The 1,153,433-nt window shown below is 42.8% G+C and overlaps 4 protein-coding genes across 10 annotated transcripts; 3 read left to right on the plus strand and 1 right to left on the minus strand.

The window, feature by feature from the left end:
• The first annotated feature begins 34,493 nt into the window (after positions 1-34,493).
• On the plus strand, positions 34,494-100,227 carry ELK3 (ETS transcription factor ELK3). Its single transcript, XM_073651572.1, has 5 exons — positions 34,494-34,880; positions 90,480-90,688; positions 93,856-94,671; positions 97,834-97,956; positions 98,065-100,227. The coding sequence occupies exons 2-5, from the start codon at positions 90,482-90,484 to the stop codon at positions 98,161-98,163; spliced, it is 1,245 nt and encodes a 414-aa protein (XP_073507673.1). The 5' UTR covers positions 34,494-34,880; positions 90,480-90,481; the 3' UTR covers positions 98,164-100,227.
• A 2,495-nt stretch (positions 100,228-102,722) lies between these two features.
• Positions 102,723-272,948, minus strand: CDK17 (cyclin dependent kinase 17). 5 transcript variants are annotated; one of them, XM_073651568.1, is made up of 18 exons: positions 272,530-272,948; positions 234,343-234,454; positions 194,695-194,856; positions 168,648-168,812; positions 152,799-152,932; positions 137,497-137,622; positions 135,998-136,054; positions 135,209-135,323; positions 134,668-134,762; positions 129,715-129,777; positions 128,970-129,093; positions 126,346-126,466; positions 123,312-123,409; positions 116,842-116,947; positions 113,985-114,027; positions 109,654-109,744; positions 109,143-109,220; positions 102,723-106,810 (listed from the first exon to the last, which is right to left on the minus strand). In XM_073651568.1, exons 3-18 carry the CDS (start codon positions 194,810-194,812, stop codon positions 106,773-106,775), a joined length of 1,572 nt encoding a protein of 523 aa, XP_073507669.1. In that variant the 5' UTR covers positions 194,813-194,856; positions 234,343-234,454; positions 272,530-272,948; the 3' UTR covers positions 102,723-106,772. The 5 variants fall into 5 exon arrangements, with proteins under 5 accessions (XP_073507669.1, XP_073507671.1, XP_073507667.1 ...); XM_073651570.1 differs by lacking the exon at positions 234,343-234,454 and having other exon boundaries at positions 168,648-168,743; XM_073651566.1 differs by lacking the exon at positions 234,343-234,454 and having other exon boundaries at positions 272,530-272,947.
• Positions 272,949-316,515: 43,567 nt separating this feature from the next.
• Positions 316,516-843,103, plus strand: CFAP54 (cilia and flagella associated protein 54). 3 transcript variants are annotated; one of them, XM_073651573.1, is made up of 69 exons: positions 316,516-316,737; positions 318,931-319,036; positions 320,407-320,550; positions 329,319-329,490; positions 329,664-329,722; positions 336,398-336,541; positions 342,942-343,055; positions 346,198-346,299; positions 355,589-355,787; positions 359,619-359,717; positions 380,895-381,007; positions 387,712-387,877; positions 388,798-388,880; positions 398,948-399,082; positions 400,401-400,551; positions 431,320-431,384; positions 435,564-435,692; positions 440,658-440,811; positions 443,586-443,663; positions 443,750-443,865; positions 444,142-444,318; positions 445,948-446,040; positions 460,001-460,186; positions 463,883-464,022; positions 479,869-480,016; positions 498,663-498,818; positions 502,239-502,361; positions 506,426-506,593; positions 507,291-507,396; positions 517,758-517,847; positions 530,121-530,247; positions 542,292-542,400; positions 542,847-542,953; positions 566,146-566,376; positions 584,629-584,783; positions 587,170-587,351; positions 589,020-589,247; positions 611,790-612,013; positions 613,743-613,878; positions 641,189-641,297; positions 648,428-648,580; positions 658,778-658,969; positions 661,855-661,942; positions 684,232-684,429; positions 686,865-686,931; positions 687,028-687,228; positions 689,104-689,190; positions 691,629-691,751; positions 691,868-691,921; positions 708,141-708,357; positions 725,441-725,517; positions 729,499-729,668; positions 731,380-731,467; positions 738,610-738,751; positions 746,778-746,935; positions 751,459-751,632; positions 756,470-756,596; positions 778,102-778,260; positions 780,352-780,460; positions 781,386-781,506; positions 790,261-790,359; positions 809,286-809,427; positions 810,999-811,178; positions 812,563-812,765; positions 835,685-835,870; positions 835,997-836,103; positions 838,875-839,046; positions 842,282-842,356; positions 842,626-843,103. In XM_073651573.1, the coding sequence occupies exons 1-69, from the start codon at positions 316,583-316,585 to the stop codon at positions 842,743-842,745; spliced, it is 9,468 nt and encodes a 3,155-aa protein (XP_073507674.1). In that variant the 5' UTR covers positions 316,516-316,582; the 3' UTR covers positions 842,746-843,103. The 3 variants fall into 3 exon arrangements, with proteins under 3 accessions (XP_073507674.1, XP_073507675.1, XP_073507676.1); XM_073651574.1 differs by having other exon boundaries at positions 811,014-811,178; XM_073651575.1 differs by lacking the exons at positions 584,629-584,783; positions 587,170-587,351; positions 589,020-589,247; ... (4 more) ...; positions 658,778-658,969; positions 661,855-661,942.
• Positions 843,104-987,635: 144,532 nt separating this feature from the next.
• NEDD1 (NEDD1 gamma-tubulin ring complex targeting factor) lies at positions 987,636-1,066,579 on the plus strand. Its single transcript, XM_073651576.1, has 15 exons — positions 987,636-987,769; positions 998,007-998,150; positions 1,018,659-1,018,753; positions 1,033,471-1,033,587; positions 1,033,738-1,033,878; positions 1,033,954-1,034,183; positions 1,037,247-1,037,445; positions 1,040,560-1,040,740; positions 1,043,718-1,043,849; positions 1,044,217-1,044,264; positions 1,049,661-1,049,863; positions 1,050,290-1,050,434; positions 1,051,789-1,051,945; positions 1,060,684-1,060,750; positions 1,062,763-1,066,579. The coding sequence occupies exons 1-15, from the start codon at positions 987,700-987,702 to the stop codon at positions 1,062,865-1,062,867; spliced, it is 2,034 nt and encodes a 677-aa protein (XP_073507677.1). The 5' UTR covers positions 987,636-987,699; the 3' UTR covers positions 1,062,868-1,066,579.
• The last annotated feature ends 86,854 nt before the right edge of the window (positions 1,066,580-1,153,433 follow it).

Genomic DNA, 1,153,433 nt, shown 5'->3' on the forward strand with positions numbered 1-1,153,433 from the left:
GGGGAATCTGTAACCTCAGAAAATGCTATTTACCTTCAGAGAGGTATTCTCAGATAAAGAAATTCCCACATTCAGTCCGAGTCAGTCAATAAAATCAGCTTTTGTAGCATTGACAACGTCATACAAAGACAACATACATTCATGGTGGGAAGTCCAAAGTCTGGATAATTATATTAAAAATAATATCATCCCTAAAGGTCATCGTGTAGAAATCATACCAGCTCAGCGAGCTTGCACCCCTGAATTCCTATCCAAATGGGAGAGGGAAGCTACCGAAAGCTCTATAAGATTTATGAGATTGCTTCTTGAACAAGAAAAGAAAACACTTGAAACCTCTGCACAAACTCTTAAAGAGTAAATTAAAGCCATAAAGAAATTTAGAAACGACCAAGAATTTGAAAAATTAGAGGCTACACTTCAACAAACAATAGAAAAGTTACAACGCTCTATTAAAGAAAGGAAACACAACAAATTCACGCGTGACCTAGCAGAATTTAGGGAAAAAACACCATATAATTTTAACTATAACGAAAATAGGATAAACCAGACGGATATATAGTTGTCAGAAGGTGAAACATCTGAGAGCGATTTACCATCACAGGGACACCAATACCAGAGATCAAATCCTCCTCGACATAGAGGTGCATATAGATCATCTAACCGAGGTAGATACCAAAGATCGAGAACCATACAAGGAACAGATAGAGGTTTTCTAGACAAGGAGCACCCGATACGATCAGACTACAAAATTCAAACCAGATACACCAAGAGATAAATTCCAATATGGAAACTTTCAATAACATCATAAATTTATTCTCTCACCAATTAACAAATGAAGAAAAAACCCTTTTATCCAAAAGTTTAGCATTCGTACCCACCACTCGATTCAATGCATTTGACTCTATTAAAGAACTTAACCTTTACGCACTGGAAACTTAAAAGGAGAAAATTTTACATAAATTCAAATAAACAACAATGTAATGATCTCCATATTGAAGAGGAGGACCTGGATACCCTCAACACACTGTTACAACTATCACATGAAGGACAAAAGGAAGAAGGTAAAGGTCCCTTCACGAAACTGAAGAAGAAAAGTAAAAAAAAAACGCCACCTGGCGAAACGATGCATATAGATCTATTTTTAGAACTAGCCACACAGAGATTGGAAGACCTAAACCAACAAAGATCTGAATATGGATTCCAAAGAAATTTGGACCCAAAAGTTGCCAAAGCAATATAATCACTGACATCTAATAAGAATATCATGATAAAACAGGCGGACAAGGGAGGTAACCTGGTCCTCATGGATAACGACGTGTATAAAACCATGTGCCTGAACATCCTTAACCACTTCGCACCAGAGCCTGTTTTTGCCTTCATGACCGGGCCAATTTTTTCAATTCTGACCACTGTCACTTTATGAAGTAATTACTCTGGAATGCTTCAACGTATTCCTCTAATTCTGAGAATGTTTTTTCGTGACATATTGTACTTCATGATACAGGTAAAATTTCTTCAATATAACTTGCGTTTATTTGTGAAAAAATCAGAAATTTGGCGAAAATTTTGAAAATTTTGCAATTTTCTAACTTTGAATTTTCATGCCCTTAAATCAGAGAGATATGTCACACAAAATAGTTAATAAATAAGATTTCCCACATGTCTACTTTACATCAGCACAATTTTGGAACCAAAATTTTTTTTTGTTAGGGAGCTATAAGGGTTAAAAGTTGACCAGTGATTTCTCATTTTTCCAACAAAATTTACAAAAACATTTTTTTAGGCACCACATCATATTTGAAGTCACTTTGAGGGGTCTTTATGACAGAAAATACCAAAAAGTGACACCATTCTAAAAACTTCACCCCTCAAGGTGCTCAAAACCACATTCAAGAACTTTATTAACCCTTCAGGTGCTTCACAGGAATTTTTGGAATGTGGAAGAAAAAAATTAACATTTAACTTTTTTCACAAAAATGTTACTTTAGACCCAATTTTTTCTATTTTCACAGGAGTAATAGGAAAAAATGGACCCCAAATTTTTTTGTGCCATTTCTCTTGAGCGTGCTGATACCCCATATGTGAGGGAAAACCACTGTTTGGGCGCACTGCAGGGTTCGGAAGGGAAGGAGCGCCATTAGACTTTTTGAATATAAAATTTGTCTGAATAATTAGCAGACGCCATGTTGCGTTTGGAGAGCTCCTGATGTGCCTAAACAGTGGAAACCCCCCACAAGAGACACCATTTTGGAAACTAGACCCCTTAGGGAACTTATCTAGATGTGTGGTGAGCACCTTGAACCCCAAGGTGCTTCACAGAAGTTTATAATATTGAGCTGTAAAAATAAAATTTTCACATTTTTCCCACAAAAACGTTTTTCATCCCTTAATTTTGCATTATCATAAGGGTAATAGGAAAAATTGCACCATGAAATTTGTTGTGCAATTTCTCCTGAACACGCTGATACCCCATATATGGAGGCAAACCACTGTTTGGGCGCACGGCAGGGTTTGAAAGGGAAGGAGCGCCATTTGACTTTTTGAATGTAAAATTTGTCTGAATAATTAGCGGATGCCATGTTGCGTTTGGAGAGCTCCTGAAGTGCCTAAACAGTGGAAACCCCCCACAAGTGACACCATTTTGGAAACTAGACCCCTTAGGGAACTTATCTAGATGTGTGGTGAGCACCTTGAACCCCAAGGTGCTTCACAGAAGTTTATAATATTGAGCTGTAAAAATAAAATTTTCACATTTTTCCCACAAAAACGTTTTTCATCCCTTAATTTTGCATTATCATAAGGGTAATAGGAAAAATTGCACGATGAAATTTGTTGTGCAATTTCTCCTGAACACGCTGATACCCCATATGTGGAGGCAAACCACTGTTTAGGCGCACGGCAGGGGTTGAAAGGGAAGGAGCGCCATTTTACTTTTTGAATGTAAAATTTGTTTGACTAATTAGCAGACGCCATGTTGCATTTGGGGAGCCCCTGATGTGCCTAAACAGTGGAAACCCCCCACAAGTGACACCATTTTGGAAACTAGACCCCTTAGGGAACTTATCTAGATGTGTGGTGAGCACCTTGAACCCCAGCTGCTTCACAGAAGTTTATAATATTGAGCTGTAAAAATAAAATTTTCAAATTTTTCCCACAAAACCGTTTTTCATCCCTTAATTTTGCATTATCATAAGGGTAATAGGATAAATTGCACCATGAAATTTGTTGTGCAATTTCTCCTGAACACGCTGATACCCCATATGTGGAGGCAAACCACTGTTTGGGCGCACGGCAGGGTTTGAAAGGGAAGGAGCGCCATTTTACTTTTTGAATGTAAAATTTGTTTGAATAATTAGCAGACGCCATGTTGCATTTGGGGAGCCCCTGATGTGCCTAAACAGTGGAAACCCCCCACAAGTGACACCATTTTGGAAACTAGACCCCTTAGGGAACTTATCTAGATGTGTGGTGAGCACCTTGAACCCCAGCTGCTTCACAGAAGTTTATAATATTGAGCTGTAAAAATAAAATTTTCAAATTTTTCCCTCAAAACCGTTTTTCATCCCTTAATTTTGCATTATCATAAGGGTAATAGGATAAATTGCACCATGAAATTTGTTGTGCAATTTCTCCTGAGTACGCCGATACCCCATATGTGGGGGAAAACCACTGCTTTGGTGTACGGCAGGGTTTGGAAGAGAAAGGAGCGCTATGTTGGCTGGGATAGGTGGCAGACACCATGTCACATTTGAAGAGTCGCTGACATGCCGAAACAGCAGAAACCCCCACAAGTGACCCCATTTTGTAAACTACACCTCTCAAGGAATTCATCTAGGGAAGTAGTGAGTATTTTTTAATTTTTAAATTTATACCATTGGACAGTGAAAAAAGCATAATTATATTTTTACCACAAAAAAATGTTTTACCCTCAGATTTTACATTTTCACACAGGGCAATGGGTAAAAATGGTGCCGAAATGTGTCACACAATTTCTTCTAAAAGTGTCAATACCCCATATGTGGCTGTATCGTACCACTCAGCCATACGGCGAGATCTGGGGGGGACGGAGTGCTATTTGACAATTGGAGAACAAATTATTGTAGAATAGGCATTTGGATTTGGGAGCACAACATTTTCTGAATTTCTTTTGGGGGGCAAGGGCCATTTCTCTTTTCCAGAGCCTTTCTGCTACCAGTAACTTGGAAGTCCCTTATATTTTGAACAGATGACGGACCTGAGTGGGGACTAGCTTTTTTTGAGGACTTAGTTGAAGCTTTTATTGGGAACATTTTATGTAACATTTATCCGGCGCTCTAGGCTGAGCACTGACATCGGGGTTTCCATCTAAATTTCCAAGTGATATAATTCAGATGAAACCCCTGCGGGGTCCATTCACTGTAATGAGGCAGCAGAGTTACTCTGGACTCCGTCTGGCCTCTGTTTAGTGGTGTCCTTTTTTTCAGAAGTGCACAAAACTGGCCAACCGCACTTTTATGCACGCCTAAAACAAATGACACCGTGGGATCCCAGGCTAGACGGCGTCCACAGTGGTCTATATCTGCCTCATTACAGGGAATCTTCCGTCATGGGTTCTGGCTGAATCACATATTTCAGAGATTTACACGGAAACTCTGGTGTAAGTGCTCAGCGCAGAGCGCAGGATAAATGTGAGCAGAGCCTTACTGCGATCTTTCGGAGACATAATAAACAAATCAGTAGCAGGTGAAGAATTGGTTTTATTTATTTTTTACGCCGCTCCTCGTGCGGTATAAGTGATGAGATTACTTTATTCTTCGGGTCGGTGCGATTACAGAGATACCAGATTTATATCGGGTTTTTATGACTGACAGCTGTCACACACTAAAAGACCCTTTTTTTTGCAAAATCTAGTTTTTTCATCACCATATTTTGAGAGCTATAATTTTTCCATATTTCGGCCGACAGTCATGTGATGGCTTGTTTTTTGCGGGACGAGTTGACATTTTTATTGGTACCATTTTTGGGTACGTGACATTTTTTGATCGCTTTCTATTCCGTTTTTTGGGAGGTAAAATTAACAAACACCAACAATTCAGGAATTGTTCTTTGAGGGTTTTTTTTATGCCGTTCTGCGTGTGGTAAAAGTGATCAGGCAGCGTTATTCTTCGGGTCAGTACATTTACAGCGATACTACACTTACTGTATATTTTTTTATGTTTTGGCGCTTTTACACAATAAAACAAATTTATAGAAAAAAATATTTTTTTTGCATTGCTTTATTCTGAGCACTATAACTTTTTTATTTTTCGACTGATGGAGCTGTATGGCAGCTTGTTTTTTGCGGAACAAGATGACGTTTTCAGCTGTACCAATTTTATTTCTATTTTGCTTTTTGATCACATTTTTTTCCACTTTTTGTTTGGCGATATCATGAAAAAGCATATTTTTTTGCTCCTTTTTTTATTTATTTTTATTACGGTGTGCACAGAAGGAGTTAATTAGTGTGACAGTTTTATAGCTCGGGTTGTTTCGGACGCGGTGATACCAAATATGTGTACTTTTTTTGGTTTTGTAAAAATATACGGATTTATTGGTTTAATATTTTATTTATTTATTTTTATTTATTTTGTGATTTTTTTTTTTACAGTTTAAAAACTTTTTTTTTTACTTTTTTTTTAAATTTTTACTTAGTCCCTGTATGGGACATTAATTTTTATTTTTCTGATCACTGATCTCATGTAATGTAATAGACATATATTACATTACATTACATGAGATCTTCTCTGTTTCAGTCAGAGTCTCCTGTCTGGCTCAGCTTGCAGGCTGAGCCAGACAGGACACCATATATGGCAGAGCTGGAGGCGGTCATGTGACCTCCAGCTGCCATAGCAACCCCAGGTCCTGGAAGGAATCGGAGGTCTTCGGAGAGGTAAGTAAGACGACCCCCTCTCCTCCTGCTGTCTCCTATATGCCGCGATCACTATAGATCGCAGCATATAGAAGACAGTAAGGGGTTAACATCACTGGGACCTGATCCAATCAGGTCCCGATGATGTTCCCTGTCAGAGCTAACGCTCTGCACCGGAATCGCAGCGCTTGCAGGACCCAGGGTCCTGAGCGCTGCAAGACCACCCACCGTTTTTAAACGTCCGCGCTGCACAGAGCCCAGGCAGCGCGGACGTTTATGTACAGTGGGCGGTCGGGAACCGGTTAAAGATAATAAATTTTACCATAAAATTGACCATAATCCCACGTCAAAATTTCAGGAAGAACTGAAGAACATTCTCACAGAGGCTAGAATAAAGGGCCTCATCGATAAAAGAGAACACGAATTCCTTCTAATAGAACATCCACAAACACCAACTTTCTATGGAGTCCCCAAAGTCCATAAAGGACTACAAAATCTAAACGGACGCCCCATAGTATCAGGGATTAGAAGTATAACACAAAATGTCAGCATTTATATAGAAGAAATTTTAAGAGACTTTGTCACCAGCTTACCCTCCCATGTGAGGGATACAATGGACATATTAAACAAACTAGAAGACATTGAAGTCCCACTGGACACCTTTTTGGCAAGTCTCGATGTGGAACAACTTTATATCTCCATCCCCCACGACCTAGGATGTGAAGCAGTCAAATCCTTTTTAGACACAAGAGGAATCCAATATCGAGAACATAATACCTTCATACTCAAACTACTAAGATTCATTCTGACTAGGAACATCTTTACCTTTGGGGGACAGTTCTACCATCAGCAACTTGGGACTGCCATGGGCAGTCCCTGTGCATCCAGTTTCGCCAATCTCTATTTGGGATGGTGAGAAAACCAGGTGGTGTTCTCTGAGCAGATGGAGCCATATGCCTCGCCCATACTATTATGGGCGAGGTACATTGATGACATCTTCATCCTTTGGACGGACACAGAAAAGAAATTTGAGGAGTTCATTAACCATCTCAACCGGAATCAACTGGGCCTGTTTTTCACCAGTGACATTCAAAAACATAGTCTGAACTTTCTTGATATCACGATAATCAATTCCAACCATGGCCAATTGACCACGACGTTATATCGGAAACCAACTGCTACCAATGGATTACTATCTTGGCAGAGCCACCACCCGAAACCATTACGGCGAGGAATACCAAAAAGCCAATATATACGACTGATGAGAAATTGCTCCACTATGAGCGAGTACATGACCAACGATTTTTACAAAAAGGATACCCAAAAAAAGTAATAGGCGAGGCCTATCGACACGCTCTTGGGAAAGACAGAAGCTCCCTACTAATTCTGAGGATGCAAGAACAACAAATAAATGAGATCCATTTGATAGGGACGTATGATGATCAAAACCAAGGGGTGAAAAATATACTTCAGGATCTTTGGGTGATCCTAAGATCTGATAAAGACCTACAAAGCGTTATCCCCGCAAGTCCAAGGATTACATACAAGATGGGAAGGAACCTCAGGGATCACCTCGTACATAGTCACTTTGTGGAAGAAACAATGACCGAGAGAAAACAGGGACATTATGGGCACTTATAAATGTGGAATCTGCAAAGCTTGTAGCTACATAAATAAGAGCAAAAAATTTACAAGTGCAACAACTAAACAAGAATACTCAAACCGAGAATTTGCGTACTGTAAAACTCAAGGAGTGATTTATATGGCCACTTGTCAATGTCCAATGAATTACATTGGCAAAACCAAAAGGGAATTTAGAAGACGAATACTGGTTCATATTGGATACATCAGACGGAAAGAAGATACCACACTTTCCAGACATATGCTTGAAAAGCATACTTTAGATCCGTTTACCCTACAACTTCAAGCCATAGAAGTAGTCCGTCCCCCACGGAGAGGAGGTAACTGGGACCAACTCCTGCTCCAAAGGGAATGTAGATGGATTCATAGAATGAAATCTTACAATCCGCATTGCATCAATGAAATGATGTCCTTTTCTTGTTTCATCGACACCTAATACTCCTTTATTCTGCGCTGCCCCTTAAGCCTCTGTGATCTTATGAAGCTAATATAGAATCCAACAGTTGTCCTCCATAACGGGTTATTGAATCGAAAACTATCAAACCAGCGTACTATATGAAGAAGATATGAAGAAGACAACCGTCTGTCAAGGAAGTTTTGATCATACCCATCTCTAACTTTGATTCTAATTTTTAGATAATGTAACCGGACTTTTTTAATTGAAAAAACCTCTTAATCAAATATTTCAAACTAATACAAACAGTGTCATCATTGTAATCGGACTACCACTAGATCACTAGTCTGGCATTTTTCTGGTTCTCTTCTAACTGCAAACCTCCTAACTATACAGTGCCTACAAGTAGTATTCAACCCCCTGCAGATTTAGCTGGTTTGATAAGATGCAAATAAGTTAGAGCCTTCAAACTGCAAACGAGAGTAGGTTTTATGAACAGAAGCATAAATCTTATAAACCAAAAAGTTATGTTGCTCAGTTGAATTTTATTAAATTTTAAACATAAAAGTGTGGGTCAATTATTATACAACCCCTATGTTTAATATTTTGTGGAATAACCCTTGTTTGCAATTACAGCTAATAATTGTCTTTTATAAGACCTGATCAGGCCGGCACAGGTCTGTGGAGTTATCTTGGCCCACTCCTCCATGCAGATCTTCTCCAAGTTATCTAGGTTCTTGGGTGTCTCATGTGGACTTTATTCTTGAGCTCCTTCCACAAGTTTTCAATTGGGTTAAGGTCAGGAGACTGACTAGGCCACTCCAACACCTTGACTTTTTCCCTCTTGAACCAGGCCTTGGTTTTCTTGGCTGTGTGCTTTGGGTCGTTGTCTTGTTGGAAGATGAAATTACGACCCATCTTAAGATCCTTGATGGAGGAGCGGAGGTTCTTGGCCAAAATCTCCAGGTAGGCCGTGCTATCCATCTTCCCATGGATGCGGACCAGATGGCCAGGCCCCTTGGCTGAGAAACTGCCCCACAGCATGATGCTGCCACCACCATGCTTGACTGTAGGGATGGTATCCTTGGGGTCGTATGCAGTGCCATCCAGTCTCCAAACGTCACGTGTGTGGTTGGCACCAAAGATCTCGATCTTGGTCTCATCAGACCATAGAACCTTGAACCAGTCTGTCTCAGAGTCCTCCAAGTGATCATGAGCAAACTGTAGACGAGCCTTGACATGACACTTTGAAAGTAAAGGTACCATACAGGCTCGTCTGGAACGGAGACCATTGCGGTGGAGTACGTTACTTATGGTATTGACTGAAACCAATGTCCCCACTGCCATGAGATCTTCCCGGAGCTCCTTCCTTGTTGTCCTTGGGTTAGCCTTGACTCTTTGGACAAGCCTGGCCTCGGCACGGGAGGACACTTTCAAAGGCTGTCCAGGCCGTGGAAGGCTAACAGTAGTTCCATAAGCCTTCCACTTACGGATGATGCTCCCAACAGTGGAGACAGGTAGGCCCAACTCCTTGGAAAGGGTTTTGTACCCCTTGCCAGCCTTGTGACCCTCCACGATCTTGTCTCTGATGGCCTTGGAATGCTCCTTTGTCTTTCCCATGTTGACCATGTCTGAGTGTTGTTCACAAGTTTGGGGAGGGTCTTAAATAGTCAGAAAAGGCTGGCAAAAGAGATCTTTAATCCACACATGTGAAGCTCATTATTCTTGGTGCCTGAACTACTTCTTAATACTTTAGGGGGACCAAACAGAATTCTTGTGGTTTGAGGGGTTGAATAATAAATGACACTCTGAATTAACTTTTAACCTTTTAAAAAAAACAAAAAAAAAAAAAACAAAAACAAAATTTGCTGCAGTGCATTTCCCACTTCCAGGCTGATCTACAGTACAAATGTCACAATGCCAAGTTAATTCCGCATGTGTCAACCAGCTAAATCTGCAGGGGGTTGAATACTACTTGTAGGCACTGTATATCTAGAATGAATATAAATAGTGTTGTCACTGCGACTCATAGACCAATGACAATACTAAGACCATTTCTATCCACTAATGGAAGCAAATATGTATTAAACATTCATAAAATAGGTGGACATATTAGGATATAAAACATATATCAGTTTATACAATCACTGGCACAAAGATGAGACTTAAGCACAGATTGTTCTATAATAATATCTTGGATAAACCTGTTTTGAAATATACAACCTGTTTTGAAGTATATAACAAATCCATGAAACAGGAAGATCTGACTGAACTTTATATCATTAACGTTACCAATAAGATACAATGCATACAATGATTAGCCAATATTGGAACCCGCTAAATGACAAGAGGTGACATATCACTGACCGACAACTTCCATATATATAAGAACTGTAGAAAGCTGATGGCAGAAAGCTAACTAGAGAGTATCTGTTCCGTGAAAATACATCAATTGGATAAGAGAGACAAGCCCCCGCAGCATGAATTTAGCGGTGGGCGTCCACAATCCACAATCCTGATGTCACGCTGTCTCAGTATACTGGAGGTAGGGGGGCCTAAGCTGACCCTAAGCTGGGGCCCTGACTAATCCCTCAACCTGGAGGTACTGTTAAAGGTACAGAGGTCCAGGCCGCCAGCGTAACCCCTACCTCCTGAGGATCCCTGTACCTAAGTAATCTAGTCCTGAGAAGGACCCCGATCACAACAAAAGGGGACAAGTAATAATATGCCCACACACAGTACTTAGACGAACGAGACAGTACAAGGGAAAAACCAAAACCACCTTGCATACAAAAACTACACAACTACAACAGAGGGAACACCAACGGGAAAGGAGATAAATGATAAAGCGAGGAAGGGAAGAAACACTCCAAATACACTTATCTCAGAAACTCCAAATACCACGATCCGCTCTGTTAGTCTGTATGAAATGCTTTCACCGACACTTCCCAAACAGACCAGCAGGCATTTGAAGGAGTCTCACTAAATCAACATTGATTGCAGCTGGGCGAGGCTGGACCTCGTCTAGCACAGAGAGAGAGAGAATTAACTCCCTCACTGCCGAAAACACAAAGCACCAAAAAGTCAGCTGTGAGAAGTCAGGCTGTGTAATCGTGACGATCTTCGTGGCGACACACCCGTGACAGTACCCCCCCTTCTACGAGGGGCCTCCGGACCCTCAGGGCCAGGTTTATCCGGGTGAGTCGTGTGGAAGGCCCGAACTAATCGGTCTGCGTAAATATCCGACGCAGGAACCCACATCCTCTCCTCAGGACCATACCCTTTCCAATGAACCAGGTACTGAAGGGACCGGCGATTAAAACGTGAATCGATGACCCTTGATACCTGGAACTCCAAGTTACCATTGACCACCACTGGAGGGAGAGGTAAAGGTGACGGTACCACCGGCGCCACATACCTCTTAAGCAACGATCTGTGGAACACGTTGTGAATTTTAAACGTAGGGGGGAGGTCAAGACGGAATGCCACCGGATTAATAATAGAACTGATTCTGTACGGCCCGATGAACCTGGGACCCAGTTTCCAGGAGGGAACCTTAAGTTTAATATTCCTGGTAGACAACCATACCCGATCGTTCACACTTAGGTCCGGACCAGACACTCTCCTCCTATCAGCCATACGTTTGTATCGGTTCCCCATAGTATTCAGATTCTTCAGCACCCCTCTCCATACTGAAGCGAGTGATGAGGAAAATCGTTCCTCCTCAGGAACCCCCGAAGAGCCCCCCCTACTGAAAGTACAAAACTGGGGGTGAAAACCATATGCCCCAAAAAACGGGGACTTACCAGTGGACTCGCTCCGCCTATTATTAAGAGCAAACTCTGCCAGAGGTAAGAAAGAAGCCCAGTCCTCCTGGTTCTCTGACACAAAACACCGGAGATATGTCTCCAAGCTCTGGTTCATACGTTCCGTCTGACCATTGGTCTGAGGGTGAAAAGCTGATGAGAATGACAAATGCATCCCCCGCCGTGCACAAAACGCCTTCCAAAACTTGGACACAAACTGAGACCCCCGATCAGACACCACATCAGAGGGTACCCCGTGAAGCCTCACAATCTCCCCAATGAACACCTGCGCAAGAGTTTTAGCATTAGGGAGAGCCGGAAGAGCGATAAAATGTGCCATCTTGCTGAACCTGTCCACTACAACGAGTATGACCGTTTTACCCGAAGACGGAGGGAGGTCCGTAATAAAGTCCATAGACAGATGAGTCCAAGGACGCTCCGGGATCTTCAAAGGTAAGAGGGCCCCAGACGGACGGGTATGTGAGGTCTTAGAGCGCGCACAAACCCCACAGGACGCGACAAAAGTTACCACCTCCTTATGTAAGTTAGGCCACCAAAACCGACGCGAGAGGAGATCCACAGTTGCTTTACTCCCCGGGTGTCCTGTCAAAACTGAGTTATGGTGTGCCTCGATCACCTTTTGTCGCAACTGATCTGGAACAAACAGTCTCCCCGGAGGTCCAACAGGGGCGTCCCCCTGAGCCTCCAATACCTCCTCCTCCAGCTCAGAGCATACTGCCGAAACCACCACCACCTCCTGAAGGATAGGAATCGGGTCGTCCGTATTCCTGGCCCCAGGGAAACTACGAGATAAGGCATCCGCCTTTACATTTTTTGACCCAGGACGATATGTAACGACAAAATTAAACCTGGTAAAAAACAATGACCACCTAGCTTGTCTGGGATTCAGACATTTCGCGGACTCCAGATATAGCAGGTTCTTGTGATCGGTGATGACGGTGACCGGATGGACTGCCCCCTCCAAAAAATGGCGCCACTCCTCAAAAGCTAACTTAATGGCCAAGAGTTCCCTATTGCCGACATCGTAATTGCTCTCAGCGGACGACAATTTTTTAGAGAAAAAGGCGCACGGATGCCACTTACCAGGGGACGAACCCTGTGACAATACTGCTCCCACCCCTACCTCGGAAGCGTCTACCTCTACAATGAATGGCTGTGACGCATCAGGTTGAATGAGTATGGGTGCCGAGGCAAAACATTTTTTCAAGGAGGAGAATGCTTGACAAGCCTTGTCAGACCACCTAGAAAAATCCGTCCCCTTTTTAGTCATGTCTGTGAGAGGCTTAACCATGGACGAGAAATTACGAATGAACTTCCGGTAATAGTTAGCAAACCCCAGGAAACGTTGTAGTGCCTTAAGATTCTCTGGCCGATCCCACTCAAGAACTGCCCGCACTTTCCCAGGGTCCATACGAAAACCGGACGCTGAAACCAGGAAGCCTAAAAACTGGAGTTCCTGTACGGCGAATACACACTTTTCCCATTTGGCATACAGTTTATTATCCCGCAAGATCTGTAACACCTGCCTAACGTGCTCCTGATGAGACACCAGATCCGGCGAGTAAATTAAGATATCATCCAGATATATGACAACAAACTGTCCCACCAGGCGGTGAAAAATGTCATTAACAAAGTGTTGGAACACCGCCGGGGCATTAGTCAGACCGAATGGCATGACAAGGTTCTCATAATGCCCCTCCGGAGTGTTAAACGCGGTCTTCCACTCATCCCCCTCCTTCATCCTAATCAGATTGTACGCCCCCCTGAGATCCAACTTAGAGAACCATTTGGCGCCCACGATCTGATTAAAGAGATCGGGAATAAGTGGGAGTGGATACGGATCTCGGACCGTAATCCGATTAAGTTCACGGAAATCCAGGCAAGGGCGTAGGCCTCCATCTTTCTTCTTAACAAAGAAGAACCCTGCAGCCACCGGTGAAGATGAAGGTCTAATATGCCCCTTAGCCAGACTTTCTGAAATATAATCCTTCATGGCCTGCCTCTCAGGACCAGAAAGGTTATACAACCTAGCTTTAGGTAACTTGGCCTCAGGGAGCAGTTTTACAGAACAGTCATACTCGCGATGAGGAGGTAGTTCCTGACACCCTTTCTCCGAGAATACATCCTCAAAGTCCGCCAGAAATGGAGGTAAGACCCAAGGAGTAACCGCACCGATGACCGTGTTCATGCAGTTTTTATTACAGAATTTACTCCATTGGCTTATCTCTCTGGTTTGCCAATTAATAACCGGGTTATGCTTAGTTAACCAAGGAAGGCCCAACACTATAGGAGTGGGAAGACCCTCCAACACGTAGCAAGACAACAGTTCTTTATGTATCGCCCCCACCTGAAGTTTTATGTCATGCACAGCTTGCAAAAAACTTCCCTGACCGAGAGGCCTGGCATCGATCGAGAATATGGGGATGGGTTTAGCCAACTCACTCAATCGCATACCTTGAACCCGGGCAAACCGAGCATCAACCAGATTAGCCCCGGCCCCACTATCCAGAAGAACAGATATCCTCTCAGTTCTCGTACCCACCACCACCTCCGCCGGTACGAGAAACTGAGACGAACCTAGGGACGAAATACCTACTCCCAGATTGCCGTCCACCACACAACCTGGGATCAACAGTTTTCCGACGACTCTACACTCTGCAAGGGACGGGATGGACACCCCCCAATAAAATGTCCCTTTCTCCCGCAGAAGAAACACCTTCCTGTCTTATGGCGCACCACCGGTCCCCTCCCCCGAAATGATGTCCCTCCTAATTGCATAGGCTCCTCTGGACTGACCAGGGGAACCACCAAATGAGGGGACCTTGTAGGAGGTGGAGTCATCACAGGGGGTCGAGTTATCCCGCACCTCTCCCGAAGCCGTCTGTCAACGCGAATAGCCAGGGCCATAGCGGCTTCCAGTGACGCGGGAGAGTCATACTGTGCCAACACATCCTGTAATTTGTCGGATAAACCTTGACAAAACTGGCTCCTAAGAGCCGGGTCATTCCACTGGGTGTCCGTGGCCCACCTACGGAACTCCGAACAGAATTCCTCCGCCGGACGATCTCCCTGCTGGATCCTACGTAACTTAGACTCAGCAAGGGAGATCCGATCTGGGTCATCATATACGAGTCCCAGAGCAGCGAAAAACCTATCCACTGACTGGAGAGCCGGGGAGCCCGGGGGAAGAGAGAACGCCCAAGATTGTGGGTCCCCTTGTAGGAGCGAGATGACAATTCCCACCCTTTGTTCTTCACTCCCCGATGACCGAGGCCGCAGCCGAAAGTACAATTTGCATGCCTCCCGGAAAACAAAAAACTTGTCCCGCCCCCCAGTGAACCTGTCAGGGAGAGCTACTTTAGGTTCTGGTCCGGCTTGCTCCTGAGGATGCAAAACCTTGGACCTAACGTCCGCCAGCTCCATGGACAAACTCTGCAACTGCCGAGCTAGACCGGCTACTGGATCCATGGTAGCTGGAGAAAAACTAAGTGGGTCGGTGAAAATGTCACGCTGTCTCAGTATACTGGAGGTAGGGGGGCCTAAGCTGACCCTAAGCTGGGGCCCTGACTAATCCCTCAACCTGGAGGTACTGTTAAAGGTACAGAGGTCCAGGCCGCCAGCGTAACCCCTACCTCCTGAGGATCCCTGTACCTAAGTAATCTAGTCCTGAGAAGGACCCCGATCACAACAAAAGGGGACAAGTAATAATATGCCCACACACAGTACTTAGACGAACGAGACAGTACAAGGGAAAAACCAAAACCACCTTGCATACAAAAACTACACAACTACAACAGAGGGAACACCAACGGGAAAGGAGATAAATGATAAAGCGAGGAAGGGAAGAAACACTCCAAATACACTTATCTCAGAAACTCCAAATACCACGATCCGCTCTGTTAGTCTGTATGAAATGCTTTCACCGACACTTCCCAAACAGACCAGCAGGCATTTGAAGGAGTCTCACTAAATCAACATTGATTGCAGCTGGGCGAGGCTGGACCTCGTCTAGCACAGAGAGAGAGAGAATTAACTCCCTCACTGCCGAAAACACAAAGCACCAAAAAGTCAGCTGCGAGAAGTCAGGCTGTGTAATCGTGACGATCTTCGTGGCGACACACCCGTGACACCTAACCCATCGATTTGATAATGAATGGGATGGGTGTGTTAAGGGCAGGACCCCCCTTCCCTATAAAGTTGCACTGGTTTGGCCGCCAGACGCGGCCGGCAACCCTGCCGATAAGTTTATCTGGAACATATCGTGGCATCATAAATACTAAAAGCATCATAGACTGCGAGCCCCTGATGATCATGGCAGTCTTGACAAATTAATGATGAAACGCGTAGGGCTAACACACAGTTTATTGGACTGGAAACCAAAGAAAGCCGAGCCATTGTAGGGGGATAAAACCCCAAAAGCAGACTACCTCTTGAAGCTCATCAAGAGAATGCCAAGAGTGTGCAAAGCAGTCACCAAAGCAAAAGGTGGTTACTTTGAAGAACCTAGAATATAAGACATATTTTCAGTTGTTTCACACTTTTTTGTTAAGTATATAATTACACATGTGTTAATTCATAGTTTTTATGCCTTCAGTGTGAATGTACAATTTTCATAGTCATGAAAATACAGAAAAATCAGGTTGAAATTGACTGAAACACTGATGTCCAGTCTATGATCGGTGCTGTAACACCACCGATCATAGGCTGGAGCCTAGCAACGACGGCGTCACCAGGGCCAGCTGACGCCGATTGCACCAATCAGAGTGCAAAGTGGCGATTTGACCTCAGTATGACCACTCTGCACTTCCTCATTTTAGCTTCAGACGTGTGAAGGGCAGTCATACTGCTGTTCTGTCGTGCTGTGCTGGGCCTTGTGGTGCCACAGACTTTTTCAAGCCTGTGCCATCACTGCTGCTGGTAATTCAGCGATTCCTGAAAGAAGATGTTCCTGATCCCTAGCTTTTCCTAATCCACCCCAAACCCCCTCTCCAACCATTTTCCCCCTCTCCATCCCCCTTCTGCCGCAGAGCGCTGATCAGTATTTAATTGCTCGATTTTTGGCAGATTTTTGTTGTTTGTGTGTCCTTCAGCCGACGAGCACTGATTAGTGACACAAATCACTGATCAACGTCCGTTCTCGCTGTGTTCTAGGACTTTAAGACTTTTTTTTTTCCCTAACTAATTTTTCTCTCCCCCCTTTCCTTTGCACCACTCCGTGCGCGCATCGTGCAGCCGCCGAGCTACTGATCATACAAACATCACTGATTAGCACCCGTCCTCGCTTTTGGCCAGGACTTTTTATTTCCAGTCTATTTTTTTTTATCTCCTTTTTGCACCACAGCTGTGCATGTGCATCCTACAGCCGTCAAGCTCTGGTCAGTGACAAAAATTATTGATCAGCCTCCAGGTTGTTTTTATATTTGTTTTTTTGTGTGAAAAAAAGAATTGAATAAAAAGTAATTTAGATTAATTGATAGGACTAGATTAAGGACAGTAAAAATATACCGTAGTAATCAGCCTATACTACAGTATTGTTTACTGAATTTAGTCAGGGTTAGTGTCAGATAGTAAAGAGAAAAAAAGAAGCAAAAAATAATTTAAATTAGTTGATAGAACTAGATTAGGGATAGTAAAAATATACCGTAGTAATCGGCGTCTACTACAGTATATTTTACTGAATATAGTTAGGGTTAGTGTCAGATAGTGTCGGAAAAAAAGAATCACATCTGTGTGTGCGTCCTACAGCCGTTGAGCGATGATCAGCGATGCACCACTGATCGGCATCCAGTTGTTGTTTTTTATTGTGTGAAAAAAGAATAAAAGAAAATCATTTAGATTAGTTGATAGGATTATATGGCGCCTCTGCGGGTTCAGTCGCCACAGAGGTACTGCATCTCACCCAGAGGTGTGGTGCCCCACTCTCAGGTAAGGAGGGAGTACTGCCTGGGACCAACCCACCTGCATCCAACACTACACCATTCCAGACCAGAAGGCGGGGCAAGATGCACGTTTACAATGCTGAGCCCTGTCCCTGGTTGGAAGGGGGGGAACCGAGAGAGGGGGAACCATGTAGTGGGTGTGGGTGGAGGAAGTAGTTCAGGGGAGCACCGTCAGGAAGGAGTATAAAAAGAAGGTAGAAGGTTCTAGAACAAGCCAGTCTCCTGCTCCAGTGCTGGGAGCAGGAGTGCACTGTGAGTACAAAGGAGAAACAGTGGGGAGTGGGAGCTCAGAATGAGCTCCGCTCAGGAGAGACAGTGAGAGAGGACGGGAGCAGAGGGAAGGCTCCAGAGACTGAGGGGATCCAAGGGGCAAGGGGAGTGTAGGAAGCCACCCGTGCACCTGAAGCTACACAGACCTGGAGGGATCAGGCCGCAGAGGGGACCGGCCCCTAAACTAGTGGAGAAGAATCAGGCTCAGCTAGATAACTGGAGGCCACTGTACTTTCAAGGTGCAGCTGCCCACTACCACAATTATATCACCGAAAAGGTGACCGCATAGGGTCCAGTGGACTTCAGGTCACCCGACAAGATCCGAGGCTACCGGCTTGGGACACTGATTGTGAGGCGCAGGGCAGGAGGGTGAGAGCCAGCGCAGGAAGATGACCGAGGAAGGAACATAGAACGGGGTCCCATTTAAGTACTCCTGAAATACCTGAGAGCTGCTGAACCCCTTCCTTGGTGAACGCAGGACGACGTGGGTGGTTATAAGCTGGAGGTTGTAACCTGGAGCAGCGTGATTACTGTGAGTAAAATCTGAAGACTGTACCCCACTGTCCTAGAATTATTGCTGCACCATCACCAGCCCTGCACTACACAGCACCAGCATCATCTACCTCATAACATCAGTATATCTTGCCCTGGAGCTAAGCTCTGCCTGTGGAGAGCTGAACCAAGTCTGCTGCGTCACCATCAGCTCCAGAGGATCTGCACCGCAGCGGTGGCCCCACATAGCCGCATACCACAGGTGGCGTCACAAACACTATCTCTATAAAAACTTTATTCCCCTTTTACTTTTCCCCTTTTATTGACCGCCCTGGGTCATGGACCGGGTCACTGCCACTGTGACATCCCCCAGCACCGACCGGTCCGGCTACCGAGTACACCACGGCCCAGGGGGTGCGTCAATTTGATTAGGAACAGTAAAAATATACTATAGTAATCGGTGATTACTACAGTATTTTTTACTGAATATAGTCAGGGTTAGTGTCAGAGAGTTGAGGGCACTCAGTAATTTGTTTTTTACTGATGTACGTTTAGTAAGTTTGTTTTTTATCTTACCAAATTTTTATATTCTTTTATTTTTAGCTTTTTCTTTCTAGATTCTTTTCTTTTTTTCTCTACTCTTCTAAATAGAAAAAAGTTTATGCCAAACACTCACACACACACACCTGAATAAAATTTGGTAGAGACACAAACACCGCATATGTGAAAAAATGTCGTCCTGCTTGTCCCAAACACGGTATGATGAGGAGGCATACGCTTTACTTGCCACCAACACTGATAGTGAAGATCCCACCTTCCTTTATTTTTCGGTTTCCTCCTCCTCCTCTTCCTCAAATGATACCGAACCGCCATGCAGACATCCCAGAACAGAAAATGAACCAGCGCCTACCGTTAGTGACCCTCTATGGACCTCATCTCCCAAAAATTATGAGCCACAGATTCCTGATTTTGTGGCGCAATCAGAAATCCAACTTGACACTACTGGCCTCACAGAAATTTACTTTTTCAAAATCTTTTTCTATGAGGATTTTGTAAATCTCATGGTATTCTAGACAAATTTGTACACACAACAATTGTTATCTCAAAATCCCACTTCATCATTTGCCATTTGCACCCACTGCTGGATGAAGGTTATCACGTTTATGTAGATAACTTTTATACCAGCATCCCACTCTTCAAGTCCCTCTCTACCACAGCATGAGGTACTGTCCGCAAAAATCAGAGAGGCCTCCCTAAGACGCTAATTGGGCAGCTGCTCAGGAAGGGTGAGAGCAGAGCCCAATGCAGCGACAACATGCTGGTGGTCAAGAACAAAGACAAGAGGGATGTCCTTTTCTTGACCACCATACATGGCGATGGCAGCACCCCCACTGCTGTACGAGGTACCTCTACACAGGTCCACAAACCAAATTGTATACTGGGGTACAACAAGAACATGGGGGGAGTTGATCTCTCTGATCAAGTCCTCTAGCCGTATAGTGCCATGAGAAAAGCCATGGTGTGGTACAAGAAGCTGGTCGTGCACATCGTACAGATGACAATGTATAACTCTTTCGTGCTATCACGATGTGCAGGCCAGACAGGGACCTTCCTTCAGTTCCAAGAGGTAGTGATCAAGACCCTAATATTTGGCAGTCAGGAAGAAGTGGACCCCTGTACTTCTGTAACTGAAGGTGCCCGTGTTGTACCCGGGCAACATTTCCTCGGTGAGGTCCCTCAAACTGCAAAGAGAGGAAGGTCGCATAAAAGATTCAAAGTGTGTTACAGAAAGGGGATACAAAAGGACACCATTTATCAGTGTGACACCTGCCCTGACAAACTTGGTCTGTGTATTAAAGACTGTTTCAGAGTCTAACAATATATAATCCATGGACTAATAAATGTATTTCTGACTTACACAACTCACATATGCCAACCTGATACACTCTACACTACTCACGTATGCCAACCTGATGCATTCTACACAACTCACGTGTGCCACCACATTAAAAAATTCACATACCAGGAAAACACTAGATCAATTCCAATATAGGGTCACTAGTGTTTTGTTTTTTTAATGTTTAGGCACATTAGGGGCTCTCCAAATTTGACATGACGCCCGCAGACCATTTCATCAAAGTCTGCGTTCCAAACGTCACTCCTTCCTTTCCAAGCCCTCCTGTGTGCCCAAACAGTAGTTTCCCCCACATATGGGGTATCAGCGTACTCAGGACAAATTGCACAACATATTTTGGGGTCCATTTTCTCCTGTTACCCTTGTGAAAGTAAAAAATTTAGGGCTAAAAGAACATTTTTGTGCAATAAAATAGATTTTTTATTTTGACGGCTCTGCGTTATAAACTTTTGTGAAGCACCTGGGGGTTCAAGGTGCTCACTACACCTGCATCTATATAAGTTACTTGAGGGGTCTAGTTTCTAAAATAGGGTCACTTGTGGGGGGTTTCCACTGGGGTCACATCAGGGGCTCTCCAAATGCATCCGCTTTCGATTCCAGCCAATTTTGTGTTCAAAAAGTTAGGCTGTGCTCCTTCCCTTCCAAGCCCTACTGTGCACCTAAACAGTACTTTTCCCACACATATGGGGTGTCGGCATACTCAGGAGAAATTGCACAATAAATTTTGGGGATCATTTTCTCCTGTTACCCTTGTGAAAATAAACAAAGTTGGGTCTAAAGTAAAAACTTTGTGAAAAAAAGTTCAATTTTATTTTTTTCCTTCCATATTGCTTAAGTTCCTGTGAAGCACCAGAAGGGTTAATTAACTTCTTGAATGTGGTTTTGAGGGGTGCAGTTTTTATAATGGTGTCAGTTTTGGGTATTTTCTGTCATATAGACCCCTCAAAGTCACTTCAAATGTGATGTGGTCCCTAAAAAATTGTAAATTTTGTTGGAAAAATGAGAAACCGCTGGTCAACTTTTAACCGTTCTAACTTCCTAACAAAAAAAATTATGTTTCAAAAATTGTGCTGATGTAAAGTAGACATATGGGAAATGTTATTTATTATCTATTTTGTGTGAGATAACTCTCTGATTTAAGGGCATAAAAATAAAAAGTTTGAAAATTGCAAAATTTCCAATTTTTTCACAAATAAACGCACTGAATTATTAGGATCTGTTGAAGCGTTCCAGAGTTATTACCTTATAAAGAGACACTGGTCAGAATTGTAAAATTTGGCCTGGTCATGAAGGTGAAAACAGGATCGAAGGGGTGAAGGGGTTAACGTTTGCTCAACAACATTTAGACAAGCCTGTGAAATACTGGAAAAACATAGTCTGGTCAGATGAGACCAAAATGTAACTCTTTGAATGCCATAATACAAACCATGTTGGAGGCCAAAAGCACTGCATATCACCCCAAAGATAACATACCAACAGTGAGGTTTGGAGATGGGAACATCCTGGTGTGGGGCTGTTTTTCAACAAACGGCACTGGCGAACTTCATATAATTGAAGGAAGAATGAATCGACAAATGTACCAAGACATTCTTGCTAAAAATCTACTGCTATCTACCAGGAAGATGAAGATGAAATGAGGTTGGACATTTCAGCAAGATAATGATCCCAAACATACAGCCAAGGAAACTGTCATGGCTCGTTTTCGGAATTAAATCTGGTGACCTTTCGCTGCTTGGTCGGTATCCCTCTCTACTGGGCTACAGTCCTTTTCTTCCATGTCCAAATGCTGATGGTTTCTTTTGTCTTGGTTTTCCCTTCTTGGCTGACTTCTCTCTAGGTGTTTTCCATTTTTTCTTTTGGCTCTGTCCTACCACACTTTGGGATGGGCTTTACATGTTCACCTTTCACTTACCTCACTAGCTTGATGTTTGGAGTTGCAGCTCCTCAGCTATGGGTTTACTTTGTCTGGTAAGCCCCAGTTGTTTTTCCCGCTGCAAACCTGTGAGTTTTCCTCCCCAGCACCTTTCCCTTCTTCATTTCGTTTTGGGGTCTGGGAGGTTTCACTTATTCTGTTTGCTTTTTTGGTTCTCCTTATTTATCCCTGTGAATGGGTTTTTGTGAATGTGTTTTAGTTTCTCACCCTGGGTTCTCATGTCTCCCTGCACTCTTTTAAGGAACCAGGGTCTAGGAGGTATATTTAGTTGTGCGCCTAGGGCCTTTCCTAGTCTGTACAGGGTCCATTTGAGTACAGGTGTGGCTTCTCTCTTTGGTAGTTCTTTCACTCCTCTGTTACCCGTGTGAGTGTGTGAGCACGATCATAACAGAAACTCTCAATTGGTTTCAAAGAAAGAAAATAAAGGTGGTAGAAAGGCCCAGCCAATCACATGACCTTAATCCAACAGAAAATTTATGGAAGGAACTAAAGCTCAGATTTCATAGAAGGAGCCCACGGAACCTTCAGGATTTGAAGAGTGTTTGTGTGGAAGAATGGGTCAAAATTACACCTGAGCAATGCATGTGACTAGTTTCTCCATACAGGAGGCATCTTGAAGCTTTCTTCACCAACAAAGGCTTTTGTACAAAGTATTAAATAGGTTTCAGTAAGCGTATTCAATACTTTTTCCCTGTGTCATTTCTCATTATTACACATAGCTTAATTTATGGACATCTATGGTTTCTTTGCCTGTGTGGATTGGATGGGTTGTGCCCGTCATCTGGTGAGAATGTCATGTCAATAGCACCTTTAGAAATATATTTACTTAGAAAATTGGTGACGCCATATAAAAAGAGTGCCACTTTTCTTCCTCAACAATGTATTATTGCGATATGAAGCTAATGTATACCCATGTGCCTATAAGTTTTTAGTTCAGCATTAATCATACCTCACAACTTTTGAAGAAGAGAAAGAGGGATACATCATGCGGCACGCTGCAATTTTTGGCCACGCCCCTGGCCGCACCCCAATCCACGCCCATTTACCATTTCTTTCTCCCCTAGCAGGAGGAGTTGTCAGAGAGGCGCTGGTAATGAGGGGCATTCAGCAGACGGCCCTCATCCCCATTCCTGGTATGTGTGGCCGCCTCATCCCCATTCCTGGTATGCGTGGCCCCATCAACCCTATTCCTGCTATGCGTGGCCCCATCATCCCCAATCCTTATATGCGTGGCTCCCTCATCCCCAATCCTGATATGCATGGCCCCCTCATCCCCAATCCTGGAATACATGGCCTCCTCAGACCCAATCCTGGTATGCATGGCCCCCTCAGACCCAATCCGGGTATGCATGGCTCCCTCAGACCCAATCTGGGTATGCATGGCCCCCTCAGACCCATTCCTGGTATGCATGGCCCCCTCAGACCCAATCCTGGTATGCATAGCCCCCTCAGACCCAATCCTGGTATGCATGGCCCCCTCAGACCCAATCCTGTGACCCGCCCATGTGAGTGGAGAAGAGTGAATATTCATTCTCTCTAATAGCGCGCACACAGGATCGCGGAGCCGCAGCAGGAAGCCGCCAGCTGCGATTGACAGTGTGCGCTATTAAGGAGAATGAATATTCACCCCTCTCCACTCTCATGGGCTTGTAGAAGAGTGAATATTAATTTCCTCTAACAGCGGGCACACGTGGTAGCTGCAGCTGCCGGCTACTACCTGCACCCGTTGCTCCACTGATGCAACTCCCCACCACCCTCCACAGCAGGGAGAACAGCTGAGCCGTGGCAGGATGCAGGACTGAGCCCTCAAAGCGAGACAGTTCCGCCGAAAACGGGATAGCTGGGAGCTATGGCATTAATGCAGATACTGTTCTAACAACTAAAGTGTAAGTGTGGATGTAACTATGGGAAATGAGTTTAATACAACAGGAAGTTATGTCGTTTTCCCAGTCTTGAATCATACGGAAAGATAACAAACACTTCAGTAAGTCATCCATATTTATATATACAACAACTGCATCTAACAAATATCTGAAGAGTGAAAATATTATTTTAGGTCTTGTCATGATTTCCCCTTAAAATAGAATGTACTGTAAAAGAGTCTTTCATGAAGGATCCAGTGCACAGCTGAGCCATTTGATAGAAACACAGATCACTTGAGAACTCAGATTACTGGCACCATCTAATATTAGATAAACGTATTACCACAATGCCATTCCAAGGGTTAGTCAGTATTTTAGGAACTGTGTGTTAAATATTTCAGTATATGTATTGCAACCCAAGTCACAGAGAGAAAACAATTCTTCTGTTTGTAGAATGTACCAGTGATATATATATATATATATATATATATATATATATATATATATATATATATATATATATATATACACAATGAGGTAAGGTGAAAAATAGTTAAAAAAACCCTTAGAGGGCTGGTCCGAGACTAAAGTTGATTTTAAAACTAAATCTCTACAATCAAAAGCCCGACCATATGAACAGGAAGTTGTTTTTACATAGAAATGCAATCGATGCCTGCTCAGTAGAGCAAGGACGAGCTCAGCCCTTGAAATGGACATCATTGATGCCGAATTATTTCAGGGTGGGGAAAGCATCTACGGCAGTGACTGTAGTCCCCTGATAACGTTCTGTTTGAGAAACCTGGAATGCACTGGGGATTCTGAAGCGTCATCAAGACGGAAGTAAAAAGCTAAATAAAATAAAGCAGTTGTATAGAGTAGAGGGGGAACAATAGGGACTTTTTAATTAAAGTGTATTAGAAAAGCCATTTGATAATTACATTAAACAGGTAGACATTTAGGATTAATGTTAACTTTAGTTTTGATGCACCCTTGAAAAATTGTTAAGAAAATGCCCAAAAGAATGAACTTATGCATTTCTATGACAAAATAACTTCCTGTTCATATGTTGAGCGTCTTGTAAACCCTTCGGGTTTTCAAAGCTGCCAAGCGGTTAAAAGAAGTGACCTGATCATTCTTCAGGCGTCTTACAACAATATGGGAAGTCAATCGGAAGCCTCAAAAGGTGCCCAGAAGAAGCCTGGGCATCTGTTTTTGTGTGTTTTGTCAGTATCTTTTCTAAAAAACTGGTAGCAGTTTCTTCGTTGTTGAATGAAGCTAAAGCATTCAGAAAAAAAGGTGCTTTAGGTTTACAAAATGCTAGGGAAAAGGAGAGTTTCCTAAAGTGTCTTCCACTTGAAAAATGGACATTTTTGGTTGCCTGAAAAACGTTATGTGAACATTCCTTTAAATGAAATCTGTCAAGAAGATCAACACCTCCAAACATAATGTTTCATTTGCATAACATTGAAAATGACAATTTCTCGGGAATGCAGCAACAGATAGAAGATATAAAGGTGTTGATTGATTTACATACTGCCTACAGTATATATGTGATTTTGGGGGGTTGATCTTGCAGACAGATTCCATTTAAAGAGTAACTAAACCTTTGAAATGTTTTTTCCACATGTCAAGACCTTAATGATTATAAGCAGATTGGTGGGGGACTAGATTCTGAAACCGCCACTGATCACTCAAAGGTGCCCAGACCTAAAAAAAAAAAGGGTGCAGCTCCGGAGACAGCAGAGCACCACTCCTGTCACATACAGCCTGCAGTACAATAAAAAAGCCTATGCTTTCTGTTAAATTCAAACCCCGCTCAATGTGTGCGCGCTCAGCTAGGGGCCGTATGCTGTTGGCTCCTGAACTCTGCACCCCTCAGGCAAGGAGGCTTTGAGTGATTGGTGGGGGCTTCAGGAACTGGACCCCCACTGATCTGCTTCTAATCAGTAGAAAAATGAAATGTGAAGAACATTTCAAAGGTTTAGTTTCTCTTTAAAGACTTCTTTCAGACTTTTATAAAAATCTAAATGCCCAAATAAGCACCAAAAGTGTTAAACAATGCCACAAAATATATAAAGCTCATATCTGTAGCTTTATTGCCATAAAAAAAAAAACATAGCAAAAACGGATTAGGCACAGTGATAAAAGGGCTTAAAAGGGTTTTCCAGCTTTGCAAAAACCCATGTCCCTCACCTGCAGCTTGTTTTAAGAAAAAGACAAACGGTGCTTTACTCGCCCTCCCGAGGCCCAGAACTGAGTCTCCGCCACTGTTCCCAGTGTCTGTCATTGTCTGACATCACATAGTGCTGCAGCCAATCAGTGAGCTCAGCGGCTCTGGGAAGCACGTACCAGCAACTTAGGCACAGCCGCTAAACTCAGTTATTGACTGAAGTACTGTCAATGTGACGTCAGTGCTGTAGACAATACAGACAATAACAGACAGTGGAAGCAGCAATAGAGATTTAGTGCTGGACCAGGGGAAAGTTAGCAAGGCTCGGTTTCGCTTTTTTTTTTTTAACAAACTGCAATAGATAATCGGGTTTTCCGAAACCAATAAACTCCTTGAAAAAAGGTTAATGGCTCCATACACTGGTGAACGAGTACATTCTTGCATGGCTATGCTCTTCTGACCTATGGTTTGAGCGATTGGCAGGGTTCTCAGGACCTTGACTTCCATCGATCCACAGGGTTTTTAAGGGGCAACAATATATCAAAAGATTGTCAAACGTTTAGTTACACTTTAATAAATCTTGCTTCAGATAACTAAATATCATGACTGGTGTATGAAGCACTATTCTTAATACATTCCTCCCCCCAGGCCATAGTCTTTTTTCTTTTTCACTAAAATTTTTTTGAAAATGAGCTGTTGTGTATGTAGTCACTCACTGTGCTTAATCGGGACATTGTAGACACTGCAACAGTACCTTCAAGCCCTTACAGTGTTTGATGTGCATTTTTTGTAAAATTGCAAAAAAAATTACACACATTAAAAAAACGCTATTTTTTCTGCTTTTTTGTTCAAAATAATGTGTGTTTAGTACCTGTGGTTTTCTTTTACATGCTTTTTCTTTAAAGTCATGTCATTCATTCAGCAAGTGACTCCATATAACAAAAGCTGAATGAAAGGGGACGTTACCAATGTGAGACACATAGTGACTGACAGCCTGCTCTCACTGCAGAACTCCCTTTCTTTTCAAATACGCTCTACACTCCCTGACAGAAGTTATGTCGCTTATCCATGTTATGTAAATAAAAGCTTATAAGCTGACGTTAAATTCATCCATTGGTTTTATAAATTACTCTTTTGAAAGCTGAAACCCTCCCAAATTTGGTTTAGGTTAAGAATATAAATTGGCATCAATGCTGAAATATTGATCATTTAATGAACACAGAATAGTCAGATTTTGGCAAGACAAAAGTTGTCGCCTGGTGATATAATGCACCCAATTCCTAGTTTACATCCTCACCATTGCTCAGTAATGATCGGTTAATTAGTGGGTGTCTATAAAAAGAAACCTAGCACCCCAGACCTTCACTTTAACTGCAATTCGAGCTCTGACAACATGCCAAAAATTCACCCTGCGACCAAAGCCTTGATTATCAAGAGGCTGAAGACCAGATCCACTGCAGAGGTGGCTAGCACCTTTAATGTGTCTTAGCTTCAAGTACAAAGAACTAAAAAAAAAGATTTGAAGAGACTGGAGATGTGTTTGACAAGCCCAGGTCCAGCAGACCCGGCAAGACAACTGCTCAGAAGGAACGTTTGTTGGTTAGAAATTCCAAAGCAAGCCCCTCTTCCACTGCAGCAGAGCTCCAACAGGCCTGGTCACCTCAAGTCCCTGTGTCAACTAGAACAGTTTGTAGGATTCTGTCTCAAAATGGCCTCCATGGTCGAATCAGTGCCCAGAAGCCAACACTAAACAAAAGGCAAATAAAAAGCATTTGCAAAGTCCCACAGCCTGCTAAACAGATGGACGCTGGAAAAGTGGCAGAAGGTGGATTTCTCTGATGAATCTTCAGTAGAATTACACCACAGCCGCTGAAAATACTGCAGGAGACCTACTGGAGCCCGTATGGATCCAAAATACACCCAGAAAACAGTTACATTTGGTGGTGGAAATATCATGGTCTGGGGTTACATTCAGTATGGGGGTGTGCGAAACATTTGCAAGGTGGAAGGCAATATCAATAGCCTAAAATATCAAGAAGTATTAGCTACCTCTTACATTCCAAATCATAAAAGGGGTCAAATTCTGCAGGAGGATGGTGCTCCATCTCATACATCCATCTCTACAACAAAGTTCCTCCAGGCAAAAAAGATGAAGGTGCTCAAGGACTGGCCAGCCCAGTCACCAGACATGAACATCATTGAGCATGTTTGGGGTAGGATGAAAGAGGAAGCTTGGAAGACAAAACCAAAGAATCTAGATGAACTCTGGGAGGCATGTAAGACGGCATTCTCTCCTATTCCTGATGACTTCATTAATAAATTGTATGAATCATTGTTGAACCGGATGGATGCAGTCCTTCAAGCTCATGGAAGTCACACAAAATATTAAATATGACTCTAATAGCACCACAACTTCATTCACCAATGTTATGCAACATATATTTGTATTTTAAGATAATTATTTGTTTGAATATCACATTACTTTCTGTGGGCGACAAAACTTTTGTCTTGCCAAAATCTGACCATTCTGTGTTCATGAAATGATCAATATTTCAGCATTGATGCCAAATTATTTTCTTAACCCAAACCAAATTTGGGAGGGTTCAGCTTTCAAAAGAGTAATTTATAAAACCAATCTATGAATTTAACGTCCGGTTATAAGCTTTTATTTACATAACATGGATAAGCGACATAACTTCTGTCAGGGACTGTAGAGGCAGGTTCTCTGGTAGATCTATATCCAGCCCATAGATCCGAACAGCTCATTTACATATAAGAAAAACTTGTTTATTTCTGAAATAAGAAATCAGATTCCAGTTATCAAGGTATCATTTTATTCAGCTTCCTATGGCCTCCATGCTCATGTAGATGGTTTGGGAGGGTTGATCCTACTGACTGATTCATTTTAAAGGCAACAGATATCAAAAGAAAAGAGAAGATGTGCTGTAATAAAACCTTTGTTTGTGATAAAAGCACAGCTTTATTTATGTATCTAAAATACAATGCATAGACGATACTAGTATAGAGACATCAGAAGATCACAAGTATAGAGACAAATGGAATAAGAAAACCCCAGGATAAAAAATACCTAGAATTGCAAATGTCTACCAGAAGTCCAGAAGTGTATATCCACAAATGGAAAAAAATATATAACGGTATGTACACAGGACGTCTTTTTCAGGCGGATTCTGACTTTTTCCTGAAAAAAAGAGCTAAGAAAATGCCACAAAGAATGAACAAATGCATTGCAATATCAAAACGACTTGCTGTGCATATATTCAGTCTTGTCATTTCTTTTAACCACTTCAGGCTTTAAAAACTGTGAATCGGCTTAAAGAAGTCACCAGTCCACTCTTCTGGGGGCTTCTGGTTGGACGCCACCAGTATATTATGTATGGAATAAAATAAAAGCCGAAAAACTACCGAAAAGACACCAAAGAAGATGTTTCAGGAAAAAGGCACCATGTGTACATACCCAAAGGCTGTGGCTACACAACAAATTTGGCCGTGACACAGATTGCACGGCCAACGATCGCTCTGTGCAGCAGCTACGTCAAAGCTTAATATCGTTTAATGGGGTTGCATTGCCACCCTTTTGGTATTTAGACAGGCAAGTCACAAAAAACTTGGAATTATTAGGGGTTTTTGTGACCTGCTTGTTACACAATGCAACCCCATTCATCTGCATTATACTGCGATGTAGTAGCTGCACAGAGCAATTTATGGCCGTGCAACGAGTGTTGTTACCAAAATCGACATGTGGCCCCAGCCTTGTTTGCGTGCTATCATGGAGAATAAGTATAGCAATTGGGGTAATCACTAGTGATGAGTGAGTGTGCTCGTTTAACCCGTTAAATGAGCATGCTCGGGTGCTCGTTGAGTATTTGCGGCGTGCTTGGCATCTATGTTTGAGCCGCTGCGGCTGCATGTTTCACGGCTGTTAGGCAATCCCTGCATGTGTTACAGCTGACTAATAAACAGGCAATTCCAGCATGTGTCGCAGCTGTCTAACAGCCGTGACACATGCAGTCGCAGCGGCTCAAACATAGATGCCGAGCACACCGCAAATACTCGGCGGGCACCCGAGCCTGCTCATTTAAAGGGTTAAACGAGCAAGCTCGCTCATCACTAGTAATCACGTATAGTGAAGGGATATAAAGCACTAACTGACTTCACAAACTTATGAGTGGTCCCAGGATAAGTCTCCAAAGTAGGCTAACACTAGCAAAAAAAGTAGTAAATACCCTTTGAAGCAGGCACGTGCACACACAGGCATATTACTGGAGTAAAGCAGTCATGATGACATGAGGTAGAACAGTGAGGAGGCAGGGACCCACGGCATCCAACAGGTTTCACCTAGAAAGCTTTGTCTGGGGAGATGGGTTGTAATTAGAGATGGTGTTAATCGATTTGCAGGATACTAGTTATATGTGGCATTGGATAGGAGCCCTGAGAGTTGCCTCGTACCTTTCAGCATCCAAGGCTCTTTTTTTGATTAAATAGCCTGCCGCGACATCACATGTGCATCATGCTCTAATGATGACAGTTCACTAGGCCAGTTAATCAAAAGAAGTACCAGGGATGCAAGAGATGCTTCGCTGGTCTCCTGTCCGGCTGTAACGTGGCACAGGGCAGTAGTTGTGGGCAAGGTACTCATCTCTTATTGTCATTGGTGTGTCAGATGTGACAGACAGTCGCCCTGCGGTTGGTTGCAGAAGATCTCTTCGTTTGGCATTACAGACACCTTCTTAGCTGTTTCTCTCTAGGACCCAGCGGCTAACTCCTTCCTGCTCTAATTGACACCCTGGCCTGGGTGTTTAAATAGTTTCACTTTGCAGCAAGAAGGTGCCAGTGATACTCACATGTTTCCTTGTGTATGCTTGGAGCTCTCAGACTAACTTCCTCTGTGGTGATAGGAGGACGAGTTATCTCTCTGAAGTCGGCTAAAGCTAAATTACTTTCCCCGTGTCTGTCTCCCTTGTTATCTCTGGTTGTTAGTGGGGATCGACCAGTGCTCATCTCCCCCTTCCCTATCCAGGTGGTAAAGCAACTGCGGACCTCCTCTCTAGTCGTTTTTGGTGGCCAGGTTTGCATCGGGATGTGATTGAACATGTATCTGCTTATAGTATTTGCGTGCATTCTAAGGTTTTGCATACCCATCCATCTGGTACCCTTCTCCCACTACCTATCCCTAGTAAGCCATGGACACACTTGTCCATGGATTTTATTACTGATCTAATGGTCTCTGCAGGCAAAACGGTGGTTTTGGTGGATGTAGAAAGGTTCAGTAAAATGGTTCACTTCATCGCATTACCGGACAAGACACTTGCTCAGGTGTTCATAAATGAGATCGTGAAGCTTCACGGGGTTCCCTCTGATGTTGTCTGATCGAGAGACCCAGATAGTTTCCAAGTTCTGGAGGGACTTCTGTTCTCGACTGGGGGTGCAGCTGTCCTTTTGGTCTGTCTTTCACCCTCAGTCGAATGGACAGACCGAACGAGTCAATCAGAATTTGGAGACCTACCTCAGGTGTTTCGTTTCTGAAAATCTGGAGAATTGGTCATCCTACTTACAGCTGGCAGAATTTGCCATTAATAATCATCATCAGGAGTCCACTAGTAGGTCACCGTTCTTTGGTGTATACGGATACCATTCACAGTTTGGTACTTTTAGTGGGGGAGGAACTTCGGGAGTTCCTGAGGAGGAACGTTTTGCTTCATCGTTCTCTTTGGTGTGGCGGGGGGGTTCTGAGTAATTTAAAGATCATGGGACACAGGTATAAACATATGGCTGACAGAAAACGCTTGCCAGGTCCGGACCTGAATGCGAATGACTTTGTGTGGTTGTCTACTAGGAATATAAGATTGAAAGTTCCTTCTTGGAAGCTGGGACCTAGATTTATTGGTCCCTATAAAATAACTGCTGTCATTAACCCAGCAGCGTTTCGTCTTGAGCTTCTTCAGGCCCTTAAGGTCCACAATGTTTTCCATAGGTCCTTATTCAAAAAGTATGTGGAACCTCTTGCCACCCCCAGTAATGATTGATGGTAATCTAGAGTTTCAGATTTCGAGGATTGTAGATTGTCATCTCCAGCATTGTTCTCTACAATACTTGGTGCACTGGAAAGGTTATGGTCCAGAGGAGAGGATGTGGGTTTCAGCATCAGATGAACGCTCCCAGGTGGGTTCGTTCATTCCACACATCTTATCCTGAAAAACCTGGTGCTGAGTGTCCGGAGGCCACTCGTAGAGGGGAGGTATTGTCATGGGTGTGTCAGATGTGACAGACAGTCACCCTGCAGTCGGTTGCAGAAGATCTCTTCATTTGGCATTACAGACACCTTCTTAGCTCTTTCTTCCTGCTCTAATTGACACTCTGGCCTGGGTGTTCAAATAGTTTTACTTTGCAGCAGGAAGGTGCCGGTGATACTCACTTGTTTCCTTGTGTATGCTTGGAGCTCTCAGACTGCTAACTTCCTCTGTGGTTCTAGAAGTACGGTTGGAGTTATCTCTCTGAAATCGGCTAAGTTACTTTCTCCCGTGTCTGTCTCCCCTTGTTGTCTTTAGTTGTTAGTGGGGATCGACTAGCGCTCATCCCCTCCTTCCCTATCCAGGACCAAACGCTAGGGAAATACAGGGTCTAGGTTCCTGTGCGGCGATTGGTGAGGAACCAATATAGGGACTGTCAGGGGAGAATGGTGATATCAGATCAGCCTAGGAGGTCTCTATTCCCCCTTTTTTCCTAAAGTCTGGGCTCCCTTGCCCCCTTCCCTTTGTGATGCACTTAGTCTTTCCTACACCTTGCGTGAAATTTATATCCTGGCACATTAAATGAAAATGGGGGTCCTGGCTGGGTGTGTGGACTTGTGATGTGTGGGCGCTACGCCCATGCAGGCCGCATGTAACCGATGTTGAAGGTTGGCCAGGACCATGTTTGACATTTCAAGGAGGGATTAAAATAAACTTTTTACTGAACATTAATTTGGGGAGGGTTATATACAGTAGATAGCGGGTACATATCTTCTCAAACGTTTCCTTGACAATGTGTAACATTTTCCTTACACAAATTCAATCCCTTTCTCTTCTCTTTACTTGTCCTCTGTCTTCATTATTTCTCACTATTTCACCATAACCCAACTCAACACTACAGTTCAGCTAGCAAGAGTCCTTTAGTCAACCCACAGATCCGCATCTTCTTTCCCTTCTACGGAATTATATTGCCAGTATGGCCAGTACTTATCTTCTTTGTCCCTGACGCTCTGGAACTCCCGCTCGGGGCACTCTCATCGTCTTGCGTACTGTGTCCTGTTTAGGCCCATTACCTCTAGGAATTATAAACTCTGGGCCTTACTGCTAGGCATCCTCTCCCTGGATCCATCTCCGATAAAACACTCTGTATCTTGGTCACTCTTCCTTGTTTCTACTTTGGATCATGCCATCTCTTTTCCGGTTTCCTCTCACTTCTAGGGACACACAAGAAATTAGGCACTGCTCACACCGGATGTTAGATCTCTTTTCTATGCACTCCGGGCCCTAATTGAAAACTGTCTCTTTCCCTTCAGCTTAGCCCCTTCCACTCTGGGCTAGTCCCAAACATTAACTCTTGCTATCCCTACTGTCAAGCAATTCACGTTATCATCATCATTATCGCACATCATAGTTCACATTCCGCAATATAACACTTGTTTCTTCAAGGGTGAAAGTGGGCAGTATGTCCATCTCCTTACACGGCGGCCACAGATCATAGATGTGGCTGCTGGGTGGGGTTCTGCGAATGGATTCACACCATCTTTAGCTGTAATCCAAAGAAATATCTGCATGTTTTAAATGCAACATATATGCAAAAACTTTGAATCCGCACAATTTTTTTTATGCATCTGGTGAATAGGGTGTGGAATTAAACTGTAGTATGTTATGGATTGTGCACCGGGCCCTGGCATATATTAGGGGATTGCTATTTATGGGATTCCTTTTCGATATATGACGAGAGGTGTTGCTGGTAGCATTTAGGACTTCGTACCAGGACCAGCCTCTCGCAGTTCAATCGCCAGTTATTACGCCACAGTGCTCTTGGGGCAGAGGGGTTTTAGGGCCCCAGGTGTGAATACAACCCCTGCCCCTGATTTTTGTGAGGACTTTGGTGTATCCTGCATGGACTCCTCCCCTGTGAGGCAGCGGAGAACAGCAGCCAGATGGAGCACTTGTAGCTTTTGTGTTGTTGCTGTTTTACTATGTGTGTGTCTTATATTACAACCATGCTGAACATCAGTGGCCGGAGAGAGGAGAGGGAGGAAAAGCCTGTTTACACAGACTGCAAACCGCCTGGGGAATAATGCAGGAAAGGAAGTGAGCCGGCTCTCTGTCTGACTGCTCCAACTTCCTGCTCACACACACACACTCACATTAACACAGCACAGAGAAAAAGAGCAGAAAATCAGGATCTCATTACAGCAGTGAGCAGACTGACAGCATGGACAAGCCAGGGATTGTACCACCTTCCTAGACAATTAATAGCCCAGGAGAGAGGTGCCAGGGTGCAGCACCAGTCTGGGTATGTACAGCTGGGTATCTTATGTGGCACTAGTTGCACTTCTGCTCTTCTTCATCTCTTTGCTGTATGGAGGATGGAGGAGGGGCTGCTGGCTCACACAGAACTTTCTTTTCTTACTTTGCATGATTTGCATTCATTTGTGTTAATAGATGGCATGTAATTAAGGAGACAGCAGCTGAACACCCCTCACATTACCCTGGGTGGGAGCTGTCTCTTATTAGTGTGACTGGCATGACAGATAGTGCCCAGGGAAGGTTAGCTCAGGAGTATTGTACCAGGGCAAGTGGTCTGATGCACTGGGCAGGGAGAATCTCTTAATGACTGGGCATCAATGATAATGCCAGGCAAGTGTGCCAGGAAGAGTCTGCACTGGCATAAGCTACAAAGTGTGCATGTCATACTGGTGTCTGGGCATCTGCACTGGTAGTTGGCATGTTTGTCAGTGACAGTATTACATTTCTCACTGGTACCATTGATGCCTGCCAGCTGTGAGAATCTCCTATGTGTGACAGAGGCATCCTGGTAATGCAGACTGGCATCAGGACTGGTGTTATTGATTGGCAACTGGCATGTGATGAGGACATCAGTAACTGGAGATTGGCACTGTGAGGAGGGAGTCTTCTACCTGACTGGGCATGTGTGCCTGCCAAGAAGGGTCTTTTATTAGTGTCTGACAGGGTTAATTACTGGGCATGACTAGTTGCCACAGTAATAAAATGCCATCAATGCCAACCTGTGACTATTATGTGTGGCAGGCTCCTGACTGGCATCATGAGCCCTTGGCATCGTCTGGCATGGAGCAGGGTGAGAGCATCATGTCTGTGCAATCAGCACTCGGGGCCAGAGCTGCGCTCTGTTTCCTCAGAGCTGGGAGTCCGTCCTGTCTGGAAACACAAGACTAATTGCCATGCGCTTCCGGCCGGGAGCTGGCAGCAGACAACATCTTGAGAATGAGTCAGTGAGCGCACAAAGAGACTCTGTGGTTTCCTTCTCCTCAGGTTCATGCATGTGCAGCTGCCTTTGTAGTCTTCACAGGGTCTCTAGGCTCGGCCATGTCATATCGCACCCGAGCCAGGGAGGGAGAGGAGAAGGCTGCACTGTTATCTTTGGAGGGGGCTTTCTATTTTATGAGGTTACAGGACCTGATGCTGCCGGGGAAAAAGTTCCCTGAATTTTCCACTGGCTGCAGGAAGAGAGCGCATTTAGTCATGGCTCAGTAATGTCTGCCTATAGCGACTAATCTCATTAGGAGTTTCCGCTCCCCAAACACTGGAGGGTTTGTGTGGCTCATAGAGGAGCTCTGCCACCAACATGCAGAGCTGGAGAGAGATAGCGTACCCACTGTGCCAGCTGTATGCCCTGCCATATGCATATAATAATAACCTGCCACCAACATGCAGAGCTGGAGAGAGATAGCGTACCCACTGTGCCAGCTGTATGCCCTGCCATATGCATATAATAATAACCTGCCACCAACATGCAGAGCTGGAGAGAGATAGCGTACCCACTGTGCCAGCTGTATGCCCTGCCATATGCATATAATAATAACCTGCCACCAACATGCAGAGCTGGAGAGAGATAGCGTACCCACTGTGCCAGCTGTATGCCCTGCCATATGCATATAATAATAACCTGCCACCAACATGCAGAGCTGGAGATAGATAGCGTACCCACTGTACCAGCTGTATGCCCTGCCATATGCATATAATAACCAGCCACCAACATGCAGAGCTGGAGAGAGATAGCGTACCCACTGTGCCAGCTGTACGCCCTGCCATATGCATATAATAATAACCTGCCACCAACATGCAGAGCTGGAGAGAGATAGCGTACCCACTGTGCCAGCTGTATGCCCTGCCATATGCATATAATAATAACCTGCCACCAACATGCAGAGCTGGAGATAGATAGCGTACCCACTGTGCCAGCTGTATGCCCTGCCATATGCATATAATAATAACCTGCCACCAACATGCAGAGCTGGAGAGAGATAGCGTACCCACTGTGCCAGCTGTATGCCCTGCCATATGCATATAATAATAACCTGCCACCAACATGCAGAGCTGGAGAGAGATAGCGTACCCACTGTGCCAGCTGTATGCCCTGCCATATGCATATAATAATAACCTGCCACCAACATGCAGAGCTGGAGAGAGATAGCGTACCCACTGTGCCAGCTGTATGCCCTGCCATATGCATATAATAATAACCTGCCACCAACATGCAGAGCTGGAGATAGATAGCGTACCCACTGTACCAGCTGTATGCCCTGCCATATGCATATAATAATAACCAGCCACCAACATGCAGAGCTGGAGAGAGATAGCGTACCCACTGTGCCAGCTGTATGCCCTGCCATATGCATATAATAATAACCTGCCACCAACATGCAGAGCTGGAGAGAGATAGCGTACCCACTGTGCCAGCTGTATGCCCTGCCATATGCATATAATAATAACCTGCCACCAACATGCAGAGCTGGAGAGAGATAGCGTACCCACTGTGCCAGCTGTATGCCCTGCCATATGCATATAATAACCTGCCACCAACATGCAGAGCTGGAGAGAGATAGCGTACCCACTGTGCCAGCTGTATGCACTGCCATATGCATATAATAATAACCTGCCACCAACATGCAGAGCTGGAGAGAGATAGCGTACCCACTGTGCCAGCTGTATGCCCTGACATATGCATATAATAATAACCAGCCACCAACATGCAGAGCTGGAGAGAGATAGCGTACCCACTGTGCCAGCTGTATGCCCTGACATATGCATATAATAATAACCAGCCACCAACATGCAGAGCTGGAGAGAGATAGCGTACCCACTGTGCCAGCTGTATGCCCTGCCATATGCATATAATAATAACCTGCCTCCAACATGCAGAGCTGGAGAGAGATAGCGTACCCACTGTGCCAGCTGTATGCCCTGACATATGCATATAATAATAACCAGCCACCAACATGCAGAGCTGGAGAGAGATAGCGTACCCACTGTGCCAGCTGTATGCCCTGCCATATGCATATAATAATAACCTGCCACCAACATGCAGAGCTGGAGATAGATAGCGTACCCACTGTACCAGCTGTATGCCCTGCCATATGCATATAATAACCAGCCACCAACATGCAGAGCTGGAGAGAGATAGCGTACCCACTGTGCCAGCTGTACGCCCTGCCATATGCATATAATAATAACCTGCCACCAACATGCAGAGCTGGAGAGAGATAGCGTACCCACTGTGCCAGCTGTATGCCCTGCCATATGCATATAATAATAACCTGCCACCAACATGCAGAGCTGGAGAGAGATCGCGTACCCACTGTGCCAGCTGTATGCCCTGCCATATGCATATAATAATAACCTGCCACCAACATGCAGAGCTGGAGAGAGATAGCGTACCCACTGTGCCAGCTGTATGCCCTGCCATATGCATATAATAATAACCTGCCACCAACATGCAGAGCTGGAGAGAGATAGCGTACCCACTGTGCCAGCTGTATGCCCTGCCATATGCATATAATAATAACCTGCCACCAACATGCAGAGCTGGAGAGAGATAGCGTACCCACTGTGCCAGCTGTATGCCCTGCCATATGCATATAATAATAACCTGCCACCAACATGCAGAGCTGGAGAGAGATAGCGTACCCACTGTGCCAGCTGTATGCCCTGCCATATGCATATAATAATAACCTGCCACCAACATGCAGAGCTGGAGATAGATAGCGTACCCACTGTACCAGCTGTATGCCCTGCCATATGCATATAATAACCAGCCACCAACATGCAGAGCTGGAGAGAGATAGCGTACCCACTGTGCCAGCTGTACACCCTGCCATATGCATATAATAATAACCTGCCACCAACATGCAGAGCTGGAGAGAGATAGCGTACCCACTGTGCCAGCTGTATGCCCTGCCATATGCATATAATAATAACCTGCCACCAACATGCAGAGCTGGAGAGAGATAGGGTACCCACTGTGCCAGCTGTATGCCCTGCCATATGCATATAATAATAACCTGCCACCAACATGCAGAGCTGGAGAGAGATAGGGTACCCACTGTGCCAGCTGTATGCCCTGCCATATGCATATAATAATAACCTGCCACCAACATGCAGAGCTGGAGAGAGATAGCGTACCCACTGTGCCAGCTGTATGCCCTGCCATATGCATATAATAATAACCTGCCACCAACATGCAGAGCTGGAGAGAGATAGCGTACCCACTGTGCCAGCTGTATGCCCTGCCATATGCATATAATAATAACCTGCCACCAACATGCAGAGCTGGAGATAGATAGCGTACCCACTGTACCAGCTGTATGCCCTGCCATATGCATATAATAACCAGCCACCAACATGCAGAGCTGGAGAGAGATAGCGTACCCACTGTGCCAGCTGTACGCCCTGCCATATGCATATAATAATAACCTGCCACCAACATGCAGAGCTGGAGAGAGATAGCGTACCCACTGTGCCAGCTGTATGCCCTGCCATATGCATATAATAATAACCTGCCACCAACATGCAGAGCTGGAGAGAGATAGCGTACCCACTGTGCCAGCTGTATGCCCTGCCATATGCATATAATAATAACCTGCCACCAACATGCAGAGCTGGAGATAGATAGCGTACCCACTGTACCAGCTGTATGCCCTGCCATATGCATATAATAACCAGCCACCAACATGCAGAGCTGGAGAGAGATAGCGTACCCACTGTGCCAGCTGTATGCCCTGCCATATGCATATAATAATAACCTGCCACCAACATGCAGAGCTGGAGAGAGATAGCGTACCCACTGTGCCAGCTGTATGCCCTGCCATATGCATATAATAATAACCTGCCACCAACATGCAGAGCTGGAGAGAGATAGCGTACCCACTGTGCCAGCTGTATGCCCTGCCATATGCATATAATAATAACCTGCCACCAACATGCAGAGCTGGAGAGAGATAGCGTACCCACTGTGCCAGCTGTATGCACTGCCATATGCATATAATAATAACCTGCCACCAACATGCAGAGCTGGAGAGAGATAGCGTACCCACTGTGCCAGCTGTATGCCCTGACATATGCATATAATAATAACCAGCCACCAACATGCAGAGCTGGAGAGAGATAGCGTACCCACTGTGCCAGCTGTATGCCCTGACATATGCATATAATAATAACCAGCCACCAACATGCAGAGCTGGAGAGAGATAGCGTACCCACTGTGCCAGCTGTATGCCCTGCCATATGCATATAATAATAACCTGCCTCCAACATGCAGAGCTGGAGAGAGATAGCGTACCCACTGTGCCAGCTGTATGCCCTGACATATGCATATAATAATAACCAGCCACCAACATGCAGAGCTGGAGAGAGATAGCGTACCCACTGTGCCAGCTGTATGCCCTGCCATATGCATATAATAATAACCTGCCTCCAACATGCAGAGCTGGAGAGAGATAGCGTACCCACTGTGCCAGCTGTATGCCCTGCCATATGCATATAATAATAACCTGCCTCCAACATGCAGAGCTGGAGAGAGATAGCGTACCCACTGTGCCAGCTGTATGCCCTGACATATGCATATAATAATAACCAGCCACCAACATGCAGAGCTGGAGAGAGATAGCGTACCCACTGTGCCAGCTGTATGCCCTGCCATATGCATATAATAATAACCTGCCACCAACATGCAGAGCTGGAGAAAGATAGGGTACCCACTGTGCCAGCTGTATGCCCTGCCATATGCATATAATAATAACCTGCCACCAACATGCAGAGCTGGAGATAGATAGGGTACCCACTGTGCCAGCTGTATGCCCTGCCATATGCATATAATAATAACCTGCCACCAACATGCAGAGCTGGAGAGAGATAGGGTACCCACTGTGCCAGCTGTATGCCCTGACATATGCATATAATAATAACCTGCCACCAACATGCAGAGCTGGAGAGAGATAGCGTACCCACTGTGCCAGCTGTATGCCCTGACATATGCATATAATAATAACCAGCCACCAACATGCAGAGCTGGAGAGAGATAGCGTACCCACTGTGCCAGCTGTATGCCCTGACATATGCATATAATAATAACCAGCCACCAACATGCAGAGCTGGAGAGAGATAGCGTACCCACTGTGCCAGCTGTATGCCCTGCCATATGCATATAATAATAACCTGCCTCCAACATGCAGAGCTGGAGAGAGATAGCGTACCCACTGTGCCAGCTGTATGCCCTGCCATATGCATATAATAATAACCTGCCTCCAACATGCAGAGCTGGAGAGAGATAGCGTACCCACTGTGCCAGCTGTATGCCCTGACATATGCATATAATAATAACCAGCCACCAACATGCAGAGCTGGAGAGAGATAGCGTACCCACTGTGCCAGCTGTATGCCCTGCCATATGCATATAATAATAACCTGCCACCAACATGCAGAGCTGGAGAAAGATAGGGTACCCACTGTGCCAGCTGTATGCCCTGCCATATGCATATAATAATAACCTGCCACCAACATGCAGAGCTGGAGATAGATAGGGTACCCACTGTGCCAGCTGTATGCCCTGCCATATGCATATAATAATAACCTGCCACCAACATGCAGAGCTGGAGAGAGATAGGGTACCCACTGTGCCAGCTGTATGCCCTGACATATGCATATAATAATAACCTGCCACCAACATGCAGAGCTGGAGAGAGATAGGGTACCCACTGTGCCAGCTGTATGCCCTGCCATATGCATATAATAATAACCTGCCACCAACATGCAGAGCTGGAGAGAGATAGGGTACCCACTGTGCCAGCTGTATGCCCTGCCATATGCATATAATAATAACCTGCCACCAACATGCAGAGCTGAAGAGCGATAGCATACCCACTGTGCCAGCTGTATGCCCTGCCATATACATATAATAACATGCACAGCCAGAGAAAGCTAGCGTACCCACTGTGCCAGCTGTATGCCCTGTTATATACAGTACAGACCAAAAGTTTGGACACACCTCATTTAAAGATTTTTCTGTATTTTCATGACTATGAAAATTGTACGTTCACACTGAAGGCATCAAAACTATGAATTAACACATGTGGAATTATATACTTAACAAAAAAGTGTGAAACAACTGAAAATATGTCTTATATTCTAGGTTCTTCAAAGTAGCCACCTTTTGTTTTGATGACTGCTTTTCACACTCTTGGCATTCTCTTGATGAGCTTCAAGAGGTAGTCACCGGAAATGGTCCAACAATCTTGAAGGAGTTCCCAGAGATGCTTAGCACTTGTTGGCCCTTTGGCCTTCCAGCTCACCCCAAACCATCTCGATTGGGTTCAGGTCTGGTGACTGTGGAGGCCAGGTCATCTGGTGTAGCACCCCATTACGCTCCTCCTATGTCAAATAGCCCTTACACAGCCTGGAGGTGTGTTTGGGGTCACTGTCCTGTTGAAAAATAAATGATGGTCCAACTAAACGCAAACCGGATGGAATAGCATGCCGCTGCAAGATGCTGTGGTAGCCATGCTGGTTCAGTATGCCTTCAATTTTGAATAAATCCCCAACAATGTCACCAGCAAAGCACCCCCACACCATTACACCTCCTCTTCCATGCTTCACGGTGGGAACCAGGCATGTAGAGTCCATCCGTTCACCTTTTCTGCGTCGCACAAAGACACGGTGGTTGGAACCAAAGATCTCAAATTTGGACTCATCAGACCAAAGCACAGATTTCCACTGGTCTAATGTCCATTCCTTGTGTTCTTTAGCCCAAACAAGTCTCTTCTGCTTGTTGCCTGTCCTTAGCAATGGTTTCCTAGCAGCTATTTTACCATGAAGGCCTGCTGCACAAAGTCTCCTCTTAACAGTTGTTGTAGAGATGTGTCTGCTGCTAGAACTCTGTGTGGCATTGACCTGGTCTCTAATCTGAGCTGCTGTTAACCTGCGATTTCTGAGGCTGGTGACTCGGATAAACTTATCCTCAGAAGCAGAGGTGACTCTTGGTCTTCCTTTCCTGGCGCGGTCCTCATGTGAGCCAGTTTCTTTGTAGCGCTTGATGGTTTTTGCAACTGCACTTGGGGACACTTTCAAAGTTTGTCCAATTTTTCAGACTGACTGACCTTCATTTCTTAAAGTAATGATGGCCACTGGTTTTTCTTTACATAGCTGCTTTTTTCTTGCCATAATACAAATTCTAACAGTCTATTCAGTAGGACTATCAGCTGTGTATCCACCTGACTTCTGCACAACACAACTGATGGTCCCAACCCCATTTATAAGGCAAGAAATCCCACTTATTAAACCTGACAGGGCACACCTATGAAGTGAAAACCATTTCCGGTGACTACCTCTTGAAGCTCATCAAGAGAATGCCAAGAGTGTGCAAAGCAGTCATCAAAGCAAAAGGTGGCTACTTTGAAGAACCTAGAATATAAGACATATTTTCAGTTGTTTCACACTTTTTTGTTAAGTATATAATTCCACATGTGTTAATTCATAGTTTTGATGCCTTCAGTGTGAATGTACAATTTTCATAGTCATGAAAATACAGAAAAATCTTTAAATGAGAAAGTGTGTCCAAACTTTTGGTCTGTACTGTACATATAATAACATTCACAGCCGGAGAGAGCTAGCGTACCCACTGTGTCAGCTGTATGCCTTGCCATATACATATAATAGCATGCACAGCCAGAGAGAGCTAATGTACCCACTGTGCCAGCTTTATGCCCTGCCATATACTTATAATAACCTGCCACCAACATGCAGAGCTGGAGGTAGATAGCGTACCCACTGTGCCCGCTGTATGCCCTGCCATATACATATAATAGCATGCACAGCCGTATGCCCTGCCATATACATATAATAGCATGCACAGCCAGAGAGAGCTAATGTACCCACTGTGCCAACTGTATGCCCTGCCATATACATATAAAACATGCACAGCCAGAGAGAGCAAGCACTGTGCCAGCTGTATGCCCTGCCATATACGTATAATAACATGAACAGCCGGAGAGAGCTAATGTACCCACTGTGCCAGCTGTATGCCCTGCCATATACAAATAATAACCTGCCACCAACATGCACAGCCGGAGAGAGCTAGCGTACCCACTGTGCCTGCTGTATGCCCTGCAATATACATATAATAACATGCACAGCCGGAGAGAGCTAGCGTGCCCACTGTGCCAGCTGTATGCCCTGCCATATACAAATAATAACATGCACAGCCGGAGAGAGCTAGCATACCCACTGTGCCAGCTGTATGCCCTGCCCTCATTATATGTAATATATAATAACCTGCCACCAACATGCACAGCCAGATAGTGTTAATGTACCCACTGTGCCAGCTGTATGGCCTGCCCCCAGTACTATCATTATATATAATATATACAATATAATATATAGTGCTAATATACCCACTGTGCCAGCTGTATACCCTGCCACCATTATATCTAAAAAAGAAAAGAGGAAGGAAAAAATGGCAGACATAGATAAAATGAAATAGCCTTTATTGTATGAAATCTAAAATATGAATGTAAACATAAAAAATAGATCATGGGCATGACACGTATGGAAAGCAACATATATAAAAGGGTGGGTGAATAATAAAGTGCTGTGGTAGTAAAGGTATATAACATGTATGCTGGCTATGGCTGCCTACATATGACATGCACATTGACAGAGGTCATTGTAAATAACCAATAAGTCAAACTGATTATTTCTTAGGAACAAAGAATATGTATAATATCAGTAGTACTGCTTTAAATGGCTGCTATAGTAACCTTCACAAGTAATGGTCCAACTGCAGGTGGGGCAAAGACATTTAGTAATAATAATAAAGGCAAGTTTCCCCTCCACATATGCCAATGGCAAACACATGACATTAAGTGTCATCAGAACAAATCAATATACCACTATACGGACATGAATCAAAGTAACCGCTGACAAAAAGAGGAGATACCTCCGCAACCAGAGAACAGAGACATAAAATGTACAGCCATGTACCTTTCTTTGATTACACATACCCACCCAGTATACACACACCCGATGAGCGTGTCGCTGAAGCTTCATCTGGGGTCATCAATATATCTAATATATTATTCCCTGACACCACTGTGCCAGCTGTATACCCTGCCCGCAGCACTGCCATCATTCACTGTCTGATATATAATTCACTGCCTCAAACATACACAGCCAGACAGTGCTACTTATGTACCCATAGTGCCATGTGTGCCAGCTGTATACCTTGCCATCATTATATGTAATATATAATTTCCTGCCACTAACATGCACAACAAGATAGTACTTATTTAACCTCAGTGCCCTGTGTATCAGCTGAATATCCTGAAGCAGCACTGCCATGATTACATTTAATATATATATATCTCCCAACTTTTTAAAAACACAAAATTTGGGCTACGACCATTTATAATTTCTTTCTCCCCTGGCAGGAGGAGTTGTCAGAGGGGTGTTGGTCGTGAGGGACATTCAGCAGATGCAGAGACTGCAGGTTGTAGACCCAAATCCAGGACTGTCCGCTGTATCCAGGACAGTTGGGACTAGAGATGAGCGGATGGATTCACTTGACCTTGCAGCTGACGGGAGGCCCATGAATCTCTAACCATCCAGCGTCCCCGGTGGCTTTTGATTAGCCCGGGCTGGTACGACGTCATCTGTGTGTCCTGCTCATCTCTAGTTGGGAACTATGGATTTAATTTTTGTTCATTCATTCACAGTAGGAGGCGCCAGAACTTTCTCATCCTTATGTAGCTTCATTATACGACATGTTGCTTTTTGGTGTCTGTAAGGCAGTGTTCACACATAGCATAAATACTGTGTTTTTTTGTTTTCTGCAGGTGTCTGCACCAAACTAGACAATAACAATCTTCTCTGATTATTGCTGCATTTTTTATGCTTTTTCTCCCTCATTTGATGTGTTTTTGGTGCGGATGTGAAGCTGCGTTTAAATTAGTTTTTTATAGTACAGAAGAAGAATATAGAGAAAAAAAGAACCATAACAGCACGGTTCAGCAGCGTCTTTAGACACACGGGGCGCAGTTTTCATGAAATCACTTCTACTTTGCTTGGACAGTTGAACAAAACATAATTTCTGTGCAAAAAAAGCAGCAGAAAATATGCAACATTTACGCTACATGTGAACATGGTCTAAATGTCCAAGCAAAGTAGATGTAATGTCATGAAATCTCCTACCCCCGATGCGCCTAAAGTGGCTGCTGTACTTTGCCATTTTGGTGCTTTTTTCCTCTATAGACCTTTATGTGGAGCCTGAAGAAAACACATGTAAAAAAACCAAAACACTGTTGCGTTTTTGAGCTCAGAATCAATGCTTTTCTGTAGTATTAAAAAAGCATTGAAAATGCTGATTCACACCTGCATCAAAAACACATTAAATATGGGGGAACACGCATAAAATAAACACAGCAAACGCTCAATAATCAGAGAAGATTGTTATTGCGAAGTGTGGTGTGGACACCTGCAGAAAATGTGCAGAAAAAAACACGATAAAAAAAGTACCATTTACGCCATGTGTGAACATGGCCTCAGCGTAACATTTTATTTAATATAGAAAAATATCAATCACGCTATTTTTTTACGCCATTTACCGATTCCCGTAAATAATATGATTGCTGTGTTGTGCGGGTCTTTACGATTACCGGGACACCAAATATGTCCATGTTATTTGCTGCTTTGTGATGTTTATTATTTTTTTAAAAAGCGCAGTAAAAATGATATTTATGTAATTATTTTTCATTATTTTTTAGTAATTTTATGGGAAGAAAAAAAATCTTTCTTTTATTCTCTCTCTAGAATACAGAGACCTAAAAGTACACTGTTATATACAATGCATCTCAATGTCTCAGTATAATCTGCCTGTGGGGTTAGTGGCTACAATACAGATCATGTATACAAAATTCTCCCAGTAACATCACCAGAGCCTGTGGCTCAATAACTTGAGCTCCTGCATGCAGTTATAAAGGTTGTCAGTTTGAGTCCTGGGGAGACTCACAAAAACAGAGAAAATGTATTTTTTTTGTAATTGATTTTCATTATTTTTAGTAGTATTATAGTAACAAAAAAATATGATTTTTTTTCTTCACATGTAGAATGCAAACACAGAGATACATTGTATACAGCAGTGTTTTTCTATGTGCATGTATAATCTGCTTCTGGGTTCACTGCAATATAGCTCAAGATTATCAAATTCTCCTATTTACATCATTGTGAGTTGTGGCTCATCGCGAGAGCTGCTACCTGCGAACATGGAATCGCTGCACACGGCCAAATATAACAATAATAATCTTTATTTTTTTTATATAGCGCCAACATATTCCACAGCTCTTTACATACATTATCACGGCTGTCCCCATTGGGACTCACAATCTAGATTCCCTATCAGTATGTCTTTGGAGTGTGGGAGGAACCAGAGAACCCAGAGGAAACCCACGCAAACACAGGAAGAACATACAAACTCCTTGCAGATGTTGTCCTTGGTGGGATTTGAACCCAAGACCCCAGCACTGCAAGGCTGCAGTGCTAACCACTGAGCCACCAAATATATTTCATCTGTGGATCATGATATGTAATATCAGCTGGCACACAGTGTATCACAGCCTCCACCTTTCCCCCCAGGAAGCGCACTCGAAACGCACGTCGGGGTTGTAGGTACGTGGTTTGACACAGGAAGTAATGGGCAAGCTAATAGGCTTTGAACAGTGATAGTCTATTTAGTGACCCCTTACTTGTGATTACCTTATCTTTGATTATTGCTTATGGTTCTCTCTCATTTCATGTTTGGTTGAACTTTCATGTTCGTCACTACAATCAGTGTATGTACTATATAATAACTTCTAAGAATGCTGCCCCTCCTTGCAGAATGTGTGCAAAGATAATTCCTTGTACACCTCTGATTTTACTACTATTTATGTATGTCCTTTGCCATTTTTTGTGACTTTCAATAAACCTTATTGTTTATGAAAATTGGCAGACTTATTATTCCTCCAGGTTTTTTATAGCCCTTATATTTACATACCTCCCAACTTTTGAAGAACAGAATGGTGGATAGATCATGTGGCGTACTACGCGTGTCTCCGCAAATTTTGGCCACACCCAAATCCAAACCCATTTACCATTATCTTTCTCCCCTGGCAGGAGGAGTTGTAAAGAGGGGTGTTGGTAGTGAGGGAAATTCAGCAGATGCTCGAGACTGCAGGACGTAGACTCAAATCCAAGACTGTCCGCTGTATCTGGGACTGTTGGGACTAGAGATGAGCAGATGGATTCACAGGACTGCGGTCCCGCGTCCAGGTCAGTGCTACTTGGCAGCTGGACGGGAGGCCGCGAATCTCTTACCTTCCGGCGTACGCGGTGCGACTTTTGATTCGCCAGGGCCGGAGCGACGTCATCTGTGCGTTCTGCTCATCTCTAGATGGGACCTGTGGATTTATTCTTTGTTCAGTCACAGTCGGAGCCGCCAGAATTTTCTCATCTTTATGTAGCTTCACTATATGATATCTGGCTTTTTTTGTCTGTAGACTGTGTTCACACGTTGCAGAAATACTGTGTTTTTTGTTTCCTGCAGGATCTGCACCAAACACAATAACAATCTTCTCCCCCTTATTTGATGCGTTTCTGGTGCAGATGTGAATCCGCATTTTAATGTGTTTTTTTATAGTACAGAAAAGCTTTGACTCTGCACTTAATAAAGTAACTGCAGTTTTTTTTACATGTGTTTTACTTAGGCTTCACATAGTAGACACAAGAGGAAAAAAAGCACCAAAATCGCACAGATCAGCAGCGTCGCTGTGGGCGTACAGCGGGTGCAGTTCTAATGGAATCACATACACTTTGCTTGGACAGTTAAACAATGCAGATTTTTTGTGCAAAAAAGCATCAGAAAATATGCAGTATTTACTCTACATGTGAACAAGGTCTAAATGTCCAAGTAAAGTGGATGTGATTCCATGAAATCTCCGCACCCTGTGGTCTGAAGACGCTGCTTAATTCTGCAGTTTTGGTGCAGAGTTCAGCACCAAAGGCATGGAAAAAATACTACTCTACTACTGGGGTTTAGTGTGAAATGATGTCCAATTTGCCTTTTGCTCTCTGTTTTTTTGTGTTGTTCCAATACACACAAAGGACATGTGTATAACAAAACGTGTAATTGCAATATTTTTCTGAGAGAAATACTTCATTTTCTGGAACAATTTCAAGGGTGCCAACACTTTTGGCCATGACTATAAGACCCTTGGACTTGTATGGGTGATTTTGATTTGTGACTCTGATCAAAATTTAACCTGTCTCCGTGATTTTTTCCGTAGACATACAGTTTGCAAAAAAATACAGACATGTGTACAGCCCTATAGTATATAATGGGTACCTGTGCTATATGTGAAAAACAGACATGTGAGTGAGAGCATGTTCACAGTGCCCTTTATATCATCTGTATACCCTGCCTACAGCACGGTCATCATAAGGCTATGTGCTCACGATGCAGAAATGCTACAGATTTTTTCCGCATCTCCCTGGCAGGAAAAACGTATGCGGATTTTACATGCGTTTTTCCTGCCAGGTAGAAGCGTTTGTCGATTTTAGCATCACTTGGAAAAGTGCTTGACAACTTGGTCACACTATATAAATCCATGCAACTGGCATGGATTTTATATAGTGTGACCAAGTTAGTTAAAAAAAAGAATAAAAATGGTAAAAAAGAAAAAAACATTATACTTACCTTCTGATGGCCCCCGGTCGCGTGACCCGTCACATGACTAAATGACGTCATGGCAGGTCCTTTTAGACCATCGAGAGCTGACGGGGAGCGAGGACGCATCGCTATGGAGACCAGGGGCCATCAGGAGGTGAGTATAATGTTTTTTTTAATCATTTTTTAACTGCAGGTACTATGGTACCCGGGTCAGGAGGAGAGTCTGCTCTTCTCCAGACCCGTGTACCATCCGCAGGTTGAATCGTTTAATATCCGCATGTGCACATGTAGTCATGCGGATATTAAACGATTCAATGCAAGTCAATGGCGGCAATTATGCTGCGTGTCCGCTAAATTAATGGACATGCTGCGTATTTTTCCACAATGATAATCGCACGGAAATTTCCGCAGGATATGCACAGCACATGCGGATTATCATTGGGGACCATGGGGCACGTATTACCAAGCGTTTTTTAAGCGTTTTCGCTGCGGAAATTCCACGGCGAAAAACGCTTGAAAAACGCATAGTGGGCACGCAGCCTCATATCTAATAGATAAATTGTGGAACCAGTGGTACAGCCATTTATCCAAAGTGTCCCAGGAGGCGTTTTTCAACACAGAAACAACAGGCTGCATATTGCTTCTGCTACTGTGAGAAGCCTGGCGTAAACGTGCTACCATGGCCTGCAGCGTCTCTGTTCTTGTCTCCCATCGAGCACATCTGGCACATCATTGGTCAGCAGTTGCACAGGGAGCAGTTAGCAGCGGATCTTTCTGATTTGCATGCCAAAGTGCCTTCAGGGTGGCAGAACATTCCTGACACAACCATTAATAACCTCATTGATAGCATGTCAAAGGTGTGTACATGCGTGTACTTCTGCCTGTGGCTCATACTTGAAATTGAATAAATCTAGATGTTTTGAAAAGTTTTGTTTCCACTTTTTCATCTCCTGCATATCATTAACATGTCTATCGATCTTGTGATTTGCATAATTCCATGACTTTTCCTTCTTTCTTGAAGAGTTGTCTAAAGCAATATTAGGGTAGATGATACGGTACTAAATGGCATCCACATGAATGCCAGGACCTCAAGTTTCATACCAGGACACTGTCCAGAGCATCACACTATCTCCATTGACTTAAAGGGGTTTTCCTGTTCAGCGTAGTTTGTTTTTCTGTTTTTTTTTAAAAAACATTATGCATTCCTCACAGGGGTGGATTAAGAGTAGCAAGGGCCTCGGGCAGTTTAGAAGGCGCCCCCCCCACACACACACACACACACACACACACCTGATTTATCACGTGACATGTCACATGATCCCCTGTGATAGATCATGTGATAGTTCACGGGAAATTAATTTGGCACAATATTAATTATGCTGCCCCATCTGAGAGCAGCACAATATAGGGGCAGATACCCTGATTCCAGCGATGTGTCACTTTTTCAGCTGCTTGTCTAGCAGCTCTCTGAATGCTGCGCTCTGTATAGCCCCGCCCACACCACTGATTGGCAGCTTTCTGCCCATGCTCAGTGTACACAGAAATCTACTGATCAGTGATGGGGGTGGGGTCCTACAGAACTTACTAGTCAATTACCTTCTGACAAATCAATGATTTTATCAAAACAACACTAAGCAGCCCAGTAAGTGACACATTACTGGAATCAGTGCCTCTAACCCTACATTATGCTGCTCTCAGATTAGGTGGCAAAAACCTGATGACAGATTCCCTTTAAAGGAGCTGTAAAGACAAAAAAGTTTGTATTAAAAAAAATACAAGCCATTTGTGAAATTAACTTTTTTTTCATTGTTAATTCACATTAGGCTGTATCTTCAACACTTTTGTCAGCAGGTCTTATTACAGACTCTGAATAGGGCAGCTCTCTCCCTCTCCCTCAGCAGAAAGTCACAGCATGGTTAAAAAACGGGATCTTTTATGATTTTCTCATAATAAATAAAAAAGGACATGCAAGTCCTCCAAACTATTTTCCGTTTCTGTATAGGGGAGGTCCTAAATCTTTCTTGTTCTTTAGTTGATCACATGTCAAAAAGGCAAAGCATTTACTATGAACTCGCCTATAAAAATATACACTTGGAGAGTAATATCATCTGCATGTAAATATTCCTTGACTCTAAGGGCTCTCTCACACTGTCGTATAACACGGCCGAATGCTATGTGATGTTTTATCAGATAGGACTCGGCCCTATGTTATACTATGGGACAGTGCAGATCTGCGATTATTGGCATGAGAAAATAATCTCATTCGATATTCGGACCATGTGCACCCATACAAGTCTGCGGGTGCACGTAAAACGTTGGACTGCACTCGGATGTCATCCAAGTGCAGTCCGATGAACACTCACAGAGACTATGGAGAAGATGGAGAAATTAAGTTCTCCATCTTCTCCATATCTGTGCTGCGAGAGAATCGGATCACACTCAGTTGAAGCTCTGACAGAGTTTGAGCCGAGTGTCATTAGCATAATTGGCCCTATTCTCTTGCATGAGAGAATATATGGCTTAGTGAGTGGACCCTAAAACTGAATAGTAGTGACGGACAGGCACCTCACAAGCGGGATCCATGTAGCTCTCAGATGTCATGTAGGTAGGGCTTCATTCCATGGGGTAGGGCTTAATTTCAAGGTATATAAAAAAATGGACTTCAAATAAAAATTAAATGAACACAAAAAGCACTAATTGAATTATTTTTTTTCGTATTTATGTTTGCAGCCCCTTTAAAAACCCTTTGAGGACCAAGGCACATATATGTCCCATAGTTTTAAACTGGAAAAAAATTTGATTGAATAAAATTTAAGGTCCTCCAAGGTTTAAGTAGGTCATAAATTCATATGAATACTTGCTCATACAATTGCACATGCCAAAAGATGAAGAAGAACAGAATCAAAATATGACATTAAGTGGAGCACTTACAGGTATTCAAGGTGAAAGAGACCAGCAAAGGCATCGTCTCGAATGACAGTAAATGAGTTAGAATTCAGCAAGCTGAAAATGAAGACAGCAGGTTAGAAGCGAACCAGACTTTATGGTGCTCAGAATTAGTCAAGCAGAATTTATTGACTGCTGTTGCAAAGCACTGAGACTCCCGCAGTGTATAGATGGCGCCGTGCGGCCTCCCGCTGTGTATAGATGGCACCGTATAGATGGCTACGTGCGGCCTCCTGCTGAGTATACGTGTATAGATGGCTACGTGCGGCCTCCTGCTGAGTATAGATGCCGCACGGCGCTCCCCCCAGAGACAGCGGGAGGCCACACGTAGCCATCTATACACAGCAGGAGGCCGCACGTAGCCATCTATACACAGCAGGAGGCCACACGGCGACATCTATACTCAGCGGGGGGCCGCACGTAGCCATCTATACACAGCGGGGGGCGCACGTAGCCATCTATACACAGCTGGGGGCCGCACGGCGCCGTCTATACACAGCAGGGGGCCGCACGTAGCCATCTATACACAGCGGGGGGGCGCACGTAGCCATCTATACACAGCGGGGGGCGCACGTAGCCATCTATACACAGCGGGAGGCCGCACGGCGCCCCCCCAGAGACATCAGGAGGCCGCATGCAGTCATACACACGCACAAACATATACAGACACGCATAAACACATTTGAAACACAAAAATACATACAAACAGACATCACACAATGACATCTGCCCACACACACACACACACACACACACACACGCCCACACACACATACCTGCCCACACACACACACCTGCCCACACACACATCTGAGTGTGTGTATGTACAGTGTGTGTGTGTGTGTATAGTGTGTGTGTATGTATAGTGTGTGTGTGTGTATAATGTGTGTGTATAATGTGTGTGTGTGTATAATGTGTGTGTATGTATAGTGTGTGTATGTATAGTGTGTATAATGTATGTGTGTATGTATAGTGTGTGTGTGTGTGTGTATAATTTGTGTGTGTGTATTTTTTTTTTAAGTTAAAAACAAGTAAAATGCATGTGGCATCAATATCAAGACTCCAGATATAAGGGCCTATTCACACTGAATTTTGCAATGCATTCATCTCCTCTTTCCAGGCTTCTATCTAAATCCCTGAAAAATGGCATTCAGATGGGCCTTGACATAGCCATTGATTTGAACAAAGGCAAACCGAGGCTAAAGTCTGAATCTTTAGGCTCCATTTGCTCTGCTTTCAGATGTCTCATTTCAGACAGCACAATCCTGAATTTCAGGGATTCAGTTGTAAGCCTTGTGTAAAGACCTGAATGCAGTGCTGAATGTAGTGTGAATAGGTCCTTACATCCTACACCACCTCAGGGGATTGTTGTTATGGAGTATTGCCCCTGGGTGGCCGCAGTTATGACCACCACCAGGGCTCGCGGTCACCCACCCTAGCTTTGGTATTCTTGGGAGCTGGTATAATGAATATCTGAGAAGAGCCCTAGAGAAGCAAGAACATTGGACAACCAAGAGGTGGTGGCCTCAAGTCAGGTGTAGTGTTCAACAGGGCAAGACTTTCTAACCTGCCCACACACACACACACACACACACACACACACACACACACATATACACACACCTGCCCACACACACACAAACACACACAAACACACACACACACCTGCCCACACACACAGCTGCCCACACACATACACAAATACACACACCTGCCCACACAGACACACACACACACCTGCCCACACAGACACACACACCTGCCCACACAGACACCTGCCCACAAACACACACACACATATACACACACACCTGCCCACAAACACACACACACCTGCCCACACACATATACACACACACACATATACACACACACACATCTGCCCACACAGACACCTGCCCACAAACACACACACACCTGCCCCCACACACACCTGCCCACACACACACACATATACACACACACCTGCCCACAAACACATCTTCCCACACACACACACCTGCCCACACGCACACATACACAGACACATATACACACACACACATATACACACACACCTGCCCACACAGACACACACACATCTGCCCACACACACACCTGCCCACAAACACACACACACCTGCCCACACACACACACCTGCCCACACACACACACACACACCTGCCCACACACACACACACACACCTGCCCACACACACACACACCTGCCCACACACACACACACACACCTGCCCACACACACACAAACACACACACACACACACACATACACCTGCCCACAAACACACACCTGCCCACACACACACACACACACACACACACCTGCCCACACAGACACCTGCCCACAAACACACATACATACATACATACATACATACATACACACACACTCACCATCCCCCGGCTCCATTCCTCCGCCTGCTCTGACTCTTTTCTGGTGCAGCACTGCAGGCCGGGGCGCACTGCGTGACGTCACAGCTAGGAGACACAGCCGCGCACAGGGCCATGTCTCCTAGCAGTGACGCGGCCGGGCCAGCACAGGGAAGTTAACTGCTGCAGTGCTGGCCTGGCCGATGAAGAAGTAGCGGCGGTCGCTGCTGGGGGAACGGTCCTGGCCCCCCCCCTCCCGCCACTGCTACCGCTATGTGCCGCGGCGGCCCGCACATATAATGAGGGCAATCCGGCATTAGACATCCCGCCTGGAGCCGCGGGCCCCCTGCCGGCTCGGGGCCCCGGGCGGTCGCCCGGATTGCCCTCATTATAATCCGCCTATGATTCCTCACTCTCCCTAGATCCATCACTGAGTCTCTGCCGCTGCTCACTGTGTCTTTTATTGCTGATGTTACGACAGCCCTGCAGCCAATTTGTAAATTCACCAGCACTGCTTGAGTAGTTGGCACAAGCTCAGAACTTCTGAGGTCATTGATTTACTGCACTGCTGTTGATGTGACGTCATAACAGAGAATAGCAGACACTGGGAGTAAAGGCAGCGACTCAGGACTGCCCCTGTGGAGGGTTAGTAAAGCAAGGTTTGTTGGTGTGTACAACAGGGGCTTTCTGAAACCGGAAACCACTTTAACTTCTTCCACCAATGCTTCCTGCTGCCATCTCTTTTCTTAGTAAGCAATGGACCCCAGCGCTGCGAAGCAACAGTGCTAACCACTGAGCCACTGTGCTGCTTTTGAAAGTCAGTTGAAAAGCTTTCCTGTTGATGTTTTTCCCCCAGAATTTTGGCTATTGAATAGTGTAGTTTACCACACTTTTCTATACTTCATTGTTTGTGGTATACTGACATAAGAAAGTCCAAAAAGTAAATTCAGTTAAAGATAACCCTATCGACACATTTACAGTGGCTTGCGAAAGTATTCAGCCCCTCCCTGCCTTGGCATTTTTTGTGTTTTGCTACCTCGCAACCTGGAATTACACAATTTTTTTTGAGGGTTTGCATCAGTTCATGTAAGGAACACTCCTACAAATGTAAACATTTGGTTTTCTTTTCATTGTGAAGCAAACAACAAATAGGACAAAATAACTGAAAACTTCAGTGTGCACAACTATTCACCCCCCTAAAGACAGTAAGGGGGGCAAGTTGATTTGGATAAGTCCACTGAGCTTTCCAGTGGACTTCCAGCAAAACTGCTCCAGCTCCTTCAAGTTAGATGGTTTCCTCTCGTTAACAGTAATCTTCAAGGCTGACCACAGATTCTCAATTGGATTAAGGTCTGGGCTTTGACTGGGCCACTCCAAAACATTTACACGTTTCCCCTTAAACCACTCGAGTGTTGCTTTAGCAGTATGCTTTTTGTCATTGTCTTGTTGGAAGGTGAACCTTCTTCCTAGTCTCAAATCACTGACAGACTGAAATAGGTTTTGTTCAAGAAGATCCCTGTATTTCGGACCATCCATCTTCCCCTCGACTTGAGCAATTTTCCCTGTCCCTGTTGCCAAAAAACATCCCCACAGCATGATTCTGCCACCATCATGTTTCACTTTGGTGATGGTGTTCTTGGGGTGATTGGTTTGGCGCTAGACATAGCGTTTACCTTGGTGCCCAAAAAGTTCAATTTTGATCTCATCTAACCACAGCACCTTCCTTCATACGTTTGAGGAGTCTCCCAAATTTCTTTTGGCAAATTCAAAACGAGCCTTACAATTTTTGTCTGCAAGTAAATGCTTTTTTTCTGCCCACTCTTGCATAAAGGCCACCTCTATGGAGTCTACAGCTTATTGTGGTCATATGGATAGATACTCCAGTATCTGCTTGGGAACTCTAAAGCTCCTTCAGGATTACCTTTGGTCTCTGTGCATCCTCTCTGATTAATGTTCTCCTTGCCGGGCTAAGAGTTTTGGTGGGCGACCCTCTCTTGGCAGGTTTGGTGTGGTACCATGTTCTTTACATTTGATGATAATTGATTTGATGGTTCTTCGGGGGATCATAAGAGATTGGTTTTTTTTAACCCAACCCTGACTTGTACTTCTCAACAACTTTATATCTGACTTTTTTGGAGATCTTCTTGGTATTCATGGTGTTGTTTGGTTAGTGGAGCCTATTATATATTTCTCATCGTAAATAACTGCATCATGGTTTACAGGTCCTATCCAAGAACACTTTTCCCTGACTACCTATAATCGAACTCCCAATATTTCTAATATTTTTCACTTACGCATATTTGTTTCTCCAGTATACCACTTTAATATACCATGAAGTAAATATGTAATGGAATGCGTTCAGCTTTAGGCACCCTGTCGTACATCATTGTGGTCGTTCATGGTCTGAAACTGTGCCTATGAGATCATTGCATGAGCCCAGCAGTGATTAACAGCCGGGATCCTGCTGTAACACTGGTTAAAACGGTGGTCCTGGCCATTTAACTCTTTATCAACATTTATCATTGATTGCGGCATCTAAGCTGTTAGACAGAAAGGGGGAGGGTTTTCTTTTGGGACTTCAGTCATCCACACTTTCACCCATGGCGGAGTTGTGGTGTGCCAATGGGTTGATGTGGCGGCTGGAGGTATAACAATGTCCTTTGGGGTTCCCATGCGTGGAAGCCCATTTTGCTACCTGTTAGTAGACTGGAAGGTGATCAGATATATGAAGGCAAAGGTAATAATCCAGATACTGTTCACAAATTGCTTACCTATAGGACTAATGTGTTGTAAAAAAAATAAAGTGCTTAACAGTTTAAATAAAAAGACCACAAAAAAATTTTTTTACATAAATATAAAAATGAGTAAAAACCATAAATAAAAAAATTAAAATTTAGAACTATTTACCAATTTAACCTAGTGAACACTGTAATAAAAATGCCAGAATTGCTGTTTTGTCCTTCCTTCCTATCAAAATAAAAAGTAATCAAAAAGTAGTATCTACCCCAAAATGGTACCAATGAAAACGACAGCTCATCTTGCAAAATAAAGCAAATTGTTAGCGCTCATGCAGATGTCTGTGAAAATTGGTCTGATCATGGACCGCAAATGCATGAACTGGCAGCAGGTCTCCCGATGTGGCCTTACAGCCTCATAGAAATATATGAATATATGTCACGCTCGGGTTGAAAGGTACATGGCCTGTCTGTGTACTGCAGTCTGAGATCAGACCAAAATCCACGGATGTCTGCATGTGCCCTTACACAGCTCTGCTCAAGAAAAAAAGTTATGTTTTTCAAAATATATCAACATATACAGCGGTGACCAAAAGTTTTGCATTTTTAAAAAAAATGTGATTACTTCTGTCTGGTTGTTGTAATGCCATTTTCCTGGTGATGAATTGAAAGCACATGATGTTGTCTTCATGCAAGACCTTAATTTTAACCCAAATGCTTTTGAATATAGGTATGGTAATTTAATTAAAGAAAACGGACTGCCAAAAGTTTTGCATATACTGTTGATCACAACATAGAATTCATTGTTTACAATGCCATAACTTAGTATTTTGTAGCATAACCTTTTGCTTTAATTAATGCACTCCACCGATGGGGCATTGAAGCCACTAGGGTATTCAAGACATCTTGAGGGATCTTGCTCCATTCCATTTGCAAATCTGCAAACAATTCATTAAGTCAGGTGATTAGCTTGGCCATTACAACAGGCAAACATTTTTCTTTGCTCACCAAATTTTGACTAAATTGATTGTGTGCTTAGGATCATTGTCTTACTGGAATCTCCATCCCCTGTCTACTTTGGTTTTACCATGTGGCAGCATTACTTTCTCCAGTATATCCTTGTACATGGTAGCATTCATATTTCCATCAATTCTATGCAGAGGGCCAATGGCAGATGCAGAAAAGCAGCCCCAAACCATGACATTGCCACCACCATGTTTTACTGTAGGTGTTTGGTACCTTACATCATTACGTTTTCCAATTGGACAATATATATAGTGCTTGCCATCACTACCAAACAGATTAAACTTGGATTCATCCGACCACAACACCTTAGACCAAGCTTAGACCAATCTGTCTCTTTTTATTGGCTGTGTTCTTTGGCAAACTCAAGTTAGACCTTCCGGTTCTTTGCAGAGATGAAAGGCTTCTTGACTGAAACTCGTGCATTCAACCCTACTGCTGTTAGCCGTCGCACCACAGTCTGGTGACTCACTTTGACCCCATATTCTTCGTTCATTTCGTGCGAAATCTGTACAGCACTTTTATGGACATCAGATACTGACTTTTTCTCCGTCTAGTCCTCCATCTTTCATATGCAGTCCTCAGGATTAGCTATCAGGGATCAAAATTCCTCTTAATGTATTACAGGTCATAGACATTATTTGTCAGGCTGCATGTATAACCAGTAACATAAATTTTAGGTTATGGACAGCTACCATCTGGAAAATGTCCAAAACAGATTGCTAGTTATCCTGATTTTGCAAAAAGGATTCTGCACAATTAATGATGGAGGATTGTTAAAAGCAGCTGAAATCCTGTATTTAGGTATTCCCAGTGTAATCCACCTGAATAAGAAATGCAAGAGCGCCCTGTACAATGAAAATAATGTACAGCAATGTCAAACAATATTGCTGTGCCAATGCTCCATCTTATGTCACTTCTTTCAACCACTTCAGGGTTCGGAAACCTTGCAGCGGTTAAAAGAAGTGATATGCTCATTTTCTGCTAGGAAGCCGCCTGCTCTCTATACTTAACAATATAGAGTGAAAGCCGCCGACAAAGCCGCCTCAGGACAGTGACCAACGGCGTTTTCCTGAAGGGCCTTGCCTCGGAAAATGAAATAACTCAGTGTGCACATATCCTTCAGATAATAGTTGTGGTTTATGCTGCAAAGTTAGAGCAAAACCCATATCATGCTTTATGAAGGTTATTAATTCTTCTGAACTTTTATAGATACTAAGAATAAGCAATAAAAATAGTTACTGCAGTAAAAAAACTAATTTTACAGAAAAGAAGAACTGGGCTTTTCCCTTTAAGATATGTTGTATGTATACATGAAATATGACAGTGAAGACTAAATAGTGAAGAAGGAGCATTAATAAAGATTTGCTTCCATTCAGAAATTAAGACAGAAGCCAAAAGCTGGAAAATATGTCTGCAGTATTTCATTAATATCAGAATCTCGCTAGTCAGTTGCGACAGCCACTTTTGTAAAAATGACAATAGAAAGTGCTGCCAAATTGGTGGTCACTAGAGTTCAAGACAAATTTCTTCAAATTCACAGGTCTCTGCGAAGTTGAATACTTAGCATTTTGTTATTGCCGACACCATTTCACACACTGCTTAAGACTGTTGCAGCCATAGAACAGGCTAATAATGTCAGGTGCAGCCATGGGAGCTTCCCAATAATACCTTGCAGCTATCACATCACATCGTCTCATGTAGGGCAACCAGTTAGGGGAGACTATCACAGCCACTATAAAAGATGGCCATTTTAGGCTCTCACAGTCTACGGATAAGAAGTCAGCCCACACATCTCAGTCCATATAAGGATAGATAAAGTCCTAGTATTATTGTGGTGCACTACTACAGTGCTGAACCACATTGAAAATGCGAGTGATTGTCTCAGCCTGTGAATAATTATTCAAATTCAGGAGATTGGGAGGTGCTGTACCTTCATAGTCACTCAGTGTGACTTTGAATTGATTGATCTGTGATATACTACAATAAGACACCTTAATATCTACATTTTTTTTTAATTTTGGACACCCTGCAAACAAGGAGGGTAGTTTCATACCTCTCTATCCTAATTTTGCTACTAAAGGAAAATCCTAAAACCAAGGCTTGTGTAGCACAAAAAGTGTGCTTCCTGACTTGTAAGACGAGTAAGTCATATTTTTTTCTATTTTAAGACAAAATTGAAATCTAGTGCCCAGCAGATGAGGAGCGCTGCACTCATGAGTTTCGCTTTATTCTTTCATCGCTTTTAATAGCCAAAACTCCACAATACGTTTTTGTACTCCTGGCTTCTCAGGGGACGGACCTGTAGCTGTGATTTGCTGTGCTTAATTAGAATAGTGTATTTGACTGACATAATCATTTTGGGTAAAGAAAATTCCTTTATTTATATTCTGCTGTTCCTGTCTTACATGATGCTTTCTTTTAGATTTGTGTCTGAAGCTACAGTCAAAAGTTTATAGGTTTTGTAGTGTCGGCGTCTCTGCCTCCTGTCGGGCAGAGACGCCGATCCCCTCACCGCCGCGGTCCAATGGCCGGAGGACTTCCCCTATATAAGGCACCTCCAAAATGGAGGTGCCTGTGCAAGATTGTTGTTTGTGTGCTAACACTCTCCTCAGTCCTCAGGTTCCCTTGCCCGCCAGCCTGTCTATCAGCCGTACCCGCCAGCCTGTCTATCAGCCGTGCCCCCAGCCTGTCTATCAGCTGGGCCCATCAGCCTATCAGCCGGCCCGCCTGCCTGTCTATCTGTCGTGCCCACCAGCCTGCCCATCGGCCGTGACTGTCTACCCGCATCACCTGCCTGTCTACCAGCCATGCTCATCCGCTGTGCCTGTCGGCCTCGGCCATCAGTCCCATGGGAGTCAACTGCTCTAACACAAGGTTGGTCCCAGAGTGGCACCTGGTTCACCTTCCCGGTCCCTCCTTTGCTCACAGAGTCGACTAAGCCTCAGCGTGGCCAGGGTCGGTCCGGGTAGGCACTTAGTTACGCCCCTCTGGTCCCTCCTTGTATCACAGCACAGAGGTTCCACCACCCGGACCCGTAACAGTTTGCACAGGCCATGGAATCCGGTCGCTCCCAGGCTCCTTCGCTCTCAGACCTGTACCAAGAGGTCTCTCGCCAGAGATCCCAACTGGATACTATCCTGTCCTATCTGCGGACAGTCAACTCCCGCCTGGACGCGCTGTCCACCCCGACTGTGTCCGCCTCTAACCGAACGGCACCCTCTCCGGCGGCACCTCAACCCAGTGGCGCTATGGCATCCAGCTTTGGACCCCGGCTTTCTGCGCCTCAACGTTTTAGTGGTGGCCCTGCCCTATGTCGGGGCTTCATAAATCAGTGCACGCTGCACTTTGAGCTCCTGGCACACCAGTTCACCTCCGACCAGGCCAAGGTGGCATTCATCATGTCTCACCTCACCGGAGAGGTGTTGGCGTGGCTTAACCCTCTGTGGGAGAGAGGGGATCCTCTGGTGTCCGATCTCCAGGCCTTTCTCGCGGCTTTCCGGAAGGTTTTCGATGAGTCTGGACGAAAATCTTTGACTGCCTCCTCTCTTCTCTGACTCCGCCAAGGGAGTCTCTCTGTGGGACAGTATGCCGTGCGTTTCCGCACACTCGCATCTGAACTGGCCTGGAACAATGAGGCTCTGGTGTCCACCTTTTGGGAGGGCCTTTCCCAACGGATCAAGGATGAGCTAGCAGGTCATGACATACCTCCCTCTCTGGACGACCTGGTGTCATTAGCTACCTGGATTGACATCCGTTTTCAGGAGCGTTCTAATGAGACGACCCGGGAGAGAAGACCCCTGCATCTCGCACCAACCTTCCAAAGGCCAGTCTCGCAACCAGCATTCCCCCCGGTGTCTTCTCCTGAGTCTATGCAAATAAACCAAGTTAAGATGGTCAAGTCTCGCCAGCTGATCTGCCGTGCCGAGGGGAGTTGCTTCTACTGTGGCAGTAGAGAGCATCAAATCCGTTCCTGTCCGGTGAGACCGGGAAACTCCAGTAGGACCGGTCGGAGAGGTCGTCCTAGGCAAAAGTTTTTCCTCTCCGCCCTTGACTCTGTCCGTTTCAGTTACCAGTGATGAGACACGCTTCTTCGAGACTGCCTATCTGGATTCCGGAGCCGCTGGGAATCTCATTCAACAGGCCGTTGTGGAGCGTTATCAGATTCCTACCATACGTCTGGCTGATCCTTTAGCGGTTTCCTCTGTGGATGGAAAGCTTCTCTCTGAGACCATCTTGTTTTTCACTGAGCCTGTAACTCTTCAGGTGGGAATGCTACATTCGGAGAAGATCTCCTTTTACGTACTGTCCGGTCTCTCTCATCCCCTCTTGCTTGGCCTGCCTTGGTTACAGAGACATGAGCCCGTCCTGAATTGGAGCTTGGGTGAGGTGCTCCGTTGGGGGCCGGAATGTCATAAGTCCTGTCTGGTTCCGGTTCGTCCTGCTCGACCTCCGTCTACTCCAGCTAACCTACCTGGCCTGCTGGCATCCTACTGGTCATATGCGGACGTCTTTGATAAAAAGGAGGCAGAGACACTACCACCTCATAGGCCGTATGATTGCCCCATCGACCTTATACCTGGTGCTTCACCTCCTCACGGGCGAATCTACCAATTGTCGCTGGCCGAGACCCGTGCTATGTCTGAATACATAGAGGAGAATCTTGCTAGTGGATTCATCCATAAATCCACCTCTCCTCAGGTTCCCGTGCCCGCCAGCGTGGCACCTGGTTCACCTTCCCGGTCTCTCCTTGGTTCACGGAGTCGACTAAGCCGCCGTGTGGCCAGGGTCGGTCCGGGTAGGCACTTAGTTACGCCCTTCTGGTCCCTCCTTGTATCACAGCACAGAGGTTCCACCACCCGGACCCGTAACAAGTTTCCTATCGGTAGAGGACTGTGGATTGCGAGAGCTTAGCCTTTTCATTGTATTTATTTAATGTAAATGTATTTGATGACAAATAATTTCATTATTAGGTCTATATTATTAGGAGCTATTTTGTCTGAGCTCCAAATCTGTCTACCTGTTCCCTCCACTATGGTATAAACATAAATCTTGTGGTGGCTGCAGGCAGCTAGAATGTAATATTTATCTATATGGATGTATAAAGAAAAGTAGGAGATTTAGAAAGTAAAAAAAATGGATTATCGTTTCATCATGTACAGAGAAAACGCATACAGTAGGTGCATTTGTATATGATGAAACGCGCCAAGTATAATATTTGAGCAGTTTCATCACAAACGAAAAGACTGAACATTACTTAAAATTGGTTGAACGATATCCAGGAATACTTGCTGACTTCCTTTTCTTTTAGCCCTGTCTACGAGATAACTAATACAGAACTGCTGTGGTATATTCCTCGTAATACATAATTTTAGAAGCTAGACTCAATTTATTATCTGCAGTACCATGCACTACTATGAATGCCATTGTCACCCAAGGTGAATAATTCGCAGGGCTTTATAGTGGCTGTATTCAATAAAAAAATAAATTGTCTACTTTCTTTTTTTTTTTTTTATTAACAGCGCTACATAGATTCTGTTTTTTATTACAGCCCAGCATCATTGACTGGCAAGGGTTAGAGCAGCAACACAACACACAGCACATGTAGGAGTGGAAAACAGTCATGTTTTTCTAAACGCCTACAATTTTTTTCAGTAGCCCCCAGTTCATAGTATGTCAACTCAGAAATAGAAGAAATTAGTACCGTAGTAATGAATACCAAAGCCAAAGTGCAAATTGCATTTAGTAGTATTTAACCATTGGCTGGAAACTCTTTGGTGTCAACTGTGGGGCATGTGAAAATATATATGAGGAAGTATCCCTGGAAACTCAAAGTATTGCTCTCTGCGGGATGGAATTCATTGTCAGGAAAAGTTTGTGTGCTAAGACAAGGGCAGATGGAAACTATATACGTTTTTACAAGAGTTTCTCACTCAAAGCAACTGTCTCATTATAAACAGAAAGATATAGAAAATGTAAAAGAGGATATTACCGCATATTATGAGATGAAGTAGTAAGCGTGGTTAGACACATGGCAGGTAGCAGATTTTTACAGCAAGTTTCCATTTGTGTACTGAAAATCTAATTGCATTCACTTCCAACAAAATATGAATTAGAAGGACACATTCATTTGCAAGCCAGCACTTTTTTAAAAGGAAACCGTCACCTTCAAAAACCAAAAACGCTATATATATATCTGTCATTACAGTGGTAATCTATCTAAACTTACTGAAGCAGCGGCTACAGGGAGAAAATGTACCAGAATGGAGAGAATAGCATTAGGCGGGCTGCTCTGTGGGAAATGAGGAGCCTTGGAGCTTCAGATAAGGTTTTTATTAGTACCAAAGTGTTGCAACGCTTTTCTCAAGGACAAAAAACCTAATGAAAAAATCAGCATGAAAAAAATGAAAATGTATTCTCCCTTCAGCCACTTGCTTCCAGTCATTTGAGCAGTGCAGGGAAAGGATACAGTCATTGCTCACTATATTGTGCATGCCGTGAAAACACTTTTCTGCACTCCCCTGCTCTGCAGGGTGTTTATGCAGCGTGAACAGAGCAAGCTGTCAATCAATGTGCAGGGGTGTGATTATAGCAGGCTCACCCTATAGGCTTCATCGATGACTGGAAGCAAGCGGCTGCAAGGAGAATATAACTTAATTTTCTCCGTCTAGCTGCACGTCCAGGAAGCCTGTCAGAAATGTTTTAAATGCCATTACCCTGCAGATTACCACTATATCGTCAGGTAATTAGCGTTTTTGGAGGTGAAATTCCCCCAGCTCATAGTATATCCTGAGCAGTTTTGACAGGTTATCTTTGTGCCTTGTAAATTTCGTTATTTAACACTACTTTATTATGAATATAAAAGGAGTGACATTACATGAGTAATGGACAAGAGTGTGCAGTAGTTGCATTCCAAGAGAAAAGTTAACTCTTAACATACCAGTCAGCTGTCTCCATCCCATTGATTTCTGTACAGCAATTAGCTGCTCACTTCCCTCCCTCTTAGCTCTTGACCGAGTTGCTGCTATAATTCTTGCTCTTATCAATCTTGAAGGATCACAATCCCCTGCACCCAACATCACAGACCCTCTCCATCTTCCCCTAGCTGTGTGCTTGTTCAAATGCCCTGTTATCTCTATAATACAGTGATAGCAGTGTCCACTTCAGAACAAATCACTGATGGCTCAATGTATTACAGCAGAGCTTGTGCTGAGCATTATAGTTTTACTAATACTACAGCTCTGCTACTCACCAGAATTGTCACTCGAGGAGGAGAGCCTGCCCTCCAGAAACTAGAAAGTGAGGAGACTGCAAGGAGACTGCATAGCTGACAACTTGAGAATACCCATTTAAGGATGTCCTGTTTCTAATTTCTCCTATACAACAAGAGTCAAAAGCATTAGATTGATAGATATTTATTAATTTACATATTTATATTACCCAAATTATTAACAATAACTTTAGACTTTGTGATAGCTTTCTTTCCTTTCTCAATTACACATCTGTTTTAAAATCATTTCTAACATTTCCATATAGTTGTTGAAATTGATGTGTCAGAAGAAGGAAAAATGTGCAAGCAAAAGTATTCGAGTGACCATGACAGGGGCCAAATTGTGCTGGCTAGCCAATTGGTTCAAAACATATCCACAACTTGTGGAATTGTTTCCAGAATGTAGTTTTTAGTACCCACTAAAGTGGTTCCAAACAAAGCCAACCAGTGAAAAAATTACAAGGGCATGGTTATAGAAGGATCATTAAAGAGGACCTTTCACTGGATTTTTTAATTTAAACAGAGTACTTTCTCAGATTTATGCTGCTACGTGGATCCTAGAACTGTGTTTGTTTTTCTTCTATTCCCCTTTGTTTCATAGTTATACTCCACGGCAATAAAGGTGCAAATTTTCCTTTCAACCAGCTAGGCGTATACCACAAAACTTGTCTGTGGGTGTAGCCTTATTTTGATTGTCCAGCATCAAAGGAGAAAAAGCAAATGCCGAAAGAAAAGCTCATTGATACACGCCCAGTTGGTTAAGGGGAAAATTTGTATCTTTACTTGTGGGATCATAACTTTGTAACAGAGGGGCACAGATGAAAGGGAAAAACTGTTCCAGAATCAGGGAGCAGCACCAATTTAAGGAGGTACTCAATTTAAATGGAAAAAATCCAGCAAAGGACCTGTTTAATGCGTGTGGGAGTGATTGCTTGTCTGTCTGGTCACTAGATTTTAAAATACAGATTATACATTATTAAATAGAGCTCACAGACCTGATGAGGCTAGTGTACTTACTTTATAAATTATATTTTAATGATCATTTTATAAGATTATCTCAGTCTTGGCCCACCCTGCCTGATTGACAAGCTCCTTTCAGTGTCCCTCCTCACTTCTATTCCTAAAAACTCACACTGCTTAGTACAAGGAGCGACTGTCAGTCTCGGTGGGAGGAGATTGAGCGTAGCTTACTGGACTCATGAACACTTTTGCTGGAATTATCATTTTAATAGAAGAGATCCGTTTAATAATGTATATAGTTTTCAGAAATCTAGTAACAGATTCTTTTTAAAGTATCTGCTGTTAAATTCTTGGTGACATTATCTCAGGACAACTTTAGAGGACTCCTGAAGTCTATGTAGTAATACAGGACAAAGCTTTTTTTTGAACCAAGGGAAACAAACAAAGTATTAGACAAATGGTTATAATGAATAGGGGCCTCTGTGTATATTCACAAACGCATATACACCTAGTAGCTATTAGACAACCTATTATTAATAGTCCCAGGAAGGTGAAAAAAAATTATATCCATCACCCAGATTGGCACCACTCCTCCGTATTTACACATTGTCCCTATGGTTCATATTTTGTCAGATCAAACAAAATTAATTGCTACTGCTTGGCTGCAATGCTCACGTGACACTCCCGCCAGATGCTAATCCCCACAGACCAGTACGGGGATTCAGCACTAAGTATGGAGGAAGAGTGCAGATTTGGGTGTGTTAGTATCAATTTTACTTAATTTCCCTGGGCTTATTTAGAAGAGGTTTCCCATTAGTGGACAACCCATTTAAAGCGGTTGCCCACTACTAGGACAACCACTTCTTGATCTGAATGTTTTCCCCTGTGAAAATAAAAACACTTATGCTTACCTCCTGTATTGGTGCCGTTCCAGCGGTTATTGTTATTATTGTTATGAGACGTGAGATCTGCGCCCAATCAGCGCTGACGTCGGATGTATACGTAATCAAGAGATAGTGAGAGCTGCGATTGGTCGCTTACTTCCTCTTGATTACTAATATGTCTGAAAGTGGGGACAGCGATGTCAGTGTTGATCGGGCTCAGGGCTCACATGTCATAACAACCGAATTTGAGCCCCGGGAACCCGAGCTTATTTATCAAAATAAAAACAGAGATTTAACAGGTTCTATTTAACTTTGGGGTAATTTTGTTCTACTGATCCTTTTGTACATAAGGCTCTACCCCTATCAATGACATGAGCTTTAATATTCAAGCTGTGTTAAGTGGTGTTTAGATGCAAAGCTTAGCTAGGAATTTTGAACCATATTCTCAGTAAGAGTGCTGGAGACAAGGGAGTGCAGTGCTCGGCTATCTCCGGCAGTCCCATTGAGAATGAGTGGAGCAAAGGTGCACATGCTCAATCATTTCTTCATTCATTGGATGGGAGAGGGAGTACCGCCTCTTACCTGCCAGTACACGCAGCTCTTCTTGTGATTAGCCCGCCAGAAGTAACTTCATTGCGGCATGACACACATGTGACATCACACCAGGCCGTTTAACGAAAATAAGAAGGTAAGAGGCGGTGCTCCCTGTCCTATCCTGGGACTACAGACCACTGTTGTGGCCAATGGAATAGGATGTGATTCACATTCATACCCAATATAACATTAACACATACAATGTGTATAGGTAATGTATTTCCTTTTTTGAATTTTTGGAATATGTGAAGCCTTGCCTTTTTAAAGTAATGAAAAGTTGACTAAATTTTGAAATATATAAATGTTCTTTGAAATGACAAGCTAACTATATTTTCTAAACCTAAAACAAATGGTGATTCTGAACTATACTTTTATAAAGATATTATTCACATTACTATGTATACTACCAACTAAAAAAAAATCGTTTTGTAGAAGATATTTTACCTACAACTTGCAAACTATACTAGATCTGCGGTTACTCTTTTGCATGCCAGTTCTTGGCAACTCAAACAATATATACGTAAAATATTATCAGATAGCAATGAGCGCTGAAAGGGAGCAAAAAGCTTGCCATGCACATCAGATAGCTTTTGGCAGAACACTAACTCTCTACCAACTCCTCCATACACTTGCCGACTTGGCTCGGACAAGCCTGCATGGGTTCTGTACTTAGATAGAATAAGCCATGACCAAACTTCTGTGACAGTGGCTTATATCCATGGAGAACAAATAGTGTTTCAATTCAAATTCTGTCTCTTCCTTGAGAGTCAGGAGGCCCCCATTCACATTAGATGGGTGACTAGGTCTGCTGAGATCAGCATGTTTGGCTGACTTTAGTCTAATGTGTATGGGGGGAAAAGCAATGTTGGTGACTCATGACGGCTAAATAAGACAGAACCCACTAGGCCAATTATAACATTTATTAATTGGTAATAAAAAAAGGAAACAGGTAACTGTCCATCATATTTTCCATTAAGTAGTTAATGTAAGTATATTGTGTGAAGGTTTTTGGTTAAAAGGTGGAAATTGGATTTTTCCGCTTTGCCAAAGTTGCAGCATTCGGGATACTTGCTCCATGTTAATACAACCAAACAAAAAGCCAGTCTAGATTTTCATAAAGTAAACAGTGCCTTGGAATAACATGTCCAGGAAGGGGACACACTGGAATGGTTACTTGTGGTCATCTTGAAATCATTAGTCTAAATGAGACCACATTGAATCATTGTGCATGATAGCGTATATGGCTTGTTTTAGAGACGTTGAAGGCAACAGGCGCATTGCATCAGGTGGTTTCAGGTTCAACCAGTTCATTTAATTCATTCTGCTATGAGAAGAACTTTCCGAGGAAGACTGGATTTATAGCTAATAATACCGTATTGGGACATTAGCAAGAAATTTTGCTGGTATGGGTACAAGATTACAGAAAAAGTGTTCCCTTCATAGCATAATGCTTATTTGCTCCGACTACTAGGAGACTCAAAACAGTCCAGTCTTATTTTAGAGACACCTTGTACATTTTCATGTTGAAGGATTTGTATTATTTGTTATACACTTTTATGCACCTTTTTTCTATGTACAATTTTATTTTTAAGCTTTGAATATGGTTTCAAAACATTTTTTAAATAAGCCGGTTTGTTTAATAAAGTAGAAGAAGCACATGAAGCGAGGAGGACATGGATAGTCCCACCGCTCTGTAGAGTCAGATAGCATAATCAACTTTCCATGCTATTGGATTGACTCGTTCCAGTTCTGGGAGAGGTATCCACACCTCAGCTCTACATCTGGCCAAAATCCTCTTAATCCAGCACTCTATAAAATCAGATGAAACTGTTTTTCCAAAACATTGAGGTCACTGTAGCACAGGTGTAGAGTTTTCATTATTTCCTTACCTAGAAAACAAAGTCTGTACTCCGTAATCTAAGTGGTCATTTTACGGGAAAGACTCAAGTGTTGTTTTTATTGTACGATCACTTACAATCTCACTAGATCAGATGTGTGTTAGGTTATGAATGCAAATAATTTCACATCTTATCTTAAGATGCAATTCCGTAAGCAAAAATGCATAGTAGCATTTTTTTTTATAAAGTATTGGCTAACTTACAGAACACACCTTTGATCCTGAGAATTCAGTTGCAGCTTCATACGGTAGTTTGGATGACGCATCCCAATTGGAGGTCCGAAAAACTGTAGACTGTTTCCACTGCCTCCATGTTTAGTCTCTGCTACTTCTCAGGTATGGAACTAGATTTACCATTACACTATTACTGTAGAGGCTCCCAGAATCCAAGTACATATAATATTAAGGGGAAAAGAGTTAATTGCTCCTAGAACTGACCCACTCTTCAAAAGAGTTTTCCAGTTTCATGTAAATGAAGATATGTGCATGTGGTCAGTTAATGAAAACATTCATATTTGGATAGCACAAACCTATAAAAATTGATGTTCCAATGCATGTTAAGTTGTATTAAGTCTAGAAAATTAGTTTTTACTACAGTTTACTACTGTTCTGATATTTATTTTGCTACAGTGTCGCTTAGATTGGATACAATACTAAATGGTGAGGTATTGAAGACATGAATTGTTTTAGAAAGTTGCATTATTTCTTTATTGTACATTGAATACACTTTATTTGCATACTATTGGAAGCTACCAATAAGTATGAAAGAGTAACCTTAGACAGCTAACCCTCAATTTAAAATGTACAGATAATAATGTGTTGTCATATTGAAATATGACTCTACTGGGACTAGAACAACATTCATACAGTATGTGAAGAACTCCATATGATGCATTGCTTCTATGGGAGAATCCCTTCATAATCTGTATCCTCCTTTCTTTTTACTTTTTTAGAGAGGACCTTGCTGATCTGTGATTTGACTAGGGTTCCTAACCCTGAGGCGAAATTAGGGGTCTCGTCTGCCAAAGTCTGGTTAATACAGGATTGGGACAGCCTTTTAGGATATGAGTCTGCCAATAAGGCCTTACATAATGCACATTCCTTGTGCTTGGATTTGGTGGTACACTTCTTCCCCTAGTAAAAAATAGAAAAGAAGAAGGGAAACCCTATTACTTACTGAACTTTCTCGAAGATCACTTACCCAGACGGCTCAATGGGATGATACCAGTTTGGAGGAAGGATCTTTCTCAGCCGCGGGATCATCCCTGGAGGCTGCAGATTCGTCCATCCTGCTGGAGCTACGATGGCTGGACCTGGTCGCAGATCCTCGCGGTCCTGAGGTCCGGGTGTTAGTGGTAACCGAGGGCGTCGTATCTCCTGGGGTTCCCTAAGCAGCTGCTGAGATGGTGAAGGCGTCGCTGCTGAAGCTGCTGCTGCTCACTTTCTGTCTCCATTTTACGGCAGGGACAGAAGTAGCTGGGAAGCCTGGTGCAATGGTGCATAAATGTTTATATGGCAGCATCAGCAACTTCCGGGACTGGTCACGTGACCACCGGGGGCACACAGGGGCGCCATCATGCCTCGCCCTGGGCTACATACAGAGTCCGGAAGTGCTCGGCCACATAACAGGAGGGCCTGGAAGCCACCGCATCATGAAGCGCTGAAGCCGCAACCCCATGCAGGGGCGCCACTCCCGCTCACCATCCAGCGATGTCCTGAGCGATGCTGGGCTGCCAACCCAGGCAGGGGCGCTCCACAGCTGCTCCTCCTTAGATGCGCCGATCGATGCTGGAGCTGCCGACCCCAGGCAGGGGCACCGCTCGACAGCCCGCACCCCCTGGCCTAGTTCAGTCATGGCGGACATCTTCAACAGGTAAGCCTGTCACAGGATCCCCCATCAAGGAGAGGAAACCAAACTGAGGCGGGAGCGAGGTGCCGCCCCTTTTAAGCTTGTAGGTTTCCTGTCCTTGGTGGGCGGATCCCCTCTCTCGTGGTGCTGTCATGGTCGACCGATAAATTTGGGCATACTGCACCTTTAGGCTGTGTGCACACATTGCAGATTTGGTTCATTTTTGGTGCGTTTTTTTCCATGCAGATTTGCTAGCAAAACCTGAAGCAATCTTGATGTCAGCAAAGTGAATGAGAAACCTGAAGTGTCATGCACACGTTGCTAATTTTTGACTTGCAGATTTGTTGCAAAAAATAATCTGCAGCATGTCAATTCTCTTTGTTTTTTTTGCCCTGCATTTTTCACTATTGACTTCACTCAATTCAGTCAAAAACGCACCAAAAATGCACGTTTTAGCAGATGCGTTTATCCTGCCTACGGATTCATGAAATAGTGCAGAAAGTTTACTCACCGTGTGTACTTGCCTTATTAGTATTTTTCTAGATTTGCACATAGATGCTTTCTTACAGAGTCACAACACAATCTCATTCACCTCTGTGGTTGTCCTGTTACAACAATTAGATGATGTGAAAAAAGAGACTCACTCTGACCTTAAAGGGATTCTGTCTCCCTAACTTCTCAACTAGAACCTCTTATACATACATATATGGGACTTATTCCCTATAAAATCATACCTGTAGTACGGATTTCACTACTTTTCTTTTATATAAAAAACGTTATTTACATGTGTAAATTAGGGGTCCTAGGTGCAAGGGCTCAGTGCAACAATCCGGCCCCGCAGTTAGCACCCGGCACACGTCCCCAAATTAACTTTACAATCTGAAAACACCTTTAGACTACGTTTCATGGCACATATATCTAAGCAGGAAGGTGACAGTGATACCTGCAGTAGTACAGTGACCTACGAAAGTATTCACCCCCTTGGCATTTTTCATGTTTTGCTACCTCACAACCTGGAATTTCAAGTTTGGGTTTTTTTTTTTTTCTTTTTTAGAGTTTGCATCAGGTTCATGTAAAGAACATGCCTAGAACTGTGAACATTTGTTTGTTTGCTTTTTATTTTGAAGCAAACAACAAATAGTACAAAATAACTGAAAACTTCAGTGTGCATAAATATTCACCCCCCCCCCCCCCCCTTCCAAAGTCAGTACTTTGTAGAGCCTCCTTTTGTGGCAATTATGGCTGCAAGTTGCTTTGGATAAGTCTCTAAGAGCTTTCCACGTCTTGCCACAGGTATTTTTGACCATTCCTCAAGGCAAAACTAATCCAGCTCCTTCAAGTTAGATGGTTTCCTCTGGTGAAGAGCAATCGTCAAGTCTGACCACAGATTCTCAATTGGACTAATTTCTGGGCTTTGACTAGGCGACTCCAAAACATTTACACGTTTCCCCTTAAACCACTTGAGTGTTGCTTTAGCAGTATGCTTTGGGTCATTGTCTTGTTGGAAGGTAAACCTCCGTCCCAGTCTCAAATCACTGACAGGCGAACAGATTTTGTTCAAGAATATCTCTGTATTTCACACCATCCATCTTCCTCTCGAATTGGACCATATTCCCGGTCTCTGCTGCCAAAAAACATCCCCACCATGTTTCTCTGTGGGGATGGTATTTTTGGGGTGATGAGCTGTGTTGGTTTGGCGCCAGACATAGCGTTTACCTTAGTGGCCAAAAAGTTTAATTTTGATCTCATCTGACCACAGCGCCTTCCTCCATACATTTGGGGAGTGTCCCACATGTCTTTTGCCAAACTCAAATTGAGCCTTAAAATTTTTGTGTGTACAAAAAGGCTTTTTTTTTCTGCCCACTCTTCCATAAAGACCACCTCTATGGAGTGTACAGCTTATTTTGGTCGTATGGACAGATACTCCAGTAATTCTTCTCCTGGGAGTTATGGTACTATTGAATAGAATTCACATGAAATGGAAAATTTTTTAATAAATTTTTAATGGATAATTAGTAAAAGACAAGATATTTCCTACATGCTTGATTTGACTTTTTTTGGATTGCATAATTTTTTTTTTTGTGTGCCGCGGTGTGGGGTCATTTAAAAAGGGTTGTCCAGTAGTGGACATCTCCTTTAAGGGTGAGGTTGCAAATCATGATTATTGATTGTGTAATTGATATGCATTTTTCAACTTACAATTCATTCCACCTGCATTGATCCACATGTCACATGTACATGAGGCCCAAATATCTTTTCACAAGGCCTAAAGTGTGTTTCTGGAACATAATGAGCTGGCTCCTGTTCCAGAATCCCATTTTGATCCAAGTAAAAAGATATTTGTGCCATTCAATATGATTAAAGTATAAAATTTAAATAGATTCTCATCTTGGACCTGCCATGAGATCCTTATTAGATTTTTGGTTGGTGGCAGCAGCTTGCAGGGACTTCACTATGTGCTGCTCGAATGGCACAGGGGTGAATTTTCTTGGTGTACTGGAGGCCGAAATCAACAATCAGCCACACACACTGTGATGAGCGCCAGCGCACGCACAGTGTGAGATATAGTGCACACCGGCACCACCTTCAAGTACAGCTGGAGCATTTTATTTCTGCTGGCCGGGTCAGGACAGTCAAGGGACCAGATGTGACCTGCCAGCTGGACTTTGCCCAAGTATGCACCAATGCATCAAAAATTAATAATTAGAAAACTTTTAAAACAGTCTGCAGTAAAAATATCCTCATTTTGTTTCTATTGCTGATGTGGCTGTGCATATACTGTTTCTACATTGTAACAGACAACAAACTAACTCTTTGAAGTCTGATTCTTCAGTCATTCTCCTTTCCATCTAGCTTTTGCTTCTATACTTTTTGTTTGAGAGGAATCTATGGTAAATGTAACGTGGAGTGGGGCGGTAGCCGTGAGCGAGGTACTCGTGTTCTACACCCCTGCATGCTACATGAAGATGGGGGTCAAGGCTGGGTGTGTAGATTTTGTCTATGGGGGCGCTAAACCCTTGCAGGCTACATGATGCAGGTGACTTTGGCTGGCCAGGACTGGATGTTGAAGATCAATAAGGGAGACCACCAGTCAAAAATAAACAGTCTTTTACTTAACAGTAACTTAAGGGGTACTATGTACAATTGATAGCGGGTGCATAACTTCTCGAATGTTTCCTTTACAACACTGAGCATCTTCACACATGGTCTCTCTACCTCTTCTAGGCTTACTTGTTTCTGTCTCAAGGTCCTATGTCTTCACCACAACTCAGAACAGTGCTACAGTCCAGTTAGTGAGAGTTCTATTCTCAAACCGTGTCCTCTTTTCCTCTTAGGGGAACTAGTTTGCCAATATGGCCGGTATTTGCTTCTCTGCTTGCTGATGCCTTGGAACTCCCGTCCGGGGCACTCTCTTAGTTTCACGTTCCCTGTTCCTTCCTGGCCCGTTACCTCTCTGAGTTGCAAAGTTGGGACCGTAATGCTAGGCATCCTGTCCCAGCACCCGTCTCCGATGCATCACTCTGTCCTTCGGTCACTTCTCTTTTCTTTACTCCAGATCTCGCTATCCACTGTCTCAGTCTCCACTCACTTTGGGGACACCCAACTCACTGGCCTTTGCATCACCTGACTTTTCCCAACGATGATAGTGAACAAGCCATAACTCTAACAGGCTAATTAATGTCTGAAACCTTGGTCAAAGTTATCTGTGCACACAAATCTCCAAGGGTGCCCTAACTTTTGCATCAGCCCATTTTCCTTTTTAAAATGTAAAAAAATGACAATAATTATATTTTTTTGCCTAAAATACAAAGGAAACGTGCCATCTTTAACTTTAGGCTTTTTAGAGATCATTTCATCTTCAACTGGCTTAACTGTTCACAATAACAGTAATTTTGCCACTGTATGGACATGAACTCCTTAGGCATCTATATGAATGTATAACCGTTGTTGTATTTAATAAAAAACAGAGCCCACTGTTCTTTCATATGCAGTTGGGCGCTGCAAAAACGTATACCACTCGGTATGTGCTGTACTTTTTCATAATGGTGGTCTATGGTCTGCATATGAACAATATGTTTTACTGGGGCAAGCCAGACAATGACATCAGGAGCATTTCTGACCTGATGTACATCAAATAAATACCAAAAACATGGTATAAATAGAATATAATATCTAGATTGTTAGGTCACTTGACTTGATTTGAGTTATATATAATACTTCCAATATATTATTCTATAAGTTGTTTGCTTGGCTGTCTTCTTTCCTATACTTTCCACAGGGTGGTGCTGCAGGAATTCCTACCTTGTCTTGTTTTCCCAGCACGACGCCTCCCAAACATAATAGGAGGAAGTCCTGATATAGAACATTTTTACAGCTTGAGCACAATAGAAACACCGAGGATGCTCTGGACGGAAACATTAACATTGCTGCATATGGAAAGATCAGCATCACAATGTTTTTCTTGTGTATTCTCTAAGTCTAGTGAGGCTGTTATCATTGTTATTGACACTCGTTATTATACCTTCATGCTATATATTGAGTGGGGAGCATCTGCAGCAGTGTCTCAGACAATAATTGGTCATCTCCTGCATCTTTAAACAGGAACAGCCATATAGACAGTGCAGGTTTTTTCACATTCTACCACATCCTGCCTATGTGTGCGACCTGCTTGTAGGCAACTTGTGTCTTCCTTTCATTAAGCAGCTTGTCTTCTGTACAGAAAGCTATAATAATATGTTGTCAAAGGACCTGGAACTAGTCAAATAAAATACAAATGCATCCTTTACTTAGATATGAAAAGACGTCATAGTGGAATGTTTTTAAATGGTGCTTTTGCCCTATGGATAAATGAGCTAACAAATATTAACATCCTTAGACCTTCGCACATGGCACTTTTAAAGCTTCATGTTTTACTGTGTGGTATTTTAGGCCATCCATTTAAATGCATGGTTACTGCACATCTAGGTGCCTCCAAGACATAGAAGAAACGTTTCCTGGTAGACTCTGTACTTTTGAAAGAGACCTGTCACCTTGACAAACGTTATTAACCTGAAAATATTGGGCTAATCTCCATCTAAATGGTGCAACAATGGTACATGGTAGCCTTACAGAAAATGCAGCTACTGGGAGAAAATGAATTTACTTCTTCCTGGTAGCTGCTGGATTTCAATCATAAAGGTGTAAATGGAGTGGCTACAGTCAACACTCACTATACTGTAAACATGCCCAACACTTTGACAGCTCTCTCTACACAGATGTGCTGAGCCATAAGCTGTCAATCAAAGTCCTGGGAATGGTTGCAGCCGCTGCTTACAGTATAGTGAGCCGTGACTGTAGCCAGTGTTGCATACCTCCATGACTGAAAGCTGGGGGCTCCTGGGAGGAAGCAAGTTCATTTTCTCCCTGTAGCAGCACTTTCATTAAGGTGGGCAGGGAACATTGCAACACTATTTATCTGTAGATTAACCCTATATTTAAAGGTAATTAGTGTTTTCTGAGGTGACAAATTCCCTTTAAAAACAGACTATTTTGGCTTGTTCTCTCATATGCCACATTATGGAGGATGGAGCATTACTTTTAAGGCTACATTCATATATTTGTCCGAGTGTGGCCCAATTTTTTATCAAACAGCAAATGGACCCATAGAGTTGAATGGTTTCAGACATCTGTTAAAAGAACAGGTCAAAAAATGAGAACTGTGAAACTCAAAGCATCTAATTTTGAGAATCAGAATAAGACACCCAATGGGTCTATGTGCTGTTCGATAAAAAATCGGACACCACACTGACGTTTCATATGGGGGTGTGTGTGTGTAAGAAGGTAGACAAGATAAAAGACAAGTATAGTTAGTGCCTAACCAAGTAATTGCAAGTGAATACTGCCATCTGCTGGTCAACGATCAAAGAGAAATTTAAAGTAAAAAGAATTGTATTAGTAGGAACCCAAGAGTGAAGTACATGTTCCAACAGGGAGAAGATTGGTAAAGAGACCGGGAAAGATGACAGCTTTGACCTAGATACTAAATATATAAAGGCCTGGCCGGGCCGAGAAGTGAGGAGTTGGCACCAGAGCCTGCATCAGGCAAGTCATGTGGCCGCGAAATTGGCTTACAGATACCATCGCCACAGAGGGGTCCAAGGATGGTCAGATCCTGGGGAAGGCCTGATCTGGGAGGTAGATCCTTGACCTGGTTTGAGAGGAAAGTCGGTGACCTGAGCTAAGAGGAAGATACGTGACCTGAGCTGGGAGGAAGATTGGTGACCTGAGCTGAGTAGAAGACCGTGACCTGCTCCAGTAGAACACCGTCGCCAGAGCCGAACCAGGCTCAAGAGACGATCCAGCTGTAGCGGAAGACCATTTCTGTGGGCCGTTACTTCCAGCATAGGCGTATGGTATAGGGTGTGGGCCAGGGCCATGCTTCAGGGAATGAAGGCAACTCGTGCGACAATTCAGTAGAGCCAGAGTCCGTTGGAAAACGTAAAAATATTTTTACTGTCAAACTTTACATGTAGTAGTAACACTTGCTGGCAGACGACTGTAAAGTCACATAAACTATGTCATATAACACAGCAAATCCATAAAATAACAGAGAAGTCTTCAGGGGGTGTTTGGATGATTTCTCCACCTTTACATGTGAATGCAGCCTTAAGGACATATCACTGGCAATATAGCGGTAAATTGTTTAGTGTCCACCATACAGTCACAACCAGATGGTGAACACATTGTCATATCTAATCACGTTTCTGATATTTAAAAGACAAGGTACGCCTTCACACTCACTGTTTTTTTAATTGTTTATTTGCTTTCTAAATGCAAAATTAAACAACTTTCTAAGTTGTCTTTTTACCATTTTGCTGCTGTTGAGTAACTGTAAGTCTGTTATCCATCACAGTGCATTTGTAAAAATGTTATTAATCTGTCAGAACTCCTGATCAGTTATGACAGCTATCTCTGCTCTCCACCACCCTTCCTATACTGTAAGGGACTGTTCAGACAACTGTATTATTGTTCTCATTGCTCTCTATGCGCCAAACAGACTGCATACGGATGAATACAAGTGAATGGACTAGTTCAAAACGCAGCATGCACAATTCTGATTTTTCTCACACATTCCATAGGAGCACAAAGAAACAATTCCATGCATACACCGTCCATATGGCATCCATTTTAATGGACACATTGCAATGATTACATAGTGTTTAGCGCCTTTTATTATAATTTTTAATTTTGGATGTATTAAACAGATTTTAGGCATACAGAATACACTATGGTTGAAAAACTGATAATTTTTTGTGCCTTAGAGATAGCAGTTAGTGGGTTGTACATGGATTTCAAGAGTGGAAGGGGAGAACGTAGCTATAGTCTCTGGGAGGGCAGAGAAAACTATAGGAAAGTAGGGAAGCGCATTAAGTGGAAATAAGTGTAGGATAGAAACTGTGCTGATATGTGAGCTAATGTAGAAAACAGCATCCTGAATACACCGATACTTCACATCTGGCTGACAGATATACTGCTTAAAGAGAAAAAAAATTACATTGAATCAGACTGTAAACTTCACAAAAGGTTCTCTGAAAATGAATGAAGGAATGAAGATTTCCGATTTAAACTTAAAAGAGGACATGTTACCAGTCCAAAAGTGGCCAGTTTATCTACCATATGGTTCCAAAGATATGAACCTTTTTGTTTAGTGCAATTTTTGTGGTCTTTACAAGGTGGTGTGGCTCACAGGATTCTCTGTGGAGGATGTCTTTAAGTTGCTCTGAATTATTGGATTTTAAAAAATTTAATATTTAGGAGAATAGCGGGAATAAAATAAAAGCAAAACTGGACACTTGATCTGGTCCTTTGTAATGCAACTTTTATTAGAATGGAACTTTACTTTCAACAAACTTTGCATTCATCAATAGTTCAAGCAATTATAAGAAATGTTGGAATGTATCTTATCAGAGAAATTGGCTTCTTCCCCTCCCCCCCTTCCTCTTGAGCTCTATATCAATTGTGAAAAAAACAGCTTAAGGCTGTGTGCCCACGATGCATTTTTTTAAGCGTTTCCGCCTCGGCAATTCCGCTGCAGAAATGCTTAAAAAACGCATGGTAGAAGGCCTGCCATGTTCCCCAATGATAATCCACATGTGCTGTGCACATGCTGTGGAAATTTCCGCTGTGGATTATCATTGCGGAAAAAAACGCAGCGCTACCAATTATTTTGCGGAAGTGCTGCGTTTTCGCCGTCATTGACTTGCATGGGAACACATGGATTACACATCACTGCATCTGTACATGGCCATTCCTTGCGTTTCAATGTGCGGATGGTTCCCGGGTGTGGAGGACAGGAGACTCTCCTCCGGACCCAGGTACCATAGAACCTGCAAAAAAAAAAAAAAGAATACAATAAAAAATAAATATTATATTTACCTTCTGATGGCCTGCGGTGTGCTTGCCTTTGCTTGCCGGCAGATCGCGGTGGACTGAAAGACCTGTGCTGATGTCATTTAGTCATGTGATGGCAGGTCCTTCAGTGTAGTGTACCGCGAGCTGCCGGCAAGCCAGGACGGATGGAACAAAGACTGCGGGGGCCATCAGAAGGTAAGTATAGATTTATTTTTTACCATTCTTTACGGTCACACTATATAAATCCATGCCGGTTGCATGGATTTATATAGTGTGACCAAGTTGACAAGCACTTTCCAAGTGATGCTAAAATCGCTTGGAAAGCGCTTGTCCACCCGCATGCGGAAATGCATGTGAAGAACGCTTCACATCCGCTTGCCCCTGGCTGGAAAAACACATGTACAATCCGCATGTACAATCCGCAGGCGTTTTTTCTGCCAGGGAGATGCAGAAACGCTCAGGAAAAAATCCGGAGCATTTCTGCATCGTGGGCACATAGCCTAAGTCCTTCTTGCTCAAAGCAGACTGATGGCAGGTGTCATGTGACACAGGCTATTATTCTCTATGGAGAGGGGAGGAGGAGGAGTGAACAGCAAGGAAATGAACAGACAGAAAAACATTGTGCAGAGCTCTGTAACTAGTGTTTTAACTCACATCAGAGCTATATTCATATAAACACAGCTGAGCTCTGCTGTATAATGTCCTCCATGTTGGTGCAGCTTGTCTATGTGAGTTAAAGACGGATTTTGGTAAGAACTTACCTGTAAAATCCTTTTCAGCGAAGGAAGGAAGGGAGACACAGATTCTCTACTTCGTGGGTAGGCGGAGCCCCATAGGATAGTCACCTCAGATTGGAAAATGACGACCGGCCCCTCCAGTATATAGGCTCCTCCTACTCCCATGTTCATCAGTCCGTACACAAGCTAAGGAAGAGCAGACCAACCAGCAGAACAACATATCCCCTTCTGAAATTTCAGAAATGAGAGAAAACAGGTTATGTAATAGAAACACACAGTCTTAGGCATACCCCATTGGACCTGACAACTGTGTAGAGCTGGCGAAACTGGAAGGAGAGCCGTAGAGCGCTAAACCCAGTCCAGAAGATCGACATCAGGAAGGAGACGCGCTGCATCTAGAAACACAACAACACACTTCTGCCCTGGGAGGGTGCTGTGTCTCCCTTCCTTCCTTCGCTGAAAAGGATTTTACAGGTAAGTTCTTACCAAAATCCGTCTTTCAGCAGCAGAAGGGAAGGAAGGGAGACACAGATTCTCTAGTTCGTGGGACGTCCTAAAGCAGTACCTACTTAAGGGTGGGAAATAGAGGCAGAAGCTTCCATACCCCAAAACTTAGGCAAGAGCGCAAACCGCGCTAAATAATGGAAAACTAAATAAAGGGATAACTTAAATTACCGCCGCCTGCAGGACCCTGCGTCCCAGGGCCGCATCGGCTGAAGCACTTACGTCCACCTTATAAAACTTAGTAAAGGTGTGAACGGAGCGCCAGGTGCCCGCCCGGCAGAGCTGCGCTGCCGAGGCCCCCTGACGAAAAGCCCACGATGAGCCAATGGCTCTCGTGGAATGAGCTTTAACTTTAACCGGACAAGGCTCGCCCTTGAGCCGATACGCTTCCAGGATAGCTGAACGGATCCACCGAGCTATCGTGTCTTTGGAAGCACGTTGACCATGCAGACGACCTGCCGGAATTACAAAAAGAGAGTCCGACCTCCGAAAACCTTGAGTGATCGTAAGATAGAACTTCAATGCCCGCACTAAGTCCAACGAGTGCAAGGCCCGCTCCCTTGGATTCTTAGGTCCTGGACAAAGCGAAGGCAACACAATGTCCTGATTAATGTGGAATTGTGACACTACCTTAGGCAAAAAATCTTCACGAGTACGAAGCACCACGCGATCCGGAAAAAATTCCAGAAAAGGAGGTAAGCAAGAAAGTGCTGCCAATTCCGATACCCTTCTCAAAGAGGTGACTGCCACCAAGAAGGCCACCTTCCAAGAAAGTAGTAAAAGTTTAGCAGAATCCATAGGCTCAAAAGGCCTATGCTGAAGGGCTTCCAGGACTAGATTAAGCCGCCATGGAGCCACAACTGCCCTCCGTGGCGGAAACTGACATGCGACTCCGCGAAAAAAAGAACGAACATCCCTGCGAGAGGCAATAGCCTTCCTAAAAAGTGCGGAAAGAGCAGAAGCCTGTCCCCGCACCGTACTTACTGCCAAACCCCTGGCCAGACTAGATTGCAGAAAGGCCAAGAAGTTGGGGATGGAAAAAACCCTCGGGTTTCTTGAGGATCCAGAACACCATGAATAGAAAGACTCCCAAGTTCTGTGATAAATCCTGGACGTAGCTGGACTCCGGGCCGCCCGCAAGGTAGCAATGACCTCGGGCGAAAAACCGCGACGGGTCAAGATCTCGGTCTCAAGAGCCACGCCGTCAAACGAAGGGACCTCAGGTCCGGATGACGAATGGGCCCCTGAGTGAGCAAGTCCGGGCGAAGGGGCAGTGGAAACGGAGGTGCCGCCTGAAGAGACACCAGCGTCGAATACCATGTCCTCCGCGGCCAGTCTGGTGCTATCAGAATTATTGATACCCCTTCGAGTTTGATCCGTCGGATCACCAGAGGCAGTAAGGATATCGGCGGAAACGCATAGATCAGCTTGAACTGACCCCACGGGGCCACTAAAGCATCCACCGCCACCACCTCCGGGTCCCTGTACCTGGACATGAACGTCGGAACCCTGGCGTTCAGCCTGGATGCCATCAAGTCCACCTGAGGAGTCCCCCAACGGGAACACAGCAGAGAAAACACTTCTGGATGGAGACTCCATTCCCCAGGGTCCACTTGCTCGCGACTGAGGAAGTCCGCCGAGATATTCAACACCCCTGGAATGTGAATTGCAGAAATTGCTGGAACTTTGGACTCGGCCCAGACCAGGATCCGAGAGACCTCCGACATGAGACTGGAACTCCTCGTCCCGCCTTGGTAGTTGATGTACGCGACAGCCGTAGCGTTGTCCGACTGGATCCGGACCGGTAGACCGCTTAATAAGACCGTCCAATGTTGGAGGCAGAGAAATATTGCTCTCAACTCCAAAATGTTGATCGGGAGAGACGACTCCTTGGCGACCAGACCCCCTGAATCCAGAGGTCGTTCCAAACTCCCCCCCAGCTGGCATCGGTTGTCACCACCGACCATCTCGGGGGAAGGAAGGATTTCCCCACGGATAGAGACTCCGGACGTAACCACCATCCAAGAGACTCTCGCACCCTGCGGGAGATAATGACCGAGCGATCCAGAGAAGTTAGCGATCGATCCCAATGGGTCAGAATAAGGTTTTGGAGATCCCGGGAATGAAATTGTGCAAACGGTACTGCTTCCATAGTTGCCACCATTTGACCCAGAAGGCGCATGCATTCCCGAAGGGACATGGACAGCGCCGACCTCATAGCCTGGACCAGAAGACGAAGGTTCATCTGTTTGACAGGAGGCAGGGACACAACTGCCCGAACTGTATCGAACTGCATCCCCAGGAAAAGAATGGACTGTGCCGGCTCCAATGACGATTTCTTCCAATTGATCAGCCACCCGAAGTCCATCAGGTACTGAAGGGAGAGATCGCGAGCCGTTATTGCCTCCTCTGCTGTGGGTGACACTATGAACAGGTCGTCCAGGTAGGGGAGGATCGTAACCCCCTGTCTTCGAAGAAGCGCCATGAGAGGAGCCAGAATTTTTGTAAAAACCCTGGGAGCTGAGGCCAACCCGAAGGGTAGGGCCACAAACTGGTAATGGGCTTGACCTATAGCGAAACGCAAGAAACGCTGGTGAGCCCTGCCGATAGGGATATGCAAATAGGCGTCGCGGATGTCTATCGACACCAAGAAATCGTACTGCGACAGGGTCGCTATCACCGATCGGAGAGACTCCATGCGGAACTTCCGTGTCTGGACGTAAATATTCAAATCCCTGAGATCCAGCACCGGACGAAACTTGTCCTCCTTTTTGGGGACCACAAAAAGGTTGGAATAAAAACCCTTTCCCTGGTCTTCCGGAGGAACCTGAACCACCACACCCTGCTGTAGGAGAGAGTCGACCTCCTGAAACAATGCGGCAGCCAGTCTTGGCACGGACGGAATGCCCGTCAGACGAAACCTGTCTGGAGGTAGAGAATGAAACTCTATGAAATAGCCTGCCGACATAACGCGTGTCACCCAGGCATCTGCTATGTGGGATGCCCAGATCGACCCGAATTGTAGCAGACGACCTCCCACCCGAGAGCCCTCGGGGGGATCCCTGGCGTCAGTCAGCCTTAGCGGACTTTTTATCAACCTCCCGTCTGTCCTGACGGGACCGTTGCTTCCAGGGAGTACGAGATTTCTGGGCGGATCTGCCGGAGGATGAGGGACGACCCAATCTCCAAGAAGGCTGACTGAATCGTCCCCTGGCCCGAAAGGACCGAAGACCTCTGCCGGGCCCTGTCCTGCTGGCTGTGGATGCCACTGCCTTTTTCCCAGGCAGAGTAACATCCTTAGCTTTAGCTTTGGCAATTAGTTCCGAAAGATCTGAACCAAAGAGCTGACCGCCCTTATATGCCAGACTAAGCAATCCCTGTTTAGATACCGCATCTCCGGTCCACTGTTTAAGCCACAGAGCTCTTCTAATCGTGACTGCCGAAGCCTGAGCCCTGGATAGAATTGAAGCAGTGTCCAGTACTGCATCTCTGCCATAACACATAGCTTCTTCCATTCGCTGAAAAAGCTTTTCCACTTCTGAACGCGAAGTCCCATCCTGCCACGCCGCACGCAGCTGATCCAACCACCGCAGAGAAGCCTCACCGGCCCACATGGCCCCCAAGGCCGCTTGGAAACCATGACCTGCGGCTTCATAGATGGATTTCGCCGCTGACTCCGATCTTCTGTCCAAAAGGATCCTGAAGATTGGCTCTCCCTTTAACAGGAAGCAGGGAAGACTTGGTCAGCTGAGACAGAGATATATCCACCTCAGGAGAGGGAACCCAATTAATAACCATCTCCTTGGCACAGGGATATAGGGCATCAAAAAAAAAAAAACGCGTTCCTCGGAAGCGTTTATCCGGACACTGACGCTCCTTCTCCACCGCTTCGTTAAGTTCCTCATGCGCAGGTAATGTAGAACGAACACGGCGCGTCTTCTGATACAGACGGGCCGACCTAGACGGTCTTGTCGGCTCTTCAGACAGCTCTAATACTTCCCGCATGTCCTTAATAAGCCCATCTACACGACCTGAAAGAGAAACAGAGCGATCCTGTTGATCCTCCTCTTCGGACTCAGAAATTTCATCAACCGAATCTGTTGGTGAATCCGAAGCCTCTGATGCGCTCTGCGAGGGAGACAACGCCATCATAGTCTTGTGGCGCTTTTTACCTCGTGGCATTGGGTGTGATCTAGCTGACACCCACTGTCCCAGGAGACTAGAGAGACTATCAATGGAGCGAGTGAGCGCCTCCACTTTAACATCACTGAGCGTTGAACTTGATGTAGTAGAAGGCCTGAGTATCAGAGGTGTGCGACTGAACCTGAAACGGATCAGGAGACTGATCCGCACTCCCAGGCCCCTGATCCAACATGCCACCCACACCAGATGCCAGGATGTACAACAAGGATGGCAAAAAAAGTGTAAAAGCTGCACAGCCTGTTTTCAAAACTCACTTTTTTTTTTTTTTATATATGCGTCAGGCTCTGAGGGGTTAAAGCTCACCCTTAGAAAAGAGCTACCCCAGAAAGCCGAGCAAAAATCAATAGGGGGAAACTCCCTTAAACACCATGTGTTTCCCCTAAAGTTCCACTTTTTCAGAAGGGGTTAACATCACAGCAACTATAATACTACGCTGCCTAAAAGGTCAGTGAAGTAAATAGCTTTAGGAGAGAAAGCGGCAGTGCTCACGAGGACTCCTAATAGGTAGCCGAAGTGACAGCACTGACAAAGAACCCCTGCCAGAGGCAGAGGGGGTACTGCGGCGACCGCTCCTCCTGAGTGTGTCGCTTCACTTTTTTTTTTTTTTTTTTTTTTTATATATATGCGTCAGGCTCTGAAGGGTTAAAGCTCACTTTTAGAAAGGAGCTACCCCAGAAATGCCGAGCAAAAAATCAAAGGGAGAAATTCCCTTAAACACCATGTGTTTCCCCTAAAGCTCCACTTGTTCAGAAGGGGTTAACATCACAGCAACTATAATACTACGCTGCCTAAAAAGGTCAGTGGAGTAAATAGCTTTAGGAGGGAAAGCGGCAGTGCTCACGAGGACTCCTAATAGGTAGCCGAAGTGACAGCACTGACAACGAACCTCTGCCAGAGGCAGAGGGGACTCACCGGTACTGCGGCCGGACGGGGAGCAGAGAGCAGGAGATGCCGCTGGACGCCGGAGGGAGAAGCAGGGACTGCCAGCGCGTGCTCAACCAAGCACTTCCTGTCTAAGTAATGACGGCAGGAAGCCAGGAGACTCTAAGCCACGCCCCCACTAGGCCACGCCCCCTCTAGGCCACGCCCCGCCAAAGCCCGCGCTTATTCAAAAAACGAGGGCAGAAAACTTCCTACCTCTATGAAGGCAGGAAGCAAGTCAATAAAAGCAAGGAAACGCGCGCAAATACAGGGAGCTTCCTGCCTCAATGAAGGCAGGAAGCAAAAACGAAAAAGCATGCGCAAATAAAAAATAAAAATTACTGGCCTCCGTCTCTGCTCCCCAGTCAAGGCAGCGTCTGAAATAGACAAGAAACACACAGGCAGTACACTTGCCGTAGCCGTCAAAGATACTCTTTAGACCAAAGAGCACTTACCCGGCTGAACGCCACAGGGATCCTCAGGGATGTGTGGCACCATGGCCCTTTGCTCCCCCCTATGGCGGAGCACGCAGGGACCCTCTCAGATGTGTGGTGTGCGCCTCCGCCAGGGAGCGCCCTGTATCCCCCGGGGCCGGCAGGCATAAGTGGGAACCTCCTCAAGGGGTACACAGAGCTGCCAGGGGAGGGTCATGGGTCTCAGCAGCGCCGAGACCCCCAGAGACCTCTAGACCACGGGGGGTCCAGGACTCGCTGGATATAAAATAACAAACTCTTCTGAGGAGCTGCCGAAGCAGCGACTATCCTCTGAGACCTCAGATAAAAAGACTGATGAACATGGGAGTAGGAGGAGCCTATATACTGGAGGGGCCGGTCGTCATTTTCCAATCTGAGGTGACTATCCTATGGGGCTCCGCCTACCCACGAAGTAGAGAATCTGTGTCTCCCTTCCTTCCCTTCTGCTGCTGAAAAAGTGAACAAAGAGCAGGTATTCCCTTTGCTTTGCTGTATGTAGAGATCACTGCAGCTCGTCTACTCCCCCAAGCACACATAGAATTGCAAATTATAGGTAGAGCATGCAGTGGGTAAAACTGGTGCGACTGTAGCATATAATCATATAATGGCCAGAAATGGTGTGATTTCTCATGTAGGACAGCTTACTCTGAGAAGTTACTTCACAGCAATGTTACCCTTTAATTAAAGGTAACTAATAACACACATAAAAAATATTTTTTTCATGTCAAGAGTGTCCAAAGACCGGAGGCAGCAGAGGAATCAGGGAATCACAGACAGGGAGGAGAAGCCCCAGTACATAGTCCATCCCCTGTGCATCAAAATCTAATCAGCAGATATTTTAATGGTGATGAAAGAACCACAAAGCGGATTTCTTCACCAATGATATCAATTTAATCTGTATTACAGCATTATTAAAGCTGTGTCTTTACAAAATCATGCTGACAAGTTCTTTTTAAAACAAACTACAGTGGATGGATGAGCGAGACGTCAGGGATGAGTAGACTTACAGAGCAGGGAATTCACAATGGGGCAAATGTAAGAGTCCAGATATCCTGTGATCTGATTTCCAGTATCCTGCCTGTAACGGAAACGGAACTAAAAGCAAAACCAGAGCTTCTATCACGCAGTCAATTCCTGTCTGATTGTACAGATCACCAAAAGAAAACAATTTACCTAGAATATGGAGGAAAACACATTAGTGGCCATTATATACGATCTATCATTTCATTTAGAAGCATTTTAGTGTAGGCAATAGCATCGGGCTTTACTCTATTGTCCGTATTAAGGAAATTATACATTATGTACATTATGGAAGTCAACAGCAGATATGTCCAAAAATATAAGTGTTAGAGTAATCACACAGAATTAATGCCATAATATGGATTAGAGCTAATTTTTCCTTCCACTTACATGAAGCAAGTGCAAACAGTATATGATGAATAGGTCAATCATTCATTTAGCTGTGACCCAGCAGACATATGAGCAAAGGGAATTAAAAAGTATCTGTCACCAGGTGAGAAGTGGATACTTTTTGCTCATATTTTATTCCCGCTGTTTGCCTTAGTATGTCGTCTTTTTTTATAGGAATGGACAAACATCTGCTGGCGACCAGTGATGATTTCTAAGCTACATAGAAACATTTGATTGCTCTTCGGCTGATCACTAGCATTAGTATATGGGTCAATGATAGGAAAAAGTGTTCCTATGAACGTTAATTTGGATGATCTTGTAGATTGTAAACCAGTGAGGGCAGTGTCCTATCCGCCTCTGAACCAATCTTTAGACTGTTTAATTTTATGTATGTATATGTAACCCTTTTCACATGTACAGTACCTTGGAATTAATGGTGCTTCAAAAATAATAATCATTGGCGCATATAAACACAGATATTTAGGGTGGATTTACACTAGCCAATAGTGGCTGTTAAATGACCACAGATCAGTTTAAACAGGCTGACCACTCATCTCCATGCGCACAAAAAGATTGGTAATATTCAGTGCTCACAGGCTGCCATTGATCCAGGCAGCACATGTCCTATTTACAAGGCCGATGTGCTTACGAGAATATGACTTTTCAGCTTGCGTAAAAGTTATCACAGGATGAACAAGTGTTTTGCTCATTCGTCGGGTGATTGTCAGCCTGTTTACAATGGCCGATTATCGGAAAATGAGCGTTCCTAGAAATTATCATTCACAATTATCGGCCAGTGTAATTGCAGCTTACTGTCAGTACAGAATAGAACAATGACTATTCATGAGCATTCAGCCTCAAAGCTGGGTGTGCACAATCTTCTTCATCTGTTTTAGTCAGTGCAGTGTAAAATCCTAATGCTTAAACCTACAGACGTGTTCGGCTACCAATTCGGGCCGTTACTCATAAACCTTATTGCAATCCTTAGTTTTCCACAAGTCGTTATGACTGAGCAGCACACTAAGCTTTCAGATCAATATTACTGATCACATAGCATTCCCCATGATTGTGTGGGTTTCCTCCCACACGCCAAACACATACTAATAGGAAATCTAGATTGTGAGCCCCATTGGGGGCAGTGATGATGAGGTCTGTAAAGCGCTGTGCAATTAATGGCGCTATATAAGTGAGTAAAATAAATAAGTAGCAGTAGGGATTGTAGATTGAGAGCCCCAATGGGGACAGTGCCGATAATGTCTGTAAATTGTCTGAATTGTAAAACGCTGCAGATTATGTTGGTGCTATATAAATAAAAAGATTATTATTATTATTTATTATTATCTGAAAGTGAACAGTCAGGTCTGATCAATCTGCATAGCATACAGCACTTAGACAAGTCTGCCACCTTGTGGTTTATTGGGGGAGCCAGAATATTTCTCGTTATATATTCTTACTTATACATTTGGAGGCTAGTCAGTGTAGTTATGGGTGTATTTACTATGAAGAGAAGGCAGGCTTATAAGACTAATATGATCAGATAGATATTACACAGTTGCATGTTAAGTTTATTACTATGGATTAATTGCAACAGGTGTTTTTTGTTTTTTTTTACAGAAAACTATGAACTGAATGCATCCCCTCACCATAAATACAGTGTTGACCCAATGTAAAAGTGGCCCGTCCAGACAATAAGTTTCTGATATTTATTTTTTGTAGGAATGGAGAGTGCAATCACTCTGTGGCAGTTTCTGTTGCAATTGCTTCTCGATCAGAAACACGAGCATCTTATCTGCTGGACATCCAATGATGGGGAATTCAAGTTACTCAAGGCTGAGGAGGTGGCCAAGCTATGGGGACTGCGGAAGAATAAAACAAACATGAACTACGACAAGCTTAGCCGTGCCCTCAGATACTATTACGATAAGGTATGAGCATGGGTTGTCTAATGGTAATAAGAGGGTTACACTGTGTTCATCAGAACGGTACATAATCTTACAGCATCAATAATGCACAAGATACAATGAGGCCATTTACTAAGCAAAATGTAGAATTCAATGGCTCTAATTGTGCAGAAAAAAAAACCCCAAAAGGAGTGTATATGTAAAGTACCGCATTTTTATGTTTTAGACATTAGATCTTTTTGAAGTGTCTGGACAAATTTACAAGATGTTAGTAGTGTATAATGTTACTTTGGTGCAAAATATTAGTGTAAAATGTCAGCCAAGAAGTTGTATAGGTAAAATGTCTGATAGATTCAAGATGCATCAACGTTATCACACAGCATGGACCACAGTGTGGATTTAGCTCAATTACTGCATGGTTTTATACGGTCTAAATTTAGGAAGGTATTATTAAATCTATCCCAATGTGTAGCTATCTAGAAGGTAGATCATAATATTCACCTTATCAGTAGTGTATGTTTGCAGAAATACAGGGACACAAAGGGTGATGGATTTTGGACTCCCCTGCCCAACAGTCTATGCTCAAACGTTGACCTGCAGTTATATTAAAAAAAAAAAGGAATACGTTTGAGTTATAAATGGTGCTCAAATATGTTTTAGAAGTTACCAAAGGAGAACTAGTGTATATTGAGAAATGAAATATGTAAGGTTACCTGTGCAAAGTTGTTTTACATCCAGATGGAACAAACGTCCAAACCACACAATGTAATAAGCATTGTTTGCAAAGTCACTTGCTGTCTCAGTGACACTGCAGTATAATGCTCGTCTGTGGTGTACTAGTACAAATCCTTTAGGCTATTATGCCTTACGACTCCATACACACACATTATAGTCTGCTGAATCTTCTGTATTGGTGGGACTTGTCATCTAAGGTGTATGTGTGCTTCCTGACAGATGATGTTAAGGAGGGAAGGATCAGCATGTCGTATTACTACAGATAAAGGGAACCTGACAGCTGATACATGCTTCCCCTGGATCGGGCTGCATGTATTAATCAACTGGTTGTATGATCTCAGCCAAATAAGTTTGCCACAGTGCTTCATAGAAAAACATTTTAAAGGCTGCCGGGGACTGAGATGTGCTGGAGTCTAGTCGGACAGGCAAGTCCCCGGCGGTTTCTTCCCACCAGCTGCCCTGGAGTGACAGGTCTGTCCCTATACACACACGTAGGCAGTGACCTGTCAATCCGGGGCAGTGAGTGGAGAGAAGCCGCTGGGCTTAAAAAGTATGTTTTTCTTTGAAACCCTGCAGTACTTCAGAGTCAAACATACCTGGCTGTGTCTGATACATGCTGCCCATGGACTGGGCAGCATGTAAGAGATATCAGGTTCACTATAAGCCTCTAGAGGTGTCTGGCAATGGCTTACTCCCCATTGAAAAGGTAAGATAAGCATGCATGTGAGTAAGGGATTTGGGAAGATATAGCCACCGGCCATAGAGCTTTCACCCGACCACTAAGGCAGAGCTCCCCAACTCCAATCCTCAAGAGCCATATGTTGATGGCTCTTGGAAATACTGAGAACATGATTTGTTGGTGGCTCTTGAGGACTGGAGATGGGGGGACACTGATCTAAGGTGTATGTGCAACTATATACAGGTGCATCTCACTAAATTAGAATATCAAAAATGTATTTCAGTTCTTCAATACAAAAAGTGAATCTCATATTATATAGAGTCATTACAAACAGAGTGATCTATTTCAAGTGTTTATTTCTGTTAATGTTGATGATTATGGCTTACAGCCAATGAAAACACAAAAGTCATTATCTCAGTGAATTAGAATACTTTATAACAACAGATTGAAAAATTATTTTAAAATCTGAAATGTTGGCCTAGTGAAATGTATGTTCAGTAAATGCCCTCAATACTTGGTCAGGGCTCCTTTTGCATCAATTACTGCATCAATGCGGCGTGGCATGGAGGCGATCAGCCTGTGGCACTGCTGAGGTGTTATGGAAGCCCAGGTTGCTTTGATAGCAGCCTTCAGCTCGTTTGCATTGTTGGGTCTGGTGTCTCTCATCTTCCTGTTGATGATACCCCATAGATTCTTCATGGGGTTAAGGTCAGGCAAGTTTGCTGGCCAATCAAGCACAGTGATACGGTTGTTTTTAAACCAGGTATTGGTACTTTTGGCCAGTATGGACAGGTGCAAAGTCCTGCTGGAGAATGAAATTTCCATCTCCAAAAAGCTTGTCGGCAGAGGGAAGAATGAAGGACTCCAAAATTTCCTGGTAGACGACTGCGCTGACTTTGGTCTTGATAAAACACAGTGGACCTACACCAGCAGATGAGATGGCTCCCCAAACCATTGCTGATTGTGGAAACTTCACACTAGACCTCAAGCAGCTTGGATTGTGGCCTCTCCACTCTTCCTCCAGACTCTGGGACCTTGATTTCCAAATGAAAATTGGAACTCTGGGACCTTGTGGAGTGTGTCAATGACGGCCTTCTGGACATCTGTCAAGTCAGCAGTCTTTCCCATGATTGTGGAACCTACTGAAACAGACTAAGGAACCTTTTTAAACGCTTAGGAAGCCTCTGCCTGTGTTTTTTGTTAATTATTTTGATCTACTGAGATAATGACTTGTGTTTTCATTGGCTGTAAGCCATAATCATCAACATTAGAAGAAATAAACACTTGAAATAGATCCCTCTGTTTGTAATGACTGTATATAATATATGAGTTTCACTTTTTGTATTGAAGAACTGAAATAAATTAACTTTGATGATATTCTAATTTAGTGAGATACACCTGTAGTAGTAGTGGCATAGATATGGAGGATGCAGAGGTAGAAGTCACACCCAGGCCCTGGTGCCCAAGGGTTCCAAAAGTCACTTTATCTCATTAATATACACCAGTATTATAAAAGGCATAAATGGGGGTACAGGAACTTGAAGTTACACCCTTTTACATTCGGAATATTGTCTCTTGTTGAGTGACCATTAATTGAGAACAGTTGGTCTGACACTGGCTTTCTCTTTTCCTCTTTTGTCATGTTTAAGTTCACGTACATTTTAGCAGCCTCCAGTGCTTCTTGTTTCTGAGTCTAATCGCTCGGTCTATCTTTGAGGTTGAGAGGTTTTGTTTTTCATTCAATTTAACAGTTCATGATTTGTATATTTCTTTCCAGAACATTATCAAAAAAGTTATTGGCCAGAAGTTTGTCTACAAGTTTGTGTCCTTTCCAGAAATCTTGAAAATGGACCCCCACACTGTGGAGGTGAGCAGGGATAGCCTATTGCTGCAGGACAGTGATTGCAAGATCCCAAGTGATCTCCATGAGCGGCACAAGCAAACCTTATCAGCCTTGAAGAGCGCTAGCCGCAATGAGTACATAAACTCAGGATTATATTCCTCCTTCACCATAAATTCACTGCAGCACCAATCTGAGACCTATAAAGTTATAAAGAGTGAAAGGTTAGAAGAGGAGGAGCTTGAAGAGGAAGATGATGAGGAAGAAGAAAGACCGGAAGCTAAAAGTCCTATGGATGAAGTCAGGACTGTTATAAGATTTGTTACAAACAAAATGGACAAAGAAACTGTCCGGCCTGTAATTTCACTGCCTTCAACTTCAGAGTCAGCAGCTGCCTCAGCCTTTTTATCATCAAAATTGTCTGCGAAGAGGTCTCCCCACGTATCACCAAACACAGCTAGTGTTTCCTCTTCACCACGTTCATCACGATCTCCTTCTTTGTCCCCTAATCTGTCTGTGTCAGCAGAGCAAAGGAGCTTCTTCGTAGATTATCCTGACACCATGGAACCATTAAATCTCTCATCAGGTTCTAAAGCAAAGCTTTCCCATCATCCTCCCAAAGCAAAGAAGCCCAAAGGCCTAGAAATCTGCTCTCCACCTCTTCTCCTTTCCAGTAATGATATTGGCTCAATTGCCCTCAACAGCCCGGCACTTCCTTCAGGATCTTTGACTCCAGCTTTTTTTACAGCTCAGGTAAAATTAATTATGTGAACAATACAACATAACACCTCTACAATATAAACATCTGAAATAACTTAAAAATATGAAGGTAATGTTAAATACCCTAAAGTGTAGAAAGTAATGTAACAAAGAGCTGAAGAAAAATAAAAGGTTTCTGCAGTGTAAGGTGTCACATGAAAGGGAAACCCATTCAAGTGCTCCATGACGTCAGTGACAAACAGAGCAGCGTGGCTTCTTTTACTTTACAGTAATTTCACTTCAGATTGACCAGCCACATTCCTCCACAACAATGTTGTAATATTAGTCAACATACGATATGATAAAAGTATCAATTAGTTCATTTCTTTCTATGTAATACAAGTATAAAACACTGATTTAATTCTGAACTGTTGGTGCACTACAGCAATGTTAGGTTCTCAGTTCTATGCACAATTAGGGCTATTTCAGATGTTGTGATAATAGATCAGATGTCGGATCGCAACGCACGGGATGGCCGCATATCTCCTGACCTGAGCAGGACAGCTTCATAGACACATATGAAGATATCACGCTCGGGTCAGGAGATGTTCGGCCAGCCCGTGCATTGTGATCCGACATCCGATAGATTATCACAGACATCTGAAACAGCCCTTATACATAGAAAAAAAGAAAAAGGAACATATTCTCTAGACAAGACACAGTTCATGTGACATTATACCCCTCCATAAAACACCTTGTTCTTCCCTTAAATCAATATTTCTCTGGGAGACTAGCTCTGTAATATTGTGTGGTATTTTAGACTTTAGACTTTTTTTGCAAGGGAAAGATAAAAAATAGCATGCCATTTATGTAAAATTAGAAATATTGTATGGGACACCTTATTACAGATCCATTAAGCTCAGCTCTACAATACCACAACATTTATAAGCACTGTAGTTTTAAAGGGCTTCCCGCTTTCGGAAAACTGCTGTGCCCCGGTTGCAGTTTGTTTAAAAAAAAACAAAAAGCAACTGTGCTTTACTCATCCTCCCTGGGTCTAGCACGGCATCTCCACCGATGCTCCCAATGTCTGTACTGACTGCATAGCTGACATCACGTTGACTGAGTTATGGCCAATAATTGAGCTCAACGACTCTGTCCGAGTTGCCAGCATGAGCTTCTCAAGGTTACTGGCTGTAGCGCTGTTGACGTGACAAAGTGACTCGGCGCTAGACTTAAGGGGGTGGTGGGGTGGTATCGAAGGGAATCTGGAAACGTTTCCTGTGGGATGGGTTTTCGAAAGGCAGAAATTGTTGTGTAGTGTTTCTCTTCTGACAGTGGACAAGGAGAGACTTCTTCATGATGGGGAGGATAATTTCCAAGCCAACCACCCACCATTTGGCAGGAAATGTGCACAATACCTTTGGTGCATCTAGCAGCTGTCTCACACTCGATGTCAGATTGGAAGAGAAAAGAACTGCACGACACCTTTAAAATAATGTATAGTAATATTACTGTGTAACTAAATTTTTAAGAGTTGTTTGATATGTGGTTGGCTGTTAAATGTGCTGCACATTGCTCAAAAGACAGTTCAGAAACATTGAGGATCTGCATGAGTGCATGCTCAGAGCGTATATGAGACCAATAGTCTTGAGCTTACATACTGCCTTGTGCTGTCTTAGCCCCTATGCTTGCAGGAGTGAGCTGTCCCGAAAAATCTTTTCAACAAAGACATGTCCAAAAACAAGTTTAGTTAAACATAACTATACAGATTAAAACATGAGAAAATTATCATTTGGCCACATAGAACCTAGTAAGGTGTTAAATAAACGTACTAACTATATCGTAACTATAGAATTACATATAGGTTCCCGAAGAAGATAAATCACCTATTTGGGTACATGTCAAATCAATGCTGCAGTACTTGCTCTTTTACCTTACTTAACTCATTTTGTAAGCTTTGATCTTGCAAAATTCTCATTGCTATCAATATATCCAGATAGTATAGCACTACAAACATTGTATACATTTGGTAGCTTTAAAGGGAATCTGTCACCCCCTGGCACTTATCTGACCTCTAATATGGGCATACAGGTGATAGAAATGTAAATCTATAACTACCTCATATTAGAGGTCTGGTTGCTTTGAAATTGCTTTTTATTCAATCCGTTTTCTGATGCTTGCCGGCCAGGGGCCGGGAAGAAATCCCCCCTCCCCTGCATGTCACAGTGCCCTGTGATGTGCAATCTCGCCTTTCTAAGCCCATGTATATCACCTTTAACACAAGGCGCACTTTTTCCCCCCTGCTATGTTGTTTTCAACAGTAATCTTGTGCCCAGGCGCCGGGGAGTCACTGTGACGTGCAGGGGAGAGGGGGGGAACATTGTAATTCACAAAGTAGGTGGGGATTTCTTCCTGTGCCCCTGCCCACAAGCAACAAAAAACAGATTGAATAAAAAGCTATTTCACAGCAAACAGACCTCTAATATGAGGCATACAGGTAGGTATAGATTTACATTTCTATCACCTGTATGCCCATATTAGATGTCAGATAAGTGCCAGGGGGTGACAGATTCCCTGTAAAGGGGTTTTCCCATCATAGAAAATGATGGCACATCCTGATCAATGGGTGCCTGGCTTCTACTGGGGCCTATTCACAATTTCATCTTATACTGTTAATGCCACCACATACATTGAATGAAACCTTTCTGAACCTAACAATTTTGATGGGACGGGACAATCATCTGATGTGTATATGGATCTCCAGACTCTGCCCTAATAGAGGATGTGTGAGGAGAGAAGGATCAGGCCGTTCCTGTTGTATTTTGGGGTGTCTGGCAGCAGATTTCTCTCCCAATGGCCGAGCACTCGTGTATGGGGAGTTAGGAGACAGCCATCTAATGTGTATGGCAGGCTTCAGAGCTATGCTGACAATATCCCATATCAGATTTGTATCTCAATATGAAGAAGCAACTATGGATTGTCCCAGTGCGGAGGGGATATTACAGCCCACCAATGATACGATACTGGAATTACTGTAGGTAATATTTATATCCAGTGCTACATGTTACAGTAGTATCTGCTGAGAATTTGGTTTAGGATACAGATAAGGTAATTCATAAGTGCATCAGTCACTGTGAGAAAGTTAATTTACTGCTAAATAACGAAATGTGATTTCCTTTATACACATGCTTAAATCTAAACCTTGCCTTACAGACGCCCAATGGACTGTTATTAACTCCCAGTCCCCTGTTGTCCAGCATTCACTTCTGGAGCAGCCTCAGCCCTGTAGCTCCATTAAGTCCTGCCAGGTTGCAAGGACCAAACACTCTATTCCAGGTAGGTGCAAATACCATTATGGCGTACTCATTTATGGTTTGTTTTTCCCCCAAAAGAAAGAAAATACACGTGGGAGCCAATTCTAAGAAGTCTGTTTTTTTTTTCCAGTTTCCAAACCTGCTGAATGGTCATTTGCCATTACAACTTCAAGGACTTGACAGATCATCATCTCCAGTGCTTCTATCTTCAAACTCTCAAAAGTCCTGATGTTATCTCATGGCGCTATGGACATGGTTAGTTCAGCAAACACTCCAGGATAGCCATCATAAATAGCGGACAGGCCTGAAGTTTGCAGGCCTCTCAACTATACAGGATGCAGCAATCTGAAGAATTGTCAAGTTGCCCCATTTGTCCTATGATCTTGGATTTCATTATTAAATGTATCTCTTTACTGGATAGTAAACATGTTCATCACAGGACAGAGAGCTGAAACTGCACTGTACACTGGGTTAACTAAGCACAAGGTGTCTTGCATTTATAGACTGTACCTGGATTTGTTGGTAGCTGCCCCGTTGATGAAGTCTGTCTGATGGACTGGTTAATGGTATAGTTTTGGGCCTACAAAGACACTAACTACTTTAAACAGATTCCTATGTATATGTAAGCGTGGGGCTATACACCATCATATCCTTATAGCCACCATTGTTCTTGTGACTCAGATCAAACACAAAAGGTTTCCTAAAATGAAGTTCTGTTTGTATTAAACTGCAGGACATTTATCATGTATTACCGGTTTTATATTCCCCAAGTGGAGGACTGTTCAATTCTCATTTCTAATGCAAGGTCGATGCACACTGCATCAGAAATGGATGGAAAGTTCCTCACCCAAATCGTATGTTATGCACTAGAGCTTATAGAAACTATAACCGGCTGTGCCTTTTTTCTGCATATTTTTTTTTTGTAAATGTTTTATATATTTTTCCTGCATTAGGGGGGAAACCTTTCGGAAGAAATACCTCTGATAGAATGAATTTCTGTACTCATTTCCCCAAATATATACTCAGCAATGTTTATATTTAGTGCTTTTATAATGTACATTGAAATATGGACTTATACATTGTTTCCATTGTAGGGAATTAAAAAAAAATAAAAATAAATAAAAGATTTAAAAAAATATATATATACACGTTAAATTCCCCAAATCACTTCCTTCATTGTCATCAGTAAAATTGGTGAGGTATATACCTTTTTAGAACTAAAATGTTCAGGCACAAGAATAAAGGGAATAGTTGATCAATTTATGATGAAGTGGTCAGGCTACGCATGGCCAAGCAGGGCTGTGGAGTCGGTAAGACAAACCTCCGACTCCTCAATTTCCATGTCACCGACTCCACGACTCCAACTCCCTCATTCATGGCTCATGTTTAAGTGATAAATTTACTGTAGCATAGATCCATCTCAGATAAAAGTCTAGATCTTTAGATCCGGAATAGGACAGACATTAATAGGACATTTCATAACTTTCCGAAAATTCTTATGAAAAAAATATTCACCACAAACTGCATTGAACTACTGTATCCAATTTATTATATAATTTAGGAGTCAGAGTTGGTCCATTTTATATCGACTCCACCAAAATGGGCTCCGATTCCACAGTCCTGTCCAGGCCAAGCACCACTCAATTTTTCAAAAAAGTAAGAGCTACCATCAAACTGCCAAAAATTGTAAAAAGTTCCTTTCAAACATGATTGTATATAATTTTTTTTTTCTTCTACATGAGGTCAGTGTTCTGTTTTCTGAAATCTCACCATTCCGATATCAAGATATGGGTCTCAATATGTAAAAATATAACATAGAAGACTTTTATAAGAACAATCCCACATCTTGACACTATAGTCAGACACAATATACTGTTCTTTAACAATGCCTGAGTGAAATCACTGTGGCACAAAATTACATTGTTGTAATGGAGTTTAAAACTGAATTTATTAGGGCATCTGCTCTTTATTAAAACTATTTGTAGAGCTATTTTTCTAATCAAATAGAACATTTTTAAGTGTAGATGTAGACTTAAAAACAAAAACACGTAAAACCATGTAAACAGAAATAAAACATGTTAAGCCCCAGCTAGACTGGAATTATTTCACATCATGACAGCAGTGATGGTGAATAGTAGATAGTAAAGAACTCCGGAGCAACTGTAGGGGCTAATGACATGAAAAGCTATGCATCTAAATATGGCTTGTAACGCAATTTGCAGATTGAGTCATTTTATTTTGGATTATGATTATTTTGAATAATTTGTTCACATGTCCAGCTGTCTATAAAAAAAATGGATCCATTACAAATGGAGCAAAAACGAATGTAAAATGTAAACCAAAGCTACCATTTTTTAACAGAAAAAGAAATAAAACAAAACTAACCAGCTTAAAAAACAAAAACATTCCACTTCGGTTTTGCTTGTAACAGGCCGATTTCTACTAGAGATATCTCTGAATGCCTCTGGTAAAAAGGGCCATAAAAAAGGGGCTGACTCTTCAAGGTATTTTTGTACAACAGTCTTGATCCAGGGTGTGCTGGAGTAAGGAGCACTAGATCCATTAAGAGACATGCACCAGCATGAAAATTGTCCAGTGGATATAAAAAGTCTACACATCCCTGTTAAAATAAAATGCCAGGTTTTTGTTAATGTAAAAAAAAAAGTTTTCTATATTTTTTGTAGGATTTTTACATGCAAAAAACTTGGATTTTAACAGGGATGTTTAGACTTTAAATATCCATTATACCGCTAGTGTTCTTGGCATGCTTATTGCTAACAGATTAATCATTAACAGATGATATAATGGAGGACCATCCATTATGATTAGTTTCCTAGAGACTTCAATGTTTAAAAAAGAAAAAAAAAATCATTTTTTTTAGCTGAAAAACAATATATGCAGATTACATTTTATAAAAAAAACAACAAAAAACAGCAGTTGGAAGAGACAAACAGAAGACAGTTAAAGGGAATCGGTCACCGGGTTTTTGCTTCCTCATTGGAGAGCACAAAAAGCAAAGCCACACTAAGCCACACTACGCCCATACTATTAGATTAGGCGGGCTGCCCAGTACTATCCAAGTGCACCCCGTAAACACTGTGCACTACTCTAGTGTGAACAGCACCCTATACAGGCCTTTTTGTGTGCAATTCAAATACTAAGCAGTCACCCCCTCCATGAAATGGTAGGTTGTGAGTGATTGTCTAATCAGTATCTTGCACCTGTGTAGCCGCCATCTCTATGTGGGATTGCTGCACTCTGGTAGTGCATTAGTTCTGAGATCTGGGCAGGTAAACACTGCTGCCCTTTTTTGCGGTGTTTTTTTCTTGAATCTTGGGGAAATTTTAATTCTTCTTAGGGTGGCTTTGCTTTTTGTGTTTAGCGTAGGGACTCGTAAGCCTGAGGACCCTTCATGCGGGTTACAAGCTTGTGTATTTTGGCCAAAATAATAATAATAAATATGCATTTTTGCACTTTTTTATTCCAGGGTGCAGCCAGGCCCATCAGTGCTGGCATTGTAAACAGGGGTGTCTGTTCCCATGGGGTGCACTTTGATAGTACCCAGGTGTGAACAGCGCCCTATACAAGCCTTTTTGTGTGCAATTCAAATACTAAGCAGTCAGTCCCTTCATGAAATGGTAGGTTGTGAGTGGTTGTGTCATCAGTATCTTGCACCTGTGTAGCCGCCATCTTTACGTGGGATTGCTGGACCCTGGTAGTGCATTAGTTCTGAGATCTGGGCAGGTAAACACTGTTGCCCTTTTTTTTGTTGTGTTTTCTCATTGGAGAGCAGCATAATGTAGGAAAAGAGACCCTGAGTACAACGATGTATCACTTAGTTTACTGGGAGCAGCAGTTGTGATACAATCAATTGTTCTTAGATATGGAATGCAGCAGAGCTGAGAAAGCTAACCCTGCCCACACCAGGCTCTCTATGTACATTGTCTATTGACAGTGAGATGCTTATCAGAGAAGGGGCAGAGTTGGGCCACTTGGCATGAGGCAACTAGTCAGGGCAATGATAATGTCCTACTGATAAAACCTTCACTGTAAGTAAACAACAGCACACAGCCCGATAGGAAACATCTTTGAATTCAGTGTTTTAACACCTCATGCTGTCCTCAGATTACATTGCATAATAACATATACATAGCACTGATAAAAAAAACAACTACTCGACATGTGAACAGAGCACCATAATGAATATAAAATAAAACCGATGCAAAATGGAACAACTGTATGGATGTATCCTGTGTAGTTCAAGAACAGGAGCCACTGCTAAGCTCACATTAGACGTCAGGTAGCGACCATGGACGCACCACAAAGAAAACATCCGGGAGCTGTATTATGGTACAAATTATGGAGCAAAAATTGCAGTATAAGAATGGTATGAGAGCAGTACTAGAAAAAAAAGGTGAACTATACAATTTCCTTGTACGGGTATGTTCACACGTATTTTTGTCGAGGGAAAAAAAAAACCACGCAGCTGCAAATACTGAATGTGTGCACATATCCTATATGTGCAGTTTTAAACAAAAATCATATTACTAATTACAAAAAAAAGGAACAATCATCTAAACGTCTCGGAAGAGCTGTTGTGCATGGAGGATTTATCCAGCCAAAATACTGGAGCAGTGTAGAGAGAAATACAGAATCTGCTCAAAGTAGAGCCGCTGTTGTAAAAGAAGAATGGTGTCATGAAAAAACTACTTCATGCGGAGTTTACCTACTGGACTATGGCAATGACAGTGACATGCTGTTTGTAAAACCAGTCAAAGAAATTTCAAATATTAAGAACCAGTTTATTTTTTTTTTCAACCTGGACAATTTTATAAAACACCGTAGAAATCAGCACCAGGGTGTCGGGAGTATAAACCAAAAACCTGAACACATTCCTGTGTTGTACACAAAATTCAGATGGAAGGAAAGTGCCTTACAACAAAGAATGATTTGTCCCCCATGTGACTGAAAACAAGACTATTGTACTCCACTGAATATTTATACTTCAAAAAGTACAATATATTAATACAGGCTTGTCAGTTTCAATCAACAGCAGTTCATTAGCTCTACGGATTGATTTTGGAAATTAAACCCATTTACAATTTATGAAAAGTAGTAGTGGTCCAATATTCACTGCTAGTCAACACGAACTTGCTGGTCTCAAACAAAATCAGAATAAAAAATACCCCATATTATATTGGTTATATTAACGAAACAACCCACGTGTTCCACAAACACTATTCACAAATAAAAAAAAATAAAATAAAAAACAAAATTTGGGAGGTCACATAATACTGTTATATCACCTAAAGTTTCGTTTAGTAGATCCATGCATGATCTACAGGGTAAATGATAGATCATAACAAAGCCATACAGTCCATTCAGAATACTTTCTGAAGATTTACAGTCTCACTTTGGGTTAAATGCAGAGAAAAAAAAAGTGGCTTATATGATATAGGTGAGCGCAATATTTCAGATAATGAAGACAAGAAGCAGATCCCAATTTTGGAAAGAAGTGATGAAGAAATAGATTATCTTTAGGGGGCAGCTCTCGTACTTTTAGGACCACTGGTTAGGAGAGTACACTTTTGCAATGGGTTGCCCATTTAATGATGTGCGAGGCATGCTTCCTAAATCTTTCAGGACAGTGTAGATATTCTCAGTGACTAGAAGTCCTAGTGGTCTCTGTACAGAATAGGCCCCATTATTACATTTCATTGTTGAAGGTGTATAAGATTCGATCAGAGGGCATGGAATTGCACCGTCATTCAGCTTCCTTAATCAGCACTTTCAGGGCCCATCATCCTAAAAGACTCCCAGTAATTTTATCCCCACAATTATCTTCCAGTAGTAAAATCCTCACTCTTCATACAGTCCTGTATCCTCGTTATTACCTATGTTTTTTTGCCTGTCAATCTAGGGGTTGTGTGTTATTAGACGTTTTGGTATATCATTTTAACTATTCCCTATAAACGGCATGAGGTTTAATGTACTTGTGCATCTTTGCTGCACTATAATACTGCATGGTGCATAAATGCTACAAAACCTTATTTGACTATTGTTTGCAGTCCTCCATGAGAGACATACGTTTTACCTTTTTATTCTACACACGTGTAAAATGACATTATTCATATGATTTGGAGATGCTAGGGGCTAGTTACCAGCTTCTAGTATTTTTGAACCAGTTATCTATGAGCATGGGAATTTCAGGATCAACAATTGTTGAACTTCATAGACTTGTGTATTTTCAACCCGTTGCAAGGTGGTTGCCGGACATAGTGGAGGGGAGATGTGTGTCTCAGAGGTGGATGTCCTCTGTGATGTAACCCTGGAGTAATGCTCTGGTACACATAGTACCAAGAGGGGTTAATCAGCCATGACAGGGCTGGATTTTAATGTGGACAACTGAAGAATTGGGTTGGGACAGCTGATCACCATATCTCCACCCCAGGGTGTGGTTCACATTGTAAAATAGGGCCTGTTTGTTTCACACATGGTCTGTGTGTGAAGGTGTGCAGACCTCTAGGATTGTGCGCCTTTGCTAAAGGACTAAGAAGCTGGACTAACCAAAGCGAGCCAACCGGCATTATTGTATGGACTTTTTACATCATGTTTCACTTTGTGCCGCACAAGGGCTGTATTTAAGTTTTCCTGTGATGCGGTTTATGAGGAGGGAAATAAAAGTAGTGGACTTTTAAATAGAAATGGTTGCTGTGAAACCTCATCTCACTCCCGCGTAGCATTGTTACACCATGTAAACTCTATCTTCTTGAGAATAAGGGTCTCTTATTATTCATAGGACAATAATAAGTTCTCCACCAACTTGTTTTAAGATATGATGCACTAGATGTTTCTTAAGCTTTCCTCGCTCAGTTGGAGCTTCCTAAGTATTTAGAGCAGATATATACATTTATATGATAAATCCCTTTTATTCATATAGTTCAATGAGTGCCTGGTATTTGCTAGAAATATGTAGCGTAGATATATCGGCAATGCACAGATATAGCAAGGCTGATATGGGGAGTATTACAATGCAGTCTGGGTGAGATAAAAAGTAAGAGGTCCTAAGTTATGGAATATTGCTAGAATAGGCACTCCTGACTGGTGATGATCCAAATGGTTTGACCACCTAGAATGAAGGTGTGCAGCTCTGGTTAAGCACTACAACCTCCTTCAATTATTTTCCCTGCACAAATTTGCTCAGGTCTTCCCGCTCAGTCCAGGTGTGCTGCAGTTCCCTGCACAGCAGTGATCCTGTATAGCCACCTCCGAAGAACCGTTTCTTTATTTTAGGGTTTAGTGGGGGTCCTGGTCCCATTGATTTGTAAAAAACATAACCTAAGAATCTCCCTTTAAATAACTGACCCCACTCTGCTGCATTTAAAATAAATCTACGAAAAAAATTAGATGACAAAACAAGAAAAGTATATGAAGGGGCAGTCCATGTCCAGTCTCGTTTTAGGCCATAAAATATTCTGTAAAGGTTGCATTATTTCTTACTGAGACAATGGGGCAGATTTATTAAAACGGTCTTAACTACCGGCAGCTTTAGGCTGAATTCCCAAGTTGTGTATGGACTGCAATGCTGAACCAATTACGCATCTCCTGAGCCCAATAAACAGTCATATATATGCTTAGGTGACTGATAGGTTGAGTCAAGAGACTCGCAGCTGGCCCAGGCCTTGTGGACCATACATGGACTGTGACACACAGTGTGTGAATGAGGACGTTTCGTTAGATAAGATGCATCAAATTCATCACAGTGGCTCATGCTGAATGATAAATTTGACACATGATTACCATTTTTTTTTTCATGAAAATTTGGAGCCATGTGGCACTTCTTAAACCACACCTTGATGCTACAAGAGCCTAATACACTAAATAAATGTAGCGTACAGCAGAATTCTAGTGCCTTGTGAATAGTAAATCTGCCCCAATGGGCCTTAAGCTCTTCCATCACCACGGTTGAATAATAGATACACAATCTAAATTCAGACATCTGACTTTTCTTAATGAATGTGTCACACACAACTAATTCTGCTCTTTTCTAATCATGCCATAGGCATATTCTGGTACTTCATAAATACCAAGTATTTCATTTACTACAAGGGAGAATTATTTTCCATCATAAGCTCTATTTACAGGTGACATGATTATTTCCATCTTACGTAAATTTTGCTCTTTGTTGTGCACCTACAAAATATTTTAGAGGATTATACCTTGATGGGAAGAAACTATGACCTTCAGCATAAACATGACGTATGGTCCACTGGGTTCAAGGTCAAACAACGCAAAATAGCATTAATGGAAACAATACAATTTAATAAAAATAAAACTAAATCAAAAAGAAAAATATAGGATAAAACAAAAATGTTGGGCTAAAAAAAACAAAAACACAAAAAAAAAACTAAAACAAGGATGCATTCACAGATTATCAAGCCACTGCAACTTCTCCAGGCATTCAGCTGTTTGTTGTGGTACATGTTTGGACAGTAGTCATTTAGCAGCAATGATTCGGCAATAAATAACGACGCATTGTGTCTCAGTCCTGGCCTGCACGAGAATTGCAGCTACAGTCACATTTACAGCTGTAACCTACCGGCTCTAACAGCAGAGGAGACCTCAAAACCGACTGTACAAGCTTCGTCACACTGTGACAACAAATATATATATATATATATATTAAAAAAAGGGAAGAAAGGAAAAAAAAATGCAGGCCTGAAATAAAATGACTCCACTGTCAGTAGGTCAGAGTTGACAAACAGTCCATTGTCCACCAGAAGTAAGAGTTGCCACCAAAGCTTCTGATCTTGGTGTGAAACAGATAGGAAACACATCTTAAAAGAGCATGCTCTGTCTTCTGTTCTTCCCGTGCCCTGCAAACAAAACCGGAAGACACATTACACCCAGTGAATGATGGCAATCACGCTGTAAGAGATGCATATGTGTATCTGGCAATGTTAAAGAACAGTGATACGGAAATTATCATGTTGCATACAATTATCCAGACCTCAGGAACAGTCATGCATCAAAAGTGCCACTGAGGAAGAGCAGATGTAACACTCAGATACCCGGGTTCATCTCCAGGAGCGCACTGAGGAGATCAGGAGGCAACAAGTCCAATTTTACTTCCAAGCTATTTTCATATATATATGTGTGGCCTCCGCTCAGTAGGTCATTGATACCATAGATGATATCACAGTACTTGCACAGTCTTCCTAAAATAAAAAAAATATAAAAAGGGAACCCTAGATTCCATGCTGCATGAACTACGAGTGGCATGAAATAGGGCATGGCTACGCAATTGAAGCTAGATATGTTCCACTATGAAAATGTAGCTTAAATCACCAGCCTGTGGACTATAACGGTATACCTTGTTAGTCCAATGATGTCCCCAGCCGGCTTCTAGACGCACAGTTGCTTGGCATGTGTGTACATAGGGAGAGACCTGTCAATCAACAGGAGCGGGACGGGTAGAAGCTTTGTATTTTTTGCCTATGATACAGCCCACACTGCTAGATAGATTGTGCAAGAACTGCCATTCACATCTATTGTATCTAAGCTCTAAATTCACCTTTGTTTATATTGGATACTTTCACGATTGATTAATACTACGGGACTTGGTCTTGGAACTTGTGTTGCCCTAAAGTGTTGAACTACAAAGTCTTGCATTGTCTCATCGCTCTGTAACTAGCCTGTGATCTAGAATTGTCAAAATTGAGGCACTTTTTTTTCCCTCCTCCAAGCATAAAATTGTCATTACGGGGTGGCTGTCATTCGTGATTTTAGAAAAACTTACAGAGCTAGTTATTTAGGCCATTAAATGAAACAATAAATGGATATTAAAACATAGGGTAGTTTAAAATTCCTTACAAATGGGAGTTTACATCAAAAACTTGGGACATAAAATGAACCCCACAAGTAAGTACAAATAAGTTATTATTCAATCGGAAACGCATTGTAAAATATTTAAAGTATGTGTTGGCATTGGTCTTGTGTCTTGGTTTAAATCCTGTATTAAAAAAGTACTTCAGGAATAATAAAATCATGCCTAGTGTGGGGCAGAAGGGTAAGGGTGAATTCACATGCTGTGGATTTTATTTAGCAAAGTTCTGCCACTGTCCCATTAATATCACACAAACCTATGTTATTGGATGAGTAAAACTGATTGTGAGTGGCAAAAAATTTCTGTAACAAAATCTGCAGCCTGAGGACTCACCCCAAGGCCAGTTTCACATGTCCGTATATTTCCGATACCGGAGATATCCGTGTCTGTGTGTGTTTTACATGTTGCATCCGTGTGCCACATCAGGATCACAAGTACGGGCACCTGGGAATCAGCGCTATAGTTAGCGCTGTTCCCAAGCGCTGGTACTGAACGCTCCCTCACCATGGTTCCCTACTGGCTCTGCGATTTGCACCACCAGGGACAGTGATGAGGGTAGTAGTAGTCTGCTCCCGCGGTGTCCCTTGGTAAAAATACACAGCTGACACCGAGGAGAATGAACCGCTCCAGCGAGTGGGCCCAGGAGCTGAGATCAGGAGTGGTGTCCTGTCACTTACTGAGCGCAGCTCAGGAGCCGCTCATTCTCCCCGGCGTCAGTGGATTACAGGGGGGGGGACATCTCCGGACAGGTGAGTATAAGAATTTTATTATTTTATTCTTACACAGGGACACTGCAGGAGCAGACACTACTACCCTCATCGCTGTCCCTGCTGGTGCTAATCGCAGCGCTGGAAGGGAACCATGATGAGGGCAGTGTTCAGAACAAGGCGCAGGTACGTGTCACACGGATGCCATCCGTGTGGGACGTTTTGCGGACCGTGTATCCTCAAAAAAAAGGACGTGTCAGCGTGTGGAGTACACAGAGACGCAGTCCATGGAAGCACACTGACATGTGCACAGACCCATTGATTTGAATGGATCTGCGTGTGTCAGTGTTTCCGGTACGTGTGGAAACTGTCACTACACGTACTGGAGACACTGACGTGTGAAAGAGCCCTTAGCGTGTGTTGCTTCACTAGCTCTGGTGTTCTTTGAATCTTGTGCACTGCCCCTACAGGTTTTTCCGAGAAAGATCCTTTAAAAAGGGTATTTTTTTTTTTTTAAAACAAACTGTACCCTCATATAAGGTATGTACAGAAGTAGTAAAATGCAGGCCAGTCACAAGCAAGAAATGGCACAATGACTTATGCCAAGCTACGTACCCGCTTCTGGATAGGAAGAATTCCGAAAACCAGGATCCTTCTGCAGCTGAATATCCTTAAGACTGAATATTGATAGATCTGAAAGATAAAAATGTGAAAGTCATAAACAAATGTATAACCGGGTAACTCACAATCCATTGTGTGCCGCTTTGTGTAAAAGCCTTTCCATACAAACAGAATTGTTCACCTATCTACCTTATGGTTTTACACATTTTGCTTTCCTAGGTGGTTAGTATTGTATGTGCACTGCTCACTGCATACAAATGGAAACTGGATAGACTTTTATGGGACTGGTAAATACATAATTAGGTGTGGCAGTGAAATGTATGGGAAGTTTGTTGGGATGTTATTGCAGTGCTAGCACTACAACTACTTGTGCAGATCCACCACCTTGCTGGTAGATGATCTTAGTGTGAAGCATTATCGCTAAATGTCTTGAAGAATTCTAAATAGTTTTTTTCCTAGGTAATTCCAACTCAAGTAGAACATAAATTAAAAATAGGATTCTTACTTTCTGGTAAGCTATTAATTTTTGTTCCCAGACTTCTGAAGTAAGCATGCTTCATAGCCTCTTCTGCTGAAATCCTCTTCTTAGACTCGTACTGCAAGATAAAAAAGGTTTGTTAAGAGCCCGCATTGCATGTACACGGGCAGGCAGCAGGACAATACATCTCTAGTTGTTATTTGGCCAATCCCATAGAGCTATTTACTTACAAGGTGAAATCACATCTGGGACTTTAATAGGTCAGAACCAATCTAGAGCATGGCATACACAGAACTACAGTCATGGCCAAAAGATTTGAGAATGACATCAAAATTATATTTTCACATGATCTGCTGGCCTCTGGTTTTTACTAGTGTTTGTCTGATGTTTATATCACATACAGAAATATAATTGCAATCATATTATGAGTACCAATAGGTTATATTGACAGTTAGAATGAGTTAATGCAGCAAGTCAATATTTGCAGTGTTGCCCCTTCTTCTTCAAGACCTCTGTAATTCTCCCTGGCATGCTCTCAATTAACTTTTGGACCAAATCCTGACTGATAGCAGTCCATTCTTGCATAATCAATGCTTGCATTTTGCCAGAATTTGTTGGTTTTTGTTTGTCCACCCGTCTCTTGATGATTGACCACAAGTTCTCAATGGGATTAAGATCTGGGGAGTTTCCAGGCCATGGACCCAAAATCTCTATGTTTTGTTCCATGAGCCATTTAGTTATCACCTTTGCTTTATGGCATGGTGCTCCATCATGCTGGTAAAGGCATTGTTGGGCGCCAAACTGCTCTTGGACGGTTGGGAGAAGTTGCTCTTGGAGGACATTCTGGTACCATTCTTTATTCATGGCTGTGTTTTTAGGCAAGACTGTGAGTGAGCCGATTCCCTTGGCTGAGAAGCAACCCCACACATGAATGGTTTCAGGATGCTTTACAGTTGGCATGAGACAAGACTGGTGGTAGCGCTCAACTCTTCTTCTCCGAATAAGCTGTTTTCCAGATGTCCCAAACAATCGAAAAGGGGATTCATCAGAGAAAATGACTTTGCCCCAGTCCTCAGCAGTCCACTCCCTGTACCTTTTGCAGAATATCAGTCGGTCCCTGATGTTTTTTCTGGAGAGAAGTGGCTTCTTTGTTGCCCTCCTTGAAACCAGCCCTTGCTCAAAGAGTCTCCGCCTCACAGTGTGTGCAGAAGCACTCACACCAGCCTGCTGCCATTCCTGAGCAAGCTGGGCACTGCTGGTAGTCCGATTCCGCAGCTGAAACAGTTTTAAGATACGGTCCTGTCGCTTGCTGGTCTTTATTGGGCGCCCTGGAGCCTTTTTGACAACAATGGAAGCTCTCTCTTTGAAGTTCTTGATGATGCGATAGATTGTTGACTGAGGTGCAATCTTTGTAGCTGCGATACTCTTCCCTGTTAGGCCATTTTTGTGCAGTGCAATGATGGCTGCACGTGTTTCTTTAGACATAACCATGGTTAACTGAAGAGAAACAATGATACCAAGAACCAGCCTCCTTTTAAAGTGTCCAGTGATGTCATTCTTACTTAATCATGACTGATTGATCGCCAGCCCTGTCCTCATCAACACCCACACCTGTGTTAATGGATCAATCACTAAAACGATGTTAGCTGCTCCTTTTAAGGCAGGGCTGCAATGATGTTGAAATGTGTTTTGGGGGTTAAAGTTCATTTTCTGGGCAAATATTGACTTTGCAAGTACAGTAATTGCTGTTAAGCTGATCACTCTTTGACATTCAGGAGTATATGCAAATTGCCATTACAAAAAATGAAGCAGTAAACTTTGGAAAAATTACTATTTGTCTCATTCTCAATACTTTTGGCCATGACTGTACATTACAATGTCTACACTAATTGGCAGAAGACAAATTGCTTATTCACTTTAGCCATTTTTGCATTTCTGTTCTACGCTTTAGTTTTCATATATCAAGCAATCACTATTGCGTTCAGATTCTTATTGTAGTTAAAGGGGTTGTTTGGGGAATAGAAACTACTGCTGAAATGCCCCAGTAATACGCAAGCTCATAGATTCACTGCAGACCCCATTATGATGCCTACACAGCCTCCGCAGGTCTCTGCCTCCTGGTCCCCTCACTGCAGACCACATTATGTAGCCTACATAGCCTCCGCAGGTCTCAAGCTCCTGGTCCCCCTCACTGTAGACCCCATTATGCCGCCTACACAGTCTCTGCATGTCTCTGCCTCCTAGTCCCCTCACTGCAGATCCCATTATGCTATCCACACAGTCTCTGCAGGTCTCTGCCTCCTAATTCCTTTACTGCAGAACCCATCATGCTACCTACACAGTCTCTGCAGGTCTCTGCCTCCTGGGCCCCTCACTGCATACCCCATCATACTACCTACACAGTCTCTGCAGGTCTCTGCCTCCTGGACCCCTCACTGCATACCCCATCATACTACATACACAGTCTCTGCAGGTCTCTGCCTCCTGGGCTCATAACTGCATACCCCCATCATACTACCTACACAGCCTCCGCAGGTCTCTGCCTCCTGGTCCCCTCACTGCATACCCCATCATGGTACCTACAGTTTCTGCAGGTCTCTGCCTCCTGGTCCCCTCACTGCAGACCCCATCATGCTACCTACACAGCCTCCACAGGTCTCTGCCTCCTAGTTTCCTCACTGCAGACCCCATCGTGCTACCTACACAGTTTCTGCTTCCAGGTCCCCTCACTGCAGACCCCATTATGCCACCTACACAGTCTTTGCAATGGTGGAAGATACTTGGTCAGCCAACCATTGGCCATATGTTTGGTCATTTCCAGTATGTTAAGGAAAATTGAGCTTGCCGGGACTGGTGTGAAAACTCCAAAGGTCGCAATTTTTTTTTATACTTCTCAAAGTGTTTTACGTCATTTTTCTGGCATATAAAAACTTTGTTGAATTAAGCCCTTTATCTCCAATGAAGGGGTGTTGCCATTCACAAAACAAAACCTTATGTGGTTGTCAACCTGGGGTACACACCAGAGGCTAAGGGGTTAATCAGGGAGGCTGAGGGAAAAAAATAATATGATTGGCTGAAGAGTCAGCCTCAATCCTGGTGTGCCAATCTCAGTTAGAAAACAGGTCTAACACAGTGCTCAAAGTGCATGTGATGTTAAGTGATTGGAGCAAACACAGGGAGCTTCATTCCTGCAGTCTGGCCATGACGTCACCAGCTGCCAGCAGTCCAGGAGCAGAGCAGCATGCTCGAGGACATGATCTGCGTCCTATTCAGCTAATAGTCAGCAGGTATCTGATCACTATCACCTCCGACCTGCTTAATGCAGATCATGTTTCAGCTTCCTCCTACCAGACATGAATGCATTATTCATGGACCCATAAGACGACATATTTATAACAGAATATTTCGTTTGAATTTACATGAATATTGATTGTCGCTAATTTTTTCCTTCCTTGACCAATTCTATCTGCTCCTGTTCTTCCAACCAAAAAAAAAAAAATCAGTGCATTTGGGCCCCTTTAAGGATCTGTTCAGATCTACATTAAAACCTCCACTGCAAATCTAGCAAAAAAAAAAAAAAGTATCTGTCCGTATTCCAGAAAATGATGTAAAAAAAATAAAAATCAGACAACCCCCAATAAAGTCAATGGGATCGGTAGGGGCACTGTTTGTTTCAGTCATGAGTCAGATCGGAGACTGCCCTCATTTTTGTTTTTCTGCTCCCATGACTGTAGAATATATGAAAATGAAGGAGGAAATGTAAACTATCTTAGAATGATAAAGGACAAGAACTTTTTTATTTTTTCAAAGAATCTTTGGTGTCCAATGCACAAACCTGGCCAACAAACATCACAAATCTTTACAATAAGTCATATAAAAGTGAAGGGGATATTATTTAAAGAAATGGAAAAAAAAGTCACCAACTCTTAGGCAGGTTAGCCATGTATGCAGTTACAGTGATGTTTGAGGACTAGTAATAAGTTTGTATATAGACTCATACTGTAATGTACAGTACAGACCAAAAGTTTGGACACACCTTCTCATTTAAAGATTTTTCTGTATTTTCAAGACTATGAAAATTGTACATTCACACTGAAGGCATCAAAACTATGAATTAACACATGTGGAATTATATACTTAACAAAAAAGTGTGAAACAACTGAAAATATGTCTTATATTCTAGGTTCTTCAAAGTAGCCACCTTTTGCTTTGATGACTGCTTTGCACACTCTTGGCATTCTCTTGAATGTCCAAACTTTTGATCTGTACTGTATAAAAAATAAGAATCGGGCACTACATGCAATCGCCCATTTTAAGTACAGTATACATGTCATGCAACGTGCTCAAATAATTCTTACCTGGAGAAATCTGGTTAACAGCTCAATTCCTTCAGAATCTAGCCTAAAATAAAATCATATAGACTGTTAGACAACACAATACACATCAGGAAATAAGACTATGATGGCAGAAAATAATGAGAATACACTCAGGCACACTGGGCAATGCATTTAGTACATCTTGTGACAGAAATGATCAGGAACATTGGGCCGACCACATGAAAGGCAGCAGCTATACAGTACGGTCATTGAAGTTGAGGAAATCTTTCAATTGCAAGTGGTACACACAAAATGGCATACTGTGAACTGCTATAAGAAGGATAAGACGTTATGCTGTGTAATAAATAGCAATATTAAAGATCAGGAAGGAGGCAAATACATTTCATAGCACCATCCCTTGCCTGAAATACTATAAAGACAAAAATACTTTTCTGTTGCCGCCTGTTATTGCTTATAGCTGAATACTATTCATTCACAGATTCTGAATTGCTAAATTTGCTAATGCAGGTACCATTGTCTTCAATGTGGCTATAAGGATCATGGCTGACTACCTTTTTTATTAAAAAATTTCTAATCAAAATGTTATATGAGACACTTTTACTGCAGATGATGAACAATTAGTACATTAAAATTCAGACAACTAATCTTAAAGTTGTTTTCCCATGAACAAAAGTTTACTTTAATCAATAGATTTTGGAATAATAATAACTTCCACAATTGAATGTGTGTAAATAAAATGTTCCTTTGCTGAGATAATCTTATAAATGTGCCCCTGCTGTGTACTGTGTAATGGCTGTGTCTGACCGTACAGGAACATGGGCTGATCATAACACATCTCCTGGGCAGAGGAGGAAGCAAAAGAATATACAGACAGGACAGCACGGGATCACAGCTGATTCTTTCTTGGAGGTTGAACATTGCTTAAAAACAGACAGTGAAATGTTTTACCTCACAGAAAGAATCAGCTGTGATCCCGTGCTGTCCTGTCTGTATACTCTTTTGCTTCCTCCTCTGCCCAGGAGATGTGGTATGAACAGACCATGTTCCTGTACAGTCAGACACAGCCATTACACAGTACACAGCAGGGACACATTTATAACATTATCTCAGCACAGGAACATTTTATTTAAACACATCCAAATATGGAGGTTATTATTATTCCAAGATCTATTGATTAAAATGGATTTTATGTCTGTGGGAAAACCCCTTTAAGGTTCTTTTACGCAAAACTAACAACGGTAAATATTTACCAAGTCAGCGGTCTTTTGATAGTCTGTGTACAGATCTGGGTTGAACGATCTGTAAAAGTGTGCATCTGTAACCACAGTGCGCATAGGCTAGCATTGTACTGGGCAGCGCAGGTCCTGTTTACACACAATAATGTGCAGCCGAAAACAAGGATTTTTTTTTTGTGTGCAAACCCAAAAGATAATTTTAGGTGACAAATGTGTGGCAGCCTGTTTATACTGAAAGATCATTGTGAACAAGCATTCCTAGAAACACCCATTCAAGAAAATCGTTGAATGCAAATCCAGTGAACGCACAGTATATGACTTTTACACTATATTTCTCATGACTGGCACACCGGTTTTCTAAAAATAAAAAAATAAATAAATTAAAAAAAAAAAAGTCATAACTAGAATTGGGCAACATGCATCAATATAGTCATACCCCCACTTTTATATGTGAAAAAATGCTCAGAAGTTACCTTTTAGAGGCAGAAAACATGAATAAGTTCAAATACTTCCCGCAAGTGAGAAATTAACACACAACTGTTATTAGTTTAGGTAATCCTCTGTGAGACAAAGCCATCAGCAGAACAGATCTCTGCTGCACAGTTAGATATTCTACAATGTATTAGTGTAGGCATACGCCTGAAATACACAGATTGTCTGTCTGTGCCTTGGGCTCCGTTAACAACAGGATAAGGCCTGTGCAGCGCTTTAGGCACTGCAAGTTAACATGCATCTGTCTCTCCTTGCAATCGCCATCCTCCTGTCCGGCTTCATGGGGATGATGCGTCCTACGTCATCCTCACAATGCCTTCAATCGTGCTCCAGTGTAGACGGGAGAAGGCAAAGAGCGCCCACGACCCGAAAGTAAAGCCGGAAAAAGCACATTACAGCGCTATGCGCAATCAAGGACACTGTGCGGATGACATAGGACAAGTCATCCACATCAAGCAGGGCAGGACGATGGTGACCGCCAATCAGACCAAACCACGCCATATGGTGGGATAATAAAAGGTATTTTTTTGACTATGCAGGGGGCAGGTAGTGGCACTGATATACAGCTTGCTAGACTACTGTAATAGAGCATTAATGGTGGTGGCCATAATTTATATTGGTAAAACCTGGTGACAGGTTCCCTTTATATAGATCTATGGGACCCAACATGGCTGATGTACATTGAAAATCCATGTCCTATATGGTCCTTTTTGAAGGATTCCCTCCCAAAATTTAAATGAAAATCCTAAAATGCTCATTTTAATGTTTGAAGTATGCAGCAATTGTTGAGGGAATTCTCCAAGTCCACCAGCATAATCAGGTCCAAGTGTATGAAGTGTGAATTGATAAAGCTGATGACAAATCTTTAATGCAGCAGTAAGTTGCAGTACATTTCTTTGAAATGTAATAGATCAGATTTTATATTTATATAAAAACGAGGGCCACCTGAGCTTGAGATAGTGGAGTAAGCATCAACACAAAGATTATATTTTATTCACCAATACAGAAAAGCTGAAATATATTTCTGCCAAGGACACTTATTTTATTATTTTCCTACAAGTCTAAAAAATATATATATTCCAAATTGTTTGTGTACACAAGTTCTTTCATTCATTGAGAACTGCATATTACTGCTACACAAAATGACTTACCTTGGCGCATGATTAATTAGAGGCTGAGGTTTGTACTTGGGAAAATTGTAGTTCCGAAACTCATCATTAGAAGAAACTCCAGGCCAGGTTTCTTCAGTTGGAGTGCCTGAAAAAAACAACCAAAAGAACATAAGAAGAAAGCCAACTCTACTTCTTTTATAATGAATAAACATGTGTCATGGAGAACTGAGCATGAAGACTACAATTATAAGTTGCAGACATATTTCAGTATGTCTCTGGCAATCATCTAGCAATCCTGCGTTTGTACGCTATGAGTCTGATAAAAGGGAATTACTAACAAAATGTAGTTCTGTGGAGAAAAAACCTCACAGAGTGCGTCACCGGTGATGAAATGGTGGATGGGAGGGGTCTTTTGGAATCAAACTTTTAAGGCCCCATTCTGACATTTTTCACGTACAAGTTATATTTGTGGTAGAACACATACCCATTAAAAGTCTATGTGGTTGTTAAAAGGTCACTCTTTTATGTTGACAATGTCCGCAAAAAAAAAAAAGGAGACATGTCAGGTTTTTATCGCTGTCTCGGGACACCTGGACCATTTATTTTTTTTTTTATTGCATATGTGAAAGATCACTGTAGTCTGAGTGAGACCTAACGTGAAGATGATGCGCTGAGCGCACAACAAATTGGAGCGCTAGTTTGTATAGACTGCTGCGGCCGGCGGATCCTTCTGATGAGTGGTATAGAGATCCTTTGTTGGGGTAGCACAATCAGTTTCTTTGGTGCTTTTATCTCACATTGAATAGGGCTGTCACATATGGAGACATTTCACTGGCTTTCAGAGTGGTTTATTTTGTGTAAAACAAAGAAAATCCACCTTACACGTATAGTGAGCATCGTTGCTTTACTGAATATATAGTCAGAATCTATAAAAACTACACGTTACAGAGTTGGACCAGGTCCTTCTTGGTGTGGACATATGGAATACACTTAATGAAAATATCATCATTTTACATACATATTACTGAGGCAATACCCCATTTGACATTTCCATCATATCGGCTAATTCATACTCACACAACCCAATATGCTATGATGCTCTAACTCTCCCCCTCAGTATCAGAGTTACATTTATCCTGGTTGCCCATTGGACTTGCAGATGAGACATGTCTCCTATCACCTTCTCCACTACACTGAGGTTCGGATGACTTGCGGCTTCTCCAGCGGTGTTGTTCATTATCCATTCCTGATTCTTTAACATTTATTTGCCTTGTTGTTATACATACCTTTGATATAACATTCTCCTCTGTATACCACCTATGTGTCCAGTTGGTCATAGAGTCCAGGGCACGCATTGGTCCTTTTGAATACGTAGATGCCAATCATGCTAAGCCTCAATCCACTGAACATTTCAGTCCCCACCAGGCCTCCATAGTCCAACCATGAACATGGTATCTTAGGTAACCAAGACAGTATATTTCTAAAGATACGCTCCAAACGCTTTACCTACTGTAACACTATACCCTTTTCCACCTGACACTCCGGCAAACAGTGATATTGCATCCCATTTCATCTGTGTGGCTCAGTTATTTTCATTTATAAACCCCAATATACACTATTATTTATTATCCCCACACACCAGTTTTTATAACCGGTTTCCAATTTCAAATATGCAATGATTCTTATGTGTTTTTATACACTGCTGAAAAAAATAAAGGGAACACTTAAACAACAGAATATAACTCCAAGTAAATCAAACTTCTGTGAAATCAAACTGTCCACTTAAGAAGCAACACTGATTGACAATCAATTTCACATGCTGTTGTGCAAATGGAATAGACAATAGATGGAAATTATTAGCAATTATCAAGACACCCTCAATAAAGGAGTGGTTCTGCAGGTGGGGACCACAGACCACATCTCAGTACCAATGCTTTCTGGCTGATGTTTTGGTCACTTTTGAATGTTGGTTGTGCTTTCACACTCGTGGTAGCATGAGACGGACTCTACAGCCTACAGAAGTTGCTCAGGTAGTGCAGCTCATCCAGGATGGCACATCAATGCGAGCTATGGCAAGAAGGTTTGCGGTGTCTGTCAGCGTAGTGTCCAGAGGCTGGAGGCGCTACCAGGAGACAGGCCAGTATACCAGGAGACGTGCAGGGGGCCATAGGAGGGCAACAACCCAGCAGCAGGACCGCTACCTCCGCCTTTGTGCAAGGAGGAACAGGAGGAGCACTGCTAGAGCCCTGCAAAATGACCTCCAGCAGGCCACAAATGTGCATGTGTCTGCACAAAAGGTTAGAAACCGACTCCATGAGGGTGGTATGGGGGCCCGATGGCCACAGATGGGGGTTGTGCTCACAGCCCAAGACAGTGCAGGACGCTTGGCATTTGCCACAGAACACCAGGATTGGCAAAGTCGCCACTGGCGCCCTGTGCTCTTCACAGATGAAAGCAGGTTCACACTGAACACGTGACAGACGTGACAGAGTCTGGAGACGCCGAGGAGAGCGATCTGCTGCCTGCAACATCCTTCAGCATGACCGGCTTGGCAGTGGGTCAGTAATGGTGTGGGGTGGCATTTCTTTGGAGGGCCGCACAGCCCTCCATGTGCTCGCCAGAGGTAGCCTGACTGCCATTAGGTACCGAGATGAGATCCTCAGACCCCTTGTGAGACCATATGCAGGTGCGGTTGGCCCTGGGTTCCTCCTAATGCAGGACAATGCCAGACCTCATGTGGCTGGAGTGTGTCAGCAGTTCCTGCAAGATGAAGGCATTGAAGCGATGGACTTGCCCGTCTTTTCACCAGACCTGAATCCGATTGAGCACATCTGGGACATCATGCCTTGCTCCATCCACCGTCACGTTGCATCACAGACTGTCCAGGAGTTGGCAGATGCTTTAGTCCAGGTCTGGGAGGAGATCCCACAGGAGACCATCCGCAACCTCATCATGAGCATGACCAGGCGTTGTAGGGAGGTCATACAGGCATGTGGAGGCCACACACAATACTGAGCCTCATTTTGACTTGTTTTAAGAACATTACATCAAAGTTGGATCAGCCTGTAGTGTGTTTTTCCACTTTAATTTTGGGGGTGACTCCAAATCCAGGCCTCCATTGGTTAATAAATTTGATTTCCATTGATGATTTTTGTGTGATTTTGTTGTCAGCACATTCAACTTTGTACAGAACAAAGTATTCAATGAGAATATTTCATTCATTCAGATCTAGAATGTGTTATTTGAGTGTTCCCTTTATTTTTTTGAGCAGTGTATATCAAATGATCATTTTAGCAATTTGTTAATCCCAATTTCCACGCTCACACTGCTCTCCTTTATGCCTTTTTAAAGAAGCACTCCCATCAAAGTTTTTATCTTCTTAATATGTTGCAGTCATCATATTATATAGTGCTGTGTACTTACAATTGCTCATTCTGCTTTTTTATCAAGTTAATTCTTCTGTTTCCAATTCGGTAGAAGACATCACATGATTAAAAACTGACTAGCTGAACCATTCTAAGTTCTATGTAGAAACAAGAAGTCTATTTTCCCTGTATGAGTCATGAGTCACTGCAAAAATCCCTGACAGGGGGAGGAGGGAGCAGCTGAGTCAGGATTGAAGAGGGAAATGATTAATGCAGGAAAAAAAAAAGACTTCCTGTTCCTACACAAAGCAGAGAAAAGAGAAGAATTAGCTGGGTAAAAGGGCAGAATGAGCAAATGTAAGTACACAGCGCTATATAATATGATGACTGCAATATACTAAGAGGATAAAAACTTTGATGGGAGTGCTCCTTTAAACTTTGTTGATAAAGTGAATTCCATATATCTATACATGATGAGGAAAATGTTTTGAGTCTGAAACGAGTAGTTTTTAGACATTTTAACTACGCGCTCAATAAAACAACAATACTTCCTGTACTTGAAGATCTGTATCCCTATTCTTTTGCACAGAATTAATCACTCTGAAAGCCAAAAAAGTGTCTTCATATGCAGCAGCCTTTCAACGTGAGACAACTGTGACAATGGAACAGATCGTGCCATTCCCAACGAATGATACCCCCAAAACGTGTCACAAACTTCAAATAAAGGAGAATACTTCACTGCATAGATATCTGTTCATTAATCTTTCATCTGCTCTACAATACTTACATCTCATCTGGGTAACCAGCAGTACCCTCAATATGTTTTTCTCCATACCAAAGTACCACTGTTTGTACCCAAAAAGCAGCTATTAATAGTCTTGGGGCCACCTTTTTTTTAACCTCTTACCACCACAGCCAATTTTTATTTTTTCCTCCCCTTCTTCTAAGAGCCATATCTTTATTTTTCCATCCACATAACCATATGAGGGCTTGTTTTTTGGGGGACAAGTTGTACTTTTGAATGATCCCATTCATTTTATCATATGATGTACTGGAAAGCGGGAAAATATTCCAAGTGCATCAAAATTGCAAAAAAAAAAAAAGTAATTCCACAATTGTTTTTTGGGTTTTAAATTTACCATATTCACTATATGGTAAAACTGATCTGCCAATATTATTTTCCAGGTCAATACAATTACGCAGATACGAAAAAGGCATAGTTTATGTAAGGAGGGAATAAAAGTGTACAGGACATTCCCTAATGTCCCCAAAAAGATCCTGAATTTCTGACAAAAGTCAGACCCGACTTTTCAGGTTGTGGCATCCCACAATCCTCTGCGACCGCTTTATAAGTGAAAATGTGAGAATTCGCTCTTTGCACTAACCCAGTGCGGCTGCATCATTTACTAAGGAGTGATTGAATGGTAACACCCTTACAGCAGGGGACAATTAATATTTTGTGCACTTTTCTCTCAATAACTTATATTTAGAAAAATCACCAGTCTGATGGTGCCCATTCTATTGCATAAAAAGGGCTGTCCCAGATTAGTGATGGGTGGTCTTTAAAATGAATCTTTCACTAGGTTTATGCTGCTCTAGGAAACTACAACGTAGTGACAGAGAACCTAACTGCAGCACTGTGTCACTTACGAGTTGAAGTGGTTGTAAATCAGAGTTTATCTCCTGAAGTGGAAGCAAAGAGCTGGAGTGGTATACATTATGTGCGCGGCCTGCAGGGTTCTCTATATTCATGAGTTGTGGCCCCCCACCACGTCTGATGCACAGAATAGGGGGAAAGCCAACAGACGCCTATGAGTTGCAGCACTGGGCTCCCGCTACTGTGGGTGCCCTCTGATTGTATAACTGCTACTTTGTGGCACGTCAGACACTGCTAGAACGAGGGTCTGAGACTACTTTATGCTGTCCTAAGATGGGGCTGCTTTAATTTTTCTATCCTTGCGATATGAGAAATCCACTCACCATGCATGCAAGTGCAGAGAGCGGCAAGTCTGTGAGCACACACTACAGCCAACATGAACAGGCAGAGCTGTAGTGTAAAGTATAGGGAAGGAAAAAAATCGGCATTGTGAGGGCTTCATGAAGATAATTGATAGATTTCTTCAGACTACCTGAAGCGCACATATTTTAGCTATATTTCAGTTGATTTGGTCTTGCCAAGCTGCTAACAGTACAGAACTACGGTAAGTTTAATAGTTCCTTTTTAGAATTGCTTGCTCTGTACGGAACTGTCTATTACTGGACAAGCCCAGCTTCAATTAGGGACCCAAATGAAAATAAAAAGTGTATACTCGCCTTCTGCACCGGTACCGTTCCAGTGGTGACTTGACAGCATTGTGCAACCAATTAGTGGCTGCTCGTCAGCTGCAGGCTGTACATTACAGCAGACGACTGCTTTTACAGAAGATTGAGGAATGACGGCTGAGGAACAGCCACTCATTAGCTGCAGCCAGCACATGATAAAATGTTAGGTCACTACTGGGAACAGTGGCGCCAATATCACATACTTTTTTTTTTTTTAAAGTCAGGTCCTGAATTGATTAAGCTTGGGGTGTCATAGAAGACAATCCCTTTAAGCCAAAATTGGAGAAATGCTACATTTATTGAAATAAAGATCTGACAAATCTTTTAGTAATCTACATGGGACTCAAGGTTGCCATACGTTTTAATACTGTAATAGATACTCAGCAACTCTTAGCTCCGAATCAAATAAGCACACGCTCAAATGATCCTTTCCACAAAGATTATGAATGAAAAAAATGGTACAGACCTACACTGGCTGTATAAGGAAGTCTACAATGACATAATCTTCTTGAAGACTACAGCTAAAAGTGGCCAAAGCAGACATTGTCTATTTCTGTAGTGAGGGTCTGACTGCATATGGCCTGCAATCATCTTTCAGCAATCACTGAAATATCCTCCTGGATAAAAAGTCCTATTTAGTGATGACTGATCCTGGAACGCCGACTTTGAAATAGAGACCCCTACTAGACTTGCCAAAGAAGAAACTACAAAATGCAGTCAACTCCCAAGTGATAAGAGCACAGCTGAGGGGAGGAGAACGATAAATTCAACCCAACAGAAACAATCAATGCACTTTCCTCAGGTAAGAATGGTGACATTTACCTAGAAGTCTGAAAATTAAATGAAGCTCGTCTTCTACCGTGGAACCTGGAAAAAGTGGTCTTCCTGAAGCCATTTCAAAAAATATACAGCCGACACCCCTTGTAAAGAAAAAAAAGAACAAATACAATACAATTAGTTTTCGACGCATGCCAAGCCAAAATATACATATAAAGGCAAAATACTTACTGATCAATGAATTTAAGATTCTGACTGTAGATTTTTCATGGCAATGAACAGTTCTTAAACATTCATAGTAAACCATAATATCTAAAAAGTAATAATTTGTCAGATTTGTTTGTGTAAAGTTCCAGACAATGTTCACCTCTCCAACCTGTTTTTATTCCGCCAAAGCAGACAATAACAGTTAAAAAAAGAAAATCAATCGTATAGTTTCGCCTCTACAGCAGCTATACAGCGGTGGGTCAGTACAATTATGGCGATACCAAATTTATATATCTTTTTATGTTTTTTTTTGATACAATAAATAATCAGTGGGAAAAAATATTCTGTTTTTCTGTTGCCATATTCTGAGAATCATAAGTTTAACATGTTTCCAACAATGAAGCTATAGGAGGGCTTATTTTTTTTTGCACGACAGGATGTAGTTTTAATTGGTCCCCTTTTGGGGTGCATATGACTTTTTCATCACTTATATTAAATTTTTTGGGAGATTGAGTGGACAAAACAGTATGAATTCTGGAATTTTGACTTTTTATGCAATATTCAACGGGCAGGATTAATAATTATATATTTAAACTGTACTCGTCATTATGGATATGGCGATACCAGATGTGTCTTTTTATTATTTTTTTATATAAACAACTTTTTATTCTAAAACAAAAGTAGTAATTTTTTATTGTAGGTTTTTTTGTTTTTTTTAAACACTTAACGTTTTTTCTTATTTTACAATACTTATTTGTCCCACAAGGGGACTTGAACACGCAATCACTTGTTCGCATTGATAACACACTGCATCACTTTTGTAGCACAGAGCATTATGAAGCCTGTCAGAGTTATACTGATAGGTAGCCTAACAGAATTTGCCTCCAGCACAGTCCATTAGATTTGATCTACGGTGGGCTTAAAGGTCATTATTAGTTATAGCGACCATAGTCCGTCTGATCAAACTAAGGGAAACCAAAGGAGTCGAGAAGCAGCAATCTCCCTGTGTCATATTCCTTAACTGCAGCGGTCGCTCTTGACAGTGGCATGTAAGGAGTTGCTTGAGCTGCTGCAAACACTGACAGCACTCAATTCCCTTTGCTTTCTTTTTGCTAGAAAGGGGAATTGAAAGCTGTAAGGCAGTGGCATGTCCATTAGGATGGAAAAAGCCAGAGGGGTTACAAGGTGTGTTTAAACACAAGGATTTCAGATTGTAAGCTCATACAGGTAGGTTTTCCATCTCCGCATGTCCTAAATACTATATCTGTACAAGAATGTATTTGATACAATGTGTTACACTAATAACTTGGTATGTAAAGCATTACAGAAGATCACAATGCTATATATATAATATAATGAGATATATAATATAATAGGTGATTAAACAAAATGTTACAATTTAAACGGTAAAATACAAGCTATACGTGCAATATTCACAGTGTACAACCATTCACTTGAAGATGGGGTGCCTGATGAAAAGTTTTACATTCCAGTTCTGTGTATAGAGCAAAGCTGCTAGTGACAGCAGGGCGAAGGATCACAGATCATTACAGTCATCTCTTCCCCGTACAGAATTGACTCAACTTATGGGAGTCAAAAAGAATATACAGACATTACAGCAGCTGATTCTTTTTGTGAGGTAAAGCATTTCCCTGCCTGTTTTTAAACAATGTTTTTCCTCACAGAAAGACTCAGCTGTGATCCCATGCTGTAATATCTGTATCCTCTTTTGCTTCCTCTCCTGCCCAGGAGCTGTGGTATGATCAGACCATGTCCCTGTATGGTCAGACACAGCCATTACACAGTACACAGCAGGGGCACATTTATAAGATTATCTCAGCACAGGAACATTTTATTTAAACACATCCAATTGTGGAAATTATTATTCCAAGATCTATTGATTAAAATTAACTTTGTTGGTGGGAAAACACTTTTAAGTTATACATCAACTCAGCTTTGACACTAACTTAAAATATACATCTCAATATATTCTATGTGTTCTTACTTTCCGGAGAAATCAACGTTTAATCCACATGTAATTAAGGCATTAAGTGCTCTTAGTGTGATCGGGAGCCAGAGACACTGTCTCCCGAAATTCCTTCACCACCTAGCACCAGCCTCTTTAGCTTGATTGATCGCTAACTGGCTGTGTGACACTAGCATCAGTCAAGGAAATCAGACTGTGAGCCGTCAATCAAGATAAAGAAGCTGGTGCCTGGTGTGCAAGCTACTTTGGGAGGAAAGGCTAGGAAAGTGTTCCTTCAAGCCCAGAGAACTTAATGCTTTCTTTGCATACGACTTAAAATGTGGATTTCTCAGAAATGCAGCAACAGACAGAAGATGTAACGGTCTATGGATTTGGCTTTCAAAGACCTGCATGCCCATATATGTTTTTGGAGAAATGGGGAGGGTTCAATCTTACTGTCAGATTCCCATTAAAAGACTTTCCACGCTGAGGTGCAAATGTTTACCACCATTTAGGTCATTGAGATTGTTATTCTCTTCAGGATTGATGACTGTATGCACGTTAACTTATTCAAAAAGGCACTTGTGTGAATTTTGCATAAATATTTTTTAGGTGGTGTATATCTTTGGCTCGGCTTGGAACAGATTTTTAGTTGTAAAGATACAATCGGAATGCATATTAAACAAAATTTTATACGGTGAGGGAAATTTCAGAGGAAGTGCTGAGCAGCATTTCCCTAATGTGCTATATGTCCCTCTCTTTTTCTTATGATGTTGGGGCATAATTAATATATATTTATACACATATATTTCACATAAAGTTTTTATTTCTGCATGTTTACAATTGTCCAGAAATAGCCAGTGAAAGGATTAATTTACGTCAATACATATGCATGGCCATACTTACCACATGTCAATCTGTGTTGAATATTCAGAAGACCCAAGGAGGACGTCAGGAGGCCTGTACCATAACGTAACCACCTCATTTGAGTAGGTTTTTGTTGGGACAGACTTTGCTCTTGCCAAACCTTTATTTTAAGGGAAAAAACAGTTAATAAAACGTCAGGAAACACTTTTTCTACTAATAATCATTCCAGAGTGCTCTACTTCTGTGTAATCGTGGCCGAACACATGCTAATCACTAATGGCAGCTAAATGTCAGTGCCTCATCTATCATAGGATTGAATGAAATGGAAATACCCCTTAAAAGGTTGCTTTACCCGTTTTGAGTCAAGGTATTCTCATTGCCTTTCTGGTTCTTAAAACACAGATTGTACAAGTTGCAAAAAAAAAAGTTAAATTCCCCATCAATGGTTTCTGTTGCAAACTGAGGGACATTGTCTGTTCTTCACCAATGTTGGAATATACTTAAAGAACGTTTCTGAATACAGATCATTATAATGAGCTATAACAGCAGTTAAGTGCATTCCATTGTAAAGTGGCATTGATTATGTGAACCCTCCATTTCCCTTAGCAACAAAGTATATGTATAATTGCAAATGTATGGATCCACTGCACTGTATTAATTCATCCAAGTAGATAAACTGTGTGGTTTAATTTACAAATTTAAAAATCGCTTGCCACTTTAAATTTTCAACCTTTATTATTGCCAGGGGAAAGACTGTATTTGCACTATATTCGACATTGTGGAGTAAACTGGCTGCCCTTTTCCAATGATGTTCACTTCTCTTATAGCAGAGGACAACCGAGAGCAGCACACGCTTCATTTCAGCAAATCATTTTCAACAACTGTCATTAGTGTTATGTAACCAAAGCTTTCTGTCCACAACTTAAAACGATCCATGTTAGAGTCAATCATCTGCAATAATGTGTGTGATCACAGTCCATTTCATCATCATTGTTTAGACAGTAACAGCCCCCCAGCATCAATGTATGTTAAAATGATGCTTGCGTGGAAGCTTACTGAATCGTACGCTAGACCAAAGAATACATTTAAATGAGCATCTTAAGCATCTTCCTTCACAGATGTTCAGATAATGACTGGACTTAAGGAAAAGGACAAAGAAAGGCAAATCTCTGAACTGAATCCAGAGGAAAGTAAAGGCCAGGCAGTGCAATCTAATTGAAAAATAAATCCAATATTAGAAATCCTTTATGGAGCTAGAAAAAAAAAATCCTCACATCAGAAAATCGTACCTGGTGTATGGTCACGTCCACCGGTCAGCATATTACTACTAGTAATACCACACATATTAAGTGGAAAAGTGACAGCAAAAGTTCCACCCTAGAGGCTTTCCGGGACATTTATTTTTGTCATCATGTGCTAAGCAGATGTACCTGCGTTTTTATAGAGATACACAGGATTTGCCATCTTCCACTGATATCCCCACCACTCATCTCTTTCTGCCGTTTTGGTGGTTAGGGTGTCACGAGTGATGTCAGCTTTATTCTTAGGTATGATGTGCTGGAGAGAGATTCCTTTTTCTGCGTGTGCCCTGGAAAACGTTCACGTGCAAGTAATGCACAGATAAAAATGGTTTCTCTTCAGCATATCAAGCCTATTAATGAAGCAGACGTCAGTAGGAAGGCCTCAAGCACGGAGTCAAAGGAGGAGCACACTTGCAACCAGGGCTGTGGAGTCGGTAAGACAAACCAAGGACTCCGACACAGATTCCTCGATTTCCCTGACTCCAACTCCACAGCCCTGCCTCACTACTGAGCATGTACATAAAGTGCAGCACAGATTCATCTCAACTAAAAGCCGAGATCAGGAATAGACATTTATAGGACATTTCAGAACTTTCCCAAATTCTTATGAAAACATTAACAGCACATACTGCATTGTACTACTGTACCCAATTTATTAGATATTTTAGGAGTCGGAGTTGGTCCATTTTATATCGACTCCAACGCCACCAAAATGGACACAGACTTCACAGCACTGCTTGCAACAATGGCTGGACAGAGGTAGCATTGCCTGTGATGTCAATGCTATAGCTGTGACGATAGCACTATATATTATAGGTTTTGCTGGAGAAGTAGAAGTACAAAAGGAGTAATATAGTTCCGGGACATTGTAAGATTAATACTAGGGTTGAGTGAGTATGTTCTATCCGAGTATGCTCGGGCCGAGCTCCGAGTATTTATAGCTGCTCGGTGATCAGGTTGAATCACTCCCGTGTGCATGATTTGCAACTGTTTGACAGCTTTATTACATGGGAGGAATGTGTAAGAAATAGACATTCCTCACATGTAATAAAACTGTCAAACAGTTGCAAATCATGCACACGGGAGCGATTCAACCATATCACCGAGCAGCTATAAATACTCGGAGCTCGGCCAGAGCGTACTCGGCGAAAGGGTTAATAGAACATACTCGCTCAACACTATTTAATACCAAGCTCATGGCTCTTCAAAAATCAAAATTAGGTTCAGAAAACTCAATATATGTCAATGTACAGATGACTGATGGGGGAATGGAAGGGACTACTTGAGTGTGGGCATGTAGCAATGTCTTGTGGTTGTTTCAATGGCTAAAGAATGTAATTAAGAGCAATGCAACCAACTTACCAAAATCTGCTAACTTCAGCTCCCCCTTTTCATTGATGAGGAGGTTCTGTGGCTTTAAGTCCCGATGAAGAACTTTTCTTTTGTGACAATATGCTAAACCTCTTAAAATCTGATATAAGAAAATCTATTGAAAAGCAAAAAAATTATCGGCATTAATTCCTGCATTGCAGAGACTAAAGTGTAACTGTCCTCCCCTCAAATAAATAGCATCCATGAAAATAGGAAACTTTGCAATATCTTTTCAAAGAAATCTGCTTCCCTCAACTCCTGGACTTTTCTTTCACAAGGTAAATCTGTAAAATCAGTTTTCAGTTAAGACAGATTTCTCCATTATTGAGATAGGAGAGTAGTTGTTTTAAAATGGCAGGGAATTTCCAAAATGTCTCCGGAAGCATGAATCATTAAAGGTCTTGTACCACTAGAACAACATGGCTGGCATCCACCAGAGAAAGACTTTGTTTAGACAGCAAGATCGCTCTGTGCAGCTGCTACATTGCCGTATAATGCAGGTGAATGGAGTTGCATTGCAATCCCGAGGGTACAGTGACAAGTCAAGTCTCAAAAATTTGGAACCAGTTGGATTTATTGTGACTTCTTTGTTACAGGACCAACCCGGCACTGGACAGCGATGGAGCAGCTGCACAGAGCTATCTTTGCCTGCATGACCTGCGTTGTGGCCAAAGTCGCCGTGTAGCCAAAGCCTAAAGCTTACTTTGATCATATGGAATTCAGGAGTTTCATGTACCTTTACATTGTGTATGCTCATAATGTTCCCACAGTCATCCATATATTGCTTCAAATCTTTGTCCTAGGAAGGAAAGAAATAAAACATCGGTCACTGTAATCATATGATTCATAATTATGTGATAAGACAACTTTACTACCATTAGACAAACATTTTGAAAAATAAAAACAATGGAATGCATTACCTGATATATAAAACATCATACTATCATATATTAAATTAAAAAATCTGCATACATATTAAATTAAAATATATTGGGGACTACAACAGAAGGACTTGGGTATTCTGCATACAAGTGAAGTAAGCAGCAGAACTCAATGAGTAGGTCTCATTAACCCTTTCGGCGAGCACGCTCTGGTGTTCGCCGAGTATTTTGGCGTGCTCGGCCTTTTATTCATTGTTTCCGCGCCTGCAAGTGTCAAGGCTGTTAAGACTGCTGTGACACATGCAGAGATTGCCTGGCGAACAGGCTATCTCTGCATGTGTCACAGCTGTCTAACAGCCGTGACACTTGCAGGTGCCGTGACAATGAATGAAACGCAGAGCATGCCAAAATACTCGGAGAGCACCCGAGTTTGCTCGCTGAAAGGGTTACTGAGGCATACTCACTCATCAATAATTATTACCCCTCTATAAATCACTTGTAAGGCCACATATTGAAAAGGGATTTAGTTTTGGGCTCCACATTGTTTTTATTATCAAAAAACAGTTTTATTGAGGTATAAACTTAACAATATAGGAAGTACCAGATCACATGAGTACAGTAGTATTTACAAAAAGTAAAAAACACATTAGCAAACAGCATATGACAAAAGCACTTACTTCAGATCTTGGATATACCGTAAATGAAAACAGCACATTACCTCAACCTGCTTTTCCCACCCCAACAACCCCCACCCTTATTTGGAATGTAAACAGAGATAAGTACATACTAATAAGGACCAATTTTTAAGTGCTTACGTATAGAGAAGTGGTCTCTCTGGCAGCACAAAAATTATCCAAAAATAAACAGAATATAAGATCACATCCCTAGCGAGTCCTTCAGATACACTCAGTTGGGCATCTAATCCAGTCTTCCTACTGCTTCTTAAATCTGGCTATGACTCCCCTCTTAATATAAACCTTTCTCTCCATTAGAATAGGAACATTTAGGCACTGCACCACTTTGTCAATTTTAGGTGGAGTGTTGGACAACCAATGTTTAGCAATAGATGGTAAATTTTTTTTCCTACGGCCAGATGTAATGGAGGAGAAGCTCCAATATCTCCCACACACACTTAAACACAAGATTTGGCAATCAGAGGAAGCTGAATGTTATATACCTCTCTTTCCAGCCTACCTACGCTGTCCCATAATTCCCCAAGTCTGGGACATGACAAGAACATATGGACCAAATCTGCCCCCTCTTCACTATATCTCGGACATTGGTCATCCAATCTGAGATTCATTTTCAGCATCATTTTTGGAGTTCTATATGCTCTATGAATAAGAAGTAATTGGAATCTTCTCTGCGCCACATTAATAAACCGCTTTCCAGGAGATTCCAAAATGCCTTCCCATTCTTCCGGTATATGTGCCCTATATCCCTTTCCCATCTAGACCTATTCAAAACCATAGGATCCCCTAAAATATCGGATAGCAAAGTTTTGTACGTTAATGAAATCAAGCCTCTAGTTGCTTTAGCTTGTACAACATAGTCCAGAAGTCAGTTGTTAGAAATAGTAAGAACGGATATACCTTCTTGGGCCCTTATAGCTTGCCTTAACTGAAAGTCTGTTTTAGGTGATCAAACGTACAGAAGTGTAGGTCCAAATATTACTGATATGAATATTTCAGACATAGTTTCCACCATTCTCCAAACCCTTCCAAATGGCTTGGCTCCCTCAAGCCTGGATTTGTCCATGCAGGAGTATATTTAGAATAGGCCCCCATACCCTATAGCATTTTGCAGGTCTACCACACCCAATGTACAAGAGCAAGAGTCTGGGCATTTCTGGATTTGGCTTTGAGTATATTTGACTCTTAAGGGTTAAAAAATATTATCTCCTCCCCCAGGTATTTAAGTACCAAAGCCCCTGCATCCATAGTCTTCTCCAATGCTCATCCCCTGAAATGTTGGAGCTGAGAGGCCAGAAAATATCCCCCATGCATTAGGAAGGGTTAAACCTCCCTGATCCTTGGGCAACTGTAATTTTTCCAGCTTTATTCTAGAGGCGCCCTTTATCCAGACCAGATACCTGAAGATATTATGCATTTTTTAAACCAGTACTTTGGTATCCAAAAGGGAGAATTATTTATTTTTTGTTGCTTATTATATCTTCATAGTTCCAAATTCTATTCTCTATATAGACACAGTTTAAGGTGACACTCTCGCCACGTTTTAGTGCCCAGTCTGTGAGAGCAGCGTAATGTGGAGACATCGATTCCAACAATGTGGCACTAACTGGGCAGCTTACTGCAGTTTTCATAAAATCACTATTTATCAGCAGGAGATTATTACTAGAGGATTAGTAAACCTGCTGCCATGTAGTCCTGCATATTCATGAGCTCTGTATAACCCCACCCCCACCACTGATTGACAGCTGTCTGCCTATGCACAGCATACACAGAAAGCTATCTGGGTTGTGGGCGGTGTTATACCAAGGTCAGCGTTCAGAGAACTGGTAGATCTGCAAAAGATAAAACATCTAGCAAAACTGCACCAAGCAGCCCAGTAAGTGACACATTGTTGGAATCAGGGTCTCTGCCCTTTCATCACTCTGCTCTCAGATGGGAAAGCAAAAACCAAGTGATAGATTCCCTTTAAGGGGTGTTCCAAATCACAAAAATGTAATATAGCTAGGATCTGCAATTGTCTTTAACCAGTTTAAGAAAAATCCATTTACCCCAATTTCTGACCTGTCACATTTTTGGCTATTTTTGTACACGTGGTTGGATTCAGATATTCAAATAAATTTTGCATCCTTTTTTTGTGATGATTGGGGCCTTTTTTTTTATTTGATCCGCATACTCAATTTTTTGCCGATATCAGTGGGAAAATAAAGGAAATACATGTAGGTTTTCCACATTTTTTTTAAAGACCACTAAAATACATTTTAAAATATATTCCCCCTTCTGTAACAATTATTTTTATATAGCTGCACAGATTTTTTTTGTTAATTTGACTGACCACTAGAAACAGCAATTTGGATTGGAAGTGGCTTTTTTAATTAAATTTCACATACTGTATCTTCCATTAAGTCACAAAAGAGCTTTGACGGGCATTTCAATATTGAAATTATTTTGTTTATACAATTTTACCTGTAACTACTACGTGTATTAGCGCCAGTCATAGTGGAATTCAAGTTTTTATGATCACAGAGTCCAGAGGAGGAAGAACTGTCAGTGCTTCATGCACTGTATACACAGACCTTGATCAGAGCTGTGTATACAGCTATTAGGAAGGCAGAGTTGAAAACAACTCTTCTCTATGGGGAGTCCAGCTGTGTTTAAACAGCAGACGCAACCGCTTACAAAACTGCACAATCTTGTATGATGCTATACTATGCGGTGACATTTTAGAACGTTACTATGGAATATAATGCAGACCGCCTGGACGTTTATAGTCTCTGGACAGTCTAGAAGTAGTTAAATAGTTGGTATTTAGAATGTAGGGACCCTCTCAGTTACTATGAATGAAGGGACCACAGCACAGATTTAGGGCTACAGCCCCATCAGTGCTCTCACTTGCGCAGCAGAGCTCCTAATATGTGAAACTGCAACACACTACATTCACGTCCTACTTCGAATTAGTGGCGGTAGACAAACACACATAAAAAGTGACAGAACACCTGAGCAATATGTCAACACTTTCCTTATCAGGTAAACACCTTTGAATGATTAGGGCAGCTTAAAAAGGAAACAAAGTAAAAATGTGTGTTCGCACAAGTCCTGCACATGCAAAGTTTTAGCAGGAAAAGTTCTGGCATTTTGAAATTGTGATTAAGAAAAGTTAACCATGTCAGGTGAAGATTGGAAGTTCAGCAAAAACTTTCCAAAGGAGTCTTGTTTATGCATGTGCACCTGCCAAAAAGTCTTGGCTTGCACTGCCCTGCATAAACTCAATAAAATCAAATTTAAATTTGTCGATTATCCCCCATTTTCTCCCAATTTGCCCCATCTAATAATTCTCTCTTTCCGAAACTTAAGTCCCCGAAAAGACGAAAATTTACGATAAATGAAATGGTAATTGATGCTGTGGCATCGTGGTTTACAAAACAGGAAATCAATTTTATTTCTGAATGATTAAAATGACTTGCTAATGCATTGAATGCGTAGAGTTGAAAGGCGATTATATTGAATAAAATAACATTACTTTGAAAACTTGTCATTTTTTTCTAGGCTAGACCAACTATTTTATCAATACTCCCTTAGAAATGAATAGGGATTGAAAATACATGACTTGGGCTGTGTGTATATACATTTGTGTGTATACACACCTTGTCATGTATTTTCAATTCCTAGTCATGTGTGAACCACGCTATATACCTCTAAACTGTTTCCTATGTTGTATACAAATTATGAGTGAAGAGTTCACTGGGCGCTGCAATATGAAGAAGAGCCTGGCATATCCATGAGTTGTAGACCGATATAAAACATACTCCTTAATACTATGAATCGGAAAAGTGTGGTCAATAGGCTGTGGCTCAAGAAGACATTGAACTATTGTTGCTAGTTGTAATCAATAAGCTGTTAGGTTAGCCATAATACATCATGGTTACACATAAGAAACACCCCTGTAATCAGCGCTCTGAAACTACTGTAGACCTCCAGGCTCTCTTTACAGGACAGCACGAATAAGTGCCGATTAGTATATCAGGCTTGCCTGATACTTTAATTTCTTAACACAAATCTTACTTTTAAACAAGATCTACAGTGTGCATGAAGATAGGAGGAAACACATTCCATACATACCAGGTATTCAAAGACCAGCGTTAATGATTTGTCCGTGTGAACAATATCATGTAAGGTGACAATGTTTGCGTGCTTTAGGTCCTTCAATAATGAGACTACAGAAGAGGAGAGAAAAAAATCATTAGTGGCCTTCTAGTGTGTTGTCACATATTAAGCTGCTTTACCTGTCGTCATTTATCTAGTCACTGCCAAACAAGGAGTTAATGCCGACATTAGTGTACATGCACCACCATTCTATGGTGTACAACACTCCATTCTCAGAAGTAACAGATGTAAATTCTTTGTAGAAGACATTGATATCACATGTGTTATTTAGCTGTATATAAAGAAATAGACTGGAACTTTATTGTATTGCTTGTATTTTTGACTCGTGGTTTATCAGTGCAGATATGTTAATGTTGGGTCAGTGGCATCAGGTATTTCTGCAAATAATTCTTGTGCTGAAAACTCAGTGTTTTATACTGTCAATGGAGCTCCTTCAATTTATTAACACGTGACATTGGCAAGAATAAGTCACAGCCAGCAGCATGCAAAGCTTTACCTTCTCTAATGGCCGTGCATGGAGCTCCTTCTTCATGTTCCAGTCGGATTTCTTTCAGGGCTACAAGGTTCTCCGTTAACTTACTCCTTCCTTTAAATACTGTGGCATAAGTACCCTAAAAACAAAGATTTATCTTAAGTATTCATATAGATAATATAGTACTGGCTATAATGACTTTTTGTCCAAAGTACATGGCACTGCCAAACCTTTTGGCCTTCCATAGATCTTACAGAGAACAAAATGATGACATTATGTGAGACAAGTGAATAGCCAAGGGTAATGAAATCGGTCAAGAATAAAACAGCAAAAAAAAAATCATACAACACTCCACTTCTTTATAAACTAAACAATGAAAAGTTCTGAACTTCTTACACACTTTGTTCCAGGTTGCCAACATTATCTCTGCTTACATTTAGAAATCCAGGCTGTTGCGAAATACAGGTCATCTTCTACAGCCTGGGGCGGATTGTCTATCCAACCTACCATACCAGAGTTTGTAACCATATCTTCAGATTAGGCATTTATAATTTGATAGTGAAATGCATTGGCAGCCAAAATCTCTCTCCTGTACTGATAGTTTGCTGCCATGCACCAGTGTAGAATGAAATGGCTCTTTCTTAAGTCAAGGTGATATATACCCTGACCTAAGTGTTTCATTCTACGTTTGGCTTCTCTCGATAGAAGTGAATCATTATCCATAAGAGAAAATAAATACTTTATAACAATGTAGAAATTTGCTTAGAAGTTCAGTATATCACATCTAGATTATACCGTAAGTTATTTACGAACCTCTCCGAGCTTCTCCAATTTGACGTATGTTTCCATCTTCCCAAAGCCAATTTCTGACTGTGATCACAATGTGAAAAGAAAAGAAAAAATTGTTATACTAGGATGGTAATAACAATCCTTCAGATACTAAAGGAGTATTGACATTTAATGTTGAAAGTTTTTTGTTAATTTGACAAATTCAAAATTAAACCCAAAGAAAAAAAACATAACTTGAGCATATACCCTTTAGTAAGTAAACAGTAATAGCACATGTAAATAACATAGGGTACTTCGTGAACGCTATTTTGATAAAAAAAAGCATAAAAACTATCCCACCACGACAAGGTGTACCCAGTCGGGATGGTCCTAGCCTGTCTCTAGTATGAAAACCTTACGTTGTTTTAGCCAACCTCAATGTGAATTAGGGGAGAGCAGGACAGGGACTCCGACTGTTCAGTCACCAGTCTGTGAAATGGCCACAGTGTGGACGTACTCATATGTATACTATCTTATTATCCGGCTCATTTCTTTGGTTTTGCTGTAATTCTTTGTACTTTGTACAAACAGGAGCATGGCCCTCCTTTCTGAGCTAGGCATTTATTTATATAGCTTCCCATGGGCAGGTGGCTGAACAGTCAGGGCCCCTGACTGCTCTACCCTTATTCACATTGAGGTCAGCTGACACAAGGTAAGGTTTTAATACTAGAGACATGCTAGGACCATCCCCGACTGGGTACACCTTGTTGCGATGGGATGGATTTAGGCTTTTTTGATCAAAATAGCGTTAACCAAGTATCCTATGCCATTTACTTGTACTTTTACCATTTACTTACTATATAGTATATGCTCAATTTGTTTTTTTGGGGGTTTGGTCTATGAAATGGCCACAGTGTGAACATGCTTACGTATTGCACGTATACCAACTTATGATCCTGCTCATTTCTTTGGTCTTGCAAATTCAAAGTTAGTATAGTGAAAGATTGAATAGTATAGATCAGTGTTTCCCAAACCCCATCTTCACGTATTACACAGGTGAGAGAATTCCTGATGCCTTGATGATACTTCAATCACCTGTGTAATACTAAGGAGATCCTGAAAACATGACCTGTGGGGGGCCGTGAGGATGGGGTTTGGGAAACACTGGTATAGATAATAAAGCTATATACACTATAGCTATAGAACATATACATGTACTAAAACGAATGACAAAGGGGCTGATCATAGAAGCAAGTCCTGCCTATATGCAGATCACATGCTCACGGCTCACCCCCCACCTCCCGCTATATGCCAAAACAAAGTATGGCTCCTATTCTGGTAGACTTAAACGGGCAGTAAAGTATAGGATATTTTAAGGGCTCAAACAATCATTTTCTATAAAGCATACAACTTTGTTTTTTTCACTATACACAAAAGGCGTTAGAGGTGAAGCACTGGACCCTTTTTCGTTTAAAGGGGCTGAGCGCACAGCATTAGGTATATGCAATGTAAGTACACAGTGCTATGAGGCATTGTGACATTACCAGCGAAGCTCTTCGTGATCGCCTGCTCATTGGTTGATCAAACTGTGGGCTGTTAATCTGCAGTTTCTCTAAATATCCGTCAGGTATCCTGATGTCCGCAGGAAGTGAGAGACGCTTATTTAAGTCCTAATGGAAAAGGAGAAACAAGTCATAAGTTACAAAATGTCTACACAGACATATGCCAGTCTATAAAATACTAGCAGGAAGAGTTGCCTATATCCATGTACGCTGTAAAGTTGGTTATTATATTCTAAAAATAACCTATTAAATTGACATTTTCATTAACATGCTGCTCATAAACAAATCAAAGGGTTCGTACAATACAACACATCATAATTTGTTGCCGTATACGAGTACAAACGAGAAAAAGGGACAATATGACGGATGTTGCTGATGAGGCAGAAAAACAATATAACCTTGTAATGGAATATATCAAATAAATCCATGAACATTCAATGACACAAATTTAAGTACATCAACCAGGTTTTATCAACAATAAATGCCAATGTAGACACAAGGAGCTCGTTCACAGAGGCTTCATAGTTTGGAAGGTTTGTTCATTTTGTGGCGATCTTGGCATGCTTAATATGGTTATTAATGGTTATCTGAAGAAAGATCTTCCATGTGGAATGCACTTGGGTATGAAAATCATCATGATCTACTGCTGGCAGCTCCCTTTGCAACTGGCGAAAAATGACATCCCAGATGTGCTCAAAGGGAGACAAGTTCGGAGATGCTGCGGGGCATGGTACCACGCAGGCTGCTTACAGTGGCATGAACAATATGGGGCCTGGCATTGTGTTGAAAAATGGCTCCTGGGAAACTTCGGAGCAATAGCTATATCACTGGTTCCACAACCAAATCAACGCAAGGCCAAAATGTTACTGTACCTGGAATAAAGATGAGAAGGGTCTGGCTGCTGTACATTATTCCACCCCACACCAAAATCTCAGAAGTGGGATGGTGTGACTTTCCTTTGTGAAGACCAATTCATTTTGTTGTCAATGTGATCTCCTGACAAATCTCAGGCTTTCATTGTGTCCAAGACAAAAGCGGGTCTCTTCGCTGAAGGAAATAGACCTCCATTCCAGCCTCCACTACCATTTTGCTCTACAGCATAATAGCCTTTGAGAGAGATGGCATGAGGTCAATGGCACATCTGTAGCTTGATATCTGGCTCACTGCCAAATGTCATGTATATGGCCTGCTGTGTGATGTCCAATTTCTCTTGCAGTACAAAATAATTCAATCATGGGATCAGTAGTATGGCCATTTCTCCTAAGTGTCGCAAGAACAGATTAAGGCTGTGTGCCCACGTAGCGTTTTTCAAGCGTATATGCTGCGGAATTTCCGCAGCGTAAACGCTTGAAAAACGCATGTAGATCCGCACCCCATGGTCCCCAATGGCATTCCGCAATGTCAATGCCCATGCTGCGGATTTTTCCGCAGCGTATATGCTGCAGTCAAAAATCCGCAGCATGTTCATTAATTTTGCGGAAGCGCTGCGGAATCAATGTGCGGATGGTACCCAGGTCTGGAGGAGAGGAGACTCTCCTCCAGACCTGGGTACCAAAGAACCTGTAAAAAAAAGAATAAAATAAAGTTTATACTTATCTTCTGATGTTTTCCCTCCGTCGCGCTGTTGTCTGAAGGACCTGCCACGTCATTGAGTCATGTGACCCACCACATGACTCAATGACGTCACCGCAGGTCCTGCACACAACAGCGTGAGCCGCTCAAGACTCCGGACGGGGCAGAGAATGCATCAGAAGGTGAGTATAAAGTTTATTTTTTTATTTTTTACCATTCTGAACAAGTTGTCAAGCACTTTTCCAAGTGATGCTTGGAGAAGTGCTTGATAACCCGCATGCGGAAATGCATGCAAAGACGCCTCACAAACGCTTCTACCTGGCGGGAAAACCGCATGTAATATCCGCATGCGATTTTCCCGCCAGGGAGAAGCGTAAAAAATATGCTTCAGGTCCGCAACGTGGGCACATAGCCTTACGCATGTTGCTTATGCCACTGTGCAGCCCGCGCGGTCGGAGTTTGCTACCATGGCATGCAGTATCTCTGGACTTGTCTCCCATCAAGCACATCTGGGAAGTTATTGGTCTAAAAAGTGTGGCCTAAATTTTGCCAGAATTCTGGTACATTTAGCTAAGGAGGATTCAACTACTGCTCTGTTTTTTTTTTTTTATCAAAGTCTGCTATATGGGATATCGTATTGATAAACCAAACAGAAGCTTCCAGCTTTTAGTTAATTTAGCATAAGAAAAATCTCAGGGGCAGATCTATAAAACCTGGAGTGTTCCCTAGAGATTGCAGTCAGCTGGAGATTACATAAATGTTTCCTATGCACTAGTGCTCCTTGCTACATTTATTACCAGTTTAAGGTTTCCTACCATTTAGATAGTAACACTAATACAACAGTCAGTGTGTCCTCTGCATCCAAAAGGGTATTTGGAATGGATGAATGTCATTGACAAAATAAATTGCTTTTGTGATTTAACCAATAACCTACACAATGAACCAAAAAAAACCCATGCACTGAATTTTTCGATGGTCTGAAAGAGTGGGTCTTCTAGTCATCATATAAAATCATTATGTATTCTGCATGAAAGAAAAAGCAATTTCTAAAACAATTTGATTAGTGAAAACTCCCATATCAAGTGGGCGCTTACCCATAATAAAACAGGGCATCTAGTGTGGCATTAAAATGCCTTGCACTTTCACAACTGGTAGAAATAGCCTATATTTGACTGCCAAGCTGGCAAAGGACTGTCATGCTTTTAGGGCAGTTTTCATGAGGTATTAAAGAGGACCTGGTAGCACCCCTGATAATACAGGAGCGCCTGTTTATATGTAACTACGGGTTATGCAGTTCCTCTGTTATCCCTCCTGTATATTATTGAATACCTTGACAACAGGAAATTACCATACAGTGTGTGTGTGTGATAGGGGTGTGTGCGTATAACGTCTGACACAATCAGCAATGATGGGACAACAATCGACTTATAAAGACACAATTATCAAAAATATTATTTTGATTATAAAGGGAGCCGGCCATGAGAGTTATGCTACCACAGGCAACATAAATCAGACACTGGCACTTTAGAGAAAACATACAGCTCTGGCAAAAATTAAGAGACCACTGAACAGTTTTCTATTGGAAACATGGAGAGACTGGTGGAAAGCATGCCAAGACGCATGAAAGCTGGGATTAAAAATCATGGTTATTCCACCAAATACTGATTTCTGAACTCTTCCTGAGTTAAAACATGAGTAATTTGAGGTCTGAAAGCACTGTTTCTTTTTTAGTATTTTGACGCTTTATCATTTGCTGCAAATAAATACAACATTTTTTGCTTTGAATTTCGGAGACATGTTGTCAGTAGTTTATAGACTAAAACAACAATGTACATTTTACTCAAAAATATACCTAGAAAGAGAAAAATCAGAGAAACTGAAAATTTTGCAGTGGTCTCTTAATTTTTGCCAGAGCGGTATATTCAAAGGCCAAGAGGGGACTATATTTTTTAGATGACTAGTCCAAAAGACTAGTCCCCAGGTACTTTTATCCCCATCCCGCTCCCCATGACTGACAAGTCTCAGTGTGTGTATATGGAAATAACATAAGACAACTGGCACTCACTTGTACATTTGCAGATTTTTATTCCATGCTATTCAAAAATTATTCATGCTCTTTTTGAAGAGCATGGAATAAAAATCTACAAATTCTGCAAATACAAGTGAGTGCCAGTCTTATGTTATTTGCAACTAGATGGTGGCCCGATTCTAACGCATCGGGTATTCTAGAATATGTATGCGGCCGACCGGGCGCAATCAGCAGAACGTTGTTTAAATTTGGCGCCAAAATCGCTTTTGGTCGCGGCCGGCAACCGCGACCAATCAGCAAAACGGTGTTTAAATTTGGCGGCAATATCGGTGATTGGTCGCGGGTGGCGGTCGCGACCAATCAGCGAACTGTGTTAGTGAGGACCGGAGAGCTTGCTTAAATTTGGCGATAAAATCGCTGATTGGTCGTGACCGCCGGCCGCGACCAATCAGCAGAGCTGGGTTTAAATTTGGCGCGAATAATGCTGATTGGTTGCGGCCGGCGACCAATCAGCAGAGCGGTGTTAAAATTTCGCGCCAATGTCACTGATTGGTCGCGGCCGCAACCAATCAGCAGAGCGTCGTATTAGCGAGGACCGGGGAGCGGCTCTGCTTGTGCGGGTACTTCCACTGCGAGCAGCTGGGAGATGAGCGGCTGCTCACAGCAGAAGCATCCCGACCGACGGCGCCGCTCCCCGGTCCTCCCTTCACACTTGCCGTCGGGAGATCAGCGGTCCTAGCCGCTGATCTCCCGACGTTAGCCGTATGGAGGTCAGCGGCGCCGCCGGTCAGGGTAGTTCTGCTGCTAGCGCCACTCATCTCCCGGCTGCTTCGCCGCTGACCTCTGTCCGGCAGATGAGCCGCTAACGGCCGCCATCTTTTTTCTGAAATCCCGCGTCGCTGATTGGCCGCGGCCGGACCAATGACCGACGCAGGATATCCTGGACAGACAGCGGCCGGACCAATGAGCGACGCGGGATTTCCTAGACAGACAGACAGACGGGATAAGACAATTATATATATAGATTGGATGTCTAGGGTAAACACAAGCACCACGGATTTTGAGTGCCGACAGGAACTGATGTTTATTGTATATTTGGAAAGACCTGCAAGTCTATGGGCGCAGTCAGGTGGTCGTATAAATTGGAGTAAGATCATAAAGCGGTGCACAGATTGGCCGGCGGCTCTCCCGACTCGAGCGAGACAGCTGCATAGAAATACAAGAAGAAGCTGTTACACTTGATCGGGAGTGCAGCCAGCCAGTCAGTCCATGCACTGCACGGTGTTCCGATCTTGGTCCAATTTATACGGCCGTCTGACTGCACCCTAAGAGAGAGCGGTGAGGAAAAGCAGCCGGGGACCAGTTTCTTGGACTAGTCATCCAAGACCTCGTCTCCAGAATAAAACATATACAGCTGCATGGTTCGGGCAGCATGAATCTCATGACAGGTTGGATTTAAATTGTGCCTTTTAAGGGGGTATTTTTAGTTTAAAGTTTCAGTATTCAATTTGCCTTCACATAAGGTGACTCAAGAATTTGTTTTACAGAAGAAAATCACCCAGTAGCATCTACGAGTTCCATCTTTTTACATCTTCCATAAACGTGCAGATAAGATATAATTTCTAATGTCAGTTTTCATGTTTGGCTGTTGAACATAAGGGAACCCACGGCTCGATCAGGGCTGAGAACGTCAGCTTAATAATTCATGTACTGCCCAACATGCTAAGTAGTACTGATTTACACTCAACAGCAGATCCGTATATGATCACTTCAAATCAGCAGGCTCAAATGCGTTTGTGCTGCAGGCAGGCACCGCTGCCAGCTTTCAGGATGAATGACTCACTGATAATGATGACAGATATGATCACTGTTCTCATGTCAGAGACGGCATAAACGTAAGTGAATGCAGTTCACTTAAGGAAAAGAAGTAACATTATAAAGTAGAAAAAAATCATCCAGCTGCAAAATCTCTCTTTTTAAAGCAGACTTATCACCAGATTTCACAATACAAATTGCATACATTGCTAGATACATTTCTTAGACCTGATGAGGATGTTGTATTTACTTTAAAGATTGATGTTCGAATGGCTGTATAATCTTATGAAAAATTACCTCAACCTCCACTTATATATAGTCTCATTAACCATTCCTCAGTGTCCTCCTCCCAGCTGTAATCTCACACTGCTCAGTACAAGCTGCAGCTATCAGTCAGGTTGAGAGAGTAGAAACTGAACACATTTTGGACTCAAACTCTCTGACTCTTAAGTTGGACTCCTAAAAACTTGATTATAATGCATTGTACAGTAACTGCAACATGGATTTTTAAAGTAAGCACATTGACCTTATCAGGTCTAAAAGTCATTTATTAATTTAAATAGGTTGTATTGTGAAATATGGTGACAGATCCACCTTAAATCTTCTCCACAAAATTTGAATTCTCAAAAATGCTATTTTCATTTATACATTTTAAAAAATATAGCAAAATGCAACTAATATCTTGCAAGACCGGCAGGTATTCCCCAAGCTTTAAGGGAACCAGTCACAAGGCTTTTCCAATATAAACTAAAGCTTCCACCTTTAACTGGTCTAATACAGTAGTCCAATAACCTGTGGCCCTTAGCAAGTCACAACAAAGTGTGCCTGCACAGGCCAGTGCTTCAAATGTGCAAGGATTTGTGGATGACGTTGGATGTGTCATCCATATCAATCAAGGCAGGATGACTGTGATTCTGCCTATAGAGGGGGTGAAGACCCAAGACCACAAAACGCCCATCGGCCTGGATCATGATGAGTAGTAGACAGTGTGGGAGACTTATCAAAGGTAATATCTGCGATATGCAGGGGGAGTTGTGACTTTATACACAAGATGAAGGACTGCGGTAATAGTTAAATGTGGTGACTTTCGTTTACCGTATTTTTCGGACTATAAGACGCACCTAGGTTTAAGAGGAGGAAAACAGAAAAAAAAATAATTAAAAAATGTGGTCACGATGCACTGTTAAGGGGGAGGGGATCTGCTACTGACACTGGTATGGGGGTAATGTCCCCCAATTCTGATAATATCCCCCATCCTGGTATATAAGCCCCCCTACCTCATCCTGGTATGCATGGCCCCCCTCATCCTTATCCTGGTATGCATGGCCCCCTCATCCTTATCCTGGTATGCATGGCCCCCCCTCATGCTTATCCTGGTATGCAAGGCCCCACCTCATCCTTATCCTGGTATGCATGGCCCCCCCTCATCCTTATCCTGGTATGTATGGCCCCCCTAATCCCCATCACGCTGCACATAAAAAAAAATAAACACTCCTACTCCCCTTTCTTCTCTCTCCTCCAGCGCTGCGTCCTGTCTGCCCGCACTGATCTCATCATGTGAGCCGCGCTTGGCGTCACTGCTATGTGTGGCTCACAAGTAGAGATCAGCTGCCGGAAGTCACTGCTCCCCATGCCGGGACTGTGTGCGCGGGGAGCAGTGACTTCATGCTCCTCAATAGCCGGCACACAGCGTATCCACAGCGCGGCTCCTGCCGGGCGATCGCGTGTGCCTGCTATTAAAGGGCATGAATATCCACCCCCTCCGCACGCCCATGGGCGCGGGGAGGGGGTGAATATTCATGCCCTTTAATAGCGGGCAGCTGCGCTGCGGATACGCTGTGTGCCGCTATTAAGGAGAATGAATATTCAGTGCTCCCCACGCCAATGGGCAAGGGGATCACAGGATATATTAATTTTCTTTAGCAGCGGGGACAGTGTAAGCTGCAGCCGGTGGCTGCTGCCTCCTGTGCCCCGCTCCTTCGCCGCTACAGCTCCCCCCACACAGTATATAAAATTTTTGAGGAAAAAGTGCGTCTTATAGTCTGAAAAATACGTTATATTGGGAAAACCTAATGACATGTTCCCTTTAAAGGGAATCAGTCAGCATGTTTAGAGACCCTGATTCCAGCAATGCATCACTTCATTTACTGTGTGCAGCAGTTATGATAAAGTGATAAGTCACAGTTTTCTCTGCTGCAGGTCTGGCAGAGCTCAGTTGTTTAGCTGTGTATAATCCCGACCAGAACACAGCTTTCTGGGTACATTGTATAGTGACAGAGCTGCTAAAGCATGCTGGAGGCATGAGGCCAGTTGTCTTGTAGTGATAATCTCCTGCTGATAAAACACTGATTGTATTGAAACAGCAAAACACAGCCTAATAGGTGACACATCACTGTAATCAGGGTCTCTGCTCCTACATTATGCTACTCTCAGATTATATAGCAAAAACTTGCGGACAGATTTCCTTTAAACATGAATTCCTGTGCTATGTAAGAGAATGAGGCATGTCAGACCCCTGCAGTTGGGTCAACGGGAAAGCCATTGTGCAGGAAAAAAATAGAGAAGAGGCCATAGTGCTGCTTCTTTCCAAGGATTCATAGGAGTTTCGCAGGTTGGACCCCAGCAAATCATTCTAGTGAAATGCCATCACCATTCATCTGAATACAACTTGCAGAAATGTACATACATGCAGCCAAAAACATCCCCATTGAGATCGACGGAGCAGATTTTCAATTGCAGAATTTTCTACTAAAAAACTACTCCGTGCGGTGAGCCTCCTAATGTATAAATAGCTTAACGAGATCCCCATCTTCATGTACAATGAAATCAAAGAGTCACAGTCATGTGATCACACAATCTGCTGACATACATCATCTTTCTTATCTTCCGACTATTAATATTCGGAGGGGATATCAGTTTCTAAGGAAACAAAAAGCTCAATTTAACAATTATTGATTGCCAAGAGATAAATGGAGATCACTTGTTCCAATGGTGATTAAAATACTCTGGAGCTCCAGTAGAGGGCAGCATTTTCAAAGCATCATGTCCAACACTGCTAGTTCAGATCCAAGTTGTAAGTGTGTGAAAGTAAACACAGGAGAGGTTGTAACTTCACAATAAGCTTATCTTAGATCTTAAATCGGATTAAGAGAAGCAGTAACAACTTTCTTTCCAAAGACATGGAAACATTTCTTAAATGAAAAGCGCAAAAAATAAAGATCAGGAGAAAACTGCTGCTGAACTGTCATATTACTGCCATATTGAGATTTTACGGCTTCCTTCTGTAACTGGGGTTTCCAAAAACTAAAATCAGAGGAATGAAAGCATTTTACAATGAAGATAAAATTGCAAAAACTACAGATCAACTATGAAAAGTTTTGGACACATTTTCGGTTTGAGTGCGATCTGACAAAACATCATACTGGGACCAATGTTAGTCTATTGGGCTGTGCACATGCCAGCTTTTCCCTCAAACCGTGCCAGAGAGCATGCCTGAGTTTGATAAAATATTCAGATCACACTCAGTCATGTAAGTCAATGAGTCCGTTGGAACCATCAGCCTGCACTCAGATGACACCTGAGTGCAGCCAGATTTCCTTAGACACTCAGAATGGAGAAGATGGAGCAATTTTTTACCTCCATCTTCTCCTCCTCTGATAGATCACATTATGCTCACACTTTGATCAAACTCTGATCAGTGTGAGATTTGCATCATCTACCTGATTCTCTGGGATGAGAGAATACACTGTGGTCTGCACCTAGCCTTATGGTGAATCAAAAAAAATCCTTGCGCCTGGCTATACAGGACACTCGAGCATGACATGAGTGGAAGTGTGCACTTCCTGCAGTCTCATATAGGGTTGTGTCATCTCTGCTATTAGCCTAAACATTAACACGAATAGGTGTCACAAACATCTGACAAATGACTATAATTAAGGGAATCCGCTTGTTGAAGATGACTGGGTGCCCTAATTTTGGCATCCAAATGAATACTCATGGCATCTGTGCAAAGCATCACTGACTGATGAAGACTGCAAACACAACTCCAAGCTCGGAGAAAGCCAGTCACTATGAAAACCTAGGAGCAATAAATGTGATGTGTCAGGCGTGAGACACCTACAGGTCTTTATGTCATTTTCCTTATGCAGCTCGCTAGAAAATCACTTCTATACAAGCAGTACACATGGCCCGCACTGCTTATCTGCTCCTGAAGGCCTTGTCTGTAGATGAACAGCATTTGACAGAACTTAATCACCTCTTATCTTCCTTCCAGCAAGAACACATTCCATGCATTAAAATAATAGCCTACACCGCTGAAACTAAGCCCCCCAGAAGGCAAAAAAATAAATATTCTGGGGGGAGGTTTTTTTTTTTTAGAAAAGGAGTGACATCCCCCGAATATAACTTAGCATTTCAGGACCAGAGATTAGATATTTGCTCCTCTCTGCTTACCGTATATTCCGGCGTATAAGACGACCTGGTGTATAAGACGACCCCCCTACTTTCCTGTTAAAATATAGAGTTTAGGATATATTCACCGTATAAGACTACCCCTTTTCCAACGCATACCAAACACCGGTAAAAATTAAAAAAAAACAGATTTGAATTTAACATGGTCCTTTTTTAATTTAAATTCTTATGACATGCAGGTATATAGCAGGAAAACTGTCACTCATAAACATATTAAAATAGGGGGGACCCCACGTCATTTTTTGGGGGGGTCCCCCATTCTAATAGCTAGTAAAGGCTAGGTATTCAGCTGGGGGCTGATATTAGTAGCCTGGGAAGCTCCGTGGGTATTACCCCCTTCCCAGACTTCAAACATCTGCCCCAGCCGTCTGCTTAACCTCCGCTAGAGACTATAATGATGGTGGATCCCACGCCAATTTTCTTTTTAAAAAATCCTTTATTTTAACACTAAATGACAATTGAGGGGTTAATAAAGATGCAGTCCCTAAATTATTATTAATTTTGTAATTAATTTTTCCCAAAAATGTTGACGTGGGCTTCGCCATATTTTTGTGTCCAGCCAGGTACAGCAGGCAGGAACGGGCTGCCCCCAACCACCAGCTGCCTATTTGTACCTGGCCGGACACAACAATATAGGGAAGCCCTTTTTTTTTTTAATTATTTCATGAAATAATTAAAAAAAAAAGACGTGGGGCTTCGCCCTATTTTTGTGTCCAGCCAGGTACAACTAGGCAGCTGGGGGCTGGAATCTGCAGCGCAGGGAGACCCAAGCTTTCTGGGCCCCCCCCCGCTGCAAATTGCAGTCCGCAGCCACCCCGGAAAATGGCGCGTTCATAGAAGCGCCATCTTCTGGCGCTGTACCCAACTCATCCAGGGCCCTGGTGCGGTGGCTCACTGGGTAATAAAGGGGTTAGGGCCAGCTTGGCATTATCAGCTGGCCCTAAGCCCGAAATTCATGGGGTCACGCCAATATTAGACATGACCACCATGAATTTCTAGTAAAGTAATTAAAAAAAACACAATACCCAGAAAAAAGTCCTTTAATTGAAATAAAGACACAATTTTTTAATGTTCTAAATTAAACCATACTTACCGTCACGCCCATTCCAGCTGAAGCCAACGATCTCCTGCAATAAAAGAAAAATAATAAAGCAACCTCATCCTTACCTTTCCATGGTTCCCAGGACCGGTCCAGCTCTGCTACATTCACATGACAGGCTGCACCGCAGCAGAACGCTGCCGTTCAGCTTGCCATGCGGCAGACACTGAGAAGAGCAGGCATGCTTGTGCTCCTCAGTGTCTGACTGTGACGGCATCCAGATGAGCCGAGATCATGTCCAATGAACTCGGCTCACCTCATGCACGTCACTGACAGCGTGGGAAAATTCTCCTGCTCCCCGCATGCGCAGTAGAAGTTTCCCACGCTGTCAGTGACGGACGTCCAGGAGGTGAGCTGAGTTCATTGTCGGCTCATCTGGATGTCGTCACAGCGAGACACTGAGGAGCGCAAGCATGCCTGCGCTTCTCAGTGTCTCCGGGATGACAGGCTGGATGGCAGCGTTCTGCTGCGGTCCAGCCTGTCATCTCGATGTAGCAGAGCTGGAGCTGTCCTGGGAACCATGGAAAGGTAAGGATGAGGTTGGTTTATTATTTTTCTTTTATTGCAGGAGATCGTTGGCTTCAGCTGGAATGGGCGTGATGGTAAGTATGGTTTAATTTAGAACAATAAAGAATTGTGTCTTTATTTCAATTAAAGGACTTTATTCTGGGTGTTTGTGTTTTTTTTAACTTTGACTATGGGGTTAGTAATGGGGGTGTCTTATAGACGCCTCTCCATTACTAACCTGGGCTTGATGTCAGCTGGCATTATAAGCTGACATCAACCCCAGCCCTATTACCCCCTGCCACCGCACCAGGGCAGCGTGGAAGAGCGAGGCTAAGTGCCAGAATTGGCGCATCCTATGGATGCGCCATTTCTGGGGCGGCTGACGGCTGGTGTTTCTAGCCTGGGAGGGGACCAATATTCATGGCTCCCTTCCTGGGCTATTAATATCAGCCCCCAGCTGTCTGCCTAGCCTTTGCTAGCTATTAAATTAGGGGGGACCCCACGTCATTTTTTTTGGGGGGTCCCCCATTTTAATAGCTAGTAAAGACTAGGTATTCAGCTGGGGGCTGATATTAGTAGCCTGGGAAGCTCCGTGGGTATTACCCCCTTCCCAGGCTTCAAACATCTGCCCCAGCTGTCTGCTTAACCTCCGCTAGAGCCTAAAATTAAGGGGAACCCCACGCCAATTTTTTTAATAATAAATCCTTTATTTTAATACTAAATGACAAGTACAGTAACCAACACTATCACTGTACTTCATATATATGTGACTGACATGTTTCTATCTATCTAATCTATGTGTGATTCTCTATTCTGTCTGTTCTAAATTGTCGGGTACAGATGCTGAATTGCCGGCCGGCTTTTTTAAAGAGACGGTGCATGAAAACACTATTATTTGTTTTAATAAATCCTTTACACTAAATGACAAGTACAGTAAGCAATACTGTCACTGTACTTCATATATATGTGACTGACATGTTTCTATCTATCTAATCTATGTGTGAAGCTCTATTCTTTCTATTCTAAATTGTCGGGTGCCGGCTTATGCCGCTGCTGAATTGCCGGCTTTTCATATATTGTCACAGAAGCGATGCGAACTTCCCTGCTCCGGACACAGCGCAGCGCTTCTGTGACAAGTGAAAGCTGTCGGCACAGAAGCCCTGCGCTGTGTCCGGAGCTGGGAATACGCAGCGATGTGTCAGTTTCAGCACAGAAGCGCTGACTGTCTGGACCTACCGCCGCCGTATTTTAACTCCCACATGGCAGGGATACGGCCACGGCAGCTTATTAACACCCCCAGAGTATCCCCGCATGTCAATTTCTGAAAGTTTAAAAGCATTACCGGCGTATAAGACGACCCCAGACTAGACAGAAGATTTTTCAGTCTTCAAAAGTCGTCTTATACGCCGGAATATACGGTAGTTTAGACAACAGTGTCATCTGTAGAAAGCATCATCCTCTGTAATGGCAATCCTAATATATAATGACAGCAGTTCATGACATGACTTCAAGCGCTGATGGTGCCATGACCTACCTTCACTATGAAGAGCTAGTATGCTGCCTATTCTGCAATGCAGGGGCCATCGGAGGAAAGAGGACCATTTCAGAATAGTTTACTTTTTGCTTAAAACATTTATTTTATAAAGGAATTTATTATAAAATTACCCATTGTTTAAATCAAATGTGTTACATTTATTTATTTTTTTAAATGTTGCCATTTTTTTAGCCTCAAATATTAAAAAGGAGAAACCTTGCAATTTTCACACTGGCCACTGGGCATTTTTAGATGAACTTGCTGCTGTTACAACAATGTTTGCTACGACTCTTCCTGAGTTGAGTGGCTTTCCACCAGGTACTCGGGTTTTCTCACACATTGCAAAGATATATAGAAAGAGTATTTAGATTGTGAGTCCCAATGGGGACAATGATGTCTGTACAGCGCTGTGGAACATGATGGCGCTATAAAAGTACAATAAATACATTCTGGAGCCTGTGTTATTGGTTACGTTATGGAGGCGTTACCTGTCATTGTAATCATGCCTGTGATAAGGAGCCTGCTGAAAAATCTTCCTGAAAGGAGTGCGAGTCCAAAATATCCTCCCTCAGTGGGCAGTGTGTAGATTGCAAGATCGCAATTTTTTTTTTTTTTATGACATACATCGTGATAAAAAAAAATATATGGAACTCAAAAATCTAATTTAAGCAATAGGTAATTTTCTGACTACATATTTGCTTTAAATAAATAGGTTTGATAAAAACGATATATTGTAAGGTTTCACCTTATTAAAGTAGACATATAAAATACCAATTGGGTAGGGACAGACATTGAAAGAGTATATGGGATCTATTTTTCACAAATTCTTCCCACAGGGATATTGCCTTAACTGGAATTGAGATATTGCTTTCAGGGAATACAGTTGGTTTACAAAAGCTAATTTGCCAACAGATTGGAGATCTGGATTAGAGATGAGCGAACCTCAACTGTAAAGTTCAGGGTTTGTACCAGACACCTAGTGTCCGATGCTGAACTCCGAACACGGACTTCTCCCGGAAGTCCGTTTTAGTGTCCGGAGTTCTATGAGAGGAGAGAGACTCTGTGGGGGTACTGTGCTTCATTTGGCAGCCCCTTAGCCGATAATATGACTGACTATATTTTACAGCACTAAAGTTCGGGCCCCCATTGACTTCTATGGTGTTCGGGATCAAGTTTGGTTAGAGTTCTGGTACCCAAACTTTGGATTTAAGTTCAGTCAAAACAGAACATCCACAGGTCCACTCATTCCTAATCTGGATGACAGACTGAAGCAGTGTCATACAAAACCAGGTTCAGGGCAGAAAACAAATTTCTTGTAACATTGGTAAACAGGATAAGTTCAGAGCAGGAAGTATAAAATGCTAAGAACATCTTTACAGATCACAGGTTCTAATATTAGCGAGAAAGTAAAGTCTTAAAGGCATCTCTTAGCGGATTTATGCTCCCCAAGCACTGGGCAGCATGAATAAGAACATGGGTGCACCATTGCAGCGAGGAATATTTTTTTCTGAAATTTTCTAGAATTTCAGAGAAAATATATTTTGGAGATTTGACCAGGGACCATAGGTAGATATGAGACTATTCTGGTACTGGCTCCGGATGGCTTTTCCCAGCACCGCTCCAGGTGATAGACAAGTCTCTATGTACAAGAGAGCCCCGCTGCCGGTAGGAAATTGACATTATTCCCTTTGACAGCGTTTGGGATGGCACTGGCACGGTTTTAGTCACCGCTCTGTGCATAGAGAGCAGCGGCTATAACAGCGACCAGTCACGGACTGACAGCAGGTTCAGCATTAGAGCCGGCTGTCAGTCAGTCGGTGACAAACTGTGCCGGAGCCATCCCTATAACTTGGAAGCCAAACGCTGTCGGGGAGAATGAAGTTAATTTCCTCCTGGCAGCAGGGCTCTCAGTGTCAGCACCTTATGATGTCCGTACGCTAGTAACCTGAAGATTAACCACATATCTGCAGGTTAATAGCGCTATTTTAAAATGGCAGGTTCCCTTTAAGTAATGGGCTTGAGCATCATAGAGCCCTTGAAAAAGACAGGTGTAATGTGTTGATGAAAGATCGCTGTTGTAGCTGAGGACAGAATGGTACTTTGGCTGTGGTGAGTTACCCGCTTCCCATTACAGCAAAAGAAAACAAGTTTAAGTACAGGAAGCCACAGTTCATGGAGCACAATGACCAGATAGATTTAAATGGAGATATTAGACAACAAAAAGTACAGTCTGCCATTTGTGGACCATATTATATTACCTCCATTGAGATTCGCCTGTGGATTCTGTTCCTGAGGCAAACATCTGTGGGGGACTGGACTTCATCTGAAGAGGTCCCAGATGCTTGGTCACTTTCACCATCTGATCCCATTTTTAGATTTTCATGTACAATGTCTGAAACAAGCAAAAAAAAAATGTGAGCAAACACATACTCAATTGTTTTACCCTTTGGCGTAAGCCATAGAAAATGGTGGTGTGGAACTAAGGCACTTGTTGTAAGGTAAAATTTTAAAACTGGCAAAAGACTAAATACAATACATAGAGGGATCGGACTTTTACAGGGTAAAACGCGTTGGATAGAAAAGAAAGGCAGTAAGCCATGAGAGAGTGCACATCACATTTGAAGATTTGGGGCTGTAGACATAGAGTAATAGATTGTGCACAGGGAGAGCTGTTTGCTCTTCAACACGACCGGCATGCCTCCTAAGTGTTTACCATGGCATTAGTCATTAACGCAGAAAACACCATCTCATCACACAAGTATGGGATCAACTAGTTTAAAGGGGATCTCCACTACTATAAAAGTTAAACTTAATGGATCTAAACAAACTGGTCCAGTAGGTGAAATAAGTTCTTGGCAGGGGTGGACATCCCATTGGTGCAACCTGGGCAGCTGCACAGGGACAAGAGGAAAGAGGGTCTACTTTTACCGCCAAGCAGATGGAATTGTGCATTATGAGGTGCTATTGGACTGCAATTGGCTCATATTTTTCTTGCACAAGGGTCCTCTTCTGTCTGTGTCCACTCCAGGTTCTGTTTTTTTTTTTTAATCTCTTCAGCTATTCTGGTACAATTAAGGTTAATTTTAATATAGGGGACTACATTTAAATGGAAGCCAACATCAGAAAATAACCTACTGTAGGGGTTTACCCCCCCCCAATCTACCACCAGCTATATAAAGAATTTAGGAAAATGCTGGTACAAGCCTCTGAGCTTGCAGGTAGAGATGTTTAGGAAACCAGTAATGGACGCCATGCTCTTATGACGCTCATCCTGCCTTCACTGATGTCCCATTAGCAGGGATACATCACAGGCCATAATTAATCCTCTTCAGGCAGGCTGGTAGCTAGTAGCACATGATACATGCATTGGCTGAAAAGGAACAAGTACACCCAACATGAGCTGTACAGATAAATCGGAAATATAAAGGTTATATGCTGAATAGCCAAACATTTAATACACGCATGGGCCAGGTCCACTAAAGCAAAATCCCTTTGCTATGATGTTCATGTGTGCCAACGTGGTAATAAGGAAAGTGGTAATCTTCAGGAGAGAACCCATTCAATGTAAAGCTTCTAGTATTCCCTATATGAAAAAGAATAGGTATTGGGGGCTATTCTGCGCTGTGATTCTTAGAGAAACATTCACTTTGTGCAACAGGCAATAGAAGACTATCATTCATCTCGTTGTATAAATGATTCTTCTGTCAGTAATGGCATTCCAATTTTTTGCAATTACAGCACTGAGGCGTCCCATTGAGCGCTTGTTTTATATAATGATTGCTGTTGTATGCACCAAAGATTCTGCTTGTGTTAGCAAAAGCCTTTTCATAAATTTGCTAAATTAGTTTGGCAAAAAGGAGAAAACACAAGACAAGTGCCTCTTGTTTTACAAAAATAATGAAGTAATGAAATGGTTGTCAGCGCTATAAAACAAGCCACAGCCAATCCCTTCTAAATCAAAGAGCCAAAACATACAGGGCAAACTAAAGACCCCAAAATCAATGAATTAGGAGCTCATTTCTGGCAGTGCAGTTACACCTTAAGGGTATGTTCCCACGAGGTCACTGTGCCGCCCGTGGAATTACCAGGCTTTTCTAGGAGGAGCAGCTTTCCTATAGCCAGCGGTTTTTAACCTGAAATGGCTTAGCTAGCACCTTTGCCACCATTTTTACCAGATATCTTTTCTCTATGTATTTTCCACTATAGCGTCGAGCTGTTTTCCAGCAGAAGCTGTCCAGAGAATGAACATGTTACTTCTTTTAATCACTTCAGGGTTTCCAAACCAGGAAGTGGTTAAAAGTAGTGATACAAGATGGAAAATGTGCACAACAATGTTGTTTTGACATTTCTTGCGGTAATTTTGCAGCATTTTCTCACTCATACTCTAGGCATTTTTTGTGTTTTTCCCTGTTATAATGTGAACCTTGAATATAATGGATAGTAAGGTTTACATACCAGGTGTGGATGTTTCTGATAGGCTTTTACCCTCTAGTAAGCCTAATGAGACGAAAACAGTCGGGTTATGTGCAATTGATGTACTGGTTTTAACTGTACATTAAAGAGTGGAGAAGTAACTTTTAATCTGGGTCTATGCAGAGTATCGTTCATAAGGAAGGACAGTGTGGCAGCCATATTTCATGAGGAAGATGATGTAGTGGTAATATTTTATATGAGAGGACCTGTGGAGGCCATGTATAATAAGAGGAAAGTTTGAGGTCATTTTTTGCATTTATGTTCCCACAGAGTTCTGGCAATGTATGCATGTTCTGATGGTGGTTCTGGTGCTGTTTTCATGCACTGATGATGGTTCTTCTCATGTAGTAATGTAGAATTTAAAAATTTGTAAGATGACATCCTACTTGGCTACGTTAATAAAGTAGTATGTCGTTTAACAAGGATAAGTACATTTGTATTTATATGGTTACATGTGATAAAAAGCTATCAAAACATACAGTACAGACCAAAAGTTTGGACACACCTTCTCATTTAAAGATTTTTCTGTATTTTCATGACTATGAAAATTGTACATTCACACTGAAGGCATCAAAACTATGAATTAACACATGTGGAATTATATACTTAACAAAAAAGTGTGAAACAACTGAAAATATGTCTTATATTCTAGGTTCTTCAAAGTAGCCACCTTTTGCTTTGATGACTGCTTTGCACACTCTTGGCATTCTCTTGATGAGCTTCAAGAGGTAGTCACCGGAAATGGTCTTCCAACAATCTTGAAGGAGTTCCCAGAGATGCTTAGCACTTGTTAGCCCTTTTGCCTTCACTCTGCGGTCCAGCTCACCCCCAAACCATCTCGATTGGGTTCAGGTCTGGTGACTGTGGAGGCCAGGTCATCTGGCGTAGCACCCCATCACTCTCCTTCTTGGTCAAATAGCCCTTACACAGCCTGGAGGTGTGTTTGGGGTCATTGTCGTGTTGAAAAATAAATGATGGTCCAACTAAACGCAAACCGGATGGAATAGCATGCCGCTGCAAGATGCTGTGGTAGCCATGCTGGTTCAGCATGCCTTCAATTTTGAATAAATCCCCAACAGTGTCACCAGCAAAGCACCCCCACACCATCACACCTCCTCCTCCCTGCTTCACGGTGGGAACCAGGCATGTAGAGTCCATCCGTTCACCTTTTCTGCGTTGCACAAAGACACGGTGGTTGGAAGCAAAGATCTCAAATTTGGACTCAACAGACCAAAGCACAGATTTCAACTGGTCTAATGTCCATTCCTTGTGTTCTTTAGCCCAAACAAGTCTCTTCTGCTTGTTGCCTGTCCGTAGCAGTGGTTTCCTAGCAGCTATTTTACCATGAAGGCCTGCTGCACAAAGTCTCCTCTTAACAGTTGTTGAAGAGATGTGTCTGCTGCTAGAACTCTGTGTGGCATTGACCTGGTCTCTAATCTGAGCTGCTGTTAACCAGCGATTTCTGAGGCTGGTGACTCGGATAAACTTATCCTCAGAAGCAGAGGTGACTCTTGGTCTTCCTTTCCTGGGGCGGTCCTCATGTGAGCCAGTTTCTTTGTAGCGCTTGATGGTTTTTGCAACAGCACTTGGGGACACTTTCAAAGTTTGCCCAATTTTTCGGACTGACTGACCTTCATTTCTTAAAGTAATGATGTCCACTCGTTTTTCTTTACTTAGCGGCTTTTTTCTTGCCATAATACAAATTCTAACAGTCTATTCAGTAGGACTATCAGCTGTGTATCCACCAGACTTCTGCACAACACAACTGATGGTCCCAACCCCATTTATAAGGCAAGAAATCCTACTTATTAAACCTGACAGGGCACACCTGTGAAGTGAAAACCATTTCCGGTGACTACCTCTTGAAGCTCATCAAGAGAATTCCAAGAGTGTGCAAAGCAGTCATCAAAGGAAAAGGTGGATACTTTGAAGAACCTAGAATATAAGACATATTTTCAGTTGTTTCACACTTTTTTGTTAAGTATATAATGGCACATGTGTTAATTCATAGTTTTGATGCCTTCAGTGTGAATGTACAATTTTCATAGTCAAAATACAGAAAAATATTTAAATGAGAAGGTGTGTCCAAACTTTTGATCTGTACTGTATGCACATCAAGTTTCTATCACTGAACCCATCAATCTATAAAAAATAAGTCCTCACACAGCTCTAACAGATAAATAAAAACAATAGGTCTCAGAATACGGTGACAATTTTTATTTTTTTTAACCCCTTCCCGACATGCGCAGTACATGTACTGCTCTGCTGCGTTCCCACAAAGAGCAGTATATGTACGGCACAGTGATCGCGCAGACTCGCGCTGTGCGCCGCCGCGATAAAATGTGGGTGTCAGCTCTATGTGAGAGCTGACACCCCGCAGCAACGCCCATGATCGTTGCTAGCACTGTTCATTGGCGTTTAACCCCTCTGATGCCACTATCAATAGTGACAGCGACATTGCGGGGCATCACAGAGGGAGTGGGCTCCCTCTCTGCTTCCATCGGTACAACGCGATGGGATCGCGTTATGTTGATGGTCTCCATAGTTCCCTCCGGTCCTAAGATGGCTGCGGGTCCTTCAGGAAGGTGGCCACTCAGAACCTGCTCTGAGAGCAGGAGCTGAGACGCCTCCTTCCTGCCTGTCAGACGCTGATCTTATGCTCTGCAGTATCAGCTTAGCGATCAGGGCAGAGAACGTTGATGTCCCATAGTGGGACAATGTGAAACAGTAAAAAAAAAAAGTAATAAAAATTGTAAAAATACTGTAAAAAAAAATAAAAATAAATAAATCACAAAATAAAGAACAAAAAAGGAAAAAATATTAATTCAATAAATACATTTATCTGTGTAAAAAAATAAACAAAAAAAGTACACATTTGGTATCGCCGCTTCCGTAACGACAAAAACTATATAAATGTGGTATCGCTGTAATAATGATTATCCAAATAAAGCTGCCTTATCAATTTTACCACATGCGGAACGGCAAAAAAAAATCCCCAAAAAAGAATTCCTGAATTGCTGGTTTTTGTTCATTCTGCCTCCCAAAAAAACGGAATAGAAAGCGATCAAAAAATGTCATTTTCCCAAACATGGAACCAACAACAAAGACATTCGTCCCACAAAAAAACAAGCTGTCACATAACTATGTCGGCAGAAATCTGGAAAAATTATAGCTCTCAAAATTTTGTGCTAAAAAACAATTCTTGAGGGAAAAATTTGTTTTTTTATTTTTTATTTTCATGACTCAATGTTATAAACTTCTGTGAAGCACCTGGAGGTTCAAAGTGCTCACCACACATCTAGAGAAGTTCTCTGAGGGGGTCTAGTTTCCAAAATGGTGACACTTGTGAGGGGTTTCCACTTTTTAGGCAGATCAACGGCCCTCCAAATGTGACATGGCGTCGTTTAAGTATGCCAGCAAATTTTACATTCAAAAAGTCAAATGGCACTCATTCCCTTCCGAGCCCTGCCGTGCGCTCAAACAGTTGTTTTCCCCCACAAATTGGGTATGTGTACGCTCAGAAGAAGTTGCACAACAAATTTTGGGGTCCATTTTCTCCTGCTACCTTTGTGAAAGTAAAAAAAATTGGGTCTAAAGTAAAACTTTTGTGGAAAAAAGTTAAATGTTTATTATTTCCTTCCACATTCCATTAATTCCTGTGAAGCACCTGAAGGGTTAATAAACTTCTTGACTGTGGTTTTTAGCACCTTGAGAGGTGCAGTTTTTACAATGGTGTCACTTTGGCGTATTTTTCTGTCATATAGACCCCTCAAAGTGACTTCAAATGTGATGTGGTCTATAAAGAAATGGTTTTGTAAATTTTGTTGGAAAAATGAGAAATCGCTGGTCAACTTTTAACCCTTATAACTTCCTAATAAGAAAAAAAATTTTGGTTCCAAAAAATTGTGCTGATTTAAAGTAGACATGTGGGAAATGTTATTTATTAACTATTTTGTGTGACATGACTCTGATTTAAGGGCATAAAGATTAAAAGTTAAGTTTGAAAATTGCCAAATTTTCACAATTTTCACCAAATTTCAGATTTTTCATAAATATACATAAGTATATCAAAGAAATTTTACCACTATCATGAAGTACAATATGTCCCGAAAAAAAATCTCAGAATCAGGGGGATTGGTTGAAGCGTTCCAGAGGTATTACCTCATAAAGTGACAGTGGTCAGAATTAAAAAAATTGGCCTGGTCAGGAAGGTGAAAACAGGATTAGGGATTAAGGGGTTAAAGAAACTTCAGGATTTTTTTCTCCAACATTTAAATAAAACTAATATTCTGATAATCATGCCAACATGAAGAGTCATATTTCCAGGTGATTTTTTGTACCAAGCAAAGAAGGCTTTAAAAAGAAAGCCCAAAACACAATGGCAGAATTGCATTTATTCCCTGCAAGCTTAAATCGAAGGGAGGGAAGCCAGAAGGCTAGAATTTGCCTCTGGCTCGTCCAGCAGCTACTTATTGTGTATGGAGCCCATTAAAATACACTTTCCTTTCCCCTCAAGTTAGAGTTTGCAGGTACTATTCAGCTGCTTTTTCTGACAACTCAATATGGTTGTCAACTCCCTTCTACTATGCAGGTTTCTTCTGCAGACATGTAAACTAAATCTAGGTTGAAAAAGGATGTGAGATTTTTTGCTAAAAATAATGCACCATAAAACCAAACTCAAAACTAATAACTTCTCTCTAAATTCTAAAAGTCTGGCAACCTACAGAGGCGTTATCTCATGTGGCTGCTGGAGTTGTGCTCTGTCTAAGGCTGTGTGCCCACGTAGCATTTTTCAAGCGTATATGCTGCGGAATTTCCGCAGCGTAAACGCTTGAAAAACGCATGTATATCCGCACCCCATGGTCCCCAATGGGATTCCGCAAGTTCTATGCACATGCTGCGGATTTTTCCGCAGCGTTTATGCCGCGTTCAAAAATCCGCAGCATGTCATTTAATTTTGCGTTTCCGCAAGCGGAATTGCCTTTGTCCAATGCATAAAAAACGCAAGGCAATTCCGCATGTGGAAAACGCGTGATAAACGCGCGAAAAATGCGCGATAAACGCGTGCGGAATTCCGCATGCGTTTTTCCGGGAGAGGACTTGCATTTATGCAGCAGAAATTTTCTGCTTCATAAATGCAACGTGGGCACATAGCCTAAGAGAATAAAGCTAAAAGGCGTGTTGCACTAATGGACATCATCACTTTATCACATTTGGGCAAAGAAAGTACTGATAAAATGACAAACAGGAGAAAAACTGCAAGGACCAATATTTGTATTTTATGTGCCCCTCTAGGTAGAAAGGTTAGACTTAGACTAAATCCTAACCTAAATAATTAGATCCAAATCTAATTTATGCCTATTTCAGTATAATAAATTTGTCAGAGTTAAGGAGTGTGGTCTATTATTACTACTGAATATATTTTTGTTATTTTCTAGACAATTTACAGGTAGCCTTCATTCCAAAGATTAAAGGGAATATGTCACCAGGTCTTTGCTACTCCACCAGAGAGCAGCATAATGCATGGACAGAGACCATGATTCCATTGATGTGTCATGAGCCAAAACGTCACTTCCGGCGGTGCAGTCCACCACGACACGCACGTCGTTTACCATGATGCTATTCTCATCACATTTCCAGTGATGCGGTCTACAGTGGCACGCACCCCGCCAATTTTAATGAAACAGCAGGACACGGGCTCCACCTGCCTCTGAGCTAACGTCCACACCATTATAGGTAATCTCCTACATCTCTAGCCCTCATATGGGTTGCTGACGTGGTGGGTTATAGGACTTATGACATCTTATTTGTATATGTGTAGATAATATTTTTGTATTGATAACTGACCAGATCAGCATAATTATTGGATTGGGCTATCCCTATACACATTTGTTCTCTATGTTATTTTCCACCACTTGTTCATATATTCTGTGTATGCATAGGCTTTGTATCACTCTCTATGTAGCAACCCTATTTTATGTGCCAGCTCTTATCTTCATTATTGGTTACCCAGGCATACGGCATTTGTCTCCTCTATTTTGTTTTGGAGACATATGTGACCTTCTACAAAAAGTATTCTATTTGTTTTTATGACCTTTCAGTGTGTTTTTTTCTATATATTAAAAGTATATTACATTTTTTGGTATATTGCAAGTCATGTCTTACTTTTTTTTATGGGTCTCTGGTGCCGTACATACACTTATTTTTCCTCTTTAGACTAATGCATTGGTGTATGGCACAAGACTATAATATTCTTTGAAGTGTCGGCTCATTTTCCTATCACACACTGGGCTGCTTGCTGTAATTTTGATAAAAATCACTTTAATTTGCTGCAGATCTAGCAGTTCTCAGAATGCAGAGGTCGGTACAGCCCCGCTCTCACCTCTGATCGGCAGCTTTCTTTGCACACTGTACATTGGCAGATAGCGGTCAGCGATGCGGGTGGAGTTAAACAATTGACAATGTGAACTGCAACATTTAGAAAGAAAAAAACACTGCAAATGGACACACAAAAAAGATCAAAGCCTTATCTGTGTGCGTTTCTAATACTAGGCCGCCCATGCATAGATACAGTACAGACCAAAAGTTTGGACACACCTTCTCATTTAAAGATTTTTCTGTATTTTCTTGACTATGGAAATTGTACATTCACACTGAAGGCATCAAAACTATGAATTAACACATGTGGAATTATATACTTAACAAAAAAGTGTGAAACAACTGAAAATATGTCTTATATTCTAGGTTCTTCAAAGTAGCTACCTTTTGCTTTGATGACTGCTTTGCACACTCTTGGCATTCTCTTGATGAGCTTCAAGAGGTAGTCACCGGAAATGGTTTTCACTTCACAGGTGTGCCTTGTCAGGTTTAATAAGTTGGATTTCTTGCCTTATAAATGGGGTTGGGACCATCAGTTGTGTTGTGCAGAAGTCAGGTGGATACACAGCTGATAGTCCTACTGAATAGACTGTTAGAATTTGTATTATGGCAGAAAAAAGCAGCGAAGTAAAGAAAAACGATTGGCCATCATTACTTTAAGAAATGAAGGTTAGTCAGTCCGAAAAATTGGGAAAACTTTGAAAGTGTCCCCAAGAGCAGTTGCAAAAACCATCAGGCGCTAGAAAGAAACTGGCTCACATGAGGACCGCCCCAGAAAAGGAAGACCAAGAGTCACCTCTGCTTCTGAGGATAAGTTTATCCGAGTCACCAGCCTCAGAAATCGCAGGTTAACAGCAGCTCAGATTAGAGACCAGATCAATGCCACACAGAGTTCTAGCAGCAGACACATCTCTACAACAACTGTTAAGAGGAGACTTTGCGCAGCAGGCCTTCATGGTAAAATAGCTGCTAGGAAACCACTGCTAAGGACAGCAACAAGCAGAAGAGACTTGTTTGGGCTAAAGAACACAAGGAATGGACATTAGACCAGTGGAAATCTGTGCTTTGGTCTGAGGAGTCCAAATTTGAGATCTTTGGTTCCAACCACCGTGTCTTTGTGCGACGCAGAAAAGGTGAACGGATGGACTCTACATGCCTGGTTCCCACCGTGAAGCAGGGAGGAGGAGGAGTGATGGTGTGGGGGTGCTTTGCTGGTGACACTGTTGGGGATTTATTCAAAATTGAAGGCATACTGAACCAGCATGGCTACCCCAGCATCTTGCAGCGGCATGCTATTCCATCCGGTTTGCGTTTAGTTGCACCATCATTCATTTTTCAACAGGACAATGACCCCAAACACACCTCCAGGCTGTGTAAGGGCTATTTGACCAAGAGGGAGAGTGATGGGGTGCTACGCCAGATGACCTGGCCTCCACAGTCACCAGACCTGAATCCAATCGAGATGGTTTGGGGTGAGCCGGACCGCAGAGTGAAGGCAAAAGGGCCATCAAGTGCTAAGCATCTCTGGGAACTCCTTCAAGATTGTTGGAAGACCATTTCCGGTGACTACCTCTTGAAGCTCATCAAGAGAATGCCAAGAGTGTGCAAAGCAGTCATCAAAGCAAAAGGTGGCTCCTTTGAAGAACCTAGAATATAAGACATATTTTCAGTTGTTTCACACTTTTTTGTTAAGTATATAATTCCACATGTGTTAATTCATAGTTTTGATGCCTTCAGTGTGAATGTACAATTTTCATAGTCATGAAAATACAGAAAAATCTTTAAATGACAAGGTGTGTCCAAACTTTTTGTCTGTACTGTAGGTATAAGTGGTCGTTTCATCATTATTTGGTATTGGAGTTGCCTCCATCTTTATCAAAGGGAGGGCTGCTGCATCGTGTAGTGCATTGGGGTTCTGGCCTGTGTTGGTAAATACGGCTGCCTTTTTTCTGCTGTACTTTTTGAACATTTAGTGTAACATCAGTCCATTGCAATGTCTGCTACTACGGTAGAATGAAGTCTTCCGAATATCAGAGGTCGATTACGGATCGTGATTAGTGCTCATACAGACACACATATGTCTAAGAGGCTTTTGGGATCAGGTCAGGAGATCAGCAGTCGGTCCAGAAATCACAGTCTGCACCGAGTCCATGTTTCCTGAAGGTCTGAATTCAGCACAATACTAAAATACTGGCATTTATTCAGTACTTGATTCTTGTCTTTTTATGGATGTAAAGGTCATCAAAAAAGGGTTATTCCAGATAATTAGCCCTTCTTTGATAGCCCATGACTGTACTACTTGGGACACATCAATGGACCGTATAATTTGTCTTTGCAGAGAGAGGCGCACAAGGGGGTGGGGGTAAACATGGTGGCTAGATGCGAGATATAAAACTCATTACATACACAGTGTTTTAGTTTGGATGGTTTGCTTTTCTTCTCTATACATCTTAAAAACCATCAGAAAAAAAATGCATGTACAATTTAACACTAAATAAATGCCACCAAAAACGCACTGCAATTGTATCTGTTCCTTAGGCTATGTGCCCACGATGCAGAAATGCTCCGGATTTTTCCTGAGCGTTTCTGCATCTCCCTGGCAGAAAAAACTCATGCGGATTGTACATGCGTTTTCCTGCCAGGGACAAGCGGATGTGAAGCGTTCTTCACATGCATTTCCGCATGCAGGTTGACAAGCGCTTTCCAAGCGATTTTAGCATCACTTGGAAAGTGCTTAACAACTTGGTCACACTGTATAAATCCATGCAGCCGGCATGGATTCATATAGTGTGACCCGAGAGAATGTCAAAAAATAAAAAATAAACCTATACTTACCTTCCGATGGCCCGTGCAGTCTTGCTGCGCTCCTGTGCTGGCTGCCGGCAGATCGCGGAACGCTGTACTGAAGGACCTGCCGTCACATGACTGTGACGTCACCGCAGGTCCTTCAGTCCTGCGCGATTTGTAGGCAAGCACAGGGAAGGAGTCCAGGGGTCGTCGGAAGGTGAATATAATCTTTATTTTTTAATTTTATTCTTTTTTTTTACAGCTTTTAGGTTACCTGGGTGTGGAGGAGAGTCTCCTGTCCTCCACACCTGGGTACCATCCGCACATTAGAACGCGCCAATTATGCAAGTACAGATGCAGTCTTGCGGAATTGGCGCGTTCTAATGCAAGTCAATGGCGGGGAAAACGCAGCACTTCCGCAAAATAATTGGTAGTGCTGCGGATTTTTCCGCAATGATAATCCGCAGCGGAAATTTCCGCAGCATGTGCACAGCACATGCAGATTATCATTGGGGAACATAAAAGACCTTCTACCATGCGTTTTTTAAGCGTTTCTGCTGCTGCGTAAACGCTTAAAAAACGCATTGTGGGCACACAGCCTTAAAGCGAGTCCTGTCTTTATATTTTATATGCTTACCAATTTTGTGGCTGTTATGATTTTCTTGTACCCCCCTCTCTTTTCTCATAGTTCTTATAGGTTTATACATTTTATATGTAAAAGTCAATAAAAATAAATAAAATAGAAAAAAAAAAGTTGGCAGTTTTTACAAAGTGCAAAACATCACAAAAAGAAAACCTTGTGAATGCGGCATTATAGGATATGTAGAAAGTTTAAAATTCATTAGGAAGGTCTTCTTATAATGGTGTCACTAAAGTCATAGTAACGTTAATCAATAACATTTATAGTTGTCTGGGCAAAAAACACCTCGCCAGTGACTTGGAGCTGTAACAAAATTAACCATTTTCTTTTACAAAATACTCATCATCTTTTAATATGCAAATTGCCTCTTCAGAGAAAAAGAGGACTTGTACTCTATAGCGCCACCTATTGGAAGCAACAATCCTACAAGTCACAATCAACCCTTTAACGAGTCGTGCAATATGACTTAGGATAAAAGACAAATCAGAATCTCAATTTGCAGACACGGTGTTTCAGGCTGTTGGCCCTCATCAGTGAAAAGTATGAGAACTGATTTGGCTGGGTGAGAGGCTCTGGACTGAGGCCTGTGTTTGGCTGCAGGGGTCAGATGACTTGAGCAGTACGTCATTGGATGTTATTCTTTAATCACAGATCATACCTAGTAGTACAAGGCAGGACTACTATGTGCCCGTAGTCACGTGCCGAGCCGGATATGTGTTAAAAAAAAACAAAAAAACACTCAAATGTAAAGTTTTGATTAAGGAAAAAAAGTGTACAACCAACCATGTACAGAATTGCAGACTTATGACTGATCACTATCAGAATTGAAGGCGCTTATGCCCTATATTTATCCTCACTGCAGTAGGAGTAATAGAGGGCTCAAGGCTCTATGTTTTTAGTTTTTTCCTAGTTGTCAAATATAAGAAAAAAGACCTACAAAACAAAACATGTTTAAGCTTATTAAGTAAGAAATACACCACAAACAGAGAGCGCTGGCATTATAAATGCAGAGGCAGGGAAATCAGAAGGTAAACGAGGAGATGGCTCACACCACAATATCTTATAAACACTCCAAACAGTCTGGCATTCATAAGCCTACAATGAAACATTCAGTGATTTCTATCAGATGATGCCAACCAGCCCCGCATCCAGATCCTCACATAAACATAGTCAATTCAGGAGATGTTATTCCCCAAGTACATCTCTGGTAAATGTCAGCTGGCCAAAAACATCTGAGCTAGATGGATGGTGCAATGAGAAATCTACCGGAATGGGGACAATAATGCCTATCCATTATACGGTAACCTGGTTAGGTGTCTTCATAGCCCTCCTGTCTGGCACCCACTAATATAGGAATAGTTATGACTTTTTCTAGAAACATATCCTGCCATTAAAAGACACTCTTTTGAAAAGCATTTTATAGATGACATCTATAGAAACGTAATGCAGCCCACACCTACCTTCACATTTCCTAAAAGAACATCTTTATTAAATAGGCTTTCCAGCTGCTAAAATATATTTGTAAAAAGGCTGAATTAGACCTTTAGCAATGTCCCACAGGTCCCACTCTTCTGCTCACCTAATCCCATCCTTGTGTCACAGCATTAACAGCCAAGAATGAATGACCCATGGGAACTAATGTACTAGGAGATGTTTACCAGTACTTAGCCAGTGTGGAACCTATTGTAATCTGTGATGAAGCCCCAAAAATGCAGTCTGCCCGGTAATGGTTAAAACAAAGGCTACTGTGGACAGGTCATCTTTAGAAGTAGTACAGCGCCCTTACTTGGATATTTCTGTACCTCGTACTGTGATCAGTAGTGGTCATATCCGGAATGTATGGCAGGGCTCAGATGGGGAAAGAATTTCAATATCCGTATTAAAAATAAATTAATTAAATAAAACACTAAAAAGTCTCTAGAAGGAATCTGGTTTTCATGTGTACTTGGAGACCAAGAAGCTGGCAGTCACCTCATAATCCACCTACATGTTGGCATGCACTAAAAGAGCAGACAAATGCGTGTACTTCATTAGTCTCTCTTCAATCACTGATAAACCGGGCTGATGGCATTAGTTCCTGAAACATCACTAGAACATGGATGATAGGAATGAGTTAACTGTGGTATTTAGGGAGACAATATAAGCTAACAGGTAACCTGGGCACAGCTACAACTAGAGAAGCCCCTCTAAAATACCACCCCTTTATCTAGATTAAATTTGCTGGGTATACTAGGAATACTAGCCTAATTCTTTGAGCGGACCACCCCATATTTCAAAGCAATGTCGTGTATTCCTCTCTGTATCAGAAGGCAATGACAAAGTTAGCCCGTATGTATACACGTGGTCAAAATTATTGGTACCGCTCATTTAATGAAAGAAAAACCCTGAAAAGTTCTGACAATTACACCAATAATGATAGATGATTGTGACATTTCACAGTTTTCGGCCTCATTCAGAATTCAGCGATTTTACACATGACACTCAGAACTTTTTTGTGTGTATCAGTGTATTTCCTCCGATTTTCATCAGTGTTTGGTCAGTGTCAGTTTTTACCATCAGTGTTTGGTCATGGATATTCACTGGTGATAAAAAAAACTAAAACTCCTATCCATTACAATGTTAATCATGGGAAAGAGACAAGAAAAATACCAAAATAACTGTAAGTAAATGGATAGATCGCACAGTGCAAAAATAATAATAAATAATAAAGGGTATTTAGTTAACATAATTTTGATAAAAATAATGTAAAAGCTATCCCGCCACGTCACGGCAACCCTTATGGGACAGTCCTAACTCTAATATTAAAAACCTTACCATTTGTCAAGTGACATACATATGGACAAGGGCAGAGAGACTGGATCCCTAGTATAAGCATAGACCCGAGGCAGAATGAGCATCTCAGCTCAGACAAGGCCTTGTGTGAACATGCATTTACATTTTGCATGCACATCAATTTACGTTTCAGTTCAGACCTCCAGGTTTTTTTCTTTGTAGTTCAATGTGCTTTAGTGCATATAAAAGGGTATGGCCGCCCTTTGTCTGAGCTGAGACGCTCATTCTGCCTCGGGTCTATGCTTATACTAGGGATCCAGTCTCTCTGCCCTTGTCCATATGTATGTCAAAATTATGTTAACTAAATACCCTTTATTATTTATTATTATTTTTGCACTGTGCGATCTATCCATTTACTTCCAGTTATTTGGGTATTTTTCTTGTCTTTGGTTTTTCTCTGTCTAATGGCTTTGTGTGAACATGCATTTACATTTTGCATGCACATCAATTTACATTTCAGTTCAGACCTCCAGGTTTTTTCAATGTTAATCATGGACAGAACATGGACTGTACACGAAGGCCCTGTGAGCTTGCCTTGTATTCTGCATAATATAACAATTCTGGTGAAGCTTTTCTTAGATCTTTAAATTGACAACGGGCATTATACATACATTTTTCGGAAGAATAACAGAGCAGCAGCACAACACATATGTATGAAAATATATACCATGCTATTTCATGGGTAATACATGCATTAACTAAAGCAAACCTGTCAGGAATGGCGACAGGTCCCCCTCTTATATGATTGAACAGAATTATTTGCTCTCCCATGTTATTATTCATGAGTAAATATAAGCCTTACAGGACATATAAAGCTGCTGAAGAAATGTCTTGTTGATTTTAGAGTGAAGGTTTCTAATATTTGCTTTTTTTCAGAGCCTATATTAATGACGCTCTCACTAAGAGATGCAAAATCCTCATGTCACACGCACGCTCCTACAGGTACCATGAACAATGATAGTGTTATATGTGAGAAAACAATAAAAAAAATCATTACCTAGTCTGCTTCCATTCCTGGGCATTGCCATGAAGGAGCCAAGACTTCCGCCTATAACACTGTGTGGTCTTCTCAGTGGTGGCTTCTTGAAGGATCCTGTGTATTGATGGAGGAAGGAGTGCATACTATGAGACGTCGGAGGCCTGCCATTCTTCACAATAGGTTCTAGTAATCCCAAAGGCAACAGATCCATTCCATCAGAAAAGGAAAGATTGTAGTATAGGTAGAGACCCACGGAAAAAAAAGCAGGAAGAAAAAGAATTGATTACTGTCCACACCATCTTATAATCAACAAGCACTGATAAAGGGGTGAAAGCCAAATTATTCAGAATCACTTGTGCTTTACTTTGCATGTTAGTTAGCGAGTAATGCATCAGATATAATCAACAGAAGAAAATTTCAGTTATCAATCCCAGCACCAGCAACATTTTTATTTCGGACAAGATGCAATGTTATTCGGATCAGATGGGACAAACTTACAGAATGAAGATGAAACATGCCATATATTCGTGTCTGTGAAGTAACCTCAGGACCCAATGTAGTTCAACAGAACCAAAATGTGCTGACCACAATAGGTTCTGTGTTATACAAATACATAAGGTCCATGCATTGAAGCCACATTATGCCATGAGCCCTCTTGGTTCTGAGGCCCTCATTACTGGAATACTGTTCATTGACAACAATGAATGTTCCTAAAACAGAATTGCATCCATTGAGTTTCTATCATGGTGTCCATTACCAGAAAAACAGCACAGTATGCGATGCTATATTTTATGCAAAAATGACAGCCACAGTAGACAAAACCCGACAGGTCCATTATAATCAATATGGTAGTTCTGGCAAAAAGGAATTCCCTAATGAAGATGTACCTAGCCTTGAATGAAACGGCATAAAACAAAAGGGAGACACAAATAGACATTCTCTAGTGGTGACATTGTGCATGTTGTGAAGCCATTGTGTTTGCATGTGAAAACGAGCACCTAAGCAATTGTGACAAGCCTATTAGAGGAGCAAAGAGCTGCTGCAAAACCCTCAGCCCAAGAACTATCCATATTACACACAATTCTCCCATCCAATTCCATGTACTATAGCGTTCAGCGGGCTAGCTGAAGAGCATAGCACGAGTTTAAGGGAGTATTCCAGCCAGAAAGAACGTTTCACCTATCCATTGAATAGTCACTCCAAGCTAAATCAGTCAGGGTCTGAAGGCTAAGGCCATCACTTATAACCAGGACAGAATACCCCTTTAAAACAATGTAAGCTATTCAATGGGGTTTTTGCAGAGCCCTGACCACCTTTTATGACACATTTATAAGGGTCATAGAAGACAAATCAAGGATAAATAGATATGTGCCAACTCGCAGTCGTTTAATAGTCTCTTTAGACAGGACGAACGCACTTCTACGCGCACAGAACAATCGTTAATACGCCCATAGAATAGCACTGTGCCCAGCAGTACGTGCCATGTTTACTGCTGCCGAGAATAATAATACAGAGAATATGTCAGCAGGTTTCTGCTATGTAATCTGAGACCAGCATGATTCCAGTGATGTGTCACTTACCGGGATGTGTGTAGTTGTTTCAATGAAATCAGTGTTTTGAGATTGGGATATTGGAGATTATCACTACAGGATGGGGCTAGTTGTCTTGTGCCATGTAGTAGTCATGCTCTGTGCAACCCCACCATTGATTGGCAGCTGTCTGCCTATGCACAGCGTACACAGAAAGCTGTCAATCACTGGTGTTGTTGGGGATATACAGAATCAGCATTCAGAGAACTGATACATCTGCAGCAGAGAAAATATGATTTTATCAAAACTGCAATAAGCAACCAAGTAAATGACACATTGCTTTCATCAGGGTCTGTGTCGCTATATCATGCTGCGCTCAGATGGGGGTAGAAAAAAAACATGGTAGCAAATTCCCTTTAAGTGAGCTTAAAATCACTTCACCTGACAAATGAACATTTTGCTCATTCGTTGTGTGGCTGGCAGCCTGTTCACCCTGAAAGAATATCAGTAAATGAGCGTTCCCGGTCATCAATGAATGTAAATGCACCTTAGGCCACGGCCCCACTATCAGTATTCGGTCAGTATTTTTTCTCAGGAGTGGGAGCCAAAACCAGGAGTGGGTGATAAATGCAGAATTGGTGACTTGTTTCTTTTATACCTTTTCTCTGATTGTTCCTCAACTGGTTTTGACTCCGACTCCTGAGAAAAAATACTGATCAAATATTGATAGATTTCCTTTAAGGTAACGGCCCCACTATCAACAGAAAATGACCAGGTTTTGTGTTAGGGAGCTTTTCTGCACGCTCGTGGGTCCCATCAATGTGTGCGTCCCTGCAAAACGGAATCCGGATGTGGACGCCAATGGGGCCATACACTATAATGGTGCCAGCAGAGCAAATGTGCAGTTTGTCATGCATCATTATTGGGAATATATGCCTAATGGAGGCGGACACCTACATGTCTGGACGCAAGCCAAGACAGGACCCATGAACATGCAGAAAAGCGCATTGTGAAAGCACCCCAATATGTATAAAAAAACAAACACATTTTTTTTTACAATCACTATATTCTCACTGGGGCTTCTTTTTTTTAATACTTTTATTTTCTGTTGTTTCAGAAAGATGGATTACAATGACAGGTAAAACAACTGATAACACAGGATCCACATTCACAATAGGTGATGTCACAGCTGACCCTGCTTCCCCTCCCTTCACAATAACCTTTGCACAGGCACATAAAACACTGCAATACAAAAGATGGGGTCGGGGTCTGGCCATTGTGCCTAATGTCTATGTGATACTTCATGAAATAATAGGAAGTGATGATTAGTTAGTATAGTTATATACGCACACACATAATAGTGCTGGCCAAAAGTATTGGCACCCCTGCAATTCTGTCAGATAATACTCAGTTTCTTCCTGAAAATGATTGCAATCACAAATTCTTTGGTATTATTCTCTTCATTTAATTTGTCTTCAATGAAAAAAAACACAAAAAGAATTATCCTAAAGCCAAATTGGATATAATTCCACACCAAACCTAAAAAAAGGAGGTGGACAAAAGTATTGGCACCCTTTGAAAAATCATGTGATGCTTCTCTAATTCATGTAATTAACAGCACCTGTAACTTACCTGTGGCACCTAACAGGTGTTGGCAATAACTAAATCACACTTGCAGGCAGTTAACATGGATTAAAGTTGACTCAACCTCTGTCCTGTGTCCTTGTGTGTACCACATTGAGCATGGAGAAAAGAAAGAAGACCAAAGAACTGTCTGAGGACTTGAGAAAGCAAATTGTGAGGAAGCATGAGCAATCTCAAGGCTACAAGTCCAGCTCCCAATACCTGAATGTTCCTGTGTCTTCCGTGCGCAGTGTCATCAAGAAGTTTAAAGCCCATGGCAGTGTGGCTAACCTCCCTAGATGTGGACGGAAAAGAAAAATTGACGAGAGATTTCAATGCAAGATTGTGCGGATGGTGGATAAAGAACCTCGACTAACATCCAAACAAGTTCAAGCTGCCCTGCAGTCAGAGGGTACAACAGTGTCAACCCGTACTATCCGTCGACATCTGAATGAGAAGGGACTGTATGGTAGGATACCCAGGAAGACCCCACTTCTTACCCCGAGACATAAAAAAGCCAGGCTGGAGTTTGCCAAAACTTACCTGAGAAAGCCTAAAACTTTTTGGAAGAATGTTCTCTGGTCAGATGAGACAAAAGTAGAGCTTTTTGGGAAAAAGCATCAACAGAGTGTACAGGAAAAAAAAAAAAGGCATTCAAAGAAAATAACACGGTCCCTACAGTCAAACATGGCGGAGGTTCCCTGATGTTTTGGGGTTGCTTTGCTGCCTCTGGCACTGGACTGCTTGACCGTGTGCATGGCATTATGAAGTCTGAAGACTACCAACAAATTTTGCAGCATAATGCAGGGCCAGTGTGAGAAAGCTGGGTCTCCCTCAGAGGTCATGGGTCTTCCAGCAGGACAATGACCCAAAACACACTTCCAAAAGCACTATAAAATGGTTTTAGAGAAAGCACTGGAGACTTCTAAGGTGGCCAGCAATGAGTCCAGACCAGAATCCCATAGAACACCTGTGGAGAGATCTCAAAATGGCAGTTTGGAGAAGGCACCCTTCAAATATCAGGGACCTGGAGCAGTTTGCCAAAGAAGAATGGTCTACAATTGAAGCAGAGCATTGTAAGAAACTCATTGATGGTTACCGGAAGCGGTTGCTCGCAGTTATTTTGGCTAAAGGTTGTGCAACCAAGTATTAGGCTGAGGGTGCCAATACTTTTGTCCGGCCCTTTTTTGGAGTTTTGTGTGAAATGATCAATGATTTGATTTTTGCTTCATTCTCTTTTGTGTTTTTTCCTTGCAAGCAAATGAAGATAATAATACCAAAGAATTTGTGATTGCAATCATTTTCAGGAAGAAACTGAGTATTATCTGACTGAATTGCAGGGGTGCCAATACTTTTGGCCAGCACTGTATATATACACACACATACATATATACACATACACAAACATACATAAAAAAATATATATTTTAACCCCTTAGTGACCAATAGACGTCTTTTTACTGACCTGCGATAAGAGATTAACGTTCCCTGACAGGTGATTATCCTGTACCTGTCACCTGTACATTATAGCTGAAACTTTCTGCATCGGTCACAATCAGTGTTGGCACCGAACATGCACGTTTAACCCCTTAGATTCTGCTGTCAATAGTGACTACAGAATCTAAATAGTTAAGAGTGTGGGGGCTTCCTCTTTAACCCCATCGGTACCCTGAGATCTTGATTGTGTGGTCCTGATGTTTGCCATGGCAGCTCATGGCCAAAAACCAGCCTTAGAGTCTGCCGGCTATAGCGGCCTGTTCAGAAGTTCTCAAAATTTAGGTGGTAAAAATAAACTTTTTCTTCATTCTTGTCATGCCACTTTCCATTATTTCCTGAAAAGAACCAGAAGGGTTAATGAACTACCCGAAAGCAATTTTAAAAACGTTTAGTGGTGCAGTCTTACAATCAATGGGATATGTTGAAACGTTCCAGAGTTATTACTACATAAAGTGACACTGGTCAGATTTCAAAAAATTGGTCTATCACTAAGGGGTTAAACACAAAAAACAGATTTAATTCAATAGGTTATTTTCTGATGATGGCTTCCCTTTAAGCTTGCTTGTTCTCGGCAGCATACTGTCCTGTGTAAACTAAGTGCAGTCTATGTGCACTAACAATAGTGTTAGAGGGACGGTCAGCACAGAATGACTGCTCAAACCAAGTACAGGCGCTCGGTGATTCACAGTGGGGCCAATCATTTATATATACCTTCCCACCTATCTCTACCAGTCTCTTGTTTTATGAAACCAGAGCTGTCAATCAAATAAGGATGGTGGAGATACAGAGAAAACAAGTAGGAGGGAAGATGTATTTAAATAATTCGCCCCGCCATGAAGCCCCGAGCGGCAGGACCTAACTTGAACCGTCATTCTGTGCTGACCGTCCCCGAAACAATCACTCTGTGCACATGGGAAGTGCGGTCGGCTTGTCTAAACAGGCGATTAAACGACTGCAATTGGCTTACATTTAGCCGAACAGCGGTCACTAAACTACCGCAATTGTGCATTGTAATGTAAACTGACGTAAACACCGTCTAACCTGAGTATGTTAGTACTCCTTCCCTTTGCTGATTGGGTGTACAGTTTTGCTCTCCATGCATGCAGTGAGGGCAGGCTCTTCCTGGTGTGATGTAAAATGCCAAAGGAAAAGGGAAGGGATAAATTCAAAGCATGGCACATATCCATATCATAGACGTCCCCAAAGGGCCTTACTGTTCAAAAACACCTTCCATGAACACGCCAGACTGACTTTCAGTGGCGGCCAATATGTAAACAACTAGCTATTGACTGGTATCTTCATAGAAAGGGAAGAACAGATTCCTGAAAGTCAGCTTAACAATAATAGCCACTCAGCTGCTTTCAGATCCATATCAATGCCATTTATAGAGAAAGCAGCCATAGAAATACTGAGCTAGTGAATCTAAAAGGTATGCTCTGACCTTGATCCTCAGGAGGCAAGTAAAGCCGTAGGAGGTTTACATTCTTCCACGTGGCCCAATATAAAGCATGTTATATAAATACATAGACTGAAAATTATATACGTACTAAAACTGAAAACGCTAAACTTACAGAAATTCTGCACCCATGCTTTTCTGAGATGCTAAATGGGTTTGAAAAGGGAAAAGGGTCTGTTTTTCTCCTCTGGGATGTATCTGAAGTTAGTGGTCTTAGCTACAATACCATGAGCATAGGCATAGTGTGGTGCTGACAATGGGCGGAAAAAAAACACCTGTTTTCTAAACTTTTCTAATCCTGTAAAAAAATGAAATTCTATACATAACATTTACAAGGGAAGGCATATTAAAAAATGGCACACAATATACGGTTGGGACCAGAAGTTTCTGGACAGTGACAATGATGAGGTGATAGAAGTGTGTCTTTTAGCATCAAAAGGGACTGTCAGCACAGAATTACTATTCAAACTAAGTCCTGCAGCTCAGTGCTTCACAGCAGGGCCCATAATTTATACACACCTTTCCACCATCTCCACCTCTTTCTTTGATTGACAGCTCTGACTTCATAGAGCCAGAGAAGGGTGGAGATAGAGGGAAACCAAGCAGGTGGGAAGGTGTATATCAATGATTGGCCCCCACCATGGAGCACCGAGCACCTGTACTTGGTTTGAATAGTCATTCTGTGCGGATAGTCCCTTTAATGCAGATGTATGACCAGAATGTCCAATACAAATGGCATATATTAAACAGATCTCTTAGACCTCATGAAGCTGGTGTACATACTTTGAAAAACCATGTCAGAATGGCTGTATATCTAACTTGAAAGTTTTTATGTCAGATATTAAAATGAGCATGCTAGGAGTCCAACTTTTAACATCAGAACTATACAGCAATTCTGACATGAACTGTCAGAGTAAATCAACCTCATCAGGTCTAAAAGATTCATTTAATTATGTATGCAGCTTGCAATTTGAAATATGATGAGAAATTCGATTTAATTCACAATACAAAAATATTGTATCAATAGTTTAAGCATTACACCAGCATTTTTGTTTTTATTTCTCCTTTGGAGTGGTGCCACTAATTCATTGAGGCTTAAAAGTCTCCTCATCTTGACATACTTAACATGTCACTTTCCGCAAGGAGAAACTTTACCCATTGGATACCGGTCAGACGCCTCTCACCCAGCCAAACCAGAACTCACACTTTGTACTGATGATGGGCAGTAGCCCAAAACACAGTGTCTGCAAATTGAGATGATGGTTCTGGCTTATATCTCAAGTCATGTGACAAGGCTCGTTAAAGGGTCGATACTGACTTTATGGATTGCTACTCCCTATAGGTGGCACTAGAGTTCTAGTCCTCTTCTTCTCTGAAGAGACAATTTGTATAATTCAAGTTCACTGATGCTAGTTACCAGCCGCCATCTTCTGCTCTTTCTGGACCCAATCCGCCATCTTGTAACCACAACTTCTGACTGACCGGAAGTTAGAGGTAACGGTCACAAGCTCTCAGTGTAAGTCTATGAAGGCCTCGTTCTGGCTCTCATACACATGCACTTAGAGGTGGCCTCCGGCCGGCCAAGCGAGCACTGGTCACAACCCTCAACCAAAGTGGAGCTGATAAAAGATGGAGAATGTGACTAGCAAGTATACTACTACTATAGGCAGGGAACTTACATTAGTGACACCACTGCAGCAATAAAATTAAAAAACAAAAAAACACTGGAGTGGCGTTTTAAGGAATTTCAGCCATTCACAAACATTTCTCTCAAGTAAAAAGCCTGCTGAGGTCAGGTTACTTATTTGGCCATTGTAGAATATTCCATTACTTTATATTAAACTATTTGGCTGCTTTTGCAATCTGTTTTGGTTATTAGCCATCTGAACTGTCAAGTGCTGACCTATCAGTTTTGCAGCATTTAACTTAGAAAAATATATACATCCCTCGCTCTCCTCAGAATGCCTCCCCTGCTACCGCTATCCACACTCAATGCCAGCCAGCCAGCCATACATGCCATAACATTGCACCACGCCTGACAGGTGATGTGGTATGCTTCAGATCATGAGCCCTTCCTTCTCCAGAATGCTCACTTCTCATCGTTCTAGCATGTTAATCTTGTTTTCATCTGACCACAGAATCTCGTTCCAGTCTTTTTTTTTTTTGCTACGTCTCTAATCTGACCATTGTGCTCTTGAGTTACCAGTGGCTTACATCTCGAGTTAAACCCTCTGCATTTACATTCATGACGGAGTCTCTTGATTGTAGGCTTCCAGAATGATACAGCCCCTCTTCATGAGCGTGTTCTTGTGAAGGGGTTTTCTTTCTGCGATCATCCACTTTGTCTTCAGACTCTTGTAGGCAGTCTGGTGTTGGTGAGCTCCACGGTGCATTGTTATTCTTAGGAATGAGACAAATTGTTGAGCTCTTCTATATCAATGAAGGCATCCTTCACATGCACCGACACCACTTTAAACCACATATTGAGAATTCCCATCTATCAAATGCAAATTCAACACTTGGAATCTGCAGCAGACGCTTTGTCATATAATAAGTAGGTATCAGACTACACCGGAGCATTACCGGCTTATCACTCAATTGCATAAATACATTTGAGTTAGTGAAAATAGAGGGTCCCTAAACGGTGAATGAAATATTTTTGTAAATCCCCATGAATTAAAGCGGAAAGAGTACACCTCCATCACATCTTGGCTTTATTTCATGTCCTTCATAGTGGTGTAGAGGCAAAATCATGAGAGGTGTCACTGTCCAAATACTTCTACACCTATCTATCAGTATATTAAAATGACTAACATTCTACAACTTATACAGTATTCAACGTGTTTGACACCAACTACTGAAACTAAGCCAAGCATACCTCATTTCCATACCAAAAAGAGCCTGCCTTATGCATAAATGTGGCAAACATATTTATAGTCTAAGGCTATGTTCATATGTCCATTAATCATCCAACAGAACGGATCCAGCAGTAATCAATGCTATGCAGAAACACCTTGTATGTGCAGCTAAAAAAAACAACCAAAAAACTGATTTCAGCTGAATCCTCTTTAACATTAAAGTCTATGGAAAATGAATCCGTTAAGTGGCCATCCATTTTCCTTTCATTTCAAATGGATCCGTTTTTTGCTTACTGGATCAGATTAAAATGGAACACAATAGATGGCTAATTAACTGATCCGTTTTCCATAGACTTCAATGTTAAAAAAAAAAAAATTTAGCTGAAATTTTTATTTTTTTTAATACAAGACAAAAAACTATCTGCACAACTTTTTTTGCTGGATTTATTCTAACGGATGATTACTGGACATGTGAATATAGTCTTAGAGCTAAAGAGTAACCGCATTTTAATTTTTATTTCATAAATCAATTAGCAGCTGCCATCTCTTATCTCAGTAATGGGAAAGTCTGTCTTCACTGAATACAGATTTTACCTCAGAATTGAAAATTTTGATAATGACTGATCAATTCTAGCAGAGAAAGAAGCATATTTCTCTGATAAGATAGATTACAAAGTTTCTTATTTTCATGTCTGGTATTGGTTTATGAAATATAAATTACACGACGGTTACTCTTCAAGCTCAGTCAGATCAACCTATACTACCATAGTGAAGGGTCACATGAGATAGTGGGGGGAGAGCTTGCGTACATATACTTTTCTACGATTTGATCCGTATTTTCACATATTTAATTAATGATGCCAAGACTCTCAGCCCTTATTCCTCTGCTTACAAAGAGTGATTAAAAGAAACCTGACAGGATAGTCATGGTGCCCAATCCACGGGCAGACAGTGGCTGAGTTGCTGCAACAGTGCAGGTTTCATTCTGAAATGCGGATCATAAATCATACTTTTGAAAGCTAGCTGGGAAAAATGTGACTCGTGTGACTAGTCTGAAGCTGGTCCCCAGAGGCTTTTTCCACCCTGATCCCTTTGACTGACAGGGCTGGTAACAAGGTGTCTCCTTTGTGTCTAAATTGCTGTAATCTGTCACAAGCAGCAAAGACGCTGAGACAGGATACAGGAGGTGCAGGTGGGTCACCTTTGTTGTGCTCTCCAGTCTGCTAACTCACATACAGAGAGGTGGGCTTTCAGTTTTGGGACAAGGCATGAGTAATGCATAAAGAGAAGAGGGGGAAAGGATGTGCCATCATCTACAAAGCTGGCAGAATTGTGAATGAGGATCCACCCAATAAGCATGCAACCATTAGGTTACTCCAATGCATCACTGCATGTTCAGCACACCTGTAACTCAGACCGGCCTTTGTGATGTCAGGGATGACATTCCATTTGAGTAGGTGCAAAGCATAACGGGCAATTTGAATGGAATATCGGTGGCAATGATTGGCATCTCAAAGCAGGAAAGATATCTATAGAAAGATATATATATATTTTTTTTTTAAATAAAAGTAAAAGTAGGACTTTTTTTTTTTTTTAATCCAAGATGGGATATTGTGGATTACATTTTTAGGCTGTAGAGCATTCAAGCTCCCTGCAGGGTTTTAGCAGATTGGCAGTACCCAAATAATTAAAGCTATGACTGGTGATGGCTAATGCGGGCAAAAGTGTGATCTCCGGCATTGAAACAGATTGGAGTTATGAAAACTGAGTGAGACATGAGACATTAATGACATGTCTGACGTGCCATTATATGTGGCTGCATACCGGATGAAAGTATCTGTATAAGCATTCCAGACTCGCACAGTAACAGGATATTCTGGTTAGACTACTTTTGGTTTTTAATTCTGTCAGGGTAGATCATACGTTCAAAAAAATACCCTCTTAAGAATCTCCTGCAGCTTATTTCCTATGGAGTGCACCACATCTAGTCTACAGAGTCCTGAAGGCAGCCTGTTGTCATCAGGTTTATCTGGGGGCTGCATAAAGTAGGGACAGATCAAAATTTCATAAAATCCCTGGATATTTTCTAAGGCGCTGTAGTCTGTTATGTGTGAATGCGCCATGCCATCAGTATTCATGGGCTACCCTGAACGACACCCATGTCTATATGCACAGCATAGTGAGAAAACTATTAATCAGCATTGGGTGGGCGAGGGGAGCCACAGCTCCTGAATACAAGGACTCAAGCAGGCAGAAGTTGACCAGCATTTTCACTACACTGTGTATAGGGATATAGGTATCAGTCAGCGATCGCTCATGAATATCGAGGACTTATAGCTGCAGAAGATAACCAGGGAATTATGAAAATAGTGCCAAGTAAAAAATAGCATGTGATACGGTGCTAGGATCAGGATCTGTCACTGCTTCATGCCACCCTCAGACAGGGCATGATAAACCTGGTGCAGACTCCATTCAAACGGTGCACTAAAAGACTCAAGGACCTTACAGCATATGAGCAGATAATTGGCAGCATGGAAAATAGTGAAAGGTGTACAAGAAAAAGTAAAGCCATAATGCCAGTGTGCTCTTCTTTTCTGTCATCACCTGAGTCCCAGGAGAAAGATTTCTGTCCATATACAGAAGACGGTCAAGTGAGAGGATGTATGACATAAAATATTGATCAGGCCCGGAATTGTGGAGGCATAAATGAAACATGTAGCAGTTTCTCAGCTGTCACCACTGCACCATTTGTAAGAAAGCTGTCTGCATGTATAGCACAGTAATTCACAGCTCAATGACGTGCTCTAAAGGATGCAGACATTCACCAAGTGACAGGTTTTAATCATACAAACATAGCTGGAACCCAAATGTGCTGTCATATGTAGACCAGTCTATCGCCTCTGTATCTCAGCTGGGGTTCGACGACCATCTCGTACATATAAGCAGATCATTCCAAGCATGATAAAAAACCTTGCACATCTCTAGAGAGCCGCTCACACAGACATGACATTGCCATTGACTGTCATTCAACTGTGTTCATAAAAATAATAAAACTTGGCTCAAGCACAACATTCCTTTGATATGCGCTCATTTGTGCGAAGGCAAGCGAGCCAGCAGACTCATTCTGTCACCCTCAATCTCCGCACTGAAAATAGTTCAGTAATTAAAGGAAAAAATCCTGCAGAAAATACTTCAGTAGATGTCCCCAAGATGAAACTTCTACCAAAATCTATATTCTGCTAAAATAAATTAAACGTAGAAATTTACAATCTGAAAGATTTTCACAAGATTTGTAGCAAATGGGACGAAAAGCTCTACTGCATCAATAAGCTCCGGCATACAGTCTGATTTCTGTAACTAGGGATGACCTTGTGCCCTATTCTGGGCAAAAAACAAGAAAAGCTCCCCCTACGCCAATAAGATGTTCATGGTAGTATAGCTTCATAAGTCAAAGGACAACACACAGTTAAAATAAAAATGAGTGCAAAGTTTAGTGCAAATACACCAGTACAGAAAGCAGCAATGTTTCAGACAGGTGCAATGGTGTGATGAGTGCCTTTATCAACCGGAAAATGGTTACAGATGTATAAGACATACCGTATATTCCGGCGTATAAGACGACCTGGTGTATAAGACGACCCCCCTACTTTCCTGTTAAAATATAGAGTTTAGGATATATTCACCGTATAAGACTACCCCTTTTCCAACGCATACCAAACACCGGTAAAAATTAAAAAAAAACAGATTTGAATTTAACATGGTCCTTTTTTAATTTAAATTCTTATGACATGCAGGTATATAGCAGGAAAACTGTCACTCATAAACATATTAAAATAGGGGGGACCCCACATCATTTTTTGGGGGGGTCCCCCATTCTAATAGCTAGTAAAGGCTAGGTATTCAGCTGGGGGCTGATATTAGTAGCCTGGGAAGCTCCGTGGGTATTACCCCCTTCCCAGACTTCAAACATCTGCCCCAGCCGTCTGCTTAACCTCCGCTAGAGACTATAATGATGGTGGATCCCACGCCAATTTTCTTTTTAAAAAATCCTTTATTTTATTTTAACACTAAATGACAATTGAGGGGTTAATAAAGATGCAGTCCCTAAATTATTAATTTTGTAATTAATTTTTCCCAAAAATGTTGACGTGGGCTTCGCCATATTTTTGTGTCCAGCCAGGTACAGCAGGCAGGAACGGGCTGCCCCCAACCACCAGCTGCCTATTTGTACCTGGCCAGACACAACAATATAGGGAAGCCCTTTTTTTTTTTTAAATTATTTCATGAAATAATTAAAAAAAAAAGACGTGGGGCTTCGCCCTATTTTTGTGTCCAGCCAGGTACAACTAGGCAGCTGGGGGCTGGAATCTGCAGCGCAGGGAGGCCCAAGCTTTCTGGGCCCCACCCGCTGCAAATTGCAGTCCGCAGCCGCCCCAGAAAATGGCGCGTTCATAGAAGCGCCATCTTCTGGCGCTGTACCCAACTCATCCAGGGCCCTGGTGCGGTGGCTCACTGGGTAATAAAGGGGTTAGGGCCAGCTTGGCATTATCAGCTGGCCCTAAGCCCGAAATTCATGGGGTCACGCCAATATTAGACATGACCACCATGAATTTCTAGTAAAGTATTTAAAAAAAACACAACACCCAGAATAAAGTCCTTTAATTGAAATAAAGACACAATTTTTTAATGTTCTAAATTAAACCATACTTACCGTCACGCCCATTCCAGCTGAAGCCAACGATCTCCTGCAATAAAAGTAAAATAATAAAGCTACATCATCCTTACCTTTCCATGGTTCCCAGGACCGGTCCAGCTCTGCTACATTCACATGACAGGCTGCACCGCAGCAGAACGCTGCCGTTCAGCTTGCCATGCGGCAGACACTGAGAAGCGTAGGCATGCTTGTGCTCCTCAGTGTCTGACTGTGACGGCATCCAGATGAGCCGAGATCATGTCCAATGAACTCGGCTCACCTCATGCACGTCACTGACAGCGTGGGAAAATTCTCCTGCTCCCCGCATGCGCAGTAGAAGTTTCCCACGCTGTCAGTGACGGACGTCCAGGAGGTGAGCTGAGTTCATTGTCGGCTCATCTGGATGCCGTCACAGCCAGACACTGCAGAGCGCAAGCATGCCTGCGCTTCTCAGTGTCTGCGGGATGACAGGCTGGATGGCGGCGTTCTGCTGCGGTCCAGCCTGTCATCTCGATGTAGCAGAGCTGAAGCTGTCGTGGGAACCATGGAAAGGTAAGGATGATGTTGGTTTATTATTTTTCTTTTATTGCAGGAGATCGTTGGCTTCAGCTGGAATGGGCGTGATGGTAAGTATGGTTTAATTTAGAACAATAAAGAATTGTGTCTTTATTTCAATTAAAGGACTTTATTCTGGGTGTTTGTGTTTTTTTTAACTTTGACTATGGGGTTAGTAATGGGGGTGTCTTATAGACGCCTCTCCATTACTAACCTGGGCTTGATGTCAGCTGGCATTATAAGCTGACATCAACCCCAACCCTATTACCCCCTGCCACCGCACCAGGGCAGCGTGGAAGAGCGAGGCTAAGTGCCAGAATTGGCGCATCCTGTGGATGCGCCATTTCTGGGACGGCTGACGGCTGGTGTTTCTAGCCTGGGAGGGGGCCAATATTCATGGCTCCCTTCCTGGGCTATTAATATCAGCCCCCAGCTGTCTGCCTAGCCTTTGCTAGCTATTAAATTAGGGGGGACCCCACGTCATTTTTTTTGGGGGGTCCCCCATTTTAATAGCTAGTAAAGGCTAGGTATTCAGCTGGGGGCTGATATTAGTAGCCTGGGAAGCTCCGTGGGTATTACCCCCTTCCCAAGCTTCAAACATCTGCCCCAGCTGTCTGCTTAACCTCCGCTAGAGCCTAAAATTAAGGGGAACCCCACGCCAATTTTTTTTTAAATAAATCCTTTATTTTAACACTAGATGACAAGTACAGTAACCAACACTGTCACTGTACTTCATATATATGTGACTGACATGTTTCTATCTATCTAATCTATGTGTGAAGCTCTATTCTGTCTGTTATAAATTGTCGGGTACCGCTGCTGAATTGCCGGCCGGCTTTTTTAAAGAGACGGTGCATGAAAACACTATTATTTGTTTTAATAAATCCTTTACACTAAATGACAAGTACAGTAAGCAATACTGTCACTGTACTTCATATATATGTGACTGACATGTTTCTATCTATCTAATCTATGTGTGAAGCTCTATTCTTTCTATTCTAAATTGTCGGGTGCCGGCTTATGCCGCTGCTGAATTGCCGGCTTTTCATATATTGTCACAGAAGCGATGCGAACTTCCCTGCTCCGGACACAGCGCAGCGCTTCTGTGACAAGTGAAAGCTGTCGGCACAGAAGCCCTGCGCTGTGTCCGGAGCTGGGAATACGCAGCGATGTGTCAGTTTCAGCACAGAAGCGCTGACTGTCTGGACCTACCGCCGCCGTATTTTAACTCCCTCCACCTTATATTAACTCCGACATGGCAGGGATACGGCCACGGCAGCTTATTAACACCCCCAGAGTATCCCCGCATGTCAATTTCTGAAAGTTCAAAAGCATTACCGGCGTATAAGACGACCCCAGACTAGACAGAAGATTTTTCAGTCTTCAAAAGTCGTCTTATACGCCGGAATATACGGTAATTGTGAAAATTGATGCTACTTTCTCTAATGACAATATTGGAGTCTCAATTAACTTTGCACAATATGAACTGTACTGTCCTGACTATGCTTTAGAGGATTTGATGGTGGATTAAAGTGGGGTCCCAAACGCTAATATATTGCACCATCACTCAAACATTTGCGTTGTATTTACATGCGCCGAGTTCAGGCCGTTGAACGAGCGCGATCAACAACATTAAAGTCATTCAGCGCTCGTTTCCCCGCCTCTTTATACAGGCTGATGAAGAATGATGGCACAGAACTATCACTAATTAATCAGTCAGTGCTGCCAGCTGTGGGGAGTTACAGTTCATTGAGGGAACCAACTGGCCAAGAATGTCTGCAAACCTAAACCCTATTGAGCATTTGTGGGGCATCCTCAAACAGAAGGTGGAGGAGCACAAGGTCTCTAACATCCACAAGCTCCGTGAAGTCATCATGGAGGAGTGGAAGAGGATTCCAGTGGCAACCTGTGAAGTTCTAGAGAACTCCATGGCCAAAAGAGTTAAGTCAATGCTTGAAAATAATCGTGGCCACACAAAATATTGACATTTTGAACACAATTTGGCCATTTTTGCTTAGGGGTGTATTCATTTTTTTTACCAGCGGTTTATACATTAATGGTTGTGTGTTGAGTAGTGTTGAGCGATACCTTCCGATATCAGGAAATATCGGATCGGGCCGATACTGAAAAAGTATCAGATATCGCCGATTCCGATACCGGAAACCAATGCAAGTCAATGGGACAGAAATATCGGAATGAAAATAAACCCTTTCTTTCCTTGTAGGTTAATTCTACATGAAGGAAAACAACTAACAATAATGTAGAATGTATTGGGGGAGGTGGTTGCCCAAATCGATGGGAACAGTGCTCACAGTGAAACATGAAAAGCCGGCAATTCAGCAGCGGCATACGCCGGTACCCGACAATTTAGAACAGAAAAAATAGAGCTTCACACATAGATTAGATAGATAGAAACATGTCAGTCACATATATATGAAGTACAGTGACAGTGCTTTTTGGAAGTGCATTGAGGTGAAGGGTACATTGCTGGAAAAGGAAAAAAAAAAAAAAAAAAAACTCTTTAAATCTCTTAGTTTGCGAGTGTGAACGAGCTGCGTGTGTCCAGAGTGTAAGTGCGAACGAAAGTAAGTGTGTGACTTGTTTTTCAGTGACTTTGGATTCAGGGAGTTTGGAAGGGAGGACTTAGGACTGAACTGCTGACTGTATTTCATTCTTTCTTTACTTTACTTTTTACTTAATTAATCCACCTGACCTACTTATCTGATTTCCCCGTCCATACTTAATTGATCCCCCGTCCATACTTAACTGATCACCCGCCGATATCTAATTGATACACTTGCACATCCCTAATTGATCCCCGTCCATACACCTATATATAAATAATTGTGTTTTGTACTTGTATATATATACTGACTGTATCCCCATATTCAGAATGACGTCCATGTTGGCCGGAGCCGTGCAGTGTACATCTTGCGCAATGTATGCATTCCGTGAGCAACCGCTCGAGGATCCATACTGCTGCGAGAGATGTGAGCATATCGTGCACTTGGAAGCCCAAATTCTGGATCTAAGTGCTCAGGTAGCGATACTGAGGAGCATCGACAACATGGAAAGGAGTTTGCTGCTCACCGAGCAGACACTCAATGGGTCAATACTGGGGGTGGAGCATAGAGGGGAAGTGCAGGCTGAACAGGCAGGGAGCTGGATAACAGTTAGAAGGGATAGAGGGAAGAAGTATAGGAAGGCTGGTTCAGAACCGGCATTATTGAAGCAAGACTGATCCTCTGACCGCCGGGGGAGTGTATGCTCCAGTAATGAGGGGGAGGGGGGGGAAGTGTAGGGCAGGCAAGACAGGTTCTGGTAGTGGGTGACTCTATTATTAGGGGGACAGACAGGGCAATCTGTCACAAAGACCGGGATCGCCAAACGGTGTGCTGCCTCCCTGGCGCTCGAGTCCGACACCTCGCGGATCGGGTTGACAGGTTACTGGGTGGAGCTGGCGAAGACCCAGCGCTCATGGTCCACATCGGCACCAATGACAAAGTGAGTGGTAGATGGAGGGTCCTTAAAAATTATTTCAGGAACCTAGGTAGGAAGCTTAGGGCAAGGACCTCCAAGGTAGTTTTCTCAGAAATACTACCAATCCCGCGAGCCACACAGGAGCGCCAACGGGAAGTTAGGGAGGTGAATAAGTGGCTAAAGAGTTGGTGCAAGGCAGAAGGGTTTGGGTTCATGGAGAAATGGGCCGACTTCGCGGTCGGCTACAGGCTCTACCGTAGGGACGGGCTGCACCTCAATGGGGAGGGTGCAGCGGTGCTGGGGAAGAAGATGGCTAATAGGTTGGAGGAGTTTTTAAACTAGAGACGGGGGGGGGGGAACCAAGGAAATAGGTGGGATGTGAGGCAAGCAAGGGGGAAGGGGAGAAGTGAATATAATGAGGGTGGAGAGGGGGGTGGGGATAGTACAGTTAGATCGTTAGAGAAGAATAGGATGCTAAATAACCCCAAAGTTTTATCTTGCATGCCGACCAACGCAAGAAGCCTGACCAATAAGGCGGATGAGCTGCGGGCGCTTATATCGGAGGAGAGGTATGACATCGTAGGTATAACAGAGACTTGGCTAGACGATAGCTACGACTGGGAGGTAAATTTATTAGATTATAGTTTATTTAGAAGGGACCGGAAACAGGGGAAAGGCGGAGGAGTCTGCTTATATGTAAAGTCATGTCTAAAACCCAGACTAAGGGAAGATATAGGAGAGGGAGAAGAGGGGGTCAAGTCCATGTGGGTAGAGATAGAGGGGGCAAAAAATAATAATAAAATATTACTGGGGGTCTGCTATAAGCCACCAAATATAACAGAGGAGAATGAGAATCTGCTATTAGGACAAATAGACAAAGTAGCAAAACATAATGAAGTGATTGTAATGGGGGATTTCAAGTACCCGGATATTGACTGGGAAACAGAAACCTGTAGATCTCAGAAAGGAAAAAGGTTCTTGACAAATACTAAGGATAATTATCTCTCCCAACTAGTGCAGGAACCAACGAGAGGGAAGGCAGTGTTGGACTTAATATTGACTAATAAGCCGGATAGAATAACTGAGGTACAGATAGGGGGGCACCTAGGTAATAGCGATCATAATATTATCGACTTCAAAATGCCCTTCAGTAGGGTTATCAATAAGGGAACAACAAAAACAAATTTAAGGAGGGCGAAGTTTGATCAGCTGATAGAAAACCTTCAACTTATTGACTGGGACAACGTACTTAATCAATGGAATACGAATAGTAAATGGGAAAACATCAAAAGAATTCTGAATACTCCGTGCGAGAGGTATATACCGTATGGGAATAAAAGGGCCTGAAATAAGAAGAAACCAATATGGTTGAACAAGAACGTAAAAGGGGCGTTAAATAGCAAAAAAGAGGCATTTAAGAGATTAAAAAAGGAAAACAGTAAGGAGGCACTAAAGTGTTACAAGGAAAAAACGAGAACCTGTAAAAAACAAATAAAAATAGCGAAGGAGGAAACAGAGAAACGTATTGCTAGGGAAAGTAGATCAAATCCCAAACTGTTCTTTACGTATATAAATAGTAAAAGGATTAAATCGGATAATATTGGACCGATAAAAAGTGAGGAAGGCAAAATCATAGAGAAAGATGAGGATAAAGCTAATCTATTAAATAATTTTTTTTCGACAACTTTCACAAAGGAAAAAGAACTAACAGGAGAAATGAGAAGTGACAAACTTAATCCTCCACTAAGTATGACAAATCTAACCCAAGTTGAGGTACAGAAACGCCTCAGTAACATTAAAATAAACAAATCACCAGGACCTGATGGCATACACCCAAGGGTACTAAGGGAACTAAGTAATGTGATAGACAGACCGTTATATCTTATATTTAAGGACTCTGTTGAGACTGGGTCTGTGCCACTTGATTGGCGACAGGCGAATGTAGTGCCAATATTCAAAAAGAGAATCAAAAAGTGACGCCGGAAACTATCGGCCGGCGAGTCTGACGTCCGCTGTGGGCAAAATTTTTGAAAGCTTCATTAAAGAGGCAATTACGGAGCATCTTGATGCTAATAATCTTTTAATCCCGAACCAACATGGATTCATGAGGAATCGCTCCTGCCAAACAAACCTGATTGACTTCTACGAGGAGGTTAGCTCTCGGGTAGATCAGGGGGAACCAGTGGATGTCGTGTATCTCGACTTCTCAAAAGCGTTCGATAGCGTGCCACATAATAGGTTGGTATACAAAATGAGAATGATGGGGCTGGGGGAAAATGTCTGCAAGTGGGTAGCTAACTGGCTAAAGGATAGAAGGCAGAGGGTGGTTATAAATGGAATATACTCAGATTGGGTAAGCGTCACTAGTGGGGTACCACAGGGGTCTGTACTAGGCCCAATGTTATTTAATATCTTTATTAACGACATAGTCAACGGGATAAATAGTAAAATATCAATATTTGCAGATGACACAAAGTTATGTAAAACAATTAATACAAAAGAGGACAGTGCAGACCTACAGAGGGATTTGGATAAGCTGGGTAGGTGGAGCATTAAATGGCAAATGAGGTTTAACGAGGAGAAATGTAAGGTCATACATATGGGAAGGAAAAATGGAAGTCACCAGTACTCACTGAATGGGAAATCATTGGGGAATTCAGAGATGGAGAAGGACTTGGGCATCTTGATTGATGGCAAACTAAATTGGAGTGCCCAAAGTCAGGCCGCTGCTGTAAGGGCAAACAGGGTAATGGGATGTATCAGAAGAGGTATAGCTGCAAAGGATGAGAACATTGTTCTTCCACTGTACAAAGCACTGGTCAGACCACACTTGGAATACTGTGCTCAGTTATGGGCCCCAATATATAGAAAGGATATAAATGAGCTTGAAAAGGTACAAAGCAGGGCAACAAAATTAATAAAGGGAATGGAGGGACTGCAATACCCAGAGAGGTTGGCAAAACTAGGACTATTCAGCCTGGAAAAGAGAAGGTTGAGGGGGGACATAATAAATGTGTACAAATATGTTAGGGGACAGTATAGAGATCTTGCCCGGGATTTGTTCAAAAGGAGGGATATTACGGTAACAAGAGGGCATTCACTAAGACTGGAAGAGAAAAGGTTTCAACACCAGCATAGGAAGGGGTTCTTTACGGTAAGAGCAGTGAGGATATGGAATTCACTGAGTGAGGAGACAGTAATGTCGGATTCACTAAACCAGTTCAAGCGGGGACTGGATGCATTTCTAGATACCAGGCAGATTTCAGCGTTTACTTAAAAATAAAATAAAATAGTAGGTTGATACAGGGATTTATTCTGACTGCTGGTTTCAGATTTGGGAGGGAATTTTTCCTCAGGTGAAGATTGGCTAAATCATTTGGGGTTTTTGCCCTCCTCTGGATCAACTTTAGCAATTACAGAACTAACAGGTCGAACTTGATGGACGCAAGTCTTTATTCGGCTTTACAAACTATGTTACTATGTTACTGTACTTGTCATTTAGTGTAAAGGATTTATTTAAAAAAATAATAGTGTTTTCATGCACCGTCTCTTTAAAAAAGCCGGCCGGCAATTCAGCAGCGGTACCCGACAATTTAGAACAGAAAGATAGAGCATCACACATAGATTAGATAGATATATATGTGATTGACATGTTTCTAAGTACAGTGACAGTGTTGGTTACTGTACTTGTCATTTAGTGTTAAAATAAAGGATTTATTAAAAAAAAAAATTGGCGTGGGGTTCCCCGTAATTTTAGTCTCTAGCGGAGGTTAAGCAGACGGCTGGGGCAGATGTTTGAAGCCTGGGAAGGGGGTAATACCCACGGAGATTCCCAGGCTACTAATATCAGCCCCCAGCTGAATACCTAGCCTTTACTAGCTATTAAAATGGGGGACCCCCCCAAAAAATGACGTGGGGTCCCCCCTATTTTAATAGCTAGCAAAGGCTAGGCAGACAGCTGGGGGCTGATATTAATAGCCCAGGAAGGGTGCCATGAATATTGGCCCCCTCCCAGGCTAGAAACACCAGCCGTCAGCCGCCCCAGAAATGGCGCATCCATAGGATGCGCCAATTCTGGCACTTAACCTCGCTCTTCCCACTGCCCTGTAGCGGTGGCAGTGGGGTAATAGGGCTGGGGTTGATGTCACCTTATAATGCCAGCTGACATCAAGCCCAGGTTAGTAATGGAGAGGCGTCTATAAGACACCCCCATTACTAACCCCATAGTCAAATTTACAAAAAAACACAAACACCCAGAATAAAGTCCTTTAATTGAAATAAACACGCAATTCTTTATTGTTCTAAATTAAACCATACTTACCATCACGCCCATTCCAGCTGAAGCCAACGATCTCCTGCAATAAAAGTAAAATAATAAAGCTACATCATCCTTACCTTTCCATGGTTCCCAGGACAGCTTCAGCTCTGCTACATCGAGATGACAGGCTGGACCACAGCAGAAAGCTTCCATCCAGCAAAATTGGGCAAACTTTGAAAGTATCCCCAAGTGCAGTTGCAAAAAACATCAAGCGCTACAAAGAAACTGGCTCACATGAGGACCGCCCAAGGAAAGGAAGACCAAGAGTCACCTCTGCTTCTGAGGATAAGTTTATCCGAGTCACCAGCCTCAGAAATCACAGGTTAACAGCAGCTCAGATTAGAGACCAGGTCAATGCCACACAGCGTTCTAGCAGCAGACACATCTCTTCAACAACTGTTAAGAGGAGACTTTGTGCAGCAGGCCTTCATGGTAAAATAGCTGCTAGGAAACCACTGCTAAAGACAGGCAACAAGCAGAAGAGACTTGTTTGGGCTAAAGAACACAAGGAATGGACATTAGACCAGTGGAAATCTGTGCTTTGGTCTGATGAGTCCAAATTTGAGATCTTTGGTTCCAACCACCGTGTCTGTGTGACGCAGAAAAGGTGAACGGATGGACTCTACATGCCTGGTTCCCACCGTGAAGCATGGAGGAGGAGGTGTGATGGTGTGGGGGTGCTTTGCTGGTGATACTGTTGGGGATTTATTCAAAATTGAAGGCATGCTGAACCAGCATGGCTACCACAGCATCTTGCAGCGGCATGCTATTCCATCCGGTTTGCGTTTAGTTGGACCATCATTTATTTTTCAACAGGACAATGACCCCAAACACGCCTCCAGGTTGTGTAAGGGCTATTTGACCAAGAAGGAGAGTGATGGGGTGCTACGCCTGATGACCTGGCCTCCACAGTCACCAGACCTGAACCCAATCGAGATGGTTTGGGGTGAGCTGGACCGCAGAGTGAAGGCAAAAGGGCCAACAAGTGCTAAGCATCTCTGGGAACGCCTTCAAGATTGTTGGAAGACCATTTCCGGTGACTACCTCTTGAAGCTCATCAAGAGAATGCAAAGAGTGTGCAAAGCAGTCATCAAAGCAAAAGGTGGCTACTTTGAAGAACCTAGACTATAAGACATATTTTCAGTTGTTTCACACTTTTTTGTTAAGTATATAATTCCACATGTGTTAATTCATAGTTTTGATACCTTCAGTGTGAATGTACAATTTTCATAGTCATGAAAATACAGAAAAATCTTTAAATGAGAAGGTGTGTCCAAACTTTTGGTCTGTACTGTATATAGACAGCACATACGCACAGGCGCATAAGTACATACAGATACACGTATACAGAGCTCCTACATACAGACATGCATAAACGGAGCACATACATACAGTCCATGGACAAAGCACATACATACTGACACATGTATGGACGGAGCACATACAAACAAACAACATATAATGGCCCCCCACACAGCCCTTCACACAGTATATTTGGCCTCTACACAGTCCTACAAACAGTATAATGGCTCCCACACAAACCGTCACACTGTATAATAGCTCGCCCCCACATAGCCCTCCATAAAGTACAAAGGCTCCCATGTTACCTTCCATATAGTATAATGGCCAGCGCATAGCCCTCCAAATATTATAATGGTCCCCACACAGCCCACCATATAGTATAATGGGCCCCACACAGCCCTCCATATAGTATTATGGTCCACACACAGCCCTCCATATAATATAATGGGCCCAACACAGCCCTCCATATAGTATAATGGGTCCCACACAGCCCTCCATATAGTATAATAGCCCTCACACTGCCTTCCATATAGTATAATAGGTCATCAATTGTTTAGTCCTGGACCACCTTTTTTAACATGCTGCCAATTGGTGGAGGTCCAGGATCGGAGACATCTCTCCAATTGCTCACTTCTGCAAACAGTAGCTCTCTGCTCTTGCATGTGCATGGGCTCCTAGAAATGCATGTTGAGCATATCAGAGCAGTGTTTTGAGCAATCAAAAGTGTCTCAGGACCACACCTTCCATCGATCAGCAGCATATTTAAAAGGGGGTTTCCCACGTAGTTCACTTTAATCAAAAGATTTTGGAATAATAATAACTTCCACAATTGGATGTGTTTAAAAAATGTTTCTGTGCTGAGATAATCTTATAAATGTTCCCCTGCTGTGTACTGTGTAATGGCTGTGTCTGACCGTACAGGAACATGATCTGATCAAACCACAGCTCCTGGGCAGGGGAGGGGACAAAATAAATACAGACAATACAGCGCAGGATCACAAATTAATTTTTCTTTGAGCTAAAACATTGTTTAAAAACAGGCAGTGAAATGTTTTACCTCACAGAAAGACTCAGCTGTGATCCCGTGCTGTCCTGTCTGTATATTCTTTTGCTTCCTCCCCTGCCCAGGAGCTGTGGAATGATCAGACCATGTTCCTGCACGGTCAGACACAGCCATTACACAGTACACAGCAGGGGCACATTTATAAGAACAGGAACATTTTTTAAACACATCCATCAAACTGTGGAACTTCTTACTCCAAGATCTATTGATTAAAATAAACTTTGTTTATGGGATAATGCCTTTAAGTAAAACTTATCAAAAATAAAGATTTTAGGTAACCTTCAGATTTATTAAATGAAAGGTACCCTTTATTTGCCCCAAGTAAGTGGGTTTTAACACTTTCTTTTACATCTTCCCAGAGTCTCAGTTTCTATCAACTAAACTTTAATGGAAGAAACTACTTAAAAACTGTGCAGAAAACCATCTCAGCAATGCCAATCTAGAGACCGTTCTCCTTAGCAAACAGAATAATAATTGTTCCATTAGCAGATGGCACCGATATCTCCAGTGTCATGAGATACAATGAGGTCTCCTGACAACCGTATCCTAAACATTAAACAAGCAAAACTGTTATCGATTGTTCTAGCAAACTCATGAAGAGTATTAGAGCTTTTGGAGCCCAAACTATGGCCAGACATAAATTGCTTTGAGAAGTCTGAAAGGTCACAAAACTTTTGCGCTAAGTGGAGTTGCACAAAAATCGAGACTTTAGGCGTTATCCCATTAGTTTCGCCCAGCTCTGCCAAAAAAGACACTGCTGTGGTGGAACAGGGGAATAACACAACACCCTGTCTAATTCATGACGAGCTGTAATGTTTCATACACCAGAAATCTTTCTCCAGTCCCTGACTGGAGTAAGATTTGTGGAGAGGAGCACGCCACTTCTCAGATGGTTCTGATTCATTAAGAGGAGTGTGCTTCGCAATGAATCAGAAGCGTCGTGACTAAAGCATACCCATCATCAATGCTGGCGAGAATATTACCGGTCTTGATGAATCGGGGACCCATGCTTTACTTTACAGTTCTGGCATCAAGAAAAGTCGGTTGCCATCTGTTCGAATTAGCCATCCCAAAGACCACAATTTTGCCAACGCAAAGGCCATTAATTGCCAAAACCAATGTCCGTTAACTTAAGACTGATCACCAGATTTCACAATATAATCAGTATATATTAGAAAACAAATCTAGACCTGATAAGGCTGGTGTTCTTACTTTAAAACAGGATTTATCATAGCTTTTTTTAAAGATTTCTTAAAATTAGCATTTTAATATCAGGTGGGAAAACTTTGTCAATCCACTTGAAATCAGAATGGTTGTATTATATATATATATATATATATATATATATATATATATATATATATATATATATATATATATATATATATATATATATATATATATATATATATATATATATATATAGCAAAGTGAAAAAAAGTTTTTTTGGCCTCATGAGGTCTAAGGGATATATTCACTAAAGCATGCAGTTTGTATTGTGAAAACTTGTGACAGATAGTCTTTCATATGAACCTTTTAGAAGCAAATTATATATTTCTGAATTCAAGCTGGACATTAAACTAGAATATGACACACATACTAGAAGTGAAAAAAAAAAACACAAAACCGTACATGTTCACATACATACTAGGAAAAGCTTGGAAACATTCGCCATAGAAAACTCCACTTACCGTTGTCTTTGCTGCTGTTCTCCTCTATGGTCATCTGCTCCGCCAGTTCAGAGAGAGATTCATCTATTGTCTGGCTGCCTCTCAGGGTTAGTGAAAGTCGCCTCTTAAACTTTTTCATGGTTCAGTTAAAAAAAAAAATAAATAAGCACAGCGCAAGGAAGCCTGTAAAAGAAAGATAGCCATTTAGTTGACCAGAAAAGACCATTAGATGGGTTGCAAGGTTAAAACAAAAATCAAATTCACTCTGCCTTCATCTCCAAAAATGTTAGTACATGTGCAATCTAAGAATAAAACAAGACACGCTCGATTGTCACAAGTTTTACAAGTCAATAATGCCGTCCAGTAGACGTAGCCTATGAAGTCCTAACCAAACCTCTTATAAAACGCAGGTATGCACATATTAAGAGCAAGGTTTACAGACATATATTAAGCCCAACCCATTTAAAAATTCATTCAATGACGAAGTGCATCATTAAAAAAAAAAAAAAAAGGTTAAATGCAGTCCTACATTTGCTAGAGTGATAGAGAAACGTAGAATATAATACTTTGACCTTCACTGCCAAGAACACAGGCTGGTAGTACAACAAAACTAACAGTTACCGTTCATTCTGGCTGCAGCGAACGTTACCAAGCAGCAGGAAACCTACGACTTATGCCTACTCAAAATACAGTAGTTTGCAGAAAGGGAGGCAGAGCTCGCAGAACCAAACAGGCCCTACAGCACTGACACGATCCATCATGAAATTTTGGTGACATAGTGAAAGTCTCCCATGCCAGAAGTTATGATGAAATCTGCTCTAATGCTCCTAAGGTGGCGCAGCCCTCATGTCCGGGGCTCATTTTCCAGCATGTTTAATCTGTTGTGGTGCACTACACCAATTTCTGATGATGCGGGGTCCTATACCAGTGACCTTGGTATTCAGTTACTCTATACTTCCTGCTCTGAAGCAGTCTCAGAGATGCTGTAATCAGCCTGGTACAACTTACTTAGAAAGGAAATTTGTGAGCAAGATCAATCCCCCAAACCACATATGCAGGCACACATATCTCAGAAATGTAAATCAAGCGACACCTTATTATCTTTTATCTGCTGCTGCATTCCCAAGAAATTAGCATTTTAATTCATATGCAAATAAGGTGATAAGTGCTGCAGGTATAAAGGAGTCTCACACTGCAGGTTGCTTCCATACCCAGCATCAGACTCTTTAGTCTGATAGCCCACTATCTGATTTCCTTGCTTGTCATATAGTCAGCTATGAATCAAGCGAAAGAGGCTGATGGACACAACCTCGGAAGACTGAGGCTTAGGAAGTGCTGTCATGGCCCAGAAGACTTAACACCTCATTTGCATATGAATTGAAATGCTAATTTCTCAGGAATACAGCAACAGATGATTTGAAGGAATCAATGGATTTACATTTTAAAGACAAGCATGCCCATATATGTGGTTTGGGAGGGTTGATCTTATGGACAGATCAGATTCCCTTTAGTCAATAATATACTAGGTTGCACATCTGACACATGAACACCATGTATGATCCAGATATTAAGAAATTACTGCCTAACCTAAATTCCCTGAAGAGGGTATGTTCATAGTGTCCAAAGTATATTACAGTAGAAACGCTGAAAGGTGGTGTACACACGTACCAGAATTGCTGTCGATTTTCCATCCAGATTTTGAGGCAGAAAATCTGCAGCATTTTACAGTAGCAGAACATTGTAAAAGAATATTCATTATCAAGAAAACTGGAAAGCAGCTACTAATAAATATACACCCAACGTTTTTTTTGTCTGCACATCCCAAATACTTTTCTTTAATAATTATACATTCCCTGTACAGAGTCAACGGTGCTATGTTACAGTACAGCTTTTTCACCTATGTAGGCACACTGCAACCAACAATAGCTGCAAACAGCCCTGCACATTTGAAAGAACTAGTAAGGACTGTTTCTACTCACCAAAGGCAATAACAGTCCTACAAAACAGTGCAAAGTACACAAAGTTTTCGGACGTTATTGCATCATGAAGGCTGTCGGACACTAGAGAAAGCCATGTGCTGTGTGTGTGTATATATGTATGTATGTATGTATGTATGTATGTATGTATGTATGTATGTATGTATGTATGTATGTATGTATGTATACACTACACACAGTACAGACCACAAGTTTGGACACCTTCTTGTTTATAGATTTTTCTGTATTTTCATGACTTTGAAAATTGTACATTCACACTAAAGGCACCAAAACTATGAATTAACACATATGGAATTATATACTTAACAAAAAAGTGTGAAACAACTGAAAATATGTCTTATATTCTAGGTTCTTCAAAGTAGCCACCTTTTGCTTTGATGACTGCTTTGCACACTCTTGGCATTCTCTTGATGAACTTCAAGAGGTAGTCACCGGAAATGGTTTTCACTTCACAGGTGTGCCCTGTCAGGTTTAATAAGTGGGATTTCTTGCCTTATAAATGGGGTTGGGACCATCAGTTGTGTTGTGCAGAAGTCAGGTGGATACACAGCTGATAGTCCTACAGAATAGACTGTTAGAATTTGTATTATGGCAAGAAAAAAAGCATACATACATACATACACACACACACACACACACACACACACACACACACACACTATAGCCTTCTATGTTTTTGGAATACTGGACATCGCGTCGTATGCCATTAACAGTTCGATTACAACTGGCTGTGCAACTCTCGGCACAGTATTTAATGAGTAGGTGAGATTATCAATGCCCAGATGTCACAGATTACTAATCACTTCAGGATTAAATGGAGGATTGAATCAAAAACACTCAACACCTTTACCACAGCTGTCCAATTAGCTGCAATAGGTAAAAATGATGAATAAACGATCTTCTCCTCTGGGACTCATGCAGGGGAGTCTGGTTACTAAAGTCAGCACTTTTTGCACTGAATAGTATTTTTTCACTGCTCTTATCATCCCTCTGCAGAGGCTTGTGAGCAGACTGCATATTTCCCTTTGATGTAATGTAAATTTGCTAATTCATCCTGAGTGGCTCATTGACTTGCATTAATTCACCAGCATATTCATACCTTAATGCCACCATTCATTGTAGACATTATTTTTCTAATTAGGTACTTGAAAACACTCATTACCTATTAAAGAATAGCAGATTTAGCCATCATCTAGTTTCCAGCATCGCAACTAGGAAAGCAGAAGAAACTGCATCATATTTCGCATGTGGGCTATACATTGCCTTTCTGACATATCAAATAAAAACACAAAGTGAAGACTGCTAATCTGTACACCAGCCTTCAAGATGGGAGCACTGGTGTAAGATGTGCCAAATTCATTAAAAATAATATCATCAGGTTTTGGATAACTATTCTGAGAGCAGTGTAGGGCAGAGACCATGATTCCAGGGATCACTTACTGGGTTGCTTAGTGTAGTTTTTATAAAATCATTGTTTTATCAGCAGGGTTATTACCACTACTAGACTACTTAGCCTGTAGAACTCCACTGATTGACAGCTCTCTGGGTACACTGCATATGCAGAAAGCTGCCAATCAGTGCTGTGGGCGGGGTTATACACAGCTCAGCATTCAGAGAACTGCTGCATCTGCAGCAGAGAAAACAGTTAATAAACCGGCAGCATCCAGTAAAGTAAATTATACATCACTGGAATAAGGGCCTCTGCCCTGCATCATGCTGCCATCAGCATGGTAGCAAAAACCTAGTGACAGATTTCCTTTTATAGGCCTCTTTATGAATTTGGCCTATCTTTCAGCTGCCATGCGATGTTGTAAGTAATGTACTCCAGTTAGGGACTAGAGTATATCTGTAGTAATTTATGCCACCTTTGATAAACTTTATGGGCACGCTCAGACAATGACCCCCCACCCCCTTTATGCTATGCTGTGCCCACTCTTCAAAGTGTTATAGGAGCTGTTCAGGACTTGCATAAAAATGACACAAGCGTAAACTGTTTTATGACTCAAGGCAATCACATTGCAAACATCTCCAATAAACTGTCAGCCAACACTTTCCAAACTGTCCATGACCGTAAAATGACAGCTTGTAGTAAGGGTACTTAGCACAGGGCTTTCCAATTAGTGGCATGAAAATTATAGGAACGTCACTAGTAGTGGGGTACTGTTAAGCTGCTATTTTTTGCTTCACTATTGGGGCTTATTCATACATTTTGGTGACGCTTGCAACTCTCTCCCCCATTCTTTACACTGCAGTTTGTCGAGACTAGCCCAAACTCTGTTCCACCTTAAGATTTCTAACACACTAAAGATATTGAGATTGAGTACAATCACTAAAACCCCAATAAATTTAGGAATAAGTCAGTTGTCAGGTAGCTAACACTTTAAATGTATGTACACATGACTTCTTTTTCAGGCCATTTCCGCCGGGAACCCACCTGGAGAAGTGCTAAAGCAACTATGAACATAGTGCACAGCAATGTCAAAACAACCTGCTGTGCATATGTTCCATTTTTTGTTACATTTTAACTGCTTCAGGGTTTGAAAGCCATGAAGTGGCTAAAAGAAGCGACTGGTCCATTATTAAAAAACTTGTGGCAATAAAAGACGTTTTAAGAAAAACACTGCTGATGTTTGCATGAAGCGTCCTCAGATAGCAAAAACATTGTGGGTACGCCAGTGTCTAAAAGACGCCGTGTACATATATTGTTACTAAAATCAAGAGTCTGGGGTGAAGATACATGTTGGAGATTGAGCTACAATTTAACTATTAGCTCAAAATCCATTCAGTATTTTCCTTGTAGATGTGGCTGATAAAGATCACTGGCAACAACCAAAAATAACGTGACTTTAAACGGAAGAACATGCATGAAAAACACACAACGGTACATTGGCAGTGAGGATTAGGCTAAGTAAATGCCAGTTCATTTGTTTAGAGCTATAGAACAGTTCTAGCACATGGAAATTGCTTTATACCCGGAAACTAGCTGCATGCATTCACCAAATAATCAGTGACCTGGTTTGTGGAGGTTTATGATGCTTGTTCTAAAGTAAAGGTGTAAAGACCTTTATAGATAAAGATTTTATTATATGTACAAGAAAAAAAAGATACAAAACTGTGGAAAGCGTTACAGATCAATAGTAGAAACACATGAACTCAAGTAAGGCCATGTTCCCACATTGCATAAATGCCAAGTTTCTTTATAGCTTTGTATTTTTGGTGAAGAAAATCTGTGATTTTTAAAAGGGCAAGTAAAGTGGATGTGAGTTCAGGAAAACTCATGCCCACTGTGCATTTATAGATGTTGAAATATGCGTTTTTTGGTGCATTTCTTTCACTATAGGCTTTCACGTGGAGACTGAGAAAAAACGGATTTAAAAAATATAGTTGCGTTTTTAAGTACAGAATCTCAGCATTTCTGCATGAAAAAAAAGCATTTAAAAATGCAGTAATCAAAGCAGAGTGCTATTGCATACTGTGGTAAGGACGCCTACAGAAAAAAATGCAGCGTTTCTGCATATGGGAACGTGGCCTCAGAGGAAAATATCCAGGGAGGAGATCAGAAAGCACCAGGACTAGGTAGGACACCTGCTTCCTGATCATGACAGATCGGAATAGCAGGACATGAGAAACACAAGAATGAAACCATGACTCATAGTCCGCTGGAATCATGGATCGTCAATAGCAGCCACCCATCTTCTAAAGAGCCTTCAAACTGGAACCTTCTAAAACACAACAATAAGATCATTCATATTTTTGAAAATATAGCAAAGAAGTTACACTAAACCGCACCATTCCCTTAGGTTACGGCTTTCATTTCTATAGTAATCTTAAACTGCACAACACAAACTGCTTACATTATTAAATAGTTCTCATAGACCTGATGAGGATGTTGAATTTACTATGAAGCCATGTCAACATGGTTGTATAATCCTTTATGAAAGTTTAACTCAATCTCCAACCACACATCTTGATTGACAGCTATGTGTGCTGCTCCCTGCCAAAATCTCACAATGCTCAGTACAAGCTGCAGATGTAAATTTGACAGCCATTCTGACACGGATTTTTAGAGCACACTAGCCTCACTAGGTGTAAGAGATCCATCTACTAACATATGCAGTTTGCAGAAACTTGGCGTCAGGCCAGACATTTGCAAATGTATTTAGCTATAAAAATATCTAATGTTTAAAAGGATTTTAATTTTATTTTTTTCTTTTAAATCATAGTCTTGCAGATGTAAAAAGATAAAACTCAGCTATATCACAATTCCAGCACTAACACTTCACCGCTGCCCCCCAGCTTTTAAATGACAGACTGCAGTGGTGACTGTAGCAAGACTATAGCACCTGTGACCACTACAGCCAATCAGTTCAATGGCTTTGTGCCAATTATTTCTGCATAACTTCTGAGCCCAGTGGCTACAGTCGTGACGCCACCACTGCAGCCTGTCAACAAAGACTGGGGGCATCAAAGGGCGACTATAAAGTTAGTTTCTACATCTGCAAGGCAATGACCTTAAATAAATAAAATATTCCATGCAAAGCCCATTTAACAACTACATCATTCTTGACATCTTTTTCAAAGCGCTTTCAAATCCTTGCTACACCTTACTGGACTTGAGAAAGAAAGAGGCAAATAAGCCTCATGCAGAAAGCAAAGACATGGATATTGGGGGTATGGTCTAGCATGCGGCACTTTGTATCTGTCCCAACAGTTCAAGGAGCAGCTAATAGAAATACAGAACTCTACAAAGCAGGTGACTATATACTAATCATCAATAGTGTTGATCAAGCAAAAAGAAAAAAAAGCTAATTATTGGCAGTAGCTTCATAAAATTTATCTAAACATTCTCTCATTTTAAACCAAAATAACATATAGGGTAAATTTCTACCATGCGGCATTACTGAATATTGGAAATGTCACCTTCCCCTCATAGCGCCAAGACCATATCTCAGTATACTTAGTCAACAGTTGGATCTAAAGCATTTAGGAAGCCTAAAGGATAAGAAATAATGCTGAAATTAATTAAAATAAAAGAGTTAATATTTAAGATGTAATGCTTTGAAGCTTTATCCAGAAGCATAACATCAAGTGATTAAGGGTACATGCCCACGATCCGTAATAGCAGCATTCTGGATGCAGCTCACCTGCGCTGCGTCCAAACCATTGCGTTCTACGACAAAACACAATGAATGGATTTAAATCCCATGCCCACTGTACTTCTATTTACCGCCGCGCAAACTCACCGGTGGCACGGCTTTACAAGCCGCAGCACGTCAATTTCTGTTGCGGAGATGCTGCTCTCCGCAATAGAAATTTCCACAATAGAAATTTCCACAATAGAATGTATAGGGTGCAGTAAGTCCGCATTGTTCAATGAACACATGCAGATGTACCTGCGTGAACGGACGCAGCAAAAATACGCTGCGTCCAAAGCGCTGCTATAGCCGGATCGTCAGCACATGGCCTAATAGATTAGATAAATAATACAACAGCAGAAACTTGTCAGGTAGCCACTCTCGCCACATATGAAACTACTAGTCTCGGTCTATAGCTGGGAATTTGGCTTGAATCCTGAGCAAAGATAATGAGTTAAGAGGTTGCTGTGTTTTTAGATAACCATGGCAGATCTGTGGTAGATTTCACACAATACCTTTGCAACAAAATGCAGTATAACACAGGTGAATAGACTGTACAGATGGATGCAGCGCAGACAGGAAAATTACCTAACAACTGTGATATTTGTCATAACATGCCCGCATTCAGAGAACCATTGCTTTTGTGGGTTGAAGTTATTTTGTGAGCAAGTTTTATTTGGGGGTACATGGAACCTAATAACTGGTAAACTTTCTATACAAATTGATTGTCCTGTAAACCTTTCTATTTTCAGGAAAGTGGTGTCCTCCAATGTTCAGTAGGTTTATAAAATAATAATAATAATAAAAAAAAAAAAAAAAAAGAACCAGACAGCAGTGTTCATTACTCAGCATTCCCAGGCTCAGTGCAGAGTCTCCGCCGCTATCCCATGTCTTATTGTTTGCAGCACAGATGTCACACCAACAGTGCTGCAGGAAACCAGTGAGCTCAGCGCCTCTGCCCGAGTAAAGGACACGAGCTGCTAAGCTCACTGATTGTTGTGGCTTACAGTGCCGCAACCAGGGAGCTCAGCAGCTCGCATCATCTACTCGGGCAGAGCTGCTGCGCTCACCTATTGGTTGCAAAGCACTGTCGATGTTACGTCAGTTCTGCAAACTGCAAGACATTGGGCAGTGGCAAAGACCCGGAGCTGGATAGGGGAGATATAAAGCACCTTGCAGGGCTGGGGTCCTGGGTTCAAATCCCACCAAGGACAACATCTGTAAGGAGTTTGTAGGTTCTCCCCATGTTTGCGTGGGTTTCCTCCGGGATCTACGGTTTCCTCCCACACTCCAAAGGCATACTGATAGGGAATGTAGATAGTGAGTCCCGATGGGGACAGTGCCGATCATGTCTGTAAAGAACTGTGGAATTAATGGCGCTATATAAGTGAGTAAAATAAATAAAATTGTTTAACAAAGCCCTCCCACAGTTTGTTTTATTAATCACTAAAGGTAAGGTGTAGCATGTGGTGTGTAGTGTGTGGATATACTCACCACCTACCGACTTCTGCATTATCCGGGGTCATTCCACTCCTCTTCTCAGAATCTCCGGGTCACACTGCGCTCTGTGTGACCCAGTAGTAACTTTTACAATGTAAGACTATGGAGCGTCAGGAAGACAAGTGTAAAGCGAATATAAGGGAAGTTTTTTTACAATCAAATTTAAGTCAAATTTAAAGTGGATAGATATTTGGGGGTCCAACACCTGGCAACCCCACCAATAATCTGCTATCAGCACCAATGGTGGATGGATGAAAGCAGAGTATGGAGCATAGTAATGCGGCGTTCACAATGGCTGATTTAGAGCACAGCATAAGTGCTCCTATTCAAGCACCTTTTGTTAAGGAATTTTCGCCATTTGCATCCATATTCCTTTTGGGAATAATTTTGCATGGGACACAAGCAAAATGTAAATCAGAGATTTTCTTTTTAGAATGAGATATGTACAGTCTCCCGCTTGTTTCAGCATCTTTCTCAGTGCCTCACAAGGTGAAAATCTCACCTTCTTGGGAGAGATCAGTGTGAAAGGTTCACGAGATCCTACATAGCCGGCTTTAACTAGGCACCACAGAAGCCACATAAAGTGCACGTTTATAGCGCAATAAATAGATACATATAAAAAGACATAAAAGATGAGATAACTATAAAGAAAACAAGGTCTACTGGCAGCAGTGCATTGTGGACTAGATTCGTGTTATTGCCATCATTACAGAGAAGGCACACGGTTTACATAGAGAGCAGCGACTAGGCCATTAGTCACATTCTTGCTGTTGTATATTTTCCACATCATGAAGGACAGAAGTGTAATAGCGTGGGGGTGAATGAACCCTAGGGCTGCACAGTTACAGCCGCTATTCTGTATACCAGCAATTTACGCTTCATTATCACCATCACACAGCACGGGCAGAGAATGACGGGACATACATGAGCTTTAATGTACGAGCTCATTAGATATATCCCATGTAAGATACACAATTGTCTCTCGTTAGAACTACTACAATCTATGGGAAATATCACAGCATTAGGAGAATTAATGCAATGAGTAGATTCACTTTCATTTACCATCGAAGACCAAGTACTTTAAATCGGAAGATTGCGCACAACCAATTGGTCATCTCTGATGGAAAAGAAACTAAAGATTGTAGTATACATTACTGAGAAAGTGGTACCCCAATCTCCAAGGCCCTATTTATGTAGTAGGTGTAATAATATTAGCAAATACCTCCAATTAGAAATGTAGTATAGTTCTCCCGATGAACTATGTCGCTTACCCCATATGCAGGGCATTGCAGTAGCTTAGGTATCCATGGTTATGACCACTCACAGTGACAGTTAATTGCTAGGGGTTATAACCATGGCTACCCAGGCTACTGCAGTGCCCTGCACATGAGATAAACAACGTAGGTCATCAGGGGAACTCTACTATATTTCTAATTTGAGGTATTTGCTAATATTATTAGTACAACTACTACATATTGGGATAGGATCTTGGGAGATGGGAATACCCCTTACATTATAATAATATATTATACAATATAATAATATATTGATTAAGCAGAGGTTGTCCACTACTGGACAACCCATTTAAATTAAAGGGCCCCACAGATAATGAAAACAAGATATATACTCAGTTTCTGTGGCGCTGCTGCAACCTGAACTCTTTCGTCAGAGAAGACATCAGGTCTGACTGAATATTGAGGAGCTGTAGTTGGTCAGTGGTTCATAGGCTGCAGCGGTCACATAACACAATGTCAAGTAATCCACCAGGAAAAGCAATGCAGACATGAAGCGTTGGAGGAGGAGAGTATACATTATTTATAATTTGAATGAGGCCCTAAATTGGATTAATGAGGTTGTCCAGTAGTGGACGACCATTTTAATATATTAATATAATTCGCTGAAGCTTGCAATATCATTATTCCCTATAGGACTGATATTACAGTGACACTGATTTTTCCATGGGCCATCTCACTGCATTGAGTCATCCAACAGTTGTGGCTGTGTAGCCCTAGCCGAACTCCATAGATTTATCTACTGAGGTCACTTACAAGTGTACATATATACAGTACAGACCAAAAGTTTGGACACACCTTCTCATTTAAAGATTTTTCTGTATTTTCATGCCTATAAAAATTGTACATTCACACTGAAGGCATCAAAACTATGAATTAACACATGTGGAATTATATACTTAACAAAAAAGTGTGAAACAACTGAAAATATGTCTTATATTCTAGGTTCTTCAAAGTAGCCACCTTTTGCTTTGATGACTGCTTTGCACAGTCTTGGCATTCTCTTGATGAGCTTCAAGAGGTAGTCACCGGAAATGGTTTTCACTTCACAGGTGTGCCCTGTCAGGTTTAATAAGTGGTATTTCTTGCCTTATAAATGGGGTTGGGACCATCAGTTGTGTTGTGCAGAAGTCTGGTGGATACACAGCTGATAGTCCTACTGAATAGACTGTTAGAATTTGTATTATGGCAAGAAAAAAGCAGCTAAGTAAAGAAAAACGAGTGGCCATCATTACTTTAAGAAATGAAGGTCAGTCAGTGCAAAAAATTGGGCAAACTTTGAAAGTGTCCCCAAGTGCAGTTGCAAAAACCATCAAGCGCTACAAAGAAACTGGTTCACATGAGGACCGCCCCAGGAAAGGAAGACCAAGAGTCACCTCTGCTTCTGAGGATAAGTTTATCCAAGTCACCAGCCTCAGAAATCGCAGGTTAACAGCAGCTCAGATTAGAGACCAGGTCAATGCCACACAGAGTTCTAGCAGCAGACACATCTCTTCAACAACTGTTAAGAGGAGACTTTGTGCAGCAGGCCTTCATGGTAAAATAGCTGCTAGGAAACCACTGCTAAGGACAGGCAACAAGCAGAAGAGACTTGTTTGGGCTAAAGAACACAAGGAATGGACATTAGACCAGTGGAAATCTGTGCTTTGGTCTGAGGAGTCCAAATTTGAGATCTTTGGCTCCAGCCACCGTGTCTTTGTGCGACGCAGAAAAGGTGAACGGGTGGACTCTGCATGCCTGGTTCCCACCGTGAAGCATGGAGGAGGAGGTGTGATGGTGTGGGGGTGCTTTGCTGGTGACACTGTTGGGGATTTATTCAAAATTGAAGGCATACTGAACCAGCATGGCTATCACAGCATCTTGCAGCGGCATGCTATTCCATCCGGTTTGCGTTTAGTTGGACCATCATTTATTTTTCAACAGGACAATGACCCCAAACACACCTCCAGGCTGTGTAAGGGCTATTTGACCAAGAAGGAGAGTGATGGGGTGCTACACCAGATGACCTGGCCTCCACAGTCACCAGACCTGATCCCAATCAAGATGGTTTGGGTTGAGCTGGACCGCAGAGTGAAGGCAAAAGGGCCATCAAGTGCTAAGCATCTCTGGGAACTCCTTCAAGATTGTTGGAAGACCATTTCCGGTGACTACCTCTTGAAGCTCATCAAGAGAATGCCAAGAGTGTGCAAAGCAGTCATCAAAGCAAAAAGTGGCTACTTTGAAGAACCTAGAATATAAGACATATTTTCAGTTGTTTCACACTTTTTTGTTAAGTATATAATTCCACATGTGTTAATTCATAGTTTTGATGCCTTCTGTGTGAATGTACAATTTTCATAGTCCTGAAAATACAGAAAAATCTTTAAATGAGAAGGTGTGTCCAAACTTTTGGTCTGTACTGTATAAATTCCCAAGTTTGTAAGGGTTTGTAGTCACAAATTACAAGTGTAGAAAACAAGTATTGCATGAAACTGAAGATGACAAATAGGCTACAGCTATAAGTGACATATACATATAATAAAACAACGTAGGGCTGAAAACTGGGGACCAGCAGGAGTCACTTCCCAGTTAGAGAAAAATTCTGTCACAGAATTAAAATGTTTATTTAAAAAAAAAAAAATAATAATAAAAAAACAAAAACACCTTTACAAGGGGTATCCAGGTTTTACATAATATAGACTGTCTGCTAATAATAATAATGGCTAGGCTGGATAAAATGTAACAATTTCCCTTTTCTTCGGCTCACTGGCATTTAAAGAGCTTTAAAGATTTTAATTAGTAGCAGAAAAAGCAAAAGTGCCATCTGGTAGTGACACAGCTGCCCTTTTGGCATCATACGCAGAATAATGTGAACTGTTTTAAAGGGCACATTTCCAACACAAGAAATGGACTTGTGCCACACAAATAATATAAGACCGAGTGTTGTACAATAGTGATATAGTAGTGTGAGCCTTCCAGTTACAGGAAAACCGGACACATTCAGTTTGGCATAGGTGCTTATCACCAGGCTCTGAGCAGGAAGGGGCGCTACGCAAACAGCCAAGCGCGTCTGATTCACATTGCTTCCGCATTTCCCATAGAAGTTAAATAGAGTTACGGAAACATAGCATAGCAAGGTATTCAGTTTCCATAAGGGCTCATGCAGACTTCCTTTTTTTTCCCCATGCACGAGAAAAACGGAATGAGCTACACCCGTGCTTATGCTTAAGAGTTTCAGCGTTTGGTCTCCGTTTTTAATTTTCCTTATCTGAGAAAACTGATCGGAAAATGTGAAAGTTTCTCTAGCAGTCTGTGAAGAAAGACAGTATATGGACAGGACAGCATGGGATCGCAACTGCTTTTTGTGAGGTAAAACATTTAACAACTAGCAGGAAATGCTTTACCTCACAGAACTGTAGGTCTTGCACAGCCCGCATTTCGCCGCATTCCCTATACCCAACTCTTGCAATGACACAGATGTCCTTGACACAGACCTTTTTCGGTAGAAATGTTGGATCATATCTATTCTGACTCCTTGCCAGATCAAAATAAAATTTCACTTGCAGTAAGACCTACAATTTTCATCAATTTCCTTGGTGCTGAGATTTCCACTCTTACAAATCAGGACCACAGGTCCTTTCCTCAAGTACACTCTTCTCACCAGCAGTGCTGCTGGTCCTCTTCTTCCTATTGAATTACCTCATAGCAGGCATCAGCTGTGATCCCATGCTGTCCTGTCTGTATACTCTTTTGCTTCCTTCCTTGTCCAGGAGATATGGTATGATCAGACCATGTTCCTGTACAGTCAGACACAGCCATTACACAGTACACAGCGGGGGAACATTTAGGCTATGTGCCCACGATGCAGAAATGCTCCGGATTTTTTCCTGAGCGTTTTTGCATCTCCCTGGCAGAAAAAACGCCTGCGGCTTGTACATGCGGATTGTACATGCGTTTTCCTGCCAGGGACAAGCGGATGTGAAGCGTTCTTCACATGCATTTCCGCATGCGGGTTGTCAAGCGTTTTCCAAGCGATTTTAGCATCACTTGGAAAGTGCTTGTCAACTTGGTCACACTATATAAATCCATGCAACCGGCATGGATTTATATAGTTTGACCGGAAGAACGGTAAAAAATAAATATATACTTACCTTCTGATGGCCCCCGGTGTCCTTGTCTTGGCTTGCAGGCAGCTCGCGGTAGACTAAAGGACCTGCCGACGTCAGCGGTCGCGTGACCCGTCACATGACTAAAAGACGTCATGGCAGGTCTTTTTTTAGACCATCGCGAGCTGCTGGCAAGCCAAGACGCATCACTAAGGACAGAAGGTAAGTATAATGTATATCTTTTATTTAATTCTTTTTTTTTTACCGGTACTATGGTACCCGGGTCCGGAGGAGAGTCTCCTCTTCTCCAAACCCGGGTACCATCCGCACATTGAAAAGCATGGAATCCGCATCTGCAGTAATGCAGATTCCATGCGGTCCAATGCAAGTCAATGGCGGCGAAAACACCGTGATTCCGCAAAATAATTGGTAGTGCTGTAGATTTTTCCACAATAATAATCGGCAGCGGAAATTTCCGCAGCATGTGCACAGCACATGCGGATTATCGTTGGGGAACATGGCAGACCTTCTACCAAGCGTTTAAGCGTTTCTGCAGCGGAATTGCCGCTGCGGAAACGCTTAAAAAACTCATAGTGGGCACACAGCCTTATAGGATTATCCCAGCACAATAACAATTTTTTTTTAAGACCTTTAGGCTGCGTTCACACATTGCGTATTTTCAAAACGCGCCCGAAAATACGCAATGTGCTTTGTGTCTGCCAGCAAAGTGAATGGGAAATTCACTTTGCCGTTCAGACACTGTGTAATTTTACGCAGCGGGAAAGCACAGCTGCATAAAGAATTGGCATGTCAATTCTTTACGCAGCAGCGTCCTGCGCTTTCTCTCTATTGGCCCATTATAAGCGATGTTCACACACTGCGCAATTCCATCGCTTTTTTACGGAGGCGCAGGATGGATACTCACCTACCCGATGTCAGGGGAGAGGCGTCCGGTCCGGTCCGCTCCAATCAAGCGCTTCCAGCATCTGCCGGTGAGCCGATCAGCTGTTAGCTAACCGGCTTGTAACCGGCCGGTCAGCTGATTACAAGCCGGTCACGTGACAGTCAGCTGATCACTTCACGGCAGATGCTGCAAGCGCGGGACGGAGCAGACGCGTCTCTCATGCATCGGGTAGGTGAGTATCCATAGTCTGCATATACACTGCTAGGGAGACACACAGGACACATAGACACACAGTACACATGTCACACTGAAATGAAGTGTGACATTACACATGTCACACTTCATTTTCACACTGCGTTTTTTGCTGCGCTTTTTTACGCAGTGTGTGAATGAAGGTGCTTTTTTTACCTGCTTAAAAAAAAAGCAGGTAAAAAAAGCAGGAAAATACGCAGCGTAAAAAAACGCAGGGAAACACGCAATGTGTGAACGCAGCCTTAAATTGTGAATATTCTTGATATTCCAAGATCTATTGATTAAAAAGGGTACCTTGTTTGAGGGACAACCCCTTTAACTCCAACAGCCACAAAGGATTGAGATAGGAATGACCCTTTATCTGTTAGTTGGTAAAATCACTTTCCCTACATTAGATATCACTTTATCAGAATGCAATTCATCTGTGTGTTTAAGTCAGCTGTTGAACAGGGACAAACTACTCAGATCTCAGCTCTGAAGCCTGCAGAATTGCGAATGAAGCTGTGACATACAATATAGACAGTTACTTGGCATCTCTACAAATAATGCCACATAAAAAGTGACCAAACTTCCAGAGCTGTTAATGCTGGCCACTGACGGATTGATTACCATTTCATAGCAGTTTATAATAATATTTCAAAAGGACCTTCACCAGTGTAGCAGTCATCTACCCTGTAAAGAGGTGATAACCAGAATACCTTTTAAATTAAATATCAAAACATTTGTATAGAATTTTTCAATAATTTAATCTTTCTGGTAGAATTTTACCTCTTAATGGGCATTGAATATTTGAACTAGGACACAGAGTTCGTATATTTTCCAGCGCACAATATGATGTCGCCTCTGACTGTATGTGGTTTCAGGAAATACATGGCTGAGTGACTAAAGGAAATACACGGAAATTTGCATTGAAGTACACAAACCTTTGTTTCCTGTACAAGTGGAAGCAAGATCTGAGTCATGACGTGAAGAAAAAAAATCAACCACACCTTATTCTTGAGTAAGCATTTAATGAATATCTATGTACTGTAACAAACCCCAAAGCTTGGAAAACCTGAGGAGGTACCAAGACCTAAACCAAAAGTGTGGTAAAAGTGCTATTTCGCTCCAGCACACACTGCCAGTAGACAGATGGACCACTTTTGTTTGGATCTCACCATTTGCTGAGCTAAATGTAAGATATTAAATGTCTTAAGGTTTACACTGCGGTGGCACAAAGTAACATACCAAAGTTACAACTGTAAAATGACTATGTATAGATTACCTAGCTGCTAATGTATTACAAGCTACATGCAGATCTGTCATGGCACAGTAAATATTCTTAGTAAAAGCTAAATACGGTAGTTTTCTCATTTTGCATCTAGTATTCAATTCTGTTTGTATGCGACCAGGGTTGACGTTTAGAAATTTAAGCATGATTTTCAATCCATTCCTAGGCAGAGGTTTCAGACCATTAAACCCATTTAATTCTAAGTGTTCGCACATTGACGATATTACTTGAGAGCTGTACTAATAGACAGAAGGATAATAAGACTGACACAAAAGTAGATTGGGAAATAATGTTGAACATTGAAAACAGTGCAATGTGATGTATATATTACATTAGAAGACAATCATAGTCCAGTGTTCTTGTTTAGGGTACATTGCCAACTATTCTCAGCATGGGCCAAAAGGCAGCACTCTCAGTGTCATGAGTGAACTGGAGAAATATACCAGCATTATTTATTTTCCTCTTTTTCTCAAGCTGGCCATAGATAGATCAATGTAGGCTGAACATGCTCTTTTGGGATTGGTAACAAACCTGAAGTGTATGGGGGACCTTCCAAAGGCAGATGTTGGGGAGGCCGAAATATCAGGCATGAGGGTCTGTTGCTGCTAGAGTGGTGTCTGGCAGCGGTCTGCTGCAATCTCTCTATTGAAACAAACAGGCACAACGGGCCAACTCAAGTGTGTATGCTTATGCATAAGCTGGGAGAATTAATTTTTGCATCTATCGAATGTATATATGCAATTTAGTCAGAGTAAAGGCAAGTTTACAATACCCAACTGGCGACGTTAAAAGGCAGCTGATTAGTACATATTTTCAAACAGGCTGTTAATAGCCTATTTAGACAGGCAGATCTCAATTAATATGTGCACAGAATGATCAGTAATGCCATTGTCTTTGGCAGCGCAGGTTCAGTTGCTGCTAAGAACGATTATCTTTGAAGAAAACTAAAAGATCATTTCACCCAATGAACGAGCCTTTTGCTCATTCTGGATGTGATCGTTCAGTGTAGACAGTGTTACTGGGATAGCGCCATAGAGGGGCCAGAAGATCGCAGCGTCTGTTTCCACGAAATCCTGCACTGATTAGAACTGCGTCACCATCCTATTAAACAGTGCAGGTTTTCCTTGCTCTGTTATTGCAAGGGTTATTCAGTTCAGTTGATCTCCTGGAGCTCACCATCCTGAATTGTCTCAGCTGTTCTGTGTTGGCCACTCCCCTCTGGTATATATGCTGCCACTTGCACTTGGTAATTGCCAGTGACAGTTCTACTTCCTGGTTAGGTGTTGGAGGAGATATTCTGTGTTTGGAATAGGCAGTTGGAGAGTTGTTCAAGAGATTTCTGCGTGGAGTTGGTCTGCATGCTTATCCTCATCCTCTCCTATTTGGTTTCTCCCACCTTTCCCTCCCCTGTGTTCCACTCTGTTTTGTGAGTTTATTTATAGTTTTCTTCCCTGTCTATCTTCCCTTGTCTGTCTGGTTAGTGTAATCCTATACACTTTACCCTCATCCCTCCCTGGGTGGGGCAGGGACAGATAAAGTTTAAGATAGGAGAATAGCAAGGTACATGACCCCGGAGTCACCACCTTCCGGGGTAATCCGGGGAACAGGTATAGACTAGGGCACCCCCTAGTTTAAGAGATCAGGTAGGCACACACCATCCCTAGTCATTATGTTACAGACAGGCTGCCAATTATCTGGAATCCGAGGAACGCAGGTTCACTATAATCTTGCAGTTTAAATGGACCCCAAGACTAATCACATTGCAGCTTTCCCAAGTTACATAAAAAGCCATTTTACAGTACCAGCAAAATCTATGAGATTTCAGAAATCTTATGCAGTGTTTTTTTCCTTGGCAAACTGCTGCGTTTTTGCAAAATGCAGCATGTCTTATTTCAGCGTTTTTTTCACTATAGAAAGCAATGGGTAATGAAAAAACGCAGCAGTTTTTATGCACTAAACTTTATCAGCATGCACAATACACATATGTACCTGACAAAAAAGCAGCAGCAAAAATGCCTTTTTTGAAGCTGCTTGTTTACTGCCAAGAGAGCAGGTTTTGTCTGCAGAAAAAAAAAGCAGCAAAACGCAATGTGTAAACATAGCCTTATTGTGAGAAGGGCAGGAAAAGTATGGCCCTCATGAATATACCAGACTCCTATTCGCATTAAATTTTTAGGAAAATATGAAAATGTCTATTTGGCATTTATTTTAATGTGACATGATGGGATTCTCAGGCATTTGTCTTTATACAGTTTAAAGACGCCTGGAAAAAAACACCATCCAATATATAAATATATATAAATAAAAAAAACAAAACCGAATGTGTTGTCTTCTCGTAGTTACTGATGGCGCTCTATTATCCTGGATAGATTTACTTCATATTTATAACATGGTCTGAGCACTCATCCAATGTAATGAAAATTGAAAACAATTAAAGGCTTACATGTAAAAAATAATGTTTCCTAAAGGATCAGTTCACCAGACACAATCAGAATCTATTGCTGCATTCTTTCACCTTCCCCTATCCCTTTCTGCTACATATCCAATTCCCCAGGCATACATGTATTATTCACATGTTACAGATACTGAGCCTCCATCTGTACGCTCGCTCTCCTGTGATGAGGGGACTTGAAGCATTTTTTCCCTAAACCTTCTACTGCTCTCTAATGATTGAATTTTCAAGTATTCCTGTCTCCATAGTGGATTCCTACATACAAAATATTGTGCATGGAGCCCTAGATCTAACAATTCAGAAACAATTATATTATATTCATTTTCAGCCACAAACAATAAAATAGTGTTGAAATGAATATATAAAACAGTGCCACATGAGGGAAAACCATCCACAGGAGACAAGGCGAGTGTAGAAAGTAGGATTACCAATAAAACATTCTACACTTAAAGGGGATTTACGGGGATAATATTAATTAGGTGGGTAAGCCATCAATTGCCCAATACTGGAGCTTATCAAGAAAACATGTTGGTTTAGCCAAAATTCTAGAGTAAAACGGTTTGAACTTTTGTGGCTTTTAGCGTTTTACACCAGTCCTGGAAACCCCCAGGAAGTAGGGAGGAGCTTGGCAGAAGAGGCTGCTAAGCCCGGCCAACAAATTCATACTTTACACCAAAAAAGTGGTAGCTGAAAGATGTGCCAAAATCATCAAGAAGCACATGCTCCATCAAAACTAGTGTACAAAACACAAGTCTTGATGAGTCCGAGCCAGTGTACTAGGTCTGCCAACCTGAATGGCTGGTAACCACTTGAAATACAACTTTGTTGTTTTGTTTTTTTTTTCGGGTGCAAAAGAAGATTACACTTACTAAAATACATTAATTAAGAAATCTGCCCCAATCTGGAGATATCAGTGCTGGTATCAGATCCTGACACTTGCAGGAGAGCTCCGTGTTGGCACATGCCCAATGCAGTGTGCCCCTTCTCGTCTACATTAAGGTGGACAACCTCTACATAGATTAGGCTGTGTTACAGCTCAAACAATTCACTAAGAGCCATGCAGTTTCAGAAATCAGCCAAAGGGCCTTCTGTTCTCCTTTTGCTCTAGGCACGGTTACAGGTTTTAGAGGTTAAACCTGCATATCTAATTGAATTGACATAAATGCATATTGTGGAAAATCTCCATTTGAAGTTTGGACTAATAATAAATATAGTTGTAGTTCTGACAGTCATCCCCCTATTCATCACACCGGCTAAGAGACTAGACCTCCTCTTATACCAGAGTAATCATTTTGTGTTGCTTCCCCCACTCCCTTCTTCACTTCCGCTTCTTATTCTCAAATCATCAGTAAACCGATGCACGATATTCCTACAATTCATAGGATTATTTGCAGCAGTTTCCGGTGTGTGGTATACATGTACGAGTCCTTTTTCTCCACAGTGCTATGAATATAACAATAGAGTAGCAGTGCTACTGTGCACGGCGTTCGCCCACACCGAGGGTGGGTGTGAAATCCGCCCACAACATAGAAGAACGTGAAAGTTATGAGAATGAAGCTGTGACTGTATGTAGGTTGAGCAGCTCAGGGGACACATGTTCCCTCAGTTTATTATAGGTAGCTGAACAAGCACAATGAGCACAGAGGTGGGCACGAGGAAGCGAACGCCCCCTGTTGCTAGGCATACTGCAGCCTGGCATTTCTGCTGTTAGGAGAGATCACTGTGGACTTTCACCTCTACATTTACAGCATTTAGGACACAGAGCAGCATCTTTACTAGGACATTGCATCATCACTTGCAGCAATCTTTTACTCTGTGAGAAGGTTACAAAGAAGATCTTTCCATTCATCATAATGTATTGTAATGGGGCATTTAAAAAAACATGGAGCAGACAGTGACGGCAGCAATAATAAGTGTCAGGAGTGTGGCGACACCATTTATTGGCACAAAAGGATGCAAGTTACTGCTGCTATTAACCACTTACAGTGCCAGTCACAGTCAATCCTATTAGACTATCCATTAACCATGTAAAGGGGTTTACCCTTACTTTAAACACCTGTCAGGGAACATTGTAGTTTTTGTGCCTCTGTTCTTTTCCTCCCCATCTTTTAAGAGCCGTACATTTTTCATTATTTATTTATGTTTATCAACATAGCTGTATGAGGGATTATTTTTGTATTTTGACTCGCTGTGTGAGTCATCAAGTCGAAACCAAGAACATAGGACTGCGACCAATAACTATTTTAATGCACACACTATTAAATTATATATATATATACACACACAGTACAGACCAAAAGTTTGGACACACCTTCTCATTTAAAGATTTTTCTGTATTTTCATGACTATGAAAATTGTACATTCACACTGAAGGCATCAAAACTATGAATTAACACATGTGGAATTATATACTTAACAAAAAAGTGTGAAACAACTGAAAATATGTCTTATATGCTAGGTTCTTCAAAGTAACCACCTTTAGATTTGATGAATGCTTTGCACACTCTTGGCATTCTCTGGATGAGCTTCAAGAGGTAGTCACCGGAAATGGTCTTCCAACAATCTTGAAGGAGTTCCCAGAGATGCTTAGCACTTGTTAGCCCTTTTGCCTTCACTCTGCGGTCCAGCTCACCCCAAACCATCTCGATTGGGTTCAGGTCTGGTGACTGTGGAGGCCAGGTCATCTGGCGTAGCACCCCATCACTCTCCTTCTTGGTCAAATAGCCCTTACACAGCCTGGAGGTGTGTTTGGGGTCATTGTCCTGTTGAAAAATAAATGATGGTCCAGCTAAACGCAAACCGGATGGAATAGCATGCCGCTGCAAGATGCTGTGGTAGCCATGCTGGTTTAGTATGCCTTCAATTTTGAATAAATCCCAACAGTGTCACCAGCAAAGCACCCCCACACCATCACACCTCCTCCTCCATGCTTCACGATGGGAACCAGGCATGTAGAGTCCATCCGTTCACCTTTTCTGCGTCGCACAAAGACACGGTGGTTGGAATCAAAGATCTCAAATTTGGACTCATCAGACCAAAGCACAGATTTCCACTGGTCTAATGTCCATTCCTTGTGTTCTTTAGCCCAAACAAGTCTCTTCTGCTTGTTGCCTGTCCTTAGCAGTGGTTTCCTAGCAGCTATTTTACCATGAAGGCCTGCTGCGCAAAGTCTCCTCTTAACAGTTGTTGAAGAGATGTGTCTGCTGCTAGAACTCTGTGTGGCATTGACCTGGTCTCTAATCTGAGCTGCTATTAACCAGCGATTTCTGAGGCTGGTGACTCGGATAAACTTATCCTCAGAAGCAGACGTGACTCTTGGTCTTCCTTTCCTGGGGCGGTCCTCATGTGAGCCAGTTTCTTTGCAGTGCTTGATGGTTTTTGAAACTGCACTTGGGGACACTTTCAAAGTTTTCCCAATTTTTCGCACTGACTGACCTTCATTTCTTAAAGTAATGATGGCCACTCGTTTTTCTTTACTTAGCTGATTTTTTTCTTGCCATAATACAAATTCTAACAGTCTATTCAGTAGGACTATCAGCTGTGTATCCACCTGACTTCTGCACAACACAACTGATGGTCCCAACCCCATTTATAAGGCAAGTAGTCCCACTTACTAAACCTGACAGGGCACACCTGTGAAGTGAAGACCATTTCCAGTGACTACCTCTTGAAGCTCATCAAGAGAATGCCAAGAGTGTGCAAAGCAGTCATCAAAGCAAAAGGTGGCTACTTTGAAGAACCTAGAATATAAGACATATTTTCAGTTGTTTCACACTTTTTTGTTAAGTATATAATTCCACATGTGTTAATTCATAGTTTTGATGCCTTCAGTGTGAATGTACAATTTTCAAAGTCATGAAAATGCAGAAAAATCTTTAAATGAGAAGGTGTGTCCAAACTTTTGGTCTGTACTATATATTATATATATATATATATATATATATATATATATATATATATATATATATATATATATATATATATATACATATATATATATATACACACACACACGACCACAAATACATGCATATATACACACACTTTTTTTTTTTTTTAAAGGCGTTAAACATGCACACAATCTTTCAGTAATCTGCACAGCTCAGTGAAAGTATTGTGTTGCTACAAGACATCGGGACGTTGGATCTGGTGCATAACTGGTATAGCGAGTATGCAGAAGATAGATAGACGATGGAGAAGAAAAACTTGCTATGTCAGCAATCCAGAGCGTGGTAAATGGTATAGTTCTTGACGCTGTAGGCTGTGTGCAGCTTATCTAATACAAATCCTTTCCACTGCTGTAACAAATGCTACTACTAACTTGCTCTAAATACTGACATTCATAAACAAGGTGGCTCAGTGGTTAGCACTGTTGCTTTGCAGCGCTGGGGTACTAGGTTCAATTCCCACCAAGGACAACATCTGCAAGGAGTTTGTATGATCTCCCCATATTTGCATGGGTTTCCTCTGGGTTCTCCAGTGTCCTCCCACACTACATAGACAGACATACTGATATATATTTAGATTAGGAGCCCTATGGGTGACAGTGATGATAATATCTGGAAGGGGTGCAGAATTAATCGCACTATATAAGTGTGTAAAATAAATAAACAGAATAGGTGATAAGTTGGTTCCCCCCAAAAAATGGGGTTAGTGAAGCAGTAAGCCATGCCCTAGATTCATTTTCTATGGCACAATAGATAGCCAGGTATACAAAAGGTGTCCATTTGATAAGATGCAAATAACCCTTTAAATGGAAAGTCTTTAAAAATGCACGCTACAGCTTTCCAAGAGCTGAGAAGCCAAGTCAGTACTGGAGAAAGTGGATTATTAAATTCAAAGGGGTTAACCCTTGAAAAACATAACACGTGTTAGGAGCTCAAGAACCCTTATTCTAGTGATCAATACTTACCAACATCTCAGTATGGAAAATAACATTTTAATTCCGCCCCAAGTAGCGCTTCCGACCAATTTTTTATTGGTTTTCACATAATTCTGTCTCTTTTCACTATGACATACCTGAATTTACCAGGGCCATTTCGAAAGTTCTGGCAACAATTAATTTTTAACTCGGAAACAAAGATAAATGAAGATTGGTGAAGACGACATGCACATACAGAGTGCTGCTGGTATACAATGATATACGTAGATGGAATAGAGACAAGTGTACTCTATGGTATTAATCACACAAAAAAAACCAAAGCAAAAAGAACTGCAATCTGCACACACAAAGGTTGCCATTCACCATGCATTCAGTAAAATAAAACTATTCTGAAGCTTTAATCTCCGCTGCACAAAGGATACAGAGCTGTGGGGTGAAAACAGCAGCTAAACACTGCATGTGTTTAAGAGGATAAAGTGGCTGAAAGGGATTGCAGGACTCTGTGTCATCAACTCTGCTGGTACTGCGCTCCCACTTGTAATCCACCTGGGAAATGACTCATCCTTGCAGATGGAAAGATGTGATTTAAGGGTAGAGGAGGGAGCACCGCTCTAGTTTAGAAACTTTCCTACACTCAATGTCAGAAAAAAAAGGAAAAGTCTAGGCCTCCTACAGTAGATGACAGAGGTTATGTAACAGTATATCTCGAGTTTAGAGATGACATAAACATGGAATAATGCATTGGCAGGTCTTATCAGATGAATTAGACATTTTTTGAGACAAATATTATTTATGTCCTTTTAAATATGCTTATTTTATTGCGTGTGCCATATCTTACCTCCTTGAAAAGGTTTTCCTTTCTCCCCTCTGACCTGAGTAGCATGCTAAAAATCCTAGCTCTATTACCTTTACCTGGGTTTCTATGTCTAAGTCAAATGCATCCTTGGAAACATGAGGAAACTTGAAATGGAGTGAAGACAAACAAGAAGGATGCTTAAAGGGAACTTGTCAGCAGGTTTTTGCCATGTAATCTGGAGACAGCAAGAGATAGAGGCTAAGACTGCGTGACCACTATGCGTTTTTCAAGCGTTTTTGCCACAGAATTTCCGCAGCAAAAACGCTTAAAAAACGCTTGGTAATGCGTGCCCCATGGTGCCCAATGATAATCCGCATGTGCTGTGCATATCCTGCGGAAATTTCCGCTGCGGATTATCATTGCGGGAAAATCCGCAGCACGTCCATTATCTTTGCGGAAACGCGGCGTAATTGCCGCCATTGACTTGCATTGAATCGCTTAATATCTGCATCATTACATGTGCACATGCGGAATCCAAGCGTTTCAATGTGCGGATGGTACCCGGGTCAGGAGAAGAGCAGACTCTCCACAGGACACGGGTACCATAGTACCTGTAAAAAAAAAGAATTTAAAATAAAAAAAGAAACATTATACTCACCTTCTGATGGCCCCCGGTCTCCTGTACGGTGCGTCCTGGCTCCCCAGCAGCTCGCAATGGTGTAAAAGGACCTTCCATGACGTCATTTAGTTATGTGACTGGTCACGTGACCGCTGACGTCGGGTGGTCGTGTGACCTGTCACATGACATCAAGGAAGGTCTTTTTACATCATCGCGAGCCACCGGGGGAGCCAGGACGCACCGGAGAGAAGACCATAGGCCATCAGAAGGTGAGTATAAATGTTTTTTTTTATTATTATTATTATTATTATTATTATTAATTTTTACCATTTTTCTTCTTTTTTTAACTATTAACTTGGTCACACTATATAAATCCATGCTGGTTACATGGATTTATATAGTGTGACCAAGTTGTCAAGTACTTTTCCAAGGGATGCTAAAATCGCTTGGAAAAGCGTTTGATAAGCCGCATGTGAAAATGCATGCAAAAACGCTTGACAAACGCTTCTACCTGACGTATCCAAGATCCACATGGGTTTTTCCTGCCAGGGAGATGCAGAAAAAATCAGCAGCATTTCGGCATCATGGACACATAGCATAAAACACAGAATTCAGGGCTGTGTCACTTGGCAAAGTGCAAGCTGTTTACTAACTGTGAAGGATTTATCACTAAGAGATTAACATTACCAGACTACACTAGTCCGGCAACGCTCCCTCCCCCTGTGATAATCACCTCACTGTCTATGGACATTGTACATAGAGAATCTGGTGTGGGCGGGGTTAGATTTCTCAGCTCCGCTTCATTCTAAATCTAAAAGCTATGATTGTGTGAACACTGTGCATAGAGAATCTGGTGTGGGCGGGGTTAGCTTTCTCAGCTCTGCTTCATTCTAAATCTAAAAGCTATGATTGTGTGAAAATGCCTGCATCCAGTAATATAAGTGATACATAATTAGATTCAGCTTCTCTTTGCCAACATTACGCTGCTCTCAGATGAGGCAGCAATAACCTGATTCCCTTTAATGGTAATGCAAATTTTCTCCAGCAAAGGAGGAGATATTGTCAAGAAATTGTTTACAGTATGGCCAGAAAGCTTTATCTATGATCTGCTGTTCTTTATTTAGGGTTGTGCAGTCATACTGCAATTATCTGGACATACACAAGCCCAATAATCATTTCACCTTCAACCTTACTGGATATTTCATAAAAACTTAATATTCTTACTTTACTCAACTGGTGAACTCTGCATACAAGCTTCCACATGGCAGGTTACTTACATACTAAAGCATCTGGATGAAGCATCAATATCAGGCAACAGGTCAAAAGAACCCCCCCCCCACTACACACACACCATCTGCCCCTTCTAGAAAGCAGGACTCTTTTTGTAAGCTACTAAGTGACTGGAAGAAAGACACTTGCCCCCTCACAGCTCTACTCAATTGCTGAAAGGGCTCAAAGATGGGAAGATAACTACCATTCAAGCTTAGTGCCATATGTACCATAAAGTTCTGATGCGCAATACTTCAGTTTACAGGTAAAAAGTTGCTACATATGACTTTTCCCATAATTTCTGAGAACATATTAGCTTACAGTTAGATATAGCATTTGTCATATGTTTTACACCCTATTAAATTCTCACAAGAACAAGCAGAACTGTTGCCTCCAACGAGCCAGGCATGCATAATCTTTCTAGATAACTATACGGACAACAACATGGCAATGATAGTTTGTAGTGAACGGAGCTTTCATACACCAGAATTTTTTTTTATTACATGGGAGTCTATAGGAGATAGGCCACTATATGGCAATCATCAAAAGGCATCCATCCTAGGTATACGTCAAGACAACCGGCAGATACCTCTGATGTACAATGAAAAAGGAGAGTGACCAGACTAAGTCCCTAGTCACTTGGCCATATTCTGTATCCACAAAAACTAGACATAAAAAAGTACAGATGGAATTGTTTGAAAACTGGGTAACACTATATACAAAGTCTAAAAAAAGAAACACAAGAGGTCTGCATTTCAGAAAACACCTCAGTTCACTGTACTGTTGACTTCTTAAGAACATTTCCATCAATCACTGAAAACCTACCAAAGCAAATGCTGAATGAGTTTTCTTGCTTCTGAACGAATACTTGCCATTAATAACCTTTACTAGAATTACTAATTTTGTGGGAAACACATGGTGTTTTTTTTTTCCAAAAACCAGTAAACAGGATCACATAAGCCCTTCAATTTCAATCCTGAAGGAGCAGACATGTGATTGCAAGCACTCACCAGTTCTATGGCTATCAGGGCCTCTGTAACAGGACTGTCGCCTGCTAACTGCTCTCAATCTTATTCTTGCCTGTGGTGTTTCTTCACTGAATGTGAAATATCTGACCTAAAGTATACGTCAAAGTAATGAGAAATGACAAATTGTGACATTAAAAATGTAAGAGATAAGAATGTCAGTATGACCAAGGCCTGAGAGGACAAGCACACAGAAAATATTATAGAAATATGTGGGACATTGATTGTAAACAAGATTTGTTATTTTACACAGCCGAAAGGCAAATTGCTTTAACAAATTAATTCAATACCATGCTGCAAAAATGAGTACACCCCAAGGAAAGTCTTGGGAGCAAAGCTAAAAGCTTAAGACTATAAAATTCTAATTAACAAGAATTCAACCATAGGCAAGTGTGATTATTCATTAAACAGGTGTACAGTAGTGATGATTGAGCATGCTCGTTGCTCGAGATTTACGAGCATGCTCGGGCGAGCGCTTATTATCTTCAGCGTGCTCGGGGGTTAAGTTTTCATCTCTCGTGAACATGATTTGCGACTGTTTGACAGCTTTAATACATGTGAGGAATGCCTGTTTTTCCAGCATTCCTCACATGTATTAAAGCTGTCAAACAGTCGCAAATCATGTTCAAGGAGCGACGAAAACCTCCGAGCACGTTGAGGATAATAGGTGCTCGCCCAAGCATGCTCGTAAATCTCGAGCAACGAGCATGCCCGATCATCACTAGTGTACAGCAGATAGTTGACAATAAAAGCGCGCTACTTAAAAAAAAAAAAAAAAAAAAAAAAAAAAAAGCACACCTTACCATTTCACGCTGTCAGCAATGGCACCACATGGAAGACATGTCACAAGACCCAAGAAAGAAAATCATTTCTTTACACAAGAAAGGATATGTCTACAACAAGATCAGGAAAGCCTTACTTATCAGTCAGAATACTGTAGAAAATTAGATAAACAAGTGTAAAATGCTCAGACGTCCAGGCCAACCACATAAAAAAAAATTACAAATGGGAATCTGTCAATAGGATCAACCCTCCATGCATTGTATGGGCATGCAGGTCATAGGAAGCTGAATGAAATGATACCTTGGTATCTGCGATTTGATGTCTTATTCCAGAGCAATCCATGTTTTAATATACAAGTGACCTCTTCCAGGCTATGGGGAGGTCGCTGCCTGCAATATAACTCTGCCTGCAGAGCTTATTTTACATGAAGGAGGAGTTACCAGTGTGAGGTAAGTAACACTGAACAGGAGAAATTAAATTTTTTTCTTCTTGCAAAAACCTTTTTAGCTCCTCTCTCAGTTCAGCTGAACTGTAACAATATTACCACCTTGTCTGCCTGTGATATGGAAGCTTAGAGGAACCAGCAGATGCGTCAGGTATGTGACACAGCTCAGGAGTGAGATTAGGACATCAGCCATTACATATCACACTGGTAATGCCTCCTTCATGTAAAATAATCTCTGGAGACAGTTACCTTCCAGGCAGCGTCATCCCCATAGCCTGGAAGAGGTTATTTGTATAAAGTTATAAAAGATGATTTCTCAACAAGGCATCTGATATGAGACATACAGGTATGATTTTTTTTCAGCATTCTCTAACCTGTATGCCCATATTAATAGTAGGTCAAATGTGGTGACAGATTCCCTTTAATAAAGATACAGACAGGTTCAGAATGACTACAGACATTAACACCTAAACAGGAGCATGTTCTGATGAGAAGGTTTCAAGAAAATCGATATTCTAGTTCTCTAGCTAACTGCAGTGAACTTGTAAGCCAAACCAGGGTGTTTCTCCTGACACAATATGGCGTACACGGCAGTGGAATGGCGTACACAGCAGTGGAATGGCATACATGGGTATTCCTAATTCCTTCTCCTAAAGACCATGCACCAAAGAGCCTACTTTCAATTTGCCAGGGCCTTTGCTAAAAATATGAAGACTACTGGGGACTCTATACTCTGGAGTGATGAGACCAAGATAAATGTTTTTGATACAGAGCTCTTCAAAAGTGTATTGTGTCACAAAGTGAGTAGTAGAAAGAAAAATGCATAGTGCCTAGAGGGAAACATGGTGGTGGCAGTGTCCTTATGCGAGTGCTCCTGATGTTGGGGAGCTACATTTCATTGATGGTATCATGAATTCACAGATGTACTGTTCTATATTGAAAGAAAAGATACTACCATCACTCACGTGCCCTTTGTAGATGTGCACTTTTCCAAAATACATATCTAACACCACTATTGCATTTCTGTAAAACAGGGAGAAAGTGATTAACAAGTATGTCTCCTGATGTGAACCCAATCGAACACCAATGGGGAGTTCTGAAGAGACAAGGTGAGCATCACTCTGAATCCAGGCTAAGAGAATCTGTCATCAGGATCAGTAATGTAAACTAAAGGTATGGGCACCGTTCTACTAATTTAATAGGTATCTTCATGGTAGAAATCCACAGCTTAGTTTAGTTTTTCTTTAACCCCTTCACGTCCGGAGCAATTTCCGTTTTTGCATTTTCGTTTTTTGCTCTTTTTCCCAGAGCCTGAATTTTATTACTTTTCTGTCAATATGGCCATGTGAGGGCTTATTTTTTGCGGGACGAGTTGTACTTTTAAACGCCATCACTGGTTTTACCATATCCTGTACTGGAAAACGGGAACAAAATTTCAAGTGCGGTGAAATTGCAATAAAAAATTACAATTCCAGTGTCGTTTTTTGCCTTTTTTTTTTACCCCGTTCACTGAATGCTAAAACTGACCTGCCATTATTATTCTCCAGGTCATTATGAGTTTATAGACACCAAACATGTATAGGTCCTTTTTTATTTAAGTGGTGAAAAAAAAAATCCAGTTTGCTAAAAAAAAAAAAAAAAAAAAAAAAAAAGGCGGCATTTTCCGAGACCCGTAGTGTCTCCATTTTTCATGATCTGTGACCACGTGAGAGGTTATTTTTTGCGCGCCGAGCTGACATTTTTATTGATACAATTTTGGGATAAATCCGATGTTTTGATCGCCTGTTATTGCATTTTACTGCAGTGTTGCGGCGACCAAAAAACTTAATTCTGGCGGTTGGAATTTTTTTAGCGCTACGCCGTTTACCGATCCAATTATTTTTTTTTATACTGATAGATCGGGCGATTCTGAACGTGGCGATACCAAATATGTTTTTTTATTATTTTATTTTGAATGGGGCAAAAAGGGGGGTGATTTAAACTTTTTTTTTTTTTTTATATATTTTTAAAAACATATATATTTTTTTTTTTTACACTTACTGCATGCTTCCATAGTCTCCATAGGAGACTAGAGGCTGCAGTTTTCTGATTGCTTCTACTGCATACAGGTGACGAGCAGATCGGAAAAATGCTCCTGTGCTATGAGCACCGACCACTAGGTGGCACTCATAGCAATCTTTTCATGACAACCACAGGGGTCTGCTGCAGATCCGGGTTGCCATGCCCACCCATCAGCTGACCATCGGAGTCCCCGCTGAACCGGCCTTTCCGTCGTGGTGCGTACTATTACTGACCACTTTGGAAAGGGGTTAAAGATCATTACAAGTTTAGGTTTCCTAAGCTTTATGCCTATGCACAGTGTACACAGAAGCTGCCAAACAGTGGTGTGGGCGGGGTTATACAGAGCTCAGCATTCAGAGAACTGATAGATTTACAGCAGATAAATCATTAATTTTTATCAAAAATTCAGCAAGCAGCTCAGTAACTGGTACATCGTTGGAATCAGGGTATCTATCCCTGTAGTATACTGCTCTGAGATGGGATAGCAAAACATTAGTGACAGATCCCCTTTAAATAGTTAGACCCATTTTCTAAATGCTAAGACCTAAATCTGTAATATGTGTACCCCAGTGGCTACCTATCATGTCTCTAAAGATACTTGCATTGTCCTCATGTATTTTTTTAGACTTGTGTGAAACTTCACTAATATAAAATCTCCCAATGTTTTTATTAGAATTTTTGAGCTTCAGTAAATGGTTACATAATTATAAATTCTTAATACAACACACATTACAACATAAAACATACAACTAGGCAACTTGGGTACTTTTTAGGTGCGACAAGTCAAGATTTCTTTTAAATGTATTAAGTGCATAACGAACAATAAACATTTACAGCCAGCGTGTCCCGTGTTGTATGAACACTTGTTGTGACGACAGACTTTAGATTGCACGGTGTAATCTTCTGATAACAATATTCAATGTCAGAGAAACAGCGGGCATTTTCATATCATCTTCAAGGCTTCCACAAATGCACAACACATCTCAAGTACGCAAAACAGCAAACATCACAAATATTCCAGACATTCAATAAGTGCATGGCATTTCTCATTTCCTTTGCCAATAGTAATCCCTGGAAGAAGCAGTACTAGCTTGAAACTATACTATATACCATGGCTTATGTGTTTCATGAAAACACATGAACTACTCGCCAACTTCATCCTCATTCGGCTGTGGAGTCGGAGTCGGTGCTCATTTTGGTGGAGTCGGAGTCGGAATAAAATGAACCGACTCCGAAAATATATAATAAATTGGGTACAGTAGTACAATGCAGAATGTGCTATTTTTTCATAGGAATTTGGGAAAGTTATGAAATGTCCTATAAATGGCTGTTCTATTCCTGATCTAAGGCTACATTCACACACAGCGTTTTTGCGGCGTTTTTTGAGGATACGTTGTTCAGCTGCAAAAGCAGATCAGCTTTTTAAAAAAACGCATCACCTGAAAGGTTTTTGAGCTCATAGATAATGTTTTCAATAGCAAAAGCAGATTAGAAAAATGCCGCACAAACTGACATGCTCATTCTTTGTGAGGATCCATTTTTGAGCCCAAAAACGGATCCTCACAAAACTATGTGTCTGAATGTCATATCTTGAAACCCATTGACTTTGCTGGGATGCCCAGAGTCACTGCATTTTACTGCAAAAAAACTGATCCGCAAAAATGCTGTGTGTGAATCATGGCCGTAGCCAGCGAGGGGCAAGGGGGGCAGCTGCCCCCCTAGAAGCAGGGGCACGCACCTATCAAAACTCACTTGTATGCTGCAGTGCTCCCATCCTGCACCGGCTCCAGAATGCAGGGGGCAATCTCCCCTCCTCTGTCCTGTCTTCTGCCGTATTCACCAGAGAGAGGAGGGGGAGGGGTGCCTGCCCTGCACAGGATCAGATTCCTGGGCCCTGAGCTGGAGAAAGTGAGAAAGTGAAAGTACTACTGCTCATCTCTGTCACAGGAAGGTAACTAATGCTAATATTGTAGGTGATTATTATGTGCTCTCTGTACAATGTGTGAACTATATGTGCGATATGTGCAATGTACTATTTGCTGTCTGTAGCTGTCATCTGTCTATCCCTCCATGTATTCATCCATCTATCCATCCCTCCATCTACAGTATCTATCTAGCCATCCTTTCATCTATCCCTCCAGCTATCCATCCATATGGCTATCTATCCATATATTTATCCATCCATCCCTGTATCTATCTCTCCATCTATCCATCCATCCCTCTATTAATCTATCTATTCCTCCATCTATCCCACTATCTATCTATCCATCCCTCCATCCATCTATCTATGACTTTATCTTATCTATCTATCCTTTCATCTATCGCTTCATCTATCCATCCATATGGCTATCTATCATCTATCTATCCATATATTTAGCCATCCCTGTATCTATCTCTCCATCTATCCATCCCTCTATTAATCTATCTATTCCTCCATCTATCCCACTATCTGTCTATCCATCCCTCCATCCATCCATCCATCTATCCCTCTATGACTTTATCTATCTATTTTAAATATAAGAAATATATGTGGGAGTCGGAGTCAGAGTCGGTGTAAGGGAAATTGAGGAGTCGGAGTCGCAGGTTTGGCTTACCGACTCCACAGCCCTGATCAGACATCAGTGATTTTTTTAGTACCCCAAAAATAAAAATAAAAAAAGTCCATTTATCAGTATTTTACATCCAATTTTCATCAGTGATTTTCACACATGAAACACTCTGTCTCTCATCCCCGAAACTCCGAACAAACAGACTTCCAGGAGAAGTCTGTTTTCGGAGTTTAGCACCGGATTAGAACTTTTAAGTTTGGGTTCGCTCATCTCTAATTATAGCATAAAGGCTGTTCACAGGTCCTTTCTTTCTGCAGACTGTGTGTAAGCAAAAAAATTAAAGACATGTCGTTTTGGGGGTGGGAGGATGGTTTAGGACATCATGGAAGTAAACTCACCCTTGGGCTGTGTGCCCACAATGCGTTTTTGGTGCGTATTTGCAGCGCGTAAACGCTCCAGAAACGCATTGCATACATTATCCCATGACTTCCTATGACATTCTGCAAGTTCTGTGCACATGGTTTGTATTTTTTCTGCGCAGATTTTACTCGCACAAAAGATACGGACATGACCAATTGTTGTGCGTTTCTGCATGTGTATTTGCCTATACAATGCACTGGAAAAACGCATGGCAAATACGCGTCAAAAACGCATTTAAAAAGTGCATGCGTTTTTCTGCCAAGGAGATGCAGAAATGCTCAGGAAAATTTCAGCTTCATTTCTGCATCAGGGGCACTAAGCCTTATAAGTCTATCAGTCTGTAATATCACAGACAGCGCATGGGTGGGCATGAGTAAAAGCTATGTGATGTCCACGATTAACAGTGTAATGCATGGGAGAAGCTTTGCAATTTATTTTTCCTTATGTGAAAGTCACTGATGAAACAGTGATGGTAAAAACTGACATGGATAAAAAAATAGGACCCAAAACAACAGTGCAGACTTTTTTTTGTATGTGAAAAATCATAGATGTCTAAATAAGACCTTAGTAACAAAAATAAAATAATCATACTATCACATTTAGGGTATGTGCACACGATGCAGAAATGAAGCAGAAAATTTCTGCATCTCCCTGGCAGAAAAAACGCATGCGTTTTTCCTGCGGAATACATGCGGATTCACATGCATTTCCACATGCGGGTTGACAAGCGCTTTCCAGGCGATTTTAGCATCACTTGGAAAGTGCTTGACAGCTTGGTCACACTATAAAAATCCATGCAAACGGCATGGATTTATATAGTGTGACCGTAAGAATGTTTAAAAATAAAGAAATAAAGCTATACTTACCCTCTGATGCCCCGGCGTGTGCTGCCGCGTTCGTTCCTGGCTTGTTCCTGGCTGCCGGGATATCGCGAGACACTGCGCTGAAGGGCCTGCGGTCACATGACTGTGACGTCACCGAAGGTCCTTCAGTCTTGCAAGCAAGGGAAGGAGACCGGGGGCCGTCGGAAGGTGAATATATCTTATTTTTTATTTTATTCTTGTTTTTACAGCTTTTTAATGGTACCTGGGTGTGGAGGAGAGTCTCATCTTCTCCACACTCGGCTACCATCCGCACATTAGAACACCGCGTTTCCGTAAAATTAATGGACATGCTGCGGATTTTTGAGCGCAGCATAAACGCTGCGGAAAAATACGCAGCATGGGCACAGCACATGCGGATTTCCATTGGGGAACATTGCTGCCCTTCTACCATGCGTTTTTAATGCGTTTCCGCAGCTGCGGAAACGCATTAAAAACGCATCGTGTGCACACAGCCTTACAGTCAGTCATAGCTGCAAGTGTTGACACCCTTGAAATTGTTCCAGAAAATGAAGTATTTCTCCCAGAAAATTATTGCAATTATACATATGTTTATGTCCTTTGTGTATGTTTTTTGTGTTCAAATAAAGGGGAAAAAAGGCAAATTGAGACATAATTTCACACAAAACCCCAAAAATGGGTAGGGCAAATTGTTGGCACCCTCAACTTAATATTTGGTTACACACCCTTTGGAATAAATAACTGCAATCAATCGCTTTCTATAACTATCAACAAGCTTCTTACACCTCTCAACTGGAATTTTGGAGCACTCTTCTCTTGCAAACTGCTCATCTCTCATATTTGAAGGCTGCTTTCTCCCAAGAGCAATTTTAAGATCCTTCCACAGGTGTTCAATGGGTCTTAGATCCAGACTCATCGTTCGTCACTTCAGAACTATCCAGCGCTTTGTTTCCATCAATTTCCGGGTGCTTCTTGAAGTATGTTTGGGGTCCTTGTCCTGCTGGAAGACCCATGATTTAGGACGCAAACCCAGCTTTCTGACACTGGGCACTACATTGCAAACCCAAAATCTTTTGGTAATCTTCAGATTTTATGATGCCTTACCAGGGCTGTGGAGTTGGTAAGCCAAACCTCCGACTAACTCAGACTCCCTCATACATGGCTCATGTTTAAGTGATAAATTTACTGTAGTACAGATTCATCTCAGATAAAAAGTCTAGACCCTTAGATCAGGAATAGGACAGACATTTATAGGACGTTTCATGACTTTCCCAAATACTTATGAAAAAAATATTCCCCACAAACTGCATTGAACTACTGTACCCAATTTATTATATATTTTAGGAGTTGGAGTCGGTCCATTTTATACCGACTCCACCAAAATGGACACAGACTCAGACTTCACAGCTCTGTGCCTTACACACAGTCAAGGTGCTCAGTGGCAGAAGTAGCAAAACAACCCCAAAACATCTTTGAACCTCTACCATATTTAACTGTAGGTAAAGTGTTATTTTCTTTGTAGGCCTCATTCCGTTTTCTGTCAACAGTAGAATGAATGATGTGCTTTACCAAAAAGCTTTATCTTGGTCTCATCTGTCCACAAGACACATTGCCAGAAGGATTTTGGGTTACGTACATTTTGGCAAACTGCAGTCTGGCTTTTTTATGTATCTGTGTAAGCAGTGGGGTCCTCCTGCCATAGAATTTCTTTTCATTCAAATGTCGACGGATAGTTTGCGCTGACACTGATGCACCCCTGAGCCTGCAGGAGAGCTTGAATTTCTTTGAAACTCGATTGGGGCTGCTTATCCAGCATCTGGAATATCCTGCGGTGCAACCTTTCATCAATTTTTCTCTGCTGTCCACATCCAGAGAGATTAGCTACAGTGCTATGGGTTGTAAACTTCTTGATTATGTCGCGCACCTTGGACAAAGTAACATTAAAATCTCTGGAGATGGACTTGTAACCTTGAGATTGTTGCTATTTTTCAACAATTTTGGTTCTCAAGTCCTCACAGTTTTCTCCTATTTCTGTTCTCCATGCTTAGTGTGGAACACACTGACACAATGCAAAGACTGAGTCAACTTCTTCCTTTTATCTGGTTTCTGGTGCGATTTTCATATTGCCCATACCTGTTACTTGCCACAGGTGAGTTTGAACAAGCATCACATGCTTGAAACAAAGTTGTTCACAATTTTGGAAAGGTGCCAACAATTTTGTCCCTCCCATTTTTGGGGTTGTGTGTGAAATGATGTCCAATTTGCCTTTTTTTCTGTTTTTTTTTGTGTTGTTCCAATACACACACAAATGAAATAAATATGTGTATAACAAAACATGTGTAAGTGCAATAATTTACTGGGAGAAATCTTTCATTTTCTGGAAAAATTTTAAGGACGCTAACACTTTCGGCCATGACTGGATATATAAAACACACCTAAGGAGTCAATTTACAACCTCACAGGCCTTATGGTATATGAGTAATGTTGTCAACAGATGTGATAAAAGATATGAGAAAAGATTTAACTAAAAAAGGCATTTTACACTATAGTATATGTGTACTGTACACATAAGATGAGAAAGGAATGGCAAAGATATAGTTAGTACTAAGTAACATTTACCATTCCTCTTCCACCCTTCCCTAATAACAAAAAAGCTCTTTCCCAGGCACCCGACAAGTAAATCAGTCTAGTTATGAATCACCATACATTCTGCAGATGTGCCATTCAAGAGCCTGATTTTTGGGAGCCTGCTATGTAGAAGGCATTTGCGGTCTTGCAGTTTCTTTCTATAGAGTTGGGCATGACTCACCTGGACTGTGCTTCATGCAGGGGTGTGGGTGGATTCCTTTGTATTCCAGAGTTCAAGTTTTTTTGTATTTTGTGCACATTTGAGAGAAAAGTACCATGGAAAATAAGACAAATAATACCACACAAACTACAAGATATATACAGAACTAGGAAGCCTGACGCAATTCTGAAAAATCCATATAGGAAGGTTCAACCAAATATGGCCACAAGTTCCTGGATATTTCAAGAAAGTCTGTCACATACACAGCAGTTTACGTCTCAATCGAATGAACACTGCCTTTTATCACTGCTCTATATATCAGCACAGACTTACTTGTCAGTCTTTGTATAACCTGAAATCTAACTGCAATATAAAGAAAGTGTAACCTGCATGCAAATATGGTATATAAAGTTCATACTTTCTTCTGTTAGGTTGACAAAAAAATCTGATTGAGACATTTCTTTGTTAAAGGAGTTTCCTGTTCTCTAAAATGCATGCCCTATGCTTTCGGAAGGGCCATTAATTTGAGACATAGTGAGGTCGGATTCCCTGATCCCCTGGGTTTGAAGGAGCACGGTGTCCTCTTCAATGCTTACTTTGCTCCACACATTCACTGGCTGCTCTTTGTTCCACTCAAACTAACATTCAGCAATGCATGTCATACAGTATGTAGTCCAGTCTTTAGACAGCCATAATACAGCGCCCTATGGGACAGTACTTATCCCTTCAGAAGAAAGTACTAACTTTTCCAAAAGGAAATACTACTTTTCCTGAATGCAGCAATATGCTCTATGCACATGGCCCTATTATGGCGCCATCCAAGAGCATGCTGTCCTAGACCCGCCAGTGGATTGATGAAAGCTACAGCAACAACCCGCCAGCTCTTTCTAGTCATAACCTGAATAATCTGCACATGTATTCTGCTTAAAAAGCCAGGAGAACGACTAGGAAAAGCTGATTCCCCCAGATGCAGTCCACTACGTCCATACACAAGTGACATTAGTAACCCTCCACATAGAGATTAGATTCATGGAGACCAGATAAAAGGTGCTTACAGAGTAAAGAAAGGGAATGACACAGATTTACCAACATGGGGACGTTTTTTTGCAGCCCATTATAACAAGAGATCAAGACATCAATGGAAGCAATCAAAATAATTTTAAAAGAAAATCAGCACATTTCGAGTGAATGTGGAAATATCAACGGTCTACAAACTAAACTATTAGTCATTCCAATGCAAACCCCAATCTGGCTACGAAGAGCTGAATGTGACAGAATGTGACAAGACATAAGCATGAAGAATGCAGGGAGCTCGGGCACAGCCGTTTCCTTGGTAACCTGTGGACATCACACAGGAATGCCAGGAATACTTAGCTACAGAAAAGAGTGACTCCCGGGCGTCCAACTGGCGGTCTTTATCGAGGTGATACAGGGGGATCAATAGTCAGCACCAACAGTATGAAGGGCAAGCGATTTCTTAAAACAGCATCTTAAACAAATCTTACCTGATTTTCGCAAAATTGCATAAACCATTTTTTGAGCTATTGTGAGGGTGCTGTTACGTTGTTACGTCCTTCGTGCATGCCACCTTGGGTGCCGGGTAACCGCGTCAATTCCAACTGAGACTTTGGAAAATTGTAATGCACACAAAATAAACTGAAGAGGTATTTTAATTTTAAAAGAGAACTTGTTACCAGGTTTGTGCTACTCCATCTGAGAGCAGCATGATGTAGGGACATAATTCCTGATTCCAGTACTGGGTTGCATTCTGTCATTTTGAAAAAAAATAAAAAATCACCGTTTTATCTACTGAAGTTCTAGCAGTTCTCTGAATGCCGAGCTCTGTATAACCCCCCACACCACTGATTGGCAGCTTTCTTCTCATGTACAGTGTACACAGAAAGCTGACAATCATTGGTGGGGTAGGGTTATACAGAGCTCATGAATTTGGAGGACTACATGGCAGCAGGTTTACTAGTCCTCTAATGATAATCTCCTGCTGATAAAACAGTGATTGTATAAAAACTACACTAAGCAGCCCTGGAAGTGATAGATCGCTGGCATCAGAGCCTCTTTCTCTACATTATGCTGCTCTCAAATTAGGTGCCAAAAACCTGGTGACGGATTCCCTTTAAGCTGCCAATCTAAAGAACAAGCAGTACCATTTTTATGAGTTTTTAATACTTCTTACAAATAGTTGTAATTCTATAATTCAGAGGTAGTAGGGCTAAAATATTAGGCATCAGATTATCTACAATTCCCACATTTATTTTCATTATCGAAACTGATCCACTTGCACTCACCGGACTCAAGAAGGCCCACATTCAGACGACACTTCAGGCTGTGAATGGCAGATTATTGCTGAAAGGCTCCAAGGGCATGAAATTACTTGTCTCTGCACCAGGCTGTAGTGACCTAACCCAGTAGTAGAATATATAGTAAGGCTTTTATAATGCCAGAGGGAAAGGATGCCAACATTTTAACGTGGATCTGTGACTAGAACAACCGTGCCTATCCAATGTCATCATGCTGTCATTATACAATAAGATTCTAGACACTCTCAGCCTATTAAAGTGTTTATTCCAGTTTTTACAAATAAGTAAACCATGGTTAGAGGCTGGTTCAGCAGGCTTGTGCTTCATCAATAGCCAGTTTAATCTCTATCCCTCGCTCCCAGAGCTGTGACTGACAGCCAAGACCTTCCTGAAGTCTGAGCCTATCTTCCACAGATATAATGAAGACATACGCAGAGATTACCTTGTTGTACTTAGTCTCTAACAACACCTGCTGTAAGAACAGTCATTGCACACAAAGTCTTATCATACTGTAGTGTTACGCAGACTGCAGCGTCTACTGAGTATGTGCAAGATTTCAGCAGCAAAACAAGAGGACAGTGAACAGAGCTGGTCAATCAAAGTGAGTGGAGATAGTCTGCAGCCTGAATACACTGACTTAAATATAGCTCGACACAAAGTCCAGAAAGAATTAGTCATTCTACTATGAATTTGCAATTTAAGTACATCATAAGGACTATGATCTATTTTATAATATATACAAATGATATAGCTAGGTCTGGTGACAGATCCCCTTTAAACAAGGGCATGTGTTAGACGCACACTATAGGAATTTGAGGGTGCTCTACATTATTCTTAGCCGCATGCTCAAGAAGAGAACTGAATTGCCAAATTCAATGAAAATACAAATCCAACAACACAAAAATCCAAAATGCAACCCAAAAGTATTAATCTAAAATGTCCCTAGAAGTACTGCTATGGCAATTCTTATTGTGACTGCAGATAATAGCCAACTGTAACCAATGAGGAACGCCAGAAACAAGAAATTGCTGAGAAAAGCAAAAAGCAGGTACTAGTTATTTCAGTTTTCATAAATAATGCAATTTGATTAACTTAAAGGCAAGATTTAAACTACTGATTTGTTTTTCACAGTAAGAATTTTTTTTTATATATTATATGTACGGTAATTTATAGTTATTTTTATCAATTGAACTTGCACACATTTTTTTTTAAGGAACTCGGCTGGAAGGATGTCACAAACTCTCTTGGAGAGTAACCACAGATCTTCTGTGGATGTCTACTTAATCCATCTGTCTCTTTCATGCAATCCCAGACAGACTATGTTGAGATCAGGGCTCTGTGTGGCTATATCATTACTACCAAGCCCCCTTGGTTTCTTTCTTTTATCCCCTTAGAGAATTGCTGGGGATAAAAAGGCGCTGTACCCACTAGTACAAAAGGTAAAAGGAATTTTAATTCAATTTTAAATTTTTTTTTTTAATTTTAACTTTATATGGTCACACCCAATTCTCTATATGCATCCATACTAAATGATTGCTGTATCGCTAAAAAAAAAGTATATTTAATGGGTTGTCCACTACTCGGTCAACTCCCTTCTTCCCTCAAGTAAAATAATACTACCTATACGCAACTCTGGAGCTGGCGCCTTCCAGTGGTGTCATTGGCTCTCCAATGTTACAGGAATCCTGCAACCAATCAGCGGCCCCTTCACTCTACACTCAGACGTAAGTGACCTCCTCCGGATGTCGGATTTGTCTGAAGGAGGGAGAGTGAAGAGGCATGCTTTTCATGCTCCATAGAGAGAATGAGCATAGCAACAAGACAATACTGCATTAGCAAGATCTCTCCCAAGCAAAGATTTCAGATGTTTGGAACAACGTCCCTGCAGAGTTCCTTCAAAAACTGCATACAAGTGTACCTAGAAGAATAGATGCCGTTTTGAAAACAAGTTATTATATACTTTTAGCACTAAAATGTTACTAACATCTGAACAGGTGACTATAGCTGGCAGACTAAGGTCATTGCTCTGGATTGCCATGGCTACTACCACACAATCATGACGCCGATGGAGTTAACGGGGGAGTGGGGGAGCTCCACATGCCGTTAACCATCTAGATGCAGATGTCATTATTGACAGCAGCATCTAGGGGGTTAGAGGGAACCTGTCCGGCCCCCCATGCCCTCCAACATTCACATTTGTATTACTAAATTCTCTGCCTATCCAGCGTTTTATAGTGTTAAGCATTAGTCAAAGGCCTAATTAGCATGAAAGCAAAACTAAGTTTATAATTAGGCCTTTGACTAGTCCATGGGGTGTTAGTTTCCCCAGACTAGTCGGCCCTCTTTGCATGTTATCACGCCCCTATGGTCGTGATTACATTAGTTGCAAAAGCCAGCGTCATCGCCAGCTCCCTGGAAACCTCACCCACATCATTGTGCATCTGAAGCTGGGTGTACGCTTCACAGGGGCGTGATGACATGCATAGAGTGCCTACTAGTCTGGGGAAACAAACACCCCATTGACTAGACAAAGTGCTAATTAGCATAAAAAAATGGAGGTTATAAATATTTTTTTTTAAAACATGGATTTAAGTGAAGAACACTATAAAGGGCTGGTTAGGCAGGGAATTTAGTAAGACATATGAATGCTGCTGGGTTGAAGGGTATGGGGAACCTGAGAGGCTCTCTTTAGATGGCCATGGTTGGTGGCTGATGCACCCGAGTGTCAGCTATAGTATACGGATGAAAGCGGCTGTATTTTCACCCATCGGGTGATGCTATTTTCTTATGTTTCAGGTCAGTAAAAAGGGTATTGGTAGACATTAAGAGGTTAAAATATTAATACAAATAAAGCGAGTTGGTTCATACCCCAAGACTGTAACCAGCTTCACATATAAATCCCATGGCAATACTGCTAACAATCCCTGAAGTAGGGGCATTGCCAACTCCCTGCTCCCTTTCTCTCTGCACTTTTGCTTAGAAAAATTCTAGAGGCTGTAAAATATACCAAATACTCATTGCCACTAGTTGTACATTCTGCTTTATAACACTGTTTTGGGCATACAATTATTAATTTATATATGTGCCATCAAAAGAGCATACAGCAGCAGACTGTGCATGGATTACTTGTTAGTTTATGGCATGCAGAGTTTACCAAAACAGTATACCAGTGCCCTAACAGGCCAAATTTTTTTAAACAGAAATATATGGGATAGGTTTTTTTTTCCCCAAAAGCCCAAGAAAAACGCATATATATGTTGTTGAATTTATAAAGATAATACACTATTTAAATTACAAGGTGGACAAAGTTTAAAGGGGAAAAAATATTTTTTTGCTCCCCATTTACCTCCCAGAAGGGAACAAATGCAACGTATCCTACTTATCCTCGGTCAGATCTAGTCTAGTTCTGGGCACCTTATTTTAAAAAAAAAAAAAACATCGAAAAACTGGAGCAAGTTCAGAGAAGAGCTACCAGGATTGGTGACTGCAAACCATGTCCTATGAGGAATGATTAAAGGATCTGGGAATGATTAGCTTGCAAAAAAGAAGGCTAAGAGGAGACTTAATATCTGTCTACAAATATCTGAAGTTTATTCTCATTTGCACATGGAAATGAAACTGAAAGGGAGAAGATACAGATTAGATATTAGAAAATACTTTTTGACAGTAGAACAGGCTGCCACGAGATGTGGTAAGTTCTCCTTCAATGGAAGTCTGAGATGGTTTAGTGAATCCTGCATAGAGCAGGGGGTTGGACACGATGACCCTGGGAGGTCCCTTCCAACTCCAAGGCTATGTTCACCCGTGGCGTTTTTTGCAGCTTTTTTATGCTTTATGAAAATTTTTCAGCTGCGTTTTACAGTGCCAGCAAAGTTTTTGAGGTTTCAGAAATCTCATGCACACAGATTGGTTTTATTGTCCTCAGTATTTTGTGCAAAACCTTGTCAGCATGTCACTTCTTTCAGTGTTTTTTCACCCATAGAAAGCAAAGGGTAGTGCAAAAAATGCTGCAAAAACGCAGGCATCAGCAGGTGCCAAAACCTGAGGAAGTTGAATTATGCTATTTTATTTTTGCACTAAACTTTATCAGCATGCACAAGAGAAATGTAGGTGTTACAAAAACGATGTAAAAAAATGCAGCATAACTCAGGAAAATCTGCTTTTTTTGAGGTCTAAGGGGTAGCGTTTCTCCTTATGGAGAGTGACACACCAACTCTGGCATGTGTAGGTAAGGAGGCTTATTCGCCATGCAATGCTCCTCTGGGAAATTTAATATGCAAATTGCCTCTTAAGAGAAAAAGAGGACTTGTACTCTATAGCGGCAACAGCCCGAAACACCGTGTCTGCAAATTGAGATTCTGATTTGGCTTTTATCCTAAGTCATATTGCACGACTCGTTAAAGGGTTGATTGTGACTTGTAGGATTGCTGCTTCCAATAGGTGGTGCTATAGAGTTTGCTTTTTTTTTGAGGCAGCTTCTTTACTGCCAAGAGAGCAGGTTTTCATGCAGAAAAAAACTGCGGCATAAACGCAATGTGTGAACATAGCCTAACATTCTATGATACTATGAAAACAAGCCCAAATCAAACTATACATTCTTGCTGGTTTCCAAAGTGAACATAATTACGCTTATCGCAATGACCAATCCAGGCTTGCTGAATTGCCATTTTCGTCCTTGCCAACGTCATGTGGCAGAGCTTTGTAGAATCTGTACTATTTGTGCACGAAACTACTTTTTACCAGACCTTCTAAAAATATTTTTTAGATGAACCCTGGTCCCAGTATACTCTATATACAGACACCGAGGGACAGCGGAGACAAAAGCAGATTAGCAAACCTTTGAAGTGATGCCAGGACAAGCTGCCAGAAATGAATATGCTATATTAACTATTTATGATTAGTACAACCTAAAACGCACATTGATACCGAGAAATGAGCCAATAGCAAACATTTTCTTTGCAAGAAACCAAGACATTGGATTTTCCACTAGGGAACAGTAGAGAATGATGATCGTTTCACTGTGGGTGGGTGTAAAAGCGGAAAGCATTGGTGTGCAGCAGTCAAAAGCTAAGGTTCAGATTCATCATTTGCATTTTTTGGGAGCTTTCAGTTTTGTCTTCTTTCATTTGTTGGAGTTTTTGCGCCAAATTCTTCAAAATGGCCCACTTGGGTTGCTAAATTTTGAGCAAAGTCAAAGATGCTCTTTTTTTCCCCCATCTTTTGATTTTCTGTACAGTTGAGAGCAAAAAAAGTCACAATACATTCTAAAGTAACACGTTAGTCTTCAACAGTGCAAAAATAAAATTAGACAGATTTTGCATCTAGTTAAGGAAAACCATGATCACATTGTCAAAGAAAAAAAAAAAGACAAAACCAGGTAAAGTTAACTTAAAAAAAACAAAAAACAAAACCCAAATTACCGTATATAATGAACCATTTTTACTCCAGAAAAGAAGTGCAAGGACAATGATGAATGAGGGCCTAAGTGTAGAAGATTCTTACTCCATGAAATAATCGCTGCATACTATTGACACAATGCAACATCAGCTGGGAGACTTTCCATGTCTTGTCTGGCATTGAGTATCTTCACAGAATAATGAGCCAGGCACTGTGAGAATAAAACCCTTCAGAAAATCTTAGCAGTGTGGATGATGTCATTGCACTAGTAAAGCTAATAAAGTATGAGGAGCTGGCGAGGGAAGCAAGAATGAAGGCGAGAAATGCAACAATAGGTGCTGGGAGTACAAGAAACATGTCAAGAACAGTAAGATGGCGCAGCATAATATTAGAAAAGAACTGAGGAAACAGCTGAGCAATAAGCATTAGCACTGGTATGTGGGAAAACATAAAACCTTTCCATAGCATTGTGCACACAGATTACACCGGAGCAGAGGCACAAAACACTGGGGCTCCAGAAGAACACCACTCATCACCCACATACAGGTCTCTTCTGGTCTCGCACACCTGGAAACATGACTCACTGGATAGAAAGGTGCACTAACACCAACCCCAGCTGTTAGCATATGCACACCAATATACTCTGACCACATGTGATTCTGAGCCATTTACAAAATCACACAGTCACGTGATTATTCCCCCCGCCTTCTAAGCACACGTGTGAGTCCAACCCAATGTTCACAGATATTACCATGACTCACTGGGAGAAAGGTTAGTTTCACAGGTGCAGACAACCTTTGTAAATCAACACAATTTCATCATGTAAGAAAAATAATGACTGCAAAAATGCAACGGATAAACCCCAAACCTCGGCTGTGACTATGGACATCTCTCCCCGTACATGACAGAAATTAGACACACAGCTAGGAATGATGTTGTAGAATAGTGGTGTCCAACACATGGCTCCTTGGCTGTAGCAACACTGCAAATCCTATTATGTTTAGAAGCTTGGCTGCTGCGAGTTGGATACCAGAGTGTAGACTACCGCCTAACCACCGACAGCCAAGAACGTGCTCAGTTTACTCACACAACCTTTAAAAGGTATTGTCAAAAGTTATTAAAGTGGGAAATTGGTAAAATTGCAGAGTATTTATAAAAACAAGCAACTATGCAATGTAAGTCCTATTAATAATATCCATTCTCAATAACAGGGGTTTTATACCTTGTTGCCTAGGTTACCAGCCACCCCAGGGTCTCAGAGTAGCCAGTTAACTAGATAATTAGCGTGCGTGCCCTATGTATTAATTTATAAAGCTTGCTTCTATAGCACCATCATATTCTGCAGTGCTTTACAGACATCATCATCACCCAGAAAAAACCCACACAAACACAGGGATGACATACAAAGTCCTTGCAGATGTAGGCTCTATATTATTGATGTAGAGGCAAAGCTACCTCAGCTAGCAGCTCGAGAGGGCACCTAATTCGGACCAGCAGCATGACCATACCGCTGGTCTGAACTGTCAATAGTCCACAGTGCACTGCCCCCGGCAAACAGGAGGCAGGGAAGCGATGAACTCGGAAAAAGGGAACATTATAACGGGCTGCTTGGGACAACAAATATGAGATTGGTGGGGCAGCAGCCACATACATTTATTGGCTGCTGACGGTTATTGGTACGTTTCTCCTATTTATTTGAATAGGATATAAGGTGTAGCAGCCAGCAGCGGCCACTAGATCATCTATCTACGTGGCTATGTTCTACCCAGTACATTGCCTACATCTAGCAACTGCAGGAGCAGATTTCCACCGAATGGTGAGTAGCCGGATATCAAATTGCCACCAATCTCATAGATTGTCTATCCTAGGAATAGGTCAGCAATTGTTTTGTCCAAGCAAACCGCTCTAATGAAGTACTTGTGCTCAATAATCTTTTTGCATGAGCAGGTATCCATTCGTCAATGAAATTTCAGATTCTGCTTCGTGTTGTGAGAAAGACTATTTACTTCTGAAGGGTGGATTTGTGAGAAAGTGCTATTGTAGTACTTGTGTATCACAAGTCAGGAACTAATAGCAGAAAATGCAGATATGTATTACGAATGTCAGTTTCAGCACAAAAATGCCCCAAGGTTTAGCTTTACCGACAAAACACAAAGTATACATTTTATAGTTATAGCAAGAATAGAGAAGCTTTACTATCACACCCTAGAAAAATACTTCTCAACCTTGCGGGCAGAATAATATGTGAAACTGACCTATATAAGAATTACCGTTAAAGCATTGTAGTATTTGGTTACCTGATTTATTACAATAAAGCCACAAGTGTAGCAAATTGTCCTGCAGAGTCTGCTCTATAGGCCAGTATTTCATCCCCTATTATTCCAGGGCAGAGGAGCACACATAACATCCTTCTATGTAGCTGCACACAGCGGAGCCTTGTTTCCAGGAAGAAATAAGGTGCTGTACTCCACATTTCATTACAAATGTTGGCCCAAGTTCTTGTACTGGTAAGGCGGAGAGAAACCCAAGCAAGAAGTGTAAACATCTATGCTGAAGCCTGGCAGCAATCTGACATCTCATGATAAAGATACCTTGTTAAAATCGTTCCTGCAGGAGATGAAAATCTGGACCACTGCTCGCTCGCTGTACAAAACCAGAGGAAACCCTAGAAGGCAGGCGAGACACAGCCAAGGCGAAATAAATGCAGCAGTGTGAAAAAGGAATCCATAGAGAATGTTGCACAATGTGGGGTTGTGTCTACTCAATCGTCTTATATCTAACACAGGAACAATGATGAATAATCCGGGGACAGAATTCATATCCATTACAATTCCTGATAACAGGTCACAAAGAACAAGTGTGCAGCAAACTCCATCAATATTTATTGGGCCTACATATCTGATGATGAAAAATATGGACAATCCCTTTCAGGTGACTATTAGCTTTTCTACAACCTGTATTTCTGGTTTAGAGACTCCCTAAGAAAATACGTTGCATTGTCTGTACCAGGGTGTTAAACATTCACAAGTTATTATTTGGCAGCTTTAAACTTTGTTTCAATCTGGAAACCATGAAAACAAAATATCCAGCGTATTCTCAAGTATACGGAGTTCCTGGGCTTAAACTGAAGAAAGCACTGATGGAAACGGTTGGAAAGTTTAGCTGTGCCATGCCGACTCTGTACCTGCTCGGGGACCATCAGTTTCTAATGAACCTTCTTGATCATGAAAGGCAGCGTAGAGCAGAAAGTCAGGATGGTGAATGTAAGCAGATACCACAGTGAAGATGTGGCCTGGCATGCTGGATTATGCAGGTATGTGAGCACTGTTTTGTAAAGAGTCTTACTCTTTGGCCACAGACCCACTATCAGTATTTTTTCTCAGGAGTGGGAGCCACAGCCAGGAGTGGGTGATAGAAACAAGTCACCAATTCTGCATTTATTAGGCTGTGTGCCCACGATGCGTTTTTAATGCGTTTCTGCAGCGTTTTTTCAGCTGCGGAAACGCATAAAAAATGCATGGTAGAAGGCCTGCCATGTTCCCCAATGATAATCCGCATGTGCTGTGCACATGCTGCGGAAATTTCCGCTGCGGATTATCACTGCGGAAAAAAACGCAGCACTACCAATTATTTTGCGGAAGTGCTGCATCTTCGCCGCCATTGACTTGCATTAGAACGCGCCAATTCTGCAAGACTGCATCTGTACTTGCGTAATTGGCGCGTTCTAATGTGCGGATGGTACCCGGGTGTAGAGGAGAGGAGACTCTCCTCCGGACCCAGGTACCATTAAAAAAATCTGTAAAAAAAAAAAAAAAGAATAAAATAAAAAATAAATATATTTACCTTCTGGCGGCCCGCGCTGCGCTCCTCCTTGCTTCCCGGTGGATTGAAGGACCTGCGCTGACGTCAGAGTCATGTGACGGGTCACGCGACGCTGACGTCAGCAGGTCTTTCAATCCACCGCTGCCGGCAAGGGAGAACGGAGTGAGCAGGACACCGGGGGCCATCGGAGGGTAAGTATACATTTATTTTTTTTATTTTTAACCACTCTCTCTGGTCACACTATATAAATCCATGCCGTTTGCAAGGATTTATATAGTGTGACCTAGTTGTCACAAGCACTTTCCAAGTGATGCTAATCGCTTGGAAAGCGCTTGTCAATCCGCATGTGGAAATGTCAGTGAATAACGCTCCATTTCCGCATGTCCCTGGCAGGAAAACGCATGTACAATCCGCTGGCGTTTTTTCTGCCAGGGAGATGCAGAAACGCTCAGGAAAAAATCCTGAGCATTTCTGCATCGTGGGCACATAGCCTTATACCTTTTCTCTGATTGTTCCTCACCTGGTTTTGGCTCCCACTACTGAGAAAAAATACTGACCAAACACGGACCAAATACTGATAGTGGAGCCGTGGCCTAAGGCTATGTTCACACATGTTGTGTTTTTTTTTTTTACATCAGAAATCTGCAGCAAAGCTGATCTCTGGCAGGATATCAGCTGTGTCAAAAATGCAGGTTTTGCTGCGTTTTTGATGCTTTTGTTCAGCTTTTTTTTTTTCACTGTCCTTCTGACTATTTATGCATGTACATAAAGTTCTGTGAAAAAAAGAACCCCATTCTAAATTTGCCATCAAAAATGGTAAAAAAAAAATAAAAAAAAACGTATGTGTTTTTTGTTCCCTTTTTTCAGCGGTTTTTTCACCACCCATTACTTTCTATGGGTGAAAAAAAAGCTGAAAAAACACTGAAAGAAGTGAAATGCTCTATTTTCCAAAAACCCAACCAAGACACAAAATACCCAGCAAAAAAACAAGATGTGTGAACAGAGAATTCTGGTTTCTCATAGACTTTGCTGGTACTGCAAAACACAACTTAAAATTTGTATAAAAATCTGCAGCAAAATACGCTGAAAAACCCAACGTGTTTGAACACAGCCTTATTGTTATCCTCGTTTTGAGTGTGTTTTCTATTAGACTTACACGCCTTCTAACATTGAGGCTATGTGTCCACGTAGCAGCTTTGATGCAGAGAGTTTTTGCCTCTCTCTGGCAGAAAAAAACGCATCAAAATTTAAATGCGTTTTTTCTGCCAGAGAGAAGCGTTTTTTCAGCGTTTTCGCATGTGTTTTTTCAACCACCTTTCCAAGCAATTTTGAGCATCACTTGGAAAGTGCTTGACAAGTTGGTCACACAACATAAATCCATGCAACCGGCATGGATTTATATTGTGTGACAAACTTGGATGCTTTAAATGCGGCATCTATAGTAAAAACAAAAGTTAAAAATAAAAATTAAAAAAACTGTATATTCACCTCTCCGGCAGCCCCCAGTCTGCTCCCGGCGGCGATCCCCTCTCCTCGGCGTCCCGCGGGGTACTGGCAGGACCTGCAGTGACGTCATTTAGTCAGCTGATGGTCACGCGACCATCACCTGACCGCTGACGTCAGCAGTCGCGTGACCATCAGCTGACTAAATGACGTCACCGCAGGTCCTGCAAGTACACCGCGGGATGCCAAGGAGAGAGGAGGACGCCGGGAGCCGACTGGGGGCCGCCGGAGAGATGAATATACAGGGATTTTTTTATTTTTAACTTTTTTATTTCTTTTTTTCACCGCGTGGTAGCCGGCATGAAGAGTAGTTGTAGTCTCCTCTTCATCCTGGGTACGACACGCACTGCGATTACGCTGCAAATTTGCGGCCATTGAACTTAATTGAAACGCAGCAAATCCACATATACGTGCAGGTTTGCTGTGTTTCAATGTTCCTCAATGGCCGCGAATTTGCATCGTAATCGCGGGAGAAATGGTCATGCTGCGTTTTGCAACGGCAATGCGAATGTGCACAGCACATCCGAATTCACATTGCTTTGCATGGCAGATGGTTTTACAAGCGTTTTCGCGGCCGTAAAAACACTACAAAAACGCTACGTGGGCACATGGCCTCATGCTGAAGAATAGGGTACCATTGCCCATTTCCATCTTGTATTACCACACTGGTTACGTTGTCACCCATCATCAAATCAGAGATTAATTCCTGGCTTGTAAAACTAAAATTGGTCTTGTAGTTCAGCCCCATTCACCTGAATGGGTGGGGAGTTACAATAACATATAGAATAAATGAACAAATACAGGGTGGTCCAAAAGTAGGTGGACAGAAAGTGTAATAAGGTTATGAAGGGGGAGATTTATCAAACATGGTGTAAAGTGAAACTGGCTCAGTTGCCCTTAGCAACCAATCAGATTCCACTTTTCATTCCTCACAGACTCTAGGAAAATGAAAGGTGGAATCTGATTGGTTGCTAAGGGCAACTGAGCAAGTTTCACAGATCTAGTTTTCACAGATATTTGGGGGAGATCTATGTTTTCTTTTCAGATAATTCAGATAAAACATAATGGCAAATAATTTAAATACAGATCAAAGAAAATGGATTTTAACAGAGTATTGGAAATCTCAAAATGCTGAAACCATTAGAGCAAATTGGCTTGAAACATTTGGTACTCAAGCCCCAAAGAGAAACTATTTACCGCATTCGTGACAAATTCAATGCCACTGGCTCAATCCTTAATGCTCCAAAAACTGGTCGACCCAAAACAGTCTGCACAGAAGATAATAAACAACTTGTTGCTGAAAGATTTGTTCAGAGTCCAAAAAAGTCCACCAGAAGAGCCTCTTTGGAATTGGGAATTTCACGAGCTTCTATCATGCGAATCCTGAAATCTATTGAGTGGAAAACTTATTGTCCACGTCTAATTCATGGTTTATTGGAGGATGATCCAGACAGGTGTCAATGTTTGGGGTGGTATTTCAAGTTTTGGTGTTTTAAGACCAATATTTTTTGATGGAACAGTCACAGGAGATAAGTATCTCGAAATTCTAACAAATCAAGTCGTTCCACAGTTACAGCAACAGCCTAATTCAAATGACCTTTATTTCCAACAAGATGGGGCCCCTCCACATTATTCAAGAGTGGTCCGCGAGTATCTTGATGAAACATTTCCTAATAAATGGATTGGCCGAAGAGGCCCACTTGATTGGCCGGCACGTTCACCAGACTTGACCCCAATGCATTTTTTCTTTTGGGGAGTACTCAAGGACAAAGTTTATAGTCGAAAACCAAAAAGTGTCAGTGATTTGAAAAATTACATAAGAGATGCATTTCAAGAAATTAATACCCAAAGAGACTTGTGCAAAAAAGTTTGTCGAAGCGTAAGAGGCGACTTCAAAGCTGTGCAAATTGTAATGGAAAACAGTTTGAGCACCTGCGCTGATAAAATTTAAGGGCTTTTGTATTATTGTTCAGAATAAAATTTAATTGTCAATGTTATGCTTGTGTTAGTAAATATAATTTTATATATAAATCAAAATAAATGTTATTATTTTCTGGCCACCTACTTTTGGACCACCCTGTCTGTATATGTAAGGCTTGCTCTAGAAAAACAACCCATTTAAAGCCATGTGCTCTATTCCAGAAATCAGTATACCATGTAATTATTGGGCATCTATGTTACATTCCACCATGGAAGCTAGTCCTTCCTTAGTATATTGGTGAAGTAAACATGGGCAGAATGAACTCTGCCTTCACCTAATGATACCTGCTTGTCCAAACAAGCAGCAGCCTTGCATTCTTGACATACCAGTTATGCATACTTGGAGATTATGATTTGCAGTTTGAAATCCATGTTAAGAATGATGAGTCAAAAGCAGTGGAAGATCCAGAGAAGTACGGTAGTGTGTCCCCTAGTTCCTGCAATCATGTGAAGCTCCCGCAGTTTAGGTAGTGGTGTGCATTGTAATATGTAAACTGTCTGATCTACAATCCAGTTATAAGTCCTTATAATCGACAATACTATATTACAGAAATAATGAATCACATATCTAGGCTTACAGATCCAAGAACAGTTTGTTATCTTTTTGGGGAGATTGTTAAAAAATGATTAATCGCTGATGAAAAGGTTGATCTAATAGGTCTAATAAATTGAAAACTGCTAGCAGCAATCTTAGGCCATGGCCCCACTATCAGTATTTTTTCTCAGGAGCGGAAGCCAAAACCAGGCGAGGAACAATCAGAGAAAAGGTATAAGGCTATGTGCCCACGATGCAGATTTGAAGCAGAAATTTCCAGAGCATTTCTACATCTCCTTGGTAGAAAAAAAGCATGCTGATTTTACATGCGTTTTTTTTCAAGCGTTTTTCCAAGCAATTTTGAGCATCACTTGGAAAAGTCCTTGACAAGTTGATCACACAATATAAATCCATGCAACTGGCATGGATTTATATTGTGTGACCAACTAAGAGGAAATTTCTCCTTCAAATGCTGCATCTAAAGAAATAAAAAAACCTTATATTCACCTCTCCGGCGGCACCCGGTCTCATCCCGGCCGCGTCCTCTCGCCTCGGCGTCCCACGGTGTACCGGAAGGACCTGCGGTGACGTCATTTAGTCAGCTGATGGTCAGCGACCGCTGACGTCAGCAGTCAGGTGATGGTCGCGTGACCATCAGCTGACTAAATGACGTCACCGCAGGTCCTGCCAGTACACCACGGGACGCAGAGGAGAGAGGACGCGGCCGGGAGGAGACCGGGGGCCGCTGGAGAGGTGACTATGAATATTTTTTACTTCATAATTCTTTTTTTAAACTTGCAGGTACCATGGTACCCGGGTTGCAGGAGAGTCTCCTCTTCTCCAGACCCAGGTTCCATCTGCGCATTGAACCGCATAACATCCGCATGTATACATGGGATATTATACGGTTCAATGGGCTCGATTTTGCTGAGAAATCGCGCCCAAACTGGTTGTGCTGCGGATTTTTCCGCAATGATAATCCGCGGAAATTTCAGCAGCATGTGCACAGCGGCATCCCAGACCTCTTACCAAGCTATTTTAATGCGTTAAATCCGCATTGTGGGCACTCAGCCTAATAGAAACAAGTCACTAATTCTGCATTTATCACCCACTCCTGGTTTTGGCTCCCACTCCTGAGAAAAAATACTGACTGAATACTGAAAGTGGGGCTGTGGCCTTAGAGTGTTTATTTTTTTTTTACTTAGATGCATGGATTTGGAGCTTTAAAAAAAAAAACTCATGTTTGCAATTGGATTTCATTAAAAAATTTGTACAGTTTGGCTTTTAGATGCTCTTCATTTCTCGGCACAACCTACTTTGATGCGGTCTATGGTCATAAACCAACAGAGAAACTTGGAAAAAGGCAGTTAAGAGTTAAAATCAGTCTATATCATCACGGTCACGATTTTCCATACCAATTCCTTTACACATTTCGACTTCCTGATTTTGCAAAATAATTTTTTTGTAAGGCTGTAGATCTATGGTTCTGATTTTACCTAGTCATCTGCAAGTCTCTACATACTGATGATCACAAAAGACAATCAAAATTAATCAAAAGGTGTGAAAATACTGCAGTATCGAGCCAGCTTGAGCCTTAAGACCACTGGTTGCAGCGACAGTAAATTCTCACATGGTACAGCAGGTAAAAAGTAGATATTCCCCGCCAAAGAGTTTCATGGCACTGTTGAACTATTCTGATTTATCAGCAGAATGACTACAGTAAATATTATAAAGAAGAATACACAAGGAACTTAACCCTGCACCACAGGCTTCACAACTAAATGGAAACAACATTAATAGGTGAAACTAAAAATCGGCCAGGCTGTCATCATTCAGTCTGTCCTACCATATGAAGAAATTGCAACGTTTCCAATGTCAGCCGTCCTGGTTTAACATATAACAGAGAAATAACTTAAAAATTCCAGAAGGAGAAGGAACGCATAGCAGGAAAATGACATAACATGCAATGTCTGAGCTGAGGAGGTTAGAACAGTTCATGGAGACACAGATTAACACCCTATCAATAGGAGATGAGTACTAACAGCAGCAAAGAATAGTCTGGACATGAACATGTATACCAGTGTTATGTATGGGAGAGACCGAAGTGAAATGGGTTATGTAATGGAAGCATTGCGAAAATAACTACGTGACGAAGGTTGCGTAGCAACAGTGTACAGATCTGCAGGTTTACAAGCATCCTGACATTTCTGTGAAACATTAATACTTAAACATCGGCCACTGTTAGCACACACACAGAATATCCTCCATCAGGTCTATTCTAGAAGCTAGAATATTTATCACAACCATGATGTGCATAGCACCCAATCACATGTAGTAACTGTACGACGTGGGACCGGCTACCAGGGCCCGTGATGTACCTCACCAGGTCAACACAGAAAACAAGCGCCAAATAGGAGTGTAGATGCAGAATAAGAAATGTGCAAGACTTTACTAACAAAGAGGACAAAAATTGCAGAAATGACAAGCACGTGATCACCAATGAATAAAACTGATCCAGGATGTACGCTTCTCCCAGGAGTGGTATTATCGGAGTTCGGTTTTAGTCCTTGGACACATGAATGGCCTATATTACTGTTGGAAAACTGCCACCGACTTAGTCTTCATTAGCTGCTTTTTTTTTCTTGTTATAATGTTCCAATACATAAAACCATGGAATTAAAAGAGGATGCACTTAATTTCTCATGACTGAACATCAAAGAGTAACATTTTCCAAAATCAAGAATTCTCCATACATTTTCTCCTTTCTGAAATTCTCTTATTAACCCAGTTGCTGGGAAGTCAGACTTCTCTTACCTTGGTGGACAGACACTATATTTCAACAAGGGGCTATGGTCACACAGCATCTTTAAGATGCTGGTGGAAAACGCCTAAAAAAAAATACATTGTGTGCACATAGCATAAAAAGGTATTAGAGGGAATTTTACAACCACAAGGCAAGGCCCATGTACAAGGCAAGTGACCCAACAAGGATTCCGCTGACAGGCGAGGAAGTAAAGAATTGTCCCTTATGTTCCATGGGTAAATAATGAGAGCTTTAGACAGAATCCCACTGTAAAAGCATAGGGGAGTCACTTTTTAATATTACCACCTACACGCAGCAAACTACATTTTCGCTTCTGACTGTCAAAATGAATATGGAATCCATAGCAACCAAGACTTATGTACCATAATCCTAAAGACACTCGGTCACTAATACTGCATTTTGCATTATTCTTATCAATCTGCTTTTTATTTGTTTTCACTTCTGCTTTCTCACAACTCGCCCGCCCTTTAACACATTCTGTGCACTCTCTCTATATCAGCCCCTCTCTTCTCCCCTCTCCCATGTATAACTCTGAGGCTCTACTGACATTCCTCACCCACTGCAAACCATCCTCTACCTTCATACAGCACTCAAAACGTTCATACAAATCATTAGACCACCTGCTCTTTCTCTTCTTTCTCCTTTTACTAGTCGCAGGCGACGTCTCCCCCAACCCTGGGCCCCCCTCCACTAGCATACACCACTCTCCTCCAGCTGCATATAGAAACCCTGCTAATCTTATTAACGTTCAGTGCATGCCCTCTCCTATCGATTTCCATTGCGCTCTCTGGAACGCACGGTCTGTGTGTAACAAACTAACTTACATCCATGATTTTTTCCTCTCTAATTCCCTTAACCTTCTGGCTATCACAGAAACCTGGATTCAGCAGCCAGACACCACCACTGCTGCTGCTCTCTCGTTTGGTGGGCTGAAATTTTCACATACCGCCAGACCTGGCAACAGACAGGGTGGAGGTGTTGGTCTGCTCCTTTCCTCACAATGTGCTTTCCAGGTCATCCCCCCCGGTTCCCTCACTTATGTTTCCTTCCTTTGAAGTCCACACCATCAGGCTCTTTAAACCCTTCTCCCTGCGAGTGGCAGTCGTGTATCGCCCTCCAGGCTCCCCCCGCCAGTTCTTGGATCACTTTGCCACCTGGCTTCCTCACTTTCTATCCTGTGACATCCCCACCCTCATCATGGGCGACTTTAACATCCCCATCGATGATCCCCTCTCCCAATCTGCCTCTCATCTACTTTCTCTAACCTCTTCATTCCGTCTCTCACAGTTTACTAATTCTCCTACCCATGAAGACGGGAACACTCTGGACCTGTTTTTTTCCAGTCTCTGCTTGCTGGATGACTTTATCAACTCCCCTCTCCCGCTCTCGGACCACAACCTTCTTTCCTTCTCTGTTAAGAATTGTCTCCTCACCCGGGACACCCCCACTTACCACACTTATAGGAACACACGTACCATTAATACCCAGCAGCTTATGGACAATCTCCACACATCTTTAGCCCCCATCTCCTCCTTCTCCTGTCCAGACTTAGCATTGTCACACTACAATAATAGACTGTAGAGTGCCCTAGATGAAGCAGCTCCTTCTACTCGCAGAAAGATCCGACACAGACAACGGCAGCCCTGGCACACAATGCAAACACGTTTTCTTCAACGTTGCTCAAGGTGTGCTGAGCGTCAGTGGAGAAAATCTCTTTTAGAAGAGGACTTCATCCACTATAAATTCATGCTCAAAACCTATAACTCTGCCCTTCATCTGGCCAAACAATCCTACTTCACCACCCTCATCACTTCACTGTCCAAAATGACTTTTCGAAACCTTAAACTCCCTCCTGAAACCTAAAGCACAGGCCCCCACCACCAACCTCAGCGGGGAGGATCTGGCCACTTATTTCTTGGAAAAAATCAACCACATCCATCAGGACATCTCAGCCCAATCTCCTCAGTGCCTGGATCCCCTTCCCTACCGCACTTCAAGCTCACTAGCCATCTTTGAGCCGGTCACAGAAGAAGAAGTTACCCAGCTCCTCGCTTCTTCTCGGCCTACAACCTGCAACAGTGACCCCATTCCTTCACATCTCCTGCAGTCCCTCTCACCGGTGGTCACCACTCACCTGACTAAAATATTTAACCTCTCTCTTTCGTCAGGCATCTTTCCCTCCTCATTTAAACATGCCATCATAACCCCTTTACTTAAAAAGCCATCCCTGGACCAGAACTGCACTGCTAACTACAGACCTGTCTCTAATCTTCCTTTCATCTCTAAACTCCTGGAACGCTTGGTCCACTCCCGTCTAATCCGCTATCTCTCAGATAACTCTCTTCTTGACCCTCTACAATCTGGTTTCCGCTCTTTACATTCTACTGAAACTGCCCTCACTAAAGTCTCTAACGATCTACTAACAGCCAAATCCAAAGGTCACTGCTCCCTGCTGATTCTCCTGGATCTCTCTGCAGCATTTGACACTGTGGACCACCAGCTCCTCCTCACTATGCTCCGCTCTATAGGCCTCAAGGAAACCGTTCTCTCCTGGTTCTCCTCCTACCTCTCTGACCGCTCCTTCACTGTATCTTTTGCCGGCTCCTCTTCCTCTCCTCATCCCCTTACTATCAGGGTTCCGCAGGGCTCAGTCCTAGGCCCCCTCCTCTTCTCTCTATACACTGCCCCTATTGGACAAACAATTAGCAGATTTGGGTTCCAGTATCATCTCTATGCTGATGACACCCAACTATACACCTCTTCACCGGACATCACCCCTACCCTAATACAAAATACCAAGGATTGTTTGTCTGCTGTGTCTAGCATCATGTCCTCCCTCTATCTCAAACTGAATCTCTCCAAAACTGAACTTCTTGTGTTTCCCCCCATCTACTAACCGAACTCTACCTAACATCGAAATTACCTTGGAGGGGTCAACCATAACTCCCAAGCAGCACGCACGCTGCCTTGGGGTCATATTCGACACTAACCTTTCCTTTACTCCCTATATCCGATCACTCACTCGCTCTTGTCACCTGCATCTTAAAAACATCTCCAGAATCCGATCTTTTCTCACTTTGGAAACTGCTAAAACTCTTACTGTCGCTCTTATTCACTCTCGTCTGGACTACTGCAACTCTCTTCTGATCGGTCTCCCTCTTACCAAAATTTCCCCTCTCCAATCTGTCCTGAATGCGGCAGCCAGGGTCGCATTTCTGTCCAGCCGCTTCACCGATGCCTCCACCTTGTGCCAGTCATTACACTGGTTACCCATTCGCTACAGGGTCCAATATAAACTCATTGCTCTCACCCACAAAGCTCTCAACAGTTCTGCACCACCTTATATCTCCTCTCTCATCTCAGTCTATCGTCCTACACGTGCCCTCCGTTCCACAAATGACCTAAGGCTAACATCCCCCATAATCCGAACCTCGCACCTCCGTCTCCAAGACTACTCTCGTGCTGCGCCAGTTCTCTGGAATGCTCTACCCCAGACGATCCGATTGATGCCTAGCCCCGATGTCTTCAAGCGCGCTTTAAAAACCCATCTCTTTAAACAAGCCTACCATCCCAAATATCCAGTAAACTAACTTTCCCCTGATCCCTCCTGAATACTACTCAGAATCTGCCCCCTACTGTTCATCTGTTTCTACACCCTCCATGCACACGATAACTGCACTCGGTAATTGAGTATTGCACTTTAACATACAGGCTGATGACCGGATCATACAGCTTTATATGATAATCCCAATTTATTATAATTGCCTGACCTGAAATAACAAGCACTTTCCACCTATTGTGTCCCCCCATTTCCGTGTAGAATGTAAGCTTGCGAGCAGGGACCTCACTCCTGATGTAACTGTTAGGCTGAGTTCACACGATGCGTTTTTCATGCGTTTCCGCGGCGTTTTTGCAGCAATGTTCCCCAATGGAAATCCGCATGTGCTGTGCCCATGATGCGGATTTTTCCGCAGCGTAAACGCATAAAAGAGACAAAAGGACAATGAATAAAAAAAAATGCTGAAAAAAAAACACACCAAAAAACAAAACAAAACCTCCTGTCAAGAGATCAGGTTTTGCCGCAGAAAAAAAAAGCTGAAAAAAACATGACGTTTGAACATAGCCTTACACTTCTGTATTAATACATAGCGGGGATGTGAGGAATTCACATTCACCTCTGGCTAGAGAGCAGCAGACACAGGCGGCTCTATTATGGGATTTCTCTTGTCCATAAAGCAATTACAATATCAGTTTCTAATCCGGTTTCCCATCTGTCAAATCCCTTTATACAATTTTGTCACCAGTTTTTCATTAGTTTTCTTTCCATTTTTTAACACTAAAAAATTATCACTAAAAGAGTCGACCACTTTGTCCATACATCAGCTGTGGAAGAGAAGGCGCTGGCTTAGCTACTGAATGAGCAGTTAGCCAGCCGCCTTCACACACGGTTCTGATAAGCCCACACAAAAAAGGCACTCAAGGTCACAAGTGTAGCTGTGTGGACCATCAATGAAAAGGGGCACATGGTTATACAAGTGTATCAGTAAGTAGAAAACCCCTGTAATCTTCAGAGAGCTGGGGAAGTAAGAAGATTTTTCTTTTCAGTTAATTAAAAGTAATAAGTAATTAGTGGAAATATGATGCTAGACATTTTTTTAGGGTTCATTAAAAGGGGTTTTTCCACTCCTCTCTAACTTTACATATTATAACTTAAATATCATAAGCTAAAAAATAAATAAATTAAGGAATAGCATACATTCCTAATCCAATCCCTTGCTGGTTCTCGGTCCCGCTGGCTAGATTCCCGCCGGTCTCCTCTTCTTTGCTTCCAGCATTGTCATCATGTGACTTCTGCAGTAAATTAGAGGTCTCTTCTGCACCGAGAGGTCAGAAGGGAAGGAGAAAAGACATTTGGAGGAGAGGTAGAGATCGGAAGGTAAATATATGCAGTTTCTACTTTACTTTTTTAACCAAACTGGGACCATATGCAAAAATAAAGGAAGAGGCGGAAAACCCCTTTAAGAAACCAATAAAGGGACGTGCAACAAAAGCTTTTCGAACCCTTAGCAATCAGCAATTATTGCAAGAGAAAGCTGTGTCCAACTATAGATCCGCCTTGTAATGCGTATACAGTGCTGGTGTTCTAAAGCCGTAGGCGCTCTCCAATCTAAGTCATAGAGAGGGTCTCAGGCCATCATGTGCACATATACTAATAAGACATATGGACAAGGGTTAGACACTGCTGTTATAAGTTTTAGTCACAGTAGGTACTCCCAAAGGAAGCCCTAACACATGCCAGTGTGAGCATATGTCACTCTCTCACTCCTGTGGTAGGACACTTACTACCCAAATATATGCCAAAAGTACACTCTTTTGGCGTAAACAGTACCAATAGCGTCCAACTGATACACTCCGCATACACAGCAATCTCAGTTTGAATATAGCCATAAACAACCACCTCCGACTTGTACAAAGACTTAATATCACAATCTCACACAATACATATGAATTTTGTTTATGAAGTGTAAGAAGAAATGGTTAAACCTGAAACTTATCCTCAGTGTCATCACATAGAAATAGCAGACAGTACTGAATATATGCTTTTTCGTTTAACAGACACTAAGCCGCATTACCTACATGATAGGCATGATGAAGAAACATCAGCAGACTCTACACCAGGGGCCCGGAGGCCACATGTAAACCACCATGCCATTATGTGCAGCCCCTCCAAACTTCTGTAAACAGTAGCTTCCATGTCAGAGGAAGTAGAGTAGCACATGTTTCAGGATGGGAAAGCACAAATATAGCATTATGTAACCAGATACGGGTCCCCCGCACATCAAGAGATTAGGGTCCCTTGACCACAGTTTAGCACTGCAAAAAGGCATGTGTGAGTAAGGCTGGGTTCAGGCTCATGAGAGACAAATCAAAAAGTCACTGGAGGCTTCTCCCCACCCGATGAAACTGACTGACATGTCTCTCCCTATACACGCTTGCAGGAAGAGACAGGTCACTCCATGGGAGTGAGCGGGGAGAAGCCACTGGATACAAGCCTTTCCCACTAGTCTTCTCCCATGTGCTCAGTGCCCAGCAGCTGTGAAAGTATGTTTCTTTTCCAGATATGCCGCACCATTTCAAACATACCCGGCTGAGATCATACAGCCAAAGTCCAATACATGCTGCCTGTAGATCGGACAGCATGCATCAGCTGTCACGTTCCCTTTAAGTTTTATTGTGGCCCTTGGCTGTAGTTCAATGTGATAATGTAACCCTTGAACATGAAAAGGTTGTGCACTCCTGCTCTAGAAGTACCAAAATGATTTAATAGCGCCACAAGTTAAGAGTGCGGTAAAAAAAAAAGAACTCATTAGTTGTATCTAAAATAAATCATACAGGCCTGGCATGACAGAGGGTCATTCCTAAGTGAGGTAAACAATACCCTGGGGGCAGCTATTTGTCTTGCAGTGCACAGTACGGAAATATTTCAGACAGAAGCAAGATCATCATTTCCCACTTTGGATACAGACAGAGATGTTCTTCTATAAGGCCAATAAAACACGTTACCAGCTATATGCTGATGACACATTATACACATCTTCTGACAGCACCAATGCATAATTACAAAATACCAGTGATTGTCTGTCCTCTGTCTCTAACATTATGTCCTCCCTCTCTCTAAAACTGAATCTGTCAAAAACTGAGCTCCTTGTTTTTCCTCCATCTAGTAACGTTCCCAAACCCAATATTGCCATTTCTGTGTATGGCTCTACCATTACTCCCCTGTAGCACGTCCGCTGTCTTGAGGTCATATTTGACTAAGATATTTTCCTTAAAAGGGTTTTCCCATAAACAAAAGTTCATTTTAATGAACAGACCTTGGAATAATAATAACTTCCACAATAGGATGTTATTAAATAAAATGTTCCTGTGCTGAGATAATCTTATAAATGTGCCCCTGCTGTGTACTATGTAATGGCCGTGTGTGACCGTACAAGAACATGGTCTGTTCATACCACAGCTCCTGGGCAGAGGAGGAAGCAAAAGAGTATACAGACATTACAAGAAGGGGGTCGCAAATGATGCTCTCTTTGAAGCAAACCATTGTTTAAAAGCAGGCAGGGAAATGTTTTACCTCACAGAAAGAATCAGCTGTGATCCCATGCTGTCCTGTCTGTATACTCTTTTGCTTCCTCCTCTGCCCAGGAGCTGTGGTATGATCAGACCATGTTCCTGTACGGTCAGACACAGCCATTACACAGCAGGGGCACATTTATAAGATTATCTCAGCACAGGAACATTTTATTTAAACACATCCAATTGTGGAGGTTATTATTATTCCAAGATCTATTGATGAAAATCAACTTTTGTTCGTAGGAAAACCCCTTTAACTCCCCATATCCAATCTCTTGATCGCTCATGTCCCCTACACCTCAAAAACATCTCTAGAATTTGATCTTTTCTTACCTTTGACTCTGTAAAAACTCTTACTGATGCTTTTATTCATTCTAGTCTGGACTATTGCAACTCTCTACTCATCGGTGTCCCTCTTACTAAACGCTCCCCTCTCCAATCCATCCTGAATGCAGCAGCCAGGAACATATTCCTTTCCAACCACTACACCGATGCCTCTACCCAATGGCAATCATTGCACAGGTTGACCATCCGCTACAAAATTCAATATAAACTTATCACTCTCACTCACAAAGCTCTCCACGGTTCAGCACCACCCTACATCTCCTTCCTCATCACTGTCTATCACCCTACCCTTTCCCTCCATTCCGCTAATGACCTATGACTAACATCCTCAATAATCCGAACCTCCCACTCCCGTCTCCAATACTTCTCGAGAGCTGTGCCACTGCTCTGGAATGCACTACCCAGGACAATTCGATTAATTCCCAATACCCACAGTTTTAAGCGTGCCCTAAAACGCACTTCTTTAGACTGGTCTATCGCCTCACCTTACTTATGTACCGTAACTATTCCTGTTCTGCCTTTTCAAATTTTTCTTTCAAATCTGATCCCTCATAGCATCTGTTTACACACCCTCTATGCATTTAAAAGGGAACCCGTCAACAGAAAAAAAAATGCTATTAACCTACAGATATGGGAACAATATGTTCAGACAATTATGTAGAACGTAAGCCCGCAAGGGCAGGGTCCTCTTCCTTCTGTACCAGTCTATCATTGTTTATTTGTTACTGTAAGTGATATCTGTATTTTGTATGTAACCTCTTCACATGTACAGCACCATGGAATCAATGGTGCTATATAAATAAATAATTATGCATGAAACCCAAATGAAGTTGGGACAGTCCTAATGATACATACCGTAGTTATTATAGATACACCAATAATACAAGCAATAACCAGAATGAATAGAGGAAGGATTGAGGGTCTATTTTAGGTATTACCGATTATAAAGGTTTATGCATACATCGGTCATGTAATATTTTTGGTAGTATTTTCCAAAAATGTAGCAAACCCACTGAATTTTTTGGAAAAATAGAGCAAATAAACACTTGAGATAAAAAATACCAAGTGGGATAAGCAATACAACAAATGGCTTGAAGACAACAGGGGCAGATAAGATCTCTTGGCAGTTTCCACATGCTAGTGTCTCCTTCCCAAGCTCGGTCTCTAAAGTTCATCATTAGGCTACATTCACACATCCATGTGTTATCACTAGTGTTGAGCATTCCGATACTGTAATATCGGGTATCGGCCGATATTCGCAGTATCGGAATTCCGATACTTAATTCCGATACTTTTACAATATCGAATACCGGAATCGGAAGTTCCCATAATGCCTGCGCTCTGCAGTGTCTGTGAAGGATGACAAGCTGGATGGCAGCGCGATCCAGCCTGTCATCAGAATGCCATCCCAGCGGGGGAGAATTCTCCTGATTGTTTAAAAGCCGGCGCGCGGTAAAAAGCCGCCGGCTTTTAAACAATCACACAGCCCCATACTGCTTCCCCACAGCCTCCCACCCCGATCCTCCGCTCCCCTCGCCACCTCCCATCCCGATCGTAAGTTAGGACCGGGCAGGGAGCGCAGCACCAAGGAGCGAAGGACCCGGGCGGGGAAGCCGGCAGTGAAAAGACTTCACTGCCGGCTTTCCCGTTCTGTGCTGCGCTTTCCCGCCGGTTATTTCAAATGAACAGCTGAGGTATCAGGTGATGCCGATCAGCTGTTCATTTGAAGTAGCCGCGGTGCCCTCAGAGGGTTCATGTGAGTTCATGCTTGACTGCATGAACTCACATGAACTTTCCCACGACCGCACAGGTCAGCCACACCTCACAGACCATCAGACCGGTCATGATTAGTGTGTGTGCGGGGTGTCTGTGCGGGGTGTCTGTGTGCGGGGTGTCTGTGCGATGTTTGTGCGGGTGTCTGTGCGTGCAGGCAGACATAGGCCGATGTGACACTACTACTCCCATCGGCCTATGTCTGTCCCCCGTCCACTCGTGCCAGCAGGATCAGCTCGATGGGAGCAGTAGTTCCCATCAGTCTGATCCTGCTATTTAAATTGCCCTACTGTGCCCCAATAAATGTTAAATACATGTCATTGGTGGCCAGTGGTTACCTACAATAAATTAGTTCATACATTACCTGTCCCCGCCGATCGCCACCTAAAATAAAGTAAAAAATAAAAAACTACACCTATACTCACCTAGACACCTAATTCCCCGAAGCCATCGATCTCCTGTAATAAAATATAAAATAATAAACCACAACCTTATCCTTACCCCTCCGGAGTAGTCCACGAGTGTCCCACGAAGATCTCCAGTTCAGAGCAGCCACATAGAATGTGACCGCTCTGAACCGCTGCCGCCGCTAGAATGACGGGGCCGTAAAGCAGCCCCGTCATTGCATAAGCGGGTTCACCGGAGTTCAGGCAGCGCTGCTCCGGTTAGCTGCTTTACGGCCCTGCTGTATCGTGAGAAATTCCCACGGTACAGCACTGCCGTAAAGGAGGTCTCCGGAGCTGCGCTGCCTGAATGCACTCCGGTGACCTCAGTCAGTGGCTCCCGCTGCCGGGAGCGGACGTGTTCCCGGCAGTGTGAGCTTACAGCAGCCATGCACAGCTGTCACCATCTCCAGATGTGACAGCTGTGCATGGGAGATCAGCACAGGAACGTGGACAGGTAACTATTATTTTTAGTGAACTAAGAATTAAATAAAATGGTGTGTTTTATTTCAAATAAATTATTTTTTTCTGGGTGTAGTGTGTTTTTTCTTTTTAACACTTTGTAGGTTAGTAATGGGGGTGTCTTATAGACGCCCATCATTACTAACCTGGGCTTCATGGCAGCTGGCGCTGACATGAACCCCACCACTATTACCCCCTGCCACCGCACCAGGGCAGCGTGGAAGAGCGAGGCTAAGTGCCAGAATTGGCGCATCCTACGGATGCGCCATTTCTGGGGCGGCTGACGGCTGGTGTTTCTAGCCTGGGAGGGGGCCATTATTCATGGCACCCTTCCTGGGCTATTAATATCAGCCCCCAGCTGTCTGCCTAGCCTTTGCTAGCTATTAAAATAGGGGGGACCCCACGTCATTTTTTTGGGGGGGGTCCCCCATTTTAATAGCTAGTAAAGGCTAGGTATTCAGCTGGGGGCTGATATTAGTAGCCTGGGAAGCTCCGTGGGTTTTACCCCCTTCCCAGGCTTCAAACATCTGCCCCAGCCGTCTGCTTAACCTCCGCTAGAGACTAAAATTATGGGGGATCCCACGCCATTTTTTTTTTAAATAAATCCTTTATTTTAACACTAAATGACATTTGAGGAGTTAATAAAGATGCAGTCCCTAAATTATTATTTATTTTTTTAATTAATTTTTCCCAAAACTTTTGACGTGGGCTTCGCCATATTTTTGTATGCCAGCCAGGTACAGCATCCAGCTTCTATGAACGCGCCATTTTCCGGGGCGGCTGCGGACTGCAATTTTCAGCGGGGGGGGGGGGGGGGGGGGGAGGGGGGCAGAAAGCTTGGGCCTCCCTGCGCTGCGGATTCCAGCCCCCAGCTGCCTAGTTGTACCTGGCTGGACACAAAAATAGGGAGAAGCTCCACGTTTTTTTTTTTTTTCATTATTTCATGAAATTCATGGAATAATTAAGAAAAAAAGGGCTTCCCTATATTGTTGTGTCCGGCTAGGTACAAATAGGCAGCTGGTGGTTGGGGGCAGCCCGTTCCTGCCTGCTGTACCTGGCTGGACACAAATATAGTGCAAAGCCCCACGTCAATTTTTTTTAATTATTTCAGGAAATTCATGAAATAATTAAAAAAAAATTGACGTGGGGCTTCGCTCTATATTTGTGTCCAGCCAGGTACAGCAGGCAGGAACGGGCTGCCCCCAACCACCAGCTGCCTATTTGTACCTGGTTGGACACAACAATATAGGGAAGCCCTTTTTTTCTTAATTATTTCATGAATTTCATGAAATAATTAAAAAAAAAAATGCGTGGGGCTTCGCCCTATTTTTGTGCCCAGCCAGGTACAACTAGGCAGCTGGGGGCTGGAATCCGCAGCGCAGGGAGACCCAAGCTTTCTGGGCCACCCCCGCTGCAAATTGCAGTCCGCAGCCGCCCCAGAAAATGGCGCGTTCATAGAAGCGCCATCTTCTGGCGCTGTACCCAACTCATCCAGGGCCCTGGTGCGGTGGCTCACTGGGTAATAAAGGGGTTAAGGCCAGCTTGGCATTATCAGCTGGCCCTAAGCCCCAAATTCATGGGGTCACGCCAATATTAGACATGACCACCATGAATTTCTAGTAAAGTATTTAAAAAAACACAACACCCAGAACAAAGTCCTTTAATTGAAATAAACACACAATTCTTTATTGTTCTAAATTAAACCATACATACCATCACGCCCATTCCAGCTGAAGCCAACGATCTCCTGCAATAAAAGTAAAATAATAAAGCAACCTCATCCTTACCTTTCCATGGTTCCCACGACAGCTCCAGCTCTGCTACATCGAGATGACAGGCTGGACCGCAGCAGAACGCTGCCATTCAGCCTGTCATCCCGCAGACACTGAGAAGCGCAGGCATGCTTCCACTCCTCAGTGTCTGGCTGTGACGGCATAAAGATGAGCCGAGGTCATGTCCAATGAACTCAGCTCACCTCATGCACGTCACTGACAGCGTGGGAAAATTCTCCTGCACTCAGCACTTCAGCGTGAGAATTTTCCCACGCTGTCAGTGAAGTGCATGAGGTGCGCCGAGTTCATTGGACATGAGCTCACCTCATGTACGTCACTGACAGCGTGGGAAAATTCTCCTGCACTCAGCACTTCAGCGTGAGAATTTTCCCACGCTGTCAGTGACGTGCATGAGGTGAGCTGAGTTCATTGGACATGAGCTTACCTCATGCACGTCACTGACAGCGTGGGAAAATTCTCCTGCACTCAGCGCTTCAGCGTGAGAATTTTCCCACGCTGTCAGTGACGTGCATGAGGTGAGCTGAGTTCATTGGACATGAACTCGGCTCATCTGGATGACGTCACAGAGAGACACTGAGGAGCGCAAGCATGCCTGCGCTTCTCAGTGTCTGCGGGATGACAGGCTGGATGGCAGCGTTCTGCTGCGGTCCAGCCTGTCATCTCGATGTAGCAGAGCTGAAGCTGTCGTGGGAACCATGGAAAGGTAAGGATGAGGTTGCTTTATTATTTTTCTTTTATTGCAGGAGATCGTTGGCTTCAGCTGGAATGGGCGTGACGGTAAGTATGGTTTAATTTAGAACAATAAAGGATTGTGTCTTTATTTCAATTAAAGGACTTTTTTCTGGGTGTTTGTGTTTTCTTTTAACTTTGACTATGGGGTTAGTAATGGGGGTGTCTTATAGACGCCTCTCCATTACTAACCTGGGCTTGATGTCAGCTGGCATTATAAGCTGACATCAACCCCAGCCCTATTACCCCACTGCCACCGCTACAGGGCAGTGGGAAGAGCGAGGCTAAGTGCCAGAATTGGCGCATCCTATGGATGCGCCATTTCTGGGGCGGCTGACGGCTGGTGTTTCTAGCCTGGGAGGGGGCCAATATTCATGGCACCCTTCCTGGGCTATTAAAATCAGCCCCCAGCTGTCTGCCTAGCCTTTGCTAGCTATTAAATTAGGGGGGACCCCACGTTATTTTTTTGGGGGGGTCCCCCATTTTAATAGCTAATAAAAGCTAGGTATTCAGCTGGGGGCTGATATTAGTAGCCTGGGAAGCTCCGTGGATATTACCCCCTTCCCAGGCTTCAAACATCTGCCCCAGCTGTCTGATTAACCTCCGCTAGAGCCTAAAATTAAGGGGAACCCCACGCCAATTTTTTTTTTAAATAAATCCTTTATTTTAACAGTAAATGACAAGTACAGTAATCAACACTGTCACTGTACTTCATATATATGTGACTGACATGTTTCTATCTATCTAATCTATGTGTGATTCTCTATTCTTTCTATTCTAAATTGTCGGGTACAGATGCTGAATTGCCGGCCGGCTTTTTTAAAGAGACGGTGCATGAAAACACTATAATTTTTTAAATAAATCCTTTACACTAAATGACAAGTACAGTAAGCAACACTGTCACTGTACTTCATATATATGTGACTGACATGTTTCTATCTATCTAATCTATGTGTGAAGCTCTATTCTGTCTGTTATAAATTGTCGGGTACCGCTGCTGAATTGCCGGCCGGCTTTTTTAAAGAGACGGTGCACGAAAACACTAATATTTTTTAAAATAAATCCTTTACACTAAATGACAAGTACAGTAAGCAACACTGTCACTGTACTTCTTATATATGTGACTGACATGTTTCTATCTACCTAATCTATGTGTGAAGCTCTATTCTTTCTGTTGTAAATTGTCGGGTACCGGTGAATGCCGCTGATGAATTGCCGGCTTTTCATGTCATTCTACATTATTCTTAGTTGTTTTACTTCATGTAGAATTAACCTACAAGGAAAGAAAGGGTTTATTTTCATTCCGATATTTGTGTCCCATTGACTTGCATTGGTTTCCGGTATCGGAATCGGCGATATCCGATACTTTTTGGGTATCGGCCCGATCCAATCCGATACGATATTTCCTGATATCGGAAGGTATCGCTCAACACTAGTTATCACCCAAAGGAAGCCCTAACAAATGCCACTGTGATCATATGTCGCTCTCTCACTTCTATGGTAAGACATTAGGACACATACTACCCAAACATATGCAAAAAGAGAAGGGATGATTTTTATCTCAGGCGTAATCCTAGATGCTTCCATTCTTTTTTCTTAGCTTTTTTCTCTCCAAAGAAGCAGGTAAACTGTATGAACATCTTCTATCCCATGGATTCTTAATGTATCGACTGTAAATTATCAACTGATTGGAATTTACAGAGCACTGTTTGATAGCAAACAATGCGGATCGCTTAAGACAGTGTTTCTCAACTTCAGTCCTCAGGACCCCCCAACAGATCAGGTTTTCAGGATGTCTTCAGTATTGCACAGGTGATTGAATTATTATCAAGGCATCAGAAAATGCCACAGGTTCTTTCACCTGTTCAATACTAAGGAGATTCTGAAAACCTGATCTGTTGGGGGGTCCTGAGGACTGGAGTTGGGAAACACTGTCTTAAGGGGTCCTCATTGTTGATGCTCATCAGGCTTGGAAGGTTGCAAAACTATGTCTAAAGAGTTTTGATCAATCCTCAGTCAGACAGAATGTGTACAAATGAAGGAATTTCAAGATCATAATTACCCTTCCCAGGAGTGGTTGACCGACAAAGATCACTCCCAAAAGCAAAGAATATAATAGTCTGCAACATCACAAAGGAACCCATGGTAACTTCTAAGAAACTAAAGACCTATCTCACATTAGCCAATGTTAATGTGCATGAGTCCACTACAAGGACACTGAACAATAATGGTGTGAATAGCAAGATTTGGAGAGCAGTGGGTTTCTCCTTCCAAAAGAAGATTGCTACCTGTCTGTAGTTAGCTAAAGGTCACATAGACAAACCAGAAGACTATTGGGACAGTATTTTGAGAACAGATGAGATATTTTGGTTTAAATAAGAAGTGTTATGATTAAGAATGAGGTTGTTATGCTGTAAAGCAGTATTCTGTGAGTCTATGGCGGTGGCAGTAGTATCATAGTTTGGACTTGTTCAGCTGCATCTGGGACAGGATTGCTTTCAATTATTAATGCAACAAAAAATTCTGAATTTCATCAGCAAATTCTAAAAGGAAAATGTCAGGACATTTGTCCATGAGCTGAATTTAAAAGAGAATGTGCATAATGAAGCAAGGCAAGTTGTTCTACAAAAGAAGAGCCCAAGAAGAATAAAGTTAAAGTTTTGGAATGGCCAAGTCAAAGTACTGACCATAATCCTATAAAACTATTGTGGAAGGACCTGAAGTTAGGAGCTCATGGGAGAAAACCCACCAACAGAGTTGTAGCAGTTCGGCAGGGAGGAATGGGTTGAAATTCCTCCAAGGTGATGTACAGGACTAATCAACAATTATTGGAAATGCTTGGATGCATTTATTGCTGCACAAGGGGGTGTTATTGGATCATTTCCCTCACTTAAAAAAAGACAAAGTATAACATTTTGTTGATTCATTTGGTTCTTTTGTCTACTCTTAGAAACTGTGTGAAAATATGTAATTTTAGATCAAATTTAAGCAAAAAAATGGAAAATTCTGAAGGGCTCACAAACATTTAAGCACCAATGTAGGTGGATGAACAACTGTTGAATGAGCGATAGTATGGAGAACAATTTATTTATTTATTTTTTAACGCAAATGCAGCAATAAAGTCTATAACTGGCAATATATGTTAGATGACAGCGCAAGAGAAAAGTACACTCTCTGGGAACATTCACAGACAAAGATTTTTGATCAGATTATTGGACAAAATTCATTAATGGCCATCATTAGTCAAGTAGAAAATACAGTATACAAGCGCCATTTACAAAGCTGACAATATGAAGATTCTGACTGCAGAAATCTGTAGTGTCGTTGTAATCCTTTCACCATTGTAGTAGACATAGAAACACGAGCTATACAGGAGCATTACATCACATGGGAGAGAACGGATCATCACCATTGTTCCCAACTAGCAGCAATTCCTTACATTGTGTTTTCCACACACATTCCCATCCCCCTGCAGAGGATGAATAATGCCTGCTGTGCGCTGAGGTTTCCCTGCCATCTAGAAAGAAGGAGTCACTGGTGTTTTCCTTGGGGGGTTTACCCAAGCACAGGGTGATGGGCTTAGATAAATCACACTACTCGCATACCTCTAGGCTGTAACCCCCTAGTCAGGAGCTGTACAATTTACACATAAATCTATGTAATACACACGTCATCTGCTCCATGTAAGGACACAGAGACGACAAGCTGGGCACTTCCAGCCTGAGGCTTATTCATTTAGGGCAGTCTAATCGGACATTTTAATTACGGTTTTGATCATTCTTTATTTAGTATTAATGAACCCGCTTAAAGGCTAAAATCTTAAAACCTCTTAGAAAGCTACGTATTTTGGAGACTTGTTATATAATGGGGAATTGCTACTAATATATAACCAACATGTTCCTTTATAAACAGGATTGATTCAGTTAGTAGGGAAAGGCAGGCAGAATAAGAAATTGTCTAATCTGGTGATGTGGAGAACAGCTACCAGGCATGACTGCCCCTCGCCAGTCTTCCCATTACCAGGAGGAATCCCACATATAAGTGTGTGCTCACACAGCATTTGCAGTGTTAATCATGGGTACTTGTCAGGATTTCCTAACGTATACCTCCAATGTATGCCACTGTATAGGCATATGTCGTTCATAGGTCACATATTCCATATGCCGACCTCGTGAAGCCCAAAAGAAGAGTCTTCCGACCACGGTCGGGTGAATAAGAGACTACGGATAAATTTGACATTTCCCACTAGGAGTGAATTGGGAACTATTATTAGGAAGCAGCTTTAAGAAATAGCATTTTTCCAACTTGGATAGTCCCTAATTTATGGATTGTGGGGCCCTCAATAAAAGGGGCGGCTGCACTCAGAAAATCCAGCACTATTCCGACTCCAGCACTGAGGAGTGGTCATGTGGTTCTCTGCACAGAATCAGAGCAATGTTGCACCTTACCCTTTGGGTTAGGTGATTCCACAACCTAAACATTATAGCGATATTCCTACACCAAGTCTGCGATCAGACATTACATTTCACATCAAACTGACTGGAAATATTGGATCTCAGTAAAAATAGCTCAAAATATTCAGCTTTCTATTCCAATCAGAACCAGATCTGTAGAAACATACTGCCAATGTCATCAACCATAGCTTGTGAAGGAATATGAATTCCTCAACATTGAAATTGCAACACCAAGGAAGAAAACTCATCAATTTATGGGACTCACAGGCTCGAAAGACATGTTAATGATATTAAAATTAATAAATGGAAGCAAAGTTTTGAAAATATCGATTTATTCAATATCAAGTATGAGTGCCTCGCACAGAAATCCTCGCAGTTACACGCCTTGAAAGCTAAGAATGAGGTTATTAATGGTTGTCTGAGGTATGTTCTGCTATGCTGAATGCACTTGGCTAAAGCAACAAGATCTGCTGCTGGCAGCTGCCTTTGCAAATGCCGACGAATGACGTCCTAGATATGCTCAATAGGAGACAGGTCCAGAAATGCTGCAGGGCATGATATCACACCAACTTCTCACAGTAACATGAACAACATGCGGCCTGGCATTGTCGTGACGAAAAGCGGCTCCTGGGACACCACCAGACCCACAATCGATTAATTTTATTATTATTATTTTGTACTGCAAGTGAAATTGGGTGTCACATATTAAACCTAAGGCATCAAGCAGTGTCTACACAAACCCTCAGAAGACGTCTGTAAGACAGTGGGCTACAAGCCAGACATTCAGCTACAGGTGTTCTATTGACCTAAAGCCACCACTCTCAAAGGCCGTCATGGTGTAGAGCATGATGGCAATGGAGGTCTATCCTCTTTGTCTGGAACACAAGGATAGCCTTAAGGCCCCGTCACACTTAGCGACGCTGCAACGATCCCGACAACGATACGACCTGTCAGGGATCGTTGCTGCGTCGCTATGTGGTCGCTGGTGAGCTGTCAAACAGGCAGGCTCACCAACGATCAGGGGAGCAGCGACATCGTGGAAAAAAATCTTTCCACGATGTCCTGCTCCTGGTTACCAGCCTGCTGAAGCAGGAGCAGGCTCGTAACCATGATAAACATCGGGTTACTAGGGGCACACGCGCACCTAGTAACCCGTTGTTTATCATGGTTACCACTCTGCTACGGTGAGCGGGAGGTTACCGCTCACTTTAGCAGGCTCGTAACCATAATAAACAACGGGTTACTAGGTGCGCGTGTGCCCCTAGTAACCCGATGTTTATCCTGGTTACCAGCCTGATCGCTACTCCCGCTGGTCACACACAGCGATGTGAGCTGACCAGCGGGAGGGCAACGACCAAAAGATGGTCCAGGACATTCTGCAGCGATCAGCGACCTCACAGCAGGGGCCTGATCGCTGCAAAGTGTCACACATAGCGACATCGCTGGTGAGGTCGCTGTTGCGTCACCAAAACCGTGACACAGCAGCGATCTCGCTATGTGAGACGGGGGCTTTAGACTGGTCTGATGACCTTGAGGCTATGTGCCCACATAGCAGATTTGAGCGTTGTTGCCTCTCTCTGGCAGAAAAAAACGCATGCAGATTTACATGCGTTTTTTCCTGCCAGAGAGAAGCGTTTTTACATGCGTTTTTTCAAGCAGTTTTCCAAGCGATTTTGAGCATCACTTGGAAAAGTGCTTGACAAGTTGCTCACACTATATAAATCCATGCAACCGGCATGGATTTATAATGTGTGACCAAGTAATAGTTAAAAAAAAAAAAAGAATAAGAATAGTAAAAAAAAAAAAAAAAGGAAAAAAAAAAAAAAAGATTATACTCACCTTCCGATGTCCTCCCGGTGTTTTGTCCACGCCGTCCGGTCTCTTGCACTGCTCGCGGTGGTGTGAAGGACCTGCGGTGACGTCATTGAGTCATGTGGGTCACATGACTCAATGACGTCACCGCAGGTCCTTCACACCACCACGAGCAGTGCAAGAGACCGGACGGCGTGGACAAAACACCGGGAGGACATCGGAAGGTGAGTATAAACTTTATTTTTTATTTTAAATTCTTTTTTTTTTTTTTTTTTACAGATTCTATGGTCCCAGGTCTGGAGGAGGGCCTCCTCTCCTCCAGACCTGGGTACCATCCACACATTAGAACGTGCCAATTACGCAAGTACAGATGCAGTCTTGCGGAATTGGCGCGTTCTAATGCAAGTCAATGGCGGCGATTACGCTGCGTATCCGCAAAATTAATGGACATGCTGCGTATTTTTGAGCGCAGCATAAACGCTGCGGAAAAATACGCAGCATGGACATTGAAAGTGCAGAATTGCATTGGAGACCATGGAGGAAGGTTTACCAAGCGTTGAAAAACGCATCGTGGGCACACAGCCTGAGGGTAATATTATGAAGAGGCAATCAAGAGGGAAAATCACACCAGTCCTACACCCAGGATTATGGTATGGGATGGCATAATGTACAGTTGCTGGACCCCTCTAGATTTCATTCCAGGTACATTTACTGCTTAGCGTTAAATTGATTGTGTCATGTAACCAGTCATACAGCTATTTCTCCGAAGGATATCAGGACCATTGGATGGCAATTGTAAAGGGGGCTGCAAGCAGAAGATCTTGATCACGTGCCTGAGTGCATTTCGCATGGCAGAACATTCCTCAGACAACTATTAATGACCTCCTTAATAGAAGCCAAGGCATGCAAGAGTGTGGGGATTTCTACATGTGGCACTCTACAGAATAAATAGAGATGTTTTTAAAGTTTTGTTACCATTGTTTATCCTGTGATTTCCATAACTCTGACTTTTCTTTCTTGGTGTTGCAATTTCTATGTTGAGGAGTGTATTATATAATGCTCCACAGCTTCACCTCACACAGGGATGTCATGTAACACATCAAGCCTGCGTAATCATTACATCTCTGGCACCAAAGCACTGGAAATATCCTGGACCATTTGTGAACTGGTAGGTATGTGGTGTGGTATGGCGTCACTATCTGCCACTATACCAACACAGTGCTGGGAAACTAACAGGAGCTGCAGATCTAATGGATGTGACTGCTGGCAGCTGCGCACCTTATATCCATATGATACACATAGCTGCTGCCAGGGGTGAGGGCTCAGCCACTACCTATACATCATGTGTACACAGGCGGAGGAGGTCACACAGTATATACAAGGCATATGCTGCCCATCTACTGTATATACACTACTCACAGCAGCGGTGGGCTCTCCTCACACAGACATGGTATACACTACCTATATACACTACTCACCCGGCAGCGGTGGTCTCTCCCCTTACACAGAAGTGGCATACACTAGCTATATACAGTGTATACACTACTCACAGCGGTGGTCTCTCCCCTCACAAAGACGTGGTACACACACTAGCCATAGACGGCACATACCCGGTACACACACTAGCCATAGACGGCACATACCCGGTACACACACTAGCCATAGACGGCACATACCCGGTACACACACTAGCCATAGACGGCACATACCCGGTACACACACTAGCCATAGACGGCACATACCCGGTACACACACTAGCCATAGACGGCACATACCCGGTACACACACTAGCCATAGACGGCACATACCCGGTACACACACTAGCCATAGACGGCACATACCCGGTACACACACTAGCCATAGACGGCACATACCCGGTACACACACTAGCCATAGACGGCACATACCCGGTACACACACTAGCCATAGACGGCACATACCCGGTACACACACTAGCCATAGACGGCACATACCCGGTACACACACTAGCCATAGACGGCACATACCCGGTACACACACTAGCCATAGACGGCACATACCCGGTACACACACTAGCCATAGACGGCACATACCCGGTACACACACTAGCCATAGACGGCACATACCCGGTACACACACTAGCCATAGACGGCACATACCCGGTACACACACTAGCCATAGACGGCACATACCCGGTACACACACTAGCCATAGACGGCACATACCCGGTACACACACTAGCCATAGACGGCACATACCCGGTACACACACTAGCCATAGACGGCACATACCCGGTACACACACTAGCCATAGACGGCACATACCCGGTACACACACTAGCCATAGACGGCACATACCCGGTACACACACTAGCCATAGACGGCACATACCCGGTACACACACTAGCCATAGACGGCACATACCCGGTACACACACTAGCTATATACGGCACATACCCGGTACACACACTAGCTATATACGGCACATACCCGGTACACACACTAGCTATATACGGTATATACCCGGTACACACACTAGCTATATACGGTATATACCCGGTACACACACACTAGCTATATACGGTATATACCCGGTACACACACACTAGCTATATACGGTATATACCCGGCACACACACTAGCTATATACGGTATATACCCGGCACACACACTAGCTATATACGGTATATACCCGGTACACACACTAGCTATATACGGTATATACCCGGTACACACACTAGCTATATACGGTATATACCCGGTACACACACTAGCTATATACGGTATATACCCGGTACACACACTAGCTATATACGGTATATACCGGGTACACACACTAGCTACATACGGTATATACCCGGTACACACACTAGCTATATACAGTATATACCCGGTACACACACTAGCTACATACGGTATATACCCGGTACACACACTAGCTATATACAGTATATACCCGGTACACACACTAGCTACATACGGTATATACCCGGTACACACACTAGCTATATACAGTATATACCCGGTACACACACTAGCTATATACGGTATATACCCGGTACACACACTAGCTATATACGGTATATACCCGGTACACACACTAGCTATATACGGTATATACCCGGTACACACACTAGCTATATACGGTATATACCCGGTACACACACTAGCTATATACAGTATACACAACTCACCCGGCAGCGGTGGTCTCTCCCCTCTCAGACGTGGTCTTCCCTGCAGGCCGGATAGCGCCGTATTTCGGGGGTCTTCCTGTCTCACAGCCCGGGGCCGCTCCTCCTCGGTGCTCGCTATGGGTGCAGTGGCTGTGGAGTCATGACCCCAGGACATCACCGGGCTCCGCACACAACATGGCTCCCGAGCCCAGGGTGCTTCTCTCACAGGTGCGGGGGAAATCTGCGCCCTCCTAACTATCGCAGTAGTTCTGCTATACGGCCGTGACAGACGCCCCTCCGGTTCCCCGGCCGACAAGACTGACGTATCCGGCGGATTACACTACCCGGACAAGATCCTACTTGATCTCTCCTTTTTTTTTCTTGAACGCAGCACCAGCAGCTCCGCCCCCAGCTTGGTAACACGGTGAGGAGGAGGCGGCAATGATTGTGGCGTGCCAGCGCCCCCTGCTGTGTGCAGCCTGGTAACACGGTGAAGAGGAGGCGGCAATGATTGTGGCGTGCCAGCGCCCCCTGCTGTGTGCAGCCTGGTAACACGGTGAAGAGGAGGCGGCAATGATTGTGGCGTGCCAGCGCCCCCTGCTGTGTGCAGCCTGGTAACATGGTGAGGAGGAGGCGGCAATGATTGTGGCGTGCCAGCGCCCCCTGCTGTGTGCAGCCTGGTAACACGGTGAGGAGGAGGCGGCAATGATTGTGGCGTGCCAGCGCCCCCTGCTGTGTGCAGCCTGGTAACACGGTGAGGAGGAGGTGGCAATGATTGTGGCGTGCCAGCGCCCCCTGCTGTGTGCAGCCTGGTAACACGGTGAAGAGGAGGCGGCAATGATTGTGGCGTGCCAGCGCCCCCTGCTGTGTGCAGCCTGGTAACACGGTGAAGAGGAGGCGGCAATGATTGTGGCGTGCCAGCGCCCCCTGCTGTGTGCAGCCTGGTAACACGGTGAGGAGGAGGCGGCAATGATTGTGGCGTGCCAGCGCCCCCTGCTGTGTGCAGCCTGGTAACATGGTGAGGAGGAGGCGGCAATGATTGTGGCGTGCCAGCGCCCCCTGCTGTGTGCAGCCTGGTAACACGGTGAGGAGGAGGCGGCAATGATTGTGGCGTGCCAGCGCCCCCTGCTGTGTGCAGCCTGGTAACACGGTGAGGAGGAGGCGGCAATGATTGTGGCGCGCCAGCGCCCCCTGCTGTGTGCAGCCTGGTAACACGGTGAAGAGGAGGCGGCAATGATTGTGGCGTGCCAGCGCCCCCTGCTGTGTGCAGCCTGGTAACACGGTGAAGAGGAGGCGGCAATGATTGTGGCGTGCCAGCGCCCCCTGCTGTGTGCAGCCTGGTAACACGGTGAGGAGGAGGCGGCAATGATTGTGGCGTGCCAGCGCCCCCTGCTGTGTGCAGCCTGGTAACACGGTGAAGAGGAGGCGGCAATGATTGTGGCGCGCCAGCGCCCCCTGCTGTGTGCAGCCTGGTAACACGGTGAAGAGGAGGCGGCAATGATTGTGGCGTGCCAGCGCCCCCTGCTGTGTGCAGCCTGGTAACACGGTGAGGAGGAGGCGGCAATGATTGTGGCGTGCCAGCGCCCCCTGCTGTGTGCAGCCTGGTAACACGGTGAGGAGGAGGCGGCAATGATTGTGGCGTGCCAGCGCCCCCTGCTGTGTGCAGCCTGGTAACACGGTGAGGAGGAGGCGGCAATGATTGTGGCGTGCCAGCGCCCCCTGCTGTGTGCAGCCTGGTAACACGGTGAGGAGGAGGCGGCAATGATTGTGGCGTGCCAGCGCCCCCTGCTGTGTGCAGCTTGGTAACACGGTGAGGAGGAGGTGGCAATGATTGTGGCGTGCCAGCGCCCCCTGCTGTGTGCAGCCTGGTAACACGGTGAGGAGGAGGCGGCAATGATTGTGGCGTGCCAGCGCCCCCTGCTGTGTGCAGCCTGGTAACACGGTGAGGAGGAGGCGGCAATGATTGTGGCGTGCCAGCGCCCCCTGCTGTGTGCAGCCTGGTAACACGGTAAGGAGGAGGTGGCAATGATTGTGGCGTGCCAGCGCCCCCTGCTGTGTGCAGCCTGGTAACACGGTGAGGAGGAGGCGGCAATGATTGTGGCGTGCCAGCGCCCCCTGCTGGGTACAGCCTGGTAACACGGTGAGGAGGAGGCGGCAATGATTGTGGCGCGCCAGCGCCCCCTGCTGTGTGCAGCCTGGTAACACGGTGAGGAGGAGGCGGCAATGATTGTGGCGTGCCAGCGCCCCCTGCTGGGTACAGCCTGGTAACACGGTGAGGAGGAGGCGGCAATGATTGTGGCGCGCCAGCGCCCCCTGCTGTGTGCAGCCTGGTAACACGGTGAGGAGGAGGCGGCAATGATTGTGGCGTGCCAGCGCCCCCTACTGTGTGCAGCCTGGTAACACGGTGAGGAGGAGGTGGCGGCGCTGATTGTGGCGATCTGGCGCCCCCTGCTGTATGCGGCCTGGTAATGCATGTGCAGGATTCCTGTACGGGGAATACACAGAGCAGTAACATCATGGCTGGAGTTTTGTATTTTCTCAAATCTCACTGAATGAATAGTCCACGTTCTTAGTAACTCTCCTACACCTATCTTATCACTGGTGAAACAAAAAAAGGGGTAAACTAAAGGGATAAAGGTGTAGAACTACATAACCAAAGCGCGCTGATCCCTGACATCTTACTCAAAGTGCGCTCGTGACACATTGGCTTCATCCCCCAGCCATGAGCCCTCTTATAGCTGCCTTAATGCATATGACAGGGGTTACAATGAGTCCTTCGGCCAGCCCCCTTCACTCACACCCTCCTTTGTTGAACCCCAGCCAGATTTGGAGCTGGCGATAGACAGTACTGGCGCTGATACCTGGAGATAGGGGAACATTTGGTAACTGAAGTATATTGGTGAGATTTATATCTTGTTCTTTACAACATATTTAAATAATTTTTTTTAGAACTGGACAACCCCCTTGAAGGGGGTTTTATGGCTGTGTAAACAATGTTTAAAGAAATAAATACACATTGCATCAGTTGCGCACTGCCAATGGCGTCAGGCCATGCGGCAGCAATGGGGCCCGCGAGTCAGGGGGGCCCAGTGCCAGCGCCTGCTGCGCTGAGGTATGCAGCACTTCAGAACACTCACTGCAGAAAACGGAGCAGTGGGGAACGATGAGGAGAGGTGAGTATTGTATTTTTTTTAATTGTGGTGGCCATAATACTGTAAGGAGGACTATGAAAAGTGCATTATACTGTATGGAGGTCTATGAAGAGTGCACTATACTGTGTGGAGGACTATGAAGAGTGCATTATACTGTATGGAGGACTATGAAAAGTGCATTATTCTGTGTGGAGGACTATGAAGAGTGCACTATACTGTGTGGAGGACTATGAAGAGTGCATTATACTGTATGGAGGACTATGAAGAGTGCATTATACTGTATAGATGACTGAAGAATGCATTATACTGTATGGAGGACTATGAAGAGTGTATTATACTGTATGGAGGACTATGGGGAGTGCATTATACTGTATGGAGGACTATGAGGAGTGCATTATACTGTATGGAGGACTATAGGGAGCGCAGTATACTGTATGGAGGATTATGGGGAGTGCATTATACTGTATGGAGGACTATGAAGAGTGCATTATACTGTATGGAGGATTATGATGATGCGTTATACTGTATGGAGGACTATGGAAAGTGCATTATACTATATGGAGGACTATAGGGAGAGCATTATACTGTATTGAGGACTATGGAGAGTGCAGTATACTGTGTGGAGGACTATGGGGAGTGCATTATACTGTATGGAGGACTATGAAGAGTGCATTATACTGTATGGAGGACTATGGGGAGTGCAGTATACTGTATGGATGATTATGGGGAGTGCATTATACTGTATGGAGGACTATGAAGAGTGCATTATACTGTATAGAGGACTATGAAGAATGCATTTTACAGTATGGAGGACTATAAAGAGTGCATTATACTGTATGGAGGACTATGAAGAATGCATTATACTGTATGGAGGATTATGATGATGCGTTATACTGTATGGAGGACTATGGAAAGTGCATTATACTATATGGAGGACTATGGGGAGAGCATTATACTGTATTGAGGACTATGGAGAGTGCAGTATACTGTGTGGAGGACTATGGGGAGTGCAGTATACTGTATGGAGGACTATGAGGAAAGCATTATACTGTGTGGAGGACTATGGGGAGAGCATTATACTGTATTGAGGACTATGGAGAGTGCAGTATACTGGTTGGAGGACTATAGGGAGTGCAGTATACTGTATGGAGGACTATGGAGAAAACATTAAACTGTATGGAGGACTATGGGGAGTGCAGCATACTGTATGGAGGATTATGGAGAGTGCATTATACTGTATGGAGGACTATGGATAGTGCAGTATACTGTAAGGAGGACTATGGGGAGTGCAGTATACTGTATAGAGGATTATGGGGAGTGCAGTATACTGTATGGAGGACTATGAGGAATTCACTGTGGGGGTATCATATAGTATTTGTGGGGCACATATCTTGACATCAGTGCAGTGAAATTGGAATCTAGGGCTTCAGTAGTAAGAAAGATATTTTGTAAATGTTGCAAAGTTGTGAGATATGCTCTTCTGTGATCCCACCAAATATAATTAATATTATACATCACATAGGAGACACAGACTGCAGTATATACATTATACAGGAGATGCTGCGACTGGAGCATACACATTGCACAGGAGAAGCTGGGACTGGAGCATATACATTACACAGGAGATGCTGGGACTGGGGCATATACATCATAGGAGACGTTGAGGCATATACATTACAGGAGGGGATGGGGCATATACATTACAGGAGGGGATGGGGCATATACATTACAGGAGGGACAGGGGGCATATACATCACAGGAGGGGCTTGGGGCATGTACATTACAGGAGACTGGGGCATGCACATCACAGGAGGGGCAGGGGCATATACATCACAATGGAGGCTGGGACAGCCACTGCTGTTGTTGTCATTGGTGGGACTGGAGCGGAGAGCACACTGACTCCACCCACAAAGTTCGTCCTGATGCTGGCATGCACATGCTCACAAAGTCAGGAGCAATTAAAGGGCCGGCAATCGTGTTTGGCACTGCGATCTCCGGCCGGAGAAAAGAACATCACGGGCCGATCATCTAGGGTATAGGGCTGAGCCAATAGGATGAAGTGTAACTCCTTTTTTTAATCCTGGCCATCACTAAAATACTTCTGTAAGTCTGAGTGACTTCACTAAGACCCTCACCACTGTTACAGATAGATGATAAATAGCAGCCAGAACAACAGTTTCTTCAGAAACTTGTCATGATTCTGTTGTCAGATTACCCGGGGCCATGGGCTCCTTCCCTGTCCCTAACTCTAGGGGTGCCCTAGCTATCCCTCCTCTCCAGATTACTTCTGATGATGATGATGAAGATGCTGGTCTCCACGTACTTTGCAGAACTCCTGAATCAGCCTTATATCTGTCCCCCCCCTCCATGGAAGTGAGGAGGAATAGTGTGTATATACAGTATACATTGACCAGACAAACAAGGAAGGATGTACAGGGATAAATGAAAATACCAATCATACAAATATGTACTCACAGACAACACAGTGGAATACCGGGGAGAAAATGAAAGGAAACTAAATAGGAGAGGATGAGGATTTGCACACAGCCAAAACACCTTGCAACAGTCAAAGATAAACTCTCCAAACGCCTCTACCAACAACAGACTCCTCCACTCCTCACCAGGCAGTACAAGACTTAACACTGGCAATCCAGATTGCCAGAGGCAAGTATATATAGGGGAGGGGAATGGCCAGTACTGAACAGCTGAGATCACCCAAGCTGGGAAGCTTTAGAGACTCCAAGTTGAACAGGTTAATCCCTTGCACTGCTAACAGAAACCTGCACCATTTAATACGAAGAAGTGCTTCTGATCAGTGCAGGAGTATGTGAAATCAGATGCTGCAGTCTTCTGGCCCCTCTCTGTCGCGGTAAACCCATGACACTCGAGCTCCTCTTACAGAGAAGCAACCTCTAGAATCCCCATTCCAAAAAAGTTGGGACAAGAAGGGAATTTCAGCATTAGGATCTTCAATAAAAACACTCTTTATTGCAAAAATAATTTAAAAGTTGTAATTCCAAAGCCGACTCTGGCTAGCATACGCATTTCAGACAGGTGTCTTTAACCATTGCAACTAAGTTGGGACATTGTGTAAAATGTAAAGAAATCAAGAATGCAATGATTTGGAAATCTTTATAGCCAGATTTTATTCACAAAAGAACATAGAACACTGATCAGAAAATTAAAATTAGACATTTTTCAATTTCATTTAAAAAAAAGTTAACGCATTTAGAAATTGATGGCAGCAACACATCTCAAAAAAGTTGGGTCAGGGTTAACAAGAGGCTGGAAAAGTAAATGGTACTAATGAAAAACAGCTGGATGGTCAATTTTCAACTAAGTCACATGACTGAGTATAAAAAGGGCATGTTAGGAAACAGATTCTCAGAAACAAAGATGGTCAGAGGGTCACAAAAAAATTGTAGAACAATTTCAGAAAAATGTTCTTCAATGTAAAATTACAAAGACTTTGAATATCCCACCATCTACAGCACATATTATCATCAAAAGATTCAGAAATTCTGCAGAAATTCATAGGCACAAGACCGACAGTCAATATTGGATGCTAACGATCTACAGGCACCAGGCAGCACAGCATTAAAAACAGGCATGATTCAGTCATGCAAAACACTACATGGACTTAGGAATTCTTCCAGAAATCATTGTCTATGAACACAATTCGCCGTGCAATCATCAAATACAACGACAAAGCTCTATCATGCAAAGGAGAAACCATACTGTATATATCAACACAATCCAGAAACGCTGCCATCTTCTCTTTGGGCCAAAGCTCATAATGGACTTAGACAAATGATAAACGGTTTTGTGGACAGATGAATCAAATTGTGAAATTATTTATGGAAATCTTGGAATCTGCGGAGTAAAGAGGAGAGGGACCATCCAGCTTGTTATCAGCGTGCAATTCAAAAGTTTAGATCTCTGATGGTGTGGGGTTGCATTGGTGCCTATATGTCACGAGTGTGTCAGGTGTGGCAGACAGTCGTTCTAGATCTAGCTGTAGAAGGTGTGAGGTAGTGAGGGGGATCATATGCGAGGGATGGTATGTATCCCCCAGGATGCGCATAGAGGCATATTGAACCCGCTGGAGTGCATTGCAATCACAGAAACAGCTGTGGTTGCAGTGCAAAATAAAAGTAAAGTTTGGACTTGGTCAAACTATTTGGATAAGTTGGATTTAAGAAAACCTGGCATGGGCTTTTATTTTGGGAGTGATCTACAGTTGGCAGTGGGGCGGGTCACTCCCTCCAGCCGGGTCTTACAAGTCGCTCACGGCCACAGATTCCATTTAAAAACCTGCAGCAAAGGTTTGGCTGTGTCAGTGTTGGGATTACTAGCTGCAGGGCAGGAAGCTCTGCACTGCCAGCCTGTGTAAAGCTGAACACAGGCCTCTGAAGGCAACGTATTTTATGGACCCTAAGTGACTCGGCACTGCCGTCTCCCACGGCAACAGGTTTACAAGGACTGTGTGGATATCCCAGCTGCGATCCGGAGGACAGAATGTGCATTTGAGTTTTTGGACAATAAAAACTTTAAGTTGGGCCATTCTTGGGCCACTGCCTGTTAAATCGTATGGTGTGAAAACCCAGCACTACAATATGGTGAAGAATGCGGGCAGTGTGAACTGAGGCATACCCCAAAAGCTGCAAGTCCGTGATCAAGCCTGCACAGCTACAACTCAGGCCTGCTGACAACATACAGGAGTTACTAAAGCAGTTGGTACTCACCCCGCAGCAGCAACAGCAGCTGCAACAGCAGCAAAATCAGCAACAGCAGCACAATCAGCAGCAGCAGCTTCTGTTTCAACAGCAGCAGAAAACTAACTAACTGATTTTGCAACAGTTTGCGACCCTGCGAGAGACACCGACCGACCCCGATTCATTCTAAGGCCTGGGACAAAGTCAGGTCAGCACTGAGGAAGATGAGTCCTGAGGACGACATGGAAGCTTTCCTCATGGTGTTTGAACTCACAGTGGAGAGAGAGAGCTTGCCAATTGCTCTGTGGGCTGAGGTGGTAGCCCCATCCTTGATGGGAGATGCCCAGAAGGCGTACTTTGACCTCACCCGGGAGGATGCCCTGAACTACGGGAAGCTGAAAGGTGAGATCCTTGCCCGACTGGGGGTTAACACTTATGTGCGGGCACAACGTGTGTACCAGTGGTCCTTTGCAGAGTCCCGACCCGCTAGGTCTCAGGCATATGACTTGTTACAGTTGGTCAAAAGTGACTCCAGCCTGAAACCTTGAGCCCAGCCCGAATGGTAAAAAAGGTAGTGGTTTATCGGCTGGTGCAAACTCTACCAGCAGCCATATAGGGTTGGGTGGGGCAAGGGGACCCGGGTAATGTAGACCAGGTGGTTAGCCTGATCGAGCGGTCAGGGTCGGACTGGGCTGGTGGGGTACCGGGAATTTTCCCGGTGGGCCCCGCCCCCTGCTGCAGAGGAGAGGGGGAGAAGAGAACGAAAAAAACAAACAAAAAAAAAACCTGCAGTTGTAAGGGGCACGGGCCCTTTAAAAGCGCAGGCATAGTGTATGCAGGGACGCGCACACGTGGCGTTCATTACCTGAACCGCCGCGGTGCACGTTCCATTGAAACAGCTGAAGCTGCGCGTCTCCCTTCAGCGGCCGGCGTATGACGTCATCGTCATGCGCCTGCTGTGAAGGAGGCGCGCAACTCTGCCGCCGGAGAAGGAGGACACCGCACGGGAGTGCAGGAAGGTAAGAGGTGTGTGTGTGTGTATGTATATGAGTGGATGCAGAATGGGATGGGCCCCTGGCTGAACACACAAGGGGGGGGCCCTGGCTGGACACACAATGGGGAACCCTGGCTGGATACGCGAGGGGGAACCCTGGCTGGACACACGAGGGGGGGCCCCTGGCTGGGCACACGAGGGGGACCCCTGGCTGGACACACGAGGGGGTCCCCTGGCTGGACACACGAGGGGGGCCCCTGGCTGGACACACGAGGGGGAACCCTGGCTGGACACACGAGGGGGAACCCTGGCTGGACACACGAGGGGGAACCCTGGCTGAACACACGAGGGGGGGCCCTGGCTGGACACAGGAGGGGGGCCCTGGCTGGACACAAGGGGGAGCCCTGGCTGGACACACGAGGAGGGGCCCTGGCTGGACACACGAGGGGAAACCTGACTGGACACACGAGGGGGGAGCCCGGCTGGACACACGAGGGGGGAGCCCGGATGGACACACGAGGGAGGGGGACTGGCTGGATACATTAAGGGGGGGAGCCTGGCTGGACACATGGGAAGGGGGGCAGACTGGACACATGGAGGCCAGGATGGATATATGGGGGGGCAGGCTGGACACATGGAGGCCAGGATGGATATATGGGGGGGCAGGCTGGATACATGGAGGTCAGGATGGATATATGGGGGGGCAGGCTGGACACATGGAGGCCAGGATGGATATATGGGGGGGCAGGCTGGACACATGGAGGCCAGGATGGATATATGGGGGGGGCAGGCTGGACACATGGATGCCAGGATGGATTTATGGGGGGGGCAGGCTGAACACATGGAGGCCAGGATGAATATATGGGGGGGGGGGGCATGCTGGACATATGGATGCAAGGATGGATATATGGGGGGTAGACTGGACACATGGAGGCCAGGATGGATATATGGGGGGCCAGGATGGATATATAGGGGGGGGGCTGAACACATGGAGGCCAGGACGGATATATGGGGGGGCAGGCTGGACACATGGAGGCCAGGATGGATATGTGGGGGGGCAGGCTGGACATATGGAGGCCAGGATGGATATATGGGGGGGCAGACTGGACACATGGAGGCCAGGATGGATATATGGGGGGCCAGGATGGATATATGGGGGGCAGGCTGGAAACATGGAGCCCAGGATGGATATGTGGGTGGGGGCAGGCTAACCACATGGGGGACTAGGATGGGTATATGGGAGGGGGCAGGCTCAATACATGTGGGCTAGGATAAATATATGGAGGGGTCACACTGGACATATGGGGGCCAGAAGGGATATATGGGGGGGTGTCAGGATGGATATATGCAGGGGGGCCAGGATGGATATATGGGTGTGCCTGGCTGGACAAGGGACTTAATTACTGTTTGGGGGCCAGATTGATGAACATACTTTATTAGTTTATGGTGGCCAGTGGGGAACATTATTATTTTAGAGTCCAATTAGGGACATTATTACTTCTGTAATATAATTTACTTTTTAGGAAATTGTTTTCCATGGGATGGGACAAAAGAGGGGTCCTGTTACTGTGCAGTACGGCACTATATCGCTTTTTTTCTTCAACTGGTGTGGTGTAGAAGTCGGGGGGGGAAAGGTGGGAGTGTGCTCTAGTAGAGATCAGTTATTGATAACTGTGTGTTATTTTCTGCAGAGATGATTCCTGGCTGGAAGAAGTGATGGCGGTCTGTGCCAGATGAAGAAGAAAAGCAAAGATGAAGGACTTCACCTAGAGACGTCACTGCTGAGTCAGTGTATTACATGTACACTTACACTACACATGTGGTCAAAATTGCTGGTACCCCTCGTTTAATGAAAGAAAACCCCACAATGGTCACAGAAATAACTTGAATCTGACAAAAGTAATAAATTAAAAATCTATGAAAATGAACAAATGAAAGTCAGACATTGCTTTTCAACCCTGCTTCCACAGAATTAAAAAAAAAATTAAACTGATGAAATAGGCCTGGACAGAAATGATGGTACTCTTCTTAACTTAATATTTTGTTGAACAACCTTTGAGGCAATCACTGCAATAAAAGGATTCCTGTAACTGTCAATGAGACTTCTGCACCTCTTGACAGGTATTTTGGCCCACTCCTCATGAGCGAACTGCTCCAGTTGTCTCGTGTCTGAAGGTTGCCTTTTCCAGACGGCATGTTTCAGCTCTTTCCAAAGATGCTCAATAGGATTTAGGTCAGGACTCAGAAGGCCACTTCAGAATAGTCCAATGTTTTCTTCTTAGCCATTCTTGGGTGTTTTTAGCTGTGTGTTTTGGGTCATTATCCTGTTGCAAGACCCATGACCGGCGACTGAGACCAAGCTTTCTGAAACTGGGCAGCACATTTCTCTCTAGAATCCCTTGATAGTCTTGAGATTTCATTGTACCCTGCACAGATTCAATACACCCTGTGCCAGATGCAGCAGAGCAGCCCCAGAACATAACAGAACCTCCTCCGTGTTTCACAGTAGGGACAGTGTTCTTTTCTTGATATGCTTCATTTTTCCGTCTGTGAACATAGAGCTGATGTGCCTTGCCAAAAACTTCCATTTTTGTCTCATCTGTCCATAGAACATTCTCCCAGAAACTTTGTGGCTTGTCAACATGTAGTTTGGCAAATTCCAATCTGGGTTTTTTATGATTTTTTTTATCAACAATGGTGTTCTCCTTGGTCGTCTCCCATGAAGTCCACTTTGGATCAAACAACGACGGAGTGTGCGATCTGACACTGATGTTCCTTGAGCTTGAAGTTCACCTTTAATCTCTTTAGAAGTTATCCTGGGCTCTTTTGTTACCATTCGTATTATCCGTCTCTTTGATTTGTTATCAATTTTCCTCCTGCGGCCACGTGCAGGGAGGTTGGCTACAGTCCCATAGATCTTAAATTTCTGAATAATATGTGCAACTATAGTCACAGGAACATCAAACTGCTTGGAGATGGTCTTATAACCTTTACCTTTAACATGCTTGTCTATAATTTTCTTTCTAATCTCCTTAGACAGCTCTTTTGTTTGCTTCCCCTGGTCCATGTTGAGTGTGGTAGAACACCATGTCCCCAAACAGCACAGTGAGTATCTGTAGCCCTATATACATGCCCACTGACTGATTACAAGATTGTAGACACCTGTGATGCTAATTAGTGGACACAACTTGATTTAACATGTCCCTTTTGTCACATTATTTTCAGGGGTACCATCATTTCTGTCCAGGCCTATTTGATGAGTTTAATTTTTTTTTAAATTCTGTGGAAGCAGGGTTGAAAAGCAATGTCCGACTTTCATTTGTTAATTTTCATAGATTTTTAATTTATTATTACTTTTGTCAGATTCAAGTTATTTCTGTGACCATTGTGGGTTTTTCTTTCATTAAATGAGGGGTACCAACAATTTTGACCTTGTGTGTATATAGTATATACAGAGCTCCTGTGTATGTCACTGGTGATCACTGTATTACCTATACACTATATACAGAGCTCCTGTGTATAATGTCACTGGTGATCACTGTGTTACCTGTACACTGACACTATATACAGAGCTCCTGTGTATAATGTCGCTGGTGGTAATAACAGTATTGTTAGTATTGTGGCTTGTATTCATGATCAGTATTGCAGTATTTGGTCACTTTGGGGTGGTAATATGTGGTCTGATCATGGTGTGGCCGTATTTGTTCCTTGTATGTGGTATTATTCGGTCAGTATGTGGTGGTAATATGTGATCTAGTCATGGTGTGGCGATATTTGTCCCGTTTGTATGTGGTAATATTGGTGTTGATATAGTGGACTGTGTTGTGTGTGGCGGTCATTTTGTTCTCGCTGATATTAACTAGGAAAAGATTTTTTTCCATTAGGCCACAGCCCCACGATCAGTATTTGGTCAGTATTTTTTCTCAGGAGTGGCTGCCAAAACAAGGAGTGGGTGACTTGTTTCTATTAGCCCTTTCTCTGATTGCTCCTCACCTGGTTTTGGCTTCCACTCCTGAGAAAAAATACTGACCGGATACTGTCCGAATACTGATAGTGGGGCCGTGGCCTTAGAGATTAAATACTTGGACCAGAGCAGCAGAGATGCACTTACAGGGGTGAAAACAAGTAATCACCTCTCCACAGGATCAGTGATAATATTGATTGGTGGGGGTCTGACTGCTGGCACACAATCGTCAGAATGTGAAGCATTTCTCCCCATTAGACTGGAGCAGCATGTGAGATGCGACCACTGATCCATTTATTCCCTCAGTGGCTGTGAGCGCTGCTCTTTTTTGGAAGCCCCCAAGAGAATGAATGGAACTGTGGTCAGACGTCCCACCTGTCGCTGCATTTTAAAATGGGGATAAGTGTTCTGTCAGGGATAAAACTTCCCCATTCTTCCGATTGGTGCGTTTTCCAATGTTCGGACCCAAACGCTCAACAAGTGATCACCTATCCTGTAGAGCCCATGGATCGGTGATAACGTGTTTTAACCAAAGAAGCCCTTTAATGCAAACATGTACATCCCAGTTATAGTGTCGCACAGTAGATGTACAGGAGCCACCAGTCAATGCTCCACTATAACAGGGATAGCGGATAACAGATATTTGCATATTGCTGTAGGTGGGCCCCTAGAGTCAATTTCCCCTGTGGGCCCCAGACTCCCCAGTCCGACCCTGTGAGCGGTATACAGCCACTCAGGATTTTGTACGGGACTTTGCCCCACTGCGGGTAGCACGCCGGCCCCTGCAAGCCCAGGAGCCTGGAAGGGGGTCACGTCCCTCTGCTGGGGACAGTCGGAACCAAGTCCATACTGAGGGGATACGCCAGAGTGAGGGAGGCAGGAGACCAGCTTCCCCTAAATCGGTCTCGAGGACTGGCGGTGGCACCGCTATTAGGTGCTGGCGATGCCAAGGGCCAGGACATGTGGCTGCCAACTGCCCCCTGACTGCTGAACCCATGGACAGCGGGTTTATACGCTGGGTGGCTATGTATGCTTGCACCGTCTACACCGCGGACCCTGTCGGTCCAACGGCTGAACCCCATCTGTGTCAGGAGCACGTCAATGGACATCAAGCGGAAGCTCTCTTGGACTCAGGGAGCCTACTGACCCTCGTCCATGGGTCATTGATCTCTGGGTTAGAACCCACTGGGGGTGAAGTCGAGGTCGTTTGCATACATGGCGAACTCCGCAAATATCTGACAGCAGAGGTTACCTTTACACTCCGTGTGGAGAAGTTAAACATGTGGTGGGAGTGGTAAAGACTCTTCCTTATGGGACTGTGCTGGGAAGCAATTTACCCCTGTTTTGGTCCTTGTGGGAGAGTAGGATTAACCCTCCCAAAATACAGATGTGTCCAGGTGCGGATTCCGAAGATCCCGAGTCAGGAATACCTGCTTGTAAGGGTCACCAACATAGGGACAGAGTGTAACCCCGATAGGTTTCCCCTAGAGGTATTGGCAGGAAAGGTCGAGGAGACCCCGTTGATCCCAGAGCTGGAAGTGTCCCCTGGTACGTTTGGGACCTGGTAGAAATAAATGGGGTGCCTCAGCAACCGGGTGCAGAGGAGGTTTTCCCAAGCATGGCTGTCAACCAGGATTTATTATATAGAGTTGATAAAATCCGGAATGAGGTCATTGAACAGCTAGTAGTGCCTCAGTCATACTGTCGGGCGGTACTCAAGATGGCCCACACACACCTACTGGGGGGTGACTAGGGGTGAAAAAAAAACAAGAACGTATTTTGAGGTTCTTTTGTCCCGGGATTTATTCCGAGGTGCAGAAGTATTGTGAGTCATGTCCCAAGTGTCAACTTACCACACCCACTGCAAATTTCTGGAGTCCATTGGTACCTCTACCCATTACCCATTATAGAGGTACCTTTTGAGCGGATTGCGATGGATCTGGTGGGGCCTATAGTAAAGTCCGCCCGTAGCCACCAACGTATTTTGGTGGTAGTAGATTATGCCACCCGTTACCCGGAGGCAATACCACTTTGCCAACACATCGGCAAAACTTATCGCCCGTGAGCTGTTTGCCATGTTCTGCCTCCTTGGACTACCTAAGGAGATCCTAAGAAATCAGGGGACTCCTTTTATGTCCAAGGTGACAAGGGAACTGTGTAAGCTGCTCTGGATAAAACAGTTACGCACATCGGTGTACCACCCAGAGACCGATGGGTTAGTGGAGAGATTTAACAAGACTCTTAAATCTATGTTAAAAAAAAGTGGTCTCCAAGGACAGGAGGGATTGGGACATGTTACTGCCCTATTTAATGTTCGCTGTCTGCGAGGTACCACAGACTTCCAAGGGGTTCTCACCCTTTGAGCTATTGTACGGCAGACATCCTAGGGGGCTGCTGGACGTAGCCAATGAGACGTGGGAACAGGAGCCTACTCCGCATATGAGTATTTTTGAGCACGTGGCAAGTATGCAGGATCGGATCACGGCGGTCATGCCTATAGTAAAAGAGCATCTAATGGATGCCCACTCAGCGCAGAGCCGAATGTACAATAAAAAAAAACACGGTCAGGTCCTTTAAAGAAGCTGATCGGGTGTTAGTGCTCACTGCAGAGAGTAAACTCATGGCCAAGTGGCAAGGGCCCTATGAAGTACTTGAAAAGGTGGGGGAGGTGAATTACAGAGTGTACCAGCCCGGAAAGAGAAAACTGGAACAACTGTATCATGTGAACCTGCTAAAAGCATGGAAAGACCGGGAGTGTATGATTATGGATGCAACTCCGGTCGTACCGTCAAGGAAACCTCTGACACTGGCCAGGGACGAGGCCGGGGTTGACGTTAAGATAAGCGATGCTCTCTCTAAACAGCAGCGACGGGAGGCTCGGAATTTGGTGCCGCAGAATACGGACGTATTCTCCGAACTGCCAGGTCACACCTCTGTCATCCAACATGATATTATTACCGAGCCTCGGGTAAGGGTGCGAATGAAACCGTACAGTGTGCCAGAGGCCCAGAATGCAAGCCATCGCGGCTGAAGTGAAACAAATGCTCCAATTAGGAGTCATTGAGGAATCCAGGAGTGAGTGGGCTTGCCCCATTGTGCTAATTCCGAAACCAGATGGATCATTACAATTCAGTAATGACTTCCAGAAATTGAATGAGGTGTCAAAATTTGACCTTTATCCAATGTCTCGGGTAGACAAGCTGATCGAGAGTCTGGGGCAGGCCGAGTACTTCACCACGCTCGATCTCACCAAGAGTTGCTGACAGGTGCCACTGACAGAATAGGCAAAAGAAAAGACCGCCTTTGTAACCCCAGAAGGTCTCTATCACTATGTTGTCTTGCCTTTTGGATTACATGGGGCCCCGGTCACCTTCCAGAGGTTGATGGACATAGTGTTAGAGCCTCATGAGAAGTACGAGTCAGCATATTTGGATGATATCATCATCTTTAGTACCGACTGGCATTCCCACCTGTCCCAGGTACAAGCGGTGCTGGATCCACTCAGGGTCGCGAGGTTAACAGTGAACCCCAAAAAATGTGCGATAGGACTCGAGGAAACCTGGTACTTAGGGTATGTGATTGGCCGTGGGGTTATCAAACCCCAAATAAACAAGATTGAAGCCATTCAAAACTGGCCCAGGCCTTTGAGTACTAAACAGGTGGGAGTGTTCATCAGCATCAGTGGGTACTACCGCTAGTTTATACCTAATTTTGCTGGGAGATCGGCACACCTGACTGATCTCCTAAAGGGGAAGAAGTCTGTCATGGTTCGGTGGAATCAACAGGCAGAGGAAGCATTCCCATCCATGAAGTTGTCCTCACCAGCCCCAACTTCAAGAAAGGCTTCATCATGCAAACGGATGCCCATGAGGTAGGCCTAGGTGTGGTACTGTCGCCAGAGGTGAACGGAGAGGAACATCCGGTCACCTACTTGAGTAGGAAACTTACCCCAGCAGAGGAAAATTATAGCATAGTGAAGGAGTGCTTGGCTATTAAATGGGCCTTGGAGTCCCTACATTATTATTTGCTCGGGCGACAGTTTTGTTTGGTGACAGACCATTCACCCTTGGTATGGATGAGAAATGAGAAAGAGAGGAATGCTCGAGTCACCAGATGGTTTCTGTCACTAGAAAATTTTAGTTTTTCGGTCGAACATTGAGCAGGGAAATGTCGATGCCCTGTCACGGGCACCCTGTATGGTGACAGGTGTTCAACCCCACAAGTCTGAACGGGGAGGGGGGGGAGATATGTGAGGTAGTGAGGGGGATCATATATGGAGGGATGGTATGTATCCCCAGGATGCACATAGAGGCATATTGAACCCGCTGGAGTGCATTGCAATCACAGAAACAGCTGTGGTTGCAGTGCAAAATAAAAGTAAAGTTTGGACTTGGTCAAACTATTTGGATAAGTTGGATTTAAGAGAACCAGGCATGGGCTTTTATTTTGGGAGTGATCTACAGTCAGTGGGGCGGGTCACTCCCTCTAGTCGGGTCTTGCAAGTCGCTCACGGCCACAGATTCAATTTAAAAACCTGCAGCAAAGGTTTGGGTGTGTCAGTGTTGGGATTACTTGCAGCAGGGCAGGAAGCTCTGCACTGCCAGCCTGTGTGAAGCTAAACACAGGACTGTGAAGGCAACGTATCTTATGCACCCTAAGTGACTCAGTGCAGCCGTCTCCCACGGCAATAGGTTTACACGGACTGCGTGGATATCCCGGCTGCGATCCGGAGGACAGAATGTGCATTTGAGTTGTGAGTTTTTGGACAATAAAAACTTTAAGTTGGACATTCTTGGGCCACTGCCTGTTAAATCGCAATGTGTTCACACCGCTGCACTACAAAGGTCATTGCGCTTGACTCAGCAGGCACCTTCTTGACGTTTTCATCTCTGTAGGGTAGTGATATCCTTCTCCCTCTAGGACCTAGCAGTGACCTCCACCTTCTGCTGCTAATTGACACACCCTTGCTGGATGCTTAAATACCTTCAGTCTCTCCAGAGAGTCGCCAGTGATAGCTCTATTTTCCTCTGTCCAGGCTTGAAGTACTAGTAGTTGGCTAGTGTCTTCTTGGAGTTCCCTTGGAGGATAGTTGGCGTGATCTCTCTGGTGTCTTCTCAAGCTAAGTGTTTCCCTAGTCTGTTTACCTGTTTGTCTTTAGTTGCAGTGGGAGCTGACTAGTGCTCACCCCATCCTCTCTCTACCTAGGGCCTATCTCTAGGGGCAGTCAGGGATTAGGTTTGCTGCTCGGCAATAGGTGCAGAACCTATTTAGAGACGTTAGGGGAGTCAGGGTGACTGTCAGATCTGCCTAGGGGTCTCCACTCCCCCTTTCCCTAGTATTTGGGCTTCCTCCCCCTCTTCCCGTTGTTGTGCACTTAGTCCTTCCCTCACCTTGCGTGACATTATTATCACCGGCCGTACACATCTAAAAAACAAAACGAAAAAAAACCACGGTTTTTTTTGTGTGTTTTTTTTGTTTTCTCTCCCCTGGTTCATGGATCCCATTTCTGTGCTGGCAGAGCAACTGTGGAGGTTGTCATTAGAGGTGACTGAACTTCAATCTGAGTTGCAGCAGCAATGGCAACGGCTGCAGACTCCAACTGTTGGGGACCCTGCGGGTAGGCCGGTCCAGCTTGAACCCAAAGTTGCCCTCCCAGACAGGTTTTCAGGATGTAGGGACAAGCTTTTTGCATTCAAGGAAGCTTGTAAATTGTATTTCAAACTTCGTCCTTACTCCTCTGGAGCTGAGGAGCAGTGAGTGGTGATTGTGATTTCACTTTTGTAAGGAGCTCCTCAATCCTGGGCTTTCTTTGCCACAGCTAAATCCAGGCTGCACCGCCTTCAGCAGGGGAATCGGTCAGTTTAGACTTACAGCTCTGAATTCCGTAGGTGGGCAACCGATACCAAATGGAATGACCCGACTTTTAGAAGCCAATTTTGTCAGGGCCTTACAGAAAGGTTGAAAGATGCTTTGGCAGAGTACAAAACCCCGGAACGCTTGGAGGCTGCCATTTCATTGGCTATACGTGTGGATAGATAGACGCCTGCGGGATATGTGGGTAAGACCACCTTCTCCTGAGCCATCTTTCTGGGGCAATGCCCCTTTGTCGGGGGAGGGGGGGGAGCGATCTGGGGGAGAACCAGTACTTGTGGAGCTAGAGTAACCCATGCAGTTAGGGTTGCTTCTGTGTCGTATGTTTCCCCTGACATCCGCAAGAAAAAAGGCGTGTTTTTTTTTTTGGGACATTTTATTGGGGCCTGTCCTTCGATTACTAAGCTAAAAGAGACTCGGTCCGGATGATCAAGGGGTATGTTTGTCTTCAACCTGCAGTTCTCGGTTTGTCCTGATGGCAGAGGTGGTGCTAGAGAGCAGGACTGAGAAAATTTCTGTGTTTGTTTACAGTGGAACTGGAGTCAGCATGGTTGATGCTGAGTTTGCGAAAACTCATGGGCTTGATTGCTGTACTTTAGCTAAGCCCATTCCTATTTATGCCATCGACTCAGCACCACTTGCACAGAGATCTTTGAGTCAGAATGTACATAGTATAAGACTGAGGGTGGGGTCTTTTCATTATGAGGTAATTCCTTGTTATGTTCTGGAGGGCCTTCCCACTCCAATTGTACTGGGTTTACCCTGGTTGGTGAAACATAATCCGATAGTGGATTGGCAATCCAGAGAGATTGTTGAGTGGGGAGATAACTGCCATGAGAACTGCTTAAACATTTCCCTTTCTGCTGTCTCTACGGAGACCTTACCTGCATTTTGTCTGGTTTTGAGGACGTATTTTCTGAGAAGGGGTGTAAGGATTTGCCTCCTCATCGTGCATATGACTGTCCGATTAACCTGACCCCTGGAGCTAAACTACCAAAGTCCAGACTGTATAATTTTTCTGGCCCTGAGAGACAAGCCAGAAAGGATTTTATTGCTGAGAGTCTGGAGAAGGGACATATCAGACCCTCATCTTCGGCCGTGGCGGCAGGGTTCTTCTTCATGAAGAAGAAGAAAGATGGCGGTCTCCGTCCCTGTTTCGATTTCCGGGAATTGAATCTAGCTACCATCCGAGATCCTTACCCTCTTCCTCTGATTCCAGATTTATTCAACCAGGTGGTAGGAGCTACGGTGTTTTCCAAGTTGGATTTAAGGGGGGCCTACAACCTGGTTAGAATCAGAGAAGGGGATGAATGGAAAACGGCGTTCAATACCCCTGAGGGACATTTTGAGAGTATGGTTATGCCTTTGGGTCTGACCAATGCACCTGCGGTGTTCCAGCATGTCATAAATTATATTTTTCAAAATTTGGTGGGCAGGTTTGTGATGGTCTATCTGGATGATATTTTGGTTTATTCACCTGATTTGGAGACACATCGCGGGCATCTTAAACAGGTGCTTCAGATATTGAGGGATAACAAACTATATGCCAAATTAGAGAAATGTGTTTTCGCCATCCAGGAGGTGCAGTTTTTGGGGTACCTGTTGTCATCTTTGGGTTTTCGGATGGATCCGGAGAAGGTCCGTGCTGTACTTGATTGGGACTGTCCCAAGAACCTGAAGGCATTACAGCGCTTTCTGGGTTCTACTAATTTTTACTGGAAATGTATTCAAAATTATTCGGTAATTGTGAAACCCCTTACTGACATGACAAGGAAGGGGTCTGATTTTTCTAAATGGTCGAATGCCACCCAGCAGACTTTTTCCTCCTTTATGAGTTGTTTTGCCACATCACCTATACTCAGTCAACCTGATATTTCTCAATCTTTTATCGTAGAAGTTGATGCGTCGGAGGTGGGGGTTGGGGCTGTGTTGTCTGCGCTTTCTTTTCCAAAAAATTATCTTCGGCTGAGAGAAATTAGGACTTGGGTAATAGTGAGCTTTTGGCGATTAAACTGGCATTCGAAGAATGGCGACATTGGTTGGAGGGGACAGTTCATCCTATTACTGTTGTCACGGACCATAAGAACCTGTCATATCTTCAGTCTGCTAAACGTCTCAACCCTAGGCAAGTTAGATGGTTCCTGTTTTTTACTAGGTTCAATTTTGTTGTCACTTTCCGTCCAGGGGTTAAAAACACCAAGGCTGATGCTTTGTCCCGGAGCATCCCTGGTGGTGGTGGTGACCATGAGAACCCTGCCCCAATTTTGCAGAAGGGCGTAGTCATTTTGGCGTTTCTCCCTGACCTGTGGGGTGAGGTGTTGGAGGCTCAGGGGGACGCCCCTGCCTCCTGCCCTTCGGGGAGGTTATTTTTACCATCTAATTTGCGCAGTAAAGTAATTAGGAAACATCATTACTCTGTGCTTGCTGGTCATCCAGGTGGTAAGGCAACCGCAGACCCCTTTCTCGTCGTTTTTGGTGGCCGGGGTTGCATCGGGAAGTGGTTGAACAGGTGTCTGCTTGCAGTATTTGCTCGCGTTCTAAAGTGTTGCATACCTGTCCATCTGGTCTTCTTCCACTGCCTATTCCTAGCAGGCCATGGACACACTTGTCCATGGATTTTATTACTGACCTACCGATATCTGCAGGCAAGACTGTGATTCTGGTGGTTAAAGAGAGGTTCAGTAAAATTTTTCATTTCATCGCATTACCGGAAGTTCCGAGTGCCAAAACTCTTGCTCATCTATTTAGTAATGAGATCATGAAGCTTCACGGGGTTCCCTCCAATGTGGTGTCAGATCGGGGGACCCAGTTTGTTTCTAACTTCTGGAAAGCTTTCTGTACTCGACTGGGGGTGCAGCTGTCCTTTTCCTCTGCCTTCCATCCTCAGTCGAATGGACAGACGGAGTGCATTAATCAGAATTTAGAGACTTACCTCAGGTGTTTTGTGTCCGAAAACCAGGAGGATTGGGCATCTTACTTACAGTTGGCTGAGTTCGCTATTAACAATCATCGCCAAGAATCTACCGGCAGGTCACCGTTCTTTGGTGCATACGATTTCCATCCACAGTTCGGTACTTTAGTGGGGAAGGGGCTTCGGAAGTCCATGAGGAGGAACATTTTGTTTCGTCGCTCTCTTCTGTGTGGCGGGGGGTTCAGAGTAATTTGAGATCATGGGAGACAGGTACAAATGTATGGCTGACAGGAAACGCTCGCCAGGTCCGGATCTAAGTATGAATGACTTTGTGTGGTTGTCTACCAGGAATATCACGTTGAAAATTCCTTCCCGGAAGCTGGGACCTAGGTTTATTGGCCCCTATAAAATAACCGCTGTCATTAACCCTGCAGCGTTTCGTTGAGTTACCTCAGGCTCTTAAAATCCACAATGTGTTCCGCAGGTCTCTGCTCAAGAAATATGTATCACCTCTTGAGTCCTCTCCCCTGCCACCGCCCCCAATCATGGTTGATGGTAATTTGGAGTTCCAAATTTCGAGGATTGTTGATTCCCATCTCCAGCATCATTCCCTACAGTACTTAGTGCACTGGAAGGGTTATGGTCCAGAACAAAGGATGTGGGTTTCAGCATCAGAGGTGAATGGCCCTAGGCTGGTTCGTTCGTTCCATGCCTCACATCCTGAGAAATCAGGTCCTTAATGTCCGGAGGCCACTCGTAAAAGCGGGGGTACCGTCACGGGTGTGTCAGGTGTGACAGACAGTCGTTCTAGATCCAGCTGTAGACTGTCATTGCGCTTGACTCTGCAGGCACCTTCTTGACCTTTTCATCTCTGCGGTGTAGTGATATCCTTCTCGCTCTGGGACCTAGCAGTAACTTCCACCTTCTGCTGCTAAATGACACACACTTGCTGGATGTTTAAATACCTTCAGTCTCTCCAGAGAGTCACCGGTGATACGTCTGTTTTCCTCTGTCCAGGTTTGAAGTACTAGTAGTTGGCTAGTGTCTTCTTGGAGTTCCCTTGGAGGATAGTTGGCGTGATCTTTCTGGTGTCTTCTCAAGCTAAGTGTTTCCCTTGTCTGTTTATCTTTAGTTGCAGTGGGGGCTGACTAGTGCTCACCTCGTCCCCTCCCTACCTAGGGCCTATTGCTAGGGGCAGTCAGGGATTAGGTTTCCTGCTCGGCGATAGGTGCAGAACCTATTTAGGGACGTTAAGGGGAGTCAGGGTGACTGTCAGATCTGTCTAGGGGTCTCCACTCCCCTTTTTCCTAGTGTTTGGGCATCCTACCCCTCTTCCCATCGTTGTTCACTTAGTCCTTCCCTCACCTTGCGTGACACTATGATAAGCAGCTTTCACATCTTGGAAAGCACTATTAATGATGAACATCATATAGAGGTTTTAGGACAACATATGCTCTCCTCCAACCTACCTCAGACAAGAATGAAACAACATTACTCTCTCAAAACTCCAGCAATTGGTCTCCTGACTTCCCACACATTTACAGACTGTTGTAAAAGTAGAGGGTAAAACACAATGGTAAACATGGCCATGTCCCAACTTTTTTGAGATGTGTTGCTAGTATCAATTTATAAGTGATTCAATTTTTTCAAATGAAATAGAAAAAAATGTCTAAAGGTTCAACTTCAGATCTGTGATCTATGTTCTGTTGTGAATAAAATATGGCTATAAGAGATTCGCAAATCATTGTATTCTTGTTTTCTTTACATTTTACACAGAATCCTAACTTTTTTAGAATTGAGGTTGTAGGTTCACAGGTTGCAGTAGGTGTTTATACAAGATGCCCAATTTGTAGTATTAACCCCTTCACACCGCGGCCCCCCGTTTTTGCGCTTTCGTTTTTTGCTCCCCTTCTTCCCAGAGCCATAACTTTTTTACTTTTCGGTCAATATGGCTGTGTGAGGGCTTGTTTTTTGCAGGACGAGTTGTACTTATGAACAACACCATTCGTTTTACCATATTGTGTACTGGAAAACAGGAAAAAAAATTAAAGTGCGGTGAAATTGCAAAACAAGTGCAATTTATTTATTTAACTCACTTATATAGCGCCATTAATTTCACAGTGCTTCACAGACATTATGGGCACTGTCCCCATCGGGGCTCACAATCTAAATTCTCTACCAGTATGTCTTTGAAGTGTGGGAGGAAACCGGAGAACCAGGAGGAAACCCATGCAAACACGGGGAGAATATACAAACTCCCACTCCTTGCAGATGTTGTCCTTGGTGGGATTTGAACCCAATTCCACAATTGTTTTTTTTATCTTACCATGTTCACTAAATGCTAAAACTAACCTGACATTATGATTCTCCAGGTCACTATGAGTTCGCAGATACCAAACATGTATAAAGGTATTTTTTATTTAAATAGTGAAAAAAAAAAAATACTAAGTTGGTTAAAAAAAAAAGTCAACATTTTCCGAAACCCGTAGCGTCTCCACTTTTCGGGATCTGGTGCTGGCTGAGGGCTTATTTTTGCGCGCTGAGCTGACCTTTTTTATTGATACCATTTTGGGGTAGATATGATGTTTTGATCGCCCGTTATTGCAATGTTGCGGCGACCAAAAAACGTCATTTCTGGAGTGGCGATGTTAAATGCCACTGTCAGAGATTGACATCGGCATTTAACATGTTAACAGCCGTGGGTGGATTACGATTCCACCCCCGGCTGTTAGGGGCACATGTCAGCTGTACAAATCAGCTGTCATGTGCCCGGAAAGGTGCGGGCTCAGCGCCGACGCCCACATCAAAGGGGGAGACACGACATGCGCCGTACAGATATGGCGCATGTCATGTAGGGGTTAATTTATATTAGATGCCAGGTTGCTTCAAGGCAAAAGGAGCACAAGTTTCTGAAGAAACTGTAGTCCTGGTTGCTGTATATCATCTACCTATAACAGTGGTGAGGGTCCCAGTGATGTCAGTCAGAAAAAAAAGGGATGAACTCTGGTGTAAACACCTACTACAATCTGGGTACTTAGTGTAAACACCTACTACAATCTGGGTACTTAGTGTAAACACCTACTGCAATCTATGCATCTAGTGCAGTGTTTCCCAACTCAAGGCCCACTAAATGGTCATGTTTTCAAGATTTCCTTAGTATTGTCTAGGTTATAATTACATCACCTGCACAGGTAATAATTCCATCAATGTGCAATACTAAAGAAATTCTGAAAACATGAACTGTTGGTGAGCCTTAAGGACCGGAGTTGGAAAAAACTGATGAGTGTAAACAATCACTGTATTCTTGGGATCTAGTGTAAACACCTACTGTAATCTGGGCATTCAGTATGAACACCTACTGCAACCTGGGCATTCAGAGTAAACACCTACTACAACCTGGGCATTCAGTGTAAACACCTACTGCAACCTGGGCATTCAGTGTAAACACCTACTGCAACCTGTGTATTTAGCATAAACACATATTGCAATCCTGGCATCCAGCATAAACACTTTCTGTGCCCTCTTTTACCTGCATTTTAGGCTTTTACTAGTGATGAGTGAGCACTAAAATGCTCGGGTACTCGTTGCTCGGGTCGAGCAAAGTGGAATGCTCGAGTGCTCGGTGCGAGCAACGAGCCCAATGTAAGTCTATGGGAAACTCGGGCATTTTTCCGGTGGACCCCCCGGCGGTCTGCAGAGGGCCTAAAAATTGCCCAAATCGATGGTAACAGTGCTCAAATTACATGGGAACAGCATGGGGAAGACCCTGGAAGCATTTCTGACTCCCAGGCCACTGCTGTCAACAACGTTGTCAGAGTATTACGCCACTTTTACGGACTCACAATAAAACATACAAAAACGAAACCAAAATGGATTTTCCTGGGAAAAATGTTAAGGAACATCCTTTCCAGGGTAATGTCTTGTATATAAGGCAAAATTAATATACAAAAACACAAATGCTCCTCTACACCTTGGGCTATGTTCACACATAGCGTTTTTGCACTTTTGCATTGCTTTCAACGGTGAAAAATGCATTCACTGGGAAATGTAATTTCAACATTTTACTACCTTATTTGGCGATGTGGTGTGTGAGACATGATCAGACACATTCATACAGTACTAAAAAGACATGGGAACAGCATGGGGAAGAACCCTGGAAGCATCTCTGACTCCCAGGTCACTGCCTAAAACTGTGGTCTTCTCAGAAGTGATCCTATATTACTGCGGTAATAATACAGACATTTTTGGCAACGTGACAAATATTAAACTCCATTTAAAATAGGCAAGGTGTGTGGCAAGGGACGGGGAAGTGGACGTTATGTTGATGGTGATAGTGCACGCAGAGACCATGGGCAAGATGAAACTGTGCCTGCTGAGGGAGCACAAGAAAGACCCACGTCATGTCGAACTACCTTCCTGTCCCAATTTCTAGGGGGCCGCAGAACACCACTATTGAAGCCAGAGCAGTGTGAAAAGGTTGTTGGTTGGATAGCAGATAAAGCTTCCAGTCAGTTTGCCACCACCACCACCATCCTGTGTTCCACATTGTCCAGTCTCAGTAGATGTGAGTCTGGACCACATTATTATTATTACTTTATCACCATTTATTCCATGGCGCTTTACATGTGAAAAAGGGGTATACATTGCAAAAACAATTACAATAATCTTGAACAAAAATGTCACAGCAACTGGTACAGGAGAGGAGAGGCCGCTGCCCGCAAGGGCCCAGTCTACAAGGCATGGGTGAGCATACAGTAGGTGAGGATAGAGCTGGTCGTGCAGTGGTATGGTGGAGCGAGGGTTACTGTAGGTTGTACGCATGTCAGAAGAGGTGGGTCTTCAGGTGCTTTTTGAAGGTTTCAACAGTAGGCGAGAGTCAGAAACGGTGGGGTAAAGAGTTCCAGAGAAGGGGGGATGCATGGGAGAAATCTTGTATGCGATTGTGGGAAGAGGAGAAAAGAGGTGAATAGAGAAGGATATCTTGTGAGGATCGGAGGTTGCGTGCAGGTAAGCATCGGGAGACTATGTCACAGATGTATGGAGGAGACAGGTTGTGGATGGCTTTGCATGACAAGGTTAGGGTTTTGAACTGGAGTTTCTGGGCAATGGGGAGCCAGTGGAGGGATTGACAAAGAGGAGAGGCCAGGGAATAGCGAGGGGACAGGTGGATTACTCGGGCAACAGAGTTTAGGATACATTGGAGTAATGCGAGAGTGTTAGAAGGGAGGCCACAAAGCAGGAGGTTGTAGTCATTGAGAAGGGAGATGATGAGGGCGTGCACTAGTGTTTTTGTAGATTCGTGGTTGAGGAATGTGCGGATTTGGGAGATTTTTTTTACTTTGAGTCGGCATCTTCCTCACCCTGATCCTCCTTTCTCCTACCATTCCGAGTGCGCTGAAACAATTGATCCCACACTTTGACACTTCGAAGAGATGTTTTGTTCATCTTTCCATTTATAGATTCTTTCCTCTCGCTCGGTCTGCTCAGAAGTGGAAAGAGCTTGGATATGTGGTTTGAAGGAAAGATTAGAGTCCAGGGTTACCCCAAGAGCTGTTCACTTTTCCATCGATAGATTCGACCGGCCAGCGTCGAGCAGGGCAACAGAAGATCGCATGCAGCGATTTGAGCAGCTATGGTCATCCGAAGGTGATGGTGGGAAAGTGCAATTACTGTCGCAAGAGGTGGATAATGATGAGACACAATGGACCGAAAGTCAGGAGGAGGACCAGGGTGCAGAAGTGGAAGACGAAGCGGTGGACGATTAAGTCACTGACCCAACCTAGCAAGGGGACATGCAGAGCGAAGACAGCAGCACACAGGTGAAGGGAGGCGTAGCACCACAACAGGCAGGAACAAGCAGTGTGGTGGCCACAGACACAAGGCAGGCAACTGCTCCCCGAAACACCAACAAGACGTAAGTTGCCAGTACAACCGTTAGGTCTTCCCAAGTTTGGTTCTTTGTTAAAGACTGTTCAGATAACCCCTAAAAGGCCATTTGCAACATCTCCCAGGCCAGCATCAGCAGGAGCACCAAAACTACCAGCCTGACCACCACCAGCATGCTCAGGCACATGACAGCAAAGCACCCTACTAGCTGGGCCGAACACCAAGGTCCAGAAACAGTGTCAGCGGGTGATACTACTGCCTCTTCCACTGTTGTACGTGCATGCCAATCCCCTGTCCATGGCGCATGCGAATATGCCTCCAGCCCTGCACCTGTCGTTGCAGACTTGCAACCACCACCGTCCACGTCCCTTCGCAGCGTTCAGTTGTCCCTACCACAGTCCTTGGAATACAAGCGCAAGTACCCCCCCCCACCCACAATGCTAAACTGACACATTTCTGGACTGCTCGCTTGCACTTGAAATGTTGCCTTTAAGGCTCATGGAGGCGGAAGCTTTCCACAACCTCATGGCAGCGGCCGGGTGTCCATACTTGGTCCCCAGCCGCCACTATTTCTCCCGCTATCGTCTCCGCCTTCCACAAGCGTGGGTCCCAGAACATTACCCGTGCCCTCCCCAGTGCACTTAAGTGGGAAGGACCGCCTAACCACAAACACGTGGACAAGTGAATGTGGCCAGGGACGGTACATCTCACTGACGCATCACTGGGTTAATATTGTGCTCGGTCATCCATCTCCTTAGCTTTGTGTTACTTGGAATACAAGCACAAGTATGCAGCTAGCCAGCCACAGGCTGCAATACTACTGAAATGCTCACAATTAAAGAGGAGGCATTGCAGGCGGAGAAAAGAACTGTACAGAGTGATGCTACTCAGCCCAGCCTCATCTCATCTCAACGCGGATTGGGTGATAATGAGGAGGCGGAGGAGGAAGAGAACATAAACAGTCATATTCTTGGTGAGAACAGGGAAGTCTTGGCTATTGGCAGTCTGGCACACAAGGCCGACTTTATGTTCCCAGCCTTTACCGTGACTATCGCGTTGTTTTGGGCATTATAGGAAACTGGCACGGCAAGAGAGAATTCTTGGAGACGGAGGTGTGAGGTTCTGATTAAGGAGGATGTCAGTCTTTGATCAGTTGCGGAACGGAGGGCACAGGAGGGTTGATACACAGAAATGAGGGATGAGATATAGGCTGGTTCAGAACTGTGTACAGTTTGGTGGGTGAGAGAGATGAGTTTGTATTGTATTCTGTAGTGATTGTTTAACCTAATCAGTGCAATGACTGGCACGGTGAAGCGGCTTGATAGAAATACGACCCTGGCTGCTGCATTCAGAAGAGATTGGAGAGGAGACAGTTTGTTTAGAAGGAGACAGATTAGAAGAGAGTTGCAGTTGTGAATAAGAGCGACAGTAAGGGTTTTTGCAGTATCAAAGGTGAGAAAAAGTCGAATTGTGGAGATGTTTTTAAGGTGCAGGTGACATGAACGAGTGAGTGATTTTCCACGTTGAATAAAGGAAAGTTGTGTGTCAAATATGACTCCATGACAGCAGGCGTGCCGAGTGGGAGTTATGGTGGCACCACCTAAAGGAAATTGCAAAGTCAGGTATAGGTAGGAAACCGAAGGAGTTCATTTTCGGAGATATTATGTTCAGACTCTTGTTGAAGAATTCTAAAAAAAAAAAAAAAAAAAATCAGAGGTCACAGTCAGACAGTTCATTGGGCAACCAAGGAGTACAAGCGAGGGAGACACAAACCAGATGCGGCAGAGGCAGGAGAACGCTGTCAAAGGTCTGGGACAGTTTTCTCAGACCCTTTCAGCACCCAGGCCCTGATAAACGGGGTACTCTGACAAGGAGGGAAAAGTTTGGGAAGATGCTGAAGGACTATCTTGGCGACCATACCAGCGTCCTCCATAATTCGTCTCTATCTCTGCGCCTTACAACTGTTGGGTATCCAAGATGGACACGTGGCATGAACTGTCTTTCTACGCCATGGAGGTCCATGGCTGCTAGCGTTTTGTCAGAGATGGTTTTTAGTGCCGCCGGGGGCATTATAACTGATAAAACTGATAGGCGCATCCGCCTGTCAACTGAAAATGCTGACAGGCTGATTCATATAAAAATGAACGAGGGCTGGATGGGGCCAGACTTCTCAACACCACATGATAGCATCAAACAAACTCAAATCCAGTGGTTATTTTTTGGGGGGGTCTATTCCCATGCACCCCTTCACACCCAGACATGGGTATACCCTTCAGAAATTGTTCTATTTTATGTTTCCCTCCTCCTTCTTCTCATCCTCCACCACATCATCAGGTTGACCGTGATGCAACACCCACATCATTTTTTAAGGGTGTTTCTGATTAGAGACGAGCGAATATTTCAATATTCATTTCGGATAACAATCGCCGTTTTTGCAACAACGTAATTGTCGAATATTAGCCGAACGCCATTGGATTCAATGGGTGCCAAAACCAAACGCATACACAACACCTTCAAACGGGACCAAAAGCTGCCAAAACACATCAATTTAGGGGCTGCCACCAGGAAAGTGACATCAATTGACCCAAAGTACAAGTAGTATAATTATTATTATAGCGCCATTCCATTGCGCTTTACATGTAAAAAGAGGTCACTGACTGGTACAAGAGCAGAGAGGACCCTGCCTGTGAGGGCACACAAACAGTCTATAAGGGATGGGTGATGATACAGTAGGTGAGGGTACAGCTGGTCGTGCAGCGCTATGGTGGAGCGAGGGTTACGGCAGGTTGTAGGCTTGTCGGAAGAGGTGGGTTTCAGCTTCCTTTTAAAGGTTTCAACAGCAGGCGAGAGTCTGATATGTTAGGGTACAGAGTTTAAGAGTAGAAGGGATGCACAGGAAAAATCTTGTATGCTATAGTGGGAAAAGGAGATAAGATGGGAGTAGAGAAGGAGATCTTGTGAGGATCGGAGGTTGCATGCAGGTATGTACCGGGAGATTAGGTCACAGATATATGGAGGACACAGGTTGTGGATGGCTTTGCATGTCATGGTTACGGTTTTGAACTGAAATCTCTGGCCAATAGGGAGCCAGTGAAGGAATCTTATAGATTGATGGAGCCAGTCGACAGTAAAAAAAAGCATCCATAGAGTGTCCAGGAACCTTCCCACAGACTTTTCTTAGCCAGGGCTGCTTCTCGGCAGGGTTGGACAGACCCACCAGAGAACCGGAGACTCCTCCGGTGGGCCCTGGCTTCTCCATCAGGAGAGTTCATGATAGAACAAACTTTGCAGCTGCTATGGGGCTCTTGAGCGGGGGAGAAAGTTGGGCCCTCAGAATCAAATCCTTTGGTGGGCCCAATGTTCTTCAGTCTGACACTGCTTCTCGGTGAGAGTTGTATTTCACCAAAGCCATATTCTTTAGCTCGGTGAAAGGACTGGCATAGAGGGAAACCGTATCTACTCCGGCTGTCATTTCTCCACCATCAGGTTCCATCCATTGTCACACACGACCATGCCTGGCTGTAAGTTCGGTGAGAGACACAGATCAGGCTGCTGTGTTACAGTTTTCAACAACTCTGCAGTGGTGGGCGGTTTGTCACCTAAGCATTAAGCATATTATCTTTAGCACAGCCTGTTGCTGCTTGGCCAAGGCAGTTCTGCAGTGCTTCCACCTTGTGACTGATGTGGTCATTTCGGAGATGGAAGCCGAACAAGAGGAGTAAGAGGAGGTCCAGGAGCTGAACAATGTGATTACATTGAGGTTACATTGGCGAGTCTGGTTTTTATACTAAAGAAAGATCCTACTGTTTTTTTTTTTTTTTACGTCTCTTCAAATGTGTGTTGGAGTTCGTCCTAATTTTTGGCAGCCCTTGCATTGTTATTGCATTGCTGCATATGCAGTAACAGTATAGGAGACACACTCAATAATGGTAAGGACAATTCAAATAGATTCTATATTCTAGAATATTAACTGTCTTATCGGAAATTCTTTTCTGGGTGAGGTATCCCAGTATGGATAGCGTATTACACCAATCCAGCCAGGTATTATTGCCTTATACTGTGTGCTGCCCAAATTTTTTTTAAATCTATTCTATTCCCTATCGATAACGCTGTTAGATGCATTTACAATAGGGACAGGTGCTGCTAGGTGGTATCATCACCAGCTACAGAGGAGTGTTCATTCTGGTCGCATAAATGTCTTCCATAGTCCATTACTTTATTTTTGCTTATTTCTTTGGCCTTATGTACAAGTCACCCTGGAATGAATGTTTCTTAACTATTTTTCATTTTAGTTTGTTTTTTGTATGTTTTTTTTTTGTCAATCCGTAAAAGTGGCGTAATACTCTGACATATCTGACAGATATGCTATTTGTCAGCGCCCAACTGTGAATAAGTTTGAGCCCACAACTGCAATACTTTAAATGAAGTGGAATATTTGACACGCTCACAAAAATTGCTGGATTATATGGGATAACGTCTGATGGCCACGGTTTCAGGCAGTCGCCTAATAGTATGGTATTTGTCAGCAACCAAGTGTCAATTGGTTCAACAAAACACAGCTGGCTGACTTTAAATGGAGTGGAATATTTGACACGCTCCACAAAATTTCTGTATTATTACAGCAGTCATATGGATCACATGCGTCTGATCATTGAAAAAAGTTCCTCTGCTTCTACAATACAGTAATGTGAATAAAACTTAAAAAATCTGTCTATATTCTGCGAACAAGCAAATGGAGCTGTAAAATGATGTACACTGACACACTGCTACAAACTAAATGGAGGACAAGATTTTCCTGTTCACTGCAAATGGCTGAATTTGGAACGCAGTTATATGTGATACGTCTGATGAAAAACCACGGTTTTAAATAGCGGGCCGGTAGTTTACTAATACTAATCTTCACAGCGACCGTGTGAATAGCTTGACCGACACACTGCAACAAAATGTAAATGAAGACCAGAAATAGCTGGATTTGGAACGCAGTTATATGTGATACGTCTGACGGAGAACCACGGTTTTAATAGCGGGCCTGTAGTTTACTAATACTATTCTTCACAGCGTCCTCGTGCGAATAACTTCACCGACATACTGCAACAAAATGGAAATGGAGGCCAATATTTTCCACATTCAGTTCAAATTTCTGGATTTTTATCGCTGTAATATGAAAAAGATCTGGCGGTATTCTGCAGTGCTAACAAGCAAATGGAGCAGAAAATGGTGTACTCTGGATTGCTCTTTAAGCAAATAATCAGGATTAAAGATAAAAAAAAAAATTAGCCTTGGCCCCTGATTTCTGGGGCTATGTCTACAAATGTCTGTAATAGCAGGATCAGTCAGAACGTGCAATGGACCCTCTTGTGCTGTATCATGCACTGCAGTCTGTCACATACCCTGCCTGACTTGCTTTTTAAGCAAATAACAAGGATTAAGATATAAAAAAAAACAAACAAAAAAAAGCCCTGGCCCCTGATATCTGGGGATATGTCTACAAATATCTGTCACAGCAGCAGCAAACAGAACGTGCAATGGACCCTCTTGTGCTGTATACATTGGCACAAACCCTGCCTGCCTAACTCCTGCTATAACCACTGAATATATGCAGCTGGATAAGTCCTTAGAAGGACTGTTAGACAGACATATAGATATGCTGTAGAATACTTTTACTAACTATAAACAAGCAAATCTCTCCCTGACTCAGCAGCAGCTCTCCCTATTCTGCATGTTTCCAGGGTATACTGTGACAAGCCTACGACACCGGGTGTTAAATAGACCTGATGACGCTGTGTGGCCAGCCAATCACTGTAACGCCCACAATCAACATGGCTACGGCATTACAGTGCATGGAAGGCAATCTCTGCATGTTCATTGGCTCTGTAAAGAGCGCCAAACATGCAGGGCGAGGACCAGAGCTCCCGCCCGACCAACCCGGAAATACTCGTTGAGCGCCGAGCACCGTGATGCTCGGGCGAGTACCGAGTAGTGGCGAGCATGTTCTCTCATCACTAGTTTTTACCTTTTTACTTCCAGTATCCAGTAAAAAAAAAAAAAAAGAACTTGAAATCCGCAGCATGTTCATTTTTTTTTTTTTTTTGTGAAAGTCATTACAGATTTCACCCATAAAATGCATATGGTGCAACAAAAACAAACTGGATGTAATATGTTAATTGCTGCAATATTCTCTCCATGTAAATGGACCCCATGGTTGATAACATATAATTAAAAACTTCTAGCTTTTGCAGGCATGCTGTTATGAAATGTTCTTATCCAAGAAACTTGTCAACTTATTTTTTATGTTTTTCATTTATATCAAGAAGAGGAACAAACTCACAGCATGTGACCATTGAGTGAAAGTCAGAGAGTCTAAACCACACCCAGGGTCGGTTTAAGACAAAATGGGGCCCTGGGTGAAATTCAAAGTGGGGCCCCACTCCTGGAATATTCCACCAACCACACTAACAGTGAAAGAATAGAAAACATTAAAAGAATTGTCGTCTTTTTGTACATCCAACCTCACAATCAGCAGAATAAAAAGTCCTAAATGTCCCCTAACTACGCTGCTAAATCCCTTCTGGCTTCAGTGCTGATGCTCTGCTGTCCCTGCTGGTCAGTATGCACTTTGCAGCTATAACATTAGGTACAGTCACAAGATCACTGCAGCTAAGTACTAAGGCTGTCAGACTTCCGGAGCATCAGTGCTGGAGCCGCGGGGGATTTATCATTTTTATGCTAATTTGTTTTACATTCTCAGAAAACTCTTGTAGGGTATGTTCACTGGCACCGTTTTTGCTGTGGATTGTTCTGCATGAAAAACCAGTGTTGGCAGGAAAAATTCTGAGCACAGTACACATGGTTTAGATGTGTTTTTACAAGCATTTTTGCAGCATTTTCACTTGAATAGGAAAAAAAAACTGTAAAAATGCTTCAAGAATTGACATGTCTTCTGGTCCTGTGTCTGGCTGGTATACTGGGATAGTTTAGAATAGTATAGGAGACTGCACTACTCCATACAATAGTATGTAAAGCCCTGTTCACTCTGTTTTTCTGCAATGTGTGGGGACTCTGCCTGAATTCCCCTAAAACAGGATTCAGACAAATCCCTGACAGGGCCATAGACTGCAATGACACAATTGGAATTCAAATGAATTCCATGTGTTTTTTTTCTGAAATTAACCTTTTCTTGTTAATTTTTTTCTTAAAAGTAACATGTCATGTAAAATATCCCTGCAGATATGGCGTTAATCTGCAGGTTAATTTTGTTCTGACACCGTGCAGCTGTCGCACTGAGAGCCCCACTGCCGGGTAGAAAGTAACAATATTCCCATGGCAGACTCGCTCTGTCAGTCATAAGGGCGGCGCCGTTTTAATCATCACTCTGTGCATAGTGAGCAGCGGCTGTAACTGTACCTCCGGCACTGACAGCCTTAATGCTGACACTACAATTACAGTATGGAACATAAACAGGCAAAAAACGCTGCTGGATTAATGACAGCAGTTATTTTATAGGGACCAATTAACCTAGGTCCCAGCTTCCAAGAAGGAACTTTCAGTCTTATATTCCTAGTAGACAACCACACAAAGTCATTCGCATTCAGATCCGGACGTGGCAAGCTTTTTCTGTCAGCCATATGTTTATACCTGTGTCCCATAATCTTTAAATTACTCAGAACATCCCGCCATACCGAGGAGAGCGACGAAGCAAACCTTTCCTCCTCAGTAACTCTCGAGGTTCCTCCTCCACTAAAGGTACCAAACTGTGGATGGTAACCGTATGCACCAAAGAACGTTGACCTGCCAGTGGATTCTTGTCGATGATTATTAATGGGCAAATTCTGCTAGCGGTAAGAAGGATGACCAATCCTCCTGATTTTTGGAAATGAAACACCTGAGGTAGGTCTCCAAATTCTGATTGACACGCTCGGTCTGTCCAATTGACTGAGGGTGGAAAGCAGAGGAGAAGGACAGCTGCACCTCCAGTCGAGAACAGAGAGAAAACACTCGTCCTCACAGCTCCAGAGAGGAAGAAGTAATGCACTTGCTCTGAGCCTTCACAAGGGGTAAATGTGAGTATCGCCGGCACCTCCCTCTAGCAGACAGCAGGTATTTATACACCCAGGCCAGGGTGTTAATTAGCCAGAGGAAGGTAGCCGCTGGGTCCTAGAGGGACAGCTTCTAAGAAGTTGTCTGTACTGCCAAACGAAGAGATCTCCTGCAACCAACTGCAGGGTTACTGTCTGTCACTTCTGACACACCCGTGACACCAGGTCCAGCTTCACTTTTGCTGATCCCAGGACATAATGATGAGGAGAAGACACAGCTGACAGGACTGTAGGAAGCTTCTTTTCTGCACAGTGCTGTGAGCCCCTCCCTCTCAACTTCTGATCCGACACTGCTTTGAGAGACAGATGCTTCGGCCACGGAATACAGAGGATATACACCGTTATATACTATAAGTAATGCTGTACATCCTCTGAACACTTTAAAAGGGAGCTGCAGTAGCAAGGGGCCCCCTTTGAGGATGGGGGTCCTGGTCAATTGCCCAGTTTGAACCCACTAACGCCAGCCCTGACCACATCATTAGCTGATGTCTACATTGTACACAAATGTTCAGCAGACAGTGCCATCTCCCTTCCACACCATAAACAGGTACAATCAGATTGGCTATCACCATTAGTTCCACAGCCAATGAGAGGAGTAGTAGTACACGTGACCACATTCCGATCAAAAGGAGCCCTGTTCTTGTGATGCATGGGGAGTCACATTGGTTGAACCCCCAGTGATCATACATTTGCTACTTATCCAGTAGATAGGTGGTCAATGTTGTACTTGGCACAAGCCCCTTCATAATAGACAGCTGTCCACTTATGGAAACCAACAAGTACACATACCTGGGCCTAGAACTCTGCCAATCAGAAGATGTCTGTACTATCACAAGGAACCTGTAACAGTCTGGCTAAAAATCTTTAATACCATCAGTGCCCCAATCCTTCTGTACAGCAGCGAAGTCTGGGGTCAAGTCTCATACCCAAACTGGTCAAAGTGGGACGCTGGACCAACAGAAATATTCCACCTAGAGTTCTGCAAACACCTCCTCCAAGTCCATCGGAGCACATCAAACAGCGCCTGTTGAGCAGAGCTGGGCAGATTTCTGCTACACCATGCATTCCATAAGAAGGCGCTATCATTCAAGGCTCATCTACAAAGTAGTAGGCTATGTGCCCACGATGCAGAAATGCTCCGGATTTTTTCCTGAGCATTTCTGCATTTCCCTGGCAGAAAAAACGTATGCGGATTGTACATGCGTTTTTCCTGCCAGAGACAAGCGGAAGTGACGCGTTCTTCACATGCATTTCCGCATTCGGGTTGACAAGTGCTTTTCCAAGCATCACTTGGAAAGTGCTTAACAACTTGATCACACTATATAAATCCATGCAAACAGCATGGATTTATATAGTGTGACTGAAAGAATGGTAAAAAATAAATATATACTTACCTTCTGATGGCCCCCGGAGTCCTTGTCTTGGCTTGCCGGCAGCTCGCGGTAGATTTAAGGACCTGCCGACGGCAGCAGTCGCGTGACCCGTCACATGACTAAATGACGTCAGCGCAGGTCCTTTAGTCTACCGCGAGCTGCCGCCAAGACAAGGACACCAGGGGCCATCAGAAGGTAAGTATAATATTTATTTTTTATGTTATTATCCTTTTTTTTTTTTTTTTTTTTACAGGTTCTATGGTACCCGGGTCCGGAAAAGAGTCTCCTCTTCTCCAGACCCGGGTACCATCCGCACATTGAAACGCATGGATCCCGCATGTACAGCTGCAGTGATGCGGATTCCATGCGTTCCAATGCAAGTCAGTCAATGGCGGCGAAAACGCAGCGCTTCCGCAAAATAATTGGTAGTGCTGTGTATTTTTCCGCACTGATAATCCGCAGAGGAAATTTCCGCAGCATGTGCACAGCACATGCGGATCATCATTGGGGAACATGGCAGACCTTCTACCAAGCGTTTCTGCAGCGGAATTGCCGCTGCGGAAACGCTTAAAAAAAGCATAGTGGACACACAGCCGTAGTCCTAGCTCTTACCATCACAAAGCCTTGCTAGACCAGGAAGCTTTAGAATGAAGCCCCCCAACACAATTCACCCAAAATCAGCCTGACCAAGCCACCAACCTGCATGGCCTGACAAAAGGAGAAATCCGGAAGATGGTACACAAAGGCAAAGAGGAATATCTCAGCGTCTGGAGGAACGACATTACCAAATTACAGGATATACAAGAACCTACAGAGAGAATACAAACTGGCAAACCCCAGAGTGACAGATCCTGTACCGGTACAGACTGAGCGCTCACAGCATACTCATCCAATACAGGCGGCACCGACAGGACTACATGCCCCGAGAGCACAGACTTTGCCAGCAGTGTCCCCAGAAGGCCATGGAGGATGAGGCCCACTTCTTGCTGAGGTGCCCCAAATACTCTGCAGTGAGACACTCACTTCATGAGACTGTCTGATCTCCTCTCAGACTTCTCCTCCATGGAGGAGGAAGAGAAACTGCCTATAATACTGGGGGAAGAGGAAAGTGCAGCGGCCATAGCAGTGCAATATGTCAGTGCCTGCCACAGACTAAGAAGAGCCTGATATGTCATGGACCCGGATGTGTCCCTATCCCCATCCCCCTAGTATTTTACCACTTGCTTTTGCAAAGCTAACATGTACTTAGTCCTGCCAATAAAGCCCATTTGATTTGATTTGGATGGTTGGTGGAATGGCTCCAAGTAGTAGACAGCTGGATGAAAGTGAGCACATCTGGCCCTATAGATATACAGCTAAGGCAGACAGACTCGGCTGTGGACTAGCAGAGGCACCAAGGGCAGGCATACCCTAATGCAGTGTGTAAGGTGTTACGATCATTAACCCTTCCCACCATGCTTTTATGGTATTTGGGAGTCAGAGAACTGGTATAAACATTCATTCAATAGTCCCTATTCAAAGTTTGTTTTTTTTACCAAGATCTCCTCCTCTCTTATCACCTACCTGTTCTTTTCTAACTTCATGTTTTTTTCTTACCACCTTTCATACTTTGTAACTTAAAATCGGTTTGACGTGATCTTTTCTTTTTAGTCATTGGCACCGTCATACAAATTTTGCGTAAATCAATAGTGTAAGCAAACAAGAAAATTTGCAATATAGTCTATTATGGCAGGGGTGGGCACTTAATTTTCCCGAGGGGCCACATGAGCGACCGTGACTGTTGTGGAGGGCTGAAGTAACAGACTTAAATTAATTCTGCTCAATATTAATAATTATAATTAATATGTTAATTGTATCACTTAATATTGAGCAGAATTAAGTATGCCGACATCCCCTATACTGTATATAGATTGTTATAATAATCTTTATTTATAAGCGTGAGCCCCCACATAGCCTCCCATATACATACAAATATCCCATACACATGAAAAAAGACACCACATATTCACATCGTTCCCCCGGTGCTCTGCTCCGATGCATGGAATCGCAGCAGCGCGATGAACTGGTGTCATCGAGTCTGCTGTCTCACACGATTAGTGGAAGATGGAGCCGGTGGCCCTGTCGTCCACCAAAGTATTTACCGCTGTCTGCATCTTGAAAATGCAAAGAGTGGTGACAGCGGCGGCGGATGTACAGCAGGTGGGGTTGGGCATGGTGCGGCCCGTGGACCACTGTTTCAGTCCTTTGGCTGTCTGAAGCCGGACTGGAACAGCCAGAGGGCTGGATGTGGCCCGAGTGCCGCAGTTTGCCCAGGTCTGTATTACAGAAATATCTCTTTTCTCCACTAATGAGTCACTTTCCTCCCCCAGTCTTCTCTCTATTTACTGATAGAAACCTTCTTCAGAGACAAAGTAAGCTGCAAAGTTACAAAGACTCTGAAAAGCTGCTGTTGAAGACTCGAGTAAAGGCCCCTATACACATCAAAGTTGTTGTGCTAATTTAGTTGAATTGGCCAACCACTTACTGTGTAGGTGACTCCCAATTTTACCCTGGCAGAGGATGTCAGGAAGAGAAGTATTAAAGATTTTGAATATAAATACTTTAGAAATAAGCCACTGCCAGAGTCAGGCAGAATGTTACTCTCCTTTCTCTATACAGTACACATGCATGCTTGGCTGAGACAGATGAGCACATGTATGGGTGTGGGTTGGGAGGAAAGCTGTTGGCTGAACAAATCTTCATTGAATAAATACTCTACACCCGAGTTAAGAAAAACTCATAATCACACATGAAGCTTACGCTGAAAATTCACTTGAAATGTGAAAGATGTGTCACTTACAGAGTTTCTTGCTGTAGTTTTCATAAAATACTATGAATAACAACCTTCTGTTATGAAGTCTCTGATATTCATGAGCTTAGGTAGCCCCACAACCTAACACTGATGGGCAGCTTTCTTTCTATGCACAGTGTTGGCATAAAGATGTCAGTCAATGGTGTTGGCAAGGTTAGATAGAGCCCATCCCTGAGATACTGGTATAGAATTTGTATCAAAACTGTACCAAGAAGCCCAGTAAGTGATCAAGCCCTAGCTAGAAACTGATCTTGTCCATGCATAAGAACATTCATGTACTAATGGTGGTTATGGTGCTGTATTCTCATAATGTTGGTGGTTCTGGTGGCATATTCATGTAATGATGGTTGTTCTGGTACTGTATTCATATACTACTGATGGGTCTGGTTATGTGTTCCTGTAGTCATTATGGTTCTGGTGATGTACTCATCACCAGAACCATCATCAGTACATGAATTTGCAACCAAAATCATCACCAGTACATACACACGTGGTCAAAATTGTTGGTACCCCTCGTCTAACAAAAGAAAAACCCACAATATTCACAGAAATAACTTGAATCTGACAAAAGTAATAAATTAAAAATCTATGAAAATGAACAAATAAAAGTCAGACATTGCTTTTCAACCTTGCTTCCACAGAACAGGAACATCAGTGCCAGATCGCACTATCCGTCGTTGTTTGATCCAAAGTGAACTTCATGGGAGACGACCAAGGAGAACACCATTGTTAAAAAAAAAACATAAAAAAGCCTGACTGGAATTTGCCAAACTACATGTTGACAAGGCACAAAGCTCCTGGGAGAATGTCCTATGGACAGATGAGACAAAAATGGAAGTTTTTGGCAAGACACATCAGCTCTATGTTCACAGACGGAAAAATGAAGCATATCAAGAAAAGAACACTGTACCTACTGTGAAACACGGAGGAGGATCTGTTATGTTCTGGGGCTGCTCTACTGCACAGGGTGTCTTGAATCTGTGCAGGGTACAATGAAATCTCAAGACTATCAAGGGATGCTAGAGAGAAATGTGCTGCCCAGTGTCAGGAAGCTTGGTCTCAGTCGCAGGTCATGGGTCTTGTAACAGGATAATGACCCAAAACACACAGCTAAAAACACCCAAGAATGGCTAAGAGGAAATCATTGGACTATTCTGAAGTGGTCTTCTATGAGCCCTGATCTAAATCCTATTGAGCATCTTTGGAAAGAGCTGAAACATGCCGTCTGGAAAAGCCAACCTTCAAACACGAGACAACTGGAGCAGTTCGTTCTTGAGGAGTGGGCCAAAATATCTGTCGAGAGGAGCAGAAGTCACATTGACAGTTATAGGAATCCTTTTATTGCAGTGATTGCCTCAAAGGTTGTTCAACAAAATATTAAGTTAAGAAGAGTACCATCATTTCTGTCCAGGCCTATTTCATCAGTTTAATTTTTTGTAAAATTCTGTGGAAGCAGGGCTGAAAAGCAATGTCTGACTTTCATTTGTTAATTTTCAAAGATTTTTAATTTATTATTACTTTTGTCAGATTCAAGTTATTTCTGTGACCATTGTGGGCTTTTCTTTCATTAAACGAGGGGTACCAACAATTTTGACCACGTGTGTAAATAGCAGAGCCATCAATAGCACATGAATACGACACCAGAACTAACATCACTAAACAAATAGGTCACTAGAACCACCATCAGTACATGAATACGTTACAAGAACCACTATCAGATGAATGCATCAACAAAACCACAATCAATACAAGAACACTATCAATACATCATCAGAACCACCAGCAGCACGTGAATATAAGAATTAAGCTTAGTACAGCAGTCAATTGTAATGTCAAATCAGTCCCATATGCATTTGTATTGCATAAACTTACAACTCACAGTATGTCCTTAAAAATAGTAAGGAGATACTGGAAGTTGTTAACAGCCATCATTAGACTGTACACCATACAGGAACCACAGTATAAAAAATAAACATTTACATCCAGGTACCTTATGGGTGACATCTTCTCTGATTGGAGTTGTTCTGTTTCTTTTCGTCCCTATATTGTCCATATGCCATGATGACTTTTTACGGGCATTGGATGTTTCGCCGACAGCAATTCGCCCCCGGGTACTTTTTGCCCCTGCACATTTCGTCCCCAGCATTTGGCCCCCAGGATGTTTTGCCCCCGCACATTTCGCACCCAGTTCGCCCCATTCCGGGGCCGAAACGTGCGGGGGCGAATCTTCCTGGGGGCCAAATGATAGGGGCGAAATGTACAGGGGGGCGAACCTTCCTATAACCACTTTTTACAGCCACAGCTCATCTATTCTTCAATCCTCTGGAACACATCCCGACACGGAGCCCTTAAAAATAAGGGTGTTATTAAAATGCCCTTTGTATAAAAATATCTGTTCATACTATGCCCTAAATAAGCCTATGGTATATAACCTCCACACTATCTGCCTTTATGAACTACAAAAGTCACACTGTCCACCTTAATGAGTTTTAACAACCACACTGCCATTATCAGCTATAACCACCACACCGTCCACCTTATGAACCATAGCCTATACCATGGCTGCCCCCTCTACAATGCTTTCCCTTACACTCTCTATATCTCCACAGTCCCCTTGCCATGCTAACCTCTCTTCATACTGTGCCCACATTTCACGCTGCCCCCTCTGCATATCAATTCTGGACACCCTATTTACACTATGCCTACCACATTGCCCTCTCCAATCTGTTCCCCCTGTTCACATTGTCCCCAATACACAGTATGATGGTCACTAAAGCCGCCTATACAGTACGATATCCACAACAGCCCCCCCATATTCAGTGTAATATCGATCATAGCCCCCCATAGAGTATGATGTCTACCACAGCCCCAATATACAGGAAGATTTCCACCACAGCCCCATACAGTATGATGGTCCCCCTTATAATATACAGGCCCCCACAAAGTATGATATCCATCACAGCCCCCAATATACAGAATGATTTCCACCACAGCCCCATACAGCATGTCCCCCAAAGTATGATTTCCACCACAGCCCCCATACAGTATAATATCCCCCACAATGAATGATATCCAGCACAACCTCCAATATATAGTATAAGGTGCCCCACAGCCCCATATACAGTATAAGGTGCCCCACATACAGTATGGTCACCACAGCCCCCAATATAAGGTCCTCAACAGCCTCCAACACAGTACGGTCAGCATAGACCCTAGTATAATGTCCCTCACAGCCCTCTATACATTACAATGTCCCCCACAGCTCTCCAATTAGTGGCCAAATCATAAGAAAAATTAAAATATAAGCTTATGCTCACCTAATCCAGGTTCCCCATCCGCCCTCTCCTACTTCCATCTGGTATAGCAGGGGGCTGGAACACGCGACGCACTGATATCCCCTGCGTGGCGCCATCCTCCGACTGGGTGCAGACCGGGAGTAGCCTGCGTCTTGCCGGAGTAGCCTGCGTCTTGCCGGAGTAGAGAGCTATTTAGCGCTCCCATCCTGGAGCTCACAGCAATTGTATTTGTGTCTTAAACATTGAGGGCAGGGAAGGAATTTGATTAGGGCGCAGGCGGTATTAGTGACTCCCCTGTGTGCCTGCGCCCCGGCTGTCAACTGTGCTGAATGCCTGCGGCTGGAGGAAGGTGCCAAGTGGCCGCAGGCACTACACTGTCATTTTTCTTTCCAAACTGCGGACTCCTCATGGAGGCAAGATGGAGGCCCTATCGTCCCGGCCCTGGACAGGCACCAATACACTTCCACACACATATAAGCAGAAAATACAAAAAAGATTTCTCCCTGCTGCAGCATGGCTTTGGGGTCATATGGAGATCAACCTGCTGCTTTTTTAAAGGGCTACACAGACATATAAATGGTTGTGGAGGTAGATGTATCGTCCAGGCGGGTCCCCTCTAAGGGGCTACAGCTAAATGTTTCCTAATACACATGGTTCTGCAGCTTATCGGAAGTAAACATGGAGTACAGCAGTGATGCCCGAGAGCGCAGCCGTCTTGCTGGGGAGCACCGGGGACGCTGGGGTCCTCTACCTCCCTGTGCAGTCACACAGCACACCGCTGCTCCACCCTCACCAACACTTCTGCACCCTCACCAACACTTGTAGAACGCGTGACGTCATGCGCTCTCTGCGTCCCCACGCAGCGCTCGTTGTGAAGGCAGCTCAGTGCGTCGTTGCTATGGAGACGGTCTCCTAGCAGCATCTCCTGTATACCTAGTCCTGCCATAGCAGAGCAGAGCTGCAGCATGGAGCCGCTGCCGGCCGCCTTCTACGGGGCCATAGACAGCAAGAACCCAGTGATTGCAACCTTCGACAATGAAATCAAGGAGTTTCTGGGATTTATGAGAAAACTGCAGCGAGCTCCACCCGGAGAGGCCCAACAGCAGGACCACAGGAGGGGGTAACACGAGCAATACTGGCTGAACATTACTGTGTGACATAGAGGTGTGATGTGCACTGCGATGGCAAAGCTGGCTGCTCAGTGTGTGGCATCAGATTGCTCTAGTGCAGGGGTCCTCAGAGGTGGAGTAACTACAACTCCCAACATGTCCTGAGTGGTAGTTTCACTACAGCTGGAAAACCACATGTTGAACAACACATTCTTACATGAATAGAATAGGACACATGATCAAGGGGCATCAGACCCTAAGTGATTGAGCGGAGGAGAGGTCAGACCATAATGTGTGTTAGGCTCACTGGGTGAGGTGGATCTCCGAAGCCTAAGATCAAGATCTGGGTGGGCACATGGGCCATGGGTGTTGCTGCAGCAGGCAGGTGAGGCACGCCAGAGACAGGTAGCAGCGGTACTTGAAGCCGCAGGCGGATAGAAAACGTCCTGAAAGCCACAGGGGGACTTGTAGCAGATGTCCAGGAGGACCAAGAACAGGTAGCAGAGGTCCTGGAAGACCAAGAACAGGTAGCAGAGGTCCTGGAAGAACAAGAACAGGTAGCAGAGGTCCTGGAAGACCAAGAACAGGTAGCAGAGGTCCTGGAAGAACAAGAACAGGTAGCAGAGGTCCCGGAAGACCCAAGAACAGGTAGCAGAGGTCGTGGAAGACCAAGAACAGGTAGCAGAGGTCCTGGAAGACCAAGAACAGGTAGCAGAGGTCCTGGAAGACCCAAGAACAGGTATCAGAGGTCCTGGAACAACAAGAACAGGTAGCAGAGTTCCTGGAAGAACAAGAACAGGTAGCAGAGATCCTAGAATACTCGAAACAAGTAGCAGTGATACTGGAAGCCGGAGGCAGACAAGGGATGTCCTGGAGACCGCAGACAGGTAGCAGTGGTACTGGAAGCCGCAGGCAGACCAGAGACGTCCTGGAAGCTATAGGCGGACACATAGCAGAGGTCCTGAAAGACCAGGATCAAGTAGCATAGATCCTGGCGCAGGCGGACAGGAAATGTTCTGGAAGCCACAGGCGGACACATGGCAGAGCTCCTGGAAGACCGGGAACAGGTAGCAGAGGTCCTTGAAGACTGGAAACAAGTAGCAGAGACACAGGAAGCCGCAGACAGGATACATCTTGGAAGTCACAGGTGGATAAGTAGCAGAGGTCCGGGAAAACCGGGAACAGGTAGCAGAGGTACTGAAAGCCGCAGGCCGAGAGGTAACTGAGGTCCTGGAAGCCGCAGGCAGCCAGTAAACGTCCTGAAGACCGCAGACAGGGAGTTATGCACAGAAAAATTAAAAGTCTTAATACCAGGACACACACCTTATTTGGGCCTAGGTAGATAAACACTTGGGAGCACACCGGTCTACTAGCAAAACCCAACATGGAGCACAAGAAAGTTTAGCGGACCAGGGTGAAGGGAGCAGAGCCCAGACCCGGGACAGGTGTGTAACAATGTGCTTAATCAGGGGTGCGAACAGACCCTAATGTGGTTGATCATGGGTGTCAGACCCTAATGTGGTTGATCAGAGGGTGAACAGATCTTAATGTGCTTGATAAGGGGTGTGAACAGACCTCAGTGTGCTTGATTAGGATCTTCAGATCCTAATGTGGTTAATAAGGGGTGTGATCAGGCTCTAATACGGTTGACCGGGGCATCAGATCCTTACATGCTTGATTAGGGATATCAGACCCTAATGTGGTTTCTCAGGGGCTGTTTCTTCCATGTGTCAGATGAGACTTGCCTATTCAATCAGATCAGCAGTCATGTGCCTGAAAAGGTGCAGGCTCAGCGCCGGAGTCTGCATCAAAGAGGGGGAGGCAACTAAATTAAGCAAAAAACACAGGCCAGAACCCCAATGCACTACACGATGCAGCAGCCCTCCCTTTGATAAAGGCGGAGGCAACTCCAATGCCAAATAATAATGAAACAACCACTCACCCCTACCAATGCATTGACAAGGTGGTCGCCTAGTATTAGAAATGCACACGGATAAGGGTTGTATAGGGCGCCAGTCACACAGGTGTAGTGCACAATCTCTACTTGCCAATATTGCACCTCTCCTTTGATATAGAAAATGCTATTACTATTTGTGTGCATTAATAATCTACAGGCGGTAGAAAATATCTGTGACTTTATTTGACTTTTCCCTGATCTAATGAATGCAGGATTTCAGTTGCACATATTTCTGTTGTTTCTCCAGATCCAGCACTTTGTTTCATATATGGGTCAAGTATAAACCTCGACTGCCGGCGTGGTATTACCAAGAAAAGCTTCTTAAGGTCGGAGATAGCCTTGCTCAGATCAGAGTAAGTCAAGGTTATTCATGGGTGAAGCAGTGAGATTTTGCAGTCTTTTGCCTCATGGTTTGCTGTGAATGCTTTAACCAAGCGTCCGGCTGACGTTTATATGAAAAGCTCGTACATCCTTCAGTGTAGCAGGCAATGATCACAATGTGATGTATGTATTTCCCTGAGAATGAATCATCTGGCAGGATGCTATTCGTGACATATTGATGAATCACGCCCATGAGTCACTCCATTCAGTACTGTTAGATGCTGCACTCTGTGATGATGAAACTATGGGAAGATAGACTTATATGGGCAGAATGAAACGTGGAGCAGAACTGATCGATTTTTGCAGCCTTTTATACCACTTTAAGTTAAAGGGAATCTGCCATCATTTTTTGTCACCTAATCTGAGAGCAGCATAATGTAGAGGTGGAGACCCTGATTCCAATGATTTGTCACTGACTGTGCTGCTTGCTGGAGTTTTTCTAACATCACTGATTTATCAGCAGGAGATTATCACTAGATGACTAGTAAACCTGATGGCATGCAGTCCTCAATATTCATGAGCTCAATATAAACCCGCTCCCACCACTGATTGGCAGCTTTCTGCCTATGCACAGTGTACACAGAAAGCTGCCAGCCAGTGGTGTGGGCTTGGTTATACAGAGCTCGGCATTCAGAGAACTGGTAGAGCTGCAGCAGATAAAACACTGATTTTATCAAAACTGCAGCATACGCATAACATGTACCAGTTGTCATAGAACAGTAAGAGGGGGAAAGAACCCATAATATTAACAAATATACATATAATAATAATAATAATTAATTTGATGACATACTATCTTTTTCAGTTACAGTTAAGTTAAAGGAATCTGTCAACATGTTTTTGCAACTTCATCTGAGAACAGCATGATTAAGGGGCAGAGATACTGATTCCATCAATGTATCACTTACTGGGCTGCTTGCTTCAGTTTTGATAAAATCAGTGTTTTATCTGCTGCAGATCTAGCAGTTCTCTGAATGCTGAGCTTTGTATAACTCCACCCACACCACTGATTGATGGCTTTCTGTGTACACTGTGCATAGGCAGAAAGCTGGCAATCAGTGGTGGAAGTGGGTTATACAGAGCTCAGGAATATGGAGAACTACATGGCAGCAGGTTTACTAGTGCTCTAGTGATAATTTCCTGGTAATAACACAGTGATTTTATCAAAACTACAGCAAGCAGCCAAGTAAGTGACACATCACTGGAATCAGGGCTCTGCTCCTCATCATTCTGCTCTCATATGAGGTGGCAAAAACCTGGTGATAGATTCCCTTTAAAAATTCCATGTAACATATCCCTGATTGATAAAAAGACACACTATTTTCTCTTGATTCATTTGCAGGAGTACAAGCTGGCGCTCTTTCAGTGCTATGGGAGGTACCTGGAACAGTTTTGTTCACTGGATATTGATGAGATTTCTGATGTGGAACAATTCAAATCTACATTTTTTCCAAATGGAACAGATGATGAAAAAGCCGGTATGATGGTACGTTACACGACATGGTGCATTTTCATTGAAAATTCATTGAAATCCTTTAAATCTTTATGCTGTTAAAAAATCTACCCCTCTTTCTTTCTCTGTCAAACTAAAGCTTTAGCTAATGCCATTTATATCTTTTTTGGGGGCCAAAACAAAGTTTTAACACAACACTGATTTTTCATGACTGGCCATTTTTTTTCATTTTTTGCTCTTTTATTTTTTCCCATCTTTTGTCTTCCAAGAACCTCTTTGTCTTCCAAGAGACTTTTGTATTTTTCTACCAATATGCTGTATAAGGACTTGTTTTACTGGTAAAAGTTGTAATTTTGAATAACACTATTAATTTTACTATATAATGTACTGAAAAGGGTCTGAATACTTATTACCATGTGATATTTCAGTTTTTCTTTTTTAATAAATTTGCAAAAATTTCTACATTTCTGTTTTTTTTGCAGTCAAGATGGGGTGCAGAGTGTACTTTAATGAGAAAAAAATGAACTTTTTAAAATTTACCAAATGGCTGCAATGAAACAAAGAGTGAAACATTTAAAGGGGTCTGAATACTTTCCGTACCCACTGTATATACTGCAATACTATATGTGGTATTGCACGCTACAGGCTGGCCTTCATTTGAGCACCAACATTGCTGCAAGGGAGACCATTAGTAGACCCCCGGCTGCCTTGGGAATCCGTCAGCTCACCTCATTGCATGGGGCCCATTGTTCTCTGGAACAAGATTGATAGTGGCATTTAAATGGTTAAAAAGCAGCAATTGGAGCTTTGTCCAATCTCTACTCTTAGGCCACGGCTCCACTATCAGTATTTGGTCAGTATTCGGTCAGTATTGTTTCTCAGGAGTGGGAGCCAAAACCAGGTGAGGAACAATCAGAGAAAAGGTATAATAGAAACAAGTCACCAATTCTGCATTTATCACCCACTCCTGGTTTTGGCTCCCACTCCTGAGAAAACATACTGACCAAATACTGATCAAATACTGATAGTGGAGCCGTGGCCTTAGAGGCAGGTGCTGTCTGTATAACACAGCTGGCATCCACCATGTGTGCAGAGGGCTCATCACCTTAGCTTATTCTATACACTCGCACCCGACATAGGGCGTATCGGAACATTAGTAAGCGGTAAAATATGCTGCATCTCAATGCTTTCTGAGGATACTTTGCAAAGCATAGGTTAAAGTCTGTGGCAAATCTGCAACAAAATATACAAGCAGATTTTACGACAGATTCATAATGGAATATGCAGTGAAATGCAAAACAGATTTGTTCAGTCCAAATTACGGAAATGTTAACCGTAACAAATGTTAGTCGGTGGAGTTTTACAATAAATGATAATTTTAGCCAACTGATGACACGGCATCTTCATCTGGAGCAAAGTTGGCTGTATTTTAATTTTTCAACCAATAGTAGCTCAATGTCATTTTATGGATCCTTTAAATAACTATAATAATAATATAATAATAATAATTTTTATTTATATAGGGCCAACATATTCCGCAGCACTTTACAATTAAGTAGGGACATCTACAGACAATATAAACAATACAATGTATCACATTTCAATAATTACATGAGGAGTGAGGGCCCTGCTCGCAAGCTTACAATCTATATGGAAAAGGGGGGACACACTAGGTAGAACATGGTCATCAGCCAGTATCTGTCTGTCTAAGGGCAGTTACCGTGCATGGAGGATGTGGAGACAGATGAATAGCATTTTACGCAGCATCACATCTTTTTTGTAATCAGAGTTGTACTTGTTTTGCTGAAAAAAATGCATAATAGTAGTATTCCCACCAGAATAATTCCTATGTATGGGTCACCTCTCTGACACGTAACATATGATGTTTCACTACCCAGATCTAATTGTAGTTTTCTGAAAACTCTGTATAATACAGTGGACAGGTCATGTCATCAATGAATAACATAGAAGGTTAGAATATTATTTTATGGTCACTAACAGTCCTGATAGAGATCTGTTCTCTGGGAGCTCTTTTTAAATACAGACTATATGGAAAGTATTGACTGTCTGGAACATCTTTAACACACCTCCATTAAATAATGTAATCCAATAATAATGTGTCCGCTGGTACCATATGAAAGAACAAATCCGGAGACCAAGAGAAGATCAGGAAAGATCATGGTATCAATGAGACTTTTGGCCTCTAATAATCCGCAGAACTTCCTTTGAAGAGTAAGGGGAAGCTTAAACACCCTCAAAGTGGTTGTCCAGTGAAAACAAGTTATCACTAGTGTTGAGCGATACCTTCCGATATCAGGAAATATCGTATCGGATTGGATCGGGCCGATACCCAAAAAGTATCGGATATCGCCGATTCCGATACCGGAAACCAATGCAAGTCAATGGGACACAAATATCGGAATGAAAATAAACCCTTTCTTTCCTTGTAGGTTAATTCTACATGAAGTAAAACAACTAAGAATAATGTAGAATGACATGAAAAGCCGGCAATTCATCAGCGGCATTCACCGGTACCCGACAATTTACAACAGAAAGAATAGAGCTTCACACATAGATTAGGTAGATAGAAACATGTCAGTCACATATATAAGAAGTACAGTGACAGTGTTGCTTACTGTACTTGTCATTTAGTGTAAAGGATTTATTTTAAAAAATATTAGTGTTTTCGTGCACCGTCTCTTTAAAAAAGCCGGCCGGCAATTCAGCAGCGGTACCCGACAATTTATAACAGACAGAATAGAGCTTCACACATAGATTAGATAGATAGAAACATGTCAGTCACATATATATGAAGTACAGTGACAGTGTTGCTTACTGTACTTGTCATTTAGTGTAAAGGATTTATTTAAAAAATTATAGTGTTTTCATGCACCGTCTCTTTAAAAAAGCCGGCCGGCAATTCAGCATCTGTACCCGACAATTTAGAATAGAAAGAATAGAGAATCACACATAGATTAGATAGATAGAAACATGTCAGTCACATATATATGAAGTACAGTGACAGTGTTGATTACTGTACTTGTCATTTACTGTTAAAATAAAGGATTTATTTAAAAAAAAAATTGGCGTGGGGTTCCCCTTAATTTTAGGCTCTAGCGGAGGTTAAGCAGACAGCTGGGGCAGATGTTTGAAGCCTGGGAAGGGGGTAATATCCACGGAGCTTCCCAGGCTACTAATATCAGCCCCCAGCTGAATACCTAGCTTTTATTAGCTATTAAAATGGGGGACCCCCCCAAAAAAATAACGTGGGGTCCCCCCTAATTTAATAGCTAGCAAAGGCTAGGCAGACAGCTGGGGGCTGATTTTAATAGCCCAGGAAGGGTGCCATGAATATTGGCCCCCTCCCAGGCTAGAAACACCAGCCGTCAGCCGCCCCAGAAATGGCGCATCCATAGGATGCGCCAATTCTGGCACTTAGCCTCGCTCTTCCCACTGCCCTGTAGCGGTGGCAGTGGGGTAATAGGGCTGGGGTTGATGTCAGCTTATAATGCCAGCTGACATCAAGCCCAGGTTAGTAATGGAGAGGCGTCTATAAGACACCCCCATTACTAACCCCATAGTCAAAGTTAAAAGAAAACACAAACACCCAGAAAAAAGTCCTTTAATTGAAATAAAGACACAATCCTTTATTGTTCTAAATTAAACCATACTTACCGTCACGCCCATTCCAGCTGAAGCCAACGATCTCCTGCAATAAAAGAAAAATAATAAAGCAACCTCATCCTTACCTTTCCATGGTTCCCACGACAGCTTCAGCTCTGCTACATCGAGATGACAGGCTGGACCGCAGCAGAACGCTGCCATCCAGCCTGTCATCCCGCAGACACTGAGAAGCGCAGGCATGCTTGCGCTCCTCAGTGTCTCTCTGTGACGTCATCCAGATGAGCCGAGTTCATGTCCAATGAACTCAGCTCACCTCATGCACGTCACTGACAGCGTGGGAAAATTCTCACGCTGAAGCGCTGAGTGCAGGAGAATTTTCCCACGCTGTCAGTGACGTGCATGAGGTAAGCTCATGTCCAATGAACTCAGCTCACCTCATGCACGTCACTGACAGCGTGGGAAAATTCTCACGCTGAAGTGCTGAGTGCAGGAGAATTTTCCCACGCTGTCAGTGACGTACATGAGGTGAGCTCATGTCCAATGAACTCGGCGCACCTCATGCACTTCACTGACAGCGTGGGAAAATTCTCACGCTGAAGTGCTGAGTGCAGGAGAATTTTCCCACGCTGTCAGTGACGTGCATGAGGTGAGCTGAGTTCATTGGACATGACCTCGGCTCATCTTTATGCCGTCACAGCCAGACACTGAGGAGTGGAAGCATGCCTGCGCTTCTCAGTGTCTGCGGGATGACAGGCTGAATGGCAGCGTTCTGCTGCGGTCCAGCCTGTCATCTCGATGTAGCAGAGCTGGAGCTGTCGTGGGAACCATGGAAAGGTAAGGATGAGGTTGCTTTATTATTTTACTTTTATTGCAGGAGATCGTTGGCTTCAGCTGGAATGGGCGTGATGGTATGTATGGTTTAATTTAGAACAATAAAGAATTGTGTGTTTATTTCAATTAAAGGACTTTATTCTGGGTGTTTGTGTTTTTTTTAAATACTTTACTAGAAATTCATGGCGGTCATGTCTAATATTGGCGTGACCCCATGAATTTCGGGCTTAGGGCCAGCTGATAATGCCAAGCTGGCCTTAACCCCTTTATTACCCAGTGAGCCACCGCACCAGGGCCCTGGATGAGTTGGGTACAGCGCCAGAAGATGGCGCTTCTATGAACGCGCCATTTTCCGGGGCGGCTGCGGACTGCAATTTGCAGCGGGTGGGGCCCAGAAAGCTTGGGCCTCCCTGCGCTGCGGATTCCAGCCCCCAGCTGCCTTGTTGTACCTGGCTGGACACAAAAATAGGGCGAAGCCCCACGCATTTTTTTTTTTAAATTATTTCATGAAATTCATGGAATAATTAAGAAAAAAAGGGCTTCCCTATATTGTTGTGTCCGGCTAGGTACAAATAGGCAGCTGGTGGTTGGGGGCAGCCCGTTCCTGCCTGCTGTACCTGGCTGGACACAAATATAGAGCGAAGCCCCACGTCAATTTTTTTTTAATTATTTCATGAATTTCCTGAAATAATTTAAAAAAATTGACGTGGGGCTTTGCACTATATTTGTGTCCAGCCAGGTACAGCAGGCAGGAACGGGCTGCCCCCAACCACCAGCTGCCTATTTGTACCTAGCCGGACACAACAATATAGGGAAGCCCTTTTTTTCTTAATTATTCCATGAATTTCATGAAATAATGAAAAAAAAAAAAAACGTGGAGCTTCTCCCTATTTTTGTGTCCAGCCAGGTACAACTAGGCAGCTGGGGGCTGGAATCCGCAGCGCAGGGAGGCCCAAGCTTTCTGCCCCCCTCCCCCCCCCCCGCTGAAAATTGCAGTCCGCAGCCGCCCCGGAAAATGGCGCGTTCATAGAAGCTGGATGCTGTACCTGGCTGGCATACAAAAATATGGCGAAGCCCACGTCAAAAGTTTTGGGAAAAATTAATTAAAAAATAAATAATAATTTAGGGACTGCATCTTTATTAACTCCTCAAATGTCATTTAGTGTTAAAATAAAGGATTTATTTAAAAAAAAAATGGCGTGGGATCCCCCATAATTTTAGTCTCTAGCGGAGGTTAAGCAGACGGCTGGGGCAGATGTTTGAAGCCTGGGAAGGGGGTAAAACCCACGGAGCTTCCCAGGCTACTAATATCAGCCCCCAGCTGAATACCTAGCCTTTACTAGCTATTAAAATGGGGGACCCCCCCCAAAAAAATGACGTGGGGTCCCCCCTATTTTAATAGCTAGCAAAGGCTAGGCAGACAGCTGGGGGCTGATATTAATAGCCCAGGAAGGGTGCCATGAATAATGGCCCCCTCCCAGGCTAGAAACACCAGCCGTCAGCCGCCCCAGAAATGGCGCATCCGTAGGATGCGCCAATTCTGGCACTTAGCCTCGCTCTTCCACGCTGCCCTGGTGCGGTGGCAGGGGGTAATAGTGGTGGGGTTCATGTCAGCGCCAGCTGCCATGAAGCCCAGGTTAGTAATGATGGGCGTCTATAAGACACCCCCATTACTAACCTACAAAGTGTTAAAAAGAAAAAACACACTACACCCAGAAAAAAATAATTTATTTGAAATAAAACACACCATTTTATTTAATTCTTAGTTCACTAAAAATAATAGTTACCTGTCCACGTTCCTGTGCTGATCTCCCATGCACAGCTGTCACATCTGGAGATGGTGACAGCTGTGCATGGCTGCTGTAAGCTCACACTGCCGGGAACACGTCCGCTCCCGGCAGCGGGAGCCACTGACTGAGGTCACCGGAGTGCATTCAGGCAGCGCAGCTCCGGAGACCTCCTTTACGGCAGTGCTGTACCGTGGGAATTTCTCACGATACAGCAGGGCCGTAAAGCAGCTAACCGGAGCAGCGCTGCCTGAACTCCGGTGAACCCGCTTATGCAATGACGGGGCTGCTTTACGGCCCCGTCATTCTAGCGGCGGCAGCGGTTCAGAGCGGTCACATTCTATGTGGCTGCTCTGAACTGGAGATCTTCGTGGGACACTCGTGGACTACTCCGGAGGGGTAAGGATAAGGTTGTGGTTTATTATTTTATATTTTATTACAGGAGATCGATGGCTTCGGGGAATTAGGTGTCTAGGTGAGTATAGGTGTAGTTTTTTATTTTTTACTTTATTTTAGGTGGCGATCGGCGGGGACAGGTAATGTATGAACTAATTTATTGTAGGTAACCACTGGCCACCAATGACATGTATTTAACATTTATTGGGGCACAGTAGGGCAATTTAAATAGCAGGATCAGACTGATGGGAACTACTGCTCCCATCGAGCTGATCCTGCTGGCACGAGTGGACGGGGGACAGACATAGGCCGATGGGAGTAGTAGTGTCACATCGGCCTATGTCTGCCTGCACGCACAGACACCCGCACAGACACCCGCACAGACACCCGCACAAACATCGCACAGACACCCCGCACACAGACACCCCGCACACAGACACCCCGCACACAGACACCCCGCACACACACTAATCATGACCGGTCTGATGGTCTGTGAGGTGTGGCTGACCTGTGCGGTCGTGGGAAAGTTCATGTGAGTTCATGCAGTCAAGCATGAACTCACATGAACCCTCTGAGGGCACCGCGGCTACTTCAAATGAACAGCTGATCGGCATCACCTGATACCTCAGCTGTTCATTTGAAATAACCGGCGGGAAAGCGCAGCACAGAACGGGAAAGCCGGCGGTGAAGTCTTTTCACTGCCGGCTTCCCCGCCCGGGTCCTTCGCTCCTTGGTGCTGCGCTCCCTGCCCGGTCCTAACTTACGATCGGGATGGGAGGTGGCGAGGGGAGCGGAGGATCGGGGTGGGAGGCTGTGGGGAAGCAGTATGAGGCTGTGTGATTGTTTAAAAGCCGGCGGCTTTTTACCGCGCGCCGGCTTTTAAACAATCAGGAGAATTCTCCCCCGCTGGGATGGCATTCTGATGACAGGCTGGATCGCGCTGCCATCCAGCTTGTCATCCTTCACAGACACTGCAGAGCGCAGGCATTATGGGAACTTCCGATTCCGGTATTCGATATTGTAAAAGTATCGGAATTAAGTATCGGAATTCCGATACTGCGAATATCGGCCGATACCCGATATTACAGTATCGGAATGCTCAACACTAGTTATCACCTATATACAGCACAAGTGAAAACCTATTGATTGTGGGGGAGTGACTGCTGGGACCCCTACCAATCCGCAGATAGGGCACTTTAACCTCCATTAGAATGGAGCGACAGTGCCCACACTCAACCGCTGCTACATTCTAATGAGACTGCCAGGTGCGGTGCTGTTTTTTTTCCCAGCAACCCCATAGAAAATGAATGGAACTGCTGCTACATTTTGTAAAGTGTATAGAAGTACTCTGTCGGGGGATAAAAATTCTTAGTTCTGATAATTGGTGTGGATCTCAGCATTCGGACCCCTCACTGATAGTAAGTTATTACTTATCCTGTAGGAAGTTGATTACTTTTTTTCCCCGCACAACCCCTTTAAGTTAGATCTTTCATCAGACTTTGGTGCCCCAAGTGCCATTTGGACAATAGAATTCATGAAAGGATGCTTATAAGTGCAGTGTAATTATAAGGGGAGCTATCAGATCCACTTAAAAAAACAAGATCTGCGGGATGTAAGGTTTGTGAATGTGTTTTGCTGTAGCAGGGACACATAAATGGTTAATACACATCGCAAAAGGGGAACGGAGCTGAAAAGCTGAAGAAAAACATGTTAGTCAATCAGTGATTGGCACAAGAGGGAACTCCTCGAAAATCATGTGGAACGCCTCTGATGTCTGTATAATTGTGAGTTTTAGGCTTCACAGTTTGATGTTGGTACAAATATTATTTACAGACACGTCAGTGGAAACTTTCCTGTGACTTTTACTATGAATATTGACGTGATGATTCTGGGCATAATTTGGGGAGTTGAGGGAATGGAAGATGTAAGAGGGTACATGTATACTGACTTCTAGATTCAATGGTAGACATAGTCTTAAGCAGCAGCCCATATTGCCTGTAGAATGGTGCATCCTGGAAATTCTGGACCAGTTAGATCTTCATAATCTTTAGATGTGTATGGAATAAGGGCTTGGTTCCAGTGTACATATATATCTGCAACTCTAAAATAAGTCTTACTAAGATGTTTCCCTAATAATTCACATACTTTGTGCCCAAATTTCAGTTCCATGCCCTGCAAGGAAGATGCATTTGCATGTACCAGTTGGTGAAGACCAGTGATGCCAATCTTCGGAACCCAGAATCCGTGAAGAAATGCCTTAATATATTGTCATTTCTTCAACTCATCATGCAAGTTGTCCTCCCACAGGAACATCTCTGCTGGTTAATTTTTAATGGTATGCCCAATATAAAACTTTATACCGTAGATACATTGATGAATAAAAGTAAATGTTCAGTTATTATGGCTACTCTTGGTGTTTGTAAACAGAGTGCTCTTTTAGTATGGCAATTTGTCATATTTTATGTAATTATTCATAACCAATTATTATAATTTTTTATCTATATGTAGGAAGTCTCCACATATACACTATATGCAGACATTTAATGGCTTTGGGGCATTCATCAGAGGTAAGATGTAATCAGTAAATCAATAGTTGTTATATATTTAAAATAAAAATGTCTTTCTTGCTAGAATCACATTAAAGTGCCATTCCAGCTGTATTTTGTTTCCCCCCCTGTTAGCTATCAGTAATGTATGTTCAGTATATGCATTAAAATACTTACCGATCGCTGTCTTCTGCCGTTTCCAGCGCTGCTCCGGTCCCCTCCTGTATCATATTACCACAGCTCTTTCTTGCCGATTCACACAGCCGACCGTTACTTCCTTTCTTAATGTAAGTCTATTAGTTCCAAGTCTCATAGACATTAAAAATGTGACTTCCGGTCCACAAAGAAGGCGCTGTGTGAGACAGCGGGTCACAACTGTGGCCACATGATGCAAGAAAGGGTACCGGGGCAGCAGTTGAAACGACAGAAGACAGCAATTGGTAAGCATTTTAATGTACACACTGAACATACAATACTAATAGCTAATGGGTAGTAAAATTAAAAACAATGCTGGAGTATTAATTTCAGAATATTAAATGAATTGGAATACTATGTATGCTTCCCAAAGTATGAGGCTGATGAGGCATTTTTGACAGAAGTCATCATACGCTGCACATGTTTTTCACTGACTGAGTCTAACATTAAAAAAATAACAATATAAGCCAAAGTTGCAAAGAATTAAGATAAAGCTATCATTTTACCTTAGACTTTGACCAATAGTGAGACTTTTGCATGTTTTGGCTGGTACTGCTTGCGAAGAATTAAATGGAGAATCTCTGATGAGCTGTTCAAGCCGCATTACCCCACCAGGTTTATTATGTTGTTTTTTTTGTTATCTATGAACATATATTAAAACTGTTCATACACATGAGATAGCTTCCAGCTGAACAATTGGTCCACAGCTACCTATCCCAACTCCCCAATACACAAACTCTGCACTCAGCCAAGCATTCATATATTTTTAATGGGCACAGGGTAGAAGACCCATTCCAGACTCCTCTGTTAGTAGCTTATTTCTCCTAAAAATAATAGCAGATATGAGGTGATGGCAGGTGTTGGACCTCCACCGATCTCATATTGGTGAGCTATCCCATGGCTAGGTCATCAGTACGCTGTGGTCGGATAGTCCCTTTAAACTGTTTGACCTATAAGAGCAGCACGGAATTATTGGTCATTTGTATTATAGAATTTTGAGGATGTTTTTTTTAAAAAAACATACTAAATTATTAGGGTCAGCAAGAAAATAATTGTTAAGTTAAATATACTGCTTAACATACTGCAAAATCAGGAACCCGCAATAGCAGAATTATTGGGAAGTCTTGCATATGCTATGCAACTAACTCTGAAAATCCAGAACACTTGAGTGCAAACTTGAATTTGGTTTTCTATTTCAGAAAATAGCAGGTGGATTTATCCAGTTTTTTGCGTTAACATAGCAACCTTTATTAGAAAGTGTGAAAGCGCTGTTTATGGCAACCGGAAGTTTAGAATAATACAGGATTATTTCTAATACCGATACGTCTATAACCAAATGCCAGGAAATGCAGCTATAGGGAAGAGATGAAGAAAACGAAGGAAGAAAACATATCTATTCTTAGAGCTTATAGTTCGTCACTAGCCAGAGCACTTGGCGTCTTCAATAATTCAAGTTGCTGAAGTTGCTCAGTGGGTGATTGATTATATTTATGAGTAATAAAATAACGTCACATATGCAGAGCTTTATAGAAGCTTTACGTACAAGCCACAATTGTGCACTTTTTTAACTTTTTTATTTTATGATAGCTTTGACAAAATTTTGCTGTATTCATATTTTTTATGTAAAGAATTAATTAAAAAATCACAATGTGGTCTCAGTTTTCTATACATACCGAACAAATTATTTGTGCCAATATTACCTATCATTAGTCTGGGGCTACTTTCAGTTAACGAGAGAGTGGGCTGCCGCAGACTAGTTATTTTATTATACAGGTGCATCTCAGTAAATCAGAATATCATCAAAAAGTTAATTTATTTCAGTTCTTCAATACAAATAGTGAAACTCATATATTATATAAAGTCATTACAAACAGAGTGATCTATTTCAAGTGTTTATTTCTGTTAATGTTGATGATTATGGCTTTTTGAATTGAAGAACTGAAATAAATTAACTTGTTGATGATATTCTAATTTAATGAGCTGCGTCTGTATATATGTTGGTCATACAAGCTCTCATAAGTGCGCCCAATACCCCCCCATAGGCTATTTTCACTAATCCAGCTATTTTCACTAATCCAGCACTTTGATAGCATGTAAGGGCCCTTTTGAGGGATTTATAAGCACTTATGAGTTCTTTTAAAACTAACTTATATTTAATAAAATCACCAGTCTGGAACAGACCACTCTTTTATTCAATAAAAGGGCAGTTTTAGATAGGCACTTTTTAAAGTTTGCACTGATTTGCAGCTTCCCCCAACCCCTGCCAGTGCCAACCCCTGCAAAGATGACTGACTTCCTCTTTGTTTTTTTTTTATCCCCGTTGCTTCCTGGTCCATCCTCCAGTAGTTCTAATGCTGTTGGACGATCATGCTTGGATGCACCTAATGACCCCATGTAATAAAACATCTGAAGCAAAGTTGATACCAACAGAATTTGCACCTAATGACACTATCTCTTATTCATGAAAATCAGATGCACCTATGACCCTGTCTACTAAAATATAGACACCATCACTGCAGCCTCATTGCCCTAACAGATGTATTGTAGCACAGCTCATCTATGCAATGCTCAGCTCTACTATTCATGGAGAGGGACACAAGATTATGCTCTGAAGATCGCAATGAGTCATCAATGAAATTTGGATTTTGAAAAAAAGTAATGAGCATTGGTCAAATAGTAGGTCACAGTCACTACATTCAAAACAATCAATAGTCACCTTACCCATATAATTTAAAATTGCCCATGGTATGATATATCTATCTTAGAAGGAGGGGCCTGCAGCACTGAGAAGAAGCCTGGTGCTGCTGAGAAATGTAGTTTTAGCATATAAGAATAGGACGGCCCATTCTTCAACATGAAGCTCTATAAACAGAGGGGCAGAAGGAGATGCCATATATAAAAATAATGTAGACACGCGAGAGAAAGGTTTGACACTTACCATTGGTCAAGTTTGTTTTGTGCATATTGGGGATATTTAAAGGCTTATTCCCAAAATAATAAGTTATTCCCTATCTGAATGATAACTTGCTGATCTCTGTTAACCGTGATCCCAAGATCAGGGCGCTGAGACACTGAGAATGGGGCTCTGTAGCCCCATCTTGAATGGAGTGGAGGAGTGCATGCTCCATTCATTGTCATTGCGACTGCTGGAAATAGCCAATTGGAGGGCTCAGATTTCAATGGCAATTCCACAGACGATGAGTGGTCTTTGAGGTCAAAAAATTTACATTCTGCTCATTTTAGCATGAGGCTGCAGAGCCCAATTCTCGGGGTTCCAAAGCCCTGATTTCTCCTAATATTTAAACCCCCAGCAACAAGTTATCCCATAACCTGGGGTTCGGGGATAATTTGTGATTTTGGGAATAACACTTTTTTCTAAAAGTACATTCTAATAGACTAAATATATAGTATGAATGCATTTGTCAGGCCTCACATGCATATTTTATTATCATGTGTTCTTATGGAAAGGGATGACCCTTTGACTTAGGACAGCAATGATGAGCCAGGTAAAGGAATTGCAGCAACTATCATAATGTCCATGGAATAAGTGTTTTTTTTTTTTATAATTTAAGGACAAATTGCCTATTTAAACAGCTATTTCAAGCTACACAGACTTTTTTTTATTAATGGGAGTAGTGACAAGCCACATGAACATTTCTGAGTACTCCATTTTTGAGAACGTGCAGGAAAATCAAGTATTTATCAGTTCACTGAGCATATTTGTGTTTTTTGTTAATAAACGAAATGTTGTAGATTGATCTGTGAGTTAAAAGGGTTGTCTGGGACATTTATATAATCTAGCAGGGAGTTTAACCTCTGGAATCATTGTGCAATATGCTCACTGTAAGGATTGTGCTGTATCCACTCTCCTGTTACTCATCACCTACCACTCATAGGTGTACTTGTGATCATGTACCAACTGTTTTCTCTTCTACTTCTCTGACTGGTCTCAATGAACAAAAGCTAAAGGTAAAGCAGTTGGCACATGATCATAAGTGTGCAAATCATGTGTGCTCTCACTAGAGATGAGCAAAGAGATTTGGAGAACCACGATCCAGCCTTCATGTTGATACTCCATGGAAGGAGAACCAAACCAGCGCAAACTTCCATGGTCAGCACTTCAGTGCTTGTATCCTGAGTATTTCTGGCATCTACAGGGCCCTTCCAACATCAAGAAGTCACAGTGATACACACCTCATGACATAACATCACGTGAGGCCTAGTGACTAAGGGCCATGTAAATGGTGCCCGGGATGCTGGCCAAGGAAGTTCTCACTGCTCTGGTCTGGCTGCCACGGTCTACCAACATGGATGTTGGACCAGGGTCCTACAATTTTTTTTGCTCATTTCTAGCACTCACATGACGAGGACCGAGAGTGTAGAAAAAGCGTAATCCTAACAGTGAGTACATTACACACTTATGATTCCACTTTAGGCTCCTTGCCAAAATTAAATAAATGTCTTGAACAAACCCTTTAAAGGGAATCTGTCAGTAGGACCATCCTAAGCCATCTATATAGGCATGTAGGTCATAGAAAGTTGAATAACATGACACCTTCTGTCACGGGTGTGTCAGATGTGACAGACAGTCGCCCTGAAGTTGGTTGCGGAAGATCTCTTTGTTTGGCATTACAGATATCTTCTTAGCTGTTTCTAGGACCCAGCAGCTACCTCCTTCCTGCTAATTGACAACCAGTCCTGGGTGTTTAAATAGTTTCACTTTGCAGCAGGAAAGGGCCGGTGATACTCACATGTTTCCTTGTGAATGCTTGGAGCTCTCAGATTGCTATATTGCTCTGTGGTGCTAGGAGGACGCTTGGGGGTATCTCTCTGAAGTTGGCTAAAGCTAGTTAGTGGGGATCGACTAGTGTTCATCCCCCCTTCCCTAACCAGGGTCAAGCGCTAGGGAAATACAGGGTTTAGGTTCGCGTGCGGCGATTTGTGAGGAACCAATATAGGGACGTTAGTGGAGACAGGGTGATATCAGATCAGCCTAGGAGGTCTCCACTCCCCCCTTTCCCTAGTATCTGGGCTCCCTTTCCCCCCTTCCCTTTGTGTTGCACTTAGTCTTTCACACACCTTGCGTGACACCTTCATATGTACAATCTGATGTCTTGTTCCAGAGAAATCAATGATTTTCTTAACATGAAAATGAGCTGTTTAGCTCTCTGGGCTGGTCACAGATCTACCTAAGAATCTGCCTCCAGAGTTTATTTTAAATGAAAGGAGGTGTTACCTATGTGAGACATGTAATGACTAACAGTTTTAGTCACACGCAGCAGAACTGATCTTTGTCTCATTACAAACACGTCTGCAACTTCTCTTTTCCCCTCATAGTGCTGTCAGTTCTGCTGCAGAGGTGTGCCTGATTTCAACTAACAGTAATTCAAGCAGCCAGTGTGGGGGAAGGGCAGTAATGAAGAACATTGTCTGATTACAGACACATGTACAATTGTAGTTCTCTTCTCCCAGTGCTGTCAGCTCTGCTGTGCTACCGTCCCCCACACTGGATGCCTGGGAGATGAAAGCTAAAAAAGTGTTAGTTGTAATCAAGCACAGACCTGCAGCTGAGCTGACAGTAGAAGATGAGAGATGCAGCTGCAAATGTCTTTGTAATGAAGCAAAACTCAGTTCTGCTGCACTGTGCTAGTTATGATCACACACAGCTATGCAGTAGGATCAGAATAGTGGACTGTCAGTCATTATATGTCTTTCACTGGAAATGCCCCTTTCATTTACAATATGCTGTGGAGGCAGATTCTCAGGGAGTTATGTGTTCAGGTCATAGATCTTAACAGTTCATTTACATATTACGAAAAATAAGATATTGGATCACAAATAGCAAGGTATCATTTTAGTTATCTTTCTGTGACCTGCATGCCCATGTAGACGCTTAGGAGGGTTGATCCCACTGACAGATTCCCTTAAAGCTGTGACTAAATGGATCACAAAGCACATCTGTCCTATTAATAAATACTGTCCCTCTCTAGGTCATTGTGCTGTGATCAGATGCCCCAATAAGTGTCTTTCACTACATCTGCAGTCAGTTGCATACCTGTCCTAGTCCATAGCATTAAAGTGTACCTTCTGCTGTCGGGATTGTGCTGCTAATGTTTGCTGTAGTTACCATTTAACTCTCTCCTGTCAAAAATAAGTTATTAGACTCAATAAAGTGCCGCAATGATCTAATACTTATCATTGCGTATATTGGATAACTTATGTGGGGGGGACCTCTAGTGGCCACATTGGGGTATATCACAGGGTTATAAAAACAAAACAGTAGTCTGTGTTTGCTCTACTTGTCTATGTCCACATATTTATCAGTGTTTATGAAATAATAAATCTCAGTGTACAACATTAACGTCCTGTTTTTATTTCTTTGGTATCTGTAAACCAATTTCTTATCAACATGCTAGATATAAAACACTTGATGCCCCATAAATGTCAAATTACTACCTTTTATCAGATAGTAAATATTTGTTACATACACTTTTATTTCAGGCTCTTGAATCCCTGTTATGGGCAAGTGTGTGCATGGAGTCTTCAGTTCCTCTCTTATCTGTCCATTACCTTACCTGGAGGGCGACCCTGTATACTGCCGTGTGCCAATGTTATTTCGACTGTCAAGCTGGTGTTCATGGCGAGGTAAAGTAAAAGTTGCCATCATTTTTTTTTGTCAGTCAATATATTTTATTTCTCTGTTGGATTTTTTTTTATTTATGATCTAAAAAAATCCCATAAGTTCCACTAGAATTTCTTACATTCTATTTTGTTACAATACAGTTAAAACTGACAAATATTTCAGTGCCTTGAAAAAGTATTCATAGCCCATGAACTTTCCCATATTTTTTCTTGTTACATCCACAAACTTAAATGTATTTGTAGGAAGTATTTGTGAAGTGTAAAAGATTTTCTAAATATTTTAGAATATTTAGAATAGATATATTGAATAGATAGATATCATGAGATATATAATTTCACGAGCCCCCATACATACAATAAATTAGCACCCTTTAGTGCCTTTCATGTGGCACTAAAGGGTGTTTAGCCTTGTTTAACCAAATAATTAAAAAAATAAAAAAAGATGTGGGGTTCCCCCTATTTTTGATGGCCAGCAAAGGTAAAGCAGACAGCTATGAGCTGATATTATCAGTCAGGGAAGGTCCCTGATTATTGGGTCCTTCCCACACTAACAATACAAGCCCGCAGCTGCCCCAGAAGTGGAGCATCACATTAGATGCACCAATTCTGGCACTTTACCCTGCTCTTCCCGATTGCCCTGGTGCGGTGGCAATTGGGGTAATGGTAGTTGTGGTTGATGACAGATGTGATTTGTCAAAAATCACATCTGCCATCAAGCCCTGGGGATAGTAATGGAGAGGTGTCTATCAGACACCCCCATTACTAACCCAGTAATAAAAAAAAAACACACAGAGAAAAAAAACAAACTTTATTTGAATAAAGACTCCCCCATACTATCCCTTGTTCACCAATTTATTGAAAATAAAAAAAAAACATGCAGGCCCGCAGTAATCTACCAACCATGCAGGCCCGCAGTTCACCAATTTATTACCAAAATTGTTCCCACGAAGCTCCGATGTAGTCCACGTTCCCCGACTGAATAGCAGTAAAGTTACCGCTATTCACAGGCGCCGGGTACTGACGACCACCCTCATCAGAGCACTGCCATTCCTGGCGGACCACGTAACATTTTTGTGTCATGGCTCTGCTGCAGCCAACCAGCGACCGCTGATGGACAGAAGCTCACCAATGTTCCATCAGAGCAAGTGACAAAGAAAAGCCTGAAGCCTGCCAGTGGTCACTGATTGTCTGCAGCAGACATGTGGCATAAAAATGTTATGTGTTCCCCTGGAAATAACTGCATCAACATCGCTGTAAATGAACCGCTGCGGGAGGTCAGAATATATTGTTTTTATTTTAAATGGGGACCTAAAGTTATTATACTGGGGTTGTGCTGTAGTGGGCACCCCCTTTAACTTTCCTTCAATTGTGTTAAACTATACAGTTTGTCATGATACCAAGTCAATATAGTCTTGTGGTTTTGGATAGCTGGTGATGGATAGCTGATAAATGGCTTCCTTTCAGGCACCTGTAGCATGTATAGGCTTGTTTATCTCGAGATATGACCAGTTTAGAGACAACTAAAATGATTATTTCCATCTTAATAAGTTCTCACTGACCCACAGGATAAATGTTAACTTGCTTATCACTGCGAGTTCCATGTTTGGGACCCCCCACAGATCCTGAGATCTGTGCTATCATCGACAGGCCCATAGTCCATAGATCGAATGGTGGCCTGCATGGGTGGCTATCGCGCCATTCAGACTGGACACTTCAGAGCCCCAGATTGACGTAAACCACATTGATCAGCAAGTAATCACCTATCCTGTGGATATTGCCGAAAGCAATATATCCAGCACTGACAATCCAAATTGTGATTTTTACTTCTTCACAGTGGCGTTTCGGGTTGGCTTCATTCATTTTCACATGTACAGTGGTGGCCAAAAGTATTGGCACCCCTGCAATTCTGTCAGATAATATTCAGTTTCTTCCTGAAAATGATTGCAATCACAAATTCTTTGGTCTTATTCTCTTCATTTAATTTGTCTTCAATGAAAAAACACAAAAAGAATTGTCCTAAAGCCAAATTGGATATAATTCCACACCAAACCTAAAAAAGGGGGTGGACAAAAGTATTGGCACTGTTTGAAAATTCATGTGATGCTTCTCTAATTCGTGTAATTAACAGCACCTGTAACTTACCTGTGGCACCTAACAGGTGTTGGCAGTAACTAAATCACACTTGCAGCCAGTTAACATGGATTAAAGTTGACTCAACCTCTGTCCTATGTCCTTGTGTGTACCACATTGAGCATGGAGAAAAGAAAGAAGAGCAAAGAACTGTCTGAGGACTTGAGAAACCAAATTGTGAGGAAGCATGAGCAATCTCAAGGCTACAAGTCCATCTCCAAAGACCTGAATGTTCCTGTGTCTTCCGTGCGCAGTGTCATCAAGAAGTTTAAAGCCCATGGCACTGTGGCTAATCTCCCTAGATGTGGACGGAAAAGAAAAATTGACGAGAGATTTCAACGCAAGATTGTGCGGATGGTGGATAAAGAACCTCGACTAACATCCAAACAAGTTCATGCTGCCCTGCAGTCAGAGGGTACAACTGTGTCAACCCGTTTGAATGAAAAGGGACTGTATGGTAGGATACCCAGGAAGACCCCACTTCTTACCCCGAGACATAAAAAAGCCAGGCTGGAGTTTGCCAAAACTTACCTGAGAAAGCCTAAAAAGTTTTGGAAGAATGTTCTCTGGTCAAATGAGACAAAAGTAGAGCTTTTTGGGAAAAAGCATCAACATAGAGTGTACAGGAAAAAAAAAGAGGCATTCAAAGAAAAGAACACGGTCCCTACAGTCAAACATGGCGGAGGTTCCCTGATGTTTTGGGGTTGCTTTGCTGCCTCTGGCACTGGACTGCTTGACCGTGTGCATGGCATTATGAAGTCTGAAGACTACCAACAAATTTTGAAGCATAATGCAGGGCCAGTGTGAGAAAGCTGGGTCTCCCTCAGAGGTCATGGGTCTTCCAGCAGGACAATGACCCAAAACACACTTCCAAAAGCACTATAAAATGGTTTGAGAGAAAGCACTGGAGACTTCTAAGGTGGCCAGCAATGAGTCCAGACCTGAATCCCATAGAACATCTGTGGAGAGATCTCAAAATGGCAGTTTGGAGAAGGCACCCTTCAAATATCAGGGACCTGGAGCAGTTTGCCAAAGAAGAATGGTCTACAATTCCAGCAGAGCATTGTAAGAAACTCATTGATGGTTACCGGAAGCGGTTGTTCACAGTTATTTTGGCTAAAGGTTGTGCAACCAAGTATTAGGCTGAGGGTGCCAATACTTTTGTCTGGCCCTTTTTTGGAGTTTTGTGTGAAATGATCAATGATTTGATTTTTGCTTCATTCTCTTTTGTGTTTTTTCCTTGCAAGCAAATGAAGATAATAATACCAAAGAATTTGTGATTGCAATCATTTTCAGGAAGAAACTGAGTATTATCTGACAGAATTGCAGGGGTGCCAATACTTTTGGCCACCACTGTATAAACGATTAAGAACACCAGACTGAACGTTTACGTATATTTTATATATTTTTAAGTGGTGTCGTAGCTCATTTTTCCGTATGAATATGTACAAATTACAGTTTTTAACTTCAGAATTGTCAGTGCCGGATATATATTCTTTGATTTTTGGTAACTGGATGCTATACAGATTTTTCCAAATCCTGCAGGGCTATCTTCCACATCGAAATATTGAGCTGACCTTCATCCTCTCTGCTTTGCTCCTGTGGTTAGGTGATAACTTTCTAAATTGAAAAAAAAAACATTTAAAGGGAACTTGACAGCTAATAGATGCATCAGACACTGGATGGATGTTTAACTCTGAAACTCTGCAGGGTTTCAGATAAAAATATGGTTTAAAAGCCACCGGGGACCGAGCCGCACCGAAGATTAGTTGGACAGGCGAGTCCCCTGTGGCTCCTCCCCACCTGCTGCCCTGGAGTGACAGGAGAGACCTATCACTTAAGGGGGATGGGAGGAGAGAAGCCGCAGGGGATCTGCCTGTCCGACTAGTCTCTCTTGTGGCTTGGTTCCCCGCAGCTTTTTAACTATGTTTTTCTTTGATATGCCGCAGCATTTCAGAGTTATGTTCACACGTCATGGTTTTTTCTGCGTTCATTTTCTGCAGCAAAACCTGATCTCTTGCCAGGAGGTTGTTCAGGATTTTTGTTGCTGTTTTCTTGCTTTTTTGCTTTTTTTTGTGCATTTTTTCCACTGTCCTTTTGTCTCTTTTATGCATGTACATAAAGTTCAGTGAAAAAAATAAATCTCATTCTGGTTTAGGCACAAAAACCTCTGAAAAATGCTGAAAACTTGACACCTGCGTTTTCGTGCTTTTTTTTCACCATCCATTACTTCCAATGGGTGAAAAAACGTGGAAAAAACGCTGAAAGAAGTGACATGCTCTATTCTGCAAAAAAACATGCAAAGCACAAAATCCTGAACAAAAAAACCCATGATGTGTGCATGAGATTTCTGGAATCTCATAGACTTTGCTGGTACTGTGAAACACAGCTGAAAATTTGCAGAAAAAAACCACATCAAAAACGCTGAAAAAACCATGATGTGTGAGCATAGCCTTAAGCATACCGATATATGACTGAGATCATACTGCCAATATCTGATATATGCTGCCATGGGGCGGGCAGCATGTGTCAGCGGTCAGGTTCCTTTTAGGGAAGGACACATCTGCATGTTCTATATTACGGGAGATGGGTTATTAGTCCAAGGATTTTCCATGACTCTCATATTTTCATACATTACATGTGGACTTTGTCATAGATTTCAGGCTAGTTCTACAATGTATTTTATACCCAGTGTGAAAGCTAATAGTTAAGGGTCAGAGTTGCTGTCATTAATGGGTTACAGATTTTCTTTTTGCATTTTTGCCCTTATATGATATATAAAAAAAAGGAAATTATTTTTATATTGATTGCGTAATTGATGTTTTTACAGTTTTGTCATTATTAATATATTTTTTAATTAGATTTCTAAATTTAAAATGTGCTATCTTATATGATTATCCTATGAAGGATAATTATAAAAAATCCAATAAAGATTGCTCTTTCTTTTGTACACTAAATAAAGGATAACTAGTTAGTCCTGGGTGATCTTTAGGGTAGGGCTAGAAGACTTCTGAGGTGACAGCAGTGGCTGGCTATTGCTGCTATACACTACTACACTTCAGAGGGAACTTCTCTAGATGCGTTGCAGAAGTGAGGAGAATCATGTGCTTCCAGAGGATGCACGGGACATCTTGTAATAATAATAATAATAATAATAATATTAGCAAATACCTCCAATTAGAAATGTAGTATAGTTCTCCTGATTCGCTATGTCGCTTATCTCATGTGCAGGGCATTGCAGTAGCTTAGGTATCAATGGTTACGACCACTAAGAACTAACTAACTGACTGTTAGTATATACGTCGGGGTAACCATGGATACCTAAGCTACTGCAATGCTTTGCACTTGGGGAAAGTGACATAGCGAATCAGAAGAACTATTCTACATTTCCAATTGGAGGTATTTGCTAATATTATTATTATTACACTTACTACATATTGGGATAGGATCTTGCAGATGGGAATACCCCTTTAAACCTGCGATGTCTTAATCACCTATGCAATACATCTAAATACAATAATATTGCAGTGTATTTTGAAATAGATGATCTCCTATACAGATCAGCCTATGGCAGACATGGGGGCCTTCAGAAGCACCCTGACTGCTATAGCAACTCATCCATACTCCACAATTGTGCAGCTGGATGCTTATGGCTGCGATATTGCAGATTTTTTAATGCCACTGTCACGCTTAACAATAGTATTTAAGGGGTTAAACTGATGAGATCGGCACTATATTCTATTGCATTAGTTACTTGCCAGGTGTCGGCTGTGTAGCAAAGCCGGTACCCGCGTTGCTTTGAGCATGCTCAGCTCTTCAGATGGCTCCATATCGCAACATCACACAGCCAGCATACATGTATGGTGGTCATTACTAATGAGTTAAGAGACCAGTAGTCAGCGAGCCCTAGGCCTCCCAGCTGGAGGTGAGCAGGGAGTGGAGCTCCTTGGCTGCCAGGGTACCCGGGTGGACTGCCATGATAAGAACTAAGCAAATTTATTTTCTTTTTTACAACTCATAGAAGAGAAGAGGGTTTATGTTTCCTTTTCTTTTTAATTTGTATTTGTCTGTATTTATAGAGTATAAATAATTACATTTTACATAAACTTCAGAATGAATATTCATCCCTGAGCAACAAACCTGGCTTCTGACCTTCCTTATTCACATAGGATTGCGATGCAATTAATATTTTTGTTTACTGGCCTATTGTTTCATTGTATGAATGACAAGGTTATTGAGACATCTCATATTTGTTATTTGTGTGTTTTTCTAGGTGTTTGCTCGTCGTGCTCTCAGTAAGATCAGCGAGCTTAGTCAGCTTGAACATATGAGCGATTCCTCATACAACGAAGAGACGAAGAAAGCTTTTAAAGAGTCCACTCTTAAGGTAAACAAACATTCGCCCGCTTTAAGAAGTGAAGAGATTGTAGACGTCAGACATGACTTACAAGCTCAATAAGATATTCATAGACACAAGTCAGGGAACAAGACATGGAATACTGCCTGCGGGGTTACTTATACGTACTCCAGCAATCCTGCTGCTACTGAAGCATGAAGGAAGATTTCCTTGTACATTACAGCTGCCTTGTTTCCAGTAACATACATGGAAACTGAATAGAAATGGACCCGTGTACATACTACAATGCATCCTTATTGCTGTGTAGTAATATATGTCATGGTTAGGTCTAGATAAGGTTTCAAATCTGCCTACAAATTCACAAGTTTAGTGTTCTGCATAACTGTTTCCTAGGATCATCAGTTATCCCTTGACCCGTAATACAGTGGAGACCAGTTATAGTCATTGAAACACAGAAAACATCTACCAAAGGGAAACAGGTTGTCTAGGATGGAGCCAATAGTCTGCAGTCACTCTGTGTGACTACAGACTGCAACATCGTGACAGCGAGTGGTGTGCGTGATGTCACAATTTGCTGATTTCTCAATGTGAGAGGGCAATCACTTGACTGTAAGTATGAGATTTGTATACTTGAGGTCATGTGCCAACTAGATGCATTCAGCTTTTTTCAATAGAAGTGAATTGAGAGATGCTAGATAAGTCTAGTCGGCATCTGACCACAAGTATGAAAAATGCATGTATACAGTCAGGTGACCACTTGCTGGCATTGGAAATACCGGGGAATCATGACAGTGTGTACACTGCACTGCATGCTGTCAGGATCCTGCAGTCTGCAGTCATATAGAGTAACTGCACACTTTTTTTCCCCAAGCTTTGACAAAGAGCATGTATAAGGTAATCACTATACTATGACATTGGAGGTTTGATTACATGGAATGGGACGCTTTCCCTACTGCTCGATGTATAACCTGCCCTCCTGTGATGAGGTATCTTCCACCTGACTGCTCCGCCTAATCCAGGCCACCATGATTACATGGAATGGGACGCTTTCCCTACTACTCGATGTATAACTTGGCCTCCTGTGATGAGGTCTCTTCCACCTGACTGCTCCGCCTAATCCAGGCCACCATGATTACATGGAATGGGGCGCTTTCCCTACTACTCTATGTGTAACTTGGCCTCCTGTGATGAGGTCTCTTGCACCTGACTGATCCGCCTAATCCAGGCCAACATAATTACATGGAATGGGACGTTTTCCCTACTACTCGATGTATAACCTGGCCTCCTGTGATGAGGTCTCTTCCACCTGACTGCTCCGCCTAATCCAGGCCATCATGATTACATGGAATGGGACGTTTTCCCTACTACTCAATGTATAACCTGGCCTCCTGTGATGAGGTATCTTCCACCTGACTGCTCCGCCTAATCCAGGTGACCATGATTACATGGATTGGGACGCTTTCCCTACTACTCGATGTATAACTTGGCCTCCTGTGATGAGGTCTCTTCCACCTGACTGCTCCGCCTAATCCAGGCCATCATGATTACATGGAATGGGACGTTTTCCCTACTACTCAATGTATAACCTGGCCTCCAGTGATGAGGTATCTTCCACCTGACTGCTCCGCCTAATCCAGGTGACCATGATTACATGGATTGGGACGCTTTCCCTACTACTCGATGTATAACTTGGCCTCCTGTGATGAGGTCTCTTCCACCTGACTGCTCCGCCTAATCCAGGCCACAATGATTACATGGAATGGGACGCTTTCCCTTCTACTCGATGTATAACCTGACCTCCTGTGATGACGTATCTTCCACCTGACTGCTCCGCCTAATCCAGGCGACCATGATTACATGGATTGGGACGCTTTCCCTACTGCTCGATGTATAACTTGGCCTCCTGTGATGAGGTCTCTTCCACCTGACTGCTCCTTGTAATCCAGGCCACCTTGATTACATGGAATGGGACGCTTTCCCTACTACTCGATGTATAACCTGGCCTCCTGTGATGAGGTATCTTCCACCTGACTGCTCCGCCTAATCCAGGCGACCATGATTACATGGATTGGGACGTTTCCCTACTACTCGATGTATAACTTGGCCTCCTGTGATGAGGTCTCTTCCACCTGACTGCTCCTTGTAATCCAGGCCACCTTGATTACATGGAATGGGACGCTTTCCCTACTACTCGATGTATAACCTGGCCTCCTGTGATGAGGTATCTTCCACCTGACTGCTCCGCCTAATCCAGGCGACCATGATTACATGGATTGGGACGCTTTCACTACTACTCGATGTATAACCTGGCCTCCTGTGATGAGGTCTCTTCCACCTGACTGCTCCGTGTAATCCAGGCCACCTTGATTACATGGAATGGGACGCTTTCCCTACTACTCGATGTATAACTTGGCCTCCTGTGATGAGGTCTCTTCCACCTGACTGCTCCGCGTAATCCAGGCCATCATGATTACATGGAATGGGACGCTTTGGGAGGCCTGGTTGTGCAGAGATCAGCAAAATAACAGGCAAAAGTGTTTCTTACCAATATAGGAAAGAGAAGCTTAACGAAAAGTTTGAAATGTCTATTTTCTTAAAAAGTCCATAGGGCAAACACAACAGAAAGTCATAGCTTTACAGATGTGTTGTGTTCCAGAATAGTGCCAAGTACACAGGATTGTGAATTACAGACACTTGTTTGTCATTGATTTTGGAAGTAAGAAATGACATGTGACTGCCTTGGTTTCTTCATTTTATAAATTATCACATGTCAGTTCATGCCAATAGACCCTTACCAGAATGCAGGGCATAGTCTATGGTGTCTGGGTCCCATAAATTAAGGGAAAGGGGTCTGTAGCAATTTTTATTGGCTCTTTACATCCTTTTTTTTCTATTGGCAAAATACTTTTGGTATACGTACAATTAATTTATAATAAAAAAAATCTACCTGGTGCCATAAACGCAAAGGGAGTATGATCAGAGATACAACACCTAATAGAGAATAGTTTATCCCTCAGTAAGATGTTCAATATGGTTGTGTGGACAAGGCCTAAATTACTGACAAAAATAATTAATGGCATTTTTAATTGTGAGTTGTTATTCAAAGAGAAATTTTCCTACTGGTATAAAGTGAATTGATTTTATGGGACTAACTGAATGCATTCGTTGTCAGATGGCAGTAATGATCTTCAAAAGAGCCGTGTTTGAGTCAAGAAGAAAACCAAAAGGAATCCTTCGTCCAAAGCTGAAAAATAATCTAAAAGAAGCGGAAAAGGTTGGTTTGGGAATAGGACCCGATCTATCTTAGGGAGTCATTTCGCGGCAATTTTATTGTCATTTTTATTGTTTATTGTTCTAAGCACGAGAATGGGAGCTTCATCAGAATAGTGCCATAAAAGACAGTCAGTGGGCTGATGGTAGATAGAACAAATAGGTAGTAACGTCCTCACTAAGGGTATGTGCACACACATTGTGTTTTTTCTGCACTTTTTCTGCACCAAAATCGGCATGAAATCTGCTGATAACTTTTCTCTGGCAGCAGGTTTAGCTGCGGTTTTTGTTGCTTTTTTCTGCGTTTTTTTCACTGTCCTTCTGTCTCTATTTAGTAATGCACAAAAAGTTCTGTGACAAAAAAGACTCCCAAATGCGGCAAATACGCAGGTGCGTTTTTTGGTGCGTTTTTGCTGCATATTTGTAGCGTTTTTTCATCTCCCAATTACTTCCTATGGGTGAAAAAACGCTGAAAGAAGAACGTGAAAAAAAAAAATCTAATTTTTCCCACAAAAATGTTGCTTTAGCCAAAAATTGTTCATTTTCACAAGGGTAATAGGAAAAAATGAGCCACACAATTTGTTACACAATTTCGCCTGAATTCGCCAATACTCCATATATTGTCGAAAGCTACACACGTGGTCAAAATTGTTGGTACCCCTCGTTTAATGAAAGAAAAACCCACAATGTTCACAGAAATAACTTGAATCTGACAAAAGTAATAATAAATTAAAAATCTATGAAAATGAATAAATGAAAGTCAGACATTGCTTTTCTGCTTCCACAGAATTTAAAAAAAATTAAACTGATGAATTAGGCCTGGACAGAAATGATGGTTCTTCTTAACTTAATATTTTGTTGAACCACCTTCTGAGGCAAACACTGCAATCAAACGATTCCTGTAACTGCCAATGAGACTTCTGCACCTCTTGACAGGTATTTTGGCCCACTCCTCATGAGCAATCTGCTCCAGTTGTCTCGTGTCTGAAGGTTGCCTTTTCCAGACGGCATGTTTCAGCTCTTTCCAAAGATGCTCAATAGGATTTGGGTCAGGGCTCATAGAAGGCCACTTCAGAATAGTCCAATGTTTTCCTCTTAGCCATTCTTGGCCCAGATTGTGCTTCTATAGCCACAAACCCATAAGGTTGTAGTTCTGTAATCTAACTGGAATCTAGAATTATCTTGGAGGATAATGGGTTCATGGTCGCTTCTAAATTTTGGCAGTTAATATGCATCTTTTTTTTCTCAACGCGTTTTTTGCAACACTGTTGATGTTTTGCAACAAAGTTTTTGATGGTTATCTGATCACACCCCAATATCTTAGGATTTCAAGAGTGCTGCATCCTTCTGTAAGACTTTTAATAATTTGTGACGTTTCAGAGTCAGTTAAATCTCTTATTTTGGACCATTATGCCTTAGTAAAACAAGCTGCCTAATAAGTCTGTACACCTTGTTAAAGGGTCTTGATTAGAGATGAGCGGTGTTCGACTAGAACTGTTCGCCAATCTCAAATTCGAGCTGTTTTGGGTGGTGTTCGAGTTGTTCGGCGAACCCGAACGATTTGGAAAAAATTCGGCTGTTCGAGGTTATGTTCGATAACTGTTCGTGCACCAAAAGCGTGTCCTGCATGTCTGGTGCTATTTAGAGCACCAATCATGCAGGGATTGTCTGCCACTCACTGTAATGCCACAGCCATGGTGGTTGTGGCATTACAGTGATTGCCCAAATCGATGGGAACAGTGCTCACAGTGAAACATGAAAAGCCGGCAATTCAGCAGCGGCATACACCGGTACCCGACAATTTAGAACCGAAAGAATAGAGCTTCACACATAGATTAGATAGATAGAAACATGTCAGTCACACATATAAGAAGCACAGTGACAGTGTTGCTTACTGTACTTGTCATTTAGTGTAAAGGATTTATCAAAAAAAATAATAGTGTTTTCATGCACCGTCTCTTTAAAAAAGCCGGCCGGCAATTCAGCATCTGTACCCGACAATTTAGAATAGAAGGAATAGAGAATCACACATAGATTAGATAGATAGAAACATGTCAGCCACATATATACGAAGTACAGTGACAGTGTTGCTTACTGTACTTGTCATTTAGTGTAAAGGATTTATTAAAAAATATAATAGTGTTTTCGTGCACCGTCTCTTTAAAAAAGCCGGCCGGCAATTCAGCAGCGGTACCCGACAATTTATAACAGACAGAATAGAGCTTCACACATAGATTAGATAGATAGAAACATGTCAGTCACATATATATGAAGTACTGTGACAGTGTTGCTTACTGTACTTGTCATTTACTGCAAAGGATTTATTAAAAAAAATAATAGTGTTTTCATGCACCGTCTCTTTAAAAAAGCCGGCCGGCAATTCAGCATCTGTACCCGACAATTTATAACAGAAAGAATAGAGAATCACACATAGATTAGGTAGATAGAAACATGTCAGTCACATATATATGAAGTACTGTGACAGTGTTGCTTACTGTACTTGTCATTTACTGCAAAGGATTTATTAAAAAAAATAATAGTGTTTTCATGCACCGTCTCTTTAAAAAAGCCGGCCGGCAATTCAGCATCCGTACCCGACAATTTATAACAGACAGAATAGAGCTTCACACATAGATTAGATAGATAGAAACATGTCAGTCACATATATAATAAGTACAGTGACAGTGTTGGTTACTGTACTTGTCATTTAGTATTAAAATATAGGATTTATTATTAAAAAAAATTGGCGTGGGGTTCCCCGTAATTTTAGTCTCTAGCTGAGGTTAAGCAGACAGCTGGGGCAGATGTTTGAAGCCTGGGAAGGGGGTAATACCCACGGAGCTTCCCAGGCTACTAATATCAGCCCCCAGCTGAATACCTAGCCTTTACTAGCTATTAAAATGGAGGACCCCCCCCAAAAAAATGACGTGGGGTCCCCCCTAATTTAATAGCTAGCAAAGGCTAGGCAGACAGCTGGGGGCTGATATTAATAGCCCAGGAAGGGAGCCATGAATATTGGCCCCCTCCCAGGCTAGAAACAGCAGCCGTCAGCCGCCCCAGAAATGGCGCATCCATAGGATGCGCCAATTCTGGCACTTAGCCTCGCTCTTCCACGCTGCCCTGGTGCGGTGGCAGGGGGTAATAGGGTTGGGGTTGATGTCAGCTTATAATGCCAGCTGACATCAAGCCCAGGTTAGTAATGGAGAGGCGTCTATAAGACACCCCCATTACTAACCCCATAGTCAAAGTTAAAAGAAAACACAAACACCCAGAATAAAGTCCTTTAATTGAAATAAAGACACATTCCTTTATTGTTCTAAATTAAACCATACTTACCGTCACGCCCATTCCAGCTGAAGCCAACGATCTCCTGCAATAAAAGAAAAATAATAAAGCAACCTCATCCTTACCTTTCCATTGTTCCCACGACAGCTTCAGCTCTGCTACATCGAGATAACAGGCTGGACCGCAGCAGAACGCTGCCATCCAGCCTGTCATCCCGCAGACACTGAGAAGCGCAGGCATGCTTGCGCTCTGCAGTGTCTGGCTGTGACGGCATAAAGATGAGACGAGTTCATGTCCAATGAACTCGGCGCACCTCATGCACGTCACTGACAGTGTGGGAGAATTCTCCTGCACTCAGCGCTTCAGCGTGAGAATTCTCCCACGCTGTCAGTGACGTGCATGAGGTCAGCTGAGTTCATTGGACATGAATGAGCTCACCTCATGCACGTCACTGACAGCGTGGGAGAATTCTCACGCTGTAGCGCTGAGTGCAGGAGAATTTTCCCACGCTGTCAGTGACGTGCATGAGGTGAGCTGAGATCATTGGACATGAATGAGCTCACCTCATGCACGTCACTGACAGCGTGGGAAAATTCTCCTGCACTCAGCTCTTCAGCGTGAGAATTTTCCCACGCTGTCAGTGACGTGCATGAGGTGAGCTTATTCATGTCCAATGAACTCAGCTGACCTCATGTACGTCACTGACAGTGTGGGAGAATTTTCACGCTGAAGTGCTGAGTGCAGGAGAATTCTCCCACGCTGTCAGTGACGTGCATGAGGTGCGCCGAGTTCATTGGACATGAGCTTGTCTCATCTTTATGCCGTCACAGCGAGACACTGAGGAGCGCAAGCATGCCTGCGCTTCTGAGTGTCCGCGGGATGACAGGCTGGATGGCAGCGTTCTGCTGCGGTCCAGCCTGTCATCTCGATGTAGCAGAGCTGAAGCTGTCGTGGGAACCATGGAAAGGTAGGGATGAGGTTGCTTAATTATTTTACTTTTATTGCAGAAGACATTGGCTTCAGCTGGAATGGGCGTGACGGTAAGTATGGTTTAATTTAGAACAATAAAGAATTGTGTGTTTATTTCAATTAAAGGACTTTATTCTGGGTGTTGTGTTTTTTTAAATACTTTACTAGAAATTCATGGTGGTCATGTCTAATATTGGCGTGACCCCATGAATTTCGGGCTTAGGGCCAGCTGATAATGCCAAGCTGGCCTTAACCCCTTTATTACCCAGTGAGCCACCGCATCAGGGCCCTGGATGAGTTGGGTACAGCGCCAGAAGATGGCGCTTCTATGAACGCGCCATTTTCTGGGGCGGCTGCGGACTGCAATTTGCAGCGGGTGGGGCCCAGAAAGCTTGGGCCTCCCTGCGCTGCGGATTCCAGCTCCCAGCTGCCTAGTTGTACCTGGCTGGGCACAAAAATAGGGCGAAGCCCCACACATTTTTTTTTTAAATTATTTCATGAAATTCATGGAATAATTAAGAAAAAAAGGGCTTCCCTATATTGTTGTGTCCAACCAGGTACAAATAGGCAGCTGGTGGTTGGGGGCAGCCCGTCCCTGCCTGCTGTACCTGGCTGGACACAAATATAGTGCGAAGCCCCACGTCAATTTTTTTTAAATTATTTCATGAAATAATTTTTTTAAAAAAGGGCTTCCCTATATTGTTGTGTCTGGCCAGGTACAAATAGGCAGCTGGTGGTTGGGGGCAGCCCGTTCCTGCCTGCTGTACCTGACTGGACACAAATATAGGGCGAAGCCCCACGTCAATTTTTTTTTAATTATTTCAGGAAATTCATGAAATAATGAAAAAAAAATTGATGTGGGGCTTCGCCCTATATTTGTGTCCAGTCAGGTACAGCAGGCAGGAACGGGCTGCTCCCAACCACCAGCTGCCTATTTGTACCTAGCCGGACACAACAATATAGGGAAGGCCTTTTTTTCTTAATTATTCCATGAATTTCATGAATTAAAAAAAAAAATACGTGGGGCTTCGCCCTATTTTTGTGTCCAGCCAGGTACAACTAGGCAGCTGGGGGCTGGAATCTGCAGCGCAGGGAGGCCCAAGCTTTCTGGGCCCCACCCGCTGCAAATTGCAGTCCGCAGCCGCCCCGGAAAATGGCGCGTTCATAGAAGCGCCATCTTCTGGCGCTGTACCCAACTCATCCAGGGCCCTGGTGCGGTGGCTCACTGGGTAATAAAGGGGTTAAGGCCAGCTTGGCATTATCAGCTGGCCCTAAGCCCGAAATTCATGGGGTCACGCCAATATTAGACATGACCACCATGAATTTCTAGTAAAGTATTTAAAAAAAACACAAACACCCAGAAAAAAGTCCTTTAATTGAAATAAACACACAATTCTTTATTGTTCTAAATTAAACCATACTTACCGCCACGCCCATTCCAGCTGAAGCCAATGATCTCCTGCAATAAAAGTAAAATATTAAAGCAACATCATCCTTACCTTTCCATGGCTCCCACGACGGCTCCAGCTCTGCTACATCGAGATGACAGGCTGGACCGCAGCAGAACGCTGCCATCCAGCCTGTCATCCCGCAGACACTGAGAAGCGCAGGCTTGCTTGCGCTACTCAGTGTCTGGCTGTGACGGCATCCAGATGAGCCGAGGTCATGTCCAATGAACTCGGCCCACCTCATGCACGTCACTGACAGCGTGGGAAAATTCTCACGCTGAAGCGCTGAGTGCAGGAGAATTTTCCCACGCTGTCAGTGACGTACATGAGGTGAGCCGAGTTCATTGTCGGCTCATCTGGATGCCGTCACAGTCAGACACTGAGGAGCGCAAGCATGCCTACGCTTCTCAGTGTCTGCGGGATGACAGGCTGGATGGCAGCGTTCTGCTGCGGTCCAGCCTGTCATCTCGATGTAGCAGAGCTGAAGCTGTCCTGGGAACCATGGAAAGGTAAGGATGAGGTTGCTTTATTATTTTTCTTTTATTGCAGGAGATCGTTGGCTTCAGCTGGAATGGGCGTGATGGTAAGTATGGTTTAATTTAGAACAATAAAGAATTGTGTCTTTATTTCAATTAAAGGACTTTATTCTGGGTGTTTGTGTTTTTTTTTTAACTTTGACTATGGGGTTAGTAATGGGGGTGTCTTATAGACGCCTCTCCATTACTAACCTGGGCTTGATGTCAGCTGGCATTATAAGCTGACATCAACCCCAACCCTATTACCCCCTGCCACCGCACCAGGGCAGCGTGGAAGAGCGAGGCTAAGTGCCAGAATTGGCGCATCCTATGGATGCGCCATTTCTGGGGCGGCTGACGGCTGGTGTTTCTAGCCTGGGAGGGGGCCAATATTCATGGCTCCCTTCCTGGGCTATTAATATCAGCCCCCAGCTGTCTGCCTAGCCTTTGCTAGCTATTAAATTAGGGGGGACCCCACGTCATTTTTTTTGGGGGGGTCCTCCATTTTAATAGCTAGTAAAGGCTAGGTATTCAGCTGGGGGCTGATATTAGTAGCCTGGGAAGCTCCGTGGGTATTACCCCCTTCCCAGGCTTCAAACATCTGCCCCAGCTGTCTGCTTAACCTCCGCTAGAGACTAAAATTACGGGGAACCCCACGCTAATTTTTTTTAATAATAAATCCTTTATTTTAATACTAAATTACAAGTACAGTAACCAACACTGTCACTGTACTTATTATATATGTGACTGACATGTTTCTATCTATCTAATCTATGTGTGAAGCTCTATTCTGTCTGTTATAAATTGTCGGGTACAGATGCTGAATTGCCGGCCGGCTTTTTTAAAGAGACGGTGCATGAAAACACTATTATTTTTTTTAATAAATCCTTTGCAGTAAATGACAAGTACAGTAAGCAACACTGTCACAGTACTTCATATATATGTGACTGACATGTTTCTATCTATCTAATCTATGTGTGAAGCTCTATTCTGTCTGTTATAAATTGTCGGGTACCGCTGCTGAATTGCCGGCCGGCTTTTTTAAAGAGACGGTGCACGAAAACACTTTTATATTTTTTAATAAATCCTTTACACTAAATGACAAGTACAGTAAGCAACACTGTCACTGTACTTCATATATATGTGACTGACATGTTTCTATCTATCTAATCTATGTGTGATGCTCTATTCCTTCTTGTCTAAATTGTCGGGTACCGGTGTATGCCGCTGCTGAATTGCCGGCCGGCTTTTTTAAAGAAAGCGTCTTCTGAGCAGTTTGTCAGCTTTTGGACACCTTTGAAGGTGTTTTCTATGTGTTCCTATGTGTTTTTGTTTGCCTGCCATTGGTTTTAACGGTGTTCGACGGTGTTCTAAGGTGTTCGACGAACAGTTCGACGAACAGTTCCTCGAACATCCCGTTGTTCGACGAACCGAACCGAACCCGAACACTATGGGGGTGGCTCAACACTAGTCTTGATATCAGTAGACCTCACCCTCCCTCATTATACAAATACACTTCACGTGATCTGCTTCATCCCGTCAGCATTCAAGTTTATACAGCTTGGAAATGGAAAATCTGCTTAAAAATTATATGGTCAAAATACTCACTTGCTTAATAATTCTGCACACAGTGTCTATAGATTTATTTTAGGCATGTCACTTAGTGTTGATTTTCCAACCACATCTGGAAGTTTATTCCAAACATCCATTACTCTTTCAGTAAAATATTATTTTCTGACATTACTTCTGATCTTTTCCCCATCTAATTTCAGATTGTCCATTTTGCTCCTAACTTTAAGATACTTAATGGTTTTGATCATGCCCCATTTAACTGCTTTCCTCTAGCTTAAAGGGGTTTTCCATGATTAATTTTTGAATGGCCACAGGCTTGCCCAGTGTAAAAATAACAAACTGAGCTTTACTCATCCAGCGATGCCGCTTTGTTGCTGCCTTTTGTCTTTGTTGACATGGCTGCAACAATGATGTCACAACTACAGCACGTGATCGCTTCAGCTAATCTGTGGGCTCAGCGGCTTTGTGCAAACTACAGCAGCATCGATGCTGAGCCCTGCCATTGGCTGCGGCAGTCGCATGCTTTAGTCATGATGTCAGTGCTGCAACCTGTCAACAAAGACCAGAGGCAGTAACAGAGAGGTAGCACTGGAGCAGAGATGGCTGAGTAAAGCTCAGTTTGTTATTATTTCAGTGAGCAGCCTATGGACACTGAAAAGTTCATCTCAGAAAATCCCTTTAAGTCTTTTCTAATGAGTTTTGTGCTTGAGACTATCCATGATTTTTGTAGCCTGTTTTTGGACCTGGTCTATTTTACCAACGTCCTTTAGAGGTCTCCAGAATAAAGAAAATAGCGCAGACAATGGTAATTGCACCAGAATTAAGCGCATACTGTTCCAAAAAACTGGAATACATGTAATGTGTCAGAAGGGGCGTACATAAAAAATTATGGGGCTCCATAGCAGAAGTCCTAATTGGGTCCCCCAATGCGAGGGACATGTATTGCGCTTCAATAGGGACAAAATCCAGGATGCATATACATTTAAAGTGTGACGATGTGAGGGGGCCCTGTGCCATAGTGACCATGTGATCTTTAGCTATTAACGGTAGGCCACCGGTGCTAGATTAGTTATGTATTTTAAACAGTTTTTGATTTAGACACTTTTCAAAAGTGTACAGAAAAGAAGAGAATGGCTAAGTGTTGTCCTAAATTAATTATGTTCAAAACATTTTTGGCACAACACAATGCAAAGCCATGCAAGAGTTGGCGTAAAGATGAGGAGGGGACATGATACTAATACATTTGGCCCAGTTTCCCAGATATATTCTGAAGAGCTTCATACTATGGGATCATAATCACTCTTTTTCTAATGGTAATGCCTCTATGGAGCAAAGGGTTCTGCTTGCTTTGCCTCCTGCCTGGCCACACTGTTAGCTCAGTACATCTCGATCCTTTTCTTTGACTTTCTGACTAATGTAGCGAAATGATGAAATTGCCAATACTATTTGAATATAGTCAGATAGGCCACATTATATGAAAGTACATCTGCTCTTCTATTCGCAGTTGCCGTGGCCTCGTACTAATACTGAGCGACTTCTGGTAGAGATCTTTGGAAACAATGCAGCCCAATTCCTTGCTATTGTTGAAGCGCTGACGGATAGCAATAGAAGAGTGTTGCAAGCTGGTCCCCCGATGCCTGATGAACCAGAGATACACGATGTGATTGCAGAGCTTTGTTTTGCTGGAACCGATATCCTTTCAGGTAATCTGTGTCGTTATTAAGGTTACTAAAGAACTCCCCTGGGCACAAGAGAATACAGAGTCCTACTGTTAGTGCTGGGCACTGCTCACCGCTCCGTACATCCGTATATTTCTTACTATACAAATTTTATCATGGAAACGAGAGAATCCCAAGGTGTTTTATAGGTGAAACAGATGCCCAGAGGTAATCTTTAATTGTATAGTTAAATGTACATAAGATTCAGTATAATGTGTGGGTGTCCTCTGCTCTTTCTGGGCATTTCGGTCCAGTAGGCGGTCCTATCAGTGACTGACAGGTATCTTTGTATGTACTTTTATACAAACAAGGCTGTCAGTCACTGGTAGGGCCGCCTACTGGACCAAAATGCCCAGAAAGAGCAGAGGACACCCACACATTATACTGAACCTTTTCTCACTAAACTATATACAGGTGCATCTCACTAAATTAGAATATCATCAAAAAGTTAATTTATTTCAGTTCTTCAATACAAAAAGTGAAACTCATATATTATATAGAGTCATTACAAACACAGTGAGCTATTTCAAATGTTTATTTCCGTTAATGTTGATGATTATGGCTTACAGCCAATGAAGACACAAAAGTCATTATCTCAGTAAATTAGAATAATTAACAGAAAACACCTAAAAAGGCTTCATACACGTTTAAAAAGGTCCCTTAGTCTGTTTCAGTAGGCTCCACAATCATGGGGAAGACTGCTGACTTGACAGATGTCCAGAAGGCAGTTATTGACACACTCCACAAGGAGGGTAAGCCACAAAAGGTCATTGCTAAAGAGGATGTCTGTTCACAGTGTGCTGTATCCAAGCATATTAATGGAAAGTTGAGTGGAAGGAAAAAGTGTGGTAGGAAAAGGTTCACAAGCAACCGGGATAACCGCAGCCTTGAAAGGATTGTTAAGAAAAGGCCATTCAAAAATTTTGGGGAGATTCACAAGGAGTGGACTGCTGCTGGAGTCATTGCTTCAAGAGCCACCACACACAGACGTATCCAGGACATGGGCTACAAGTGTTGCTTTCCTTGTGTCAAGCCACTCATGACCAATAGACAACGCCAGAAGCGTCTTACCTGGGCCAAGGAGAAAAAGACCTGGACTGTTGCTCAGTGCTCCAAGGTGTTGTTTTCAGATGAAAGTAAATTTTGCATTTCATTTGGAAATCAAGGTCCCAGAGTCTGGAGGAAGAGTGGAGAGGCCACAATCCAAGCTGCTTGAGGTCTAGTGTGATGTTTCCACAATCAGTGATGGTTTGGGGACCCATGTCATTTGCTGGTGTAGATCCACTGTGTTTTATCAAGACCAAAGTCAGCGCAGCCGTCTACCAGGAAATTTTAGAGCACTTCATGCTTCCCTCTGCCGACAAGCTTTTTGGAGATGCAAGCTTCTGGCTGGCCATGTCATACTGCGCGAGCCGGGAGAATTCAAATGCGTGTGCAGTGCCAGCCAAGACTGAATGTGAGGCTCACACCCCTATGACTGAACGAGCAGGTATCATATAAGTTTATAAAATGTTTTATATTCATGATATCAGCACCGATTTTAATGAAAAAAGCGTGTTAGTGATGCAATACATTGCATCACTAACAATGCAATGGGGGCAGTTTACATAGTAGATTGGACATGACAGGTTCCCTTTAAGTGGCCATAAACCAGTCAGGAAACAAAACATAACAGCCTCTTTCAGGTTCAAAAAGATATAAAAGAACAAAACTCAAAATAACAAGTCCATACAGCACGGCCTCAGCCGTTTTAATGCAAGTGCTTTTCTCTGCCTTCATTTGAGTCTGAGCCGCACTTGCAAGGTCTGCTCACCTTGCACAACACACAGACAGACTGGGACAGACCCAGCTGTGTTAAATCAGGACATTTCAAGACCTGGACTTGAGGTAAGTGAGCAGCCGATCCCACCCAGCTTTTTTAGCTGCTCGTAAAACCCGGCCCCATAATCCGGGCCTATGAAATACCTCTTAGCACTATGCGTGCTGGAGCCTTCTCTCCTGGTCCTACATCACTGAGGTTTGGTACCTCGGTGACACATACCTCCCGTCCACGTCCTGTCCAGCTGCAACCTTACAATATATATATACATATATATACATATGTATTCAAGTTCTGTGACTATACCATCATTTGAGCCACACTTCACTTTTTCATATTTGTTTCCCATAAGTGAAATGTACTGCTTTTCTTTCAGGTGAACAAGCAGTTTAAGGGGTTAGCTATTCATATGTGCTAAATCCTTAAATGGGATTGTATTGGATCTTTATTTTTTAGAAATGGGCTGAAAGCAGGAAATGTTTTACCCTCTTCACGACCTTGGACGTATAACGTCAAACGTCATGTCCCTGCATTTGATGCTGATCTGATCAGCTATCATGTGCCTCTAAAAGCCACGGGTGGAGATCAACCCACGACTGTTAGCCAGTTAAAGGCCGCAGCATTTAACACGTGCCAGGCAGAAGAGCGTCACAACTCCTGCCCATCGGCGTTCCTGTAATGTGATCGTGGGGCGCCGATGGGTTGTCATGACAGCCGGTGGTCTGCAGAAGACCCCCGTGCCTGTCATTGTGACTCTCCTGTGTCCTTAGGAGATTGTGATTTTTGATACACATAGCAGGAAGCCCTGCTATATGTAGCACACAAAAAGTTATAGCTCTGGGAAGAAGTGGAGCAAAAAATGAAAACGCAAAAAAAAGAAAATCGCAAGATGGTGAAGGGGTTAAAATAATGAAACAATCATTACTTATCCATTTAATCACCTGCCAGTCCAGCAGTCCCTGCCTGTGTTGCAGTGATGACATCATGTCCATCATTCACGTGACCAGTGCAGCCAATCACTGGCCTCAGCGATCACATTACTTAGGTGCAAGCCTCACAGCTGAGGACAATGACTGAACAGATCTCATGAATGATGGATATGATGCCATGAATACAGGGCTGGAATTTGCTTGCTTTCAGTAAATGAAAACTTTTCATCTTTACATTCTGAAGTTAAAACTTGGAACAATCCTAGGATGAGAATGTAGGATGAGATTCTTGAGTCCATGGCAGTGATTTGTGCCACTGCTGTGATTAATTGGCAGAGGATTGGCGAGATTTTCATGGTAATGGATGGTCACCTGGCACTTGGGAACAGCGCTAACTGTACACTGATTCCAGGCGCCGGTATGTGCCACACTGATGACACACGGATGTGGGACATTTGGCGGACCATGTCACCACACATACCGGACACACTGACTTGTGAAAGAGCCCTAACATAGTAAAACAGACTGATTCTATGGGTCTTTTATTTACAGCACAGTGATAGCTATGAAATAGCACTGCTTACAATGATTGTACCTGAGTTCATTATGTAAAAAAAAACAAAACACAAAATTTGAGCTTGGATGTGGCCTCCCTTCCTAGAGCTGGATAACACATTTAAAAGCTTCCCTTGGCTGGTGTTAATAGTTTGGGACGGGAGCCTCAGTCTGCCCTTATTCACACAGAGGTCAACTTTGACACATGGTAAGGTTTTTAATATTAGACAGAGTAGGTTCTATCCCGAACGGGTTCACCTTGTCGCTGGTGGGATAGCTTTCATACTATTTTTGATCAAAAACAGTGTTACTAAGAACCCTATTTTATTTCATTGCACTTGCTTTTTATTTATTTACAGCAGGGATTATTTTCATTTTGCTTCTTGTAGGTTTTTCTGAGTTCATTATGTGTCAAAAACCTTCAAATCCTCTTTTGTTGCTGAATTCATGTAATTTACTGTAGGGTAAAAATGTAAATATGAAACTTATTCTACTGTTTATCACTCGTTCTAGGGGGAGGCAACAAAGGAGAGCGGAATATAGGAGGTACCCCTGAAAGTGCATTGTGTAAACTGCTGAAAGAGTCCTCACTACTGGAATTAGCAGTGCAGGGTGAGATTTAAAGTATTTATTGGCATAAATCTGTCTGTTATGTGGGTTCACATACAGTGAAGGAAATAAGTATTTGATCCCTTGCTGTTTTTGTAAGTTTGCCCACTGACAAAGACATGAATAGTCTATAATTTTAAGGGTAGGTTGATTTTAACATTCAGAGATATAATATCACAAAAAAATCAAGAAAATCACATTGTATAAATTAGATAAAAAATTTTGCATTTTGCACTGAGAAATAAGTATTTGATCCCTCTGACAAACAACACTTAATACTTGGTGGCAAAGCCCTTGTTGGCAAGCACAGCAGTCAGAAGTTTTTTGTAGTTGATGAGGGTTGCACACATGTCAGGAGGAATTTTGGTCCTCTCCTCTTTGCAGATCATCTCTAAATCATTCAGATTTTGAGGCTGTCACTTGGCAACTCGGAGCTTCAACTCCCTCCATACTTTTCCTATGGGATTAAGGTCTGGAGGCTGGCTAGGCCACGCCATGACCTTACTGTGCTTCTTTTTGAGCCATTCCTTTGTTGCCTTGGCAGTATGTTTTGGGTCATTGTCTTGCTAGAAGACCCATCCACGACTTATTTTTAATGTCCTGGTGGAGGGAAGGAGGTTGTCACTCAGGATTTTACGGTACATGGCTCTATCCATTCTCCCATTGATGCGGTGAAGTAGTCCTGTGCCCTTAGCAGAGAAACACCCCCAAAACATAATGTTTCCACCTCCATGTTTGACAGTGGGGATGGTGTTCCTTTGGTCATAGGCAGCATTTATTTTCCTCCAAACACGGCGAGTTGAGTTAATGCCAAAGAGCTCACTTTTTGTCTAATCTGACCACAGCACCTTCTCCCAATAACTCACAGAATCCTCCAGGTGTCATTGGCAAACTTCAGATGGGCCTGCACATGTGCCTTCTTGAGCAAGGGGACCTTGCAGGCAATGCAGGATTTTAAACCTTTAAGGCGTAATGTGTTACCAATGGTTTGGTGACTGTGGTCCCAGCTGCCTTGAGATCATTAACAAGTTCCCCCCGTGTAGTTTTAGGCTGATCTCTCACCTTCCTCATGATCAAGCATACCTTACGAGGTGAGATTTTGCATGGTGCCTCAGATCAATGTCGATTGAGTCTCATTTTGTATTTCTTCCATTTTCTTACTATTGCACCAACAGTTGTCTCCTTCTCACCCAGGGTCTTACTTATGGTTTTGTAGCCCCCCTCATCTTTGTGCAGGTTTATGATCTTGTCCTTGACATCCTTAGAAAGCTCTTTGGTCTTGCCCAGGTTGTAGAGGTTAGAGTCTGACTGATTAATTGAGTCTGTGGACAGGAGTCTTTTATACAGGTGACTATGTAAGACAGCTGTCTTTAATGCAGGTAACAAGTTGATTAGGAGCATCTAACTGGTCTGTAGGAGCCAGAACTCATAATGGTTTGTAAGGGATCAAATACTTATTTCTCACTGCAAAATGCAAATAAATGCATCTAATTTATACAATGTGATTTTCTTGATTTTTGTTTGGATATTCTATCTCTCAATGTTAAAATTAACCTACCCTTAAAGTTATAGACTGTTCATGTCTTTGTGAGTGGCCAAACTTACAAAAACAGCAAGGGATCAAATACTTATTTCCTTCACTGTATATCTATCTATCTATACACTCATGGTCAAAAGCGTTGGCACCCTTGAAATTGTTCCAGAAAATGATGTATTTCTTGTAGAAAATAATTGCAATTACACATGCTTTGTTATATACATGTTTATTTCCTTTGTGTGTATTGGAACAGCACAAAAGAAACAACTTACCTCTCTCAGGTAGGCATTAGGTAGCTTTCAAACAGGCAATGCGTTTTGGTCCAAACAAGTGCAGTTTTATTGCTTTCATAAAACTCCAAGGGACTCAAAACCAAAAACATCCTCTTCTGGGGACAAAGGTATCGCAACAAATTAACAGTTCATTTAGCGGAGCACATATATGTCAGTGCGGGCTCACCCAAACAGATTTCAGTCCTTTCTTCAGGAGCAAACTTCATACACAGAAGAGGCATTATCCCGTCAGTCTTGGCATCATCTTCAGTTCGAACTGAAGTGTTCAACTTCAGTGCACAGTTCACACTGAACAGACTGCAGCTTCTACACGTTTCTCTGCAGCTCCCATAAACAGACTGCTGAGCTTTCCTAGCTGACCCATGCAGTCTCTATTCAGAGAGAGACTCTGGCATGTATCTCTCCCAACTATAGCTACCATTTATGTTGGTCACTCACCAGCAGCACACTTAACTCTGCTTCTCTGCTTCATCCAGCAGACTTGGTATACACCAAGGTGAACACAGGCCCTTTTTTTAGTGAAAAGCTAGGCAGGTGCATCCTGCAGAGCTAGGTCTTAACCCTGTCCTACCTGGCTCTGCTACTGTGTGTATATGTATATGTATATATATATATATATATATATATATATATATATATATATATATATATATATACAGTACAGACCAAAAGTTTGGACACACCTCATTTAAAGATTTTTCTGTATTTTCATGACTATGAAAATTGTACATTCACACTGAAGGCATCAAAACTATGAATTACCACATGTGGAATTATATATTTAACAAAAAAGTGTGAAACACCTGAAAATATGTCTTATATTCTAGGTTCTTCAAAGTAGCCACCTTTTGCTTTGATGACTGCTTTGCACACTCTTGGCATTCTCTTGATGAGCTTCAAGAGGTAGTCACCGGAAATGGTTTTCACTTCACAGGTGTGCCCTGTCAGGTTTAATAAGTGGGATTTCTTGCCTTATAAATGGGGTTGGGACCATCAGTTGTGTTGTGCAGAAGTCAGGTGGATACACAGCTGATAGTCCTACTGAATAGACTGTTAGAATTTGTATTATGGCAAGAAAAAAGCAGCTAAGTAAAGAAAAATGAGTGGCCATCATAACTTTAAGAAATGAACGTCAGTCAGTCCGAAAAATTGGGTAAACTTTGAAAGTGTCCCCAAGTGCAGTTGCAAAAACCATCAAGCACTACAAAGAAACTGGCTCACATGAGGACCGCCCCAGGAAAGGAAGACCAAGAGTCACCTCTGCTTCTGAGGATAAGTTTATCCGAGTCTCCAGCCTCAGAAATCGCAGGTTAACAGCAGCTCAGATTAGAGACCAGGTCAATGCCACACAGAGTTCTAGCAGCAGACACATCTCTACAACAACTGTTAAAAGGAGACTTTGTGCAGCAGGCCTTCATGGTAAAATAGCTGCTAGGAAACCACTTCTAAGGACAGGCAACAAGCAGAAGAGACTTGTTTGGGCTAAAGAACACAAGGAATGGACATTAGACCAGTGAAAATCTGTGCTTTGGTCTGATGAGTCCAAATTTGAGATCTTTGGTTCCAACCACCGTGTATTTGTGCGACGCAGAAAAGGTGAACGGATGGACTCTACATGCCTGGTTCCCACCGTGAAGCATGGATGAGAAGGTGTGATGGTGTGGGGGGGCTTTGCTGGTGACACTGTTGGGGATTTATTCAATATTGAAGGCATACTGAACCAGCATGGCTACCACAGCATCTTGCAGCGGCATGCTATTCCATCCGGTTTGCGTTTAGTTGGACCATCATTTATTTTTCAACAGGACAATGACCCCAAACACACCTCCAGGCTGTGTAAGGGCTATTTGACCAAGAAGGAGAGTGATGGGGGGCTACGCCAGATGACCTGGCCTCCACAGACACCAGACCTGAGCCCAATCGAGATGGTTTGGGGTGAGCTGGACCGCAGAGTGAAGGCAGAAGGGCCAACAAGTCCTAGCATCTCTGGGAACTCCTTCAAGATTGTTGGAAGACCATTTCCGGTGACTACCTCTTGAAGCTCATCAAGAGAATGCCAAGAGTGTGCAAAGCAGTCATCAAAGCAAAAGGTGGTTACTTTGAAGAACCTAGAATATAAGACATATTTTCAGTTGTTTCACACTTTTTTGTTAAGTATATAATTCCACATGTGTTAATTCATAGTTTTGATGCCTTCAGTGTGAATGTACAATTTTCATAGTCATGAAAATACAGAAAAATCTTTAAATGAGAAGGTGTGTCCAAACTTTTGGTCTGTACTGTATATATATATATATATATATATATATATAAATATATATATATATATATATATATATACTGCTCAAAAAAATAAAGGGAACACTTAAGCAACAGAATATAACTCCAAGAAAATTAAACTTCTGTGAAATCAAACTGTCCACTTAGGAAGCAACACTGATTGACAATCAATTTCACATGCTGTTGTGCAAATGGAATAGACAATAGATGGAAATTATTGCCAATTATCAAGACTCCCTCAATAAAGGAGTGGTTCTGCAGGTGGGGACCACAGACCACATCTCAGTACCAATGCTTTCTGGCTGATGTTTTGGTCACTTTTGAATGTTGGTTGTGCTTTCACACTCGTGGTAGCATGAGACGGACTCTACAACCCACAGAAGTTGCTCAGGTAGTGCAGCTCATCCAGGATGGCACATCAATGCGAGCTATGGCAAGAAGGTTTGCTGTGTCTGTCAGCGTAGTGTCCAAAGGCTGGAGGCACTACCAGGAGACAGGCCAGTACACCAGGAGACATGGAGGGAGCCGTAGGAGGGCAACAACCCAGCAGCAGGACCGGTACCTCCGCCTTTGTGCAAAGAGGAACAGGAGGAGCACTGCCAGAGCCCTGCAAAATGACCTCCAGCAGGCCACAAATGTGCATGTGACTGCACAAACGGTTAGAACGTGCAGGACGCTTGGCATTTGCCACAGAACACCAGGATTGGCAAAGTCGCTACTGGCGCCCTGTGCTCTTCACAGATGAAAGCAGGTTCACACTGAGCACATGTGACAGACGTGACAGAGTCTGGAGACACCGTGGAGAGCGATCTGCTGCCTGCAACATCTTTCAGCATGACCGGTTTGGCAGTGGGTCAGTAATGGTGTGGGGTGGCATTTCTTTGGAGGGCCGCACAGCCCTCCATGTGCTCGCCAGAGGTAGCCTGACTGCCATTAGGTACCGAGATGAGATCCTCAGACCCCTTGTGAGACTATATGCTGGTGCGGTTGGCCCTGGGTTCCTCCTAATGCAGGACAATGCCAGACCTCATGTGGCTGGATTGTGTCAGCAGTTCCTGCAAGATGAAGGCATTGAAGCTATGGACTGGCCCGCCCGTTCTCCAGACCTGAATCCGATTGAGTACATCTGGGACATCATGTCTCGCTTCATCCACCAACGTCACGTTGCACCACAGACTGTCCAGGAGTTGGCGGATGCTTTACTTCAGGTCTGGGAGGAGATCCCACAGGAGACCATCCGCAAGCTCATCAGGACCATGCCAAGGCGTTGTAGGGAGGTCATACAGGCACGTGGAGGCCACACACAATACTAAGCCTCATTTTGACTTGTTTTAAGGACATTACTAGTGTTGAGCGAGCACTAAAATGCTCGGGTGCTCGAAGCTCGGGCCGAGCTCACTGTGATACTCGGGTGCTCGATCCGAGCAACGAGCCCAATGTTAGTCTATGGGAGACCCGAACATTTTTGCGGCGGCTCCCCCGGCAGTCTGTAGAAAGCCTAAAAAGTGCCCAAAACGATAGTGACAGTGCTCAAATGACATGGGGACAGCATGGGGATCGCCCCTGGAAGCATTTCTGACCCCCAGGTCACTGCTGTCAACAACGTGGTCAGAGGTATTAAGCCACTTTTACAGGCTCACAATAAAACGTTCAAAAACGAAAGTGAAAGTGCTTTCCTGTGAAATATGTTAACCCCTTAACGACCATGGGTCTTTCTGTTTTTGTGTTTTCCTTTTTTGCTCCCCTTCTTCCCAGAGCCAGAACTTTTTTAATTTTCGTTCAATATGGCCATGTGAGGGCTTATTTTTTGCGGGACGAGTTGTACTTTTAAACACCATCACTGGTTTTACCATATCGTGTGCTGGAAAATGGGAAAAAATTCCAAGTGCAGTGAAACTGCAAAAAAAATGCAATTCCACAGTTGTTTTTTGGGTCCTTTTTTTACCATGTTCACAGATTGCTAAAACTGACCTGCCATCATTATTTTCCAGGTCGTTACGAGTTCATAGACCCCAAACATGTATAGGTTCTTTTTTATTTAAGTGGTAAAAAAAAAATCCAAAGCTTGCTAAAAAAAACAAAAAAAATTACGCCATTTTCCGAGACCCTTAGCTTCTCCATTTTTCGGGATCTGGGGCCAGGTGAGGGCTTATTTTTTGCTTGCCGGGCTGACGTTTTTATTGATACCATTTTGGGGTAGATCCGATGTTTTGATCGCCCGTTATAGCATTTTATTGCAAAGTTGTAGCGACCAAAAAAACTTAATTCTGGCGTTTAAAATTTTTTTCTCGTTACGCCGTTTACTGATTGTATTAATTCTTCTTTTATATTGATAGATCGGGCGATTCTGAACGCGGCGATACCAAATATGTGTATGTGTTTTTTTTTTATATATATATATTTTTTATTTTGAATGGGGCGAAAGGGGGGTGACTTAAACTTTTATATATTTTTTATTTTTTTAAAAAACTTTTTTTTTACACTTTCTGCTTGCTTCTATAGTCTCCAGAGGAGACTAGAAGCAGCAGTTGTCTGATTGCTTCTACTGCATACAAGCGATGAGCAGATCGCTTGTATGCAGGAGAAATGCTCACTTGCTATGAGCGCTGACCACTAGGTGGCGCTCATAGCAATTGAGACATGACAACCACAGGCGTCTGCTGCAGACCCTGAGTTGTCATGCCCACCCATTGGTGACCCGCCATCACGTGACGGGGTCACTGATGGGCGGGGCTTAGGACTCGAGCGCGAGTTAAATGCCACTGTCAGAGATTTAACATGTTAACAGCCGCGGGTGGATTGCGATTCCAATAATCAGCTGACATGTGCTCGCTTCAGTGCGGGCTCACCGCCGGAGCCCCCGCTGAACCGGCCTTCCCGACCTGGTGCGTACTATTACTGACCAGGTCGGAAAGGGGTTAAGGAACATCCTTTCCAGGGTAAAGACTTGTGTATAAGGTAAAATAAATAACCAAAAACAAAAATACTCCTCCACACCTTGGGCTATGTTCACAAGTAGCATTTTTTATGCGTTTTTGCACGTTTGTATTGCTTTCAACCGTGACAAATGCATTCACCGGGAAATGTCATTTTAACATTTTTCAACCTTATCTGGCCATGTGCTGTGTGACACATGCATACAGTGCTAAAAAGACATGGGAACAGCATGGGGAAGACCCCTGGAAGCATCTCTGACACCCAGGTCACTGCCTAAAAGTGTGCCCATCAGAAGTGATCCTTGCCGCATCAGAAGATGCAGACTTGCAACTATCCCCGTGCAAGTCCTTGTCCCAGGGCAGTGTTCAATTGTACCTCCCCCATAACTTGCAATACAAGTGCAAGTATGCAGCCTGCCACCCACCCACCCCCAGGCTGCAATACCATACTGCTAGCTTGCTTGCACTTGAAATTAGGCCTTTTAGGCATGTGGAGGTGGAATCAGGCCACCACGTCATGGCTGCGTCGGTAGCCTGATATTCATACTCAGTCCCCAGCCGCCCGGCGGCCGGGTGTCCACGCTTGGTCCCCAGCCGCCAGGGGGCGGCCGGGTGTCCATACGCAGTCCCCAGCCGCCCTGCGGCCGGGTGCCCACACACAGTCCCCAGCCGCGTGGGGGTGGCCGGGTGTCCATAAGCGGTCCCCAGCCGCCCCTATTTGTCCCGGTGCGCCTTATACACAAGCGCGCATACCAAAACATTACCTGTGCCCTCCCCAGTGCATTTAGTGGGAAGGACAGCCTAACCACAAACACGTGGACAAGTGAATGTGGCCAGGAATGGTCCATCTCACTGACGCCTTCACACTGGGTTAATATTGTGGAAGCCGGGACACAGTTGGACACTGGGATGCAACACGTCCTCCAGACATAGAGGATTGCGGGTCCTGGGTCAATCAGGCTTCAACACAAAGTTCAGAAGGTAGACAGCAGCAGCCTCCTACACAATGAGTAAATTATTCATGATCATGAGGCCATCCACCTCCTTAGCTTTCTGTTCCTTGGAATGCAAGCGCATCTATGTAGTAGCAGCTAGGCCTGAGGTGGTCAGCGTTTTGGCGCATATTCTACCTCCTTCGAGGATTGCTGGATGTTTTCCTGCTACTATCCCAGTTCTATGACTCCCATTAAAACAAAGCTTCAGGTGATGAATGATGGATGAGGAACTGGGACCATTCACATCAATATCAGGCCAGCCAACCACACATGTCTTGTAGGATATGTTTCTGTACCAAAAGGAGCGGTTCAGCTACACAGTTATAAGGCATACAGTGAATGCAAAGCCTACCAAAAATTTCGAGGCACTCCAATGCCCCTTGGAAGTGACATGGAGGTCAGAGGGCCTTAACTAAACCGTTTTTTCCATTTATAGCAACTGGGTCTCCTGTACACTGTTGGCCTAAGCAGGGAATGGAAGGCTTTCCAAAAATTATTAGGCACTGCAATGCCCCTTGAAACAGACGTGGATTACAGCGTATTAAAAACCTTCTACCCATTATTGGGGAGTGGGTCTCCCTTAGTGTTCGCCTATGCATTGAAAAGCAAAAGCTGACAAAAATTAGGAGGAAATGCAATGCCCGTTGCAAGAGTCGTGGAGGTTAGAGGTAATTAAAAACAACATGTCCATGCCCCTTGGAAGAGCTGTGGAGTTCAGAGTGGTTTAACAAGACGGTTTTAATGCCCCTTATAAGAGACGTGGAGTTCAGAGTGGTTTGACAAGACAGTTTTAATGCCCCTTGGAAGAGATGTGGAGGTCACAGTAGCTTAACAAGATGGTTTTAATGCCCCTTGGAAGAGACGTGGAGTTCAGAGTGGTTTAACAAGACAGTTTTAATGCCCCTTGGAAGAGTGGTGGAGGTTACAGTGGAATAAAAAGACAATATCAATGCCCCGTGGAAGAGACGTGGAGGTCACAGTAGCTTAACAAGACGGTTTTAATGCCCCTTGGAAGAGTGGTGGAGGTCGCAGTGGAATAAAAAGACAATATCAATGCCCCTTGGAAGAGTGGTGGAGGTTACAGTGGAATAAAAAGACAATATCAACGCCCTGTGGAAGAGACGTGGAGGTCACAGTAGCTTAACAAGACGCTTTTAATGCCCCTTGGAAGAGTGGTGGAGGTCGCAGTGGAATAAAAAGACAATATTAACGACCCTTGGAAGAGACGTGGAGGTCACAGTAGCTTAACAAGACAATTTTAATGCCCCTTACAAGAGCCATGCAGTACAGAATATTAAAAACATTATTCCCATTATTGGGGAGTGGGTCTCCCATAGTCTTTGCCTATGCTTTCCAAGCAAAAGCTGCCAAAAATTAGGAAGGGGTAACTTGCAATGTCCCTTACAAGAGCCATGCAGTACAGCATATTAAAAACATTATTCCCATTATTGGGGAGTGGGTCTCCCATAGTCTTTGCCTATGCCTTCCAAGCAAAAGCTGCCAAAAATTAGGACAGAGGAACTTGCAATGCTGGCAACATGGACCACGGTCACCCTGGTGGTATAGTGGTCGTGGAGGCTGAGGATAAGGAGAAGAGCAAAAAACAGCCATGTGTGGGTGTGGGTGTGAAGCGATGCATGGGAATACACCTCCCGAAATAACACAGTGGATTTGACTTTATGTTATTCTGCTGTCATTTGGTGGTGATGAGAAGTCTGGCCCAATCCAGCCCTTGTTCATTTTGATAAGGGTCAGCTTGTCAGCATTGTCAGTTGACAGGCGAGTGCGCTTATCAGTTATAATTCCCCCAGCGGCACTAAAAACACGCTCCGATAACACGCTAGCGGCAGGGCAGGCCAGGACCTCCAAGGCATACAGAGTGAGTTCATTCCAAGTGTCCAGCTTGGATACCCAATAATTAAAAGGCACAGAGGAATCACGGAGGATGCTGGTACTCCCTCACCATCCTTTGAAACTTTCAACTCCTTGTGAGAGTACCCTGCGCCTCAGGGCCTGTAAGCTGGGCAGGTCTTAGAAAACTGTCCTAGAACATTGACAGTGTTCCCCTGCCTATGCTGGATTGGAGTTGCGTCTCTCTCGCCTGTATGCCTTAGTTGGGCAGCGAACTGTGACCTCTGCCGCTACCGTGTTCAGATGGGAATTTTTTTAATAGTTCTGCAGCAAGGGCCTTCTGGTACTGCCCCATTTTTGTAGACCTCTCCAACTCAGGAATAAGAGAGTGAAAGTTCTCCTTGTAGAGGGGGTCTAAAAGTGTCATCAACCAGTAAGGCAGCGTAACACAAAGTCAGCCATGGGTGCCAGACTGGTAACGGGCAAGACTTCCGTGTCCTCACCAAGATGACGACTGATAGTGTTGAGCGATCACTAAAATGCTCGGGTGCTCGAAGCTCAGGCCGAGCTTACCGTGATACTCGGGTGCTCGACCCGAGCAACGAGCCCAATGTTAGTCTATGAGAGACCCGAGCATTTTTGCGGCAGCACCCCCGGCAGTCTGTAGAAAGCCTAAAAAGTGCCCAAAACGATAGTGACAGTGCTCAAAAGACATGGGGGCAGCATGGGGATCGCCCCTGGAAGCATTTCTGACCCCCAGGTCACTGCTGTCAACAACGTGGTATTAAGGTATTAAGCCACTTTTGCGGGCTCACAATAAAACGTTCAAAAACGAAACTGAAACGGTTTTCCTGTGAAATATGTTAAGGAATTTCCTTTCCAGGGTAAAAACTTTTGTATAAGGTAAAATAAATAACCAAAAACAAAAATACTCCTCCACACCTTGGGCTATGTTCACAAGTAGCATTTTTCATGCGTTTTTGCACTTTTGTATTGCTTTCAACCGTGACAAATGCGTTCACCGGGAAATGTCATTTTAACATTTTACAACCTTAACTGGCCATGTGCTGTGTGACACATGCATACAGTGCTGAAAAGACAAGGGATCAGCATGGGGAAGACCCCTGGAAGCATCTCTGACCCCCAGGTCACTGTCTAAAAGTGTGCCCATCAGAAGTGATCCTTGCCGCATCAGCAAGCATGCAAGCGAAAATATGCAGCCAACCACCCACCCACCCGCAGGCTGCAATACCATACTGCTAGCTTTCACTTGAAATGGGGCCTTTTAGTTTGGAGGAGGCCGAAGCTGGCCACTACCTCATGGCCGCTTCGGCAGCGAGGTATCCATACTCTGTCCCCAGGCGGCCGGGTGTCCACGCTTGGTCCCCAGCCGCCAGGTGGCGGCCAGGTGTCCATACTCGGTCCCCAGCCGCCCTGATTTCTCCTGTCACCTTCCCCCACACTTTTCTTAGCCTGGCCTGCTTTAGGGCAGCATTGGACGAGCCCACCAGAGAACCAGACTCCTCCAGTGGGCCCTGGCTTCTCCATCAGGGGAGTTGAGAGTGCCTAGGTGAGGAGCATGATGATGATGATAGAAGTTAGCATCTGCTTTGTTTTCTTGGAATGCAAGCGCATGTATGTAGTAGCGGCTAGGCCTGAGGTGGTCCGCGTTTTGGCGCATATCCTACCTCCTCCGAGGATTGCTGGATGTTTTCCTGCTACTATCCCAGTTCTATGACTCCCGTTAAAACAAAGCTTCAGGTGATAAATGATGGATGAGGTGGTGGCAAAGGAGAAAGAGCAGGAGGAACAGGGACCATTCACATCAATATCAGGCCAGTCAACCAGATATGTCTTGTAGGATATGTTTCTGTAACAAAAGGAGTGGTTCGGCTACACAGTTATAGGGCATACAGTGAGTGCAATGCCTACCAAAAATTTCGAGCCACTCCAATGCCCCTTGGAAATGACATGGAGGTCAGAGGGCGTTAACTAAACCTTTTTTTCGATTTATAGCAACTGGGTCTCCCGTGCACTGTTGGCCTAAGCAGTGAATGGAAGACTTACCAAAAATTATGAGGAACTGCAATGCCCCTTACAAGAGCCATGTGTGGCACCCCAGGGGTCTGGTCACCACAGTAATAGAGATATTACGTCGGAGAGCAAGTGGGAGGTTTCCTGGTCAGGATCCCTTAAACATGCAACATCCTCCTGCCCCAGTCCTGGGAGGGGAGAATTCTGCCCTTATAAACTGGATCTGGAGCGGGGTTGAGTGAGTCAGAGAACAGTCAGAGTCAGAGTGAGAGCAAGGGAAAGTAACAGCAAGGAGCTCTGTAGGAGCTAGGAGCTAAAGACCAGGGGCTGGAAGCTGAGCAGAGCTCGCCCTGGCAGAAGACAATAGGAACCGGACACAGGAGTCCGAAGCTGTGAGGACTTATTTATCCAGCAGCAGAAACCAGCCGGCAGGGGATTTCAGGTCCTCTGGCCATAGAAGCCCGGAGGCTCAGTCACAAGCAAGGGACCAGCACTGCCGTCGTGGAGCAGAGGCTAACAGAAGGCCCCAAGTCACCAGCCATACGGGTGAGCACTACACGGTACACTCAGGGACGTGGGCTACTTCTACCCGCTTACAGCAAGGTAGCCAGGAAGAGTGCAGACAGACGGGAAGGCCTACAACTCCACCTGGCCAGGGGAACTCCTGCTTGCTCACAGACTGACCAGGTCTCTTATGCTAGCCAGTACTCCCGGGAGGGTCTACCTTATAATCATCAGTAAAGACCCTGAACTGCACTGCAAAGACTCTGAGTCGTTCCTGCTGCGCTCGTGCACCATCACCCCCATCATCCACACTCACTGCCCTGAGGCTATACTCCTCCCGAGGGGAGTTATCCCATTCTATGCTGCGCACACAACACCAGCCTCAGCGGTCTGCCTCGCAGCGGTGGTACTCCCTGACCGCAATCCACGGGTGGCGCAGTCGGACAATTAACCTCAAAACCTAAGAAAGACTGCCACTGGTTTGACCAGCCTGAGCCATGGGACCGGGTCACCGCCACGGAGACTACAGACCCCAGAGACCCGGCACCGGGTATCCCACACACGTGTACACACGGCCCAGGGGGCGCGTCACATGCAGTACAGCATATTACAAACATAAGTCCCATTATTGGGGAGTGGGTGTCCCATAGTATTTGCTTATGCCTTGCAAGCAAAAGCTGCCAAAAATTAGGACGGAGCAACTTGCAATGCCCCTTACAAGAGCCATGCAGTACAGCATATTACAAACATAAGTCCCATTATTGGGGAGTGGGTCTCCCATAGTATTTGCTTATGCTTTCCCAGCAAAAGCTGCCAAAAATTAGGACGGAGCAACTTGCAATGCCCCTTACAAGAGTCATGCAGTACAGCATATTACAAACATAAGTCCCATTATTGGGGAGTGGGTCTCCCATAGTATTTGCTTATGCTTTCCCAGCAAAAGCTGCCAAAAATTAGGACGGAGCAACTTGCAATGCCCCTTACAAGAGCCATGCAGTACAGCATATTACAAACATAAGTCCCATTATTGGGGAGTGGGTCTCCCATAGTATTTGCTTATGCTTTCCCAGAAAAGCTGCCAAAAATTAGGACGGAGCAACTTGCAATGCCCCTTACAAGAGCCATGCAGTACAGCATATTACAAACATAAGTCCCATTATTGGGGAGTGGGTGTCCCATGGTATTTGCTTATGCTTTCCCAGCAAAAGCTGCCAAAAATTAGGACGGAGGAACTTGCAATGCTGGCACCCTGGTGGTATAGTGGTGGTGGAGGCTGAGGATAAGGAGAAGAAGATTAAACAGCCGAAACGAGGAAGCGTATACCCATGTGTGGGTGTGAAGCGGTGCATGTGAATACACCTCCCGAAATAACACAGTGGATTTGACTTTATGTTACTCTGCTGTCATTTGGTGGTGATGAGAAGTCTGGCCCAATCCAGCCCTTGTTTATTTTGATAAGGGTCAGCTTGTCAGCATTGTCAGTTGACAGGCGAGTGCGCTTATCAGTTATAATTCCCCCAGTGGCACTAAAAACACGCTCCGATAACACGCTAGCGGCAGGGCGGGCCAGGACCTCCAAGGCGTACAGAGCGAGTTCATTCCAAGTGTCCAACTTGGATACCCAATAATTAAAAGGCACAGAGGAATCACGGAGGACGCTGGTACGATCGGCAAGGTACTCCCTCACCATCTTTTGAAACTTTCCACTCCTTGTGAGAGTTCCCCGCGCCTCAGGGCCTGTAAGCTGGGCGGGTGTCAGAAAACTGTCCCAGAACGTTGACAGTGTTCCCCTGCCTCTGCTGGATTGGAGTTGCATCTCTCTCGCCTGTACGCCTTGGTTGGGCAATGAACTGTGACCTCTGCCGCTAGCGTGTTCAGATGGGAATTTTTTTAAGAGTTCTGCAGCAAGGGCCTTCTGGTATTGCCCCATTTTTGTAGACCTCTCCACCTCAGGAATAAGAGAGTGAAAGTTCTCCTTGTAGCTGGGGTCTACAAGTGTCACCAACCAGTAATGACTGTCACCCAACATTTTGACAACGCGAGGGTCACGGTTAAGGCAGCGTAACATAAAGTCAGCCATGCGTGCCAGACTGGTAACGGGCAAGATTTCCGTGTCCTCACCAAGATGACGACTGACCATGCTCTCCTCCTCCTCCTCCTCTTCCTCCTCCCCCCTGTCCTCAGGCCACCCACGCTGAACCGACGGTATGACACTTGTACAGGTACTACCGTCTACAACGCATGATAGCAGCTCCTGTTCTTCCTCCTCCTCCTCCTCTCCCTCATTGTCCTCCAATGCACGTTGGGATGAGATGAGGCTGGGCTGTGTGTAATCGCCCGCTACGGCTTCTTGATCCATCTCATCATACTCTGGCTGCAATGCCTCCTCTTTAATTCTCTGCAGAGAGCATTGCAAAAGACAGACAAGTGGGATGCTGACACTGATGATGGCGTCATCGCCACTCACCATCTTGGTGGCCTCCTCAAAGTTTGTCAGGATGGTACATATGTCAGACATCCAGGTCCACTCCTGAGGTCTTATGTGTGGAGTCTGACCTGAATATCGACGGCCTTGTTGCAGCTGGTACTCCACAACTGCTCTCTTCTGCTCACAAATCCTTTGCAACATGTGGAGGGTAGATTTCCAACGTGTGGGGACATCACACACCAGTCGGTGTGCCGGAAGCTGCAAACGCTGCTGCAACACAGCAAGGGCGGCGGAAGCTGTAGCCGACTTGCGAAAATGAGCTGACAGGCGGCGTACTTTCACGAGCAGATCTGGCAACTCGGGGTACGATTTAAGAAACCGCTGAACCACGAGGTTAAGCCCATTAGCCAGGCATGGTACGTGTGTGATCTCACCTCGCCTCAGAGCCGCCACCAGGTTACGGCCATTGTCGCACACGACCATGCCGGGATGTAGGTTCAGCGGTCTCAGCCACAGATCTGCCTGCTCTTTCACAGCTGTCCACAACTCACAAGCAGTGTGAGGTTTATCACCTAAGCTTATGAGTTTCAGCACAGCCTGTTGCCGCTTGGCGGAGGCAGTACTGCAATGCTTCCAGCTTGTAACTGATGTGGTGATATCTAAGATGGAGGCTGAACATGAGGAGGAGGAGGAGGATGCGCAGGAGCTGTACACTGTGGGGGCAACTCTGACTGACATAGGGCCCGCAATCCTCGGTGTGGGGAGGATGTGTTCCGTCCCAAGGTCCGACTGGGTCCCGGCTTCCACTATGTTTACCCAGTGTGCCGTCAGAGAGATGTACCGTCCCTGGCCACAAGCACTTGTCCACGTGTCCGTTGTCAGGTGGACTCTCCCAGTAACTGCGTTGTTGAAGGCACGGCAGATGCTTTGGGACACGTGCTTGTGTAGTGCGGGGATGGCACAGCGGGCAAAATAGTGTCGGCTGGGGACCGAGTACCGAGGGACGGCCACCGCCATAAGATTGCGGAAGGATTCCGTCTCCACCAGCCTAAAAGGCAGCATTTCCAATGCAAGCAGTCGTGAAATGTGCGAATTTAAGACTGTGGCCTGTGGGGCGTTAGCTGCGAATTTCCGCTTTCTTTCAAAGGTCTGGGATATGGACAATTGAACGCTGCGGTGGGACGTGAACGTTGATGCTGTTTCTTGAGAAACTGCCATAACAAGTGAAGACTGAGAGGAGGGGGCATCTTTACATGCAGTATGGACAGGGGATTGCCTTGCACACACAACAGGGGGTTCTATTGCACGCACAACAGTGGAAGAAGCAGTGGTGACACCCGCTGACACTGGTCGTGGACCCTGGGTTTCGCCCCACAAAGTCAGGTGCTTTGCTGCCATGTGCCTGATCATGCTGGTGGTGGTCAGGCTGGTAGTTTTGTCACCCCTGCTGATGCTGGCATGGCAGGTGGAACATATGGCCTTTTTGGGGTTATCAGCAGAGTCTTTAAAAAAATTCCAGACTCTGGAAGACCTACCGCTTGTACTGGCAACGTCCCTCGTGTTGGTGTTACGGGGAACGGTTGCCTGCCTTCTGTCTGCGGCCACCACACTGCTTCTTCCTGCCTGTTGGGGTACTCTGCCTCCCTCCCCCTGTGTGCTGCTGGCCTCACTCTGCATGTCCTCCTTCCACGTTGGGTCAGTTACTAGATCATCCACCACCTCCTCCTCTTCCACTTGCGCACCACGATCCTCCTCCTCACTTCCTGGCAATTGTGTCTCGTCATCGTCCACCTCTTGTGACAGATTGCCAACGTCGACTTCCTGTGGCCGTGGCTGTTCAAATATTTGGGCATCGCAACATGGGATCTCCTCTTCCACCACTTCAAGCGTATCAGGCGAGGGGCCCAAATATGGAAATGGACCAGTGAACAGCTCTTCAGATTGTCCAAGTGTGGGATCACTTTCTGTCTGACGACACTCGGCATGGTGGGAGGAAGGAGCATCAGGGTGAGGAGGAGTATGCGGTCGAGACTCACGGCTACTAAGAGTTGACTGTGTGGAAGACAGACCGGAGGTGGTGGTGCCCAGGTAACTGGAAGTATTGTCTGCTATCCAATTAATAACCTGTTCACACTGATCAGTTCTCAATACTGGTGTTGTTCTGTGCTTCCTTAGTAATTCGGTCAAGAAGTGGGAGCGAGAAGATGTGGCTGTTGGTTGTGGCACATTTTCACCTTGGCCACGGCCCCGTCCTCTGCACGAACCATCACCAGAACGTCCACTTCCACGTCCCTTGCCACGCGCCTTGCCCATTGTAAATGAAGTAAAATAGCTTACACTTGCACTATCAATGGAAAAAGGGTAATAAAGAGTAGATTAGAACCGTGTAAGAGGAAAACCACAGTTATTGTTTACTGGTGTATACCACACTTTTTTAAATAGAGATATTTGCGGCTGAACAGTGAGCGACACACTCAAACTGCTTTTTTTTTTAGATACCAAAGGCCCAAAACTGGATAGTACAGCGATTTGACCCGTGGAACTGCGAAACCACACTGGGATGTCGGGCCTACACAAGACTATTTTCAACAGATATATTTTTGTGTCACAACAGTCAGGAGACACTACTGTTTTTCTTTACGGAAAAAACTACCAAAACCTGAATAATAGAGATTTTTTACCGTGGAACAGCAAAACCACAGTTATAATTTACTGGTGTATACCAGGCTTTTTAAAATATATATATATTTGTGGCTGAACAGTGAGCGACACACTCAAACTTTTTTTTTAGATACAAATGGCCCAAAAGTGGATAATACAGAGGTTTGTACCGTGGAACTGCAAAACCACACTTGTATTTCTCGGGCCTACACCAGACTATTTTCAACAGATATATTTGTGTCTGAAAAATCAGGGAGACACTATTTTTTTTTTTTTTTACAGCAAAAAATACAAAAAGCAGGATAATAGAGATTTTTTACCGTGGAACAGCAAAAGCACACTTCTGTCTCTCTGGCCTACACCAGACTATTTTCAACAGATATATTTGTGTCTGAAAAATCAGGGAGACACTATTATTATTTTTATACAGCAAAAAATGCCAAAAACAGGATAATAGAGATGTTTTACCGTGGAACATCAAAACCACAGTAATAATTTACTGGTGTATACCAGGCTTTTTAAAATATATATATATTTGCGGCTGAACAGTGAGCGACACACTCAAACTGTTTTTTTTAGATACAAATGGCCCAAAAGTGGATAATACAGAGGTTTGTACCGTGGAACTGCAAAACCACACTTGTATTTCTCGGGCCTACACCAGACTATTTTCAACAGATATATTTGTGTCTGAAAAATCAGGGAGACACTATTTTTTATTTTTTTACAGCAAAAAATGCAAAAAGCAGGATAATAGAGATTTTTTACCGTGGAACAGCAAAAGCACACTTCTGTCTCTCTGGCCTACACCAGACTATTTTCAACAGATATATTTGTGTCTGAAAAATCAGGGAGACACTATTATTATTTTTATACAGCAAAAAATGCCAAAAACAGGATAATAGAGATGTTTTACCGTGGAACATCAAAACCACAGTAATAATTTACTGGTGTATACCAGGCTTTTTAAAATATATATATATTTGCGGCTGAACAGTGAGCGACACACTCAAACTGTTTTTTTTAGATACAAATGGCCCAAAAGTGGATAATACAGCGGTTTGTACCGTGGAACTGCAAAACCACACTTGTATTTCTCGGGCCTACACCAGACTATTTTCAACAGATATATTTGTGTCTGAAAAATCAGGGAGACACTATTTTTTTTTTTTTTTACAGCAAAAAATGCAAAAAGCAGGATAATAGAGATTTTTTACCGTGGAACAGCAAAAGCACACTTCTGTCTCTCTGGCCTACACCAGACTATTTTCAACAGATATATTTGTGTCTGAAAAATCAGGGAGACACTATTATTATTTTTATACAGCAAAAAATGCCAAGAACAGGATAATAGAGATGTTTTACCGTGGAACATCAAAACCACAGTAATAATTTACTGGTGTATACCAGGCTTTTTAAAATATATATATATTTGCGGCTGAACAGTGAGCGACACACTCAAACTGTTTTTTTTAGATACAAATGGCCCAAAAGTGGATAATACAGAGGTTTGTACCATGGAACTGCAAAACCACACTTGTATTTCTCGGGCCTACACCAGACTATTTTCAACAGATATATTTGTGTCTGAAAAATCAGGGAGACACTTATTATTTTTATACAGCAAAAAATGCCAAAAACAGGATAATAGAGATGTTTTACCGCGGAGCATCAAAACCACAGTAATAATTTACTGGTGTATACCAGGCTTTTTAAAATATATATATATTTGCGGCTGAACAGTGAGCGACACACTCAAACTGTTTTTTTTAGATACAAATGCTATATCTAAAAAAATGTTTTTTTTAGATATAGTGCTGAAAATCGGCATAAAACACATTGAATTGTTTCAGTATTCCATTTACCAAAGATCAATTTGCATTTCCAACATTTTTCATCATCTTCCATGGAAGTGTAGCAATTATAGACAGTAATCAATCACCATATTTTCCATGCTGAGAAAAATCCACATGATCCCGGTGTAGACAATCCATTTACTCCAGAGATCAAGGGCAAAGGCAGAGACGCTGCTTGATGATTAGAAGATCTGCACCTGTGGCGATGTTTCGAGGATCCTCCCCTGTCATGCCGTCTTACTTCTCTTCCTTCCTTAAAACGACACATACCACGTGACACCCTGCACCAATCCTACAAAATAGTTTTATGTATTTTAAATACCTTTTATTTTGCTACAGTCAAAACAACATTTTTGTTAAACATAATTATATTCAATCCTTTCTTGATGTGTTCTCATAAATTACGGTATATATTTATATATACATCATTCGTTGCATTTAAATTTACACAGGTGCAGTAAAAAAACACTGTAAAAAATACATGATTCTATAGAAAAACGCTGAAATTACTGTATTGACGGAGACTATCCAGTATACCTCTCTATGCGGTAGTTTTCCTTCAATCTCTTTTGCATTATCCATAACTATCTCCTCTATGATCTTCCATTTAAATTCTAGCATAGCATAGTCTTATCATTCTTCAAGGATTTTTTCATAAAATGTAAACTGAAATACTATAGAGAATGCACTTATAAAATGAAGGTACTTAGCACACAAATTGACTAGGTTGCATTCTTATGGCTGGTGGGCTCACACAAATTGGCTAGGTCGCTTGTTGTGGCTGGTGGGCTCACACAAATTGGCCAGGTCGCTTGTTGTGGCTGGTGGGCTCACACAAATTGGCTAGGTCGCTTGTTGTGGCTGGTGGGCTCACACAAATTGGCCAGGTTGCTTGTTGTAGCTGGTGGGCTCAGATAAATTGGCCAGGTCGCATTGTTTGGCTGATGGGCTCACACAAATTGGCCAGGTCACATCGTTGTGGCTGGTGGGCGCACATTAATTGGCCAATTTGTGCTCCGAGTATCTTCATTTATATAAGTATATTCCCTATAGAAGTAATGCAGTTCACATTTCTTGTATACAATCATTTCAGCATGCGGTAGTATTCTTTGTGTATCTAATACAGTCACAGCAGTTTGCACATGTTCACATTTCATTCTGTTAGGAAGTGCTGGTCAATTTTTGTTTCTTTGTCACTTACAATATATATCTATGTTTTCACATTGCCCTAGTGTACAATTTTTACTGTGAAAATATGTCTTGCCCCCATTGGCATGCTGCCACATGGGCACTCTATTGCAGCAAATTAGCTGAGGAAAGCAAGGTGCACAGCTCCTCTGGCACAGGAACCCTCTTCTCTTTGTCTACCCTGTTTGTAATGAAAAAAAAAAAAAACTTTATTGCAGAATTCATCAACATCTGCATCTGTGCTTCACTTTTACTATTCGGTGTCTGAATGTTAGTCATATATTTCCTCAGTCTGTAACCAAAGGAGCAGACTAAAGAGCGTGTAACATAACTGATGACTTAATCGTGAACAATAAGATAAATGTACTGCAAAAAGAAATAAATCATTTCAAAACAAACGTTCGCCAAGCATCCTTGAAGATTCACAAGATGCCAGACACTGCCAAAGGCAGCATTACATTGTCTAAAATTAGTTTAAATGTTCCTACTGCCAGAACAATTCACACTGGGGCTGATGATATATGGATAACAGTGTTGTGATGCAGCAGAGCTATCCGTTGTGCTGTATGAGCATTTACTGATCTGCATTGCTTTCTCTCTTTTTGTGTCTGTTTCAGAAAAGGATGCCATGTCTGCGGAAGCCGTCGTCAAGTATTCAAAACTGGCATTTAGCTATGAGCACTGGGAAGCATTTGATGCCATTATAGCTCCATTATATTCATTTCTACAGGTAGTACAATATAACAGTCTAGAATTGATATCAGTAATTATAATTATAAGATAGTGGGTAGCAGTACAGTTTTTTTTTATCCGGCAATATTTATCAGTGTTAGACCATGTTCACACGTTGCTGTTTTGCTGCGTTTTTTCTGCAGCCAAAACCGGATCTATTAGCAATAAAAAGCTGCAGCCAAAACACAGGTTTTGCTGCCTTTTTTTGCTGCTTTTCTTCCTTTGTTCTGCTGCATTTTTCATGATCCCAAAGTTCAGCTTTGCTTCCACCTTGTAAGCATGAACAATACAAGGTGTTAGGCCACCAATGCAAGACATTTGAAACCATTAAACATTTTGGGGAAAAATGGGCAATTTGATCAAATTATTTAGGGGAAAAAGGTTTTTTTATGTCTGAAAAGATAGTGACTATTCAGAAAAGCTGGAGTCATGTATGAAGTGCAGCCGTGAACTAAGCTGGTATGAGTTCATGAAAAGATACAGAATTGCAAATGTAAAAACAGGGGAGGAAGTTGAATTGTTTAGGCATTGTTTACTTAACACATTGGCATGGTATTGTTTGCATAACACATTTGTAGGGTGTTGTTTACTTACCACATTGGTAGGGTATTGTTTACTTAGCACATTGGTAGGGCACTGTTTACTTAGCACATTGGTAGGGCACTGTTTACTTAACACATTGGTAGGGCACTGTTTACTTAGCACATTGGTAGGGCACTGTTTACTTAGCACATTGGTAGGGCACTGTTTACTTAACACATTGGTAGGGCACTGTTTACTAAACACATTGGTAGGACACTGTTTACTTAACACATTGGTGGGGTATTGTTTACTTAACACTTTGGTTGTGGCATTGTTTACTTAACAAATTGGTTGTATATTGTTTACTTAACACATTGGTGGGGCATTGTGTGCTTGACACATTGGTAGGGCATTGTTTATTTAACATCTTGGTAGGGCATTGTTTACTTTAACACATATCACCATATCACTAATTTAATTAAACTGTACTTGGTGTCAGGAAAAACAAAATCACAAAACTGCGTTTCACATCCTTCTGTATTTGCGTTCTCGTCACCAAAAACGCTGCAAAATCTGATTAGCAGCTTTTTCACTGCATTTTTGCACTTCCTCATTGCTTTCTATGAGTGAAAAAATGTTGCAAAAACGCAGAAAGCATTTTTGGAAAGTATTTTCCAAAAACGTCAGGAAAAAAAAACAAGCGTGGGCATGTGATTTCTGAAATCTCATAGCTTTTTCTGGTACTGTAAAAAGCAGCTTTTAATTTGCATAAATAAATGCAGAAAAAATGCAACGTGTGAACCCATCCTTGGTAGTGCTCCCCATACAACAAGAGTCTTGAAATTTTTGAAACGCACAGGAACTTCTATGTAATATTATGACATTAGGAGTGTGTAGTTATTTAGATCACAAGTGTAAATTTTAATGCATTTTACTTGTTTAACTTCTACTTTTCACAAATGTGGTTCACATTCTCAATATTTCATGTTTAATGTGAAAATAACCGAAAGGAAGGAAAAATATATGTGCTGTGTTGCTGTTTTTGAAATAGATCCAACAGGGCACTGCAGCGGGTTGCTGTTGACTCATCGCTGATGTCATCGGCTTTCTCTGCTGTCCCCCTGAACTTAATTTCACCATCTTCACCATTGTCTCCTTCCGCGGATGTCGGACTACACTCGGATGACATCTGAGTTCAGTCCGATGTTTCACACACGCCCATAGACTTGTATGGGTGCGCGTGATCTGAACATCGGAGCCAATCGAAGCTGAATCGGCATGAGACACTAATCGCAGATCTGCAATGCCCCATAGTATAACATTGGGCTGAGTGCTGTCCGATAAAGCATCAGATAACACTCAGCCGTGTTATACGCTCGTGTGAGCGAGCCCTTATTCTCTGTTTGGGCGCAGTCAGACGGCTGATTTGGCATGAGAAAACAATCGCAGCATGTGATCCACTCACAATGGGTGTGTGTAAAACATCGGACTGCGCTCGGACGTTATCCGAGTGCAGTCCAATTTACGCAGACTCAGACAAAGGAGAAGATAGAGAAATTATTTTCTCCATCTTCTCCTCACCATTGCTATGATTCTCTTGTGCAAGAGAATCAGATCACACCAAGGTGACATCAGGCTCACACTGTGACAGAGTTTGAGCCAAGTGACATTAGCATAATCGGCCCGATTCTCTAGCATGAGAAGATCAACACTCGTGTGCCCCCGGCCTTTTAGAGATAATAATAGCGAAGGGGAACAGGTTATACATGGCTGAGTAAACTGTATCAAAGAAGAAGGAGAGGACATGTTTGCAAGGGAAAAGATATAAAGGAAAGAAAAAAAATGGAGCAAACTATACAGTACAGAGTGAAAACATGCTTGAGGATGTGAAAAGTGAAGTCAGTTGGATACTGAAAACAGATTACTCACTTCTGTCATTTATTCCATTAGCCCAATAAAGTGACAGCACAAGTTGCCAGTGTTCTATGGCGGCAAGATAAGGCACTAACATGGGCTGAGAGCTCCCAAGTCCCAATAAAACCTAATAAGAAAATACTCGGCTATAGAAGTCTATTTCAATACTTCACTATAGTCAAGTCTCCCATCCATATGATGCCGGACCTTGTAATTCACAGAACCTGAACTTGCTCTTTGCTTGATACTTAGGCCAGTGCTAGATGATGATCTTACTGAGATCTAAGGTGCCGGACCTGAGCCCTCTGTTCAGTCCCCCAATTTGCAGTCAGTGTAACTTCAGCGTGACTTACGGCTCATTCAGACATCAGCGATTTGTCACACACACAAAAGACAGTCCGAGATCCAGCGGTGTTTGGTCTCTGCGTCATTTTTTACCATCAGTGTTTTAGTTTTATCTCATAAGTAAAAAAAAAATGATGGCGGTTTCTGAAGCTTCTCCTATCAAACAGTCGGTGAAAAATGGACGGCACAGGGATGGCATTCAATTTTTTGCATCTCTATTCACTTGCATTGGTAAGATTGTGACATCTGGATATCCGTGTTGTTCACCATCAGTGTTTTTCCAGTATGGGTAAAGAAAAAATTCAATTCCAAAGCTTCTCCTATACTTTGCAATGTTAAACAGGTACAGATGACGGCACACAGATGCCATCCGTGTGCTGTACTTGTATTGCACGGACCCATAGACTTGTACTGGCCCGTGTCATTCATGCTGCAAACATGGACATGTGTAGGAGGCCTTAGGGCTCGATCACACGACTGTATGTTCAGTCCGAGTCTTGTCCATGAAAGGACCTCACTCAGATTGATGTTATTCAGTAGGACTGTGCACATCAGCGATTTTTTTTTTTCTCCTTGCCCTATTTTACACGTCTGCTCCAGTGCGCGTGTGCAACAATGAGGTTTGGTCCCCACTTCCTGCCGACATCCTGCTATCCGGACACCAAGGACACCAAACCTAGAAAAACGAATTGAATAAAAAGATTTCTCTGCAATCAGACCTCTAATATGGGCCATACAGGTAGGTATAGATTCACATTTCTATCACCTGTATGCCCATAGTAGAGGTCTGATAACTCCAAAGGGGTGACAGATTCCCTTTAAGTACACAGACATGTGAACAGCTCCATAGACCATGTGAGGTACAAGTTCTCTCTGTGAAAACACAGATAGATCGCGTACGAGCAAAACTGACATCAGACCAAACTCTGATGGTAACAACTGACACTCTGACCAAACTCTGATGGTAACAATAGACACTCTGACCAAACTCTGATGCTAACAAATGACACTCTGACCAAACTCTGATGGTAACAAATGACACTCTGACCAAACTCTGATGGTAACAAATGACACACTGACCAAACTCTGATGGTAACAACTGACACTCTGACCAAACTCTGATGGTAACAGCTGACACTCTGACCAAACTCTGATGGTAACAACTGACACTCTGACCAAACTCTGATGGTAACAACTGACACTCTGACCAAACTCTGATGGTAACAACTGACACTCTGACCAAACTCTGATGGTAACAACTGACACTCTGACCAAACTCTGATGGTAACAACTGACACTCTGACCAAACTCTGATGGTAACAACTGACATTCTGACCAAACTCTGATGGTAACAACTGACACTCTGACCAAACTCTGATGGTAACAACTGACACTCTGACCAAACTCTGATGGTAACAGCTGACACTCTGACCAAACTCTGATGGTAACAACTGACACTCTGACCAAACTCTGATGGTAACAACTGACACTCTGACCAAACTCTGATGGTAACAGCTGACTCTGATCAAACTCTGATGGTAACAACTGACACTCTGACCAAACTCTGATGGTAACAACAGACATTCTGACCAAACTCTGATGGTAACAACTGACACTCTGACCAAACTCTGATGGTAACAACAGACACTCTGACCAAACTCTGATGGTAACAACTGACACTCTGACCAAACTCTGATGGTAACAACTGATACTCTGACCAAACTCTGATGGTAACAACAGACACTCTGACCAAACTCTGATGGTAACAATTGACACCCTGACCAAACTCTGATGGTAACAACAGACACTCTGACCAAACTCTGATGGTAACAACAGACACTCTGACCAAACTCTGATGGTAACAACAGACACTCTGACCAAACTCTGATGGTAACAACTGACACTCTGACCGAACTCTGATGGTAACAACCGACACTCTGACCAAACTCTGATGGTGACAACTGACACTCTGACCAAACTCTGATGGTAACAGCTGACACTCTGACCAAACTCTGATGGTAACAACTGACACTCTAACCAAACTCTGATGGTAACAGCTGACACTCTAACCAAACTCTGATGGTAACAACAGACACTCTGACGAAACTCTGATGGTAACAACTGACACTCTGACCAAACTCTGATGGTAACAACTGACACTCTGACCAAACTCTGATGGTAACAGCTGACACTCTGACCAAACTCTGATGATAACAACTGACACTCTGACCAAACTCTGATGGTAACAGCTGAATCTGATCAAACTCTGATGGTAACAACTGACACTCTGACCAAACTCTGATGGTAACAGCTGACTCTGATCAAACTCTGATGGTAACAACTGACACCCTGACCAAACTCTCATGGTAACAACAGACACTCTGACCAAACTCTGATGGTAACAATAGACACTCTGACCAAACTCTGATGGTAACAATTGACACTCTGACCAAACTCTGATGGTAACAACTGACACTCTGACCAAACTCTGATGGTAACAACAGACACTCTGACCAAACTCTGATGGTAACAACTGACACTCTGACCAAACTCTGATGGTAATAACTGACACTCTGACCAAACTCTGATGGTAACAGCTGACACTCTGACCAAACTCTGATGATAACAACTGACACTCTGACCAAACTCTCATGGTAACAGCTGAATCTGATCAAACTCTGATGGTAACAACTGACACTCTGACCAAACTCTGATGGTAACAGCTGACACTCTGAACAAACTCTGATGGTAACAACTGACACTCTGACCAAACTCTGATGGTAACAGCTGACTCTGATCAAACTCTTATGGTAACAACTGACACTCTGACCAAACTCTGATGGTAACAACAGACACTCTGACCAAACTCTGATGGTAACAATAGACACTCTGACCAAACTCTGATGGTAACAATTGACGCTCTGACCAAACTCTGATGGTAACAACAGACATTCTGACCAAACTCTGCTGATAAGAGTTGACTCAGATCAAACTCTGATGGTAACAACTGACACTCTGACCGAACTCTGATGGTAACAACTGACACTCTGACCAAACTCTGATGGTACCAACTGACACTCTGATCAAACTCTGATGGTAACAACAGACACTCTGACCAAACTCTGATGGTAACAGCTGACTCTGATCAAACTCTGATGGTAACAACTGACACTCTGACCAAACTCTGATGGTAACAACAGACACTCTGACCAAACTCTGATGGTAACAATAGACACTCTGACCAAACTCTGATGGTAACAACAGACACTCTGACCAAACTCTGATGGTAACAACAGACACTCTGACCAAACTCTGATGGTAACAACTGACACTCTGACCAAACTCTGATGGTAACAATTGACACTCTAACCAAACTCTGATGGTAACAGCTGACACTCTGACCAAACTCTGATGGTAACAACTGACACTCTGACCAAACTCTGATGGTAGCAACTGACACTCTGACCAAACTCTGATGGTAACAACTGACACTCTGACCAAACTCTGATGATAACAACTGACAATCTGACCAAACTCTGATGGTAACAACTGACACTCTGACGGTAACAGCTGACTCTCTGATCAAACTCTGATAGCGCTCTGATAAGAAACGCTGACATTTCTGACAAACTCAAATTGTATTTTGGGTACAAGAAAAATAACTGATGTGTGAATGAAGCCTTAGGGTTGAGGTTGCAGCATTTGATCATGCAACCTGTACTACTCAGTGCGTTGTTATGGGGCTGTATAACATGAGAGTGGAGAATTCATATATATCATTGATGCACATATCAAGCTTGCTTCTTAAGTTTTCTTGCATGGCTGTCGTACTTATATAAACTTATATACTTGTACACTTTTCTTTCCTTGAAATAAATGCAAATATAAATCTGTCATATCAATCTGAATTTCCCAAACTAGGCCAATGAAAGCGTAAAGTGGAAGAAAGAAGAAATGGATCTTAGCATACTTATTGTCGCTGAACCTTTGTTGTCAGGGAAAAAGCACAAACACAATGTACAGAGTATTGTGAAGCAGAATAATATAGCTGAGTTACCCGACTATCTTGGAATTATTGGACTACAAGGTAGGCGAAGAACATTACCCTCTTTATGCTTCTAAAATTACATTTATTTCCAGTGTCATTCATATTCTCCTATTAACTCATACTATTCATGTTCTGCTTATTATGAATCTAAAACGAATTGCCAATAATAACACCATTCATGTAAAAAAATAACCTATTTTCATCATTTGTGTGTGATGCATTAACATTACTGAATGTGTCCACCAGATGTCGCCATTGTAAAGGAAATCAAACTAAGTTCACCTTGGTAGACAGTTTCAACTTCTCTAATATATTCACTGTTTGCTTCTGTTTGACTCCAAATACTTACACTTTTAACCCTTTTGAATATTTTCTAAAGTTACTTAGTCTATTCTAAGACACTCTCTCTAGTATTCGCAGAAAATAAGTTCTTCCTGGGTAAGATAAGTCAAGAGTAAGAAGGTGAAGATGCCTCATTAAAGCATGGTGTGCGCTTCCAGTCAAACTGATTAACGTTTTCCCTTCTGGGGGGACAACCCGACAAGTTAAAATATGCATGAGATTTCATAGTGATTATGCATCTTAAAACATTAAACACTGCTCGGAATCAGCAGACTTTCCTTGTGTACATTACTGATTTTGTTTGTGATTATTTAATGAAGAAGAAAGGTGTCTGCATACAAAGCTCCTCTCACTCCCAACCCCTATTACATCTTCCCATAAATGTCCGTATAGCAATGGCGGTAAACAGGTGTAACTTCAAATGAAAGGGCCATTGCATGGCATCACTCTTAAAACCGGGATCTTGCTATGTCTGCAGTGAAAACATGGAAAAGATAATAAAAAAAAGTGTTTGGTATTTGTGAAGTAAGCAACAAAAGTAGAAGATTTATAATGATATTCTAGAATATCGGCAATAATCCATGTTTTATTGTTGATGGATTGATTTTCCATTACAGGTGAACCTATAGATAACAAATCTACGGACGATCACATCGCACTGGCAGAGACACTATACTCATGCGTGTGTCGCTCCTCACAGGTATTGTGTCTGACCGTTTTTTTTTTACTTGTAAGCATTACAGCAATCTGCCCTTAAAGAAAATCTTTTACAAGATTTTTGATAGCTCATCTCAGAGCAGACGGAGACTCTGATTCCAGTGATGTGTCACTTACTGGGCTGCTTGCTTTAGTTTTGATAAAATCACTATTTTATCTGCTGCAGATCTACCAATCCTAAGAATGCTGAGATATGTATAACCCCATTGCTAGAATCAGGGTCTCTGCCCCTACATCATGCTGCGCTCCGATTAGGTGGCAAAAACCTGGTGACAAATTCCCTTTAAGATCTGAAAATGCAGCTAAAAAATGCAATGTCACATTTTTCCAGGATAAGGGGAACCTGTCACCAGCAAAAACGCTATTAACCTGCAGATATGGGGTTAAACTTCAGGTTAATAGCATTACTAACCTGCCCGGTGTCTGCATGTAGCTGAACGCTGCTAGGAGAAAATGAACTTTATTCTCCCCGGCCGCATTTGATTTCAGGTACGGGGGCAGCGTCGGCGCTGGTTGAGTCACCGCTTTGAGAATACAGTGCAGCAGCTGTAACTGCGTCCCCATCCCTGACTGACACTGGCTCTGCATTGGGGCCAGCTGTCCGCCAGGGCCGGATGTGCGGTTACAGCTGTTGCACTGTATTCTCAGAGCAGTGACAGAACCACTGCCGGCGCCCTATCCCCGTGACAGAAACTGAATTATGCTGGGGGGAATAAAGTTCATTTTATCCCTGCAGCATTTGGCTAAGTGCTGGCGCCGGGCAGGTTAGTAACGCTATTAACCTGCAGATTAATCCCATATCTACAGGTTAATAGCGTTTGTGCTGGTGACAGGTTCCCTTTGGTTTCTTTATATGGAAATGCAACTAGTCACTGGAAATCTACTTATTAAAGCATTTAAACTATAGGGTTAGAGGCGGCATGGTTTTTTTTTACCTTCAATAACTGCTGTTATCATATCACTTTGAAATTAAGTCTGATATTTAATTTTTTAATCCAATAAAAGGGTTGTCCTAAACAACATAGATAGGCGACAAATGTGTGATCACTGGCAATCTGTTTCTGAGATCCCCCAATGATCTTTCTAATCTACCTCATATAAAACACCTGCCTTCCTCCAGCTTTTGGAAACAAATAGGCCTTTCTTAAAAGGAGACCAGTCACTAGGTCATAATTTAACAGCTTTTGCTCTTGTTTTATTCCCGCTGTTCCCCTGAGTATGCCATTTTTAAAAAAAAAAATCCGCCATATGGTTCCAGAGATATGGGCCTTTTTATTTAGTGCTAGTTTTAAGGTGTTTATCAGTGGGGTGTTAATCACAGGATTCTCAGGGGTCATGTCTTTCAGGCAATGTTCCCCAACTCAAGAACCGCCAACAGGTCATGTTTTCAGGATTTCCTTAGTATTACACTGGTGATGGAATTATTACCTGTGGAGATGATGGAATTATCACCTGTGTAATACTAAGGAAATCCTGAAATCATTACCTGTTGGGCCTTGAGGACTGGAGTTGGGGTACCCTGCTTTAGGGTATTCTGCATTATTATCCTGTGAGCTTTGCCCCCTTGGTAAAGGCCACAAAGATTAGCACAAAATAAAAAGGCCCATATCTCTGGAACCTTATGGTGGATTTTTAAAAAAATGGAGTATTTGGGAGAGCAGCGGGCATAAAGTAAGAGTAAAAGCTGGTCACTTAAGATCTGGTGACAGGTCCCCTTTAAAGCTTCATTTTGGTATGGTGAGATTGGATTTTTTCAGATATTTACAATTATAACATGCGGTTTAATCTTCTCCACAGCTTCTTGTGCTGTCTGATGGCAAGCCAATTACTGAATTTTTAATATCTAATTATCCAAGCAGGGGAGGAATTAATATTCTATATAAACAGTTGAATGACGAGGCCTCAATGCACACTGTGAATAAAGTGAGAAGTTGGCAGATTTTGCTCCCCTGAGTATTCCATTTTTTTGTTTTTTGAAATTCTGATTTATGGTTCCAAAGATTTGGGCCTTTTTATTAAGTGCTAATTTTTATGGTGTTCACAGGGCAATAATGCAGAGCATTTGTAGATAATATTAGAGAGGGAGGCGAGTCTGCAGAGGGAGAGATCAAATAATCGAAAAGATCCAGCTCACCCTTTCCAAAATGAAGCCAGTCCGTGGGGAAGTCCAGAAAGCACACCACTGCATGGTGCTTTAGATAGATATGTCCAAGAAAGGTAAATGATCCAGCATATATATAAAAAAAATCCTATTTTATTTAATCCATTAAAAAAAATGAAAAAATATAAATACTTTGGAAAAAGTTTAAGTGAATACCTTCTTAAAAACCAACGCGTTTCGAACACTACAGTGTTCTTAGTTGTTACCAGGACTAAGAACACTGTAGCGGTTCTTACAAGGACAAAGAACGTTGTGGTATTCAAAATGCAAAACTTTTTGCACAGTGTGTATATTTTTTCACTTTTTTAATGGATTAAATAAAATTTGATGTTTTTATATATGATAGAAGCTGGATACTTTACCTTCAGAGGGAGATATCACACAGGTTACATCACGTACAGGAGAGGCGAGAACCCACTGGAGAATCTGCAGAGGGAGATGGAAGTGATCGGACATGGACGGCAGAGGCAGAATCTGCAGGCAGAGATCTCACATAGTCAGGCATCATCAGTGTCAGGACAAATCACCATATTACAGGAATGTGCATGTGGTAGAACGTTAGTGCTAGTAAATGCAGCAGCTTCATCCTAGATTCACTGAGCGCACTGTCACTGGTATACCGCGACAGAGAGGGGCCAGAAGACTGCCGTGTCTGGTTTCACGTACTCCTGCACTTCACCATCGTATTAAACCATGCAGGTTTTTTCCTTGCTAGCAGTGCTTTTCCTGCTTAGATGGTCTCAGCTGTTCTCTTCTGTGTTGGCCACTCCCCTCTGCTGTATATTCTCACCTCTGGCACTTAGGAATTGCCAGTGTTTGTTCTTACTGCCTGGTTAAGAGTTGGAGGTGTAGTTTGTGGTTGAAGGTGGCATTTGGAGATTTGTTCAGAAGATTGTTGCTTGGACTTTTTGTGTGCACATCCTCATCCTCTCCTCTCCTCATCCTCTCCTATTTGGTTTCTTCTTCCTTTAACTTCCCGGTATTCCACTCTGTTGTTTTGTGAGTGAATTTTGTGTGATTGGTATTTCCATTTATCCCTGTCTGTCTTCCCTTGTTTGTCTGGTTAGTGTCCCTATACACTTCAGCTTCCCACCTCCCAGGGTGTGGGAGGGGACAGATAAGGGTTGATATAGGAGCATAGCAAGGTATGTGACCTCTGCGTCTTTACCATCAGAAGTAATCTGGGGGACAGGGATAGACTATGGCACCCCCTAGCTTGAGAGATAGGGAAGGAGCCCCTTTGCCCCAGGATATCCTGCAACAGTGCCATAACACTCACATCCACCATGTACTGTTGAGTGGGGCTGCTAATTATAGAGCCTAAAAAGGATTGAAGATTCCAGTCGAAAAGTTATTGCAACTTGACTCTAATTCAATGTTACCATAAACCTTTTTAATTTCTATTCATGCCAAGGTGTCCATAGCCTTAATAGCCTTTAAAGTTATAAACATCAGAATAAAAATGGATAAAATGCATGAATAGGTCCATAACTTTGCCCACGTACCAGTTGTGTGAAGTTATTGTCACATTAAGCACCACTACAAATCTATAGAGATGAGCCCAATGTACCTGTCTCTTCTCCAACTTAATCCTATCTCTAGCCGCACAGATATGTGCAGGAGGACACTAACAATAAAAGTAGACACTCATTTTATCTTTTTCAAAAAGAATCTGAAATTTAAATGAGAAATTATTGAAAGCTGTGAGTGATAGATAATCCATTAACGTATGCGTCACTGCAAACAGTCAGCAGGACTGACAAGAAATCAGTGAAACTTGACAGGTTTTGTCTAGGTCTGCATATAAATCAATCACGGGGACTGCTTTGTGTACAGTAAACGGGGATTGCCATTCCTCTGCTATTGTGAGGGGACAATGCGCTCTGTTGGGATGCATTTATTGTTTAGGAAAAATAAAATGGATATATCAAATATTTAAAGGGAACAGGCAAGTCAAAATATATACAAACACTATGTGTGCTGTAGTGTTTTATCCAGGAATGAAATCTCTGGGATGCTAAGGCTGTGTGCCCACGTTGCGGATTACAAGCGTTTTTGATGCGGATTTTCCGCAGCGGAAACGCTTGTAAAACGCTTGTTAATCCGCACCCCATGGTCCCCAATGAGAATCCGCAAGTTCTATGCCCATGCTGCGGATTTTTCCGCAGCGTTTATGCTGCGTTCAAAAATCCGCAGCATGTTCATTAATTTTGCTTTTCCGCATGCGGAATTGCCTTATTCAATGCAATAAAAAACGCAAGGCAATTCCGCATGTCGAAAACGCGTGAAAAACGCGCGATAAACACGTGCGGAATTCCGCATGCGTTTTCCCTGGAGAGGACATGCGGAAATGAAGCAGAAATTTTCTGCTTCATTTACGCAACGTGGGCACATAGCCTAAGGGTGTGTTCAGAACGGGTGGTTAAAGCCTCGTCTAAAATTCCATCCAAAATACTGCATGCAGATTTGCCTTTGTTTTCGCTATGGTTGCAGTTTTTATGGGTGAAGTACATCCAATTTATACATTTTACCTGTAAAAGCTGCAATCACTTCGTTAACCACAGCAAAACTGCATGTGGTTCTTAGGAAGTGCTTTTAACCTCATGATCTGAATTCATCCTTCATCCTGTTATTGCTTGTATCACTTCTCACGGCACTCCTTCTACCACTCCTCTATCCAGTCTTCGTACCACTCCTTGTACCACTCCTCCATCCATTCTTCGTACCACTCCTTGTACAACTCCTCCATCCACTCTTCGTACCACTCCTTGTACCACTCCTCCATCCACTCTTCGTACCACTCCTTGTACCACTCCTCCATCCACTCTTCGTACCACTCCTTGTACCACTCCTCCATCCACTCTTCGTACCACTCATTCTACCACTCCTCCATCCACTCTTCGTACCACTCCTTATACCACTCCTCCATCCACTCTTCGTACCACTCCTTCTACCACTCCTCCATCCACTCTTCTTACCACTCCTTGTACCACTCCTCCATCCACTCTTCGTACCACTCCTTCTACCACTCCTCCATCCACTCTTCGTACCACTCCTTGTACCACTCCTCCATCCACTCTTCGTACCACTCCTTGTACCACTCCTCCATCCTCTCTTCGTACCACTCTGTAATGCACACGCCCGGGCTGAGCGGCGTTTGCGTGTGATTCCACTGGACCGTGCCGGAGAGTGAATGCCTGGAGGGGCGTAACTAGGTATTCACCCGATCCGACCAGGGTCGCACGACGGCATACGACGCCAGTGCACCCAGGAGGAACCGAGCAGAGGGACCAGGTGCTACTCCAGGACAGACCCCGGACACGGCTGTTGACCCACACAGGGGAATACAGGAACAGACTGGTTAGGCTGGCACACAGACTGGTGGGAATAGGCAGGCACGACTGGTATGCGGGCAGGCGGGTATGCAGGCAGGGGGGTACAGGCAAGCACGGCTAGAGTGCAGACAGGAAGGCACTAGCAGGTAGGAACACAGGCGGGATAGGACCCAGTACACACTGGGACTCTGGAACAGAACCACAGATGTGGCGGACAAACACAGCAGAGTGAGGCCGCCCAGGGAGGTGAGCGAGAGCAGGGCAGGACGAGACCGCCTGGAGCGGTGAGTTAGAGCAGGGCAGGACGAGACCGCCTGGAGCGGTGAGCAAGAGCAGGGCAGGATGAGACCGCCTGGAGCGGTGAGCAAGAGCAGGGCAGGACGAGACCGCCTGGAGCGGTGAGCAAGAGCAGGGCAGGACGAGACCGCCTGGAGCGGTGAGCAAGAGCAGGGCAGGACGAGACCACCTGGAGCGGTGAGCAAGAGCAGAGCAGGACGAGACCGCCTGGAGCGGTGAGCAAGAGCAGAGCAGGACGAGACCGCCTGGAGCGGTGAGCAAGAGCAGAGCAGGACGAGACCGCCTGGAGCGGTGAGCAAGAGCAGAGCAGGACGAGACCGCCTGGAGCGGTGAGCAAGAGCAGAGCAGGACGAGACCGCCTGGAGCGGTGAGCAAGAGCAGAGCAGGACGAGACCGCCTGGAGCGGTGAGCAAGAGCAGAGCAGGACGAGACCGCCTGGAGCGGTGAGCAAGAGCAGAGCAGGACGAGACCGCCTGGAGCGGTGAGCAAGAGCAGAGCAGGACGAGACCGCCTGGAGCGGTGAGCAAGAGCAGAGCAGGACGAGACCGCCTGGAGCGGTGAGCAAAGGGTCAGAGCTGAGCGAGACTGCCGGAGCAGTGGGCAAAAGGGTCAGAGCGGAGTCAGAGCAGGACGGACAGGGCTCTGTTCACACGGAACAGACAGGAAGGGAAAGACAGAGCCAGATACCCACAGGGTACTTGCAATGAAGTAGCGAGTGGACCACAAACTCACAAACGGGAGTACAGAGACACCAAGCAGGAGTTAGGTACGAGTTCAGACTCTGCAGAAAAAGGAAAGGAACGGACATAGAGAAAAAACAGGTAAAAGATAGGAGAGAGTACAGACTGGAACTGAGTGTACGGAGGAGACCGACACTGCAGCGGGATACAGGAGCGGGTCTGGGAATACGGCCCCCAGAGAGGCGGGACGAACAGGCAAGGAGCGTGTTCAGACAGGACAGACAAGATACAGGAGCGGGTCTAGGTAATCGGCCCCTAGAAGGCGGGAGGAACAGGCTAGGAGCGTGTTCAGACAGGACAGACAAGATACAGGAGCATGTCTAGGTAATCGGCCCCTAGAAGGCGGGAGGAACAGGCTAGGAGCGTGTTCAGACAGGACAGACAAGATACAGGAGCGGGTCTAGGTAATCAGCCCCTAGAAGGCGGGAGGAACAGGCTAGGAGCGTGTTCAGACAGGCCTGGAAATACAGCCTCCAGGATAGGCAGACAAGAGAACACAGAACGGGACCTGGCACCTTCAGAGTGCAAGCACACACTGAATGAAACACAATGCTCAGGCAGGGATTGATTGGAGCAGCTGGGTTATATACCAGGTGACAGACAGCAATAGGCTGAGGACGCACAAGGGGTGTGACCCACAGCAGGTACAAAAAGCAGGAAGTGATCGGGCGCCGCCCTTAAGCATCAGAAACAGACACAAACAGACAGCATGGAGGGAAGCCAGAGAGACATTCTGGACTGGAGATCAAGTGCGCGCTCTTGCACAGTGGGAGATGGACCACCATGCAAGGGCGCCGCCAGGTATCTTACACACTCCATCTACCACTCTTCGTACAATTCCTTGTTCCATTTTTTGTATCACTCCTTGTACTACTCAATCAGTTTATTGAAAATTACCTTCAGTTATAGCATTTTGGTGGATTCTAGGATGCATGTGGTTTTTAGTATATAGTTTGATCCACACAACCTGTTGTTGCTTGTACCATCCTTTGTACAACTCTTCTTTTACCACTCCTCGTACCACTCATTGTACTTTTCCTTGTACCCATCCTCCTATCACTCCTGGTGCTTCTCTTCGTACCACTTCTTGTACCAATCCTCATGCCACTCTTTGTACCCCTTCTCGTACTTTTTATACCACTCATTGTACCACTCCTCATACCACTCTTTGTATCCCTTCTTGTACCACTTCTTATACCACTCCTTGTACCACTCTTTGTACCACTCCTTGTACCAATCTTAGTGCCACTCCTTGTACCACTCTTTGTGCCACTCCATGTACCACTTAATCAGTTGATTAAAAATTACTTTCAGATGTGGAGGTTTGATAGATTCTAGTTTAAAATATATAACAGGCTGGCTGTATTCCAGTAAGTGGAGGGTTTCATGTGTGGGTTATTTCATGTTTATCTATATTTTATATGATTATCATGCATACACCTTGATATTTTTTATATCTTTACATGCCCTACCCTATTTTTTTCTATAGTGTTTTTTTGTATTTTTATTATTTGGGCTGCCATATGTTGTATCGCTTGCTCATAATTCCTTATGTACTTCCTTGACAGCCCGTTAAATATTATACGAGAGTCAGTCAATAAGTAATGCCTCCTATTTTTTTTCTCCTTTTAATTGGTAAGAAATTCAAATGCAATTACATAGGTTGAAAACCACAACATTAACGATTAATTTGTCACCTTTCAATATAATCTCCATCCATTTCCACAGTCTTGGTCCACCGTTTAACAAGGGCATGTATTCCAGCATGGTAAAAAGCATTCTTGGGACCCACCGTGCACAAACTTTTCTGTATCCCATTTGTCCAATAATTTTCATCACACTGCCTTTACTGAGGCAGATAATGCCACACAATTCATCTGCAGTCACCCGGCGGTCACCACGAATGATGTCATCGACTCGCTGAATGTTGCTTGGAGTCACTGCGGTTACTGGCCTGCCACTCCGCATTTTGTCAGCCAACGGTGATGGCCCTTCAGCTGTGTTACAGCGACGAACCCATCGTCTAACAGTACTGACATCCACTGTTGCATCACTGTACACATTTTTCCGTCTCTCATGAATTCGAATGGGCGTTTCACCTTCTGCATGCAAGAATTCAATCACAGAACGTTGTCTAATACGAATATCGATGTCAGCCATTTTGCAAACGAATACAGTCCTGCCACCTGTTGGTGCAGGAAGTTGCAATTGCTGTGGATTGAAGGTTTGAGGAATTGTGCCAAATTCGAATATTTAACATAACCATCTTATTTAAGGAGAAAAAAAATAGGAGGCATTACTTATTGACTGACCCTCGTATAATTAAAATGATGTGTTACTTAAAGGGGTTTTCCCAGGAACGAAAGTTCATTTTAATCAATAGATCTTGGAATAATAATAACCTCCACAATTGGATGTGTTTAAATAAAATGTTCCTGTGCTGAGATAATCTTATAAATGTGCCCCTGCTGTGTACTGTGTAATGGCTGTGTCTGACCGTGATCAGAACCCAGTCTTCTCATACCACAGCTCCTGGGCAGGGGAGGAAGCAAAAGAGTATACAGACATTACATCATGGGATCACAGATTCTTTTTGTGAAAACATTTCCCTGCCTGATTTTAAACAATGTTTTACTTCAAAGAAAGAATCAGCTACAATCCCCTGCTGTAATATCTGTATCCTCTTTTGTGTCCTCCCCTGCCCAGGAGCTGCGGTATGATCAGACCATGTTCCTGTACGGTCAGACATAGACATTACACAGTACACAGCAGGGGCACATTTATAAGATTATCTCAGCACAGGAACATTTTATTTAAATACATTCAATTGTGGAAGTTATTATTATTCCGAGATCTATTGATTAAAATTAAGTTTTGTTCGTGGGAAAACCCCTTTAATTGTGTTAATGATGATGTGTTATTTAATTGATTTCAGACGCAAATTTTGGTTCTGCATTCATACCCTCTTCCGTTGCCGTGCCACATTTTAAGTTGTCCTTTTTTTACATGTAAAAGGAACCTATCACCTTGACAATACAATCCATTCTTCAGGCACAGTGTTATAGAGCAGGAGGAGTTGAGCAGATTGATATAGAATTTTGTGAGAAAATATACAGTATAACTTGTGTTTTAATCATTTAATCCTCTGCTGTTTCTGGGCCTAATTACAGGCTTTCACAATATGTTCAAGGAAACCTGTCAACTGATTTACGCCTCCCAAACCTCGGACACCATGAATCAGAGAATGGCTGTTATTGCAGACAGAAAAGCGGTGGCGACATACATCTAGACTAGAGATCCTAATCACCTCCTATCCGGCCACTGTTTTAAAGCATGTTTTCTCTGAAAATCAACATCTTTCCAGAAAAAAAAAACATACATGTCTGCAATTATGGAGCCAGTCGTGAACTCATCTTGCCTATGATCTGAGCAGCAGGAATCAGCTGACAGGTTCCCTATATTGTAACATGTTTGAAATCTTCATTTTTTCTTGTAAGATGTTCACTTGATTTTTCAGGATGTCCAGCCCGACAGAGATATTGTCATCGATGTCATATTATTCCTGTGGCAAAAATGCAAAGCTGGAGTGCAGAGAATACAACCTGGATTAGATGGATGCAAATTTGTACAAAAATGTGAAATGAATAGCAAGGTAGGTGTCATTAACCACCATACAATTTAGTTTCCACCCGGGACTCTGTTATTTTGGGCTGTTGTGCACAACTCTACTTTGGAAGTCTGACAGCTAATTTTGATAATTAACATGCTTTTCTAGAGAGGAAAAAACAAGTGTTTGAAAATTACAACTGGCCTCCAAGGAATCAGTAGCTTTCAGATTTTGTGACAAAGAAACCCCTTTAGTAAAAATGACTGGCCAAGAACCTTACTTCACTTTTTTCTTATTATTTAATTAGCTAATTAGAGGTTAGAGAGAAAAAAAATAACATTAAACGTCTAATGAACGTTAAAACATTCTTCTAAAAAGACAAAGTATGAACACCATTTTAATGAATAAATAATAAATAATCTACACAGTTACATTCTATCGCCATACTCCCATGTGCAGGGCTGTGGAGTCGGTAAGCCAAACCTCCGACTCCTCAATTTCCACGACTCCGACTCCCTCATACATGGCTCATGTTTAAATGATAAATTTACTGTAGCACAGATTCATCTCAGATAAAAGTCTAGACCCTTAGATCAGGAATAGGACAGACATTTATAGGACATTTCATAACTTTCCCAAATTCTTATGAAAAAATATTCCCCACAAACTGCATTGTACTACTGTACCCAATTTATTATATATTTTAGGAGTTGGAGTCAGTTCATATTATGCCGACTCCGATTCCGACTCCACCAAAATGGACACTGGCTCCATGACTCCACAGCCCTTCCCATGTGTCTCCTTCTCTTTTAGTTAAGAACTTGTAGAGAAAGGATGGAAATTAGTGATGAGCGCAAGTGCTCGTTACTCGAGTTTGCATCAGGTGCTCGGGTATGCACCGAGTATCGCAGGTGCTCGAGTGACATGCTCGAGTCCACACGGCCGCATCTTTCACGGCAGTTAGACAGCCACAAAACTAGCGGTGATTGCCTGACAAACACGGGCAATCCCTGCATGTTTTGTGCGACAGTTGAGATGATGGAGTAGCAGCTATGCCCACCTGTCCAGATCATCAAAAGTACCAACTTTTTGTAGTGAATAAATGCTGCTCCAGTACTGGAGTAGTTTATCTGTCGCAGTGCACAGAGGTGTATGCCACTCCAAAGATGCAACTCATTTTTTGAATTCGGCACCTTGTACTCCAGCAACACTGGTGTAGTGTGAGCAGGTGGTACGCCAGTCCTGATGAATTAGCCCCCACATATGCTTAGTGTTCTGGAATCATCATTTATTGATCATGTAATTTCAGAGAGGAGAGTAATTAAACACATTTATTTAGATACTGTTTCCTTTTCTCTTTCAGTGGATCTATATTCTATGTCTTATCTATGAAGTGATGCAGCACTCAGGTATCATACACACAGATGCTGTTATATTGGGAGAAGCTGCGCTGAGGTTGGCAGGGATTGCCGAAAGTATGGCTGATGCTATCATGAAATGTGAAAAAAAGTCAGGTAAAACGAGAACTTAATTAGCTGTAATTAAAAGGTTAAAGGCTAAAATAGGAAAGTGTAGAATTCTGAAAACAAGCCTGTCTCATTTTGTAATATATATCATTCCAGTAAAATAATGTATTAGTTGTTATTATTATTTAACCAAATGTTACACAGTATTCCTATCATAATATCCACTCATTCCCAACCTCCATCCCGAAAACTGGAAGGGAAATATTACAAAATAAAACAATTCTGGATCATCTGCATTGTGCTATATTCCATCTGAATATTTATAAATTGACAACTGGGTGTTACTATCCCGCATGTTAAAGGGTTGAGTTCTTGCAGCATGATCTCATGCTCCAGTAGCCGCATTTTGATGAGATGATGCCAACACCCAGCCACACAGTTTTGAAGATAATAATTTTACATGCAAAATTACTTATGGCGAGTGCAGTGTGGAATTCTGGTCTTACACGGGTTCTCACAGGAAACACCCAGTTGTCAATGGCGTAGAAGGGAGGAGGGGAGGGAAAATGTATAAAGCTTACCACGTTATCGATTTCAAAACCATATGTCAGCCGGAGTCCATCCTGAGGGTGCCGCACCCATTGGGGATCACAAGCAAATGAAAAAGAAAAGGGAAATCCACCGACACATCCAACAGGAAATAATTAAAAATTGTTCTTTATTGAAAAAAACTAAAACATGCTAAAATGAAACCTCAGAAACCTGACGCGTTTCTGGTGTATACAACACCCTTATTCATAGGACGACTGAGGCAACATGTAACAGACCAGACTTTATACCAAACTTGCAATAAATGAGCAAAAACAATAGGTGGAGCTCAAATCAGTGCTGCAGAGGAAGTTGCAAACAATACAGGTGACGAGCATGAAATAATAAATGCAGTGCAATGAAATATAAATAATTCATAAAGCATATCCAACATAATAATATTCTGAATGGACAAATATAAATGCAATAATAATGCACATAATGGCAACTAATGGAAGCCTCAATTCAGCAGTCAGTATCACACAGGATGAAATCAGATACGCAGCCAAGCAGCCAGTAACACAAAGAATGGAATCAGGTACAAAAATCGACAAACTGCATTACACAGCCTTTATAATTTTTTTTTTGTTACTGCTTGTTTTACAGTGATGTTGAAACACTGATTGCTAGGCTGTGTAATGCCGTTTGTCGATTTTTGTACCTGATTCCATTCTTTGTGTTACTGGCTGCCTGGCTGCGTATCTGATTTCATCCTGTGTGATACTGACTGCCGAATTGCGGCTTCCATTAGTTGCCATTACGTGAATTATTATTGCATTTATATTTGTTCATTCAGAATATTATTATGTTGGATATGCTTTATGAATTATTTATATTTCATTGCACTGCATTTATTATTTCATGCTCGTCACCTGTATTGTTTGCAACTTCCTCTGCAGCACTGATTTGAGCTCCACCTATTGTTTTTGCTCATTTATTGCAAGTTTGGTATAAAGTCTGGTCTGTTACATGTTGCCTCAGTCGTCCTATGAATAAGGGTGTTGTATACACCAGAAACGCGTCAGGTTTCTGAGGTTTCATTTTAGCATGTTTTAGTTTTTTTCAATAAAGAACAATTTTTAATTATTTCCTGTTGGATGTGTCGGTGGATTTCCCTTTTCTTTTTCATTTGCTTGTGATCCCCAATGGGTGCGGCACCCTCAGGATGGACTCCGGCTGGCATATGGTTTTGAAATCGACCATGTGGTAAGCTTCATACATTTTCCCTCCCCTCCTCCCTTCTACGCCATTCTCTGTGATCTAAGGAAGCGCCGTTGATATATATCAAATTATACTACTTGACATTTATTTTGTGACATTTTCTGGAAGATATATATTATATTATATTATATTATATTATTTATTATTATAGCGCCATTTATTCCATGGCGCTTTACATGTGAAAAAGGGGTATAATACAAGAACAATTACAATAATCTTGAACACAATGTGACAGCGACTGGTACAGGAGGAGCGAGGACCCTGCCCGCGAGGGCTGACAATCTACGAGGGATGGGTGAGGATACAGTAGGTGAGGGTAGAGCTGGTCGTGCAGCGGTATGGTGGAGCGGTGGTTACTGCAGGTTATAGGCTTGTCGGAAGAGGTGGGTCTTCAGGTTCCTTTTGAAGGTTTCCATGGTAGGCGAGAGTCTGATACGTTGGGGTAGAGAGTTCCAGAGTAGGGCGGAAGCACGGGAGAAATCTTGTATACGGTTGTGGGAGGAGGAGATAAGAGGGGAGTAGAGAAGGAGATCTTGTGAGGATCAGAGGTTGCGTGCAGGTATGTAACGGGAGACTAGGTCGGAGATATATGGAGGAGACAGGTTGTGAATGGCTTCGTATGCCATGGTTAGGGTTTTGAACTGGAGTCTCTGAGCAATGGGGAGCCAGTGAAGAGATTGACAGAGAGGAGAGGCCGGGGAATAGCGGGGGGACAGGTGGATTAGTCGAGCAGCAGAGTTTAGTATAGATTGGAGGGGTGCAAGAGTGTTAGAGGGGAGGCCACAGAGCAGGAGGTTGCAGTAGTCAAGGCGGGAGATGATGAGGGCGTGCATTAGTGTTTTTGCAGATTCATGGTGCCGGTGCCGGTGCCTATTACCATACGCTGGTTTGAATCTATGTGCAGTTCTCGCATCTAAGTGTGGGGCTATCAGATATTTTGTGCAAGCTCACACATTATACCAGCATGGCGGTGGAGTTACGTATGGTCAAACTGGCTGCAATGTTTGATGGCATGGACAGTTCTTGTGGCCCACATTCAGAGATTAAAGATCTCTTTAATAAATTGGAAAAACTATCTAAGCAAGAACTACGGACATGGTGGGATCATAATACCATCAGAAAATATATTGAAAAGAATATGATCCCCAGGGGATTACGTATCAAAAAATCACCCACATATATTTTTTCAGATCAATTTCTGACTGAATGGAATTTGATACTTTCTGAATGTTCTCTAAAATTGATGGGTTTAATCACCTCATATGAAGAAACTAGATTGCAAACTCTAAAAATGGACATTGATTTAATTAAGTTGAGCTCAACAAAATTTTAGAAACCTCAGAATACTATCAATTAAAGAAAAAGATGTCTGATAAGCTCAATGCCTTGGAGGACAATATCACCAAAATAAAACAATCCAAGTTTAATAGAGATATATCAGATTACAATAATGATAAGATCTACACCTGGAACAGAGACCCCTCCAAAAGGCCATTCAGATCTATTTTGAAAAATCGCTCTAGTCACCATTCGCACCAGGAGCCAAATAGAAAGTCCGTTTCTTTTTCATCATCGGACTTTAACTCATGTGATAAGGGTTCTGATACCTCTGTATCCGGCACAAGTATCAGACAGGAACGTGGCCAACAGTTTCCAAAAAACCTCGCAGGAGGAGGGGAGGCAGGAGAGCTAGGAATAGAAGATTGGAGACGCTACCCCATGAGAGACAGAAAACACCGACATCATCGCTAGATAAAATTCTTCAGAGTGTTATTGTTTTGACTCCGTTTGTGTTGTCATCTGCACAAATTGATGTCCTAGCTAAAGGATTAAATTTTGTTCCGTCACAAAATTTTAATTTATTACAAACCATCAGGGATGTTAATCGTTTTACACGCCTACTTACGGTCAAGAGACATTTTTTCAATGAGCAACATTATTTTTCACCTACTGATGAGACTGATACTGTTCATGAACATACTCATGATGCATCTCTTACAGTTTCAGAACAAATTGCCCTATTAACCTTGTCTTCATTACAGGACACTAACCAGCTTTCGGATAAACCAGCAGATGATGATATCCTTTTATCCTTTACAATCGAGAGTTCCCTCCTTGGACCTTTTTCAATCTTTGGTTGAAAGAGATCTTAGGAAGTTATATGCTGATACTCGTGAAATCCACTTTAATAGTAACTTTGATAAATCTCAGTCTGATTCTGTTAAAGATCTATAACACAATCCACACCTGACCATTCGCCAGTCTGACAAGGGAGGATGTGTTGTTGTGCTGGATATGGATCTATATTGTACAATGTTTTTTTCTATTCTAAATGATACTGACACTTATTTGAGGTTAAAGTCTGATCCCACAATTGCTTTTAAATCTGCATTGTCTGAGTGTTTAAATGAGGGTATCAGGCTTGGTATTCTTAATTCTAAGCTATTTAAATGGCTAATCCCTGAATTTCCTATTATTCCTATTTTTCATGGCTTGCCCAAGATTCATAAAGGGGTTTTTCCACCCCCTTTAAGACCCATAATAGTGGGCATAGGGTCACTAAATGAAAATCTCAGTGAATGGATTGATAGCTATCTCCAGCCCCTTATAGCCAGGACTCCGGGTTATTTGAAGGATACCTCCGCAGTTTTGAAGGTTTTTGACAACTTTTCTTGGCATTCAGATTATTCCTTTGCGACATGTGATGTAATAAACTTGTATTCTTCTATTCCTCGCACCACAGCCATGCTAGCCGTGAAATATCATTCGGATAATTATAGTGCTTATTCATTACCTCTCAAGCAGTTCATTTTACTGTCACTTGATTATTTACTTCAGCATAATTTTTTTATGTTTCAGTCAAAAAATTTTCTTCAGAAGTTGGGAGCCCCAATGGGTTCGAAATTCTCCTCTTCATTAGCTATCCTCTTCATGGCGTGGTGGGAGGAAATATATATTTTTTCTACTAACAATCCTTTCATTTCATCTTTGGTTTGGTTTGGTAGGTATGTGGATGACGTACTCCTGGTTTGGAAGGGGAGCGCGTCCATATATTCTGATTTTGTTCTATATTTGAATTCTAACAATTGCAATGTTCGGTTTACATGTAGTCATCTAACTACTAATATTCCTTTTTTGGAAATTACGTTACATGGCAACCTTACCACCAATAGAGTTGATTCATCTGTATATAGGAAAGACACTGCTGGAAATACTATTCTTTTAGCCTCCAGTTCACACCCTAGGCACGTTACGAATGCTATCCTTAAGGGGGAATTTATTAGAGCTAGAAGGATTTGTTCTAGCGAAGAGGTTTTTGTTAAGGAAAGTAAAACTATCAAGAACTGGCTGAAAGATAGGGGATATAAAAGGTCCAGAGTGAATCAAGCATTTGAAAAAGTGCATAATATTTCACGTGATAAATTTTTATATGGTACAGGGTAAACATTAAAATCGGCTTCTCCCCCTACCATTGTTTTTTCCACTGCCTTCAGCAATCAGTTTCATACTATTAAGGGCATTATTCAGAAATATTTACCAGTGGTAAATCAAGACAACCGCCTTCGTACAATTCTACATGGTGGTTGTCAGGTGGTAGCTAAAAGAGGCCGATCACTTGGTGACATGCTATCGCCCAGCCTGACACGCAATGTTAAATCCCCCTCTTCTTGGCTTTCAGCCACGGGTTTCTACAAATGTGCATTAAGCAGATGCAATGTATGTCAGTATGCGGATAATAAGAAACACACTTTCAGTTCCTCTGAGGGTGTGTCATATTCCATCAAAACATTCATTAATTGTGAAACCAGTCATCTACTGCATACATTGCAAAATCTGCAATTTACAATATGTAGGTTACACCACACCTAAACTCAAAAAAGGATAGCTGAGCACATTGGTAATATCAGCAGTGGTAACTCTGGTTATTCTGGGGCAGCTAAACATTTTAGCACATTGCATAGAGGAGACCTTTCCTGTTTGTCTTTTTTTGGAATTGAAAAAGTTGATCATTCCATTCGGGGGGGGGGGGGGGGGCAGCTGGCAGAAACAATTAGCTATAAGAGAAGCCTACTGGATATTCACCTTGGACACTAAATATCCCCGGGGCGTGAATTTCAAAAATGACCTAGTTTTTTTTATTTATTAGTGATTGTGACTATTTTTTTATTTTTTGTTACTGCTTGTTTTACAGTGATGTTGAAACACTGATTGCTAGGCTGTGTAATGCCGTTTGTCGATTTTTGTACCTGATTCCTTTGTTTTTGTTACTGGCTGCCTGGCTGCGTATCTGATTTCATCCTGTGTGATACTGACTGCCGAATTGCGGCTTCCATTAGTTGCCATTATGTGCATTATTATTGCATTGATATTTGTCCATTCAGAATATTATTGCCATGTTGGATATGCTTTATGAATTATTTATTATTCATTGCACTACATTTATTATCTTATGCTCGTCACCTGTATTGTTTGCAACTTCCTCTGCAGCACTGATTTGAGCTCCACCTATTGTTTTTGCTCATTTATTGCAAGTTTGGTATAAAGTCTGGTCTGTTACATGTTGCCTCAGCCGTCCTATGAATAAGGGTGTTGTATACACCAGAAACACGTCAGGTTTCTGAGGTTTCATTTTAGCATGTTTTAGTTTTTTTCAATAAAGTACAATTTTTAATTATTTCCTGTTGGATGTGTCGGTGGATTTCCCTTTTCTTTTTCACCCAGTTGTCAATGTATGCATATATTTCCTTGAGGACTAACAGAGGAACAGGACAATGCAGAGTTCTAATGAAGAGGGCTCCAGAATTGTAATATCATGGGGAATCCAAGCATTTACTACAACAGACATGTCTGGAGAGCTGATGCTACCATAGCTTTACATATGTACTTTTTATTAAAAGTCATGGCTGATGGTGTTCAGTGTTTTATTGTTACTACGTAAGGATGGTTGAATAGAGTTGTATTTGGGGACCTGTGTCAGCAAGACTCGTAGAGGAGTCATAAAATCAGATGGCCAAATATAGTAGAAAGGATACATACAACTTCAACTATTCATGAAGGTTAACTGAATTTTTTAAGGGGTTTTCTACTCTTAAGATATTGATAACATATCATTAGGATATGTTTTTAATATCAGATCGGAGGGTGTATGACAACCAGCACCCTCAACGATCAGCAGTTTTCTGTTCTGACGGTGGATGTAAACAGTGAATGGTGCCGAACAGTACAACTCTGTCCACCATCTATTGGTTATTTTTGGGTCCTGAAGTCCATCTCCACTTCAATAAGAGCAGCGCTGCGGTTTTTGAAAATGGCCCCCCATAGTAAACATAGAGGTGTGATTTGACTCCATTCACCCACTACCAGAGCTAAAAACAGCTGATCGGTGGTGGTGCCAAGTGTCAGATCCCCACCAATCTGATACTGATAACCTATCCTAAGAATAATGATGAAAGGATATCCAATACTTTGTGATAGGGATAAAATCTTAAAATTTATTTCAAAAACATAAGTACAAACAAAGCGACTTAGTCAGCAAAACCAACGCGTTTCAACAAAGTGTCTGTAACATGGTTAAGACCTTCTGGTCGAAACGCGTTGGTTCTCCTGACTAAGTTGTTCTGTCTGTACTTATGTTCCTGAAATAAATTTGAAGATTTTAGCTCAGTCATGGAGTGCTGGATATCCTTTCATTATTGGTTGGCAAGCCCATGTGCCTGTACATCTGTATGAGGACTATACTGGGTGATGAACCAAAGTATGTACACTCCAAATTTCAGTACGGTCAACCGTCTTTTAGAAGTTACAGCAATTTTTCTGGGAAAAGTAGCGAGTGAATCACGCTGTACATAGGCCATCAGTATCATATACATGGACAACCCCTTTAATGTGACCTTAAAGTGACATTTCCCATCCATTTCATCACTTTTTGCTACAAGTTGTTGCTAGCCAATGAAATAGCATTATAAAATTACGCTGATGACTATTGCTGCGTATGTGCTTGATTTCAGATAATGCAGATCTCTAATATATGGCAGTGTTTGTTATGTTCTCTGATTTAACATAGGAAGTATCATTACAGGAAAAAGTATAAAATCAGCCATCTATAGGATAGTGATGCTTGAGAAAAATATACAATGCATTGTGAGGACAAAAGTTATTCCCAAAATGTATTGTCCATGCACAAATACACATATATCATAGCTGGAACTAATGGAAAGGATCACAGCAGTGTCACCGCACATAGCGCTACTCAGCATACATTTCACTATTCTTCATCCACAAGAGGCTATTGCTTCCAATAATGCTTTTGTGCCGTGTTCATATTTACTGTAATACAAGGGAAAGTGCCAATTGATTTTGAGCCTTTGAAACACACATGAAAAAAACAATTCAGGAAGTTCCTAAGAAGATGTTCATAGAAGTTTTCTTACTTCTGTTCTCAGAGAAATGACAATGTCACTCTGAATTTTCCTTCTCTGCTGAGAATAATGACTTTCTCAGGTCTAAAATATTGAAATCTCGATAAAGAACAAGCTGACTTAGATGCCACAGTGATCCTGCTACATATTACCTTCAACATTAGTGTGAAGTTGAAAAAGAACATGTACCAACCTTTAGCTTTTTCTCTACAGAAAGTTCATACAGCACGCAAAATGTCACAAAGAACAATCCTGTATATTTCGGCATTACTTTCTATACTTTGTAACTACTGTTCTATGTTACGGTTTTATTTTTAGTCTAGTTTACCGTGGGGGAAATAAGTATTTGATCCCTTGCTGTTTTTGTAAGTTTGCCCACTGACAAAGACATGAACAGTCTATAACTTTAAGGGTAGGTTAATTTTAACATTGAGAGATAGAATATCCCCCAAAAAATCAAGAAAATCACATTTTATAAATAAGATAATTTTTTTTTGCATTTTGCAGTGAAAAATAAGTATTTGATCCCCTACAAACCACTATGAGTTCTGGCTCCTACAGACCAGTTCGACGCTCCTAATCAACCCGTTACCTGCATTAAAGACAGCTGTCTTACATAGTCAACTGCATAAAAGACTCCTGTCCACAGACTCAATTAATCAGTCAGACTCTAACCTCTACAACATGGGCAAAACCAAAGAGCTTTCTAAGGATGTCAGGGACAAAATCATAGACCTGCACAAAGCTGGAATGGGCTAAAAAAACATAAGTAAGACGCTGGGTGAGAAGGAGACATCTGTTGGTGCAATAATAAGAAAATGGAATACAAAATAACTGTCAATCGACATCGATCTGGGGTCACCATGCAAAATCTCACCTCGTGGGGTATTATTGATCAGAGGAAGATGAGAGATCAGCCTAAAACATACACGGGGGGAACTTGTTAATGATCTCAAGGCAGCTGGGACCACAGTCACCAAGAAAACCATTGGTAACACATTACGCCTTAAAGGTTTAAAATCCTGCAGTGCCCGCAAGGTCTCCCTGCTCAAGAAGGCACATGTGCAGGTCCGTCTGAAATTTGCCAATGAACACCTGGATGATTCTGTGAGTTATAGGGAGAAGGTGCTGTGGTCAGATGAGACAAAAAGTGAGCTCTTTGGCATTAACTCAACTCGCCGTGTTTGGAGGAAGAAGGATGAGTACAACCCTAAGAACATCGTCCCAACCATGAAGCATGGTGGGGGAAGCATTATACTTTGGGGGTGCTTTTCTGCAAAGGGGACTTGACGAATGCACCGTACTGAACAGAAGATGGATGGGGTCATGTATCGCGAGATTTTGGCCAACAACCTCCTTCCCTCAGTAAGAGCATTGAAAATGGGTCGTGGCTGGGTCTTCCAGCATGACAATGACCCAGAACATACAGTCAAGGCAACAAAGGATTGGCTCAAAAAGAAGCACAGTAAGGTCATGGAGTGGCCTAGCCAGCCTCCAGACCTTAATCCCATAGGAAACTTATGGAGGGAGTTGAAGCTCCGAGTTGCCAAGCGACAGCCTCAAAATCTGAATGATTTAGAGATGATCTGCAAAGAGGAGTGGACCAAAATTCCTCCTGACATGTGCGCAACCCTCATCATCAACTTCAAAAAACGTCTGACTGCTGTGCTTGCCAACAAGGGTTTTTCCACCAAGTATTAAGTGTTGTTTGCCAGAGGGATCAAATACTTATTTCTCACTGCAAAATGCAAAATAATTATCTGATTTATAAAATGTGATTTTCTTTGGATATTCTACCTCTCAATGTTAAAATTAACCTACCCTTAACCCTAGAACGCGCAACCATAGAAATCTACACTTTCACATACCTGGGGCCTTTTAGGCCTGTGTGCAAATAACATGGAGTAACTGAAATGGAAATACTTTTCAAAGTTTATTTGAGATGTGAATATTTCAAAACATTATAATTATGTGCATAAAACAAAAAAAAGTAATCACACCGCCTTAAAACGCCCAATATATGCATTCCATATAATTCTTTATATATATATATATATATATATATATATATATATATATATATATATATATATATATATATATAAAACAATTTTTTTGTCAAAAAGTTTTTTATATAAAAGTTGTAGTAAACATGGTGCAGGAATATTTCTTTTCAAAAACTTTCCTTTACAACTTTACTGATTACCCCAAAAATTTTCACATATTTTTTCGGAAGAATGTTCCTTGCAGACATTTTGTCCACAAGTAGTACAGAAACGCTCAGATTTCCTTTCCTTCTTTGATGGACAAATATAACAGCGCTTTCTTTTTTTTTCTCTTGGCTCTGGATATTCCTGAAAATGTATACCACATCGGATCATAGCTTCCATAATTTGCCTTGGCAAGCTTTTCGTGTTGCTTCGCTCCATCATGGTAGGCATCAAAAGTTCATAGCAAAGTTCCGTCAAGAATAGACGTCTCTTGTCCTTCCTGTTGGCATGGAATTCTGGATGAGTTTTACTATAAACAATATAGCTATTGAGGGCTGACACATCAAGGATATTATAAAAAATGACTACAGGCCAATGTTTTGTCTGCCTCTTGCACGAATACTCTCCAATCATTACATCCATCTTGTCCACACCTCCTTTTGTTTTATTATAATGCAGTATGATTTCAGGTTTCTGTTTCCTGTCATCGGTGTCAATACTTCCATCATGATGCATTGTACTCAGTAATATCACGGATTTTTCTTTCTTTGCTTTAAAAGATACCATTGTCGCTTGATTGCAGAAACCAAAGACATTCTCATAAAGTGGTCGCTTGGGATTGTGCTTCATGATTGGAGTAATTTTGCGGCGGTTTGGCCTCATAGTACCAACAAGTGTGAGTTTTTTCTGAAGCAAAAATTTGCCCAGTTCCAGATTGGTAAAGTAGTTGTCCATTGTTATATTTTTTCCAGAATTGAAAATTGGTACTGCAAGTTTTTTTACTATGTCAGAACATAGGTCTTTCTGGACAGGAGGATCAGCTTCTTTGCCACAGTAAATCAGACCATTCATGCCATAATAGCTTGTAGAATCACACATCCAGGAAATTTTTATGCCATACTTGGCAGGTTTACTGGGCATATACTGAATGAATTTGCAACGTCCCCTAAAGGCAAGAAGTTGCTCATCCACTGTCACATTGTCATTAGAATGGTAAAGTTTTGTACAGTTTTTGATGAAAAGATTCCAGATGTAGCTAATAGGGGCTAATTTATCTGTTTCCAACCTCACAGGACGAGTTCTCTTATCATCAAAATTAAGGCTTCTCCGAATATTCTCAAATCTATTGACTGACATTGTAGCTTTATAGTGTGGATCTGAAAAAGGGTTCAGAAATAATTCTCTGATTGGAACATTGTATGATTTTGTACATCCTGCTAGAAGAGTAAGGGCAATATAACCATATAATTCCTCTTTTGTTATATTTTTTCATGTTTTTTTTCTTCCGGAAGCGATATGTTTTCCTTCTAAGTAACAGTACAGACAAAAAGACTGAGGATCACATGTAAACCAAGTACAGGCCTAAAAGGCCTCAGGTACGTGAATATGGGGTAGTCCCAAAAAAGAGTTGTTTTACCGAAATGCCTATAACATAAAAATATATGAACAACTGGAAATTACTAACAACTACAGTGCCTACAAGTAGTATTCAACCCCCTGCAGATTTAGCTGGTTTGATAAGATGCAAATAAGTTAGAGCCTTCAAACTGCAAACGAGAGTAGGTTTTATGAACAGAAGCATAAATCTTACAAACCAAAAAGTTATGTTGCTCAGTTGAATTTTATTAAATTTTAAACATAAAAGTGTGGGTCAATTATTATACAACCCCTATGTTTAATATTTTGTGGAATAACCCTTGTTTGCAATTACAGCTAATAATCGTCTTTTATAAGACCTGATCAGGCCGGCACAGGTCTGTGGAGTTATCTTGGCCCACTCCTCCATGCAGATCTTCTCCAAGTTATCTAGGTTCTTTGGTTGTCTCATGTGGACTTTATTCTTGAGCTCCTTCCACAAGTTTTCAATTGGGTTAAGGTCAGGAGACTGACTAGGCCACTCTAACACCTTGACTTTTTCCCTCTTGAACCAGGCCTTGGTTTTCTTGGCTGTGTGCTTTGGGTCGTTGTCTTGTTGGAAGATGAAATTACGACCCATCTTAAGATCCTTGATGGAGGAGCGGAGGTTCTTGGCCAAAATCTCCAGGTAGGCCGTGCTATCCATCTTCCCATGGATGCGGACCAGATGGCCAGGCCCCTTGGCAGAGAAACAGCCCCACAGCATGATGCTGCCACCACCATGCTTGACTGTAGGGATGGTATTCTTGGGGTCGTATGCAGTGCCATCCAGTCTCCAAACGTCACGTGTGTGGTTGGCACCAAAGATCTCGATCTTGGTCTCATCAGACCATAGAACCTTGAACCAGTCTGTCTCAGAGTCCTCCAAGTGATCATGAGCAAACTGTAGACGAGCCCTGACATGACGCTTTGAAAGTAAAGGTACCTTACGGGCTCGTCTGGAACGGAGACCATTGCGTTGGAGTACGTTACTTATGGTATTGACTGAAACCAATGTCCCCACTGCCATCAGATCTTCCCGGAGCTCCTTCCTTGTTGGCCTTGGGTTAGCCTTGACTCTTCGGACAAGCCTGGCCTCGGCACGGGAGGACACTTTCAAAGGCTGTCCTGGCCGTGGAAGGCTAACAGTAGTTCCATAAGCTTTCCACTTACGGATGATGCTCCCAACAGTGGAGACAGGTAGGCCCAACTCCTTGGAAAGGGTTTTGTACCCCTTGCCAGCCTTGTGACCCTCCACGATCTTGTCTCTGATGGCCTTGGAATGCTCCTTTGTCTTTCCCATGTTGACCATGTCTGAGTGCTGTTCACAAGTTTGGGGAGGGTCTTAAATAGTCAGAAAAGGCTGGCAAAAGAGATCTTTAATCCACACGTGTGAAGCTCATTATTCTTGGTGCCTGAACTACTTCTTAATACTTTAGGGGGACCAAACAGAATTCTTGTGGTTTGAGGGGTTGAATAATAAATGACACTCTGAATTAACTTTTTACGTTTAAAAACAAAAACAAAATTTGCTGCAGTGCATTTCCCACTTCCAGGCTGATCTACAGTACAAATGTCACAATGCCAAGTTAATTCCGCATGTGTCAACCAGCTAAATCTGCAGGGGGTTGAATACTACTTGTAGGCACTGTATATACCTGAGGAATACCTAGAGTTTCAAAATTCTAACTAAAGTAATCTTGCAGAAAATAGAAAACAAGTAACGTAGCAGGCCTGCAAGGCCCCAGGTATGCGTTCTAGGGTTAAAAAGATAGACTGTTCATGTCTTTGTCAGTGGGCAAACTTACAAAAACAGCAAGAGATCAAATACTTATTTCCCCCACTGTATATACAGATGGTGTACAGTAGGCTTATTTCAATTTACCTTATCTAATGATTGTACGTACCCTAGTGGCAGATTCAATGCATTTTACAACTGGTAAAAGCCTAAAAAATAACATTTTGCAGAATTTCACTGATTTTAATAAAGCCACATTTACATTGTTTTATCCTTAAAGAGGCTTTCCTATTAATTTTTTTCTAAAGCTGTGTATATGTGTATGTAGCATACTGTCACTCACCAACTGGTATCTTCTCAGGTATCCAGCGCTATTCCGCTCCTCTTCTGAGTTACATTACCGCTCTTCATACTCCCTGTCTCACTCTGAGCTCTCTGCGTGAGCCGGAAGTCTCTTTTACAATGTAAGTCTATAGAACCTCGTTCTGATGTTCCATAGTCTTACATTGTAAAAGCCACTTCCGGTTGACGCAAAGCGCAGTGTGACTGAAAAGTGGTGATATCACTCCGAAGTGGACAGGAATGGCACTGGATACAGGAGATGACAGCAGTAGGTGGATATGTTAACACACTGACACAACAGTACATACACATATACACAGATTTTGTGGAAAAGATAAAGATTATGGGAGTGCTTCTATAAAGGGAATCTGTCACCAGGTTTTGCTATGTAATCTGAGAGCAGCATGATGTTGGTGCAGAGACCCTGATTCCAGTGATGTGTCACTTACTGATCTGCATGCTGTCATCTTTATACTGTTTATCTGCTTCAGATCTACCAGTTTTCTGATTGTTGAGCCCTGTATAACCTCGTTCACATCACTGATTGTCAGGTTTCTTTGTACACTGTGCATAGGCAGAAAGCTGTGGTGGGAGCTGAGTTATACAGAGCAGGAGGACTGCACAAGACAGCTAGTCCTGTAGTGATCATCTACTGCTGATAAAACACATATTTTATTAAAACGACAACAACCAGCCTAGTAAGTGTGATACATTGCTGGAATCAGGCTCTCTGCCCCTGCATCATGTTGCTCACACATTACATAGCAAAAACCTGCTGACAGATTCTGTTTCTTATGATGCAGTTAGTTTAACGAAAAATATGAAATCTTGGAAAGCACATTATTCAAGAAATAAGCAATATTAGATGCCAGGATTTTAATGTGTTGTAAAGAACAAAACAGAATTTATTTATTACATTTTTTTTGTAAAATTAAAATATAATTATTTGAAATATTACCGGAATAGTTTGTGGCTTACAAATATTGTAAACTTTAAGTAGGTATTGTTGTCATGCAACTATATATTGCATGTGAGAGGTGTAAGATCAGCATTTTATATGACATTTTTCTTGACGGATGCCACAATTGCTACCTTTGTTTGTGGGCTACATTTGAACCCAACCAATTTGTTGTTTTCCTAAATATATACGTTATCCTCCAAACCTTGGTTTCTGGTTCGCACCTTTCCCCCTATCCCCCTATCCCCTATGGTCACTGGTTTGCATAAATCTAGTACAAGCTAATATGCAAAACTTTATGATATATCCTAATAGAGAAAAAGTCCTTTCTCTAGTTTTCATCTTTTTCTTCTCCTCCCCCTGTCTTCTGAGTTTATCATTAATTCTGAAATACTGGCTAAATCTTCAGAGAGGAGGTTGACTTTAAGCTCGTTGAGGCATCAGGTTACAAGCTGCCCATAAGAGGTTATAGAGAATGTAGGGAGAGGAGAGGAGAAGGGGGGAAGCAATTGCAGACATCATAAAGTGTTTTAACTCACCCCAGTGCTAGTTCACAGCTACACTGCTCAGTACTGCTGTATAAATAAGTTTGATATTGCTGCCGCTTTTGGGATCTCTGCTGCATATCAGGATCTCTTCTGTCTGTGTATGGTTTCATAGCAGCTTGTCTTCACCAACTAGCCTTTGGACAACTAAAAATGAGAAATAGAGCTTATACGTAGTGCATGAAGCTGTTGAAAATGTAGAATGCAAGTCATATAATGGCCAGTAGTAGTTATATTATTATTATTATATTAATATTATTCCCTGCAAACATACAGTCTTGGCCGAAAGTGTTGGCACCCTTGAAATTGCTTCTGAAAATGAAGTATTTCTCGCAGAAAATTCTTTCAATTACATATGTTTTGTTATACACTTGTTTATTTCCTTTGTGTGTTTTGGAACGACACAAAAAAAAAAAACTGAGAAAAAAGGCAAATTGGGCATAATTTCACATAAAACCCCAAAAATGATCCGGACAAAATTGTTGGCACCCTCAACTTAATAATTGGTTACACACCCTTTGGAATAAATAACTGCAATCAATCGCTTCCTATAGCCATCAACAAGCTTCTTACACCTCTTAAGTGGAATTTTGGAGCACTCTTCTTTTGAAAACTGCTCCGGGTCTCTCATATTTGCAGGGTGCCTTCTCCCAACAGCAATTTTAAGATCTCTCCACAGGTATTCAATGGGATTTATGGGACTCATTGCTGGCCACTTCAGAACTCTCCAGCTCTTTGTTTCCATCTATTTCTGCATGCTTCTTGAAGTATGTTTGGTGTCATTGTCCCGCTGTAGAATCCATGAAATAGAGCGCAAACCCAGCTTTCTGACACTGGGCACCACATTGTGACACAAAATCCTTTGGTAATCTTCAGATTTCATAATGCCTTGCACAGAGTCAGTGCCAGAGGCAGCAGAATAAGTCCAAAACTTCTTTGATCCTCCACTATAATTGACTGTAAGTACTGTGTTCCTTTCTTTGTTGGCCTCATTCTGTTTTCGGTAAACAGTGGAATTATCTGCTTTACCATAAAGCCCTATCTTGGTCTTATCTGTCCTGAAGACGCTTTCCCAGAAGGATTTTGGCTTACGTACATTTTGGCAAACTGCAGTTTAGCTTTTTTATGTCTCTGTGTCAGCAGTGGGGTCCTCCTCTCCTGCCATTTCATTCAAATGTTGACGAATAGTTTGCGCTGACACTGATGCACCCTGAGCCTGCAGGAGAGCTTGAACATCTGGACTATCCTGCGTTGTAACCTTTCATAAATTTTTCTCTGCATTCTACATCCAGGGAGATTAGCTACAGTGCCATGGATTGTAAACTTCTTCATTTTGTTGCGCACCGTGTATAAAGGAACATCAAGATCTCTGAAGATGGATTTGTAACCTTCAGATTGTGGATATTGTTCAACAATTTTTGTTCTCAATTCCTCAGACATTTCTCTTCTCCTCTTTCTGTTCTCCATGCTTAGTGTGGCACACAGAGATACACAATGCAAAGATTCTCCCCTTTTTATCTGGTTTCAGTTGTGATTGTAATATTGCCCACACCTGTGACTTGCCAAAGGTGAGTTTTAACGAGCATCACATGTTTAATACAAAGTTGTTTACCCACAATTTTGGAAAGGTGACAACACTTTCGGCCATGACAGATTATTCCGAAAAATTACCTGAAACAGGCACACTGCAAATGTTGCAACATACTCAATATGGGCAAACATTGGTATTGATACATCTCGTAATAATTTAATTCAAGTTTATCAACAATTCCCAACTTCATTTCCAAAGGTTTATAAAATCAAGGACCTAGCCATGATATCTGCCCTTACAAACATTTGGGAAATAATGACTCGTTCTAAAGAACTCACTGAATTCAGGTGTGGTCCAGTAAAAAGATGCCACTGTTTTAACAAGTAAGTTTGTGGAATTTCTTCCCACTTAAAGGGAATCTGTCACCATTTTGGAGTTATCAGACCTCTACTATGGCCATACAGGGTATAGAAAAGTAAATCTATACATACCTGTATGGCCCATAGTAGAAGTTTGATTTCAGAGAAAAGCACTTTAATCAATTCTATTTTGTACAGGCTTGGCGTCCAGGAAACACCAAGCAATCCCCGCCTATGTGCTTATTATTTCTCCAAATCTCCGCCTGTATGCTTAATAGTGATGAGCGAGTATGTTTTGTTAACCCTTTCGCCGAGTATGCTTGGGCGAGCGCCGAGTATTTACAGCTGCTCAGTGTTATGTTTGAATCGCTCCGTGTGCATGATTTGCAACTGTTTGACAGCTTTTTACATGTGAGGAATGTGTAAGAAATAGACATTCCTCACATGTATTAAAGATGTCAAACAGTCGCAAATCATGCACACAGTGGGACTAAAACATAGCACCCGAGTAGCTGTAAATACTCGGTGCTCACCCGAGCATACTCAGCAAAAGGGTTAACAAAACATACTCGCTCATCACTAATGCTTAATTATCATAATCACCCATCCGCTGCACGTCACAGGGCCCTGTGACGTGCACTGTGCTCCCTGACCACGCGGACATGCGCGAAGCGCCGCTCACATACAGCGTGCTTTGCTTCATCCCGGCCCCGTCTGCCTGTGCACTGCGCCGCAGGGTTCTATCGCGCAGATGTCGGGGGAGTCACTGTTGCTTCCCGGCGCCTGTGCAATAGATCCCTGTAGTTCAGTGCACGGAAAGACGGGTCCGGGAGGAAGCAAAGCGCGTTCTATGTGAGTGGCACTTTGCGCATGCCTGGGAAGTCAGGGAGCACAATGCACGTCACAGGGTCCTGTGACGTTCAGGCAAGGGGGGGAATATGATAATTAAGCATATAGGTGGGGAATAATAAGCACACAGGTGGGGATTGCTTTGCGTCCCCCGGACGCCAAGCCTGTACAAAATAGAATTGATTAAAGTGTTTTTCTCTGCAATCAAACCTCTACTACTCCCTTTGGAAGTGCATTGAGGTGAAGGGTGCATTGCTGGAAAAGGAAAAAAAAAAAAAAAACTCTTTAAATCTCTTAGTTTGCGAGTGTGAACGAGCTGAGTGTGTCCGGAGCGTAAGTGCGAACGAAAGTAAGTGTGTGACTTGTTTTTCAGTGAAGAGGTATTGGGAATCCTGCAGAAAATACCTGTGTGAATTGCGGTGAGTGCTGCATTGTGACCTGCTGAGTGCTTTTCTACCTGTTTAGATTTATTGGGCTTTTTAAAACCTATTTTCTCACTACAGTTTTAGTTTCTTAGTTTACTACCTGTGTATTTAAGGGTTAACTACATTGCACTAAAATCCTGAGGTGTAGCTTTGCTCACAAGGGGTTAATTAAGGGGAAGGGGTCATAATTAAGGGTTTATAAGGGGCAGCTGGTTGGGCATCCAGTCCTTTGGAAGTGCATTGAGGTGAAGGGTGCATTGCTGGAAAAGGGAAAAAAAAAAAAAACTCTTTAAATCTCTTAGTTTGCGAGTGTGAACAAGCTGAGTGTGTCCTGAGCGTAAGTGCGAACGAAAGTAAGTGTGTGACTTGTTTTTCAGTGAAGAGGTATTGGGAATCCTGCAGAAAATACCTTTGTGAATTGCGGTGAGTGCTGCATTGTGACCCGCTGAGTGCTTTTCTACCTGTTTAGATTTATTGGGCTTTTTAAAACCTATTTTCTCACTACAGTTTTAGTTTCTTAGTTTACTACCTGTGTATTTAAGGGTTAACTACATTGCACTAAAATCCTGAGGTGTAGCTTTACTCACAAGGGGTTAATTAAGGGGAAGGGGTCATAATTAAGGGTTTATAAGGGGCAGCTGGTTGGGCATCCAGTCCTTTGGAAGTGCATTGAGGTGAAGGGTGCATTGCTGGAAAAGGGAAAAAAAAAAAACTCTTTAAATCTCTTAGTTTGCGAGTGTGAACAAGCTGAGTGTGTCCTGAGCGTAAGTGCGAACGAAAGTAAGTGTGTGACTTGTTTTTCAGTGAAGAGGTATTGGGAATCCTGCAGAAAATACCTGTGTGAATTGCGGTGAGTGCTGCATTGTGACCCGCTGAGTGCTTTTCTACCTGTTTAGATTTATTGGGCTTTTTAAAACCTATTTTCTCACTACAGTTTTAGTTTCTTTGTTTACTACCTGTGTATTTAAGGGTTAACTACATTGCACTAAAATCCTGAGGTGTAGCTTTACTCACAAGGGGTTAATTAAGGGGAAGGGGTCATAATTAAGGGTTTATAAGGGGCAGCTGGTTGGGCATGCAGTCCTTTGGAAGTGCATTGAGGTGAAGGGTGCATTGCTGGAAAAGGGGAAAAAAAAAAAAAAACTCTTTAAATCTCTTAGTTTGCGAGTGTGAATGAGCTGAGTGTGACCGGAGCGTAAGTGAGAACGAAAGTAAGCGTGTGACTTGTTTTTCAGTGACTTTGGATTCAGGGAGTTTGGAAGGGAGGACTTTGGACTGAATTGCTGTCTGTATTTCATTAATTCTTTACTTTTCTTTTTACTTAACATTCTGTCTATTGCAATCCCCATTAGGAAATTAGCTCCATTATTGACAATGCTATCCAGTGTACATCTTGCCACATGTATGTATTCCTTGAACAGTCGTTCGGGGTTGCTTACTGCTGCGTGAGATGTGTGCACGTTGTGCGTTTGGAAGCCCAGATACTGGATCTAAATGAGCAGCTGGCAACAATGAGATCCATTGACAACATGGAAAGGAGTCTGCTACTCACTGAGCAGCAGCTCACTGGGGTAGATGTGGGGGAGGGTGGTAGTCGGGAGCTGCAGGACAGTGAGGTCGCTAGTTGGGTGACAGTTAGAAGGGGTGGTAGAGGGAAGAGTGCCAGGGAGGCTAGTCCTGATCTGGCACACCCCAATAAGTTTGCAAAGTTGGCAGATGAGGGGAGTGACGGTACAGGGGTAGCACTACTGCAGCAAGGCATGTCCCCTGAAAGCCGGAGGAGTGTCAGCTTCAGTAAAGAGGGAAATAGGAGAGTAGGGCAGGCCAGGCAGGTGCTGGTAGTGGGGTACTCAATTATTAGGGGAACAGATAGGGCAATCTGTCACAAAGACAGGGATCGTCGAACAGTGTGCTGCCTACCTGGCGCTCGAGTCCGGCACATCGCTGATCGGGTTGACAGATTACTGGGAGGGGCTGGTGAGGACCCATGGTGCACATTGGCACAAATGACAAAGTTAGAGGTAGGTGGAAGATCCTTAAAGATGATTTCAGGGAATTAGGCTGCAAGCTGAAAGCAAGGACCTCCAAGGTGGTATTCTCTGAAATACTACCGGTACTACGTGCCACGCCAGAGAGGCAACGGGAGATTAGGGAGATAAATAAGTGGCTCAAGAACTGGTGTAGGAAGGAGGGATTTGGGTTCCTGGAGAACTGGGCCGACTTCTCAGTTGGCTACAGACTCTACGCTAGGGACCGGCTGCACCTTAATGGGGAGGGTGTAGCTGTGGTGGGGGAGAAAATGGCTAGAAGGTTGGAGGAGTGTTTAAACTAGGGATTGGGGGGGAGGGTATTCATTTTATAGGTGGGGAAGATAGTGCAGATAGTGACCTGGGCACAAATAAAGAAATTGGGGGTGGGGTTAGAACAGTCAATAAAGTAAGAAGGAATAGAGGTACAGAGAGATACATAAAATGCATGTACACTAATGCCAGAAGCCTCCCCAAAAAATGGAGGAATTAGAATTAATTTTGTTGGAAAATAATTATGACATGGTAGGGATATCTGAGATGTGGCTGGACGAGACCCATGACTGGGCAGTTAATTTACAGGGCTATAGTCTTTTCAGAAATGACCGTACAAACAAGCGAGGGGGGGGGGTGTTTATATGTAAAATCATCCTCAAAACCTGTCTTGCGGGAGAGTATATGTGAATCTAATGAAAATGTAGAGTCCCTGTGGGTGGAGATAAGGGGAGGGGGAAAAAATAATAAATTACTGATAGGGGTTTGTTATAAGTCTCCAAAAATAATGGAAGTAGTGGAGAATATCCTCGTAAAGCAAATAGATGAAGCAGCGACTCAAGGAGAAGTCATTATTATGGGAGACTTCAACTACCCTGAAATACATTGGGGGACAGAAACATGTAGTTCAAGCAAAGGTAATAGGTTTTTGACAACTATGAGAGACAATTACCTTTCACAACTGGTTCAGGACCCAACAAGAAGGGGGGCACTGCTAGACCTAATATTAACCAATAGGCCAGACCGCATATCAAATATACGAGTTGGGGGTCACTTGGGTAATAGTGATCACAAAATAATACGTTTTCATGTAACCTTTAATAAGATGTGTAGTAGAGGGGTTACAAGGACACTAAACTTCAGGAAGGCAAATTTCCAACGGTTAAGAGATGATCTTAGTGCAATAAACTGGGACGATATCCTGAGACATAAAGCTACACAAAGCAAATAGGAGACATTTATTAACATCCTGAATAGGACCTGTGCACAATATATACCCTTTGGGAATAAACATACTAGAAATAGGAGGAAACCACTATGGCTAAATAGAGCTGTAAGGGGCGCAATAAGTGACAAAAAGAAAGCATTTAGAGAACTAAAGCAAGTAGGTAGTGATGAGGCATTAAATAAATATAGAAAATTAAATAAATTATGTAAAAAACAAATCAAGGCAGCAAAGATTGAGGCATAGAGAATCATTGCCAGAGAAAGTAAAAATAACCCCCAAATATTCTTTAACTACATAAATAGTAAAAAACTAAAAAATGATAGTGATGGCCCCCTTAAAAATAGTCTGGGTGAAATGGTGGATGAGGATGAGGAAAAAGCCAATATGCTAAATGATTTTTTTTCAACCGTATTTACACAAGAAAATCGCATGACAGAAAACATGATTAGTGATAACAAAAATTCTCCATTAAATGTCACTTGCTTAACCCTGCAGAAAGTACGGCAGCGTCTAAGAATCACTAAAGTTGACAAATCCCCAGGCCCGGATGGGATACACCCGCGAGTACTGCAGGAATTAAGTAATGTCATAGATAGACCATTATTTTTAATCTTTAAAGATTTCATAATAACAGGGTCTGTACCACAGGACTGGCGTATAGCAAATGTGGTGCCAATATTCAAAAAGGGGACAAAAACTGAACTTGGAAATTATAGGCCGGTAAGCTTAACCTCTACTGTGGGTATAATCCTGGAGGGTTTCCTAAGAGATGCTATAATAGAGTATCTGAAGAGGAATAACCTCATGACCCAATATCAACATGGGTTTACGAGGGACCGTTCCTGTCAAACTAATCAGATCAGCTTTTATGAGGAGACAAGTTCTGGACTGGACCAAGGAAATGCAGTGGATGTTGTGTATATGGACTTTTCAAAAGCTTTTGATACTGTTCCACACAAAAGATTGATACATAAAATGAGAACAATGGGGATAGGGGAAAATATATGTATGTGGGTTAAGAATTGGCTCAGTGATAGGAAACAAAGAGTGGTTATTAATGGAAAACACTCAGACTGGGTCTCAGTTAACAGTGGGGTACCACAGGGGTCAGTATTGGGCCCCCTTCTTTTTAACATATTTATTAATGACCTTGTAGGGGGCATACAGAGTATTATTTCAATATTTGCAGATAACACTAAACTCTGCAGGGTAATCAATACAGAGGAGGACAATTTTATATTACAGGAGGATCTATGTAAACTAGAAGCTTGGGCTGATAAATGGCAAATGAGCTTTAATGGGGATAAATGTAAGGTAATGCACTTGGGCAGAGGAAATAAAATGTATAATTATATGCTTAATTGTAAAACACTGGGCAAAACTGTAACTGAAAAAGACCTGGGTGTATTGGTGGACGACAAGCTCACGTTTAGTGGCCTGTGTCAGATAGCTTCTCTAAAGGCAAATAAAATAATGGGATGCATTAAAAGAGGCATAGATGCTCATGAGGAGAACATAATTTTACCTCTATACAAGTCATTAGTGCGACCACACTTAGAATACTGTGTACAGTTCTGGTCTCCGGTGTATAAGAAAGACATAGCTGAACTAGAGCGGGAGCAGAGAAGAGCGACCAAGGTTATTAGAGGACTGGGGGGTCTGCAATACCAAGACAGGTTATTACACTTGGGGTTATTTACTGTGGAAAAAAGAAGGCTTAGGGGTGATCTTATTACTATGTACAAGTATATGAGGGGACAGTACAAAGACCTTTCTACTGATCTTTTTACTCTGAGGCCTGAGACGGGGACAAGGGGGCATCTTCTACGTCTGGAGGAAAGAAGGTTTAATCATAATCACAGACGCGGATTCTTTACTGTAAGAGCAGTGAGACTATGGAACTCTCTGCCGCATGATGTTGTAATGAGTGATTCACTGTTAAAATTTAAGAAGGGCATGGATGCCTTTCTTGAAAAGTATAATATTACAGGTTATAAATACTAGATTCCTTGATAGGGTGTTGATCCAGGGAACTAGTCTGATTGTTCTATGGAGTCGGGAAGGAATTTTTTTCCCCAATGTGGAGCTTAGTGTTTGCCACATGGTTTTTTTTGCCTTCCTCTGGATCAACATGTTAGGCTATGGGTTGAACTAGATGGACTTAGTCTTCCTTCAACCTTAAAAACTATGTTACTATGTTACTACTATGGGCCATACAGGTATGTATAGATTTACTTTTCTATACCCTGTATGGCCATAGTAGAGGTCTGATAACTGAAAAGTGGTGACAGATTCCCTGCAAATATTCCACCTGAAATGTGAGTGGAATTTCTGAACAGGAAAAAGTGTTTAGGAACCGCAGGAACTCAGCCACAAGGTGGTAGACCACATAGATTTACAGCATGGTGTCCCCAAGTGCTTAATGCATAAAAGTCTCCAACTGCCAATTTTTTTTCTTCAGTTGTGCTTACCTTAAAGGGTTTGTCCACTAATAGGATAACTCCGTCTCAATCAATATGTTTTCCCCCAGTAAAATAACAACACTTATACTCACCTCCGGCTCTGGCACTCGCTCTCCCGGGGATTGCGTGACTTTGTCATGTCACGCGATCCCTGTTACCAAGCAGTGCTGACTTCATTCTCCCCATCTTTGGACGAATCAAACATCAAGAGGAAGTGAGATCTGCTATTGGTCGCTCACTTCCTCTTGATGTCCGATTCGTCTGAAGGCGGGGAGAATGAAGACAGCGCTGATTGGGCGAAGGGATCACAGCACCGGAAGTGAATATAAGTGTTGCTATTTTACTGGGAGCAAACATGCTGATTGAGGAAGGGTTATCCGAGTAGTGGACAACCCCTTTTAATGTTTCAAAGACATTTTGAACAACTGTATGCTTTCAACTTTGTGGGAGTTGTTTGGTGAAGGTCTTTTTCTGTTTCATCAGTGCACAAAGCAAGTTCCATACATGAACGGTTGGATGAGTATGGCATGGAAGTTATTGACTGGTTTGCTATTTGAATTTTTTTCTCGTTACGCCATTTACCGATCGGATTAATTAATTTTTTATATTGATAGATCGGGCGATTCTAAATGCGGCGATGCCAAATATGTGTATGTGTAAGGTTTTTTTTTACTGTTTTATGAATGTGGAAAAAGGGGGGTGATTTAAACTTTTATATATATTTTTATTTTTTTACACTTTTTGCATGCTTCAATAGTCTCCATGGAAGACTAGAAGCAGCACTTATCTGATTGTTTCTGTTACACACAAGCAATGATCAGATCGACTGTGTGTAGCAGAAATGCTCACTTGCTATGAGTGCTGACCACTGGGCGGCGCTCAGAGCAATCTGGCAATGACAACCACAGGGGTCACCTGCAGACCCCGGGTTGTCATGCCAACCCATTGGTGACCCGCGATCATGTGACGGGGTCGCCCATGGGCGGGGTCAATGACGCGCTTCCCAGAAGCACGAGTTAAATGCCTTTGTCAGAGATTGACAGCGGCATTTAACTAGTTAACAGTCGCGGGTGGATCACGATTCCACCCGCAGCTGTTGCGGGCACAGCTGTATAGATCAGCTGACATGTGCCTGGAAAGGAACGGGCTCAGCGCCGGAGCCCGCACCAAACAGGGCGATCTGACGTGAGGCGTACTATTATGCTCCACGTCAGAAAGGGGTTAAAAGGTAATCTCAGAGAGACAGAAAAAAATGGGAATACAAGCTTAGGACAACTTTTGACACACTCAGTGCAGGAATGAATGTGTCGCATGGATTTATGTTATTCTACATCAACTAAGGAATGTGCTCCTCAGACCTGTGGGGGCTTCACAACCATGGACCGGACCTCACAGGACAATAAAACTTTCACACTCTTTACCTATAAACTGCTCCAATATTTATGGCCACAACTCTTTCTCCCCCCTCCCATACTAATAGTTCAGCTTCACGGTCACTTGCCTCATTTATTGCATTAGGGTACGTGCCCACGATCAGGAGCCGCTGTAGGTATGAAGCAGCGTGTTTATGCAGCTTCATACCCTCAGCGGCCAGTTGTTACAGTATAGTGGATGGAATTTTTAGAAATCCCATGTCCACTATGCGTCTCTGTGCCACTGCGGATCACCCCCGGAAACTGACATGTGGCGCGTCTTTCAGACCTGCAGCATGAATTCTCTTGCGGGTCCGCATGCAGGCTTTCCCCATAGATTAACATCAATGAGGAAAGTCCACATGTGAAAAAAAAAAAATCGCTGCCTCTCACTTGCATATGAGGGTGGAAGTCGTGCGGCTGTTTTGCATTGTCGGGGCCGCAGGCGGCTCCGAATTGTGGGCACATACCTTTATTCTTGTGCCCTGTGGTGTATAAATATAAAATAAGATTTCATGATATACTATGCCTGATGAAGAGACCTGAATAGTCTTAAAATCTTGCAATTTGTTACCATCTTTTCAGTTAGCCATTAAAAGGTATCAACCACTGAGGACTCTCAAATCTTATTATTTTTCTATCTACTGGCTAAAACGGTAGAAAGACATATATTTTTCCTGTAGGTTTAGAATGAGATGTCATAAAAGATCATAAAGTTGTGATGTGTATTCGTCCCAATATAGTGTATGAACAGTTAAAGTATTATTTACTGAGTGACAGACTGGTACAAAAGGAGAGGGAACCAGCCTGTAAGGCCTTACAATCTACAAAAGACAGTAGGTGAGGGTAGAAGCTGTTTATATTGTTGTTTCATATAGATAGGGTCAAGTTAAAGGAACAGGCAGGAGAAATCTCAGAGGCTATAATATGAGGAGTGGACAAGAGAAAATTTGACAAAGACGGAGCTATATGATGAGAACAGGTTGTGGTCTCTGTTACAATAATGTACTTGTTTGTGGTAAGTTATTTCATAAATGGTGTTGTTCAAAATGGTATATTTGAAATTTTCAAATATTTATAGTAACAATGGAAAGAAACAATATTTTCCTAGGCTGAGTGATTATTTGCTTGGAGCGTAGGGCCCCAGATCTTTTATCTTAATCGGAATCCGTCAGCAGTTTTTCTCTGTTTAATCTGAGAGCAGCATAATATACTACAAGAGAGCCTGATTATAGAGATGTGTCACTTATTAGGCTCTGTGTTGTAGTTTCAATACCATCAGTGTTTTATCAGCAGGAGATTATCACTGGATGAATAAGTCTCACATGCAGACCAGTCAACTTAATCGGTGTAACCCCGCCCCCACCACTGATTGGCAGCTTGCTGACCATTCACAGTAGACAGAGGAAGCTCAGGTGTGTGGGTGGGGTTACACAGGGCTCAACATTCTGACCACTGCTACATGTATAGCAGAGAAAACAGGGATTCTATCAAAATTGCACCAAGCAGTTCAGCAAGTGATACATTGCTGGAATCAGGGTCTCTGCTCCTACATTATGGTACTCTCATATTACATAGCAAACACATGCTGACAGAATCCCTTTAATACTTTTGGAAATTAACAGACCCAAAAATGGCAGAAAATATGAAAACACTTACTGTGTTCTCTTCCATACATGGTGGCTGCCCGATGTGTAAGGATTTGTAACTAAGTAGTCGAGTGCTTGTGCTTATGGTTTCCAAGAATCATAGGTTGACAAATTGGGTAAAATAAGTGAACTCTGGCAAGTGAAAGGAAAGATGGATTTAATTACCAGGTACAGCACATTCCTGGCAGTGAGGAGGGATGTATTTGTGAGCTCTGCTAAACACACTGCTGAAGTGAATGTGAACTAGGACCCTTCTGACCATGGCAGAAACGAGTTTTCTGCCGTAAGGATATTCTGCAGACAACAGGGCAATTAACCCAGAGAGACACTGTGAACTTCCAGCCTGGAGAATCCCATTCTGGAGACCTTGTAAAATAAACCATTTAGCATTGCAGCTACCAACTGAAATGTGAAAGTGACCCATGGAAAAAGTCACAGTGCTACAAATTCTATAATCTGCATATTAACCTTCTGATCAAAGGACATGGATGTCTTATTTAACCCCAGGTCTAATCTGTTTAGAGTTGTATTCATATCTTATAATGTGATGTGCAGAAGTATCAAGACACATAATACGTGGATTATTTTTTTTTTGTGTGTGTTCAATCAATAATATTTTTTAGCTTAACTTGATGTCCACATGAGGAAACAGTAAAAATCAATTCAACCAAAAAAAAAGATAGATCCATTTAAACTGTTCATCCTGCTTCCTTGTACACATATCTATTTGAAACAATGGAATCTAGGATTTTTTGCCTTATTATTGTGATCAGTAGTGGGGGTCTGACCACTGGGCCCAACCCCTTAACTTCTTCATATGCTTTCCTTTTCTATGCAGGTGAACTGCAGGACAGCTACATTGAAATGAATAGAGTTGGCTGTAGTTTCCAGCAGTCAGGTGGCTGGCAGTGCCAGTGTGCAGGGACAATAGTGAAGGGGCTGCAGCACTGAGATAGACCCTTTGTTCTCAGGATCAGTGGGGGTCTCAGAAGTGAGACATCCACCAATCATAAAGTAATGGCATTAAAGGTGGGCATGTCCATTTTAATGTGGCAAGAAGCCAGACAATGTGAACTGAGGTCTAAGATGGCAGACATACAAGAAACAGAGGCATGTTCACACTAGCAAAAAAGAAGCAAGACAAAAATATATCTCATACCCTACCATAATTATATATAAATGTAAAGCAAAATTGCATAATAAATATAGGGTACTTAGTGAACTATTTTTGATCAAAAAAAGTATACAAGCCGTCCCACCAGCGGCAAGGTGACCCTAAATTGGGACGGTACCTATACTGCCTATATTAAAAACCTTACTGTATATCAAAGTTGAAGTAATGCATATAAAAGGGTAGACAAATAGGACCGGGTCCCAACTCCAGACCACCTGGGCCCGTGGTAAGCTACATATATACCAATCAGCTCAACAAAGGGCATGCCACACCCTTAAATTGCACAGAATGCAAACAAGTCAAAAAAGGTTTTTAATATAGGCAGTATAGGTACCGTCCCAATTTAGGGTCACCTTGCCGCTGGTGGGACGGCTTGTATACTTTTTTTGATCAAAAATAGTTCACTAAGTACCCTATATTTATTATGCAATTTTGCTTTACATTTATATATAATTATGGTAGGGTATGAGATATATTTTTGTCTTGCTTCTTTTTTGCTAATGTGGCAAGAAGGACTAATGAAAAAATGTTGAAAAATTGAGAATTAGAATGAAAGCTGCATTTATTCATACTCACATTGACTTGGTTGTTGAACACGTCAGAAGTTTTAAAGTGGATTGAACTTGATAAAATGACCTGTATTAATTAAGATTAAACTCAATGAAACAACAAAAACAACAGCGCACCATAGAACGTGGTGGATGCCGTGTTCGCGTCGCCAACATCACACTTACGGACTACAAATTTGATGCCTCTTTTGCTGGATACGGCATTTCTTCTATTTTGCCTCTAATTTGCTTGGAGCAACGTGTACACTGATGAACCTCTGTCTCACTGTACTACTGTATCACCATTAAAAGTGTTCATCAAGATTTGCAAAACTTTCCTGAGTGCCAAGATTTTCTACATAACAAAAATAAAAATAGCATAAATGTGAACGAACCCTTGAAGAACGTAGCCTCCTAGGTCTTATGGGATATAATTCAAGTTGGCAGGAAATACATAATGAGTCCCAGAATTGAAAGTTATCCCTATCACAATGGATGGACCCAGTGATCCTAAGAATGGGGCTGTTCAAAGCCCCATCTTGCGTGGAGTAGAGATGCTCATGCTCAACCTCAGATTCATTCATGCCGGAGGAAGCCGAACAACATACTTGGCTTTTTCCTGTAGTCCCATACACAATGAATGGAGCGGGGGTCCTATTTATTGTGGTAGATCAGCTCACTTGGTTGCACATAGAGGTAGACACAGGAACACTGTCTCTTTAAATTTTCTGTGGTTTATTAAGAGCACTGCATAAACCACGGCAACATAAGCAAAACAAACACGGCCTTCCTGGCCTTACAGGAAAAACAAAACATAACGTATGGCACAGTCCTTGTTGCTACGGGTAACCAGGGTTGTGGAGTCGGTAAGCCAAACCTCTGACTCCAACTCTGACTTCTTAATTTCCATGACACCGACTCCAACTCCGACTCCCTCATACATGGCTCATGTTTAAGTGATAAATTTACTGTAGCACAGATTCATCTCAGCTAAAAGTCTAGACCCTTAGATCATGAATAGGACAAACATTTATAGGACATTTCATAACTTTCCCAAATTCTTATGAAAAAATATTCCCCACAAACTGCATTGAACTACTGTACCCAATTTATTATATATTTTAGGAGTTGGTTCATTTTATACAGACTCCGATTCCGACTCCACCAAAATGGACACTGACTCCACGACTCCTACTCCACAGCCCTGCGGGTAACCACCTGCTTCAGGAACAAACAACCCAAGGTTTAGCTTTCCTTCACATGGTAAAACAGCTCCAGAGCTTGTGCCTCCAGGCCCACCCCACACCAAATGCTCTAAAAAGCTGGGAATTTTATCCTCTGACCTCCTCTCTGTCTATAGGTGTTTAATCACCTTACCACTAAACATGGCTGATTAACCCCTCATTTCTTCATGTGCTGGAACCTTTTTCCTATGTTTATATTACAGGAGCTAACAATCTCAGTGCTACATATCTCCCCTCCAGTACTTTGCCAGTGACTTTGTCACACTGTTTACAGTAGATGTATCTAAATAGTGTCTATATAGCATGATAGTGGAGCAGGCTATTTCTTACCCATGCAAGGTAAAATATATGATTTTATCCTGAGGGATCATCTTACACTTTTCTTTGGAATTATTTCAATAATTTGGCGTAATTCTGTATTTGCCATTTGCTTAAAAGGCTCCATCAGTCAGATACAGCTCTTAAGAAGAAGTAACATATACTTTTAATCTTATTCAGGCAGATCACACGAAACAGTTATTGCAGATGTGTGCGCTGGCAGCACTAAACCCAGAACTATGAAGGTGAGCAGATAAGTGATGTATGTCTATAGAACACGTAACCTAATATTCTATAATTATGTGAAGGAAGTGCATAATTTACCATTTTTAAGCCATACTAGGTTTACATGACATTTTTGCCATACAGTTGATATTTTTTATACTGCACATAAAAAAAATCTTATTTTGTGTAATCCTATTGTTGTTGATGTAAATAAACTAAATACATTTGGAAACTTTTTTTCTTCTTCTTAAAGGGAATCTGTCAGTCAGATCATCCCATCTAAGCCGTCTATATTGGCATGTAGGTCATAGGAAGCTGAATAAAATGATACCTTGATATCTGCGATCTGATGTCTTAGGTTAAGTTCACACGTAGCGTTTTTGAAGCGTTTTTGCGGCGTTTTTTCCGACCGCAAAAGCGCTTGTTAATCAGTCTGCCATCCATAGCAATGCAAATTTGGATGTGCTGTGCACATGATGCATTAATTAACACGCCGAATTCGCATTGCGTTGCAAAACGCAGCATGGCCATTTCTAGCGCGATCACGCCGCAAATTCGCGGCCATCGAGTTACATTATATGTGGATTTGCTGCGCTTCAATTAAATTCAATGGCCGCGAATTTGCGGCACAAACGCGGTGCGTGTGGTACCCGGGATGAAGAGGAGACTACAACTCCTCTCATCCCCACCGCCGCTCCCGCTGATAACAGTGGGAGCGGCGTGAATGGGAGGAGAAGTAGCCTTCCCAGCCAAGCCCGCTACCACGCGCGCTAAAAAAAAAAAGAAATAAAAAAGTTAAAAATAAAAAATAAACATCTGTCCTCACCTGTCCAGTGGCCCCCGGCGGCGATCTTCTCCCGGCGGCCGGCGGTACTTGCAGGACATGCGCTGATATCACAGATGTAACGTAACCGATCAGCTGATGGTCATGTGACCGCTCAACTGAGTTGTGACGTCAGCGCAGGTCCTGATGGTCAGCTGATCTTCAGCTGATCAACCCCAGTGACCTCCTGCAGCATGTATACTGACAGGGGGTGATTTTACACCCCTGTCAGTATACATTGCTGTATTCTACAGCAGTAACATCAGTGATGGCTGATGTCGCTGCTGTAAAAGTGGCACGAATCGTCGTGAGACACTCGATGGTACGTGGACTGCGTCGTTGACGGTGGACAGGTGAGGAATATGGTTGATTTTTATTTTACGTTTTTTTCAGGAGATCGAGGGCTTCGCAGACTTTTGTAATAAAAAAAATTGTAGAACCGTGTGTTATTTATTTCATTAAAATACTTTACTCTGGCCGTGTCTTTTATTGAAAACGCTGTGACCATTTTACTACGCTGTTAGTAATGGGGGCGTCTTACAGACGCCCTCCATTACTAACCTGGGCTTCACGTCAGCCGCCAATACAAGGCTGACGTGAACTCCAACCCCATTACCCCACTCGCCACCGCTACAGGGCAGTGGGAAGAGCGAGGCTAAGCGCCTGATTTGGCGCATCTTACGGATGCGCCACTTCTGGGACTGCTGAGAGGTGATATTAATAGCAGCGGAGGGGGCCAGGATCCATGGCCCCTTCCCTGGCTATTAATATCAGCTGTCTAGTTTAGCCTTTGCTGGTTAGATTTTATAGGGGGACCCTACGTCAATTTTTTTCTGGAGTCCCCCTGTAATCTAGCCAGTAAAGCCTAAACAAACAGCTGTGGGCTGGTATTAATAGCCAGGGAACATTGTTGGCTAATGGCCCCCTCAATGGCTACTAATATCAGCCCCCGGCAGTCGGCTTTCCCTCTGCTGGTTATAAAAATGACGCGGGAGCCAACGCCATTTTTTGTTTTAAATTTTCGGGTCTGTGTCCACGATCCAGACGTAGCAGCGCTTTGGACGCATATTTTTTGCTGTGTCCAAAACGTTGCATTCTATTGAACGCAGGTAAGTCCACATGTGTTCACTGAACCATGCGGATTTACCGCATTCAATACTTTCTAGTGGTCAAATCTCTGTTGCGGAGACTAGCGACTCCGCAAGAGAATTTGACATGCTGCCGTCCTGAAAGACGTGCCGCATGTCAGTGTCCACGAGTGATTCGCAGCCTCTGATACATGCATAGTGGACATGGGATTTCTATAGATCCCATCCACTATGCTGTAACATCTGGACGCTGCGGGTTTGACGCACTTCAGACCTGCAGTCTGCAGATTGTGGCCACATACCCAAACTCACCCGCAGCATGTCAATTTCTGTAGCGGACACTCCAGTTCTCCGCTGCAGATTTTGATCGATTGAAGTGTCATTATATGCGGTGGATTCACATGTACCGACAACAATTGTGCGGCATTAGAACACCGCATTTTGGACACAACAAAAATACGTTGTGTCCAAAATGCTGCTGAGTGCTGATCGGGGGCACGTAGCAGCTAACGAACCAACTGTGAGATGTTAATTATGGCCAGGGACCATGTTTGCCTAATGGCACCTTCCCAGGCTAAAATTAGCAGCTCACAGCAGCCGCATAAATTACATGAATAGAAATGCTAATAAAGATTGGGCGAATGGGACTTGCTGACACCTAGCTCTTTTGTTTGGTGATGACAAGGTGTCAATCAGACCTTTTCATGACCAAACTTTACTTTACTTTAATTAAGAGTTAAATAAACACACAGACACAGTATAAACACTTTATTTGAAATATAACAGACACATTCTTTAATCATTTAAATGAACCAATATACTCACCCTAGTTCTTATGGTAATCCAAGGGTTTAAGCCATGTCCCACCAAATAACTTTATTTAGCTCCAAAAAGCAAAACGCTTCAAAAATCGCATGTAAAAAACGTGTCAAAAACGCATGTAAAATCTGCATGCGTTTTTTTCTACCAGGGAGAGGCAAAAACACTCACAAAATTTCTGCTTCAAATCCTCATCGTGCGCACATAGCCTTATTCCAGAGAAGTCCGCATTTTTCTTGTATGTAAATGAGCTGTTCAGGGCTATGGGTGGGCCGGACACTGGTCTGCATGAGACTCTGCCTATAGAGCTTACTCTACATGGAGGGGGTGTTGCCAGTGTGATGTGTAATGGACACTCTCTGCTCTCCTGATCTCACTGCAGCTCCAGCTCACTGCAAAGCTGTGTGTGATTATACCTGACACATCTGCAGGTTCTTCTGAGCCTCAGCGTTCACCTCAGACAGACAGGGTAGCAATTTTGTTGCAATACAGCAGAGCTGTGAGAGCTGCAGTTGTTAACATGTTTGTCATGAGACAAAGTTCAGTTCTACTGTTCTGTGTTAGTTACATGCCTCACACTTGGTAACTCCTTTTTTCATTTAAAATAATCTCTCTAGGCAGATTCTCATGCAGATAAGTGTCCGGCCCATAGTCCTGAACCGCTCATTTACATATTAGAAAAATGTGGATTTCTCTGCACTAAAACATCAGATTGTAGATATCAAGGTATAATTTTATTCAGTTTATTTTAAGTCCTTTGTTTCTACGTATGGAGAACCTTCCTCTTAGTTATGAATCTGGAATTTTTCCAGTTTTTGATGCAATTTTTTTTTAGCCAAAGTCAGGAGTGGATTAAAACGAAATAATAAGAGATATATAAGAAGGAACTTCTAATTCTCTGTACTTTTTATTTTTAGATTCTTGTTATTGATTTTCAAAAACAAAACTCTTTCCTGATGAATCCACTTGTGACTTTGGCAAAATAATCTGTAAACCAGTCTGCACCTCAAAATACAGGATAAACAGTGTGCGGCTTTCTTCCTAGTCTTTGTTGTATAGAAATGTGAAATTTTCATCTTCAGCATTGACTTTTATCGTGGTCATTTAAAAACTACACATAACCTCTCAAGTTTCAGTTTACAGTACATTGAACAACTACACAAATATTTGTCTTTCTTTTTCTTTTATTTGAGTACTTTATGCACTTGGGACAAATGGCTCCATTAATCTTATTGAATTGGTAATGGAATACTGGGAGCCTAGGTAATTTAATTTATTACATGGGTCACACAGAAATTAATTTTGCAATTCTGTTAAAGGTAAATCAATTTGTCAATTTTCAGTTTGAATTTATGAGAAAATGTGTTAGGAAAAAAAATAGTTTTGTATTAAAAATAAGCCTCTTGTTACTTCCAGATCCAGGTAAAGATTGTCTTTTATCCTTATGTGGCATATTGTTTATATTGCAGAAAACCCCTCTGAACCAGCTGATTTTTGCATATGAAACCATAGACAAAGCAATTAATGGATTAGCTGTATCCCCATCAGAAAGCACTGGACATCATAATATATCACTTGTTGACCACTATATTAGAACGGTAAGACCACAGGAATATGCTAACCTTGTAGTCGTAGATATGGTGGTAATTCAAAGCGGTTGTCCGGGATTACTCAAAAATGAGCTAAGGGCAGATATGGTATAAAACATTAAAATAAGCATTATTCACCTATTAAGACTTGTACCATTCCAGTACTACTAATATATTGGTCCCTGCAGTCCTGCAATGATGTCATCATGTCCATAATTCTTGTCACTGTCGCAACCAATCGCTGTCTTCAGTGGCCATGTCATGTTTGGCACATTACTACTGCAGCCTGTGATTGGTTGCAGCATGTATGTTTATAGTGGATGTGATGTCATTGCTGCAGGACTGGTGAGTAGCTCTTGAGTGGTAGCTTTGGAAAACCTGGGGCTAAAAAGGAACTTGTCACGTCATTTCAAGCATCTAAACTGTCCCCAGTGTGTTATTAGTGATGCAATATGTTTTCATTAAAAACAATCTGTCATGATGTATAAAAAGCACTTTATATAGTACCTGCTTGTTTAGTCATAGGGGTGTGATTCATTTTCTGTTCAGTCACAGGCTTTGCCGCCCCCACAATTTGATTGACATCCCTGGTTGCGCAGACGTCACTAGAATCCTGCACTTGCGCTGTGTGGCGCATGTAGCCGCACATGCGCAGTGTGGTGCTTGGAGCCGCGCTTGCCCAGTGTTGAGCGGGGAGCCGCGCGTCACGACACGTGTGGCTTCCCGATTGACACTGCGCAAGCGCGGCTCCTTGCTTGACACTGCGCAAGCGCGGCCGGCTCCACGCTACACACTGCGCAAGCGTGGGATTCTAGTGACATCGGCGCAACCAGAGAAGTCAATCAAATTGAGTAGGCAGTGACGCCCATGACTGAATAGAAAATGATTCACACCCCATGACTAAACGAGTAGGTACTATATAACTATATAAAGTGCTTTTTATAATACATTACAATGCCGTTTTTAATGAAATAACATGTTAGTGATGCACAATGCACTGGGGACAGTTTAGATGCTTGAAATGACGTGACAGGTTCCCTTTAAATAGATTTTCCTTTTATTATTATTTTAGTCACTTTCTTGCCTTTATCCTTTTTTCTCCAAACAACCCCTATGATAATGTTCTGTGGCAGCAATCACAGTGGGCCCCCAGATAACCTCCCTCTTTTCCAAGCATTCATCCAATGATCGATGTCCGTAGTGTGCTTAAATGTTTTTAGGCTTTGTCTACAATTGCATTTTGTACAACGGATCTCAACAGTGCCTAGTGGATCTCCCTGACTTTTAATAGGGTCTGTTGGGGGTTTCCATTGTTTCCAGTATTTTGACAGCAAAAAGAAGAATAATTTGATGGAATTGCTCTTGAAGACTCCAGGGCCAGTGTGAAAGGGCCTCAAAGAGTTCAATAAATCAGTCCCTTAGTACACTTTGCATATTTGGGGAATAAAGGAGTCAACAGCAGAAAAATGTGTGGAGATAATGACCCCACAAGTATTAGTACAGGCTTTCTCCTAGGGACACATGGGTCTGAATGAAAGTGGTTTGCATAAAACAGTACTTTATTCATCAAGACAATTTCCATATTTTTTTTTCTGGATGCAAGGAAGTAATTCAAATGATTGCAAAAAATATATACATAAGCTTGTATAGTGGTTTCTGTATAGTGGCGCATTTCCAGACCTAGTGGCCGGGCTTCAAAGGAGACTGTGATCTTTACTATATGCAGAAATACTGCGGCACAAGCGATCATATATCATACAAGCGATCAGGCAATCGCAGGTTCAAGTCCCCTAAGGGGACTAATTAATACAGTGAAAAGTAAAACAAATAAAAATATATATATATTAAAAATATAAAAAAACATTAATTCAAATCACTCCCCTTTTTCCTCATTAAAATTAAAGATAGTAAAAAAAAATTTAAAAATACAGATATGTGCTATCGCCGTGACCAGAAAAGTCTGATCTATCAAAATATAAAAATAATTACTTCAATCAATAAACACTGTAAACAGCAAAAAAATTAAAAATTGTGTTAATTTGGTCACTGCATTACTGCATAAAATGCCATTAGGAGCAATCAAAATATCATATCTATCCCAAAATGCTATCAATAAAAACATGGTCACTCCCCACAAAAAATAAGATTTTTTTTCCCCTTTTCCAGCACACTATGTGATAAAAAGAATGGTGTCATCTTCATCTATGTGAACAGAAAATAAAAAAGTTATGGCTCTTGGAAGACGGGGAGGAAAAAACAAAAAAAAACAGAAATTGTCACTGTCAGGAAAAGGCTGAAGGGAATCTGTCACCAGGTTTTGCCACCTGATCTGATAGCTGAGACCCCGATTCCAGCGATGTATCACTTACTGGGCTGCTGGCTTTAGTTTAGATAAAATCACTTGATTTATCAGCAGATTATCACTAGAGGACTAGTAAACCATCTGCCACTTAGTCCTCCATATTCATGAGCTCTGTATATTCTCACCCCACTGATTATCTTTCTGCCTATGCACAGGGTACATGGTAAGCTGCCAATCAGTGGTGTGTGGGGGGTTATACTTAGCTCAGCATTCAGAGAACTGCTAGATCAGCAGCCGAAAACAGTCATTTAATCAACAACTCGTAAAAAAATGGTTAAGGGACAAGTATCAGTGTTAGGTCTAATTATTTTTAATCTCTTTATTAATGACCTTGTGGAAGGGATTGAGAGTAAAGTGTCAGTTTTTGCTGATGACATAAAACTATGTAGACAAACTGACCTTGATAGTATAATATTACAAAATGATCTGCATAAGATGTCTGCGTGGGTAAGCACATGGCAGATGAGGTTTAATGTTAATAAATGTAGAGTAATGCACCTAGGACGGAGTAATGCTGCATATATATTAAATGGAAATATACTTTGGACTACAGAACAGAAGGACTTGGGTATTCTGGTTACAAGTAAACTGAACAGCAGTACTCAATGTCAGGCAGCAGATGCAAAAGCAAACAAGATTTTAGGGTGTATAAAAAGAGAGATTAAATCCTGTGACCCCAATATATTATTACCAACCTATAAATAACTTGTAAGGCCACATCTAGAATATGGGATCCAGTTTAGGGGTCTGTATTTTAAAAAGGATATTCGGAAGTTAAAGTCAGTTCAGAGGCGGGTAACTGTATTATTACTAGGAATGGAAGGCCTCTCCTGTAATGAGAGGTTGGAAAAGTTGGGCTTGTTTAGCTCATCAAAAAGATACCTCAGAGGAGATCTCATTTATATGTAGAAATATATGTGTGGTCAGTACAAAGGACTAGCACATGACTTATTCCTTCCAAAGACCTTACTAAGGACAGGGGCACTCATTACGAGTGGAAAAAAGGCTTTTCCAGAAACGAAATAGGAAAGGGTTCTTTACAGTCAGAGCAGTTGTCATGCAGGTGGGTGTGGACCCACTGCTTCACGGACTGATGAAAGCCTGGAAAGGCATAACTAAGCGAACACCTGTTTTTTCACTGGAGCCCCTGATTGTGGGGTTAGACTTGAGCCACAGGTGCATGCTAGGTGCCATTCCAGGACAGATCCCGGTACCGCAGCAGCTGACCCGAAGGGTCAGGACAGTAGACACGGACTCGGAGTCCAAGGCAGGACCAGATTCTGATGGAACAGATATTGTAGCAAGTTCAGACAGGACCTACACTGGTGCTGGTAAAGTTAAAGTGGGTATCAAGCACGGGTGCTGGTTCTCGTACCGCCGTAGCGGTTTCAGGTTCAGGTACCATCAGCAATTTTAGGTTCAGGTACCGCAGGTGCGGTTTGAGGATCAGATACAGCTGGAGCGGTTTCAGGTTCCGCAAGTACGGTTTCAGGATCAGAGACCACAGATGTAGTTTCAGGATTAGGTCCCGCTGAAGCGGTTTCAGGCTCAGGTACCACAGGTTCGGTTTCAAGATCTGATACCGCAGGTGCGGTTTCAGGTTTAGGTACCACTGGAGTGGTTTCAGGTTTGGGTACAGTTTCAGGATCAATATCGCAGGTGCGATTTCAGGATCAGGTACCGCCTGCGTAGTTTCAGGTTAAGATACCATAGGTGCGGTTTCAGGTTCAGGTACGGCCAGAGAAGTTTCTGGATCAGGTACCGCCGGAGCAGTTTCAAGCACAGGTACCGATTCAGACAAGGCTAGTACTGGTGCAGGTAAACTGGACATGTAGAGGAACATAAAAACTGACTTGCAGCTTGCAGACTGATTAAGACAATTGTTGCTCAGGCACCTCCCAACAGGTGGAGGTGCCTTAAGTACTATGTGCATCCCAGCTATTGGCTGGGGACAGATTAGGAGTATGCGTGCTGTCTCTTTAAGAGACAGGGAGCGTGCGCTGTCAGGAGACCTGCGTGGCATGCGCAGACACTGGGACACGGGAGCCGGAGCTGGAGACAAGGCAAAGTGGCCATGGGCGGTGAGTAAGTCTGCGTCCCTGCCGGGAGGGAGTGGTGGGAGCATGCAGGGATGTTGGCGTTACATCAGTCAGACTGTGTGACCACAAGAGGTAGTAATGGCAGACACTATAACAGCATTTAAAAAAGGGCTGGATGATTTTCTCACTACAAATGGCATTGTGGGTTCTAAATAATTTAGCGATAGAGAATGTATAACTCACTGGAAACAGGGACTCTGCTCCTTCATCATGCTCCTTTCAGATGGGCAGCAAAGACCTGGCGACAGATTCTCTTTAAAGCCATTGTAACATGTATAGCTCCAACATTTGCCTATATATGAGATAATTCTACTTGATGCTTATTTCTAGATGTTAAGCTAAGTTTACCAGAAAACAATGTATTATTCAGATTCCTTGCTTACTGAATATTCAATGTTTTGTAAATTGTTGGTTAAGTCCTGAAATAATGTTTGTTTGGATTATAAACTAATTAAAACACAGCAACACAAATGAAAACTAATCCATTGTGTATATGTTTGTGCTTTCTGTTAGCTGGGTGCAAAGAGACAGCATGCAGAAGACACACTTAAAGCTCAGAACAGTTCTTCCAAGTCCCTTGTAAATAATGTCACCATGATGGATTTGCAGCTCGAGCTAATTGTAGCCCAACATCGGGTGTCAATCAAAATCCTCCGTCAAGAAAAAGGTAGGAGACCTGCTTGTGCTATAGCTGTCTAAAATATAGAGCTGCTATGACAGTGCATCTCTCCATGTAATAAAGCCCATTAGCAGAACAATGGAGTTGATACATCTAAAAAGAAGAAAATTATGTCAATTTCAGGCATCGTCTGCAGCAAAATTCTTGAGGTGACAAAGACTTATAATTTGCTTAAAGTGAATAATGTTTTATACGTTACTTACTAGTCCTCTAGGTGTTTTACAGTATTACGGTGTGGTCATTTTCTAATGTACAGTGGAAGAAGTGCAGTTGTGATGCTGCTTTGCATTTGCTGTTGAGGTTTTTGGGTCACTCTCTGGCTTTATGTGTAGAACTTCTTACTTTGGATCCTACCTTTTTTATGCCTAGAACAATCTTTCTTAAAAAATGTTACCATTTTTGTGATCATTCTTATATTAAAAGCAACTCTGATGTTCCATCACTCTGTTATATTCATAAGGGTACAGATGTCCACTTTCAAAGTTTTAAGAAAGTCAATTCAGGGTGTACAAAATGTTATGGCTCACCTGATGCGGTAGATTTTCTAAACTGTAGGTCATGTTGAGCCGCACACACCGGAGGTGTTGATGCAGCAGAGTTGGATAGGTCGGACATTTTAGAGAACATCAGAGCTGGATCAGCTAGTTGTTACCTAGAGTGGCATGGTACTGGGGCTAAAGAGCCGAGGGTGCAGACAGTACACAGAAACAACAGAACTAAGTTGGCAGATAGGTGCCTGGAAGTAGCAGAATGCTATGGCAGCACCCAGGAACAGCAGAGATGAATTGGTAACCAGGCACCTTGTTGTAACAAAGCCGAGTGTGCGGGTAGCTCCCAAGCGAAGCAGAGCTGAATAGGCAGGGGACTGTTTTGTCAGTAGACACACAATGCAGCAGAGCCCTGCAATCACAGAGCTGGGATGGTCGTATAGAAGGAACAGAGTCCTAGAAGCTTGGTAGTCAACTTGGAAACTGTTCTATTTGAATACTCAGGTGGTGTGCAACCACTTGAACCAGACTTAAAAGGCTTTGGGTGATGACATCAGAGGTTCATGCCTAGTTACCATGGTAACCCAGCACACAATAGGTCAGAGGTAACCAGATGCCAGGGAAGTCTCGTTATAGAAGCATATGATGATGACTATATCAATGATGTCTCTGTTAAGGTGGATAGTCAATAATCCCACACGTGGTGAATTACATAATGTTGGGATTAAAGGGGTTTTCCCATGAACAAAAGTCCATTTTAATCAATAGATCTCGGAATAATAATAAGTTCCACAATTGAATGTATTTAAATAAAATGTTCCTGTGCTGAGATAATCTTATAAATGTTCCCCTGCTGTGTACTGTGTAATGGCTGTGTCTGACCATACAGGAACATGGTCTGATCATACCGCATCTCCTGGGCAGGGAAGAAGCAAAAGAGGATACAGATATTACAGTATGGGATCACAGCCGATTATTTCTGTGAGGTAACACATTGTTTAAAAACAGGCAGTGAAATGTTTTACCTCACAGAAAGAATCAGCTGTGATCCCATGCTGTAATGTCTGTATAGTCTTTTGCTTCCTCCCCTGCCCAGGAGCTGTGGTATGATCAGACCATGTCCCTGTATGGTCAGGCACAGCCATTACACAGTACACAGCAGGGGCGCATTTATAAGATTATCTCAGCACAGGAACATTTTATTTAAAAACATCCAATTGTGGAAGTTATTATTATTATTTCATGATCTATTGATTAAAAAAATCTTTTGTTCGTGGGAAAACCCCTTTAAAGAAATAAAATACTCACAGACTTTTTCTTTTCCTCACCGCTCTTTGTCCGTTTGCTGAAGTGGGAGAGTAGATACTGGTGAGTAACTTCTCCAAATGTGTCCACATGCTCAAATTCATCGTGCCATGTTACCGGTCTGAAAGTCACAGGAACATCGTTCAGCAAGACTGTCCCTTTTATTAGCATTATTTATTTGATGATTATGCCTCAATGTGTCTACTGCTTAAAGAAGCATTCCTCCCATCAAAGTTTTATCCTCTTAATATATTGCAATCATCATATTATATAGCTCTGTGTACTTACAATTGATCATTTTGCCTTTCTACCCTGATAATTCTTCTGTTTTCTCTGCTGTATGTAGAAACAGGAAGTCTCTTGTCCCTGCATTAATCATTCCCCTCTTCAACTCCTGACCCAGCTGCTCCACTCCTCCTCCCTGCCAGGGACTTTTGCAGTGATGACTCATGCAGGGAAAATAGACTTCTTGTTTCTACAGAGGCAGATTAGAAGGATTCATCTAGTCAGTTTTTAATGACGTGATGTCATTGACCTAATGGAAAAGAGAAGAATTACCTGGGTAGAAGGGCAAAATGAGCAATTGTAAGTGGATACACATTTTGATGGGAGTGCTTCTTTAAGATCAAAATCTTTTTTCACAGTTTGCAGTCTCTCACAGCTGCTCTCCTGTGTCTGGCCAAACATTAATTCAATTCATAGGCCTCTACCTCCATTCGTCCAATATTTATCTGAGTTTCCATTTTTCTGCTGTGTTGAATAGCACAGTAGACTTCACTATGTCATACAGACACATTCACTAAGGAAAAAAGTATATACCATGCCGTATACATTTTTTTTACATAAAAGCCAATATTTACAAAGTTATTAAATTTTTATATAATTTCTATGTATTGAAATAATGTTCAATAATGAAACTCCACTGCTGATGATGCCTCTTTTCAACGTGTTCCTTATATGTTATTGCAGATGATGGTGAACATCTCAGATCATGTAAAAGTTTCCCGAAGAGTCAAGGAAGAGATGAGTCTTTACGATTCCTCACAGGTGAAATGCTTTGGGTATAAAATAATACCGTACATGACTGAGTACTGCTCATCCTAACTACATTTTTGTGTGATTTGGGATTATAGAATCGGAAATACTTGCTAAAATCAACAAGAATAAGCTCTCGAAAGCTATCTTCTTAATGCAGAAAGCCATGCTGTTGAATAAAGGGCTAGACTGTTCTCCTTCTATGCTCCTGGAGGTAATGTTGAGTTTTCATTGTGATCAATTTTATTAAACTTGCTTGCTCTGCTAGAATTATGATTCCAGTGTATATGTTGTGCTACTGACTGTTGCAGTAATATTGATCCTTGGCTTAAACTATGGCATAATAAAATTCTGCAATGTTACCAAGACTTTTCTATGCTTTTCTCCCAGCTTAACAATGTCTAGGACATATTTATTGTTCTTCCGTTGGATACGAACAGTCAGAAGCACAATTTATTGCTTATTTATCTCCATGTTATTCTACTGGCAGGATTCAGAGAAATTAATTCAACAAGCTGAAACTGAAGAAAATGTCGTCTACTTAACCTGCATTAAACAATCAGAGCCAAAAGGTGGCAAAATGAATGTACCCCCCTCACCTATATTACTTTGCAGAACAGAAAATTCAATGGTGTTTAAACCAGCTCCATTCGCATCTGATTCTAAGGTAAATCATTTTGCAAACATTATCAATAGCTGCTTGCAGCCGGTCTTACACATTTAGGGCTTGCTCACATGAGTGTATATTCTCTCCTAGAGAATCGGTTCAATTATGGTAATGACACTCTGATCAAACTCTGATCCGAGTATCAGCCTAGTGTTATCCAGATGGAAGAATCGTAGCACAGGTGAGGAGAAGATGGAGAACAAAATTTCTCCATCCTGTGAGTCCTCGGAAATCGCACTACACTCGGATGTCATCCGAGTGCAGTCCGATTATTATTTCCTCGCACCCATAGACTTGAATGAATGAGTTGCTGCCTGTCACGACTCTGTTGTCGGGTATCCCGGGACCAGGGGCTCCTACCCTGTCCTTAGTGCTAGGGGCGCCCTAGCTGGCCCTGTTTCCCGGATTACTTGTGAAGGTGCAGATGATGGGTCCATGTATCTTGTCTGAGCTCCTCAATCCGCCCTCTTTCTGTGCCACCCCCCCAGGGAAAAGGGGAGTAGTAGTGTATGTCAGTACACAAACCAGACAAACAAGGTAATACAAACAAGGCTAAAGGAAAATACCAATCATACAAATATTTGCACACAAACAACAGTGGTTAACACTGGGAAGTTGAGGATGGGAAGCAAACCAAAATAGGAGAAGAATAGGATAAACAAAAAACCTAAACCACACAACAGTCTAAGCTGAAATCCACCAAACGCCTTGTCAAATAACCACTCTCCACCACACTACTAGAACCATGCTGCATAAGCTAACTCTGGCAATGATAGCCTGCCAAAGCCCAGTATATATAGGAGCGGGGAGTGGCTAACACTGGACAGCTGAAAGCCTAAATGAAGGTAAGCTTCCAGGAGCTCACAACTGAGCAGGTCAACCCCTGCACTGCTAAAAGAAACGTGAGAAATGTCTTTGCGACGACTTCAAAACATGTTGCTGTGTATATTATTTATATATATTTTGAGCAAAATGATTCTTTGAATATGTGAATTAACTCTCTTTTTGAAATAAATGTGCTTTAGGGTATGTGCCCATGATGCGTATTTCAAGCGTTTTTGCTGCGAAAATTTCCGCAGCGTTAACGCTTGGGAAACGCATGTTAAGCCTTCTCCCATGGTCCCTTATGTAATTCCGCAATTGCAATGCCCATACTGCGGAATTTTCCGCAGCGTTTTTGATGTGCTTAGAATTCCGCAGCATGTCCATTCTTTGTGCGTTTACGCATGCGGAATTTGACATGCGTTTTTTGCGCGTATTTCGCGCGTTTTACACATGTGAAATTGCCATCTACAATGCAGTAGAAAACGCAAGGCAATTCCGCATGTGCAAAACGCGCGAAATATGCGCAAAAAACGCATGTCAAATTCCGCATGCGTTTTTCCGGGCAAGGACATGCGGAAATGAAGCGGAAATTTTCCGCTTCATTTCTGCATCGTGGGCACATAGCCTTATACTTTTTTTCTTGCATTTAACACAGATTTTTGTCTAAAACTACACATTGCATCCATATGATGTTGTATTTTTCACCTAGCAGGCTTGTATTGTATTCTTGCCGAATTTTCATAGTTTGGTCACAATAGTCTTATTCTATCTTCAATGTTGAATATGTTTGATTTTTTTCTATAGGTGATTTGGTACAGTTTATTTGGGCGGATTGTAACAGGCCCTAACTTAAAAGTACGGTTAAATGATCATTATCTTCTGGGAACTGGAGAGCAGGTAAACTGCTTCACACTTTAATTCTATCTTTGTATTAGATGAAGGGTTTTACAATGTACCTACAATACCTGTACACTTCATTTGTCAGCATTGTAATTAGTTGTGGTTCATTTAAGTAGAACTTAAAGGCTACGTTCCCACGATGAGTTTTTGGTGAGTTTTTGACTCTGTGTAGTTTTGCTGAGTCAAAAACGCATCATCTTACAGTTCCAACAAAGTGGATGGGATTTATAGAAACCTCATGCCCACTGAGATTCTTTTTAACACTGCGTAAACTGACCTGTGGTGCATTTTTCAAATCCGCAGCATGTCAATTTCCCTTGCGGTTATTCTGGGTTTCTGTACAGAATTTCCCTATAGACGCACTATGTGCTGAAATTCCGCAGGTAAAAAACGCACATGCATTTTAGTATATTTCCGCGTCGGAAACGCATCCAAAACACATGTAATCCGCATCTAAGTATGTCAATAAAGTGTTGTCAAAGCAAAAAAACGGAGTATCAAAAACAAAGCAGCTTTATTTACAACAGTGACAAAAAAACGCAGCCTCAAAAACATGATAAAAACGTATGTAAAAAAAGACACACAAAAACACAATGAAAAAACGCAAGTAACCTAATTTAAATAATCGGTGCAGAATTCCTGCAACATCAAAAATACACCAAAAACTCATTGTGGGAACGTAGCCTAACAGTCACTGTTCACTACATAGCGAGCAAAGCTTTAATCACAGCTCTGCACACACATCACGGGTTATGGGATCCGGCATGCAGAGTGTGCCATCCCACCCCACGTTCCAGAATTTAGGACTCCATGTTTGCTAGGACGTAGGGTCCTTTAGCGCATCATAATGCACCCTTGTGACCTATTTCGCTAATAGATGCTATTTAGAAAAATCACCTGTCTGAGGTTGACTCTTGTATGTCCTAATTTAATTCTTCAGTTTATGCCTAATTTTGGTCGATATCACACTGGTAACAAAAAATGTAAAATTGTGTACATAATTTGTCTTCTCACTCGAAAAAGTAAAATCAGGGGAAAAAATTGGCATAGTCAAGTTTTAAAGGGAACATGTCAGGTCCAATAACACTATCAACCTGCAGACATAGTGTTAATCTGCAGGCTAATAGTGTTATGAAGGTGGCTGACCACAGCACCAGGGAGAAATAAAAAAAAATGTTTCCTGGGATCTGCTGGACATAAAAATAAATGTAATCAGATGGTTTGAAATGCACCAGGTTTGTTTTATAAAAAAGGAATGCTGGTGTGCTGCTAGTGAAGAATTCCTACACAGTCAAATGTAGAAGAATCAGTCGCAGTTTATTTCCAATGCGTTTCTAGGTTGAATTATATTGTTCCTCTCTTCAAAATGCAACTTCTATATATATAATCGTCTTATCCCGTCTGTCTGTCTGTCTGTCCAGGAAATCCCGCGCCGCTCATTGGTCCGGCAGCGGCCAATCAGCGACGCGGAATTTCAGAAAAAAGATGGCGGCCTTTAGCGGCTCATCTGCGGGACGGAGATGCAGCCGGGAGATGACCGGCGCAAGGCGCTCATCTCCCGGCCGGTAGCAGCAGAAGGACCACGACCGCCGGCGCCGCTGACCTCCGTGAGGAAGGGAGGACCGGGGAGCGGCGCTGCGGGTCGGGATACTTCTGCTGCGAGCAGCCGCTCATCTGCCGGCTTCTCGCAGCAGAAGTAGCCGCACAGGGAGCGGCGCTGACCTCCATGCGGCTAGGGTGTCAAGGGAGGACCAGGGAGCGGCACTGCAGGTCGGGATACTTCTGCTGCGAGTAGTCGCTCATCTCCCGGCTTCTCGCAGCGGAAGTAGCCGCACAGGCAGCGCCGCTCCCCGGTCCTCACTAATACGATTCCGCTCCCCGGTCCTCACCAATACGATTCGCTGATTGGTCGCGCTCTCCGGCCACGACCAATCAGTGATCTTGCCGCAAAAGTTAAACACCGCTGTGCTGATTGGTCGCGGCCGCTGGCCGCGACCAATCACAGATTTGGGCGCCACATTTAAATAGCGGCCACGACCAATCACCGATCTTGGCGCCACATTTAAACACTGCTGTGCTGATTGGTCGCTGACGCTGCCCGCGACCAATCAGCGATCTTGGAGCCACATTTAAACACTGATGTGCTAATTGGTCGCGGACGCTGCCCGCGACCAATCAGCGATCTTGCCGACACATTTAAACACTGCTGTGCTAATTGGTCACGGACGCTGCCCGCAACCAATCAGCGATCTTGCCGACACATTTAAACACTGCTGTGCTGATTGGTCGCGGACGCTGCCCGCGACCAATCAGCGATTTTGGCGGCACATTTAAACACTGCTGTGCTGATTGGTCGTGGACGCTGCCCGCGACCAATCACCGATCTTGCCGACACATTTAAACACTGCTGTGCTGATTGGTCGGGGACGCTGTCCGCGACCAATCAGCGATCTTGGCGCCACATTTAAACACTGCTGTGATGATTGGTCGCGGACTCTGCCCACGACCAATCAGCGATCTTGCCGACAAATTTAAACACTGCTGTGCTGATTGGTCGCGAACGCTGCACGCAACTAATCAGCGATCTTGCCGACACATTTAAACACTGCTGTGCTGATTGGTCGCGGACGCTGCCCGCGACCAATCAGCGAGATTGGTGCCAAATTTAAACACCGCTCTGCTGATTGGTCACGGCCGCCAGCCGCGACCAATCAGCGAGATTGGCGCCAAATTTTAACACCGCAATGCTGATTGGTCGTGGTCGCCGGCCGCAACCAATCAGCATTATTGGCGCCAAATTTAAACAACGCTCTGCTGATTGGTCGCTGCCAGCCGACCGCGACCAATCAGCGAGATTGGCGCCAAATTTAAACCACGCTCTGCTGATTGGTCGCGGCGGCCGGCCGCGACCAATCAGCGATATGGGCCGCAAATTTAAACGCCGCTCTGCTGATTGGTCGAGGCCGCCGCCTGCGACCAATCAGCGATTTGGGCACCAAATTTAAACTCGCTCTCCAGTACTCAGTAACACGGTTCGCTGATTGGTCGCGCCAAGCCGGCCACGATCAATCAGCGACTGCCGCAGCACGTCCGCGAATTGGCGCCGTATTTTAAACACTCAGGCCACTGTCGGGAGATCAGCGGCGACGCAGCCGACAGATGAGCGGTGCCAGCCGCCCATCTCCTGGCTGCACGCAGCACAAGTACCCCAACCGGCGGCCTCGCTCCCCGGTCCTCCCTTCACACTTTCCGTCGGGAGTAGAGATGAGCGGTGTTCGACTCGAACTGTTCGCCAATCTCAAATTCGAGCTGTTTGGGGCGGTGTTCGAGCCGTTCGGCGAACACGAACGATTTGAAAAAAATTCGGCTGTTCGAGGTTATGTTCGATAACTGTTCGTGCACCAAAATCATAACTGGATTTTTTCTCAGTAATGATGAAAATTAATGTTAATACGCAGTTTGAGTGTACAGCGGGGCTGGGGGAGGGGCAGGGGATGGATCTCTGCAGAAATAATGAAGATCTCCATTTTTTTTTCTCTTTCCCGCATTTACAGTGGGGAGGTGCAATCTGTCAGCCTATCAGCAGCGCACACACGGAGCAAACTGCTTTTTTCACACAAGCAAGGGCATGTGTCATTGGCAGTGTATGTCACGTGTCCTTGCCCTATAAGACCCAGCCATTTTCCCCGTCGCCACCATTCTCTCACTGCTGCAGCTGCGTGTTAGACGGCAACGCTGTTGCTGTGTGCGCTATACTTTGTTAATTTCAAGCCAATTTTTGCACAAATCTACAGATAGCTTAGGAGTAGGGAAGAGTTGTGATTGCAGTCCTTTTAAGGACTAGGTTACATCATTTCCTACGACTTTTATCAGGCAGGTCTGTGCTCTTAAATAGATAGGTTGGGAGTAAAGACTAATTGTAATTGCAGTCCTTTTTAGGGCTAGGTTACATCAGTTCCTATCACTTTTTGCCAGGCAGGTCTGTGCCAGTGCTGTGCAAGTTTTTTTCACAGCATTTGGCTAAATCTAGCAAAGCAAATCCTTTTTGGCCTATTGCAGAGTGTGTTAGTCAGTGGAGTAGCCTATCTGTGTTGCAAGCTACACCACCTGTGTATAGAATACAATTTTTTTTACTGCACCTAGTGAAGTAAAACCTTTTGGGCATAGCATCATTCTATTAGTCCATCTATACTAACCTCCACCAGTTTGCAAATTCAATATAATTTTTTTCTGCATCTAGCTCTGAAAAAATATTTCGGCTTCTAGCAGTGTGTGGGACTTGTTCTATTAGTCCATCTATACTGACCTCCATCAGGTTGCAAATTCAGTATAATTTTTTTCTGCATCTAACCCAGCCAATACTTTTGGGCTAATACCACAGTTTGGCCACTCAGCTCTGCTCGGTTCCCATCCATTGTTTTTTGTGCAAACAACTCCAGAGTTGTGAATTAGTTAACCACCAAAATGAGTGGAAAAAGGCCTGCTGCTGGTGGAAAGGGGAATAGGCATGTTGGGAAGGGAAAAAAAGGTTGTGTCCGTGGGTTAGATGTTAAAGCAACAGTAACATCTGCAGAAGAAAGACCATCTTCCACCCAAACTAAGATGTCTACTTCTTTTAGCGGACAATGTGATAAGATCCCTTTCTTACGGCCACGCCAATCGCTACAAATTCCAGATGAGGCACAAAAACAGCAGGTGCTTCAACGGATATCAAGTGCTCCTTTAAGTGGGCTCTCCTCCACCTCAACTTCAACATCACAAATACTCCAGTCCTCAGAGGTGTCACACCAATCGCACTTGCTTCCTCACAGCTCCCAAGTCTCCAGCTGCCCGTCTGAGTATGGGGTAGAACAGATGGTTGAGTCTGCAGAGCTGTTTACTCATACTATAGCCTGGGAATCAGAGGTCGGCTCCAGAGCTTCTGTGAATCCAGACGAGGAAATGATCTGCACTGATGCCCAGAATCTTTATGAGTCGGATCCAGGACCAGACGCTGAAGGTTCTGACCATAATGTAGACCCTCGTTCCCAAACTGTAACTCCTGTTGGTGGAGACAATGAGGAAGACGATGATGAGACTCAAATACTTGATTGGAGCGACAACTTTAGTTTTTTGTCAGGGCAGGAACAGGTTGGCTCTGAGGACGACGGGTGTGATAACACACAGGGTGATGATGATGAGGTTGGAGATCCCACTTACTGTCAACCCACAGTCAGCCAAGAGATGAGGTCAGCAGAGGAGGTGGAGGAGGATGCTAGTGACGACGAGGTCAAGTTGCGCCTTCCTGGACAGAGACGTAGTACTGGAAGCACGTCAACAACTGCATCCTCAAACACAACTCTGCCTCTGACCACAAGTCGTTGTGGCTCTTCAGGTTGCATGGGTGCTAAGCCTTGCATAGCCTGGGCATTTTTTCAGATCGATAAAGATGACCCAACTCGTGTTATCTGTAACATTTGTCAGCTAAAGCTAAGTAGAGGCCAAAAAATACATAGTTTGAGTACTTCATGCATGAACCGGCACATGGACATGAAGCATAAGTTGCAGTGGGAAGCTCACTGTGCTACAATGCGGCCTTGCCGGCCGGGCCAACCGCCGTCTGCCACATCTTGTGCATCTGCGGCCTCCCCCAGTCACACCTGTTTTGGGATGCAGACCTGCCACCTCTTTACCCGCAACAGCCAGCGTGATTGGCAGGTCATCATTTTCTTTGGAGGTGGAAACACCAGCTGGTGTTCAGTGCTGTCCGACATCGATAGCACCACCTTTGGATCAAGGCAACCTAACATGTTCGCCTGCATCTTCCTCACAGACCGGCAGTTTGCCGGGGACACCCTTCTCAACCCCGTCTAAGCACAACAGCCAGCCCTCGGTCCCTCAGATGTGGACAAGTAAAAGACCATTTCCTCCTAGCCATGAGAACGCTAAGAGGTTGAATTTCACCATCTGCAAGCTCTTGGCTACAGAAATGCTTTCTTTCCGCCTGGTGGACACAGAGGATTTTCGGGACCTTATGTCCGTCGCAGTGCCCCAGTACCAGATGCCCAGTTTGCACTACTTCTCAAAGAAAGGTGTGCCTGCGCTCCACCAGCATGTCGCACACAACATCACCGCTTCTTTGAGAAACTCTGTGTGTGACAGGGTGCATTTCACCACAGACACTTGGACGAGTAGGCATGGACAGGGGCGTTACATGTCGCTGACTGGGCACTGGGTAACTATGGTGACAGCAGGTCAAGGGGCTGCTGTCCAAGTCTTGCCGTCCCCACGAGTTGTGCGTCAATCCTCTTTATCTCAAAGTTCCTCCACTGCTTCTGCCTCCTCAGCCTCCTCTCGGTCCTCCACCTGCACCCAAAGCCTGTCTGATCATGCCACAAGCTTTCTAACTGCGCAGAAGGGATCCTGCACACCTCCTTACTATGCTGGCAGCAGGGCTCAACGTCATCAGGCGGTTTTTACTTTGAAATGTCTGGGAAATGTGAGTCACACAGCTGAGGAGTTGTGGTCAGCTCTGGAGAACCAGTTTCATGAATGGTTGTCTCCACTGGACCTGAAACCAGGGAAGGCCGTGTGCGACAATGCTGCAAACCTGGGTGCGGCCCTTCGCCGGGGCAATGTCACACACGTGCCTTGTATGGCTCGCGTGTTGAACCTGGTTGTCCAGCAATTTTTAGCCCACTATCCCGGACTAGATGGCCTTCTGCAGAGGGCACGGTCGCTGTGTGCTCACTTCCGCCATTCGCATCCCGCAGCTCAGCGACTTACATCTCTACAGAAGTCGTTGGGCCTGCCACTTCACCGGCTAAAATGCGATGTGCCTACCTGGTGGAATTGAACTCTGCACATGTTGCAGCAACTGTGGCAGCACTGACAAGCCCTGGTGCAATACGTTCTGACGTATAGCCTGGGCCAACGAGATCCAGAGGTGGGGCAAATCACGCTGGAGGAGTGGTCTCAGATCAGGGACCTATGCACCCTTCTGCACAGTTTTGAAATGGCGACGAAGATGTTTAGTGCTGACGATGCCATTATCAGCATGACTATTCCGGTGATTTACATGCTGGAGCACATGTTAAACAGAATTCGGAGTCAGGTGGTGCGACAAGAGGAGGTGGAGGAAGTAGAGGAGGAGGAGTTGTATGCGGAAGGGCTAACATCTGCAAGGTCCAGACCGTCGGCAGCACCAAGGCGGCAGGCATGTGAGGGTGGGGGAGATGGTTTTACTAGGGCGCATGGTAGCAGCCAAACTAGTGAGGAAGGTGCAGGAGCCCAGGAAGAAGTGGAGGATGAACTGATGGAAGACTCATCAGATGAGGGAGACCTTGATTACATTTCTGTTGTGCGAGGTTGGTGGGAGAGGACAGAGGAAGGAAGCATGATTGTTACCTCGCCACCAACACAACAGGGACTTGGTGCTCCTGGATGCGCAAGACACATGAGTGCCTTCTTGCTGCACTACTTGCAACATGACCCTCGAATAGTGAGAATTAGAAATAATCCTGACTACTGGGTTGCCACACTGTTAGATCCCCGGTACAAAAGTAAATTTGCAGAAATTATTCCTTCCATAGAAAGGGATGCACACATGTAGGAGTATCAGCAGAGACTGTTGCAGAATCTTACATGTGCTTTTCCACAAAACACCAGTGGTGCACGTAGTGAATCTCACAGTTCCAACTTGCCAACCGTGGGACCGTCGGGTGTTCAGCACTCAAACCGTAACAGAAACACAGTATCTGCTGGTAACATCAATTTTGCGGAATCATTTCACCACTTTTTTAGCCCATCCTTTGCAAGGCCACAGGAGACAAGAAGTCTGACACATAGTCAACGCCTAGAGACGATGGTACAGGAGTATCTCCAAGTAAACATTGAAGCCATGACTGTGTCACTGGACCTTTGCTCTTTTTGGGCTTCCAATCTGGATAAATGGCTGGAGCTCACCACTTACGCCTTGGAGATCTTGTCATGCCCCGGAGCCAGCGTTCTGTCTGAACGTGTGTTCAGCGCTGCTGGTGGTGTGCTGATAGATAAGCGCACGCTGCTCTCCACTGATAATGTAGACAGACTCACGTTCATAAAGATGAACAAATCATGGATCCGAAACGACTTTTCTACCCCTGTGTCATCCTGGGGAGAGTAAAAGCTTGATGATTTGTTAAAATCACCTCACCAACCGTTTTAAGCTTTAAAATTACTAATCATGTTTATCTGTATCTTGGCTGGAAAATAATTTGGGCCTTGTAGCAGTGTGCAGTACTGATTCTATTAGGCCATCTATACTAAGCTCCACCAGATTTAAAATTACTAATCATGTTTATCTGTATCTTGGCTGGAAAATAATTTGGGCCTTGTAGCAGTGTGCAGTACTGATTCTATTAGGCCATCTATACTAAGCTCCACCAGATTTAAAATTACTAATCATGTTTATCTGTAGCTTGGCTGGAAAATAATTTGGGCTTTGTAGCAGTTTGCAGTACTGATTCTATTAGGCCATCTATACTAAGCTCCACCAGCTTTCAAATTAATAATAATTTTTAGCTGCATCTAGCCCGGAAAATAATTTTGGGTCTCCTAGATGCGCAAGACACATGAGTGCCTTCTTGCTGCACTACCTGCAACATGACCCTCAGATTGTCAGAATTCGAAGTAATCCTGACTACTGGGTTGCCACACTCTTAGATCCCCCATACTCTTCGATCAACATTTTCATTTTAATAAAGAACAAAAAAATGGTAATTTTTGAAATTATAAGCATTAGCAGGTTATTAGAAACTGAAATCAAACAGTTTTCAACTCAAAACTTTATTCTAGGTGATGTTACATTTGCACATAGGACCCCTTGTTCGAAAGGAGCTTCTGAACTCTCTCGTCCATTGAATTTGTCAGGTTTTGGATGGTTTCTGCTTCAGTTGTTTTGCATGAGGACAGAATACCCTCCCAGAGCTGTTGCTTAGATGTGAACTGCCTCCCGCCATCATAGACACTCCTTTTGATGATGGTCCAGAGGTTCTGAATGGGGTTGAGGTCAGGGGAGCATGGGGGTCACACCATAAGTTGGTCCCCTTTTATGCCCATATCAGCCAGAGATGCAGATGTTTTATGTGCAGCATGAGACGGTGCATTATCATGCATGAAAATGATCTTGCTGCGGAATACACGTTTCTTCTTCTTGAACCATGGCAGGAAGTGCTGTTTGAGAAACTCCACATACATTATGGAGTTCATCTTTACCCCTTCAGGCATCTTTAAGGGGCCGACAATCTCTCTCCCCATGATTCCAGCCCAAAACATTACTCCACCTCCTCCTTGTTGGCGCTGTAGCCGTGTTTTCGTGGGGTGTCCATCAACCAGCCATCTTCCACTCCATCCATCTGGACCATCGAGAGTTGCACCGCACTCATCGGTGAACAAAACAGTTTTTAAGTCAGTCTTCATGTATTGTTTGGCCCACTGGAGCCGTTTCTGCTTGTGTGCAGTGGATAGAGGAGGTCGACAGGATGGCTTACGCACAGCTGCAAACCTCTGAAGGACTCTGCATCTTGTTGTTCGGGGGACGTTGGAGGCACCAGCAGCTTCAAAAACTTGTCTGCTGCTATGACAAGGCTTTTTTGCCGCTGCTCTTTTAACCTGACGTAATTGCCTGTAGGAAAGAGTCCTCAATTTTCCCTTATCAGCACGCACACGTGTGTACTGTGAATCAGCTACATACTTCCTGATTGTGCGATGATCAGGATGAAGTGTCTTGGCAATGTTGATTGTAGTCATGCCTTGACCTAAACACTCCACAATTTGTTGCTTCTCAGCAGCCGACACATCCTTTTTCTTTCCCATTTTGGCAGAAAATGTAGGCTGCTTAATAATGTGGGACAGCCTTCTTAAGTAGTCTTGCCTTTCATTGGACACACATGCCAAACTAATTAGCACAGGTGTCTGCAGTTGCTTACAGTGATATAAAGAGCCCTGACACACATCACCATCAATGAGTTTAACTGACAAACAAACAAATTCTTACGTTATCACTCCTAAACACTTTTTACATAATAATTTGGAACACAGTGTACATGTGCTTTTCCACAAAACACCAGTGGTTCACGTAGTGAATCTTACAGTTCTAACTTGCCAACCGTGGTCTGTATGGAGTTGTTCAATAAAGGGCCCAAAATTAAGATAACAGACGGGAGAGGTCTCTATGAATACGAATCCCTAAGTATTTGATACCCTGTGAGGGCCAGGCAAAGGGAAAGTTGGACTGGATGGAATCCTGTATGGATTTGGGGAGGGAGACATCGAGGGCCTCAGACTTCGCTGCATTGATTTTAAAATTTGACCATGTAACAAAGTGATGTATTTCAGCCATAACAGCAGGGATGGATATATGTGATTGAGTGATATATACTAGGACATCATCCGCAAATGCAGAGCACTTGTACTCGGTGCCTCCCACCTCAATCCACCTAATATTGGGGTTATGGCGAATTGATGAGAGCAGGTGCTCCGTCACTAGGATGTATAAGAGAGGGGACAGAGGACATCCCTGCCTTGTCCCATTGGTGATTATGAAAGATGATGAAAATGTTCCATTTATCTTCAGCCTAGGTGACATATTGCGATACAGGGCCGTGATTTTGCCTCTAAAAGGGTCCCCCAGACCCCTACCCCAAGCTTTTTAAGGGAATTATATATGGCGTGCCAGGAGACTCCACGGAGTGCTTTCTCAGCATCCAACGAGAGTATCTAATTACAAATTTTTAACTGCATCTAGCCCATGAAATACTTTGTGCCTCGTAGCAGTGTCTGCTAATCAGCGGATTATCCCAGCTGTTAAGCAAGTTACACCACCTGTAGTTTGGACACTTAATTTTTTCAAAGGAAATGGTTCGGGCCCCCAGGACACTCAGTGAAGAGCATCGGGGAGACACCCCAAGGCATAGGGGCTGGGACTGGCGGTAGGACTCCTTGCGGTTGACCACCGAGCTCGATCCTTATAAAAGCTTTTTAACTGCAGCTGCTTTAGTGGTCTCTACTGGAGCTGGAATTACGCGGCTGCTGGCATGAGACTTGCCCTCCAATAGATCCTTGTAAAAGGATTTAAAGTGTATTTATTCAAATTAGAGAGACAATTTAAATTAAAAAGCTTAGACCTGCCTCCACCACAGGGGGGCTCGCTCGACCCACCAGCGGACAGGCACCAGTATTGGGAGAGGGGGGCTGGCCGTCAGGGTCCACCGCAGCTCTGGCACAAACCCGGCGACACGGAGGTCGCACGGGCAGGAACGGACTGGCCGTGTCGGCTTCGCACTTTTTTGGCTTTAGAAGGGCATGACATGCCTATATCTGTGTCTCCCCCTCCTTTTATTCCTCCACCTCTTTTCGCATGACTATATATACTTGTCACTTTTCCATGTGTTAGTTGTGTCTTCTGAGCAGTTTGTCAGCTTTTGGACACCTTTGAAGGTGTTTTCTATGTATTTCTATGTGTTTTTGTTTGCCTGCCATTGGTTTTAACGGTGTTCGAAGGTGTTCGACGAACAGTTCGGCGAACATACGGGTGTTCGACGAACCGAACCGAACTCGAACACTACAGGGGTGGCTCAACACTAGTCGGGAGCTCAGCAGCACTAGCCGCTGATCTCCCGACAGTAGCCGCATGGAAGTCAGCGACGATGCAGCCGGGAGCTCACACCGAAAGTACCCGGACATTAACGCCGCTCCCCGTTCTCAGTAACACCGGTCGCTGATTGGCCGCAGCCGCCGCCCGCGACCAATCAGCGATATGGGCTGCAAATTTAAACGCCGCTCTGCTGATTGGTCGCGGTCGCGACCAATCAGCGATTGTGGCGCCAAATATAAACACCGCTCTGCTGATTGGTCGCGGTCGCTGGCCGCGACTAATCAGCATTATTGGCGCCAAATTTAAACCACGCTTTGCTGATTGGTCGCGACCGCCGGCCGCGACCAATCAGAGATTTTGGCGCCAAATTTAAACACCGCTCTTCTGATTGGTCGCGGTCGCAGGCCGCGACCAATCAGCATTTTTAGCGCCAAATTTCATTCCCGCTCCGCTGATTGCTCGCGGTCGCCGGCCGAGACCAATCAGCAGTATTGGCGCCAAATTTAAACACCGCTCTGCTGATTGGTCGCAGTCGCCGGCCGCGACCAATCAGCATTATTGACGCCAAATTTAAACCCCGCTCTGCTGATTAGTCGCGACCGCTGGCCGCCACCAATCAGTGATTTTGGCGCAAAATTTAAACCCCACTCTGCTGATTGGTCGCGGTTGCCTCCCGCGACTAATCAGCATTGTTGGCGCCAAATTGCCGGCCGTGACTAATCAGCATTATTGCCGCCAAATTTAAACACCGCTCTGCTGAATGGTCCCGGCCGTGACCAATCACCATTATTGGCGCCAAATTTAAACACCACTCTGCTGATTGATTGCGGCCGGCGGTCACGACCAATCAGCATTATTGGTGCCAAATTTAAACCCCGCTCTGCTGATTGATCGCGACCGGCAACCGAGACCAATCAGCAGTATTGGCGCCAAATTTAAACCCCGCTCTGCTGATTGGTCGCGGTTGCCGGCCGCGACTAATCAGCATTATTGGCGCCAAATTTAAACCCCGCTCTGCTGATTGGTCGTGGTTGTGGGCCGCGACCAATCAGCAGTATTGGCGCCAAATTTAAACACCGCTCTGCTGATTGGTCGCGGTGGCCGGCCGCGACCAATCAGCGATTTTGGCGCCAAATTTAAACACCGCTCTGCTGATTGGTCACAGTCGCCGGCCGCAACCAATCAGCATTATTGGCGCCAAATTTAAACCCCGCTCTGCTGATTGTTCGCGACCACCGGCCGCCACCAATCAGCGATTTTGGCGCAAAATTTAAACCCCGCTCTGCTGATTGGTCGCGGTTGCCGGCCGCGACTAATCAGCATTGTTGGCGCCAAATTGCCAGCCGCGACTAATCAGCATTATTGCCGCCAAATTTAAACACCGCTCTGCTGAATGGTCCCGGCCGTGACCAATCACCATCCAAATTTAAACACCGCTCTGCTGATTGGTCGCGGCCGCAACCAATCAGCATTATTGGCGCCAAATTTAAACCCCGCTCTGCTGATTGGTCACGTTCGCTGACCGCGACCAATCAGCATTATTGGCGCCAAATTTAAACCTCGCTCTGCTGATTAGTCGCGACCGCTGGCCGTGACCAATCAGCGATATAGTCGCCAAATTTAAACACCGCTTTGCTGATTGGTCGCGGTTGCCGGTCGCGACCAATCAGGGATTTTGGCGCCAAATTTAAACACGTTCTCCAGTCCTCACTAACACGGTTCGCTGATTGGTTGCGGCCGCCGCCTGCGACCAATCACCGATATTGCCGCCAAATTTAAACACCGCTTTGCTGATTGGTCGCGGTTGCCGGCCGCGACCAATCAGCGATTTTGGCGCCAAATTTAAACACCGTTCTGCTGATTGCACCCGGTCTGCCGCATACATATTCTAGAATACCCGATGCGTTAGAATCGGGCCACCATCTAGTTATTAATAAATGTAAAGCAAAAAGTCTCCAAGTGTGCATATAGAAAATAAAAGGAAGGGATGTAAAATAATTCTCTAATATTTGCCCATTTTGAATTTCCTGCTACATCCGAGCAGATAACACCAATCGGCATCAGAAAGCTAATGGAAAACCACACCTATTTTCACGAAAAAAGGGAACGTGATGCTCCTGAACTGCTTATAGTAATAGCTATTTAGAAATGTAATTTATTATTTTTTTTTTGTCATCAGTTTAGAATGAGAACATGAAAAGACACATTCTGTGATTAATATAATCAGGATTTCTTTTCCATGCAGTGCATGGTCTGTAATCAGTATTTGTATATGTACCCCACTGTCTTTATTGAACAATGTCGGTAGTAATGCGGTAATAATCAGACATATTTCTTCAACAGGTTCCAGCAAATGGTAATGTATTACTGGAAGCTAAAGGTTTAAAGAGGAATGAAAAGTACATATTTGCAGTTGCCGCATATGCAGAAGATGGACGGATCATTGGAGATGTCATAGGAGAATCAACTAAACCAATCTTAGCCTCTCTCCCTTTGTCTGTACCTGCGACATTGGCCTATCTAGCTCAGGTATATGACATTATTATATACCGTATATATACAGTCATGGCCGAAAGTGTTGGCACCCTTGAAATTGTTCCAGAAAATGAAGTATTTCTCCCAGAAAATTATTGCAATTACACATGTTTTGTTACACACATGTTTATTCCCTTTGAGTGTTTTGGACCAGCACAAAAAAAACTGAGAAAAAAAATTCAAATTGGACATAATTTTACACTAAACGCCAAAAATGAGCTGGACAAAATTGTTGGCACCTCTCCAAAAATGTGGGTAAATAACTTTATTTCAAGCATACGATACTCATTCAAGCTCCTCTTTTGCAAGTAACAGGTGTGGGCAACATGAAAATCACACCTGAAACCAGATAAAAAGGGGAGAAGTTGACTCAATTTGTGTATTGTGTGTCTTTGTATGCCACACTTAGCATGGAGAACAGAAAGAGAAGAAGAGAACTGACTGAGGACTTGAGAGCCAACCATCTCAAGGCTACAAGTCTATCTCCGGAGATCTTGATGTTCCTTTTGCCCATGACTATATAGATATAGATATATATACAGGTGCATCTCACAAAATTAGAATATCATCAAAAAGTTAATTTCAGTTCTTTAATACAAAAAGTGAAACTCTTATATAGAGTCATTACAAACAGAGTGATCTATTTCAAGTGTTTATTTCTGTTAATGTTGATGATTATGGCTTACAGCCAATGAAAACACAAGAGTCATTATCTCAGTAAATTAGAATACTTTATAACAACAGCTTGAAATATTTATTTTAAAATCCGAAATTTTGGCCTACTGAAATGTATGTTCAGTAAATGCACTCAATACTTAGGGCTCCTTTTGCGTCAATTACTGCATCAATGTGGTGTGGCATGGAGGCAATCCACCTGTGGCACTGCTGAGGTGTTATGGAAGCCCAGGTTGCTTTGATAGCAGCCTTCAGCTCGTCTGCATTTTTGGGTCTGGTGTCTCTCATCTTCCTCTTGACAATACCCCATAGATTCTCTATGGGGTTAAGGTCAGGCGAGTTTGCTGGCCAATCAAGCACAGTGATACTGTTGTTTTTAAACCAGGTATTGGTACATTTGGCAGTGTGAACAGGTGCCAAGTCCTGCTGGAGAATGAAATTTCCATCTCCAAAAAGCTTGTCGGTAGAGGGAAGCATGAAGTCCTCTAACATTTCCTGGTTGACGGCTGCGCTGACTTTGGTCTTGATAAAACCTACATCAGAAGATGACATGGCTCCTCAAACCATCACTGATTGTGGAAACTTCACACTAGACCTCAAGCAGCTTGGATTGTCTGCCTCTCAACTCTTCCTCCAGACTCTGGGACCTTGATTTACAAATTAAAATTGGAACTCTGGGACCTTGTGGACTGCCTTCTGGACATCTGTCAAGTCAGCAGTCTTCTCCTTGATTGTGGAGCCTACTGAAACAGACTAAGGGACCTTTTTAAACACTTAGGAAGCTTTTTTGTTAATTATTGTAATCTACTGAGATAATGACTTTTGTGCTTTCATTGGCTGTAAGCCATAATCATCAACATTAACAAAGATAAACACATGAAATAGATCACTCTGTTTGTAATGACTCTATATAATATATGAGTTTCACTTTTTGTATTGAAGAACTGAAATAAATTAACTTTTTGATGATATTCTAATTTAGTGAGATGCACCTGTGTGTGTGTGTGTGTGTGTGTGTGTGTGTGTATATGTGTGTGTATATATATATATATATATATATATATATATATATATATATATATATATACACAGTACAGACCAAGTTTGGACACACCTTCTCATTTAAAGATTTTTCGGTATTTTCATGACTTTGAAAATTGTACATTCACACTGAAGGCATCAAAACTATGAATTAACACATGTGGAATTATATACTTAACAAAAAAGTGTGAAACAACTGAAAATATGTCTTATATTCTAGGTTCTTCAAAGTAGTAACCTTTTGCTTTGATGACTGCTTTGCATACTCTTGGCATTCTCTTGATGAGCTTCAAGAGGTAGTCACCAGAAATGGTTGTCCAACAATCTTGAAGGAGTTCCCAGAGATGCTTAGCACTTGTTGTCCCTTTTGCCTTCACTCTGCGGTCGAGCTCACCCCAAACCATCTCGATTGGGGTCTGGTGACTGTGGAGGCCAGGTCATCTGGCGTAGCACCCCAACATTCTCCTTCTTGGTCAAATAGCCCTTACACAGCCTGGAGGTGTGTTTGGGGTCATTGTCCTGTTGAAAAATAAATGATGGTCCAACTAAACGCAAACCGGACGGAATAGCATGCTGCTGCAAGATGCTGTGGTAGCCATGCCGGTTCAGTATGCCTTCAATTTTGAATAAATTCCCAACAGTGTCACCAGCAAAGCACCCCCACACCATCACACCTCCTCCTCCATGCTTCACGGTGGGAACCAGGCATGTAGAGTCCATCCGTTCACCTTTTCTGCGTCGCACAAAGACATGGTGGTTGGAACCAAAGATCTCAAATTTGGACTCAGCAGCTATATTACCAAGAAGGCCTTCTGCACAAAGTCTCCTCTTAACAGTTGTTGAAGAGATGTGTCTCCTGCTAGAACTCTGTGTGGCATTGACCTGGTCTGTAATCTGAGCTGCTGTTAACCTGCGATTTCTGAGGCTGGTGACTCGGATAAATTTATCCTCAGAAGCAGAGGTGACTCTTGGTCTTCCTTTCCTGGGGCGGTCCTCATGTGAGCCAGTTTCTTTGTAGCTCTTGATGGTTTTTGCAACTGCACTTGGGGACACTTTCAAAGTTTTCCCAATTTTTCGCACTGACTGACCTTCATTTCTTAAAGTAATGATGGCCACTCGTTTTTCTTTACTTAGCTGCCTTTTTCTTGCCATAATACAAATTCTAACAGTCTATTCAGTAGGACTATCAGCTGTGTATCCACCAGACGTCTGCACAACACAACTGATGGTCCCAACCCCATTTATAAGGCAAGAAATCCCACTTATTAAACCTGACAGGGCACACCTATGAAGTGAAAACCATTTCCGGTGACTACCTCTTGAAGCTCATCAAGAGAATGCCAAGAGTGTGCAAAGCAGTCGTCAAAGCAAAAGGTAGCTACTTTGAAGAACCTAGAATATAAGACATATTTTCAGTTGTTTCACACTTTTTTGTTACGTATATAATTCCACATGTGTTAATTCATAGTTTTGATGCCTTCAGTGTGAATGTACAATTTTCAAAGTCATGAAAATACAGAAAAATCTTTAAATGAGAAGATGTGTCCAAACTTTTGGTCTGTACTGTATATAAACATTTGATTGCAGTGCGGTTCTTTACCTGATATTAGTGTGCCCTATTTCACATCCCTCAGTTTTATGCGTTGCGCTTTGCGTCCTCTCCTCTCCTGATGGCTTTGGCGCTTTTCTTGTACTGTGTGTTTTACCTTGTCTATGTGATTTAAGAACCTATATAGATCTTTTTACATTGTCACATTTTTGTGCTTATTTGGCTGCTTGTTTTTCTAGTGAGTGTTGTGTTTGTAGCAAAGGCTAGGCCATCTTCTCCATATATCACCCCACTTAGGTCACTGTGCCATACATTTGGTAATTTTTCGTATGGCTAGTCCTTCTCCCTGTTGGTAAGCTTTGAATAATCACTTGTATTGGGTCGTTTCAATAACATAATGAATAAAATGGTCTTCTGATTTACAGAGTGCTTATCATATTGGCCACTATAAAGTGTCTAAAAAGGCCTGCTCTGTCCTGTGGAACTACTTTGTCTTCTCACCAAATCTGCCACCAAATCCTTCTGAAAGAAGAGGTGTGAGAGATGAATACATAACGCAGATGAGGTAAGTTGGGAAGTAACCACTGCCCTTATATGTATAGTGCCAGTGCTGATTGTTAATGATAAGTATAATCACGATATCATGTGTAATATTCTAGAACTATGAAACATCGTAATGATTTGCAAAAATATTATTCATCTCAAATTAGCTTTAATTGTCCAGGAAGGATACTCTGTCTCACACTTCATTAGTTAAGCCAGACTTCTGCCCTACAGATAGAACTTGCACTGTTTTTGGAAGCCTGAATTCTGTAAGAGTAACAACAACATTGGTACTGTAGGATTGGTTCGGTATGCAAAGAAGAGATTCCGACAAGAAATCAGTAATTCAGTTGTTTAATAAAATGTTCAATGCGATCTTCATTCTAGACTTTATGCAATAAGAAATCTGCTCAATCATTATTGCATTTGTACTTTTATTCACTAGTTTTGGTGTTTTTTTGCCTGTTTTTAATTTGCACCTTATTCTTCTCTTAATTTGCACCATTTTTGCACCTACTTCAGGTTGTCAATTAACGTCTTACAAAGGGTTGTGCATGTTTAAAGAGGGCTTAAGAGCTGAACTCCCTCCACACACTGCTAATGTTGACTATATTACATAGCCAGCATCTTTCTTGGGGGCCATATGTAAACATCTGTGCAAATTGGTCCTAGTACGGACCGATAATGCACTCCTGACCCATGCATGACATGAAATACTGTATATGAAGCTGTCATGCTCAGGTTGGGTGAGCCACAGCCAGTCCTTGCATTAGCAGTCCCTGCTGGGACCGAGATCCGCAGACGTCTGAATGAGCCCTAATAGTCATAGCCGGAGGCAATTTAAGGTAAGGCCAGTACCTTTCAGCCCTGATATTCAGCATTCTAATATGGTGTATATATGCCCCCAATCCAGCCTGCAAGACAAGAAAATGACCTTTTATAATATTTTCCTGGGGGGGTCTGGTCCGATGGGTGTCGCTGGTCCTGGTCTGGTGCCTCCTCTCTTCTTGTGACTTTGTCCTCCTTCTTGTTTTTTGTGGCTGATACATCCTACGCCATTCACACATTGTCCCCGGCATCACGCTCCTGCGCAGGCGTACGTCTCTGCTCTGACCAGGGCAGAGTAAAGTACTGCAGTCCACATGGGCTCTTTGACCTTTCCCGGCACATGCCCACTGCAGTACTTTGCTCTGCCCTCAACAGGGCACAGAGGAATACACCTGCGCAGGAGCGCAATGCCAGCGACACTGTGTGGATGACGTAGGACGTGTCTTCCTCACAAAGTACAGAAGAAGAACGGCATCAGAAGAAAATAGGGCCCCGGACAAAAACAGCAATGCCCATCGGACCCGACTGCCCCATAGGTGAGTATTATATAACTTCATTTTCTTGTTTTGCTGGCCACATGGGGGGCATATGTACAGCATATTAGACTGCTGTATATCAGGGTTGAAAGGTGGTGGCCTTACCTCATATGGGACAAACCTGGTGACAGGTTCCCCTTAAAACCCCCCAAAAAAGATGAATTCAGAACCTGTTGGCTTTTAGTCTGAAAGACCCAGCATCCAAGACGTTAAAGAGAATCTGTCAGCAGGTTTTTGGCTATGTAATCTGAGAGCAACATAATCTATGGGTTGAGAGCCTGACTCCAGTGATGTGTCACTTCACTTTCTAAGCTATGTGTGGCTGTTTAAATAAAATCAATGTTTTATCTGCAGAAGATTATCACTACATTACTAGGTGTCTCGTGCCTCCTAGTCAATTGTTGTTTGTAACCCCAACCCCCAACACTGATGAGCAGCTTTCTGTCAATGTACAGTGTACACATATATGGCTATGAAGGTTCTATAGGGCTCAGCATTCTGAACATTGCTAGATCTACAGAGAAAACAGTCATTGTATTAACATGACTGCATGCAGACCAGCAAGTGACATATTGCAGGAATCCGGCTCTCACCCCCTATATCACGCTACTCTGAGATTACATAGAAAAAAACTGGTGGTAGATTCCCTATAATACTTTTTCTGTTTTGCTGCATAGTATATCATTGTCATCAATATCGACCCAGAAAGTAGATTGGTCGTGGTGTGTCGGCTTAAATGCTGTTGACAGGTTCACTTAAAGAAGTATTTATTTTAATGTTGTTCACACAGGAAATTCAAGGGAAATAATGTATGTATACTAGCAAATCTGTTCTGAGACTCCTTAAAGAGAGTCTGTCAGCCCAAATAGTATAAACTCTTTTGATTCGGCCAATAGTCTTCGACATTTTTCCATCAATCAACATATAACGTTTTGCTGTTATGTACTGCAACTTAGAACTAAGGAATAGGAGGGAAAAGCTGTCCCTGCTCTGAGACTCAGCTTAACCCTACGCTGGAGTGGGTGCCCTATTCCTTATGAATAGCCCCACCGAAACTCCTGCACTGAACTCAAACGAAGACCTGTAGGACAGGGAAAGGGGTCCCTAAAAGATCTAAGGACTGGGAGCAAAAGCCGGAGACCTCCTAACAGAAAAGTTAGTTGCAGAAACAAAAAATAAAGGAAAACAATAGTCGAAGGCAAGAAGAACTAAACAAGGCTACTAAGCCTGAGCACGAGTGTTACAACACTGATGTCCAGCAGGTAATGAGAGCCAGGTGCTGGGTAATAAAGAGTGCAAAGATCACGTGACCAAGAAACCCAGCACCAGAGAAAAAGACTAGAAGCCAGCAAACCACAACAAGATGGCCGATAGTAAAATAGATCTTAACAGTACCTCCCCTTTTACGAGGATCCTCCGGATCATCTAGGCCGAGCCTTAACAGGAAATCTCCTGTGAAAAGACTTAATTAGCCTTGAGGCCGAAACGTCCTCGGCTTTCACCCAGGAATTATCCTCGGGGATGAAACCTCTCCAGGAGACAAGATACTGTAACCTTCCTCTATGCCACCTGGAATCCAAAATGCGAGAAATCTCAAATTCACCGTCCTCATCAACAGGAGGAACAGTAGGCTTCGCCTGCTTATCAGGCGCCTCCGCCTTCTTAAGTAATGACACATGAAATACAGAATTAATCCTCCAGGACGAGGGAATGCCCAACCTCACCGCTGCCGAGTTGACAATCTGAACCACTTTGAAAGGATCCACAAATTTAGGCCCCAGTTTTTTAGAAGGAATTTTCAAACAAACATTCCTAGAGGACAACCAAACCATATCCCCAACAGCAAACAAGGACTCCTTTCTTTTTTTGTCAAAATACCTTTTTGATCTCCTGTTAGCCTCTTTAAGGTTCAGGCGTACAGTGGTCCAAACCCTCTCCAAATCACCAGAAAAATTGTCCTCCGGTACAGCAGCCCCAACTTTGGAAAATGGACCAAAAGATGGATACCTGCCAGTACAAAAAAAAAGGAGAACAACCAGCCGAGGAAGAAGTATGATTATTAAGGGCAAACTCTGCAAGTGGTAGAAATTCTGACCACATTTCCTGATTGTCTGCCACAAAACATCTTAAAAACTGCTTGACATCCTTGTTCTTCCTTTCAGTCTATCCATTGGACTCTGGATGATACCCTGATGAGAATGACAAATGAATTTTCAATCTGTCACAAAAAGCACGCCAAAAGCGAGCCACAAATTGTGGTTCTCTATCGGAAACAATGTCCGTGGGAACACCATGGAGCCTAACAATCTCCTTCACAAAAGCCTTAGCAAGAGTCTTGGTGCAAGGTAACTTGTTGAACGGAACCAGATGACACATTTTACTAAAATGGTCCACAACAACCCAGATGACAGAAAAACCCTCCGATAAAGGCAGATCGGTGATAAAATCCATGGCAAGGTGCGTCCATGGCGAACTAGTAACCTCCAAGGGGCATAGCAGCCCCGCAGCCGGAGCGTGAGAGGCCTTCGACCTAGCGCATACGTAACACTGACGCACCCACTTGATGACTTCCCTTTGCCACCCTGGCCACCAGAAACTCTGACCGATAGACTTCCTAGTTTCCGAAATCCCTGGGTGACCAGCCAACCAAGACTCATGACATTAACAAACAACGCTCTCCTCAAGGCTCTAGGCACAAACAATTTACCACACGGAGTGTTAGTTGGTGCCGCACTCTGAGCTCCAAGGATTCTATTCTCCAACTCAGAATCCAATGCGGCCACCCCCACCCCCACTGCAAAATACACTCCTCCCTCTCAGCATTCACCCCTGGAGAGAAAATACGGGACAAAGCATCAGCCTTAACATTCCTTGTCCCCGGGACAAAGGTTCTGGAAAAATTGAACCGGGCAAAAAACTGTGCCCACCTAGCCTGACGAGCATTCAAACGTTTAGCTGCGTCCAGCTTAATCAAATTCTTATGATCAGTGAAAACCTGTATAGGCTGTAGAGCCCCCTCCAAAAAATGTCGCCAATGCTCGAACGCGAGTTTGATAGCCAACAACTCACGATTCCCAACATCATAGTTGAGCTCTGTCTCAGAAAATATTTTTGAAAAGAAAGCACAGGGATGCACCCCATCCTCACCCTCCTGGGACAGAACTGCCCCTACTCCTATAGATGAGGCATCCACCTCAACCAAAAATGGCTTGGTCTCATCCGTCTGGATAAGAACAGGAGCAGAGCTGAACCTCTCCTTGAGATACTCAAAGGCTTCAATAGCCACAGCGGACCATTGGACTGTATTAGCACCCTTCTTGGTGAGATCAGTAATGGGTTTAGCGATGACAGAGAAATTCTTTATGAATTTCCTGTAATAATTGGCAAACCCCAAAAACCTCTGTACGGACTTCAAACCCTCAGGCCTCGGCCACTCCAGCACAGCCTGAACTTTCACCGGGTCCATCTCAAAACCATCACAAGAGACAAAGTAACCCAAAAAACTAATTTTCTGGACTGCAAACTGACACTTCTCCAATTTAGCAAATAGTGTGTTATCTCTCAGAATCTGAAGAACTTCGCAGACTCTCTGCCAATGAGACTCAAGATCCGATGAATAAATCAAAATGTCATCCAGATAAACAATAACACTCCTACCGATCAAGGGTCTCAGAATGTCATTGATGAAATTTTTAAAAAATGCAGGGGCGTTAGTAAGTCAAAAGGCATCACCAAACACACAAAATGTCCTTCCGGGGTGTTAAAAGCTGTCTTCCATTCATCTCCGTCCTTCACCCGCAGCAAATTATATGCCCCACGAAGGTCAATCTTAGAAAACCATTTAGCTCCGGTCAATTGGTTAAACAAATCCGGAATAAGTGGTAACGGGTAAGGATTGCGCACAGTGATATTATTAATCTCCCGAAAATCCAGACATGGCCTAAGGCTATGTGCCCACGTAGCAGATTTGATGCAGAGCGTTGTTGTCTCTCTCTGGCAGAAAAAAACGCATGCAGATTTACATGCGTTTTTTCTGCCAGAGAGAAGCGTTTTTTCAGCGTTTTTTACATGCGTTTTTTCAAGAGCTTTTCCAAGAGATTTTGAGCATCACTTGGAAAAGTGCTTGACAAATTGCTCACACAATATAAATCCATGCAACCGGCATGGATTTATATTGTGTGACCAACTTAGATGCTTTAAATGCTGCATCTATAGTAAAAAAAAAATAATTAAAAAGTTAAAAATAAAAAAAAACCTGTATACTCACCTCTCCGGTTTGCTACCGGCGGCGTCCTCTCTCTTCGGCGTCCCGCTGTGTTCTTGCAGGACCTGCGGTGACGTCATTTAGTCAGCTGATGGTCACACGACCATCACCTGACCGCTGACGTCAGCGGTCACGTGACCATCAGCTGACTAAATGACGTCACCGCAGGTCCTGTCAGTACACTGCGGGACGCTGAGGAGAGAGGACGCCGCCGGGAGCAGACCGAAGAGGTGAGTATACAGGTTTTTTTTTATTTTTAACTTTTTATTTCTTTTTTTCACCGTGTAGTAGCCGGGATGAAGAGGAGTTGTAGTCTCCTCTTCATCCTGGGTACCACACGTACCGCGATTACGCTGCAAATTCACGGCCATTGAATTTAATTGAAACGCAGCAAATCTACATATACCTGCGGGTTTGCTGCGTTTCAATGTTCCTCAATGGCCGCGAATTTGCAGCGTAATCGGGGTAGAAATGGTCATGCTGCGTTTTGCAACGCAATGCGAATTCGGCGCGCTAATTAGCGCATCATGTGCACAGCACATCCAAATTCACATTGTTTTGCATGGCTGACGGTTTTACAAGCGTTTTCTCCAGTTTACACATGAAACAATGAGGAGAAGATTTGATGTAAGCCAAATTCTGGATTATATCTTAGATGATAATGAATCAGAGGACACACAGCAGCAAACTGATACAGATGAACAGGTTTCTGAGGAGGAAGATGATGTGGAGTATCAACCGGAAGACACAGACAGTTCTGATCAGTCTGATGAGGAGGTCACTGGTGCTGAAGCTGCTCCCGCTGAAAGATTCAAATCCAAAAGTGGCAGGATCAGTTGGAGCTCAGTACCTCCAGATGTACATGGCAGGGCAGATGCTGCAAATGTCATAAAAATGACCCCTGGGATCACAAGGTTTGCTGTGACAAGAGTAAGTGACATCAAGTCATGTTTTGATCTGTTTATGCCATTGTCAATAAAAAAAGTCATTATTGCTATTACAAACCTTGAAGGAAAAAAAGTCCACGGCAACATGTGGACTTCATGATGATGTCCTGGATGCCTACATTGGTGTTCTTCTCCTTGCTGGAGTGTACAAATCCTGCAATGAAGCCACTGATAGTCTCTGGGACGCATCGACAGACAGGAATATTTTCCGGGCAACAATGTCACTTCAAAATTTTCAAATGATATCAAGAGTCCTCAGATTTGACAACAGAGACACCAGAACAAAATCTGACAAACTTGCTCCCATCAGGGATGTTTGGGAGAAATGGGTGCAGCTCCTTCCACTGATGTTCAACCCAGGGCCAGAGGTGACAGTAGATGAACGTTTTCTCCCTTTCCGCGGAAAATGCCCCTTCCGGCAATACATGCCAAGTAAGCCAGGCAAATACGGCATAAAAATTTGGACAGCCTGTGATGCAAAAACTAGCTATGCATGGAATCTACAGATTTACACAGGCAAGTCTGCAAGCGGCATTCCTGAAAAAAAACAAGGAAAACGTGTAGTCCTCGATATGACTACTGGACTGCAGGGTCACAACATTACTTGACAATTTTTTTTACCAGCTATGACCTTGGACAAGAACTTCTCAGGAGGACAATCACCATGGTGGGCACAGTGAAAAAAAACAAACCTGAGCTGCCCGCTGAATTGTTGCAGATGAAGGACAGGGCTCCACTTTCCTCAAAGTTTGTTTTTACAGACACCACCACTGCTGTTTCATACTGCCCCAAAAAACGACGGAATGTGGTACTGATGTCCACACTTCACAAAGATGCAGCTGTGTCATCAGGAAGTGACAAAAAGCCCAGAATCATCCTGGTCTATAACAAAAACAAAAGAGGAGTGGACAACCTGGACAAGCTGACTGCCACCTACACTTGCCAGCGAATGACTAGGAGATGGCCAATGGTTGTATTTTACAACATCCTTGATGTGTCAGCATGCAATTCATTTGTGTTGTGGACCCACATTCACCAAGGATGGAATTCAAAGAAAAAACACAAGCGGAGGATGTTTCTTGAGGAACTAGAAAGATCCCTTGTCAAGGTGCTCATTGACCAAAGGGAACGAGTGCCCCGAGACCAAGCCGCAGCCTTGGTCCGACAACTCCAGAGTTCAACAAGTGCTTCGTCCACACCCACAGCAACACAAAGAGCATCATCACCAGCATCCTCCTCAACCAGGCCTGCCTCAACATCAACCACAACAGCCACAACCCCAGTGAGACCACCTGATTCTAAAAGAAAGAGGTGTCAGGTCTGCCCTAGCAATAAGGACAGAAAGACAAACACATCGTGCTTCGGCTGCAAAAAATACCTCTGCAAAGAACACACAAAAAGTGTCACTTTTTGCCACACATGCATCTAAATACTAATGCATCTAAAAACTAGTACTTGATTTCTGTTGATTTGCTTGATTGATTGTTGTTTGTTTGTTTGACCTAGAAAAGCTACTTTTTATTATTATTGCTATTAATGTTAATATAATTTTCATCTTTTATTTGTATTAAAGTTCTATAAAAAAAAAATCAGTTTTTTGCCTTTTTCATAAAGTAGTTAGATATGGGTCAAAATTGACCTGTAACACCATAGATGTTACTAGAGTTAATAATATAAAATATATATATGTATACTTTTTTTTACATTTAAGAAATGTGTTCTAAAACCCTTCAGTAATAGTCAGGTAATATAACAAACTTTTTTAAGTTTATATTATTCTCTTGAGGTTCATTTGACAATATTTTTATATTGAAAATGAAGGGTACGCTCTCAAATGAAAGGCCCAGGGGGCCACAACAAAAATATTAAAATCAATCCTTCCATGGATGAGAAACCCTAACAAGGTAACTAAGAGGTAAGAAACAAATTGGATCAAAAATAACTGTTTTTAGGGTATCCTAGGGGTGATTTAAGACACGGGTCAAAACCGACCCGTTAGCATAAGAAAGAGTAACAGAAAGCTAACACAAGAGGAAGGTTAATAAGTGGGATTTCTTGCCTTATAAATGGGGTTGGGACCATCAGTTGTGTTGTGCAGAAGTCAGGTGGATAGACTGTTAGAATTTGTATTATGGCAAGAAAAAAGCAGTTAAGTAAAGAAAAACGAGTGGCCATCATTACTTTAAGAAATGAAGTTTTTCAGTGCGAAAAATTGGGCAAACTTTGAAAGTGTCCCCAAGTGCAGTTGCAAAAACCATCAAGCGCTACAAAGAAACTGGCTCACATGAGGACCGCCCCAGGAAAGGAAGACCAAGAGTCACGTCTGCTTCTGAGGATAAGTTTATCCGAGTCACCAGCCTCAGAAATCGCAGGTTAACAGCAGCTCAGATTAGAGACGAGGTCAATGCCACACAGAGTTCTAGCAGCAGACACAGCTCTTCAACAACTGTTAAGAGGAGACTTTGTGCAGCAGGCCTTCATGGTAAAATAGCTGCTAGGAAACCACTGCTATGGACAGGCAACAAGCAGAAGAGACTTGTTTGGGCTAAAGAACACAAGGAATGGACATTAGACCAGTGGAAATCTGTGCTTTGGTCTGATGAGTCCAAATTTGAGATCTTTGGTTCCAACCACCGTGTCTTTGTGCGACGCAGAAAAGGTGAACGGATGGACTCTACATGCCTTGTTCCCACCGTGAAGCATGGAGGAGGAGGTGTGATGGTGTGGGGGTGCTTTGCTGGTGACAATGTTGGGGATTTATTCAAAATTGAAGGCATACTGAACCAGCATGGCTACCACAGCATCTTGCAGCGGCATGCTATTCCATCCGGTTTGTGTTTAGTTGGACCATCATTTATTTTTCAACAGGACAATGACCCCAAACACACCTCCAGGCTGTGTAAGGGCTATTTGACCAAGAAGGGGAGTAATGGGGTGCTACGCCAGATGACCTGGCCTCCACAGTCACCAGACCTGAACCCAATCGAGATGGTTTGGGGTGAGCTGGACCGCAGAGTGAAGGCTAAAGGGCCAACAAGTGCTCCTTCAAGATTGTTGGAAGACCTTTTCCAGTGACTACCCCTTGATGCTCATCAAGAGAATGCCAAGAGTGTACAAATAAGTCATCAAAGCAAAAGGTGGCTACTTTGAAGAACCTAGAATATAAGACATATTTTCAGTTGTTTCACACTTTTTTGTTAAGTATATAATTCCACATGTGTTAATTCATAGTTTTGATGCCTTCAGTGTGAATGTACAATTTTCATAGTCATGAAAATACATAAAAATCTTTAAATTAGAAGGTGTGTCCAAACTTTTGGTCTGTACTGTAGGTCTGAGCCGAAAATACAACAAACAAGCATTTTTAAATGAAAAAAAATCCTGTCGTTTCCCCGAGAAACACTCAGGTAATCCTGCCTTAGGTTCTTCATAGCTTTCTGCAGGGTTTTAACTCACGTACTGCTGAAGATCGGCAACCTCCAGAGTAAGCCCTTGCAAGCGTTGAGCAAGCTCCTGGATGGTAACCATACTGAAGAAAATTCAGGAAGAGGAGAGAAAAAAAAAACAGAAAAAACAAAACCTTTTTTTTTTAAACGCGGCTGGACATACTGTTATGTACTACAATTTAGAACTAAGGAATAGGAGGGAAAAGCTATCCCTGCACTGAGACTCAGCTTAACCCTATGCTGAAGTGGATGCCCTATTCCTTATGAATAGCCCCACTGAAACTCCTGCACTGAACTCAAACGAAGACCTGTAGGACAGGGAAAGGGATCCCTAGAAGATCTAAGGACTGGGAGCAAAAGTAGGAGACCTCCTAACAGAAAAGTTAGTTGCAGAAACAAAAAATAAAGGAAAAAAAACTGGTGGAACAAGAAGTCCCAGGAGAACAATAGTCCAAAGCAAGAAGAACTTAACAAGGCTACTTAGCCAGAGCACGAGCGTTACAACACTGATGTCCAGCAGGAAATGGGAGCCAGGTGCTGGGTAATAAAGAGTGCAGAGATCATGTGACCAAGAAACCCAGCACCAGAGGAAAAGACTAGATGCCAGCAAGCCACAACAAGATGGCCGATTGTAAAACAAAAATAGATCTTAATAGCAGCAGTGGCAATGTTTTGTTTTATGCCATATGTGGCTGCCCTAAAGTTTGTGTGGCTCACGACAAGGGGACTGCAGATTAGAGTACTCGAGTATGTGAGGGACATTGGTGCAGCCAAGACAGTGGCTGACATGGCTGATTTAAAAACAATACCACGTCACTTTAGGATGCACCATGACTGTAGCGCCAAAACCTTTAAAGTACGGGGGAACAAAGAGGCTTCTGGCGCAATGTGAGGCAAGATGGATTGTCTCCCTGGGCACCTTGACTCCCTCTGGTTTAAATGAAACGTTAAGTTTCTCATCTTTTTTGGTAATAAGCACCTGCCGCCACGCTATTACTTTCCATTGTTATTATTATTATTTTTTGTTAGTTTGTTGATTTTTTTTATGTTTTTGTAATGTTTTTATTTTTATTTTACCTCCAGCCTTGCATCAGACCTGCGCCGTATGACTTGCAACTGTTTACTCACTTTACGGAATATGGAGAGAAAGTCCGAAATGATGGTGTTCGTTTGTGTAACCTCTTTTTTATTATTTATATCTATTGTTAGGCGGCGGTGTTCACACCGTGCAGTTACTGAGGCAGTGACCCAAGCAAGTCCAACATAAACAGCTTTATTCAGCAACTCACGGGTAAACAGAACAGTCCTCCGGTTTGCAGCCGGGTTAACACAAGTCTTTAAACAACGGTTGCCGTGGGCAACGGCCGCGCTGGGCCGCTCAGAGCCTGACGGGTGCAGAGGCTTCCCAGTCGTGGGTTCAGCCACACTCAATCCTGCTGAGCTTCCCTGCTGTGCTCCTAGCAGGTTCCCACACTGAACACCACTAATCCTTAGTGCAGGGATTTTAAAGGACCTGTGGCTAGAGCCACTGGAAAACCCGGGTTGGAGGAAGGAGGCCGCCCCACTGCCTCCTGCGACCTCCTCCAAGAAATGAAGGCCCTGCCAGGTTTTACTTACTCTTCCTTAGCTAGGTAGTCTGACCAGGTCATTGCTCACCTTCATTCCTGCATTGCAGCCACAGCTGTGTCTGTGGCTGCAATGCACTCCAATGGATTTAATAGGTCCCTGTACACATTCTGGGGGATATATTACGTCCCTCGTATACGATCCCGGTCACTGCCTCACACTATTTAAGCAATATGTATTCTAGACATTGTGATAACATTGGACTAATGTGCAATAATTATTGATCTATTTTTGCTTCTTTATTCCCCCCCCTTTTTCCATTCCCTCTGTGTTGCACTGTATTATTAGGGTAGGGTTGAGATATGACAATTCTTAGAAATTTTGTCCTGTCCCCTGTTCTGATCGGTGTGCACGTGCGCTGTTCGCCGCTCAGCGTCCCTGCTCATGTCCCGGAGTCTCCATGCTGCTGTGCGCATGTCCGGGAGCTTTGGCAAAGTGTCCTCGCTCCCGGGCATAACAGATCTTAATCTTTGGTATAGAAACCTTTGTTTGCAATTACCAAGGTCAGACGTTTCCTGTAGTTCTTGACCAAATTTGCACACACTGCAGCAGGGATTTTGTCCCACTCCTCCATACAGATCTTCTCCAGATCTTTCAGGTTCATGGACTGTCGCTAGGCAACATTGAGTTTCAGCTCCCTCCAAAGATTTTTTATTGGGTTCAGGTCTGGAGACTGGCTAGGCCACTGCAGGACCTTGAAATGCTTCTTACGGAGCCACTCCTTAGTTGCCCTGTCTGTGTTTTGAGTCATTGTCATGCTGGAAGAACCAGCCACGACCCATCTTCAGTGCTCTTACTGGGGGAAGCAGGTTGTTGAAAAAAATCTCACGATACATGACCCCATCCGTCCTCCCTTCAGTATGGTGCAGTTGTCCTGTCCACTTTGCAGAAAATCACCCCCAAAGTATGATGTTTCTCACACAATGCTTCGACAATGTTTGGACAGTGTTCTTGGGGTTGTACTCATCCTTCTTCATCCTCCAAACACGGCGAGTGGAGTTTATACCAAAAAGTTCTATTTTAGCCTCCTCTGACCACATGACCTTCTCCCATGCCTCCTCTGGATCATCCAGATGGTCATTGGCAAACTTCAAATGGACCTGGACATATGTTGGCGTGAGCAGGGAGACCTTGCATGCCCTGCAGGGTTTTAATCCATGATGGCATAGTGTGTTACTAACAGTAATGTTTGATAGTGTGGTCCCAGCTCTCTTTAGGTCATTGACCAGGTCCTCCCATGTAGTTCTTTGCTGATTTCTGACCTTTCTCAGAATTGTCCTTACCCCATGAGGCGAGATCTTGCGTGGAGCCCCAGACCAAGGAAGATTGACAGTCATCTTGTGTTTCTTCCATCTTCTAATAATTGCGCCAACAGTTGTTGCCTTCTCACCAAGCTGCTTGCCTATTGTCCTGTGGCCCATCTCAGCCTTGTGCAGGTCTACAATTGTGTCCCTAGTGTCCTTAGACAGCTATTTGGTCTTGGCCATGGTGTAGTGGTTGGAGTGTGATTGGTTGAGTGTGTGGACAGGTGCCTTTTATACAGGTAACAAGTTCAAACAGGTGCAATTAATACAAGTAATGAGTAGGGGGGCTTCTTAAAGAAAAACTAACACGTCTGTGAGAGCCAGAATTATTGCTGGTTGGTGGGTGATCAAATACATTTTTCTTGCAATAAAATGCAATTTAATTATTTAAAAATCATACAATGTGATTTTTTGTTTTTTATTTTTAAGATTCTGTCTCTCACAGGTGAAGTGTACCTACGATAAAAATTACAGACCTCTCCATTCTTTGTAGGTGGGAAAACTTGCAAAATCGGCAGTGTATCAAATACTTATTTTCTGCAATGTAGCTGATCTGCGATACAATAATAATAATAATGTACCTGATCTGCGATACAATAACAATAATAATAATAATGTAGCTGATCTGCGATACAATAACAATAATAATCATGTAGCTGATCTGCGATACAATAATAATAATAATGTACCTGATCTGCGATACAATAACAATAATAATCATGTAGCTGATCTACGATACAATAATAATAATAATGTACCTGATCTGCGAGCCAATACTAATAATAATGTAGCTGATCTGCGATACAATAACAATAATAGTCATGTAGCTGATCTGCGATATAATAATAATAATAATGCAGCTGGTTTGCGATACAATAAATAATAATAATAATAATGTAGCTGATCTGCAATACAATAACAATAATAATAATAATGTGGCTGATCTGTGATACAATAACAATAATAATAATAATAATAATGCAGCTGGTCTGCGATACAATAAATAATAATAATAATAATAATGTAGCTGATCTGCGATGCAATAATAATAATAATGCAGCTGGTCTGCGATACAATAATAATAATAATAATGTAGCTGATCTGCGATACAATAACAATAATAATAATAATGTAGCTGGTCTGCGATACAATAATAATAATAATAATAATGTAGATGGTCTGCGATGCAATAATAATAATAATAATAATAATGTAGCTGATCTGCGATACAATAACAATAATAATAATAATAATAATGCAGCTGGTCTGCGATACAATAAATAATAATAATAATGTAGCTGATCTGCGATGCAATAATAGTAATAATGCAGCTGGTCTGCGATACAATAATAATAATAATAATGTAGCTGATCTGCGATACAATAACAATAATAATAATAATGTAGCTGGTCTGCGATACAATAATAATAATAATAATAATGTAGATGGTCTGCGATGCAATAATAATAATAATAATAATGTAGCTGATCTGCGATACAATAACAATAATAATAATAATAATAATGTAGCTGGTCTGCGATGCAATAACAATAATAATAATAATGTAGCTGATCTGCGATACAATAACAATAATAATAATAATGTAGCTGATCTGCGATACAATAACAATAATAATAATAATGTAGCTGGTCTGCGATACAATAATAATAACAATAATAATGTAGCTGGTCTGCGATGCAATAATAATAATAATAATAATAATGTAGCTGATCTGCGATACAATAACAATAATAATAATAATGTAGCTGGTCTGCGATACAATAATAATAATAATAATAATGTAGCTGATCTGCGATGCAATAATAATAATAATAATAATGTAGCTGATCTGCGATGCAATAATAATAATAATGCAGCTGGTCTGCGATACAATAATAATAATAATGTAGCTGATCTGCGATGCAATAATAATAATAATGCAGCTGGTCTGCGATACAATAATAATAATAATGCAGCTGGTCTGCGATACAATAATAATAATGTAGCTGATCTGCGATACAATAACAATAATAATAATAATGTAGCTGGTCTGCGATACAATAATAATAATAATGTAGCTGGTCTGCGATACAATAATAATAATAATAATAATGTAGCTGATCTGCGATACAATAATAATAATAATAATAATGTAGCTGATCTGCGATACAATAATAATAATAATAATAATGTAGCTGATCTGCGATACAATAATAATAATAATAATAATAATGTAGCTGATCTGGGATACAATGGGGAGGTTGCTGATGAAACAGAGACTGATTATTAGCATTTTCGAGGAAGTGTAAGGTGTAAGGTGAAGCAGCATCATTTCTTAGTGTAACAGATACATAAGAAAACCAAAGAAAGGTCAGGCCAGAAATACGACTTGTCACTTTCTTCCCAGCTCTGCCGTATTTGCTTTCTCTCCTTCTCACTAATTACATGAACAGTTACACAGCTGTAGCACAGTGAAGTTGGGCACGACCCAGCTCTCGTGTCACGGAGTGTTTTTTATTTTTAGGCTCAATATCAAAGTCTCCCAGGACTACAGTAAATAATATGCAATGATCTATGTATAACACTGAGATGCTTGGAATCCATTTCTAATATCGTCTTTGTTTCATACAAAAGGGACCTGGTGATGGTTTCCATGGTAACCGCAGTGGCCGGTATCTGCCTGCTGTGTGCACGGAAGAATTTTTAATTAGCGCTGTCAGATTGTGATTCTCGCTGTTTGGTAAATAGTCGGTTTGTCATAACTTATCTTTAATATTCCTCTTCTCCTGCAGGAAGTACTATAGTCAAGATTAGCATTGTTAGAGCAAAATGCCATGGGAATATTTACATGTCATGTATGAGAATGAGCTCATTTCTGCACATGTTATAGCTGCAATCATGTATTTCTTTCCCATAGACTGTGTCCGGAAGCTGTATCAAACTCTTCTCCGATACTACTACAACTTTTCATGGGAAGTATTTTTATGTTCAGTGATATAAACATTAAGGAAGGAGCACTTTTTTCTGACTCTGTGTGCGATGGTGAGCTTTCTCGGAAAGGACAAGTGAGTAATTGATATTCTGATGTTTAATAAGGTTAAAGGGGTACATCCAGAATTGAAAGTTATCCCCTATCCCTAGGAGACCCCCAGTGATCCAGGGAATGGAGCTGTGCAGAGCCCTATCTTGAGTGGAGCAGAGAGAGGTTAAGCATGCGTGCTCTCCTACATCCAAGATGGGGTATTGCAGTGCCCTGTTCCCGGGATCCTGAACCCCATTCTTGGGATCTTTGGAGTTCTGACTGCGCTTCTCCATTCAAGATGGGGTATTGCAGTGCCCTGTTCCCGGGATCCTGAACCCTATTCTTGGGATCTTTTGGGGTCTTACTGCTGGATTGAGGCTACCTTTCAACTCTGGGAATATCACACAAATGCACATAGATTGCTTACTGATTACACTGGCAATGTATACTAATGCTGCGTTTATATGTGCTGATTTCAGCCCTTCAATGCAACATTAAAGGGATGTCCCAGGGAGATAAAATGCACTTCGATACACATTTTGTCACAAACTATAAAGGTTCAGATATCTATTATTGTTCTTATATGCCACTTCATATAATTTTACATCTACTTACTGTGACCTCATAGCACTGATGCTGCTCCTGAGTGCTCCCCCTACCTGCTAGAATGCTGTCACAGATCAGGTGGCATGGCTTGCTTCTTGATCCTTATACAAGCCAGCCCCCTGACTAAGCCTCATCTGTCTGCAGGTTTCATGGTCTAACTTTCCCTGCTGTTTTGTACTGGCATGTTTATATGTCATATAAGACCTGTGAATGAGTGTAGAATGAGTATGTGTATTCAGTCATGGCTCATTCTGCTCCTTATCCACTTCTTATCCGCTCCTTCACAACTCTTATTTGGCTCCTTATGGTCCCTTTGTAATGTGACGTGGGGCAATAGCCGTGGGCGATGTACTCGTCTCTGACGTCCTGATACGTCACATGAAGGTGGAGGCCCTGGCTGGCTGTGAAGGCGCTACACTCATGCAGGCCGCATGTGACCGATGTTGCTGGTTTGTCAGGACCAGATGTTTTACAGCTCATTGAGGGAGATCACTATTCAAACATAAACTTTTTACTGAACGGGAACTTGGTAGAGAATATATACAAGAGATAGTGGGCACACAGTCTTATGAACGTTTCCTTTACAACTCAAAGCATTTTCCACACGGTTTCCTTCCTTCGTTACTCTATTGTTCTCTAGGTTCATCTTTCCTCTTTACTCTGTCTGCTTGTCCTTTATGTCCCCTGTTTCTCACTACTTCACCACAACCTAGCTTTAACACTACAGTCCTTCTTAGCAAGAGTCGTTTACTTGTCCCGCGGTTCCGTTTCTTCTTTTCCCTTTAGGGTATCGTATGGTTGGTACTGCTGATGCTCTGGAACTTGCGCCCAGGACGCTTTACTCGTCTCACGTACTCAGTCCAGTTTAGGCCCCTTATCTTCAAGAGTTATAAACTCAGGTTCTTGTGGCTAGGCATTCTCTCCCAGGACCTGTCTCTGTAAGGTCACTCTGTCTCTTAGTCACTTCTTCTCTGGATCTCACTATCCCTTTACTTCAGTCTCCTCTCACTTAGGGACACCCCAGAATGCGACACTGCTCACCTTGCACTCCAGGCCCTATCTGATATTCTAACAGGAAATTGTCACTTTCCCTTCAACTTAGCCCCTCCCAATCTGGGCTAGTCCCATCCATTAACTTTTACTATTCCTATTGTCAAACTCCACACACTATCAGTATTGGTAACACCTTTAACGCACATGACAAGTCACACTATACGTCACAGTTCACATTTCTGCACATAACATTTTACAACAATAAACTTATTTCTTCAAGAGGGAAACATGGGCAGCATGTTCATCTCCTTACACCTTCACCCCTTCTCCTGCTCTCTTTCTATGATCCTTCATAAATTCTATATGACATGTCAAGGAGCATGGAGGGGGCACAGGGGAAGTGGTAAGGGAGTCAAGGAGCATCACATTAAAGTTGGGGAGGAGTGGAGAAGAAGCACAGAACAAGCCGTGACAGTACTAATAGTCATTCTGCGCTTTTTTACAGCTTTTATTATATTCACATCTCACACGCACACAGTCAATAATGAAGCTTGGGTCAGGGGCTGGCCTGCATAAGGAGCAAGAAGCAAGCCAAGCCCCCTTATTTGTGACATAACGTTCCAGAAGAGAGAAGAAGCACTCAGGAACAGCATAAGTGCTATGAAATCACAGTGAGTCGTAGTAAAATTACATAAACTGACATATAAGAACAGTAAGAGGGATATGAGCCTTTATAGTTTTTGACAGAATGTTGATGTAAATACATTTTTATCTCTACTGAGTACCCCTATGATGAACACCAAATGAGCTCTTTGCTTGTTCGTCGGGTGATCACAGGTATGTTTACACCAGCGGATAATAGGAAGTGGTTTACACCGATATTCCTATGCGCACTCCTTCACCGATTATGTATTTGTTGTATTAACGCAGTTTGAGTATATTCATATGTATCAGATTTGTTTCAGAAACTTCCGAGACCCATAACTTTTTTATTTTTCTGCTAATGAAACAGTGTGAGGGCTTGATTTTTGCGTGGTAATCTAGTTATACAGTGGGTACGGAAAGTATTCAGACCCCTTTAAATTTTTCACTCTTTGTTTCATTGCAGCCATTTGGTAAATTCTAAAAAGTTCATTTTTTTTTCTCATTAATTCTCATTTCATAACAAAGAAAAACTGAAATATCACATGGTCATAAGTATTCAGACCCTTTGCTCAGACACTCATATTTAAGTCACATGCTGTCCATTTCCTTGTGATCCTCCTTGAGATGGTTCTACTCCTTCATTGGAGTCCAGCTATGTTTAATTAAACTGATAGGACTTGATTTAGAAAGGCACACACCTGTCTATATAAGACCTCACAGCTCACAGTGCATGTCAGACCAAATGAGAATCATGCGCTCAAAGGAACTGCCCAAGTAGCTCTGAGATAGAATTGTGGCAAGGCACAGATCTGGCCAAGGTTACAAAAGAATTTCTGTATTACTCAAGCTTCCTAAGAGTACAGTGACCTCCATAAGATACAGTAGGGAGATGGGAGAAAGTTCCACAAAGTCAACTATCACTGCATCCCTCCACCAGTTGGGCCTTTATGGCAGAATGGCCCGACAGAAGCCTCTCCTCAGTGCAATACATATGAGAGCCCGCATAGAGTTGGCTCAAAAACACATGAAGGACTCCCAGACCATGAGAAATAAGATTCTCTGGTCTGATGAGATGAAGATAGAACTTTTTGGTGATAATTCTAAGTGGTATGTGTGGAGAAAACCAGGCACTGCTCATCACCTGCCCAATACAATCCCAACAGTGAAACGTGTATGTTTTTCAGCTGCAGGGACAGGACGACTAGTTGCAATTGAAGGAAACATGAATGCGGCCAAGTACAGAGATATCCTGGATGAAAACCTCTTCCAGAGTGCTCTGGACCTCAGACTTGACCAAAGGTTTACCTTCCAACAAGACAATGACCCTAAGCACACAGCTAAAATAACAAAGGAGTGGCTTCAGAACAACTCTGTGACCATTCTTGACTGGCCCAGCCAGAGCCCTGACCTAAACCCAATTGAGCATCTCTGGAGAGACCTGAAACTGGCTGTCCACCAACGTTCACCATCCAACCTGATGGAACTGGAGAGGATCTGCAAGGAAGAATGACAGAGGATCCCCCAAATCCAGGTGTGAAAAACTTGTTGCATCATTCCCAAGAAGACTCATGGCTGTACTAGCTCAAAAGGGTGCTTCTACTCAATACTGAGCAAAGGGTCTGCATACTTATGACCATGTGATATTTCAGTTTTTCTTTTTTAATAAGTTAGCAAAAATTTCTACATTTCTGTTTTTTTTTCAGTCAAGATGGAGTGCAGAATGTACTTTAATGAGAAAAAAATGAACTTTTTTGAATTTACCAAATGGCTGCGATGAAACAAAAAGTGAAAAATTTAAAGGGGTCTGAATACTTTCTGTACCCACTGTAATTGGCACTATTTTGGGTTACCAGTGTGCTACATCATTTTGATCACCTTTAATTGCAATTTTTAGGAGAGTTATAGGAAGCTTAAAACGGTAGTTCTGGCAATTCTTTTATTATTATTATTATTATTATGTTTATTATTTGCGTTAAATTGTTTTTCATATTTTGATATATTGGATGTGTACAAATGTGGTGCTACAGAATTTTTTTTAATATTATTTTTGGATGGATAAAAGTGGTGATTTAACTTCTATATTTTCTTTTTTTATATATTTTTAAAAGCGTTTTCTTTTTATTACTATTCACTGTATTTGTTAGCATTCACTAGGAGACTACCTGCAGTATGAACATGTTTTTGTGTATGGTTTATCAGCATTACTGTGGAAATGTAGGTTTAGTCTGGCGCACATTGCTTTTGCAAGTACTTAGATGACACTCCCTAACGTTATAGTGCTCTCTGCAGTAACCTTTTCCCTATGATCTTGAGTAACAGCTGTATTAGCTTACTGATTAGATGTTATGATCATCACTTATGATGAATTCATACATCCCTGTGTCACGGTCCAAGTATGGAATATGATACACAGACTCTGTTGGGCTCCTGACCCCAAAACTTACACCTTACAGCCTCATCGGCATATCTGCGGCTGTTCTCGGACTGTGAAACACGGATGTATGGATGCAACCTCAGGGATAGAATAGAGGGTGGAGCACTTATCACGTAGAGCCAATATGACTTAATCATTAGGGAATGACTTCTAAGCACTTTCAGGAGGGGTGTGCACCATATGTAAACTACACTTTCACAGTCATGGGCATAATGATAATGGGTGAAGGGGCTTCAGTCATACTCAGGTCCTGAAGCTAAGAGGCCCAACGGTAATTTTTACTTATATGAGAATACCAGTACTATTAAAGACCCTTGATAGTTTGGCACCCTGTTGAAGATTTGGAATGGAGCCCACAAGCTTCAAGTTAATGGGCATTAACACTGCAAGATAATTGTGAAGGAGATCTGTTATTAATTATCATTTCACTATTATTTTGCCATGCAAACAGGCTGCCGATCACTCGATGAACAAGCAAAATGCTCATTCATCAGATGAAATAATTTTCTCTGCAGCATATAAGATTAGTGTTCTCGGCGGTGCATCGTCCTGTGTAAACAGGATTTGCGCTGCAGAGAACTATGGCAACCTGTGCATACTGAGCGATCTAGTATAGATTGCTCAGTGCGCATAGTTTACTTTTGTCTACTTGTAGGCATTCAATCGCCGATCGGTAAAACGGACCCTTACACTATTATTCACAGTGAACCTGATAAAACCATTCACAGCAATATGTTTAAGTTGTGTTTCAGGTCTCCTACTTAGCTCTATCTGCACTTTTGCAGTGTCAAAACTTCTTTCAGATCCACCCACCTTCACATATCATCATTATATATGCCAAAAACACTCATCTGGGTTTGAGTCTTTATAATATTTGGTGTATAAAATTGATGTTTTAAGGGCGAGGTTACACCAGCCACCTTGCAGCATTAAACAACCAGTAATCAATTACTTGTTTGCTGATCAGCAGTCATATAATATCCTGTTTAAGCAGGCGGACTGCGTTTCCTATGTCCACAGTAAGGCCTCTTTCACAGGTCAGTGTCTCCAGTATGTGTGGTGACAATTTTCACACGTACTGTAGACACTTACACAGGTAGACCCATTCAAATGAATGGGTCTGCGGGTCTGCCCACAGGTCAGTGTGTTTCCACGGACCGTGTGGCTGTGGGCAAAAGACACTGTTTTTGCACACCATGTCTGTTTTTGCACACCGCACGGGCCGTAAAACGTCCCAAACACGTGCACACTGATGACACAAGGATGACATCAGTGTGACATGTACCGGCGCCTGTGATTCAGCGGTACAGTTAGCGCTGTTCCCAAGCATCGGGTACTGGAGGAATCTCTCATCATTGACCCCTGCTGGCACTGCTATCAGTGCGAGCAAGGGACAGTGTTGAGAGTAGTATTCTGCCCCCACTGTCTCCAACAAGTGTAAAAATAAGAATAAAATTGAAAAAAAATTATACTCACTTTACACCTAATTCCCGAAGCCATTGTCCCCTGTAAACAAACCAAAAGTAAAAAAGAACCATATCCTAGCGAGCGGGCCCCTGACCTGCACTGAGCTCACTGAGTGACAGAATACCGCTCACTGAGCTCAGCGCAGTTTAGGGGCCCACTTGCTTCAGTGAAGTCATTCTCCTCTGCTCCTCAGTGTGTGTCATGGCCTCAAACCACTGCTCATGCTGATGAAAAAATGTCGGTCAGATGGATTACGGCGTAGGATACTAGATTATTTAATCTTCAGACAGGTGAGGGATATTGTTCTCTTTTATTTTTGGTTTGTTTACAGGGGACAATGGCTTCCGGGAATTAGGTGTAAAAGTTGTATAATGTGGGGTTTTTTTATTCTTATTTTTACACTTGTTATAGACAGCGGGGGCTAAATACTGCTCTCAATATTGTCCCTTGCTTGCACTGATCGCAGCACCAACATGGGACAATGATGAGAGATTCCTTGAGCACCCAGCGCTTGGAAACAGCGCTAACTGTACTGCTTATTCTCAGGTGCCTTTACATGTGACAATGATTGCGCACACCGTTGCCACACGTATGCCACACAGGTACACACGGACACGGAAATCTTCAGTACTGTTTTTTCCAGTACCGTAAATATCAGGACGTGTGAAAGAGCCCTAGCAGGTTGTTCTGTGGGCTTCGTCTGCCATTGTTCTCGGCAGCACATATCTTGTTTACACAGGATGATGTTCTGCTGAGAAAGATGATTCTTGATCTTGCATAAAAATCATTTCACCTGAGGAATGAACGTATTGCACTTTTCCCAGGTGATTGGCAGCCTATTTACACTGCCGATTGTAGGGAATTAAGCCTTCTTAGGAACGCTTGTTGACAATAATCGGCAAGTACAAATCCAGCATTACATACTCTGCCGACATCTATGCATCATAATGGGACTTGGAAGCAGTGCCGAGGAATACTACCACTTCTTCTCCCTTAATAAAACTATAATAATGTAAGTAATACGCTTTGCAATAGGGACAGTTGTGAGCAGTTCACCATCTGTCATCTAATAATGAAGTAGTCAAAGATAGGCATATTGCAGTATAAGTTTCATCACCGTGTTTTCTCTGAGAGGAAAAAGGCTTCTTGACCTAAGGAAAAACTCCAAGATTTTATGACTGTTTTATGAATAACGTAGTGGAAATTGAAGATAAAAATAAAGATGAGCCCCAAACCTTAAAATATGACAGAAGCATAAGGTGGGGGGAGGCACTTGACATATATCATTGTGCTTGTCTCTCATGGAGCGCATCAACTGCATTATTAAAAGGAATAAATGTTGTATATAAAATATTCTTAAAATAAAAATCCAGACCCATTTCTTTTGTATACTGGTGGTGATTGTACACGCATTACTAGCATTCCTCTTTCTTGTGAATGACCATTACAAATTATGACACTTGTAGATGGGAAAAATTCACTCTTCAGGAAAAATTCCATCTCCCCTCCAAAGGAGATTTCTCATACCCATAGCCTAAATATTTTATCACCTCTGTGTTGTGGAATACAGCTGGGCCATATCCTTTTACCACATTTGAACAGGGATGTCACCTAAACCTTCATGCACTGGGCACCATCTCACTCCTCTATACTTATCTAAACCTCGCTACCCGTAGGCGTCACCCTAGTTACACTTCTTCCTGGGAATCTGATATTGGCACCGCTTTAACTGATGCCGATTGGACTCAAATTTTGTCTTTCACCACGGGTGGCCTACTCACTACTCTGATTCTGGAAACAAACGATAAATTAATGATGAAGTGATACGTGACTAAAGCTGTCCCTACCTACTCCTCTCAGTGTTTTAGAGGCTGCGAATCGGTGGGAGACATGTATCACTCATGGTGGCCCTGCCCAGAAGCACAAAGGCTTCTCTGAATTAGAGTGTACTTTCTTATACTCTCAGTCACAGGCCATAACCTAAAGAAAAACACCTGGGAGGCCCTGTTAACTAAGAGATGGGTGAACCCGAACAGAAATGTTTTGCGTTGGTACCTGACAGTCGCTGTTCGGGCCTGAATGCTGAACACTGACGTTCTCCTGAAGTCCAGTTCAGCATTCGGGGTAAGTCCGTGGGAGAGAGAATTTTTTCCTTTTACAAGTTCAGGTCTTCATTATTTTCATCCCTACTGTTAACGCCTTCACCACGTTGCGATTTTCTGTTTTTGCACTCTCGTTTTTTGCTCTCCTTCTTCCCAGAGCCATAATTTTTTTATTATTCTGTCAATATAGCCGTATGAGAGCTTGTTTTTTTGCAGGACATGTTGTACTTTTGAATTACACTATTGATTGAAAAAATTCCAAGTGTGGTGAAATTGCAAAGAAAGTGTAATTCTACAATTGTTGTTTTTTTTTTTTGTTTTTTTTACCATGTTCACTATATGCTAAAACTGGCCTGGCGATATGATTCCCCAGGACAGTACGAGTACACAGATACAAAACATGTATAGGTTCCTTTTTATTTAAGTGGTGAAAAAAAAATTCCGAAATTTGCAAGGAAAAAAAAAAATTTGCTTATGTCGTGGAGACCCATAGCCGGGTGATGGCTTATTTTTTGTGCGCTGAGCTGACATTTTTATTGATACAATTTTGGGGTAGATATGATGTTCTGATCTCCTGTTATTGCATTTTATTGCAATGTTGCAGCGACCAAAAAAATGTAATTCTGGCGTTTTAATTTTTTTCTTGTTACGCCGTTTACCGATCTGATTAATTTACTTTATATTTTGATAGATCACACATTTCTGAAAGCAGCGATACCATATATGTGCATTTTTAAAATTGTTTTATTTTCTATTGGTCAGGACTTGTGACACGCTTCTTGCCTGCGAGTGTTAAATGCCGCTGTCAAGTGCGTGCGCTGGGGGGATTCATAAGTCTGCAGTCACACAGAGTGACTTAAGACTTATCGGTTTGGACTGGACAACCCCTTTAAAATGGTATTCCCATCTCCAAGATCTTATCCCAATATGTAGTAGGTGTAATAATACAAATATTAGCAAATACCTCCAATTAGAAATGTAGTACAGTTTTTTTGATTCACTCTGTGTCTTTCCTCATGTGCAGGCATTGCAGGACCTTAGGTATCCATGGTTACGACCACTGATTCAGTGACTGTCAGCTAGTTGCTAGAGGTCGTAACCATGGATACCTAAGGTCCTGCAATGCCTGCACATAAGGAAAGAGACATAGTAAATCTGAAGAACTATACTACATTTCTAATTGGAGGTATTTGTTAATATTATTATTATTATTACACCTATTACATATTGGGATAGGATCTTGGCTATGGGAATACCCTTTTAACTTTCCTGGACCCAGGACTACAAAATTTAAATGCATGTAGGATTCAGCTCTGATTAAAGCAGCCTTGGACTGGTTGTAAGGGTGCTCATACAATATGGAGGCGATCACTTAGCCCCAAATGTACATTGCAAAAAAAACAAGCATGATTTTTTTCAGCAAAATAGAAAAACAACATTTTTGATAAAACTAAACAGAAACATAGGTAGTAAAACTATCTTTACAACTTATTGCCCTGGTTGTAGAACAAACCAAATCTTAACCAAGCAAATTTCAAATTTTGCATAAAAAAATCAATTGATAGAGAATTGCACTCCTTGGAATCTTAATCAGTTTTTGCTTTAGCTCAGAAGTCTTGTAATGGTGATCATTAGTGTTGAGCGATACCTTCCGATATCAGGAAATATCGTATCGGATTGGATCGGGCCGATACCCCAAAAGTATCGGATATCGCCGATTCCGATACCGGAAACCAATGCAAGTCAATGGGACACAAATATCGGAATGAAAATAAACCCTTTCTTTCCTTGTAGGTTAATTCTACATGAAGTAAAACAACTAAGAATAATGTAGAATGACATGAAAAGCCGGCAATTCAGCAGCGGCATTCACCGGTACCCGACAATTTACAACAGAAAGAATAGAGCTTCACACATAGATTAGATAGATAGAAACATGTCAGTCACATATATATGAAGTACAGTGACAGTGTTGCTTACTGTACTTGTCATTTAGTGTAAAGGATTTATTAAAACAAATAATTGTGTTTTCATGCACTGTCTCTTTAAAAAAGCCGGCCGGCAATTCAGCAGCGGTACCCGACAATTTATAACAGACAGAATAGAGCATCACACATAGATTAGATAGATAGAAACATGTCAGTCACATATATATGAAGTACAGTGACAGTGCTGCTTACTGTACTTGTCATTTAGTGTAAAGGATTTATTAAAAAAAATATTAGTGTTTTCGTGCACCGTCTCTTTAAGAAAGCCGGCCGGCAATTCAGCATCTGTACCCGACAATTTAGAATAAAAAGAATAGAGAATCACACATAGATTAGATAGATAGAAACATGTCAGTCACATATATATGAAGTACAGTGATAGTGTTGATTACTGTACTTGTCATTTAGTGTTAAAATAAAGGATTTATTTAAAAAAAAATTGGCGTGGGGTTCCCCTTAATTTTAGGCTCTAGCGGAGGTTAAGCAGACAGCTGGGGCAAATGTTTGAAGCCTGGGAAGGGGGTAATACCCACGGAGCTTCCCAGGCTACTAATATCAGCCCCCAGCTGAATACCTAGCCTTTACTAGCTATTAAAATGGGGGAACCCCCCAAAAAAAATAACGTGGGGTCCCCCCTAATTTAATAGCTAGCACAGGCTAGGCAGACAGCTGGGGGCTGATATTAATAGCCCAGGAAGGGTGCCATGAATATTGGCCCCCTCCCAGGCTAGAAACACCAGCCGTCAGCCGCCCCAGAAATGGCGCATCCATAGGATGCGCCAATTCTGGCACTTAGCCTCGCTCTTCCACGCTGCCCTGGTGCGGTGGCAGGGGGTAATAGGGTTGGGGTTGATGTCAGCTTATAATGCCAGCTGACATCAAGCCCAGGTTAGTAATGGAGAGGCGTCTATAAGACACCCCCATTACTAACCCCATAGTCAAAGTTAAAGAAAAACACAAACACCCAGAATAAAGTCCTTTAATTGAAATAAAGACACAATCCTTTATTGTTCTAAATTAAACCATACTTACCATCACGCCCATTCCAGCTGAAGCCAACGATCTCCTGCAATAAAAGTAAAATAATAAAGCAACCTCATCCTTACCTTTCCATGGTTCCCACGACAGCTTCAGCTCTGCTACATCGAGATGACAGGCTGGACCGCAGCAGAACGCTGCCATTCAGCCTGTCATCCCGCAGACACTGAGAAGCGCAGGCATGCTTGCGCTCCTCAGTGTCTCTCTGTGACGTCATCCAGATGAGCCGAGTTCATGTCCAATGAACTCAGCTCACCTCATGCACGTCACTGACAGCGTGGGAAAATTCTCACGCTGAAGTGCTGAGTGCAGGAGAATTTTCCCACGCTATCAGTGACGTGCATGAGGTGAGCTGAGTTCATTGGACATGACCTCGGCTCATCTGGATGCCGTCACAGCCAGACACTGAGGAGTGGAAGTATGCCTGCGCTTCTCAGTGTCTGCGGGATGACAGGATGGATGGCAGCGTTCTGCTGCGGTCCAGCCTGTCATCTCGATGTAGCAGAGCTGAAGCTGTCGTGGGAGCCATGGAAAGGTAAGGATGATGTTGCTTTATTATTTTACTTTTATTGCAGGAGATCGTTGGCTTCAGCTGGAATGGGCGTGATGGTAAGTATGGTTTAATTTAGAACAATAAAGAATTGTGTGTTTATTTCAATTAAAGGACTTTTTTCTGGGTGTTGTGTTTTTTTAAATACTTTACTAGAAATTCATGGTGGTCATGTCTAATATTGGCGTGACCCCATGAATTTCGGGCTTAGGGCCAGCTGATAATGCCAAGCTGGCCTTAACCCCTTTATTACCCAGTGAGCCACCGCACCAGGGCCCTGGATGAGTTGGGTACAGCGCCAGAAGATGGCGCTTCTATGAACGCGCCATTTTCTGGGGCGGCTGCGGACTGCAATTTGCAGCGGGGGTGGCCCAGAAAGCTTGGGCCTCCCTGCGCTGCGGATTCCAGCCCCCAGCTGCCTAGTTGTATCTGGCTGGGCACAAAAATAGGGCGAAGCCCCACGCATTTTTTTTTTTAATTATTTCATGAAATTCATGGAATAATTAAGAAAAAAAGGGCTTCCCTATATTGTTGTGTCCAACCAGGTACAAATAGGCAGCTGGTGGTTGGGGGAAGCCCATTCCTGCCTGCTGTACCTGGCTGGACACAAATATAGTGCGAAGCCCCACGTCAATTTTTTTTTAATTATTTCATGAAATAATTTTTTTAAAAAAGGGCTTCCCTATATTGTTGTGTCCGGCCAGGTACAAATAGGCAGCTGGTGGTTGGGGGCAGCCTGTTCCTGCCTGCTGTACCTGGCTGGACACAAATATAGGGCGAAGCCCCACGTCAATTTTTTTTAAAATAAATCCTTTATTTTAACACTAAATGACATTTGAGGAGTTAATAAAGATGCAGTCCCTAAATTATTATTTATTTTTTAATTAATTTTTCCCAAAACTTTTGACGTGGGCTTCGCCATATTTTTGTATGCCAGCCAGGTACAGCATCCAGCTTCTATGAACGCGCCATTTTCCGGGGTGGCTGCGGACTGCAATTTTCAGCGGGGGGGGGGGGGCAGAAAGCTTGGGCCTCCCTGCGCTGCAGATTACATCCCCCAGCTGCCTAGTTGTACCTGGCTGGACACAAAAATAGGGAGAAGCTTCAAGTATTTTTTTTTTTTAATTATTTCATGAAATTCATGAAATAATTAAGAAAAAAAGGGCTTCCCTATATTGTTGTGTCCAACCAGGTACAAATAGGCAGCTGGTGGTTGGGGGCAGCCCGTTCCTGCCTGCTGTACCTGGCTGGACACAAATATAGTGCGAAGCCCCACGTCAATTTTTTTTAAATCATTTCAGGAAATTCATGAAATAATTAAAAAAAATTGATGTGGGGCTTCGCCCTATATTTGTGTCCAGTCAGGTACAGCAGGCAGGAACGGGCTGCCCCCAACCACCAGCTGCCTATTTGTACCTAGCCGGACACAACAATATAGGGAAGCCCTTTTTTTCTTAATTATTCCATGAATTTCATGAATTTAAAAAAAAAAACGTGGAGCTTCGCCCTATTTTTGTGTCCAGCCAGGTACAACTAGGCAGCTGGGGGCTGGAATCTGCAGCGCAGGGAGGCCCAAGCTTTCTGGGCCCCACCCGCTGCAAATTGCAGTCCGCAGCCGCCCCGGAAAATGGCGCGTTCATAGAAGCGCCATCTTCTGGCGCTGTACCCAACTCATCCAGGGCCCTGGTGCGGTGGCTCACTGGGTAAAAAAGGGGTTAAGGCCAGCTTGGCATTATCAGCTGGCCCTAAGCCCGAAATTCATGGGGTCACGCCAATATTAGACATGACCACCATGAATTTCTAGTAAAGTATTTAAAAAAAACACAAACACCCAGAAAAAAGTCCTTTAATTGAAATAAACACACAATTCTTTATTGTTCTAAATTAAACCATACTTACCATCACGCCCATTCCAGCTGAAGCCAACGATCTCCTGCAATAAAAGAAAAATAATAAACCAACCTCATCCTTACCTTTCCATGGCTCCCACGACGGCTCCAGCTCTGCTACATCGAGATGACAGGCTGGACCGCAGCAGAACGCTGCCATCCAGCCTGTCATCCCGCAGACACTGAGAAGCGCAGGCATACTTCCACTCCTCAGTGTCTGGCTGTGACGGCATCCAGATGAGCCGACAATGAACTCGGCTCACCTCATGTACGTCACTGACAGCGTGGGAGAATTCTCCTGCACTCAGCGCTTCAGCGTGAGAATTTTCCCACGCTGTCAGTGACGTGCATGAGGTGAGGTCATGTCCAATGAACTCGGCGCACCTCATGCACGTCACTGACAGCGTGGGAAAATTCTCACGCTGAAGCGCTGAGTGCAGGAGAATTTTCCCACGCTGTCAGTGACGTGCATGAGGTGAGCTGAGTTCATTGGACATGATCTCGGCTCATCTGGATGCCGTCACAGCGAGACACTGAGGAGCGCAAGCATGCCTGCGCTTCTCAGTGTCTGCGGGATGACAGGCTGGATGGCAGCGTTCTGCTGCGGTCCAGCCTGTCATCTCGATGTAGCAGAGCTGAAGCTGTCCTGGGAACCATGGAAAGGTAAGGATGAGGTTGCTTTATTATTTTACTTTTATTGCAGGAGATCGTTGGCTTCAGCTGGAATGGGTGTGATGGTAAGTATGGTTTAATTTAGAACAATAAAGAATTGTGTCTTTATTTCAATTAAAGGACTTTTTTCTGGGTGTTTGTGTTTTTTTTAAATACTTTACTAGAAATTCATGGTGGTCATGTCTAATATTGGCGTGACCCCATGAATTTCGGGCTTAGGGCCAGCTGATAATGCCAAGCTGGCCTTAACCCCTTTATTACCCAGTGAGCCACCGCACCAGGGCCCTGGATGAGTTGGGTACAGCGCCAGAAGATGGCGCTTCTATGAACGCGCCATTTTCCGGGGTGGCTGCGGACTGCAATTTGCAGCGGGTGGGGCCCAGAAAGCTTGGGCCTCCCTGCGCTGCGGATTCCAGCCCCCAGCTGCCTTGTTGTACCTGGCTGGACACAAAAATAGGGCGAAGCCCCACGTATTTTTTTTTTTAATTATTTCATGAAATTCATGGAATAATTAAGAAAAAAAGGGCTTCCCTATATTGTTGTGTCCGGCTAGGTACAAATAGGCAGCTGGTGGTTGGGCGCAGCCCGTTCCTGCCTGCTGTACCTGACTGGACACAAATATAGGGCGAAGCCCCACATAATTTTTTTTTAATTATTTCATGAATTTCCTGAAATAATTAAAAAAAAATTGACGTGGGGCTTTGCACTATATTTGGGTCCAGCCAGGTACAGCAGGCAGGAACGGGCTGCCCCCAACCACCAGCTGCCTATTTGTACCTGGTTGGACACAACAATATAGGGAAGCCCTTTTTTTCTTAATTATTCCATGAATTTCATGAAATAATTAAAAAAAAAAAAACGTGGAGCTTCTCCCTATTTTTGTGTCCAGCCAGGTACAACTAGGCAGCTGGGGGATGTAATCTGCAGCGCAGGGAGGCCCAAGCTTTCTGCCCCCCGCTGAAAATTGCAGTCCGCAGCCGCCCCGGAAAATGGCGCGTTCATAGAAGCTGGATGCTGTACCTGGCTGGCATACAAAAATATGGCGAAGCCCACGTCAAAAGTTTTGGGAAAAATTAATTAAAAAATAAATAATAATTTAGGGACTGCATCTTTATTAACTCCTCAAATGTCATTTAGTGTTAAAATAATGGATTTATTTTAAAAAAAAATGGCGTGGGATCCCCCATAATTTTAGTCTCTAGCGGAGGTTAAGCAGACAGCTGGGGCAGATGTTTGAAGCCTGGGAAGGGGGTAAAACCCACGGAGCTTCCCAGGCTACTAATATCAGCCCCCAGCTGAATACCTAGCCTTTACTAGCTATTAAAATGGGGGACCCCCCCAAGAAAAATGACGTGGGGTCCCCCCTATTTTAATAGCTAGCAAAGGCTAGGCAGACAGCTGGGGGCTGATATTAATAGCCCAGGAAGGGTGCCATGAATATTGGCCCCCTCCCAGGCTAGAAACACCAGCCGTCAGCCGCCCCAGAAATGGCGCATCCATAGGATGCGCCAATTCTGGCACTTAGCCTCGCTCTTCCACGCTGCCCTGGTGCGGTGGCAGGGGGTAATAGTGGTGGGGTTCATGTCAGCGCCAGCTGCCATGAAGCCCAGGTTAGTAATGATGGGCGTCTATAAGACACCCCCATTACTAACCTACAAAGTGTTAAAAAGAAAAAACACACACTACACCCAGAAAAAAATAATTTATTTGAAATAAAACACACAATTTTATTTAATTCTTAGTTTACTAAAAATAATAGTTACCTGTCCACGTTCCTGCGCTGATCTCCCATGCACAGCTGTCACATCTGGAGATGGTGACAGCTGTGCATGGCTGCTGTAAGCTCACACTGCCGGGAACACGTCCGCTCCCGGCAGCGGGAGCCACTGACTGAGGTCACCGGAGTGCATTCAGTCAGCGCAGCTCCGGAGACCTCCTTTACGGCACTGCTGTACCGTGGGAATTTCTCACTATACAGCAGGGCCGTAAAGCAGCTAACCGGAACAGCGCTGCCTGAACTCCGGTGAACCCGCTTATGCTGTCATTCTAGCGGCGGCAGCGGTTCAGAGCGGTCACATTCTATGTGGCTGCTCTGAACTGGAGATCTTCGTGGGACACTCGTGGACTACTACGGAGGGGTAAGGATAAGGTTGTGGTTTATTATTTTATATTTTATTACAGGAGATCGATGGCTTCGGGGAATTAGGTGTCTTGGTGAGTATAGGTGTAGTTTTTTATTTTTTACTTTATTTTAGGTGGCGATCGGCGGGGACAGGTAATGTATGAACTAATTTCTTTTAGGTAACCACTGGCCACCAATGACATGTATTTAACATTTATTGGGGACACAGTAGGGCAATTTAAATAGCAGGATCAGTCTGATGGGAACTACTGCTCCCATCGAGCTGATCCTGCTGGCAGGAGTGGACGGGGGACAGACATAGGCCGATGGGAGTAGTAGTGTCACATCGGCCTATGTCTGCCTGCACGCACACACCCGCACACATCGCACAGACACCCCGCACACACACCCCGCACACACACACACCCCGCACACACACACACCCCGCACACACACACACCCCGCACACACACCCCGCACACATCGCACAGACACCGCGCACAAACATCGCGCACACACCCCGCACACACACCCCGCACACACACTAATCATGACGGGTCTGGGAGGTGAGGCTGACCTGTGCGGCCGTGGGAAAGTTCATGTGAGTTCATGCAGTCAAGCATGAACTCACATGAACCCTCTGAGGGCAACGCGGCGACTTCAAATGAACAGCTGATCGGCATCACCTGATACCTCAGCTGTTCATTTGAAATAACCGGCGGGAAAGCGCAGCACAGAACGGGAAAGCCGGCGGTGAAGTCTTTTCACTGCCGGCTTCCCCGCCCGGGTCCTTCACTCCCCGCTCCTTGGAGCTGCGCTCCCCGCCCGGTCCTAACTTACGATCGGGATGGGAGGTGGCGAGGGGAGCGGAGGATCGGGGTGGGAGGCTGCGGGGAAGCAGTATGGGGCTGTGTGATTGTTTAAAAGCCGGCGGCTTTATACCGCCCGCCGGCTTTTAAACAATCAGGAGAATTCTCCCCCGCTGGGATGGCATTCTGATGACAGGCTGGATCGCGCTGCCATCCAACTTGTCATCCTTCACAGACACTGCAGAGCGCAGGCATTATGGGAACTTCCGATTCCGGTATCCGATATTGTAAAAGTATCGGAATTAAGTGTCGGAATTCCGATACCGCGAATATCGGCCGATACCCGATATTACAGTATCGGAATGCTCAACACTAGTGATCATACAGTGACATGAAAAAGTTTGGGCACCCTGGGCAAAATTACTATTATTGCAAACATTTAACATTTATTGCAAAAACATGCTGTTTGCATGGATTTATACAGTGTGACCAAGTGATGCTAAAATCGCTTGGAAAGCGCTTGACAACCCGCATGCGGAAATGCATGTGAAGAACGCTTCACATCCGCTTGTCCCTGGCAGGAAAACGCATGTACAATCCGCATGCGTTTTTTCTGCCAGGGAGATGCAGAAACGCTCAGGAAAAATCCGGAGCATTTCTGCATTGTGGGCACATAGCCAAAATGTGTCATCTTTTACTTTAGGCCTTTTAGAGATAATTTCATCTTCATCTTGCTTAACCGTTCACAATAACAGTAATTTTGACCAAGGGTGCCCAAACTTTGACATTTCACTGTAAATGTAGTCTTGTTATTATTTCACTTTTGCTTGCATTCAGGTTAAAACCGTGCTTCCAAATGACTACATTAGACACTCCACATGTCATAAGAGCATTTGTTTAATGTTCCATAGACTGTGTCGTCTAGTGAAAAAATATGTATATATAACACTTTTACTACTACAAATTGTAACAACTAAAGTAAAAGGTGCTATAGGAGCAGAAAAGCAGACAAGTGTTGACCCCGTTGAAGGGAATCTGTCATGTCAGTTTTGCGTGCCATACCATCTAACTTACTGTTTAGAGATCACTTGCCTATATTCTTGTTTCACTGGAAAACCCCTTAGGAGTGAGTAGATTGAAACCAAGTGGTATGTAGTCATACAGCCACACAGGAGGCTTATTATGAGAATAACAATTAAGGAGTGAAGCACATCAAGAAGTTTGTAGAATAAAAGTTTATGTAATTCATATTCTTTCATATTGATTTGTAAAAAACTAGAAGATTATAAAATTGTATTTACATTTAGATTACCAAAACACTTTGTTAAAGGAAGGTGGTCTGTGCTGAGCAAAATGTTTCTCTGTTCTCTTTAGATTTGTCGAATAGCCGAATGTGAGAGGTTGTTAGTGGCTCTTGATGTTAGCACCTTGCTGCGTGATACCAGCTATGCCCTTCAAGCTGTTGTTCAGTGCTACGGTCTGATTGCTCCTCTAATCTATCACAGGATCCCTTCTGCTGCAGTAGTGCAGGTAAGCGGAAATGCTCCAAAATAAATGCGTTCAGACGTGATAAGTAATCATTTCTATTTATGTCGCAAACATAACAAATCACTCCAATAAAAGTAATGAAGCACTTCTCTTCCGGAATGGGGTTGATGTGCCTACTAGGAGCAGAGCGCTGTCGTGTCTTTTAGGGCCACGCACTTTTTTTTGCTCCGAGCATGATGCAGTTGACTGTTCCTGATAACTTGTTATTCAGGACTTGTCTGCTGGAGTTCATTTCCATGGTATTGGTTATTTTTATATACATATAATGCATAAAGTACTCATTAATAATGCCAGGAGTATGTTGAATAAATTCATTATACAGTGGCAGTGACCTGTCCAGCCTGGTCTTCTATTTAAATGAAGGCGTACAAAAGCAGTACCAACGTTGTAAAATGCTAATGATCTGTGACGCTAAGTGATCCAGAATTGTGATGAAATTTGCAAGCTTTTGTGACCTTAACCATATTTTTTATGTGTTTGAACAGTTTCTTCACAATTTCTTCAGAATTGCGCATGTTACTGCATCTAAGGACCTTTCAAATGAATTTGTCTGAGCCTCAGTGTCAGTATCAGCCTCACATAGAAACCACTGTACCTGAGCAAACAATAACAGGGAAATGCTCTGGCCCCTTCATTGTGCTGAAGGCAGTGGTCAGCACCATGATCAAACACACAAGAGAATTTATCACGACTGGTGGGTTATACTCCAGTCTTGATTCAGAGCACTGGAATGAGATCCTCCAAATTTTTTAAAGGGAACCTGTCATCTGATTCATGCAGCCCCAATCACAGGCAGCATGAATCAGACACTGATTGCAATCATGACTTGTCAATAGTGATCCAAGATACATAATCCATGGCCTCTGCAACGTTTCAAAGTAAAATATACATGGCTGCAATAACTGAGCCAGTGTCCGGTTCATGCCGCCCTGTTTTGGGCAGCATGAATCAGCTGACAGGTTCCCTTTAAGATCCATATCCTCTTAATGAATTTGGCATATTGTTTAGCTGGTATGTGTTCCATAGCGCCAATTCATCAAAGTGTTTACTCTAGAAAATTGGAATAAAACACTTTGAAAAGTCACAACATTTTTGCGCAGCACAAAGTTGCATAATAGTTTATGTAACTTTTTGGATTTTCACATCAGTTTTGGGCAAAGCTAGAGAGGAGGTGAGAAAGGGTGAGGTTACACCTGCCCTTCAAATTCTTCAAAAATGACAGCGTTTCTTACACCAGAAACGTCACTGCAACCACAAAAATTCAAATAACTACTAGAGTCCCAAAAAGTAACAAACACAAAAAAAAAGACCCTCCTACTATATACATCAACTTTATTATAAAATGTTTAAAAAGGGGGGGGGGCTCATGTGGTGCAGGGATGGGTCACAAAAGTATGAGTGGACAGAGATGCTGGCCCTCATTCAGGACTTATGGTTTCCCTACCTTGCCACGAATGTTGGTACCCTAGAAAGCGATATGGCTCCCTTATCGACGTCGGCTCAGCCTTGCAGACCCTGGTAAACCCTACAGAAAAGTGGTGATTAATACACAAAAAACACAGAGGAATATGTGACCCACAAAAAGTCACCCAAATCTAGACTTTGAAAAAATTGCAATGCTCAAGACAAAAAGGTAATCTAGGACACAGCATATGTCAGTCATGTCTCAGGGGGCAACGTAGTTTCAGGTAGCACAAACAGATGGTGAACAGATAAAGATGAAACGTGCTGACCACTGAATCAACCAAATGTTATCAATTGCCTGGCTGGGTAGGTCACACAGACAGACAGACAGTAGGGATTCTGACCCTGGTTTAGACCTGATGATTTCCCTCCCTTACTGAGGAGGTTGGCACCCTAAAGAGGGATATGGCTCTCCCAGTCAACCAGTGACCTTGTTAATATCTTGCAAAGAGATGATACCAATGAAATCAGCAGAAAAAATGAGACAATAGTTCTACAGCAAATTCAACCAGGTAATATCTAGTAAACTATTGCACATGCCCAAATGACCTAGAATGATTTAGAAAAAATGGTATCTAAGGGGTAACATTTCTCCTTGCGGAGAGCGAGATGTTAAGCATGTCACGATGAGGAGACTTTTAAAACCGCAATGCTCCTCTGGGAAATATGCAAATTGTCTCTTCAGACAGGAAGAGGACTAGAACTCTAGTGTCACCTACAGGAAGTAGCAATCCTAAAAGTCAATAGTGACCCTTTAATGAGCCTTGTCACATGACTTAGGATATAAGCCAGAACCAGAAACTCAATTTGCAGACACTGTATTTCGGGGTGCTGCCCCTCGTCAGTGCAAAGTGTGAATTCTGGTTTGGCTGGGTGAGAGGCGTCTGGCCGGTATCTAAGGGGTAACATTTCTCCTTGCCGAGAGCGACATGTTAAGCATGTCACGGTGAGGAGACTTTTAAAGCCGCAATGCTCCTCTGGGAAATATGCAAATTGTCTCTTCAGAGAGGAAGAGGACCATCACTCTAGTGCCACCTACAGGAAGTACCAATCCTAAAAGTCAATAGTGACCCTATCAGACTTTGCAGTACCAGCAAAGTCTATGAGAAACCAGAATTTTCTGTTCACACATCTTGGTTTTTTTTTTTGCTGCATATTTTGTGCCTTGGTTGGGTTTCTGGAAAATAGAGCATGTCACCAGGCCTATGTTATGTTGTGATTGAAATATGGCTATAAAAGATTTACGGATCATTGCATTCTTGTTCTTTACATTTTACACAGTGTCCCAACTTTTTGGAATTGGGGTTGTAGTAGCCCTGCTGCATCCCTTTTTGGCTATACTATTAAAGGGAATTCGTCAGCATGTTTTTGCTATGCTATGTAATCTGACATCAGCAGGATGCACAAACAGAGACACTAATTCCAGTGATGTTAATGATGTTAGTTTACTCTGTGCAGCAGTTATGAGTTTTCTCTGCTGCAGATCTAACTGAGTTCAGCTGTTGAGCTGTGTATAACCTCGCCCACACCACAGCTTCCTGTGTACATTGTATAGTGAGAGAGCTGCTAATCAGTGCTGGGGGACATGATTGGATTAGGAGGCATGTGGCCAATTGCCCTGTAGTGATAATCTCCTGCTGATAAAACACTGATTGTATTGAAACAGTAAAACACAGCCTAATAGGTGACACATCACTGTAATCATTGTCTCTGCTGCTACATTATGGCACTCTCATATTATATAGCAAAAACCTGCTGACAGATTCCCTTTAAACTAGATATACTATATTTTTAGCAATCTGTTCTCCATCTACAAAACTACTGACTTCATGCTGTGTTTACGGGATAATTCCCTAACTGTACATGACCATGAAATCTTTACATGGTGAATAAGCAGTTAATGTTATAAGGCTAAATTTGCTTTTTTCCTGTTTTTAGATCCTAATTAAATGCTTGGCAGTTTTACAAGAAATCCCCAGCAGCACCTGGCAGAGAAAACAGGCTGGTGTATCAGAGGGCGTTCTGCACATGACAGCCTGCATGGTGTATTTTGTAGCAAAGGTACTTATTTAGGCACATCCAACATGGCAATCATGAGAATGCATATTATATTTCTATTTTTGGGATGCCGCTAGAAGCAAAGCATTTTTCTGATACTTTTCTGTTCTTGATAACTGAATGTGTTTTTATTTCTGAATCCTGACCCAATGGTGGGTCCCTTTAAATGATGTATTATTAGCAGAGTACTTAATGACCTACTTTATCAAGCTCCTTGATATAAATATTTTCTCTGCTGCCGTGTAACCTATTGACATCTACGTGTAAAGGACCAAAAATCCGCTTTATAGAAGCCATAATTATATGCTAGGTGTAACCAGATTTCCTGCTATAAATTAGAAGAAGAGACAATGTTTTTTCTTCCTAAGCCCAGTATTTGCTAGGTCTATTCTTTTAGGCTCCATAGGTTTTTACCCAGAATTCAATGTAATTATCTATTTGATAACCATATAACAATGAGGTAATGCACTTTTCCGCATTAGCGGTAATAAATGAAGAGAAAGACAATGTGATCTGCTTAATATTCGCCTACTATCAAACATTTCATGTTAATTCAAAGAAAATTCCTATTCTTCAGTGGAAATGCAGAGTTGCGCTTGTGCGTAATTGCGCAGGTGCCGAGGAAATGGTTTGTGATTGTCCTGCTTGGAAACAGATCAAAAGATGTGGCCTAATGGCTGTGATATTTGTTTAATCCCCTTAGGAATGTATGAAGGAGAGACAATATTTTGTTTGCAGGGGCCGTTCATTGATGTGTGGAGTAATGAGATTGTTAGGAAAGTCGAATGAATAGTTCTATTTCAGACTGACATGCATTAATGAATGGTGTCACATTAAAGTTGGCTTTACACATTGTTAAATGAACTCCTTATACAGGAGGTCAACATATTGCAAAGCTTTGCTGCTGGTTCATTATTATATAATTGGTCTGGCCAGTCATTGTGCTTAGTGCATTAGATTTATTGGATAGCAAAGGGGCATTCCTATTTCATAGACTGGTGGCAAATCGCTAGGATATGCCATTAATTTAAGATCTGTGTGGTGAGGCTTGTGTAACACCCACCAATCCAGAGAATGAAGGGGCTGCAGAACTGATTCCCTGCTGTGGCCCCTTCACTGTTCTGCATTGCATGGAGTCACTACAGTCAACCCTGTGGGCAAGAAACTAAGAAACTGCGCAGCAGGTGGGCAAGTGCTATGAAAGGGCCACAACACTGAATTAGTGCTACAGCCCCTTTCATCCCTGGATTCAGGTAGGTTTCATAGATAGCCCACCACGGATCTTAAAAGTAATGGCACATATTAGCTATATGCTTTCATTTTAAGCATCTGTGAGGTTTGCAAAGGTCCAACCCCACCAATTATGAACTGATGAAACATCCTAGCTATACACCATCAATTTATGAAATACCAATTTAAGTGAAATGTTTATATATATATATATACAGTCATATGAAAAAGTTTGGGCACCCCTATTAATCTTAAGCTTAATGTTTTATAAAAATTGGTGTTTTTGCAACAGCTATTTCAGTTTGATATATGTAATAACTGTTGGACACAGTAATGTTTCTGCCTTGAAATGAGGTTTATTGTGCTAACAGAAAATGTGCAATCTGCATTCAAACAAAATTTGACCTGTGCATAAGTATGGGCACCCTTATCATTTTCTTGTTTTAAATACTCCTGCCTACTTTTTACTGACTTACTAAAGCACTTTTTTTGGTTTTGTAACCTCATTGAGCTTTGAACTTTATAGCCAGGTGTATGCAATCATGAGAAAAGCTACTTAAAGTGGCCACTTGCAAGTTTTTCTCCTGTTTGAATCTCCTCTGAAGAGTGGCATCATGGGCTCCTCAAAACAACTGTCAAATGATCTGAAAACAAAGATTATTCAACATAGTTGTTCAGGGGAAGGATACAAAAAGCTGTCTCAGAGATTTAACCTGTCAGTTTCCACTGTGAGGAACATAGTAAGGAAATGGAAGAACATAGGGACAGTTCTTGTTAAGGCCAGAAGTGTCAGGACAAGAAAAACATCAGAAAGGCAGAGAAGAAGAATGGTGAGATCAGTCAAGGACAATCCTCAGACCACCTCCAGAGAGCTGCAGCATCAACTTGCTGCAGATGGTGTCACTGTGCATCGGTCAACTATACAACGCACTTTGCACAAGGAGAAGCTGTATGGGAGAGTGATGCGAAAGAAGCCGTTTCTGCAAGTACGCACAAACAGAGTCGGCTGAGGTATGCAAAAGCACATTTGAAGAAGCCTATTTCTTTTTGGAAGAAGGTCCTGTGGACTGATGAAACCAAGATTGAGTTGTTTGGTCATACAAAAAGGCGTTATGCATGGTGGCAAAAAAACACAGCATTCCAAGAAAAACACTTGCTACCCACAGTAAAATTTGGTGGAGGTTCCATCATGCTTTGGGGCTGTGTGGTCAATGCCGGCACTGGGAATCTTGTTAAAGTTGAGGGACGCATGGATTCCACTCAGTATCAGCAGATTCTTGGCAATAGTGTTCAAGAATCAGTGATAAAGTTGAAGTTACGCAGTGGATGGATCTTTCAGCAAGACAATGATCCAAAACACCGCTCCAAATCTACTCAGGCATTCATGCAGAGGAACAATTATAATGTTCTGGAATGGCCATCCCAGTCCCCAGACCTGAATATCATTGAACATCTGTGGGATCATTTGAAGAGGCTGTCCATGCTCGGCGACCATCAAACTTAACTGAACTGGAATTGTTTTGTAAAGAGGAATGGTCAAAAATACCTTCATCCAGGATCCAGGAACTCATTAAAAGCTACAGGAAGCGACTAGAGGCTGTTATTTTTGCAAATGGAGGATCTACTAAATATTAATGTCACTTTTCTGGTGAGGTGCCCATACTTATGCACCTGTCAAATTTTGTTTGAATGCAGATTGCACATTTTCTGTTAGTACAATAAACCTCATTTCAAGGCAGAAACATTACTGTATCCAACAGTTATTACATATATCAAACTGAAATAGCTGTTGCAAAAACACCAATTATTATAAAACATTAAGCTTAAGATTAATAGGGGTGCCCAAACTTTTTCATATGACTGTATATATATATATATATATATATATATATGTTATATAAAATCCTTGTAACATATGTTTTGTGTACTATATGTATATATATATATATATATATATATATATATATATATATATTTATAGATATTTATACAGTATATCTATACATATATACAAGAAAATGAAGCAGCACAAGCAAAAGTGCGGGTAGGTGCCAGCCAACAAGTTGCAACACACCAACCCATGGTACATAAAAAAGCAAAAAAAAAAAATGGGCAGCATTTAATTGAAGATTTCATAAAAAAAGTTGGTGTCTTTATTGGCCCATATGTTTTGTGGTAGATCGGCTCACTTGGTTACACATAGAGGTACACAGGAACACTTTCTCTTTAAATCTTCTGCTGAGTTTATTAAGAGCACTGCATAAACCACAGCAATGCTAGCAAAACAAACACGGCCTTCCTGGCCTAACAGGAACATAAAACATAACGTATGGCACAGTCCTTGTTGCTACGGGTAACCGCCCACTTCAGGAACAAACAACCCAAGGTTTGTCTTTCCATCACATGACAAAACGGCTCAGAGCTTTCGACTCCAGGCCCACCCCACACCAGATGCTCTAGAAGGCTGGAGTTTTATCCTCTGATCGCCTCCATTTCTACAGGTGTTCAATCACCCTAGCACTCAAGATTACTGATTCCTTGAGAGCTGGAACCTTTTTCCTATGTTTAATTACAGGAGCTAACAACCTCAGTGCTACATATCTTCCCTCCAGTACTTTGCCAGTGACTTTCTCACAGTTTATACTCTGGCTACCACTTTATAGGTTCTGACCTGGTAGTTGGTTATCTCCCTCTAGATTAGAAGAACTCCCAAAATCTCTGGATGAAATGAAAGTTTTAGGAGTTGAAGAGCAACCTTAATTGAGAAATATTATTCTTAATTTACTACATCTTTTAATACTCTGCTGTAGTAAAAATGTTTGTTTCTCTTTTGACAGACACTTCGTTCTTGGGAAGAATATGAACTTGCCATATGTATAATTGAAATTGGGAAAAAGTTACTTGATTTGACTGAAAATACATCAGTTACTATACCAAGTTCTCAGGCAAAATCCATCTGTGATGACGAAACAGAAAAAGCTAAGGATGCTAATGATAAAGAAAAGGTATAGAACTAATACACCTACAAGACAATGTGATATTATCATGTTTAAACCGAGGTTTAACAAGGTTAAAATAAAGGTATTAGCTTATAGCTAACATCTGACCAAATATGAATCCTCTAAAGAAATACTAAGTCTTTCTGCATGGCGTAAGATACAGAATGTGGCTTCTTTGCAGATGGTTCCTTCTTACTGTACTAATCCACTTACAGGTGAAATTTGAGCAGTAGAGTGATTTCAGCAGTTAATTGGCTAATTAAATAAATAAAAAATAAAAATATATATATATTTAAGTATATTCATTATCAGGTACATTAATTTTAAACATTCTGGGGCATTTTTATAAATACTGTCTAGTTTTTAGACAGTGAAAACTTTAAATGCTCCCAATTTATCACAGTGGGTCATGCTGATTGATACATTTGGTGCATCTTTAGATTTTCTAGTTAACACTCACTATTGCTTGGTATACCTTATGCCAGAAATATGCACCAATATTTGTCACATCACACGCAATGACCTTTCTTTGTAAGGCCAGCCCCCGCCACGACACCAAGCGAGGTGAAAAAAGTGTCTAAAGCCCATCAGATGAAATGCAAGGCCTGGGAGCCATTATTTTGTGAAAATTGTGCCAAAATTCTGTTAGATTTTGCTTAGTAAATGCTCTCCAAATTTTTTATCCTTGTTTTTTTTTTTCAAGGGACATCCACAGAAAAAGCATCAAATAAAGAAGATGCTTATCACAGATAAAGTTAATGAACAGTTAAATGCTTTGGAACAAACCCTGCTAAAACTGACAAAGCCATGTAAGTCCTCTTTGTAGGAATAACAGTACCCATATATGCACAGCTTTAATCGGATTTGACACCAGATTTAACAATACAACCTGCATACATTGTTTAATAGATCTCTCAGTGATGAGACTGATGTTGTATAATCCTTTATGAAAGTGTAAACTCGCCCTCTGCCCACCTAGCTTGATTTCACAGCTTCTCACTGTCCCTTCTTCCTTCTGAGATCTCCCCCTGCTCAGTACAAGCTGTCAGGCAGGCTGGGTGGGTGTAGATTAAAGACACTTTGATTCATGAGATATTTCATTCTATGGCTGGACTCATAAAATGCTCATTTTAATATCATTATTACACAGTTATTCTGACATAGATTTTCAAAGTAAGTATACCAATCTAATCAGTTCTAAGATATCTGTTTATTAATGCATTTAATTTATATTGCAGAAATTGGCTGACAGACCCACTTTACAGGGTCCCTGTCAGGTTGAAAGGCCCCCAAACTGCAACCAATATTATACAGAGCCCTGTTTGGTAACTTTTTCATGTGCCCAGTCCAAGCCTCAATGCATGGTGTGCTGCGTCTGCACAAGAACTCCTGCACTAAAGCTATAATGCTTCCATCCCATGAGTAGTTGCTATGTTTTTGAAGCTAAAGAATTTCTGCAGTATTTCTGCACCTGTTAAGTACACTACATTACTTTTGGGTTTTTTAGTGCCTTTTTTCCATTTGTTTTTATTTCAATTTTGACCCTGCGGTTTTGTCTCTTGTTGGAGTGTCGTGTTTTACATAAATCTATTTGTGATCATTTCTGATATTTGGCTTTGCCAAAATTTTAGTGATATAGTCATGTGCGGATTACGTGCGTTTTTGATGCACTTACACAGTGGAAACACACTAAAAACACATGTTTTTTTCCTGCAGACTTTATGCATCTAATGCAATTCTTTGGTGAAAATCTGCATATAAAACTCAGCGTACCTGCTAGAGAAATTAATTTTAATCACACACAGCAGGTCAAGTTTATGCTGCACAAAGAAAGCACTGTGTTCGTGAGATTTCTATAAATCCTATCTACTTTGCTGAAGCTTTAAGACGCTGAGTCTAGCTGTCCAATCATGCCGAGTGGTCTTGATTACAACACCCGAGGCCAGGACTAGTTTGGGGAAATAGACGCCCTGTCGGACTAGTAGTGGCGAATTAGCATATCATGAGCTGCGAAACAAAAGTGTTTTTGGCCCTCATAGCTCCAGAATTTTCTCACATCAGACTCTTAATTAAAACACAAGGTATAGGGTGCTGTATGATATTGGTGGAAGGTTGGGGGCCTTTTGGGAGCCTGTAAGATTCCCTAAGTCTTGATCACACTGGATATGCTGTAACAGTCAAAAATTTAGATACACCTGTTCATGCAATGGTTTTACTTGTTTCTATTGGAATGTGCACTTTGTAAAATTGTAAAACAACGAAGTAATACATAGGGAAACTGAGTAAAGAAACAAGTGTTTTAACAAACATGAATAAGTCTTAAACCTGCGATTCCTCAAAGTACCTCTCTTTTTAATCTGATTCCAGCTTCACATACATTTGGCATTCTCTAAAGCAGCTTTGTTAGTTAGTCACATAGAATGGCTTTCCAACAGTCTTGAAGGAGTCCCTGAGGTGCTGAGCATTTCTTGGCTGATTTGCTTTCACTCTAAGGTCCATGTCATCCCAAAACCATGTGAATTAAGTTGGGGCTGCATTATTGTGGAGACCATGTCATCTGACATGAGATGTACTCCATATCTCTGTTTCTTGGTCAGATTGCACTTAAGTAGCCTGGGGGTGTGTTTTGAAGCATAGTCCTGATGGTCATTGTAAGTGAAAGCTAGATGGGATGGCATTTTGTTGCAGAATGCTGTGATAGCCATACTGGGTAAGTGTTACCAGCAAAGCGCCCCCACACCATCACAATTCCTCCTCCTTGCTTCACGGTGGGCACTACACATTTAGAAACCATCTGCACACCTTTTCTGCATCTCACAAAGACATAGAAGTTGGTACCAGAAATCTAAAATATTGATTTATCAGACCACAATACAGTTTTCCAGTGATCTAATGTCTAGAGCTCGTGTTGCTTGCTTGCCCGAAACAAGTCTCTTCTTGCTTATGGTCATTTTTTTCAGCAATAAATGTCAGCTTCTAGCAGTCCCCTCTGAACTTTTGATGTTGAGATTTGTCTGTTATTTAATGGCTGTGCATCATTTTTGAGGACTGTTATCTGAAGTTCTGTCAATTTGCAGTTTTCCAGGCTGGTAACTCTGATGAGCTTATCATCAGCAGCAGAGGTAATTCTTAGTTTTCCTTTTCTGGGGAGGCCCTCATGAGAGTTGTCGTAGTCATAGTGATTGATGGTTTTCATGACTTAAGGATGCCTTCAAGGTTCTAGCACCTTTCTGGATTTACTGACCTTTATGTCTTAACGTAATGATAGAACTGTCATTCATCGTTACTTAGTTGAATGTTTCTTAGAATCATAGAATGTGAAGGGTCCTCCAGGGTCATCGTGTTCAACCCTCTGCTCAATGCAGAATTCACTAAACCATCTCAGACAGATGTCTGTCCAGCCTCTGTTCTTTCCATATTCTGGCTTAGAACAGTTGTGGGAAAATGATCAGCACTATATGGAATTATGTACCAGGCTTGCCTTTGCAAAACGCTTCTGAAGGTCGCAAACACTTTCTGAAGGCTGATAAGTCTACAAATTAACTCTTGACTAGGTATACCTCATTGGAAGCCATTCCAAGTGACTACCTGATGAAGCTGGTTGAGAGAATGCCAAGGGGTTGTTAAGCTGTCATCAGATTAAAAGGGGGATGCTTTTAGGAATCTAAGGTTTAAATATATTCTGGTTAATTTCACACTTCTCTTTACTCCTTGTTTCCGTATTTGATCCTTTGCAGTTTTGCTGCCTCAATCTACAATGTGCACTTTCCAGTAAGAACAAGATAAACCATTGCATGAACAGGTGTGTCCAAACTCTTCTCCGGTACTGTACTTGTATCCACTTCTTAGCTGAAAGCATTAATAGGTATATATTGGTCTGCAGCCTTTAAATGTAAGCAAGAGCGTCCTCCAAGTGTTTACCACTATTAATATATTAGCTTGCAGAACAAAGTATATTGGAAAGTTGTGGGTGTATTATTTACAAGATGATTAGACTTTACTGGGTGCATTAAAGGGGTTGTCTAGGCCTTAAAAATATACCAAAGTAGGGAATGTTTTAAAATAGCATAGCGGAGTTGTTGGGTGTAGTAGACCAAGATCAACTGTAGTAGTGACTACTGGCACAGCAGGGGGGATGTTTTCCTCTGTAGCTGGGGCTCATATGGATGCCCCAGTTACTGTGGAAAAAAATGAACAATAAAAGAAAAACGTTTACATGGAGATATTTTATGATCTTTTTAGGGACAAATAATGTAAAAAATATAAATATGTTTAAAACCTGTGCAAAAAAAAAATAAATAAAAAGTAATAAAAAAATCCCAAAGTACCATTTTTTTTTAATATAATATACATTTTATTACAAACATATAGTGAAAAAGGCATCCATTAATTCTACAGGTTATTTGGTGTGAAACGCGAACATTAAAAAATACAAACAAAAAGAAACTAAACCAAAAAAATAGCTTTTTTTTCTATATTTGCGTTGGAAAGAGAAATTATACAAATTGCACAGTAATTTATATATACCCCAAAACAGAGCTAAAAATGAGTACAATTTGTCCTGCAGAAAACAAAGTCTCGCCCGGTCGGGCCTCTGCCGTTGCTCCAGGTGTCTGGCATTGCATCACGTCAGCAGTGCGGCTCAATGGCTCTGAAGGTGTATTCCGTCTACCCTGCCAGAGCCGCTGAGCTCACTGATTGGCTCAGCACTGTCAACTTGTCGTCAGCACAGCAGCCAATGGCATGGAGCAGCAGTGGAGGCTCACTAGTAGACACGGGAAGGTGAGTACAGCGCAGATAGTTATTTTTTTAATAACATTATCTGACAGGGGTCAACTTCCTTAAGGCCCATTCAGTTCTGATCACTAAATGGCAGCACTTGTATCATTAATAACTATGTGGGTATACAGCAAAACAAGTTTTGACCGCATGGTTATCAACAATTAGAAGTTGCCTTTTGCAAACTGCATACCAACAAGGTTTTCAGCTGAACAGTAGCTGCACATCAGTCGTGATGCTGCTGCAACATGTGAACGCATCCTTAAAAAGCTGTAAATCTGTGTTTAGTTCTTACTATGTTCGTAAGATTTCAGCTTTTCTGAAACATGTAAATATTTGTTACGTAACCGGAGAACTTAAATTAAAATTCCCCAAATTCTATACATTCGGTGGAGATTTTTGTTGCAGTTCTGTAGTATTTAGTGAGCTTTAGTGATACATCTTAGTAGTACATTTAGTTCCTTTTTTATATAAGATGTGATACCTTTTTAGAAATACTCAAATTATTTTCTTTTCCATTTATTGTAGCTAATGTATTTGCTAGTAATTGACATCTAGTCATAATCTGAAAAGTAAAGTGTGCTGTTAGCGGAGTGAAATATCGGAACATATGTGGCTTTTGATAATGTTTTCATCACTTCTACACTAATGCTATGTCTGTTAGACAAGTAATAGTCATTTCCATCATGAAAACTGTGAACTTATTATTTTGCAAGGTGCTTGCATTAATCTAGAAGCAGATATAAATATGACTTAATTGAATTATCCCGCTGCTATGATTTGTAGACTAAATTGCATTATGTCCCAATATTCCGCAAGTAACTAGCTAAATGAATAAAAGCCCACTTCTTTATAATCTTCGCCAAGCATAACCCAGATATAATATTCTATACATCCTCAAACAAAGGACAATATCTAACTATGGGGACACTCCTAAATGTAATTAGGCAAACTTGTGGCAATTAAATTAACAAGTGTATAACTAAATCAATGAGATATGCATCTTAATCAGCTAATTATACAAGTTGGTTGCTGAAGCATATGATAAATTAATTAAGTCAGTTTACAGTCTAGTCATTAAATTATAAAAAAAAATTAAGATAGATTTAGATTTTAATGACATGAGACTGAAAATAACCTCAATATATTCCTTTTGGTAAAATGCACGTACGTTCTGCGTTGCGGTCATAAGCCAGGACTGTTGTATTTTCAAGCAGAAATTGTGCAATTTAGATATTAGATTTGGTTATGCCTAATGAGGTGAAAGTATATACTGTAAGATTATTTTATGTATTAATTAAGTCAAGAGATGGGTAGAAGTTAACATGGATTTTTGGAAGGAAGTTCAAGAAAAAAGTAAATGTCAGGTATTAACAATTACTCTGTTGGTTATCAGCTACACCTCAAAGTGTTGTGTAATATTAAAAATGAAATAGCTACTTACCCAATGGAAAAAAAAATGTAGTTCCCAATAAGTGACGTGAAATTAATGTGAGCACCTTGGTACTGTGTCAGATAGTATGGTCCATTTAGGCATAAGCCATACACAAGTCGATCGGATCTCGTTTACCGACTTGTTTATACAGGCCGATGAAACATTGATGCCAACAGAACGATTTCTTGTATGATCGTTCTGTCAACATACCGCATCATGGTGTTGATTGTCCCATGTAACCAGGAGATGTACTATGTGCCGTCATCACATCCAATAAATGAGCATTTTGCTCATTCGTCTAGTGATTGTAGACTGTTTACATGTTTTCATTCACCGATTACTGGCTCGTCTAAATGGGCCATTATGCTTGTCTGATCATGTGGGGAAAGGGTTTAGCTATCACGTATTGCCAAACTAACTATATAAGACCCCATTTACTTAGGCATGGCCTTAACATTATTTTTGTTTCCTTCTAGTAGACAAAGGCCTAGGATAACTTTTTTAGTCCTGGTAGATTAGTTTTGCTGATTGATGTATTTTAAACCCATATAGTGAATTGTTGTATGTAATGTTTCCCTGATCTGCAGTGCATAGGCAGAAAAGCTGACCAGATACAATTGTGACTACACCATAAAGGGCTTATTCCATCTCAGCATTTCATACAGTATACATATATTTACACACATATATACACCCTGTGGCACACACATACTTTTACACCTACGCATGTATGTACATTTATACATACATACACTTTAAGGCAGAAATGCAAACATGTGTACACACTGCTGGATTGTTCTCACAGAGGAGGCACTACCCTTCTGCCACTTTTTTCTCTAACTTCACTGCTGTCTGCCATCAGATGATGCCAGTTTTGTATTGAATTCCCCGCAGTACTCCTGCAGATCTGTGCTTGGAAGCAACTTTCTATTTAGTCTCTTAATACAGTAGAAAAAATAGGTTTCCAAGGCACCAGATGTTCCCCAAATGTATCTTTTATTGCATAGCGCCAGAAAATTACAAACATGGGAAAAATATGGTGACGTTTCAGCTGCACAAAGACTTTTTAAAGCTAAAATTTATTGAATTTGAAGCTAAACATGTTTGTATTTTTTTGACACACTGCAATAAAAGAAACATTTGGAGAACATTGGGTGCCTTAAAAACCTATATCTGCTAATGCCAGGTAAGGTGCTGCAACCCAATGGCCACATCCATCCCTCTGGCTGTCCCAGACCGAGGTAGCATAAGGGCTGTAAACAGTGGCCCACAGGCTGCTCCATGCCCTGCCCTGTCCACTGTCGCTTGCTTTTCAATGTCACTGCATGGAATGTTTGCACATATGTAGGAAGCAGTATGGGGGCCCACACTGTTTGTAGGAGTCCACCTGGGAGCCCACACTGTATTAAGGAGGCTGTGTGAGGACCCACACTGTATTTAGGAGGCCACATGGGGGTCTACACTGTATGTAGGAGGCCGCGTGGGGTCCCACACTGTATTTAGGAGGCCACGTGGGAGCCCACACTGTATGTAGGAGGCTGCGTGGGGGCCCACACTGTATGTAGGAGGCCACATGATGGTCTACACTGTAAGTAGGAGGCTGCGTGGGGTCCCACACTGTATTTAGGAGGCCACGTGGGAGCGCACACTGTATGTAGGAGTCTGCGTGGGGGCCCACACTGTGTGTAGGAGGCTGCGTGGGGGCCCACACTGTGTTTAGGAGGCTGTGGGGGGCTCACACTGTATATAGGAGTCTATGTGGGGGCTCATACTGTATACAGGTGGCTGTGTGTGGGCTCATTTGGTATATAGGGGGATGTCAGCATATTTAATTCTGCTCAATATTAAGTGATATAATTATTATTTAATATTAGTATGTTAATATTATTATTGAGCAGAATTAATTTTAGTGTATTGATTTGGCCCTCCACAACAGTTACAGTCTATCATGTGGCTCCCTCTGGAAAATTAATTCCCCACCACTGTCCTATGCTATGCGAGTATGCAGCAGAAAAGCGAGGGCACTTACTACTAGTAAAATTTATCTTCCTTAGGGCTCACACAGACACCCGTGGATTTCATTTCGATCTTGGACTGCAATACACAGACTGGCTGTGGTTCTCCCTACCCGAGTGTGCAGCTTCATGGAAATATATTAAGCTGTCACGCTCGGGTCGAGAGAGCCGTGGCCAGTCTGTGCATTAGCAGTCCGTTTTTTGATCGATTGGCACAGATGTCTGAATGAGCCTTAACTCAAGTTTTAAAATTCAGAAGGCCAGGTAGGTAGCATGCCAGGAGCGTTACCAGAGACGGCCATTTTGCTTATATTGCTGCGTCTGTCTGCTGGAAGAATATTATGTACCAGCATATGGTAAATGGAATTGTACACAGTTGATCTAACATAGAGCAGCTGAGAAAGAAATCCGCAGATAGGAGCCAAGAGAAGTTGGGGCACAAGGTCTAGATTTTAGCCCTATATATACCCCCCACACTTGAAGCTCAAGGAGCATTGGGCCCGTTTTTTTTTATTGATTTTGTTGAACTGTTATTACAAGAGTGTAACATTCAACTATTAACTATTCATAACATAACTATTCAAGCACATTTTGGAATTGCCTGACCCAACCCCATGTTTACTAAAGTGGCCTTCAAAGGGAAATCTCACGAATATAGGACATCACAAGCATTTATGATCACAGAATATAATGTACTTTTTGCATAGATAAACTGAGCTTCTATGTGTGTTTTTTATGTACATACAGTGCCTACAAGTAGTATTCAACCCCCTGCAGATTTAGCTGGTTGACACATGCGGAATTAACTTGGCATTGTGACATTTGTACTGTAGATCAGCCTGGAAGTGGGAAATGCACTGCAGCAAATTTTTTTTTTTTTTTAAAACGTAAAAAGTGTCATTTATTATTCAACCCCTCAAACCACAAGAATTCTGTTTGGTCCCCCTAAAGTATTAAGAAGTAGTTCAGGCACCAAGAATAATGAGCTTCACATGTGTGGATTAAAGATCTCTTTTCCCAGCCTTTTCTGACTATTTAAGACCCTCCCCAAACTTGTGAACAGCACTCAGACATGGTCAACATGGGAAAGACAAAGGAGCATTCCAAGGCCATCAGAGACAAGATCGTGGAGGGTCACAAGGCTGGCAAGGGGTACAAAACCCTTTCCAAGGTGTTGGGCCTACCTGTTTCCATTGATGGGAGCATCATCCGTAAGTGGAAGGCTTATGGAACTACTGTTAGCCTTCCACGGCCAGGACAGCCTTTGAAAGTGTCCTCCCGTGCCGAGGCCAGGCTTGTCCGAAGAGTCAAAGCTAACCCAAGGACAACAAGGAAGGAGCTCCGGGAAGATCTCATGGCAGTGGGGACATTGGTTTCAGTCAATACCATAAGTAACGTACTCCACCGCAATGGTCTCCGTTCCAGACGAGCCCGTAAGGTACCTTTACTTTCAAAGCGTCATGTCAAGGCTCGTCTACAGTTTGCTCATGATCACTTGGAGGACTCTGAGACAGACTGGTTCAAGGTTCTATGGTCTGATGAGACCAAGATCGAGATCTTTGGTGCCAACCACACACGTGACGTTTGGAGACTGGATGGCACTGCATACGACCCCAAGAATACCATCCCTACAGTCAAGCATGGTGGTGGCAGCATCATGCTGTGGGGCTGTTTCTCTGCCAAGGGGCCTGGCCATCTGGTCCGCATCCATGGGAAGATGGATAGCACGGCCTACCTGGAGATTTTGGCCAAGAACCTCCGCTCCTCCATCAAGGATCTTAAGATGGGTCGTAATTTCATCTTCCAACAAGACAACGACCCAAAGCACACAGCCAAGAAAACCAAGGCCTGGTTCAATAGGGAAAAAGTCAAGGTGTTGGAGTGGCCTAGTCAGTCTCCTGACCTTAACCCAATTGAAAACTTGTGGAAGGAGCTCAAGAATAAAGTCCACATGAGACACCCAAAGAACCTAGATAACTTGGAGAAGATCTGCATGGAGGAGTGGGCCAAGATAACTCCACAGACCTGTGCCGGCCTGATCAGGTCTTATAAAAGACGATTATTAGCTGTAATTGCAAACAAGGGTTATTCCACAAAATATTAAACATAGGGGTTGTATAATAATTGACCCACACTTTTATGTTTAAAATTTAATAAAATTCAACTGAGCAACATAACTTTTTGGTTTGTAAGATTTATGCTTCTGTTCATAAAACCTACTCTCGTTTGCAGTTTGAAGGCTCTAACTTATTTGCATCTTATCAAACCAGCTAAATCTGCAGGGGGTTGAATACTACTTGTAGGCACTGTACACACATGTACTGAGTATATATATATATATATATGAGAAGTATGATAATTAGTGCTAAACCAAGGAAGCACGTTGAGTGCACCTGGAATGTATAGATGATTGCATAGTACCATATTTCTGCAGTCCATGTTTTCTCAGCTTGTAATCAAATCAATTAGCCATGGTCCTTGAGATCTGCTATCTAGAGTTACCAGCGATACTCTTCAGAAGTTGAACAATTAGTAGATTAATTACTCAGAAGACACTTTAAGACACTAATATTTTTTTTATTCTAAATTGGCATACTTTTAACTTATTATTTCTCATAGCTAATCAGCCGGGTTTACCTGGGTGAGTTAATGAAAAAAGTTATTAACTGGCCATATTGTTGTTTTTACACTGATGCTTCTATGGAAAATAAAAAAACAATTAAGAGTTTCTTGCCACAGGAAAGAACAAGCTGACACAGCACAACGTTAAATTTACCGCTTGCTGCGCTCACATGTTAGAACAGAATACTAAGCAGGGAAATTGCAGAGAAAGTTTTAAAATGTGTAACTTAGTCTAAAAATTACTTTTGCATTGACTGCTGTAAAGTTAATTCATTTGAATATGTCTCAATCTGATATATCTCATCATTTAATTTTATAGCCGCGGGGACACAGCTTACCGGACAAGAAGATCCTATCCTTCTGTATTCTGTTGTTTCTTGCTGGTCTCCAAGTGCCGCATTTAAAGAAAGTGAGTTTTTCATAATCTAAACAATAAAGAAAAGCTTTAATTGACTTTGTATTTTGTATTTATTTTGTATTTTATTGTATATTTTGCTAAAGAGGAGGTGTGGCATGCTACATGTTGCAAGATTGCAGTTGTCAGATTAGCACACTTTATTTCTACTGAGTCTGTGGGTCCAAAAAGGATTGATTCTGACTGATGAGAATTACCATCCATTATTCTAAAAATTTCTCATTCTAAGTGATGAACACTACAATCTTGATTTGTACTTTGCAAGGCAAAGGCACAATATTTTCCATGATTTCTATGTAATTAGGTCTCATGTACATCACTGTGCACAACCTCCAAATTATAGGGTGATAGTGAAATTAGCAGCTGTGGGAGTGTAACACATCTCTGCAATAATTCTGATATTAAGACAGTAGAAATATATAGCAGTAATATGGAAACAAACTTGGTTCCAGAAACCTGTAATGTAGTGACGCAAGGTTAATACATGGTACAGTGTTCCATTCTCACTGGTATTCTCCTATTGGGTGCCCATAGATATTATTGGATAGCTAGTGTATAACTGATTTCATGAAGGGGCACAGAGGCTTTATTTTGTAAATTTTGATCAAACTCGATAAAAAAGAAATCACATCATGTTCATTAGATTAGCATGACACACATGAGACTTTAGGTATATGTATTGAATAAACACTGAATTCGATATTTTATAAAACCGTCAAGGCAGAGGAGTGAGAAATACCCTAAATGAGAAGGGGAATCCAATTTGACCAATTTGTAGCAATTCTTGATTGTCCCTTGTGTCATTTTTTACTTTCCATTTCCTCGGTGTGCTCATCGCTCTCACTCCATCCACTACATGTGTAGTTTATTACTAGCTCTGTAATTCATAAATACACAATTTTAATTCACATTTTCCGCAACCAGATTATTGATAGAACAAGGTGGGCTGTCAGTGGAAAATCCAATTTCCTACTCAAAACTATAGACATCCATATAGAATGATTTGCTGACAGGCCCCAGTGACCACTTAAGGTTTTTATGTAACTATGACTGTCCTTCTTTCTGTTCTGGGTTGTCAAAGTATAGGTGGGAATAGCCTATGAAAGTTATCTTACAAATTACTCATGTACATTTTAAAGGAGTTGTACAGGCTTGGGACAAAAGTCTGCTGTCATTTTATGTGATAGCAGACTGCCGAATTGTGACAGTGTGTAGTGCGCACACTATCATGATTCCCCGTTATTGCCAGTGCCAACTTGTCACACGACCGCATGTTTGCAATTTGAATACTTGCGGTCACATGCCGACTAGACTGCTTTAGCTTCTCTAAAGAAAGGAATTGAAAGAAGCCTAGAAGTCTAATTGCCACATGACCGTAATTATACAAACCGCATACATGCAGTCATGTCACCGCTCTTACATGGGGCATCATGACAGCTTGCAGATTCAGCAGTCACAGAGAGTGACTGCAGACTTTTGTCCCAAGCCTAGACTACCCCTTTAAAGGAGACATATACTGTAAATAATTTTTCCTATTTGGAGATACTTTGCTATAACTGGAATTGACTGATGTCATCATTCGATCGATTGTTTTGTGACACCTTGTATCCCAAGTATAGGCATTGTAACGCTCATGGATCATGGACCCACTGATTATTGGGCCGGACTTAACCTGGAGGGACATAACTAAGCTGCTACCTGGTTTTCACTGGAGCTTCGGTTGGTGAAGTCTGACTTGTGCGTCAGGTCGCAGCCAGGTACCACTTCTGGGCAGTGTCTGGAACAGTAGCTGCTGACCCCAAGGGTCAGAGACGTTGGTTAGGATAGAATGAGGCAGACAGCATAGGACAGCCACTGGTGTGAGTTTAGACTGTGTGGCTCTGTATAGAGGACAGGACGGCCACTGGTTCCGACTGCGTGGCTCTGGGAAGCAGACCGGACATCCACTGGTACTGGTAAAGACTGTGCGGCTCTGGATAGCAGACAGAAAAACCACTGGTACAGGCCAAGACTTTGCTGTTCTGGATAGCAGACAGGACATCCACTGGTACTGGTAAAGACTGTGCGGATCTGGATAGCAGACAGGATGGCCATTGGTACTAGTACAGACTGTGCGGTTCTCGATAGGCAGGATGGCCACAGGTACTGGTTCAGACTGTGTGGCTCGGGGAAGCAGGTGTAACATACCTGGCGGCGTCCTTGCATAGTGGTCCATCTCCCACTGTGCAAGAGCGCGCACTTGATCTCCAGTCCAGTCTGCTAGCCTGGCTTCCCTCCATGCTGTCTGCTTGCCTCTGTGTCTGCTGCTTAAGGGCGGTGCCCGATCACTTCCTGTTTCTTGTACCTGCTGCGGGCACACCCCTTGTGCGTCCTCAGCCTATTGCTGTCTGTCACCTGGTATTTAACCCAGCTCCTCCAATGAATCCCTGCCTGAGCATTGTGTTTTATTCAGTGTGCTCTCTCACTCTGAATGTGCCAGGTCCTCTTCTGTGTTTGCTTGCCTGCCCTTCCTGGAGGCTGTATTTCCAGGCCTGTCTGAACACGCTCCTTGCCTGTTCGTTCCGCCTTCTAGGGGCCGCATACCTAGACCTTCTCCTGTATCTTGTCTGTCCTGTCTAAATACGCTCCTAGCCTGTTCCTCCCGCCTTCTAGGGGCTGCATACCTAGACCCGCTCCTGTATCTTGCTACTGTGTCTGTTCTTGTCTGTATACTCTTCTAGCCTGTTTCCTGTGTCTGTACCTTTCCTTTTTCTGCAGAGTCTGAACTCGTACCTAACTCCTGCTCGTTGTCACTGTACTTCCGTTTGTGAGTTTGTGGTCCACTCGCTACTTCACTGCAAGTACCCTGTGGGTATCTGGTTCTGCCTTTCCCTTCCTGTCTGTTCCGTGTGAACAGAGCCCTGTCCCCCCTGCTCTGCCTTGCTCACCGCTCCGGCAGTTCTTGCCTGCTCTGCCTTGTTCACCGCTCCGGCGGTTCTAGCCTGCTCTGCCTTGCTCACCGCTCCGGTGGTTCTAGCCTGCTCTGCCTTGCTCACTGCTCTGGCGGTTCTAGCCTGCTCTGCCTTGCTCACCGCTCCTGCGGTTCTAGCCTGCTCTGCCTTTGCTCACCGCTCCAGCGGTTCTGGCCTGCTCTGACCCTTTGCTCACTGTTCCGGCAGTCTTGCTCCGCTCTGACCCTTTGCTCACTGCTCCTGCAGTCTTGCTCCGCTCTGACCCTTTGCTCACTGCTCCGGCAGTCTTGCTCCGCTCTGACCCTTTGCTCACTGCTCCGGCAGTCTCGCTCCGCTCTGACCCTTTGCTCACTGCTCCGGCAGTCTCGCTCCGCTCTGACCCTTTGCTCACTGCTCCGGCAGTCTCGCTCTGCTCTGACCCTTTGCTCACTGCTCCGACAGTCTCGCTCTGCTCTGACCCTTTGCTCACTGCTCCGGCAGTCTCGCTCTGCTCTGACTACTCTTGCTCACTGCTCCAGGCGGCCTCGTCCTGCTCTACTCTTGCTCACCGCTCCAGGCGGCCTCGTCCTGCTCTACTCTTGCTCACCGCTCCAGGCGGCCTCGTCCTGCTCTACTCTTGCTCACCGCTCCATGCGGCCTCGTCCTGCTCTACTCTTGCTCACCGCTCCAGGCGGCCTCGTCCTGCTCTACTCTTGCTCACCGCTCTAGGCGGCCTCGTCCTGCTCTACTCTCGCTCACCGCTCTAGGCGGTCTCATCTTGCCCTGCTCTCGCTCACCACTCTGGGCGGCCTTACTCTGCTGTGTTTGTCCGCCACATCTGTGGTTCTGTTCCTGAGTCCCAGTGTGTACTGGGTCCTATCCCGCCTGTGTTCCTACCTGCTAGTGCCTCTCTGTCTGCACTCTAGCCGTGCTTGCCTGTACCCCCCTGCCTGCATACCCGCCTGCCTGCATACCAGTCGTGCCTGCCTATACCCACCAGTCTGTGTGCCAGCCTAACCTGTCTGTTCCTGTATTCCCCTGTGTGGGTCAACAGCCGTGTCCGGGGTCTGTCCTGGAGTAGCACCTGGTCCCTCTGCTCGGTTCCTCCTTGGTGCACTGGCGTCATATGCCGTCGTGCGACCCTGGTCGGATCGGGTGAATACCTAGTTACGCCCCTCCAGGCATTCACTCTCCGGCACGGTCCAGTGGAATCACACGCACACGCCGCTCAGCCCGGGCGTGTGCATTACAGCATGCTCAGGCCATGGTTCCCGTTGAGCCCCACGGCCTTCGCTCTCTAAGACTTTTTCCAGCGAATACGTGCATTAAAAATAAATAAATAAAAAAAAAAAAAAAAAAATTTTCTTTAGCTGAGTTCCAGGCGAAGTACGCACCGTCCAGATGGATCTATCAGCACTCGTTCCTGCGGATCCGCCACGGTACTTTGGGGATCCAAAACAAAGTCGTGCATTTGTGGAGCAATGCATGCTACACTTCAAGGCCTACCCACTCTATTTTCCTTCCGATTGGGCTAAAGTGGCCTTTATGATTGACTACCTAGCGGGTGATGCCTTGAAATGGGTCACCCCCCTATGGGATCCTGTCGTCCTTGACCTGCAGGCCTTCCTGGTGGCCTTTCGTATGGTCTTCAAGGACCCTAACCCTGAAGCCCCTGCTGAAGCTTCACTTCCCAATATCCTGGAGCAGCCCCGACGGGTAATGTGTGTGGGTAGCGCACTAGTCCTCCTGCCCGAAGAGACTACTGCCCACCCAGAATCCACACAGGATGACTACTCTCTCCAGAATACTTCTCACGACCTCAAGAGGCAGTCCAGACTTGCTAGGCGTAGAGGCAAGCCGTCACGCCTGGGTCTGTCCTCCCAAAGACCTCCTGATCCCAACCTTGAAGTCCCTGCTGAAGCTTCATTTCCCTGTATCCCGGAGCAGCCCCTACGGGTAATATGCGTGGGTAGCGCACCAGTTCTCCTGCCCGAAGAGACTTCTGCCCACCTAGAATCCTCCGGGATACCACCTGATGACAAATGGAGAGAGACTTCCCTACACCCGGTACCCGATACTTCGTCCGCTCCGTCCTGTGAGCCTGACAATGGGTACCTCAAAGCGGTAGTTAACCCCGAGTCTCTACACCCCTCCGACCAGGCGGAAGACCTCCAGTTGTCTCCAGAACCCTTCGGGTGCTACCTGGTAGCAAATGGACAGAGTCTTCCCTATACTCTGTACCTGATACATCGCCCGCTTCTTCCAGTGAGTCCGACCTAGTGTACTCTGAAGCAGAGGTTATCCCCGAGTCTCTACACCCCTCCGACCAGGCGGAGGACCTCCAGTTGTCTCCTGAACCCTTCGGGGTGCTACCTGATAGCGAATGGACAGAGACTCTCCTATACTTGGTACCTGATACCTCGCCCGCTTCTTCCAGTGAGTCCGACCTAGTGTACTCCGAAGCAGAGGTTATCCCCGAGCCTCTACACCCCTCCGACCAGGCGGAGGACCTCCAGTTGTCTCCTGAACCCTTCGGGGTGCTACCTGATAGCGAATGGACAGAGACTCTCCTATACTCGGTACCTGATACCTCGCCCGCTTCTTCCAGTGAGTCCGACCTAGTGTACTCCGAAGCAGAGGTTACCCCCAAGTCTCTGCACTCTTCCGACCCGGCAGAGGACCCCCAGTTGTTACCTGAATCCTCCGGGGTACCACCTGATAACAAAGAGACAGTGACTTTTCTACACCTTGTACCTGATACCTCGCCCATTTCATCCTGCGAGCTTGACAAGATGTACCCCGAAGAAGAGGTTACCCCCGAGTCTCTGCACCCCTCCAACCCGGCGAGGGCTTCCAGTGGTCTCCTGAACCCTCTGGGGTGCTACCTGATAATAAGTGGAGAGAGACTTCCTTGTGTGCTGTTCCTGGTACTCCACCCATTTCGTCTGTTGCTGAGGATGGCTGGATAGGAGGTAGCATCCTAACTACTCGGGTGAGACCAGTTTTTCCTGTGGACAGTGGAAGTGATCTCCTTGAAGTGAAGGATTGGCCCTCGAATTCCCTGCGGAACATTCTGGCAGGCCTGAAGAAGAGGGGGCGTAAGGGGGGGGGTACTGTAACATATCTGGCGGCATCCTTGCATAGTGGTCCATCTCCCACTGTGCAAGAGCGCGCACTTGATCTCCAGTCCAGTCTGCTAGCCTGGCTTCCCTCCATGCTGTCTGCTTGCCTCTGTGTCTACTGCTCAAGGGCGGCGCCCGATCACTTCCTGTTTCTTGTACCTGCTGCGGGCACACCCCTTGTGCGTTCTCAGCCTATTGCTGTCTGTCACCTGGTATTTAACCCAGCTCCTCCAATGAATCCCTGCCTGAGCATTGTGTTTTATTCAGTGTGCTCTCTCACTCTGAATGTGCCAGGTCCTCTTCTGTGTTTGCTTGCCTGCCCTTCCTGGAGGCTGTATTTCCAGGCCTGTCTGAAAACGCTCCTTGCCTGTTCGTTCCGCCTTCTAGGGGCCGCATACCTAGACCCGCTCTTGTATCTTGTCTGTCCTGTCTAAACACGCTCCTAGCCTGTTCCTCCCGCCTTCTAGGGGCTGCATACCTAGACCCGCTCCTGTATCTTGCTACTGTGTCTGTTCTTGTCTGTATACTCTTCTAGCCTGTTTCCTGTGTCTGTACCTTTCCTTTTTCTGCAGAGTCTGAACTCGTACCTAACTCCTGCTCGTTGTCACTGTACTTCCGTTTGTGAGTTTGTGGTCCACTCGCTACTTCACTGCAAGTACCCTGTGGGTATCTGGCTCTGCCTTTCCTTTCCTGTCTGTTCCGTGTGAACAGAGCCCTGTCCCCCCTGCTCTGCCTTGCTCACCGCTCCGGCAGTTCTTGCCTGCTCTGCCTTGCTCACCGCTCCGGCGGTTCTAGCCTGCTCTGCCTTGCTCACCGCTCCGGCGGTTCTAGCCTGCTCTGCCTTGCTCACCACTCCGGCGGTTCTAGCCTGCTCTGCCTTGCTCACCGCTCCGGCGGTTCTAGCCTGCTCTGCCTTTGCTCACCGCTCCATCGGTTCTGGCCTGCTCTGACCCTTTGCTCACTGCTCCGGCAGTCTTGCTCCGCTCTGACCCTTTGCTCACTGCTCCGGCAGTCTTGCTCCGCTCTGACCCTTTGCTCACTGCTCCGGCAGTCTTGCTCCGCTCTGACCCTTTGCTCACTGCTCCGGCAGTCTCGCTCCGCTCTGACCCTTTGCTCACTGCTCCGGCAGTCTCGCTCCGCTCTGACCCTTTGCTCACTGCTCCGGCAGTCTCGCTCCGCTCTGACCCTTTGCTCACTGCTCCGGCAGTCTCGCTCTGCTCTGACCCTTTGCTCACTGCTCCGGCAGTCTCGCTCTGCTCTGACCCTTTGCTCACTGCTCCGGCAGTCTCGCTCTGCTCTGACTACTCTTGCTCACTGCTCCAGGCGGCCTCGTCCTGCTCTACTCTTGCTCACCGCTCCAGGCGGCCTCGTCCTGCTCTACTCTTGCTCACCGCTCCAGGCGGCCTCGTCCTGCTCTACTCTTGCTCACCTCTCCAGGCGGCCTCGTCCTGCTCTACTCTTGCTCACCGCTCCAGGCGGCCTCGTCCTGCTCTACTCTTGCTCACCGCTCTAGGCGGCCTCGTCCTGCTCTACTCTCGCTCACCGCTCTAGGCGGTCTCGTCTTGCCCTGCTCTCGCTCACCACTCTGTGCGGCCTTACTCTGCTGTGTTTGTCCGCCACATCTGTGGTTCTGTTCCTGAGTCCCAGTGTGTACTGGGTCCTATCCCGCCTGTGTTCCTACCTGCTAGTGCCTCCCTGTCTGCACTCTAGCCGTGCTTGCCTCTACCCCCCTGCCTGCATACCCGCCTGCCTGCATACCAGTCGTGCCTGCCTATACCCACCAGTCTGTGTGCCAGCCTAACCTGTCTGTTCCTGTATTCCCCTGTGTGGGTCAACAGCCGTGTCCGGGGTCTGTCCTGGAGTAGCACCTGGTCCCTCTGCTCGGTTCCTCCTTGGTGCACTGGCGTCGTATGCCGTCGTGCGACCCTGGTCGGATCGGGTGAATACCTAGTTACGCCCCTCCAGGCATTCACTCTCCGGCACGGTCCAGTGGAATCACACGCACACGCCGCTCAGCCCGGGCGTGTGCATTACAGCAGGCATGACGTTCGCGGGTACTGGTACAGACTGTGCGACTTCTGGAAAGCAGACAGGTCAGACAAAGCGGACAAGGTGACCTAACAGCAGGCAGTCAAGTATTAACTGACTTTGCACAAACATTGCTCAGGCACCTCCCAACAGGTGGAGTGCCTTCAGTAGTAAGTGTCTCCCAGCTATTGGCTGGGGAAACTTTAGGAGAGTGCATGCTGTCTCTTTAAGAGACAGGAAGCGAGCGCGTGGGCGCCCTAAGTGCACTGCCAGGAGATCTACCAGACATGCGCAGAGGCAGGTGACTTAGACAGGTGGCCGGAGCAGTGAGTAAGTCTACGTCCTTGCCGGTGGAGGGAGCGGAGGCATGCAAGGATGCCGGCTCTACATGCATAATATTTTATAGTAAATCTATCATGTATTATTGAGAGATAAAGACAAGCATAGGCTATGTGAATTCCCTGGGGCTACCTTTCTGTATGCTATTCAGTAATATAACGTTTCCTAATACAGGGTGATTCAAAAATGTTGGTGCAAATTTATAACCTATGGATTTTTATTCAAGAAAACATAACACATTTATTAACTTGAAAAGACACATTATCTATCTAAGTTTTATCCTTACACTACATATGCTCAAAGTGATTTCCATATGTGACACGGCAAATGTCTAATTGGTAGTCCAGTTTTGTCCAGACAAGTGGCAGCATATCCTTGGATGCAGTTAACTAACAATAAGATGAGATTACTGTACAAAATTAAAAAAAGGGTAAGGAGGGGGTTACTTAAAGGGGTTGCCCAGTCTTAAACTACAAGTATTCAGTCACTGTATGTGACTGCAGACTAGTGAATCATCACATACTGCGCGCTGGGAGGATTCTCTGGTGCCGGCGCCGTAATCAGCGGTCATATGACCCCAAGTTTGCGATATGCATACTCCCGGCCACATTCCAACTAGATGGGCACGGCCGTTGAGCGAGTCCGGATACAGTCTAGTTGGAATATGGCCTGGAGTATGCATATCACATACTTGCAGTCACATGACCGCCGTTCCCGGCACCTGAGAATCCTCATAGCGCGCAGTATGCAGTCACTTAAACTACAGGTCTGCAGTAACTCTAAATCCAGACAACCCTTTAACTCCTGGTGACTGTTTGACATGGGATTTTTTCGTTTTTGCATTAACATGTGATTCTCCCTTTGCTCTGTCTCTTTGTGGGCTCTCTCAGCCTCCTAGACTTTGCCTCCCTGATTCTCACCATTGGTCCTTAATCCTCTCTTTTGACCTGGCAACCTTGGACTGATGGTGGAGGGGATGCTACCCAGGGGCTACACATGCTGTACTTATATGAAAAACTAAGGCTATCAAAATCAAATATTTACCAGTATCAGGCTCCTTCTTTTATAAAGGATATGGTTGCATCTCCAGACCCTCATACACTGCACCCTATCCTCCTCCAAACATTATCAGCCCTATTCCCCCATACACTGCATCCCACACATTATCAGCCCCTTTTCCTCTCTAGCCATCATATACTGCACCTCTACCCTGATAAATGTCATCTAAATTTCTTATAGTATATCTTTGGAGTGTGGGGGAAAGCCACAAAAAGCACGGTGAGAACATGCAAACTCATGGCAGATGTTATTCTTGGTGGGATGTGAACCCAGGACCCTAGTGCTGCAAATCAACAGTTATAACCACTGAGCCACCATGCTGCCCACTCCCTGACAAAGCATATGACTGATATGGTTTTCACAATCATATGTTGAGTTGGGCACAATATATAAAAAATGATGGGGTGGGGGCCATAGCACTAGTGGAGCTGGAACAGTGTGGAATACAGACATTACGTATACAACCCCTGGCAAAAATTATGGAATCACCGGGCTCGGAGGATGTTCATTCAGTTGTTTAATGTTGTTGAAAAAAAGCAGATCACAGACATGGCACAAAACTAAAGTCATTTCAAATGGCAACTTTAGGGCTTTAAGAAACACTAAAAGAAATCAAGATAAAAAATGTGGTACTCAGTAAGGGTAATTTTTTTCAGACCAAGCAGAGGGAAAAAATTATAGAATCACTCAATTCTGAGGAAAAAATTATGGAATCACCCTGTAAATGTTCATTTCCAAAACTAACACCTGCATCAAATTAGATCTGCTCGTTAGTCTGCATCTAAAAAGGAGTGATCACACCTTGGAGAGCTGTTGCACCAAGTGGACTGACATTAATCATGGCTCCAACACGAGAGATGTCAATTTAAACAAAGGAGAGGATTATCAAACTCTTAAAAGAAGGTAAATCATCACGCAATGTTGCGAAAGATGTTGGTTGTTCACAGTCAGCTGTGTCTAAAATCCGGACCAAATACAAACAACATTGGAAGGTTGTTAAAGACAAACATACTGGTAGACCAAGGAAGACATCCTAGCGTCAAGACCGGAAACTTAAAGCAATATGTCTCCAAAACAGGAAATGCACAACAACACAAATGAGGAACGAATGGAAGGAAACTGGAGTCAATGTCTGTGACCGAACTGTAAGAAACCGCCTAAAAGAAAATGGGATTTACATACAGAAAAGCTAAACATAAGCCATCATTAACACCTAAACAGAAAAAAACAAGGTTACAATGGGCTAAGGAAAAGCAATCGTGGACTGTGGATGACTGGATGAAAGTCATATTCAGTGATGAATCGCGAATCTGCATTGGGCAAGGTGATGATGCTGGAACTTTTGTTTGGTGCCGTTCCAATGAGATTTATAAAGATGACTGCATGAAGAGAACATACAAATTTCCACAGTCATTGATGATATGGGGCTTCATGTCAGGTAAAGGCACTGGGGAGATGGCTGTCATTACATCTTCAATAAATGCCCAAGTTTACATTGATATTTTGGACAGTTTTCTTATCCCATCAATTGAAAGGATGTTTGGGATGATGACATCATTTTTCAAGATAATAATGCATCCTGCCATAGAGCAAAAACTGTGAAAACAGTCCTTGAAAGAAGACACATAAGGTCAATGTCATGGCCTGCAAATAGTCCGGATCTCAATCCAATTGAAAATCTTTGGTGGAAGTTGAAGAAAATGGTCCATGACAAGGCTCCAACCTGCAAAGCTGATCTGGCAACAGCAATCAGAGAAAGTTGGAGCCAGATTGATGAAGAGTACTGTTTGTCACTCATTAAGTCCATGCCTCAGAGACTGCAAGCTGTTATTAAAGCCAGAGCTGGTGCAACAAAATACTAGTGATGTATTGGAGTGTTCTTTTGTGTGTTTGTTTTTCATGATTCCATAATTTTTTCCTCAGAATTGAGTGATTCCATAATTTTTTCCCTCTGCTTTTCTGAAAAAAATTACCCTTACTGGGTACCACATTTTTAATCTTGATTTCTTTTAGTGTTTCTTAAAGCCCTAAAGTTTCCATTTGAAATTACTTTAGTTTTGTGCAATGTCTGTAATCTGCTTTTTTTCAACGACATTAAACAACTGAATTAACATCCTCCGAGCCCGGTGATTCCATAATTTTCGCCAGGGGTTGTATTACTATTAGTCCATTCACATGTATAAAGAATTTCGGGGTTTGGAAAACCCTTTTAAGTAAGGCAAATTCTGGCATCAAAGAGAAGAAAAAGATTTGCAGAACCCTGGTCCAGCTGCATTGTTGGTAGTCTACGGCCACTGGAGCAGAGCATTTTGAACCTCCTCCTAACTGCGGCATCCCTGGCACTTCTTGTGATTAGTAGAACGGGGGCAACAAGGCCAATGGACCAGGGTCCAGCTAATCTTTAGTTTTAGAGCCACGACCTATGCAGAAACAAATCTAAAGTGCAATGATGGGCAGAATGTGGTGACTGAAGAACAAGGGAATGTTTTAGACAGGCAGGAAATCCAGTGATTATCAATAACCAAAAGATGTCACTCTTCTCTAGTTTATGTTCAGCTGTCACAGGTACAAGTAATACAGGCCAGCTTCAGATTGATGCCTGTGTCACTATTGTCAGTGACCTGAGTGGTAATGCTGTAGGTAAATTACTTCTATCATTTTCTTTTCCGGCTGTTTATGAAACCATTTGACCTCATTTCATTCAAATATTTGTGTCTTCAACAATATCTGGTTATATCTTCTTGATAAATGATTAAAAAAAATAAAACAATCTGTCTTTTCTTTTACAGTCATGAAATTCAAGAAGAAATCTCGTTTCCTAGAATTTCTTATTCACTTATTGCAGAGGGTATATTATGAGGAAAAGTTCCAAAAAATTCTGGAGTGGTCATCCACAGCTTTAGACTATTTGAAAAGGTATAGTGATTATGGTTGTATAAAATGTACAGTGATTCTTATAGGTATGGAAGTGAAGTACTGGTGTAAATACTAAAAAAAACAAAAACAAAACTTGTTAGATGTGCACCAGTTCCCTGGTGTCAAAAAGGGCACAATTTTTCTAGTTTTGCACTTCCCTGAACACTTTTTCAAAAATTGACAAAAGAGGTGTGCATGATTTATTGAGACCAATAATTTATTGTCATAAATTACAGTGAAAATTTATTCCTGCTTTTATCGCGCATAGATTTGCTTTTCTTGCACACAGACAAATAAAAGATGCACCAAATTGAAGGGAATATGTCAGCAGGTTTTTGCTATGTAATCTGACAGCAGTGTGATGTAGGGGCCCTGATTCCAGAAATGTATCACTTAGTTTACTGGGTGCAGCAGTTCTGATAGAATCTCGGTTTTCTCTCATGCAGATCTACAGCAGTGCGATGTAGGGGCCCTGATTCCAGCAATGTATCACTTAGTTTACTGGGTGCAGCAGTTCTGATAGAATCTCGGTTTTCTCTCATGCAGATCTAGCAGAGCTTGAAATGTTGAGCTGTATGTAAGCCTGCCCACACCACTGATTAGCAGCTTTTTGTGTATATTGTATATTGACAGAAAGCTGCTAATCAGTGTTGGGGGCGGGGTTGAACTAGGAGGCAGGAGGCAGCTAGTCCTGTAGTGATAATCTCTTGCTGTTAAATCACTGATTGTATTGAAACAACAAAACACAGCCCAGTAAGTGGAAGTGGATACAGGAAGCTCAGGTGTGTGGGTGGGGTTACACAGGGCTCAGCATTCTGACCACTGTTATCTATAGCAGAGAAAACAGGGATTTTATCAAAATAGCAACAAGCAAACTAGTAAGTGACACATTGCTGGAATCAGGGTCTCTGCTCCTACATCATGGTGCTCTCAGATTACATAGCAAAAACATGCTGACAGATTCCTTTTAAGAAGTGAGTCTCTTAATAAATTTGGCGCTTTGTTCTGTCACATAAAATGCCAGTCTAAATTAACTTCCCCTCTTTAGACCTTTTAATGTATTGTCATTTTTAATTTTATACTGTAAATTTGATTTTGTTCTTTTGCACAGATAAATTCAGCTTTTACTTTTTTTAACACATTTGATAAATCATTAATGGCCTATCTGTAATGTTAAATTATCTTTAAAACACCTTTAAATTATTGTTACGCTTTAACTTCTTACAAGATGTGTTGACATTTTTTTAAATATTTATTGTAATACTTTAATAAATGTCTTAAAAGTATGTGATATATAAGATTGTTCAGTTCATGTCATTTTCATCTTGATTTTGTAATGTAATGTTATTTTTGTTTTTTACACTTAGACTTATGATGATAGACCTATGACATAATACATGAAGTTCCTGCACTAATCAGTCACCTGCCATGTGGCTTTCATATAGAAAAGACCGCTAGCGATATTACTTCTGCTTTCTTTCAGTTCTGGCAAGAAAGTGAGAATCCAGAAGTGATATATAAAGTTGTCATTTAGCGCACCCAAAGGCAGAGGCTGTCCCACCTTATTTTCTCATGGTGACACAGCCGACTTGTGTTTTGACTTTATTTAACCTAATCTTATTCTCACTCATATCAATGCCTACATCTATTTTGGTTTTATGTTAATACAAAAGTGAATACAATTTTAAAGTGCATAAAAAAGATACAACTCATGAGTCAAATATAATTTCATTTCCATGCTAGTCTTAACCTTGATTTGGGATTCATGCTGTAAAAATAACATAGCATAGTGAGAACATAATGTATGGATGGAATAAAGAGATCTTTTCTCCCGGCAAGAATTCCATATGGTAACTTTAGACAAGCTAAAAAAATATAATGTATTTTTTATAAAATATAATATATAATGACAGAATTTGTATTAAAGTCCCAAAGATTTTTCTGATGCAATGTCTGTTAATATTAGGAGCTATTGTTATTAAAGGGGAGAATTATGTTAAATCAATGAATTAAAAGTAATTGCACCAGTCTTTGTAGGGACAGGAAAGATGCCCCTTCCCTCCTTCCCTGAAAGATAAAATATATAGTAGTGGCTCAAGGTTTTCTTTTTTTCTTCAAATTAAACTTGTTGCAAGACATAAGCTTAATAGACCTGTGTATTTTTTAACCTAAATGGCTATGTAACTATTTAACCCCCTTCAGGGTTCTGGTATGTTTTATGTCGGGTGCAGGTGTACAGAGCAGGCACAGGAGTTGAGCCTGCTCCACAATCGGTAGGTGGTGGCTGTGTTATACAGCCAGCATCTGCCAGTGGTATTTAAATGGAACAGTTGCATAGAGCAATCTTTCCATTGCCCATTGATCAGTAATTATTAAGTATTGCAGTATATAGATAAAAAAAAATTAAAATATAAATAACAAACTCTAAAAATGTAAATCTTCCCCTTTTCCCAATTTGAAAATAAATAAATGAAGAAAAAAAAAACATTTGGTAGCATCAGGTCCATAAAAGTCCGATCTGTCAAAATCTGAATTATTTAAGCCGTAAATTAAATGTAGAAAACAAAGCTAGAATTTCTGCTTTTCGGTTGTTCTGTACAAAGTTGAATGTGCTGACAACAAAATCACACAAAAATCATCAATGGAAATCAAATTTATTAACCAATGGAGGCCTGGATTTGGAGTCACCCCCAAAATTAAAGTGGAAAAACACACTACAGGCTGATCCAACTTTGATGTAATGTCCTTAAAACAAGTCAAAATGAGGCTCAGTATTGTGTGTGGCCTCCACGTGCCTGTATGACCTCCCTACAATGCCCGGGCATGCTCCTGATGAGTTTGCGGATGGTCTCCCGTGGGATCTCCTCCCAGACCTGGACTAAAGCATTCGCCAACTCCTGGACAGTATGTGGTGCAACGTGACATTGATGAATGGAGCGAGACATGATGTCCCAGATGTGCTCAATTCATGTCTGGGGAACGGGCGGGCCAGTCCATAGCTTCAATGCCTTCATCTTGCAGGAACTGCTGACACACTCCAGCCACATGAGGTCTGGCATTGTCCTGCATTAGGAGGAACCCAGGGCCAACCGCACCAGCATATGGTCTCACAAGGGGTCTGAGGATCTCATCTTGGTACCTAATGGCAGTCAGGCTACCCCTGGCGAGCACATGGAGGGCTGTGCGGCCCTCCAAAGAAATGCCACCCCACACCATTACTGACCCACTGCCAAACCGGTCATGCTGAAGGATGTTGCAGGCAGCACATCGCTCTCCACAGCGTCTCCAGACTCTGTCACGTCTGTCACATGTGCTCAGTGTGAACCTGCTTTCATCTGTGAAGAGCACAGGGCGCCAGTGGCGACTTTGCCAATCCTGGTGTTCTGTGGCAAATGCCAAGCGTCCTTTACGGTGTTGGGCTGTGAGCACAACCCCCATCTGTGGCCTTCGGGCCCTCATACCACCCTCATGGAGTGGTGCAGACACATGCACATTTGTGGCCCGCTGGAGGCCATTTTGCAGGGCTCTGCCAGTGCTCCTCCTGTTCCTCCTTGCACAAAAGCGGAGGTAGCGGTCCTGCTGCTGGGTTGTTGCCCTCCTACGGCCCCCTCCACGTCTCCTGGTGTACTGGCCTGTTTCCTGGTTGCGCCTCTAGCCTCTGGACACTACACTGACAGACACAGCAAACCTTCTTGCCACAGCTCGCATTGATGTGCCATCCTGGATGAGATGCACTACCTGAGCAACTTCTGTGGGTTGTAGAGTCCGTCTCATGCTACCACAAGTGTGAAAGCACAACCAACATTCAAAAGTGACCAAAACATCAGCCAGAAAGCATTGGTACTGAGATGTGGTCTGTGGTCCCCACCAGCAGAACCACTCCTTTATTGAGGGTGTCTTGATAATTGCCAATAATTTCCATCTATTGTCTGATCCATTTGCACAACAGCATATGAAATTGATTGTCAATCAGTGTTGCTTCCTAAGTGGACAGTTTGATTTCACAGAAGTTTGATTTACTTGGAGTTATATTCTGTTGTTTAAGTGTTCCCTTTATTTTTTTGAGCAGTGTATTATTGCTTTTGTTTTTTGTTTTTTTCATTATTTCACCCCATTTGGAATTTTTGCTATTTTTCATTACATTATATGATAAAATGAATAGTGTCATTCAAAACTACAACTCGTCCCTCAAAAAAAAGCTATGTTGAAAGAAAAGTAAAAAAGGTATTGCTTTTGGTAGATGTGGAGGAAAAAATTAAAATGTAAAAAAATGAAGATTTGCTCTGTCGGAAGGGGTTACTAATAGGAGTTATATATACACTGATGAGCAAAAGGGTAACAATGTTTTAAACGTTTGACTTTCCGGCTCCATATCTCACCATCCACTACTGCTTCGAACGTGAGACTACCATCATTCCATAGACCTCTATCTCAGCTATCTCATATATAAATTTGACTTGCAACTATTTAGCATATGATTAGTTATGCAGATTCTTGCCATGTCACTGCATTGTTACTGTTTTGCTCCTAAAAATCTAAATTTACGTTTTTATTATTTTGTTACTATTTTGTAAATCCACCTTTGGCTTTCAACACCGCCTGAATCCTTCTGGGCATGCTCACTATCAGATTCAAGTATGTCTCAACCTAAATCTAATCCCAGATCTCTTCTACACGTTCCCAAAGTTGGTGCATACTGGTCGACTGTCTTGGGTATGTACACAGTTTTTTCTTCAGCTCTATCCACAAGTGTTCGATTGGGTTGAGGTCTGGTGACTCTGGGGGCAAATCTACCAGCTTTACTTCATTGCCATTGAACCATTTTTTCGCGAATCTCAACGTATGCTTTAGGTTACTGTCCTGCTGGAACGCTATGTCATCCTTTTCATACCTATAGTACTTGAGTGTACGAAGTAACTAGTCTTGTAGGATACTCACATATAGCTCAGCATTGAGACCACCATCGATCCTGGTCAAGTATCCAAGGCCTTTGGCTGTGAAACAACCCAATATTATCAGGCTTCCTCCACCGAACTTGACAGTTCCTTCAATTTGTTGATTCATTAGCCCCTTTTTCCCTTGTTTCTTCCAGACCCATTTGCACCCATCAGAGCCTAGTCTTTTACTTTCGTCTCATCGCTCAAAATCACCCGATCTTCTACTTTCCACTTTTTGTACATTTTTGCAAACTCAGCCGACTCTTCTTATGACAATATTTTAGTCGAGGCTTCTTCACCTTTTTTCGGGCCACCAATCCAGACTTGTGTAACGTGCGTCGCACGGTGCTCGCATGGATGTCTGTGACCTCAATATTACGAAGCATACCGTGTTTGTTGCGCCAGAACTGATAGACCTTGTGATGAGCCGATTTGTTGACTCTGATATTTTGCCTGAACGTCCACCTCTTGGCTTTTGAATGGATGGACAGACTTCATTTCGAATTCTTCCAACTGTCATGGCACTCACATGGTGCAGTTTGGCAGTTTTCTTGGATGAGAGACCGCTATCGATGAGCTGTCTGATGCTGTTTCTCTTTTCTTGGGAAAACTTCTTCATGGCTGCTCCTCTATTAGAACCAGTGACCTTTCGCTTGGGAATTAACTTAATAAAACACTGAACTATTAGGGAATGTGAGAGCAGGTTGTAGAATGTAGTCAAAGGCTCAAAACATTGTTACTCTTTTGCTCGTCACTGTAAGTATACCCATTGGTGTGGATTTATACAATGGGTCAGATTTATATTTACTGCTATAAATCACATTAAAGTTATATAGACCCTGTGACATTTCTTTCTGATACATGCAAATATGTAGGAAAATGGTCAGAAGTTTAGCGTTGTAATCACGTTGACTAATTTATTTATATCTGCTTCCATTATTCTACGTTGCAATTCTGAACACATGGTGGTCCTTTTAATATATGCTGGATTTAATAGGGCTTCATGATGAGAAATAATAGCTTACTGTTCACATGGTGCAGCAAATTTTATTAAATCTGGGCAAGGCCAGAATATAATAATTGATGGTATTTTTAATTGTCACATTACTTATTTGATCCTCCCCAGTTTTGATTTTTATGTAACAATATTTGAGAAATGCTTTATAGTTTGCAGAATTAGTTTGTCAATTAGCTGTTTGGAGCAGAACACTATATTAGAGTTGAGATGCTAAGTCTCTGCAATAGAGGGTTTTCTTTTTTTGCTAATAAATCATTCATGTTACTAATATTTCTTAAGTTTCCCTAGTGCAGTGGCATGTTGTTCTTGGATCTTTAGAAATAATAGCCCCAGGTTCACTATATTTTTAACAACGTAACTGCCAAGACTGATGGATTGGCCCATCAAAAAATTTCACAGTTTGATCGTGTGTAAGCCCTGAGATTGCAGTTTAATCTTTCAAATAAAAGCCGTTGAACTGCATTCTCTGCCATAGATATATTTTTATATATATATATGTATATATATATATATATATATATATATATATATATATATATATATGAACATGATCTTGAATTCTAGGATACTGGGTAAGAAAAAAATGTATGTGTCCCTAATTAGGAGTTATGTGATAATTAGGACAAAATATGGGGTTAATTGTACTTTAATTGCCAGCTATGGTTATTACTGATAAGCAATAGTAGAAAATATATAAAAATGAATATTGGAATTCTGTCCCAGATCATCTACAGAGCCTTATGAAAGTGCACAAGAGGCTAATCACTACAAGTTAGGACTAGCTGATATTTAGGATAGAATTGGAATTGCTGTGTAAAGAAATATAAAGCTATTGTCACGGCGGTAGCTCGCATGCCTCCGCAGCACCGCCCTACTCACCGCGGTCATCACATGGCGTCTCCTTTTGTTTGGCCGGCTTGCTGAGTTTTGCCTTTTGCAGCACTACTGCATATGCAGTCTGTTTCCATGTGGCTTAGGGGGGACATGGCCGGTCTCTACAAGAATTTAACTGTGCTGTGTCCTGCAGAGATTAGGTTCCCGGCCTATCCCGTGCCAGCAGGTCCTAAATTAGGCAGCTCCTCCAACCACTCTTGGCCCAAACGTTGGTTCCTAGTCAGTTTGTTCTGCTAGTGTCCTGTTAGTTCATGTGTGTTTTGTTTCTCTGGTTGTTGTCCCGGCTCATATACCTTTCCTGTCTGACCTCTCCTCTCCTGACCTTGGCTACATATTCTTAACCTGTGCTGCCTGCTCTGACCTCGGACCATCTGACCACGTCTTTGTTTTCACCCCTCCAGTACCTCATACCCACGCCTCTGACCCTCCAGTCAGCTGGTGCAGTCCCGGAGACTTCCCTGCAGTGATACCTGGTGTCTACCGGCGACCCAGCCTATCCTCACCACCAGAGTCTCTAGTGAAGACCCAGAAGGCACCTAGTTATGCCCCTCCGGGTAAGGGTGCTTTCGCATTGCATTCTGTGTCCCCATCGGGGCATACGTCCTAAAATTCCCTGCAAAATGGGGTCTGGACGTATGCTGTGCGATAGACCGCAATGGTGACTGCAGCGCGAACGTGCCCTCTGCCGTGCACTTTTTCGGGAGTGTGCGCCCACAGGAGGCGGACACTCTGACGCAGCTGCAGGCAAGAAGGCTATGTTAAAGAAGGTTAGAAAAATGTTTTTAAATCTATAAGGCAATGTGTAAATGTGGTAGATTGGTTGCAGATATTTTTCGATTGTCAATCTGTTTTCTGTACATTTGTAACGTGCATATTTGTACAAAGTACATGGAAATATGTAAGAAATATGTAAATCAGGAGCTCCAGTGTAAACCAGCTAGCCGCTTAGATACACACCTCCTAGGTAAGCCCTGCCCTGTGGCACAGTGGGTCCACGAACCACGTGCGCAACCTGCAGGCGTGACAGTAACAGGTTTACGAGTCCTCTAGTGATGATCTCCTTCTGATTAAACAGTGATTTTATGAAAACTACAGCAAGCAGCCCAGTAAGTGACACATCGCTGGAATCAGGGTCTCTGTATCTGTCTATTCTGTTGCTCTCAGATCAGGTGGCAAAAACCTCATCATTTGAAAACCATTTCCAATTAGATTTGGATATCCATAATTGTGTCTGTTAGAAATGGGTTCTCCATCCTCAGCCCTCAATTAGTTTATCTTGCAGTCTAATACAATGTTATGCTGATGTATACCGGCCAGATGTATACCAAAGGAACACTGCATTGCCAGATATTCAGACTGTTATAAAGTATGGATACATTTATTGTATCCATAATCAGCATTCCCCATGTATATGTTGGGAACTTATCTGTGCATATGCCAACACCGCTGAACAATGTGTGCAATTTTGAGGAAATCCCCAAAAACATGTCAAATTTTGGGGATGGCTGAAAACCCCAGTACAGATCAGAATTATTTTATTACTTTGTTTTGATAACTATTTCTTAATCTGGATTTGTAACCGTTTTGTGTTGTTTCTTAGGAAACCATATCTTTATTTATGACTGTTTATATGATGAATGCATACAAAGTAATAAGTAATACATAATAAAGTAGTGTTTTGTTTATGCAAAGGTTCTACCAAGAGTCCATCTGTGTTCTTAACACACAGATGGAGGATTTGCAATCGAAATAAAATTAGAACCAGCTTGATATTAGTTACAGGACATTGACTTTTCATGCAGTGGGTAAAAAAAATGAATTTATACCATTAATTTTGTATAGTAACAAGGAATAACTTACGTGACATGGATAATTAAATCATTTTTCTGGAGTATCGTACATTCTGTAATATATGCATTTTTTTTATCAAATAAAAAATAGTTCTGCAGGTTATGGGTCTTGCCTTCACTTTGTGAAATTGATTTCTAAATTGAAGTCGAGAAATAGATTTGAATCAATAAACTGTCATCTTACAGTAGTACAAAGAGAGTGAAATGTTGAAAGCCACCTGCCTATCGATTTTCTTTTTCTCCCTGCACAAGAATTACAGGGTATTAATTTGTAATATAATTCTATTTTTATTCAGTGAAATCATAGCAAACTGAAGCCTGATTCTAGATGGCACTGACAGTTTTTTGACGAAAGTCTTGACCAAAAAAAGTTACTCTTTTTGAAATTCACAGAAAATGCACAGAACAAAGAAACTTAGAATCATATAGCATGCCTTAGATGGACAAAGGGACTATTATTAAAGAAAGAAAGAACATATATTTATAATGGGTTTCTCAGAAGGATGCCCTAGGGGAGTTCCCATTCCATTGCAATTTTCTCAAGACTAGGGATGAGCAGACCCTTGGAATTTCGGGTTTGACCGAACTTTAGTCCAAAGTTCGGTTTGGGTGCCAGAACTCTACCCGAACTTTAACAAGAGCACGAACTCCATAGAAGCATAGAAGTCAATAAGGAACCAAACTTTAGTGTGGTAAAATGGTCATAGTAAGTGCTAGGGAGCTGCCAAAGGAAGCAGAGCACCACTACAGGGTCCTCTCTCTCTGCTCCCGGACTTTGCCCGGAACTCCGAACAATAAAACGGACATCCAGGAGAAGTCCTTGTTCGGTGTTCAGCACCCTGGTGTCCATTGCGAACCCCAAACTTTACAGTTCGGGTTTGCTCATCTCTAATCAAGACCTCTGTAGACTCAGCTGCCTTTACAATTGTGTCTAGGTATGGACCCATACAGGCTGCAGTAAAACTGTGTTGGAAATCTGTACCTTCGGGGCATTGGCTCTATGTATTAGGTGTTTATACTTAAAAAGAATCTGTCACCAGGATTTTGCTACCTTATCTGAGAGTATTATAATGTAGAGGCAGAGACCCCGATTCCAGCGATGTGTCACTTACTGAGTTGGTTGCTGTCTTTTTGATAAAATCAATGTTTTATCTGCTGCAGATCTGCTAGTTCTCTTAATGTTGAGCTCTGTATAACCTCGCTTACACAACTGATTGTCAACTTTCTCCCCACATAGAGTATACACAGAAAGCTGCCAATTAGTGATGGGGGCGGTTTACTAGCCCTTTAGTGGTTAATCTCCTGCTGATAAAACAATGATCTTATCAAAACTACAGCAAGTAGCCCTGTAAGTGGACCATCACTGGAATCAGTGTCTGCATCCCTACATCATGCTGTTCTCATATTAGGTGGCAAAACCTGATGACAGGTTTAACAAGTTCAGGACCAGGCCATTTACCCATTTTTGGTTCTTTTTTCACGTTTAAAAATCTGTAATATTTTATTATTTGGATATTTCCAATAATTTTTGCATCTTTTTTTCGTGATACATGGGGGTTAATTTTTCCTGTATTTGTATAGTGTTTTCATGAGGGATCATCACACCAGTCCTATTTCTTGGATTATAGTGTGGCATGGCATAATGTATGGTAGCCAGACGGACCCCTCTAGTCTTCATTCCAGACATACTAAGAGCTTGGCGTGTCATGGCTACAAAGTGTTCCAGAAAACATTTTTCAACACAACAAAGCTAGGCTAAATTTTGTTTGTGTTAGTATGAGCAGCCTGTTTGGCCTAAATGTACTATCATGGCCTGCAGTGTCTCCAGACTTGTCTCCCATTGAGCATATCTGGGAAGTTCTTGTTTGGCACTTACAAAGGGCGCTGTCAGCAGCAAATCATGATGATTTACGTGCCCAAGTGCGTTTGGTGTAACAGAACATTTGTTACATAATTATTAATAACCTCATTGTCAGCATGCCAAGGCGTGCAAGTGCGTGCATTTCTGTGCGTAGCGCTAATTTTCTATACAAAACAAATCTCGATGTTTTGAATATTTAGGTTCCATTTTTTCATCATTTACATATCCTTTATGTGAAGGAAATATATCATTGTAAGGGAAACTATAACAATAGTAAAATAGCTAGTTAAGTCTGCATCCACATGACTGTCTCTACACAAAGGACATAACCTCTGCCTACTCTTATTGCAGGAATTCAGAACCATAGGGAGTCAACTGGAAGAATACTTAGAGGTGTCAATCGAGACACCTCGGTTTAGTGAGCCAAGCTTCAAAGTGTGGGCAGATGGTGATTATAGCCAAGCTGAATATTTGCTATGTACTGTATGCAGGGGGTAGCTAGAGACACAGGATATTTGAAATGTAAGGCCATAATCCTTAAATTAGCCCACCGTCCGGTCACAAATAGCAATTTTTAAATAGTCCAATCTGGCTGTCCTGAAAATATGAGCCCAGGACCAGGCATATAAAAGATGGGTGACACAATGGAAACATGTTCACATGTGGGGATCAGCATTTGCTGATTGTGATCCATAATTAATTTCTCCTTCCCTCAAGGAAACAGAAGATAACTGTACACGGAAACGTTTAGGTATTTCAGTTATTTCTCCCTTTTTAATTTATAACTGTTTTGCATATTTGTGCGTCAGTTTATTTTTACATTTTATATCTTTTCTTGTAAGCACTGTATTTTTAGATTAAAGCTTAAAATCTTTAATAAGTGTGGCCTTTTTTGATTGTCTACCAGTAACATATTTCGGGGACTCATAACCCCATGTGTCTGATGAGTGATGGCAGCGTGTTGCATATCCGTGTTGTGTAGTCTGTGTTGGGGATGGGATTTATGCTCACTTTATAGCCTGTAACAAAGGTCGAGTGCTGGATTGAGTGAGAGGAGATAAATTAACCCTTGCAGACACACCCACATCACGTGTGTACGTGACAAATTACACAATCTTTCTTTCTTGTGTTGCAATTTCAATGTTGAGTGTATAACTCAAAGAACAAGGAAAGGATCTAGTGACAAAAGAAACCCTGTACTATCCCGTGCTAGAACAAGATCCCAATTTGATCTTCATTATGAGGCCCCCTTACCCCTAGGTGAATTCCTAAATTCCATTACCAGTAACAGCCACTAGTTATATTTGAGTTTGTGTGCTCAGTGAAAACCTTGTGTGATGTCAAATAGCACTTATACAACCTTAGGTTTACATCGACACAGTTTTATAAGAACATGTGGGACAATATATGTTGCCTACCAGGAATATGTTTAAAATATAAGAATGAAACCTGCATTAAATTAAATAAATGTTTTATCCATTTAGGAGAAATGAAGATGTTTTTGGAAATAGGCAAACTGAGGAGACAGGAGACATTCCAGCACCAAATGATTCCTTCAGGAGATACACCACAGCCCTTGTTGAATATAAGAAGGTATGCTGATTGTAAACTGCAGTATTAGCATTTTTATGCTTGAAGCCTAAGAAGATTTACGGTATGTTCACACATGGCACTCATTTCCATTCTGGTGTATGGAACAGATTTTCAGTTGCAACAAATCTGCCACATCTGAACATGCCCTTTAAGATGTTTTCTGACATTAGAAAACACTATGAAGTGTCTTCATTGAAAAAATACTCTACATTGTGCTATGATTAACCATGAAATCCTTCTTCATCCTTCATCTGTTGCAATCCCGCTGCTCTATGTTGATTGCGTTGTGATGACATGTTGTCCAAAGTGACAGTGTCCATTTGTCTTGCAGCCGCTATTATTGTCCACTCTAGTAACTGGACATGACGTCACTTTGGAACCATTCTGTTTTTTTTTACTACTTCTGTTCTCTTCTCAAATTTTTTTATTTTTTTTTCATATTTAAGGACATGGCCCCTTCAACACAGAAACAGTCAAAGAAACAGAATATTTCTAAAAAAGTGGGAAGCGTAAATGAACAAAAAAAGAAGAATCGAAATGTGGAACCTCACAGGTTATTATCACAATTATTTGACATTACTTTGTTACAGTTTGGATACAGTTTGAAATTGCATATATAATATCACACTTGTCATTTAACAACTTAAAAGGGTATTCCCATCTATAAGAGCCTATCCCAATATGTAGTAGGTGTAATAATAATAATATTAGCAAATAACTCCAGTTAGAAATATGCTATAGTTCTTCTGATTCACTATGTCGCTTACCTCATATGCAGGGAATTGCATTAGCTTAGGTATCCATGATTACGACCACTAACGGCTAACTAACTGTCACTATATAAGTGGTTGTAATCATGGATACCTAAGCTACGGCAATGCCTGCACATGGGGTAAGCGACATAGTGAATCAGAAGAACTATACTACATTTTTTTTTTAATCAGATCTTTTTTATTGAACATACATGATATGTTACATTTGTTTTACACGTCTTATCTAATATATATAATCGTCTTATCCCATCTGTCTGTCTGTCCTTCTGTCCAGGAAATCCCGCGTCGCTGATTGGTCCGGCCGCGGCCAATCAGCGACGCGGGATTTCAGAAAAAGAAGGTGGCCGTTAGCGGCTCATCTGCCGCACGGAGGTCAGCGGCGATGCAGCCGGGAGATGACCGGCGGCAGCCGGTCATCTCCCGGCTGCTCGCAGCAGAACTACCCCGACCAGCGGCGCCGCTGACCTCCATGCGGCTATCGTCGGGAGACCAACGGCAAGTGTGAAGGGAGGACCGGGGAGCGGCGCCGCTGGTCGGGATACTTCTGCTGCGAGCAGCCGCTCATCTCCTGGCTGCTCGCAGCGGAAGTACCCGCACACGCAGCGCCGCTCCCCGGTCCTCACTAATACGATTCGCTGATTGGTCGCGGCCGGCGGCCGCGACCAATCAGCGATATTGGCGCCAAATTTAAACACCGCTCTGCTGATTGCGCCCGGTCGGCCGCATACATATTCTAGAATACCCGATGCGTTAGAATCGGGCCACCATCTAGTACAACATAACATCTTGCATGTACAAATGTACATTTCTGAAAATTCACCTTATCACTTTAGCAAATGATTACATTTTCAACCGTTTATATGATAACTTAAGGAAAGAACTACCCTCAATCTCCCCTTTAATGCACCAGTTTAAACCATTTAAATAAACAATATATCACAAAGAGTTTCAGGATCATTGCACACCTGAGTTACCTTTAACCATTGTGACCCTTGTCCTGTTTTTGGATAAATCCCAATTGTTGTTGGAATGGATTATCGTGACACCATCAATTGCTACATTCTGTCTTGCAACAACACTCCAGACAGAAAGCCAGCAACATCTAACCAGGGTCCCCAGATTTTTTTCACATTTTCTTATTTCTTAATGCGTTGCGATTAATTTACAGGCCAGATGCAATATGCGTGTCACACCAATAGCCAGTGGAGATTCGAGATCCATTCAATCACCCAAATATCCCAGCACACAAATCTTAGGATCAGTCTGAAACTGAATTCCAAACAACCTCGGTAACAAAGCCAAAATACTCTTCCAGTACAGACATAGCATCCTACATTCCCAAAACATATGCATCAGGTGGACATTCTCAGCGCCACATCTAGGGCATTCCGCACTCGAGCGAACCCAAATTTTAAATAAAAAACTTGGCGTTCTATACACCCTATATATGAGATATAATTGCGAAAGTCTCTGAGACTCACAAGGAGATTGTCTGGGAACATGTTACAGTATTTCTGTCCAGTGTTCATCAGTAATTTGTCCTAAGGCCATGGCCCCACTATCAGTATTTGGTCAGTATTTTTTCTCAGGAGTGGGTGATAAATGCAGAATTAGGGACTTGTTTCTATTATACCTTTTCTCTGATTTGTTCCTCAACTGGTTTTGGCTCCCACTCCTGAGAGAAAATACTGACCAAATACTGATAGTGGGGCCGTGGCCTAAATCTGATTCCCACTTCAATTTTATCTTCCCGCTATGTTTGTTGGATCGAGATTTTGCATGAGCTGTGTATATAGTCTACAGTGCCGGCAAAAAAAATCTTTACAAGTTCAATGAAACCACAAAATCTTAATATTCAAGTGGATTCAAGTGTTTTATTGTGGATATTTTATTACAATTAGTATTTTGTCATGTCACCCTTACATTTTATCACCATCTGCAGTCGTTTAGGCATGGACTCAGCAAGGCTGGCTAAGTAGGTGGAGTCCATGTTTACCCACAGTGTCTTCAGCACCTCCTTTAGATTGTTGATGTTGCTGGGTCGTGTCTCTTGAACTTTGTTTTTCATTAAATTCCAGGCATTTTCTATGGGGTTAAGGTCAGGGGAATCACCTGGCCACTCTAAAATGTTGATGTTATGGTCACTGAGAAACTTTCTCACGGCCTTGGCTTTGTGGACAGGGGCTCCATCATGCATAAAGTAATCACACTGATGTATGACCCAAAAAGTAAGCATGTGTTCTTCCAAAACAGTAATATAATTGCTTGCTTTCATAGTTATAATCTTGGGAAGGAAGTACAAACCTGCCCTGCCCATGCTTTCAGTGAATGCACCCCACACCATCACACTGTCAGGGTGTTTAACAGTCTTAACTGTATATTTTGGGTCATAACGTGACACTGTACTCGGACGACGCACAACCTTTGAGCCTCCCCTGACCAGCCTGAAAGTGCTCTCATCACTAAACATCACTTTCTTCCACTCTTCAGATGTCCAATCTTGATATTTCTTACAAAAGGCAAGCCGTTTCTTCTTCATTGCTGCTGTGAGCAGGGGCTTCTTTGCGGCACGGCAACTTGGTAGACCCAGGTCCTTCTGCAGGCGGTGACGAATTGTTCTAGTTGCGATGTTCTGGAGGAGCATAGGGTACTTTTTTTTTATTTCAACGGCAGTTATAGAAGGATGTGACATCACTTCACGCTCCAGAAGCTTATCAGTCCTTGGTGAAGTCTTCTTAGGTGCGCCAGAGCCTGACTTCCTCTGCGGTACCATCCCAGGAGGCAATAATGCCGCCGACCGCTTCAGTTGAAAATTGCTTCTCTTGACACTCCCAGATCTCTAGCTACAGCAATCACCGAATCCCCTTTCTCGAGCAGAGTCAAGGCACGGGATTTCTCTTCCATTTTAAGCTTCTTTCGACCCATTGTGGGAGATGATATAAAACTGAGGGAGGTAATAAAAGACTGCCTAATAGCAAAACTGGCTGAGCTGCACATAACAACCAATGAGAGTGCAGCTTTCGCTTGACCAGAGAAGTGAAAACTGAGCATTGATTGGTTGATATTTGCAACAAAGCCAGCTTTAATATTAGACAGTTTTTTATTATCTCCCCCATTGTGTACACTTTTAAAAAGTGAAATTATGATGTGGATTTTATATGTAAAGTTTTTTTTTGCTGCGCAAGTGTAAAGATTTTTTTTGCCGGCACTGTAGATATTAACCCGGATGTAACTTTTGCAGCTACTAATGACTCATGGACATAACATTTTGGAATCTGAGGTATGGTGTTACCAAACAAAGTTTGAAACACATGTCTCAGTTGTAGATATTGATAAAAGAATATATGGGGAAGCCCGAATTCCTGTTGGAGTTTATCAAAGCTTTTGAGTGTTCCATTTTCTAATATAATATCTATAGTCTGTATTCCCTTCAGTTCCCATACATCGAACCCTTTTAATTTAACAAGCTCTGCCAATTTATGATTATGCCACAATGGGGTATTCCCAGCAATCTCTTCCCTCTGTCCCATACTTTATACATTAGTGCCAAAGTTGGTCTGTCCCCATCTGGGCTTCCCATACCCCCCTCCAATACATGAATAGGTGAGGAGCATTTCCTATTCTGTACAACAAGACTGCCAATCCTAGCCATACTTTCCCACCCATGAAAATGTTGTAACTGTGAGGCCACTAAGTAAATCCACGAGTCTGGTATTGCCAGTCCTCCATCCCTTTTATTCCCATGCAAATTTGACAGTTTGATCCTCGCTCTTCGTTTACACCAAATTAATTCTCTGAACATTGTCTGTACTTTACAGAAGATAGGGGGTGGTATCCAAGAAGGGAAGTTGTATAATATATATATAGCAATTGTGGCATTAAAATCATTTTGATAAGATTGCCCCTACCTATTATTGACATAGGGAGTCTGCACCATGCATTTATTTTGGATATAAATTTGTCTAGCAAAGGATTCATATTTAGCATTATGTAGTCTTTTATATGCAAATTGATTACTACACCAAGGTATTTGAGTTTATCAACCACCTGTATTTGAGTTGATGAAACCAAATCCATAGACTGGAGGGGATCGATTGGTAATAGTGATGATTTTTCCTAATTAATCTTTAGGCCAATTTACTACATTTCTAATTGGAGTTATTTACTATTATTATTATTATTTATTATTATTATTATTATTATTATTAAATCTGCTATATATTGGGATAGAATCGTAGAAATGGGAATACCGCTTTAAATTCTTGGCATAGAAGAACTGAGCATTGATTAGCTTAGATGTGCTACAACACTGCTGTCAGGGCAATGATAATGCCGTGAGAGGGCCTGGGGGATGTGTCATTAGACAGGGTCATAGGTGCATCTGTTTGTCATGTATTAGACAGGGTCATTAGGTATAAATGAAGCTTGTATCAGTGGGATCATTTTTATTGCATAGCTGAAATGTGCTACAACACAGCTGTCAAATGTTTTAGTCTGGGTCTGTAAGTACATCTGAGCATCCTCGACCGACACATTAGAACTACTGGAGGACAGTTAGGGGGCTATGGAGATTCAAGGGAACCCTGAGGGTCATCATTAGAATGGGGTAATAGCTAAAAATCAGTTCAGATTTAAAATAGACTGTATTGGCGCACAGTAGTCATCTCTCATAAGCTATTACTCCTCATCACTCTGGTTGGTTTACAATCACAGGAACCATAATTTGCACAGGAATCATCTTTCAGATGGAGTACTTACACAACCCAACTTCCCCAGCCTCCTGAGCTTATTTTAACATTTCATGGCCTTCCATGCAGACTAGGAGCAGAGCACCATTCAGGAACCAGCGTTAAGCAGTCGTAAGCTTTTCTTAGGTAGCCCAGGCAGGGACTACTAAGCATATAGCCTGACATGGCGCGTCCAAAAGGACAAAGCATTGCAACATCACGTTTACACCAGACTTGCATCTAAATGTTAGATCCAAGTGTCTACCCATGTGGGCCTTAATCTGTCAAGGTCTGCGTTACAAGATACAGTGTGATTCACTCGCTACTTTATCCTGAAAAATTGCTTTAACCTCTAAAAGAGATGATCTATCGTACTGAAATTTGGACCGTACATACTCGGTTCATGAGAAACTGATGTTTTAAAGCAGGTGTTTAAAAGGTCAACTGTTCACATTCAAGCACGCCTGCATGCGTGCATTTTTTCATGTATTCCGGGTCACGATTCTTCCTCTCAGTGTGTCTTGGATGCTGTGAGTGACAGCTCAGTTGTCCAATCTAGTGCAGGGGCATGCTGAGCTGTCAAGATTTTGATAGACAGCTCAATCATCCAATCTGAGACTGAGAGGTGCTGAACTTACTTCAGGTGTTCCCTGTTTTAAGTGATTACCCAGTTACTTAGCTAAGTTGTCAGTCCCAGATCTCTACTAGTCGTAGCATCTACTCGGCGGTGCATGTTTGCATTGTATTCCTGTGCTGTGTTTGTTGACCTTTTGCTACCTGACTTTGCACCTCGCTCTGACTTTCCATTTGCCTAGCCCATTTTCTCTGATCCGCTATCCTCTTGGTATTCTCACCTCGGACTGTGACCTGACTAAGCCTTTGTCTTTCCTCTTTAGTTTACGACATGCTCTCTTGGTATGTGACCCTGGACCGTTTAACTACCCTGCCTCACGTCTTGTCCGTGAGTAGTAACTAGTGTCACATTCTGCCGGACGTCTGGGGTCATAGCCAAAATTTCTTGCTGTATGCTCTCTCGGAGTGCCTGTAATGTTCGTGGCTTGTTACTGTATACCTAACACTTCAAATAGCCTTTAAGGAAAAAATCTGCCAATAACGAGTTCTTTTCTTTTGATTGGAACCTTGCCATTCCTGAACGACAGTTACTCTGTACGGGCGAACACTACCTTTCTTGGTCGCTCGTTGACATGTGGAATACGAATGGAAAACTTTAAGGACTCAGTTTTCCAATAAGTTTTCACAATGAAAACAAGCTGCTCAAAACTGTATCTGTACATTATTAACAAATAAAGAAGGAATTCAGCAGGAGTGAAATGCAAGCACCACACAAACTACCGACGCGCAGAAAGGCGAGCAGCAAGTCTATCTCATAGTAGAGACCACCGGTGGGGCGGCAAGTTGGCGAGACCACACGGAACAAGGATTTTTCTCGTCGCTGCCGCTGAGGTTCATTGCACTCTCACTTCTCATGAACCAAATTGTGTCCAGTCCAAACTTGTTCGGTCGACCGACTCTTTTAGATGTTCCGGCAATTTTTCCTGGTAAAGTAGCAAGTGTATCACCCTGTACTTCAGGGTAAAATACCACTGTAATACTGCATCTAATGGAGCAATAGGAACAGTAAACCTATAGAGTAAGTTACAGAAGAAGCTCGTAGATGCCTGTTCATAGCTTCGTACTATTCACAGGTTGTCTACAGCTGTAATATGGTTGTGTGCATAATGCTCTATTGTACACAGTTCTTGGGTTTACAGAAGCTCCTCTAACCTGACTGTGATAATGATCATATTAAGGCTCCTATACTGTACATTCTTTGATCTAGTTTGTGCCACACTTGTGCTAGTGTGAAAATCCACTACATACATTTTGTCAACATTTTCCAGTTATACAATCATGGGGAAATTATATCTATTTAAAATAATGCTTAAATGATGTGTTTATGCAGTCATTAGGGTAATTAGATGTAATTGTGTTGTGTTGTCTTCTTGCAATGCTGTCTGAGTGCATCAGTCTAATGAACATAGCAATTTAAAATTCAAGTTTTACTTATAAAATAAAAATGTTTTAATCTAGAAGCTGTTTAGGAGCATATAGCAATTTGCATTGAACGATACTTCACAAACTACTACACAGTAATGAGATGCATACAGCTAGCATATAAATATAGATACACTAGTGGAACAGTAACTTACAGCCATAAAAGCAGAGATTCCTGTAGTAATCAAAGGCTGAAATCTTTTTTTTTAATATTGAAATAAAAAAATGGAAAAAATCTAAACCTGCAACATTTGCAACATGAATAAAAGTCATGAACCAGTTAATTTAGGTTGAAAAATGTATTAGCAGAGTTAACATGGCATTATTTTAAAGGTTGTAGAACCCATAGATCTGTTCTGTAGAATTAAAGGGGTTGTCCTGGCTAAAATTAAAAGTCTGCTGTCACACTGTCACTTCCAAATAGTGACAGTGTGCGCATTCACAAATCTTTGGTTATACGCAGACTATTCTCATGCCGCTTCTCTCAGTTCTTTTCTATTGAGAGAAACGGAGTCTAGTCGATAAGGGATTGCAAGCATGGAAAAAAGCTGTCAGGATTCCTGTTGTCATTCTACAGTTTAACCATCAGTGGCTGCTATTGTTCACCTTTAATAATTGTGCTTCAATTTCACTCCTTACCACTGAAGGCTGTTGCTGTGTTCTGCAATTGCCCTTTACGTAGATGGCAGATTCTGAACCTGTGGAATCCATCTTATTTTCTGTTTGGGCCTACTTAAAACCGCATGGATCTCTCACTCATTGCTGGAGTATTGTGTCTAGCTGTTTAGGCTAGTTCCAGTCTCCTGTGTTAGAACCCTACTGTTTGTTTTTTCCATGTGACCATCTGCCTTTATATTCCAGCTCCGCCTTTCTGGCTGTGCTGGACTTCAGTGTTTGACTGTTTCTCTAGCCTGGTGCTTTGGTGCCTTTCTCTGTCAGTTCGCTTGGTCCTTCTGGGACCTCTAGTACTTTTTGTCAGTTTGTCTTTTTGTGTTCTGCAACAACTTCTCTGTTTAGGAGGTGTCCCATTTTTGTCCCAGTCCTTAGCTCTTTTAGGGACCCCTCCCTTAATGCTATAGGTCTTCGTTCAGACTAGCCGAGGACTAAGGCGGGTCTGTTCACTAGGAACAGGCAGCCCGCTACATCGTAGGGATTCAGCTTAGTCTTAGTGTAGGGACAGCTTTCCCCTATCTTTCCTTAGTTAATGTTGCAGATCATAACATCCTGCTCCTGGACTGTCTTACCCAGACTGCTCTCACCTATCTATGGATTGTTTCCTACAACTCCTTTGCTAACTCCAAGAACTTCTACTACCGCTTGCTGTTCCTGCTTGTGCTCCTTCGGCCTCTGGATTCCAGCAGTGCTACCCCAGTATCATAACAAAAGCATACATGTGGTCATGTAACCTCTCACCTGCACATGGAAGACAGGGGAATCGTGACAGTGTGCGCATCGCACACTATCACCTTTTTTCTGTCTGCGGTCTCATAGAATGATCGCAGATTTTCCATTTTAGCACAGACAACAGACATTAAAAGAGTACATAGGTGCTTGTGGCTCCTAAACTGAAAAACATAAAAATAAGATTCAATTAATTCCTTTCTGGCAGGTAGCAGTGGTCTTTTATCTACAGAGTTTAAGTCAGGATTGATTTTAGAATGTTACTGTACAGCTCACTATGGACACGTATACTTCTACTAGAATTCAAACCCCTATGTACAAAATAGAAACACTGTCAGTGTATGTTCACATATGGCATATACACTAGAGATGTTCTTTCCAGATTTGTAGGTGGAAAATCCGCATCATATTACAGTAGCAACAAAATGGAGGAGATTTTACCAAATCTCATCCACACGCTGCAGAACAATGGTGAATTTAATCCAAACTTTACTACAAGAGTGCAGCAATTCTGTGTGTTGCTACGGATTTAATCCATTTTACAGGGTGAAATTCACAACTAATTCTAAACAAAGAGTTGACATGCTTCAGATCTACTTATACTACATGTGAATTCACCTTGAATCGGCAGCCTGTCAATTTATGCAGGGAATTTTCCCTGTGGAGTTCAATCCTTTTTGCAGGGAAATTTGTATCAGAAAATTTTTATGTGTGAATGGATCTTATTTCTGACTTATCCTTATCCTATTTAATGAATTGTATTCCTCTTACACGGTACTTGTTATGATCTTGTATATCGTCATAAATCACATTATAATCATTCAAATGTAATGTATCCTAAGTTGTAGTTTATTTCTGTTATGTTCTGCTACCAGAGCTAAGGAAAGAGAGGAGATCTGTCCCTACGATAGAACTCAGCTAAATCCCTACGATGTAACAGGGGACCTGATCCTGCGATCAGACCTGCTAAAGTCCTAAGCTAGTCTGTACGGAGACCTATAGATGTGGGGAAGGAATCCCTACAAGTACTAAGGACTGGGAGGAATATGGGACACCTCCTAACAGAAATAGTAGCAAACAGACGAACAAACAAAATATATAGAACATAGAGGTCAGTAGACCAAGCAAACTAACAGAGCAAGACACAGAGCACAGGCTAGCTAGAAAGTAGATATACAAAGAAGTCCAGCAAAGCCAGAAGGGCGGAGCAGGCTTAAATAGGCCAACAAGGTAATGTGACCAGCAAAGGAAAAAAAACCTAAGAGCAAGGTTCTAACAGTACCCCCCCTTCTAAGAGGATCCTCCGGATCCCCTAGGACCAGGCTTATCAGGAAATCTCCTGTGAAACGCTCTGATAAGTCTGGACGCGGAAACATCATCCGACCTCACCCAAGAGTTATCCTCGGGTCCGAAACCTTTCCAGGCCACAAGATACTGCAAACTACCTCTATACAGTCTAGAGTTAAGGATGCGAGAAATTTCATATTCCCCGTCCTCCACCACCGGAGGAACAGAGGCAGAGGCGTCACAACAGCTTTTTTTAACAGAGAGACATGAAATACCGGATTAATTCTCCAGGAGGTAGGAACCTCCAACCTAACAGCAGATTGGTTGACAACCTGAAGCACCTTAAAGGGCCCTACAAACTTGGGACCCAATTTCTTAGAAGGAATCCTCAACCGCAGATTCCTAGAGGACAACCAAACCATGTCACCAACAGCGAACAAAACCTCCTGTCGTTTCCTATCAAAGTAGTCCTTAGATTTTCTGTTGGCCTCCTGAAGATTACCACGCACATCCGTCCAAACTCTCTCCAAATCACCGGAAAAATTCTCCTCCTCAGGCACGGCAGATCCCAACTTGGAGAACGACCCAAACGACGGATGTCTCCCAGAACAACAAAAAAAAGGCGAACAACCAGCAGAAGAAGATGTATGATTGTTCAGAGCAAATTCAGCAAGTGGCAGAAACTCAGACCACCCCTCTTGATTGTCTGCCACAAAACAACGCAAGAACTGCTCAACATCCTGGTTTTTCCTTTCTGTCTGGCCATTAGATTCAGGATGATATCCGGACGAGAACGATAAATGAACTCCCAACCTGTCACAAAAGAGACGCCAAAAACGAGCCACGAACTGAGGACCCCTATCAGAAACAATGTCAGTAGGAACGCCATGAAGTCTGACAATTTCCTTGACAAAGGCCTTAGCGAGAGTTTTAGCGCAGGGCAGTTTGACAAAGGGAACCAAGTGACACATCTTGCTAAAACGGTCCACGACCACCCAGATGACAGTAAAACCCTCAGAGGGGGGAAGGTCAGTTATAAAGTCCATAGCCAAATGTGTCCAAGGAGCACTGGGAACCTCCAAAGGACAAAGCAACCCCGCAGCAGGAGTATGTGAGGACTTAGATCTAGCACATATAGTACATTGACGCACCCACTTAATGACTTCCTTCTGCCATCCAGGCCACCAAAAACTGCGACCCACCAGTCTCTTGGTCTCAGAGATTCCGGGATGACCTGCCAACCGAGATTCGTGACACTCAACAAACAAATCTCTCCTAAAGGTCCCAGGCACAAACAACCTCCCATGAGGAGTGTTAGAAGGGGCATTCTCCTGTGCTTTAAGAATCTCATTTTCCAAAACGGAGTCCAAAGCAGCTATCACAACACCTTCTTGTAAAATGTTCTCCTCTTTCTCAGCACCGACTATGGGAGAAAAACTGCGAGACAAGGCATCCGCCTTAACATTCTTAGTACCAGGGATGTAAGTAACGGAGAAATTAAACCGCGAGAAAAACAGTGCCCACCTAGCCTGACGGGCATTCAGGCGCTTGGCAGCATCAAGATATATCAGATTTTTATGATCCGTAAGAACCTGAACGGGAAATTACGCACCTTCCAAGAAGTGGCGCCAGTGTTCAAATGCGAGTTTAATAGCCAATAATTCCCGATTACCAATATCGTAATTCAGTTCAGTCTCCGAAATTTTTTTTGAAAAAAAGGCACAGGGATGTAATCCATCCCCGTTATCCTGAGACAATACTACGCCAACCCCCACAGAGGAAGCATCAACCTCAACCAAAAACGGCCTAGTAACATCAGGCTGCATAAGGATGGGAGCAGAGGTGAACCTCTCCTTGAGATACACAAAAGCTTCAATGGCCTCAGAAGACCACTGAACCGCATCAGCACCTTTCCTGGTGAGATCAGTCAGAGGTTTGACAATACTAGAAAAATTTTTTATGAATTTTCTGTAGTAATTGGCGAAACCCAAAAACCTCTGTATCGATTTCAAACCAATAGGCCTAGGCCATTCCTGCACAGCCTGAACCTTAACCGGATCCATCTCAAAACCTTTGCTGGAGATAATGTAGCCCAAAAAACTAATTCTCTGTACAGCGAACTCACATTTCTCCAGCTTAGCAAAAAGCGAATTGTCCATTAATAACTGTAATACCTCACGCACGCTCCGCCAATGAGACTCCAGATCCGGCGAATAAATCAAAATGTCATCCAAATACACAACCACATTTTTGCCGATCAAAGGTCTAAGGATGTCATTAATCAGATTCTGAAAAAATGCAGGAGCATTAGTAAGACCAAAAGGCATAACCAGATTCTCAAAATGACCCACAGGAGTGTTAAAAGCAGTCTTCCATTCGTCACCCTCCTTCATGCGCAACAGATTGTATGCCCCCTTAAGGTCAATTTTAGAGAACCACTTGGCCCCCATTAACTGGTTAAATAGATCAGGAATCAATGGCAGTGGGTAAGGATTGCGTACAGTAATTTTGTTAATCTCACGAAAATCCAGACAAGGACGTAAACCGCCGTCCTTTTTTTTTACAAAAAAAATTCCAACCGCCACAGGAGACTTAGAGGGCCTAATGTGACCGGCGGCCAAACTTGTCTGTATGTATTCCTCCAAAGCCTTCCTCTCAGGAATAGTAAGGTTAAATAAACGACTTTTAGGAAGAGTCGCTCCAGGGACAAATTCAATAGAACAATCATAGTCTCTATGGGGAGGCAAAACCTGCGATTCCTTCTCAGAAAAAACTCTCCAAAAATCCTGAATAGGAACAGGCAATTCTCCCCTATCCAAAGCTGCAATACGCCCGTTACAACACTTGTCATAACATTTATGGCTCCAGGATTTAATTTCACTGGTAGACCAATCCAGTACAGGATTGTGAAATTTTAACCAGGGCAATCCCAATATTACTGGAGAAGGCAAGTTATTCAACACTACCAAATCCAATTTCTCATGGTGAACACCATTAATAGTGAGAGGAAATTCACAGACCTTGAGAGTAATATTCTTCAAAGGGGAACCATCCACAGAAACCACAGCAATGGGGGATGATAAAGGTTCAGGTTTTAAATTGAGTCTTTCCACGAATCCCCCATCAATTACATTCAGAGTAGACCCGCAATCAACAAACACCCAAAATTCCATTAATTTTTTCTAAGCAATCGTGGAAGCAGCTAAAAATATACCCTTGGAATTTAAACAGGCAATACGGGCGTGACTGACCATTTTTTTTTCTTTCTTCATACAAAGCTCACAACCTTTAATCAAATGACCAGATTTTCCGCAATAGAAACACAAGCCTTCAGAAAATCGACGGTCTTTTTCTTGAGAGCGAGGTGCCACCGATCCAATCTCCATCGGTTCACCACTGTTAGTACACACATTCTCATAACCAGAAACTGACATAGCAGAGGATTTGCTCTCATTAACCCTTGCACGCAGTCTTCTATCCACCCGTATAGCTAATTGCATAGCCTGTTGCAAATCTTCAGGTGTAGGATAAGCAATTAGCAGGTCTTTAACCCTTTCACTGAGCCCAGCAAGAAATAGACTTTTCAGAGCAGAATCGTTCCACCCTGTTTGAGTAGACCAACGACGGAAATGAGTACAATATTTTTCCACATTACCTGATCCCTGTTTTAAACGTCTCAACTCAGTCTCAGCTGATGCGACACGGTCAGGATCATCATATAATAGTCCCAAAGCAGAAAAAAAACTATCCACTGATCTGAAGCATGTATCACTAGGTTGCAAAGAAAAGGCCCACTCCTGAGGCTCTTTGTGCAAAAGTGACATTATGAACCCTACGCGCTGGGATTCATCCCCAGAGGACTTAGGTCTCAAACGAAAATACAATAAGCAAGCATTTTTAAATGAAAAAAATTCTCGGTGTTCACCAAAAAATAAATCCGGCAAACATACCTTAGGCTCCAAGAAATGTGCTCCAGGACAGTTACTCACGTGCTGACGGAGCTCGGCCACCTCCAGAGAGAGTCCCTGCAGGCGATGAACCAAATCCTGAACCGACACCATGATGGAACAGAAAAATCTTTCCTTAGAGAATTTGCTGGCTGGACTTACTGTTATGTTCTGCTACCAGAGCTAAGGAAAGAGAGGAGATCTGTCCCTACGATAGAACTCAGCTAAATCCCTACGATGTAACAGGGGACCTGATCCTGCGATCAGACCTGCTAAAGTCCTAAGCTAGTCTGTACGGAGACCTATAGATGTGGGGAAGGAATCCCTACAAGTACTAAGGACTGGGAGGAATATGGGACACCTCCTAACAGAAATAGTAGCAAACAGACGAGCAAACAAAATATATAGAACATAGAGGTCAGTAGACCAAGCAAACTAACAGAGCAAGACACAGAGCACAGGCTAGCTAGAAAGTAGATATACAAAGAAGTCCAGCAAAGCCAGAAGGGCGGAGCAGGCTTAAATAGGCCAACAAGGTCATGTGACCAGCAAAGGAAAAAAAACCTAAGAGCAAGGTTCTAACAATTTCATTGCAAGAACAATGGAAAAACTGTACAAACTGAATATGGGTGTTACGCCAGTGACTCGCGCAAGTGGTGTGCGCCACCCTACTCACCGCGTGCACCGCTTTGCTCCTCCCAGCGTCTGAGCTGCTTCGTGTAACATCTCCAGCTCTGCTATACCTCCTGCTGGAGAGTCTCCACCCGGCTATAGGGAGGCGCGGCCGGACTTTTCAGGAACTTGTAGCCTCTGGGTCCTGCAGTGATTAGCTTCCTTGGCCTATCCCTGCAGCAGGTGTATATTAGGCAGCTCCTTTCTCCACACCTTGTCTGAGCTTATGTTCTGTTGCAGGTAGTGTCTGATGCTCTAGCAAGGTCCGTTTATCCTGTTACCGACCCGGCATGCCTTTGTGTCTTGTTTGATCTTTCCGCTCCTAACCTTGGCTACGTATTCTGAACCAGTGCTGCCTCTCCTGACCTCTGACCGCCTGATAACGCTTCTGTCTTCGCCATTCTTGTCTTCTGTGCTCTGCATTCCTGCCTTGACCCGTGGGTCAGCTGCTGCAGGTACGGGGACTACACTGGAGTGGCACCTGGTGACTATCTAAAGCCAAGCCGATCCTCAACATCAGAAGCTTTGGTGAAAACCAAGTAGTCACTTAGTCACGTCCCTCCAGGCTAAGCCCGGCCAGCAGGGCTGTGGAGTCGGAGTCGTGGAGTCGGAGCCCATTTTGGTGGAGCCGGAGTCGGTATAAAATGGACCAACTCCGACTCCTAAAATATATAATAAATTGGGTACAGTAGTTCAATGCAACTTGTGGAGAATATTTTTTTCATAAGAATTTGGGAAAGTTATGATATGTCCTATAAATATCTGTCCTATTCCTGATCTAAGGGTCTAGATTTTTAGCTGAGATGAATCTGTGCTACAGTAAATTTATCACTTAAACATGAGCCATGTATGAGGGAGTCGTGGAGTCGGTGTCATGGAAATTGAGGAGTCGGAGGTTTGGCTTACCGACTCCACAACCCTGGCGGCCAGTGGCGCAGTGGGTTCACACCATCGTCACAATGGGTTCTGCTGATAAATCAGCAATTGTGGGTTCCACAGAGTTTTAAACACGTGGCGATTAGCTCCAAAATCGTTGCGAAAACCATACACAAATCACATCTCACCATGAACAAGCGCCAGTAAGGCTAGTCTCAAATTTTACTTTAAATGGCATTAATGACAAAAAGAATATACAATTGAGGTACTTTGCTCACAAATTGACCAATTTGTGTGTGCCCACCAGCAATAACAAGATGTACTCTTCTTTCATTAGACCCTAACTCAATATTTATCAGAAATGCCTCTCCCAGGCCAAAAGCCTCCAAATTTAAAGTGCAGGTAGGATTCAGTTCTAATTAAAAACAGCCTCAGACTTATGGCAGGGGTGCTCTGGCAAATATGGAGACAGTCACCACCTCCAAAAAAGCAAAGACCTACCAGAACTTACTAAAAGAATGAAGCAAATGTGAACAGATGCAAATTGCTGTTTGTATATAATGCAGTCACATTATATACAATTCATCAGGCTGCTTCTGTCTTCGGTCACATTGTCAGTAAACTCTAGTGACCCAGTGCCATTGGAAGCCACGCATGCCCATGCCATCACACTGCCTCCACCATGTTTTACAGAGGATGTGGTGTGCTTTGGATCATGAGCCGTTCCAAGCCTTCTCCATACTTTCTTCTTACCATCATTCTGGTACAGGTTAATATTAGTTTCATCTGTCCAAAAAAATTTTTTTCCAGAACTGGGCTGGCTTCTTTAGATGTTTTTTGGAATTTCTATTTTTAAGGCTGATTAATGGTTTGCACCTTGTAGTGAACCATCTATATTTGTTCTCATGAAGTCTTCTCTTTATGCTAAACTTACAGTGGTGTGAAAAAGTGTTTTCCCCCTTCCTGATTTCTCAGTCTTTTGCATGTTTGTCACACATGACAAAACACAGATCACAAAACAAATGTAAATATTAGACAAAGATATCACAAGTAAACACAAAATGCAGTTTTTAAGTTAAGGTCTTTATTATTAAGGGAATAAGAAATCCAAACCTACAGGGCCCTGTGTGAAAAAGTGATTGCCGCCCCCCCAAAACATAAATTGACTGTGGTTTATCACATCTTTTGAAAGCTGAGTTCTATTTCCCCAGCCACACACAGGCCTGATTACTGCCACACCTGTTCTCAATCAAGAAATCAGTTAAATAGGACCTGCCTGACAAATTTAAGTAGGCCAATAGATATTGAAACACCTACTTCCTGGAGCGTGTTCTTCACTTGGGTGGATGTTGTGAAGGGGTTTTCTTCACCATGAAAAGGATTCTGCAATCATCCACCACTGTTCTATTCCAGGCCTTTTGGAGTTCCAAAGCTCACCAGTGTGCTCTTTTGCAGCATGTACCAAACTGTTGATTTGGCCACTCCTAACATTTCTGCTATCTTTCTGATGGATTTCTTTACTTTTTCCTGCGTAATAATGGTATGTTGCTCTTCCATTGAAAGCTCCTTTGTCCACATGTTGTTGGTTCACAGCAATAGCTTCCAAATGCTAATGCCACACCTGGAATCAGTTCCAGACCTTTTACCTGCCTGATGATGGATTAACGAGGGAATAGCCCATGCAGCCCATTAAAGAACTTTTGAGGTAATTGGCCAGTTATTTTTGGTCTTTTTAAAAAGGGGCACCTACTTTAAAGAACTGTAATTCCTAAATCCTAATTCCAATTAGGATGTGAATCTGCTCAGACTAAAGCAGAGTCTGCACTTTAAGCACATGCAGATTATATATCTATAATATAACCGGAGATGCGTCCCTCTGTCTGAAGCCTTTACAGACTGCGCAAGCGCGAAATGCCTGCGCAGTCTGGCTCCAGGCAGAAGAACGCATCGAGCTGTTACAGGTAAGAGGAGTGTATGGCGCCGGAGATCGCGGTATGCATAGGCACTGAACGCATACCGCGATCTCCAGCGCCATACTTACCCGACCAGGAGGAGCGTTGCTGCGGCGTCTCTGTTCAGTCCGGAGGCGGGAGGAGGAGTTCGGCGTCGGAATCGGCGCATGCGCATAGCTTTATCCGGCTCCATTTTACTGAAGACACATTTGCAGTGTGTCTTCAGCAAAATGGCAGCCGAAAGCGCGGTATGGGCACGCGCGTACTCCGACACCACACTCCTCCCCCGGCCTCCGGCAGAACGGGACGCAGCACTGGAGCACAGGGAAGAAAGGTGAGTGTAAGTGTTTATTTTTTTTGTATGTGCAGCGTGATAGGGATGAGGGATGGGGTACCATGCATACCAGGATAGGGATGAGGGGGTGCCATGCATACCAGGATGAGGGATGGGGTACCATGCATACCAGGATAGGGATAAGGGGTGGTACCATGTATACCAGGATGAGGGATGGGATACCATGCATAGCAGGATAGAGATGAGGTGTGACATGCATACCAGGATGAGAGATGGGGTATCATGCATACCAGGGTAGGGATGAGGGGTACCATATATACTACGATAGGGATAAGGGGGTACCATGCATACCAGGATAAGGGATGAGGTACCATGCATACCAGGATGAGGGATTGGATACCATGCATAGCAGGATAGAGATGAGGTGTGACATGCATACCAGGATGAGAGATGGGGTACCATGCATGCCAGAATACGGATTAGGGGCCATGCATACCAGGATACGGATGAGGGTGTACCATGCATACCAAGATTGGGATGAGGGGGTACCATGCATACCAGGATAAGGGATGGGGTATCATGCATACCATGATTGGGGATGAGGGGGTATCATGCATACCAGGATTGGGGATGAGGGGGAACCTTGCATACCAGAATAGGGATGAGGGGGTACCATGCATACCAGGATATACCAGGACTAGATGGTGGCCCGCTTCTAACGCATTGGGTATTCTAGAATATGTCTCCCGACGGTGGCGTACTTATTTTAAATGTGCCGCCAATTGGCCGGAGACCCTATATAATACTCCATGCAGGAAGTCACATCCCCCCCATAGTGGCCCATGCAGAAAGTCACATCCCCCCCTCCCTTATAATGCCCCATGCAGGAAGTCACATCCCCCCTATATAATACCCCATGCAGAAAGTCACATCCCCCCTATATAATACCCCATGCAGGAAGCCACATCCCCCCCATAGTGGCCCATGCAGGATGTCACATCCCCCCTCCCTTATAATGCCCCATGCAGGAAGTCACATCCCCCCTATATAATACCCCATGCAGGATGTCACATCCCCCCTATATAATACCCCATGCAGGATGTCACATCCCCCCCATAGTGCCCCATGCAGGATGTCACAATGTCACACCCCCCCTCGCTTATAATGGCCCCTCCACGATGTCACACACCCTCACCCCACCATTTAATGCCCTATGCCCCCATACAATAAAAAAAAAATCCAATACTCACCTCACTTCTCAGCTGCTGCTTCGGACTCCAGCGTAGCCGGCATCTTCCCGCTCTGCGCTGTGACCGCTCAGGAGAGAGCACAGTGTAAAGACGTCACAGCTCTCTCTGACCTGAGACGTCACAGAGCAGCAGCGGAAGACACAGGAACTGCTGCGGAGGCACGGGGAGGGGTAAGTATGGCGCCGGGTGCCAGGGCCCTGAAAAAGCAGGGGGAGGGGAGGAGGAGAGGGGAGGCGGGGGCGTCACACTTGCCGTCGGGAGATAAGCGGCCGTAGCCGCTGATCTCCTGATGGTAGCCGCATGGAGGTGAGCGGCGCCTCTGGTCGGGGGACTTATGCTCCGAGCAGCCGGCTGCATCTCCCGGCTGCATCGCCGCAGACCTCCGTGCGGCAGATGAGCCGCTAACGGCCGCCATCTTTTTCTGAAATGCCGCGTCGCTGATTGGCCGCGGCCGGACCAATCAGCGACGCGGGATTTCCTGGACAGAAGGACAGACAGACAAACAGACGGGATAAGACAATTATATATATTAGATGAGGGATGGGGTGCCATGTATACCAGAATTGGGATGAGGGGTGCCATGCATACCAGGATTGGGTATGAGGGGGCCATGCATACGAGGATGAGGGATGGGGTGGCATGCATACCAGGATTGGGATAAGGGGTGCCATGAATAGCAGGATTGGGGATGAGGTGTGCCATGCATACCAGGATTCGGGATGAGGGGTGCCATACATACCAGGATTGGGGATAAGGGGTGCCATGCATACCAGGATTGGGGATAAGGGGTGCCATGCATAGCAGGATTGGGGATGAGGGGTGCCATGCATACTAGGATAGGGATTAGGGGTGCCATGCATACCAGTATAGGGATTAGGGGTGCCATGCATACCAGGATAGGGATTAAGGGTGCCATGCATACCAGGATAGGGATTAGGGGTTCCATGCATACCAGGATAGGGATTAGGGGTGCCATGCATACCAGCATAGGGATGAGGGGTGCCATGCATACCAGGACAGGGATGAGGGGTGCCATGCATACCAGGATAGGGATGAGGGGTGCCATGCATACCAGGACAGGGATGAGGGGTGCCATGCATACCAGGACAGGGATGAGGGGTGCCATGCATACCAGGACAGGGATGAGGGGTGCCATGCATACCAGGATTGGGGATGAGGGGTGCCATGCATACCAGGATAGGGATGGGGGGTGCCATGCATACCAGGATGGAGGGGTTCCATGCATACCAGAATGGAGGGATGCCAGGCATACCAGGATGGGGATGGGGACCACGTATAAAAGGAATGGGGGGACATATATACCAGGATGGGGGATATTGTCAGAATTGGGGGACATTACCCCTATACCAGTGTCAGCAGAAGACCCCCTCCCACTTAAAAGTGCATCATGACCACATTTTTTGCTTACATTTTTTTTTTTATTTTCCTCCTCTAAAACCTAGGTGCGTCTTATGGTCCAGTGCGTCTTATAGTCCGAAAAATACGGTAAATAGATTTGCGCTACAACCAGTGGGCTGCCACCTATCTTTAAGTTAAGCTGGTGCTGCATCAATGTATACATGGTCTTCTGTTTCCGCTTTTAACTATTTTGAAATAGTAAATAGTAAATATTGAACTGAAGAATGAAATACCGTAGTGTTTTATCCACTAGATATCTTGTAGATATAATAGATAGATGTAATAACAGCGCACTCATTATTTTTATTCCACACCACAGAATACGTCTTGTTCTCCTCCCAGTTACCAAGGACAACTTGGAGAGATCTGTATAATGAATATATCTGCATGTATACAAAATGACAGGAGCTTTATATAGAGGTTGTAAACAAATTAGAACATTATTTCCACAGTGAATCCTCTTCTAATGGCCACATCTTTGATCCCTGACCTGGATCAGATATGTATTTTCCATTCATGGCTGTGGCCTAAAATGTAGAAACCTCATGTGACAATTTTAATTGTAAAAAACTTGCCAGTTATTGGACTCTCTTTTTATAAAAGGTTGTATTGTTACTTTGATAATTAAAATGGTTGCCCATACTACCTCTTTCTACAATATTTATTTGAAAGTTCACTTGTTACTAATACAAGTTATCATAATATATGTATCGTATACCTCATTAAATTATACGTACCGTTTGCAAGTTATAATAGTTATAGAACTTATGCTATTTTTATTCCAATCAAAAATGGTGTACAAAGAAAAAAGCAAATCACGTCTTTATGCCAAACAGACAGGTGTAACTCTCAATGAAAAATAGTAAACTACTGTGTCAAGTGAAAGAAAAGGGATAACTACATATCGCATGTGGTCACAGAGGAACAGATGGGGCTACAAGTACTGTCACACTTGTACACTTTTCTCATACTGACCCAAGGCTGCAATCACATATCCCAGGGTTGGGCAATTAATTTGGTCAAGGGGTCACATTAGAGACCATGACTGTTGTGGAGGGCTGAACCAATAGGCTGAAATTAATTCTGCTCGATATTAATATGAACATAATAATTATAATTATTTATATTAATATTAACTGTATCACTTAATATTGGGCAGAATTAAGTATGCTGACATCCCCCTATATACCATATGAGTCCGCACACAGACCCGCTATATACTGTATGAACTCACACGCAGCCCCCTGTATACTGTAAGAGCCCACACATAGCCCCCTATATACCGTAAGAGCCCACACACAGCCCCCTATGTACAAAATTGGCCCTCACATAGCCTCCTATATACAGTATGAGCCCCCACACATAGCCTCCATTTATAGTGTGAGCCCCACATAGCCTCCATATATAGTGTGAGCCCCACATAGCCCCCATATATAGTGTGAGCCCCACATAGCTTCCTATATATATATAAATATCCCATACACATGAAAAAAAGCAACAACATATACTCACCTTGCTCCTGTTCCTTTGGCGCTCTACCTCTGCCCTTTACGATGCCCTGATCGCAGTACACAGCTGACGCGATGAAATTACATCATCGCGACTGCTGGCTCCCCTGCTGAGTGGTGGAAGAAGGGGCCAGTGGCCCCTCCTCGACCAATGTATTCACTGCTATCTGCATCCTGAGGATGCAGATAGTGGTGACTGCAAGCAACTGATGGACAGCAGGTGAGGGAAGGACATGGCGCAGTCCATGGGCCACAGTTTCAACTCCTTGGCTGTCTCGGTCCACGGGCCGGACTGGAACAGCCAGAGGGCCGGAAGTGGCCTGTGGGTTCAGTTTGCCCAGGTCTGACATATCCCATCCATGTGAAATGTCCGTGTGGTGCACAATTTTATTTTTTTGGACCACACATAAACCCATTGAGTAAAAATGGATCTATTCACACATTTGTTAAAATCACAGATATGAGAATGAAATCCATGAAACTCGGATCATGGTCTATTCTGATCCGATTTTGAGGATCAGAGTAAGACATATGCAATGGGTTTATGTGCTGTCCAAAAAAAAGTAGGACACCACACCAACACTTTTCACGGATGTGTGAATGAATCCTATCTAGTTATAATGTCTGAAGCCATTTGGTGTTTAGTTACAACAGCCAAATCTACTTATATGTAGTGAATGTGTTATATATCAACTAACAAGCGAAGTAGCACTCTGTAACGCTAAGTATGCGAACATGAAATATATGAAATTTGAATAGCAATACTGCTCTAGATAATAGAAATAAATGAGAAATCTTAGCGCATAAATTGGCCAATTCATGTGTACCTGGTAGCCACGTTAAGACGTTTCTTGTTACACCAGGAACCTGCCAATGGGAGCTCCTCTCTGCTTCTGTGTAGGAATGCAAGATCCTACTGCAATTAAAACCGCCTGTAACCTAGAGGCGGAGTGCATAATGTAGCGGCAGAGAGATTCCAGGGATGTGTCACTTATTAGGCTGTGTGCTGTAGTTTCAATTCAATCAGTGTTTTATCAGCAGGAGATTATCACTGCTGGACTAGTTCTCATGTGCAGGCCAGTCCAGCTAATCTGTGTAACCCCGCCCCCACCAATGATTGGCAGGTGTACAGTGTACAGAGGAAGCTGCCAATCAGATGTGTGGGCGGTGTTATACACAGCTCAGCATTCTGATCTCTGCTATATCTACAGCAGGGAAGATAGGGATTCTATCAAAACTGTATCAAGCAATCCATCAAGTGATATCACTGGAATCAGGCTCTCTGCCTCTAAATCATGCTACTCTCAGATTGCATATCAAAAGCCTGCTGACAGATTCCCTTTATTAAATTCCCTAGTAACAGACTAGAGGATTATATATTTTGTGTAAATTCTTTCATATTTTTGTTGCAGGTAAGTTGCTTTATTTGCTTTATTTATTCAAATTATAATCATGTTTTATTAAGTTCTTGTTTTCATATGAACATTTTTTACCTATAGTATAGTATATGGTTTTGATTTACTAATGTCTTGTGGTTCTATGTCATAAATTTAGTACAGTATTTTTATTTTTTTGAATTTCAGGCTTACCCGAGAGGAGATTGAGAAAAAAGCTTTTAAAACTTTGTTCGTGCTGCTAACGCCCATTGTTGGTAGATATATAAAACGTAAGAGAGTTTTTCAAGCCAGCAGAGAAGAGATGCCATGGAGAGCTCAAATGAATCTACTTTTGGCACTAACTCACTTCAGCTTGTTTAAGAAAAAGCTTAGTCAGCTGAGCGGTGAAGAACTGGCGAGTGAGCAAGGCATTAGCAGGTAAAGCCAAGACAACACATGAGCAGCTTCACAAATAATGTCTCTCATTAGCATTCTTCCACATCTTGAGCTAGAGACAAACGACCGGTGTAAGATCCTCTAGTAATGAAGAGACATGGTGGCCCCTGTTCTCAAGTTTACCAACTTAAATGCTATGTTGCCTTGTTAGTTCCTTTAATGCTGCAAGAACAAATTGCCATTGTGTGACCTTTACTATTTCCTTGTTGTTGCTTTCTGTTAATGGGCACAAACACAGATCACGATATCCGTTATTCTGTAGGATTGCTGTACTTCTTTGCTCAGCCTCTAAGCCGGAGGGCCGTTAGCTGTGCTTATTCCACAAATGCATATGCAGCCATTGACCCATTCTCCTGTATTATATACTGTAGCCTAGCAGTTCTGCCTTATTTCTCTGTGGCATGCCTATGCTTTTAATTTTTATTAATTAAAGTGGGTCCATCCACTCAATAAGCTGCCATATGCAAAGGCAGCTTCTCGTAGCCACCGGTCTGTACTTCGAATAGCAAAAACGGCACAAAAGGATGATAGTAAAACTGTTATGATCTGCAACATGTACTAAGGAAATATAGGGGAAAGCTGTCCCTACAGTAAGACTAAGCTGAATCCCTACGATGTAGCGGGCTGCCTGTTCCTAGCGAACAGACCCGCCTTAGTCCTAGGCTAGTCTGAACGAAGACCTATAGCATAAAGGGAGGGGTCCCTAAAAGAACTAAGGACTGGAACAAAAATGTAACACCTCCTAAACAGAAGTTGTTGCAGAACACAAAAAGACAGACAAAAAGGTACTAGAGGTCCCAGAAGGACCAAGCGAACTAACAGAGATAGGCACCGAAGCACCTGGCTAGAGAAACAGTCAACAACAGTGAAATTCAGCAAAGCCAAAAGGGCGGAGCTGGAATATAAAGGCAGGTGGTCACGTGACCGCAAAACACTAGATGGAGAAAACAAACAGGAGGGTTCTAACAAAAACAATGAAATGGACACATTTCACTGTTAATAGCTGTCCTAAGTGATGGACAAGAGGTGGATGGAGCACACATCTAATGGGCTCCATGAGACTAGGATATTATTTCAACTGTCCTCATAACCAAACAAAACAATCTCTTAAGGCTATGTGCCCACAATGCAGAAATGCTCCGGATTTTTTCCTGAGCGTTTCTGCATCTCCCTGGCAGAAAAAACGCATGCGGATTGTACATGTTTTTTTCCTGCCAGGGACTTGCGGATGTGAAGCGTTCTTCACATGCATTTCCGCATGCAGGTTGAAAAGCGCTTTCCAAGCAATTTTAGCATCACTTGGAAAGTACTTGTCAACTTGGTCACACTATATACTGTAAATCCATGCAAACGGCATGGATTTATATAGTGTGACCCCAAAGAATGTGTAAAAATAAAAAAAAAATCTATACTTACCTTCCGATGGCCCCTGGAGTCTTGCTTCGCTCCGTCCTGGCTTTCTGGCAGCTCGCGAACACTACACTGAAGGACCTGCTGTCACATGACTATGACATCAGCGCAGGACCTACAGTCTACCGCGATCTGCTGGCCAGGGAGGACAAGCGCAGTGGGGGCCGTCAGAAGGTAAATATAATATTTATTTTTTATTTTATTCTTTTTTTTACAGGTTCTATGGCACCTCCGCAAAATAATTGGTAGTGCTCCGTTTTTTTCCGCAATGATAACCCGCAGCGGAAATTTCCGCAGCATGTGCACTGCACATGCGGATTATCATTGGGGAACATTGCAGGCCTTCTACCAAGCGTTTTTTAAGCGTTTCTGCAGCGTTTTTGCCGCTGCGGAAACGCTTAAAAACCACATCGTGGGCACACAGCCTAACACTTTGGCTAAGAAGGGCCAGTAGCCATAATGTATTACCCATACATACGGCTGCATGTTAAACTAATGGTCAGTGTTTTCCTATTCATCTGTATTGGTAATAGTCATCATGAGTTTTATGCTTACATTTTCATAGTTGGTTATGTTTTGGGAAGGTTCAGTGACAAACTGTAACGCTGGGTGTAGACCCACTGCACCACTGGCTTGGCTTACCCTAGAGAGGCGTGACTAAGCGACTTCCTGGTGTTCAGTAGGGCCTCTTATGGTGAGGTTAGGCTTAGCTACAGGTGCCACTCCAAAGCAGTCCCCGGGACTGCGGCAGCTGCCCAAAGGGTCAGAGGTATGGGGAGGGCTGAGACAGAGGCGAAGTCAGACAGCCCGAGGACTTGGCAGGCAGGACAGGATCAGAAAACGTAACCAACATAAGGAGCAGAGAGGTCAAGCAGGATGGGTAATCAGGCTGGGTCGTTAACGGGAAGCTGGATATAGGAGGTTGCATACACATAGACTAACAGATTCAGAAACCACATTCGAGCAAGGGTTGGAGATAGGAGCTGCCTTATAATAAACCTGCTCGCATGGGATAGGCCAGGGAGCCAAATCTCTGCAGGACATAGCAGGGTTAAATTCCTGCAGAGACCAGCCATGCCCCCTATGGCCAGATGAAACCACCATAGTCACGGGTGTGTCATAGGTGACAGTCACCCTGCAAAGGTTTACAGGAGATCTCCACGTTTTGCAGTGCAGACAGCTGCCTAGTTAGGAGGCTGTGTTTAGGACCCAGCGACTACCTCCCTTTAGTCTGGGTGTATATATACCTGGTATGTCTAGGTGGGGGGTCGCCGGTTATACTCATTTCTACTTGGAAATTGGCTGAAGCAGCATCATATCCTCTCAGGAGTCTTGAGGCCGTGTGCCCTGTTGGAGTTCTTCTAAAGCTGAGTTGTTGTTCCCCTGTGTTGTCTTCCCCTTTTGTCTTTAGAGTGCTAGCGGAGGTTGACTAGTGCTCATCTCCTTCCACCCCTGGCTATAGCCTTACGCCAGGGATAGTAGGGCGAGGCACGTGATCGGCAACAGCTGCGGAAGCTGTATAGGAACGTTAGGGGGAGACAGGGTGACGCTCTCCAGATTAGGAGGTCACCTCTCCCCCCTTTCCCTAGTGTCTGGGCTCCCTTTCCCTTTCCCCTCTGTGTTACTGCACTCACACCTGGCGTGACAACCATGTTCTAGTAGCAGTACAAAAGAGTGAAGCTGGAAATAATCCTCAGCGAACCGACCTGATGTGAGGAGATGCTGTGCGGTGACTATGGTGAGTAGGACGGCGCTGAGGAGGCGCGTGAGTTACCGCCGTGTCACAACCTTTATGGAATTACTGTTATTACTATACTAATTGCTACCTAGGTTTTCTAAAGTTGTAGGGTTGTGCCGCTTTACGTTATTGATGACCTACCCTTATGATATCCACACCAGGCTGTCCACCGATCAGCTGTTTTTAGCTTCAGAAAACCCATGTAATGCAGCTTTGATGTCCATACTTTTATCTAGATGTGTTTTATAGTGGGCAAATAGGATGACACAGGCTATAAGTTTGCGACCACTGATCTACAGTACAGAGGGTGTAAAAGTTTTTTCTGATGATGTCCCGAACAAATGAATCTCATTTGCCCATTCTTAGCAGAAATTAAAGGGATAGTGTCAGTGCTTGTACAGCTACTTCATAATCAATGGGACTTACTCTGGTCTGATAGAGGTTTCACTCTAAGGCTCCCAAAACACTGATTAAGTTTAGGGGAAAGTTGGTGTGGCAGCCTGTTTCTCTTTACCACAGTGCAGGACTTTAAAGTCATTTCTCAACATGTTTCATGCATATTAAAATATAATCAGTGCCACTTTAGCATTCTAACAGCAGAGAATTTCCTTGGTAATAACCCGGCTTCCATTGCAAATAAATTCTACCTTACTACTTGTACGCCCCTCGCTGTGCCATGTTCCGAGTGGCAGTAATGGCTCTTGAGTGGACAAGTTTGCACATTTTAATAATTCATTCTTTGCGCATATCTTGCTGTTTTAATTTAAGCCTCCGGTTACTCAGTATTTGTTATATCTTACATGACATTGACCAGTGAAAATTCCCCAGTCCGTGTAAAGAAATTCTTTAAAGCATTTTTTTTCCTGAATTTAGTGCTCACCGCAAAAACTGGAAAATAAATCTGAACTTAAGTTTACAATTCTTGTTATTTAATAAGATTTAATTTTAATGAATACTCTAGGGGTAGAGATCAAACTGTTAATGTTCATTTATATGTAAATCTTTTAATCATGTGTATGAAATTAAGAAGAACCTGGCACAGTGACAAACATGGCTTTTAGCTTAGAATGGAAATGAGGATATAACATTAATGCTGTATATGCCACAGATGTACCAAGCATTATTGATACTGTTTCTACATCAAATATTAGCACATTATTATTACCCCTTCATGTGTCAGCCTATGGATATATTAGGTAGATACAATCTCAATGAAGACCATAATACATTATGTGGATGGCAAGATATCACACTCATAATTCATCTCATGACTTGACAACAACACATATCCTTGATGAATTGCAATCATTTCAATAACATAAGTGTTTTCAGAGCGTCAAAAGCCAGCGTTGTTACTTCATACGCCCAAGAAATGAGCTCGCTGTTCTGAAAATAACTCATTAACTTTATCAAAATTAGGATTTAGAGAATTTGTAAAATATTGATGCCACACATATGTTACAGCGAGCCTGGAAACTGACACTCAGGCAGTCAGCTGGTTTGTTTTCTGAATTATCAAGATAAATTTAACAGCACATTGGGTGTATCATTATTTGGTAAAAAATGTGTTGTATTTCTGTGTGAGATAGTGTAATGAGAGAACTGTTCGTGGTCACTTGACAGCTCTAAGGAGGGCTACAATGAACAGTCTTTGCACTAGCTACTCCTTTTTCCAGATCCCACTGTTGTCCTGACCTTCATCCTTAAATGCCTATACCGGGACTTAACAGGGAATCCTAGGCTGGAGCCACAGAGTTAGCTGCTGTTCGGTGGTGTGAGCTGGCAAGTAGAATAGTCTGGTAGCCGGATCAGAACCAGGAGGTTAGTACAGAAGCAAAATCACAAGGCAGGAGAGTAGTCAAAAATGAGCTGTGGTCAAAATCAGGAATATCTATAGGGAGTCAAAGCAGGAAGCTAAGAAGTTCTCTAGGAACAAGTCAAATTATAACTGTCAGTGGACAGCAAGCTTTCAGGAGCTTAAATAGCCTACAGCCCACCAAGGACACACAGAAGGAAACAAACACAGAAAAATTAACTTCTGATCTCTGAGTACGGACATAACTACAAGTACCACAGGGCACTGAACTAGAGTTGTCGCCATGCGTCATCCGCAAAAAGAGCACAGAGCCACTTGACGACAGAAGCAGAGACAAGAAGGGCAGACACCAACACAGGTGTCACAGAGAAGAATTAGGGCTTGTTCACAAGATGTATTTTTTTCCACTGTTCTTTCAAGAGTAACAAATTGCTACAATTTACAGTACTATTAAAGTGAATGCGATTTCTGAAATCTCACGCACATGCTGCTTATTTTTTCTTTGCAGATTTGAGCCATCAAAGCGTTTTGTTTTTTTTTCAAATCTGCAGAATATCAATTCTTTCAGTGTTTTAACAGTGTTTTTCACCTATTCAAATAAATGTGGGAAAAAAAGCATCAAAAATTCATGTGAAAACACGTCAAACGCCCATATTTTTTCAGCGTTTTTTTTCTGTAAACAGTCTGGTTTATGGTGGAGAAAATCTGCAGCAAATACTCAATGTGTGCACATGCCCTAATACTAGGGACACAGCTCTTAATCATTTAATTCAAGTTTTTCATTCAGTCCCATTTCCATACGGGTATAAAATCTAGCCGTTGGTCATGTAATCTGCCTTTACTAACATTTGTGAAAGAATGGCTCTTTGTAAAGAGCTCTGTGAATTTGAACATGGTAGTGAAATAGGAAGCCGCCATTGTAACAAGTCAGTTTGTGAAACTTTTGGCAATCACCCTAACTCAATCACTAAGTGGCAGACCACGTAAAGTTACAGAGTGGAGTTGCCAGGTGCTTAGGAGCATAGTGCACAAAAAGTCAAACTCTCTGAGTTCCAAACCTCCTCTGATATTAGCATCATCACAAAAAAACATGCAAATAAGTCTTACATCACTACCCACAATGCCAAGCATCAGATGGAGTGGTAGAAACCATGCCACCGCTGGACTCTGGAGAAGGTGCAAACATGTTCTGACTTATGCATCTTTATTTGGTGGGCTATTAGTTTAGTCTGGGTTTGGTTTATGTCAAGACAATGTTATCTGCCTGACAGCATTCTGCCGGGAGAAGAAATGCTATGGCATTGATTTTTAGGGGTTCTAGTATAGAAATATTTTCATTCTTTAGCATACCAAACTATTTTGTACAATTATAGCTTACAAATTTGTGGGAACAGTGCTCAAAGCAAGGTCTGTAAAGGCATGGTTGAGTGAGTATGGGTTGGAAAAACTTGACTGGCCCACTCAGAACCTTGACCTCAACTTCAGTAAACACCTTTTGGGATGAACTAGAACAGAGATTGTGAGCTAGGCTCTCTCATCTAACATCAGTGTCTGACCTCACAAATTATTTTCTTTACGAAAGGGAGAAAATTCCTACAGAACCAATCCAAAATCTTGAAAAAAGTCTTCTCAGACTGGAAGCTGTTTTAGCTGCTAAGAGGGACCAACTCTATATTAATGCCTATGAATTTAAACTGGCATGTCAAAAAAGTTACTGTAGGTGTAATATATAAAGGTCCCAATACTCTTATCCGTATAGTGTAAATGAGCATTATTTAATTGTTAATAAGCTATGCTGATATAAAAATATGATATCACTGAGATATTGTAAGGGTTCACGCTATCTGTTGACAACTTAGATATGTATAATCGCAGGGTTTTTAGATCAAAATGTATTGTCCTTCATAAAATTTACTGCTCCCAAATGAAAACAGCTTTTCTCCAGTACAAATAAATAACATAAACAGCCCTTTCTTCAGGTAAAATGAAGCAACGTAAATGTAGCAGTCTCACCAATCTCGGTATTCCAGGCAGTATCAGCTCAAGCAGTTTAAATGTGTTCACCAAACAAACACACCACTGATCATATCCAGTACAACTCTACTCTGCTGATTTTAGGCCTGTAATCCCAGGGCTGGATTACGGAAATAACCTTTCCCACCCAGACTCTTTTTGTTGTTCCTTAATCCCTAACCCAAAATCCAGTCTGCAAAGTTGGTGGGTGTCGAGCCACTGTGCCCCAAGCTGGGCTTACCCAGGATGGGCGTGACTAATAGACTACCTGTTTTTTGCTGGAGCCTCTTGGGGTAAGGATAGGCTTGGCTGAAGGTAGTCAACAGGTACCACTCCAGGGGGACAGACCCTGGGACTGCAGCAGCTGACCGTCGTTAATGGGAAGCAGAATACGGGAGAATGCATAAACGTGTGCTACAAGGTAGGAACCAATGGTAGACGGAACTGCCTAATAAAGGCCCTGCTAGCATGGGATTGGCCGGGGAACCTAATCTCTACAGGACCTAGCAGGGTTAAATTCCTACAGAGACCGGACACGCACCCCTAAAGCTAGATGCAGCAGTACTGAGGAGTGCAGGAGGAAACAAACTCAGCAGAATGGCTTACAACAAGGAGAAACCGCACGGTGAGTGGGCCAGCATTGAAGAGGCATGTGAGTTGCTGTCGTGACACAGTCAAATTAAAACCCACTCAGTAACCTAGTGTTACTGGTACAGACTTTACATTACCGAAGCCAACCACCTCAATGACACATATCTGCCATCCAGGACCTTACCTCCCGCTTTCTTACAATATGTACTGTCACACATACTGTAGATATCTTTTTTTTTCATGGCATTTTTCCTTCCATTTTTGTTTTATTTTCTCTTGCATCTTTGTACATTATGCACATTAATTATAGTTTCCCACAGGAAAACTCAAAAGGAGGGTATCGGGCATGAAAAAAGAGAAAACCTGCACTACAGCAAATACAACTGGATATACTGTTTTGGGCGTATGAATATGAGTGTGTATCTGTGTTTATTTAATGATTTTGATTGCCTAGATTTTTCCATAATCCAGCATGTCAAAAGTCCTGAGGATGCTGGATTATCCATAATTCACTGCAGACAGATACAGTGAAATTTATGGTAATACTTCTTTAATTAAAATGAACATCCTCCTTTGAATACTAGTTTATTTTTTCAAGTCCGAAATTATGTATTAGAAGAATAATATAACTATAGGAGATAAGTTACATTATTAATTTCTGCATACCTGCAATCATCACTATGAGAAGCTTAGTGCATATGAATTTATATAACTGCCTCCAAACTCATTGGGAAGTGTAGTATGTCTTTGAGCTTCCGACACAGATGTGAGGGCATCCCAAGTGTAAGGGCACAGTCAGACGACTGTATAAATCAGAATGCAGTGCACAAACTGGCCAGCAGCTCTCCTGACTTGAGCATGACAGCTACATAGAAATACATGAAGCTGTAACGCTCAGGTCGGGAGAGCCATCGACCAGTCCGTACACTGCGTTCCGATCTCGGTCCCATTTATATGGCAGTCTGACTGCACCCTAACACTGACTTTAAAGGGAACCTGTCAGTAGGTTTTACTGCTGCAAACCAAACACATCTATGTTAGGTCTCTGTATTTGAGAATTAATCCATACCTTAGTTTTTGTAAACCTTGGTGTTCCAAAGTAATTCTCTATTAAATTTTTATGCCAATGAGCCACAAGTGCAGAGGGCTTGGCCCTGCATTTACCGCTCTACGTTCTCGTTACCATTTTCTCTGGTCACCTCTATCCTTTACTACCTGATTGACAGGTCATGCTTATCTGAGTGACCTACCTCCCCGCCAGAAATTTGTAAAGCCATCATCACTCCCAGCGGCGGTGCATGCACAGTAATGTTTTGATGATGCAGCAAGAGCAGGACTGTGGATCTACAAGTGCTTCTCGCTAAATTAGAATATCATCAAAAAGTTAATTTATTTCAGTTCTTCAATACAAAAAGTGAAACTCATATATTATGGTGCATAAGATATTCATACAAACATGCTTCTCGGTAACTCATACTGCATTATGCATTAGTCTTATCAATCTGCTTTTTATTTGTTTTCACTTCTGCTTTCTCACAACTCGCCCGCCCTTTAACACATTCTGTGCACTCTCTCTATATCAGCCCCTCCCTTCTCCCCTCTCCCATGTATAACTCTGAGGCTCTACTGACATTCCTCACCCACTGCAAACCATCCTCTACCTTCATACAGCACTCAAAACGTTCATACAAATCATTAGACCACCTGCTCTTTCTCCTTTTACTAGTCGCAGGCGACGTCTCCCCCAACCCTGGGCCCCCCTCCACTAGCATACATTACTCTCCTCCAGCTGCATATAGAAACCCTGCTAATCTTATTACCGTTCAGTGCATGCCCTCTCCTATCGATTTCCATTGTGCTCTCTGGAACGCACGGTCTGTGTGTAACAAACTAACTTACATCCATGATTTTTTCCTCTCTAATTCCCTTAACCTTCTGGCTATCACAGAAATCTGGATTCAGCAGCCAGACACCACCACTGCTGCTGCTCTCTCGTTTGGTGGGCTGAAATTTTCACATACCGCCAGACCTGGCAACAGACAGGGTGGAGGTGTTGGTCTGCTCCTTTCCTCACAATGTGCTTTCCTGGTCATCCCCCCGGTTCCCTCACTTATGTTTCCTTCCTTTGAAGTCCACACCATCAGGCTCTTTAAACCCTTCTCCCTGTGAGTGGCAGTCGTGTATCGCCCTCCAGGCTCCTCCCGCCAGTTCTTGGATCACTTTGCCACCTGGCTTCCTCACTTTCTATCCTGTGACATCCCCACCCTGATCATGGGCGACTTTAACATCCCCATCGATGATCCCCTCTCCCAATCTGCCTCTCATCTACTTTCTCTAACCTCTTCATTCCGTCTCTCACAGTTTACTAATTCTCCTACCCATGAAGACGGGAATACTCTGGACCTGTTTTTTTCCAGTCTCTGCTCGCTGGATGACTTTACCAACTCCCCTCTCCCGCTCTCGGACCACTACCTTCTTTCCTTCTCTGTTAAGAATTGTCTCCTCACCCGGGACACCCCCACTTACCACACTTATAGGAACACACGTACCATTAATACCCAGCAGCTTATGGACAATCTCCACACATCTTTAGCCCCCATCTCCTCCTTCTCCTGTCCAGACTTAGCATTGTCACACTACAATAATAGACTGTAGAGTGCCCTAGATGAAGCAGCTCCTTCTACTCGCAGAAAGATCCGACACAGACAACGGCAGCCCTGGCACACGATGCAAACACGTTTTCTTCAACGTTGCTCAAGGTGTGCTGAGCGTCAGTGGAGAAAATCTCTTTTAGCAGAGGACTTCATCCACTATAAATTCATGCTCAAAACCTATAACTCTGCCCTTCATCTGGCCAAACAATCTTACTTCACCACCCTCATCACTTCAATGTCCAACAATCCAAAACGACTTTTCGAAACCTTAAACTCCCTCCTGAAACCTAAAGCACAGGCCCCCACCACCAACCTCAGCGGGGAGGATCTGGCCACTTATTTCTTTGAAAAATCAACCACATCCATCTGGACATCTCAGCCCAATCTCCTCAGTGCCTAGATCCCCTTCCCTGCCGCACTTAAAGCTCACTTGCCATCTTTGAGCCTGTCACAGAAGAAGAAGTTACCCAGCTCCTCGCTTCTTCTCGGTCTACAACCTGCAACAGTGACCACATCTCCTGCAGTCCCTCTCACCGGTAGTCACCACTCACCTGACTAAAATATTTAACCTCTCTCTTTCTTCAGGTATCTTTCCCTCCACATTTAAACATGCCATCATAACCCCTTTACTTAAAAAGCCATCCCTGGACCAGAACTGAACTGCTAACTACAGACCTGTCTCTAATCTTCCTTTCATCTCTAAACTCCTGGAACGCTTGGTCCACTCCCGTCTAATCCGCTATCTCTCAGATAACTCTCTCCTCGACCCTCTACAATCTGGTTTCTGCTCCTTACACTCCACTGAAACTGCCCTCACTAAAGTCTCTAATGATCTACTAACAGCCAAATCCAAAGGTCACTGCTCCCTGCTGATTCTCCTGGATCTCTCTGCAGCATTTGACACTGTGGATCACCAGCTCCTCCTCACTATGCTCCGCTCTATAGGCCTCAAGGAAACCGTTCTCTCCTGGTTCTCCTCCTACATCTCTGACCGCTCCTTCACTGTATCTTTTGCCGGCTCCTCTTCCCCTCCTCATCCCCTTACTATCGGGGTTCCGCAGGGCTCAGTCCTAGGCCCCCTCCTCTTCTCTCTATACACTGCCCCTATTGGACAAACAGTCAGCAGATTTGGGTTCCAGTATCATCTCTATGCTGACAACACCCAATTATACACTTCTTCCCCTGACATCACCCCTACCCTAATACAAAATACCAAGGATTGTTTGTCTGCTGTGTCTAGCATCATGTCATCCCTCTATCTTAAACTGAATCTCTCCAAAACTGAACTTCTTGTGTTTCCCCCCTCTACTAACCTAACTCTACCTAACATCGAAATTACCTTGGAGGGTTCAACCATAACTCCCAAGCAGCACGCCCGCTGCCTTGGGGTCATATTCGACACTAACCTTTCCTTTACTCCCTATATCCGATCACTCACTCGCTCTTGTCACCTGCATCTTAAAAACATCTCCAGAATCCGATCTTTTCTCACTTTTGAAACTGCTAAAACTCTTACTGTCGCTCTTATTCACTCTCGTCTGGACTACTGCAACTCTCTTCTGATCGGTCTCCCTCTTACCAAAATTTCCCCTCTCCAATCTGTCCTGAATGCGGCAGCCAGGGTCGTATTTCTGTCCAGCCGCTTCACCGATGCCTCCACCTTGTGCCAGTCATTACACTGGTTACCCATTCGCTACAGGGTCCAATATAAACTCATTGCTCTCACCCACAAAGTTGTCCACAGTTTTGCCCCACCTTATATCTCCTCTCTCATCTCAGTCTATCATCCTACACGTGCCCTCCGTTCCACAAATTACCTAAGACTAACATCCCCCATAATCCGAACCTCACACCTCCGTCTCCAAGACTTCTCTCGTGCTGCGCCAGTTCTCTGGAATGCTCTACCCCAGACGATCCGATTGATGCCTAGCCCCGATGTCTTCAAGCGCGCTTTAAAAACCCATCTCTTTAAACAAGCCTACCACCTCAAATACCCAGTAAACTAACTTTCCCCTGTTCCCTCCTAAATACTATTCAGAATCTGCCCCCTACTGTTCATCTGTCTCTATACCCTCCATGCACACGATAACTGCACTCGGTAATTGAGTATTGCACTCGAACATACAGGCTGATGACTAGATCATACAGCTTTATATGGTAATCCCGACTTATTATAATTGCCTGACCTGAAATAACAAGCACTTTCCACCTATTGTGTCCCCCCATTTCCTTGTAGAATGTAAGCTTGCGAGCAGGGACCTCATTCCTGATGTAACTGTTAAACTGTCTCACCTTGTATTGAATTTATTGTTTGTGCATGTCCCCGCTTAATTGTAAAGTGCTGTGGAATATGTTGGCGCTATATAAATAAAAATTATTATTATTATTATATAGATTCATTACAAACAGAGTGATCTATTTCACGTGTTTATTTCTGTTAATGTTGATGATTATGGCTTACAGCCAATGAAAACACAAAAGTCATTATCTCAGTAAATTAGAATACTTTATAACAACAGCTTGAAAAATGTTTTTAAAATCCGAAATGTTGGCCTACTGAAATGTATGTTCAGTAAATGCACTCAATACTTGGTCGGGGCTCCTTTTGCATCAATTACTGCATCAATGCGGCATGGCATGGAGGTGATCAGCCTGTGGCACCGCTGAGGTGTTATGGAAGCCCAGGTTGCTTTGATAGCAGCCTTCAGCTCGTCTGCATTGTTGGGTCTGGTGTCTCTCATCTTCCTCTTGACAATACCCTATAGATTCTCTATGGGGTTAAGGTCAGGCGAGTTTGCTGGCCAATCAAGCACAGTGATACTGTTTTTAAACCAGGTATTGGTACTTTTGGCAGTGTGGACAGGTGCCAAGTCCTACTGGAGAATGAAATTTCCATTTCCAAAAAGCTTGTCGGCAGAGGGAAGCATGAAGTGCTCTAAAATTTCCTGGTAGATGGCTGCGCTGACTTTGGTCTTGATAAAACACAGTGGACCTACACCAGCAGATGGCATGGCTCCCCAAACCATCACTGATTGTGGAAACTTCACACTAGACCTCAAGCAGCTTGGATTGTGGCCTCTCCACTCTTCCTCCAGACTCTGGGACCTTGATTTCCAAATGAAATGCAAAATTTACTTTCATCTGAAAACAACACCTTGGACCACTGAGCAACAGTCCAGGTCTTTTTCTCCTTGGCCAAGGTAAGACGCTTCGGGCGTTGTCTATTGGTCATGAATGGCTTGAGACAAGGAATGCGACACTTGTAGCCCATGTCCTGGATAAGTCTGTGTGTGGTGGCTCTTGAAGCAATGACTCCAGCAGCAGTCCACTTCTTGTGTATCTCCCCCAAATTTTTGAATGGCCTTTTCTTAACAATCCTTTCAAGGCTGCGGTTATCCTGGTTGCTTGTGCACCTTTTTCTACCACACTTTTTCTTTCCACTCAAGTTTCCATTAGTATGCTTGGAAACAGCACTCTGTGAACACCCAACTTCTTTAGCGATGACCTTTTGTGGCTTACCCTCCTTGTGGAGTGTGTCAATGACTGCCTTCTGGACATCTGTCACGTCAGCAGTCTTCCCGATGATTGTGGAGCCTACTGAAACAGACTGGGACCTTTTTAAATGCATCGGAAGCCTTTTCCAGGTGTTTTTGTTAATTATTCTAATTTACTGAGATAATGACTTTTGTGTTTTCATTGGCTATAAGCCATAATCAACATTAACAGAAATAAACACTTGAAATAGATCCCTCTGTTTGTAATGACTCTATATAATATATGAGTTTCACTTTTTGTATTGAAGAAATGAAATCCATTTTTGATGATATTCTAATTTAGTGAGAAGCACTTGTATGTATGGTCCACACCACCTGAGAAGACGACCAGAAAAGGGTGACGGCACCTGTGCAGGTGACGACGCCTTCACGAGATTTCCAGCAGAGGCAGGTAACTTAGATAAGAGTGACCTGTCAATCAGGGAGCAAAGGTCGACAGACAGAGGACGGAGAGCTGAAAGAGCAGGGCCAAACCCCAGCACTCGCGGGTCAATAGTGTAAAAATTGATTAGAGGATTATTTTGGAACGGAAAAAAGGTTGACAAAAATGAAGGTATGGACTGATTTTGATTGCAGCAACCTTACATAGGAGTGTTTGGTTTGTTTTAGTAAAACCTGCAGAAAGGTTCTCTTTAATACAATAAAAAGGGAATTTTCAGGGATTTTTCCAGCAAAGATACACTTGGGCAAAAGTGATATTTTGTTTTCTGATCACAAGCTCTCCTTTTTGTACTACTTTGTACAGAGCTATGTAAGCTGTAACTTGCATATGAAATACATTTCTTTTTAAAAGTGCACTTTTTTGCCTGACACAACCAATAAAAACTGCACTAAAAAGCAGATTTGCACATCGGTTCAACCACTATTATTAGGACATTTATTAGAAAATGGTGTTCTTGTTTTCCTCATCTCTCCGGGGAACTCTGTATGAATCTTCTCAAACCGCCGTTAAACCAATTACTTTGGTCAGATTGAAATTTTTCTAGTTGCTATTACATTTGTTACGAGAGCTCAAGTTATTGATCTACTTTTTATGAGAAATCAAAAAGAGCTAGCAAAAGTTTCACTTGACAAAAGCTTTCTCCCCAAGGTGTTTGCGATAATGTAGATGAGAATTCTGTAAAATGGGATTGTGTCGATTATTCACAAAGCTGAAGGTAAGCTGTACAGTTCAAAAAATATTTTTTATTATACAATATGATTCAAACGAGGATACTTAATGAGTGTTTGGCCAAGTTAGCATAAAATAAATAACGCTAAATCATTGCTAAAATCATCTTTACTTATTATCAAGCTAATACTGTTAAGAATCTGATAAATCACAGTAGTGTCAATTGCTTTAGTATTTCATATGAACATGGCATAAGGTCGGGAGATTACTCTTTTTAGCCATTCTCTTATGTAAAATGTCTATTTGAGGACTGTACAGCATGACAGTTCACAAGCAGCTGAATACATAAAGTTTTTGGGAAAGCAAGCTGCAATTATAGATGGCTGCAATAAAGACCTGGCATAACATCTTCAGGAAGGAAACTGAGTATTTGTCCATGGCTTCCATGCTTGAGCCGGTCATCAGGCTGAAAAATACTTAAAACATGGTCCTTAGTCCAAAGTAATTTTCCTCCCAAATCTCTATCTATTTATGTCATAATGTAAACAATTTTCTTAAATACTTGCATTAAAAATAACCAGTTCTTCCTTAACTACACTATCTAACTGCCGCAGCCTCTGTTTCCTCCCTGAAATGAAGTGTCGCTAGTATTAGGTGCTGGGCTAGTCCATCCGTACTGTGTGATGTGCACAGTGACAGCACGCTCTTTGTTGCTGGCCGAGATCAGCAGTAATGAGCCGGCAACAGAGCGCGTTGTCAGAATATACAGAGACCAGTGACGTGATTTGCAGGGTGCGGCACTGGTCTCAGCACGCCAGGTATTCTAACATCGCACACTGACAGTGTACTCTGTTGCTGGCTCGCTATTGCTGATCTTAGTGGCGAGAGAGAGCGCTGTCATTGTGCACATCGTGCATGGAGTAGCCTAGCCCCTGAAATGAAGGTCGCTGATGATGCTTCATTTCATGGAGGGGGCTGAAGCCGCAACAGTGACACACATGTAGACATGTCCGTTTTTTACCCACAGCACATGTAACACGGACCCATGCAAGTGTATTGGTCTCAGTAAATTCGTAATGCCATCGAATGGCGTCTGTGCAACAACCCTGTGCCGTTTGTGTGACACACACCAAAGTAAAATACCTTGCAGAAAGTAATAATTTTTACTTTTTTGTGTTAAGTGTTTGCAAACTTTGCAAAGACCCTTTAGAGATAGATAGACATCTAATTTGACAACACCAGGTCACATTAGAAAATAGCCTTGTATGTGACCTAATGTTAAAGCTATTAACCAAATAAATAAATAAAAATGATGTGAGGTCTTTCCCATTTTTTAGAACCAGCAAAGGTAAAGCAGACAGCTGAGAGCTGATATGATCAGGCTGGCAAGGTCCATGGTTATCGGGCCTTTCCTAGCCTAAAAATGCCAGACCGCAGCCGCCCCAGAGGTGGCACTTTACATTAGATGCGCCAATTCTAGTGCTTTGCCTCGGCTCTTCTAAATTGCCCTGGTGCTTTGGCAATCGGGGTATTGGTAGTTGGGTTTGATGTCAGCTGTGAATTGTCCAAAAACACTGCTGACATCAAGCCCTGGTGTTAGTAATGGAGAGGTGTCTGTCAGATACTCCCATTACTAACCCAGTACTAAAAATAAAAAAAAACACACACAAAAACACTTTATTTGAAAAATAACATTCTCCGACTCTTTCCCTGGTTCACAAACTTCTTAAAAAAAAAATCCCAGGCAGGTCCGACGTAGTCCAGGGAATCCAATGTACTCCTGGAAATCTGACGTAGTCCACAAATGGAAACCTGAAAAACATAAAAAGAGAGAAATAAAAACAAGCCACTGTCCCTCATTCACCACTTTATTATAAAAGAAAGTTCCCATGCAGGTCCAATGTAGTCTAGCGCTTCTCATGATGTTCCCCGAATCCGTCGTCCAAAGCCTATTGAGATGGAGACTCGTTCGGTGAAGACAGACTTTCCCATTACTGAGATAGGAGATGACAGTTGCTGCTGCTAAGATTCTATGTAAATGGAAGGAGGGAGGAGGGAACAGCTATGCCTCTAATTCCCTCCTCCTCACCCCTTCATTCCACATAGAATTTTACCAGTAGCAGCTGCCATCTCTTATCTCAGTAATGGGAAAGTCTGTCTTCACTGAATACAGGTTTTACCCCTGAATTGAGAATTTTGAGACTGAATTATCAGTTCTGGTGGAGAAAGAAGCACATTTTTATGATAAGATATTACAAAGTTAACTGTATTGACTTCAGTCCGATTTTTTTTCCTAAATTCAAAATTAAGCAACTTTATAAATAGTCTTCATTAAAAATATTTCTACCATTTTTCTGCTGGAGAGTTTCTACAAGCCTGTTATCTAGCTCTATGCTTTTTCAAAATGGAGAGCACAATTTGCCTCTGAGAATCAGATGGCACTCTACCATTCATGTCTATGGGTCCGTAAAAAAAAATTGGACCGCACTTGGATGACATCCGAGTGCATTCCAATTTTCACGGACTGACATAATAGAAAAGGTGGAGAATTTTTTTTTCTCCACCTCCAAGTAAATCAGATCTTACTCTGATCAAACTCTGCTCAGAGTGTGATTAGCATAATCGGACCGATTTTCTCAGATGGAGAGAAAATGGTTGTGTGACCCTAGCCTTTGTGATATCAGCAAGGAGGGGATTAACACTGATCTTCTCAGTGTGGAGAGGGGAGAAAGCTTGTACAGTCTCAGGGAGAGGAGAGGAAGCAGTCTATAGAAAAGGAGGAAAACACATGAAATTGAAAGAAATATAAAATACAATCTGTGCTAATATAAAGCCAATGAAGACAGTAGTGCCCTGAATACTTACAGACCTCCCATCCAGCCTATATATTTTTTACAAGGCGACACTCCCACAGGAGAACAATCTGAAACTTGGGTCAGGCTTCAAACTGCATTTTAGGGGGTCTGATGTATGTAAAAGTTATTTTTCCATGTCAGAAGTGTCCCTAGCCTTTACATTCTATTTATAGCATAGAAAATGAAGGAACCCTGTTTATTACAGTAGAACATTAACTAAAAATAAAACAAGCTATTCTGAGCTGAAGGCTTTGAGCTTGTAGTTTTCACTGGATGAAACGTTTTCTTGAAAATGAAGGATAAATGCTCATTTTCATGCTGCATTAGTAGAACACTTTTTTTCATTCCTCCGCCAAATTGTACCTGCTGTCTGGTTCCAAGTTTCTAGTTAAGTGGAAAAGTGTCTGTTCTTCAAGTTGTTGTGACTGAATTAATTGCTCGGAATTAACATTTGTTTTGGTTCCATACATGTGTTTTTCTGTGTTTGTGCAGCTATAGAATTCTGGATCCCGAATTATTCACTTTGCATCACGCTGGCACTGTCGTCATGGCAACAGAAACAAATGCTGCAGATGAGCAAATGTCTCGCCTAGGTCACCTTCATCCCTCACTTAAACTAGATCTTCCACCAGATGCCAAACTAACGGGTAAACATTTTATAAATTTATACCACAATGTCCAATATTTTACTCTGTTTTTGCATTTAATTACAAATCTAATTGCATTCTCAAAACGCCTCCATTGAATTGCAAATTGCCTGTGTAATGGCTTCAGCTCTAAGGGACTGTACAGCTAGCACTTTGAAAAAGACATGCCTTTCACCGTGTGCCAGTTCTGAAATTGTATATTGCAACCTTCCACAAATGGCGCACACTTTATAGATGGGGTTACTAAGTCATGCCTGGCAATAATAAGAACTATTAGTAATGATTGTCATTTGGCTATTGCTTTGTCCTGTGTAAATGGTAATAGTTTCTTCTGCAGATATGTATCTGATCATGCTTACTTCTGTGCTGCAAGCTTCCTCTGGCTTCCTACAGAATATGACGCGAAAAACAGTCAGTCTGTTCCTTCGTTACTGAGATATCAGCATTTGAATCAATTTTCTGAAGCGCTTTCGACCCAAAGAAGCTGTTAGGAACTGACCTGGTTGAAGTAGTGGTATTACTACCACTAGAGGGCAGCACCAGCAGTTAGCGTAGTCAGAAGAAGCCAGGAATCGGTACACAGGTAACCAGTATAATCTTGAAGGATTTAGCGGGTAGCGTATGTTACGATCTGCAACATGAACTAAGGAAAGATAGGGGAAAGCTGTCCCTACAGTAAGACTAAGCTGAATCCCTACGATGTAGCTGGCTACCTGTTCCTAGCGAACAGACCCGCCTTAGTCCTCGGCTAGTCTGAACGAAGACCTATAGCATAAAGGGAGGGGTCCCTAAAAGAGCTAAGGACTGGGACAAAAAATGGGACACCTCCTAAACAGAGAAGTAGTTGCAGAACACAAAAAGACAAACTGACTAAAGGTACTAGAGGTCCCAGAAGGACCAAGTGAACTGACCGAGAAAGGCACTGAAGCACCTGGCTAGAGAAACAGTCAAACACTGAAGTCCAGCAAAGCCAGAAGGGCGGAGCTGGAATATAAAGGCAGATGGTCACGTGACTGCAAAACACTAGATGGAGAAAACAAACAGGAGGGTTCTAAAAGCGTAGTCAGAATAAGCCAGGAATCGGTACACAGGAAAGCAATAGAATGTTTGTATGAAGCAGCAGGAGACGGGAGCGCTTGACTAAAGGCTGGGAGCTCAATAATCTCATGAGGAGGTGCCAGGCCAGGTTTAAATAGGGTGTGCAATCAGGAACTCACAGGATTAAGCCAACCAGGAGCAACACAGGGTGGAGCTGCTCAGGAACAACATAGGTACTAGAATGTAGTTAGCTAGGAACTGTCCAGCCAGCAGAATAGCTCAGAGGGAAGAGCTGCTGCATGGTGTGCAGGAGCTGCTGGGTTCGAGTACTGACAAAGCACTTCTCAAGTCTCTGCTCTCCCCATCCTGCCTTCTCCTGCTTGCCTGACAATTCCTTTGCTTTAAGTCACATAGCAAAGGAGCTGTCAGTCAAGCAAGAACAGACCACTCTGGGCAGGGAATAGAGTAGAGTCCCGAAAAGTGCTTCCAAGGGCCAAAAGCACTTCAGCTTCATTTGCATATCGATAAAACACTGATTTCTCAGTAACAGAGGAATGGACTGGCAATGTAAAGGTATTGCTAGACTTATCCAGGACTATTTTTTTTTTTACTATGGGCCTAAAAACTAACAGGCAGGTAGTTGCTAACTACCTGTCTATCTACTCGGCACCGGCACAGAGCAGTCATTGATCACTCCTGATGGTAATTCAGCTACCAATGGTAGCTGACGAAGTCATGCTGATTGACAGCCACCTCCTTGAAGTTAGGCAGCGGGGATCTGGCTGTCAATGAGCATGACATTGGCAGTAACTCCCTGTTAACAGAGCAGAGCAGAAGGGAAAGAGCTGCTCTGTTGACTTGACATCAGCGGAAGCCGCAGACTCGCCAGCAGAAGTGGTTTGTGACTGCTCTGTGCTGGCAAAGATTGGCGCCAGGCACAACAGGCACATAGGTAGCAACTACCTGCCTGTTAGTTATTAGGCCCATAGTAAAAAAAAAAATTAATAGTCCCGGACAACCCCTTTAATGTGCAAGATTGTAAATAGTCATTAGTTGTAGTGTGTACCTGACAGATAAAATGATTACAAATATGTGCTGTATATAAGTACTGATAAAGTATTCTAAGACATAAAATGGAATATCCATCCATTCACTGGGAAGAAAAAGTGATCCACTAGTCTCACTGTCTCAACCAAGTGATGAAAAATCCTGCTAATCATGTTGTAGAAGTAAAATGTTAATTGTGTTTTAGGTAATCACCTCCTGTATCCATGCCTTGTTATCTCTTATTATATGTTTGTTGTAAACATGTTTTAATGATCACGCTTCTTACATATTTTCTGATTAGATTCACTAGATATTTCTGAACAAAGTACAAAACGGAGTGATGTAGATACCCCTCGTACACAAATGACCAATGACACAGAGACATCATCACCTCCCTTAAAAGAACAAGCAAAGCTAAACATGTCCTCAGCCATTCTTTTAAATCACCTTGGGAAGATTTTTATGCATCTTAAAAGAGCAATGGTAAGACATTCTCCCAGCAAAGACCCTTTTTATGTTTCTGTATTACAGCCATTTTTATCTCATGAAATGTATTTTAAATATATATTTTTTTATTTTTGCAGCACTGACACACTTATCTTCCACTATTAATAATTCTTATTTCACTCACATTTGCTTGATGTATTTAAAATGAGCTGTACTCGATGCATAGATTCTCAATTTATCTATATATTACTACACCTTTTAGACTTTTTGGAATCACTTGATTTGCTGAACAGTTTCCCCAAAACGCTTGTGCCACTGCTTGGCAGTAGACGCCTTGTCTGGTGGGCAGCAATGATGGATCTTCCTGTGTTTTGTGGATATTTACCTCTGTTATTCTCCGTACAGTTTAAAGCAACCCGCTACCTGGTGCTGAAAAGTGATGATACATTTGTCATGTATAGTCACTCAAGCTGGGGCCTTCAGTTTGCCTCCCGATGACTCCTTCTTTGAGACCGACATCATGGTCCTCCTGCATCCAAGAAGGCTGCTGCAGTAGCAGGTGGAGCACAGTGAAAATTTGGAAATACTACTGTGCTCCTCATGCCAATGCAGTAGCCATCATGGATGCAGGAGATCTTAAATGCCAGGATTCAGCGGAAGAAGCATCGAGAGGCAATAGAAGATCACTAGGTAGGGTGACTAATGTGGCAAAATGTATAGTCACTTTTCAGTGATAGGGTAGAAGGTCACTTTAAAGGCTAATCATCTATAAAATAAATATATTGTCATTGAATTGATTTATATATTATGGTATGGTATGTCCACAGAGTTTTTTAGGAGGTTTTGGAGCAGAAACTGTCCAAATCCTCCTCAAAAACTAAAAAATCCTAAAAATTTTAGAGGTTTTGCTCAGGTTCTACTCCATAAACTCTATAAGAAAACTCTGAGTGCATGTAGCCACTGAGCGGAAACTCTCCAAATCCTCCTCCAAATGTCAAAACTACTCAAGATACTTTTGAGTTTCTGCTCTGAAAGCTTTGTCCAAAAGACTTCTTGTTCGCATAGCTTACAAGAGATTTTGAAGCAGTTTTAGGAGGAGGATTTTGGAAAAGATTGACTTAAAATTAAAACTGCTCTACCCAAAGGGGGTTTCCCACTAAATACTTTTTTGGATAAATGTAAGATTCCTAGGCACTAATTACTGAGGCTAATTTTGAGAACAAGGGTCCCAACATCCCCTGTATGAATGGAACAATAGTGTGCATGCTTGACCACTACTATATTCCCTTCTGTAGGATTGACTAAATGGCTTGTGCTTTTGTTTTATTCATATAGGGGTACTATCTTTTATTTATTTATCTCCTATCTTGTAAATCAGTGATTAATATATTTTTGTGGGAAAACCCCTTTAATGTGTGGATATAATTTTTCTGACAAGATTCAGAGTCACAAATAAACCATACAATTTTAGGTCTCGCATTTAGTGTTCTACTCATCATAAGTATATGAAATTAGTTTCAGTATTTCAATGATAACCCTCTATTTCATGAATTAAGACCAAACATATCTCTATTCTACTTGTACATCATTTATTTCCCTTCGTTAGTCAGTAATACTCAGTTATCCTGAGCTTGTTGTATACAGTAGTATGTGACGTATCGCAGTACTTGCTCCAGATCCATTCTGTGTATTTCCCCTGTGCAGGTTCTGGCCCATCGAGGAGGACACTGGACATTACTACAGAACGTGGGTCGAGTACTATGGAACCTGGTACTTGAAATACAGTTAATGACTAAAGAATGTGATGCAAGTAAAGGATTCTTTCCCATAACAAGAGAACTCCTGAACAGTGAAATGTGGACACCTTTCTATTTTGCAGCAGACACCTTACTTGATATGATAGTAACTTTACAAAACACTGGATCAGTTCAGGTAATTTTTCGGTCAGTGTTCTATATCTGAGACATTTGCCATCATTCCTTTGCCTTAATTTACATCTGGGGTATTGTTAACTAAATTGTTCCCTTTGCTTAAGCCTTATATCCTGACTTAGCTAAGGTAGACTCAGTCCAAACTCAGATATTTATAGCTTATCCACAGTGTACGCTCTGGTGCCTCTGTTCACCACATATTTCCCCAAAAATAAGACCTTCCCTGAAAATTTGTGGAGTATGCTTGAAATATAGGCCATAGTTACAGTCAGGGTCAGTATTAGGGGGAGAGGCGAAAACTGGGGCCCCCAATATTTCTGATGGGCCCCCAACATTTTTATTCTGAGGTGAAGACTGCTTAAGCACCTTTGGTGACATCATGGTCATGTGACCATGATGTCACCAAAAGTCTTTTAACTGCAGGAGTCTAGAGGAACTGAAGAGGCAACATGCTGGTACGTACTGTATGTGCAATGTGTTTATATACATGTGTATGTGCAATATGTGTGTGTATGTTCAATGTGTGTGTATAAACATGTGTATGTGCTGTATGTGTGTAAGCATGTGTATGTGCAGTGTGTGTCTGTGTATAAACATGTGTGTGTGCAGTGTGTGTTCATATACATTTGTATGTGCAGGGTGTGTGTATACATGTGTATGTGCAGGGTGTGCATCTGTGTATATATATACCATATATATATTTGTAAAATCTGTCGCTTCTGTATTCAGTTAAGGAAATAGTCTCTTCAGAAAGGAAGAGGACTAGAAGTCTAGTGCCACCTACAGGAAGTAGCAATCCTAAAAGTCAATAGTGACCCTTTAACCCCTTTACCCCCGAGGGTAGTTTGCACGTTAATGACCGGGCCAATTTTTACAATTCTGACCACTGTCACTTTATGAGTTAATTACTCTGGAACGCTTCAGCGGATCCCCCTAATTCTGAGATTGTTTTTTCGTGGCATATTGTACTTCATGATACAGGTAAAATTTCTTTTATAACTCTTGCTTTTATTTGTGAAAATAACGGAAATTTACCGAAAATTTTTAAAATTTTGCAATTTTGTAAATTTTCATTTTTATGCCCTTAAATCAGAGAGCTATGTCACACAAAATAGTTAATAAATAACATTTCCCACATGTCTACTTTACATCAGCACAATTTTGGAACCAAAATTTTTTTTTGATAGGGAGCTATAAGGGTTAAAAGTTGACCAGCAATTTCTAAATTTTCCAACAAAATTTACAAAACCATTTTTCTAGGGACCACATCACATTTGAATTGACTTTAAGGGGCCTTTATGACAGAAAATACCCAAAAGTGACAACATTCTAAAAACTGCACCCCTCAAGGTGCTCAAAACCGCATTCTGAAAGTTTATTAACCCTTCAGGTGCTTCACAGGAGTTTTTGGAATGTGGAAGAAAAAAATGAACATTTAACTTTTTTCATAAAAATGTTAATTTTTTTATTTTTGCAAGGGTAACAGGAAAAAATGGACCCAAAAATTTGTTGTGCAATTTCTCCTGAGCATGCCAATGCCCCATATGTGGGGGCAAACCACTGTTTGGGCACACGGCAGGGCTCGGAAGGGAAGGAGCGCCATTTAACTTTTTGAATGTAAAATTTGCTTGAATAATTAGCGGATGCTATGTTGCGTTTAGAGAGCCCCTGATGTGCGAAAACAGTGGAAACCCCCCACAAGTGACACCATTTTGGAAACTAGACCCCTCAGGGAACTTATCTAGATGTATGGTGAGCACCTCGAACCTACAGGTGCTTCACAGAAGTTTAGAACATTGAGCCGTAAAAATAAAATTTTCACATTTTTGCAACAAAAATGTTTTTCAGCCTCCAATTTTGCATTTTCATAAGGGTAACAGAAGAAATTGCACCATGCAGTTTGTTGTGCGATTCCTCCTGAGCATGACGATACCACATATGTGGGGGAAAACCACTGTTTTGGGAGCCCCTGATGTGCCTAAACAGTGGAAACCCCCCACAAGTGACACCATTTTGGAAACTAGCCTCCTCAAGGATTTTATCAAGGGGTATAGTGAACATTTTGAATCCAGAGGTAGGACACAGAATTTGATAACATTAGATCATCATATTGAATAAGTTGTCATTAGTCTTGAGCGCAAGTGCTTGCTACTTGAGTTTGCATCGGGTACTCAGGTATGCACCATGTATCGCGGGTGCTCAAGTGACATGCTTGAGTCCTCGCCCGCATGTTTCACGGTTATTAGACACCCAAAAAAAAACAATATGCAGGGATCACTCGTGCATGGCAGGCAATCCCTGTGAGTTTTTTTCTCACTGTATTTGGGGCAGAGACTCGAGCATGTCACTCCAGCACCCGCGATACTCGGTACATAGCCGAGCACCCGATGCAAACTCAAGTAGCGAACACTTGCGCTCACTAGTCGCTATATCGTCGTCATTTTTTTCCTTTTGAAAAAATCCCAACCCTAACCCTAGCACAACCCTAACCTTAGAGTTTATTTTTTACGCCGTTCCTCGTGTGGTATAAGTGATTAGACCGCTTTATTCTTTGGGTCGGTGCGATTATAGCGATACCAGAATCATATCGGGTTTTTATGATTGACAGCTGTCACACACTAAAAGATGCTTTTTTATTGCAAAGACTAGTTTTTGGATCGCCATATTTTGAGAGCTATAATTTTTCCGTATTTCGGGCGACAGAGTCATGTGATGGCTTGTTTTTTGCGGGACAAGTTGACGTTTTTATTGGTACCATTTTTGGACACGTGACATTTTTTGATCGCTTTCTATTCTAATTTTTGGCAGAGAGAATAAACAAAAACGAAGAATTCCGAAATTGTTTTTTTTTTTTTTTATACCGTTCCTGCGTATTTTTCGGCTGATGGAGTTGTATGGCGGCTTGTTTTTTGCGGGACAAGATGATGTTTTCAGCAGTACTATTTTTATTTGCATTCGTCTTTTCGATCGCTTTTTATTGCATTTTTTTTTTGGCGGTATGATGATAAAGCATCGTTTTTTGCTTTGTTTTTTTTTTTTGTTTTTTTACCGTGTGCACTAAAGCAGAGGTCCCCAACCTTTTTTGCACCAGGGACCGGCTTTAAGCAAGACCAGTTTTCCATGGCCCGGTGGGGGTGGGGGCGGGGCTTTGGTCATATGGGGGTGGGGTTATGGAGGGGTGGAGCTGTATGGGGAGGATGCTGGCGGGACCTCGGTGTACAGCGCTGCTAAGTAGCAGCATTGTACATTGAGCGTCAGTGTATACAGCGCTGCTGCTTAGCAGCGCTACACACTGAACACCGGTACCGGGAGCCGCGTCACTGAAGCCAGTCTGCTGCCCCAGCACGCCCCACATAACATGTTCTGCCGGGGGCGTGTCAGTGAGGAGAGCCTGCCGCCCCACCCCGTCAGGAACACACCATGCTGTGCAGGAGGGCCGCGTCACTAAGACCCGCCCCGTGACGTACAACAGGTACCATGCTGTGCTGTGGAGGGCTGCGTCACTAAGACCCGCCCGACGCCCCACCCCGTCCTGCATAATGTTCTCTGCCAGGAGCTGCGAGCTGTCACGGCTATGGCAGAAAACATTATAAATCCACACAGAGCGAGCTCTGACCAGGCGCAGGGCCGCGGAGCTAGCTGTCAGCGGCGCCGCGGACCGGCTGAAAAACCCCAACGGCCCGGTCCTGGTCCGCGGACCGGCGGTTGGGGACCTCTGCACTAAAGGGTTTAACTAGTGGGACATTTTTATAGGACAGGTCGTTCCGGACACGGCGATACCATATATGGGTACTTTTATTGTTTTTATTTTCCACAATAATATTTATTTCTCGGCACAATATATTTTTATTTTTTTGGATTATTTTTTTACATTTTTTTTTTCATATTTTTACAATTTTTTTTTTTTAGTTTTTCTTCACATTCTGATTCTTTTTTTCTTTTACACCTTGTCCCACTATGTGACTTTCAATTTTTATTTTCAGATCGCCTGTATAACATAGAGAGCAGCAGCAGCTCCCTGTGCTATACAGGCTGTCACTGCTGCAGAGGGAGAAGATACTTTGGTCATGCACTGCGCATGACCAAAGTATCTTCCTGCTGTCTGGTGACCCGGATGTTGTCATGACAACATTGGGGCGTCATGGCAACATCTGGGAGCCGCGGCAGACAGCGTTGGACGCCGGCAGGAGAGGTGAGTATCTGCGATCACCTCCCCTTATCCCCCAATGCTGCGATCGACTTGGATCGCAGCATTGAGGGGGTTAATGTGCAGGGAGCGGTGCAGGACCACTCCTTGCACATAGCTCCGGGTGTCAGCTGTGACAATCAGCTGACACCCGGTGGCGATCGCCCTGCACCGCTTGTGTGCGGGCGCGATTGCCATATTACCTAATAGTACGTCATTAGTCCAATCGGCCCAGGTCACCATGACGTACTATTAGGTCACACGTCAGAAAAGGGTTAATGAGCCTTATCACATGACTTAGGATAAAAGCTAATACCAGAAACTCAGTTTGCAGATACTGTGTTTCGGGGTACTGACCCTTGTCAGTGCAAAGTGTGAGTTCTGGTTTGGCTGGATGAGAGGCGTCAGACCGGTATCTAGGGGTAATATTGCTCCTTGCGGAGATATATCCAGTTAAGGCTAATTTTCTCATTACTAAGATTGAAGATGGCAGTTGGTGCTCATAAGATGCTATGGAGAGAGTAGGAGGGAGGATAGAGGCAGTCAGACACATTCTGCAAGTTCTCCTTAAAGGATAGTTACAGTTCTCCATAGAACTTTAAAAGCACCAACTGCCATCTTCTATTTCAGTAATAGTAAAATCTGTATTCACTGAATATAGATTTTACCCCATAATTGAGAATGAAAAATCAATCCAAGAGGAGAATGAAGCAGATTTCTGTGATAAGATATATTATGAAGTTTCTTATTTTCACATATACTATTGATTTATGAAATGAAAATGAACACTACAGTTAATCTTTAAGGGCCTGCTTCGTCATCATTGCATATCTGCCAGTTTTTTGGTGTAACTACCTTTCAGTTGGTGACTTTGTGATTTGCAACAAATTCATTAAACAATTTACCCCCTTTTTCAATATTTTTTTGCTGTTTAGTTAGATTTCTGATTTTTATATCAATGTGGCTTCAGATGTTTTAGACCCATTCATTAAGTCGCAAAATTTGGTGAAAGAGTATTCCATTCCCCCCATGGAGTGATTTTATGTATGCCAGTTTTTTTGGTGCAATATTTGCAACATTTAGCAAAATATACGACTTTAAAACAATGGTGTATCTACTTAAAAGTTGCAAAAAACAGTTGTGAGCGGAAATAAAAGACAATCTTGGGATTGGTGCAGAAGTCTTAAACTACGTGCGCCATTTTAATGAAATTGGCACGAAAACCACAAGTCAGAAAAAAAAGTGACTTAAAGAAAAAATGCAAATGATGGAATGGGACTTCATAATGTTTTATGAGTACAATCACATTTGTAAGAAATTCTTTAAAAAATACTCATGTATATACTCCTCTCGATACCTTATACTGTATACATTATATTGCTGGAAGACCCTGGCTTCCCTTTGACATCATAACCTTGGAGTTATAGGAGACCTACCAAAAAGAAATTTGTAAAAAGCCTTCTAGCATATATCGGAAATGTGAAAACTTTTTTTTTCTTTAAATATCTTCTACACTGAAATGTGAACTTGACAACACTTGACAGAAATTCAGCGGGAGTAATGTTGTTACCACATTCTTTCAGAAGTTCTGCCTCGGGCTTTGGGGCTGTAACTTCAAGGAATCATATCTCAGAATGGAAGTTATATTTTAAAACACTTTTCTTATGTTCAATGTACATTTGAGGGTCTGTTATAAACTCTGCTAGGTGTCTTTTCAGGTTGCTGTAATTGTGTTGGCCAAAATGTATCTGCAGTTATAAAACCTATTGCCCATATCACATGTAGACTTCATCTTGGGTAGAAAACAAAAGGCACTCAGGATGAGGTTCTACATAGTTGGTCCTATAGTTGATTGCTTGGCGTTTAAATGTCTATTTTTATTATGTGTTTTATCTGAATTAAAAAAACGTAAGTCGGCGATATTCACACTGATCTTGATGAGGGGGCAAGTTGGAGTCGGTGGTGCACACCTCTTACTGAATCAGAAGCGTCTGACGAGTGGCGGGCATCTCTATGCCACCTAATCTTACTCAACAGGGATTACTCATACAGGGAAAAGAGACTTCCTGTTTCTACATAGAGCTTAGAAGTCACTTTTTAATCATGTGATGTCATAGACCTAATGGAAAAGAGAAGAATTAGTTGGGTAGAAAGGCAAAATGAGCAATTGTATGTACACTGTGCTATATAATATGATGACTGAAATATATGAAGAAGATAAAACTTTGATGGGAGTGCTACTTTAAGAGTTTTTCATCCTGATAAAAGTATTACACATGAACAGTTAGCAGAAACTTTCTGATTATCTTGCTAGTTTATTTCTAAAATTATGCTGATAACATTTCTCATGCAATTCAAGCTCATGACACATCAGCAAAAGAACATCTTGCAAGACATTTCAAGAAATGTCAATTACTGCAGACACAAAAATCTAAATAGTTCACAAGTCATAGCCATCAAAGAATAAAATTAATTGAAAATTGGGTCTTCATTAATATCAAGAAATGTAACACTGTTTTTTTTGGAATTTGTGTTTAGAGCTAATGAAGATGAACCTTTTGCTGGCTTTGTAGTGCGTACAGAATTATACTTGCTATTTTCCCTATATAACATCTGCTAAGTTCAGAAAGACCATTAATATGTATGAATGTCTAGACTTATACTTGAAAATCAGCAGTCTGGGACTACTTTTTACCAGAGTGTTTTTCAGAAACGTATTTACAAATGACTTATAGAAACCATTTAATTCAAGAGAACATAATATTATTTAATTCCTCAGAAATGCCCTACTTTTCAGATAGATATTTAAAGAGAATGTGTCACCAAGTTTTTGCTATGTAATCTGAAAACAGCATGATCTAGGGGCAAAGACTCTGATTCCAGTGATGTGTCACACACTGGACTGCTTGCTGCAGTTCTGATAAAATCACTGTTTTCTCTGCTGCAGATCTAGCAGTTCTCTGAATGCTGAGCTCTGTATAACCCCGCCTACACCACTGATTGGCAGCTTTTTGTGTGCACTGTGCATAGGCAGAAAGCTACCAATCAGTGGTGGGAGCACAGTTATAAAGAGCTGGAGAACTACAAGGCACTAGACAGCTAGTTATTGAAATTGAAAAATTGCTGGAGGGTTATTTTTTTTATTAATTTTGGATTTTGCATTGCTACATTTGGGGTCTGTGCACATGTGCAGATTTATTTTTTAGAAATCAAAAAAATCCATACTGCATATTGTAATGCTGGTGGATGTGGATCCACTGCGCCACTGGCTGGGCTTACCCAGGAGGGGCGTGACTAAGTGTCTACCGGGTCTTCACTAGGACCTCTGATGGTGAGGATAGACTGGGCCACCAGTAAACACCAGGTACAACGGCAGGGCAGTCCCTGGAACTACAACAGCTGACTAGAGGGATAGAGGCGCAGGTACGAGGTACAGGACGGCAAGCCAGAGGCGTAGTCAGAGGGTCCAAGGTCATGACAGGCAGCACTGGTTCCCAGTACAAAACTGGAGTCAGGGATGGAGAAGTCAAACAGAGCGAGTAACCAGGCCAGGTAAATAACGGGAGACTGAATACAAAGTTATGCAAAAACAAGGTGCTAGCAGGCTAGAAACCAACATATGGTCAGAGAGTGGTGGGAGGAGTTGCCTAATATTGACCCTGCTGGCATGGGATACGCCAAGGAACCTAATCTCTGCAGGAATTTAACCCTGCTGTGTCCTTCAGAGGCCGGCCACGCCCCATAAAGCCAAATGAAAACTACTTTCAGATGTAGCAGTACTGAGGAGTGCTGCAAAAGGCAAACTTAGCGGGATGGCCTGACACTAGGAGAAGCCGCATGGTGACCTCGGTGAGTAGAGCGGCGCTGCGGAGGCATGCGAGTTACCATCATGACACATATCCAAAAAATTTTTATTCACTTTCAACACAAGTCTATGAGAGCCTCGTTCTGGTCTCATTCTGACTGTCATAGACATGTGTTGAGAGCGTGTGAGGTTGCTTCTGACTTCTGGACAGTCAGAAGCTACTCACACAAGATGGTGCAGGGGGACCGGAGTGGCACCGAAAAACTGTGAAGACACCGAAGGGTGAGTATATGACCAGTGGCAGGGGGCTTGCATTTAAAGCGCCACAGTGGTGCTGAAAAAAAAAAACCTGCTGAAGTGTTTTTTTATAAAACTTATTTGGGTGAGAGAATTGAAAAATTCACCGTGACTCATAAGCATAAATGATGCTCATTTTATTCTATTCTATCATGGCAATACCAAATACATTTTATGGAAGAAAAATATTTTTCTGTTTTCAAACACTATGGTCCCAATTCAGCAAAGCTTTTAAGCATTAAAAATGTCATAAAAGGTTTGAAAAGTTGCAAAATTTTGGTGCAACTTGGAGTTGTGCCAACAATTTGTGACTTTTGACGTTTTCTCGTCAGTTTCACTCTTGCTCCTCTGAAATGGGTGGAGTTAGGGCAAGACAGGGGCGTCTAATTCATGACTGGAGTAAGATTTCTGGCATAGTGCACGGAGGCGTGCACTACTCATCAGGCGCCCCTGATTCATGAAGGGGCGTGCACCTCTTCCTGAATCGGGAGCGTCTGACTCCACCACGTCCCCTCATCAAGACCTGTCTGGATGAATCCGGCCCTTTAACTTTTTTTTCTGTCAATGTCATATCCTGGTATTATGTCCACCACTTTCTATGGTGGGAAAGCCCTTAATTTTATTAAGAACAATTTTGCTAAAATATGTTTAAAAGTTGGAAATGTAGACTGTGCAATATTTACTTGGCAAAGGTGTGAACAATACAACATTTTTGTGTGAAGTATTAATATCAGAGTAAGGACCATGTCAGATACTAATGTACATAAGTAATCCTGCTGCTGCACCTCTATACCCACTTCATATCTAGTTGGAAGTTGATCCCAAGATGTCTTAGAGATATTATGGCAGAGTAGACATTTATCACCTATCCACGTGATAGGAAATACATGTCTGATTACTAGGGGCCCCACTATAGAATAGAGTTCTCCCAGTCCTTACCACTGCACAACTACATTATGGAGAACTTTGAATCAAGCGCCAGTTGAGCATGTATGGTTCTGTAGCACTTAAAGAGGTTATTCAGGACTTAGTTTTTAGGGCCATAGTAAAAAAAAAATCAAAAATAAGCAGCTAGTTGCTAACAGAGGCAGCTACCTGCCTGTTGTACCTGGCGCAGCCAGAGAGTGGTCACCGACTGCTCCTGCCGGCCATTCAGCTGCTCCATGTCAACAGAGGAGCTCTTCTTCTTCCAGGCTGCTCTGGGACGTGACTGTCGACGTCATGCTGATTGACAGCCAGCTTCCCCCAGTTAGGCAGCGGGGAGCCGGCTGTCAATTAGCATGATGTCGACAGTAATTTCTCTTCAACAGAGCAGAAGAGAAGGCGCTGCTTTGTTACATGACATCAGCAGAAACCGCTGAATTACTAGCAGGGGTGGTCTTTGATCACTCTGAGCCAACAGAAATCGGCACTGGGCACAACAGGCATGAAGTTAGCAACTACCTGTCTGTTAGCACTTAGACACATTGTAAATAAAAAAAATGTCCCAATAACCCCTTTACAATGTAAAGGACAGACTGAGACTGCCAAATACAGTTCTATGCTTTTTTTCATTTTATTCCTCTGAGACCCATAGACAATGAAGGAAGTGACAGGCTGCTCCACTCAAACTCCTCCTCACTGTGGTCATGATTGGTAAGTCCTAGCAATCAGAGAATTATGTCCTATACTGTAGATACTGAACAAAAATGTTCACGAGACATAAATGCAGTAGATTTGCCTTCTGGATCATACGGATGTATTAAAGTACTACTGTAGCAGATGAGACTTTATGAAATCCTAGAATACTCGCATTATAAGTTAAACGTTGCTGCGGATTTCACATCTGTACCATATCAGTTTATGCTGCTTGATATTCACTGCAGACTTCACCTTCATCATTTGCTTGGTAGCAAATGAAGCGATATCCAAACAATTAAGTGAGGATATTCCTGCTGCAAATATTTTGACTGAATATCCACTGTGGAAACTGCACAGCAAACATGTTACAAATACACATACCCATAGCATCCAGTTTTTAAAGGGGTTTTCCTGTCTAAGAAAACAAGCCTGCAGACACCCTCTGTGATTACAGACTGCTGAATCGTGACACTGTGCAATGCGCATACTGTCACGATTCCTTTGTATTCTCCATACAAGTGGACAGTTTTGTAACTTCTTGTATGCGATTTGCATTCTTGCGGTCATTTGACTGTACACTTGCAAGGGGAATCATGACAGTGTGCTCAGTGCTCTGTTCACACTGTCAAGATTCTGCAGTCACATAGGGTGACTGCAGACTTTTATTCTTAGACAGAATAAACCGTTTAAATGAGGAGACTGTTTAAAGTAATTTTCAACTTTCTTGTACTCATAGGCTTGCACTGGTTAAAAATAATAAAATCTGTGTTACTAGACCTCCATAGGTTAAGTGATGAATCTATGCCCCTGCTTTGGTCGTTGGTGACAGGCTGCAGCGGTCACCTGAGATTTTGTTCTTACAGCATATCAACAAAGCCCGAAGCAGTGGCTGAAACGCATTGCTTGACCTGGGGAGGGTGAGTATTGCTGATTTTATTATTTTTAGCTAGAGAAAGTCTATAGACAGAAGAAAGTTGAAAATAGAAAATTCCATGAAGGGAATTGTCATATTTCAGACACTCACTAAAAGAACACTCATGGGGACAGTGTCCTGAAGGGAATTTATTAAAATCTCAGTGGCTTTGCACCCCTATATCGGGCCTTCATCAGACATCTTGTTTGTTGAGTAGTACAGAAGCCAATATGTGGCAGTATACTGTTTCCCTTAAAGTTCTTGCCCAGTGCTATTAAAAACCATACTGAGTGCTCAAATTATTATAAAAGAAAGGAAAAACTAATACCACTAAAATCCCCTTCGGCTATAGCTTCAACAATCTCAACCAGGACCGGTAGGAAATACATCCAATCAGTCACCTGACCTTGAAGGTAAGTCCCCTTCACATGTCTGTATAATACCGGTTCAGGAAAAAAACATTACCGGTGTCATTAGACTTTTGGATCAGTGTGCCATCCGTGTTTTTACTGGTATGGCTTAAGAGAAATCAACTCCAAAGCTTCTCCTATACTTTGCAATGTTAAACACATGTACACGGGTGACACACGGTTGCTTTCCGTGTGCTGTACTTGTTTTTCACGGACCCATAGACCCTTGGCCCTTGTCATCCGTGCTACTGGTAAAAAAATGAACATGTTTCCGCGTGGTTTGCAAGGACTCACGGTCCTTGCAAACACTCAGACATGCGTGTAGCACCATAGATTATAATGAGTACGGGTTGTATCTGTGAAAAAAAACGGAAGCTGCACGTACCTGACACATGGGGTCTAACAGGTAGCTAGTGAAAATGTAGGAAAAGGGCCAGCTCACCATGAATGTGTAGAGTCCAGCGTGCACAGAACTACGTTCTGATCCACGTGTATGGATACGAGCAAAAGTAGATGTCCCAGCTTCTAGTTAAAATGTCCAAACTTTATTGAATTGTTAAAGTTTCATTCCAACAACATATGAGCAGTCAAACAAGTGGAGAAAGGCAAAGTTCTGACTACCAGCAACTTGACTAAGGAGGCCATTAACCAGTTGCAGAGTTGGCGTTCATTCAGACATTTTCCATGTATGAGAAAATAGGACCTATTATTCGGATCAGAGTTTGATGAGCGTTTGATCAGAGTGTGGTAAAAGTGTCATCCTGATTTTCTCGAATGTGGAGAAATTGAAAAAAAAAAATTGCACCTTCTCCTTTTTAACAGTCCTTTAAAATGGGACTGCATTCAGATGTTATCCCAGTGGGGTCTGATTTTTTTACGGACCAATTGACTAGCATTGTTGACCCTGGGATCAAAATCGGACTTGTCTCAGTGACATGTGAATGGTCCCATTCACTATGTTGCTTACCCCATGTGCAGGGCATTGCAGTAGCTTAGGTATCTATGGTTACGACCATTAACAACTAACTGTCACTATATGGCCATGGATATCTAAACTACTGCAATGCCCTGCACATGTGGTAAGCGACATAGTGAATCAGAAGAGCTATACTACATTTCTAATTGGAGGTATTTGCTATATCATTACACCTACTACATATTGGGATAGGATCTTGGACATGGGTATACCCCTTTAAGGTTCTTTTTATTGTAAATAGCCCATCTAGCATTAGCAATAGTTTATCAATGAGTCTTAGGGCTCGAGCACATGATCGATTACAGTGGACGAGTGCTATCCGTGCTTTTCATGAATAGCACTCGTACCCATGTTATTCTATGGGGCTGCGCACATATCCGATTTTGATTCAAGTGTTGGATCAAAATCAGGAATGCAAGTCTATGGGTCCAAGGAAAACATCGGACCACACTAGGATGAAATCCGAGCGAAGTCCAATTTTCACGGACTGACCTATTGGGGAAGTTGGAGAAACTTTTTTTTTTCTCACCACCTCCAAGAAAAACTGATTCCACTCTGATCAAACTCTGATGAGAAAAATCAGAGCATTTATCTGGGATGGAGAGAAAACGGCCGTGGGCACCTTCCCTTGTGCAAAGTGTTTGCTTCTATTGAAGTGTGCTGAAGTGTATCTAAATAATTTACCCAACATATGGCTAAGAGATCGTTGTACTTATATGTTAAAATGCACAGAATGATCTGCTTAACTAGTAAATATTTTGCACACAAATGATAAATGAAGTTGTGTCGCACAAAGGCAAAAATAAAATGTTACATCTAGTCAATTAAAAATGTCCGTACAGCGGAGCGAATAAAGCTGTTGGCAAACAGTAGTGCCATGCTTCGCATGATTCATTAGTGTCTTAAATACACTCTGGTACAATGCCAGCGCACATTTCTCCTTCCCGGTCACAGTTTATAAGTAGTGTTGAGCCACCCCCGTAGTGTTCGGGTTCGGTTCGGTTCGTCGAACACCGGGATGTTCGAGGAACTGTTCGTCGAACTGTTCGTCGAACACCTTAGAACACCGTCGAACACCGTTAAAACCAATGGCAGGCAAACAAAAACACATAGGAACACATAGAAAACACCTTCAAAGGTGTCCAAAAGCTGACAAACTGCTCAGAAGACGCTTTCTTTAAAAAAGCCGGCCGGCAATTCAGCAGCGGCATACACCGGTACCCGACAATTTAGACATGAAGGAATAGAGCATCACACATAGATTAGATAGATAGAAACATGTCAGTCACATATATATGAAGTACAGTGACAGTGTTGCTTACTGTACTTTTCATTTAGTGTAAAGGATTTATTAAAAAATATAATAGTGTTTTCGTGCACCGTCTCTTTAAAAAAGCCGGCCGGCAATTCAGCAGCGGTACCCGACAATTTATAACAGACAGAATAGAGCTTCACACATAGATTAGATAGATAGAAACATGTCAGTCACATATATATGAAGTACTGTGACAGTGTTGCTTACTGTACTTGTCATTTACTGCAAAGGATTTATTAAAAACAATAATAGTGTTTTCATGCACCGTCTCTTTAAAAAAGCCGGCTGGCAATTCAGCATCTGTACCCGACAATTTAGAATAGAAGGAATAGAGAATCACACATAGATTAGATAGATAGAAACATGTCAGCCACATATATACGAAGTACAGTGACAGTGTTGCTTACTGTACTTGTCATTTAGTGTAAAGGATTTATTAAAAAATATAATAGTGTTTTCGTGCACCGTCTCTTTAAAAAAGCCGGCCGGCAATTCAGCAGCGGTACCCGACAATTTATAACAGACAGAATAGAGCTTCACACATAGATTAGATAGATAGAAACATGTCAGTCACATATATATGAAGTACTGTGACAGTGTTGCTTACTGTACTTGTCATTTACTGCAAAGGATTTATTAAAAAAAATAATAGTGTTTTCATGCACCGTCTCTTTAAAAAAGCCGGCTGGCAATTCAGCATCTGTACCCGACAATTTAGAATAGAAGGAATAGAGAATCACACATAGATTAGATAGATAGAAACATGTCAGCCACATATATACGAAGTACAGTGACAGTGTTGCTTACTGTACTTGTCATTTAGTGTAAAGGATTTATTAAAAAATATAATAGTGTTTTCGTGCACCGTCTCTTTAAAAAAGCCGGCCGGCAATTCAGCAGCGGTACCCGACAATTTATAACAGACAGAATAGAGCTTCACACATAGATTAGATAGATAGAAACATGTCAGTCACATATATATGAAGTACTGTGACAGTGTTGCTTACTGTACTTGTCATTTACTGCAAAGGATTTATTAAAAAAAATAATAGTGTTTTCATGCACCGTCTCTTTAAAAAAGCCGGCCGGCAATTCAGCATCTGTACCCGACAATTTATAACAGACAGAATAGAGCTTCACACATAGATTAGATAGATAGAAACATGTCAGTCACATATATAATAAGTACAGTGACAGTGTTGGTTACTGTACTTGTCATTTAGTATTAAAATAAAGGATTTATTATTAAAAAAAAATTGGCGTGGGGTTCCCCGTAATTTTAGTCTCTAGCGGAGGTTAAGCAGACAGCTGGGGCAGATGTTTGAAGCCTGGGAAGGGGGTAATACCCACGGAGCTTCCCAGGCTACTAATATCAGCCCCCAGCTGAATACCTAGCCTTTACTAGCTATTAAAATGGAGGACCCCCCCCAAAAAATGACGTGGGGTCCCCCCTAATTTAATAGCTAGCAAAGGCTAGGCAGACAGCTGGGGGCTGATATTAATAGCCCAGGAAGGGAGCCATGAATATTGGCCCCCTCCCAGGCTAGAAACACCAGCCGTCAGCCGCCCCAGAAATGGCGCATCCATAGGATGCGCCAATTCTGGCACTTGGCCTCGCTCTTCCACGCTGCCCTGGTGCGGTGGCAGGGGGTAATAGGGTTGGGGTTGATGTCAGCTTATAATGCCAGCTGACATCAAGCCCAGGTTAGTAATGGAGAGGCGTCTATAAGACACCCCCATTACTAACCCCATAGTCAAAGTTAAAAAAAAAACACAAACACCCAGAATAAAGTCCTTTAATTGAAATAAAGACACAATTCTTTATTGTTCTAAATTAAACCATACTTACCATCACGCCCATTCCAGCTGAAGCCAACGATCTCCTGCAATAAAAGAAAAATAATAAAGCAACCTCATCCTTACCTTTCCATGGTTCCCAGGACAGCTTCAGCTCTGCTACATCGAGATGACAGGATGGACCGCAGCAGAACGCTGCCATCCAGCCTGTCATCCCGCAGACACTGAGAAGCGCAGGCATGCTTGCGCTCCTCAGTGTCTGACTGTGACGGCATCCAGATGAGCCGACAATGAACTCGGCTCACCTCATGTACGTCACTGACAGCGTGGGAAAATTCTCCTGCACTCAGCGCTTCAGCGTGAGAATTTTCCCACGCTGTCAGTGACGTGCATGAGGTGAGCCGAGTTCATTGGACATGACCTCGGCTCATCTGGATGCCGTCACAGCCAGACACTGAGTAGCGCAAGCAAGCCTGCGCTTCTCAGTGTCTGCGGGATGACAGGCTGGATGGTAGCGTTCTGCTGCGGTCCAGCCTGTCATCTCGATGTAGCAGAGCTGAAGCTGTCGTGGGAGCCATGGAAAGGTAAGGATGATGTTGCTTTATTATTTTACTTTTATTGCAGGAGATCATTGGCTTCAGCTGGAATGGGCGTGGCGGTAAGTATGGTTTAATTTAGAACAATAAAGAATTGTGTGTTTATTTCAATTAAAGGACTTTTTTCTGGGTGTTTGTGTTTTTCTTAAATACTTTACTAGAAATTCATGGTGGTCATGTCTAATATTGGCGTGACCCCATGAATTTCGGGCTTAGGGCCAGCTGATAATGCCAAGCTGGCCTTAACCCCTTTATTACCCAGTGAGCCACCGCACCAGGGCCCTGGATGAGTTGGGTACAGCGCCAGAAGATGGCGCTTCTATGAACGCGCCATTTTCCGGGGCGGCTGCGGACTGCAATTTGCAGCGGGTGGGGCCCAGAAAGCTTGGGCCTCCCTGCGCTGCAGATTCCAGCCCCCAGCTGCCTAGTTGTACCTGGCTGGACACAAAAATAGGGCGAAGCTCCACGTATTTTTTTTTTAAATTCATGAAATTCATGGAATAATTAAGAAAAAAAGGGCTTCCCTATATTGTTGTGTCCGGCTAGGTACAAATAGGCAGCTGGTGGTTGGGAGCAGCCCGTTCCTGCCTGCTGTACCTGACTGGACACAAATATAGGGCGAAGCCCCACATCAATTTTTTTTTCATTATTTCATGAATTTCCTGAAATAATTTAAAAAAAATTGACGTGGGGCTTCGCCCTATATTTGTGTCCAGTCAGGTACAGCAGGCAGGAACGGGCTGCCCCCAACCACCAGCTGCCTATTTGTACCTGGCCGGACACAACAATATAGGGAAGCCCTTTTTTAAAAAAATTATTTCATGAAATAATTTAAAAAAAATTGACGTGGGGCTTCGCACTATATTTGTGTCCAGACAGGTACAGCAGGCAGGGACGGGCTGCCCCCAACCACCAGCTGCCTATTTGTACCTGGTTGGACACAACAATATAGGGAAGCCCTTTTTTTCTTAATTATTCCATGAATTTCATGAAATAATTTTTAAAAAAAATGCGTGGGGCTTCGCCCTATTTTTGTGCCCAGCCAGGTACAACTAGGCAGCTGGGAGCTGGAATCCGCAGCGCAGGGAGGCCCAAGCTTTCTGGGCCCTACCCGATGCAAATTGCAGTCCGCAGCCGCCCCAGAAAATGGCGCGTTCATAGAAGCGCCATCTTCTGGCGCTGTACCCAACTCATCCAGGGCCCTGGTGCGGTGGCTCACTGGGTAATAAAGGGGTTAAGGCCAGCTTGGCATTATCAGCTGGCCCTAAGCCCGAAATTCATGGGGTCACGCCAATATTAGACATGACCACCATGAATTTCTAGTAAAGTATTTAAAAAAACACAACACCCAGAATAAAGTCCTTTAATTGAAATAAACACACAATTCTTTATTGTTCTAAATTAAACCATACTTACCGTCACGCCCATTCCAGCTGAAGCCAATGTCTTCTGCAATAAAAGTAAAATAATTAAGCAACCTCATCCTTACCTTTCCATGGTTCCCACGACAGCTTCAGCTCTGCTACATCGAGATGACAGGCTGGACCGCAGCAGAACGCTGCCATCCAGCCTGTCATCCCGCGGACACTCAGAAGCGCAGGCATGCTTGCGCTCCTCAGTGTCTCGCTGTGGCGGCATAAAGATGAGACAAGCTCATGTCCAATGAACTCGGCGCACCTCATGCACGTCACTGACAGCGTGGGAGAATTCTCCTGCACTCAGCACTTCAGCGTGAAAATTCTCCCACGCTGTCAGTGACGTACATGAGGTCAGCTGAGTTCATTGGACACGTCTTCAAACAGAGGCTGGACAGACATCTGTCTGAGATGATTTAGTGAATCCTGCTTTGAGCAGGGGGTTGGACCAGATGACCCAGGAGGTCCCTTCCAACTCTACCATTCTATGATTCTATGAATGAGCTCACCTCATGCACGTCACTGACAGCGTGGGAAAATTCTCACGCTGAAGCGCTGAGTGCAGGAGAATTTTCCCACGCTGTCAGTGACGTGCATGAGGTGAGCTCATTCATGTCCAATGATCTCAGCTCACCTCATGCACGTCACTGACAGCGTGGGAAAATTCTCCTGCACTCAGCGCTACAGCGTGAGAATTCGCCCACGCTGTCAGTGACGTGCATGAGGTGAGCTCATTCATGTCCAATGAACTCAGCTGACCTCATGCACGTCACTGACAGCGTGGGAGAATTCTCACGCTGAAGTGCTGAGTGCAGGAGAATTCTCCCACGCTGTCAGTGACGTGCATGAGGTGCGCCGAGTTCATTGGACATGAACTCGTCTCATCTTTATGCCGTCACAGCCAGACACTGCAGAGCGCAAGCATGCCTGCGCTTCTCAGTGTCTGCGGGATGACAGGCTGGATGGCAGCGTTCTGCTGCGGTCCAGCCTGTCATCTCGATGTAGCAGAGCTGAAGCTTTCGTGGGAACCATGGAAAGGTAAGGATGAGGTTGCTTTATTATTTTTCTTTTATTGCAGGAGATCGTTGGCTTCAGCTGGAATGGGCGTGACGGTAAGTATGGTTTAATTTAGAACAATAAAGGAATGTGTCTTTATTTCAATTAAAGGACTTTATTCTGGGTGTTTGTGTTTTCTTTTAACTTTGACTATGGGGTTAGTAATGGGGGTGTCTTATAGACGCCTCTCCATTACTAACCTGGGCTTGATGTCAGCTGGCATTATAAGCTGACATCAACCCCAACCCTATTACCCCCTGCCACCGCACCAGGGCAGCGTGGAAGAGCGAGGCCAAGTGTCAGAATTGGCGCATCCTATGGATGCGCCATTTCTGGGGCGGCTGACGGCTGGTGTTTCTAGCCTGGGAGGGGGCCAATATTCATGGCTCTCTTCCTGAGCTATTAATATCAGCCCCCAGCTGTCTGCCTAGCCTTTGCTAGCTATTAAATTAGGGGGGACCCCACGTCATTTTTTTGGGGGGGGTCCTCCATTTTAATAGCTAGTAAAGGCTAGGTATTCAGCTGGGGGCTGATATTAGTAGCCTGGGAAGCTCCGTGGGTATTACCCCCTTCCCAGGCTTCAAACATCTGCCCCAGCTGTCTGCTTAACCTCCGCTAGAGACTAAAATTACGGGGAACCCCACGCCAATTTTTTTTAATAATAAATCCTTTATTTTAATACTAAATGACAAGTACAGTAACCAACACTGTCACTGTACTTATTATATATGTGACTGACATGTTTCTATCTATCTAATCTATGTGTGAAGCTCTATTCTGTCTGTTATAAATTGTCGGGTACAGATGCTGAATTGCCGGCCGGCTTTTTTAAAGAGACGGTGCATGAAAACACTATTATTTTTTTTAATAAATCCTTTGCAGTAAATGACAAGTACAGTAATCAACACTGTCACTGTACTTCATATATATGTGACTGACCTGTTTCTATCTATCTAATCTATGTGTGATTCTCTATTCTTTCTGTTATAAATTGTCGGGTACAGATGCTGAATTGCCGGCCGGCTTTTTTAAAGAGACGGTGCATGAAAACACTATTATTTTTTTTGATAAATCCTTTACACTAAATGACAAGTACAGTAAGCAACACTGTCACTGTACTTCATATATATGTGACTGACATGTTTCTATCTATCTAATCTATGTGTGAAGCTCTATTCTTTCTGTTCTAAATTGTCGGGTACCGGTGTATGCCGCTGCTGAATTGCCGGCTTTTCATGTTTCACTGTGAGCACAGTTCCCATCGATTTGGGCAATCACTGTAATGCCACAACCACCATGGCTGTGGCATTACAGTGAGTGGCAGACAATCCCTGCATGATTGGTGCTCTAAATAGCGCCAGACATGCAGGACACGCTTTTGGTGCACGAACAGTTATCGAACATAACCTCGAACAGCCGAATTTTTTGCAAATCGTTCGGGTTCGTCGAACAACTCGAACACCACCCAAAACAGCTCGAATTTGAGATTGGCGAACAGTTCTAGTCGAACACCGCTCATCTCTATTTATAAGTTCCCTTCTGAGCTTTTATTTTTAAGTACAATAAAAAGCTTTCTGCGCGCGTATTTATCTCTGTATCCAGTTTCCGCCCATTGCAGGGAATTTTCTGATGTGAATACATATGAATAGAAGTCAGCTCAGTTATGGTCTTCATTGGAAAGTACTGTGCATACCTTCTTCACCCCAGGAACATAAAAACCTCCTCCATTAGGCTCAAATTACTCTGCTTTCCCTCTCTTTGCTTTATGTGAGCCATAAACTTACATCAGACACCAGAAAAGCTTTATTCAATAGTGAAAATTGTCTCTTCAGAGAGGAAGAGAACTAGACCTCTAGTGCCACCTACAGGAAGTAGCAATCCTAAAAGTCAATAACGACCCTTTAAGGAGCCTTGTCACATGACTTAGGATAAAAGCCAGAACCAGAAACTCAATTTGCAGACACTGTGTTTCGGGGTACTGCCCCTCGTCAGTTCATAGTGTGAGTTCTGGTTTGGTTGGGTGAGAGGCGTCACCCCAAAATACAGTGTCTGCAAATTGAGTTTCTGGTTTTGGCGTTTATCTTAAGTTATGTGATAAGGCTCGTTAAACGGTCACTATTGACTTTTAGGATTGCTACTTCTTATAGGTGGCACTAGAGTTCTAGTTCTCTTCCTCTCTGAAGAGACAATTTGCATATTTCCCAGAGGAGCCTTGCGGCTTACAAAGCTCCTCACCTTGACATGCTTAACATGTCACTCTCCGCAAGGAGAAACATTACCCCTTGGATACTATTCAATAGTGAAGCATTTCTGGAATGACTCTCAATCTTATGACACAGATACCACACCTATTAATTTGGCTGTAAAATGGCACTAAATATGAACCCAAGTGACTTCTTGTAAGGCATTGATAATACTTTTGTGCACTTTTGTAAAAGATCGACACTTTGGATTGACCCCTTTTTTCCAGGGGTTTCTCATGATTTTGCACCTGGAAGCCAAGAGCCAAGCTCACTAAATACTAAATTGGGCAGCACGGTGGCTCAGTGGTTAGCACTGAAGCCTTGCAGCGCTGGGATCCTGAGCTTAAATCCCACCATAGACAACATCTGCAAGGAGTTTGTATGTTCTCCCCATGTTGGTGTGGGTTTCCTCCGGGTTCTCCGGTTTCCTCCCACACTTCAAAGACTGATATGGAATGTAGATTGTTAGCCCCAATAGGGACACTGCTGAAAATGTCTGTAAAGTGCTGTGGAAATAATGGTGGTATATAGGCGTGTAAAATAATAAATAATTGATATTAGCTCCCAATATCTGTATATTTTTTGTATGCAGACACTTGACACCTAGTCGAAATGCAATACAGCACCTTATACAAAGTGTTTGACCTGAACAGAAACTTAAATAAGTCACACCTTCTTAAAATCGAAGTTTAACATGGTTAGAGTTGATACAAACCACTTAGGATATGTGTTATATATCTTTAGAAAGTCATCAGAACTGGAAAGACCAAAAATCTTTTTTTTTTTACGCTGGGATATTCTAATTTGGCACGTGTCCCTTTACGTAGCAATAACTTTGGAATGCCTTAATATGTCTCTTTGGTTATGAGATTATTTTTTAGTTGCACATTGTCCTTTGTCGATATTAAATATAGGTAGATATGTTTTCACTTAATTAAACAAAAAAGCTGAAATTTTACAAAAAGTGTTGACAAATTTGCACTTTACAAACTTTTAAAGTGTCTGCCCTTAGAACAGATACCCCACAAAATAGTTAATCGGCATTTCCAATATGTCCACTTTATATTGACATCATTTTTTATATGTTTTTAAATGGGGTTCCCCGGACGAGATAAATAGCATACTCATTTTAAAGGTTAGGTCGTTACCACATGGTAGTAACAAATATATATCTTTATTTATATTTTATTACTTTGTTACAATAAAATCCACATTTTTTTTTAATATGTTTCTTTGTGTTTCATTTTCTATGAGATGTCACTTTAATAGTTGACTGTGCTGCATGAGGGTTTATAGAGGTATGTAGACTCAACTCAGAGACAGAGTTGGAAGTGACAGCTCTCACTTTAAGGCCACGGCTCCACTATCAGTATTTGGTCAGTATTCGGTCAGTATTTTCTCTCAGGAGTGGGAGCCAAAACCTGGTGAGGAACAATCAGAGAAAAGGTATAATAGAAAAAAGTCACCAATTCTGTATTTATCACCCACTCCTGGTTTTGGCTCCCACTCCTGAGACATTTTGCATAGTACAAAACATTTATCTTTGATACATTTGCTTGATGTCAAGATTACATTTTGATAATTTGTCTTCAATATTGTGAAAAAAATTACTGAGCATAGAAATACATCTGAGATGTCCAAAAGACTTTCCAGCCATCTTTCGATCAATTCTTGATGTTTCAGACAGTTATGTGATTTCCCCACTACAGAGTAACATAGCATGCTGCAGTGTTTTGCTTTTGAGGTGACGGACACCATGACTGTTTGCTGATGGAACAGAGAAACTGAATTCTTTGTGCAGATGTGAAATAGAATTTTTTATATGTTATTGCCTTTGTGGTAACTTACTGATAAGGTAGCTCATAATTTGTAATGAACCAGTTAATAACATGATATTTTTATTTCTATTCTCAGGTCATTGATAACAATGCAAAGTTTAGTGTTCCAAGCTGCATGGGTGACATTGCTGATGAAGAGGGTGGATCTAGCCTAAAGTTTGAATATCCCTTTGATGACGTGACTGTAATGGACATGCGTTGGATATGTGACATAGTCATGAAAGCCATCGAAGTTTTGTACTTTGTAAAAAGATGGGAAGCATTGGTGCATATAGCTGTGCAGTTCAATATTCTTTCTCAGTAAGTAGATCTGTACTTTTTCTATATGAACTATGGATTCCGATATGTCTCATAATAAAATAATGAAATTCAGGGCGTGTAATTTGGTGTAAGTATTAAAGTCTAATTACCCATAATCATACACTGCTCAAAAAAATAAAGGGAACACTCAAATAACACATCCTAGATCTGAATGAATGAAATATTCTCATTGAGTACTTTGTTCTGTACAAAGTTGAATGTGCTGACAACAAAATCACACAAAAATCATCAATGGAAATCAAATCTATTAACCAATGGAGGCCTGGATTTGGAGTCACCCCCAAAATTAAAGTGGAAAAGCACACTACAGGCTGATCCAACTTTGATGTAATGTCCTTAAAACAAGTCAAAATGAGGCTCAGTATTGTGTGTGGCCTCCACGTGCCTGTATGACCTCCCTGCAACGCCTGGTCATGCTCCTGATGAGGTTGCGGATGGTCTCCTGTGGGATCTTCTCCCAGACCTGGACTAAAGCATCCGCCAACTCCTGGACAGTCTGTGGTGCAACGTGACGTTGGTGGATGGAGCGAGACATGATGTCCCAGATGAGCTCAATCAGATTCAGGTCTGGGGAACGGGCAAGCCTGTCCATAGCTTCAGTGCCTTCATCTTGCAGGAACTGCTGACGCACTCCAGCCACATGAGGTCTGGCATTGTACTGCATTAGGAGGAACCCTGGGCCAACCGCACCAAAATATGGTCTCACAAGGGGTCTGAGGATCTCATCTCGGTACCTAAATGGAAGTCAGGCTACCTCTGGCGAGCACATGGAGGGCTGTGCGGCCCTCCAAAGAAATGCTACCCCACACCATTACTGACCCACTGCCAAACCGGTCATGCTGAAGGATGTTGCAGGCAGCAGATCGCTCTCCACAGCGTCTCCAGACTCTGTCACGTCTGTCTCATGTGCTCAGTGTGAACCTGCTTTCATCTGTGAAGAGCACAGGGCGCCAGTGGCGACTTTGCCAATCCTGGTGTTCTGTGGCAAATGCTAAGCGTCCTGCACGGTATTGGGCTGTGAGCACAACCCCCATCTTTGGACGTCAGGCCCACATACCACCCACATGGAGTCGGTTTCTAACTGTTTGCGCAGACACATGCACATTTGTGGCCTGCTGGAGGTCATTTTGCAGGGCTCTGGCAGTGCTCCTGTTCCTCCTTGCACAAAGGCGGAGGTAGCGGTCCTGCTGCTGGGTTGTTGCCCTCCTACAGCCCCCTCCACATCTACTGGTGTACTGGCCTGTCTCCTGGTAGCGCCACCAGCCTCTGGACACTACGCTGACAGACACTGCAAACCTTCTTGCCACAGCTCGCATTGATGTGCCATCCTGGATGAGCTGTACTACCTGAGAAACTTCTGTGGGTTGTAGAGTCCATCTCATGCTGCCACGAGTGTGAAAGCACAAGCAACATTCAAAAGTGACCAAAACATCAGCCAGAAAGCATTGGTACTGAGATGTGGTCTGTGGTCCCCATCTGCAGAACCACTCCTTTATTGAGGGTGTCTTGATAATTGCCAATAATTTCCATCTATTGTCTATTCCATTTGCACAACAGCATGTGAAATTGATTGTCAGTCAGTGTTGCTTCCTAAGCGGACAGTTTAATTTCACAGAAGTTTGATGTATTTGGAGTTATAGTCTGTTGTTTAAGTGTTCCCTTTATTTTTTTGAGCAGTGTATATTAATATACTGTTCTCTTATTACAGTGAGAGGTTTGCTGAACAAGTCACGCCATTGTTGGTTTATGCTCAGAGAATGCTGTCTGGAAGAATATTTGACAAAAAAGGAACTGATTTTTCAGAAGCAAATTCCTATGCACCTATTGAGGCAAGTGATGGAAAGGTCAGTGACTGAAAGCTATACGCTATATGCTAATGAGCCATCCAATAGCCTGCTTTGCCATTTTTCTGAGATGTCCGGGGTAGAGATTGGAGAATCGCTTTGCAGGACTCCGGTCCATCAGCCAGGTCAGTTGTCTGTCGATTGGAGCCTGCGAGTCTCTTTGCATCCCGGCATTTCCGACTCCTCTTTTGCTTAGCTGGTATGGTGCAACGTTATTCTTGTGGTGGGATGTACACACAATGTCACACCAGCCCGACTAATAAAAAGAAGAGTTGGAAATGCCTGGAATTAAGGAGATCCTGTCCAGCAGTAATAAATTACTGACCTGGCCTATGGACCAAAGTCCTGTGAATTGAATGTCCCATTTCTAGTCCGGTGTATACATTTTCATACAGTTCAAAGACCATTAGCAGGCATATTGTAGCAGGCAAATATGAATGCAAATCTAAAAATTAGATTATAGGAATCTGTGTCTTTAAACTATTTATGAATTACAGTAGTTCAAGAGAGTTCTCCGTAATGAATGATTTACTCCTTTGTGCATATTACTATACATCAATCTGAGTGTGGCACAATACTTATAGTGTTGTTCGTCGTTAAATACACATGTAAGACTGATGGAATTATATGGATACTGATAATACTGAAGTCTTATTAGTTTTCTTTGTTAATTTTACCACTTTCTGACCTAAATTATAGTAAAGCAGACAGGCAGTGTTTGGTTGTAGCTAGTGTTGAGCGAACATGCTCGACACTGCTCGGTACTCGCCCGAGCATCACGCTACTCGGGATGTTCGGCAAGCACCGAGCATTTCCGGGTTACTCGGGCGGGAGCTCGGGCCTCCGCCCTGCATGTTTGGCGCTCTTTACAGAGCCAAAGAACATGCAGGGATTGCCAGCCAGTCACTGTAATGCCGCAGCCATGTTGTTTGTGGGCATTACAGTGATTGGCTGGCCGCACAGCGTCACCTCGAGTATTTAAAACCGGGCGCCGCCATCTTGGACACAGTCGCTCCGGATCAGACAGTGTAGGGACAGCGCTGCTGATTTAGGGAGAGATATATCCTGCAAAATAGTTAGTGTAGGGTCTGTAAAGGCTGCCAGATCAAACAAACAGTCCTTCTCAGGACTAATATCCATCCCAGGTATATCAGGCAGGCAGGCAGGCAGGCTGTATAGGAGACGCAGTGGTTATACCAGCAAACGCTGCATTACAGTCCTGTGTGCTGCTCCTGTTGCTGAAATTGCTGGACTTAGCTCCAGGTCCCGGGGGCCAGGAAAAATCCTTTTTTTTAATCTAAATCCTCTTTTTTTTTTCCTCCTTCACGATGTACAAATACCCATCTTATTAACCTTTTGGTGCACCCCCCCCCCCCCCCCAAAAAAAAAAAAATGTGTGCCTCTGATTTTTCAGACACAAATATATCTGTTGAAAATAGTCTGGTGTAGGCCAGAGAAATAGAAGTGTGGTTTTGCAGTTCTATGGGCCATTTGTATCTAAAAAAAACAGCTTGAGTGTGTCACTCACTGTTCAGCCGCAAATATATATATATTTTAAAAAGCCTGGTATACACCAGTAAATTATTACTGTGGTTTTGATGTTCCACGGTAAAACATCTCTATTATCCTGTTTTTGGCATTTTTTTGCTGTATAAAAATAATAATAGTGTCTCCCTGATTTTTCAGACACAAATATATCTGTTGAAAATAGTCTGGTGTAGGCCAGAGAGACAGAAGTGTGCTTTTGCTGTTCCACGGTAAAAAATCGCTATTATCCTGCTTTTTGCATTTTTTGTTGTAAAAAAAAAAAAAAATAGTGTCTCCCTGATTTTTCAGACACAAATATATCTGTTGAAAATAGTCTGGTGTAGGCCAGAGAGACAGAAGTGTGCTTTTGCTGTTCCATGGTAAAAAATCTCTATTATCCTGCTTTTTGCATTTTTTGCTGTAAAAAAAAAAAAAATAGTGTCTCCCTGATTTTTCAGACACAAATATATCTGTTGAAAATAGTCTGGTGTAGGCCCGAGAAATGCAAGTGTGGTTTTGCAGTTCCACGGTACAAACCTCTGTATTATCCACTTTTGGGCCATTTGTATCTAAAAAAAACAGTTTGAGTGTGTCGCTCACTGTTCAGCCGCAAATATATATATATTTTAAAAAGCCTGGTATACACCAGTAAATTATTACTGTGGTTTTGATGTTCCACGGTGAAACATCTCTATTATCCTGTTTTTGGCATTTTTTGCTGTATACAAATAATAATAGTGTCTCCCTGATTTTTCAGACACAAATATATCTGTTGAAAATAGTCTGGTGTAGGCCAGAGAGACAGAAGTGTGCTTTTGCTGTTCCACGGTAAAAAATCTCTATTATCCTGCTTTTTGCATTTTTTGCTGTAAAAAAAAAAAAATAGTGTCTCCCTGATTTTTCAGACACAAATATATCTGTTGAAAATAGTCTGGTGTAGGCCCGAGAAATACAAGTGTGGTTTTGCAGTTCCACGGTACAAACCTCTGTATTATCCACTTTTGGGCCATTTGTATCTAAAAAAACCAGTTTGAGTGTGTCGCTCACTGTTCAGCCGCAAATATATATAGATTTTAAAAAGCCTGGTATACACCAGTAAATTCTTACTGTGGTTTTGATGTTCCATGGTGAAACATCTCTATTATCCTGTTTTTGGCATTTTTTGCTGTATACAAATAATAATAGTGTCTCCCTGATTTTTCAGACACAAATATATCTGTTGAAAATAGTCTGGTGTAGGCCAGAGAGACAGAAGTGTGCTTTTGCTGTTCCACGGTAAAAAATCTCTATTATCCTGCTTTTTGCATTTTTTGCTGTAAAAAAAAAAAAATAGTGTCTCCCTGATTTTTCAGACACAAATATATCTGTTGAAAATAGTCTGGTGTAGGCCCGAGAAATACAAGTGTGGTTTTGCAGTTCCACGGTACAAACCTCTGTATTATCCACTTTTGGGCCATTTGTATCTAAAAAAAACAGTTTGAGTATGTTGCTCACTGTTCAGCCGCAAATATATATATATTTTAAAAAGCCTGGTATACACCAGTAAATTCTTACTGTGGTTTTGATGTTCCACGGTAAAACATCTCTATTATCCTGTTTTTGGCATTTTTTGCTGTACAAAAATAATAATAGTGTCTCCCTGATTTTTCAGACTCAAATGTATCTGTTGAAAATAGTCTGGTGTAGGCCAGAGAGACAGAAGTGTTCTTTTGCTGTTCCACGGTAAAAAATCTCTATTATCCTGCTTTTTGCATTTTTTGCTGTAAAAAAAAAAAAAATAGTGTCTCCCTGATTTTTCAGACACAAATATATCTGTTGAAAATAGTCTGGTGTAGGCCCGAGAAATACAAGTGTGGTTTTGCAGTTCCATGGTACAAACCTCTGTATTATCCACTTTTGGGCCATTTGTATCTAAAAAAAACAGTTTGAGTGTGTCGCTCACTGTTCTGCCGCAAATATATATATATTTTAAAAAGCCTGGTATACACCAGTAAATTATAACTGTGGTTTTGATGTTCCACGGTAAAACATCTCTATTATCCTGTTTTTGGCATTTTTTGCTGTATAAAAATAATAATAGTGTCTCCCTGATTTTTCAGACACAAATATAACTGTTGAAAATAGTCTGGTGTAGGCCAGAGAGACAGAAGTGTGCTTTTGCTGTTCCACGGTAAAAAATCTCTATTATCCTGCTTTTTGCATTTTTTGCTGTAAAAAAAAAAAAAAAATAGTGTCTCCCTGATTTTTCAGACACAAATATATCTGTTGAAAATAGTCTGGTGTAGGCCCGAGAAATACAAGTGTGGTTTTGCAGTTCCACGGTACAAACCTCTGTATTATCCACTTTTGGGCCATTTGTATCTAAAAAAAACAGTTTGATTGTGTCGCTCACTGTTCAGCCGCAAATATATATATATTTTAAAAAGCCTGGTATACACCAGTAAATTCTTACTGTGGTTTTGATGTTCCATGGTGAAACATCTCTATTATCCTGTTTTTGGCATTTTTTGCTGTATACAAATAATAATAGTGTCTCCCTGATTTTTCAGACACAAATATATCTGTTGAAAATAGTCTGGTGTAGGCCAGAGAGACAGAAGTGTGCTTTTGCTGTTCCACGGTAAAAAAATCTCTATTATCCTGCTTTTTGCATTTTTTGCTGTAAAAAAAAAAAAAAATAGTGTCTCCCTGATTTTTCAGACACAAATATATCTGTTGAAAATAGTCTGGTGTAGGCCCGAGAAATACAAGTGTGGTTTTGCAGTTCCACGGTACAAACCTCTGTATTATCCACTTTTGGGCGATTTGTATCTAAAAAAAACAGTTTGAGTATGTTGCTCACTGTTCAGCCGCAAATATATATATATTTTAAAAAGCCTGGTATACACCAGTAAATTCTTACTGTGGTTTTGATGTTCCACGGTAAAACATCTCTATTATCCTGTTTTTGGCATTTTTTGCTGTACAAAAATAATAATAGTGTCTCCCTGATTTTTCAGACTCAAATGTATCTGTTGAAAATAGTCTGGTGTAGGCCAGAGAGACAGAAGTGTTCTTTTGCTGTTCCACGGTAAAAAATCTCTATTATCCTGCTTTTTGCATTTTTTGCTGTAAAAAAAAAAAAAATAGTGTCTCCCTGATTTTTCAGACACAAATATATCTGTTGAAAATAGTCTGGTGTAGGCCCGAGAAATACAAGTGTGGTTTTGCAGTTCCACGGTACAAACCTCTGTATTATCCACTTTTGGGCCATTTGTATCTAAAAAAAACAGTTTGAGTGTGTCGCTCACTGTTCTGCCGCAAATATATATATATTTTAAAAAGCCTGGTATACACCAGTAAATTATTACTGTGGTTTTGATGTTCCACGGTAAAACATCTCTATTATCCTGTTTTTGGCATTTTTTGCTGTATAAAAATAATAATAGTGTCTCCCTGATTTTTCAGACACAAATATATCTGTTGAAAATAGTCTGGTGTAGGCCAGAGAGACAGAAGTGTGCTTTTGCTGTTCCACGGTAAAAAATCTCTATTATCCTGCTTTTTGCATTTTTTGCTGTAAAAAAAAAAAAAATAGTGTCTCCCTGATTTTTCAGACACAAATATATCTGTTGAAAATAGTCTGGTGTAGGCCCGAGAAATACAAGTGTGGTTTTGCAGTTCCACGGTACAAACCTCTGTATTATCCACTTTTGGGCCATTTGTATCTAAAAAAAACAGTTTGAGTGTGTCGCTCACTGTTCAGCCGCAAATATATATATATTTTAAAAAGCCTGGTATACACCAGTAAATTATAACTGTGGTTTTGCTGTTCCACGGTAAAAAATCTCTATTATTCAGGTTTTGGTAGTTTTTTCCATAAAGAAAAACAGTAGTGTCTCCTGACTGTTGTGACACAAAAATATATCTGTTGAAAATAGTCTTGTGTAGGTCCGACATCCCAGTGTGGTTTCGCAGTTCCACGGGTCAAATCGCTGTACTATCCAGTTTTGGGCCTTTGGTATCTAAAAAAAAAGCAGTTTGAGTGTGTCGCTCACTGATCAGCCGCAAATATCTCTATTTAAAAAAGTGTGGTATACCCCAGTAAACAATAACTGTGGTTTTCCTCTTCCACGGTTCTAATCTACTCTTTATTACCCTTTTTCCATTGATAGTGCAAGTGTAAGCTATTTTACTTCATTTACAATGGGCAAGGCGTGTGGCAAGGGACGTGGAAGTGGACGTTCTGGTGATGGTTCGTGCAGAGGACGGGGCCGTGGCCAAGGTGAAAATGTGCCAAAACCAACAGCCACATCTTCTCGCTCCCACTTCTTGACCGAATTACTAGGGAAGCACAGAACAACACCAGTATTGAGAACTGATCAGTGTGAACAGGTTATTAATTGGATAGCAGACAATACTTCCAGTTACCTGGGCACAACCACCTCCGGTCTGTCTTCCACACGGTCAACTCTTAGTAGCCGTGAGTCTCGACCGCATACTCCTCCTCACCCTGATGCTCCTTCCTCCCACCATGCCGAGTGTCGTCAGACAGCAAGTGATCCCACACTTGGACACACTGAAGAGCTGTTCACTGGTCCATTTCCATATTTGGGCCCCTCGCCTGATACGCTTGAAGTGGTGGAAGAGGAGATCCCATGTTGCGATGCCCAAATATTTGAACAGCCACGGCCACAGGAAGTCGACGTTGGCAATCTGTCACAAGAGGTGGACGATGACGAGACACAATTGCCAGGAAGTGAGGAGGAGGATCGTGGTGCACAAGTGGAAGAGGAGGAGGTGGTGGATGATCTAGTAACTGACCCAACGTGGAAGGAGGACATGCAGAGTGAGGCCAGCAGCACACAGGGGGAGGGAGGCAGAGTACCCCAACAGGCAGGAAGAAGCAGTGTGGTGGCCGCAGACAGAAGGCAGGCAACCGTTCCCCGTAACACCAACACGAGGGACGTTGCCAGTACAAGCGGTAGGTCTTCCAAAGTCTGGAATTTTTTTAAAGACTCTGCTGATAACCCCAAAAAGGCCATATGTTCCACCTGCCATGCCAGCATCAGCAGGGGTGACAAAACTACCAGCCTGACCACCACCAGCATGATCAGGCACATGGCAGCAAAGCACCCGACTTTGTGGGGCGAAACCCAGGGTCCACGACCAGTGTCAGCGGGTGTCACCACTGCTTCTTCCACTGTTGTGCGTGCAATAGAACCCCCTGTTGTGTGTGCAAGGCAATCCCCTGTCCATACTGCATGTAAAGATGCCCCCTCCTCTCATTCTTCACTTGTTATGGCAGTTTCTCAAGAAACAGCATCAACGTCCACGTCCACGTCCCACCGCAGCGTTCAATTGTCCATATCCCAGACCTTTGAACGAAAGCGGAAATTCGCAGCTAACGCCCCACAGGCCACAGTCCTAAATTCGCACATTTCACGACTGCTTGCATTGGAAATGCTGCCTTTTAGGCTGGTGGAGACGGAATCCTTCCGCAATCTTATGGTGGTGGCCGTCCCTCGGTACTCGGTCCCCAGCCGACACTATTTTGCCCGGTGTGCCATCCCCGCACTACACAAGCACGTGTCCCAAAGCATCTGCCGTGCCCTCAACAACGCAGTTACTGGGAGAGTCCACCTGACAACGGACACGTGGACAAGTGCTTGTGGCCAGGGACGGTACATCTCTCTGACGGCACACTGGGTAAACATAGTGGAAGCCGGGACCCAATCGGACCTTGGGACGGAACACATCCTGCCCACACCGAGGATTGCGGGCCCTATGTCAGTCAGAGTTGCCCCCACAGTGTACAGCTCCTGCGCATCCTCCTCCTCCTCCTCCTCCTCATGTTCAGCCTCCATCTCAGATATCACCACATCAGTTACAAGCTGGAAGCATTGCAGTACTGCCTCCACCAAGCGGCAACAGGCTGTGCTGAAACTCATAAGCTTAGGTGATAAACCTCACACTGCTTGTGAGTTGTGGACAGCTGTGAAAGAGCAGGCAGATCTGTGGCTGAGACCGCTGAACCTACATCCCGGCATGGTCGTGTGTGACAATGGCCTAAACTTGGTGGCGGCTCTGAGGAGAGGTGAGATCACACACGTACCATGCCTGGCTCATGTGCTTAACCTCGTGGTTCAGCGGTTTCTTAAATCGTACCCTGAGTTGCCAGATCTGCTCGTGAAAGTACGCCGCCTGTCAGCTCATTTTCGCAAGTCGGCTACAGCTTCCGCCGCCCTTGCTGTGTTGCAGCAGCGTTTGCAGCTTCCGGCACACCGACTGGTGTGTGATGTCCCCACACGTTGGAACTCTACCCTCCACATGTTGCAAAGGATTTGTGAGCAGAAGAGAGCAGTTGTGGAGTACCAGCTGCATCAAGGCCGTCGATATTCAGGTCAGACTCGACACATAAGACCTCAGGAGTGGACCTGGATGTCTAACATATGTACCATCCTGACAAACTTTGAGGAGGCCACCAAGATGGTGAGTGGCGATGACGCCATCATTAGTGTCAGCATCCCACTTGTCTGTCTTTTGCAACGCTCTCTGCAGAGAATTAAAGAGGAGGCATTACAGCCAGAGTATGATGAGATGGATCAAGAAGCCTTAGCGGGCGATTACACACAGCCCAGCCTCATCTCATCCCAACGTGCATTGGGGGACAATGAGGGAGAGGAGGAGGAGGAGGAAGAACAGGAGCTGCTATCATGCGTTGTAGACGGCAGTACTTGTACAAGTGTCATACCGTCGGTTCAGCGTGGGTGGCCTGAGGACAGGGGGGAGGAGGAAGAGGAGGAGGAGAGCATGGTCAGTCGTCATCTTGGTGAGGACACGGAAATATTGCCCGTTACCAGTCTGGCACGCATGGCTGACTTTATGTTACGTTGCCTTAACCGTGACCCTCGCGTTGTCAAAATGTTGGGTGACGGTCATTACTGGTTGGTGACACTTGTAGACCCCCGCTACAAGGAGAACTTTCACTCTCTTATTCCTGAGGTGGAGAGGTCTACAAAAATGGGGCAATACCAGAAGGCCCTTGCTGCAGAACTCTTAAAAAAATTCCCATCTGAACACGCTAGCGGCAGAGGTCACAGTTCGTTGCCCAACCAAGGCGTACAGGCGAGAGAGATGCAACTCCAATCCAGCAGAGGCAGGGGAACACTGTGAACGTTCTGGGACAGTTTTCTGACACCCGCCCAGCTTACAGGCCCTGAGGCGCGGGGCACTCTCACAAGGAGTGGAAAGTTTCAAAAGATGGTGAGGGAGTACCTTGCCTATCGTACCAGCATCCTCCGTGATTCCTCTGTGCCTTTTAATTATTGGGTATCCAAGCTGGACACTTGGAATGAACTCGCTCTGTACTCCTTGGAGGTCCTGGCCTGCCCTGCCGCTAGCGTGTTATCGGAGCGTGTTTTTAGTGCCGCTGGGGGAATTATAACTGATAAGCGCACTCGCCTGTCAACTGACAATGCTGACAAGCTGACCCTTATCAAAATGAACAAGGGCTGGATTGGGCCAGACTTCTCATCACCACCAAATGACAGCAGAGTAACATAAAGTCAAATCCACTGTGTTATTTCGGGAGGTGTATTCACATGCACCGCTTCACACCCACACATGGGTATACGCTTCCTCATTTCGGCTGTTTAATCTTCTTCTCCTTATCCTCAGCCTCCACCACCACTATACCACCAGGGTGCCAGCATTGCAAGTTCCTCCGTCCTAATTTTTGGCAGCTTTTGCTGGGAAAGCATAAGCAAATACCATGGGACACCCACTCCCCAATAATGGGACTTATGTTTGTAATATGCTGTACTGCATGGCTCTTGTAAGGGGCATTGCAAGTTGCTCCGTCCTAATTTTTGGCAGCTTTTGCTTGCAAGGCATAAGCAAATACTATGGGACACCCACTCCCCAATAATGGGACTTATGTTTGTAATATGCTGTACTGCATGGCTCTTGTAAGGGGCATTGCAAGTTGCTCCATCCTAATTTTTGGCAGCTTTTGCTTGCAAGGCATAAGCAAATACTATGGGAGACCCACTCCCCAATAATGGGACTTATGTTTGTAATATGCTGTACTGCATGGCTCTTGTAAGGGGCATTGCAAGTTGCTCCTTCCTAATTTTTGGCAGCTTTTGCTTGCAAGGCATAAGCAAATACTATGGGACACCCATTCCCCAATAATGGGACTTATGTTTGTAATATGCTGTACTGCATGTGACGCGCCCCTTGGGCCGTGTGTACACGTGTGTCTGTAGTCTCCTTGGCGGTGACCCGGTCCCGTGACTCAGGCTGGTCAAACCAGTGGCAGTCTTTCTTAGGTTTTGAGGTTAATTGTCCGACTGCGCCACCCGTGGATTGCGGTCAGGGAGTACCACCGCTGCGAGGCAGACCGCTGAGGCTGGTGTTGTGTGCGCAGCATAGAATGGGATAACTCCCCTCGGGAGGAGTATTGCCTCAGGGCAGTGAGTGTGGATGATGGGGGTGATGGTGCACGAGCGCAGCAGGAACGACTCAGAGTCTTTGCAGTGCAGTTCAGGGTCTTTACTGATGATTATAAGGTAGACCTTCCCGGGAGTACTGGCTAGCATAAGAGGCCTGGTCAGTCTGTGAGCAAGCAGGAGTTCCCCTGGCCAGGTGGAGTTGTAGGCCTCCCCGTCTGTCTGCACTCTTCCTGGCTACCTTGCTGTAAGCGGGTAGAAGTAGCCCACGTCCCTGAGTGTACCGTGTAGTGCTCACCCGTATGGCTGGTGACTTGGGGCCTTCTGTTAGCCTCCTCTCCACGACGGCGGTGCTGGTCCCTTGCTTGTGACTGAGCCTCCGGGCTTCTATGGCCAGAGGACCTGAAATCCCCTGCCGGCTGGTTTCTGCTGCTGGATATATAAGTCCTCACAGCTTCGGACTCCTGTGTCCGGTTCCTATTGTCTTCTGCCAGGGCGAGCTCTGCTCAGCTTCCAGCCCCTGGTCTTTAGCTCCTAGCTCCTACAGAGCTCCTTGCTGTTACTTTCCCTTGCTCTCACTCTGACTCTGACTGTTCTCTGACTCACTCAACCCCGCCCCAGATCCAGTTTATAAGGGCAGAATTCTCCCCTCCCAGGACTGCGGCAGGAGGATGTTGCATGTTTAAGGGATCCTGACCAGGAAACCTCCCACTTGCTCTCCGACGTAATATCTCTATTATTGTGGTGACCAGACCCCTGGGTTGCCACACATGGCTTTTGTAAGGGGCATTGCAGTTCCTCATAATTTTTGGAAAGCCTTCCATTCACTGCTTAGGCCAACAGTGCACGGGAGACCCAGTTGCTATAAATCGAAAAAAAGGTTTAGCTAACGCCCTCTGACCTCCATGTCATTTCCAAGGGGCATTGGAGTGGCTCGAAATTTTTGGTAGGCATTGCACTCACTGTATGCCCTATAACTGTGTAGCCGAACCGCTCCTTTTGTTACAGAAACATATCCTACAAGACATATCTGGTTGACTGGCCTGATATTGATGTGAATGGTCCCTGTTCCTCCTGCTCTTTCTCCTTTGCCACCACCTCATCCATCATTTATCACCTGAAGCTTTGTTTTAACGGGAGTCATAGAACTTGGATAGTAGCAGGAAAACATCCAGCAATACTCGGAGGAGGTAGGATATGCGCCAAAACGCGGACCACCTCAGGCCTAGCCGCTACTACATACATGCGCTTGCATTCCAAGAAAACAAAGCAGATGCTAACTTCTATCATCATCATCATGCTCCTCACCTAGGCACTCTCAACTCCCCTGATGGAGAAGCCAGGGCCCACCGGAGGAGTCTGGTTCTCTGGTGGGCTCGTCCAATGCTGCCCTAAAGCAGGCCAGGCTAAGAAAAGTGTGGGGGAAGGTGACAGGAGAAATCAGGGCGGCTGGGGACCGAGTATGGACACCTGTCCACCACCTGGCGGCTGGGGACCGAGCGTGGACACCCGGCCGCCGGGCGGCTGGGGACAGAGTATGGATACCTCGCTGCCGAAGCGGCCATGAGGTAGTGGCCAGCTTCGGCCTCCTCCAAACTAAAAGGCCCCTTTTCAAGTGAAAGCTAGCAGTATGGTATTGCAGCCTGCGGGTGGGTGGGTGGTTGGCTGCATATTTTCACTTGCATTGCAAGGAATGGGGGAGGTACAATTGAACACTGCCCTGGGACAAGTACTTGCACGGGGATAGTTGCAAGTCTGCATCTTCTGATGCGGCAAGGATCACTTCTGATGGGCACACTTTTAGACAGTGAGCTTGGGGTCAGAGATGCTTCCAGGGGTCTTCCCCATGCTGATCCCTTGTCTTTTCAGCACTGTATGCATGTGTCACACAGCACATGGCCAGATAAGGTTGTAAAATGTTAAAATGACATTTCCCTGTGAACGCATTTGTCACGGTTGAAAGCAATACAAAAGTGCAAAAGCGCATGAAAAATGCTACTTGTGAACATAGCCCAAGGTGTGGAGGAGTATTTTTGTTTTTGGTTATTTATTTTACCTTATACACAAGTTTTTACCCTGGAAAGGAAATTCATTAACATATTTCACAGGAAAACCGTTTCAGTTTCGTTTTTGAACGTTTTATTGTGAGCCCGCAAAAGTGGCTTAATACCTCTGACCACGTTGTTGACAGCAGTGACGTGGGGGTCAGAAATGCTTCCAGGGGCGATCCCCATGCTGCCCCCATGTCTTTTGAGCACTGTCACTATCGTTTTGGGCACTTTTTAGGCTTTCTACAGACTGCCGGGGGTGCTGCCGCAAAAATGCTCGGGTCTCTCATAGACTAACATTGGGCTCGTTGCTCGGGTCGAGCACCCGAGTATCACGGTAAGCTCGGCCGGAGCTTCGAGCACCCGAGCATTTTAGTGATCGCTCAACACTATCAGTCGTCATCTTGGTGAGGACACGGAAGTCTTGCCCGTTACCAGTCTGGCACCCATGACTGACTTTATGTTACGCTGCCTTAACCGTGACCCTCGCATTGTCAAAATGTTGGGTGACAGTCATTACTGGTTGATGACACTTTTAGACCCCCTCTACAAGGAGAACTTTCACTCTCTTATTCCTGAGTTGGAGAGGTCTACAAAAATGGGGCAGTACCAGAAGGCCCTTGCTGCAGAACTATTAAAAAAATTCCCATCTGAACACGGTAGCGGCAGAGGTCACAGTTCGCTGCCCAACTAAGGCATACAGGCGAGAGAGACGCAACTCCATTCCAGCAGAGGCAGGGGAACACTGTCAATGTTCTAGGACAGTTTTCTGAGACCTGCCCAGCTTACAGGCCCTGAGGCGCAGGGTACTCTCACAAGGAGTGGAAAGTTTCAAAAGATGGTGAGGGAGTACCAGCGTCCTCCGTGATTCCTCTGTGCCTTTTAATTATTGGGTATCCAAGCTGGACACTTGGAATGAACTCACTCTGTATGCCTTGGAGGTCCTGGCCTGCCCTGCCGCTAGCGTGTTATCGGAGCGTGTTTTTAGTGCCGCTGGGGGAATTATAACTGATAAGCGCACTCGCCTGTCAACTGACAATGCTGACAAGCTGACCCTTATCAAAATGAACAAGGGCTGGATTGGGCCAGACTTCTCATCACCACCAAATGACAGCAGAGTAACATAAAGTCAAATCCACTGTGTTATTTCGGGAGGTGTATTCCCATGCATCGCTTCACACCCACACATGGGTATACGCTTCCTCATTTCGGCTGTTTTTTGCTCTTCTCCTTATCCTCAGCCTCCACGACCACTATACCACCAGGGTGACCGTGGTCCATGTTGCCAGCATTGCAAGTTCCTCTGTCCTAATTTTTGGCAGCTTTTGCTTGGAAGGCATAGGCAAAGACTATGGGAGACCCACTCCCCAATAATGGGAATAATGTTTTTAATATGCTGTACTGCATGGCTCTTGTAAGGGACATTGCAAGTTCCGCCTTCCTAATTATTGGCAGCTTTTGCTTGGAAGGCATAGGCAAAGACTATGGGAGACCCACTCCCCAATAATGGAAAATAATGTTTTTAATATGCTGTACTGCATGGCTCTTGTAAGGGGCATTAAAATCGTCTTGTTAAGCTACTGTGACCTCCACGTCTCTTCCAAGGGTCGTTAATATTGTCTTTTTATTCCACTGCGACCTCCACCACTCTTCCAAGGGGCATTAAAAGCATCTTGTTAAGCTACTGTGACCTCCACGTCTCTTCCACAGGGCGTTGATATTGTCTTTTTATTCCACTGTAACATCCACCACTCTTCCAAGGGGCATTGATATTGTCTTTTTATTCCACTGCGACCTCCACCACTCTTCCAAGGGGCATTAAAACCATCTTGTTAAGCTACTGTGACCTCCACGTCTCTTCCACGGGGCATTGATATTGTCTTTTTATTCCACTGTAACATCCACCACTCTTCCAAGGGGCATTAAAACTGTCTTGTTAAACCACTCTGAACTCCACGTCTCTTCCAAGGGGCATTAAAACCATCTTGTTAAGCTACTGTGACCTCCACATCTCTTCCAAGGGGCATTAAAACTGTCTTGTTAAACCACTGAACTCCACGTCTCTTCTAAGGGGCATTAAAACCGTCTTGTTAAACCACTCTGAACTCCACAACTCTTCCAAGGGGCATTGACATGTTGTTTTTAATTACCTCTAACCTCCACGACTCTTGCAACGGGCATTGCATTTCCTCCTAATTTTTGTCAGCTTTTGCTTTTCAATGCATAGGCGAACACTAAGGGAGACCCACTCCCCAATAATGGGTAGAAGGTTTTTAATACGCTGTAATCCACGTCTGTTTCAAGGGGCATTGCAGTGCCTAATAATTTTTGGAAAGCCTTCCATTCCCTGCTTAGGCCAACAGTGTACAGGAGACCCAGTTGCTATAAATGGAAAAAACGGTTTAGTTAAGGCCCTCTGACCTCCATGTCACTTCCAAGGGGCATTGGAGTGCCTCGAAATTTTTGGTAGGCATTGCATTCACTGTATGCCTTATAACTGTGTAGCTGAACCGCTCCTTTTGGTACAGAAACATATCCTACAAGACATGTGGGGTTGGCTGGCCTGATATTGATGTGAATGGTCCCTGTTCCTCCTGCTCTTTCTCCTTTGCCACCACCTCATCCATCATTCATCACCTGAAGCTTTGTTTTAGCGGGAGTCATAGAACTGGGATAGTAGCAGGAAAACATCCAGCAATCCTCGAAGGAGGTAGAATATGCGCCAAAACGCTGACCACCTCAGGCCTAGCTGCTACCACATACATGTGCTTGCATTCCAAGGAATAGAAAGCTACGGAGGTGGATGGCCTCATGATCATGAATAATTTACTCGTTGTGTAGGAGGCCGACCACTGCTGCTGTCTACCTTCTGAACTTTGTGTTGAAGCCTGATTAACCCAGGACCCGCAATCCTCTATGTCTATAGGACGTGTTGCATCCCAGTGTCCAACTGTGTTCCGGCTTCCACAATATTAACCCAATGTGAAGGCATCAGTGAGATGGACCATTCCTGGCCACATTCACTTGTCCACGTGTTTGTGGTTAGGCTGTCCTTCCCACTAAATGCACTGGGGAGGGCACAGGTAATGTTTTGGTATGCGCACTTGTGTATAAGGCGCACCGGGACAAATAGGGGCGGCTGGGGACCGTTTATGGACACCCGGCCACCCCCACGCGGCTGGGGACTGTGTGTGGGCACCCGGCGGCGGGGCGGCTGGGGACTGAGTATGGACACCCGGCCGCCCCCTGGCCGCCGGGCGGCTGGGGACTGAGTATGAATACCAGGCTACCGACGCAGCCATGACGTGGTGGCCAGATTCCACCTCCACATGCCTAAAAGGCCCAATTTCAAGTGCAAGCAAGCTAGCAGTATGGTATTGCAGCCTGGGGGTGGGTGGGTGGCAGGCTGCATACTTGTGCTTGTATTGCAAGTTAAGGGGGAGGTACAATTGAACACTGCCCTGGGACAAGGACTTGCACGGGGATAGTTGCAAGTCTGCATCTTCTGATGCGGCAAGGATCACTTCTGATGGGCACACTTTTAGGCAGTGACCTGGGTGTCAGAGATGCTTCCAGGGGTCTTCCCCATGCTGTTCCCATGTCTTTTTAGCACTGTATGCATGTGTCACACAGCACATGGCCAGATAAGGTTGTAAAATGTTAAAATGACATTTCCCTGTGAATGCATTTGTCACGGTTGAAAGCAATACAAACGTGCAAAAACGCATAAAAAATGCTACTTGTGAACATAGCCCAAGGTGTGGAGGAGTATTTTTGTTTTTGGTTATTTATTGTACCTTATACACAAGTCTTTACCCTGGAATGGATGTTCCTTAACCCCTTTCCGACCTGGTCAGTAATAGTACGCACCAGGTCGGGAAGGCCGGTTCAGCGGGGGCTCCGGCGGTGAGCCCGCACTGAAGCGAGCACATGTCAGCTGATTAATGGAATCGCAATCCACCCGCGGCTGTTAACGTTAAATCTCTGACAGTGGCATTTAACTCGCGCTTCCGGGAGTCCTAAGCCCCGCCCATCAGTGACCCCGTCACGTGATCGCGGGTCACCAATGGGTGGGCATGACAACTCAGGGTCTGCAGCAAACGCCTGTGGTTGTCATGTCTCAATTGCTATGAGCGCCACCTAGTGGTCAGCGCTCATAGCAAGTGAGCATTTCTCCTGCATACAAGCGATCTGCTCATCGCTTGTATGCAGTATTAGTAATCAGACAACTGCTGCTTCTAGTCTCCTCTGGAGACTATAGAAGCAAGCAGAAAGTGTAAAAAAAAAGTTTTTAAAAAAATAAAAAATATAAAAAATATATAAAAGTTTAAGTCACCCCCCTTTCGCCCCATTCAAAATAAAATATATATATAAAAAAAAAACACATACACATATTTGGTATCGCCGCGTTCAGAATCGCCCGATCTATCAATATAAAAGAAGAATTAATACAATCAGTAAACGGTGTAACGAGAAAAAAATTTTAAACGCCAGAATTAAGTTTTTTTGGTCGCTACAACTTTGCAATAACGGGCAATCAAAACATCGGATCTACCCCAAAATGGTATCAATAAAAACGTCAGCCCGGCACGCAAAAAATAAGCCCTCACCTGGCCCCAGATCCCGAAAAATGGAGAAGCTAAGGGTCTCGGAAAATGGCGTCATTTTTTTTTGTTTTTTCAGCAAGCTTTGGATTTTTTTTTCACCACTTAAATAAAAAAGAACCTATACATGTTTGGTGTCTATGAACTCGTAACGACCTGGAAAATAATGATGGCAGGTCAGTTTTAGCAATCTTTGAGCGTGGTGAAAAAAGGACCCAAAAAACAACTGTGGAATTGCATTTTTTTTGCAGTTTCACTGCACTTGGAATTTTTTTCCCATTTTCCAGCACACGATATGGTAAAACCAGTGATGGTGTTTAAAAGTACAACTCGTCCCGCAAAAAATAAGCCCTCACATGGCCATATTGAACGAAAATTAAAAAAGTTCTGGCTCTGGGAAGAAGGGGAGCAAAGAAGGAAAACACAAAAACAGAAAGACCCATGGTCGTTAAGGGGTTAACATATTTCACAGGAAAGCACTTTCACTTTCGTTTTTGAACGTTTTATTGTGAGCCTGTAAAAGTGGCTTAATACCTCTGACCACGTTGTTGACAACAGTGACCTGGGGGTCAGAAATGCTTCCAGGGGCGATCCCCATGCTGTCCCCATGTCATTTGAGCACTGTCACTATCGTTTTGGGCACTTTTTAGGCTTTCTACAGACTGCCAGGGGAGCCGCCGCAAAAATGTTCGGGTCTCCCATAGACTAACATTGGGCTCGTTGCTCGGGTCGAGCACCCGAGTATCACAGTGAGCTCGGCCCGAGCTTCGAGCACCCGAGCATTTTAGTGCTCGCTCAACACTAGTCGTAGCCCTTACACCAAATCCCACCTTTTTGAATGTTATGGGGCCGATGCAAATTTGCCTTTTTTGTGCGAATGTGATAGGATCAAAAATGTGTTCCTTTTTTCTTTCCATAAAGCACACGATAAATCCCCCTCATGGTTCTTACTGATTTTATTCAGTATTACAGCATAAAAAGCTGTTTGAGTACATGGTCTCAGATAGTTCTGTGTGCAGTCCTTAGAGCAGGGTGGTAGTCCGATGAAACAGGTATGGCTAGATAAATGTCTTCTAGGGACCTCAGTAATGACTAACTGCAATTTCGTAGTCTGAAAAATGAAAGGATATGATTGTGACATTGACAGTGACGCTTGAAAGTTGTGAACTTTTCAGAAATTTCCATATTTCTGCATAGATTTTACCTAAAACTACGTCAGATTTTCACCCAAGCCCTAAAAGTAGAGAACAGAGAACCAAATCAAGCAAACAAGTCAAAAATATTAGGCTTTGTAATTTTTTAATCAGGAAAATTATCCAATATCACATGTCTGTGATTCGCAAAACTATGTGAACTTTTAGAATTAGCAGATGATTTGAAGATGGAATTAAATTGGTGTTTTCAATCAATAGGGTGATAATCAGGTATGAGTGTGTGACCCATTTGATTTAAAGAATGAGGATCTATCAAAGTATAATCTTGACAACATATATTTGTGGAAGTGAATCATTGCATGAACAAAGGAGGAGCTTAGGACAGTTGTTGATTCTAATCTGGCATCAGAAGAGTACAAAACAATCTCTAAAAGAGTTTGGACTCTATCAGTCGACAGTCAGATAGATTGTGTACAAATTAAGGAAATTCTAAACCATTATTACCCTCCCCAGGAGTGGTTGACCAACAAAAATCACTCCAAGAACAAGGCGTGTAATAGTCCATGAGTTTACAAAGGAACCCAAGGTGCCCTACAAGCAGCTAAAGGCTTCTCTCATGTTAGTTCAGTAGGACAGTGAACAACAATGATGTTCATGGCAGGACCCCAAGGAGAAAGCCACTGCTCTCCAAAAAGAACATTGTGCCCAACCTGTAGTTTTCTAAAGATCACCTGGATAACCCAGAAGGCTATTGGAACAATGTTTTGTGGACGGATGAGATCAATATAGAGCTTTGGGTTTAAAGAAAATCTGTCACCACACTTGACCTATCTAAACTATTAATATAGACTTACAGGTTATAGACTGCTGAAGGGAGTCATGCCTGTATACCTCATATCAGATGCCTTTTTGTTGATAAATCACCTTTTATCACTTTATGTAAATGACCTCTTCCATGCTATAAGAAGGACGCTCCCTGGAAGATAACTCTGCCTCCAGAGCTTATTTTACATGAATGGGGCATTACCAGTGTGATGTGTAATGGCCTCTTTATACTCTCCTAAGCTCACTACAGAGCTGTGGGTGATTATAACTGACACATCTGCAGGTTCCTCTCAGCTTCCATCTCACAGGCAGACAGTTCTGCAATATTTTTGCAATACAGCAGAGCTCAGACAGCCGCAAAAGTGTGTTTGCAAGAACACAAATTTAATTTCTTCTGATCTGTGTTAGTTACATATCTCACACTGCTAACATTCCCTTTTTATAAATAATAAGTTATCTTCTGGGCAATATCCTCCCCATAGCCCAAAACAGCTCACTTACATATAAGAAAAACCTCTGGAATAAAACATCAGATTGCAGATTTCAAGGTATAATTTATTTAGCTTCCTATGTCCTACATGCCCATATAAACAGCTTAGGAGGGTTGATCCTACTGACAGATTCCCTTTATATGAATAAAGTTATGCTTGAAGATAAAAAAAACATGCATTACCGCATAAAAACCTCATGCCATCTATGAAATGCGGTCATGGTAGTTTGAAGTAATTCAGAATTTTATCAGCAAATTCTAAAGGAAAATGTCAGAACATCTGTCCATGAGCTGAATTTCAAGAGAGTTTGAGTCATGCAGTAAGAAGACATAAAGCACTACAAAAGAATGGTTAAAAAAGAATAATGTTTTGGAATGGCCAAGGCAAAGTCTTGAATTTAATCCTATAGAAATGTTGTGAAGGACCTCATGCGAGCAGCTCGTGGGAGAAAAGTAACCAAAGAAACAACGTTTTTTACTCCTGTCCTACGCCTGATGAAGCACGCTGTGTGAAACATGCTTCAAAATTGGGTGAGCACTTGGAGTCCCCTTTTACTTTGGTTGGTTAACATGCATTTGACCATGCTGTAAAATTGTTCAATTATATTATGTTTTGGGTGTTTCTCTGTTGTGAGTGATTCCAGTCATCACTTTATATATGTTGGATGCTTAGAATTACTATCTTCTGTAAGGCGGCGGTGTTCACACCGTGCAGTAGTAACTGAGGCAGTGACCCAAGCAAGTCCAACATAAGCAGCATTTATATAGCAGACTGACGGGTAAACAGAAAAGTCCTCCGGTTCGAAGCTGGGATAACACAAGTCCATAACAACGGTTGCCAAGGGCAACGGCCGCGCCGGGCCGCTCAGAGCCTGACGGGTGCAGAACCTTCCCAGGCGTGGGTTCAGCTACTCACAGGTCCTCCGAGCTTTCCTGCTATGCTCCTAGCAGGTCCCAACACTGAACAACACTAACCCTTAATGCGGGGTTTTTAAAGGACCTGTGGCAAGAGCCTCTGGAAAACCCGGGTTGGAGGGAGGAGCCCACCCCACTGCCTTCCTGTAGCCTCCTCCAAGAAATGAAGGCCCTGCCGGGTTTTACTTAATCTGCCTTAGCCAGATAGCCTGACCAGGTCAATGCTCACCTTCATTCCTGCATTGCAGCCGCAGCTGTGTCTGTGATTGCAATGCACTCCAACAGGTTTAATAGGTCTCTGTACTCATTCTGGGGGATATATTACGTCCCTCGTATACGATCCCAGTCACTTCCTCACATATTCCCCCTCTGTTCAAGCTTGTGGGGTTGAAGGTTTGTCACCCTACAGGGTGCCCGGGACAGGGCATCCGCGTTTTCCTGCGACTTCCCAGGGCGATGTTCTACAGAGAAACTGAAATTTTGCAGTGACAGAAACCACCTGGTGACTCGCGCATTCCTCTCCTTGGCGTTCCTCATCCATACCAAGGTTGAGTGGTCCGTCACCAAGCAGAACTGGCGCCCGAGTAAATAATAGCGTAGCGACTCCAAGGCCCATTTTATAGCCAAACACTCCTTCTCTACCATGCTATAGTTTTTCTCTGCCGGGATAAGCTTTCTATTCAAGTAGGTGACCGGGTGCACTTCACCATTCACTTTTTGTGACAATACCGCCCCTAGGCCTACCTCCGAGGCATCTGTTTGTACAATGAAGGTTTCCTTGAAGTTGGGGCTAATGAGGACCGGCTGTCCACACAGGGCCAATTTCATGGACTGAAAGGCTTCTTCTGCCTGAGGGTTCCACCGAACCATTACCGATTTTTTTTCCTTTCAAGAGATCGGTCAGGGCTGCCGTTCTCCCAACAAAATTAGATATAAACCGGCGTAATACCCAAGGATGCCAAGGAACGCCCTCACCTGCTTTGTACTTGACGGTTTAGGCCAGTTTTTTCTGGCCTCAACTTTATTGATTTGGGGCTTGATAATTCCTCGACCAATCACATACCCCAAATATCGGGATTCCTCTAGCCCTATCGCACATTTTTTTGGGTTTGCTGTTAACCCTGTGGCTCTGAGAGAATCCAGCACCGCTTGTACCTGGGATAGGTGCGTATGCCAGTCGGTTCTAAAGAAGTTCTAGATACGCGGACGCGTACTCCTAATGAGGTTTGAGCACTATGTCCACCAATGTAGCCGGGGCCCCATGCAACCCAAAGGGTAAGACCACATAGTGAAATAGACCCTCCGGAGTTATGATCTCTTCCTTCGCCGATTCCGTGAGAGGTACCTGCCAATAACCTTTGGTGAGATCGAGCGTGGTAAAGTACTGGGCCTGCCCCAGTCTCTCAATCAGCTCATCCATCCTGGGCATTGGATAAAGGTCAAACTTCGACACTTCATTTAATTTCCGGAAATCGTTACAGAAGCTTAACGATCCGTCTGGTTTCGGGATCTGTACGATAGGGCTAGCCCACAAACTCCGTGACTCCTCGATGACGCCTAACTGGAGCATTTGTTTTACCTCAGCCGTGATGGCTTGCCTCCGGGCTTCGGGTACCCGGTGCGGTATTATTCGTACCTTTACCCCAGGTTCGGTGACGATGTCATGTTGGAGAACCGTAGTCTTACCCGGTAGCTCTGAGAACACGTCGGTATTCTGCTGCACCAGCGAGCGAGCCTCCCGTCGCTGCTGTTTAGTGAGAGCATCACTTATCCTGACCTCTCCCCCGGACGCATCCCTGGCTGAAGGTAGAGAACTCTCTGGCGACATGCCCGGAGTGATGTCTGTAACTAAACACTCTCGATCTTTCCAAGGTTTTAGCAGGTTTACATGATAAAGCTGCTCAGGTTTCCTCCTTCCGGGCTGATACACCCGGTACTTTACCTCCCGCACCTTTTCTCGAACCTCATATGGCCCTTGCCACTTGACCATGAGCTTACTCTCAGCTGTGGGTACCAGTACTAACACCCGATCGCCCTTGTTAAAAGACCTGACCGTGGCTCTTTTATTATATGTGCGCCTCTGGGCTGCCTGGGCATCTAACAGATGTTCTTTCACGATGGGCATGACCGCCGCTATCCTGTCCTGCATAAGAACCACGTGTTCAATTATACTCCTATGTGGAGTCGGCTCTTGTTCCCACCTCTCTTTGGCTACGTCCAACAGAACCCTAGGGTTTCTACCGTACAATAACTCAAAGGGAGAGAACCCTGTGGAAGCCTGGGGTACTTCACGGACGGCGAACATCAAATAGGGTAGCAACATATCCCAATCCCTTCCGTCCTTAGAAACCACCTTTTTTAACATGGACTTGAGGGTTTTATTCAACCATTCTACTAGCCCCGTCGTTCTGAGGGTGGTACAACGAGGTGCGCAATTGTTTTATTCTCAGCAGTTTGCACAGTTCCCTCGTCACCTTGGACATAAAAGGGGTCCCTTGATCCGTCAGGATCTCCTTAGGTAGCCCAAGGTGGCAGAACATGGCAAACAGCTCCCGCGCAATCAGTTTTCCTGAGGTGTGGCGTAGCGGTATAGCCTCCGGGTTACCGGGTGGCATAGTCGACGACCACCAGTATATGTTGGTGCCCATGAGCGAATTTTACAATGGGCCCTACCAAGTCCTTTGCAATCCGTTCAAAAGGTACCTCTATCACTGGCAGAGGTACCAATGGGCTACGGAAACTTGCGGTGGGTGTGGTCAGCTGACATTCGGGGCAGCTGGACCTTCGCGTAAATCCCCGGCCAAAAAAAACGCTGCAAGATACGCTCTTGCGTCTTTTTAACCCCTAAGTGTCCACCCAGCAGGTGTGTGTGTCATCTCCATAACCGCCCAACGGTACGACTGAGGTACCACTAACTGTTCCACGACCTCGTCCCTGATTTTGTCTCCCCTATAGAGCAACTCACCGTTGACCATCATGCGTGGAAACACAGTATCTGCACTGGGCTGTTGAGCTACACCATTCACCTCTAACACCCTTTCCCGCGCCCGAGTCAGGGTGGGATCCTGTAGCTGAGCTATCCCAAACGTGCCCCGGGACACTTCCAGCTCAGGGATCGATGGGGTCTCCTCGACCTCTTCTGCCAGCACTTCTAGGGGAGACCTATCGGGGTCACACTCTGTCCCTAAGTTGGACACCCCTACAGCAGGTACCCCTGACTAGGGTTCTTCAGAAAACAGCGCCTGTAATAACTTTTTCCGGGGGAGAGTGGATTTTGTTTTTCCACAGAGTCCAGAACAGGGGCAAGTCTCTTCCAAACACAGTCCCATAGGGAAGAGTTTTTACCACCCCCACCTCATGTTTCATGTCTCCACATGGCATGGACAAAACTACCTCCGCGGTTGGGAACTCTAGGAGGTCCCCATGGATACACACAACCCACCAGCGACCCATGTATCAAAGTCACTAGGCTCCCCGAGTCTAGGAGATCCTCTGTGGAGTACCCATTAACCAGTACCTGGCACAGTTGGGGTTCACTGTCCGGGGGGTCGGCACTTGCAGTGCAGACGGTCTGGGCATACATTGAGACCCGGCGGTTATACCCGCAGTCCATGGGCTCTGTAGTCAGGGGGCAGTTAGCAACCACATGTCCCGGCCCCTGACACCGCCAGCACCTAATGGTGGAGGTACTATTAGTTCTTGTGACAGGATCGGCGTGACAGCCGCGAGGGGGCAGAGTGCCGGGTAAAGTCCTGAGTGGCCGAGTAGGTTAGGCTGACCACCTGGTCGAGGGTGCCGGAGTCCCCTTGCCCCACCCAACGTTGGAAAGCGGCCGGCAGAGTCCTCACCAGCCGGTCGACCACCACCCTCTCCACCATCTGGGCTGGAGTCAAAGTCTCAGGCTGGAGCCACCTCTTTACCAGCTGCAGTAGGTCATAAGCCTGAGACCGGGCTCGTTGGGTCTCCACAAAGGCCCATAAAAATATGCACTGAGCCCTCACGTATGTATTGACCCCCAGTCGGGCAAGGATCTCACCTTTGAGCCTCTGGTAGTCCTGGGCGTCCTCCCGACTGAGGTCGAAGTAGGCCTTCTGGGCATCGCCGACCAAAAACTGAGTCACCACTTCCGCCCACTGGCCGGCTGGTAGGTTTTCCCGTTCTGCTGTACGTTCGTAGGTGGTCAGGAAGGCTTTCACGTCGTCCTCCAGTCCCATCTTTCTCAACGCTGAGCAAACCTTGTCCCGGGCCTCTCGACGTTCCAGGATCGGCGTTGTGGCCGTTTCCCGCAGGGCAGCAATCTGTTGCAGCATCAGTTCATTTGTTTTTTGTTGCTGCTGGTACAGTAGCTGCTGCTGATTGTGCTGCTCTTCCCGCTCCTGCTGTTGCCGCTGAGACTGCAGCTGCTGCTGGGTGAGTACTAACTGCTTTAACAGCTCCTCCATTTTGTCCACGGGGTGAGGCTGAAAGGTGGCAGGCCGGATTGTGGTCATGCAGCTGCCGGTGGGGTATGCCTCAGTCACAATGCCCGCATTCTCCACCAAGTTGTAAGGCGGCGGTGTTCACACCGTGCAGTAACTGAGACAGTGACCCAAGCAAGTCCAACATAAGCAGCTTTTATTCAGCTTCAGCAGACTCACGGGTAAACAGAAAAGTCCTCCGGTTCGCAGCCAGGTTAACACAGGTCCATAACAACGGTTGCCGGGGGCAACGGCCGCGCCGGGCCTCTCAGAGCCTGACTGGTGCAGAGCCTTCCCAGGCGTGGGTTCAGCTACTCACCGGTCCACCGAGTTTTCCTGCTATGCTCCTAGCAGGTCCCACCACTGAACAACACTAGTCTTTAATGCAGGGTTTTTAAAGGACCTGTCGCAAGAGCCACTGGAAAACCCAGGTTGGAGGGAGGAGGCCGCCCCACTGCCTTCCTGTAGCCTCCTCCAAGAAATGAAGGCCCTGCCGGGTTTTACTTAATCTGCCTTAGCCAGATAGCCTGACCAGGTCAATGCTCACCTTCATTCCTTGCTGCAGCTGTGTCTGTGACTGCCATGCACTCCAACAGGTTTAATAGGTCTCTGTACTCATTCTGGGGGATATATAACGTCCCTCGTATACGATCCCAGTCACTGCCTCACACTTCATTTATGCTTTTTGATTATAACTGGCACTGCTATATACTGTATATACTTGTTCTTTATTATTATTACTGGTATCATTCATCTTGAACCTTCTTTTTATTTATATTTATTTCATTCATCTACTCATCTTTTCTTCATGCATGTCCATCTGCATTGTACCATCCCTTGGGACCCCTAACTGCCCTGCCCATATTTCCTTTTATCCGCTTCTTAACCTGGTATGGATTCATTGAACTATATTTTGTATATGTTTTCATCTATTTTTCAATAGAGTTGTTCATTTTTGCATGTATGTATATAGTCTTAGTCAGCTTCTCATGTTAGGGTTTTTATGATATGCTGCATGTGACCTTTACTTATACATGGAACTATATCGGTATCAAAAGAATGGTTACAAAATATTCTTGTTTTGGAATGGCCAAGTCTAAGTCCTGACTTTAATCCTATAGAAATGTTGTGGAAGGACCTGATGTGAGCAGCTCATGTGAGAAAATTAACCAAAAAAACAAAGTTGAAGCTGTTTTGTAGGAAGGAATGGGCTAAAATTCCTCCAAGCTGATGTGGAAGGCTAGGCAGCAATTCTCCAAAATATTTAGAAGCAGTTATTGGTTCACAAGGAGGTCACAGCAGATACTGAAAGCAAAGGTTCACTTAATTTTGCAACTCACAGGCATAGAATATTGGATCATTTTCCCCAATAAGAAAAAATGATAAAAGTCTAATGTTTTTGACTTGGTTCTCTTTATCTTTGGAAAATTTTGAAGGGTTCTCAAAGTTTTAAACACCATTGTACATAGAAATGTTCTATTATATTCAAAGTGTTCTTATTTTAGTGAAGTGGAGAATTTAACCAGAGTACTTGCTAAGTGATGATTGTATTTTTCTTGTATTAGTTTAGAATCTTTTTGTTCACCACCAATGTAAAGATCAGGTCACATATATGGTAGGTCTGTGTAGGTTCAAGACCTAATCTATAAGTTACAGTTCAATAATTGGGCACGTTAGTCTCCCACATGTTTTTTGCCAAACTCATAATGAGCCTTACAATTTTTTTGTGTAAGTAAAGGCTTTTTTCTGCCCACTCTTCCATAAAGGCCACCTCTATGGAGTGTATGGCCTATTGTGGTCATATGGATAGATACTCCAGTCTCTACTTGGGAACGCTGCAGCTCCTTCAGGGTTACCTTTGGTCTCTGTGCCGCCTCTCTGATTAATGCCCTCCTTGACCGGGCTGAGAGTTTTGGTGGGTGGGCCTGTCATGGCAGGTTTGTTGTGGGACCATGTTCTTTCCATTTGATGATAATGGACTTGATGGTGCTCCGAGGGATCATGAGAGAAAAAAAAATATTTTTTATAACCCAACTTTACTTGTACTTCTCAACAACTTTGTCCCTGACTTGTTTGGAAATCTCCATGGTCTTCATGATATTGTTTGGTTAGTGGTGCCTCTTGCTTAATGATGTTGCAGCCTCTGTAGCCTTTCAGAAAAGATGTGTGTATACTAACAGACATGTGACACTTAGATTGCACACAGGTGGACTTCCTTTCACTAAGCATGTGACTTATGAAGGTAATTTCTTGCACAGAAATTTTTAGGGGCTTCATAGCAAAAGGGGTGAATATGAATACATATACACATGCCAATTTTTAGTTATTTGATCCCATAAATTTAATTTTTGTCTGTATTTTTCTCACTTCACTTCACCAACTTAGACCATTTAGTGCTGATGCATCACACACAAATCATATTACAAAAATATTTAAACACAGTTTGTAATGTAAACAAATAGGTAAAAAGCCAATGGGGGTGAATGCTTTCAAAAACCACTGTAGATAGAATGAGCAGAATAATAGGATATAAGAAAGGTTTTATTTTGTCACCGCCAACCTTCTGTCGTTGATAAAAAAAAACACATTATTTCCAATAACCTTTTCTTACAAGTTAACATAATAAGTACATAACACAGCTTTTCTATTTTGTTAGATTTCCCTGTAAAACATAAATTGTACTTAGGATAGTTTTACTAAGGGACAAGATTAACATCAGTCTGTCTTCTCCCACACAGGATTATCTATAAAGTAACATCACTATTATGGTATTTGAAGAACATGCTCATCATAAATTGCTGAAAAGATTTGTTACCATAAGCCTTCAGAAATGTTCTCTGTTCTCGTTTGCTCTTTAGATGCATTGCAGGAATTACATCGGAAAACAACCGCGCGTTGGCACAATCAGTAATAAAGTGAGGAACTCGGGAGCCGATATTGATCAGACAGGACACATTGTTCATTCGGGTCAGAGCTGAGCTACATCTCTTTATGTGACACGTATTTGTATCCAAAGAAAATAAACCAGGCAATGTTCTGACTACATCACTGTAATGTTATATCAAGCGGCCTATTTTACAAAACAGGTTTTGGTATGATAGGATGTGGTATTTGCTGGACACATTGCATATGACTTATTTATTAAAAATGCAAAAGTATAAAATGGGGATTATCATATCAGAGATTATCATTGAAGGGGTTATCTGGGACCTTTTTTTTATAGAATGTGCCTAAGCACTAAAATGACAGGTAGTTGCTAAATACCTGCCTGTTGTGCATGGCGCCGATCTCTGCCTGTACAGAGCAGTCACAAACCGTTCCTGCCAGCAACTGAGGAGCTTCCGCCGACGTCAGGTCAACAGAGCAGCTGCTTCTTTACCGCTCTGCTCTGTTGACAGGGTGTGACTGCCAATGTCATGCTGATTGACAGCTGGTTTCCCACTGCATAACAGTCATGCCTGTCGACATAGCAGCCTGGAAGAAGAAGAGCTGCTCCAGTGACAATGAGCAGCTGAATCGACCGTAGGAGCATTTGGTGACCACTCTGAGCCAGCATCGGGTACAACAGGCAGGTAGTTGCCGCTTGTTAGTTTTTAGGCTAATAGTAAGAAAAAAATTCCCGGATAACCTCTTTAAGTTCCTATTCTTTCTAAAATCCATTTCTAAGGATATGTGCACACAACGTTTTGTTCAGTAGGAATCCACGTGAAACGCGACTGAAAAAACTTTAAGAAAATGCTACAAAGATTGAACATAATGCACTACAATGTCAAAACAACTTGCTGTGCACATGTTCAGTCTTTTGGAGCTTCTTTTAACCAAAAGCTGTGAAGCGGTTAAAACAAGTAACCTGTTCATTCTTTGGGAAGCTTCAGTTTTGAAGCGACTTGCTATTTATAGTTTAAATTATTAAAAAAACGCGGTTTTCCTGAAGCGTCTTCACCTTGAAAACTCGGCGGATCCACCGGCACCTAAAAGACATCTTGTGCACTTACCCTAAAAGGCTCATTGAATGCAGGAGATGACCATTTACAAACCTCTTCCATTTCCTGCTAGTTGATTACTTCCCATAAAGGTTATTGCATTTGACTTAATTAATCTATATTTTGAAATAAGGAATACAGTTGTAAGTCTATGAGTAGATGTAATAATTTACAGTAATTCAATTGTATTATTAATACAGTTATTGTTTTTTGTTCATTGACAGCACGTAACAGAAGAGTTGCAGTTCCTTACTATGTTGCTGCCGGAGCTCCGTATCTTGTCACATGGAGCTCCATAAGCCGTATTTGGAAGATATTCTCTTTTACGTTATGGTCACATGTCTATTTTTAGTTAAATTTATATGATTCAATTTGAAAGCATAAAAATGGAAATAAAATGTTAAGTTGCAAGAATGGATTTTTGTGTTTCCTAAATTGGCATTCGTTTGTATCCTCTGTGTCTGCTATCTGGTTTTTGGTCAGAACACAAAACAGTCTCTACAACTTTTTTCGTACGGATATCGTACGGATTAATTTGTTCTTAATGTTTATGGGAAACAAATCCTAACGAATTATCATCCGTTATGTAATATGATTTAATTGATCTATATTTTAGCACTGCGCATGCCCAGAGCGCTTGAGATGATCAGAGACACATCTAGTAAAACAGATTCATTCAAGACGGATCAAAAAGGGATGCAAATGGATACAAAAACCAAAGTTTCAGTTTTTAAATGGATCTGTCTTTAAAAACAAAGACTTTGGTTTTAGGTTGGTAACCATTTCCATTCATCTTTTTCCAATTTTTTTCTGCTGTATTTATTACAAACGGACATGTGAACAGACCTGAGAAGGAATGCCACTGGCTAAGAATACCTCCATATAACAGCGTACAGTGGAAGCATACAAGCAACTGTAACATTCCATTCACCTCTATGGTTGCCCTATTACTTCTCTGTAGAAAAATATATATAAATCCTATACAAAGCATGGAGACATAAGTACACTAAACAGAAAATATTGAATTTTATTAAAGATATCTCATAGTGGCACAAAACATATAATAACAATAAAATAATTAAAAGTGAGGACTCAAGAGCAAAAATGGATCATAGTCTACACAAATTATATAAGGAGGGGCATCACTTGTATAGGTAAGTATGCATAGTCAGAGAGTCCAATAAAAGAGAACAAAGTAGCTTACTGCGATGCTAGTCACTACTCATCATGGACAAGCCGTGAGACTTGGGTAGTTCAGAGGTCCGGGGTCAGATACCAAGAGGGCTCGTCATATACAAAGGGGTAAGACAAAAGGCGTAGTCAGGTCACAGTCCAGAGTCAGAATTCCAAGGTCAGAGTGCGTTAAGACAAAAGGGGTTATACAAGCGGGTAGTCAATAGGCAAATCCAGGATCTGCCAACAAAAGGTCAGAATGTCAAAACACAAAGCACAAGGCACAGAGGACAAGCCACACAGGGCTGAAAGCTATGACTGGCAGCCATATGGGACAGACAGCTCAGTTAAGTAGCTGGGCAATCACCTGGAACAGGGAACACCTGAAGTAAGCTTAGCAGCTCCCAGTCCAAAATTGGACAGCCGAGCTGTCACTCAAAACACTGGCAGTTCAGCACTAGATTGGACAACTGAGCTGTCAATCAAAATACCGACAGCTCAACACGCCCGAGCATTAGATTACACGAATGAGCTGTTAGTCACTGCGTCCAAGATACACTGAGCGGCGGATTCATGACACTTAGTCATAGCTCCCTGTGTGAGACAGTGTACCAATAACCCGACACGCGTTTCGCATGGGCTTCCTCGAAATGCGCGTCGGGGTTATTGGTACACTGTCTCAGGGAGTTATGGCTAATCTACGGTACTTGGTTCTCTTTTATTGTAATCTCTGACTATGGACACTTACCATCATACACCTATACAAGTGATGCCCCTCCTTACATTGTGTGTGCACTATGTCCCATTTTTGCTATTGAGTCCTCACTTTTGATTCTTTTATTATTATATGTTTTGTGCCACTATGAGTTATCTTTAATAAAATTCAATGTTTTATATTAGTGGATTTATGTCTCCATGCTTTCTATATGATTTATATTGTATTTTTGCAGTTAGTCCCCTTGACTATTGGCAGGCTATTATGTGGCTCATGGCCTTGCATAAATCTTTTCCTCACATTACTTTATTAGTCCAGTTGTTTATGATTATCTGTAGAAAACTAAACTAAAGCCTCACGTGTCTGCTCCAATGGCTATTTCATATTCACTTCATTTACTTTAAGGTTATATTTGTAAGAAGACACTATTGGACTTACTCCAAATAGCTGAAAAGCCCCATAAAGTCTTTTCTACAGATAATGTTTGTTATCTGTTACCTATTTTATGCCTTTGTGTTATTATATCTGTTGTATTTCTTACAGTTTTAATTATTTTTGTAAGTAGATGTCAGATGTTTCTTCCATCCACATAGCACTAAAGTAAAATATCAGTCTATTTTAAAAATGTAATAATTGTAAATATATGAAACTGGCTGGAAATAGGTTTTTTTTTATATACAGCAACAAAAACGCTCTTATTATTTAGGAAATACAGCGCCCAAAAATATTTATTTTCCAAACCATACTTGTGATATACATAGTACTATAATATTCTTATATTGGATACTACTATACTTTGGAATATCCCTGATCTCCTATGAAAGTATACAAACGTTATTTTTCTATTAAACTGTGTATGCCATGCAAAAGTCTCAAATTTTATTATATGCCATTTTTGCTAAGAAAGGGGTGACATTTTTCATTTTTTATGGCGCTCTCCTATTCTCTTTTTAAAAGGAACCTGTCTACAGATTAATGCTGCCCGAACCGTGGTCAGTCTGAATCACACACTGAAAAAACATTTCTAGACGGAAGTATATAATACATGGATTTTCCATAGAGGAAATAGAGAGAAAGTTGCGCTTTCTGAGAGTAGTAAATTTACAAACAATGTAACCATTAAAAGTTAAGCCTCTCACTTGATAGGGTTGTGCTAGCAGAGCACAACTGCATAATACACGTTTGCGAGAAGCTAGCTGACCTGGTATGCTGCCGGGATATCCTCCAGGAAGAGTTCCAGCAGACCCAAATTAGGAGTAGAGGATCAGGTGATAACAGCTCCCTCGAAGGTCTGCGGAAGGCCGGGGACAGACAAAATGCATTGTGGTTTTAAGAAATGTTATTGTTTTTGGTGAATCTTTACTTTTTTACCTTGATGGGAGCGCTAATCACCTGGATCTTCTACTCCTCTAGCCAGAAGTGTTGTACATAAAGATGCACTAAATTTGTCAAACATTGTGCAAGACTTATAAAATGCATTTGGTGCAAATCCACCCCAACTAAAACGGAGATTAAAAATTTACTGTCATGATAAATTGCCCCCATAGAGCCTCTGTACAGTCTCCTGCCCACAGCTATGCCATGTGCATTATTATTACTTAGTTAAGGATATGTTCACATGGATTAAATTTAAAAAGACTTGTATAAGCATATGGCTTTAACATGGGTTTGTAAAAATACTCACTATTTTGACTTTTTTTTATAATTTTTTAGGCATTTTTCATTATAATATTAGATGTAGTCTGTGTTTGTAGGGTGTAGGGTATGTTTTGTGTCTTTTTTTCACAACAAAAACTTTCTAAAAATGCATTAAAAACGACAATAAAATGACTGTTTTGCAGCATTTTACGCATAGAAAACATGCCAAAGAATTGACATGATGATTTTTCTTCCAACTGTTAAAAATTACACAGAGAATATTGCAACATGTGCTCTACATGTGCATTTTCCCATTCAAATGAATAAGAAGCTAAAACCTAGGATAAAAACAAAATAAGCAAATACCTTGCAGTAAGTAAATCAATAGTAATAGTGCATGTAAATAATATAGTGGACTTAGTTAACACTATTTTGATTAAAAGAGCGTAAAAGCCATCCCACTGCGCCAAGTGTACCCAATCGGGGCGGTCATATCCTATCTCTTGTACTTCACCTCACTACATAGCAGAACCCAGACCTGACTGTTCAGACCCCTGCTCATGGGAAGCTATGTAGACAAGATGCCCAGCCCAAAAAGAGGGAACTACAACCCTGTATGTACAAAGTACAAAAAACTAAAGCAAAACCAAAGAAATGAGCTAGAACACATGTTGGCATAAGTGCAATGTGTAGGTGCACATTCACACTGTGGCCATTAACAGACTGAACCTAAGATAAAAAACAAAATCAGCAAAAACCCTGCAGTCAGTAAATGAATAGTAATAGTCCATGTAAATATCATAGGATATTTAGTTGACACTCTTTTGATCAAAGGAGCTTAACCACTTTACAGCCTGTGCCATATTTGTATGCAACAGGCTGTAACCCCCCGGTTCAGTGAGGGCTCTGGCGCTGAGCCCGCACTGAACCGGGCACATGTCAGCTGATTCTTACAGCTGACATGTGCCCGCAACAGCCGCGGGTGGAATAGCGATCCACCCGCGGCTGTTAACCTCTCAATCTCTGACAGCGGCATTTAACATCGCCGCGCCGGAAGCGCGTCACTTACCCCGCCCATCGGTGACCCCGTCACGTGATCGCGGGTCACCGATGCGTGGGCATGACAACCCTGGGTCTGCAGCAGACTCCAGTGGTCGGCGCTCATAGCACAGGACCATTTCTGCTACATAGAGGTGATCTGCTGATCACCTCTATGTAGCAGAGGCGATCAGACAAGTGCTGCTTCTAGTCTCCTATGGAGACTATAGAAGCAAGCATAAAGTGAAAAAAAAATGTTTTTAAAAATATATAAAAAATATAAAAGTTTATATCACCCCCCTTTCGCCCCATTCAAAATAAAAAAAAACAAACAAAAAAAAACACATACACATATTTGGTATCGCCGTGTTCAGAATCGCCCGATCTATCAATATTAAAAAAAAATTAATCCAATCAGTAAATGGCGTAACGAGAAAAAAATTCTAAACGCCAGAATTACGTTTTTTGGTTGCCTCAACATTGCAATAAAATGCAATAACGGGCGATCAAAACATCGTATCTACCCCAAAATGGTATCAATAAAAACTTCTGCTCAGCGCACAAAAAATAAGCCCTCACCCGGCCCCAGATCCCAAAAAAATGGAGACACTACGTGTCTTGGAAAATGGCGCAATTTTTTTTTAGCAAACTTTGGAATCTTTTTTCACCACTTAAATAAAAATGAACCTATACATGTTTGGTGTCTACGAACTCGTAATGACCTGGAGAATAATAATGGCAGGTCAGTTTTAGCATTCAGTGAACGTGGTAAAAAAAAACAAAAAAAAAAAACATCTGTGGTATTGCACTTTTTTGCAATTTCACCGCACTTGGAATTTTTTTCCCGTTTTCCCGTACACGGTATGGTAAAACTAGTAATGGCGTTGAAAAGTACAACTCGTCCCGCAAAAAATAAGCCCTCACATGGTCATATTGACCAAAAAGTAAAAACGCTATGGCTCTGGGAACAAGGGGAGCAAAAAACGAAAATGCAAAAACGGAAAATCCCTGGGTTGCGAAGGGGTTAAAAGCCATCACACTACGACAAGGTGTACCCAATCAGGATGGTCCCAAACTCTAGTATCTCACCTCGCTATTTATCAGCAGACTATTTACCTACTGCAGGGTATTTACTCATCTTGTTTTTATCCTAGTTTTTGTCTGTTAAATGGCCACCTACACATTGCCGTTATACCAACATGTGTTCTTGCTCATTTCTTTTGCTTTTCTTTGTTTAATAAGAAGATAGATGCAAGTGGAATTGATGAGCTTTTTTTTGCTAAGGTTTTGGCGCGTAATCTGTGTCAAAAATCTCTTTGTAAATATACCCTAGAGTGACGTTTTCCCAGAGTACTCTTCTTTGTTGGCTCTTATACAATTGTATGTTGACTCTACATAACACTTGAATACATGGAAGCAATTTTTAATAAAAGGTGCAATAGTTTGGAAACACCTAAATATATATTTGTAAACATCTTAGTTAATCTAGGAAATGATGGTATGTGCGTTTTAGAATACCATGTAAAATCTATGTTTTCCTTTCATTGCAGACCCCATATTTTCATGTGTTCCTCTGGATGTGTTAGATACATTAGCTTCCTTCCGTGAAAGTTTACAGAAATCTAAATATTCAAGCCGAGCACTGAAACACAGCAGAAAACTTCTCACTTTGTTCTTGGCTTACGGTCAAGGTACACAAAGTCGTAAGTGTTCAATTTGTGAAATGAAAATTGTAACATGTATAAAAGGTAGATTGTATTAGTAGCGGTATCTGTAAGCTGAAAGAACTAGATTCTCGACCGGATAACATAAATGTAGACACACGTTTAGCAAAGAAAAGAAAGACCATTGCGATCAGTTATCCAATGCTTCTGTGGACAGCGATCCAATACAACAGATATGTTAGCAATCTGACAACATGGTAAAATGTCAAAACTGTGTTTCAGACTACATTGTTATAAATTACTTCCAGAATGATTTTCTGGAAAAAGTGTTCAGAATAGCCTCCCAGAGCTGCTGTTTTGATATGACTTGCATCCACCCTCATAGATTTTTTGCTTGAGGATACTCCAAATGTTCTCAATAGGGTTGAGGTAAGGGGAGAATGGTGGCCACCCAATGACTTTCTCTCCTTTTATGCCCACAGCAGCCAATGACTCAGACGTATTCTTTAGAGCATCAGATGGTGCATTGTTATGCATGAAGATGATTTTGCTACAGAAGGCACGGTTTTTCTTTTTGTACCATGGAAAAAAGTGGTCAGTCAGAAACGCTATATACTTTTTGGAGGTCATTTTCACGCTTTCAGCGACCCTAAAGGTGTCTTCCAGCTCTCTCTTCATGATTCCGGCCCAAAACATGACTCACACTTTTTTGCTGACATCGCAACCTTGTTGGGACATGGTGACCAACCATCATATACTCCTTCCATCTGGACTATCCATGGTTGCATGGCACTCATCAGTAAACAAGACTGTTTTAAAATCAGTGTTTATGTATGTCTGGGCCCACTGCAACCATTTCTGGTGTGAGAAGTGTTTAGGGGTGGCCGAATAGTAGGTTTATGCACAACTGCAAGCCTCTGTAGAATCCTACTGTGACGCTAGTCACTTATCACGGACAAGCTGTGAGGCAAGGTAGTCACACCTTCCAGGATCAGATACCAAGAGAGCACGTAATAAACAAAAGGGGAAAGTCAAAGGCAAAGTCAGGTCACAGTACAAGGTCAGAATACCACGAAGATAGTGGATCAGAGAAAAGGGGCTAGACAAGCGGAAAATGTAAGTGAGTAAGCCAAAATCCCTCTGGAAAAGCATCTTGTGGACGGATGAGACCAAGATAGGGCTGTTTGGTAAAGCACATCATTGTAGCGTACCTACAGTCAAACATGATGGAGGTTCAAAGATGTTTTGGGGTTGTCTTGCTGCCTCTGGCACTAGGTGCCTTGGCTGTGTGAAAGGCGTCATGAAATCTGAAGATTACCAAAGGACCTTGGGTCGCAATGTAAGTCCCAATGTCAGAAAGCTGGGTTTGCGTCCTAGGTCATGGATTTTCCAGCTGGATAAAGACCCCAAACATACTTCAAGAAGCACCCAGAAATGGATGGAAACAAAGCGCTGGAGAGTTGTGAAGTGGCAGCAATGAGTCCGGATCTAAATCTCATTGAACACCTGTGGAGAGATCTTAAAATTGCTCTTGGGAGAAGGCACCCTTCAAATATGAGAGACCCGGAGCAGTTTGCAAAAGAAGAGTGGTCCAAAATTCCAGTTGAGAGGTGTAAGGAGCTTGTTGATGATTAGGAAGTGATTGATTGCAGTTATTTATTCCAAAGGGTGTGCAACCAAATATTAAGTTGAGGGTGCCAACAATTTTGTCTAGCCCATTTGTTGTGTGAAATTATGTCCGATTTGGCTTTTTTTCTGTTTTTTTTGTTTTGTTTTGTTCCAATATACACAAAGGAAATAAACGTATAATGTATATAACAAAACGTGTAATTGCAGTAATTTTCTGGGAGAAATACTTCAATTTCATGAGTGCCAACACTTTCGGCTATGACTGTATATATAATATTTTGTAGGGATTCACGCTCTCAGGTAAGCACTAGAGTTCACACAGGCATTGGATTATTGTGTCAAAGCAGCATGACGTTTATTGATCTCCATAAACTTGCACATCTCTTTAAATGAAAACAGACTTTTTCTGGCACACACGTAATAACAAAAAATCACAGTCCTTTTCCAATGAAGGCAATGCAACAACAGGGTCAAACCCAGACATCAATTCAGGTCCTGCTTTAGGCTCAGTGGGCTCACATTCACTAGTGACTCGGACACAGCTGAGCTAGTCCCAGTTTGGTCACACAAAATGGTTATTGTCCATAGCAACCAGTGACACTTGCAGTTTGGTGCACGCGGCCTGTGCAGTCTCCTCTCAGAGAGATTCTGGCTTGTCTTCTCCAGCTCCAACACAACCCACATTGCTCAACTCCTCCAGCTGACTGGCCAGTGAACACATGGACTGGTTCTAATCAAGGCAATCCAAGTGCACCTAATTAGAACCTGTAGTGCTACGATTTAACCCTAGGCTACCTTGCTTTGCTAAAATATATTTAATGGAATTGCTACACCAGAAAGAAAAGTCGTGGAGTTATGGATATCGCTGGACCAATAGACATGTTAATGATATGCAAGTGAAGAAAAAATGGAAACAAAATTTTCAAAACATCTTGATTCATTCTTTATCGAGCATGAGCTCCATGCACAGAAATACACACACTTTCTGTGGTAGTAGGCTGCTGATAATAGGAAGAGCAACATGCAGCCTTGTGTTGTCTAGTTGAAAAATGGCTCCTGGGACACTTTGGAGAAATAGCCGTACTACTGGTTCCACAATTGATCCATTTTGTACTGCAAGTGAAATTGGACACCACATACCAAGCCTAAGACGTCAAATAGTGTTTACATAATCCATCATTTGGCAATTGCACAACATTGGGAACGAGCCAGATATCCGGCTATAGGTGTTCCATTGACCTCACGCCACCGCTCTTAAAGGCTATAATGGTGCAGAGCAACACAGCAATAGAGGCTGGAATGGAGGTAATCTTTAGTGATGAGTCCCACTTTTGTCTGGAATGCAATGATAGCTGGAGATTGATCTGGACCAAAGGGCAATGACATGAAGAGACCTTCATGAGGAAACGTCACATTGGTCCTGCTCTCAGGATTATGGTTTGGGGAGGCATAATGTATGGTAGCCGACTCCTCTAGTCTTCATTCTTTGTACATTAACTTATTGGCGTTACATTGATTTGAAGGTGGAACCAGTGGTAAGGCCATTTCTCCAAAGCGTTCCAGGAACCGTTTTTCTTATGAAAGACCGCATGTTTCTTATGCTACTGTGAGCAGCCTGCAAGGCCTAAACATGCTACTATGGTTTACTTGTCTCCAATTAAGCACATCTGGGTCTGTCATTGTTTGGCAATTGTAAACGGGGCTGCCAGCAACGGATCTTCAAGATTTGCGTGCCCAAGTGCACTCCGCGCGGCAGAACATTCCTCAGACAACCATTAACCACTTCGCGCCAGAGCCTGTTTTTGCCTTCGTGACCGGGCCAATTTTTTCAATTCTGACCACTGTCACTTTATGAGGTAATTACTCTGGAACGCTTCAACGGATCCCCCTGATTCTGAGATTGTTTTTTTGTGACATATTGTACTTCATGATAGTGGTAAAATTTCTTTGATATCACTTGCGTTTGATTGTGAAAAAATTGGAAATTTGGCGAAAATTTTGAAAATTTTGCAATTTTCAAACTTTGAATTTTCATGCCCTTTAATCAGAGAGATATATCACACAAAATAGTTAATAAATAACATTGCCCACATGTCTACTTCACATCAGCACAATTTTGGAACCAAAATTTTTTTTTGTTAGGAAGCTATAAGGGTTAAAAGTTGACCAGCGATTTCTCATTTTTACAACAAAATTTACAAAAACATTTTTTTAGGGACCACATCTTATTTGAAGTGACTTTGAGGAGCCTTTATGACAGAAAATACCCAAAAGTGATACCATTCTAAAAACTGCACCCGTCAAGGTGCTCAAAACCACATTCAAGAAGTTTATTAACCCTTCAGGTGCTTCACAGGAATTTTTGGAATGTGGAAGAAAACAATGAACATTTAACTTTTTTTCACAAAACTGCTACTTTAACCTCAAATTTTTAATTTTCACAAGGGCAGCCAGAAAAAATGGACCCCAAAATGTGTTGTGTAATTTCTCCTGAGCACGCTGATACCCCATATGTGGTGCAAAGCCACTGTTTGGGTGCACGGCATGGCTTGGAAGGTAAGGAGCGCCATTTGACTTTTGGAATGGAAATTTGACTAGAATGGATAGCGGACGCCATGTTGCATTTGGAGAGCCCCTGAGGTGCCTAAACAGAGGAAACCCCCAACAAGTGACCCCATTTTGGAAACTAGACCCCTCAAGGAACTTATCTAGATGTGTGGTGAGCACCTTGAACCCCCAGGGGCTTCACAGAATTTTATAATGTTGAAGTGTGAAAATAAAAAAACACATTTTTAACACAAAACTGCTACTTTAGCCTCAAATTTTTAATTTTCACAAGGGCAGCTAGAAAAAATGGACCCCAAAATGTGTTGTGCAATTTCTCCTGAGCACGCTGATACCCCATATGTGGTGCAAAGCCACTGTTTGGGCGCACGGCATGGCTTGGAAGGTAAGGAGCGCCATTTGACTTTTGGAATGGAAATTTGACTGGAATGGATAGCGGACGCCATGTTGCATTTGGAGAGCCCCTGAGGTGCCTAAACAGAGGAAACCCCCAACAAGTGACCCCATTTTGGAAACTAGAGCCCTCAAGGAACTTATCTAGATGTGTGGTGAGCACCTTGAACCCCCAGGGGCTTCACAGAATTTTATAATGTTGAAGTGTGAAAATAAAAAAACAAATTTTTAACACAAAACTGCTACTTTAGCCTCAAATTTTTAATTTTCACAAGGGCAGCCAGAAAAAATGGACCCCAAAATGTGTTATGTAATTTCTCCTGAGCACGCTGATACCCCATATGTGGTGCAAAGCCACTGTTTGGGTGCACGGCATGGCTTGGAAGGTAAGGAGCGCCATTTGACTTTTGGAATGGAAATTTGACTGGAATGGATAGCGGACGCCATGTTGCATTTGGAGAGCCCCTGAGGTGCCTAAACAGAGGAAACCCCCAACAAGTGACCCCATTTTGGAAACTAGACCCCTCAAGGAACTTATCTAGATGTGTGGTGAGCACCTTGAACCCCCAGGGGCTTCACAGAATTTTATAATGTTGAAGTGTGAAAATAAAAAAACACATTTTTAACACAAAACTGCTACTTTAGCCTCAAATTTTTAATTTTCACAAGGGCAGCCAGAAAAAATGGACCCCAAAATGTGTTGTGCAATTTCTCCTGAGCACGCTGATACCCCATATGTGGTGCAAAGCCACTGTTTGGGCGCACGGCATGGCTTGGAAGGTAAGGAGCGCCATTTGACTTTTGGAATGGAAATTTGACTGGAATGGATAGCGGACGCCATATTGCATTTGGAGAGCCCCTGAGGTGCCTAAACAGAGGAAACCCCCAGCAAGTGACCCCATTTTGGAAACTAGACCCCTCAAGGAACTTATCTAGATGTGTGGTGAGCACCTTGAACCCCCAGGGGCTTCACAGAATTTTATAATGTTGAAGTGTGAAAATAAAAAAACAAATTTTTAACACAAAACTGCTACTTTAGCCTCAAATTTTTAATTTTCACAAGGGCAGCCAGAAAAAATGGACCCCAAAATGTGTTGTGCAATATCTCCTGAGCACGCTGATACCCCATATGTGGTGCAAAGCCACTGTTTGGGCGCACGGCATGGCTTGGAAGATAAGGAGCGCCATTTGACTTTTGGAATGGAAATTTGACTGGAATGGATAGCGGACGCCATGTTGCATTTGGAGAGCCCCTGAGATGCCTAAACAGAGGAAACCCCCAACAAGTGACCCCATTTTGGAAACTAGACCCCTCATGGAACTTATCTAGATGTGTGGTGAGCACCTTGAACCCCCAGGGGCTTCACAGAATTTTATAATGTTGAAGTGTGAAAATAAAAAAACACATTTTTAACACAAAACTGCTACTTTACCCTCAAATTTTTAATTTTCACAAGGGCAGCCAGAAAAAATGGAACCCAAAATGTGTTGTGCAATTTCTCCTGAGCACGCTGATACCCCATATGTGGTGCAAAGCCACTGTTTGGGCGCACGGCATGGCTTGGAAGGTAAGGAGCGCCATTTGACTTTTGGAATGGAAATTTGACTGGAATGGATAGCGGACGCCATGTTGCATTTGGAGAGCCCCTGAGGTGCCTAAACAGAGGAAACCCACAACAAGTGACCGAATTTTACAATCTACTCCTCTGTATAAATTAATCTAGTGGTGGGAAAATAAGTAGATAGGTAAATGGTCACTAAACCCATAGATGAATTCCCACAGAGGTGTCATTTCTATAATGGGGTCACTTCAGGGGGGATTATGCTGTTTTGGCACTTTTCAGAGTACCAGAGCTAAAGAATCCCCCCCTGAAGTGACCCCATTTTGGAAATGAAACCCCTCTGGGAATTCATCTATGGGTTTAGTGACCATTTTAACTCAATGGATGATTTCCAGAAACAAGCACGCAATGGAAGGTTTAGATTCTGGAGAACCCCCCCTGGAAATTAAGTGAGCTCTACTCGAATGTGTCATTCACTAAATGAACCAAATGTTTGAATGACAAATTGGGATACATTTTTACAGTTTAAAAACGTGGTTCTGTGTGGAAGATTTTAAAGCAGTCAGTGACGCATAAGGCTGGCAATGATGGGCATTCTGGGCAATAGTAGCGGGTATCACGCCTCATTCCTCTCTTAGTACATACACGACATCTTTTCTGGGGGTTCCTTCTTGTTTCCGTTGCTGGAATAAGTGCAATAAAATGTCGCTCAGTGAGTCTTTTCACATCCTCAGATTCTAATGGATGAGCGGGGCTAACACTTTGAAAGACAAGATTTTCAATTACCTTTTCTGGATAATCAAGAAAAGGATCTGAATTTCCTGCTTTTTTGTACAACACAAAAGAATTGTATGTGGCCACCTGAAACAAATAAATAACCAACTTTTTATACCAGGTATAGGACTTTCTTGATACCTGGTATGGCTGTAGAACCTGGTCTGCAAGGTCCACACCCCCCATGTGTTTGTTGTAGTCAATGACTGACACAGGTTTTTGCTTCGGAGTGGTGGATCCTAGTTCTACAGTGGCCCTTGTGGCATCTGTGTGGATCGAGCTGAGGACAAAAATATCCCTCTTATCCCTATATTTCAGGGCAAGCAGCTCTCCGTTGCGTACAGCCCCTGACTGCCCATTTTGAAACTTTTGGTTGACCAATGGTTGTGGAAACCCCTGACGGTTTTTACGGATGGTCCCACAAGCCCCGATGTTGTGTTCAACCAGACTTTTAAATAGGGGTATGCTGGTGTAATAATTGTCCACATATAGATTGTAGCCTTTTTGAAAAAATGGACTTATCAGCTCCCAAACAATTTTTCCAGATGTCCCCAGATAAGTAGGGCATCCTGGTGGGTTTAGTTGGCTATCTTTCCCCTCATGTATGCGAAAAGCGGATGTGTATCCGGTTGAACTTTCGCACATTTTATAGAGCTTTATTCCAAACCTTGCCCTTTTAGATGGGATAAATTGCTTGAGGTGCAGTCTTCCTTTGAATTTTACAAGGGACTCGTCTATAGAAATATTTTGTGTTGGGGTGTAGAGGCTTAAGAATTTTTCTGACAAATTTTCAGTGATGGGTCTAATTTTATATAACCTGTCATGTTCTGGGGCATTTCTGGGCAGGCATTGACTATTGTCGTTAAAATGCCAAAACCGCATGAGCATTTCATAACGGGTCCTAGGCAGAATAACTGAAAACATAGGGGTGGCTTGAACAGGGTGGTTGGACCAGTAGGATTGAATGCTCGGTTTTTTAACAAGCCCCATGGCAAATGTAAGTCCTAAAATTTTTATTATTTCCGGGACATTAGTTGGTGTCCATAAATTTGCCCTAGCATAGTAAGATCGGGGATTCTGGCTTATGAATTGGGACGCGTATAAATTTGTTTGCACGACAATATGCTCTAGCAAGCTGTCTGTAAAAAACAAATTAAAAAAATGAATTGGTCCAAAATCTTCCACCTCCACATTTATACCAGGAATGGCGTTGAAATCAGGGCTGAATGGAGCAGCCGAATCTGAAGCCTCCCATCTGGGAAATGCTAGATCATGTGGCAACGCCCCTTGTACACTGGCGTGCGCCAATTCACTAGTAGCAGGGACAGCGCTTGTACTGGGCAGTGTTCCCTGATTTGGAGACGTTTCTCCAGTAGCGCTATTTGCCCCTATTGCTGTACTGGTCCTTGGGCTTGAGGATGGAACAGAATCACTGCTCATTTCTGGGCTCTCAGTGTCGCCGCTACTAAAGCCCTCAAAATCCATATCTCCATCTGAGATTGCGCTGTCATCAGTGTCAGAACACAGCAGGGCATACACCTCCTCTGCGGTATAAGTCTGACGGGCCATTTTATTTTTATATTTTTTGACTGGACTGAACGGACCGGACTGAAAGGACGGGACCGGACTGGACTGACCGGACTGATCTGACAGGACTGACTGACTGATCTGACAGGACTGACTGACTGATCTGACAGGACTGACTTACTGATGTGACAGGACTGACTGGACTGATCTGACAGGACTGACTGACTGACAGATCTGACAGGACTGACTGACAGATCTGACAGGACTGACTGACTGACAGATCTGACAGGACTGACTGACTGATCTGACAGGACTGACTGACTGATCTGACAGGACTGACTGACTGACAGATCTGACAGGACTGACTGACTGACAGATCTGACAGGACTGACTGACTGACAGATCTGACAAGACTGACTGACTGACAGATCTGACAGGACTGACTGACTGACAGATCTGACAGGACTGACTGACTGACAGATCTGACTGACTGACAGATCTGACAGGACTGACTGACTGACAGATCTGACAGGACTGACTGACTGACAGATCTGACAGGACTGACTGACTGACATCTGACAGGACTGACTGACTGACAGATCTGACAGGACTGACAGATCTGACTGGACTGATCTGACAGGACTGACAGATCTGACTGGACTGATCTGACAGGACTGACAGATCTGACTGGACTGATCTGACAGGACTGACTGATCTGACAGACTCACTAACCCTAACTCTTACTTTCTTTTTTATTTTCTTTTTTTTTTACTTTCACAGTGGCAAGGCTGACAGCTCCTGTCACACTGTTTCTCCTCTGCTCTCTCACTGAGATCGGAGGAGAAGCTACATTTATCAGGCAGATCGCCCGGGAAAGTTTGTTGCTAAAACAAACTTCCCTGGTGATCTCTCTGATTGGCTGGTGTGATGCTGACATCATCGAGACCTGAGCCAATCAGGTCTCGATGATGTCAGAGGTCACAGCACCGGGATCCCCGCCGCTGACAGGTATGTGGGGGGTCCCGATCGCCGACCACCGGCTGTCCCTATCTTTTAAATGCCGCGATCGCTATGGATCACGGCATCTAGAAGATAGGAACAGGTTAACATCATGGGGACCTGATCCAATCAGGTCCCCATGATGCCACATGTCAGAGCTATCGCTCTGAACCGGTACCGCAGTGCTAGCAGGACCCTGGGGGTCCTGAGCGCTGCGGGACCACCCACCGTTTTTAAACGTCGGCGCTGCACAGAGCCCAGGCAGAGCCGACGTTTATGTACAGTGGGCGGTCCTGAACCGGTTAATAACCTTATTGATTGCATGGCGACGTATAATTGCGTGTCTTTCTGCGGATGGTGTTGATACTCCATACTGAATAAATCAAGATGTTTTGAAACTTTTGTTTCCATTTTTTTTATCATTTGCATATCATTAACATGTCTATCAATTTCAATATCAGTGGTTAGCATTGTTTCTTTGCAATGCTTGGATCCTGGTATCAAAGCCCATGAAGGACAACATCTGCAAGGAGTTTGTATGTTCTCCCCGTGTTTGCCTGGGTTTCCTCCAGGTTCTCCGATTTTCTCCCACATTCCAAAGACATACTGATAGGGAATGTAGATTGTGGGGACAGTGGTGCTGTTATCTGTAAAGTTTTGCGGAATATGGTGGCGCTATATAAGTGAGTAAAATAAATAAATAAATTCTGTATATTTCCATGTTCCTGTCACTTTTATGTCTTGACTTGCATATTGAGGTGTTTATTTTATTGTCTTTTTTTTTCAGTGTTAAATTCACATATTAGTCCACAACTGTCCTCTGGAAAAGTTGTTTTTTCAGACGGTGCATTGCAGGCACACCGCCCAGGTCCCCCAGACCTGTCAGAAGAAGAGTTTATCTCTGTGGGCTCTATTGAAAGCAAGGCAATCCCTCCGTCACACCTTTCACTGGTTATAGCGTCCTATGACAAGACTATTGGTAAGGCATTTCTTTTTTGACTGATAATAAGCCACAGTCTTAGATCAATTAATCTGTGGGTTGGGGATTAATGCCTTCAACATCCAATAAGTATTGAAAAGCTGGACAGCGACAGCAAAATATTCCCAAATATATCAAGTTAATTTAATCACCCTGATGAAGATGTGCAGGAGGGGCATCAATCAACATATCCTGTTACCTGGGGGGAAGATTAGTATGCATGCGGGCTTATAGAGTTACCACTCATTAAATCCTTCATTTCATCATTGCTAAATAATTCTGCTTCACATCCAGAGCTGTACTTTGTAAGCCCAGACACTGCAGCCTGTCATAGTGTGCCATGCACTTGCCAATACATCATTTATCTTACACTGACATATCCATTTATTTGCAAATTTATTTCAAAGCAGACACAATGGTAGGTTAACATAATAATGAAAGGTCCCATCGAAAAATATATAGTGGGATAATAAGCAGAACATCGTTTCATTTGTCATTTTACGTAATATGCATATTGCCTAAAATCAGCATATACAATTAGGCACGAGGATATACAACTGTTTTTACATTTTTTTTTATTTTGCAAAACAAAATGTACCAAAAGTATGATTTATGACTCAGCTTTGCCTACTAAATTCCCGCAAAACAACCCAAACATTGTCTTTAATAGAAGCTACATGCACACCGCCAAAATAAAAGGGGTTTTCCACTTTTGGCCTCTATTGTCCAGCCCTGTGTTGGTCAGCAATGACTCTCTGCCACTGCTGTGGTCTCTTTATACTGGCAGCAGCTGTGATGTAACTACTACAGCCCACATCTGTGCTGCAGCCAATCACTGAGCTTAGTGACTCTGCCAGAGCAGGTGGCGCAAGCTGTTAAGATCACTGATCGTCTGCAGTGTTATGATGCGACTGCTACAGCCATTGCATGGAGATTGAAGCAGTGGCGGAGAGCATGGTCTGGGGAGAGTGAGTACTGTTTGTTTTTATTGTTCTCAATAGAGGCCAAAAGTCTATAAGGGGAAAGCCCCTTTGAAAAAAAGCCCAAAACATATTGTATGTATATATTTGCACTGAAAAGTATAGTCATCTTTTTTTGCAATACAATTGGGCTTTGAAGTTTCCTGACTTATACTGAGTAAACATATCTCAAAAGCATACCCCACTAGCGTACATATGGCCGTTTAAAGGGAATCTGTCAGCAGGTTTTTGCTATGTAATCTGAGGACAGCAGGAGATAGAGGCTGAGACACAGAATTTGGGGATGTGTCACTTTATCAAAGTGTGTGCTGTTTACTAACTGTGAAGGATTTATCACTAAGAGATTAACATTGTGGACTAGTCTGACTCCACCCCCTCCTGTGATAAGCAACTCCCTGTCTATGGATTTTTTACATAGAGAGCCTGTTGTAGGCGGGGTTAGCTTTCTCAGCTCTGCTTCATTCTAAATCTAAAAGCTCTGATTGTATCAGAACAGCTGCTCCCAGTAATCTAAGAGAAACATTGTTGGATTCAGCTTCTCTTTGCCAACATCAGGCTGCTTTCACATGAGGTAGCAAAACGTGCTGACAGATTCCCTTAAAGTCTAAAAACACAGCATTATATACATTAAGAATTTTCCTGGCATATTCACCTACTGCACACCACAATCAGCCTTTAAGGTTTATTCAAACAAGAAGAAATTATTACACATTCATATAGTAACACTTTAATTAGATGTCTCCGGGTGTCCCATACTGAATGAAAGGAGCAACAGTGGACATGTTAAATTGCCATGCCATTCAAATGGGGAACAGAAGTTCCCTGTTCTAGCGTTTGATGGGGGTCTCAGTGTATAGGTAATATCTTTCATCTTATTAGAATAGCTTTAACTTTCTTTATTAGTATTGTTATGGTCGCATTGAGATTATCCCCACCTGTCCATATCTCAGGAACTTTAATGCGTTATGACAGTATGTGCACAATTACGGTAGTTTTTGGAGGAAATTTTTGGAGCGAGTCTGCTAAACAAAAATCCTAAAAACAAGTTACTTAAAAGACATTTTTTATTCATTTCTATTGTAAAACGACTTGCTGGGCCAGTTTTTTTAGCTTTTTTTCTTACCCTCCTTCAGGTTTTTAAAAACCATGTGTGGGAGAAACAAAAGTGTCACTTCTTTGAGGTATTTTTTGATGGAAAATGCTTCCAAATAAGCGCTGTCAAAAAAAAGGATGCGAAAAATGCTTCAGAAAATGAGTTCGGCCTAAATGAACTTTACAAGTCTGTTATATATGTTCACAATACATTAGAAATCCTAAGATTTAGTTATAACTGTATAGTCACATGTAGTGAGAATGTTATCAGATACTAGGTAATAGTATGCTAGAACTATTTTTTGTCTACTATTCTATGTACGGTCATGCCTGCTAATTATGCATACATTTCATTGCTGTTAAAATGGTTTAAAACTTTTGTCCACTATTTTTTTATATTAAAAATGGTTCAATGGGGATCTTTGAATAAAAAAAGAACATATATTGGACCCCCTCCGTTCCACCGCCCTGTTGCTTTTGATCCCTGCTGGTCATCTGGTCTCCTCTTTCTGTGGGTTCGTCACTTAACTGCTGCAGCCAATAAGTGGACCTGATCTGTTGCAGCTTACTAATTCTGTCCAAAGAGAAAGAAACAATCTAATTTTTGGCTTGAAGATAAGATGAAGTCCCACATCAAGAGAAGAAGCCAGGAGACTGGCGTGAGACGGCGGCAGCTGTGTGGCAGAATAACGGGGGTATGGTAGGTACATATATGATCTTTTTTGTTTTAATACCCCATGGGCCCATTTATAATCTAAAAAATGTTGTGTACAAACTCTTTAAAGACTAATTCTTTTGTTCAATGTATACTAGAAATCCTTCATTCAGACAGACAACAAGGACTTAAAGCTCAGGCTCTTCATGAACTTGGTAATCTTCACATGTATGCGGGAAATAAAAGGTATTATTTAGTATGTTGTATTTTAGTTTCCGATAATATGTTTGATTGTGATTTATTAAAAACTCTAATGGTATATTCCTCATGCTTTTGAAAATATGTAGCACTCAAACTTCTCTCTTCCTGTTTGATTCATCTCACCAGACTAGAAGTAAGAGTTGGTGCACAAGACCATTTTCTCTCCTTCTGAGAAAAAGGGTCCTAATATTCTGATCAGGCTCTGATCAGAGTTTAATCAGAGTGGCATCAGTTTTTATCTGTGGTGGAGCTAAAAAAAATAGTTTCTCCACCCTCTCAATTCTTTCAGTCTGTGAAAATCAGACCACACTCGAATATCATTTGAGTGCAGTCCAGTGTTTTTCATGGACCCAAAGACACTTGGATCAAAATCGGACATGTCTCCAACTTTCTCCTCAGACCACATGGTCTGAGGAAAAAATCGCAGACATGTGCACAGCCCCATAGAATATCATGGGTATGAGTGCTATTCGTGAAAACCACAGATTGCACTCATCCAATATAATTTGTCGTGTGCACGAACTTGTTCCATATTGCATGCTCAGAACCTTATTAGTGTGTAGATTGTGCAGTACATATTTTATTTCTGCTTCAGACAATAACTTTTAATCATAAGAGAGCACAAGCTAATTATGACGCTATGCCCGGCGGCCATGCATCCTGTCCAATTCTCCCTCTGTGCAGGGGCGCCGGTTTACTCACTTAACCGGCCTGCGGCGCGCTCCCTGTCCCAGGTATGCTCCTGCCTCGTTCCTCCTCCATGCACACCTCACTGTGTCCCGGCGGCGTTGCTAGGCCACCCGTGCCCACGCTCTCCTGACCTTAAAGGGGCAGCGCACGCACATGGTAGATGCTCCCTGCAACAGTTGGGAAGGATTTAGTCAAGTGGATGTTCACCTGTAAGGTGTCTCCCAGCCAATAGCTGGGAGACATCTTGTATAAAAGGCACTTTCCCCTATTGGGAGGTGCCTGAGCAACCACTATAGTTCAGTTAGGTGATTGGTGTGTAGTGCAACTGTATGGTGCCAGGTCCCCCATCCCTAGCCTGTTATTGTTCCCTGTATCCCGTGTCCTGTGTCCTTTCCCTTTAGTCCAGTATAGTTGTCCTTGTTCCTGTGACCAATTCGGTGGAGTAACTGTCACAAAATCGCATCTGCGGTACCTGTCTGCCACTCTGGGGTCTGAGTACCCAGGCCAGAACCCTGAATCTGAAACTGTGTCGGCGGTATCTGTACCCCTTGGCCGCATCAACGGTACCTGTCTGCTATCCCGAGACCTGTGGGCCTAAACCTATCCCGTATCCCGAAACCGCGTTGGCAGTATCTGTACCTCGTGGCCGCATTGCGGTACCTGTCAGCTATTTCAAGACCAGTGGGTCTGAACCTCTTCCGTATCCCGAGACCACTGTACCCCGTGGCTACATTGGCGGTATTTGTCAGCTATCCCGAGATCAGTGTGGCTGAACTTGTCCCAAGTGGCTGGCCTGCCCTATTGTGAATCTATGCACGTCTCTGCCCTTTGGGGTCAGCAACTACTGCCGGACTTCGCCCTGGAGTGGTAACTGGCAGTTACCTGCCGCACAAGCCTGACCTCACCACTAGAGGCTCCAGTGAACACCAAGGTAGCTGCTTAGTTACGCCCCTTCCGGGGCATCCACGAACCACTTGCGCCACCTTGGAGCATAACACTAATATGGCTGTTCTATCAATTTAAAGACATAGGGGCCAACTAGGTGCTTTCAACAATTTTCTGGCATATACACCTTGAAATGTTGCAAATTCTTTGGGTATCTCAAAGTTGAGCAAAAACTTTTCAACTTTTGACATTTTTACACTGGTCCCAGTCAGTTCAACCAAAGTGGATGGAGTTTATGTGGGTTAAAGCCCAGCTGGCAAACTCATTAAAATTTAGGCCACTTTAGTGGCTCTGCATGCCACTATTTTTTATTTAAAATGAAACAACTGAAATGCAATTAAAGTATAGACTTTTAGGTTTAATCACAGGGGTTGAATAAAAATTCCATGTGAAACGTTTAGGAATTGCAACTATTTTTCTACAAAGCCTCCTCATTTCAGTGGCTCAAAAGTAATTGGACAAATTAATCTGTCTTCAGTCACATCATCAATAAACACTAATGACCCAGTGCCATTGACAGCCATGCATGCCCATGCCATCACACTGTCTCCACCATGTTTTACAGAGGATGTGGTGTGCTCTGGATCATGAGCAGTTCCAAGCCTTCTCCATACCTTCTTCTTCCCATCATTCTGGTACACGTTGATCTTAGTTTCATCTGTCCAAAGAATGTTTTTCCAGAACTGAGTTGGCTTCTTTAGATGTTTTTTTGCAAAGTCTAATCTGGCCTTTCTATTTTTAAGGCTGATTGGTGGTTTGCATTTTGTTGTGAACCCTCTGTATTTGATCTCATGAAGTCTTTTTATGGTAACACCTACTTCCCAGAGAGTGTTCTTCACTTGGGTGGATGCTGTGAAGGTTTTTTTTTAACCATGGAAAGGATTCTACGATCATCCATCACTGTTGTCCTCTGTGGACGTCCAGGCCTTTTTGAATTCCCAAGCTCACCAGTGCTCTCTTTTTTTTTTTGCAGCATGTACAAAACTGTTTGCCATTCCAAGATTTTTGCTATCTCTCTGATGGCTTTCTTTTTTTTCTGCCTAATAATGGTTTGTTTCTCTTCCATTGATAGCTCCTTTAACCGCATGTTGTGGGTTCACAGCATCAGCTTTCAAATGCAAATGCAACACATGGAATCAGCTCCAGACCTTTTACTTGCTTAATTGGTGATGTATTAATGAAGGAATAGCCCATGCAGCCCATTAAGGAGCTTTTGAGATAATTGTCCGATTACCTTTGGTCCCTTTTAAAAAGAGGGAACTACATATTAAAGGGCTGTAATTCCTAAACCCTTATGCCAATTGGGATGTGAATACTCTCAAATTAAAGCTGAGAGTCTGCACTTTAAGCTCATTTTGATTATATAACTGTCTTGAATATGTTTTGTAAACAGCTAAAATGCTAAAACTTGTGTCACTGTCCAAATATTTCTGGACCTACTGTAAGTATATGAATAGATTAGGGGCTGAAATATTCCCTTTATTGAATCAGGCCCATGGAATTAAGGCGTTCGATTGACACTAAAAATAAATTATATGTTTGGGAACACATTCATTTGGTAAGGTACATATGTATATGGCTGTATTTAATTGTACCACGTGAGGAATTAGAAGTCTCTGACTGAAGCTCTGACTCCTTTTACACAAGTCCTGATTCTTTTGCATGTTTGACACGCTTACATGTTTCAGATCACTAAACAAATTTAAAAATATTAGACAAAGATAACACAAGTAAGCACAAAATGAAGTTTTTAAATGAAGGTCTTTATTATTAAGGAAAAAATAAATCCCAAACTACAGGGCCCTGTGTGAAAAAGTGATTGCCCCTAAACCTACTAACTTGTTGAACCACCCTTAGCAGCAACTGCAATCAAGCGTCTGCGATAACTAGCAGTGAGTCTTTTACAACACTCTGGGGGAAGTTTGGCCCACTCATCTTTGCAAAATTGTTTTAATTCAGCCACATTGGAGGGTTTCCAAGCATGAATCCCCTTTTTAAGGACATGCCACAGCATCTGAATTGGATTAAGTTCAGGACTTTGACTAGGCCACTCCAAAAGTCTTAATTTTGTTTTTTTAAGCCATTCAGAGGTGGACATGCTGGTGTGTTTTGGATCGTTGTCCTGCTGCATAACCCAAATGCGCTTCAGCTTGAGGTCATGAACAGATGGCCGGAAATTTTCCTTCAGGATTTTTTGGCAGACAGCAGAATTCATGGTTGCATTTACCACAGCACGTCTTCTAGGTCCTGAAGCAGCAAAACAGCCCCAGACTATCACACTACCACTACCATATTTTACTGTTTGTATGATGTTCCTTTTCTGAAATGCTGTGTTACTTCTACACCAGATGTAATGGGGCAAACACCTTCCAAAAAGTCCAGCTTTTGTCTCATCAGTCGACTGAGTATTCTCTTCCAGTAACACTCATGGACCACCCAGCTACCAAAATGTATAGGGTGGTGAGTGGGGTCCAAGCTAGGGGTTGTGTAATATCAATCCAGTCCTAAGAATTCCCAGCCCACCACTTGTATAAAGGGCCACCACTTTACCACCTCCTACCTGTGGTAAGCAAATTGGAGGTTTAAACGGGGTTCCAAATGATGTTAGCACAAATCTCTGAGTGTACTGAGTTAATTAAGTGACAAGTCAAAAAGTCTATATGCTGATACCTGCCTAGCAGCAGAGGTTGGCACCCTAGTTAAATCTGGCGATTTGGCGCCCCCGCTACATGGCAGCTCTCCCTAATTGGCCCTGGTTAGCCCTCAGACTAAACAATTTGTTGCATATCAATCAAATTCAACCAACAAATATACACAGTATAATAATGATAATACATTGAATGGAAACTTATCTTGATGTAAATATAGATGATGTTGCTAAGATAAATGCCCCATTATTGCCATTATCGGAATCCTGGGAAGGTTCACCAACGTTTTCGCCATTTGTGGATAATGGCTCACAGTGTGGCTTTCTGGAGTCCCAAAGCTTTAGAAATGGTTTTATAACCTTTTCCAGACTGATAGATCTCAATTTGTTTCTCATTTGTTCCTGAATTTCTTTGGATCACAGCATGATGTTTAGCTTTTGAGGATCTTTTGGTCTACTTCACTTTGTCAGGCAGGTCCTATTTGAGTGATTTCTTGATTGAGAGCAGGTGTGGCAGTAGTCAGGCCTGTATGTGGCTAGGGAAATTTAACTCAGATGGGGGGGGGGGGTGTCAATCACTTTTTCACACACGGCCTTGTAGGTTTGGATTTCTGTTCCCCTTAATAATAAAAACTTTGATTTAAAAACTGCATTTTGTGTTTACTTGTGTTATCTTTGTCAGATATTTAAATTTGTTTTGTGATCTGAAACATTTAAAGTGGCTACTGAAAGTATTCAGACCCTTTACATTTTTCACTCTTTGTTTCATTGCAGCCATTTGGTAAATTCTAAAAAGTTCATTTTTTATGCGGTCAAGATGGGGTGCTTTAATGAGAAAAAAATTTACTTTTTAGAATTTACCAAATGGCTGCAATGAAACAAAGAGTCAGAAATTTAAAGGGGTCTGAATACTTTCCGTACCCACTGTACGTGTGACAAACATGCAAAAGAATAAGGGTGCTTTCACACAGCGTTCTGTGTCCCCGTCGGACTGCTGCTGTGTCTGAGTGTCCACCTCCTGTGGGCGTCCACTCCCGAAAAAAGTGCACTGCAGAGGGCACCTTCAATCTGCCGTCACCATTGCGGTTTATGACCCTGTCTGAGCATATGTCCAGATCCCATTTTGCGGGGAATTTTAGGACGTATGCCCCAACGGGGACACAGATCGCTGTGTGAAAGCAGCCTAAGAAATCAAGGAAGGGGGAAAACACTTTTTCACACCGCTCTATATCATACACACTATTGGTGTTTACATAAACTATTGAACCGAACTGGCCGCGTTGTACAATCTATCTACAAAATAGTGTACTGGGAACTCCAAATGGAATCAATTAACCTACAGAGAGCACGGAGTAAATTCCCACTCAAACAACAAAAAAATGTTGGTAATAAAAACACATGTTTATTCAATCATTTAAAATATACATGCAAAAAGGACAAAAATACATATATAAAAATAGTAAGTCATTCGGGGTGAAAATCACAACACAGAGCCGCAAAAATACTCAATCCTTGTTCCCACAGTATAATGGTATATATTAAATAGATAAAGTAGTATCCAACAAATAACTAAAGAATAATAAAGTGTACAGAGTTTGACAATGAATGTCACACAATCACCCATAGAGAAATAATTATAGGTAGTAAGTTACCTGGTAAAACCCCCCTCCTCCATCCAGGATCTAAAGTGTTAAAAGTGCAGTCATATTTGGATCAGAGGGGGCTTACCCATATGAGCAACAGGGATTAGCGTGCGACTCTGAAAGCCCCGACGCACGTTTCGCGTTGCTTCTTCGGGGGGCTGTCTATTGGTGTTTATAGTATTTTTCTATTCAAAATATTAAAGTTTTCCCAGAATTGGCATTTATAACTGAAAAGTGTTTGATTGCTGTTGGTCCCACCAATGGGACCTCAACTTATCTCGAGAACAGGCCTCCTCCTTGTTCTTCCTCATTGCACAGGCCCAGAAAAGACTTTGAATGAAGCTTTGAACATGGGGAGCACGGTGGCTCAGTGGTTAGCAGTGCAGCCTTGCAGCGCTGGGGTACTGAGTGCAAATCCCACCAAGGACAACATCTGCAAGGAGTTTGTATGTTCTCCATTTGTTTGCGTGGGCTTCCTCTGATTTCCTCCCACACTCCAAACACATACTGATAGAGAATTTAGATTATGAGCCTCAATGGGAACAGTGATTATGATATCTGTAAAGCGCTGTGGAATGAATGGCGCTATATACTGTAATGAGCAATATAAATAAATAAATTGTGCCATTTAAAGTTTATGCGACTGTCTGGGATAGCTGAGCTCGGTGCTCCGTTATCTCTGTCAGCCCTATTAACTTTGAATGAAACGTCAGTATAGATGCTTCACCACTGACCCATTTTTACTATATTCACAGCCAAGCTCTCACAGAATGTAAGCGGCAAAAGGTCACATTATTTTGGTTATGTAACTGCTTCTGATACTTCTAAATGGGTTAATTTCTCATTTATCTCCATTCAACTTTTAACATCAAAGTGTAAATACAAGATTCCTTCCAGTGTTCTACATTCAATATAGCAATTTAGTAATGGAGGTGACGGAAACAAGGTATAATCCATTGCAATGTTACACTGCATTGGAAATTCACTTCTATTATCACACTCAGTAAATGTTTAGAAGGCTGGAGTTTAAGGATACAAAACACTGCTATTTTTCTTTTGTAAGCAGTCTCATAAGCACTGCATGCTATTTTAATAACCCTAAAATAGAGCTAATGAATAAAGTGCTCATAGCCTTGATATCTTCAGTGAAATGTGTGTTGTGTATTAGTAATTGCTGTTTTCTTTGTGTATGTGTATATTTAGGTTGCAGCTAGACTATCTGTATAAGTGTACATTCCCCCAAACGTAATTCAAATAAAGAATAAGGGCGTAAAGACGGCACTCACCAGCTAGAGCTTATCTTCTATATTTCTCCAAAAAAAGATTATTTAAAAGCAATCAGGTTAAAAGCAAGTGAGATACAACAGCAACAGCTATTTCGCACTATCCGCTGCACTTAGCCTGGCCTTGAAGAATAGTGCAAATCAGCTGTTACCTGTAGTGTTTCACTTGATTTTAACCTCATGCCCTTTTCATAATCTTTTTTTGAGAAAGAAAGAAGAGAAGCCCTAGCTGGTATGTGCCACTTTTACTCCTTTTTTGAATTACATGTCTTCCTTGTCTCTATTGGCATAGCACTGCATATTGCACTCAGATGTAGCCTCACTCCAATACTTTCTGTGCTAAATAGATGTGCCAGCTTTTATTTGTTTTTTTATTCACACATATGCATTTTCGGTCCATGTGCACAACAAACCCCACATGGGACATTATTATCTTATTTGCTAGTGCAAATTGGCAATTTTCCATATGGATATCATCAGGGCTCTGTGGAAACAATTGCAGGAAGCGCTTGACCAGTGATGGCGAACCTTTTAGTCACCGAGTGCCCAAACTGCAATCCAAAACCCACTTATTTATCGCCAAGTGCCAACACGGCAATTTAACCTAAATATTGAGATTTTAGTTTAATAAAAACAGCTGATACAAAGAGCAGGCGAGGGGGTTAAGAGAGCAGACGAGGGCAGCATAAAGTAGCCACAGAAAGGAGCAGAGGTATGAGACTGCAGAAATAAAGAATGTGTTAACCTCCATCTTGGTATATGCCCCAATCCATGTATATATCTTGCCTCCCCCCACCAATCCATGTATACATGCTGCCCTCCCCCCATCCTTGTATACATGCTGCCCTCCCACATCCTTCTATATATACTGCCCTCACCCCATCCTTGTATATATGCTGCCCTCCCCCATCCTTGTATATATTCTGCCCTCCCCCCATCCTTGTATATATGCTGCCCTCCCTCCATCCTTGTATATATGCTGCCCCAATCCTTGTATATATGCTGCCCTCCCCCATCCTTGTATGTATGCTTCCCTCCCCCATCCTTGTATATATGCTGCCCTCCCCCCATCCTTTTATATATGCTGCCCACCCCCATCCTTGTATATATGCTGCCCCAATCCTTGTATATATGCTGCCCCATCCTTGTATATATCCTGCCCTCCCCATTCTTGTATATATGCTGCCCTCCCCCATCCTTGTATATATGCTGCCCTCCCCTCATCCTTGTATATATGCTGCCCTCCCCCAATCCTTGTATATATGCTCCCCCAATCCTTGTATATATACTGCCCTCATCCTTGTATATATAGTACAGACCAAAAGTTTGGACACACCTTCTCATTTAAAGATTTTTCTGTATTTTCATGACTTTGAAAATTGTACATTCACACTGAAGGCATCAAAACTATGAATTAACACATGTGGAATTATATACTTAACAAAAAAGTGTGAAACAACTGAAAATATGTCTTATATTCTAGGTTCTTCATAGTAGCCACCTTTTGCTTTGATGACTGCTTTGCACACTCTTGGCATTCTCTTGATGAGCTTCAAGAGGTAGTCACCAAAAATGGTTTTCACTTCACAGGTGTGCCCTGTCAGGTTTAATAAGTGGGATTTCTTGCCTTATAAATGGGGTTGGGACCATCAGTTGTATTGTGCAGAAGTCAGGTGGATACACAGCTGATAGTCCTACTGAATAGACTGTTAGAATTTGTATTATGGAAAGAAAAAAGCAGCTAAGTAAAGAAAAACGAGTGGCCATCATTACTTTAAGAAATGAAGGTCAGTCAGTCCGAAAAATTGGGAAAACTTTGAAAGTGTCCCCAAGTGCAGTTGCAAAAACCATCAAGCGCTACAAAGAAACTGGCTCACATGAGGACCGCCCCAGGAAAGGAAGACCAAGAGTCACCTCTGCTTCTGAGGATAAATTTATCCGAATCACCAGCCTCAGAAATCGCAGGTTAACAGCAGCTCAGATTAGAGACCAGGTCACTGCCACACAGAGTTCTAGCAGCAGACACATCTCTACAACAACTATTAAGAGGAGACTTTGTGTAGCAGGCCTTCATGGTAAAATATCTGCTAGGAAACCACTGCTAAGGACAGGCAACAAGCAGAAGAGACTTGTTTGGGCTAAAGAACACAAGGAATGGACATTAGACCAGTGGAAATCTGTGCTTTGGTCTGATGAGTCCAAATTTGAGATCTTTGGTTCCAACCGCCGTGTCTTTGTGCGATGCAGAAAAGGTGAACAGATGGACTCTACATGCCTGGTTCCCACCGTGAAGCATGGAGGAGGAGGTGTGATGGTGTGGGGGTGCTTTGCTGGTGACACTGTTGGGGATTTATTCAAAATTGAAGGCATACTGAACCAGCATGGCTACCACAGCATCTTGCAGCGGCATGCTATTCCATCCGGTTTGCGTTTAGTTGGACCGTCATTTATTTTTCAACAGGACAATGACCCCAAACACAACTCCAGGCTGTGTAAGGGCTATTTGACCTAGAAGGAGAGTGATGGGGTGCTACGCCAGATGACCTGGCCTCCACATTCACCAGATCTGAGCCCAATCGAGATGGTTTGGGGTGAGCTGGACCGCAGAGTGAAGGCAAAAGGGCCAACAAGTGCTAAGCATCTCTGGGAACTCCTTCAAGATTGTTGGAAGACCATTTCCGGTGACTACCTCTTGAAGCTCATCAAGAGAATGCCAAGAGTGTGCAAAGCAGTCATCAAAGCAAAAGGTGGCTACTTTGAAGAACCTAGAATATAAGACATATTTTCAGTTGTTTCACACTTTTTTGTTAAGTATATAATTCCACATGTGTTAATTCATAGTTTTGATGCCTTCAGTGTGAATGTACAATTTTCATAGTTATGAAAATACAGAAAAATCTTTAAATGAGAAGGTGTGTCCAAACTTTTGTACTGTATGTTCCCCCCATCCATGTATATATGTTCCCCTCATCCATGTATATATGTTCCCCAAAGTCCATGTATATATGCTTCCCCCAGCCCATGTATATATGCTTCCTCCCAAGTCCATGTATATATGCTCCCCCCCAGTCCATGTATATATGCTCCCTCCCCAGTCTATGTATACAGTGGGTACAGAAAGTATTCAGACCACTTTAAATTTTTCACTCTTTGTTTCATTGCAGCCATTTGGGAAATTCTAAAAAGTTATTTTTTTTTTCTCATTAAAGTACACACTGCACCCCTTCTTGACTGAAAAAAAAACAGAAATGTACACATTTTTGTAAATTTATTAAAAAAGAAAAACTGAAATATCACATGGTCATAAGTATTCAGACCCTTTGCTCAGACACTCATATTTAAGTCACATGCTGTCCATTTCCTTGTGATCCTCCTTGAGATGGTTCTACTCCTTCATTGGAGTCCAGCTGTGTTTAATTAAACTGATAGGACTTGGTTTGGAAAGTCACACACCTGTCTATATAAGACCTCACAGCTCACAGTACATGTGAGACCAAATGAGAATCGTGAGCTCAAAGGAACTGCCCAAGGAGCTCAGAGACAGAATTGTGGCAAGGCTCATATCCTTCCAAGGTTACAAAAGAATTTCTGAATTACTCAAGGTTCCTAAGAGCACAGTGGCCTCCATAATCCTTAAATAAAAGAAGTTTGGGACCAGGAGAAGTCTTCCTAGACCTGGCCGTCCAGCCAAACTGACCAATCGTAGAAGAGCCTTGGTGAGAGAGGTAAAGAAGAACCCCAAGATCACTGTGGCTGAGCTCCAGAGATGAAGTAGGGAGATGGGAGAAAGTTCCACAAAGTCAACTATCACTGCAGCCCTCCACCAGTCGGGCCTTTATGGCAGAGTGGCCCGACGGAAGCCTCTCATCAGTGCAAGCCCGCATAGAGTTTGCTCAAAAACACATGAAGGATTTCCAGACTGTGAGAAATAAGATTCTCTGATCTGATGAGATGAAGATAGAACTTTTTGGTGATAATTCTAAGCGGTATGTGTGGATAAAACCAGGCAGTGCTCATTACCTGCCCAATACAATCCCAACAGTGAAACATGGTGGTGGCAGCATCATGCTATGGGACTGTTTTTCAGCTGCAGGGACAGGATGACTGGTTGCAATTGAAGGAAACTTGAATGCGGCCAAGTACAGAGATATCCTGGATGAAAACCTCTTCCAGAGAGCTCTGGACCTCAGACTTGGCCGAAGGTTCACCTTCCAAAAAAACAATGACCATAAGCACACAGCTAAAATAATAAAGGAGTGGCTTCAGAACAACTCAGCCAGAGCCCTGACCTAAACACAATCGAGCATCTCTGGAGAGACCTGAAAATGGCTGTTCACCAACGTTCACCATCCAACCTGACGGAACTGGAGAGGATCTGGAAGGAAGAATGGTAGAGGATCCCCAAATCCAGGTGTGAAAAACTTGTTGCATCATTCCCAAGAAGTCTCATGGCTGTACTAGCTCAAAAGGGTGCTTCTACTCAATACTGAGCAAAGGGTCTGAATACTTATGACCATGTGATATTTCAGTTTTTCTTTTTTAATAAATTTGCAAAAATTTCTACATTTCTGTTTTTTTTTCAGTCAAGATGGGGTGCAGAGGGTACTTTAATGAGAAAAAAAATTAACTTTTTAGAATTTACCAAATGGCTGCAATGAAATAAAGAGTGAAAAATTTAAAGGGGTCTGAATACTTTCCGTACCCACTGTATATGCTTTTCCCCCCGTCCATGTATATATGCCCCCCACCAGTCCATGTATATATGCTCCCCCCCTGTCCTTGTATATACGCCCCCCACCCAGTGCATGTATATATGCTCCCCCCAGCCTGCTGGCGCCACTGTTCATCGCTTACTCACCTTCCCTCCTCTCCCTCGCCGCGTCCTCTCCTGTAGCCGGCAGCTGACTCCAGCGTCCTAGCGACGGGGGCGCATGACGTCACTGCCATGCGCCCAGTCGCGTGTGCGCTGACGTCAGCTGCTAGCTGCTGGCCTCTGATTGGCAGCAGCGTGTATTGCGGCGCACGGGCCTGGCAAGTTTGTGTGCTGCAATACACTTCAGCTAGATGTGCATCCGAGAACGCACATCTAGTTGAAGTAGCAGGGCTGGCGATGGCACTCGGAAGGGTCAGAGTCCTCACCCGCCGGGCCCGATCCAGTAGCGCTAGTGCTGTGGCGATGGCGCGCGTGCCCACCGGGAGGGCTCTGCGTGCCCCCTCTGGCACGCGTACCATAGGTTCGCCATCACTACACTAGACTAATCTGTTTTGCAGAAAAAGCATGAAATTGCAGGCAGCTTCTGCACCTATCCACTATGTGGAAAATTGCACGGAGCACTCGTACAAGTGTACAAGTGCTGAAAGTTGATCCCCCACTGATCTGCTATTGATGGCCATAAATGTAGTAATCACTTCTAAGTTTATTCATCTGTTTAGCTCACCTTCTATCAGTAGTGTGATCCCTTGTCTGTAATGATGTTACTTTTCAATGTAATAAAGTTTGTGATGATAATGAGACTGCTGAAGAGTGACACCTGCAAAACAGGTAGTGCATGCAATTTGAAACTCAGAAAAAAAAATTACTAAAAATTAAAAAAAGAAGAAGAATGTTTAATATAAAAACTTGATTTAAATTTGTTGATTCCTTTAAAAGTGAAGGAAAATACAGGGTGATTATAAAAGATTTATCGGGTTTCAAAGAGGTATATTTCAAAATGTATTATATGCACAATAGTGAATGGCACATGCTAACGAACATACACTCTTCAAGTTTAGCACATAATATTCACAGAGGTCCTATGCATCCTCCTTTTGTCACACGACACATCTATATAATCCATTTCGACCCAAACATACTGAAGCTTGTCCCCATTGATGATCATTAGAGTGGCAGTAATACGGTCCCGGAACTTATCCAATGTTGCTGGCAAAGGCGGCACGTAAACAATGTCTTTGACGTACCCCTAAAAGAAGAAGCCACACACTGTCAGATCGGGAGACCTGGGGCACCTTCGGCAGAGTGCCAAGTCAACACCAGTATAGCACCCAATCCACCAGTTTGGAAGTTCCTCGTTGAGACTACAACGCACCTCAGAATGCCAGTGGAGTGGAGCTTCATCTTGTTGGTAAATTAAGTTTCAGGAATCAATTGTCAGTTGCGGAAACAACTATAACTGTAACATATCAAGGTACCTATCACAGTTTTGTGAGAGAATAAAAGGGCTCGTACACCTTTGTTTTTGAGATTGCACAGAAAACATTTACTTTCGGAGAATCTCTTTCGATTTCCACAGTGGCTTTGGGATTTGCCGTTCCCCATATTCTGACATTTTGATGGTTCACCTTTCTGCTTAAGTAGAAGGTTGCCTCGTTCCTGAACAATAGCCCGGAAGTGAATTCGTCATCTTCCAATGCTGCCTGAAAAAGTGCACAGAATTCGTATCGGATGCCATGGTCAGCTGGCCATAAAGGTTGCAATAGCTGTATGCGATATGGTTTCAGGTGCCGTCGCAGAATCTTCCAAACAGTTGGCTGAGGAATGCCAGATTCACAACTTGCTCCTTATGTGGACTATGTGCAAAGGTCTTTCGAACCTTCCCCACTGATTCGCCTGTGACACTTGTTCGTCCAGGCCGTTTACATTTACACTAGCTTCCTGTGTCCTTAAATTGTCCATACCACCGCAGAATGCTCTGGTGACCAGGTGGGTCACTTTCATACTGTCTTAGGAACGCTCGCTGCAAGGCAACAATTGGTTTACCCTTCTCATACTCTAAAACGCTTTCTCTTCAATAGTCGCCATTTTGGGATCTGATGTCGCCCTGCCACCTGGTGAGTCACAAGCGAGTCTGCACTCGCGGGTTACAAACTCTGAGATGTGACCTCTCGATACGTTATTATTACAAACAGTTGAAATTTATATCTTTGCAGTAATATGAATGCGAAACCTGGGTGTTCTTACAAAAATCTGGTTGACTCATGTTGATTGCTATTACAGCAGAAACCCTAAATTTAAAAAACAACAACACAGTAGTAGGAGTTTATTAACTTTTCTCCAGACAAACATTCAAAGGTACTGAATCTATTCAAGTTAATGTTTTTTTTTTTTTGGTAGCTGTCGTAGGTTTGCTGTATGAGTAGCAAGAACCACTTACCCTTTTGACTGGAACAATGGGGCACATTTATTAAAATAAATGTGCCAGACTTCTGAAACAATTTGTGCCAAAACGCCCCTGACAAACATGACTTATCATTTATCATGCCTTTTAAACACTGTTTGCACTTTACTCCATGAACCAGTGTGACTGGTTGGCAAATGAGTATGGCTTTGTTGAAGATTTGTGGCCAAAAGTATGCCACTGTGTGCAAAATATTGGCAGTAAACTCAGCTAACCAATAGGTAGTGTAAAATTAGACTTAAATATCTGATGATTTACCAAATGTTTTATCCAGCATGGTGCATTTTCAGACTGTCTTGTCTTATTAGTAAATCTGACCCAGTATTTTGGTTATATTGAAAAATATACTGATAGACCTGAGTTTGTCGAAGGAGTAAAGATGAATTTGTTAACAGTAGTGCGTTATCACATTGCAGAAAAGAAACAGTTAAGCAACAAATTCAGACCTGTTACATCTTTACGTCATGGTTGAATTATATGTACATGCTTTAAAAGGTAAAAGCCATCCATCATGGCAATGTAAATTAAACAAGAAATTGGTCAACTAATGTGTGGTTTCACAAACACCTTCTAATTTTTCTGGTTCAGTACGGCTGATTCCCATCGTGACCTTTAAAGCTTAATTGTAATGTAATGCAATGTTATGCCACTTTCTAATATGGGTTTATTTAAATTTCTCAACCGTTTTTATATTTCTGTTTGTTTGTCAGTTGATTTGTTCAAAGTGAGGAGAGTGAATTCTCATATATTAGAGGGTCTTTCATCAGTTTGAGCATGTTAGACTGGCCACATCATGGAATAATGGCTACAGAGCTGAATAAAACATAGTTTTTATTTTTTAAGTTTTCCTCTCCACCGTTCCAGAGATTTTAGCTGATAAAGTTTAGGTCTAATTCATAATAATTCATAATAAGCCCAATGGGGCATTACCATAGATTCTTCTCTGAGGGCGTGTACTTTTTTCCCTGCATGATGTTGACCAATCATAAGCAAGAAGCATCATGCAGAGGAAAGAATAACATGCCCCCAGATGGTCAGAAGAACATGCTTTCTCCTCTGAGAGGTAATGATAGACTGCCCTGATCTCAGCCTTGATTTCTGCATTTCTGCATTTGCTGTGTAGTATAGAGCAGAGATGAGTGTGATTACAAACACATTTAGCTTTCATCTCATGCAAGTCAGTGTGTGTAGGGGATACAGCTGAGCTGACAGTACTGTGAAATGAGAGCGCAGAGGTCTTTGTAATGACACTCAACTCTGCTGTAGCATAGCCAGGTAGGGCAGGGTTAAATCCTAGCACTTCAGGTGTTGATTAGATGCACCTGACTAGCTTTGACTAAGAAACAGGGCCTGTGTTCACTAGGTATGTCAGTCTGCTGAATGTTGAGCAGAGTCAAGTGTGCTGCAGGTGATAATTTCGCAGTAATTTCTGAAATACATCTGCAGTTTGTGAGTTAACGTTTAGAGGTTTGTACAACACAGATCTACTGTATAATAAGGTTGTGTTCTTGGGTCCCTAAAGGTATTATGTTAAATGTAGTTTTTAAACATTTTTGATAAAGTTCTTCATCTTTCCATATTACTATTTAAAAGTGTGTTAGACCATACTATTGTGCTTAGTTAAAGTAAATCTGTCAGCAGGTGTAGCGCCAGTGTCCCTGCATGCAGCCTCCCTCCCCCCCGGTAGGCATGCCGACTAACTCACTGCCTCGGCCCCGTGCCACTCTTCCTTCTCCTTCGTCTTCTGATGCTGCGCGGGGTATCCGCACGGCGCACAGATCCCCAGGTACTGCGCTTAGAGCCCGGGCGCGCTTCCTTTTTCTTAAAGGGGCCGAGCGCGTGCCATCCTAAAATGTAGACACTTACTATTTAAAGCACCTCTATCTACATGGAGATGCCTGTGCAACATTGTTGTTCTGTTCCCAAACACGCTTGCTAGTTCTCAGGTCCCTAGTGCTCATATCTCAGTATACCTGTCCTGAATATCCACGCCTGCCGTGCCTGCCTGTGTTACAGTTATATCTTCCAATTCACCTGCCTGCCTGCACATCAGCCGTGATCGCAGCACCTGTCTGCTTGTGTATCAGCCGCCCACACCTGAAGTGCCCATCAGTATATCTGCCGGACCCTTCTGCACCTGCAGTGCCAATCTGCATATCAGCTGGACACATCGGCACTTGTCATGCCAATCTGCATAACAGTCTGACCCGTCGGCACTTGCCGTGGCAGTCTGTGTATCAGCCGGACCCATCTGCATCTGTGGTTCCTGTGTTCCTGCCATGCCTTGCTATATCAGTTGTACTCTCCTACTAGGCCGTTCCAGCTACCTGTTCCTTGGGGGTCAACTGCTGTGTAACCGAGGTCAGTCCTGGTGTAGCACCTGGTCTCGCCTCCCCGGTCCCTTCTTGGACCGCAGCACCGTCAATTGCGTGCTTCTGAGGTCAGCCTTGGTGTGGCACTTAGTCACGCCCCTCCAGGCTCTCCACGGATCTTGGCATAGTGGTTCCACCACTCAGTCTGTTACAGCAGGTTGTTGCTATGTAATCTGAGAATAGCATGATGTAGGGGCAGAGATACTGATTCCAGTGATGAGTCACTTACTAGACTGCTTGGTGTAGTTTTGATAGAATCCCTGTTTTTCCTGCCTCATATGTAGAAGTGGTCAAAATGCTGAACTGTGTATAACCCTGCCAACACATCTCATTGGCAGCTTTCTGTGTTCACTGTGCATTATCAGCAAGCTGCCAATCAGTGGTGCGGTGAGTTTACACAGATTAGCTTGACTGGCTTGCACATGACACCTAGTCCTGCAGGGATAATCATCTGCTGATAAAACACTGATTGTATTGAAACTACAGCAAGATGCGAAGCTAGTGACATATCCCTGGAATTACGTTCTCTGCCCCTGCATTTTGCTGCTTTTAGATTAAATAGCAAAAACTTTAAGATTCCCTTTAATAAGAGGGATATTCTCGAGCCAGTGGCCAAAATGAGGCCAAAGTAGCTCAGATTGCCTTATTATAGTGAATTGCTTTGTTGGGGCTTCAATCCAAAGCCTGTTTTCAGGGCCACAGTTGAAAGCCCCAATAGAGCCACAAACCTGTGGCAGAAATGTGAACCCTGCCTAAAAGGGGTTACTATAAAATGAATTATGTAAGGTAACTTACATATTGATGTCAGTGTGTCTTATAGTATGTGTTGCATATACGTCTTTGATCATGTGTTTTTAGGTGCTATAACTTAGGAGAAGTAGATAGACTGTGACCAAACTTTTGCCAGTGTTTAGGACTATGGATACCATCTTTTCTCAGTCATTTTTTCCTACTGTTTTTTTTTCACAACTTTTAAAAGCATTGGTTTGTATTATATAGCCACTTAGGAGACAATTAATAAAAGCAACTGGGGTCACTGTCATGTACCAAAGCACAGATGAATAAAAGTCGGGGGCCGCTGTTCCGTCAGATGAAAACAAGTGTTTTGTTTTATTTATTTCACAGTAATATAATAGAGGAACCACGGTACAGTCATAGATTGTGCTGTGACAGCAGGACCCTGTGCTGAATCCCTCTCATCATCTACATATTCGAATCATTGGTGACCAAAATTATTTTGAGACTCTGCCAAAAGTGTTTCCCTTTGATGAAACAATTCATTTCTCTTCTATAAACTGATAATCTGCTTTGCGTGTGATATTTATCAACAAAGATGTTTTCTATTGTGACTGTCATATTTATCTAGTGCTGACAATGGCGGCTGTCATTGGCATTTACCGTATCCAGCAGGGTTATTTAAAAGATTTATTACATTTATTTGAACTACTTCTTCTTGGTGCATATTATTCTGCCATTTCTTCTGTTCTGAGTTGTCGTCGTTTCCATTGGGATTGAAATCCACATTAAAAGTCAATTGTCCTATAGTTTCAAGGACATCAGTTCATCATGTTTCTATAAACCAGGGGCCTACACACACATTCGATGAAAGTCGGGTGAACCCAGTGATTTCAACAGGACTGGCTGACATGTATGGGAGCCTCTTGACTATTTCCTTAGAGATGTTGTGGGGAAGAGAAAGAGGCTATTGGAATTTCCATGGCCAATCCATTTCTTTTTGGGGGAAATAAGATTCTTGCTCGTGGAAAACGCTGAGCCAAGAACTTTTGTGTATATATGAAGGAGTCGGAAGAGATAGCTGTCTGCCAAATGAATGTTCTGCAACAGCTATTTTATGTGCATGGCCAGCTTCACATGTATTTCTTATATACACACATCTGTGCAATACCAATGAAGTTTAGTGTGGAGTGATAACTACTATCATATCTCTACCTGCTCATAACTGCTAGAGAAGATCTACTGTACATGCTATGTATATAGGTTGTTGTAGATAGACTCACTCGGCTTCTTAAAGAGACAGACACAGGAACCATTCCTATTTAAAGTGCGGCTGGTTTATTGCAATCCTCATACACCACGTCACCAGAAAACGTAAATACAGCCTTTATCCGGCAGAAGGTAAAGCCTAAAATAACAAGTCCATGCAATAGTGCTGGTTAGCCCACCTGGCTTAAAGTCCAGCTTCTATGTCCTTTTACAAAGGAATTCACACCAGGAGACCTGCAATCTCCATACATCCAGTATGTGTGAAATAAACAGCTTAGAGCTTTCACCTCCAGGCCCACCCCACACCAAATGCTCTAAAGGCTGTACATTTTATCCTCTGACCTCCTCCCTCTCTAAAGGTGTTCAATCATCCTAGCACTAAAGATGCCTGTTTAACCCCTTTGCGTGCTGGAACCTTTTCCCTATGTTTAATTACTTGAGCTAATAATCTCAGTGCTTCATATCTCCCTTCCAGTACTTTGCCAGTGACTTTGTCACAAGGAGCATATGAAGATTTGGTGCTAGGAAAATATGTTTTAAAAAGTCAGGAGTAGTGGTACTTTGTACAAAGAGGTAAATGCAGAATTGTATGTTTGACAACTAGTGGACCACAATTTTCTCTGTTAGCAGACTACAAAGTAGTCATCTGATTTTAGTACTTAGTGATACTACTGTGTGGTATGACTATTACTGACCAGTAATAAAGGGAACCCGCCAGCAAAAAAACAAACAAAACAATAGTTACCTGCAGATTTATTGGTAATCTGATGATACAGTAAATACCCTTTGAAACATGTTTGGCTGTCTTAAGGCTCATTCAGATATCCTTTTTTTGCGTATAAGTTCTATCTGTGTTTTTCATAAATAGCACTCGAACCTACAATAGTGAATGCGATCATTCACACATCCGTGATTTTCCGCAGACTGAGTGATCCTTGCAAAACCGTGGAGACATGTCCGATTTTGATCCGAGTATCTGATCAGAATCAGCAATGCAAGTCTAGGGCTCCGTGAAAAAATCGTGCAGCACTTGGATGGCATTCAAGAAAGGCTGGAGAGAAAAAAAGAAGCGCAATAGGGTCTTATCCGACAGACATAAAAATTAAAAATAGCAGATTATGCTAACCTGATCCGTAGAATTATGTGTTTTGGAATGTTATTCAGCGGGTCATCAGACCGATTTGCAATAAAGACAAGGAAAAATGTATGGAATTGTTTGCGCTGCTGATTATTGAAATTTCAGAAGACTAATAGATTATTTGACGCGTTTCGAAGTACAATACAGTTCTTCCTCAGGAAAAACCATACATGAACACAAAAACTGTTTTTTCCTGAGGAAGAAGTGTATAGTACCTCGAAACATGTTGAATAAAACCACATGTCTATTAATCTTCTGAAATTGGCGTCTTCAATAATCAGCAGCGCGAACAGTTCCACATATTTTTCAATTTCTTTGTTAGGAATTTAGTCACATTTATTATGTGGGGTAGAGGATTGCTTAAAGGGTATGTGAAAACAACTTTTTCAGGTGCATTTCAACTGGAATCTGCCAGTAAACTCACCAAGGAACTGTTACAATGAATGAACATAATGCACAGGATTGTAAAAACGACTGGCTGTGCATATGATTCTACTTTTGTCAGTTCTTTTAAACACTTAAAGGGGTTGTGCCACCATAAAGAATACAGTTAACCAAGCAGAAAAGGTGGAAATAAATAGTTTTGTAATTTATAGTGATTCAAAATTATGCTCCATTCAAAAGATAACAAGCTTTTATTTTTTGAATTATGCTCTCTGGCGCCTCCTGATATTATTCCATTGCGTCCTGGTAGTGGGCGATCAGCTGGTCGAGTTTGCGCAGTTCCTGTCATCATAAGAGCGCCCCCACGACTCCTTGAAAACAATGTGCGCACTGTATTCTCTCACAAGTCTGACAGCGCAGGTTCCCTGCTGTAAACCCAGAGCGTGGATGTGATTCACCCCCTCTCCCTGCGCTCACACAGTTGACCTCCAGGTGAGATCATCTGCTTCACAGACTTGTAAGCGTGGGAAGCGTCTCTCTGCTATTGCGCTCACAGCTCTTTGGAGCAGATAATCTCACCCGGAGGTGAGCTGTGTGAGCGCAGGGGGTGAATCACAGACACACTCTGGGCTTACAGCAGGGAACCTGCGCTGTCAGACTTGTGAGAGAGAATACGTTGTGCACACTGGGGGTGGGGATTTGGGGGGGCCTCTTATGATGACAGGAACTGCGCAAACTCGACCAGATGATCATCCACTATCAGGACATAATGGAATAACACCAGGGGGCGCCAGAGAGCATAATAAAAAAAAAAAGCTTGTTATCTTTTGAATGGAGCATATTTTTTAATCACTATAAATTACAAAACTATTTATTTCCACCTTTTCTGCTTGGTTAACTGTATTCTTTATGGTGGCACAACCTGTTCAAGGCTTCTAAAGCTGGAAAGTGGTGAAAAGAAGTAGCATGCTCATTCATGGGTGGCTTCTGCTTTGAAGCTGCTTGCTAGTTAAAGTCTAAACTAAAAAAATAAAGATGCTAGTGGCAGAGCCGCTGCAAAAATGAGAGTAAAATCACATTGAAGATACTACAGGAAAAGACCTCTGGAGTTTTCCTGAACCGTCTTCGACTTGGAAAGCTGGGCAGGTGTTATCCAGTCTGGGACCCACTTTTATCTTGAGTACAAGGCCCTATCACACGCTGTCTTTAATGGAGACCACTCATGCATTACTCTTTCCCTTTGCTTGTATAGGAGATCAGAAAATGGCACAGCATGCTTATTTTAGAGTTAGATGGCGGTCCCAGTGGTAGGACTGGCATCTACTAAACATTTATGGCATATCCTAACTTATTTGTTATTAAAATGTATAAAAAAAATCTGTTGTAAATGAAAACCATTGTCATTGCCATTCTTTGCCAAGTTCTTTACAGATTTACTCAGACATTGAAGATTTCCTGCCTAGTTTTCTGCATCCCTGTACAGCAAATTTTCCTAGATATTCTAAAACATTGTACGGAGGATGTATCATTGCATCACTATTAATATTTCCCAGAACTTCAGGAAAGAGGGATGCAAATGTTAAATCACGATCTGGCTAAAAATAAATGTTCTGAATTAATATTTGAGTATGGGTTGTATTACCCAACATACGCCCCTGTATGTGCCCTGTTAGGTATATATACTGTATATCAGCCTCAATCTCTTGTAAGTAGACACTTTAAATTCCATATATTTCCATATTACTGTACATTTACTATTTGTCTTTGGTCCACACGTGAGGTATAGAAATCTGGCAATACAAGGTTGGAATAAATGATACTTGATACAATAAGTAAGCGTCTGGATAATATCCACATAGCTCATCCTTTTCATACTCCTCAGTGCACACATTACTTGATCTCTACAACTAAAGAGGTTAAGAATTTTATTTGGCTGTGTGTGCACTAAATCCCCCCTGTAGTGTCATATTTTTTTGCATTTTATATGTTGCAGAGCTGCTTTCAAATGCTGGTGTCAGGCCCTTGATGAAATGCTCAACATGTCTGATGCTCTTAATTCATGGCAAGAGCCTGATAGCTCCCCAGACGGAATAAGCAATGCAAGATCTAAAGATTACAGTGAGAAATTTCTCTCCCGAGCGGGAATTTGGGGTTGTTTGCTGGCTGCCGTCATCGCTGCTAAAATGTCTCGGTAGGTATTGAAGAAAAAAACTTCTTGATTCATTTTTATTTATCACGTAATGCTCAGTGCCCAGAGGGGAGCAATAAAAGCTTCTACTGCTACAGGCTGAAGAAATAAAATGTTACGATGTAGGAAGGGAAAACTTCTCCTTAGTAGCATTCTTGTTTAATGCATGACCCCCCATATTTTAGCCATGTCTTAAAGAGAATGTCTTAAAGAGGACCAGTCAGCACAAATTTGGAATCTAAAGTAAAAACTTGGCTGTAATGTCGCTGTAATACAGATTCAGTTGTTACTTTTGTTGAAATCCGCTTTGATGTTCTCCTTTTATCACCATTGAAGTGTTATGACAATTAAGTTTAAATCCATGGAGGCTGAACTTTGCACCGGGTCTTCTCCTCCTGTCTATGTATTCCCCGCCCCCTGGTCTTTGAATGACAGGTCCTTGCTATTTTAGTGACCTGACTCCTCTGAATGAAATCATGCACTCTTATTACCATGGGTGGCGCCTGCGCAGATTAAGTTACCGGCTCAGTGGCGTCTTTTAGAGATGACTGCACATACGCAACCCGTGTCAATGACTGCACCATTCTATTATACCCCAGCTGAGAATTCAATCTACACGGCAATGAAGGCGCCGGTGCAAGATTTCAAACAGAGGACACAGGTCACTGAAAAAGCAGTGACCTGTCAATCAAAGACCAAAGGCAGGCCAAGGAACCGGGGAATACAGAGACAAACAGCAGAAGACCCAGTGCAAAGTCCAGCCCTGATGCACTTGTACCAAATTAGTATAAAACTTCAAATAAAAATTACAAAAGAACAACACATGGCATTTCTTCAACAAAGGTATCAATTTAATCTGTATTACATATCCATTACAGCCATGTCTTTACACTAAAAATTCGTGTTGACAGGTTCCCATCAGGTTTTAGCCTTCCTCTGGGTCAGCATGTTAGGTTATAGGTGGAACTACATGGACATGTGTCTACTTTCAACCTTAAGAACTAAAGTATACATTAGGATTGGAATAAACAATGTTTTCGGTTGTTGTAAACAGTTATTTAATTATTCATTGATCTTGTGTAGTTAAAATGTTTGTATACTGAAAGTGCTGCTTGCCATCCCAATAAACGTCAGGTAGAAAATCACTCTTAAAATTGTATCTGGACAGTCTGAATCTCAGCGAATTTATATATTTCTCTGTCCACTTCAGGTTTGAAAGACCCCATTTAGCATCACATTGTATATTTACAGCTTTAAAGTTTAAGTCCATTGCAAAACCATCTAATTTACCACAAAAAAATCCAACAGTATGCTGATACATTTTAGTATCCCATACAAATTAGACAAAAGTCAGCTGGAACTGCCAAACATGTATTATGTATTGAATTATGTTCCAACTCTCCTCCCACAGATTATATCGGGGGAGCGAAGGATGGGGCAGTTTTGAATTCAAGAAAAAAAATTGAGTTGTTAGCTCAAAACACAACCATGTCTTGCCTGGCATGATTTTGTTCCAAGCTAACAGCTCATAGTCATGGCCAGTGGCTTGACCAACATGGTCATGTTTTGAGCTAACAGCTCTTAGTCATTTCTAGTGTCTTTTCTGACACGGTCATGTTTCGAGCTAAGAGCTCCCAGTTATGTCCAGTGGCTTGCCTTACTCGGTCTTGTTTCGAGCTACCAACTTTTAGTCATGTCCAGTGGCTTGCCTTGCATGGTCATTTTTCGAGCTACCAACTCTTAGTCAGGTCCATTGGCTTGCCTTACATGGTAATGTTTCGAGCTATGTCCAGTGCCATGCCTATCATGGTCGTGTTTTGAGCTTACTGCCCTTATTAAGCCTAAGAGCTGTTCAGCTCAAAACACATTCATGTCAGCCAAGTTTTTTGTGCATGTCTCTGTACCTATGGAATAAAAGACACCTATAGTTTTACAAGAAATGCTGCTGTGCTGGACTCCTTCTCTTGTAGTTCTGGCACTTTTGGACTCTCCGAGAATGCACCTGACTTGTGGGTGGATCTCTACTTATCCTGAGGTTGTTGAGCTGGTATGTGGTGTAACACACCTTTCATGTGTATTGTCGAATTAGAAGAGAAAGCAATCAGCTGAACTAGCTATCTAAGGTGCATGGGCAGAAGTTGTCCTATAGATGGCTGACAGTGGTTTATCCATCTCTACACATTGAAAATAATTGCATTCTTGGCAGAATCTAGCATGCATTTGTATGGGAGAGACAAAGGTAGGGGAAGGGGGAGTGTATATGTGTCATTTAATATTGTAGGGCGTCATTCATTAATCTATGAAAAGCATCTTAGCAACAGATCTCATGACTATTGTAATTTTTGCAATTTGATTAAAAGCAAAAACGATATAGTCTGTATCCGTCTCCCTCCATGTGTCATTGTACTATACCTTTCTTGTTTTGTATGTTTTTCTAGTTATATCTTGACATCAGATGTTCGAAAGAGAACAGATTGCTGCTTCCTCTCAGCTTCACTTTTCAAGGTAAAAAGCATATTTGTTTCTTATGAATTTCTGTGACAAATAATAAGTTATTTGAAAGTAAATGACATAATATATAAATTCTGTTTTTCTTCCCAGTCCTTGTTTCGCGTGTCCCTTCCACATCCAGATGAAGATCTTGATTATGCATTATATGAGATTGGAGAAGGATGTGAAGTATCTGAACTTATTCCAGGGATTGACCTGTTTTCTGATCGGCACAGAGCAGATGTTATAACTGTTGTTTCCAGTCTAGGTTTTCTCATTTCCGAATTGCATTCTGTTGCTCAGAATCTTATGGTTAGTGCCCACTTACAAAAAAATGAATAAAACTATACCTGAATACTTATGATGCCATAATTTTTAACAAAAAATGTTTGTTCTGTTCCACATACTTGATTTATTTTTTTTTAAAGCACGGTATTAATAAGTAATGGTCTAAAAGAGAATGATAACACAGGTCATAACATAGAAAGTATGAACCAGTGTTAATGGACAGTAGAATAATTATATATTGATTTTTTTTCAATAAAAATATACCAATACCAGTTTTTAGAAATCTCTAGACACTGACAAAGAGATGCATAGAAGAAATGTATCGCTTATATTATATTTTAATAATTAAAACCATCAAGTAAAACTTATTTTTACCAATCTGTTTTTATTTTCTGTTTGTATATTTTTTTAGACAACTTTCTCTACATGATTATGAGGACTTCCATCTTGCCTAAGTTTCTGTTAACATCATTTAGAGATTGGTCCATGTGGCCACTGTAAAACTTCATACTGCAGTAGTCAGAAAGATGAAAAAAATCCACAAAAATAATATGTTTAATATAAAAAGTTGATCTAAATAAGCCAGTATCTGATGACATTTCTGTGACTTAAAATCCATTCCATTCATTTGAATAGGGTAGTGTTGGCAGCAAGTATATAGATATCCAAAGGTCGCATTCAGATTAATAGGACAGTCATAGAATTTCTGCAACAAAATCTGTAGCTTGTTAAAACTACCCTTGAGAGTTAGGTCATCTAACATAAGATTGGTGGGGGTCTGACACCAATCTGCTGTTATTACTTTTGGCAACTGCTGGATACGTACTGAGGAGAACACTATAGTTCCATTCACTGTTGATCAGTACCTATTCTCTTCAATGTGATAGTTCTGCAGTAACTGGCAGTGGCCACTAAACAGTGTATGGCGCTGTGCTCTTTTGCTCTGTACACTTTAGATCTGGACTCCAATAGAGATGCTAACAGTTGATTTGTTATGGGTGTTCAATATCAGATCAGGGTGTCCGTGACCTATCCTAAGAATTGGTCATCGATAGAAAAGCAGTGGACAATACCATTAAAGGAAATCTATCAGCAAGGTTTTGCTATGTAATCTGAAGACAGCATGAAGAAGCGGCTGAGACACTGATTTCAGCCAAGTGTCAATTATTAGACTATGTGCTGTTGTTTCAATACAATGAGTTTTTTATCAGCAGGAGAATATCACTTCCCGGACTAGTTGCACATGTGCCTTCTGGTCCAACCACGTCCCCAGCACTGATTGGCAGCTTACTGTCAATATACAGTATATGCAGATAGCTGTGGTAGGGGCGGGGTTAGCTTTCTGAGCTCTGTTACATACTACATTTAAATCTCTGATTGTATCACAACTGTTACACCCAGTAAGCTAAGTGATACATTGCTGGAATCAGGGTCTCTTCCCCTACATTATGCTGTTCTCAGATGAGGTAGCAAAAATCTGGTGACAGATTCCCTTTAAGAGTCCCAGCATTCTGAAAAGCCATGCTGGACCAAGATTAGAGCCCTGATATCTTGAATGCTCTCAGGGCTGTATGAAAGATAGGAGACAACCCCTGCTGGAGCTGATGCTACAGACATCAATTAGCTTTCCAAAATACCGCCATCATCACTAAAAAGCCAGAAATTTGGCAAGAGATGCCAACACAATGACCTAAATAGATTGACCCTAACGGGGTCATGTAAATGCATATTAATGTAAAATTTCTCAAAATTTGTATGCAATTAAATTTTATTCCTTCCGTTGTTTCAAAATGTTGGTGACTATTATTACCTAATAATACTTAATATTAGCATTGCCGGTCACCCTTACAAAATTAGCATGTAATGTTCCCACCTTAAATAATGAATGTTTTTTTACAGGTTTTGCCGTTATTTACATTGTACCAGTATTTTGTCAGCACTGTTTGCCGTGACCCTGTCAGAAGTGTGGAGGGAAGGCTCTTAAAGGTATGGGAAGTTTTAAATGAAGCTTATTGACACCGAGATAAACAGATGACAGCGTGACTTTTAACAGCAGTAAATGTATTACACAGACAGACATTATCTGGCCAACAATTGATTTGTTTGTAGGCCGTCTTTTGTCATTTTTTTTCTCGTATTGACACTAGTATCCGCATTTGCTACACTAAAGATCGCAGTTACAAGTGCCATGACTGCAGAGGAAAACTGTAGGACTAGCTGCAGCAAATTAACACTTTCTAGCTGTCTTGTGGATATTGATTTTTAGAAAACACAGCCAAATACTTGCTAGCTATGAGCAACAACACTGCTTTTCCACAACTTTCAGTATCCAAAAATACCATTCATTCTCTACTAGTTGCATTTCTGCTAATTTAGAGACTTTGCAGAGTTAAAAGGAACCCGTTATCACAGATTTCCCTATGTAACTAATGACAGGGTAGTGTAGTGTGGAGTATTACTTTTTAATTATGTCCTTGTTGAAATTAGCACTGACATTGGTAGCAAGAATATTGATGTTCATCACTCACAGGTGGACACAGAAGAAGGCTTCTGTGCAAGAACAATATGAGCCCTTTGCAGTCCAATAGCTCCTCATAATGCACAATTCCACCTGCTTTGGAGGTGGATATAGTCCCCTTACCTCTTGGCCCCTGTGCAAGAACAATATATGGGCCCTTTGCAGTACAATAGCTCCTCATAATGCACAATTCCACCTGCTTTGGAGGTGGATATAGTCCCCTTACCTCTTGGCCCCTGTGCAAGAACAATATATGGGCCCTTTGCAGTACAATAGCTCCTCATAATGCACAATTCCAACTGCTGTAGAGGTGGATGTGGTCCTCTTACCTCTTGGGCCCCTGTGCATAAACAATATATGGGCTTTTTGCAGTCTATACCTATATGATAGGTTGTCAATTGCAGATCGCAGTAAGTCCGATACAGTAAGTCCATTGCTGCTTCCAACTGGTGACGCTATAGAGTTCAAGTCCTCTTCCTCTCTGAAGAGGCAATTTGCATATTACATTTCCCAGAGGAGGATTGCAAGGTAAATAAGCCTCCTTACCTTGGCATGGCAGAGTCGGTATGTCACTCTCCACAAGGAGAAACGTTACCCCGTAGATATTTGGATGGAAACCCTGAATTAAGCGCTCAGTGTAGAGCGCAGGATAAATGTGAACTGATACAATATTGTCTGTACCCCAAAATGCCACCAATAAAAGCTTGAACTCAACCCACAAAAAACAAGTCCCCACTTGGGTCCATCACCTGTTAACAGAAATATAGGGAGTGTCCAATTACTGGTAGCACAAAGATGCTAGAAAAGCAACATGGCTCCCACCAAAAGAAATCCAGCGACATCTACCCTCCCAAATCCCTTTTGTGCCCCACAATGTGCCTACACCGCAGTTAGCGTCCACATGTTTGACATTAATTTAGTGAGGAGAGCCCACTTTATTTATGGGTGTGTGGCTCCAGAAGCAGAAGCTAGGCACTACAGTGTATTGGACACTACAATGGCATATTTGCCGTTTTCACTCTGCAACTTCCACTACGTGTTTGTTTCTGGAAGACGCCCATAGAGTCAAAATCGTCTTTACACCTATAGATGAATTCCCAGAGGGGTGTAAAGTCCGATAAGCATCACGTCAGTGTTTTTTGTAATTTCATTACTGGAGTGGTGCATAAAATCCAAATCCCCTGTCCCATGTCTGATACTCACCTTCTGGCATTTTCATCTGTTTTCGACGCCGCTCCGGTCCATCTCCTGCAGTTTGTGACCTGCTGGATTCTCCAGTGTTTGCTGGGGCGAACCAGAGGTCACTAATCAATGTAAGTCTATGAGAGCCTCATTCTGGCCTCGTTCTGGCTCTCATAGACTTGCAGATGTTGTGACGTAGCTTCTGAGTTTTGGCCACTCAGAAGCTGTACTCACAAGATGGCGCTGTGGGAGCCAAAACCAGGAGTGGGTGATAAATGCAGAATTGATGACTTGTTTCTATTAGACCTTTTCTCTGATTGTTCGTCACCTGGTTTTGGCTCCCACTCCTGAGAAAAATACTGACCGAATACTGATAGTGGAGCCGTGGCCTAAGTGTAATTTACAAAGTTTAGTAGCATGTTCTGCTCATTAATTTCCTCATTGAATTAATGCCTGCTGAAATCATATGGTGTCGAACCCAGGTCATTTGGCTGCATTCACACGTTGTGGCTACAATGCTTTTTTTTAATGTCAAAAAGGGCATTTTTTTGCCAGAATTTTTTATTATCATGGCTAAAACGTTACACTACTATTACACTCAAGGCAAAAAATCGCAACCCTGGTCTCAGACTCACATTTGGGAAATGTAATTTGGACAATGTTAAATTGGGATAGACTCCTTTTTATTTTCTTTGTAAGTCTTCATTGAACTGTTTCTTTTAAGGTTAACGTCCTCATAGATCTGCACCTGTTTTCTGAAGCTTTCCAGGAGTTTTTCCTCCTAAATAGTGGACAAAGAATTCCAAGAAGACCACATGAGGGATTTTCAACAGCTGGCAAAGTTCCGGTAAAGCAGTCATTCTGTATTGTTGGGAGGTTGCAAAGTATTATTTGGTTCACTAAAGAGATACTAGGTTAAAAATATTGAAAATGGTGGATTTTAACTGTACTCTTTTCTTTCAGGCAGCCATAAAATTTTTAGCATCAAACACGCTTATCTCCAGTGAAAACTTAGAGGTAGGACTGACATGTTTAGCACGCTTTCTTTTAGTATTATCTTATAGCTACAATCAAAGGGCTTATATCAAAATTTTATAATATGAGTATAAATGAGTATATTAGTATAACTAAAAAACACTAATATAAATACATTCTGGGGGTTGGTGCAAATCTATATTTTTACCCACTGTACCAACACCATCTCTTTGTCTTCTAATCAGTGAGCATAAAGGAAAAATGAACAAAATGTGAAACAGCAACAGTTAATAATGATATGGCGACTAGTGTTGAGCGCAAGTGCTCGCTACTTGAGTTTGCATCGGGTACTGAGGTATGCACCAAGTATCGTAGGTGCTCGAGTGACATGCTCGAGTCCCCGACACCCAAAAAAAAACATGCGAGATTTCCTCATTGAATTAAGATCACATTCAAAATAATGCCTGCTGAAATCATATGGTGTCGAACCCAGGTCATTTGGCTGCATTCACACGTTGTGGCTACAATGCTTTTTTTTTTATGTCAAAAAGGGCATTTTTTGTACCAGAATTTTTTAGTATCACGGCTAAAACGTTACACTACTATTACACTGATGGCAAAAAATCGCAACCCTGGAACACAGTCTCAAACTCACATTTGGGAAATGTCATTTGAACAATGTTAAATTGGGATAGACTCCTTTTTATTTTCTTTGTAATTCTTAATTGAACTGTTTCTTTTAAGGTGGAACTGTTTTATAGCTCAGGTCGTTACAGATGCGCGATACTAAATATGTATACTTCTATTGTTTTTCTTTTCATTATAATATCTATTTATGGGTACAGTATGTTTTTATTTTTTTGTATTATTTTTTCTTTTTTTTTTTTAAATATTTTTACAATTTTTTTTTTCACTTTCTGACACTTTTTTTTTTAAACTTTTACACTTTGTCCCACTATAGGACTTTCATTTTTTGCATGCTGACCACTTGCATAGCAAAAGGATGAAGCATCATCCCCTATGCTGTGCAGGCACCGCTCCTAGCACATAGTACCAGGTGTCAGCTGTGACAATCAGCTGACACCCGGCGGCGATCGCGCCTGCACAGCGTCTGTGTGGGCACGATCGCCGGGGCGTAATAATAAGTATATGGTCCAATAGGCACAGGGCACTGATACGTATTATTACGCCCCACGTCAGAAAGGGGTTAAGATATAAAATTGAGGCTGTTGTTTGGCACATGGTCTGTGTGTTTGGAGGGAGACGGCCGCCTGTGTGTTGTGGTATCCCGACTGAGCCAGTGAACTGGAAGCTGCCCAGCCTGTGTGCCCACAGGACTGGTTAACCAGAGACTTTGCCCTAAGGACTCTTTACTTTGTTTTTGTCTGAACTATAGGCTGTTTGTATTTCTTTTTGCTTTTGCCGGGTTTATGATGGAATAAACCGACATGGACATTTAAAGGAACATGCCTCCTGTTTGCCTCCCGACGCACCTGAGTTAGTAGAACTCTCACAATTGGTGGAGAATGCGGGCAGCGTTCCCAGCAGATACTTTTGACTGTTACTAAAAGGACTACAAGTCATGGGTGAAGTCTGCTATAAGCCAGCAAGCGACGCCGGACAAAATGGAGGACCTGCTGAAACACCTGGTCCAGTCGCAGCAGCACCAGCAGGAGACCAACAGGCTGTTGTTACAGCAGATCCATCAGCAGGAGCAGCGGCAGCAGATGCAGCTTCTGGCAGCCGCCATCCAGGGCAGGACAAGCGCCCCAACCCCAAGTCCAGCGGATGACTCCCACGTCCGGAAGGCTGTAAGACGGACCTTGCAGAAAATGACCCCTGGGTATGTTGTGGAAGCCTTTTTGACTGTCTTTGAAAGGGTCGCTGAGAGGGAGAAACTTTCGCTAAAGCAGTGGGCAGAGATACTGGCGCCATACTTGACGGGGGAGCCCAAGAAGGCTTACTATGACTTAGCTTTGCAGGACGCCAAGGAGTATGGCAAGCTGAAAACTGAAATTCTGGCGCGCTTGGGGGTGACAATGACTGTCAGGGTGCAGCGGGTCCACCTCTGGGCATATTGCCGTGACAAACCCCCTCGCTCGCAAATGTTTGACCTTTTGCACCTGGTCCAGAAATGGCTGCAGCCGGAGTCCTCTACGCCTGAGCAGATGGTAGAGAGAGTGGTGATGGACCAGTTTGTGCATTCCATGCTGAGGCCAATATAGACTTTGGTTGCCCAGGATTATCCCCTTAATGCCGATGAACTGATTGGACTGGTCTCAACCAGGGGGTTGAGAGTTCCTTGGGAATGCAGCCCACTCTATACTTTGGGTCCCAAAAGGTGATGGAGCCTCCAAGGTCCAAAGGGGCGGGGGAGGTAATGCTTAAGGTCCTTACGGCTGATGTCACTTGCTGGAGATGCCAAGGTCCAGGCCATAAAGCCGCCCGTTGTCCCCTGACACCCGAGCAGAAGGACTGCAGCATAGGATGCTGTTATGATCTGCAACAAGAACTAAGGAAAGATAGGGAAGGCTGTCCCTACAGTAAAACTAATGTACTACGATGTAGCGGGCTGCCTGTTCCTAGTGAACAGACCCGCCTTAGTCCTCGGCTAGTCTGAACGAAGACCTATAGCATAAAGGGAGGGGTCCCTAAAAGAACTAAGGACTGGGACAAAAATGGGACACGTCCTAAACAGAGAAGTACAGTCATGGCCAAAAGTATTGAGAATGAGACAAATAGTAATTTTTCGAAAGTTTACTGCTTCATTTTTTGTAATGGCAATTTGCATATACTCCTGAATGTCAAAGAGTGATCAACTTAACAGCAATTACTGTACTTGCAAAGTCAATATTTGCCCAGAAAATGAACTTTAACCCCCAAAACACATTTCAACATCATTGCAGTCCTGCCTTAAAAGGAGCAGCTAACATCGTTTTAGTGATTGATCCATTAACACAGGTGTGGGTGTTGATGAGGACAGGGCTGGCGATCAATCAGTCATGATTAAGTAAGAATGACATCACTGGACACTTTAAAAGGAGGCTGGTTCTTGGTATCATTGTTTCTCTTCAGTTAACCATGGTTATCTCTAAAGAAACACGTGCAGCCATCATTGCAGTGCACAAAAATGGGCTAACAGGGAAGAGTATCGCAGCTACAAAGATTGCACCTCAGTCAACAATCTATCGCATCATCAAGAACTTCAAGGAGAGAGCTTCCATTGTTGTCAAAAAGGCTCCAGGGTGCCCAAGAAAGACCAGCAAGCGCCAGGACCATATCTTAAAACTGTTTCAGCTGCGGGATCGGACTACCAGCAGTGCCGAGCTTGCTCAGGAATGGCAGCAGGCTGGTGTGAGTGCTTCTGCACGCACTGTGAGGCGGAGACTCTTTGAGCAAGGGCTGGTTTCAAGGAGGGCAGCAAAGAAGCCACTTCTCTCCAGAAAAAACATCAGGGACCGACTGATATTCTGTAAAAGGTACAGGGAGTGGACTGCTGAGGACTGGGGCAAAGTCATTTTCTCTGATGAATCCCCTTTTCGATTGTTTGGGACATCTGGAAAACAGCTTATTCGGAGAAGAAGAGGTGAGCGCTACCACCAGTCTTGTCTCATGCCAACTGTAAAGCATCCTGAAACCATTCATGTATGGGGTTGCTTCTCAGCCAAGGGAATCGGCTCACTCACAGTCTTGCCTAAAAACACAGCCATGAATAAAGAATGGTACCAGAATGTCCTCCAAGAGCAACTTCTCCCAACCGTCCAAGAGCAGTTTGGCGCCCAACAATGCCTTTTCCAGCATGATGGAGCACCTTGCCATAAAGCAAAGGTGATAACTAAATGGCTCATGGAACAAAACATAGAGATTTTGGGTCCATGGCCTGGAAACTCCCCAGATCTTAATCCCATTGAGAACTTGTGGTCAATCATCAAGAGACGGGTGGACAAACAAAAACCCACAAATTCTGTCAAAATGCAAGCATTGATTATGCAAGAATGGACTGCTATCAGTCAGGATTTGGTCCAAAAGTTGATTGAGAGCGTGCCAGGGAGAATTACAGAGGTCTTGAAGAAGAAGGGGCAACACTGCAAATATTGACTTGCTGCATTAACTCATTCTAACTGTCAATATAACCTATTGGTACTCATAATATGATTGCAATTATATTTCTGTATGTGATATAAACATCAGACAAACACTAATAAAAACCAGAGGCCAGCAGATCATGTGAAAATATAATTTTGGTGTCATTCTCAAAACTACATGACTGTAGTTGCAGAACACAAAAAGACAAACTGACAAAAGGTACTAGAGGTCCCAGAAGGACCAAGCAAACTGACAGAGAAAGGCACTGAAGCACCTGGCTAGAGAAACAGTCAAAAACTGAAGTCCAGCACAGCCAAAAGGGCGGAGCTGGAATATAAAGGCAGATCGTCACGTGACCTCAAAACACAAGGTGGAAAAAACAAACAGGAGGGTTTTAACAGTACCCCCTCTTTTATGAGGATCCTCTGGATCCTCCAGGCCCAGGCCTATCCGGAAACCTCTTGTGGAAAGCTTTAACAAGCCTAGGAGCAGAGACATCATCCGTCCTTACCCAGGAGTTGTCTTCGGAACCAAAACCCTTCCAGGAGACGAGATACTGTAATCTCCCTCTATGCCATCTAGGATTCAAGATGCGAGAAATTTCATATTCGCCGTCTTCCACCACAGGAGGAACTGTGACAGTGGCGTCCCTATCAGATACATCAGCCTTTTTCAACAAGGAAACATGAAACACAGGATTAATCTTCCAAGAAGTAGGGACATCCAACCTAACAGCAGACGGGTTAACAACCTGAAGCACTTTAAATGGACCCACAAACTTAGGACCCAGTTTTTTAGAGAGAATCCTCAACCGCAGGGTCTTCGAGGACAACCAAACCATGTCACCCACAGTAAACAAAACCTCCTTACGTTTCCTGTCAAAATACTTCTTGGACTTCTTGTTAGCCTCTTGAAGGTTGCAACGTACAGTAGTCCAAACTCTCTCCAAATCACCGGAAAAATTCTCCTCCTCCGGCACCGCCGACCCCAATTTGGAGAAGAAACCAAAAGATGGATGTCTCCCAGTACAACAAAAAATAGGAGAACACCCAGCAGAGGAGGATGTATGATTGTTAAGAACAAAATTCTGCGAGAGGCAGAAACTCAGACCACACCTCTTGATTGTCCGCCACAAAACAACGCAAAAACTGTTCAACATCCTGGTTCTTTCTTTCAGTCTGTCCATTAGACTCAGGATGATAACCAGACGAAAATGACAAATGGACTCCCAACCTGTCACAAAAAGCACGCCAAAAGCGAGCCACAAACTGAGGTCCTCTATCAGAAACAATATCCGTGGGAACGCCATGGAGCTTGACAATCTCCTTAACAAACGCCTTAGCGAGTGTCTTGGCACAGGGCAACTTAATGAATGGAACCAAATGACACATCTTACTAAAACGGTCCACGACCACCCAGATGACAGTAAAACCCTCGGACACAGGAAGATCAGTAATAAAATCCATTGTGAGATGCGTCCAAGGCGCACTAAGAACCTCCAGAGGGCAAAGCAACCCCACAGCTGGAGTATGTGAAGCCTTTGACCTAGCACACACAGTACATTGACGCACCCACCTGAAGACTTCCTTCTGCCATTCAGGCCACCAAAAACTGCGACTGATAAGTCTCTTAGTCTCCGAAATTCCTGGATAACCTGCCAACCGAGACTCATGACACTCCACAAACAAATATCTCCTAAAGGCTCTAGGCACGAACAACCTCCCATGGGGAGTGTTAGATGGAGCATCATCTTGAGCTTTCTGAATCCCATTCTCCAACACAGAGTCCAATGCCGCCACCACAACTCCTTTCTGTAAAATGCTCTCCTCCTCGGCACCGACCGTAGGAGAGAAGCTGCGAGATAAAGCATTGGCTTTAACATTCTTAGTATCAGGGATATAGGTAACAGAAAAATGAAACCGAGAAAAAAAAATTGCCCACCTAGCTTGACGGGCATTCAAGCGCTTGGCAGCATCCAGATAGATCAAATTCTTATGATCTGTGAAAACCTGAATAGGAAATCTAGCGCCTTCCAAAAAATGACGCCAATGTTCAAACGCGAGTTTAATAGGCAGCAACTCCCGATTTCCAACATCATAATTCAGTTCGGTTTCCGAAATTTTTTTCGAAAAGAAGGCACAAGGATGTACTCCACCCTTGTTCTCCTGAGACAAAACTGTTCCGACCCCCACCGATGAAGCATCGACCTCAACCAAAAAAGGCTTGGTCTCATCAGTCTGCATAAGGATAGGGGCAGAACTGAACCTCTCTTTGAGATACTCAAATGCTTCATTGGCCTCAGTAGTCCACTGGGCCGTATTCGCACCTTTCCTGGTGAGATCAGTTAGAGGTTTAACAATTACAAAAAAATTCTTAATGTATTTCCTGTAATAATTGGCAAAACCCAAAAATCTCTGTATAGATTTCAAACCAATAGGCCTAGGCCATTCCTGCACAGCCTGAACCTTCACAGGGTCCATCTCAAAGCCCTCGCTGGAGACAATGTAGCCCAAAAAACTAATTTTCTGCACAGCGAACTCACATTTCTCAGGCTTAGCAAAGAGTGAATTATCACTCAATAACTGCAAAACTTCATATACACTCTGCCAATGGGACTCTAGATCTGGTGAATAAATCAAAATGTCATCCAAATACACAACCACATTCTTCCCAATCAAAGGTCTCAGGATGTCATTAATAAGGTTCTGAAAAAATGCAGGTGCATTGGTAAGACCAAAAGACATCACCAGATTCTCAAAATGACCTACCGGAGTGTTAAAAGCAGTTTTCCATTCATCACCCTCCTTCACTCGTAACAAATTGTATGTCCCCCGGAGATCAATTTTAGAGAACCACTTGGCCCCCACTAACTGGTTAAACAAGTCAGGAATTAACGACAATGGGTAGGAATTGCGTGCGGTAATCTTATTAATTTCACAAAAATCCAGATATGAACATAAACCCCCATCCTTTTTTTTAACAAAGAAAAATCCAACCGCCACAGGCGACTTAGAAGGTCTAAAGTGACCAGCAGCCAGGCTAGTCTGTATATATTCCTCCAAGGTCTTTCTTTCAGGGACAGTCAGATTAAACAAGTGACTCTTGGGAAGAGTAGCTCCCGGGACAAACTCAATGGCGCAATCATAATCCCTATGAGGAGGTAAAACTTGCGACTCCTCCGAAAAAACCCTCCAAAAATCTTGAATAGGTGCAGGTAATTCCCCTTTTTCCACCGCCGCAATGTGACCATTACGACATTTATCATAGCACTTCGGACTCCAAGACTTAATCACATTAGTAGACCAGTCTAGTAAAGGATTGTGCAGTTTTAACCAAGGCAATCCTAGAACAACCGGGTAAATTATCTAAAACAACCAAGTCCAAAATTTCTTGGTGAACTCCATTGATAGTGAGGGGAAATGCAGCAACCTTGTCAGTAATACATTTCAAGGGAGTGTTATCAATTGCAATCACAGAAATAGGTGATGACAAAGGTTTGGATTTCAATTTAAGGTTTTCCAAAAACCCTTTATCAATCACATTAAGTGTAGAACCACAATCCACAAATGCCTGGAATCAAATCTCCCTGCAAAGTAGTACTCCCAGAAAAAAATACTCCTGCAGAGCGTAAACAAGCTATACGGACGTAACTGACCTTTTTTTTTTTTCTTTACTTAAACGAAGCTCACAATACTTAATCAAATGGTCAGCTTTACCACAATAAAGACACAATCCCTCGGCGAACCTCCGGTCTCTTTCCTGAGAGCGGAGTGACATCGCCCCAACCTCGGTTCTCCGCCGTCTGAGCAGATTTTCTGGGGACTAGGAACTGACATTACAGGAGTCTTTACCTCATTCTGCCTGCACCTCAGCCTCCTGTCCACACGAACAGCTAATTGCATGGCATCCTGCAAAGTCTCAGGTGCAGGGAATGCAATTAGCAGATCCTTAACCCTTTCACTCAGACCAGCAAGAAATAAACATTTCAGCGCAGGATCATTCCATTTAACTTCTGAGGCCCATCTCCTGAAGTGTGTGCAATAATTTTCAACATCACTGATCCCTGATTCAAATGCCTGAGTTCTGCCTCAGCAGAAGAGATTCGATCAGGATCGTCATATAATAGCCCCATAGCAGAAAAAAATTCTTCAACAGACCTTAAACATGGATCATTAGGTTGGAGAGAAAAGGCCCACCCCTGTGGTTCATTGCGCAAAAGTGACATAATAAAACCAATGCGCTGTGATTCATTCCCAGAGGTCCTTGGTCTCAAATGAAAATATAACAAACAAGCATTTTTAAAGGAAAAAAAATTTGTCCTACCTTAGGTTCGACAAAATGCGCTCCAGAACAGCTACTCACGTGTTGCTGAAGCTCCGCCACCTCTAGAGACAATCCCTGCAGGCGTTGAGCCAAATCCTGGACGGAAACCATACTGATCCCCGAACTTCTTTCCTTTTAGATTTTTGGGCTGGACTTACTGTTATGATCTGCAACAAGAACTAAGGAAAGATAGGGGAAGGCTGTCCCTACAGTAAAACTAAGCTGAATCCCTACGATGTAGCGGGCTGCCTGTTCCTAGCGAACAGACCCGCCTTAGTCCTCGGCTAGTCTGAACGAAAATTTATAGCATAAAGGGAGGGGTCCCTAAAAGAACTAAGGACTGGGACAAAAATGGGACACGTCCTAAACAGAGAAGTAGTTGCAGAACACAAAAAGACAAACTGACAAAAGGTACTAGAGGTCCCAAAAGGACCAAGCAAACTGACAGAGAAAGGCACTGAAGCACCTGGCTAGAGAAACAGTCAAAAACTGAAGTCCAGCACAGCCAAAAGGGCGGAGCTGGAATATAAAGGCAGATGGTCACGTGACCGCAAAACACAAGATGGAAAAAACAAACAGGAGGGTTCTAACAGATGCCCCTGTTCATACTATGCCTATCCTGCCTGCAGTATCAACTGTCCACCCAGAGAGGGACCACAAGCATGTCCCGTGAAGGTCAACGGTTGGCAGGTAACGGGACTGCTAGACTCCGCGAGTCTGGTGACCCTTGTGAGGGCCACACTTCCTCTCCAACTGATCCCAGGAAAAAGGGTTGGCGTACGGTGCATTCATGGGGATGCTAAGGAGTACCCCATGGCCAGAGTGGACATTGAAACAGCCCACGATACTGAGTCCCACGAGGTCAGTGTCGTCCAGGATTTGTTACACCCCATTATTATAGGCCGGGACTTATGTTTGTTTTGGGATCTGTGGGAGAAGGGTTCAGAGTTCAATGGCTCGGTTAAGAAACCAGTTAACCCTGAAGAGGTATCACCACACCCAGAGTTAGATGGGTTTCCCTTTTGTGTTCTTGTGGGGGATGAGGACATAGTGTCCCCTGAGTCTGACATTCCGGAGTTAGGGGTGACCGTCGAGAATTTGGGGTCTGCCCAACATAGGGACCTAACTCTGAAGGTCATAAATTGGATTGCCCAGGAACCGGTGGCTGACACAAGATTTCACTATTTTATGATGAGGGGTGAGTTGTTGTATCGTGTTACGAAAGTGAGGTATGAGCTTGTGGAACAATTATTGGTGCCGGGGCCATATAGACGGATGGTGTTGGATATGACCCATTCACATATCTTGGGAGGACATCTGGGAGTGGAAAAAATGCAGAAACGGATTGTGCAGAGGTTCTATTGGCCCGGATGTCACCGGGAAATATTAAAGAATTGCAGTTCCTGCCCTACATGCCAGTTAACCGCCCCCACCTCTCACTTTCAAAGTCCCCTCGTGCCATTGCCCATCATTGAAGTACCATTTGAGAGAATTGCTATGGACTTGGTCGGTCGCTTGGTTAAATCTGTGCGTGGGCATCAATATATATTGGTAATCTTGGACTATGCCACCAGCTATCCTGAAGCGATCCCTCTGAGAAACTCCTCCCCCAAAAGTATAGCTTGCGTGTTAGTCCATGTGTTCTCCTGGACAGGGTTACCAAGGGAGATCCTGACCGACCAGGGAACACCCTTTATGAGTAAGGTGATGAGGGAGTTGTGTAAGGTCCTGCAAATCTCCCAACTGAGAACATCAGTATACCATCCGCAGACAGATGGCTTCGTGGAAATGTTCAACAAAACTCTGAAGAGTATGCTGAGGAAGGTCATAGAAAAGGACGGCAGAAACTGGGACTGTCTCCTGCCGTATCTGTTGTTTTTCGATCCGAGAGCTTCCACAGGCCTCTACTGGGTTCTTGCTATTTGAACTCCTGTATGGCCGACATCCGCAGAGGCTCCTGGATGTAGCAAAGGAAACCTGAGAAGCCAAGGTCACGCCCCACAGGAGCGTCATCGAGCACATCGCCATGATTCAAGAGAGGATTGCGAAGGTGATGCCCATCGTAAAAGAACATCTCCTCCAGGCACAAGAGGCGCAGACCAGGGTCTACAGGCGGTCAATCCTGGTGACAGAGTCCTCTTACTGATTCCTACCATGGAAAGTAAGTTCTTGGCCAAGTGGCAAGGACCATATGAGGTGGTAGAAAAGGTTGGTGAAGTGAATTATAAGATTCATCAACCAGGACGAAGTAAGCCATACCAGATCTACCACTTCAATCTCATCAAGTCGTGGCAGGACAGAGAGGCTGTTGAAGCTCCGTGCTTGCTGGTTAAACCAGAAGGCGAGGTTGAAGTAGTCGCAATAGTGGAGACACTGACGAAGGCCCAAAAACAGTTCTCTGAATTGCCGGGGTGCACAAAGGTCATAGAACACGAGGTTCTGATGGAGCCACATGTGCGGGTTAACTTGAAGCCCTATTGGATTCCTGAGGCACGACGAGAGTTGATCTGCAAAGGAGTGAGTTGTATGCTGAAACTCGGGGTCATCGAGGAATCTAAGAGCGGTTGGTCGAGCCTGATTGTCCTAGTCCCAAAACCCGATGGCGAATGGAGATTCTGCAATGACTATCGGAAGTTGAATGAGGTCTCCAAATTCGACGCATATCCTATGCCACGTGTCGATAAGCTGACTGAGAGACTTGACCAACAGTACATAACCACCTTGGATTTGACAAAGGGATATTGGCAGATCCCCATGTCACAGGGAGCCGAGGATAAGACTGCGTTTTGTACGCCGGACTGATGCTTTTAGTATATCCGGATGTCGTTTGGACTGCAGGGGGCCCTTGCCACCTTCCAGAGAGCCATGGGTCGAATCCTTGTGCCGAGACCGCTGTCAAAGAAGCAAGTTAGAGCCTTTCTGGGAATCATGGGATACTACAGGAGGTTCATCTCAAACTTCGCCATGATGGCCGCACCCCTGACTGACCTCCTTAAGGAGATGAAATCAGCCATGGCCAAGTGGACGGCAGAGGCGGAGATGACCTTTCAAGAAATGAAAGTGGCTCTGTGTAGGCAACTGGTTCTGGTTGCTCCCGACTTCAATAAAGAGTTTATACTCCAAATAGACGCCTCAGATGTCGGATTAGGATCAGTCTTTTCCCAGGATATACACGGGGAGGAGCACCTTGTTCTCTACCTGAGTAGGAAGCTGTCCTCATGCGAGAAAAATTATTCGGTCACAGAGAAGGAGTGCTTGGCCATAAAGTGGGCAGTGGACACGCTACGGTACTATCTGTTGGGGCGAAACTTTGGATTGGTATCCGACCATGCCCCAATTAGATGGATAAGGGAGAAAAAAGGAAAAACCGCTACGGTCACCCCCTGGTTTTTAGCTTTACAGGATTTCAACTTCCATGTAGAACATAGAGCAGGGAAGCTACATGGTAATGCTGATGCCCTCTCGAGAATCCCCTGTCTGGTAGTAGAAGGTGACAAGTCCCACGGCTTTAGGCAGAGGGGAGAGGTATGTACGGTTGTTAATGGACACAGTTGATGGGAGGTATGTATCACAGAGATTGCTGTCCTCTGTGATGTAACCCGGAATGTTGCTCTGGTGCGCGTAAGCATTAAGAGGACTGTTGGTGCTCCTGGGACCGGGTTACGCGTAGTTTGAGAGATGGGTGGGTATTGCTACCTACATACCTCACCTCTGGGTGTGGTTAAGATATAATATGGAGGCCGTTGTTTGGCACATGGTCTGTGTGTTTGGAGGGAGAAGGCCTCCTGTGTGTTGTGGTCTCCCGACTGAGCCAGTGGACTGAAAGCTACCCAGCCTTTGTACCCACAGGACTGGTTAACCAGAGACTTTGGCTTAATGCTCACCTGTCAGCAGGATTGTGCTTAGTAAACTACTTACACTGTCAGGTGGGTGCCATTAAACTAAATAAAATGATACCTTTGATGATGAAATCAGTCCAGTGGTTCTCTTATAATCTTTCTTTTCTGTTCTGCCATAATGATATGCTTGTACTTCGGGGCGGGACTTTAGGGAGGAGCTGTAGCTGGTGCTCTCATTATGTAGTCCTATCTCTTGCCTCTAACAGGTCACTCTGCATTCAGTGAACTGCCTACTATTTTAAATATTGCGTTTGTAATTTTTCTGCCAATTTAAAATTTACATCCCCCAAAATGTCCGCCGAAGCCCGCACATGCGCAGTAACATCTTTCAGTTGTTGAGAGATGCTACTGTGCATGCGCGGGCGCCATTTTGCTTTTGGAAAAATAATTTGGGTGCAGCAATATGGCGCGGCGCTTGCGCAGTAGCATCTCTCGGCAATCGAGAAATGCTACTGCACAAGCGCAGGCGGTGGGGGCCCATATTGCTGCATGCAAGTTTCTTTTTCCTGTAGCAAAATGGCACGTGCGCAGTAGCATCTCTCTGCAGTCGAGAAATGCTACCTCGCAAGCGCAGGCGGCGAGGGCCCATATTGCTGCAGGCAAGTTTCTTTTTCCTGTAGCAAAATGGCGCACGCGCGTGCGCAGTAGCATCAGCAAGCGATTGTCACGTAAGGTGTGGGAAAGACTAGTGCAACACAGAGGGAAAGGGAGCCCAGACACTAGGGAAAGGGAGGAGTGGAGGCCTCCTAGTCCGGTCTAGTGTCACCCTGTCTCAACTACTGTCCCTATAATGGCTCTTCAACAATCGCCGCACGCGTGCCTCGCCCTGACTTTCCTTGGCGTATGGCTAAGGCTAGGGAAGGAAGGAGCTGAGCACTAGTCGATCTCTACTAAACTCTATAGACAACAAGGGTAGACAAACAGGGGAATTGCTTAGCTTTAGACGACTCAAAACAAATGCACACACGGCCTCAAGCTCCAGAGAGGACGAAGTACTGCTCTTGCTAAGCCTCACAAGTAGTAATGAATATCGTCGGCACCTCCCTCTCAGACACACCAGTTATTTATACACCCAGGCCAGGGAAGGGGGGTAGCCGCTGGGTCCTAGAGATAGCCGGCCTCTAGGAAGATGTTTGTAATGCCAAATGTAGAGATCTCCTGCAACCAACTGCAGGGCGACTGTCTGTCACCTCTCACACACCCGTGACAGCGATAGATGCTACTGCGCATGTGCGAGTGCCATTTTGCTACAGGAAAAAGAAACTTGCCTGCAGCAATATGGCCGCCGGCGCTTGCGCAGTAGCATTTCTCGATTGCCGAGAGATGCTACTGCGCATGCGCGACGCCATATTGCTGCACCCAAATTCTCTTTCCAAAAGCAAAACCCGACGCTCGTGCGCAGTAGCATCTCTCGGCAACCAAAAAATGCTACTGCGCAGGCTTCGATGGCTATTTTTGGGATGTAAATTTATTTCAAATTGGCAAAGAAATTACAAAGGCAATATTTAAAATAGTAGGCAGGTCACTGAAAGCACAGTGACCTGGCAGAGGCCAGAGGCATACATAATGACAGCACCAGTTACAGCCCATACCTAAAGTCCCGCACCAGAGCACGAGCATATTATTATGGCAGAACTGAAGGTAAACATTATAAAAGAACCACTGGACAAATTTAGTCATCAAAGGTATCATTTTACTCAGTGTAACGGCTCCCACCTGGCAGTGTATGTGGTTTACTAAGCACAATCCTGCTGACAGGTGCGCTTTAAGGAATCTTTACTGTTTTTTTCCTGAACTATAGGCTGTTTGTATTTCTTTTTGCTTTTGCCGGGTTTATGACGGAATAAACCGACATGGACATTTAAAGGAACATGCATCCTGTTTGCCTCGCACCTGAGTGAGTAGAACCCCCACAGTGTAAAGAGAGTTATCTCCATCTTCCTCAATGTTTATTTGTTTTCTAGTTGGGAACAGACAATCTCTGTGCACTGCTATAAAGCTGTCAAACTGACAGAAGTTGGGAGGATGAAGCTGGAAATCTCCTTGCCCATCACAACGTGGCTTATAACATATTTCTTCACATATGCGGTTTCAGTTAAGACATAGATCTCGGGAGCTTTATGTCTTCAGTCTGCAGCTCATACTGACAAATAACGATGCATTTTATCTCATGTTTGGAGAACACCTTCTTTAGTACCATCTTAATAATTTATTTTTTATTTTTATTCATTTTACTTACTTGTATAGTGCCATTAATTCCACAGTGCTTTACAGACATTATTGGCATTGGGGCTCACAGTTAGATTCCCCATCAGTATGTGTTTGGAGTGTGGGAGCAAACTAAAGAATCCAGAGAAAACCAACGCAAGCAGAGGGAGAACGTACAAACTCCTTGCAGATGTTGTCCTTGGTGGGATTTGTTCCCAGTACTGCAAAGCAACAGTGCTAACCACTGAGCCACTCTGCTGCCATTTTGCAATGGATCTGTAAAAAAAAGACTTATGGCTTACTTGTTTTTAACATACCCTTTAATTTTAGTAGAGTTTGATCGACTAGTGCATGCTGCAATGTTTTACATGGGGATTGTCAGTCCATCTGTAAAACCTGTGACAGAGTCACTGGTGTTATGTGCGAGGGGAGGTATGTGTCACTGTGGCTTCTAACCTGTGTGAACTGAACCTACAACTTTTCTCCAGCATGTTATATGTTGGGGGTTAATTCACCTAAAAAGGGTGTGGTTTTGTGTGAATGGCATAGAGATGGGTGGGAAGTCATTCACTCTACCTCCCTCAGGGTATGGCTGAGCGAGGTTAAATGCTCAGTCACTATTTTTTTTCGGTGGTTGTGTGTCTGGAGAGGCAGGGTCTCCAGACTGGAAAACTATAGCTCAGGAGGAGCTGAAGGCTGTGCTACAACTTGTGTGGGCGAACACCACTCCCCTATGGACTATGCTATCGTTTATTGGACTCTGCTATCGTTTATCTTTTATTTCACTGTTATGCCAGGAAGGCCGTGTTTATTTTACTGAATCTGCAGAGCTTTATGTCGTACATTAAATCTGCAGAGGAAACCGTGTCCTGAGTCTACTTCTGAAAGCAGCCGAGTGAGTCGTCTTACCACAAACCATTCATCTGACCTACCCCATTACCCTGCATTTTTTCAGTGTGCTGTCTGTATGTCCCCTATTTGCATACATACAACACACGGAAGTATAATCTGCTGGTCTGAACGAGCCCTTACGGGAATATGGGATTTATTGGATTTTTATTGCATTATAAACATCCTCTAAAGTGTCATATTTAACTTTGCTTACTGCTTTTAGCGATCACTGAAACTGTCTTTTTTTGCTGTGCCGGTTGAAACTTGCTTAGTATTAATAATGTATACAAGTAAACATTGGATCAGTGCACAGCGTACAAATGTACATTAGGCTGTTTTAGCAAAACGAAAATTCCAGATCTCCGCTATTCATGCTTTCCTAACGTTCCTTATTATATATTATTAAATGTTATCCTAATTTGTCTATTTTTTCTTCATTTACATTTTAAGTATGCTATTGTGTAACTAGAAAAAGGGGTATTTTTCTCAAAAAGAATGTTTTACCCTCTATTTTTAAGTAAAGTCTGCTGTCATGACTAGGTATACCCCTGTGGTTTAGCTACTAAAGGAAGAAAAGTCAGAACTGTTCCTTACAGCAATAGCTTGATACTTGCTCCACTAAAGGTGCAGTTCTTGTCCCTAAGGCTTCTTTAATTGAAGAACCATATTCTGCTACGAAACAGTCTAGTTCACAAAATATCAACCAAAAGAATGTAATAGGATAGAATGCTAATGATAAAATATGTTACATATTTCATATTATAGGAATAGCCATTAATTGAATCGAAATTCTATGTAGACAATAGTGGTAATCTTCTTTATTCTGCATGTTCTGTAAACTCTTAAAATTACAGGCACTAGATGAAATTCTCTACAGAAAACCCAGTCCTTGTCTGCTGTCTGTGTGTGATCAAGCAACCATGAATAAGCTGGTACTGGCTAAAACATATTTCATCCTAAAACTGTCTTCGACGATTAATGCCATCCCTGAGATAGAGAAGGAGCCTGGATATTATGTGACTGGGGACAGAACAAAGCCTCAAAGTAAAAATCGGGAACCAACCTTGTCAGGTAACAAAACCCACTGAAATAGCTACATTCACTTTAAAGTGTTGCCAAGTATATGCCACTATCATTGCTTTATATTGATACTAATTGTTCACGTGACTTAAAAAGTAAATGACTGGTCTTTTATCCTAAAGATAAAACCAATTCCTTCTTGGAATTAAAGAAGCACTCTCATCCAAATTTTTATCCTCTTAATATATTAAAGTCATCATATTATATAGCACTGTGTACTTACAATTGCTCATTTTGCCTTTCTACCCAGTAAGTTATTCTCTTTTTCTTGCTCTGGGTAGAAACAGGAAGTCTATTTTCCCTGCATTTATCATTCCCCTCTTCAACTCCTGACCCAGTTGCTCTGCTCCCCCTGTCAGGGACTTTTGAAGAGACACATGAGTCATACAAGGAAAACAGACTTCCTGTCTCTACATAGAACTTAGAAAGATTCAGCTAGACAGTTTTTAATCATGTGAAGTCATAGACCTAATGGAAAAGAGACGGATTAGCTGGGTAGAAAGGAAAAATGAGCAATTGTAAGTACACAGTGCTATATAATATGATGACTGCAATATATTAAGAGGATGCAAATTTTGATGGGAGGAGTGCTTCTTTAAACTGACAAATCTATATTTTGTTCCTAGATATAGCTTTACATTTTAATAAGATCAATTAGGCCTCATTTTCCCCATCCAAAAAGCCAACAAACTGTCCTTTCATCAATTCATTTAGCCACATTTCCAAGAGATCTGTGTCTGAGTGAAACTTCATTCATCTCTAATTGTAGATAACTATATAATTATAAATCAAGACTGGAATTTTTCACACCGGTCTTGATGAAAGGGCATGTTGGGGTGAAACACTCCTGATTCATTAAGAATATGCTATATGCTTCTCAATGAATCAGGAGCATCTGACGAGTGATGTGCAAATCGCCACAAAATTTACTCAAGTCGTGGACTGGAGTAAGATCCCTGTCGTAAGGAACAACACGGCTCATCATGAATTAGACGCTTTCTTAATTGCTTTGATTTTTAATTCAAATAAAAGGAGGCAGCACTCCAATGCCCGCCATTCAAGTAGAAAAACGGACCTTCTTTATTCACCCATAGTGTAAATGTGAAATTTAGGCTCCAAAACCAACACTAATCCTTACTCAAGTGCTGCTTTTTTCTTTGGATTGTAATTGTCCTGATGCTTGCACCCTCATTTTTAATATACAATTTCTGCTGTAATTCTATTTTTTTACTATATCTTCAAGATAGAATCTCAGTTTGTTGAAAAGGTTTCCCAAATAGTAAATAGCACTGAAATGATGTGGGATCATACAAAAAACATCTTTTTAATAAGATTCTCTTCTGGCATTTGCACTGTATGAACGTTAAAAACTTACTACTCCTCTATATGCTCTTGTTTGGAATTTGGCTGCCAGTCCAGTTTGGTGGTCACACATGCACAGTAATATCAGCCCCTCATTGCCTTCCAGGGCTTCTGTGCAAATGCAAGTACGGCTATTAGATTTTCTATGCAGACATAGGATCATGTATTCACAGTAGAATTTATGGTAGTGTAACTTCCATGTACAACCTGCCAACACTTCATGATATTATAAGCACATCAAAAGCTCAAAATGTTAGTAAATTATGCTTTAATCAGACATTGTTGCCTCTCTTTCATACATTATTTTTTATTTCCTCTTGAAGCTGATGTTTGGCATAATGAGAGTTATTTTAAATGCTTATTCTAAATTTGTTTAACCTTTCTTCCCATGTAATATTAGCAATATTCCATGTAACATATGGTTAGAAGTATTGTTGACAGAGCCTTAGTGAATAACCTCACATTTATCAACTTTGAGTTTTATCTCCCCCATAATTGCAGAACCTGCAGTAAATCTGTTGTTGTTACAGTGTTATGTAGATGAAAATATGGTTTAAAGGGAATCTGTAAGTAAGATCAGCCCATCCCCAGACCGCATATATGTGTCACTCAAGGTGAGGGAAGGAATAAGTGTGCAATGACTGGAAGAGTGGGAAGGGAGCCCAACAACTAGGGAAAGGGGCAGTGGAGACCTCTAGGCAGATCTAATATCACCCTGCCTACGCTATCATCCCTATATAGGTTCTGCATCTATCGCCGAGCAAGAACCTAAACCCTGAATGTCTCTAGAGCTAGGCCCTAGATAGGGAGGGGACGGGGTGAGCACTAGTCAGGCCCCACTACAAACTAAAGACAACAAGGTAAACAAACAAGGGGGATATGCTTAGCTTGAACAGACACCAGAGAGATCACGCCAACTGTCCTCCAAGCGCACAAAAGACGAGACTAGCCGGCTGCTAGTACTCCAAGCCTGCATAGAGGTACATAGAAGTATCACCGGCGACTCTCTGGAGAAACTGAGAGTTTTTAACTACCAAGCAAGGGTGTGTCAATCAGCAGCAGAAGGTGGAGGTCGCTGCTCTGTCCTAAAGGGAGAAGGATATAACTATATTACAGAGATGAGAGGATCAAGAAGGCGTCTGCAATGCCAAGCGCAGTGACCTTCTACAGCCGGATCCAGAGTTACTGTCTGTCACACCTGACACACCCGTGACAATATGACGATGCAGATATTTGAAATTTTAATCCACTGACACCTTTATATCTTCTATCTTTTGCTGCATGCCCAAGTAGCATTTTTACTCATATTCAAATGATGCTTTAAGAGCTATGGGTGTGATAGAGCACTTAAATGGGTTTTGCCACAAACAAAAGTTCATTTTAATCAATAGATTTTGGAATAATAATAATAACTTTCACAATTGGATGTGTTTAAATAAAATGTTCCTATGCTGAGATAATCTTATAAATGTGCCCCTGCTGTGTACTGTGTAATGTCTGTGTCTTACTGTACAGGAACATGGTCTGATCATACCGCATCTCCTGGGCAGGGGAGTAAGCAAAAGAATATACAGACAGGACAGAAGGGGATCACATCTGATTCTTTTAGTGAGGTAAAAGAATTTTAAACAATGTTTTATTTCAAAGAAAGAATCCGCTGTGATCCCTCTGCTGTAATGTCTGTATATTTTTTTTCTCCTCCCCTGCCCAGGAGCTGTGGAATGATCAGACCATGTTCCTGCACGGTCAGACACAGACATTACACAGTACACAGCAGGGACACATTTATAAGATTATCTCAGCACAGGAACATTTTATTTAATAACATCCAATTGTGGAAGTTATTATTATTCCAAGATCTATTGATTAAAATTAACTTTTGTTTGTGGGAAAACCCCTTCAAGGAGCCACTGCCTTCCTAGGTTATTTCCCCACCCATCACCAGTCTCTTTAGCTTGATTGATAGCTCAGTATATGACATCTGGCACCAAGCAAAGAAATCAGACTGTGAGCTATCTATTAGACTAAAGAGGTTGGTGCTGGACAGGGAAACCACCAAATGAGACAGTGGCTTGGTAAGTGTTCTGTCATGCCCAGAGCACCTAATGCCTCTTTTGCTTATAAATTAAAATGATAATTATTCAGAATTGCAACAACAGGTAGAAGATGTAAAGGCTTAGATCAATTTACATTTCAAAGACCTATGCTGTTTGGGGAGTTTGATCTTGCTGACTTATTCCCTTTAAATAAGGGAATAATGTGTTTTCAGTAAGAATGTTTATTGCCATCCTTTATACACTATAATTATATCATATTGTACTCAGCTTTATCTTTGAAAGAATTACAGCCCTCTAATTTTTTTCACTCTAATACATCTAGTAATTATGTTATTAGTTCTTTGGTCCATGCTTAGTAACACAATTAAAGCAAAACACACAGGTACTAATTGCACTTTGTACAAACTGATTGTTTTTAATAGTACAGTCACTTTCAGAACTATTCTAAGAAAAGGTCAGAAATATTATGAGAAGCACAGTTTAATTTTACTTTCTTTTAATCTTTAAGATCGTTGGGTTTTATAAAATATTCACATCTTTAAAGATATCTGGTCACCAAGTTAGGACCTTGTAGATCAAATCTTTTTAATGATTTATTTTTGGTTGACTAGCAAGTACAGTTGTGTTAGAGACTCAAAAGCCATTTCTTTCTCCTCCGTGACCATTACTCTTTCAGATCTAAAGCAAAAAGAGTCACAGGGGCAGAGAGATGAGTACTGTGTGCAGCACAATTACCAGGAGTACTATTTTATGTCCACTGATTGGCACTTTAGGGGGCCATTTGTGATCACAGCCACCCTACTCTACAGGAAAACAATATATGCTTTTTCTGACAAACATTGTAATTATAAAATGCAGCAGGCCAAAAAAACTAGGGAATAAAAGTGTGAAATATTTACATGTTTTTAGCTAAAGGGGAAGAAAACATCAAATCGGAAAACCAAGAAATAGTAGATACTATGTTAGTGATATTACATAGCAGAAAGAAGAAAGGAATTAAAGGGGTTTTCTTACTAAATACATTTTGCAGCATTCCACATGACCCAATAGATCCTTAGAATGGTGATTCCAAAGTACCTTTGTGAATACAGTGGTGGTGTTCATGCATGATCACCACTTTATTCACTTCTTTGAAACATTTAGCACTTACGCACTAACTGTGGATAAACGATAGATGTATTGCATTGGAAACACCTTTAGGCTGTGTGCCCACGATGCGTTTTTAATGCGTTTCTGCAGCGTTTTTGCAGCTGCGGAAACGCATTAAAAACGCATGGTAGAAGGGCAGCAATGTTCCCCAATGATAATCCGCATGTGCTGTGCACATGCTGCAGAAATTTCCGCTGCGGATTATCATTGCGGAAAAAAACGCAGCACTACCAATTATTTTGCAGAAATGCTGCGTTTTCGCCGCCATTGACTTGCATTAGAACGCGCCAATTCCGCAAGACTGCATCTGTACTTGCGTAATTGGCGCGTTCTAATGTGTGAATGGTACCCTGGTGTAGAGGAGAGGAGAGTCTCATCCACACCCAGGTACCATTAAAAAATGGACGTCAGAGTCATGTGACGGGTCACGCGACGCTGACGTCGGCAGGTCTTTCAATCCACCGCTGCTGGCACCGAGCGAAGGAAGAAAGCATGGGCCATCGGAGGGTAAGTATATATTTATTTTTTTATTTTTAACCTCTCTCTCGGGTCACACTATATAAATCCATGCTGTTTGCATGGATTTATATAGTGTGACCTAGTTGTCACAAGCACTTTCCAAGTGATGCTAATCACTTGGAAAGCGCTTGTCGATCCGCATACAGAAATGTCAGTGAATAACGCTCCATTTCCGCATGTCCCTGGCAGGAAAACGCATGTACAATCCGCATGCGTTTTTTCTGCCAGGGAGATGCAGAAACGCTCAGGAAAAAATCCTGAGCATTTCTGCATCGTGGGCACATAGCCTTAGGCTGCGTGCCCACTATATGTTTTTCAAGCGTTTTTGCCGCGGAATTTCTGCAGCGAAAGCGCTTAAAAAACGCTTGGTAATACGTGCCCGATGGTCCCCAATGATATGCACATGCTGCGGAAATTTCCGCTGCGGATTAGCATTGCGGAAAAATACGCAGCACTACCATTAATTTTGCGGACACGCAGCGTAATTGCCGCCATTGACTTGCATTGAATCACTTAATATCCGCATGACTACATGTGCACATGCGGATATTAAGCTATTCATTGTACGGATGGTACCTGGGTCTGGGGAAGAGGAGACTCTCCTCCAGACCCGGGTACCATAGTTCCTGTTAAAAAAAGAATTTAAAATAAAAAATAAACATTATACTTACCTTCCGATGTCCCCCGGTCTCCTGTACGCTGCGTCCGGTCTCTTGTACGGCTCGCGATGGTCTAAAAGGACCTGCAGTGACGTCATTTAGTCATGTGACAGGTCACGCATGTTTATTTTTTACCATTTTTATTCTTTCTTTAAACTATTAACTTGGTCACACTATATAAATCCATGCCGGTTGCAAGTTGTCAAGCACTTTTCCAAGTGATGCTAAAATCGCTTGGAAAAGCGCTTGATAACCCGCATGCGAAAATGCATGTGAAGAACACTTGATAAACGCTTCTACCTGGCAGGAAAAACGCATGTAAAATCCGCATGCGTTTTTCCTGCCAGGGAGATGCGGAAAAAATCTGCAGCATTTCTGCATCGTGGGCACTTAGCCTTCATGAAGCACTGCCTTCAAAGTTTTTATCCTCTTTGTAACATACCTGGCAGCGTCCTTGCATGGTGGTCCATCTCCCACTGTGCAAGAGGGCGCACTTGATCTCCTGTCCAGAATGTCTCTCTGGCTTCCCTCCATGCTGTCTGTTTGTGTCTGTTTCTGCTGCTTAAAGGCGGCGCCCGATCACTTCCTGCCTTTTGTACCTGCTGTGGGTCACACCCCTTGTGCGTCCTCAGCCTATTGCTGTCTGTCACTTGGTATATAGCTCGGCAGCTCCCTTCTATCCCTGCCTGAGCATAGTGTTTCCTTCAGTGTGTGCTTGCACTCTGAAGGTGCCAGGTCCCGTCTCTTGTCTCCTGCTTTTTGTATCAGTTCCCGTGTCTGAACTGAGTCCTGTATGTCTCCTGCTTTGCGGTATCAGCTCCCGTGTCTGAACTGTGTCCTGTATGTCTCCTGCTTTGCGGTATCAGCTCCCGTGTCTGAACTGAGTCCTGTATGTCTCCTGCTTTGCGGTATCAGCTCCCGTGTCTGAACTGTGTCCTTTTTGTGTTCTCTGGTCTGTCCTGTCTGAACACGCTCCTTGCCTGTTCGTTCCGCCTTCTAGTGGCCGATTTCCTAGACCCGCTCCTGCGTCTGGTCTGTCCTGTCTGAACACGCTCCTTGCCTGTTCGTTCCGCCTCTCTGGGGGCCGTATTCCCAGACCCGCTCCTGTATCCCTCTGCAGTGTCGGTCTCCTCCGTACACTCAGTTCCAGTCTGAACTCTCTCCTGTCCTTTACCTGTTTTGCCTCTATGTCCGTTCCCTTCCTTTTTCTGCAGAGTCTGAACTCGTACCTAACTCCTGCTTGTTGTCTCTGCAAGTACTGTGTGAGTATCTGGCTCTGTCTTTCCCTTCCTGTCTGTTCCGTGTGAACAGAGCCCTGTCCTCCCTGCTCAGCCTTGTCTGCACTCTAGCTGTGCTTGCCTGTAACCCTCTGCCTGTATTGTTCCTGAGTCCCGGTGTGTACTGGGTCCTATCCCGCCTGTGTTCCTACCTGCTAGTGCCTCCCTGTCTGCACTCTAGCTGTGCTTGCCTTTACCCCCCTGCCTGCATACCCGCCTGCCTGCATACCAGTCGTGCCTGCCTATACCCTCCAGTCTGTGTGCCAGCCTACCAGCCTGTTCCTGTATTCCCCTGTGTGGGTCAACAGCCGTGTCCGGGGTCTGTCCTGGAGTAGCACCTGGTCCCTCTGCTCGGTTCCTCCTTGGTGCACTGGCGTCGTATGCCGTCGTGCGACCCTGGTCGGATCGGGTGAATACTTAGTCACGCCCCTCCAGGCATTCACTCTCCGGCACGGTCCAGTGGAATCACTACCAATCACACGCACACGCCGCTTAGCCCGGGCGTGTGCATAACACTCTTAATATATTTCAGTCATATTATATAGCACTCTGTACTTACAATTGCTCATTTTGCCTTTCAACCCAGCTAATCCTTCTCTTTTCCATTAGGTCTATGACTTCACATGATTAAAAACTGTCTAGCTGAATCCTTCTAAGCGTGGTATTGCCGCTTTCAGAAAAGTCAGATCTATCAAAATATAAAAATAATTAACTCGATCAGTAAACACCGTAAATTAACACAATTGAAGCACGCCAAAATTACATTGTTTTGGTCACTGCAATACCACAAAAAATGCTGTAACAAGCGATCAATTTGTCATCCCGAAATGGTATCAATTAAACCATCATCCGACCCGGCAAAAAATAAGCCATCACACAGCTCCATCGATGTAAAAATGAAAACATTCTGGGTTTCAGAAAATGGCGACATAACTAGTGATGAGCGAGCACTAAAATGCTTGGGTACTCGTTGCTTTGGTCGAGCAAATTGGAGTGCTCATGTCCGAGTAACGAGCCCAATGTAAGTCTATGGGAAGCTCGAGCATTTTTCAGGCGGCTCCCCCCAGCGGTCTGCAGAGGGCCAAAAAATTGCCCAAATCGATGGGAACAGTGCTCAAATGACATGGGAACAGCATGGGGAAGACCCCTGGAATCATTTCTGACTCCCAGGTCACTGATGTCAACAACGTTGTCAGAGGTATTACGCCACTTTTACGGACTCACAATAAAATATGCAAAAATGAAACCAAAATGGATTTTCCTGGGAAATATGTTAAAGAACATCCTTTCCAGGGTAATGACTTGTATATAAGGCAAAATAAATATACAAAAATGCTCCTCTACACCTTGGGCTATGTTCACACGTAGCGTTTTTGATGTGTTTTTGCACTTTTGCATTGCTTTCAACCAAGACAAATGCATTCACTGGGAAATGTAATTTTAACATTGAAAAGACATGGGAACAGCATGGGGAAGACCCCTGGAAGCGAAGCATCTCTGACTCCCAGGTCACTGCCTAAAAGTGTGCCCACCATAAGTGATCTTTGGTGCATGCGAAGACTTGCAACAGTCACCGTCCACGTCCTTGTCCCAGCCCAGCGTTCAGTTGTCCCTACCCCATTCCTTGAAATGCAAGCGCAAGTATGCAGCCAGCCACCCACCCACCCACAGGCTGCAATACTATACTGCCAAATTTTTGACACTTGAAATGTGGCCTTTTAGGCTCGTGGAGGCGGAAGCTGTTCAGAACCTCATGGCTGAGGCGGCCGGGTGTCCAGACTCGGTCCCCAGGCGCCACTATGTCTCCCGGTCTCGCCTCCGCCTTCCACAAGCACGGGTCCCACAACAGTACCCGTGCCCTCCCCAGTGTACTTACTGGGAAGTACCGCCTAACCACAAACACGTGGTCAAATGAATGTGGCCAGGGACGGTATGGAGCTAGTCCACAGCTTTTTTTCTGAGAGTTGTATGTCACCACAGCCATATTTTTTAGCTTGGTGAAAGGACTTGGGAAACCGTATCTACTCCAGCTGTCATTTCTCCCAGGAAGTCCTCTAAAGCTGCTTGCACTTGAAATGTGGCCTTTTAGGCTCGTGAAGGCGGAAGCTGTCTACAACCTCTTGGCGGTGGCTGAGTGTCCATACTCTGTCCCCAACCGCCACTGTGTCTCCTGATGTCATCTCCGCCTTCCACAACATTATCCGTGCCCTCCCCAGTACACTTACTGGGAAGGACCGCCTAACCACAAACACGTGGACACGGAAATGCGGCCAGGGATGGTACAGAGCCAGTCCAGAGCTTGTCGGTGAGTTGTATTTCACCACAGCCATATTTTTTAGCTCGGTGAAAGGACTAACTTTTGGGAAACCGTTTCTACTTCGGCTGTCATTTCTCCGTCACCAGGTTCTGCCCATTGTCACACATGGCCATGCCTGGCTGTATGTTCAGCGATGAGAGCCACAGATCAGGTTGCTGTGTTACAGCTTTCAACAACTCTGCAGCGGTGGGCGGTTTGTTACCTAAGCATTAAGCATGTTATCTTCAGCACAGCCTGTTGCTACTTGGCCAAGGCAGTGCTGCAGTGCTTTCAGCTTGTGACTGACGTGGTCTTTTGGAGATGGAGGCCGAACTGGAGGAGAAGGTGCAGGAGCTGAACAATGTGATTACATTGAGGTTACATTGGTGACTCTGGTTTTTATAGTAAAGAAACATCCTACTGTGTTTTTTTTGTTTTTTTATGTTATTTTTTTAAAACAAATGCATTCACCGGGAAATGTCATTTTAACATTTTACAACCTTATCTGGCCATGTGGTGTGTGACACATCATCAGACACATCCTGTTTCATTTATGATGGAGGGACTCTGAAAGTCACAAAGCCTATATTTATAGGGCCATCAGGCGGCCCTTACTATTCTTAAAGGGCCAGCAGTCTGCCATCGCTATTGTTAGAGAGCCATCAGCCGGCTATGCTTCGTTGTTCCCATTATTAACGAGTGGGTCTCCTATACTGTTATTGCATATGCAGTGACTGCAAGGAGTGACTGCAAGGAGGACAAGAGCAAATAGACAAAATCAGGAAGCGTATACCCATGTCTGTGAAGACAGAGGTGCATGGGAATAGAGTTAGACCTCCCCAAAAAAAGACACTGTATTTGAGTTTGTTACGCTGCTATCATTCGGTGGTGTTGAGAAGTCTGGCCCAATCCAGCTCTTGTTCATTTTTATAAGAGTCAGCCTGTCAGCATTTTCAGTTGACAGGCGAATGCTCCTATCGTTATAATTCCACCGTCGGCACTAAAAACCCGCTCTGACAAAACGCTAGCGGCAGGGCAGGCCAAGACCTCCAAGACATAGAGAGCCAGTTCAAGCCACTTGTCCAGCTTGGATACCCAATAGTTATAAGGCACAGAGGAATCACGGAGGTTGTTGGTACAGTCGGCAAGGTACTCTCTTACCATCTTCTGAAACTTTGCACTCCTGTGCGATGGGAGGGTCTGAGAAAACTTTGACAGTGTTCCCCTGCCTCTGCTGGATTGCATTTGTGGCTCTCTTGCCTGTACTCCTTGGTTGTCTAGCGAACTGTGACCTCTGCTGCCAGCGTTTTCAGATGGGAATTTTTTCACTAATTCTGCAACAAGGGCTTCTCGTACTGCCTCATTTTATTAGGCCTGTCCTACAAAGGAATAAGAGACATAAAGTTCTCCCTGTAGCGTGGGTCTAGAAGCGTCACCAACCAGTAATGACTGTCACCCAAAATTTGAACAACGCAATGGTCACAGGAAAGGCAGCGTAACAGAAACTCAGCCATGTGTGCCAGACTGCAAAGAGGCAAGACTTCCGTGTCCTCACCAAGAGGATGACTGACCATGCTCTCCTCCTCATCTTCCTCCTCCTCCCTATCCTCAGGTCATCCACTCTGAACAGACGGTATGGCAGTTGTGCAGGTAGTACCTTCTATAGCGCAGGAAACTAGCTCCTGTTCTTCCTCCTCCTCTTCCTCATTGTCACCCAATCCATGTTGGGATGAGATGAGGCTGGGCTGTGTGCAATCACCCTGTATGGTTCCTTGCTCCATCTCATCGTGCTCCGCCTGCAATGCATCCTCTTTAATTGAGAGCAGAGAGCATTTCAGAAGACAGAGAAGCGGGATGGTGACGCTAATTATGGCTTCATCGTCGCTCACCATCTTGGTGCAGTCCTCTAAGTTTTTGAGAGTGGTACAGATGTCTGACATCCATGTCCACTCCTGAGGACTTATGTGTGGAGTCTGAACTAAATACCGTCGGCCTTGTTGGTGCAGGTAGTCAACAACTGCCCTCTTCTGCTCACAAATCTTTCCCAACATCTGCAATGTAGAGTTCCAACGCGTGGGGACATCACAAACCAGTCGGTGAGCCGGAAGCTGCAAACGCTGCTGAAGCACGGCAAGAGTGGCAGAAACTGTAGCTGACTTTCTAAAATGGTCACACAGGCGGCGTACTTTGACAAGCAGATATGACAGATCCAGGTAGGTTTTGAGAAACCGCTGAACCACGAGGTTAAGCACATGGGCCAGGCATGGTACATGTGTGAGCTCGCCTCAGAGCCGTCACCAGGTTCCGGCCATTGTCACACATGACCATGCATGGCTGTAGGTTCAGCGGTGTCAGCCACAGATCTGCCTGCTCTTTCAGAGCTGTCTTCAACTCTTCAGCTTTGTGTGGTTTGTCACCTAAGCATATTAGCTTCAGCACAGCCTGTTGCCACTTGGCCAAGGCAGTGCTGCAGTGCTTCCAGCTTGCAACTGATGTGGTGATTTCGGAGGAGGTGCAGGAGCTGTAGAATGTGGGGGCAACCCTGATTGACCCAGGGCCCGCAATCCTCGGCATCGGGAGGACGTGTTCCATCCCAAGGGTCGACTGGGTCCCGGCTTCCATTATGTTAACCCAGTGTGCCGTCAGTGAGATATTCCCTTCCCTGCCCACAAGCATTTGTCCACATGTCCGTGGTTAGGTGGACTTTCCCAGTAACTGCGTTGTTGAGGCCATGGCTAATGTTGTGTGACACGTGCTAGTGTAATGCGGTGACGGCACATCGGGAGAAATAGTGGCGGTTGGGGACCGAGTACTGAGGGACAGCCGCCACCATCAGGTTGCGGAAAGCTTCCATCTCCACGAGCCTAAAAGGCAACATTTCGAGCGCAAGCATTCACGAACTGTGTGAATTTAGTAGTGTGGCCTGTGGGGCGTTAGCTGCGTATATGCGCTTGCGTTCCAAGGACTGGGGTAGGGACAACTGAGCATTGTTCTGGGACAAGGACGTGGACGTGCTTACTGATGATGCTAGTTGAGAGTGTTCAACAACAGGTGCAGGGCGGGAGGCATCTTGGCATGCGCCATGGACAGGGGATTGGCATGCATGCACAACAGCGGAACAAGCAGTGGTGTCACTAGCAGACACTGTTCCTGGACCCTGAGATTCGGCCCACTAAGTCGGGTGCTTTGCTGCCATGTGCCTGATCATGCTGGTGGTGGTCAGGCTGCTACTTTTGCTACCCCTGCTGATGCTGGCCTGGAAGGTGGTGCAAATGGCCTTTTTGGGGTTATCGGCAGTCTTTAAAAAACAACCAGACTCAGGAAGACCTAACAGTTGTACTGGCAACTTCCGTCGTGTTGATGTTATGGGGAACGGTTGCCCACCTTCTGTCTGCGGTCACCACACTGCTTGTTCTTGCCTGTTGTGGTGCCACGCCTCCCTTCCCCTGTGTGCTGCTGTCCTCGCGCTGCATGTCACCTTGCCAGGTTTGGTCAGTGACTTCATCGTCCACCACCTCATCTTGCACTTCCGCACCCTGGTCCTCCTCGTGACTTTCTGGCAATTGTGTCTCATCATCATCTTGTGACAGTTTCCCACCGTCGCCTTCGTGTGACCGTGGCTGCTCAAATATTTGGGCATCGTTGCATGCGATCTCCTCTTGCCCTGCTTCAAGTGGACCGGGCGAGAGGCCCGAATCTATAAATGGAAAAGTGAACAGCTCTTCTGAGTGTCCAAGTGTGGGAACAGTTGTCTCCGGGCACTCGGCATGATGGGAGGAAGGAGGATCAGGGTGAGGAATATGCAGTCCAGACTCACAGTTACTGAGACTTGACCGTGTGGAAAACAGGGTGGTGGTGGTGGCTAAGTGACTGGAAGCATTATCTGCTATCCAACCAATAACCTTTTCATACTGCTCTGTGTTCAATAGTGGTGTTCTGCGGTCCCCTATTAATTGTGACAGGAAAGTCGAGCGAGAAGATGTGGGTGTTTGTTGTGGCACAATTTCAGCTTGCCCACGACCTCGGCCTCCTCCTCTGCATGCACCATCATCATCATCACGTCCACTTCCTCGTCCCTTGCCACGCGCCTTTCCCATTTTAAATGGAGGACAATATTTTCTACATTCACTACAAATGGCTGGATTTGATCCGCAGTGATATGTGATACGTGTGACGGAAAACCACAGTTTTAAATAGCTGGCCTGTAGGTAACTATTTTTCACAGTGACCTGTCGTCAATAACTTCACTGACACACTGCAACAAAATTTAAGTGGAGGCCAGAAATGGCTGAATTTGGAGCGAACTTATATGTGATACTTGTGACGGAAAACCACAGTTTTAAATAGCTGGCCTGTAGGTTGCTATTTTGCACAGCGACCTGGTGTCAATAACTTCACTGACACACTGCAACAAAATTTAAATGGATGCCAATATTTTTCACGTTCACTACAAATTTCTGGATTTTTATCGCTGTAATATGGAAAAAATCTGGCTGTATTCTGCTGTGGCGACAAGCAAATGGAGCAGAAAAACTGTGTTCTCTGGATTGCTTTTTAACCAAATAATCAGGATTAAGATAAAAAAAATAATAATCCCTGGCCCCTGATACCTGGGGCTATTTGTAGAAATATCTGTAACAGCAGCCGCAGACAGAACTGGAATGGAGCCTCTTGTGCTGTATTATACACTGCAGTCTGCCACTCCCTGCCTGACGAGCTCTGATATATATATATATATATATATATATATATATATATATACACTGCTCAAAAAATAAAGGGAGCACTCAAATAATACATCCTAGATCTGAATGAATGAAATATTCTCATTGAATACTTTGTTTTGTACAAAGTTGAATGTGCTGACAACAAAATCACACAAAAATCATCAATGGAAATCAAATTTATTAACCAATGGAGGCCTGGATTTGGAGTCACCCCCAAAATTAAAGTGGAAAAACACACTACAGGCTGATCCAACTTTGATGTAATGTCCTTAAAACAAGTCAAAATGAGGCTCAGTATTGTGTGTGGCCTCCACGTACCTGTATGACCTCCCTACAATGCCTGGGCATGCAACTGATGAGGTTGCGGATGGTCTCCTGTGGGATCTCCTCCCAGACCTGGACTGAAACATCCGCCAACTCCTGGACAGTCTGTGGTGCAACGTGACATTGGTGGATGGAGGAAGACATGATGTTCCAGATGTGCTCAATCAGATTCAGGTCTGGGGAACAGGCGGGCCAGTCCATAGCTTCAATGCCTTCATCTTGCAGGAACTGCTGACACAATCCAGCCACATGAGGTCTGGCATTGTCCTGCATTAGGAGGAACCCAGGGCCAACCGCACCAGCATATGGTCTCACAAGGGGTCTGAGGATCTCATCTCGGTACCTAATGGCAGTCAGGCTACCTCTGGCGAGCACATGGAGGGCTGTGCGGCCCTCCAAAGAAATGCCACCCACACCATTACTGACCCACTGCCAAACTAGTCATGCTGAAGGATGTTGCAGGCAGCAGATCGCTCTCCACGGCGTCTCCAGACTCTGTCACGTCTGTCACATGTGCTCAGTGTGAACCTGCTTTCATCAGTGAAGAGCACAGGGCGGCAGTGGCTCTTCAATCCTGGTGTTCTGTGGCAAATGGCAAGCGTCCTGCACAGTGTTGGGCTGTGAGCACAACCCCCATCTGTGGATGTCGGGCCCTCTCGCCACCCTCATGGAGTTGGTTTCTAACCGTTTGTGCAGACAAATGCACATTTGTGGCCTGCTGAAGGTCATTTTGCAGGGCTCTGGCAGTGCTCCTCCTGTTCCTCCTTGCACAAAGGCGGAGGTAGCGGTCCTGCTGCTGGGTTGTTGTCCTCCTACGGCCCCCTCCACGTCTCCTGGTGTACTGGCCTGTCTCCTGGTAGCGCTTCCAGCCTCTGGATACTATGCTGACAGACACAGCAAACCTTCTTGCCACAGCTCGCATTGCTGTGCCATCCTGGATGAGCTGCACTACCTGAGCAACTTCTGTGGGTTGTAGAGTCCGTCTCATGCTACCACGAGTGTGAAAGCATAACCAACATTCAAAAGTGACCAAAACATCAGCCAGAAAGCATTGGTACTGAGATGTGGTCTGTGGTCTCCACCTGCAGAACCACTACTTTATTGAGTGTGTCTTGATAATTGCCAATAATTTCCATCTATTGTCTATTCCATGTGCACAACAGCATGTGAAATTGATTGTCAATCAGTGTTGCTTCCTAAGTGGACAGTTTGATTTCACAGAAGTTTGATCTACTTGGAGTTCTGTTCTGTTGTTTAAGTGTTCCCTTTATTTTTTTGAGCAGTGTATATGTTGTGGAATACCTAGACTAACAAGACATTCAATGGACCCTCTTGCTATATGTATTGCATTCGGCCACATACACTGCCTGCCTGCCTAATTCCTGCTATCACCACTGATTATATGCTGCTGGATTAGTCCTCAGAAGGACTGTTAGTTCAGTTGAATGCCAAGAGAATGCAAAGCAGTCATCAAAGCAAAAGGTGGCTACTTTGAAGAACCTAGAATATAAGACATATTTTCAGTTGTTTCACACTTTTCTGTTAAGTATATAATTCCACCTGTGTTAATTCATAGTTTTGATGCCTTCAGTGTGAATGTACAATATTCATAGTCATGAAAATACAGAAAAATCTTTAAATGAGAAGGTGTGTCCAAACTTTTGGTCTGTACTGTATATATATATATATATATATATACATGTGTGTGGAATACCTATACTAACTATGAAGAAGCAAATCTCTCCCTGACGCAGCGGTACCTCTCCCTACACTGCCTGATTCCGGAGTGACTGTGACGAGCATGGCGGCGCCCGGTCTTCTATACACCTGATGACGCTATGCGGCCAGCCAATCACTGTAATGCCACAACTAACATGGCTACGGCATTACAGTGTGTGGCAGGCAATTCCTTCATGTTCATTGACTCTCTAAAGAGCGCCAAACATGCAAGGAGGGGACCCGAGCTCCCGCCTAACCAACCAGGAAATACTCTCAGAGCACCGAGCAGTGAGATGCTCGGGCGAGTACCGAGCAGTGGCGAGCATGTTCGCTCATCACTAGACACAACCCCTAAATTTTTCTTTTTTGCAAACTTCTGAATTTTTTCACCAATAAAATAATTTTAAAAAATGGACATGTTTAGTATTGCCGTAATCGTACTGATAAGCAGAATCATATTGCGAGGTCATTTCTACTATAAAATGTACACCATAAAAACAATTCAATAAAAACAATGTCAGAATTGCGTAATTTTCACAATTTGTTCACACTTGGATTTTTTCCCCATTTTCCAGTACACTTTGTGGCAGAATGAATGGTGTCATTCAAAAGTACAACTTGTCCCACAAAAAACATGCCCTGATATGCCAATGTGGCGGGGAAACATGTACAAGTTTTGGCTCTTGGAAGAAGGGGATGAAAAACTGAAAATGAAAAATGGAAAAATCACCCAGGGGTGAAGGGTTTTAAGTCAATATTTACCCTTTAAACAGCCATGCCACTTTATTCCATTTTGACTTTTAGGATTGCTGTTTCCCAACAGTTGGCTTTAGAGACCCTGCTCTCTTCTTCTGTAAAGAGGCTATTTGCATATCCATTTTATTGTGGCATTGTAACAACCTTCATAGCCCCCAAAAAGTATTGTTCTGTGAAATAATTAATAAGGATTCTAAATAGATTTTTAGTTTTTCTTTTTCTTTTGCAGAAGATTATGGATCCGAAGGTGAAAGTGATGCTCCAGTACAACTTGCCTCTAGAGATCTTACACTACCAAAATTAAAGGTCTGGTGCATGATCAGGATGTTCTGAGCATTTATTGAACACTGAGTATGTTACAATGTCAGTTAGGGTTTTTTTTGAGTCTCTTATACTGTAAATCCATGGTAATGTTGCTTCACATTGCAACCCATTTTTTTTTGAGTCCCTTGTACTGTAAATCCATGGTAATGTTGCTTCACATTGCAACCCATGAGAAGCTTCAAAATGTCCATATAGGAACAAGAGTTGACATCGTAAAGTCCAGAATTACCGTATTTTTCGGACCATAAGACGCACCTAGGTTTTAGAGGAGGAAAATAGAAAAAAAAATGTAAGCAAAAAATGTGGTCATGATGCAATGTTATGGGGGAGAAGGTCTGCTGCTGACACTGGTATAGGGGTAATGTCCCCCAATTCTGTTAATATCCTCCATCCTGGTATATATGGCCCCTCCTTCCTGTTACATGTGGCCCCCATCCCCATCCTGGTATGCATGGCACCCCTCATCCCCATCCTGATATGCATGGCACCCCAATCCACCATCCTGGTATGCATGGCACCCAAATCCCCCATCCTAGTATGCATGGCGCCCCTCATCCCCATCCTGGTATGCATGGCGCCCCTCATCCCCATACTGGTATGCATGGCAACCCTCATCTCCATCCTGGTATGAATGGCACCCCTCATCCTGGTATGCATGGCACCCCTCATTCCTCATCCTGGTTGCATAGCACCCATCATCCTGGTATGCATGGCACCCCTTCTCCAAGTATGCATGGCCCCCCTCATCCTTGTATGCATGGCATCCCTCATCTCTCTTCCTGGTATGCATGGCACACCTCATCCTGGTATGCATGGTACCCATCATTCAAGTATGCATGGCTCCCCACATCCTGGTATGCATGGCACCCTTTTCATCTCTCATCCTGATATGCATGGCCCCCATCATCCCTCTTCCTGGTATGTATGGCACCCCTTATACCTCTTCCTGGTATGCATGGCCACCCTCATCCCTCTTCCTGGTATGTATGGCCCCCTCATCTCTCTTCCTGGTATGCTTGGCACCCCACATCCCATGTTGCACACAAAAAAATAAACACTTCTACTCCCCTTTCTTCCCTGTGTACCAGTGCTATGTCCTGCTGTGCTGCCAGCACTGATCTCACAGTGTGAGGCACGCATGCCGTCACTGCCATGCGCCCTCACGCTGTGAGATGCTGTGTCGGAAGAGTCACTGCTCCCCACGCCGGGACTGTGTGCGTGGGGAGCAGTGACCATTCATTGTCCCTAATAGCATGCACACTGTACCCGCAGTGCGGCTCCTGCAGCAGCCAGCGATCTGTTTGCCCACTATTAAAGTGCATGAATATTCGCTACAACCCATGGGAGTGGGTTGTAGTGAATATTCATGGACTTTAATAGCGGGCACACTGCCCGCTGGCCGCTGCACGAGCCGCACTGCGGGTACAGTGTGCACGCTATTAAGGAAAATTAATATTCACTGCTCTCCACGCCCATGGGCATGGGGAGCAGTGAATTTTCATTTTCTTTAGTAGCAGGCACAGTGTAGGCTGCAGCAGGCGCTCCTGCCTCCTGTGCCCGATCCTCCGCCTCTGCTGCTCCCCCACGCCCTCCACTACCCACAGCTACCATATATAGTCCATATACATTCGGACTATAAGACACCCCCCCCACTTTCCTCCAAAATTTTGGAGGAAAAAAGAGCTTCTTATAGTCCGAAAAATACGGTAATATTGCGACTCATCACATAAGACAGAGTCTGCCTGATCAGGGGTGTCAGGGAAAACAGCTATTTGTTAATCATTATTTGTGGGCAGTGTAAACAGACTGCTGAAAAATAGTCCTTCTCATGGGCACATCGTCCTGTGTAAACAGTACATGTGCTGCCGAGAACAATGACAACCTAAATGCACAGAACAAGAAAATATATCCTAGCAAAAAAGCAACAACGTTCAAAAATTGTATTTAATTATTAACATGATTAGCTAAAAGAACATACAGTAAAACAAGACATGATTAAAAAACATGGGCTGGGCAGCAATGAGGAAAGTAAATGATAAGTAATGCAACACAAGAATTGTGTGTAAGTAATGCAACGGGTCAAAATCATCCAAGAGCATTATTAATTATTAAAGAGCACCATATAAATGATAATATTTCATATTAATAATACATTGAGATAAATATGAAAACTGGGCCAATATAATAGGAGTAAAGTGCAAGTGCAAAAAATCCCATACAGTATATAGATGATTTGAACGGGTAACTTAAGAGTTAAAAGTACTGACCATGCATGTTGCAGTGAACCCTCCGTTTCCCAGCCAAATACCTCTTGGTGCGTTCCACCTGACCTCCCTCAGGAAGTGACGTGGAGGGTAAACAAGTGGGCCCATTGTTACATAATGATGCTGTGAAAGTAAGACCAATTAATACAGTATCTATACAATATGGAAAGCCTCATTATCGGGAGCCAAATGACACGCAATGTCCCACCGGCACCAGTGAGGCGATGTCCATGGAGACTTCACATGGGTGCGTGTCAGCGCAAAAAAATAAAGAAGCAGCGACGTCTATTCAGAACAATTAATAATTTCAATTAATTAAAAAAATAATTGGGATGATGGAGAATGAGAAGAAGTAGACACAAAAAAAACATTAAATAATATGAGGAAGTAAGTTAAAAATGTACTTATTTATTTATTTCACTCACTTATATAGCGCCATTAATTCCATGGTGCTTTACAGTCATTATCAGCACTGTCCCCATTGGGGCTCACAATCTAGATTCCCTATCAGTATGTCTTTGGAGAGCCCGGAGGAAACCAAAATAAACATGTGGGTGAACATAGAAACTCCTTGCAGATGTTGTCCTTGGTGGGATTTGAAACCAGGACCCCAGCTCTGCAAAGCAACAGTGCTAACCACTGAGCCACTGTGCTGCCCAGACAAAGATGTTATTAAAATTATATGAGAAGGTGAGTAAGGAATACAAAAAAAAGTGATAAAGACAATAAAAATTATGGATAAAAAAGAATAAAAATAAATGTAAATGTGAAAGAAGGCTGGGAAAATATAGAAATAAAATTATAAATAAAAGTGATTTAATGAAGTGTTAAAAGGTGAAAGGTTGAAAATGAAAACACTTTTGGCACTGTTTTCATATTTATCTTAATATATTATTATTATTTACATGGTGCTCTTCAATAGTGAACATTTCTCATTCCTGGGTGATTTTGACCCATTGGATTACTTACACACAATTGTTGTGTTATATTATTTATCATTTATTTTCCTCGCTGCTGCCCAGCCCATGTTTTTATTCATGTCTTGTGCCATTGTATGTTGTTTTAGCTCATGTTAATAAATATATAGAATTTTTGAACTTTGTTGCTTTTTTGCTTTTATTTGGGTATATTTTCTTGTTCATATAGTCCTTATTATACCCTATTCCTCTTTGGTTTGTTATATAATCTTGATATTTATGGTATTTCTCTTTAAATTGGTTATAAATGCACAGAACCATCTGTTAGTGTTCATTCTGTGCACATCGGAAGTCCCGATCATCTTCTATGTAGCCGTTCAACGGTTGTTTACAGCCATGGGTCATCCAGTATAAACGAGCCATAAGTTACAATGCTGATAAACTGATTACTTTTCCCTTATGTGTCTAGTTAGTGGTTACCTTTTAGTTTCTTTAAGGGGTATTCCACCCTAAACAGATCAGCCCTGCTGATCCACTCAAGTCTGTGACATTGAGGATAGCCGAGTACAGTGTCGATGGGAACCCGAGTGATCCAACAGTTTTCATCTATCTAGTGGGTGCCTAATGTCATGACTTGTTAAGACTGGAATACCCATCAAGGTGTAATGCCTTGATGAAAACCATATTTTCCATTTACTTTTGATATGCAAACAGGTTTTCTAAGGATGTAGACAAAGTACTTTTATCTAGCCTCTTTGTTGTTTGTTTTGCCATTAAATTAGAACATGTTATTAAAGGAAGCTGAAGGAAGCGTAAAATGCATTCTCCAGGATGTAGAGATGAAATATAATTATCAACTGTCAGAATGTACCACACTTGACCTGGAATTGGCAATTGAGGCAAAGCTTCTACTTTCCGAAATAGCACAGCAGAAGCTGCACATTGCCGAAAGGTAAGCCATACACCATCTTGAAAACCATCTTGAAACTTCACCATGAAAAACATCTTGATATGACACCATTAAGTCCATCTTGAATTACAAAATGTTTAATCCCTTGTCCTCTGCCAAAATGTCTGAAATTTGTTTATTTCCCCTTGAAAACACACGCAACTGAACCCATCTCATATATATCAGGTAAGTCAGGAGGAATTGCTTTTGACTTACAAGGTTTTCTGCACTCAGCTATCTAAGGTGTATGGTCACCAAATTTCTAAATACAAACTGTATAAATTATTAAATAGCTCTATTAGACCTGATGAGCCAGGTGAACATACATGAAGCTTCTTACTTACTAAATAATCATTTGTGAAAGTTTTCCTTCTTGGTATTAAAATGAGCATATTGTTATGATCTGCAACATAGGCTAAGGAAAGATGGGGAGAGCTGTCCCTACAGTAAGACTAAGCTGAGCCCCTACGTTGTAGCGGGCTACCTGTTCCTTGTGAACAGACCCGCCTTCGTCCTCGGCTAGTCTGAACGGAGACCTATAGAGAAAGGGAGGCATCCCTAAAGGAACTAAGTACTGGGACAAAAATGGGATACCTCCTAACAGAAGTTGTTGCAGAGCAAAATATAAACTGACAAAAAGTACTAGAGGTCCCAGAGGAACAAGCAAACTAGAGATAGATAGGCACAAAAGCACCTGGCTAGAGAGACAGTCAAAACAACACTGAAGTCCAGCAAAGCCAGAAGGGCGGAGCTGGAATATATAGGCAGATGGTCACGTGACCGCAAAACAGAAGATAGAAACAAAAACAAACAGGAGGGTTCTAACACATATTGCCAGTGTGGTAGATCGGCTCACTCGGCTGCACATAGAGGTAAACACAGGAACGCTGTCTCTTTAAATCTTCCACTGGTTTATTAAAGATACTGCATAAATCAGTGCAGGTTTAGCAAAATAAACATGGCCTTTCTGGCTTAATGAGAAAACAAAACATAACGTACGGCACAGTCCGTGTTGCTGCGGAGGTCCGCCCGTTCAGGAACCAACATATAAAGGTTCAACTTTCCTTTACACAAACATCCAGCTCTGGAACTCACATCTCCAGGCACACCCAACAATGAATCAACCACAAGGATGTGTATTATCCCCTGGACTCCACCCTGTGGTGAAGATATGGTGAACAGCCTCCCACCCACTCTACAGATGTTCAATCAACCTAGTCCTAAACATGGCCGATTAACCCCTCTCAGCACTTAGTGTGCTGTAGCATTTTTTTGGGTTCATATCACTGAAGCTAACAACCTCAGTGATACATATCTCCCCTTTAGTACTTTGCCAGTGACTTTGTCACAGCAGCTTAATAAAATGCTCATTTTAGTAAGAGGATTATACAGCCAATGTAATATGGATTTTTTCAATGTAAGTACATCAGCCTCACCAGGGTTAACAAATCTATTTCACAATGTTTGCATCTTGCATTGTGAGATGGTGACAGATCCTCTTTAAGGTATAACATAATTGGTTCTGATAAAATAAAGTTTTGAAGTTTATTACAACATGATAGCTTGAAACAACTCTGAAAAATTGTATATTAGATAAATGACACCATCAATGCATAAGTTTCTGCTAAGGTTATATTTTTATCGATTGTATTACACCAAAGTTGGTAATATGTACAGGTGGCCAATATAATTTTGCTTTCCTCACTAATTGCAGCATTGCTATGTCATTTTCTGCACTGAAGATTCTGCAGGAAGCCAAACTGTTCGCAGCTAAAACGAAACGTGATAATAAAAATGGACAAGTAAGTGCTATCAGAAATGACCCGTTATCACACATTTTCTTTTCCTCATTAAGACATCCTTTTTATACTCATACTTATGTTCTTATACTTTATTAACACTTACACTGCTTCCATACTGAGCCTCTGGGCCAAATGTGTAGGTGTATTGTATGTACATTCATGAAATATCTATAGTATGTATTTAAGATGTTTGTTGTATACCGTATGATACAATAGGTTATATTGTCGTTGCAGATTGCTTCTGTATTGTGAGAGTTGTATGTATGTGACTGTACACAGAACAGGCAAACATGCATACCAGAAATAGAAAAGGATAGAAGGATGGAGCAAATATCACCCAAAATATAATATAATATAATAGTCTTTATTAGAATATAATTAAAAAGATTACTTTGATGAACTCAATCATTAAAGAGGGTATCAAGACAGGGAAGGGAAAATTTATGTCACAGCAAACATATATGGATTGTATAGATAAATAGATAATTAAATCATGATAATTATAAGAAAAGTAATATACATACAATTCAACAAAATACATGATTTATGTATCTCCAAAGAACAAAATCAATGCATGATCATCTGTTAGACAAAGGTTTATAATTAATATATGATGCAATATATACCGTATTTTTCAGACTTTAAGACACACCGGACCATAAGACGCACCTAGGTTTTTAAGCGAAAAATGTGGTCATGACTCACTGTTATGGGGGGAGGTCTGCTGCTGACACTGTTATAGGGGTAATGTACCCCATTTCTATACTAATATCCCCCATCCTGGTATATATATGTCCCCATTCAGGTATATATATATATATGTCTCCCAATCCAGATATATATGGCCTCCATCCTAATCCTGGTATGCTTGCCCCCCTCATCCCCATCCTGGTATGCATGGCCACCCATCCCCATCCTGGTATGCATGGCCCCCTCACCCCAATCCTGGTATATATGGCCACCTCATCCCCATCCTGGTATATATGGCCCCCTTCTCCCCATCCTGGCATGCATGGCCCCTTCATCCCCATCCTGGTATACATGGCCCCTTCATCCCCATCCTGGTATACATGGCCCCATCACCATCCTGGTATGCATGACCGTCTCATACCCATCCTGATATACATGGCCCCCCAGTCCCCATCCTGGTAGGCATGGCCCCCTCATTCCCATCCTGGTATGCATGGCCCCCTCATCCCTATCCTGGTATATATGGCCACCTCATCCCCATCCTAGTATATATGGCCCCATCCTCCCCATTCTGGTATGCATGGTCCCTTCATCCCCATCCTAGTATGCATGGCCCCTTCATCCCTCTTCCTGGTATGCATGGCCCCTTCATCCCCATCCTGGTATGCATGGCACCTTCATCCCCATCCTGATATGCATGGCCCCTTCATCCCCATCCTGGTATGCATGGCCCCTTCATCCCAATCCTGGTATGCATGGCCCTATCCTGGCAAGCATTGCCCTCTCATCACCGATCCTGGTATGCATGCCCCCCCATCACCATCCTGGTATGCATGACCCCCATCTTTGTATCCATGGCCCCCCATCCCCATCCTGGTATGCATGGCCTCCCATCCTGGTACACATGAAAAAAATTAAGGATTCTACTCACCTCTCCTCTGCTCCACCGCTGTGTCCTGTTCTCCTGCCAGCAGCAGCTGATCTCAGCCTTTAAGCAGCACATGCCATCATTGCCATGTGCCCTCACAAGCTGAGGTCAGCTGCCGGGATATTCACTCCTCTCCACGCCGGGTCTATGGGCGCGGAAAGGAGTGAATATTCATTTTCTTTAATAGGGCACACTGTCAGCCGCAGCCGTGGCTCCTGCAGCGGCTCAGCGATCACGTGTGCCCTCTGTTAAAAGAATTAATATTCACTCCACTCCCATGAATGTGGTGAGGAGTAAATATTCATCTTCATTAGCAGTGGGCACACGTGGTAGCGGCAGCAGCCGGCCACAGCCTGTGCACCGCTCCTCCACCACTGCAACCCCCCATCACCATCCACAGCCAGAGTGGATTATCTGGACTATAAGATGCACCCCATACTTTTCTCTAAAATTTTGAAAAAAGTGCATCTTATAGTCTAAAAAATGCAGTATCCCCGATGATGGCAGTGTCCTAATGATGGAGGTCACAGAGGTCGCAACCACAACAGGGACTGTGCTGGAGGGAGGCCCGCCAACACCATATAACAGCTGGATGTACGTTCAAGGATGGGTGACCTATATACCCTGATGGGTGACATATATACCAGGATGGGGGACCTATATACCACAATAGGGACCTATATACCAGGATAGGAACCTATATACCAGGATGGGAGACATATATATCAGGATGGGGGGCATATATACCGGGATGGGGGACCTATATACCAGGATAGGCCCATGATGGGGGACATATATACCAGGAAGGGACCCAGGATGGGGGACACATACACCAAGATGGGTCCAGGATGGTGGCATATATACCAGGATGGGCCCAGGATGTGGACATTAGTATAGGATGGGGGACTTCACTACATAACTGGGTAAGGGGGGGGGGCAACACGTATGTCCTTATAGGATTTAGAATGCTATAAGGGTCCATGCACCTGACCAACATGCAGGGGGAACCCAGGTCCAAATTTTGCACTGGGACCCATCGAACTCTAGATACGCCACTGGATGATGTTATACCAACAAAAATAATTAAATATCAAGCAAAAGTGCAAATATTATGATTCCGTTGGATAGTGGTATATAACCAATATAGGGTACAATATATGTCCTTAAATGTAGTGTAACAACAGGAATAGTTAGATATCAAGCAAAGTGCGGATGTTAACCATTCAAAACTGGTCAATCATAATGAAAAGTAAATGGAGATAATATGAATCAATATCAAGTGCAGTGCTTACCCATATTGGGAACAGATGCTGTGACTACCTTCTCACCCCAAGTGACTCATATAATCTCCAATATCTCCAAAAATACAACTCGTCCTGCAAAAAAACAAGCCGTTATATAGCTATGTGGATGGAAAAATAAAAAAATATTGGTAAAAGGTAAAAAAATGAAATTGCTAAAACAAAAATTATCTTCGGCAGTAGGGGATCAAAAGGAAATCAATATTGACTTCTTGGATTGCTAACTCCAATAGGTGGCAATGGAGGCTCTATTCCTCACTGAAGACGCTATTTGTGTAGGATTATAAATGTACTGATAACAATTCCGTTCCTATTTTATTAACATATCTGTATGAAACAAATACATTTGTCAAAAGGAATATATTATGTACCCCGAACAAGTTTTAATAGTGCAGTATATACATTATAAAACCCATGCAGAACACTATTCCTTAAAGAGAACCTGTCAGCAGGATTTTGCTAAATCCTATAGTTTTTGTGTAATCAGTGTTTGCAGTTTTGAGTTAATGACATGCCCGTGCTCCGGGGCAGGACTGTAGGCAGGGTCTTTCCTTGGTGCTCTAGGCCAGATCAGCAAAATAAGACCTGCCCACAGGCCGCCCCGAAGCACAAGTATGTTCCTCATCATAGAGACAGCCAGACAGAGAGATAGGGGCAGGCCTGTGGGCAGGTCTTATTTTGCTGATCTGGCCTAGAGCACCAAGGAAAGACCCTGCCTACAGTCCCGTCCTGGAGCACGGGCATGTCATTAACTCAAAACTGCAAACACTGATTACACAAGAACCACAAGACGTATTTCTTCACCTCAGGTATCATATTAATCAGTGCAGCAGCCCCAACATGACACTGCCTGTAGTTTACTTAGCAAATTACTGGCAGGTTCGTTTTAAATGGTACTATAGCTAACAATAACCATATATTATTCCTTCTCAAAGATGAAGAATTCCTATTATTATATATGTCCTTATACATAATTGTTAATGCTTGTTTATAGACTGTATCTCTAACTATATTCAATTATGCATTGAGAACAAAGGCTTCCTACAGAAAAATACCATCTTGACATTCAACAGCAAATGCATTGACTTTCCAAGAACACAGTACAACATTACTTTGTAGATTAGTCAGAAGAGGTGCATTTATTTACCAGAATGATGAATGCCATTCCAGTGTTTTGGTTGTTATGCTTTACTATAACTTAAAATAGCTAGAATGTATTGTGCTTCCATGCCATATCTTACTTGTGCCTGTTACCTGCTCCTCATATTCCAAAATTACAATATCTTTAAAAATAAAGTTTCATCATATATTATTAAGGACCTTGGGATTTTCCTTTTTCATTTTTTGCTCCCCTTGTTCCCAGAGCCATAGCCTTTTTATTTTTCTGTCAATATGGCCATGTGAGGGCTTATTTTTTGCGGGACGAGTTGTACTTTTAAACGCCATCACTGGTTTTACCATATCATGTACTGGAGAACGGGAAAAAAATTCCAAGTGCGGTGAAATTGCAAAAAAAATGCAGTTCCACAGTTGTTGTTTTTTTTTACCACGTTCACTGAATGATAAAACTGACCTGCTCCAGGTCATTATGAGTTCGCAGACACCAAACATGTATAGGTTCATTTTTATTTACGTGGTGAAAAAAAAATCCCAAATTTTCTAGAAAAAAAAATGGCGTCATTTTCCGAGACCCGTAGCGTCTCCATTTTTCGGGATCTGGGGCCGGGTGAGGGCTTATTTTTTGTGCGTCGAGCTGACGTTTTTATTGATACCATTTTGGGGCAGATATGATGTTTTGATCGTCTATTATTGCATTTTATTTCGATGTTGCGACTACAAAAAAACGTAATTCTGGAGTTTAGAATTTTATTCTCGTTACGCCGTTTACCGATTGGATTAATTCTTTTTTTATATTGATAGATCGGGCGATTCTGAACGCGGCGATAACAAATATGTGTATGTGGTTTTTTTTTAAATTATTTTATTTTGAATGGGGCGAAAGGAGATTTAAGTGATTTAAACTTTTAAAAACATTTTTTTTCCACTTTCTGCATGCTTCAATAGTCTCCATAAGAGACTAGAAGCTGCAGCTATCTGATCGTTTCTGTTACACAGAGGCGATGAGCAGAATGACTGTGTAACAGAAATGATCAGATAACCAAGCACAACGCCTTGTAGTGGACATAGCCATAATAGTAAAATCATACCTGTAGTGTCCAATTCCATTGCTTTTTGTCCAGAAATCCTTCTTTTTTTTTAAACTCGTTTTATTCAACTCTCAGCTCAAAATTATACAATAAATCAAATACAGAAAGGTACATTATTGATTCATAGTGTATGTTCTTGTAAAGTCAACATTTTCAGGACACTTGTATTCAATAGAAAACAGTAAAAAACATAAATAACTTCTATGCAATTAAAAAAATCAATATTATTTATATTATCTGTATATCCCAAGCTCAGGACCCAACTCCTCTCCAGCATCAGGGGTTAGAACTTTAGAAACATATTGGCTCAGATCACTCTACCAAGGTCAGAAGGCAGTTGAGACCTGAGAGTGTTAGAAGAATAGAAGGTCCTAGGAGATGTACATCATCCCTCCCACATTTTAGTACATTTTTGAGGACATTCTCTAGTTTTTGCATACCAAACTTCCATAGGGAATTATCATATTAATTAAATTCTTCCACTGAAATATACTAATGGAGGTACTTGGTGCAACCTTGTTTTCTGTCTATCTCCTTAATTGACACCTATGGGCCCAATTCACCAAGATAGACATTGTTCACACCTTTTTTGATGAGGGGGCATTCTGGAGTCACGCTCTCCTGATTCATGAAGAGGTGCACGTCTCTTCATGAATCTGGAGCGGCTGACGAGTGGCGTCCGCCTCTGTGCTATGTCAGAAATCCCACTTCAGTCAGCTACTGGAGTGAGATTTCCGAAGTTTGGACCGCCACAACTCATCATGAATTAGACGGACTATGGCATCATGCCCCTGTCCCGCCTCAGCTCTGTCCATTTCGGCAGAACTGGGAGACACTGGCATGAAGACGTGAAAAGGCACAAAATTTAGACACGACTCTTGAGTTGCACCTAATTTTTGCAGCTTTTAAAAGCTTTTGCTCCAGAATTCTGGTGTGAAAGTTGTAATGATCAGGCTCTTTGTCTTTATAGGAGCCATAGGAGGATGGAGAAAGAGGGAAAACAAGTAGCTGAAAGTTTACTGAACTACTGTATTTTGCGGACTATAACATACACCGGACCATAAGACACACCCCAAATTTTGAGGAGGAAAATAGGGAAAACATTTTTTAATGAATCAAATGGAGGTTTGTCTTATAGTCTGAATTTAGCTTACCAGGGGGGCAGTGGCAGTGGAGCGGGGTCACAGGAGGCAGGGTCGCCGCTGCAGGAAGGAGTGGGGCGATTCTGCGGGTCCTGGGTAGGTAGGAGGTGGTGTCCCAGGAGAGCGAGGCAGGAGCCATTGATCTGGCAGTAGGCTTCAAGAAAATGTTAGCGGTGCTGGCAGGAGCAGAGCCCCCGCTCTGCACATTGCTCTCCCGGCGGTGGGCTTCAGGCAAATGGCTGCTGAAGGTGGTGCATGCGCAGATTGAGATCTCGGCTCGTCTGTGAGCCAAGATGTAAATCTGCACATGCGCCTCCTCCGCGTGCACCGCTGACATTTTCTTGAAGCCCGCCGCCAGGACACTCCCTTCTCCCAGCCCAAGGCCTGCAGCATCGCCCCACTCCTGCCGTCACCGGCTTCCTGCAGCGGTGACCCTGCCTCCCGTGACCCTGCTCCACCACCGTGCCCCCTCCCGGTAAGCTACATTCGGACTATAAGATGCATCACTATTTTCCTCCCAAATTTAGGAGGAAAAAAATAAGTCTTATAGTCCGCAAAATACGCTAGTTTGCCACACCCTGTGCCACCCCAGGCCCTCCCCAGCTCTGCACACTTTGGAGTAGCTGCCTGAAACTAGTATGACTAGATCACAAGTCATTACATTTTTACGCAACTCCACGTTGTGCAAAAACTATACAACATGTCAAAGTCTTTTAATCCAGTTTTCTGGTTTTAAATACTGATGAATCGGGGCTTGGTTTAAACAGTGATTTTGTACTGACAGAGTATCTTTAACCATATCTGCCTAATTTACGTTATGCTTTTGAGTTTGACTGTTTATTGCCGTAATGTAAGCATTTTACTTCATTTTAAGATCAGAGAAAAAATTGAAGAAACTTTCAGAAATCCATTTGAATCTGAAGCCAGAGAGCGTCTAAGCATAAACACGTGGTTAAGATGTCGACTTGCATTTGTCACTGTTCTTACAAGGCAGATACGTGGAATAGCACTTCATGGTATGGACATTTATTTCTATCCTAACAGAACTTTAGATATTATATAAAATGAGCATATGAAAATAAAAATGACTGAATGGTGCACTTGGTTCCCTAGTTTTCCTCTTACACCAGTCTACCAGTACTCATTTATATTGTCCTATTGGAGCCATAGACATTTCAGTCCTTACCATAATGAATGTGCCGTGACATCGCACATGTGTCATATAGTCCAGTAAGACTAAGGAGACTGTGAATCAGTGTAGTGCATGTAAAAGCTGGAGAAAAAGTCGATTTACCTCCACTTTTTCTCCAGCTTCTACATGATATACCATTGTGAATCTGCATCAGCCTATACCTTTTCAAGCTAACACAGGGGTTGTGACTTTCACAACCCTGCCAGGTGAGCATTTCCCCTGCCTGTGATCTTCTTTTTAACCCAAATAAGACCCTATTGCACTCTTTATCTTTCCAGATTCCTTTATAATCTTAATAAGTGTATTGCAGCAGTTTTCATAGCTGTCTGACATAACCCCATCCCTGATCAAGTGAATACCAAGGTCAGCAGAACAACAACTGTTAGGCTGGGATCACACAGGCGTCTAAAATATCGGTCCCATTGTTACGGATCCGGGTGGTGCAACCTCTGTGCTGCGGTGCAATGAGGGACCAGAGGGGCGCGACTAAGTACCTACTCGGCCTGACCAAGGTCGCACGGCGGCTCAATCGACTCCGTGAATCTGGGAGGGACCGAGCAGGGGGACCAGGTGCCACTCTGGGACCGATCTTGTATGAGAGCAGGTGACTCCCACAGGTCAGATGGCAGGAACTGACCGCACGGCAGGAAGGCTGACGGGTGGTCCGGGTAGACAAGCAGACTGATTCAGGCTGATAGCCAGACTGGTGCTCCGGGTAGGCAGGCTGGCGGGCACAACGGGTAACTGGCAGGTGCTTCCAGGTAAGCAGGCTGGCGGGCACGGCAGGTAACAGGCAGGTGCTTCCAGGTAAGCAGGCTGGCGGGTACGGCAGGTAACAGGCAGGTGCAGGCAAGCAGGCAGGCGGGCAGAGCCCATAGACAAACTGGCGGACTGGACTGTAGACAGACTGTCGGGCTGGATAGTAGTCAGACTGACGGACTGGACTGAAGAACAGACTGGCGGACAGGACTGACTTGCAGAGGGACCTGAAGGCTGAAGCAACAGTAAGAATCACAGAGCAACAACCTTGAATGGGCACCTCCATATTGGAGGAGGTGCTTTAAATAGGGAAAGTCCTCCGGCCATTGGCCGGGAACTTTTTAAGACGGCGCGCGGCCCCTTTAAGAGGGAGGGAGAGCGCGTGCGCCCTAATCACAGTGCCGGGTAGCTGCGTGCACCAGCAGCAGCAAGGAGGCCGGAAGACGCCGGACCAGGAGCGCGGCGGTAAGGGGGGCGGCATCTCTGCCTGTCGGGGGGCAGAGACGTTTATGCTACAGTACCCCCCCCCCCCCTTTACGCCCCATCTTTTTTAGGCCTGCAAAAAATTCTTTAAGAAGCAGAAGGGCATGGATGTTCTCCCTGGGTTCCCAAGACCTCTCCTCTGGGCCAAACCCCTTCCAATCCACCAGAAAAAAGGTTTTTCCTCTTACCCTTTTGGTGGCCAAAATGTTCTCTACCTGATAGACGTCCTCAGCGGAGACTGGAGCTGGGGTGGTACCTGGATCGTCAGAAAAATAATTAAGAACAACTGGTTTGAGGAAAGATACGTGGAAGGAGTTGGGAATCCGTAAGGTGGCCGGGACTTTTAGCTTGTAAGCCACGGGATTGATTTGGTTGAGAACCTCAAACGGACCGATGAACCGCGGACCCAACTTATAAGATGGTATTTTGAGACGAACATATTTGGAGGAGAGCCAGACCCTGTCTCCCGGACGGAATTGAGGCGGATCCAGACGTCTCTTAGCAGCATGTTTCTTCATCCGCTCGGAGGACTGAAGAAGTGCGGATCTAGCGTCTTCCCAAATAGCAGAAAATTCGCTGACCAGAGACTCCGCGGCAGGATTGTCCACTGAAGCGGAGACGGGAAACGGAACGGGGGTGTTGACCGTAGACCACAAAGAACGGGGATTTGGAAGAAGACTCGCTCTCATGGTTGTTATAGGAGAACTCGGCCCATGGTAGGAGCTCAACCCAATCGTTATGGTGAGCGTTGACAAAGTGCTGGAGAAAGCTGGTAAGGGCCTGGTTGATACGTTCCACTTGACCATTGGACTGAGGATGATAAGCAGAGGAGAAATCCAAGGAGACATCCAGCAGCTTACACGTAGCTCTCCAGAAGCGCGAAGTGAACTGGACCCCATGATCAGACACAATGTGGAGGGGTAGGCCGTGGAGACGAAAGATGTGATGGATGAAGTCCTTAGCCAGCACAGATGCTGACGGGAGACCAGGCAGAGGGATGAAGTGGGCCATTTTAGAAAAGCGGTCAGCGACCACCCAAATGACAGTACAACCGTTAGAAACAGGGAGATCCGTAATAAAGTCCATAGCAATGTGTTGCCACGGAGCGAAAGGTACGGGAAGAGGAAGGAGACGGCCGGCTGGAAGATGCCTGGGAACCTTGTTATGGGCACAGGAGGAACAAGCCGTGACGAAATCCGCAACATCCTTGCGTAGGGAAGGCCACCAGTAATGCCAGGCAATGAGCAGGAAGGTCTTCTTCTGGCCAGCATGGCCAGCTACTTTGGATGAATGGCCCCAGAGAAGAACCTTCTTACGATCCTTAACCGCTACAAAAGTCTTACCGGGTGGAAGACGAGACAGGTCAAACGGAGCCACAGTCATTACTTTGGAGGGGTCGATGATATGCAGAGGCTCCTCCTCCTGGTCGGAAGACAGGAATGAGTGGGATAGAGCGTCGGCTTTAATCTTCTTGTCCGCAGGGCGGTAATGTAGAGTAAAGCAGAATCGAGCAAAGAACAGAGACCACCGGGCCTGATGCGGATTGAGTCTTTGGGCGTTTTGTGGTCAGTGTAGATGACCACCGGGTGCTGATCCCCCTCCAGCAGGTAGCGCCACTCTTCCAGCGCCAATTTGATGGCTAGCAGCTCACGATCTCCTATGGAGTAGTTGCGATCGGACGAGGAGAAGAGCTTGAAGAAGAAGCCGCAAGTTACCATTCTCCCGGATGGGGATTTCTGGGTGAGCACCGCTCCGGCTCCGGAGGAGGAAGCATCAACCTCCAGGAAGAACTGTTTGTTGCAATCCGGACGGTGCAGCACAGGGGCGGATGAGAAAACTTGTTTTAGGGAGACGAAGGCCTCCTCCGCTTCGGAAGTCCATTCCTTCGGATTTGCTCCCTTACGGGTGAGCGCTCAGATGGGAGCAGTCCAGGAGGAGAAATGAGGGATGAAGAGGCGGTAATAATTTGCGAAGCCCAGGAATCGCTGAATCACCTTCAACCCCTCCGGTCGGGGCCACTTTAAGACGGCAGAAACCTTCTCGGGATCCATCCGAAGACCAGTCTCGGAGATAATATATCCCAGGAACGGAAGGGAAGTCTGCTCGAAGAGACATTTCTCAAATTTTGCGTAGAGGCGATTCTGCCAGAGCCTTAGCAGAACCTGAGGAACATCCCTCCGGTGTGTGGGCAGATCCGGAGAGAAGACCAAGATATCGTCCAGGTACACCACCATGCAAGAATACAGGAGCTCACGGAAGATGTCGTTAACCAGCTCCTGGAAGACGGCTTGGGCATTACAGAGACCAAAGGGCATCACGTGATATTCTTAGTGACCGTCCCGGGTGTTGAATGCCGTTTTCCACTCATCTCCCTAGCGAATCCGGACCAAATTGTACGCCCCACGAAGATCGAGCTTGGTGAAGATCTTCGCGCCTTTAACGCGGTCAAACAGCTCTGAGATAAGAGGCAGGGGGTACTTATTCTTGATGGTAATCTGGTTAAGACCCCTGTAGTTGATACACGGACGTAGTGAGCCGTCTTTCTTCTAAACGAAGAAGAATCCTGCTCCAGCCGGGGAGGTAGATTTCTGGATGAATTCCCTAGCAAGATTCTCTTCTATGTACTCAGACATGGCCCGGGTCTCAGCCAGCGACAAGGGCTAGATACGCCCACGGGGAGGTGAAGCACCGGGTACCGCGTCGATTGGGCAATCATACGGCCTATGAGGTGGTAGTGTCTCAGCTTCCTTCTTGTCGAAGACGTCCGCATAGGACCAGTAGGGTGCCGGTAGACCAGGTAGATTAGCCGGAGTAGACGGGGGTCGGGCTGGACGAACCGGAACCAGGCAGGACTCATGACAATCCTGCCCCCAACGGAGCACCTCACCAAATCGCCAATTCAGGACGGGTTCATGTCTCTGTAACCAGGGTAGACCAAGCAAAAGGGAGTGAGAGAGACCGAACAGCACAAGAAAAGAGATCCTCTCTGAGTGCAGCATTCCCACCTGAAGGGTTAATGGCTCTGTGACGAGCAAGATGGTCTCCGGAAGAAGTCTCCCATCCACGGAAGTGACTGCCAATGGTTCAGCCAGACGTATGGTGGGAATCTGATACCGCTCCACAAGGGCCTGAGAAATGAGATTCCCAGCGGCTCCGGAATCCAGGCGGGCGGTCTCAAAGAAGCGGGTCTCAACACTGGAAATAGAAACAGATAGAGTCAAGGACGGAGAGGATTTACTCTTGCCTAGGACGACCTCTCCGAGCGGTCCTAGACACTGGAGTTTCCCAGCTTCACCAGGCAGGAACGGATCAGATGCTCCTTACTGCCACAGTAGAAGCAACTCCCTTCGGCTCGGCGCATCTCCTGGCGAGACTTGACCATCTTGGTCTGGTCAATTTGCATGGGTTCATGCGAGCGTGCCCGGGGAATTGCTGGCTGAGAGGCAGACCTTTGGAATACAGGAGTGAGACGCAGAAATCTTCTCTCCCAGGTAGTCTCCTTAGCTCGTTCCAAAAAAACGGATGTCAATCCGGGTAGCTAATGACACCAGGTTGTCCAGGGTGGAAGGGATATCACGAACGGCTCGCTCATCCTTGATCCATCTGGAAAGACCCTCCCAGAAGGTGGACACCAGGGCCTCGTTGTTCCAGGCAAGCTCTGATGCGAGGGTATGGAAATGTATGGCATACTGGCCCACGGTGAGACTCCCTTGGTGGAGACGGAGAAGTGTGGAGGCAGTAGAAGTTTTTCGTCCGGGCTCATTGAAAACCTTCAATAAGGCAGTGAGGAAAGCTGGAAGATCGGACACCAGGGAATCCCCTCTCTCCCACAGAGGGTTTAGCCATGCCAATGCCTCCCCGGTGAGGTGAGACATGATGAATGCCACCTTGGCCTGGTCGGAGGGAAACTGATGTGCCAGTAGTTCAAAGTGCAGCGTGCACTGATTTAGAAAACCCCGACATAAGACGGGGTCACCACCAAAACTTGGAGGGGCAGAGAGCCAGGGGCCAGAACCGGATGCCATAGCACTAGTAGGTTGAGGCGCTGCTGGAGCGGGTGCCGCTCGGCTAGAGACTGACACAGATGGGGTGGACAGCGTGTCCAGGCAGGAGTTGACAGACCGCAGGTAGGTCAGGATAGTTTCCTGTTGGGATCTTTGACTTGAAACCTCCTGGTACAGGTCAGGGAGCGAAGGAACCTGGGGGCCACTGGGTTCCATGGCCCGTGCAAACTGTTACGGATTCGGGTGGTGGAACCTCTGTGCTGCGGTGCAAGGAGGGACTAGAGGGGCTTGACTAAGTACCTACTCGGCCTGACCAAGGTCACACGGCGGCTCAATCGACTCCGTTAACCAGGGAGGGACCGAGCACGGGGACCAGGTGCCATGAGATCTTGTATGAGAGCAGTTGACTCCCACGTGTCAGATGGCAGGAACTGACCGGTACAGCGGATGAGCATGGCAGGAAGGCTGACGGGGGTCCGGGTAGACAAGCAGGCTGATTCGGCTGATAACCAGATGGGTGCTCCGGGTAGGCAGGCTGGCGGGCACAACGGGTAACTGGCAGGTGCTTCCAGGTAAGCAGGCTGGCGGGCACGGCAGGTAACAGACAGGTGCTTCCAGGTAAGTAGGCTGGCGGGCACGGCAGGTAATAGGCAGGTGCTTCCAGGTAAGCAGGCTGGCGGGCACGGCAGGTAACAAGCAGGTGCTTCCAGGTAAGCAGGCCGGGCCGAGCCCATAGACAGACTGGCGGACTGGACTGTGGACAGACTGTTGGGCTGGATAGTAGTCAGACTGGCGGACTGGACTGAAGAACAGACTGGCGGACAGGACTGACTTGCAGAGGGACCTGAGGGATGAAGCAACAGTAAGAATCACAGAGCAACAACCTTGCACGGGCACCTCCATATTGGAGGAGGTGCTTTAGATAGGGAAAATCCTCCGCCCATTGGCCGGGGACTTTTTAGGATGGCGCGCGCGGCCCCTTTAAGAGGGAGGGAGCGTGTGCGCTCTAAGCACAGTGCCCAGGAAGCTGCGTGCACCAGCAGCAGCAGCAAGGAGGCCGGAAGATGCCGGACCAGGAGCGCGGCGGTAAGGGGGGCGGCGTCTCTGCCTGGCAGGGGGCAGAGATGCCAATGCTACACCCATTCTCATCCAGAAAATGTTGACAATTTTTTTCTTATTTGTTATCCGTATACAATCCATTTTTTTACTTAGCAGCTATGAATCTTTTATAGGACCATTTGCAGTTTCCCATCTTACAGAATTGCTTAGCTTCTGTAAAAATCAGAGGATATTTATTAAATTGTATGAATCCAATTTGCACAAAATATTATAAATTATTAGAAAAGATTCAATTGATAACAATGTGAACATAAGCTGAGGAACGTGAGAAGAAAACTTGTAATTTATGTCTACTAAAACAGAAACAACTAAAGGGGTTGTGGCACCATAAAGAATACTTTTAACCAAAAGGTGGAAATAAATAGTTTTGCAATTTACATTTATTAAAAATTGTGCTCCGTTCAATCAATACCAAACTTTTACCTTCTGAAGTATGCTGGCTAGTGCCCCCTGGCGTTATTCCATTCCGTCCTCATAATGGGCGATTAGCTGGTCTTGTTTACGCAGTTCCTGCCATCATAAGAGGTCCCCCCAACTCACCACCCCCAGTGTGCACAACATATTCTCCCTCAAACAAGTCTGGAAGCACAGAGAGCAGATTGCTATGGAAGTGTGTCAGTGATTCTCCCAACCCCCCTCTAGGTGAGATCATCTGCTCCACAGACCTGTGAGCACGATAGCAGAGAGAAGCTCTGTTAAGCAGAACGATCTCACCCAGAGGGGGGTTCGGAAACTCACTCACGCTTCTGTGCTTTCAGGAATCTGCTCCCTGCGCTGTGAGAGTGTGTGGAGAATACGTTGTGCACACTGGCGTTGGGATGTTGGGGGGAGTCGGACCTCTTATGATGACCGGAGCTGCGCAAATTCGACCAGCTGATCGCCCACTACAAGGACAGAAGTGAATAACGCCTGGGGGCGCCAGGGAGCATACTTCTAAAGATAAAAGATTGATATTTATTGAATGCAGCATAATTTTTAATAAATGTAAATGTCAAAACCATTTATTTCCTCCTTTACAACCCCTTTAAATAGTTATGTAGCTACTTAGTCGATATTAGTCTCTGTTCACATGTGCATTGAAGTTTTTCAAACTTTACCCTTGATTTTATGGCAGGTGTAAAAATTTCCCCCATAGCTACTGCACAGTGGGCACTGTTAGATTATTTTTCACTTCGCAGACAATGTCCTGACACAAGTTATTATTTTATATAATAGTTTCTTATTAAAATAGAATCTTTTTTTATTCTTTCCTTCTGAAGTCTACTTCTACCTTTCCGAGTTTCCGTGGCTGACATTGCTGACTTCCCTGCCTGTGCTACGTGATCCGCTCTAACCTCCTCATGGTACTGCGTAGCTGTTGTCTGACAGTTCTCTAGCATTAAAGTTACACTTTGCTGTCAGTTTGTATGTGCATAGACAGATGTACTGTTATCAGAACAAGGATGCTGGTATGGTAAGTTAATGCTCTTATACATCGCTTTCTAGATCAGGATGTGCTGGACGCTTCAGCTCTAATAACTGAGGGTATTGTAGAGGCTGAAGCTCTCAATGATTCCGAGACCCAGGCTCGGTTCATGCTGCAAGCTGCTTTCCTGGATATTCAAGAGGGACATCCCAGGAAAGGCGTCCAGCTCATGCTGAAGGTACATTACATATTTCTTGCACTGTAAATGTACTTGTTATACTTGTTTTTCAGGAGTAAGAGTGCAATGCTGTTTTTTTACATTGTATTTATGGGATTTTTTTATGCAGCTTACAGCTATTTTAAAGGTAATTTATCATCAGGTTTTTGCAACCCCATCTGTTAATGCAACATGCTGTAAGAGCACAGACCCTGATTCCAGCGATTTGTCACTTATTGGGATACTTTCTGCAGTTTGATTAAGTCACTGTTTTCTCTTTCCTCAGATCTAGCAGTTCTCTAAATGCTGAGCCCTGTGTAACCCTGCCCACAGCACTGATTGACAGCTGCACATAAGCAGAAATCTGCAATCAGCAGTGGAAGGGAGGTTATATGGAGCTCTTGAATACGGAGGACTACATGGCACAAGACAACTAGTCCTCTAGTGATAATCTCCTGCTGATAAAACAATGTCTTTATCAAAAGTGCAGCAAACAGCCCAGTAAGTGACCCATTACTGCAATCATGGTCTCTGTCTCTACATTATGCTGCTATCAGATTAGGTGGAAAAACTTGTGTGATATTGTTTTTAATTGCAGCACTCAGTCAAACAAACTTCCATATTTCTTATCAAAATGATACACACCCCCATGTCTTGTACACCATCCTAATGGCTCAGGTGATTTTTCAACTGTCTTCATCTACATATTTAAGAATGATGGGAATACACACAGCTTCAATTATGGAGTATTGTTGAAAAGCAAGTCCATTATTATATACAGTACAGACCAAAAGTTTGGACACACCTTCTCATTTAAAGATTTTTCTGTATTTTCTTGACTATGAAAATTGTACATTCACACTGAAGGCATCAAAACTATGAATTAACACATGTGGAATTACATACTTAACCAGAAAGTGTGAAACAACTCAAAATATGTATTATATTCTAGGTTCTTCAAAGTAGCCACCTTTTGCTTTGATGACGGCTTTGCACACTCTTGGCATTCTCTTGATGAGCTTCAAGAGGTAGTCACCGGAAATGGTCTTCCAACAATCTTGAAGGAGTTCCCAGAGATGCTTAGCACTTGTTGGTCCTTTTGCCTTCACTCTGCAGTCCAGCTCACCCCAAACCATCTCGATTGGATTCAGGTCTGGTGACTGTGGAGGCCAGGTCATCTGGCGTAGCACCCCATCACTCTCCCTCTTGGTCAAATAGCCCTTACACAGCCTGGAGGTGTGTTTGGGGTCATTGTCCTGTTGAAAAATGAATGATGGTCCAACTAAACGCAAACCGGATGGAATAGCATGCCGCTGCAAGATGCTGTGGTAGCCATGCTGATTCAGTATGCCTTCAATTTTGAATAAATCCCCAACAGTGTCACCAGCAAAGCACCCCCACACCATCACACCTCCTCCTCCATGCTTCACGGTGGGAACCAGGCGTGTAGAGTCCATCCGTTCACCTTTTCTGCGTCGCACAAAGACACGGTTGTTGGAACCAAAGATCTCAAATTTGGACTCATCAGACCAAAGCACAGATATCCACTGGTCTAATGTCCATTCCTTGTGTTCTTTAGCCCAAACAAGTCTCTTCTGCTTGTTGCCTGTCTTTAGTGGTTTCCTAGCAGCTATTTTACCATGAAGGCCTGCTGCACAAAGTCTCCTCTTAACAGTTGTTGTAGAGATGTGTCTGCTGCTAGAACTCTGTGTGGCATTGACCTGGTCTCTAATCTGAGCTGCTGTTAACCTGCGATTTCTGAGGCTGGTGACTCAGATAAACTTATCCTCAGAAGCAGAGGTGACTCTTGGTCTTCCTTTCCTGGGGCGGTACTCATGTGAGTCAGTTTCTTTGTAGCGCTTGATGGTTTTTGCAACTGCACTTGGGGAAACTTTCAAAGTTTGCCCAATTTTTCAGACTGACTGACCTTAATTTCTTAAAGTAATGATGGGCACTCGTTTTTCTTTACTTAGCTGCTTTTTTCTTGCCATAATACAAATTCTAACAGTCTATTCAGTAGGACTATCAGCTGTGTATCCACCAGACTTCTGCACAACACAACTGATGGTCCCAACCCCATTTATAAGGCAAGAAATCCCACTTATTAAACCTGACAGGGCACACCTGTGAAGTGAAAACCATTTCCGGTGACTACCTCTTGAAGCTCATCAAGAGAATGCCAAGAGTGTGCAAAGCAGTCATCAAAGGAAAAGGTGGCTACTTTGAAGAACCTAGAATATAAGACATATTTTCAGTTGTTTCACACTTTTTTGTTAAGTATATAATTCCACATGTGTTAATTCATAGTTTTGATGCCTTCAGTGTGAATGTACAATTTTCATAGTCATGAAAATACAGAAAAATCTTTAAATGAGAAGGTGTGTCCAAACTTTTGGTCTGTACTGTATACTTAAAGGGTTGTTCTCATGATCATCAAGAGCACAACGCTCCCTTGTCTCCAGGTTGCCTGCTTGCTGAGGTCTGGTGCACTCCTGATTGATTGACAGTTCAAATCAGCAGCCAGCTTCAGAGCAGTGCTTACATTATTGGAAAGAGCTTGTAAGCCCTGCACTTCTCGTCTTGGAGACCGACCATCGCTGATAGACAGCAGGTGCCTGGCAAACTAGGCAACAGGCAGTAAACAATAGAATTAAAAATCCCTGCACATTTCACAACAGAGAGGATTTTTAATAACAAGCAAGCTGCAAAGTTGCTTGTTTTTACAAGCCCTTTTCAATTTTAACCATTTAGTTTGTTGAGAAAACACTTAAGATATTGTAAAATACAAAATACAGTGCCTCCTAACGAAGTCAGGTAGGTACAAATCTGCTGTGCCAAACTAAACATATACGTTAACAGTGAACAGGTATCATTTAAAAAAATATAAACTCCATATCTTATGTAGGATTTTGCAGTTATATTGTGCTGAAAAACATGTACCGGTTATACTGAAAACGTATTTTTAGTCAAAGAAGTGGACAATCACTGGAAAGAAGCGTGTGCAGCGAATACATTAGCATTGACTTTGATGTAAGTGTCTCATTTCTCTGCACAAAGAACTGAGAACAGAGCAGTTTTTATTTATAGTCTGTATGATGCCTGAAGACTGATAGATGATCTTGCCTTCTTGCTAATACTAGGCAAATATTGCTATGACTTTAGAATTCTGCATGATCATAGTAAACTTATTTAATACACTCTGGAGATATACCGTACCGAGACGGGAAACCTGCAGAATATAGAAACAACTATTTTTGGAGAGTTACCAGCTGGAGAGCCACGCAGTGCAGACAATTACTATAAAACCATGTGCAAAATAGATGGGAAATGCAAAAAATAAAGAAAGTAAATGTAGACATCACTAATTACTGAAACAAAATAATATGGATATCTAAAGCTCCCTTCATTCTGGTGGTGTAAATTTACTGCATCCACAATAGGTGTTATGGACTTCTAATGAGTCTAGGCAGACTCGTTCAGCAGACTACATTAATTTGACACCACTGACTTCATAGTTGGAAGTTCAGACTTCACATTGTATTTTTTTTTTATTGTTTCAATAAATTAGTATAATCATTTCGCAAGTAAATCTTAATTATAAATCTGTTATCTTCTTGTGTCTACAGCTCCTACCGAGGTGTTTCCGTGGTTACAGACCACAAACAAACCTTGTGTAGTCTAACGGCACAGTTATATTGCCATCCATCTGTCCCCAATGTATGTTATTATCATCTCTATGTTTGTAACCAGTAGGGGACAGCTGGAAGGAAGTATGATCGTAACATCAGACTGCTTAGAGATTTTTTTGGTCTTTTACCGTGGCAACAGATACGCTTCTATAGTAGCTGTAGACATAAACAAAAAGGGACACAATTAAAGGGCTTGTCCGCTACTCAGACAACCCCTTCTCGATCACTATACTTCCCCCATGTAAAATTGTAACGGCCTAAACTCACCTCCGGTGCAGGCCCTGTTCCAGTGATGTTTGTGCCTGGTCTCCTGGGGCTTGCATGACATTGTTATGCCACGTGAGCCCTGCAGCCAATCAGCAGCTGTTTCATTTTCAGTTTCTTTCAAAAGGAAGTCAGAAAGCTACAGTAGCTCTCACTTCTGGGTGTCAGTTTCATCCGAAGGATGACATGAAAGCAGCCACTGATTGGCTGGAGGGCTCACATGACATATCAAGCCCTGGGAGACTATCACTGTAATAGCACCGGCACCAGAGGTGAGTAGTTTTTTTTTATATATATATATATATATATATATATATGTATATTTTGAGAAGGGATTGTCTGAGCAGTGTACAACCCCTTTTAACTAAGTAATTTTGGCAGATTTCATTTTTGATAATCCATCAAAAATAAATGCTCTGGGAAGTTGCTTAAATTGTCAAAAATTGGCAACAATAAGACCAATATCTGGTCTTATTGTATGACATTTTATATAGCAAGTTCGGAGGTCTTCTAAACAACTTGCTCTATAAAGAGAACATATTTATACACTACTATTCATTTAAAAAAAAGTTGTTTTGTCTATTTTAACAGAATATCATCCACTTGCTGCAAGGAAAGTGTTTCATGTCTCCTGTGGCATACTTAACATTGGCTCAGAGTTTGATTCTTTCAACTGACTTAATGGAAAATAATAAGGACCAGCAATTGTTTTGGGCAAAGCAGTTGAACAATTACAAATTGGCACAAGAACTTATCACTAAACAGGTAAGTGTATCAGTGGATTGATTATGAGGAGTTAAAATAGAAAATATTATTCTATTTCCAAAGTGAAATGATGAGGTTCAACCAATTGTTATTACCAGAAAATGCTGTTGCATTATATGTCATAGATTGGCACCCTAAGTGGATGCCCAAGTCCTCATTAGGCATATGCAAAAGAATTGTCTCTTGTGAGACAACACCAATTTTAGGAGAGGGATGTAGGCATAGTTGGCACTGGCCTATGGGCCTAACGTCTCTGGCGGCCCTGCACAATGGATAATGAATAATAGTGATTTGATAGAAAGAAATTTACAATTAGTTCCAATGTGAACATTAAAGCAAGTGGCAGAGAAATTATGTTTTGGCTGTTGTTGGGTAATAAACACAGCAAAGGGCAACAGTATTTGCCCAGGTCTCAGAACTAATGCAGCAAACCCGTATAATAAAGATGGCGGCAAGACAGGTACAAAATACTGATGAGACAATCACTCACAACCTACCAGCTCATAGAGGGGGTGTTTGCTTAGTATTAAAATTGCACACAAAAAAGGCTTGTATAGGGCAACCCGCATCAAGGGTCCTCATGCTGGCGAGTCCTAACACTAAAATAAAAAGCATAACCACAAAAAGCGGAATTAGAATTCCCCAAAAATTAAAAAAATAAACACAGCAAACAAAGGGCAACAGTATTTACCTGCCCAGGTCTCAGAACTAATGCACCCTAGTTTATAAGGCCAACACTGATGGGCTTGGCTTCACCACTCCGGGTATAAATAATGCGCCTAATCTAATAGTATGGGCGTCACTAATAGGCTGTAAGCCAGACACTGTGCACTGTGTGTGACTAGCGCCCTATACAAGGCTTTTTTTGTGTGCAATTTTAATACTGAACAATCACCCCCTCCATGAATTGGTATGTTGTGAGTGGTTGTCTCCTCAGTATTTTGCACCTGTGTTGCCGCCATCTTTATTATATGGGTTTACTGCATCCTGATAGTGCATTAGTTCTGAGACCTTGGCAGGTAAATACTGTTGCCCTTTGTTTGCTGTGTTTATTTTTGGGGGAATTCTAATTTCTCTTTTTGTGGCTACGTAGTAGAGGAAGGGCATGTATTCGATCGGGTGTGGCAACTGTGTGAGTGGCCAGAACTGGTAGTGAGAGTGGAGTAGAAGTAAGTGGCCGCGAGTTCTCATCGACTCTAAATCATGAAAGAACATTCATGAGTAGAAGCTTCGGGAACACAGACCAGTATATATAGGCCTATACCTGAGGTCGACGTTAGTTAATTACCTTTTTTGTGGTTTAATGAAGTTGATTAATTTAATTTGTGTTCTATTTAAATGGATTGTCCACTATTCGGACAACCCCTTCTCAATCCCAATGTTTCCCACTAAAACAGCAACACCTATACTCACCTCCGGTGCAGATGCTGTTCCAGCTGTGTCTGAACTGTCTCTCCCTGGGATTGTGATGCTCTCTCACTTCCTCCGGATGTATGTGATTCGTCCAAAGGCGGGGAGAGTTAAGCAAGCGCTGATTGGCGGCAGGGCTTGCATGACATTGCCCGGAAGAGCCAGTGCCCACTGGAATGGCGCCGCACTAGAGGTGAGTATAAGTGTTATTGTTTTACAAGGGGTCAACATAGGTATTGATAAGGGGTTGTGCGAGTAGTAGTCAGCCCCTTTGATGAAATTTAATTGGTGTAGTAAAATTGTTGTCAGTAAATTTAAAAACGTATTAGGAAATAATTTTCTGGAGGGGCCCCAAAATTTCAGCTGCTAAGGGGACGCCACAGGGTTTAAGTTGGCACTTATTTGAAAGAAAACCCTCACAAAACCATCAGCTCTCTACACATTATGATTTTTTTGTCTGATTAAATCAGAGCCATGGCCCTGTCTACAGTAGCAGAACTAGTTGACGCGCCACCTAAGATCGCTGTCAGGAATGACATTACGGGCTAGGATATGTGTGCCTTATTAAATTTCAAAGGGCGACTCACAAAAAAATATCATTTTTATGTATGTAGCAAATATATGCTATAGATATCAAGAAATGCAGTAAGTAAAATGTGCAGAGTACAAAATGCATGTCATATCTGAGGAATCTGTACTCAGCCATAAATCCTTTATACTGTAAAAGTGTAAAATAGCAGTGCCAGATATTATGTTTTAAGGTATGAGCAATGTCTGCCCAGAGGGCTCTCACTAGGTGGTAAATACTCGGCCGGTTATGTTCTAATGCATTTCATTGACATTTGCCAACTACTTCTAAGCTGAATCAGGACAGATCACACTAATATTCACACGTGAGTAACAGGGCCATGCTTGTATATGGTATAAACATCCGAAATGTTACTTAAATGTAATGACTTTTAGACCTCCACTTTATACATTCCTTTCTATTAACTTTCTGGTAGACTCCCGGATGAAGTCTAGTGTTTTAATGACTTCTTATATTGATTTTATTTTTTTATGGTGCTCATAACGTAAAATATATGAGCATCTTTAGTAGCATATAATCCTACATCTAGTAATGGAACACTGATCATAATATTTCCCTTTTCTTCTGTACGTGTCACAGAAAGACTTGCATGTGGTATATTTGAGGAGACCACTTAGATTTCTGTACATGACTGTCTTCATCAAGAATTGAAGCAGCAGCGGTCTTGTCCCTTCAATTGTATCCAAAGTGAAGTGGAATGGGGGTTCAGGACCCATGTTATTGTGATTTTGGGGATCTTTGCAGGATGATCCTGTGTGATAGATAATAAGTCTTTTGTGGGAAAACCCCTTAAAGGGAATCTGTCAATAGGATCAAACCTCCTAAGTCATCTATATGGGCATGTAGGTCATAGGAAGCTGAATAAAATAATACTTTGATATATGTGATCCGATGTCTTATTCCAGAGAAATCCACAGTTTTATAAATATGTAAATGAGCTGTTAGGATCTATGGGCTGGACACAGAATCTGGATCCCTTGGTTATTTTAAATGAAAGTGGGCGCTACCAGTGTGAGACATGTAGATCAGATTAGCTGGTCTGGCTCGCACTTGACACTTAGTCTGGCAGTGATAATCTTCTACTGATAAAACACTGGTTGTATTTAAACTAAAGTAAGATGCTGAGCAAGTGACATATCCCTGGGACCAGATTCTCTGCCTCTACATTAGGCTGCTCTCAGATTAAATAGCAAAAATCTGCTGACAGATTCCCTTTAAGAAAAACATGGATTTCTCTGGAATAAGACATTGAGTGCAGATATCAAGGTATCATTGTCTTCAACTTTCTATGATCTGCATGCCGATATTGATGACTTGGCACAGTTGACCCTATTAACAGAATCTATTTAAGTAGCGAACGTCATATTAATAAATAGAGGGAAAATATAATACTTTTCAAAATCGCTTCAACATCTTAGTATGTACCGATGAAACAAAAAAAGTTATCGCTAGTCACTCAGCTGACTGGGGCATTTTAAAGAGACTTTCAAGCCACTCAATGTATTCCTATGATCAGAGATTTCTGAACATTTTTTTATAGTGAGAGAAGGACTGACTATGTACTGACTTGCCCTAGTGAATGTAAATTAGAGTGTTCTCATTCACTGGCAGCAAACCCAACTCTTCAAAGAGATGAGGAATTGAAACACAATTCATCATTTGAGATTTTCTTTTTAAGCACTTTTTCTTTTTTGTCTTGTGATATTCGCTGACATTTTTTGCCCCAAATTCATCAAAATGGCGCACGCAAGTTTATAAATTTTGCGCAAAGTAAAAAAATGTTCTTTTTCTTTCACAAAAAGTTGCTCATTTTTTCAAACTGACACAAAAATTACGCAAAAATAACTAGAGTACATAAAATCACTCCAGGGTGTAGAGCTGGGGTATATTTGCTACAAATGTGACTTTTTGAAAGTCGTAAATGATGAATCGGCTGAAAACATCTGGAAACCCTAAACTTTTCCCACAATGGCGAATATAAAACAAAACAGGTGAATGCTTATGAAATAGACTTTCAAAAAAGGTGCAAATGAATCAAATTATGAGCAAATGAAAAACACCAAAAATAGGCAAAAAACAGACGCAAATGTAATAATGAATAGAGCTCAAAGTATATTTGAAACTTGTAAAGCTTTTTTCATTTATATAGTAATTACAGCATAACCGTCATCTTAAATTTTTATTTCATATAGCAATAGTACACATGAAAATAAGAAACTTTGTAATATGTCTTATGAGAGAAATACGCTTCTTTAACTCTCAATTCATGAGTAAACTAGGAAGACCGATTTTCCCATTAATTAGTCTAGGAGGTGACAGTTCGTGTTCATAACGTTCTATGGAGAAGTTTCAGCAGAATGTGGCTTTTTGGCTCTTCCTTCCTCATCACCTGCTTCCTCTTCAAAGAATTTTAAAAGCACCAACCATTATATCCTCTCTCAGTAATGTGAAAGTCTTTATGTATTATATACACAAATTTTAAGAAGGAATTGAGAGTGAAAGATCAGTTCAGGAGGAGAAAGAAGCAGATTTCTCTGATAAGACATATTACAAAGTTGCTTATTTTCATAATTGATTTATGGAAAGAAAATGAAAGCAATGGTTACTCGTTAAACATTATTTACATCAAGTAATGATTTGAGAAGAGCGGGTAGTGACATACTAGTTAACTCTTTAAGGCTTCTGGTGCACTGCAGTCTGATCAGTTCATGACACAAGCCTTCATTCTTTGTTTCGTGGGGGAATTGCATTCACTCTATGGTAATTTAAGTGAAATGGTCGATTTCTCTGCTTGTTAATGAGTTTACGTTAATAGATCACCTTTCACATTTGTTTCAGCTGGCAAGTCTTGGGGAAACCATTGAATATAATGTATTACAACCTGTGGGGTCATCAGCTAAACCATCTCTCAATAACATATACTTACCACAAATTGGTTTACTGGCAAAAGTACAAATGAGAATAGGTAAGTGTGGCTTGTCTCTAGCAAGCATGCTTTCCGAATATTTGACCCCTGTTTTGTGTTTCTTGTATGCTTTATACACAGTCCTTTTTCTAAGACCATTGTTGACTCTGCATAAAAACAGGCATAATTGTCTATACAAATGCTGCCATCATATTGATTCTAAAATGGGCTTCTCGGTAGACGACGATCAATGAGCTTATGTTATTCTCGCTGTCACCAAGACTAGAATAGTAATTGTTTGGATCTTTACAAAGGGCAAAAGGGAGGAAACAAACTGATGTAAAATTACCTATTGAATGCTTCTATCTTTTGGCTATTGTCCAGCTTTTATTACATTTATGAACTGCTCTGCGGTACAAAGATTTGTTCTCATTTGCAAACCTGTAAAATGCATTTATAAACAAGACAATCGTTCTCTACGTGACTTTTTTTTAGCAATCTGCAAAAATTGTTTGCTTTTATCTTCAATTGAAGCATCTTTTTATATAAGACTCCGGCCTCACTTATCAAATCTATCAGATCAGTTCAGATCTGTATCTTGCCTTCCCCACAGCGCAGTGCGGGATCCGCTATCTAGCAGACGTCATCAGAACACCACATTGACTTACAGCTTGCACTAAAGTGCTTGTCAATTTCAGGAGAATAATAGCGTTGCATGCAGAACTATTTTTCCTATGAAGCATGGTGGAATTTACAATGGTCATGTTTCTTGTTTTCATAGCCTCACCAAAAACTGACTTTCTTGGTGATGGCTGCTAATCAATGTGAATCTTTAAATTCTTAAACTGTTCTAAAATTAGACAGGCTGTTCTGTTATCCATTGCTACAGGCAACAAAGCCATTGTTCCAGTTTTCACAAGTTGTGAGCGTTATCTTGAATTTTTAGTAGTGTTATAATCATCTGACTTGCATAAACCATAACTTTAAAGGGAACCTGTCACGTTGCACATGTAGTCCGATCTGTGACCAGCATGGTATAGAGAAAGAAGCTGAGAATGAGATATAAGTTGGTGGGAAAAGACTTAGAGACTAGTGTTGAGCCACCCCCGTAGTGTTCGAGTTCGGTTCGGTTCGTCGAACACCCGTGTGTTCGCCAAACAGTTCGTCGAACTGTTCGTCGAACACCTTCGAACACCGTTAAAACCAATGGCAGGCAAACAAAAACACATAGAAACACATAGAAAACACCTTCAAAGGTGTCCAAAAGCTGACAAACTGCTCAGAAGACACAACTAACACATGGAAAAGTGACAAGTACATATAGTCATGCGAAAAGAAAAGAGGTGGAGGAGTAAAAGGAGGGGGAGACACAGATATAGGCATGTCATGCCCTTCTAAAATCCAAAAAGTGAGAAGCCGAGACGGCCAGTCCGCTCCTGCCCGTGCCACCTCCGTGTCGCCGGGTTTGTGCCAGAGCCGCGGTGAACCCTGACGGCCAGCCCCCCTCTCCCAATACTGGTGCCTGTCCGCTGGTGGGTCGAGAGAGCCCCCCTGTGGTGGAGGCAGCTCTAAGCTTTTTAATTTAAATTGTCCCTCTAATTTGAATGAATACACTTTAAATCCATTTACAAGGATCTATTGGAGGGCAAGTCTCATGCCAGCAGCCGCGTAATTCCAGCTCCAGTAGCGTCCACTAAAGCTGCTGCAGTTAAAAAGCTTTTATAAGGATCGAGCTCGGCTGTCCACCGCAAGGCATCCTAGTGCCAGTCCCAGCCCCTATGCCTTGGGGTGCCTCCTGATGCTCTTCACTAAGTATCCCGTGGTCCCGAAGCATTTCCTTTGAAAAAATTAAGTGTCCAAACTACAGGTGGTGTAGCTTGCTTAACAGCCGGGATAATCCGCTGACTAGCAGACACTGCTACTAGGCACAAAGTATTTCCTGGGCTAGATGCAGTTAAAAATTTGTAAGTAGATACTCTCGTTGGATGCTGAGAAAGCATTCCATAGAGTCTCCTGGCACGCCATATATGATTCTCTTAAAAAGCTTGGGGTAGGGGTCTAGGGGACCCTTTTATAGCCAAAATCACGGCCCTGTATCACAATACGTCACCTAGGCTGAAGATAAATGGAACTGTAGCACCGAGGGCTCGGTTGCTACAGACGTATTGCACCTCACCCAGAGGTGTGATATCTCACTCTCAGATAAGGATGGAGTGTGGATCAGGACCCGACACCTGCATGCATTACACCACATTGCCGTGGGGCAGGGCGACCAATATGCCCCTGAGATGGGCACGACAGTCCCTGTCCCTGGCTGGAGTGGGGGGAGGGAACACTGAGGAAGGGGAACCCTGCAGTGCAGGAGCAGGGAGGAAGCAGTTCCTGGGTGCATTGAGAAGGGAGTATAAAAGGTGGGCACCATCTTAGTTCAGTGCAGAGAAGTCTGAGCAGAAGTGGCAGGGAGCAGGGGCTCTGCATGAGCTCTGCTCCGGAGGCGGGCCTAGTAACAGAGGCCCAGGCCTGCAAGAGGGAGAAGGAAGGAAGAGGAGCGGAGAAGGCTCCAGGAACGAGGAATGAAGGGATCCCAGGGGTGCGGACGGGCGAGTCGCCACCGCACGCCCGAATCCACCTGCGTGGAGGGGTCAGGCCAAAGGGGGAGACCAGTCCCCGAACTAGTGGAGGCAGGAAACGACCCTCAGCTAGAAACCGGAGGCTCTGACATTTTATGTGGCGCAGCCCCTTGCTCCACCCGCTAGGAAGGCACCACATAGGGTCAGGGAAACTGGCGCCAAGTTTACCAAGAGGAGGCCCGAGGCAGCCGGACAGAAGTGTTGGTAAGAAAGGCCAGACAAAGGACACACAAAGGGGGTCCTGTGAAGCGCTCCAAAGTTATCTGGGAGTTGTCTGAGCCCCTCACCTGGTGAGCACAGTACGACGTGGGCAGCCGTTACCTGCAGACGTGGTCTGGATAATAAGAACTGTGAGTAAAGGCCCTGAACTGCATCACTGACTCCGTGTCGTTACTGCTGCTGCCCTGCACCATCACCCCCATCCTCCGCATACACTGCCCTGAGGCTATACTCCTCCCGTGGGGAGTTATGCTACGCTCTGCTGCACCCACAACACCAGCCTTAGCGGTCTGCCCTGTAGCGGCGGTTCACTCTGACCGCAATCCACGGGTGGCGTAGTCGGACATTTAAACATCAAAACCACATAAATAGTTCCGCCACTGGTTTAACCGCCCTGAGTCACGGAACCGGATCGCCGCCACGAAGACTACAACCACCAGCATCCACCAAAAAAGGTCCGGCTCCGGGTGTCCCAAGGCCCAGGGGGTGCGTCAGAACATTTTCATCACCTTTCACAATCACCAATGGGACAAGGCAGGGATGTCCTCTGTCCCCTCTCTTATACATCCTAGTGACGGAGCACCTGCTCTCATCAATTCGCCATAACCCCAATATTAGGTGGATTGAGGTGGGAGGCACCGAGTACAAGTGCTCTCTATTTGCTGATGATGTCCTAGTATATATCACTCAATCACATATATCCATCCCTGCTGTTATGGCTGAAATAGATCACTTTGTTACATGGTAAAATTTTAAAATCAATGCAGCGAAGTCTGAGGCCCTCGATGTCTCCCTCCCTAAATCCATATAGGATTCCATCCAGTCCAACTTTCCCTTTGCCTGGCCCTCACAGGGTATCAAATACTTAGGAATTCCTATTCATAGAGACCTCTCCCATCTATGTTATCTTAATTTTGGGCCCTTTATTGAACAATTCCATACAGACCACGGTTGGCAAGTTAGAACTGTAAGATTCACTACGTGAACCACTGGTGTTTTGTGGAAAAGCACATGTACACCGCGTTCCAAATTATTATGCAAAAAGTGTTTAGGAGTGATAAGGGAAGAATTTGTTTGTTTGTCAGTTAAACTCATTGATGGTGATGTGTGTCAGGGCTCTTTATATCACTGTAAGCAATTGCAGACACCTGTGCTAATTAGTTTGGCAGGTGTGTCCAATAAAGGCAAGACTACTTAAGAAGGCTCTCTCACATTATTAAGCAGCATACATTTTCTGCCAAAATGGGAAAGAAAAAGGATGTGTCGGCTGCTGAGAAGCAACAAATTGTGGAGTGTTTAGGTCAAGGCATGACTACAATCAACATTGTGCGATGATCAGGATGAAGTGTCTTGGCAATCAAGAAGTATGTAGCTGATTCACAGTACACACGTGTGCGTGCTGATAAGGGCAAATTGAGGACTCTTTCCTACAGGCAATTATGTCAGGTTGAAAGAGCAGCGGCAAAAAAGCCTTGTCATAGCAGCAGACAAGTTTTTGAAGCTGCTTGTGCCTCCAACGTCCCCCGAACAACAAGATGCAGGGTCCTTCAGAGGTTTGCAGCTGTGCATACGCCATCCTGTCGACCTCCTCTATCCACTTCACACAAGCAGAAACGGCTCCAGTGGGCCAAAGATTACATGAAGACTGATTTCAAAACTGTTTTGTTCACGGATGAGTGCCGTGCAGCGCTCGATGGTCCAGATGAATGGAGTGGAGGATGGCTGGTTGATGGACACCCCACGCAAACACGGCTACAGCGCCAACAAGGAGGAGGTGGAGTAATGTTTTGGGCTGGAATCATGGGGAGAGAGATTGTCGGCCCCTTTAGGATCCCTGAAGGCGCTAAAGATGAACTCCATAATGTATGTGGATTTTCTCAAACAGCACTTCCTGCCATGGTTCAAGAAGAAGAACCGTGTATTTCACAGCAAGATCATTTTTCTGCATGATAATGCACCATCTCATGCTGCACATAAAACATCTGCATCTCTGGCTGATATGGGCATAAAAGGGGACAAACTTATGGTGTGACCCCCATGCTCCCCTGACCTCTACCCCATTCAGAACCTTTGGAGCATCATTAAAAGGAGTGTCTATGATGGCGGGAGGCAGTTCACATCTAAGCAACAGCTCTGGGAGGGTATTCTGTCCTCATGCAAAACAATTGAAGCAGAAACCATCCAAAACCTGACAAATTCAATGGACGAGAGAGTTCAGAAGCTCCTTTCGAACAAGGGGTCCTATGTGAAAATGTAACATCACCTAGAATAAAGTTTTGAGTTGAAAACTGTTTGATTTCAGTTTCTAACAACCTGCTAATGCTTATAATTTCAAAAATGACCATTTTTTTGGTCTTTATTAAAATGAAAAGGTTGATCGAAAAGTTTGGGGGATCTAAGAGTGTGGCAACCCAGTAGTCATGATTACTTCGAATTCTGACAATATGAGGGTCATGCTGCAGGTAGTGCAGCAAGAAGGCACTTATGTGTCTTGCGCATCTCGGAGCCCCAAAATTATTTTCCGGGCTAGATGCAGCTAAAAATTATTTTTAATTTTAAATCTGGTGAAGCTTATTATAGATGGCCTAATAGGATCAGTGCTGCACACTGCTACAAAGCCCAAATTATTTTCCAGTCAAGATACAGATAAACATGATTAGTAATTTGAAAGCTTAAAACGGTTGGTAGGGTGATTTTAACCAATCATCAAGCTTTTACTCTCCCCAGGATGACACAGGGGTAGAAAAGTCGTTTCGGATCCATGATTTGTTCATCTTTATGAACGTGAGTCTGTCTACATTATCAGTGGAGAGCCGCGTGCGCTTATCTGTCAGCACACCACCAGCAGCGCTGAACACACGTTCAGACAGAACGCTGGCTGCGGGGCATGACAAGATCTCCAAGGCGTAAGTGGCTAGCTCCGGCCATTTATCCAGATTGGAAGCCCAAAAAGAGCAAGGGTCCAGTGACACAGTCGTGGCTTCAATGTTTACTTGGAGATACTCCTGTACCATCGTCTCTAGGCGTTGACTATGTGTCAGACTTCTTGTCTCCTGTGGCCTTGCAAAGGATGGGCTAAAAAAGTGGTGAAATGATTCCGCAAAATTGATGTTACCAGCAGATACTGTGGTTCTGTTACGGTTTGAGTGCTGAACACTTGACGGTCCCACGGTTGGCAAGTTGGAACTGTGAGATTCACTACGTGCACCACTGGTATTTTGTGGAAAAGCACATGTAAGATTCTGCAACAGTCTCTGCTGATACTCCTGCATGCGTGCATCCCTTTCTATGGCAGGAATAATTTCTGCAAATTTACTTTTGTACCGGGGATCTAACAGTGTGGCAACCCAGTAGTCAGGATTATTTCTAATTCTCACAATTCGAGGGTCATGTTGCAGGTAGTGCAGCAAGAAGGCACTCATGTGTGTTGCGCATCCAGGAGCACCAAGTCCCTGTTGTGTTGGTGGCGAGGTAACAATCATGCTTCCTTCCTCTGTCCTCTCCCCCCAACCTCGCACAACAGAAATGTGATCAAGGTCTCCCTCATCTGATGAGTCTTCCATCAGTTCGTCCTCCACTTCTTCCTGGGCTCCTGCACCTTCCTCACTAGTTTGGCTGCTACCATGCGCCCTGGTTAAACCATCTCCCCCACCCTCACATGCCTGCCGCCTTGGTGCTGCCGACCGTCTGGAGCTTGCAGATGTTAGCCCTTCCGCATACAACTCCTCCTCCTCTACTTCCTCCACCTCCTCTTGTGCCACCACCTGACTCCGAATTCTGTTTAACATGTGCTCCAGCATGTAAATCACCGGAATAGTCATGCTGATAATGGCATCGTCAGCACTAAACATCTTCGTCGCCATTTCAAAACTGTGCAGAAGGGTGCATAGGTCCCTGATCTGAGACCACTCCTCCAGCGTGATTTGCCCCACCTCTGAATCTCGTTGGCCCAGGCTATACTTCAGAACGTATTGCACCAGGGCTTGTCGGTGCTGCCACAGTCGCTGCAACATGTGCAGAGTTGAATTCCACCGGGTAGGCACATCGCATTTTAGCCGGTGAAGTGGCAGGCCCAACGACTTCTGTAGAGATGTAAGTCGCTGAGCTGCGGGATGCGAATGGCGGAAGTGAGCACACAGCGACCGTGCCCTCTGCAGAAGGCCATCTAGTCTGGGATAGTGGGCTAAAAATTGCTGGACAACCAGGTTCAACACGTGAGCCATACAAGGCACGTGTGTGACATTGCCCCGGCGAAGGGCCGCACCCAGGTTTGCAGCATTGTCGCACACGGCCTTCCCTGGTTTCAGGTCCAGTGGAGACAACCATTCATGAAATTGGTTCTCCAGAGCTGACCACAACTCCTCAGCTGTGTGACTCACATTTCCCAGACATTTCAATGTAAAAACCGCCTGATGACGTTGAGCCCTTCTGCCAGCATAGTAAGGAGGTGTGCAGGATCCCTTCTGCGCAGTTAGAAAGCTTGTGGCATGACCAGACAGGCTTTGGGTGCAGGTGGAAGACCGAGAGGAGGTTGAGGAGGCAGAAGCAGTGGAGGAAAAATGACATAAAGAGGATTGACGCACAACTCGTGGGGACGGCAAGACTTGGACAGCAGCCCCTTGTCCTGCTGTCACCATAGTTACCCAGTGCCCAGTCAGCGACATGTAACGCCCCTGTCCATGCCTACTCGTCCAAGTGTCTGTGGTGAAATGCACCCTGTCACACACAGAGTTTCTCAAAGAAGCGGTGATGTTGTTTGCGACATGCTGGTGGAGCGCAGGCACACCTTTCTTTGAGAAGTAGTGCCGACTGGGCATCTGGTACTGGGGCACTGCGACGGACATAAGGTCTCGAAAATCCTCTGTGTCCACCAGGCGGAAAGGCAGCATTTCTGTAGCCAAGAGCTTGCAGATGGTGAAATTCAACCTCTTAGCTTTCTCATGGCTAGGAGGAAATGGTCTTTTACTTGTCCACATCTGAGGGACCGAGGGCTGGCTATTGTGCTTAGACGGGGTTGATAAGGGTGTCCCCGGCAAACTGCCGGTCTGTGAGGAAGATGCAGGCGGACATGTTAGGTTGCCTTGATCCAAAGGTGGTGCTATCGATGTCGGACAGCGCTCAAGACCAGCTGGTGTTACCACCTCCAAAGAAAATGATGACCTGCCAATCACGCTGGCTGTTGCGGGTAAAGAGGTGGCAGGTCTGCGCCCCAAAACAGGTGTGACTGCTGTCCCCCCAGTCACAGAGGATGAAGAGGCCGCGGATGCACAAGATATGGCAGACGGTGGTTGGCCCGGCCGGCTAGACCGCATTGTAGCACACTGAGCTTCCCACTGCAACTTATGCTTCATGTCCATGTGCCGGTTCATGCATGAAGTACTCAAACTATGTATTTTTTGGCCTCTACTTAGCTTTTGCTGACAAATGTTACAGATAACACGAGTTGGGTCATCTTTATCGATCTGAAAAAATGCCCAGGCTATGCAAGGCTTAGCACCCATGCGACCTGAAGAGCCACCACGACTTGTGGTGAGAGGCAGAGTTGTGTTTGAGGATGCAGTTGTTGACGTGCTTCCAGTACTACGTCTCTGTCCAGGAAGGCGCAACCTGACCTCGTCGTCACTAGCATCTTCCTCCACCTCCTCTGCTGACCTCATCTCTTGGCTGACTGTGGGTTGACAGTAAGTGGGATCTCCGACCTCATCATCATCACCCTGTGCGTTATCACACCCGTCGTCCTCAGAGCCAACCTGTTCCTGCCCTGACAAAAAACTAAAGTTGTCGCTCCAATCAGGTATTTGAGTCTTATCATCGTCTTCCTCATTGTCTCCACCAACAGGAGTTACAGTTTGGGAATGAGGGTCTACATTATGGTCAGAACCTTCTGCGTCTGGTCCTGGATCCGACTCATAAAGATTCTGGGCATCAGTGCAGATCATTTCCTCGTCTGGATTCACAGAAGCGCTGGAGTCGACCTCTGATTCCCAGGCTATAGTATGAGTAAACAGCTCTGCAGACTCAACCATCTGTTCTACCTCATACTCAGACGGGCAGCTGGAGATTTGGGAGCTGTGAGGAAGCAAGTGCGATTTGGGTGACACCTTTGAGGACTGGAGTATTTGTGATGTTGAAGTTGATGTGGAGGAGAGCCCACTTAAAGGAGCACTTGATATCCGTTGAAGCACCTGCTGTTTTTGTGCCTCATCTGGAATTTGTAGCGATTGGCGTGGCCGTAAGAAAGGGATCTTATCACATTGTCCGCTAAAAGAAGTAGACATTTTAGTTTGGCTGGAAGATGGTCTTTCTTCTGCACCTACCCCACGGACACAACCTTTTTTCCCCTTCCCAACACGCCTATTCCCCTTTCCACCAGCAGCAGGCCTTTTTCCACTCATTTTGGTGGTTAACTAATTCACAACTCTGGAGTTGTTTGCACAAAAAAACAATGGATGGTAACCGAGCAGAGCTGAGTGGCCAAACTGTGGTATTAGGCCAAAACTATTGGCTGGGTTAGATGCAGAAAAAAATTATTTTTAATTTGCAACCTGATGGAGGTCAGTATAGATGGACTAATAGACCAAGTCCCACACACCGCTAGAAGCCCAAATATTTTTTCAGAGCTAGATGCAGAAAAAAATTATTTTTAATTTGCAACCTGATGGAGGTCAGTATAGATGGACTAATAGACCAAGTCCCACACACTGCTAGAAGCCCAAATATTTTTTCAGAGCTAGATGCAGAAAAAAATTATTTTTAATTTGCAACCTGATGGAGGTCAGTATAGATGGACTAATAGACCAAGTCCCACACACCGCTAGAAGCCCAAATATTTTTTCAGAGCTAGATGCAGAAAATTTTTTTATTCAATTTGCAACCTGATGGAGGTCAGTATAGATGGACTAATAGACCAAGTCCCACACACTGCTAGAAGCCCAAATATTTTTTCAGAGCTAGATGCAGAAAAAAATTATTTTTAATTTGCAACCTGATGGAGGTCAGTATAGATGGACTAATAGACCAAGTGCCACACACCGCTAGAAGCCCAAATATTTTTTCAGAGCTAGATGCAGAAAAAAATTATATTCAATTTGCAACCTGATGGAGGTCAGTATAGATGGACTAATAGACCAAGTCCCACACACTGCTAGAAGCCCAAATATTTTTTCAGAGCTAAATGAAGAAAAAAATTATTTTTAATTTGCAACCTGATGGAGGTCAGTATAGATGGACTAATAGACCAAGTCCCACACACTGCTAGAAGCCCAAATATTTTTTCAGAGCTAGATGCAGAAAAAAATTATTTTTAATTTGCAACCTGATGGAGGTCAGTATAGATGGACTAATAGACCAAGTCCCACACACCGCTAGAAGCCCAAATATTTTTTCAGAGCTAGATGCAGAAAATTTTTTTATTCAATTTGCAACCTGATGGAGGTCAGTATAGATGGACTAATAGACCAAGTCCCACACACTGCTAGAAGCCCAAATATTTTTTCAGAGCTAGATGCAGAAAAAAATTATTTTTAATTTGCAACCTGATGGAGGTCAGTATAGATGGACTAATAGACCAAGTCCCACACACCGCTAGAAGCCCAAATATTTTTTCAGAGCTAGATGCAGAAAAAAATTATATTCAATTTGCAACCTGCTGGACGTCAGTATAGAAGGACTAATAGAACAAGTCCCACACACTGCTAGAAGCCCAAATATTTTTTCAGAGCTAAATGAAGAAAAAAATTATTTTTAATTTGCAACCTGATGGAGGTCAGTATAGATGGACTAATAGACCAAGTCCCACACACTGCTAGAAGCCCAAATATTTTTTCAGAGCTAGATGCAGAAAAAAATTATTTTTAATTTGCAACCTGATGGAGGTCAGTATAGATGGACTAATAGAACAAGTCCCACACGCTGCTAGAAGCCCAAATATTTTTTCAGAGATAAATGAAGAAAAAAATTATTTTTAATTTGCAACCTGATGGAGGTCAGTATAGATGGACTAATAGACCAAGTCCCACACACTGCTAGAAGCCCAAATATTTTTTCAGAGCTAGATGCAGAAAAAAATTATTTTTAATTTGCAACCTGATGGAGGTCAGTATAGATGGACTAATAGACCAAGTCCCACACACCGCTAGAAGCCCAAATATTTTTTCAGAGCTAGATGCAGAAAAAAATTATATTCAGTTTGCAACCTGCTGGAGGTCAGTATAGATGGACTAATAGAATGATGCTATGCCCAAAAGATTTTACTTCACTAGGTGCAGTAAAAAAATTGGTATTCTATACACAGGTGGTATATCTTGCAACACAGATAGGCTACTCCACTGACTAACACACTCTGCAATAGGCCAAAAAGGATTAGCTTTGCTAGATTCAGCCAAATGCTGTGAAAAAAACTTGCACAGCACTGGCACAGACCTGCCTGGCAAAAACTGATAGGAACTGATGTAACCTAGTCCTGAAAAGGACTCCAATTACAATTAGTCTTTACTCCCACAATCTATCTATTTAAGAGCACAGACCTGCCTGATAAAAGTCGTAGGAAATGCTGTAACCTAGTCCTTAAAAGGACTGCAATCACAACTATTCCCTACTCCCAAGCTATCTGTAGATTTGTGCGAAAATTGGCTTGAAATTAACAAGGTATAGCGCACACAGCAACAGCGGTGCCGTCTAACACGCAGCTGCAGCAGTGAGAAAATGGTGGCGACGGGGAAAATGGCTTGGTCTTATAGGGCAAGGACATGTGACATACACTGCCAATCACACATGCCCTTGCTTGTGTGAAAAAAAGCACTTCGCTCCATGTGTGCGCTGCTGATAGGCTGACAGATTGCACCTCCCCACTGCAAATGCGGGAAAGAGAAAAAAAAATGGAGATCTTCATTGTTCCTGCAGAGATCCATCCCCTGCCCCTCCCCCCGCCCCGCTGTACACTCAAACTGCGTATTAACATTAATTTTCATCATTACTGAGAAAAAATCCAGTTATGATTTTGGTGCACGAACAGTTATCGAACATAACCTCGAACAGCCGAATTTTTTTCAAATCGTTCGTGTTCGCCGACCGGCTCGAACACCGCCCAAAACAGCTCGAATTTGAGATTGGCGAACAGTTCGAGTAGAACAACGCTCATCTCTATTAGAGACCGCTCACTGGACTCGTATGTATAAAAACACCATCGATTTCAATGAATAAAATTCAAGTTTTAGTGAATCTTTTCCCACAAAAAAATATAACATATTCTGATCAGATCCTCCTGGTCTATAACATCCTGCCTGCACATCAAATACTATTTTCACCTGACAGGTTCCCTTTAATTCTGTATTTCATCTTTTGAATTTATCCAAAGACAAATACATACTTTCTCCTGCTGCCATAAGAAGTGTGAAACTTGCTTACAAATTTTATGCATATAGTTTGCCAAGAATAAGACATTTCCAACTATCTATTCTTAAAGAGGATTTGTCATTTGCAATATATATGTAATTTTCTTTATCTGATGTAAATGCTGCTGTTCTGAATCGTATATTACTTTATCTTTTGTTCCTGCTACATTTTCTCCTTTTCTCAGTATAAAAACTTAGATCCCGCTTGATTATTGCATTTGCTCAGTTTTTTTTGAGTTTTTCGTGTTCTCATTTGTTTTTCATTTGCACTTTATTATTCCTTTAAGTTGCACTTTTAAAGTCTATTTTATAGGTGTTTTTTTTTTTTGTTTTTTTGTTATGTTCGTCATTGTGGACAGGGTTTGGAGGTTCCAGATGCAACTTTTAAAAAAGTCTTAGGTTTTTGTTGCATAGAAGTATTCAGTCCTCCCTGGGGTGATTTTGGGTATGTCTGAATTTTTATTTTGGACAAATTTTGTAACTTTTTTATGGAAAAAAGTAGCAAAGAAGGTTGTAGGTAATCTGCCACTAGGATCAACCCTCCTAAGCCGTTTCTATCAGCTTGCAGGTCATAGGAAACTGAATAAAATGATACCTTGATATCGGATTTACATACCAATGTCTTATTCCAGAGATGTCCACGGTTTTCTTATATATAAATGATCTGTTCAGGACTATGGGTCAGACACTGATCTGCCTAAGAATCTGCATTCAGCTTATTTTAAATAAAGGGGAGTTACCAGTGTGATATGTAATGGCCGCTCTCTGTTCTCCTGATCTCACTGCAGAGCTGTGTGTGATTATACCTGACACATCTGCAGGTTCCTCTCAGCTTCAGCTTCCATCTCACAGGCAGACAGGGTTGTACTAGTGTCGCAACACAGCAGAGCTGTGAGAGCTGCAGCTCCTAATGTGTTTGTTATGAAACAAAGTTCATTTCTACTGTTCTATGGTATTTACATGTCTCACACTGATAATGACTCCATTCATTTAAAATAATCTCTGGAAGCAGATTCTCATGCAGATCAGTGTCCGGCCTATAGTCCCGAACAGCTCATTTTATATAAGAAAACCATGGAAATCTCTGGAATAAGACATCAGATCGCAGATATCAAGGTGTCATTTTATTCAGCTTCCTATGACCTACATAACCATATAGACAGCTTAGGAGGGTTGATACTACAGATGCCCTTTAAAAAAAAAATAAAGAGGATTTTGTATTTTGCTCAAAATACAAAACTTTGTGCCACCAAGGACTACATCTACAAGAAGGTTGTATGTCATCCCCGTGTTTGTGTGGGTTTCCTCCAGGTTCTCTGGTTTCCTCCCACAATCCAAAGACATACTGATAGAGAATCTAGATTGTGATTCCCAATAGGGACAGTGATGATAATGTCTGAAAAGTGCTGTGGAATTAATGGCACTATATAAGTGAGTAAAATAAATAGATAAAATAAATGTATGTAATTTTAAAGAATTTGTTGTAAAAAATGTCAACAAATACCACAAGACAAAATGAAAAACATAAACAATGAATGGGGCCCATAGCTAATCAGGCATGGTCCTCATGAACACTCCCGTAGAAAAGATCAATATAGGATCAATAGAAAAATTACAGATTCAGGAGAATAGTGTCATTTACAAAAGGTAAAAACATGATATACCGTATTTTTCGGACTATAAGACGCACTAGACCATAAGACGCACCTAGATTTTAAAGGAGGAAAATAGAAAAAAAATGTAAGCAAAAAAAGGTGGTCATGATGCACTGTTAAGTGGGAGGGGGTCTGCTGCTGACACTGGTATAGGGGTAATGTCCCCCAATTCTGTTAATATCCCCCATCCTGGTATATGTGGCCCCCTCTTTCTTGTTATGCGTGGCCACCATCCCCATCCTGGTATGCATGGCACCCCTCATCCCCATCCTGATATGCATGGCACCCCTCATCCCCATCCTGATATGCATGGCACCCCAATCCCCCATCCTGGTATGCATGACACCCCTCATCCCCATCCTGGCATGCATGGCACCCCTAATCCCCATCCTGGTATGCATGGCACCCCTCATCCTGGTATGCATGGCCCCCTCATCTCTTATCCTGGTATGCATGGCACCCCTCATCCTAGTATGCATGGCACCCCTCATTTCTCATCCTGGTATGCATGGCACCCCTCATCCTGTTATGCATGGCATCCCTCATCCAAGTATGCATGGCCCCCCTCATCCTGTTATGCATGGCACCCCTCATCTCTCTTCCTGTTGTGCATGACCCCCTCATCCTGGTATGCATGACACCCTTCATCCCTCATCCTGGTATGCATGGCCACCCTCATCCCTCTTACTGGTATGCATGGCATCCTTCATCCCCAATCCTGGTATGCATGGCACCCCTCATCCCTCTTCCTGGTATACATGGCCCCCCTCATGCCTCTTTCTGGTATGCATGGCCCCCTCATCCCTCTTCCTGGTATGCTTGGCACCCCCCATCCTGGTATGCATGGCACCTCCATCCCATGCTGCACTTAAAAAAATAAACAATTATACTCATCTTCCTTCCCTCTGCTCCAGCGCTGTGTTCTGTTCTGCTGCCGGAATAGTCACTGCTCCCCACGCCGGGACTATGGACGTGGGGAGCAGTGACCATTCATTCTCTTTAATAGCTCGCACACCGTACCCGAAGCGCGGCTCCTGCAGCGGCCGGCGGTCACGTGTGCCCGCTATTAAAGTGCATGAATATTCACTACTCCCTACTCCCATGGGAGTGGGGAGTAGTGAATATTCATGGTCTTTAATAGCGGGCACATGTGACCGCCAAGTAGCTGCAGGAGCCGCGCTGCAGATACAGTGTGCGTGAAACAACTGAAAATATGTCTTATATTCTAGGTTCTTCAAAGTAGCCACATTTTGCTTTGATGACTGCTTTGCACACTCTTGCCACTCTCTTGGTGGGCTTCAAGAGGTAGTCACCGGAAATGGTTTTCACTTCACAGGTGTGCCCTGTCTGGTTTAATAAGTGGGATTCTTGCCTTATAAATGGGGTTGGGACCATCAGTTGTGTTGTGCAGAAGTCAGGTGGATATACAGTCCTACTGAATAGACTGTTAGAATTTGTATTATGGCAAGAAAAAAGCAGCTAAGTAAAGAAAAACGAGTGGCCATCATTACTTTAAGAAATGAAGGTCGGTCAGTGCGAGAAATTGGGAAAACTTTGAAAGTGTCCCCAAGTGCAGTTGCAAAAACCATCAAGCGCTACAAAGAAACTGGCTCACATGAGGACAGCCCCAGGAAAGGAAGACCAAGAGTCACCTCTGCTTATGAGGATAAGTTTATCCGAGTCACCAGCCTTAGAAATCGCAGGTTAACAGCAGCTCAGATTAGAGACCAGGTCAATACCACACAGAGTTCTAGCAACGGACACATCTCTTCAACAACTGTTAAGAGGAGACTTTGTGCAGCAGGCCTTCATGGTAAAATAGCTGCTAGGAAACCACTGCTAAGGACAGGCAACAAGCAGAAGAGACTTGTTTGGGCTAAAGGACACAAGAAATGGACATTAGACCAGTGGAAATCTGTGCTTTGGTCTGATGAGTCCAAATTTGAGATCTTTGGTTCCAACCGTGTCTTTGTGCGACGCAGAAAAGGTGAACGGATGGACTCTACATACCTGGTTCCCACCGTGAAGCATGGAGGAGAAGGTGTGATGGTGTGGGGGTGCTTTGCTGGTGACGCTGTTGGAGATGTATTCAAAATTGAAGGCATACTGAACCAGCATGGCTACCACAGCATCTTGCAGCGGCATGCTATTCCATCCGGTTTGCGTTTAGTTGGACCATCATTTATTTTTCAACAGGACAATGACTCCAAACACACCTCCAGGCTGTGTAAGGGCTATTTGACCAAGAAGGAGAGTGATGGGGTGTTACGCCAGATGACCTGGCCTCCACAGTCACCAGACCTGAACCCAATCGAGATGGTTTGGGGTGAGCTGGACCGCAGAGTGAAGGCAAAAGGGCCAACAAGTGCTAAGCATCTCTGGGAACTCCTTCAAGATTGTTGGAAGACCATTTCCGGTGACTACCTCTTGAAGCTCATCAAGAGAATGCCAAGAGTGTGCAAAGCAGTCATCAAAGCAAAAGGTGGCTACTTTGAAGAACCTAGAATATAAGACATATTTTCAGTTGTTTCACACTTTTTTGTTAAGTATATAATTCCACATGTGTTAATTCATAGTTTTGATGCCTTCAGTGTGAATGTACAATTTTCATAGTCATGAAAATACAGAAAAATCTTTAAATGAGAAGGTGTATCCAAACTTTTGGTCTGTACTGTATATATATACTGCTCAAAAAAATAAAGGGAACACTCAAATAACACATCCTAGATCTGAATGAATGAAATATTCTCATTGAATACTTTGTTCTGTACAAAGTTGAATGTGCTGACAACAAAATCACACAAAAATAATCAATGGAAATCAAATTTATTAACCAATGGAGGCCTGGATTTGGAGTCACCCCCAAAATTAAAGTGGAAAAACACACTACAGGCTGATCCAACATTGATGTAATGTCCTTGAAACAAGTCAAAATGAGGCTCAGTATTGTGTGTGGCCTCCACGTGCCTGTATGACCTCCCTACAACGCCTAGGCATGCTCCTTATTAGGTTGCGGATGGTCTCCAGTGGGATCTCCTCCCAGACCTGGACTAAAGCATCCGCCAACTCCTGGACAGTCTGTGGGGCAACGTGATGGTGGATGGAGTGAGACATGATGTCTCAAATGTGCTCAATCGGATTCAGGTCTGTGGAACGGGTGGGCCAGTCCATAGCCTCAATGCCTTCAACTTGCAGGAACTGCTGACACACTCCAGCCACATGAGTTCTGGCATTGTCCTGCATTAGGAGGAACCCAGGGCCAAGCGCACCAGCATATGGTCTCACAAGGGGTCTGAGGATCTCATCTCGGTACCTAATGGCAGTCAGGCTACCTCTGGCGAGCACATGGCGGGCTGTGCGGCCCTCCAAAGAAATGCCACCCCACACCATTACTGACCTACTGCCAAACTGGTCATGCTGAAGGATGTTGCAGGCAGCAGATCACTCTCCACGGCGTCTCCAGACTCTGTCACGTCTGTCACATGTGCTCAGTGTGAACCTGCTTTCATCTGTGAAGAGCACAGGGCGCCAGTGGCGACTTTGCCAATCCTGGTGTTATGTGGCGAATGCAAAGCGTCCTGCACGGTGTTGTGCTGTGAGCACAACCCCCACCTGTGGACGTCGGGCTCTCATACCACCCTCATGGAGTCGGTTTCTAACCGTTTGTGCAGACACATGCACATTTGTGGCCTGCTGGAGGTCATTTTGCAGGGCTCTGGCAGTGCTCCTCCTGTTCCTCCTTGCACAAAGGCGGAGATAGCGGTCCTGCTGCTGGGTTGTTGCCCTCCTACGGCCCCGTCCACGTCTCCTGGTGTACTGGCCTGTCTCCTGGTAGCACCTCCAGCCTCTGGACACTACGCTGACAGACACAGCAAACCTTCTTGCCACAGTTCGCATTGATGTGCCATCTTGAATGAGCTGCACTACCTGAGCAACTCCTGTTGGTTGTAGAGTCCGTCTCATGCTACCAAGAGTGTGAAAGCACAACCAACATTCAAAAGTGACCCAAACATCAGCCAGAAAGCATTGGTACTGAGATGTGGTCTGTGGTCCCCACCTGCAGAACCACTCCTTTATTGAGGGTGTCTTGATAATTGCCAATAACTTCCATCTATTGTCTATTCCATTTGCACAACAGCATGTGAAATTGATTGTCAATCAGTGTTGCTTTCTAAGTGGACAGTTTGATTTCACAGAAGTTTGATTCACTTGGAGTTATATTCTGTTGTTTAAGTGTTCCCTTTATTTTTTTGAGCAGTGTATATACATTTGGACTATAAGACACCCCCCCACACTTTCCTCCAAAATTTTGGAGGAATTGGAGGAAAAAAGGTGCGTCTTATAGTCCGAAAATTACAGTATTTATGGCAAGTGAAAGCACCTCTTTAAGCTGGCCATACACCTAGACAGACATTGGAGAAATGGTGGTTTCTCCAGATACTCTTCTTCTCAACCTCCCGATACTTCACACTTAGTCCAGCTGGAGTGATGTTATAAATTGGGGGGGGGATCAGCACCACTGGTCTATCTTCAGGATCAGGCATGTTGCAATGCTTTCTCGCGACATCTACTGCTGAGGAAAATCAGGAAATATTATATGATTATCATTTATCTCATATTGCATGGTCATCACTATTTCATAGTAGACGTTTTCCTTTTCGATGTAGAACAATGGCATAAGGGTTGTGACAATTGGATAAGCTAACAGCATGTACGATGATGGGGAAGGAGCATGTTCACCTTTTATCCTTTCAGGCCAGGACAGTTGTGTAGATACCAGATAAGAATGCAGATTGTCTATAATACATATTACCTGAAATGTAACTAGCGATCCAACAACATGAAACTTCCATGGTATGTATAATGTCATTCAAGGTCCTATAAAAGTATAGAATATTTAACATTTTCTGATTAATAGCTGCTGCACTTTTGAAATATTGAACAATAATGAAATTAAAATGATCATTATCTTGTTGTCGTGCAATGAGTAATAGTTCGGTCCTTTCATTTGTTGCTTTTTAATTAACCATACTTCCACTATTTTCTATGTCAGTCATGTAGATTGTGTATTTGGGCACACCTCCAGGGGTAACTTTTGTTTGTGCCAAAAAAAATACTGAATTATTGCTTGTTTAATGTTACAAATTTAGACGCTCCAGACAGAATGTTTTAGTAATTTTTTACAGTTCATTATTATTGTAATTTTACACCTACTGCAATAGTAATTTCAATTGTGAGTGAAGATAAGGCTACATAACATTTGCGATTTAGTGAACACGGTGAAAAAAACAACTGTGGAATTGCACTTTTTTGCAACTTTAACACACTTTTTTTCCAGTACACTATATGGTAAAATCAATGGTGTCATTCAAAAGTACAACTCATCCCGCAAAAAACAAGCCCACACATGGCCATATTGATGGAAAAATAAAAAAAGTTATGGCTCTGGGAAGAAGGGGAGCAAAAAACAAGACAGCAAAAATGGAAGATCCCAAGGTGGTGAAGGGAATAACCTGCATATTAACCCCATATCTGCAGGCTAATAGCGTTTTTCACGTGACAGGTTCCCTTTAACATTTTCTGTTTTGTTACAAAAAGTCTGAGCATAAAGGGCATTTTTACTGCTATTCCTTCCATTTGCCAGTATATACAGGTACATGTGGCTCAGACAAGCAAGCTTGTGAAGAGAGGGGAATAAGTTGCTGGGAGCAGCTAATCTACGGTGATATACAGTGGTGGCCAAAAGTATTGGCACCCCTGCAATTCTGTCAGATAATACTCAGTTTCTTCCTGAAAATGATTGCAATCACAAATTCTTTGGTATTATTATCTTCATTTAATTTGCTTGCAAGGAAAAAACACAAAATGAAGCAAAAATCAAATCATTGATCATTTCACACAAAACTTCAAAAATGGGCCAGACAAAAGTATTGGCACCCTCAGCCTAATACTTGGTTGCACAACCTTTAGCCAAAATAACTGCGAACAACCGCTTCCGGTAACCATCAATGAGTTTCTTACAATGCTCTGCTGGAATTGTAGACCATTCTTCTTTGGCAAACTGCTCCAGGTCCCTGATATTTGAAGGGTGCCTTCTCCAAACTGCCATTTTGAGATCTCTCCACAGGTGTTCTATGGGATTCAGGTCTGGACTCATTGCTGGCCACCTTAGAAGTCTCTGGTGCTTACTCTCAAACCATTTTATAGTGCTTTTGGAAGTGTATTTTGGGTCATTGTCCTGCTGGAAGACCCATGACCTCTGAGGGAGACCCAGCTTTCTCACACTGGGCCCTACATTATGCTGCAAAATTTGTTGGTAGTCTTCAGACTTCATAATGCCATGCACACGGTCAAGCAGTCCAATGCCAGAGGCAGCAAAGCAACCCCAAAACATCAGGGAACCTCCGCCATGTTTGACTGTAGGGACCGTGTTCTTTTCTTTGAATGCCTCTTTTTTTTTTCCTGTACACTCTATGTTGATGCTTTTTCCAAAAAAGCTCTACTTTTGTCTCATCTGACCAGAGAACATTCTTCCAAAACGTTTTAGGCTTTCTCAGGTAAGTTTTGGCAAACTCCAGCCTGGCTTTTTTATGTCTCGGGGTAAAAAGTGGGGTCTTCCTGGGTATCCTACCATACAGTCCCTTTTCATTCAGACGCCGACAGATAGTACGGGTTGACACTGTTGTACCCTCGGACTGCAGGGCAGCTTGAACTTGTTTGAATGTTAGTCGAGGTTCTTTATCCACCATCCGCACAATCTTGCATTGAAATCTCTCGTCAATTTTTCTTTTCCGTCCACATCTAGGGAGGTTAGCCACAGTGCCATGGGCTTTAAACTTCTTGATGACACTGCGCACGGAAGACACAGGAACATTCAGGACTTTGGAGATGGACTTGTAGCCTTGAGATTGCTCATGCTTCCTCACAATTTGGTTTCTCAAGTCCTCAGACAGTTCTTTGGTCTTCTTTCTTTTGTCCATGCTCAATGTGGTACACACATGGACACAGGACAGAGGTTGAGTCAACTTTAATCCATGTTAACTGGCTGCAAGTGTGATTTAGTTATTGCCAACACCTGTTAGTTGCCACAGGTAAGTTACAGGTGCTGTTAATTACACGAATTAGAGAAGCATCACATGATTTTTCAAAGGGTGCCAATACTTTTGTCCACCCCCTTTTTTAGGTTTGGTGTGGAATTATATCCAATTTGGCTTTAGGACAATTCTTTTTGTGTTTTTTCATTGAAGACAAATTAAATGAAGATAATAATACCAAAGAATTTGTGATTGCAATCATTTTCAGGAAGAAACTGAGTATTATCTGACAGAATTGCAGGGGTGCCAATACTTTTGGCCACCACTGTATGTCTGTATTTAAGAATTTAGATATAGACATTAATACGTAGAGAGGGGGAGGTAGTTTGAAGGGGTATTCCCTTGACATTTGATATTTTGTTTCGTCCAGTAAAATTTATCATCCTTCTTATCTGGCAGGTTGATTTCTTAGGTATACAGTGAAAATACAGTCACATGGTTGTATTTTCTATCCATGCAGAGAAAGTTTTCCCTGCATTCTTCTATTCCCAAAAAATGACACAAAATATAATCATGTCATTATGTTGTAAGAGAAAATCCCTAAAATAATGATTATAAATGATTATTTTCTCCAGGGCGCCTTCTTATTCTTCAAGCAAATTCTTCTTGTGAAACATCTGTTAATCCATCTTACATTTTGCCAAGTCTTAATTTGTACAATATGGCATTAGGAATATGTCGATTGTCTGCATTTCGACAAAGGGACTTGGAAGCCGAGTTGCTCTTTTTAAAAGGTATTATGACTAGTCAATGGATACTTGGCAAATTTCAAGTAGAGTGTAAGGTATGGTGCCTCATAAGATACCATGGGGCTTAGTTATCAACCGAGGTTCAAAAGGGTCATCATCTTATGAGCTATGACTATTCCAAAACATGTTGCGTTATGACTTTATTCTTAGGTCTCATTCAGACATATGATAAAATTGGACCAACTATTTTGATTAGAGTTTGATCAGAGTGTGGATCAAGTGTCATCCGTTTCTCTCGTACATGGAGAAAGAAAAAAAAGTTTCTCCACGTTCTCCAGTGTGACATTCCGTGAAAATCGGACTGCACTCGGAGGCCATCCAAGTGCAGTCCAATTTTTTCACGGACCCACAGACTTTCATCAGATCAAAATCTGACCTTTCTCACCTCTGCCTGTGAAAACTTACAGACATGTGAATGGCCTCATAGACTATCACAGGTGCGAGTACTATCCATGAAAAACACGTATTGCACTCGTACGTGAAAGTCAGACATCTGAATGAGTCCTAACTCTGTAAATGATATACGTATATATGGTATAGAGTACAGTCAGTTTTTTTATTGTTGTAACTTATTTTATTCATAAATGTAACTTTGCTATATATCCTATTGGTTCTTACTGTTCTTACTAACTAAATACTTTGTACAAATTCAGGATTTTTTAGGAATCATCCACAAAGCAGAGAAAAAGATAAAACAGCAAAATAAAATACAACTGATAATTCCATGCCACTCCAATATCGTCGCTCTGGTGGTCTTTGCAAATTCTGTCAAGTGCTACCATCACCGCTGAGTGCTATGATTAGCAGCAGCGGTCACTTGTATGTGGTTGGTATATCATCACTGCAGGACACTTACCACAAACTAATAAACAATATCCAAAATAAAATAAATAATACCAACGCTTCCATCAACAGTGGAGAATAATGGGTACGAGTGTATATGTGAATTCATTACTTCCCCAGGTGGCAGCGGGTTGAGGGAGTGTATCTGCACACTTAAAGCACCACTCCAGCTTTGGAAAAACAACGCTGGAGTGGTGCATCAAAGGATAATAACAAATATGAAATCAGTTCACACTGGTTACAGTGTGTGGCCTATGCTCTTAATGTATCTGATACCCCCACCACTATAAGCCACCGGCAGTGCTATCACTAGGGCAATGAGTAGAGATGCTATATGTGCCTTGGGGTGGATTATTAGACTGACCTATTTAGCTGCACACAGTCCTCAATGAAGGACGATGATAAGTCAGTTAGAAAGATGATGAAGGAAAGTGCTTATATCCAAAGTGTGTAGAATAATTCCTTGGGGTCCTCCTTGGCCTCTAGTTTGTTGACATCAACTAGGCAGCGTGAACATCTGTTTTTGGAGAGATACCACCGACCGGGGTGGTCTCAACGCAGAATGCTATCTGACTACACTCCGTGCACACAGTACATTGCTGACCGGGCGCCTCTTCTTACCTCCTGATGATCACGCGTCCATTCTAACCTGACTGACGGACCTATCATCCTTCTAAGCAGACCACATGCAGCTAAATAGCTCAGTCTAAGGCTATATTCACACTGCAGTATTTTGGGCCAGTATTTTGCTTCAGTATTTGTAAGCCAAAATCAGGAGTGGAACAATCAGAGGAAAAGTATAATAAAAACACGTCACCTCTTCTGTATTTTAGGCCCACTTCTCAATATGGCTTACAAATACTGATGTAAAATACTGACCAAATACTGCCGTGTGTATGTGGCCTAATAGTCCATCAGAAAGCACATATAGCACCTCAACTCCTTTCTCTAGTGGTGGAATTATCAGATACATTGTTAAGAGCGGCGGTGACATACTGAAGCCAGTGTGAACTCTTCTTATATTACCACAGACTGGTGGGACCACTGTGCTGGTGGCAAGGGATTTTCCAGGTTAGCGTTGGATAATTTTTATGTGTACTATCTAATTTCCATCAATAATATGCATAACGTTAGATTAGGGTTGATCAGAAAATAAAGTATAAAATTTTTTGTATTACTGTTAGTTGATAAATCTTTTTTCCAGAAATCTTTATGGCTTATGTACTATTGTAGGTAAGACAGAACGCCTGATGTTTGTCTTAGGAGATCATGAAAAGTCCTGCGCCATCAAGTCCTTCTCTGACGCTATCAGCATTAGCAGAGATAAGGATCAAAACTTCAGGTAGGACATAAGTTGTTTAAACAAGGAACATCTAATTCTTGATGAAGACTGGAAAATAGTGGCTTTACATATAGAAAGTGGGGTAGATATATACAAATTAGTGCAAAGCTATGGAGCATGTACGTAGCAGCCAAATTCCAACACTATACAAACACCCTTTGCTAAGTCAACATATTTTTTTTGGCAGCCCTCTTAGTTCAGAATTGGGCTTACTACCAACCTTACTGTCTCCAGTGTGTTGAATGGGTGTTTCGAGTCATTTATGTCAATGTTTCCGCAGGCTAGAATTGACACCCTCTCAGGCTGCATGCACATGTTCAGTATTTGGTCAGTATTTTATATCAGTATGTGTAAGCCCAAATCAGGATAGGAACAACCAGAGGAGACGTATAATAGAAACACGTCACCACTTCTGTATTTATCACCCACTCCTGGTTTTGGCTTACAAATACTGATGTAAAATACTGACCAAATACTCAACATGTGCACGTGGCCTAAGGCTGTGCTCCCACAATGAGTTTTTGGTGAGATTTGAAGCAGCGTTCACACGTTCAGTATTTGGTGAGTTTTTTTACCTCAGTATTTGTAAATCAAAACCAGGAGTGGAACAATCAGAGGAAAAGTATAATAGAAACACGTCACCACTTCTGTATTTATCATCCACTCCTGGTTGTGGCTCACAAATACTGAGGTAAAATACTGACCAAATACTGAACGTGTGAACGTGGCCTTAGCTTCAGTACCAGTGCAAATAATGGGTTCCACTCTGGTGGACTTAGCGTAATCATATATTATATGGTTATCAATATGCCTCCACTAAAAGGTTGTTCATTTGAGACAATCCCATTGAGCACAACAGTTGATATTAAATTTGTGCATTTATTACACTAATTATATATATTTTTTATATGCTTTTTACTTACAGTTTAATAAGGAAATGTTATCTGGAGATCGCACTTGTATACCTGCACATGTCCAGTTTGGATGCAAACAAAATAAATTCTATACCGTTACCTGCCATTAAAACACCTACATCGAAGCGAAAGGTAATCCTAACATTCCCTGAAGGTCTCTACCTTTGTCTCAGTAGCTAACATTGTGCCGTAAGATTTGTCTTCCTTCATTTTGTATTTTTCTGAAAATCGGAAGTGGCATTTACATATCCCAAAACATTTATTTCCATAATGGAGGGTTTCATATCAGTATAACACTACTGTGCAGTGGGTTTGATATGGGGAATTTCCTATGTAATTTGTGACTCAGAGTTCAGATACTGTATTTATACAGCATCTGAAGCGCAAAAGTGATTCATAGCGCGGCGTGTGAGGTAGAGAAGAATGCCGTGGGCCTTGATTGGAAGAAGTGATATAATTATTATAATGTAGATCAGTGAATAATGATATGGGAATCTCACTAGTTGTTATGAGCAAATGGAGAGATTCTGATGTATATTTCATTTTTACATTCAGTGTTGGAGGCACTACATTACTAATATCATCTTAAACACCATAATCTTTACCTTCAAGGGCTAAATTGAGATCTCCAGGCCTCAAGTTCTTTAGAAGAGATTTTTCAATCACAAGAAATCTTGTTATATTTTAGCATTTCTGAGGCCAACCCCCCACTACTGCTTATTTTATTTGCAAGGTTCTTCCAGTGGATACAAAAAGTACGTCCGGCATCAGGAGTTAAAAACTTTAATATTTATTTCCACTTTGTTTAAAGAGGACCTCTCACCAGGGCTTATTTTATTCCAGCTGCTCCGCTGAGTATTTTTTTTATTAATTTGCCATATGGTTTCTTCAATTCTTTGGCATCTGTGTTCCTTGTTTTGTTTTTTTACTGTGTGTGTTATTTGATGTAAACTTACAGCAGTACAAATGAACAAAACAAGGAAGCAACACTGATTGACAATCAATTTCACATGCTGTTGTGCAAATGGAATAGACAATAGATGGAAATTATTGGCAATTATCAAAACACCCTCAATAAAGGAGTGGTTCTGCAGGTGGGGACCACAAGACCACATCTCAGTACCAATGCTTTCTGGCTGATGTTTTGGTCACTTTTGAATGTTGGTTGTGCTTTCACACTCGTGGTAGCATGAGACGGACTCTACAACCCACAGAAGTTGCTCAGGTAGTGCAGCTCAACCAGGATGTTACATCAATGCGAGCTATGGCAAGAAGGTTTGCTGTGTCTGTCTGCGTAGTGTCCAGAGGCTGGCCTGTCTCCTGGTAGCGCCTCCAGCCTCTGGACACTACGCTGACAGACACAGCAAACCTTCTTGCCACAGCTCGCATTGATGTGCCATCCTGAATGAGCTGCACTACCTAAGCAACTTTTGTGGGTTGTAGAGTCCGTCTCATGCTACCACGAGTGTGAAAGCACAACCAACATTCAAAAGTGACCAAAACATCAGCCAGAAAGCATTGGTACTGAGATGTGGTCTGTGGTCCCCACCTGCAGAACCACTCCTTTATTGAGGGTGTCTTGATAATTGCCAATAATTTCCATCTATTGTCTATTCCATTGCACAACAGCATGTGAAATTGATTGTCAATCAGTGTTGCTTCCTAAGTGGACAGTTTGATTTCTTAGAAGTTTGATTTATTTGGAGTTCTTTTCTGTTGTTTAAGTGTTCACTTTATTTTTTTGAGCAGTGTACTTTTTTGCAATATGATCTGTTGTGTAAAATGTATGGTGTCTTAATTATATATCATGTGCGAGGTGATATTGGGTTGTGTGGGTGAACAGGTGCGGTGTCTGTTTCCTACATGGGAGCAATCTCCTGTTCTCCCCCATATTGGTCCCCTGTTTGCTTGCGTCTGTCACCTCACCCTCTGTGGTTATGTGGGCCGACCTTGTGCTCATGCGCCGGGTGCCGTGGTCATATGACTGTGACGCGGCCTCTGAACATGTGACGTCAATGGGGGAGTTCCCCTCTTCCGGGACGCTGCCTGAGACCGCGCCGCTCTCACCAATGTCCAGGGGCGCGCGGTGTTGTGCACCATTACTGGTCAGCGCCCACTTACCTCCTTCTGGTTCACATATATAAGAGGCCCTGTATCCACACACACCACACCACTGCCCCCTGAGGAAGTACGGAAACACGTGTCGGGGCCTCCCTGACACTGTTGGTTATCTCCTACCTTTTATTAAGTATGTCCTATTCAGTCTAACCTATGTGATATTTACATTATTGTGTGTTGGAATGTATGACTTTTGTCCGTTTGCACTGACCTTACGTACATCATATGATTTATGTTACTGTGACTTTTTCAGTACACATGCTACTGTCACCAATGAATTGTATTGGTTAAGCTATGTGACTTCATATGTTGTAGGCTTGGTCTAAAATTGATACCAACTGTGTCTCTATCTACCCTCTGTTGCTACACCTACCCATGTTATGTCTCGTATTATTTGGAATTTATACAATGTGTGTCTCTTTGAATATATTTAATAAGTTATGAAGTCTTTTTAGTCATCACATTGTGTCCTAACTATGTTATATTCTGTAGTGGTTAAAACACTTATGGCTGTCCTTGTTTTGTTCAATTGATATTTAGTGGTATGCCCCTTGTTACTCATGAGGTCCTGTTTTCCATTGTCATTTTGGTGCAGCAGTACAAAGTCTCACAATGTACACCAAGGATCCTATGTATACAGGAAGAAACTGAGTCTTTATCCAGTTCTTTCCATTAGGCTCAGTTCACATGAACATAAAAAAATGGTCCGATTTTCATTCAGAAAAAACCCCAATGATTTTTCATCTGTATTATCATCTGTATACCAGCCATATGAAATTCACCGTTGTACATCAGCAGTGACAAAAATGTACAAGACCAAATACACTTTCCTATGTTAAAAGGGTTGTCCACTACTAGGACAACCCCTTTTTAAACTAATTGTTCAGCCCTGATAAAATAATAAATTCTATACTCACCTTCAGTGCCCGGCTCCTTTCCAGCAGTGTCGGCACTCGCGGCCCCAGGGCTGTGATGTGGTAGAATGACATGTGATGCCTGGTGCCCAATCAGCGCTGGCCCCGCCTGCGGACAAACTGAACGTGAAGAGGAGGCCAGGGCTGCAGCTGATCCCGGATTTCCTCTACACGTTCAGTTTGTCCGAAGGCGGGGACAGTGATTCCAGCTCTGATTAGGCGCCGGGCATCACGTGTCATTCTACCGCATCACAGCCCTAGGACTGCGAGTACCTACACTGCTGGAACAGAGCCGGCACGGGAGGTGAGTGTAGGCTTTATTATTTTATCGGGGCCAAACAATTAGTTTAAGTAGTGGATAACCCCTTTAATAATTGCAATGTATCCGTAAAAATCAGATGCTGTATTGGTTAATCCGTATAGGATCCGATTTTTTTTTTGCACACCCACAGACTTAAATATGCGAATCTCATCTAAAATACAGAAGAGATTAGTGCATGCAGTGATTTTTTTCATGCTGACATTCATTCCAGGTAAAATAGTCATGTGAACAGCCCAATATTGGTCCACATGATGTCCGTTTTTATTGCAGACAGCACTTGGACCGAAAATACGGTCATTTGAATGTAGCCTAATTGCGTAGAATTTGCTTTTAGGCCACAGAAAAGTAATGGATAATGCAGTTTACAGTACTTGCTGACTTTCTAGGTTCGTGGCACTTAGCATGAGATCTGTGGAAAGGGCTCCAGTTGCCCAAACTTGCAGACATTTATGTTCGATCTACACTGTGTGCAGAATTATTAGGCAAGTTGTATTTTAGAGGATTATTTTTATTATTGATCAACAACTATGTTCTCAATCAACCCAAAAGACTCATAAATATCCAAGCTTAATATTTTTGGAAGTTGGAGTGGGTTTTTTTTTAGATTTGGCTATCTTAGGAGGATATCTGTTTGTGCAGGTAACTATTACTGTGCTGAATTATTAGGCAACTTAATAAAAAACAAATATAATCCCATCTCACTTGTTTATTTTCACCAGGTAAACCAATATCCGTGCACAAAATTTAGAAATAAACATTTCTGACATGCAAAAACCAAAACCAAAAAAATTAGTGATCAGTATAGCCACCTTTCTTTATGATGACACTCAACAGCCTTCCATCCATAGATTCTGTCAGTTGCTTGATCTGTTTTCCATCAACATTGCGTGCAGCAGCCACCACAGCCTCCCAGACACTGTTACGAGAGGTGTACTGTTTTCCCTCCCTGTAGATCTCACATTTTATGATGGACCACAGGTTCTCTATGGGGTTTAGATCAGGTGAACAAGGGTGCCATGTCATTATTTTTTCTTCTTTTAGACCTTTACTGGCCAGCCATGCTGTGGAGTAGTTGGATGCATGTGATGGAGCATTGTCCTGCATGAAAATCATATTTTTCTTGAACGATACCGACTTTTTCCTGTACCACTGCTTGAAGAAGTTGTCTTCCAGAAACTGTCAGTAGGTCTGGGAGTTGAGCTTCACTCCATCCTCAACCCGAAAAGGTCCCACAAGTTCATCTTTGATGATACCAGCCCATACCAGTACCCCACCTCCACCTTGCTGGCGTCTGAGTTGGAGTGGAGCTCTCTGCCCTTTACTGATCCAGCCTCTGTCCAATCCATCTGGCCCATCGAGAGTCACTCTCATTTCATCAGTCCATAAAACCTTTGAAAAATCAGTCTTAAGATATTTCTTGGCCCATTCTTGACGTTTTATCTTATGTTTCTTGTTCAAAGGTGGTCATTTTTCAGCCTTCGTTACCTTGGCCATGTCCCTGAGTATCGCACACCTTGTGCTTTTTGATACTCCAGTAACGTTGCAGCTTTGAAATATGGTAATACTGGTGGCGAATGGCATCTTGGCAGCTTCATGCTTGATTTTCCTCAATTCATGGGCAGTTATTTTGCGCCTTTTTTGGCCAACACGCTTCTTACGACCCTGTTGGCTATTTCCCATGAAGCGCTTGATTGTTCGGTGATCACGCTTCAAAAGTTTGGAAATTTCAAGATTGCTGCATCCCTCTGCAAGACATCTCACAATTTTGGACTTTTCAGAGCCAGTCAAATTTCTCTTCTGACCCATTTTGCCAAAGGAAAGGAAGTTGCCTAATAATTAAGCACACCTTATATAGGGTGTTGATGTCATTAGTCAACACCCCTCCTCATTACAGAGATGCACATCACCAGATTTACTTAATTGGGAGTTGGCTCTCAAGCCTATGCAGCTTGGAGTAGGACAACATGTATGAAAAGTATCGAAGTGATCAAAATATGCATTTGCCTAATAATTCGGCACACAGTGTATTTTATGGACTCATACACATTTTAGCTATTGTTTTGCCACTTTAAGTGTCCATCTTAGGACTCATCTAGACTTTTTTTTTTTTTCTCGTACTTGAAAATCATCAACTTTCCTCAGTGTTGGTTCACATTTTCACTAGATTTTGGTCAGTGTGTCAGTTTTTACCATCAGTGTTTCATTAGTTTTAGGGCATGTGGGTGCAATGGGCCTACCAGAGTTGATGTACAAGGCCAGATTAGAGGTGTTGTAATAAACGAGCTCGGAGAATCAATACAGTACACGCACACACGTAGTCTTTTTTCAGTTACCTGTCTGAACGAGCGCTTAAAAAATGGTAAAAAGAATGAACATATGCATTGCAATGTCAAAACGACTTGTGGCTAAAGGAAATGATCTGACCATTCTTCTGGTGGCTTCTATTTGGAAGCTGCTCACTAATTTATATTGGCAATCCAAAAAACCATTGGTAGCAAAGCAACCAAGAAGTTGACCAAGATGGTGCTGAAGAAGATGTTTCAAGAAAAGCACCACCGGTGCTTTCCTGAATCATCTTCCTTTGGGAAAACTCGGCTGGTACCATGGCATCTGTGAATATACCCTTGTAGACAAAAAACTGATGACAGTTTCTTGAACTTTGCCTATCAAAGTGAAAAACAGGCAGAACTAGGGGATACTGGGATATTATTAGTGTCTGAGTTGTTCACGGCCCTAAAGACTTGCATTGGTGAGCTTCATCCTTGGCTCGGATAAATAATGGACAGGTCTCCTGTTTTTGCAGACACTTAGTCCACAAAAATACAGACATGTGAACAGCTCCATAGACTACTATGGATACATGTTCTCTTCATGACAAACAGGTTTATGTTCTTTGATTCTGCACAAAGATTATCCCACCTAATGTGGCCAATCCATGTGTGGCTAATCCGCCAGTCTTTCCGCTCAGAATTCTTGGGAATAATTAGCTACTTATTCTCACTGATCTTTTTTTCAGTGTGAAAATTTTCTGTAGTACATGAACAGGGTTGTTAAATCTCATTCACATGTATTGGATGCAGAAAGTTTGCAGGTCTTTTGTGGATTTTGATACAGAATTCAATTTGAAATCCACATACAGTTCAGAACAGGTGAACGAACTCTAAGGCTGTGTGCCCACGATCCAGAGCCGCTGCGGGTTTGACGCTGCGGACTTATGCATCGTCAAACCCGCAGCATCCAGATGTTACAGCATAGTGGATGGGATTTGTAGAAATCCCATGTCCACTGTGCGTCTGCGGCACACCCGCAGAAACTTACATGTGGAGTGTCTTTCCAGACCGCAGGATGTCAATTTCTCGTTCAGGTCCGCATGCGGGCTTTCCCCATAGACCTAACCTATGAGGAAAGTCCGTATGTGAAAAAAAAAAAAGGCATTTGCATAGATGAGCGGAAGCCACCGGCGTCTCTTCCACTGCGTCTGGGTCGCAGGCCTGGACGCATCGTGGGCACATACCCTAAGGATACAGTCAACCAAGGCAGATTTGCTGCAAAATGGGGTTTTGCCTACAGCACAAGCATTGGTATCTTCAAGCTTTCTTTAGGAAAATGGGGAAATTCCAGACATTTCTGCAAAAAATCTGCCATATATGAGCTCAACTTAAAGGGGTTGTTGTCCACTTTCTTTTCTTAGTACAGCTTTCCTCACAAATTGACCAGCAATTATGTCCATTGATGGTTGCTGGTGGAGGAGCTTGTTACCATCAGCCTCCTCCTATTGTAAAACACTTTACATGGGAAAGCTGCTTTTCTTTTGGTGGAGGCTGATGGACAGGTCTGGTCGTATGCTACCCCATGAGCAGCCATTTTATGGACAGAAGTGCTGGTCAGTTTGCGATGAAATCTATGGTGACTGACCCCTTTAATACAGCTGTATATGTGCAGGACATATTTTTATGTCTTTGAGAATTGAGATGTGAGAAAAGTAGATTTTCAGCGATTAGGATTTAGCAAAGTTCAATAGCTGTAAACCATGGCACTTCAAAACACTAACAAAAATTGCAGGAGAAAATGAAGGCTGATGGTTTCACATGTGGCACAAAAGGTCAAACTTTTAGAAACTGAATCCTAATACTACAGTTAAAGGGGCTGTCCCATTGCGAAGTAATAATTTACTCTGTTAGAGAGCGTAAAACGTAACAATTTTCAATAAAGAGAACCTTTCTGTGTTTAGATATTGCTGTTATATATACACCTGTTATGTGCCCCTTCCTCCTTAATGTTCTTATAATTCTCTCTTACCACATCCACCTAAAATGTCCAGTGCTATTGCGAACAATTTTATTTTTTTTGCTGCGTTTTTAACTGGCTGAGCTCCACAATGGCAGAAATCAGTCCACCACGATGGTACAAGAGGATCCAGGTGCTCTGGCTAATCTACTGGGCACGTGTGACTAATGGCACTGAATATTCTGAGAGGTTATCAAAAAAATAGTAGGGGGCACCAAAGTAAGTATGTAACAGCAATATCTGGACACAGAAGATTTTATTTAAAGGGGTTGTCCACTTCTGAGGATAATATATACTGTATATATATATATATATATATATATATATATATTTTTTTTTTTTAAATGCATGTATTTGGGGCTGAAAATCACTTTTTCATTTTGGTTTTATTCAAAATTTTGCACCTTTTGGAAGTTACAAGCTCTCTATTTCCATATACATTCAACTTTGATGTGGTCTATAGACATAAATCTGCTGAGAGCTGCTAAAGCAACAGTCAGTCAGAATGAGCTTACTGGTGGATTCTCAGTTAAAGGGGTTATCCAGGCCAAAAAACTATCCAGAGCCGGCTCAGAGGGGTCACTGACTGCTTCTGCTGGTGATTCAGCTGTTACACGTCAATAGAGCAGCTGTTTCTCTTCCACTCTGCTCCATTGACAGGCGTGACTGCCAACGTCATGCTGATTGACACTCGGCTTCCTGCAGTTATGCAGCGGGGAGCCGGCTGTCAATCAGCATGACATCGGCATTCGCACCCTGTCAATAGCAGAGTGGAAGAGAAGTCGCTGCTCTGTCGATGTGGAGCAGCTGAATCACCAACAGAAGCAGTCAGTGACCCCTCTGTACCGGCAGAGATCTGCACTGTGAAAAAAATGCCTGTTAGTTCTTAGGTCCACAATAAAAAAATAATATAGTCCTGGATAACTCCTATAAGTCATTTTGCAGCCAGCAATAGGCACTACAATATAGAGCCTACTAAAGACAACATTTTTAAAGAAACCCAATTACACAAATGATTTTTAGCCAAAAATACTTTCATTTAAGTAAGAAAAAATAATCTCCAAAAGTAGATAACCCCATTAATGGTTTCAACTGAAAACCTCATATGTGTTGTCTGATCTAACTGAGTAAATTAATGTTTATGTATGGGACATGCCCTTTAATAGAGTGATGAGTAAAATGGGTAAACTCCTTAAAAACTACATGTATTTGGTGTCAACATAACATCTTTATTTTTTTTTTTAGGTGGACAAAGTGACGGAAAAAGATGGAGGAGGGAAAACAGTGAGCCCATCAGAATTATTCAGGTTGCTTGCATGGATTGCTGTCAGAGCTGCCACACAGGTGCTTGTCATGCTTTCACATTTTCTCTATACTACTGTAATAACTGTCTGATACTGCAATACTTTCTTAAAGAATCCATACTGACTTTGATGCAGTCTCTGACTTCACAAGTATGTTGGATGAGTGGCAATAAGGTCCAATAAGATGTCCTCTACCTCCAGTTCAGTTCTGTTATATCCAAAAGATCACCAGTGTGCCTTTATTGAACCTAGAATAAAAATGCAGTTTCTCCGTTTTCAAAGGGAAAGGATTAAAAAGAAATGGAAGACATGCTCTCACCAGGAACATTCTGTATCCTGATCTTCTACAGATTTACACAAGCCCTATAACCTTTTATTGTAATATTTAGTTTTATCTGACATCTCATGAAAATTGTGTAGTACAACTAAAGTTCTTCCATTTTTTGTGACAGTTTTTTTCTGTGTGTTTGTTATATGGGGCCTAGTCATCAGCACTAGCATTGGTACACCAATTATATTCCAGGACATGCTTGAGCAACATGCAACAAATTAATTAGGAGACATGCGCATTGGCGTTTGCCAGTGTCACAAGTATACTCTAGTCTTTGTCTGGAGTACGTTTCTGCCTTAATTTACATGGCTTAAATTATGATGCATTTGTTGGGCCACGATTGGCCATGACCCCACCCGCTAACCTCTGCTCAGGTTTCAAAAAGTTGGTGGTGTTGGCATAAAAACACCAAAGGTTGTAAACTTTTTGTGCAGCTATAAGTTGTGCAAAAATATTACGCAATTTCAAACAGTTCTACACCATTTCTGGCTCAAACTATTTGACGAATGTGTCCCTACAGCTTAAGAACTAAGCGAGGTCCATAAAGTCATTGTTTGACAAGTTTATTGTAGAAGAAGTTGAGTGCCCTACATAGAGTCCAGACCTCATCTCCATTAAACACTTTTGGGATGAACTAGAGTCATATCTGGAAGCCAAGTCTTCTGGGCCAACATTAGTGTATGACCTTTTGGTTGAATAGGCACACATTATTAGAGACACGCTCCAAAATCTTGTAGTAACCCTTCCCATAAGAGTGGAGCTTGTCATCGCAACAAAACAGTGTTCAACTTCATAGTAACACCCTTAATTTTACAGTAGGATGATTGGGTGTCACTTTTATGGCCATATACTGTATAACCCTATCTATCTTGTTCTCTTATCTCTGAACCTTTCCTTTTTTTCCTTAATGTTTTTGCTTTTATTATTAAGTTCCAGGATTATTTTTTTCTGCAATGTTTTGCCCTTTATTTTTTGAATCTTTAGTTTTTTTTCAATGATGTGTTTATGATTTCTGTGACAACATCCATTTATCTTATTGCTGCTTTTTACTTTATCTTTTTCTTTAAACTTTTATTTTCTAAGAAATTAGATATTTTTCATAATGCCAGAAATAAGACATTTGTAGTCTGGCTGTTCCCTATTCAAGTGGACGTTTTGGGTTTTATTTGCTCATAGATGTCTCTCTGCTTTGCCATACACTGTATTCTCAAAAGACTTTGCCAACACTAAAGGAATCACATTTATTGGACTGCTTCTTTATTGCACATCTTTCACTTTCATAAAGAGCCAAAGAAAATGCCTGAACTCCTCTAATCAATGTTGTTATCGGATCAGTACTAATATACAAAAATCGCATTACAATCATTTACTTTTTTGTGCCGAAGATAACTAACGTTTTACGTGTTTCATGCTATACTTTTGCATTTTTCTTCAGTATTTGTTCAATAATAATATACTGTACACATATATATATATATATATATATATATATACAGTATAGACCAAAAGTTTGGACACACCTTCCCATTTAAAGATTTTTCTTTATATATATATGTATTAATAAGCTAAGCAAATTAGTATTATTTTTAAAGTCAAGAATAAATAACTGTTAACTATTACATGGAAACATAACCTCTTTGTGAACTTGAGATTACCCCTTTTCTCACAGTAGTAAAGAGGGGGAATCTAAGATTCAGGAAGAGGCTAAAATGTGTGCCCATGTGGAAATTTCAAAACATTTAAAGGGAATCTATTAGTAGGTTTTTACTATGTTATCTGAGAGCAGCATGATCTAGGGGCTGAGTATCTGATTCCAGTGATGTGTCACTTACTGGCCTGTGTGATGCTGTTTCAATAAAATCAGTGTTTTATAAGCAGTTTATTACAGGACTAGGTGTTTTGTGCATCCTAGTCAACTGCTCTGTATAACACCGCCCTCACCACTGATGGGCAGCTTTCTTGTACTCTGTACATTGACAGAAATCTGCCAATCAGTGGTGTGGGGGGTTATTCCGGGCCCAGCATTCTGAGCACTGCTATATCTGCAGCAGAAAAAAATGTAATTGTATCAAAATGACAGCATGCAGACCAGCAAGTGACACATCACTGGAATTGGGGTTTCTGCCTCTACATCATGCTGTTCTCAGATTACATAGAGGAAAACTGCTTACTGCTTTCCTTTAAGTCATGGAGTTAGTTAATCGAGTACTGTCTTACTCACTTTGTTTGTAACATACTTTGTTTCCATCAGTAGTTTGACCTATGACAGTACATGTTTTATTATTTTTAAAAGTCCAAATTAATGTTACTGTCCATGGTGCTGAAATCTCAGCGAGTATATGCAGCAGTAAATGTGAGCAATTTGCTGCGGTGGGTGGTGAAATTGACTACATCTGCATCAGCCAAGAACTTCTTTCTTTTGCAACACGTAATAAATGGATTAATAAATTACATCACACATTTATAGCTTTGTTTTCTGGCTGCATACCCTTATTTCATCCAGGTAGGGACAAGCCATGACCTTCTTATTGATTTCCAAGTAAAGTGTTTGTTATTTGGACAGTCAGATAAATGCATGTGAAAAGACAGTGAAGCTTTGCTTCAGAAAACATGCGGGGCTGAGCGAGACAAGGCACTCTCCTGGGAGTCGGCAAGAAAGATTGTCTGTTGTGAAGACATCTGCTTAGTTTGCAGTCGTAGAACAATACTATTTTTATATGCCTACATGTTATAAAAAAGAGAAAAAAAAACCTCTCTCGCATAAGAGGATATTAAATCTATTTTCATGCACGTATTCCACGTTATCTATTTTTAAATTCTTGGAATCTTTGAAAGTCATTTACATATTGCTGTACAGCTTGTAAAAGATTGTGCCTTTTTTCATGGAAACAAGTCTGTGAGATATTAGTCTGCTGGCAGTATAAGCAGCATCTGTTCGTGTACGGGGTCTCTTGGAAATTTTATGATCACACCAGATTTTATGGGTTGGCATAATATCCTATAATCAGATTTGTGAACATTACAGGGGAAAACCTGTTTTCCTTCTTCCTACATCTAAACGTTATTTAGTGCTGTGGTTTGCTAGGAATGGGAGAATTTTTCACCAGGAAGATTTCTGTCTTCACTCTGTTCTCTCCATCCTGATAGATAGCTGATGGAAATAACCTGCTCTTCTTTTCTTCACAGTCACGAATATACCGCCATTGCTTCAATTTCTGCCATTGCTACAAAATCATTTTTGTAAACGAAGATGTTTAATGACTCTGAAATTGCAAAGTAACAGAGTTGTGTTTATTTACAGTCCTACAAACTTCTTTATTCTTTGGTACAGTATATAATATACCCAAAAATGCTCAAAATTCATTACAATTTTAGCAGCTGAAAAAGCCTCAACTTGGAATTCTGATTGCCAAATTTAGCTTTTAATATTTTGGATGATAAAGAAATAGATAAAGAGCTTAACATTACCCTTCCGTTGGAACAATTAATCTTCTTGACATGTCAAAGAGATAGAACAAAGCAGCAACCTACACTTTATAATTTGATAAAACCCATCTTCTTAGCTTGAAGATTTTCAGACCCAAAGCTGAAACTAATAGCCCACCATAGAACTGCATTCCATAGGACTATAATGTGCCTTAATGTGAATATTGTTCTTTAAACCTAATAGGTCACACAAGTTTAACCTATGACATCTAAGCTGTTAGATAGAGGGGGTCCTCCTCTGTCAGACTTCACTCCCCGCTCCACTACACTGTGATTGAAGGATGATTTTGGTTTGCGATGGCAGCATAAGGAGTATGGAAGGCCCCTAAGTATGCTGTCGTTGTACTCTTGTTAACCCATACCAGATAGTTGATCACAGCTGAACGGGCACAATGATTTGGTATTCTTTTCACTGTATAGTCCGAGTCCCAGCACCCTGCCCACCCTCCCAATCAAAACTTCTGATATGTTACAATGACATGTCAAAAGTTTTTTTAAATGACAGTTAATCTTAAGACAATTAAAAAAATGTTACCTGCTGTGACGAAATGGCTGCAGGGAAACCCCGCAGAATCTCGCTGTTGCCACCACTTATGATGGATCCACACCCCGCCACCCGCCTGACGTCACAGTTACGTCAGACAGAGCACGTGGTATGGACCTGCCCTCTGCACCTACATGGCCCCCCTCGAGGACGCGTGAGGTCAGATTGGTACAGTTCTGCACAGACACCTCCTGTTCACACGGATACAGGAAGGCACCAGAGAGTGAGAGCAGCAGGCCCACTCAGTCACTGACGTTGCACCACACTCACTCACACCCCCTGACAGGCTGAGAGGCTCTTTCACTAGCTCCAGTGAAGCAGAGCCTAGTCGGCCTGGGAGAGCTGCCACCAGTTACTATTAGATATAACGGAATTATATCAGGCTAGAATCCCTCCCAGTAGTGTGTTTTTTGGACCAAACAACAGACGTAAGGTTTGTGGATCGAGATAAAAGAACAACCTAAGGTTAAATTGTATATTTAATCGCCTTAGGGGCACACTAAACAATATGCTATATACATAAGGGTTACACATACACAGTGGTCAGAGTTACAAATACAATAGCCGGGGTACAAAAGGTATAAAGCAGTTATTAAGAGTCAGTTACCGGTTGTATGGAAGATCTGGCTGTCGGGGGAAGGGCTGCTACATGGGAGGTGTGCGGGCCTTCTCTTTGTTGTTGCATGACTTTTCCCACACGACTTGACGTCACAACCTCCCCAGGAAAAGACAATGGAGCTGGGGTGACAGGATCTTTTAACCTCTCTGGGTCACTCCCCTTATGGCCCCCAGGGTTGGTCTAGATCTACACCCCTTGCCTCTCTTAGCTAACAAACTCCCAAAACTAAAATGGGCCATACGTCCTTACTGGACGGTCCTAGGGAGCCGGTTTTGGTGTCATCGTGCTACACGTGGATACCAAACAGCGGGGCCCTAGGGGCCCTTGCAAGACTGTGCTGGGTATCTCCATTTCCTTACGTGCTGGACTATGTTTAAAGCTAGGGTTACATTCCCCATCCCCTCAGGTTCCCGAAAATCTGGTTGGTTTATTGCTGAGACAAATTGTATCCCCATAACTCGGTGTTGATTTATCGTATTTTACACAAAGAGCACATGGCTTGGGGGATGGGCCTGCCTGCAGCATCTTCACAGCTGCTGCAGGTGGGGGCTTTTGTCACTCACTGTGTCTTTCAGCCCCCTCCCCTCTGCTTGAGCTGCAGTGGTGTCGAATTTGCATATGCAGAGCTCTGTAAAACCCGCATGGCAGTGCACAGTGATTGACAGGGGATTACCTTGAATATCTTCACACCTCCCCCTTTAGAGGGCGCTAGGGGCAGCACCAATCGCTGTTCTCCCGCACGCCCATCCACAACTTCCCCTTGTCAGGTAAGCTGTCGGCATTGCCATGTTCGCGGCCCTTCTTGTGGCGAATGGCGAAGTAATACTGCTGGAGCGCAAGGCTCCAGCATAGCAGCCTCCCATTCGTCCTGGATATGGTGTGTAGCCAGCTGAGGGAGTTGTGGTCTGTTTCCACGTTGGATTGGATGGGCTGCAGGGCCCACACAATTGTCAGACATTCCTCCATCGTGGAATAGGCCATCTCCCTCAGCAGGATCTTCCGGCTCAGATACAAAACGGGTTGTTCCTGGCCCTTAGTGTCGACCTGGCTGAGTACAGCACCGAGGCCGAAGTCACTGGCGTCTGTCTGCACTACAAACGGCCGCGTGAGGTCGGCTGCCTTTAGTACCGGGAAGCTAGAAAGGGCGGCCTTCAGTGCCTGGAAGGTCGTCTCATAGTCATTAGTCCAATCGACTGCGGAGGACTGCTTATTCTTAGTGAGGTCTGTCAGGGGCTTCACCAGGCTACTATAGTGAGAGACGAACCTCCTATAGTACCCGGCGGTGCCCAGGAAGGGCATCACCTGGTTCTTGGTCCTGGAGGTGGGCCAGGATGCGATGGCATCCACCTTCCCAGCCTCTCGCTTCAGAGCTCCCCCACCTACCCGGTGTCCCAGGTAGTGGACCTCACTCATACCCAGCTGGCACCTTTCCGGCTTAATGGTCAAGCCTGCCCGTTGGATTCGCCTGAGCACCTGCGCCAGATGCTCCAGGTGATCCTCCCAGGTGGGACTGAAGATGGCAATGTTCATCCGATATGCTGAACGCCAGATTGGGGGGTGATCCCCGGTGTCCACGTGATGGACGGCTGACTCTGTCCTTCCGGGCTTGTTGCTGAACAAATCCCGGAAGGGGTGCCGGGTTGCCCACAGCTGGAACCGTTGGTCCGACAACAGCTGGTGGCAAACCTTCACGTACTCAATGGTCCCACCCGCCCTGAACGGATAGGGTACCACTAACTGTCGGTCCATGGGCCACCCTTCCGGTGAACCTCGCTGGACCATTACCCGGCACAGCCGTCCTTGGTTCCAGACCACCTGCTCGAGGTCTGAGTCCAGGGGAGGCTGTGCCGCCTGCTCCTTAAGAGCTTTCAGGCTGTCGTCAGTCTCTAATGCCTGAAACCCCTGACTGGACGTGGCCAGAATAGACGAAACTGCCACGTCTTCTGGCAGTTCCCCGGGACCTGTCTCCTTGCCTCCGTCTGACCCGGCAGCCACTTGGTCGGAAGGGGAGAAGCCGTTGGACTCACGAGGGGCCCCTGGGGCCCGGGTGCCACCACTGCGTGTGACAGCGGCCACGGCCGCTGTGATCGCGGGTAGCGCCCCTTCTCCTCCACTTCTGACCATGCCTGCAGTCTAAACGGACAACTCTGTACCTCTGACATCCCAGTTGTGGGGGAACCCTGCCATGCAGTCTTACCTGGGAGCCCTACTTTTCCTGGGACTGCCTCCCCCTCCATGGCATGCTCCTCCTCCGCAGCTTTTTGCCCCCTGTCTGTTAGCTCTGTGACAACCTCACAGGACGAACTGTTCCAGCCTGCCAGCTGGCCACACTCAGTTCCGGCTGCACAAGAGTCATCTCAGCATTGGTATCTCGCAGTCCCATGTCCCTGGCCTGCCCTATGGTGACAGTCTGAAGGTTGTCAAGGGACCTCCCACCACCCCCACTCACACACAAAACAGTGGACGGTTTCTGGAACGGGGAAGGTCCCTTCTGGCGCTGAAGACACATGCCTTTAAAGTGGCCCAGCTGTTGGCAAAGGTGACATACTTTCCTCTACCGGCGTGGAGAGGAAAGTATGGGTAGGTGCCCCCTTATGCTTGGGGGCAGGGACAGCAGGCACCACATTCGTCTTAGTCCCTCTCCAGCCGGCAAGTTTCTTTTCCTCTGGAGTCCAATTGTTGGAGTACTCGTCGGCAAGTGTCACAGAGGTACTGTTGGAAATCCTCCGGGCAGTTCCATAGAAACTGCTCAGTCGCGATGAGCTCCTTCAGCTGCTGGACGGTGGTGAGCTCCAGTCCCATGGTCCATTGATCAACTGCTCTCAGTAGGGCCCGCATGTGATCGACCCAGCTGTCTGCAGGACCTCGCTGCATACTCCAGAGCTTTTTCAGGTACGACTCAGGAGTCAAGTTGTACTGCTGGACCAGAGCGTGCTTGATGTCCTCATAGCTCAGGGTGGTCTCACTGGGCCGGTACCCAAAGATGTCCAGGGCCTTACCCCTAAGGTGAGGGGTTAAGAACCGGACCTACTGGTCCTCAGGCAGATGATACTGCTAGTAGGTTCTTTCAAATGACAGCAAGAAAGTGTCCAATTCCTCTTCTCTGTCCGGCAGGTGGAAGTCCTCCGCCTGTAGCTTCGGGACTCGGATCTCAGGGGACTCGCGACTGGCTGGGGCCTGCAGCTGGAGCTGAAACACTTTTTCCTGGTGCTTGCGCTTCCGCTGACGTTCTGCTGCTGCCTCACGATGTGCTGCCAGGAGGGTCTCGTAGGTGTCCCTGTCCTCCGCCTGGAGACGCGCCAGGCTGACTTGCAGGAGGGCGTCAGAGCCTGCCTGGCTGGGTGGATGGGCAGGTGGTGGGTGGCCCATTGTGGGACCAACCTTTGACGACTCACTCTCTGGGAAGCCTGGGTTTGACTCCCCTTCTCTTAGAGCGACATCGTCTACCACCTCCTCAACATCACCCGTAGCATCGGCCACCACCTTGGTTCTGTTCCTGGTGCCACTGGCCATCCTTGCACTCTTCGGTCACTGACACCGAACTGCAACCTGATGCACCCACACACCTTACACTATTTGTACTCTCACTGTCTAGTGCTGAGCTGATCTTAAGACCCCAGCAGCAAAAGCTACTACTAGCAGTCCTTGGTGTCTGTGAGTATGCGTTCCACACTCACATAAACTATTATCTCGATGCCACACTGCTTGCCACCAATGTGACGAAATGGCAGCAGAGAGACCCTGCAGAATCTCGCTGTTGCCACCAGTTATGACGGATCCACACCCCGCCACCCACCTGACATCACAATTAGGTCAGATGGAGCACGTGGTATGGACCTGCCCTCTGCACCTACGTGACGTTCCGCACTCCCTGGAGGACTCGTAAGGTCGGATTGGTACAGTTCTGCACAGACAACCCCTGTACACACGGGTACAGGAAGGCACCAGGGAGTGAGAAGAGGATGCCCACTCAGTCACTGACGTGGCACCACACTCGCTCACACCCCCTGACAGGCTCTTTCACTAGCTCCAGTGAAGCAGAGCCTAGTCGGCGTGGGAGAGCTGCCACCAGTTTCTATTAGATATAACGGACTTATATCGGGCTAGAAACCCGCCCGGTAGCGTGTTTATTGGAGCGAACAACAGATGTAAGATTCGTGGATCGAGACAAAAGAACAGCCCAAGGTTAAATTATATATTTAACCACCTTAGGGGCACACTAAAGAATATGCTATATACATAAGGGTTATACATACACAGTGGTCAGAGTTACAAATACAATAGCTGGGGTACAAAAGGTGTAAAGCAGTTATTAAGAGTCAGTTACCGGTTGTATGTAAGATCTTGCTGTCGGGGGAAGGGCTGCCACATGGGAGGTGTGCGGGCCTTCTCTTTGTTGTTGCATGACTTTTCCCACATGACTTGACGTCACAACCTCCCCAGGAAAAGACAATAGAGCTGGGGCGGCAGGATCTTTTAACCTCTCTGGGTCACTCCCCTTACGGCCCCTGGGCTGGGTCTAGATCTCCACCCCTCCCAAAACTAAAATGGGCCATACATGCTTACTGGACGGTCCTAAGGAGCCGGTTCTGGTGTCATCGAATCCAGCCGGGCCCCTGCTATGCGTAGATACCAAACACTGTGGCCCTAGGGGCCCCCGCAAGGCTGTGTCGGGTATCTCCCTTTCCTTACATGCTGGACTATGTTTAAAACTAGGGTTACATTCCCCATCCTCTCAGGTTCCCGAAAATCTGGTTGGTTTATCCCTGAGACAAAATCGTATCCCCATAACTCGGTGTTGAATTATCGTATTTTACACAAAGAGCCCATGGCTTGGAGGATGGGCCTGCCTGCAGCTGCTTCACACTGTGTTTCTCAGCCCCCTCCCCTCTACTTGAGCTGTAGTGGTGTCAGATTCGCATATGTAGAGCTTTGTAAAACCCACCTGGCAGTGCACAGTGATCGACAGGGGATTACCTTGAATATCTTCACATCTGCTTCTACCAATATGTGTATTACTGCATAATGTTTAAATCAACACTCTGGAGTTTTTTTTTATTTTACCGCCAGAGTGGTATCACTGATGTCTGTTCCCTGCGTGTTTGTAGAATATTGTCATGGGTGTGTCACATGTGACAGACAGTCGCTCTGGATCCGGCTGTAGAAGGTCACTGTTAGAACTCTCCTGTTAGGTTTTTTCTAGTTTGCTGGTCACATGACCATTTTTGCCTATTTAATCCGGCTCCGCCCTCCTGGCCTTGCTGGACTTCATTGTATTTACTACTCTTGAGCTAGCTTGGTGCTCTGTTACCGTTCTCTGTTAGTTTTGCTAGGTCTTCGGACCTCTATGTTCTTTTTTGTGTGTTTGTCTTTGACTGCTACAATTTCTGCTAGGAGGTGTCCAACTTTATCCCAGTCCCTAGTTCTTGTAGGGATCCCTCCCTTGCATCTATAGGTCTTCGTACAGACTAGCCGAGGACTTTAGCGGGTCTGATCGCAGGATCAGGTTCCCCGTTACATCGTAGGGATCCAGTTTAGTTCTATTGTAGGGACAGATCTCCTGTCTTTCCTTAGTGCTTGTAGCAGATCGTAACAGTAAGTCCAGCCCAAAAAATTTCTCTAAGGAAAGACCTCCAGTTTCCATCATGGTCTCGGTTCAAGATTTGGCTCAACGCTTGCAGGGACTCTCTCTGGAGGTGGCCGAGCTCCAACAACACGTGAGTAGCTGTTCTGGAGCACATTTGGTAGAGCCAAAGGTACGTCTGTCTGATCTATTTTTTGGTGAACAACAAGATTTTTTTTCTTTTAAAAATGCTTGTTTATTGTATTTTCGTTTAAGACCCGGATCCTCTGGTGATGAATCACAGCGCATAGGGTTCATAATGTCACTTTTGCGCAAGGATCCTCAGGGATGGGCTTTTTCTCTCCAACCTAGTGATCCGTGCTTTGGATCAGTGGATAGTTTTTTTTTCTGCTTTGGGTTTGTTGTACGATGATCCTGATCTTGTCTCATCTGCTGAGTCTGAATTGAGACGTTTGAGGCAGGGATCAGGTAATGTGGAAAAGTATTGTTCTCACTTCCGTCGGTGGTCTGCCCAGGTGGGGTGGAACGATTCAGCTTTGAAAAGCTTGTTTCTTGCAGGGCTAGGTGAAAGGGTTAAGGATTTGCTGATTGCTTATCCCACACCTGGAAACTTGCAGGAGGCAATGCAATTAGCTATACGGGTGGACAGGAGACTGCGTGCAAGGGTTAATGAGAGCAAATCCTCTGCTATGTCAGCTCCAAGTCCTGAGAGGGTCTGTGCTGACAGAGGAGAGCCGATGGAGATTGGGGCGATGACACCCCGCTCTCAGGAAAAAGACCGCAGGCTTTCTGAAGGTTTGTGCTTCTATTGCGGAAATTCTGGTCATTTTATTAAGAACTGTGTGCTTCGTATGAACAAAGAAAAAAAAAAATGGTCAGTTATGCACGTATAGCCTGTTTAAATACAAAGGGAGTATTCCTATCTGCTACTACCGCTGCTCAGGAAGAATTAATTGAATTTCGGGTATTTGTGGATTGTGGTTCTACTCTGAATGTGATTGATGGGGGATTCTTGGAAAAACTTACATTAAAACCTAAACCTTTGTCATCCCCTATTGCTGTGGTTTCTGTTGATGGCTCTCCCTTGAAGAGTGTTACTCACAAGGTCTGTGAATTTCCCCTCACTATTAATGGTGTTCATCAAGAGAATTTGGATTTGGTAGTATTGAATAATTTGCCTTCTCCAGTAATATTGGGGTTACCCTGGTTAAAATTGCATAATCCTGTACTGGATTGGTCTACCAATGAAATTAAGTCCTGGAGCCCTAAATGTTATGACAAGTGTTGTAACGAACGTATTGCTGCGGTGGAAAAAGGGGAATTACCTGTACCTATTCAGGATTTTTGGAGAGTTTTTTCTGAGGAGGAGTCACAAATTTTGCCTTCCCATAGAGACTATGATTGTACTATTGAATTTGTCCCTGGAGCGACTCTTCCTAAAAGTCGTTTATTTAATCTTACTATTCCTGAGAGAAAGGCTTTGGAGGAATACATACAGACAAGCTTGGCCGCCGGTCACATTAGGCCTTCCAAGTCTCCTGTGGCTGTTGGATTTTTTTTTGTTAAAAAAAAAGATGGCGGTTTACGTCCTTGTCTGGACTTTCGTGAGATTAATAAAATTACTGTACGCAATCCTTACCCACTGCCATTGATTCCTGATTTGTTTAACCAGTTAGTGGGGGCCAAGTGTTTCTCTAAAATTGATCTCCGGGGGGCATACAATTTGTTGCGCATGAAGGAGGGTGATGAATGGAAGACTGCTTTTAACACTCCTGTGGGTCATTTTGAGAATCTGGTTATGCCTTTTGGTCTTACCAATGCTCCAGCATTTTTTCAGAATCTTATTAATGACATCCTTAGACCTTTGATTGGCAAAAATGTGGTTGTGTATTTGGATGACATTCTGATTTATTCGCCTGATCTGGAGTCTCATTGGCGGAGCGTACGTGAGGTTTTACATTTATTAATGGACAATTTGCTTTTTGCTAAGCTGGAGAAATGTGAGTTCGCTGTACAGAGAATTAGTTTTTTGGGTTACATTATCTCCAGTGAAGGTTTTGAGATGGACCCGGTTAAAGTTCAAGCTGTGCAGGAATGGCCTAGGCCTATTGGTTTGAAATCAATACAGAGGTTTTTGGGTTTCGCCAATTATTACAGAAAATTCATAAAAAATTTTTCTATTATTGTCAAACCGCTGACCAATCTCACTAGGAAAGGTGCTAATGCGGTTCAGTGGACTTCTGAGGCCATTGAAGCTTTTGTGTTTCTAAAGGAGAGGTTCAGCTCTGCTCCCATCCTTATGCAGTCTGATGTGACTAAGCCGTTTTTGGTTGAGGTTGATGCTTCTTCTGTGGGGGTTGGTGCGGTGTTGTCTCAGGAAAGCAAGGATGGAGTACATCCCTGTGCCTTTTTTTCAAAAAAATTTTCTGAGACTGAACTTAATTACGATATTGGTAATCGGGAATTGCTGGCTATTAAACTCGCATTTGAACACTGGCGTCATCTCTTGGAAGGTGCTGAATTTCCCATTCAGGTTTTCACTGATCATAAAAATCTGATCTATCTTGATGCTGCCAAGCGCTTGAATGCCCGTCAGGCTAGGTGGGCACTTTTTTTCTCGCGGTTTAATTTTTCCGTTACTTACATCACGGGTACCAAGAATGTTAAAGCGGATGCTTTGTCTCGCAGCTTTTCTCCCATGGTCAGTGCTGAGGAGGAGGAGGAGAGCATTTTACAAGAAGGTGTTGTGATTGCTGCTTTGGACTCCGTTTTGGAAGATGAGATTCTTAAAGCACAGGAGAATGCCCCATCTAACACTCCCCATGGGAGGTTGTTTGTGCCTAGGACCTTTAGGAGAGATTTGTTTGTTGAGTGTCATGAGTCTCGGTTGGCAGGTCATCCAGGAATTTCTGAGACCAAGAGACTTGTGGGTCGCAGTTTTTGGTGGCCTGGATGGCAGAAGGAAGTCATTAAGTGGGTGCGTCAATGTACTGTGTGTGCTAGATCTTAGTCTTCGCATGCTCCTTCTGCGGGGTTGCTTTGCCCTCTGGAGGTTCCTAGTGCACCTTGGACACATCTGGCTATGGACTTTATTACTGACCTTCCCCCCTCTGAAGGTTTCACGGTCATCTGGGTGGTCGTGGACCGTTTTAGCAAGATGTGTCACTTGGTTCCCTTCATCAAACTGCCTTGCGCTAAGACACTCGCTAAGGCCTTTGTCAAGGAAATTGTCAGACTACATGGCGTTCCTACTGACGTTGTTTCTGATAGGGGACCTCAGTTCGTGGCTCGTTTTTGGCGTGCCTTTTATGACAAGTTGGGAGTTCATTTGTCGTTTTCATCCGGATATCATCCTGAGTCTAATGGCCAGACAGAAAGAAAGAACCAAGATGTTGAGCAGTTCTTGCGTTGCTTTGTGGCAGACAATCAAGAGGGGTGGTCTGAGTTTCTGCCACTTGCTGAATTTGCTCTTAACAACCATACATCCTCTTCTGCTGGGTGTTCGCCTTTTTTTTGTTGTACTGGGAGACATCCGTCTTTTGGGTCATTCTCCAAATTGGTATCGGCTGTGCCGGAGGAGGAGAGTTTTTACGGTGATTTGGAGAGAGTTTGGACGGATGTGCGTGATAATCTTCAGGAGGCTAACAAAAAATCTAAGAGGTACATTGATAGGAAACGGCAAGAGGTTTCGTTTGCTATTGGTGACATGGTTTGGTTGTCCTCTAAGAATCTGCGATTGAGGATTCCTTTGAAAAAATTGGGTCCCAAGTTTGTAGGGCCCTTTAAGGTGCTTCAGATAGTTAACCAATCTGCTGTTAGGTTGGAGGTTCCTACCTCCTGGAAGATTAATCCGGTGTTTCATGTTTCTCTGTTGAAAAAAGCTGATGTGTCTGTTGGTGAATCCTCTGCCACTGTTCCTCCGGTGGTGGAGGACGGGGAATATGAAATTTCCCGCATCCTAAATTCTAGACGGTATAGAGGGAGTTTGCAGTATCTCGTCGCTTGGAAGGGTTTCGGACCCGAGGATAACTCATGGGTGAGGGCGGATGATGTTTCTGCTTCCAGACTTGTCAGAGCGTTTCACAGGAGGTTTCCTGATAAGCCCGGTCCTAGGGTATCCGGAGGATCCTCTTAGAAGAGGGGGTACTGTTAGAACTCTCCTGTTAGGTTTTTTCTAGTTTGCTGGTCACATGACCATTTTTGCCTATTTAATCCGGCTCCGCCCTCCTGGCCTTGCTGGACTTCATTGTATTTACTACTCTTGAGCTAGCTTGGTGCTCTGTTACCGTTCTCTGTTAGTTTTGCTAGGTCTTTGGACCTCTATGTTCTTTTTTGTGTGTTTGTCTTTGACTGCTACAATTTCTGCTAGGAGGTGTCCAACTTTATCCCAGTCCCTAGTTCTTGTAGGGATCCCTCCCTTGCATCTATAGGTCTTCGTACAGACTAGCCGAGGACTTTAGCGGGTCTGATCGCAGGATCAGGTTCCCCGTTACATCGTAGGGATCCAGTTTAGTTCTATTGTAGGGACAGATCTCTTGTCTTTCCTTAGTGCTTGTAGCATATCATAACAGTCACTGCACTTGGAATTGCCTTCTTGATCCTCTCATCTCTGTAGTATAGTTACATCCTTCTTCATTGAAGACCCAGGAGCGACCTCCACTCTCTGCTGCTGATTGACACACCCTTGCTTGGTTGTTAAAAACTCTCAGTTTCTCCAGAGAGTCACCGGTGATAGTTCTATGCACCTCTGTTCAGGCTTGGAGCACTAGCAGTCGGCTAGTTTCTTTGGTGCCCTTGGAGGACAGTTGGTGTTATCTCTCTGGTGTCTGCTCAAGCTAAGTGTATCCCCTTTGTTTGTTTACCTTGATGTCTTTAGTTTGTAGTGCTCATCCCGTCCCCTCCCTATCTAGGGCCAAGCTCGGCGATAGGTGTGGAACCTATATAAGGACGATAGGGAAGGCAGGGTGATATTAGATCTGCCTAGGGGTCTCTACTCCTCCATTCCCTAGTTGTTGGGCTTCCTTCCCCCCTTTCCCGTCGTTGAACACTTGTGTCTTCCCTCACCTTGTGTGACAAGTATTTGCCAGCCGCCATCGTCTGCTGTTCTCGGCATTGCTATTCTCGTCTTTTGCAGATTGTGACCTGCCATATCATTCCAGTGTTTGTTAGGCCGACTGGAAGTCATTTTTCAATGTAAGCCTATATGAATCAGACCAAGGCCCTTATAGACTTCCATTGAGAGCTTGTGACATTTAGCAGTGACTTCTGATCAGTTAGAAGCTGACGTCACAAGATGGCAGAACAGGATTTTCAGTGGCACTGGAAACAGCAAATGGTGACAGATGGTAAGTATATTACTAAGGGCAGGGAACAGACACTAGTGATACCACTTCGGCAGTAAAGTAAAATGTTGGAGTGGTGCTTTAAAGGAGCACTCCTATCAAGATTTGTATCCTCTTGCTTTATTGCAGTCATCAAATTAAGTAGCACTGTGTACTTCCAGTTGCTCATTTTGCTCTTCTACACCGCTAATTCTTCTCTTTTCCATTAGGTCTATGACATCACGTGATTAAAAACAGACTAGATGAATCCTTCTAAGCTCTATGTAGAAACAGGAAATCTCTTTTCCCTCAATGAGTCATCACTGCAAATATCCCTGGCATGAGGAAGAGCTGAGCAGCTGGGACAGGAGTTGAAGAAGGGGATGACTCCTGCAGGGAAAAGAGACTTCCTGTTTCTACATAGAGCAGAGAAAAGAGAAGAATTAACAGGATAGAAAGGCAAAATGAGCAATTGTAAGTACCCAGTGCTGTATAATATGATAATTGCAATAAATAAAGAGGATAAAAACTTTAATGAGAGTACTTCTTTAAACATTTAGGTGAAAAACCAAAAGGTGGTCACAGGTGGACATGGACTTTAAATCTGATGTAAATAGCATTTTTCACTCCTTTTTCTCTCTACTTTGTAGAGGATGACTTGTCGATACCTCTGTATTATTCCTAATTCTCTTATAATGTACAGTACAGACCAAAAGTTTGGACACACCTTCTCATTTAAAGATTTTTCTGTATTTTCATGACTATGAAAATTGTAAATTCACACTGAAGGCATCAAAACTATGAATTAACACATGTGGAATTATATACTTAACAAAAAAGTGTGAAACAACTGAAAATATGTCTTATATTCTAGGTTCTTCAAAGTAGCCACCTTTTCCTTTAATGACTGCTTTGCACACTCTTGGCATTCTCTTGATGAGCTTCAAGAGGTAGTCACCGAAAATGGTTTTCACTTCACAGGTGTGCCCTGTCAGGTTTAATAAGTGGGATTTCTTGCCTTATAAATGGGGTTGGGACCATCAGTTGTGTTGTGCAGAAGTCTGGTGGATACACAGCTGATAGTCCTACTGAATAGACTGTTAGCTGCGTTTTTCTTGCCATAATACAAATTCTAAGTAAAGAAAAACGAGTGGCCATCATTACTTTAAGAAATGAAGGTCAGTCAGTGCCAAAAATTGGGAAAACTTTGAAAGTGTCCCCAAGTGCAGTTGCAAAAACCATCAAGCGCTACAAAGAAACTGGCTCACATGAGGACCGCCCCAGGAAAGGAAGACCAAGAGTCACCTCTGCTTCTGAGGATAAGTTTATCTGAGTCACCAGCCTCAGAAATCGCAGGTTAAGAGCAGCTCAGATTAGAGACCAGGTCAATGCCACACAGAGTTCTAGCAGCAAACACATCTCTTCAACAACTGTTAAGAGGAGACTTTGTGCAGCAGGCCTTCATGGTAAAATAGCTGCTAGGAAACCACTGCTAAGGACAGGCAACAAGCAGAAGAGACTTGTTTGGGCTAAAGAACACAAGGAATAGAGATTAGACCAGTGGAAATCTGTGCTTTGGTCTGATGAGTCCAAATTTGAGATCTTTACTTCCAAACACCGTGTCTTTGTGCGACGCAGAAAAGGTGAACGGATGGACTCTACATGCCTGGTTCCCACCGTGAAGCATGGAGGAGGAGGTGTGATGGTGTGGGGGTGCTTTGCTGGTGACACTGTTGGGGATTTATTCAAAATTGAAGGCATACTGAACCAGCATGGCTACCACAGCATCTTGCAGCGGCATGCTATTCCATCCGTTTAGCGTTTAGTTGGACCATCATTTATTTTTCAACAGGACAATGACCCCAAACTCACCTCCAGGCTGTGTAAGGGCTATTTGACCAAGAAGGAGAGTGATGGGGGGCTACGCCAGATGACCTGGCCTCCACAGTCACCAGACCTGAACCCAATCGAGATGGTTTGGGGTGAGCTGGACCGCAGAGTGAAGGCAAAAGGGCCAACAAGTGCTAAGCATCTCTGGGAACTCCTTCCTGATTGTTGGAAGACCATTACCAGTGACTACCTCTTGAAGCTCATCAAGAGAATGCCAAGAGTGTGCAAAGCAGTCATCAAAGCAAAATGTGGCTACTTTGAAGAACCTAGAATATAAGACATATTTTCAGTTGTTTCACACTTTTTTGTTAAGTATATAATTCCACATGTGTTAATTCATAGTTTTGATGCCTTCAGTGTGAATGTACAATTTTCATAGTCATGAAAATACAGAAAAATCTTTAAATGAGAAGGTGTGTCCAAACTTTTGGTCTGTACTGTATATAACCGAGTCATTTATCTCTGTTTTTGCCTAAAGGGTTGTTTTATATTTATTGAATCTGAAAATGGACTTCAAAGTACAGAAGTATAAGAGCATGTTTCTTGTTACATGGTTTCCTTAAGGTTGTAGATAACATGCATTGACTGAGTGAAAGACAAAGTTCTCAGATTGATGCCAACATCCAGTAAGCAACTAATTATTTTCTGAAAGAAACAACAGATTCTGTCAATAAAGATTGATAAGAAATACTATTTAGCCAGAAAATTATGTTAGGCATTGTTCCATGGAGCTATGTCTGTATTGCTCGTGTCGTGAATAATATGGGTCCAAAGATCTTTGTGATTAAGCAAAGAAAAAATGATGAGATTGTACACAGCATGTACTATTAAAAAGACAGCAGAGGTATCACCACGAATACAGTCCTGATGAGAAGTAATGCTGGATTATAAAAACGATTGCTAACTAGAGACAGGAGTTACAGTCCCTGTCAGGAGAAAGATATTACCTTTCTTGTACACTGTCAGTAAATTGCTCTGGGCAGGAAAGTTCAGAAGCATTGTGAAATCTTAGCCTCTCCAGAAAGAACATTAACAAACAGAAAATTACCTGTCTATCGGGATGTCTTGCTGTGAACCTCCTCGGTAAACTCATTACTCCTTTTAGTTTATCTAGTAAAACAAGTTAGTTTACTAACTTTCACTTTTCAAGTCTGCTCTGTTGGTTTATACATGTTTTTAATATATGTACAGGTGGCTACATCCATGTTGGCGTATAAGCAGTTAATAGGAGAGAAGGATGTTAATGTTCAGGCTATAAAGACTAAACTGCACCAGCACATCCCAACATTTGCTTCTATGGATCTTTTAGCAATTTACAAGAAATACTTACATGGTAAGTACAATAGAGTTACAAGGTCTTCGCTGGAAGAAAACGGTGATTGAAATCTGGTCAGTTCACCACTGGCCTAGAATATAGATTTTTTCCCCTAAGGATATGTTCACACTGAGTCTTTTAGCTGATTTTTTGAGGAGTTTTGACTTTTCAAGGACGATTTAGAGAGTGTCCGCTCAGTTTCTGTTCCAAAGGCTACGGCCCCACTATCAGTATTTGGTCAGTATTCGGTCAGTATTTTTTCTCAGGAGTGGGAGCCAAAACCAGGTGAGGAATAATCAGTGAAAAGGTATAATAGAAACAAGTCACCAATTCTACATTTATCATCCACTCCTGGTTTTGGCTTCCACTCCTGAGAAAAAATACTGACCAAATACTGATAGTGGGGCCGTGGCCAATAACTCAGTATGCACTTACCCTTAGGCTATGTTCACATGCAGCATTTTTTTTTTTTTTTCTGCAGCCAAAATTTGTTCTCTTGGCAGTAAAAACACTGCATTTTTTGCCAATTTTGCAACATTTTTTATGCATTTTTTTGCACGTTGTTTATATGTTTGCTTTTTCTTAGGGCATAGTTGAAGAGCACTGCTCTCATTGGTTAATAGGGTTATCCTTCTTTGGGGATTTTTTTTTTTACTTAAATGCAAGTAATTGGGGCTAAAAAAAAATTTTCAGTTGGGTTTTATGAAAATTTTTGCACCATTCGCCTTCTGTAGCCTGTGTGCCTATTGTGACCTCAGAATGATAATCCATGAATCAGCCCACAGCGATGATCTGACAAGCCTTTTGACTCTTATCTGTCTTTTTCTGAACTCCTCCTCGCTGATTTATGACCACAGACCACATCAAAGTTCAATGTACATGAACAAAAAGCCCGTAAAAGCCAAACGGTGCGAAGATTTTAAGTGAATTCTAATTGCAAAAATGATGTTTAACCCCAAAATACATGCATTTTAAAGGAGTTGTCTGGCCTAAAACGACAAGTCTGCAGTCACTCTATGTGACTGCAGACTTGTGAAACTTCACATAGTTTGCACTGGAAGCTGTGAGGATTTTTCTGTGCCAGCGCCAGGAACAGCAGTTATTTGACCACAAGTATGTGATAGGCATACCCCCGGCCAGAATCCGACTTGACTAATTTAATACCAGTGTATTTAATTAAATTTTTGTTGGTCAATACAGTAGTTAGATGCTAAACTCATGTACACACTACATGCTGCAGCTTTTCTTGTACTTTTCAGATGTTTTGGTATGGTTGCAAGTTGAAGTTGAATTTTGCCTATAGAAATTTTGCACTTTTCTGATCCTCAGGTTCTCATTCTGGGCCAAACATTAAAAGTAGAGGAAACATTTAGAACTGCTACGAAAATTATGTAGCCTCATGTCTGTTGTATTTTTTAGAATTATAAGTGTTGCTGGTGAGGTGCCTGTTAGTAAATGTCCACTGTAATAAAAACGCTAAACTAATCGCCATGCTAACATAACAATCATCAGCGCACAAGTTACAGCCATTAATACCTGTGGAGGCTGATTGCTTCAGTACTTGTTCTTGTGATTGTTGTAATTCACAGATTGTTGCTCCACAGATAATCAACCCAACAGTGCTGTCAAAGAAGAACTTGCTGCTGAAAGTCCTGTAGAAGGAAAGAAAAGCATTGAAGATAGTCTTCCAATAGATATGTTGTCTTGGGTTCATGTCATCAGATATCATAATCACCTAATGAGACTTAAAAATCTGGTCACGATGACAGGTAAATAACTTTATGCCATTCATTTACTTGTACTAAATCCTGATTTGACTGAGCACAGTCTATGCCATATGTCCATGTGAGGTCCACTGTTCTAAAAGGTTTACAACCTGTTGATGAATCTAATGAAACATAGAGGTTAAGATCAACATTAACAAAAGAGGTTAGCCTCTGAGAGCTTGTACTTCTTTGGTTTCGTCATGCTACTGTTCATGTGTAAAACAGGGCTTGGCTTGACTTACTACTCTGAAAGCAAGCTGTAAGCCGCGACCCGTTTACCATGTGAGGTGACATCACAGAACGAAGGAGGAGGTGTTCTCGTAGAGTTTTGCAGCTGAGAGGCATACTGAGGAAACTACATTGCCTCCTTCTCGCCACATGTGATGTAGGATCTTGAGTAGCCAGCGGATTTACATAGTCATAGTCAGGAAAGTGCTGAAAACCCCATTGATGGCTTTAAACAGGCTGGTCCACATATGGAAATGGCTCATACATAGGGTACTCCCTCCCTTTTTGAGCCTTATCTAATTGTAAAATATTCATTTACTAAAAACGTTCCTCAGAAGTTTGTCTTACTAAGATCATTCATGACCTTTCTGGATGACATTCCTCTTCAATCCGAGTGCCAACCTATCTCAAGTTCCTTCTTACATGACTTGAATAGCAATTTGCTACTTTGAGCTTTCCTACTGGAGTCAACTGGGAATGTGTGTGGTAAGCACCCTCAAGTGTAGGGATCACCAACCTATGGCTCGGGAGCTACATGTGGCTCATAGCCCATGATGTGTGGCTTGCGGCTGTCTGCCAGCTTGGTATGTTAGCACTTGTTCTAGCAAACAGCTATGAATAACAGATCACCAGATGGTGACATCAGTGAGTATCCCCGCACTGAGGAGCAGAACTGGATGTACAAATACTGGCCTTGGGGTGGAGAGTACATGCAAGGCTGGTATGGTAAGCCAAAGGGTGGACTATACTGCCAGTCAGAGAGGTGCTCAAGCTTGATGCGATGGTGTGGAGGGAGTGTTTGATTCAAGAATACTGAACGAGTGTAAGATGGGTGTTCCTGCATATAAAGATACTGCCTCAGTGTAATTTCTGTGGGAAAGTTTTTGCTATCATTATACCAGTAATAGGGTCTCTGGGTGTCACTTATGTGGGTGAGTTGAGAGAGAACTGGATGTCACAACTTGGTGGATCTTAAGGTGGTTTACGACTTTGCCTAAGTTGTGAATGTGGCTCTCAAGGTAGGAAAGATCTAGCGTAACACTCAACATAGCCGACATTTGTGACTTCAAATACATTTCTAATTAATAGTTACAGATAAAATAACTAATGTAAAGTTGCAATATGTCATGCTTTAATATGTTTAAATGTCTTTTTACAGATTTTGATGATGGGAAAGTGTCTGCTACTGATACAATGTACACATCTGTCTTTGATAATGGGATTACACTGCGCTATGTGGAGATGCACCTGTTTCTCAAGAAGTATCTTGATTCTTATTCCCCATGCTGTGTGAATGACTTTCCTGCAGAACTACTGTGGGGGCTAGAACAGAAAACAACAAGCTTTTATACTTCATCTAAGGTATTTTAGATTATCTGTAGCTGACTATTATGTAGGTAAAATAAGAGCTTCATATTATGGATCAAACATTTATGGTAATTTTGAAAAGTAGAAACAAATTGTATTAATTAAAAAGGGTTCTTAAAATATTCATCAGTCATTTGTTATGTCAAAATGTGTATTCTTAAAGGGGTTGTCCAGTCTAAAATGAAAAGTCTGCAATCACTCGGTGTGACAGGAGATATGCATACTTCCATCTTGTGGGCGCTGCCTCACTCCATACAAGTGAATGGAGCGAGGGTGCAGCCATCCAGTGGGCGCGGCTGTCTAGTGTGTGCGGTCTCACTCAATACAGTTGTATGTAGCGAGACCATGCCCACTAGACGACTTCTGCCTTGGAGTATGAATATTACATACATCACTGCTGTTCTCGGGTCAGAAACCGGCGAATCCTTGCAGCGCACAGTCTGTGCTCTGGTGGGATTCGAAAGTCTGCAGTCACACCAAGTGTATTGTGTTAACATGTATGTGTTAACCCAGACAATTGCCTTCTGTGCTCAGTATCTGCATGTGGCCATCAATATTAGATCAGTTAGAGTCCAGATATTGTGGCACTGCTGCTGATCAATTGTTTGAAGTACTTGTTTAAAGTACTCTGCACTGTTGTGTACTGCACAACGCTATACATTAAGTGCCAGCTGTGCTTAGTATGCCCCTATATGCTTTATATCACTGCTTTGTGCTTGGTACAGCCATTGCTAAAAGTTTGGTATTGAGCAGTACAAATCAGTGTTAAGAATAAAGGGGACATGGTGCTTAAAGGAACACTACAGCCCCTTTAAACAACTGATTGGTGGGGTTGCTTAAAGCTTGGATCGCCACCAATTTGTATAACTTCTTTCAAGGGGTTGTCCATGCTGGGGGCAAAAATCTGCAGTCACTCTGTGACTGCAGACTGCCAAATCATGACAGCTTGTGGTGTTCACATTGTCACGATTCTCCAGTATTCCCACTTGGAGTGGGTGGTCACATGACTACATGTATGTGATACTTGTGGTCACATGCCAACTAGACTCATCTGGCTACTCTCAAATCACTTCTATTAAGAGAAGTCAATAGAGTCTAGTTGGCATATCCCCATACTAGATATGTGTAAATGTATAAGCCAGATTGTAGATGTATGTTTTTTAACCCAGCCCCATTCCCCAAGATCTAAGCTTGGCCAGTGAATGTTGCAAATTCTTCATTTGTGCTCGTCTCGTTTCTAGACTTTTGATCATACACATACATTTTCTAGTTCACCTGCAAAACAAAACTAAACAGAATCTGTTTGGAAACCTTCGATGCTCCCTGAAATCAGGCTTTTCTGAAGGAAATAGATATTTACATAAACATGGCATTCTGGAAAAAAGACATATATGATTTACCAGCCGGGTATCATGTAATTCCGTTGGTGTTGATGGAGTTACTTTACAAAAACAGTTCTATTTTTTATCTCTGTAGAGAATATAGCTTTGAAGTGTAAAATCGAATTAGTTAAATATAACCTATAGCAATGGTTCCTTGCTAATGATTCAACTAAATGTCATCCCTCTCCTAATAAATCAGGGTTTTTTTTTTAATTATTGCTATGTTTACATAAATCTGGGAATTTATTTTCCTAGTGAAAATGTTGTTACCTTAGCAACTAGCGAGTAATTAAGCTTTTTTTTTTCTAGTAGCTGTGTGCTCGGGAAACATCATTTTCTGTTTAAAGCAATTAAATGACATGTGAATGCAAAGTAAAATATAGACACTGTCTTCTGCTCTGAGAGTTACAATTTCCTAAATGCTAGCAATGACCTTACCATCTGTTTCCGTAAATGGGGGTGCCAGCTGAAGCAGTGGGGAGTTTCAACATTGATAGGATGAGAAAGCTGACTTTCTTCATGCAGCATGCCGAGCTGCATTTTAAAAGGAATCATCCTTCTTGTGCTACAAAGCTTCACATTCACAATTAATATATGTTTAAGTATAAAAAAATTACACATAGTCAAAAGAAATGACCTGGAATCTGGCTGGGATTTAATGCATGTTTTCCACCTCAGCAGAAGAATTGTTCCCGTACTGACCTCCTGAAATAGTTGGCTTAAATCGAAGGAAGAACGTGATCTGAATGAACAAATAGATTTTCATATTGTAATGTTTGACTTGCATATTGTTCTGTGTCTTAGAGAAAGTGCATTGTCTTCTATTACTGCTGGACTGTGATGATTTCAGTAGAATATATATCAAATGTCATCGGGGACAAGGCAATATTTTTTTGTCACACATGACTTTTTAAATCAAATATATTATATTTACAGGGTAGTAATAAGTTTATCTTTATAGATCACAGCTAAACATTGATGTACAAAGAGGTATAGAGTGTGCATTTAAAGAGATACTGCTTGGTTAGGGGTTCACAGCCATGTTCCTTACAAATATCAATTTATTAGCCTCTTTCCTATAAATTTTTCTTTGAGTTTTCTCCAAAAATTTAAGTTACACTTCTGTACCTACAAATATACCAAGTTTCCACACTACGCAACTCTTTATTAATTAACTGCATATGTAAGAGAACACTTCTTTATAATAAAAAAAGACCAATTGTGAATGGCGTCACAAGGATGTCCTGTGTCTAGAAGGCAAAGCATGGGTGTTAGGTGCTCATGCCTAGCACGGGTTGTCCGCTACTTTGATAATGATGTATCCTTAGGATAGGTCATCAATATACGATTGGTGGAGATCACAATCCTGGCACCCTGAAAGCTGTTATTACCTCCCGCAGTGTCTGGATGTAAACTGTGAGGCATGAGCTGGAACAGCTCTGTATGTTGTTTAGTGGCCATTCCTCGGTACTGCAGCTCACTTGTTTAGTGGCCATTCCTCAGTACTTCAGCTCACCTGTTTAGTGGCCATTCCTCAGTACTGTAGCTCACTTGTTTAGTGGCCATTCCTCAGTAGTGCAGCTCACTTGCTTAGTGGCCATCTCTCAGTACTGCATTTCACTTGTTTAGTGGCCATCTCTTAGTACTGCAGCTCACTTGTTTAGTGGCCATTCCTTGGTACTGCAGCTCACTTGTTTAGTGGCCATTCCTCCGTACTGCAGCTCACTTGTTTAGTGGCCATACATCTATGCTGCAGCTCACTTGTTTAGTGGCCATTTCTCAGTACTGCAGCTCACTTGTTTAGTGGCCATTCATCTGTACTGCAGCTCACTTGTTTAGTGGCCATTACTCAGTACTGCAGCTCACTTGTTTAGTGGCCATTCCTCAGTGCTGAAGCTCACTTGTTTAGTGGCCATTCATCTGTACTGCAGCTCACTTGTTTAGTGGTCATTCTTCTGTACTGCAGCTCACTTGTTTAGTGGCCATTCATCTGTACTGCAGCTCACTTGTTTAGTGGCCATTCATCTGTACTGCAGCTCACTTGTTTAATGGCCATCTCTCAGTACTGCAGCTCACTTGTTTAGTGGCCATTCATCTGTACTGCAGATCACTTGATTAGTGGCCATTCCTCGGTACTGTAGCTCACTTGCTTAGTGGCCATTCATCTGTACTGCAGCTCACTTGTTTAGTAGCCATTCCTTGGTACTGCATCTCACTTGTTTAATGGTCATTCATGTGTACTACAGCTCACTTGTTTAGTGGCTATTTCTCAGTACTGCAGCTTACTTGTTTAGTGGCCATCTCTCTGTACTGCTGCTCACTTGTTGAGTGGCTAGTCCTCGGTACTGCAGCTCACTTGTTTAGTGGCCATCTCTCAGTACTGCAGCTCACTTGTTTAGTGGCTAGTCCTCGGTACTGCAGCTCACTTGTTTAGTGGCCATCTCTCAGTACTGCAGCTCACTTGTTTAGTGGCCATCTCTCAGTACTTCAGCTCACCTGTTTAGTGGCCATTGCACAATTCTGCAGCTCACTTATTTAGTGGCTATTTCTCAGTACTGCAGCTCACTTGTTCAGTGGCCGTTCATCTGTACTGCAGTTTACTTGTTTAGTGGCCATCTCTAAGTACTGCAGCTCAGTTTTTTAGTTATCATTCATCTGTAATGCAGCTCACTTGCTTAGTGGCCATTCATCTGTACTGCAGCTCACTTGTTTAGTGGCCATCAGTGATGAGCGAGCGTGCTCGTTTAACCCTTTCACCAAGCAAGCTCGGGTGCTTTCTGAGTATCTTCGGTGTACTCGTATATTAAGTTAGAGTCCCTGCGTCTGCATGATTTATGACTGTTAGTCAGCCTCAACACATGTGAGGATTCCCTAACAAACAAGCAATCTCTGCATGTAAAAGTCTGTGAGAGACTTGCTCTGGTTTCGTTAGGCTTAGGTAGAGAGGGGTTGTGACAGCCGACAATAAAAGTTGTTACCCACAGGTAGGTAAAATAGAACCAATTTTATTAGAGGTAATAATACAATTAAGTAAGGAAGGGGGATTAAAAATTTTTAAAGCACAATAAAACTAAGGTAAATGACTGGCTGTTAGTTGTCAATGGCGTCTTTGATAGTAGCTATAGTCAAAGACGTTGGTTCGTGAACAGATATAGGTGGGTCCAGGTGGTCTCCTAGGTTAAAAAGAAAGGGGGGAGAGATATTAATAAAATCCCATACTCGCCATGGTGGAGGAATGGGGCGAGGTTTACCTGGAGTCGAATTTATCGGGAACGAGTCCAGTTGGATGAGGGTGGTTGAGGTAGGTATGGTACAGTGTCCTAGGGCTGAGGAGAGAAATGTGTATATGATTGCAACTAGCTAGATAGAGGTGTGGACAAATCCTAGAAGGAGATTTGAATAGGGCTAATGAAATAGAATAAAATGAGGCTAGTAAAATAAATTACCTGGTTGAAGTGCTGATAGAACCTGGTGGGCACTGGGTGGAGCGCATCATGGGAAAACGTGATCTAGATGGTGATAAGGAGGGGTGGGATGAATGTTACCTTAAATGATGGGACATGTAATGGTTCGTATAGGGTAAAGTTGCCCTATTTTTAGAAAGTATGAAGGATGGATTTAACTGTAACACGTATGGCAGGGATTTGATGCAGTAATCAGCTTTCAGCTTCCAAGGGAGAGCGTAAGGTGCTAATAGTGCTGGTTGCACGCAGTGAATGGCTAGGAAGCCTTCTTTGCTGAAGTGGCTTTAGCTGTAGTTGAGTATCGAGTGGATCCAATCCTCGTCAGCAGAGGGAGAGAGAGGGATAATCGCGTTATCCCCTTAGTTAGAGGGTGTGCTGGAGTGGCACACCGCCAAGGTGCTTTGTTGTGGTCACAGTGCAGTAAGTTCCCAGTTCGATTTCCGATGGCACAGAATAAGTGTTGCCAGATGACTTACTATCACGTGGTGCTCGTCTGTTCGATTTCTGTCAGGCGGCAGCATCCTGGTAGCGGAGGACCTGCAGGGAGCACGGTCTCACTTGTAGAAATCTTCGTTCCCAGGAAGCTGCCACTAAATAGTTTGTAGCCATTCTGTACGGGCTCTTTACAGCATTTTACATCCGGCCTCCATCTGAGCTGATAACAGCTGATTGAATGGGGTACCGAGTGTCAGACTCCTACCGATCTGATATTGATGACTTATCCTCTGAATATTTAGGTAATACTTTGAATGAGAAAATGAAATGCAAAGAACTACATTTTACTTGTACTAGCCTAGCTCCATTTGTTTGTACACCTTTTTAGTAAAATAATATCTGTACTTAAATACTGTAACAATTTGCAGAAGCTTCATATAAAACTAGTGACGTCGTGCCCGTAACAATGTGCACATTGTTGGCATCTCTATAAATGCAAAAAAGGATGAGAAGGTTGTATTTTGTTTCATGCTGCTCCACATTTTATCCCTTACAAAATGAAAAAATGTCTACTTCAATATGGAAAGCTATAAAAAATTTGGATGGGCCCAGAAGTAAAAAGAAAATAGATCACTTTAAACATCAAACACAGAGCAGAGCTTTTGGACTGTGCCTGTATGAAGGCAAATAGTGACACCGCAGCTTTCTACTCTATACTGCACTGCATTAGAGCGATATTTCCCCTTAAAACCTTTGTTTTAGTGTCTGATGGGACATGCCACAATCTTTTTCTGTCAGATTCATAGGGAATTCAACAAAAAAAACATATATATGACTTCATATGGAATTGAAAATAGAGTAGGATCTTAAAATAAAGATTGTTAGTGTTACTTATAGTCCTTCATACAGTGTTGCTTGTAGTTCATTTTATCATACAGTCTTGTGCTTGAAGAAAGATATGCCCTAAAATGTCCAGGTGTGCAGTTCTCCACTCCGTGCAGCGTCTCATATACTAGGAATGAACTTTAAATTTTGATGATATGCATATTAGCATATTGCTGTGAATGTTTGAAAATGTATTCCTATATTTGTATGTCATGACTAGAATTTGTTCAATATGAAACTGGGCACTCAGTATGTTGAAAAAGTAGAATTATTTTATTTGGTATTTGCAAGCCAGAATATTTTATACGTTTCGGTCTTAGTGGCCGACCTTCATCAGTACAGATTGTATGTGGCAACTTTAGAATCAGCGTAGCGCAGGTGAGCGGTGTCTAGGGCTTCTCCTGACAGAGGTGGACACCGCACGCCTGCGCTACTCTGATTCTGCAGTTCCCACATGTAATCTGTACTGACGAAGGTGTTAGAACTCTCCTGTTAGGTTTTTTTTTAGTTTGCTGGTCACATGACCATTTTTGCCTATTTAATCCGGCTCCGCCCTCCTGGTCTTGCTGGACTTCATTGTATTTACTACTCTTGAGCTAGCTTGGTGCTCTGTTGCCGTTCTCTGTTAGTTTTCCTAGGTCTTCTGACCTCTGCTTTTTGTTGTGTGTTTGTCTTTGACTGCTACTATTTCTGCTAGGAGGTTGTTTGTGCCTAGGACCTTTAGGAGAGATTTGTTTGTTGAGTGTCATGAGTCTCGGTTGGCAGGTCATCCAGGAATTTCTGAGACCAAGAGACTTGTGGGTCGCAGTTTTTGGTGGCCTGGATGGCAGAAGGAAGTCATTAAGTGGGTGCGCCAATGTACTGTGTGTGCTAGATCCAAGTCTTCGCATGCTCCTGCTGCGGTGTTGCTTTGCCCTCTGGAGGTTCCTAGTGCACCTTGGACACATCTGGCTATGGACTTTATTACTGACCTTCCCCCCTCTGAAGGTTTCACGGTCATCTGGGTGGTCGTGGACCGTTTTAGCAAGATGTGTCACTTGGTTCCCTTCATCAAACTGCCTTGCGCTAAGACACTCGCTAAGGCCTTTGTCAAGGAAATTGTCAGACTACATGGTGTTCCTACTGACATTGTTTCTGATAGGGGACCTCAGTTCGTGGCTCGTTTTTGGCGTGCCTTTTGTCACAGGTTGGGAGTTCATTTGTCGTTTTCATCTGGATATCATCCTGAGTCTAATGGCCAGACAGAAAGGAAGAACCAGGATGTTGAGCAGTTCTTGCGTTGTTTTGTGGCAGACAATCAAGAGGGGTGGTCTGAATTTCTGCCACTTGCTGAATTTGCTCTTAACAACCATACATCCTCTTCTGCTGGGTGTTCGCCTTTTTTTTGTTGTTCTGGGAGACATCCGTCTTTTGGGTCATTCTCCAAATTGGTTTCGGCTGTGCCTGAGGAGGAGAGTTTTTCCGGTGATTTGGAGAGAGTTTGGACGGATGTGCGTGGTAATCTTCAGGAGGCTAACAAAAAATCTAAGAGGTACTTTGATAGGAAACGGCAAGAGGTTTTGTTTGCTGTTGGTGACATGGTTTGGTTGTCCTCTAAGAATCTGCGATTGAGGATTCCTTCTAAAAAATTGGGTCCCAAGTTCGTAGGGCCCTTTAAGGTGCTTCAGATAGTTAACCAATCTGCTGTTAGGTTGGAGGTTCCTATGTCCTGGAAGATTAACCCGGTGTTTCATGTTTCTCTGTTGAAAAAAGCTGATGTGTCTGATGGTGACGCCTCTGCCACTGTTCCTCCGGTGGTGGAGGACGGGGAATATGAAATTTCCCGCATCCTAAATTCTAGACGGTATAGAGGGAGTTTGCAGTATCTCGTCGCTTGGACAGGTTTCGGACCTGAGGATAACTCATGGGTGAGGGCGGATGATGTTTCTGCTTCCAGACTTGTCAGAGCGTTTCACAGGAGGTTTCCTCGTAAGCCTGGGCCTAGGGGATCCGGAGGATCCTCTTAGAAGAGGGGGTACTGTTAGAACTCTCCTGTTAGTTTTTTTTTAGTTTGCTGGTCACATGAGCATTTTTGCCTATTTAATCCGGCTCCGCCCTCCTGGTCTTGCTGGACTTCATTGTATTTACTACTCTTGAGCTAGCTTGGTGCTCTGTTGCCGTTCTCTGTTAGTTTTGCTAGGTCTTCTGACCTCTATGCTTTTTGTTGTGTGTTTGTCTTTGACTGCTACTATTTCTGCTAGGAGGTGTCCAACTTATCCCAGTCCCTAGTTCTTGTAGGTATCCCTCCCTCACATCTATAGGTCTTCGTTCAGACTAGCCGAGGACTTTAGCGGGTCTGATCGCAGGATCAGGTTCCCCGTTACATCGTAGGGATCTAGTTTAGTTCTATTGTAGGGACAGTTCTCCTGTCTTTCCTTAGTCCCTGTAGCAGATCATAACAGAAGGTCTGCCAGTAAGACCGAAACGTATAAAATATTCTGGATTGCTAATACCAAATAAAATAATTCTACTTTTCTCACCATACTGAGTGCCAAGTTTCAATTAGAATTGTATTATGGGATAGGATCCTACTTGGGCACCAATCCGAGCAGAAGTGCCGTGGTTGTTCACAATCAAATGACTAGCATTTGTAACATGATTTGGGAATTAAGATAAAGAGAAAAATATCTCATTATTAATAAATAAGTGTCCAGAGTGCTTTTACATTAGTTGGCTTGGAGCTGGGCAAGAGGCTTTTTAGTAAGTTTGGAATATTTTTTCTGAAGAGAGTGGACTCAATTAGGCTGGGGCTATATGTCAACTTAAACTATGGCACTGATCTCACGGTCAAAGATTGCTCTATGCGTAATATGGGAGAACGGGGTCGCATTGTGACTGCTGCAAGCAAGTTGTAAACAATCGAATGTGTTCCAACTTGTCTTGGCAGTCGTGATGTTTTGTGGGTTGCTACATGACCCCAATCACGAGCATTATGCTGTAATGCAGCAGCATCATAGAGCAATCTTTGGCCGCTAAACCCAAGTTGTAGGCAAAGTTGCCTTGTAGCTTCACCCTAAAGCAGGAGTCCCCAACCCTTTTTACCTTGAGAGCCACATCCAACTCTAGAGATGGTCGCGAGCTACATCAGACACTTCAGCCCCACAGTAGTGACACTCAGAACCTTCCATGACAGCCAAAGGTGCCCCTTAGAAAGCAAACTGAGACCTTATGCCCCCCTCCCATATAGTCAGTATCCTTACATCCAATGGTTCCCACTTTACCCCCATTTGATATTCCCATATCATGCACACTCTGCACACTTGCGTCCAGTTTCAAGTACCGGGTCTGAATATCAGTATCATCTTATCTCCAGCTTACAATATTTATTTCTCTCCCCCCATCTCCCTGGGAGTATATGCACACCCAGATCTGCTCTTCTGTACAGGTCTACTCACAAAAGTCACCATCTAGAGACCTTCTCTCCATAGCTGGTGGCTAGATCTAATGCTAATGCACCAAGCTGGCAGACATCCGCAAGACACACAACATGGACCTGCAAGCCACTGGTGGCTCCTGAGCCACAGTTTGGGGACCTCTGCATTAATACATAGATATGGCTTGGATGGATTAAAACTGATTGACATATGCTCTTTAATAGTACTTTAATAATCAGTTCCTACATCTGGATTATGGTTGAGGAACCTCAGGCTCTGCATCTTTCCATTATTTCTATAAGAGGTCAATGCTCATGTTTGCAATATTCACAGGTTAGTTTTGCAATCAAAGCTGAAGTGGTCATCTGAACTCTGCTAGTTGTTCATAGGTTGTAATCCAAGGTAGTGAGATATTTTAGGTATTTGCATTCTCTAGTAAGTAAACTGCATATACAGTTATATGACAAAAGTTTGGGCACCCCTATTAATCTTAAGCTTAATGTTTTATAAAAATTGGTGTTTTTGCAACAGCTATTTCAGTTTGATATATGTAATAACTGTTGGACACAGTAATGTTTCTGCCTTGAAATGAGGTTTATTGTACTAACAGAAAATGTGCAATCTGCATTCAAACAAAATTTGACAGGTGCATAAGTATGGGCACCTCACCAGAAAAGTGACATTAATATTTAGTAGATCCTCCTTTCGCAAAAATAACAGCCTCTAGTCGCTTCCTGTAGCTTTTAATGAGTTCCTGGATCCTGGATGAAGGGATTTTTGACCATTCCTTTTTACAAAACAATTCCAGTTTAGTTAAGTTTGATGGTCGCCGAGCATGGACAGCCCTCTTCAAATGATCCCACAGATGTTCAATGATATTCAGGTCTGGGCACTGGGATGGCCATTCCAGAACATTGTAATTGTTCCTCTGCATGAATGCCTGAGTAGATTTGGAGCGGTGTTTTGGATCATTGTCTTGCTGAAAGATCCATCCCCTGCGTAACTTCAACTTTGTCACTGATTCTTGAACATTATTGTCAAGAATCTGCTGATACTGAGTGGAATCCATATGTCCCTCAACTTTAACAAGATTCCCGGTGCCAGCATTGGCCACACAGCCCCAAAGCATGATGGAACCTCCACCAAATTTTACTGTGGGTAGCAAGTGTTTTTCTTGGAATGCTGTGTTTTTTTGCCGCCATGCATAACGCCTTTTTGTATGACCAAACAACTCAATCTTGGTTTCATCAGTCCACAGGACCTTCTTCCAAAAAGAAATTGGCTTCTCCAAATGTGCTTTTGCATACCTCAGCCGACTCTGTTTGTGGCGTGCTTGCAGAAACGACTTCTATCGCATCACTCTCCCATACAGCTTCTCCTTGTGCAAAGTGCGTTGTATAGTTGACCGATGCACAGTGACACTATCTGCAGCAAGTTGATGCTGCAGCTCTCTGGAGGTGGTCTGAGGATTGTCCTTGACTGATCTCACCATTCTTCTTCTCTGCCTTTCTGATGTTTTTCTTGGCCTGCCACTTCTGGCCTTAACAAGAACTGTCCCTGTGTTCTTCCATTTCCTTACTATGTTCCTCACAGTGGAAACTGACAGGTTAAATCGCTGAGACAGCTTTTTGTATCATTCCCCTGAACAACTATGTTGAATAATCTTTGTTTTCAGATCATTTGACAGTTGTTTTGAGGAGCCCATGATGCCACTCTTCAGAGGAGATTCAAACAGGAGAACAACTTGCTAGTGGCCACTTTAAGTAGCTTTTCTCATGATTGCATACACCTGGCTATGAAGTTCAAAGGTCAATGAGGTTACAAAACCAAAAAAAGTGCTTTAGTAAGTCAGTAAAAAGTAGGTAGGAGTATTTAAAACAAGAAAATGATAAGGGTGCCCATACTTATGCACCTGTCAAATTTAGTTTGAATGCAGATTGCACATTTTCTGTTAGTACAATAAACCTTATTTCAAGGCAGAAACATTACTGTGTCCAACAGTTATTACATATATCAAACTGAAATAGCTGTTGCAAAAACACCAATTTTTATAAAACATTAAGCTTAAGATTAATAGGGGTGCCCAAACTTTTTCATATAACTGTATCATGTGTATCACTCAGTGCGCTATTTAAAGAATAATATGCACATTTGTAAAACAGGTTCCAGAATTACAATATCAAATTGATAATATCAGATTTCATCCTGAAAAAAAACATTAAACATAGTTGACATCTCCAAACGGCATCATATTAAAATGTTGTATGGACCTATTTGTTAGTTTATTCTCCTTTTCCTCAGATCATCAGCTGCAGATAGCTGACAGGTGCAGGCATAGTCGTGTATTACCCTGAATGTAGCAGATAGCTAACAAGCAGACAGCCCTTTGATTATTGTGTTTCATTACAGAAACAAAGCTTTGTTGCTTTTAAACATGTCATGATGAATTCAGTCAAACTCCCCCTGTAATGTAATGTCATGAAATGTTTTCTACAAAGATGAAAGTGTCATTATGCAAACGTTCTTTATTATGAGTAGACAGGGCAGATCCTCATCCGAAATTCATAACGTCTTTTATTGAAAATCTAGCATGCAAATATTTTCATTTTATGAAATAATTAAGCTTTGGTAAATGTTAAGCGCTGTGGAGGTTTGTTTTTCCTGCTTTATTGATTTCATTCTCCTTTGGTTTGGTGAGTGGATGTACAATAATTGGATTGAAACATAAGAATGATTTAATTTTGAAAATCCTTATAAAGAGGAGATGATGATATTTGGTGTGGTCTATAATAATGCAGTGAAGAAAAGCATTCAATACCATTTCAGAGGTTGCAGGTTCTTATTGACAGCAAAACGATACATTTTTTCACACAATATGTGTGATGTGCTACACATAACTGGGCAAACCTTTCAGATGCCAGGGTACCCCGTAAGAGTATATTTTAATTTAGTGATAATTTTGTGGCAGGTTTTAGAGCATGACTTGAATGTGAAAAAACGAAGAAGGGTGAATGTATTCAGATTATAGTTAATGTGAATCGGTTAACAGGACCCAGGTCAATAGTCTGTGGCTTCTGAACGGGAGCCCTGAGAACCGCCTCTTATATGATGGCAATAGCAGCTCTTCTTTTGACTAGTTGTCCTGGTGCAACGACACATGTTCCTCACAAAGATGAAGTCGCACCAGTCTGACTAATCAAATTGCTATGAATACCCAGAGTTAAGAGGTGGTTCTCAGGGGTCCCTTCCAGCGGCCGCAGATTATTGATGTGACTGATGAACCAGGTACTGCGAATCGATTCGCACCAACTCTAATTCAGACACATGGCTTTTTTTGATTCAATGCAAGTATAGCTCATGCCACACCATTAACAATGGTTTAAAATAGAAATGAAGGAATGCAATCTTCAGTTAGGAAAGAATATTTATTGAATTACAGTGGCATGTAAAAGTTTGGGCACCCCCTGGTCAAAATTACTGTTATTGTGAACAGTTAAGCAAGTTGTAGATGAAATGATCTCTAAAAGGCCTAAAGTTAAAGATGACACATTTCCTTTGCAATTTAGGCAAAAAATATATATATATTGTCATCTTTAATATTTTAAAAAATTACAAAAAGGAAAATGGACCAATGCAAAAGTTTGGGCACCCTTGGAGATTTGTGTGTTCAGATTTTTGACCAAGGTTTCAGACCTTAATTAGCCTGTTAGAGTTATGGCTTGTTCACTATCTTCGTTAGGAAAGGCCAGGTGATGAAAATTTCCCAGCTTTATAAAAACCCAGCCTCCTCTAACCTTGTGCCAAAAAACGACAGCCATGACTTCTTCTAAGTAGCTGCCTAGCACTCTGAAATTGAAAATGGTGGAGGCCCACAAAGCAGGAGAAGGCTATAAGAAGATAGCTAAGTATTTTCAAGTTGTCCTTTCCTTAGTTCGAAAAGTAATTAAGAAATGGCAGTTAACAGGAACAGTGGAGGTCAAGATAAGGTCTGGAAGACCAAGCAAAATTACAGCAAGAGCTGCTCGTAGGATTGCTAGAGAGGCAAATCAGAACCCCCGCTTGACTACAGAAGACCTTCAGAAAGCTTTAGCAGACTCTGGAGTTATGGTACAGTGTTCTACTGTTCAGAGACACCTGCACAAATATTGCCGTCATGGAAAAGTCATCAGAAGAAAACCTTTCCTTCATCCTCACCATAAAATTCAGTGTCAGAAGTATGCAAAAGAACATCTAAACAAGCCTGATGCATTTTGGAAACAAGTCCTGTGGACCGATGAGGTTAAAATAGAACTCTTTGGCCACAATGATCAAAGGTATGTGTGGAAAAAAAGGCCACAAAATTTCAGGAAAAGAACATCTCGCCAACCATTAAACATGGGGCTGGTTCAATCATGCCTTGGAGTTGTGTTGCAGCCAATGGCACGGGGAGCATTTCACAGTTAGAGGGAAGAATGTATTCAATGAAATTTTAACAAATTCTTGATGGAAACATAACATCATCTGCAAAAAAAAAGCTGAAGTTGAAAAGAGGATGACTTCTACAAATAGATAATGATCTTAAACACGTCAAAATCCCAATAGCCTACCTCTAAAGGTGCAAGCAGAAGGTTTTACAATGGCCCTCACAGTCCCCTGATCTGAACATCATTGAAAATTGGTGGCTATACCTCAAAATATTAGGCAAGATGACTCAGGAATCTCACAGAACTGGAAAAATTTTCCAAGGAAGAATGGATGAAAATCCCTCAAACAAGAATTTAATGACTCTTGTCTGGCTACAAAAAGCGTTTACAAGCTGTGATACTTTCAAAAGGGGGTGCTACTAGGTACTAACCATGCAAAGTGCTCTAACTTTTCTATCAGCCCATTTTCCTTTTTGTAATTTTTGAAATGTAAAAGATGAATATATATATATATTTTTTTTGCCTAAAACTCAAAGGAAATGTGTCATCTTTAACTTTAGCCATTTTAGAGATCATTTCATCTTCAACTTATTTAACTGTTTCCAATAACAGTAATTTTGACCAAGGGTGCCCGAACTTTTACATGCCACTGTATATAAAAAAGTCGCAATGCCAATGCCGTAAAAAAAATCTAGCAAACGCGTTTCAGACAACAGCCTTTTGTCATTGCATGCAATGCCTAAGCACGGTTGTCTGAAATGCGCTTGCAAGATTTTTACTTATGCTTTTATCAATGCAATTTTTTTTTGATAATTCAATAAATATTGTTTTTAAACTGAAAATTGCCTTTCTTCTTCTCTATTATTTCGCTTGTGGCACCACAAGCCTCCATGCCTTGGATCTTCGGATGGGTGATCTGACTGTTTCCCATTTTTACCATTACCAGTGGTTTCTTTGAATTTTAACAAAAAGTATCAACAAAATGTTAATTCAGAGAAAGAGACTAGATGCCATATATTAGAGCTGCTCTGAATTAAAGGCAGCTCCATTGCCCCTTTAATATTGACACTCAGCGCTAATACCTATTTTTATCACCTTTACAGAGGCCTAATCCAGTTGTTCTCATTATTACTATCCACTCCATTCAGGGAATGTGTGCAGTGTGAGAAAGTATAAAAACCTTTTAAAAAGAAATAAAAAATAGTGTACCGACAACCAGTATATAGGAAAATAAAATATTGAAACCTTATTGAATAGCACAATTGGTATAATATAAAAATATAAAATGTGAGTCCCTCAAATGCAATGGCGATACACACTTCAGAGTCGTGACAAATTGGGGATATTCTTATACAAATGATAATAAATACACATCCTAAACAATGCTAATTGAATACACCAATTGAACCATGTTACGAGGTAAAGAATAGAGCAAGCTGTATAGGTACAGTGGGTACGGAAAGTATTCAGACCCCTTTAAATTTTTCACTCTTTGTTTCATTGCAGCCATTTGGTAAATTCTAAAAAGTTCATTTTTTTTCTCATTAAAGTACACTCTGCACCCCATCTTGACTGAAAAAAACAGAAATGTAGAATTTTTTGCAAATTCATTAAAAAAGAAAAACTGAAATCACATGGTCATAAGTATTCAGACTCTTTGCTCAGACACTCATATTTAAGTCACATGCTGTCCATTTCCTTGTGATCCTCCTTGAGATGGTTCTACTCCTTCATTGGAGCCCAGCTGTGTTTAATTAATCTGATAGGACTTGATTTGGAAAGGGACACACCTGTCTATATAAGACCTCACAGCTCACAGTTCATGTCTGACCAAATGAGAATCATGAACTCAAAGGAACTGCCCAAGGAGCTCAGAGACAGAATTGTGGCAAGGCACAGATCTGGCCAAGGTTACAAAAGAATTTCTGAATTACTCAAGGTTCCGAAGAGCACAGTGGCCTCCATAATCCTTAAATGGAAGAAGTTTGGGACCACCAGAAGTCTTCCTAGTCCTGGCCGTCCAGCCAAACTGAGCAATCGTGGGAAAAGAGCCTTGGTGAGAGAGGTGAACAAGAACCCCAAGAACACTGTGGCTGAGCTCCAGAGATGCAGTAGGGAGATGGGAGAAAGTTCCACAAAGTCAACTATCACTGCAGCCCCCCACCAGTTGTGCCTTTATGGCAGAGTGGCCCAACGGAAGCCTCTCCTCAGTGCAAGACATATGAAAGCCCGCATAGAGTTTGCTCAAAAACACATGAAGGACTCCCAGACTATGAGAAATAAGATTCTCTGGTCTGATGAGACGAAGATAGAACTTTTTGGTGATCTTCTAAGCAGTATGTGTGGAGAAAACCAGGCACTGCTCATCACCTGCCCAATACAATCCCAACAGTGAAACATGGTGGAGGCATCATTCTATGGGGGAGTTTTTCAGCTGCAGGGACAGGATGACTTGTTGCAATTGAAGGAAACATGAATGAGGCCAAGTACAGAGATATCCTGGATGAAAACCTCTTCCAGAGTGTTTTGGACCTCAGACTTGACCAAAGGTTCACCTTCCAAGAAGACAATGACCCTATGGACACAGCTAAAATAACAAAGGAGTGGCTTCAGAACAACTCTGTGACCATTCTTGACTGGCAGCCAGAGCCCTGACCTAAACCCAATTGAGCATCTCTGGAGAGACCTGAAAATGACTGTCCACCAACATTCACCATCCAACCTGACGGAACTGGAGAGGATCTGCAAGGAAGAATGGCAGAGGATCCCCAAATCCAGGTGTGAAAAACTTGTTGCATCATTCCCAAAAAGACTCATGGCTGTACTAGCTCAAAAGGGTGCTTCTACTCAATACTGAGCAAAGGGTCTGAATACTTATGACCATGTGATATTTAAATTTTTCTTTTTTAATAAATTTGCAAAAATTTCTACATTTCTGTTTTTTTTTCAGTAAAGATGGGGTGCAGAGTGTACTTTAATGAGAAAAAAAATGAACGTTTTAGAATTTACCAAATGGCTGCAATGAAACAAAGAGTGAAAAATTTAAAGGGGTCTGAATACTTTCCGTACCCACTGTATATAATATTCTGCATTGATGATGAAGTGATAATGATGCTAATACATGCATTGGTTTGGACTATGTTACAAGGTGTATATACATCACTGGAAATAATATTAAGGCATTACCCATAAAATGTCTTCATCCCGATGTGGTACCCACCCAAACGCACGTTTCGATGAGAGCATTCTTCTGACAGGACACCTCTCTTAAATTGTCCAGTACCCAATGAGAATGAGTCACTAGTCATCATGGGGCAAATGCCCTAGTTCCGGAACGGAGGTCAATGCATCACATGGGATATGATGATGGAGAATGGGACCAGAGCCACGGTTACATGAAGACATCACGTGATCAGGAGTCCAGCCATGCATCTCAAGGTCCAACCACCCATAGATATGTTCTAGTATGTCAACCACCAGCATAAGATTACTAATGATACAAAAGATCACAGAGCAAGGGGAATGAGAATTAGGGGATCAGCACAATCCCTGCTGTAGCATTATAAGGGACCAGGCAGCTAGCTTTGCTGCTGTAATATATAAAGTGTATAGTGCATAATAAAAATGTGAATCAAGTGACATAATATGTGCTAAAATAATAAGTGACATCACAATCATGATTAAAAATAATTGTTGATAAAGAAGTACACATTTCTACACAAAAAAAAGACGGTCTATGAAATAATTATAAAAAAAATGAATGTATGATGGACAAAAATACTTATAGACATATAATGGAATTGCAAATTTCCAGATACTAATCTCACCTTCATTAAAGTACACGTACTGACAAATAACAAAAATTGTAAAATTGAGAAATATAAGTAGAAAAAAATGGTAGGAATTCATACAATGCAGTGGAACAACATTCAATTCCCCATCTACAAGGATGACCAGTAAAACATTTTTCAAATAATTGTGGACATTCATCCATCCGGTATACCTATAGGTATACACAAGAAAATCAGAAAAATAAGTGATGCTAAAAATGATGCATGAAGATAAAAAACAGTAGAATTTCTAATTAGAAAGCGTGTGACACTAGGGAGGAAATGATCAGAGGAATGGGGCAAAGTGGGTCTCATTTAGACACTAGGGTGTACGGTTTTTAGAGTCCAAATCCATTTACTCTCTTTTTGTGCAAGCCAACCACTTATATTGCATCCACGAGTTTGTGGAAAAATGCAGTCAATGCACCTAATCCGTAGGAAGGCAGAATTACATTGATGAAATAATCTACAATGTTTCAGTATAGGATGTAATTGTGCAATATGCTTGTTTTCTTTGACTGTTGTAATATCTCTGACATGTTCCCTTATTCTGGTTATAAGTTCTCGGGTGGTAGCCCCTCATATACACTGCTCAAAAAAATAAAGGGAACACTCTAATAACACATCCTAGATCTGAATGAATGAAATATTCTCATTGAATACTTTGTTCTATACAAAGTTGAATGTGTTGACAACAAAATCACACAAAAATCATCAATGGAAATCAAATTTATTAGCCAATGGAGGCCTGGATTTGGAGTCACCCCCAAAATTAAAGTGGAAAAACACACTACAGGCTGATCCAACTTTGATGTAATGTCCTTAAAACAAGTCAAAATGAGGCTCAGTATTGTGTGTGGCCTCCACGTGCCTGTATGACCTCCCTACAACGCCTGGGCATGCTCCTGATGAGGTTGCGGATGGTCTCCTGTGGGATCTCCTGGACAGTCTGTGGTGCAACGTGACATTGGTGGATGGAGAGAGACATGATGTCCCAGATGTGCTCAATCAGATTCAGGTCTGGGGAACGGGCGGGCCAGTCCAGAGCTTCAACGCCTTCATCTTGCAGGAACTGCTGACACACTCCAGCCACATGAGGTCTGGCATTGTCCTGCATTAGGAGGAACCCAGGGCCAACCGCACCAGCATATGGTCTCACAAGAGGCGTGAGGATCTCATCTCGGTACCTAATGGCAGTCAGGCTACCTCTGGCGAGCACATGGAGGGCTGTGTCCTCCAAAGAAATGCCACCCCACACCATTACTGACCCACTGCCAAACCAGTCATGCTGAAGGATGTTGCATGCAGCAGATCGCTCTCCACAGCGTCTCCAGACTCTGTCACATGTGCTCAGTGTGACCCTGCTTTCTATTGTGAAGAGCACAGGGCGCCAGTGGCGACTTTGCCAATCCTGGTGTTCTGTGGCAAATGCCAAGCATCCTGCACGGTGTTGGGCTGTGAGCACAACCCCATCTGTGGACGTTGGGCCCTCATATCTCCCTCATGGAGTCGGTTTCTAACCGTTTGTGCAGACACATGCACATTTGTGGCCTGCTGGAGGTCATTTTGCAGGGCTCTGGCAGTGCTCCTCCTGTTCCTCCTTGCACAAAGGCGGAGGTTGCGGTCCTGCTGCTGGGTTGTTGCCCTCTTACGGCCCCCTCCATGTCTCCTGGTGTACTGGCCTGTCTCCTGGTAGCGCCTCCAGCCTCTGGACACTACGCTGACAGACACAGCAAACCTTCTTGCCCCATTCAAGTGATATTGGGCCTACCTAGTGTAGTGGTTTTCCTCTTATGGATTCTGGCACCAAATACTATGTTGGAACAGTCTGTACAGGGACCATCAATTCCTGCTTAATTATTTGTCTGTCGTGAACAGTCTGTAGGATCTTCAAGAGCGATATGCTAAAGGATTTTAATGGGTTAACTGTGAGTTTATGATAATAGTGTGACAAGGTGGTCAGCTACAAAAGTGCTGACATTTCATTTCCTGACATCCCATCATGCATTGCACTTCTATGGGAGAGCCAGCACATGCAATGGCCCATAGGAAGTCATTATGTTCTAACAAGGGCCAATGATAGCAAAGAGCTGTCCCCGTCTCCTAGAACCCATTTTACCGAAATTCTTTTATTGCTGCTAAAACATCATTCAGAATAACAGAACTGATTTACAGTCAGTAATAAATCTGACATCTGAATCCCACCTTACACTGAGAGATTCAGTTATCAATTGCCAAACAGCAAGTCAAAAGTAGGAAATGGATGAAAAGGTAGAAAGTTGCCAATAAGATTAATTCCTCCAACAGAACATAAAAAAAAAGTTACCAATGAGTAAGAAAAAAATAAAATGGAAAGAAAAAAATGGGAGGAAAGGGGGCATTTAGTGCTGGGGTAGCATTCATCTTTAGTTTTAATAGAATTTCTGAACAATAATTTCTACATGATTTTTCTGGCTGTGAACTGTTGAAACTTGCAAACTGCTTTGCTCATCTTTGGTAATAACCATTAACACCTGAGTATAAACTCGTTATGTTGTTCAGTAAATGAAACTATTATACCTCATTAGTTCCTATGTTTTGAATAGCAAAAGATTCCTTTCTGAAAAAAAAATGGATGTATGAATGTATAATCATTTATAGCCTAATAGGGAAATATAGCGCTGGGTAAAGAGCAGTACATGCACAATTTGTCCTTTCTTGTGTTGTGAGAATAGCGATTAGCATGTTCGGGAAAAGGTCATAGAAAGTTTTATAAATGCCTAGTTCTGCAACGTGATTACTGTTCTACCATGTCATAGCGAAGAAGCCATTATGCAGCATCTGCAGAGTGAATACAAGTACTAAAGATGGTGAGAAAATTAATGAAACTTCTAAATTGTGTTTAGCTGAATGCTGATATTTGCCATAAGCTTCACAATTACTGCAAAACATGACCATCAGCTCATGGAGACCCTACTGTTCTATACTACAGAGCTGTAGGCACTTTGGCCTTGATTAATTAAGACTCGCCGGTCTTGATGAGGGGTCATGGTGGAGTCATACGCTTCGGATTCATGGAGATGTGCACGCCTCTTCTTGAATCTGGAGTGTCTGACTAGTGGTATGCGTTTCTATGCACCACACAAAAGTCTCACTCCAGTCAATGAATGGAGTGAGATTTCTCACATATTGAACCCCAACAGTTCTCCATAAATTAGACAAGCTTCATTCTCCTGCTTCAGCCCTGGCTGTAATCACTCTCTGGCACTTGGCTTGACAATCTGCTCTGTAGTGTATGTGAGCAGCGTGTGTATGCAGAGGCAGCTGTCAATCAAATTCCTGGGAAATGATTATAGCTGTGCTCACTGCATAGTGTTCGGTGACTGTAACAGCTTCCTGCACCCCCGATGATTGGAAGCTGCAAGAAGGCTATAAGTTAATTTTCTCCCTGTGGCCTCTTTTCCAGTAAGGCAGTCATGATTTTAAATGCTTTCTACTTGAAGAATAACTTTATATCTGCAGGGAAATAGCATTTTTCTGGACATAAGAGGTTCCATACACATAGATCAACTTGCCTATATTAATGTGAAACTAAAGAAAAGGGAAAGGAGACTCATTGGTTCTACACAAGCACCATGGTCATGAATAAAGCAAGCTTCTACTGCGCCCAATTATAAAGTCTCTGTCGGCACACACAGAATTCCTATGCTACCATAAATAGTATTATTGGTATATTGGTAAGTCTAGGACAGTTTTAGTGCACCAAATGATCCTGTGTGCACATCTGTTCGGCACTGCTCGCTGTGAGAATTCTCCGGTGCCGAGAGTGGGGAGCGCGTGACCACTACTATGTGATTTGCATACATACGGTTACGTGCCGACTAGATGGGCGCAGCGTCGCTCAATGCACTTGTATTGAGCGAGGCTGGACCAATCTAGTTGGAATGTGGCTGGAAGTATGCAAATTGCATACTTGCGGTCACATGACCGCCCTCTCCCGACACCATCAGCGGTAAATCCTTACAGTGTGCAGTGCGCGCGGTGTGAGGATTCACAAGTCTCCAGTCACATAGAGTGACTGCAGACTTGTACCCCAATGCCAGACAACCGCTTTAATATTTAATGCAGAATGAATATTTAGATGAAGCAATAACAACAATGTCATTAGTGTCATGAGTCCTTACCAAGCAATATTGTTTCCCTATGAGATTTACCACTCATTGATGTCATATAGTATGTGACATCAATGTGTAATATTAGGGTTGTGACCACTGGACCTATTACATTGTTATACAGTACATAGCTCAGCGAAATGCCACAGATCCTTCAGCTTTTTCCTGACACCATGTCACTCTACCAGGTGCTGTCTTGCACTTGATTGGCCTACAGTGTTTTTTTCATTAGTGATTAACATTACAAAACCCATTGAACTCCTTGCCTGGAGGACAGAGTAGAGAATTGGAAATAGGCATAGTATTTAGACTATAGTACAACTATATTACTGCCACAGTATTCAGATCTTTATCAAACGTTATTGGTGGAGGACTGCACCAACAGATTTGATGCCAACAGATTGGTTTTCAGAAATTATTTCTGCATTATTTTCTGACTTTAGAGAAAATATCAGTGAATACATGGAGCGAGCCATAAATATGGTAGACCACATCAGAAGTATTCAATAAGTACTGGGAAAATGCAGGGCTAATAACCAGTGTTAAACAGTTTCCTTATTAGATGGCCGGCCAATCCCTCTGAGATCAGCAGGTTTGGTAAGAGGGTCACTTGTTAGTAGCCCTGTATTTTTTTGGCATGGTTTGTCTATTCCTATTGTGGCCTAACAATTTTATGGTTTGTTCCAGATGTTAATTGATTTATCTCAGCATTAGCGTTTCTAGTAGTGTTTAGTGTTTCTAATGTATATGTTATTATAATGTAGTGATTCATGCTTTTGGTGGCATCTGGCATAGACATTTTTCCGGGGCGATTACTTGGGTACTCTGCGGATTGTAGGTGCTAATTAAAATAAAATATTTTCTAGGAATCCATATAGAACCTATATGCATTCAGTATGACAGCTTTTCATAGCTACCAGTCCAAGTTAATTACAGTATCTATCTTTCAGACAAATTTGGAAAACAAAGAATTTAATCAGCATACACCACAGCCATTGATAACTCCATCCAGTCGGTCACTGCAAAGCAAATTACAAGTTCAAGAGGAACACATGGCAATATATGCTTTGGATCAGGAACTTTGTCTGCAGTGGTATCTCCCACCATTGGAGCGATCAGCACAAGAGAAACCAATGGTAATTGTACATCTTTGATTGAGGCAAGAACTTAAATGTGACCATTTTTGCATTACAGCACTGAATTATTTATTATACATTTTTATACCTGACGTTTACATTGTGCATTATGCATACATATTTTAGGTATTGCTAATGTATGCCTATAACAAGCAGAATATTGATGTTAAAGACCCAAAAAAGTGTGATCCATCTGCTGTCCAATGTGGCTATCTTTGGGTTTCTTTGTCAGAGTAAGTACAGCATTATCTTTATATCTATACTGTATATCTTCCATATTGCTTATGAGTGTACTGATCATATTCACATCATACAATCTACACAACCTGTATTAAACATATAGACCAGGACTAGTGTTTCCATGATCATTGTTCTTGATGACCTGCCAACATGGCCCTGCTGTTGGACATCAGTGCTTGCTGGCGCTGGTTCCAACAGTCCAGATGTCTGCACTTTTGGACTTCTGCTATCTTTGTCACAGCACAATGGAAGCATACATTTCACAGTTACAAATTGTCCCATGTAAGCAATAGTCGGACTGGGGTGCCAAGGGCTCACCAGTAACGAACGCCAGGACCCCACTTTTCAGCTATATGCAAATGTGACCTTATCCTCAATCACAAATTTATATAACAATGAACTGGGTAGATTGTTAAATGAATAGGATGCTGCCTTTGTCTGTACAAAGTGATTCAATTATGTAGTGCCAAGTACTGCTCATATAAGAGGGCGGTGGCCGCTCTTGCACAGAGGCCCACCGGAGGATTCTCCTGTTCTCCTGTGGGCCAGTCCAAGCCTACATGTAAGACACACTCTTACAAGAACTCATTAACCATAAGAGGATAATTACCAATTGACCCTGATAATAGCTATACATTATACTTGTTTTATATTTTTTACATAGGCAGTTGCCCATTGCGTCTTCAAATAGCAAGCCGTACAATTGAATTGTTTATCAGTGCTACACCATGTACATTATGTAATACCCTACATATTCTTCTATTTATTCTGAAGAATTGGAGGGCTATTTGTGGTACATGCCTATAAAACATTTTCTTTATGACAGTCATGCACACTGTGTGATATATTTGGCACATCTTGCTAGAATTTAGACAACTTTCTCCTATACCAACAAATATTCATGATGACTCTACTTCACAGGTTATTCCTATCTTCAAAAGTGGATACTGTCCGTTCTTGTGAAAACAAGCATTTTTGTTGTTGATTGTTTTTTAAAAATGTGCAGCTACCCTTGAGATATTAACACTCTCCTTTTGTTTACGGCTTGATGCATAGGAGCCCGACTATCGCTACTATCTTGTAAGCCCTGCCCTGAAGCTGGGCGGGATTTGGAGGTAACAGCGCACTCCAGCTATCCTGGCCAACTTCAATCCTGTGCTTACAAGCTGAAGAAAAAAGCTTGGAAGCACTGTGCATGTTCTGCTGCCCAGCAGCAGTGGTCGGTCTCCAGGGTAACAAGCAGTCATCAAAAGAAAAGTGGTAATATCTCAAAAATGGCTTAAAATTTTGATAAACAGTAAATTGCAAAAGTAAAACAAGCACTATCCGACAATATAAAGCTATGAAGATATGAAAATTTTAATGAGCAATAAACTGCAAAATTGCTTTTAATTAGTGTTGAGCGAATTTGTTCGGCATTTCAAATCGGGTTTGATGTTATCTGCGTGACAGCGTGGCAAATCAGGGATGTTCATGGGCAGAGCCGATGTTTTTGGCACAAACAAGCCGGGACCCCGAACATGAACCCGAATTTGAAATGCCGAACAAATTCGCTCAACACTAATTGCAAGCAATATCTGACAATAAACATCTATGAAGACGGGAGTAACCTTTTAACTTGGCCATTTTTGAGCTGAAGAAATATTGAACATAATGCACACATTTATTCTTTTTGGCACAAAACTGAAATTAGTTTAAAAAACTTTTGCCAGAATTGTCGTGCAAGGTGAGCTATCAAACGGCACATCTCCACTTGTATTTAGCTGGTCCCATATACATAGAGGTTGAGAATAAAAAAAAAAAGCAGTTTAGTGTATTTTTATGTTATATCTATGCTGGGATATCACAGACAATCACAAATCTACTGCATGAGACTGCACTAGTGAAAGATTCTCATCATGTCACTTTGTCATATTGTCACAAAGGCCTTGTGTGGAACTGAGTATGAAAGAGATATTACTCTAAATCGAATTTATAATGGTGCTTGGAAGAGGACATCACACTTTAGAGATAAAGGCTATATTTCTGTTACATAAAACGTACTACTTAAGATGACATCAGAATGTAACAGTAGCTGTGAAATGCTTAGTACATGGAAGCCGCATATAGTCATGTGAGCACAGCCGGCCAATCAGAGAACTGGGGGAGTGTTTCAGACCCCTAATGAGCAGTGTGTATTGGGTAGTCTAAGAAGCAATATGGCCAGCTTAGGTAACAGAAGAGAGACAAATTGATCGGCAGGTCAATGGCACAAAACTTCAAAAAGTGGACACCAAGCATATCTGATTATTCCACCTCTAAATGTTTTATTGAAAACCAGTAGGTCACTATGATTACAATATTCCTTCATTTCCTATCACCCGCCATGGTGTACTCCATGCTGAGAACAGTTTTAGGCTATGTGCACACTGAGTTTTTTGAGGAGTTTTTGGAGCACAGACTAAGCTGAAACTTTCTAAATCCTCCTCAAAAACTTGCAGTTTTTGCTCTAAAAACTCAGCAAAAAGTCTCATATCCTTATGGTATTGTAAATCATTGGTTTTCTGGTGGAAACCTTCAGCAAAGTCTTGGTTCTTCTTACAAGTTGCCCCCTTGTCATAGAGCTCCTGTGGAACACATTGTAGTAAAACATCTGGGGGGCATTTTTGACATTGTTTTCGTTTAAGGTCTTGTTTTTCGTGCTCTACAATTGTATTTTCAGTCTTCGTAAAAAAATGTAACCTGATGAACAGCACTCACTGGTTTTCATTCTCCTTTTTACCAGCGTTTTGTCATTACATGAGAAACTTTGCAATCTGAGGCATAAGGCAGAAATCTCCATCCATGATGTGAGTGATACCTCTATATCAGGAAGTGGGGAAAAGCCAAAACGATCTTCCCAGACGGCTGCAAATAAACGTGACCTGAAACCAGTGAAGATCACAGAAGAACTGCAGGTATAACAGACAGCTCACAATTAGCAGGGTAATTTATGTGGGAGGCTGATAGATGTAAACACATTGATAAGCATTAGTATTAGTAGCTTGGCTGTCACACTCCGATGCAGGAAAGAACACATCAGTATCTGCTGACAGGCCAGGGATCTATGTATCACTCTTCCAAATTGCATGCCATGGCAATAGATACACTTTTCATGTTTCTGCTTATCTGGGATATTTGTAAATCATATTTACTGACTCCCATTGATTCTGACTATTTAGCATGAAGAAAAATTGTGTGTGGTATTTAATGTTGTATCGTGCTGCATACAAGTGCTGCCAATGGAGAAGGCAGAGTTGTGTCAGCCCATCAGAATAACATTTATATGATGCGGCATACTGCTAGTGCTGCCATATTCTAGTAATCACATGAGTGATTCTAACATAACATATATATATATATAGATATATATATATATATATATATATATATATATATATATATATATATATACACATTGTAAAAAATATTTAATGCAGTTGAAGGTTGCCTTCACAGACAAGGTGTGGCACTCTTGTTTTTTTAAACATTTTCAGAAACTTCTTTATAAAACAAAAAAATACATTAAAAAACATAAATTTGTAAACTAAAGAATGCAACTAAAAAAACTTGCAAGAATGTATGTAATTATACTCAGCTTTACAGGCAACAGAAAAGTGAGTATGAAGGTAGCCTTTAGTTGTAATAGTCTAACTAAAAAATTTTTTTTGTAAATAATGGCACCCTTTGTTCAGTACCCTCTCAATACTCACATAACTTCATTTGTAATAATCAAAAGAGAAGGAAGCGCCACACTTCCAAAATATCCTGGTTCAAGAATACTCTTAAATTCAAGATGCCTGGTAAAGTTGGAGTTCTGTGGGTCTTCTTTTTTCATGGACGTAACTTTAATTAGCCTATGATATCATTTGTGGCGTTGATGATTGAAAAGGCTAATTTTATTCACTGTTCTTTTGTTCACAATGGCAAAGACAAAAAAAGCTGTGTGAGCAGATTCGTAATGCTCTTATTACCAAGCACAAGCAGTCTAAAGGGTACAAGACTATCTCCAAAGAATTTGAAAATGTTATCAAGAAGTTTGTTTCTCACTAGACCGTCAGGAACCATCTGGGACATCATGACAGAGTAAAATTGATGAGACAACACTACAAAGTTGGTTCAAAACGTAGCAAAGAAACCACTGACAGCATGTAAAAAATCTTCAGGCTGAGCTGGCAACATCTGAAGGGATGGTTTCAGCCTTTATAGTACACTCCACACTGGATCTCACTACTTAAAAGGGTTTTCCATTTTTAGCAAAGTTGTGTTTCCAAGCGCAGCTTGTTGTATAAAACAAACTGTGCTTCACTCACCTTCTCTGGGTCCAGCACGGAGTCTCTGCCACTGCTCCTGGCGTCTGTCTGCACTGCAGCCTGTCAGTGAGCTCAGCGGCTCATGAAGTCTACACAACCTGAGGACACAAGTTCCCTGAAAACTCCTTTAAAGAAAGACATAAAAAGTGACAAGTTTCTTTGCCAAAAGTTACAGTGCATAGACAAAATACAATCTGTCAATAAAAATGTTCCATGGACAGATGAAATTAAACTACAGCATCTTGGGAATGCATACTAGAGTTCTAGTTTATAGATGATGAAATGAATCCTATAAAGTGCACCCTATCTACAATGAAACATGGTAGAGAATCCATAATAATCTGGGATTTATCAGAGGATTATCAGAGCATTTAAGAGCAAAATGCTCCCAAGTATAAAAACTAGGTTTAAGTAGAACAAAATGGGTCCTACATCAGGATAATAAGCACAAATGATAAAGTTACACAAGAATTTTTAAGAAGGAAAAGATGGTCTGGTTTACATTTTTTGGAGAGAGCTGAAATCTGCTATCAGGAAAAGGAACACGTCAATCATTTAAGAACTTGAGAAAATTGAAGTAAAGAATGGAAGAAACTAACAGCAGGCAGGTGCAAAAAGCTCATAAATGGCCACAAACCTTTGAAGGATGTAATTTTTGGAAAAGATTACGCAACCAAGTAGCTGGGAAGGGAGCTGATAACCCATTTATTTTTTAAAATGATTGTTCTTAAGATATGGTACCAGTGAAAAGTTCATGTAATGGCTTTCCTTGTTCTTATTGGAATGTGCACATTGTAGATTCAAACTCAAGGCAGCAAAACCACAAAGTAACACATATGGAGACATTGAGTTAAGAAACACTTGTGAAACAAAGCAGAATATGTGTTTAACCTTAGATTCCTTACAATACCCCCCTTTTACTGATTTCAGCTTTATACATCATTGACATTCTCTCAAGCAGCTTCTTGATCGGGTAGTCACCTGGAATGGCTTGAAGGAATCTTGCAGAAGTTCCCAAAAGCGCAGAGCACTTGTTTGCTGGTTCTCCTTCACTCTGGGATTCAACTCAATCCAAACCATCTCAGGTGTGTTGACATCGGGAGATTGTGGCAGCCGTGCCATCTGACAAAGCACTCCCCCTCCTTCTTATTCTCAAAGCCCTTACATAGCCTGGAGGTGTGTTTTGTGTTACTCTCCAGTTTCAACACAAAGGTTCAATTAAGTATAAACCATATGGGATGGCATGTCGTTGCAGAATGCTGTGAAGGCCATGCTAGGTTAGCTGCCTTAAATTTGGAATACATCACCAACGGTATTACCAGCAAAGCACCATAAACACATGCTCAGCATTGTATTGAACTGTGTACCAACACTTCATCTGGAAACTCTTTCTGAAGGCCGGTAATTCCACCTGTGACTCTTGGCGAGACATACCTGTTCATTGGTAGCCTTCCAAGTGATGACCTGATGAAGCTGCTTGAGAGAATGCCAAGATTGTGTAAAGCTGTCATCAGATTAAATGGGGATACTTTGAGGAATCTAAGGTTTAACACATATTCTATTTCACATGTGTTTCTTTAGTACTTTTTTCCATATGTGTTCCTTTGTGGTTTTGCTGCCTTCAGTCTGAATTTACTTTCTTCACAATCCAATAAAAACAAGGAAAACCATTGCATGAACAGCTATGTACAAACTTTTGATTGATACTGTACATGGAGGTCTAAGCAGTAGAACCCGCACCTATGGGATATGTATGGCATATCCATTGGAAATAACACTGTATTATACTTATGTAAAATGATCGGTTATATTACATCCTCATTGTATTATTTTATTAAAGGCAATGGTCGTGCTCTGTTGTTCTGAAGCTAAAGCCTTGATGTCTACTGATCCAACTTCACGGGCAATTACTCAGGTTAGCATACAGTTTATGTTTAGCTTATTTATCACAAGAAAAAAAAATCAGGACAAGTGTAAATGATTCATTTTCCATAATTTGATCTATTTATTCAGTGTTTGTATTACATTTACATAGTCTGTGTTTTTGCTCCTCTCCATTTGGTGGGTATTGCAGCACAATTTTGCTTTATGATATTAATCTTCTTAAGTGCAAAAATGGAAGTGATGCTTGCCTATGACAAGAAAAATGAATCTCTCACAGCTATAATTTCCTTCTTTTCACAGGCTCCATTTGACATCACTTTGCCATCATTAATCAGGCTGGAGAGAGTCTTTGACCTGACTCACGGCTGCATGTTAATGAAGGGAAGCCTGCTAGATTGGACAGTGTCACAGCTCACCTGAACAATCAATTTAGACTTATTGTTTTATAGCTCACAAATATGTTTTTTACCAGACAAATCACATGCACAGAGCTTACTAATTTTTATTCAAACCATTTCTTATATCTTTTTCTGTAACTTTCTACAATATTTTATTGGATTGCCCATGGGAAACAGTCTCATAAAATCAATCTCTTTCCTTCCCTGTAGTTTCCGAGATGAGAAGAATGTGCTATAAACAGCTATTATAAAGAATGTTAGAATCTAGCTTATTTTGTGTTCTTACTTAAAATGTCATAGATTTCCATATGTGTTGCAAAAATACCCATACAGGGAATAGTAGCATGCCTATTATTGCTAAAATAAATTTGTATGAAATAGAGATGGCAATCATCCAAATATGTGAAATGCACCCAAAGGGGTTGTCCCATTGATGTCACCTTTCAATATAGCCTATTATTAGGTTATATGGACATCATTGTGTTACGCTCACACCCGGACTGACTGGCGTGAGCGTGGTTAGTGGTCCCACTGGGCCAAGCACCGAGGAGTGCCTGGAGGGGCGTGACTAGGGGCCTCGCCAGATCCGACCACGAACACACGGCGGCTCAATCAACTCCGTGGTCTGAGGAGGGACGTGGGAGGTGGCCCAGGTGCTACTCCAGGTCAGACCCCGGTCACAGCTGTTGACCCACACCGGGGAATGCAGGAACGGGCAGGCACAGCTGGTATGCAGACATGCGGGTACTGGCAGGCACTTCTGGTATGCAGACAGGCAGATACTGGCAGGTAGGAACGCAGGCTGGATAAGGACCAGTACAGACTGGGATACAGGAACAGAGCTGCAGGTGCGGTGGACAAGCAGAGCAGAACCGCAGGCGCGGAGGGCAAGCGGAGCAGAGCAAAACCGCAGGTGCGGAGGACGAGCAGAGTAAAACCACAGGTGCAGAGGACAAGCAGAACAGAGCGAAACCGTAGGTGCGGTGGACAAGCAGAGCAGAGCGAAACCGCAGGTGCGGTGGACAAGCAGAGCAGAGCGAAACCGCAGGTGCGGTGGACAAGCAGAGCAGGGCGAAACCGGAGGCAGATACGGAGGTAGGGAGACGGGACAAGCAGAACCAGATACACACAAAGTACTTACAATGAAGTAGCGAGTGGACACAAAACTCACAAACAGAAGTACAGAGACAACGAGTTGGAGTTTGGTGCAGGTTCAGACACTGCAGGAAAAGGGCAGGTACGGACATAGAGACAAACAGGTAACGGGCTAGGACACAGTTCAGACAGGAACTAATCCCAGAACAAGATACCATAACGAGCCTGGGAACTCAGCCGCCAGGGTGGCGGAAACAGACTAGAAGTCACAGATACAGGTAACGGGCCTGGGTATACAGCCCCCAGGGTGGCGGAACAGACTAGAAGTCACAGATACAGGTAACAGGCCTGGTTATACAGCCCCCAGGGTGGCGGAAACAGACAAGATACTGGACAGCACCTGGCAACTCAGTTGCACAGAACACACTGAAAGAAAGTGTTGCTCAGGCACCTCCTACTGGGTGGAGGGGGTTTAAGTATCCAGTGACTCACAGCAATAGACTGGGGACGCATTAGGACTGCGCACACTGTAACTTTAAGAATCAGGCAGTAACAGCGCCTCCACCCTAAGCAATCAGACAAGAGACATGCACACAGCAAGTACTGGAGCAAAGTGTGCAGTCTGGACTGATAGGTAAGTTGGCCGTCTTGCATGGTGGGAGATGGTAAGCCATGCCAGCACACCGCCAGGGATGTTACACATTGTAGGAGGTCTCTTGCTTTGGGGGGTCTATGGACAGCCATTCACCTGAATGTCCCCAATGTAACACTACATTTTCCTGCAATGCAATGGCTACTGCAGAGGAATGCTGTTCCTGGCTTCCTATGGCAAAAACCAGCACGAGCGCGTAAGAGGAAAATCAACTGATAATGCAGGCGGGCACATTTTAAATGAGATTGCTATGACTATACATTGCCTTTAAAGGTTATTGTATGTCTGTGACAGCAGTATCAGGCTTCCAGTTAGACATACTGTTTGTAGTCCTCTGGTGGAGACAATTAGAATGTCCTTGAAGAATTCAGACATGTCAATATGCAAAAACAAGAGTTAACTCTTTAGCAAGGCTAGAATAGGCTTGGGCTGCATTCTAACACTAATAATGACTCTCCGGCTTTGTACAACTGCAACTTACAGGATGCTTTCCATGTTATGCCTGTAAGGACTTTAGACTTCACTACATCTGCCTGGAATTTGCATGAAGTTTGTGTTGTCTCAATAGGCTTCCTATGAAATTGGCCCCAGTTTGTGTGACTTGGGGAAAGCAGATTGCAAGCTCTATTGGACTTATGGTAATGGTGATAACCTCTACACATTGCTGGTGCTACATGAGCAACACAAAATAAAAGCAGTTAAAGTTGATGATGTACCTTCAGTTAACACCTTCTTTCATAATGTTCATGCTGCCCCACAAATTGGATTAAGGTGATTGAATTGAATACATTTGCTAAATCATTTTATTCCTAACTACAGTTGAACTGGATACTTTTATTTGTGATGAAAGTGTAACGGCGCTTTAGAGGTAACTTTTTTGAAATCAAATGTTTTTTATTGATTTTTAGAAAGATTTTCACAAAGGGAAAAATAAAAAAAACAAAAACAACCAGACAAACATTGGAGAAACACAGTTCTCCACCCCCCAACCTTAAGAAGCATTAAACATGACTTGCAAAACCAGCATATTTAGATGAACAAATATTTGAACATAGTAACAATAGTCAATCCAATTACATATAACTTGTGGAAGTGTTGAGGGAGGGCAGTAATGACCTTTCACGGTTGACCAAGTGAGTGTCAAATTATTATGTTACAAGGTTGATTGCGCAATCCAACAGAAAACCAGACGGAGGCAAAGCTCTGTATGGGGGGATTCAAGAATCTCTAACCCCGTTTATTTCTACTTGGCATTTTATATTGTTTTGAGTATATCAATAGCCAATCACCTACACCCATGCTACAAACTTGAACCAATGTTAGTACAATTATTACGGAAATACACATATGGTCATATTATCGTTAGTTCGGTGTACGATGGAAAGTTACAAGGTTACACATCCCGGCTCAGACTAGCTAGATAGCAGGAGCCGGGTGTCTCATAGAATGTTCCTGAGAGAAGAGGTTAGTGTGGGAAAGTTGCATGTCAATCAAGAGGAAAGAAGGAAAGAATGTATGTTATGCAAAGAGTATAATAACATGATTTTGAAGCAAGCAGACAAAATGGAGTTGCCATAGCATGAATATCCATATGTCCTTTACAGAAGTACTAATAACATTTTTATTAATTTTTTAAAGAAGTTTAATTTGAGGTATCATATAAACGTAACTCAAAGCAAGTCGGGGACAAAACTCCTCAGTTCCCTAGAAGTCAAACCAGAGCCATTAATCCATAGACCCCAAATTTAGAGAGAGCATCTCTCTTTAGGTATATGCCTTTTTCCAAATTTACTAGCCAGTTAACTTTATCAATAAATTATGATATCATAGGCTCCTGATCTGCTATTTATTTTTGGGCTATCAATTTTCTTGCCATAGATAACATACATGGCACCACAATTTTGCCGTACTCATCAATAGTCAGATCTTCAACATATCCCAGTATACATACTAATGGTGAAAACTCTACGTCAATTGAATAAACCCTGTTAATCATTGTTACAACACTGTTCAAAAAGGACACCAAGTTAGGACAGTTAAACATCATATGAAGCATATCTGCTATGTTAGTTTTGCATCTAGGACAGTGGGGACTTGAACGAAATTCTATGTTAAATAAGAATTGAGGTGTCCTGTATACCTGGTGTATCACATATATATGGGACAGTCTATGGCAGGGGTCTCAAACACGCGGCCCGCGGGCCGCATGCGGCCCCTGAGGCTGCTTTATGCGGCCCGCAGGCACAGACCCCTTGATGATCCCGACCAGGTCCAGGAGGAGCCGCCGACAGCAGCGCTGCATTGCCGCACAGAGACTGTTTCCCAGCACTGCATTTCCAATGCCAGCCGCCGGCCAATCAGAGGCCAGCAGCTGATATCTGCGTGTCGGCGCAGCGAGTATGACGTCATTGCCATATGCAGATGTCAGCTGCTGGCCTCTGATTGGCCGGCGGCTGACATTGAAAATGCTGTGCTGGGAGACAGTCTCTGTGCGGCAATGCAGCGCTGCTGTCGGCGGCTCCTCCTGGACCAGGTCGGGATCGTCAAGGGGTCTGACTCTGTGGTGCCTGCGGGCCACATCTGCAGGAAGGCGGCCGAGGGAACGGAGGACAGGTGAGAATCATCTTTTTTTTTTTTTATGTGTGTGAAGAACAGCACAGGGGGCACAGAGCCACAAGAGGGGACCTGGATGGGGTACATAGCCACAGGATGGGGACCTGGATGGGGCACATAGCCACAAGAGGGGACCTGGATGGGGCACATAGCCTCAAGATGGGGACCTGGATGGGGCACATAGCCACAAGAGGGGACCTGGATGGGGCACATAGCCACAGGATGGGGACCTGGATGGGGCACATAGCCACAAGAGTGGACCTGGATGGGGCACATAGCCACAAGAGAGGACCTGGATGGGGCACATAGCCACAAGAGGGGACCTGGATGGGGCACATAGCCTCAAGATGGGGACCTGGATGGGGCACATAGCCACAAGATGGGGACCTGGATGGGGAACATAGCCACAGGATGGGGTCCTGGATGGGGCACATAGCCACAAGATGGGGACCTGGATGGGGCACATAGCCACAAGATGGGGACCTGGATGGGGCACATAGCCACAAGATGGGGATCTGGATGGGGCACATAGCCACAAGATGGGGACCTGGATGGGGCACATAGCCACAGGATGGGGACCTGGATGGGGCACATAGGCACAAGATGGGGACCTGGATGGGGCACATAGGCACAAGATGGGGACCTGGATGGGGCACATAGCCACAAGATGGGGACCTGGATGGGGCACATAGCCACAAGATGGGGATCTGGATGGGGCACATAGCCACAAGATGGAGACCTGGATGGGGCACATAGCCACAAGATGGGGACCTGGATGAGGCACATAGCCACAGGATGGGGACCTGGATGGGGCACATTAGTACAAGATGGGGACTTGGATGGGGAACATTACTACAAGATGTTTGCCATTATTACTATATGATGCTAATTGTAAGACAATATTACTGAATGTGGCCAATTGGGGGAAACAAAATTGTAAAAATCAAAAAAATAAAAATAAAGCATGAAAAAATATTGGGCACTAAAAATGCTGTTTTATATGTAAACTAAAGTAAACACAAAAAAGTGCACGTTTATTATCGCCACATCCATAACGACCCAAGCCATAAAAAAATAAACACGGAAAAAATGTTCAAAAGGTGTATACAAAAAAAAATGGTATCACTAAAAATGTCACATTGAACAAAGAATGCGGCCCCCCAAATTCAAATTTTTTCCATGTGCGGCCCATATACCCAGCCGAGTTTGAGACCCCTGGTCTATGGGATTCATTTAAAGACAGTTGTGGAACTCTTTCCAGTATATATGACCAGTGATTTTCCTCTATGGGTCCCATTACACTCTCCCATTTCTCTTTTGATCGCATCAGCTGGTTTGTCAATATAATGTCTAAGAGAATGTTATAAAATAATGAGATCAGTCCACGAGAACTGTGTAGATTAGGTATTCTCTGTATTATTGAGTTTGGGGGTACCCCCCCTTCCAGAACAATAACTTCCGCCCGATATGCGTGCCTAAATTGTAAATATTTATACAATTCAGAGTGAGGTAGCCCATATTAGTTTTGCAGTTGTGAGAATTCCTTAATCACATCACCTATCAGCACTTGATTAAGTCTGTTTAAACCCTTGGAGCTCCAGGAGTGATATCCCACCAGTTGGTATAGATTTGGAAGCCATGGAGTGTTCCATAATGAAGTAAATTGTGAAACACCTTCTATTCCTTGTAATTTTTTCACCGTCCCCAAAGTTTGTGACATAACAGTATAGTTGGTATTTTGCCTCCAAGTGTCCCAAACTTATGTGCCTCCAATACGTCATAGAGTTTATCTGATTGGAAATAATGCTGTAGCAACATACACTGAGCTCCCCCTCCCCCAGGGTCGACCTATCCCTGAATATGTTGAAGCTGAAATGCCACATAATATACCCATGGGTTAGGAACCGCAAGCCCTCCCATTGTTTTGTTTCTTAGCAATGTTTCCAGTTTAATTCTCGGGGTCTGTTTGCCCCATATTAATTTTCTAAACTCCTGACTGACTTTAAAGAAAAATCTCCGATTTATCCATATTGAGTTGTGTAGAACATACAGCTATTGTGGCATCCCCATCATTTTGACCAGGTTAGCACGGCCCACCACCGACAACGGTAACTTAGACCAGGCGCCTAGTTTACCTCTAAATTTAATTAAGACTAGATCAAGATTCAACTTCTCATAATCATTTATTTTTGCCGATATATTAATGCCTAAATATTTAAACTCTGATACCATTTGTAAACCTGAATGTAGTGGGAAGCATTCTCATCTGTATTATCCAATGGAAGTATGACTGATTTGCTCCAGTTTATCTTCAGACCAGAGTATTTTCCAAATGTTTCTATCGTTTCCATTGCTATAGGAAGGGAGTTTTAGCCAGAAATAATAAAGTGCTGTAAGCGTATAAAGCGACCTTCTCTTCACTATTCCCTCTACGAAATCCAACTATTCCTGGATGCTCCCTGATAACCGATGCCAGTGCAAAGAGCAGGGGGGACAATGTGAATCCCTGCCGCGTACCTCTACTCAGTCCAAAAGCTGGGGAGAGGTGTCTATTTACCCGGACTAGGTCCTATACCAAACTTTTCCAACACCGCCCATAAATATTCCCTCTCAACAGAATCGAATGCCTTAGCGGCGTCCAAAGAACATACAGCCCTGTCCCCATCACCATCCACCGGCAATTGAAGATTAAGAAACAATCTCCGGATATTAACAGCTATGGATCTAGCAGGCATCAAGCCTGACTGGTCAGTATGGATTACTGTAGAAATTACTGTATTCAATCTAGACGCCAGTACCTTTTAACATCAGTTGACAATAAAGATATGGACCTATATGAAGGGGTCTTAACTGGCTTAGGTATAACTACTATCACCGCTTCTTGCATTGAATGGGGTAGGGTTCCCCCCCTCACCGCTTCCTCGAAGGTAGCCAGTAAGTGGGTAAGTAGAATATTTCCAAATTTCTTATATATTTCTGTGGGAAGCCCGTCAAGTCCTAGTGATTTGTTATTAGCCATAGAGGCTACTGCCATTTGTAACTCCTTCAGCTGTAGTGGTCTATTTAAGAATTCTTGATCTTTACCGCTGAATGTCGGTAGTTTGATTTCCCTCAAGTAGGATAAGATCTGTTCTCTATTAAATTGCAGTTTGGATGTATATAGATCTTTATAAAATTCTAGCAGAGTGTTTGAGATCTGGTCATTCTGGTTTACTATCACTCCTTCCTTGTCCTTCAAAGCACCAATAAAAGAACTCATCTGGGCTCTTGCTATCACAGCAAGTAAGTGTCCCGCCTTCTCCCCCTCCTCAAAGAAGGGTGTCTGGGCAAACATGCGTTTGTTTTTAGCTTTTTCCTTGATAAGTGTGGTGTACGCTTCTTGTGCCTCTCCCCACACGATCAGGTCCTCTTTTACAACGGTTAATACAAATTTCTCTTTTGTAGATCTAACTCTATCCCGTAAAATCTCCCCGAACTGTTTTGTCTTAGATTTGGATCTGTTAATGGCCTGTATTAAGACTCCTCGTAAGCACGCTTTCATGGCATCCCATAATGTGTTTTGCGACACTCATTTGTCGTTTTCCTTAAAATAGTATTCTAGGGTAGATGTGATCAGTGTAATATCTATAATTTGAAGCCAGAAAGGATTCATGGCCTACATAGTCAGAGAATCCAGCGGCCTGGGTGAAAAACAAAGAGCAGTCAGCAAGGGTGAATGATCTGATAGCACTCTGGGTAAATATTCCACTGTTCTTACCAAGGGGGAAATATGTTCTGTGCCCAATACCATATCTATACGTTATAATGTTTTATGTGTCTTAGAATAGCAAGAAAATTGTCTAGTGGTAGGATATTTGGGACACCATATGTCCACTAATGATAGTTCTGATAGTATTTCTCCAAACTTCGTTATGGGGGCATTTTTGTAGCAGTGTCTGCTTTATATCTATCCCAATATGGATGAACAACATTATTGAAACCTCCCATGCAAAGGACTGGAACTCCCGGTACCTTATTCATTAGTGAAGCAATATTTTTCAAAGTAATGTTGTTATGTGGAGGAGCAACATAGACTGCCACAAGTAGAATTTCTTTTGTGAATATTTTACAGTGGATGCCCACAAATCTGCCTTCTCCATCTATCTTGGAATTAATTATTTCAAAAGGGATAGTCCTATGTACTAGGATGCTAACCCCCTAGAATATGTGGAGAAGGTAGAGTGGAAGCTGTGGCCTATCCATTAAGATTTCATGCCCACAACACTGTTTTTCCCAAAGTGCGTTTCCTGCAGGCACACCACTGCAGGCAGGTGATCCCGGATATGCTCCATGACCGCCGCTCTCTTTAACCCCTTTCTGACGTATGACCTAATAGTACGTCATGGTGACCTGGGCCGATTGGACCAATGACGTACTATTAGGTCATATGGCGATCGCACCTGCACACAAGCGATCACGCCTGCACACTGATAGTCACAGCTGACACCAGGTGCTATGTGCAGGGAGCAGTCCCACACCGCTCCCAGCACATTAACCCCCTCAATGCTGCGATCGAAGTCGATTGCAGAATTGCGGGGGCAAGGGGAGGTGATCGCAATACTCACCTCCTCTCCCGGCCTCCAGCGCTGTCTGCCGCGGCTTCCCGGATGTTGCCATGACGACCCGATGTCGTCATGACAACATCCGGGTCACCAGACAGCAGGAAGATATCTTGGTTATGCGCAGTGCATGACCAAAATATCTTCTGTATCTGCAGCACTGACAGCCTGTATAGCACAGGGATGGTGCTGCATTCCTGTGCTATACAGGCGATCACAATAAAAAAAAATGAAAGTCCCATAGTGGGACACAGAATAATTGTCCAAAAAGTGTTAAAAAATGAAAAAAAAAAAAAAAAAATTTTGTAAAAATATTAAAAAAAAAATAAAAAAAATAATCCACCAAAAATAAAAATATAATGTACCCATCAATAAATATTATGAAAAAAATAAAATAAAAGTACACATATTTGGTATTGCCGCATCCGGAATGACCCGACCTATAAAACTGTCCCACTAGTTAACCCCTTTAGTGAACACGGTAAAAAATAAAAAACGAAACAAAAAACAATGCTTTATCATCATACCGCCAAACAAAGAATGGAATAACACGCAATCAAAAAGACAAATATAAATAAAAATGGTACCGCTGAAACGTCATCTTGTCCCGCAAAAAACAAGCCGCCGTACAGCTCCATCAGCCGAAAATTAAAAAAGTTATAGCTCTCAGAATAAAGCGATGCAAAAAAATATTTTTTCTATATTGTGTAAAAGCGCCAAAACATAGAAAAACAATATAAATGTGGTACCGTTGTAAACGTACTGACCCAAAGAATAACACTGCCTTAACAATTATACCACACACGGAACAGCATAAAAAAAAAACATAAAAACAATTCTGGCATTGCTGGTTTTTGTTCATTCTGCCTCCCAAAAATCGGAATAGAAAGCAATCAGAAAATGTCAAGTGCTCGAAAATGATACCAATAAAAACGTCAAGTCATCTGTCAAAAAACAAGCCATCACATGACTCTGTCGGCCAAAATATGGAAAAATTATAGCTCTCAAAATATGGCGATGCAAAAACTAGATTTTACAAAAAAATGCGTCTTTTAGTGTGTGACAGCTGTCAATCATAAAAACCCGATATGATTCTGGTATTGCTGTAATCGCACTGACCCGAAGAATAAAGTCGTCTAATCACTTATACCGCACGAGGAACGGTGTAAAAAATAAACTCTAGGGTTAGGGTTGTGCTAGGGTTAGGGTTGTGTTAGGCTAGGGTTAGTGTTGGACTAGGGTTAGGGTTGGGGTTGGGCTAGGGTTAGGGTTGGGCTAGGGTTGGGGTTATGGTCGGGCTAGGGTTAGGGTTGGGCTACGGTTGGGCTAGGGTTGCGGTTAGGGTTGGGCTAGGGTTAGGGTTGGGGCTAGGATTAGGGTTGGGCTAGGGTTGGGGTTAGGGTGGGGTTAGGGTTGGGATAAGGTTAGGGTGGGGTTTGGTTAGGGTTGGGCTAGGGATTTTTTTTCAAAAGTAAAAAAAAAAAAGATGACGATATGGCAACTAGTGTTGAGCGCAAGTGCTCGCTACTTGAGTTTGCATCGGGTGCTCGGGTATGCATGGAGTATTGCGGGTGCTCAAGTGACATGCTCGAGTCTCCGCCCCATATGCTTCGTGGCCAAAAAACCTGGCAGGGATTACCTGCCATGCACGAGCGATCCCCGCATAGTTTTTTTTGGGTATTTAATAACCATGAAACATGCGAGCGGGGACTTGAGCATGTCACTCGAGCACCTGCGATACATGGTGCATACCCGTGTACCTGATGCAAACTCAAGTAGCGAGCACTTGCGCTCAAGACTAATGACAACTTATTCAATATGATGAACTAATGTTATCAAATTCTGTGTCGTACCTCTGGGTTCAAAATGTTCACTATACACCTTGATAAAATCCTTGAGGGGTGTAATTTCCAAAATGGGGTCACTTGTGGGGGGTTCCCACTATTTAGGCACATCAGGGGCTCTCCAAACGCGACATGGAGTCCGCTCTCAATTCCAGCCAATTTTGCGTTCAAAAAGTCACACAGTGCTCCTTCCCTTCTGAACTCTGCCGTGCGCCCAAACACTGTATTTTCCCCACATATGGGGTATTGCGCATACTCAGGAGAAATTGCACAACAGTTTTTGGGGTCCATTTTCTCCTCTTACCCTTGTGAAAATAAAAAAATTGGGGCTAAAACATCATTTTTGTGGAAAAAGTTTGATTTTTTTTATTTTCACGGCTCGATGTTATAAACTTCTGTAAAGCACTTGGGGGTTCAGGGTGCTCACCACGCATCTAGATAAGTTTCCTGAGGGGTCTAGTTTCCAAAATGGTGTCACTTGTGGGGTTTTTACACTGTTTAGGCACGTCAGGGGCACATCCGCTAAGTATTCAAGCAAATTTTACATTCAAAAAGTCGAATGGCGCTCCTTCCCTTCCAAACCCTGCCGTGCGCCCAAACAGTGGTTTTACCCCTTAAATGGGGTATCTGCTTAGTCAGGAGAAATTGCACAACAAACTGCATGGTGCAATTTCTTCTGTTACCCTTATGAATATGCAAAATTGGGGTCTGAAAACATTTTTGTGGGAAAAATGTGAAAATTTTATTTTTACGGCTCAATGTTCTAAACTTCTGTGAAGCACCTGGGGGTTCAAGGTACTCACCACACATCTAGATAAGTTCCCTGAGGGGTCTAGTTTCCAAAATGATGTCACTTGTTGGGGGTTTCCACTGTTTAGGCACATCAGGGGCTCTCCAAACGCAACATGGCGTCCGCTAATTATTCAAGCAAATTTTACATTCAAAAAGTCAAATGGCGCTCCTTCTCTTCCGAGCTCTGCCGTGCTCCCAAATAGTGGTTTTCCCCCACATATGGGGTATCGGCGTGCTCAGGAGAAATTGCACAACAAACTGCATGGTGCAATTTCTCCTGTTACCCTTATGAAAATGCAAAATTGGAGGCTGAAAATCATTTTTGTTGCAAAAATGTGAAAATTTTATTTTTACGGTTCAATGTTCTAAACTTCTGTGAAGCACCTGGGGTTCAAGGTGCTCACCACATATCTAGATAAGTTCCCTGAGGGGTCTAGTTTCCAAAATGGTTTCACTTGTGGGGGTTTTCACTGTTTAGGCACATCAGGGGCTCTCCAAACGCAACATGGCGTCCGCTAATTATTCAAGCAAATTTTCCAATAAAAAAGTAAATTGGCGCTCCTTCCCTTCCCAACCCTGCCATGCGCCCAAACAGTGTTTTTTCCCCACTTATGGGGTATCTGCGTGCTCAGGGGAAATTGCACAACAAATTTTGGGGTCCATTTTTTTCCTGTTACCCCTGCGAAAATAAAAAAAAATGGGTCTAAAATAACATTTTTGTGAAAAAAAGTTAAATGTTACATTTTTTCTTCAACATTCCAAAAATTCCTGTGAAGCACCTGAAGGGTTAATAAAGTTCTTCAATGTGGTTTTGAGCACCTTGAAAGGTGCAGTCTTTAGAATGGTGTCACTTTGGGGTATTTTCTGTCATAAAGACCCCTCAAAGTGACTTCAAATGTGATGTGGTCCCTAAAAAAATGGTTTTGTAAATTTTGTTGGAAAAATGAGAAATTGCTGGTCATCTTTTAACCCTTATAGCTCCCTAATAAAAAGATATTTTGGTTTCAAAATTGTGCTGGTGTAAAGTAGACATGTGGGAAATGTTATTTATTAACTATTTTGTGTGACATACAGTACAGACCAAAAGTTTGGACACACCTCATTTAAAGATTTTTCTGTATTTTCATGACTATGAAAATTGTACATTCACACTTAAGGCATCAAAACTATGAATTAATACATGTGGAATTATATACTTAGCAAAAAAGTATGAAACAACTGAAAATGTCTTATATTTTAGGTTCTTCAAAGTAGCCACCTTTTGCTTTGATGACTGCTTTGCACACTCTTGGCATTCTCTTGATGAGCTTCAATAGGTAGTCACCGGGAATGGTCTTCCAACAGTCTTGAAGGAGTTGCCAGGGATGCTTAGCACTTGTTGGCCCTTTTGCCTTCACTCTGCGGTCCAGCTCAACCCAAACCATCTCGATTGGGTTCAGGTCTTGTGACTGTGGAGGCCAGGTCATCTGGCGTAGCGCCCCATCACTCTCCTTCTTGGTAAAATAGCCCTTACACAGCCTGGAGGTGTGTTTGGGGTCATTGTCCTGTTGAAAAATAAATGATGGTCCAACTAAACGCAAACCGGATGGAATAGCATGCCGCTGCAAGATGCTGTGGTAGCCATGCTGGTTCAGTATGCCTTCAATTTTGAATAAATCCCCAACAGTGTCACCAGCAAAGAACCCCCACACCATCACACCTCCTCCTCCATGCTTCACTGTGGGAACCAGGCATGTAGAGTCCATCCGTTCACCTTTTCTGCGTCGCACAAAGACTCGGTGGTTGGAACCAAAGACCTCAAATTTGGACTCATCAGACCAAAGCACAGATTTCCACTGGTCTAATGTCCATTCCTTGTGTTCTTTAGCCCAAACAGGTCTCTTCTGCTTGTTGCCTGTCCTTAGCAGTGGTTTCCTGGCAGCTATTTTACCATGAAGGCCTGCTGCACAAAGTCTCCTCTTAACAGTTGTTGTAGAGATGTGTCTGCTGCTAGAACTCTGTGTGGTATTGACCTGGTCTCTCATCTGAGCTGCTGTTAACCTGCGATTTCTGAGGCTGGTGACTCGGATAAACTTATCCTCAGAAGCAGAGGTGACTCTTGGTCTTCCTTTCCTGGGGTGGTCCTCATGTGAGCCAGTTTCTTTGTAGCGCTTGATGGTTTTTGCAACTGCACTTTGGGACACTTTCAAAGTTTGCCCATTTTTTCGGACTGACTGACCTTCATTTCTTAAAGCATTGATGGCCACTCATTTTTCTTTACTTAGCTGCTTTTTTCTTGCCATAATACAAATTCTAACAGTCTATTCAGTAGGACTATCAGCTGTGTATCCACCAGATTTCTGGACAACACAACTGATGGTCCCAACCCCATTTATAAGCAAGAAATCCCACTTATTAAACCTGACAGGGCACACCTGTGAAGTGAAAACCATTTCCGGTGACTACCTCTTGAAGCTCATCAAGAGAATGCCAAGAGTGTGCAAAGCAGTCATCAAAGCAAAAGGTGGCTACTTTGAAGAACCTAGAATATAAGACATATTTTCAGTTGTTTCACACTTTTTTGTTAAGTATATAATTCCACATGTGTTAATTCATAGTTTTGATGCCTTCAGTGTGAATGTACAATTTTCATAGTCATGAAAGTACAGAAAAATCTTTAAATGAGAAGGTGTGTCCAAACTTTTGGTCTGTACTGTATCTCTCTGATTTAAGGGCATAAAAATTAAAATTTAGAAAATTGCAAAATTTTCAAAACTTTCGCCAAATTTCTGTTTTTTTCACAAATAAACGCAAGTGATATCGAAGAAATTTTACCACAATCATGAAGTACAATATGCCACGAAAAAAAAATCTCAGAATCAGGGGGATCCATTGAAGCCTTCCAGAGTAATTACCTCATAAAGTGATAGTCGTCAGAATTGTAAAAATTGGCCCGGTCATTAACGTGCAAACCACCCTCGGGGGTAAAGAGGTTAAGGATTCCCCCAGACCTCTGACATTCCATGAGAGGAATTTTACTTTACCAGCCATTATATCTAGTTACAGTGGTGGCCAAAAGTATTGGCACCCCTGCAATTCTGTCAGATAATACTCAGTTTCTTCCTGAAAATGATTGCAATCACAAATTCTTTGGCATTATTATTTTCATTTAATTTGCTTGCATGGAAAAAACACAAAAGAAAATGAAGCAAAAATCAAATCATTGATCATTTCACACAAAACTCCAGAAATGGGCCAGACAAAAGTATTGGCACCCTCAGCCTAATTCTTGGTTGCACAACCTTTAGCCAAAATAACTGTGAACAACCGCTTCCGGTAACCATCAATGAGTTTCTTACAATGCTCTGCTGGAATTGTAGACCATTTTTCTTTGGCAAACTGCTCCAGGTCCCTGATATTTGAAGGGTGCCTTCTCCAAACTGCCATTTTGAGATCTCTCCGCAGGTGTTCTATGGGATTCAGGTCTGGACTCATTGCTAGCCACCTTAGAAGTCTCCAGTGCTTTCTCTCAAACCATTTTATAGTGCTTTTGGAAGTGTGTTTTGGGTCATTGTCCTTCTGGAAGACCCATGACCTCTGAGGGAGACTCAGCTTTCTCACACTGGGCCCTACATTATGCTGCAAAATTTGTTGGTAGTCTTCAGACTTCATAATGCCATGCACACGGTCAAGCAGTCCAGTGCCAGAGGCAGCAAAGCAACCCCAAAACATCAGGGAACCTCCGCCATGTTTGACTGTAGGGACCGTGTTCTTTTCTTTGAATGCCTATTTTTTTTTTCTGTACACTCTATGTTGATGCTTTTTCCCAAAAAGCTCTACTTTTGTATCATCTGACCAGAGAACATTCTTCCAAAATGTTTTAGGCTTTCTCAGGTAAGTTTTGGCAAACTCCAGCCTGGCTTTTTTATGTCTCGGGGTAAGAAGTGGGGTCTTCCTGGGTATCCTACCATACAGTCCCTTTTCATTCAGACGCCGACGGATAGCACGGGTTGACACTGTTGTACCCTCGGACTGCAGGGCAGCTTGAACTTGTTTGGATGTTAGTCGAGGTTCTTTATCCACCATCCGCACAATCTTGCGTTGAAATCTCTCGTCAATTTTTCTTTTCCGTCCACATCTAGGGAGGTTAGCCACAGTGCCATGGGCTTTAAACTTCTTGATGACACTGCGCACGGAAGACACAGGAACATTCAGGTCTTTGGAGATGGACTTGTAGCCTTGAGATTGCTCATGCTTCCTCACAATTTGGTTTCTCAAGTCCTCAGACAGTTCTTTGGTCTTCTTTCTTTTCTCCATGCTCAATGTGGTACACACAAGGACACAGGACAGAGGTTGAGTCAACTTTAATCCATGTTAACTGGCTGCAAGTGTGATTTAGTTATTGCCAACACCTGTTAGGTGCCACAGGTAAGTTACAGGTGCTGTTAATTACACGAATTAGAGAAGCATCACATGATTTTTCAAACAGTGCCAATACTTTTGTCCACCCCCTTTTTTAGGTTTGGTGTGGAATTATATCCAATTTGGCTTTAGGACAATTCTTTTTGTGTTTTTTCATTGAAGACAAATTAAATGAAGATAATAATACCAAAGAATTTGTGATTGCAATCATTTTCAGGAAGAAACTGAGTATTATCTTACAGAATTGCAGGGGTGCCAATATTTTTGGCCACCACTGTATATAGGGATTGAAAAATACAGGTAACTTGTAAGGTAGTCCACCTTTCTCCTCCCTTTTATAACCTTCTTTACAGTATTTCTACTTAGTCAGCTTGACCGCTAGTATTTGCTGAACCAGACAACAAGTTATAGAAACAAAAAGCCCACAAACACATTTAAACTAGTAAACATTAATCCATCCATTCAATCTGGATGAAGAAAGGCACAAGTCCATCCTGTAGCCATATACAAGGCAAGCAAACAACCTAAAACGAAAAGGGTTAAACACTTCCTGGGGGCCTGCAATATACGGATATAGCTCAGGATAGTTGTGTCCACTGGGCCGTGGGCTAGTCAGTAAAGGATATGACCCCAATATTCATTCGGGAAACTCTGATGGTATATATCTTTAATTATCCAGGTTCAGAGTTACTGATTTTGACAGATCCTCTGCTCATTCAGATCAATTCAACGGAGTGCTTCTTTCGGATGTTCAAAAAAGAAAGTCTCTCCCAGAGCCGCCACTCTAAATTTTCGCAGGGTAAATCATGGAGTATGACTTTTGCAGACTACACAGCCTTTGTTTTACATCAAGAAACTGCTCCCTACGTTCAATGGAGTAATCCGGAAAAAAAGGAAATTCTTTGGCCATTAATGGAGATGTCCCCTTTATCACGGGCAGCCTCACGGATGGCATCTTTGTCTTTGTAGTGCAGTAGCTTTATTAATACTGGACGTGGACGAGCCCCTGGTGGCAATGATGGCCGGGTTGGCCCTTTCCACAGCAAATAGGGCAGACAGGCAATCAGTCCCAAACAGAGAACGTAACCATGTCTCAAAGTACTCATTCGGATTATTGCTCTCAGTTTTTTCAGGGACACCAATAACTCATACAGTGTCCATTTTAGGACATGATCAGATATCAAACATCAGAATGATGTCAGTTTGAGGCTAAATACCCTGTCTGAGAACTGATTTTGATAAGTGATTCTGACAAGTGATTTTGATGAGTGATTTTGACGAGGGATTCTGACAAGTGATTTTGACGAGTGATTTTGATGAGTGATTCTGACTAGTGATTTTGACAAGTGATTTTGACAAATGATTCTGACGAGTGACTTTGACAAGTGACTTTTATAACTGTAATAAAAAAAAAAAAACTGTTAGCTGATGGGACTTGAACCCAAAATTCTGTGTTCCAAAGCCATTGCACTAACCACTGAGCTATAAACTCAATTGTAAAAACCTAGGAGTTCTATTTGGTTATATGATTTTCAGTGAAAACTTGTCTAAAACTAATTGGGACTTATGCACAGACTGCAAGCAAGCCAAATTCAAATGATGTTTGATTTTGATGTGTGAGTCTGATGTGTGACTTTCTTCAAACATCAGAATCACAATGACTTTTAGTCACCCTGAGTATTTTCATGGTTGATCTCATAAGACAAGAAAAGCTACCAGTTAATATCACTGAGCTCTGCTCAGAAAGAGAGGAGAGAGAAGCGGGCCTAGACTGAGAGGCCCAGGAGGACAGGCTGGAAGAGGATGGGAGCAGAGGGAAGGCTCCAGGAACAGAGGGGATCCCAGGGGCACGGCGAGTGCGGAAGCCACCCGTGCGCCCGAATCTGCAAGGACGTGGAGGGATCAGGCCGCAGAGGGGACCGGCCCCTAACTAGTGGAGAACAACCAGGCTCAGCTAGGAACCGGAGGCTACTATACTTTCAGGGTGCAGCTGCTCACTACCGTAACTATATCGCCAAAAAGGTGGCCGCATAGGATTCAGGGGACTGCACGTTGCCCGCCAAAATCTGAGACTACCGGCTTGCGACACTGGTTGTGAGGCGCAGGGCAGCGGGTGAGAGCCAGCGCAGGAAAACGACCGAGCAAGGCACACAGAATGGGGTCTCGCTAAGTATTCCTGGGATACCTGGGAGATTGCTGAACCCCTCCCTTGGTGAACACAGGACGGCGTGGGAGGTTACCCTGGCGCTGGTAACCTGGAGTCTGACAACTGTGAGTAAATCTGAAGACTGCACCCCCACTGTGTACTAGAATTATTATCTGCGCCATCACTTGCATTACACTGCACCAACCACAGTTACCTCTTAGTATTACTACATCCTGCCCTGGAGCTTAGCTCTACCTGTGGAGAGCTGAACCAATTCTGCTGCGTCACCATGAGCTCCAGAGGATCTGCACCGCAGCGGCGGCCCCATATAGCCGCATACCACAGGTTGCATCACGAACAATATATATATAAATACTTTATTCCCCTTTTACTCATCCCCTTTAATTGACCGCCCTGGGTCACGGACCGGGTCACTGCTACCGTGACACCCCCAGCACCGACCGGCCCAGCTACGAGTACCCCACGGCCAAGGGGGCGCGTCATACTTGGCATCACAAACAGGATATGAACCAAACTGTTATAGCCGGGGACTGTGCGCCTAGAGCCTGTGTTGTATACTGAATGTGGTGCCCGCCCCAGAAGAACGGGCACCATTATGTGCGTTATCAAGGACGACAAGAAACCTCTAGTGATGAGCGAGTATGTTCTGTTAACCCTTTCGGAGAGTATGCTCGGGCCGAGCACCGAGTAGTTACTGCTGCTCGGTGTTATGTTTGAATCACTCCCGTGTGCATGATTTGCGACTGTTTGACAGCTTTAGTACATGTGAGGAATGTCTATTTCTTACACATTCCTCACATGTATTAAAGTTGTCAAACAGTCGCAAATCATGCACACGGGAGTGATTCAAACATAACACCGAGCAGCTGTAACTACTCGGTGCTCGGCCCGAGCATACTCGCCGAAAGGGTTAACAGAACATACTCGCTCATCACTAGAAACCTTCCATCATGGGCCAGGTTCCAGAATGGTGCCAAAAGTGGAGCCTGCCTCATGCACCTGTGGCCATATACTGTACCTAGACGCGTCCATCAGTCTGAGGAAACCGCCCCCAGGTGTGGCCGACAGCAAGCAGCCATGGAACCGCCCCAGAAGGGGGAGAGGAGAAGAGAAACCTTGGAGACAGGGCGGGGTCTCCAGCAGTGCAGACATACCACACCCAGCAGGCACGATGGAGGGAGACCAACCTGTGACTCCGGCTCATGGCCTGCAGTCTGCAGCATCACCCCTCAACCTGGAAGGGGCAATATCTAAGCTGTCCCTGGAGGATACCGGCTTCCTTCGTGATGAGGTACAAGAGCTCGGATGGAGGAGGCCCAGCAGGCTGCCGTCACCATCTGGAAGGAGGAGCTGTTGGAGAAGCTGCTGACCTGGCAGCAGTCTGCGCTGCATCCCACCAGCAGTGCCCCAGCCCCGGCGGAGCCTTCCCTGGACCAGGAGGTAACAAGAAGTGCTGGAGCGGCCGCAGGAGCAGGTAATGACGATGCCCCTGCTCCGGGCACTGAGAGCGCTGACCTGCTCCTGGGCCCTTTGCCGGAACCTCCTTCCCTGGGCGCCTGCCACGCCAATCTGCTCCTGGGCCCTTCACAGGAATCCCCTGCCCTGGGCGCCTGCAGCAACAGCCTGCTCCTGGGCCCCCTACAGGAACCTCCGTTCCCCGCACCAGCATGGGTGTACGGGCGCCCTGCGTGGGACTGGTTAGCAAAGTTTGAGGACCAGCAGAGAGCCCCTCTTCTACCCATGCCCACGCCCCCAGTTGCCTGCCAGGGAGGAGAAGCGTACCGGTGGGACAACCCAGAGGGTAACCTCATGAGGTTCCCAAGGGAGACGGAGACCGAGGCCCTCAGGAGGGAAGAGCAGTGTGAACGGGAGCTCCGGAAGCTGACCGCAGAACAAAAACCCGTTTGGCGTGGCCGAAAACGGGGTCAAACAGCTGGATCACCTATGCCCTGCGGGGACTCCCAGGGCCTACGTTGAGAGTTTTCGGATGGATCCCTCAAATTGCACCTTCACCAGTGAGATGGACACCCGGTTATGGATCTCACTGTCATCTGCTTATGTGTTTATTCTGAAAAAGTTTTCTAAGTATGAAGAAGAATGTTATTGAAAATGCTTTTATAATGTTTTATATGCTAATAGAAACCAGTAACGTTTAAGAAAAAAGCCTCCCATAAAGGGAAGAAAAAGTTGTGTGATGTTCTTCTAAGTGGATGCATTCTAAAAAATTTTGTATGTCTAAAACACCTGTGTTTTTACTCTGTTCCAGCCCGCGGACGTACTGTGTTTTACCAGGGGGGTATGTGGCGCCCCTGCGGGTTCAGTCGCCACAGAGGTACTGCATCTTACCCAGAGGTGTGGTGCCCCACTCTCAGGTAAGGAGGGAGTACTGCCTGGGACCCACCCACCTGCATCCAACACTACACCATTCCAGACCAGCAGGCGGGGCAAGAAGCACTGGCTTATGCTGAGCCCTGTCCCTGGTTGGAAGTGGGGGGAACCGAGAGAGGGGGAACCATGTAGTGGATATGGGTGGAAGAAGCAGGACAGGGGAGCACTTTGAGTAGGAGTACAAAAAGGGAACCATCTTGGAAGAGTGAGTCGAGTCTGAGAGGAGAAAGAGTGGGAGCAGGAGCTCTGTAGTGTGTTTTTCCACTTAAATTTTGGGGGTGACTCTAATGACTTTAACCACTTTGCGCCAGAGCCTGTTTTCGCCTTCGTGACCAGGCCAATTTTTTCAATTCTGACCACTGTCACTTTATGAAGTAATTACTCTGGAACGCTTCAACGGATTCCCCTGATTCTGTGATGGTTTTTTTGTGACATATTGTACTTTATGACACTGGTAAAATTTCTTCGATATCACTTGCGTTTATTTGTGAAAAAATCCGAAATTTGGTGAAAATGTTGAAAATTTTGCAATTTTCAAACTTTGAATTTTCATGCCCTTAAATCAGAGAGATATGTCACACAAAATAGTTAATAAATAACATTTCCCACATGTCTACTTCACATCAGCACAATTTCAGAACCAACATTTTTTTTTGTTAGGAAGTTCTAAGGGTTAAAAGTTGACCAACAAAAACATTTTTTTAGGGACGACATCTTATTTGAAGTGACTTTGAGGGGCCTTTATGACAGAAAATACGCAAAATGACATCATTCTAAAAGCTGAACCCCTCAAGGTGCTCAAAACCACATTCAAGAAGTATATTAACCCTTCAGGTGCTTCACGGGAATTTTTGGAATGTGGAAGAAAACAATGAACATTTAACTTTTTTTCACAAAAATGTTACTTTAGACACAATTTTTTTATTTTCACAAGGGTAACAGGGAAAAATGGACTACATAATTTGTAGTGCAATTTCTCCTGAGCACGCTGATACCCCATATGTGAGGGAAAACCACTGTTTAGGCGCACGGCAGGGTTCGGAAGGGAAGGAGCACCATTTCACTTTTTGAATGTAAATTTGCTTGAATAATTAGCGGATGCCATGTTGCATTTGGGGAGCCCCTGATGTGCCTAAACAGTGGAAACCCCCCACAAGTGACAACATTTTGGAAACTAGACCCTTTAGGAAACTTATCTAGATGTGTGGTGAGCACCTTGCACCCTCAGGTGCTTCACAGACGTTTGTAATATTGAGGCGTAAAGATAAAATTTTCAAATTTTTCCCACAAAAATGTTTTTCATCCCCTAATTTTGCATTATCATAATGGTAACAGGAGAAATTGTACCATGAAATTTGCTGTGCAATTTCTCCTGAGTATGCCGATACCCCATATGTGGGGGAAAACCACTGTTTGGACGCACTGCAAGGTTCAGAAGGGAAGGAGAGCCATTTGACTTTTTGAATGTAAAATTTGCTTGAATAATTAGCGGACGCCATGTTGCATTTGGGGAGCCCCTGCTGTGCCTAAACAGTGGAAACCCCCACAAGTTACATCATTTTGGAAACTAGACCCTTTAGGGATCTTATCTAGATGTGTGGTGAGCACCTTGCACCCTCAGGTGCTTCACAGAAGTTTGTAATATTGAGGCGTAAAAATAAAATATTCACATTTTTCCCACAAAAATGTTTTTCATCCCCTAATTTTGCATTATCATAAGGGTAACAGGAGAAATTGCTCCATGAAATTTGTTGCGCAATTTCTCATTACAGGGAATCTTCCGTCATGGGTTCCGTCTGAATCACGTATTTCAGAGATTTACACGGAAACTCTGGTGTAAGTGCTCAGAGCAGAGCCATACTGCGATCTTTGGGAGAAATAATAAACAAATCAGTAGCAGGTGAAGAATTGGTTTTATTGATTTTATTTATTTTTTATGCTGTTCCTCGTGTGGTATAACTGATAAGATTACTTTATTCTTCGGGTTGGTGCGATTACAGCGATACCAGATTTATATCGGGTTTTTATGATTGACAGCTGTCACACACTAAAAGACGCTTTTTTTTGCAAAATCTAGTTTTTGCATTGCCATATTTTGAGAGCTATAATTTTTCCATATTTCGGCCGACAGAGTCATGCGAGGGCTTGTTTTTGTGGGACGAGTTGACATTTTTATTGGTACCATTTTTGGGTACGTGACATTTTTTGATCGCTTTCTATTCCATTTTTGGGAGGTAAAATGAACAAAAACCAACAATTCAGGAATTGTTTTTTGAGGTTTTTTTTATGCCGTTCCGCATGTGGTAAAAGTGATAAGGCAGCATTATTCTTCGGGTCAGTACGTTTACAGCGATACTACACTTACCGTATATTTTTTTAAATGTTTTGGCGCTTTTACACAAAACAATTTTATAGAAAAAATATTTTTTTTACATCGCTTTATTCTGAGAGCTATAACTTTTTTAGTTTTCGGCTGATGGAGCTGTATGGTGGCTTTTTTTTTGCGGAACAAGATGACGTTTTCAGCGGTACCATTTTTATTTCCATTTTGCTTTTTGATCACATTTTATTCCACTTTTTGTTTGACGATATGATGAAAAAGCATAGTTTTTTGTTCCGTTTTTTTTTTTTTTACGGTGTGCACAGAAGGAGTTAATTAGTGTGACAGTTTTATAGATCGGGTTGTTTCGGACGCGGCGATACCAAATATGTGTACTTTTTTTGTTTTTGCATAAATATACGGATTTATTGGTTTAATATTTTATTTATTTATTTTTATTTATTTTGTGATATTTTTTTTAACAGTTTTAAAAAAATTTTTAGACTTTTTTTTACATTTTTACTTAGTCCCTGTATGGGACATTCATTTTTATTTTTCTAATCACTGTTTTCATGCAATGCAATAGAGATTTATTGCATTGCATGAGAGCTTTGCTGACAGTTTTACATTGTCAGTGTCTCCTGCTAGACTTCAGCTGCAGGCTGCGTCTAGCAGGACACTGTACATGGCAGACCCGGAGGCGGTCATGTGACTTCCGGCTGCCATGACAACGGCAGGTCCTCTCAGACATCAGGGGGCCATCAGAGAGGTAAGTGGACGACCCCCTCTCCTCTCACTATCTTCTAAATGCCGCAATCACTATAGATCGCGTCATCTAGAAGATAGCAAAGAGTTAACATCATTGGGACCTGATCCAATCAAGTCCCAATGATGTCCCCTGTCAGAGCTGTCGCTCTGCACCGCACCCTCAGCGCTTGCAGGACCCTGGGGTTTATAAACGTCGGCGCTGCACAGAGCCCAGGCAGCGCCGACGTTTATGTACAGTGGGCGGTCGGGAAGCGGTTAGTTGTCAATCAGTGTTCCTTTTTAAGTGGACAGTTTGATTTCACAGAAGTTTGATTTACTTGGAGTTATATTCTGTTGTTTAAGTGTTCACTTTATTTTTTTTTAGCAGTGTATAATAGATAAGCAAAAATCAATTAAACATACAATAAAGGTAAATGCCTATTGCAAAAACAATCAAAGATAGATACCTCAAGATGCTATAAAGAAAGAAATATCAAGAGATCAGAGGGCTAAGTAGCCATGATCAAAGAGATACATATGCTCAGCCACCCAGGGACAAACCCAAGACTTTTTATTTGATTTAGGCTCCATTCACTTATTTATGTGCCTTTTTCACCATTGATATAACCATGGATTTTTATTGTATGTGTAATTTTATATTATATTTAAATAACATTTTGTTTACAAATTTCAGTTCGGCATCTTTGTTTTCTTTTGATTATTTTATTATTAGAATTTTTCCTGGTAGTAGCAAACAAGATTTGCTGTGTTGAGAAGGAATTTTGATGCACACATCCCTGCAAAATTTGTTTCAGCGCATCAGTATTTTTTGCATTACTTGCATACACAGCTCTCTTTAAGTCATGCCTTATAATCTCAATATGGTCCTATTTAAAGGTCATCAATATGTAAATCCATAAAATACCTTTTAGGTTGAATTCATTGTTCCTTCAATGGTCATAAGTTGTCTAGACTCTGAGGTAGCAATGCAGCTCCAAACCATGATGCATGCTACAAAATGCTTCACAATAGAGATGAGATTCTGGTGTTGGTGTTTACGATGTTTTTCTTCCTCCAAACATGGCGTACGGATAGCATTTGTTTGCAGTATCAATAGTCTTCAGTAGGTCATTTGATGTTCCTTATACATTCTTTCTCTCTCCCTTCAGGATTTCCTATTACATTATTTCAGTGACCTTAACAATGTGCCTTTTTGCAGCATCATGCATCTCTATAAGGTCTTCTGAAAGTTGTTGTCTTAAGGCATGGTTCACACTAACCAATCTTGAGTGGAACAATTTATCAGTAACCAGGCTTTGTGTGCCTTTATATAATGAACAAGCACCTATAACACACTTCCAATCTATTTAAGGGGAATATGTCAGCAGGTTTTTGCTATGTAATCGGAGAGCAGCATGATGTAGGGCTGACATCCTGATTCCAGCGATAAGTCACTTGCTGGTCTGCATGGTATCATGTTGATACAATCTCTGTTTTCTCTGTTGTAGATGTAGCATGGGTTCTGACCCATGCTACATCTACAACAGAGAATGCTGAGCTTGGTATAACCCTCATACCACTGATGGGTAGCTTTCTGTGTACACTGTACATTAACAGAAATCTGCTAATCAGTGGAGGTGGCATGGTTACACAGAGCAATTGACTAGGAGGCAGCTATTCCTATAGTGATAATCTGCTGATAATACACTTATTTTATTGATAACAGCATCACACAGCCTAGTATGTGATACATCACTGCAATCAGGGTCTCAGCCACTAGATCATGGTGCTCTGAGATTGCATAACTAAAAACTGCTGACATATTCCCTTTAGTTAAAAATTCTTTTGCCAATTATTCTTGGAGAAGTCATTAAAACATTATGCTTGTCCAAAAGTGTGACTTAGCAATCAGTCGAAAAATTCATGTACAGTTGTGCTCAAAAGTTTACATACCCCAGTAGAATTTTTCCTTTCTTGGCCTTGTTTCAGAGAATATGAATGACAACAAAAAACATTTTCTCCACTCATGATTATTGGTTTGGTGAAGCCATTTATTGTCAAACTACTGTGTTTTCTCTTTTTAAATCTTAATGACAACCAAAAACATCCAAATGACCCTGATCAAAAGTTCACATACCCTGGTGATTTCGGCCTGATAAAATGCACAGAATTTGACACAAATGGGTTTGAATGACAACTAAAGGTACCATCCTCACCTGTGTCCTCTTTGCTTGTAATCAGTGTGTGTGCATAAAAGCTGAGTGAGTTTATGGGATCCAGACAGACTTTTGCATCTTTCATCCAGTCACTGACGTTTCTGGATTGTGAGTCATGGGGAAGTCAAAATAATTGTCAACGGATCTACGGGAAAAGGTAGTTGAACTGTATAACACAGGAAAGGGAAACAAAAAAATATCCAAGGAATTGATAATGCCAGTCAGCAGCGTTCAAACTGTGATTAATAAATGGAAAATCAGGGGCTCTGTAAAAACCAAACCACGGTCAGGTAGACCAACAAAAATTTCGGCCACAACTGCCAGGAAAATTGTTCAGGATGCAAAGAAAAACCCACAAATAACATCATCTGAAATTCAGTACTCTCTGACACCTAGCGGTGTGGTTGTTTCAAGATGCACAATAAGGAGGCACTTGAAGAAAAATGAGCTGCATGGTCGAGTCACCAGAAGAAAGCCATTACTGCGCAAATGCCACAAAGTATCTCGCCTACAATACGCCAAATAGCACAGGGACAAGCCTCAAAACTTGTGGAACAAGCTAATTTGGAGTGATGAGACCAAAATTGGTCTATACTGAGGTCAAACAGGTCATTCAGATTACAATAGTGAATTTCTTAAAGGTAAACAAAAAGAAAAAAAAATCATTAATTTGTAAGGACACTGGTTCTAAAGGCTTGAATTTATTTCTCTCATGCATACTACTAATTGTTTTTTTACAGGTGTCTTTGGTTACCAAATCTGGAGTTATAGTTACCTCTGCATTTGTTGACTAAGGTTCCTCCTTAGCAAAATCACTGTTGATGAGATCTATCGAATGTGGGTACACAGTTTCAACTTTTGGTCATTCTATTCAAGTATCCGCAATTGATAATTCTCACCTTACCCAAAGTCATGTTACTTCTAAGGTTGGGAATGTGTGCATGGGAGTGATAGACATAGAATCTATTTCATTCATGATGTTTCCTTCCTTGCCAGTTAATGTTGTTTTGGGTATGCCCTGGTTGATGAAACACAATTCTACCCTTATTTGGGAGACTCACGAACTGAAGTCTTGGGGGAATATTTGTTTTTCCAGTTGTTTATCTTAATCCCTAGCATCTATGAGATCTCTTATTCCAGATTTTATTCAGGATTTTGAGGATGTTCTTTCTGAGACTGAATGTGAAGTTCTTCCCCCGCATAGGTCATATGATTGTTCTATCGAATTTATCCCAGGGGCCAAATTGCCTAAAATCTCACCTGTTTAACCTCTCTCTTCCTGAAAGAGATGCCTTGAACGAGTACATTAAAAAAAGTCTCTCCAAGGGTCACATAAGGCTTTCCACCTCACCAGTCGCCGTGGTTTTTTTCTTTAAGGAGATTTGCGTCCTTGTTTGGATTTTAGAGAGATTAATAATCTCCATATGCATTACCTCTTATTTCTGATCTGTTTAATCAACTGGTGAGGGCCAAATGGTTTTCTAAACTGGATCTAAGAGGGGCATATAACCTTATATACATGTTCGCCAAGATGACGAGTGGAAGACTTTCTTCAATACACCCGAGGGTCAAATTTTGTGATCCCATTCGGTTTGACCAATGCTCCAACAGTGTTTCAGAACTTCATAAATTATATTTTTTTCTTCTTTGGCGGGTAGATTTGTGATGATATACTTGGATGATATCTTGATTTACTCAGGTTCTCGTGAGGAGCATCGGAAGCATGTTCTACAGTTCTTCAGGTTCTTCGTGGCAATCATTTGCTTGCCAAGGTAGAGAAGTGTCAATTTGAGGTGCAGCAGATTCAGTTTTTGGGTAATTTGGTTTCTGCTAAAGGTTTTCAGATGTATCCCGTTAAGGTGCAGGCCATCTGGATTAGGTACAACCTACTAATCTTAAAGCTTTACAGAGGTTCTTAGGTTTTGCCAATTATTATCATAAGTTCATTAATAACTTTACAGTCATAGTCAAACCTCTTAGTGATATGACCAAGAAGAGTACTGACTTTTCCTCTTCGTCTACTGAGGCTGTTGAGTCTTTTGCTGCTTTCAAGACAGCCCTTTCTAAAGCTCCTGTCATGAGTCAACTCTATCTTGATTTGCCTTTTGTGATTGTGGTAGATGCTTCTTCTGTGAGGATGGGTGCTATTCTTTCGCAGAAGGACAGTTACTTTCATCCTTATGCTTTTTTTTCTCGGAAATTCTCACAAGCACAGTCCAACTATGATATAGGTGATTGGAAACGCTTGGCTGTTAAGAGAGCTTTTGAGGAATGGAGACATTGGTTGGAGGGGGCTAGACATAGAGTAACTCTTTACTGATCACAAAAATTGATTGTATGCAGACGCCACTAAGTGTTTGAAGCTGAAGCAGAGTTTGCGCCAGGTCTAAAGCCTCTCACGAGGCCCCAGCAGGTTTTCTTCCGCCTTACGAGGTTCTGTCTCAATCTTGGACTCGTTCGTCTATGGATTTTGTCACAGATTTGCCTAATTCTGGTGATTATATGGTAGTATGGATGGTTGAGGACTGTTTCAGCAAGATGGTTCAATTGGTTCCTCTACAAAAATTGCCTACGGCTAAGAGTTTAGCTGCATTGTTTATCTCTCACGTCATTAAGTTACATGGAGTTCCTAAAAACATTATTTCTGATAAAGGGGTTCAGTTTATGGCTAGCTTTTGGTGTAGCTTTTGCTCCCGATTAGAAATTAAGCTTTCCTTTTCCTCAGGTTATCATCCTGAGAAAAATGGTCAGACGGAGAAAATGAACCAAGATGTTTTGTTTCATCTAACCAAGAGGACTGGGTGGATTTTCTTCCTCTGGCTGAGTTCACTCTCAATAGTCACACCTCTACGGCTACCGTTGCCTCGCCTTGTTTTTGCAAATTTTTCTGGTTTGCAGTCTGTGGTCCCAGAGGATGAAAAATATTCTTCTTGTTTGATTAAGGTCTAGAGAGAAGTTGAAAAAGGTTTTTTGACAGCTTTGGATCGGAGCAAGAGAACTGCGATCCTCTCCTGTCTTTGGGATGGGAGATTTTGTTTGACTATTCTCAAAAAATCTTCATCTTATAGTTCCATTAAGGAAATTTGCTCCTAAATTTGTTGGCTTGTATAAGTTAATTAAGATGATTAATCCTCTGATGGTCATGCTCCAACTTCCGGTTGCGTGGATGATTAATAATTTCTTCCATTCCTTTCTTCTTAAACAATTTGAGGGGCCACCTGGTCCTCAGGACATCATTAAGGTTGAATTGGAGAAGGACAAGGAGTATGAGGTGGAATGAGTTTTGGGTTCCAGATGTGTCAGACGTCAACTGCAATATCTCATTAAATGGAAGTGTTTCGGTCCGGAGGATAATTCCTAGGTTGATGCGGAAGATTTGCATGCAGATCGCCTAGTGAGGGAGTTCTGTCAGTGATTGGGGATCTCAGAGGGTCCAGTGGCCCCTCTTAGAAGAGGAAGTACTGTCATGCTTTTGGGTTCAAGCCCTTGAGCCTGTGCTTTGTGGTCGGCTTCTCTGTCCGCCGAGCCACAGCAGATATACCTTTTCTCTGGGTGTTTAGTATTTGTTATTTTTGCTGCAGACTTTTTAGGGTAACAGGTGCTTTCATTTACTCATTTGTCTGCCCTATCCCCTTTTGGGTGTGGATTTATATACTTTCCCCCTGCTGGTATTTTCTGCTGGTGATAGTATCATATGGATGTTCAGCCATACTGTTGTAGATTAAGTCAGGTCAGGGAAAGATCAGCTAGGGTTTATTTCTTTGTTGTTTATGATCTTTACCCTGCACCTATCTTCTATTTCTTTTAGGAAGTAGGCAGCATAGTTTCTAACAGTACGTACTTAATCCTTTATTTTGTATTTCATGATTTGTTTACTCACTCTGGGATCTTTTTCTAATTCAGCACAGTTTCCCTTCTATAGGTAATTTACACTCTGCTCTGCCCGCCGCTTCTTTAGGAGGTACGTGAAGCGCTTGATAGCCTTTCAGGCAGCATAGGTCTGAGTCGCCATCGTCTAGTCTGAGGTTAGAGCTATCTCAGCTCATGCAGAAACCATTAGGGACTGCGAAGTCAGGATCTCCAATGGCCTTATGTGAACATGCATTTACACTTTGCATGCACATCAATTTACATTTCAGTTCAGACTCCCAGTTTTTTTCTTTGTAGTTCAATGTGCTTTAGTGCATATAAGGGTGTGGCCGCCCTTTGTTTGAGCTGAAAGGTTCATTCTGCCTCAGGCCTATGCTTCTACTAGGGTTTCAGTCTCTCTGCCCTTATCCATATGGATGTCACTTGACAAATGGTAAGGTTTTTAATATTAAATATTAGAGTTAGGACTGTCCCATAAGGGTTGCCGTGACGTTGCGGGATGGCTTTTACATTATTTTGATCAAAATTTATGTTAACTAAATACCCTTTATTATTTATTATTATTTTTATTCACTGTGCAATTTATTCATATACTTTTAGGTATTCGTGTATTTTGCCCTTGTCTTTGTTTTTTTTTTTGTTCAATGGCCTTATGTGAACATGCATTTACACTTTGCATGCACATCAATTTACGTTTCAGTTCAGACTCCCAGGTTTTTTCTTTGTAGTTCAATATGCTTTAGTGCATATAAGGGTGTGGCCGCCCTTTGTTTGAGCTGAAAGGTTCATTCTGCCTCAGGCCTATGCTTCTACTAGGGTTTCAGTCTCTCTGCCCTTATCCATATGGATGTCACTTGACAAATGGTAAGGTTTTTAATATTAAATATTAGAGTTAGGACTGTCCCATAAGGGTTGCCGTGATGTGGCAGGATGGCTTTTACATTATTTTGATCAAAATTTATGTTAACTAAATACCCTATATTATTTATTATTATTTTTATGCACTGTGCAATTTATTCATATACTTTCAGGTATTTGTGTATTTTGCCCTTGTCTTTGGTTTTTTTCTGTCCAATGGCCTTATGTGAACATGCATTTACACTTTGCATGCACATCAATTTACGTTTCAGTTCAGACTCCCAGGTTTTTTCATTATTCATGTACTAGTGTATGGAGACATACAAAGAAACAGTCTAGACCCCATATACTCACAGTCCTATTATTATATCTGCTGTAGGAAAGTCAGTGTAGGTTACTTGTTAAATCCTAGCACTGCAGGTATTTATTAGATGCACCTGACTTGCTTTGACTAAGAACCAGGGCCTGTGTTCACTAGGGCTGTGTCAGTCTGCTGGATATTGAGCCAAGTCATATGTGCTGCTTGTGAGTGACCAGCCAAAATGTGAGCTATAGCTGGGATAGAGGCATGTCAGAGTCTCTGTCTGAATGGAGACTGCACGTGGCTGCTAGGAAAGCAAGCACTCTGTGTGTGGGAGCTGCAAAGTAACGTGTGGAAGCTGCAGTCTATTCAGTGTGAACTGTGCCTGGAGTTAAACACTTCTGTTTGGTTTTGAAAGCTGCTGGATTTCAGGCGAAAGGGGATACCGAGACTAGTTGGATCGTGCCTCTTCTGTGTATGAAGTTTGCTCCCCTGGAGAAAGGACTGTAATCTTTTCGGATGAGCCCACACTGAAATATGTGCCCTGATAATTGAACTATTAATTTGTTGCGATACCTTTGTCCCCAGAAGAGGATGTTTTTGGTTTTGAATCCCTTGGAGTTTTATGAAAGTAATAAAACTGCACCTGTTTGGACCACACTGCATTGCCAGTATGAACGCTATCTAATGCCTACCTGAGAAAATGAATCCCTATACTCCATACAAAACAGCTGTAATTTATGAGGTGTACAAATTATGTAATTTAAGACCCTTCTCAGTCAATATGCATACAGAATGCTAAGGTTAAAGGGGTTATCCGGGACTATTTTACTTTACTATGGGCTTATGAACTAACAGGCAGGTAGCTGCTAACTACTTGCTCATCATGCGCTCCTCTGATCTCTGCTGGCTCAGAGCTGTCTCGGATCACTCCTGCTGGTGATTTTATGGCTTCCTCTGATGTCACGTTGACAGAGCAGCTGCTTCTCTTCCATTCTGCTCTGCTGACAAGGCATTACTGCCGATATCATGCTGACTAACAGCCAGCTCCATGCTGCTTAACTGCAGGAAGTCGGCTCTCAATCAGCATGATGTCGGCAGTCACACCCCATTGATAGAATAGCCCAGAAGAGCTGCTATGTTCATGTGAATCAGCCGAATCACCACTAGGATCGGTCTGTGACCACTCCGAGCTAGCGCCTAGCAGAAGAGTCAGGTAATTAGTTCTTAAGCCCATTGTAAAAAAAATTAACTAGACTCGGATAACCCCTTTAATGCACGACTCATATCTGAAACTACGATCGCTGAGTGTACTTAAAGTGCTGTGGTTCATTCTTATTCTAGTGTCCTTGGCCATTTTAAAGGCCATTTCCTACCCGACAGTGCTCCAGCCCAGTGCTGTCAATTTTCTAGTTCGAATGTGGACTCTGATCAATTGTATTTTTTAGCCAGTAGGTATCATAAAGCCCTCATGGACTTTGCAAAAAGCAAAGTAATTTTTGTGTCATTGGCATTTTTACAAACGAAGGACATTCTAATGTAATTTTTAATTATTCTTCCAATAGGCTTCTCTATTTTTAAAAAAAAACACAATATATAAAAACTGCCACAAAAGTGCTTAAAAAATGCATGAATATCATTACTTTTTTTACAAGTAATATAAAAAATTACTAAAAGCTGTGTGAAGAAGTCAATAGACTCTTTCTAAATCTGCATGTAACAGATCTTCATAGTAGATAATTGACTTAATAAATATAATTAATTACTTGTAAAATGTTAATTGATGACCATGTTTAATTTATTCTTGGATGAAACATCTTACAGTGCAGATTTTAAGACATGCATCAAGTTCATCTGTTTCTGTGATGAAGGAGGAACATTTAAAAATAATGATTATTATTATTATTTTTTTTATTATAGCGCCATTAATTCCATAGCGCTTTACATGTTTAAAAGGGGTATACATAGCAAACAACAAGTACAATAATTTGAACAAAAAAGAGTCGGCGACTGGTACAGGAGGAGAGAGGACCCTGCCCGCGAGGGCTCACAATCTACAAGGGATGGGTGAGGATACAGTAGGGGAGGGTAGAGCTGGTCGTGCAGCTGCATGGTGGAGTGAGGGTTACTGCAGGTTGCAGGCTTGTCGGAAGAGGTGGGTCTTCAGGTTCATTTTGAAGGTTTCCACAGTAGGCGGTAGTCTGATATGTTGAGGTAGAGAGTTCCAGAGTAGGGGGGATGCACGGGAGAAATCTTGTATGCGATTGTGGGAAGAGTATGGTGATGGACAGCTCAGCCGTCCAATCAGGGCCAGGGCGTGCTGGGGCTTCCTTCATGTCTTTCATATTCAGAGTGATTACCTGGCTGTCTGCCTCCATTTAGTGTCAGTTGTAGCTTAGTCAAAATGGTATATGGTTGCTCTGTTCTCTGTGTTCCTGTATTTGATCTTCGTTGCCCGACCTTGGACCTTGCCTTTGACCATCCGTTTCCCTTGCCCTTTTGCCTTTATTCACTACCCTCCCGGAATTCTGACATCGGACTGTGACCTGACTACACCTTTGCCTTACCCCTTTGTTTATGATGAGCCCTCTTCGTATCTGACCCTGGACCTCTTGACTACCCAGCCTCACAAATTGTCCGTGAGTAGAGACTAGCGTCACAAATGAGCTTCTTTTTGTGCAGAGCAGCAGAAATGGTTGATTACATTATTAATAGCTGGGTAATTAATGCTGTCTGCAACAAGCACAATGGCATGGAAATATTGATTTCAGATTAGTTGCATTGACCACAACTGATTTTTTTTTATTTGCAGTTTATGGTAATTCCTGGAATACTGATTCTAGGTCTGTGTGCAGCACAGAAAAGTTCTATATATTGACGTTCTCTAGATTGTTAATGCCTGGCGGGAAAAAACAATTGATGTCAACAATATCTTGTGAATGGAATATTCAGATTTAGTTCTCTTTGGACTGAGCTTTGTTTCAAGCGAAAATCTTTAAGAATGCATTACCACAAGGCGCATTCACAGTGGATTTTCTGAATGGAAAGTCCACTGCGTCTTACAGTAGCAGTCCTGTGTATGAGCATTTAAGAAATATCACGCACGCACTGCAGAGAATATCAGCAGCATAAATGAATCGGTGATGTGGATTTCAGACTGTGATCTGCTTAGCCAAGATTGTCATTTTAGATCTTTTTTTTTTACTATTAAATTTCTGTCCTTTCTGAGTTTATATTTTTCACGAAAATAACATCAAGAAGAGGGAAAAAAAATGTACACCAAAGTGATACAAATAAATACTACTATGTGTACCGCAAAAACCAATTGACTTTGTCAATCGAAAAATAAAAAAATATAGCTTTTGGAATGCAAGGACACAAACATGACTTTTTTCCCCATGTTTTTATAGCCAATAAGCACTAAATATAAAAAAAAAATGGCAACCTATATTTCACTGCCTGGTCTCTGTAAGTTTTCTAAAGATTTCTTTGGAAATTTGAGAACAGTAGTAGACCGATAGTGTGCTGCAGCTGCAGGTTGTCTGTCTATGCCGGTGAAAGTGTATGTCATGAGGGGGAACAGCGGGAAGGTATCTGATTTGCTCTGAGCATGACCAGTACTATACCTTGAGATACCAGGCTCAGAGAGCGGAAATAAATTCAAAGCAGACAGGTGCTGAATAACTTCTTAAACTTCTCAATTCATCAATAAGGATAAAAGCATCAAAAATCAGTAACATAGTAAACATACTTAACTAAAGCATTTCTGATAGCACTCCAGAAGATAATAAATGTAATAAAAAATAAATAAATAAATAAATAAAAAGGTTCCAGAAACTTATGTAAAAACAAATGGCATTGAGGGTTATAAATTACGCAGTATTGGATGATGTGTAATTGATCTGTGAGAGGTTGAACTTGATGGACGTGTAGCTTTTTTATCACAACTTGGCTTCACTGTAGCTAATATACATTTGTGAAAAAGTGAACTAAGTCTTTTGAAGTAATGAAATTATTCTTCAATTTAAGAATCAGATTGAAAATGCCTTAGCTATGGGAGTTTGAGGCCTGTCGGATCCTGTGGATGAAACATGAAGAGTTCCATGCTGATATGGAGGACTCCTGCTGATAATACTCCCACTCTGTGATGTGATGTTTCTCTGATGGAGAATTTCTTTTAGGGACCATATAAACAGAAATACAACTTAATATTAAAGGTCAAAATTGTAAAATAATAATTATGGTTTCTCAAATTCATATTTTACTGTTGACATTATATATAAAGTTTGTTATCTGAAGTATTTTCCCTCCCTATCTCCCTGAAGAACTAAGTTTACATCTAGCAATGTACATAGCCTTGAAGATAAATGGTGAAGGTGAGCATAAGTCACAGTAAGACATATTGCAATGACAGAGAACACTTTACGAGAGAACCTTGAACATAGTGTAACAAGCTCTTTCCAGTCTGCTAAACACTAAACATGGTTGAATTAAGCCCTTGTGACGGCCTATGTGAAAAGTGTTATAACACCAAATATTGTCAGATGCCTTGGTTAAATGTGTCACTCAGAAAAATGAATGAACAAAAAGCAAAAATAAACCTAAATGGGTTGCAGTGTATTGCAGTCTATGCATTTAACGGAATTTGTCACTAGGTTTATGCTGCCAAATCAGGAAACTGTGATTCTAACAATGTATTCCATTTTTTCTTGCCATTGTTTTCGTAAAATCCCATGTAATCTTCTACAGCTTTGGAGTTCTCTATACTCAGCTTCTTCTGCCCACCCACCTTTGATTGACAGCTTTTCCCTATACCATGTATAAGGAGATATCTGTCGCCCAGAGGTGGATGGGAGGGGGAGCCACAGCCAGGGCCGGATTAAGAGTAGCCAGGACCCCGGGCTGTTTAGAAGGCGCACCGCGACCCCGCAAGTACCCGATATATCATGTGACATGATCCCCTTTGATAGATCGTGTGATAGATCATGTTAGTAGGGAGAGGGGTGCAAATAGCGCTGTTACTCAGTAACACTATCGTGATGTGATTAAGATCTGCTCACCTTATTGAGTTGTGATGATGCGCAACTTATACAAACAGCGTATTGGAGGGCTGCAGGAAACACCGATCCGCAGGGAATCTTGCAGCACAGGATAGGCTTTTTACCTGATGAAGTGGACAGGACGTCCATGAAACACGTTGTATTTTAAGCCATTGATAAAAGATGTAACCTTATTCATTGGTATCATCATCTGTACACAGAGGAGCGCGGACTGTACTCACACCATCATATCTTATACTACAAGGTCATGTGAGTAACACACAGGTGCTCTGGTGCACATCTGTAGATGGAAAACGACAGGAATAGCAGCACGTCTTGCACATTTTTCCCTTATGCACAGCACTATACATAACATAGTACTATACAAAATAGGGCAAGGGGTGGGAGATTAATTTTCCCAAGGGGCCACATGACAGACTGTGACCGTGTTGTGGAGGCCGAACCAATAGGCTGAAATTAATTCTGCTCAATATTAACATTAACATATTAATTAGAATTATTTTTCATATTAATTGTATGACTTAATATTGAGCAGAATTAAGTATGCTGACATACACCTATATTTAGTATGAGCCCCTACATACAATATGAGCCCTCAGATACAGATAGCCCACTCAATCAACAACCAAAGTGGTCAACCTATGGGACCCTTATACATGTAAATCACACACAAAAAAAAAAAACTTAAAAAAATCTCTTTATTTAGTTTGTTTAAAAACCCAATACATAAAGACATAAATGCGCACACATTTGCACAGAAAAAGTGATTTAAAAAAAAAAAGAGCAGAAATGAGGGGAGATAGGGACTAGTTTTGCCCTTCACAATTCCCTTCCTGACAGCGGAGGTTAGCCCCTAAGTTGAAACAGTATGGCTGCCCCGCTCCTCGTCGACTGCCCCTAGGTAGCCCTACCACCACTCTAACTGACCAGGCATCCTCAATAGGTGATCAGATAATATGTAATGAACATATATAAATATATACAATATAGATAATAGTGGGCTGAGGGTTATCATCAATATTTTTCAACAATCTGACCAGAAAAAAAAACCTAACAAAGTCCAAAAAGAAACATATATGATCTCCTTGTCAAACAAAGAATAACACTTCAGATCATAAATGGCCAGTCAAGTGGCAGTTTAATTAAAACCACAAAACCTCCATATACCTCATAGTAAAGTTTCTATGGACATGGACTATCCTATATATATATAGACCCTATATGGCCTGAACAGTTGTGTACTTAGCTTAATGGCATCTTCTTCCTATGCCGAAGGCGGCGCACAAACATTGCAATAAGGGTATTCGGGCCATGCGCCCACATGGAGCCTTGGGCCCCGGACGGTAGCCCAGATTGACCTCATCATAATCCAACTATGGCCACAGCACATGATTATTAACAGAAACATATTTTTGGAGCAGATAATGTATTTTATGTAACGTCATTTACTTTAAGCTGCTAGAGCACATTTGAGTAATGTTAGGAGACTCCACTGACTATCTTATATTTTTATGTACAGTATGTAACTAGTATGTGTTGTAGGAAATGAGGATCTGGCACGTTGTAATTTAAACATACCTGATCATTTTTTTGTTTTAAAAAAATAATTGAAACAGAAGAGTCTGGTTGATTTGAGTCTGGACGTTTATTAGCTGGTTGGGGGAGATAGACAGTTAAATATTTATTTGAATGAGTGCTATATCATGTATGTCAGTGGTCCCCAACCTTTTTTGCACCAGGGACCGGCTTGAAGCAAGATCATTTTTCCATGGCACAGCAAGGAGGGGGTGGAGTGGGCGGGGCTTTGGTCATATGGGGGCGGGGTAATGGAGGGATTTGGAGTTTAGTGCATACTTATCATATAGTGTAGACCAGGTCCCCGCCAGGAGCTATGCCAGGAGCCCCACATAATGTGCTGTGCCAGGAGCCGCATCACTGAGGCCCCATCACGCCCTGCAGCAGGACAGGGCAGCTGTCCTGACAGCTGCTGTTCAGCTGCATTTACTTAATCCCAGGGGCGGACACAGACTGTAGTGGGCCCCTGTGCAAGAAATTTTTGGGGGCCCCCCCGCCCTTCATAAGGCAACAAAGTTATGTAAACATAACCCCCCCATGTGCATCTCTCACCCCCCCATGTGCAGCTCACCCCCCGTGCATCTCTCATCCCCCTCCGTGCATCTCTCATCCCCCTCCGTGCATCTCTCACCCCCCCGTGCATCTCTCATCCACCCCCCGTGCATCTCTCATCCCCTCCGTGCATCTCTCACCCCCCCGTGCATCTCTCATCCACCCCCCATGCATCTCTCATCCCCTCCGTGCATCTCTCATCCCCCCGTGCATCTCTCATCCCCCCCGTGCATCTCTCATCCCCCCCGTGCATCTCTCACCCCCGCCGTGCATCTCTCATCTCTCCCCTCCCCCATGTGCATCTCTCATCTCTCCCCTCCCCCCATGTGCATCTCTCATCTCTCCCCTCCCCCCCATGTGCATCTCTCATCTCTCCCCTCCCCCCCATGTGCATCTCTCATATCTCCCCTCCCCCCATGTGCATCTCTCCCCTGCCCCCCATGTGCATCTCTCATCTCTCCCCTCCCCCCATGTGCATCTCTCATCTCTCCCCTCCCCCCCATGTGCATCTCTCATCTCTCCCCTCCCCCCATGTGCATCTCTCATCTCTCCCCTCCCCCCCATGTGGATCTCTCATCTCTCCCCTCCCCCATGTGCATCTCTCATCTCTCCCCTCCCCCATGTGCATCTCTCATCTCTCCCCTCCCCCCCATGTGGATCTCTCATCTCTCCCCTCCCCCATGTGCATCTCTCATCTCTCCCCTCCCCCCATGTGCATATCTCATCTCTCCCCTCCCCCCATGTGGATCTCTCATCTCTCCCCTCCCCCCCATGTGGATCTCTCATCTCTCCCCTCCCCCCATGTGCATCTCCCATTCCCCCCACTCCTAGTTAATTGTATTTAAAAAAAAATAAAACTTGTTATACTTACCCCCATGCGATCCCTGCAGAATCCTGGCGCTCGTCCAAATCGCTGACACCAGGTTCTCCTGCCTTCCGGTCATGTGACGGCGCCGTCACATGACCGGAAGTCAGAGGAATTATGAGATGTCCTGGACCCGGCGCTTTGCATGGGGCCGGGGGCCCCATGAGGAGAGAGACGCACAAGAGGGGGGCTCCGAGGGGGCTCCTACCGGCCGGGCCCCATACTGGAGTCAGGGCAGTCATGCCCTGATGGCGGCCCTGCTGGAGGCTGGAGGGGCCCCCTCTCCCTCGGGGCCCCTGTTCAATGAACCGGCTGCACGGGCGGTAGTTCCGCCCCTGCTTCATCCTGCTTCAGGACCTGTGGTGACATCACAGTTATGTACCTTGATGTCATCACAGGTCCTCTACAGGTCTACCCTGCGGGAGTCTAGAACAGCGGGCAGCATCCACCCCACACAGTGTGCTCTGAGCCACCGCAGACCAGAGCACACTCAATGTTTAGTGATTGTCTGTGGCGGTGCCGCGGACCGGCTGAAAAACCCCAACAGCCCGGTTCCTGGTCCGCGGACCGGCGGTTGGGGACTCTCCGGAGGAGAGTCTCCTCTTCTCCAGACCCGGGTACCATCCGCACATTGAAACGCATGGAATGCGCGGATGGTACCCGTGTCTGGAGAAGAGGAGACTCTCCTCCGGACCCGGGTACCATAGAACCTGTAAAAAAAAGAATAAAATAAAAAACAAATATTATACTTGCCTTCTGATGGCCCCCGGTGTGCTTGTCTTGGCTTGCCGGCAGATCGCGGTGGACTCAAGGACCTGCGCTGACGTCATTTAGTCATGTGACGGGTCACGCGACCGCTGACGTTGGCAGGTCCTTCAGTGTACCGCGAGCTTCCGGCAAGCCGAGACGCATCGAATAAAAACTCCGGGGCCATCAGAAGGTAAGTATGATATTTATTTTTTATTTTTTAACATTCTTTCGGACACACTATATAAATCCATGCCGTTTGCATGGATTTATATAGTGTGACCAAGTTGTCAAGCACTTTCCTAGTGATGCTAAAATCGCTTGGAAAGCGCTTGACAACCCGCATGCGGAAATGCATGTGAAGAACGCTTCACATCCGCTTGTCCCTGGCAGGAAAAACGCATGTACAATCCGTATGTGTTTTTTCTGCCAGGGAGATGCAGAAATGCTCAGGAAAAAATCCGGAGCATTTCTGCATCGAGGGCACATAGCCTTAGACTGTCAGCTATTTAAAGCTCTGACTTCCACTGCCAGTCAATAGTTCTGCTTATCTGGTCTACAAGATTGCCCTGTTGTCATACTGATTTATCCTGTTCTCTAAGATTGGCTTGTATTTAGATTACTTACTTGTTTTCTGATTTTGTCTCTGACGTGACCTCTTGGTATTGACCCTGCGTGGGGAATCTTCTTGCCGCCAGCTTGCACCACCGGATGGCAGATGACTTTGTGGCCCCAACCCAACGGTCCTTGTGTAAGTTCATATACCTGTACATGGGTTAAAGAGTGAAGGCCAGGGCAACCACTAGAATCTGGTAAACAGAGTGAGTTGTGCTAAGCCTGTCTACTGAAGCTCTATTAACAGCTGACATGCTTCCACAAACAGTGCTATTGTGACAAGTATGTGTCATGTAGATAATAAAGATGATTGAATCGATCCACGAAAAATCGAATTCAAGTTGAATTTTATGACATTCGCAGGTCCCAGTAAATTTGTACAATTTGCATAGATTGGTAAAAAAAATCTGGTGCCATCTCACACATTGCAAAGAATGCATCAATCAGAAAGCACGCTCATATGATGTCAGGTGCGACTGCATGCGCTTCCCCATAAAGCCTTACAGCTATTACATAACATGGTTTAGCATAACCAATCAGGTGGGAAAATCACCTTTAGAGCTTTACAGCCTAGATATAGAAGGTCAGAGCTCACAGCTCATCATTAGAGACAGTGAAAGAAAGGCCTCAAAAAGTGAAGTGTACTATAGCAGCAATAAAATGGGAGAGGTAGTCTCAGTCTATGAATAATAATACATAGATTCAAGTGATAGGGAGAACCAGAACCTGCACAGTCTGTGTGACTTTGAAATCATGATCTATGATGTATTGCAGTAAAGCACCTTAATAATAATCTTTTCATATTTGATGCACAACAAACAAGGAAGGCACTTAAATTCTCCTCAATTCCAATTTTCCCACTAAAAAAAAAAAAGAAAACCGAGCTTATTTTGTCTACTTGATTGATCCGGTCACACCTCTCCCAAGTTCCCCAAAAAGTCAATGCTCTCCTGCCTTTGCCAGTACTAGGGCCAGAACAAGCAGCCAATGCAGTAAGAGTGACTACAGTATATTTGAGATGATGGATCAGATATTTTATCTGCCACTGTGGCAAGCTGTTGCACTTCAGCAAACGGTGCAGTGGATGCACAGCTAGGCTTATTTGTACCTGCACTGTGTCCTTTCTCCAACAGATACCGTCAGTCCCAATACAATGCACTTCTGGGTCAGCAGATTGTACCAGTGGTAAGAACTGGCCCACTTTGCAATGGAAGTACAGTCATGTCCAGCCTTCATGATACAGTCAGAGAGAATAGATGGCTTTCTCACTCCCAGAAGCCACTGTAAAAAATAGCAAACCAGTTGTGAGTACCACAAACGGTATCATTTTTCACTCTTTGTCGAGAAGCCATTGCTTCTCCATTTTCCCTAAATAAAGGGATAATTTTTGCACAGGTTGAGAATATGCCATGGTTTCATCATTTCGCAAATAGCAACCCTCTGACAGATCCAAATATAGTGATAACCTTTATAAGGGTTATAGAGAACTTTCCATAGATTCTTCTCTTTCTAAACAACAAAAATGTTTCTGTCTGCTGATACCAAAACAAAGATTATTTTTGAACATCTTGTGAAAAGGTTATCACATCATCATTTAGCAAAGGACAAACCTCTTCATACTCCTTAAACAGGGATAATTTTTGCACCCTTTACCCCTTTGTTAAAAGAAACTCGTCTTCGTTCTTGTGCTAGGCAGACATCTATTCCCAAAGAGGGATAATTTTTAGACCATTAAAAAAAAAAAATCTTAAAAGTCTATTTGTGCTGAGTGTTGTTAAATAGGCTGTTGATTAAGTCCAGTTACCATTTGTTTATATGATGAGGTCACTTTGACATTTCTAAAGCTGTGTTTGCATTAAAAAGCTAAAAAGGTGTCTCATAAACATACAGTCCTAGGAGACTTCACAGTGTTACACATCTGTTCTGGGCAATTAACCTCTTCAGGAACTTAGGAATATCCATACTGCCAGGTTGTGAAGGACTTGTCAACCTTGGACGTATAGATACGTCATGGCAATTTCACGAACATAGGAGCTGCAAGCGATCGCCGTCTTGTGTTCAGCGATTCTGGCAGCTGAACACCCAGCTCTCACTGCCAGGAGCGGTGCCGCCAATGCTCCTGGCAGTTTAAATATCGATTGCAGCATTTAGAAGGCAGGAAGAGGGAGGGGACTCCCTCTCCCCTCAGCGCCCCAGCGATCGGCCCCAACGATCACTAGGGGCTGATCGTTGCTATGGTGACATGATGTCGTCATGACGACATCCGGGTCACCGGGCTCTAGTAAACTTGTTTGACCATAAGCAGTGCATTGCTTTATAACTACGATCAGATTGCTCAAAGTGAAAGTCCCACAGTGGGACAAAGTAAAAAAGTAAAAAGTACACATATTTGGTATGGCCACGTCCAGAACAATCTGACCTATAAAACTGTGCCACTAATCAACCTCTTCAGTAAACACCATAAAAGAAAAAAAAACGAGGCAAAAACACTATGCTTTGTCATCATACTGCCGAATAAAAAGTGGAATAAAACGAGATCAAAAAGACGAATGTAAATAAAAATAGCATTTCTGAAAACGCCATCTTGTCCTGCAAAAAACAAGCCGCCATACAGCTCCATCAGCAGAAAAATAAAAAAGTTATAGCTCTCAGAATAAAGCGATGCAAAAATAATTATTTTTTCAATAAAATAGTTTTCATTGTGTAAATGCGCCAAACATAAAAATATATGTGTGGTATCACTGTAATCGTACTGACTTGAAGAATAAGGCTGCCTTTTGAATTTTACCACACACAGAACAGCATAAAAAAAAAACAATTCCTGAATTGCTGGTTTTTGTTCATTCTGCCGGAATAGAAAGTGGTCAAAAAATGTCATGTGCGTGAAAATGGTACCAATAAACATGGCAACTCGTCTCACAAAAAAACAAGCCCTCACATAACTCTGTCGGCTGAAATATGGAAACATGATAGCTCTCAAAATATGGCGATGCAAAAGCTAGTTTTTGCAACAAAAAAAAGCATCTTTTAGTGTGTGACAGTGGCCTATAATCCAGCGATGTCCATCTTTTTAGGTGTACATAAAAGTGCCTTCTACCACAGTTTTGTTCACCTCTGAGAGGAAGGACACCACTGAACAAAGGCCAGACGGAGTCCAGAGTAACTCTGCTGCCTCATTATAGTGAATGTATCCCTCGGGGGTTTCATCTGAATCACGTAATTGGACGTATGGATGGATATGGATATGGAGATTTGGATGGAAACCCCAATGTAAGTGCTCAGCTTAGAGAGCCGGATAAATGTGATCCAAAATGTTATGTAATATGTTCCCAATTAAAGCTTCAACTCAATCCCCCAAAAAAGCAAGTCCCCACTCAGGTCTGTCATCTGTTAGCGGAAATATAGGGGCTTCCATGTTAATGGTAGTACAAAGGCTCTGGAAAAGCACTATGGCTCCACACACCCCAAAATAAATTCAGTGAATTCTGCGCTCCCAAATCCAAGTGCCCCCTCCCTTGTGAGCCCACAGTGTGTCTATAACAGATTTAGCATCCACATGCTTGGCATTTCTGTAGCAATGAGAGCCAGCCTAATTTACGGTTGCATGTCTCCAGAAGCACGAGCTGGGAATTACATGCTGGGCACTACAATGTATGGTCAGATTTGCAATTTTCACTCAGCAACATCCACTGCTGCTTGTTTCTGGAAAACACCAATGGAATCAAATCGTCACTACACCCAAAATGGGGTCACTTGAGGGAGTATTCTGCTCTTCTAACTCTTAGGGGTTCTGTATATGGAGTCTGCAAACTATTCTAGGAAAATCTGTGCTCCAGGAGGCAAATAGTACTCTGTCCCTCCTCGCCGTGTGGCTAAGCAGTACTTTACAGCCACATATGGGATATTTCCACTCTCAGCAGAAATTGTGACAAATTTTGGTGCAATTTTTTCCCATTTCCCCTTGTGAAAATGTAAAATCTGGGGCTAAAACAACATTTTTGTGGTAAAAATTAAATTATTTTTTCTTCTCTGCCCAATGGTTTAAAACTCTGTGACATGCCTGTGGTGTCAATATGATCACTTCACCCTTAGATGAATTAACTGAGAGGTGTAGTTTGCAAAATGGGGTCACTTATGAGGGGTTCTGCTGCTGTGGCACCTCAGTGGCTCTCCCAGCGGATTATGGCACACGCAAACCATAACAGTAAAATCTGAATTAAATTATGGCACTCCTACCCTTCTGAGTTTTGCACTGTGCCTCAAAAGTAGTTCCCGATTATATGTAGGGTATTGGCGTACCCAGGAGAAATTGCACAGCAAACTGAGAGGCCCATTTTTTCCTATTAGCCCTTATAAAAATTAAAAATTTAGGGCTGAAACAACATTTTAGCAGTAAAAATTAAATTATTCTTTCTACCGCCCAATGGTATAAATTTCTGTAAGGCACATGTGGTATCAACATGCTCACTGCACCCCTATATTACTTCACCGAGAGGTGTAGTTTGTAAAATGATGACACTTATAGGGAAGTTTCTGCTGTTCTGGCACCTCAGGGGCTTTACCAATGTGACATGGCCCCTTCAAACCATTCCAGCAAAATCTGAACTCCAATATGGCACTTCTTCCCTTCTGAGCTTTGCACTGTGCCTCAAAAGTAGTTTTTCACCACATAAGGGGTATCGGTGTACTCAGGAGAAATTGAACAACAAATTGTATGGTCCATTTTCTCCTGTTACCCTTGTGAAAATTAAAAATTTGGGGCAAAACCAACATTTTCGAGGGAAAATTTTTTGTTCATTTTCACAGTTCAACATTATAAACTTATGTGAAGCACCTGGGTGTTCAAAGTGCTCACCACACATCTAGATAAATTCCTTGAGGGGTCTAGTTTCCAAATTGGTGTCACTTCTGTCGGGTTTCCACTGTGTAGGCACATCAGGGGCTCTCCAAACCTGACATGGTGTCCACTAATGATTCCAGCCAATTTTGCATTCAAAAAGTCAAATGGCGCTCCTTGAGGAGTGAGGTTAAGTAATACTGATGATTTGTGGTGAATCGATTATGTGTGAATCAAAGTTGTTTTTTTTAAATTTTAAACCTGGTGAATTTGAATATCAAAAAGATTTGATCATCTCAAATAGACAACTATCCCGATACAATGATAATGTAGAAACTGTACTGTAAATTGTACATTTAGAGAGCAGTAAGTAAACAGTATTTCATTTGCTACAGGATCTTTCCTCTAAATTTCACCACATATACTGCATATTTGAAGGTAATATATGGCAGCAGGGAACTTATTTGGAACGTCACTTTTTCTATTTACTATTATACATATTTCTAGTTAGAGGTAATTTGTTGCTGGTCCCTACTACACTGCTATTAGATGGCTGTGTTGTACTTGGTGAGACCTTTATGAGGATCCGTAACATAGCACTATGTACCGAGTCCTATTGATATGTATTACCATTGTATTGATCTTTATTTTTTTTAAATGTAGGCAATTTGCTGGACTGATTTGCACTGCTGGCCGCTAGGTAATGATGTCAGCACTCTTGTGGACTGCTATTTAATGATAAGGGTGCTTCACTTCCCTGATCTATAATTATGAGGCCACTTTGCTTGCTTTCTCTGTAACTGCCAGTGATTTCTTCTAAATACCTACACCCACACTGTTTATTAAATAGCAGAATGCAGATTATCATTAAAATTCGCATAAAACAAAGCAGAGCATGGCAAGTTGGTTGAGTTTCATTTTTTTTATGAATTTGCTTTTCCTAGCATTGCAACTTAGATTGCTGTAAGGTGACCCAATATGCCGAATCTTTCACTGTTGTGTCCATGGCAAACTGAAGTATTAACAGTGACCATTGCACCCTTACAAGACTGTTACTATTAGAGCAATACTGTGTTGGGTGCTTTATTTGGTAAAATGTAACTTTCAAGGTTAACGTAATTTTCAATTCATTTTTGTTTCACTGATGTATTTAAATAGGCCCAGATAACAGTGTGGGTTAATTTCATAATACTAATAAATAAAGAAATCACTGCACACCCTAAAGTGGTGCTCAAGAAGGGACCGTGCCCTGTCACATGTAAAAATAGCCTTGGCACTCCAAAAAGTTCGATTTGAGAAAATTTATTACAGTCCAAATTAATATACAGTAAACATACGTTAACGTTTCGGTCTATACGACCTTCTTCAGTTGACTAAAAAATGGACAAATAAAGAAAACATAAACAAAAGAGTACAGAAAATCTCTGTTCAAAAAAGCCGTATATAAACATATGCAAAAAACATACAAGGTTACACAACAACGGAGGGGAGGGGCAATGGGGTATAAGGTGATGGACTGACAAAATAGAGGGAAACACAAAAGGAGGGAGGAAGAGGAGGGGGCAGCCATGTAAAGCATAGGACCTACCCGTATGCTGTGTCAATGGTGCAAGGGAGGATAAGCTGGAGGAGTCTACTAGGACAGCCTGGAGGAGAATAGCAAATATGTGTAATACTGGGTTAAAGACTCAGTAGGAGGCAGAGCAATAAACTGTGTGTGCACAAATCAAAAATAACATGGCCAGAAAAGGACCTGGGCAAGTACCTGCTGGGAAGCTCGTGGGAACACCGGACCGGCAGCGCGGCATCCACCGCTAGTTGCTGTGGCCTAGAGCGGGAAAAGGGGGCCTTTTAAATGTGGAGGACGATGATTGGAGAGCCAATCATCCGTGCGAGCGTTACATTCTGTGATAGCGCATGTCCGGAAGTGAATAGAGACACGTGACCGGAAGTGACCGGGAAACAGGTCACGTGTGCGTTCCATTATGCTAAAGCTTGCGTTCCACACGGGGTTGTGCGGCGCAAGGCTAGTAACGTTGTGTAAACTGCTCGGATCAATGTTTGGAGAGGTACAGGAGCAGGAGGGGGAGACGGGGGAGGACCAGGCAACAGGCAAATCTGTAAAAAAGGAAACGATACATGTCAATCAGGTGGAACGGCATAAACATAGTAGTAAGACAGTAAATGGTTGGAAACATAGAAAAATTACAATATAACAACATCTTATGAATGAGTGTCAGACAATTGGATGGTAAAGCATCGTAAAAGAGATCAGATGGGAAAAGAAGCCTATAAATCCTGATAGGATACTGCCGGGTGAGACCCTAGATAAAGGACATAAGGTCATAATCTCTATTTAAGCCCCTTGGGGAGAGGGAATCTAATCTATGGATCCAAAACGCCTCACGTTGCTTAAGGAGGCGGATCCTATCACCACCCCGTCGGGGTGGTGGGATCTGTTCAAGCACCTGAAACCTAAGTTGGGAGATGTTGTGGCCTGTGGATATGAAGTGGTGGGGTATTGGCAAGAGAAGGTTCTTGCAACGGATTGTGGACTTATGTTTGGAAATTCTGTCACGTATTGGTTGAGTAGTTTCGCCCACATAGAGAAGTCCACACGGGCATTTAATTAAATATACCACATATGAGCTCTCACAGGTAAAGAAACCTTTGAGGTGGTATTTTCGTCCAGAATGGGGATGGTGTATGAGGTTACCTTTCAAGACATTATTACATTGTCTACACTGTAGACATGGGAAAGTACCGATTTTGGGGTTCTGTAGGAAACGTTGTGTGGATGTGGGTCGATTTGTGCCAATATCGGCACGGATAAGTGAATCTCTGAGGTTGGGGGCTCGTTTAAAACAGGGCATGAATGGATAGCGGAAGCTAGTGATGGATGGGTAGCCCGTACGTAAGATATTCCAATGTTTACGGATGGTCTTGTGGAGTATATAGGCAAACGGGTGAAAGGTGTGTACAAAGGGGATGCGATTTGAATTGTCAGGACGTGTATCCTGAGAAGCAGCCCTGGAGGGCTGTAGGGAGGGGGAAGGGTAGCCCCTTTCCGTGAATTTCTGATGCATTTCTTGTAGCCTTAATTTACGGGTGTCGGGGTTAGATACAATACGCTCAACCCTATTGAATTGAGACCGGGGAACGGATTTTTTAATGTGTACAGGATGATTGCTGGAGTAGTGGAGGAGGCTATTCCGATCTGTAGGTTTGGTATATAGATCTGTGGAAAGAGAGCCAGTATCGTTCTTGATGACTAATGTATCTAGGTAACTAATTTGGTTTAGATCATGGGTCATGGTAAATTTCAAGTCAGGCCATGCAACATTGAGATCAGCGAAGAATGTCTCAAGGGAGGACAGGGGGCCGTCCCAAATACAAAAGATATCATCTATATACCTTTTCCAAATCATAGAGTGTGACCGGAAGAGAGGGTGAGTATAGACGATCTGTGTTTCAAATGTCGCCATATAGCAGTTGGCATAGGGTGGCGCAACATTAGAACCCATAGCCGTGCCCTTAGTTTGTAAAAAATATCTATCTTGGAACATAAAGTAGTTGTTCTTGAGTATTAAAGATAGTAGATCTATAACTAGGTCAACAATCTGATGATTGGTCTGGGCCTCAAGTAAAAGTGTTCTGACAGCATGTATACCCTGATCGTGCGGGATGGAGGTGTAGAGATCCTTAACGTCAAAGGAAACTAACCATGCGGAAGGTGGAACATGTTTAAGATCTGCAAGGATGTTGAGGAATGAGCCTGTATCTAACAGAAAAGAGGTATTTTTCTGTATGAGTGGGGTAATGATTCTTTCTACAAAAATCGAGAGGGGAGAAAGGAGCGAATCAGTAGAGGCCACGATAGGGCGCCCTGGGGGTTCAGTCAAGTTTTTATGTATTTTGGGTAGGACATATAGAACAGGGGTGATGGGATGTGTTTTGGTGAGATATTCACCTGTTTTAATATCAATCGTCCCAGCTCTAATATGTCGGTCAATGGTGTCACGAATAAGAGTTTGAAACTGGGAGGTAGGATCTTGGGGAAGTTGTCGGTATGTGGTCTTGTCACGAAGTTGACGCTCAACTTCATTAGTGTATAGGGCCCTGTCCATAACGACTATGGCGCCCCCTTTGTCAGCTGGTTTAATAACTAGGTCATGGTCCTCACGAAGACTATTAAGGGCTTGGAAATCGAGGGCAGTCAGGTTAGGTGCATAATGGAGTTTACCCTCGTCAGCCTTAGAGCGTAAATCCCTAAAGGCCGAGTTGACAAATCCGATAAATGTTTCGAGGGCATGAGAGCCCCGAGGGGGTCTATAGGTACTCTTGGTGTATAAGGCCAAATCTTTGGAAGTGATGACCGCCCTAACCAAAGGGTTGGGGAGCGGCGGTGTGACGCCAGTCTGGTCAAAGTGCACTTTCAACCTTAGTGAACGATAGAAACGTTGTAACTCCATTTCGAGTCTGAAGGTATTATACCTAGTTGTGGGACTGAAAGAAAGTCCTTTTTGTAGGACCGATAGTTGGGCCATATTAAGAGTCTTAGAGGAAATATTTACCACCAGGCGGGGCGAGTCTGGGACCGGGTTACTCTCTGATGGTCTGTGTTGCCTCCGGCGTTGGCCGCCGGAGGCAAATCGCATCCCCTTTGTACACACCTTTCACCCGTTTGCCTATATACTCCACAAGACCATCCGTAAACATTGGAATATCTTACGTACGGGCTTCCCATCCATCACTAGCTTCCGCTATCCATTCATGCCCTGTTTTAAACGAGCCCCCAACCTCAGAGATTCACTTATCCGTGCCGATATTGGCACAAATCGACCCACATCCACACAACGTTTCCTACAGAACCCCAAAATGGGTACTTTCCCATGTCTACAGTGTAGACAATGTAATAATGTCTTGAAAGGTAACCTCATACACCATCCCCATTCTGGACGAAAATACCACCTCAAAGGTTTCTTTACCTGTGAGAGCTCATATGTGGTATATTTAATTAAATGCCCGTGTGGACTTCTCTATGTGGGCGAAACTACTCAACCAATACGTGACAGAATTTCCAAACATAAGTCCACAATCCGTTGCAAGAACCTTCTCTTGCCAATACCCCACCACTTCATATCCACAGGCCACAACATCTCCCAACTTAGGTTTCAGGTGCTTGAACAGATCCCACCACCCCGACGGGGTGGTGATAGGATCCGCCTCCTTAAGCAACGTGAGGCGTTTTGGATCCATAGATTAGATTCCCTCTCCCCAAGGGGCTTAAATAGAGATTATGACCTTATGTCCTTTATCTAGGGTCTCACCCGGCAGTATCCTATCAGGATTTATAGGCTTCTTTTCCCATCTGATCTCTTTTACGATGCTTTACCATCCAATTGTCTGACACTCATTCATAAGATGTTGTTATATTGTAATTTTTCTATGTTTCCAACCATTTACTGTCTTACTACTATGTTTATGCCGTTCCACCTGATTGACATGTATCGTTTCCTTTTTTACAGATTTGCCTGTTGCCTGGTCCTCCCCCGTCTCCCCCTCCTGCTCCTGTACCTCTCCAAACATTGATCCGAGCGGTTTACACAACGTTACTAGCCTTGCGCCGCACAACCCCGTGTGGAACGCAAGCTTTAGCATAATGGAACGCACACGTGACCTGTTTCCCGGTCACTTCCGGTCACGTTTCTCTATTCACTTCCGGACATGCGCTATCACAGAATGTAACGCTCGCACGGATGATTGGCTCTCCAATCATCGTCCTCCACATTTAAAAGGCCCCCTTTTCCCGCTCAAGGCCACAGCAACTAGCGGTGGATGCCGCGCTGCCGGTCCGGTGTTCCCACGAGCTTCCCAGCAGGTACTTGCCCAGGTCCTTTTCTGGCCATGTTATTTTTGATTTGTGCACACACAGTTTATTGCTCTGCCTCCTACTGAGTCTTTAACCCAGTATTACACATATTTGCTATTCTCCTCCAGGCTGTCCTAGTAGACTCCTCCAGCTTATCCTCCCTTGCACCATTGACACAGCATACGGGTAGGTCCTATGCTTTACATGGCTGCCCCCTCCTCTTCCTCCCTCCTTTTGTGTTTCCCTCTATTTTGTCAGTCCATCACCTTATACCCCATTGCCCCTCCCCTCCGTTGTTGTGTAACCTTGTATGTTTTTTGCATATGTTTATATACGGCTTTTTTGAACAGAGATTTTCTGTACTCTTTTGTTTATGTTTTCTTTATTTGTCCATTTTTTAGTCAACTGAAGAAGGTCGTATAGACCGAAACGTTAACGTATGTTTACTGTATATTAATTTGGACTGTAATAAATTTTCTCAAATCGAACTTTTTGGAGTGCCAAGGCTATTTTTACAATTTCATAATACTATCTGCAGATTTTCTGTGAACTCTAAATTCTCTGCTTCCCAGTCGAAGAGTTAACACAATCCCATCTGTCTGCAATCACTTTTAAGACATGTAATTCAATAATATATGTGTCTTTCATAAGCTCCCCCTAGTGGTGGCTGCTGGCATTCGGAATCTTATAATTCGTCTATGTGACTATAGGATATAGAGCTTTGTGACGAACTAAACTCAAACTCATATAAGAGTTAATGTTAAGGATAGCACTTTAGGAAATGCTAAAGGGTGACAAGAGCGCACATAGAGTTGGTATTACATGGATACACTTGGCGTTAATGATGCGGTTGTGCTCACCTTCCAAAGTTGTCTCAGGCATAGCTCTTATATTGGCACAGAAAAACCAGCTGCTGCTGCTTCCATGTGTTGAGGGGCAACCGCAACGTGAAAAATAGCATATATAAGGGGAAAAACATAGATGTGTTTGTTGCGATGCTGAATGTATGAAGAAATCCAATCAAGTAGAGAAGATGAAATTTATGCAGCTTATTTCAATGCGTTTTCAAGTCAAACTGACTCCTTCTTTAGGACACAAATCACATACTCTCATTTATGTGTTTTTTTCCTGAAGAAGGAGTCTGTTCGACTCAGAAACACGTTGAAATAAACTACATGAATCTTATCTTATCTAGTTGATTGGATTTCTGCATACATCCTGCAGCTCAGCAAACACATATGTTTTTCACCCCTTCTATATGCCAAGAATGGAAGTTTCACACAATTAAGATAACAAACACTAAAATTCAACATGTAGATTTCAAAGAGGACTTGTCATGAGGCCAAAAGTGGACTTTTTTAGCCCTTATTTAATTCCCCTTGGTATTCTGCTTTTTTTCGTTATTCTTAAAAGGACTCTGTCACACAGAATGACTGTTCAGACCAAGTACAGGCGCTCGTTGCTCCATGGTGGGGCCAATCATTGATATACACCTTCTCACCTGCTTGGTTTCCCTCTATCTCCACCCTTCTCTGGCTCTATGACGTCAGAGCTGTCAATCAAAGAAGGGGAGGTGGAAATAAAGGAAAAACAAGCAGGTGGGAAGGTGTATATACATGATTTGCCTGTTTGAACAATCATTCTGTGCTGACAGTACCTTAACCCCTTCACCCGCATCAGCCTGTTTTCACCTTCCTGACCAGGCCAATTTTTTCAATTCTGACCAGTGTCACTTTATGAGGTTATAACTCTGAAATGCTTCAACATATTCCAGTGATTTGAGATTGTTTTTTTCGTAGAATTTTGTACTCTATGTTAGTGGTAAGTTTTGATCAATATGATTTTTGTTTATTCATGAAAATATCAAAAATTTGACAAAAACTTTTAAAATTTTGCAATTTTCAAACTTTGAATTTTTATGCTCTTAACTAGTGTTGAGCGAGTATGTTCTGTTAACCCTTTCGCCGAGTATGCTCGGGCGAGCTCTGAGTATTTACAGCTGCTCAGTGATAAGGTTGAATCACTCCTGTGTGCATGATTTGCGACTGTTTGACAGTTTTAATACATGTGAGGAATGTCTATTTCTTACACATTCCTCACATGTAATAAAGCTGTCAAACAGTTGCAAATCATGCACACGGGAGCGATTCAACCTGATCACCGAGCAGCTATAAATACTCGGAGCTCGGCCCGAGCATACTCGGAACAGAACATACTCGCGCAACACTACTCTTAACCCCTTCACTTCTGGGCAATTTTCCATTTTCGTTTTTTGCTCTCCTTCTTCCCAGAGCCATAACTTTTTTATTTTTCCAGCAATATAGCCGTATGGGGGCTTGTCTTTTGCAAAACGAGTTGTACTTTTGAATGACACCATAGATTTTACTATATAGTGTACTGGAAAATGGAATAAAAATACAAGTGAGGTGAAATTGCAAAAAAAGTGCAATTAAACAACTGTTTTTTTTTATTTACCATGTTCACTAGAACTTACCTGCTATTATGATTCTCCAGGTCATTTTGACTACATAGAAACCAAACATGTATAGGTTCTTTTTTATTTAAATGGTGAAACAAAATTGCAAAGTTTGTAAGGAAAAAAAAAATTTCACCATTTTCCGAAACCCGTAGCGTCTCTATTTTTCGTGATCTGGGGCTGGGTGAGGGCTTATTTTTTCAGCGCCGAGATGAAGTTTTCATTGATACCATATTGGGGTACATACTGTTTTGATCGCCCATTATTGCATTGCAAAAAACTTCTGGCATTTCGATTTTTTTCTCTTTACGCCATTTACCGATTGGATTAATTTACTATGTTTTGCTAGATTGGACATTTCTGAATGCAGCAATACCAAATATGTGTCTTTATTTATTTTTTGTTTTATTTTGAATGGTGCAAAAGGGAGGTGATTTTAACTTTTGTGTTTTTTGTTTTTTTTATATTTTTAAAAACTTTTTTTTTACTTGCTTCAATAGTCCTCTTAGTAGACTTTAAGCTGCATCATCACTGCTATATGTAGTAGAAATCATGATCTCCTATGAATGCCGGAGTTCATAGATTTACAATGACAGGCACGGGTATCTTCTGCAGACCCCCGGCTGACAACCCATCGGCGCCCCACGATCACGTGACAGTGACACCGATGGGAGTGTCTTGGGATGTGCTTTCTGTTAGTGCATGTTAAATACCGCTGTCAGAGAATCCACCCACAGCTGTTAGATGCAAATGACAGCTGATCATATCACATACCACATTCATGAAGTTTATTAACCCTTTGGAACTTCAAAAGAATTAAAGCAATATGGAATGGAGAAATGAAAACTTTACTTTTTACCACAAAAATATTGCTTTAGCCCAAATTCTTCATTTTCAGAATGTTAAAAGGAGAAAATGGACCACAAAATTTGTTGTGCAATTTCTCCTGAGTGTACCGATACCCCATATGTAGTGAAAAACTATTGTTTGGGCACATGGCAGGGCTCGGAAGGGAAAGAGCAACATTTGACTTTTGGAGCACAAAATTGGCTGGAAAAGAGAACGGATGCCATGTCTCATTTGCAGAGCCGCTGATGTGCCTAAACAGTGGAAACCACCCCCTACAAATGACCCCATTTTGGAAAATACACCCCTCAAGGAACTTATCTAGAGGTGTGGTGAGCACCTTGAACCAACAGGTGCTTCACAGAATTTTATAATGTTGAGAAAATTAAAAAATACTTTTCCCGCAAAAATGTTGCTTTAGTCCAAAATGTTTCTTTTTCACAAGGGTAACAGGAGAACATGAACCCCAAAATCTGTTGGGCTATCGGCGTACTCAGGAGAAATCGCACATCTGTGGTGGAAAACTACTGTTTGGGCACACAGCAGGGCTCAGAAGGGAAGGAGCGCTAATTGAATTCTGGAGCACAATTTTGTCTGTAATAGATTGCACACACCATGTCACATCTGAAGAGACCCTGACATGCCAAAACAGCACAAACCCCCATAAGTGACCCTATTTTGGAAACTACACCTCTTGAAGAATCCTCAGGTGATTCACAGAATTCTATAACATTGGGCTGAATCTATGGAAAATTACCATTTTTTCCACTAAAATGTTGCTTTGGCCCCAAGTTTTCAATTTTCAAAAGTGATAATAGGAGAAAATGTACCATACAATTTGTTACGAAGGTTCTCCTGAGTTCGCCAACACCCTGTATGTGGTCGAAAACTACTTTTTCAGGCACAGTGCAAAGCTCAAAAGGGATGGAGCGCCATATTGGAGTTCAGAATGCTGGAGTGGTTTATTAATTTATCTAGGCATGCAATGAGCATATTGACACCACATGTACCTTACAGAATTTTATACCATTGGGCAGTGAAGAGACAATAATTCAATTTTTACCAATAAAATGTTGTTTTAGCCCCAAATTTTTAATTTTTATAAGGGTTTGTAGGAAAAAAATGGAGTGCATAGTTGGTTGTGCAATTTCTCCTGAGTGTGCCAATACCCTATATGTAATCGGGAAGTACTTTTCAGGCGCAAAGAAAGCTCAGAAGGGAATGAGCGCCACATTGTAGTGCAGATTTTGCTGCTATGGTTTGCTGGTGTCATTACCTACTACAAGACCCCCTGAGGTGCCAAAATAGCAGAACCCTCATAAGTGACCCCATTTTTACAAACTACATCTCTAGATTAATTCATTAAAGAGTGCAGTGATCATATTGACACCACTACCATGCCACAACATTTTCTACAATTGGGCAGTCAAGAAAAAATAATTACACTTTTAGCACAAAAATTTTGTTTTAGCCTCAGAGTTTACATTTTCACACAGGAAAATGGGTAAAAATGGCACCAAAATTTGTCACACAATTTTTGCTGAACTTGGCAACACCCCATAGGTGGCTGTAAAGTACTGCTTAGCCATACGGTGAGACTCAGGAGGGAAGGAGCGCTATTTGAGGCTTGGAGAACAAATTATAGTAGCAAAGTTATGCGGACTCCATATACACAGCCCCTAAGTGCCAGAATCCGCCCTCAAGTGACCCCATTTTGTAAATTACACTCCTCTGGGAATTTATCTACATGTGTTGTGATGATTTTGACTTCATGGGTGTTTTCCAGAAACAAGCTGCAGTGGATGTTGCGGAGTGCAAATTGCAAATCTGCCATTATAGTGTTCATACATTGTAGTGCCCATACATTGTAGTGTCCTTACATTGTGCCCAGCTCGTGCTTCTGGAGACCCACACCCATAAATTACAAAGGATCACATCGCTACAGAAATGCCAAACATGTGGATGTTAAATGTGGTTTAGGCACACTGTGGAGCTCAAAAGTGAGAGGGGCATTTGGAAGTGCAGAATTCGTTGGATTTTTTTTGGGGGGGGTTGGGAGAGGCAAGGAGCCATAGTTCTTTTCCAGAGCCTCTGTGCTATGAGTAACTTGGAAGCACCCCATATTTTCATTGACAGATGACAGACCTGAGTGGGGATTTGCTATTTTTGTGGATTGAGTTGAAGCTTTCATTAGGAACATTTTACATAACATTTTGGATCATATTTATCCTGCGCTCTACACTGAGCACTTACATCTGGGTTTCTATCTAAATCTTCGAATGACGTGATTCAGATGAAGCCCATGAGGCAGCAGAGTTACTCTGCTTTTGCATCGCTATATTCTGAAAGCTATAGCTTTTTTACTTATCCACTGATGGTGCAGTATGGCTGCTTGTTTTTTGCTGGACAGGATGACATTTTCAGAAATACCATTTTTATTTCCATTTGACTTTTTGATCGTGTTTTATTCCACTTTTTGTTTGACAGTATGTTGAAAAAAGCATAGTTTTTTGCCACCATTTTAATTTTTTTTTTTTACAGTGTTCACTAAAGGAGTTAACTAGTGTGAAAGTTTTATAGGTCATGTCATTCCAGATGCAGCAATACCAAATATGTGTACTTTTTTTTGTTTAGTTTTGTTTTTACATAAATATACCTATTTATTAGTATAATATTTTTTTAATTTTTTTAAATTTATTTTGTGATATTTAAAAAAAAAAAAAATTATTTTACTTTATTTTTACTTTTTTACTTAGTCCCTCTATCGGACTTTGACGTTTATTACTCTGATCACTGGTATTATGCATTTCAATGCACGAGCACTGCAATGCATTATACCTGTCAGTGTTACACTGACAGAACCCCTCTTAGACAATGCTCCTGGCATGGTCTAACAGGCCATCACTGGCCGACCCAGAGGACGTCATGATGACCTCGGGTTGCCATGACAACGATCGGGCAATCACGCGGGCACACCTACTATGTCGCGCACGATCGTCATGATGTACCTTATGTCATTGGTCGGGACATCAAAGGTAGTGAAGGGGTTACCTTTCACCAAATTTTTCATATTAAACTGTACACACAATGTGGCTACAGAGAAGACTTTTTTTTCTTTTTCTTTTAAATTTCGTCTCTGTTGCTTCGGTATTAGCAGTCTAAGTATTTGAGACCTAATGAGTTAATTTCATTATGCCCAAGTCATCTACTTTTAACCTGATGACATTCCTCTTTAAAGATTTAGGAAAAAGTAACCTAACATTTTTTGTCCGTTTACGTTAGTTTAATCTTGTTCTTTTCCATGCTGTTTTTATTTTTGTGTCTAGGCACTAGCTTCATTATTAGATACATCTAATTAACGTGATGCCATATGAATGCCATATTTATGTGCAACATAAAGAGAACCTGTCAGCAATATTTAGCCCTATAAACTAAAGGGATGGCCATAATGGCACTGTGATGCTGATTAGCTGATGCCTGATGTGAAGGGATCCGATCAGTGGCTGCTGAATGAATTTTTCTGAAAATGACGTCTTGTGTGCTTCGGGGTGGGATCTGGGGGCAGGGTCTTCTTCTGGTTCTCCCCCCCCACACCTCACCAGCCTCTTCTGCTTCTTGTGCAGATTATTCAGTTATCAAAAGACTGACCATGGCTTCCAAAACAGAGCAGGTGTGTACAGGTGCTTATTAAGAGTAGCCATCTCCATATCTAACTAACAAATAAAGTAGCACTCTGCAACGCTAAGTATGCAAGCATGAAATATATGAAATTTGAATTGCATTACTGCCCTAGAAAATAGAAATAACTGAGAAATCTTGGTCAATTTATGTGTACCCGGCAGCCACGGTAAGGCGTTTCTCGTCGTCAGGAACCTACATAACTAGCCAACATAACTAATATTAGAAACTGATGACAACTAATGAAGAGGACTTATTCATTTAAAACTTTTAGTATTGCAGTATTCTTCTCTATTATCGTATGATCAACATCTCTATTCCCCATTCGAAACTTCTTCTTGAAGCAACTTTTATTACTAACTTTGCCTTACCCATTTAGTGCCCGTCAGTGCATTCTCCTAAGGTGCCCAATCTTTTGTGCACATTCCCTTGAGCTCTTCCGGCTTCTCTGTCTTATTGCCCAGAACTTCTGAAAATGGGAGGCAGTGTCTTACAATAAGGGACCTCCAGTCATTGGTGAGGCACGGCTGAAGAACTTTTAATAGAAGCGATTATATGATGTCAAGTCCTTATTCTGGCTTCTGCAGTCTCTGGTTTGTTAACATAACTGACTATTGCTATTCTGGATTTAGGAGACAATTAAAACTATGTTTTCCATTTTGGCATGTTGTTGAGCACTTAGTATAAAAAAAAATCAGCACCTTGTTCTAGCCCCTAGTTTCTTTTCATATTTTTAATATGTTGTGTTGTACTATCTTTCTTGCTTTACAAGCATTTGCTGGGGTTTTGTTTGTTCTTCTTCCTCTGACTGCATATGACAAAAGCTTTGTTAATGCATGGTAGTCATAAAAATCAGCTGCGGCTGCAGGTATGATGCGTCTTTACTAGGGTTGAGCGAGTATGTTCTGTTCCGAGTATGCTCGGGCCGAGCTCCGAGTATTTACAGCTGCTCGGTGATATGGTTGAATCGCTCCCGTGTGCATGATTTGCAACTCTTTGACAGTTTTATTACATGTGAGGAATGTCTATTTCTTACACATTCCTCACATGTAATAAAGCTGTCAAAAAGTCACAAATCAAGCACACGGGAGCGATTCAACCATATCACCGAGCAGCTGTAAATACTCGGTACTCTACCCGAGCATACTCGGCGAAAGGGTTAATAGAACATACTCGCTCAACACTAGTCTTTACCACTTGCCAGGAAAGGCTAACTGAGAAATAATTAATAGGCGACGGGGTTTCAGAAGCAATGTGCAATTTAAAATTAGAATAGTTTATTATAAGGTTATAAAAATGTAATTGCTTGTAAAGATGCAAGGGAGAACACTTGACGTGTCTGTACTATGTGTTTTATTGCATCTTTTCTGTTGTTTTAATTTCAAATTACCTGTTTAATATGTAGAATATAATATACATAATAGCAATAGAATTGCAGTCTAAATTGGCAGGGCCGTGGAGCTCAGCGACTGGCAGCATCAGTTATGTGAGCTTTTGATGTGATGTCACCACTGCAGCAAAAACACAGAGACCGGAGCAACATCAGGGAGTCAGCACTGGAGCGGGGGAAGAGTAAGTGCTATATGACTTTGTTAATTTACATGCAAGAGAAGGGAATACACGAGAATCTGCATGTGTAATAAATGTTGCTGTTGATGAAGATGTTGAAGATTTTACCACATATTTCACCCTTGAATATAGAAATGGGAGAATTCTGCAGTGATAATTCGAGCAAAAAATTGACTGCTGTGAATTTACAACAAAGATGGGCGTTAGACCCTCATTAAATTTTAGTCTTATAAGTAAATGAAACTTATGTATAAATCATTTATTATCCTGTGTTAGGACAGCATCCACCATGTGAGTCTCCAGGACAGCACTTTATCTATATCTATCTTTAATGTTTTTATAGTTGTCCGGATAGAAATTTATTTTCTGCAGCTATAAACCATCTTCACCTGGAAAATTCTAGTGGGAAAGGAAAAACATATGTTTACAGTATAGAGGTTCCTTATTAACCCCTTTACCCCAGAAGGCTGTTTGCACGTTAATGACCAGGCCCGCTGTCTTGGGGTCATTTTTGATTCAGATCTTGCCTTTACTCCTCACATCAAATCACTCGCTCGCTCATGTCATCTACACCTCAAAAACATCTCAAGAATCAGGACTTTTCCAACTTTTGACTCAGCAAAAACTCTTACTGTAGCTCTTGTTCATTCTTGTCTCGACTATTGCAACTCTCTACTTATCGGTTTCCCTCTTACTAAACGCTCCCATCTCCAATCCGTCCTTAACGCAGCGGCCAGGATCATATTCCTCGCCAACCGCTACACCAATGCCTCTTCCCTGTGCCAGTCATTGCATTGGTTGCCCATCCAATATAGAGTTCAATTTAAACTTATCACACGACCCACAAAGCACTCCATGCTTCAACACCCCCCTACATCTCCTCCCTTGTCTCAGTCTACCATTCTACCCATGCCCTCTGTTCTGCCAATGACTTAAAACTAAAATCCTCCATATTCCAAACTTCCCACTCCCATCTCCAAGATTTCTCGCATGCTGTACCAATTCTTTGGAATGCACTACCCAGGACAGTGTGATTAATTCCCAATACCCACAGTTTCAAGTGGACCCTAAAAACCCATTTCTTTAGACTGGCCTATCGCCTCAACACACTATCTAACTGTCCCAGTTTTGGCCCATATTAAAATCTTCTTCAATTTCAGGTTCATACCATCCATGCACTTAATAGCCTCGGTCTGGACTGTGCACATACTGGCTGGTGACCAGTTCATGTATTATTATTTATCCTATTTAGTATATCAAGGCTGCATTATACAATATATGTATATTTTACCTTTTGTGTCTCCCCCACTTCCTAATAGACTGTAAGCTTACGAGCAGGGCCCTCACTCCTTTCGATATGAGATATGCTTATTCTGTATTGTCTGTATAATGCCCCCCCCCCCTAAAATTGTAAAGTGCTGCGGAATATGTTGGCACTATAAAAATAAAAATTATTGTTATTATTATTATTTTTACAATTCTGATCAGTGTCAATTTATGAGGTAATAACTCTGGAAGTCTTCAATGGATCCCATTGATTCTGAGATTGTTTTTTTGTGTACAGTGTCCATTTTAGGACATGATCAGATATCAAAATCAAACATCAGAATGATGTCAGTTTGAGGCTAAATACCCTGTCTGAGAACTGATTTTGACAAGTCATTTTGACATGTCACTTTGACTAGTAACTTTGATATCTGACTTTGATAAGTGACTTTTACAACTGTAGTAATAATAATAATAATAATAATAAAAAAAAGTCACTGTTTGCTGATGGGAACCCAAAGCTCTACGTCTAGAAGCCAATGCACTAACCATTGAGCTCTAAACTCAGTTGAAAAAATCTAGGCATTCTATTTGGTTATGGGATTTTCAGTGCAAATCTGTCTGAAACTGATTGGGACTTTCAGAAATACCTCATCCAAGCCAAATTCAAATGATGTTTGATTTTGATGTGTGAGTCTGATGTATGACTTTCTTCAAACATCAGAAACAGAATCACAATGACTTTTAGTCACCCTGAGTATTTTCATGGTTGATCTCATAAGACAAGAAAAGCTATCCATCACTATCTCTTGACTGGATAGCTCAATGGTAAGGCATCAGCCTCTAAAACTACAGAGTCTGGGTACAAATCCCAATAGAAATAGGAATATTACTTTTTTTTTGTAATTATGCCTATTTAGCACACAAATTACAGGGGTGTTTTACTTTTAATAACTGACATTCTGATTGTCATCCTGACGTGTTAAGAGTTTCAGACACGCTGTCTATTTGGTAAATGACATAGCCAAAGTAAATTGGGAGGCACTAATTTACTACATATCTATTTCCAAGTAACTGTACTTTTGTATAATTTCTTAAAGGGGTCTAATGATAAAATTTCTTTATTGTCAATTTTTCTTTCCATCCACCCAAGAACTGGCTGCAAATTCCCAATTTACTTTTGCTATGTAATTATTATTATATATCACTACCTAAATAATCAAATAATGAACCTATAGTTTAATGGTAAGATTGCCCTTAAATCAGAAAGATACAGGTGCATCTCAATAAATTAGAATATCATCAAAAAGTTAATTTATTTCAGTTCTTCAATACAAAAAGTGAAACTGATATATTATAGAGTCATTACAGAGTGATCTATTCCAAGTGTTTATTTCTGTTAATGTTGATGATTATGGCTTACAGCCAATGAAAACATGAAAGTCATTATCTCAGTAAATTAAAATAATTAACAAAAAACATCTGCAAAGGCTTCTTAAGAGTAAGAGTTTAACAAGGTCCCATAGTCTGTTTCCGTAGGCTCCACAATCATGGGGAAGACTGCTGACTTGACAGATGTCCAGAAGGCAGTCACTGACACACTCCACAAGGTCCCACTTTTCATTTGGAAATCAAGGTCCCAGATTGTGGAGGAAGAGTGGAGAGGCACCGTCTCATGCTGCACATAACACATCTGCATCTCTGGCTGCTGTGGGCATAAAAGGGGACAAACTTATGGTGTGGCCCCCATGCTCCCCTGACCTCAACCCCATTGAGAACCTCTGGAGCATCATCAAAAGGAGTGTCTATGATGGCGGGAGGCAGTTCACATCTAAGCAACAGCTCTGGGAGGATATTCTGTCCTCATGCAAAACAAATGAAGCAGAAACCATCCAAAACCTGACAAATTCAATGGACGAGAGAGTTCAGAAGCTCCTTTCGAACAAGGGGTCCTATGTGCAAATGTAACATCACCTAGAATAAAGTTTTGAGTTGAAAACTGTTTGATTTCAGTTTGTAATAACCTGCTAATGCTTATAATTCAAAAATGACCATTTTTTTGCTCTTTATTAAAATGAAAAGGTTGAAAACTCTGCTGTGCATAATAATTTGGAACATGCATTTTGAGTGCAGTTTGAGTTTTTTATTTTTTAAAAAATAAACTGTTATCATAGGCAGTTTGTACAAAAACCTTTCAATTGTACTCTAATAGTTATTTGACTGGAAAATTACAATGACTGCAATTCATATAGGTAATTTGGGAGAATCTGAGAAAATATTATTTGCATAATAATTTGGAACACAGTGTAGTTTGATCATGCACTGCACGTGATCAAACTACCTTGCTAGTGCCTGGTGATCCGGATTTCGTCATGATGACATCGGGTCACTATGGCAACGATAGGGACATCGCGGGGTCTCAGATCCAAGAGCAGAGGGGCTTTTGTCCCTCAGCTCGCTCGCTAAATGCTTCAATCACAGCATTTAGGGGGTTAAAGTGTCGGGAGCAGTGCGGTGTCAGCTGTCAGAATCAGCTGACACAAAGCGGCAAAGGCAATCACGCCCACACAGCCTCTCTGAGGGTATGATCGCTGAGATGTAACAATACATACGTGGTCATTAAGGCCCAGGGCACAGGGACATATTATTACGCCTCATGTCAGAAAGGGGTTAAAGGGAATCTGTCACTAGGTTTGTGCCATCTAATCTGAGGGCAGCAAAATGTAGCGATGGAGATGCTTCCAGTGATGTGTTACTTACTGGGCTCCTTTTGTGTGGTTTTGATACAATCATTATTTTATCAACAGATTATCACTAGAGGACTAAACCTGCTGCCAGGTAGTCCTCCATATTCTTGAACTCTGTATAACCTGCCCCACCACTGATTGGCAGCTTTCTGCCTATGCACTGTGTACACCGAGAGCAGCCAATCAGTGGTGTGGGGACGAGGTTATACGCAGCTCAGCATTCAGAGAACTGGTTGATCTGCAGCAAATGAAACACTGATTTTATAAGCTTGGATCACACAGTGCCCTATCTTGAATGGAGCAGAAGTGCGCATGAATGACTGCTCCTCCATTTATTGTATCATTGTTTATGGGCATGCTAGAGAGGGCGAGCACAGTGCTTAGTTATTTCCAGAAGTCTCCTAGACAATGAATGGGGTGAACAATGAGCATCCCCTCTGCAGAGTACTGTTCTCTTGCTTTCAGGAGACCTTAAAAAGTAAATTGCTGCAAAAAAAAAATTCTTTCTCAATCTCTTTATAATTTTTAGGATAAGTCCATGGCTCATAGGAAATGGTAATCCATAGACTTATCCTCATTTGTTTTGTGTAGCATAGCATGCATTGGTTTACTATCAACAGAACTGCAGGGCCCAGTGAGTGACTTCAGAGAGGTATGGCTGGAGCAGTGAAGAGAGAGTAATGTTCAGATTAGATTTTTTAACACAAGCAAGTTGATTGGCATTTAAAAATTATAAATGGAAAACTCTTTTAGCCATTGCGTGATTGATAAAGTCACATTAAAGCCTAAATACATCCCTGTACTTTGGCCTCGAAGCAGCATAAAATCTATAAAATAAATATTCTCATTAAACCAAAATGCAGAATGTAAAGTTAAAAATCTGGATCACATAACAATGGACATGGATAGAGTTCACCCATCCTGAGCTATTAAGAGTGATGTCTAGAGCCCTACACATTAGGAACTTTATGCAGTTTAATTCCCATCAGTCAAGCTGTCAGATAACATCAGCTGTCACCGGAGTAATCACTTTATATTGATGATAGAAGGGAAGATTTTGAGTATGATCCTGGTGCTGTGTCTAAATAGCCTAAGTCCCAGGGTCAGATATACTGTATAGATTTTAGAACATATCTCCTACTGGAAATGAGAAGTCACCTACGATTTATATGGCCACATACATGTGACATATAGAAGTAACCTTTGCACATGGGGAATAAATCTGACAAGACACAATGACATCTCATATCTTTTCTAATTTATGGATGAAAGTGCATTAACCAAGCAAGATAATTCACAGGTAGCAGCACGTCACGAGTCATTGTATATGAAGCTCTTACGAACAGTGCGTATATTATCCCAATTTGTGTTATCTCTCGCTATATAATCATATTCATTCAGTAATATATTGTTTCTATTGCTGTCACACTATTATAGGAGACAGGTTTACAATCCTAAATCCTAGTTATTTACTATTTCCAGACAACATTCTATCTGGTGTAAATGTCAGGCATCCTATGGAAGATTAATTAGGATGGTTTATTCCTGTTCACGTGATTCGTTTCATTATAATGCTAGAAGAAACCGTTTGCAAGTCACAGCGAATGGGTTAAATACATTGTAGGTTCACATCAAATTTGTTCATTATCAAATGTTTTGGATGCAACCGACCGTATCCATATTGACAACACTGCTTAGAAACAGAAAACATTTCCATTTGCTCAGTGGCCAAGCAATCTGTGATTCCAATCAACCCTTTCTAACTGTGAAGGCAACATGTCTTCGGTCAGATCACGATTCATTTATTTTTAGCAATTGCACAGTAAATGAAAAAATTGGAACAGCCTGTTTAGTATTGTGCGTGTTTATATGGCTTTTCATGACATATGATGTATTTTATGTAGTTCTTAATTATTTTAGCATTCTGTGTGACTGTGTATTTTCTACTGTCCATGGTAAATACAGTTATGTGGCTGTCTATTTTACTTACAATATATTACACATTCACCAGGGCTTAAAAGGAAACAATGGGTGATGACATTTATTTTCACTACGCTCTAATATACATTAATGGGCCAAGCTGATTTACTAAACCCATTTTCACATACACTGTAAGGACATTGTGACTATTATCAAAAGTCACATAACTCATGTCTTCTCTATCCCACAATCACCTAAACAGTTATTCAACACTTTTAATTCCCTCCTTCATCCAGCCCTGCCCCTTCCGACGTCCCTCATTTCTGAAAAAGCGTTTGCCGCACACTTCAAAAACAGGTTCAACCACCACAACCCCTCCGTATAACAGACCAATGCCTTTCCCCCAAAACCTTCTTTCCCACCATCACTAAAGAAAATCATACTCATTTTCTCTCCAAATCACATCTTACCACTTGTGCACTTGAAACCGTTCCATCCCACCTCCTCCCTTACCTCACCCCCAGGCTTATTCTAGCTCTAACCCATCTCTTCAACCTATTATTAACCTCTGGTATCTTCCCTTCTGCTATCAAATACGCAACAATCACAACTATCTTGAAGAAGCAATCCCTTGGCCCAACTTCAACTTACAGCTATCATCTCATATCTCTACTCCAGTTTACCTCCAAACTCCTAGAACAGAATTTCCACATTGAACTTTCCTCCCATCTCTCATCTAACTCCCTCCTTGACTACCTATAATTTGGATTCTGTCCCCACCACTCCACTGAAACCGCATTAACGCATTTCTCTTCCTCCAAAGACGGCGAGTTGAGTTACTGCCAAAGAGCTCAATTTTTGTCTCATCTGACCACAGCACCTTCTCCCAATAACTCACAGAATCATCCAGGTGTTCATTGGCAAAGTTCAGATGGGCCTGCACATGTGCCTTCTTGAGCAGGGGGACCTTGCAGGCACTGCAGGATTTTAAACCTTTAAGGCATAATGTGTTACCAAAGGTTTTCTTGGTGACTGTGGTCCCAGCTGCCTTGAGATCATTAACAAGACCCCCCCGTGTAGTTTTAGGCTGATCTCTCACCTCTCACATTCCTCATGATCATGGATACCCCACGAGGTGAGATTTTGCATGGTGCCCCAGATCAATATCGATTGACAGTCATTTTGTATTTCTTACATTTTCTTACTATTGCACAGTTGTCTCTTTCTCACCCAGCGTCTTACTTTTGGTTTTATAGCCCATTCCAGCTTTGTGCAGGTCTATGATCTTGACCCTGACATCCTTAGAAAGCTCTTTGGTCTTGCCCATGTTGTAGAGGTTAGAGTCTGACTGATTAATTGAATCTGTGGGCAGGAGTCTTTTATGCAGGTGACTATGTAAGACAGCTGTCTTTGATGCAGGTAACGAGTTGATTAGGAGCGTCTACCTGGTCTGTAGGAGCCAGAACTCATAATGGTTTGTAGGGGTTCAAATACTTATTTCTCACTGCAAAATGCAAATAAATATAAATAATTGATACAATGTGATTTTTTTGATTTTTGGGATATTCTATCTCTCAATGTTAAAATTAACCTAACCTTAAAATTATAGACTGTTCATGTCTTTGTCAGTGGGCAAACTTACAAAAACAGCAAGGTATCAAATAATTATTTCCTTCACTGTATCTATCACTATAAATTACATTATTTTTTCCCCTGTTCCACAACTCAGCTACTTAAGTGTAACCCTTGACTTTGCCCTTACAACCTCCTGCCACCCCAACTCAAATATATTTCCAGAATTTGTCCTTTCCTCAACCTCAAATTTACTAAAATGTTGGTGCATGCCCTCACCATCTCTTGCCTTGACTAATGCAATATCCTACCCCATGGTCTTCAGACTAACTCTCTTTCACCTCTCCAGTCTGTCCTTAACTCTGCTGCCTGATTAATCCAACTCTCCCCCTGCTACTCCTCTATCTCTCCCCTCTGCCAATACCTTCACTGGCTTCTAATCACCCAGAAAATTCACTTTAAACTGCTAACAACAACTTGCAAAGCTGTCCATTATCTGTCTCCAAACAAACTCCTGATACCTCCTCACACATAATCTCCGGTCCTCACAACCTCCTTCTGTCTTTTGCTCTTGTGCGTTAATCAGTCACGTCCAAGACTTCTCCTGGGCATCCCCCATGCTCTGGAACTGGGTGCCTCAACATGTCTGATTATCTCCCACAAATGGGACCTTCAAAAGGAACCTGAAAACTCATGTATTATAATATATAGTATAATTCTCTTGACTACACCAATATACCAGTATGGGGTAGGAAACTAGTATTCAGACATACTGTAGCTCAGAAAGGAAAAAAGCACCATTTTGGAAAGCAGGTGTTGCTGGAATGGTATATGGGAGCTATGTTACATTAGCAAAAGCCTGAAGGTGCCAAAATAGCTGAACCTCCCCACAAGTGACTGCATTTTACAGACTACACCCATCAAGGAATTAATCTAAGGGTGTGGTAAACATTTTGAGTCCACTAGTATTTCATAGTATTTTTTAAGATTGGGACATGAAAATAAAAAAATAATATTTTTTCCACAAAAATATTGCTTCAGCCCCAAAGTTATCATTTTCACAATAGGCAATAGATGAAAATGCACCCCACAATTTGTTACCCAAATTCTCCTTTGCCAAAAATCCAATATATAGTTGGAAAGTAGTATGCATGCACACTGCGCAGAGCTCAGAAAGAAACCATCTTGGAATGCAGATTTTGCTGAAATATAATACAGGTACTATGTCACATTAGCAGAGGCACAGAGGTGCCAAGATAACCAAAACCACCTCAAGTCAGCTAATTTTACAAAATTCACCCTTTAAGGAATTCATCTAGGGCCATAATGAGTTACTGGAATTTGAATTTATAATGTGGTGACATACAGCGGTATGAAAAAGTGTTTGCTCCCTTCCCGATTTCTTATTCTTTTACATGTTTGTCACACTTAAATGTTTCAAATCACAAAACAAATTAAAATATTAGACAGCAATAACACAAGTAAACAAAATGTAGTTTTTAAATGGAGGTCTTTATTATTAAGGGACAAATAAATCCAAACCTACAGGGCTCTGTGGCTAAATAACTGGTTGGGCCAAGCTTAGCAGCAACAACTGCAATAAAGCATTAACTGGCTATGAGTCTTTTACAACGCTCTGGAGAAATTTTGGCCCACTCATCTTTACAAAAATTGATACCCATTGGAGGGTTTCCGAGCATGAACCATCTTTTTAAGGTCATGCCACAGCATTTCAAACAGTTTAATGTCAAAACTTACTAGGCCACTCCAAAGTCTTAATTTTGTCTTTCTTAAGACATTCAGAGGTGGACTTGCTGGTGTGTTTTGAATCATTGTCCTGCTGCATAACCCAAGTGCGCTTCAGCTTGAGGTCTCGAACAAATGGCCAGACATTCTCCTTCAGGATTTTTTAGTAGATAGCAGAATTCATGGTTCCATTTACCACAGCAAGTCTTCCAGGACCTGAAGCAGCAAAACAGCCCCAGACAATCACACTAGCACCACTATATTTTACTGTTGGTATGATGTTCCTTTTCGGAAATGCTGTGTTACTTCCAGATGTACTGGAACAAACACCTTTCAAAAAGATAAACTTTTCTCTCGTCAGTCCACAGAGTATTCTCCCAAAAGTCTTGGCAATCATCAAGATGTTTTTTGGCAAAATTGAGACAAGCCTTTATGTTCTTTTTGCTCAGCAGTGGCTTTCGTCTTGGAACTGCGATGCATGGCATTTTTTCCCAGACTCTTTCTTATGGTGGAGTCAAGAACAGTGAGGCAAGTAGTTTGGATGTGGTTGTGGGTTTTTTTGTGACCTTTTGGATGAGTCATTGCTGCACTCTTGGAGTAATTTTGGTCGGCCGGCCACTCCTGGGAAGGTTCACCACTGTTCCATGTTTTCGCCATTTGTAGATAACGGCTCTCACTGTGGTTTGCTGGAGTCCCAAAGCTTTACAAATGACTTTATAACCTTTTAGATCTCAATTACTTTGTTTCTCATTTATTCATGAATTTCCTTGGATCGCAGCATGATGTCTAGCTTTCGAGGATCTTTTGATCTACTTCACTTTATTAGGCAGGTCCTATTTAAGTGATTTCTTGATTGAGAACAGGTGTGGCAGTAATCAGCCCTGTGTGTGGTTAGGGAAAGTTAACTCACCTTCCCAAAGATGTGATAAACCACAGTTCATTTATGTTTTAAGGTGGGGGGGGGGGCAATCACTTTTTAACACGGGGCCTTGTAAGTTTGGATTTCTTTTCCCCTTAATGATAAAGACCTTCATTTAAAAACTGCATTTTGTGTTTACTTATGTTATCTTTGTCTAATATTTATATTTGTTTTGTGATCTGAAGCATTTAAGTGTGACAAACATGCAAAAGAATAAGAAATCAGGAAGGGGGCAAACACTTTTCACACCATTGTATATACAGTGGTATTTGATACACTGGTGATTTCTCAAGTTTTCCCACCTACAGAGAATGGAGAGTTCTGTAATTTTTATCGTAGGTACACTTCAATTCTGAGAGACAGAATCTTGAAGAAAATCCAGAAAATTACATTGTATGATTTTTCCATAATTAATTTGCATTTTATTGCATGAAATTAGCATTTCAAACAATAGAAAAAAATAATTTAATATTTACTACAGAAACCTTTATTTGCAATTACAGAGGTCAGACTTTTCCTGCACACACTGCAGCAGGGATTTTGGCCCACTCATCCATACAGATCTTCTCCATATCTTTCAGATTTCGGGGCCGTCACTGGGCAACATTGAGTTTCAGCTCCCTCATAAAGATTTTCTATTGTGTTCAGGTCTGGAGACTGGCTAGGCCACTCCAGGACCTTGCTTCTTAAGGAGCCACTCCTTAGTTACTCTGGCTGTGTATTTTGGGTTATTGTCATGCTGGAAGACCCAGTCACGACCCATCTTCAATGCTTTTACAGAGGGAAGGAGGTTGTTGGCCAAAATCTCACAATACATGAACCCATCCATCCTCCATTCAATATGGTTCAGTCATACTGTCTCCTTTGTAGAAAAGCACCTCCAAAGTATGATGTTTCCCCCGGCATGCTTCACGGTTGGGACGGTGTTTTTGGGGTTGTACTCATCCTTCTTCCTCCAAACACGGCGAGTGGAGTTGATACCAAAAAGTTCTATTTTGATCTCATCTAACCACATGACCTTCTCCCATGCCTCCTCTGGATCATCCAGATGGTCATTGGCGAACTTCAAACGGGCCTGGACATGTGCTGGCCTTGCGTGTCCTGCAGGATTTTAATGGATGACGGTGTAGTGTGTTACTAATGGCAATGTTTGAAACTGTGGCCCCAGCTCTCTTCAGGTCATTGACCAGGTCCTCCCTTGTAGCTCTGGGCTGATTCTTAACCTTTCTCAGAATCATCCTTACCCCACGAGGTGAGATCTTGCATGGGGCTCCAGACTGAAGAAGATTGACAGCCATCTTGTGTTTCTTCCATTTTCTAATAATTGTGCCTTCTCACCAAGCTGCTTGCCTATTGTCCTGTAGCCCATCCCAGCTTTGTGCAGATCTACAATTTTGTCCCTGGTGTCTTTAGATAGCTCTCTGGTCTTGGCTATAGTGGAGAGGTTGGAGTATGATTAATTGAGTGTGTAGACAGGTGTCTTTTATATAGGTAACAAGTTCCGCCAGGTGCAATTAATGCAGATAATGAGTGCAGAGTAGGAGGGCTTCTTAAAGAAAAACTAACAGGTCTGTGAGAGGTAGGTTGGTGGGTAGGCTGGTTGGTAGGTGATCAAAAACTTATTTCATGCAATAAAATGGAATTTAATTATGGTATTTAAAAGTCATACAATGTGATTTTCTGTTTTTTCCTTTTCTGTCTCTCACAGTTGAAGTATACCTACGATAAAAATTAAAGACCTCTCCATTCTTTATAGGTGGGAAAACTTGCAAAATTGGCAGTGTATCAAATACTTATTTTCCCCACTGTAAGTTGTGCAGAGTACATATCAAGGGCGTAGTGTTAATCGGGTAAATCTGTATTTTAATAATTCATGGACTTGTGGTACACTTTAAATCAGTCCTTAGTGCAAAGGCCAGGTTTCCCAGGGAAGTTTTCACAATAGTAAATTGTGTTTTTTCGTATTCTCCTTTTGGAGCACACTCTGCACCTTTTCTGTCTTCTTCCCTTCCTTCCAAGTTGGAAAAGCAAGTTCAAAGAAGAGCTACCAGGATGATGAGCGGACTGCAAACTATGTCCTAAAAGGAATGGTTAAAGGATCTTGGAATGTTTAGCTTGCAAAAAAAGAAGGCTAAGAGGAGACTTAATAGCTGTCTACAAATAAATGAATGCAAGAACCTAAACCAAAACCGGTGAGCCTGACGGCCAGAATGGTCAGACTCTGGTCGTCAGCGGAAATTTTTAGAATAGCAAACATGACTAATATCCTCACCCTTGAACTACACTATTTTGAAGAATTGGTTGATTCTGGTAAATTACACCATTGGTAATGAAAGTTCAGAACACTGGACATTAACCTGAATTCTGAATTTTGTATTTGAAATTTGTATTATTCTTGTAAAATTTCAATGAAAGTTACAGTTAAAAATATAAATGGCAATAGACAGACGAATAAAAGAAATAGATTTGTAAGCATGGTGGTGCAGGTTACTATAGAAAGCAAGGAGGTGGCCATATGTGAAATGCTGTAAAACTATAGGATGAACTCATAGCTTACTCCCTCTCCATGGGTCCTTCCTCAACCACGTGTTATTGCCATCTCAAATGCTAAGACACAAGTCACATCAAAAGAACAACAAAAGAACATGATCAATAGGTACACTCAGCATATTTCAAAGGCACAAAAACACAGAAACAAACTTGCTAACCTTAGAAAGCAGAAACTCTATCTAAAAAACTAGAGAAAATGGTCTCTGAACAGGCAAAAAATTTATAGATCTCCTTCCTTTTTTGATGTGCAAATAAAAAAAATGGACATCTGAAAGAGCCCTTATAGAGGGTCAAGCCGTTTACTTGGCGAGAAACATATTGCGCATTAAAAACATCCATTGAGCTTACAGCACTAATCCAACATCTATACTAATGAGTGCTGTCTGATTACAACTGCCTGGGCAATTCATTAATATGAAAGCTAGCGTTCTGTGATTTAATATTTTTTATAACACCATTCAGACTGTGACACTCTGGAGCTGCCCTAATTTTTATTTTTTATTTTATTTTTTGGAATTGTTTGTGGACTTTCTTATCCTAAATAGGACAATCTCCACTGAAAAATGAAATAGAGACCTTATAAGTGCAGTATTTAGGACTTTTATTGGGACTCTTTATTCCACTTTTGTAACAATTTTTTTGCTCCTTTTTATTGTGCGTTGATTATTTTATAATTTTTAGGACGACTGTGATGAAGCCCTGAAACTGTAATGGAAAAAAAAGAGAAGTCCTGCTGGAGATACCAACTACTTCTAGCTGATAAATGACTCATAAAAGATTGGCTGAAGGAGCTTTTTATATCTGTCTTTGTTGTACTTGAATAAGGCTCTACAGATAACAAGTTTAAATAGACATTTACAGCAACAGGGTGTAGTACTAGTGGCTACAGTGGTTAGTCACGCACAAGCCTTGGTACCTGAGGAGGCCAAAAGTTCCTTTTCTGCCTCAAAAAAACCAAAAGCATTATAAATGGCACATAACAGTTTGTGATGGTTTACCCTTTCTATGATGTCCCTATGCGATTAATAAACAATAGATATGAGAAACTTTTAAGTGGAGAATGAAACAATGTGATAGGTTAGTACATAAGAATATTTTTGAAAATATAGTACATGTGCTCCTCGTGTCTTATCAAGGAGCACCTTCTCTGAATAGACACCAATTTTTCCTTAATTATCATATTACTATTAATCTTCAAAATTAATATCTACCAATGGTTAATATTTCATTTTCTCAAGAGGTTGCACATATTTGAAAAAGGAGCCTACTGTTTTCCTACAAAATGCATTACTCTTGGCCATGGGTTTTGCCCAGCCTCATTTACTTGGATGGAATGACAGAGATGAGCTGCAATAACAAAAACAGTTGAAGGGAACCTGTCACCAGGTTTGTCCCATATGAGATACGGCCACCACCTTTCAGCTCTGATACACATCCATCATTCTAATATGCTGTATATAACCCTCTAAACTAAAGAAAAACACCTTGTATTATACTGACCTATGGTGCAGTTGGGTCCGATGGGCGTCGCTGTCTTGGTCTGGTGCCTCCTCTCTTCTAGCGATGCTATCATCTTTCTTGCTTCGTGTGGATGACATGTCGTATGTCATCCACACAGTGTCCCTGGTATCGCGCCCCTGCGCAGGTGTACTTCTCTGCTCTGACCAGGGCAGAGTAAAGTACTGCAGTGCACATGCGCCAGGGCTCTTTGGCAATTTCCAGCACATGCCCACTGCAGTACTTTGCTCTGCCCTTGGCAGGAGTGCAATGCCGAGGACACTGTGTGGATGACGTAGGACATGTCATTCACACGAAGGAAGAAGGAGGACAGCATCGCAAGAAGAAGGGAGGCACCAGACCAAGACAGTGACCGCTCCATAGGTGAGTATAATAAAAGATTTTTTTCTTTTGTTGCAGACTGGATTGGGGGCATATATACACCATATTAGAATGCTGTATATCAAGGCTGAAAGGTACTGGCCTTACCTCATATGGGATAAATCTGGTGACAGGTTCCCTTTAATAGGCAAGTCTTGCTCTGATTTTTTGACAAGTTTCAAATGAGCATGCTTTCTGCTAGTGTGATATCAGTGTGAGCCACTGACTTTAGGTTCCACAAAGAAGTTAAACATTTCAGGAAATGGTCTGTGTCCTACCAGGTATTCTGGTAATCCTGGTTTCTTTTTGAGTTTATTTAATCTGTATTTGGTACTTGTGAGGTTTTATTGTTCGCTCTTCCTTATGGTGGGAAAATGTTTTCAAAAATTATTTTTGTGTGTTGAACATTTTATCTTATTTGATTGGTATTCCATTTGTTCACAAGTCATATAAACAGTATTGTTATTCCATTTGGCCATATAAGTCTCCATAACACAGTATTAAGTGTGCTTGATCTCTAATGATTGTACATTCAATATTCCAGGACATTGGACTAGACCTTTCTGTTTAGTTCTGTCTTATGGATCTATTATTCTGTCAATCAGCATAACATCGGCAGAGACACCCCATCAACAAAGCATAGAGAAAGTTCTGCACGGCTGCTGTGTGTTCGGTTTAACCCATTAGTGATCAAGCCAATTGAGGCCTAATGACCAGGCCAAATTTTTGAAATTTGACTACTGTCACTTCATATGGTAATAACTCTGGATCAACGTATCCCAGTGATTCTGAGATTGTTTTTCCGTGACACATTGTACTTTATGTTAGTGGCACATTTAGGTCTATATGTTTTGTGTATATTTGTGAAAATATCAGAATTTTGGTGAAAATTGAGAAAAATTCACAATTTAAAAAATTTCAATTTTCATACTCTTAAACCAGTTAGCCATGCTGTAAAAAAAAAATTAATAAAAAACATTTCCCACGTGTCTACTTTACATCTGCATCATTTTTCAAATGTCATTTTATCTTGTTAGGATTTTAGAAGGGTTAAAACTTTAGCAGCATTTTCTCATTTTTTCAAGACATTTACAAAACCTGTTTCTTAGCGACCAATTCAGATTTAAATGGACTTTGAGGGATTTATGTATTGGAAATTACCCATCTTAAAAACTGCACCCCTCAAATACTTCAAAACTGTTGTCAGGAATTTATTTAAGTATTCTTTTTTTAAGTATTCAGGTGCTACACAGGAAGTAATGGAAGTGGAATGAAAACAAAAAAAAATTGTAATATTTCCTCTAAAATGTTCCTTTAGTCCAAATTTTCCAGGCTTTTTCTTCCTTAAAGAATTATTTTGCCACTGCACCTATACTCAGTCAACCCGATATTTCCCAGCCCTTTATTTTGGAAGTTGATGCGTCAGATGTGGGGGTTGGGGCTGTGTTATGTCAGGGTCCGTCCCCTGGTAAATGGTGTCCATGCGCCTTCTTTTCTAAAAAATTGTCTTCAGCTGAAATTATGACGTGGGTAATAGGTAACTCTTGGCGATCAAATTGGTGTTCGAGGAATGGCAACATTGGTGGGAGGGTGCTGTCCACCCTACTACTGTTATTACTGACCATAAGAATCTGTCATATCTCCAGCAAGCTAAACGTCTCAACTAGTGTTGAGCGAGCACTAAAATGCTCGGGTGCTCGAAGCTCGGGCCGAGCTCGCCGTGATACTCGGGTGCTCGACCCGAGCAACGAGCCCAATGTTAGTCTATGGGAGACCCGAGCATTTTTGCGGCGGCACCCCCGGCAGTCTGTAGAAAGCCTAAAAAGTGCCCAAAACGATAGTGACAGTGCTCAAAAGACATGGGGACAGCATGGGCATCGCCCCAGGAAGCATTTCTGACCCCCAGGTGACTGCTGTCAACAATGTGGTCAGAGGTATTAAGCCACTTTAACGGGCTCACAATACTGCATACAGTGCTGAAAAGACACGGGAACAGCATGGGGAAGACCCCTGGAAGCATCTCTGACACCCAGGTCACTGCCTAAAAGTGTCCCCATCAGAAGTGATCCTTGCCGCATCAGAAGATGCAGACTTGCAACTATCCCCGTGCAAGTCCTTGTCCCAGGGCAGTGTTCAATTGTACCTCCCCTATTCCTTGCAATGCAAGAGCAAGTATGCAGCCTGCCACCCACCCACCCCCAGGCTGCAATACCATACTGCTAGCTTGCACTTGAAATGGGGCCTTTTAGTTTGGAGGAGGCCTAAGCTGGCCACTACCTCATGGCTGCTTTGGCAGCGAGGTATCCAAACTCAGTCCCCAGTCGCCCGGCGGCCGGGTGTCCACGCTCGGTCCCCGGCCGCCAGGGGGCGGCCGGTTGTCCATACACGGTCCCCAGCTGCCTGGGGGCGGCCAGGTGTCCATAAACGGTCCCCAGCCACCCCTATTTGAAGGACAGCCTAACCACAAACACGTGGACAAGTGAATGTGGCCAGGGATGGTCCATCTCACGCCTTCACACTGGGTTAATATTGTGGAAGCCAGGACACAGTTGGACACTGGGATGCAACACGTCCTCCAGACATAGAGGATTGCGGGTCCTGGGTCAATCAGGCTTCAACACAAAGTTCAAAAGGTAGACAGCAGCAGTGGTGGGCCTCCTACACAACGAGTAAATTATTCATGATCATGAGGCCATCCATCTCCTTAGCTTTCTGTTCCTTGGAATGCAAGCGCATGTATGTAGTAGCGGCTAGGCCTGAGGTGGTCAGCGTTTTGGCGCATATCCTACCTCCTCCGAGGATTGCTGGATGTTTTCCTGCTACTATCCCAGTTCTAATACTCCAGTTAAAACAAAGCTTCAGGTGATGAATGATGGATGAGGTGGTGGCAAAGGAGAAAGAGCAGGAGGAACAGGGACCATTCAGATCAATATCAGGCCAGTCAACCACACATGTCTTGTAGGATATGTTTCTGTACCAAAAGGAGCGGTTCGGCTACACAGTTATAGGGCATACAGTGAGTGCAATGCCTACCAAAAATTTTGAGGCACTCCAATGCCCCTTGGAAGTGACATGGAGGTCAGAGGGCCTCAACTAAACCGTTTTTTCCATTTATAGCAACTGGGTCTCCTGTGCACTGTTGGCCTAAGCAGTGAATGGAAGGCTTTCCAAAAATTATGAGGAACTGCAATGGCCCTTGAAACAGACGTGGATTACAGCATACTAAAAACCTTCTACCCATTATTGGGGAGTGGGTCTCCCTTAGTGTTCGCCTATGCATTGAAAAGCAAAAGCTGACTAAAATTAGGAGGAAATGCAATGCCCATTGGAAGAGTCATGGAGGTTAGAGTTAATTAAAAACAACATTTCAATTCCCCTTGGAAGAGCTGTGGAGATCAGAATGGTTTAACAAGACACTTTTAATGCCCCTTGGAAGAGACGTGGAGGTTGCAGTAGCTTAACAAGATGGTTTTAATGCCCCTTGGAAGAGCGCTGGAGGTCGCAGTAGCTTAACAAGACGGTTTTAATGCTCCAGGGAAAAGTGGTGGAGGTCGCAGTAGCTTAACAAGATGGTTTTAATGCCCCTTGGAAAAGTGGTGGAGGTCGCAGTAGCTTAACAAGACGGTTTTAATGCCCCTTGGAAAAGTGGTGGAGGTCGCAGTAGCTCTACAAGATGGTTTAAATGCCCCTTGGAAGAGATGTGGAGGTCGCAGTGGAATAAAAAGACTGTTTTAATGCCCCTTGGAAGAGTCGTTGAGGTCGCAGTGGAATAAAAAGACAATATCAATGTCCCTGGGAAAAGTGGTGGAGGTCGCAGTAGCTTAACAAGACGGTTTTAATGCCCCTTGGAAGAATGGTGGAGGTTGCAGTAGATTAACAAGACGGTTTTAATGCCCCTTGGAAGAATGGTGGAGGTCACAGTAGCTTAACAAGACGGTTTTAATGCCCCTTGGAAGAGCCATGCAGTACAGCATCTTAAAAACATTATTCCCATTATTGGGGAGTGGGTCTCCCATAGTCTTTACCTATGCCTTCCAAGCAAAAGCTGCCAAAAATTAGGAGGGAGGAACTTACAATGCTGGCAACACGGACCAAGGTCACCCTGGTGGTATAGTGGTGGTGGAGGCTGAGGATAAGGAGAAGAGCAAAATACAGCCGAAATGAAGAAGCGTATACCCATGTGTGGGTGTGAAGCGGTGCATGGGAATACACCTCCCGAAATAACACAGTGGATTTGACTTTATGTTACTCTGCTGTCATTTGGTGGTGATGAGAAGTCTGGCCCAATCCAGCCCTTGTTCATTTTGATAAGGGTCAGCTTGTCAGCATTGTCAGTTGACAGTCGAGTGAGCTTATCAGTTATAATTCCCCCAGAGGCACTAAAAACACGCTTCGATAACACGCTAGCGGCAGGGCAGGCCAGGACCTCCAAGGAGTACAGAGCAAGTTCATTCCAAGTGTCCAGCTTGGATACACAATAATTAAAAGGCACAGAGGAATCACGGAGGACGCTGGTACGGTCGGCAAGGTACTCCCTCACCATCTTTTGAAACTTTCCACTCCTTGTGAGAGTACCCCGCGCCTCAGGGCCAGTAAGCTGGGCGGGTCTCAGAAAACTGTCCCAGAATGTTGACAGTGTTCCTCTGCCTCTGCTGGATTGGAGTTGTGTCTCTCTCGCCTGTATGTCTTGGTTGGTCAACGAACTGTGACCTCTGCCGCTAGCGTGTTCAGATGGGAATTTTTTTTAACAGTTCTGCAGCAAGGGCTTTCTTGTACTGCCCCATTTTTGTAGACCTCTCCACCTCAGGAATAAGAGAGTGAAAGTTCTCCTTGTAGCGGGGGTCTAAAAGTGTCACCAACCAGTAATGACTGTCAGCCAACAATTTTACAACGCGAGGGTCACGGTTAAGGCAGCGTAACATAAAGTCAGACATCCGTGCCAGACTGGTAATGGGCAAGACTTCCGTGTCCTCACCAAGATGACGACTGACAATGCTCTCCTCCTCCTCCTCCCACCTGTCCTCAGGCCACCCACGCTGAACCGACGGTATGACAGTTGTACAGGTACTACAGTCTACAGCGCATGATACCAGCTCCTGTTCTTCCTCCTCCTCCTCTCCCTCATTGTCCCCCAATGCACCTTGGGATGAGATGAGGCTGGGCTGTGTATAATCGCCCGCTACGGCTTCTTGATCCATCTCATCATACTCTGGCTGCAATGCCTCCTCTTTAATTCTCTGCAGAGAACGTTGCAAAAGACAGACAAGTGGGATGCTGACGCTAATGATGGCGTCATCGCCACTCACCATCTTGGTGGACTCCTCAAAGTTTGTCAGGATGGTACATATGTCAGACATCCAGGTCCACTCCTGAGGTCTTATGTGTGGAGTTGGACCTGAATATCGACGGCCTTGTTGCAGATGGTACTCCACAACTGCTCTCTTCTGCTCACAAATCCTTTGCAACATGTGGAGGGTAGAGTTCCAACGTGTGGGGACATCACACACCAGTCGGTGTGCTGGAAGCTGTAGCCGACTTACGAAAATGAGCTGACAGGCGGCGTACGATGATGAACAGATCTGGCAACTCGGGGTACGATTTGAGAAACCGCTGAACCACGAGGTTAAGCACATGAGCCAGGCATGGTACGTGTGTGATCGCGCCTCGCCTCAGAGCCGCCACGAGGTTACGGCCATTGTCACATACGACCATGCCTGGATGTAGGTTCAGCGGTCTCAGCCACAGATCTGCCTGCTCTTTCACAGCTGTCCACAACTCACAAGCAGTGTGAGGTTTATCACCTAAGCTTATGAGTTTCAGCACAGCCTGTTGCCGCTTGGCTGAAGCAGTACTGCAGTGCTTCCAGCTTATAACTGATGTGGTGATATCTGAGATGGAGGCTGAACATGAGGAGGAGGAGGATGAGGTGCAGGAGCTGTACACTGTGGGGGCAACTCTGACTGACATAGGGCCCGCAATCCTCGGTGTGGGGAGGATGTTTTCCATCCCAAGGTCCGACTGGGTCCCGGCTTCCACTATGATTACCCAGTGTGCTGTCAGGGAGATGTACCGTCCCTGGCCACAAGCACTTGTCCACGTGTCCGTTGTCAGGTGGACTCTCCCAGTAACTGCGTTGTTGAGGGCATGGCAGATGTTTTGGGACACGTGCTTGTGTAGTGCGGGGATGGCACACCGGGCAAAATAGTGTCGGCTGGGGACCGAGTACCGAGGGACGGCCACCGCCATAAGGTTGTGGAAGGATTCCGTCTCCACCAGCCTAAAAGGCAGCATTTCCAATGCAAGCAGTCGTGAAATGTGCGAACTTAGGACTGTGGCCTGTGGGGCGTTGGCTGCGAATTTGCGCTTTCGTTCAAAGGTCTGGGATATGGACAATTGAACGCTGCGGTGGGACGCGGACGTGGGCGTTGTTGAGGGCACGGCAGATGTTTTCGGACACGTGCTTGTGTAGTGCGGGGATGGCACACCGGGCAAAATAGTGTCGGCTGGGGACCGAGTACCGAGGGACGGCCACCGCCATAAGGTTGCGGAAGGATTCCGTCTCCATCAGCCTAAAAGGCAGCATTTCCAACGCAAGCAGTCGTGAAATGTGCGAATTTAGGACTGTGGCCTGTGGGGCGTTGGCTGCGAATTTGCGCTTTCATTCAAAGGTCTGGGATATGGACAATTGAATGCTGCGGTGGGACATGGACATTGATGCTGTTTCTTGAGAAACTGCCATAACAAGTGAAGACTGAGAGGAGGGGGCATCTTTGCATGCAGTATGGACAGGGGATTGCCTTGCACGCACAACAGGGGGTTCTATTACATGCACAACAGCCGAAGAAGCAGTGGTGACACCCGCTGACACTGGTCGCGGACCCTGGGGTTCGCCCCACAAAGTCGGGTGCTTTGCTGCCATGTGCCTGATCATGCTGGTGGTGGTCAGGCTGGTAGTTTTGTCACCCCTGCTGATGCTGGCATGGCAGGTGGTACAAATGGCCTTTTTGGGGTTATCAGCAGAGTCTTTAAAAAAATTCCAGACTCTGGAAGAGCTACCGGTTGTACTGGCAATGTCCCTCGTGTTGGTGTTACGAGGAACTGTTGCCCGCCTTTTGTGTGCGGCCACCACACTGCTTCTTCCTGCCTGTTGGGGAACTCTGCCTCCTCCCCCTGTGTGCTGCTGGCCTCGCTGTGCGTGTCCTCCTACCACGTTGGGTCAGATACTAAATCATCCACCACCTCCTCCTCTTCCACTTGAGCACCACGATCCTCCTCCTCACTTCGTGGCAATTGTGTCTCGTCATCGTCCACCTCTTGTGACAAATTGCCAGCGTCGACTTCCTCTGGCCGTGGCTGTTCAAATATTTGGGCATCGCTACATGGGATCTCCTCTTCCACCACTTCAAGCGGAGCAGGCGAGGGGCACAAATATGGAAATGGACTAGTGAAGAGCTCTTCAGAGTGTCCAAGTGTGGGATCAGTTGCTGTCTGACGACACTCGGCATGGTGGGAGGAAGGAGCATCAGGGTGAGGAGGAGTATGCGGTTGAGACTCACGGCTTCTAAAACTTGACCGTGTGGAAGACAGACCGGAGGTGGTGGTGCCCAGGTAACTGGAAGTATTATCTGCTATCCAATTAATAACCTGTTCACACTGATCAGTTCGCAATACTTGTGTTGTAGTGTGGTTCCCTAGTAATTCGGTCAAGAAGTGGGAGCGAGAAGATGTGGCTGTTGGTTGTGGCACATTTTCACCTTGGCCACGGCCCCATCCTCTACATGCACCATCACCAGAACGTCCAGTTCCACGTCCCTTGCTAAGCGCCTTGCCCATTGTAAATGAAGTAAAATAGCTTACACTCGCACTATCAATGGAAAAAGGGTAATAAAAAGGAGATTAGAACCGTGGAAGAGGAAAACCACAGTTCTATTTCTCTGGTCTACACCAGAATATTTTAAACAGATATATTTGTGACTGAACAGACAGGGAGACACTATTTTTTTTTTTAAGTAAAACAGGCAAAAAGCTGGATAATACAGAGACCGTGGAACTGCAAAACCACAGTTCTAATTTACTGGCGTATACCAGACTTTTTTTAATAGATATATTTGGGGCTGAACAGTCAGCTACACACTCAAACTGTTTTTTTTATGTAAAAAAGGCACAAAAGTGGATAATACAGAAATTTGAACCGTGGAACTGCAAAACCACAGTTATATTTTTCTGGGCTACACCAGAATCTTTTAAACAGATATATTGGTGTCTGACCAGTCAGGGAGAGACTATTACAGTTTTTTTTACGGCAAAAAATGCCAAAAAAACGATAATACAGAGATTTGACCCGTGGAACTGCAAAACCACAGTTATAGCTATGTGGCGTACACCAGACTCTTTTAAACAGATATATTGGGGTCTGACCAGTCAGGGAGACACTATTACTGTTTTTCTTTTTAGAAAAAATACCAAAAGCTGGATAATACAGAGATTTCACCCGTGGAACTGCAAAACCACAGTTATATTTTTCTGGCCTACACCAGACTCTTTTAAACAGATATATTGGTGTCTGAACAGTCACAGACACACTCAATTTTTTTTGGAGGGGGGGGGGATACCAAAAGGTTAATAAGTAGTGTTGAGCGATACCTTCCGATATCGGGAAATATCGGATTGGATTGGATCGGACCGATACCCAAAAAGTATCGGATATCGCCGATTCCGATACCGGAACCCAATGCAAGTCAATGGGACAGAAATATCGGAATAAAAATAAACCCTTTCTTTCCTTGTAGGTTAATTCTACATGAAGGAAAACAACTAAGAATAATGTAGAATGTATTGGGGGAGGTGGGGGAGACAATAAAGGCATAGAGGTTTAGCCCAATCAAATGGAATAGCAGGAATTAATATTTTTTTTAAGACGTTTGGAGTTCCGGAAATATTGACTATGTTACGTTTTTTTATATTTTGTCAGATATTTATGTTTCACTACTTCCATGCTCTTCACCTTCTTTTTTACTTCTCCCACACTTTCTCCTTCATCATCCTCAGCATCAGCATCTTTTTCATCAACTTCTTCTTCACCTTCTTCATATTATTCTTTTTTTTTACATTCTTCATATTCTTCTTATTCAACTATTATTCTTCTTCATATTCTACTTCTTCATCTTCTTCATATTCTTCTTCTTCATCACATTCTTATTTGTGACAGGCATTCCTGTAGTTGTTATCTATAAAAGTTTGAACATTACACCTTTCGTTCTGTCCGTCACAAAAGATTTACAACAGGATTTGTCCGCGTTCAGTTTGGCCTGCAGCAGCAGGTCTTTTCCAGGGGCACCACGAGGAGGAACGGACTCACCCGCATACACTGCTTAGTCATCTTCTGCTTATAATTTAGATAATATCTTTTACTCTGATTTTTAGTCTTATGCTTAATGTTCTTCCGCTTTTTGTTCTGCAGCTTCTTGTACTTCTGCTTCTTGGTTTTCTGTCTCTTGTTCTTCTGTATCTTGGTGGTTGTCTTCTTGTTCTTTGTCCTCTTGGTCAACTTCTTCAGGGTCATCTTCTTGGTCTTCTTCGGGGTGGTCTTCAGGGTCGTCGCCTTCAGGGTCGTCGTCTTCAGGGTCCTTGTCTTCTTCGGGGTGGTCTTCAGGGTCCTTGTGTTCAGGGTCGTTGTCTTCGGGGTCCTCGTCTTCTTCGGGGTGGTCTTCAGGGTCATCGTCTTTAGGGTTGTCGTCTTCAGGGTCCTCGTCTTCTTCAGGGTGGTCTTCAAGGTCGTCGTCTTCAGGGTCGTCGTCTTCGGGGTCCTCGTTTTCTTCGGGGTGGTCTTCAGGGTCGTCGTCTTCAGAGTCCTCGTCTTCGGGGTCCTCGTCTTCATCGGGGTGGTCTTCAGGGTCCTTGTCTTTGGGGTCCTCGTCTTCTTCGGGGTGGTCTTCAGGGTCCTCATCTTCAGGGTCGTCGTCTTCGGGGTCCTCGTCTTCTTCGGGTTGGTCTTCAGGGTCCTCGTCTTCAGCGTCCTCGTCTTCGGGGTCCTCATCTTCTTCGGGGTGGTCTTCAGCGTCCTCGTCTTCAGGGTCCTCGTCAGGGAGATCCAGAGTGATTACCAAGAATCATTTCAAAAAACTTGAACTTGGAAATGTAGCAGAAGGTACAAGAAGGCTGAGGAACTGCCGAGAACCAGCTGATAATACTGGAACCCGGATGGGTAGCAGAAGGTACAAGAGCCAATGGAACTACTGAGGACCAGCTGACGTTACTGGAACTCGGTTACTAAGCAGGAGGTACCTGTGCCAGAAAGCACTACCAAGGACCAGCAGACGTTGGTGGGACTTGGATACCGAGAAGGAGGCACCTAAGCCAAAGGCACTGCCGAGAACCAGCTGACAGTACTGGAACCCGGATGGCTAGCAGAAGGTACCCATGTAAAAAAAAGTTGCAAGGCCGCGAGCCGGCCGCAGTTACCGAAACCCACAGTCCTACAGGGGGTGCTTGTCTTATTGGCACTATGAAACCAGCCTTCATTGCCAGATCCCGCAGCCCACATAGGAGTCACCTAAACTGCAGGCACCATAGAGTCGGCTAACCCGACCGCAACACGACAGGACAACGCATTGGAGGCAAAGTGACGTTGACACTACCCGGAAACAGCTGGCGTGCTGGAACCAGGCTGGGCACGAGGGAGTACCCATGCCAAAGACACTGCCGAGAACCAGCTGACGGTACTGGAACCCGGATGGGTAGCAGAAGGTACAAGAGCAAATGGAACTACCGAGGACCAGCTGACGATACTGGAACCCGGATGGGTAGCAGAAGGTACAAGAGCCAATGGAACTACCGAGGACGAGCTGACGGTACTGGAACTCAGTTACTAAGCAGGAGGTACCTGTGCCAGAAAGCACTACCAAGGACCAGCAGACGTTGGTGGAACTTGGATACCGAGCAGGAGGCACCTAAGCCAAAGGCACTGCCGAGAACCAGCTGACAGTACTGGAACCCGGATGGGTAGCAGAAGGTACCCATGTAAAAAAAAGTTGCAAGGCCGCGAGCCGGTCGCAGTTACCGAAACACACAGTCCTACAGGGGGTGCTTGTCTTATTGGCACTATGGAACCAGCCTTCATTGCCAGATCCCGCAGCCCACATAGGAGTCACCTAAACTGCAGGCACCATAGAGTCGGCTAACCTGACGGCAACACGACAGGACAAAACATTGGAGGCAAAGTGACGTTGACACTACCCGGAAACAGCTGGCGTGCTGGAACCAGGCTGGGCAGGAGGGAGTACCCGTGCCAAAGAAACTGCTGGGAAACAGTTGGCAGTGCTGGAACCCAGGGTAAATACTAAAAACAGAGTGGAGCCAGAGGCGTAATTGGAGCAACTTTAAAATCTGTAGTAGTGTGAATGTGGACAGAGCAGGAGAATTTGCCGGACACACAGCAGGGGAACAGCTGACGTTGCTGAACCCCAATAACACAGGAGCAAGTGTTGACTGTGCAGACGGCACTTCTGAGCAGCAACTAGCGGTATTGGAGCCCAGGGTAAATACTAAAAATAGAGGAGCCAGAGGTGTAATTGGAGCAAGTTTTAAATCAGTAGTACAGTGGATGTGGACAGAGCAGGAGAATTTGCCGGACACACAGCTGGAGATCAGCTGACATTACTGAACCCCAATAACACTGGAGCAAGCGTTGACTGTGCAGACGGCATTTCTGAGCAGCAAATAGCGGTATTGGAGCCCAGGGTAAATACTAAAAACAGAGGAGCCAGAGGTGTAATTGGAGCAAGTTTTAAATCAGTAGTACAGTGGATGTGGACAAAGCAGGAGAATTTGCCAGACACACAGCTGGGGATCAGCTGACGTTACTGAACCCCAATAACACTGGAGCAAGCGTTGACTGTGCAGATGGCACTTCTGAGCAGCAACTAGTGGTATTGGAGCCCAGGGTAAATACTAAAAACAGAGGAGCCAGAGATGTAATTGGAGCTAGCTTTAAATCAGTAGTACAGTGGATGTGGACAGAGCAGGAGAATTTGCCGGACACACAGCTGGGGATCAGCTGATGTTACTGAACCCCAATAACACTGGAGCAAGCGTTGACTGTGCAGACGGCACTTCTGAGCAGCAACTAGCGGTATTGGAGCCCAGGGTAAATACTAAAAACAGAGGAGCCAGAGGTTTAATTGGAGCAAGTTTTAAATCAGTAGTACAGTGGATGTGGACAAAGCTGGAGAATTTGCCGGACACACAGCTGGGGATCAGCTGACGTTACTGAACCCCAATAACACTGGAGCAAGCGTTGACTGTGCAGACGGCACTTCTGAGCAGCAACTAGCGGTATTGGAGCCCAGGGTAAATACTAAAAACAGAGGAGCCAGAGGTGTAATTGGAGCAAGTTTTAAATCAGTAGTACAGTGGATGTGGACAGAGCAGGAGAATTTGCCGGACACACAGCTGGGGATCAGCTGACGTTACTGAACCCCAATAACACTGGAGCAAGTGTTGACTGTGCAGATGGCACTTCTGAGCAGCAACTAGCGGTATTGGAGCCCAGGGTAAATACTAAAAACAGAGGTGTAATTGGAGCAAGTTTTAAATCAGTAGTACAGTGGATGTGGACAAAGCAGGAGAATTTGCCGGACACACAGCTGGGGATCAGCTGACGTTACTGAACCCCAATAACACTGGAGCAAGCGTTGACTGTGCAGACGGCACTTCTGAGCAGCAACTAGCGGTATTGGAGCCCAGGGAAAATACTAAAAACAGAGGAGCCAGAGGTGTAATTGGAGCAAGTTTTAAATCAGTAGTACAGTGGATGTGGACAGAGCAGGAGAATTTGCCAGACACACAGCTGGGGATCAGCTGACGTTACTGAACCCCAATAACACGGCAGCAAGTGTTGACTGTGCAGACAGCTCTTCTGAGCGCCAACTGGCGGTGTTGGAGCTCAGGGATAATACTGAAAACAGAGGAGCCAGAGGTGTAATTGGAGCAACTTTAAAATCTGTAGTAGTGTGAATGTGGACAGAGCAGGAGAATTTGCCGGACACACAGCAGGGGAACAGCTGACGTTACTGAACCCCAATAACACTGGAGCAAGCGTTGACTGTGCAGACGGCACTTCTGAGCAGCAACTAGCGGTATTGGAGCCCAGGGTAAATACTAAAAACAGAGGAGCCAGAGGTGTAATTGGAGCAAGTTTTAAATCAGTAGTACAGTGGATGTGGACAGAGCAGGAGAATTTGCCGGACACACAGCTGGGGATCAGCTGACGTTACTGAACCCGAATAACACTGGAGCAAGCGTTGACTGTGCAGACGGCACTTCTGAGCAGCAACTAGCGGTATTGGAGCCCAGGGTAAATACTAAAAACAGAGGAGCCAGTGGTGTAATTGGAGCAAGTTTTAAATCAGTAGTACAGTGGATGTGGACAGAGCAGGAGAATTTGCCGGACTCACAGCTGGGGATCAGCTGACGTTACTGAACCCCAATAACACTGGAGCAAGCGTTGACTGTGCAGACGGCACTTCTGAGCAGCAACTAGCGGTATTGGAGCCCAGGGTAAAAACTAAAAACAGAGGAGCCAGAGGTGTAATTGGAGCAAGTTTTAAATCAGTAGTACAGTGGATGTGGACAGAGCAGGAGAATTTGCCGGACACACAGCTGGGGATCAGCTGACGTTACTGAACCCCAATAACACTGGAGCAAGTGTTGACTGTGCAGACAGCACTTCTGAGCGCCAACTGGCGGTGTTGGAGCTCAGGGATAATACTGAAAACAGAGGAGCCAGAGGTGTAATTGGAGGAACTTTAAAATCTGTAGTAGTGTGAATGTGGACAGAGCAGGAGAAATTGCCGTACACACAGCAGGGGAACAGCTGACGTTACTGAACCCCAATAACATGGCAGCAAGTGTTGACTGTGCAGACAGCACTTCTGAGCGCCAACTGGCAGTGTTGGAGCTCAGGGATAATGCTGAAAACAGAGGAGCCAGAGGTGTAATTGGAGCAACTTTAAAATCTGTAGTAGTGTGAATGTGGACAGAGCAGGATAAATTGCCATACGCACAGCAGGGGAACAGCTGACGTTACTGAACCCCAATAACACGGCAGCAAGTGTTGACTGTGCAGACAGCACTTCTGAGCGCCAACTGGCGGTGTTGGAGCTCAGGGATAATACTGAAAACAGAGGAGCCAGAGGTGTAATTGGAGCAAGTTTTAAATCAGTAGTACAGTGGATGTGGACAGAGCAGGAGAATTTGCCGGACACACAGCTGGGGATCAGCTGACGTTACTGAACCCCAATAACACTGGAGCAAGCGTTGACTGTGCAGACGGCACTTCTGAGCAGCAACTGGCGGTGTTGGAGCTCAGGGATTACAGTTCAGGTGGTAGAAACATGAACACAACAGGAAACCTGGATACTGTTGCCAACCAATTATTTATTCTGGAAGAGGACTGGCAAATTCATGCGAGATGCAGGCCTTGTTCATTTTGAGAAAAGTAAGCCGGTCAACGTTATCGGAGGATAGTCGCATGCGACGGTCTGTTAGTACACCACCTGCGGCACTAAAGACGCGTTCCGATAATACACTAGCAGCAGGGCAAGCTAGCACCTCCAATGAATACTGGCTAAGCTCTGGCCATGTATCCAGCTTACAGACCCAAAACTTGAAGGGAGAAGAGCCGTCTGGGAGTACACTGAGAGAGCAAGACATGTAGTCTGTCACCATCTGACGGAAACGTTGCCTCCTGCTGACTGAAGCCGTCTGTGATGGTGTAGACATTTGTGGTGGTGGGGACACAAAACTTTGCCACATTTGGGCCATACTGGTCTTGCCTTGTGCTGAGGCGCTGTTTCTGCTCCCTCTTTGTGCAGAGCTTCCTCCACTGCCTCGACGCACTGAGCTGCTTTGTAAAGCACTAGCAGCACTGCTCTCGGTTGGAATGGAGAACATGATGGTACTCCCGCATTTTATGCTCCCGGTTCAACGGTATTATGAGGCTTTGTAAGTTGTCCCGGTAGCGAGGATCTAGGAGGGTGGACACCCAATAATCAGCCGTGTTGAGAATGTGGGCGATGCGGCGGCCGTTTCTCAGGCACTGCAGCATGAAATCAACCATGTGCTGCAGACTGCCAACTGGCCAAGAAACGCTGTCCCCTGCTTGAGGCGTGATCTCTGCCTGCTCTGCATCACCCACCCTCGCTCTAGATACTGACTACTAGAGCATTGTGTACCTCCCTCCTCTGGACAGATGTCTTCCTCCTCCATTGACTCCTCCTCATCCTCCTCACAAAGTGTCCCCTGACTAGGCCTTTGTGAGAAACCACGTTGCGCAGACTGTAGAGAAGCAGATGTCATTTGTGACTCCTCATCCTCCACCTCTTCCAAAACGTCGTCCCTTAGTGCTTGCAGTGTTTTTTCAAGCAGGCAGATAAGGGGGATAGTCATGCTGACTAGTGCATCATCTGCACTCGCCATCCGCGTGGAATAATCGAAGGCACGCAAAACGTGGCAAATGTCCTTCATAGAGGCCCACTCAGTGGTGGTGAAGTGTGAACGGCGCGCACTGTGACTTGTTTGCGCCTGCTGCAGCGGGTACTCCATTACTGCTGCCTGCTGCTCACACAACCTCTCCAACATATGTAACGTTGAATTCCACCTGGTGGGTAGGTCACATATGATGCGATGTTCCGGAAGACGTAATCGGCGCTGCAGAGCTGCAATGCGCGATCTTGCGTTGCTGGAAGACCGCAAGTGAGCGCACTTTATGCGGACCTTGTGAAGCAGTGCATCAAGATCCGGATAGTCCCTCAAAAAACTCTGCACGACCAAGTTGAGCACATGTGGCAGACATGGGATGTGAGTGAGGTTGCCTAGGCCCAGAGCTGCCACCAGATTTCGGCCATTGTCACACACTACCATGCCTGGCTGGAGATTCGCTGGCACAAACCACACGTCGCTCTGCTGCTTGATGGCATTTCAGAGCTCCTGCGTTGTGTGGCTTCGATTCCCCAAAGAAATTAACTTTAATACGGCCTGTTGACGTTTGGCCACGGCTGTGCTCATATCGGTCATCATAACAGGTAACCGTTCACGGGTCGATGTGGAGGTAGACCGTGACGGCTCCTGCAGCGCTGATTCAGAGGAACTGGAGTATGAGGAGGAGTCAATGTGTACAGACTGGATTCCTGCAATCCTTGGAGTTGGCAGAACACGTACAGCGCCACTCTCAAGATCTGTACCTGGCTCCACAACATTTACCCAATGGGCAGTGAGGGAAAGGTATCGTCCCTGTCCATGCTTACTGGTCCACGCATCGGTGGTCAGGTGGACCTTGCTACTGACGGCGTTTGTAGCGCATGTTTAATTTTTCCCTCCACATGCTGTTGCAGGGCAGGGACGGCTTGCCTGCTGAAATAAAAGCGGCTGGGCACGTTGTATTGTGGGACTGCCAATGCCATAAAGTTACGGAAGCTGTCAGTCTCCACAAGCCTGAATGATAGCATTTCAAGGGCCAGTACTTTAGCAATGCCAGCATTCAGAGCCTGTGCTCGGGGGTGGTTTGCCGAGTATGGGCGCCTTTTCTCCCATGCCTGTCCTAACGATGGCTGTAGACTGGCCTGGGAGTGTGAGGATGACAGGGAAAGTGGTGCTGTGGGTGGAATTACACTGTGTCGCTGTACAACAGTGCCAGAGATTCTTCCATGGCGATCCTGTGAGATAGCCGAACCAGCTGTGTGTGAGCTGGAGGAAGAGGCTACAACACGAGCTGAAGAGGTGGTAGGTGGCGCTGTAGGTTGGCCTAGGTCTTCAGTGTGTTTTTGTAACTCCACCACGTGCTTGGTCCGCACATGTTTCCACATATTTGTGGTATTGAGGTTGCTGACACTTTTCCCTCTTTTCACCTTCTGATTACACAGCTTGCATTTGACAAAGCAAATGTCATCTGCAACTGTGTCAAAAAAGGACCAGGCACTGCAAGTCTTGGGAGCGCCCGCTTTGGATTTTGGAAGAGCCATGCTCCTAATGGGTGCCGAAGTGGAGGCTACAGGCAACCAAGTCTGCCCCCTCCTTCTCCCTCCTTTTTGGGCCGTTCGGGGAATCTCTTTCTCAGAGCTGCTCCCACCAGCTTCCTGTCCCTCACGCCATGATGGATCAAGGACCTCATCATCTACACCACCCTCTTCAAACAACTGCTTCTCCTGGGTAGTCTTGACAGCACAGTACGCACCAGAAAGTGGCACCTGAGTCTCATCATCAGATGCGTACTGAGGTGTGCTGCTGACCATAGGCACTGGCCCACCTGCCTCTTCAGATTCAGAGAGACAAAACCTCTTCTTCAAATTCTCGAATTCTGCTTGGCTGGCCCCCTCTTTCCAAGCCAAGAGATTCAGAGAAGTAGAGATGGCTCCTGTCAAGGGCTCTCTGACTGCCTGGGCAATTTGGCAGGTGGTGAAGAGACAGATGGGTGCTCTTCAGTGCTCAGGACCTGAGGGGATCTGGAACTAATTGAAGTCGATGCGTTTGCTGCCATCCATCCGACAATGGCTTCAATTTGGTCCAGCAGTGGGGTACGGCTAGCTCCTACAAAGCTGCGCATAAAGGACTGTTCCCTGGTAAAACTGTGGGATGCTGAGTCACTGGTGCCCGCAGCAGGCACAGAATCCACACGTCCTCTCCCTGCAGGCACAGAATCCTCACGTCCTCTCCCTGCAGAAACTCGATGCCCACGCCCACGACCACATGCCTTACTCCCTGCCTTCTTCATCTTGGTAGACTGATAAAGATAGGCAGAAAAGTACTAAGGGCTTAGTGTGCTTATTCCTGAACAGCTGCTAACATGTATAAGAAACACTAATTTTATAAAGTGTGGACTAGACTTTAATATGAGCTAATGTGGCCTACACAACTGTAAAGTGGAGTGTTTGGTGAACTTTATTTAGGTTTTTTTTGTCACAAAAAGACACTGGATGTGCCCAAAGATGTAATACCGATAGTATCACAAACTTTTTGTAGCTATTACAATGTAGGAAGGTAACCTACAATGCAATAGATGAGGCTACAAAAAATAGGCTAATACTAATCTGGCTTGGGCTGCAGGGCACAATGCTGCAGAAAGGCTCCTCTATCTACTGCTATATAGTGTGTTTGGAACCAATGTAGCTGAATACGGATGGAACCACCACACTAATAGGAGAAATCAGGAAAAATGATCAATTACAAAAAAGGACAATGTATGAGGCAGTGACACACGCTGAGCGCACTACAACCAGACGTGGCTGAAGCACACACTACAGCGTGAGCTGCACTCACACACAGAGACCTTGCAGACAGGCGTGAACAGTGCAGATGCAGAGCACTGTGCACTAGCGCTGCAAGACAAAAAAAAAATTCTCTATCTACTCCTATATAGTGTGTTTGGAACCAATTTAGCTGAATACGGATGGAACCACCACACTAATAGGAGAAATCAGGAAAAATGTTCAATTAGCAAAAAAGGACAATGTATGAGGCAGTGACGCACGCTGAGCGCACTACAACCAGACGTGGCTGAAGCACACACTACAGCGTGAGCTGCACTCACACACACAGACCTTGCAGACAGCGGTGAACAGTGCAGATGCAAAGCATTGTGCACTAGCGCTGCAAGACAAAAAAAAATTCTCTATCTACTCCTATATAGTGTGTTTGGAGCCAATTTAGCTGAATACGGATGGAACCACCACACTAATAGGAGATATCAGGAAAAATTATCAATTAGCAAAAAAGGACAATGTATGAGGCTGTGACGCACACTGAGCGCACTACAACCAGACGTGGCTGAAGAACACACTACAGCGTGAGCTGCACTCACACACAGAGACCTTGCAGACAGCGGTGAACAGCACAGAGAACTGTGCACTAGCGCTGCAAGGTACAGCGATTTATAAAGTAGCTTGGGTAAAGCAGAATAGAGCAAATAGGTAGCTAAAACTGTCCCTCAGAACAACAGCGTCCTATCCCTAACTGAATTCACAGCAAAGTGAGCTCAAAATGGCGGCGGCGGCTTTTATAGTGCATCATGACATCATTTCAGCAGCCAATCACAGCCATGCCATTAGTTAACATGCCTACATGCCTAACAGGATGTGCCAACACTTCTTAGGATCCTCATTGGCTGAATAAAATGAAACTGGCTCATTGCTTTATGGGAACTTCCGATTCCGGTATACGATATTGTAAAAGTATCGGAATTAAGTATCAGAATTTCGATACCGCGAATATCGGCCGATACCCGATATTTCAGTATCGGAATGCTCAACACTATTAATAAGACGTGTATTTGAACAGTCTGACTGAGGAAAAAAAAATACAGGATTTAGATTAAAAAAAAATTATTTTTTCCTGGCCCCTGATACCGGGGTGGTAAGTCTAGCAATTTGACCAACAGGAGCACACAGGACTGTAATGCAGCGTTTGCTGGTATAACCACTGCGGCTCCTATACAGCCTGCCAGCCTGATATCTGGGATGGATATTAGTCCTGAGAAGGACTGTTTGTTTGATTTGGCAGGCTTTAGAGACCCTACACTAACTATTTCGGAGTATAAATCTCTCCCTAGCTCAGCAGCACTGACCCTACACTGTCTGATTCGGAGCAACTGTGTCCAAGATGGCGGCGCCCGGTTTTAAATACTCGAGGTGACTCTGTGCGGCCAGCCAATCACTGTAATGCCCACAAACAACATGGCTGCGGCATTCCAGTGACTGGCTGGCAATCCCTGAATGTTCATTGGCTCTGTAAAGAGCGCCAAACGTGCAGGGCGGAGACCCGAGCTCCCGCCCGAGTAACCCGGAAATGCTCGGTGCTCGCCGAACATCCCGAGTAGTGAGATGCTCGGGCGAGTACCGAGCAGTGTTGAGCATGCTCACTCAACACTAGTCTCAACCCTAGACAAGACAGATAGTCCCTGTTTTTTACTAGGTTCAATTTTGTTGTCACTTTTCGTCCAGGGGTCAAAATTGTCAAGGCTGATGCTTTGTCCCGGAGCTTCTCTGGTGGCGGTGACCATGAGAACTCTGCCCCGATATTACAGAAGGGGGTAGTCATTTCGGCATTATATCCTGAACTGGAGGGTGAGGTGTTGAAGACTCAGGGCTCAGGATCGCCCTGCCTCCTGCCCTTCAGGAAGGTTATTTGTACCATCCAATCTGCACCGTAAGGTTATTAAAGAACATTATAAGTCTACTTGCTGGTAAGGCAACCATGGACCTACTCTCTCGTCGTTTTTGGTGGCCGGGGTTGCATCAGGATGTGATTGAACAGGTATCTGCTTGTAGTATTTGCGCGCGTTCTAAGGTTTCGTATATACCCATCCATCTGGTACTCTTCTTCCGCTAGTAGGCCATGGACACGTTGTCCATGGCTTTTATTACTGACCTACCGGTTTCTGCAGGCAAAATGGTGGTTTTGTTGGTTGAAGATAGGTTCAGTAAAATGGTTCACTTCGTCGCATTACCTGCACTTCCAAATGCCAAGACACTTGTTCAGGTGTTCATAAATGAGATTGTGAAGCTTCACGGGGTTCCCTCCGATGTGGTGTCAGATCGGGGGACTCAATTTGTTTCCAAGTTCTGGAATGCATTCTGTACTTGACTGAGGGTGCAGCTGTCCTTTTCCTCTGCCTTCTACCCTCAGTCAAATGGACAGACCGAGCGTGACAATCAGAATTTGGAGACCTACCTCAGGTGTTACGTCTCCGAAAATCGGGAAGATTGGGCATCCTACTTACCGGTGGCAGAATTTTCCATAAATAATCATCGACAAGAATCCACTGGCAGGTCACTGTTCTTCAGTGCATACGGTTACCACACACAGTTTGGTACCTTTAGTGGGGGAGGAGCTTCGGGAGTTCCTGTGGAGGAACGGTTTGCTTCGTCACTCTCCTCGATATGGCGGGATGTTCTGAGCAATTTAAAGATCATGGGAGACAAGTATAAATGTATGGCTGACAGAAAAGACTTGCCAGGTCCGGACGTGAATTACTTTGTGTCGTTGTCTACCAAGAATATATGATTGAAAGTTCCTTCTTGGAATCTAGGACCTAGGTTTACTGGTCTCTATAAAATAACTGCCGTCATTAACCCAGCAGTGTTCCGTCTTGAACTTCCTCAGGCCCTTAAGGTCCACAACGTGTTCCACAGGTCCTTACTCAAGAAGTATGTGGAACCTCTTGAGGCCTCACCTCTACCACCGCCCCCAGTAATGGTTGATGGTAATCTGGAGTTCCAGATTTCGAGCATTGTAGATTCTAGTCTCCAACGTCGTTCTCTACAATACTTGGTGCACTGGAAGGGTTATGGTCCAGAGGTGAGGATGTGGGTTTCAGCATCAGAGGTGAACGTTCAGGCTCATATGAACACTGGCCTATGTATCTTGACCTGCTGGAAAATACGTCTGGCATAATTAAGAATAAATGCTGTGTTGTCGCAATGTTTGTTTTGGATTTGGTCATCATTGGGCAGTTAAAAGTCTTGTAGGTGTTAAGGACCATAGGTTGGGGTTAACATTACAAAATGCAGAGGTGGTGTGGATTAGAGATGAGCGGTGTTCGACTAGAACTGTTCGCCAATCTCAAATTCGAGCTGTTTTGGGCGGTGTTCGAGTCGTTCGACGAACGTGAGCGATTTTCAAAAATTTCGGCTGTTTGAGGTTATGTTCGATAACTGTTTGTGCACCAAAAGCGTAATTGGATTTTTTCACATCATGCAGGGATTGTCTGCCACTCACTGTAATGCCACAGTCATGGTGGTTGTGGCATTACAGTGGTTGCCCAAATCGATGGGAGCAGTGCTCACAATGAAACACGAAAAGCCGGCAATTCAGCAGCGGCATACACCGGTACCCGACAATTTAGAACAGAAAGAATAGAGCATCACACATAGATTAGATAGATAGAAACATGTCAGTCACATATATAATAAGTACAGTGATAGTGTTGATTACTATACTTGCCATTTAGTGTTAAAATAAAGGATTTATTAAAAAAAAAAAATTGGCGTGGGGTTCCCTGTAATTTTAGTCTCTAGCGGATGTTAAGCAGACGGCTGGGGCAGATGTTTGAAGCCTGGGAAGGGGCTAATACCCACGGAGATTCCCAGGCTACTAATATCAGCCCCCAGCTGAATACCTAGCCTTTACTAGCTATTAAAATGGGGGACCCAAAAAAAAAATGACGTGGGGTCCCCCCTATTTTAATAGCTAGCAAAGGCTAGGCAGACTGCTGGGGGCTGATATTAATAGCCCAGGAAGGGTGCCATGAATATTGGCCCCCTGCCAGGCTAGAAACACCAGCCCTCAGCCGCCCCAGAAATGGCGCATCCACAGGATGCGCCAATTCTGGCACTTAGCCTCGCTCTTCCCACTGCCCTGTAGCGGTGGCAGTGGGGTAATAGGGCTGGGGTTGATGTCAGCTTATAATTCCAGCTGACATCAAGCCCAGGTTAGTAATGGAGAGGCGTCTATAAGACACCCCCATTACTAACCCCATAGTCAAAGTTAAAAAAAACACAAACACCCAGAATAAAGTCCTTTAATTGAAATAAACACACAATTCTTTAATGTTCTAAATTAAACCATACTTACCGTCACGCCCATTCCAGCTGAAGCCAATGATCTTCTGCAATAAAAGTAAAATAATAAACCAACTTCATCCTTACTTTTCCATGGTTCCCAGGACAGCTTCACCTCTGCTACATTCACATGACAGGCTGGATCGCAGCAGAAAGCTGCCATCCAGCTTGCCATGCCGCAGACACTAAGAAGCTCCTTAGTGAAGCTCCTCAGTGTCTCACTGTGACGGCATCCAGATGAGCCGAGTTCATGTCCAATGAACTCAGCTCACCTCATGCACGTCACTGACAGCGTGGGAGAATTCTCCTGCGATTGCGGTGAGCGCAGGAGAATTCTCTCACGCTCACCGCATGCGCAGGAGAATTCTCCCACGCTGTCAGTGACGTGCATGAGGTGAGCTGAGTTCATTGGACATGAACTCGGCTCATCTGGATGCCGTCACAGAGAGACACTGAGGAGCGTAAGCAAGCCTGCGCTTCTCAGTGTCTGCGGCATGGCAAGCTGGATGGCAGCTTTCTGCTGCGATCCAGCCTGTCATGTGAATGTAGCAGAGGTGAAGCTGTCCTGGGAACCATGGAAAGGTAAGGATGAGGTTGGTTTATTATTTTACTTTTATGGCAGGAGATCGTTGGCTTCAGCTGGAATGGGCGTGATGGTAAGTATGGTTTAATTTAGAACATTAAAGAATTGAGTGTTTATTTCAATTAAAGGACTTTATTCTGGGTGTTTGTGTTTTTTTTAACTTTGACTATGGGGTTAGTAATGGGGGTGTCTTATAGACGCCTCTCCATTACTAACCTGGGCTTGATGTCAGCTGGCATTATAAGCTGACATCAACCCCAGCCCTATTACCCCACTGCCACCGCTACAGGGCAGTGGGAAGAGCGAGGCTAAGTGCCAGAATTGGTGCATCCTACGGATGCGCCATTCTGAGGCGGCTGAGGGGTGGTGTTTCTAGCCTGGGAGGGGGCCAATATTCATGGCACCCTTCCTGGGCTATTAATATGACGTCACGTCATTTTTTTTTTGGGTCCCCCATTTCAATAGCTAGTAAAGGCTAGGTATTCAGCTGGGGGCTAATATTAGAAGCCTTGGAAGCTCCGTGGGTATTACCCCCTTCCCAGGCTTCAAACATCTGACCCAGCCGTCTGATTAACCTCCGCTAGAGACTAAAATTACGGGAAACCCCACGCCAATTTTTTTTTTTAATAAATCCTTTATTTTAACACTAAATGACAAGTACAGTAATCAACACTATCACTGTACTTATTATATATGTGACTGACATGTTTCTATCTATCTAATCTATGTGTGATGCTCTATTCTTTCTGTTCTAAATTGTCGGCTATCGATGCTGAATTGCCGGACAGCTTTTTTAAAGAGACGGGTGCATGAAAACACTATTATTTTTTTTTAATAAATCCTTTAACACTAAATGACAAGTACAGTAACCAACACTGTCACTGTACTTCCTATATATGTGACTGACATGTTTATATCTATCTAATCTATGTGTGATGCTCTATTCTTTCTGTTCTAAATTGTCGGGTACCGATGCTGAATTGCCCGCCGGCTATTTTAAAGAGAGTGTCTTCTGAGCAGTTTGTCAGCTTTTGGACACCTTTGAAGGTGTTTTCTATGTGTTTTTGTTTGCCTGACATTGGTTTTAACGGTGTTCGACAGTGTTCTAAGGTGTTCGACGAACAGTTCCACGAACATCCCGGTGTTCGACGAACTGAACCCGAACACTACGGGGGTGGCTCAACACTAGTGTGGATGTCTGAAGAAATTACTGGTAGGTTAACAAGTCTATAATGAATAACAAGCATCAGTGGGATAGATACAGCATTATTCAGGAAATGATGGCAGAATCAATTCCAGCCATCTACTCATTAGTTAGAGAGGCAATGCTGTTTACAGGAGTGTTACGGAAATCCAGAAAAATGGGTCTTGATTTTACCTGCACTTCCAAATGCCAAGACACTTGTTCAGGTGTTCATAAATGAGATTGTGAAGCTTCACGGGGTTCCCTCCGATGTGGTGTCAGATCGGGGGACTCAATTTGTTTCCAAGTTCTGGAATGCATTCTGTACTTGACTGAGGGTGCAGCTGTCCTTTTCCTCTGCCTTCTACCCTCAGTCAAATGGACAGACCGAGCGTGACAATCAGAATTTGGAGACCTACCTCAGGTGTTACGTCTCCGAAAATCGGGAAGATTGGGCATCCTACTTACCGGTGGCAGAATTTTCCATAAATAATCATCGACAAGAATCCACTGGCAGGTCACTGTTCTTCAGTGCATACGGTTACCACACACAGTTTGGTACCTTTAGTGGGGGAGGAGCTTCGGGAGTTCCTGTGGAGGAACGGTTTGCTTCGTCACTCTCCTCGATATGGCGGGATGTTCTGAGCAATTTAAAGATCATGGGAGACAAGTATAAATGTATGGCTGACAGAAAAGACTTGCCAGGTCCGGACGTGAATTACTTTGTGTCGTTGTCTACCAAGAATATATGATTGAAAGTTCCTTCTTGGAATCTAGGACCTAGGTTTACTGGTCTCTATAAAATAACTGCCGTCATTAACCCAGCAGTGTTCCGTCTTGAACTTCCTCAGGCCCTTAAGGTCCACAACGTGTTCCACAGGTCCTTACTCAAGAAGTATGTGGAACCTCTTGAGGCCTCACCTCTACCACCGCCCCCAGTAATGGTTGATGGTAATCTGGAGTTCCAGATTTCGAGCATTGTAGATTCTAGTCTCCAACGTCGTTCTCTACAATACTTGGTGCACTGGAAGGGTTATGGTCCAGAGGTGAGGATGTGGGTTTCAGCATCAGAGGTGAACGTTCAGGCTCATATGAACACTGGCCTATGTATCTTGACCTGCTGGAAAATACGTCTGGCATAATTAAGAATAAATGCTGTGTTGTCGCAATGTTTGTTTTGGATTTGGTCATCATTGGGCAGTTAAAAGTCTTGTAGGTGTTAAGGACCATAGGTTGGGGTTAACATTACAAAATGCAGAGGTGGTGTGGATTAGAGATGAGCGGTGTTCGACTAGAACTGTTCGCCAATCTCAAATTCGAGCTGTTTTGGGCGGTGTTCGAGTCGTTCGACGAACGTGAGCGATTTTCAAAAATTTCGGCTGTTTGAGGTTATGTTCGATAACTGTTTGTGCACCAAAAGCGTAATTGGATTTTTTCACATCATGCAGGGATTGTCTGCCACTCACTGTAATGCCACAGTCATGGTGGTTGTGGCATTACAGTGGTTGCCCAAATCGATGGGAGCAGTGCTCACAATGAAACACGAAAAGCCGGCAATTCAGCAGCGGCATACACCGGTACCCGACAATTTAGAACAGAAAGAATAGAGCATCACACATAGATTAGATAGATAGAAACATGTCAGTCACATATATAATAAGTACAGTGATAGTGTTGATTACTATACTTGCCATTTAGTGTTAAAATAAAGGATTTATTAAAAAAAAAAAATTGGCGTGGGGTTCCCTGTAATTTTAGTCTCTAGCGGATGTTAAGCAGACGGCTGGGGCAGATGTTTGAAGCCTGGGAAGGGGCTAATACCCACGGAGATTCCCAGGCTACTAATATCAGCCCCCAGCTGAATACCTAGCCTTTACTAGCTATTAAAATGGGGGACCCAAAAAAAAAATGACGTGGGGTCCCCCCTATTTTAATAGCTAGCAAAGGCTAGGCAGACTGCTGGGGGCTGATATTAATAGCCCAGGAAGGGTGCCATGAATATTGGCCCCCTGCCAGGCTAGAAACACCAGCCCTCAGCCGCCCCAGAAATGGCGCATCCACAGGATGCGCCAATTCTGGCACTTAGCCTCGCTCTTCCCACTGCCCTGTAGCGGTGGCAGTGGGGTAATAGGGCTGGGGTTGATGTCAGCTTATAATTCCAGCTGACATCAAGCCCAGGTTAGTAATGGAGAGGCGTCTATAAGACACCCCCATTACTAACCCCATAGTCAAAGTTAAAAAAAACACAAACACCCAGAATAAAGTCCTTTAATTGAAATAAACACACAATTCTTTAATGTTCTAAATTAAACCATACTTACCGTCACGCCCATTCCAGCTGAAGCCAATGATCTTCTGCAATAAAAGTAAAATAATAAACCAACTTCATCCTTACTTTTCCATGGTTCCCAGGACAGCTTCACCTCTGCTACATTCACATGACAGGCTGGATCGCAGCAGAAAGCTGCCATCCAGCTTGCCATGCCGCAGACACTAAGAAGCTCCTTAGTGAAGCTCCTCAGTGTCTCACTGTGACGGCATCCAGATGAGCCGAGTTCATGTCCAATGAACTCAGCTCACCTCATGCACGTCACTGACAGCGTGGGAGAATTCTCCTGCGATTGCGGTGAGCGCAGGAGAATTCTCTCACGCTCACCGCATGCGCAGGAGAATTCTCCCACGCTGTCAGTGACGTGCATGAGGTGAGCTGAGTTCATTGGACATGAACTCGGCTCATCTGGATGCCGTCACAGAGAGACACTGAGGAGCGTAAGCAAGCCTGCGCTTCTCAGTGTCTGCGGCATGGCAAGCTGGATGGCAGCTTTCTGCTGCGATCCAGCCTGTCATGTGAATGTAGCAGAGGTGAAGCTGTCCTGGGAACCATGGAAAGGTAAGGATGAGGTTGGTTTATTATTTTACTTTTATGGCAGGAGATCGTTGGCTTCAGCTGGAATGGGCGTGATGGTAAGTATGGTTTAATTTAGAACATTAAAGAATTGAGTGTTTATTTCAATTAAAGGACTTTATTCTGGGTGTTTGTGTTTTTTTTAACTTTGACTATGGGGTTAGTAATGGGGGTGTCTTATAGACGCCTCTCCATTACTAACCTGGGCTTGATGTCAGCTGGCATTATAAGCTGACATCAACCCCAGCCCTATTACCCCACTGCCACCGCTACAGGGCAGTGGGAAGAGCGAGGCTAAGTGCCAGAATTGGTGCATCCTACGGATGCGCCATTCTGAGGCGGCTGAGGGGTGGTGTTTCTAGCCTGGGAGGGGGCCAATATTCATGGCACCCTTCCTGGGCTATTAATATGACGTCACGTCATTTTTTTTTTGGGTCCCCCATTTCAATAGCTAGTAAAGGCTAGGTATTCAGCTGGGGGCTAATATTAGAAGCCTTGGAAGCTCCGTGGGTATTACCCCCTTCCCAGGCTTCAAACATCTGACCCAGCCGTCTGATTAACCTCCGCTAGAGACTAAAATTACGGGAAACCCCACGCCAATTTTTTTTTTTAATAAATCCTTTATTTTAACACTAAATGACAAGTACAGTAATCAACACTATCACTGTACTTATTATATATGTGACTGACATGTTTCTATCTATCTAATCTATGTGTGATGCTCTATTCTTTCTGTTCTAAATTGTCGGCTATCGATGCTGAATTGCCGGCCAGCTTTTTTAAAGAGACGGGTGCATGAAAACACTATTATTTTTTTTTAATAAATCCTTTAACACTAAATGACAAGTACAGTAACCAACACTGTCACTGTACTTCCTATATATGTGACTGACATGTTTATATCTATCTAATCTATGTGTGATGCTCTATTCTTTCTGTTCTAAATTGTCGGGTACCGATGCTGAATTGCCCGCCGGCTATTTTAAAGAGAGTGTCTTCTGAGCAGTTTGTCAGCTTTTGGACACCTTTGAAGGTGTTTTCTATGTGTTTTTGTTTGCCTGACATTGGTTTTAACGGTGTTCGACAGTGTTCTAAGGTGTTCGACGAACAGTTCCACGAACATCCCGGTGTTCGACGAACTGAACCCGAACACTACGGGGGTGGCTCAACACTAGTGTGGATGTCTGAAGAAATTACTGGTAGGTTAACAAGTCTATAATGAATAACAAGCATCAGTGGGATAGATACAGCATTATTCCAGAGACAGTTTTAACCTGGGTTAACCTGTGTTAATCCCAGAGACAATTTTAACCTGGGTTAATTTTAACCTGGGTTGATTCCAGACCACAACTGCAGCATAATTATAGAATTCACATGTTGTTAATTGTTACGTTCCTAGGTAGCGTACGTGGTCATGGACCCACTGTTCTACAGACTGGACTTATCGTGGAGGGAAGTGACTAAGCAGCTACCTTGGTGTTCCCTGGAGCCTCTGGTGATGAGGTTAGGCTTGTGCGGCAGTTAGTTTGCAAAGTGCCACTCCAGGGCATGTCTAGCAGTAGCAGCTGACCCCAAAAAGGCAAACACGATACTTCAGATTCTCAACATGGCAAGACGTCCACTTGGGACAAGTTCAGACTGTGTAGACAGGGCAGCCACTGGGACAGGTTCACACTGTGCAGAAAGGACGGCCACTGGGACAGGTTTACACTCTGCAGACAGGTACCGCTGATGCAGTTTCAGGAACAGGGTCTGGCCTGGGTACTCAGCCCCCAGGGTGGCAGACAGGTATCGCAGATGAGGTTTCAGGATACGGACTCCACTAAAGCAGTCACAGGAACAGGGACAACTATACTGGTCTAAAAGGGACAGGACACAGATACTGCAAATTATAATATACTAGGGAAGGGCACCTTGCAGGAGAACACATCAAAATTCCACCCAGCTGCCAGCTGGGGGCATTTTGCCATATGCGTGCTGCTCCTTTAAAAACAGGGGAGTGCGCGCACTAGGCATGCCGCCGGCAAACAGTGCAGCATGCATGGCAGAGAACCAGGAAGCATGCCAGACAGCAGGGAACGTGACGGGGGCTGCACCGAGGGCTGGAGTGGTGAGTAAGCCGGCATCCCTGCACGGAGGGAGAAGGGGACACCATGCAGGGGCACCGGGCATAGCGCTACATTAATTACTTCTAATATCCTGTTAATGCCTTGTACAGGGCATGTGCAAGAAGTCTGAATATGAAAAATAGCATAATAATAGAGAATTAAAGGGGTTATTCACTACTAGGATGGCCACTGCTCTATATGAATGTTTGACCCCATGAAAATAAAGCTTATACTTACCTCTCATGTCGGCGCCGTTCCAGCGGTGTCAGCACTCGTGTTCCCAGGGCTCATATGCAGTTGTTATGACACGTAAGACCTGCACCCAATCAGCGCTGGCGTTACTGTCCCCGCCTTCAGATGTATACGTAATCAAGACAAAGTGAGAGCTCCATGTGGCCACACACTTCCCACTGATTACTCATATAGTTGGGTACAGTGACGCCAGCGCTGATTGGCCACCGGGCTCACGTGTCATAATAATCTCACGTGAGCCCCGTGTACACAAGTGCCAACACTGCTGGAACGGCGCCGACACAGGAGGTGAGTAAAAACTTTTTTATTATCACGGGGGGCAAACATTCAGATTGAGCAGGGGTTGTTCTAGTAGTGAACAACCACTTTAAGGTGTTTCTCCTTAATACATATTCTTTATTCTAAATAGCAATTCCCTTTTTCTCAGATGTCTACTGTTACCCCCCAGGAGAGAAACTGACCCTGTGTAACCATGTTGTTTAGAGCCTTCAGCGGCATTTCTACTTTCCCCTCGGGACCATACGTAGACTGTCTTTTAATATAATACAGTCATGGCCAAAACTGTTGAGGCTGTCACAAATTTTGGTTTTCACAAAGTTTGAGTCAGAGGTTTCTATGGTTACTGAAGTTTTTACAATTTAATTGACAAATATATCAATTTTATGACACAATATTTACAGTGCTGATTCTTATTTTCCAAGACTTATGCAATTCTACCTGTCATGCTGGATATCAGCTTCTAAGCCAAATCCAGACTGATGGCAACCAATTCTTGTCTAATCAGTGCATGGAGTTTATCACAATTTCTATGGATTTTGTTTGACCACCTGCTCTTTGAAAATTGACCACAGGTTCTTGATGGGTTTGAGGTCTGGGGAGTTTCCTGTCCATGGACCAAAATTTCAATGTTTTCTTCAGCGAGCCACTTAGTTATCCCTTTTGCCCTGTGACATGGTGCTCCCTCATGCTGTAAACATCATTGTTCATCACCAAATTGCTCCTAGATCATTGTGAGAAGTTGATCTTGAAGAGTGTTTACATTTCTTTCTTTATTCATGGCAGGGTTATTATTCAAAAGTGTGAATGAGCCCCACTCCTTTGAATGAAAAGAAACCTCATACTCTGTCACCAGGTGTTTGCTTCCTAATATGAGACCAGTTTGATGATGTAGGAGCAAAGACCCTGGTTCCAGCAATGTGTCCCTTACTGGGCGGCTTAGTATAGTTTTCATACAATCACTGTTTTATTAGCAGGAGATTATCACTAGAGGACTACTTGGGCTGCAGCCAGGTAGTCCCACCAAACCCCAGCACTGATTTGGAGCTTTCTGCCTATGCACAGTGTACACAGAAAGCTGCCAATCAGAGTTGTGGGCGGGGTTATACACAGCTCAGCATTCAGAGAACTGCTAGATCTGCAGCAGATATAAACATTTTTAATCAAAACTGCAACAAGTAGCCCAGTAAGTTATACATTTCTGGAATCAAGGTCTTTGTCACTATATTTTTCTGCTCTCAGATGGGGTAGCAAAAACCAGGTCACAGATTTCCTTTAAATTAGTCTGTACTCTGGAGATTGTAATCCTCATCACCATAATTGTTGATGTACGGTGGCATGTGAAAGTTTGGGCACCCTTGGTCAAGATAACTGTTATTGTGAATAGTTAAGCAAGTTGAAGATGAAATGATCTCTAAAAGGCCTAAAGTTAAAGATGACACCTTTCCTTTGTAGTTTAGGCAAAAAATATATATATATTTTATCTTTTACATTTTAAAAATTACAAAAAGGAAAATGTATCGTTGGAAAAGTTTGGGCACCCTGCATGGTTAGTACCTAGTAGCACCACCTTTTGAAAGCTCTTTTTGCCCAGCTCTTCCTGATTGCCCTGGTGCGTTGGCAATCGGGATAATGGTAGTTGGGGTTGATATCAGCTGTGATGTATCCAAAAGCACAGCTGACATCAAGCCCTGGTGTTGGTAATGGAGAGGAGTCTATCAGACACCCCCATTACTAACCTGGTAATAAAAAAAAAATACTTTAAATAAATACAGTACTCCCCAATTCTTTTCGTTTCACCAATTTATTTAAAAAAAATCCAATGCAGGTCTGACGTAGTCCAGCGCTTCCCCCAACGTTTCTCGAATCCGGCTCATGCTGCACTCAGCGAGACCAGGCGACAGTGAAGAGAGGTAACGTTACTGACATCATTGCACTTCACAGTCGCCGGATCTCGTGGAGCACAGTTTTTTAAAGCGGACGTGTGAAGGGGGCCTTATACTGCTATCTTGCATGCCTGTCCTAAGGAAGACATCTGTCCCATGCATAGTCCTGTATGCATTTAATTTAATTATTATACAACCTGTCTGACTGTTGCAAGAAGCAGCGCTATATATCATTTTATTTTATTATTGTTTTTTTTTTTACTTTTTTTTTTAAACCCGTTGACTCCTGTATTTAAATGTCTTCTTGGGCAATCTGAAGCTGATCTAATCATTCTCTGGCAATAAAACAGGGTTTTGCCTGTGCCATATTACCATATGTCCTGTCAGTCTTCATCAATTCTTCTTAAATAAGGATCTCTGCACTTTGGAGCACACTGCTTTTTTCTTTTCTTCATAAGTTTCACATAGCAATTTGTGTCATGTGATTACAATCTATGATCTGTACGGTACATTTCCGCTTTGATGGGTACCATACGCCATGTATATGTAGAATTAGCATGTACCATGATGAACAGTCTGCGTTTCCCCTTATATTCAGAATATTCTACAAATAGCCTCCTCTATTGCTTCTGACTCAGAGAGCACAACATGGATCACTACTCTCTTAATTGCATTTCTAGTTTGCTGCTGAAGTTTAATCTCCATTTTGAAAGATTTGAGCGGTCACACTGCTCTTCAGCAAGTTGTCCAGGAAATGATGGCAGAATCAATTCCAGCCATCTACTCATTAGTTAGAGAGGCAATGCTGTTTACAGGAGTGTTACGGAAATCCAGAAAAATGGGTCTTGATTTCTTTCAGCTTCGTTTTTCAATATATTTATTGAGGTTTACATACATTTTCCTGATGGTTCAATAAACTAAAACATTTTATGCCTAACACCTTATTTCTCCGGGGAAAAAAAAAATCAAAAACATTGGAAGACAATTGAAGCATATCATCAGAAAAAAGTTCATTACAAACCTGGTGATTTGGGAGAACAGACTTGATGGCATATATCAATGATTTATGTGAGGTTGTTATTTTATTTTTTACAACTGAGTAGTTTAAAATAACATTTCTAGTAATGCCCTAAAAAGAAATGATACCGCCATCCAAACTGATCTGACACCATTTGGATAGTTCTTCAGAAATCATTGGCTTCTGTCTCTCTGCCTCCGGTGCTTTTGAAACACTGTGGTTTTTTTGTGATTTCCACAAACTAATCTCACGATGCCCCACATTTTCTTGTAAAGTTATTTTTAGTATCCTTCCATATTATTGTTTCCACATTTCCACTGACAGTTTTAATCAGAGAAGCTAAAAACTCTTAATGTATTTTTTCAAAGCAGACCTTAATTAAATATCTAAAAAAATGGTGTGAACGTTAAAAGTTGTTAAGAGCAGACTTGTTTTTAATCTGATATGACCAAAAAGCTAATTTAAAATGAATGTTTAGCCTTGAATATTATTTTGTTTTCATCTAAATAGGTTCCAAATTCAGAACTGCTTACTTTCTGTATTGAAGAACTGAAATAAATTAACTTTTTGATGATATTCTAATTTAGTGAGATGCACCTGTATTACTACCTAAATATATAATCAAATTAATATTGAACCTATTGCTTAATAGTAAGGCATCTGTAACACACATAATTTTAGTTTGAAAGAATAATAATAATAATAATAATAATAAAAACGTTAACTTTCCACTACTGGGACTTGAATCCAAAACTCTCTGTTTGTAAGCCAGCGCACTTACCATTGAACTGTACACTCAGTCATAGAAAGACAGGCCTTCTGTTTGGTTATGAAACTCATTGGGACTTTCACACTGACCTCCTCCAAGCCAAATTCAAATGATGTTTGACTTTGATATCTGACTTTCTTCACACCATGTTCATTTTAGGATATGGTGTGAAGAAAGTCAGATATCAAAGTCAAACATCATTCGAATTTGGCTTGGAGGACTTAACCAAACAGAAGGCCTAGCTTTCTTTAACTGAGTGCATAGCCCAATGGTGTGATAACATACAGATAGAGAGTTATGGGTTCAAGTCTCAGTAGTGGACAGTTAACATTTTTATTATAATAATTTCAAACCAAAACTATGTGTGACACAGATGCCTTACCAGTAAGCTATAGGTCCAATATTTATTTAATTAGTTATTTAGCTTGTAATATATAATAAACAAATAATAAGTTAGGTGTCAGAGTCAGATATCAAAGTAAGATGTCAGAGTCAAATGTCAAGCTTACTTATCAAAGTCATATCTCAAAGTCAGATGTCAAAATCAGATATCTGATTCAGATGTCAAAGTCAGTTCTCAGACAGGGTATTTAGCCTCAAACTGACATTATTCTGATGTGTGACTTTGATATCTGATCATGTCCTAAAAAAGACTGTACATGTGGCTGCTGTAAAGGATACGCTTATATACAGCTGAGGTTTATATACAGAAAATAAAAACATCTACAATAAGAAATAAAAAGCAGTGAAACATAAAACAATTATATAAATCATGAATCTTTATAATGATATTAACCCAAAGAAAAACATTAATATGTCTGTTATGTTGCATAGTGAATAATGTAAAAAATAAGAACAGAGATTTTGACAGAGCACACTGTTAGGGCTCATTCAGATATCTGGTTTTTCCACGTACGAGAAAAAAAGACAGATATTTCTGATCAGAGTTTGGTCCCATTTTCTCGTACATGCGGTCTGATTTTTTTGCGGACCCATTTAGTTGCATTGTTAATTTTGATCTGACACTGGGATCAATATCGGACATGCCTCTGCGATTTTCTGCGGATGTCTTTGTCCACGAAAAATCACAGACATGTAATGGCCCCATAGACTATCACAGGAACGAGTGCTATCGATGAAAATCATGGATAGCACTCGTACGCAAAAATCAGACGTTTGAATGAGCCCTAAGGGTATGTGCCCACAACCTACTTAAGATGCTGGCACACCTGTTGAAGTTTTCCTAAGCAATGCAGCTTAAGGAAAAAGATGGCAGGTTTATACTGAAGCGGCTTCATTGGCAGTTTTACAGTTGTTTTTTGGGCGGTTCCGCCACTGGTGTCTTTTTTTCTGTAATTCAAGCTATAACCAGTGAGTGGCTTCCTAAAGAAAGCTTACCACAGAATGATCATGCTACCCTGAAGTGGTTAAAAGAAGTAAAAAAAACTGAACATGCGCACGGCATTGTCGTTTTTACATTGCTTTGCTTTATGTTCATTATTTGTGGCACTTTTTTCTGCTTGAAAAAAAAACTTGTGTAAACATAACCTTACCTATAAAATTAGTATAGACAAAAAAGTTAAAAATTAGACTTGGAGCTAAGAATAACTTTTAAACATATGTTTGAGCAAAGTTATTGAAAAGTCTTCATGGACAAAAAGTTTGTATCTCACCCCTTTATGCTGCCTTTCCACAGATGCAGATAGTTTACATCCCCAGACCTATCTGTCTCTTCAGGCTCACACTCAGCACTGCTTGTTCTCCTAAAAACAAACTACAGATACCCTGGGACAAACTCCTTCAGGACTCCGCACAAACACATATTCACTGAGAACTCCTCTGGCTTGCTTGTTAATGTTGGAAAAAGGAAACCCCAAAGGTAGGAAAGAAAGAATAAAATAGGAATACCGTGTGGAGAAAGTGTTAGGCTACGTTCCCACAATGAGCTTTTTGTGAGTTTTTGATCTTGCAGATTTTCTGCACCATTTCTGCACCTATAAAGTAAGTTAGGTTACTTGCATTTTTCTTCGTTTTTTATAGTGTTTTTGACGCTGCGTTTTTTTTAAATCTCTTGTTGGTTTGTCATGTTTTAAACAAAGCTGCTTTGTTTTTGATACTTTCTGGTATTTGGGTTTGACAAAACTCCATTAATACAGTCATGTGCGGATTACATGCTTTTTTGATGTGTTTTCGCTATGGAAACACACTAAAAGCGCGTGTGTGCTTTTTACCTGCATCTGATGCGAGTCAATGGGAAAAATCAGCATGTAAAACTCAGTGAACGTGTGATTGATATTGCAGATTTGAAATATGCACAACAGGTCAATTTATGCTAAGTAAAAAAAAACACAATAAGCATGAGATTTCTATAAATCCCATCCACTTTGCTGGAACTGTAAGACATTGCATTTTTGATGCAGCAAAAATACCCACGGTCAAAAACACACCAAAAAATTCATCATGGGCACACAGCCTTAACCCTTTAACGACTGCCGTAATGCAATTTCACGGCGGCAGTTAAGGGTACTTATTCCTCAGCGCCATGAAAATGCGTCGCTGAGGAATAAGACTGTAGCGCCCCCCAGAGCCAGAAATTCTCCGGGGTCTCAGCTACCTGGGGTAGCTGAAACTCTGGAGAATATGATCAGGGCTGGTTTTTACGGTCCCCTGTCACGTGATCGCCGTTATTCAGTGAAAGTTCACAAAAAAGCTGTGCCCGAGGTTATAATAATTTCTCTCTCCTCTGACATGATATACATGCCAGAGGAAAGAGAAATGAAGCCCCCCGAGCCCTTCCAGTACCTCCGCCATCCCCGATCTCCCCTGAATCGTCCCCCGATTATTCGGCATCTTGCTGCAGAAAAAAAATGGCAGGTACATGCGTATTGCACCCGCCAAGATCTGCCAGCCGGTACCCGGCAACTACAGGGAATTTTCCCTATTGGTTCCTTTTGATCACAGTGATAAACCCTATCACAGTGATCAATAGAAAAAAAAATAAATCAAAACTTCCTTTGTCCCCCCCTTAGTTAGATAAAAATTAGAAAATAAAAAAAATATGTATTTTCCATTTTTTGCAGTTAGAGTTAAGGTTAGTGTTGTGTTAGGATCAGGGTTAAGGTTGTGTTAGGATTAGGGATAGGGTTGTGCTAGGGTTAGGATTTGGGTTGGGTGAGGGTTGTATTAGGGATAGGGTTGTGTTAGGGTTAGGATTAGAGTTAAGGTTGTTTTAGGGTTAGGGTTGTGCTAGGGTTACGGTTAGGATTAGGGTTAGTGCTGTGTTAGAGTTCTGGTTAGGGTTGTGTTAGGGTTAGGGTTGGGGTTGGGATTTTTTCAAAAGTAAAGAAAAAAAATAATGATGATATGGCAAATAGTGTTGAGCGCAAGTGCTTGCTTAAAAAATAATAAATCAAACCACCCTTTGCCCCCCCCCTTAGTTAAATAAAAATTATAAAATAAAAAAAAAAGTATTTTCCATTTTTTGCAGTTAGAGTTAAGGTTAGTGTTGTGTTAGGATCAGGGTTAAAGTTGTGTTAGGATTAGGGATAGGGTTGTGCTAGGGTTAGGATTTGGGTTGGGTGAGGGTTGTATTAGGGATAGGGTTGTGTTAGGGTTAGGATTAGAGTTAAGGTTGTTTTAGGGTTAGGGTTGTGCTAGGGTTACGGTTAGGATTAGGGTTAGTGCTGTGTTAGAGTTCTGGTTAGGGTTGTGTTAGGGTTAGGGTTGGGGTTGGGATTTTTTCAAAAGTAAAGAAAAAAAATAATGATGATATGGCAAATAGTGTTGAGCGCAAGTGCTTGCTTAAAAAATAATAAATCAAACCACCCTTTGCCCCCCCCCCTTAGTTAAATAAAAATTATAAAATAAAAAAAAAAGTATTTTCCATTTTTTGCAGTTAGAGTTAAGGTTAGTGTTGTGTTAGGATCAGGGTTAAAGTTGTGTTAGGATTAGGGATAGGGTTGTGCTAGGGTTAGGATTTGGGTTGGGTGAGGGTTGTGTTAGGGATAGGGTAGTGTTAGGGTTAGGATTAGAGTTAAGGTTGTGTTAGGGTTAGGGTTGTGTTAGGGTTACGGTTAGGATTAGGGTTGTGTTAGAGTTGGGGTTAGGGTTGTGTTAGGGTTAGGGTTGGGGTTGGGATTTTTTCAAAAGTAAAGAAAAAAATAATGACGATATGGCAACTAGTGTTGAGCGCAAGTGCTTGCTTAAAAAATAATAAATCAAACCGCCCTTTGTCCCTTAGTTAGACAAAAATTATAAAATAAAAAAAGGGTTAGGGTTGTGCTAGGGTTAGGATTGTGTTAGGGTTATGGTTAGAATTAGGGCTAGGGTTGTGTTAGGGTTGGGGTTCGGGTTGTGTTAGGGTTAGGGTTGGGGTTGGGATTTTTTCAAAAGTAAAGAAAAAAAAATGATGACGATATGGTGACTAGTGTTGAGCGCAAGTGCTCGCTAAAAAAATATGAAATCAAACCCTCCTTTGTCCCCCCCCCTTAGTTAGATAAAAATTATAAAATAAAAAAAATATTTATTTTCCATTTTTTGCAGTTAGGGTTAGAATTGTGTTAGGGATTAGAGGTAAAGGTTATGTTAGGGTTAGGATTAGGGATAGGAATGTGTTAGGGCTAGGATTAGGGTTGTGTTAGGGTTAGGATTAGAGTTAAGGTTGTGTTAGGGTTAGGGCTGTGTTAGGGTTACGGTTAGGATTAGGGTTGTGTTAGGGTTAGGATTAGGGATAGGGCTGTGTTAGGGTTAGGATTTAGGTTGGGTTAGGGTTGTGTTAGGAATAGGGTTAGGGTTGTGTTAGGGTTAGGATTAGAGTTAAGGTTGTGTTAGGGTTAGGGTTGTGTTAGTGTTACGGTTAGGATTATGGTTGTGTTAGGGTTGGGGTTAGGGTTGTGTTAGGGTTGGGGTTGGGACTTTTTCAAAAGTAAAGAAAAAAAATTATGATGATATGGCAACTAGTGTTGAGCGCAAGTGTTCGCTAAAAAAATAATAAACCAAACCCCCCTATGCCCCCCCCCTTAGTTAGATAAAAATTATAAATTAAAAAAAGGGTTAGTGTTGTATAAGAGTTAGGATTGTGTTAGGGTTATGGTTAGTATTAGGGTTGTGTTAGGGTTAGGGTTGTGTTAGGGTTGGGGTTAGGGTTGTGTTAGGGTTGGGGTTTTTTCAAAAGTAAAGAAAAAAATGATGACGATATGGTGACTAGTAAAAATAATAAATCAAACCCTCTTTTGCCCCCCCCCCCTTAGTTAGATAAAAATTATGAAATAAAAAAAATATTTATTTTCCATTTTTTGCAGCTAGAGTTAGGGTTGTGTTGGGGATAGGATTAGAGGTAAAGTTTGTGTTAGGGTTAGGAATAGGGATGTGTTAGGGTTAGGATTAGGGTTGTGTTAGGGTTAGGGTTGTGTTACGGTTAGGATTAGGGTTGTGTTAGGGTTAGGTTAGGGTTGTGTTAGTGATGATGATGATGACGATATGGCGACTAGTGTTGAGCGCAAGTGCTCGCTACTTGATTTTGCATCGGGTGCTCGGGTATGCACCGAGTATTGCGGGTGCTCGAATGACATGCTTGAGTCCTCGCCTATAATGTTTTTTTGCGGCTGTTATACATCCAAAAAAACAAGCGGGGATTGCCTGCCATACACGAGCAATCCCCGCATATTTTTTTGGTTGTCTAACAACCATGAAACATGTGGGACGGGGACTCGAGCATGTCACTCAAGTACCCGCGATACTTACATGCATACCCGAGTACCCGATGCAAACTCTTCAAATCTAAAACCTGGATCTTTGACTCACTACATGGATTCAATTCACACCTCCATCAAACGGTCTCCAGATAAATAAACATTCCCACAGACCTGAAAACCCTAAATTTGATCTCTTTGACTTATCATTAGGACTCAGGAGGCATCACCCCTTACACCTCATGAACAAATGTCTTGCTGTAACATCTCTTAAATGTTATGCCTTTTGTCTTATCAATTCATTTGTAATATTGCCTGAAGAAGGAGCCTCTGTGCTCTGAAAGCTTGCATATATATATTTGTTTCTATATATTTGTAGCCAATAGGTATCACTCCGAGAATACTTTTGTCATTTTTGGGCATAAAAGTATTTACATTGAATTTTGTGGCTAACACTATACCACAATACAACTTTATATTGTACATTGGAAAAATTAGAAATCGCTGGTCAACTTTTAACCCTTATAACTTCCTAACAAAAAAAATGTTGTTGCAAAAATTGTGCTTATGTAAAGTAGACATGTCGGAAATGTTATTTATTAACTATTTTGTGAGGCTTATCTCTCTGATTTAAGGGCATAAAAATTCAAAGTTTGAAAATTGCAAAATTTTCGTCAAATTTCCATTTTTTTCACAAATAAACGCAAGTCATATCGAAGAAATTTTACCACTATCATGAAGTACAATATGTCATGAAAAAACAATCTTAGAACCAGTGGGATCCGTTGAAGCATTCCCGAGTTATTACCTTATAAAGTGACAGTAGTCAGAATTGTAAAATTTGGCTTGGTCATTAAAGACATAATTGGCTCCGTACTTAAGGGGTTAATGGACCACATTTCACATTTATTTGGAACTGCTTACAAAGTTAAAATTTAGCTTCAAGTACATTAGATAAAACTGACTCCGAATAATGTTATGGGTGAAACTAGTTTGCCATTAAAATTCAAAGCAATTTCAGATTTATTGCTTCTTTTTCCTTTTTCCCTTCTTCCAAAAAATGGAATGAAAACTGGTGAAAAAGTTGTACTTACCAGTGAAAATGAGTTTTACCTACTAAAAACATAAGCCTTATACAACTTTTTTTACAGAAAAATATTCAGAATATGGCAACAAAAAAACCTATCAATTTGGTTTATTGCAATCAGGGGCATAACGGCTGAGGTCACAGCGGTTGCAAGGCCACTCCAGGACCTTGAAATGCTTTTTACGGAGCCACTCCTTAGTTTTCCTGGCTGTGTGTTTCGTGTCATTGTCATGCTGGAAGACCCAACAATGACCCATCTTCAATGCTCTTACTGAGGGAAGGAGGTTGTTGGCCAGAATCTCGCAATACATGACACCATCCATCCTCCCTTCAATACGGTGCAGTCGTCCTGTCTCCTTTGCAGAAAAGCACCCACAAAGTATGTTTCCCCATCATGCTTCACGGTTGGGATGGTGTTCTTGGGGTTGAACTCATCCTTCTTCTTCTTCCAAACATGGCGAGTGGAGTTGATACCAAAAAGTTCTATTTTGGTCTCATCTGACCACAGAACCTTCTCCTATGCCTCCTCTGGATCATCCAGATGGTCATTGGCAAACTTCAAATGTGCCTGGACATGTGCTGGTGTGAGCAGGGGGACATTGCGTGCACTGCAGGATTTTAATCTATGCCAGCGTAGTGTGTTATTAATGGTAATGTTTGAGACTGTGGTCCTAGCTCTCTTCAGGTCATTGACCAGGTCCTCCCATGTCGTTCTGAGCAAATTCCTGACCTTTCTCAGAATCATCCTTACCCCACGAGGTGAGATCTTGCATGGAGCCCCAGACTGAGGAAGATTGACAGTCATCTTGTGTTTCTGACATTTTTTTTTTATAATTGTGCCAACAGTTGTTGCCTTCTCACCAAACTGATTGCTTCCCAGACTGAGGAAGACGGACAGTCATCTTGTGTTTCTTCCATTTTCTAATAATTGTGCCAACAATTGTTGCCTTCTCACCAAGCTGATTGCCTATTGTCCTGTAACCCATCCCAGCCTTGTGCAGGTCTATAATTTGTTCCTGGTTTCCTCAGACAACTCTTTTGTTTTGGCCATTGTGGAGAGGCTGGAGTGTGGTTGATTGAGTGTGTGAGTAGGAGTCTTTATACAGGTAACGAGTTTAAACAGGTGCAATTAATACAGGTAATGAGTGAAGAGTAGGAGGGCTTCTTAAAGAAAAACTAACAGGTCTGTTGGAGTCAGAATTCTTGCTTGTTGGTAAGTGATCAAATACTTATTTTATGCAGTTAAATGCAATTTAATTACATATTTTTTTGACTATAAGATGCACTGGACCATAAGACGCACCTAGGTTTCAGAGGAGGAAAATATAAAAAAAATTAAGCAAAAAATGTGGTCATGATGCCCTGTTATGGGGGAGGGGGTCTGCTGCTGACACTGGTATAGGGGTAATGTCCCCCAATTCTGTTAATATCCTCCATTCTGGTATATATGGCCCCTCCTTCCTGTTATACGTGGCCCCCATCCTGGTATGCATGGCAACCCTTATCCTGATATGCATGGCACCCCAATCCCCAATCCAGGTATGCATGGCACCACTCATCCTGGTATGGATGGCACCCCTCATCCAAGTATGCATGGCACTCCTTATCCCAATCCTGGCATGCATAGCACCCCAGATCCCCATCCTGGTATGCATGCCACCCCTCATCCCCATCCTGGTGTGCATGGCACCCCTCATCACCATTCTGGTGTGCACAGCACTCCAAACCACCATCCTGGTATGCATGTCACTCCTGATCCCCATCCTGGTAGGCATGGTACCCCTGATTCCCATACTTGGAATGCATGGCACCCCAATCCCCATCCTGGTATGCATGGCACCCCTGATCCCCATCCTGATATGCATGGCACCACTGATCCCCATCCCTCTTCCTGGTATGCTTGGCACCGTCCATCCCATGCTGCACACAAAAAAATAAACACGTCTACTCACCTTTCTTCCCTGTGTTCCAGCGCTGTGTCCTGATTTGCTGCCAGCACAGCATCTCACAGTGTGAGCTGCGCATGGCGTCACTGCCATGCGCCCTCACACTGTGACATGCTGTGCCGAAAGAGTCACTGCTCCCCACACTGGTACTGTGTGTATGGGAAGCAGTGACCATTCATTCTCCCTAATAGCGCTCACACTGTACCCGCAGTGCAGCTCCTGCAGCCGCCGGTGGTCTGTGTGCCCGCTATTAAATTGCATGAATATTCACTACAACCCATGGGAGTGGGTTGTAGTGAATATTCATGGACTTTTATAGCGGCGGATGGATGGAGCGAGACATGATGTCCCAGATGTGCTCAATTGGATTCAGGTCTGGGGAACGGGCCAGACCTCATGTGACTGGAGTGTTTCAGCAGTTCCTGCAAGATGAAGGCATTGAATCTATGGACTGGCCCGCCCGTTCCCCAGACCTGAATCCGATTGAGCACATCTGGGACATCATGTCTCGCTCCATCCACCAATGTGACGTTGCACCACAGACTGTCCAGGAGTTGGCAGATGCTTTAGTCCAGGTCTGGGAGGAGATCCCACAGGAGACCATCCGCAACCTCATCAGGAGCATGTCCAGGCATTGTAGGGAGGTCATACAGGCACGTGGAGGCCACACACAATACTGAGTCTCATTTTGACTTGTTTTAAGGACATTACATCAAAGTTGGATCAGCCTGTAGTGTGTTTTTCCACTTTAGTGTGTTTTAGGAACCCAGGGCCAACTGCACCAGTGAATGGTCTCACAAGGGGTCTGAGGATCTCATCTCGGTACCTAATAGCAGTCAGGCTACCTCTGGCGAGCACATGGAGGGCTGTGCGGCCCTCCAAAGAAATGCCACCCCACGCCATTACTGACCCACTGCCAAACCGGTCATGCTGAAGGATGTTGCAGGCAGCAGATCGCTCTCCACGGTGTCTCCAGACTCTGTCATGTCTGTCACATGTGGAGAGCAATCTGTTGCCTGCAACGTCCTTCAGCATGGCCGGTTTGGCAGTGGGTCAGTAATGGTGTGGGGTGGCATTTCTTTGGAGGGCCGCACAGCCCTCCATGCGATCGCCAGAGGTAGCCTGACCTGCCATTAGGTACCGAGATGAGATCCTCAGACCCCTTGTGAGACCATATGCTGGTGTGGATGGCGCTGGGTTCCTCCTAATGCAGGACAATGCCAGACCTCATGTGGCTGGAGTGTGTCAGCAGTTCCTGCAAGATGAAGGCATTGAATCTATGGACTGGCCCGCCCGTTCCCCAGACCTGAATCCGATTGAGCACATCTGGGACATCATGTCTCGCTCCATCCACCAACGTCATGTTGCACCACAGACTGTCCAGGAATTGGCGGACGCTTTAGTCCAGGTCTGGGAGGAGATCCCACAGGAGACCATCCGCAACCTCATCAGGAGCATGCCCAGGCGTTGTAGGGAGGTCATACAGGCACGTGGAGGCCACACACAATACTGAGCCTCATTTTGACTTGTTTTAAGGACATTACATCAAAGTTTGATCAGCCTGTAGTGTGTTTTTCCACTTTAATTTTGGGGGTGACTCCAAGTCCAGGCCTCCATTGGTTAATAAATTTGATTTCCATTGATGATTTTTGTGTGATTTTGTTGTCAGCACATTCAACTTTGTACAGAACAAAGTATTCAATGAGAATATTTCATTCATTCAGATCTAGGATGTGTTATTTGAGTGTTCCCTTTATTTTATGAGCAGTGAATATCGAGCTCACCACTCTTAATTTGATGAATCGAATTATAGAACATTGCTGCAAAAAAAAAGGCCAAAACTGTGGAGGATGATTCTCAACTCAAAACTCTTGCCAGGCATTTTAAGGTATTTCATCAATGTAATCCTAACCTCTTGAAAATTAAAGGGATTGATCAGGTCTCACTCGGTAGGGATGGTAATTTGGGAAAGATTCTGTCTCAGCTAGAGTAAATGGATCTACTGGCTCAGTACACTTTCCCCACAGGGGCTGAACAAAAGTTTTGGACTCTGCATTCTTGTAGACACAATTATGTTGAGGTATTTTAGGCTGGGTGGGGAATTTTTAGCGCTGTAATTTGTTTTAATCCTTTTCTTTTTCCATTTCTTCTTGACCAGTCACATATAGATTGACATGCTGTATGAAGACCATTGAAGCAGAAGACTGCACTTGTTTTGAACTTTTTGATTTTGACATCTATTAATACACTTGACTTTCAGCTATATCACATGGCATTTTGTAATTTGTAGTATTCATATTTATTATTTTAAATATACTTACCTTTATTCCTTTGCTTAACCAAATTTGAGTCTATGACTATAAGGTTGATTATAGCTATTAAATTTGAGGTTTCACTCATATCTTGCATTTTTCCACATTTATACACTAGCACTTTATTCCTTTTTCCAGTGATGTATCTATTCTATTCCTTCACTTATGGTCCATTTGTATTCATATTACATTTATTTATTATTTTCTATCCTTTATACATATTTTTTAACACTATTCACAAGTACTACGCATCCCCTTTTTATGTGAAGAAATTATGAAATTTACACTGTATTTACATACATTTTTCATATTATTAACATGAACTTTTCTTAGTCTCTATTGACCTTTGATTCACTTTTTTTCATCGCTTAAATACACATATGTATAATCATATTTGGTTTAAGTCACATATTTCAGCTGATATTTCTTGGTTCACTTTATAATTTGCACATTTTGCAACATATGGCCCTCATACTTATTCTCTATACGGTGGTATTTGGAACTTCACATTAGTCACTATGCACCTTATTTATTATTAGATTTTTGATTTTGCACATTTATTTACATTTAACAATTTCATTTATTTCATATACTCCTCATAGTATACATTTATTGTATATATTTTCAATGTTCATATTCCCAAAATTAATCAGTCATGAAATATCATATTTATTTATTTTATTTCAATTTTACTTATTATATGACTGTAGTCCCATTAATTTCTGTAGCCTGTGATTTTGTGTTGATGTCAATCATATAATCTCATGCATTGTTCTCTATTCCTCCCTTTACACTTTCATGTGATTCCTACTTTTCGGGTTCATTCACTTGTATGTATTGCGGTCCACTCCCCATTCCCTCGGTGGCCTCAGTTCTGGGAGTGTGCATGTGTCATCAGCGGGTTACAATTGACTTCGGCTGCGACGGCATCATGAGCATCACCTGTGCAATACTAAGGAAAACCTTGAAACATAATTTGTATTTGGGGAAACCTGCTCTATAGAAGAAACAATTAGATGTCAAGTTCTTCTGTATTAGCCAAATATAAAAATGCTTTAGAAAGACATATGGTCATCCAACAACATGATGCCAGTATTTCTGTAGCAAACTGATCAAGGACACGTTAAGGCACGTTTATTAGATAATGTCTAACTTTTATTAATTCTTTATTTGGAGAAATAGAAAAAAAAAACAGGAATTCTGCTGTTGTTTTTAACATTTTACTCTTTTCATGAATTGCACAAATAAAGTGTTAACTTTTTGGGGGAGTACAATTAAGGAAATATCAAATTTATAGCGTTTTATTTATGTTTTATTACTTTTGTAAAATAAATATTCTGTTAAAAAAAATCTTTTTTTTTTGTGGTGCCATATTCTGAGAGCCATAATTTCAACCTTTTATGATGGCATATATTCTTCATGATAATATATACCCCCGATAAAACACGCTGTGGGAAACGCACGTCAGGTTGGCCAGGCACTAGGAGTCCCCCTCCTTATTTTGGTTGGTAGCATCCATTTGACCATGATGTAACATTGGTTAAATTAAATTATATTTTAATTTACTCTTCTCTGCTGTGTGTGATTCCAGTCACTACTTTATATATATTGGATGTCTAGCATCTTCATTTATGCTTATTGGTTATGGCTGGCAACACTGTACATATACTTGCACCTTATTATTATTATTGGTATCATTCATCTTTGACTATTTCACCTTCTTTGTATTTATGCATATTTTATTCACTTATTCATCATTCCTTCATTCATGCCCATCTGCATAGTGCCATCCCTTGGGGCCCCTTACTGTCCTGCCTATTTTCTGTCTGGTTCTTAACATTGTATGGATTCTTTGTACTGTAGTATTTTAATATGTTTTTGTCCATTGTTTAATAAATTTCTTCTCATGTTAGGGCTTTTATTTTAACGGGGATGTGCAGACTTTTCACATCCAGTGTATATAACATGATGTTTTATCTATCTCTGCAGCAACCTGATGCACATCAGCAAACAAAGTTGCACTGCCCAAAAAGCCAGGCGTAGTCGAACCTGAACTTCGTCCTTTCTCCAGCAGATACTCTGACCTCTGATTCCACAGAACTCTGTCTAAGCAAATTGAACCAGAGACAAGAACAGGCCCAGTTTGCTATAAGTGTACTGTCATGTACAGCCTCCAGGGTACTTTCAGAAAGGGTATTCCGTAGAGCCGGTGGCCTTGTTACACCCAAGCCATCAGGATATCCTCTGCAAGAGTACAAAACCTTACATTTGTCAAATGTAATCTGGTATAGACTAGGGGTGACTTACATTCATCTACCACAGATGCCAGTGATTGAATTGGCTGTACCATCTGCCTGCCTATCTGTTGTCTGTGTTCTACACAGTTCTAGTGCCGATGGCCCACGCTCAACCAGGAATCTCATGTAATTTATACTGTAGTACTGCTGCAGTTTACATACTGATTTAAGTTTCAGATTTTTCTCTAATTAGAGTGTCTTTCTTAGTGTTATAGTCTGAATGCCAGGCATGTATGTATCCAGAGTAATGCTACCTTCAAACTAATTTATCAGCACCGCATCTATTTTGCAGTTATTTTCTCTCCATGTGATTTATTCTTTATGTATACCGTATTTTCTCTGCCCTCCATTTCACTGTAAATGCTTTCTATCCTGTCCATACTGTGAAGATCCGTGTACAACCCCCTCCCTGCTGCTGTCTCTAACACTGAGTGAAGTGAGGAGGAAGAGGAGAGAACCAGCAAAATGAAGCAGGACTTCTGACAGATTTATACCATTTTTTCAAAGAACACACCTAAATACAGTACTTACAGGCACTCTGTAGAAGCAAAATAGTAGAAAAATTGAATGAAGACTATTTAGAAAGATGATGTTTTCATTTAGAAAGCAAATGAACAAAAAAAAAAAAAATCTGTGTGAAGGTGTACTTAGCCTTTAATCCCTTCACCCCCGAGCCTGTTTTCACCTTACAAATGTCACTTTACATGGTTATAACTCTGGATCGCTTCAACGTATCCCAATGATTCTGAATCTGTTTTTCTGTGATACATTGTACTTGATGTTAGTAATAAATTTAGGCAGATATTTTTTGGGATTATTTGTGAAAATATCAGAATTTGGGCAAAAAGTTTGAAAATTGTGCAATTTTCAAATTTTAATTCTTATGCCCTTAAACCAGATAGTTATACCACACTAAATAGTTAATAAATAACATTTCTCACATGTCCACTTTACATCAGCATCATTTTAAAAAAAATTGTTAAAAAGTTAGAATGGTTAAAAGTTGATCAGCAATTTCTTGTTTTTCCAACAAAATTACCAAACCAATTTTTTTAGGGACCACATCCCATTTGAAGTGACTTTGAGGGGCCTATGTGACAGAAAATGCTCAAAAGTGACACCATTTTAAAACCTGCACTTCTCAAAGTGCTTGAAACAATATGCAATAAGTTTATTAACCCTTCAGGTACTTCACAGGAATAAAAGCAATTTGGAAGGAAACAATTAAAATTTTACTTTTTCCCACAAAAATGTTGCTTCAGCCCCATATTTTGCATTTTCCCAAGGGTAACAGGAGAAAATGGATGAAACAATTTGTTGTGCCATTTCTCCTGAGTACGCCTATACCCCATATGTGGTGGAAAACTACTGTTTGGGGGTAAGACAAGACTCGGAAGTGAAGGAGCACCATTTAACTTTGGGAGTGTAAAATCGAATTGATAGTGGACGCCATGTCGTGTTTGAAAAGCCCCTGATGTTCCTAAACAGTAGAAAACCCCCACAAGTGACACCATTTTGGAAACTACACTCTGAAGGAACTTATCTAGAGGTGTGGAAAATGAAAAATTACAATTTTTTTTCCACTAAAATGTTGCTCTGGCCCCAAGTTTTTAATTTTCAAAAGGAATAATAGGAGAAAATGAACAATTTGCTAGGCAATTTCTTCTGAGTGTGTGAATACCTTATATGTAGTTAAAAACTACTTTTGAGTCACAGTGCCAAAGTTCAGAAAGGAAAGCGCGCCATATTGAAGTTTAGATTTTGCTAGAATGGTTTTATGGTGCCATGTCACATTGGCAGAGCCCCTGAGGAGCCAGAACAGCAGAACCCTTCCATATAAGTAACCCCATTTTACAAACAACACCCCCCAATTAATTCATCTAAGGGTGCAGTGATTATGTGGAGATGTGCCTCACAGAATTTTATACCGCTTGGGCTGTGAAGAATAGAATAAGTCGATTTTTACCACTAAAATGTTGTTTTAGCCCCAAGTTCTCAATTTTTATAAGGGCCAATAGGAAAAAATGGACCTGACAGTTTGCTGTGCAATATCTTCTGAGTACACCAATATCCTACATGTAATTGGGAAATAGACTGAAAAAAGATAATTAGCTCATATCACCTGATACTCACAGGAATCCCAGGCTCACGGATTAGTGTCCGGCATACACTTGCAAGGATATATAAAGAAGGTAAAATCCGGTGCCACATGCGATAAATCCTTTTATTCCAAAATTAAAAATCACAACATGTCCCTAGGAGGGGAACAACTGGATGCGTTTCGAGGACACAGCCCCTTATTCGTCAGTATACAAATGAATTAAAAAACAACACATTTATAATAAAAACTGTGACCACCCCTAAACATGTGTGATAGATTAGTATACAAATTAGGATATTAACTCCTACTTAGACAAGATTTGCGTGCAACGAATTCTCATAGAATATTCAGATATAAACTTAGGAAAGAAAAAAAAAATAATTATATATGTAATAGATTTGCCATATAAATGCACAGAACAGAACATGCATATAATATTGTAAATGCAAGCATATATGTATAATTTAATAAAAAAACATTAGATCTGATCTATAATTCATACCTTGCGGTATCCGTGCATTTAATTTCAATATCCATAATTTTTCTTTGTTATGGAGCATTTTTTCCAAATTACCGCCACGATGGGGACATGGTACTCTCTCTATGCCTCTAATATTTAAAGTACTTATATTGCCCGCATGTACCTCCCTGAAATGTTTGGAGAGACCTGATAACCTGATGGATTTTGAGGCAGGATTTGCTCCTGTAATATGTTCTGATATTCTTGCCTTAAGGGCTCTGGTAGTACAGCCTATATAATATTTTGAACAGCTGACACAAGTTGCCATATAGACAACATGGGAGGTGTTACAATTTATTTAAGACTCTATGTCATATTTTCTACCTGTGTGTAGATCAGAGAAACTTGAACCCATAGCGACATATTTGCACATACAGCATCTATTTTCATCACATTTATACATACCGACATATTTCAGCCAGGTGGGACTTTGTATTTTATTATCCAAAAATACGCTGGGTGACAACATATTGCGTAGATCCTGACCTTTCCTTGAAACCACCCTACAGCCTGCTTCCAATATATTAGACATTTTGTCATCCTGATATAATATGGATAAATTCTTGAGAAAAATTTGTTTAATGTTGTAAAAATGATCACTATATGGCGTAGAGAAAGTTAATGACGATTTCGCCTTATTGGAACTATGGTTTTCTGATTGTGTCAACAAACTTTCTCTATCTTTAGATGTAGCTATAGATACAGCCCTATCGATCATCCATTTTTCATATCTCCTAGATTTTAGTCTCAATGACATGGTTTTAGTTTCCTCCTCAAAACCCTCTTGTTCACTACAATTGCATCTAGCTCTAATGAACTCACCCACTGGTAAATTTTTTATAACATGTTTTGGGTGACTACTTTCAGCTCTCAAGAGAGAATTACCGCTGAGGGGCTTGCGGTAAAGTTTAGAGGTAATTTTCCCTGTACTCACACAACCAGTCAATACGACATCCAAAAAAGGAGTTGACTCCTTGTGAATCTCCATAGTGAATTTTAAATTATAGTTGTTATCCTCCAGATAATTTAAGAATTCTGTAACAGGTGGTGCGGGAGACCCCGATGACAGACCCCATATGAGGATCATGTCATCAATGAATCTCCCGCACCACCAAATATTGTTCCTATATGGACAACATTCAATTCACTGAAAATATATTCTTCCTCCCATCTTTTCATATAAACATTGGCCAGTGAAGGAGAAAACTTAGAGCCCATCGGACAACCGCAAAGCTGTAAGTAAAATTTATCATTGAAGATGACAAAAAATTACTCTTCAAAAGAAATTCCAAACTCAGTAACAAAAATTCCTTGACACCATGCATGTTCTGTTTTGTGCATTTATATGGCAAATCTATTACATATATAATTTTTTTTTTTTCTTTCCTAAGTTTATATCTGAATATTCTATGAGAATTCGTTGCACGCAAATCTTGTCTAAGTAGGAGTTAATATCCTAATTTGTATACTAATCTATCACACATGTTTAGGGGTGGTCACAGTTTTTATTATAAATGTGTTGTTTTTAATTCATTTGTATACTGACGAATAAGGGGCTGTGTCCTCGAAACGCATCCAGTTGTTCCCCTCCTAGGGACATGATGTGATTTTTAATTTTGGAATAAAAGGATTTATCGCATGTGGCACCGGATTTTACCTTCTTTATATATAATTGGGAAATACTTTTCCGGCACAGTGAAAAGCTCAGAAGGGAAGGAGCGTTATATTATAGTACAGATTTTAATGTTATGGTTTCAGGAAGATATGACCCCCTGCCTGCCAGAACAGCAGAACCCCCCATGGGTGACCTCAATTTTACAAACTACACTTTTCAATGAATTCAACTAAGTGTACGGTGAGCATATTGACACCACGGGTGTGTCAGAACTTTATACCATTGGGCAGTGAATAAAAAATAATTAAATTTTTCCCCCCAAAATTTAGTTTTAGCCCCAAATTTTACATTTCCATATGCGGTATAAGTGATTAGACGGCTTTACTCTTCGGTTCGGTGCAATTACAGCGATACCAGACCTATATACCGCATTTTTCGGACTATAAGACGCACCATTTGGGGTGGAAAATAGGACAATATTTTTTTTTAATAAGATGGTGTCCATCTTATAGTCTGAATAGGTATCTTACCTGGGTGGTCGGTGGAGAGGGGGGTCACAGGAGGCAGGGTCCTTCAAGAAGCCTGGCCTGGTGGCTTGTGCTGGGAGCCTGGTGGCCTGGTGGCTTGCGCTGGGCGCCTGGCATTGGTGTCCTGGGGCTGGGCGCCTGGCGCTGGTGGCCTGGCACAGGTGGCTTGGGGCCTGGTGGCTGGCGCTGGGGACTGGTACCGGGGCCGGTGTCTTGCTGTGAGTAGCGTGGCAGAGCGGCGTGAGCGGCCTCCAATGCACGCGGCCATGTTTCCGAAGCTGACTTAGAGGAAAATGGCCGCCGGAGTGGCAGAGAACATGCGTCGGCGGACATTTTCCTGTAGATCAGCTTCAGAAAGATGGCCGCACGCACCTGAAGCCACTTACAGTAAGACACCAGCCCCGGTACCCGGCAAGGCCCCGGCTCCCAGGCAGAAACCTCTTCTGCTGCCACCTGCTGCTGCCGCTGCCACCGCCACTCCACCACCACCGGTAAGTTACTTTCGGACCATAAGACGTACCCCCCATTTTCCTCCCAAATTTGGGGGGAAAAAAGTGCATCTTATGGTCCGAAAAATTCGGTAGTTTTTTATGTTTGGCTGCTATCACACACTAAATGATGACTTTTATTTTGCAAAATAAAGTTTTTGCATCACCATATTTTGAGAGCTATTATTTTTCCATATTTCAGCGGACAGAGTCATGTGAGGGCTTGTTTTTTGCAAGACGAGTTTTTTTAAACTATTTTTGGGCACATAACATTTTTTGATCACTTTCTATTCCGATGTTTTGGAGGCAGAATGAAGGAAAACCAGCATTTCAGTAATTGTTTTTTGTTTTATGCCGTTCACCATATGGTAAAAGTGATAAGGCAGCTTTATTCTTTGAGTTAATACAATTACAGCGATACCAGGTTTACATATTTTAGTGCGGGATAGCGGTGCAACAATGCCACAGGTCTGAACTGTCAAACAAGCAGGAGTGGACAGCTCCCAATAACCTGGGAGTGAGGGAGTGGTGCAATTCTGTTCAAGGAGATAAGACAAAGAGTAAAACATGCAGAGCAGGATTCACAAAACAGCTAAAAATTCAGTGTGCTGAAATTCAGAAATTTGGATTTCATGAAACATTCATTTTGCATTCACTATGTGAATACTTTATTGTATTTATTTATTTTGGTGCATGATTTTGTGGCTAGGCCTAGTAGGAGATGCCTAGCACAGACATCCATTTCATCTTGAATTGCTCTTTAATTAGCTTCTTTAGTGAAAATGTTGTACTTTTCCCAACTATATTTTAGTTACAATAATATTGGATGACTATGTGGCAGGTAGCTGAATGGCATTTGGTGGACAATGGTCTGATTTCTAGAAAAATGAAAGCATCCAAGCTCTCTTTGTGATTCATCCAATTAGTAAATGACCAGAAATAATTTTCAGAAATTTACTGTCCAGGAATCTGAACATTTGTAAGAAGCTAGATTAACTTTTAAAAAAGAAAACATTGCAGAAATATATGATCATGTCTCCCAGTGACTACAAATATAATATAGGAAAATGGAAAAAAAGACTAAACCATCCACTGATACATAAGAGTGAAAGTTATACATTTTCTTTCAAGTTGATTTTTTTTACTCTCTAATAATTGGCTTTGACTTATGAAACACAAGCCATAATTACTTATCCTAGGATTTAGCAGGATGTTTATAACCATTACTAGACAGAATATACACTATATTCAATAAATACATATAGAAAATATATCAATCTATATAAATGTATTGCATTAAAATTGTTTTCATTGGAGTGAAATCGAAACTTGTTGGGAATGATTGTTTTCAGGTCTGTGTCCTACCAAGCACTGAGGAAAGACAAGGCAGAATCTATTTTCACACAAGTGCAATGTGATTGGAAAGCAGCCCTGAAAATGTGAAATGCAATATCCCGAAAACTATATTTCCCATAAGACATATCTAGCTGGATTGATGGCCTGTCCACACTGTGTACACATCTACTGCTTCGAACATGCTTTTTCACTATGTCCTGAAATTGTGAACTTTTTGTTTCTCTGCTGAAAATAAGATTATTTTAGATTTAAAATTAGTGCTTAAATAAGGAATTAATTAGTAATGATCACAGAACTCAACATTATTATTTTATGAGATTTCTGTTCTCTGTGGGGAGTGCCAGCATTCAGACCCTCACAGATTATATATTTATGGGACATCAAATGCCACAATAGTTTCAAATGAAAAAATGAGTTTTAGAAATATCGGCAATGTTTCCATATCTCCATAATATAATATCCGATGATGCATAGAATCTTTTTCATTATGTGTATAAATCTGAAAGCTAAGCCAGTAAAATAGGGGTTTGTAAAATATGCAAGTCTGCACATACCCATGGATTGAGTCTGGTACTTCATCTTGGCACCATTGAGTCTGGCATTTCAGCCCAGCATCATTCAGACTTTAATACAATTGAACCGAACTCTATGGTAAATCTTTAACACCATATTGTGCATTCAGGGTACTCCTATTAAAATGCATAACCTATAAGAACGTGGAGTATGACCCCCATAAAGAAGTCTAGGGCAATACTAGATGATATTAAAATAGAAAACTTTTATTGAATACAAATATTAAAATCGATATACTCTTGAAAATTATCAGGTCACTAGGGGTGAAAAACACAAAATCAGAGCGGCAATTATATATAGAGATACACAAGGGGGCATCTGACAACACTTGAACAGAGGTTACACTCTAGTATATATGTAACTAACACCATAGAAGAGGAGTACATACATAAAATATCCAAGTGACACTGTGTATAGTCAACAAGGAACAGATAGCAAGGAGTCCACAAATATAGAAGTTCAGTAACGAATCCAACTATCTTTACATGTATGCACACCAAGCATGAATAACATCTCCGTGAGGTTAAGATAGCTCACCCATGTGTAATGTAAACTCTTATGCCGCGCTGGAGCCCCGACGCGCGTTTCGCTTGTTGCTTCCTCAGGGGGCTGTGGTTAAACACGTGGACCGCCATCATGATATACCCCACTCCACTGGCACATAGGTTTAAACGCCGATGTACGCGGCGCATGCGCGATGACCCCCGTCCCCTCCGACGCGTCATATCCGGCTGGTTCCCAGCGGAAGTGTGGGCGGGAACAATGCGTTCCATTGACGTCAATGGCCCGCACTTCCGCTGTACGGAAGCCTTGTAGGACGCAGTCAGATAAGGACAGTCTCGAGCATGCGTCGCACGGCGGCAACCATGTCTAATAAGAGAGAAAGAATGGGCAACCACGTATGGGACAGGTAACAACGCAAAGAGACACCAGGGAAGCGACCAACCATATCACCTTATGCAAACAGTAACAAAGTTTACATGTTACATATTTCATTACAATAGATAAGATATATATATAATAATTCCTTAAGCAGGTGTTGCGGTTATCGCTATACAGATGGGGATATTTGAGGAGTCTTGCGATATATCTGGTGTTCACAAGTATACGGAGAGAGACTTGTCCCATATAGGATACAGAAGGGCTTGTCCAAAATAAGTCCAGGGTCCTAGATGTACTCCGAATACGGAACAAATTATGGCGTAAATGCTAAAAGAGAGCAATAAATTAAAATCCACATAATAAAAACAGAGGGAGAAAGACGTATAGATCTAGAGATAGGAGGCAAAGCTGTTTTGTTCATTTAGACCCCCAGGGGTCATCGTGTCCACTGTAGCTATCCAGCGACACTCCAGCTGCGCCATATCACTTGGATATTTTATGTATGTACTCCTCTTCTATGGTGTTAGTTACATATATACTAGAGTGTAACCTCTGTTCAAGTGTTGTCAGATGCCCCCTTGTGTATCTCTATATATAATTGCCGCTCTGATTTTGTGTTTTTCACCCCTAGTGACCTGATAATTTTCAAGAGTATATCGATTTTAATATTTGTATTCAATAAAAGTTTTCTATTTTAATATCATCTAGTATTGCCCTAGACTTCTTTATGGGGGTCATACTCCACGTTCTTATATCATTCAGACTTTGCCTATAAATCACTAGTATAATTGAAAAAAATGCAACTTTTTAATATATCTTATTGCAGAATAAAGTAATTGTAGAAATCACAGGAACTAGCAAAGATAGATGCAGCATACTGATTAGTCACTAAATGTTAGTTCAGAGTACTTACTGCAAACGGTGCATTAACCAGCAGGTCTTGTGGAGCTGTTGCAGCTGTTTGTTCTGACTCCAAGTCAGATTACGGGATCACCAATGAGGCCTAATTGTGGGACTCAGCCCTCCTAGTCACCAGAAAAGAAATGTACACCAGTTGTGAGCAAAACAATCCTGTTTATTACCCTGTGAGGTTTCTTATACAATTTACAGACACATGTAATTCTCATTGGAAATTTCCACCAGCCACCCCCTTCTCACAAACATGTTATGAGATTTTTAGCTATTATGCCTTTCCCAGCATAATGTTGTTATTTGCATCCTGAGAATGCAGATAGCAGTGAATTTGGGACCCAGAGTGGGGAAAAGTGGCAGCATGGTGGAACACCCAGAGGGACGGATGTGGCCCTCGGGCCACACTTTTCCCAGGTCTGGTCTAGGACCTTGTTTAGTGCATTCATTTCCAGAATAACATAACTATTTATATTTTATATATTTTTTTGCTTTAGATGTTCAGTGCATTAATGGGGATGTTTTTTGTTGTCGCCTACTGGATATGCTCACTTCAGTGGGGTTACTACTTTATATGTTATTGGTCTAACTCTAATATGTCTATTTAATTATTATTGTTGCAGTGTTTTACTATTATCCTCTATGGAATTGTTGAATTATCATCAGTATCTGTGGTGGACTGCCTATATGTGGTATTTGAAATCTTTATATACCCTTATTAAGCACCTGACCTCTATGGTGCATTGTATACATATCTGGTATCCTGTTTTAGCATTTTTCGGCTTATTATTTATGGTGTCCTAATAATATAATTTTCATGGAGATTTGTCTTTGTGGTTTGTTTCCACTTAGCATAGCAGAAGGGTGTTATCTTATCATGGGCACACCCTAGCCTAAATCATGTATCTTTTTAAATGCTTATAATTATGTTCTTTATTTGGTGTACTCTGTCTTAATAAAGATTTACTGTATGCCACCACTTCCGATATGATTTTTTTTTTAAAAAAATATGTGGTATTGAAGAAATTCCTATTGGAGAACACTGAATTAGAAAGGCAGAATCTCGTGGTCTCGAGAGACTGCAAATCTTAGGAAGTTCTGAAAGGCTGGATGGATGTTGTAATAGGTGTCCTGCAAGTCGATGGTTGCCATAAAGTTTCTAGAGGGATAGTATATTTGAAGGATTCCATCTTGAACCTTTTGAATGTGATGTATTGATTTAAGAGTTTTAAGTTAATTACTCTGTAAGTTCCATGTGGTTTCCTTGTCAGGAACAGAAAAGAATAGTGTTGCATGCCTTGTTACATCTCTGGGACCGCAGAAACAACTCCTAATGATTCCAAGTTCTGGAGACTGGACATCAAAGTATACTGGAATCTTGGAGATGGAAGAGAAGTTATCTTTAGACCCTCGGAGTATAGGTAGAAAATCTTAATTTTAGCCTTTCTCTGATTCCAGAATCTGCTGGTTTGAATAACTGTTACGCAACTGAGGGGAAATATTCTAAAATCCTGCTTCCCACTATTTTGGCATCATTGATTATCTTGGTGACTGTTCTGACTGAGAAAAATGTTTCTACCTTTTCCTCTTTTCAGATAGCTCCAACCTCATGTCTTTCCATTTCCTTTGTAATGAAGAGGTTGGTTTTGTGGAGGACAAAAGGAAGTCATTTTCTTGAAGATCTTTGATTCAGGAAATGATTTATTTTTGTCCAACGCCTTCTCCAGTAACTTTTCTTACGCTGGACCAAATGTATATTCTCCCTGAAAGAAAATAGAGCAAAATTTTAATTTGGAATCAAAATCTCTGTTCCACATCTTTATGCATAGAGCACATCTTGTTATATGCAGACAGCACTGGAGATCTACCTGCTATTCTGACCAATTCTGCAAAGGTATCTGCTAGGAATCCAGTGGCTTTCTTGAGAAGAAGCAAGGAGAGTAAAGAATTTTCTCTAGGAGTGCCCATTGTAAAATGATCCTACAATTGGTTTAGCCATTGAAACATGGATCTTGCAATGCAAGTGGAAACATTTGTTCTTAATGCTGCAGAGGTTTCCCAGGATTTCTTCAACAGACTGTCCATCTTTAAGCTGTGATGCATCTTCAAATGGTATGATTATCTTTTTAGCAACCTTAGCTACTTCATTGTACATTTTTTAGTATTTTGGACCAGCATTTAGCTACCTCTACTTCCAGGGGAAATCTATCCTTTAGCTCATTTGGGATGCCTAATAATTGCCTTGTGAAACCCATTCTTCTAGAATCAGGCTCTGAATGTTCTCATGTATGGGGGATACCAGTTTCTTTTTCAATCTTAACCACCCAAACATTTCATCTTGGATTGTCTGTATTATCTACTCTATGGTGCTTCTCACCACAGTAAAGAGTTCTTCCATGTCCTCTAACAAAAAAAATATATTTTCTGTTTTCTTGGACCATAAAGGGATAACTCTCCTTCCAACACATCCTCAGAAACTGAGACATGGACTTCTTCTGAATCCTCATCAAGAATGATCTTCCTCTTTCTGGCATTGGATGATACCAGAGAAAGGAAATGAGAGGAGGACAGAGAAGTCTGAATCTACTGTTATAGCATGCCCTTTATTTCTTCCATTAGGTAAGACTGTTCCTGTCATACTACTTACTGTAACGGGTCTGGGAGGTGGAACCTCTGAGCAACTATACAAGGGGGCAGTCCTTGTAAGGAAGAGGGTGGCTCCCAGGGAAGACGGGCAGGTAGTCACGGCAAGTGACAGGGACAGTCTCTGGGTAGAGGGGCAGGTAGTCACGGCAAGTGACAGGGACAGTCTCTGGGTAGAAGGGCAGCGGGCTGGTGGCTGGTGAGCGCTCCCAGGTGAGCGGGCGAGAGTCTCTGGACAGGCAGGTGGTCACGGCAAGTGACGGCAGAACCTCCAGGTAGACTAGCAGGCAGGTAACAGGTGAGCGCTCCCAGGTGAGCGGGCAAGAGTCTCTGGACAGGCAGGTGGTCACGGCAAGTGACGGCAGAGCCTCCAGGTAGGCTAGCAGGCAGGTAACAGGTGAGCGCTCCCAGGTGAGCGGGCAGGCTGGTCCATAGACAGACTGACAGGAGTCGGAGGGCAGACCGTCGGACCGCAGGCTTGCAAGCGGGTAGCGGATATCAGGCAGGTATCAAGCAGGAATCTGGCAGGTGACTGGCAGGTAACAGGCAGGAATCTGGCAGGTAACAAGCAGGAATCTGGCAGGTGACTGGTAACGGGACCTGAGGGCTGAAGCAGAGTGAAGGCTTTGCAACAACATTGCTCGGGCACCTCCATTTTGGAGGAGGTGCCTTATATATGGGAGGTCCTCCGGCAATTGGCCGGGGACTCCTTAGGACGGCGCGCGCGGTCCCTTTAAGAGAGGGGGAGCGCGCGCGCGCCCTAAGCACACTGCCGGGGAGGGAGCGCGTGCCGGAAGCAGCGGGGAGAGAAGCGCTGGAGGACGCCGCGCCAGGAGCGGGGAGGTGAGAGGGACGGCGTCTCTGCCTAGTACGGGGCAGAGACGCCGATGCTACAGTACCCCCCCTTTAGGCCCCCTCTTTTTTTGGCCAGAAAGAAATTTTTCAAGGAGAAGCGGTGCGTTGATGTTCGCCCTGGGTTCCCAAGTTCTCTCCTCAGGACCAAACCCCTTCCAATCTACCAGAAAAAAGGTCTTTCCTCTTACCCTCTTGGAGGCCAGAATACTCTCTACCTCAAAGACGTCATCAGCGGAAACCGGAGCAGGAGGGGCACCTGGATTATTGGAAAAAGAGTTAAAGACAACGGGTTTGAGGAGAGATACGTGGAAGGAGTTGGGAATCCGTAGGGTGGCTGGGAGTTTTAATTTGTAGGCCACAGGGTTAATTTGCCTGAGGACTTCGAAGGGACCGATGAATCGAGGGCCCAACTTGAAGGAGGGTACTTTGAGCCGCACATGTTTGGACGAGAGCCAAAGCTTGTCTCCCGGACGGAATTGAGGCGGATCCAGACGTCTCTTATCAGCATATCTCTTCATCCGCTCAGAGGACAGAAGAAGAGCGGACCTGGTACTCTCCTAAATAGTAGAAAATTCGCTGACAAGAGACTCCGCAGCAGGGTTGTCCACAGAAACGGAGACAGGAAGTGGAATCCGGGGATGTTGGCCACCGACTATAAAGAACGGGGATTTGGAAGAGGATTCGCTCTCATGGTTATTGTAAGAGAACTCGGCCCATGGTAGGAGATCCACCCAGTCCGAATGGTGTGCATTAACGAAGTGCCGGAGGTAACTGGTCAAGATCTGATTGATCCGCTCCAGTTGACCATTGGACTGTGGGTGGTAAGCGGAGGAGAAGTCCAGGGTGATGTCTAGCAGCTTACATGTGGCTCTCCAGAAGCGTGAGGTGAACTGAACCCCACGATCCGACACGATGTGGAGGGGCAGGCCATGGAGACGGAAGATGTGGCAGATAAAGTCTTTAGCCAGCTCGGGTGCAGATGGAAGACCAGGCAGGGGAATGAAGTGGGCCATCTTAGAAAAGCGGTCAGATACAACCCAAATGACTGTACAACCGGCAGAAATAGGAAGATCGGTGATAAAGTCCATAGCAATGTGCTGCCAAGGAGCAGCAGGTACGGGAAGGGGCAGGAGATGGCCGGCTGGTAGATGTCTGGGAACTTTGTTACGGGCACAGGATGAGCAGGTCGCGACGAAGTCTACCACGTCCTTACGCAGGGTAGGCCACCAGTAATGCCGGGTAATGAGTTGGAAGGTCTTCTTTTGGCCAGCATGGCCAGCTAGCTTAGAAGAATGTCCCCAGCGAAGAACCCTCTCCCGATCTGGTACGGCTACAAACGTCTTACCGGGTGGGAGACGAGTCAGATCCAAGGGGGCCACATTCATCACCTTGGAGGAGTCGATGATGTGCGTAGGCTCCTCCTCTTGATCGGAGGACAGGAAGGACAGGGACAAGGTCTCAGCTTTGACGTTCTTGTCCGCCGGAAGGAAATGAAGAATGAAGTCGAAGCGGGCAAAAAACAACGACCAACGGGCCTGGCGAGGATTGAGTCTCTGGGCATTTTGGAGATATGCCAGGTTTTTGTGATCCGTGTAGATAATTACCGGGTAGAGAGCCCCTTCAAGCAGATAGCGCCACTCCCCCAGTGCCAATTTAATGGCTAACAATTCACGGTCTCCTATGGAGTAGTTGCGCTCAGACGAGAAGATTTTGGAGAAGAAGCCGCAGGTTACCATTCTCCCGGTAGAAGATTTTTGGGTGAGTACCGCTCCGGCTCCGGAGGAGGAGGCATCAACCTCCAGGTAGAATTGTTTATTACAGTCCGGACGGTGCAGGACGGGGGCAGAGGCGAAGGCTTTCTTTAAGGAAAGGAAGGCCTTCTCGGCTTCAGGCGACCATGTCCTGGGATTAGCCCCCTTACGAGTAAGTGCAGATATGGGAGCAGTCCGAGACGAGAAGTGTGGGATGAAAAGACGATAGTAATTAGCGAAGCCCAGGAATCGCTGTATCGCCTTCAAACCTTCAGGACGAGGCCATTTTAGAACGGAAGAGAGCTTCTCGGGATCCATTTGCAGACCTGTCTGGGAGATGACATAGCCCAAGAACGGTAGGGAGGTCTGGTCGAAGAGGCACTTCTCGTATTTGGCATAGAGGTGGTTCTGCCGAAGCCTAAGCAGGGCCTGACGAACATCCCTTCGGTGTGTGGGGAGATCCGGAGAGAAGACCAAGATATCGTCCAGGTATACCACTACGCAGGAGTACAGGAGGTCGCGGAAGATGTCGTTGGCTAGTTCTTGAAAGACAGCGGGAGCATTACAGAGACCGAAGGGCATCACAAGGTACTCATAGTGACCGTCCCGAGTATTGAATGCCATCTTCCACTCGTCTCCTTGACGGATACGGACCAGGTTATATGCTCCTCGTAGATCCAGCTTGGAGAAGATCCTGGCGCCCTTGAGACGGTCAAACAATTCGGAGATGAGCAGCAGGGGGTATTTGTTTTTTACTGTGATGAGATTGAGTCCTCTGTAGTCAATACAGGGACGTAGCGAGCCGTCTTTCTTTTTGACAAAGAAGAATCCGGCTCCAGCCGGGGAGGTAGATTTTCGGATAAATCCCCTAGCCAGATTCTCTTCAATGTACTCAGACATGGCCCGGGTCTCGGCTGCAGACAACGGGTAGATACGCCCACGGGGAGGAGTGGTGCCAGGTACCAGGTCGATCGGGCAGTCATATGGCCTATGGGGTGGCAACGTCTCTGCTTCCTTCTTACCGAAGACGTCCGCATAGGGCCAGTAAGGAGCCAGGAGACCTGGTAAATTAGCTGGAGTAGGCGGAGGGCGAGCTGGGCGGACCGGAACCAGGCAGGTCCTATGGCAGTCTGGACCCCATCGGAGTATTACAGCGACAATATGGCCATGTCCGTACTTTACTTAGCAAGATCCTGCCGACAGGTACTCTTTATTGAAAACATTAAAGCACCACTCCAGCGTTTTTTATAGCACCGCTGGAGTGGTGATTTAAATGTAATTCCCTTGCCTCACTCACCTGCCGTCTTCATCCTTTTCCAGCGTCGCTCCTGTTGGGCTCCGGCGAAAAGTGACCTGCTCGCAGAGCCAGTGTTTTAATGCATCTCTAGGAGAGCCTCGTTCTGGCTCTCATAAACTTGCATTGAGCTCTTGTGGCACAACTTCTGACTTCCGGCCACTCAGAAGTTACGGGCACAAGATGGTGCCGCGGGACCAGAATGGCATCAGTAAAAGGTGAAGCTGCTGGAAGGTAAGTATAAGAAGGGGGCAGGGGGCTTGCATTTAAAGCGGCACTCCAGCACTGAAAAACAAAACGCTGGAGTGGTGCTTTAATGGAACACACTGGAACACCTGATAGCACACGGATCCATAGCGTTTAAAGGAGCTATTAACACATTTGTATTTTAATTGATCTGTTTGTCCTATTCTGATCTGTTTTATTTGATTCAGATTCAAGTCTATACTGCAAGGGGAGCACTGTAAAAACAAAAATCCAATAAATCTCAATCTATTTCCCCACACAAAAAAGACTAACATTTTATGTATCCCCAAATGGACCCTTTTCAAATTATCAATCATACAGCTACAACAATGAAAAAATAAAGAAGTCAAAAATCTTGGAACTAAGCTATTAAAAACGTAAAATGTCACATCAAGGTCAAAGCAGCTGTGTCCTCAAGGGGTAATGCTTTCCCAAACAAACACAAAGGTTGAGGTCTTATGTGTATATACAAAGTATCTCTAGAGGGGGGATGCAATAGTGAACTTTAGTACAACCCCTGGCAAAAATTATGGAATCACCGGGCTCGGAGGATGTTCATTCAGTTGTTTAATGTTGTTGAAAAAAAGCAGATTACAGACATGGCTCAAAAATAAAGTCATTTCAAATGGCAACTGTATGGCTTTAAGAAACACTAAAAGAAATCAAGATGAAAAATGTGGTACTCAGTAAGGGTCATTTTTTTCAGACCAAGCAGGAATCACTCAATTATGGAATCACTCAATTCTGAGGAAAAAAATATGGAATCATGAAAAACAAACACACAAAAGAACACTCCAGTACATCACTAGTATTTTGTTGCACCACCTCTGGCTTTAATAACAGCTTGCAGTCTCTGAGGGATGGACTTAATGGATGACAAACAGTATTCTTCATCAATTTGGCACCCACTTTCTCTGATTGCTGTTGCCAGATCAGCTTTGCAGGTTGTAGCCTTGCCATTGACCATTTTCTTCAACTTCCAAAGATTTTCAATTGGATTGAGATCCGGACTATTTGCAGGCCATGACATTGACCTTATGTGTCTTTTTTCAAGGAATGTTTTCACAGTTTTTGCTCTATGGCAGGATGCATTATCATCTAGAAAAATGATGTCATCATCCCCAAACATCCTTTCAATTGATGGGATAAGAAAACTGTCCAAAATATCAATGTAAACTTGGTCATTTATTGAAGATGTAATGACAGGAAAAATTATGGAATCACCCTGTAAATTTTCATTTCCAAAACTAACACCTGCATCAAATTAGATCTGCTCGTTAGTCTGCATCTAAAAAGGAGTAATCACACCTTGGAGAGCTGTTGCATCAAGTGGACTGACATGAACCATGGCTCCAACACGAGAGATGTCAATTGAAAGAAAGGAGAGGATTATCAAACTTTTAAAAGAAGGTAAATCATCATGCAATGTTGCAAAAGATGTTGGTTGTTGGTAGTCAGCTGTGTCTAAAATCTGGACCAAATACAAAGAACATGGGAAGGTTGTTAAAGGCAAACATACTGGTAGACCAAGGAAGACATCAAAGCGTCAAGACCGGAAACTTAAAGCAATGTCTCCAAAACAGGAAATTCACAACAAAACAAATGAGGAACGAATGGGAGGAAACTGGAGTCAATGTCTGTGACCGAACTGTAAGAAACTGCCTAAAGGAAATGGGATTTACATACAGAAAAGCTAAACAAAAGTCATCATTAACACCTAAACAGAAAAAAACAAGGTTACAATGGGCTAAGGAAAAGCAATTGTGGACTGTGGATGACTGGATGAAAGTCATATTCAGTGATGAATCGCGAATCTGCATTGGGCAAGGTGATGATGCTGGAACTTTTGTTTGGTGCCGTTCCAATGAGATTTATAAAGATGACTGCATGAAGAGAACATGCAAATTTCCACAGTCATTGATGATATGGGGCTGCATGTCAGGTAAAGGCACTGGGGAGGCGGCTGTCATTACATCTTCAATAAATGCCCAAGTTTACATTGATATTTTGGACAGTTTTCTTATCCCATCAATTGAAAGGATGTTTGGGGATGATGACATCATTTTTCAAGATGATAATGCATCCTGCCATAGAGCAAAAACTGTGAAAACATTCCTTGAAAGAAGACACATAAGGTCAATGTCATGGCCTGCAAATAGTCCGGATCTCAATCCAATTGAAAATCTTTGGTGGAAGTTGAATAAAATGGTCCATGACAAGGCTACAACCTGCAAAGATGATCTGGCAACAGCAATCAGAGAAAGTTGGAACCAGATTGATAAAGAGAACTGTGTTAAGGGGACGGTTGCAAACAACTTTATTAAATAATGGAAAGCAACCAAACCCGGGGTCCGCGATGCAGCCTGGTGGACTGCGGCCGAACACCTTCCGGGTGAGAAGGTAAAACAACCAACTTAAATGATAATCCCTTCTGTGTTACAGCACACCGGGACGGGAATAGGGATTCGCACTATCTCCGTTAACAGCACGAGAGATGTGCGATAAATAATATATCTGTTGTCCTGTTGCAGCACAGGGACTACACAGTTGGTGCTAGGATGCGTGTGTGACTCACGCCGGCGAATACGTGCTCCAAGCCGGCGAGCTACCGGACTGAGGAGTATCTCTCCACGTGGCTTACAGGTGGTACCGGTAATAGGGTGTCTGCAGACTGCTCGGGGTGTAAGGCAACCCCTTTGTCAGAGCCAGGCTGTCAGATGAAGCTACCTGCCTATTTCATCTAAGCCTGCCTATTTCCACTAAACCTGCCTGCCAGAAACTAAAGCACACGAGGAGCCCAAGAGACCACGCGTCCACAAAACACCATCACAGCTCAATGATCAGAGCGCGCCATGTTTGTGGGCGGCCTTTTTAAAGATTAAGCCCTGCCCACCGTCGCACCATTGGTGACATCACCCGCGACCAATCAGGCGGTGCCAGGTCATCGGATCAGCTGACTCCCAAACCACCAATCACGGGCATGCTCAGTACAGAGAATCCTGGACTTACGCTTTAGCAGCCCTGTCTCCCTCCGCAAACTATCCTTCATGTTGCTAGGAACAAAGACCCAAGAGACAACCTGTACCTCTCGTGGACCAGCTAGGCATTGGGACTGACGACGATGCTGAGCAGCATCAGCCCCGGCTGTACCGGAATAGGAGACCACAGAATCCACTGATGGTTCTGAACCCATCTCGAATCCAGCAAACGCCCGACACCTAACATACTGTTTGTCACTCATTAAGTCCATGCCTCAGAGACTGCAAACTGTTATTAAAGCCAGAGGTGGTGCAACAAAATACTAGTGATGTATTGGAGTGTTCTTTTGTGTGTTTGTTTTTCATGATTCCATAATTTTTTCCTCAGACTTGAGTGATTCCATAATTTTTTCCCTCTGCTTGGTCTGAAAAAAAATTACCCTTACTGAATACCACATTTTTTATCTTGATTTCTTTTAGTGTTTCTTAAAGCCATAAAGTTGCCATTTGAAATGACTTTAGTTTTGTGCCATGTCTGTGATCTGCTTTTTTTCAACAACATTAAACAACTGAATGAACATCCTCCGAGCCCGGTGATTCCAGAATTTTTGCCAGGGGTTGTAGTACCTGCTAAAGGTGCGCAAACCCCCCTCCTGTGTGCTCCCCATGTGCAACAACTCCAGAAGCTTCAGTGTATCCCCCCTGTACAGCAGTTGCATAACACCCACTATAGTAGCTCTATAGCACAGCATCCTGTGTATCCCCCTGTACAGCAGCTCTATAACAATCAAATCATGTACATCCCCCTGTATAGCAGCTCTATAACAGCCCTTACTGTTAGTACATTCAGCAGCAGCTCTAATATCCCCTACAGTAGCTCTATAACACCTCCTCCCGTGTATCCCCCGTCAAGCAACTCCATAATGCCCCCTACAATGTACACCCCCTGTACAGCAGCTCTAAAATGCCCCCTACAGTGTACACCTTGGGCAGTAGCTCAATAATGCCCCTTTCAGTCTAAATACACTGTACAGCTGCTCTATAATGCCCCTACAGTGTACATCCTCTGGGCAGCAGCTCTGTAACACGCACTTCAGTATACCCACCCCCCCCTTCAGCAACTTTATAACACCCCTCCAGTGTATACACCCTTTGCGGCAGCCCTATAACACCCCGCGGTGTATACACCCTTTGCAGCAGCCCTATAACACCCCGCGGTGTATACACCCTTTGCAGCAGCCCTATAACACCCCGCGGTGTATACACCCTTTGCAGCAGCCCTATAACACCCCGCGGTGTATACACCCTTTGCAGCAGCCCTATAACACCCCGGTGTATACACCCTTTGCAGTAGCTCTATAACGCCCCAGGTGTATACACTCTGTGCAGCAGCTCTATAACACCCCGGTGTATACACCCTGTGCAGTAGCTCTATAACGCCCCAGGTGTATACACTCTGTGCAGCAGCTCTATAACACCCCGGTGTATACACCCTGTGCAGCAGCTCTATAACACCCCGGTGTATACACCCTGTGCTGCAGCCATATAACAACCCGGTGTATACACCCTGTGCAGCAGCCCAACAACACCCCGGTGTATACATCCTGTGCAGCAGCTCTATTACACCCCGGTATATACACCCTGTGCAGCAACTCTATAACATCCCGGTGTATACACCCTGTGCAGCAGCCCTATAACACCCCGGTGTATACACCCTGTGCAGCAGCTCTATAACATCCCGGTGTATAAACCCTGTGCGGCAGCCCTATAACAACCCGGTGTATACACCCCGTGCAGTGGTTCTATAACACCCCGTGCAGTGGTTCTATAACACCCCGTGCAGTGGTTCTATAACACCCCGCTGTATACACCCTGTACAGCAGCCCTATAACACCCCGGTGTATACACCCTGTGCAGCAGCCCTATAACACCACGGTGCATACACCCTGTGCAGCAGCCCTATAACACCACGGTGCATACACCCTGTGCAGCAGCCCTATAACACCCCGGTGTATACACCCTGTGCAGCAGCCCTATAACACCCCGGTGTATACACCCTGTGCAGCAGCCCTATAACACCCCGGTGTATACACCCTGTGCTGCAGCACTATAACATGCCGGTGTATACACCCTGTGCAGCAGCCCTATAACACCCCGGTGTATACACCCTGTGCAGCAGCCCTGTAACACCCCGGTGTATACACCCTGTACAGCAGCCCTATAACACCCCGGTGTATACACCCTGTACAGCAGCCCTATAACACCCCGCTGTATACACCCTGTGCAGCAGCCCTGTAACACCCCGGTGTATACACCCTGTGCAGCAGCCCTATAACACCCCGGTGTATACACCCTGTGCAGCAGCCCTATAACTCCCCGGTGTATACACCCTGTGCAGCAGCCCTATAACACCCCGGTGTATACACCCTGTGCAGCAGCCCTATAACATGCCGGTGTATACACCCTGTGCAGCAGCCCTATAACACCCCGGTGTATACACCCTGTGCAGCAGCTCTATAACACCCCGGTGTATACACCCTGTGCAGCAGCCCTGTAACACCCCGGTGTATACACCCTGTGCAGCAGCCCTATAACATGCCGGTGTATACACCCTGTGCAGTGGTTCTATAACACCCCGCGGTGTATACACCCTGTACAGCAGCCCTATAACATCCCGGCGTATACACCCTGTGCAGCAGCACTATAACACCCCGGTGTATACACCCTGTGCAGCAGCCCTATAACACCCCGGTGTATACACCCTGTGCAGCAGCCCTATAACACCCCGGTGTATACACCCTGTGCAGCAGCCCTATAACACCCCGGTGTATACACCCTGTGCAGCAGCCCTATAACATGCCGGTGTATACACCCTGTGCAGCAGCCCTATAACACCCCAGTGTATGCACCCTGTGCAGTGGTTCTATAACACCCCGCTGTATACACCCTGTGCAGCAGCCCTGTAACACCCCGGTGTATACACCCTGTGCAGCAGCCCTATAACACCCCGGTGTATACACCCTGTGCAGCAGCCCTATAACTCCCCGGTGTATACACCCTGTGCAGCAGCCCTATAACACCCCGGTGTATACACCCTGTGCAGCAGCCCTATAACATGCCGGTGTATACACCCTGTGCAGCAGCCCTATAACACCCCGGTGTATACACCCTGTGCAGCAGCTCTATAACACCCCGGTGTATACACCCTGTGCAGCAGCCCTATAACACCCCGGTGTATACACCCTGTGCAGCAGCTCTATAACACCCCGGTGTATACACCCTGTGCAGCAGCCCTGTAACACCCCGGTGTATACACCCTGTGCAGCAGCCCTATAACATGCCGGTGTATACACCCTGTGCAGTGGTTCTATAACACCCCGCGGTGTATACACCCTGTACAGCAGCCCTATAACATCCCGGCGTATACACCCTGTGCAGCAGCACTATAACACCCCGGTGTATACACCCTGTGCAGCAGCCCTATAACACCCCGGTGTATACACCCTGTGCAGCAGCCCTATAACACCCCGGTGTATACACCCTGTGCAGCAGCCCTATAACACCCCGGTGTATACACCCTGTGCAGCAGCCCTATAACATGCCGGTGTATACACCCTGTGCAGCAGCCCTATAACACCCCAGTGTATGCACCCTGTGCAGTGGTTCTATAACACCCCGCTGTATACACCCTGTGCAGCAGCCCTGTAACACCCCGGTGTATACACCCTGTGCAGCAGCCCTATAACACCCCGGTGTATACACCCTGTGCAGCAGCCCTATAACTCCCCGGTGTATACACCCTGTGCAGCAGCCCTATAACACCCCGGTGTATACACCCTGTGCAGCAGCCCTATAACATGCCGGTGTATACACCCTGTGCAGCAGCCCTATAACACCCCGGTGTATACACCCTGTGCAGCAGCTCTATAACACCCCGGTGTATACACCCTGTGCAGCAGCCCTGTAACACCCCGGTGTATACACCCTGTGCAGCAGCCCTATAACATGCCGGTGTATACACCCTGTGCAGTGGTTCTATAACACCCCGCGGTGTATACACCCTGTACAGCAGCCCTATAACATCCCGGCGTATACACCCTGTGCAGCAGCACTATAACACCCCGGTGTATACACCCTGTGCAGCAGCCCTATAACACCCGGTGTATACACCCTGTGCAGCAGCCCTGTAACACCCCGGTGTATACACCCTGTGCAGCAGCCCTGTAACACCCCGGTGTATACACCCTGTGCAGCAGCCCTGTAACACCCCGGTGTATACACCCTGTGCAGCAGCCCTGTAACACCCCGGTGTATACACCCTGTGCAGCAGCCCTATAACACCCCGGTGTATACACCCTGTGCAGCAGCCCTATAACACCCCGGTGTATACACCCTGTGCAGCAGCCCTATAACACCCCGGTGTGTACACCCTGTGCAGCAGCCCTATAACACCCCGGTGTATACATCCTGTGCAGCAGCCCTATAACACCCCAGTGTATACACCCTGTGCAGCAGCCCTATAACACCCCGGTGTATACACCCTGTGCAGCAGCCCTATAACACCCCGGTGTATACACCCTGTGCAGCAGCCCTATAACACCCCGGTGTATACACCCTGTGCAGCAGCCCTATAACACCCCGGTGTATACACCCTGTGCAGCAGCCCTATAACATGCCTGTGTATACACCCTGTGCAGCAGCCCTATAACACCCCAGTGTATGCACCCTGTGCAGTGGTTCTATAACACCCCGGTGTATACACCCTGTGCTGCAGCCATATAACACCCCGGTGTATACACCCTGTGCAGCAGCCCTATAACACCCCGGTGTATACACCCTGTGCAGCAGCCCTATAACACCCCGGTGTATACACCCTGTGCAGCAGCCCTATAACACCCCGGTGTATACACCCTGTGCAGCAGCCCTATAACTTCCCAGTGCATACACCCTGTACAGCAGCCATGTAACACCCCGGTGTGTACACCCTGTGCTCTATAACACACCACTGCTGGGTAATCATGAACTCAGCCCTTGTCTCTCAGTGACAATTAGCGTCGTTCTCTCATGAACACAACACTGTGGGCTGCAGCCAGCGCGCTCCCGCACTCCCCCGGAGCGCGCACGCAGCCACAACTCCGGCGCGGGAGTCGGTTGCAGAGTTCTGATGACGTCACTGCGCAGTCCCTGTACCGGGATGCAAAGTGGGGGAGGCGGGGGACGACAGCGACAGGAAGGTGAGAGTGGGCTCCGGGGCCACAGGTGCAGAGTGTCCGTTTCCCTGTTCACACCACTGACCGCTCGACGCGATGACTGCACTAGCGGCCGCGGACACCGTGTGGCGGGACGTTTGAAAGTTCTGTTTAGTGCAAGAAAGTGGCGTCCTGACACTGAGAAAGCAACAGAACCGCGCCTGCAGCGTCCCTGACCCGGAACTGTGCGGCCAGGCACTGCTCGGGTGTTTGTTGTGGTGACCGGGCCAGCGGCGTGTGCAGAGCTCTGTGCTTTCCTCTAGCTGTGAACTATGTAATCACGGGCACCCCTGTACCCCTCCGTATCTGTGCCCCCTGCCTATTCCCGGGCACCCCTGTACCCCTCCGTATCTGTGCCCCCTGCCTATTCCCGGGCACCCCTGTACCCCTCCGTATCTGTGCCCCCTGCCTATTCCCGGGCACCCCTGTACCCCTCCGTATCTGTGCTCCCTGCCTATTCCTGGGCACCCCTGTACCCCTCCGTATCTGTGCCCCCTGCCTATTCCCGGGCACCCCTGTACCCCTCCGTATCTGTGCCCCCTGCCTATTCCCGGGCACCCCTGTACCCCTCCGTATCTGTGCCCCCTGCCTATTCCCGGGCACCCCTGTACCCCTCCGAATCTGTGCCCCCTGCCTATTCCCGGGCACCCCTGTACCCCTCCGTATCTGTGCCCCCTGCCTATTCCCGGGCACCCCTGTACCCCTCCGTATCTGTGCCCCCTGCCTATTCCCGGGTACCCCTGTACCCCTCCGTATCTGTGCCCCTTGCCTATTCCCGGGCACCCCTGTACCCCTCCGTATCTGTGCCCCCTGCCTATTCCCGGGCACCCCTGTACCCCTCCGTATCTGTGCCCCCTGCCTATTCCCGGGCACCCCTGTACCCCTCCGTATCTGTGCCCCCTGCCTATTCCCGGGCACCCCTGTACCCCTCCGTATCTGTTCCCCCTGCCTATTCCCGGGCACCCCTGTGCCCCCTGCCTATTCCGGTGCACCCCTGTACCCCTCCGTATCTGTGCCCCCTGCCTATTCCCGTGCACCCCTGTACCCCTCCGTATCTGTACCCCTCCGTATCTGTACCCCTCCGTATCTGTGCCCCCTGTCTATTCCCGGGCACCCATGTACCCCTCCGTATCTGTGCCCCCTGCCTATTCCCGTGCACCCCTGTGCCCCTCCGTATCTGTGCCCCTCCGTATCTGTGCCCCCTGTCTATTCCCGGGCACCCCTGTACCCCTCCGTATCTGTGCCCCCTGCCTATTCCGGGCACCCCTGTACCCCTCCGTATCTGTGCCCCCTGTCTATTCCCGGTCACCCCTGTACCCCTCCCTATCTGTGCCCGCTGTCTATTCCTGGGCAACCCTGTGCCCCTCCGTATCTGTGCCCCCTGTCTATTCCCGGGTACTCCTGTACCTGGTCCCCCTACTTGTCCCTGTGCCCCCTGTCTATTCCCGGGTATCCCTCTACCCCTACTTGTCTCTGCCCCCTTTCTATTCCCGGGTACTCCTTTACCCCTACTTTTCTCTGTTCCCCCTGTCTATTCCTGGGCACTCCTCTACCTGGTCCCCCTACTTGTCTCTGTGCCCCCTGTCTTTTCCCAGGCACCCCTTCGTATCTGTGCCCCCTGTCTATTCCCGTGCACTCCTGTACCCGGTCCCTCTACTTGTCTCTGCGCCCCCTGTCTATTCCCGGGCACTCTTCTCCCCGGTCCCTCTACTTGTCTCTGCGCCCCCTGTCTATTCCCGGGCACTCTTCTCCCCGGTCCCTCTACTTGTCTCTGCGCCCCCTGTCTATTCCCGGGCACTCTTCTCCCCGGTCCCTCTACTTGTCTCTGCGCCCCCTGTCTATTCCCGGGCACTCCTCTAGCCTGTCATTGTCTGTGCCTCAATCTGTATATCACTAATAAATACTTGAAGGTCCAGGTTAGAACATTTCAGTGTAATTGTTGGGTCGCAGTCTGCAGTGAGCATGATGAGCACGGATGTAAGGATTGTCAGTGATTGTTTAGACAAAATGATACCATGTGAGCAAAAAAGTCACAGCAGTAAGGCTGTGCCCACGATGCGTTTTTTAAGTGTTTCTGCAGGGGCAGAAACGCTTAAAAAATGCATGGTAGAAGGCCTGCTATGTTCCCCAATGATAATCCGCATGTGCTGTGCACATGCTGCGGGAATTTCCGCTGCAGATTATCACTGCGGAAAAAAAACGCAGCACTACCAATTATTTTGCGGAAGTGCTGCGTTTTCCCCGCCATTGACTTGCATTAGAACGCGTGCATTCTGTTTCACTAGATAAGGACATGCGGAATGCACACGTTCAATGTGCGGATGGTACCCAGGTGTGGAGGACAGGAGACTCTCCTCCGGACCCGGGTACCATAGAAAACTGTAAAAAAAAGAATAAAATAAATGTTATACTTACCTTCTGACGGCCCCCGCTGTGCTCGTCCTCTCATGCTGGCAGATCGCGATGGACTGGAGGACCTGCGCTGACGTCAGTCATGTGACGGGTCACGCGACGCTGACGTCGGCAGGTCCTTCGGTGCCGGCTGCATGGATTTTTATAGTGTGACCAAGTTGTCAAGCACTTTCCAAGTGATGCTAAAATCTCTTGGAAAGCGCTTGACAACCCGCATGTGGAAATGCATGTGAAGAACGCTTCACATCCGCATGTCCCTGGCTGGAAAACGCATGTACAATCCGCAGGCGTTTTTTCTGCCGGGGAGATGCAGAAACGCTCAGGAAAAAATCCGGAGCATTTCTGCATCGTGGGCGCATAGCCTAAGAATTCACTAATATAATAACTTGTGACAAGGCTTTTAACGGTAATCTGTCTGTTTTATTACTCCGCCTTAGAGCAGCATGACGTAGGGGCAGAGACCTTGATTCCAGCGATGTATCCCTTCAGGATTAGGTGTCTCCTGCCATGTAGTAGTCCTGCTCTGTGTAAATTCCCCCCACACACAGTGATTAGCATCTGACAATATACAGAGTACACAGACTGCTGTCAATCAGCAGTGTGTGCGGGGAGGGTTTTTTTTTTTTATAAAGAGCTCATTAACCCCTTTACCCTCGAGGGTGGTTTGCACGTTAATGACCGGGCCACGTTTTACAAATCTGACAACTGTCACTTTGAGGTAATACCTCTGGAACGCTTTAACGCATCCCGCTAATTCTGAGATTGTTTTTTCGTGACATATTGTACTTCATAATAGTGGTAAAATTTCTTCAATATGACTTGCGTTTATTTTTGAAAAAATTGGAAATTTCCCAATTTTCAACATTTGAATTTTTATGCCCTTAAATCAGAGAGATATATCTCACAAAATAGTTAATAAATAACATTTCCCACATGTCTACTTTACATCAACACAATTTTGGAACCAAATTTTTTTTTTTTATTAGGGAGCTGTAAGGGTTAAAAGTTGACCAGCGATTTCTCATTTTTACAACAAAATGTACAAAACCATTTTTTTAGGGACCACATCACATTTGAAGTCACTTTGAGGGGTCTTTATGACAGAAAATACCCAAAAATGACACCATTCTAAAAACTGCACCCCTCAAGGTGCTCAAAACCACATTCAAGAAGTTTATTAACCCTTTAGGTGCTTCACGGGAATTTTTGGAATGTGGAAGAAAACAAAAATGTTACTTTAGACTCCAATTTTTTTTATTTTTGCAGGGGTAACAGGAAAAAATGGACCCCAAAATGTGTTGCACAATTTCCCCTGAGCACGCAGATACCCCATATGTGGGGAAAAAACACTGCTTGGGCAGTTTTGCATTTTCATAAGGGTAACAGGAGAAATTGCACCATGCAACTTGTGCAATTTCTCCTGAGTAATCCGATACCACATTTATGGGGAAAATACACTGTTTGGGCGCACGGCAGGGTTCGGAAGGGAAGGAGCGACATTTGACTTTTTGAATGTAAAATTTCCTTTTATAATTAGCGGACGCCATGTTGCGTTTTGAGAGCCCCTGATGTGCCTAAACAGTGGAAACCCCCCACAAGTGATACAATTTTGGAAACTAGACCCCTCAGGGAACTTATCTAGATGTGTGGTGAGCACCCTTAACCCCCAGGTGCTTATCAAAAGTTTATAACATGGAGCCATGAAAATAAAAAAATCTTAACTTTTGCCTCAAAAATGATTTTTTAGCCCCAAATTTTTTATTTTCAAAAGGGTAAGAGGAGAAAATGGAACCTAAAATCTGTTGTGCAATTTCTTCTGAGTACGCCAATACCCCATATGTGGCGCACGTCAGGGTTCAGAAGGGAAGGAGCACTGTATGAGTTTTTGAACGCAAAATTGGCTGAAATCAAGAGCGGACGCCATGTCGTATTTCCGGAGCCCCTGATGTGCCTAAAGAGTGGAAACCCTTCAAGGATTTTATCAAGGGGTATAGTGAACATTTTGAACCTAGAGGTACGACACAGAATTTGATAACATTAGGTCATCATATTGAATAAGTTGTCATTAGTCTTGAGCGCAAGTGCTCGCTACTTGAGTTTGCATCGGGTACTCGGGTATGCACCATGTATCACGGGTGCTCGAGTGACATGTTCGAGTCCCCGCCCAGAGACTCGAGCATGTCACTCGAACACCCGCCATAGTCAGTGCATACCCGAGCACCCGATGCAAACTCAAGTAGCGAGCACTTGCGCTCAACAGTGGTCGCCATATTGTCATATTTTTTTTTCTTTCTTTTTGAACAAATCCCAACCCTAACCTCAACCCTAGAGTTTATTTTTTACGCCGTTCCTCGTGTGGTGTAAGTGATTAGACGACTTTATTCTTCGGCTCCGTGCGATTACAGCGATACCAGAATCATATCGGGTTTTCATGATTGACAGCTGTCACACACTAAAAGAAGCTCTTTTTTTGCAAAGACTAGTTTTTGCATTGCCAAATTTTTCAGAGATATAATTATTCCATATTTCTACCGAGTCATGTAAGGGCTTGTTTTTTGCGGGACGAGTTGACGTTTTTATTGGTGCCATTTTCAGGCACGTGACATTTTTTGATCGCTTTCTATTCCGATTTTTGGGAGGCAGAATAAACAAAAAACAGCAATTCAGGAATTGTTTTTTTTTTTTTTTTTTCCTTTCCGCGTGTGGTAAAATTGATGAGGCAGCTTTATTCTTCGGGTCAGTACATTTACAGCGGTACCACATTTATATCTTTTTTATGTTTTGGCACTTTTACACAATAAAAACTATTTTCTAGAAAAATATTTTTTTTTTATGGCTTTATTCTGAGAGCTATAACTTTTTATTTTTGGGCTGATTGAGCTGTATGGCAGCTTGTTTTTTTGCGGGACAAGATGACGTTTTCAGCGGTACCATTTTTATATTCGTCTTTTTGATCGCGTGTTATTCCGTTTTTTGTTTGACAGTATGATGATAAAGCATTGTTTTTTTTGCTTAGTTTTTTTTTATTTGTATTTACAGTGTTCACTAAAGAGGTTAACTTGTGAGACAGTTTTATAGGTCAGGTCGTTCCGGATGCGGCGATACCAAATATGTGTACTTTTATTGGTTTATTTTTTTTTCATAATAAATATTATGGGTACAATATATTTTTATTTTTTGGGGATTATTTTTTTCATCCCCCCCCCCACACACACTTTCTGGCACTTTTTTTTACTTTTACACATTGTTCCACTATGGGACTTTCACTTTTTGCAGCCTGATCGGCTGCATAGCATACAGAGCAGCAGCAGCTCCCTATACCATGCAGCCTGTCAACTCTGCACACAGGAAGACATTACTTTTGTCATGCACTGCGCATAACCAAGGTAACGTCCTGCCTCCTGGTGACCCGGATGTTGTCATGACAACATCCGGAAGCCGCCGCAGACATCGACCGCTCCCTGCACATAGCACCGGATGTCAGCTGTGACAATCAGCTGACACCCAGCGGCGATCACCCAGCACCACTTGTGTGCGGGCTCGATCGCATTATGCGTAATAGTACGAAACTGGTCCATAAGTCCCAGGGCTCAGCTATGTACTATTACTGACTTGGTCGGAAAGGGGTTAATATGGCAGATTACCGGGAAGCAGGTTTATTAGTCCTGTAGTGATAATCTCCTGCTGATAAAACTGTGATTTTTATCGAAAAGTAGCACGACCCCAGTAAGTGACACAGATGCTCTTCAAAAGATGATCAAATACATGAAGGCATGAACAACAAGTCTTTTTTACACAAAAATGAATGCTCAATATTTTCAGCATTTTGAGCACTTTTTCAATTGGTTTTCAAAATGTACCTGCTCCAAATGTGACTGAGCTATACCTTGTGTGAACATACCCTTATCCTAAGAACCAACTGGGAAAGGGTTTCAGTGTATTATAAACCAATCACAAAACTACAGTGCTCAAAAAAATAAAGAGAACACTCAAATAACACATCCTAGATCTGAATGAATGAAATATTCTCATTGAATACTTTGTTCTGTACAAAGTTGAATGTGCTGACAACAAAATCACACAAAAATCATCAATGGAAATCAAATTTATTAACCTATGGAGGCCTGGATTTGGAGTCACCCCCAAAATTAAAGTAGAAAAACAGACAACATGCTGATCCAACTTTGATATAATGTCCTTAAAACAAGTTAAAATGAGGCTCAGTATTGTGTGTGGCCTCCACGTGCCTGTATGACCTCCCTACAACGCCTGGGCATGCTCCTGATGAGGTTGCGGATGGTCTCCTGTGGGATCTCCTCCCAGACCTTTACTAAACCATCAGCCAAATCCTGGACAGTCTGTGGTGCAATGTGACGTTGGTGGATGGAGCGAGACATGATGTCCCAGATGTGCTCAATCGGTTTCAGTTCTGGGGAACGCAGGAACAGCTGACACACTCCAGCCGCATGAGGTCTGGCATTGTCCTCAATTAGGAGGAAACCAGGGCCAACCGCACCAGCATATGATCTCACAAGGGGTCTGAGGAGCTCATATCGGTACCTAATGGCAGTCAGGCTACCTCTGGCGAGCACATGGAGGGCTGTGCGACCCTCCAAAGAAATGCCGTCCCACACCATTACTGACCCACTGCCAAACCGGTCTTGTTGAAGACAGTAGATCGCTCTCCACGGCGTCTCCAGACTCTGTCACGTCTGTCACATGTGCTCAATGTGAACCTGCTTTCATCTGTGAAGAGCACAGGGCGCCAGTGGCAACTTTGCCAATCCTGGTGTTCTGTGGCAAATGGCAAGCGTCCTGCACGGTGTTGGGCTGTGAGCACAACCCCCATCTGTGGACGTCGGGCCCTCATACCACCCTCATGGAGTCGGTTTCTAACCTTTTCTGCAGACACATGCACATTTGTGGCCTGCTGGAGGTCTTTTTTCAGGGCTCTGGCAGTGCTCCTCCTGTTCCTCCTTGCACAAAGGCGGAGGTAACGGTCCTGCTACTGGGTTGTTGCCCTCCTACGGCCCCCTCCACGTCTCCTGGTGTACTGACCTGTCTCCTGGTAGTGCCTCCAACCTCTGGACACTACGCTGACAGACATGCAAACCTTCTTGCCACAGCTCGCATTGATGTGCCATCCTGAATGAGCTGCACTACCTGAGCAACTTCTGTGGGTTGTAGAGTCCGTCTCATGCTACCACAAGTGTGAAAGCACAACCAACATTCAAAAGTGACCAAAACATCAGCCAGAAAGCATTGGTACTGAGATGTGGTCTGTGGTCCCCACCTGCAGAACCACTCCTTTATTGTGTCTTGATAATTGCCAATAATTTCCATCTATTGTCTATTCCATTTGCACAACAGCATGTGAAATTGATTGTCAATTAGTGTTGCTTCCTAAGTAGACAGTTTAATTTAGTTGGAGTTATATTATGTTCCCTTTATTTTTTGAGCAGTGTATATAGAGTTATTACTAACAGAGTGATCTATTTCAAGTGTTTATTTCTGTTAAAGTTGATGATTATAGTTTTCAGCCAATGAAAACACAAAAGTCATTATCTCAGTAAATTAGAATATTTTGAATATTTGTCTTAGGTTGGAAGGGACGCGATAGCAGTAGGGACAGATAGGGATAGCCACCATTGAGTGGGGGCGCCACATCAAATTATATTAGGGTGCCAACATCCGCTGCCAGGAAAGGAAGTGAGGTATGGCGAACAACCACCTTCCTCTTTTTTTTTTAGACCACATGTGGTATCATATTCTATATAAAGTTGCGCTCAAAAGTTTACATACCACGGCAGAATTTTTCCTTTCTTGGCCTTGTTTCAGAGAATATAAATGATAACAAAACAACTTTTTCTCCACTCATGGTTATTGGTTGAGTGAAGCCTTTTATTGTCAAACTACTGTTTTTCTCTTTTAAAATCTTAATGACAACCAAAAACATCCAAATGACCCTGATCAAAAGTTCGCATACCCCAGTTCTTAATACTGTGTATTGCCACCTCTACCATCAATGCAGTTTGAAGTCTTTGTGGTAGTTGTGGATGAGGTTCTTTATTTTCTCAGATGGTAAAGCTGCCCATTTTTCTTGGCACAAAGCCTCTAGTTCCTGTAAATTCCTGGGTTGTCTAGCATGAACTGCGCGTTTGAGATCTCCCCAGAGTGGCTCAATGATATTGAGGTCAGAAGACTGAGATGGCCACTCCAGAACCTTCACTTTGTTCTGCTGTAGCCAATGACCGGTCACCTTGGCCTTGTGTTTTGGATCGTTGTCATGTTGGAACGTCCAAGTACGTCCCATGCGCAGCTTCCGTGCTGATGAGTGCAAATTTGCCTCCATTATTTGCTGATAACGTGCTGCATTCATCTTTCCTTCTACTTTTTCCAAGTTTCCTGTGCCTTTGTAGCTCACACATCCCCAAAACATCAGCGAACCACCTCCGTGCTTTACTGTAGGAATGGTGTTCCTTTCATCATAGGCCTTGTTGACCTCTCTCCAAATGTAACGTTTATGGTTGTGTCCAAAAAGTTAAATTTTGGTCTGATCACTCCAAATTACCTTGTTCCAGAAGTTTTGAGGCTTGTCTCTGTGCTGTTTGGCATATTGTAGGCGAGATACTTTGTGGCATTTGCGCAGTAATGGCTTTCTTCTGGCGACTCGCCCATGCAGCCCATTTTTTTCAAGTGCCTCCTTATTGTGCATCTTGAAACAGCCACACCGCTAGTTTTCAGAGAGTCCTGAATTTCAGTTGATGTTATTTGTGGGTTTTTCTTTGCATTCCGAACAATTTTCCTGGCAGTTGTGGCCGAAATTTTTGTTGGTCTACCTGACCGTGGTTTGGTTTTTACAGATTCCCTGATTTTCCATTTATTAATCACAGTTTGAACGCTGCTGACTGGCATTATCAATTCCTTGGATATTTTTTTTATACCTTTCCTGTGTTATACAATTCAACTACCTTTTCCCGTAGATCCGTTGACAATTATTCTGCTTTCCCCATGACTCACAATCCAGAAACGTCAGTGGCTGGATGAAAGATGCAAGAGTCTGTCTGGCTCCCATAAACTCACTCAGCTTTTACGCACACTCACTGATTACAAGCAAACAGGTCACAGGTGAGGATGTTACAATTAGTAGCCATTCAAACCCATTTGTGTCAAATTCTGTGCATGTTATCAGGCCAAAATCACCAGGGTATGTGAACTTTTGATCAGGGTCATTTGGATGTTTTTGGTTGTCATTAAGATTTTAAAAGAGAAAACACAGTAGTTTGACAATAAATGGCTTCACCCAACCAATAACCATGAGTGGAGAAAAAGTTTTTTTTATCATTCATATCCTCTGAAGCAAGGCCAAGAAAGGAAAAATTCTGCCGGGGTATGTAAACTTTTGAGCACAACTGTATTATCCCTGCATTTTTAATAATTTTTTTGCATCTTTATGTGTATACTTTCTTTAAAGCAATTTATAATAAAAGCTAAGTTTCCGTGTATTAGGCAGATTGGCTTGGTGTCTGGAGTATCTTCAGAAAGTTTAAAATTGGGGTCTGTTCTGAATTCTGAGGCAATTATGTATTATAACATTATCACCCTTTTTTTTTTTTTTCAACATTTTCATTTAACCACAGATGGAGTATTTGTAAAATTACTTTTTTCATCTAAGCAACTGTAAACCAATCTTATACAATATAGTGGCCGTTCAGTACTTCAGAAGTAAAATATATACACATGTATTATAGTCTTCAAAATGTGCTGTAAATAGTTAACCCCCCCTTTCCTATTTTTTTTTTTCTTCTAGGGACTACAATGCAGGATAACATCAGATTCGCTTCAGCTGGTGATGATATTAAAATATGGGATGCCTCATCCATGACGGTGGTGGAGCAATTCAATCCCCACAGTACCACACACCCTGTATCATCTTTGTGTTGGAGCAGTAACAGTATCCTTTGACAGGTGCACATTGCCTTCTGCTGTAGACTTGCTCTGGGAGGAGGCCTTTTATTTTCCAGGATGCTGCTGTATAACGCCACACTGGAGATGTCACTATTTTAAATTAAAGCTGTACTTTTAGTAGTGTGAGTTAGTCTTTACGTTTCTGGTCTGATTTCTGACTGCTTGGGCTTTCGTTTTTTCCTCCCCTTCTTCCCAGGGCCGTAACTTTTTTATTTTTTCCATCAATATAGCTGGATTAGAGCTTGTTTTTTGCGGGATGAGTTGTACTTTGAACGACACCATTGATTTTATCATATAGTGTACTGGAAAACGGGAAACAGATTCCATGTGCAATTAAATTGCAAAAATAAGTTTGACAATTTTTTTTGTTTACCATGTTCACTTTATTGTAAATCTGACATGGTAATATAATTCTCCAGGTCAGGACTAGTTCGCAGATACCAAATATGTATAGGTTTTTTTTTTCTCTAAGTGGTGATAAAAAAATAGTAAATTTGTATAAAAAATGTTTGATTTTGTCGCCATTTTCTCAGACTGGTAGCGTTTTCAGGATCTGGGGCTGGGTGACGGCTTATTTTTTGTGCCCTGAGCTGATGTTTTTACTGATACCATTTTGGGGTACATACAATGTTTTGATCACCTCTTATTGCATTTTATTGCAAGGTTGTTGGGGACAAAGAAAACTTAATTCTGCCGTTTAGAATTTTTTTTCGTTACCCTGTTCACTGATCAGATTATATTATGATCAAACATTTCTGGACACAGCAATATAAAATGTGTATTTATTTTTTTGTTTTATTTTCAATGGGGATAAAGGTGGGTGAACTTTTTTACTCTTCATAATTTTAAAGACTTTTTTTTTTTTTTTACTGGGCTGGTGTTCACAAGAGGATCGTAATGACAGGCACAGGGGTCATCAGTTTCCCTCCGGCTGTCATGGCAATTCATCGATGCCCTTTGATCACGTCATGGTCGTACCAATGGGTGGGTGGAATGATGGTTGCTCCTGTCGGCGCGTTTTAAATCCCACCATTGGATAATGACAGCGGGATTTCACAAGTTAACAACACCGCTCCTCCTGCAGCTATTAGATGCACATGATGGCTGATTAAATCAGCCATCACACGCTGAGCATTTATCAAAGACAGGAACATGACAGATATGTAATTTTTCGTGAAGGGGTTCATTCCAGCTTTCTCCCTTGAGTATTACATTCATTTTTTAAATCCGCTATACAGTTCCAGAGATTTGGACCTTTCTAATTACTGCTATGTTAATAGTCCTTACTAAGGAGGAGTTTTTCACAGGATTTTCTGGGGTCAAGTTTTTAGGCTTCTTTGTATAATTTGTCTGTGAGCACCACCTCCTTGGTTAAAAGCCATAAAAAAAATGGCACAAAGCCTGCATCAGACAGATTTTGATGGAGTACAAATATAAGCTTATGGTAAATACGAAGTATGGACTTCTCTTTTCTGAGGGATCCACTTCTGGCTTTAGCTCAACAAGCTGCATCCAATACTGCATTTGTCTTTCCAGACTGTGGGTGATGTCAAGCACAGCTTTTTCTAGAAAAACGCTCCTGGACTTTCTCAGTTCATTTGAATCCACTTCTGGATTTGGCTAATAAAAACTTGAAGTGGCACAAAAAAAATTGGGGCAGATTTACTAAAACTTTGGAATTTGTAGTCAATGTGAACTTGGATCAGTCTTAAAACCTGTTCTTCAGCACAGGGTAGAAAGAAAGGTAGCACTCACCCAGTCTTCTTAAAACATTCCTTTGTTGTGGTATGTGGTACATAAAAACCTGCAGCATCGGACTGAGACCCCGAAGGAAGGGCAGGGGAGAGGGAAAAAAGGACGACTGCCGTTTCGCTGCCTTCCGGCACGTCAACGGGTCCAAAGTGAGTGACACACCTGTTCACTTCCCTTTAACTATCACAAACATATGTGTGCATAATTAAAACATAGCAAAATGCATAAAATCAAATTCCAATATTAAGCTGAATTCACATCACAAAGTAGAAAGACAGAATATATAGCAGTATTATAGAAAAACTGATAGATCTAGTTTTTCATTTAACCCCTTAACAACATTTGACGTACTAATACGCGTCTGTGCCCTGGGACTTAAGAGCCAGACCCGTATTAGTACGTCATGGCAATCGCGCGCGCACACAGGCTGTGCGGGCGCGATCGTCGCCGGGTGTCAGGTGATTGTCACAGCTGACACCCGATACTATGTGCAGGGAGCGGTCCTGCACCGCTCCCAGCACATTAACCCCCGCGATGCTGCGATCAAAGTCGATCGCAGCATTGCGGGGGCAAGGGGAGGTGATCGCAGATACTCACCTCCTCTTCCAGCGCTGTCTGACACGGCTTCCCGGGTGTTACCATGACGACCCGATGTCGTCATGACAACATCCGGGTCACCAGACAGCAGGAAGATTGTTTGGACATGCGCAGTGCATCTCCAAACAATCCTCTCCCTGTCCAGCGCTGACAGCCTGCATGGCACAGGGATGGTGCTGCATTCCTGTGCCATGCAGGCGATCCGAGAAAAAAAAAGTGAAACTCCCATAGTGGGACAAAGTTTTAATACTTTATTACTATCAGAAAGTGAAAAAAAAAATTGCAAAAATATAAAATAAAAAAAATAATCCACCAAAAATAAAATATAATGTACCCATCAATAAATATTATTATAAAAAAAACAAACAATAAAAGTACACATTTGGTATCGCCGCGTCCGGAACAACCTGACCTATAAAACTGTCCCACTAGTTAACCCCTTCAGTGAACACGGTAAAAAAAAAAAAAAGAAAAAAAAAACAATGCTTTATCACCATACCGCCAAACAAAAAATGGAATAACACGCGATCAAAAAGATGAATATAAATAAAAATGGTACCGCTGAAAACGTCATCTCGTCCCGCAAAAAAGAAGCCACCATACTGCTCCATCAGCTGAAAAATAAAAAAGTTATAGCTCTCAGAATAAAGCTATGCTAAAAAATAATTTTTTCTATAAAATTGCTTTTATGTAAAAGTGCAAAACATAGAAAAACGATATAAATGTGGTACCGCTGTAAACGTACTGACCCAAAGAATAAAGCTGCTTTATCAATGTTACCACACGCGGAACAGAATAAAAAAAAAACAATTCCTGAGTTGTTGGTTTTTGTTTATTCTGCCTACAAAAAATCGGAATAGAAAGCGATCAAAAAATGTCACGTGCCTGAAAATGGCACCAATAACAACGTCAACTCATCCCGCAAAAAACAAGCCATCACATGACTGTCTGCCAAAATCTGGAGAAATTATAGCTCTCAAAATATGGCGATGCAAAAACTAGATTTTACAAAAAATGCATCTTTTAGTGTGTGACAGCTGTCAATCATAAAAACCCCATATGATTCTGGTATTGCTGTAATCACACCGACCCGAAGAATAAAGTCGTCTAATCACTTATACCGCATGAGGAACGGCGTCAAAAATAAACTCTCGAGTTAGGGTTGGGCTAGGGTTAGGGCTGGGGTTGGGGTTGGGGTTGGGGTTAGGTTTGGGGTTGGGGTTAGGGTTGGGGTTGGGGTTGGGGTTAGGTTTGGGGTTAGGGTTGTGATGGGGTTGGGATTTTTTTCAAAAGTAAGAAAAAAAGATGACGATATGGCGACTAGTGTTGAGCGCAAGTGCTCGCTACTTGAGTTTGCATTGGGTGCTCTGGTATGCATTGAGTATCGTGGGTATTTGAGTGACATGCTCGAGTCTCCGCCCCATATGCTTCGCGGCCAAAAAAACTTTACGGGGATTGCCTGCCATGCACGAGCGATCCCCGCATGTTTTTTTTTGGGTGTCTAATAACCGTGAAACATGCGGGGCAGGAACTCGAGCATGTCACTCGAGCACAGTACATGGTGCATACCTGAGTCCCCGATGCAAACTCAAGTAGCGAGCACTTGCGCTCAAGACTAATGACAACTTATTCAATATGATGACCTAATGTTATCAAATTCTGTGTCGTACCTCTAGGTTCAAAATGTTCACTATACACCTTATTAAAATCCTTGAGGGGTATAGTTTCCAAAATGGGGTCACTTGTGGGGGAGCTCCACTGTTCAGGTACATCACGGGCTCTCCAAATGCAACATGGTGTCCGCTAACAAATTGAATGGAAAATCGGCTCAAATTGTTAGCGGACGCCATGTTGCGTTTGGAGAGTCCCTGTGTGCCCAAACATTGGAGCTCCCCCACAAGTGACCCCATTTTGGAAACTAGACCCCTCAAGGCACCTATCTAGATGCATAGTGAGCACTTGGAACCCCCAGGTGCTTCACAAATTGATTCATAAAAATGAATCAATTTGTGAAGCACCTGGGGGTTCCAAGTGCTCACTATGCATCTAGATAGGTGCCTTGGGGGGTCTAGTTTCCAAAATGAGGTCACTTGTGGGGGAGCTTCAATATTTGGGCACACAGAGGCTCTCCAAACGCAACATGGCGTCCGCTAACAATTTGAGCCGACAATTTGTTAGCGGATACCAAGTTGCATTTGGAGAGTCCCTGTGTGCCCAAACATTGGAGCTCCCCCACAAGTGACCCCATTTTGGAAACTAGACCCCCCAAGGCACCTATCTAGATGCATAGTGAGCACTTGGAACCCCTAGGTGCTTCACAAATTGATTCGTAAAAATGAAAAAGTGAAAAAAAAAAACATTTTTCATTTTTACGAATCAATTTGTGAAGCACCTGGGGGTTCCAAGTGCTCACTATGCATCTAGATAGGTGCCTTGGGGGGGTCTAGTTTCCAAAATGGGGTCACTTGTGGGGGAGCTCCAATGTTTGGGCACACAGGGGCTCTCCAAACGCAACATGTCGTCCGCTAATTATTCAAGCAAATTTTACTATCAAAAAGTCAAATGGCGCTCCTTCCCTTCCGAGCCCTGCCGTGCGCCCAAACAGTGTTTTTTCCCCACATATTGGGTATCTGCGTGCCCAGGGGAAATTGCACAACAAATTTTGGGGTCCATTTTTTCTTGTTACCCCTGTGAAAATAAAAAAAATTGGGTCTAAAGTAACATTTTTGTGAAAAAAGTTAAATGTTCATTTTTTTCTTCCACATTCCAAAAATTCCTGTGAAGCACCTGAAGGGTTAATAAAGTTCTTGAATGTGGTTTTGAGCGTCTTTAGAATGGTGTCATTTTTGGGTATTTTCTGTCATAAAGACCTCTCAAAGTGACTTCAAATGTGATGTGGTCCCTAAAAAAAATGGTTTTGTAAATTTTGTTGGAAAAATGAGAAATCGCTGGTCAACTTTTAACCCTTATAGCTCCCTAATAAAAAAAAATGTGGGTTCCAAAATTGTGCTGATGTAAAGTAGACATGTGGGAAATGTTATTTATTTATTAACTCTTTTGTGTGACATATCTCTGATTTAAGGGCATAAAAATTAAAATTTTGAAAATTGCCAAATTTTCGTTTTTTTTCACAAATAAACGCAAGTGATATTGAAGAAATTTTACCACAATCATGAAGTACAATATGTCATGAAAAAACAATCTCAGAATCAGGGGGATCCGTTCCAGAGGTATTATCTCATAAAGTGACAGTGGTCAGAATTGTAAAAATTGGCCTGGTCATTAACGTGCAAACCACCCTCGGGGGTTAAGGGGTTGATCCCAACGGGCCCTGAGCTTCCGAATCTAATATCCATTTAGCCTCACGTTGTAATAATAATCTATTATGGTTTCCTCCTTCTTTTGGTAGTCTGACATGTTCTAACCCTGCAAAGTGTAACACGTTCTGGTCAGCATTATGATATTCAGAAATATGCTGTATTAATTTAGGAGAACCCTTTTTTGAAAGAATTGAATTATAATGTTCCCTAAAACGAATAAACAATGGTCTAATAGTTTTGCCAATGTAAAAAAACTGGCAGGGACATGCAACCACATAGACAACATAATTCGTTCTGCAAGAGATAAAAATCTTTAACTGTGTGTAACAAAGGTGCTATTCTAAAGGATTTATCGATTCTGTGAAATTTACAAAAGGAGCAATGCCCGCATTTAAATTTCCCTTTAGGGGTACCACCTTCTAACCAATTTGGGGAATCGTTTGAAAATCTTTTATGCACCAAAATATCTCCTAAATTGCGGCTACATCTATATGAAATAATTGGTTTTCTACTGGCTCTCTCAGCCAAATCTGTATCACTCTCTAAGAGGTGCCAATTATTATAAATAGCTCTTTTAATTATATCAGACATTGGATTAAATTTAAAGGTGAGAATAAATCTTTGATCTTCTTTCTTAGACATCTTTTTTTGTCCTTTTAATAATTCTTTTTGTTTTTTTTTACCAGCTTTATCTCGGGCCAGATTGACTTCCTGAATAGGGTAACCTCTATCTACAAATCTTTTTGACAGACTATCTGACTGTTCTTCAAAGTTTTTATTAAAATTATTGATTTTCCGAAGTCTTAAAAACTGACTATAAGGCAGGCCACGTTTTGAATGGTGCGGATGATAGCTATTAAAATGCAGGAGCATATTAGTAGCCGTATGTTTCCGAAATGATTCTGTTGCAAGAATACCTTCCTGGATAGATACACGCACATCCAAGAAATCCAACTCATGACCCCCCGAAGAAAGAGGTAAACCTCATATTTTCCATGTTCTCTGAATTGAGAAATGTCACAAACTCATCAAATTGCACACTTGTTGTCCCAGCCCATATCACGAATATGTCATCAACATATCTATGGTATGCCTTAATATACCTCAAATAAGGGTTTTCCCCACTCAAAATAATTTTCTTCCAAAACTGCCAAGAATAAATTGGCGAAGGTGCAAGCGACGGGCGTACCCATCGCGGTACCTGACATTTGAGTGTACCATGTATTGCCAAATTTAAACGCATTGTGAGTAAGTACAAACAGGAGACTGTTTTTAACAAACTCTATATAGCTCATTTCTCTGCCAGCTTTTTCTAGGATTTTACCGATTGCCTGCAAACTGTGGAATGTGCATGTACAGGCTTTCAATGTCCAGGGACACCAACGACCAATCATCTTGCCATTCAATCTCCTGCAAGATATTCAAAAAATCGCCTGTATCTTTTACATACGAAGGTATCTCTTTTAACAGGGGTTTTAATAACCAATCTAAATATTTGGACAAAGGCTCTGTAATAGAGCCTATCCCCGAGACTATCGGACGTCCCTGGGGCTTTTGCAGGTTTTTATGAACTTTAGGTAAGTAATACCAATGCGGTTTATGTGGAAAATCCGGCAGCAATTTATCAGCCACTTTTTTTGATAAGATGCCATTCTCTATAGCCGTCCTCAATAACGAACGTAGCTGATCTTTATATTTGAGTGTGGGGTCCCCTGATAGTTTTTTTATACATATTTACATCTGATAACTGTCTTAAAGCCTCACTTTGATAATCTGATTTTTTTAGTAGAACAATATTTCCCCCTTTACAAAATATCACATTATCCCAACCCCTTAGTTCATTTATGTCCTCTTTTTCCCCTACACTTAAGTTATCCAACGTTTTTTTAGAAATTAATGCCTGTACGTCTGAGATAACTCTCCTGGAACAAATCAATCACATTGCCAGGATTCACGGGTGGCACAAAGGTAGATCTAATTCCACCCGTGAATGGCATGTGTTGAATAGATGTGGGGCTTTTTGCACATATAGAAAGGGGGTCACACAAACTAAGTAGCAATTCTACTTCCTCTTGTGGTATTTGATTCTGGGCTAACGCACTGAATCCGACCCGATCGATAGTGGTGGGAATTTCACCTGCAACAGGAGTTATTGTGCTCTGATCTTTATTTATAAACAATTTATGTAAATGCATTTTGCTTGTGGCTTTATAAAGATCAATTTTAAAATCTGTTAAATCAAATTGTTCAGAGATACAAAAGTTCAAGCCCTTTTTAATACGCTCAAATGATTGGATGAGAGTGTCCGGTCTGTCAAATTTATGATTTCATTATTCACTATGTCTATATCCGTTATTTCCTCCAGGAGACCTGTTTGCGTTTCGTGCCACCTACAGGCACGTTCTTTCCTCCTTTTCCTATGTTTTCCCCCTCTCCGTGTACGCTTTGAGGGGGATTGAAGTTTTTTGAGCCGGATTCCACATGCGCTGTATCCATACATTCCATCTGATGATTCTCCTCAATGCCGCTCGAATCTGAATCGGTAGTCCATCCATCATAGTCCATTATTTTTTTTCTTTCTAAGAGTGGGATTAGAATATCTTTGTGTTCTGAAATTCTTCTTTTTCATATTTTGTGTATTTTTATTCCATTTAAATACCATGTTGGTTTCATAATCCTTTTTATCTCTCAGCAATTTTTCTTTTTTCCTCTGTTTTATGTCTGCTTGCAGAGGAACTAGTTTTTTATCAAGTTTAATCAAAAAAGTTTTCATTTGGTTTTCCATAAGTCTGGATGCAAGTTCTAATTTCGCTTTTTCCAGAAGTGTGGTAATATTATTTAATTCTTGTTCATTTCTAGCCAGTAATAATTTCAACAATTCTAAGGAGCAATTCAAATGTGCTTTTTCCCATTCTTTCTGAAAGGTTTCATCCTCTTTAAACTGGGAAATCTCCTTATAGACTCGGAGTCCTCGTGGAACTCGATCTGAGTCAATATATGACCTTAAAGATTTGACCGTCCAAAAAAGCCTGATTTCTTTTTCGGCTAGTGAGGTGATCTTAAGCTCTAGAGATTTACTGCCAATAATTTCTAATTCATCTTTGCTGTTACATTCAGCAAAAAACTCCCCCGCATTCTCACGTCCAGCTGAGAGACCGCTGTGAAAGGAAGAAGCTTCTGAGTCCATAGTGAAAAGGAGCCTTCAGGATTTCACCAAGAAAATATGCCCCTTGGCAATGCAGGGTGGGCCTGTCTCAAAGTCAATCAATTCACAATTCACACGAGAAACAATACAGCACCACACTGCTTTTCAAGCATAGGTCACTAGGGATCACCTCAGACTAGCATACCTCAAGACTGTACCGGTGGTGCACAACCAAGGAAAATTCAACTTCAGCACAAGGTAGAAAGAAAGGTAGCACCCACCCAGTCTTCTTAAACCGTTCCTTTATTGTGGTATACGGGACAAAAACCTGCAGCATCGGACGGAGACCCCGAAGGGTGTGCGGGTGAGAGGAACACCTCTCTATTAGACCATTGTTTATTCGTTTTAGGGAACATTATAATTCAATTCTTTCAAAAAAGGGTTCTCCTAAATTAATACAGCATATTTCTGAATATCATAATGCTGACCCGAACGTGTTACACTTTGCAGGGTTAGAACATGTCAGACTACCAAAAGAAGGAGGAAACCGTAATAGATTATTATTACAACGTGAGGCTAAATGGATATTAGATTCGGAAGCTCAGGGCCCATTGAGATTAAATGAAAAACTAGATCTATCAGTTTTTCTATAATACTGCTATATATTCTGTCTTTCTACTTTATGATGTGAATTCAGCTTAATGTTGGGATTAGATTTTATGCATTTTGCTATGTTTTAATTATGCACACATATGTTTGTGATAGTTAAAGGGAAGTGAACAGGTGTGTCACTCACTTTGGACCCGTTGAAGCGACGGAAGGCAGCGAAACGGCCGTTGTCCTTTTTACCTCTCCCTTGCACGCCCTTTGGGGTCTCAGTCCGATGCTGCAGGTTTTTATGTACCGCATACCACAATAAAAGAATGTTTTAAGAAGACTGGGTGAGTGCTACCTTTCTTTCTACCTTGTTCTGAAGTTGAAGCATGCTAGTCTGAGGTGATCCCTAGTGATCTATGCTTGAAAAGCAGTGTGGTGCCGTATTGTTTCTCTTGTGTGAACTTAAAACCTGTTCTATTTATTATAGTGGTTCACATTGGATGATAAATTTGGCACATCTTTTAACTGTCTTGTTTAACTTGACTCCACCAAACAAGCTCACCTTTTTGTCTCACTGTACCGCATCTCAGACCATGCTTTATTTCTCTCACTTTTCCTGTCAACTCCCGTCTATTTATTGCAAAAAACCTAAGATCAAAACAATGAGCAAATACCCAGCAGTAAGTAAATAGTACACGTAAATAACATGGAGTACTTAGTTTACACTGTTTTGATCTAAAAAACTTAAAGATCATCAAACTGCGACAAGGTGTACCCAATCCGGATGGTCCCTTACTCTATCTCACCTCACTGTGTGCCATCAGGCCTCAAAATATATGGGGCAGAGCAGGACCCAGACCTGACTATATAAAAACCCACCCATGGAAAGCTATATAGACAAGAATTATTCAGCAAGTTGGAAAATGTGCTTAAAACAAATATTAAATGAGGTGCAGGCCATGAGAGACAAGTTTTTGGTGCAATTTATGCCAGAATTCTGTTGTATTCACTTTAAGTTGCTCTCCATTGTGTGACATCACTTTTGGGCTGGAAACACACATTCTTTTTGTGATGCAGTTTTTGGCTGAATTCCTTGGGCCTATCATGACTGTTTTGTGGACGACCATATTGTAGGCTAGCGCACATGCAGTCTACAGATTTGATAAGAATGTTCTTGTCTGAGATTAGCGCTTATTAGCGTTATTTGGTGTGCTGAAGTTACGCTCATCTTGATGTAGCCTTTGATGCAGTTTTTAGAGCCAAAATCAGAAGCTCTGTATAATGTTTCTGATCAGCAGGTATCTGGGTCCTGAGAACCCCCACCGATGGGTCAGAACTAGTGTTGATCGAGCACTAAAATGCTCGGGTGCTCGAAGCTCGGGCCGAGCACATCGTGATACTCGGGTGCTCGACCTGAGCAACAAGCCCAATATAAGTCTATGGGAAACTCAAACATTTTTCTGGTGGTACCCCCCCCCCCCAGCGGTCTGCAGAAGGTCAAAAATTGCCCAAATCGATGGGAACAATGCTCAATAAAACATGTCAGGCAGGCAGGGTATATTGGAGGGTGCATGAAAAACATAGCAGGGCACTCAGAACACACTAGTGCCCTCCGATTTTCATGCACCCGTCTCTTTAAAAAAGCCGGCAATTCAGCAGCCGCATACAGTTATAACATCGGTACCTGACCATTTAGAACAGAAAGAATAGAGGATCACACATAGATTAGATAGATATAAACATGTCAGTCATATATAATGAGTACAGTGACAGCGTTGGTTACTGTACTTGTCATTTAGTGTTAAAATAAAGGATTTATAAAAAAAAAAAATTGGCGTGGGTTCCCCTGTAATTCTAGTCTCTAGCGGAGGTTACGCAGACGGGTGGGGCAGATGTTTGAAGCCTGGGAAGGGGGTAATACCCATGGAGATTCCCAGGCTACTAATATCAGCCCCCAGCTGAATACCTAGCCTTTACTGGCTAATAAAATGGGGGACACCAAACAAAAATTTTAATAGCTAGCAAAGGCTAGGCAGACAGCTGGGGGCTGATATTAATAGCCCAGGAAGGGTGCCATGAATATTGGCCCCCTCCCAGGCTAGAAACACCAGCCCTCAGCCGCCCCAGAAATGGCGCATCCATAGGATCCAGCCTGCCATCTCAATGTAGCAGAGCTGGAGCCGTCGTGGGAACCATGGAAAGGTAAGGATGAGGTTGGTTAATTATTTTACTTTTATTGCAGGAGACATGGGATTCAGCTGGAATGGGCGTAATGGTAAGTAGAGTTTAATTTAGAATATTAAAGTATTGTGTGTTTATTTCAATTAAAAGATTTTATTCTGGGTGTTGGTATTTTTTTTTTCACTTTCACTATGGGGTTAGTAATGGGGGAGTCTTATAGACTCCTCCCCATTACTAACCTGGGCTTGATGTCAGCTGGCATTATAAGCTGACATCAACCCCAGCCCTATTACCCCACTGCCACTGCTACAGGGCAGTGGGAAGAGCGAGGCTAAGTGCCAGAATTGGCGCATCCTATGGATGCGCCATTTCTGGGACGGCTGAGGGCTGGTGTTTCTAGCCTGGGAGGGGGCCAATATTCATGGCAGCCTTCCTGGGCTATTAATATCAGCCCCCAGCTGTCTGCCTAGCCTTTGCTAGCTATTAAAATAGAAGGACCCCATTTCATTTTTTTTGGGGTCCCCCATTTTAATAGCTGGTAAAGGCTAGGTATTCAGCTGGGGGCTGATATTAGTAGCCTGGGAAGCTCTGTGGGTATTACCCCCTTCCCAGGCTTCAAACATCTGCCCCAGCCGTCTGCTTAACCTCCGCTAGAGACTAGAATGACGGGGCACCCCACGCCAATTTTTTTTTATTAATAAATCCTTTATTTTAACACTAAATGACAAGTACAGTAACCAACACTATCACTGTACTTCATATATATGTGACTGACATGTTTCTATCTATCTAATCTATGTGTGATGCTCTATTCTTTCTGTTCTAAATTGTTGGGTACTGATGTTATAACTGTATGCGGCTGATGAATTGCCGGCTTTTCATGTTTCACTGAGCACTGTTCCCATAAATTTGGGCAATCGCTGTAATGCCACAACCAACATGGCTGCGGCATTACAGTGAGTGGCAGGCAATCCCTGCATGTTGATTGGTGCTCTAAATAGCGCAAAACATGCAGGGAGGGGACCCGAGCATCGCGCAAGTACTCGTCGAGCTCCGAGCATCTCGAGTACTGAGATGCTCGGGCGAGTACCGAGCAGTGGCGTGCATGCTCGCTCATCACTAGTCAGAACATTATTCTGAGGTCCGCGGCTCCTTTATAAGCTGTGTGAACAGAGTGACTGGCTCAATAATAACTCTATAGGTTCATATTCCATTCTGTGAGTGTACAGACCCATAGACTTACTATTGAACCCTTACACCATCGCTACTGCAGAAATTCAGGGCGACGTTTTGACCAATCGGTGGGGGTATCAGGATCTAGATCCTTACCAATCACAAATGCTATGTAGCGCCGGTAACATAAAATCTTTTATAAATGACCGTTAACTTTTAAGCTTTATTCACATGTGCTTTGGAGAATTAGTAAGGTGGGAGTCTCCATTGCAGATTCTGTCATATTACCAGGAAAAATAGCAGAGCATGCTGTTCAGTTTTATTTGGTGAAAAGACAGAAACCATTATTGTGAGTCCACAAGGTGCAGTTGGCTGCGTTGCTGATTCTATGCCCCTTCAGTGGTGGCCTATGGCCCCATGATTTTCATTCATAATTGTGTGGCTGGGAGGAGTTTCAGTCGCATAGTCAGCCACACTGGATGGTCTCACCCAAATATCTAATTCACACATCCGTTTCATGCTCCAAATGAAGCCCTGTCTCCTGACCTGGTCTCCACAGCCTTCTAGGCTTATATGAGGCAGTCGAATTTTGGATCAGGATATCCGCAGCCGTTCATCAGACCGCAAGACTTGGATGCATGAATTTGGCCTTCTAGTCAGTCTGGTGCGTTACTTGAGCATTCATCTATTGCATGGTTTGTGTTTTTTTTTTTTAAGTCACTTAAGGCCTTATTCAGATGGCATTCTTTTCACGTATGAGTTCCAACCATGTTTTTCATGGATGGAGCACATAACCCTTGTTGACTGTGGACAGCCCATGTGTCCATGTTTTTTGACAGATTGAGTGTCAGGAGAGAAACTAATTGATCTGATCCAAGGATCAAAATTGTCAATGCAACTATTTTGGTCTGTGTAAAGTCCAAATGTCACTAAGGCCATCTGTGTTATCTGAGATCTGTCCATTTTATTTTTTTCTGTACAATGGGCGGAAATATATTTGTATTATTTTGCATGAGAGAAATACTGATGGTAAATATAGACACATGTACCAAACATGGATGAAAATTTTTTATATGTTTAAAAAAAAATAAGTGATTGAGGCCTAAAGGAAGAATAGAATTGGTAACTAAAATGTTCAGTGAGCTCTAAACTTCTCATTCCTTCTGGATCCACTTCTATTTGTAGATTGATCTGTTTGTCTATACGTCTATCTGCTTATATTTTAAGTAAGGCAGTAGTAAATGGATTGGGCACACTGTGCAGTGCGATTCCTGCATTAATGAGTCATTGATGGAAAAGGCGTCAACTTGTATTAGGGCAATGGACCTTTTCTGTTTAGAAAACACATTTGTTTCCCTTCCCTGGTCTCCGGAATAGCCTAATAAAACGATTACACATCACTACACTATGCAATAAAGACATAAAAGCAGCACTGGACAGCCCATCAATGTAGGAAAGTAATTGCTGTTTGTTTGATAGTTGATCTCTTTTCATTGTAATACATACAAGTACAAGTTTACATTTTAAAGTAAAAAATTTTGTTTTAATCTTATGAAACAGTGATAACCTTCTTTGCCGATTTCCTTTAAAAAGTATGGTTTTGTCTGTTCCATATTTTTACAATTATCTGTCTCTCCTCTCATTCAGTGGGATTTTGCTTTTTAACAGTTGTCACTGTTAATATAGTGTAATGCAAAAGTTTGCTTTAGATAATTATACTTATAAGAAAATTTCAGGGTTGTCCAGCCAAGATTGATGACATACCTTAGGATACGTCTTCCATATTGGTTTGTGGTAGTCTCACACCTGGCTCCCCATCGATCAGCTGTTATGGCTCTGGTGGCCAACAGATGTAAACACTTAGGGCCCAATTCATCAAGACTGGCGTTGTTCATGTTGGTCTTGATGATGAGATGTGTTGGAGTCCGATGCTTGTACGCCTTTTCATGAATCGGGAGCATCAGACTAGTGGCGTACACCTCTGTGTGCCCTCCGCCACAAATCCCAGTCCTATCTCTGCCATAGTAAGATTTGTGATATATCAAACGCCACCGCTCGTCATGAATTTGATGAATGGTGGTCACCACACCCCCATCCCTTCCACTTTGTTGGAGCTGAGCGAAAATTGCATAAGAACACCAAAAGTTGCTAAATTTTAGCACAGCCTCCAGAATGCTGGTGTAAAAGCTTTCATAAATTGGGCGCTTTGAATGGAGCTGCAGAACAGTTCTTATTCTTTTGATAGGAGCTGTTCTACAGGAGCCACTACTTATGGAATGGAGCCAAAGCTCCACTCAAAGGGCCCGATTTATTGTTGCATTTGGGCTTGCTTTTTTTTCTTCCCTACTTTTTGGTAGTTTTCCTCTGTTTTTCGTTTGCGCCTTACTTGAGTTTTAATTAGAATTTTTTTTGTCTATTATGTTTGTTTTTGTTTTTTTTAGAAGTTCATCATTGTGGATGAAGTTTAGTGTCGCCAGTTGTTTTTACCTAAGTCATCATTTGTGACTTTTTAAAAAGGTCACAGAATTTGTTAAAAATGTACTCTAGTCACCATTTTATGTATTCCAGGTATTTTCACTCAATTTTGCGAAATGTGTGACTTTGTGCTAAAAAGTCACAAAGACTAAAGCCAAAAATAGAGAATTTTTTTACTTTGCGTAAAATCTTTGATCCATTTTGAAAAAAGGAACCAAATATCATCAGATAAAAAATGAAACTGACAAAAAAAAGCAAAACACAAATGATGAATCAAAGCCACAATTTAGATCCATTGGCCACCAGAGCAGTAAATACTAATTGTTGAGGATGACTGGTATTGGATGTCAGACTCTCAATGGTGCAATATTGATGACCTATCTTATGGATTAGTCAAGTGTATTGGTATACAGACTGGCTAATCCTTATATATTGGTAGAAGCTAGTAATAACAATGTATTCTATAATTGAATTTTGTGCAGTATTTTGGTGGAAGTAGTAAGGGTTGTAGGTACAGTCTACATGTGTGTATCACTATAACTTAAAGGGGTTGTCTACTACTAGGACAACCCCTTCTTGATCTAAATGTTTGGAACTTATACTCACCTCTTGTGCTGGCACTGTTCCAGCGGTGTCGGCACTCGCGGTCCAGGGCTCTCGTGCGGTTATGACACGTGAGCTTGGCACCCAATCAGAGCTGGCATTGTCCCCGCCTTCTGACAAATCGAACATCAAGAGGAAGTGAACGAGCAACCGCAGCCCTGACTTCCTCTTGATGTTTGATTTGTCTGAAGGAGACAATGATGCCAGCGCTGATTGGGCGCCAGGCTCATGCCATAATAGCCACATAAGAGCCCCCGGAAATGCAAGTGCCGACATCGCTGAAACGGCACGGGAGGGGAGCAAAAGCTTTATTATTTTATCAGGGCAAAGCGTGAGGGATGGGAAGGGGTTTTCCAAGTAGTGGACACCTTCTTTAAGTACTTACAGCTTAAACTTGCACATCTTAAAGGGATAAAAAGCTATGTATAGTAATTGTCATGATTTATCAGTGAATCTTTGTTAACAGATGTGTTAGGGACTTGATTTGTTGGCACTTACAAGTGTATAAAAACAGGTTCTTCCCCTGCACAGCCCCCTGTTCTCAAAATGACTGCTGAAGGAGAGACATGTGATAGTGGGAGACTGTCAGCATCCTCCAATTCCAAAATCGCTTTCCCATGTGCAGTAATTTTGCATGCTCGACTACGAACGGCTTTTAGCTACCACAATTTGCAGCGTACATTATTGCCGCACCATCGCAGGGTTGTTAGAATATTAGAAATGGCTACTGCAATGGAGACTAGCAGAATTAGACATGTACTCCAAGATACAGATCTACCTGCTGCCTCATACAATTGCAATCAAAATTATTCAAGCCCCAATGCAAATTAGGTTTATTAGCAAAGTCTACAAACTTTCTTCTTTTTGCAATAAACCAATCGAATAAGAACAATTTAAGTAGCTCAACACAACTAATATAAAGTGGTTTCTCCAACCTGCAGCATGTGGAGGCCAAGATGGATTTAATCTGGTGTCAGGAAATCTTAGGAGAAAACATCATGCCTCCTGTGAGAAAGCTGAAGCTTGGGCATCATAAAACCTTCCAACAGGACAATGGCCCCAAGCATATCTCACCAAGTGTTTGGATTTAGAAGGAAATCTTTGGGATTTGAAGAAGGTGGCTGCAGCATGTTTGGCTAATGTCTGGCTTTTAGTCGCATGTGTAGCAGGTCGTAACAGCCAAAAGGGGCTTTACTAAGTAATTAAACACACTTGTGAAGGGGTTGAATAATTCTACCGTAGTCAGTAAGTGTGGCATTTTGTGATGAATTTGCAACCACTTGTGTTGATCTATTTAAATGTATTATTTTTTCATTGGTTTATTGCAAACAGCAGAAGGTTTGTAAATGCTGCTAAAACCCTAATTTGCAATGGGGGTTGAATAATTTTGATTACCGCTGTGGTTTAGATTAGTACCTAGCTTCATTAAGGTTGAGGTCACACAGTCAAGTTTTCTGGTGCAGTTTTGAAAACAGATTTGGATTATAAAGGGAATGTATCAAGACAAAGCCATATTGCTCGGCTTACTCAGTAACTGTGCGAATGGGCGTAAAATTATGAAACTAAACTGACCTGCCATGGCTTGGCGGAGACTGGGCTGCGTGTTTGGCCGCAGTCTCATAGTGCATATAGTACATTCACATAAATTAATTTTCAGCCCATGTGTACAACAGACCGTGCACTGACTAATGTTGCCTGTGTGGTAGCGCGCATGGGCCAATTTTCCACTTAAAGCTCAGGTCTGAACAGAAAAAAATGCAGCATGTGGTAGTCTGGTCTGATTTACATATTGGGCTGCTCCAGCACACATCCACTATGCAGCATATGGAGCAGCACAATATGCTAATATCCGCAATTTGTAAACTTCACAGGTTCATAAAGCTCTATGTAGAAACAGGAGGTCAATTATCTTTGCACAAGTGATGAGTCACTGCAAAAGTCTGTTGCGGGGGAGGAGTGGAGCAGCTGGGTCAGGAGTTAAAGAGGGGAATGACATCTGCATGGACAAGAGACTTCCTGTTTCTACATAAACCAGAGACAACAGAAGAATTATCTGGGTAGAAAGGCAAAATGAGCAATTGTAAGTACACATAATATAATATGATGATTGTAACATACTAAGAGGATAAAAATGTTAATGGAAGTTCTTCTTTAAATACACCTGGCCACCTGCTTGTTTTTCCTCAATCTTCACCCCTCTCTTCTTTGATTGACAGCTCTGGCTTAATAGAACCAGAGAAGGATGGAGATAGGTGGGAAGTTGTATCTAAAGGCTTGACCCTGCCTTGGAGCACCGAGCGCCTGTACATGTTTTGAACAGTCATTCTGTTTGACAGCGTCCCTTTAACCTAATGCTGCAATGACATAGTTGTGTCTATTTCTGAGCATGGACTGTGATGCCAGACTATCTGCGGGTCTTGAGGCTGTCAAGTTTGGGTCTTTAGACCCACGGACTGTCTGTACCTCACAGACCCAAAAATGAGAACCGCACATTGTCTGTTCATCATTTTGGATGCTCGGACTGTGACATATAGATGTAATGAATTTGGCTCTAAGTTCCCTCATGACACAATTGCAAGATGCTGATGGGTTGTCATGTCTGTCAGAGCCTACTATCTTTGTCCTCCTTTGAAGCCCATCAGAGCTGCATAGCAGAACATACATTTTTCATATATACTACACTACATCAAATCGTGGCCAAAAGTTTTGAGACTGACACATATTTTGGTTCTCACAAATTTTACTGCTTCAGTGATTTTAGAACTTTTAGTCAGATGTTTCTAAGGTTTACTGAAGTACATCAGCAGTTCATAGGTTTTTATACTTTTATTGACAAATACATCAAGTTTATGCAACGACTCAATGTTTACAGTGTTGTCCTTTTTAGTTTTCAAGACTTCTACCCTTCGCCCTGGCACACTGGATATCAGCTCTTGGGCCAAATCCTGATTGATGACAACCCAGTGCTTGGGATTTATCACAATTTCTGTGTTATTTGTCCACCTGCTGTTTGAGGATTGACCACAGATTCTCAGTGGGATTGAGATTTGGGGAGTTTACTGGCCATAGACCCAAAATTTCAATGAAACGTTTTAATTTTTATTCTTGGACATTGTATGGCAATGAGAATGGTGTCATTAAAGCAAGCAAAACCGCATACTCTCAAAACTATAAGGCCAGGTTGACAGAACAATAAAAAAGTTATGGCTCTTAAAGGAGAGGGGTGGGACGACAAAATCACAAATGTGAAATTTAGCTGAAGTGGGAAGGGATTAAGAATTACAATAGTTGACTGTATTAGGAAGTCTTACAGGACCAGTAGTTACTTATCCTATGTTACAAAACTGATTGACAGCTTTTTCATTGGTGCGTTACTTTTTTTTTTTTTGCTTCTTTTCAGCCAGTGGACCTTTATTATTATTATTATTATTATTATTATTATTATTATAGCCCCATTTATTCCATGGCGCTTTACATGTGAAAGGGGTGTATACATACAAGAACAATTACAATAATCTTGAACAATACAAGTCAGTGACTGATACAGGAGTAGAAAGAACCCTGCCCGTGAGGGCTCACAGTCTACAAGGGATGGGTGAGGATACAGTAGGTGAGGGCAGGGCTGGTCGTGCAGCGGTATGGTGGAGCGAGGGTTACTGCAGGTCATACGCTTGTCGGAAGAGGTGGGTCTTCAGGTTCCTTTTGAAGGTTTCCACGGTAGGCGAGAGTCTGATATGTTGGGGTAGAGAGTTCCAGAGTAGGGGGGATGCACGGGAGAAATCTTCTATGCAATTGTGGGAAGAGGAGATAAGAGGTGAGTAGAGAAGGAGATCTTGTGAGGATCGGAGGTTGCGTGCAGATAAGTATCGGGAGACTAGGTACTTATTTTAAGGTCCTATCATGATTATAAAATACACTACATATAAAATGTTTTGGTTTGTGGCTTTTTTTTCCCAAAGAAGGTTTTGTTTATGGCGATTTTTCCCTTGTTTTTTTTTCTGTAAATTTTTTTTTTTTTTTACTGGACAAGGAAAAATGCTTGGAAAAACACATGTACAGAAAATCAGTAAATAAAAAGCCACTAAGAATCCTTGTAAGAACACTATAATAATGCAAGTTACATCCAAAATAATGTTGTTTTGTGCAGTTAAATATTCCAGAAAAGAAAAGTGTTAATAGAATTCCACCAAGTTTTTAATTATTACAGTGATAGAATGTTTCTTGCGGGGAATAAGCTTTAAAGCGCGCACATTTCATGTGTTGTTTTTTTTTTATTATGGGATATGCCCCAGTTTTTCGCTGATTAAATAGTTGCTTGAACGAACTTGCTTAGATATTTCCTGAAACAAGGTTGGTGTATTTCTCAGGATGCAGCACTGTGGTTGCCTTTGCTTTGAACTTCAATCAAAGTGAAGCTTTAAGATCCAGAGTACTGAGGCAACAGTAAGTTAGCAAATTCTATTTTTTGCCATTTAGAGGTTTTGGCCATTTCAGAGATTATCTGGCCTGTCGTCAGCTTTTCATTCTTTGTATTTGAACTTAAAACCGACCTTTGTTGATAGAAATACAGGTTAATACCAGCGATCCTCCTTTGCACTGTCAGTAACGAATTTCACAGCTTTCTTTGTATGGTCCCTAACTATAAGTTCAGATCATTTTCTGGTCACCGCTTCTGGCAGTGGCGATAAAATCGTTGTTTCAAGTTGTAAGTCCAAACCTGTTCCTCTTCTAGAGCTAGCAGAGGGGGTAAGTATATTGAAATTGTTCTTTTTGCCTTTTTTCCTTTTGTGTTCTATGTACAGAAAGTTTGTGAAACTTGTTTTGCAAAAGATTTGGTGATGTTTTTTGTTAATATTGTAAGGTGTAGCCAAGGTTTAAATGTACAGTGAAATCTTTCTCAGGCCTCCTTTCCATCTATTGGGCCATTCAGTGTTTTTTCAATGGGAGGGAAACTGACACTAAAACTGATCTCATGGATTTCTAGGAGATCCTTTCCCAATCCTCTGCAACAACTGCATGACCTTGACCTGGGTAAAAAAAAAATTGCATTCAGAGTTGTTTTGTTTTAGAACCTGCCTGTGGATGTTAGCGTAACCCAAGATCACATTCATCAACTGACATATATGAACCCAGTCTTAAAGGGGTTTTCCCACGAACAAAAGTTCCATTTTAATCAATAGATCTTGGAATAATAATAAGTTCCACAATTGGATGTGTTTAAATAAAATGTTCCTGTGCTGAGATAATCTTATAAATGTTCCCCTGCTGTGTACTGTGTAATGGCTGTGCCTGACTGTACAGGAACATGGTCTGATCATACCACATCTCCTGGGCAGGGGAGGAAGCAAAAGAGTGTATAGACAGGACAGCAGGGGATCACAGCTGATTCTGTCTTTGAAGTAAAACATTGTTTAAAAACAGGCAAGGAGATGTTTTACCTCACAAAAAGATTAATTTGCAATTCTCTGCTGTGATGTCTGTATACTCTTTTTTTTTTTTTTTTTTTTTTTTTGTTTCCTCCCCTGCCCAAGAGATGTGGTATGATCAGACCATGTTCCTGTACAGTCAGGCACAGCCATTACACAGTACATAGCAGGGACACATTTATAAGATTATCTCAGCACAGGAACATTTTATTTAAACACATCCAATTGTGGAACTTATTATTATTCCAAGATCTATTGATGAAAATGAACTTTTGTTTGTGGGAAAACCCCTTTAACCCCTTAATAACATCTGACGTACTAATACGCGTCTGTGCCCTGGGACTTAAGAGCCAGACCCGTATTAGTACGTCATGGCGATCGCGCGCGCACACAGGCTGTGCGGGCGCGATCGCCGCCGGGTGTCAGCTGATTGTCACAGCTGACACCCGGTACTATGTGCAGGGAGCGGTCACGCACCGCTCCCAGCACATTAACCCCCGCGATGCTGCGATCGAAGTCGATCGAAGTCGATCGCGGCATTGCGGGGGCAAGGGGAGGTGATCGCAGATACTCACCTCCTCTTCCGGCTTCCAGCGCAGTCTGCAAAGGCTTCCCGGGTGTTGCCATGACGACCCGATGTCGTCATGACAACATCCGGGTCACCAGAGAGCAGGAAGATTGCTTGGACATGCGCAGTGCATCTCCAAGCAATCTTCACACTGTGCACTTCTGACAGCCTTCATGGCATAGGGATGGTGCTCCATTCCTGTGCCATGCAGGCGATCAGAAAAAAAAAAGTGAAAGTCCCAGAGTGGGACAAAGTAATAAAGTGTATAAACTGTGTGAAAGTGGAAAAAAAAAAAAAAAAAAAAATGTGCAAAAATATTATAAAAAAATAAAAAAAATAATACACCAAAAATAAAAATATAATGTACCCATCAATAAATATTATTATAAAAAAAATAAAAAAAAAACAATAAAAGTACACATATTTGGTATCGCCGCGTCCGGAACAACCTGACCTATAAAACTGTCCCACTAGTTAACCCCTTCAGTGAACACGGTAAAAAAAAAAAAAAAAAAACCAAGCAAAAAACAATGCTTTATCACCATACCGCCAAACAAAAAGTGGAATAACACGCGATCAAAAAGACGCATATAAATAAAAATGATACCGCTGAAAACGTCATCTCGTCCCGCAAAAAACAAGCCGCCATATAGCTCCATCAGCCGGAAAAATAAAAAAGTTATAGCTCTCAGAATAAAGCGATACTAAAAAATGTTTTTTTCTATAAAATAGCTTTTATTGTGTATAAGCGCCAAAACATAGAAAAATTATACAAATGTGGTACCGCTGTAAACGTACTGACCCGAAGAGTAAAGCTGCCTCATCAATTTTACCACACGCGGAACAGAATAAAAAAAAAAACAATTCCTGAATTGTTGGTTTTTGTTTATTCTGCCTCCCAAAAATCGGAATAGAAAGCGATCAAAAAATGTCACGTGCCTGAAAATGGCACCAATAACAACGTCAAGTCATCCCGCAAAAAACGAGCCGTCACATGACTGTCTGCCAAAATTTGGAAAAATTATAGCTCTCAAAATATGGCGATGCAAAAACTAGATTTTACAAAAAATGCGTCTTTTAGTGTGTGACAGCTGTCAGTCATAAAAACCCCATATGATTCTGGCATTGCTGTAATCACACCGACCCGAAGAATAAAGTCGTCTAATCACTTATACCGCACAAGGAACGGCGTCAAAAATAAACTCTTGAGTTAGGATTGGGCTAGGGTTAGGGCTGGGTTTGGGGCTAGGGTTGTGCTGGGGCTAGGGTTGTGCTGGGGCTAGGGTTGTGCTGGGGCTAGGGTTGTGCTGGGGCTAGGGTTGTGCTGGGGCTAGGGTTGTGCTGGGGCTAGGGTTGTGCTAGGGTTAGGGCTGGGGTTGGGATTTTTTTCAAAAGTAAGAAAAAAAGATGACGATATGGCGACTAGTGTTGAGAGCAAGTGCTCGCTACTTGAGTTTGCATCGGGTGCTCTGGTATGCATTTAGTATCGTGGGTATTTGAGTGACATGCTCGAGTCTCTGCCCCATATGCTTCGCGGCCAAAAAACTTTACGGGGATTGCCTGCCATGCACGAGCGATCCCCGCATGTTTTTTTTTGGGTGTCTAATAACCGTGAAACATGCGGAGCAGGGACTCGAGCATGTCACTCGAGCACACGCTGTACATGGTGCATACCTGAGTACCCGATGCAAACTCAAGTAGCGAGCACTTGCGCTCAAGAATAATGAAAACTTATTCAATATGATGACCTAATGTAAACAAATAATGTGCCGTACCTCTGGGTTCAAAATGTTCACTATACACCTTAATAAAATCTTTGAGGGGTATAGTTTCCAAAATGGGGACACTTGTGGGGGAGCTCCACTGTTTAGGCACATCACGGGCTCTCCAAACGCGACATGGTGTCCGCTAACAAATTGAATGGAAAATCGGCTCAAATTGTTAGCGGACGCCATGTTGCGTTTGGAGAGCCCCTGTGTGTCCAAACATTGGAGCTCCCCCACAAGTGACCCCATTTTGGAAACTAGACCCCCCAAGGCACCTATCTAGATGCATAGTGAGCACTTAGAACCCCCAGGTGCTTTACAAATTGATTCGTAAAAATGAAAAAGTGAAAATAAAACACTTTTTCATTTTTATGAATAAATTTGTGAAGCACCTGGGGTTCCAAGTGCTCACTATGAATCTAGATAGGTGCCTTGGGGGGTCTAGTTTCCAAAATGGGGTCACTTGTGGGGGAGCTCCAATGTTTGGGCACACAGGGACTCTCTAAATGCAACATGGTATCCGCTAACAAATTGAATGGAAAATCGGCTCAAATTGTTAGCGGACACCACATTGCGTTTGGAGAGCCCCTCTGTGCCCAAACTTTGGAGCTCCCCCACAAGTGACCCCATTTTGGAAACTAGACCCCCCAAGGCACCTTTCTAGATGCATAGTGAGCACTTGGATCCCCCAGGTGCTTCACAAATTGATTCGTAAAAATGAAAAAGTGAAAAAAAAAACACTTTTTCATTTTTATGAATCAATTTGTGAAGCACCTGGGGTTCCAAGTGCTCACTATGAATCTAGATAGGTGCCTTGGGGGGTCTAGTTTCCAAAATGGGGTCACTTGTGGGGGAGCTCCAATGTTTGGGCACACAGGGACTCTCTAAATGCAACATGGTATCCGCTAACAAATTAAATGGAAAATCGGCTCAAATTGTTAGCGGACACCACATTGCGTTTGGAGAGCCCCTCTGTGCCCAAACTTTGGAGCTCCCCCACAAGTGACCCCATTTTGGAAACTAGACCCCCCAAGGCACCTTTCTAGATGCATAGTGAGCACTTGGAACCCCCAGGTGCTTCACAAATTGATTCGTAAAAATGAAAAAGTGAAAAAAAAAACACTTTTTCATTTTTATGAATCAATTTGTGAAGCACCTGGGGTTCCAAGTGCTCACTATGAATCTAGATAGGTGCCTTGGGGGGTCTAGTTTCCAAAATGGGGTCACTTGTGGGGGAGCTCCAATGTTTGGGCACACAGGGACTCTCCAAATGCAACATGATATCCGCTAACAAATTGTCGGCTCAAATTGTTAGCGGATATCATGTTGCATTTGGAGAGTCCCTGTGTGCCCAAACATTGGAGCTCCTCCACAAGTGACCCCATTTTGGAAACTAGACCCCCCAAGGCACCTATCTAGATGCATAGTGAGCACTTGGAACCCCTAGGTGCTTCACAAATTAATTCGTAAAAATGAAAAAGTGTTTTTTTTTTCACTTTTTCATTATTACGAATCAATTTGTGAAGCACCTGGGGGTTCCAAGTGCTCACTATGCATCTAGAAAGGTGCCTTGGGGGGTCTAGTTTCCAAAATGGGGTCACTTGTGGGGGAGCTCCAAAGTTTGGGCACAGAGGGGCTCTCCAAACGCAATGTGGCGTCCGCTAACAATTTGAGCCGATTTTCCATTCAATTTGTTAGCGGATACCATGTTGCATTTAGAGAGTCCCTGTGTGCCCAAACATTGGAGCTCCCCCACAAGTGACCCCATTTTGGAAACTAGACCCCCCAAGGCACCTATCTAGATGCATAGTGAGCACTTGGAACCCCTAGGTGCTTCACAAATTAATTCGTAAAAATGAAAAAGTGTTTTTTTTTTCACTTTTTCATTATTACGAATCAATTTGTGAAGCACCTGGGGGTTCCAAGTGCTCACTATGCATCTAGAAAGGTGCCTTGGGGGGTCTAGTTTCCAAAATGGGGTCACTTGTGGGGGAGCTCCAAAGTTTGGGCACAGAGGGGCTCTCCAAACGCAATGTGGCGTCCGCTAACAATTTGAGCCGATTTTCCATTCAATTTGTTAGCGGATACCATGTTGCATTTAGAGAGTCCCTGTGTGCCCAAACATTGGAGCTCTCCCACAAGTGACCCCATTTTGGAAACTAGACCCCCCAAGGCACCTATCTAGATGCATAGTGAGCAGTTGGAACCCCCAGGTGCTTCACAAATTGATTCATAAAAATGAAAAAGTGTTTTTTTTTTCACTTTTTCATTGTTACGAATCAATTTGTGAAGCACCTGGGGGTTCCAAGTGCTCACTATGCATCTAGATAGGTGCCTTGGGGGGTCTAGTTTCCAAAATGGGGTCACTTGTGGGGGAGCTCCAATGTTTGGGCACACAGCAGCTCTCCAAACGCAACATGGTGTCGCTAACAATTTGAGCCAATTTTGCGTTAAATTTGTTAGCGGACACCATGTTGCATTTAGAGAGCCGCTGTGTGCCCAAATATTGGAGCTCCCCCACAAGTGACCCCATTTTGGAAACTAGACCACCCAAGGCACCTATCTAGATGCATAGTGAGCACTTGGAACCCTCAGGTGCTTCACAAATTGATTCATACAAATGAAAAAGTGTTTTTTTTTTCACTTTTTCATTGTTACGAATCAATTTGTGAAGCACCTGGGGGTTCCAAGTGCTCACTATGCATCTAGATAGGTGCCTTGGGGGGTCTAGTTTCCAAAATGGGGTCACTTGTGGGGGAGCTCCAATGTTTGGGCACACAGGGACTCTCTAAATGCAACATGGTGTCCTCTAACAAATTTAACGGAAAATCGGCTCAAATTGTTAGCGACACCATGTTGCGTTTGGAGAGCCGCTGTGTGCCCAAACATTGGAGCTCCCCCACAAGTGACCCCATTTTGGAAACTAGACCCCCCAAGGCACCTATCTAGATGCATTGTGAGCACTTGGAACACTCAGGTGCTTCACAAATTGATTCATAAAAATGAAAAAGTGTTTTTTTTTTTCACTTTTTCATTGTTACGAATCAATTTGTGAAGCACCTGGGGGTTCCAAGTGCTCACTATGCATCTAGAAAGGTGCCTTGGGGGGTCTAGTTTCCAAAATGGGGTCACTTGTGGGGGAGCTCCAAAGTTTGGGCACACATGGGCTCTCCAAACACAACATGGCGTCCGCTAATTATTCAAGCAAATTTTACAATCAAAAAGTCAAATAGCGCTCCTTCCCTTCCGAGCCCTGCCGTGCGCCCAAACAGTATTTTTTCCCCAAATATTGGGTATCTGCGTGCCCAGGGGAAATTGCACAACAAATTTTGGGGTCCATTTTTTCTTGTTACCCCTGTGAAAATAAAAAAAATTGGGTCTAAATTAACATTTTTGTGAAAAAAGTTAAATGTTCATTTTTTTCTTCCACATTCAAAAAATTCCTGTGAAGCACCTGAAGGGTTAATAAAGTTCTTGAATGTGGTTTTGAGCACCTTGAGGGGTGCAGTTTTTAGAATGGTGTCACTTTTGGGTATTTTCTGTCATAAAGACCTCTCAAAGTGACTTCAAATGTGATGTGGTCCCTAAAAAAATGGTTTTGTAAATTTTGTTGGAAAAATGAGAAATCGCTGGTCAACTTTTAACCCTTATAGCTCCCTAACAAAAAAAAATTTTGGTTCCAAAATTGTGCTGATGTAAAGTAGACATGTGGGAAATGTTATTTATTAACTCTTTTGTGTGACATATCGCTCTGATTTCAGGGCTTAAAAATTCAAATTTTGAAAATTGCAAAATTTTCAAAATTTTTGCCAAATTTCCGTTTTTTTCACAAATAAACGCAAGTGATATCGAAGAAATTTTTCCACAATCATGAAGTACAATATGTCACGAAAAAACAGTCTCAGAATCAGGGGGATCCGTTGAAGCGTTCGAGAGTAATTACCTCATAAAGTGACAGTGGTCAGAATTGTAAAAATTGGCCCGGTCATTAACGTGCAAACCACCCGCGGGGCTTAAGGGGTTAAAGACAAAGGTATCTAGACCAGATTATTTTTTGACAAATTTTTAATTCCTGCAACTTTCATCTATATTGTCCTCTCCTTTGAAGGAGTATTTTCATTTTTGGAAGTTATGATCAACCCATTCGTTAGGAGATAACTTACTGATAGCTGGGGGTCTGACCCACCCCACCCCCCCAACAGTCACGAGAGCCAGAACTTTGAAGAGCCCCATGCAAATATAGCAAATGTCTATCATGCACATTGGCACTCCATTCATTCTTAATGGGAACTCTGCGTTCGGCTGGTCTTTAGCACTTCCATAAGAATGAATAGAGCAGGGTTCGCATGATGGACCACGGCAACACTCAATGGTGCTCTTGAAGGGGTTGCCCGGTCCAAATCGATAAGTATGCAATCACTCTATGTGACTGCAGACCTATGAATCCCCACAGCGCACTCACTGTGTGCTGCGGGGATTCGCCAGTTTCTGATCCGCTAACGAAGGGTATGTATGAGTTATACAGTACACCCGGCCAGAGCCCATCTACTGGGCGTGGCGTCGCTCCATGCATTTGTGTTTAGCGAGGCCGCGCCTTGTCAAGTGTATGGAAGCAAGTAGTATGTAAGCCGGAGTATGTGGAACTTATACATACCCTCCGGTCCCAGCTCAGAAACTGATGAATACTTGCAGCGCATAGCGCGTGCCTTGGGGGGATTCATAAGTCTGCAGTCACACAGAGTGACTGCAGACTTATCGATTTGGACCGGACAACCCCTTTAAGAGCAACGGTTCGTGGGATTGTTTCCTGTTTCAGCAGTCTGCTGCCTGCAATAGGCAAGCTAACACCTATCTCATAGTTAGGGTTTACCTTCCGAACTTGAATACCCCTTTAAGGGGACTACTTCCCTAGAAAAACATTTTTCGTTGCATGTTGGGTGGTCAGCTCAAAAGGTTTTAATGTATTTTGCTTTAGCAAAACTATAAGCTTGCTTTGAAAACGTATCTATTTTATATATTTTCCATTATCTATTTAGTATCTAGTATTAATACCTCTAAATTTAATTCCGCCATCTTTTTTTCATAGTTGACCAAGTTTTTGTTTGATAATTTGCATATGGTTTAACTGTTTCAAGATCATGTGAATGTGAATCTTTATTTTTTTTTATTTAAAAGGGATTTCTACTTTTAGGATATTGATGACATGTTAGGACACGTTCATTATTTGGTCAGTGTTTTACATCAGTATATGTAAGCCAAAATCAGGAGTGGAAAAGTATAATAGAAACACGTCACCACTTGTGTATTTATCACCCACTCCTGGTTTGGGCTTACAAATGCTGATGTGTAATACTGACCAAATACTGATCGTGACCTTAGGATAAGTCAGCAATATCAGATCGCTGACACCTGGCACCTCCACTGATCAGCTGTTATTAGCTCCAACAGTGGATGGATGTGAGCAGTGTATGGCGCAGAACATCACCACTTTGTCACATCGTTAAGTGGCCTCTTCCAGGTACTACAGATCAGCTCCTATTCATTTAATTAAATTTTAATATAAATTGTGACTGGGCAAAATTGAGCTACCTTTTAATTTGTTTAGGAATTACTCCAACTACTGCTCACTGTGCTTTGTAGTACTTTCTATCCTCAATTTTAAATGGCAAGTCGATTGTTATGGCCTGCATAGGCATCAGCTGTAGTCTAACAGAAGACATAATGGATACTTGAAAATAGTACGGTGCAGGTAATTGAAACTTCTGGAGCAAAATAGAGCTTCATATCTCCAGGTTTCCTAAATTTTAGTTTTAACGATGACCAATAAGACAACTTAGATCTCTAATGGGATTTATCAAAGAATAATCATCGTTTTAATTTTTATTTCATAAACCAATAGTACACGTGAAAATAAACAACTTGGTAATATATCTTATCAGAGAAATCTGCCTCTTTCTCTGCCAGGACTGAGCAGTAATTCTCAGAATTCTCAATTCACAGGTAAAATCTGCATTCATGCATTTACATTACTCAGGGGATTAGAGTTTCTACTGATAAGATTTTATATAAAGAGGAGGAGGGAGAAGTTAGCGGCAGAGCTACTCCTTCCTTTCCTTTGCATAAAATCCTGCGCAGTATTTTATTGAGCAAAAAGTCACCTCAGGTGCAGGGACAATAAAATTTAATTTCACAAAAAAATCACAAAGAAGGTGAGTCGTGATGTGTTGAAAATATGATGGCCAAAACACAGTAAATTTTGTGCAAAAATGTAGCAGGCACAGCTTTTTTGTAAAATGGCATCCAGCAAACTTCCATTTAGGCTGAACACGATAACCCAAAATGCTATGTTGCAAAGAAAGTACATGTAGGTACATGCTTGGAAATGAAAATGCGGCAACAGCAGGCACTATGGTCATGGGGTGTACAGTTGATAAATTGGACTATTAAAACAGGTATTACAAAATAAAATGTGTCTGTTATATAAAATATTTTTTAAACTGCAGCCTCAGTACTTTACAAAAATATAACTGGACAAGAAAAATGTGTTAGTTTCATGCCCCAAATGCAAGCACCTGCAACATGCCGCTGCATTTGTGTATTGTGTACCGATCTAATATTGGACTGCTACAACAAATAAGTGCAAAGAAAAAAAGTATAACTCACACTTTGTGAGGTAGACAGTTGTTTGAAAATTTTGGATTCTGGAGATTTGTGATTTTGTATTTAAAAAGAAAAAAATATGGCTACCCTGCTTGTGACACACAAGTCTAAGTTTCAGGATTCTTCTTTACTAGCAAAATCAAGATACAGTATTAAACTCTCCGCCTGGTTAGAATTTCAATGTGTGAATATTAAAAAAAAAATCTGTTATTAAGGTGCTGTTACTGCAGTATTTCACAGATCAGTTAATTCACAGGCACATAAATATGCAGGTACAGCACCTCCCTATAGTAGTTGAATCTTTGGAATATTATTCACAGACTGGTTACCACTCCATTTTCATCGTGCTTTAGCACTAGTGTAGTAGTACAACACAATCCAGTTTTGGCGTTTTTCTGTGTAATGAGCTGTGCGCTCTAACCATCTCTAGGCTGTAAAATTCTAAAATGGCTCTGCTTTGCTGGCCCACATCTTTTATACAGCACTAGACCATGTGATGGCTGCGGGGCAGTATGAGCAACCCCGCATGCCTGGCCTGATGTTATTGGCTCCCTTTATGATGTTCACCAGTAAGTAAAATGGCACTGAGCATTTTGCTGATCAGATCGAAATGCAAACTGTTCAGATTTGCGGACACTTGCAAGTATGTGGAAATTCAACTTATACGTAGGGTCAGTTTGTATGGTGCGGGCTCAGGAACTGAACCAAATTGCGGCGATAATAACTATAAATTTGTGTGGCGTACCAGTCAAGCATGTAAAATCAACCATTGGAAAACATAAGTATATGCAAACAGAAGACTGCACATAAAAAAAATGAGACTTTATTATGAAAATAAAAGAGAACAAATATAACACAGCAATTGTTCTTTTTTCACAATAAAGTCTCATTTTTTGTGGTGTGCAGTTTTTCTTTTGCATATACTTTTTGTTTTCCATTGGCTCAGGAGTTGAGCCTGCACTATAGCTAACAAATGCCCTATGCCAGCATGTGTTTGGTATTGCCTTAATTGTTCTCGCCTGGAAAATCATGTGGCCAGGTATTTTTTTACCATGAAATGAACCTTACTTAATCACTATTTTGGATGGGGCCACAGGACGCCTGTGATATTATTTTGTGTGACCCTAAGCATCTGGTCATAGACTTGCTTACCTGTATCTGATGGCTTCTGACATGTATCAACCTTGTCAGAGTGAAGTGTGGTGTAGGCCATAGCTAGGATAGATGAGTATTAGAGTTGATGTGAGTCTATGCCATTGTCCACAACAATGGTGTTTTCCCCTGCATGGGTACATGAGTACCTGTCGGCATCTGCCACTCGTCTTTTAACTAGCTAACCTGGTGTGATGTCACGGCGTGAAGCATATGTGACTTCATGCTAGACTGGTTGATCATAAGAAGAGCCGCATATATTGGTAGGTAAGGGTGCTTTCACGTTGCGTTTAGTTACACGCTTGTGCGTCCTGTCGGGACTTGCGTCCGCTTGGAGGCGGACACCCAGAAATAGTAGACTGCATCTAAGTGTCCGCTTCCAGCAGGAGTACACACATGTTCGCTCTGCCGGCACCATTACGGTGTATGGCTCCATTGGTACATGCATCCGAATCCCATTTTGTAGTGGAGTTCCGACATATGCCTCTATGGGGAAACTAACGCAGTTGTGAAAGCACCCTAAGAGACGGTACTCTCACGTTGCTGCCACAGAACAATTTCTTGGCTCATTGATTGGAATATGCAAATCAATTTACACCAACTCTCATAAGTCCCTATGGTTCAACTCCCATTAAGAAGGAGCAGCATGCATGCACAATTTCTTTCTTTCTAGATTCCAAACAGGAGAGAAAGTGACTCTTTTTCGTGATAGCTGGGAGTTCTTGAACTCTGACTAGCATATATATTATTACATTTATTACACTTAATTATTAGACGGACAGACAGGGCAATCTTTCATAAAGACCAGGATAGTCTAACTGTTTGCGGTCTTCCTGGCACTCGAGTTTAACACATTGTGTGTCGGGTTGATAGATTACTAGGAGAGCTGATGAGGACTCGGTGGTCATGGTGCACATTGACCGCAACTACCAAGCTACAAAGTAGGTCCCTGAAGTCATATTCTCATGTTATTAAATTGGTTTAGTCAGACAGCAAAAAAAAGCAAATTTACAATTGACTTGCTCTATCTGTCATTGTTTTGCAATGAGTGCTTTTAATTTTCATACTGTACAGCTGGTTTCACAAGTCTGCTGTCACATAGAGTGACTGCAGATTTGTCATTTTAGACTGGACAACCCCTTTAAGGCAAGACATTTTAAAGGTACTTTTCTCTGAAATACTACCTGTGCCATGCCAGAGTGGCAGCAAGAGATTAGCAATTTAAATAAGTGACTCAGGAATTGTAGCAGTAAGGAGGATTTTGAGTTGCTGGAGAACTGGGCTGACGTCTCTGTTGGATACAGACTGCATGGTAGGCATAGATCGAACCTCAATGGGGAGAGTGTAGCTTTGCATGGGGGAAAGAATGGCTAGAAGTTTGGAGTAGTGTTTACACTAGAGGCCAGGGGAAGGACAATTACTGTATAGGAGGGGAAGATGGCGTAAATATTTGACCAATTTGGACGACACTATAAAAGGCTGCACTGCTGTAATGAAGAATCCTTAGGACCAAGATGAGTTGAACGGTTTTTATTTCCACAACGCGTTTCAGCACTGGACTAGCGTCTCTTTCAAGTGAAAAAAACAATTGCAATGATGCAGTTAATAACTGGCTCAGTGAAAGGAAACTGTGGTTGTTAATGGTACACAGTCTGATTGGGTCATGGTTAACAGTGTGGTCAGTATTGAGCCCTCCTCTTTTTATTTTTATTAATTTTCTAGAGGGCATACAGAGTAAAACTTCAAAATTAGCAGATAATAATAAACCCTGCAAAGTAATACGTACAGAGGAGGATAATTTAATATTAGAAGAATTATGTGAGAGAGAGGCTTGGTCTGAGAAATGACAAAGGAAGTTTAATGTAGATAAATCTAAAGGTGCTTTCACATTGCGTTTTAGGCACCCATTCGGTGGCCCCGTCGAGGCTTGCGTCCAAACCCCCTGCAAAACGGGATTCGGACGTATGCGCTGATGGGGCCATAGACTGTTGCCAAGAGCGAACGTGTGCTTTGACGTGCATCGTTTTCGGGTGTTTACACTTAGAAAAATTAAAAGAAATATCCGCTCACCAGTGTGGGAAATACCGAACATGAGGGCGCGGTGGAGAAAGTTATCAGGCCGGTCCCGGAGTATGCTGAATGCAGGAAAGGGAAGGTAAATCTAGCCATCGAAAAATAGATGAGAAAAAATTAAAACATCACATTTAATGGTATGATTAAAAACAAACATTAAAAAATAGAGACACCGGGTCTAAGCGTTTCGAGCGGTGTGTAGCTCTTAATACTGACAAAAACTACTACTATGTCTTAGTGTATGCCTCCAGTAGGTGTATACGCCTGAAAATGATGCACGGCAGAGCGCTCGTTCACTCTGTCGACACTATTATAGTCTATGGCCCGTCGGCACATATGTCCAAATCTCTTTTTGTGGGAGGGATTCAGATGTAAGCTCCGATGTGAGCCACTGGATGGGTGCCTTAGCACAATGTGAAAGCACGTTATGTACTTGGGCTGAGGAAATAAAATGTAGTTATGTATAAAATGATTAGAGACAGGGTAAAATGGTCTTTGTAAAAGCTTTGGATGTTATGGTGGACGTCCAACTCAACTTTAATGACCACTGTTAGGCAGTTGCTTGGAATGCCATATAAGTCATAGATGCTCTTGACCAGAACATAGTTTTGCCTCTATACTAGTCACTAGTGCAGCCACACTTGGGATACAGTGTACAATTTTATTGGTATATAAGAAGGGTGAAAGCTGAAGCTGAAATAGAGCGTGTGCAGAGAAGTGCGACCAAATTTATTAAGGGAATGGGTGGACTGTAGTACTAAGAAAGGTTATCAAATTTGGAGTTCAGTTAGGAAAATTATTTAAATGTACATATATATGAGGGGACAGCACAGCAATTTTTCTCTAGGCCTGTAACAATGAGAAAAGCACATCCTCTAGGTCTAGAAAAAAGGTTTAGTCATCACAGATGGCAATACTCTACTGTAAAAGCAGTGAAACTCTGAAACTGCCATATGATGTTGTAATGGTTGATTTATTTTAAAAGTTTAAGGCTGACCTGGACCTTTTCTTGAAAAATATATTACAGGTTATGGGTACTAGATTTTGTGATAAGACGTTGATCCAGGGAACTAGTCTGATTGTTTTATGTAGCGTTGGGAAGGAATTTTTACCCTAATATGGGGCAATTGGCATCTACCTCATGGGGGTTTTGTCTTTCTCTAGATCAAAATGTTAGGTTATGGATTGAACACGATGGAGTTGTTTCTTCTTTTCACTATAAAGTCGTGAAAGTTAATTATAATGTTTTATACAGATCATGATACCGCTTTAGGCTATTTTTAGGCCTTTGGAATAGCTTTAAAATGTCATTGTGGTCCTGGAACCAGAAAAGGTTGTCCACCCCTGCTATAACGGAGCCACTTCAGTAGTTAATAAGTTGGTTAACCTTATAAATGAACTGCATTGCATATATAAAAAAGAATAGTTAGTACTCAAGTTGGAAACAGTTAACATTTATGACAGCTTGCTGAGGGGCAGGTCATTGTTCATACATCCATTTATTGTGCAGTGTCTGATGTAAAGACTTTTATTCCCAGAATACATATCACCAGGTCAATCTCTGTGCCGAATGTGCAAGCAATAAAATATTTTAAGATTTATTTTGTTCTGAACATAAAAAGAATTGTGAACGCAACTGAGTGTTTTGATATGAATTGTGAAGTTGGATTACTACTATTTAATCAAAAATATTTACAGTTAGCCATCATGTAACATTGGTGTTTTTGTGTATGAACTGTTAAAATGTGTTCCTATGAGATTGTCCTTGTCAGGAAATATTTACCCATTAGTAATTGTTTAAAATCTTTCAATTACTAGAAAAGACAGACATGTGTGAATTTCAGCTCCATCTCCCAGTATGTGGTCAGTGGAGGCCTTGATAACACTGTGAACATCTGGGATTTAAAATCTAAAAGACTACATCGATCCTTGAAGGTAAGAAGTTTTTCATTATTTTTGGTGCGAATGGCTTGATCTAAACTGCAGTCCATTGAATAGCCTGCAGCTGCACATTAGTGAAAAGTGGCCCTGTACATTTTATTTAGTCGTGACCTTTCTTTGTGAAACTTTTATTTTTTATTTTAGGATCACAAAGATGAGATAACTTCAGTTACTTTTAATGGGAATGACAGCTACATTGCCTCGGGCTCCATGAGTGGTGAAATCGTATTGTATAATGTTACTACCAATTTATCCAGTGCACCTTTTGGTCATGGCAGCAGTCAGGTACTCATTTATGTGTGCCCTCGTTTCTATTTGCCTTGATATTCTCTATACTAAAGGCAATATTTGTTTCTTTAGCCAATTCGGCATTTGAGATATTCCTATGTAAAGAAGTTTCTACTTGGTGCAGCATCTGACAGTGGCAGCGTGACGCTATGGGATGCGCATAGCCAGAATCCATTACATAAGTTTGAGAGTGCTCACAAGGCCCCAGCATCAGGCATCTGCTTCTCTCCAGTAAATGACCTTCTCCTTGTCACAATTGGATTAGATAAAAGGATTATCTGCTACGATGTGTCTAGCAAAATGTAAGTATTATAAATGTTTTTGTTTAGTTACGTTCTTGCGTTTTTTTTTTTAAATCCGCACTTGAGTTTAAATCCTACTCTTGATTATTCATAGTGCTGTAAGAAGGGTCTGATGCTTAAGGAGGGGAGTGGGCACAATGGAAGGTAAACACCTGACTCAGAGTACACATCTGACCGTACATTAGCAAGGACAGCCTACTTATCAAGCACAGCGATAATAGATGTACATTTTATTTAAAAATGCATCTACGGCTACCTTAGAGATTGTAACTTTTCCTTTTATTAAAACCAAAGGAAATGTACTGGAGTCAAGTCGGTATGCATGCGAAATAGAAGCATGTTCAGACTGGCCGAAAAACAAACAAAATAAATAAAACAAATAAATACTCTGCTGTAAATAAATAAGTAAAACCAGTAGTGCATATAAATAACATTGGGTACTTAGTAAACACCATTTTTGATAAAAAAAAAAAAAAAAAAAGCTTAGAAGCCATCCCACCAACGTCAAGGTGTACCCAAGCTCCGGATGGTCCTAACCTCTAATATTAAAACCTTACCCTGCGTCATAGTTACGTCCTGTGTTAATAAGGGCTGTGAAGGACCGGGTCCCGAACATGGACACACAGCTAGCGAGATGCTTTGAAGGGTATGTGCGCACGATGAGTATTTGCTTGCAGAAATTTCTGCAGCGTTTCTGCATGGTCCTGCACCTGTTGTTGGCAGCAAAAAAGCTGCTGAAATTCCACACGTTTTTTTGTGCGTTTTTGCCTGCGTATTTGCCAGGCGTTTTTTCTAATGCATTGTATAGGAAAACCACTGGCAAATCCTCACAAAGAATTGACATGCTGCATATTTAAACGCACATGAAATCCTGTCAGGAAAATTCCTGATCATGTGCACAGATCTTCCAAATTCTCATAGGAAATTCTGGGATAAGGATTACAATGCCCATATCTGTGCAAACAAAACGCACCAAAAACGCACCGTGTGCACATAGCCTATATGTGATATCCAGCTCATATGAAGGGTGGCCATAATCTTACCTGCACTCAATGCAGAAACCTAAAGCTAAAACCAATAGAAATTAACTGGAGTCAAGTTGGTATGCATGCATGTTCAGACTGGCCGAGAAACTTGGTAAACACTGTTTTTGATCAAAAAAAGCGAAGAAGCCATCCCACCAACATCGAGGTGTACTCAAGCTCGGGTTTGGGTACATCTTGACGCTGGTGGGATGGCTTCTGCGCCTTTTTTTTAATGAAAAACGGTGTTTATGAAGTACCCAATGTTATTTATATGTTTATTGCTTTTACTTATTTATTAACAGCAGGGTATTTATTTATTTTGTTTCTATTTTGGTTTTCGTCGGTTTCTCGGCCAGTCTGAACATGCTTCTATTTTGCATGCATACCAACTTGACTCCAGTTAATTTCTATTGGTTTTAGCTTTAGGTTTCTGCATTGAGTGCAGGTAAGGGTATGGCCACCCTTCATTTGAGCTGGATATCACAATTAGCCCGGAGTCACACTACCGTATAACACGGCCGAGTGCTATGCGATAAAACATCGCGTAGCGCTCGGCCCAGTGATATTCTATGTGGCTGCTCAGACCAGCGATTATTTTCTCATGCTGATTCGGTATGAGAGAACAATGGCAGCATGCTGCAATTTGCAGCGAGACTGAATTTGCTCGCACCCATACAAGTCTATGGGTGCGAGTGAAACATCGGACTGCACACGCATGTCAGCCCAGTGCAGTCCAATATACAGCGAGTCAGGCCATGACGGAGATAGAGAAATTACTTTGTCTCCTCCGCAGCGATGCTGCGATCCTCTCATGCGAGAGGATCGCAGCACAGTAGCATGACACTCGGCTCCTGCTCGCTGAGCCAAGGGTCATTAGCGTATCGCATCCGATGTTATCTCATTTTTGTGACGCCTGCCTTAAAAGCATCTTCCTAAGGCTGGTTTCACACATCCGTATATTTTCGGTACCGAAGATATCCGCGTGTGTCACACGTGTTGCAACCATGTGCCTCCCGTGTGCTGCATCAGGATCACACAGGCCGGCACCTGGGAATCAACACTACAGTTGGCGCTGTTCCCAAGCGATCAGCACCAGCAGGGACAGTGATGAGGGTAGTAGTAGTCTTCTACCACAGTATCCCTGTGTAAAAATAAGATTAAACTAATAAAATCCATATACTCACCTGTCCTAAGTGTCCCCCGCTGTAATTCTGACCGATGACACCAGGGAGAATGACACCGCTCCTGAGCTCAGTGCAGCTCTGGGGCCCACTTGCTGGAGCGGCTCATTCTCCCCGACATCAGCGGTCAGAGGATTACAGCGGGGGACATCTCCGGACAGGTGAGTATATGGATTGTATTATTTACTGATCGCAGCGCTGGCTGGGGACCATGATGATGGAAGTATTCAGCACCTGGCGCGTGGGAAGAGCGCTAGCTGTTGCGCTGATTCCCAAGCGCCGGTACGTGTCACACTGATGACACACGGATGTCATCCATGTGTGTTCAGCGTGAGACACTTTTGCGGACCGTACATCCGCAAAAAAACGGGTCTGATTCATTGATCAAAGTCATTGCAAGCTTTGGGTTGGTGAAAAATTAATTTAGCCAGAACAATATTGGTTCCTTCAGTTTTCTTTTACTGCTATACAGTATGAATTTGCCTGACTAATGGGAAAGTTTAGGAAACCTCAATTAGGGTTTTTTTCACATGAGAAAAACTGATGGTTAAAAGCTGACATACGTATAGCAATCTGATATCATGCTGATGAAAATTGGACCGTTTTGCGTACAAGAAAAGTCACTGATGTGTGATTGAGGCTTTAGTTGAAATCATCCTCTTTGTTGAGGTTTCCATTCACTAACGTCAAGAAAACTGTAGAATCAAATATATTAATAATTTACATTACTTTTTCATTTTGCACTAATGAAGCTTTACTTGGACACTGGACTACCTATAAACTTTTCAAAAATTAAGCAGTGCATCACAAAATAGTTTAGCAATGGTATGTTTTGTTAACTTTTTTTTTTCTTCCAGTGTTCTGCAAACAGTTGTGGCTGAATCACCTCTGACTGCTGTAGACTTCATGCCTGATGGTGCTACACTGGCAGTTGGCTCCTCGCGTGGAAAAATTTACCTTTATGACTTAAGAATGTTAAGCTCACCCATCAAATCTGTGAACGCGCATAAAACATCTGTGCAGTGCATTCAGTTCCAGCACAGCAGTGCACACAAAGTGAGTTCTGTTCTGCATGGTTTGTGTTTAAGTGCAGTTTTCATGTTGTGTGATGCAGAATCCATTCATTTCTGTAATGAGTTATTTGTTTTTTTTTGTATGAAAAACCTTTCAGGTTTTATCCAATTTTTCAAGCAGTTTAGTATTAGTCATATTTTCTCTATTAACTCTAGCAACTGAATTAAAAATGCGTGTTTATACACTAGTTCTTTGTTACAGACAACTGAACTGTCTCCACAAGCACGAGGTGGGCACTACAATGGCAGATTTGCAATTTTCACTCAGCAACTTCCATTGCTGCTTGTTTTTGGAAAGCATCCATGGAGTCAAAATCATCACTACACCTGTAGATAAATTCCCAGAGGGGTGTAATTTCCAAAATGGGTTCACATGAGAGGGGGATTCTGCTCTTCTGGCACTTAGGGGCTCTGTATATGGAATCCGCAGACTATTCTAGGAAAATCTGTGCTCCAAGAGTCAAATAGCACTCCTACCCTCCTGAGTCTCGCAGTGTGGCTGAGCAGTACTGTACAGCCACTTATGGGGTATTGGCATGTTCAGCAGAAATTGTGTCACAGATTTTAGTGTAATTTTCCTCATTTCCCCATGTGAAAATCTAAAATCTGAGGCTAAAATAAAATTTTTGTGGCAAAAAATGTAATTATTTTTTCTTTTTCACCCAATGGTATAAAGTTCTGTGGCACACCAATGGTGTCCATATGATCACTGTACCCTTGTTGAATTCATTCAGAGGTGTAGTTTGTAAAATGGGGTCATTTATGGGGGGTTCTTCTGTTCTGACACCTCAGGGACTCTACCAATGTGACATGGCACCCCCAAACCCTAACAGCAAATCTGCACTGCCATATGGCGCTCCTTCCCTTCTGAACTTTTTGGTGTGCCTCCAAAAGAAGTTTTCAACCACATATGGGGTATTGACGTTCTCAGGAGAAATTGCGTAACAAATTGTACCATTCATTTTCTCCTATTATCCCTTTTGAAAATTAAAAACTTGCACATAAAGCAACATTTTAGAGGAAAAAAATTATGATTTTCATCTACTCAATGTTAGATAATTCTGTGAATCACCTGAGGGTTAAAAATGTTTACTTCACCTCTAGATAAATTCCTTGTGGGGTCTTGTTGTCACTTGTGAGGAGTTTCCACAGATTAGGTACATCGGGGCTCTGCAAACGCAACATGGCGTTTATCTATTCTAGCCAATTTTGCACTCCAAAAGTCAAACTGTGCTTCTTCCCTTCTGAGCCTTGCCATGCGCCCATGCAGTAGTTTTCCACCTATATGGGGTATCAGCGTACTCAGGAGACATTGCACAATAAATGGAGGAGTCCATTTCTCCTGTTATGTGTTACATTATGTGGCCCAAAAAAAGTGGTTTTGTAAATTTTTGTTGGAAAAATAAGAAATTGCTGATAAAAAAAAAAAAAAAAAATGAAAAAATGAATCCTTTTTAAGTTCCTAGCAAAAGAAATATTATTTAAAAAAATGTTTGTGATATGAAGTAGACATGGGGTAAATATTATATATTAACTATTTTGTGTGATGTAACTGTCTGATTTAAGGGCACAAAAATTAAGTTTAAATATTGTAACATTTTCTAAATTTGTCAAAATTCTGATATTTTTACAAACGTAAAAAATATGGACCTAAATTTTACCAGTGACTTAAAGTACAATGTGTCCCGAAAAAACAGTCTCATAATCACTGGGATGTGTTGCAGCGTTCCAGAGTTATTACCTCATAAAGTGAAACTGGTCAGAATTGTAAAGTTTGGCCTGGTCAGTAAAGTGAAAACAGACTTCGTGGCAAAGGGGTTAAAGATAACCTGTCACCAGCAAAAAACGCTATTAACCTGCAGATGTAGGGTAAATCTGCAGGTTAATGGTGTTACTAACCTGCCCGGCGCCTGCACGTAGCCAAACGCTGCAAGGAGTAAATGAACTTTATTCTCCCCGCAGCATTTGGTTTCTGTCGCAGGGGCGGCGCCAGCATGGGTTCAGTCACTGCTCTGAGACGACAGAATGGTGGCTGTAACCGCACCCCCGGACCTGACTTACAGCTCGCCCCAATGCAAAGCCAGAATCAGTCAGGGCAAGGGGTGTGGTTACAGCCGCTGCTTTGTATGCTCAGAGTGGTGACTGAACCCGCACTGGGGGCAGGTTAGTAACGCTATTAACTTGCAGCTTAACCTCATATCTGCAGGTTAATAATGTTTTTGCTGGTGACAGGTTCCCTTTAAACTTGATAGATTCCCTTTTATAGGTGTTTTATAACCTACTGTCTGCAGATTGGTCTGCAAACAGTAGGAGGATCATTGAGATATAGTTTTGTGAGAAAACATTTAGTATACCTGTGTTTTCATCATTTAACCCTCTGCTCCTTCTGGGATTTGGGTCCAGTTGATGGTCCTATACTTGACTGACATCTATTTCTGTATAAAAGTGTATGCATAGCTGTCAGTCACTGATAGGACCACCCAGTGGACTCAAATCCCAGAAGGAGCAGAACATTCAATGATGAAAACACAGGTAAACTGAATCTTTCCTCACAAAATTAAATATACCGTAAATCTGCCTAGCTCCCCGTTTTATAACACGATTCCTGATTATTAGACTGCAGGTTCTCTTTTAACTATTGAATGAGCTAATTAATCTAGTTGATTTATCTTATTGTTTTAATATTATGTACTTTGTCTTTGCTTAAAGGGGTTGTCCATGATTGAGGTTCAAGTCTGCAGTCACTCTATCAGCGCTGACAGGATTCTCCAATTCTGGGAGCGGGTGGGTGTTTGCAAGTATGCGATTTGCATGCGTTTGGTCATGTGCTGATTAGATTTCCATGGCATCGCTCAATGCAAGTAAATGGAGCGAGGTAGGACACGTCTAGTCGAAATGTGGGCAAAAGTATGCAAATCATATACTTGCGGTCATATGATCATCTGGCGCCAGCACAATAGAGTCCTGACAGTAGGCAGTGTGCACACTGTCAGGACTCGCAACTCTGCAGTCACATAGAGTGACTAACTGCAGACTTGAACCCCAATCCTGGGCAACCCCTTTAATGAAGTTTTATATATATATATATTTTTTTTAGATTGGTAAAGGTTCAAGTAAATCATCTTTGGTATCCTCAAGGAAGGCTCCAACCAAGTCAACTGCGGGTATAAGTGGAGCACACATAAAAGATTTACCATCCAGTGTAACGCTACCAGCACCTCCTCAAGCAGCTGAGACGGTGGATAGTAGAGAGCCTGAAATGAATAGTGAAAAACCTGGTACATTTGTGTTTTCTGTTCTTTTACCATTTTTTTGTAATGGTGAACTTTTTGGATCTGGTGTAGCAGTACAAAAAAATATTTTAATATTTTATTAAGTTATTCACATGGAACTGGCAAATGTGTGATCACTTAAGACCCCAATGCTCGGGAATCCTAGCAATCACAAGATTGGGGGCCTGGAGCCTGTTTTTTTTAAGGAGTTTGGCTGGAAAGGTGGTCATGGATCTTCACTAGTACTCCATGCAATGTCTGTGAAATTGACGTAGCACGTCAATCAAATAATTAGAAATCACCACCCACTCACGCTATACAATTGCTAGAAGAAATGCAGCTGCTGGTAGTAGAGCAGGTTTTGTGTGATCACCTGCCTGTGGGAATAAATGTAGTGAATGGAGTGTATACTACCACGCTCGCAGATGTCAAAAATAAATGTCTGAAAGAATCTAGAACACCAGGGTAAACATATGTCAGGAGTAATCCGGCTAATGCCGTAATAGACCTACCTACAATAGTGTCAATAATAAAATGGAAAAAAAAATCCCTGCACCTGCAATCCCCTATTGTGCTGCTATAGGGATCACAGAGACAACTGATAAAACCATCCAATTAGACACTACGTATGGACCAAATGCAGTGGATAGCACAATGGTTAAAGTACCTGTGTAGTTTGCTTTGTCCTCCTATATTGTCCTTGGTCCTGGAATCCCCATATAATGCCTGGCGGTGAAAAAGTCTGTAATGCCCCATGCCGTGAATCTTCAGCTGGCGCTCGACATGCGGCATGCCCCAGCTGTAAGCTACACTTCTTACTGATGCCGCACATGGGGGGGGGGGGGGGGAGTGGTTAGGGTGACGTCACTGCTCCGAGAGCCTCAGAGCGGCCACAACATCCAACGGGTATCAAAGTAATCACTGTCCTTTATTCTTCAGGGAGTGGGCCCCACCATGCTCATCATGATTATATAGCACTACTAATTAACCTTTCTACCTACAGAGGAGTTTTAATTCCCCTAAGCACACCTGATGTATAGGCTTCAGGAGACACACTCAGAGCAAAAAGGGGCCCCTAGATATGTGATAAATAGTGGATGTAAATAGATATTATTATTTATAAAAAGGAGCCTGAAAAATATGTAATAGTATCTTTATTCTGGATAGAAAAACACTGATTAAAAATTAGTTTATTTAATAGTAATTTATTTAAAAGGTATATGAACCTATATCAAGAATTAAAAAGTAAAAATTATATATACTTGATTGTATGAAATATAAATTGATGTATGAATATCTAATATGTACACATACACCCCCATAAAAAGTTGTTATATCAACTATTAAAGTGATATAAAAAAATATAATATATCATAATTAAGTGTGTGTGTATGTATGTATGTGTATATATATATATGTATGTGTGTGTGTATATATATATATATATATATATATATATATATATATATATATATTTATTACACACACATATACTAAACCTTTTGGCAATTGTTCCCTAATCAGTCCTGAAAGGACGTCTTGCAGGGAACACAAATACTTGCCCCATCGATAGCCAACCTACCCTTAAGGGAAACAATATATAAATAAAAATATAGAAAGGTAAAAAATGAAGCATAGGGGTTCATGCAAAAAACTTTTTTTTTTTTCATTTTATTATTGACACTATTGTAGGTAGGTCTATTACAGCATTAGCCGGATTACTCCTGACATATACAGTATTTAACCTGGTGTTCTAGATTCTTTCAGACATTTATTTTTGACGTCTGCAAGCGCAGTAGTATATACTCCATTAACTACGTAGTACGTCACTCAGCTATCTTTCCATCCCAAGTACTTAGACTGGCGCAGTGATCATGCATTTACTCAACGGAAAATTCCATTTAAACTGCAGGCTCTGAACCCCCTTGTTCTAGTCATTGTTGGGTTGACCAGTGATAATATATTGATCACTTATAGTGTAGATTTTATGACAGCTCTTTTTGGTTAAGAACTGTCTAAGCTTAAAGCAGTTGTCCACTCCTAGGCCTTCGTTCAAACTGAACATGAAGCGGAAGCTAGGCCTGCAGCCGATCGCGGACTTCCTCTTAACGTTCAGTTTGTCCGAAGGCGCGGACAGTGATGCCAGCGCTGATTGGCCATCACGTGTCATTCCACCGCATCACAGCGCCGGGACCGTGAGTGCCTACACTGCTGGAACGGAGCCGGCACAACAGGAGAGTATAGGCTTTATTTTTTTAATCGGGGCCAAACATTTAGTTTAAGAAGGAGTGGTTGTTCTAGTAGTAGACAACCCCTATATAGGTCTTTTCGAAAGAAAGTGTTTCTCAACTTCCTAAAGAACCTAAACTTCCGAATGATACAGGTTTGGGTGCAGCTACGGTATTATGTATGTGCAGAAGTGAATGCAGTGTTTGAAGAACAGCAGGAAAGTAGACACATGAGTAAATCACATAACTACTGCTGTTTTGATTCCTATGGACATGAAAACCAATGCGTCCCTTGCTTTTGCATGTTATTCATGAACTGCAGAGGGCCTTGAACTTGAAAAATGAGAGAGTTTTAGAGTTTCTTGTCCCAACACAATAGTTCCTGTTGAAATGTTTACAATGCTATGAAGTCAACAACCCGCTAAGTTTTACCCTATCTGTGCTTTTTTAACATCCAGTGTCTGGTAAGAGAAGTACATTTGGCATCAGATTTGTGGACTCATTCAGAATATTTCCAAATATAAACAAAAGATATTTAATTAATAGGATCTCATTTATATAACTTACCGAGCATGAAAAACTTTCTGGTCTTACATTGTAACCAATGCTCTGTGAAATTTAAAGTTGCAATGTTCTTTGGTTGCTCTGGGTAACATGGTCAGTTATTTGTTTTTAAAAATGAGGCTCAATGTTTGTCATGTGATCTTCACATTTTTTTCTTTACTAAGTTATGTTTTCCTTATTTTCTTTTTTAGGTATTCCACATAGTACAAGTCTTGATGTAATACCGTCAAAAGAAACCGACTATGCTAAATCACCCGACTTACAATCAGTAGATCCCTTTGGAAGAAGTAGTCTAGGTGACATTTTTTCTCCTGTTCGTGATGGTAAGTTACCTTGTTAACAAAGGTTCTTAAATATTCCTATATGCTTAACAGGTTGATTATTTTATTTTATGTTATATATGAATTCTGTTGCAGATTTGTGGATTTGTCTATTATGTTGCATATCCTCAACACATTGTGCATGCTGGGGAAGTGTATCTCTGCTATATGACCTTAAATTCACATCAACAAAAAACTGTATGAATTGAGTTTTGAAAATCCCATTCACAAAATTTGCTGGGAATTTTTGGTGCAAAATCGGCAACAAATCTACTACTCTTAATCGTGGCTTAAAGGGGATTTGATGTCCAATTACTAACATACATGCGTTAAACATACTGATAATGTCTGTTTATTTTCCCCCTTCAAGATGCTTCCCACCTTAGAGTAATGGAAGAGTTTGCATCTAAAGGAAATGGTAGGTGATGCTCCCAGTATATGTGTGTCTAATAGTTGCAGGTCCCAAATCAGGAACCCTCCCTGATCTTACCATACTCCATCCATACACACCTCTCTGTATTCATGTTTGTAAAAAAAAAATCCCTAGCGAATGTTTTTGCTAAGTAGTTTTTTTTATTCTTTTGGAGAATGAGCTTTTCCAGTACATTTTCTAAATATGTCTGTAATGTAGTGTAGGTGCATTAAAATACTTACCAATGGACATCTTCCCCAGTTTCCGGCTCCGCTCTGGTCGCTTTCACAATGTAAGCCTATGGAGCCTTGTTCTGAGTCTTACGCCATGGCCCCACTATCATTATTCGGTCAGTATTCGGTCAGTATTTTTTCTCAGGAGTGGGTGATAAATGCAGAATTGGTGACGTGTTTCTATTATACCTTTTCTCTGATTGTTCCTCACCTGGTTTTGGCTCCCACTCCTGAGAAAAAATACTGACCGAATACTGACCGAATACTGACCAAATACTGATAATGGGGCTGTGGCCTTAGAGTTACATTGGCGGAAGCTGCACTGTCCCGCACAGCAGTCCCTTTGTGAACAGGCAAAGATGATCAGTCATGTGATCCAGAAGAGGACCGGAGCAATGCTGGAAACCAGGCAAGACGGTGATCATTAAGTATTTTAATGCGCCTAAATTTTATTAGACCTATTCAGTAAGGAATAAGAGATAAAATTTTTAATGGGAGTGAATCTTGAAAACTCATAGAATATTCAATCCATGTCATAAAATGCATCAGACACTGTCTAATAATTATTACCTCATTGTTGAGGATTTTTTGTTTCATGTAAAATTCAAAAGAAATCTACTACCTTTTACTGTGTTTTGGAATCTTAGGCTATGGGTATAAAATAATGTTTGTGTCATTTACAAACGTGTAGTCTTGGCTTTAAGAATATGGTACTTTCAGCGCAATGCATTTCTTTTCTATGGAATTGGCATTCTCTGGTTTCACATCATAAGTTAAAGTTACAATTTGTCAGACATGATACCCATACTCTCTTGTTTTGTATATGCTTATTTTGAGTCAACTACTGGTGCATCTCAGTAAATTAGAATACTTTATAACAGCTTGAAAACTGTTTTTAAAATCCAAAATGTTGGCCTACTGAAATGTATGTTCAATAAATGCACTCAATACTTGGCCGGGGCTCCTTTTGCATCAATTACTGCATCAATGCGGCGTGGCATGGAGGCGATGAGCCTGTGGCACTGCTGAGGTGTTATGGAAGCCCAGGTTGCTTTGATAGCAGCCTTCAGCTCATCTGCATTGTTGAGTCTGGTGTCTCTCATCTTCCTCTTGACAATACCTCATAGATTCTCTATGGGGTTAAGGTCAGGCGAGTTTGCTGGCCAATCAAGCACAGTGATACTGTTGTTTTTAAACCAGGTATTGGTACTTTTGGCAGTGTGGACAGGTGCCAAGTCCTGCTGGAGAATGAAATTTCCATCTCCAAAAGCTTGTCGACAGAGGGAAGCATTAAGCATTAAGCTGCGCTGACTTTGGTCTTGATAAAACACAATGGACCTACACCAGCAGATGACATGGCTCCCCAAATCATCACTGATTGTGGAAACTTCACACTAGACCTCAAGCAGCTTGGATTGTGGCCTCTCCACTCTTCATCCAGACTCTGGGACCTTGATTTCCATATGCAATTTGGAACTCTGGGACCTTGTGGAGTGTGTCAATAACTGCCTTCTGGACATCTGTCAAGTCCGCAGTCTTCCCCATGATTGCGGAGCCTACTGAAACAGACGTCTAAGGGACCTTTTTAAACTCTTAGGAAGCCTTTGCAGGTGTTTTTGTTAATTATCATAATTTACTGAGATAATGACTTTCATGTTTTCATTGGCTGTAAGCCATAATCATCAACATTAACAGAAATAAACACTTGAAATAGATCACTCTGTAATGACTCTATATCATATGAGTTTCACTTTTTGTATTGAAGAACTGAAATAAATTTTTGATGATATTCTGAATTAGTGAGATGCACTTGTACCTATAAAGGGAGCCTCTCAGTATATTTTTAAACACAGAATTAGTGGTAGGTATAGATCCTTCTACCCCAATAAAAATGATATTTTTTTTGTAGAGATATGATGTGCAGGTCATAAGAAATCTAGTGCAGAAGTCCTGATAATCAGGTTGGAAGTGTCCTGGGGACCGTGTCGGTGTGCTTTGAAGAAAACATCTAAATGCAATGAACACCTCCAGTGCTTTTCCAGCCTGATTTGCATATGACTTTTATCCTAGATTTCTCATGATTGATACGAGGGTCAGTCAATAAGTAATGCCTCCTATTTTTTTTCTCCTTTTAATTGGTAAGAAATTCAAATGCAATTACATAGGTTGAAAACCACAACATTAACGATTAATTTGTCACCTTTCAATATAATCTCCATCCATTTCCACAGTCTTGGTCCACCGTTTAACAAGGGCATGTATTCCAGCATGGTAAAAAGCATTCTTGGGACCCACCGTGCACAAACTTTTCTGTATCCCATTTGTCCAATATTTTCATCACACTGCCTTTACTGAGGCAGATAATGCCACACAATTCATCTGCAGTCACCCGGCGGTCACCACGAATGATGTCATCGACTCGCTGAATGTTGCTTGGAGTCACTGCGGTTACTGGCCTGCCACTCCGCATTTTGTCAGCCAACGGTGATGGCCCTTCAGCTGTGTTACAGCGACGAACCCATCGTCTAACAGTACTGACATCCACTGTTGCATCACCGTACACATTTTTCCGTCTCTCATGAATTTGAATGGGCGTTTCACCTTCTGCATGCAAGAATTCAATCACAGAACGTTGTCTAATACGAATATCGATGTCAGCCATTTTGCAAACGGATACAGTCCTGACACCTGTTGGTGCAGGAAGTTGCAATTGCTGTGGATTGGAGAAGGTTTGAGGAATTGTGCCAAATTCGAATATTTAACACAACCATCTTATTTAAGGAGAAAAAAAATAGGAGGCATTACTTATTGACTGACCCTAGTACATCGGATCTCTACAAAAAAAGACGTTATTTTTATATGGGGGCAAGTGCCTATATTGCCATACCACTATTTTCACACGTGAAAACATGCTGACAGGTTCCCTTTTAGAACGGTATTGGAGATTAGCCCGATCTATGGGCAGCATCAGGCATACAGACACTGGCTGTATCATTTTAGCCATGTTTGTTTGACTCTGAAATGCTATGATGCTTGAGTGAAAAGCTTATTTTAAAAGCCGCACGGGTAGACTAGTTGGACAGGTGGGTTCCTGGTGGCTTCTCACCCCCTTGTCACCGTGAATGACGAGTCTCTCCCTGTGTGCATGTATAGGGACAAAAAGTAGTCATTGACAGTGGATGGTGAGGCTCCGAATGGGACCCGCCTGTTTAGAATCATAGAATCATAGAATGGTAGAGTTGGAAGGGACCTCCTGGGTCATCTGGTCCAACCCCCTGCTCAAAGCAGGATTCACTAAATCATCTCAGACAGATGTCTGTCCAGCCTCTGTTTGAAGACGTCCATTGAAGGGGAACTCACCACCTCTCGTGGCAGCCTGTTCCACTCATTAATCACCCTAACTGTCAAAAAGTTTTTTCTAATATCTAATCTGTGTCTCCTCCCATTTAGTTTCATCCCATTGCTTCTAGTCTTTCCTTGTGCAAATGAGAATAAAGATGATCCTTCTACAATGTGACAGCACTTGACATATTTGTAGACAGCTATTAAGTCTCTCAGTCTTCTTTTTTGCAAGCTAAACATTCCCAAATCCTGCAACCGTTCCTCATAGGACAGGGTTTGCAGACCAGTCACCATTCTGGTCGCTCTTCTCTGAACTTGCTCCAGTTTGTCTATGTCTTTTTTAAAATGTGGTGCCCAAAACTGTACACAGTATTCCAGATGAGGTCTGACCAAAGAGGAGTAAAGACCGATAATGACTTCACGTGATCTAGACTGTATGCTTCTGTTAATACATCCCAGAATTGTATTTGCCTTTTTTGCTGCTGCATCACACTGTTGACTCATGTTCAGTCTATGATCTATTAGTATACCTAAGTCTTTTTCACATGTACTGTTGCTTAGCTCTATTCCTCCCATTCTGTATATGCTTTTTTCATTTTTATTGCCCAGATGTAGTACTTTGCATTTTTCCCTGTTAAAAATCATTCTGTTGGTTGCTGCCCACTGCTCCAGTTTATTTAGGTCTTTTTGAATCCTCTCTCTCTCTCTTCTCTAGTATTAGCTATCCCTCCTAGCTTTGTGTCATCAGCAAATTTAATCAGTTTACCCTCAATTCCTTCATCTAAATCATTGATAAAGATGTTGAACAATACAGGTCCCAGGACGGAGCCCTGTGGTACCCCACTTGAGACATTCATCCAGCTGGATGTGAAGCCATTTACAACCACCCTTTGAGTCCGATCACTAAGCCAGTTATGAATCCACCTAACAGTTGCCTGGTCCATTGCATACTTGGTCATTTTTTCAATAAGGATGGTGTGAGGTACTTTGTCAAATGCTTTGCTGAAGTCAAGATATACTATATAGCTAGTCTCTTGTATGGCTTAGTACCCGGTGGCCTTTAAAACATGTTTTTCTCTGAAACAATGTAGCGTTTCAGAGTGAAAGATGTATGGCAGACATCTGGCATATGCTGCCTGTGGATCTGGCAGCATGTATCAGCTGTCAGGTTCCCTATAAGTCAGTTGTATGTAAGAAAACTAAGGTTAATTTCCCACAATTAGTTAGTTTTGGAGTTTTTTGATGCTGTGTATTTGCACTGCCCAAAAAAACCCACAGCGTCTTACAGTTTGACATGTTGTGGATCTCAAAGACTCACCACAATTTCTCTTACACTGGGACTTGTGTGGATTTTCCCCATTGAATTGCATTAGGCATGGAAAATCCATAGATTTTAAAAAAAAAAAAAAAAAAAAAAAAAAAGCAAAATGTACTCCACACATAAATGTATTGTGAAAGCCAATTAACAGGGGGTATTAAAAAAAACAAAGCTGCTTAATTTAAAACATTACATACCAAAAAGAGACAAGAACCGGAGTGTTAAAAACACATGTAAGAAAACGCAATTAATGTGGTTTAGCTAAGAGGTTCTGAAATGTTACAGAAAATCTGCAACATAAAAAGCCCACCAAATACTCCTCATGCAAATGTAGCATGACAGGAAAAATATGGAACTAGTTAGTTTTTAAAGTAGAACGGTAACCTCGACTGATGGTGTTCTCAACATCTCTTACAAAATGTTTAAAAGTGACCAGGAGTAGAGTGTACTAATGAAATAGAAGCTGTTTTTTTTTCTAATATTTTATATTTTGGTTGCTTTAATCGTAGACCTTGATTACTTGGCTCAGTTCAGTGCAATTCCTGGCTCTAGACGACATCCTGTAGGTTCCAATACTCAAGGGATGCATTCCTCTCCTTTACACTTAATTATTGGTAGTCCCATCAAAGAAGAAGATGAGCCCCAAGATGTAGAGCTTAAATCGAGAAAACCACATAGTCTAAAACAGGATGTAAATGATAATGTTAAACAGGTAATTCATACACCAAACTATCTGTTGTTGGTTAAAAGGGTTGTTGTGTCATTACTCATTGCATTCACTGTATGGGTCATAAAAATAAATATTACATGATGTTTAAAAAAAAAGTGTTGAGATGCTGTGAGATATAATGGCTTAAATCATACAGGATGACAACCTAATCACACTATGCCAATTGCATAAATTATTACATTTTTATGATGTATTCAATGGCTGTGATATGGCATGCCATCATAGGCCTTCCCTTTTAATGATTTGACATATGCATACTACATGCTATGTGTCTGATAAAGCCATGATCTCTACATGTATTGTAATCTTTATATGTTTGGGATTGTATTATTGTAATAGTAGTAATGTAATATGCAATTGTCACTAATATGAAGTGGTAGATATACATTTTTTCTCTCCATTTTCTAGCCTTTTAAATCAACAAGCAGTGAACAAATTGTTAATTCTTCACCTGTTCCCATTTCTCGGACACCGGACATAAGTGAAAGAATGGGCAAGCAAATTCCATCCCAGTTAAAACAAGACTTTTCAGTTGGCGGTACAAAACCATTAAGTATGTGGCTTATTCAATGATCATGTGTATAACTGCTATAAAGTAATGATTGATGGGCATGAGCATATAATAAAGAGCGACCTAAAGCTGATATTACCATTTTTGTGCGTGGCTCCACCTTCAGTCCCAGGCAGCACGCTCTTTGTCTTCAGGTTATATTTGACAACGGTCTTTCCTTTACTCCCTTTATCCAATCACTTGCTCATTCATTTCACCTGCACCTTAAAAAACATTGCAAGAATTTGTCCTTTTCTTACTTTGACACTGCAAAAACTCTTACTGTTGCCCTGATTCATTATCAACTGGACTCCACTCCTAATCTATCTCACTTACTAAACCAATATCCTGAATGCAGCAGAAAGGGTCATACTTCTGTCTAGCCGCTACACTAATGCCTTGGCGATGTTAATGTCATTGCTGTGGCTTTCCATCCGCGGGGTCCCCAACCTGTGGCTCAGGAGCCACATGTGGCCTGCTGGCCCATTATGTGTGGCTATCGGCTGGCTGCCAGTTTTCTACATTAGCAACAAGTCTAGCAAGCAGCTATAAAGAGAAGGTCTCAAGATGGTAACAGAAAAGATGTGGGTGCACATATATTGGCCGTAGAGGGAATATAATAAACTGTAGATGGGATGATATTGCCAGGTAGAGGTGTGCTTGAAACTGGTTGCAGTTGTGTGGTGAATGTGCTTGATGCGAGAATACTGAATAGGAGTAAAGTGGCAACCCCTGGATGTAAGTATACTGCCTATAAGGGAGGGGGGGACACAGTCTCAATGTGCCTTCTGTGGGGGAAGCTTTGGCTGTTAATTCAGTAATGGGGAACTTTGGGTGTCACTTCTGGGGGAGGGTGGCACTGGATGTGTCTATCAAGGTTAAAAAAGGTTGGGACCATTAAACTACAGAGTACAATATAGACTTATCACACTTACCCATAAAGCTCTCCACAGTTCTACACCCCCTTATGTATCCTCCTTCATCTCTATCACTTTACCCATGTTTTCTGTTTCACTAATTACCTAAGACTGACATCCTCTATAGTCAAAAGACCTCCCACTCTCATGTCCCAAGACTTCCCTCATGCTGCACAAGTTCTCTGGATTACACTACCTCAGACAATCTGGTTAATTCCCAGTGTCCACACTTTTAAGTGTGCTTTAAAAATACATTTCCGATCACCTCACGTCACTAATCTAATTATTCCCTTTCTCCCTTCCTACATTTTTACTCAATCTGTTTTCTTCGGTCATCTGTTTCATCTCTTTCCATGCATTCCAAATCAGGAAGTGTAGGAGTACTAGTGGGTCATTTGGTGGGTGCAGTTGTGCTAATAACTTGTAACTTTCTCTGGCAGGTCCAAAGATGCCCAATGCTGTGAGTTCTGAAGTTGCCTCTTCCCTGTCAGAAAAAATAGCAGACTCATTGGCTCGTGAGAAATCTGGAGCACCGCTAACATCTGTTCAGATTAATTTTATTAGAAATATGATTGAAGAAACCCTTGATGACTTCAGGTAACTTACCAAAACAATGAATTGAACTCTGTGGCACAACATACTGAAAAAATGAACCTGTTAACATAGTGAAGTGTTAAGATGGCTATTGCAAACAAAGGAGTTTTATGACTAACATAAACATTGTTCAGTCGATAGCTGATAGCAGAACAGGAATGTAGGGAATTGCAGCTTTAAGATGTTTTCCGTAGGGTGCTTTCACACTGCGTTTTGTCACCTGCTCCTTGGTCCTTTCGGGCTTATGCACAGATGGGGCCATAGACTATAATGGTGCCGACAGAGTGAACATGTGCTCTGCTGTGCATCATTTTTGACTCAACTACATCTGGGTGTCTGCCCACAGTAGGCGTACACGCCTGAAAATGATGCAGAACAGAGCACATGTTCACTCTGTTGGCACCATTATGGTCTATGGCTCCGTCGGCGCATACACCCGAATCCCGTTTTGCCGGGGAATTCGGAAGTATGCCTAGATGGAGCCTCTGAACGGGTGACAAAACGCTGTGTGAAAGCACCCTTGGCATGTAGCATATGGATTATACATTTGATAGGCTTTTCAGTAGTACCCAAGCATGTGAAAACAGTACAGTTCAGAGAAACTGTAGAAGAGCAACAAGTTTCTGCAAGGCACTGCAGAGATGAGGATAATCAGATTCTTTTTTGAAGAGGCACGTTTTTTAGTATATATATATATTTCCAGTAGTTGGGAAACTGTGGTAGCAGGTGGATTTGTTGTAGCCAGTTGATATTTGGTATGTCTGTGAGTGATTTATATTTACTTAACCACTTCGCGCCAGAGCCTGTTTTTGCCTTCGTGACCGGGCCAATTTTTTCAATTCTGACCACTGTCACTTTATGAAGTAATTACTCTGGAACGCTTCAACGGATCCCACTGATTCTGAGATTGTTTTTTCGTGACATATTGTACTTCATGATAGTGGTAAAATTTATTCGATATCACTTGTGTTTATTTGTGAAAAAATCGGAAATTTGGCGAAAATTTTGAAAATTTTGCAATTTTCAAACTTTGAATTTTCATGCCCTTAAATCAGAGAGATATGTCACACAAAATAGTTAATAAACAACATTTCCCACATGTCTACTTTACATCAGCTCAATTTTGGAACCAAAATTTTTTTTTGTTAGGGAGCTAGAAGGGTTAAAAGTTGACCAGCGATTTCTCATTTTTCCAACAAAATTTACAAAAACATTTTTTTAGGGACCACATCATATTTGAAGTCACTTTGAGGGGTCTTTATGACAGAAAATACCAAAAAGTGACACCATTCTAAAAACGGCACCCCTCAAGGTGCTCAAAACCACATTCAAGAACTTTATTAACCCTTCAGGTGCTTCACAGGAATTTTTGGAATGTGGAAGAAAAAAATTAACATTTAACTTTTTTCACAAAAATGTTACTTTAGACCCAATTTTTTTTATTTTCACAGGGGTAACAGGAAAAAATGGACCCCAAATTTTTTTGTGCAATGTCTCTTGAGCGCGCTGATACCCCATATGTGAGGGAAAACCACTGTTTGGGCGCACTGCAGGGTTTGGAAGGGAAGGAGCGCCATTAGACTTTTTGAATGTAAAATTTGTCTGAATAATTAGCGGATGCCATGTTGCGTTTGGAGAGCTCCTGATGTTCCTAAACAGTGGAAACCCCCCATAAGTGACACCATTTTGGAAACTAGACCCCTTGGGGAACTTATCTAGATGTGTGGTGAGCACCTTGCACCCCCAGCCGCTTTACAGAAGTTTATAATATTGAGCTGTAAAAATAAAATTTTCACATTTTTCCCACAAAAACGTTTTTCATCCCTTAATTTTGCATAATCATAAGGGTAATAGGATAAATTGCACCATGAAATTTGTTGTGCAATTTCTCCTGAGTACGCCGATACCCCATATGTGGGGGAAAACCACTGCTTTGGTGTACGGCAGGGTTCGGAAGAGAAAGGAGCGCTATGTTGGCTGGGATAGGCAGCAGACACCATGTCACATTTGAAGAGTCGCTGACATGCCGAAACAGCAGAAACCCCCACAAGTGACCCCATTTTGTAAACTACACCTCTCAAGGAATTCATCTAGGGAAGTAGTGAGTATTTTTTAATTTTTAAATTTATACCATTGGGCAGTGAAAAAAGCATAATTATATTTTTACCACAAAAAAATGTTTTACCCTCAGATTTTACATTTTAACACAGGGCAATGGGTAAAAATGGTGCCGAAATGTGTCACACAATTTCTTCTAAAAGTGGCAATACCCCATATGTGGCTGTATCGTACCACTCAGCCATACGGCAAGATCTGGGGGGGACGGAGCGCTATTTGACAATTGGAGAACAAATTATTGTAGAATAGGCATTTGGATTTGGGAGCACAAAATTTTCTGAATTTCTTTTGGGGGGCAAGGGCCATTTCGCTTTTCCAGAGCCTTTCTGCTACCAGTAACTTGGAAGTCCCTTATATTTTTAACAGATGACGGACCTGAGTGGGGACTAGCTTTTTTTGAGGACTGAGCTTTTATTGGGAACATTTTACATATTGTTTATCCGGCGCTCTAGGCTGAGCACTTACATCGGGGTTTCCATCTAAATTTCCAAGTGATGTAATTCAGATGAAACCCCTGCGGGATCCATTCACTGTAATGAGGCAGCAGAGTTACTCTGGACTCCGTCTGGCCTCTGTTTAGCGGTGTCCTTTTTTTCAGAAGTGCACAAAACTGTGGCCAACCGCACTTTTATGCACGCCTAAAACAAATGACACCGTGGGATCCCAGGCCAGACGGCATCCACAGTGGCCTATATCTGGCTCATTACAGGGAATCTCCCTTCATGGGTTCTGGCTGAATCACGTATTTCAGAGATTTACACGGAAACTCTGGGGTAAGTGCTCAGCACAGAGCGCAGGATAAATGTAAGGCTCTGCGCCTTACTGGGATCTTTGGGAGACATAATAAACTAATCAGTAGCAGGTGAAGAATTGGTTTTATTTATTTTTTACGCCGTTCCTAGTGTGATATAACTGATTATATTACTTTATTCTTCGGGTCGGTGCGATTACAGAGATACCAGATTTATATTGGGTTTTTATGACTGACAGCTGTCACACACTAAAAGACGCTTTTTTTTTTTTGCAAAATCTAGTTTTTGCATCGCCATATTTTGAGAGCTATAATTTTTCCAGATTTTGGCCGACAGAGTCATGTGACGGCTTGTTTTTTGCGGGACGAGTTGACATTTTTATTAGTACCATTTTTGGGTACGTGACATTTTTTGATCGCTTTCTATTCCGTTTTTTGGGAGGTAAAATTAACAAAAACTAACAATTCAGGGATTGTTTTTTGAGGTTTTTTTTTATGCCGTTCTGCGTGTGGTAAAAGTGATCAGGCAGCGTTATTCTTCGGGTCAGTACTTTTACAGCGATACTACACTTACTGTATATTTTTTTATGTTTTGGCGCTTTTACACAATAAAACCATTTTATAGAAAAAATATTTTTTTTGCATTGATTTATTCTGAGCGCTATAACTTTTTTATTTTTCGGCTGATGGAGCTGAATGGTGGCTTGTTTTTTGCAGAACAAGATGACGTTTTCTGCTATACCATTTTTATTTCCATTTTGCTTTTTGATCGCATTTTTTTCCACTTTTTGTTTGGCGATATGAGGAAAAAGCATAGTTTTTTGCTCCGTTTTTTATTTATTTTTATTACGGTGTGCACAGAAGGAGTTAATTAGTGTGACAGTTTTATAGCTCGGGTTGTTTCGGACGCGGTGATACCAAATATGTGTACTTTTTTTATTTTTGCATAAATATATCTATTTATCGGTTTAATATTTTATTTATTTATTTTTATTTATTTTGTAATTTTTTTTAACAGTTTAAAAACATTTTTTTTTACTTTTTTTTTACATTTTTACTTAGTCCCTGTATGGGACATTAATTTTTATTTTTCTGATCACTGATCTCATGTAATGTAATAGACATGTATTACATTACATGAGATCTTCCCTGACTGTTTCACAGTCAGTCTCCTGCCTGTCTTCAGCTGCAGGCTGAGCCAGGCAGGACACCATATATGGCAGATCTGGAGGCGGTCATGTGACCTCCAGCTGCCATAGCAACGTCAGGTCCTGGAAGGTATAAGGGGGCCGTCGGAGAGGTAAGTGGACGACCCCCCTCTCCTTCTGCTGTCTTCTATATGCCGCGATCACTATAGATCGCGGCATATAGAAGACAGCTAAGGGTTAACATCACTGGGACCTGATCTAATCAGGTCCCGATGATGTTCCCTGTCAGAGTTGTCGCTCTGCACCGCTTCCGCAGCGCTTGCAAGACCCTGGGGGTCCTGAGTGCTGCGGGACCACCCACCGTTTTTAAACGTCCGCGCTGCACAGAGCCCAGGCAGCGCGGACTTTTATCTACAGTGGGCGGTCGGGAAGCGGTTAAGTGTTTTACATGTGCTATCACAGTTAGATATTCAGATGCTAAACTTTGGATTGGTGAGAAAGCCTCAGATTGTACAGCCTTACCTTATATTAAATGTCTTCAAATTACTTATCATGGGTTATTAAATCAGGACAGTGTCTTTCCAAATCTCATATTTGGTTATGTACTTTTACAGAGGGAATCCCTTAAAGTAGATGTCACCAGATTTCACAGTACTAATGGCATAGGTTGATATATAGCTCTCGTAGACTTAATGAGAATGGTGTACTGCTTTGAAAATCCATGTCCCAATGGTCATAGGATTTTTTTTGAATGTTTGCTCTTTATTTCTGCCTACCTAACTTGATTGGCAGCTACTTGGTGTCCCTTCTGCTGCTGTGATCCTACACTGCTAAGTACAAGCTGCAGCTGTCAGGTTGGGTACTCAGAGACTTGAATACACTTGGACTCCTGAAGTCTTTCACTCCATAACTGGACTCATACAATGTTCATTTTCATATCAAGATTGTACAGCTATTCTGAAATGGATTTTCGAGTAAGTACACCGATGTCATCAGGTGTTTAGTAAAGCATCAAGTTTGTATTTTGAAACCTGGTGACAAGGATTTTATAGGCAAGTATTTTGTTATGCCTTTTCCTTTAACCTTGCCATCTGCCTTTTCTGCATTAATATACAGCGTTTCAAAAAGTTTCTGAACCTTATACCACACATTTAGGTTTGTAATATTTTGACTATTAAGCACATTTTTGATCATCTGGCATTGGAACGATTACTTGTGAGATTTTACATTAGCAGTAATAAAGTACTATCAGATGCCAGAGTAATAGTTGTTTTCTACTACTCTAAAAAAGACATCTCCATATGTTGACTGAATTGTTAGAACAGAGAATTGAAAAGAACTTAGGCAAAGCATTTTGTCTATTTATATTGTATGTATCGCAAATGATCGATATTGTTAAACCCCATTTTGTTAGTAAACTCCTTAAAACTTTGTTGCATTAGACATTATATTATGTTGCTCTGACAATGACCTAAAAAGTCTGTTCATGGTTTTTCACTATATAAAGACAGTCTACCAGATGGTTTTATGTCTGATAGTTCTTAAGAAGAAACGCGACTGACAGTGGGAGGCTCTGACCCTTTTCAACGCTGTGAACTGTGGTAGGACTCGGGAGGAACTGTTCTGAGCAGATAGCTTTCTAACCAGCTGTTGGAATTGAAAGCCTGTGAACCACATATGTAGATCTAGAGCTGAAGTCCTCGAGAGACTTTCTAATCACTTGTCAATAATGGAACTCGAATTGCAGAATAAATGTGCTGACAAGTCTTTTCTTTTTCTATTTTCAACAGATTTTATTTTTTGTGCTAATTATTTATAGAGTGTGAATAAATCATCCTAACTACTACTTTTTCACTGTCTACACAAACTGTCCATCTTGGTTATGATTAAAATCTGCATATTTTTCTTTATTTTACTGCATTTGCTGAGGAGTTTCTTTCAGTGTAGTAAGACGACAGTCATTTTAATGAATCAGTCAAAAGTTGGACACACTTGTTAATTCAATGGTTTTCCTTGATCTTATTGTAATATTCAGACTGAAGGCAGCAAAACCACAAAGGGACACATGTGAAAACAAAAAAGATGAGCAATACAGAAAACATGTGTGAAGTAAACCACGATATGTGTTAGGCCATGGCCCCACTATCAGTATTTGGTCAGTATTCAGTCAGTAATTTTTCCCAGGAGTGGGTGATAAATGCAGAATTGGTGACTTGTTTCTATTATACCTTTTCTCTGATTGTTCCTCACCTGGTTTTGGCTCCCACTCCTGAGAAAAAATACTGACCGAATACTGATCAAATACTGATAGTGGGGCCATGGCCTTAATGGGAATCTGTCAGCAAAATTTCATCAATGTGTTTCGGGTGTAAAAACACCCTTAACCATGATGGCGGGTGTGTTTACATCTGAAACGCGTTGATGACTGCGCAATGCCATTGCTAATCTATTTGCCTTCACACTCTCTTGTATCCTCTGTATGAACTTTGTTTGAATAAAGAAGAATCTGTTCGTAGAACTGGTCCAGCAATACCTTTAGGTGGCCAGTCCATTACTGCGTTTGAATTGATATGCAGAAGAGCTATTGTAGATCTGTCACTCCATCTCTATTCCGCACCCAGTGCCACCTACTCCTGCTTGAGTGACTGCTCTTTAGCCTCCATGCTGTGTGACTTCAGGCAATGAGTCAAGCAGGAGGATGGGGTGCTTGTCAGGAAGTAAAGCTGGAGGGACCAAGGCTTCATATCTATAGCCTCCTTCAGATATCAATTCAAACACTGATTTCTCAGTAATCAGTGATTAAAAACAGACTAGCGGAATCCTTCTAAGCTTTATCTAGTAGCAGAATGTCTTTTAACCCTGCATTTATCATCCCCCTCTTGAACCCCTAACCCAGCTGCTCCACTCTTCCCCCTGCCAAGGACGTTTGCAGTGATGACTCATTGAGGGAAAAGAGACTTCCTGTTTCTACATAGAACTTAGAAGGATTCATGTAGTCAGTTTTTAATCACGTGATGTCAGAGACCTAATGGAAAAGAGAAGAATTAGCTATGTACAAAGGCGAAATGAGCAATTGTATGTACACAGTGCTATATAATATGATGACTACAATATATTATATTATATATATTGCCATTTTATACTTTTTTTTTTTTTTTTTTTTTCCTTTTTTTGGAGAGCACCTTTAAAGGGAATCTGCCAGCAGGTTTTTACACTCCGGAATTAACATTATCACTGTAAAGTAACTGTAATGATGATAACCACCATACCTTTATATTACAAACCTGTGTCTCCATTGTCTTATAATCCATCGGTGAATTCTTAGGGCTTGTCCACACGTTGAGTATTTGGTCAGTATTTTACCTCAGTATTTGGAAACCAAAACCAGGAGTGGAACAATCGGAGGAAAAGTATAATAGAAACACGTCACCACTTCTGTATTTATCACCCATTCCTGATTTTGGCTTATACATACTGAGGTCAAAAACTCACCAAATACTGAACGTGTGACCGTGGCCTCATGCAGTTCAGCTTGCAAGTGCAGAGACTTGGTCTGCACCTACAGCTCTACTGATTCTCTGGCCTCTTGCTCCTTCCTGCGCCGGCCTCCTCCTGAGTTATGCATAAGTTGAACAGAGATTTGGTTCTGAACAAAACAGACCACAGTGGGCATCACATGATGACCTCCCACCTAGTTTTTTTTTTTTTAGCCTGCCACCACTGTAGAAGCAATCGGCAGCATTTATTACCCACTTAGAACCTTATTTTCATTGCATGTGGCCTTGGTAGTCTGCCAGTTACCAAGGAGAACTCTCTGGTCATCCTCGCTAATTGTGTCTTGTCCTGCATTGATTGACATTATTTTTAATATTTCTTTTACGTAAAGGGAATCGGTTAGCAGGTTTTTGATATGTTATCTGATGGCAGCATACTTTAGTGGCCGAGAGCCTGATTTTATGGATCTGTCAGTTGTTGGCTGCTTGGTGGAGTTTTGCAAAAAATCTTTATCTTCTCTGTTTATAGATGTTTCAGTTCTCAGATTGTTAATTTTTTTGCGCAAACACCCCTGACTGGCAGCTTCCCGTGTACACCCTGCATTGTGCGCAAGCTGCTAATTAATGGTGGGGGTTGGAGTTACACAGATTAGCTGGCATGAACGTGAGACTTGGTTCTCTAGTGATAATCTCCTGCTGATAAAACACCTATTGTGTTGAAAGTACAACACACAGCCTAAAAAGTAATATCCCTGGAATCGGACTCTCTTGCTTTATATTATTCTGCTTTTGGCTTAAATAGCAAAAACTTGTTGACAGATTCTCATTAAATGCAAGTTATTAGGACTAAAAACATTTTTTACAATTGGGTTTCATTAGAAATTTTGCACTTGGGCTGCAGAATAAGTTAACTAAGAATCAGTCAGCCTGCTATGACTATCTGACAATGAAGTTCATTAGTCTTTTATCTCTGAGCTCCTCTCTGCTAATTCATGACCACAGACAACACTAAAGTAGAATGTGCAGGGAAATAAAAGGCCTGTAGAAACCAACCGGTGCAAAATTTTCTATGAAATCCAATTGTAAAATGATTTTTAGCCCCAAATATATGCATTAAATGAATTAAAAAAAGACTCCAAAGGTGGAAAACCTCTTTCAAGTAATGGTATGAATTGATGATTGTGGATCATAACTTGTTTAGTATTTTCTTCTCGATTTTTGTCTTTTTAGGGAAGCATGTCATCGAGATATTATCAATTTACAAGTGGAGATGATAAAACAGTTTCACATACAATCGGTATGTATAAGGTCTATTTGCTTCTGGGAATACTAAGGTGAAAAAAGCAGGAGATGTAGCGGAAACAAGAGTCATTTAACTAAATGACTTCAAATTACCATGTGGATTGATGAGTCTTTGACGCATAGAAATGAAAGAGTTTTGTGCACGGCGATTGCAAGTAATCTTTTCATATTAAGTGTGCTAGTGGAAGTAACAATGTGCAGACTCGCTGCCTCAGCATTTGTGGAGGAAAAGAATGGTTGTAATAAAACTTAATAAAAGAACTATGGGAAAAAGCAGTTATTAAGAATGTATGTTACACTGCTTTATTCGTTACCGGTTTGTCTGTTCACTTAATATTATTTTAATGCTTTGTAGCATTAGAGGGAAGGTTCATTTCACAGCTTGTAATGTGTCGGACAGGGAGTTGGGGAAACATGGTGCAATGCAGAACTTGTGAAATCAGACGTACGTTTATGGTACTCTACTACTTGTTCTGAACACACAGAAACCTAGTTAATAGAAGTTATATAAGATATAGAACATCTAAATATAGTCCTTGCTGGAAACCGTTACTCCTAGGAGAAGCTGCGGGGTAAGTTTTTACGTTATTTGGAAGCCTTATTATGTACAACCCATTTTAGGAACTGCATAAGGAAAAGTAAAGCGATATCTCAGTGATGGGACATAAAAAGACTAAGGCTGTGTGCCCACTATGCGTTTTTTAAGCGTTTCCGCAGCAGCAATTCCTCTGCAGAAATGCTTAAAAAACGCTTGGTAGAAGGCCTGCCATGTTCCCCAATGATAATCCGCATGTGCTGTGCACATGGTGCGGAAATTTCCGCTGCGGATTATCATTGCGGAAAAATCCGCAACACTACCAATTATTTTGTGGAATCGCGGTGACTTGGCCGCCATAGACTTGCATTGAATCGCTTAATATCCGCATGACCACATGTGCACATGCTGATATTAAGCGATTCAACGTGCGGATGGTACCCGGGTCTGGAGAAGAGGAGACTCTCCTCCAGACCCGGGTATCATAGTACCTGTAAAAAAAAAAGAATTTAAAATAAAAAGTAAACATTATACTCACCTTCCGATGGCCTCCAGTCTCCATAGCGATGCTTCCTGGCGGCTCGCGATGGTCTCAAAGAACCTTCCATGACGTAATTTAGTCATGTGACAGGTCACGCGACCGCTGACGTCGGCGGTTGCGTGACCTGTCGCATGACTAAATGACATCATGGAAGGTCCTTTTAGACCACCGCAAGCCGCCAAACATACCGGACGCACCGGAGGAGACCGGTGGCCATCGGAAGGTGAGTATATAATTTTTTTTTTTTTTTTACCATTCTTTTACTATAACTTGGTCACACTATATAAATCCATGCCGGTTGCATGGATTTATATAGTGTGACCAAGTTGATAAGCACTTTCCAAGTGATGCTAAAATTGCTTGGAAAGCGCTTGACAACCCGCATGCAAAAACGCATGTGAAAAACTCTTCACTTCCGCATGTCCCTGGCAGGAAAACGCATGTACAATCCGCAGGCGTTTTTTCTGCCAGGGAGATGCAGAAACGCTCAGGAAAAATCCGGAGCATTTCTGCATCGTGGGCACATAGCCTAAGAAATGTTACTGCCACGTTTGCTGCTCTGCTGTACATTTTCAGATGTTGTATGCTTGTTCTTTTTTTGCCTAGAAAAAAAATTATTTTGTTGTTTTTTTTTGGCCATTGGTTTACAAACATGCCAAAGGATCTAATCTCTTTGTGTCTACTAACTCCAGTAAAATAAATTGCTGAAATCCATGTTGACATACATTACCTGCAGTTTAACTGCTCTTTCTTTTCTTTTTACTTGAAAGTTTTCAGTAGTTTCCTTTTGTATTATTTCTGCAAGAGAAATAGTTTTTTCTTCATGTTAGTGTTGCTTGTTTTTCTTTCTATTTTGGTATAAATAATGCATTTGTTTTCCATTTATTTCACCTGCATTCGCCTTACATTTACTTCTTTTTTTTATTTTTAGAGTGAAATTCAAATGTTACTTGAAAGATACTCCGTAAATGAAAACTTAGTCGCCGAGATAGAGAAACTTCGTGAAGAGAATAAAAGGTTAAAAGCTCACTATTAAGACTGCTGACTTCATGCTGTAGGGATGTTTTAAGTGATTTTACATCAGTACTCGTCATATTGATGACTTATTGGATTATTTTTTGGCAATATAGTCAGTAATTGTGCAACAAGGCTTGTCTCGTCTCTACTTTTTTTAAGCAAGTGTGGACTGTCCTTTTTTTTTTCCCAAGAAAAAATTCAAGGAGATAAATGACTGCTTTTGAGGAGAGATGACTAGTTTACAGCAAACTCGACTGTGCTACCTTGCGTTGCAGTGGGTGAATATTTTGGCCCTCCCCACAATGAAATACATTATGAATTTTCAGCAAGTTAATTTTCGGTTTCCCAGTGTTTCTTGTTTTGTGATAATCTGTACCGCTTCCTGAAAACTCGGACAAGAAAGATATTACATCACTTAGCTCTTGGTAACCATTTGTTCTACCCTTACTGTTGCATATTCAATATGTGGAAATTAAAGTGCCGTATAAAGATAGCTGTCTAGCTACCATATAACTAAAGTGGGACAGCAGAATTGGATTGAAATGTGCTTACAGAGTTATTCCCTTGATCAGTAAGCTAGCCCTCATTCGTAGGATAGAGGATAAATTGCTGATCTTTGGAACTTTGAGCGAAGTTGAGAAGAAGGATCTGAAAGATGAGAATTGGTCTCCCTAGAGCCCCATCTTGAATGGAGTGTAAGTGCACATGCTCGACCTACACGTTATTCATTGTCTACGGGACTGCCAGAGAAAGATGGATAGAGAAGATCTTGTAACATTTTGGGAATAACTGTTTCACATGACCTCAGATTACAGTTTCTTCTATCTAGCATTATATTATCTTGTAGCTATTGTTGGTGTATTAAGCAAAATAATTTGACATTTCAGTTGCCCATAATATTGATTTTGTTCAGAATTGAAAATTATTTTTAACCCCCGCACTCTTGGGTGGGTCTAATATCTGGACCAGCAGTAGAGTTGATTTGCAGGACCCTGTCCATCGGCGCAACATTAATCTGTGCTTGATGGAAAGGAGCCCTGAGAACCACCTCCCATCTTCCCAGAGCTCGTCTTTTGATTAACCTTCCTGGCGCTATGTCATAGTTGTGGCATGAATCACACGTGATGCCGCGGATGTAAGAGTTCGTTCTAAAGGCTATTGTCCAGCGACCAGAGATTACTGACCTGGCTGCTGGACTTAGTCCTGTGAATCACTGTGCACCATCTCTAACCAGTAGTGAAGAGATTGGAGACAAGCTGGTTGTGGTACTTTGTAAGCCGCACTTGTCTGTGCTAGGGATGGAAATCAAGGTTTACATCTGGAAGTACTTATCATGTAGTGATCACTGCATTTGTTCACTGTAGAACTGATGCTGAGAGCCAATCTAGGTGCATTGCTGCTGTTTGGTCAAGAATAGTCTTTTGAAGTGCATGTGTATGTCCCATGTCCCCACACTTCTCCCTCCTGGTGTGTCTCACCTAGCTGTATGTGGATGCCCTTTTCCACCCCCCCAACTCTAATGAACCCAACAACTCATCCACATGAGCCTTGGTCTCTTCTTGCATAACGTGATTGAAGCAGGCTTGCTTCTTTGTGGACTATGAGGTGAAGTAAAGAGCAACTGTGTTCTACCAACTTTCATCATTGTATACCACACAGCTCCACAATCATCATGTGCAGTATATCACATCCTTGATATCGCACACAGCCTACAATGAACAAATTGCATGTACACACCCAAAGATCCAGTGGCTGTGGATGTTGGTTACAGGGCCTCATTTTTCACATGACTAAAATTTATATACAGCAATTTCCAGGACTTAAAATTGCAACAAGCAAGGATATTGTGAAGTGCTTGTACTCTGTTAACGTCCCTGCTGCTCCAGTGGTCTCCGCCAGTGTTAAACATGTCTTGCACTGCTGTGCCTGTATGGCATGTTAGCATTGTAGGACAAGAGAAAGACCTGTAGAATTGAAAGAAAGGCAGAATTAACAGGTGAATATTGGCGTTCTTTCTAGATTTCAGCAATAGTTTTTTGTATTCCTTTAATGTATATATCCCTTTATTATCAGAACTCTAAGGGACAATTCAAGTAGTCTGTACATGAAGTGGTTGTCTTAAGTTCAAAATTGTAAAAGGTTTGGAAAAACAAGCATGATTGCAATTTACCCCTTAATAAAAATTGTCTGTGTTCACAAGAATGAAGGGATTTTTAATTTTACAGTGTAGAGCATGTCTAGCTTACCGACCAATCTGCAGACAAAGCCTGGCTGATTACCTAGGCAAGGAGCACATGAGTCCGACCAGTCTCGGTATCCTTCCCCTTTCTCTTGCTGCAGAGGCAAATCTGCCTCTTCTAGCACCCTGGTAGAAAGCACAGTTTAGTGCTATTGTGTGGCTATGCTACTGGTCTAAATTGTCAATCTTTAGTAATGCACCTTCCCCAACAAAGCAGGAAGAGAGAGTTGTGTGCTTTTGAAGATTATCTGGAGACAATTTCTTTAAAGGGGTTGTCTTCTACTTGGACAACTCCTTTTCAATCACTGTTTCCTCCAAGTAAAATAATAATACTTATACTCCCCTCCGGTGCTGGTGCCATTCCAGCGGTGTCAGCACTGGCTCTCCCTGCAGCCACTTCACTCTACCCTCCTTCGGACAAATCAGACATCCGGAGGAAGTAAGAAGGCAGCCACACCTTTCACTTCCCCCAGATATCAGTTATGTCCGAAGGAGGGTATGGGGTAGTGAATTGGCCCAGGGATACCTTGACAAAAATGTAACGAGAGCCCAAGAAGAGCTAGTCCCGACACCACTGGAACAGCGCCGGCATCAGAGTTGAGTATAGGTGTTTTATTTGGGGAAAACATAGTAATTCAGAAGGGGTTGTGTGAGAAGTGTACACCCTCTCTAGGGTATTACTGTGCATGCAATGCTTCCTTTATGCAAAAAATGAGCCATGAGACATTCTTTTGGCTTGTTAAGTGGGGAAAAAAAGAAAATTTGAGATTAAAAATCGTCCTTAAGTTGAAAAATGTAGATTTTATTTAGTCTATATCATCTATCCCTATGTGTAATACTGTAATCCAAAGCAATAACTGACGACTCATTGGACTGAAATATGACCATATGATGTCAATGCTTTATTAATGTCCCGAAGTGCCTGTTTTTATATCCACTCTGGGCTTAGCTTAGTGTTTTAAAATGCTAACTCTTGTCATGATTTGAAGTTGTTCATGATTTTTCATACAATGTTAAATATAGATGCAAATTCTAGAAAATCTATAACATTTTTATAAGTATCTTGTATTTATTTAGCTAATAAAGTAAGATCTTGTGTTTTTTTGAAGCATTACAAAATTATTTTTAATATGGTATTTTAAATGAAAAAAAGCTAACTTTGGTGATTATTTTTGTTTTTTTAATTTGGTTATTTTGGTGTGAAACTGTCTTGTTAGACTTGTTCTAATTAACTTTTATTTCAAATCTGACATGGAGAGTAATTTTATTTAAACCATAAATATAAATGCCATTTTAATCCTCTTCAACACTACATCAATATTATGTAATAAGAGAAGAACTGGTTCTGTGGCTAAGTCTGATTGATGTCTAGTCAAGCATGATAACAAAAATTAAAAGGTGTACCTAGAGAATCACGGTGCCTTTATACTGATATTAAATCATTGAATGATTTAATGACCTTGAATTTTAATAAATTGCTTTTATATTCAAACGGTGAATTTGGTGACTTTTCAAGCAGATCCCTTTTTACAGCTACGGTTTGTCATCCACAGATGTTAAGAAAAGTTTAGCAATTTTCAGCAAAATTCCACAATCACTTATGGTCTTATAGCAATTTTTTAAGTTTAAAATAGCCAGAAATATTTAGTACTAAACTTTTAAACTGTACTACAATACTAGTTTATATTATCTGCACATAAACTCTAATCTATTGATATAATATAAAGCTTGACTGAATCAAACAAGCTGGTGGAATACATTAACCACTTCGTGCCAGAGCCTGTTCTTGCCTTCGTGACCGGGCCAAATTTTTCAATTCTGACCACTGTCACTTTATGAAGTAATTACTCTGGAACGCTTCAACGGATCCCGCTGATTCTGAGACTGTTTTTTCGTGACATATTGTACTTCATGATAGTGGTAAAATTTCTTCGATATCACTTGCATTTATTTGTGAAAAAATCGGAAATTTGGCGAAAATTTTGCAATTTTCAAACTTTAAATTTTCATGCCCTTAAATCAGAGAGCTATGTCACACAAAATAGTTAATAAACAACATTTCCCACATGTCTACTTTACATCAGCACAATTTTGGAACCAAAATTTTTTTTTGTTAGGGAGCTATAAGGGTTAAAAGTTGACCAGCGATTTCTCATTTTTACAACAAAATTTACAAAAACATTTTTTTAGGGACCACATCATATTTGAAGTCACTTTGAGGGGTCTTTATGACAGAAAATACCCAAAAGTGACACCATTCTAAAAACTGCACCCCTCAAGGTGCTCAAAACCACATTCAAGAACTTTATTAACCCTTCAGGTGCTTCACAGGAATTTTTAGAATGTGGAAAAAAAAATTAACATTTAACTTTTTTCACAAAAATGTTACTTTAGACCCAATTTTTTTTATTTTCGCAGGGGTAACAGGAAAAAATGGCCCCAAAATTTTTTGTGCAATTTCTCTTGAGCGCGCTGATACCCCATATGTGAGGGAAGACCACTGTTTGGGCGCACTGCAGGGTTCGGAAGGGAAGGAGCGCCATTAGACTTTTTGAATGTAAAATTTGTTTGAATAATTAGCAGACGCCATGTTGCGTTTGGAGAGCCCCTGATGTGCCTGAACAGTGGAAACCCCCCACAAGTGACACCATTTTGGAAACTAGACCCCTTAGGGAACTTATCTAGATGTGTGGTGAGCACCTTGAACCCCCAGGTGCTTCACAGAAGTTTACAATATTGAGCTGTAAAAATAAAATTTTCACATTTTTCCCACAAAAATGTTTTTCATCCCCTAATTTTGCATTATCATAAGGGTAACAGGAGAAATTGCAACATGAAATTTGTTGTGCAATTTCTCCTGAGTATGCCGATACCCCATATGTGGGGGAAAACCACTATTTGGGTACACTGCAGGGTTCGGAAGGGAAGGAGCGCCATTTGACTTTTTGAATAATTTGTTTGAATAATTAGCGGACGCCATGTCGCATTTGGGGAGCCCCTAATGTGCCTAAACAGTGGAAACCCCCCACAAGTGCCACCATTTTGTAAACTAGACCCCTCAGGGAACTTATCTAGATGTGTGGTGAGCACATTGGGAGACATAATAAACAAATCAGTAGCAGGTGAAGAATTGGTGATTAGACGACCTTATTCTTCGGGTCGGTGCGATTACAGAGATACCAGATTTATATCGGGTTTTTATGTTTGGCAGCTGTCACACACTAAAAGATGCTTTTTTTTGCAAAATCTAGTTTTTGCATCGCCATATTTTGAGAGCTATAATTTTTCCATATTTCGGCCGACAGAGTCATGTGACGGCTTGTTTTTTGCGGGACGAGTTGACATTTTTATTGGTACCATTTTTGGGTACGTGACATTTTTTGATCGCTTTCTATTCCGTTTTTTGGGAGGTAAAATTAACAAAAACTAACAATTCCGGAATTGTTTTTTTGAGGGTTTTTTTTTATGCCGTTCTGCGTGTGGTAAAAGTGATCAGGCAGCATTATTCTTCGGGTCAGTACGTTTACAGCGATACTACACGTACTGTATATTTTTTTATGTTTTGGCGCTTTTACACAATAAAACAATTTTACACAAAAAATATTTTTTTTGCATTGCTTTATTCTGAGCGCTATAACTTTTTTATTTTTCGGCTCATGGAGCTGTATGGTGGCTTGTTTTTTGCAGAACAAAATGACGTTTTCAGCGGTACCATTTTTATTTCCATTTTGCTTTTTGATCGCATTCTTTTCCACTTTTTGTTTGGCGATATGAGGAAAAAGCATAGTTTTTTGCTCCGTTTTTTATTTATTTTTATTACGGTGTGCACAGAAGGAGTTAATTAGTGTGACAGTTTTATAGCTCGGGTTGTTTCAGACGCGGCGATACCAAATATGTGTACTTTTTTTATTTTTGCATAAATATACGGATTTATCGGTTTAATATTTTATTTATTTATTTTTATTTATTTTGTAATTTTTTTTTAACAGTTTCAAAACATTTTTTTTACTTTTTTTTTTCATTTTTACTTAGTCCCTGTATGGGACATTAATTTTTATTTTTCTGATCACTGATCTCATGTAATGTAATAGACATATATTACATTACATGAGATCTTCGCTGACTGTTTCACAGTCAGTCTCCTGCCTGGCTTCAGCTGCAGGCTGAGCCAGGCAGGACACCATATATGGCAGATCTGGAGGCGGTCATGTGACCTCCAGCTGCCATAGCAACGTCAGGTCCTGGAAGGTATAAGGGGGCCGTCGGAGAGGTAAGTGGACGACCCCCTCTCCTGCTGTCTTCTATATGCCGCGATCACTATAGATCGCGGCATATAGAAGACAGCTAAGGGTTAACATCACTGGGACCTGATCTAATCAGGTCCCGATGATGTTCCCTGTCAGAGCTATCGCTCTGCACTGCACCCGTAGCGCTTGCAGGACCCTGGGGGTCTTTAATAAACTTGGTTGCTTTTCTCTGCACCCACTCAAGTTCAGCTATGTCTTTATATACCGGAGACCAAAATTATAGACAGTATTCGAAGTGTCTATACGGACTTGTAAAGAGTCAAAACATATTTTTGTCATGAGCATCTATTCCTCTTTTAATGCATCCTGTTATTTTATTTGCCTTGGCAGCAGCTGCATGGCACTTGTCACTAAAGTTGAGTTTGACGTCCACCCATACCCCCACGTCTTTTTCACTGACAGTTTTCGAAGTGTTTTACAATTTAGTACAGAAAATGTGTAATTTCCTCTGCCCAAGTGCATGACCTTACATTTATCTACATTAAACATCAATTGCCATTACTCAGCCCAAGCCTGCAACTTGTATAAATCCCTCTGTAACATGAAATTATCCTCCTCTGTGTTGATTACCTTACAGCGTTTAGCATCATCTGCAAATATTGAAATTCTTTACGTTATGCTGTCAACAACAATAAATGTTAAAAAGAGGCCCCTTTAGTACCCCACTGTTAACTGTGACCCAATCCGAGTGTGTTCCATTAATAACTACCCTTTGTTTCCTATCACTGTGCCAGTTGTTAACGCAGCTACACATATTTTCCCCTAGTCCCATTACTCTCGTTTTATGTGCCGACCTTTTGTGTGGCACTGTATCAAATGCCTTAAAAAAAAAAAAGTCCATATAGAAAACAACCGCTGCGTTTCCCTGGTCCAGTCTGGAACTTGCCTCCTCATAGAAAGATGATCACATTATTTTGACTGGACAGATCTGTCATAAACCCATGTTGATATTGGGTAATGAGGATATTCTTTTAAAAGAAACTCTTAAGGATTTTATCTACAATAGAGTAAATTCCAGGCTCAGATTTTGTCCCCTTTTTGAGTATTGGCATCACGTTTACTATGCACCCCTTTAATAGCTTGAACCTATGAGGAATCCATTTGGAAACCTTTAATAGACTAGATATATCCTGTGATGTTTACTTCCTGCACCAGAAAAACACATTTTTCAAGTTTCACAAACAAACCATTGTTTGAGTCTTTAGAGTACAGTACAAACATGTTATATGTGTGACTTAATATCAGATGATTAATCCACAATGCCATCCAGATAAACAACCACATACTGACCACTTTTATCTGTGAATATGTTAACAAAATTTTGGAAAAACAGCTGCGACAATACTAAGCCTGAAAGGAATCACAAGATACTCGTAGTGACACTCAGGTCTATTAAATACTGTCTTCCACTCTTCTCTCCTTCTCGTACAGAAATCAGGCTAGCAACCTAGAGATCAAGTTTGGGGTGGCCAATAAGCTCACAACGAGTGATTTTAAAGATCAGGGCTGAATGGCATAGGATGCTGATTTTTTGATTGTTAAGTTCCTGATTGTCAATACATGGTCTTAACCACCATCTTTTTTTTCTCAACAAAAAAAGAAACCTGTCCCTCTTGGTAATATGGAAGGTCTTTCATGTCCTGATATTCTGGACCAGTAAGATTGTATATTTTACCTTTGAAGAAATGGGAGTTTAGTATCAGATCAATGGGACAATCAGAATCTTGGTGTGGGGAGGAATTTTTCAGATTTGGACACAAAAAAATGCATCCGCAAAACGTATCAATATTTTAGATGAAGCACTGTGCAAAGCTTTAGATAGATTCACAGATAAAAACATACTTGTTCTGACATTCATGGCTCCAGCGCACAATATAGTCCTGATGCCCGTCAGTACCCGGGTTATGTGTACATAACCACAGCTGTGGACAGGTTTTCAAGGACAAAAACTACATAGACTCAAAATGTAAAGTAATAAGCAATTATTGATATACCGTATTTTTCGGACTATTTAAGACACACTTTTTTCCTCCAAAATTTTGGAGGAAAGTGGAAGGTGGGCATGGAGAGTGGTGAATATTCATACTCTTTAATAGCTGGCACACGCGATCGCCCGGCCGCAGCAGGAGCCCCGCTGTGGCTACATTGTGTGTCGGCTATTAAGGAGAATGAAGTCACTGCTCCGCATGCACACATTCCCGGTGTGGGGAGCAGTGACTCTTCCCGCAGCTGAAAGATTTACTGCTTTTGCCTGACGAACAGTGCATTGTACCCCAACAGCACAGACTTTCTATTACTGAAACTCGCTCGGTGATCCAAACAGGAAGTGCTCAGTGCTGCAGTCCTACTCAGAGGTGACTATATAACACACACTCTCGCCACAATCCTAGAATCGATAAAAACAAGGGCCACCTTAATTCTACTATTACCTACCCCAATCTGCATGAATTCCTTATTAAGGGTAATAGCTCTTAGAAACATACTGCTACCTATTACTCTTACTATCTGCGTTCACGGAGCCGCTTATCCAGACAGATTGCTTGAGTCTATGAAGTCAAGTGGGAAGCTACTAACATGTTCTTGATTTGGTCAGAAAGTCCAGTATGAATCTGATGAAGAGCCTGGTCTTTCTACTGAGTTTGTGGCTCAGTGCCAAAACTCACTGCAGTACTCCTCATCAATACGTTACCACTGGCAGAAGATAGTTAACTTACTTTCTGCGAAAGTTACCTGCTCATGGTCATCATACAGGAATCCTAAGGCCTAAAAAAAAAAAAAAAAAAAAAAAAGTCAACAGTGGAGGGTTTTGGAGCATCAGGTGGTAGGAAAAAAGTCCAAGAACTGGGGGTCACCCTGCAGCACGAAAATGAGTTCCACCTCATGAGTCTCCGAACCAGACGAATGTGGGCAAACCTAAAGTACAGACGACAGCTTTCCTTAAGAGAAAGTTTTTACAGTCACTTGAAAATCGGTCAGTCAGGTTATCCTTGGATTCAAAAAGGGTCAAGGGAGCTACTAAAGTGGTTTGTGCCTGAGTGATTATGTGACTCTAAAACCACTCTTCAAGATCTTCAACTGAATGGGCCAGGTCTTGCATTTGATCCACCACTGCTTGTAGGGTTCAATTATTTGAGTCCGTTATAGCGTTACGAAGTCTGTCAGTGGTCACCTGGCAGCTCTTAAAAGGGCTACCATAGACAGGCGTTCCACTGGCTACACTATCAGGTCTCAGTGGAGCTTTCACACTTTAACTCACAGGTATGTGGACTTACAAAAGATCCCTGGTGTGAAATAGTCTTTGACCAGTGGTGCATCATGCTGGAATGGTCAGGTCTTCAGGTCAGAACCAGTAGGGTGTACAAGGAACAAAACTGAAAGACACAAGAATGGTCAGGAAATGGGCTGAGGTCAAAACCGGAATAACGCAGGCAGAACAAGGGCTAAACAAACTGCAGTTACCCAGAGGTAGTAATCACTATAACTGGCACTGGAAACTGACTCTCACAAATTTAAAGGGAATCTTTCAGTCGGATCAGCTCTCTTAAGCCGTCTATGTGGGCATGCAGGTCATAGAAAATTGAATAAAATGCTATGTTGATATCTGCAATCTGACGTCTTATTCCAGAAAAATCCATGTTTTTCTAAATAAATTAGCTGTTAAGATCTATGGGCATGATACTGATCTGCAAGAGAATCTGCCTCCACAGCTTATTTTTAATAAAAGGAGTGTTACCAGTGTGAGACATGTAACTAACACAGTACAGTAGAACTGAACTTTGTCTCCTTACAATCACATTTGCTGCAACTTTTACAGCTCTGCTATATTGCCAACACTATTGCAAAACTGCCTGCCCGTGGGATGGAAACTGAAGCACTGAGAGGAATCTGCAGCTGTAATTAATGCTGTGTTGTCAGTTACTATCACCAACAGATCTGCAGGGAGAGCAGAGAGCAACCATTACATATCACACTGGTAACACCCCCTTTTACTTAAAATAAACTCTGGAGGCAGATTCTCATGCAGATCAGTGTCCAGCCCATAGATCTTAACACCTGATTTACATCTAAGAAAAAATGCAGTTAATTCCAGATCACTTTACAGACATCATCATCACTGTCTCTATTGGGGCTCACAATCTAAATTCCCTATCAGTATATCTTCAGAGTGATGTTGGAGGAAATCGGAGTACCCAGAGGAAAGCCACACAAACGTGGAGAAGATATAAACTCTTTCCAGATGTTGTCCTTGGTGGGATTTGAACCCGGGACTTCAGTGCTGCAAACCAACAGGGCTAACCACTGAGCCACCATGGTGTCCACATCCACCTCAGTGGATATCTTCGCCGGCCATAATGCAGAACGTTGTATCCACTCCCTACCCTCAGATTTTTTTATAATAGTCATACAGATTATGAGTATGGACTACCAAATCTATACAGTGGACAAGTTTCTCCATTCCATCAAGTAGAAAGTCATGCTGGTTGGCTCCCTGTCGACTAAACTGGGTATTGTAAGTGATAATGCTCAGGATATCATCGTTGCACTATGTTTGGGCAGAGTCAAACATGTTCCCTGCATGGTGCATGTCTAAATTTGATTGTGCAAAATTGTTTTAAAGAAATTTACCCGTTTAAAGAAGGTAGGGATCATGGCCAGGAGCATATCTGTACATTCCAACAGATTTTACCTGTTGACACACATCCTTCAAGCTTTGCAAAATCAGAATGATCTGCCTGTGCTCCACCTGACAAGGCTGACAGTAATTGGTTAATTAATGACAACCTTTTCTAGGAGAGACCAGCAAGCATTCTTTGGCCCTGATTCATCCCTGATTTATCAAAGTGATTATGCCCATAAATTGCTTTAAAAACTTTTGTGCAGCATGGAGCGGATATTGGGTGTGAGGGGGGCATGACGCCACAGCCAGGGCTGTGGAGTCGGGAGTCGGTGTCCATTTTGGTGGCGTCAGTGTGAAATGGACAGACTCGACTCATAATATATATAATAAATTGGGTACAGTAGTTGAACGCAGTTTGTGGGGAATATTTTTTCATAAGAATTTGGGAAAGTTATGAAATGTTCTATAAATGTCTGTCCTATTCCTGATCTAAGGGTCTAGACTTTTAGCTGAGATGAATCTGTGCTGTAGTTTATGTACATAAGTAGTGAAGCTCCTCCTCTACAGATAAGGGGAAAAAAACAAACACAGGGGAGGAATTCCTGCACTCATCTCAGAACTGCTGGAGTGAACAAGAAAGCAGGATTAAGAACAAAAAAAAGAACAGGTTATTGCTATTATAACTGATAATGCTTCAAACATGATAAATATAATTAAACTGATGAATGAGAATAATGAAGGTGTACAGCAGCTAGAAGAACATTTCAGATTCAGTATGTTGGAGATGGAAGGTCACAGTCCTGTTCCCATAACGGAGGAACAAACAGATATTGCTACAGAAGAACAGCAAAATGATTCTTTTCAATTACAACCCCTGGCAAAAATTATGGAATCACCGGGCTCGGAGGATGTTCATTCAGTTGCTTAATGTTGTTGAAAAAAAGCAGATCACAGACATGGCACAAAACTAAAGTCATTTCAAATGGTAACTTTAGGGCTTTACGAAACACTAAAAGAAATCAAGATTAAAAATATGGTACTCAGTAAGGGTAATTTTTTTCAGACCAAGCAGAGGGAAAAAATTATGGAATCACTCAATTCTGAGGAAAAAATTATGGAATCATGAAAAACACACAAAAGAACACTCCAATACGTCACTAGTATTTTGTTGCACCACCTCTGGCTTTAATAACAGCTTTCAGTCTCTGAGGCATGGACTTAATGAGTGACAAACAGTATTCTTCATCAATCTGGCTCCAACTTTCTCTGATTGCTGTTGCCAGATCAGCTTTGCAGGTTGGAGCCTTGTCATGGACCATTTTCTTCAGCTTCCACCAAAGTTTTTCAATTGGATTGAGATCCGGACTATTTGCAGGCCATGACATTGACCTTATGTGTCTTCTTCCAAGGAATGTTTTCACAGTTTTTGCTCTATGGCAGGATGCATTATCATCTTGAAAAATGATGTCATCATCCCCAAACATCCTTTCAATTGATGGGATAAGAAAACTATCCAAAATATCAATGTAAACTTGGACATTTATTGAAGATGTAATGACCGTCATCTCCCCAGTGCCTCTACCTGACATGCAGCCCCATATCATCAATGACTGTGGAAATTTACATGTTCTCTTCATGCAGTCATCTTTATAAATCTCATTGGAATGGCACCAAACAAAATTTCCAGCATCATTACCTTGCCCAATGCAGATTCGCGATTCATCACTGAGTATGACTTTCATCCAGTCATCCACAGTCCACAATTGCTTTTCCTTAGCCCATTGTAACCTTGTTTTTTTCTGTTTAGGTGTTAATGATGGCTTATGTTTAGCTATGTAAATCCCATTTCCTTTGGGCGGTTTCTTACAGTTCGGTCACAGACATTGACTCCAGTTTCCTCCCATTCGTTCCTCATTTGCTTTGTTGTGCATTTCCTGTTTTGGAGACATATTGTTTAAAGTTTCCGGTCTTGACGCTTTGATGTCTTCCTTGGTCTACCAGTATTTTTGCCTTTAACAACCTTCCCATGTTGTTTGTATTTGGTTCAGATTTTAGACACAGCTGAGTGTGAACAACCAACATCTTTTGCAACATTGCATGATGATTTACCTTCTTTTAAGAGTTTGATAATCCTCTCCTTTGTTTCAATTGACATCTCTCATGTTGGAGCCATGATTCATGCCAGTCCACTTGGTGCAACAGCTCTCCAAGGTGTGATCACTCCTTTTTAGATGCAGACAAATGAGCAGATCTAATTTGATGCAGGTGTTAGTTTTGGAAATGAAAATTTACAGGGTGATTCCATAATTTTTTCCTCAGAATTGAGTGCTTCCATATTTTTTTTCCCTTTGCTTGGTCTGAAAAAAATTACCCTTACTGAGTACCACATTTTTTTATCTTGATTTCTTTTAGTGTTTCTTAAAGCCCTAAAGTTGCCATTTGAAATGACTTTAGTTTTGTGCCATGTCTGTGATCTGCTTTTTTTCAACAACATTAAACAACTGAATGAACATCCTCCGAGCCCGGTGATTCCATTATTTTTGCCAGGGGTTGTAGATGATCTTGTTGAAGCTGCTTCACACCTTTCTCCTATTCATCACATGCGCTGCAAGAGGGACATTCTGCAACTCTGATTAGCAAAGTGAGGAAATTGGCTATTGCTGCCAGAACCCCTAAAATTGATTCCATCTTGAAGAGACACACTGGAAAAGGGGCAATTGGGGAATTACAAAATTTTTCACTTGCTCTCAAAGAAGTAGAAGAGTTCAATCGTTCATCAAAACTGACTGTGCATGAGGCAATTCCTTTATATCCTGAAATTGTTAGAGATGTTGCCCATGTGGTTACTACTTTGCCACCAACCCAAGTTAGTGTAGAGAGGTTGTTCTCTAGTCTTAAAATAATTAGGTCAGATTTGAGGTGATACTATCTCAGAACAAATTCATAGACTGCACAAATGTTATTCAGTATGTTTTTGTTGAAAACAGTTTTTTTCCACTTACTGTATAGTGTATAATAAATTGTAAATATGCAAAAGTTTTTTTGTTCTATTTATTGGAATAGAACTTTAGAACATAAAATATATCTAAATATACAGTATATCTGAATCATAATAATTATTACAAGCCTGATGTTACCATTTTACTACAGTAAATTTATCACTTAAACTTAAACATGAGCCATGTATGAGGGAGTCGGTGTCATGGAAATTGAGGAGTCGGAGGTTTGGCTTATCGACTCCACAGCCCAGGCCACAGCTTCTCTAAATTATGACGAGTTGTGCCGTACCTTTCACTAGAAATCTTACTGGAGTAAGATTTGTGGCGAGGCCCATGAAGGCACCTGCCACTCGTCAGATTCTCATGTTTCATTAAGAGCCGTGCACCTCCATATGAATCAGGAGCATATAACTTCAACACTCCCCCTCATCAAGACTACTGTGAATATCGCCTGTCTTGATGAATCGAGGTCTGACTCATTTGAATATAAGACCAGAATTGTGTCACTACCACAATCTATAACTTGGTTGTACCCTTCATTTGTGGCTAGAAAAGCACTGATGATGTTGTTGTGTCGGACTAGTTCAAAAGACCAAAAACATTGCAGCGGTGTATACATGTCTAACGCACATTAGTTCTGTTTGGCCCAGGCATAAAACAAATGATACAACAGATAAATGGGGCTCATTCACACAAAACATTGTTGTTTTTTTTCACGGATAGCACTCGTACTTTTGATCATCTATGAGACTGTTCACATGTTCATGATTTTGTGCAGACAGAGCGATCTATGCAAAATTGCAAAGATTTGTCTGATATTCATCCAAGTGTCGGTTCAAACTTGACAATTAAAGTCTATGGGTCTGTGAAAAAAACTGACAACACTCTGAAGCCATCCTGTGCTGTCCAAGTTTCATTGGTAGATAGGAGAAGGCGGAAAAAACTTTTTTTCTCAGTGAAAAAAACTGATTAAACAGTGATGATACTGATGAAAATCCCTGATGAAATTGTCAAAAAACGGCCATTTGAATGAGGCCTTATCCTAAATATTTTCCCGCATAACTAATTGCTCAACTCCTCCATCTCAATAAAATGCTAGGCTGAATTTTCAGTTTGACAGGTTTAATTTAATATCACCAGAATACCAGTGAATCATATTTAACAAATTACTTGCCATTTTAGCTAAATTTAAGCAATTTAAATATTAATATGGTAGTTATTTAAAAATATAACACTTGGAACATGCATCTGCAGTTTGCTTGAGATTAAAAAAAAAAGATACTTATCTCTTTTGTAACCTTTTTATGCCATGGGTTTTTTTTTTCGCCTCTTGTTTTTTTTTATTAGTTTTGACCTCTTGATCTTTTGATGTTATTCTGCAACTAATGAAAAGGTTAATGACTCTTTAAATGTTATGTGCAATAGTTAACACATCCCACTAATTATGTAAATTTCCAGTGCTATTCTTATCCACATTATCTTTATTGTGTTTGTGCAGTGCTGACATTTTTAAAAGTCCCAATTATTTTTAAAGGAAAAAGAATCTAAACATTAAAACTACTGCAATGTATTACAATAGCCAGGTTGTTAATTGCTAATGTGCACTTATTACTTGAAATTATTATTTCAATTTGAAATATTGCGCACTTAAAATAAGTCACATTGAACACGTTCTATCTACATACAGCTACTAATAGGACATATGTGATGGAGAATGCTATAAAATAGATTTATACTTATTACATTTTTTTATTAGGCCTACAACTCACCATTGCCACTGACAGTTTTAAAGTTGTACCACCATGGGAGGAGCATCATTTTTGTTTTCTCCTGTCCACAGATATCTTTGTAGCTTTAGAACAAATTTATAGGTTTCATTAGAACAAGGTACATTTTCCGCAAAGCAGCTGCACTATAAGACATGGATTTTGTTATAGCTGGACATTTATTATTGGATTGCATATAATTTATGTCTTTTTCTGAAGAAAAAATTATGACCCCTAGTGTTAGGGTTGTAATTTTTAGAGGTACTAGAGCTAGGGACCATCCTGATTGGGTACACCTTGTTGCGTTGGGATGTTTTTTATGCTTTTTTACTTTAAAAAAAAAAAAAAAAACGTAAAATAAGTACTCTATTTTTTACATGTATTACTACTATTTATTTACTTACTACAGGGTATTTATTCATTGTTTTTATTCTAGGTTATATTTGTATGCTAATGGTCATAGTGTGAATGTGCACCTACATATTAGACTTATACCAACAGGTGTACTGGCCCATATGATTGGTTTTTCATTACAACACAGTAAATTTTACCCAAAACAACTGCACTATAAGCCATGGATTTTGTTGTAGCTGAACTCTTATTAGTGAATTGCATATAATTGTGACTCTTTTTCTAATTAACAATTGACAATTTGACAATCCCCCCCCCCAAAAAAAAAAAAAATTAGAACCATTACCATATGGCTTAACCAATTGATGGCCTGGAGAATAATGACATAGTGATACTAGTCCCTTGATGCTTAACATGTAGAATATTTTTTTCTGTGATGCACCAAACATGCCAGTATACTGCCTATCGAACCACTTAATATTTTTAGCTAATTTGCTGTATTGATCTTTAAGAAAATGTACTTGTATCACATATTGTATTAGCAGTGCTTTATCAGGCTAGCATTAAAGTTTTTAATGATGAAAAAAATAGAGCCTTTACCATATGGCTTAATGAATTGACAGCATGGAGAATTATGTCACAGAAATAGCAGCCAATTCATGTTTAACATGTAGAATATTTGGAGTCCTAAGTTTTTAATTCTGCCTTTATTATAACAATATATTAGTGCAGTGTGTGCAATATTAATATTTAATCCCAGATCGCTTGTATTGGGACTAGTCTAGGAGTGCCATCACTCATCCTTGCAAATTGCTAGTATCACACACACTGCAGCATGATCGACAAATCAGCATGAGCAGAGAGGAGGGGAAGAGGGAGTTCTCCTCATCCCTGCATTACCGAACTGCAGGGATGGGTGACCAGACTAGTCTAGGCACAAGCGTGCAGGGGCGACTTAGCCAGGGTGTGCCCCCCCAGGTGCCCAATGTATCATGTGACATGTCACGTGATCCCCTTTGATAGATCATGTGAGTAACATACAAGGTCTCTGGTGCACATCTGTAGATGGAAAATGACAGAGATAGCGGCGCACGTACATAACATAGTGCTATACATAATAGAGCAGGGGTGGGAGATTAATTTTTCCAAGGGGCACATGAGAGACTGTGACTGATGTGGAGACCAAACCAATAGGCTGAAATTAATTCTGCACAGTATTAACATATGAATTATAATTGTTTTATTTTTTATATTAATTGTATGGCTTAATATTGAGCAGAATTAAGTATGCTGACATCCCCCTATATACAATATGAGCCCTTCATAGCCCCACATACATACAATATGAGCCCCCACGATCAACAACCAAAGCGATAAATCTATGGTGCCCTTATACATGTAAACCATAACAAAAAAAAAACTTACAATTTTTTCTCTTTAGTTATTTTAAATACCTATATACCTGGAAGTCACGTTTCTATTGACTCCACCTAATGGCAGTCAGGCTACCTCTGGCGAGCACATGGAGGGCTGTGCGGCCCTCCAAAGAAATGCCACCCTACACCATTACTGACCCACTGCCAAACCGGTCATGCTGAAGGATGTTGCAGGCAGCAGATCGCTCTCCACATGTGTCCAGACTCTGTCACATCTGTCACATGTGCTCAGTGTGAACCTGCTTTCATCTGTGAAGAACACAGGGCGCCAGTGGCGACTTAGCCAATCCTGGTGTTCTGTGGCAAATACCAAGTGTCCTGCACGGTGTTGGGCTCTGAGCACAACCCCCATCTGTGGACTTCGGGCCCTCATACCACCCTCATGGAGTCGGTTTCTAACCGTTTGTGCAGACACATGCACATTTGTGGCCTGCTGGAGGTCATTTTTCAGGGCTCTGGCAGTGCTCCTCCTGTTCCTCCTTGCACAAAGGCGGAGGTAGCGGTCCTGCTGCTGGGTTGTTGCCCCCCTACGGCCCCCTCCATGTCTCCTGGTGTACTGGCCTGTCTCCTGGTAGCGCCTCCAGCCTCTGGACACTACGCTGACAGACACATCAAACCTTCTTGCCACAGCTCGCATTGAAGTGCCATCCTGAATGAGCTGCACTACCTGAGCAACTTCTGTGGGTTGTAGAGTCCGTCTCATGTTACCACGAGTGTGAAAGCCCAACCAACATTCAAAAGTGTCCAAAACATCAGCCAGAAAGCAGTGTACTGAGATGTGGTCTGTGGTCCCCACCTGCAGAACCACTCCTTTATTGTGTGTCTTGACAATTGCCAATAATTTCCATCTATTGTCTATTCCATTTGCACAACATCATGTGAAATTGATTGTCAATCAGTGTTGCTTCCTAAGTGGACAGTTTGAATTCACAGAAGTTTGATTTACTTGGAGTTTTATTCTGTTGTTTAAGTGTTCCCTTTATTTTTTTGAGCAGTGTGTGTGTATATATATATATATATAAATATATATATATAATACACACATATGTATATTGAAATATATATATATATATATATATATATATATATATATATATATATATATATATATATATATGTTTATACACACGTGGTCAAAATTGTTGGTACAGAAATAACTTGAATCTGACAAAAGTAATAATAAATTAAAAATCTTTGAAAATGAATAAATGAAAGTCAGACATTGCTTTTCAACACTGCTTCCGCAGAATTAAAAAAAAAATAATTAAACTCATGCAACAGGCCTGGACAGAAATGATGGTACTCTTCTTAACTTAATATTTTGTTGAACCACCTTTTGAGGCAAACACTGCAATCAAACGATTCCTGTAACTGTCAATGAGACTTCTGCACCTCTCGACTGGTATTTTGGCCCACTCCTCATGTGCAAACTGCTCTAGTTATCTCGTGTTTGAAGGTTGCCTTTCCAGACGGCATGTTTCAGCTCTTTCCAAAGATGCTCAATAGGATTTAGGTCAGGGCTCATAGAAGGCCACTTCAGAATAGTCCAATGTTTTCCTTTTAGCCATTCTTGGGTGTTTTGTGTCATTATCCTGTTGCAATTCCCATGACCTGCGACTGAGACCAAGCTTTCTGACACTGGGCAGCACATTTCTCTCTAGAATCCCTTGATAGTCTTGAGATTTCATTGTACCCTGCACAGATTCAAGACACTCTGTGCCAGATGCAGCAAAGCAGCCCCAGAACATAACAGAGCCTCCTCCATGTTTCACAGTAGGGACTGTGTTCTTTTCTTGATATGCTTCATTTTTCCGTCTGTGAACATAGAGCTGATGTGCCTTGCCAAAAACTTCCATGTTTGTCTTATCTGTCAATAGGACATTCTCCCAGAAGCTTTGTGGCTTGTCAACATGTTGTTCGGCAAATTCCAGTCTGGCTTTTTTATAATTTTTTTTCAAAAATGGTGTTCTCCTTGGTTGTCGCCCATGTTGTCCACTTTGGATCAAACAACAGCGATCTGACACTGATGTTCCTTGAGCTTGAAGTTCACCTTTAATATCTTTAGAAGTTATCCTGGGCTCTTTTGTTATCTTTCGTATTATCCGTCTCTTTGATTTGTCATCAATTTTCCTTCTGCGGCCATGTCCAGGGAGGTTGGCTACAGTCCCATGGATCTTAAATTTCTGAATAATATGTGCAACTGTAGTCACAGGAACATCAAGCTGCTTGGAGATGGTCTTCTAGCCTTTGCCTTTATCATGCTTGTCTATAATTGTCTTTCTAATCTCCTGAGACAACTCTTTCCTTTGCTTCCTCTGATCCATGTTGAGTGTTGTACACACTATGTCACCAAACAGCACAGTGAGTATCTGTAGCCCTATATACAGGCCCACTAACTAATTACAAGATTATAGACACATGTGATGCTAATTAGTGGACACAACTTGATTTACCATGTCCCTTTTGTCACATTATTTTCAGGGGTACCGTCATTTCTGTCCAGGCCTATTTCATGAGTTTAATTTTTTTTTAATTCTGTGGAAGCAGGGATGAAAAGCAATGTCTGACTTTCATTTGTTCATTTTCATAGATTTTTAATTTATTATTACTTTTATTAGATTCAAGTTTTGGCCATTGTGGGTTTTTCTTTCATTAAACGAGGGGTACCAACAATTTTGACCGTGTGTGTATATATAGACCCCCTTCTTTTGGTCGTTCAGGGGTTCATCAGGGAATTCCTTCAATCAGGACAAGAAAAGGAGACCGTAAGCCGTACTGCAATGAGGAGAACAGCTCACAGGCATAGGCAATATGCCCACACATAGCCTCTAAATACAAAATGAGTCTACATACAGCCCCCCTACATACAGTATGAGTCCACATACAGCCCCCTACATACAGTATGAGCCTACACAGCCTCCCTATATACAATATGAGCCTGCACATAGCCCCCCACATATAGTATGAACCCTCACCTAGCTCCCAATATACAGTATGAGACCCCATATAGCCTCCTATATACAGTATGAGCCCACACATAGCTCCCTATATAAAGTATGAGCCTGCACATAGCCTCCTATAAACAGTATAAGCCCCCACATAGCATCCTATATACAGTATGAGCCCACACATACAGCATATAACAAAAGTGAGTACACCCCTCACATTTTTATAAATATTTTATTATATATTGTCATGAGACAACACTGAAGATATGACACTTTGATACAATATAAAGTAGTCAGTGTACAGCTTGTACAACAGTGTAAATTTGGTCTGTCCACTAAATAACTCAACACACAGCCATTAATGTGTAAACCACTGGCAACAAAAGTGAGTACACCCCTAAGTGAAAATGGCCAAATTGTGCCCAATAAGGCATTTTCCCTCCCTAGTGTCATATGACTCATTTGTGTTACAAGGTCTTTGTGAATGAGGAGCAGGTGTGTTAAATAGATGTTATCGCTCTCACACTCTCTCATACTGGTCACTGGAAGTTTGACATAGCACCTCATGGCAAAGAACTCTCTAAGCATCTGAAAAAAAGAATTGTTGCTCTATATGAAGATGGCCAAGGCTATAAGAAGATTGCCAACACGCTGAAACTGAGCTGCAGCATGGAGGACAGGCCATACAGCGATTTAACAAGACAGGTTCTACTCAGAACTGGCCTCGCCATGGTCGACCAAAGAAGTGGAATGCACGTGCTCAGCATCATATCCCGAGGTTGTCTTTTCAAAATAGACGTATGAGTGCTGTCAGCATTGTTGCAGAGGTTAAAGCGGTGGGGAATCAGCCTGTCAGTGTCCAGACCATATGCCACACACTACATCAAATAGGTCTGCATGGCTGTCGTCCCAGAAGGAAGCCTCTTTGAAAGATGATGCACAAGAAAGCCAGCAAACAGTTTTCTGAAGACAAGCAGACTAAGGACATGGGTTACTGAAACCATGTCCTGTGGTCTGATGAGACCAAGATAAACTTATTTGGTTCCGATGGTGTCAAGCGTGTGTGGTGGCAACCAAGTGAGGAGTACAAAGACAAGTGTGTCTTGCCTACAGTCAAGCGTGGTGGGAGTGTCATGGTTTGGGGCTGCATGAGTGCTGCCAAGCTGTGGGGAGCTACGGTTCATTGAGGGAACCATGAATGCCACGTACTGTGACATACTGAAGCAGAGTATGATCCCTTCTCTTCAGAAACTGCGCTACAGGACTGTTTTTCAACATAACGACCCCAAACACACCTCCAAGACAACCACTGCCTTGCTAAAGAAACTGAGTTTAAAGGTGCTGCACTGGCCAAGCATGTCTCCATACCTAAACCCTATAGAGCATTTGTGGGGCATCCTCAAACAGAACTTGGAGGAGTGCAAGGTCTCTAACATCCACAAGCTCCGTAATGTTATCTTGGAGGAGTGGAATAGGATTCCAGTAGCAACCTGTGACGCTCTAGTGAGCTCCATGCCCAAGAGAGTTAAGGCAGTGCTTGAAAATAATGGTGGCCAAGCAAAATATTGACACTTTGGGCATAATTTGGTCATTTTCACTTAGGGGTGTACTCACTTTTGTTGCTAGCAGTTTAGACATTAATGGCTGTGTGTTGCGTTATTTAGGGGGCACACCAAATTTACACTGTTATACAAGCTGTACACTGAATACTTTACATTGTATCAAAGTGTCATATTTTTAGTGTTGTCCCATGAAAAGATATAATAAAATATATACAAAAATGTGAGGGGTGTATTCACTTTTGTCACTTAATGTAGCTGCCTATATACAGTATGTGCCTCTACAGATATTATTATTTATTATTATAGCGCCATTTATTACCCCGAGGCAGCAAGCTTGCGAGACTGGGGACAGTGGGCAGCCATTGACTAAGCCTCCAATTTACAATATGAGCACGCACATAGCCTCCTATATACAGTATGATCCTGACCCCACATAGCCTCCTATATACAGCATGAGCCCCCACATAGACCCCTACATACAGTGTGAATCCTCATAGGCTCCTATATACAGTACGAGCCCCCATATAGCCTTCTATATACAGTATGAGCCCCTATATACAGTATGAACCCCCCACATTGCAACCTATTTACAGTATGAGCGCTCACATAACCCATATACAGTGGTGTGAAAAAGTGTTTGCCCCTTTCCTGATTTCTTATTCTTTTGCTTGTTTGTCACACTTAAATGTTTCAGATCACATCTTTGGGAAGCGGAGTTCAATTGCCCTTTCCAGGCCTGATTGCTGCCACACCTGTTCTCAATCAAGAAATCACTTAAATAGGACCTGACTGACTAAGTGAAGTAGACCAAAAGATCCTTAAAAGCTAGACATCATGCTGCAATCCAAAGAAATTCAAGAACAAATGAGAAACAAAGTAATTGCGATCTATCAGTCTGGAAAAGATTATAAAGCCATTTCTGAAGTTTTGGGACTCCAGCAAACCACAGTGAGAGCCATTATCCGAGCCATTATCCACAAAGTGCGAAAACATGGAACAGTGGTGAAGCCTCCCAGTAGTGCCCGGATGACCAAAATTACCCCATGACTGCAGCAAAAATTTGTCCAAGAGGTCACAAAAGACCCCACAAGAACATCCAAACAACTGCAGGCCTCACTTGCCTCAGTTAAGTTCAGTGCTCATGAGAAAGAGACTGGGCAAAAATGGCATGCATGTCAGAGTTCCAAGTCGAAAACCACGGCTGAGGCTAACGAACATAAAAGCTCGTCTCAGTTTTGCCAGAAAACATGTTGATGATCGGCAAGACTTTTGGGAGAATACTCTATGGACTGACAAGACAAAAGTTAAACTTTTTGGAAGGTGTATGTCCCTTTATGTCTGGCGTAGAAGTAACACAGCATTTCAGACAAGGAACATCATACCAACACTAAAATATGGTGGTGGTAGTGTGATGGTCTGGGGCTATTTTACTGCTTCAGGACCTGGAAGACTTGCTATGGTAAATGGAACCAAGAATTCTGCTGTCTACCAAAAAATCCTGAAGGAGAATGTCCAGCCATCTGTTTGCAACCTCAAGCTGAAGTGCTCTTGGATTATGCAGCAGGACAATGATCCAAAACACACCAGCAAGTCCTCCTCTGAATGGCTTAAGAAAAACAAAATTAAGACTTTGGAGTGGCCTGGTCAAAGTCCTGATCTTAATCCGATTGAGATGCTGTGGCATGACCTTAAAAAGGTGGTTCATGCTCAGAAACCCTTCAATGTGCTAGAATTACAATTACAACAATTTTGCAAAAGATGAGTGGGCCAAAATTCCTCCAGAGCGTTGTAAAAGACTCATTGCCAGTTATCGCAAATGCTTGGTTGAAGTTGTTGCTGCTAAGGGTGGCCTAACCAGTTATTGGGGTTATGCAGCAATCACTTTCTCACACAGGGCCCTGTAGGTTGGGATTTCTTTTTCGCTAAATAATAAAGACCTTCATTTAAAAACTGCATTTTTTGTTTACTTTTGTTATCTTTGTCTAATATTTACATTTGTTTTGTGATCTGAAACATTTAAATATGACAAACATACGAAAGGCACACATCCTATAAACATATTAATAAAAAAAAACACATACTCACTTTGCTCCCCTTCCCATGACGCTCTGCACTGGTCCCCGAGGCTCCACTTGTACTTGTGGTGCATACATGCTGGCGCGCACCGGCTGATGATGTCATCACGCCGGCACGTCACAGCAGAGGCAATGGGAGACCCCCTGGAGCGGTGCTGCTATTCTGTATTGTCGGCAGCGGAGCTCCAGGAAAAGCTCCCTGCTGGGACATGTGCATTGTGATGAAGGCAATCTGGCCATGGGCCCCCATGGAGCCTCGGGCCCCGGGCAGTAACCCAGATTGCTCTCATTATAATCCACATATGCAAGCGTGCCATGATTAAATGTTATTTTTACAAAGAGTGCAATAACATTTATAATAAAGACTTCATTATTTAGCATTATTAGGAGCCTGATAAGGTGCTTCTAATATATTATAGGCGTAAATCTCCTTGATAGGTTCCCTTTAAAGTGAAGTTATCTGTTATGGGAAAACGAAAAGGTGAAATTATAGTAGATGAGTGACAGTAGATGAAAGACTGTTGTCAAATATATGTCATTAGGAAATCAGATGATCCCCCTTGGTATTCAACAGTTACAGGTTTTACTTTCATTTCACCAGATTAAGAGCAAAATTTGATGAGATTCCTTTGGAGAAGACTATAATAGTGAAAGGGGTAATGAATGTGATTCTATACAAATCTCAATGGTGATGTGTAGCCTTGTAGGCCACAGAATATAGGCTACTCTGTCATTTAGTTGACTCACTGGTCCATATAATACAATTGGAAAATCTATTTACCTGTGCTTCCTCATACATTCTTCAAAAGAGAATCACAAACATTGTGAATTAATTCGCCAATGCACCAAAATATTATACACTACAACAGTTCCCTGGGGTCTGGAAACCTTGCAATTAGTGATGAGCGAGTATGTTTTGTTAACCCTTTCGCTGAGTATACTCAGTATATGCTGGAAAAACAGGCATTCCTCACATGTATTAAATCTGTCAAACAGTCGCAAATCATGTTCACAAAGCTATGAAAACTTAACGCCCGAGCACGCTATAAATATTCGGTGCTCGGCCGAGTATACTCAGCGAAAGGGTTAACAAAGCATACTCGCTCATCACTACTAGCAATCCTAATAATACATTCCTATCATTATTGAATCATTCCATGAAGGATACTTGTCTCAACGTAGTATCCACCACTGGATGCATAATTCTACCTCTGTCACCTTATGTGAACACAATCCTGTCATAAAAAAGTGATTGTAATCTGTTTTGCTTTTGTTATTATTCATACACTAAATTTTAGAGAATTGTATAATCCTATCAGTGTACAGATCCTACTGCGTCTGTGTACTAATTGAACCACCTGCCTGGAGAGTTCTTTAAAGGGGTTGTCCGACACATTAATACATTTTTTACTAGGCTGGAATTGTTTTTAAATAATAAACAGAGCAGTCTAACCCGTCAACACCCCTGCAAATCCAGCGCAGGCTGCTCCAGAGGTCTGCACTGTCTCAGGAAGTGATGTCTGCTCTGTTCAGAAGTTACCAGGACCGCGTCAGCCAATCACATTGGCTGCACAGTTAGGTGAATAGGTGAATAACCGAACGTGTCATTGGATGTTTCTGTTTTTTTTTCTAACAGAGCAGACATTGCCGTCCCGGATCTGCCTGCGCTGGATCCATTGGGGTGCTGTAGGGTGAATATGCCTCAGTTTGTTTTAAAACTGTTGATGCCTAGAAAAAAATGTATTCAAGTGTTGGAAGGAGTTGTCTACTTTCAGAAAATTTTCCCTGTATGCACAGTTTATTGTAAAAAAAGAACCTGTGCTTTAATTACCTTCCCCAGGGCGCTACGTCTGCCTAAGTTTCCATTGTTTGGCTGTGGCTGTAATGTCACATTAACTTCGCTATAGCCAATCACAAAGTTTACTGGCTCTGAGCTCCTCGTGCCAGCTACATGGACAGAAATGGTGAGCTCAGTGATTGGCTACAGCGATATAGACTTGACTTTACTGCTACACGCAAATTATAGAGCCCATGGCAGCAGGAGAGACAGTGCATTGGATCTGAGGAGGGTAAGTAAAGCACAGTTTGTTTGTTTTTACAAATTTTGCATATAGTGAAAAGTTTTCTGAAAGGGGACAACCCCTTTAATACATAGTGAATGTCTACTTTGTTTTGTATGCCCATCTGGTACTGTGTTGGCTTTCTTTTAGCCCTTAGAACTCCAGCAATTAATTGTGGCACAAATTACACCAGGTAATGAATTCATTCTGGCTCAGTGGTTAGCACTGTTGCTTTTCCAGCACTGGAGTCCGGGGTTCACATTCCACCAAGTACAACATATGCAAGGAGTTTGTAGGTTCTCCCCATGTTTGCGTGGGTTTTCTCCGGGATCTCCTGTTTCCTCCCACACTCCAAAGACATACTAATAGGGAATCTAGATTGTGAGCCCCAATGGGGACAGTGTCCATAATGTCTGTAAAGCGCTGTGGAATTTACGGCACCATATACGTGAGTAAAATAAATAAATAAATACAATTCTGCAGGAATATTGGCTCATGCAAACAGGATAGCATTTCACAGTTGCTGCTAATTAGGCAATCTCTGAATAGACTGTTCTACCTGTCCCAGAGATTCTCTAGAGGATTAAGATCTGAAGACTGTAAAGGTTAGTGAAGCAAGGAAAACTTGCTGCCTTTGTCCTGGAACCAATCCATGACTATATGACCCTTGTGGCATGGTGCATTGTTCTGATGAGAGTGTCCTGATGCAATGAAGTGATGAACTCGGTTGGCCCCATTGCTTAGCTAAGCCCTATTGCCCAAACATCTATCCAGAGGTAGCAGAGGACCAATGATGTACCAAGAAAACATTCCTCCCACCATTACACCATGTCTAGCAGCCTGATTTGTTAACACCTGACACAACGGGTTAATTGAATTAAACTGGTTATCCAGAATTTTCTTTTCTACCAAGCCTTTGCTGCCCTGCAACGATCTCTCTCAGCTCAAAGCAATCATGGATTGCTCCTGCCGGCAATTCTCCTGTTTCATGCTACATCACATTTGACAGAGCAGTTTCTTCTCTTCCAGTCTGCTCTGTCAATGGGACTTCACTGCCGACGTCATGTTGCTTGACAGCCGGCTCAGCCTAACGCAGCTGGGAAACTATTTCAGGCATCACTATTAAATATTGAATGGCATCTGTTGGTAGAGATAGCTAATAATTTTTGAGCATCTAAAAATAAGGAGTGGGATCCAAAAACTTTGCCCATTGAATTTACATTTGAATGCCTCCGTTTAGCTTGGAGAGTAGTGGACAACATATATTAGGATAGCCATAAGCTAGAAATTTTGAGCAGCGGAAAAGGCTGATTTAGACTATTTTCTTATTTTCTGCTAAGTATCCCATCAATGGGATCCCAGGCTAGGCCACAGATCAAAGAAGACCAACCATGAACCAACAATGTTGTTCTGAAAATGACTGTCTGAAATACATATAAGGCTATGTTTACACGTCTCATTTATACATGGCCTAAATTAATACATAATGGATACATGATCACATTTGAATTCCCATACTTAATGATGTCTTGCCAAATCTTTAAAGCAGATCTCTCACAAGATTTCACAATACAAACTGCATGCATTACTAAGTAAGTCTGTTAGGCCTGGTGAGGCTGGTATAATTACTTTTAGGATTTACAAGTATGTCAGAATGACAGTAGAATTGAAATATTAAAATAAGCATTTTATGAGTACAGCTAACGCTCATTTTGACGTAGATCTGTCACCAGCTGTCACAATATAAGCTGCATACGTTAAATACAGCATCCTTATAAGGTTTAAGAGATCTTTTTAGTACTTTGAAACTCCATGTGAGAATTCCTATAAAATCACTTAACTGTAAAATCACTTTTAAATCAAGCTCAACTCATTTGTCCTGATTGATAGCTCCTCAGTATCATTCCTCCCTGCTACTGTTGAACTCTCATACTGCTCAGTACAAGCTGCAGCTGACTAAATACAATTGGACTCCTGAGCTATTATACAGGGTGGGCCATTTATATGGATACACCTAAATTAAATGGGAATGGTTGGTGATATCAACGTCCTGTTTTTGGCACATTAATATATGGGAGGGGGAAAACGTTTCCAGATGGGTGGTGACCATGGTGGCCATATTGAAGTTGGCCATTTTGGATCCAACTTTATTTTTTTCAATGGGAAGAGGGTCATGTGACACATCAAACTTATTGAGAATTTCATAAGAAAAACAATGGTGTGCTTGGTTTTAACGTAACTTTATTCTTTCATGAGTTTTTTACAAGTTTATGACCACTTATAAAATGTGTTCAAAGTGCTGCTCATTGTGCTGGATTGTCAATGCAACCCTCTTCTCCCACTCTTGACACACTGATAGCAACATCTCAGAAGAAATGCTAGCACAGGCTTCCAGTATCCGTTATTTCAGATGCTGCACATCTCGTATCTTAACAGCATAGACAATTGCCTTCAGATGACCCCAAAGATAAAAGTCTAAAGGGGTCAGATCGGGAGACCTTGGTGGCCATTCAACTGGCCCACGACGACCAATCCACTTTCCAAGAAACTGTTCATGTAGGAATTCTCGGACCTGACACCCATAATGTGGTGGTGCACCATCTTGTTGGAAAAACTCAGGGAACGGGCCATCTTCAGTGCATAAAGAGGGCAACACATCATCATGTAGCAATTTCAGATAACCAGTGGCATTGAGGTTTCCATTGATGAAGAATGGCCCCACTATCTTTGTACCCCATATACCACACCATACCATCAAGATACGAGATGTGCAGCATCTGAAACAATGGATACTGGAAGCCTGTGCTAGCATTTCTTCTGCGGTGTTGCTATCAGTGTGTCAAGAGTGGGAGAAGAGGGTTGCATTGACAATCCAACACAATGGGCAGCACTTTGAACACATTTTATAAGTGGTCATAAACTTGTAAAAGACTCATGAAAGAATAAAGTTATGTTAAAACCAAGCACGCCATTGTTTTTCTTATGAAATTCTCAATAAGTTTGATGTGTCACATGACCCTCTTCCCATTGAAAAAAATAAAGTTGGATCCAAAATGGCCGACTTCAAAATCGCCACCATGGTCACCACCCATCTGAAAACATTTTCCCCCTTCCTTATACTAATGTGCCACAAACAGGAAGTTGATATCACCAACCATTCCCATTTAATTTAGGTGTATCCATATAAATGGCTCACCCTGTAGTCTGACATAGTGATCTTAATGTCAAGATTATACAACCATTCTGATGTGGATTGTCAATGTAATTTCACTAGTCTGAGCAGCTTTAAATATAAGGAAATCCGTTAGGACGGAAACTGCTGCACCAGAGAAAGGAAAAAAATTAAAACATTACTTTTACTTTGTGTAAAAACAAACATGATGAAAAATACAAAAAAGTTGAAAAAAAGTTAGGATTCATACTCTTACATGTTTCGAGTTGGGGTTAACTATAATTCATAGGGTTGAATTAGAGTTATCTCAAACCAAAACATGTAATTATAGATCCTATGTAACGGGTCCGGGAGGCGGAACCTCTGAGCTACTATACAAGGGGGCGGCCCTTGTAAGGGAGCGGGTGGCAGTCTCTGGGTGAACGGACAGGGAGTTACGGCAAGTGATCAGGGCAGTCTCTGGGTAAGGGGTAGGTACGACCTGTGATGGCAGAGCCTCCGGGTAGGCTAGCAGGCAGATGGTAGATGTGTGCTCCCAGGTGAGCAAGCGAGAGTCTCTGGAATAGCAGGTGGTCACGGCACGTGACGGCGGAACCTCCGGGCTGGCAGGCAGGTAGGTAACGGAGAAGCGCTCCCAGGTGAGCGGGCAAGAGTCTCTGGAATAGCTGGTGGTCACCGCACGTGACAACGGGACCTCCGGGCTGGCAAGCAGGCAGGTAACGGAGATGCGCTCCCAGGTGAGCGGGCAAGAGTCTCTGAGATAGCTGGTGGTCACAGCACGTGACAACGGAGCCTCCGGGCTGGCAAGCAGGCAGATAACGGAGAAGCGCTCCCAGGTGAGCGGGCAAGCTGGTCCATAGACAGACTGACCGGAGTAGTAAGGCAGACCGTCGGACCTCAGGCAAGCAGGCAGGTAGCTGATATGCGCTCCCAGGTGAGCGGGCAGGCTGGTCCTTTAGACAGACTGACAGGAGTAGTAAGGCAGACCGTCGGACCTCAGGCTGGCAGACAGGTAACAAGTATTCAGGCAGGAATCAGGCAGGTAACTAGCAGGAAACTGGCAGGTAACTGGCAGGTAACTGGCAACGGGACCTGAGGGCTGAAGCACAGGTGAGACACAGGTGCAAACAACATTGCTCGGGCACCTCCATTTTGGAGGAGGTGCCTTATATATGATGAAGTCCTCCGGCCATTGGCCGGGGACTCTTTAGGGCGGCGCGCGTGGCCCCTTTAAGAGGAGGGAAGCGCGCGCGCGCCCTAAGCACAGGGGCCGGGAAGGAGCGCGCGCTGAGAGCAGAGCAGGAGGAGGACGCCGGGACGGAGCGCGTGCTGACAGCAGAGCGGTGAGGGGAGCAGCGTCCCTGCCTAGCAGAGGGCAGGGACGCCAGCGCTACAGTACCCCCCCCTTTAGGCCCCCCCTTTTTTAGGCCAGACAGAAATTTAGCTAGGATGAGAGGGGCATGGATATTCTCCCGGGGCTCCCACGTTCTCTCCTCAGGACCAAACCCCCTCCAATCTACCAAGAAAAAGGTCTTTCCTCTTACCCTTTTGGTGGCAAGAATGTTCTCTACCTCAAACTCGTCCTCAGCAGAAACCGGAGCAAGAGGCGTACCTGTAGACTTAGAAAAAGAGTTAAGTACCACAGGTTTGAGGAGAGATACATGGAAGGAGTTAGGGATCCGTAAGTTGGCCGGGAGTTTCAATTTATAGGCCACCGGGTTGATCTGACTGATAACCTCCAGTGGGCCGATGAACCGAGGCCCCAACTTATAGGAAGGGATCTTGAGCCGGACATATTTGGACGAGAGCCAGACTTTATCCCCAGGACGGAATTGAGGAGGATCCAGACGTCCTTTGTCAGCGTGCCTTTTCATACGCTCGGATGACAGAAGGAGTGCGGACCGGGTACTCTCCCATATGGAGGAAGACTCGCTCTTGTGATTGTTGTACGAGAATTCGGCCCATGGCAGGAGATCCACCCAGTCAGAATGGTGAGCATTAACGAAGTGCCGGAGGTAACTGGTCAGGTTCTGATTGATCCGCTCCACTTGACCATTAGACTGTGGGTGGTAAGCGGAGGAGAAGTCCAGAGTGACGTCTAGCAATTTACAAGTGGCTCTCCAGAAACGAGAAGTGAACTGTACTCCTCGATCCGACACGATGTGACGGGGCAGGCCATGAAGACGGAAGATGTGGCGGATAAAGACTCTAGCCAGCTCGGATGCAGACGGAAGACCTGGCAGGGGAATGAAGTGAGCCATCTTGGAAAAGCGGTCAGCGACCACCCAAATGACCGTACAACCGGCAGAGACGGGCAGATCAGTTACGAAGTCCATCGCTATATGCTGCCAGGGGGCAGCAGGTGCTGGCAGAGGAAGAAGGCGGCCGGCCGACAGGTGTCTCGGAACCTTGTTGCGGGCGCAGGACACACAGGCAGAAACAAAGTCCATAACATCCTTGTGCAGGTTAGGCCACCAGTAGTGCCGGGTAATAAGCTGGAGGGTCTTTTTCTGACCGGCGTGACCAGCTAGTTTAGACGAATGACCCCAGTGTAGGATCCTCTCCCGATCAGGTACCGATACGAACGTCTTACCAGGAGGGAGACAATTTAGACTCACGGGGGCCACCTGCATTACTCTGGCGGGATCGATGGGGCAGTCACATGGTCTATGAGGTGGTAATGTCTCTGCCTCCTCCATATCAAAGACATCAGCACAAGACCAATAAGGAATCGGAAGTCCAGGTAGATTAGCTGGGATAGGAGAGGGACGGACGGAATGGACGGGAACCAGACAGGTTTTATGACAGTCTTGTCCCCAGCGAAGGACTTCTCCGGTTTGCCAGTCAAGCACGGGTGCATGTCTCTGGAGCCAAGGCAGACCTAGCAAGAGGGCGTGAGAGAGTCCAGGCAGAACGTGAAGGGAGATACTCTCTGAATGCAGCATACCCACTTGCAGAGTAATGGATTCGGTGATGAATTGGATGGGGCGAGATAAGAGGCCCCCATCCACGGCAACAACAGACAAGGGTACAGCCAGAGGTTTGGTGGGGATGCGGTATTTCTCCACCAGGGACAGTGAAATAAGATTTCCGGCTGCTCCAGAGTCAAGTTGGGCTAGTTCGGAATAACGATTCTCCCCGCAGATGATTGAGACAGACAGCAGCAGGGATGGAGAGGATTTATTTTTGTCTAGATCAAGTCCTCTGAGCGAACCTAGACACAGGCGTTCTCCCGACCTCTCCGGGCAGGCACGGATCCGATGCTCCTTACTGCCACAGTAGAAGCAGCTCCCCTCGGCACGGCGAAAGTCCTGACGGGATTTGACCATCTTGGTCTGGTCGACCTGCATAGGCTCAGGAGAGTGTACCTGGGGAGAAACGGAAGGAGTGACGGGTTTCAGAAAAGTAGGAACCAGACGTGGAAGCCCCTTTTCACGGGTGACCTCTTTGGCACGTTCCTGGAACCGTAGGTCAATCCGGGTGGCAAGAGTTATTAGGTCATCGAGAGTGGTAGGAATGTCCCGACCAGCAAGTTCATCTTTAATACGGCCGGACAGACCCTCCCAGAAGACGGATACCAGAGCTTCGTTATCCCAGGCCAGCTCCGAGGCAAGGGTACGGAACCGTATGGCATATTGACCCACGGTGAGGCTTCCCTGACGGAGGCGTAGCAGAGATGATGCGGATGAGGTCCTCCGTCCGGGTTCGTCGAAGGCTTTCCGGAAAGCCGTGAGAAAGGCAGGCAAGTCGGACACCAGGGGGTCTCCTCTCTCCCATAGAGGATTTAGCCAGGCCAGAGCCTCCCCGGTGAGATGGGACATGATGAATGCAATTTTGGCTCGGTCGGAGTTAAACTGGTGGGACAATAGTTCAAAATGCAGGGTGCACTGATTTATGAAGCCCCGAGCCAGGACGGAGTCGCCTCCGAAGCGAGGAGGTGCAGAGAGCCGGGGTCCGGAAAAGGATACCATGGTACTGGCCGTAGTTGCAGGATCAGACAGGGTGTTCAGGCGAGTATTAACATTCCGCAGATGACCCAGGATGGCCTCCTGTTGGGACTTCAGACGGGACAGTTCAAGACAGAGGTCCGAGAGCGAGGGAGCTTGGGTGCCACCGGGTTCCATGGCCCGAGCAAACTGTAACGGGTCCGGGAGGCGGAACCTCTGAGCTACCATACAAGGGGGCGGCCCTTGTAAGGGAGCGGGTGGCAGTCTCTGGGTGAACGGACAGGGAGTTACGGCAAGTGATCAGGGCAGTCTCTGGGTAAGGGGTAGGTACGACCTGTGATGGCAGAGCCTCCGGGTAGGCTAGCAGGCAGATGGTAGATGTGTGCTCCCAGGTGAGCAAGCGAGAGTCTCTGGAATAGCAGGTGGTCACGGCACGTGACGGCGGAACCTCCGGGCTGGCAGGCAGGTAGGTAACGGAGAAGCGCTCCCAGGTGAGCGGGCAAGAGTCTCTGGAATAGCTGGTGGTCACCGCACGTGACAACGGGACCTCCGGGCTGGCAAGCAGGCAGGTAACGGAGATGCGCTCCCAGGTGAGCGGGCAAGAGTCTCTGAGATAGCTGGTGGTCACAGCACGTGACAACGGAGCCTCCGGGCTGGCAAGCAGGCAGATAACGGAGAAGCGCTCCCAGGTGAGCGGGCAAGCTGGTCCATAGACAGACTGACCGGAGTAGTAAGGCAGACCGTCGGACCTCAGGCAAGCAGGCAGGTAGCTGATATGCGCTCCCAGGTGAGCGGGCAGGCTGGTCCTTTAGACAGACTGACAGGAGTAGTAAGGCAGACCGTCGGACCTCAGGCTGGCAGACAGGTAACAAGTATTCAGGCAGGAATCAGGCAGGTAACTAGCAGGAAACTGGCAGGTAACTGGCAGGTAACTGGCAGGTAACTGGCAACGGGACCTGAGGGCTGAAGCACAGGTGAGACACAGGTGCAAACAACATTGCTCGGGCACCTCCATTTTGGAGGAGGTGCCTTATATATGATGAAGTCCTCCGGCCATTGGCCGGGGACTCTTTAGGGCGGCGCGCGCGGCCCCTTTAAGAGGAGGGAAGCGCGCGCGCGCGCGCCCTAAGCACAGGGGCCGGGAAGGAGCGCGCGCTGAGAGCAGAGCAGGAGGAGGACGCCGGGACGGAGCGCGCGCTGACAGCAGAGCAGGAGGAGGACGCCGGGACGGAGCGCGCGCTGACAGCAGAGCGGTGAGGGGAGCAGCGTCCCTGCCTAGCAGAGGGCAGGGACGCCAGCGCTACATCCTAAACTTTTTTAACTTTTTTTGTATTTTTCATCATGTTTTTATTACATAAAGTAAAAGTTGTATTTTAATTTTTTCCTTTCTCTGGTGCTGGAGTTTCCGACTACTAACAGATTTCCCTATTAATTCTGATCTGGATGCCAGTCCGATGTGTCTCCTATACTCCCTACACCACACCCTGACCACAGATGGTCGATGTCTTAGGGCTTTTTCAAGTGGAATTCCCATTAATCTCTCTTTTCACTATTGATGCTATTGGGGAGTGAACTGAATACAACATTTTTCCATTATTTCTAAAGCTTTAAATTATGTTATAACTATATTGCGACAAGCTGAACCACTACAGTATAAGCAGGCAGTAATCAAATCTTTATATAGGAATACAATTGGCAAATACATATAATGCAGCTAGAGCTTCTATTTAATTTTCAACTGTGATTTGCTTTGAAATATTTTCTTCTTTGTGAGCTCTTAGGATTTTTTTGCTAATGGTATTCTCAGGACACTCATGTCCTATCTGATGATCACAATGAAGAATCACTGCTGATTTATTTAAAAGGAGCCTTGGATCTTTCCTCTAAGTAAGTTTAGATGCTTATGCTGAAATGGCTACAATTCCTAAAATGTGACACATCTAAAATGACTAATCCTAAGCAAAGTTAGAAAAATGACAAAACACTTTTGGTTGTGAAGTAGCAGTTGACGCTAGGCTTTATCTTCTAGGTTTTATCTGCCTCGGGATCTAATTCACTCTACAATGATTTTACATATTTTGTAATTAACAATCATCTTCCATTATCATTAGTGTACATATATTACAGCTTCAAATTCCAGCTGAGCAATGTAGCTTAGCTCCTAAAGTATAAGCAGTAATGATCTCTAGAACAAGGCTTCAGGCGACCCACTACTGGAATAACAAAGATAAGTTTTAATACTGCCAAACTTTATTTCCATTTACATAAATATATGGTCCAATGTTGAAGCAGATTTGCAGAGCTTAGTTTAAAACAACATCAAATCCCTTTGAATTGGGTTGTATTTTCTCTTCGGATATCAGGAGCCTTGCAAAAGAACTATTTTAGTCTGAAACAATTTACTTAAAGAAATAAAATAGTACAAGGTCATTAAATCACCAAGGATCTTCTGCTAGCAGCACTATAATGTTTTCGAATACTAAAGGCAGCTTCATTATCAAACCACATAACTGAAATATATAATTTGTAGCAGCTAGGAAATCCACTGCAAAACACAAGATCAAAGTTACCTGAAGTTAAGATTTAGCTTATATTTACTGTAAAAAACATATTTTTATTACTATTCCGCATGGTATTTGTTATCCCATAAACAACATTTATTACCTATCCACAGGATAGAGGATAAATGTGTGCTGAGACCCCCACTGATACTAAGAATGGGGGCCTGAAGTCCTCTATATGATTGAAGCATTATTAAATATGATAGACCATTCTGTATAATTCCTATTGATAGTAAATAGAGCAGTGTTTGCACATGTTCACTGAAGCTTCATTCACACGGGAAACTTGTTCTTGGTATTATTGGGGGCCACAGCGGTCAGCCCCCAGGAAATAGTGTATTTATTGACTATCATCTGAATAGGTGATGTATAGTGGGTACGGAAAGAATTCAGACCCCTTTGCATTTTTCACTCTTTGTTTTATTGCAGCCATTCGGTAAATTCTAAAAAGTAAATTTTTGTTTTCTCATTAAAGTACACTCTGCACCTCATCTTGACTGGAAAAAAACAGAAATGTAGAAATTTTTGCAAATTTATTAAAAAAGAAAAACTGAAATATCCCATGGCATCAGTATACAGACCCTTTGCTCAGACACTCATATTTAAGTCACATGCTGTCCATTTCCTTGTGATCCTCCTTGAGATGGTTCTACTCCTTCATTGGAGTCCAGCTGTGTTTAATTAAACTGATAGGGCTTGATTTGGAAAAGCACACCTGTCTATATAAGACCTCACAGGTCATAGTGCATGTCAGACCAAATGAGAATCATAAGCTCAAAGGAACTGCCCAAGGAGCTCAGAGACAGAATTGTGGCAAGGTACAGATCTGGCCAAGGTTACAAAATAATTTCTGCATTACTCAAGGTTCCTAAGAGCACAGTGGCCTCCATAATCCTTCAATGGAAGAAGTTTGGGACAACCAGAAGTCATCCTAGACCTGGCCGTCCAGCCAAACTGAGCAATCGTGGGAGAAGAGCCTTGGTGAGAGAGGTAAAGAAGAACCCCAAGATCACTGCGGCTGAGCTCCAGAGATGCAGTAGGGAGATGGGAGAAAGTTCTTATTAAACTTTTTTAATCTTATTATCATAGAATCATAGAATGGTAGAGTTGGAAGGGACCTCCTGGGTCATCTGGTCCAACCCCCTGCTCAAAGCAGGATTCACTAGATCATCTCAGACAGATGTCTGTCCAGCCTCTGTCTGAAGACGTCCATTGAAGGGGAACTCACCACCTCTCGTGGCAGCCTGTTCCACTCATTAATCACCCTAACTGTCAAAAAGTTTTTTCTAATATCTAATCTGTGTCTCCTCCCATTTAGTTTCATCCCATTGCTTCTAGTCTTTCCTTGTGCAAATGAGAATAAAGATGATCCTTCTACAATGTGACAGCCCTTGACATATTTGTAGACAGCTATTAAGTCTCCTCTCAGTCTTCTTTTTTGCAAGCTAAACATTCCCAAATCCTGCAACCGTTCCTCATAGGACATGGTTTGCAGACCAGTCACCATTCTGGTCGCTCTTCTCTGAACTTGCTCCAGTTTGTCTATGTCTTTTTTAAAATGTGGTGCCCAAAACTGTACACAGTATTCCAGATGAGGTCTGACCAAAGAGGAGTAAAGACCGATAATGACTTCATGTGATCTAGACTGTATGCTTCTGTTAATACATCCCAGAATTGTATTTGCCTTTTTTGCTGCTGCATCACACTGTTGACTCATGTTCAGTCTATGATCTATTAGTATACCTAAGTCTTTTTCACATGTACTGTTGCTTAGCTCTATTCCTCCCATTCTGTATATGCTTTTTTCATTTTTATTGCCCAGTTGTAGTACTTTGCATTTTTCCCTGTTAAAAACCATTCTGTTGGTTGCTGCCCACTGCTCCAGTTTATTTAGGTCTTTTTGAATCCTCTCTCTCTCTTCTCTAGTATTAGCTATCCCTCCTAGCTTTGTGTCATCAGCAAATTTAATCAGTTTACCCTCAATTCCTTCATCTAAATCATAGATAAAGATGTTGAACAATACAGGTCCCAGGACGGAGCCCTGTGGTACCCCACTTGAGACATTCATCCAGCTGGATGTGAAGCCATTTACAACCACCCTTTGAGTCCGATCACTAAGCCAGTTATGAATCCACCTAACAGTTGCCTGGTCCATTGCATACTTGGTCATTTTTTCAATAAGGATGGTGTGAGATACTTTGTCAAATGCTTTGCTGAAGTCAAGATATACTATATCTACAGCATTTCCCTGATCCACCCAGTCAGTGATTCTGTCATAGAAGGAAATTAAGTTAGTCTGACATGACTTGTTAGTTACAAACCCATGCTGACTCTGGTTAATCACTTCATTCTTATCCATATACTTACATACATGTTGTTTAATAATTTGTTCAAAGATCTTTCCTGGTATAGAAGTCAGACTCACTGGCCTATAGTTCCCTGGGTCCACCTTCTTCCCCTTTTTGAAGATAGGAACAACATTTGCTCTTCTCTAGTCTTCTGGGACTTCTCCTGTTCTCCAAGAATTTTCAAAGATTATGGAGAGTGGTTCTAAAATTTCTTCTACGATCTCCTTCAGTACTCTGGGGTGTAATTCATCTGGACCTGGAGACTTGAACTCATTTATGTTAGCTAAATATTCCCTCACAATCTTTCTGTTTACAGATAACTTGGATTCCTCTATTCCTTTAAAAGGACAGTGAAGATCAGTTGATGTTACATTTTCTTTCTGAGAGAAAACAGATGCAAAATAGGAATTAAAAAGTTCGGCCTTCTCAACATCCTCTCTTACCATTTCTCCATTTTCATCCTGTAAAAATCCTATAGCATCTTTGACTTTTCTTTTACTTTTGACATACCCCCAAAATCCTTTTTTATTGCTTTTGACATCTCTTGCAAGCCTTAATTCATTGTCAGCTTTAGCTAACCTGATACGTGCCCTGCAGGATCTGCAGACTGCATTATAATCTTCTTTAGATATGCCTCCCTCTTTCCATTTAATAAACATTTCTTTCTTTCTTTTTAGCATGTGTTTAAGTTCTGTGTTCATCCATCCTGGTTTCCTTAAATGCTTCCCATTCTTCCTACTTTTCGGGATTGTTAACGATTGTGCTTTGAGAATCTCATATTTAAAAATTTCCCATCCTTCCTGGACATTTTTGTCCTTAAGGACATCCAGCCATTGGATCCCTCCTATTCTCTTTCTGAGTCTCTTAAAATCTGCCTTTCTAAAATCTAACCTTGAAGTCTGAGTCTTCACATGTCTTCCTCCTCTAGTTATCCAAAATTCTATAATAGCATGATCGCTGCCTCCTAGGGTCCCAGCCACCTTTACCTCCTCAACCATTTCCTCCCTGTTTATAAGGATTAGATCCAAAGTAGCAGATCCCCTTGTTTTCTCCCCTACCTTTTGGAAGATAAAGTTGTCAGCAAGAGACGATAAGAATTTGCTTGACCTGTTAGTTTTACTTGAGAGAGATTCCCAACAAATGTCTGGATAGTTGAAATCTCCCATGACCACTACGTCATATTTTTTGGAGAACTTGGTCATTTGATACATAAAGAGTTCATCCATATCTTCAGCTTGCCCAGGTGGCCTGTAGTAAATGCCTACAATGGTGTCCTTTCCGTTGTTCTCTCCTTGTATTCTTACCCAAACAGTTTCCACAGAACTCCCAGTCTCTGAAGCTTCAATCTCTGTGCAGATATACGCTTTTCTAACATACAATGCAACACCTCCTCCTTGTTTATCAAGTCTGTTTCTTGCAAATAAGTTGTATCCTTTTAGCCTTTTATTCCAATCATGTGTATCGTCCCACCAAGTTTCAGTGATTCCAATGACATCATATTCCTTTTCCTGCATTAGTAGTTCCAATTCTCCTTGTTTGTTGCCCATGCTTTGTGCATTTGTATAAAAACATTTTAGTTTGTGATTGGTTTCTCTTCCTCCCATATTTTTATTATTTAAATTGTTTTGTCTTTGTTCTTCCTTTCCACTTCCAGTAGCAGAGATCTCAATAGTATTTGTCAGCTGTATGGCTTTTTCTGGCCTTTTGCTTCCCTTCCCACATTGTTCTAGTTTAAAGCTCTTCTGATGAGTGTAGCAAGGCGACTTCCAAATACATGTTTTCCAGTCTTCGTAAGGTGCACCCCATCTCTAGCAAGTAGTCCATCGTATAGGTAATTCATTCCGTGATCCAGAAATCCAAATCCTTGTTGACGGCACCATCGACGTAGCCAGTTGTTCACCTGTAGAATCTTATTCCACCTCATTGTTCCATGGCCATCCACTGGGAGGATGGATGAGAAGACCACCTGCGCTCCCAATTCTTTCACTTTCTTGCCTAAGTCTTCAAAGTCACTGCAGATGGTTTCCAGGTCCTTTCTTGCGGTGTCATTTGTCCCCACATGTATTAGCAGGAATGGGTAGTGATCTGTAGGTCTGAAGAGTCTTGATATCCTGTCAGACACATCTTTAATTTTTGCTCCTGGAAGACAGCACATTTCTCTTGAGGTTATGTCTGGTCTGCAGATAGCGGCCTCTGTTCCTCTTAACAGGGAATCCCCCATGACCACCACTCTCCGTTTTTTCTTCACAACATTCTTCTTTCTCCATCCAGGAGGATTCTGAGGGCTTACAAGATTATTCATTGCTGGCAAAGTCTTATTTTGCTGTATTTCTTCATGGTTCTCCTGCGTGAGAGCCTGGTACTGGTTCCTGAGCAGTATGGGTGCTGACTGCCTCTCGATCCTCCTGCTTCTGTGGGTCACATGCTTCCATTCCTCTGTTTCGTCAGGTGCAGTTCGAATTTCTTCTCTTTCTGAATCATGAAGAGATAATTCTGCTCTGTCTAAGAACTCTTCACCTTCCTTAATGATTTTCAAGGTAGTTAACCTCTCTTCTAGATTTCGCAACTTTTCCTCCAACAGGGACACAAGCTTGCATTTCTGGCATGTGAAGTTTGGCTTTTCCACTGGCAAGTCTGTGAACATGTAGCAGGATATGCAGCTCACCAAATGGCTCCTGGACTCTTCCATGTTCTTATTGTTAATGTTCTGAAAACAGTGAAAAAAGCTTAAAAAAAAAGCTTCAAAATGCGCGCGCCGGTAGGCGCGCGGTTTACCAATGTCCTCTTTTCAGCTCCAACAGCCAAAATCCAGTGTTCTTTGAGCTCGCGGAGACTCTTCACTTACCCCAAAATGCAGTGGGAATATGCAAATTATCTCCTCAGGACTCCTCCCCTGGTTTACCGATGTCCTCTTTTCAGCTCCAACAGCCAAAATCCAGTGTTCTTTGAGCTCGCGGAGACTCTTCACTTACCCCAAAATGCAGTGGGAATATGCAAATTATCTCCTCAGGACTCCTCCCCTGGTTTACCGATGTCCTCTTTTCAGCTCCAACAGCCAAAATCCAGTGTTCTTTGAGCTCGCGGAGACTCTTCACTTACCCCAAAATGCAGTGGGAATATGCAAATTATCTCCTCAGGACTCCTCCCCTGGTTTACCGATGTCCTCTTTTCAGCTCCAACAGCCAAAATCCAGTGTTCTTTGAGCTCGCGGAGACTCTTCACTTACCCCAAAATGCAGTGGGAATATGCAAATTATCTCCTCAGGACTCCTCCCCTGGTTTACCGATGTCCTCTTTTCAGCTCCAACAGCCAAAATCCAGTGTTCTTTGAGCTCGCGGAGACTCTTCACTTACCCCAAAATGCAGTGGGAATATGCAAATTATCTCCTCAGGACTCCTCCCCTGGTTTACCGATGTCCTCTTTTCAGCTCCAACAGCCAAAATCCAGTGTTCTTTGAGCTCGCGGAGACTCTTCACTTACCCCAAAATGCAGTGGGAATATGCAAATTATCTCCTCAGGACTCCTCCCCTGGTTTACCGATGTCCTCTTTTCCTTATTAAACTTTTCGTTACCTCTAGTTCCCAGGGGACAGGCTTCTAGACTTCCAAAATGTCACATCTGGTTGGATGAAGAATCCATGCTTTGATCTGTGATACCTGCTCTCTTTTTGGACAGTTCATACGATTCTATAACCGACATGGATGTGCCTCTTGTATTCCAGTACTATTTTTCCCACATCATCTTCATTTACACCTTTGTAGTTATAGAACCATGTATTAATACTAGATATTTTTATTTATGCTTTTAGATCTGCATGAAAATACCTTTTTCCAAGGCTTTTAGAAGTTTTAAAAAGTTTTGGACCAATAAAGTTAATTAGATGGGACACAATAACTGACATTTAACAACTACTTGAAGTGTATTTTTTTATTATTCATTACTCTTTTTTAATTGCTTTTAATGTGAAAATGTCTTTATGTGGGGGAAAGTTTTTTTTTATTTGCAGAATGTTGCATGTGGGAATGTTGTAAGTGGTGTAGGAAAATACCGTAAAAATCGTAAGGTGATATGTCAAAAACAGTAGGCTTAATGGAGAAGAAAATCTTAAAGAAGCACTCCCATCAAAGTTTTTCTGCTGTTTATATATTGTAATTATCATGTCATATATCACTGTATACTTACAATTGCTCATTTTGCCTTTTTATGCAGCTAATTCTTCTCTTTTATTTGTTCTATGTAGAAACAGGAAGTCTCTTGTCCCTGCATTTATCATTTCCCTCTTAAACTACTGACCCAGGTGCTCTGATCCTCCCCCCTGCCAGGGACTTTTGCAATGAGTGATTGTGATGCTGAGTCACTTCTCACAGATTAGCCATGAGTTGGGATTATCTAGAAGTCCCAGGTCAATAGCCAGGAGGGTACGTCATTAACAAAGAGAAGAGACAAAGTCGTAGCCAGGTAACGATCTGAGGTCATAATACCAGGAGAATAGCAGATCAGAACAAAGAGGTTAAACAGACAGATGGTCAGAACGAGGTCCAGTATCAGGCAGCGAGACATCAACAAGCAAAATACTAGGCGCAGAGTAAACCAGCCACACATAGCTGAAGCTACGGCAGACAGCTATCTGGGACTGCCAGCTCAGTTAAATATCTGAACAATTATGGGAACTGAGAACACCTCATGAGAGCTCAGCACCTCCCAGTCTCAGATTGGACGGCAGAGCTGTTAATCAAAACACAGAGAGCTCAGCTCGCCCCTGCACCAAACTGGACAACTGAGCTGTCAGTCACTGCACAGACAGCTCAGCATGCCCCTGCACCAGACTGGACAACTGAGCTGTCAGTCACTGCACAGACAGCTCAGCATGCCCCTGCACCAGACTGGACAACTGAGCTGTCAATCACTGCACAGACAACTCAGCACTGAGGGTGAGAATTGTTACACTCATGACTCATACAGGGAAAATTGACCTCCTGTTTCTACATAGACCTTAGAAGGATCCAGGTAATCAGGTTTTAATCACGTGATGTCACAAACCTAATGGAAAACAGAAGAATTAGCTGGGTGGAAGGGCAAAATGAGCAATTGTAAGTACCCAATGCTATATGATATGGTGACTGCAATATATCAAGAGGATAACATTTTGATGGAAGTGCTTCTTTAGGTAGTTTTGCTGAATTTTGAAGACTAAGAAGAGAGAACCAAAAGGCAAGAACATGCAAACGTTTGCAGTTTATTTTCATGTTGTTGTATTAAATATGCCTCAGGGTCTAAGATCTCAATAACTACTTTTTCCTTTGGATATTCAGGTGAAGCCTTCTACTTTTTCCTTGATTCTATTTTATGACTGGCACTTAATACAAAGCTGCTTATTTTAAATAAAAATAAGTTATAATCATAATGCTGCAAAAGATCAAGGCATGAGCCAAGAAGACTTTAAATCTAAGCTGGTGGAATCCATATAGTTTCCTTTTGGCCCTATAAGATTCTTGATAAAACTGAAGACATGAGTATATAGATACAATTTATCCAAACAACATGGAATGACATCTGTTTTCATGTCTGGCTACTTCTAATTGGAATATAACATCTGAAGATGACAGGATGACATTTTTCAAAAATGAAATATTTGGATAAGGACTTTAAAGTTCTGGTCAAATGTTAGAGATCTAAGAAACAAAAATAGCTATAGGGGATTGTTTTGTTTCTTAGGGAAGGTTTGCTGTTTTTGTAAAGGCATGTTTTTCTTAATATCCATACAGGTTGAAAAACAGATACTGATACTTACGTAACTTAACTAGTTCACGACCAGTTCGTTTACCACTGTTCCGGATCAGGCGTGTTTTTTTTTTTCATATATCCTGCCAATTTTTGTTCTTTCAGTTTAATTTTTTTCTCTCCTTTTTCAAATAGCCATAATTTTTTTTTATATTAACACTGACATAGACATTTGAGGGCTTGTTTTTTGTGGGACGCGTTGTAGCTTTGAATGACATCACTAATTTATGAAATTCCATTGAGAATAGCGGAAAATGACAAAAAATTGCAAGTGCCATGAAAAAAAATGAACACCATCATTTTTTTGGGGGGGTTATTTTTACGAAATTAATTTTGCAGTAAAAATGACCTGGAAACATGATTCTCCAGGTCATTATGATTTCAGCAACAGCCAAAAGGGCAGCACAGTAGCTCAATGTTTAGCACTGTTGCTTTGCAGGGCTGGGGTCCTGGGTTCAAATCCCACCAAGGACAACATCTGCAAGGAGTTTGTATGTTCTCCCCATGTGTGCATAGGTTTCCTCCAGGTTCTCCGGTTTTCCTCCCACACTCCAAAAACATACTGATAGGAAATTTAGATTGTGAGCCCCAATGGGGACAATGATGACAAAATCTGTAAAGCACTGCAGAATATGATGACAGCACTGCGGAATATAAGGAAGCATAATAAATAAATAATAATATTTTTACTATTTTATTTGCGTAAAAAAATTCTGAAATTTGTGGAGTTTTCTTTTTCTATTTACATTTCTTTATAGATAGCTGAAGAAAGGAAAAGGGTGTGATTTGAATTTTTATATTTTTAAAAACTATTTTTTTCTACTTTTAACTTCATTTTTTAGTCCCTCTAGGGGGACTTGAACCTGTGACTGTTTTATCGGTTGTACTATATAGAGCAATACCGCAGTATTTTTGTATACACCACGTGCAGAATTATTAGGCAAATGCGTATTTTGATCACTTTGATACTTTTTATACATGTCCTACTCCAAGCTGCATAGGCTTGAGAGCCAACTACCAATTAAGTAAATCTGGTTATGTGCATCTCTGTAATGAGGAGGGGTGTTGACTAATGACATGAACACTCTATATAAGGTGTGCTTAATTATTAGGCAACTTCCTTTCCTTTGGCAAAATGGGTCAGAAGAGAGATTTGACGGGCTCTGAAAAGTCCAAAATTGTGAGATGTCTTGCAGAGGGATGCAGCAGTCTTGAAATTTCCAAACTTTTGAAGCGTGATCACCGAACAATCAAGCGTTTCATGGCAAATAGCCAACAGGGTCGTAAGAAGCGTGTTGGCCAAAAAAGGCGAAAAATAACTGCCCATGAATTGAGGAAAATCAAGCATGAAGCTGCCAAGATGCCATTCGCCACCAGTTTTGCCATATTTCAGAGCTGCAGCGTTACTGGAGTATCAAAAAGCACAAGGTGTGCGATACTCAGGGAAATGGCCAAGGTAAGGAAGGCTGAAAAACGACCACCTTTGAACAAGAAACATTAGATAAAACGTCAAGAATGGGTCAAGAAATATCTTAAGACTGATTTTTCAAAGGTTTTATGGACTGATGAAATGAGTGTGACTCTTGATGGGCCAGATGGATGGGCTAGAGGCTGGATCAATAAAGGGCAGAGAGCTCCACTTCGACTCAGACGCCAGCAAGGTGGAGGTGGGGTACTGGTATGGGCTGGTATCATCAAAGATGAATTTATGGGACCTTTTCGGGTTGAGGATGGAGTAAAGCTCAACTCCCAGACTTACTGCCAGTTCTGGAAGACAAATTCTTCAAGCAGTGGTACAAGAAGAAGTTGGTATCGTTCAAGAAAAACATGATTTTCATGCAGGACAATGCTCCATCACATGCATCCAACTACTCCACAGCATGGCTGGCCAGTAAAGGTCTAAAAGAAGAAAAAATAATGACATGGCCCCCTTGTTCACCTGATCTGAACCCCATAGAGAACCTGTGGTCCATCATAAAATGTGAGATCTACTGGGAGGGAAAACTTTACACCTCTCGGAACAGTGTTTGGGAGGCTGTGGTGACTGCTGCACGCAATGTTGATGGAAAACAGATCAAGCAACTGACAGAATCTATGGATGGAAGGCTGTTGAGTGTCATCATAAAGAAAGGTGGCTATACTGATCACTAATTTTTTTGGTTTTTGTTTTTGCATGTCAGAAATGTTTATTTCTAAATTTTGTGCACTGATATTGGTTTACCTGGTGAAAATAAACAAGTGAGATGGGATTATATTTGGTTTTTATTAAGTTGCCTAATAATTCTGCACAGTAATAGTTACCTGCACAAACAGATATCCTCCTAAGATAGCCAAATCGAAAAAAAGCCCACTCCAACTTCCAAAAATATTAAGCTTGGATATTTATGAGTCTTTTCGGTTGATTGAGAACATAGTTGTTGATCAATTATAAAAATAATCCTCTAAAATACAACTTGCCTAATAATTCTGCACACAGTGTAAAGTAAAAATTACTTTCTCCTGTGAAGCCTGGATGTCTCAGAGTATATCACAACACAATATAGCATCGGAGTGTTCACCCCTTGGCTGTCATAGCAATCCATTGGCTACACGTGATTGGGTCACGGGGAGGGGTCGATGGGTCAATCGACATGATGGGCATGGTACTGAAATACCACTATCAGTTTAAGAACTTAAAAAACACAAAATTTGAGCTTGGTTTAGGTTTGTATACTTGCAGCACATAAACGCATGTTTCACAATGGCCATGAAACAGAAAAACCTACAAGAAGTAAAAATGAACATAAACCCTGCTGTAAATAAATAAAAAGCAAGTGCATTTAAATAAAATAGGGTTCTTAGTAACACTGTTTTTGATCTGTTTAAGAACTTAGCAGCAGCAGCTGGTATATGCATGGATCACTGCTGTGAGAAGCAGATGCTGGCTATATAATATAGCCGGCATCTGCCCTGTGTGGAGCAGGCTTTGCATCTAAGCCTCTCTAAAGTTCCTTTTCTTTTTCTTTTCAAAATTCTTTTTATTAACGTATAAAGAATCAAACAAGATGAATACAAAACCATGACAAGCTGCTTGAATACAAAAGTGTTGTCTGCTGTAGCACAAACAGATGCGTCAATCGTTAGAGAGATTTTTATGAGAGGGTTAACTAAATGTGGGGTGTTGTGTATGCACAGTCCGCGTGGCCGACAGAGAGATGGTATAGTTCTTTTAGTATTAGCATTCAAGATATGTGGGGAGTTCATGGCTGTGCGCCGAGCTCCATGGAAGCATGCCCTACTCATAAGTCCGTGCCACATAGCACCACGGTAATTCTGTTCATCTTTAAGATAAATGCAAAACATTTAAAACAGTATGAAAGAGAGAGTAAAGTAAAGCAGAAGAAGAAGAAGGGGGAGAAGGTAGAGATCAAAAGATTAGAAACTAGATAGGGGAGGGGAGGGGGGAGGATGGGAGGCACCTTTAGTCTGAAGGTTTCCCAGGGTTGGATTAATGCTTCTTATGAATGCTCTGTCGACTTAGTGGAGAGATAGTCTAGCCAGTGTCGCCAAGTATTTATGAGGGTAGTCTTTGAATGGTTCACTAAGGCTGCTAGTTCGGCTACATGATATAATGAATGAATTCTCTCCCTCAGTTGTATTTGTGTGGGAAGAGTGGGAGATTTCCAATACAACGGAACAAGCAGCTTCTCTGTGCTTAAGATATGTTGAGCTAGTAGCGACGCCTTCTTGTGGCCAGGCCAGGTCGGAAAGTGCAGCAGGGCCATTTCTGGGTTTAAGATAAGGTCTCTACGAAAGACTTTCTGAATGAGGCCTTCCACCTGCTTCCAGTACGGAGCTAAGACTGGACACAGCCACCACAAATGAAAGTAATCGGCAGTGGTTGCTCCACACCTCCAGCAACCTGACGAGTGGCTAGTGTCCCACGCCCGAGCCTGAGTAGGCGTGAAGTACCATCTCATTACGATCTTAAACGAGTTTTCTTGTGCTCTCACGCACTGGGTCGGGCCATGTGAGTAATTATAGATGTGTTGGATTTATGCAGGTGTGAAGTGATATCCCAGATCTTTTTCCCATCGCATGATGTATGCTCTCTTGAGGCAAGTGTCTGTGGTTAATATGATCCGGTAAATTGTAGAGATGATTTTTTTAGGTCTCGTGGATGCTGCACAAATGCAGTCAGACCTCTGGAGAGATCTGAGATTTTTAGGAGCAGATGGAGAATATCCCTGATGAAATTGTATTGCGCAAAATGCAGTGTTGAAAGGCCAGGCAATTTTCGGAGTTCCGCCAGTGAGAGGAGCGCTCCATCTCGTAAAAGTTGGTCAATAAAGTAGGTAGAGAATTTATTATCCGCTTGCAGTCTCATGCCAGGTATATTTACTAGATGTGCTAGGAGGTCAGAGAGGGTAACCTGTGGGGAAAGGGTTGGTGCCAGTGATTGCATCGCTCCCTGCCAGATTTTCAAAGTGGCTTTAGTGTAGAGATTTGTAAGGGGTAATTTCTGCTTCAATTGGGAGTGTATTCCGAAAATTGATCTGAGGCTGTGGGGTGCAAGGACCTCCTCCACCTTTAACCATTGCTTGTCTTCAGAGCGCCTAAATATATCCACTATTCTAGAGAGCTACGCCGCTCTATAGTATAACTTGATGTCCGGTGCCCCCATTCCTCCAAGAGATTTAGGTAGAGACAGGGTACGGTGTGATATGCGTGGTTTTTTACAGTTCCACATATATATTGAGAATAGAGAGTTTACTTTGGAAAGGAAAGAAGAGGGAATTGATGTGGGTAGCATCTGAAATAAATAATTGACTTGGGCAGGATCAGGCTTTTCAAAATATTCTTTCTCCCCATCCACGAGAGATATTTGTCCCTCCAAGTCTTTATAATAGCTGAGGTGGACGCCAGTAGGGGGTGAATGTTTAGTTTGAATAGGTCGGCGTAGATCCTGCCCAATTTCACACCTAGATAAGTTATGTAAAGTTTGGACCAGGCTAGGGGGTATAGATTTTTCAATTTTTGGAGGGTGAGCGGAGGAATCTGCATCCCCAGAGCCTCTGATTTGGATATATTGATTTTAAAATTGGACCGGGTGCTGTATTGATCCATGAGGTCCATGAGGGCAGGTAATCCTCTCAGAGGGTTTGTCGAAAGAACCAAGAGGTCATCTGCGAAGGCCTTTGTCTTAAAGTGGTATTCGTTTATTTTGATGCCCTCTATATTTTGATTATGTTGAATTGCCACTAGGAGAGGTTCCATTACCAACACGAACAACAATGGGGACAATGGGCAGCCCTGTCTGGTTCCATTTTTAATGGTAAATGCGTCAGTTATAGAATCATTTATTTTAATACGTGCCGTGGGTTCAAAATACATCGCCATAATAGATGAGATTATTGCGGGAGGCATCTGAAATCTAAAGAGTGCTTCTTCTAAGTAGGTCCAGTCTACCCTATCAAAGGCTTTTTCAGCGTCCGTACCCAAGAGGACCAGTGGGAGTTTGCGGGACTTGGCGTATTGAATGAGGTGTAATATTTTGTATGCATTGTCTCTACCCTCTCTGCCACTCACAAGGCCCGTTTGGTTAGTTGAAATCAGGTGTGGCAGAAACTCTGCCAATCTGCGAGCAATCATACCGGCTAGTAGTTTCAAGTCTACATTCAATAAGGAGATAGGCCGGTAGTTGCTGCACAGACTTGGGTCCTTACCCTCTTTGTGAATCAACGAAATTCTAGCTTCAAGCATCTGACGGGGCAATGGTTGGCCAGCAAGTGTGGCATTGCACAATGTCAGGAGGTGTGGTAGTAGCAGAGGGGAGAAAGTCTTATAATAAAGGGCTGAAAACCCATCAGGTCCGGGAGCCTTCCCCTTAGGACATCGTGACAAGGTGGACTGGAGCTCCTGAAGTGTAAAGGGTTTAAGTAATTTTTGTTGGCAGTCTTCCGATAGGGTTGGAAGCTGAAGTTTCTGTAGGAAGCCTTTTGCTTTCAGGCGTCGTTGGAGTATATCCCTCTCTGTGTCATCTGGGCGTAAATTGTAGAGTTGCGTGTAATATTCAAGAAAGGCTTTTTCGATATGTGACGGGTTTTGTGAAGCCACCCCACTTTTATTTTTAATCGAGTGAATTTGAGTTCGAGTTTGCCGTTTGCGCAGGTATGAAAGTAAAAATTTTGATGCCCTATCTCCGTGTGCGTACATTTTAGTTTTCCATATTGCATAATGTTTCGCAGAATTAGAGTTAAGTAGATCCTTAAGTTGGAGTCTTTTAGTTGTAAGGTCGGCAAGTGTTGTAGATTTTTTTTGTGTTGAAGCTCCAACTCCGCTATTTCGTCATATAGTTTTTGGGTTTCTGTGTGTCTCCTTCTATTGAAAAAAGACGCAACAGAAATCAGTTCCCCTCTGATTACAGACTTGTGAGCTTCCCACAAAGATTGTATAGAAATTCCTTCTGTTTGGTTATGATGGAAATAGTGCTGTAACTTCTCAGAGAGATGTTTTTTAATGTCAGGGAGATCCAGAAGTGATTCATTTATTTGCCAAGATCTACGAAGTGGACGTTGTTTAGATGTGGAAATCGTCATTAGGACTACTGAGTGATCTGAATAAATACTAGGTACAATGGTGGATGTTTTCAGATCTCCTTGACACCAGTATGTAGTCCAATCTATGATATGACTTATGTGGATTGGAATAATAGGTGTAGTCTCACACCAATGGGTTCATGTATCTTCAGGAATCCACCAGCTGCATGGACTGCAAACATGCGTGGATCCTAGCAAGGTCTCTAGATAAGACGGCATTTTTTTGTTTGGTGGTGTCCAGGAGAGGTTCCAATGCCAGGTTCAAATTGCCGCCTATTATGATCACTCCCTCACTAAACCTCTCTTGTTTTTTTATAGTAGCAGTTATCCACTTCAGTAGTTTTTTGTTTGGGGCGTAGAGACTGCCAAGCGTCGTCAAGGTGCCATTTAGTATGCTGAAATTGGATGCTTCTCTTGATAGCTATTGATACACCTCTTGAGCCCGATTGGGTGGTAGGGGAATGATACCACTTGTCATAAATCGATCTGTCGAAGTTGGGAATTTTCTTTGGTTTAAAGTGGGTCTCTTGTATAAGGAGGACGTCCGTCCCTCGTTTTTTAAAGGCATGTAAAGTCGGGTGTCTAGTGCGTGGTGAATTGAGATCGTGTGCATTTAATGATGCTATATTAAGTACCTTGTTGCTATCCAGAGTTGACGAGAGTATCAAGGATGCTGGAAGCTGCGGACGAAGAGCATTCGGTTGTGCCTGTTGGGGAAGGGGGTGGATGGGGAATAGATTGGTGGAGGAGAGGGGAAGATAGTCTGGAGGGTAGTGAGGGGAGAAACAGAGAAAGTTAATAAAATCATTGAAGTAATATACGTAACATTTCCAGGATTAGAAAATTGCATCAACAAAGGTAGTTTAACAGTAATTGCCAGCTCGGGGGAGCAATAATTTTGTAATGAATGAATAGAAAGATCGCCATAGCTTAAGGAGCGGGGAAGAAGGGGTTGGTTGCTGGGAGAACCGGGAACAAGGATTGGAAGTAGGGTAAGGAGAAGAGGAGCGGAGGGGGGGGGTAGAGGGGGTAGGGCAGAGGTTTTGGAATGGGGGGAGGTGGGGTCTAGGGGAGGGGGATGTGAGGGAGGGGAGAGGGGGGTGGTGGTGAAAGGAGTTCAGGGTTTCCCACTCGTTTGCACTCTCGTGGTAGTAATGTAGTTAGAGTGCTTGATCATGCAGGAGCTATATATAGGCGGTCAAGGATCTGTCCGGAGGTTGAAACAGGATATAAGTAATAAGGCATAAACTTATTTAGTGTATATGTTCCGGTTTCATTACTTTCTGCTATTTGTGGGGTTAATGATAAGGTAATAATAGCAATTCAAAGAAGGCAGAGTCAGGTGGTGTCCTCTTGGCCCTTGGAGGGAGTGGATTTCGCTGCCTTCCTTTTGGAACGCTGTGATCTCGGGGTCAGTGCCTGTTGCCACGGTGGTGGATTCGGGAGTGAGTGGATTAGCGTTGCTGAGTGAAAGGATTCCAAGTCCGCGTATGAGCCCAGAGCTATATCTAAGGAGGAGCATGCTGCTTTGATATCTGCGGAGTTCCTGGCGACAATCTATCTGTGACCAGCAGTAATATGTATTCTGAAGGGGAAAAGCCAGTGGAATTTGTATCCTTTTTTGAGGACTGTCTCTGTGAGAGGCTTTAGTAATTGCCTTTTTCTCAAAGTGGCAGCCGAGAGGTCTTGAAAGAGGAGAATTTTCGTGCCCTCATATATGATTTCTCGTTGCTCTGCGTAAAATTAAGTCCTTTGTCCGGTAATCAAGGAAACGACATAGCACATCACGAGGAGTTTCTCCCTGCGCCGGTCTGGGGCGAAGTGTCCTGTGCACCTGGATGAATTCAATATTATGCGGGTCGTCATCTCCCAGTAAAGCAGTGAAGATCTCCAACACCGCCCTACCCAGAGCCTCAAATGCTACCGATTCATGGAGGCCCTAAATTCGAATGTTATTACGGCGTTCCCTGTTCTCGTGGTCTTCGAGGGTGGCATGAATCCGGTGAAACTGTTGTTCATGAGAATTTAGGCAGTCTAATAGAAAGTTGGATTGTTGTATTATTTTCTAAGGACTCTATCCTATGCCCCTGAAGGGAAAGATCCTGCTTGATTTTGGCCAAATCTCTCCCTATGGGTTCCAAAGCTTTGGCCAGGATACGTTTTAGAAAGGACCTGGTAACAATAGAGTCTTTTGTCGCGGTGCCAGTGGTGCCAGCATCGGAATCACTTTCCATATCTGAATCCGAATCTTCAATGTATGGTAGGTTGGATTGTTTAGTAAGTTTCGGGGTCTCTGATGAGTCACTTTGCTTCCTTAGAAACTTATCTACATCAGCTTGGGTGACTGATTTGGAGGTTTTGGGGTCACTTTTTGGCGCCTTTATGGTTGTTTTCCCCATGATATGTTCGGGATCCTGACCAGTGGATCTTGGAGAAATGACTTAATTGCTCCCCCTGCTGGCAATGGAGCAAGCTAGCATGCCATGGTAGGAAGGAGAGATGAAAGGGTTAATCTGGAAGTTACACTATGGAAATCCTACTGGAGCTGTAGATGCTGTGCTCCAGAATAGAAGGAGATAAATGTAACCGGTCTAAGTTACAGGGGCTCTAGTGGGAGATGTTATAACAGTCTGGTGACCCTGTAAGTGCAAGGGGGAAGGTTCCCTGTAGGTTACAGCACACTTAAAATCCACTGCCTCTCACTTGGATGCGGTGCTTTATCTAGCACTCTGTGGATCCTCACTTTGGTCTCCTGTATGACCTGCTCCTGTAACCCGTGCCGCTCCGCCACCCCTCGGCGTCCCTCCAGCTAGACCTGCTGCCGTGGGATGCAGCCCGCAGCGAGGGGTCGCCGGCCGCCTCCGTGTTTAATGGCGGCGGGGATCGGAAGTAAACGCTCCCCCTCGACTAACTCATGCTCCCGCGGTCTCCTCCTGCCGCCGGATACACCAACGGCCGCGACCTCACCGATTTCCCCGCGGCTGGGTAGAGCACTCGGGCTCGGCAAGGTGCCGGTCTCGCCGGGAGCAGGGGTGCATGGGACCGGTGCGGCGGGTCTCTCGCTACAGCGAGCTCGCCTCCACCGTGCCGCGGCCACAATAAAGTCACAGCTCTGATCTCCCGGGTTCAGGCAGGGCTGCAGCGGGCGGTGGGCGTGCGGCAGCCACAGCTCAGGTGCGGGCGGTGATCCTGCAAAGGGGATGATCACAGCAGAAGAGGGAGCTGGTGTAAAGCTGGGCCCATGATGGCAGAGGCAGGGGGCATGGGTGGATCCCACCCGTATAAAGGTTGTGGAGGCTTGATGTGCAACCTTATTCCAGTCCTCTGGGTCCCTGAAGTCGTGTGCAGGTGATGGTGATGATTTTGGGGCAGTTTGATGGGCCTCCTTCAGTGCATGGCTCGGATGCTGCGGGATTTAGCAGGAGCTATGGTGCATGCAGCCTCCCAGGTCAGCGGCCATCTTGGATCTCCCTCTCTAAAGTTCCTGACACGCTCCACAATGTAATAGTGCTTCATGCAGGTTGAAGGGGTTAAAGAGCTGTAAAAAAATTTCTCATTAGAATATTTAAATAATCTGTTTTTCGTGATACATGAGGCATAATTTTATGTTATTTTCATACTATCTTCTTTTTTTTTGCCGATATGAGGCGATATTAATGAGAAAATACAGGAAATAGGTGTCTTCTTTACACATTTTTTTAATTTTTATTTTAATAACCACAACATGTACATTTTAAATATTGTTCCCTTTTCCATAACAATTATTTTTATATATCGGGCATGCTTTTTTTCTGTTTTTTATTTGCTTATTTATTTCACTGATTATGACCCCAATTAGGCTTGGAAGGCATTTAAACATTTAAATCCTTTTTACTTGACTGATTTTCCCTGTAACTGGGGCTGGTATATTAACACCATTGAAAGGAGAAATTCAGCCTCCTGGCTGCATAGCAAAGCTGGCTGGGTTTCCTAGGACCCAGCAGCTTCTGCTACCTCCCTATGTAGGGGGTCAGCCCCTGCTAAGGACTAAATTACAATGTGACTTTAAGATACAATGCTCCCCTCTGTGTTGTGTGCACTTGGACTTGTTCTTTTCCCCTGCAGCTTGCTGTGTGTTGGTTTGAGCAAGAAGCAGGAAGTGTCTGGTTCCTGAAGTGGAGACCGAGAAACTCAGGCCTGTGTCAGGAAGACAGGCCAATAAGGGTGTCTGAACACTGAGAGACTGTAAAAAAATGAATCAGCGACTTTAAGGGAGAAGATAGTGCCCGGTTAGCACATTTTCAGCTAGCAGGACCATGTCAGAAAGAAAGGGTTGCATAGCACAGGCAAGGCGGTTTGCCCCAAGCACTTGTAACCTGGAGAGAGGAAGCAACACTGCAGTATCAAGTGACCCCCTTAACATTAAAAGTGGGACAAGACTTGCCTGTACCTGAAAGAAGATGGAACTGTTAACCTAAAGGAAGAGTGCAACACAGCAAACTCGGGTCCACTACATCGGGACCAAGCAGAAGCTAGCAGACTTACACCTTACCACTGCAGAACTGTGAGTGTGACACTGTTGTTCACCTGTGTTAGGGTATAGAGCAGGTTTCTCTAGTTAGAGTGCTGTAGCATCATGGCCCGGTTAGCGGAACCCATGTAGGAATTTAGAAGAGAGTAGTCTGTAGAAATTGTTTATACTGTTTCTATTGAACTTTGTATTGTATTGCAATAGCTGAAACGCAGCTTGTGTGACACATTCCAGCTATCCCTCCTTGTATCTGTTATTGTTGTTATCATTATAAGAACTGTTTCATTTACCGGCATAAAATCCTCTGTCTTTCAATAAAGCCCATGTTTTGTTTCTGCCTCCTCGTCTACTTTACCATGCTTGAGCCCTGTCCGGCAGTGTCGTTCTGTCACCGCTACACCTACACGGAGCGAACACATGACCCCTGCGTCCAGAGGATGAAGCACTGTATATGCCGTATACACAATTTTGTTTAACGCTGTACATACAACTATTTATAAGGCAGAGACAGTGATAAACCAGTTTTTGCCTTCTTTATGGGGAGTCTGGCTGTGTTTTACAGCTGTCTCCCTGCTCTTGTAAAGACAGATTTTCCCTTCACTAAGATAAGAGATGGCAGTTGCTACCCATAAGGTTCTATGGAGGGGAGGAGGGGGAAGAGGAGGCAGGAGCTAGAGAAAGACACACACATTCTACAAAAAATTCTCGTGAAGCCACAATTATGCTTTAAAGGCCACTTTGTGCATATTAGCTGGTTATATAATGTACTCGCATAAAGTGCTGCGGAATATGTTAGCGCTATATAAAAAAATAAAAATAAAGATATCTGCTGCTCACTGATGACAGCACTCGGTCAGTTGATTGTCATTACGTGATCATCTATTCATGATCTATCATATTTTGGTTATATTAGACCTACCTATTGCCTTATTACCAACTCTTTCATTTTTTTCCTGAATGTGATATTTCAGTTCATTCATGAATTTTGATTCCCAATGCTTTCCGAATTTTGGTTCTGACATCTGGCTCCACATTAACCTACACCTTCACCTGCCAGTTTCTGTTGTGCAGTTGCCACTGATTGCAATCCCCCAAGATATTCTCCAATCTGAGAGGGAGTTAAAGGTGAAGATAAGTGCTCCATTAGATTTCCGACCCCAGGTTATTTCTTGTTAATTTGATAGTGGTAAAGACTGCCAATATCTTTTTGAGTCATTTTTTTCATGTCTTCATAAAGCTTCAACGTTAATTGCATTAAATCTTCTACTGTTTTAATCAAAAGAAGACACAGTAAACAATGAAAGGGGGGCCTATTTGGATTGAAACATGCACTGGTTAATACAATGGATTGTTCAATGCCATTTTATTAATTTTATTACATCTAATTCAAAGATAAAAATTGTTCTAAAATTTCTCTCTATATAAATCTTTATATAAAATATTGTTTTAGAAAAGGAAACCCGTTTTTTTTATAGAAAATATATTTTTACAATGTATTTTGCAAAAAATTAGATTTATTTCAAATTTAAATTAATTTTTGCAACATTGAACATTATGCACTCTATTTAATCGCTGACTTTTAAGTATAGAAATGTAATGTAAAAAGTGTCAAGTAAAATTCTACCCGTAAAAAAAGGTAATTTATCCATAAAACGCTTAAACAGACTTTACTTTTTACCATGTAATTATGCTGACCATCAATTCCTGTGACCTGAACTTGTTTAACCTGATCTTAAAAATAGAAACACATTGCCAGGGGCTAAGGGGCAACATATTGTTTTATGCACTTGAACTGCCGCTAGAAATCCAGCCTCATTTTGCGAGTCATACAAATTTAATGCACCTGCTGTGGTTCATATGAAGCAGCAGGAAACGTTAGATGATAAAAGTTTAAGGCAGAATCGAAAAAATAGACTGTGAGCTGCGGGATCTTTTGGTGTGTTTTAAAATCTATTGAATTAGACATTGGCGGACAAAACCTGAGTTCAAGAATGCTGAGCTGAACAATTTCTGATTGCTGCATTTTTTTTTAGATTCAGGTTACGAGTTGACTCAAACAGCCATTGCCAACAAATATTCTGCTTTTAAGAGCTGTGTACAGATTTTTTTGAACTATCATCAGGCAGGTATATAGAGATAAGTATGAAAACAATTATTCACTTATGTTATGATATACAGAAGCAAATGCATTTTTGTGATATAGTAAAATGGTAATTTGGAGGTTTAGTGATAAATTCTCTAACACACTGGAACATTTTTATAAAGTCTAGGAACCGTGAATAATGTACCAAACCGAACATCAAAATATTAATTTATGTTGATGAAGATAATGTACCAACCTTCTTTGGCTAACCACCAAGACACAATTAACAAGATTAACCTCTTTTTCACTACCAAATGATTATTTTTACATTTTGGGCTCATCACAGCCTTGGTATTGTCATTTTTTCCCACTGTACAGTCTCTAATAGATAGGTGGACGGGTCTTAAAGGTATCAACCCCTTTACTAATTTGAGAGTATAGGTGACCACTGGAGCACTTTTGCTTCTCTTTCAGAAAGTCTTAATTAGTGATGAGCGAGCACTAAAATGCTCGGGTGCTCGTTGTCCGAGTCGAGCAAATTGAAATGCTTGAGTGCTCGGTCTGGGTAACGAGTCCAATGTAAGTCTATGGGAAACTTGAGCATTTTTCCGGCGGCTCCCCCTGGCGGTCTGCAGAGGGCCTAAAAATTGTTCAAATCGATGGGAACAGTGCTCAAATGACAAGGGAACAGCATGGGGAAAACCCCTGGAAGCATTTCTCACTCCCAGGTCAATGCTGTCAACAATGTTGTCAGAGGTATTACGCCACTTTTACGGACTCACAATAAAACATACAAAAGTGAAACCAAAATGGATTTTCCTGGGAAATATGTTAAGGAACATCCTTTCCAGGGTAATGACTTGTATATAAGGCAAAATAAATATACAAAAACAAAAATGCTCCTCCACACCTTGGGCTATGTTCACACGTAGCGTTTTTGATGCGTTTTTGCACTTTTGCATTGCTTTCAACCAAGACAAATGCATTCACCAGGAAATGTTATTTTAACATTTTACAACCTTATCTGGCTATGTGGTGTGTGACACATCATCAGACACATCCTGTTTCATTTATGATGGAGGGACTCTGAAAGTAACAAAGACTATTATTAAAGAGCCATCATCCGGCTATGCTTTGTTGTTCACACCATTATCGAGTGGGTCTCCTATACTGTTATTGCATATGCAGTGACTGCAAGGGCTGCCAAAAATTTGGACGCAACCCAATACCCCTTTGAAGAGACATAGAGGAGGGTCTCAGTAAAAAAAAGGTTCCCATTATAAAGGATAGGGTCTATTATAGTGGTAATGTCCATGCTGTGACTGCAAGGGCTGCCAAAATTTGGGAAAAACCCCACTGACAATTTAAAGACACATAGAGCTGGGCCACAGTAATGACATGGTCCCATTAGAAAGGAGAGGGTCTGCTATTCAGTTATAGGGTATGCAGTGAGTTCAACGGCTGCCAAAATTTAGGAAAAATCCCACTAACAATTTAAAGACACATAGAGCTGGGTCACAGTAATGAGTACAACATGTTCCCATTAGAAAGGAGAGGGTCTGCTATTCATTTATAGGGTATGCAGTGAGTCCAACGGCTGCCAAAATTTAGGAAAAACCCCACTAACAATTTAAAGACACATAGAGCTGGGTCACAGTAATGAGTACGACATGTTCCCATTAGAAAGGAGAGGGTCTGATATTCAGTTATAGGGTATGCAGTGAGTGCAACAGCTGCCAAAATTTAGGAAAAACCCTACTAACAATTTAAAGACACATAGAGCTGGGCCACAGTAGCAACATGTTCCCATTAGAAAGGAGAGGGTCTGCTATACAGTTATAGGGTATGTAGTGAGTCCAACGGCTGCTAAAATTTAGGAAAAACCCACTAACGATTTAAAGACACATAGAGCTCGGCCACAGTAACGAGTGCAACATGTTCCCATTAGAAAGGAGAGGGTCTGCTATTCAGTTATAGGGTATGCAGTGTGTCCAAAGGCTGCCAAAATTTAGGAAAAGCCCCACTAACAATTTAAAGACACATAGAGCTGGGCCATAGTAATGAGTACGACATGTTCCCATTAGAAAGTAGAGGCTCTACCATTCAGTTATAGGGTATGCAGTGAACCCAACGGCTGCCAAAATTTAGGAAAAACCCCACTAACAATTTAAAGACACATAGAGCTGGACCACAGTAACGAGTACGACATGTTCCCATTAGAAAGGAGAGGGTCTGCTATTCAGTTATAGGATATGCAGTGAGTCCAATGGCTGCCAAAATTTAGGAAAAACTCCACTCCCATACTGTTTGCCTATTCAGTGAAGCAATGGCTGCCAAAAATTTAGAGGAACTCCTGTGCCCCTTGCAAGAGACATAGAGGTCGGAGGGCCTCCTAAAAACAATGTTCCCATTATTAGGAAGTGGGTCTCCCATACTGTTTGCCTATGCATTGAAGCAACGGCTACCAAACATTTGGAGGAATTCCAATGCCCCTTGCAAGAGACTTAGAGGTCGGAGGGCCTCCTGAAAACAAAGTACCCATTATTAGGAAATGGGTCTCCCATACTGTTTGCCTATGCAGAGAAGCAATGGTTGCCAAAAATTTAGAGGAACTCCAATGTCCTTTGCAAGAGACGTAGATATGTTGATATGGTACACATGGTGGTGATATGGTGGTGTAAGATGAGGATGTGGAGAAGGAGGAGGACAAAAGCAAATAGACAAAATCAAGAAGTGTATACCTATGTCTGGGTATGAACACAGTGGTGCATGGGAATAGAGTTAGACCTCCCCAAAAAAAGACACTATATTTGAGTTTATGTTACGCTGCTATCATTCAGTGGTGTTGAGAAGTCTGGCCCAATCCAGCCCTTGTTCATTTTTATAAGAGTCAGCCTGTCAGCATTTTCAGTTGACAGATGGAGGTAGCTATCGGTTATAATTCCACCAGCGGCACTAAAAACACGCTCTGACAAAACGCTAGCGGCAGGACAGGCTAGGACCTCCAAGGCGTAGAGAGCCAGTTCATGCCACGTCTCCAGCTTGGATACCCAATAATTATAAGGCACAGAGGAATCACGGAGGACATTGGTACGATCGGCAAAGTACTCCCTCAGCATCTTCCGCAACTTTTCCCTCCTTGGGAGAGTACCCCCGTGCATTAGGGCTTGTGCAATGGGAGGGTCTGAGAAAACTGTCCCAGAACTTTGACAGTGTTCCTCTGCCTGGATTGAATTTGTGTCTCTCTCGCCTGTACTCCTTGGTTGTCCAATGAACTGTGACCTCTGCCAGCAGAGTTTTCAGATGGGAATTCTTTTAATAAGTCCGCAACAAGGGCCTTCTGGTACTGCCCCATTTTATTAGGCCTGTCCTGCGTGAGAATAAGAGACAGAAAGTTCTCCTTGTAGCGTGGGTCTAGAAGTGTCACCAACCAATAATGACTGTCACCCAAAATTTGGACAACGCGAAGGCCACGGGAAAGGCATTGTAACTAGTGATGAGCGAGTATGTTTTGTTACCTCTTTCGCCGAGTATTCTCGGCCGAGCACCGAGTAGTTACAGCTGCTCGATGATATGTTTGAATCACTCCCGTGTGCATGATTTGCGACTATTTGACAGCTTTAACACATGTGAGGAATGTCTATTTCTTACACATTCCTCACATGTATTAAAGCTGTCAAACAGTTGCAAATCATGCACACGGGAGCGATTCAAACATATCACCGAACATATCACCGAACTCAGCCATGTGTGCCAGACTGCAAAGAGGCAAGACTTCCGTGTCCTCACCAAGAGGATGACTGACCATGCTCTTCTCCTCCTCCTCCTTCCTGTCCTCAGGCCAACAGACGGTATGACAGTTGTGCAGGTAGTACCGTCTATATCACAGGAAACTAGCTCCTGTTCTTATTCCTCCTCCTCTTCCTCGTTTTCACCCAGTCCACGTTGGAATGAGATGAGGCTGGGCTGTGTGGAATCACCCTGTATGGTTCATTGCTTCATTTCATCGTGCTTCACCTGCAATGCATCCTCTTTAATTGTGCGCAGAGAGCATTTCAGAAGACAGAGAAGCGGGATGGTGACGCTAATTATGGCATCATCGCCGCTCACTATCTTGGTGGAGACCTCAAAGTTTTGCAGGATGGTACAGATGTCTGACATCCATGTCCACGCCTGAGGTTTTATGTGTGGAATCTGACCTGAATACCAACGGCCTTGTTGATGCTGGCAGTCAACAACTGCCCTCTTCTGCTCACAAATACTTTCCAACATCTGCAATGTAGAGTTCCAACGCGTGGGGACATCACAGATCAGTTGGTGAGCTGGAAGCTTCAAACGCTGCTGAAGCATGGCAAGGGCGGCAGAATCTGTAGGTGACTTTCTAAAATAGGCACATAGGCGGCGTACTTTGACAAGCAGATCCGGCAGATTCGGGTAGGTTTTGAGAAACCACTGAACCGCAAGGTTAAGCACATGGGCCAGGCTTGGTACATGTGTGAGCTCGCCTTGCCTCACAGCTGCCACTAGGTTCCGGCCATTGTCATACACGACCATGCCTGGCTGTAGGCTCAGCGGTGTCAGCCACAGATCTGCCTGCTCTTTCAGAGCTGTCCACAACTCTTCAGTCTTGTGCAGATTGTCAGCTAAGCATATTAGCTTCAGCATAGCTGTTGCTGCTTGGCCGAGGCAGTGCTGCAGTGATTCCAGCTTGCGACTGATGTGATCAGTTCGGAGTTGAATGCTGAAGAGGGGGAAGGTGCAGGAGCTTTAGAATGTGGGGGCAACCCTGATTGTCCCAGGGCCCGCAATCCTCGGCATCGACTGGGTCCCGGTTTCCACTATATTAACCCAGTGTGCCGTTAGCGAGATGTACCGTCCCTGCCCACAAGCACTTGTCCACATGTCCGTGGTTAGGTGGACTTTACCAGTAACTGCGTTGTTGAGGGCACATCTAATGTTGTTGGACACGTGTTCGTGTAATGCGGGGATGGCACATCGGGAGAAATAGTGGCGGTTGGGGACGAAGTACCGAGGGATGGCCGCCGCCATCAGGTTGCAGAAAGCTTTCGTCTCCACGAGCCTAAAAGGCAACATTTCGAGCTCAAGCATTCGCGAAATGTGTGAATTTAGTAGTGTGGCCTGTGGGGCATTGGCTGCGTATTTGCACTTGCATTCCAGGGACTGGGGTAGGGACAACTAAACGCTGCGCTGGAACAAGGACGTGGACGTGCTTGCTGATGGTGCTAATTGAGAGTTTTCAATGACAGGTGCAGGGCAGGAGGCATCTTGACATGCGCCATGGACAGGGGATTGGCGTGCATGCACAACAGCGGAACAAGCAGTGGTGTCACCCGCAGACACTGTTGCTGGACCCTGGGTTTCGGCCCACTTAGTCGGGTGCTTTGCTGCCACGTGTCTGATCATGCTGGTGGTGGTCAGGCTGCTAGTTTTGCTACCCCTGCTGATGCTGGCCTGGAAGATGGTGCAAATGGCCTTTTTGGGGTTATCTGCAGAGTCTTTAAAAAATAACCAGACTCGGGAAGACCAAACAGTTGTACTGGCAACTTCCATCGTGTTGGCGTTACGAGGAACACTTTCCCACCTTGTGTAAACGGCCACCACACTGCTTCATCCTGCCTATTATGGTGCTAAGCCTCACTCCCCTGTATGCTGCTGTTCTCGCTCTGTATGTCCCTCTAACAGGTTTGGTCAGTTACTATATCATCCACCACCTCGTCTTCCACTTACGCACCCTGGTCCTCCTCCTGACTTTCTGGCAATTGTGTCTCATCATTATCATCCACCTCTTGCGACAGTAATTGCAGTTTCCCACCGTCGCCTTCATGTGACCGTGGCTGCTCCAATATTTGGTCATTGCTACAGGCGTTCTCTTGACTTGCTTGAAGCTGGCCGGGCAAGAGGCCCGAAACAACAAATGGAAAAGTGAACAGCTCTTCGGAGTGTCCACGTGTGGGATCAGTTGTCGCCGGGCACTCGGCATGGTGGGAGGAAAGAGTATCAGGGTGAGGAATATGCGGTCCAAACTCACGGCTACTGAGACTTGACCGTGTGGAAGACAGGGTGGTGGTGGTGGCAAAGTGACTGGAAGCATTATCTGCTATCCAACCAACAACCTTTTGACACTGCTCTGTGTTCAATAGTGGTGTTCTGTGGTACTCTATTAATTGGCACAGGAAGGTCGAGCGACAAGATGTGAGTGTTTGTTGCGGCACAATTTCAGCTTGCCCACGGCCACGTCCTTGGCCTCTGAATGCACCATCACATCCACTTCCCCGTCCCTTGCCATGCACTTTGCCCATTTTAAATGGAGGACAATATTTTCCACGTTCACGAGAAATGGCAGATTTTGGAACACAGTTATATGTGATACGTCTGACAGAGAACCATGGTTTTAAATAGCAGGTCTGTAATTTACTAATATTATTCTACACAGAGACCTAGTGTGAATAGCTTGACTGACACACTGCAACGAAATGAAAATGGAAGAAATGTCTGATTTTGGAACACTCTTATAGGTGATATGTCTGACAGAGAACCACGGTTTTAAATAGTAGGCCTGTAATTTACTAATACTATTCTTCACAGACACCTAGTGTGAATAACTTGACCGACACACTGCAACAGAATGGAAATGGACGAAATGTCTGATTTTGGAGCAGTCTTATAGGTGATATGTCTGACAGAGAACCACTGTTTTAAATAGCAGGCCTGTAATTTACTAATACTATTCTTCACAGACACCTAATGTGAATAACTTGACCCACACTCTGCAACAGAATAGAAATTGAAGAAATGTCTGATTTTGGAACACGATTATAAGTGATATGTCTGACAGAGATCCACGGTTTTAAATAGCAGGCCAGTAATTTACTAATAATATTCTTCACAGACACCTAGTGTGAATAACTTGACCGACACACTGCAAAATGTTACGGGTCCGGGTGGTGGAACCTCTGTGCTTTGGTCCAAGGAGGGACCAGAGGGGCGTGACTAAGTGCCTACTCGGCCTGACCAAGGTCGTATGCCGGCTCAATCGACTCCGTGAACCAGGGAGGGACCGAGCAGGGGGACCAGGTGCCACTCATGGACCGACCTTGTGTGAGAGCAGGTGACTCCCGCGGGTCAGATGGCAGGAACTGACCGGTACAGTGGATGTGCACGGCAGGAAGGCTGACGGGTGGTCCAAATAGGTAAGCAGGCTGGTTCAGCAGATAGCCAGACGGGTGCTCCGGGTAGGCATGCTGGCGGGCATGACAGGTAACAGGCAGGTGCTCCAGGTAGGCAGACTAGTGGGCACGGCAGGTAACTGGCAGGTGCTTCCAGGTAGGCATGTTGGCGGGCACGACAGGTAACAGGCAGGTGCTCCAGGTAGGCTGACTAGCGGGCACGGCAGGTAACTGGCAGGTGCATCCAGGTAGGCAGGCTGGTGGGCATGGCAGGTAACAGGCAGGTGCTCCAGATAGGCAGGCTGGTGAGCACAGCTGGTAACTGGCAGGTGCTTCAGGTAGGCAGGCTGGTGAGCACAGCAGGTAACTGGCAAGCAGACTGGCGAGCAGGACTGACAGGCAAACTGGTGGGCAGGACTGACAGGCAGCAGGACCTGAGGGCTGAAACAAGTGTTAACACACGGAACAACAACCTTGCACAGGCACCTCCATATTGGAGGAGGTGCTTTAAATAGGGGAAGTCCTCCGAACATTGGCCGGGGACATTTTAGAACGGTGCGCGCGGCCCCTTTAAGGGGGAGGCAGAGCGCGCGCCCTAAGCACAGTGCCCGGGAAGCTGCACGCAGTGTGTGCCACAGAAGCTGCAGGATGGGAGCCGGAAGACGCCGGACCTGGGCCGTGGCGATGAGGGGAGCAATGTCTCTGCCCGGCAGGAGGCAGAGACGCCGACGCTACAGTACCCCCCTTTACGCCCCCCCTTCTTTAATCCGAGAGAAATTTTTAAAGAAGATGAGGGGCATGAATGTTCTCCCTGGGTTCCCAAGACCTCTCCTCCGGGCCAAACCCCTTCCAATCCACAAGAAAGAAAGTCTTTCCTCTTACCCTCTTGGTGGCCAAAATGTTTGGAGCTGGAGAGGTACCTGGATCATCAGAGAAGGAATTAAGGACAACAGGTTTGAGGAGAGATACATGAAAGGAGTTGGGAATCCGTAAGGTGGCTGGGAGTTTCAGCTTGTAGGCCACGGGATTGATTTGGTTCAGAACCTCGAACGGACCGATGAACCGCGGACCCAACTTATAGGAAGGTAACTTGAGACGGACATATTTGGAAGAAATCCAGACCTTGTCTCCCAGATGGAATTGAGGCGGATCCAGACGTCTCTTATCAGCATGTCTCTTCATCCGCTCGGAGGACTGAAGGAGTGCAGATCTATTGTCTACCAAATTGCCGAAAATTCGCTGACAAGAGACTCCCCGGCAGGATTGTCCACTGAAGAGCAGATGGCAAACGGAATCCGGGGGTGTTGACAGTAGACCACAAAGAACGGGGATTTAGTAGAGGACTCGCTCTCATGTTGTGATAGAACTCGGCCCAGGGCAGGAGCTCAACCCAATCGTTATGGTCGGCATTGACAAAGTGTCGGAGAAAGCTGGTAAGGACCTGGTTGATACGTTCCACTTGACCATGGGATTGAGGGTGATAAGCAGAGAAAAGAGCCAGGGAGACGTCCAGCAGCTTGCACGTAGCTCTCCAGAAGCGCGAAGTGAACTGAACCCCACGATCAGACACAATGTGGAGGGGTAGGCCACGAAGACGGAAGATGTGATGGATGAAGTCCTTAGCCAGCACAGATGCAGATGGAAGACCAGGCAGAGGGATGAAGTGGGCCATTTTAGAGAAGCGGTCAGCGACCACCCAAATGACTGTACAACCAGCAGAGATAGGGAGATCCGTAATGAAGTCCATAGCTATGTGTTGCCACGGAGCGGAAGGCACGGGAAGAGGAAGGAGACGGCCGGATGGAAGGTGCCGGGGAACCTTGTTATGGGTACAGGAGGAACAAGCCGCGATGAAGTCCGCAACATCCTTGCGCAGAGAAGGCCACCAGTAATGTTGGGTTGATGATATGTAGAGGCTCCTCCTCTTGGTCAGTAGACAGGAACGAGCGGGATAAAGCGTCAGCCTTAATGTTCTTGTCCGCTGGGCGGTAATGCAGAGTGAAGCAGAATCGGGCAAAGAATCGAGACCACCTGGCCTGACGCGGATTAAGTTTTTGGGGTTTTTGTAAATAGGCCAGGTTTTTGTGGTCAGTGTAGATGACCACCGGGTGCAGAGCCCCCTCCAGCAAGTAACGCCACTCCTCCAGCGCCAATTTGATGGCTAGCAGCTCACCATCTCCTATGGAGTAGTTGTTCTCGGATGAGGAGAAGAGCTTGGAGAAGCCGCAGGTTACCATTCTCCCGGAAGGGGATGTCTGGGTGAGCACCACTCCGGCTCCGGAGGAGGATGCATCAACCTCCAGGAAGAACTGCTTATTGCAATCCGGACGGTGCAGCACAGGGGCAGAGGAGAAAGCTTGTTTTAGGGAGACGAAGGCCTCCTCTGCTTCGGAAGTCCATTCCCTGGGATTTGAGAGCAGAGATGGGAGCGGTCCGGGAGGAGAAATGAGGGATGAAGAGGCGGTAATAATTTGCGAAGCCCAGGAATCGCTGAATCGCCTTCAACCCCTCCGGTCGGGGCCACTTTAAGACGGCAGAAACCTTCTTGGGATCCATCCGCAGACCAGTCTCGGAGATAATATAGCCCAAGAACGGAAGGGTGGTCTGCTCAAAGAGGCATTTCTCAAATTTTACGTATAGGCGATTCTGCCGGAGCCTTAGCAGAACCGAACCACGAAAATCGAGCTTGGTGAAGATCTTCACGCCTTTAAGGCGGTCGAACAGCTCCGAGATGAGAAGCAGGGGGTACTTATTCTTGATGGTAATCTGGTTAAGACCCCTGTAATCGATACAGGGACGTAGTGAGCAGTCTTTCTTCTTAACGAAGAAGAATCCTGCTCCAGCCAGGGAGGTAGATTTCTGGATGAATCCCCTAGCAAGATTCTCTTCTATGTACTCAGACATGGCCCGGGTCTCAGCCAGCGCCAAGTGGTAGATACACCCGCTGGGAGGAGAAGCACCAGGTACCAGATCGATTGGGCAATTATACGGCCTATGAGGTGGAAGTGTCTCTGCCTCCTTTTTGTCAAAGACATCCGAATAGGACCAATAGGGTGCCAGCAGACCAGGTAGATTAGCCGGAGTAGACGGGGGTCGAGCTGGACAAACCGGAACCAGACAGGACTCATGGCATTCCTGCCTCCAACGGAGCACTTCACCAGACCTCCAATTCAGGACGGGTTCATGTCTCTGTAACCAGGGTAGACTAAGCATGAGGGAGTGAGAGAGACCGGACAGCACATGAAAGGAGATCTGCGAGTGCAGCATTCCCACCTGAAGGGTTACAGGCTCTGTGACGAGCAAGATGGTCTTCGGAAGAAGTCTCCCATCCATGGAAGCGACCGCCAACGGTTCAGCCAGGCGTATGGTAGGAATCTGATACCGCTCCACAACAGCCTGTGAAATGAGATTCCAAGTGGCTCCAGAATCCAGGTGGGCAATCTCTAAGAAGCGGGTCTCACCACTGGAAATAGAAACAGATAGAGTCAAGGATGGAGAGGATTTACTCTTGCCTAGGACGACCTCTCCAAGTGGTCCTAGACACTGGAGTTTCCCTACTTCACCGGGCAGGAACGGATCAGATGCACTTTACTGCCACAGTAGAAGCAACTCCCCTCGTCTCGGCGCGTCTCCAGGCGAGACTTGACCATCTTGGTTTGGTCAATTTGCATAGGTTCTGGGGAACGTGTCCGAGGAATAGCTGGTTGCGAGGCTGGGCTTTGGAATACAGGAGCAAGACGCGGAAGTCTTCTCTCCCGGGTAGTATCCTTAGCTAGTTCCAAAAAACGGATGTCAATCCGGGTAGCTAATGAAAACAAGTCGTCCAGGGTGGAAGGGATGTCACGACCGGCTAGCTCTTCCTTGATCCGTTCGGAAAGACTCTCCCAGAAGGTGGACACCAGGGCCTCGTTGTTCCAGGCAAGCTCAGATGCGAGGGTTCGAAAATGTATGGCATACTGGCCCATGGTGAGACTCCCTTGGCGGAGACGGAGAAGTGAGGAGGCAGTAAAAGATTTTCATCCGGGCTCATCGAAGACCTACCGGAAGGCAGTGAGGAAAGCCGGAAGATCGGACACCAGGGGATTCCCTCTCTCCCACAGAGGGTTTAGCCATGCCAATGCCTCCCTGGTGAGGTGAGACATGATGAACACCACCTTGGCCCGGTCGGAGTGGAACTGATGTGACAGGAGTTCAGCGTGCACTGATTTAGGAAGCCCCGACATAAGATGGGGTCACCACCAAAACGTGGAGGCGCAGAGAGCCAAGGTCCAGAGCCGGGTACCATAGCGCCAATAGGTTGAGTTGCCAGCGGAGCGGGTGCCGCTCGGCTAGAGACAGACACAGACAGGGTGGACAGCGTGTCCAGGCGAGAGTTGACTGACCGCAGATAGGACAGGATAGTCTCCTGTCAGGATCTCTGACGTGAGACCTCCTGGTACAGATCAGAAAGTGAAGGAGCCTGGGGGCCACTGGGTTCCATCGCCTGTGCAAACTGTAACGGGTCCGGGTGGTGGAACCTCTGTGCTTCGGTGCAAGGAGGGACCAGAGGGGCGTGACTAAGTGCCTACTCGGCCTGACCAAGTTCACACGGCGTCTCAATCGACTCCGTGAACCAGGGAGGGACCAAGCAGGGGGATGAGGTGCCACTCTGGGACCGACCTTGTGTGAGAGCAGGTGACTCCCACGGGTCAGATGGCAGGAACTGACCGGTACAGCGGATGCGCACGGCAGGAAGGCTGACAGGTGGTCCGGATAGGTAAGCAGGCTGGTTCGGCAGATAGCCAGACGGGTGCTCCGGGTAGGCAAGCTGGCGGGCACGACAGGTAACAGGCAGGTGCTCCAGGTAGGCAGACTAGCGGGCACGGCAGGTAACTAGCAGGTGTTTCCAGGTAAGCAGGCTGGTGGGCACAGCAGGTAACAGGCAGGTGCTCCAGGTAGGCAGGCTAGTGAGCACGGCAGGTATCAGGCAGGTGCTCCAGGTAGGCAGGCTAGTGAGCACAGCAGGTAACTGGCAGGCAGACTGGCGAGCAGGACTGACAAGCAAACTGGCGGGCAGGACTGACAGGCAGCGGGACCTGAGGGCTGAAGCAAGTGTTAGCACACGGAACAACAACCTTGCACAGGCGCCTCCATATTGGAGGAGGTGCTTTAAATATTGGAAGTCCTCTGGCCATTGGCCAGGGACTTTTTAGGATGGCGCGCGCGGCCCCTTCAAGGGGGAGGGAGCATGCGCGCGCCCTAAGTACAGTGCCCGGGAAGCTGCGCACAGTGCGCGCCACAGTAGCTGCAGGACAGGAGCCGGAAGACGCCGGACCAGGGCCGTGACAGTGAGGGGAACGGCATCTCTGCCCAGCAAGAGGCAGAGACGCTGACGCTACACAACAGAATGGAAATGGAAGAAATGTCTGATTTTGGAACAGTCTTATAGGTGATATGTCTGACAGAGAACTACGGTTTTAAATAGCAGGTCTGTAATTTACTAATACTAATCTTCACAGACACCTAGCGTGAATAGCTTGACCAACACACTGCAACGGAATGGAAAAGGAGGCCACTATTTTCCATGTTCAGTTCAAATTTCTGGATTTGTATAGCTGAAATATGGAACAGATCTGGCTTTATTCTGCAATGAGAACAAGCAAATGGAGCAGAAAAATGGTGTACTCTGGATTGCTTTTTAAGCAAATAACCAGGATTAAGATAAAAAAAAAATTTGCCCTGGCCCCTGATATCTGGAGCTGTGTCTACAAATATCTGTAATTATTACAGCAGCAGCAGACAGGATGTTCAATGGACTCTCTTGACCTGTATCATACACTGCAGTCTGCCACATACCCTGCCTGCCTGCCTAGCACTGATTATATGCAGATGGATTAGTCCTCAGAAGGACTGTTAGTTCAGTTGGATATATATATATATATATATGTTGTGGAATACCTATACTAACTATAAACAAGCAAGCAAATCTCGTCCTGATGCAGCAGTAACTCTCCCTACTCTGCCTGATTCCGGGGTACACTGTGACAAGCATGGCGGTGCCAGGTCTTATATAGACCTGATGATGCTGTGCGGCCAGCCAATCACTGTAATGCCCACGACCAACATGGCTACGGCATTACAGTGCATGGCAGGCAATCCCTGCATGTTCATTGGCTCTCTAAAGAGCGCCAAACATGCAGGGAGGGGACCCGAGTTCCCACCCGAACAACCCGGAAATACTTGCCGAGCGCCGAGCTTGTCGAGCACCGTGATGCTCGGGCGAGTACCGAGTAGTGGCAAGCATGTTCGCTCATCACTAGTCTTAATTTGTTACATGCTACATGTTGCTTAATGGCACTGTAGTGATGGCACAAATTTACATAGGCTGGGAAAAACAAAACTTTTACTCTTCCTGGGAACAGTCTTACTGGTTAAATTGACACAGTCTCATTTGGCTACAATAAAGCAAAGTTTTTAAAAAACACAACTTGAAACAGCACCTTTGAAGTGGGACACTCTGCAAGTACTGAAAGGGGTATTCTCATCTCCAAGATTCTATCCCAATATGTAGTAAGTGTAATAATAATATTAGCCAATACCTCCAATTAGAAATGTAGTATAGTTCTTCTGATTAGCTACTGCAATGCCCTGCCGATGGGGTAAGCAACATAGTGAATCAGAAGAACTATACTAGATTTCTAATTGTAGGTATTTCCTAATATTATTATTATTATTATTATTACACTTACTACATATTGGGATAGGATCTTGGAGATGGGAATACCCCTTTAAGTAATCTATTGTTTGCAATGCAGGGAAATACTCATCCTAATACACAGTCACTAAGTATAGGTTGTAACCACATTATGGCGCACAGCTACAATCACAATCTATAAAGGTTCTTTTCTCTCAATCTCTAAATTTGGAAGATATTGTTTTGTCTGGTTGTCCATCAATTACTGGCGGCTTGCATCTTGCAACTTTTTTCTCAGCAAATATCCATCTATGCTCAGCAGCTTCTGGTCTGTTTAGTAACATGTGCCCAAAGAAGCAGAAACCCCAAGAGGTGGTTATAAAACAAATTCAATACTCAAATATGTAGAATAAAAAACCTTTATTTGACAACCAATGGTTAATGGTGGTACTGTGAACAAAAGTGCACAAACAAAAACAAAACAAAACAATATTAAAAGATTCACATATAGTGTGCATCTATATAAAATGTGCAATGCAAACCGGACCCAAAGATATAAAAGGTGATGTTAGTCAGAACAATCAGTTATTGGGCAAATTAATATATTTGTATAATTATATCAATTGATACCCATAGTATAAGTCATTATATGCATATACAACTCTATCAATTGATACCCCTTATGTAAGTCATGATACATCTATATATAGGATGAATAATTAATCTCTATAGATATACACTACTGTTCAAAAGTTTGGGGTCATTTAGAAATTTCATTATTTTTTAAATAAAAGCACATTTTTTTTCAATGAAGCTAACATTAAATGAATCAGAAATACATTTTCAGCTGTGTACGCCTACTGGAGTAGTACACTAAGGGGAAGGAACCCAGGGAGGGTCGGTGGGGGAATGTCTGGAAATATTCTACCCCAGTTTGAGAATTTTTTCAAAAATTTTATGTAAATGTACAGCCACCTTAAAAGGAACCTGTCATGTGAAAAAACGCTATTAACCTGCAGACATGGGGTCAATCTGCAGGTTAATAGTGGTCTGAACTTGCCTGGTGCTGGCACTTAGAGCCCCACTGCTGGGAGAAAATTAACTTTATTTCCTCCGGCAGCATTTGGCATTCAGACAGGGGGATTGGGCGGGCGCGGGTTCAGTCGCTCTGTCTATAGAGAGTGGCGGCTGTAACCACACCCCTTGCACTGACTGACAGCAGGCCATGCATTAGGGCTGGTTGTCAGTCAGTGCCGGGGGCGCAGTTACAGCCGCCACTCTCTATAGACAGAGCGGCGACTGAAACCGCAGCGGCGCCTCCCCCGTGATTGAACGCTGAATGCTGCTGGGTGGAATAATGTTAATTTCCTCCCGACAGGGGGCTCTAAGCGTCGGCACTGGCAGGTTTAGAACACTATTAACCTGCAGATTAAACCCATATTTGGAGGTTAATTGTATTTTTTCACATGACCCATCCACTTTATTCTAAACAAAGCCTCATTCCATACAATGTAGTAGAATGTTGTATGTTTTCAGTTTGTTAATTCTTCTTCATTCTACACTAATAACCTGCATCTTTAATGAATGTTCGCAACTTTCTTTCTACATTACATAATATAATTAGTACAATTACTGATCAGCTTTCGTTTTCCCATTAAATCACTATCACTCCTTGCTTATCTAGCAAATTAATTTTTATAACGTGGAGATTAGAGATAAGCGGATCGAATCGCTAGACTCCGGTCAAATGGCCAAATCAGTGGTATCTGGTGGCTAGGTGGAGGTTTGCAAATCTCTTACCTTCCGGCATCTGCGGTGGATTTGATTTGTCATGACTGGTGCGATGTCATCTGTGCATGACACACAGACGATGTCACAAGAGCCCTGGCTAATCAAAAGCTGCACCGGGAACCCTGAAAGGTAAAAGATTCATAAGCCTCCTGTTTGGCAGCCATGTACCACTGACCTGCCCTGGACTGAAGTCCCACGAATCGATCTGTTCATCTCTAATGTAGATCCATCTTGTTCCACATCACTGTCCACATAATAAGTGATCTACATAGCTGCAAGTAAAATGTGGACAAGGATTTGAATGAAGATTTGGATTTTTACATAGGGATTCATACACTAACTCTGTTTACATCAGCACAGAATATTGCTTTCAATTTGTATGACTTGAACTGTAATGTTATATCAAGGTTAGGCTGAGAATATTCATATGTTTATGATTTTTATTTGCAACCATCTAATTTAATTTACTGCATTTATTTTGTATTTAAAGAAAAATGCTGTAATCATTCTGAAAAGCACAGGGTGAAATAATTACAAGTTCTCATTCTTAGTGACCATTAAATTATAGATCAGTTGAATAACACATTATGCTTTTAATAATATTACAATTATAAACTTTATTTTATTCCATGTAAATATTGATATTTCAAGAAGATATCATGAAGCATACACTATTGTTTTAATAAAAAATTAAAGGTTATTCCCATCTTTCCATGTTCATGAAAATAGAATCTTTTTGCGCCATGTACTTTACATGTTAATGAAATTCACTGATTCTTCAATGCTAAAAAAACCCAGCTGTCTATCAATCTGCAAAAGACTCTGGAAACTAGATGAATATTTGTTCAGGGTCCCTAATACTGGTACATTATTTTTCCTTTATTAGAGAAGCAGATTAGTCTACTAATAATGATAACTATATTGCAGATGAGTGGTTCTTAATGAGAAGTATACCCTATTCAAAAGGGTTTCATAAAAGTACCCCAAATCTAAAACAAACAGTTAAAAGCATTAAAAGCATACCATGAGTGTTCCTACAAACATGGAGTGTAAGCCCTAAGGTACATGTACATGTACAAGGACCTAGAATGTGAATGATATTGTCTAGGATGGGGGGTAATCTTTTCTGGTCTGAGGGCTACATATTGAATCACTTCCAAGAGACACATAAGAGGATCCTCAAAGTAGAACCAAGACTTTTAAAGAAGCACTCCCAAAGTGTTTATCCTCTTAATTTATTGCAATCATCATATTATATAGCGCTGTGTACTTACAATTGCTCATTTTGCCTTTCTACCCAGTTAATTCTTCTCTTTTCCATTAGGTCTATGACATCACGCGATTAAAATCAGACTAGCTGAATCCTGCTCTAATTAAATATAGAGCCATTCTATTATTTATCTAGTAGTGTATAGATACCTTCAATATTTTTGCCTTTTCAGAAAATACTAAGCATTCCAGCTTATTTATTGGGATAAGTTTTTCTTTACTTTACAGAATTCACAGTGTTAATATAAACATATGTACATAATTTGAAATCCTTTTTTGCTATTTGATGTGTTAGGGTTCTGTGTTATACACATCCTTATTAAAAGCTGCTATGAGCCCATATCGTACTTTCCTATTCATTTTTCTGGCTCTTCACCTTCATGTACACTGCCTTCACTTGTAAAGATCCACTTTTAGGCTGGTTTTCGATATCCGTAATGCAGCCACATGTTAGCATCTGTATTATAGCTGAAATCCCTTCACCTTCAGATGTTCAATTGAACCACACTTAGATCAATAACTAGTTCACTGCTAATTAAAGTCTGGTTCAGTTGAGCTGTGAACTGTGAGAGGTCTTGGTCAGGACCATAGTATGACATGAAAATGGATGTGTGACACTCAAACATTGTATACCATCACATGTTACAGTGGGACTTGTCCTGAAACCCCTTCACCCCTGGGCGATTTTCAGTATTTTTTTCCCCCCTTCTTCCAAGACCCAAAACTATTTGTCCATCCACATAGCCGTATGAAGGCGAGTTATACTTTTGAATGACACCATTCATTTTATGTTTGATGCACCGGAAAGCGGGGAAAAAATTCCAAGTGAGTTGAAATTGCAAAAAAGTGCATTTTTCTTTTTATTTATCATGTTCACTATACAGTAATACTGACCTGGTAATATGATTCTCCAGGTCAGTATGATTATGCAGGTACAAAACATGCATAGTTTTTTCTTATTTAAGTAATGAACAAAAATTCAGAATTTTGTAAAAAAAACTTTTCTGGTGTTGCCATTTTCTGAGACCCGTAACGCTTTCAATTTCTGTGATCTGGGGCTGGGTGACGGCTTATTTTTTGTGCCCTGAGCTGACGCTTTTACTGATACAATTTTAGGGTAGATACAATGTTCTGATCCTCTCTTATTTCACTTAAATGCAATGTTGTGGCGGCCAAAAAAACGTAATACTGGCATTTTGATTTTACTATAAAATTTGTGTATTTTTAATTTTTTTATTGTTTTATTTTTAATGGGACAAAATAGTTCCCTTAGGGGACTTGAAGCTGCAATTGTCTGATCACTTGTCCTATACATAACAGTGCAATAGCATCCAGAAAAGACACTGAGCTGCTCGTGATAGCGCTGCTAGCGCTGTCGTCAGTGAGGTGAACAGAGTTTAATGGCTATGAACTCAGCTCACCTTATTCACATCACTGCAAGGTACTGATGCTGTGCTGTACTTTCAAGTTTGAAAAAGTTTCTCACTTGGAATGAAACGTTGCCCTGACATGATGGGTCAATAAGATCACCTTGAATTGGAACCTTGAAGTGCTGCCTCTATTTTTTTTAGACCTATCTATCTATCTATCTATCTATCTATCTATCTATCTATCTATCTATCTATCTATCTATCTATCTATCTATAAGAATATTTATTTAAAAACTATCTTTAAATGACATAGAGAATTCCTCTTTGTAAAAGCTAATGTTAAAATCCCATTGCATGCGCATGTCACTCGGATGTCATTTGGATGCTAGGTGAGAAAAATCGCATTGTACTCGTATGACACTCACAATACACTTGCATTACACTCGTCCAACTTTTCAGGAACAATATTGGGCCGATTTTATTAACGCAGATGAGTATGAGCCCTAACTTACAGTATCATGAATGATGAATGCAGTCCCTGTGACTCCTGGGAGTAATAGCGTTAATTTCCTCCCAGTTGCCACACTTTCACTATGGCAGCTGGGCACCATTCTAATGCTATCGACCTGCAGATTAACCCTACATCTGAAGGTTAATAGCGCTATCCGACCTGACAGGTTCTCTTAAAGGTTTAGCAAAAGAAATTTCACTGGTTCAAAAGAACTCATGTGTTTTCCCATGTGTTATGACGAACAATCCTAAAATTAATCAGTGTATTCTTATTCATCAATAGGTCACTTCATGCCAATCACCTACAACTTTTTATAATTGGATAACATTTTGGTTGTATACATATGCACTTGTACTTAGTCTTAATTTACACTTGTGCACAAGTTTGCCCATTAACAGTGAGTTAGATTCAGATGCTGTGAAATGGAAGCCATTTTTATTGCTGCTGGTTATGTTTAAGAATACAAACCTCCATACAGAGTATGTCCTAAAAATACAGATAAAATAACTAGAATTATACCAGCTAATTATCCTGTGAATGATGCATCTGTGTTGTGAAGTACTGGTATGTCTTTTTTTTTGCACAATGGTGTCGTTTCAATGAGAATGTTCCTCGCTTTCACCTGCAGGAGGCATAGCCGGTTCTAATTTCGTATGCTGTTTAGTGGTTTTCATTTATCTCAACATAAATGCAAGAAGCAATTAGAAAAGGGCATCCTGCCCTTTTTGTTTTGTGAGTCATAATTTGCCGTGTTCATTTATAAAGTCTTTGCAAGAACATTTACAACAGAGAGATGCTTTTCTTTTCTCTAACTAGCCTTTAAAGTCGTTTTCTAACAGATGGTACATCCAGTATATGGGCTAGTAAGGGGTTGAAAGAAGCTTAGCACTCTAGTCCAAAATGTCTAATTTTGTAAAGGGAACTTTTTTATATATTTCGCTGTAAATGCTGTGATTAGAAAGCCTTGCTTTCACCTATAGCCATTTATCTTTATCCACTAGCCAAAGCAGAGTGTTTGGTGCCCACCCCACTACCTCCAGCATACGAGGTTCATGTTTTGTCAGCTCTGAATATGAATAATGAATCTGAAACATGTCATTCACAGTATGGGCTTGTGCACATGACTGTATAATTTGGACGAGTGCTATCCGTCATTTTGATGGATAGCACTCGTACCCATGTTATTCTAAGGGACAGTACACATGTCCGTTTTTTTCCTCTGACCGAGTGGTCCAAGGAAAAAAAATCGCAGCATGGACGATTTGCATGGATGGCACTCGCTCCTTCATGTCTATGGGCCAGTGAAAAAAAAAATTGGATCGCACTTGAATGACATCCCAGTGCGGTCCGATTTTCACTAACTGACATAATGGAGAAGGTGTAGAAACTTTTTTCTCTCTCCACCAATAAAATCAGATCCCACTCTGAGCAGAGTCTGTTTAGCATACAGTACAGACCAAAAGTTTGGACACACCTTCTCATTTAAAGATTTTTCTGTATTTTCATGACTATGAAAATTGTACATTCACACTGAAGGCATCAAAACTGTGAATTAACACATGTGGAGTTATATACTTAACAAAAAAAAGTGTGAAACAACTGAAAATATGTCTTATATTCTAGGTTCTTCAAAGTAGCCACCTTTAGCTTTGATGACTGCTTTGCACACTCTTGGCATTCTCTTGATGAGCTTCAAGAGGTAGTCATGAAAATACAGAAAAATCTTTAAATGAGAAGGTGTGTCCAAACTTTTGGTCTGTACTGTAATTGGACCATTTTTCTCAGATGGAGACACTGCATTTCAAGGGAATTTGTCATGTCTAATACTTTTTACCTGCAAATATATGGTTAATCTGCAGGCAAATGGGTTTAAAATCCAGCTTGTCTGACTAATTGGAGCATCGGCTACAGGGTGAAAATGACCTGATATCCTCCCTGTAGCCTCGCTTCCAGCCATAGGGGCAGTGCAGATATCGCTTACATTCACCAATCACTATACAATGAGCGCACTGTAAATACTCCCCAGCACTTTGATTGATAGTTTGCTCCACAATGTGTGTGTATGCAGAGCAGGCAGTGAATCAAAGTGCTGGGATAGGAATACCCACCATATTGAGAGCTGTGACTGTAACGGCTCCTTGCACCACCCCTATGACTGGAAGTGAGCGGCTACAGGGAGGTTATAAGTTTATTTTCTCCCTTTAGCCGATGCTTCAATAAGTCAGCCAGGCAGGATTTCAATGCTATTTACATGCAAATTACCCTGTATTTGCAGGTAAGTAGCATTTTTGTACATGATAGGTTCCCATTAACTTCAGGACCATCTACCATGCTGTATATGCAACACACAGATATAATGACCTCAATATTATTCAATAGAAGCATTATTCACAAAGACTACTGTTCTATAAATCTTAAAATAAAGTGTAATCTACTAGCTCCACCAATAAGCGGCTAATACTTTGGGCCCTGTAGTGAATGAGGTGGTGAATGCATTACCATTTCATCAACACAGTGACATATTTTAATTTGCAACTTATGAGAGTACATTATGAAATTCTTTTTGCTGTTATACAGTATATTTAAAATGTAAATCTTCAATTACCTACTTTCTTATTATACGTATTATTTTCTCAGCATGTATGTCAGGCTAAATTCATCCTCAATGCAGGGATTCATTAATATGGCTTTGCTGAAAATATATGTATATCTTTAGAAATACTGTGCAATACTTTGTAAACTAAATATATACATATATATATATTCTTTCTAAAGACAACGACAAATTAAAACTTAAAATTAAAGGTGTATACCACCAAAAAATGTATCATCTCTCCATAGTTGGGCTTCCTAAACTATTCTAGTCTAAATAATCCTGGGAATGTAAACCTATTCAAATAGAGTGTTAGTGACCACCTGGGGTGTAACGATGGGTCTGTGCTGGAAGAGGGCCTGCCGGTGCCTATTTCAACGCAGAGACCCACCGGGTCCCTGCACTGCAATACAAGCTGCCGGTCAATCAGGGTCCAGTAGCTGACATCGACGTGCCTGTGACTGGGGGCGCGTGGCGGTGACGTCATGCACTGCCCTTTGCTTCCATGCTGAAGTCCACGTGGCGTTGAAGCTGGCGCAAAGTGAGTAGAATCGTTTAATTTTTTTAACAGCTACATAACGGGGGACATATAATACCAGAATGGGAGATATATACACCAGGATGGGTTCAGGCTGGGCAACATATATACAAGGATGTTCAACTTCATTCATACAGGCATATAACTAGGACGAGGAGAACAACAAAATGCTCGCTCTGGCCATCAACTCTACTGACCCAATTGTGACAGCTGCATAGAAGTACAGTTAGGTCCATATATATTTGGACAGAGACAACATTTTTCTAATTTTGGTTCTAGACATTACCACAATGAATTTTAAACAAAACAATTCAGATGCAGTTGAAGTTCAGACTTTCAGCTTTCATTTGAGGGTATCCACATTAAAATTGGATGAAGGGTTTAGGAGTTTCAGCTCCTTAACATGTGCCACCCTGTTTTTAAAGGGACCAAAAGTAATTGGACAATTGACTCCAAGGCTATTTCATGGACAGGTGTGGGCAATCCCTTCATTATGTCATTCTCAATTAAGCAGATAAAAGGCCTGGAGTTGATTTGAGGTGTGGTGCTTCCATTTGGAAGGTTTTGCTGTGAAGTAAACATGCGGTCAAAGGAGCTCTCCATGCATGTGAAACAAGCCATCCTTAAGCTGCAAAAACAGAAAAAACCCATCCGAGAAATTGCTACAATATTAGGAGTGGCAAAATCTACAGTTTGGTACATCCTGAGAAAGAAAGAAAGCACTGGTGAACTCATCAATGCAAAAAGACCTGGGCACCCACGGAAGACAACAATGGTGGATGATCGCAGAATAATCTTCATGGTGAAGAGAAACCCCTTCACAACAGCCAACCAAGTGAACAACACTCTCCAGGAGGTAGGCGTATCAATATCCAAATCTACCATAATGAGAAGACTGCATGAAAGTAAATACAGAGGGTTCACTGCACGGTGCAAGCCACTCATAAGCATCAAAAATAAAAAGGCTAGTCTCGACTTTGCTAAAAAAACATCTAAAAAAGCCAGCACAGTTCTGGAAGAACATTCTTTGGACAGATGAAACCAAGATCAACCTCTACCAGAATGATGGAAAGAGAAAAGTATGGCGAAGGAGTGGTACAGCTCATGATCCAAAGCATACCACATCATCTGTAAAACACGGCAGAGGCAGTGTGATGGCTTGGGCATGCATGGCTGCCAGTGGCACTCGGTCACTAGTGTTTATTGATGATGTGACACAGGACAGAAGCAGCCGAATGGATTCTGATGTATTCAGAGCCATACTGTGTGCTCAGATCCAGCCAAATGCAGCCAAACTGATTGGTCGTTGTTTCATACTACAGATGGACAATGACCCAAAACATAAAGTCAAAGCAACCCAGGAGTTTATTAAAGCAAAGAAGTGGAATATTCTTGAATGGCCAAGTCAGTCACCTAATCTCGACCCAATTGACAGACAGAAAGGCCCACAAACAAACAGCAACTGAAAACCACCGCAGTGAAGGCCTGGCAGAGCATCAAAAAGGAGGAAACACAGCGTCTGGTGATGTCCATGAGTTCAAGACTTCAGGCAGTCATTACCAACAAAGGGTTTACAACCAAGTACTAGAAATGAACATTTTATTTACAATTATTTAATCTGTCCAATTTTTTTTGGTCCTTTTAAAAACAGGGTGGCACATGTTAAGGAGCTGAAACTCCTAAACCCTTCATCCAATTTTAATGTGGATACCCTCAAATGAAAGCTGAAAGTCTGAACTTCAACTGCATCTGAATTGTTTTGTTTAAAATTCATTGTGGTAATGTCTAGAACCAAAATTAGAAAAATGTTGTCTCTGTCCAAATATATATGGACCTAACTGTACATGCTATCCCGCTTGGGTTGGTAGAGCCGACAGCCAGTCCGAGCATTGCTCGAGTTATACGGCTGTTTAACTCTTCCGTAACAGAGGTAACAGAGTATTCCCTCTGTTCTTTATGGAGCACTGTGCATACGGCTAAAAAATTAGAATTTTCCTCCTTTACATTAAGGACCGTGAACCACATTTTCCTCCTGGGTCACTAGTTTGTTCAGATTTTCCTGTGTGAATAGAGCAGTAGTGAGCATGCACAACCAACATTCCTACAGAGAATGAATTTAGTGGTCACACATGCTGCTCCAAGCTACTCCATTCTCTGAGAGGACTTAGATTCCCTTTTTCATGATCGGTAATGGTCTGGTGACATTCTGTGGATAGGTGATACATATTATTTATAGTACAACCCTTTTAAGAAAATAATATAGTTACTTTACTATCTAGAGTATTTTGCCATTTGCACAAGTAACATCTAAAGAGAGTATTTCACATATTATTCTTTTTAATAGTTTTTGTAAATAGTTTTAATTTTAAGTGATTTAGATTAAAAACAAGAACCACTTTTCTCTACTTACAAACCGTTATTGCCACACATTTCTTGTTCAGATCGAGGGCATCTTCAGGTTCATGACACATGGGCCCCGATCATTAAGACTGGCATTTCGTAAGCCATTCTTAAGAAGGGCATGCAGGAATAAGATGTACTGAATTCATTAAATGACGCATGCCACTTAATGAATTTAGTGCATCAGGGGCTGGAGTAACTTTTCTGGTGTAAGAAAAGCTGCCAATTTCTATAAATGTGGGGCACAAGCAGAGCCATGCCCACTACTGTCCCAGCTCCTTCCCGGCTTAAAACTGGCATGAAAATGCCAAAACTCACAAATTCTTTGCACAACTACATGTTGTGCAACAATTTGGCAACTATTGAAAGTGATTTATGCCAGTTTTCTGGCAAAACCACTTTGATAAATTGGTCCCATAGTTCTAAGATTCTGTAGATATTGAAAATATAGACTGACTCTCTTTAACAGTTTGGGCAAATGATGTTGTTTTTCTGCACAGTGTTATAGTACTTAGCATGGGACAGAGGGGCACACACTAGGGAAGGGCCCTTTACCAAAAAATCATGTGAAAAAGTTGCACCTTCTTGCCCAAATTTCCAAGGTGAGTGCATTGACAGCAGCTTGACATACTTGCCTACACACTATAGGCAAGTGACATGGAGCGCAGTTTTCAGTCTTTTCTTGTACAATACAAGTGAATCTGCAAAGATTTTATACTCACCTGCTAGAAAGGGTTAAAGATTGAACTTCATAGGCTTTTCTGATATTGTCACAATTCCTCCTATCAGAGTGTCTGAACGCAGTGAATGACATTTCTGCTGTCCAATCTAGGAATGGGGCGTACTGAGCTGTCAGTATGGTGATGGACAGCTCAGCCGTCCAACTGGATGCTGGGGCGTGCTGAGCTGTCAGTGTCTGGAGTGACAGTTTTGTCCATCCAATCAGGATCAGGGTGTACTGTGGCTTCATCCATGTGTCTCTTGTCCAGAGTAATTACCTGGCCACTTAACCAACTATCTGCTTTTTGATTGCTGCCAATTGTAGCTTTGCTCATGAGGTGTGTGCTTGCTCTATGCCCCTTGTCTGGTATTCTGATTTTTGCTGCTCGACCTTGGATTTGTCTTTGACCTTGCGTTTGCCTAGCCCTTTTGTCATGATTCACTAGCTTCTTAGAATTATGACCTCGGACTGCGCTTTTGTCACACCCCAGCTGTCATGACTTTATGATTCTATATTTTGACCACGGACCTCTTGACTACCCAGCCTCATGGCTTTTCCATGAGTAGTGACTAGCGTCAGAGATATTTTATAATTGTTAGTGATTTTCATGTCTTCTTCAAATGTTTATCTCCGTTAAATGTTTTTAAAGCTTCCGTGTAGGAAAGTGGGTTATAAATAGCAGAATAGACTTTGGCCCTATTTATGTAATTTAAAATATTCCTACTAATATAGAACGGGGACTAATTCATATTTTTGCCATTAGCCGAAAGGTAAGTAGACTTTTGTAGCTCTATTAGAGTTTTAATGTGCCCTATGAATCATTTTTTTGTTCAATAGTTCAATCTGGAACTAAAGGCAAGCCTTTTATAATTGTAATTTTCATGAAGGTCAGATTTCATGAAAACCATATAAACTATGCTGTACTAATGATTTCTTTAAAATTGATTTTCAGGTTGTAAAAGTGGTTTCTAAAGTCTCTCTTGTTGATTAATGGTATACTTGTGTCTTATCTATAAACTCACATAATTTAAAATAATGATCACTTCATTGCAGGTTTGGGGAATTTAGAAAGTTTTAAAATGTTTAAAAAGCTAAAAAAGCAAGAGATTAAGGCATGGCAAATGGACATAAAACAGCAGGAAATTGGGGCTTTCAAATGTGTCCCTGTTTTCAAGACTTTGCAACGAATATAAGAAAATAGTGTAGAGATGATTAAGAATTAAGGTGTATTGTTTTTTATATTTACCGTTTATATTGAATGGAAATCTTTCAATATTAAAAGTTATGCAAAATAGCTCTCACTTAGAAGAAAAAAATGTGTTTCTAGTGCCACCCTAGTGCCACCCTAGTGACCACCCTGTATGTCAATAGAAAACAGAATAATGGCAGCAGGACAAGCGAACCACCGCTATGTGATGCAAAAGTCTGTCCACACAAGCCAGCTAACAACCATCACCTGAATTTACAGAGAAGAAGACAATGAATGACAACATTCGCAAGTTCGCTCTTCAGTATAAAAACTTGAACAACATTTCGGTGTTAGCTTAAAGGGAACCTGTCACGTGAAAAACGCTCTTAAACTCCAGATATGGTGTTAATAGCATGCCGAACATGGCGGCTGCACTTAGAGCCCCCTGAAATTATTTATTCCTCCCGGCAGAGTTCGGCTTTCAGTCATGGAGATGGCGCTGGAATGAGTTCAGTGACCACTCTGTGTATAGAGAGCAGTGGCTTTTTAACCGCACCCCCTGCAGTGGCTGACAGCAGGATCAGGTTAAGGGTAGGCTGTCAGTCATCGCCGAGGAGTGGTTACAGTCGTCGCTCTCTATACGGAGAATGGTGACTGAACCCGTGCTAGCTTCACCCTCATGATTGAATGCTATACGCTGCTGGGAGGGATAAAGTTAATTTCCTCCCTGCAGCAGGGCTCTAAGTGCGGGCGCCAGGCAGGTTTGGAACGCTATTGACCCCATATCTGCAGGTTAATAACGTTCCAAACCTTTCCGACACCTGCAGATAGAATCCTGCAGACGGGAGGAAATGAACTTTATTCCTCCAAGCAGAGTTCAGCTTTCAGTCATGGGGATGGCGCCAGTTCAGTCACCACTCTGTGTATAGAGAGCAGTGGCTGTAACTGCGCCCATGGTATAAGGGTCTGCCAGGGGGTGCAGTTACAGCGGCCACTCTCTATACACAGAGCGGTGACTGAACCAGTGCCACCCCCATGACTGAAAGGTGAAAGCTGCCAGGAGCAATAAAGTTAATTTCCTCCCAGGAGCGGGGCTCTAAGTTCAAGTGCCGGGCAGGTTTGGAACGCTATTAAACTGTAGATGATTAACCCCATATCTGCAGGCTAATAGTGTTTTTTCAGGTTCCCTTGAAGTATTCCTCAAGCTACAGGAACAATTTAAAGGGAATCTGTCAGCAAGGACAACCCCCTAAACCATCATGTTGATCTCGGAAAGATAAATGCATTTACATCTTTATTTTCGTTGTTTTTTGCATGAATCTAGAAACATCCATTCCAGAGCATGGAACAAAATTCTGCCTTTTGAGATTATTTTCACCCTTAGTATCTTCCTCTCTATGAATGATAGCTCAATCATTTTGTGACATCAGGTGCCGGTCAGACAATGGATAGCTGATATTAAAGTACCAATGCATTTATCTTTCACTGACCTACATGGCCACATAAATGGTTTAGGGGGTTGATCTTGCTGACAGATTCCCTTTAACCTTACAAAAGATACAGTGGTATGGTGAATAAACGTGTTTTACAAAAGGATTTGGATCAAAAGTCTTTAACAGTTCGTATACTGTATCATCATTCATTAGAGATAAACAAAGTAAATCTCATGACATTTTCAGGTCCTGGCAAATTCAAACAATTTTCGATTCACACAAATTACCACCCAAAAAATGCCCACTTTTACACATTGCAGAAGTTTGATTCAGCCTCAAAAGGCTGACATTACCTCAGGCATGATGGTGTGGACTTTCCCATACTGCCTTGCAGTTACCACATCACATGACATAGTTAGTATAATGCAGCCAATTAGGAGGGTAGAACAAAACCTGTTCAATAGTCTAGGTAGGGATTTTTTTTTTATTTGGAATAATGACAGAGCTCACAATCCAGCAATAAAGATAAGAAGCAAAAGCCTTAAAAAATTGGAGAAATTTTCCAGACAGTACAATTGCAGCAGTGAAGAGGATGAGTGTAAAATAATACAGAGATTAACTGATTGAGCGAGAGAGAGATAGGAGAAGTGCCAGTAGTAGAGCCAGACTGTGATTAATTAGTGATATTGTGTAAATGGCACCAGTCATGCTGCATTCTAATTACAATGACACATTTTTTTCTTCATTCCTTCATATTACACTAGAAAGCAGCAGCCAGGCAGCACAATATTATTTACAAAAAAAAATCTGATGTCAGTGTCAGATGGTGGGCTTACTAGTCACAAGTGACTGTACTGAGGTTTTGCATTTATTGTGCAATCCTTTTTATGAAGGAATGGAATAGTCCAAAAGCCGGACATTTAACTGTGACTTTCTACCTCATAAAATCTGCATGTCGCAAGCTTTTTTTTTTGCACATCTTTTTACAAGTCAAATTTTACATCTGTACACCCCACTCCAATACCATGCCTTCTTGCATGTGCTGGCGTTTTGGATGTTTACCTATCATATCATTTTTTGGAAAGGGGTTGAAAAAAGCTTGTTTAAAAAATGTAGACATTAACTGTGAATGTCTGATTTTACACACCTGTTTTACTAGTCCCATTTGACAACCGTACACTTCCACACCTAATGACACATTTTGCATCCTTTATGTGTACCCACCTAGCAATTCTAGTTACATTACATTAATTATAGTGTTGTAAAAAATCTATGGTAAAATAAAAAGTGGAAATGGATAGGGTAGTGTATAAAACAAAAAAACATACCATGACTAAGAATGTGGGAGCCCCTAGCTAATAGAAGCACAAAAATTATCCCAACTACTGACACCATCTGTGCGGGCTGTAGTACTACCAAATGCAGGACTTTTTTGCCTCTGGCAAGCATATTAGTCGGGAACAAGCAGAGGGCATTTTGGAACATGCCGCACATGACTCGTCTTAGTCACAGCAGGATTGAATTACTTCTGCCAGTGAAACAGTCAGTTTGCGTAAGGCTAAGTGCCCACGAAGCAGAAATGCTCCGGATTTTTTCTTCATCTCCCTGGCAGGAAAAATGCATGCAGATTTTACATGCGTATTTCCTGCCAGGTAGAAGCGTTTGTGAAGCGTTTTTGCAGCATTTCTGCATGCGGGTTGACAAGCGCTTTCCAAGCGATTTTAGCATCACTTGGAAAAGTGCTTGACAACTTGGTCACACTATATAAATCCATGCAACCGGCATGGATTTATATAGTGTGACCAAGTTAATAGTTAAAAAAAGAATAAAAATGGTAAAAGATAAAAAAAACCCATTATACTCACCTTCTGATGGCCCCTGGTCTCCTGTATGGTGCGTCCAGTGTCTTGGGCGGCTCACAGTGGTGTAAAAGGACCTTCCATGACGTCATTTAGTCATGTGACAGGTCATGCGACCGCTGACGTCGCCGCCCAAGACACCAGACGCACCATACAGGTGACCAGGGGCCATCAGAAGGTGAGTATAATGTTTTTTTTTATTGTAATTATTTTTTAACTACAGGTACTATGGTACCTGGGTCTGGAGGAGAGTCTCCTCTTCTCCAGACCCGGGTACCATCCGCGCATTGAATCGCTTAATATCCGCATGTGTACATGTACTCATGCGGATATTATGCGATTCAATTAGTGATGAGCGAGCATGCTCACTACTGCTCGGTGCTCGCCCGAGCATCTCACTGCTCGAGATGCTCGGCGCAAGCTGAGTATTTCTGGGTTGCTCGGGCGGGAACTCGGGTCCCCTCCCTGCATGTTTGGCGCTCTTTAGAGAGCCATTGAACATGCAGGGATTGCCTGCCATGCACTGTAATGCCATAGCCATGTTGGTTGTGGGAATTACAGTGATTGGCTGGCCGCACAGCGTCATCAGGTCTATATCAGACCTGGCGCCGCCATGCTCGTCACAGTCACTCCGGATCAGACAGTGTAGGGAGAGCTGCTGCTGTATCAGGGAGAGATTTGATCGTGTATTAGGTAGTGTAGGGAGAAAAACCGTACATTACACATATCCATCTTAACATCTGCAGAGATATCAGGCAGGCAGGGTGTATAGGCAGGCGGTGTATATAGCAGACTGCAGTGCATATAGCACAAGATGCTCCATTCCAGTTCTGCCTTCTGCTGCTGTTAGATATTTCTATACAAAGGTCCAGGTCTCAGGGGCCAGGAATACTTTTCTTTGGAACTTAATCCTTATTATTTGCTTAAAAAGCAATCCAGAGAACACAGTTTTTCTGCGCCATTTGCTTGTTTTGGGAGAGGTGCTGCTGCGTCAGGGACAGATTTGCTTGTGCATTAGGTAGTGTAGGGAGAAAAACTACATTACACATATCCATCTTAACAAACAGTCCTTCTGAGGAATAATCTATCTGCCGAGATATCAGGCAGGCAGGGTGTATAGACAGGCAGTGTATATAGCAGACTGCAGTGCATATAGCACAAGAGGCTCCATTCCAATTCTGCCTTCTGCTGCTGTTAGATATTTCAATACAAAGGCCCAGGTCTCAGGGGCCAGGAATACTTTTCTTTGGATCTTAATCCTTATTATTTGCTTAAAAAGCAATCCAGAGAACACCATTTTTTCTGCGCCATTTGCTTGTTGGCAATGCAGAATACAGCCAGGTCCTTTCCATATTAGAGCACTAGAAATCCAGCTATTTAAAACTGTGTTTTCTCCATCAAACGGATCACATATACGTTGTCAGAAAATACTGCCATTTCTGGCCTCCATTAAAAATTTCCTTTAGTGTGTCAGTGAAGCAATTCACACCAGTTTGCTGTTCAAACTACTTACCTACAGGCCAGGTATTTAAAACTCTGTTTTCTCCATCAAACGGATCACATATACGTTTTCAGAAAATACTGCCATTTCTGGCCTCCATTAAAAATTTCCTTTAGTGTGTCAGTGAAGCAATTCACACCAGTTTGCTGTTCAAACTACTTACCTACAGGCCAGGTATTTAAAACTGTGTTTTCTCCATCAAACGGATCACATATACGTTGTCAGAAAATACTGCCATTTCTGGCCTCCATTAAAAATTTCCTTTAGTGTGTCATTGAAGCAATTCACCGCAGATTGCTGTTCAAACTACTTACCTACAGGCCAGGTATTTAAAACTGTTTTCTCTATCACACGGATGACATATAAGTTCGCTCCAAACTCAGTTATTTGTAGTGAGCGTGGAAGATACTGTCCTCCATTTAAAATGGGCAAGGCCATGGTAAGGGACGGGGAACTGGACGTGATGGTAATGGTGCATGCAGAGACCGAGGACAAGGCCGTGGGCAAGCCGAAATTGTGCCACAACAAACACCCACATCTTCTCGCCTGACCTTCCTGTTCCAATTTCTAGGGGACCACAGCACACCACTATTGAACCCAGAGCAGTGTCAAAAGGTTGTTGGTTGGATAGCGGATAATGCTTCCAGTCACTTAGCCACCACAACCACCACCCTGTCTTCCACACGGTCAAGTCTCAGTAGCCATGAGTCTGGACCGAATATTCCTCACCCTGATCCTCCTTCCTCCCACCATGCCGAGTACCCAAAGACAACTGATCCCACACTTGGACACTCTGAAGAGCTGTTCACTTTTCCATTTATAAATTCGAGCCTCTCGCCCGGTCCACGACTGCTTGCGCTCGAAATGTTGCCTTTTAGGCTCGTGGAGACTAAAGCATTCCGCAACCTGATGGCGGCGGCCGTCCCTCGGTACTCGGTCCCCAGCCACCACTATTTCTCCCAGTGTGCCATCCCCTCATTACACAAGCACGTGTCGCAAAACATTAGCCGTGCTCTCAACAACGCAGTTACCGGTAAAGTCCACCTAACCACGGACACGTGGACAATTGCTTGTGGGCAGGGACGGTACATCTCACTGACGCCACACTGGGTTAACATAGTGGAAGCCGGGACCCAGTCGGACCTTGGGACGGAACACGTCCTCCCGACGCCAAGGATTGCGGGCCCTAGGTCAATCAGGGTTGCCCCCACAGTCTACAGCCCCTGCGCCTCATCCTCCTCAGCCTCCCCCTCCTCTTCATCCTCCATCTCCGAAAATGACCACATCAGTCGCAAGCTGGAAGCACTGCAGCACTGCCTCGGCCAAGCGGCAACAGGCTGTGCTGAAGCTAATATGCTTAGGTGAAAAACCGCACAATGCTGAAGAGTTGTGAACAGCTCTGAAAGAGCAGGCAGATCCGTGGCTCACACCGCTGAGCCTACAGCCAGGCATGGTCATGTGTGACAATGGCCGGAACCTGGTGGCGGCTCAGAGGCGAGGCGAGCTCACACATGTACCATGCCTGGCCCATGTGCTTAACCTCGTGGTTCAGCGGTTTCTCAAATCCTACCCGGAGCTACCGGATCTGCTTAATAAAGTACGCCGCCTCTGTGCCCATTTTAGAAAGTCAGCTACAGCTTCCGCCGCCCTTGCAGTGTTTCAGCAGCGTTTGCAGCTTCTGGCTCACAGACTGGTGTGTGATATCCCCACGCATTGGAACTCTACACTGCAGATGTTGGGAAGGATTTGTGAGCAGAAGAGGGCAGTTGTTGACTACCAGCATCAACAAGGCCGTTGGTATTTAGTTCAGACTCCACACATAAGACCTCAGGAGTGGACATGGATGTCAGACATATGTACCATCCTCCAAAACTTTGAGGACTCCACCAAGATGGTGAGCGGCGATGATGCCATAATTAGCGTCAGCATCCCACTTCTCTGTATTCTGAAACGCTCTCTACTCACAATCAAAGAGGATGCATGGCAGGTGGAGCACGATGAGATGGAGCAAAGAACCATGCAGGGTGATTACACAAAGCCAAGCCTCATCTCATCCCAACGTGGATTGGGTGACAATGAGGAAGAGGAAGAGGAGGAGGAAGGACAGGAGCTAGTTTCATGCACTATAGATGGTACTACCTGCACAGCTGTCATACCGTCTGTTTAGCGTGGATGGCCAGAGGACAGAGAGGAGGAGGAGAGCATGGTC

The sequence above is a fragment of the Phyllobates terribilis genome, unplaced genomic scaffold (assembly GCF_046119375.1).
Source record: "Phyllobates terribilis strain yellow unplaced genomic scaffold, ASM4611937v1 Scaffold_11__3_contigs__length_659146591, whole genome shotgun sequence".
Taxonomy (NCBI): Eukaryota; Metazoa; Chordata; class Amphibia; order Anura; family Dendrobatidae; genus Phyllobates; species Phyllobates terribilis.

Bases quoted from the DNA above. Each gene is read 5' to 3' on its own strand.
- CDK17 (XM_073651568.1), bottom strand. From the start codon at position 194,812: ATGAAAAAGTTTAAGAGGCGACTTTCACTAACCCTGAGAGGCAGCCAG. The intron at 137,623-152,798 runs GTAATATAATAT...CTTTTCCATTAG, and splicing joins ACAGGCGAATCTCAATGGAG to GACTTAAATAAGCGTCTCTC. The intron at 116,948-123,311 runs GTAAATGTCACC...TGTTTTTTTCAG, and splicing joins TTTAATTTTCAGACTTCTAG to GCACTCCAACTGAAGAAACC.
- NEDD1 (XM_073651576.1), top strand. From the start codon at position 987,700: ATGACGTCACTGCGCAGTCCCTGTACCGGGATGCAAAGTGGGGGAGGC. The intron at 1,033,588-1,033,737 runs GTAAGAAGTTTT...TTTTTATTTTAG, and splicing joins GACTACATCGATCCTTGAAG to GATCACAAAGATGAGATAAC. The intron at 1,043,850-1,044,216 runs GTAAGTTACCTT...TCCCCCTTCAAG, and splicing joins TTTTTCTCCTGTTCGTGATG to ATGCTTCCCACCTTAGAGTA.
- ELK3 (XM_073651572.1), top strand. From the start codon at position 90,482: ATGGAGAGTGCAATCACTCTGTGGCAGTTTCTGTTGCAATTGCTTCTC. The intron at 90,689-93,855 runs GTATGAGCATGG...ATTTCTTTCCAG, and splicing joins TCAGATACTATTACGATAAG to AACATTATCAAAAAAGTTAT. The intron at 97,957-98,064 runs GTAGGTGCAAAT...TTTTTTTTCCAG, and splicing joins GACCAAACACTCTATTCCAG to TTTCCAAACCTGCTGAATGG.
- CFAP54 (XM_073651573.1), top strand. From the start codon at position 316,583: ATGGAGCCGCTGCCGGCCGCCTTCTACGGGGCCATAGACAGCAAGAAC. The intron at 444,319-445,947 runs GTAAATCATTTT...TTTTTTCTATAG, and splicing joins CATTCGCATCTGATTCTAAG to GTGATTTGGTACAGTTTATT. The intron at 612,014-613,742 runs GTAAGTAGATCT...CTCTTATTACAG, and splicing joins CAGTTCAATATTCTTTCTCA to TGAGAGGTTTGCTGAACAAG.